At 46.3% G+C, this 1073578-nt stretch overlaps 9 protein-coding genes and 1 long non-coding RNA gene across 20 annotated transcripts in view; 6 read left to right on the top strand and 4 right to left on the bottom strand.

The window, feature by feature from the left end:
* Window positions 1-8330: 8330 nt before the first annotated feature.
* On the top strand, window positions 8331-32939 carry NR5A1 (nuclear receptor subfamily 5 group A member 1). Its single transcript, XM_079925482.1, has 7 exons — window positions 8331-8507; window positions 12495-12611; window positions 12754-12895; window positions 14946-15571; window positions 23033-23152; window positions 25053-25200; window positions 32685-32939. The coding sequence occupies exons 2-7, from the start codon at window positions 12510-12512 to the stop codon at window positions 32930-32932; spliced, it is 1386 nt and encodes a 461-aa protein (XP_079781608.1). The 5' UTR covers window positions 8331-8507; window positions 12495-12509; the 3' UTR covers window positions 32933-32939.
* A 5135-nt stretch (window positions 32940-38074) lies between these two features.
* Window positions 38075-64746, bottom strand: ADGRD2 (adhesion G protein-coupled receptor D2; the record flags this gene model as incomplete). Its single annotated transcript, XM_079926579.1, is given in 31 exon segments — window positions 38075-38149; window positions 38228-38325; window positions 39487-39591; window positions 40174-40192; window positions 40196-40288; window positions 40374-40427; window positions 40563-40565; window positions 40568-40606; window positions 44877-44997; window positions 45822-46146; window positions 46888-47041; window positions 47323-47473; window positions 47628-47728; window positions 48947-49064; window positions 50139-50194; window positions 57989-58094; window positions 58514-58637; window positions 59118-59282; window positions 59985-60096; window positions 61271-61540; window positions 61543-61554; window positions 61826-61911; window positions 62277-62349; window positions 62353-62361; window positions 62365-62375; window positions 62780-62873; window positions 62875-62970; window positions 62974-63422; window positions 63740-63952; window positions 64309-64372; window positions 64711-64746. Coding segments are annotated over 31 exon segments (3432 nt in total).
* Window positions 64747-89069: 24323 nt separating this feature from the next.
* On the top strand, window positions 89070-147510 carry PSMB7 (proteasome 20S subunit beta 7). Its single transcript, XM_079926714.1, has 8 exons — window positions 89070-89162; window positions 89595-89688; window positions 90688-90785; window positions 92255-92395; window positions 97900-98015; window positions 117313-117371; window positions 144645-144796; window positions 147375-147510. The coding sequence occupies exons 1-8, from the start codon at window positions 89101-89103 to the stop codon at window positions 147484-147486; spliced, it is 834 nt and encodes a 277-aa protein (XP_079782840.1). The 5' UTR covers window positions 89070-89100; the 3' UTR covers window positions 147487-147510.
* A 387-nt stretch (window positions 147511-147897) lies between these two features.
* NEK6 (NIMA related kinase 6) lies at window positions 147898-234167 on the bottom strand. Of its 3 annotated transcripts, none has more exons than XM_079926710.1 (10): window positions 233920-234167; window positions 190851-190969; window positions 181037-181177; window positions 179604-179666; window positions 176444-176554; window positions 171916-172024; window positions 170761-170868; window positions 160053-160147; window positions 153492-153605; window positions 147898-150232 (listed from the first exon to the last, which is right to left on the bottom strand). In XM_079926710.1, the coding sequence occupies exons 2-10, from the start codon at window positions 190938-190940 to the stop codon at window positions 150122-150124; spliced, it is 942 nt and encodes a 313-aa protein (XP_079782836.1). In that variant the 5' UTR covers window positions 190941-190969; window positions 233920-234167; the 3' UTR covers window positions 147898-150121. The 3 variants fall into 3 exon arrangements, with proteins under 3 accessions (XP_079782836.1, XP_079782835.1, XP_079782834.1); XM_079926709.1 differs by lacking the exon at window positions 233920-234167 and adding an exon at window positions 230467-230655; XM_079926708.1 differs by lacking the exon at window positions 233920-234167 and adding an exon at window positions 198270-198403.
* Window positions 234168-378958: 144791 nt separating this feature from the next.
* On the bottom strand, window positions 378959-398781 carry LHX2 (LIM homeobox 2). Of its 3 annotated transcripts, none has more exons than XM_079927281.1 (5): window positions 398115-398781; window positions 396376-396578; window positions 395015-395442; window positions 389171-389376; window positions 378959-379969 (listed from the first exon to the last, which is right to left on the bottom strand). In XM_079927281.1, the coding sequence occupies exons 1-5, from the start codon at window positions 398232-398234 to the stop codon at window positions 379682-379684; spliced, it is 1245 nt and encodes a 414-aa protein (XP_079783407.1). In that variant the 5' UTR covers window positions 398235-398781; the 3' UTR covers window positions 378959-379681. The 3 variants fall into 3 exon arrangements, with proteins under 3 accessions (XP_079783407.1, XP_079783408.1, XP_079783409.1); XM_079927282.1 differs by having other exon boundaries at window positions 395015-395418; XM_079927283.1 differs by having other exon boundaries at window positions 396376-396688; window positions 398115-398155.
* Window positions 398782-504803: 106022 nt separating this feature from the next.
* DENND1A (DENN domain containing 1A) lies at window positions 504804-999248 on the top strand. 6 transcript variants are annotated; one of them, XM_079927840.1, is made up of 23 exons: window positions 504804-505208; window positions 606917-606960; window positions 630173-630222; window positions 640983-641102; window positions 720335-720404; window positions 740309-740389; window positions 744317-744370; window positions 758416-758526; window positions 778260-778360; window positions 795027-795072; window positions 818871-818972; window positions 850239-850364; window positions 932545-932649; window positions 933022-933109; window positions 935033-935073; window positions 937408-937479; window positions 938702-938758; window positions 947304-947435; window positions 973398-973454; window positions 979722-979810; window positions 993813-993941; window positions 996702-996957; window positions 998057-999248. In XM_079927840.1, the coding sequence occupies exons 1-23, from the start codon at window positions 505091-505093 to the stop codon at window positions 999245-999247; spliced, it is 3240 nt and encodes a 1079-aa protein (XP_079783966.1). In that variant the 5' UTR covers window positions 504804-505090; the 3' UTR covers window position 999248. The 6 variants fall into 6 exon arrangements, with proteins under 6 accessions (XP_079783966.1, XP_079783967.1, XP_079783968.1 ...); XM_079927841.1 differs by lacking the exon at window positions 973398-973454; XM_079927842.1 differs by lacking the exons at window positions 973398-973454; window positions 993813-993941.
* LOC307189030 (mitochondrial fission regulator 1-like) lies at window positions 829139-830900 on the top strand. Its single transcript, XM_079926745.1, has one exon. It carries the CDS (start codon window positions 829721-829723, stop codon window positions 830561-830563), a length of 843 nt encoding a protein of 280 aa, XP_079782871.1. The 5' UTR covers window positions 829139-829720; the 3' UTR covers window positions 830564-830900.
* A 4260-nt stretch (window positions 999249-1003508) lies between the features above and the next one.
* CRB2 (crumbs cell polarity complex component 2) lies at window positions 1003509-1024779 on the bottom strand (the record flags this gene model as incomplete). The annotated part of the gene is made up of 13 exons (XM_079927843.1): window positions 1003509-1003742; window positions 1005651-1005768; window positions 1006389-1006505; window positions 1007309-1008092; window positions 1008874-1009039; window positions 1009618-1010126; window positions 1010216-1011088; window positions 1014231-1014344; window positions 1014519-1014704; window positions 1015202-1015341; window positions 1015472-1015667; window positions 1018032-1018355; window positions 1024686-1024779. The coding sequence occupies 13 exons, from the start codon at window positions 1024777-1024779 to the stop codon at window positions 1003518-1003520; spliced, it is 3846 nt and encodes a 1281-aa protein (XP_079783969.1). The 3' UTR covers window positions 1003509-1003517.
* A 25373-nt stretch (window positions 1024780-1050152) lies between these two features.
* On the top strand, window positions 1050153-1057984 carry LOC307188419. The gene is made up of 5 exons (XR_013828930.1): window positions 1050153-1050253; window positions 1052062-1052185; window positions 1056841-1056906; window positions 1057578-1057733; window positions 1057848-1057984. It is a non-coding gene; the product is annotated as an uncharacterized lncRNA (long non-coding RNA).
* A 7293-nt stretch (window positions 1057985-1065277) lies between these two features.
* Window positions 1065278-1073578, top strand: part of STRBP (spermatid perinuclear RNA binding protein) — a 184096-nt gene continuing 175795 nt past the window's right edge. The window contains exon 1 of one of the 2 annotated variants that reach the window (XM_079928054.1): window positions 1065278-1065323. The gene's annotated coding sequence lies outside the window, so the exon portion shown is untranslated. The remainder of the gene's footprint in view (window positions 1065324-1073578) is intronic. The other variant, XM_079928052.1, reaches the window with a different exon arrangement.

Genomic DNA, 1073578 nt, shown 5'->3' with positions numbered 1-1073578 from the left:
CAATACTGACTGAAGTGCCTGCTCTGTGTGCCAGGCAGTGTGTTGGGACTTTTCACAAACCTGAACCTCCTTGAACTTCAAGAATTATTACCTCTATTTTGTAAATGAAGAAACTAAGGTTAAATGAGGGTAAGGGACTAACCAGCCAGAAAGTGGCACAACTAGAGGAATTGAGTCTAGCAGGAGAGGCAAACTCAGACCTTTGCAGTACAGTGGGATCAGGATTGTAATTAAGGATGTCTATGGGGATGTGTATGGACGTTTATGTCACTGTGGTCCAACCAATTAATGCCTGCCTTTCCAGAAAATAGATGAGGTTTTCTAGAGCTGAGAAAATGGAGTCTCTGAGAGGAGGTCATGGGACTCAGGAAGAGCTTCACAGATGAGTGTTGAAGGTAGGCCTTGAAGAAAGTCACCAGACAGAGGAGGATAGACCAAGTCAGAGAGGGGTCAACAACATGTTTGAAGGCCCAGCTGTGAATCAGAAACATACGGAATATTCAGACATAACAGGGTTCTGCCATGGCAGGAATGGTGGCAGATGGGAGGTTTTTGCAAGAGTTGAGGCTGGAGAAGGACTTGGAGCCTTGAATGCCACATTCAGGAGTTAGAGGAAGGAAAACCATCTGCTAAATCTCAGGAAAGAGCTAAATCTCAGTGACAGCAGTGTGCTGGTGGGTGGCCTGTCTGTATGTCACTATGGTCCAACCAGTTAATACCTGTTTTTCCAGAAAATAGATGAGGTTTTCTAGAGCTGAGAAAATGGAAGCTCTGAGAGGTCAAGGGATGTGCCCAAAGTCACACAGGAAGTGGCAGAGTCCTGACTTGAACCTAGATCTGCCCAACTGTCCTGTAATCCTGTTGTTCCTACGATCAGAGAAGTGGCAGAGTTTGGGTTGAGGGTTATTTGAAGACAGATAGGAAAGATGAAAGCTCAGTTTGGAAAGCTAAAGGCTGAGGAGTCTGATCAAGTTCTGTTAAATCCCATGTGTGAAAATGAGGGGAAGCCCAGCTGCCTTCCCATACCTCAGGCTCCTCCAGCACAAGGGACCAGAGAGTCCTTGAGGTTTGAAAGAGATGGTTTTAGAATAAAGGAAATGCTGCAGAACTAATTAGTAGATTCTTTTTTGCCCCACAAGAGGGAACAGATAAGACACAGAGGTGCAAGGAACATATTTGCTAAAAGCCTAGTGAGTGAGTGCGTGCCAGGCTCTAGGATTGGTGTTTTACATGCCTTGGCTCCTGTAATCCTCATAACGATTTTGCAAGGTATAGGTCTCAGCCCCGCTTTACTCATAAGCAAATTGAGGCTCCAGGAAGTTAAGCCATTTGCCTAAAATGACACACAAGTGACAGAATTGGCTTTTGAATCCAGGTCTATCTGATACCAAAGTTAAAACAGGCTTCCTCCCTGCTGGGCCTTAGCAACTCAAATAGTGCAGAATATGAATGTCTGGAGTTTGTAACAGAGCTCAGGAATGGCCTTTGGTTGAACTTTTTGCTATTAACAAAACAAAGCTCTATTAAACTAATAAAGGATTAATTTCTATAAGAGGTGAATGAACAGACCCAAATTGATCTGAAAAGCAGTGCTGTCCCAAATATATGTAGAATGCTACAGACACCAAATTGTGGTTTATCAGAACGTAGAGAAGCCACAGGTGTCTCCATGGAAAGAGAAGTAGAAGTTCTGCTGCCGAAAATCTGGGAAACACTGCACTCACTTTACCTTCCTCTTATTGGTTCCCAACCTTCCCTGGCATATTAAAGGCTTTGAGAAGTCCTACCTAAAGAAAACTTTAATTTTGTTTAGCTCAGGGTCTACCAAAAGTATTTGGCCATGGACCATTCTTTCCTCCTGTTAAAATTCTGTTGGGACAGTGTTCCATGAAATAAAATTTAGGACACTGCTCTAAATTTATAAATTGCTACTTAACTAATGCTGAACTTTTGGTTTCTTTGAGTGCCAGGCAATAACCTGGAAGTAAAGAATAATAAAGTAATTAACGCATATAGAGCAAAGCTAAGTGCTGTGCTAGTAAGCATTTTATGTTTATTTGATTACTGATTCCTCAACCCTATGAAGTTGATGCTATAATGATCCCATTTTACAGATAAGAAAACAAAGGCCCAGAAAGGGTAAGTAATGTGCCTAAGTTTACATAACTTGTATGTAACCTCAGGAATGAATAAAAACCAGCACTGATTTGAGTGCCTTCTACTAGGATCTACAGAGACCCTTATTCTTATGCAAACCCTCTGAGGTAAGATCATCTCTATTTAACTGAGGAGGAAACAGGGCATGCTGGCAGCTCTGGGTTGTCAGAATCTGGGTTGCCAGAAACCCCCAGAAATGGTGGGCAGGGGAGGGTGTTAGGATGAGGTTGGATGTGGCTACATGGAGCTCTCTCTCGGGGATCATTTTCCTCAGGCAGATTGTGTGACAGCATACACACCAGCCAGGGGTCTCACCACCTGAGTTCTAATTCCAGCTCTTTCCTTTTCCAGTCATATGTGGCTTTGGCCCAGATAGATACCTCTCTGATCCTCACTGTCCCTGTCAGATAAATGGAGTTGACGGTGCTTGTATCTTGGAGGTTTAAGGAGGATTCACTATAGCTGGTTCAAAGTAGGGGCTCAATGAAGTCAGTTCATAAAAGGAAGCTGTGCAACCCCTCATACTCCAATAGCAGAAACCCAGAAAAGCCAGAAGCCCCCTCTCTGACTTGGCCTGGCTGCCCACCCAGGTTTTAGGTCCACAGTGGTAATCAGCCTCTTTCAGATCCTGTGGCAAAAGTGCCCAACTGTCAGACCCAGGGCTCTTGGAGTCTTGTTCCCTTGGCAACAAGTCTCACCATGGAGACCACAGCCCCATCCTTGCCCTCCCTGCAAGCTCCCTCTCCACAGACCTTCCCTATTCAACACCTAGTCCTAGGAGCAGTGTAGGAACTGAGGAAAGCTTCAAGGAGGCCCTTCCTCAGGCTGAGGACTTTGAGGCACAGCCAGGAAGAGAGGCAAAGGGAACTCACATTTTTTGTGTCTACTGTATGCTTAGCAAGGTTCTGAGGGGTCTACATATGTGGCCTCATTTAGGTTGAAAGTCAGACATTCACCCTATTTTATGTAAGTGGAAACTGAGGCTCAAGGAGACAAGGTGGACCAGCTCAAAGGCTCACAGCTGGTCAGTCTTGAATCGAGACTTGAATCCAGGGTTTCTGAACCAGGAACCCCTGCTTTCTCTACACACACACACGCACGCACGCACGCACGCACGCACGCAGTCAAGACACAGCCTCCAGCCTCAGTCTGGGAAGGGTTAGGTAGGTGGGTGAGTCGCCTTTGCCAGGAGCAGGAGCAGCAGTCCTTTGGGTTCTGGGCTGGCCTCTGGCAGCAGCAGTGGAGGAACTGCACTATTTTAAGCCAGGGCCGGCAGGCCCCATGTGGGCACAGGGAGGGTGGCCTCGGGCCCTTGGCCAGCTTCCCGGAAGTCACCATGGCCTCCCTCCTCTTCCCTAAGCAGCTTTCTGAGGCAGTCACTTCCCTACAAACAGGAAGGAGGCTCTCAGGCCGAGACCTCCAGCCCCAGCTTCCTCCTCTTACACCCCCGCCCCCGCAGTCTTCACTAATACATGGGGGAGCCCACCAGCTCCAGGCCCTTATCAGTGTCCATTATCTGGGCTGTCTCTTAGCAGGTGGGTGGGAGGGGGTCTGGACTTCTGCTGCTTGGGCTGTCCTGGTTCACCCATTACAAGTCTAAGGCCTTCACTTGCCCAGGATCCTCGCCCACAGCCTGATTTCTCCTATACCTTCCCATTGAGGCTGGCCACTCTGAGCCAGAAAGAAGAGCAGAGGTATCCCCAGACTTGGTCCCACTCAAGGACCTTAGGGAGAGACAAACTGGGATATTCCCAGAGAAAGGGGCAACAACTGATAGACACAGATTGACTGTGGCAGAGACAAAAGCAGAGAGACAGCTGCAAAGGGCTGGGGCCAAGAGGGCAGTGGGGTGTCTCTGAGTGGTTGCTCCTGACCACCTCCAAGTACAGGCTCTGTCTCAGGGCTGTGGGGGCCCACCGGCTGCATGGCTGAAGAGGAATGTGGGGAGCAAGGCTGGGTCACCCCTTGAGGGCCAAGCGTGTGCACTGTAAGATAAACTACCCCAGGAAGGGGGCCCCAGCTGCGGCTGCATGCTCCAGGAGCGTGGCGGAGAGGCCCGGGCCCAAGGCTGGGGCCCCAGCCCTGCCCCACACCCATCTCCTGCATCTCCTCCTGAGGGTCTCAACCAGGCCTCACAGTCTAGAAGGTCTCAGGACCCTCAGCCTAGCCCTTGAGGGCATGCAGATTGCCATTCATAGAAGAGCGGGGTGCCCTGGGAACACCGCCAGCCACAGAGTCTCACTTCTCCAGCTCTGGCTGCAGCCCTGGCTCAGGTAAGGGGGCCGGGGGCGGGGGTGGTCTCTAAGCCAACCATGCAGAGCAGGCCTCCAGCACAGGGGCGCTGTCATGGAGCAGCTCAGCAGGACTGTGATTTGTCCCCATGTGGCTTTGCACACTCATGCACGTGTGTGAGCCTATGTGCACATGTCCGTGTGCTTACATTTCCACGTGTTGCCAGGAGCCCCACTCTGCCTCCACAAATCCTTGCTCTCAGACTAGAAAAGTAGCCCCCAGAGGCACCTGGTCTCTCCCACCCTCACCAGGTGGTCCAGCCCCGAGGGCCATGAGGCAGAGGGAGAAGAGCAAGCAGGTCTTTTGCCGGCCCCCGGCCCCCCTCCCCACACTGCAGCTGAGGCTCCCGCCGGCCACGGCCTTGACCCGGCACTATGGACTTCTCTGACATTGGCATCGGATCTGAACATCTGGCAGCAGGCTGATAAGGGGTGCAGCGGAAACTGCCTCTGCTGCTGCCAGCAGCCCCACCCCCTCCACTGCCCTGCAAGGGGTCTTCATATCCACATTCTCTCTCTTTCCAGCTCAGGGCCCCTGCCCCTCTCTTTTCTCATTCTCTGCTTCAGCCAGTTTCGCGCTCTCTCTCTCTCTCTCCCCCTCCCTCTCCCATTTCTTGTCTCATTCCTTCTCGACCCCCCCATTCCTCTCTTCTCTGTCTGTCTCTCTCTCTGGCCATCTCTGCATCTGTTACGCTGTCAATGGGTCTCCCTTTTCTCACTCATTTTCTGCCTCATTCTTCCCACGGCTTCTCTCTTTTTCTGTCTTTCTTTCTACACTGTACCCCAACCCCAGCCTGATGGTTCTTTTTCTTCTCCATTTCAGTTTCTGGGTCTCTGGTTTGTTTGTTCCTTGTTCCACCTCCAGGAAATAGGCCTGGCACTTTGGGAAAGCCCCCACTTAGAAGGAGATCCTGGGCTTTGTTTGCCTGGGGAGGGAGGGAGGAGGGAGCCTGGTTCAGGACTACACCCCTTCTCCTTCCCCTCTGGTTGGGTCTCATGGTCTGGGACCACCTGGGCTGGAGCGGGAAGGAAAGGACAAATAGGCCACCCAGGGGCCCCAGCAGAGTGGAGAGGACTCTGTCTGAAAGCCCAGGTTCTGGACTCCCACTGCCTAGATTTGAATCCTGATTCCATCACACCCTTGTTTTGTGACTTTGGGAAGATGCCTCATCTCTCTGAGCCTGAGTTTCCTTATCTCTCAAATATTATTCATGGAAGGTGAGGGGTAAATACTACCTACCTCCCAGGATGGTAGAGAGGTGACTGACCACAGGTGTGGAAAGGTTAATAGGGAACCAAGCAAATAGGAAGCACTTTTGCGTTAGGGCCTTGCACTCCCAGCATGCCTCATCCAGTAAGGGTGAGGGCAGACGGGACAGCACAGAGGAAGAGGATGTCAGTAAACATCTAGGGTGATTGGGGTGAGGAAAACCCAGCCCGAGTGGTGGAAAGTAACAGCTGACTGCATATAGAGAAGGCGGCAGGACAGGAGAACAGGCAACAGAATTCTACACCCACAGGCAGCATGAGGGTACAGCGGCAAGCAGTCATTGAACAGCCACTCGCTGATGCTGGCTCTGTGATGGCTGCTGTGGACTCAGAAATAAATCAGCCCTGAGCCTTTCCTTGAGGGTTCCCCAGGCTGGGGTGAGTCATTCTATCACAGAAGGGCAAACAGTGTTCAGGATGATGTTGCAATCTCAGACTCAACACAGAAAGGGCCCCTAAGGACAGACCTGCCAGTCCTTTGGTTGCTCGGTTTGTGTTTTGCCAACATACTGAGCACATACAACATGTCAGGCAGCCACTGAGTATGTTACATGTGTTGTCTCATTTTGTCCTCATTTTATGGAGAGGATGTGAGACCCAGGGAGAGGAAGTGACTGGTCCCAGGTCACACAGCTAGAACACGGAAGAATTGGGATTTAATATAGAGTCTCTGCCACTAGCGCCTCAGCAATTCTTCTCCAGACTCAAGGCCTTATGAGGAGACTGGCAAAGCCAGGCTGGTTCTTTCCATGGTGCTGTGATGTTGAAAGACCCTGTTTGTCCTATTTAAGAAGGTGGGGAAATCACCTTTGCACCTCTTCTGATGGGATACTTTGTCAAGTAGTTTTAGAATGACTCAATATATCCATGATTTGTAAAAATTTAAAAAAAATTTTTAACTTCATCCCCAAAACTTCACAAAGTATCCGATCAAAAGAGGTGCAAACGACCATGATTGTTTGTTGTTCAGTTTTGTTACACGTATATGATATATTGGTGATATAAGGTATTTGCTGGAATACTTCTTTTTTAAATGCAGAGGATGAGTGGTATTAATCCAGAAACAAAATCATTATATTAAAATGGGGAGACTAGTTAGGTTCAGTCATATGTGAGAGAAGTGTATCCTGTAAGAACTTCTGTGGGTAAAAAAGACATAATTATGAGGTCATGCACAATGGGGAATAAGTTGCAAACTATGTCATAGGTAGAATTAGAATATATTGAATCAGTAGAATCAGTCAGTTATGATTGTCAGAAAACGTATTGTCTTGTGTGTATTTTCACAATAAAAAAAGGTCTTACCTATCATGTTAATCATTTCACAATATATGTAAATCAAATCGTCATACTATATGCCTTAAACTTATACAGTGACGTATGTTAATTATTTCTCAATAAAACCGTGAAAAAATGTTTTAAGTGGCACAATGAGGAAGACACATTAGGTTTTAAATATAGTTGGCTTTAGTTATACAGAAAAATCCCTCTCCTCCCAAGCCAGATAAGTGAGGTGATCTGCCTGTTTCCTCAAATGAAGGGAGTTGTGTGTGGATTCTCCCATGGTCCCCCTGTGCCCCTCCCCACCACCTAGGACAAGAGGCTGGGAGGTAAATCCTCTGAGGACAGAGACTTCTTTCCTTTTCTTCCCTTTCCTCCAGTGCCTGGACCAGTGTCTGGCACCTAGTGTGCCCTCAGTGACTATGAGATGAATGAAGGAATGCACAAAAGAATGAGTCATGCATGGGAGGAGTGCAGAGCAGAGCAATTGGGCCCTCCGAGACCAGGACGTGTGTGGGCCTGGAGATTGGATAGGGACACCCTCAGCTGCATGGGGAGGCCTGGCCTTCTAGAAAAAAACCCCTTCCCTCTGCCTTGCCCTAAATTTCCTGGTCTAGCTACCCACTTGGCCTACCCTGGGGCCACTGTAACCAACCACCTGGCTCTGGAGGCAGTCTAAGCCCAGCCTCAACTTTCCCAGCTGCATCAGCAGCCCTCGGTGGATGGTGACGTTCAGAGAAGCCAACGTGGAATGTACACGTGGGGCGGTGTTTATTCAGCTCACCTGCTTGCCGTCTGTCCCCCTCTTCCTTTCTTCACCTTCTGGAAGAGTAAAAAGACCAGGCCAAAGCTGCAGGGCCACCTGGTCAAGTCATCCATGCCCCTGCCTCCACGCCAGCCCGACCTGACTCCACTCCATGTCTGGGACAGGCCGGACCCCGCTCGCTGGGCCAGGCCCCAGGGAGGTAGCCATTCAAAGGGAGAGAGGCCGGGCTGCAGGCTGGGTGGGGGAGCTGCCCATAAATCAGGCCCCACTCCCACCCAGTCGCTAACAAGCGGGGCTGCCTACCCGCCTACGTGGGGTCCCTGCCTCTGGGCTGCCACAGCAGCCTGGAACAGCCAGCTGGCCAAGGCCTCCTTGAGTGCCTTGGCCTCCGCCCCCATCCGCAGCCCCGAGATAGATAGGGGTATTTTTTTTTTCTTTTAGGAGAAGAAAAAAAATAGACCTAAATGAAGAGAAACACCAACAAAGAAGGAGAGAGGCCTGCAGAGTCACGTGGGGGCAGAGACCAATTGGGCCTCCGGTGGCCCCCCCCACCCAGGGCGGGGAGGAGGAGGAGGACGGACGGACAGGGCCAGCCTACTGTCCGCCCGCCGCCAGCCGTGGCGTGAAGGAGCTCCCGTGTGCCCACGGTCGCCACTGCCCCACCTGGGCCGCTGGAGCTTCCGCTAGGACTCCTGGTGCCCAGTGTCCACCCTCATCCAGCGTGAGAGCTCGCCTTCCGCTCCGTAAGTGAGGGCCTGGGCCCAGGCCTCTAATGGCCAGCCTCCCTCCTCAGTGCCTCCCTGCGGCCTGGGCCAGCCACTGCCTGCTCTGCTGAGTGACTGGTGTCCGCTACTCGGGGCAGGGAAGGGGCCAGGGATCTCCCCAGACCTGCCCTCCCACCATGCTTCCGCCTCTTTTCCCCTGGGTGGCTGATAGGAGGAGCTAGGCCTATGGGGACAGGCCCTACAGGGGTCTGTGAGTGTCCTGCTGTCTATGGGTGTCCAGGTGTCCACAGGACTGTGTTGGCCCAAGCCTCGTAGTCTGTGAGTATGTCTGTGGTCACTGGGTCTGTCTTCGGGTCTCTGGGTCTCCCTGAGCGTCTGTGCTGTCTCCATGGTTGTCTCTGAGTCTCTGTGTAGATTCATGCATCTGTCTCCAGTATCCATCTGTCAGTCCTGGTTCTGTGGCTGGGCCAGGTCTGTGTTTGCTTCCCTGGGTAGGCGGGTGAGGGGCTGTGATTCCCCACATGTTGAACTGGAATCTGGGGTTGTGAGGGGTGGGTGCAATGAAGCCTGAAGGGTCAACCCAAGGGCTCCCAACCAGTGATAGTGGAACCTCTGGGAGAGGGGATCCAGGTGGAGGGGGCAGGGGAGAACAGGCCCAGAGCCCAGCCGCCACCCCACCTGGGTCCCCAGCCCAGACTTGTGCTTACACTGCCTGGGTCTTCCTCAACAATGTCCAGGAGACCCCCGTGGGCTCCACCCTAGAGAAGCTGACTGGGGGTTCCCCAGCCCAGCCCTCCCCCTCAGTCCCCTTCACTGCGCTGCAGAGGTGGTGCTGCTCCTGTTTTCCACTTTCTGAGGGCCCTTCCCTGACGGTTCAGAGGCAGTAGCGCCCGCCCGCCAGCTCCTGCAGATACTCTTGTTTCTCAGGGGCTTGGGGTGGGGGGGTGGGGGGTCTGCAATAACTCTCTTTCCTCCCTCCTCACTGAGATTGTTTCATTAACTCTCACGGAAACCACAGAACCCCTTCTGTAGGGCCGCTCTCTTCCATTTTATATACGGAGAAACTGAGGCTCAGAGAAGCGAAGTGACCTGCCAGGGCTTGCATCGCAAGTCGGCTGCAGATTCTGCCCTTCATTCTGCTGAGTGAGCAAGATGGGACGTGGTCTGCGCGGGGTCTCAGGGCCTCGGCTCGCAGGACCAAGGCGCCAGCTCCAACCAAAGCCAGAGGCCTCGGGGTAGAGGCCCAGACGAAGCTGACCGCACCCAAGGGTCCGAGGCTTCAGCCTTCAGATCTGAGCCTTTCGGTCGCTGCGTTGCTGCGAATGCATAATTGTGGTATTTCCCGGCTTGAAGATCGCGGCTTTTTGGCTTTGCTCTTCTCAACACTCTCTCGGACCCTAGGCGCGCCGAGGGGCAGCGGCAGGAGCAGGATGCGAGCAGGCGCCTTCCTCTCTCGGGTCTCAATTTTTTCATTTGAAAAATGAGAGTGACCGAGTAGAGGTCCCCCAGCCCAGAGCAATGGCTCAGCCCGTCCCGGCTCGACCCAAGGACCCCTTTGTCCCAGGGCTGCGGGGCACTCTCTCTTGCCCTGCCCCTAGCCCAGGTGAGAGCGCAGAACGGGAGGGGAGAGGGATTTCTCCTGTCCCTGGGCTCTGTTCTCCCAGCTCCCGTGCTTTCTGTGGCTGGCTTCGGGTCCTCACCAGACTTCGGAAAATTCGCAGGGTGGGATTAGGACGACTCCCATTTCCAGCCAAGCAAACTGAAGCTCACGGAGGAGAAAGAGCTTGTCCCAGGTCTCCCAACCGGACGCTCTCCATCGATGCCGCAGTGCCAGGCGTGTGCTTTGCCAACACCACTTCGGTTCATCCGCACGACCACCCTTAAGGAAGTCCAGTCATCATTCCCACTTTACAGATGAGGAAACTGAGGACCACAGAGGGGAGGAGATTTGCTTAAAAATCCAATGAGGAGATGTGCCTGGGCCGGGGGAGAACCCAGTTTCTACCCTTGAACCCATACCTTGGCCACGGCCCCCCACGTTCGCCCTACCTACTTCTACGCTGCCAAACGGCCAGCGCCCCCAGCGTGGCCCTCGCCAAGACTAAGCTGGATTTGCAAATAGGGACTCGCCTCCTTTCACCGCAGGCGGGTGGCCCGAGGCTCCCAGGCGCCTAGCACCTGCTCGGATTCCGGGCTGCCCGGGCTCTGGGAGCCGGGATGAGGATGTGGGGCGAGAGGGTGAGGGGAAAGGCACGAACCCGTCTAGGGGGCGGCGGAGGGCGCGGGCTCGGACGCCGCCCCCGGATACCGAACGCGCTGATATGGAGGGGCCGGCCCCTGGCCCCGGCGCGGTGGGTTCGCGCAGCACGCGCTGGCGGCGGAGGGGCCCGGGTCCCAGGTGCGCCTCAGAGCGGCCCTGGAGGCGGCGGGGGCGGGGAGGCGGGGTGGGGGAGCGCCGGGGCCCCGCGCCGCCAGCCCCGAGCCCCCGCCTCCTCGCCCCCGGCCCGAGCGGCCGTCATCGCGGGCGGGCGGCGCTGCGCCCGGGTGCGGCTCATCGCCGGCAGCGGCGGCGACGCGGCCAGGCGGTGCGGGGCTCGCGCTGGCGGGACGCGGGGCGCTGCTGCTGCTCCCAGGAGCCGCCAGGTGGGCGCCGGGCGGGCCGTGGCCGCCGTCGCGCCCCTTCGCGCTGCCCCGGGCGCAGGCTTTGCGCGCTTCCCTTCTGGAGACTTCGACTCTCCGCCCGAGGTCGCTCCCCCCGCCTCGGGCTCGGCCTCTCTCTCGGGGGCCCGCGGGGTTTCCGCCCGAGGTCTCAGCGCCTCGCGCCCCGCTAGCGGCTCCACGCCGTGCGCCCGCTGTCCCCGCTGCGCCCTCCTCGCTGGCTCTCCGCCCGATGTCTCGGTCTCGGCGGCACGGAGTCGGTGGCACGGCCTCGGTCCGTCTCGGTCTCGATGGCTGCCGCCCGCGGGCTTTGTCTCTCCCGGCCTGGGGGCCCGGCGGCTCCGCGCTTTCGAGCTCTCTGCACGGGCGCCGTCGTTCTCCGCCTCTCTCAGCTCGAGCCCATGTCCGGGTCCGACTCTGCCGGGCCGCGCCTCTGAGCTCGGGGCCCGGGTCCGGCCCCCTGGCCGGCCGCCTCCGTCTCTCCAGGTTTTCTCTCAGTGTCTCTGTCACTCTCTCTGCCTGGGTATCTCCCAGATTTCTCTTGTCTCTCCGGTGTCTCGGTCTGTCTCTCGTCTATCACTGTGTCTCTGGCCTTGCGGTTGTCTCTCTCAGGTTTTCTCTTTGGGCCTCTGACAGTGTCTCTGATCTCTCTATCTCTCTCTTTCGTTCTCTCTCTCCACCCGCCCCCCACTCTCTACCATCTCCCTAGCTCTCCGTCGTTCTCATCTCCCCCAGGTTTTCTCTGACTGGGCATCAATGTTTCTCTGTCACTCTCGGATTTTCGTTGTCTCTGTCGCCCCGGGGAACTCTCTCCGTTAAGCAGCGTCTGTCGGTGTCTCTCGCTCTCTTTTCTGCCCATCTCTCGGTCTCTCTCAGACTCTGCGTCTGTCTCCCTCGTCCCTGTCCGATCCCCAGAACGCTTGGGTCCCACTCCGACCGGGTTCGTTGGCATCTCCCCGGCGGGCGAGACAATCTCGTTTTCTCAGAATCGGGGTTTTGTTCTCAAACGAACGAATCCGGATCAAAGCGCATTTAATCCGAGAGTCCCAGATCGGACGCGGCGGGAGGCTGCTCAGGAGGAGCCCCTGGGAGGGTTGGGGAGCACACGGGGCAGAAGTGTGGGGACTGGGTCAGCAAGGGCCCGGCAGGGGAGCTGCTCCAGGCACACGTGCTGCGTGCTGCTCAGGGCGCTCTAATGGGTGGCCTGCAACGGGCGCCCTCGACCACTGGGCGCTGCGGAAGGCACCCTGGGGCGCGCGGCCGCGGTGGTGCAGGACACGCCGGACCCAGGTCCGCGGCGCTGCCAGTCGCAGTCCCGCCCGCGATGAGCCTCTCCTCCCTCCACAGGCGGACGCCGCGGGCATGGACTATTCGTACGACGAGGACCTGGACGAGCTGTGCCCCGTCTGTGGGGACAAGGTGTCCGGCTACCACTACGGGCTGCTCACATGCGAGAGTTGCAAGGTGAGCGGGCAGCTGGCCGGCAAGGGACCGGCGTGGAAGGCTGGCGAGCAGCCGGCGGGAAGCGGCGGAAAGCCCTGCTGGGAAGTGCAGGGAAGGGGAGACGGGGCCTGTCCCCTCCCGCGCTGACTCCCCTCTCCCCCAGGGCTTCTTCAAGCGCACGGTGCAGAACAACAAGCACTACACGTGCACCGAGAGCCAGAGCTGCAAGATCGACAAGACGCAGCGCAAGCGCTGTCCCTTCTGCCGCTTCCAGAAGTGCCTGACAGTGGGGATGCGCCTGGAAGGTGCGCACGCTGCGCCTCCTACCCCTGACCTCTGATGGCGAGGGGGCAGGGGGTGGGGGTGGGAGAAGGGGTGAGGGGAGGGTACCATAGGTCTTCTCAAAGTTTCTGGGGCCAGGCGATTAGCCCCTCATGTGACATTAGGGCCCTGATCTCTATGGGGGAGGGGTGAGAACTGATGTCGGTCTGGGTGAAGGGATGCATGCAGGACCAGCCTGGGATGGCTTGAGAAGTATCTAAAAGTGAATCCCAGAGAGATGACCCTCTCCCCAGCCCTTGCAGGCAGGGCAGCACAGGGCAGAGCCCCACAGAGCTCCTCCCTCTGCCAGGAGTTCTGTCACACCCCCACTGACATCTCATACAAGCCAGAGCCAAGGTTTTCAATGCCTTTACTGGAGTTCAAGTCCCAGTGCCACCACTTACGGGCTGGGTGACTTTGGGCAAGTTCCTTAACCTCTCTGAGCTGCAGACTCCCCATCTGAAAGATGGACCTAAGAGTAGTGCCTTCCTCCTTGAGTTAGTGAGAGAATTGTATGAAAAGCTCCTAGCATGGGCCTGGAACGTAGAAAATGCTCAACAGGTTAGCTATTACTGTTATTCTTATTTATGTTATTATCTGTCCAGCATCACTGTGCAGCCTGCACTCACTCAGACCACCCATCTGTTCATCTGTCCATCCATCCACAAGATTCACTCAGTTATTCACTCAGCAGGTTCTTAGCCAGGCCCTAGAGGGCTGGGTAATGGAGAGCAATCGCCCCCAGAGAACCCAGGCCCATCCTTGTCTCCCCACCCCCACCACAAGCTCTCTGTCTGGAGGGGAGGAAAAACGTTTTAGCAGGAAAAACTCAAACTCTTTGAGGGTGGACAGTCATAGGCCTCCACCCCGCTGGCCCCAGCCGGGCTGTGTGCCGAGCAGGCAGCTGTTGGTTAAAGTTTTTAAACAAAGTAGAAGGCCCCTGGTGGCTCTGAGAGCTGCAGGCCACAAGTCCTGTCACCTAGAGGAAGGGCCCCTGATGGAAGGGGGATATCCTGTCCTGTCCCAAGAGCCCATGTGCCCAGCACCAGGTCCTGAGGGACTCAGAAGAACTGGTTGTTGTGAGCTGCAGAAACCCCTCGCGGGGCCTGAGGGAGTGGAGCAGGGCTGCCCACCCCCATGGCAGGAAGATTGGCTGCATGGGCCCCGGAGACACATCCCTTGCTGAGCACCGCCCTCTCCCTCCTCCTCTCTCCCTTCTCCTGGAGCCCAGGGTGGGGTCCTGTCTGAGCAGGGGCTGGGGCCACACTTCGGCTGCAGAGACACACCTGTTGGGTCCGGCTGGTGACACATTCTTGGCCAGGTGGAGGGACATCTGGTCAGCAAGGGAGGTCCCTTCCCACCAGCATAGAGCCCCAGTCAGCCCTAAACTCAGCTTCAGATTTGAAGGCAGCAGCAGAAACCCGAGTCATTTTGCAACAGGGCTTCAACAGAGTCAGGCAGTCAGTCAAGAAGGAGCTGGACACTGGGGACCCACCTGTGAACAAGGCTGACCAGAGCCCACTTCCTGTCACCATCTCAGACCCTATGCTGGGCACCTGAACCCACTGCTGAACCCCCAGAAGCTCTCAGCCTGGGTCCATGGTACGATAGCACTCAGCAGGACGAGAGTGGGCAAGAGACAGGACATCCGGGGCAAGAACAGTGGCTGCTGCCTGGGTGAATCCAGGAACACTTTAGGCATGAGAGAAGGAAAGGGTTTGAGGCAGAAGGAATACCAAAGGCAGGGTGGAGGAAGTGCCAAGCAGAGGAGCAGAGAGATAGTAAGGTGGAGTGGAAAGAACACAGGGTCTCGTGGGGGGGGGGGGGGCATGATGGAGAGGTGAACAGGGCCTTGAACGCTGCGTTAGGGAGATTGACTTCCTCTGAACGCCAGGTTAAGGGCACTGGAGGAGCCATGAGAGGTATTGAGCTGGAGAGTGACCCAGTCGGATCGGTTTGGGGAAGAACTGTGAGTGGGGTGGTATGGCGGGTGGCCTGGAGGCGGTGAGCCTGCCCCTCTGCCTCTGCCCACAGCCGTGCGCGCTGACCGCATGCGGGGCGGCCGGAACAAGTTTGGGCCCATGTACAAGCGGGACCGGGCCCTGAAGCAACAGAAGAAGGCACAGATTCGAGCCAATGGCTTCAAGCTGGAGACAGGCCCCCCAATGGGGGTGCCACCGCCGCCCCCTCCCCCGCCGGACTACATGCTGCCCCCTGGCCTGCATGCACCTGAGCCCAAGGGCCTGGCCTCTGGTCCACCTGCTGGGCCACTGGGCGACTTTGGGGCCCCAGCGCTGCCTATGGCTGTGCCCAGCGCCCATGGGCCACTGGCTGGCTACCTCTATCCTGCCTTCCCTGGCCGCGCCATCAAGTCTGAGTACCCGGAGCCCTACGGCAGCCCCCCACAGCCCGGGCTGCACTACGGCTACCCAGAGCCCTACTCTGGAGGGCCTGGTGTGCCCGAGCTCATCCTGCAGCTGCTGCAGCTGGAGCCAGACGAGGACCAGGTACGGGCGCGCATCGTGGGCTGCCTGCAGGAACCGGCCAAAGGGCGCCCCGACCAGCCTGCACCCTTCAGCCTCCTGTGCAGGATGGCTGACCAGACCTTCATCTCCATCGTGGACTGGGCACGCAGGTGCATGGTCTTCAAGGAGCTGGAGGTGAGTCCCTCCTCCCACCTGGCTGGCCGCTGGTTCTGGGGTGTCCCCTCAGCTGACCAAGTCTCAGTCTTGGCCACCCCTTGGGTGGGGCTCTCCTGCCCACTGGCTTCAGGCCATATCTGGGGACAGGGAGGCCACCCTGGGGACATGAGGAGTGTTTCTGGTCCATCACAGCCTTCCTTGTCCCTGTCCCACCTCCTCACGCACCCCTCCCTCTTTCTACTTCTCTGTTCCCTGAGTGTCTATCTCTCACGGCCTCTGGTTCTTTTACCTCTGCCTCTGTCTCTTTCTGTTGTCTCTCTCCCTGGTGTGCTATCTCTCTGCTTCCCTGTCTCTCTCTAGTCCGTTCAATCTTTGTCTCTTTCTCTCCCAGTCTGAGTCTCTGTCAACATTTATCTTTCTTTCTCTGAGACCCTGGGCTCTCGCAAAGGACTAGCTCAGTCCTTGGGAGGCTGTCTCTGGTTGCCCCAGCCCAATGTCAGGAAGAGGGTCCAAGCCATCCTGTCCTCTCATTTGGAGAGGACACCACTCCCTGCTAGCCTCAGATATCACAGAAGGGGTCTTAGTATCTCAGAGTTTGGGACGCTTCTCCCTCCCAGCTAAGGTGAAAGATCTTACTGTCCCTGCATCTCTCATGCACGATGGTTAGTCCCACGTGTAAATGTGTGTGTCTGTGTGTGCAGGGAGTGCTAGGTGGGAGGGTAAGTGGGGGATTGCAGGGCCTGCCCCTCATCTTCCAAATGCCTCGGCTGCAAGGCCTTCCATTGCCCTGGGTTGAGGTACCTGCGACTAAAGTCAGCAGGAAAGCAGCAGGAGAAACTAAGGCCAGACAAGGAAGAACTTCCCAATCACCCTGCCTAGTGGTTTGAAGCACCCGAAGACTGGGAGCTGCCCGTCTAGTGCCCTGGCTCCCTATGATCAGGGTTTCTGCCAACTTCAGAGGCCCCCCTCCCCCAAGCCTGGCCAAGCCCATCCTCCCTGGCCTAGACGGAGACATGATAGGCCTTTAGTTCAGGCCTATTGATGTTTGCCTTTCCCAGGTCAGTCCCCTTGGCTGTTCTGGGACTGGCTGTAAACAGCAGGGCCTGTTGCCCTCCCTGCTGGGGCCACTGCAGCCTTGAGCAGCATTGTCAGTGCTGACGCCACTCAGGCCTGGGATTCCTCCAGGGGCATGTGGCTGGATGGGCCAGGGGTACTGTCTGCAGGGGCTGGGCTGGGCATGGGGGTCAGGGGGGATAATATGAAGCCTGGGCACTGTGAACCCTCGAGGTATCGTGGAGCTGGGCGCCTGGGTTGCTCTGCGGCCCAGAGCAACCAAGCATTGGCTGTAATGCGTTCTGCTTCTACTGTGGGGGGCCTGTCGTGGCTGAGGTCTGGGGATGTGCCGGCTGTCTGTCATGGGGTGGGACTTCTCACCCCTGCCCCCTCTCTAGGCTGACCTCATGGGTAGAACAAGAGGCAGGGCCTCAAACAATCCCATCTGCCTTCCACTCGTGGCTGGAGGCCCTGGTCGGGGAGGAGGATCCCAAGACCCTTCGGTTGGTTGCCAGCTTTCCCTCCAGGCTTCCCTTGAGCCCCCGGTGCAGAGGGGAAGAGGAGCAGAGCATTCTTGGCCTTCCAGAATCCTGGATCCAGGGGCAGGGCACTTCCTCTGACCGCCTTCCTGGTCTCTCGGGGTTTTTCACGCAGGATGGGAAGGGCTTTTGTCCAAGCTTAGCTGAGTGTTTTTTCCTGCTTCTGGTTTCTCTGTGGTCCAAACCTTCCTGCTTCCCCTTCCCAGAATCTCTGAATCAAGCCCAGGAATGTGAACCATCGTTACCAGCCTCTGTAAAGGAGCCTTGCCGATAAGTACCAGCCCAGCCCTTAGGGGGCCTCTCATCAGCCGTGTGGAGCTTCTTTCCCACTGGTCCGATAAGCCCTGGGCTGATGTCTATTTGCAAAGCCAGAGGTAGGGAAGCAGAAAAGTGTGAGGGGAGCTGAGTGACTGTTCTCTCTCTTTTAAAAAAAATATTTATTTATTTGGTTACAGCAGGTCGTAGTTGCAGCAGGTGGGCTCCTTAGTTGCAGCACGTGGGCTCTTTAGTTGTGGCATGCGAACTCTTAGTTGTGGTGTGCATGTAGGATCTAGTTCCCTGACCAGGGATTGAACCCGGGCCCCCTGTGTTGGGAGCGTGGAGTCCTATTCACTGTGCCACCAGGGAAGTCCCTGTTCTCTCTCTTTTTTTTTTTTTTTTTTTTGCGGTACACGGGCCTCTCACTGCCATGGCCTCTCCCGCCACGGAGCACAGGCTCCGGACGCGCAGGCTCAGCAGCCATGGCTCACGGGCCCAGCCGCTTCACGGCATGTGGGATCCTCCCAGACCGGGGCACGAACCTGCGTCCCCTGCATCGGCAGGCGGACTCTCAACCACTGCGCCACCAGGGAAGCCCCGTTCTCTCTTTTGACTGACCATTCATTCCTCACCTCCGGGCAGGACACAGCAGACAGCAGAGGGGGGTCCCTAGCTCTGAGAGTGGGGCAGCCCTTGGCCTGTGCATAGGGACACTGAAATGAATTGGACCCAGGAGGTTGCCAGGCTAGAGGAAGAGACAGACATGCACATAGGTAATGCCAACACAGGATGCCTGGGGCTCTGACAGCAGTAGAAAGGGGCCAAGGGACGCCAGCAGGAGAGTAAATGGCTCTGTGTTAGAAAGTCGGGGAAGGTTTCTTTGATCTGCACCTCTCCAGAAAGCAGTCTGAGAAGGTTAAGGGCATTCCGGGAAAGGGGACAGCAGAAGACCCAGAAGTGTGAAAAGGTACCATGTGTCAGGGAGTCCCACGTGGTCCTATGAGGCAGGGCTGGAGAGGTAGGCAGGGTCAGAAGCAGAGCTTGGACCAGGAGTAGGTCCTTTGGCAGTGGGTGATGGACAGCCTGCCTGGGAAGGGCAGACTCCCACCACAGAGCCTGAGCTCTCCCCAGAGGCTTGCTCAGCCCTCTGTGACACTGATGATGTCTTGCTGTCCAGGGGAAAGACTGGGGTCTTTGCTGAGCTGATACTGGGGCTCCAGATGCCCTTTTGGGGTTGTCCTCCTCCAGCCTCTTTCCCAGCTTGGACGTCCCTCTGCCTCCAATTTTTTTGGGGGAGGTGGGGCAGGCCGTGTGGCATGTGGGATCCTAGTTCCCTGACCAGGGATCACACCTGTGCCCCCTGCAGTGGAAGTGCAGAGCCTTAACCACTGGACCGCCAGGGAAGTCCCTCTGTCTCCATTTTTCCACCTCATGCAATCACGGTGTGTTAGATCTGACGTGGTACAGAGGTTAGTAACATATACCAGAATCAGAGAGGCCCACGTTCAAGTTCCATATCTGCCACTTACCTGGTGCGTGAGTTTGGGCAAGTGACTTTACTCCTCTGGGCCTCAGTTGTCCCTATCTGTAAAAAAAGGGGGAGTTGAGATAGTAGCCACCTCATAGGGTTGTTGGAAGGGCTTAGTGAGCTAGGTAAAGAATTTAGCACAGGGTGCAGCGCCCAGAAAGTGTTCAGTGAGTGGGGGCAGTGGCTCCCTCCCTCGCTGGGCCCCTCTGCCGGGGTACCATTGAATCTAACCTTGCAGGTGGTAGACAGGCCTGGCCAGGAAGAAGGAGAAAAGATACATCGTGTCCACACTCCTCTGAGCACTAGAGCTCTGGGAGAAGACGGGGGCCCACCTTGCCCTGGGCTTCCAAAGCAGCTTCATACCTGTAAGGTAGCAGATACTCACCTGTACATACTGCTCCGTGGGGGCAGGGTGTAGGCCCAGGCAGGCAGCCTCTCTGGACAGTCCCCGGGAAGGACAGCTGGGAGGATGCAGGATAGGAATCAGGGAGGTGGAGGCGAGGGCCAAGAGTGCCTAATGACCCATCTTGACATCAGTTCACCCTTGACATCCAGCTCCGAGGCCCCCGATTGGCAACAGATTTAACTGCTTAGATATACGGTTTCATTTAAGTGGCAGTAACTCTGTCAGTCCCGGACTGACAAATGACAGCCCGCCAACCTCTCAGCCGGGAGAGCGCCGTGGCCAGCCCGCGGCTTGTCAGCCACTGGAGAATTACAGAGCCCACTGGCCTTCGACCGCCAGACTGATCAGACCCCAGGGGGCTCCGGAGGGAGGCCTGCTGGGAAGGAGGTCATCTCGGCACGCATAAATACCCCATCTCCGAGGCAGGCTGCAAAGTGTCAAGGCTCCAGGAAGATTTGTGGCAGACCGGCAGGAGGGGTGGGCGGCTGGTGGGCCCAGCAGACAGGCCAGGCTGATGAGGCACCCCAGGGCCGGGACTGCACATGTCCTTGTTCCCGGGGTAGCAGGGTGGACTGAGGGTAGAGGAAGAACCTTTTGCTTAGGGAAAAGCCCACGGAAGGTGAAAACCAACCCTCTTTGGTTAAGTGAGCCTCTTAGCCACCTGCTTTCCCATGGAGAGGGGCTGGCAGCTAGGGCCCTCTGGTTTTCTTTTAAATAAAAAGGGGAGTGTGTGTGTGTGTGTGTGTGTGTGTGTGTGTGTGTGTGTGTGTGTGTGTGTGTGTGTGTGTGTTCATCTGTGTGGGGAGTGTTTGGAGTTTGGTGTCTTTATGTGTCCATCTAGGGGAAGAACTAGTAAAGAGTCTGGAAGCACGACTGCTTGGCTGGTGGGGAGGGGAACCCGGGCCAGGACAGAGTCCCCAGAATAGCTGACCATGGGTTCCCAGAACCCTTCACGACTGACACCGCTGTGCTCATATATTTTCTCTAACCAAAAGAGGGAGGATTTATTTTTTTCCATTTCTCAGAATAGGAAATCAGGGCCGGAGAGGGTGTGTGGCTCAGCGGGAATCAGAGGGCACAGGGCACCAAAGCCCAGCCACCGTAGTGCACCTCTCTGCCCTGCACCCCTATCAGCCCCGTGGGCAGGGCTGCCCCCACTCCCGGGGTCTGAGGTCTGGGTACAGAGTCTGCTCCCAGGGCTTGGCCAGCCGGGTCACTGTGACCCCTTCTGCTTTCTGCCCAAAGCTCAGTCAGCTTATCTCCTAATTCTCCCCCTTATCTCTTGCGCTTCCACCTCCCCACCCCCTGTTCCTTTAATTCAGGCACAAGGGTGTCTGCTCCCTAGGGCCCCAATAGGTGGGGAGCAGAACCCAACCCTGCACGTCCTCCCTCTCCCAGTGCGACTGGCAGCCCCACCCTCCCCAAGACCCCCTCCCAGTGGGCCAGCGCGACTCCCGGACCAGGCACCTCCTGCTGGAGCTCCAGGAGTGCCAGCCCCCCCGCCCCCCAAGAAGAGCAGCCCAGGCGGGTGGTCTGTGCAGAGCCCAGCTCCTTGCGGTTACCTGAGGGGAGCCTCTGCTTCCTTATCCGTAGTGGGCAGGGGTGAGGAGTCCTGGGCGTGCTGGGAACGGGGCCTGGTCTAGGCGCTCACTGAGCCTTGCCTCCCTCCTTGGAAGCTGTGATGGGGAGGCTCTCTGGGGACCAGCCACTTCCTGAGGCATGATAAGGCGATAAGGCGAGGTGTCTTTGCTTGCGGTGCGTCCTTGCCCGGTTCTCAGTCTCTCCCGGCCCCTCCCATCCAGGGCTACCTGTGGCTGAGCCTCGGGTCCCCCTGGCTGTGCTTCCTGTTCTGACAGTAATGGGGCTCTAGGATGGACCTTCTGCTGGGAGATGGAGGGGGAGGTATGGGTTCTTGACACGGAGGGGAGGGGAGGAGGGGAGGGTGGGAGGCTGGGGACTCAGAGCAGGATAGAGACAGACCCTTCCTCTTGTTCTCAGCCACACAGGCTGGGGAAGGGCTGAGCAGGCGAGGCCTGGAGGAAGCCTGACTGTGTGTCCAGCGGCTCACTTTGCTGTTTATTCACTTTTCTCTCCCTTTGTCTGTCTGAGAACAGACCCCAGGGACACTCCCAGGAGAGGAGCAGAGCAGAGGGGAGCGGGGATGCTTCTAGCCCCCGAGAAGAGAGAGCTGTTGGTTAGACCTGGGCCACTTCCTTTTCAGGCCAGGGGCTGCCTGGGCTACTCTGGTCTCCAGGTTGGGGGTTGTTCCTCCCAGAGCCCACAGGTGTCAGGGAAGACAGAGGCATGAATGGCGTCATCAGATGTTGCAGGTGCCACGTCCAGAGGATGGGGAGAGCTTCATGGGTGAGGCAGTGAGCCTGCCGTGAACTCTAGGGTGGCAAGGGTGGATCTTCCTGCACACCTAGTGCCAAGAGCAGAGATGAACTAGACAGAGCTGTGTGACCTTGGGTAAGTTACTTGACCTCTCTGAGCTCAGTGTCCTCTCTCCATGGATTGGGGATAACATTAGTACCAACTACGAAGGCTTGTGGAGCTGCAGCGCAGTGACTGTTAGCTATCGTGATTTGCATTCACTGTAGGGCATGGCCCAGGAAGGTGCCTGGGGGGTGCCCGTTGGGTCAATGGCAGCTGGCTGATGAGCCACGGATGCTGAAAGGGACTGGAGTCTGCACTGTATCCTCCTAGGATGACACGCTGCACCCAGCGCAGTTCTGAACACCCAGAAGTGTTCAGTATTTGTCACTATGGAGAGTTGTGGACCGAGAATGCCAGCCATGACCCTGGCCTGGCTCTGCCTCTCTGGGACCCCAGGAGAGTCCCTTACCCTCACTGGGTGGCAGATTATTCATCTGCAAATAGGAGTTTAGGCCAGGAGATCCCTAAGGGCCCTTCTGGCTCGGGCATCCCATGGTCCTGAGTCCCACTCGTCATTGTCATGAGGGTCTACTCTTGCCATGCTAGAATGTGGCGATCCCCCAGACTGGAGGATAGGCCCTGCCCTCACACTGAGCGCCCCTCAGTGCAGCCTGGGGATTCAGAATCGGCCCCGTGTGCCCTTCTATTCCTGCTTCTGATGTAGACTGTTGCCAGCCACCTGCTCATTCCCTGGGCCGGACCTCCTCTCTTCCCATGAACTTCAGAGCTCTGCACAAGACTGCGAGGAAGCCCTCTGTTTTCTCTACATGGCTCCTTCTTGAGCGATTCAGGCTGCTAGAGATGTGACCACAGGACAAATGGGCACAAGGAAAAATTAATACTAATCTTTCCTTGCATTTAAAGGAATCCTTCACAAAGCACTTCTGTGGACATTATTCTGTAACATTTATTGAGGGCTTAATATGTGCCAGACCGCCTTCTAATACTTTGGCCACTCTCCAGATGAGAAAACTGAGGCCCAGAAAGGTTACAGAACTTGCTTAAGGTCATACAACTTGTGAGAGGCAGAGCCGGGGCCCGAGCACCTCTGTTGGACCCTCTTATTATTTCGCTAGATCCCTGCCACACTTTGATGAAGAAGACACATGGGTAAACTGGACACAGAGGTTGGGCAGCTTGCCCAGGTCACATACCCAGTTGAGCTGCTGAACTCAGAGCTGGGAGGAGGAGGGGCGAGGGGACGGTCCCCAGCTGGGCCGTGGCTGGACCCTGGACTCCTGTGTGCCTCTTCCTTGCAGGTGGCCGACCAGATGACACTACTGCAGAACTGCTGGAGTGAGCTGCTGGTGTTCGACCACATCTACCGTCAGATCCAACATGGCAAGGAGGGCAGCATCCTGCTGGTCACTGGGCAGGAGGTGACCAGACCCTACTGTGCTCTGTCCTGACCCCCCACCATGCACTTCCAGAATTCTGGGCCCAGAAGAGGTCCTAGACCTCTCCAGGGCTGGCCCTGGGCACCACTGAATATCAGCCCTTTCCCCAGGTTCATGGGATACCCACCAGCCCGACCTCCCTCTGATCAGCCCTAGCTTTGACCTTGAGAGGAACCAGGCCCTGGGAGCCCTGCTCTGGGGGAAGCAGCTCAGGGATGTGGGGAGGGTCAGGGAGGCTCTTGGAGGACGTGATGGTGGCTCTGGGTAGTGAAAGAATAAATAAGGGCTGGTCGGGTAGTGACGGGGTGGAGGGACAATCCCCGCCTCCACACATGCAGAGGAGGTAGCACGGGCCAGGCTTAGAGAGGCAGGTTAGGACTGCTGAGCTGCCGGGGGCTGCTGGTGTGCTGGGACATGGGTTTGGGGGGGCAGGTGCCCTGTGGGGGCTGGGATGAGGTGAGAGATAAGGTTGGAGGTGTGGCTGGGGGCTGGGATGGGCAAGACCTTGCAGGTTCTAAATCCTGAATGATAGATGGAAGGATGGCTGGCTGGCTGGCTGGCTGGCTGGCTGGCTGAATGGGTGGACAAAGGGGTCTGGGCCCCAAAGAGCTCAGAGTCAGAATTTGGGCACTCTTAGAGCAGGGAATTAGGGGCACTAGGATGGGAAGCAGGTGGGGTGGCTCCTGGAATCAAGCAGGGAGCATCAGAAGAGTTTTAAGTGGGGAAGGACACAACCAGGTTTTATATGAGGAAGCGCATGGAGGGGGCAAGATGGGGGGTGAGGAGGAAATGAAGGCAGCCACCCGCCGCTCAGAACACTGGGGACCTGGGAGGGCACAATTCAAGGAGGGGAGAGGAGGTGTAGAGGAAACGGAGGGAAGTAGGGAGAAGGGAAGGGAGGTTGATGCCCAGGGTCTAGCCTGGTGGAGGGAGCATCACGCCTGGGGGGCGATACAGGAGGAGTGGCTTTCATAGGTGCTTGGGGAGAGAGATTGGAGACTGAGGCCCTGCTCCCACCCCCTACCTCCAACCCTTTGTCCTCATCCTCTGTTCTCACCTGGGTGTCTCAGGCCATCCAGGGCCAGCAGAATGCTGGTTGCAAGGGTGTAACTTTGAGGCCACCTGGGCGAGCACGTGAAAGAGTCTGAGGTGTGAGTGTCAGCTCCTGTCAACACGTGGGTGGAAGTCTCTGAGGCTATGGGACAGTCCTGTGCGTGCGTGCGTGCGTGCGTGCGTGTGTGCTCCTGTATTTTATTGTGCAAACATCTCCACACACGTAAGTGGGTCACCATGTCAGTGGGAACATATACACAGACATGTGTCTGTGTTACCCTGTGATGTGACCCTACAAGAGTGTGTGTGTGTGTGTGTGTGTGTGTGTGTGTGTTCACGTCCTGAAGCAGGTGAACAAGGCTGTGAGTGTGTCCCTCCATGTGTGTGAACGTGAGCTGAGGTGTGGCCACATCTGTAGTCCAGGTGTCCATGTGTGGGCCCCGGGCAGTCATGTGGCCGCATCCACGCGGATCCAGGCACGGCTGCCCCACCCCCCACCCAGTGCGACGTGGTGCTCACTGCAGACACCACACAAAACACAAAAGCTGCTTGTACCACTGGGCCTGGCGGCGGCTCTTTGTGCATGAAGGACCCTTCAGCTCTCCCTCTGCACACACCTGCCTGGTGTCGGCTCTGCTGCGCGGGGGCCCTCAGCTCTGGGCAGGGCAGTGGAGCAGAGCTGGGAGCCTTGGAGGGGTCCAGGGGCCTGAGGAAGTGCCGCGCCTCCCCCGCCCCACCTGGCTCAGCTCCAAGGCTGGGCACCCCTGACCCCCAGCTTCCGACCACGGCCTCCCCTCGTGTCCCTGACCCCTGCCCTCTGCCCACCCAGGTGGAGCTGACCATGGTGGCCGCCCAGGCAGGCTCCCTGCTTCACAGCCTGGTGCTTCGGGCGCAGGAGCTTGTGCTGCAGCTGCACGCGCTGCAGCTGGACCGCCAGGAGTTCGTCTGCCTCAAGTTCCTCATCCTCTTCAGCCTCGGTGAGTGGGCTGAGCGAGGCCTGGCCTGAGGGTAGGGGGGTGGGCTGGCAAGGAGACCCTAAGGTGGGGCTCTCCGATGGGGGCCTCTCGTAGTGAATAAAGGGGACCTGGCCCAGGGCCTGCTTCCTCTCTGGGCCTGAGTTTCTTTGTTTGGAAGGACAGAAGGCCAGGATAATGTCTAAGACTTGCCCTTGATGGGACAAGGAACCCTCCTGAGGATGTGGTAGATTCCCAGCTGACAGCCCTAGAAAAGTGCCAATGCCACCCCAGAAAATGCCCTTATGATTTCAGGAGCTTCTGATCCCTGACTCCCTTCCTGAGGTCCCTGTGTTTCCTAATTCCCCGCTCTAAGGGTGTCTGAATTCTGACTCTGAGCTCTTTGGGGCCCAGACCCCTTTGCCCATTCATTCATTCATTCACTCATTCAAAAAAGACCCCAAATCCCTGTCTTCAAGGAGCTGACCTTCTGTTGGGGAGAGAGACAATAAGCATAATATGATTAGTAAAATGTATAAATTAGTGAAATGATTCGTAAAATGTATAGCCTGGAAGATTTCGGTAAGTGCTAGGGAGGAAAACAAAGCAGGGCAGGGGCAGAGGGCCAGCCTAGCCCGCCAGCTCGCCTGGCTCCCCAAGTGTCTGGTGTCTCCCTCCCTTTGCCCTCCTGACCCCAGCCCAGCCTGTGCCGCTCAGGTCTCCACCCTCCCTCTGAGCTCTCATCAGGTCAGCCTCCTTTTGTCCTCCTTCACCCAGCAAGCAGGTCCAATGCCCTCCCTGTGCCCAGCAATGCTGCGTTCACAGAGGTTTTCCCTGCTCTCAGGCGGCTCCCAGTCTGGGAGAGGCCTCCAGCCAGTGCCATCAGGGCTGAGACAGAGAGATGGGGAACCCAGGACGGGGAGCAAAGGATCTGCCCGGAAGGCTTCCTGGAAGGACATCTGAGCAGGGTCTTGGAGGATGAGTAGGAGTTTGCTGGGGGGGGATAAATCTTTTAGCAGAGGTGTAGATGGGATGGAAGGTTGGAACAGAGGGGCGTGAATGCCTTGTCACCTGGGGAGGGGGCAGGATCGAGACGCTGTCTTTGTGGCAGATGGCATCACAGCCATGGTCTGGCAAGGGTGTTCCTGCTCAAGAGTGGGGGCAGCTGGGGAAGCAGCGGGTAAAACAAGCTGGGAGGGGGTGATTAGTGACGTACTGACTGGGGGAAGCCCTGTGTTCAGGCCGTGGCCGTGTGACTGGGTGCCTGGGCTGGGCCTCCTGACTCTGCTGGCGCAGCAGGTTGGTAGCTGGAGGGCGTATCGGCAAGGCTGCAGGGGTTGGTAGGGGTCGAGCATGCTGGGGGGTGAGGGCTGAATCTCGGGCAGCCGGTTAGGAGCCTGAAGCCCTTGGTGGGGCCTCAGGGACCTGAGCCAGGCCGGCTCCAGCTGGGGAAGTCCCCTTCCTCCTCTGCCTGCAGTGGTACCCTCCTCCCCACCTCAGTTTCACCAGAGCCACGGATGTGTGTGGTTTGGGGTGTGCAGGCTCCAGGGGTCATGTGCGTGCCTGTGCCTTCATTTACGCGCATGTATAGACTGTGAACTTTTATGGGCTAGTGGGATTTTATGTGTCATGTGGTGTGAGCAGTCTGTATATGGCTGAGTGGTGACTGTGGAGGTGTGAGGGATTTGAGGGGCGTGCTTGGGACACATTGTATTGTAGTGTGGGTTCTGTGGTGGTTTGTGAGGTGACAGTTCTTGACCTGACCTTCGTCAAGAGGCCACTAGGAGGTCTTGGGGAGGGTGGGGATGCCAGCCACCAGGTTGCTTGGCCAAGGCTCCATCTTGGTGCCCCCTGCAGAGCAGGACCACGTCTTGGCTCTCCAGACCCCCTGGGGCCTGAGGCACATGCCTGCAGCCCTCAGCCCCTCTTCCTACAAAAGTCCCAGCGCTGGGGACTGCCAGGCCTGGCACAGCCTTGGCCTCCACCAGGTGATAAGTCCAGGATTCCTCCTTCTATGGGGTGTAGGGAGGACATCAAGGCTGAGCCCAGCCCTCCTCTTCTGGGTCCAGGCAAGGGGCTGTACTCAGAACCATGAGTGCACAGCCCCTCCTGCATGCCAACCTTCATCCTGTTTTCCAGAGGAGGCAGTTGGGGCCGGGAGACTGGGAGGGTCTACAGTGCTTGGCTGGAACAGGCTGGAGCAGGTGGGACGGAGGAGTGAGAGTGTGCACGTGTGTGTACACATGCGAGGCAGGGTGGAGCAGTGGTTAGGAAAGGGGACTAGCGATGGACCACCTGGATTCTAAATCTAGACTCTCTCTCTGCTTGTGGGCCCTTGAGCAAGTCACTCCCCTCTCTGAACCTCTATTTCCCCATCTGTAAAATGAACATCATAATCATCTTTAACTTGCTATGAGATTTAATGAGAAAATTCCCCAAAATGTTCAGTGCATGGCCTGGCCCCTCAGAATATGCATCAATATTGTTTCTACCATAGCCATCATTAAGTTCACGAGCAAATGAACAAGTTAGTGAATGAAGTGAAGGAAGGAACGAGTCTCTCTCTGTCTTTATTGCACACTGTGTGTCTGGCACAGTGCCTTGTCTTTGGGGACAGTGACCCTCAGGGTGGGGGCCAGAAACTCTAGTGGTATTGGGGCTGTGAGGGGAGAAGACCCGGGACCCAGGCCTGTCCGAGCTCGTAGGTGTGCAGTGAGAGGAGCCCAGGGGAGCCACAGGGGCCGCTGGCTGACAGGTTCCAGGTGTGGAGAGGAGCCTGGGCAGTCCAGTGTGATCAGGGCTGGGCCAAAGAGGAGAAGACAACTATGCCTAGGATATCAGGGAAGTCTGCTTGGAGGAGGGGCCTCTGAGCTGGGCCTTGTAGTATGAGCAGGAGTGTTCTGGGTGAAACAAAGCAGGCAGCAGCAAGGGCGTTCCAGACTGAAGGAAGAGCCTGTGCACAGGGATGGGTGATCCTGAAAGTCTGGAAGTACCTGTGGGGCAGGGAGAGGGTGAGGAGGAGGCTGGAGAGGTGGGCAGGGGCCGAGCTGTGCAAGGCCTTGAATGCCAGGCCAGTACGTTGAACCTTCCCTTGGGGAGGATTTTCAGCAGGGAGAAACATGATCAAGTTTGCATTTTGGCAAGGTCCTTCCAACTGCAGCATGGGAAAAGGATGGCAGGTGGCAACCCAGAGCCCTGCAAAGGCTAGACGTGGGGCTGGGGTGAAGTGGATAAATTTGGGCAAGACGACGGGGAAGATTTGCCCAGAGTCGGGAAGGTGGGAGGGGACTACTCCCATGATCCCACCCAGACCACCAGAGCTGGGTCCCCAAGGGGCGCAGAATGGGGTGGCCACTTGCCCCTTGTCCTCTAGCTGGCATGCCGGACATCACCCCGGGGCAGCGCGTCCCTGGGCTGCTTCAGCCTGAACTTGTGGGATAGCTGTCCCCCAACCCCTCCGCCCTTCAGCCCGCTCAGCGCCTCCTTCTTGCCTGCCTCCACAGAAGGGTGCCATTTGGTGTCTAAATAGCCGGCTCAGGCAGGCGCGAAGGCAGGTAAGGAGGTTTAATTAAAATTAGTGCCTCTCTCCTGGCAATCACGGTGTTTATGAAGATGGGCCCGGCTGGCATTGTTCCGCAGAGGACTTAATCGAAGCTTAATGGATTGACCTAACATTCGATTTTCTGACTTGCATTGAGGCGGCGGCAGCAGCATTCCCTTAAGCGTTTGCAATTTACCCACTGCTCGTGCCAACAAAAGGCGGCCTGAATAGCAGCCCCACTCGAGGGGCCATTGTGCGCGGGGGCGCCTGCCTGAGTCACCGCTATTGGGACAACATTCTTTATGTCTCGCTGGAATGAAAGGATTATTCAAATATTCAATTAAACCGTGAAAAGGGGGCTTTTCTGAGAACCTGGGGGCCCCCGGCTCCGCAGAGCTAGCGGGCTGCTCTCGGGGGTGGGGTTGCCATCTCCCAGCCCCCTCCTACCTCTCACCCCCCGGATTGCTGGGAGCTGAGCAGGCCCGGCTCCAGCCCGCGGTGCCTCAAGGCCCAGAGCTGGGCAGATGAGGTCCAGTTCTTTGGTGCCCTGAGAGGCGGAGATTAATTTGCCCCCGTTTTTCAGATGACGGGAAACTGAGGCTCAGACTGGGGAAGGGACTTGCCCCGGGTCACCTAGCTGGTGGTGGAGCTGGGGTTTGAGCCCCTGACGCACGAAGGGGGCGTCTCCAGGTTTGTGTGTCTAAGGAAGAAAGGGTGTGGTGTCCTGAGGGATGCTGGCTCTGTCACATCCAGCATCCCAGCGAATCTTCACGACAGTCCCTTTAGAGGCAGGCTGGGAGAAGGGGCGTGACTTGACCACGTTCCTCTCCAAGAGGGTGTCCAGAGTAAACTTCCCGGGGAAACCAAGGACCCCAGGCTTAGTGGCCCTTGGACAGGACTCCTGAGTTGGATGGAACATAAAGTCATCACGTCATCTAATCCCCCAGGAACCAGGGTCCAGGCTTGACCCCGCATCCAGGCCTGACCCCGCCTCTGCTTGCCCATAGTGCTTTGGAGCCAGAGAGATCTGGGTTTGAATCCCGGCTCTGGTATCTGCTGTGTGCTCCAGGCCTGCCCCACTGTCGCTGTGCATGGAAGACGCCCTTTCCTGCCTGCCTGGGTGTCTGTGGGGATTAAGTGATGGCGGGGGCGGGGGCGGGGAAGGTGCAGCAGGTGCGGCGGAAACAGCTCTCCTGCCTTGTACTGTAGTGGCCAGGGCTCAATTAGTGACCGTGCTTCCCGCCCCCAGCCCTGTAGCCCACCTTGTGGGGGCAGTGGGGGTCTCCAGCCTCCCGAGAGCTGCAGGACCCGTAGAGCTGCTAGGAGGGGGGTGTCCCTGAAAGCTGTCCTTGTTCTGTACCTCCCCACCCTGCACTCCGCCCTGCTGTCCCTGTCACACTGCTGCTGGGAACAGTAAATCCTGGTAAAGCCGAGGCTCTGGTTGGTCCTCCCCAGCCCCCTCCCACTCCTGCCTCTACTGCAGCATCTTATCCAGTCCTCCCCGCACCCTCAGCTGTTTCTTCTGGGCCCCTTTACTGCTGTGTGGCCTTGAGCTGGTCCCTACCCTTCTCTGGACCCCCAGCCTCCTATTGTAAATTGTCAGAAGACAAGTAGGAGAACTGCCCTGGGGATGGTGGGGACTGAAGGTAGATTGGGTTGGAAAGAGATTGGGAAAGGGATGGGGCCAGTTAAGGACCTCTTGCCCCCAGGAGACGCTAGTTAGGTGGGGAGATTTCCCATGACCTTTGAGTTTATTTGGAGAGGGCCAGGCTAGGGAACAGGGCTGCTATGTACAGTTGGACAGGTTGTTTACTAAACAAGGGCACCTAGACAGGGGAAAGGTAGAGGCTGAAATCCAGCCTGCATGCCCCTCACCAAGCTGTCTTTCTGTGGACATGGGGGACCTTCTTTCTAATTGGCACAAGGTGCCTTGTGGGCTAATGGTGATCCTGCGGAGGCCAGGAAGAATACGACCCTGGCTCACTTACTGAATGTGGTGAGGGGGATGGGGACGAGGATGGGGGGAGGCCCAGATCCTGCCATACGCCCTGGGTCCAGCTTGGGTTTCCCTAAATCCGACTTTGGACAACACAGGCCTCGGCGGGCATGCTGGGGGCGGCTGGGGATCAGGGTTGCCAGGAGCGTCCAGCCCTCCTGGCGCAGTGGGTGTTAAGAGGGATTAGAAGGGCCAAGGGCTGTGCATGCTGGGCTCCGGACTCCCCCGCAGCAGCAGGGCTGGGGGTGATGGGAACGCAGGGGAAGTGGATGGACGACCATCTTCTGAATCGCTGGATGATGCATCCCAGGCCTGGCGGGGCTCGGAGCGGGGGATGGGGACAGGTTCTGTGGATTCCTGCTGACTTTCAGCCCCTCGGCAGGGCACCAGCTGGAGATGCTGCCCAGGAGCTGAAAAAAGCCTGCAAGCAGCGATGAGGACTCCCGTGACAGGAAACTGGCCCTCCACGGGCACCCCTGGGGGCCAGGCACCTGTGCAGTGCCCTGGCACCCGAGCTCCCCCCGCTGCAAGGTGGGCACGGCCCCTTTCGTAGAGGAGGAAGGCCTTCAGGTCAGGAGAGGACAGGGCACAGGCCACCGATTCTAAATGGTGGGGCTGGGATTTGAACCACCATCCACTTCACGCTAAAGACACTTAATTTTTATTTCTTCACTGGACCTCCAGGACAGGGGATGCATTCATCACACTCCTCTGTGCCTGGTACAAATGATCACTGGTCCACGCAGAGCCACCCACCTGCCTCTCCCTCCCATCACCAACCGTCCCCTTTACGTTTAACTCGGTTCTTCTTGTTTGTTTCTGTTCTTAACGCAAGGTGCACGCTTTGTGCGCTAGTGTTTTTAATTTAAGTAGGTGGCTTTACCTTATAGGTCTCATTCTGGATCTCCCTTTTTTTGTTTTTTATCCTATTTTTTGTTTTTTTTTCCCACTCAACCCCATGCTTTTAAAAGTCCGTCCATTTGCTCAGTACTGTGTCTGCTCCGTTACTTCTGTCTCTACTGCACTGGGCTCCCGGGGAGGCAGCCGCCACCTGGCCATCCAGCCCACCTCCCCATCACCGTAAATATTGTTGCAGTGAACGTCCACCGCCCCGTGAGAAAATTTCCTTGGGGTACCAGAGCCTCTTGATTGGTCAGAGCATGGACCAAAGGAGTGCCTGTCACACTCTAGCATGGGGGATGGGACCCCTCCACTCACAGTGCGCCTCTCTGGCGATGGTGCTGATGGGGGATAGTGATGATGGTGGCGGAGTGGCGATGCTGATGGCGCCTACCCCGAGGATGATGGCAACAGGATGGTTTTGACCATGGGGCTGGGGATGGTGTTGTTCCTGGACACGGTGAGAGTAGGAGTAATAATAACACTAACACACTGAGTCTTATGAAGTGCTGGACACTGTTCTTCTGCGCACTCTCTACATCTCAACTCCCTTAATTCTCACAACAATCTTGTGAAGTAGGCACTACTGCCACCCTGTTTTGCAGATGAAGAAATTAAGAGGTTAAATAACGTGTCCAGGGATACACCTGGTGAGGCTTGGTGATGGCGGTGGGGTCGATGACGATGGCAGCAGTGGTGGTGACAGGAGCTTGCGGCTGGGTGGTCATGGTGGCCGTGTGTGTGATAACCGCAGGCCTGCTAGTGTCAGTGACTGCCGCTGATGGCGGTGTTCAACCAAGGTGGTGATGGTGATGGTGATCATGGTGGTGACGGGAATGACGGTGGTTTGATTGTTGATGGCAGCAGGGACCATGTGTGTGAAAACCAGGGATGCTGGTATCGGCGACTGATGCTGGTGGCAGCGTTCATGGTGGTGACAGGGAGATTGTGGTACACTGTCGATGGTGGCCGTGCCCGTGTCTTTGGTGATCATAGGGATGTTGGCGTTGCTGATGCCAGTGACGGTGTTGATGATGTGATGGGGCTGGTGAACGGCTCCTCCCTTTGCAGATGTGAAGTTCCTGAATAACCACAGCCTGGTGAAGGACGCTCAGGAGAAGGCCAATGCCGCCCTGCTCGATTACACCCTGTGCCACTACCCGCACTGCGGAGACAAGTTCCAGCAGCTGCTGCTGTGCCTGGTGGAGGTGCGGGCGCTGAGCATGCAGGCCAAGGAATACCTGTACCACAAGCACCTGGGCAACGAGATGCCCCGAAACAACCTGCTCATCGAGATGCTGCAGGCCAAGCAGACCTGAGCTTGGGCCAGTGACGGGGTGGGGGAAGGGGGGCCGGGGCCGGGGGAGGGGCCGCAGCACCCCTGTGGTCTCCAGATGGCTTATTTGATTATGCTGACCCAGGACCCCACCATGTAGGCCCCTGCCCCTGAGCTCTCTGAAGCCCTGCGTTTGGGAAGGTGGGTGAAGGTGGGCAGGGCCTGGCTGAGGTGGGGGGTCTCCACTAACCACTGGCACTTGCCGGCCACTCAGAGTGCCCCAGGGAGGTGGCTGCTACCACTCCCTCCCTCCCCCTGCTCCCAGCTGTCTGTCCTGGAGTCTGGTGCACAGGCCCAGGGAGGAGGTTCAGCTTCCCTGGTGGGCCTCAATGTCCCTTGAGTCAGAGGTCATCCCTTCCCCCTCTCCTGGAAACAGAGGCAGAGAGAAGTTGAGCGGACATCAACTCGGGTGGGGTGGGGGAGGGGGGCGGGGAGAAGAGGATCTCCAGGACTCCCTCCCAGAGACCAGGAGGGAAGCCCTCCGTTTTGTAAACTAGGGATAACAGAGTTTGCAAAATTAGGCAAGGGACTGTTGGGCCCTAGAGGACACTGGGAGACTGGTTAGGACCCAAAGACCTCCTCCCTAAACCTTCTATCCCATCTGACGTCTGCAGGGGAGAATTTTGACATGTTATCTGCAAAGAATTTTGCTGCAATCATCTTTCTAACCCTCTCCCGGCAGAGGAGAAGTTTGGCACAATCAACGTTCTAGCCCCACCCACGGTTGGCCCTCCAGGCTGGTATTTATCTGCAAAGCTGTAGTCAAGAAGTTTTTTGTTTGTTTGTTTTCGTTTAATTTGTTTCTTAATTTAGATACTCCTTGAAAGGTGTGTATGTGGAGGGGCAGGGGACAGATCTGAGGTCTGAGGCTGGGACTGGGGATTAGCACCAAGACCAGCCCATGGATTCTTCCCAAACACCCTCATACCAAGTACCCCATGGGTGGTGCTGGGTCGTTATTTCTGAGCCCTAACTCCAATCCAGAGGAGAGCTTGCCCCCCACCCCCACCCCCACCCCAGCCCACTAGAGGAACAGCAGCCTGGCCTGCGGGGGCCTCAGAGTCTGTGGGTGGGAATCCGGGGGATCGTGGGGAGGATGTATGGGTCTCCGGATCAGGGACATTGCTGATGAGCCGTCTTTCACTGGCCCTTCCCATTGGGTTCCTTACTGTACACCCTTGAAGCTGGGCCTCAACTCCTGTCCTATGTCCTGAAAGACACTCTCCAGGGCCAGACACAGGGGAGGGGCCTCAGCTGTCCTCTGTCGCCGGGCTGGGCATCCAACTGTCTGTCCTGCTTTCACGTTGCGGTTGCAGCTTGCGCTGAGCTCGCCCAGCTGGAGATGACTGGGCATCCCCGCCCCCGCCTTCGACCACCCTGTCTCGGTCCTCCCCCCTGAAACGTGTACCCCTGGCCAGGCTGGCGACTCCCAGCCCCCAAATGAGAAGTGCCCTTAAGGCCCCCACAGTGCCCGCAGCCCTGGAATAAATTTTGCAGTTAGTTTCCAGCTACCTTCGCCTATCTACATTCTAGGGCCCAAGGAGAGCCTCCTAAGTGGGTTTGGGCTGTCTAGGGCGGGGCCGAGCGCCGAATGGGACGAAGGCAACACCTAGGTAACTTTCGGTTCCAAACTCGGGGGGGGGGGCAGGATGGGGTGTGAGGGCCAAGGTGGGGGATACCAGGCACTGCTGGGGGGCCCTTGGGCCCCACCTCATCCCTGGGGCCCTGCCAACCCTGGGAGGCCTGGGAGATACTTGGGCTTTCTGGGCACTCAGCCTCACTGCCACCCTGGCGTGCATCTCAGCTGCCATCTTGGGCAGCAGGGAACAGTCATTTAATGAGCATCTACTGTGTGCCATCCATCACTTCACTGTCCCTGCAGTAGCCTGTGAGGCAGGGGTTATAATCCAGAGGAGGCACTTGGCAAGGGCCCTTAGTCGGCCATCTGCTGGGCAGATTCAAACCCGGATCCACCTGACTTCAGGGCACTGGCCCTTTCCTCTCTGTCCCCCGGTGGCACACCCACAGGCCCCAGGCCTGGCCCCTCTCACTTGCTTGGTGGCAGCAGTGAGCACAGCCAACTCTGAGGACTGCTTCCTCTGCTCCAGGTGCCCTTCCAGGACGTCGCCTGCCTTGTCCACTGGTCTTGTCCCATCTGCTCTTCGCAGCCGCTTTGGTAGGTGGCGGCCCCAGATTACAGATGAGGAAACTAAGGTGAAGTGTCCTGTCCAAGGTCACCCACTGAGAAGGGCCAACCATGATGCAAACTTCCATCCTCCTGACACGCCTTGACCAACGTGACTGGTTTATCTCCAGAGCCACCCCTGCTCCTCTGTTCAAATTAGAAAAAGCTGTGTGCCAGGCACACAGCTTGGCAGCGGCTTAGGCAAAGGGACAAAGCCTCCCTTTCCCTCTGGCAGCTCCAGAAGCAGACACCCTGGTTCCTGCCCCTGGAGACTGTTCAGTCTTGTAGGAGGACATTACCTTAATCAGATTGTTATCTGATGTGGTGCATCATGTAACTGCACAAGATAAGGAAGTGATTGATTCTGCTCCTGGGGGGACAGGAAGTCTTCATAGCTGACGTGTCATCCAAACTGGGTTTTGAAGGATGCCCAGGGGTTCACCAGCTAGATAAGAGTTGGGGTCAGTCCAGGCAGAGGCAGCAGTGTGAGCAGAGGGATGGAGGGGTGTCAACCAGCAGTGTTTGGGGACCTAAGAGGAGTTATTTTGGCTGAAGAGTGAAGACAGTGTGTTGAGGGGGAGGGAGTGTATGGAGCAGGGGGTGGGGAGACTGGAAAGGACTCCTTGGTCCCCAACCCTGACCACAGGCCCACCCGCCACCACCCCCCCCACGCCCATATGATTAGTCTGGGAGGAGGCAGGGGCCCTCTGGTGGGGAGGGGAAGGAGTCAGAGGACACTGCAGGTGCAGAGAGTAGGGACCGCCAAGTGCCCAGCCCAGTTCAGTGCCACCTTCCTGCTGCCCCTCCAGGCCCCGGTCCCTCCACTCCTGCCCCACAGTAGCGGGCGGCGGGCTTTGCCTAACCTGCCGGGGCCGAGCACCCCGGTGGGTGAGCCTCAGCAGTGGTGCCCAGCCTGCCACTCCTCCCCGGGGGTACCGCTGCGTCTTCCCCGAGCAGGCAGGAACTACGCTCCTCCCCACGGAGGCCTGCTGTCTTTTCTCGCTGCCTGGGGCCTTCAAGGCCTTAAACTCGCCTCCACTGTGCGCACGGTCCCCTGCACACCCTCCTCTGGCAACAGCTGACTTTTCCCGAGTGCCTGTGTGTGCCGGGCACTTGGACTAATACACAGGACAGCCTCATGTCACCTGCGGGGTGGGCCAGATGCCCCCCATTCTGCAGACGATGGACTGGGCTTCCGGAAGTTCAACGGCAGCCCCCATGCCCAGAATGAAATACCCAGACCCCTGTGCTGTGTGGTGGGCTAGCTACACCCCAGGTAGATTTTGTCCCAGACTCAGTGCAGGTGGGGCCCAGGGTGAAAGTGACCCCGAGGCCGTAGAGGGATCTGCGAGCAGCTTGCACCTTGATGGGTCTCTGGGCTTCTTCTCATGCAGCCCTGCCCCACCTCCACTCACCTGCATCTGGAGTGGCTATACCGCTCCTCCCTCCCCCCAGGGAGGCTGCTCTGACGCTCCTCAGCTGTGCCACGTCCTCTGGCAGCACTGGAGCCAGGCTGAGGTTAGCAGGACGGTGTTAACAGCCTCTGCACCCTAAGTCCCAGCCCCTGGGCCTCTCCTTCGCCTGGCCCCTACCTTGGGGCCCATCCTGGTGCCAAGCCCTGACACATCACCACTGCTGCTCACCTTAGCTCTGCAACCGGCTCTACCCAAGAGGAGACCAGGACTCAGAGAAGAATCTTGCTCGAGGCCACAGAATCAGTGGTGCCAGGACCTGGTCCCATAGCCAGATTCTGAGTTGGGGTCCTCTCGCAGCATGACACGTCAGACCTGAAGCCGGTCCACCTGCCCTGGTGCCTCCTCCGAGCAGTCTGCCTGGGTGGCTCCCACTCACAGCGACTGCCACCCCCGACCTCTATGTTACCCAGCCGGGGAGACCCAGGTATGAGACGTGGAGACCTTCTCTGAGCCTCAGTTTTCTTTTCTGTACGATAGAGGTGATGGTGGTCTCAGGGCTGAGGTAAGGACCTGCAGCTCTAAGGCAGTACAAGGCTTAGCACCAGCCAGGTACACAGCAGGTGCTAGTAAGTGTTGGCTGCACCTGCCCTGATGGTGAAGCTGGGTCTGTCCTGAGTCCCAAAGCCAAAGTGGCAGCTTCCCTTGTACCTCCCTCCTCCCAGGGAGACTGGCATCCTGTCCCCCTCCGCAGGCCAGGGTGACCTCCAGAGAAGGAAAGGTCACTACAGTACCATTTATTATCAGAGACATCACGGGGCTGTCAGAACTTCAGGGCAGGAGGGGAGGGACAGAGGGGAGGGACAGTCACAGGCAGGAAGCTGAGGACAGAGCTGTGGGACCTGGCAGTGTAAGCGGGAGCACCAGGGCCAGGGCCTCCATTGGAAGGAGAGAGAGGCTGAGGCCCCTGGGAGTGGGTAGTGGTCTAGATGCTGCGTCTGTCCCTCCGGGGCCCCCAGTTGGGCCTTTCAGAGGTCCCCAGGTAGAGCTTGGAGGAAAGTTCCCATGTAATGTCTCTAGAAACCTGGGAGGAAAGTACACCCTTTGGGCTGGGCTGGCAGAGAACCAAGATGGGGGCCCACCCTCCCAATATGGGGACGGGGCTGGGAACTGGGGCTAAGGGAAGACCTTGGGTGGGATTCTGGCCTGGGTGACCCTGGCAGTCTCCCTCTCTGAGCCTCAGTTTCTCCATCCGGAGAACACCTGCAATGCCGGGGATGGGGGTGGTGGGGAGTTGGGGGGCGCCATGGACTTTCTGGAGGGAGGGGCAGGGGCAGGCCTGTGGGGGACACACAGCTGGCAGCCTTCACTCCCCCGCTCTTCTTGCTGGGGCCACCTGAGTGGGTCGCCTGGTGGGGCGGGGGGGTGGGGCGGCTAGGGCATCGGAGGGCGGGACGGGTTGGGTGTTCCTCCGAGGCCGAGGTAGAAGCGGCTCCGTTGCTACGAGCGGCCTTAGCAACGCACCCATTCAGCAGAGACAAAGGCGCTGTCGCTTGAGTGCAGAGGCACCGCTGCGGCTCTCTTGTTCCCACAGACGCTGCGCCTGCGGGGGCGGGGTGGGGGGCTGGAAGCCGATGTGGGGGGGGTGGGGGGTGTCTCTCGGCCCCTTCGGAACGCCCACCGCCTGCAGGGCGCCTGCGCCCTCCAGGCAGGCCTGCAGGGGCCGCCTCCAGCCCATTTTGCAGAAGGGGAAGCTGAGACTCAGAAGGACTGGGACACCTGCCAGGGGTGGAGGCCAGGTGGGGGTCTGGGGTCATACAGACCTGGGTTCAAATGTGCCTACGCTTACCCCCACGTGACTACTGCTGTGCCTCAGTTTCCTCATCTGCGCGGGTGGGGGCCCTGACCCCAGCTCTGCCACTGACCCTGGCTGGTCAGGGCTCCTCTCTATGCCTCAGCTTCCTCATCTGCACAGTGGGAGGGCGACAGCACCCCCCTTTCCCCAGGTCACCACATGAAAGGAGTCAGCAGATGCCGGGTTTAGCTCAGAGCTCAGCCCCGGTCAGAGCTCCATAGGCAGGCCTCTTGCTCTGGTGGGAAGGAATTCCCTGCTTGGAGGGCTGGGCAGTGCTAAGCCCGCCCCTCATAGGCTTGTCTCTGGTTTAAGACTGTGGGAACCCAGGCCCAGAGAGGCTGGCAGTGACCAGGGTCCCTGAGGCTCCCCTCAGGCCAGGCCGAGCTCTCCTTGAGCGGGGCCTAGGTGGTCCTGGCCCTGCCCTGCTACCCACAGGCCCCCCCATCACGCCCCCGTCAGCTGTCCAGCTGGGGAAACTGAGGTCTTGGGAAAGTACTTGCTCCTCACCGGGTTTGGAAGCCTCTCAGACCACCAGGCCTGGAGCCCGGCAGCGCCGGCCTGGGAAGGGGTCCCAGACTCACTCCCTGAGTAAGCCCCTCCCCAGAGCACTGCATTATCACTGACAGAGCCCACAGGGCGCTAAGGGGGACTTTCAGGCACCAGCAAGGAGCGGAGTGAGGGGAAGAGCCCCTCAAATTGTGGGAGGTCAGCTGTGGTTGCTTCTCAAATCACTTCCATTCCGGTACAGTGGGGCTGAGGGGGTGTCGGGACGCCAAAGGGAAAAGGGGAACCCCCTGAGGTGGGAGCTACACCTGAAGCCCTGAATGTGGTCAGCTGCACGGCCTGAGGACAGAGGAGGTCTGTCGGGGGCGGGGGCCCGACTCCTGCTCCCCTTGCTCTGGGGGCCCTCGGCTACCCTGGTGATGACTCTTCTATCCCCAGTGGCCTTGGCATTCAAGTTCTGCCAGCCGCTCCCAGCCCCCTTCAGCCTGGTAACTGAGGGACGGGCCCTCTGGATCCCCAGGGGAAGCCCCACCCCAGGCCCGCCCTGGTCCCTGTGGTTTCCCTGACCCTGCCGGTCACACTTGCTAGCCCCTCGGCAGAGTCCTGCCACCCCTGTCCCAGCCTCATCGGTCTTTTGGGTTCTGCAATGGAGGAGAACGCTGTGGGGATCCTGGGGCCGTGCGTCCCTAGTAGGGGGAAAACACTCCAGCAGGTGAACTTATAGGAGGCTGAGGCAGGAAGCTCTCTCTCTGCTCCCCCCACCCTGGACAGGAACCTCATTATCAAAGACCCTAAGAATCCACTCAAAAGTTTACCTCATAGATTAGCGATGAAGAAACTAGGGCCCAGAGAGACCTTGCCCAAGGGCACAGAGCAGGGGAAATAAGAGCTGGGATTTAAATTCCTGGCCTGACCCTTAAGTCATTCAACCCGTGCCCTATCTCAGGGCCCTGAACCTCATCCACCTACCTGCCTTTGGGAACCTTCCACATCCCTTCTGCATGGAAACCCAGGGAAAGTGACCCTGGGCAAGCTCTGCCTCTGGGCTGGGCACCAGGGACCCTTGTTCCCTGGTGGTGGTGATGGGAGGAAAGGAGCCTTTTCTAAGCCATCCCCTTGGTCCCACAGTTGCAGAATTCCCCAGGCCTCAGTCTCCTTGTCTTTAAGATGGGCTAATGGAATCTGCCGTGGCCCTCCTAGCTCAGCCCGAGCACTGGGGAGACCGACGCACCAGGTGGCACTTGGACTTGAGGGTGGTGTGGTGTTACCTCTAAGAGCCAGGTGTCTTCAGGGTGGAGCCAAGACTACTGGGTTGTCACGGGCCACCTCCCAGGGACGTGAGGGCCTAGGGTGGAACCCCGGGCCTGCGGGACAGGAGCGAGCCTGAAAGGAAAGGGCATCAGCGCTGGGATCCGGCTGTAGGTGGGACCTCCCACCGTCCCACCCCACGGACCCCCGGCCTGCCCACTGTGAATGCCTCCGCTGCCGCCTTCTCAGTCATCCTCTGCAGGACGCTCTGGACCTGGAGGATGGGGCCAGGGTCAGGCCTGGGACCTTCTCCTGACCTCCACGGGCCAGTCGCAGAGCCCTCTGCAAGTAAGCCCTGCCCGCCTCCACCCACATCCCACCCTCCAGCAGCCAGTATCCCTTGACTTACCTCCCCGTGTTGTAGGCTGCATAGACCAGGAAGATGTATGGCCCCCTGGGGACAGACCCGGGGTGAGGGTGGGTGTCACTACCTGGGAGCCCCATCCCCTTTCCCCCAGTGTCTGGCCTGGCACCGCAGCAGACACACCTCCAGAGACATTTAGAGACACAGGAGGATGAACACAAATCCTGCCCTGCCCCCCAGTCCGCCATGGGGAGCAGGCAGTTGTGGCATTCTGTGGCAGAGAGAACCAGGAGGGGCCTTGCCCCGCTGGACCCCCTGCCTTCAGTCTCTGGTCAAGAGGCAGCCTCTCTGCCCTCTATCCCTCCAAGCCCCACCCCCCTGACCTGCCCCATCCTCACACCCTCACCATGTTGCAAGGGTGGGGAATGGGAGAGGCGACACCTTCCGGAAGCTCCAAGGCTAAATCAGGTCCAGGGACAGCAGACCCTGGTTACATTCTGATTGTATCTCTAGCTGAGTTCCTCTCGGAGCCTCTGTCTCTTCATCTGGAAAGTGGGGAAGAGGCCAGGACTTGCTTCCGTCTGTGTGTGAAGGACTCAGCACAGTGGCTGAGTCATAGCTGGCTCCTTCCCACACATGCGAGGACCACTACGGCCTCGCCACTCACAAACCGCCAGCACACTTGGGGTGACACTTGACCCTCACAGCAGCTCCATGGTTGGGGGTGGGGGGATTCATTCTCCCCATTTGATGGAGAGGGACCCTGGGGCCCAGGGTAGGAGACAGAGCAAAAGTGTGACTCAGCGGGTAGCATGTGGAGCCTAGGACTTCCTCAGGTTCCCCCTGGACAATGTAACAGTTCCTCCCCAAGAGGACACAGGTGAGGGGACATGGGGTTCCTTGAGGCCCTCTAGTTTCCCAGGGCTGAGAGCTGGAGCCCCAGAGCCTGACTACTCCCCCTGGCTCCCAGGCACCAACTGGGTTGCTACCAGCCCCAACTCTGCCCCTAAGACAGACTCTGGGCCTCCCAGCCCCCCACACCCAGCCTCTGCTCTCTCCAAAGCCCCTGCACAGCCTCCCCCATCCTGTCTCCTTTTACTCACTCCTCACACCCAAACAGATGCACTCCAACCCAACCACACCAGCACCTGCCTAACATCCTCCAAGGCTCCCTAGTACCCCTGCGGTGAAGTCTGAGCTCCTCACAACAGCTCTAGGGACCCTGCACAGTCTGGCCCCCATGTTCCCTCCTGTCCCCTTTCTCACCAGCTCTCCCAACCCCATGTCTCCCTCCATCTGATTCCACTGTGCTCCCCTGACTTAAAACATTCTTCCCCCTCTCTCCACACAGCGTTCAGGTATTAGCTGAGAATCACTGCCTCCAGGGAGTGCCCATTCTGCCTCCCCATACGGCCCCGACTGCCCCTTAGCCTTTCAGCCTCAATCGTGCCCGCTGTGGTTGTGTGGTTTTGGTGTCTGTCCGTCCCTCAGGCTGAGACCCCCAAGGGTGGGTTCCTCGATCTTGAGTTCCACCACTTTCCCCAGTATGCAGCCCAGCACGGGAGGCACCGGGGAAGTACGTGCTGAATGACCGAATGACAAAAATGTGCTCACGTTCACGGCGCTCCTGATGTGTGCCATGTGTTATGCTTTGCCCTTTGCAAATATCTTGCCAGTGGAACCCCAGAACGGTGCCACGAGGTGGAGAATATGATCCCCCCCTTTATATAGATGTAGAAACTGAGGCCTGTCTCAACTTGTGCAGGCCTCCCAACAACACTCTCAGGCAGGGTAGGTGTGAGCTACAGCTAGTTGCAGAAGTGAGGCTCTGCTCTTCCACCACAAAACCTGGCACAGGGGCCAGACGGAGACAAATCACCAAGAGTGAATGAATGAGTCAGAGCAGATTTCAGTCCCTCCAGCCCCAGGCCTGCTCCCTGGTCACCTCGGGCAGGTCCTGCCCAGCTTACGCCCAAGACAGAGTGAGAGAGGGACGGGGCTGGAGGTGGGGCAGGAAGAGAAAGACATGGAGAGACCGCAGGTATGATGGAAGAGAGAGGAGAGGGAAAGGCCAGGCCTGGGGAGGGAAGCAGCCGGGAGGGACCCAGAGAACACGGCTCTGAGCCTAACTTGGGGACCTGCCCTGAGACAGTCACAGGAACATCAGAGTGGGCCCAGGTCTCATGCCTTCTGACTCCCCCATAAGGCAGCCTCTCCCCTCCTTTACCAGACCTGAAGTTCTGAGGCTGGTTGGGAGGGGGCAAGAGAGGTGACACTCAGAGAGAGGGAGAAGCAGGGTAAGGGACCAAGAGACAGCGGGTCAGAGCCCAACAGAAGGGGAGATGTAGAGCCAGGTGGGTCCATGCCAGAGGAGGTGGGGACAGGGACAGGAGCCTGTGACAGAGCCTGAAAGACAGAGAAAGAATCCCAGGGAAAACTCAGAGACAGAGACGAAGTAATGAGACACCGGGAGAGGAAAGGACCTGCCCTGAGAGGGAGGCAGACAGCGTGGTGATGGTGGCTCTGGCTCCCTGGCTGCAGCTCTGCCCACCTGAGGGCCACAGGCAGGGATGGAGCTGGAGTAGTTGCCATAGCAACAGGATGCTGGTGCCCTCGCCACTCTGAGGCAGGGTGGAGAGACCTGGGTAGGGTCCCTCTGCTAAGTGGGCTGAGCTGGAATTCCAGCCCGCGGAGCTCTGGGAGTGCAGGGCTTGGAGGAAGGGCTTCTCTTGTGTCCATCTCTGTCTCCAGCTGCTCAGGCCCCGCCAGGTCTCTGGGAGCCGTGCTTCTTTAGGAAGAGCGTTGGAACCCCAGTTTTTCTTCACTCTCCCGGCCCCTCTCTGGGCACAACCTCCATCCTCCCTGAGCAGTCTGCACCCCCTATCTCCCACCGCCCCTGTCCTTTCCCCTCTCCATTCCCATGCCGGCCTGGCAGAGAGTGGCGAGTCCCCAGGGCCCAGGGGGAGAAGACAACATGGATCAGGACCCTGGAGACCAACCCCCTTTGCACCCTCCCTTCTTCCTGCCTCATCCCTCCCTTAACACTTCACTCCCTGGTCTTGGGCATCGTCTGCCTCCCCGACTCATGTCACCTCCACAAGAACAGGGCATTTTGCAGCCTCCTTTGCTGCTGTGTCCCTGGCGCCTAGCACAGTGCCTGGCCTCTAGTGGGCATTCAAAACATCTCGCAGGGATGGATGAATAACTGACTGGATGAGGGTGCCCCCCCTGACCCCAGCTCCCCACCCGCACTCCCAGCCTCGGCAGCTCTTCCAGGAACCAGGCCCCTCTGCGGTCAAAGCTGAATATCCTGATGGCTGAGAACACAGACTCTGAACTTGGGCCCCAGCGCTGCTCCCTCCTACTGTGAGGCCATGGAATCTCAGTTTCCCCGTTTGTAAGGCCTGTTCAGAGATATAAATATGATCCTGGTCAGGACTCAGAGCACGTAGGCATCCATCAGCAGGAAGCCCAGCTCTGGGACGCAGGGACCCTGGACAGAGTTTGCACTTGATTTCCTGAGCTTGTCTTTGTCAATCCGTGGGACACCTCACTTTTCAGCCCTGAGAGGGACCTGGGCTCGGCAGAGCTGGGAGTGGGGAGTGCAGACAACAGGAAGAGGTGCTGGGGGGTACAAGGGAGGCTGAGGGGCAGGGCAGGGCGGGGGCGGATTGGGCCCTCCTTGGACTGACCTCCCTCCCAGCACTCAGCTCCCAGGGCTGTGGCTGTTTGTGTCTGTGCCTGGGTCCCCCATAGATCTGCAAACCCCCTGAAGACAAGGGCTTAGTCTGACCCATCTCTGTGGCTCCAGGACACAGGACCTGAAAGGCACACAGGGGGGTTCCTGCGGTCCCATGTTACTGCTTCATTTATGTGGGTCATGTCCTTCCAGCCAAAACCTTTTCTGAACCGTTGTCCTCACCGATGGAGCAGCTCATGCTGCCCCACAGTAGGCCATCCACAGACCCCAAGGGGAGAGGTCCCTGGTGTCCTGCACCTCCATCCTCGGCTTCCTGCCGAGGCTGGAAGTGGCTCTAGCACGGCCTGGGGACTGGAACTTCTGCTGCGCCCTTGAGCGTCAGGGCACGAGGCATCTTAGCCACCCCCTTTCTGGGCCTCAGATTCTTCACCTGCCAAATGGGCCCCCAAATCCTCCCTGAGATACTGCTCTTTGATTGGAGGTTTGTTTCCACTCTCCCCCTCACCCGCCCTCCCCTTGACAGTGTCCCCGAGGCTGCTGGTGACTCCCATGACAGAGAGGACACTCCCTCCCCAGCCCCCTGACAAACCAGCCACGCCCTCTGGGCTCCAGTGCATGGTGGAGCCCTGGTCCCACACGGGCCCTGGGCCCGGAGGTACCTGCAAGGAATTGAGGCCCACGGTGGCATAGGCCCAGGCCGGGCTGAGGTGCACCAGCATGCTGACTAGCCAGGTCAGGCTCAGGATGGGCAGCAGGACCAACACTGGCTTCACGGTGGCCCTGCGGGACAGCAGGCTGGACTGAGGGAGGCCAGGGGGCCAGGGGGCTCCCACGGGGTTCTGGGGAGGGCAGCCCTTAGAAGGTGCCTGGAGAGGGGTCGGGGCTGCAGACTGGAGACTGAGGCTCAGGACTTAGGTATAGCTGGAACTTCCGGCTGGACCTGGTGGCCCCTTCTCAGACACCCAGAGTGGCATGAAGTAGGGGTAGTGGCACTGGGGAGATAGGGTCCCAGTCCCAAGCGGGGCTCAAAGGAAGGGAGTGGCAGCTGTCCAGGGGGAGGGCTGAGGCCTGGACAGTGGGTCCAGGGGGCATGGAGTCTGGAAGGGGACCCCTGGGGCTGCCTGGCTTTTCAGGCCCCACTGGCTTGGGCTGCCCTGCCCTTGGCAGAGGGGTGGTGGTGAGGAGGAAGGCTGGGGGGCTGTGCCCGCTCCAGCAGGATACGGTCCTGGAGACTGAGGGGGATTCTTGGCAGGGGTAGAGACCTAGATTCTCACCCTGAACCTGAACTTCTAGGGACTGCCTGACTTGGGGGTCTCCTCTACCTTGTCCCCACCAGGCCATCAGTGCTTTCTGCAGAAGGTGAGTCCCCAGGACAGTGGCTGGTGTCCACACCCCGCGTCATATACACACAGGCTCAATTACCATCCGCACAGGTAACACGCATGGGCACAGACTTCCACACGCCCACACGCATGAGCATGTGTGCACATGCAGCACAGACACACTGCAGACATATGCTCATTTATAGCCTTGCACTCATAAGCACACGTGGCCACACCTGGCTCCCCCCACTTCTTCTTGACTCCCCCAGTCTGGGGCCTCACCACATCTGGATCGGGATCTGCTGCTGCACACAGGGCTGTGGGCTCAGCGTGCGGGCACGGCGGCGGGCCCTGGACACGGTGACAATCACCACACGGACCAGGATGCAGGTATTGGCCTGGAGATCTGGTATCAGTGGGGGCACCCTCCCCCTTCCCCGACACGTCCCTCCTCTGCAGGGGCCCCAGGCCTCCCCGCTCACGGCCAGCACGGGCCCCACAAAAGCCCAGATGGCGTCTGTGTGCACATTGAGCTGGCAGTGCCCAGTGGCCACGTAGTCATGGCGGGACACGGCCAGGGTGATGGCCACCATGGCCACAGGCACGCCTAGGGGAAGAAGAGGTGACCTCAGGACCGTGTCTCTCGGGAGCCAGCCCCCGTCCAGAGCTGCATCCTCCAGCTGTCCCATAGTAGTGGGTGTACTGGCGGCACTGGGAGATCCAGGGAGTGGGGTTGGGTGGTCCTGATATTTTGGGTGGCACTGGAGCCCCTAGTAGTTGGGGAGCGGAAGAGCTGAGATTGAGTCGAGGCCTTAGGGCTGAGAATCAACAGAGTTGGAAACTGGCGATTGGCGTGGGGTTAGCTGGCTTCAGATTAGGGAGGCAGTGCCGGGGGCTGGGAGCTGAGGCAGTTGAAGTGGAGGAGGATTAAGAATTGGAGCTGGGGGCTTCCCTGGTGGCGCAGTGGTTGAGAGTCCGCCTGCCAATTCAGGGGACGCGGGTTCGTGCCCTGGTCCGGGAAGATCCCACATGCCGCAGAGTGGCTGGGCCCGTGAGCCATGGCCGCTGAGCCTGCGCGTCCAGAGCCTGTGCTCCGCAACGGGAGAGGCTACAACAGTGAGAGGCCCGCGTACCGCAAAAAAAAAAAAAATAAGAAGAAGAAGAATTGGAGCTGGGTAGAGTTGGAGGTCGACGGAGCTGAGTTTGTGTCAGACACGGGCGCTGGCCACTGGGTGGCGCTGCGTGCCGGTGGAGGAGGGTGTTGGGCGGCGAGTGTTGGACATAACAGAGGCCACGCGAGGCAGGGTGGAGGGGAACAGAGCAAGAGTGGGGAGCAGAAGGGCGTCACCCCAGCCTGTGGCGTAGCAGAGCGGCTTCCTGGGGCCCGGGCGCATGCGCACAGCCACCACCTTGCTGCACAGCGGCAGCCCTTCCGCCAACATCCAGGAGAAGACGACCAAAAAGAGGAGGTGCATCACTGCCGTGACGGCCACACACGCCAACTGTGTGGGAGGGTGGGGGGTCCCCACGGAGGCCGGTCATGGGTGCGGTCCACCCTGGGTCCCCTGTCCGTGCCTGGCGTTGCCAGCGCAAAGCAGTATGAGCGGGTAGGGTCTTGGGGCAGTGCCCTGGGCCCAGCTCCAACATTCAGGGTCTTTCCTCTCTAGGCCGCACTCCTCTCCGGAAATGGAGCCAAGTGAAGATATGGAGGGCAACCTAGAAAAGGCTGAAGGTGCTTTCCCAGGCCCCCCTGAGCTCACAAGCCCACCCGCTGGCCGCCCACCTTGTTGGCCTTTGCCCACTCGTTGGCCACGAGGAAGCCCTCGGCGGAGGCCAGGGAGAAGGTGAGGTTCTTGTGGACTGTGGCTCGTTCTGACTGGGGGACCCCGGACAGGCAGAGGAGTTGGTTAGCAAGGACCCCCCCCCCGCCCCACCTGCGTCCCGGTGAACCGACCAGTGAAGGAGGAAAGGGCGGCTCCACAGGGGCTTCTAGGACCGAGGATGGACACCCACCTGAGGAGGGACGTGGAGGCCCACGAGGGGCAGGGCGGGCCCAGGGTGCCAGGCAAGGTGGTGAGCTTGCCTCACGCGGCCGCCAGGAAGAGCAAGAAGGTGGTGGCGAGGGCACAGGGCACACCGCAGCCCACAGACGAGAGCGTCCTCAGCAGGGACGCCCCGTCGGGGCCCCTCTGTGGGAGGCACAGAGACCCCGGATGACAGCAGCCCCACCACCGCCCTGGCCCGGCGGGACACTCGCCCGCACCCTCCACCCCCCGGCAGCTCCCAGGCTCCTCAACCGCCTTCTCTGCCGTGAAGCAGGGATGGCCAGGCCTGCACACAGCGACTTGATAATGAGCATTTGCATGTCCTCTCCTGCTGGAGAGGGGCCCAACTTTCACAGACTCCTCAGATACCGAGAAGCACTAGACTGTAAGTGACCACCGATATGCCCATGGGGAGGAGGGGTGGCATGTGACAACCACCCACTGAGGGGGACAGGGAGCTGGCACGGATTACTCACGATGTGTCCGACGTCCACGCTCTGTTTTTACAGGTAAAATGCATTCGGTAGCATGTTTTTCAAGCGTGCTCCCGAACAGGCCAAGTGACCCCAGCATTCCTGGGCTCAGGCACCGTCTCACTCAACGTGAGTCCCCTTCTGGTCCAGCGAGCCCACCTTGCTTGGCCTCCTCCTGGAATTTGGCTTCCCCCCAAGGCTGTAAATGCAAATGCCTCTCAGGGGCCTGTCTTTAGTCGCGACTCATTTTACTTCTAACCTCACCTTGGCCATGGCTTTACCTACTGGCTCTTGGGGCCAGCTGAGACCCCTCCCGCCCCAAGCACCGGACCACAGACTCCACAGACCTGCAAACCCGTTGCCCACCTGTGCCTCCTGAGACGAGTCCCTCATCTCCCGGTGGCCCAGGTCACCCCTCCTCCTCAGCCAGTCTTCCACATCTCCCCACTGCTCCCTGGCCCGGGGCCCCTCCCCTCTCCTAGGCCAGGCCCGCAGCCCCCGAACTGCTTTTCCCCCCTGGTCCCCACCTCAGCCTCACTCCCCGCACCAGCGGCCTCCCTCATGTAAATCTAACGCCTGCTTCACGCTCTTCCACATCTGCCCTCTGCAACAGGACCACGATCCAAGCGCGTGGGCCTGGCCTTCCAGGCCTGTGCCATCTGACCCATGCCTACCTTGTTCACTGCCATCCCCTGACCCCGGGCATCGCACTGGAAGCCCCAGACACACTGCAGTTCTAGAACGTGACTTGTCTGCCGTTTCTAGCCTCCTTGCCTTTGCTCAGATGGGCCTCTGCTTGGAATGCCTTTCTGTTCAACTCCTGTGCATCCTTTAAAACTTGGTTCTGACATCACTTCCCCTGCTTCCCTGCCCCCTCCCCAGTACTCACCTGGACGTCGTACACCTGCAACAGGACGGCGCTGTGGTTGCAGAAGCAGGTGGTTGAGTCCTGGTACAGAGCAGTCACGGAGCAGCCAGTGGTGGCCCAGGAGCCCCCTGAGTCTGGGCTTGGGGTGAATAGTGAACAGAGGGCTCTAGAGATGGGCTGGACATGGGGCTGGGTGACAGGTGGCAAGCAGGGGAAAGCCTCTCCCCAAAGCCTGGGGTCCCTCAGTGCCCTGCCTCTAACCAGCTATGTGACCTTGGCCAAGTCACTGCCCCTCCGTGGGTCTCAGTTTTTCATCTGTAAAATGTACTTTTCTCAGGAATGGTAGGAGGATGGGGATGATACCAATGATCACCATTGATTAACTGCGTTAATTACTAAGCAACAGTGATTGATGTTCATTCCCTCATCAACTCTAACACCCATTCCACAGATGAGTCTCTTCCTAGGTACCCCACAGAGTAGGCTTACATACCTACTATGATAGGGAGCTCACTGCCTCCTGGGTAACAGGCTCTCCTGCCCCAGCTTGTCCCCAGTTGAGTGGAGCTTGGAACCACCCCTGCAAGGAAGTTGGTGAATGGAGGCCAAAAACATGCTTGAGTCCTGTCTCATCCTCAAGTAGAATGGACGCTTTTTTTTTTAATTTTTAAAATTTTTATTTTTTGGGCCATACTGCAGGGTATGCGGATCTTAGTTCCCCAACCAGGGATGGAACCTGGCTCCCTGCAGTGGAAGCGCAGCTCTTAACCTCTGGACCACCAGGTAAGTCCCTGGATGTCTTTGTTTTTTCAAGTGCCTTATTTAAAGAACTTGGGGGACTTCCTTGGTGGTCCAGTGGTAGAGAATCAGCCTTACAACACAGGGGACGCAGGTTTGATCGCCGGTCAGGGAACTAAGATCCCACATGCTGCGGGGCATCTAAGCCCGTGTGCCACAACTACTGAGCTTGTGTGCCTCGGCTAGAGAGCCCATGTGCCGCAAACTACAGAGCCCACACACCACACACCACAACAGCTCAGGCTGGAGCCTGAGCACCACAACTAGAGAAGAGAAAACCCGCATGCCACAACTAGAGAGAAGCCCACACACCACAACAACGATCCCGCATGCCTCAACTAAGACCCGACACAGCCAAAAATAAATAAAATTTAAAAATTAAAAAAAATAATAAAGAAAGAACTTGGAAACTCACCCGATGCTGAAGTTCCAGAAAGCACAGACAGGCTCCACCAGCTTCGGAGGGAAGGCCTAAGGGCAGCCAACAGGGACAGGGCAGGTGTGTGAGCACATGTGGGCAAGGAGAGAGGCCAGACGATGCAGGGGGATGTGGAGGCCTCCTGCGTTTGAGGGACCAGGGGGTTGCCCAGCATGGGTCGTGGGTGCAGGGACTGGAGAAGAATGCCGGCAGGGCGGCAGAAGGAAGGTGACGTGAGTAGAGTTTCAGGTTGGCATTATGGTTAATATCGAAATCCTTGGAACAAGCTAACAAGCTAACAAACCACTGTGAGTCTTCCCTTCAGGATGCTCTGCCTAGTAAGAACACACAGGTCTCTATCTGCTGTTGGGGAAAGAGCTCGCTATATATATATATATATATATATATATATATATTTTTTTTTTTAAACATTTTTATTAGAGTATAATTGCTTCACAATGGTGTGTTAGCTTCTGTTGTATAACAAAGTGAATCAGCTATACGTATACATATATCCCCATATCTCCTCCTTCTTGCATCTCCTTCCCACCCTCCCTATCCCACCCCTCTAGGTGGTCACAAAGCACCGAGCTGATCTCCCTGTACTATGTGGCTGCTTCCCACTAGCTACCTGTTTTACATTTGGTAGTGTATATATGTCCATGTCACTCTCTCACTTCGTCCCAGCTTACCCTTCCCCCTCCCCGTGTCCTCAAGTCCATTCTCTATGTCTGTGTGTTTACTCCTGTCTTGCCCCTAGGTTCTTCAGAACCATTTTGTTGTTGTTGTTAGATTCCATATATATGTGTTAGCATACAGTATTTGTTTTTCTCTTTCTGACTTACTTCACTCTGTATGACAGACTCTAGGTCCATCCACCTCACTACAAATAACTCAATTTCGTTCCTTTTTATGGCTGAGTAATATTCCATTGTATATATGTGCCACATCTTCTTTATCCATTCATCTGTTGATGGACACTTAGGTTGCTTCCGTGTCCTGGCTACTGTAAATAGAGCTGCAATGAACATTATGGTACATGACTCTTTTTGAATTACGGTTTTCTCAGGGTATATGTCCAGTAGTGGGATTGCTGGGTCGTATGGTAGTTCTATTTTTAGTTTTTTAAGGAACCTTCATACTGTTCTCCATAGTGGCTGTATCAGTTTACATTCCCACCAACAGTGCAAGAGGGTTCCCTTTTCTCCACACCCTCTCCAGCATCGCCATATGTTTTTCAGTACAGGAAAAAGCTGCCTGACATTCTGCATAGTAGGAGCCCATTTACGGTTAAAAAAAAAAATAAGGTTCTATGTAATTGTGAAGACACATGCACAAAAGGTCTGGAATCAGACACACAGCCAACTTAACAATAGTTAGGTCTCAGTTTGAATGTGTTATAATGAACATGTTAGTTCTTTTGTAATGAACAATGACAACACTATGGACTTTATGTCATCAAGCAGAAAGAAGACATCAGGTGGCAGGTGGTACCTGTCCCAGACCAAGCAGGGAGGCAGCCTGAGCTCAGGACTTGGGCTATTTGTCCCGACTGGGGAGGGTAACAGCAACATCACCTCACTAGAATATGATACTTTGTGTTTTGCAAAGTACTTTCATGTCCTTTATTGTTGTTGATATTCATAGCAACCTAGGGGACGGGTATAAATTTATGTAATTTCAGATGAGGAAGGTGAGCCTCAGAGAGGGGAATTAATCTGTTCGAGGTCACACAGCAGAGAGCTTAGACTGGGTTGTGACTTGGTCGACTCCATGCTCCTTCCACACTCAGTGACGTTGCCTCCAGGGAACATATTATTCCTTGGGTTGGCTGAATTATTACCACATGTATTCATTCACTCATAATATTTTTCCTGGGTCTCAGGTACTATGTTAGGTGCTGGAACACAAAGAAAACCTGCTGTTTGCTTTTAAAATGGACGATTGTTACACCGCTGGTAGCATTTTCAAGTGGCACAAACTGAAATATCAGTGCAGCTTATACACTCAAAAGCCACAACACTGTTGGTGTCCAGTAGTTCCATACCTGGCCATGTATCCCCAGGAGACAGTCACCAGAATCAAAACACATTATAAGTGAGGATTTTTACAGGGTTAGGCAGGGTTAATTGTAATAGAAAAAACTCTGCAGATACTCTGGATGCATGGAGGGGAAGGGGTCAAGTTCATTTTGGACCATCCCCTGGGAAGGGGGTGGGCGGTTCTGGACTTGGCCGCAGTCAAGGCCTACGCATTGCTAGGATCAAGCAGCAGGTGAGAAAGGACAGGATGGCAAAGGGACATCTGTGACAGAGACAATGCAGAAAACGCCTGTGGGGAAAATGAAAAACACAAATGTTTACATGGCTCAGCTGAAAGCGCAAGGGCTTTGATTTTGCAAAAGGGAAAAAAAAAAAATATATATATATAGTATTATGTACCCAGAAAAAGGCTGAAGGGAAACACATGGAAAAGTTTAGGGCAGCTATCTCTGGGTAATAGGATTTGTCTTCTTTATCCTTTTCTACATTTTCCAAATTTGCCACAATGAGCAATCCCTTACTTTTATTTATTTTTCATTTTAATGTATTTTAATTCATATAATTAATATCTAAATACAATCTCAGAAGTTAGTTGTTTGAAAATATAAACAAAATCGGTAAACTTCTAGCTAAACTGATCAAGAACGAAAAGGCAAACATCATTATAAATCCTACACATGTGAAAAGGATAATAAGTGACTATTATGAACAACTTCCTGCTAGAATTGAACAACCTAGATGAAAGGAACAATTTCCTTAAAGGGCACAAATTACTAAAACCATCTCAAGAAGAAATAAAGCACCCCAAACAATCCTATATCATTTAAGAAATAACTCATACTTTAAAAACTTCCCACAAAGAAAACACCAGGCCCGAAAGACTTCACTGGTCTTCACTGGCCTATCAAGCATTTAAGGAAGAAATAATACCAATTCTGCAAAACTCTCTTAGGAAACAGAGGAGGAGAGAACTCCCAACACATTTTATGAGATTAGGATTAACCTGACACCAAAACCAGAGGAAGACAGTATAAGAAAACTACAGAACATATTACATATTCAAGAATATAAACACAAAAATCTTTAACAAATATTAGCAAATTGAATCCAGCAATATATACAAAGGATAATACACCATAACCAAGTGGGGTTTATCCCAGGAATCCAAGGCTGGTTTGACATTTGAAAATCAGTGAATGCAATTTACTATATTAACAGAATAAAAGAGAAAACCATATGATCTTATCAATGTGGAAGAAACATTTGGCAAAATTCAATAGCTATTCATGATAAAAATTCTCAGCAAAGCAGGAAGAAAAGGGAACTTAATCTGACAAGGGGCATCTACAAAAAGCCCACAGCTAGCATCACATTTAATGGTTCAAGACTGAATACTCTCCCCCCTAAAGTTAGGAACAAGACAAAACTATTTGGTCTCATCACTGCTATTTAATGCTGAACTAGAGGTCCTAGCCACTGCACCAAGGAAGGAAAATCGGAAAAAAAAAAAAAAAAAAAAGACATGCATTGTAAAGGAGAAAAGAAAACTGTCTTCATTTGCAGACAACATGATCAGGGATGTAGAAGATCCTAAGAACTCTATAAGAGAGCTACCAGAAGTACTAAGTGAGTCTAACAAGGCTGCAGGACACAATCTCATTATATAAAAATCAATTGTATTACTATATACTTGCAATGAACAATTTAAAATTGAATTAAGAAAATAATACCATTTACAGAAAAGGGTATATCTAACAAAATACCTTCAAGACCTGTACCCTGACAACTGTATATCACTGCTGAGAGAAATTCAAGAAAACCTAAATAAACAGAGGGATATACCTTGATTAAGGATTGGAAGATTCATTGTTAAGATGCCAGTTCATCATCTTATTTCAATTTGAGAGATTTAATGCAATCCCAATCAAAATCCCAGCAGGTGTTTCCATGGACATTAACAAGCTGATTCTAGAATTTATATGGCAATGTGAACACCCTAGGCTAGCCAAAGCAATTTTGAAAAGGAAGAACAATGTTGGAGGACTTACACAACCTGATTTCAAGGCTTACCATACAGATACATTAATCACAACACTATACGGTTAGTGTATAGATCTCTGGAACAGAATAGAGAGCCCAGAAACAGACTTACACGTATATGGACAATTGATTTTCAACAAAGGTGATAATTCAATGGGAGAAAGAATAATCTTTTCAACAAATGATATTGGAATGGGATGTCTATATGGAAAAATAATGAACTTTAACCCCTACCCAACATAATACACATAAATGAATTGAAATAAATCATAGACGTAAATGTAAAGGTTAAAATGATAAACTTCTCTGAGAATATCTTTGTGACCTTGGGATAAGCAAGATTTCCTAGATAGGATGCAAAAAGCGTAAACCATGCAGGATAAAAACTGATAAACCAGACTTGATCACATTCAAAACTTATCTTCCAAAGACACTGTCAAGAAAGTGAAAAACAATCCAGAGACTAGAAGATATTATTCACAAAACGTATAGCTGACAAAGGACTTGTATTCAAAATATATAAAGAATTCTTACAATTCAATGATAAGACAAATAATTTAAAAATTGGGGAAGAACAAAGCAGGAGGCATCATGCTTACTGATTTCAAACTATATTACAAAGCTATAGAAGTTAAAACAGTATGGTATTGGCATTAAAAACATACACATAGATCAATGGAACAGAATAGAGAGCCCAGAAATAAACGTATGCATATATGGTCAATTAATTTATGGCAAAGGAGGCAAGAACATACAACGGGGAAAGAACATTCTCTTCGATAAATGATGTTGGGAAAACTGGACAGCTGCAGGCAAAAGAATGAAACTTGACTACCATCTTACACCATAAACAAAAATTAACTCAATATGGACTAAAGATTTGAACTTAAGGTCTGAAACCATAAAAATTTTAGAAGAAAATATAGGTGGTAAGCTCCTTGACATAGTAGAAACAAACAAACAAAACAAAAAACCCAAACCATCTGATTAAAAAATGGGCAGAAGATCTGAATAGGCATTTCTCCAAAGAAGACACACAAATGGCCAACCGGTACATGAAAAGATGCTCAGCATCACTAAACATCAGAGAAATGCAAATCAAAACCACAATGAGATATTACCTCACACCTGTTAGGATGGTTATTATCAAAAAGACAAGAAATAACAAGTGTTGGAGAGGATGTGGAGAAATGGGGACCCTCATACACTGTTGGTAGGAATGTAAGTTGGTGCAGCCGCTATGGAAAACAGTATGGAGGTTCCTCCAAAAATTAAAAATAGAATAAAAATTAAAAATACGATCCAGCAATTCCACTTCTAGGTATCTATCCAAAGAAAATGAAAATACTAACTCAGAAAAGATATATGCACCCCGATGTTCATGGCTATTTACAATAGCAAAGATATGGAAGCAACCTAAGTGTCCACTGATGAATGAATGGATAAAGAAATTGTGGTGTATAATAACGGAATGTTACTCAGCCATAAAAAGAATGAAATCTTGCCATTTGCAACAACGTGGATGGAGCTCAATGGCATTATGCTAAGTGAAATAAGTCAGAGAAAGAAAAATACTGTATGATCTCACTTATATGGGGACTCTAAAAAAAAAAATCAAGCTCATAAATGCAGAGAACAGATTGGTGGTTGCCAGTGGTGGTGTGGCAGGGGTAGGGAGAAAAAGAGTGAGGGAGTACAAAGATAAAATTTAAAAAGAGAGGATCTATATGGCTTATGTGCAGAAATGTCAGTAATCAGAAAAGCAAACAGCAGACTAATGCAAAATTTTGGGAAAAAAATAATAAAGAGCATTTCCTATTAAAAAAAATCCAGTGGCTCATCTTGAAATTTATTTAATTAAAAAAATGAAAATTGGGGAAAAGATTTGAACTTATATTTAACAAAGGAAGATATATGAATGTGCAATAAGTGTAGAAAACGATGCTCAAAATCATTGGTCTTGAAGGAATTGCAACTTAGAACCACAATGAGACATCAGTACACAACCATTATAATGAACAATATTAAAAAGGCAGTTAAGGATGTTAGCAAAGGTATGGAACACTGCAAAGCTCACACACTTCTAGTGGGAATGTAAGATAGTACACGACTCTGGAAAACAGTTGGACAGTCTCTTAGGAAGTTAATGTATACATATATTTATCATACAACCCAGAAAGTCCCCTTTTAGGTATTCACCCAGTAGAAAGAAATCATATGTCCACAAAAATGCTGTATATGAGTGTTCATAGTGGATCTATTCATAGCAGCTCAAACTGGAGACAACTCAAATCTCCATCAACAAGTAAATGGAGGGTCTTCCCTGGTGTCGCAGTGGTTAAGAATCCAATGCAGGGGACACGGGTTGGAGCCCTGGTCAGGGAAGATCCCACATGCCGCAGACCCACTAAGCCTGTGCCTGAGCTCTAGAGACCGTGAGCCACAACTACTGAGTCCGTGCGCCACAGCTACTGAAGCCTGCGCACCTAGAGCCCGTGCTCCACAACAAGAGAAGCCAACACAATGAGAAGCCCGCACAATACAAGGAAGAGTAGCCCCCGCTCGCCACAACTAGGGAACTCTCGCGAGCAGCAACAAAGACCCAATGTAGCCAATAAATAAATAAATAAAATAAAATAAAATAAATTAATAAAAAAACAAGTAAAAGGAAAAACAAATTATGGTCTATCCATATAGCGGAATTCTACACAGCACTAATGAGGAGTGAATTACTGAAACAGGCAACAACGTAGATGATACTCAAAAATACCACCTGAGCAAAAGAAGCCAGACCATGGCACACGCTGTATGGTTCCATTTATACGAAGCTTTAGGAACGACAGACAATCTAGAGTCACAGAAAACAGAGCAGTGATTTCCTGGGTCAGCGTGGGGAAGGCTGACGGGGAAGGGGCACGAAGAAGCCTTTTGGGAAGGTGGAAAAGTTCTATACCTTGATTGGGGCAGTGATACATGAGTATACACACTGGTCAAAACTCATCAAGGTATACACTTAAAATGCGTGTTTTAGTCTATGTAGATTTATATACCTTAATGAAATTGATTTTTAAGAAGTCTTGAGATGATATACAAAAGATATAAGCTGTGGGGGGTGTGTGTGTGTCCGGGATTGGTGGTTTTGAGCAAAGGAGACTTTAGCTTTCTCTGAAATGCTCTAAAGCTTCAAAAGCGAGAAGGAATTTGTGTATTACAAATAATGAATTAAATGACGTATCTTGGTGATCTTTTCTTGTCAATTTACAGCAAAATACCTCATTCTTTACATAACCTCAGCTGATATTCCATTTTATAGCTCTATAAGGCTAAGTAATCCCCTATTGATGGACATTTAGGTTATTTTTATGCTTATGAAGCATACTGCAGTGCAGGTCTCTCATATCTCCCTGTATTATCGGATGGGAACCACCAGTTTTTCAAGTCCTGCAGACCTATAATGAAATCCCAGCTCTGCCACTTATAAGCTGGTGCCAGGCCCAGCACCTCTTCCAAGCTCACTTTTGTGGAACGGGCCGTTGGAAGAGTAAATGAATGCTGCTTATTTAAGGCACCCGCCATAAAGTGAGTGTGCAATGCACTACTGCCCTTCCCCCTCTCTCGAGGACAATGGGATGGCTTGTGGATGAGTATTTTTCTTGAACATTTTAGACCTTGGTTGTCCAGTGAACAAATACTGGGATGTAGCGGGGGGCACCAAACCAGGATAACTGTACCAGGTGGCTGTTTCCCAGAAGCATCGCCCAGTACCTGCGCCCAGTGTTGCAGGTGAAAGGTCACAGCCGTGTTGGGCTCCCCGGTTTCATCCCACACCTCAGATGAGATGATTGCTGACCCCACCTGGGTGCTTAGGAACCTGTGGGGAGAAAGGGAGCTTTTAAGGGCACCAGGTATCTGTGGGGGAGAGGTCATACATGTCTGGGGTCATGTCACCCAGGCCCCTGCAGAACAGATGATACCCTCTGTGGAAAAGTCCTGTGCTGGGAATTAGGGCAGCTGGGTTCCATTCTTTCTGGTAATTTGAGTAAGCCCTGTTCCCTCCCTGAGAGTCAGCACTGAAGCCAGGACCCCAGGCAGGAGCTGAGCCATGTTCCCACCAGCCCATCTTTGGCAGGCCCAGAAATCTGTGTGTGTCAGGGGGGAGCAGGTTTGGCCCTGGGCTGCCAAGGGCAGATATGCCTAACAGAATGGGGGCTCTGGGAGGGGATGGAGGCCTAGCCTTCCCTGGTGAGGGGATCCAGGCCCTCAGCTGCCTGCTGGGTGGGACCCACTCACCTCTGCATTCTGCTTGCCTCTTCAGAGGTGTCAGGGGCCTGGGGCTCTCGGCCAGGGGCCCCCAGGGTGTACTGGAAGACACTTGAGCTGAACCAGCTGTGGATCATGGTGACTCCAGAGAGGCCTGGATGAATAGAAGGGGGCCTAAGACCCGCCCAGTGACTGAGCAAACACCACAGGTTGGTCCTGAGGGAAATGCTCTGCCCACCTCACACATAGGGAAACTGAGTCTCATAGAGGTTAAATGACTCCCAGAAGATCCCACAGCTAATAAGTGGCAGAGTCAGAATTTCAACCAGCCATAGTTGATGTGCTTAAGCTGCCGGCTGCAAAGCCCTTTGCCCCTTATCCTAATCCTCCACCCCTGGATGGCACCGAGGGAAAACGTGTGGTTGAGGGGAGGGGACTAAGTGAACACCTACCATGTGGCAGGCGCTTTAAGCTTATGACAACCCGAGGCGAGTGCTAGCAATACAGGTTTACAGATGAGGAGGCAGTTCTGAAAGGTGAGGTGACTTATTCAAAATAGCAGAGCTAGCAGCTGTGAGGGCTGAGGTTTGCCCCAGACCCCAACAGGACTCCACCACCCCTCTCCCTCACCCGCCTTTCCTGAGGAGCCGCCTCACTTCAGCAGCAGGGGTGAGGATGTGGCCAGGCCCCTCTGGATGCCCACCGGGCATCGTGAACACTTGGCCCTCCGTGCTGGTCTCCCTCAAGCGTAGGCTCCGCAACTCCAGGCCTGGGAGCAAATGGGGCTCAGGGGCTGGGCCTCAAGAGGGAGGTCTTTCTGCTGGGCTGGCCGTGCTGGCAGGGTCTGCTTCCCCTCTCCCTGCCACACACCTAGGAGGCCACCATTCCTGCACAGAGAGGTTCAGCAACTTACCCTAGGTAAGTCTGTCTTCTCCAAGTCAGGGAGAGGGGGTCACTGAGAAGGGGGAGTCTCTGGGGGGATGGGACATGAATATTAATGAGCTGCCAGAAGCCACTGGGCACCTGAAGGACCCAAGTTTTACCTGAAGTTCCACTGTAAGTGCTACCCCACTCAATCTACAAACACTCACTGAGTGTGCCCTTGGGTCTGAACCTGAGATGCAGAAATGACTCAGAAATAGCCCTGGCACTCAGAGAACTTCAGGTGCTATTATGTAATTACCATAAAGGCGATAAAAGATATGTTCAAAACACCGGGGTAACAGAGGAGAGAGGAACTATCGGGAGAGAGCTAGAACTGGGGAGCCTTCCTGGCAGAGCTGGTGCGCAAGCAGGGTTCTGAAGGATGTATGCGAGTTTGCTAGGAGACCAAGAAAGGAGGAGTGTTCTGGATCGAGGGCACAGCATGGGCAAAGGCAGGAAAGAGAATGGAGTATCTGTGGGAGTCCGAGAACTCCCAGTGACCAGGGCTGAGGAGGATGTGTGAGCCCAGGCCCCACCCGGAGGCCAGATGTGTGGGACGGGTGGTGGTCAGGCTCACCGGCATGGTGGTGCTGGATGTGCGTTCGGGGCCGCTCAGAGGTGAGCATGGTGCTCAGCAGGGGCGCCAGGCGCTGCTCGCTCACCACCAGGGCCTTGGGTCCGCCCACCACCTGGGAGGAGGCCGCAACTCAGCCCTCTCTCAGACGCCGCGCCCCACAGCTGCCTGCCCTGACCACTGCGGTTAACAGGATCTCAATGATCTGTGAGGTGGCCTGCAGCTCCAGACCCTCAGTGGCTCTGCAGGGCCTCCAGGATCAAGTCCTGGCTCCTCAGACTGACACTTGAGGCCCTGCCTGATGAGCCTTCTCTGGCTTCTCCAATGCTCTCCTAAGCCACGTCCTCCTCTAGTCAAGCTGAAGGCCTCACAGTGCTCTCTGCCTGCTGGCAGGTTGCTTGCCAACCAGGGTACACTCTGAAGGCAGGGCCGTGCCTCCTGCTTCCTTGGTCTGGCTCAGTGTTAGATCTCTAACAAGTGCTCAAGTTTTAGGTTCCAAAAAGGAAACCACGCGGGGTGAGGACAGAACAGGGAGGGGGAACATGCACTAATGGGACACCTCCTCTGTGGTGGGCAAGTGACCTGATAGACGCCTACTCCTCTCCATTGCCTAAGCAAGGCAGGTATGATCATCCCCATTTTCCAGGGAAGAAAACTGAGGTCCAGAGGCCAGTTTTCCCCAGTCTGTCACGGTGTCTCAGATCCCCAGTAAAATGTGGGCTTACACATCCCCTAGGATGAGGAGCATCACCTGGACAGGCGAACATTCCACTGAACCAGCCTCCTGTGTGTGCCATCCCCACCCCACCCCCAAGCCCAGTTTTGAATTCTGTCCTGAAGTCACAGGGGGACCATGTCTGCCTCTTAAGCCCCAGAGCTTTTCAGGCAATGTTCATGACCCCTCATTTTCTCCCTCTCTGGGCTGATGACTCCCAGGCCTACAGCCACTTCTGCCACGATGAGATTTCCAACACCCTCACCATCTGTCTCTTCTGTTCTCCATGGCTGAACACTCAGCAGAGAGGACCTCCTGCTTAAGGTGGTCAGTGGACTGTTGGATATGGGAGGCCCTTATTGACTAGTGGCTCTTAATTTTTAACTGCAGAAGTTGTTCAAGAGCAGTTGTATGTGGAAGTTCAACTTATAAAACAGACAGAAGAAGGGCTTCTCCTGATGGATGGAGAGATGGAGCTCAGAGATGGGTGCTGACTCGCCCGTGGCTACACAGTCGATGGCAAGGTAGGAACCAGAGCCCAGGCCCCTGCCCCACCGAGCCCTGCCAGCCTCACCTCGCTGACTGACAGCCACACACCAGCCTGCTGCTCCTCCAGGACCAGGCTGGCCCCAGACACGACGGCCTGGGCCAGCTGCTCCCAGGGCCGAGTCATGGGCTCTGGCTCCCATGTCCCAAGGGCGGCCACACTTTTCAGGAAGTGCATGACAGCCAGCAGTGCAGCTGGCCCCAGTGGAGCTGTCTCCTTTGTCAGGACTCTCTCCAGGATTCCCAGGAAGCTGGAGGCCTCGGCCAGGGACAGGTCTCCGTGGGCTTCAGAGAGAGAGGGTCAGGGAGGAGCTGTGGAGCAGAAGAGCTGCTGACTGCTGGTCTGTCTCAAGGGGACCCCCCGCAAGGGGCTGTACTTGGCCTCTGCCAGTCTTCTTGGGGGGTGTGGGTCTAACTAGTCACAAGCCCCCAGCTCTCAGAGGCTCCAGAATAGGGGGCATGAACAACCTTAATTCCTGCACACACATTAGGTGGGTGTCCCCTTTACAGGTGAGGACACTGAGGTGCAGGGATGCCACCCACAGTGCCCCCAGACTCTCCAGCCTCCTGGGACGGGGCTCACCACAATGGCATTGGCCAAGGCATTGACTTGGCTGATAACATCCTGGCCAGACCATGACTGGGCGTCCTGCAGCTGCTGGTAGGTCTCTGCAAAGGAGTGGATGCCAGACTGAGCCCTGGGCAACATCCTCCGCAGAGGTGCCCCCTCCCCCTGTGCCGCTCGGGGAAGAAGCGCACGCTGACGGCTGTGTGTCTGGAGCCTTAGGTGTCCTGGATGGGGAAACAAGCAAAGAACGGCAAAATCGCCTGCTCGAGGTGACTCCCACACAGCTGGGATTCACCCCCAGTTCCGTATGGCCCCATTGTCTGTGGTCTAGACTCCGTGGAGGCCCCCAAAACTCTGAGAAGATTCTGAATTCCCAGGCTGTGCCAACTGCTCCCCCTTAGCCTACACTGGTCCATACCCAGCGTCCCCTTCAGCAGAGCCCAAGGCACAGCCGGACAGGGCGCACCTGTCCGGTAGCAGCAGAGGAAGTGCAGAGGCTGCAGGCAAAACAAAAAGCCCTCGGTGCGGGGTCCAGGGTCCTACGTAGGGCATTACTCTGAGGGCACTGGCCAGGGTGGGAGAGATGTCAGGGCTGCATCCTGGCTTCCCATCGGTCCCTGTGACCCACAGCCCGTTCGGGCCTTGAAGGCGCCTGCACGCTTGAGGGGGCGCCAGGACGCGCGGTCCCGGAGTTAGGGGGCGACGTGGGAACCTGGGAGAGCAGTGCTGCAGCCAACACTGGGAGGAGCAAGGTCGCCAGGGGGCGAGCCCATTCAGGCTGCTAGGACTGGGCGGACGCCCGAGGTACTGGAGGCCTGGAGAGGGCGTGGCCATAGGTGGGCGTGGCCCGGTGGGCAAGAGGTGGGCTGGGTCCCCCAGTCGGAAGGGAAGCGGATGGGAGCCAGGAGGTTGGGGGTGGAGCCAAAAGGTGGGCGGGGCCTGACAAACAGGAGGCTGGGCGGGCCGTACCCAGACAGAGAAGCTGCACCCGCACCGGCGGTAGCAGCGAGGGTGTGACGTCCAGGGCGCCCAGATCCCAGCGGAAGAGCAGGCCGCCGGGGGTACGGCACGCAGGCCCGTGCCCGGTGCAGCTGCGCGGGGCTCAGCGCCCGGGCCCACAGATGGAAGTCGGTGAGGTTGCCGCTGAAGGCGTCACGCGCCTAGAAGCCGCCGCCCAGAGAATCCTGGTCCTGGCCCAGAACGAGGATGCCGCCAGGTGGCAGTGGGTGGCTCGCGCCTAGGCCCCGCATCCCAGCGCGTCGCCGCCCGTCGGCGAACAGCGCCCAGCGCCCGCCGAGCTGCTCCCACGTGGCGCACACGTGGTGCCAGCGGCCATCCGCGCGAAAGGCAGCGCGGAAAGGCGCGTGGTGCTCGCGCACCGCGAGCGCCGCGTGCGCGGCGCCGCCCGGCTCGGCGAAGGCGCGCAGCTGCAGCGCGTTGGCCAGCGCGGGTACAGCCAGGGAGAAGAGTGCGGCCGCGTCGGATGAAGCGGCGTTCCACTGCACGTGCACGCACGCTGTCAGCGCCCCGAGCGCCGGCAGAGGCGTCTGGAGCCACGCCGCCTGGCCCGCGGTCCTCTCGCCGAACGTTAGTGCGGCCGCCGTGCGCGCGCCTCCGGGGACACACGGGCCTCGACCTCAGTTTCCCCAGCTGCACACACCGTCCTGCTTCTGACGGCCCTTTGGCGCAGCTGTAGGGCCCCTTCTGCGCTTCTGGTTCCTCCCTCCCTCTGGAAGGAAGAAATGGGGCTCCAGTGCCCGTGCCCAGGAGTCAACCCTCTACTTTCAGTCCAGGACAAGGGAACCTGAGATGCGATGTGGACTTCCTCTGGGCTCAATCCACAAGGACTGTCACGGTGGGCTGCCATCTCTAGGTCACCGAAGCCCCCTCCCCCCAGCCCTCACTTCCCAGGCCCCGGCCCACACTCACGCCTCTGCGGGGGTCTTTGCAGAGGGGCCTCTCTTTTGCCCACCCAGATGGGGTCAGGCAGCCGTGGAGGGAGGACCGCATCTGGGTGCTGCAGTACTACGTGGCCAAACCGCTGCTCACAGGACTCTTGGGGCTGCCACCAACTCAGCCGCTGCCCTGGGAACTTGCATACCTCATCTGCAGTCTCCACTACCTCTCCAGGGGCCACTGGAGCTGCAGGGCGAGAGGAGGGTCAATGTGGGAGAAGTGTGTGGGCATCTGACCCTTGCAGGGTGAGTAGGGTAGGCAGGGCCAAGGACACTGAGCTTGGAGTCATTTGGGGCTGAACCCTAGCTATGCTCTATGACCTAGCAAGTTTTGTCCCCTTGCTGAGCCTGTTTTGTCATCTGTATAGTGGCAGGAATGAGATGGACATGAGTGATGCTTTCAGCCCAGGGCCTGTTATAGGGGTGCTGAACTACATGGCGCCTCCTCCCTTCCTCTGCATTCGAGGCCGGTGTAGCACATGGGCCACGGGCTGGCTGAACTGGGGGCAGGCAGAGCCTCTCGGTGGCATCCCTCATACCAACCTGTGACCCAAGGGTTCCTTGATTCACCTGGGGAGTTGGAAGGGGTCCCAGAGAGACTCCTTATCTGAGAGAGAAGAAGAGAGGTGGGGTCTGAGTCAGGTCCCCACGCCCATGTGTACAGTTATTGAATGCCTACTGTGTGCTCCAGTGGGGTGCAGTGGAGGCTGCAGGCCCTGCAGTCAGACCTGGGTTCACCCAGAGGGTGATCTTGGGCAGGTCACTTCATTGCCCTGAGCCTGTTTCCTAGCATCCGGTGGATGTTTTTATTTCTACGTCAGGGGTTTAGCTTGTGTGACCTTTGCAGTTACCTCATGATGTGAGGTGGCCACTTGGAACCCTAGCAGCTTTGAGTCCCCTTGGCCTCCTCCCCTACACCCCTCTGCCTCCCAGAAGTTCAGGTACCAGGAGGGCAAGGAGGCAGTAGCACCAGGGGGCCATTCTGGATCCAGCAGGGGCAGGCGAGGAACAGCAGGAATCATAGGCGTGGCCAATGTGGACTGGGGAAGGAAAAAAGCACAGGAAAGCAGCTCACTGTCCTGCCTGCCTTGCTATGCTACCCGCTCTGTCATCTCGCCCCTTGTTTGGCTCCCAGATCCCACTGGGCTGGAAGCCCAGGATGGGATGGCCCACCCAGTGGGGATGACATTTACTGCACAAAGGGATGGTCTCCAGGAGCCTCTTCCAAGACCGCAGATGGGAAACACTGTAGCCCTGGTGAGCTGACAGGGGGTTGGGGGTGGGGAGGAGGGCAGCAGCTGTCCACGGGCCAGAGAGTGGTGGAAACAAAGTGCAGGGTCTCCTGGGGTGCGAGGGGAGGGAGGGAGAGCGAGCTCCAGGCCCTGTAGGCTTCCTCATGTCCTTTGGGCTTCTCAGTCTGGCATTCAAGGTTCTGCTCTATCAGGCCTCTGCTGAGCTCTCTGGCCTCACCAGTGCCACCATTCCCCCATGCAGCCGCCTTTTCCCTTGCTCCCCAAGCTGCTCCCGTTTCCCCAGGCAGCATCCCTTGTCCAGACCTTTGGCCATGCTGTCCCTCCTGCCTAGACTGGCATCCCACTCCCTCAGAGGCACCACCTGCAAGATCAGCTTGTGATCACTTCATCGCAAGTTTCAGTCTGAAACTTCACTTCAGACCTGCCACTGCCAGGCGCTGTAGTAAGCTGAGGAGACCCTAATCACACGTGATTTGGGGGTTGCTCTTGGCAGCCTGCGGGGCTTCAGGCCAGCAAGAGCCCTGGCCAGGCACAGATGGGTCTCAGAAAACACTGGAAGTGAAGTAACGCCCGCTGTGTCCCACCATTCAGCCTCATGCCGCCTGGAAGTCTGGAGCCATCACCAATGATGCTTCATACCCTTTCTCCTTTCCCAGATAAAGTCTATAAGCATGAAAATCAAACAGATCCCAGCGTGGGAGGACACAGAGGTTCACACATTTTGGACTCTGAAAAGCACCAATTTATTGTCACTTTCTCCCGTTTTAAACAGTACTTGCGTCCACCAGGCCCCAACCCCAACCCCAAGTCGAAGGGGAATTATAAGAGGCTGGTCCAGGGCATACAGTGTGGGCTCAATAACTGCTGACGGCCCCAGCTTTCCGTTCACATCTGCCCGTATTTGCTCCCAGAGACTCCTTGGCACCCACCTTCCTTGCTCGCCAAACACTCGTTGGCATTCAAGAGAGATGTGAAGTTTGGTCGTGCCACTGCACGTCCCTTCTCCACAAGGCACCAGTGGGGAATCCCTCGTAGGCTGATGGGCCCCGGGGGCAAAGGGCTCCCCTTCACCCGCACTGATCCCTTCCCTGTTCACAGCCCAAGTCCTCACCGGCTTCGCCTGACCTGGTGGCTGTGATCGGCTCAACCTCTGCGGGGTGTTTCAGGGACCGAATCCGGCATCTGCATCTGCGTGCTTTCCGCCTGGCAGCTGTACGTGAGACCGACGGGTGCGGGGCGGTGCTAGGAGACCCCGCCCCTCGGCCCCAGCCCGCCAGTACCGGGACCCCAGCCCGACAGCGCGCAAGGGACTGGGCAGGCACAGGCCAGCAGGAGACACGTGAGTCCGCGGGGGAGGAGGGGATCCTCAGTCTCTGGACGAGACCTGCGTCACACATCTCCCCACAACGCACAGGTAAAGTCACCCTATTAGAAGGGGCACCTTGTGAGCCTCGGATCCCAGATCAGTTTGTGGAAACCCAAGGATCCTTGAACTCCCTAGTCCTTTCTCAGGCCAGGATGAGGAGGGAGCACCCAGCATCTAGCCTGCTACGTGCCCTGAGCTGGTCCCCTACAGGCCTCATCGCCTTTACCTTCAACCCGACGTGAGGAGGGGCTGTCATGCCCGTTTTCCAGATGAGGACTGAGGGCTTTCATCCCGAGTTAGACGGCTGGCCAGTGACAGAGCCCGGCCTTGAAGCCGGGCTCTGGGTCTTCATCTAGGTCATTCAGAAGGTAACACGAGGGGAGTTCCCTGGTGGTCCAGTGGTTAGGACTCTGCACTTTCACTGCCGGGTTCAATCCCTGGTGGGGGAACTAAGATCCCACAAGCCGTGGGGACCAAAAAAAAGGTAACACACGAGGGGGGAGAGACCCTGTTTGGAGGAAAGGGAGTAGGATTTTGGCTTCTGGGGGGGTCGGGGGGTGGCAGTGCAGAGGGAGGAGCCCCCACATCCCGGCATGGGAGGTGTGCAGCTGGGTCCAGAGGTAGCTGTGCTGCCTTGGTAGCAGGGATTCCTGCTGGGGAGGGAGGTCAGACATCCAAGTTCATCTTGACGCTGGAGCCACCTTGCATAATTTCTCTGAGGCCGTGTTTCCCTGTCTGTAATATGTGGATGATAAATAGTACACAACTCATGGGGCTGCTGTGCAATTTAAACGACTTTGACTTAATATGTACAAAGCCCATGGCTTGTACCTGGTGCCTGGCACACAGTTCACTTAGCATTCCTGTCAAAACTTAATTTACGCTTAATAGCCAGCCGGCAACACAATGATTTATTGTTTTCTTTTTTTCCAATTTTTAAAAATTGTGGTAAAATACACAACATAAAATTTACCATCTTTTGATTTTTTTTTTTTAAAGAAAGAGGAGGGGAATCAAAGTGGATGATACATGGGTGTTCAGTGTACCCTTCTTTCAGCTTTTCTCCAGGTTTGAGAATTTTCAAAATAAAAACTGGATATAAGAGGTCCCCACTTGGGGCAAAGCTCTGAGCATTTCCTGGGTTCCTGGGCCAGCAGAATGCACGCAGGACTTGGCCCTGTGGTGTCTGTGACCTGCTCACCCCCACCCACCCAGCCCAGTCTGGAGCCAGCGGGAAGGAAAGCGGGGGACGGAGCCCTTGCTCTGCCCGGCCCTGGGTGGGCCTTTCCACACTTGCACCATCTCCTTCAAGACAGGATTCAAGACAGGGGCCCAGGTCTACATCTGTGCCAACTGAGCCTGGAGAGAAGTCAGGACTCACTTAAGGTCACACAGCAAGGAAGAGGTGGATCCCAGGTCTGCCTCCTAAGCCAGGCTCTTTCTCTCTGTGGGTGGGTGGGCTTTGTGTCGACCCCAACTCTCCCAGCCACTTTCTTATGCCTTCTGGTGCTCCTTGCCTTCCTGTCCCTCCCAAATCTCTCCCCTGTAACCTGTTATGACCTTCCTATCCTTGGCAACACCCCTGCCTCTGGGGCCCCCATCCCACTCCTTCCCTTCCTTGGGGTCACATTTCCCAGGAGTCACTCCTGGAGATGGCCAAGTACTATGAGGGTGTGGGTGTGCTCCATGGATTCTGGGACTGTTTGGGGCTGTGACTCTGCCTCATCTCGCTTCCCCAGAGCCTGGGTACTATCTTACCGGCAACCGGGGGCCATTCATCGGCGTTCTGGGCAGGCGGCTCCGACAGGCCCCTTGTCTCCATAGACAAGGCCCGGAGGCCATGGGTGAATGATGGCCATTGAGGCTCATTGTCCGTGTAGATGGTGGGGGGATGGCGGAGGGTGGGTGGGGGCGATGAGGACAGCCAGGGTCCTTCCTTCTTCCTGGGGCCTGGCCCTGTGCCAGACCCTCAGCCAAACTGTCCGTAGTCCAGGGCTAAGGATATTGGAAGGAGGAAGCCAGCAGCCGGAATGTTCTCACTTTGGGGTTACAACAGACCCCACACAACTGGGATTTGGCCATCAACCAACTTTAATGTGACCTGGGCGAGTCTCTCTGCTTCATGTCTTCTTGCACCAAATGTGGAGAATCACTCCTTCCTTTCAGGGACATAGAAGGTGGCTGTGAGAAGAGCTGTGTGAGTACTGGGGTTGGGAGAGCCCCAAAACCTGGGCCTATTGTCATTTTTCTCTGGGGAGGATGGGCTTCTGCTCTACAGACCAAGTCCCTTCCTCTCTCCCGACCCCTGCCTACTCTGGATCCTGAGAAACCCGGACAGGCCCAGAACCAGCCGTGCCTCCCCTCTTACCTGCCCCAACCCCTTCTCCACTGGGCAGTTGGAGCAGGCTCTCTAAAATTTCCATCCCCTGCTCAAACCCTTCTGTGGCTCCCTGATGCCCCAGGAGAAAGTCCAACCTTGGACACATGGCTAACGTGACCCATGTCTGCCCTCCTTCCTCCCTCACTGTGCGTCTTCCCCTTCACTCAGTGGCCCAGCCTGTGACCAGACTGAACATTTTGCCATTCTCACCCCCGGGCCTTTGCACGTGCTATTCCCTCTCCCCAAAACTAGGCAGGAGCACCCCACCTCCAAGTCCTTTCTGGCTCATTTCTACTCATCCTTCAGGTGTCCACTTAGACCTTCTAGGATTCTTTCCCTCCATCCTAAACTGTTTCAGGAGCCCCCAGATCCCTACAAAAGCCAGGGAACTGTCTGCCTTCCCCCTACGCCCCCAGCACCCGGGAAAAGCTTGACAGAGAGAGCACTTTGTGTTTGTTGAAGGACAGAAGGAATGATCCCACAGATCTAGACACACCCAGACAGACACCTTGTGACCCTAAGGTTTGCATGTGAGTGTGTGCCCGGGGGTTGGTGTAGGGGGCAGTGGGGAGAGGACTTGGCTTCATGGCTCCCAAGGCCTGACAGTCACACCACCAGTTGTGGCCACACAATTGGTGAAACAACTATTTAGTGCCAACCTGTTTAGGGCCCTCCTCGGCCAGTGCACAAAGAGATGCCCCTCTTTCCCCCTCCCCACCTGGCGCCACCTGTCACTGGGGCAGCTCCAGAAGCAGGGAGGCGGAGGCAGCTGATGTAGTGGCCTTGAGCTCGAAGTCAGACTCCCTCCCGAATCCCACCCCCCACTCCAGGCCCCTCTCTGCCACCAACCAGCATAGGGACGTGAATGGCTACATGTCTCTGCTCTTGGTCTTGGCTTCCATCTTCTGTAAAGTGGGGCTCCTCACCCCACGTTAGAGAGAGCAATCAGGAACATCTGTGACACACGTGGCCTGGAGCCTGGACACAGTGAGCGCTCTATTTGTATTAGGAGGAAACCCAGAGCCAGGGGAGAAGTGACCTGTGGTCACGGAGCAAGTCCAATGGCACAGCCTGTCTGCTCTGCTTTCTTCGAACTGCTCACCCCACCCATGTCTTTTCTCCAGGCTTAAACATATTTTTACCTCTACCTGATGTGACAGTGAATAGCCAGTGTGTTCAAGGTTTCTCTTGGGGGCGATGAAATGTTCTAAAATTGATTGTGGTGATTGTTGCACAACTCTGTGAATGTGCTAAAAACAATTAAGCTGGGTGCTTTATTTATTTATTTATAAATATTTATTTAGTTGCATCAGGTCTTAGTTGCGGCACGCGAACTCTTAGTTGCAGCACGCGAACTCTTAGTTGCGGCGTGCACGTGGGATCTAGTTCCCTGACTGGGGATCAAACCCGGGCCCCCTGCGTTGGGAGCATGGAGTCTTAACCACTGCACCACCAGGGAAGTCCCTTGAGTTGGGTACTTGAAATGAATGAATTGTATGCTTCGTGAATTATATCTCAATAAAGTTGTTATTTTTTTTTTTAAAGAGCAATACTGTACAAGAAAAAGTGCTGGGCTTGGAGATGCAGGCTCTGCCTGTTAGTAGCTGCACGAACTTCTTGAGCCCAGTTTGCTCATTGGTGACTTGGGTCCTGTTCCACACCCTGCCTTCCTCCCAGGAACTTGTAAGATCAGATGGGAAAGTTGAGTTGCAATATGACCAGAGGTAATACCAGTACCAGTATGGTTTCTATAAAAATGGGTTTCTTACTCCAGATATTGACTGGATAAAGAAATGAACATATACTTCACCAAAGAGGAAATACAAAGTGAAAATACATGGGGAAAAGTGTTCCTCCTCAGTTGTAATCAAAGGAATAGAAACAGTAGCAGCTTTCAGGTATCATTTTAGTATACCGATTTTGGTAAAAACCTTTAAAAAGTGGTAATATACTCTTTGCAGGTGCAGTTATGGTAAAATCAGTCCATCCAGGTACTGTGACATAATATTAAATAGCATAATCCTCTTGGAAATCAATAAAGCAATATATAAGAGCAGAAATAGAGAGTAACACATTAACCAAAAATGTTAGCGTCTTTGATTCAAGTAATTCCACTGTATGGGATTTATGTTTGGCAGGCATCCACCTAAATGAACGTGAAGATGTTCGTCACAATGTTATACATAATATTGAAAACATTGGAAGCTTACTATGTCCAATAAATACATTATGGCTTATCCACCTGAAGAAATACTATTAAACCATTAAAAATGAGAATTATAAAAACAACATAGTGATAAGGAAACTGCAACTGACCTAACAGTAAAAGAAAAAAGTAGGAAGCAAAAAGTATGTGTGATATAATTGTAACTAAGTACAACTCTATGTAGACTGTGGCAGATACTGTGGGTGGCCAACACAACATTTGTTCCTTTGTCCTTCTCCTCTGTCCTCAAAATACTTGCTTTCTCAGCTTCACTTGAGCTGTGGTAGCCATGTTACCAGTAAGATATAAACCAAAGTCTCCCGGAGGAATTCAGGGAAATATGTTGCTTTACGGATAAATGGGATTCTCACAGCTTTCACCATCCCCTCCCTCTATCCTCATTCTGCCTTGAATTTAGGCAAGATGCCTGGAGTTGCAGCAGCCTCCTTGTGACAGTGAGGCAGCAAGCATGTTAAAAGGCAACCTATCAAGGATGATGGAGCAGCGACATTGAAAGACCCTGTGTCCATGACATCATTGTGCTGCCTCCCAACCCGGAAACAACCTGCTGCCAGTCTTTTGGTATACAACGAAAATAAACCCCCATTTTATTTAAAGTATTGTTGTTAGCTGCTGCTGAGAGCGTTACTAACTGATACATGGACAAAGACTTGAAAATACAGTGGATGGTGTACCAGATTTGAAGTTGGACAGACTGGGGTTCCAATCCTATTTCTCCCACTCTGTTATTGTGTGATTTCAGGCAAGCCACTTCCCCTGTGAGCCTCAGTTTTCTCAGCTGTAAGATGGATCTAATGATACCCACCTGTTGGGCTTTTCTTTTATTTTCCTTTTTTTTTGAAAAAAAATCTTATTTGCTTGGCTGTGCGGGTCTTAGTTGTGGGATCTTTTAGCTGCAACATGTGAACTCATAGTTGTGACATGTGGGGTCTAGTTCCCTGATTAGGGATCGAACTCGGGCCCCCTGCATTGGGAGCGCAGAGTCTTAGCCACTAGACCACCAGGGAAGTCCCCCACCTGTTGGGCTTTTCAAGAATGGAATGACTTTGAAGCGCTTAGGTAACAGTAAAGTGGTATTCAGGTTTAGTCTCATCAAGCTAGAAGTCAGAGGTAAAACAAAAAGGAAGGAGCTAGTGTGTTAGAGGAGGGGAACTGGTTATGAAATTTTTTTTCCCTTTTTTTGTCTCAAATCTTCTTCAAGGCTGCTCTGGCTCTCTCTTCTCCTGTCGGTGACCCCAGCTTGGCATGGAAGGGTCTGGATCCAAGCCAAAGGGCTGTTTCCTGGTCCTATGTGGAGGCGGCGGTAGGTGGAGCTCGAGGCTCTCCGCTGAGCTGGGCCGGGGAGTGGGACTCTTCACCTGGCCCTGGCAGGCGGATGGGCGCTGGGGAGGCTCGGCGTCAGCGGCTGTGGCTCGAGGTAAAAATAATCAGGGAAGGACAGCTGCTTCCTTGTCAGCAACCAAGAGGGAAATAAAGCTCATGTCCCCTCCAGCGAAAACCTGCTCTCCGGGTCCCCTGGCTCCTGCCACCAACTGCTCGATGTCTGTGTGCCAATCCAATTTGAATGCCTGCGAGTCACCCCAGAGAGGGCTTATTTTAACTTCATCAAGTGCAGAGAAAAACATCCAGGCTGGAGTGTGGGAGGGGAGGAGTAGCTGCTCGGGGGCCCCAGCAGAGGATGGGATCCGGGGGCTGCTGCCCCTCCAGTGGTTGGACCTGGGGTCCCTGCCTCCTAATCTGGTTCAGCCGAGGCTTGGTGAGCACCCCCTGCGTGTTCCCCGAGCACCCCGTGCATGTTCCCTGAAATCGGGAGGATAACGTCCCAACCCCTTGGCCCCGCTCAGGAAGTCCTTTCCGACGTCCTCAACCTCTCCTATCCCCTCTCTTCTCCAAAACCCTCCTCCAGCCTGTCCCAGGCTCTCCATGAAGGCCCAGACGGCCTGTTCTCTCATGTCTCCATGCCTTTGCACTCACCCTGCCTTCTCTTTGTTTCTTTGCCTGTTGGATGTCTACAAATTCTGGAAAGTTCCTAGTCATGCTTCAAGACTCAGTGTCACTGGCTGCTTCCCCACCTCTCCGGGCAGAGTGAGATGTTCTCCCTGGATCCCCGCAGGATTTTGTACCCGCCTCTGTTGTCACAAGTAAGTGGGGGGGTCTCCCTCCCTTCCTTCTCTATCCTTCTATCCCTCTCTCCTACCCTCTTCCAACAAATGCACTGAACCCTACTCTCCACCAGGCCCTGTGCTGGGTGTCCAGGACAGATGTGAACCCCAGCCGGTCCCTGCAGCACGAGGTTAGGTGAGTCTCTGGCCTTGGGGAGAGCACAGCAACAAAGCTGCCCAGAAACGGCTGCCTCCAAAGGACAAAGTGAGGAATCACGTTTGTTGATGTTTCTTTTTTCCTCCTTTATTTTTTAATCAGGAATGTGCGCAAGAGACTGTTTCTGACCGCGACTCCAATGACAAGAGACTTACCTTTTTAGTTCATTCATTTATTGTTTTTCTGTGCATGTAGTGGTTTAATAATGAAAATAACAAGAAATGTTTCAATAATAAAAATGGAAATAATGTCAATAATTTAAAAATTAATGTTGACCTTTTTGCCGGGCTTAGCCTCTAAGACCTGCCTCCCCCGGAGGTCATTTTACTTTGCCTGCACCCTTAAGAGAATAGAGCACAGTGTTCAAGGCAGCCAGAGCCGGGGACAGAGAACCAGGACTTTTGGACACTGCCGCCTCCCTGTCCCCGAGTGGGAACAGGGGTGGTTGTTGAGCCCCCGGCCCACCTGGGATCCCCACCTCTGTCCCGGGGTTGGGGGGTCAGTAGTGCAGGGGCAGGGCTCTGGCCTGGGTGGAGGTTGTTTGTTTTGCATGTTTGGTAATTTGGAAACTCTGAAAGTTGAATTGTTCCTTAGGGCACATTAGAATATGCCGGCGTCAAGGAGGCTGTGCCAGCATGTCTCAGGCTGAGTCTCTGGCTGGGTGTGGTAGGAGCTGTGGAGGTGGGCCTCTTGGAGGAGGATGGGTAGACGAGGTGAGAGGAAGAAGAGGGAATTCTAGGTGTGCAGGGCTGGGAGGGAGGGAGTGAAGACAGGACTGGAGACAGAAATGGGGGAATTAGCAGGGAGGCTCAGAGAGGTAAAGCAACTTACCTGAGGGCACACAGCTGGAGTGGCTGAGATGGGCTTTGACCTCGACTCTGTCTGACTCTAACACTTACACTCATCTCCCTCCTGACCCCACATACTGGCCTCCAGATGGACTTTCTTGAGAGAGGTCAGACCGACCCAGTGGGCTCCTGCATGGTCCTGCTCCTGAGAGGTCAGACAGGGAAGCCCCTTCTGTTAAGACTGAAATCCTGCAGAGTAGGGTGGACAGTGCCCAGCTGGGAGTCAGGCAAACTGGGGTTCACCACACACTAGCTGTAGTGGACACCTGTCATTTCCTAGGTGTCTAGCACACCCACTTCTTTTGGGGAATTCTCCTCCCCCACCCTTCATGTGATTCCACTCTGGATGTCCTTAAAAGCAAACGAGCAAGCAACATTAAGCACACCAAGAGTGGGCCTGGGACATGGTTTGGCCATTCCTCTAGTCATAAGTATGTGACCCTAGCTGTGCCATTCAGAGTTCACTAGATGCCTTGTGAGTGAGAAGAGCAGGGGTCCTGACTCTGGAGTTTCTGAGTTGGATAGATGTGAAGCGGAAGCTGCCGGTGGTCACGTATCATGGGGTGAAGTTTGGCTGCATATAACAAAAACTCCAAATAAAAGTGGGTTAAACGTGCAGTAGTTTGGGGGGGGGGGTTTGCATGTAAAAGAAGTCTGATGGTGGCCAGTTCAGGGCTCATATGACTGGCACTGGCATCCAGTGCATCCTATGGCCCCAAATGGCTGCCAGAGCTCCTGCCATTACACACATAATTCTAGGCAACAGGAAGGCAGAAAGGGGAGAAGGATAAAAGAGGTGCTCCTTTCAGCTGAGTCAGCTTGCCTCCCCATAGACAAGCTTCCCGGAATTACTATAGAATATTTCTATTTACATGTCACTGGTTGCAAGGGAGTTTGAGAAAGCTCATTTATCACCTGGGCACTTTGCTGCTTCAGAGAAGACCAAGCTTCTGTGTCTGCCACAGGCTACGTTTTCTGTCCTATCCATATGCAGTGGGAGGGAATAAAGCCAGCTGAGAGGAGGGCACTCATGAGATAGGAGACAGAGTGAGGGAGAACCAGAGTGCTGTGGGCAGAGGGAGAGAGAAAAAGAGGGAGAGACAGGAAGAAAAAGAGGGAGAGAGATAAAGAGGGAGAGACAGGAAGAGATGCAGGTACAGAGAGGCAGGGGGAGACGAGGACCTCACTGAGTCCCCGAGCAGAAGGGTACCTGAAGCCAGCCCCACCCCTCGACCTCCATGTTGCACGGATCAGCACACGCTTCCTTTTCTCCAGCCAGGTTGAATTAGGCTTCTGTCACTTGTAACCGGAAAAGTGTGCTGACTGACCTTGGACAAGGATTTGCGCCTTCTCTGAGCCTTGATTTTTCCTTCCAAGAAATAGGGATCCTATTGCCCACCAGGTGGAGCCGTGACAAGGACTAATTGTGATAATACCTGCCCAGTGCCAGGCAGGGAGCCATGCCCAGCAGCCTGGCGGCCTGAAGGCTCTGCTCTTCCTCCTGTTACTTCCTCCTGTCCAGCTCCAGGGATTCTACTCCACGATTGCTGGGGGTTTACATGGAACCTACTCCAAGTCTGACCTGGGAGTCTGGCCAGGCTTGGGGGAGTTTTCTGGACACCTGAGTAGCAGGGTGGAAACTGAAGAAGCCCCCAAATAGAGAGAAGAGTGGAGGGAGAGCTGGAGAAACTCCTGGAACAGAGAAAACAGCTGCCACCTTGTCGTAGGGGGCTGTGGCCATGGGCACAAGCAGAGGGGCTAAGGCCCCTCACCTACGTTGGTCTGAAACTTGGGGTGGGACCCTCACCTTGGCAGTGCCTGGGTGCTGGGCAATGGAGAATCAATTTTCAGCTTGGACACTGTGGTCAACTCTGCCCAGGCCCCCCCACTTCTGGGACCAGCGCCCGATCTGGGGAGCCCACTTCTATGATCAGTCCCTGTGGTGTTGGGAGGGGCTGGCTCCACCCCATTCTCCACGGGTGGTGTATTTGTTTTCTATTATAGTCACGGCAAATTACCACAAATTTAGCAGCTTGAAGCAACACAAATCAATCAGCTCACAATTCTGTAGATCAGAAGTCAGGTTGGCTCCGTTAGTTCCTCTGCTCTGGGTCTCAGAAGGGTGAAATCAAGGTGTCGGCAGGGTTGCCTCCCTTTCTGGAGGTGCTGAGGGTAAACCGTTTGTAAGCGCATTCGGGCTGTTGGCCAGATTCTGTTCCTATGGTTGTGGGACTGAGGTCCCCATGTCCTTGCTGGTTGTCATTCAGGGGCTGGTCCTTGTCTTACAGGCTGCCTGCATTTCTCTTCATGCTTTTCTTGTGGCCTCCTCCAGCGAGGCAGGGCAAATCCCTCTCCTGCTTCATGTCTCTCCAGCTTCCCTTTCTGCCACATTTCCTTGTCCTCCTCTTCTGCCTTCCTCTACTGCTTCTAAGGGCTTGTTTGATTATACTGGGCCACCTAGATAATCCAGTGTAACCTTATTTTAATGTCAGCTGATTAGTAACCTTTATTATATCGGCGAATTCCACATATCAAGGTGAGGGGGAGGGGAGATTTTAAAGATTATTTTTAGAAATTTAAAGTGGTTTACATGATTGTAGAGGCTTGGTAAATCCAACATCTGCAGGGCAGGCCAGCAGACTCGAGACCCGGGAAAGAGATGTAGTTCAAGTCCAAAGGCGATCTGCTGGCAGAATTCCTTCTCGCTCTGGGGAGGTCAGTCTTTTTCTTCTATTACGGCCTTCACATGATTGGATGAGACCCACCCGCATGACAGAGGGTAATCTGCTTTACTCAAAGCCCACCAATTTAAACATTAATCTCATCCACAAACACCTTTACAGAAACATCCAGAATAATGTTTAACCAAACATCTGGGCACTGTGGCCCAGCCAAGTTGACGCATAAAATCAACCGTCACATAGTCCTTAGGTTAGTGTTTCGTTGAATAACCCAGGATGGAAATCAGGAGAGGAGGCACTTTTAGAATTCTGCCTTCCACGTGTGGGTATGTAGCCCAGGCTTACCCAGTCAGGGTATTTCATCTCCTGGCCACGGAGAGTCATTCTAGAGTGGGCACACGAGACAGGTGGTCTTCTACTGGAATTGCTGGGAAAATCATTCTCTTCCAACTGGGGAAGCCAAACCAGACGAATGGTGGCCATCTCTGCCCCAATTTAGGGAAAAGTCAAGTGAAAGCAAGGCCAGCCCAGAAGAGAGCAAATCCAAGAACAGGAAAGAGTTCCTGAGGTCTTCCTTTGTGTACCAGAGTCCAGCCAGCTCTGAAGCCAGCACTGACCCATTTTGCTAAAAACCAATTCTCCAAAAGCCAGTTCAATTTAACATGATTGTCACTTACGAAATGGGCAATTTGCCAAATGAATCAAAAGTATCTATTAAAAATTATTTCTTTTAACTAGGGTTTAGAAGCAAGTCCATGACTTCTGCTGCAGAGAGCTACTCACCCTTAGAAAATCGGTGCCTGGTACTCTGCTGGACCCTAGTAGAGACTGATGACCACAGGACGTTGTGTAGCTATGAGATCTGAGCTGTCCCTCGTGAGCTGGTGTTTTTTGATCCTCCAAATCATAAGGTCAGTGGGCCCAGCAGCACTTCATCCTATGGTGAAAATAGTACATTGGAGTTTGGGCCCAACCAGGTCCAGAGAACAGAATTTATGTGACTGTAGCCTCGATGTCACCTTGGTCCACTGCAGATGCCTCTCCCTCAACTCACACCTCAGGCCTCAACTCTGAGCCTGCCGCTTCCCTCTTATAAGGACCCCTGTGATTACACTGGGCCCACCTGGATAGTCCAGGATGATCTTCCCATTCAAGAGCCTTAACTTAATTGAAACTGCAAAGTCCCTTTTACCATGTAAGGTAACATCTTCACAGGTTGCAGGGACTGGGCCATCAACATCTTTGGGGGCCCATTATTCAGCCTACAGCATCTACCAATGATGCGGGCATTCACCCATTGGTTCCGGTTCCATTCATCCATCCAACGGCCCAGTGATCAGCCAGCGCCTTGCTGGAGGTGGTAAGAGCCCCCATCCTCAGATGTCCTGCCCCCACCCCCTAGAGCCTCCAGCTGCAGCTCCACCCCACGTGATCCCATGGCTCGGCCACTGGCTTTCTCAGGACGTGGGCACACACGTGCAGGTCACTCTGAGCTTATTTCTCTCTGAGCTGGAGAATGAAATAAATACAGTCTGCTTCTGATCCAGCAACACTCACAGAGAATAGCATCTGTTATGTGCCTGGCACTTCACTGGCTTTTCGCCAACCCATGGGGTGGGCTTCTCTCTCCTTTATGGGCGTGGAAGGCTCAGAGAGGCCAAGTGACTTGCCCAAGGTCACACAGAGTGGAAGTGGCAGATAGGATCTGAGGTCGAGGGGACTCCATATCCCACCTGTTCCCCCTTCGTGAAGCCATAGATGGGCCTCAAGGATGGTGGCCTCTCCTCGTGTCTGAGTCATTTTCCCTTGGCCCCCAAATTTCGAGTTCTAGCTCAGCTCCCTCTGAGTTCAGCCAGAGTCGGCTGGTGGCTCTTGGGAACAGAAGACATTAGGCTTTCTGTGGTGGGGGCCCCTGGTCACCCGGCCCCCAAGCTGCTGCCACCTTTTAATAGATTTCTTGGGGAACAAGTAATTTGTTGCTGGTGCGGGCTCGGCGTTCAGCAGGAAGTCCCTGCAGGCCTGGAAGGTCAGTATGGAGCGACTCAAAGGCAACGCTGGAGGAGGATGCCGGGTCAGTGCTGGCCTCTGAGCACAGCCGCGCTGCCAATTACTGCCCGGTCTGCTTCCTGCCACGGACGCGCCCAGGGCCAGGGCTTTGAACCCTGGCAGGGAGGCCAGCTTCCAGTAAACAACCCAGGGCAGTGGGCAGATTGACAGCAGAAATGCAGGAGGCCGGCCGGCTGGCCAGTGGCGCTGTTCACTGCTCCTGCTGGCAGATGGACAGGACCACAGTCCCCCTGGGGTCCCCACGGTCAGGGGACTGGGGGCCGTCAGCGTGTCTGGGCCTCACTGCTGGGTAGAGAGCCTCCTGCTATGTCCAGTGGGGTTTCTAGGCCATCGTTTCTGGGCCACAGAAGATGATTTTCTTTCTGGGTGGGGGAATGAGCTTGGTCTGGGTCCCCTTCTTGGTCAGCAGCCTGGGAGCAGGGATCTGGGGAGAGAACCCACAGAGGGCCATCAGTGTCCCGCCTCTTTCCCCCCCGGGAAAGCCTTGGAAATATTTTGGGGGCAATGGTGGCACTGCCAGGCTTTCCACCACCAGTTTACTTGGCAGTTAAAGGAGGTGTGCTTGCTGCATGATTTTGTTTGTGTGACGTTTTGGAATTTTGAGATATTAGAAAGTGGTTGCCTTTATGAGGGATTGACTGGAGGACACATGAGGGATCTTTCTGGGGTTGGTGGAAATGTTCTGTGATTCGGTTGGGTGCTGATTACACATTTGTTGAAACCCACCCATCCTTCAAATCTGTTCATTTTACTGTGTGCAAACTCTACCTCCACCAGAAAAGAAATAAGGTAAAGAAGAAAAAAGGGGATGCAGAGGCCTGGAGAACCTGGAGACAGACAAACAGACACACACACACACACACACACACACACACACACACACACACACACACACACTTGGAGGCACACGTGCTTTTCCCTCCTAAAATCAGGACATTTATTCCCTGCCTTTTCCTTTCCTCAGTGAAGTTATGAAAGAACACACAGGTTTTCTTCATCTTTGTACTATAACTAATATCTTTCCGCATGCAAGGAGTAAATGAATGGGATGTGAAGTGAGATGCCTGAGCGGGCTGGTGCCCTGTTCCGAAGCTCAAGTCACCTGGCCCTGGGCCCCTGGAGTGGGGCCATTAATTAAAGCACCGGCTGTTGATGTTCTGAGAGAATTAACTCCGAATGTCCACCCAGCCCCCGCCGCTTCACTTGCTGCCCGCTGACCTCCTTCAAGTCCCCCCTGGATCCAGAGGTGCGTGACTGTTTCTGTGGCCCAGAGGGCTGGATGGACCCAGCAAGTGCTCCACTCCATGCCTGGAATATGTCATTGTGCCAGAAAGCAAAGATGATCTCAAACTTGTGGGGAGCCCATTTGAAACGGCTCCAACGGCTCCATTTGGGACAACTGGAGATCAAAATGATTAGTAACAAGAATGGATCGTAATGCATAAAATTGAAAAAATATCCTTGATTTAAAAAAAAAAAAAGACCCAGAGAAGTCAGGTTAAGGGAAAGCTCTTCCTTAGAAGAGTGCCAGCTGAGGAGGAGTCATAGAAACAGAAAATGGCATCTTATATCCAACATTGTAAAAATGGATTTGGGCAAAAATCATCAGTGTGTGCCACGCCATTGGGCCGGAGACCATTGGGAATAGGCTGTGTGCACAGTCTGAAAGAATCACCTGCAAATTACTTTTTAATTACAAAGAGAAAATGTTAGCTTTACAAATAGAGAAACCCGGCAGACCCCACCTTACCCAAATGATTAAACTTAACACCCCTAATAATGGGACAAGCCAATATCAGTGCCCCCTGATGTGGTGCCCCAAGAAAGGACACATCACTTATGAGGACCTCCTGCCAAAAATGCTTACCTGCCAGGATCATCAGACAAGTCCACGTTGAAGACGGTGCTTCAGAACGGGCCTGGCCTCTTCATGCAAGACATAAAACAAGGCTGGAGACTACTCCAGCTGGAAGGAGGCTAAAGAGTCATGGAGATTGAGTTCAGTGGGGCTCCCTGACTGGATCCTGATCACAAAAATCATAAAGGTGATATTGGGGAGATTTACATGTGGACAGAGTATTAGGTAATAATCCTGAACCCATATTACATTTCCGGAATGTGACAATTGTATTGTGGTTTTGTAGGAGAATGCCCTGGTTATTAGGGGACTTTTGCTGGAGTAGTTATCAGGCAACTAAATTCAGTGTGTGATCCTTGATGAGATCCTGGCTCACAAAAATCATAAAGGTTTTATTGGGATAACTGGGGGAATTGAAAGTGGAGTGAATATTAGATAGTAATGCTGAATCCTCATGTTGGTATTGTGTTTATGTAGGAGAATGTCCTTGTTTTCAGGAGATTCGTCCTCTAGCATTTAGGGTGGAGTGTTGTGTGACTTTCAATTGATTCAGTGGAGAGAGAGAGAAAGAGAGAGAGGGAGGGAGGGAGGATGGTTCATTGTACTACTCTTGCAACTTTCTGAAGACTTGAACAACTTCAAAATATTAAAAAAACTGAGAAAAAAATAATGCATAGATAGAGAATTTGAAAAAAAAAAAAAAGCAGAGGCTCAAAGAGGAAAATAAGAATGACCTGATAACCTACCAGCAAGGAATTATGCCTATTATTAATATGATTGGCTTTTTCACATACATAATGTGTACCCACATACATTGTAAAGTTGGAACCATATGTATTCTGCCTGTTTCTCACCCTCCATCATAAACTGTTTAGCCATTCACCTGTTGTTTGATATTAAAGCAGTTTCCAGATTTTCATTATAATATAGAATCTATTCTTATAATATGCAATGTACATAATCCATTATCCAATATATAGTTCACTATAAAGTCCAATATGGTCTATCATAAATAATGTTACAATGAACATCTTCACACACCTATCTTTGTCTGAGGATAGAGCCATAGAGGGGAATTTTTTTCTTTTTTTAATTTAGTTTTATTTTTGGCTGCATTGGGTCTTCGTTGCTGTGCGTGAGCTTTCTCTAGTTGTGGCGAGCAGGGGCTACTCTTCGTTGCGGTGAGCGGGCTTCTCATTGCGATGGCTTCTCTTGTTGAGGAGCCTGGGCTCTAGGCACACGGGCTTCAGTAGCTGTGGCACGTGGGCTCAGTAGCTGTGGCTCACAGGCTCCAGAGCACAGGCTCAGTAGTTGTGGCGCACGGGCTTAGTTGCTCCACGGCATGTGGGATCTTCCCAGACCAGGGATCGAACCCGTGTCCCCTGCATTGGCAGGCGGATTCTTAACTACTGCGCAACCAGGGAAGTCCCTAGAGGGGAATTTTTGAGTTAAATATTCTGAGCTTTTTCAAGGATCTTGAACTACTTTTTAAAAAACAGCTTTATTGGGGTATAGTTGATATACAAAAAACTACACTGTTTAGCATGAGAGCTGCCCTCATAACAAATTTTGAAGTGCACAATATGGTGTTGTTAATCCAGGTACTCTGTTGTACGGGATCGTGAACTATCTTGGCCAATGGCTTTGCAGAAAGTTTGTACCACTTTACACTCCCACAAGCAAATGTGAAAGTGCTCATCTTGTCACATCATCAGTAACACTGAGCATTATTATTAGAAAAAAAATCTTTGCTTGATCTGATGGTCTTGTGGACGAGTTTCCGTCCTCGTCTTGCTGGGCTGTTGGGACTTGGGCCATTCTCCCTCCGTCTCCAACCCCCTTTCCCCATCTTGGCGGCTATGACATCATTCTCCCCAGTGCCTGCCTCCCAGCCCGCTGTGTCTCTCCATCCTTTGCCCACTCCTCATCCTTACCTGCATGACAAACATTACCGTTCCTGGCCTCTGTCCCTGGCTCCCTTCTCTCCCTCTGCCCACTCTCCTGAAGCATCTCATTCACACTCGGGACTTACATGGCCTTCTCCCTGCTGTCCTGCACCTCTCTCCCTAGTCCAGACCTCCAATGCAACATATCCCACAGGGACCCACGTGGACCTTCCCACCACCATCCATCCTGCCGCCCAAGTCAGACCCCCAAGAACATCAACTCCTTCTTTTCCCTGCTCCTTGAATCTAACCTCTGACCACATCCTGTTTGACCTTCTGTAATATTTCTTGAGTAACACCACCCTCTTTCCCTCCTCCCTGGTCCATGTCTGTAGTTCCCTCCCGGATTGCGTGTTTCCAGAGTCTCCCTGTCCATTCCACCCTTGGCCAGCTGCCAGGTTGATTTTCACAATGCACTGATGTGAGGTCCTGCCTGCCTTGGTCCCTGCCGAGTTTCCAGCTTCCCACTCCCTCCCATTTAATGCTGTCCAACATGCTTCCACGTGTCTGCTCAGACTCTCCTTCTGGAGCACCCATTCTCTCCTGCAACTCCAGCCAGCCAACTTCTACTCATCTTTTTAGTTTTGTTTACAATCCCATGTTTCCTTAAAAGCTCCCCTTGGGGAGCTGTCCTCTTTCTCTCCTTTGAGCCTCTTTGTACCCTGTGCAATTTCCATCAGAACCTCTGGTCCTTTAGCTTTCTTACATTTATTCCTGTATCCATTTCCCTTGAGGGCAGAGTCTTTGTGTTACTGAGCCCAGCACAGTGCCAGACACAGAACTGGAGTTTGTTTAAAGGATGCCTGGATGAATGAATGAATGAATGGGATAGCATTTGCCTCACTGTGGGAGGGCGTGGCAGGTCTAGCCCATGGTGAAGATGTGGAGCTAGATGTGCCTGGGAGGCATCCGGGGTCCATATTCAGAGGCTTGGCTTGAGGAAGCATCTGTCAGCTGTGGTCCAGCAACCTTCAGGGCACCTTGTTTTGGGTGACACACTCTGCTCAAACTCCCTTTGTCAAGTGGGAATCCCATTCTTCCAAGAGAGGTCACATTGCTTCTCTGCCTACACGCCTCCCATGGCTCCCCAGTGCCCTCGGGACAGGCCCAGATTCTGAGCCAGCCTACAGAGCCCTTCATAATGGGACGTATTCTCGTGATTTCCTTGTGACTTGCATACGTCCCAGGTGGGAAGAAGGGAAGGATGCCCATTCCTGCTTACCACTGGCTGGGGGCAAACCCATGGCTCATCTCATCTGCTGGGGTTAAGTAGTTAAACTCCCATCTCAGGCCCCACTTGCAATGATTGTGATTCAGTGGGTCTCGGCAGGGTCCCAGAATCTACTAAGTGCCCCAGGAGAGTCTGGAGAGGGTGGGGGGAATTCACATTCGATGCTGCCATGTGTCTGCCATGCCCTCCCACCAGAGCTGTGTTTCTGTGGCCTGTGCAGCAAGACTTGGCACTTGGATGCTGTGCCAGCGCCCTGGAGCCGGGAGCAGCTGCTCTAATTCATGCAAAGGAAGGCGCCCAGGTTTGCCCTGTCTATTTATAGCTTATTTATGAAGAAGTAAAAACAAGGGCCCAGTTGCCTTAGCAACTGGGAGCATCATGGGCTGCTTTCCCTGCAATGGGAAGATGGCCAAGTCTCCTTGTGGGGGGCACCCCCGGATGTGTGTGTATCCTGATAGAGGATGGGGGTGAGCCTTCCAGGGCCCATCCCACGCTGGGCTTCTAGCAGCCTGCAGGTTGGGGGAGGGTGCTTGCCAGGGCCTTGGAAAATCCAGGCTGGCGCAGGGGCCGTGCACAGCTGAACCCTCCGTATGGGATGCACCCTCTGGTCTCCTGGCCTCAGTGCTAACTCCTGTCCTCCGGGTATCTACCCTGCTGCCTCAGGCTCTCTTGGGAGCCGTTTCCTGGCTGTGCTCTGGTATGTGTCACTTAGGGCACTTAGCACAGTGAACTGGAGGTGCAGTTCCCAGACCAGCGCCCCTCAAGACTATGATGTGGCACAGAGCCTGGCACCAAGGAAGGGTTTAATAAATACTGAATGAATGAATGGATGAACGAATGAAGGAATAAAATCTTTACAGTTTGCACTGCATGCTCTTACTTGGTATGCCCAAGGCAAGAGAAACATTGTAATGTGCTCTCATTTTATAGAAGAGGAAACAGATGAGAGATGAAGGGACCAGCCTCCAATCACACAGCTGGGAACTAGCTGAGTTTGCCTTGCTTTTGTTCTGGCAAACCCCCGGGAACATGGGAGCTTGGGTTCCGGCTGGACTGTAATTGCCAGGGGTCAGGGAAGTGGAGCTGTGTCTGGTCTGGGGCTGGGAGGCGTGTGGTTTGAACTGTGGCTCTGCCAGTTAGCTGTGCGCCATGTATCACCTTGAGCCAGTGACTTCACTTCTCTGGGCCTCAGTTGCCTCATCTGTAAAGTGGGGCAGTGATACTTGGTCCTCAGGGACTGCCAGCTCCCTGAGGGCAGCCCTGTGTCTGTCTCTTGATCATCTGTTTTCTGTGTTGGCACATTCTAGGTGCTTAGGGTGACCATGAGGCCCTGTATCTAAAGTGGTTAGAACAGGTTGTGGGGGGCATGCAGGGAATGTTGGTTGTTACTATATTATTAGGAAACGGAGGCCCAGAGAGTCTGATGGCTCCTCTGAGGTCACACAGCCAGATCCAGAGCAGAAGTGGTAGCTTTACTAGTCAGTCAGTTTGGGTGGCACTGCCAGGGATTACGTGGGACTGTGTCCAGGTCCAGGTTCTAGACTGGGCTGCAGTCCGGGGGCTGCAGTCCCAGGGGGCAGCAGTCATGTTGGACAGGGAGGCCGAAGCAGGGTCTCTGGGTGCTGGGGATCTAGGGCTGCCCTCCCTACAGCCCTGACCCAGGCTGAGCGGAGTTGCTGGGGCCTTGGACTGCGCGCCTCAGGGGCCGAGTCAGGCTGCCTGGAAACTCTCTGTCGCCCTCTGCTGGCTCCAGCTGCCTCTGCTGGGCCACCTCTAGAAGCCACAAGACAGACAGTGCCACCACCTCAGCTCATCTGGGTGTGAAAACCATACCAAAGAGACCCAGTTAGGAAGAGAAATGCCCCGGGACAAACTGAGATCACAAATCATTTCCACATCCTTCCCTGGCTCCTCCAGCTGGACACAGATGCCTCGCCACTGTCCTCTGGGGGGCTGCAGGCTGCTGTGCTTCCCTTTGCTGCAGCCGCATCAGATTCATCACTGTTTCCTGAAAACAAATCACGCGAGGGCTTTTTGTTTGGTTTTGATTGCTTCATACCCCAGGACTTCGCTTGTGTGTCCATCCCTCCTGTCTTCTCACCCCACGAGCTCACACTCTGTCCTTCTGAGCCTCTTGGCTTCTGCAGCAACCCTCCTCCACCCAGCCCTTAGCATGCCAGGCTGTGAGTCTTTCTGGGGTCTTCTCTCCTCCCTCGGACTGTGAACTCACGAGGTGTATTCATTTCTTAGAGCTGCTGTAACAAAGTACCACAAACTGGGTGGCTTAAATAACAGAAATAACAGAAACTTATTGTCAGGAAATCCCCGGCGGTCCAGGGGTTAGGACTTCGCACTTTTACCGCTGAGGGTCCAGGTTCATTCCCTGGTCGGGGAACTAAGATGCTGCAAGCTGCACAGCATGGCAAAAAAAAAAAAAAAAAAAGAAAAAGAAAAAGAAAAAAAAAAGAAACGTATTGTCTCACAGTTATGAAGGCTAGAAGTCTGAAAGCAAGGTGTCGGTGTTGTCAGGGTAGGTTCCTTCTGAGGGCTGTTCCGGGCCCCCGGCCTAGCTTCTGGTAGTTTGCTGCCAATCTCTGACATTCCTTGGCTTGATCTCTGCTGTCACGTTCACATGGTGTTCTCCCTGTGTGAACGTCTGTCTGTAAATTTCCCCTTTGAAAAAGACCTCAATCGTGCTGGATTAAGATCTACCCTAATGACCTCATTTTCACTTGATTACCTCTGTCAAGGCCCTATCTTCAAATAAGGTCACATCCTGAGGTATTGGGGTTTGGGACTTCAACATGTCAGCTTTGGGAGGGGGGACACAATTCAATCCACAACATGAGAAGAGGAACTCCATCTGGTTCACCTATGTGTTCATTCCCTCAAAGCTGAGCCCAGAGCAGGTGTGGGAGAGTGTAATGAACATTGTGAGAGCAGTCCTTCATTCTATCATTATTTACTGACCCTCACGGCATCTGGGGCATGTTGAATTATGACCTGTCCTGTCTAGGTCTTATGGAGTCGAGCCTCTCTCATCAGGAAGTGGACATTTCTAGAACAGAGCCCGTCTTTTTACTTTTCACATTTACCAAAGCAGAAACTTGGTGACACTGGAGACACTCAAACCTCTTCATCAGTAGATTCCTGTGGGGGTGGGTGGTGAGGCCTCATTTTCCTATGTCGCACAGAAGACCCAAAGAAGTAATGAAAAGGAATTGAACCTTTGACAAATATTTATTGAACACATAGTTGTGACAGGCACAGTTCTGGGTGATTGGGATGCCGTTCATTCATTCATTCCTAGAAACAAGCTTGACACATAGTAGGTGCTGAGCAAATAATTTCATTACATAATTGAATCATTTAAATATTTGCTGAGTGAATAAATTAATTCAGCCCACAATTATTGCTGCTGTGATCTACTTGCTGTGTAAATTTGAGCAAGTTACTTTACGTCAATGAACCTTAATTTCCATCAGTAAAGTGAGTTGAATTACATAGTTACCTTTGAGGCTTGTTGGCAGGATGAAATGAATGTGCTATTAACAATAATAGCTATTTATGGAGAAGTTCTACATGCCAGGATAAATGCTCTCTACATACAATTTTCTTTTTTTCTTTTTAAATTTAATTAATTAATTTATTTTTGGCTATGTTGGGTCTTCGCTGCTGTGCGCGGGCTTTCTCTAGTTATGGTGAGCAGGGGCTACTCTTCGTTGCGGTGCGCGGGCTTCTCATTGTGGTGACTTCTCTTGTTGCGGAGCACGGGCTCTAGGTGCACAAGCTTCAGTAGTTGTGGCGCACGGGCTTAGTTGCTCTGTGGCCTGTGGGATCTTCCTGGACCAGGGATTGAACCCGTCTCCCATGCACTGGCCGGTGGATTCTTAACCACTGTGCCACCAGGGAAGTCCTCCACATACAATTTTCAATTTTCACAGCAGCTTTTTAAAAACTGAAATTAACATAACAAAAATTTCACCATTTAAAAATGTGCGGGGCAGTGGCTTCTAGTGTATTCACAATGTTGTGTGACCATTACAACTACCTAATTTCAGAACATTTTCATCATCCCAAAAGGAGACTCTGTATCCATTAGTCACTCCCCATTCTCTCCTTCCCCCCAATCTCCCAATAACCACTAATCTACTTTCTGGCTGTACGGATTGGTTTAGTAAGGACATTTCATAGACATGGAACCATACTATTTGTGGCTTTTTGTCCCTGGCTTCTTTCACTTAGCACAGTGTTCTAAGTTCAATGCTTCATTCCTTTTTATGGCTGAATGGTATTCTGTTTCATGGATGTACCACATTTTGCTTATCCATTCCTCAAGTTGATGGACATTTGGGTTGTTTCCATTATTTGGCTATTATGAGTAATGCTGCTATAAATATTTGTGTACAAGTTTTTGTGAACAACTGTTTCCAGTTCTCTTCGGTATATACGTAAGAGACAATTGCTGGGTCTATGTTTAATTTTGGGAGGAACTGCCAAATTATTTTCTGGAGCAGCTGCACCATTTCATATTCCCAGCAGCCACATGTGAGGGTTCCAATTTCTCCACATCCCAGCCAACACTTGTTATTTTCTGTCTTTTTGATTATAGCCATTTTAGTGGGTGTGCAATGGTATTGCACTGTGGTTTTGATTTGCATGTCTCTAACGACTAATGATGGTGAACAGCTTTTTTTACAGGCTTCTTGTTCATTTCACAGCAGCCTTTTGAGGCAGCTATTATCCCCATTTGACAGCAGAGGAAACAAATTCAGACAGTTGAGAGGACTTGCTCATTGCAAGGAGGTGGTGGAGCTGTGCCTGGAACTTCAGTGTCTCTGTCTCTGAAGCTCCATGTAGTCGAATTAGCAGTAGAAACCGCTCTGGTCTGGTGGGCAGGAGGCCTAGTCTCTGGTGTGCCCACCTTGGGTAAGTCCTTTCCCCCCGACTTTTCCGGGTGTCAGTTTCTCCTCCGCGCCACTTGGGGTGCTATACTCCAAACATCTCCAGGCTCCTCTAGGAGCCCCTAACTCTAAGATCCATCACCCTAGCGCGGAGTTTCCTCCGCCCCTTCAGCCCTCGGTTGCCGGCGGCGCCGGAAGTGCATGGCTATTTTCGTTTGCTCCCGCCCCCGGCCCGGAAGTACTTTTTCGGGAAAGATGGCGGCTGTGTCAGTGTATGAGCCACCGGTTGGAGGTTTCTCTTTCGAGAACTGCCGCAGGTGTGGCCATGTCCCGGGCGGGGTTCAGGGCGGGAGTGGGAATGCGGTGCCGGGGTCGGAGTTGGGTTGCGGTCTGAGCCGGGAAGTCCGAACGAATGGTGGAGCGCGGGGCCCGCGGCCCGCGGCACCTGTGACTCAGGGGAATTAGGGCCTGAGCGTGTTTCTCCTGAGGCCGGGTCGGCTCTTCCACTTCCCCAGCGCACCGGGACACCCTCCATCTCCGGGATGGTGGTGCGGACCCTCTCAGACGCTCTCTTCGCAGAAAAGCGGGACAGTAGTCCTGCTGTTGGGAGGAGCCAGTGAAACAGATGGTCTTGAAAGCAAATGCTAGTAGTTTTTGCTTCTCCCGAGTTCCCTATTAGAAACTCTTCGTGCCAGTGCGGCGCAATGTGGTCCTGCCCTTCAACCCTTTATTCTCTCATCTGCTCTCAGAAATGCCATCTTGGAAGCCGATTTTGCAAAGAAAGGATCCAAGCTTCCAATGGCCCGGAAAACTGGGACGACTATCGCAGGAGTGGTTTATAAGGTAAGCTGGGACAGGCTGAGAGCAGCAGTGTCAACTAATTTCAGGAACCAGGCCCCTTGGCCTCTTTTACTTCTCTGGGCTGTGTGAGGAAGGGCACATCTTACAGAGTACTATATCAGGAAAAGCTCCTTTAGGAGAGACTATGTCAGTTTTGTGCACTTATCGGCAGTTTATATACTTTGCTCACTCTTCAGTTTTCGACAGGAGGCCAGTTTTCTGTCTTAAGTTACTACTTTAGGAAGCAGGATGATGTAATGAGAAAACAAAAATGTTTAACCATTTAGCTTTTTTGCGGCCTCTAACTTTGGGCAGGTTATTTTCCTTCTCACAGCCTCACTTTCTAATCCATCAGGTGGACATAATAACTCCTGACTTAAATTGTTGTAAGGGTCAAAAGAGATAACTGGTTATTGTTGTTAATGGTAAAAAGTGACATCTTTTAAAAAGAAATTGACAGGCGTGGCTATTTTTTTTTTTTTTTCCCGGTACGCGGGCCTCTCACTGTTGTGACCTCTCCCATTGCGGAGCACAGGCTCTGGACGCGCAGGCCCAGCGGCCATGGCTCACGGGCCCAGCCGCTCCGCGGCATGTGGGATCTTCCCGGACTGGGGCACGAACCTGTGTCCCCTGCATCGGCAGGCGGACTCTCAACCACTGTGCTACCAGGGAAGCCCAGGCATGGCTATTTTAATGGAAAGATTTCCTGCATCTTAATCCAAACTTTTCTGATATTGGCTCTGTGATTTGTAAGGAATTCACTGAATCTCTGAGCCTCATTGAAAACAGGAATGATAGTTCCTACTGCCTACTGAGGGTTCAACCAATAATGTTTATTAATAAGCTTTTCGTTGAATGCCGAAAGTATAGCACAATATTTCAGCGCATGGTGGGGTGGTTGGGGGAGCAGGGGATGGTCAACATTGTTTTTTCTAAACTAGAGTAGAGAACTGTGGTTTGTATATGTGAAGTTGTTTTAAAGTATATATTTCTTAAAAATAGGATGGCATAGTTCTTGGAGCAGATACAAGGGCAACTGAAGGAATGGTTGTTGCTGACAAGAACTGTTCAAAAATACACTTCATATCTCCTAACATTTAGTAAGTATTGATTAGTTTGAATGACTCATTTTTAAACATGTCAGGGGTAAAATTGAATTTACTCTTTCTCTCTAAAACCTGTTGTTCAGCCTGTATTTTCTTTCTGTCTCCCTTAAATGGCATTTCCATCCATCTGAGCTAGCCATCCCCAAGTCCTCTTTTTTATTTTAAAAAATATTTATTTATTTATTTATTTGGCTGTGCTGGGTCTTAGTTGTGGCACCCTGACGCGTGCGGGATCTTTAGCTGCAGCGTGCGGGATCTTTTAGTTGCGGCATGCAGGCTCTTAGTTTCGGCATGCGGGGTCTAGTTTCCTGACCAGGGATCAAACCTGGGCCCCCTGCATTGGGAGCACAGAGTCTTAGCTGCTGGACCACCAGGGCAGTCTCTCAAGTCCTCTTTTTGCTTTAGTCTTCAGTTCATTTGGTACCCAGTTCTGCCTTCTGTGTGCCTTTTGAATCCACTCCCTTCTCTCCTTCTCTCTACTAAGGCCTTAGCTCGGATTCTTTTTTCTCAGCTGGATTATTGCAGTTGTCATTTAAATGGTCTCTCTGCCTTTGGTCTTTTCTTTATTTGTATTGTTCACTCTTCTGCCATGTTGGGTTTTGTAAAACATGGATCTATTATGTCCCTTTCCTGTTTAAAAACTTTTCAAGAGATTTTTCACATTTCCACACTGCTTTCAGGATAAAATCGAAACTCTAGCATGATATTCAAGGTCTTGTACAATTTCACAGAAAGCTTACCTTTTCATCCTATTTAGCTGCTATCACTCTATGTTCCAGTTACACCTGGGCTGTCCCTATTTCCCTCATGTCCCTGTTCTCCGCATGTCCAAGCTGTTTTACCCTTGCTTTTGCTAGCCCCTCTGCTTAGAAATGCCCTTTCTTCTTCTCTGTATAGTGTTTTTATTCTGTCCTTCCAAATCCAGCTCACATGAAACCTCTTCTCAAAGATCAGAGTTAACTGCTCTCTCCTCCAATTTCCTACAGCATTTTCTACCTATGCTACTATATTGTATTATATGTCTCCTCCACTCAAGTTTGAAATCAAGTGCTATTACTGTGTAATATTTTCTTTATTCTCAGCACTTTGGAGCTTAGTACTAGATATTTGGTATCTAGTACTAAATACTTGGTAAATGTAAATTGCAAGGCTTTTGACGTTCCTTGCTTTTTTGTACAACTTGGATATTTTCTAGGATCAGTAAAATGCACACTCTGTTCAGAACATAGAAACTAATGATTTGAAATATTCCACTGGGCTACAGAAAATATATTTGCATATAATTAGATGTGCATTCTTAATTTTATGTCTATTTAAGCTTGGTTAGAGCAGTTACAGTGCAGGTATACTCAAAAACATCTCTCTATGTCCCTGAACTTTGTGGAAGTTTTCCAAGAAGCTCCACTTCTAATTGAGCCCTTTGGTAATTGAATTTCAGCTACGTTTCTAATTGTATTTTTTAGTTGTTGTGGTGCTGGGACAGCTGCGGACACAGACATGACAACCCAGCTCATTTCTTCCAACTTGGAGCTCCACTCTCTTTCCACTGGCCGCCTTCCCAGAGTCGTGACGGCCAATCGGATGCTGAAGCAGATGCTTTTCAGGTAAGGTTCCAGGATGGGGATTTCTGTAGTATTTTTTTCTTATGTCTTAGATTTTCAGCCAAGGGAAGCCTGGAAGCTCGAGGAAAGGCATTAAGAAATACACATTTTATTCCAGAAATCAGTTGTTACTAAAAAGACACTTTAATTTCATAAGACTTTTGATAATGTATTTGAATTTACAGGGTCTGGGTTTTTTTTTTTTTTCATGAATGAATCACATGTGACCAATTGAGTCATTTCCTGAGGCTTAGGGTATTGCTGGATAAAAAAACCTTTTTTGTTCATAGTAAGAAAGAGCTGGAAGGAACCTTTGAGTTCTTCTTGTGAACACACACAAACACAAATGATTGTTTTTTCTCCCTTTTTTAGGGGCAAGATAACAGTGAAATGAAAAGTGATTATTTGTAGTTGGCTGTAAGTGGGTAGGATAGCGTTACTATTAACCAACATTTATTTGTTTGTGCCAGGCCCTGTGCTAAGTGCTTTATGCATGATCTCACTTTATCCCTTTAACTCTGAGTTAGGGGCTATTAACATGTCTAATTTGTAAATGAACAAACTGAGGCTTAAAGAGATGCATTAATTTGCCTGACCTGACGTTCACTCCCTGCTGACTCCCACAGAGTTCTTCTTAGTAGTTTTGTTTCTCTTTAGTCCTTACGATCACATCATCACTTTGTGTTTGTATAGGTCTAGACAGTTTTCAAATTTTAAGTCCATTTTCTCATTTGCTCCTCATAAAGAGAAGAGAAGCAATGTAGTATAGTGGAAATAGCCTGGACATTTAGTCTTGGGTTGGAATCCTGGCTTCTCCTTTTGTGACCTACCTTAGCTTTAATAAATTCTCTCCTCTTTCCTTCTTTATAGAATGTGTATCATGATACCTTTTTAAAATTTTTTAAAAAGTTGGTCAGAGGCCTATATTCTGGTCCTCATCATTCATTAAGCAACCTGCACAAGACATTTTCTTTATCTCTGTCCCAAGTCGTAGCAGCTGCATCCAGGCCTGTGAGAGTTAAAGGGGCGCAGGAACAGAAGGCAAAGGTTGTAAGCCGGCAGCTCACAGGCCGTATTCAGCTTGTAAAGAAATTTCATTTGGGTCACATAGTGTTTTAAAAAAAATAGTGGCAAATAATTATAAATTGGGAGCTTTGAATTTAAAATATGGATTTCCAGCTTCTTCTGATAAAAGCTCATAAAGCGGGCGGTGATGTGGGACTGAGTGGCCGTTGTTGCCTTTGGAAGTGGGAGCATGTGTTCTGGCCTGTCAGACCTTGCATGGCTCACTTCTCTGTTTCCTGCCTGGCCCTTGCCTTCCTGTGAACTTGCAGGTCTTCGTCTACAAGTGTAGCATGGCCCCTGGGCTCTCAGGAAGTGGATATGAGGTTTAATATAGCTACGCAGCAAGGCCGGTAGAATAGTTCCCATTTTACAGCAGAGGATACCAGGGTTTATGAGTCATATGGGCAGGAAGCCTAGTCCATATCTACCCAATTCCTACTCTGGCTGTGAGCCTTTATGTCAGTGATTTCCATTTATTTATGTACATAATCATCATCCTAATCCTGGAGAATTATCACCTATCAAATAAATTCTTCCAGTGCAGTGTGAGAACTTGTTAAAGCACATCTGTTGTCAAGATAACTGAAGACATTTGTGATTTTGAATGTAAAGCTCCCTCTGGTGGTTTGTGTGGTGCATTACATTTAAAACAATTTTTAAATTTGTAAAATTGCAGTAAATATCATTTCAAGATTGCTTGCAGTGTCATTTAGCATTTAGCTAAATCTAGCAGATGTTTCTGTTAATCTCTTTAGAATGTTTCAGGAATTCTAAATTCTCTTTTTTCAGTGTTTTATTTTTAGTTTAACATACTTGGTAAAAGTTAAATTTTATCAGAGTTTTGAGAAGAACACAAAAATTTAAACCAGGATAATTATGGTTCTTTATGTCTTTTGACATTTTTGTTGAGTTACGTAAAGTGGGTCACTAGTATAAGAGAAAAATCATAGGATTTGACTTTAGAACTTTGCCTCAGATCCTGTCTACAGTGCTCACATTTGTGTAACTTTGGGCTGTTTACCTCACCCTTCTTATCCTCAGTTTCTTCCTCAATAAAATGGGGATAATAGTTCTGTCTCTATAACTTTTGGGGAGGAAATGAATAAAGAAACAAGGCTTATGCAATGCCTAGTACAGGGCCTGATATATAGTTAGATCCTCATTCAGAGGCTGAAAAAAGAATACAAGGTGTACTCTTGCTCTCTTCTTCCCCCTGAATAATCTATTTCCTTGTATGTGAATAAGTGAGAAAAGAGGGTTTGATAAACAGAAGTCTTTTTCCTTACTTCAGCAGTACTTTTATTTAACTTCTGTGGTGGCTATATGTAGAAGATATCTGTGATACTTGTTCCTTCTGAACGTAGAGGCTTCTTGTTGAGTCTAGCAGAGAGCTTTGATATACTGTATTCTGTATTCTGGAAACTATTTGAATATGTAGAGGCTTTAAAATTTTATTTTATTATATTGTAATTTTTTTTTCCTTACAAAAGTACTATATATTCATTGTAGAAAATTCTGAAAATACTGTAAAGCCCAAAGAAAAAATAGGCGAGAATCACATTTTGGCTGGTTGTATATACTCCTAGACTTTTAAATTTATTTATTCGTTCGTTCATTCACTTGATCATCCCTTCCTCCCTTCCTTCCGTATTATAAGTGCATGTTCACAGTAAAAAAGCTAGAAGATATAGATAAAAAATTATAGAAATTATCTGAATTTCTACCACCTATAAGCAGTCGGTGCTAACAGATTATGGTATGCTCTTCAAGGTTTTTCCTATGTTAAATAATACATATTTTGTTCTATAAAAATGGGATCATAGTTGTGCTTTCTATCCCATAATGTAACCTAATCTTTTCACCTACCAGTGCCTCTTCAATAGTTTCCATGTTGGGGTATTTCAAAAAGAAAACCTTTTTATAAATTATTATAAAAGTAATGTATGATCATTGTAAAAAATTCAGACACTATAGAAATGTGAAAAGAAGCAAGTAGATTTCAGCTGACACTCTGCCACTTAAGCACATACACTGTGAATCTTTGAGATCTATTTTCTTAGACCTTTTATACTAGGCATATATACTCATGTATGTATTTGCAAAAATGGAATCCTGCTATATGTGTTGTTTTGTAACTGACCCTGTTCACATAACAGTATATTGTGAATATTGTTCCCATCAGTAGACGAGCTCGGCATCCAGAGATTTTACCTTGAGCCATGGAGGACTTCTGTAACTCCTGAAATAGTGAAAAATTTTTGTGTGTACACTTGTTATGGGCGAGGGTTCCACAATTTTAATCATTTTTTCCGTGGGGTCTGTGCCCCCAAAAGTTTAAGAACCATAGATTGGTATCCTAATTTTTGTTGGATCACAGTAATCTATTTTATTAACCAATTTTTGAAGATTAACAATATTGCTTACTTTAAAGTGTTTAAGGTATTGTAAGGTATTCTGCCGATCCTTTGGAATATAGAATCTTTAGGTACTTGTGTTATTAATTATTTAAGCTATATTCTAAAATAAATTCCTAGAAGTAGAATTGCTGGGTCAAAGGTAGGCACATTTAACATTTTAATATATATTGCCAAAATTGTCCTTGAGAAAGATTACCATCGGTAGTGCATGAAAAATGCAGCATGGTTTTTAACGATTGTGTAGTGTTCCATTGTATAGCTGTATTAGTTTAGCTAATTCTGACTGTTTCCACTTCTTTAGCATCATAAGCAGTTACCACAAAAAACATTCTTATGCATTCATTTCTGCGTATTTGTCCTTTTATATCAATAGAATTAGATTCCTGGAAATAGAATTTCTGGATCCATTTTTAAGTATTTCATTGACTTGCCAAAATATCTTAGACTCTTCTAAAGTTATCGAACAGATTATGTTTTAGCTTGGAAGGGAACTAGCTGGTTATTAATTGACTTTAACTAAGCAGCGTGTTTGGCAGGCAGTTGATATAGTGGATCAAGCACTGGGCTGAGGGGGGAGTGGTGGATCTGGTGATTCTGGCTTCTCATCCCAGAGCGCTGGGATCTAGTCTTGACCCTTCTGCCAGCTCATGCGGCTTAGGACCAGTTTCTTCCCTTTTCTGGGCCTCTGTTCCCTCTTGAGGCTGCTTTTAAAATCCTTTCCTGCTCTTTATTTTTTCACTTATAAATGGAAGATTTGAAATAATAAATTGGTAATCAAGGGACACGGGAAATACTGGACTCGACCTAGAGCGCTTTCTGATGGGTAGCTATGTCTCAGACAGTCTAAAATTATGACTTTGATTGGTTCTTGTGTTATTTATATCAGTTTTAATGATTGTATCATTAGGCAAATTCAGCATGTGTTGGTTTCATTTTTCTTCCCAGAGATTTAAAGGCTCACAGTGGAGAACTTTAAATCCAGCATGTTTATCTAGCATAGCAGTTCTAATGGTAAAAAATTGAACCAGATACAAGGAAAGCAATCTGTAGAAGCGGAAAACCAACTAAGTAGAGGGTCCAAAGGAACAAATACGTGCAGAATTAAACAGAGGTGGGGGTGAGGCGGAAAATGTATTCTTGCCCATGTTCCTGAGAGATACAGTTTTAAACTGTGGGCAGGAGCAATGGGTTTTATATAGGCTGTCATGGAGTTACTTCATTCACTTCCCTGCATGATGAACTACTTCTTTCTTTTACTCAGTATGAGCTCATATCTGTCATAATTTTGTGGATTTATTCAAGGGAAAGGTTTTTTTTTTTTTTTTTGCGGTACGCGGACCTCTCACTGTTGTGGCCTCTCCCGTTGCGGAGCACAGGCTCCGGACGTGCAGGCTCAGTGGCCATGGGTCAGGGGCCCGGCCCAGCCGGCATGTGGGATCCTCCCGGGCCGGGGCAGGAACCCGCGTCCCCTGCATCGGCAGGCTGACTCTCAACCACTGCGCCTCCAGGGAAGCCCGAGGGGAAAGGTGTTTTGACATTAGCTATTTTCCTATGAGGCTATGGTGAGGTTGATAATTTGAACAGCTTTAGTTGAGCAACAACTCACTGTTGACTTGAAGGGAGCTTATCTGCTAAACACAGAGAGGTATGATGGGAGGGGTGCTGATGATCTTTGGAGTAAGCCAAGCTTGGCTCTGAGGCTTAAAAATGTCTTTGGGTTGGTTTTCTCTTCTCTACCATGAGAATTATAGTGTCTTCTTTTGAACGGGGTTGTGAGACTAAGATTATGTAAGGCACATGGAATGCCTCACACAATTTACAGTTTTTATTGGCTGATAGTAGATGTTCAAGTATGTTCGCTCCATTCCCTATTTTTTTCCCTTCAAAACAGTAATTATTTAATGAAGCAGTAGTAGTGTAAGAAAAGCTTTTTATTGTCTGACTTCAAATACAACTTTCAGTTAAGTTATAGTGATACAATGTAGACTCATTTTTGTTTTTTCTTATGCATACTCTTATCACCAGGTATCAAGGTTACATTGGTGCAGCCCTAGTTTTGGGGGGAGTAGATGTTACTGGACCTCACCTCTACAGCATCTATCCTCATGGATCAACTGATAAGTTGCCTTATGTCACCATGGGTGAGTGTAATGTTTCCCTGATGTTTCAGAATCGTCTTATTTACTAAGGTGGTCTCTTAAAGTCGGTTTATTTCCTGATAGAGGAGGCAGTGCAGTACAGTGCTTTGATTCCTTCTACAAGTATTATTGAGTTCCTCCTAGGGATTAGGCCCTGTTTTATGTGCTTGGGATATAGCAGTGAACAAAATTTAGATACAGATTCTTGCCTGCAGGGAGTTTATATTTTAGTGGGGGTGGACAGACAATAACAGCAACAATTATAAATATATTTATATGTTAGAAAGAGATAAATCGTAGAGAAAAAAACAATGCAGGTGATATTATACTTCAGTTATGCAAGATATTACCTTTGGGGGAAACTGAGTCAAGAGTGTACAAAAATGTGATGTATTATTTCTAACATCTGCATGTGAATTTACAATTATCTCAAAACAAAAACTTAAAGAATGTTAATGCAGTGCAAGGGGACTTGAGAAGGTTAAAGTAGGTTCATGAAGAAGGTGAGGTCTGAGTGGATGGGCCTTCTGGGCAGAGGGAAGGCTAGAGTGGAGGCCTCACTGGGGGAATAGGCCCACGCAGAGATTTTTTTTTAAGCTAGAGTGACCAGAGTTCCTCTTTGCCACTTAATCTCTGAGGGATCCTGGGCATGTAATTCCTCTCTGAACCTTGATTTCCTTACTTGTGAAATGGTATCAGTAATACCTACCATGCATACCAGGTTATTTATAATGATTAGAAATAATGTGTATAAAGCATCTGGTCCAGTGCCTGGCCTATAAATAGTAGCTACGCCTGTTAGATCAGCCTTGTACATTTGTATTTTAGCTCTAAATGCTAGATAAGAGTACTTTTTTTTAAATGACTAAAAAAGTGATCAAATTATATTTAGAAGAGTTGGGATTTTTGAATTTAACTTTCATGCTAAATTTCTGAGTGAAGTTGCATATGTCCAGGGACTTCCCTGGTGGTCCAGTGGTCAAGACTTCACCTTCCAATGCAGCAGGTGCGGGTTCTATCCCTGGTCAGGGAGCTAAGATCCCACATGCCTCATGGCCAAAAAACAAGAACAGAAACAATGTTGTAACAGATTGAATAAAGACTTTAAAAATGGTCCATATCAAAAATCTTTAAAAAAAAAAAAAGAAAGAAATTGCATATGTCCAGTAACTTGAACAGGTCATTTGTAGCTGGCGTTTTTCCAGCTGTTGTTTACCTTTTGCATTTTTTGTCTTGGTATCTTGGCTCTGCAGAGCCAGGAATAATGGCTGCCTTGAATAGTTTGGAAATTGCTAGCTTGAGACTTTGCTATTCCATTCCATGTAATGCACAAGCGTCTTATAAGATTTGTATGCAACAGATGTTCCATGTTTGTGAGAAGAATGATTTGTCCCCAGATACTGTATGGAATAATTATTTTTAAATGAAGATACTTACAGTAATTTTAGAATTGCTCTGTTCCATTTTATTTGTTATTTCCATCAAAGTAGTGTTTTTATTTCCCTCCATTTGATGCCTTTAAATGGTAGTAAAGGTGGAATAGCCTTTTCTATTAAGTAGTTTCATTTCTTCTTTTTTTTATTTAAAAAAAATTTCACACTTGCAGGAAAGTAACAAAAATGTACAATGAATAGTCATATATACCCTTTACTCGTGTTTGTCAATTGTTAACATTTTACCACGTTTTTGCTCACTCTCTCATACATTATTGTTATTTTTTGGTGTATGGAACCATTCGAGAGTAAATAGCAGACACCATAACCCTCTATCTCAAAATCCTTTAGGATGTTCTCTTACATCACCTTGATAAAGTCATCAAAATCAGGAAATTTAATATTGATACAAAGCCTTTTCATTTTTAAGATGGAAAAATTGAATTGGTTTCTGTTGCTTTTGAACTGTAGTAATTTGTCTTACGAGCATAATCCTGAATTTAGGAAAAGTTGTTGAAAGTGAGTAAAGCAGATTTGTGTCTGCTCATTTCATTCCTGCAACTCCACTTTGTGCTCTGTCCTGGCTGACAGTGATCTTGCTTCCCTCCAAGTCCAATGTGAGTCCAGGGTGATGGCTCCACAGCTTTGATTTTATGGCATACTTCTGCTCAGAAATCATCACTCTCCACAGTCTGGTTTTGCTTTCATAAGAGATTAAGAAGATTAAGAAGAGCAAGACATCAGTAACACCTGATTTTAGATACACAAGTAAGTTGTTACTTTGAGGTTTAGTTTGTTTGTTCATCTGTTCATTTATCAACTATTTCTTGAGTGCCTTCTGTGTAAAAGCACTGTAGCAGGCTCCACAGAGAGAGGTTGAATGTCTGGATCCTTACCCTCAACATATTCCCAGTGTAATGGGGGAGATAGCTGTATAAACTGACAAGGGCAGTAGGTACAAAGGCCATTGGAGGCCCAAGGGAGAAAGGGTCTAAACTGGAAGATTTCACGGAAAGCTTCACTTCACTTGAGCTGAATCTTAAAAGAAGGATAAGTTACTTTCATTCATTTATCAGATATTTATTTAGCATCTGCTGTGTGCTAGGCACTGGGAATATAGTGGTCAACACAGCACCTATCCTCAGAGCTTATAGTCTCTGCGGGAGATAGGAATTAAGTAAATACACATTAATCTAAAAGAATGCACTGTGCTAAGTGCCCTGGAGGAAAAAAACAGTAATAAGAGAGAATACAGGAAGGAGCATGTGGATAATGGGTGTTTGGGAAGTCCTTACTGGGCAAGTGACATGAAAACATTTTCTAATGAAAGTAATTTATGAACATGACAAAACAATCAAGTGGGGAAAAATATTACATGAAAAATAAGTCTCTTTCATATTTCCCCAAAGTAACCACTGTTAAGGGTTTATTGTGTTTTTTTCTCAAAAAATGTTTTATGATCCATCTATATATATCTCTATCATCTGTCATCTATCTGTCAATCCCTATTAAAAATACACAGCTGAGGTCATGCTGTAGATGCTGTTCCATTACTATTAACTTGTTTTGAATAAGTTTTTGTATCAGTGCTTGTAGATCTATATCAAATCTACAACAACACCTTCATAGAATTGTATTACATGTCTCTACCATGATTTAGTGACCCATTCTCCTATTGATAAGTATATGTCTTGGTGTACTTGTGTAAGTACATCTGACAAATTCCTAGTAGTGGAGTTCTGGATTAGGGTGTGTGCATGTATTGCTCAGAATTCTCTGTTGTAATCATTAGAATCACTGGATGATTTAGGAAAGGAGGAATTTTTATTTTTTAAAGGATCGTAGGTGGCTCACAGAATAGCTAGGAGGGCAAGAACTGGGTTTGGGGCCAAGAACAGTTTCAGAAATAATGCTGCAGAATGGGCCATTGCAGGCGAAGGCAGAATGCTGCAGATCACACTGCTGGCCCAGCTGGCGCAGGCCCTGGCTCGCTGCTCACTCTGCTGCCCTGGCTGCCTCATCTGGAACTGAGGCTTCCTGCCATCTCATTCACTGTCTGAGAGTTCCTTATAGGGAAGGGTGGTCACTGTCCGAGAGTTCCTTATAGGGAAGGGTGGGTGCTTGGTTGGTGATGATTGGTGAGGCTCAGTCATCTGTTTATAAGGTGGGGGGGTTCCCCAGACATAGAAAGGAAGTATAGCTACTGGGCAGCCCCCCAAAGTGACAGATGGCTGGTCATACAGTGCATTTTACCTTTTGAGAGCTGTTGCCAAATTGCCCTCCAAAAAGATTGTACTAGTTTGTATTCCACCAAGAGAATATGAGAATGCCTTTCTCTTATAAACTCTCCTACTTTGGATATTCTTGCCAGTCTGGTAGGTGAAAGATGGGGAAAAGAAACACTTAAGCTGAGACCTGTATGATAAGTAGGAATCAGCCAGGAATTTGCCACCCTACTCCCTACCCCCAAGGGAAAGACTTTTCAGGCCCTGCAGTGCACAAGGGACCAGTATGGTCAAAGAACTGAAAGGCCAGAGTTTGCTGGATGGGTGAGGCAAGTGCAGTGGGTGGGGGGAGTGTTCCATGCTGGGGGCACAGCGGAAGAGGTAGAGGGATGAAGATGTACTGACGTTCAGGAGGGTGGGGCAGAGGCAAGGCTGGAAAGCTAGGCCGGAGAGAGTCCCGACAGTACAGGCTAAGTTGTTTGATTTTGTCCTGGAGGTTCTCGTATACTCTTTTCAAGCCAGGGGATGATAGGATAAGATTCGCTTGTTAGAGCAGCCTGACAGCTGTCGGAAGGAGGATTGGCATGTGGGAAGTCTAGAGGCAGAGACAGAGATTACACCTGCCCAGAAATGTTTATGTGTGCATGGGTCCAGTGGCACAGGGATGGTCACGGTCGTCACAGAGAGCACTCAGAAACCAGCCAGCCATTAGGCCACCTGCCGGGTCTCTGACCATCCTCTCCTGTCTTAGTGCCAGTTCCTTCCTGGCTCTTGACCACAGTGTTGCAGTAACTCCTCCACCGGGGTCATCTTCCTTCCAGTCTGGCTTTAGACCCTTTTTCTTCTTCCTCCTCCACATGTACCTTAGGTGTTTGTGGCAATAGGCCCCTTGCCCCCCTCTGAACTGCCTTTCCCACCCCACTGCTGCTGTGCTGCCTTCTTTCAGAAATGCGTTTTCTGCCCGGAGTGCTCCTGCTCCTCATCCAAGGTCTAGCCCAGAGGCCGTTCCCTCGTGACTGCCCCAGGCTGTTAGCAAGTCCCTCGCCGGTAATTTGGTGTGCAGCTTGATTCCAGGGTTTCAGCCGTGTCCAGACTCTCCTTTCCCCAGCTCTTGTCCTTCCTGCCCCTACAAGAATCTGAGATCTCTGTCAGTAGAATCTGTCTCACTCCCAGAGTCTCACGGAGTCCTGTGTGACTCAGTGAATATTTGATGGTGAATTAATTTTCTGATTCTCTAACTTGCTTGTGCCAAAGCATGTGTAAAACCTAGTGTTAGAAACCTTAACTGCTGTTCATTGTTTGTGAACAGTTTACAGTACCCCTGGAGTAGAGTTGGTTTAGATTGTTCCATTTGTGTGGCTCCAGTTGAGCTGTAAGGGAACAGCACAAAGCACTGCATATGTGATAGGTCTTTTTTTTTTTTTTTTTTTTTTTTTTTTTTTGCTGTACGCGGGCCTCTCACTGTTGTGGCCTCTCCCGTTGCGGAGCACAGGCTCCGGACGCGCAGGCTCAGCGGCCATGGCTCACAGGCCCAGCCACTCCGCGGCATGTGGGATCTTCCCGGACCGGGCACGAACCCGCGTGCCCTGCATCGGCAGGCGGACTCTCAACCACTGCACCACCAGGGAAGCCCTTTTTTTTTTAAAGCTTAGTATTATTTTAAATTTAAAGCATATGTGGAAGTGTCTCTGTGCCAGTGTCTGCTGGTGCCATCGCATTATTTTCAGTTAAAATTCTGTGCAAGGGATGCTATCATTACCTGCTCATTGATGAGAAACCTGAAACTTAGATTTACTAACCTGCCCATTGCTGCCCTGCCTGTAAGCAGCAAAGCTGGGATTTGTCTTTCAGCGCAAGCAAGCCTGGGCTCATCACAGCTGCTTTGATTTTATCATCTTACAGATGTTCTTTCATTAAGCTATTAAGTTTTGCTCCTGAATACTAAAAATATTTATACAAATTCCCAAGGGGCATTTATTTGTTTGGCATATTTTCGACTGTTCTTTGTGTGGATTTTCTTTCCTGCGTATTAAAAACAGTATTTACTGAAACAGCTTTATAGTATCAAAAGAAATTTAAAAAAATTATACACAATTCTACCATCCGAAGACAATATGAATTTTATATTTCATTTCTTTCTGATCCAAGTCCGTTGTGAAGAGGCGCCTTTTATCGGAGAATGTGAAATAAAATACAGTTTTTGTGCTATCCAGCTTTTGTCTTTGCCATTCTTTTAGTTTCTTTTGGCCATTGTTCACTTTTGAGCAGGGCTTGATGCCTCTCCCTGCTGTGCGAGGTGTGCTGCGCTGCCTTTCCTCCTGATGGAGTTCTGGCTTCCGTGGAGGTGGTGGTGGTTTTTCTTTCTTCCCTTTTTTTTTTTTTTGAGGGGATGGGGAGCTGGATATTGAGAGAACCCCAGAAGTGCCAAAATTTGGTGGTTTTGTTTTAATTCATGCGACTTATTTTGGGTGAGCTACAAACCAAACCTCCAGCTACAGATAAAATAGAAGGCCCTCCTAACTGAAATGTGCCCACAGAACGTTAACATTCCCTGTGGGATTGAGGCTTTCCGTAAGTGTGGTGTAAGTGAGAAAATGAATATTTCATGTAAATTCTCATGTTTTAGTGAAAGTAGGAGTTTTTTATTATAAGTAATAAAAATACAACTTTGTAATGAATCTTTTCTTTTTCGTGAGTGATTTGACAGTAAGAGCTGGAAGCTACAAATTACCTGTAAGACAAGGGTGTCTACATTTTGTCTACCCATGGGCCTGTATTGGCGACTAGCCAGGCGCCTGAAGGCTACTCTTAATTTATATCGAATAGAAGACACCTGTCTTGTCTTGCGCATCTCTAACATGCTGGCACAGCTCCTTGAGCACAGGGTCCAGGAGCCTCCTCGCTGAGGGCTTGCTTTCCCAAGGGTTTGCTTAAGAGAAGAGGGTATCAAACTCCTCGTGGTGTGGCCCTCCCTAAAACCTTTTTTGTGAACGGGGTGTTGGCCATATCATATCGTGTCATGTGTGGCCATGATATCAAGCAGTGTTCGTCCAGCAGCTTGCCAGCTGCAGCGCCAGCAACTGTTGTGAGACACTTGACTGATTTAGTCTTTGCACCACTGTGAAGTGGGTACTGTCATCCCTGTCTTGAGGGTGAGGAAATTGAGGCTCAGAGAGGTATGCTGGGGTCACACAGCCTGGAGGTGAATGATCTGGCATGAGAGCCCTGGTGTCTGTGACTTTTCCCCCTTGGCTTTGTTATTGCTGTGAGTAGTGTGTGGCATGTGGTCCAGACGAAATGTGTTTTGGTCCATTCTCAGAAAAGAAGAAAGGACCCCTTAGGTTTCATTTAATTATTTATTTTTTAAGAAAATAATTTGTAAGAGACTGCAGGTGGTTGATTAGTGTGATTGTGGAAAACCAGGCAAGATTTTTGACTTTCCTTTAGTAAGAAAGGGAAAAGGGTTATAGTTTTTTTTATAGACAAAATACGGGTTCTTTTAATTCTCAGATTAATTAGCTTATTCTTTTAACTTGCCAGCTTTTCTTTATTAAGCAAACTGAAGTACTGTCAGGAGAAGCTTGGGGACCATCTTTTGCTGTTAGTTTGGCAGTGTTCCTTGTAGCTGCATTGGCAACATATATAAAATTTTTATTTTGCCCACTTATTCACACAGAGAATTAATATGAATGAAATTTAAAGCACGACATTCCTGGAAATGAGGCCCTTGGACAATTTAGGAATACTAACTTAAGGAATAAACATTGATATGCACCATTAGGGAAGACTTTGGGTCACTGCCAGGGCCGTCCAGGTAAAATTCTATCTCTAGATAAACTGGTTATACAATTTCCTAATTACTGGAATGTACCTCAAGTCCCAGTTTACAGAGCCCCCTAGCAATTAAAAAGATTCGGGACAGAGTAGTAAACATACCAGATGTCTCACCTTGTGGGCAAAGAAGAGTCTTAGAATTAAGTTGGAACTTAGGAACATCAGTAGGGAATTCAGACCTGCCATTTCTCCATATTTTTACACTAAAGTGCAACCTTTGTGCAGACATTTTGTTATCTCCACATGACTCGATTTGAAAGATTGTCCTGCGCTGTATCAAATCAGTGCACTATAAGATGGCAAGTATTTCTTCCACATTCATTTTCAATGCTGAAGTCAGATGTGAACTCAGCAGCACTGTATTTAGTTTATAGGCCCACGTAAAGCCTTCTCAGAGGGCACATGACCTTGTAGCTCTAGTGTTGCTGGAAATTCTTTTTCCTGACTAGTGTGGGCCAGGTGACTGTGCAGGCGTTCTGTAAGCATGGGTCTCCATCAGGACTGGAGTGAGTCTTGTCCCCTGATCTCTGTGGGTCAAGGACTATGCGGTGGCGGGAACCCCATCCTGGTGGGAGCTTTGTCTGTACAGCCAGTGACCATCCAGAGCCGGCTTTTCTGTAACCAGCTGAGGTATTACCTAGAATGCTAGAGAAAGGGATGGAAGCCCTGGCTTCAGTCACAGCCCTGATTGACCAGAGCTAGTCATCACCTAACCTCTCTGAACCTCAAACCCCTCATTTCTAAAAAGAAGCTGATTTTTTTTTGACTTGAAGGTCACTGGGTTATTGGGATGCTGCCATGTCATGTGTGTGAACACGCTCTGTAAAGCACTATGTGCTTTTCCCCTGCATATGTTGCTCTGGAGTTGTTTTTAATTTTCTGAAGTAGGGTGGGATAGTGAAAAGAGCTGGGCTTTGTAGTCATACTGGGTTCAGATCTAAGTCCAACATTTATTAGTTGTTTGACTGTGAGTGTTGATTTCTCCTTCAGGAAAATGGGGGTTAGAGGATCTGTTCCATGGGTAATGTGTGAGGATTAGGTGAGATAACCACATGTAAAAATCTTTGTGTGTAGAACATCATTGATGTTTGATGCATGGTGTTCTGATAATTTTAGTGCTAACACATTCTGTGTGCAGTTCTGTGTACTGAGATTTTTCTGGCAGTTTTTCCTGCTTTGATTAATATATATAAGATGAATTTCAGAAGATTTAAAATGTGCGATGCATGGATATTATATCTTAAAATTTGTACCACTATGGAATGCCAGGAATTAAGCAGCTGGGAACCAAAAGCCCATGAAAGTTGGGTTATGCATCTTGATTCCTGGTTGTTGCAATGGTGGTACTAAGCCAATAGATGGTGCCATTATGTTAGGAGATGAGAAAATATTTACTTCTGCAAGTCATCATGTTGTTTCAGGGAATGTAATAGAACCAGTCCTTGCTGGTTCTTTATCTGTTATAATTAGAGTAGACTTTGTTCTTGATTCTGTGTAGAAAATATTAAATGTCTCGTAGGTAAAATAGTGAGATATTGAATTAATGTTAGGGTGCTCTTCCTCCTGTTTTTTCTGCTCTGACATTTCACCATGAAGTCTTTAGTGATTTGAGTTCAGTCCTTAGTCTATAACCAAATAAAAGCCCTTGCTAGGAGTACATTTCAGAACTTAAGTGCAATGCGCACAGTTTTAAGTCCTTTGCTTTTTAAACCCCATTTCAGAGAGAGTGGGGTTAATTAGTTCATCTTTACCTGCTTTTGTTTCAGAAGTGGCCCTACTACAAAAAGTGCCTTTACATTCTCGTAACCTAGTGCTTGATGATCTTTTACTTTCTTGTTGGACAGACCAAGTGGAAAGTCATTTTATACATCGGAAGACTTTTCATGTGGAGGTCATGTAACTAGGGATTTGTTGGCAACCAGATCTGCCATTACTAGCTGTGTGTTTTTGGTTAGGTTCCTTTACCTCTCTGACCTTAGTTTTTTTTGTTTTGTTTTTTTGCATCTATAAAGTGGAGATAATGCCATCTAGTCCACAGAGGAATAAAGTGAAAAAATATATGTAACAGTGTTTTGCACATTTTTCCGGTAAATAGGATTTATTATTGTTTGCACAAGGCTCTATGGACAGATAAACCTTTACTTACAATTAAGACTAAGTGTGTTTTTATAAATTATTAAACTCTGTAGTCCTTTGTCCTAGAGGGTTCTAAGGGACAGGAAAACTTGGAAAAGGCCCGCAAAGGGATTAACTTGCAGTTTGGGAAGATATTTTGAAATGTGGGCCAGAGTAAAGGGAGCCTTTGAAAGACCTGTCAGCTCTAACTGCCTCGAACTCCTGCAGCGGGAGAGAAGTGTGTGCCCCGCGCTCTGCAGTGCTGAGTGAGAGCTAGTTTCCTGGTGGGGCCTGATGATTGTGGGAGCCTGATGATTAGGAGAGGTAATTTCAAGGTAATTTTCATCCTCCATCTTATCCTTTACACATAGGGTTAGGTGATGACTCCTCTGTTTGAAGAAGAACAGTTTTCTGTCCTCATACCTTGTGGCATTTCATTAAAATACATTAATAAAACACAGCCTTTCACTTTTTAGGCCTGAATGCCCCAAATGTTAGTCTTTTCTTAAGAATAAGTGTTTATAACCTGTCAGGTCAATGAGACATTGCAGCTGCAATTATAAGAAAAATCCCTGTTCTCTTCGAGTGGTGTTTTACATTATTTACGTAGAGCAAAATTTAACTCCTTTTTGACTATATTACATTTAGAAAAGGAACTGCATTTTTTGAGAAATTAGTTTCTGAATGAAATGTTGTTGGATGCTTTAAAATCTATTTCTTAGCATATTAAATGGAATATATATATATGTATATTTTCATTGGGGATAAAATGACATTGAGGTACATTTGCTGATGAAAAGGAAGCATTCTTTCCCCTCACGAGGGGTTTAAATGTAATACTCAGTGCTTACTCAGGAGTGAAAACATCAAATTAAACTGCTTATGCTGACAAAGGGCAAATCTGGATTTCAGCAACCCATGCAAGATTGTCTGATTGCTTGGCCTGCCTCTCCTGGAAGCTTTTGGCCAAGACTTACAATGAAATGCATGCATACATTTAAACCATTTCAAGTCAGTGTCTGAGTTTTCCCAAGCTCTAAGAGGAGTTCCACTGCTCTCTAGTGGCTGAATGTGGTCCCCCGACACCAACATTCTTTTATTTTCATGAATCAGCTCTTCACACATTGGCAGTATTGGCCTCCAGAGCAGGCACCAACACCAGGAGACCAGACCTTGTAGACAGAAACAGACTGAAAAATGATCCCCATCCATGGGTCCGTGGAGAGCACCAAATTTTGTCCAGGATGAGTGGCCAGTTGACTAACAATGAGCAAGTGTGAGTAAGCACTCTGTCAGGGAGAGCTGACACTGATGGATGAGAAAGTTCTTGGTGTTACTCTTTTATCGCTGCATACATCTTACACGTTGGCAGGCCACGGTGGCAAACAGGTCCTTGGGTGCTTAAAATGGACCACTTCTTAGCAGAAGGAGCAGCTCTTTTCCTGAAAAGATCTGGTTGAACTGATTTGGGGGAAAAGCAGTTAGAAATCCATTTCCTGCTGCCTCTCAGAACTTCATGACTTTGAGAGAAGAAATTTTAAAGACCTCCATTTCTGTTAAAGACCTGAGACTTGTTGAGAATGATTGTATAAAAGAGCCCCTGGAGGACGGGGACCTTGTGTTAGAGTATTTGTAACAGCTGACTTTTATTGAGCTTTTACTATGTGCCAGGCATTCTGTTTTACTTGTGCCATCTCATTCAGGTCTCAGCCGACCTATGAGGAAGACACATTCTGTCATCTTCCCCTTTGTGCAGGGAGGCAGCCAGGGCAGTAGGGCTGCTGTCCTGTAGTTTCTGGGGCACCATTCACCTTGTGCTTGCTGTGGTGGTGCCGCCTGGAGCAGCTTGGCAGTCGTGCAGGGCTGGGAGGGCCTCAATGGTGTGCTGTGGGAAAACAGGCAGGAAGCTCAGCTGTGCCACATCTTTTGCATCCGTGTTCCAGAGCCTGCCGCTCAGTGGGCACCTGGGATGGTTGGTTTGAAAGAATGAGTGGAGAGTTGCCCTTCTGAAGGGTGCATGGGCTAAAGAGCCACAAGACCTAGATTTGAATCTTGGCTCCTCTTATTGCCTTTAAATCAGCTGAGCCTCAGTTTCCGTGTCTGTAAAATGAGGAAATACCTGCGGAATTTACCTGAGGAAATAACAATAAATGAGTTAGGGTCTGGGACCGATAAGGTCCTAAGGGTAAATATTTTCCCTTCCCCAGTGTGAGAATTTGTGAGCCTAGACCTTATTAGAAAAAGCAGATTTCTACCTGCTGGCTTTCAGATCCTTCCTAGAGCTTGACTTAGAGCAGCATGTTTTAGAAAATTATTTGTCTTTTATAGTTTCTTCAGCATGTCTGATAAAATAGGTTCTAGAATTGCCAAGTTTGATTTCATACTTGAGTGAACCCTGACATGTATAAAAATAACGCGTTTCATGTTTTAAAAAAATTCCCACTCTCCTTAAGCCATATTAATGGAGGTATTTTTTTAAATATATAGAGCAAGTAAAAGCAGTATCTTAGTAAAATTTTCTTGATACATTTCAAATTTTGTCCTGAGTTGGATTGTTCTCTCAGAAAAAGTTAGGATTCAAATTGAACTACTAATACTAATGCTGATAAACTAAAATCAGAAACACTCTCAGAGGGATTAGAAAATGGAGACTAATTTCACTGTTTTATTTTATTTTTTTTGAATGGGGCTATTTAAAAATAAATGCTTAGATACTTGAACAGCATTGCTAAATAGTGAATGGCATCTGTTTAATCATTTAAAACATTTAACTGAAATCCCAGTCTCATTTGAATTTCCAAGCAAAACAACACAAATTAACTGTATCCAGATGTGTGGAAATCATTCTGCTGTAATCTGAGCAAAAAGTAAGTTAGAAAGCATGCTTTTGAGGGTGGAGAGTTAAGAAAATAGAGCTGCTTCCATGCTTACTTGCTAATCTTAATTTCAAGCATTTGGCTCTGTAATTTAAGAGGCAGCACATGGAACAGAAGCAGTGTTGGACACTTTAAATTTAGGATGATTGGGGCTCACATTCCCAGATTTGCTAATCACTAGCTGTGTGATCTGGGCAAGTTCCTTATCTCCAAAATTCAGTCTTCCCTCCTGTGAAATGGGACTGCATTTACCTGCCATGTCTGAGGAGCAGACAAAACTCATGTGACTGTGCTTTGAAATTTCATAAAACACCACGTGGACTGTGTCTGTTGTGGTCTGTTTAGTAATTTGTTTGCCACATAGTATGTACTTCTGGATAAGTGAGATCTGGCGTGGTGCTGATATGCTCAAAGGACTTCATTGTTAAGATGATTTTATCTCTTTTTAAAAAATTTTGGTGCCTGTTCTAAGGAAGCCCTCCTAAGGACTGTGGTAGAGAGACATGGTGTGTTTATTTGTGATGATTGACTGCTGTTGTTCCTTGGGACTGTTGACGCATGCGTGGGTTGACCTTCAGGCCCCTGTGTACAGATTTCAGGACTAAGCTGCCTGCTGCTGCTGTTACACAGCAAGACTGTGACAGCTGGCAAGGTCTTGGTCTTTTGGCTTTTTTTTTTTTAATCCCTTAACAAAGTTGAATTCTTATTTTCTCCAAGTGTATATCTTAAAAAATTGTAAGTAATGCATTGTCTTTGAAAAAAAATAAGAAAACACAAGTAAACAAAAGAATGTAGCACCACCCAGAAATAAGCATAATTTTTAAAAATTTTCTTGCAGATGTGTATAATATGTATTATATAAACATATCTGTTAATTTTGCTTGGGAACATCTTTTTCCCTCAGTAAATATTGTATCATGGACATTGCCAAAAAATATTATATTTAATCACCATGTATATAGTATTTTTTAATTTTCCCTATCTCCTGATTGTTGGTGTTGGACCTTTACATTTACCTCCAGTTTTTGTTATTGTTGCTGTTGTTACTTTTGCTTTTTTCTAATCTAAACAGTGATCATAATGTCATTTGGGTACTTATCCATTTATTTCTTTAGAATATGTTTCTAGCAGAATTGCAGGTTTGGTGGGTGTGTATATAGCTTTATGCTTTCTGATTGATGTTTCTAAATTGTGTTAGAAAAGTTCTATCCGTTTGTGCTTCTACAAGAATGTTAGATTGCCCTTTTTACTACATCTTTATCGGCACTGGGTATTATTCTTTTTAATTTTTGCTAATCTAAAAGCCAAAAAATGGCTATTTAGTTTCAATTTATATTTCTTTGATTACTAGTGAACTTGAACAGTGTCTCTAAATGTGTATAGGCCTCTGCTTTTTTTCTTTTCTGTAAACTGCTGTGTCCTTTTCTCTGTTGGTGTATTGATGTTATTTATCTGTGAGCTCTTTTTACTTATTAATGCCCTGTGTGTTGCACATATTTCTCTGAGTTTCAGGGCTTATATTTTACATTGTTTACAGGTGTTAGTCTTTTTTTTTTTTTTAAGCCAGTCGCTTATTATTAATAAGACAGATACTTCATTTTAAAAGCATGGCTGGTCACAACTACTGAGCCTGTGCGTCTGGAGCCTGTGCTCTGCAACGAGAGGCCGCGATAGTGAGAGGCCCACGCACCCCAATGAAGAGTGGCCCCCGCTTGCCACAACTACAGAAAGCCCTCGCACAGAAACGAAGACCCAACACAGCAAAAATAAATAAATAAACTAACAAACGCCTACCCCCAACATATAAAAAAAAAAGAAAAAAAGAAAAGCATGGTTGGAGATGTGACCCTTGTGGCGTTTATGCCTGAGCCCTCTTCTCCTGGAGGTCTGCAGTGTGGGTGCCCCATGGAGTCATCTTGAAGGTCTGAGGGTGAGTCAGGCCCTGGCAGTCAGAGATGGGGAGCAGGACCGTGCTTTCTGGGACTCACAGGGGCGTCTCTTGAATTCTTTTAATAAGCATCAAACCCGGACAGCCAGGGTAAGGCGGTGCCCACCCAGGTGGCTGCAGTGGATCAGGGGGTGCAGAGCAGTTTCTGTCCCTCGTGGATGAAAGAGGGCTGAGTTGCGTACCCTTCCCCCCATCCCTGTCTCTCCCCACAGCCTGCGTGCTGGGCGGTTTGGGAGTTGGTGGTTGAGCAGATGGGTGTGTGTGGATGGCGTGGGTGAGCTTGGGGAAGGACGGTGGGTGCAGAGGCAAGTCAGTGGGTAACTAGGTAGCCGTCACAGTGTCGTGCACACCCTCTCTCTAAATGCTGGTCACTGGATTGTACCTCGTATTGCTGTTTTGAAGAGCTTTGTTCTGGAAGCTGGCTTCTAGTAACTGTGGGTGGGCTGAAAAAGGCAGACTTGGTGGAGGTTGCTAAGGAGCAGCTACCTGGAAACTACTGATGAGACAGAGCTTTGGTAGAAAAATGCAGAAATCCAAGGAGGGCGTTTCATTCCTGTGATATCATAGAGTTCAGACCAGACTAGGACGTATAATAGGACATGGTTTTGTGGGTTTAAAGGCTTCTTTTCTTTTGAAAATTGACTTGCTTTACATTTGAGTTTGTCTTACATTCATCCCGGTATGATAAATTAGGTAACAAATGTTCTTTTACACTTTATCAAGGCATTTATTGCTGTCACTCCTTCAGGGCCAGCTCCGTTTCCCCAGCTCCTCCATTTGAACCGTTGTACTCAAATCAGCCCAGCCTAATGTAGCAAATTCTATTTAGTGCTCACTGTGTGCCAGAGACTGCTAGGTATGGCGGATGCAGCTGTGAAGGGATGGACAGTTGGCAGAGATGAGAGTGATAAACTCTCATGGGGGTGTGGTGGTCAAGGAAGCCTTCTAGGAGGAAGTCATCTCGCAGTTGGGGTTGGATGGGTGCCTTGGAGTTCTGTGGACTGTCAAGGGGGCAGAGGGAATAGCACGTGCCAAGGTGGGATAGGCTTGAAATGGTCTGGGCATTTAGGAAATTCTTGTCAGTTTAGTGTTGATAGAGTGTCAAGTGTGTGTGTACATTGGGGAGGAGGAGGGGCTGAGCGAGCCAGAGACCTGGTCATGGAAGGTCATGTGTGTCTGCTCTGAACTATATTGTGGCCTGTAGAACTTTATGTTTGAGAGAGTGACATAGGGTCACACCTGAGACAGGAATCCTCCCCTGTGCTTGTTAGTCCTGTAATCCTAGACAAGAAGCTTTATCACTTCATTGGGTTGCTGTGAGGATGACCAAATGACAACATACGATGTGTGGCCCACGGTGGGTGCCCAAACAGAATGCTCTTGTTCTTCCCTCTTGGCTTCCTCCTCTCTCCTATAAGAGAAATTGAGGGTAGGTCTCGTACTCCTTGCTCTTAGAGCTCGTCCTGCATTTGTGGAAAGCATATTCCCTCTGACATCCATTTCCTTCACCTGACACGCCCACTGTCTAAAGCAGAGCCCCCTATACTGTCCCCTGGCTTTTCTGTTTGTTTATTCCTTAATGGGAAACCAGGCCGTTCTGACTGATTGTCTAAGGTGGCCTTGTTTTTGGAATAAAAAATCAGGATAAATCCTTCAGAGGATTTTTGCCTTGGTTTTGGGTATGAGAGTGCCAGGTTAATAGGTTGATGCTGAAATCATGGAATGTCTATGGACATTATTATTATTATGGTTTATGGGGAAAATGGGATATAATATTTAAACATTTTGTGAGTCAACTGGCTGCTCTATTACTATGGAATTTGATGATTTATTATATATAGTTTTAAGTGGCATTGAAATAAAATCTGGGAAACTTGAATTGAAATTATTTAAAAAGACCTGTCTCATTGAGTTTACCATCTTTTTTCTTTTTAATGGCAAACTCCTTGTTCCTTCCCCCGGTTGCATTGCCTTGAAATTATGTGAGGATTTGCATGTTGTTCTCTTGCCATTTTGGGCGTTTGCAGTCATATTTGAAATTCTGTCTTCTCTTTTCTAAGCAGCAGACACACATTCAGAGTTTCCTAGAAACCTGTTGACAAAGTCAATTGCACTCCATTTCCTAGCACTTCTGTGTACTTCTAAAAAGGGGGCGCCAAAGTCTTCCTTTCCTAAAAATGCTAGGAGCAGGAGCTAATTTGCAAGTGATTTAGAAATTGTTTTTAATGTTGAATTTCCCCTTCTTTTCAAGTTTATTTGGAGTCCACTTATCTTTGATCTCAGGGGAAGCAGAATCAGGCAGTTTAGCAAGCTCCTGTTTTCCTGAAAACATCTCAACTCTGTGCACGTGCATGTGTACACCTGCATGTATGTGTGTGTGTGTGTGTAAGTTGGTGTGTGTGTTTTGGGGGGGTGTGATGTAAATGGGGAAGCAGAAATACAGTGTAATAGGGATTCCTGTGTCCTTTCTATGTTTACCTCTCCTACACCTTCCACTCTAAAAAAAAAAAAAATCACTGTGATGAGAAGCATCACTACATTGATAGACACTTTTTGTTCTAAGAATTTAGATTTAGCATGTACTTCCACTTATGGAAATTTTTTCTGTGGTGGTGTTTCTCATGAAAAAAAGCTTTTGATAAAGGAAGAATTATTATATTAGGAGGGAAATAGTTTTCATTTCTTAAAGTATTAGGTGAAGCTAAGTAGAAGGAAATATATGTGCCTGGGAAAAATTAGAGTAAAATTAATTTCTTGTGAAACTGCGAAAGAAAGGATGGCCCAGGAGAAAATACAGGCTAGTAGTCTTTAGGGAAAGATGTCTTTAAGGTAAGTTGTGTTTCCCCTTTTACAGTAATTGATTACAGTTTTCCACAAAATTGTTAGCTCTTAGGTAAATAGCCGTCCTTCCCCTGTCCTTTTCTAATGTGTATTTCTGGCCTCTGGTGTGTTTACCCTTGGGCTCTTTGCAGAGACATTCTTGGACCAGGTTGGAAAAGAAGTATATTTTTTCCTGAGGTTTCCTTATTTGCAATTTTCTTGTTTCTTCGTGACAGTTGTCCTCTGTTTTCCATACAAAACCAGCTCGTTTTTTTACTACGAAGTCTGAGACTGGTTCTCACCAATGCCTTAAAACAGGTTACTTTCCCCCCTTGATCCCTGAAACTCAGAGTAAATGTGAGTCACAAAACATTGGTGAACTTTGACTCTATTTCCAGATTTTCCAGGACACATAAACTATGAAATTGCAAGGTTTGATTTTGGTGAATTTGTGTATATATATCTAGTTTTATTTGGGTACACTAGTTTTATATCTGTTTAATTTCTCTTTCCTTTCTAAAGGGCTTTTAATATCTCTTTAGGTTCCTTTTTTTTTTTTTTTTTTGTGGAGAAAAAATTGTGAGAGGGGGAAAATGGGGTTGCCTTTTGCTCCCAAAGCTTAAATGAATAGTCATTGCCCGTAATGCCATCTACGCTCATAGCTTCCCCCTGCTTTAGATGCGATGTATCCGGTGCTGTGAAGGTAATGATCCTCAACCACAGCAATATTCCCTAACAGGAGTATCTGTCATATTCATTGGGATTACCATGTTCATTGATTTGTGTCTGTAAATCTGCTGTTTCTACCCTTTAAATTTGATCTATAATTGGACCTCCTTAAATGGTTCAGATAAGGTAGTCTGTATTTTCTCAATGCAGCGATGCTGTCAGCTTCTCCTTTTTCATTATACATTCAGCAGACTTGATAAAATCAGCAGGACACCTCATTTGAAACTGTTTAATCGCTGCCTTTTTCCTTTGCTAAACCATTGAGGTGGTCAAGCGATGTACACAAATCATTTTAAATAGAAAATATGGTTTTCTCTGTGACCCAGCTAAATAGATAGTGTTATGCAAAACAAGTTAAAAAGTAATAAATGCCAAAAAAATCTTCTAATTGGAGTAAAAAATTGTGGGCAACTCTATCCTCTCTCCAAAAGTAGAGTATCCTAAAATATTGCCAGGACCCTGTAAAGACAAGATGATGGTTTTCTAAAGATTCTCTGGTTTCTGAACAAAACAAGTTTAAATTTTCATAGTGCTGAGCTGCCTTTTATATCCATTCAAAGGGAGCCCATACTTATTTGTAATGCCTTTACATCCTGCTTTTGTAGGGAGAAATTTGCTGTCTGTTAATATCTGTGCAGCATAACCTTTCAGCCATTTGCTATTGTGATAATAAATTTTTGTTTCTTTGTCTGTCATTTTGTCTACTCAGCTGTTACTCCTCAACGTACGAACTAAAAATAATAGCTCCAAATAAATGCCACATAATAAAGTGTTTTACAGTTGTAGCTGGAATAACCTGGTGGCCGTAGCTCACAGTCCTATTACCATTGCTGGTGCTGTAGTTTCTTCCCCGTGTGTCAAGGTGACTCTACCGGGGCCAGCTCATTAAAACAATCTATTCTTTCTAACTGGCTTGGTATTTAGCGCTATACCCAGCAGCCTGCCAAGGCACAGCTTTGGAGCACAAGAGTCACAGCACAGGATATATGAAATTATGTGGCATTCATTTTTGAACAAATACAAATTATCCATAACCTCATTTTCATGCTTCAGGATTTTATTGTGAATGATTTACAGTTACTCCTGTCAATAGTAGAAGTAGGGCCAGTTGCAGGTTTACCCGAGATAGTGGTAAGTGTGACTCCAGGCTTTTGAAGAGCAGCGTTTACCTGGTTTTTGTGGCCCTATAGTGTTAATATTTACATTGTACTTGAATGTGACATTGGGTGTGTTTTGCCATTTTTACTGCCCCGAGGTAAACTTGAGATGGAGAAGCTGGGAGTTGGTAAATATGCTAAAAATGCATCTTTTTTCCTACAGGTTCTGGCTCCTTAGCAGCAATGGCCGTGTTTGAAGATAAATTTAGGCCAGATATGGAGGTATGTAAGTTCCTGCAGTTTTATTCTCTTTCACATTATCTTTCTAGTTGTATGTTGGACATTTACAAATTGATTGCTGATTCCTCCAAAGTTTGAACAGCACTGCTGTTAGTTGGAATGCTCTTTGGCACAGGTACTATGTTTGCTGAGAAGACTGGTTACTTGGGAAAGCTTCATTTTGGAGTGGCCTGCTATGCCCTCCCTCAGGCTTGAGGAGCCTGTACTGTTCAGCTTTTTGCTCTGGCCTTTGGGCTGTCTGGGAATCTTCTTGGCTGTAAAGGCTGCTGCAGTGTAGCATGTTTTCTTATGCGTTATCAGAATATCTCAAAATGACAGGTGTTTTGTTTTTTCACGAAGAATAGAGAAACTGTGTATGTCTTTGCATGTCACACAGACCTGGCCTGAAAACGCGGGCAGTTTGAAAAATCCCTGAAAATGCGGGCAGTTTGAAAAATCCCTATAGGTTGTTCTGCGTTTGGCAGAAGATGGGGACAATACCATGTGTGTAGTGGCCTGTTATCAGAGCATGATGTATGTATCTGGTGTCTCACATATATTTATAAGACATTCTTTTGTTATATTTTCTTTGGTAGTGGGGAGGGTGGTATCTTCTGAATGACATTCCACCTGTGTCTGCTTTAATGATAGATGTACCTCCATTAAGCAACCCCCTAGACCCCAAAATCTCCAAGAACAAGCCACAGGTCTTTCATTGTCGCTTTGGAAGGAGTGTTCAGTATGCTTGGATACTTTATGGTACCATGTTATTCCTCCACTGTGCTTTACCCTCGCTGCTGAACTAGCTTGTAGGCACATTACGTCCTGAAGGCAGCCCTCATCATCTGCCCTTGTTTTTTCGATAGATGTTAATTTTTTCATGGGTAGTATCAACTTGTTTTCAACAGTTATTAGGCTGTTTATGAGTGGTTTGCCCTATTCCTTAATATGTAGGTTTCTGCTCTTCCTGCTTTTGCAGTAGTGTTTTGTGTAGATACCAGCGGGTGTTTCTGGGAATTACTTTTTGACAATGCTTTATGCCTAATCATCTTTGGAAAAGATTGCATGTTTAAAAGTTTTTGTTCTTCTCTAGCTCATTGTCATTAGCGCATCAAGTGTCATTGGAGCTCGGAAGCTCTCTGATCTTCAGGTTTGGGCCAAGTGCCAGGAGAGCAGAGAATGTAGGGTCGTGGATGCTGCTCAGCCAGGACAGGGGTCTCCTGCCAGAAGCCACTACATCCTTGGTATTTGAGGATAGCACATGTAAGGGACTTGGTCACTGATGGCTAGTTTTCTCCCCTTTCTTGAATTATCTGCAGGAATTAAAACGTGTGACTAAAGATAGAATTTAGCTATAGGTGTTTTGTACTAGAAACAATAGTCTTGCTCCAATTAAGAATAGTAAACAGGTCCAAGTATCAACTGTAAATGAGATTAGAATTCTGTTCTCATTTCTCAATGTGAACATTTATTCCCATATCAGCATTATTTTCTGTTTGGGGTTCTTAAATACAGAGGAAAAATAAGATATACTAGGTCACTTAAAAAGAAAAATTAAAAACGATCTCCCAGTTTTCAAACTAAAGGAGAGGAATTCCTAATGCTCCACAAATCCATTAGAACTAATGCAGGTATAGAGAGAAGGACTGATGATTTTCATTTAGAAAATCACCTCAGTAGTGTCAGGCCCTCCTTTAAACCACATTAATCTTTTCAAATTTTCTTGAAAGCTGTGTCTGTTTCCAATTGATTGGGACTTCCATATGTTAAAGAAAAATGAGAATTGCATAAAAAGTTGAAAGCATGAGGTATATTAAAAGTGATTTTACAAAAATAAGCTCAAAATGGATTAAAGACCTAAATGTAAGGCCAGAAACTATCAAACTCTTAGAGGAAAACATAGGCAGAACACTCTATGACATAAATCACAGCAAGATCCTTTTTGACCCACCTCCTAGAGAAATGGAAATAAAAACAAAAATAAACAAATGGGACCTAATGAAACTTCAAAGCTTTGAACAGCAAAGGAAACCATAAACAAGACCAAAAGACAACCCTCAGAATGGGAGAAAATATTTGCAAATGAAGCAACTGACAAAGGATTAATCTCCAATATTTATAAGCAGCTCATGCAGCTCAATAACAAAAAAACAAACAACCCAATCCAAAAATGGGCAGAAGACCTAAATAGACATTTCTCCAAAGAAGATATACAGACTGCCAACAAACACATGAAAGAATGCTCAACATCATTAATCATTAGAGAAATGCAAATCAAAACTACAATGAGATATCACCTCACACCAGTCAGAATGGCCATCCTCAAAAAATCTAGAAACAAATGCTGGAGGGGGTGTGGAGAAAAGGGAACACTCTTGCACTGCTGGTGGGAATGTGAATTGGCACAGCCACTATAGAGAACAGTATGGAGGTTCCTTAAAAAACTACAAATAGAACTACCATATGACCCAGCAATCCCACTACTGGGCATATACCCTGAGAAAACCATAATTCAAAAAGAGTCATGTACCAAAATGTTAATTGCAGCTCTATTTACAATAGCCTGGAGATGGAAACAACCTAAGTGCCCATCATCAGATGAATGGATAAAGAAGATGTGGCACATATATACAATGGAATATTACTCAGCCATAAAAAGAAGCGAAATTGAGCTATTTGTAATGAGGTGGATAGACCTAGAGTCTGTCATACAGAGTGAAGTAAGTCAGAAAGAGAAAGACAAATACCGTATGCTAACACATATATATGGAATTTAAGAAAAAAAAATGTCATGAAGAACCTAGGGGTAAGACAGGAATAAAGACACAGACCTACTAGAGAATGGACTTGAGGATATGGGGAGGGGGAAGGGTAAGCTGTGACAAAGTGAGAGAGTGGCATGGACATATATATACTACCAAACGTAAGTTAGTGGGAAGCAGCCGCATAGCACAGGGAGATCAGTTCGGTGCTTTGTGACCGCCTCTAGGGGTGGGATAGGGAGGGTGGGAGGGAGGGAGACACAAGAGGTAAGAGATATGGGAACATATGTATATGTATAACTGATTAACTTTGTTATAAAGCAGAAACTAACACACCATTGTAAAGCAATTATACTCTAATAAAGATGTAAAAAAAAAGTGATTTTAACACTCTGCTAAAGTAATTTTATATTATTTATTTAGACTTTGGATTTGAAATGATTCAAAGGCCATGAACTTAATATTGCTGATTTAGGGAAGCAAAGGGAAATGTGAATCATCCCTTCAATAAAATTTCTGATATTATCAGTCTGAAGAGTTGTGTTCCTTAGATCAATTTTATCTATAATTCAGAGCACTTGTTGTTTTGTATTAGCTGCGAGAGCTTGAAACAGGTTTACTGAATTCCCATTTCAGGTTGTTAATTAAATTTACAATTTTAGGTGAGTGGTTTTTATTCACTGAACTTATTGACACTTGACACAGACTGACAATCAAAAAAAGTCAGTTTATTAAGGAGAAGGTAGTACTTGCTTCTCCAGTGAAGTAAGTTTAAAAGTAAATAGAAGGCAATGGTAATACTTTTAAAAATCTAAAGGGAGGTCTTCCCTGGTGGCGCAGTGGTTGAGAGTCCGCCTGCCGATGCTGGGGACGCGGGTTCATGCCCCGGTCCGGGAAGATCCCACATGCCGCGGAGTGGCTGGGCCCGTGAGCCATGGCCGCTGAGCCTGCGCATCCGGAGCCTGTGCTCCTCAATGGGAGAGGCCACAACAGTGAAGGCCCACGTACCGCCAAAAAAAAAAAATCTAAAGGGATATTAGATAATAAAATTATTGTGAAGACCAGGCAACTAACTGCTGGCCACCCTGCTTTCTTCTGGTGACAATTAAGTGATGTGGTTTCAGTGGAAGGCCGAGACTGCTTAGGAAAGTTGAGAGAACCCTGTTTTAGTGACTTTGCTGTGAAAGAGAATTCGGCCAGGGTGTCATTTCTGGCTCTGCATTTGTATCGAACTCATGGAAACATTTGGTTTCAAATTTCCAAACTTTATTTTTCTTTCCATGGAGGCTTTCTGTCTTTCTGTGGCAAGAAGCCCTCCATAACTTTTCTTTCTTGCCTATTTTGAGACTGAAGGGTTGGAATGACTAAGTCTGCTTATTTCCCTTCAGTAGGGGAAAGGATTCTGGACGTGTCTCAAACAAACCCAGGAGACCTGCCTCTCAGGTCTTGCATGGATCTCCAGGACAGTAACTGCTGCTCACTTCATAGAGAATTGCATGGGGAGGGGAAGTTTCAGGCTCTCATAATTACAAATCGTTTGCCAAACAGTGATTTTTAGGCCAGACTCATGAAACAAACTCTTGGCTTTATTGTTAAAACAAATAAATTAGGAAAAGCCCATAGTCTTTTTTTTTTTTTTTTAAACTGCAAACCTGTGCCTTGGACAGTGCTGGGCCTAGACTGTAGTATTTATGGAATGAAAGTCCCTGCCTCCTTAAAAACCTTTAATGTTTTCTCAGTGTCTTTGGCTGCACAGTCTGGTATGGTAGCCACCAACCACATGTAGCTGTTGAGCACTTGAGTGTAGCTAGTCTGAATTGAGAGGTGCTGTAAGTAGAAAACACATCCCAGATTTCAGAGACTGGGTCCAAAAGTTTAAAAACATATCTCATTAGTAATACGGTTACATGTTGTAACAATATTATTTTAAGTATATTGGGTTAAATAAAAATATTATTAAATTTTTTTCACCTATTTTTACTTTTTTATACGTGGCTACTAGAGAATTTAAAACTAAATATGTGGTTCACATATTTCTATTGGACAGGGCTAGTCTTGAACTTGTCATTTGCATACTACATTTAAGGATTCTGCCATGTCTGGATGCCACCTCTACTGTTATTTTTCTTGAAAATTTTCTTTTACATCAGCTCACTGTTTTATAAATTGAGTTATCATTTACATAAAATAAAATGCACAGATCTGAACTGTATAGTGCGATAGATTTTGGCATTTGTAATTACCCAAGTAACCGTCAATCAGATCAAGACAGAACATTTCCTTCACTGCAGAAGTTCTCCTTGCAAGTCAGTTCCCTTTCCTCTCTTCCCTACAGCCACTCTAGTTCACCTATTTAATTTTAAATTTATTTTTAAAATACAGTTTGTATCTATGAAATCCTGGGTTTGATATGATGGTTATTTTCCCCCCAAGACATGAAAATGAGTGCATACTATTAATATAAATAAAAAATGTATTCCTGTATCACCATCATGTAAGCCCAGGGGTATTAATATTAAACTTAGGAAACATAGGTCTGCATTCCTGCTCCACTTCAACCCTTCTCGCCTGCTTGCTGTTCCTTGAATACAGTGTGTGCTGGCTTGCTGTCGAATCCTGCTCGCTGCTGGTGCGTGCCAGCAATGCTCTCACCTGCTTCCTCATTCATTTGTGTTCCCGTACTGCATTGTACACACCTGTCCCATTGTTTTATGGCTGTTTTCAGGGGCATCTCCGCTACTTGCCGAGAGAGGGGAGACCCTTGAGGGCAGGGACCATGAAATCATCTCTCCTCTTCAGCTCCTGATGTTCAGTACATGTTTATAGAGTTGAGACAGGATAATCCGGAGCTAAAGCAAAATCTGAGTCATCAAAAACCACCTGGGAAACGGAGGGGACTTTCTCTTCTTCCCATCTGGAAAGTGCTGAACTTTTTTCTTTTCTTTTTTTTTTTTTGAGATAACAGAAGAAGATAACTAGTACATTTCTCATATAATACACAGTATTGGGCCAGAGTCAACAAAGCAAACACCCCATTGAGTACACGGCCAAAATGAAGATGGGCCAAAGGGCAGATGCTCATTGGGAAATTACAGGCCAAAAAGCAGAACAGTGAAACCGAGCTGGGATTCATAAATGCCTAAGATGGGCTTCTGCCTTTAGAAGTAATCTGAACCAGTGATTTGCTTCAGGTAAAAGCTCTGACTCAAGGTTTCAGAGAAACTGCCGGCTAACTGTGAGTTTAAGGCCCATTAAAAATCTTTTAAAATTCTCATCCAGTTGTGGCCCTAACACTGCCTGTCCTAGTCTTGGGATGCTCATTTTCTTGTTTTTCTCCTTGCTGTTAGCCTGGAAGTTCTCTGAGGGCAGGAACTGTGCTTATTCGTTTCTATTTACTCACACCTAAAATGGTGCATAGTAGGTAGTCAGCCAGTATTTGTTGAATGAGTGGATAAAAAGATGTCAGAAGCAACCTTTCTTAGTTGGTCCCAGATTTACATTCCTTTGAAACAGTTTGATAACTTCACCTTTAGTGTTCATAGTTCTCAGATGGATAAAAATGAAGGCATTAAAAAATTGTATTACTGCTGATAAATCTCATTCTTTGTTTTTATCAGCAAAGGTGCTTATTTGGAAACTGTACCTATGTATTAGCAGAATAGTGGATTTTGAAATGTGTGAGTTGACCTAATGACAGGGCTCAGTTGTATTAGAGGGTTTTTTGGTGACGATGAATTGTGTGGAGCCATTCCCCTAGAATTTTTTTTTTTTTTCCTATTGTTAAGGCTGGCATAAGAACTAAGCCCCTTATCCTGGTTATTATCCACAGGCTAGCTGGACAGGAAATTAGTGATAAACACACTGTGGCCTTCTGAGTCCATTTTCCAGTTAAGTTATGAGGAATTTGACCATTGTACCTGGAAATATGGTGTTAGCTTTGTGCGAGTATGTATCTTGAAAATTGCTGAAATAAAAACTTTTATTTTAGGGTGGGGAGGGTTAAGGAAATGAATCTGATAGCTTAGGTTAGTTTTCCTTCCATCCTGTTTCTTTGTAAGAAGGAATGTTTCCATTTGGCCCAGTGAGAAATTTAAAGTCTTGAAGATTATAATTCATAAAAATGGGTAGAAGATTAATATTTAGTCTGTCAAGATCAGTACTGTCCCCTCTTTGCACTAATTGTCAGAAAGCGTGTGAGGGCTGCTGAAGGGTAGCGGTGTGCGGCAGGACCCTCACATCACAGGGAGATGATTCAAAGGCAAACTGTCCTGCACCCTCTGGTATCGACTTGCAAATTAGCATCTGGAATCTAATTAAACAAGCTTAATGAAAGTAGCAGCTGAATACTGCTGGAAAAGACAATCAGCTTTTTTCCCCTCTCTGATACATACTCTGTACTATTGAAGTTGGTCAACAAACACATCATGTGAGCACAGTTAAAAAAATTAGCATTTATTTGAAGAATAGAAACTGTTTTTCATTCTGTTACACATTTGGCATGCTTTGGCGTCCCATGAGAGCCATGCCACAGCAGATAGTGCACAATATTTATAAATCCATGACAGGCAATAATAGCAACTTGAAAAATTCTTTTGCTAGAATCTCAAGTTGAGAGCTGCCAAAAGCTGAGAGGATCAGATCTGCAGTGGCAGCTGCTGTGCCCTACAGTTAGAATTCTAGACTTTGAAGATGCTCAACTTAAAGAAATGAAGACTGCAGGCTTAGCCAATTTTTGCAGGTTTCTAGAGCTCTGGCTCTCTGCCTTTTGAAGATGAGTTGCTGAAGCTTCTACCACTGCCTGAGGCGTGCTAACACCAGCAGGATCTTTTTTTCCCCCCAGTCTTAGTGTGTCTTCAGTTTTAAGTAGCACATGCTTAGTCAGTGCCAACTGTGATGGTCCTTTTTCTGGTCACAATACCGAGGGATGAGCTCTTACCCTATACCCTTTAGAGAGAAGCTGCAAAGATAGATGGTGACGTATACAAGTGCCACTTCAGCCGTCTGATTTATGGAGTCATATTTTATCACTTGGCAAGTGCTGGCCTCTAGAGAAGCCCTTACTGCTAAAGATGTGAGCAGTTATCGCCCTAAAGGCTTGTGTTTACCTCACAAACGTGATGCCAAACACGTAGCTACGGAGGAAACAGAATTAATCTGTCATTGCAGGCAGCTATAGATCCACTTTACATAATGAAAGAGTTGATACCAATATGGTGTTCTATAGCAAATTTTAGAAGTGACTGTAGTTTTTTGTTTGTTTAAGTCTAATAGTAGAAAGACACTGAAGTTTCAGATTTATTTGTGCCATGCAGATGGACAATAGTGTAAGAGATCTGCATTATTTTGATTAAAAAAAAAGAATCTATTCAGTTTGGCACATAGACTGGTCCCCAGGGGAAGCATAGAGCATGAGTTCAATGTGGTCAGATGGAAAAGGGCACAGGAGCTTAGGAGCTAGAGGATTGGCCTGTGAGTGTGTTTCCACTGTACGCACGGCACGACTGTGGGCAAGCCACAGCCCGGCACTGTTCATCCAGAAGACGGGGATCCAGAGACCTGCCTGTGGGTTGCTGTCAGGATTAGATGTGGTCTGTAAAGCACGTCATATGACGGCTCACACAAAATTGGCTCTAAAATATGGCAGCTGCTTCTGTTTTTTAGTAATTCAGTAGTAGGATACAAACATCACATAGCAACGACTAACATTATTTGTACTTGTGTCAGGCTTGATGATATAGATAGATATGATTCTTTTTAAAAAAAATTTTATATTTTATTTATTTATTTTTGGCTGCGTTAGGTCTTCGTTGCTGCACCCAGGCTTTCTCTAATTGTGGCGAGCAGGGGCTACGCTACTCTTCGTTGCGGTGCGCGGCCTTCTCATTGTGGTGGCTTCTCCTGTTGCGGAGCATGGGCTCTAGGTTCGTGGGCTCAGTAGTTGTGGCTCGTGGGCCCTAGAGCGCAGGCTCAGTAGTTGTGGCACACAGGCTTAGTTGCTCCGCGGCATGTGGGATCTTCCTGGACCAGGGCTCGAACCCACGTCCCCTGCATTGGCAGGAGGATTCTTAACCATTGTGCCACCAGGGAAGTCCTAGGTATGATTCTTCTTTCTTATCTGAAAGCTTAAAATCGGAAACAGGCCTAGCTAGTGGTCATGACAGTAGAAGAAGCCTGTTTAACACACAGCACAGGCTATGGAAATATTTGCCTTTTTGCTACGGGGCGAAGGTATTGAAAACACAGCAGTCATAGTAGCTGATGCTTTTTGAGTGCTTATGCTGTGCCAAGCTCTTTTCTAACAGCTTTGTCTGCATCATCTTATTTACTTTTCAACAGTCGTGTGGGGTCTGTACTTTGTTATCCCTGTTTTGTTGAGAAGAAAAATAGGGTGTAGGGAGGTCACATATCTTACCCGAGGCCACACAGCTGGGCAATGATGGAATCATGGTTTGAACCCTTGTCAGTCTGGCCCTCCGATGTGATCGATCACCCTGCTCTTCTGCCTCTTTGCTAGGCCTGTAGTTCTTTGACAACAGAGTGGGGAAGACATCTTACTCCAGGTGAGCGGAGGTGTGGGCTGCTTGGGCTATTCCTTTTCTCTGATGAGGTCTTGTGAAGATGGCACGAAGCCAGACGAATGTCAGAGGAGGTGTATAAACCTCTTTGGTGAGCTCAGTGACTGGAAGGAACCCAGGGATGGAAAGATGCAAAGTTAGAAATACAGAGATATTGGGAAATATAAGTAAGTCATTTGGCTATGGAAGGTTATTTTTTTCTTCTCTTTGAATTCATCAGAATTTATTTTCATCTTTTAATTGTCCTCCCCCGCAAATATCCTGAGGTTGTTTTTTCCCTCAGAGTTTTCAGATATTTACAGGGGAGCTGTTTTTCTCTATATAGCTAATGTTTAGATGGCATAGCCTTCTTCAAATTTAGTAATGAGACCAATAAGCCTTTAAATATTGGTGAATGGCATTTGTCCATTTGAGGCAAATCATAAATAACTTGAACCAAAAATAAATAAATAAGCAAGACTATCATATTTGAATAATGAGGTGTTCTTTTTACCCCAACTGCCAAAACTTTTTAATCTTCGTCAACAATTGTTCTGTCCTCCGTCTTATTTAGGTTGCATCTGTGCGACTCAGCTCAGGAGCCCTGACAAGCGGCATATGAATTCTGTATTCATTAGTGATCTTGATCCAAATGCCTCTGTCCCTGCCACGGGGGCTCAGGTGTGGAAGCTGCTGGCTAATCCCACCAGCTGACATTCAGAGGTTTAATGACTCCATAGGAAGGTGACCACTCGCTGGGAGGTTTTGCTGGCGGAACCCACACAGCAGACAATGGAGATCAAGGAAGATGATCAGTGTTTAGCCGAGCACCTTCCTGTGTGACTTGAACCCTGCTAGCATCAAACAGAGTTTTAAGTAAATGCAAAATTAAAAACAAAACAAAACAAAAAACTTGCCCTCGATAGCTATCATAAACAATGATTTTCCTGTCTGTATTGATATTGATGGTGTTTAAGACTGTTTTTCTTGTAGCAGTTTAATAGGTGTCAGCTTGATAAGCTGAACTGACTCACTTTTCCAGATTTTTAGATTTTAAGGTTATGTTTGTCTGGTACTACATCTGTTTAGGTATCTTGTATATCTGGGAAAAAATATATATATTAAAGCCAAAATTAATTCTTATGAAATGTTCCTAAGAATCTATGCTGACATTTTTGTTTCTTGTGATCTCTAGCTTTAAAAAAATTACTATCAGAATGTGAATTCTTTGATTGATGGGTGACATGTCACTAGATGTTTTGACTTTTTTTTTAGGTCCTCTGTTCTAAAAATGTTGGATGCCTTATTATTTTAATAACAGCTTCATTGAGATATAGTTTACATGCATACAGCTCACTTACTTTAAGTGTACAATTCTGTGGTTTTTAGTATATTCACAGAGCTGTGCAGCTATCACCATAATCCATGTTAGACCATTTTCATCCCCCTCAAAAGAAATGCCATATCCATTAGCAGTCACGCCCCATTTCCCCTCAGCCCTCCCAGCCCTAGGTAACAGCTCATCTGCTTTCTGTCTCTACAGATATGCATGTTCTGGACATTTCATACAATAGGAATCATACAATATGTCTGTTGTGACTGGCTTCTTTAACTTACAGTATTTTCATAATATTTCATCCTTGTAGCATGTATTGATACTTCATTTTTTTATGGTTGAATAGTATTCCATTGTATGAATATGTCACATTTTATTTACCCATTCATTAGTTAATGGACATTTGGATTGTTTTCACTTTTTGACCATTATGAATAGTGCTGCTGTGAACATTTGTGTACAGGTTTTTGTGTGGACATATATTGTCATTTCTCTTGGGTATATATATACCTAGGAGTAGAATTGCTGAGTCATGTGGTAACTCTATGTTTAACTTTTTGAGGAACTGCCAGACCGGTTTACAAAGTGGCTGGGTCGCTAGTAGTGTATAAAGATTTTAGTTTCTGCACACCCTTGACAACATTTGTCATTTGGCTTTTTGATTATAGCCATTCTGGTGGGTGTGAGTTGGTGTCTCATTGTCTTAACTGATGGATTCCTTATTGGTTAAGAACTAATGCAACTACAGAAACGTTTAAATGTAACTATTGAAACATTTGACACACTTCTTTATGCACTGGATTTGGGCAGTAATTGGGATAGTTGTGTGTTTAACTATTGGAAGGTCCCTTTTAGAGGCTCTCCCTGAGGCTGTTTCTGTCATTTGCTTTTGGTCCTAATTCCTGCTTATTTGTTTTCCTTAAAACCTGAAACATTAGACATAGTAAAGTGTGTCTTTTTTGTTAGATCAAAAATGTATTAATTTTTCTCCAGTAATTTTCTCTTGTTGTATTTAACGTTAAAAAAAAGTTTTTAGAGGTGTCAGAACCCAAAGATATAATCCCTGGGGCCCTGTATAGAATTATTCCTGGTAGTGATTTCCAGTGGAGTTAAAGACTTAATTTTAGAAATGAACAGATACTAAAGTTGGCCTTATGGTTCAGTGAGTGATTTGGAGAATTACCATTCAACCTTTAGAATAGATGATAAGACACTGTTGATGGTTTAAAGCTTCTCACCAGCATCGGATGTTTTGAGTTGCCCCCTTTTGAAAGAGTGAGTTTGTTCTCCTGAATTTGAACCCACTGGTGGGCCAGCTTTGGAGAGGCAGAAAAGAGAAAAGGACTTCTTGAGTTAAGTTTACTCCCTTGGATCTTCTTGCTTACATTTTCATTTTGTGGTGTTTTGTAAGGCAGATGCAAGTTCTCTCTGCTGTTTCACCTGATGATTCAAGAGCAGGACTTTGCTCCCTACCATACAGAGTTTGGAATGTCACAGATATATAATTGCTTCTCTCCCTTTGGATTCCTTCGTCTTCCTTGACTTAGAAATGGCCACTTGGGGCCAGGCCTCTGGAATTCAAGAATCAACAAATCTAAGGGAATTGACCCTCTGTAAAATTTGAAGTACTCCATTTCGAATTCTTTGAAGAGTAATGAGAACACTGCAAATGGTATACTGCCATAGTTATTGACTTTGAAAACTCGTTGTTGATTTTTCCACCAAAAATATTTCTGTGCAAAAATTTTTCCAGGTCTTCTGCCCTGCTGCGTATACACTGAACTTCATTTTCTTATATAATCAATAATATGTAATCGATCAGCAGGTGCTAATTGGGTACCAGCTGAATGCATACACTTGGTGCTGTAATTCAGAGGTAGTATTGAAAGAGACCATTCTGTATGATGGTGGAAATTCCTTAAACAGCTATGGGCAAAGTAGCTTGAAAACAAGGGATTATTTTACTCGGTAGTAGATAGGTGATTATTTATGATGCATTTCTTTGGAGCAGGTGTTCCATTTGAGATGTTTTTGCTTTACATATTTACTGTAACTGTGGAAAGGTAGGGGAAAATACACTGTACAGGAGAAATAGTTCACAAAGTATGTTGCTTGCTGCACCTGTGGCAAGGATCCAGCAGACAGAATGTAACTTCTTTGTGACCAGAGACTCTTGAATCAGAGAGAGGTAAGAGCTAGGGATAATGCTGGATAGAAATAAATGTTTGGTGACTTTCAACTATACAGGTGGAATTAAAAGGAAGGTGTTATTGCTGATATATTCGGCATCATGATATCAAGGAGAAAAATAGACTTCTTTATCTCTTATCAAATTGAATTGCCTTTGCTAACTTGGGACTCAGGGACATAATTTAAGGTACTAAAAAATGCTTCCTTTATGTAGGTTGTCTTTTTTGTTACTCAAGCCAAGCCAAGACTTGGAATGTCATAGCTCCTTGGGAAAAGAAGTAAAAGAAGCTCTTTTATTACTTACTGATTTCATTCCATTCTAGAAATCGTATTTTGTAAAAATTTTGAATCATAAAAACATTGAACGGTGGCTTTCAGGAGAAGATGGGAACCCACACCCTCCACCCCGGCTGCTTGAATTTCACTGTCAGAAGTGAGGCTCTGTGTCTCAAATCCAGGAGGTCATCTGTGGGTAGAGACTTGCAAGCTCTTGAACAATGGATTTCTACTTTTCTTGTGTATAGGTTAGAGAAATATAAGAAATGAAATATAGGACTGAGTGTTACTGGGTGGTAGCTTAGAATCTTATAAGTTTTGCCTTGGCAGGTAATTTGGCATAAATTGTTAATGTAAATCTGGGTTAGTGGTGAAGACGTTATTTTAGTAAAAAAGATAAACTGCTGATTAATTCAGCATAGAACTCAATTACAAATTGAAAGTGTCTCTGCGGGACTCCCGGACCCTAAAGACAGCAGATGTTGAATTGATACTCCAGCATATTTCACAGTGGTATGAAATATTAACATGGTTTATTATACTTGTGTGGTGTGCAGTATTAGAAAAGGGGAGGTGGTGGGCATGTGGGTGTGCAGAGCAGCCACACATTATACATTCGCTAATGTACACTGAAGTGTGATTAAGGATTTTGAGGAAGTTTTGTCTTCTTATTTTTAAAAAATCAAATAGCTCTGTGGAAAAATTAAGTTTAAAATAACATTTGGGGCTAAGTATTTAAATGTGGTACCTATGTATGTTTACATTGTACATGTAAATGAACATAAATATGGTAAACTTACTGACACAGGATATTTAAATGTTAAATGGGACCACTGCCTACAAGAGTAGGGGAACTTGAGGGCTTGAACTGTATTTTAATGAGTTAATTGTAAGCTTTCATGGGCTGGAACGTTTTCATGGGCTGCTGTACTGTTTTTACCTTCTGATCTAAAACATATGGTAATTTTAAAATGCCCCTATAATTTTCACAGGCAGAGAAGTTTCATTTCTAGCCAAAAAAAAAAAAAAGCTTTTATAAGGTTTTCATATATCTGCATCAACTCAAGGGGGGAAAAGTCAGCAAATTTTATGTATCAGAAGACCTGAATAAATGGAGCTGCCAATATTTGAAGGGATTGGCAATTCTTAAGAGGTATGAGAAAGTTGGCTTAGATGAGATATTTCAAAGCCATTACTACTATTATGACAGTTATTTTTTTTGCATCTCAGCCTGTATCAAGTCTAGGTTTTGCTAACCGAAGTAAAAACAGTTCCAGAAATAGCCAAATGATTACAGTAAGAACAAATGTACCTTGGATACCTCTGCTGTTTTGAAGGCTTTTTTAAAAAGGTGCTTTCTCAAAGACTTCTGAGACACATAAAAGTTGGCAAAGGCAAACGCAGTGGGCAAAGAAACCAGAAGTTTCTTGGTACCTACACCACCGGAAGAACATCTTCTATATCCCCATTAGAGTCACCATTAAGGCTTCTGTAAACTATTGAGAGATGGTGGTCATTCTGAGATGTGAAGGGCGGCCTTGAGATCCATTCACCTGAGTTCTATTTATCTCCAACCAGGTGCCAAGCTCTGTGATTATGAGGCAGGGCCCTTTCTTAGTGACATTTACAGCCTAGGGGGGTGGTGGACAGGCCCACAAACAGTACTGAAAGTATGAGAATGGTGCATATAAGGGGGGTGTAGTGGTCACGATCAGAGGAATTGGTGAAATCTGTCTGGGGAACTTTAAGGTGGCCTCAAAGAGTATGTGACTCCTCACTTGAAATTCTTTTTGTCTTGGGGTTTGACGAAGGGGTGGGGTAGGGAGACTGAAGAGGAGAGGAAGCTATTCCAGAAGAGGGGCATCACCACATACAAAGGTGTGAGGACTCCTGCTCTAACTTTCTCTCAGTTGTGTAATCCTGGAAGTTTGGGCAGCTGAACATGTTTGGAAATAGGAAAACAGAACTCCAGACAGTGTCTAAAGTTGTCTGAGTGGTCATTTCCCAAGTCAGTGTGGGCTTTTAATTAGCATCCGCTCTTCAGTGTGGGATAAGGCCGCGCTTAGCATCCCTGTCCCGGCGTGTGAATATTAGTTTAGAAAGCTGCCACGTTCCATTAGAGGTGGTTGTGTTTCGGCAGTGGGTGCAGGAGCTGTGTAGACTTTTCAAATGTCCTTTGAGATTTACGTTACAATGTAATTGGGAGATGCTGGTACTTAGTGTGTTGTGCATGCCAGAATGTGAGATTACCTGCTGTAATGAGACCCCAGCAGCATACCTCAGGAAGGTAGTTAAAGTTTTAACCTTAACAGATAATGTTACTTGCTGGTTTCTGTGAGGTAATTTACACCACTCTCCCCTAACCCTGAAATTGTGCAGAAACAAAAATTTTTTTAAATGATATGAAGTTGTGCTAAATAGATATTTTAAAATTCCACCTAGTAGTACAGATTTTTGAAAATATTTGCAATGAACATTGTATCTGTAGAACACAATCACTCATAGTCGTTGTCACCCTGTCATAATGTTGGAATATGTTTTTTTCTAAAATCAGAACTGTGGTGATATTGGAATGCTGAAAAGACTTAAGGCCTCATTAACTTTGATTCCTTGACAAATATATTAGTTTCTTTTAACTCAGATAAATTGAATTGGGGTGGTAGAGGAATAAGAACAGGGCATGGTGGAAAGTGTATGCATGGACTTGGAAGAGGTTTAGGTTGAAGATTGATTTTTGCTTCTTCTGTAACACCTGTAGCCCCAGTTTGTAAAATATAAAACTCATTTGTAAAATGGGCTTAAAGTCAGTACCTGAAGGAATTGTTAGGAGGACCATATTTGTAAATTGCAGTCAGGCTTAACAAAAGTTTGCTCTCTTATCCTCTGACTACTTCTTGCCCCAAAATGTTAAAAGAAAATTAAAATGCCTTTTCTTGGTCTGTTTCAGTTAAGATTTACAATCAACAAATGGCCTGATGAAAATTAAGTTAAATGGTATCTTTTTTATTGACATACAAGGTGGTTAAAAAACAATTTGACTCATTCTGTTTGCTGAGAGGTTTATGCTTTTTTTTTTTTTTTTTTTTTTTTTTGCGGTACGCGGGCCTCTCACTGTTGTGGCCTATCCCATTGCGGAGCACAGGCTCCGGACGCCCAGGCTCAGCGGCCATGGCTCACGGGCCTAGCTGCTCCGCGGCATGTGGGATCTTCCTGGACCGGGGCACGAACACATGTCCCCTGCATTGGCAGGTGGACTCTCAACCACTGCGCCACCAGGGAAGTCCTATGCATGTATTTTAGGGAGATATAAACATTTGAATGTAGTACTGATACAGTGAATTTGATAGGCTTTTTGCTTTGGGATTTGATGAATGTACATTCTGTATTAGAAAAATTCATCAGGATGTTCTTAACAAGCCAGATGAATGATGGAATGATAGAGTAGCATTATTTAAGCAATATGTTTGCAACTTTGAAGAATTTTAGAGGTACTTTAAAAAGATAAACCCATGAGTGATTAACCAGTTATATCTAAGGACTAGACAAGTATCATTACTGTTTTTGGATGCTAATTGTTTGGAGGTTCTGCTGTCCTGAGCGAAAAATCCATGGGCTCTGGAGTTAGACAAAACTATGTTGAACCTCAGGCCTTCTAGCTGTTGGCCATATGCCTTTGGGTTAGTCATTTTCCCTCTCTGAGCCTTGGTTTCCTGGATTTGTAAAATGGGTGTAAGGGGTAGTACCTACCTTAAAGGGTAATTTGGAAGAGTAAGTGGAAGAATGTACTCGGCACAGTGCCTGCAAACAGTAAATGTAAGTTCTCTTTTCTCCTCCTTTTAGAATAGAATTTCTAGTGAAGTATAATAAGTGAAAATGTGCTACTTAGTACACTTCTTGACACAGCAGTGAAGTTTATGGAAGATGCTCATGTGAACAGTTTTATGGCATCATTTTGAATTTTATTTGCAGTATAATTGCTTGTTTCATAATTGATTTGCTTTGAACTAGAGGTTGAAAAAACAAAGTGTACTGAGTTATTATCAGTTGCCCACTGCATTGGTAGTTCTGAAAGGGTTAAGCTTTTTTTTTTTTTTTTTTTTGCGATACCCGGGCCTCTCACTGTTGTGGCCTGTCCTGTTGCGGAGCACAGGCTCCGGACGCTCGGGCTCAGCGGCCATGGCTCATGGGCCCAGCCGCTCCGTGGCATGTGGGATCTTCCTGGACTGGGGCACGAACCCGTGTCCCCTGCATCGGCAGGCGGACTCTCAACCACTGCGCCACCAGGGAAGCCCAGGGTTAAGCTTTTGATAACTGTTTGTGTAAGTTAGAAAGAGGGGTAGAATCCAATCAGGTTAACATTCATCATGGGTTTCCTGCATACCAGGCACTGTGCTAGCAGTTTCTCCTGTGCAAAGAGTCTTTTAATCCTCATAACTGCCCTAGTGCTAGATGGTTTTAGGCCTTTTATGCAGATGAGGAAATTGGGACTTAAAAATGTTGAGTGACTTTACCACCGGGGTAACATAGCTGTAAGTAACAAGACTAGATTCATACCTGGATCTCCTGGATCTTAATTCTCTTGCCTCTGCCTCTTCCCTCCTCCTCCCCAGCCCCCATCACCATGATCAATATGGCAGATATATCCATTGGCTCCAGAAGTTTCCTTACGCCCTTTTGGAAGGCTCCCTCTTCCCCCAAAGAACCTTAAGTAACAGTGTATCTGAAGGCCATGTGTGCCTGGGGTCCCAGGAAAAGGTGGTTGCGGAGGCCTCATGGAACAGTATCTGAGTTGGTAGCACCTCATGATCGGGCTCACCTGCCCCATCCTGTCTCAGCTTGTCTGCTTTACTTAGGCCTGTCTGCTTCCGCTTCCTCGGAACTGTACCTTGCACATGGCCAAACCCTCGTGACCATGAATCTCCTGTAGAGCTTCCTTCTTTACAGTCTTTTGGCTCTTGCCCCCGTAGGTAACACTACTCCCTTATACTCTTTCTACCACGCTCCAGAGGCCAGACAGGAGTATTTTGAAAGCCCTGCCACCAGTGAAGTGGCATTTACAGGTTGGTTCCGGCCCAGGTCATTTTTTCCAGAACAACCTCAGTATACTTTCATTGGCTTTGCCTTTATCTTGTGCCTTTTTGGTGACACCTTCAGAGTTCCTGCTGCAGAATCTATAATTAAGTTAATCATTGTCTCCCATCAACCCGCCAGAAAAACAGCTGCCAAGAAGTTACAAAAGGCCTTTCTGTGAAGGCTGAGTTTGCTTAGGGTTTGGTCAGTGTTCACGACTGATGCTGAACGTCCAGGTGGCACTCTCTGCTTCTCCCTCTCCTGCACGCCCCCCTGCCTGCTGCCTCCTCCTCTCCCACATTCACCTCCCAGTCCTGCTGTTGGTCCTCCCCCGCCAGCCCAGGCCCACCATCACCGGCATTCCCACCATCACCGGCACTCCCACCATCACCAGCACTCGTGGGGAATACTATCTCCTGCTTTCCTGTCGCCTGCCTTTGGCCTCTCCTCCCCCACTGCTTCCAGGCTGCAGTTTCAAAAAGCACACATCTAACTACATCATTTGCCAACTTAAAATTTTCCATGTCTTCCCACTAGTGTGAAGGGTCAGCTCTCTGCATGGCCTGTGAGGCTGTCTGGGATTCAACCATGCCAAACTAGCTACCTGACCACACCCTTTCTCCTTCCCATTTTCATAGCTTTATTCCTGCCATCACTTCTGCGCCTTGGCTTGGCTGCCATTCACGTGAGTGTCAAGACTCAGCCCAGTCTTTATCACCCGAGCCCCGTGAGACCTCTGTACGCTCGTAGTTCCATTGTCAGCCTTGCCTCTTAAGGACTCTCACCATATTGTACTTGTTTCCCTCTGGACTCTGCACTCTTTGTGGGCAGGATCTGTATCTGTTCAGGCCTTATTGCCAGTGTTTGTCATAGTGTCCGTGGAGTGTATTAGTATCAGAGCAGAGCATTAGTAAATGTTTGCTGAACTAAGCTGACCTGTACATTTGTTTCATGGGTTTTGCATCATTTGAAATTTGCCTCATTTTTAGCCATCTTTTTTTTTTTTTAGCCATCTTTAAATGTCCTAGAACAAGGGTGCTCTGTACTTCCTTGGATCTCCTTCCAGTCCTTCCTGATCCCTGTGGGGCTGTAGAAGCAGGATCATACAGTGTAACAGCCCCTGTAGCCTTCCCACGCACCCTACACTCGGCACAGTTTTCCTACCCTACAGGCTTTGGAGGTAGATAGGCTCCATGTGAACGTGGCTGTTTTTTACCTTTGTTGTGACCAATTTACTTCATTTCTCCCCCGCCCACCTCTTTTCAGGCCATAGCCCTTGCAACATCTCCAGGAGTTTATCGGCAGAGTTATCCCTGACCGCATTGTTTTATGGAGAGAGAGAAATATTATTAAGATCTTATTACTACCTGGGGCGGCTTGGTTTTCATTCGGAGGATTCTTGAACATATTTCTCACTCTTTCTTTAAACCCAGTCTTTCTTGTATTTTGTTTTTTTTCTCTGATTATATTTGATTCAGTGCAGCCTTGGAAATATATATTTGTATACACATATGCTGTGAATGCTGATTTCTTCTCCTTGTGGAAAGCAATATGTTCCCGTCTCTCTTGGTCCTTTTCCCTCTGGAAGCCTAGGTGTTTTTCCTTCCATTCGCTGTCTCAGAATCCAGCAAAACCTCTTGCCCACCACCTTTTTTCCTGTGGTGGGATAGGAAGACGTAGGCTTTGGTGGTGCCAGGCACTAACTTGGCACAGATCCCTGAGTCCCACTTACACACAGCTGTGTGCCTTGATTGCACCAGCCAACCATTCTTGCCCCTTAGTTTCCTCTGGTACAGGTGGAGATAATGAGGATTAAATAAGTAACATAAGTGTTTGGCTCAGACCCAGGGATGTGGTGGGTGCCATGTTAGTTCTCCCACACCCTTACCTCTTTCCTTCTAACCCTTGAACTTGCTGCCACTTCTCTTTGTAAAGTCTGTGTGTCAGGGGCATTCCCTTCCCTTTATTCCTCCCAACAGCCCTTGGACAGAGGCATTATCCCCATTCTGACGGCCCCCTATGGCTCAGAGAGAGTTAAGCACTGTGTTCATTAGTGACCCAGTTCTTCCAGGCTTCTCTAGTTCTGGGATGGCCTTTCCTGGCCCATTGTGGTTGTGCAGCCTTTCATATCTCTCCTAGCCCGGGTTGTGCTCAGGCTTTTGCATCATTCAGTGATCTGGGACAGGCCAAGTTGGCAGGGACTTGGTTGGCAGTTCCTTGAATATGAACTCCCCTTCCCATCCCGGCTACAAACCTCTTAAATCACTCCTGCACCCTCAGCCGGCTTGTCCTTCATTATTTGCATCATCCAGATACTGGATGCCACAAAAGCTTCTGAGGGAAGAAATGGCAGCACCATCTAGACCTTAAAGACACAGTCACTAACTCACCCCCCACTCTGGACACACTTAGCACCCGCTGCAGCTCAGTTACACCTGGCAATTCAGGTGTTTACACAGGCAGACGGCGTTAACCCAAACAGCTCAAGCCAAAAACAAAACTCAGACAGCTTTGCTTTTGTCACACAGTCCACTCTGAAAAAAAAATTAAATTAACTTTTTCCATTGTAAAATATGTGGCTATACAGGGGATACATCAGGTGTGTTGCATGGTACAGGAAGCACACTGCTTTTGGGGGGACGGTTTTAAACACTTTTTTGAGCTGTTTAAATTTTATTCAACCATCAGCCATGAATGACTCCTTCAGGCCACATCAGTGGCATAGTCAGAACCTCAGCTTGTCAACAGGCCACTGCAGAACATTGTGTTTAAACCTCTTCCTTTTGTGTGTTTAACTGTCTTTGAATCCTCTTGCTCCCTGGTCCCCAGTTGGGACTGGTGCAGTTAGGGAATTAGCCCATTTTGGTATTGATCTGTTTCATAATTAATTTTATGCTTTAGTTTGGCAAAGCCGTGAATGCATTTGAAGTTGATGTTTCATTTTTTTCATTTGTCGACATTCATGCCAAGCACTGTGCTAGCTGCCTGGGATGGAAATGGCATGATTTTGGTCCTCTTTTTAGAGTCCAGACTCTTGTCACACCCAGACTTTAATCTGTTCTGCTGCAGATCATCAGAGCAATAGCTTTTTTTTGCTGTTTCAAATCAGAGTGACAAAAGATTACGCAGATTTTTTCCAAGATGAATTTGGACTGCTTCAATTCTTATTGAGTAAGATCGTTAGTTTTTAGTAAAGGAGCAAACTGTTGTGAACTAAATGGTCCTTGTAGATTTAACTGCAAATAGGAAAATTGTTGAAAATTGTGAGAGAGTTCAGCTATGATGCCACCCACATCCTTATTCCCCTCGAGCAAAGGTAGGAGAGCCACTGTCCCCTGACTCTTGCCTTGCCGGTGGGACAGAAAGCAAAGGGGTGCCTCTGAAATGCCCTGAAGGACAATAGAGCCAGGGGAGCTCCCTTCTTTATGAAGAAGGCTGAATATTTCTTTCTTTTTCAACCGCCTTAATGTTAGCGCCTCAGCCACATAAATGGAATGTATTTTCCAGCAAATAACCAATTTTATTTTAACTTCCTTAAAAAATTTTAGTTACAAATCTATTGTTTCAAACGACTTGCCATATATGTGTATTTTCAGATTCCAAAGCTGTATTTTAAATAGTATGTTAGGTTTTTAGTCAAATGCATATTTAATATTTCGCCTGCCCCCAATGTAAGTAAAGCACGGTTCAGAAAGTAGAACTGAACAGTAGAATGTCGAGGGTTTATTTAAAGAGTGTTAATTTGATGCTGAACTGTCCAGGGTGCCCACTGGCTGGAGCACCTACATTTTACTCTGGTGACATTCCCAATCTAAAAATCACTTAAGTGAGAAGAGAAATTTGATTGTAGCTGTAGACAAGAATAATGTGGAAAAGTTTCTTTGCAGCACTACTTTGGACCTGCACCATAGCGGATGCTGAGGTAATCTATCAGTTTGTGAGTGTCTACAAAATGCAACTCTCTAGATAACAGGTTTAAAGTAGAGATTTAATACAGCCTCCATCTCCTGCGATGTTGCAGTGACAGTTTAAAACTCATTCTCTGAATCTCAGCAGACTTTATAGCTAGCAGTGGGCCAATATAAAGTTTAATAGCATTACAACACATAAATCATCTTTTAAAGATGCTACTAGTAGCTGCAATATTAAATGCAGACAATCGCCTGTGTTATAAATAATTTATCAAACACCGTTTCAGATTAGCCTTCCATGCTGAGTTATTTATTTTAGCCTTTTCTGTACGATTCCTAAGGCACTTTTTGAAAGATCCATTACTGGTCAGTTTAATGAACTTGGGGGTCTGTTTTGTCCCCTCAAGCACTTGGGTACAGCTGTGGTGACCATTACATGGCCGACATGGACCTCTTTTTGCCTTTTACAAGTGCTGCCCATTTGTCATGTAGCGGTAAACGGAGCTGCACATTGGAGTCCAGGGACACATTGTGCGATGCAGTGATGGAGACAAACAGATAGCTCTATAAAGTGCTGCTTGTCACAGCTGACTTGTAGTACAAGTAGTACATCACTCTTATTGTAATCTCATTTAAGAAGCAGGGGCGGCCCGGGGGACTGATATTCCCAGTTAGTTTGGTCTTCGTAGCCATAAAGCAGGAAGTGCTCCTTTTATATTCTCTGAACTTTTAGGGGGTGTGCTCTTTGCTTGGATTAATTATTATAGGAGCTTCTCCACAGCACTGTGTGAAGATTTGTCAGCAGGTTTGTTTGGACCTCCTTCTCCTGGCCTGGGGTTTGGTACAGGCAGTCACTCCTTAGAGATAAATTGTGTTTCTAGGAGCCCTCTGGATTGCTGTATTAATAAATAAGTTACCATTTTTTAAGTAATAGCTATATGCCAGACCCTATAGTAGGTGCTTTCTATACTGCATTTTTATATTACAGAGGAAGAGCATGAACTCAGAGAGGTGAAATGACTTGCCCAAGGTTGCACAGCTGTAAGTAAGTAGGAAACTGGAGACTCAAACCCAGTCTGTCTGCTTCCACATCTGCCAGATGACCTTGAACCTGGGTTGCCCAATTAACTTTCGAGCACCAGGATCATGGTGATCTTTTGGCTGAGCAGCTCAAAGTAAAAGGAAGCTGCCATTGGCGTGGAGAGCCTTTTTTTAAAAAATTCATTAATTTATTTATTTTAATAGCCTGGATGAGTCTGGCCGCTCTGTCTACACATTGAATCCAAGTTCCCTTGTGACTAGCAACGTAAATCCATGAGCAGCTGGCCAGGGGAGCATGCTGGCCCGGCAGTGGGAGAGAGCCTTACAGCTGGGGTCACAGGCTCTGCAGGGCCCTCGTCAGAGCCCCTCTGTAGCAGCTGTCCCCAGGCGGATGCTGCTCAGAACTTATTAGGTCACTTTGCCTCTTCCAGAAAAGGGAGATGCAATTTCCTCATGAAGAATGAATCCTAAAGGAAGAAACAATGCTTCTGCATTTATTGTAAGCCAGAGACAGATAAAAATGTGGTGTTTTCCCCACCTCTTGCTTTTAGTTTATGGTTTTTCTCAGTAGTTTTCCTAAATATTTTGTAGCACGTGTTAAAGACAAGACTTGTTTAATTATGAAATTCACTATAAAGAAAACACAGTATGAATATGCCCAGTAGCATATTTGCATATGTGTCTAGAATTCTGGGTATGGAAATACTGTGGTAAAAGACCATATTTGTCATATGATACAATTCCTGGCACATAGTAGGTGTTTGTAAATATTTGTTGAAGACATTGACTATGTAAGTAATGGGCAGACAAAAGAGCCTTGGTAATTTTCACTCTGCCTTTTGAGGGTTTTTGGTGGAGGTGAGGAATACGTGAAATAAGACTTTGGATCTTAATATCGATTTCTGCCATATCACATTGTAGAAATGTTTAAGTGGTGATCTGTGGGCAGTTTGGGAAACAGTGCCTCCCCCTGCCATGGAAATGACCATCAGAGGGACTGCTAGCTGGCTCAAAGAGAAGTTGGCAACCACCATCTTTCTCTTAAACTTGCTCAGGTTCTGAAGATCCTTGCTGATGGGGGAATGACACCCTGAATCAAGGGACTGCTGTCCACTGTCCCCAACTTGCTCAGGAGCCCCCAGCTCAGAGCTGAGACAGATTACTTATGAGCTGGTGTGGTGCTGTGGCATTCTGGCTCTGGAGCCCAGTGGGCCTGTTTTAACTATTTATTAGCTATGTGACCTTGGGCAAGTCATTGACACTCTCTCAGCCTTAGTTTCTGACAGTACCAACCTCAGAAGATGGTCAAGGGCAGGGGTAAAAATGATGATGATCATCAAAGTGCCTAACTCAGTAGTTGGCACATTATAGTAGGTGCTTAATAAAATGTAAGCTTTATTCCATTTCATAACATCTTCAGTCCTGTGTGTATGAGAGGTGGGTAGGACTGGGGAAAGAAAATCAGAGACTTGTGATATTTCCTTCCTTAATGAATTATCTTCCCTGGAATTGGGGGTGGGGGGGTGGGAGGAATTTAAACGGTATATTTCTCCAATTTTTATTTATTTTTATTTTATTATTATTAAATTTATTATTTATGGCTGTGTTGGGTCTTCGTTTCTGTGCGAGGGCTTTCTCTAGTTGTGGCAAGCGGGGGCCACTCTTCATCGCGGCGCGCGGGCCTCTCACTATCGCAGCCTCTCTTGTTGCGGAGCACAGGCTCCAGACACACAGGCTCAGTAATTGTGGCTCACGGGCCCAGTTGCTCCACGGCATGTGGGATCTTCCCAGACCAGGGCTCGAACCCGTGTCCCCTGCATTGGCAGGCAGATTCTCAACCACTGCGCCACCAGGGAAGCCCCTTCTCCAATTTTTAAAAGCATTACACTTAAATAATAGCACACATGATAACTTTATGAGTAACTCAGGCTATATGTAATATATTTTACACATTTTTAAGTTTTATAAGTTTATCTACTCACATTAAAGAATATTTGCAAAATAGAGGAAGATTCACCTGTAATCTCAGCATTGTCAGCATCCTGGTATCAGTGGATTGTAATGGATTGATGTCAGATATGCATGCCTAATATAATGTGTATATCTCAGTTTCTTGTAAGTCTTCCCCCATCTCCGTCCCCAAATATAAAATAATTTGGGAAATTTAAATCTGCAGTACTAAGTGCTGCCAGTAGCATTTGTGACATCCACTTGGTACTATTGGCTGGCTCAGGGCATCAGCAGCAGTGATGAGAAAAGCAGTGATGACAAAGCAAAATAATAAAACAGCAGAGAAGAGAAGAGGAGATGTAGGTCAGGAGCAGAGGTATAAGCAAGATGCTCTGATACACAGGACGCTCCCCACACCCCCACCCCACGGGTTATGTATTAACAGGCGCAAGTTGGAATGGTTTTGCATTTGTTAAGTTAGTGGTTGGATTTTGCCGTCTCTGTGGTAGCAGCAGCAGCGGCAGCGGCCATCTCCTGCTCTAAGGTGCTTTATTTGCTACCACCTTCACTGGTTCTGGTAAGGCTTTTGGCCTTCCTAGGCTTGGGAATCCCAGGAGAGAACTTCTGATTAGAGGATCGTGTTTGAATGAATTCTGTGGGGCTGTATGTGCACAAGAGAATAACTGGTTCCGTTGACCCCACATAGGTGCCACTCAGGAAGTGGAAAAACCTGGTGGGATAAAGGTCAGAATAACCCCCCCAGCCCCTGCTGCTGGGTTGCTGAGGATCCCATTTCCAACAGGGCCTTCTCTATCCTTCTCTGAGTCTGAAGAGGGCGCTCATGTCACTGGAATCCCACTTACTGGCTTAGGGCCGGCAGAGGAGCAGGAGCTCTGAGAGCTCTCTCCCATCTTCTCAGGGCTTGAAGACAGTGGACCTGCTCTTTGATCTCAGGCTGGAATTTTGGGCAGGGCATCCGTGCTTCTCCAAGGATGTTACTTGGATGAGCTCTTTGCTTCAGCTTGCATGTTTATGGACTCTCATGCCCTGGTGTACGGGGAAAGTGGGCTACAGCTCAAGTTAAAGTCTCTTCTTTGGGAGATTGGTTCATTTTTTGTCCTTGTTACATAGAGAGCTTGAACTTGGTGTTCCCCGGGTCCTGCCCTGCTGCCTCTGGCGCCTGCCTTCTGTTTCACTGCCCTGTTTTCTGAGTGCCTGGTGTGCAACCTGTCCTTCAGCCCTCCCTGAAGCTTTACGGACCCCAGCCAGTGTTCTCACAGCTTCTTCTCAGTTATCCGTTAGCCCTTATTACACTGCATTGTAGTTAACCTGAGTCTGATGCTTCTTGGTAAGAAATAAATTAATCTACTTTTCCACCAGTAATTGTTGGAGACTTAGACTTGCTCTTAAAGGAAAAGTAAGAGAGTGATTCAAAGAAAGGAATCACTTCAGTGAACATGCAGACTCATTAGTGGGAGGGGATAGATTCTTTTGGGCAAGAGGTCCCACCCTTGGCTCTGCCAACATTTCCCCAGGGCTGTGTTTTGGTGTTAGTTTTTTCCCCATGATATTGACTTTCTTCATTATGTTACCAGGAAGCAGATTCCAGCCATTTTTGGACGTTTTTCATCAGGGGCCTGCAAACTACACTCCATGGGCCAAATCCAGCCCAGCGCCCATTTTTGTTTTACGAAGTTTTATTGGTACAAGCCACGCCCACTTGTTTGCATATTGTCTGTGGCTGTTTTGTGCTACCATGACTGAGTTGAGTAGTTATGACGGAGACTGTGTATCTACAAAGTCTAAAATATTTACTACCTGGCCCTTTGTTAAAAGTTTCCCAACCCCTGTTTTAGATGATAAATTGCCCTGTCAGCCTACTGTTCTCAGTTATGTGGTGAGCATCTGACGTGAAGCAGTTTGTTTAAGAGGGAGTGTGTGCATAAGGAGCTTGAAAGGCCTGGGTCTCTCACTTACCAGCTGATAAACCTTGGGCAGATATTGAGGTACTCTGAGACCTTTCCTTCATTTATAAAACAGGCACTGAAAACAATGCCTACCTCACAGGTTGGCTTTCTTTTTTTTTCCTTTTCCTTTTCTCTTACTGCTTGTGAAAGCACTCTGTGGACATCAGAACAGGCCCTCCATTTGACTGTGGACACTATTGTTACTATTTTCTTTCTCAGGAGGAGGATGCCAAGAAACTGGTGAGTGAAGCCATAGCAGCTGGCATCTTCAATGACCTGGGGTCTGGAAGTAACATTGATCTCTGTGTCATCAGCAAGAGCAAGCTGGATTTTCTCCGCCCGTACTCAGTGCCTAATAAGAAGGGGACCAGGTAAGTGAAGGAGATTCTTCCTGTGGCCACCCTTGTTACATTCATGGCATCTGGACAGGGTTTTCTTGATTCTTACCCACGTGAAGTAAAGCCAGAGTCCCCAAGCCAGCTTTATTCAAGGGACCTTTGAATCATTATTTGTTTTATGATTGTGTGCTGCTGTCAGGTGTAGAAAAGTGATACAATTTGTAAAATGTTGATGGAAAGACTCCTAGACTGGGGATTGCGGGGAGAGCTTTGAATCACGTGCTGTCCTTTCTCTAGTCTCTTAAAGATGCCTCCGAATTCCGTATGAAATTCTGTAAGAAGGTACATTCTCCAGGGCATCCAACCCATAGCTTTTCCTCAGAGTGGTTTTCATTCCCTAGATGGTTATCAACCATTGGTTAAGAGTCTCTGAAAGTTAGCCTTGGGAGCTAACTGTTGCTTCCTGCTCTGGAGGGAGCCATGCCATTGAGCCCATGGCACGTGCCGAGCAGGCACTGCTCTCCGTGGTGCAGTCCAGCTCGGAGTCAGGGGCGAGCTTATAGTTGATTTGCTGGCGGAACTGGAAGATGTCCAGCCCTGGTGGCAGGTGAGCTGCTCATCAGCAGTCCTGTATGGCCGTCCAGCTGCCTGACCTCTTCCTGGAGGCTGAGCTGCTCAAAATGTGGCTTCTGAGCTCTGCTCCAGCGTCTTCATCTGAATGCACACAGCAGCATTTATAAACTGAGCCCCAAGCTCCGCTGGAGGAGAGCAAGCACATCACCAGCCACGATGGTGCTTTAACTCCCACCACATGTACTCAACTCCAAGTCAGGAGTAATTCACAAGGAACAAATAGAACATTGAGAACCAGCAGGTATTCACCGCAGTGTGCGCTCAGCATTGCGAAGACGTGTTCACGATGGGGTAGGGCAGCACAGCAGCAAAGAGCTCTGGCTCGGGGTGGGGACCTGTCATGGCCTGGTGTGGTGACTTTGGGCATCTGTCTTGGAAATGATGGAGCAAGACTAGGTGATCGCTAATGAGCCCATGGAATTCTCGGGCCCTAGGTGGGGAGGGAAGCAACCTTTCAGGCCTGGGGCTGTGTTGGACCTGGCCTTGCAAGTTCCCATTGGCTCCTCTGCAGCCCTGTTTTGCAACCCACTGTTGCTTCAGGTAGAAGCCCTCCCTTCATGCTGCTGAAATAGGTGCTGTAAGCCAGGATGGTGAGGAGGCTCTTGTTGTGTCCAGACCTCCCACAGACGTTGTGGTTCAGATGAGTCAGGCGCACAGAAGTCACATGGGGCTCTGGCTCCAAGGCCACAAGCTGCCACGGGTCCATCCAGTGTGGGGGAAGGAACAGCGTCTTCACACCAGCAGGGGAGGGGCGGGGCACATCTTAAAAAGGTGCTGCTGCTCGGATCCTTTCAGAGAACTTTGTGGGGACTGTGGGAAGGTTTCGCAGAAATAAAGGCCAGCTTTTCTTGGCTGTGCCTACTCCTGGTTTTGTACAGAGCTCTGTTGTGTCGCCCTCTTCGAGCACAAGCTCCCATTTGAGAGGCTGGCTTTTCAGGGAGCACGTAGTCGTGGCACAGCCAGCAGCCTCCTCCTAGTCCATGTCAGGCTGACAGCTGGGGACAGATAAGAGACAGCTGGACTTGTGCTGCTGCTTGACAGTGTTGTAATTCCTGGCCCCACTGTAAAATCAGCCGTTGAGATTTTTATCTTCTAGACTGCCTTGTGCTCAGAGAAACCTCTGTCAGATTCACCTTGAGAAGGGTGGTATTGGGTGTGTCCTCATGCTGATCTACCATGTCCCTCTTGAGTCTCAAAGAGTGTGGTCAAAAGTGACAAGCCCAGGGCTTCCCCAGTGGTGCAGTGGTTGAGAGTCCGCCTGCCGATGCAGGGGACGCGGGTTCGTGCCCCAGTCCGGGAGGATCCCAGATGCCGCGGAGCCGTTGGGCCCGTGAGCCATGGCCGCTGGGCCTGCGCGTCCGGAGCCTGTGCTCTGCAACGGGAGAGGCCACAGCAGTGAGAGGCCTGCATACCGCAAAAAAAAAAAAAAAAAAAAAAAAAAAGGTGACAAGCCCAGAGTCTGGCTGCAGGTCATTTTTATACTGTTTATGCTTCCAAATATTTTTAAAGTGTTTAAGGTAACAGTTATGTCATTCTTGTTACTTCAAGAGAGTGGCCATGGCAGCTTAATGAAAAGGATTCGCTTCCTCCTGGTTACTGAAAGGTACTTTAGGGAGGTTGAAGCTTGAAGGCAGAGGCCGAAATGCTTTCCAGCATCTTCTGGGGATGGTGAGGTGGGGAGGGAGATTTGAATGTCCACCTAGTGCCAGGTGCTCTGTATTATCTCTTTTCACGTGCATCATGTCTATGAGGTATCCCCATTTTGTAGCACTTGAAAGCCGAGGAAAGTGAACCTTGGGGGAGCTGAATCCTCCCAAGGTCGCAGAACTGGGAGTCAGGAGAGCCAGGATTCCAGTTCAGGCGAGCCAGGATTCCAGTCCAGGCCTGCTTGCTGCCTGCATACTTGTCCCTCTCTCCAGCCCTCCATCAGGCCCCTTGGGGGGATCCTAACTCTCTGCGTTTGTTTTTCTCTCATTAGGTTTGGCCGGTACAGGTGTGAGAAAGGGACCACTGCAGTCCTCACTGAAAAAGTCACTACTCTGGAAATTGAGGTGCTGGAAGAAACAGTCCAAACAATGGACACTTCTTGAATGGTGTTGGTGGATGTCTGGTTATTGCTCTAGAAGACTGGGGGCAATGGAGGCTCCCCCTGTAAGACATTCGGCCAGTGTTTGCTGAATGAACCCATTAAAAATGAAAACCAAGTTAAGTGGCTGAAGTCTCGGGGCTGTGTGGTTTTTTGGGCTGCTAAGGCCCATCGACCTGGCCTCCCCTTCAGGATGTTACTCCCTCCCTGAATACTACTCTGCGTTCAGGTGGGTGTAAGAGCAGTTTAACCCTTCTAAAAACAGACGGGGCCTCATTTGTTGCAGGAAGTCAGACTGGGTTGCTCTGATTCTTCAGTTGAACATTTATTACACGCAGCCCTTGTGCTAACTTACTTACTTACTTTCTTTTTGTTCAGGGTAGTCCCAGGTTTTTGTTTTTGTTTTTTTAGGATGAGTGCAGCACAGCCTTTTACCCCAACAGCCAAGTAGGAAAGAAATAGAGATGATCAGTTCTGAGTACCAAGAAAAAGCAGGTAGGTGGACAGTTTTGCTTTGCTATAGCTGCATGAACCTGGGTGAACTCCACTTTGTTTGGCCAGTTTCACGAAGTCAAAAGAATGCTTTGAGCCTTACTATCTGTAATAATTAGGATATGATCGTTTCTCAAACAACACTCAAGCCTGGTGAATGGTTGAAATTGTATACCTCCAGAGGGTCCGAGTAGTAGGCAGAATTGTTCTCATGGTGTCGAAAGCGGATGGCATGCAGAAAGCAAGTTCATCTATGTCCAACGCTGATACTGCCAAGGGAGACAGACACAGTAGGGATTCTGAGAGCCGTAAGCAGAGTATTTGCAAAAAATCTGTCTGGAATCAGAAAAACTTTCAGTGGTGAGTGCCTGACTGTCCCCCAGAGCGAGCATGGCTGGGGGGACAAGAGAAAGAGGCCTGGTGCCATGTTCTTCCAGAGTGAGCCCACTCTTGGGCCAGCCTCCCTCGTTAAACTGCCAGGAGTGGGTGGGGAGGACAATGGAATTATTTAGGATAGCAACTTGGCTGACGATTTATCAAAATTATCTGGGGAGCTTAAAAAAATTCCCAGATTACTTAGAATGTCTGGGGCCTGAGAAATTGTGTTTTTAAAGGAGGCTCTAGAAATTGTGCTGCGGTGTGAAGCTGTTGTAAAATTACTCATGAATCGCACTCATTCACGGAAGGAACCCCACTTACCCCATTTTATTTCAACCATGGAGAATGAGTACAAAGCAGAGGCTGCATCTGAAGAAAATTTCTCAAACCCGACAGTGTTACAGTAGAACAGAGTTCACACGTGGAAACAGCGCAGTGGCCCAGCCCAAATCCTTTATCCCCAGGGAGGCCTGGTCAGAGCTCCTGACCAGGACACCAGTGGAGCGGACAGGCATGTCCTCTTTCTGGAGGGCTGAACTGTCACTAAGTCGTGGGTGACAACTTAGACCATTTGAGGATTAACTTGAGTGTAAAAACAAAATTCAAACTATTTCCTTCAGAGCTTGAGTTTTCCTTAAGTTCACATTTATAAATTAGTCTTCACAGTTAATCCTATTTGGGAACAAGAAATAAATGAACACATTTCTGGTTTCCTACAAATAATACAGTTGTACATTAACTCTTGACTTACATGGTCCATGGCCTTGAGCTTTGTGAAGGGGTGAGTGGCTACCATTTTTGGATCATCTACAATGTACTGTAAGGTAACTTACATATTTTATTTCAGATTCTGTCAGTCAGCAACCCTGAAGGTAGATGTTATTAGTCCCATTTTACAGATGAGGCAACAGGCTCAGAGAGGCTAAGAAACTAGCCCAGGGTCATGGTAGGAAGGTGCAGAACCAGAACTTGTACAGAGAATAGCCTGAGGGCAAAGCCCGCGTATTTTTCGTATCCTGTGCTTCCTTCTCATGGAGGAAAACACTTAACACTGATCATTAAATGAACTGCCAGCATTCAAGCAGGTGAGGTGCCTAGTACTAGCAGGTGTTCAGGAGAGGATGGCTGAGCCGGGCTGCACAGAAAACACTCATGGCTTTCAAATACTATTTGCCTCTATACCAGATGCTGGGTTCGCCTCATCGTCATTCATCAAGTTATAAACGTAGATAAAAATATTAGGAAAATCTCCACTCTACTTAAAAAATTATTTCCACTTTCTCCCCTTACAAGGGAGTAAATTAAGCACACAGCTTGATTGTTTGAAAAGATTCTAAGAGCTAAACCAAACTTACTACTAACCATTTTAAAAGGCTCACTACAAATCACACAGTCTCCTGGATTCTCCTGTTAGTTCAAACCTTGACAGGTCACTGAAGGAATTATCCGAAAGATTCACATTACAATCCAGATACAAGAGGTGCCTCAGTGGCTCACTGAACCATCCACCATTGTTAACAACCCAGCTGAGAGTGTTCACAACAGTTTAAAGAAAGGACTTTCAAATTTGACCACCAGTAACACGTGACCAGTGCCCCTCCCCCCAGCAGCCCTGTATTCACCATCTGCTGTAAAGCCCAGCCCCTCTTTGGGGAACCTGCTGAACCCTCTTGTCTTAGTTGGTCTCGGCTACCAGGTGGCCACTTTGGAGAGAAGACTCAGGTAAGGCAGAGCGGCGTGGCTTCTGAGAAGGCGCGCTGCATCCACGCTCAGGTGCTCGAAGTCCACACGTGCATCTGTTTGGCAACCTGGTGCACGTAGCTGATGTCGGGTCTCTGGTTGGGGTCGGGGTGGATGCACATACTGACCAATTCTCGTAACTGCAAGGGAGAGAATGATCACGTATTATTCGTAAGCAGCCTTGTCGAGGCTCTGCATTAACTCATGAACCCTCAGGGCAACTAGAAGATGAGGAATGGCGCCCAAGACAGGTGAGTGGTGGGCGAGGAGTCACAGTCACCAGGGGAGAGCAGGACCCGCACCAGGCCTGTCTGGCCCCAAAGGCCATGCCTGGAGACCCTGAGAGTGGTATCTCCAAATAATTTTGAACTTTCAACTGCCTACACTACTGGCTAGATCTGTGTGTACAGTGTGTGTGTCTGCTGTCAGTCATGCAGATGCCCAAACCAGAGGACAAAACTCAAGGCAAGGGCTTATTGATCATAATAAATGTATTAACATGCAGCAGAGCTGCAGTCTGCCTACCCCCTGGCCTCTTTATTGTGCTCATGAAAGATGGAGCTTTTAATTATACAGACACTGAAGGCTGCTACTGCCTCGGGGTGGGGGAGGGGCACCTTGATCCTCTGATCACCTCCATTCTTCTGATAGCCAGAGTGCCAATTATTTTAATGGTAATTAAAATAATGACCTTAAAAAGCCTACATCTTAACTTGCATCACTGGGCTCACTGCAATTTTTTCATTTAAATACCTGCTGCTGGAGGGGCTGGCCAGGGCCGCAGCAGGGAGAGGGGAGATCCTGACTAAGGGGGCTCACGGGGACTCTGCGGCCATGGTCAGCAAGTCTGGGGTGGGCACGAGGGTCATGCGGAGGCCCGGGCTACGGTGCACACTCCCTGTTTCACTCCTGAGGTGTTCTAGGCTGAGGGGCCTGGGGTTGCTCCCCCAGGAGATGCTCCAAACTGCCTGCTGCCTTTCTGGGGATTTCACTGCTTTATAAACACTCGGAAGCCCCTGGGCAGATGCAGCTGCGCCTGCAGCTGACTTGGACCCTCCTGGAGTCTGAGGTTGCCCACGATGAGACCATACTCTTCAGAACCTTACAGTATTCAGGGGAAGGTAGCTGTGGTTGGCCTCTGACAGGTTAAAGTGCCCAAGAGAACCACATTAAGGTAAAGTCTCTGTGGCCCGAATTGCTCATTTATAAACCACACAGTTGGCAATAAGTGCATGTTTGTAAAGTTCAGAAGAGAAAGGGTCTTATTTCCATTTCTAAGAGGACATATAACTTCAAAAGTGAGGTGTGCCGAGGAGCTCCAGTGCTAAGAATTAGCACCTCCAGAAGTTCCACGTAACCAGTGAAAGCCAGGTGCTCTGGGGAGTAGGAGATCTGGACGCTGAAGGACTGACTTGGGAGGGAAGAGGGCTGAGGGCTTTATGTGGACTTGTTCATTTCAGCTTCATAACCATGAGGCAGAGGTTATGGTTCCCATTTATAGATGGGGAAACTGAGGCACAGAGAAGTTGTCATTTGCTCCAGGTGGCATGGCTCCAAGCTTCTTAACAAATTCCAACAAACAAAATTCCAAATTCTAACGAAAGATGGGGAAGAAAAACCAAATGCAACTATTAACTTGGTGAAGAGCTCTGACTAGTTTTTCCTTTCCTGCCAACTTCCACTCCGGAGCATAAGTACTTCCTCCAAAGGTACTCATAAGAACTCTACAGGAATCTGCGCTCCTGACCCTCACTCTGGCTGCTGGGAGCCCGCAGAGCCGCAGGCATGGCACTGGGAGCAGAGGGTGCCAGGAGAAAGGTGGCTGATGACCTTTCTAGCTGGCCTGCCGGGATACAGGGTCAGTGCACACTGGGGCACCTGGTTGCTACAGCTTGGCCGGCCCAGACCCAGGGCCCTGGTGGGCAAGGGCTGCTCCTTCCAGAGCTTTCAGGATTGTGAAGTGAGCAGCATGGATGGCTCCTCACTGTGGCTGGATGACTGGCTATAGAAGAGGGGCGGGTGCCCTCAAGAAACAGGATAGCGCAGTGGCTAGGTGCAGGCCATCTGGGCCAAACCCTGCCTTCACCACGAGCAAGTTACGTGACTTGGGCAAGTTACTTAACCAGTCTGTATCTCAGTTTCCTTCCTGGTAAAATGGCATTAGTGGGGTGGGGTAGGGGGGGATTCAACACAGTAAATCATAAATGTGAGCTGTTATTATTGTGAGGCAGTGGCCTGTGGTCCTGCAGGGTGGACCCATGGAGGACTCAGACTCCCGATTACACACACTAGCATTGACCTTGAACAAAAATAACCCATATTGAGCATTTACTCTGAGCCAGGCCCTGTGCTACGGCCAGATGATGATGGTTGTAAATGCATTGCCTTAATCCTTAATCCAGTAAGGTAGATTCCAGGATTATCCCATTTTACAGATGAGGAAACTGAGACTCAGTTCAGTGATTTGCCCAAGAAAGGTGAGGGGAGTGTGTAAACCTATGCATCTGTTTACACTTTTTTTTTTTTTTTGCGGTACGCGGGCCTCTCACTGTTGTGGCCTCTCCCGTTGCGGAGCACAGGCTCCGGACGTGCAGGCTCAGCGGCCATGGCTCACGGGCCCAGGCGCTCCACGGCATGTGGGATCTTCCTGGACCAGGGCACGAACCCGTGTCCCCTGCATCGGCAGGCGGACTCTCAACCGCTGCGCCACCAGGGAAGCCCTGTTTACACTCTTAACCACGCTGTGCTGTAAGCCTGTCATCTCATCCTCACTTTTTATCCATGAAGGCGAAGTATTAGGCCTGTTTTCAAGATGAGGGAACTGAGGCAGATGATGCTCTCCCACAGCCTCACCTGTCACAGCCTGATGGCCAGACGTGTCAGGCTGTCCTGCGCTCAGTGTAAAATATTGAAAATAAAAGGCCAAGGGGTCTGACCTAGGTCTGTGGTGGCAAGGAGACCAGGCTGCTTGCTTTGGTTCCCTGTCATGGGAGCGGAGGGGCCGCCAGCAGTGGTGTGGGGCCGGCCAGGCCCTGCTACCCCCTGCGTCTGGCTCCTGTTGCTGGACGCCGGGAGCCTGTCTCTGGGCCCCGCAGCAGCGAGCCTCCCACTCGAGCGCTGGGTTGGCAGCCAAACGGGCAGGAGGGTGCTGACGGGGCAGCTTCTGCTGGTTCCTGCCAGTGGGTGGCCTGCAGCCCTGCTGTCGGGGGCTGAGGCCTCTGGTAAAATCAGCCTGCTTGTTTCCCCTTCTGAGTCACTTCCCCAGAAATCTTCCTTCTCGGCTCTGTTAAGTGAACCCAAGCTCAGCCCCACAGCCCTGGGATCTTGGAGCTGCCCCTCTTCGAGCCCTGTGGGTCGCCTGGAGCTCACCAGGCCCAGCCCCGGCGGCAGCAAACTCACCTTCTCAGAGTAATGTTCTCCGGGGAGAGGCGGGTAGTCACACTGCTCAATCTTCTGGCAGAGGGAGAAGAGGTTCATTTTATCTCCATAGAAGGGGCTCTGAAGAGCTGCCATCTGCAAGGAGAGGGGGATGAGAGATGAGTTTTCAGCCTTGAGGTCCAGGGCAAAAGGGGCCGCTGCAGATGGGGGTGTGGTGCTTCCGGGTCCTCACCGCAGCGGCTGTCCAGCCAGACTCCCCTGTGTCCTGAGGAAGCTGGGGTTCAACAGAAAGTGGCAGTTTTTACACAATCCTTGTTATATAAGCAAATTAAACAGGACAAACGTTTCACTGACAAAACTGTAAAGTCAGTAAAGAAGGGGCAGCTGAGTCCTGAGGGCCAGCCGTGAGCAGGCACACGCCTGGCCTCTGGTTTCCTCATCTAAAGTGGACGCAGCTCCACCTGCAGGGCTGTGGTGAGGCTTGGCTGGCACAGGAGGCATCACAACCTGAGTGGACGTCTGGCTCCATCCCGAAAGCAGGCCCTCTGCTGGGGGACCGTGGAGGCCCCAACGGGTTCTCACCCCGTCAGGGAACTACCCGGACTTCCCACCCCACCATTCAGAGCACGACGGGGGGGTGTCTTCAACAGGGGCACACAGGAGCCGTGCTGCCCGTGAGGCAGCCCAGCACGGCGCCCGCCAGCCATCTCCGCAATGGGATTCAAGCTGCCTGTCACTCCGGCTCACTGTTGCCTGCCTCCAAATGACGGCCCGACGACACCTGCTAATGAAGTGCCGTTGGGTAATGTGCCCACCTGTCCGTTTGGCCCTGGTTCCCTTCAAGGAGCCAGGCTGCCAGGGCCACTAGGCACAGACCCCACAGCCGGGGCCTGTGGGACACCTGAGGAATCCTCACTCCCCTTCAGGCTCCGGGAGGTGGGTGGGCGAACCCTGTCTCCAGGCTGGGGGAACCCATGGTAGCCCACCAGCTTTAGTTTCCTGGTCTGCCCCACGCTCTGTTCACCCCTGTGAACAGGTCAGGTGATCCCGAGAGGAAGAGCAGGGCTTCTCCTCCAGAAGAGCACAGGGGCCTTCAGAGCCCAGGCAGTGCCCTTGGGCGTCCAGATGGCCTTGGGAGAGGCAGTGTGGCCTGGAGACTTGGGGGGGCCAGGTGCCTGGGCCCTGACTGAGTGCTTTCAGGTGGGTGTCTCCTCCCCCTGACCAGGGGCTTGGGCCCCTCTGAGGAGGGCTGGGAACCCACCTAGACGGTGAAGCCCCCCCTGCGGGAAGGCCCTGGCACTCGGCGGGGCAGGGTGAGTATGCAGAGGCTCTGCCCGCTGTGGGCTCAGGCAGCCTGACTGAACTGGCTTTACCATCTAGCATGCAAGATGGCGTCACTTGGGTGATGTATTTCCAATAATTAAAATGAGAACCTCAGTGCAAAGGGTTAATTGGGCAGTTTCAAAAGGACATCTGTTGCTACAGTAGAGAGCAGCTGAGGCTCCAGGGCAGTCATTCGGGGTGATGTGGTGCCCTTCAAGTCATGGCAGGAGGATTAAGATGGATTTTCCTGGAAAGCGTGTCTGTTCAGAGTAGAAAGGATGTCGGCCCCACTAACACAGGCTCTGGTTTTTCACGTGTCTGACCTGGGAGAGGGACTGGGTGATCCTTTCGACAAGCCAGCCTGATCTGATTTGCACAAAACTTGCTGTGTGGGACTCCAGAAGAGCCCCAGAATGGCGAGGCATGAGCCCCGTATCTGCCGTTCCCTTCAGAGAATCTCTCCATCCTTCCTGGTACCTTCCCCACACTGTTTCAGAAAAGCTTTCTGAACAGGGTCAGCAGCGAGCTATGCCAGAGGAGCCCTCTCTGCCTCCCTGGCTCCCAGTGGCTTCTGCATCCATAAATGCAGATTCTAGCGGAAGCAGCGTCCCCGCCTGCTGCCCTCCAGCTGCCGGCCACGGGCCTTCCACCCAGATCAGAGCACTGGGCTGTGAAGGAACCTCTGGGGCTGCTTGAGACACTGGGAGTTACCCCGGATGGCGAGATCTCCTCGTACCGGCGACCACCCACCTCTGACTGGTTGAAGCAGAGGAGGAATTGCTGTTTGGGGCCTCGTTAGAACTGCCAAAGCCACGGCTCTCAGTGCTGCTCCTCAAACGCAGAACTTTTCCTGCCTGGCGTTACTGGGATGACACATAGCGGGGGAAATGGGAGAGTGTGGCCACTTGCCCCCGCCGGGAGGGCTCAGGGGAACTGGTGTGTGACTTAAGACGTCAGAAGGAGAAGGGGATTCTGACTCAGAGTGGACAGCGACTGCCTTTGACTCTGGCCCTGTCAGGGCCTCGGACATCCATCTCATCACCAGTATCTCCCGAACTCTTCCAGGAGTGAAGGTTGAACCCAGAGGTTAGTTGCCAAGCAGTCTGCAGCCCTGCTTCCCCACGAGGTAGGGGGAATCCAGACCATTCTCTGGCTCAAGCCAGAATTCCAAAGCAGGATTCCATACAAGGCACGGCTGCACCTGTCCCCCGGCCCACTTTCTTGCTGGTCTCAGCCTCCTCAGGCTGAGGCTGCTGTAAGAAGGCCCCCCACTGAGGATCCTGATTCCTTCAGCTCTGTGCTCAGAGCTGAGCTCCCATAGAAGAATAAATCAATCCTGCAGAGCCCAGGCGGCCTGCTGAGTGCCTCCCGGGGTGTGCCGGGTAATGAAAATAAAGCGCCAGGTCTTCCAACAGGCCGAGCTTGGGCATCCCTGCTGGGAGCTCCTGGAGGGGCCGCTGAAGTTGCTGGGGGATCCTCACAACCGGGCCTTCCCCTCAAAGGGGCTCTGAGCAGAGGCCCTGCATCTTTCTCCAGCAGTCACGCCTTCCCTGGTGGCTGGAGAGAAGGGGAGAGGCCCTGGCTCCACAAGGACCACTGGTCCCTTCCTGGCTCCTGCTCACTGGAGGGCAGGCATCGACAACCTGGGTACCAGTGCCCATCTAGGTCACTTCCTTGCTGTGTGACCCTGGGAGGTCTCTCCGCATCTCTGAGCCCGCTTTCTCCCTTACAGCAAAGCTGGGACTGGCCTGGTGTGATTCTTGTGATTCACTACAGTGTCCAGGGCAGTGCTGCTCCCGGAGGCTGAGCTGTCTGGCCCGTTTCTCCTATGCTGACCTCTTCAAGACAGATCCCACTTGGCACCCACCCTGAGGAGCTCAGGCCAGGTATCGTGCTTTGTGGCGGCTCCTCACTAGCCACGGGTCAACATCAGCATCTTAAGGTGACCTCGGGAGGTCCTCAGTGGACATCTGGACGCCCAGGTGGAAGGGGGTGTGGTGGGCCGAATAAAGGCCCCCAAAGATGTTCATGTCCTAATCCTTGGAGCCTGCGAGTGTGCTGCCTTACATGGCAAAATAAATTCGGCAGATGTGATGAAATTAAGGATCCCCGGATCGGGGGAGTGTCCCAGGTGATCCAGGTGGGCCCTAAGTGTAATCACAGTATCTTTATAAGAAGGAGCAGAGGGAGATTTTTGAGTACAGGAGAAGGAGCTGTGTTGACTTAAGTGATACGAGGAAGAGGCTACAAGCCAAGGCATGTGGGTGGTCTTTTCCTTTTCCTTGCCTTTAGTCCACTGAAATCGATTTTGGACTTCTGGCTTCCAGAACGTAAGAGAATAATTTTATGTTGTATGAAGCCAATCGGTAATCTGTTACAGCAGCCGTAGGAACCTAACCCAGGGGGCTCCTGAGACTTCCAGCCCGCACCGGGGCTTGTGGGAAAGGGCAGGCCTGTCCCCACTGTGGGCAGGTTTTCTCTGGCTCTGTGCCGTCACCTGCCGCGTGGCCCAGGTGTGTTCCCCTGGCTCTGCCCAGAATCCTCGGATGTGATCTGGGTGTGCGGGTGAGGTGGGGAGCCTGTCACAGATCTACAGCTGGCGGCCTCAGGACGCACCACAGGCTGTGCAGCGGGGGCTCCGGTCGTGTCTGGGGGTCGTTGCCTCCCAATTACCACGGCCCTTCCTGTCTGCTGGGAAAACATCTGGTTCTGTCTTCCCACAGGGCTCAGGGGTGGCAGCCTGGGGAAGGGCCCCCACCGCCTTTTGCCCGTAGAGGGGCCGCCACGCCAGCCCTCTTCTGTGGGAGGCCCAGGGCCACTGGGTTCAGGTCAGCTGTCCCCGCAGACGCAGGACTTGACTGATTTCATTGACTTGCTACTGCTGACACGCCCCTCCCTGGCTGCGAGCCTCAGTGATGAAATAAACCGGCACCTCCAGGCTGGGGCGCCGCTAACAGAGGCTGCCTCTTTAGAAGTGCGTTCAGGCGCCCAGGGCAGGGACTCAGTACTGCAGTCTGCCTCTAGGGAGCTGGTGGCACCAGCTCGGGAGCCCTGAGCACAGGAGCAGGGCCCAGTCACACCCTCGTCTCTGTTTGTCTACGTTTGAAGACTCACACGATTCACAGAGGGAGGAAGTGGCTTACAGAAATCCTGAACGCAGAATGGAAGAGTAAAGAACCCTGGACTAGGGACAGCATCCACGAGGGCAGGAGGACAAAGTCGAGTCTCCGAGGGGACAGACAACGGCTGGACTTTGGCTCCCCGCTGGCCAAAGCGAAAAGGAAAATGTGGCCAGCTGCTCGCCGGCACCAGCTCAGGGGGCTCTTGGGCAGCGAGGTGGGCAGTAACAGCGCTGCAAAGACCTGCCCCGCACTGCCGGAGGGCCGTCTGAGCCAGGTGCCGTCCACACCTCATGAGGCAGGTGTGACTCCCATTACACTTGGGCAACTGAAGCTCCTGGAGCTCCAGGGCCTTCAGGGGGTGAGCGGGTGCTGAGCTCTGACCTCGGGTTGGTCCTTCTGACCGAGGTCTGGGCCACACCAGGCCCCGCCTCTCTCCCACCCAAACTACCACAGCTATGGGAGCTGCGTGCTCCCCACGAGGGAAGGATTCACAGCTTTGCCCTCCTCATCCCCAGGGGCCAGAAGCCACTCTGCACCCTCATCCACTGCGGCCCCACTGGGGGCACCGCCTGGATGCAGCTGCTCCCGTTCGGTGCTCATTAAAAGAAGTCCTCCTACAGCAGACGCCCCTGTGAGTCCCAGAAAGCACGGTCTGCTCCCCACCTCTGATTGCCAGGGCCTGACTCACCCATAAACCTTCAAGATGACTCTGTGGAGCGCCCACACTACGGACCTCCAGAAGAAGGGGGCTCAGGTACAAATGCCACAAGGGCCACATCTCCAATTGGCTTCATCTTTACCCACAAGGCCACTCTTTTAAAAATGAAATGTCTGCTATTAATAGGAGGCCACTGGCTTACAAAGAAAGATGCTGTGAAGTGTAAACCTTGCAGAGGGATCAGAGTTTTGATTTCATGGTCTCCGTCTGTAATGCAGGGAGCGGGGAATCCCAGTGCCAAGAGACCCCGACCGCATAGCTGCCCCGGTCCCTGTGCATCAGCAGTGGGCAGCTGAGTCCCGAAGTTTATACCCACGGGCCATGAGGTCAATTCCCACCATCGATACTCCCAAGGAAGCAAAGAAGTCAGTCTCTGCAACTCCAAGACACTCCTAGTGGTCCCGCAACATTATCCTGTGCATCGCTGCCCTAGGAGACTTCAGCTCATCAGTTCCAAGCCAGATTCCAGGGATGCTCAATTCCACCCCAGGGAGAGCAGAAAAATAATCAAGGTTCCAACTTTAAACCCAAACCATGCTTGGTGTCTCACAGCCCTAGAGGGTCCTCAAAGCCTTTCATAACTGTTATTTCATTCATCTGGCCTATGACAATGCAGGACAGCTACTATTCCCATTTTACAGATGAGGAGACCAGTGGAATCCTGCCCAGCACGGGATGGGCCAGGACCAGGGCCAGGGCGGTGGGAGGGTGTGGCCGCCAGCTTGGAGATGCTAGAGGGCTCAGGCTTCCCCGCCTCTCACCGGCAGCTGCAGCAGCTTCGTGGCCAAGTGTGGCTTGTGCTCCCTAGACCCCCGGTTATCCAGGGTCCCCGGTGGCTGGCCAAAATGGATGGGGGCTTTACGAGTTCATGTTGTCTCACGTCTGAGCCTACCAAGACTCAGAAATATTCCTGTCCCTCCGTCCAGGGTGGCCAGCAGATCTGGAAACGGCCATCTGGTGGCTCCATCTCCCAGCCCAGGGGAGACAGTGGTGGTCTCTAGGGAGACCCACGTTGCTGAGCTTGGAAGAACGTGACCGCCCCTCATTGGGGAGCGTTTCAGAGGCATGGGGCCTGATCCATGGATAAATGCCAAATAGTGAACAGAATCACCCTGGTTACCAGGGAAACCGGGGCAGCCAGATCGCCCTGCCTGTGCTCCTTCCATCAGCAAGCAGACACTGGACTCTCCGTCTGGTTCTAGTTCATCTCCCTTCCCAGATCTGAGCATCCCAAGGGGGAGTGGCACCTAGCCTGCAAGTGACCACCCCTCTAACCTCTTCCAGCCTGACGCTGCTAATCAGGCAGACGTTCGACCGAGGGGTGAAGGACAGGACCCAGATGGTACCAGGCCTGCCTCAGCTGGGTGCCCACCATGCACGCCCCACCAAATGCCACTGAGCTGCAGGCCAGACACTCACCTCGTACAGCAAACAGCCCAGAGACCAGATGTCAGACTTGAAGTTGTAGCCGTTCTCATGGATCCTCTCCGGTGACATGTAGTATGGTGTCCCCACTGAAACACAGCAAAAGGATGCGTGCTTATCCTCTGTGCAGGGGCAGCACAGGAGGGAGAGGTGGGGAGGGTGAGGGCTGGGGAGAGGCCTGGCCTCAGCCTCACCAGGATCCTGGGCAGCCCCCTCGCCCTCTCTTCCTGTCCCCTCCTCTGTCAAATGAGAGGGCTGGGACAGACTGGAAGTTCCCACGCTGGCAGGGCCCTAAAAGCCCCTGGAGATAGGGACCCACCCAGACCTGACAATCAGTCTGGGGGCTGAGTGGCTCAAGACTGGTGTTTCTGCCAACTGCCCGGGGGGAGTGGGACACAGTGGCCAGGCTCTGGGAAGCAACGGACCAAAATATCCTCTAAGGTGACTGTTTGAATCCCAGAAGAGTCCAGATAAGGCTCTCAACAGTGAAAACAACCACTGTGAATGTGGACCAACCACGGTGTGTGTGTTAGCCCATCTTACAGATGGGGAAACCGAGGCTCCGAATAGTGGCAGGACTGAGGTTGAAACACAGATCTTCAGGCTCCAGAAACTGAACTCTTAGCCACCACCCTTGGCTACTAGCACCAATCAGCATGTCCAGACTTGGGGTTGCCTGAGATTTCTTAGCCAGAATAGAAAAGATACTAACCATTAAAGAAAAGATTGATTAACTGGACTTCATTAAAATTAGGAACTTCAGTTCACCAAAAACCCATTCAGAGAGTTAAAAGGCAAGCCACAGAGTGGGAGAAAGTCGTCTGAAAACATATACCCAACAATGGCCTCATATACAGAACATATTTTAAAACTTCTATAAATCAATATACAAAAGACAAACATCCCCCTCCCTCAAATTAGCAAAAGACTTGAAGGGGTATTTCACAAAGGAGAATATCCAAGTGGCCAATACGCACATGAAACGATATTGTGTTTCTCATTACTCATCAGGGCAATGCAAATTAATAGCACAGTGAGGTACCACCTACCACCTACCCACCTGAATGGTTAAAGTTAAAAAGACTGAGATAAACCAAGGTGGTGCTGTGCGGAGCAACTGGAACCCTCATGCATTGCTGACGGGGCCATAAAGTGGCACGATCGCTTTGGCAGCATCTACTACAGCTGAACACTGCCTACACTATAACCCAGCAATTCCACTCCTAGGTACACGCCCAAGAGAAATGAGTGCTCTGTCCATCAAGAGACATGATCAAGAACGTGCAGAGTGGCTTTATTCATAATAGCCGGAAACTGGAAACAAATGGTAATCACCAGTAGAAGAGGTAAACTGATAATGTGGTCTATTCACACAATGGAATACTAAACAGCAACGAACAAGAGCAAATCTCAGGTACGCGCCACAAAATGGATCAAGTGCACAGACGCAATGTTGAGGGAAAGTAGCCAGGCACAAAAGAGCACCCACTATTTGATTCCATTTTTATCAAAAACAGGAAAAATTACTTTATGGGGGAAGTGATCAGGAAAGGGCTTGAGAGAGCTTTACTGTATGCATATCATGTCTTAATTAAAAAGCAGAGGAGTCACACTTGAATATCTGGAGCTGGGCAAAGATGGGAGGATTTCCTGACAGGTGGTGAGCTCCCCATCACCAGAGGCATGCAAGCTGCAGCAGAGGGGCTGAATTGGCATGGCCGAGGAGGGGCCCAGGAATCTGGATTTGTAACCACAGATTTGTAACCTGAGATTCTGATATCAGTCCATTTGGAGGATGACTGTTCTGGAGGCTTTAGGACCAGATTTTAAAGGTTGCTACACAGAGGACATTTTCACTGGCCTGGAGTCACCATGTGAATGTGACAGTGGCTGCTGCTGTTTTGGCCAGAGTCTGTGAAGGGAGCTGGAGTCCAGTGTGGCAGAGGCTGAGGCTGAGTTGTGGGCTGATGACCCTAGGAAGGAGGGATGTCCAGCACCACATGTGGGAACACAGGGGACCCTGGGAGGGGAAGAGGCCTTTTGATGAGCTAGACTAGGAAAGTGACGGGTGCCCCAAACCAGGGGCCCAGACTTCAGGCTGTCATGGGCCAAAGATGTTTCAGAGCAACTTATGTTTGCCAAGTAAAGGTGTTTAAATAAAACACAAAATCCCAACTACCATTTCATGTCACTACTATTCAGTTTAACACTAGAACAAGTATTTGGGTTGGCCAAAAAGTTTGTTTGGGTTTTTCCATAAGATCTTAACAGAAAACCCAAACGAACTTTTTGGCCAACCCAAATACAGACTCCATCTCAAGATCAAGGACAGTACTTCACATTGAAAAAGTTTAGCTGTTTGAAAACTTTATCATCTTGCTTTTCTCATCTCATTGGAGACGGGTGAGAAATTCTATCATGCCTGACTTGTAGAGGCTGTGAACAGTGTCGGAAACCCACGCTCCTGGCATGAGCACGCTGGCGGCAGGACCTTGTTACCAAAGTGTCCCAGTGCCCTGCCCAGGGCTGGGTCATAGCAGGCACCTTCTAAGCCTATACTCACTGAATCAATGAACCCATCTGCATGTTATCAGATAGTATGTAGCAGGGTTAACACTTTTTTTCTTGTAGTCTAACACACTATTTACTTAACTGACGTCTGCCCAAGAGGGACTACCTGATTAGTGCTTTATCAGGGTACCAAGCATCCTTTGATGGCAATAATCCCAGGAGAGCAGACATCACTTAAATACATGTTTTGCGAACTGTGTCATCCTATATGCATACTTAATGGCTGAAATCAGGGGGCTAATTGCTATTCAGCAGAAAGAGCTGTCAGTCAACACATGAACCCATGTGGGATTCTATAAGCAAACTGCGGCTTCCAGTAGCAACCCCTTGTATATTTCAGCCACAAGGGAGCAAAATGAAAATGAACGGGCAAGTGTGAAATGGATGACTTGTCATAGCCAAACCACAGGATGAAATCCAAACAGTTCTCACTTAACAGCGGGAACCTCAGACCAAACTATAAGTGTTTCTAGCACTCAGGGTGCTGTGGGGGCACGTGCCTATGAGGTGAGAACAGTCTCCTGCAGAGAACAACCACAGGGGGCTGATGGGGTGCAGAGACAGCGGGGGAGGGGCAGAGGTCAGAGGCCCTGTCCTCAGTGAGGGACAGCAGTGCCCACCGTCTGGCTGCACCACATCCTTAAGACCCCTGGCCAACCCTTGTCCCCGACCTGGCCAGGTTGGGAGTGTGGGCTGGCCCTGACACCTCTCACCACCCTCAGTCTTATCCTCTGCTCATTCTAGATGAGTGGCCAGGCTTTGGTCTAGGGCTGCCTTGGCCAGGCCCATCCAAAAATGAAGTCTCTGAGCAGCTGTTCCCCCTGCTCCAACCCCGGCCTGCCCTCCAGTTCACCTCTGTGCCTCTGCCTCCCGGTGAGTTCCTCAAGGTCAAGTTAAACTGCCCCCTCCCCTGGCCACAGAGAGCTAGCTGCTTGGTGAGGTCTGGACATTTGGTTTGTTCCCCTGTCCCTCTGCTGGGCCTCCAGATCCCTGCCTCAGCCCTGCTTGGGGTAAAAGCCTGGGGGCACCAGGGAGAGAAAGGTTGGGGGCTTCACCACCCCTTCCCTCCACTCTCCACCCCAACCTTCTACCTCTTCATTGCTCCTTCTGCTTGTACCCCAGTTTCCACTGGTGTTAAGGGGGGAAAGGCAAACGCCCAAATGTGATTTGTACTTTCTTCAAAGATGCCACTGCTGCATACGCCATTCCATGCATCCATCCATCCATCCATTCATCCATCCATCTATCCATCATCAATCCATCTGTCTGTCCATCCATCCACCCACCCACCCATCTGTATTCAATGCTAACTGTGCCTTGACGCTGTGCTGGGCCCTCCCAGGAGTGGGTCCATCAGGAGGTGGTGAGTTGCCTGGCCCAGCAAGTGTCCAGAAGGAGCCAGCTGCGCGAGGAAAGACTGGACCGATCAGTGGCTGCAGCCAAACCACGTGGAAGAAGTCGTCAAAAACCTGAACCCCCAGCCCGACCCCAGGCCTGTGGAACCAGAACCTCCAGGGCTGGAACTTGGACACCTGCATCTCCCACAAGCTCCCAGAGTGTCTGATACGTGTTACAACCTGAGAGGGGCTGTGCAAAGCCTCCCAGACCTGCCCTCCTTTCAGATGCGCAGAAACATCGTGGAACAAATGAATTCATGAAGCATTAACGGAGGGAAGTTTGGCCGGCCGCTGGGTCCTCATGTTCCTGCCTCTGGGCAGCTTCTCTTGTCCCCTGACCCCAGGGGAGGGGCTGCCCCCCCCCCCCCCCGGTCTGTGCTCTGCCTCATCAGAGGGGTTCTCAACTTGTGCTAGAGGCATGCAAAGCTGCAGGGGGCGAACACAGCGCCCCGTCCTGTTTTGCCAGCTTTCCCCGGGAATAAGCCTGTAAAACCCGATTTTTATACCAACAGGAAGTGCTCAAACATTATAAAGGGCAATGCACAACCTGCGTGAGTTTTAAAGATAAAAATGAGAGACTTCAAAGAAGTTCCAAGCTTGCAGCGGCCCTGGAGGATGTGACCCTGAACCCCGGGGGAGCGGCGATTCTGGGGAAGAGAGGTAGAAGCTGACACGGGGAGGAGCCTCCACAGACAGTGGCCCTGAAGGTCCGGCTCCCTGTCCTGCCCAGGGGTGGGGTGGGGGGTGCCCCTGTGGGCCCTTGCAGCCGGCAAAGCAGCAGCACAGTCCCACGGAGATGCTCAGACGCAGAGCGAACGCAGCCAGGGTCTCAAATCCCCTTCCAGCATCTCCCCGTCAGACCTGCAGGCTCCCAGCCCCGCCCCCAGCCTCCCCTCCGGGGATGGAGCTCTGCATATGAAAGAGGAGCCTAACAAACCCTGACCTTCCCCGCGTCTTCACCTGGAACTCCCAGATTTCAAACCGGGCAGATATCAGAGGAGAACGCGGGACCTCAAAGCAGAGGCTGATTAAAGGGCCCCGCTTCCCAAGATGCGCCACTCCTGTCAAAACAAACTCTGCCGTGTTTTGAAATGCTCACGGTGTTTGAAACATGTTCATTAGATATGAAAAAGGCAAAGATTTCACATGAAGGGGAGGCTGCGTCTGTGGGCTGCACTTCTTCCCCGAATGGTGGTTTTGAAAATGGCTGGGAAACGGGGTGTGGGTGCTGACACGCATCTGCTGGGCGGGCCGCGAGGCCTGGGCACCATCCTGACGGCAAAGGAGCTGCACCCCAGCTAGGTCTGAACCCACTGCAACCACTGGTGAGCAGAGAACTGAACGGCTGTCTCCGCCTCGTCTCCCCATCGGTGGAACACGGGGTGAACTCATGGTCCTCGGGGTCCTCTCAGCCACGCTTCAGAGCCTCGGTCTCCCTCTCTGGAAAACGGGGATAGTTCAACCTCCTGGCACACAGACATGCAGGCAGAAGGGCTCTGGGAAGGCTCTGCTGCTACCACAGACCCCGGGGGGTGGAGCTGGGGGGCAGTGAGGGGAGTGGACTGAGGAAAGGAGGGCTGGGGGTGGCCAAGTGGGCACAACAAAGGAGCAGGTGAGGACCAGATTCCTCCTCGATGCTGCACGAGACCCCGGCCTATGAAACTCCCTCTCCGCTGCCCCCAACATCAATCAGGCCTCACATCCTGAGGGGGCTGGCCGCTGCCCTAGCAGCTCCGCCTCACCTGGATGACTGGCGGCTTAGCCCCCCGCTGTCCTGCCCCTTCCCACCCGTCCTACACCCCAAGGCAGGGGCCGTGTCCCTGCCCCTAAGGCCGACTGGCTCATCCCTCAAGAGAGAAAAGCCGGGTCCTCAGCCTGGCATTCGACTCCAAACTCCAAACTCTCCCCACTCCCCGCAACGCTGGATCTCTGGGCAGCAACACATACACGCACACGCACACGCACATCCCTACAGGCTCACCTGTGCCGCCACTTGTTATCAAGTTCTTAAATTAATTACCAGCTGACCCCATGCCAGGCTACACTGGGCCCTCTGGAGAAGCAGCGATGTTGAGAAAACACTGCACTTTTATCAGCGTTGACTTGATTCCAGACCATTATATCTGCCTATTTTTAGTTCCCACATGGAACATCTCTAACAGATATGAGAGTCAGGTAGCACGATTCTGCGATTCTACGCAGGACCCTGTGTTTTCCAGGTATCAGGGGCTCATCCAAGGTGGCTCAGGGAGCCTCGGATGGAAACCCTGGCGTGGCCATGCCTTGCCCGCCACGTGGCTCTGGCTGGAGCACCACCCACCTGGCATCACAAAGGTGCTCGCCTCACTGCACCTGGAATTCCTCCCCTGGTAACCGGCTGTGGTGATTCCCACCCCCAGGGCGGCTGGCGCACTAAACAAGACACCACCTGGGACATGGTTATTAGAACAGCGCTTCCCCCGCAGGCTGTAGGCTCCAGCGGGCAGGGGCCTCCCGGGTGAGCGGCCCAAACCTCTGAGTGAGTGAATGAACAAGCTGGGGTTTGCATCCTAGGCCCGGGTCGATTCCTCATTGGCCGTCCCCTTGAGCCCTTCCCTTCCCTCCCTGCCACCAGCTCATCTTGTTCTAACGGTCTGTGTCCCTAAAATGCCAGGGATGCGGCAGACAAGCCAGGAGCCACTCACCAGCCACAGGTGCTCTCCCCCCGCCAGGTGTCAGCGCTTAGAACCTGGGCTCCACCTGCCGAAGCAGGTTTTCTGGGCCAGTTGTTCCCAGGTGTCCTGGGCTGCCAGGACGAAGCAGGAGGTCTCCAGGGACACATCTGCATGACCCTCTGAGCCCACACTGATGGGGCCCTCGGGGCGCCTGGCCGTGGGCACACTCACGGGGGCGCTGTCCTGACAGGAGAGGCTCAATCCTCCTTCCCTGTGGCCCAGGACAAGCCCCAGGTCCCACACGGCCCACAGCTATGAGGCTGGGTGGGCTTCCCCGCAGGGCGCTGTCAGTGTTCCCCACCCAGAGAGCTCACTGGGCCCCAAGCCCACTTCCCGGCTGGTGCCGTGGAGAGCTGCTGACTCCCCAAGGGCTCCAGACCCTGCCTGCCCAGGGACCACAGGGATGTGGTAGCACCTCTCTGAGCCTCAGTTCCGTCATCTGTCAAATGAAGGTATAAGCCTTATGGGGATAACGTTTTAAGAAGCAACATGTTTTTCAAACATCCTTTAAGCCTTGTCTTCTTTGTTAACCCACCTCCTTGGCGAGTTCAGTGACTATAGAAAACGGAAGTAAAGAGCAGCCCTGGGATGGGGTGCGGCAGCTCCAGCCGTGCACAGCCGAGTCACGGAGCCCAGCACTGTGCCTGCACACAGTGGGCCTGCAGGAGACGGTTCTGCCTGCCCTCACCCAACACCACCCTGGGACTGTCGGTCTCGCCACCAGTCTGGGGGCCCCGAGAGCAGAGAAGGCTGCATCCTCTCATGTCCCCATAACCTCACGTCTCAGGCCCAGCCCAGGGCCAGGGCGTTCGGCTCGGGAACGCGAGAAGGAGGGATTTATGCCCCACGGCCATGCCGGGGCTCAGCGGCCTGGGAAAGCCAGCATGCCCTGACCGCCGGTACCTGACAGGGGTTGCCCCCAACTGGACCTGTTCCCCCATCCCCCCGAGAGGCAGTGTGGAGCCCTGCACCGGCCTGGGTGTGAGCCTGCCTTACCTCCCACCCCTGATCCCAGCCCGAGGCTGCCCTGTCTCCTCTGCGGAGTGGGAAGGGCCTTGCTCTCCCAGCCCCACAATTTGTCTTGCAGCTGCTGCCGTTGCTTGGAGCGAGACTCTTGCTTGTAGCTTGTGAGCTGTGTGTAGGCAAATCTTTCATTTTTCTTTCATTATGCCGGCGTGTACTGTCACTTAATTTTTATGTATGCAATCCTTCCTGACAAATATGGTCTGCTGCCTGGTAATTCGTCTGACGCTCATTCTGTTCTGCGCTCTAATTACGGCTCCTATTCCTGACACCGAAGCAGCCGCTCTGCCACCGCTGGGTACCGCACCTGTCAGCCCGGCCATGGCATGACTAATGCCCTTTCATGCCAGCCTCGTGTTAGCAAATACGGAGGCGGGGAGGGGGCTGGGGGAGGAGGAGGCAGGAGGAGATGGGATGTGCATAAGCCCTGACGTGGGTCAGCAGCCTCCGGGGCAACGTGGCTGCCGGGGCAACGTGGCTGCCACCAGGGCATCCCCACATAGTAGGTGCGCAGAGATGCAATGGATGCATAATTCCTACCCACGCACAGGGTCTGGAGGCGCCTCCGCCCCCCAAGTCCTTCCCGCGTCACGACGCAACTGCAATTAGTTCAATCTCCTGCGCCACCAAACGTGTGCACAAGACTTAGCTGTGTGCAGAACCTCGCTATGGAAAGGGGCTCTTTCTCCTGTGTCTTGGAGACCTCAGGCCCTGGGCTTTGGCTCTGCGCTGATGCCGTCATGGGGCCTGGCCCTCAGTTCTCAGTTCTCGCAGCAGGGCCATGCCGAGCCCATGCTTCTCAGCTCGGTGGGCAAACGGCCCCAGGAGGGCTCCTTCCACCCACCACGCAGCCCGTCAGCCACTCAGAGGCCTCGGGAAGAGCCAGGCTTACCCGGGCGGCCTTTTCCCAAGTTCCAATTCCTTCTCATTAATATAATAAGTGCACCAGTCCAAGTCAATAAACTCACACTGTCGGACGAGCCCGAATTTCTGCCCGTTCCTAATGATGTGATCTTAACCAGCTCTGACGAGTGCCGCAGTCTCTTCCCCAGCGGGACGGAGGAGGGCTGGGGCCTGACTGACAGGGGACGGGAGACAGTGGTTTTAACTCTGCTCTTTGACGGTTCCCCCTGAATTTCTGGCCTTTTTGAAGCTCTTAAACCAGAGGGGTAAACGGTCCCAAACTGACAAGACACACTGATTTTCCCAAAGAGAAGGGTCTGAGGGGAGCGGGAAAGACAGTTTCCTCCCAGGAACGGGGGGCTGGTGGCTGAGTTCCCGAGGGAGATCCTTCCAGGACCCCTGAGCCTGGTCCCCTGGAAGAAGCATGGGCCCTGCCCGGGGAGGCCTGCATTTGGGTCCTGGCTCTGCTGCCACACGACTCAGAAGAATCACTCAAGTTCCTTGGGTTTTAGATTCCTCGTCAGCACAAAGGAAGGATCCCACAGACCCTCACATCTGTTTGAGGCATGAATGAAGTGTCACGAACTCACGGGTTGGTGGGTCCTTGAACATCCTTTCATTCTGACCTAACGGAAGAGCCATGACACGCCAGCTGCTAAGGAGGCCGGGCCAGGGGTCCTCCGGGGTCAGGTGGGGACGAGGGTTTCAAAACGACACACACACACACACACACACACACACACACACACACACACAGTCCCAGCTGGGAGCTGCCATGTTTCTCCAGACTGTGTGCTGCACCCCGAGAGCCTCCAGCCATCAGGACCTGTATGAACAGTGACAGTTTCCACCAGGAAAGTGTGTCTTCCAGAAAGCACCTCCGCCGTCACCAGAAGACGCTGTGTGTCTCCCGGCATGCCGCAGGCTCTCGGGGACAGGGAGACACGAGATGTACTGGCTGGGCCGTGGAGTGCGGGGCGGATGAGTGCAGAACAGAGTGGTTTTCAAGGGGCCAGGCCTGTGGACGCGGCAGCGCACGGGGAGGTGAGCCTCAGGCACCGTCCCCTCAAACGCCACCCCAAAGAGCCAGGAATTGCTCAGGGAAAGGGGAGGTGCCCCTACACCCCTCCCCATCATGAAACGTTCCCCCATGGCCCTGGTCATAGCACATAGGGGACCCTACTTCTGTGTTCCACTGGGGACTTTGCTGGTTTCTAATTAAATGTCATTCTAATTAAACGTAAAATTCTTCATGGGTCCAAGTTTTGCATTCACTCACGTATCCGGATTCCGAAGCTGGGCAGTGCTTAACGTGACCCAAAACACACACGTGACCTCCAAGTCTCCACTGGCGCCTGGCCCTCAGCGCTCCGGCACTCCTGGGGTGGTGCCTACCCACTGAGCTTAGCATTCAAGGCCCCGCCCACCTTCCTTGCCACCCAAGGTCCCTCGACCCTGATCACCTCATCCCTTCCCCCATGCCCTGCCAGCTCCTATTCACTCCCCACAGCTCAGCTAGAAAGTCACCTCTACCAGGTGAGCACCTGGTCCCCACAGCTTTGAAACTGCCTATTTAAAAGCCCAAAACGGGAACAGCTCAAACGTCCCCCAGCAGGAGGAACAGCCCGCGTAGGTGAATGAAGTTTTGAGAACTCCCGGGTTGGCAGGTCCTTGAACATCCTTTCATTCTGACCTAACACAAGAACCACGACGCACCAGCTGCTAAGGAGGCCGGGCCAGGGGTCCTCCGGGGTCAGATGGGGACGAGGGTTTCAAAACAACCAGACGCACACACTCACACACGATGGGATACCACGCGGCAACGAGAAAGACGGAGTGGCTGCCAGTGCGACCACAGAGCCACATCTCCCCACCCCCTAGAGCGTGAGCGCGTGAGGATGCAGGGGAGCCCCATCCTGGGCTCCTCGGGGCCTTGGTTTACTCCCCTCTGGTCACTGTTCTGAAGAAGAATGTCTGGGGTTCAACGAGGCATTTTGCTGTGCTAACCAACCAAAGGCACCATGGGGACAGGGTCCGCATCTTCCCATGTCAGCCAGGGCCCTGCGGGGGGTTGGGCGCGGACAGGCCCCTTACCTAGGGAGTGGGCCGCGGTGGTCTCGGAGCTGAAGAAGCGGCCCAGGCCGAGGTCACCGAGCTTCACGATGCCCGTGGCTGTGATGAACACGTTGGCAGGCTTGATGTCTGCAGGGGAAGGACAGGGGTTGGTGTGGGATCAGAGGTGGGGATGGCTGGGGAGGGGCAGGACGGAGGAGGCGGCCTGGGGGTGGGTGGAGGGGAGGGCCCTTCAGGTGATGGGGGCTGAGCCTCCAGTCCTGCTCCCTCAGGGCGAGGCCCCAGCCCTGCCTCTGCCCAGCTGTGGACCTTGAGAAACGTAGCCTCAGTTTCCTCATCTGTGAAATGGGTCTAACTTCACTACATCACAGGGCTGCTGTGAGGTCTAGGAGGGCAGGGATTTTTGCGCTCGTTTCCTCTTTTACAGCTAGAGCAGGCACTCTGAGAAAATTTGTGTAACAGATGAAGGAGGCGCTCAGGGAGGTAACCTGTGCTGTTCCCCAGTGACTAGGGCAATGCCTCGCATACGGCAGACACTGATAAATGCAGGTGGAATGAATGTAGGGACGAATCAGTGAAGTCATCTACGTGACTCCTTCCAGCAGGCTCCTTCCTCACAGTTCAGGATGATGTCAACTTTCAAAAACACTTACCTCCTCTGCCCAGCCAACTCCTACTAAGACTTCAAAGCCCATATTAAAGTTCCCTTTTCCAGGATGCTTTCCTTGCCCTCCCAGGCAGAGCTGGTGGCAGTACTGGAACTGGCCATGAACCGGTCACCTCTCTCCCAGTCTCTCCCCCCAACCCTTGCTGCAGCCCCCTCTGTGCTGGCTCCAGGCTGGTGTTGGGGGCTGGAGAGTATGTGCCGAGCATGGTCCCTGTCCTTGGGGTCCATGTAACTACACGGTATTTGGTGCTCCCACCATGGGGGGCCCCTGACAGGGGCAAGAGCCACGAGGCACGGGTGTACATTCGAGCCTGGGGCCTCACACGCCCACTCTCTGACCCCATAAGGACAGGCGAGATGCTGGACACCCACGGGATGGGGAATACAAAGTGGTCCAACTTCCACATGGCTGTCCCTTAAGAAGCCTGGAGCCGAGGGGAAAGCTGCGTCCTGGGGTCCAGCCTCCCTGCCGGCTCTGGGCCCCGAGGCCCCGGCGGGCCAGCACGTACCTCGGTGCATCACCCGGCGGGAGTGCATGTGTTCCACGGCGCTGCACAGCTGCACGAAGTACTTCCACACTGTCCTCTCGGGAATGAGCCGCTTCTGCTTCTTGAAATACTGCAGTGGGGGAGACAGACACATGGGCAGGCCTGGGTGATGGGCCGAGAGGAAGGGCAGCTGTAGGGTACTGGCCCCGTCCTATCCCCAGCAGTCGTCTGTCCGCCGCCAGCACCAGCATCGGGCCCCCTAAGGGCAGGGCAGACCAGACCTTACCCAAAGCGGATGTCCTGGACGGCTTTGCTGAAGGAATGCCTGGACCACATGTTTTTCTTTTTTTTAAAAAAATATTTATTTATTTAGGCTGTGCCGGGTCTCAGTTGTGGCACACAGAATCTTCGTGGCGGCATGCATATGGGATCTAGTTTCCCGACCAAGGATTGAACCTGAGCCCCCTGCATTGGGAGCGCAGAGTCTTATCCACTGGACCACCAGGGAAGTCCCCCCGGACCACATTTTGAAGGCTACTCTCAATCACCCTTTCCCTGGAATCTCCTGGACACGCATCCGTCTCCTCCCACTGCCCGACAGGGAGTTCCTTGCAGGAGCGACTGGTGTGGACTCTCTGCCCTGGCCCTGCTCTGGCCCAGGATGGGGACACCCAAGCCATGCTTGTGGTTCAATCACAGCTCCCCTCCCTGGAGCCAGCGAACCCCAGCACACATAACCATTAACAAGCATGGCGAGAACCTCAAGGAAGCGGGCTTGACATTCTCAAATGGACCCCCTCAGCTTCGACAGGCAAAACCTACTCTGTTGCCTGGAAAATCACACATAATGCTCCAGAAAAAAAACAAACCAAAAAACCAAAAGCCACCCGGGCTGCACGGAGGGAGCTGTAAGTAACCAAAGGACCTGGAAGAAGTGAACTGGGAACGTGCCCTCGTCTACTGTTCAGATCAGCATCCCTCTGGGGGATCTCCTGTGAGCCAGGCCTGTGTGGGTCGGGGGGCATGACTCACACGCTGGTACCTTGGACCCAGGTTTTTGTGCCCTTCAGAGCAACCATCTTTTTCGAAAGCAGCCAGGGGAGAAGCCTTGGCCCCTTTGTCAGGGCAGCCGAGCTGGCACAGGGAAGACGGGGACCCAGGACACACTCCCAGCCTGGGATGGGGCATGGGGTAGAAGGTGGGACCCGAGCTAACCTCTGCTAGGCACATGTCACATGCAGTGTCTGTGCTGGGCCCCACACAGGGATGACTGCACCCATCTCACAGATGGGGAAACTGAGGGCCACATGGGAGCTAGTAAGGGGCAGAGTCACAACAGCTCAACCCCAGGCCTTCCACTCAGGAAACCCAAGTTCTTAACCCACTTCTAAGGACACCAGTAACCACCTGATGAAGGATCAAGATCAGAGAGGCTCAGTCACTTGCCAAGGGTCACCCAGCAGGGGCGGCAGAGCTGGGATTGGATGTGGGCCCCTCCAACATTGGGACAGTCACAGCGGAGCCCCTGGCCTGGCACTACAGCCCCAGGAGGCTCCATTCTCGGAGGAGGCCTCATGTGTGATCTGCCCCGGGCTCCTGGCACGGACCCCCCAGCACAGGACCCCCATCCCTCCCGGGCGCCCCAGACCTCTGCGGTGGGCCGGGCTGGGGTGTTATTCATGCCATGATGTTAGCTTATCCTCATTAGAGCATTTAAGCGGGGATGTGCACGGCTGTGAGCCGTGACTTTCTAACTGTCACGTCCTGTTGGTGTGCGTGACATTTAGCAGGAATGCGCAGAGTCTCTGGTGGGCTCTGGGGTGGCAGCAGCTCCCGGCTTCACCATCCACTGTAAATAACGCCAGCACCATGGCCCTGGTGGTGTTGCTTGGCCCCTGAGGCTGGGGGCCCTAGGGACTCAGGGTCTGCTGGCCAGTGGCCTCCCAGGCCAGACCTTGGTATGGCCCCAGACTGAGCCCTGGCAAGGCCCCTGTTCCCCTCAAAATCCAGAGGTGGCTAGAGAGTGGGAAAGGCCAGAGAAACCGAGCTGCTACCAGGCCCCAGGCACTGTGCTGGGTGCATTACAGACAGGGAAACTGAGGCACAGGAACCCGTCCAAGGTCATCCAGCAGGTGTATCTGACTCTGGGCCCAGGGTCTTTCTACTGCCCTGCCCTGCCTGTCCCGCCTGCTGGGGACAGCACCCAGCCAGGCTCTGCAGGTGAAGGGCCACAGCAGGGGGAACAGGCTCAGGGAGGGGCAGGGCAGGGTGAGGGGCCCCGTGACCGAGGGAGGGGAGGTGCCAGGCCAGGTGAGGAGAAGGGCTCCCGGGACAGGAGGGCCTGAGGCGCCCGGAAGCCAGGCCACTGCCCCCAGAAACCCAGGGGGTGAGTGACCGACTTGAACCCTGAGCCAGGGTTGGCCCCAGGGAAGTCTGGGAAGGGGCACGTGGTGAAGGGAAGGCACCCCACCCCAGGCCAGGCACAAAGGGTGCTGGACACCCACGTGCCTCCCTCCTGTCTCTCCTGGCTGGAAGAAGCTTGCATCCGGGTCCCGCAGCTCCCACACGGCCGTCCCCTGTGAGGCCCCCGGGACAGGGGTGGAAACTGAGGTTCAGGGAGGGGAGGGATTTGTAATTTGCCCAGCACCCCCTACCCCACTGTCTGACTCCAGCCCCACTCCATGGACTGAGAGGCTGTGAGGGGGTCTGGGGTCCCCTGGGGCTGACAGGGTGCAGCACCCTCACCACAGGCCATATTCCAGGGTCTTTCCTCCCGCTGTTCTCCCCCCAGCCCCGCCCCTCCCTCCACTGGGCATCCAGTCCTTCTTCCAGAACACAAAGCTGTCATGTTTACTCTGCACCACGAGTCTCAGGAAGCTTCTTGCTGACCTCGGGGCAAGGTTCCAAATCCTAAGCCTGCATATGAGGCCCTGGTTGGTCCGACCACCCTCCGCCTCACGCTCTCCACCCCTCCCCTCGCCCAGTGCTCTCCTGGACCAAAGTACTTTGTGGACCCCTGGGTTTCCATCCCTCTGGGCTCTGGCACAAGCTGTTCTGCCTCTGGGCTGCGGGTATCCCCTCATGGGTCTCTGCTCATGTGTCACCTCCTCCAGGAAGCCTTCCCTGGCTCCCACAGACCCTGAACTTGGCTTGTTCATGGCAGCTCACGACTGCTTGTTCACAGCCCTGCCCTCCCATTAGAAGGTGAGCTCCCTGAGGGCACTGCCCCGCCAGCAGCATCCCTAGGTCTCAGCATGGGGGTGGGCACACGGTGGATGCTGGAGGCATGCGTGTTCTGTGAGAGAATGGCATGGGAAGGAGAAACAAAGTGGGGCGGGGGTGGGGGGGGAGAAAAAGAAGTAAGACGTGATATAGCACATCTGTTTCCACCAGGGATCTGTGTGGAGATTAACGTCCCTGCAAATGCATTAATATGTCAACGAAAATATAAAAACAGGTGATAACAGCTCAAGTAATGCCGCTTCCCAGAGACGCCTGTATTCCTAGGAGCCAAATTTCAGAATAGCAGGCGCCGGGCAATTAACTGCTCAATCCTCAGTGCCTGGTGGGAAAGGTAGAGAATCCATGTCTGGCCCTGTTTGCAAGTGTGGCTGAGAGCAGGGTGTGGGCTTGAGCGTGGCCCAGCGTGGCTCACGGACAGACTGGGCTCCTGGGAGGGAGGCGATGCAACCCCACGACAGCGCTCTGTGGATGAGGGTCTAGCCAGCAGGGGAGTGAGAACCTTGAGGAAGGAGCGAGGAGTGAAGCTGAGAGCTCAGGCCCGGGGGTCCCATTTGGAGGCTGTACTGCCTCAAGCAGGTTACTAAGCCTCTCTGAGCTTCGCTATCTAAGGACGATGCGGACTTGGTGAGCGATGCACGTGCTCGGCAGGGCTGTGGCCCACAGCAGGTGCCCATCAGCGGAGCCGTGATGGTCCCCGAGTGCAGACTCAGGCGGACCTGGTCCTGGGCCCAAGGAGGTGGGGCAAGGGGGACGGGGCAGTCTGGGGACTGCTTGTGGGACTTGGCAAGTTGCCCAACCACTCCGAGACCCCCAGCCTCGGCCATTATATGGGAAGGAAGACGCCTCTCCAGGGCTGGAGGGGCCGCAGGAAGGTCACCTGGGGGATGATGTCCACTGGAGGGCCCTAGGCCAGAAATAGAGACCTGGGCCAGAGGTACCGGTCTGTCCCCACGTGTGGGATCCTCGGGCAAGTCTTTCAGCCTCTCTGGGCTCAGTTCTCCCTTCTATAAAATGAGCCAGTTGGCCCCAATAGACACTTTCCCAGATTCCATGAGCTGGGGTCCGACCTCCATGGGGCTCTGTCCCCATCCCTCTGCAAGGCAGAAGTGGCCCCCGAGCCACTGCCCATAGCTGGCCTTCTCCCAGCAAGCGCGGGTGGGACCCGAGAGGGGCCACAGCTGAGGCCTGTGAGCATCGGCAAGGGGGGCTGAGTGTCCCGCAGTGGCCACCTCTGCCTGAGGCCAGGGCAGTGAGGAACCCGGTCGGAGGAGGGGCCCCCGACCCGGCCCCCACCAGGCGCCCTCACCTTGATCATCTGCGAGAGGTCGCCCGCGTCTGCCAGCTCCAGCACAATGTTCAGCTCGCTGTCCTCAATGAACGAGTCCAAATACTTGATGATGTTTGGATGGTTCAGTTGCTGTCCGAAGAGAGAAAAAGAGGGAGTAGGGAGCCCCTGAGAGGCGGTACAGCTGGAGAGGTGGGGTATCTGGGGGGAAAGGCCTGCGCTTGGGAGTCAGGCAGACCTGGGTGACACTGGGAAAGCCATTTTGCATCCCCGAGCCTCAGTTTCCTCCTCTGCAGAATGGACATAATGTTTTGGAGAGAAGTTGTGAAGATTACAGGGGCTGATACCCTTGAAATGTCTGACATGGTGACTGCACAGAGCTAAGACTCACTAGACACTGTGGAAATGACCCCCCTCTTCACCACCCAGGCCCCTCTAGGGCGGGGCCAGGCCCCCACTGCTCTGTCGCTGCACTCTGCAGAGCACTTAGAAGTGTCCGTCTCCTTCCTTCTTCCTTCCCACTTCCTCAATTTCTGACCCACTTTTTTTTTTTTAATTAATTAATTAATTTATTTATTTTTGGCTGCGCTGGGTCTTCGTTTCTGTGCAAGGGCTGTCTCTCTAGTTGCGGCGAGTGGGGGCCACTCTTCATCGTGGTGCGCGGGCCTCTCACTATCGCAGCCTCTCTTGTTGCGGAGCACAGGCTCCAGACGCGCAGGCTCAGTAGTTGTGGCTCACGGGCCTAGATGCTCCGCGGCATGTGGGATCTTCCCCGACCAGGGCTCGAACCCGTGTCCCCTGCATTAGCAGGCAGATTCTCAACCACTGTGCCACCAGGGAAGCCCCTGACCCATTCTTTGTGAAATCTTGGGAAAAAAAATCATTCCTGGTGTGAGAGCTGCCCTGAGTGCGGTGCTCAGTGCCAGAGCCCTGCCTCTGGCCCGATCACCATCGTCCGTGTGTTCTCCAGACAGGACAGCACCCCACTGACTGGAAGTCAGCCCCTGGCTGGCTAACAGGAGACCCTGGCAACTGCTTATAACTGAAACTGTTTACACCAAAATGATTCCAGGATCTGGGGAAGGCACAGGGGACGCAAATATTCTGCCACAGTGTGGTCGCCTGCCCACAGGGGCTCCCCTCCAGAGGCCACTTGAAAGCACATTTTCCCAAAGGCCCAGAAGGTTGCTGGGCAAGGGACGTGCATCTATGCTGCATGCCGCCCCGCACCCAGTCTTGGATTCTGAAATGAGGGGAACGTCGGCAGACATCACACAGCCACACATCCGCCTCTTGTTCTCTCCCTAAGCCAGCCCTGGAGGCTCCTACAGGGCTTGCCTTCCTGCCCCACGTCTGGCAGCCTCTCAATGGTCCTGGCATGAACGGTATGAACGATGTCACCCAGTGGCCCCTCCGAGAACCGTGTTTCCCTCTGTTTTGTAGGAAACACCTCGTGCCCTGGAATATCCTGTTGACTTCCACGGGCAGGCCGGGGAGGTGGGTCAAGTTCTGGAAAGGGGCTGGCCTTGGGGCAGAGGTTATAACCATGGCAACGAGGGCTGCCTCTGACCGGACGCTACACTGAGTCCTTCCAATGCATCTTCTCACTAATTCCACCAACACCTCTGAAGACACAGCACTGCTGTCAATCACCCCCTTTGACAAATGAGGAAACTGAGGCCCCAAGTGGTCAGCAGCCTGCCCACAGCCCCACAGCTAGTGAGCAAGGGGTGGGTCTGCCTCGGAAGCCCACAGCCGACCGCACTTGGCGGCACTGCAGCCTGGGGGAGGGTCAGAACGCCCTCCCCCAGAAAGGCCGGGTTCCCGCCACCTGGGGCGGCCTCACCAAAGGGGCTGTGGTCACACACTTCTGCGCCCAGGAACCGAACAGCCTGGCTCAGTGTGCACACGCATACAGTTCCTCACTCGTGTGAGCAGTACACATGTTCTTGGCCACAAGTGGGAAGACAGGGCAGGGTGATCATGACAGCTGTTCCCCAGGGCTGGGTAATCAGTTCCCAGCATCACAAGCAGGTCCCGAATTTGACCATTTCGTAAAACTTTAAAAATGTTATTTGAAGGGTATTTTTGGACCTGTGATAGCTACAAGCCTCCCGCCTCCAGCCTTGCCCCCAGGACCCATCGTGGCCAGGGGCCACCCCAGCGAGCGCTCACAACTCCCATCTGGCCACGGCCCCTTGCTCGCAGCCACTACAGGGCCCCCCCTCTTGTTCCCATGTTCAAGTCTCACATCCTGAGTGTGGCATTCAAGGCCACTACAATCTGCCCCCCTCCTTCCACACTGAACCTTAAGCCTGGGGAGTAGGGCGGGATCCCCAGGAGAGAGCAGCCCTTAGACCAGGCTTGGTCTAGTCCAGAAAGTTCTGTCATCTCTGACTCTCAGGAGGCCAGTGGGGAAGCCAGCGGGGAGGGGGAAAGGAACGACTACAGACACCACCACCATCCCTCGCCTTAGATGGGCCCCTGCACGTCTGTCCTTCACATGACCCTGTCCAGTCAGCCCAGCTCTGGCTGAACCAGGGACTTCCGCCCACAGAGGAGCGGGCATACCAGCTACCCCCTGGGGAGACCATCCCCAACTGTGCCTCCTCCCTGTGGGAGACCTAGCAAGAGCCCAACAGGCTGACAGCTCAGGGGCCCTGGGCCCCGCCCGCAGCCAGAGCCCAGGGCCATGTGCTTGGCTGTTAACTCCACCCAGTGCCCCAGGCTGGCTTTGCTGCGTCTCCCCAACAGAGAGCATCTCCTGGGGGGAGTAAGAGGATGGGAGAGAAGAAAAGAGAACACACTGTGGCTGAATATTCAGATGTGCGTGTCACCACGTGGAAATACAAGAATACGAGACTGAGAGGAAAGACAGGATGAGACAGAGAGGGAGACAAGAGACAGACAAACTGAAGTTCAACCCAATGCCCACCCTCGCTCCTTCCCCAGTAGCCTGGTCCACGGGCCGCCACATCCAGGATCCACGTGGGACAAGGACAGCCAGTCTGGGGGCAGAGGTGAGGCGGGGTCCCTGCTAGGCCACAAGAAAACAAACAAGCTGCTGTCCCCCGCAGGTATGTTGTTTCTGAACCTAACGGGCTGAGGGCTGTGATGGACATGATGCGGCCCAGACTGGCCCAAGGAAGTGAGGGACCCCCGCTCAGCCCAGGGCACTCACCTTCAGGAGGCCGATCTCCTTGACACAGTCCTGCCGGGCCTTGGCGTCCATCATCTCAAATATCTTGGGTGAGAGGAAACAGAGAAAGAGTGGTTAAAACCCAGCACCCCCAGAGGGGGCACGAGGCCCAGGACCCCAGTCCGGGTTCTCCCACCTCCTCGCCGAGGGAACCCTGTAAGGACAACAGTTCGTATTACTGGGTGCCCACCACGCGCCAAGTGCTGTGCTGACCAATTTCCACCAAATCATCAGGGCAACTCCCATGAGGCAGGAGTTACTGTCGCCGACTTACAGAGGAGGAGACTGAGGTCCAGAGAAGCCCAGTGACTTGCTGAGGTCGTGCACTGGTAAGTGGCAGGAAACATGCTTGGAGCCTCAGTCTTCACGTCTGTAAATGGGGCCAACAGCCTGACCTCACAGGACCGTCATGTGGACCGAGTAAGAAGAGGGGGTACAGCATGCGCCCCCTGACCCCCAGCCCCCCTAGTGTTCACTGTGTGGGTCATCCCAGCATCTTCTAACTCACAGGAACAAACAGGAGGGCGACACTGCAGCAGCCCCACCACAGAACCCATCCTGGCACTAAACACCAACACCAAGAGAACCCGGGTAAGCCCTTCCTTGGCAGACAAAGAGGAGCCCGTCTCTCCTCCGGCCATCAGAGGCCTCACGTGCAGCTCACAGATCAACAAGGAGGCGACCACGCTGGCCGGCTCCAGGCGGGGGGTCTTCGTCTTGTCTCCCCACCTCGTGACTGTGTCTCAGCTACCTTCTCTCTCCTGGGCCTCCTCTGCCCAGACTGTTAATCTCCTTCTTTAAGGTAAATGAGCAAATAGAGGGACCCTGGAAGCTCTGCTGGAGGATTCAAGACCGTTTCTGCAGCAAAGCAGCGTTCAGACAGGCTCAGTGGCTCTCATGGAAAAGCTTCCTGCCTGGACTTTGCTGCCTAAAGCCCATCTGTCCGACCCCACTCCTCTGTTCAGGAGGGACACAGAGGTCGGGCAGGGGACTCAAGCCCAGAGCTGAGCACAAGCGTCGGTGGCCACAGATCTGAGTCTCAGCTCCCTCCATCCCTGGTGAGTTTTCCACCTCTGGGAGGATGAAGGTCCCTACCCACAGGGGTGCTGTCACAGTTCCGTGAGCGCCAGCGTGATCCAGTATACAGCAGGTGCTCAGCACATGCTCCTTCTTCTTCTCCTTTATGGCTTACAGTGAGCTTCCACAAAGACACGTAGCCCTGATTCTCCCACAGTCCCGTGAGTGAGATGCGCACTAGTTTCCCTCATTTACAGAGGAAGGGGGAGGGGGAGGGGGAGGGGGAGGGAGGGAGAGAGGGAAGGGAAGGGAAGAGACGGGACTAGACCAGAGCTACAATGTTCGGACACAAGCCACTCCTGCCATGTGGTCTTGACCCCATGGGGCTGTTGGCTCACCTGCACCTTCTTCAGAGCCACTGTCTTCCTGTCCAGCAGGCAGGTGGCCTTGTACACCTCGCTGAACTGCCCGCGACCGATCTTCTTCTCAATCTGGAAGTCAGCCAGCGAGCAGCGAAAAGACAGGGCGTTCGGGTGCCTCTGGAGGGGAGGAACAGAGGGCATCGGTGACCAGCCAGGCAGAGCGGAGGGCCAGGAGCCGTGGTGGGGGGGGGGGCGGGGGGCTGCTGCCCCTTCCTGAGCTCCAGCAGTGCCCCTACAAGGTGAAGGAGGGACCCTGGTTGCCAACCCCACTATCAGAGCCCCCCTCGCCCCCTGGCGCTCTCCACACCAGCTCCATTTGATGCCAAGGACCCCACTCTGCAGATGTGATCTCTTCCACAGCATTTACCACCACCCCTCAGTACGTGATCACTTTTTCCTTTGCTCATTTCTGTCTCCGCCCCCTGAAGGCTGGCTCTGTGGGCCAGCGCCTCGCCTGCCTTTGTCACTCCTGAATCCTTTCTGTTCCGGTGGAGCCGGGCAGCAGAGTAGGTGCAATAAATGTCTAAGGAAGCAACTCACCGAAGTCACACAACCACGGGGAGGCCCTGTGGGCCCTCCATGTGCAACCTCAACCCTAACCCTGCAAGTCATCCTAAAAGTGGCAGCTTCCCTTCCCGGGGTAGCCAGTCCCATCACAGAGACGAGAACACGAAGGTTAAACTTGCAGCCTGACGCTCTGAGCCCATTTTTTGGATACACTGCCTCCTTTATGGCAACGTGAAGAATCTGGAGACTTCGTGATGACTCTCCAGGGGCCAGCATTGAAAGCCATGATTAAGCTGTAGGACCTGCCCAGGGATGGAGCCAACAGGTGAGGCAGCAGTGGCCAGGTACCTCCCCGCCGCCGACACACACACAAACACACCTGCAAAGGTACTCTCGGGAAGAGGAGAGGAGGGGGCGCCAACGCTGGGCCCTGGGAGGGGAAGGGGGGGAGAGAATGCCCCATGTCAGCCTGGCGGGATGCACCCTCCCTCCTGTTACTCTCAGGCGGGGGATCACTGACACTGGGGACCTTCCCCAGCTGGATGGTGGCATGAAGAAAGGGTGTCTGTTGTTGCCAGATGACTTCCACGTAGTAGGTGTGCAGAAATGTGTGCAGGATTCAGTCTGGGGAGCAGGGGTGGGGCAAGGAACCCTGAAAGCCCCACTGCAGCAAGAATAAGCCGCTGAATTTTCTGAAGTGAAAAATGTCTCTTCCAGACTTGGGCCAGATCATCTGAGAGTGTGGAAGATCAAGTATTTCACTGGGCTGTGTTCTGGAATTCTCCCTACTAGGAATGCCAACGACAGACCAGTAGGCCCTGGAAGAGCCTTGGGAAACCTGACATTGGAGCCAATCAGCCTGGGTCGCTGGCTGGTGACCTTGGCGGCCACCCTGTGCCTTGGTCTCCTCGTCTATAAGGGAGAAGTAGGGTGGCCATGAGGGTCCCATGAGATCGCTGAGCCCTGCACACAGTAGGTGCTTCATGGTTGCAGTCATGTTACGGGCAGGAGTGGGCAGGGCAGGAGTGAGGAAGCCAGGGGGGCCCCGAGCAACTACCCACCGCCTCTGCACCGGCCGAGGCTCAGCCGTGGGCCAAGGAGACCCTAACGGGGACCCTCTTGCCAGGAGTGAGAAATGGAACTCAGCCTCGCAGCCCGCAATCCCGCTGCCTCCTTCCCTCAGCAAGATGACAGCTGGGCCCACCCCGACTCTGAAGTCTCCAGGACTCCAGAGATTTGAAGATGCTCCACCCGGGGACCCGAGCAGAAGGGAGGGCTGGCGGAGGAAGAAGACGATGCTCTTACCAGCACCTGCTGGTCTCTGTCAGGTAAGTTCTTCAGTCACAGCAACTGACCTACCTATGCACTGCGTGTCCACCTAAGACGAGCAAGCATGCATTTACTGACCGCGGACTGCATGCCAGGCACCGTGCAGAATGCTTCCCAGGACGCTGCGAGCGGACATCATCGCAACCTCCATTTCAGGAAACCGAGCGGAGGCTCCAGACCCCACCACGAGTAACAGCGGGGATTTGAACCCGGGGTTGGGTACTCCAGAGCCTTCACCCTTCACCTATACCCGTCACCCTGTGCTGTGTGGCCTCCCAACTCAGACGCCACTTCTGCGTTTCCTCTGAGAGCCTGGGACTAGCCAGGCCTGCACCTCCTGCTTCAGCCACCTGGGTCGCACCCATCCCCCCACCATGGGCCTCACCAAGTGGGCCCCTGTCTTGGTCCCCTTTCTGCCCCTCGAACTAAGGCTCTGACCCACTCGAAGCAAGTGCTCAGGGCATGTTTGTCAAATGACACAACGAAATGCACCCAAAACAGCCTGGTGCAGAAGGGACTCTGACCCAGCCACTGTCACTTCTATGGGTGCAGCTGAAATCACACACCCTAGAAAAAGGGAGCTTTCGTGGCACTTGGAGGGATCACACGTGGTCATGAAAATAACGACGACAGGCTTTCGTGTATTAGGCACCTACTGTGCGTCCGCTGCTGTACTAGATGCTTAGACAGGTCTCAGCACTAAAGTCTCCTAACGGCCTTGGAAAACAAGACTTTTTTTTTTGCGGTACGCGGGCCTCTCACTGTTGTGGCCTCTCCCGTTGCGGAGCAGAGGCTCCGGACGCGCAGGCTCAGCGGCCATGGCTCACGGGCCCAGCCGCTCCGCGGCATGTGGGATCTTCCTGGACCAGGGCACGAACCCATGTCCCCTGCATCGGCAGGCGGACTCCCACCCACTGCGCCACCAGGGAAGCCCAAACAAGACTTATTAATCCCACTTTATGAATAAGGACACTGAGGCACAGGCAGTGGGGAGCTGGGACTTGAACTCCCTGACGATAGAGACCCAGCTGCGCTGCCAGGTGACGTGGGGCAGTGAAGAGTCTGGGGGATGTGCTCACTAACGAGCCTGGCTCTGCCAACGTGGGGCTGCTTCCCTCCGTGGCCAGTGGTCAGTCCCCAGTGCTCTCCACCCACCCCAAGGATGTTCCCCAGAGGCCACGTGGCCCAGCTCCACAGCCACTGGAAGCTCCCAGAGGATGCAGGCGACTTCCCAGCCACCATCCCTGAGACTCCCCTGCACATCTGCATATGCGATGACCCAGATTTGCATTTCCTGTCACAGCCCATTCGACCTAATTAGAGGAAAGCTCTGAGGAGGGGGCAGGTTACCCGGGCAGCAGCACAGCGGTGAGGGGGCTCAGGGGCCTCTGCTGCCCTTACAGGGGTTAGGACCGGGCCCTGTCCCCAGAGGGGCCTCTGCTCAGGTGGGGGTCACCACGGGACACGGGGCTCCTGGGCGCAGCTGCCTGAGCCAGCAGAGTCCTGACCCCGATTTAACTCAGGGGCTTGGAGAAAAGCTGAACTGAGCTCTTGCCCCCAAAGGCCAGGCCTCTCCCTGCTGCCACCCACCTCCTGCGTGGGCCCTGGCAAGTTCCACTCTTGTTCCTGCATCAGAGAGAGGTCACCCATGATGGGGGATGTTAGAAACACCAGCCCAGGACTTCCCGGAGGATTCCAGGACAAGAGGGTCTGGGGAGCTCTAAACTGCTGGGCAAACACGGCGCTGGCCCCGAACAGCTCCCATGATGGCGGCTCCAACACATCCTCCTGATGGCCTTTCTGCAAATGGCTCATGCAACGCTTACTGTCCCGTTACGTCTGGGACCCCATGCTGCCTCCCGGGGAAAATAAACACAATCCCTGGGCCCAGGTTGGCAGAGGGGTGACTGCCACTCTGGCTCTGTTGGTTGAGACACTAAAGCTGGGGCCTGGAGGCCTGGGTTCCAGTCCTGGCTCTGCCCCTTCCCGGTGAGCCCTCTGGGCCTCGGTTTCCTCATCTGTCCAACTGAGATAATCAGCGCGCCCTCCAGAGGGTTGTTGGCGGTTAAATAAGTTAATGAGTGAACACTTAGAAGAGGGCCCAGCACTTAGGAAACGCCGCGTGTTTGTGTTATTATTACTATTGGGTTGGCGTTGTAGAATGTCTGGAGAATGACAGCACCCAGGGGCTGGGGGTGAGCTGAGGCAGGGTGTGCCTGGCCTGGCGGGAGCCTGGCCCAGGGACCCAAGCACAGGGAGTTGTCAGCTGTCATTATCATCACCCCCGTCCACACCCCACCAAGGGTCTGCGCCGGGCATATTTCTAGCCCCAGGCTCTTTAGCTATAAAAACTAAAATGAATGTTTCTTCTTCTTCTTCTTTTTTTTTTTGGCCGTGCCGCATGGCCTGTGGGATCTTAGTTCCCTGACCAGATATCGAACCCAGGCCACAGCAGTGAAAGCGTGGGGTCCCAGCCACTGGACCACCGGGGAATTCCCTGAAACGAATTTTAAAATACAAGAATAAGATCAACGACATCCCATTTCCTTAACACCCCTGATGCTGGGTACCATGCTGGATGTTTAAAGTACACCATCTCACTTAGGTCTCCCCAGCCCCATTTCACATATGAGGAAACTGAGGCTCAGAGAGGTCATTTACCCAACATCCTCTGGCTACAGGGAAGTGGTGAGGTGAATGTACCTGCAGCTTCTGACTTTAGCGACCTTGTGCCACTCACCCAGGGCCTGTGCTAGACAACAGGCTCGCCTCCCTTTCTAGGCTGTGCTGTGGGCACCAGAGGCCATTTCTGACCTACTCATCCCCCTTCCCCAGGGTGGGAGCCCCTTAGCTCTCCCGAAAAGGTAGAAGAGATGGGTGGAGGGGCAGGGAGGAGGTGGCGGTAGGCCTGGGGAGGACTCACGATCTCAGAGAGGAGGAGCCTCTGGGAGCAACTCCCTGGGCAGCAGGAGGAATTTGGTGGGATCAGGAGTCGATGACGCGGCCGAGGTCCTGAGTCACCTGCAGGCCCGATCGCACCCTCCCAAGAAATGGAGGACATGACCAGACATACAGCAGCGGGAGGGAGGGTCTTGGACCACCCCAGAAAGCTCGGAGAGACCCAGCTCTCTTCCCCAAGTCAGATCAAATTAGGCCACAAATGCTCCCCCCCCGCGCTAATTTGAGTTTAAAATGTTTGAACCACAATAAGCCTCAGTCATCGACAAACCCTTTTTTTTTTTTCAAGCAGGAGCATAAAATTCCATGTTAAAAGAATAAAAATGCATTCGCCCAATTAATTTTCTGAAATCTCATTAAAAAATTTAGCCTGACTAAGTCAGACTTCTGACCTGAATTTTAATCATCTTTACACTGGATGGGTCTTTTTTCCCTGATATTTGCAATGCATCATTAATTTTAAGGCAACCGCTTCTATGATTTTAAAAAGCACGCTTCATCAGAATGACATTTCCTGTAAACGAGTTTCACCTTTAAAGACATCTGACATCGTGTGCAGGGAACTTCTCACGGATGCGGTACATGCGTGTAGAGCAACGTGCTTTAAATCCATGTGGCACGAAAGAAGGGTGCGATTTACAAAGAGTCCATATTGTCAGACTCTGTACGAGGCCAGCCCCACTCAGCTCTTCACGATCTGGCTAATTTTGTCCCCGAAGCCAGTCTCCCCTCCCGCAGCCCTCGTGGCAAGAAAATGCTCTGCGGGGCCACAGGGCCTGGATCCACCCCTGGCTCTGGGCTCTGCCCCTCAACAGCAAAAAGGACAAGTTACCACTCATCTTGGTTTCCTCCCCTGCAAAATGGAGCTCTGAATAAGGTCTCCTTCTCTTGAGTCGGTAGGAGGACGAAATGAGGTAACTGCCAGGCATCGTAATGCAGGTACAACCACCACTGTGACTGTCTCAGCTTGGAAGTCTGTCTACACTCAGCTTTGTGCCATCAGCTCCCGGGAGCAGCGAGCAAGACGCCGGAACATGGGAGACGCCTGATGACAAAGCCTAAGGTCACCTCAGTTGTGGTAGCTCCCCCCAGGACGAGCCTCACTGACCCAGCTCAGAGAAAGCTGAGCTTAAACACACGGATGAGAGAACCTGGAACCAGCTCCAACGACTAACAGGCAAAGACTTGAAGGGAAACAAACCATAAAGAGCGTCGGCCCCCATGCCAGCAGGCTGGCCACGTCCTCTACCTCCCTCTCCCGAATCCCTTCAGTTACCAAGGGCAGTTGGATTTTCCCCCTGGAAGTCTCTGGCGTCTTCCCTCCCTGTGTCGGGCCCATTTAAGGCCAAAGCATCACGTGACCTCCTATTTTCACCTAACCTGTGCCTCGGGCCCCAGCTACCAGTGACCTAAAACCCAAGCCCCTTGTCAATTTAAACCCCAAATGGGCTCCCCATTTGCTACAGATTCAATTCCAAATGACAATGTGGATTCCAGGCTTCTCATAAACACCAGCTGTTACCTTTTCTAAGCACAGGTATTTAAATCCTTATCCAACCTGACTGGTCCTGCACCTTCAGGGCTGGCTCTTTCCTCTTCCTGGAACATCCTCCTCTCCCTGTTTTGCCCCAAACTCCTGCTCATTGTCAGCCCACGTGTCATCTTCTTTCTAGAGAGAGCTTTCCTTGTCAGCCCTGATGCCCCGGGCAGAACAAGCCACCCCATTCTCTGGGCTCCCCCTGCATCGGTCCATCCCTCCCTGGGAGCCTCACCTCTGCATCATCTTTATTCACTTATGTGTAGGGCTCGCCCGTAGACCCAAGGCAGAAACGAGACAAGCACTTGCTGAATTTACAACACTTAGCAAACACTTCTTGAATTTTAATGGCCGTTAATATTTGGTCATTAAATCTTATCTATCATCATTGTTTTGGGAAGATTTTCATAAAGATTTTGGTGCAATGCAGAACTAATGACAGCTGTCCCCATCCCCTGCAAAGTTATGCACATTCCTCTGTCTCTGAACAGTGCCGAATATAACTGAACTTGGCACGTCCCAAGCAGGTTTGCAAAGACTTTCCAGATGGAAGACACATTAGCCAGGGATTTCTCAGACAAGAACACCTTTCTCCTTCTTGGAAATTCATGTGTTTCTTAGTGGGTCAGCTGAGCCCTGCGTTTCTTTCCTGATGAAAATGCTCTGAAGCAAACTGGTAAAACCATAAAGCATGGGGGCATTTTAAGCTCTTCTTCTCAACTCCACTCATTCATTCATTAGAAACCTCAAGAAAACCAAGCATGTTCAGCTTTCCCAAGTATATATGAATTTCACGTATGATTCAACCCAGTTCAGCAAACATATTTTCATAGGCTGACAGCACCCAGAGCTAGAAAGTTCCTTGAAATGAACAAACCACTAGCCTTGGACACAGAAGGTTAACAAAAGCCAGAGTTTGAGTATTCGCTAAATTGTTCTTTCTACACTGGGGGTATTTCCAGCCCTGGGCTCTTTAGCTGTGAAAACCAAAATGATTTTTAAAATATAAGAATAAGATCAATGACATACCATTTCCTTAACCCCAACAACGCTAGGTACCATGTTGGGTGTTTAAAATATACCATCTCACTTTCTTCATGGCCCCATTTTACAGAAGAGGAAATTGAGGCTCAGAGAGGTCATTCACCCAATGTCACCTGGCTGGTGAGGGATGGAATTGGGAACCAAACCCAGCCTGGTCCAGAGCACAGCATTTTGCCATCATGCAGCCCGGCTCTTTTCTCTCAGGGTGATTTCAGGGAAACAGCTGTGCCTCTTGCCGTAAAGGAAAATGCCTGTGCCGTCACTCTGAGGTGTTTCTATGTCCTGAAAACAGGCAAGATTCCAGCCGTGATCTCTCCCCAGACAGTGTTTAAATACCAGTGCTCTATGAGACGAGGAGAGAGAAAGCGCCTGACTGTTTTCATTCCAGCCCTGACCTGCAGCAGCCCCAGCGTCAATGCGGCTGTGCCCCAGTTCTGCAGACCCGGCCAGATGCTGGCGAACCAGGGGCATCCTTCCCGCCAGCCGCTAGCCAACGCTGAGTAATCGTATCTAATTACACTTAACTATGTCATCACCCACTCCAACATGTGCGAGGAGACACCCAGAAGATGCCACTGCCACGGGAGCCCACCACCTCCTCGCCTTGTTTGTGACATAATTATGGGACTCTCTGCTCTGCCAAATGAGGCTGTAATTAACCCTAATTGCTCAAAATGCAACTGGCTAATTCTGGGAGATTAATCAAGGGGGACTCAATTGTTAGTGAATGACTTAATATGACAAATTGCTACATTACCCGAGGAAGCCCCACTGCCCCCAGCCATCGGGGAGGTGTTCTGGTGGACCCTGGACCAGCAGTGTCTATGGGCTTCCCAGCTTTCTCCCCAAATTCCACCTAGGAAATGGGCCCCTGCATCCCAGCCAGTAACTGGAATGGGGAGGATGAACAGCATAGATGCCTTTGGACCCCCTGTGCGTGTGTGCACGCACATACACGGTTTCTCCTACTTAACGTGTCACCTCTGTGTGAATCTATAGATGTGCCCCTTCCCTTGGGCTGATGCAGCGTCACACCAGGAAGCACAGTTTGATGACAGCTCAGGCGCAGGAGAAGGATTTCAGACTCACCTGCCTCCTTGGCCAGGCACCTTTGGGCAGTGTAGAACCTATACAACTGTACATGGCAACCCTGCCCAAGCAGGTCAAACACCAGTCCACCTGAAGTCCTCCAACAGGACTAGGCAGTCAGAAGCTGTGCCAATCCCTTCCGTGGCTCAGGAAGGTGGCTGACTCTGAGTCTCCTCCTGACGTAGGTCTCACAGGCCTGGGACACAAGCCAACTCTGGACAATTACTTTTCATCATTCCAGGCTGCCCACAGGATGCTACAGCACCCGGCCCTGGCCAATCTGCCCAGCCAAGCTCTCTGTCCCCTCTAGTTCTTTGCAAGCCACTTCCCCCAGGAGGCCTCTCTGGTCCCCTAGTTCAGACCACGTTCCTTGCTGGAGTTCCACTGACCCCCAGTTTCTTCTGCTTTCTTTCTTGTCTTTCTCTCCTGTGAGGCTATGTGCTCCCTAAGAGCAGACCTGGGTCTGTTCACACACGGCGGTGTCCCGGGTGGTGCACTCCATGAATCTGCAGTCCATGAACTAGGCAGGCGAAGCCCCACCCCAGAGGCTTCTGTCCAGGAAGGGAGGCAGACCCAGGCGCCAGTGACCCAGCGGATGCGATCACGGCCATGACCTAGTGCCTGCGCGCAGGTGTGGAGACAGCAAGAGACGGGAGTGCCGTGGAACAAGAAGGCTCCCCAGAAGCAGCGGCATTTGGACTGAGGCCTGGAGGTGTCAAGGAGGGCACCCCAGGCCCAGGGAATGGCATGTGCAAAGGCATGGGGTGTGCGAGCAGCTCACAACCCCAGACGCCACTTTCCGAAAAGCTGTCAAAGGCTGCCTGGCTGAGAGGGTGGGTGGGGCCCGTGTAGGGAAAGCAGCGTCCCCGAAGCTCCGCGGGTCCTAGACAAAGCAGCTGAAGAGGCCCAGAACACAGCTGAGACCGGGAAGGAGGCAGACCAGCTCAGAGCCAGGTAGCACACCCCGTCCGCTCGCCTGCGCCCCTCACTCTCCTTGGGGCCTCCACGACTCCCTCTACGTCTGTCCTTCTAAGCAGTGCTGACCCCTCTGAGATAACGCTGTCCCATTCACACGGAAACCCCAGGGACAGGACCAGGGCCTGGCATTCCAGCCCAGAGTGTGGGACAGAGAGGCATCTCTGAGTGTGGCTGACTGGGACGGAGGGCAGAATGGTCAGGTAGTGACTCTGCTCCCATCACTGGAAGCATTCAAGGTGCCTGGGGGCTGCCAAGGGGCATCCTTCCGTGGCCGGGACAAAGCAGCCTCAGGGATCTGTGTTCCTCCAAGACTCTCCAGTGCACTGCAGATGAAGGAGGAGGGCTTACCTGTGGGTCGGGAGGGTGCGCGGGCCCCGGGGTGTGGCAGAGGTTGTTCGGGCTCCCTCCATGGGGCAGGTGGCTAGGCTGTCCTGCCATCCTGCATGCCAGCCGCACGAGGACACGGGCTGCAACAGAAAAGAAGGGCTTTCTTACACACAGGCCTGTGCACTTTCTCTTCTCGATGGCCCTCGGATCGAGGAAGTAATTTCACTTGTCCCATTTTACAGATGCGCAGGCTGAGGTGCCAAGCTGTCAGGTAACTCGTCCTTGGTTATGCGGCTTGGAAGTGGCCGAACTAGCTCGACGGCCCATGTGACACACCTCCCTCCATCACGCTGTCCCGACTAGGTTGCTAGGGCTATCCCCGTTGGATAGGGGGGAACACAGATTCTGTGCAGGGAAAAGTCTAAAGGTGCCCCCACCATCCAGCAAAGGAGGCGCCAGATTCAATGCCACACGTGCCGGACTCCAAAGCCTGCTCTTGCCCCGTTGCTGTCCTCTGGGCCTCACCCCCATACAAACCCAGGCTGGCAGCCTAGTGGCCAGAAGAGAGAGACCTTGAGTCAGACTGCAAGTAGCAGCTGCAGGAAGGACCCCACATGCCCGTCCTTGCTGGGACCTGGTGCACCCGACACTGGGAAGGCCGAGGCCACGGGTCCTACTCAAGTCCTGCACAAACCTCCAGGCAGGGGCAGAGCCCTCTGCACAGGGAACAGCCCCCTCAACCTCCAGGGCTTGGGCTGCCACATCGGAGGCCCCCAGGAGAGTCAAGGATGCCACTCACCAGCGGCCATAGTAACCGCAGTAGCTGTCCTGATTAATTGCCCACCATGTGCCCAGGCCTGAGCTAAAGGCCATCTCAGTACCACCCCCAAGATCGCTTCCACTGCTGGTGTCACAGGCAGCCTCTGCTGGCCTCCCCAGCAGACAAGCACCTCCAGGGCAGGACCCAGGGTCAGGCGCACAGAAGACGCTGTGTGGCTCGCGGTGCTCCTGGACGCAAGAGGGAAAGCGTTCCTCCTCGGGAGGAAAGCCCTCCGTTCACCCACAAGCATTTCTACAACACCTAAACCTCGGTGTCCAGGGCCAGGCCTGGGTTCCCCCAGGATGCCTGGAAGACACGGGGTGCAGGGCGGGCATGTGGCGAGGGCCCCCTAATCAGGCTGCTGTTCCTTCCACCAGACCCCGCCCTGGCATTCCCACGGGCACCTCTCACTTGACCCTCCCCAAACAGAACCCCGAAGGGCTGGCCAGGCTATCAGAGCAGCTTCGTCTATACCCTCTGGAGCACTGGAGTCCCTAGGAATCAATGACCCAGGGGGCGAGTGTGCAAGCCAGTTCCCTGCCTCCGGTCAGGACGCTCTGGGGGTAAGTCACTCCAGAGACCCAAATGGGGTAGTGATTTGGTCTGAGATCTCACCCTGCTTGTCTGCCTCCCCCACTCCCTCGTGGTTTCCCCCATACAGTCTCGTCTCAGGGTCTGCTTCTGGAGAACCCAACCCAGGACATCGTCTTTCTCTCCAGACGGACTCTGCCTCTCGCCACCTGTAAGTCACCTGGTCACCTGCACCCCCAGCCATCCCCACCAGCCGAAGCCCAAGCTGATAGGCGTCGCCTGGTCCAGTGGGTTGGCAGGTCCTGCTGCGTGAACCGGGTGATCTGGGCAGTGGGAAAGGAACCCACACTGATGGGGCTGTTACGGTCAGGGCCACTGAGATCTGGTCACAGATCACACTTCCTTCCTCCCCACTGTAGCTCTGTCTGGTAGCTGATGGGCCAGCCCTCCCGGGCTTAGAGATGTCTACGACACCTGTCAGAGTTTGGCCACCAAGTCCTGAACTGCCTGCCGAGCTGGACCTTCGGCCTCCCCGCCTCTGCCCTTGAAGGCACTCCGAGCCTCTCTAGAATCTGCACGCTGGCGTCCAGCACCCATCCTTCCTCTGTGTCCTCAGGGCAGCTCCTCCCTCACACCCCTTTCCTCAGCATTTTGGGGTAAAACTGCTCTCTAGCATACAAAGTAGATGGCAGAAAGCAAGGACACATGGAGCAGGGGCACGGTCTGCAGATGGTACCCGCCTCAGCCTCGCGGGGAGGCCCTGGTGGCTGAGAGCAACCCGTTAAACCCAGCCCGGCCTGTGCTGTGTCCTGCCTGTGCAATTGCCGGTTTTGCTCCTCACGCACGGCATCTTACGTGCTTCATCCTAACGTGTACATATAAAGAGGTAGATCTCGTGCTGTCGTCTCTTTGCTCTTATCTCAAAGGGGTGTCATGTGGAGGGTATTAAGGGGTGTGCCTGTACTTCTGAGGCCTCTCCCCAGCCCCATACTCCCACCTCTGCCCCAGCCCAGGCCTCGCCCCCGCCTGGACTCCTGGGTCTCCACCAGTGCCCGGTGCCCTTTCCGCCAAGCCCTCCTCCTCCAGATGGGCCACCAAGGTGGCTTCCTGCAATGCAGATGGGGCCACAGCACCTCCCCACCATCTGCGCCCGAGCTTCCGCACTGGAGCGCACACCCCCCGGGTGACACAGTGAGGACCTGGGTATGAAAAGCCCCAGGATAAACAGATAAACACGAGCAGCTTCCCAAGGCAGTGCTGTTACTCAGGAGGGAAATGTGTGCGGCAATAAACCGGATACAGAGGGGACAAAATGTAAAATGCGCATGAATTTTAAGATAAAACCGGAGACTCCTGCAGGCTCTGCAGCTGCTTCGGGCTGCAGCCCCAGACCCCTCGGGGTGACATGTTCACCGTCCTCTGCCCTTAGGGAGACCTCCGGGGGAAGGCTGGAGGAGAACTGTCTTCAGCAAAAAGGTTCTGTCTTTATCTCAGAAGGCACCAGGTGTGGCCCAAAGGCCAGGTCCACACGTGACTGGCTCACCTGCCCACCTGCTCACAGACCACGCGGGCTGGAAACCACGGATCTCCATCTCGGGCTCCAACGTCCCGCCTCACCCAGCCTCCTAGGGCCAGCGGGCCTGGGTTTGTATCTCCACCCTGTCACTCCCCAGCTGGGACCTTGGGCAAATCACACTGCGCAGAGACCTAGGAGGTATTTGCGAATGTCATTCCCCACATGGCGATCTAGCATCTGCACCCAGAGGCGGTCTGCAGGCTCTCAGGAGCTCACCTTGCTCCTCACACAGGGCTCTAGGAGCAAAGTAAGGGGCTCTGGCCTCATCAGAAATAATAGTAATAATGATGGTAAGCCAACAACTGTGTGTTCTTATTATGCTGGGCCCTTTCTTTATACATTTCACCTCTGTTAGCCCATCTCACCACCATCTCACTAACACCACCTCCACGAGACAGCTTCTGTTACTGTTCCACTTTACAGATGAGGAAACTGAGGCACAGGGAGGTTGAGAGATTTGCCCAGATCACACGGATCACAGGTGGTGAAGCCAGGACTCAAACCTGTGATGCCACCTTTCCCATAACCCCTGCACTGCACCCCTCACAGGCTGTTACTAGCAATACATCACTTCCTTTCCAGGGGCTCCCCAAGGAACAAGGCCCCTCCACTCAAGAATGGGGCAGTGCTGAGTGGGTAGGGGTGATCCCAGGGCCGGTGGGCCACGAGGAGCCATTCCCCCGACAGGGGGCCCAGAGCCCTCTCCCTTCGGGATGGCAGCGAGCAGATGCAGCACTGCTGTCCACACGCCTGGTGTGCCAACCCCCGGGGGTAAACTGCTGTGCCTAAGAGCAGTTCTGCCCGGAACCTAATAGAACCGGCTATACCTCATGTCCCCGCGAGGAGGAAGGGCCTTTGCTCCAGGAAAGGAGTGTGCAAGTCACAGCCCACCCCCGCACCCTGCCCCCCAGTGCCAGAGAGGGCCAGATAAAGGGCAAGGGGGCAGAGGGGGAAGGAAGGGGGAGGAGAGAGGGAGGAGGAGGGAGGAAGGAAGTGAAGGTTCTCTGAGGCGTCCAGTGGCCAGATCTCTTCCACTTAGCCTGGGCTGTTGACAGACCCATTTTACAGACGGGGAATCAGGCTCAGAGAGGGGAGACTCAAGGTCGTGTTGTGAGTAGGATACAGAGGGCAGATCTGAACCCAGCTCTGATTCCGACGCGCCTCCTAGGTCCAAGACAGCCTCGGCCTCTTGAGGCTCTCCAGGGTGTTGGATTTCAGAAGATTTGCATTCTGTTTGTCTGCACCCCAACAGAAGCCCAACCCCTTTACCCTGGACATTCCTGCCAGAAACGCCTTCTTAGGGGGTTCAGATGCAGAAAGACCAAAGGGATCCGGAGGGATGAGACACGGAGAGCAGGGAAAAGCCCGGGAAAAGCCCCTCCGTGCACTGGGCACCTCCGGGAGCTGCCTGTGCCCTGCGGCTCCTGCCAAGTTGCAGAACAATGGGGCCCAGGCTGCCAAGCCCAAGTCAGGGGCCAAAAATCCGTGGAATGTGAGACCCGGAGCCCCAGGCCACACGGAGCTGCCACCTCAAAGAGGGCCTTTCTTCTGCCAGGAGCGGGCGCTGGGGTGGCAGAGTGCTTCCCAGCCTGGGTTCCACACATGTGCCCGTCTACCAGGCACCCGGGGCCTGGATGAGGATGAGTGCCAGGGTAAGGCTGCGGGTCTGTTTGGGAGCCTGACTTGCCTGGGTTCAAATCCTGGCCCGGCTTCCTTTAACCACGCAGTGTCTCAGTTTCCTCATCTGGAAAATGGGGCTAACAGTAAGATCTACCTTTCAGGGTCACTGAGAATTAAATGTGTTAACAGATGTAAACTCCTCAGGACAGAGCCTGGCACATGTGAAGGGCCCTCTGAGGCTTTAGCTGTTACCAGCGTCATTACCACCGACCATCCCTGGGCAGTGGAGGACGAATTGTCTCCATGTGACAGACACGGGAACTGGGGCTCAGAGAGCGGCAGGGACTTGCCCAGGGTCACACAGCTGGTAAAAGAGCTGGGGTTGCTGGACCCCCAGATCATTCTGTCTACTGCACTGCACGGCCTCTCTGGAATGGCTCTGGAGCAAATACCCTCCTCGTCACTTACGAGATCTGGGGCTGCCTTTGCAAAGCCCCCCGACATGCTCCTCCCGCCCTGGCCTTCGGCAAGCCTCTTACTAACGTGGGGTGTGTCCCAGGGAGACGTGGGGGCTTGGGTTTAATCCAGGCACTTCCTGGAAGCGAGAGGTTCCCACACTGGGCTGGGCTCTGAGGCTTGCCGAGAGGCTTTTCTTTTTTTTGCGGTACGCGGGCCTCTCCCTGCTGTGGCCTCTCCCGCTGCGGAGCACAGGCTCCGGACGCGCAGGCTCAGCGGCCATGGCTCACGGGCCCAGCCACTTGGCAGCATGTGGGATCTTCCCAGACCGGGGCACGAACCTGTGTCCCCTGCATCGGCAGGCGGACGCTCAACCACTGCGCCACCAGGGAAGCCCCCAAGAGGCCTTTCTGACCGTGACTGTCACCTGGGGCGCTTGCTTCCCAATTTCTAAAACTTCGTCTAGGGGAAAGTCACATCCCTCCTTTGTCTCCTGCCAAATACCACACCTCGTGGAGGCTGGCGGCTCATCGAGGCCTTACCCTCCCAGTGAAAGATGAACCAAGACACCAGAAGGCTCAGGCCAAAGACCCAGCTTGGGGCAGGTTTGGGGGCCTGAGTGGATAGGGTCGTGGGGGCAAGTATCTGTCTACACCTCACCTGGCTCCCCAACCCCGAGGTGGAAGCAGCGAGTGTCTGCCTGCCCTGTTCTGCATGGTGTATGTGCATGTATGCGTGTACGGTCAGGCCACAAGGCTTTGAGCCCAGCCGCGCTCTCGGTCTGTCCGCTGGGGTAGGGGCGTCACTGCCCCTGGTTTGGGTGGGGCTGGTAAAGGCCCACGTGGCTCCCAGGCTGACGGGGAGAATCACAAAGACAACCTTGGAGACTCAGCTTCGGCTGGACCCGGACCCTGTGCCGTTTCTCTGGGGAAGAGGCCCCTTTGCACTCCTTCCTGCTCAATGAACAGCTTCACACGTTGTTTTCCCAAAGGAGGAAACCATCCTGGTGACTTCACACCCTCCTACACACACGGAATGAGTGACCCAACGCCGGTGCAGGCACCAGGGGCTATCTCTGCTTGTCCAGCAGGCTCCTGGCAACAGAAGCTTAGGATAGGTGCCCGCTGCTGGGGGCCTTCAGCCAGCCGGGAGAGGAGAAGCGCCACAGACCAGTACGGCCCAGCACACCCCTACACAGATGGCGCTCTGAGGCCCAGCGGGAGACCAGGCAGCTCACAGGCTGGCCACTGGTGAGGCCAAGGCCGGACCAGCTGCAGCATCAGCCAGCATCCACGGCAACACCTCCCCTGAGCTGAGTAACCTGACATCTCCCAAGAGACCCAAGCGGTGCTATCACCCCCCTTTTGCAGGTGAGGAAACCAAGGCTCCACGGGAAAACGTGACTTGCCAAAGTCAGTCCACACAGAGGAGAGAGCTACCATTTGAACCTGCTCCTCAGACCAGGGAGCCTGTGAGTAACGAGAAAGGGGTGCCACCGACTTCGTGTCCCCACACGAGGCCTGGGCAGTAAGGAACGCCCCACCCACGCAGACCGGCTGTAATGACGGCGCATCGCTAGCGGAGCCCGCACTGTGGGTGCGCCAGGCACGCGCCAAGGGCCGTGCACGCCTCGTTCCACCTCACAGCCACCCTAGGTGGGGGCCGCTATAATCCACGTAGTGCAGAGGAGGAAATGAAAGTTCAGACTGGTTAAGCAACGGGCCCAACGTCACCCAGCAGGCGTTAGGCAGAACTGACACTTGAAACCACGTCTGCCAGACTCCCGTAGTCCACACCTCCTTGGACAGTGAGGGACTGAGTGAATGAATGAATGAATGAATGAATGAATTCTGGCCCAGAGGTGTGGCTCTGGCTACTGTGTCCTTCCCTCACCCGGCCCCCCTTCCCTTCTGGTCTTGGGATAAGCAGACGTTGCCCATTCATCACTTGACAGGAAGCAGCTCGATCTCAGGCCAGAGTCACGGGGGCCTTGGGAGCTGTAGGGGATGAGCCACAGATGGTGTCTGGTTTCCTGACTGGGCCTGGTAGCCCTCACCACCCGCCCCCCCCCCCCCCCACCGAAAGCCACACTTGCCACTCAGATTCCGCAGCTCCACGACCAGCAGGAGCCTGGCTTCTCTGAGACACGGGACCCCGTGCAGCCCCGGGAAGGGCGGTACAGCCTTGCAGAGAGGTCCCTGAGCCCCCTCCTCAGGGCAGTGGGGCCGCTCACGGGGTGGGTCTGCAGAACCCGGAGGTCAGCGGCTGAGGGGCAATGCAGCACCCACCCAGCTCACCTCCCCGGCACCCTACCCCATCCTTTTCTTCCAGCTCCCCTCTCCTCACCCACCCCCCACCCCCATCTCTCTCCAGCCTGAGGCCTCCCTCCAGAGCTCCAGACGCCAACCACCAAAAGTTCCAGGCACTGAAGACTCACCTGCCCTTCCCTGGGTCTTCATCTCAGCGACGGGGTCTCCTGTCTGCCCAGGAACGCAGCAGGAACCCAGGCTCCTCCTCCGGACGCCTCGCCCTCCCTCATAGCCCACACCTGGTCTTCATCCAGCGCTGCTGATTCTTTCCCCAAACAAGTCTCCACTTACCCAGAGCCCCTGCCCTCTGCTGGCCTGGCCCCTTCTCTGTGGGGTCCCTGTAGTTGCCTCCTGCCTGATGACCTGACCTCCAGCCCCACCAAAGGAGGGTCCCCCCACCAAGACACAAATCTCAACCTGCTTCTCCCCACCCAAAACCGCGCAGAAAAAGGCCCACACGCCTGAGCAAGGCGTCCCAAACTCCGTCCAGCTGGCGCTGGCCTGCCCTCCTTAAAGTCTACCCCGCCCCAGGCCCCTGCACGTGGGGGCCTCCCCTTCCCAACCACACAGCACCCCGGACCTTCCACACACCAGCCTCTGCCTGGAACCTATGACCTCTCATGGGGTAAAGTCCCCCTCCTGCGTCAGAACCGGGTCCTGGGTCGTAATCAGGCTCAGCACTTCTCGTGGGATCCTGGGAAAGACCCGCCCCCTACCTCATCCACAAAGAGGAAACAGCTGGACCCCGCAGGGTGGACTCCCAGGGGCAGTCGGGTGGTACCAAGCAGCCTGCAATCTCCCAGTCAGTGGAGGGGGGCTCCTCCACCCTCCTGACGCCCCAAGCAAGAAACATCTGTGTCCACGCTCAGGATCCCCGAGGTCTCAGAGCAGGAGAGACCACCAGGCAATTCACAACACATCACACCCACACTGCAGGGCTTCCCTGAGCCTTTCTACAACTGAGGCGGCTCCAGATCGCCTTTCACTTTCTCCTTCTCGGGTAAGAAAACCCAATTCTGGAAGAAAAAAATGTAGGAGCTGTAAACATCTCTCAGTTCAAGGAGCAATGAGGCATTTGGGTTCTACCCGGGAAGGCCTTTGGCTCCAGGACCTGGTGAAGGAAGATCTGCTGAGCACTTGCTCTGCACCAGGGAGTGACACGCAGCACCTCGGCACACTCCTCCACAACGTCTGCGCTGCCCTCTTACAGATGAGGAAAGATCGGTGCCGAGCAGTTAAGTGACTTGCCGAGGCCTTGCCGCTGGTAAACGGCACGCACCCGTGTTAGAACCCAGATCTGACTCTCTCCAAAGTCTGGGTTTTAATCTCATCTACCTGGGGACATCCTTGGAGACCACTACGGAGCTGGGGGAAGCTGGGGGGTCTCACTCTGCGAGGAGCCTCAGACCCCTTAGGTAGGTCCACCATCCCAAGGACCCCTGCCCTCCAGGGAAAGGAACCTGCTCTCTCCTCGAGGCCTTGGCAGGCTCTGCCTCCCTTGCCTGGAATGAACTGCCTCCCGGCAAACCTGGATCCTCCTTCCAGGCCCAACCCAGGGCACCCGCTCTAGGCAGCCTTCCTGGACTCCTCTAGTCAGCCACTCCCAGGTTCCACCGACCTGGTCTCTGTGCCATCACTGCCTGCACACACGTCTTCTTCTCCCTCAAGTGGAGATTTCCTCAAGGGCAGAGACCAAATCACTCTCCTTGTGGCCCCAGCAGGCCGCAGAGGGGCGGTGACCCAGTACGTAAACACCAGAAGCCAGGAGGGAGAAGCCCGGGGAGAGCAGAAATTCCTCTTCTCCCACATCCTGTCTCAGACCACGGCTCCTGCCCTGCCAACCGACAGCCGAAGGGGGAAGCCCAGCAGAGCAGCCCTCAGGCAGATGGAGGCTCAGGGTTTGCAAAGAGCTTGCCCCGGGCCCAGGAGGACATCCATGATCCCTCCAGTGGCCTCTACACAGGGGAAGTTCTTCAATCCCTGGCCTCCCCTAATTCCCTCTCCTGCTCTCTTTTTAAGGTTTGAAAGGGTGGCTGTTCCTGGCAAGAGAAACTTCTGTGGAGAACTCACTGCTCAGACATCAGGAAGGGGCCCAGGTAGCCAAGACCCAGGCGGGAGACATAAGAATTCCTTCTCCTGTTTCCCTCGTCACCTTGGGAGTTCTGGCAAAGCCCGGGATCACCCAGCATGAAACTTCCCCCCATTAACCTGAGCAGTGACAAAGGTCATGCCAGGCTGATGGCACTGGCCCACGGGCAGCTCCCACCAGGTGGGTGGTCAAGGGGGCAGCGGTGGCAGAGGTGCAGCCACGGTCAGGTGCTCTGTGAGCCCAGGCCCCGGAGGTCGCCAGGGCCTGCCTCCCTGTCACTTGCTAGGCACACCCTCAAGGGCAAAGGCTGTAGCCCCAGGTGGCAGGAAGGGGTGAGGGGCTCCCCACAGCAAAGGCAGGGCAAAGGCCGGTACCTTGCAAAGTGGCTCCTGAGAAGCTCTGGGGAAGGTCTCGGCTCAGGGTTGAAGTAGATGTGAGCACGGTACCGGGACTTCTGGGGATCTGGGTGGCCTCCCCGTGCCAGGGCTGGTGAAGGAGGGGAGGCCAGCCCTGTCTCCATATGGGACTTCCCCTGCCCAAGACTCCTGTCCCCGGCCACTGCCAAAAGGGAACTCCCCCACCATGAGCTGCTCCAAAAATAGCTCTGGCTGCCACCTCCGTGGTGAAAGGGACTTGTCACTGCCACCAGGGAGCCCACTGCTCACCAGGGACTGGAATCTGATGGCAGTGGCCGTGGGGTCAGTCCTGGAGAGAGCGCAAGTGTGCCGGAAGCCAGGGGGCGGCATGCAATTACAGTCCACTCTGGGATTGCCCAATCCTGCTCCCCCATTTTACCCTCCAGGAAACTGCGGCAGGAGGGCAAGAGACTGGCCCCGGGCCATGGGCACAGCAGTGGCAGTGCCTGGCTAGGACCCGGCCTCCTAAACCCACTCCATACCCACATGGTCAGGCAAAGGAACTTGCCCTGTAGGCTCTACCAGCCCCTCACCGCCACCCCAGAACCCAGAACACTGACAGTAAACGCCGAGGTCCAACCAGCCTGGGAGGGATGAGGGGTGCTTCCCTCACCCACAGGGCTCCATTCCCACCCACCCCCATGGGGGCCAGCCAACGCTAAGAATCATAAATGTTCTTGCTGTCCCTTTAAAAGCTTAACCCTGGGGGCTTCCCTGGTGGCGCAGTGGTTGAGAGTCCGCCTGCCGATGCAGGGGACACGGGTTCGTGCCCCGGTCCGGGAAGATCCCACATGCCACGGAGCGGCTGGGCCCGTGAGCCATGGCCGCTGAGCCTGCGCGTCCAGAGCCTGTGCTCCGCAGCGGGAGAGGCCACAACAGTGAGAGGCCCGCGTACCGCAAAAAAAAAAAAGAAAAAAAAAAAAAAGCTTAACCCTTTCTAATCTCTCTTTTGTGAGCTGAACCAAAAATATTTGCTGCCTAAGAGATGACAGCCTTGGTAGGCAGCAGCCCTGGGTTCAAGTCCTGGCTCTGGTGCACCCCAGCTACGTGGGCCCCAGGGTTCTCGCAGGTAAAACTGGGACACAAATAGTGTGCATCGCCCGGGCTGTGGAGGGCTCCATAACATCAGGGGCCTCAAAAGTGCTTAGCCGCAGGCCTGACCCCGAGCAGAGCCCCAGTCACTGGAGCTACTGTTGATTATTAATCCTTATCCTGGCCCCGTGCTCTCGCACACCAGGCTGTGGATCCAGGATCTGAGTCTTCCCACCTTCCCTTCCTTCTACACATCCTTCCAGCTGCTGGCTCCGTTGAGGGCCTGTGCTGACCACGGGTGACCCCAAGATCGCATGAATGGAAACCCCCTTGCTCTTACGGGGTCACAGGAGAGAACCCAGAAACACAGGGACGGATAACCGCAAGCCAGAAAGAGCATGAAAAGTGTCCCCAAGAGAAGGACTGAGAGACCCTCACTTTGTGACCCAGGCAAGATCACGGACAGCTTCTTCCAAGGGTTGGAGTCTGGGGTAGCCTGGAAGGAGAAGCAGGGTGAGCACCAGAGGGACGGGAATTCCAGCTGAGAACGCAGTGGGGTCAAAGGCACGGAGGCTGGCGGACCTGCGGGCATGTGGGAGAAGGCAGGGACGCCTCCAGGCCGGCCCCAGCCCTCCATCTCCGAAAAGAGCTCCCGTGGTCAGAACACGCCTTCCTCTCCAGAACGAAAGCCAGCTCCACCCTGGGCAAAACCCACCCCCACCCCCCGCGCCCCATCTGCAGCTCGACCGCGGGGACTGACGAGGGCATATGGCAGCTGAGGCCCCAGAGGACACACGGAGCCAGATCCTGGCACCGGGACTCGGCCACCTGCCAGCACACCTTCCCCGCCAGCCGGGCCCAACTGTCGGGCAGATGCCAGGTGCCGGCCCCTGGGTGACTGCAGCCGGGCCCAGGCCAGCCGTCCACAGGCCTGGGTGGACTCCCCGCCCAGGCCCCGGCTCACGGGGCACCCCTGGAGGACCGTCCTCCACGACCCGGCGAGGTGGGCGGCATCAGCCTCCACGCACAGCAGAGGCTCCAGGCGGGCCGGTCGGGCCCCCAGGTTGGGCACTTTCTGCCTAACCATTGCTTTTCTTCTGCTTCCGGCCTCCTTTCTGCTGAGAGGAATTCCCTCCAGGGCTCCCATCTAGGACACGGTAGCACCCAGGGAAAACACAGATTCCTGGAGCCTTCCTCTTCCTCCTGGGCCAGGATGGCAAGAACCTTCCTGAAGTTTACCTTGGCTCGGATCAGCCTCCATGCCCGTGGGCACACACGCACTGCCAGTCACTCCCCGCCTGTCCACCTGGGACACAGAAGGGAGGGTGGAGCTGTGCTGAGGGGCACAGACGGGCTCGCAGTGCCCAGACTCTCAGGGCCGCCTGGGTCACCGGGATCCTCCAGCGCGACCTCCATGCAGCTCAGCGTGGCTCGGTCTGTGGGTGACAGTGTCTCGTCCATCTAGTCCTGCCACCCCACGCAGAGTGACGGGCCAGCGCACCATCTCCGCTTCCAGGCCACACCACAGTGGCCCTGGACCTTCCCGTGTCACATTCCCCACGGGATCCTCGTGGACTCCGCGTCGGGCCTGGGAAATTATGAGGCCATTTTTAACCCCTCGAGGGTGAATCCCGCTCTGAGCCACGTCGTGTGGCATGGTGGCTCAGGACTCACAGGGTCTGGGACTCTCAAAGGGCCGCATGGCCTTGGGACAGTCATGGCCTGTCTCTGGGTCTTGGTTTCGCCACCTACAACACGGGTGGGTCGGGCTCTGCAGTCTTGGGAGGGCTATTCCTGTGCCAACACTTTTTATGAGGCTGAGGGAGAATTTGCAACTCGCTGGCGTGCCCTGAAACTGAGCTCCAGGAGCTTGTTATCTAATCCTGTGCTCATGTCTGGGAGGAAAACCAGACCTTCTGGGTCTGGAATTGCTAAGGGACACTCTCTCTGACCTTGGAAGATTTTGTGAGCCCCCCAGCCCCCTGCACACTGCCCTCCCCACTCGCAACAAGCCACAGCCATGTGGGGGGATGGCTCAGAGGCCTCCCAGCTCCCAGACACACAGCCACGGGAGTGGCGATGTGTACACAGTGCGGTCCACACACAGAGCACCCCTTAACTGCCAGGTGCAGGGCCAGATCCTTGAGGGGTGCTGGCAGCTCATGTGCTTACAAAACGACCCTGTAAGGCAGAGAGTGCGTCCATTTGACAGATGAGGAAAGTGAGGCTAGTGAGGTCACGTGACTCGCTGGAGGTGTCCCAGCTGGAGAGAGGCAGAGCCTGGATGGAAATGTAGGTCTGAGTCCTCGTGGTCGTGGGGGAACCAGACCCAAGTGCTTAACTGTGTTGCAGAATCAAAGTAGGGGCCACTGATTCCAACTTGGGCCAATCAAGGGGGCTGCAGGGAGGTAGTGGCACTGGATCTGGGACCCAAGGGCCAGGAAGTGAGGTAAGGCCGCCCAGCACAGGCTCTGGAATCTGACGTTCAAATCCTGCACCGCCTCTGTCCAGCCGCAGGAGCTCGGGTCAGGCCTGTAGCCATGTCTCTGCAGTTCCCTCCTCTGTAAACTGGGAGCTGTGTAGGACCGACCTCGTGGGGCTGGTTATGAGGACCGCGTGGAGGACACTCCGGCAGAATGCCAGCAGCTCAGGGCTATCAGGACTAGGTATACACAAGAGCTCAATCAATGTGGCTGTTGCTACTATTATGCTTACCGTTATCACCATTAAAAACCAGTGCTGGGCTTCCCTGGTGGCGCAGTGGTTGAGAATCTGCCTCCAATGCAGGGGACACAGGTTCGAGCCCTGGTCTGGGAAGATCCCACATGCCGCGGAGCAACTAGGCCCGTGAGCCACAACTACTGAGCATGCGCATCTGGAGCCTGTGCTCCGCAACAAGAGAGGCTGTGACAGTGAGAGTGGCCCCCGCTCGCCGCAACTCGAGAAAGCCCTCGCACAGAAACGAAGACCCAACGCAGCCAAAAATAAATAAATAATAAAAATAAAGGAATTCTCTTAAAAAAAAAAAAAACAGTGCTCATTCAACAGCGATATCCCTGCAACAAATATTTCTGGCAACCCACTCTGTGAACCAAGTGTCACAATAAGGCCGGTCTTCCTTCCCCAGGGGACCCCAGTCTCGTGGCCAACCAGGCCCCTGGGCCTGTGAATGTGGCAGGCGGGGCCCACGGCCTCTGGGGATCTCCCCCTTTTAGGGAGGATGGGAGAGGCCACACTGGCTCCTGCTGCATTCTCCCAGAAGCTGGAAGTGATGGCAAAGCATTTTACAAAGTTACCAGGACGATGAACCTGAGTCATCCCCCTCCCCCCACTGCCTCAATAAAATAAATCTTGGCCGGTGCTGGCTGGCGAGAGACCCTATATATTTACATGACGATCGTGCCTCATGATCACACGGCTCGTGATTCCAGCAAGCAGCGTGTGGCAGGGATGACAGTGGTCCTAGGAGACTCACTATTTTCCGGCGACTTTTATTGTCCATTATATCCCGGCGTTTACAGGGCTCTGCTCCGGGCCTGGCAGGAATATCGCACACGGCGGGGCTGGCAGGCCTTAATATTCCAGTCGCAGTGTTGCGGATCAGTTTTCGCGTCTCATCCACGCCACCCCCCGAGTCTTTGTGTGATACCGAGGCCGCAGGCAGCTCCAGGGGCCCTGGAGGGAGAGGGTTGAGGGGTCTAGAAGCACAGGTAGGCCCACCCAAGCCATCTGCTTGGCTCCAGTCTGCTGTCCCAGACCAGCGGACACTGCTAACTCCGTGGCCTTCCTTGGGCATAGGAGGGGGCTGCGCAAAGCAGAGGGGTGCACAGGCGCACCGGAGCCGCGACTAATGGCTTGCGGGGGCTGCTGGCTAAATTCTCAGGGACTTAGTGAGACAGTTATCATGTTGGCGCCTTGCAATCAGTCACGCTAGGAATACTTACACCCTGGAAATTGGCAAATGCTACAAATCAAGGCTTTGTACAAATCCCTCTCCCTCCCACCCCGCCACCCCTCTGCCCAGGGACCTGTTTGTTAAACACCAGCATATCCCAGGGAGCGGGTGGCCCAGCAGGCCCTCGTGAGCACCTGGAAGGACACGCGGACTTAAGCGTCAGGTGTGAATCCTGACTTCCTCACATACCACTTGTGTGTGAACTTAGGTAAAGTGACTTCACTTTTTGAGCCTCAGATTTCTTATCTGTAAAAGGGTGACACACCTAAACTCCCAGGTTGCTGTCAGGATTACAGCACCTCGTGGCAAGTTCCCTGGGTGATGCCTGATATATAGCAGGTGCTTAATACATGGTACCTATTGTCATTCACTCATGCAACACTTACTGAGCACCTACTCCGTACCAGACACTGAGTGATAGGGATACAGAAATGCCCCAGGGGAGGACAAATATCAAATCCTTCACATCCGGACAGATCTTGATTCTCTGCAGAGGGATTTTTACCCACACCATCTTACGAAGCCTCATGACAACTCTGATAGGTGGGCACAGCAGGAATGGTGCCCAATTTTGAGATGAGGACATGGGGGCTCAGGGCTGGGCATGACTTGCCCGAGGCCCCTGCCAGGGCCTATCCAGATAGGGCTCAGCTCCAAGTCCACTCCAGGCCCACCATGGCACCCATCTCTGAATTCCCAGGCCCAGCCGGGCTGGCCCCGCTGATCGTGCCAGGAGAACCCAGGGCGAGGGGACTCCGGGTCTAGGATCCTTGGCTCTAGCCTCGGCTCCACGGCCTCCCTGCTCTGGGTCCTTCCCCTCCTGGGCCCTCAGCTCCCCATCGGAAGGCTGAGAGGACTGCGCTCAGGACGCTGTTGGCCCTGATGGGTGAGGGTCTGCCTCTAGGCTTCCTGGCTTGGCCAAATGTCCCTCTGTCCCCCCAGAGCCAGGGAGGCCTTGGGCATATAAACATCTCCTGAGCCCCAGCCAGAGCCCAGGAGAGCCAGGACCTCTTAAGGAGGAAGGAAGAGGGCCGTGAGCTGGGGCTCCCATCCCGCTATTCTGGGCTTGCCATCTCACCCTGCTGGCGGGGCTCACCCACCCATTTCACAGATGAGGAGACTGACGCTCAGAGAGGGGCGGTATCACCAGCCTGGGAGCAGGATTCATCTCCTAGGCTGGCAGCTTCCAGAGCTCGTGGCTGCAGTGCCCACCGAGCCCCTCGGTTCTGACGCCTTGGCGGCCTGCAGACGAGACCGTCCTGGCCACCCAGCCTCAGCCCAGAGTGGTCGAGGAGCGTTTCGCTGAAACAGGAGAACAAGAAAAGTACTGGCAACTCTGATGACTCAAATAACCTTTGAAACCAGGAGGTGGGCGGAAGCGGGCGGCATTTCTGATGGGTTTCACCTCACTTCCTAGAAGGATGTATCACCAGCTTCAGTTCAGTCAACACTCACCCGACCGTCAACGCAGACCTGTGCTCTGGGCGGCACGTCTCAGCTCGCTTGTCACCGAAGACATGACAGGCTGGCAGGTGGGAGTCACCCAGCCTGTCGTCGGGGGTGGGGGGGAACTCTTCTCATTTTACAGACGGGGAAACTGAGGCCCAGAAAGAGGGCAGGGGTTGGTTCAGGGATGCACAACAGGGACTTAAGTCTTCAAACTCCTTTGCCAAAAGGTTAATTTTTCTCTTTGGGGAGCTAGAAAAGGAGACTCTCTCGAGCTTTCAAAGGAAAAAAGGGAAGAAAAAAGAACTAGCAGCTGAATGGAATTGCGACAAGGCCCCCAGCCAGCCCGAAGAGGTTTCCGAAATTCTGCACAGTCTGAAATCTTACGGGCTGAGGGGTCACACGATTTCCTCTTCAGAAGGCAGAGTTGAAACAGTCTGACTGAGGGGGCCGGGGGAGGAGAGAAGTGTCCACAAGACTAGGAATCCTGAGTTTCTGTCTGGCTGCTCTGATGACTTTCTGGGTGACCACGGTCGAGTCCCTTGCCCTCTCTGGGCCTCAGTTTACCCTGATTTATTTACTATGCACCAAGCCTTACTCTAATGCACTTAAGTGAGGTTAACCTACTTACCCCTTATATAACACCGCTGGGGTTTGAAGCCAGCTAGCGTGGCTCTGGCACCCACACTCCAACCACTGAGCCACAGGGCCCTCCGGCCTGCAGCAGGCATATCTCCAGAGTCCTTCCTGCCCTCAGGGGCTTTGCCCATCTGTGGCCTGGATGCCAGCAGGCAGGTTTCTAAAGACACTACACCATCCTCCTTAACTCGCCTGCTGCTCTGAGCTGCTACCTTATCCGTGAACTCTGATTCCTTCACTTTGTTCAGCAGTCTTTATAACTATTTTAGCTTGGGAGACCCTCGGGAAACTCCCAGGTCACGGCAGCCAACGACCCACCTCTTTGAGCCTCGCTGGGAGCCGAGAGTCCAAGCAGGAATGGATGACCCTGCTCTGATGTCCATTTTGGAGTTTTACACTCAGGTCGGCCTCTGGGACCGCAGGAGGGAGACTGCCATTCAGGCATCCAAGAAAGAGAGAAAAAAACATCTATTCATAGCCAGACAGAACCTGCTCTACGGAAATCACGCTACCGACGCGACAAGCAGCCCAGCTGTGCAAGAGATTCCCGAAGAGCCTGACCTGGGAACATCCACGTGGAAGGCTCAAAGGCTTGGGTGGTCACCAAGCTTATAAAATCTGCCTGGATGCTCAACCATGAAATTCCTGAGGGCATAAGGTTCTGACCCAAAACCTGGGCTTGTCTTCCAAAACAAAATTCTTCAGACAACGGACATTTTTTGGCTTCGACGAACAAGCTGCTGATCTCTGTTTCACTCTGATCTCTATCTAGAGTAAGGAACACCATGGTGAGAACATGCTCCCACCCCATGCCACGCACTGTGCCACGTGTTGGGGTCCACCCGGTCATTCCCAAGGGTGGGTGTTACTATCTCCATTTTGCAGATGGGGAGACTGAGGCTCAGAGAGGTGCTGACTCCCACAGCTGGGAGACGGCAAAGGTGGTGTTTGAAACCTGGTGCCGGTCTGGAGCGTAGGGGGTTGGGGATGAATCCCAGTGGAGCCTGCTGTCTGCATCATGAAGGGGAGCTCCAGCCGGACATGGAAGCGTAGGGAGAATTCTGTGGGGCGGGTGCACACGGAGTCTCGGACCCTAGACGCACACAGGCTTCCCTCCGCACGTGGGAAGAATCCCTGCAGAGGGACGGGTTGGGAGGGGTGGCCCAACAGCAATTAAAATCACCCCGTCGAGGCTGCCTCAGTCCCACCTTTCCAAAGACACTGGAATCCACTAACTGGGAATGCGGAGCTGAGCACCCAGAAAATCTCCCACGCTGCGTTCGTATCATTGCATCAATGGCAGGTGATCATTAAACACACGTGCAGTGGCTGCCACGCCACTGGGAGCAGGAGAAACCCTGAATCCACTCATCTGAGGCCTCACTGTCTCACCAGAGACCTCAGAAAAAACCCCGAAGGATCCGCCAGTCTACTTCCTATACTTGAAAGCAGGAAGACAGGAAACCGAGGCTCAGAGCAGAGAAGTGATGTGTCCAAGGACATTAAACCGTTTGTTCAATCGACCAACACATAGTGGGACCAGCCTCCGTCCTCAGTGGGGCTCCTTGTTTAGAGAGAGACAGGAGCCGCATAAGCCGACACCTACAGCCCCACGGGATGGCTGCTTTGTACACCCAGGGTGTGGAAACACAGGGAAAGCTCTGTGCGGTCCGTCTGTGGAGGCGGGGGTGTTTCCTCGTAATAGGAAGCTGCTCTGAGCGGAGGAGCAGGGGGAGGCCACTCCCGGCGGAAGGCACAGCCTGTGCAAAGGCCTGGAGGCTAGGCGAGCCCAGCATCAGCTGCGGGACAGAGGCGCTAAGGACAGCAGTGGCCTCAGGTCTGCAGAGGGGAGGGACCGAACTTCTGCACACAGAGCTGGTAAGGCGTGCAAAGCCAGGGCCAGAACTCGGGTTTCCAGACCCCCCTTCCAGGGCTCTTTTGCACACTCTGCCTCCTGTGGTACCAAATCTAGGTATGATTTACTCAATGGGTTACGTGATGAATTAAAGCCCCAGTCACAGTTTAGCAGCACCCAGCCTCCACCTCTGCTACGTGCACTCTGACCTCCCCACCCCTTCCCTGGTCATCCCAGGTAACTGGCCACGGACAGGAGGAAGGAAATGCCTCCCTCTCAAGAGACCCTGCTGGGGCCCTATCTCAGGAGGGCCATAAAGTTTACATTCTGGGCTCCAAGACACTCTCTCCTATTTGGTATTTATTGAGCATCCAATGTGTGCCAGCCTCCGTGCTAGGCACCGGAAGGATTCATAAAAGGTGGTTACAACCTCTAACTCACTCAGCCATCCCCTAATCCTGAGATGGGCAGAAATCCCTACTCCTATCACCCGGGAGAGGAGCTGTGAGGCTCAGAGAGGCCTGGGACTTCCTTGATCAAGATCACTGGGCCAGGACGGGTCGGGCTGGGACGCTCCCCCGGAAACGTCTGGTTACAGGGCCTTTGCCAGAAGAGATAAGCGTCCCTGGGGAAACAGAAGAGCCTGGATCCCTCCTTCCCGCCCTGCAGGCTGCCCTTTACCCACAAAGCAGGCAGAGGCTGCACTGGCAGGCGCCACCCAGCAGGGCGGGGCACTGTCATTATGGGGAGGGGCCCCTCTCCCAGCTCAGGGAGCACAGCCAGGGTTGGCGGCTCATGCAGGGAGAGGAGAGGCTCTCGGCTCTAAGCTGCCCGGGCCGGTGCCACGGAAGGACTAAGGGCTTGTGGCCAGTGAGGCTAGGACGCAGAGCACGGACACTGGGGTCAGCGACCCCCTGGCCAGGTCACCTCCCGAGTCTCAGTCTATTCAGCGGGGGTGACACGACCCGGCCCTGGCTATGGTGACAGCTCTCCCTCCCTGGACCGGGGTCCCTGGGCGCCATCCGTCTCCTCTGTGGGAATGTTGGTGGGGCCCCTGGGTACCCTAGTTAACCCAACCCAAATGGCTGCAGACACGCCGAAGTACTAAGGCTCAGCTACGTCCTATCCAGACAGGGCTGCCTCCTCACCCCTCCTGTACCAGGTCGAACAGCATCCCTACAAAACTCACGTCTACCTGGAACCCGGAAATGCGGCCTTAACTGGAAATAAGGTCTTTGCAGATGGAATCAAATTAAGATAAGGTCACACGAGATTAGGGTGGCCCTAATCCAATGGCTGGCATCTTTAAAAGCAGAGGGAAACGTGAACTCAGAGATGCACAGGGAGAAGGCCATGTGACAACAGAGACAGAGATTGCAGCGATGTGTCTACAAGCCAGGGAACGCCAAGGACTGCCGGTAACCACCAGAAGCCAGGAGTGAGGCATGGAACAGACTTGCCCTCAGAGCCTCCGGAAGGAACCAACCCTGCCAACACCTTGAATTTGGACTTCGGGCCTCCAGGACTGTGAGAGGATAAATTTCTGTTGTTTTAACCCACCCCGTTTGTGCTGATTTGTTATGGCAGCCCTAGAAAACGAATACACTCCCCACCCCGGCCCACCAACCCCAGCACAGCTGGCTTTCACATGCAGCTGCAGTTTCCCAGGTTCTCCAGGCACTGCAGACTTATCGAAGAGTCCCTCAGCCTCAACTTCTGTTTTGGGTGCTGCAGAGGAAGTAAATCAGTGGTTCCCAGGTCTGGGGATTTCACAGGCCTGTAAAGCGTCCCCCAAATTCTGAAGACAAACATAAGGTTGCCAACGTTTTCTGACATCTAAATAAAATTTCTATCTGTGATCACCATCCTGCGTAAAAGAAGGACACCCGACATAAGAAAGTAGCTGATGCCAGGCCTGTCCTTAAGTTTTCTCATGTCACCATGGATCAGCGAGAATGTCACCAGTTTGGGAACCAAACTCCAGCCGCTGTGCCCTGCTGGGTGACTTTTTTCAATCCTCGCCGAGGAGAAGGGAGGCTAGCCTCCTCCACTCTCCTCTGAGTACAAAAAGGAGGTTTTCTCCATCTCAGAAACTTGGCAAGTATATTCCAGTTAACCTGTGGGTAACTCCAGTTAATCCCCTCTAAGGACTGGGTGATCTCCCAGCCCGAGGGAGGCGTTCCAGGCCAGTCAATGAGGGAGGATCAAGAGGCAAAGAAAATAAAAAGGAAAAGGAGGAGGGAGAGGGCGAGAGAAGCACTGACCCTTCTTGTGAAAAGAAAATCAAATTGTGAAATCATGCAACAGCAGACATCACGGTCCGCATGACTCCAGCCCTCTTCAAAGACACCTCGTAAACCCACGCCCAGCCTCGGAGGGAGAGGCCAGATGCCTGGCGCTGTGGGGAGGAGCTTTCGAAACATCTGGCCCCGGAGGCCTGATGACCCAATGGAAGCCAGTCACCCTGTGCTCCGTGACCGCTGAACCCACGTCTGCCTCGTGGTGACCAGAGGTGTGCCGGCAGAGCCGCTGAGGATAAAAAGCTGTCTGAGTTCAAGGAATGTTTCTTTTCCAGTTAACTCGAGAGCTCTTAGCCCATCTCAGAGATGCCCCCCAACACTGGGGAAACTCTGGCCTGGCCGTGCCGGGGTGGCCTCGCCGGGACAGTCTCAAGAACCTCAGATGATAAGGCCGATGCCCTCGCCTTGCAGGGCTGGAGTCCATCTCTCCCTCCCTCCCCTTCTGCACGCCCAGGCCAGGGGCAGGGTGGGCCCCAGTTCTCAGGAAGCCAGGAAACACACTCTTTTCTGGGCTAAATGCCCAGATTCCTTGAGCAGTCATAGGACACGCTTTTTCTGAGCTGATCCAAAGCCACAGGCACGGACTGGAAGCTTCTTTGGGCGGCATGAACCTGCGGGGACCCAGGCGCACCTGGAATTCCAGGCTGAAGGCCGGTCAGCGAGAGAGGCCCCAGCTGGCCCCGGATGGGCAGGGGCTCCATCCTGCCCCGGTGGGTGACTGAGGGCTCAGAGCTGTGCTCTTGTGGGCCTCTGTTTCCTTTCCAAGAAAACGAGGTTCCTTCATTCCGTCATCATTTGCCAGGCTTTTCTTGAGAGGCTCGCGGAACCAAGCACTGTCTGCGGCACAAGGCAGAGAGGGCCTTGTCCCTCCAGAGGTGTGTGGTCAGGAGGTGGATCCAGACATGGCAGCAAACAGACACGGTCATTTCTGACACAATAAGTGCTACGAGGGAAATGCAGCTGAGGAGTGGGCCGGCGGGGACAAATAAGGCTTCACGGGGTCGCTGGGACAATGAAATCAGATGGTGCAGCAAATTGCTTAGCAAATAATCAGCACTCAGCAGATAAGTGGTGTCCTCCCTTCGTCCCACTGCACAGGTGGGGCAACTAAAGCCAGAAAGAGAAGGGCTGCAGCAGGCTGTCTAAGGACTGGGGTGCTTTGGGGGCCTTACTGCCCCACATTTCCTGGGCAGCCAAGAGAGGCCCCACCGGCCCCACCTGACCCTGCTGGACTCCCTGCTCTTTCTTGGTGGGAAAGCCTCTGATATCATGCCCCAGGCTAGACCACTGAAAAAGTCTATCCTTCTAAATCATCAGGCCCCCGGCCAGCCCACAAAAGCCACCCGTTCTCCACCAGCAAGACTGTTCCAGCAGGTGAATGTCCCCCCTGAATTTAAATCTGGGGTCCTTCGCCTATTTGCTAGGAAATCTTGGCCAACTTTCATCACCTCTCTGAGCCTCACTTTTCATGATCTGAAAATGGGGAGCCCTCCCTAAAAAGCTTGCTTGACATGTTCAATAAGATCATGGAAGCAAAGTGCTCAGGGTGTGCCTGGCACACAGGAGGCCCACCTGCCCTGCCTCCACCTGCACCAAGGGAAGGGGGAGTGTGGACCTGGTCTGGGCAGCCGGGTCCAGCCCTAGGGGAGCTTGGCATCAGGAGGGAAAGGCTAAGTAGAGGGGCTGGCGCTCTAACCGGAGTGGAGGGTCAGACACGTGTGAAGAGCGGCCCCGCGCCTTCTTTGCTGGGTGTCTTGGCCACGACCCTCACCTCTCTGAGTCTCAGTCTCCCCGGCAGAAAAATGGGTTCTGGTGATGATGCAATGAGACCTCACCCAGGTATGTGAAGTCACCCAGACAGTATGTGGTACGTTAGTCCACTCGCCCTCATTCATCCATTCTAAAATGTCTGGGCTGCATCCCAAGTGGGTGCTGGACCCTGTGGGGGGCCAGGGTGGGAGGGGTGCGGCCCAGCCCCTTGTTGGTGGGCAGACCCGTCTCCTCTAGAACCACCCTGGCTCTGAGAGGGGGCACAAAGGGGGTCCTGGGTTAAGCTAGGCTCACCCTCTGTGGGAAACGATGACCGGACAGATCCTGGGAACAGCCGGCTCACCCCCTGGGTGCCACTGACCCCATAACACGGCCTCACACCAAACCTGACACTGTGAGCCCCTCGCTGCGTGCCACACATCAGCTGTAAGACAGGCCAATGACCAGGCAGGCCAGGGGAACCTCTGACCCCAGCTCGCTCCCTCTAACACTCCGCAACCACGTGCCACAGACAAACATTAAAGCTCAGAGCTGCCCGTCTGAACAGCTTCCCCTCTGACTCCTCCACACCAACCAACCAATCAATCAGTCAATCAATCAGTCGATAAGGCGAGAATCGGAATTCAATCATGGTGACAATACAATGGGCTCCCCAGGAAGCGAGTTAGAAAACCGGGGCTCTTGCAGATTAATGAGCCTGCCTGGAAATCTGGGAAAATAAATGTATTCCCGGGGCGGACGCACTCCCATTACCTCCGGCTTCTCATCCCAAGAAGACAACACGCAGAAATTCAGATTTAGGGAAAATAACACATCCCTGGCACTTTTTTTCCCTTCGCAAAGTGGCTACTGTGAGCTTTACATATTTTATCATTTATTCACACACTGTCCCCAGCAAGTTGGTAGGCGCCGGCCTTGTTTTTCACAAGAAAGCTGTGAGAGAGGCTGGGGATGTCCGCCCCGACACCCAGCTGACAATGGGCTGGGGTGGTGGGTGGGAGAAAGCCAAAGGTTCTTTTTTTTTTTTTTTTTTTTGCTGTACGCGGGCCTCTCACTGCTGTGGCCTCTCCCGTTGCGGAGCACAGGCTCCGGACGCGCAGGCTCAGCGGCCATGGCTCACGGGCCCAGCCGCTCCGCGGCATGTGGGATCTTCCCAGACCGGGGCACGAACCCGTGTCCCCTGCATCAGCAGGCGGACTCTCAACCACTGCGCCACCAGGGAAGCCCCAAAGGTTCTTTTTGGGTGGAATTGCAGCCTCAGGCAGCTGAGAGGCTCTGGGGGAGCCCACAACGACAACCACACCAGCCTCCTGGGCCGAACACCCTCCATAACACCAAACTGTTTGCCACACACGCCACCAAAAACGCCATCCTGGCCACACCTCCCTCCCTCATCAACCTTCAAGGCTTCCAGGTGGTCGTGACTCTAGAGCGCAGCATCCAAGGCCTCCTTCCTCCTGACCCCAACCTAGGCTGACACCGGTCATCCACCACATCAGCTCCACAGAGCCTCTTACTATTTCCTGCAACCCACTGCTGCACACCTCTGGCCCCTGCACATCCTGTGCCCTCCACCTAGCTCCCCCCTCCCGCCACCTGGCTAACCCTACTGATCCTCAGGTGCTTCCAGGGGAGACAGATCTGGGTTCAAATCCTTGCTGTGTGATCTTGGATAAGCCACTTCATGTCTCTGGGCCTTGAGTTTACTTATAAAATGAAGCCATGCCAAGGTGAAAACTAGATGATAGCACATGTAAACCCATGATGGCTGCTCTGTTAAAAAGGAAATAATAGCAGTAGGAGGAGGAGTTGTTTAAAAAAAGATAGCTGATAATTCTATATAAATAATTCCATACTGTTAAGAGAAAAGAGCTGGCATTTGTAGAGGAGGCACCGGGCGTGGGGCATGGAGCCCCCACCCCAGCCAGGTCTTTCCCCTCTCAACACACCCCAGCCACACGCAAGCCCCCTGCTCACAATGAGCCACTGGGGAGTCAACAGCCCCTTCAGCCTCTTGCAGGAATTCCTTGTTGCTTCCTGATCCTTCTTGTTCCCCCCTCACTCTTAGTCTGACCCTATGCGCCTTGGCCTCACTCCATCCCCACCCCCACCCCAAGTCCAGGCATCAAGTCAAAGGGCAAAGAGCTCATCACCCCTTCTTTACTGATGAGGACACTGAGACGGGCCCATAAGGAGTCACTCCCAAGGCCCTGAAGCAGTTTAAGCCACAGCGGAATATTCTTTCAACTTGCAGCCTCGACTTCGCCCCCTGACACAGGTGTCTCCAGGTAGGAGTCCAGACTGCTGACACTGGGCCCCTCCTCATCTCTGCTCCAGGCTGCCCATCTCTCCCCCACTCACCAGGCCAGCCCCCATCCCCTCTCATCCACCCTAACACCTGCAGCGCCCTCCCACATCGCCACCACCAGCCTCCACACAGGCCACGCATGTGCTTCAGGGAGCCACTCCCCAACTCAAGACCCTTCCAAACGCCCATCGCCCATAGGCTCAAACCCTGGATCATCATAGGATCGTAGGATCACCGCCCATAGCATCAAACCCTTAAGGGATCACCTGTAGCAGGCCCATAAGGTGTGTGAGTCATGACATTCCTCCCCTTGGAACAGGTTCTCTCCCTCCAGCCAACCCATTTGCCCCCAACAGAGGCCTGGGCTTTGGACACAGTGTCTAAGTCTCTGAGTTTCAGCTGTCTCCATGATAACGACGCCTGAGGAGCAAACTGAGGGTGCATCACTCCTTCTCCCTCATCATTGTCACCAAGGCCTTCATGGGGCCAGGCCCTGGGCTGGGCCTTGGGCTCACAGAGGAAAGTCGGCTTGTCCCAGCCCTGGAGAGGCTCCAAGTCCAGGGGACTGACCCATCCGTGGGCCCAAGGGATAGGGGCACGCCAAGAGGGTAAGCACAGGGGGCTGTGGGGCTCAAAGCAGAGTCCTAAGTAGTGTCCTGAGGTCAGAGGAGACTCCAGGAGGTGGTGAGGTTTGAGAAGCAAGAAGAAAGGCATTACAGCCCAAGAGAGCCTCCAGTTCAGCACAGCAGAGGGATGGGGCCCGTCTGGGGGAGAAGGGGTGCAGCTGGATGGGACATTGCTGAATGCCAATCTGCCCACCTGTGGGCTCTGGGTTCCCTGATTGTTACCTCCTTGGCCACTCCTCACCACAGTCCCATGAGGAACTTCATTTCAAAGACGAAGAAACTGAGGCTTGGAATGGTTATTTATTCAAAGGCAGCCAGCAAATTAGTGACATGGAGGGGAGGCTCTTGGTTTAAATATGTGGGCACCTAAATCTCACCCCTGGAAGTTTAAATATGTGTTTTTAAAAACATTCACTACGGGCTTCCCTGGTGGTGCAGTGGTTGAGAGTCCGCCTGCCGATGCAGGGGACACGGGTTCGTGCCCTGGTCCGGGAAGATCCCACATGCCGCGGAGCGGCTGGGCCCGTGAGCCGTGGCCGCTGAGCTTGCGCGTCTGGAGCCTGTGCTCCGCAACGGGAGAGGCCACAGCAGTGAGAGGCCCGCGTACCACACAAAAAAAACACAAAACAAACAAAAAAAAACATTCACTATAAGAGAATCCCAATGAACAGTTCTTTCAGAGATGGCAGAGCCTTCATCTATCCTTCCTTCCGGTATTTGTGGAATTCCCAGCGTGTGTCAGGCACACAGTCTCGCCCTCCCCAAGTTTACAATGTGATGAAGCACACAACTAACTCAGAATGAGAACAATGACCCCTGGGGTCAGAGCTCAGGTTAAGAATTGTATTAACTTGAGTCTGGTCCCTCTCAGACCTCCTCTCTTCATTCTTGTGCACACAGCAGACATTGCTAATCAATCCCAAAGCCTTCTCAACATGCCCTCTCAGGCAGCCATTACCAATCTATCAGAACTGGCACTGGAGGTGACAATTATTGCCATCCCTGTTGCCAAGGGGCACACAGGACGTTAGGCAGAGTGAGTAAAGAAAGTCCCTCCCCACTTCCCTCCTCCATTCTCAAGGGCCCAGATGCCTGAACTCCCACCATCAGATAGTGTTTAGCACTGCCCTCAGCCAGCATCACTGTATAACAGCAAAGACCCCTGGATGCTGGCTCAGTCGTGTGGAATCAGGGGCTGGAGCAGGGCAGGCTGGTGACGGGCATCTGGACTTGGGAGTCCTCGCTTTGCTACTTCCTATCACCTCTTGGAGGGGCACTGCTGTTCTCCAGAGGGTGGCCCAGGAAAACGAACAACCCCCAGAGCTACCACGTATGAAATATATGATCTGAAGCAAGTTTCTGGATTCTCTGAGCTTCTGTTTCATCTGAAAACAGAGCCAATGACACCCACTCCCCATGACATACCCAAAGCGGCTGGCACAGGGTCAGGCATATGTGACGACCCCATAAATACTGGGTCCCCCTTCCTCCCTTCCTCTGAACTCAAGGTGTGAGTTCAGGGTGACAAGCCCTTTCCTTATGCGTTGGGGGTAGGAGCCGTCCAGGTCCTGTCCACTCTCCTCCAAGAGGTGTCCCCGTGTGGCCTGCTGCCCCCTTCCTCCTTGGCCCAGTTTCTTAGGACCCAAGGCCCCATCCATTTGTAAGAGTTTGGTTTCTCTCTCTTTGTTTTTCTTTCCTTTCCCCTCTAAGCAGAACTGCTTGGTGGCTGCCTGCCTCTGTTCCCAAGGCAGTTCCTAAGGGTCCGTGTTGTCCCGCAGAAGTGATGGCGGTAATTCCGTTAACGGCAAGCAAGACGAATGGTACCTGGTGCCCAAAGGGTACGAAGCGAGCCGGAATTGGAGGAAAGTGTTGCCGGAACACACCCTCCTTTGGGGCCTTATTAGGTCTTGAAAGAGCTGCCGCACTCTCTAAAACCTGCTTTTGCCAGCAGAAGCTTCATTTTACAAATACACAACAACACAAAAACCCGTAAATGGGAAGAAAACCCTGAAGATTGCGCTCCCTTGCTGCAGCGAGGCGGTGAGCTGCCACTCAGAGCTGAAGTCTTTAGCCTCGACGACTCCGGGTTTAAATAAATGAGCCTGAACGCCAGCTCACCATTTTGTGAACACAGAACATGGATGTTTCTTTGCCGTTTAAGGACTGTTTGCCAGTGGTGGGACGGTACGGCTTTGGGAACGTTTTCTTTTAAAAGGCTTGTTGGTCCCAGATGCCATAAAACCCTATGGCCCTTTCATCAGTCCCAGGAGGAATCCCTGACACAGCTCTCTTCCCCCAAGTCACACCCACAGGCCCTCATAACACACCATCATCTCTCCCGGCTTCTCCTGCCCTGAGAATCAGTGGCATCTCAAAAGCAACTTCACTGCAGAAGGGGCGTCCGTTTCCCCAATGACCCAAAGGGCTCACCCCTCCCCCCAGTTGGGGGTCAAGCTGCTGAACTGTTTTGGGGGCTTCAGTGTGTCCAAATGCAAAATGCGGGTGGAGGCCGGGGCTGGGACGGACATAGCCAAGGCAAATGACAGGCAGAGCAAGTGGACATGAAGTCAGGCTGCCCGGGGCTGTGTGACCTTGGCAAGCCGTGGAACTCCTCTGGGCCCTGGCCTCCTCATCCGTAACACAGGGCTAACCCCACCCACCTCCCAGCCCTGGAGCAAGGAGTAAATGCAATCCCAGCTCACTGGGCAATGGTCACTTCCCAGGCCACTTTGAGCACTGATGGTCTTTCTGTTCTCAGCACACCCTCCCATAGTACCCAGCATCACCCAGACACATAGTAGGCCATTCACACTAGAGCAGACTGGTTTAGGACATATGCTTCGAGAGCCAAAGGCCTGGGTTCAAATCCTGGCTCAGCCACAGACCCACCGTGTGCCCTTGGGCCAAGGACTCAGCCTCCCTTCCCTCGTCTGTAAAATGGGACTAATAGAACCTGCATCACACAGGGTCACTGAGGGGAGTCAGTGCCATAATACATGGCCAGGGCCTGCCTGGGGTGGCCCCGGGGGCCAGCAGCCCTGAGAGGGAGTGGTTGAGAGTCCTGGGGGAGCCTGAGAAAAACTCCTACCTCCTAACTGGGAAGACCACTTTCTCAAAGACACTGGAGGCAAAGCAACCCAACGAGGCCACCTCGGGCCCCCTGGGAGAGCCGGGACCTTGAACAACAGGCAGCATGTTAAATCCCCAACAACAACCTTCCCAGGGCGTTAAGAGACTTCGGAGAGCCTCACCCCATGAAGCAGACTGGGGACACCAAGCCCCCCACATCACAGCCCCTGGTCATCTGTCTCTAACACCTGGACCAGGGACGCTGAACCTACTTTCCCCATTTCTTGTTTCCGGTCGGTCTCCCCACAGGAGTGCCAGCTCCATTTTGTCTCTTTTGTTCATTACGCGTCTTAGGACAGTGCCTGGATCTGTGGGATCAATGAATGACCAAGCCAAGCAAGGAAGGGATGAACTCCCCGGGGAGGGCGGTCCTGGGCTGAGTGATTTCCAGCGTGTCCCAGCGTGGAGAGGTGTTCCTGAGTGTCACAGGTGCCACCACGCTGCAGTCCTCGCCCCACAGTGTCATGAATTATCAATACGATAACAGCCGCCAACGGCTGAATGCCTGTTATGTACACGCTCACCTCACTGGATCATGAAAACGCCCCCAGAGACAGGAACTGAAATTACCCCCTGCTTTGCAGTGAGAAAACTGCGGCCCCAGTGCGAAGTGACGAGCCAAGGAGACGCGGTGAGCAAGAGGCAGAAGTGTGACTTGCATCCAGGTGTGTCTGACCCACCATCGCCCTCCTTCCTCTCTGATCCGAAGAGCAGCCCCAGGGCTGGCTGGATCTTGGAGGAGGAGAGCTGGAGTTGGAGCCTCGGGACCGCTCCCTGCCAAGAAGGGTGACTGCCCAGAGGCAGGAGCCGGCAGACAGCAGAGGCTGCGGTCCAGCTCCCTTCCCGTTCCACGCACACGCGGCGGTGGGGGCAGTGGCTCAGCCGGGCAGCGACCCCAGCCATCCAGCCACGCCTGGGAGTCTTTGAAGAGCAGTGGCTTTGGGGATCGCCCGGGCCTGGGTTCAAACCTCAGTTTTCCAACCATGTGGCTTATGGCTTTGGACCGATGGCTTCTTTCTCTGAATTTCAGGTATCCTCATCTGGAAGATGGGGTCAGCCTAAAATTGTTGCAAGGGTTAACTAAGGGAACACAGATAAAGCACTTGGTCAGATCGCTGGTGCACAGTAGGTACTAAATAATAAGCATTAGTGAACTTTCCCAAGGCTCCCTCATTCATCGCTTTGGGAATGGCCAGACGTGTACATCCTGTGGCTGCCTGGCTCTCCAGTTCCAGGGCTGGGAACAGCGTGGGTGGCTGGTGGAATCCGAGCGCCCAGCCCTCTCTGATCTCCAGGGCAACACCTGCTTGGCATCGTTCCCGAGGAAACAGGTCAGCAACCTTATCATTCGATTTCTGACCCTTGTCACTCAGGAAGTCAGAGGCGATGGGTTTGTCAACACAATAACATCTGGCAACAACGTAAGGGATTAAAGCAGGGAGGGCATTGCCAAGGAAGCCCATGACCACGGTGTGTCCTTTGCACGAGACGCCCAGGGTGAGGAGGGAGCCCAGCGGGCCACCTGATAGCGGTCACGTTCCGGGCCAGCGGTCTGTAGACAGTACCTCACAGCAGAATTTTCCCTTCCAATAAGGCTGGCCTCGACCACATGTCGAGACCCGATACGGGGACCTTGCTCTTTGTGAAGGGCTGTAGTTCTCCCAGCAGGGGCAGCTTCACGGGCAAGAGATCAGCATCGGCACATGTGGCCCTGTCCTCAGGAGGGAGACCCTCGCTTGGAGTTCCATGCTCTGTGTGCACTCTCTCGAAAGTCTTCACCTTATCTTTGAACTTGTGTTTTCTAAGCGAAGTTGGTGGAACAATGGTGCATGTGCTGGGGGTGTGAAGTCTCAGCTCACGAGTGGTCCTGCCTTGCCCAGGGCGGGTCTCAGCTGCCCACCTCCCTGCCTCCAACAACCTCTGCTGTTCTCCACCCTTGGCAAGGGCCTGGCTGCAGACATGGCGAGGGCTGGGGTCAGGTGTGCCTGCCCACCGAGCCACAGGGTGGAGCCGTGGGCACCTGCGAGGGTCTGTACTCACCCTGTGAGTGTCCCTGTGCCCAAGGGATCATGGGCACAATAACAAATTAAAAACATCACGACAGGTGGGGAGAGAGACTGTGAAAGGAAGGAAAAAGATTTCTGCCTGCTTTTTGAACAGGGGACCTACATTTTCATTTTGTACTGGGCCCCCCAAATTACGTGGCTGGCCCTGCCTTCCATTTATTTATTGATCCTTGGGGACACCCCTGCACCTCTGCAGAGCTAGAAGACACCGCTCTCGGGTCTGAGGCCATCACTGCCTAAGAAGCTTCTCAGAACAAGGCCCCCCCACCCCCTACCCACCCTGCCTGCCAGGCTTGTTCTTTGAACCCCTATCATTGGTCACTTATTGCTGTCTTGTGGGCCAGGCCTGGTTTTCCGGTGCCGGGGATGTGACGGTAAACCAGATCACAGAGCACTGATGGAAACAGGCAGGAACGTTGGTAGCAGAGTCAGGCGGTCCCGCAGAGCAGCAGGGGGGGCGAGGCGGGAAGAGCTGGCACGTGCAGGCTGCCTCTCGAAAGCAGGGACGTGGGGGTCGGCTCTGGGAGACGGGCAGGAGCTCCTCCATCAGTAAGGTGGGGCCACCCTGACTCACCTCCCGGGGCTGTCGGAGATTGAAGGGGCTATCGCGCCTGAGGGGTGTCTCCAGCCGGCCGGGGCAGGCACGGCAGAGAGAGGGGACGGCACAGGCACGAGACACTAATGCAGGGCGGTCAGCAGCCGACTCCCCAAATGACTGCAAAGCCAACAATGAAAAAACATCGGAGACGCAGCACCGCCATATCCTGAGCCCCTACCACACGCCAGGCACCTGGCTAAGGTGGCTTGATCTCACCCCCGGCCCCCTCCTGGGGTAGATATTTATTCCTGTGGTTTCTATTCCCACTTGACATTTTACAAACATCACCTTACTTTCTGTGGTTTAAAAAGTCCAGTTGGTACCGAGCACGGGGTCAACCATGCTTTTCTGATATGACGCGTCACGGATAGAGAAGAATTCACACTGACTAAGAGCTCAGACTGCACAGTTGGGCCAACCTGGGTGTGATCTTGGACCACCCCCCAGCTGTGGGTTCTGGGGCAGATCTGACCCGCCCTGGGCCTCAGTTTCCCATTTGTAACTTGGGGTTAACAAGAGTCCCATCCTGGAGGGGTTGCTGTGATGAGTAAGTGAGGTGACGTCAGTGAAGGACGCAGCACACAGCCAGTGCTTGACAAACGTCAGCCAGTGCTCACTGCCGTGAAACCCCAAAACATCCAACGAGAAACCCGAGCATCGCGTGGCGCTTCCCGGGACCGTGCGAGTCTGCTCCCTCCTTCCTAGCATCTGCCACAACTCTGCTCCGAGACCGCTCTCTCCCCCCATTGTCATGTCACATCAGTCCATAAATATTTAAACAACATGTCATCAGATTATTATAACATATGATCTATAGCACTGATGTGCTGCAGTTCTGCACATTTGGGCTTCGTTTTCGGAATATCGAGACATAAAATATTTATATATTTAGCCAACCACGAGATCTCACATTCTGTCTCAAAATGCTGGGTGGTGGCAAGACGCTGAACTGAGAGGCAACGTGTGAAGGGGATGCCTTGTTCTCACGTCGGTTCCTGGGGCATCTGGATTGTTTCTGGTTCATTCCGGGGACGTCATTGTGTGGCCCGTGAACGGGTTTATCGCAGCAAGCAGAGGGCCGGGACTAAAAAAAACCCGTAAGGCGGGGCAACAGTTCAGATCACTTGGGCTCTGTCATTGGGCTCTGTCATTTTCCTTTCTGTATCGCCACAGATCTGCGCATAGTAGGTGCTCTTAAACGTCTACTGGAAAACAAGTCAATTCACCTGCAGCCCACAGCACCACCCAATGGGCTGGCGTCCAGCAGGGATTCAGTCACATTTGCTCCCCTGTTTCATTCCATCCCCACTGCCCAGCACCAGGCCTGGCCCGGAGTGGGATCCAGTGAATGTTGCTGGATGAACGGCAATTGAAGGAATAAACGCGTGACCAGATAAATCACTTAATTAGCTAATAAATGAATGCGGGATAATGACTCTGGTCATGTCTGCTGGTCGGAATTATACTGTGTAAGACCCTCCTCCAGAGAAACAAAGGCTCTCCAGTCACCCGTAGTGGGTAGGCAAAGGGGTTTTCCTGGGTAATTAAATACCTCGATTGCTAACATTAGCACATCACAGTGACCATATGTCCTGGAATTTTCAGTACTATGCAGTTTCAAAGATGCCACCCCCTAAGCCATTCGAGCATCCAGGAACTTCTCACACACCAGCGACGAAACAGCTTCTTCCAAAACTGCCTCTCCTGTCCCCAAATGTCACTAAAATGCTTTTACAGACCACTGCTGTTTTGGGTGTTTGGAAACAGTAGTCATCATGTGTCCAACCTAGAGATGATCGACATCTGACGTCCTGGGAGGTCACAAAAGTATTCGCAAATTAAAGTTATTAGCTTGGAGTAAAAGTATTTTCTTTGTGTGCTCCCCAAATGCCATGCTGTCACCATCAAGAGCTGGCATGCCCCACCTTTGTCCCCAGCCTCTGCATAAAAATCCAGTCTTCATTTCCTCTTGGGTTGGCTGAGGCTGGCATTTAAAACAAACACAAAAGGCCACTAAAATTCCTGAGGGAGACGAACAAAGGAAATGCACACGCACTGAGTCAGGCACGCCAAGTCCATGCTTGAGATCCCGGTGTAACTAAATCCGGCTGGACTTGGCTGGACCCGCCAAATGCATGGGGTGGGCTCCCTGTCTGTCTGCCATGTGCTGCCCAGTGGTCCTGCCACCTGGGCACCCACCCTGGTGGTCCACCAAGGCCACACCAGCTAGGGAATCGTTTCCTCTTTCAACCCAGGATTCCCTGTTTTCTGGGCTGGGGCAGAATCTGGGCTCTTGTTCATTTGCTGCCTAGCAAATGTCTGTGCCCAGAGGTGGCGTGGGAGACTTAACCCCTTCCCCTTCCCTGAGCAACACCCCCAAAGATATGTCCTCTAAAAAATAAGCGTGGTTTATAGACAATGCAGCTTTAAGACATGGCGCCCACCAAATCCTACCCAAAGCCCCCCCTCTACAGACTTCAGGAGGCACCTCTGCAGAAAAGGGGCAAAGGAGGGAGACCCCTGTAACTCTGGGAGGTAACCTCCGTGTTTAGGTTCCTCTACTTGGAATAATCCAAGGACAAGTCTTTCTCTCAGAAACCTTCTCTGCACAGGGGAGGGGCCGTCGGGCACAGCTCAGCCTTTTGCTGGCCACTGGGAGGAATGAAGAGGGGGTGCTTGCAGCCAGTCGAGTTTGCCACCAGCTTCAGTAAGTCCACAGAAACATTCTTCAAGGATCCTGTCACTTACCCACTTAAAACTTTCCATCCATTCAGCAACTATTAATTGAGCACCTGTGTGCCAGGCACGGTACTGGACACTGAGGTACAGCTGTGGTCCACAGACCAACTCTTACCCTCATGGAGCTCACATCCCAGTCTGGGAGGCAGATAACAAACACACGACGTCAGGGATGGATAAGGGCCCTGAAGAAAAATAAAGCAGGGCCAGGGAATGGGGAGTGAAGGACGTGGGATTAATTTTGACAGAGTGGGGATGGTGGGGTCTCTTTGGAGAAGTGACTTTTGCAGTGTCCCTGTGAAGGCTAGGAACAAGTCATGGGAAGATTAGGAGGAAAAGGATTTCAGGGAACAGCAAGTACAAAGGCCCTGAGGTGGGAGTACGCTTGGCATGTTTGAGGAAAGGTAAGGAGGCTGGGGCGGAGTGAGTGAGGGGGAGACTGCTGAAAAGTAAGGCTGCGAAGTAGCAGGGGCCCCACTGCTCTTGCAATAAAGACCAAAGCTCACAGATCCTGGGGGGCCTTGGCAGCCTCCTCTCCCACTATTTGCCCCCTTGGTTCATACTTTTCCTCCCAGCTGCCTAGGAGGCCCTCGGCCTGGCCTGGCCACCAACGACAGCCCACACAACGGGCACTTCCAGAGGGCAGCCTTCAGACCAGACCCCAGGACACAGGTTTCTCACAGCACTAAGGCTTCTTTATGTCTGTTTCTCTGTCCATTAAATGGGCATAATGGTACCTGTGTCACAGAACTGCAGGAGGATGAAGTGAGTTAATCCATGTAAAGGGTTAGAACAGAATGTAACATGTGGTGAGTGCCTGGTACAAAGGCTCTATTGAAGGGTCCAAAGGCTGAGAAAGTGGTAGGAAGTTCCTGGCTTCGCACTGCTTGGGGTCTGTCTGCAGCACAGGACCGCAGTCTGGCTCCCAGCTTCCCATCCCACGGCCCCACCTACCCACTCACGCTGTGGGCTACCTGCCCTTCACCCCAGCCTTCTCAGGCCTCCAGGCCTCCAGCACCTTGCCTGGCAAATCTCACGTCTCCCTCAAGGCTGGGGAGTCCCTCCCTCCTGGAAGCCCTCCCACTTCCCCAGAGAATGAATCCCAAAGGTATGCCTGCTGTAAACTGCTCACAAGCACCTACAACGGGGTCATGACACAACTTCTGCTGCTACAGGTGGTGGGTGGGACCATTATAGGGTCTCTGTGCCAGCTCCCAGCATAATGCCTGACTCAGAACGTCAGGACGTATTTCTTGAGTGAATGAGCGGACAGATGACCACAGAGCAGCCAGCAAGGGCATATCTGCTTAACAAAATGGAGTCCACTTAACCCAAGCAACAGCGAAGGGTCTGTGTTTCCGCACTGAACTGTTCGCCCACATTCTGGGCCCAGGTGCCACGAACCCAAGCCTTGGCCTGAAAGTTGGGAGAACGATCTGATTTCAGCCACAGAACAGCCGCAGCCTGCGTGGGAGACCTTAGGCTGGTCACAATCTTTCTGTGGGCCTCATTCTCCCTATCTGTAAAATGGGAGGCTTTTAAGCTTTTATTAAAGCATCAGAAACTTTTCTTTTTTTTTTTTATTTCTTTTTTATTTTTGGCTGTGTTGGGTCTTCCTTGCTGTGCGCGGGCTTTCTCTAGTTGCGGTGAGCGGGGGCTACTCTTTGTCGCGGTGCACGGGCTTCTCATTGCAGTGGCTTCTCTTGTTGAGGAGCCCGGGCTCCACACGCGCTGGCTTCAGTAGTTGTGGCTCGTGGGCTCTAGAGCGCGGGCTCAGTAGTTGTGGAGCACGGGCTTAGTTGCTCCGCGGCATGTGGGATCTTCCTGGACCAGGGCTCGAACGTGTGTCTGCTGCATCGGCAGGCGGGTTCCTAACCAGTGCACCACCAGGGAAGCCCAGAAACTTTTCTTATAAAAATTTTTTTTCCAAATAAAATTAACCATTTTAAAGTAAAAATTAAGGGGCATTTAGTACATTCCCAATGTTGTGGAACCACAACCTCTACCTGGTTCCAAAACATTTCCATCGTCCCAGAAGGAAACCCTGTACCCGTTACGCAGTTTCTCCCCATTCTCCCCTCCCCCACACCCCCGATAACCACCAACCTCCTTTCTGTCTCTAAGGGTTTATAGATTCTGAACATTTCGTATAAGAACCTTTCTTAAAATGACACCTGAGCAAAACCTCCTTATATAAAACAGGAAGGAGGAGAAGGGCCGAGGCTGAAGACGGTAGGTTTATCTCTTCCCCTCCCCCTTCGGGGAGCTGACATCCCCCATCCTTAGTGGCCTTTCAGGGAAGGCTCTGATCCCAGACCCTTTCTTTTCAGAGTTCTAATCCTAAACTTGGGTTTCTAAGGCAAATCACCCCAAACGGTGCCCGAGAATCAAGGGCCTTGAGCCTGGCGTTACTGGCCCACTTGCCAGATGAGGAAGTAGAGGCTGGGCCCACATGAAGCCCTAGCCTGAGCTGACTGCTGGGGAGGAGCTGGATTCAAAGATCTCCAGAGCCCGCCGATGCTCTCCCCTCACCACACACACCAAGGTGGGGTCTCAGATGTGAAGAGCTGGCCAAAAGCCCACAGAAGCTACCTCACGAGGGCAGCCAGTCCCGGGGGACAAAGGTCACTCCTCTCCCTCGGGGAAGACAAGTCAGCCTGAGGGAGCCCCAGTAGCTTAGGGGGCGCCAAACACGCACAGTCTCCCTCAGCCCTCGCTGTGCAGACTCTCTGTGACGACCCTGTTGGTGCAGAGGGCCACCTGCTCACTTCCAACCAAGAACTGCCTGCCCCCGGCCCAGGTCTGCGACAGCCGCTCCGTCAGCACAGACCTCTGATGGGGCCAGTGCTGTGTAAATAATTAACAAAACATCTGCCTTGCTTAATAACACACCGTGGCTGACACAGCTCTCGGGGCCTCCGGAGACCCTTCAACTCCAAGACAACGCACCAAAGGCTCACTTTCCTCTCCGTGGGGCTGGCGGGGGGGCAGGTAGACAGGAAAGCAAAATACTGATTTCTAAACATTTCCCTGAGATGCCCAGGGCTACCCTGACATTTAAATCTTGCCTCTTGGGACTTCCCTAGTGGCGCAGTGGTTAAGAATTGCCCTGCCAATGAAAGGGACACGGGTTCGAGCCCTGGTCTGGAAAGATCCCACATGCCGCGGAGCCACTAAGCCCGTGCGCCGCGACTACTGAGCCTGCGTGCCACAACTACTGAAGCCCGCGCGCCTAGAGCCCGTGCTCCACAACGAAGAGTAGCTCCCGCTTGCTGCAGCTAGAGAATGCCCGCGAGCAGCAATGAAGACCCAATGCAGCCAAAAACAAATAAATAAATTTATTTAAAAAAAAAAAATCCTGCCTCTTTCCAAATTGCCATTGTCTCCTCCACTCTATTTTGAGGGTCATGGTCATCGAAAAGTGCTTCAGTGGCACCTACCCGGAGGGGCCCCCGACACCCCCTTTTAACCTTGTTTCGGGCCTCAAGATACAGGGGCACTGAAAATACTGCTGACAAAGAGATGACCTTCCCGGCCCTGTGACCCTGGGCGTGTCCTCGGTAATTAAATAGTTCCTAGTCTCTCACCAAGCACCCACGTGCTGAGCATTTTGTAGGCATTATTTTATTTAGTTCTTCCCTCGCACTTTATGAGGTCATAATACTGCTCCTGTCTTCTGGATGAGGAAACAGGCTCCCAGAGGTGAAGGACTTTTTCACAAGCGGCAGGTCTGGGCCTCGCACCTCACTCATTTGGATTGTGGGTGAGTGCCTTCCCCCTCTGGGCCTCAGCTTCCGTCCTGTAAAATGGGCGTGCAGCTCTTCTCTGGCTGGCGAGCCTGCCGAATTCCTCACCTGCAGCTTGGACTGATCAGAGCTGAGGGTGGTTTGTATGGTAACCCTGTCCCTTTGCAGGTCTCTTCCGACAATCCCCAATTTCAAAGACTTTGGGGACAATAAGGAACAAGAGACGGCAGGCCTTGGGGAAAGGGGTCGAGTACAAATTCCACCTCCACTGCCCACTTGCTGTGAGAACGGGTCTGAGGGACTAAACCCCATGGCCTCAACTACAACTCAGGGACCTCGGAACATTCTCCTTAAACAGCTCTCGGCTCTCCATTCACTAGGATCGAGCACTGCCCCCTCCCCCAGCCTAATTTTGAAGTGTGAGGGTTAAACAACTCCGGGAAACGCAGGCCCTGCAGGCTCTCAGTGGCAGCCTCCCTCCCCCTTCCCTTGTCGGAATTCCTTCACACTCTATGGAATTCTTACATAAAGCCCCTTTTTCTTTTCTGTGAGGTCACCATCATGCAGATGTCTAAGAGAAAGAAAGACTGGCTCCACATGGATCAAGGCCGTTGGAACTGAATGCGTTTCAGATCCCAGCTGGCCACCTTTCAATTCTGTAGGCCCCTCATTCAGCCCCCCTCACCCCCCAAAACAGAGCCAGCTACAGTGTCGAGTCGGGTTTGGGGGGCAGTGATCCTGCTGGTACATGCTGAGAAGGCCTGGCGAGAAGACCCGGCCTTTGCCACCAGACCACCCGAGAAGTTGTCTGTGGAAAAATCCAGAATTGGAGACAACGGCAGAGGTTATGTATGAGGGTTTGTTTCCACACAAGTAAGTCTTGTTAGAGGGACAGATGTCAAAACGCTAGATCACTCTCCAAGTTCAAGTTCCCGAATTGAACGTCACAGGAAATTACACCACCAACTGATTTGCCCCAATGTCAGCTCCTGTCTGAGGAGGCCGTTGGTCTATTTCAGTTTGGGCCAAAGGAAGGGTCTGTGCGTATGCCACCCAGCTCAGACAGGGATGGATGAAGCCACTGGCCTGCTTTTTTTCTCCTTAAGTTAACATTTTCCCAAAAGGCTATCTTGTCACTACCCAAGAATCAGAAGTGAGAAAATAGGCAACTACCAAAAGCCACCGAGGGTCTTTGGCCAAACGTGGCCATCCTTCACCTTTCAAAGCAAATTCACAGACACCCAGGGGTGCCCAGACCACCCAGACACCCCCTCACTCCACAAGCACCCTTTCCCCAGAGCTCCAAGTTCTGACCACCATCTGAGGCGATGGCCAAGGAAGGGCCCATGGGCAAAACAGTTTCCTAAGAATGATGTCAGCAAAAAAAAAAAAAAAAGAGAGAGAGAGAGAGAGAGAGATAAAAATGTAGAAACAAGGACTATTTTTACCTCCCCAAATCACAGGCCAGACGGGAGAGAAATCCATCAATGCCAGAAATGCGGCTGGGCCTTCGCACAAGATCTATTATTTCACACCTTAAATTAACGCATCTCAAAGCAATTTGCAAATGTTCATCAATTTGCAGAACATACTTGCAAGGGAGAGAAATACCTTTATCTTTTCAACACCAAAGGACGCTCGCAGGAGCACCGCACACCCAAAACCACACAGGTCTTCGCACACAACATTCCTTTCCAGTACAGTGTAGTATAAACCGTGGTGTAAATGGAAATGAACGGGGAAGAGAGACAGGCACGGGACTGAAATGGTAAGGAAGTGACAAGAAGCCTACGTAGAAATGATGCTGTTGTCAGATATTCAGAATTGAGAGTCCGGCCCCGTGGGGGTAACTCACCATCATCAGGGGTCAGGACGCCGGGCTCTTCCTGAGGGCAGCGTCCTAGGTTGCTTCCACCCCACACAAGCCTGGAGGTGCCAACCCGTATTCAATCTCGGATGACTCACCAGGGCCCTCCACTCTCCACCCTCTACCTCCCTGGCTCGGTCTGACCCAAGAAGGGGAAGGGAATAGTCTTCTCTTTTTGACAACTGTTTTTGACACTTCCCTTCTGAAACCAATTTTTGGCACTTTGAGAGGAAAGAAAAAATGTAAACCGTGGCCCTTTCTATCTGACAGCTCTGGCTCCTCTGCACCAGAGGGGCAAGTGTGGACGAGGAAGGATGGCAGTGCCTTCAGGAAGACCTCTCCCAGAAGTCTGGAGCCCAGCAAAGAACCCAGCGTGTCTTAATCCGCAGCAGGACAAAGGCAGACAGACCTGGTTTAAAGTTAAGAACTTCAGCTCTGGAATCAGAGATGTGGGTTTGGATCCTGACTTTGCCATTTGCCAGTTTACGACCCTGCCCAAGTTACTTCATCTTCCTCTCTGTAAGATCAGGATAACAACCCCAAACGTTCGCACTGGGCCAGACACATGGTGCACAGCCACTGTGACCTTCCAGGTTCGGTGGAGAGACTATGGGCTCTGCCCAGTCACGCCTGGGTTCAAATCCAAGATCAACCGTATATCATCATGTGATCTTCAGCACATGATTTAATCTCTCTGTGCCCTAGTGCCCTCACCTGTAAAACGGGCATCATGATCGTTCCCATCTCATGATGTTGGTGAGTGGACTGAGTGAAATAAGGCAATTAAAGCTTTTAGAACCGCGCCTGGCACATGGAATACCCTCCATGAATGGTGGCCACTAGCCATGGTGCATAACTTTCATAAAATTGTGCACATTTCATCGCTGAGCCTCATTTTTCTCATCTGTAAGATGGAGATAATAACCCCTACCTCACAGTGAAAACTAACTATGTACGTTTAAAGCACTGAGCACCCAGTCTGTGCCCCTTCAGAAGGCAAATCCTGGTGCAGTGGAAAGAGGATGGGCTTGAAGTCAGGCAGGTGATAGGATTCTGCTGCCACCTCCTCTCTGTGGTCCCAGGACACTGCTCGAACTCTCTGAGCCTCAATTTCCTTGTGCGTATAAAACCAGAAGCCACGCTCCACAGCCTGACGTTTGGGAGGATTGTGGCGCCCAGAACAGTGCCCGGCACACAGTGGGTGCTGCATAAATGTGAATTCCCTTCCCCCGCTCCTTCCTTGCTTGAAGCCTCCAGAAGTCCCATCTGGCAAAGCCAGGAGCTCCGTTTCTTGAACCCTGAACGGCCCTCTACCCAGACCAACCTGGGCTGCTGCTTACGTCGGGGACTTTATTTTGCGGAGGTAGAAACTACTTTTTAGTCATTTCCGAAGCAGACGGGACGGCAGAGGCTGACAAACCGCAGGGACCATTTTAAATCCTGGGCCTTTCTTCTGGGAAGTTAGGCAAGAACCTTCCCAAATGTTTGCCCGTGGGGCTCTCTGCCAGGGAGTGACTCATCCACAGCTCCCCACAGGCATATTTTATTTGGGGGTGGGGGATTGAGGGAGGGCCTGGCCTTGCTGGGGGAGGGGAGGCAGCATTTCCAGCACACCCAGAGGTGGGTTTGGGGTGTTTTTTTTTTCATTTTTTAGGACAAAAAAGAAAAAGAATGTGGGTCTTTTTTGTTTCCTTCCAGGTTTTGTTTGCTAAAAGAAGACATCCAGAGTTCACTCAGTAAGCTGCTGCGTGGGGAACAGGCGTTTTCAGCCGGCTCTGCAGCCCTTTCAATGAAATTCTTCTTCCATTAACGCCACGGTTTTTAAAATGTCCCTCCAAGGTTTGCCTGCGCACACACTGAGCTCCTAAGACGACATGTTCCCCTCAGAAAGGCAAGCCAGATTTTGACAATCCAGAGGAACTAGGGAGCTCCAGAGATTCAAAAGTTTGCCTTAAAGCAATTAAGACTTTCGACTGCAGAGATTTTCAACATTTATAAAGCACACCAAAAACTGTCAGTTAAAACATCAAGGACAGACCTCGGAAGACAGTGTCCAAAGCCTGCTGTGATCAATTTGTTACCGTCTTGGGGGCTCACACTTGGAGCCCAGGCTCGATACAAGTAAATCAGATGAATATCTATCTACTTAGGCAGGCAGAGAGACACCCCCAGATACACAGACAAGTGTCCCCGGACCCCTGGTCTCCCCAGGGTCAGCCCCACCCTGGGCCTGGGGAAAGGGTTAAAATTCACCAGGGCCAGAGAGGGGCAAGAACAAAGCCAGGGGACACAGAAGAGTTTTTGGGAAAACTGAACACAGGTCCTCCAGTGCCAGGCCAAGAGGCTCCACCAGGCCCAGCGCAGCCCCAGCCCAGTCTGGAGCCCCTTGGAGGGTCCTGCCAGTGGTCCTGCCCAGGCCCGGCGGGGCTCTGCGATCTGACCTCTGGCCTCTCATTCACCAAAGAAAACCCAGCACCCACGGGGTGCCCACACCAGGCCTGCTTCTCTCCACGGGTTCCCCTGACATCCGGGCCAGCGGCGGGCACATCACGCAGTAGGCCTGGTGGGCGCAAAGGGGGGCCCTCAGCCTCCACAGCAAACATACTCGCATGCTCCTGTACACAAATTACACACTCACATCCACATATGTACACTTTTGCCCTCAAGGGCTCATAAATACACACACAAATCACTTGTGAACGCTCCCACGTGTGCGCGCGCACACATACACCCAGAATCCACACATTCTCGGTCACAAAAATGAGATCCCACACGAAGCGCCTGGCGCATAGTAAACACTCAATAAATGCCTAAGCGGGAGCCATGCCCGCTTGCCCCGCACTCACTCACACCAAACTCCACCACCCCACCACGCCGACGCTCCGAGGTGCACACGCACCAACTCGGCCACAGGCACGCGCGCACTCCTGCGAACACACCAGGAGGGACAGATGGACACGCCGCCCACGCACGCTCGGACGCACGGCCGGGGACACACTCAGACACGCACGCTCACGCGCGTCCCGACCTCCCGCATGCACACCCGCCCGCTGTCCCCCGCGGAGCCTCGGGCGCGTGCGCGGGCACGCGCGCCCCGCTCGGCCCGAGAGTGGGTGGCTGCCCCGCGGCCCGGCCTCCGCCCCTTCCCCGGCCCGCGCCGGCCCGATCCGGTCGGGCCCCGGCCCCAGGCCACTCACCGGCTCGCGGGCGGGCTCGGCTGCCGTAGGGAGGACCGGCGCACGGTCGGCGGGAGCGGTGGGTCCCACACGAGTTGGCGGCGCCGCAGCTGCACGCTCGTCCGCTGGGTTCCGCCGCCGCCTGCGCGGGCCCGCGCGCGCGCTCCCGCCCCTCCCCGCCGCGGGGCCGCGCCGCCCCCTGCGCTCGTGCGCGCTGCCGCCACGCAGGCTTGGGGGGCGCCCGGGCGGCGCCCTCACCGAGGCCGGATCCCCTCACTCTCCCAAGCCCACTTAGCCGAGGACCCCCTCCCCATTTCAAAGCTGGGGAAACTGAGGCCCAGATCACACAGCGAGTCAGGTCCAGCATCTCCCCTTCTTCTCGGGCTCTAGACACTTCGGGTCTGCAGTCAGTCAACCCCGTGGACCCCTCCCACGCATCTTTGCATACCCATCACCTAACTTTGCTCCGTCACAACCCAGAAGATACTAAAATCGGTTAATCAACAAGCGCTTATTTTGCGCCTGAATGCGGGCACTGAAGTAGGCTCCAAGGGTATCTCGCTGTGGTGAAGGCACTGCTCTCTGCCCTCAGAGGGCCAACGTCTCCTCATCTGGAGCTCCCCACTTCCTGTACACCCCAAGACCAGTAAGAATCAACGTGCAGAGGTTTCTGGAAGAAGTAAGACTCTGCTAATGAATGCTTAACACCCCCTCGAAGGAGACAGAGTCTGTATGGGGGCCCAAAGGCAGCAGCTCAGCTCCCTGCTTCACTTCCTAGGGGGACCCCACCCCCCAAAAGGGGATGCTCCTGGCCCAGACAGTTCCTGTTTCCACACTCGCTGCTTTTCCTCTACATGCAAAACTGTGCTGTGTCCCGCAGGAGGGCAGGAACCAGGGACTGACGCTGGCTGCCTGCCAGCTGTCCAGCTTGGTCACCGTGCTGGGCACAGGGGGATACCCACTGGGCCTGTTTGCCCAGTGAATGGACATGTTTCAGCTGGCTCGGATGTCTGACAATGATGACACCAACTGAACACCCACTGTGTGCCAGGCTCACGGCTGCACACTCTGCCTGCCTGGTGCTGTTCAGTCCCACAGCCATTATTTGAAGGAGACTTTATGCTGCTTTCGTGCCCATTTTACAGATGGGGTAAATGAGGCCTAGAACTGAAGCTTAGAGTAACAAATTCTCTTGCCCAAAGTCACCCAGCTGGTAAGTGGTTGAGCTAGAAACTGGACCACAGATGATCTGATTCCTGTGCCTGTGTGCTTAATTTAGGATGTGAACAGTAGGGTTCTGTGCTGCTGATACAAGAAGGGGCAGACGGGGCAGCAGCCCATCTTTGTAGAAGCCAGCCCTTCTACAAAGCGACAGGGATGAAATGGATCATTTTGCAAATTGGTTAGCCGTTAGTTGGGGATCTGATTACAGCCTCACCTCACATGATATACTTCACAATAAATGCCAGATAGATTGAACAGTTAAATGTAAAAAATAAGCATTGCAGAAAACAAGAGGAAGTAATAGAAGTTCTGAGATTGTGTGGCAGTCTTACTAGTAGGTGAGTGATATTGACTATATTCCTGCAGGAAACATTCATTCATTCATTCATTCACTCGACACATACAGCACCTTCTATGGGTCAGATGCTATTCTAGGCACTGGGTTACAGTCATGAACAAAATACAGCCCAGACTCTCTTGGGGCTTCAATCTGGGGGTGGGAGGTGGGGGAAAAGAGAAGTATCTGGCATGGCAAGGAAAATAGGTTTGATGGAGAAAATAAAGCAAGGAGGGAGGAGGAAAGCCCCCCAGGGGTGCTTTTTCATAGAGAGTGCTGGGAGAAGGCCTCTCTGATGAGGTGACATTTGAACAGAGGGCTGTATGAGGGAGTGAGGGAAGAGGTCCTCTGTGTATAGGACAGGTTCGTGCTCCAAGAACCATCCTAGTGCGCTACAGAGCAAGAACCTGAAATTCCTCTTTGAAGGAAACTTTGCGAGCAGCACCTGACCACCGAGGAAAGCAGCACTGGGACCCCCACGCATGTCTGTATAAGAATCTACCATTTGTAAAGCCTGTTCCCAGCCTCACAGAGCCCCTGTAACAGGTACTCCCAGTGTCCTCATTTGCCATTTAGGAAACGGAGGCTCAGAGAGGTCAAGAAGTGTGCCACAGGTCACACAGCCAACCACCATCAGCAGAGATGGGTCTGGCTGCAGGCCAGCTGTTGGCTGCTGCTGAGTGTTAGGGGACTGAAGAAGTCCTGGCCGCCACCTTCCCTCCCTCTGGGACTATAATTCAGGAACAGGAGGGCCTAGGGCATCTGCTGTAGGCTTCTAGAGACAGGAGGGTGCAGCAGCAGGACTTGAGGGGATGCGGGGGAGTCATCCCCACCCTGTTTTCCTGGCCTTCCTCTTCCTCACCTCCTACTTACTTCCCTCTGGCCTGGTCTCAGCCCCTGGTGACATGCTGGGGGGAAAATCAGGTTAAACTCTGCCCAGAGACCCTCCAAGTGCCCTGCACTACCCTCACTACCCTGGCCATGGCAGGGGTAGGTAGAGAGAAATGGTACAACGCAACCTGAGCCCCACTCAACTTTTGTTTTTAATGCAAAGCATTTTTCTGTGAGTCCCCAAATGAGTCACTGTTAAGAGGTGCTTTGCAAAACGAGTCCCAGAATTAGAATCAACATCTCCCCACACACAGTGCCTGACGCTCCCTCCCACGGCATTTGTGAATCTTGTCTAGGAGAAAGGCTCTCTGTTCACCCCCAAGGGTTTCAGGATTAAGCCTGTGTCGTTTCATTATCTCTCTGCATTAGGGGAAGAGAAACTACTCTTGCTGGGCACCTTCTCCATGCCGGGCTCTGCATTTTCCCAGCATCCCTCGAGGTGGGGGTCAGGATTTCTGTTTTACAGATAAAGAAGCTGAGGCTCAGAGAAGGAAGCTGGTTTGGACCCGGGTTTACCAAAAGCTTATATTGTTGTCAGTATTTTGGGGGAGTGGTAGTGGGGGGAGAGGGAGCCATAAAGTACTAGGATCACACCATGTTCTTTGAAGCCCCTTTGTCCCAAATGTCCTCTTGCCAGCTTCCCGTTGGTGGGCATTTTGGGGCGATGGTCTGGGTTTTCCCAGGAACTCTTGTTTGTTCTTATCGTCTGAGTGTGATTATTAATAGCACTCCTTTTCACTTCAAAAGTGTCTTGGTTTATTTGATAAACTTTAATTTAATTAAAGTTTAATTTACACTTTAATTTAATTTAATTCAGATTTTACTTTATGAAATAGAGGCCTCTTGTCTGCTGGGCTTCTCTCCACCTCCTGATGTCTGTCTGTGTATCTGACCAAGAACTTTCACCAGAGTTTATGGGGATTTTCAGGAGCAGCAAACCCAGCTAGCTGGGAAGGGAGTCAGGACTGGAGTCAGGGCTCCCTCCCACCCCAGCTCTGCCCTTTGCTCCCTGTGTGACCCTGGGTCAGTTTCTTGACTGGCAAAATGCGACCTTGACCTTTTAGGATTTCCCGTTGCTCAGTATAAGCTGGAAAACCAATTGAACATTTTGGTAAGGGCTGGGAATGCAGGAAGCAGCACTGCCCTCCATGCCATCATATGGCTGACTTTTTAAAATAGCAAACCTTCTTTTTAGCTAGTTTAATTTTTTAAAGATTTATTTTTTGAATAAATAAATGCCCACAGTTGCCCACAGTTCAAAGTTCAAAGGTGCAGAAAAAAAATGGTGAAAATTTCCTTTCCACCCCAATCCCCAGCTACCTCCTTCTTTTCTCTGGAGGGAACGAGTGTTGCCAAACACACTCTGTTCCCAGACAGTGTGCTTTGTGTGTGTGTGTGTGTGTACACGTGTGTGTATTTTTTCTTCTCTTCTTTTTCACGCAAATGATAGCATCTGATCTACAATGCTATACAACTTGTGTTTCCTTCACTTCTTGGAGACTACTTCCTATCACTCCATAAAGAACTATTTCCTTGGGCTTCCCTGGTGGCGCAGTGGTTGAGGGTCCGTCTGCCGATGCAGGGGACATGGGTTCGTGCCCTGGTCGGGAAGGATCCCACATGCCGCAGAGCGGCTGGGCCTGTGAGCCATGGCTGCTGAGCCTGCGCGTCCGGAGCCTGTGCTCCACGGCGGGAGAGGCCACAACAGTGAGAGGCCCGCGTACCGCACAAAAAAAAAAAAAAAAAAAAAAAAAAAAAAGAACTATTTCCTTTTCTATGACTGTGTAGTATTTCAGAATATTTGCATTTAATCCACATTTAGCAAGCACCTTCTCTGTATACTGTTCTAAGCACTGTGGGATATGACAGAAGTTTCAGCCATGGTCCCTGCCCTCAGGGACTTATGGTATGATTGGGGAACAAGAAAAACAGAAAACACTGGAGGGGCATAGAAGAGCAGTTTCTCCAATGGCCCCCATGTTCATTGTGAGGTTTGGCTTTGGGGCTAATTCTTTTTTATTATTCTCAGCTCCAGAGATGCGTTGGGTGGATGAAAGAGGCCAGACATGGGTTCTTTTGAAACTTGAAAACTCGGCTGTGTGCGTTCAGGCAATCCACTTCTTCATTCTGGGCCTCAGTTTGCTCATCTGTAAAATGGGGACAGTCAGCCTCTATCACAGGATGACAGTGGTCACATGAAATTGTATTCCTGAAAATGCTTGGTGAAGAGTTAAGTGCTGTGCTCCTAGGCTGGAAGATCTGGGGAGGCGAAGACGATGCCCTAAGAAATGGTACATTAAGTGCAAGGTGTCAGCGCTCTTCTGCCCAGAGGGAATCATCCTGTAAGCTTTTCACGCTTTGCTGATCCTGTGATAACTGCTAAACTGTTATCTCCTCCAGCCTTTGGCAGCCTTAGTCGCCAACTTTGAGTCTGTTAGAGGCTTGACCTGGTAGACCCCCCCGACCCAGGAGGCCCCGGGATGTGGGAACAACACAAGTTCACTGTCTACAGTTAAGGTGGTGGTGGAGGGGGACTTTGGGGATTATCATTCCAGATGGGACTGGCTCAAGGGCATGCAGACAGGAAGAGGCAGAGATACACCCAGCGATGTTGCTACGTCCCTGCAGGTCCTGCCACCAAACCTCCAATACTTGGTGTTTCAACAAACAGATTCAAACCCTGACTCGTAATGAGCACCAAGAACTGTGCCTTTCATGTATGTTCTCTTAACTGACCTCCTCAGCTACAGTTTGAGGTAGTGATGCCCATTTGCCCGTTTTGCAGATGAGCAAACTGAGACTCAGAGACTGTTGATACTAAATTAACAAAGGAGTGGGTGCTCTGTCAGTCCCCACTAGGAGCACTCAAAACCACTGCGCCCCTATGTAAAAGGGCTGGCATCAGATGTGGAGACGGGGGACTGTGGAAATGTTATTTTGGCCTCCGAAGGATTTTCATAAGCTCACAAAACACTGGGACTTTGGCCCAGCTTTGCTTTCTGGATGCCTGTTCTCTCCTGATATTGAGCTGAGGGAGACTGTCTGGCTGTGGCTTCTTTTCTCTCCTCCCTGGGGGAGGGGTGCTGATGGATTCGCCTGGGCCTCATGCAGCTGCCCGGAGCCTGACACAGGGGAGACATGAGATTCATGGTGTGACTGGAAGTTCTTGCGTGCCCAGGACAGTTCTGGGCTATGCCTACTGTCTCAGCATCGATGGTAGTGTCCCCTTTCACTCTCAAAAGTGTCCTGGATTGGACAATAAGTTATATGGCCACCCTGTTATTCATGTCAAATAAAACAATAACTTGCCAGGTGAATAAGTAACTGATCATCTCAGTCGGGCACTGAGTCATGCCCTGTGTGGTCCACTCATTGGCTCTGTGTGTGACATGGGTGTCAATGTTCAGATGAGAAAGTTTACAGATGAGAAAATTAACGTGGTTAACCGGTCTGTCTAAAACACAATTTAAGGGGGCATCTGGTGAGTCCAGAATTCTGCTTTGAGCTGAGTTAGCAGGGTCCCATGCTGGCCATATTTCTCTCCCAGGCATCCAGGTGTCTACCTGGCTTTGGGGGCCAAGTGAGGGGTCCAACTGCCCTTCCTGAGATTCCTGGGACATGGGGCTAAAGTGAGTCTCCTCTGGGCCTGAGGCCTCCCCTGTGCCCACCACGGGGCTGGATGCTCTCAGAGCAGATGGAGGCTGGGAGACCTCTGGATTTAGGGCTGATGACACCATCCATCCATCGACCCCAGATACCCCAAATGAGGGAAGTGCTCTGAAGGAGGAGATGGGCCTTTGGTTGCTAGGTTTCCCAGCCCTGCCCCTGGCTTTCTGGGAATGGGTGTCATTTTTCCAGGCATCAAGACGTGCCAGGATTGTGCTGGGGGCAACGGGGTGGAGGGACCAGATGGAGGCTGGAGGCTGGCAGAACGGGCACGGGAGCAAAAGGAGGAAGACGGCTGCGGCGGGAATCAGAAGAGGCTTCATTAGGTTTCCCTGAGGAGGGGCTTCGCTGCCACTCCCTCCCCCCAGCCCCAAAGCAGCCCTCTGTGCCAGAAGTGGGGGCAGAGAAGGTCTAACCCATTGTTGGGAAAGAAAATGCATTTCCCCTCATTCAGTGATAGTCTGAGGGACTTGGTCCGGGGCGGCCATTGCTGTTTTGGGGTGATTCCCCTGAGGCAGGGTGTATGGGTAGAGAGGTGCATCGGAGGAGAGGCAGTGAGTTCTGGGGGCTCCAGAGCCCCTGAATAAGGAGCTGTGCTTGGGCACTGCTCAGCTCAGAGCTGCAGGCTTTGGGTTCTGAGCCGTGTTGCTCAGGCCGACCTAGGCAAGGCAGCCACTTTGACCCCATGCGTTCTTCCTGAAGCCAGTTGCCAAATACCACAACCCAGGCTCTGCAGTCAGCCCCCCAGAGCTGGGCTGGGGCCAAGGCCCTCGGCAGAAGCTCAGCCCTGGAGCCAATCAGACCAGGCTTCAAAGTCTGCTTTGCCACCTACTGGCAGCACAGCCCTGGATGAAGCTACCTCACCAACCAGAGCCTCAGGGTCCTCGCTGGGAAACCTTCTCACCAGGTTAGGGTGAGATGAAGATACCAGGCCAGCTCCTGGCTGAAAAGCATATCAGTATCAACTGTTCGTCAGGCTCAGAAACTAGCACTTTACATTTTACAACTGTCATTTCTTTTAATCATCCCAACAAGCCAGTGAGATGGGCGCCAGGGTTACCTCCCTTTGCACCACCCATCCAGCTGGGTGTTTGCCTCAGTTTCTCTGCCTGACAAAACAGGCTCAGAGAGGTCAAATGGCTCGCCCAAGCTCACACAGTGGGGAAATAGTGAAGCGGTAATTTATGTGATATGCAGATACATTTCACTGGCACAGCTAGCTCCAGGGTCTCATCTATAAAATAAGCATAATGATACCATGAGTCACTTCCTACTTCCGGCAAATCCCATACTATATGCCTTTACTAGAAAAAAAAAAATCCCTTAGTGGTGTTTGCCAATTTCCATGGTGTAAAGTACTCCCAGCACAGCCGATTTAAACCTATCAACATCCGCTCTGGAATTCCCAAATATTTAACAATCTGCTCTTATTCAACAGTTTGCTCTCACCAGCCAGTGCAAACCAGCTCTCATACGTCACTGGGTCCTATTATCCCCCCCTTAGGCCCTGTAAAGGGGTGGCCCTAGTCTCAGTGCTTTAAGGTTCCATTTTCCTTTGCTAGGAAAGAAGGAAGGCAGCCAGCCTGTACTGAGTACCTACCGTGTGCCAGGAGCTATGGCACTGCATCCAAACCTAGAACTTCCTTTAATCTCTACAACCCTTCAATGATCCCCATTTTATAGGTGAGAAAACTGAGGCTCACAAAAGTAACACCTACTGGCCACGGTCATGCAGAAAGTAAATGGCAGACTGACGTGTATACACTATTGATACTATGTGTAAAATAGATGAGAACCTTCTGTAGAGCACAGGGAACTCTACTCAATGCTCTGTGGTGACCTAAATGGGAAGGAAATCCAAAAAAGAGGGGATATGTGTGTATGTATAGCTGATTCACTTTGCTGTACAGTAGGAACTAACACAACATTGTAAAGCAACTATACTCCAATAAAAAATGTTAAAAAAGAAAAAAACCAGTAAATGGCAGAGTCAGCCTGCCTGACAAGACTCCACCTGAGTGGGCTGCGTCTTGGGAGCTCCGGGTCTGACGTGGGCAAGCCCTGGCCCTTTCTGGGCTTCAGTTTCCCCATCTGTAAGAAGGAGTTGGACAAATCAATTTCTAACCATCCTTTCTGGACTAAATGAGTCATCATTTTAAGATTCCAAGAGCAGAGTGGGGTGAGGGTGAGGGCTTACATCAATGGAAAGAACAAATCCCTAAAGGGAAGGGTTTTGCTTGTTAACAGGGGAGAGGTGTGCAGGAAGGGCATATTTCCAACTGTGCCTGGGACACATGTACTTGGAGGTGGTGTGGTGTTGCAGAACCAGCCTGGATTTGAACTCTAGCACCTCCACTTCCTGGCTGTGTGACCGTGGGCTACTAGCTTCACCTCTCTGATCGGTCCTGCAAGTAGGATCTTCCTGTTGTTCTGGAAGCCTAAGGGGCAATGAAGGGTCCCCGATGTGCAAACTTCTGCACCAGGTAGATGTGGCAACGTCCCTCTACCTTTACAAACCATCACAACTTCTTGTCTTTTCTGGCCCTCATCTCCCCAAGTGGATTGAGCAAAAGCCAACCCTCTTTTCTCCCTGGCCTGGAAGCCCAGAGCAGCTGAAAGGGGATGGGAAAGCCTGAGGTTTCTCTTTCCAGCGAAGGCAGAAGCCAAGCCCCACCTCCCACCCCCCCACACACCCCCGTCTGGGCCCACCTCCCTCTGGCCTGCACCGGCTGGTTGGTCTTCTCAGATTTCTGAAAGCCTATGTTCCCAGAGGAGGCATTAAGGATGGAGGAATGCAGACCCGGGTGTGCCGCGCTGAGGGGGCTGTGAGAGAAGCAGTCTGGGGGAGAGCCCCCCCCCAGCCCCGCCAGCTGCATCCCAGCCCCCACCAGAGAGGAAGAGAGAGGAAGCGGAAAGGACAGCAGTACAGCAGCTCTCAGAGGAGTTCAGGATTCTTGCATGGGGAGGCGTGGGGAGTCGGGAGGGCCCAGACTACTTGCAGAGTATGAAGGCACTGGTGAGTCTGGGGGGTTGCGATGACCGTGGACAGGGTCCCGGTGCAAGGGCGCTGTTGCTGAGGATGATGGAAGGGGAAGGATATTCTCTGAGCAGTGATTGTTTTCTGAGCATCGTAAAGCTCTTTACCTGCAGAGCCCAGCTGTAACTGGGCCTTCCTGCCCCCAGCCCGAGAGCAGGCTTAGCAGGGAGTCACAGCCAAGAGGAAAACGAAGCAAGCAACCAGCAAAGCAAATGCATGAGATTAAAAAAAAAACCCATCCAACTCAAATCCAATTCCCAAACCGCTGCAAAGAGGAGCAGCTCTTTACTGAAGCTCTTCTGGAACACTGGCAAGGGGAACTAGACTAATCAGCACGTCCTGCAGGAGAACGTCCTAAAGCCAGCGTGAGACCTCACGCCCTCTTCTCGGTGCCTGCTCCCGCCTCCCCTCCCCTCTGTAGCTCATTCTCCATTTCTGCCTCTCCTCTTATCGCCAGGGTCATAGATTCCGGTTTCCGTAGGACACACCGGGCTCGTGTCTGTTTATTACTCATAGTGCCCTCTTCTGTGCCCGAAAGTGTCCTGGCAGAGCAGTAAAGGGTACGGCCTTCCTCCCCACGCCCCACTGACCTCCAGCTTCAGCAAAGGCCCTGCCGCTGAGCAAAGGACACCCATAGAAGGCGAGGGAGGGAGCGAAACTCTTACCCGAAGTGTTCTCGTTTATTCTACACCATATCGACCTCGCCAATCAAGTCCACGTTCTAGAGATGAGGAAATGAAGGCCCAGAACTTAACACTTGCTCAAAGTCAAAGATCCAGGACATCCCAAAATTGAGACTCAAACTTGGCTCTGCCCAAGTTCAAATCCCTCACGTTTCCCACAAGGTCAGGTAGCGTGGCTGGTCGGAGAGGATCAGCTTGGCACTCTCTTCATTTCCAAGGGAGAAATCAACAGGCTTCCTCATGCTGGCTATGGAGACCCTGAGGCCCAGCGAGGGTTTGTGCCTTACTCGAGATCACACAGTACATAAGCAGCAGAGCTTGTGCTAGAACCAGGCCCCTTATTCCCAAAGCATCCCTGAGTTTTTCCTGAGCAGACGGGGGGCCTCAGTGACACTCTGGGGCCCTTGACTGAGCCTCTCCTCCTAGCCCACGCTTGTTGGACCCTCTCCCAGGAGAATGGAGCCAGACCCCAAGCCACGCCGCTGCCCCAAGTAGATGTCATGGGCCTGGGATGGGAGGAGTGTACAGACCCTGGAAACTCCTACTGCTGTGCCCGTTCGTCAGGGTCACGGGCATGGAATGCCACATCAGAAGTATCCTAAATGAAAAGAAGGAAAAGAAAGAAGTATCCTAACTGTGTCCCCCAAACTTAGTTTGGGATTCAAGACCTTCTCTTCTCCCCACCCGCCATGTGCATCTTACGCTCCAACCATATGGTTCTAGGCAGACCCTGCTTTTTCTGGTCCTCAGGCCTTAGCACATGCTGTTCCCACTGCTGGGAGTGCCCTTTTTTCCCACATGTCTGAAGAATTCTTATCCATCAGGACACAAATCAAATGTCCCTTCCCAGGGCAGCAAAATCACACTGATGGGTCTAGGGATTGTTACAGCCAGTGTCCTTTCTGATTGGCCAGTGACCACGGCAAGCAGGTTGTTAAATGTTTAGACCCTCCCCTGTGAAGCCTCTCCTTTCTGCCTCCTGGCTGTATTGTGCATCCCTCTGCTGCAGCCCTTGTCCCACTGGCTGGCTTGGTTCTGCCAAGCAGGAGCCATGACTGGTCCATCACGGTATCTCCCCAGGGCTACACCAGTACCCAGGCAGGTGTGCTAACTGTTTGGACACAGGTTCTGCTCCTTGGAGCTGGAGGGGCACCAGGAAACCTTCGACAGCTCTCGTTCCTTGATGGGAAGCGCTTCCTATGGGCTCACCCCTTCCATCTGATGAGTATTGGTCCCAGATGGAGAAACCAAAGCACAGTGAGATGAAGAAACTTAGCCAAGTAAGTGATGGGACTGGGACTTTTGGGGGAGGGTCAGGGGAAGTCACAGGGTTCAGCACATCTGGAGTGCAGTGGATGAGCCGCACCCTGGGAAAGCCACCTTCGTGACCATGGTATCTCTCCTGCCAGGTAAGTTGGGGACTGGGATTTGAACCCAGGTTTCAACCTACAGTCTCTGCTCTCTCCATGCAGTCTCTGAATCCCAGGCAGCCCTGTTTGAGGAAGGGCAATCTCAGCTTGGGGGACTCCGCCCCCGCCTGCCAGACCCCTGCTCAGAAGAGTGAGGAGGGTGCTGACGAACGCAGGCTTACTCCACCCACCTGCGGGGCCCCTGGCCGGGAGGGCCACATGACGTGGACTGAACCTTTGCCCTCAGCCTCCCTTCTCAGGCCTCCAAGGGCAAGCCTGGTCTTCGGCTGCCCTCGGCAGCCATTCCAGATAAGGATACTAGGAAGCAGTTCTGCAAAAGATGTGGGACTTTCCAGGACAAACCGAAAAGAGAAGACACGAATGACCCTCCCACAGGGTCACATTAGCCCTGACCACTTAGGTCCTCTCTGTCCCAGATATCACCCACATGTCCAACTGTTTGTAACTCTCAAGGGGACTTGAAGGTGGCTTGGTGGAACCAGCCCCAAGCCTGGAGTCATGAGATCTGGGTTCAAATCTTGGCCTCAGGGCTGAACTTGCCCTGTGACCTTGGCAAGCCACTTGACCTTTTTGACCCTTGCTGGCTTTGTACATAAAGGGATTGTTGGAAAAATTAAACGAAATAATACGTACCAAGCGCCTAGCGTGGGGCTGAAGTTCCCTCTACAAATGGGGATTGAATTGGAGTCTGAAATATCCGTTCCTCCGGAGAAAGTCCCTTGTTTCCTTCCCTGCCAGTCTTGGTAATCTACAAATTCCCCAGATACGATCAGCACGCCTCCTTGCCTTAACGAATCTAGTTTGACCTTCATGCTCCGTGGGTGGGGAAAGCACAGTCTCCGCTTTCCTCTTCTGTCCAGAGCCCTCTCCTTTTGAGTCCGCCTAGGGAGGCCCTGGGCCTCTTTTAGATGAGATTATTGCTCCAAAGAAAGTCCCTGTACTATGAAAATCATAGAAATCGGAATCTTGCCACCTCCACCTCCAAGTGGTTTGAACTATTAATAATTTTTCAGAATGGCTGAGCTGCAAACCCAATATATGAAAGTTCCAATTTACTGAACACAAAAGTCATGCCTGAGGATTCACTGCTGGGTTCATTTAAGTAGTCCGTTCCCCCGTGCTGTAAATGGGTCTCCCTTGATAGAATTTCAATCTCCACACGACTTCTCAGATGCTTCCATGGAGCCAGATCAAGTTGGGTCTACCTGTTCCAGAAGTCACCTGAGCAGGCATTTCAACTGGAAGCTTCTACCCTGAGCTTCGTAGATCACGAAGCCAGCTCACATCCAGAATCTCACCTACAACAGACAGCAGAAGCTTACTGCGTCCATTTTCCAGTCTGAGAAATGGAGGCCCACAGGGTGGAAGGGGTTCACCTCAATTCCTGTGTGGAGTCAGGGCCGATGAGGACTACAGTGACCTTTCCCGGTGACCCTGAGCACTCTCCAATCTTAAGGCAGAGTTTGTAACCTTTCCTTCCCTGGTGATTTCTCTCCTCCCGGCTCCCTGTAACCAACAACGTGAAGTCCCAGTTTCTGAGGATGACAGCCTCGTGTCCCGGCATCTACTGACGTCTCCAGCCCCACTTCCGGTGCTCCCTTTGTGTTCTAGCTTCACAGGACATCCTTCTGGCCCTGCATGTGACTTAAAATTGTTGCCCATGTCAACCCCTCTGCCTCAAAGCTGCTGGCGCGCGTGGGGATGGCGGGGACGTAGGGATGAAAGTCGTAAATGGGTGAGTGTGCACTTAGGGCTGCGCTGGGATGAAGCACCCTAGACGCTCAAGGTGCAAAATGTAAGGAGATGGTTCCTCAGTAAGTTCAACATAGATTAGCATATGGCCCAGCAAATTCCACTCCTAGGTGTAAACCCAGAAGTACTGAAAACGGGGGTTCAAACAAAAATTTGTCTGTGATCGTTTATAGCAGCAGTATTCACAATAGCAAAAGGTGGAAACCATTAAAATGTTCATCAACAGATGAGTGGGTAAGCAAAATGGGATACATCCACATAATGGAATATTAGTGGCCATGGCCATAAAAAGGAATAGAGTAATGGTATATGCTACAATGTGGTTGAACCTTGAAAACATTATGCTAAATAAAAGAAGCCAATCACGAGTGACCACATATTGTATGATTCCATTTATGTAAAATGTCCAGAATAGGGAAATCCATAGAGACAAAAAATAAATGAGCGGTTGCAAGGGGCTACACAATGGAGAAATGGGCAAGGATTACTAATAGGTATGGGGTTCCCTTTTGGAGTGATGAGAATGTTCTGGAACTAGATAGTGGTGATGGTTCCACAACATGGTGAAGGTACTAAAAACCACTGAATTGTACGCTTTAAAATGGTTTTAATGGTAAATTGTATGTAAGGAAGAATCACTCTTGGGTGCCAGCCTGCGCTTGCAAGCCCCGAAGGTGACTGCTTTCTCACATTTTGTGCCCTGGTTGCCTCACTCTAAGCCTGGTCCTGGTGTCCACAGCCTCCCCCATGGATGAGAGAATTCTGTTTGCTTGTAACTTCTCCTCCGCCCACCACTTCCCTGGAGACTCCTTTCGTTTGGCAGTTCAGTTCATGGGCTGATGCAGAATAAGGACGTTTGGTAAAAAGAGGCAGAGACAGAGAATTAAGAACAGGAATTGTTTGGGAACAGCCAAGAAATACTTAATGAAGAGAAGAAAAATTATAGAGAAAGGAAGTGGAGAGGGAAGAGACAACTCACCAGGCTCAGTTTTTTAAACGGCTTTATTGAGATACAATTCTCATACCATACAACTCACCCGTTCAAAGTGTACAAGGCAGGGACTTCCCTGGTGGTGCAGTGGTTAAGAATCCGCCTGCCAATGCAGGGGACACGGGTTCGAGCCCTGGTCCGGGAAGATCCCACATACCCAGAGCAACTAAGCCTGTGAGCCACAACTACTGAAGCCCGCGCACCTAGAGCCCGTGCTCTGCAACAAGAGAAGCCACTGCAGTGAGAAGCCCACGCACCGCCACGAAGAGTAGCCCCCGGTCGCTGCAACTAGAGAAAGCCCACGCACAACAACGAAGACCCAACACAGCCAAAAATAAATAAGTAAATAAATAAATTTATAAAAAGTGTACAAGCCAGTGGCTTTGAGTATTCAAAGGGTACCAACTTCCGGTTATAAGAAGAGTAAATTCTGTGGACCTAAAGTACAGCATGGTGACTGTAGTTAATAACACTGTATTGTATACTTGAAAGTTGCTAAGAGAATAGATCTTAAAAGTTTTCACCACAAACACACACACATGATAACTAGGTGAAGTGATGGGTGTGTTAACTAACTTTGTTGTGGTAATCATTTCACAACATATACATATATCAAGTCATCTCATTGTACTTTAAACTTACATAATGTTATATGTCAATTATCTCTCAATAAAGCTAGAAATGAAACACATTTAAAATCTGGCTTTTAGTATAGTCACAGATATGTAAACTTATCAGCACAGTCAATTTTAGGACATTTTTAATCACCAAAAGAGAAACTATCCTCCCCTCCCCAAGCCCTTGGCCTCTGCATCAGTGACTCAGTGTTCATGCCTACAGGGATGAGGAATCTCTGGAAGGAGGGGGTGAGCCTAAACCAGGAAGCAGCATGGCAGCAAAAGGCCCTGTGCAGTCATGGGTGGAAGGGTGTTTGGTTGGACCGCTGAAGAGAGCAACCTCACGGTCCCTAGTAAAGGCAAAGATTCGCATGCCTAATGACCCAGCAATTCCACTCCTGATTGAAACCCTTGAGAAACTTTTGTATTTGTGCACAAGAAAACTAAGTAAGGGCATTGGCTGCAGCAGTTTGTGATGGGGTGGAAAAAGGACACAACCTAAGTGTCCCTCAACAAGGAAAAGAATAACTATATTTTGAAACATGCACACAGTAGGCTATCCCATGACTGTGAAAATGAATGACTGCAGGTGCATGTTTCAACATGGACATGTTTTGAAACCATGGTGTGGTATGAAAAAAATCAAGTTGTAAAAGAATGGACGTTGTCTAATGCCATATATGCAAATTTTTATCATACAAAAACAATCATATATAATTTCTAACTTTTTATTTTGAAACAATTTCAGATTAGAGTTGAAAAACGGAACAAAGAATTTCTGTATACTTTCAGTTTCCCCAAATGTTAGCATTTTACCACGTTTGCTTTATCATCCTCTCCCCCATATTAAAAAATATATATATATACATATACACGTGTATCTATACATATATATTTGTATGTATATCTGATTTATCATTCTTTCCCCTCCAATCTCACTCGGTAGGTGTATAGATATAGTTATAGATATATACACGCATACATATATACACATACATACATATGCATGTGAGAGACACGTTTGTGTGTGTATATATACCCACATGTACATAAGACATCATTTTTCTTTGAGCCATTTGAAAGTCAGGTTTATTGAGAAATGAGTTACATATGGTAGATTCATCCTTTCTAAGTATAGGCTTTGATGAGTCTTGGAAATTGAATACAGTCTTGTAACCACGACCTCAATTGAGATACAGAACACTTCCATTACTGCAAAAGTTCTTCGTGCCCCCTCATAGTCAATCTTCACCCCATCTCCAAGTTCCTGGAAACCAGTGATCTGGTTTCAGCTCCTTTAGTTTTGTGATTTCCAGCCCCTTATATAAATGGAACCATAGAGTGTGAGTCTTTAATATCTGACTTTAATTATTATCATGCTTTTGAGATTTATCCATGTAGAGATTGTCCCATGTTTCAGTAGTTCATTGTGTCTAATTGCTGAGTGGTATTCCACTGTGGGAATGACCAAGTTTTGCTTATCCATCCACCAGTTGTTGAGCATTTGGGTTGTTTCCAGTTTTTGACTATTATGAATAAAGCTGCCATGAATATTCATGTACAAGTCTTTGTATGGACATGTGTTTTTGTTTCTCTTGAGTAAATATCCAGGAGTAGGATCATTGGGTCATATAGTTAACTAAATGAAACCGCCGAACTATTTTCCAATGTGGTTGTACAACTGCAGGAATCTGCCAGCAATGTATGTTTCAGTTGCCCCACACCCCTACCAGAAGTTGATGTTGTCAGGATTTAAAATTTTAGCCATTCTGTAGGTGTGTAGTGCTGACTCACTGTGGCTGTAATTTGCACTGACTAATGAATAATGGTGTTGAGTATTTCATGCACTTATCTGCCACCCATCCATATGTCTTCTTTGGAGAAGTGTCTCTTCAAAGCTGTTGCTCATTTTATTATTGGGTCGTTTGTCTAACTTAAAAGAACTTTAAGGGAATTTCCTGGCTGCCAAGTGGTTAGGACGTGGCACTTTTCACTGCCAAGGGCCTGCGTTCAATCCCCTGGTCGGGGAACTAAGATCCCACAAGCTGTGCAGCATGGCCTAAAGAAACAAACAAAGAAACAAATAAAAGAACATTAAAATTTTTAAATTCTGGATCCTAGTTCTTTTTTTTTTTTAATATTTATTTATTTATTTGGCTGCGTCAGGTCTTAGTTGCAGCTTGAGGAATCTTTAGTTACGGCATGTGGGATCTAGTTCCCTGACCAGGGATTGAACCCAGGCCCCCTGCATTGGGAGCGTGGAGTCTTAACCGCTGGACCACCAGGGAAGTCCCTGGATCCTAGTCTTTATCAGACATTTGCTCCCAGTCTTTGGTTTGTCTCTTCATTTTCTTAACAGTGACTTTCATAAAGGAGAAGTTTTTCATTTTGAGGAAGTCCAGTTTATCAATTTTTTGTTTTTTATGGTTTGTGTTATTTGTATCCTAACAAATCTTTATCTGTCGAGGTCACAAATATATTCTCCTATATTTTCTTCGATAGTTTTCATAGTATTATATTTTACATTACATCTAAGATCCATTTTTGAATTAATTTTTGTATCTTGTGAAAGGTAAAGGTTGAGGGTTTTTTTTTTTTTAAATAGATGTCATTGTTTCAGCATCATTTCTTTTTTTTTTTTTAACATCTTTATTGGGGTATAATTGCTTTACAATGGTGTGTTAGTTTCTGCTTTATAACAAAGTGAATCAGTTATACATATACATATGTTCCCATATGTCTTCCCTCTTGCGTCTCCCTCCCTCCCACCCTCCCTATCCCACCCCTCCAGGCTGTCACAAAGCACCGAGCCAATATCCCTGTGCCATGCGGCTGCTTCCCACTAGCTATCTACCTTACTATGTTTGTTAGTGTGTATATGTCCATGACTCTCTCTTGCCCTGTCACAGCTCACCCTTCCCCCTCCCCATATCCTCAAGTCCGTTCTCCAGTAGGTCTGCGTCTTTATTCCTGTCTTACCCCTAGGTTCTTCATGACATTATTTTTTTCTTAAATTCCATATATATGTGTTAGCATACGGTATTTGTCTTTTTCTTTCTGACTTACTTCAGTCTGTATGACAGACTCTAGGTCTATCCACCTCATTACAAATAGCTCAATTTCGTTTCTTTTTATGGCTGAGTAATATTCCATTGTATATATGTGCCACATCTTCTTTATCCATTCATCCGATGATGGGCACTTAGGTTGTTTCCATCTCCGGGCTATTGTAAATAGAGCTGCAATGAACATTTTGGTACATGACTCTTTTTGAATTTTGGTTTTCTCAGGGTATATGCCCAGTAGTGGGATTGCTGGGTCATATGGTAGTTCTATTTGTAGTTTTTTAAGGAACCTCCATACTGTTCTCCATAGTGGCTGAACCAATTCACATTCCCACCAGCAGTGCAAGAGTGTTCCCTTTTCTCCACACCCCCTCCAGCATTTATTGTTTCTAGATTTTTTGAGGATGGCCATTCTGACTGGTGTGAGATGATATCTCATTGTAGTTTTGATTTGCATTTCTCTAGTGATTAATGTTGTTGAGCATCCTTTCATGTGTTTGTTGGCAGTCTGTATATCTTCTTTGGAGAAATGTCTATTTAGGTCTTCTGCCCATTTTTGGATTGGGTTGTTTGTTTTTTTGTTATTGAGCTTCAGCATAATTTCTTGAAAAGTGAAAAGACTATTCTTTCTCCATTGCATTACCTTGGTCCCTTTGTCAAAAATCAACTGACTACATGTGTATGGATCTATTTCAGGACTTTCTATTCTGTCCCATTGATTCATAGGTCCAAACTTAGGCCACTATTACACTGTCTTTCTTACTGTTGCTTTATACTGTCTTGAAATAATGTAGAGTGAGTCCCTCAACTTCATTCTTCTTTTTCAAAATTGTTTTGGCTATTCTAAGTCCTTTGCTTTTCTGTGTATAGTTTAGAATCAGTTTGTCAGTATCTACAAAAAAGTCCTGTGGGATTTTGATTGGGATTGTGTTGAGTCTATAAATAATTGAGGTAGAATTGACATCTTAAAGTATTGAGTCATCTGATTCACGAACATCGTATATTTCGCCATTGATTTAGTCACCTTTGTTTTCTCTTGGCCATGATTTTCAGTTTTCAGTGTACAAATCTTACTTCATTAGATTTACCCTTAGTTTTTTCTTTTTTTTTTGCAGTACGCGGGCCTCTCACTGTTGTGGCCTCCCCCGTTGCGGAGCACAGGCTCCGGACGTGCAGGCTCAGCGGCCATGGCTCACAGGCCTAGCCGCTCCGCGGCATGTGGGATCTTCCCAGACCGGGGCACGAACCCGTGTCCCCTGCATCGACAGGCAGACTCTCGACCACTGCGTCACCAGGGAAGCCCTCGTGGTTTTTTTTTTAATGCTATTATAAGTGGTATTGATTTTTAATTTTAATTTCAAAAAATTTATTCCTAGTACATAGGAATGAAATTGATTTTTGCATATCAGTCCTGTAGCCTGCAACCTTGATAAACTTACTTATTATTTCTGTTAGATTTTTAGTAGATTTGGGGGATTTTTCTACACAGATGACTGTGTTATCTATGGATAATCAGAGTTTTAGTTATTCTTTTCCTATCTCTTTGCCATTTATTTGTTTATTTGTTTGTTGTTTTATTGGACAGGCTGGGACATTCAGTACAATGCTGACAAGTGGTGACAGTGGATATCCTTGCATTGTTCCCAGTCTCAGGAGGAAAGCATTCAGTCTTTCACTGTTAAGTGTGGTGTTAGCTGCAGGTCTTTTTTTGGATGCTCTTCATTAGGCTGTAGAAGTTCCCTTCTATTCCAAGTTTGCTGAGAATTTCTTTTTTCTATCATGAGTGGGTTTCAAATTTTGTCAAATGTTTTTTCTGCATCTATTAAGATGATAATATGTTTTTTTCTTTCTAAATCTGTTGATATGATGAATTATTTTGAGTGATTATTTAGTGTTAAACCAACCTTATGTTCCTGAGATAAACCCCACTTGGTCTTGATGTGTTATTCTTTTTAGATATTGCTGGATTTTGTTTTCTAATATTTTGTTAGAGATTTTTGTACCTATATTCATGAGGGATATAGGTTTATAGTTATCTTTCATATGTCTTTGTCATGTTTTGGTTATCAGAGTAATTCTGAACTCAGAGAATTAGTTGAGAGGTACTCTCCCCTTCTATTTTCTGCAAGAGTTTATGTATAATAATATTTTTTTCTTAAGTTAATTTAACTTGGAGAATTTACCAGTGAAGTGAAATTCACTGTGAATTTCCAGTGAAGTGAAATTCCAGTGAAGCCCTGGAATTTTTTTCATGGGAAATCTTTTATTAGCCATTCATTCCTATTCCTTAATAGATATAGAACTATTTAGGTTATCTATTTTTTCCTGAGTGTGCTTTGATAGTTTGTGTCTTTCAAGGAATTTGCCTGTTTCATTTTTTTCTTTCTTTCTTTTTTTTTTTTTGGCCGCACTGCGTGGCTTGTGAGATCTTAGTTTCCCAACCAGGGACCGAACTCGGGGAGCTGGCAATGAAAGCGGTGAGTCTTAACCACTGGACAGCCAGGGAATTCCCTTCCTTGTTTCATTTAAGTTGTCAAATTTATGGCCATAAAGTTGGGCATAAACATTCCCTTACAGCTTTTTAATGTTCCTAGGATCTGCAGGGATGTTCTTTTTCATTTTTGATATTGGTAATTTGTGTCTTCCTTTTTTTCCTGTTCAGTCTGGCTAGAGATTTATCAATTTTGTTGACATTTTCAAAGAGCCAGCTTATGGTTTCATTTATTTTCTCTTTTGTTTTTCTGTTTTCTATTCACTGATTTCTACTCTTATCTGTATTATTTTAACATTTCTGCTTGCTTTGGGTTTAATTTGCTCTGCATTGTTTAGTTTCTTAAGCTAGAAGCTTAGATAATTAGTTTGGGAACATTCTTCTCTTTTAAATGTATCATTTAATACTATAAGTTTTCCTCTATTATACGGCTTTAGCTTCATCACACAGACTTTGATATGTTGTGTTTTCATTGTCATTGAGTTCAAAATACTTTCTAATTTTCTTTGTGATTTCTTTCCACGTATTATTTACTGATGCATACAAGTATATTAAAAGTTAAAACAAAATCCATAGATGAAAATTATACACAACAACTTCCAGATGGGGCTTATCCCTGGGAGTGAGGGATAGATGGATATGGGATGGGGAAAGTAGTAGATATTAACAATGCTCACCAACGTGTCAGTTCTTATCTTCTTCTAAGCACATGAGAGGATTACACTTCACTGCTCCTTTGAAGTTGGACATAGACACATGACTTGCTTTAGCCAGTGAAACATGCGCAGAACTGACTTATGCCACTGCCATTTGTAAACATTTAAGAGCAAATGTGTGAGTCTTCATGCTCCTTTTCCTACATGGTGAATCCTGAAGTCTCCTACTGAGATCACAGCATCATAAAATGGTGGGGCATTCATCAGCCTGGGTTCCTGAATGACTACAGTGAATACAGCTCTCTCTAGTCAACCCTCATTGGATACAGAGAATGAGAGAGAAATAGACCTTTCTTATTTAAAGCTTCTGCGATTTGGGGATTGTTTGTTATTACTACATAACCTAGTCTTGCCTGACTAATATAGGGAGCTTTGATTGTATTTGTTACGTTTTGGTTTTGGTTTTTTACAAATCTAAAAATTCATTTTTTTAACATGGGTAGTTGGTACATGAGTATTTGTTACAAAATTTTCTATAATTTCTGTGCATTTCAAACATTTAATTTTCTAAAGAAAAGAAATATTAGAGGAAGAGAGGAAGTTGAAGAGGAAGAAGCGACTGGGGAGATGAGTTCCTTTGTTCTACAACCCACATTTTTCTCCATCTATCCTTTGGATTTGGTTGGGTAAATCAGGGGAGAGAGGCTTGACTGTTTCTCCAGCCGGATCATCATCTACGAACAGGTGCTCCTCGCCCTACTTCTTTATATCACTTGTCACCATCTGGTACATTATATATTTATTTGTATGTTTATTGTCCTTCATCCCTTAGAAGTAAACTCCTTAAGATCAGGGACTTTATTTCATAACACCAGTGCTTAGAACAATGCCCGACACGCAGAAGCAATTTAATACTTGTTTATTAAATGAACACATGCAAAATGTTGCTTCCATTGGCCATCTCTGCTCAGAGAGGAAAAAACTCCATCTTCTTCCTGTTCCACATTCCTTCTGACCTGCCCTTCCACCAAAGCAAACACACAATGCAGCTGATAAAAGTGTAAGCATCTCTTTACTCAAAGGTTCAGATACAAGTTCCAAAACCGTGTTTTGGTGTAAAGTGTATGTGTGTGTGTGTGTGTGTCTGTCTGTCTGGGGATGGAATGAGGGGACCTGGGGTCTGTTCTCTTTGTGTAGCCATCTCCTTCTACTCCTTTGTCTGCCCAGGTGGGAGTCTGGCTAAGAACATCCAGCAAGGCATGAAGGACAGCACCTTTCCACCAAGACCCTCCCCACAGCCTCAGAAAGAAGCCTGGAGGTTGGCTTTCTCCAGCAGGTGCAGGGAACATGGGCTTAGCTCCCAGGGCTGTTGTAAGGACCTTTGGCAGCCCCTGCCCCAACACTCAGCTGCAGAAATTCCCTGGCCACCTGGGCACAGAGACACTCTGGCTCCACCAGCCCACGCAGAAGCCTCAACTCATGTAATTAAACATAATGACACATGGTGTGAGCTCCCAGCATCTCATGCTCTAATGACACATCTGCTTCCCAGCTCATCTCCGGGGCCAGCGAGGCTCTAATTAGGTCTGGCGTCAGCAGGTGGGAGAGCCAAAAGGCGAGGGAGCAAGAGAACCCTGGCCTTAGAGTTCATCAACCTATGTGCCAAGTCCAGTTAGGCTACTTTTTGACTGTGGGTCTTTGGACAAGTCAGTTCATTTCTCCAAGCTTTCATTTTCTCATCTGTAAAGTAGGGTTATAACTTTACACCACACAGGGCTGTTGGGAAGAGTGTGAGTCCTCTCCTTCAGGGAGGCTGCCAATCGGATTGGAGCTGGACCTGGTTGAGAATGGCCTGGGTCCTGGGGAGGGTCTTTGGATGCAGGGGAAACCACCAAACCTCCAAAGGCCAGTTTGGCCAAAGTTAGTTCTCCAAAGGCTCATTAAAGGACCACTGCCCCATATTACTAAATTGACTGATTTTCCAAAAATCTGTTTAAGAAATATTCTTTTTATGTTCAAGGTACATTTTTCTAATGGAACACCTAGCAGTGTTGCAAGGACTATTCAACGAGGCCAAAGCTAAGGGTCATATTTACATATTTACTCATAATACCCTATGAATAGCTTTTCATAGTTTCACATGGAAAATTTTCATTAGAAACTGATTTTTTAAAAAAATCCCTTAAAAAGTCATTTTCTGTTTCATCAGCACTTTAGCATCTGGCAGATTCTTTTGTAGATTTTGCTAAAGAGTTAACTCCACCGATTGTCCACATTTACTGCTTTGCTCAAAATGTATTTCTTTTAATTATCCTTTTCTATTTTGATTTCAACTTTTATTAAAATTACACATGCACTTTGCTCTGGATGCAGTCTCCTGTCTAATCTGCCTTTGCCCCCGATTCCCAACCACCAGAGGCAACTGCTTTCAGCAAGATACAGCAGCGTCTTTTTCCTTTGCCTTTATACTTCTAAATAACAGGCTTGCATGGTTCTTTCTTTTTAAAATTTTTACATAAATTTATTGTTTACTCTGACTTATTTTCTTTATTGAGTTAAATGTATAAAATAGCAATGTATATATAGAAGGATTTGACACATAATATATACAATCATCTTTAAAAAGTCAGGATGCAAGTTATGATAAAAAGTTCTTTTCTATCCCAAATATAGGGTTATTTCTTTTTTTTTTAAATAAATTTATTTATTTTTGGCTGCTTTAGGTCTTCCTTGCCGTGCGTGGGTTTTCTCTAGTTGCGATGAGCGGGGGCCACTCTTCATTGCAGTACGCGGGCTTCTCACTGCAGTGGCTTCTCTTATTGCGGAGCACGGGCTCTAGGCGGGCGGGCTTCAGTAGTTGCAGCACATGGGCTCCGTAGTTGTGGCTTGCGGGCCCTAGAGTGCAGGCTCAGTAGTTGTGGCACTCAGGCTTTGTTGCTCCGTGGCATCTGGGATATTCCCGGACCGGGGATTGAACCTGTGTCTCCTGCATTGGCAGGCGGATTCATAACCACTGTGCCACCAGGGAAGTCCTAGTGTTATTTCTTGATTTTCAGTTTTAGACATAATCTAAAATCCCTTTCCCTGCTTCTCCTGGTCCATCTTCCTTATATGATCATATTATACATTTTGGTTAGATAAATATTCTGGGTTTAGTTTGTGACAATGTAAATACTGTTGACAGCCCAGCCATGTAGAGTACTATGATTGGTACTGGATTCGTTTTTAGGGGAGAATGGTGTTTTGAAAATATGACCTCAGTGCTAGGTGTGCTCATGGCTCCTGAAGCATTGTTGCTCTCAGTCCTTCTCAGTGAACAGAGCCGAGAAAACGCAAGCACACGCACACACGTTAAACCATGTCTGTCACTCATAGGTCCACTGGTAGTCCAACGCGATAAGGTTCTTCAGGGTCCTCCTTTCCATACTTGTACCTCCCTTGTCCATGAGAAACCTGGCTCCTTTAATCCTCGGTGGGTTATTCATCTTCTCCATCCCCCGTATAGACCCGTTCTCTGAGCTACCAGGCTGCTGTCCCACCCAACTTTAACTCTGACCATAACGGCCACCACACCGCCCCATTAGGAACTGCCTTGTGAATTTCAGCTGGATGAGATGAGGAATGCACCCAGGCAGGAGGAAAAAAGGAAAGGGGGAGGGGAAGGAGGGAGGGAAGGAGAGAAGATAGGCTGCCGGAGATGGGATGGTTTTGAATAGCTGTAGATTTCAGGGATTTTCAGGAATATTCAGTTTGTCTCTAGCCCACCTCCCTGATGCTGCCGTTGGAGGGACTTGGAAGAAAGACAGGAGGGAGAAGAGGTGGCACCCCAGCCTGAGCTGCAGCTCCCGGAGGTGGAGAGGGGTCTGGCTTCCCATGGCCCTCCAAGGCCTCGCCAATTCATCTCATACACCTTGCTAGAAACGTTACAAATGAAAAACAAATTTTTTTCAGTTGGGGTAAATTTGGTTAGCTCAATGAGTTGGCGATATGGCAAACCGATCCTTTGATGAACTAACTCAGTCATGGTGGAGGCTGAGGGGTGAAGGGTAGTCTCTACTCACAGACTCTGGGGTCCCTGCGTCTAAACCCAGAGTGGCTCTGCTCATTTGCATAGAACTACTGAGATTCCTTAGGTTTAGAGAGAAAATTGAGCTTGGGTGCAAGCCCTGCTGTGCCTCCAGCTTGCTGTGACCCTGGGCCAGCCTCCTGCCTTCCCTGGGCTTCAGCTCTCCAGCTGGCAAAGAAGAGATTAGGTTCTAAGTTCTGTGCGTCTCTGCTTCAGGTGGGTGACACATAGAGCTGGGGACCAGTAGAGTCCTCTTCGGCCGTCAGTTCCCAGGGCAAGGGAGACAGGAGCCACCTTCCGCATCCTCCCCAGAGAAGCAGGTCAGCCGGCTGGGCCTGGGCCTGCGGCCAAGGGGAACCTGGAGACAATGAGCCGGGTCACTGGGCACTGGGGCAGGTTTATGCAACTTCCGCCCCGCGCCTGCAAACAAGACTTTGGCCCCAGACTTTGAGCTGGGCAGCCCTTCCCCTTCCCCCAGGACCTGGGCCACCCAGCATAGGGGACAGGGCTGGGGAGCGGACAAGGTGCTTTCTTAGTCCCAAGGGCAGCCAGGTGGCTACTGATTCCTTGAGGAGGGTCCCCCCAAGAGGTGTCAGAACACCTGCCGCAGGGAAAGTGGAGGAGGCTCCTTGTGACTGTGTGTGTGCACGTGGGCAGCTGCGCCGTGCCTGCGGCTGTGGTTATCCCCGCGGTCACCTGCATGGGCGCAGTCCTGGAGGGTTGTCTGCTCGCGTGGGGGACAGGGATGAACGCAACAGCCTGCACGGCGGGAAGTGTACCCTGGTGTTTGAGGACACCTTGGCGAGCTCATGTGTGTGTGTGTGTGAGCTCTTTGCATGCACACATGTTATGGGACGTGTAGCAGATTGCATACATGTGAGATTGTGCATGTGGATGTGGTTCCCTGGGGGTTTGTGTAGGTGTGTGGCTGTGTGTGCTGATGAGCGCGCATGTGGGTGAAAATCCATGTATGTGTGTGCATTGGGGGTGGGTGTGTCTGCCCATTGGGGTGCACGTGCACTTACGCATGTGTGAGTCCCCAGATTGCTGAGCCTGTGGCCTCTGTGGGAGTATGACGGTGTGTGGCCTTGTGTGGCCTCTTTGGTACCTGTGAGTGACGTGAAGTATAGATGCTCCTCCAGGTGCTGGTGCAGGACACGTGCCCCTTGGGCCTTGGTCCAGCTTCTCACATGCTTCACCCCTATGGCTCCCCGCAACCTGCCGATGACTCTGCAGACTTCCAGCAAGTCTCTGTTCTGAGCCCTCATTTCCCCACTTACCATGGAGGGTGAGGTTAACCTGGGGGAATTTGGGGGCTCCTCCTACCTTGTGGGGGCCTGTGCAAGCACCCCAGAAACATGCAAATAGGGGAAAATTGAGAGCCCAGAAATCCTAGGATTTACAGTGGTCCCTGGGTGAGGGGCAAGAGGCTTCAAAGTGACAGATGAAGCCAGGGACCCAGAGCCCCAGATGGGACACACCCAGGAAGGGCCTGTGAGACCCACCAGAGCCTCCCATGTGACCAGCCTCTGCTGTGGCCTAGAGGCAGGGGGCTGGCTAAAGTGACCTCTACCCAGGGCTCTGGAAGGGAAGAAGGGAGGGGAGGACCTCTGTGAGCAGCCCCCAGTAGGAGTCCCAGAGGTATGGTTGGGAGGCAGGACTCCACCCCTCTACTCACTCAAACGAGTCTGTCCCTGCCTCCTTTGCTCTTTGGGGAGTGGGGCCCCGGGGCAGCTGTCCTGGCTTGGAGAAAGCCTTCATTCCCCTTAGGGCTGGTTTTAACATTCAAGGCTTTGGCCTGAGTCCCAGGGACGATCCTGAAGGGGGAGGACAAGGTAGGCTTGCTGAATGGCTGCTCTGTCCAGGTCCTCTGCAAGTGTGGCCAGATGGGGCTTCCTTTGCCTCTTTCACTGCTTTCTCCTCTCCCCCGACTTCGTGCAGGTGAGCCTTTGGGAAGCCATAGTGAAGAGACAGCCTCGCCGCACATGACACACTCCAGCTGCAGGAGACGGTGTTAGCACCAGACAGCTTTGTTCGCCTTGGAGCAGTTTCACTGCAGAGAGCTAGAAGGAGCTAGAGCCCTGTCCAGCCGCCCTGTCGTGTGCCCTCAGGGGTCTAACTCCAGCCCTCCAGTATAAAGACTCTGGGCTTGGAGAAGAGGGAGGATGCCTCTCTCTATAGATGATAGATAGATAGATAGATAGACGCCTGCTGTAAGAGTCAGGGCCAGTCAGAAGCCTCTCTAAGTATTTCAGACAGAAGTTTAATACAGGGAATTGATTACACAGGAGAGGGAAGGGCTGAAAAGTCAGACAGCAAATGGCGAGGCAACCCCATTTGGGCAATGGCAGAAGCGGCTACCGCTCGTGGGCTGGAGGGACAAATGGGGGAGGTGATGACACTGCTAAGCAGTAGTTTGAGTCATGGCAGGAGCCACCACCCACCCGAACTGAGGACCCTGGAGGAAGGGTGGTTCTGCAGGCGCTAAAGACACAAAAGACAGCAGCCAGTGCTGGAAAAATGACACGCGGCCCCCCCACCCCGGCCCCCACTAAGCAGAGAAGGTAGGGGGGAATACCCTGGCTTCTCCCACTCCCCAGTCTCCTACCAGAACCTCCCACTGGCTCACCCTGGCAAAGGAGCCGGGGAAAAGCAGTTTGCAGGAGATGGGCAGTCGCATTTGAAAGCAAACGGGCAGTGGCCAGCCTGCTTTCTCATCATGTACTCTGAAGACTTGTCGGGAAAAGCAAAGCAATACCTGGCACCATCCCCAGGACTGTGGATATGATTAACTTTTGATAAGAGTTTGACGGACCGCACACCCTTCCCAGTGCCACAGGCTCCCTGAGTGGAGTTTCATGCCGTCCCCACCACAGTCCAGCAAACCCAGGACAAGACTCCCTGGGCCGTAGGTGAGGAAACGGAGGCTTTCGGAAGGGAAGTGGCTTCTCCCAGGCCCCACAGCTGGAAAAGGCAGAACCAGGGCTCACGCCCACATCGCGGGGACTTCAGGGACCGGAGCCTGGGAGAAAAGTTATGTCAGGTGTCAGGTGCTACCGTTGAGAGCAGATGCTGATTATCAATCTGGGTTGGGGGCTCTGGGTAAAATTCTGAGACGGAGAGAGGAATTGAACCGGGTGAGGCCAGCCAGGAAGAGAGCCGCTGATGGTAAAATCTGGGAGCGTGGCGTAGCGGTGAAGAGCGGGATCTTGGAGCCCAAAAGACTGGGTCACATCTGCTCTGCCACTTCCCAGCTGTATGACGGGATCTCTTTGCGCCTCATTCCTTCACCTGTAAAATGGGTGTAATAGTGATAGTACCTGCTTCATGGGTCTGTTGCCACCATTATGTGTTATTTTTATTTTTATTTTTGCAAGTGAGGAAATGAAAGCTCTGAGAGGTAAAGCAAACAAATGAAGATGGCACTACGAGGATGTATGACTGAAGTCTGTACTGAATCTGTGGCATTCTCTTGCATCCCTTCGTTCTCTGCCTGGCCCCCCAGACTCTTTCCTCTCTGGCCCACAAGCCCACAACCCCTCACCACTGTCGTGTGGATTCTCTCCACTCCTCTCATACTCCACCCTGATAAGCCACCTCCTCCTGCCGGCCTCCACGCTTCCTGTTGTCGCTGATCTCTGGGTGGTGGCAGCATCCCTAGTATAGTGTCTCGGCTCTTTTACACTCGAGCAACTAGTCCCTGTATTAACTTCCTTCTAGTGAGAACTTAGAGTGTTTCAGTTTTCCTGAGGAGACCCTGTCTGATACTGTCATCACCCCCATCGCGGGTCTCCTTGGACCAGTCCCTCTCTGCACACTTTCCATGTGTTCATGGATTTAATCACGTTGCACTAAGCCTAGGTTAGGTACCATTACCCCACTCTACAGAAGAGGAAGTAGGGGGTACGGAGAGGGGAAGCATCTGCCTGAGGTCGTGCAGCTCATGAGGGGCAGAGCTGGGGCTCCAAGTCAGGAGGTTCAAACCCAGAGCCCACGCTTTGACCACTGCACGTACTGCCTCACTTGCTGTCAGCCATCGTGACTGCCAGGGGACCGCTCAGCCTCAGAACCCTGCCCCAATGGTGGACAGTGGCCTCTGTGACTTCCCTGTCTAGCCCCAAACGCCCTGCAACAGTGCTCAGAGATACAACAGGATGGTGTCTCCCACATGTTCTCTTCTCCAAGCTGAAGACCCCAGGGTCTGGGGAGGGCCAGGAGGTGATTTCAGGCCCTTCCCCTCCAGGCACGCTCCCAGGTCTTCCTCCAGGGTCCTGGGAAGACCTCCCGCTCTGGCGTCTCTTCGCGTCCAGCCGTTCCCTCCACGCTGCCCCTGGACACTCCCAGGACCCTCGATGACTCACCCGCACAGCACTTTCACTTCCTCCTTCTCTGGAATAGGTTTTTGACCTGCCGCAGCTGCAGCAAGGAGGCCTCCTCACTGGGGGCTTGAAAGGCCATGAGGGGTGTCCGTGGGCCCAGGCCTGAGGGGCTGGAGTGCTGCCTCTGCTGAGGGCAGGGTGGTGGGAGACTTCCTGGGCCTCCTGGCCAGACACTGACCTGAGCTGGACTCTGTCCGAATGGTCAGTCACCCCCAGCACCTACGCAGGCTGGCACACAGGGAGGTCAACTTAGCATTTTTTTAAAATTATTTATTTATTTATACATTTTGGCTGCGCCACACGGCATGGGGGATCTTACTTCCCTGACCAGGGATCAAACCCATGCCCCCTGCTGTGGAGGTGCGGAGTCTTAACCACTGGACCACCAGCGAAGTTCCCATCCTAGCATTTTGAAGCTGGAATGATGCCACTCGTATTTATTGATGACACTGGAGGGACCCATCTTCATTCATTCGTTCATTCCCTCATTTAACAAATCCATCCTAGCCTCCTGTGCACCAAGCAGGCTCCCGCGGACCAAGAACCCAAGGCTTGGTCTCTGCCCGTGAGGAGCTCACAGTTGGCAGCGTGGTGGGTGGGGTTGGCCGGGGGGCAGATCCATAAACAGAAAACCCAACTCAGTAGGAAAGCCTTGGAGCTATTTCTGAGATCTCTTCACACAGTTTACCAGAAATGTTTACACCCAAGTGCTTCCTGATTACAACCTGGCTTCCTTTCTCCCCTTAGAGCACACGATAGCTCCCAGCTACTCCAGCGAGCAGGCAGAGGCACGGCTGAAAGCTAAGCCTCCTTAGCATCTCAGCCCAGCCTCCTGGGTGCAGGTGTGCTGTACTACACTGGGGGCAACATTCACACCCTAGTCTAAGTGGATGGCACCTGGTGAAATGACCCAGTTGTGGAGGTTACGCTCTTGGCTCGGCCATTGTCTGACCGTGTGATCTCAAGGAAGTTGGTCATCTTCTCTGAGTCTTGGTTTACTCATCTGTAAAATGAAGCTATTGATAGAACCACAGCATTGTGTTTCTTAAGAAGTCAGTAGATCATCCAGGCAGAGCACCCGGCACTGTAAACATGAAATGCCTGCTGTCACAATGAATGCTACTGTTTATGATGAGGGTCTGTGAGTACCTGATCCTGCGTGCTTGCGAGTGTGTGTGTGTGTGTGTGTGTGTGTGTGTGTGTGTGTGTGTCTAGGGGGTGATCAGGGAAGGCTTCCCAGAAGAGGTGACATTGGTGTTGGGTGTTAAAGGAAAAAGTGGGGAAAAGCATTCCAAGTGAAGAGAAAAGGGCAGACATGGTTGGGGAGTGAGGAGGCTTTGGGGGATCCCAAGAGTGGCCTGAGGTGTTCTCCAGCTTCTGGGCTGAGTTAGGGCTGGGCCTGAGCTCCCCAGGCCCCAAGGCTGCAGGCTGGCTGAGGGCCCCTGTTGTGTCTGGGTGGGTGGGGGCTGCCCCAGCTTGGTGTCTGAGGTGCTGGCAGCAGTTTCAGGCCTCTCACCTTTCTGCCCCCTCCCGTTTCCAGGCCCCCACTTCCTTCCCCTGCACAGACCGCAGAAGCCCTTCAGAGGAAGCTGCTACTTATTTTAGCAGTGATCCCTGGACCCTCCCACCCACAGCTGCCCCCGCGCCCGGGCCCCTTTAGAGGCACCAAGTTATTCTCCGAGCCTCAGCTCAGAGCACTCAGGGGTGAGGAATATTCTACCTGCTTCCCTTCAGCTGAACCAGGCTGATCTTGGAGCTGGGAGACACGACTCAAGCCCAGCCCTGACACTAACTTACAGTACGCTCTCCAAGTTCATCTTCCAAGCCCCCATGTCCCCATCTGTGCTACAGGACCTGACACTAGGCAGGAACTGACCTCTGGGCAGAGAATGGGGTGGGGTAGGGGTGGATGTTCTGCAAGCCGGCCTGGCGTTTGGCTGGAAAGGCTTGAGAGAGTGTCTTGGGGAAGATCAGATTCGGGGGACCTGAAGCTTTGAAAAGTACTTTGAAAGTCCATCTTTAATAAAAAGAAAAGAATCACAAATACAAATTTACTTACGTAAGTGAATTTTTATTTAGAAAGAACCAGTGCAACCGAGGAACCATGAAGCCTCAGCTTTTCCAGCATAGTGGAAAACTGCCCCTGGACAGGGCCCCCAAAGTCCTCGGGAGACAATGGGGAAACTGAGGCAAAGGGAGAGGGTGTCACCAGCCCAACGGAGTCACACAGCTGGTGAGCGGCAGACTGGGATTTGAACCCAGATTTGTTAAAAATCAATGCCCATGTTTTACCCATTACCCTCGTAGCCTCACTGGGGTGAGGAGGGCATTAGGGAGGAGGGAAGAGTGATGGGCACACAGGGAGCCAGGGTAGCGCAGCACAGAGAGAACACAGGCTCTGCCCCTTTCTAGCTGTGTGACCCTTCCTGAGCCTTGGTGTCCTCATCGTAAAATGGGGTGATGTAGGGCAGTTGTGGCCACTGACGGCAGCTGGCACATGGCAGTTCTGTTTCTCCTTCCATTCAGGGCTTCTAAGTTCATTCCAAACCACGCTGATGGTAGTAAAGGCTAACACTTACCTAGCGCTTGCCTCGTGCCAGGCACTGTTTTAAGTACAGCGTCTTAAACCCTCAGTCTTCTAATCCTCACAACAATACGATGAAGTACGTAAGATAATCAACCCCATGTTCCAGATGAGGAAACTGAGGCCTCAGATCCATGCTGGGCTCTGAGTTGGGCACCAGGACTACAGATGTGACACGGCTGTGGTCTGTGTTCTTGAGGAGCCCAAAACTGGTGGGGACAGAGGTGTCAGCACGTGTATTATTAGAACCCCAGATGGATGCTGGTTTGGGGTCCCAGGAAAATCCTCAGGGAGCAGAGGGGAGGGAGGGATTCCTTTTGACCAGATGGCTTGGTGCCGAAGATGACATTCGAGGAGAGCCCTGATGGATGCCTAGAGGAATTTTCCAGGTTGATCACAGTGGAAAGACGTTCCAGGTAAAGGGAAGAGCACATGCAAAGACAAGGAGGCAGAAGAGAGCTTGTGGGGAAGGGAAGGACCAGGAGGTTACGGATCTGGGGGGTGCAACCAGGAGCAGCACAGATGCGGCTGAAGAATTAGCTTTTTGCCTTCTGCTTTCCTTCTTGGGTTCCACGCCCAAGCAGCAGGTTCAATACGGTGGAAGAAATGTCTGTGAGGGAAAGGCCTGCTGTGTGATGGTCAAGGGCAGGACCTGGCACCTCAGCTAGAGGCAGTCCCTGACACCAGTCTATTGGATTGGCCCAAAAGTTCATTCGGGTTTTTCCATAACGTCTTATGGAAAAACCTGAAAGAACTTTTGGGCCAATCCAACAGAATGGCCCTTTGCTGCCTCCCCTCCTACTTTTCTAGCTTTGACAATTCAGGGGCCTTCGCCAGTCCTGCAGGGGAAGATGTGGGCCCCAGGTTACCCCAATGACCAGCTTCTCTCCTCCCCAGTCAGAGAAAGCTCACCGACCTCCACATGTCCATCCATGTGTCTGTCCACCCTCATGTCCATCTGTGAGTCCGTACCTGCAGTGCTTACCCAGAGCAGATGCTCTTCATGCACTGCCCGTATCCCCCTGGTCCACCTTTGAGGTCCCTGCTCTGCAGTGATGGTGTCCCCACCACAGAGGCATCTTCCCGTCCCCAGCTCCCACATCTCCACTTCCCTGCCTGGAACTTTCTCTGGTACCACAGGAACCTGACCATTTTCTTGCAGGGTACTCAGAAATACCAGGGCTGGAAATGTCCCCAGAGGGAGTCCTCGCCCAGTGAGGAACAGAGGACACTGGCAAAGCACTCCAGCTTGCCCATCGCCGAGTCTGGGCACATTTCATAAACCATCCTGCGGGATCCCCACGGGACTGAGCTCCAAGGACCCACCCAGTAGCCTGTTCACTTGCATACTTCTGCTTCCCGAGATCCCTGTCTCCCAAACAATCCACCTGCACCCCTTGGCCACCCCATCCCCCTCCCGTTCATCTGTTCACGTGTTTGCCCAGGCAGCACATGCTCACGGTGTCTGCTCTGCTGGACGCTTTGAGAGATGAAATGGGCACAGCCTTGCCCTCAGGGCCCACAGGCTTGTGCAGGTCGACGTGGCCTCCCGAGGGGTACTCCTGAGCACCACAACCCCCACAGGATGAGCTGGGGCAAGAGGAGAGCACGTGCCACGCTAAGCCGCTTCCTCAGCGACTCGTGGTTCCCCACCCTTGGCTTTCTCCTGCATGTAACTTTCCAAGGAAGTTTCCAGCAGCCTGTGCCATGGCCGAAAGGAAGGAAGGAAGAACAATAATTAACACTTGTACCCCCTGCACAAGAGTTGCTTGACACATATTAAAATGCATTCGTCTTCCCAGCAGCCCTAGGCAGTAGGTACTCTTAATCCGAACACCATTTTACAGATGGGGAAAGTAAGGTGCCAAGAGTCTTGCCCAAAGTGGCCAGGTAATGAGGCATTTCAATCCAGGCAGTCTGACCTCAGAGCCTGTGGTTTAGCATCTGTGTTTTACTGTTTGAAGAAGGAGGGAAGGCAGGAGGGGAATTGATTTGATGCAGAAGAAATGATTCAAATGCACATGAGGGTCTGGGAGGAGAAGGCAGGTCAGCTTAGAATAACATGCCTGAACCCACACTTCCACACCAGCGTGCCATGTGTACACAAAGACAAGTCTGTACAAGCATGTGTGTTTTGCCAATGCAGATGTAACACATAAGTTGCAAATACACACATGCTTTGCGCACTCGGGGATGTGTTTATGCATAGGTGCATGCATCGGGGGGTCCAGAGGCGGCCACACCAACACACGTCTGCATGTGCGAACAGGCATCAGCACACGTGCATATGCACAGACAGATGCACACGCGTGCACCGTACACCTTTATTTGCACCCATGAATGTCTCACCGCCCATGGGCACACACACAGGTACCCGCATCCGTGGACCCCTGTGCACAACGACACACACAAATACAAATCAGTGGCCGGTTCGAATTCTTTGCTTAAAGAAAAGTTGTGACTGTATTAAAAATGTAGGACACATTAGCCAAATAATTAAAGTGAGGAGCGTGGCAGTGGGACTTCCCGCCGCTCTCTCGGGGCCACCTGCGCTAGGCTGGGCTCAGCGTGGCTTCATCCTGTGCATTTGAGGGAGAGGCACTTTATTGCAGTAATTTATCACCCCCATAAATGTGGCTCCTCTGTAACGTGGAATAATTTGGGAAGAAATATGTTTTCAAAATTAAAAATGCAGTTGGCATGTGCCCCGTCAGGTCTGCAGGGAGACATCGCAGCAACTCCGGTAACTGCCCGTGTAGCTCTAATACCTACAACTTCCATTATTTAAAGTGTGATTATATTTTTCCTGCTTGGAGCTTTGTCAGCTATAAATAAAATATAAGGGTGAATTGTTGTGGGGCCTGGTAAGCACTTCCATTATTGGTACTTAAGGGGGCTTGGGGATGGAAGGAATGGGCAGGGGGTGGGGAAAAGAAGGGAGGCCATTTGTGGGGTACCGACTGGGCCCGGAAGCTGAGCTGTGGGTATGGACGGGCCCAGTCCATTTTCTGGTCGAGAATCCTTTGAATCCAGAACGACATGACCTCAGGAACCTCGGCTCTGTTGCCCGAGTCCACCTCCAAGCATAGCGGGAAAACCACCCAGAGCAGTTGCTGTCCGCAACGTCTCCCTACGGGCCTGCCCCCTCCTGGCCTCCCCAGGGAGTCCACAGTCATGGGGCGCCCAGGGAAAAGGGGTCTGTAAGAGAAAGGGGTTCATCAACTAGAAGATGTTTGTTTTTCCACAACCAGGAGTTGTTGGTTCCAATCGAGTCCAGAGCTGTGGCTGGGTGAGAAAGGGGGATTCACAAGGAAGTGTGTATATGGATAGGGGCGTGGGTTGCTGGCTTTGAGTCAGAGAGCTATTCCAGAGAGAGAGCCACTAGGAAGGGAAGGACGCTCTTCCAAGAACGACCAGATTGGAAAACATATATATTTGTTTTGTCAAAAAGAGAAAAGGAGCAAATCAGAGCTGGATGCAAAAGAAAACTGGAAATCATCTCTTTGCCCTTCCTCCTGTGTCTTCCATGTTTCTCTAAACCTGAAAGCTTGGATTGTGTCCTGGAAGCTTGGATTGGTGTCTGCCAGTTCATAGATACATGACCAGGGGCAAGTCTTTTTTTCACTTCATTGAGCCTCAGTTTGCTCGTCTATAAACTGGGGATAACAGTGCCCATTTCCAGGGTTACCGTGGCAGTTAAAGAAGATAACATCTATAGAGAGTTGGGATTGGCTCTTGCCGCACTCCAGGTGCTCAATCACGTTGATGAAATAAAGTCGAACAGGGGTCCAGCAATCATGCTCCTTGGTATTTATCCAAATGAGTTGAAAATTTAGGTCCATACAAAAACCTGCAAGCAAATGTTTATAGCTGCTTTATTCATGATTGTCAAAACTTGGAAGCAACCAAGATGTCTTTCAATAAGTGAATGGATAAACAAACTGAAATGAGTTGTAGGAACGGGAAGTTATTGTTTAGTGGGGATGGAGTTTCAGTTCGGGAGAAGGAAAAAAGTTCTGGAGAGGGGTAGTGGGGATGGCTGCACAACGTAAGGCCAGGGAACTGTACACTTAAACGTGGTTAAAATGGAAAACTTTTATGTTATGTATATTTTACTACCAAAAAAAAGACGAGCTATTAAGCCATGAGAAGACTTGGAGGAAACAAATGCATATTGCTAAATGAAAGAAGCCAGACTGAAAAGGCTACATACTGTATGATTCCAACCATATGACATTCTGGAAAAGGCAAAACTGTGGAGACAGTAAAAAAGATCAGTGGTTGCCAGGGGTGGGGAGTGGGGGAGGGGAGGGAGGGATGAGTAGATGAAATACAGAGGATTTTTAGGGCAGTGAAACTATTCCACATAATACTATAATGGTGGATACATGTCATATCATGTTTTCCAGAACCCACAGAATGCACAACACAACGAGTGATCCCTAATGTGAACTACGGACATTAGTTGATAATAATAATGTATTGATATTGGTTCATCAGTTGTAACAAATACACCACAGTGATGCAAGGTAGGGAAAATGGGGGGTTATATACGAATTCTGTGTACTTTCTGTTTCTTTGTAAACCTAAAACTGCTCAGAAAATCAAAGTCTCTAAAAGTGAAAAATTAAAACAAAACGTCTAGGGCTTCCCTGGTGGTGCAGTGGTTAAGAATCTGCCTGCCAATTCAGGGGACACAGGTTCGAGCCCTGGTCCGGGAAGATCTGACATGCCGCGGAGCAACTAAGCCCGTGCGCCACAACTACTGAGCCTGTGCTCTAGAGTCCTCGAGCCACAACTTCTGAAGCCCACGCGCCTAGAGCCTGTGCTCTGCAACAAGAGAAACTACCGCAGTGAGAAGCCAGCGCCCTCAACGAAGAGTAGCCCCCGCTCGCCGCAGCTAAAGAAAGCCCGTGCAGCAGCGAAGACCCAACGCAGCCAAAAATAAATAAATAAAAAAGTAAAGTTCCCTTTAAAAAAAAAAGGTCTAAAAATTAATAATAGGGCTTCCCTGGTGGCGCAGTGGTTGAGAGTCCGCCTGCCGATGCAGGGGACGCGGGTTCGTGCCCCGGTCCGGGAGGATCCCACATGTCGCGGAGCGGCTGGGCCCGTGAGCCATGGCCGCTGAGCCTGCGCGTCCGGAGCCTGTGCTCCGCAACGGGAGGGGCCCCAACAGTGAGAGGCCCGCGTACCGCAAAATAAAAAATAAATAAATAAATAAAAGTAATAAAAAACACTGGGCAGAGGTCAGCACTGGCCTTTTCCTTAGATGCCATAAAGAGCAGGGCTAAGAAAGAGTGGATATATGTACATGTACAACTGATTCACTTTGCTGCACACCTGAAACTAACACAACATTGTTAATCAACTATACCCCAATAAAAATTATTTTTTAAAAAAAAAGAGCAAGACTGGAAGGCATCTTAAGCAATTGTTCCCCTGGTGGTTTCCAAACACTTTTTTTTTTTCCAAGCAAAAATGTATGGGGTTCCCAATATACTTAAAAAGTTTACTACGACCAGAGCAAACCGGATGGGACCAGCAAACAGGTTTGGACTGGCTCAAGCTACATGCTATGGGGGGGGGTGCTCCCTGACTCTACCTGTCCACAGCTCCCCGGGTTGGCCTGCTTCAGCCCTGCTGGATCAGCGGAATTTTTCTGAGCTACATAAACTGATGCAGCTGCTTCCAACCTTTTGGAGCTGGCCCTAGCTGGTTGCATTTGTCCTAAACTAGCTCAAACCACTCTGAACTGGCTGAAATTAGGCCCAGATCTAGAGTCAAGGGGTGTGTCCCCAGATGGAGCCCCAAAGGGAAGAGAAGCTGAGATTCCATTTGGGAGATCAAACAGGGAGTCTGGATGGCTCAAGCTGGATCAGACCAGTGGAGACAGATGAGCACATTGCTGCTGGAGCTGGAGAGAGAGTGGGGGACACAGGCCTCTCGCCTCTGCCTCACCCCCTGGAGAACCTCCCTGGAGGCCCAGGGCTGGGAGGAACAGAGGCCGTTTGGGTTGGGCGATGGGGAGGGTCATGGGAGGTGGGGGAGGGGGAGACTCTCCTGAGGACTTGGGAGGCGGGAGGGATGGGATGGGGCCCGAGGGAGGGCTTTGTAAAGAGGCAAGACCTGGAGCAGGTCTGTGTGCTGATGGGAAAGGACCAGTGAAGACGGAGGGGCTGATGACGGAGGAGAGAGGAGACAACATGAGGATTCAAGTCCTTGAAAAGGTGAGAAGGAACAGGACCCAGAGCACAAGAGGCAAGATCGGCCTCTGAGAGGAGAGGGGACATGGCCTTTGGGCTTCAGGAGTGAGGAAGTGAAGGCGATGGCAGATACAGCAGGTCCATGCGGTGGGGGGAGACTAGGAACCAGTCATGGCTCCTGGCACCTGCTCTCTGAACCTATGTCTGGGGCAAGGTCATCTACTGAGAGCCAGAGGGGTGGCCAGGGGGTGGTAAGTGTGAAAGAGAGACGTAGGAAGTGGTCACCCCAGAGAAGAGATACACAGAGGGCTCCGTGGGCCAGTTCGAAGTGCCCATCTGACGTCTGGGTGGTGAAGTTAGAGTGAAACCCGATTTAGAGTGAAACCAGGCAACTTGGCCGTGTGATTTTCTCCAGCAATATTTACCGGTGTGAGATGGCATGGGTGTCCGGAGTCACCAGGGGAATAGGGTGATGTGGTGATGGGGCTGATCAAGATGAGAAATGAAGCCAGGCGGGGGTCATTGGAGGGGAACAGTGGTTAGTGGGAAGGGAGCTGGGCTAATGGATCGGAAGGCTCCACGAAAATCTGGAAACGACCGTAGTGGGGGCACTTGAGCAAGGGGCTGGATGGCTAGGAGACGCGGGTTTGTGTGGGGTGTTCATGGGGTGGGAAATTGAGGCCACGTCAGGAAGGAGACTCTTCCAAAGTCACACGGTTATTGATAGCTGAGGAAGAAACTCCTAGCTCTTGGTCTCTTCCTAAGTCATTCACTCATTTATTCAATAAGTTCCTGTCAACTGTTTGTATGCTTTAGTAATTTCAATGCATGTGTATGTTGATTCTCAGCGGACTGGTTGCAGCAGCCATTGTGGGTGCCCCACCGATGTCCCCTTAAGCACTTGCTGACGGTGTCTGATGCAGGCACCTGTGATCTTCTGCCCGAGTGCTTCCACTTTACCCTGCTACAGAGTTGATTATCAGAGGCCAGAAGCACTGAACTGTTCACACCTTGAGAGGCAGCAGTCAGCCAAGGGTGCATAGCAGTGCATAGCAGTCCCTTCGGGCAGGACAACGCTAGGGCATGTTCTACTCTGTCGGTCTCCCAGGGAGACGGAGCCTCAGTTGTCCGTAGTGGGAATCTCCTTATTAATACACACTTTATTGCCTTTCCTTCTCCGTGTTCCTTCTCCATTTCCCTACTTCTGTTTTCCTTGGATAAACTTTAAAATAAACTAGCTGCTTATACTCCATCCTCATCTCAGGATCTGCTTCCAGGGACACCCAACCAAAGACAGTGGGTAATTCAAATGGTCCTAGGAACAGACTCTCAGGATGGACTTCGGGAATGGAATCACTGACCAGCCAGAGGGCAACAGTGACCGTATTGTTGGTGGTGAGTGGAGTGGTGCTAACCCCTGGCGTGCTGTAGCCTCACCTTTGCTGAGACTCTTGTCTTACTGGGTTAGAGGTGCAGGTGAAAGAGAAGGCGCTGATTTATCCAGTAGCTCCAGCGCTTGAGAGCTGAGGGGGCAATGGTACCTCAAAGGACTGCGGTTGTTTTGCAACTGCCGTGACAGCCCTGAAGGATGAAAATGACAGGCTCAAGCCAGCCCACTATCAACACGGGGCCCAGTGAGAAAGCCAGAAGGCTACCAGGGCAGCACTTAAATAAGAGCCTTTTAATTCCTGAAGCTGGAGGGCAGACTGTGCTGAACATCAGACCCAAGACCTAACTGAAAGAGTAGTGGAGGAAAAAGGGGCTAAATTCACAGCCCCAGTGAGTCTTCTAGGCTGACAGAAGAGCTGGTATAGAAAGGCTGGGACCCCGAGACCTGGGACGGGAACCTGAGCCCCAACGTCCCCTGAACCTCTGGATGGTAGAAATGTTTCCTCCTCTTTGCTACAGCCTCCCGGTGGTGGGACGTAATGCCAAGGCCTCACCTGGGGTGGCTGCCTCTCAGAATGATGTGGGTTCCTCCACAGCACCCCCTACTTCTCCTAGTGGCTATGCAGACTGGTCACTAAAATCAGTTCTCAGCGTGGTCTGAGGGGGGTTAGCATTTCCTCTTTAGTAGGAGGAAACAACTTATCTACCAAAAGAACTGCAGGACCTGGCTCATGTGTACAGCACCCCTGGGAGGGGGTCTCGAAGGTTCTATATCAGGGCAGGGAGGAAAGAGGCTGTCTGGGGAGAGGACTGGCAGGGGGCGCTGTCTAATGACTCAGGAGCCCTGAGCCACTCCTGACACTGCTGGAATGGCTCCATGAGGCTGAGACATGTAGACATGGGGCTTAGTCGGTCTACAGGGAGATGGAAATGACAAAGCCACCTTGCCAGAGCCCTGGGGAAGGGGCCAGGAGGCTCAGAGGGTGGACATGTGGGAATGGATGCGTCATGTAAGACCAGAGAATCACCAACATGCCATCCTGGGGTGGACAGAGGCCACAGATGAGTGCCGGCTTAAGTCCATCTCACGGTGGGTCTAATGGGTCCACGGACCCTCCCATGGTCATCTCTCCAGTCCCTGAGTGTGTAAATGGGACGGATGTGCCTAACAGTTGGCAGAACCCTCACTTGGCTCCCTGCCCTGTGGTGTAGAAGACTTCATAATAGGGAAGGTGGAGGGGAGGGCCCTAAACTGCCCCCACCCCAGCCAAGATAGTAAATCAGAGGCAGGAATGGCAGAGATCGGCGCCACCCACAAAGATGGGACGGATACAGGAGTCGTGGCTCCTATTATATCCCCATTTGGTTCAGCAAGGGAGCCCCTGTGAAAACCCAGCGGCTCAGAGATGACGGTGAATCACCATAAACTCGAGCGCGGCAGGCCCCATCCCAGGTGCTGCATCAGAGCGTCACAGCCGCCGGCGCCTCGCGTGGCTATTGATCTGTAGAATGTTATTTTCCATCCCCGTTGGAGAGGAGGGTCAGAAGCAGTTCATATCCACCTGGGCAGAGGGCAGTATTTTCACTGATTTACCCCAGGTGACGTTAACTCTCGTGCTCCCTGTCACGGTGTCGCCTGAAGGGGTCTTGAGCCTCTGAACTGGGGTGGTTTTGCACTGTGTCGACTTAATTAAGCGAAACTGCATTTCCCAGAATCTCTTTCGCTGTGTCACTCTGGGGTAGTGGGTCACAGGACTCGCAGAGGGAGATTTGGAAGATGGAAGTGAACAACACCATGTTCATTTCACGCCTGGAAGGTGGGTGCCCGGGATGGGGCGCTGGGGCAGCCCACGAGCGGCGTCACTGAGCTGCTGACTCCCGGGCCGCCTGTCGAGGGCAGCAGCCGGGTCCGCGGCTTCTCCGCCTCCTGCCTCTTCTGTGCGCCAGGCACTACCCCAGGTGCCGGGATGTGGCAAGACAGGCCAAGTTCCTACTTTTTGTCATGCTTATAACTCTCTTGGAGGTCAGTGAGGGGCCCAGAAAATGCTTCCAAAACCGGTTCTTCACAGCAAGCCTGTATCCTCCACCACTTCCCTGTACAGTGTGATCCCATTGTTGTGGTTTACAACAGTCAAGGCCATTCATGTTCCCATCTCTCTCTATTTCCATCTTTGTTTCTATCTCTCTCTTCTGGGTTTGTATCCAGAAGAACACTCTGAACCATTAGCAGCGGTTATCTCTGAGAAGTAAAATCGGGAAGGAGACTTTTCCTGTTTATTTTACATACAACCGAGGCAAAAAGAAATTATGCCATGTGCCCAGGATCACACAGTTGGCGAGCGGCAGAGCTGAGGCCTTGTGCCCGCCCCGGCTTACACATCCCATTTCCTCCCTGGCTAGGACGCAGTCCCCCGCCTCTCTCACCCCGTTCAGCCTCGCCTGGCCTGTAGATTTCCAACCCAGACTTTCCCCTGAAAGCCCCTTATGCTGTCACTGCCTTTGTCCTGGCTCTGTGGTGAAAGGACAGAATTAGAACCTGCTTCATGGGGGAGGGGGTGGCGATGGCTGCAGAAGAGAAGTGACTTTCAACTTCTAGGAATCGGCTCTGACAATCAGATAGGGCAAGGGGCTGAGTCACTGGCGGGCCCCACCAGCTGGGTTTTAATCAGGTCAGATGGTGGCAGGGCGTGAGGGCGGGTGGAGGTGCAGAGGCTCCAGATGCACTTCCTCTCTCAGAGGCCCAGGCCCCTCCATGCTACTTCTGCCTCATCGGTGGGCAGGACTTGCCCAGCACGTGTCAATCCAGGCCAGCTGGCGTGGCCTAAATGTAGGTCCTAGGACGTCAGAGCTTGAGAACCCAAAATGTCATTTTGCGGATGAGGATACTGAGACCAAGTGAGGTCAGGAGACTTGCCTGAGGCCACACAGCAAGTCAAAGTCGCAGCTGGAACTCAAACCCCGGCTTCCCCGAAAGCTACCACTTGCCTCCAGAACGAGTGCTCTTCCCAAATACCACACTACCAGCCTGGGGCACTGTCCTGCAGCCAGTTCCCCTGGTGGGGAGGGGAGGGAATAGGGCACTGCATAAAGGATATTGTCAGATTAAATGTGCAAATGTGTACACAATTGCCTAGAACATAGTAGATACTCAATAAACGTGGCTTTTGTTTTTGCTGTACAATGATTTCCTAACTGACTTTGGCAGAATCCTGGGCTCTCTAACCATATCTCAGTGATCCTGGGTGGGAGGGGGTGAAGAAGGAGGCCGAGAAAACGGGGCTTGGGGCTCCCCGCCATTCTCCCTTCCCCCCACTGCCACACACACATATCCCCTACAGACCAGAGTATTTCTGTCTTTATCTGTCTTACGTTTTGGAGTTCTGCTTAATTTTTTTTAATGGTTCTGCTAAAACTCTAGCAGTCCACCTCTGCCTTCAGGTTGCAAACATAGAGAGGACCTACTGGGATCACAGAGAAATAAGAATCACGGTGCTGTTTTAACACATGCATTTGTTACGCGTTTGACATACGCGTTAAGAAATATTACATTTGATTGTCGGGTTTCCTGGGGCCACAGGAGACTGTGGCCGCATCTGTGGGTTCCCACTCAGTTGCTGTGGGCTACTTCCTCCCTGGCTAATGGAACCCTCTCGGTTTGGTTGACCACTGGACACTGCTATGATTCACAGAGGCCCTTCCTCACCGCGAGGAGGGAGGAGATGTTCTCTAATGAACCAATCTCCGTGATTTCATCCCTCGTGCCCGTGATCGGTTAGAGCACAGGTGACAGGCCCGTGACGTGACTTTGCCCATTAGACAGGAGGAGACATGTATGGGGGAGGAGGCTTCTGGGGAATGAGTCCCCTTTGATGAAAACCAAAAGATACATGAAGAAAAGCTGCTTCCTTCTCCTGCCTCTCCTCGTGGCTGCGTGAAGACATGACTCCTGCCCCTCCAGCAGCCATCTGAGACCCAAGGGGACAGGCCTGAGGAAACTGACGCCACTGCCCAGAGTGCCCGGACTCGTCAGCTGTTGCTATGATAATGCCACGAAACAACAGTCCCCCAAACTCAGTGAGTGACACCTCAAGGTCACGGGTCAGCAGGTTTACTGTGGTTCAGCTAATTCATGCTGGGCTGGGCACTCCGCTGCAGGCTGCATTGGGTTCCGGTCTATTCAGCGTGTGTTTATTCTGGGGTCCAGGCTGAAGGGGCCGCAGTGAGCAGAAGACAGCTCCTCTCCTGGCAGATCACAGGGACTTGAAGACAAAGCAACTCACACAAGCACTCTTATTAGAGACTTGGCTCACATTCCAATGGCCAGAGAGCTACACAGCCACACCCAGCACGGCGGGTTGGGATATACACGCTGCCCGCCAGGGGAAAGGGGGCCAGCAAATATCTGCTGACTGACACACTGCAGCCTAGCACAGAGCCGTGGACCTGGGAGCAGCCCCGCCCCCCTTCAGCTTTCTCATCTGTGAGACGGGACATTCTGCCAGCAGAGCTGGGGTTTCTGCTGCTTGCAGATGGGAACGGCCAGCAGAAGCCGGGGTACAGGGAGGGGCTGCAGGGCCTGATAGGGAGAATGAATCTTTAGAAAACATGGATTCTGGAGTAAGCAACAGGGCCTAAGCAAAACGGAGCATTCCAGATTTGAAGCCCCCCTAATTCTACTATCCCAGTGAGGTGTGTGCCACACAAGGACAGGGAGAAAGCTGTCGTGTGGTTTGAACTGAAAGAGCATCTTCATCAACATCTGTATCACGTTGGGGCTTAAGCAACTCCACTGTAGGCACCTCCTGACTGAGCATAAAGCGATTTGTCGCAGACCTAGGAGCTGCCTGGGCTTTGGGCTGGGAGACTTCAATAGGGTCTGAGGCTGGGCCGAGGCAGAGGCAGGGTCTGGGTGGAGCAGACGCTGAGTGCAGTGTCTCAGAGGTCAGCCGAGGTGTCCGCAGGGCCGGAGAGGTCCACGGCCCAGTGAGAGAGGCAGAGGCAACAGAGGCCAACACAGCCCAGTCAGGTTCATGGGCCCATGCAAGACTCCGCTGGGGAACAACCGGAGCTATCTCATGGGGGTGGCAGAGAGGGGGTTTGAGGTGGACTGGCATTCTGGGACGAGGAGGTGGGCCAGGGACTGGGTGTGCATCTTCATGGGATACTTTTGCACCCATAGGCTGGTGAGACCTGGGCAGCCTTAGGTCATTGGCTGAGGTTCTCAAGTTCAGCACCCACTCGGCTGCCCCTCCAAATCTCCAGTGCCCAGCCCCCAGCCAGAAGACAATGGGGAACGTGTGCTCAATGGATGAGGAAAGAACAGCAACAACAAGAAACATAAAGCAATAGCTGCTTCTGTCCAGGGGTTGTGGAGGGTGTCCCAGGAGGACTTTAGAGACACCTGGGGCGTTTAATGTCCTATAGACACTGGGGTTTCCTGCCTCCTTCCCTCTGATGTCTGGTACCCCCTACCTGATTTCAGGCAGGGGGGCTGGGTGGCAAAGGCTGGTCCACAAGGAGCCCATCCAGACTGGCCATGAGGCTCAGTGACCAAAACGATGGTCAGAGTTTGTGGTTTCAGTAGCTAAGCACGGGCACCCTGGTGTGTGTCCCAAATTAGTTATACGTGTGTGGTGAGGGGGGCCGGTGTGTCTCACTGAGCATGACCACAAGGCATCCAGGGACCACACTGGCAGTGGGGGAGGATGGTGATGGCAGGAGAGGAAAAAGGAGGAAAGGGTAGGCGGGTGAAGCCCAGAGGAACTTCTGGGACTTTAGGGAACTCAAATGTGTCATGGTCAATGTGACCAACAGGGCCTTGGGGACTCTGCCCACAGAATGTCACATAAGATCTTGCAACTGCCTTGCTGGGAGGGGTTGTTGTCACCATTTCACAGATGAAGGAGCTGAGGCTCCAAGACAGGAAGTAGCTTGTGCTGGAATGAAGAGGATGGGGACCCACCAGCAGCTCAGATGGCAATGGCCAAAGGGCCGGGGGATTCAAGCTTGATTCAAGTCAAAACTGATCGCCAAGAGGGTCCACCTGGGCAGGCAGGTGCGGTGAGCATTCTTTGTGCTCCTCCAGTCTCCCATCTCCCTTCTCTGAGACCTGCCCGCCCCCCCACCGCAGGGCAGAGTCCCACCGATCCTGTTAGTACCCCATCTCTCTGCTCCCCTGACAACAGCTGGCTGGACTAGGGTTGGATGCTGACTCAAGCTGAGCCAATCAGCTTCTCTCTCTTGTGACTTTGGCATTGAGATTCAGAAATTCTGGGCTGCCTTTTTGGCTGGTTATTTGAAATGAGTCATAAGGCTGAGTCGGGGGCCATATTTGGCCACCTGTTCATAAAATAGCTGAGAAAGGACTCGATCATAGAGAAGCTGAAATGTGCTTACAAGACAGAGAGATGAGAGAGAGAGAGAAAGATGGGAGAGATACAGCCATACAGGAGAGATCATGAGACAAGGAGAGAGACAGAGAAAAGAAAGTGAGACAGAAAGACAGTGAGAGGAAGAGAAAGGCAGACAGAGATGTGTTTGTGAGGAAAAAAAATGAGGAGGCAAAAATGTAGAAAACCAGAAGTGTGTGGTATGGTGGAAGGTGACAGGGGAGAGGGGCTTTCAAGATGGAACCATTCCTCAGCCTTGAGTGCTGCCAAGAGGGTGAGCGATGCAACCACTGGGCCAGGAGTGGGGCTGGGGATGAGGGATGAGGTCCTCGGGGTCAGCGCTTCTCAAATTATAATATGCACAAAATCACCTAGGGGTCTTTTCCACCTTTGAATTCCGATTCCTCAGGTCCAGAGTGGGACCAGAGATTCCACATTTCTAACAAGCTCCCAGGGGATGCTGACGCTGCTGGTCCTCGGACCACACTTTGAGTAGCAAGATCCTAGGGCAGTGATTTTCACCTTTGGGGGCATGGTAGCAACACCTGGGGAGCTTGACCAGCATGGAGCACATCTGGGACTCATTAAGTCAGAATCTCCAGGGATGGGGCCAAGGCACTGGGATGTTTTAAATTTCCACTCTTGATTCTAATGTGTAGCTGGGGTCAAGGACTCTTACTAGGGAGTTCAGAGCAGAAGCCAGTGGTTGTAGATAGCTCTTCCTGTTGAATTCTTCCATGTATATTATTATATATTTATATTATGTATATTTATTATTATCATTATTTAATACTATTGTTCTTAGCGTTACTATTTATTGCAGTGCATTGATTATCACCATCGATTATCATTATTATTGTTATTTTAAAAATAGGAAGCGCTGATGTTTATTGAAGGATTGCCCTGTACCAGATACCATGCTATATGGTTTGCGTGTGTTATCGTATATCACAGATGAAGAGGTTCAGAGAGGTTAAGAATCTTTCCCATGATGACACAGCTAATACGTGGTGGAGACAGTTTGCAATCTCAGATCTCTCTGAATCAAAATTTGTATCCATTATTCTATAAAACTGTGTTTCTCAAATGTTCTTCGTGATAAAGATGATCTGAGACACATTAAAATACAGATTCCTAGGACATTCCTCCTGATAATTGGATTTATTAGCTCTGATTTAGTAACTCAGGTCTCTATATTTTGATCCCCAGGAGATTTTATTACCAGGCAAACTTGAGAAACACTGCTATAATAATTAGTGATAGGGTTGTGGCATATTATTTTATTGTTGACAATTATTCATTCCCTTCCCTGTAAGAGGATTATAAGCCCCACCCTTGCCATGCCTCCTAGTAGGTGGATAGAGTTCTCAGCACCACTGCCAGGCTCAGCTGTGTGAGTTGCTCTGACCTTTGGAAAGTGAGTGATGTGACACCCAAATGTCTAGCACAAGACTTGAACACAGCTGCATGGTTCACCTTGCTCTCTTGCCCTTTGCCCTCTGCCATGGGAATGACACATCCCAAGGAGGAACTGATCCTTCTGCCTAGGTTGCAGAACAAGAAGACACATGGGGCAGGGCTAACCTACAGTCTTTCTTGTGAGAAATAACAATTTGTTGCTGTAAGCCTTTGAGATTTGGGGGATTATTTGTTACACAGCACAGCTGACTAATATAATATTTATTTATAATATTATATAATAATAGTGGCCTCTATTGAGTGCTTTTATGTATGAAGCACTATATATATATAAATGATCTCTATTCCTAGCAAAAATAAACTGCAAGCTTAAGGATTATTATCTCCATTTTAGATATGAGGAAACTGAAGCTCAAAGAGGTGAGGTGACTGCCTAAAGTCACACTGCTAGGACTGGCAGAGCCACTGTCTAATTCCAAAGCTCTTCACCCCACAACTGAGCTTTCTTCCCTCTTCCCCTTCCCCTTCCCTCTCTTTCCCATCTCTCCCCTCAGCTTTCTGCCAGCATCGGTCCCAAGTGCAACCTGTTGGCAGAAACAGACATATGCAATGTCTAATTCACTTTAATTAAAATATATTTTAGTGGATTTTTTTTCCTGCGGCATAACTCATTTTGATGGGAACCCATTGGATTTTAATGGGAAACCTATTAGAGGAACATATTGTGATCTTTAATGAAGCTGGGCTGTGTGGAGAACCACCTACAGGTAATTAGAAGCCCTCCAGGCTCTTGGGGAATAAGGTGAAATGAACTTCGGTTTGTTTAAGACAATTAGTGCAGACAGTGATCTGGGAACGAATTAAATGGTCCTTGATTAGGAGCAGCTGTGCAGGTGGCATCTTCAGGAAAATGGGACATGCAAGTGGGGCTTTTAAGAAAGAGTGATTATTAGTGCTTATCTGTTTGTATTGGCAGCCGGCACTTCCACCAGGCTGTCGATTTGATCAAGTGGCTCCCTCTCCCCACCCCGCCTCTCCACGCTGCCTTCCCTCACTGGTACATGCTTCTTCTGGGTCTGCCAGGTGTCTCAAGGGACCTGCCTGCCTCTGGTGGCAGAGGGGTGCGTCCACATTGGCAAGGCTGGGGGCCTCTACACTCCCACCAGGAAATGCTTCCATACTGATGGGCACTTCTGCACTGGTAGGGTTGGGAACCTCTGTATTCTCAAGGATCACTGTTTCTACACTAGTTAGAATGGGTACTTCTATGCTTATATGCATATATGTTTTTATATTTGAAGCTCTAAGAACCACTGTACTCTTAAGAGGAGGCATTGCCCCAGGTCTGGGATGGGCTCACCCCTGCTGGAACCCTTGGCAAATCCACACTGGGAGGAATAATAAATAGTGAATTGACCGTGCTAGGAACTTCTATACTATAGAGATGAACATGTTTCTCCTTTGCCCTGAATGAGAGCCTCTGCACATGCAGGGAAGAATGGGAAGGCTGCCTGGAAGAAGAGACATCTAAGTTGAGTCCTGGTGGGAGTTAGCAAGAGGGTAGTGCTGTATTGAGGAGAATAGAGGGCACAGCTGTGGATGCTTCTACACTGATCAGAACAAAAGCATCTGCAGTGGTTGAGCTGGGAATGACCATCAGAAAGAATGGGTGAATCTGTACTGGCAGGGAAGGGTGCATCACACAAGTGAGGATGGGCATTTCTACCCTAAATTTGCTAGAATGATGGACACGTCTGTACTAGCAAGGATGGGCACTTCTATGCTGGCAGGGGTGTGGTCCTAGAAAAGAATAAAGTTTTTGCACTGAGAGGGAGGGGATTCTCTTCACTGGTGAGAATGAGCGCTTCTACACTGGTCTCTGATATCTCCTAACTCTTGACCAGTAAAACCAGAGTGATTCCTCTGACTTCCTCAGTCCCAGACCATTCCCTGAGCTTATGGTGTCTCAGCTCACAGCACAGAGGTCCTCTGCCCAGAGATGGAGGAGACAGCCATGCTGTGGATGGCATGGGGCAGGAGAGGAAGCAGGACCACAAGCTGTCTACTTGCCCAGGCACAAACTAGGAAGAGAAGAGCCCCCATCCCGGGAGATGCCCAGAGTGGATTCCAAGCAAACTTTCTGATACTCAGAAAGAGACCAGAGAGGGTGGCAGCCAGGACCCCCCACCAATACCAAGCAGCTCTGAGCCCCTTCCCCATCCCCTCACAGCTCTAGCTTCTGGCAGGGGCTGCTGTGAGATTCCCCGTGCAACCCTGACACGGGGCTGTAGCTAAAACATTGGTCTGGCAGTTTTCCCTCTTTAAGTTGAAGTGTGATGTTGGCAGGCAGTGAGCTGTGGTGGCAGGCTGCCAGAGGGAGCATGTGTTGGAAATCCTTGTTCCACGTTGCAGCAATCTGGGGCTCCCCCACCCACAAACTGCTCCAGAGCCAGCCAGCCGTGGGAGCCTCCCACTGATGCGGAGCAGCCACTGAGATTAGGGGACGGGGAGGCAGAAAGGCTTAAAGAAACCAAGGAGAAAGATGTAAATAGAGAGAGTCGGAACTGAGATGGAGCCAGAGAAAGACAGAGAAACAGAACCACAGTCAGAGACAGAGACACAGAGAAAGACAGAGAGTCCGAAGGACAGAGAGTTCCAAGGAAGACAGAGAAGACAGAATTTAAAGAAGATAAGAAGCATGAGAGGTTGGATTAAAATGACAGGTTGGGTCCAGTCCTATCTCCTCAAATCTCTAGTTATAACAGAAAAAATATATATGTATTGATGTAAATGTGTTCTATTGTAATAGTTGTATAAATCAAGAAAGAAAGTCCTCAGTGAACCAGAAACTTTGTGGAATTCCAGGAAGATGGAAAGTAGACAGGCTTGGACTGACAGAGGAGCCCATAGCCTAAAACACATGAGGAGGGCATCACTGTGCAAGGAGGCAGGGGGTGGGGGTTGGCTCCAGGAATGCTCCCAGCTCAGAGTCAACAGGACCTCGGGGTACCCAGAGCAGCAGGGGGACCTGGGAAATCATGAGACTGAGCAATTGAGAAGCTGCATTTAGAGCAGCCAGGCTGGCCCACCTCTGCCCAACTGCCCCCCACTACTCCACCCCCCACCACCATTGCTCATAGAGCAGCCAGGCTGGCCCACCTCTGCCCAACTGCCCCCCACTACTCCACCCCCCCCCCACCATTGCTCATGTGAGCAGCGGACAGCAAGGGAGTTTACCCACAAGCCAGAGCAGTGAGTGGATATATTTGGGTCTGAGAGTGAAGGACATGCCCTGGGGAATCCAGTGACACACTAGGAAGTAGGAAGAAGACCAACTTCTATCACATACCATTGGCGGAACTCCTTCACAGTGATGATCAGAGACAAGCTTTTGTGATTGAAACCATCCTTCAGAGACAGGCAAAAAGGGATTCTCAAAGCAAAGGTGAACAGAAAGCCAAGAATACCCAAGCATTTGAGGAAAATCAACACTCTGCAAGAGAGGCATCAAACTTAACAAAAAGAAGGCCTAAGACCAAAGGGAATAGACCCAAGAGAGCCAACACAAACAAAAAGAAGACTTTAAAGTAGTATAATTACCATCCCTAGGGAGATTGGAGAAGATATCATATCCATAAATTGAGAACAGGCTGTTACTAAAATGACTCACTAAGAGATCTTGAAATTTTAAAATAATTGTTCAAATTTAAAACTCAGTAGGTTGGCTGAATAGTAGAATGAATATAGCCAAAGAGAAATTGGAATAAATTTAGATATATGCAGCCCCTATGCCACTTCTAGGTGTATGCTCAGAGAAACACTTATGTTTGTGTGTAAGGAAACATGTATGAGTGTTCACTGCAGAACTGTTTGTAATAGCAAAAAATTGGAAACAGCCAATAATCCAACAGACTGGATAAACACCTTGTGGTCTGGTCACGTTATAGAATCCTATACAACAGACAAAATGAATCATCTAGAGCTATATGTATCCAAAGGGATAAATTTCAGAAATATAATGCTGAGTGAAATAAAAAAGCAATGCAGAATGATAAATTGGTATAATACCTATTATATAAAGTTAAAACATGAATATAATAGTGTATATTTTTTGATGCATTCACTATAACATGGATGATTATACTCCAATAAAATTTACATTAAAAAACATACGTGAAAAGTGCGTATCCAAAGTACGTAAAGAACTCTTATGATGTGAGACTTCTTTATATAGATTTTAACAGAAATTCCACAAAAAATATATGAGAATGGAAATAGTTACATGAAAACATGCTCAGCTTCACTAGTCATTAGAGAAATACAAGTTAAAATAATAATGAGGTACCATTACATACTAAAGTTAAAAAGACTGGCAATACCAAGTGTTGGCAAGGATATAGAGCAACTGGAATTCTCATATACTGCTGGCAGGAATGCAAAATGGCACAGCCACTTTGGAGAACAGTATGTTAGCATCTTATAAAGTTAAACACACACTTAACATATAACATAGCAATTCGACTTCCAGTTATTTACCGAAGGCAAATTAAAACATATATCCACACAAAGATTTGTACATAAATGTTCATAGTTGAATATTACTCAGAACAGACCCAAACAGGAAGTAATCTAAATGTTTATCAACTGGGTAATGGATAAATGAATTATTGTATAACCATACTTGGGAATACTACCCAGCAATAAAAAGTAATTAAACATTAAATAAGGCATGCAAAAACATGGCTGAATCTCAAAAATATTATGCTAAGCGAAAGAGACCAAACTTAAAAGACCATTCACTGTATAATTCAATTTATATGAAATTATAGAAAAGGCAAAGCTATGAGGACAGAAAGCAATTGTTGTCTAGGACCAGGGTTGGCAAAGAGGATCAATTGCAAAGGGGTACAAGGAGGGACTTCCCTGGTGGCACAGCGGTTAAGAATCTGTCTGCCAGTGCAGGGGACACAGGTTTGAGCCCCGGTCCTGGAATATCCCACATGCCGCGGAGCAACTAAGCCCATGCACCACAAATACTGAGCCTGTGCTCTAGGGCCCATGAGCCACATCTATTGAGCCTGCATGCCACAACTATTGAAGCCCTCTCACCTAGAGCCCAGAGTGGCTGTTAGCAGTTTAAATTCCCAGCATCAGCGTAATAGGGTTCCCTTTTCTCCACGCCCTCTCCTGCATTTCTTGTTTTTACACTTTGTGAGGATGGTCATTCTGACTGGTGCAAAGTGATACATCTTTGTAGTGTTGATTTGCATTTCCTGCATGTCTGGTTGGCCAAAAAGGGCATCTGCAACAAAGACAAGCCACTTCAATGAGAAGTCTGTGTACCGCAAGGAAGAATAGCCCCCACGTGCCTCAACTAGAGAAAGCCCCGTGCGCAGCAATGAAGACCCAACACAGCCAAAAATAAATAAATTAATTAATTAATTTAGAAGAAAGGGGGGCACAAGGATACTTTTTGGGGTTATGGAATTGTTTTACGTCTTGATTGTGTTGGTAGTTACACAATTTCACACAAATGCCAAAATTTATCAAATGGCACACTTAAAATAAGTGAATTATATACTACAGAAATAATACCTTCATAAAAGGTATTTAAAAGTTATAAAGGCCAAATTCAACATAACTGTTATCCCTAGACAATGAAGGAAGGGAATGGAATTGGTAAGAGAACAAAAAGAGCTTCAACCGTATCGGCAATATTTTATTTCTTAAAAATATAAATATGAAAAAAATAAGGCAAAATTGTAATAACTGACAAAGTTGGGTGGTGTGAACCAGTATGTTTGTTGTATTATTAATTCTTTATACTTTTCTGTATTATTGAAATACTTCAAAGTTGTTGTCAAAAGAACAAATTAGTGGGAATTCCATGGTGGTCCAGTGGTTAGGATTCAGCACTTTCACTGCCATGGCCCAGGTTCAATCCCTGGTTGGAAAAATGAGATCCTGCAAGCTACACAGTATGAAAAGATAGAGGTAAAGAGAGAAAGAAAGAAAGAGAGAAAGAAAGAGAGAGAGAGAGAGAGAGAGAGAAAGAAAGAAAGAAAGAAAGATGGAAAGAAAGAAAAGAACAAATCAGTGAGTTAAAAATAAGCTGAGGGGGGCTTCCCTGGTGGCGCAGTGGCTGAGAGTCCGCCTGCGGATGCAGGGGACGTGGGTTCGTGCCCTGGTCCAGGAAGATCCCACATGCCATGGAGCGGCTGGGCCTGTGAGCCATGGCCACTGAGCCTGCGCGTCCGGAGCCTGTGCTCTGCAACCGGAGAGGCCACAACAGTGATAGGCCCACGTACCACAAAAAAAAAAAAAAAAAAGCTGAGGGATTCTCTCAGACTGTTGTGCAAAATGACTGAGATAAAGACAATGACAAAAATAGTTAAATGACATAGAGACTAGATACAGAAGTTTCAAGATTCATCCAGCACTTTGTAGGTGTTCTGTAAGCAGAAATGGAGAAAAGAAAACAATTAATTAATCAATAAGAGAACATTTCCATTGAAGAAAGGCAAGAGTCTTCAGGGTGAGAGGATCAATCAAGTGCTAAACAGATAAATGGAGGAGGGGGGTTCACCCCTTGGACACACTGTGGTAAAATTTCATGGAGAAAAGTCTTAAAAGCTAAAGTTAGAGAGATAAAGAGAGAGAGAACTGCTCATCCAATTGGCAAATAATTTCTCTTTGGAAGACAAGGAAAAAGAGCTTCAAATTTCTGGAGAAAATTGTTTTGATCTTAAGATCCTATACCCAACCCAACTACTCTTCAAGAGTGAGAGGAAAATGAAAATGTTTGGGACAGATGCTCTGAACAAAATTTATTATTCACAGAATCTGTGAAGGAACTACTCAAGATTGCACTGTCATAAAAGAAAACAAAAATGAACACAAGGCCATAAAAAACATGGGATACAGGAAACACTGATTTTAAAAAAGAATAGTAGAGCAGAAGCAAGAAGAACTACAATCCTGCAGCCTGTGGAATGAAAACCACATTCACAGAAAGATAGACAAGATGAAAAGGCAGAGGGCTATGTACCAGATGAAGGAACAAGATAAAACCCCAGAAAAACAACTAAATAAAGTGGAGCTAGGCAAAATTCCAGAAAAAGAATTCAGAATAATGATAGTGAAGATGATCCAGGACCTCGGAAAAAGAATGGAGGTAAAGATCGAGAAGATGCAAGAAATGTTTAACAAAGACCTAAAAGAATTAAAGAACAAACAAACAGAGATGAACAATACAATAAATGAAATGAAAACTACACTAGAAGGAATCAATAGCAGAATAACTGAGGCAGAAGAACAGATAAGTGACCTGGAAGACAGAATGGTGAAATTCACTGCTATGGAACAGAATAAAGGAAAAAGAATGAAAAGAAATGAAGACAGCCTAAGAGACTTCTGGGACAACATTAAACACAACAACATTCTCATTATAGGGGTCCCAGAAGGAGAAGAGAGAGAGAAAGGACCTGAAAAAATATTTGAAGAGATTATAGTCGAAAACTTCCCTAACATGAGAAAGGAAATAGCCACCCAAGTCCAGGAAGCACAGAGAGTCCCATACAGGATAAACCCAAGGAAAAACACACTGAGACAAACAGTAATCAAGTTGGCAAAAATTAAAGACAAAGAAAAATTATTGAAAGCAGCAAGGGAAAAATGACAAATAAATTACAAGGGAACTCCCATGAGGTTAACAGCTGATTTCTCAGGAGAAACTCTACAAGCCAGAAGGGAGTGGCATGATATACTTAAAGTGATGAAAGGGAAGAACCTACAACCAAGACTACTCTACACAGCAAGAATCTCATTCAGATTCAATGGAGAAACCAAAAGCTTTACAGACAAGCAAAAGCTCAGAGAATTCAGCACCACAAAACCAGCTCTACAACAAATGCTAAAGGAACTTCTCTAATTGCGAAATACAAGAAAAGAAAAGAACCTACAAAAACAAACCCCAAACAAGAAAATGGTAATAGGAACATGCATATCAATAACTACCTTAAATGTGAATGGATTAAATGCTACAACCAAAAGACACAGGCTTGCTGAATGGATACAAAAACAAGACCCATATATATGCTGTCTACAAGAGACCCATTTCAGACCTAGGGACACATAAAGACTGAAAGTGAGGGGATGGAAAAAGGTATTCCATGCAAATGGAAATCAAAAGAAAGCTGGAGTAGCAATACTCATATAAGATAAAATGGACTTTAAAATAAAGAATGTTACAAGAGACAAGGAAGAACACTATATAATGATCAAGGGATCAATCCAAGAAGAAGATATAACAATTATAAATATATATGCACCCAACATAGGAGCACCACAATACATAAGGCAACTGCTAACAGCTATAAAAGAGGAAATCGACAGTAACACAGTAATAGTGGGGCACTTTAACACTTCACTTACACCAATGGACAGATCATCCAAACAGAAAATTAATAAGGAAACAGAAGCTTTAAATGACACAATAGACCAGATAGAATTAATTGATATTTATAGGACATTTCATCCAAAAACAGCAGATTACACTTTCTTCTCAAGTGCACACAGATCATTCTCTAGGATAGGTAACCTCTTGGGTCACAAATCAAGTCTCAGTAAATTTAAGAAAATTGAAATCATATCAAACATTTTTTCTGACCACAATGCTATGAGATTAGAAATGATTTACAGGGGAAAAAACGTATAAAACACAAACACATGGAGGCTAAACAGTACGTTACTAAATAACCAAGAGATCACTGAAGAAAGCAATGAGGAAGTCAAAAAATACCTAGAGACAAAGGACAATGAAAACACGACAACCCAAAACCTATGGGATGCAGCAAAAGCAGTTCTAAGAGGGAAGTTTATAGCTATACAAGCCTACCTCAAGAAACAAGAAAAATCGCAAATAAACAATCTCGCAAATAAACAATCTAACCTTACACCTAAAGGAACTAGAGAAAGAAGAACAAACAAAACCCAAAGTTAGCAGGAGGAAAGAAATCATAAAGATCAGAGCACAAATAAATGAAATAGAAACAAAGAAAACAATAGCAAAGATCAATAAAACTAAAAGCTGGTTCTTTGAGAAGATAAAATTGATAAACCATTAGTCAGACTCATCAAGAAAAAGAGGGAGAAGACTCAAATCAATAAAATTAGAAATGAAAAAGGAGAAGTTACAACAGACACCACAGAAATACAAAGCATCCTAAGAGACTACTACAAGCAACTCTATGCCAATAAAATGGACAACCTGGAAGAAATGGACAAATTCTTAGAAAGGCATAACCTTCCAAGACTGAGCCAGGAAGAAATAGAAAATATGAACAGACAAATCACAAGTAATGAAATTGAAACTGTGATTAAAACTCTTGTAAAAAACAGAAGTCCAGGACCAGATGGCTTCACAGATGAATTCTATCAGACAGTTAGAGAAGAGCTAACACCCATACTTCTCAAACTCTTGCAAAAAATTACAGAGGAAGGAACACTCCCAAACTCATTCTATGAGGCCACCATCACCCTGATACCAAAACCAGACAAAGACACTACAAAAAAAAGAAAATTACAGACCAATATCACTGATGAATATAGATGCAAAAATCCTCAACACAATACTAGCAAGCAGAATCCAACAACACATTCAAAGGATCATACACCATGATCAAGTGGGATTTATCTCAGGGATGCAAGGATTCTTCAGTATACACAAATCAATCAATGTGATACACCATATTAACAAATTAAAGAAGAAAAACCATATGATCATCTCAATAGATGCAGAAAAAGCTTTTGACAAAATTCAACACCTGTTTATGACAAACACTCTCCAGAAAGTGGGCATAGAGGGATCCTACCTCAACATAATAAAGACCGTATATGACAAACCCACAGTAAACATAATTCTCAATGGTGAAAAACTGAAAGCATTTCCTCTAAGATCAGGAACAAGACAAGGATGTCCACTCCCACCACTATTATTCAACATAGTTTTGGAAGTTTTAGCCACAGCAATCAGAGAAGAAAAAGAAATAAAAGGAATACAAATTGGAAAAGAAGAAGTAAAACTGTCACTGTTTGCAGATGACATGATACTATACATAGAGAATCCCAAAGATGCCACCAGAAAACTACTAGAGCTAATCAATGAATTTGGTAAAGCTGCAGGATACAAAATTAATGCACAGAAATCTCTTGCATTCCTCTACACTAATGATGAAAAATGTGAAAGAGAAATTAAGGAAACACTCCCATTTACCATTGCAACAGAAAGAATAAAATACCTAGGAATAAACCTACCTAGGGAGACAAAAGACCTGTATGCAGAAAACTATAAGACACTGATGAAAGAAATTAAAGTTGATATCAACAGATGGAAAGATATACCATGTTCTTGGATTGGAAGAATCAATATTGTGAAAATGACTGTACTACCCAAAGCAATCTACAGATTCAATGCAATCCCTATCAAATTACCAATGGCATTTTTTACAGAACTAGAAAAAAAATCTTAAAATTTGTATGGAGATACAAAAGCCCCCCAATAGCCAAAGCAGTCTTGAGGGAAAAAAGCAGAGTTGGAGGAATCAGACTCCCTGACTTCAGACTATATTACAAAGCTACAGTAATCAAGACAATATGGTACTGGCACAAAAACAGAAATATAGATCGATGCAACAAGATAGAAAGCCCAGAAATAAACCCACGCACCTATGGTCAACTAATCTATGACAAAGGAGGCAAGGATATACAATGGAGAAAAGACAGTCTCTTCAATAAGTAGTGCTGGGAAAACTGGACAGCTACATGTAAAAGAATGAAATTAGAACACTCCCTAACACCATACACAAAAATAAACTAAAAATGGATTAGAGACCTAAATGTAAGACCGGACACTATAAAACTCCTAGAGGAAAACATAGGAAGAACACTGTTTGACATAAATCACAGCAAGATCATTTTTGATCCAACTCCTAGAGTAATGGAAATAAAAACAAAAATAAACAAATGGGACATAATGAAACTTCAAACTTTTGCACAGCAAAGGAAACCATAAACAAGATGAAAAGACAACCCTCAGAATGGGAGAAAATATTTGCAGACAAATCAACGGACAAAGGATTAATCTCCAAAATATATAAACAGCTCATGCAGCTCAATACTAAAAAAAAAATAACCCAATCCACAAATGGGCAGAAGACCTAAATAAACATTTCTCTGAAGAAGACATACAGATGGCCAACAAGCACATGAAAAACTGCTCAAAATCACTAATTATTAGAGAAATGCAAATCAAAACTACAATGAGTTATCACCTCACACCAGTTAGAATGGGCATCATCAGAAAATCTACAAACAACAAATGCTGGAGAGGGTGTGGAGAAAAGGGAACACTCTTGCACTGTTGGTGAGAATGTAAATTGATACAGCCACTATGGAGGACATTATGGAGGTTCCTTAAAAAACTACAAATAGGGCGCTTCCCTGGTGGCGCAGTTGTTGAGAGTCCACCTGTCAATGCAGGGGACACGGGTTCATGCCCCGGTCTGGGAAGATCCCACATGCCGCGGACTGGCTAGGCCCGTGAGCTATGGCCGCTGAGCCTGCGTGTCTGGAGCCTGTGTTCCACAATGGGAGAGGCCACAACAGTGAGAGGTCCTCGTACCACAAAAAAAAGCAAAAAACCCAAAAACAACTACAAATAGAATTACCATATGACCCAGAAACCCCACTACTGGGCATATACCCAGAGAATAATAATAATTATTATTATTATAATTATAATATAGTAATTATAATTATTATAATTCAAAAAGACACATGCACCCCAAAATTCATTGCAGCACTATTTACAATAGCCAGGTCATGGAAGCAACCTAAATGCCCATTGACAGATGAATGGATAAAGAAGATGTGGTACATAAATACAATGGAATATTACTCAGCCATGAAAAGGAACGCAATTGGATCATTTGTTGAGGCGTGGTTGGATCTAGAGAATGTCATACAGAGTGAAGTAAGTCAGAAAGATAAAAACAAATATCCTATATTAACACATATATGTGGAACCTAGAAAAATGGTACAGATGAACTGGTTTGCAGGGCAGAAATTGAGACACAGATGTAGAGAACAAACGTATGGACACCAAGTGGGGAAAGCGGTAGGGGGGTGGGGTTGCGGTGTGATGAATTGGGAGATTGGGATTGACATGTATACACTGATATGTATAAAATTGATGACCAATAAGAACCTGCTGTATAAAAAAATAAATAAAATTCAAAAATTCCAAAAAAAAAAAAAAAAGAAAAGAATGGACAAACAACAAGGTCTTACTGTTTAGCACAGGGAACTATATTCAATATCTTGTGATACACCATAATGGAAAAGAATATGAAAAAAGTAATGTATATACAGGTATAACTGAATCAACTTGCTATATATTTGAAACTAACACAACTATATGTCAATAAAATAAAAAGTTTTTAAAGTAAAACAAAATAAAAAAATAAAAAAGAATCGTAAAACTTTGTGGCTAAGTCTAATTTTTAATAGATAATAAAACAGCAGCAGTGGCAATGGCAACAACTACCCAGGAACTAAAACCCCAGATGATCTCAATGTGGGGTGTATTCAGGGGTGGGGAAGGGAAGTGAAAGTGTTCTTAACTTGTTCAAGGAGAGAGTGTAGATACTGAGGAATCCTAGAAACATATAGAAAAATGTAAGTTTAAATATATGTTAAACATTTAAGAGAAGGAGATTTCTCTTTCTGAGTAAGATGTAGTAGGCTATGGCAGGCCAGGACTCTCACTACATTAACTAGGAATAAAAGAGATAAATTGCAAAATCATATTATTAAAAATATCACAGAACTATGGTAATGAGGACTAGATGAACTAAAATCCAGAGGAGTAAGAGCCCTTCCCATACGAGTTGGTGATCTGCCTCAAGAGAATTTTCCAATTCTAAGCTGGACCTGAGGATCTTATTTAGCTCAGGCTGAGGATCTACGTAAGGAAAGAGAAGAGAACAAAACTTTTGATGATCTTGTAGAGCCAGTGGAATGGGTGGAATCTATAAGAGTACACAATGCAATGCGCCCACAGAACATTTTTTGAGTTCTGGGTTATGTGGGAGGATGAGTGGCTGAGCCCAAAACTTCTAAAAAGTGGAGTGAAATCTGTGCTTTAACAGTGCTTTCTTGCACTAGAAGGAGGAGACTGCCACAAACACTGGTGCTCTCATCATCAAGAGGCTCAAAACTCCAAAGAGAAAAACGGAATCTCTCATAGTCATTTAGAGCTGAGAAGTCAAAGACATTCCAGTCTCTTAATCAAAAGCTCCCAGGGGTTGGAAAAATCAGAGGTAGGCTGAGACTTACTAAAAGGGCAACTCAGCCCTGACCCAGCTCAATCCCTCATTGTACTGAAGTGATCAGTTCCCCCATTCTATCTGCCTAACAGAGGATTAGGGAAACCTTCATCTGGAGCCTCTATGATTCTTTTATATACAATGTGTGGCATATTTTTTTTTAATTGCTAAACATGTATAAGGGCAGGGAAATGTGAAAAATAATCAATTTTTTAAAATAGAAGCAAACACTCAGATAAATGAAATATTGGAATTATCAGACAAGGACTTAATAACTATGAGTAATATGTTAAATTGAATCATGGAAAAGAAGGACAAAATGAATGATAAGATGGAGAATTTCAAGATATTTGAAATTTATAAAAACAATCAAATAAGCATTCTAAAACAAAATTATGAAAACGAAAATTAGAACTCATTAAATGGGCTTAACAGCAGTTTAGACACAGCTGAACAGGTAATTAGTGAAGTGGAAAATATGTCAGAAGAAAATATTCAGATAAGTCAGCAGCATGGAAAGAGGCAAAGATGGCAATACATAGAAGAGTGACAAAGAGCTATGGGATACAACAAGAACAGGGAGCCTTCCTCTCTTTTCTCTGTTATAATTGTGTAATTGTTGTTCACGAAGCAGGGAAGAGTGGTAATGTGGCAGAAAAGGTATTTTGGAGAGATAATACCTGAGAATTTTTCAAAGCTAGAAAGGCAGTAACCCCAAAATACAGGAAGTTCAGCAAACTGCAAACATATAAAACCAAGAAAAACCACATCTGAGGGCATTATAGGCAAAATATTGAAAACAAAAAAGAAAGATCATCTTAAAAGGGAAAAGAGACAGGGCGAGAGAGAGTCGTGGACATATACACACTAACAAACGTAAGGTAGATAGCTAGTGGGAAGCAGCCGCATGGAACAGGGATATCGGCTCGGTGCTTTGTGACCGCCTGGAGGGGTGGGATAGGGAGGGTGGGAGGGAGGGAGACGCAAGAGGGAAGAGATATGGGAACATATGTATATGTATAACTGATTCACTTTGTTATAAAGCAGAAACTAACGCACCATTGTAAAGCAATTATACCCCAATAAAGATGTTAAAAAAAAAAAAGGGAAAAGAGACACTGAAGAGGAAGAGACACGTTACCACATTACCTTCAAAGAATTACAGTAAGACTTACAGCTGACTTTTCAATGGAAACCACAGAAGCCAGAGACAGTGGAATGAAATCCTTAAAGTGTAGAAAGAAAAAATCTGGCAACATAGAACGTTATACACAACAAAAATAGCCTTCAAAACTGAAAGTGAGATAATGATATTTCATATAAATATAGGTTGAAAAATTCATTGTCAGCACATTGGTGCTATAAGAAATACTAAAGAAAAAATTTCAGATTACAGAAAGCTTTTTCAGATTAGGAAAATGAGCCCAGATGGGCATATGGAACTGCAGGAACAAATGGAGAATGAAGAAAATGGATAAATATAAGGGTAAACGCTGTTTATAACAGCAATGATGCAAATGTGTTGTGGAGCTTATAAAATATATTAAAGTAAAATATATGACAACAATACTACAAAGGTTTGGAAGTGATAAATGGGGTTAAATTGCTGTAAGATGCTTGCATCCTTCAGAAAATGGTAAAAGGACCCGCAGCTGTGGTACAATATCAAATGGTCTAATATACATGTAACTGGAATTCCAGAAGTAGAAAAGAGAGAAAAATCAGGTCAAGAAATATTTGAAGAGATAATAACTGAGAATTTCCCAAAATTAATGAAAGACACCAAATCACAGATCCAAGAAGCTCAGAGCACACCAAGGAGGATACTTTTTTTTTTTAAGAGAGAGTTACAACATATTCAAACTGCTAAAAATTAAAGATAAAAAAAATCTTAAATCTTATAGGTGCCAGAGATAAAAGGCACACTGCATACAGAGGAACAAAGACGGGAATTATAGCAGACTTCTCACAGAAACTACATAAGCAAAAGCCCTTAGAATGACATCAACAAGGTTTTAAAAGGAAAAAAAAAAATGTCAACCAAGAATTATCTACTTAATAAGAATATCTTTTAAAAATTTAGGAGAGGGATTCCCTGGTGGTGCAGTGGTTGAGAGTCCGCCTACCGATGCAAGGGATACGGGTCCGTGCCCTGGTCTAGGAAGATCCCATATGCTGTGGAGCGGCTGGGCCCATGGGCCATGGCCACTGAGCCTGCACGTCCAAAGCCTGTTGCTCCACAGCAGGAGAGGCCACAGCGGTGAGAGGCCCACGGACCGCAAAACAAACAAACAAACAAACAAAAATTTAGGAGAAATTTAAAATTTTTAGATGAACAAAAACTGAGAAAATTCACAATCAGGAGATCCACACTAAAGACATGTTGGAAGATTTTTTTAGGTAGAAGGAATAAAATACCAGACAAGAGCTTGGATCTACACTAATAAATGAAGAATAAAGAAAATAGCATAAGTTAAATACAAAATTCAATGTATTGTGTGTTTATAGCATATAAAAAATAAAATGTATGACTAAATAGCACAATGGATGGGAGAGAGAAATTAGAAACGTACTGTTGTATGATCCTTACACTATGCATGAAACAGTATAATATTCAAAAGAAAAAAGAATCATAAACAAATATTGAATACTAATTAAAAATATGTATGCTAAAGTGCTTAAGGATGAGGTGTACTGATGCCTGAAACTTACCTTTAAAGACATAAAATATAAGATAGATTGGTGATTTGGTATTAATATTGAAAAGCAAAGACCAACTATCAGTGTTTGAAGGCAATAAGTGTAGAAAATCCAAGAGGGAAAATGATGAAAAGCTGTAATAAACTAGTAGGAGAATTTAGTAAAGAGTCTGGATATTAGAACAACATACAAAAATCAATGACTTTCCAAACCATTAGTACTAACCAATTATAACATTTTACACAGAAATTCTCACTCATAATAGTATCAAAAAGTGTAGAGTACTCAGGAATAGACTTAATAAGAAAGGTGTCTAGCCTCTATAAAGAAAAGTGCACAACTTTATTGATGTAAGTAAAAGAATACTTAAAGAAAGATATACAGCGTTCCTGAAGGAGAAGATTTTTAAACCACAAAAATTCTGTTCTCCCCAGATTAATTTATAAATTCAATGCAATCCCAATTAAAATTCTAATGGAAATTTTCAAGCTGATTCTAAAGTTTATTGGAGGAGGCAATATATACAAGAAACCTTAAAAAGAGACTTTTTAAAGAGACTTCATGGGGCTTCCCTGGTGGCACAGTGGTTGAGAGTCCGCCTGCCGATGCAGGGGACGTGGGTTTGTGCCCCGGTCCAGGAAGATCCCACATGCCACGGAGTGGCTAGGCCCATGAGCCATGGCCACTGAGCCTGCGTGTCCAGAGCCTGTGCTCCGCAACGGGAGAGGCCACAGCAGTGAGAGGCCCGTGTACCACAAAAAAAAAAAAAAAAAAAAAGAGACCACTATAATCTATCCAAATGCAAAGTTATATCTATGAAAGCTTTGTGGTATTGATGAGGGAAGATATCAGTGGACCACCAAAACATATGGGATTTTAAAAAAATAACTATAGGCACTTCCCTGGTGGTGCAGTGGTTAAGAATCCACCTGCCAACTCAGGGGACATGGGTTCAATCCCTGGTCCAGGAAGATCCCACATGCTGCAGGGCAACTAAGCCCATGCGCCACAACTACTGAGCCTGTGCTCTAGAGCACACAAGCCACAACTACTGAGCTCACGTGCCACAACTAATGAAGCCCGCACATCTAGAGCCGGTGTTCCACAACAAGAGAAGCCACTGCAATGAGAAGCCTGGGCACTGCAGTGAAGAGTAACCCCTGCTGGACGCAACTAGAGCAAGCCCGCGTGCAGCAACAAAGACCCAACGCAGCCAAAAATGAAAATAAAAAAACTATAAAAGTTTTAGGAAAAAATAGTAAAAGAACATTTTCATAATCTCATGGCAGGAAAACCTTCATTACAAAAAAATAAAATAAAGTAAAAAGCAAACAGTACCTAAAAGGAAAATATAGACAGATATAACAAAACATATATAAAATTTCTATATGTACCTTAAGAGCTAGACTAGACAAAAGAATGACAAACAAATAACAAACGTTCCGTGGCTTACTCATTTTCTACCTGTGGCAGACATCATTAATCAATCTTAGAACAATTTCCTGTTGAAACTATACAAGGTTTTACAGTTCTCTCCAATAAGACAATTTGGGCAGACACTACCAGTCCATTGTACTTAGCATAAAAGGTGAAACCCTTTGACACCCCAGTGATATACAATTCTTTTCTGTAGATGTGACCTATAGAGGTATTCATGAGCTTCCCAAGATAAAAAACTTGTCAGTACGAGATCATCCTGTTCCCTCAGAGCTCTCCTTGGTGCTGAAACTTGGTCTGATTCTCCCTGCGATGGATCCTGCCACTTCTCACGCTGCCACCATTGTTCATTAGGACCAAATTTCCCAACGCTACCAGAGATACACCTTGTAAATAAACAGGACCCAGACTATGCTAAAGGATGAGAAAAGAATAGTTCGAAAGTAAATAATTCTGAAAGGGAAGTGTTAGAATTTGTTATGAGGTAGGGTCTAACAAGACCAGAACCCAGGCAATTGTGGGAGTCAGAATCAGAGAAGCTGTGATGAACATTAGAGCATCCTGTAAATCATGAGTGAAAGTGTGGGTAGGGGATGGGAATCCAATAATATCAATCTAGGTATCACACCTGGGACAGAGTGAAGATGGGGCAGGTCTTAGAGACAGGAAATCAGACCCAAGTTCAAGCAGTGGGAAAGGGGAGTTAGAAATAATTATATGGACATTGATTAAATTCAAGTGGGCAGACTCTTGCTGGCTAATTGATACTTATTTCTTCATGGATACTTTTTTATCATATGTCTCAAAGCCTCAACCCTCTAATCACATGGTTGACTTTCTGGCATGGTCAGCCTCCATCCTGAGTCATCCCATTAGCATAAACTTTCTAAGGGCCCACCACAAGTCACCTTACTAGCATAAACTATCATATGTGGTCTGAGGAGGCCATCACGAATAACAAAGATACTCCTGTCACTCAGGAAATGAGAAGGATTTGGTGGTTACCTTCCGGGAACCAGAGATAAAGGCCAGCAAAGTTCTTTATTACACACTGCCCATACCTTCATAAATTGTCCCTATGTTTAGCTCTCCCCAGTTTACCCAATTTGAGGACGCCGTCTCTTTCCTGCTGGGACCCTGATTGGTACAAGTGAAACTAAAATTAGACGTATCACTTCTAGCACTTCCTTTGACAATAATTTAGTCACATGGCCATACCTAGTTGCAAAGGAGCATGGAAATATAGTCTCTAGGTGGGTGTGCATGTGCCCACCTACAACTCTGCTGTGATGGAAGAAAGAAAGGATGTTTTTGAGGGAATAAATGGCAGCCTGTCACACCGTCTAGGCATTTTTTAAAAAATAAATTTATTTATTTTTAATTTTTTGGCTGCATTGGGTCTTCGTTGTGGTGCACGGGCTTCTTATTGCAGTGGCTTCTCTTGTTGTGGAGCACGGGCTCTAGGCTTGCAGACTTCAGTAGTTGTGGCATGTGGACTCAGTAGTTGTGGCTTGTGGGCTTTCTAGAGCACAGGCTCAGTAGTTGTGGCGTACAGTTGCTCCGCAGCATGTGGGATCTTCCCAAACCAGGACTCGAACCCGTGTTCCCTGCATTGGCAGGCGGATTCTTTTTTCTGTTTTGTTTTGTTTTGTTTTTGCAGTACGCGGGCCTCTCACCACCGAGGCCTCTCCTGTCGCGGAGCACAGGCTCTGGGCGCGCAGGCTCAGCGGCCATGGCCCACGGGCCCAGCCGCTCCACGGCATGTGGGATCCTCCCGGACGGGGGCACGAACCGACGTCCCCTGCCTCAGCAGGCGGACTCTCAACCACTGTGCCACCAGGGAAGTCCCTGTCTAGGCATTTTTGGGTTTTTTGTTTTGTTTTGTTTTTGTTTTTGTTTTGCGGTACACAGGCCTCTCAGTGTTGTGGCCTCTCCCGTTGTGGAGCACAGGCTCCGGACCCACAGGCCCAGCGGCCATGGCTCACGGGCCCAGCCGCTCCACGGCATGTGGGATCCTCCCGGATCGGGGCACGAACCCGTGTCCCCTGCATCAGCAGGCGGACTCTCAACCACTGCGCCACCAGGGAAGCCCTGTCTAGGCATTTTTAACATCTTAAAATCCTTGCCAATTTGATAGACAAAAGACGATGTTTTGTCTTTTTTTTTTTAATTTATTTTATTGAAGTTAGAAAGGTATTTTGTCATTTTAATTTGCTTTTTTTTTTTTGCTCACTAAAAAGGAAGGCCACATTTTCACTTTTTACTGGCCATTTGCCTTTATTTTAATGTGATTTATCTTTTAGGTCTTTGGTCTACTTTTCCACTGACTTTTTAGAGACTTTTACTGATCAAATGAGCTCTTTTAGGTTTAAAAATAATAACTCTTTGGGCTTCCCTGGTGGCGCAGTGGTTGAGAGTCCGCCTGCCGATGCAGGGGACACGGGCTCGTGCCCCGGTCCGGGAGGATCCCACATGCCGCGGAGTGGCTGGGCCCGTGAGCCATGGCCGCTGAGCCTGCACGTCCGGAGCCTGTGCTCCGCAACGGAAGAGGCCACAGCAGTGAGAGGCCTGCATACTGCCAAAAATAATAATAATAATAATAATAATAACTCTTTTTTGTCAAAAGGACTTAAAAAAAACAACAAACCTAGTTGAAAACTGAAATGAAGAAAGTAAATATAAAAATCACAAAAAAGGGGGACTTCCCTGGTGGAGCAGTGGTTAAGAATCCACCTGCCAATGCAGGGAACATGTGTTCGATCCCTGGTCTGGGAAGATCCCACATGCCGCGGAGCAACTAAGCCCATGCGCCACAAATACTGAGCCCACGTGCCACAACTACTGAAGCCCATGTGCCACAACAAGAGAAGCCACCACAATGAGAAGCCCAAGCACCACAAGGAAGAGTAGCCTCTGCTCGCCACAACTAGAGAAAGCCCGCACGCAGCAATGAAAACCCAACGCAGCCATAAATAAATATCCTTTAAAAAAAAAATCACTGAAAAGAGACTTCCCTGGTGGTCCAGTGGGTAAGACTCTGTGCTCCCAATGCAGGGGGGCCCTAGTTCGATCCCTGGTCGGGGAATCCCGTATGCATGCCACAACTAAAAGTCTGCATGCTGCAATTAAGAAGTGTGCATAGGGCTTCCCTGGTGGCGCAGTGGTTGAGAGTCTGCCTGCCGATGCAGGGGACACGGGTTCGTGCCCCGGTCTGGGAAGATCCCACATGCCGCGGAGCGGCTGGGCCCGTGAGCCATGGCCACTAAGCCTGCGCGTCCGGAGCCTGTGCTCCAGAACGGGAGAGGCCACAGCAGTGAGAGGTCCGCGTACCGCAAAAATAAATAAATAAATAAGCTGGGCAATCCAAAGGCATTGATTACAAATCATGGCACGACCATTAAAAATGAAGACACTTTGCAGGAACTACAGCAGACAGAGGACGTGGTGAATTGTACTGAACAAAATCCAGACTGTGAAAACCCTACAGGCCAAATGGGCAGATTTCCTCAACACATAGATTTTAAGGAAAAGAACAAGATGAAGGGGGAAGCTGTAGATTAAAAGAATTTAGGCATATTGAATTTTTTTAAATGTCCAACTAAACTATAGTGTCTAAGTGTATCCAATAGAGCGATAAAACTACAAAGAAATGCAAAGGAGTAACTGACATAAAAATCAGGGTAGTGGCTCTTTTGCAGGGAAGGAAGCAGTTGTGACTGGGCAGGGCACCGGGAGGCATTTGGGAAGCTGGCTAAGTTCTCTTTCTTGAACCAGGTGGTGGCCACAAGGGTGTCTGTTTATTATTTCATTAAGCTATACATTGTGCTGTGCAGCTTCTATCTCTCTATTTTATCTTATAATAAGAAGGTTTTTACAAAAGAAACGATGTTTCCCTAAAAATAGGGAAAGGTGTTATAGGAGAATGTTAGATTACATGGGAAATGCTCACACGTAACGTGAAAAGGCAGACTGAACTTATCAAGCGATGCCTTTTTGTAGGTAGATGGATGGATGGATGGATGGATGGATGGGTGGATAAATGATAGATGGATAGATAGGTAGGTTGGTAGATAAGACAGATGAATAGACAGATGACGGATGGATAGATAGACAAATACAGTGAAAGAAATGATTATGGATGAAAATATACCAAAATATTGTTATTAGTTAATATCTAGACATGGGCTTTTTCTGACTTTTGTTTTCGTTCATGTTTCTGTACCATCTGAACCTTGTCCAGTGAATCTTTTTGTTTCCAAGGAATCTTTTAAATAGACTACTTTTATTTAAAGATGGTTTAATTTTCGGGGGAAAGAAAAGAATAAGGCACATACCAGACACCAGGCCAACCCCATGCCACCTGTCCCCGGCCGGCCCAGCCCTCCTGCACTTCCCTCTGCTGCTGTGGTTCCAGCAGGCACAGCATTTCACAGAGGCCCGCGTTTCTCGAGCCCTCACTCTGGGCCTCAGCCTCTGGTGTTGGCTTCTTTATTCCTCTTGTCTGCACTTGTCAGGAACATCAGGGTGCTGGGAGGGTCCTGGAGAGAGCATGGAAGCTCTGGGCTACCCCCATCCCCATACCCTTATGCATCTCTTTCATTTGGCTGTCCTGGGGTTATAGCCTTTATGATAAACTAGAAAATGCAAGTAAAGTATTCTCCTGAGTTCTGTGAGCTGTTCTAGCAAATTATTGAACTGAAATAGGGGTCGTGAGACCACCGATTTATAGCCAGTCGGTCAGAAATACAGAGGCATCTGGCATCGGAGGTGGGGGCAGTCTTGTCAGACCTTTAACTTGTGGGACCTGATGCTAATTCCAGGTAGGTAGTGTCAGAATTGAGTTGAATTGGGACTTCCCTGGTGGCAAAGTGGTTAAGACTCTGCGCTCCCAATGCAGGCGGCCCAGGTTTGATCCCTGGTCCGGGAAGTAGATCCCACATGCATGCCACAACTAAGAGTTCTCATGCCACAACTAAGGAGCCTGCCTGCCGCAACAAAGGAGCCTGTGAGCCACAACTAAGGAGTCCACCTACTGCACTTAAGACCCCATGCAACCAAATAAATAAATAAATATTTAAAAAAAGAATTGAGTTGAATTATTGGACACCAGTGGGTATCTGGAGAACTGGAGAATTGGTTGTTGGGTTCAGAAAATACTGCAGAATTCCCATGCCCATTTAGAGGATAAACAAACTGAGGCTCCAACAGATGAAAATAACTTGCCTGTTGTTCAAGATGTGGAAAGACCTAGCAGGAGTTCACAACCGGGGCTGTCCGAATTCAAAAGTGGGTCCTTCATCCCTAATTTACACAACCCCACCCACAGGGACTCTTATTTGGTACCTTTTGCCTGATTTTTTTCTTTTAAATTTTTTGTAATGGCATTTATAGTAGAAGGCTCAGAAGAAAGAAACATGTGTGGCCAGGCTTTTTCACAAATACGTCTATTCTTTCTAAAACACTGAAAAGGTCTTGGCATCCTAAACACTCCCCAAATGACATATTAGGAGGAAATCTTACGTTTTTAAAGAAGCTCTTACTTTTCTGGTAGTGGTATTCATGTTGACTCAGGGAGAACACTGGAATCACACAAGGAAAAGATCCAAGGCCTCTAAGTGCACCTGCCCTGCAGGGCCGCCAGGCCCACTCAGCATGGATTTCTGCTGGGAGTCCAGCAGGGCGCTGGGAGTGTCTCTGAGGCTGGATGGGGGACCCCAGATCTGGCGAGGAGACAGCCAAGGACATGGGGCTCTCCTGGGAGACTCAGCTCAGAATAGGTCATTGTCTGAGTGAGGGTCAGGGCCAGGAGCAAGCTCATGGGTCTTCTCCTAGGCTGCAGAGGCAGGTAGGGACTGGTGGGTGGGTGCAGGATTCTCACAGGAGCTGGAGATGCAGTATCCCCATGTCGAGCTCATCCTCCAGTCCCCCAAGTGAGTGAAGAGCCCTGCCAACTGCCCAGAGCCCCCAAGATAGTCAGGACACATCCTCCACTCCTCCCTCCTTGCCCTCCCACCATGTCCTACCCACTCCGCCCCCTACATCTCTCAGGTCCTCCCCCTTCTCTCCTGCCCAGAGCCGCTTTGCCTGCCCAGGCCGAATAGCTCATGGCTGTGGCTCTGTGATGGACAGCACGTGACACAGTGCGTGAGCACTGCCTGCCAGGCTCTGTGCCGAGCCCTTTACATGCATCAGCTCGCTTGATTCTCAAGGCCCCGTGAGGTGGACGCTATTACTAACCTCACTTTACAGATGAGGGGACTGAAACCCAGAGCTCTGTCAGTTGCCAGCATGATGTCAGAGTCACATGTTCTAGTGAAGACTAGAACCCAGGCAGCCTGGACCCAGAGCCCATGCACTTCACCCCAGGCTCAGAGACTGAGAACGAGGGCTGTGGCATCAGACGTGTCTGGGTTGCAAGTTGTGTGACCTTAGGAAATTCACTTCATCTCTCGAGTCCCGGTTTCTTCATCTATAAAACCAGGATATTGATCTTACCTTGAGTTGTGGAAAAGGTAAGGTGAAATAACACACATAAATCGATGGACGTTCGCTATTATTTCATCACTGACAGCCTTCCTGCCTCCCATCTCCTCTCCTGTGTCCCGCCCAGCAGGCTGAGTAATCTTTCTAAAATGCCATCTTGATTCCATTATTCCCTGATTAAACCCTTCCACATCTCTCCAAGGCTCCTCATTGCTTCAAGATACAATCCTCTCCCTTTACCCTGGAATTCAAGTGCTCCCTGATCTGGCCTCTGATGTTCTTTCCCCAAATCCTCCCCTCCCCCAGCCCCTCCTGATCTGGACCCTCCCTCTCATGTCCCACGCTTCATCCCCCCGCCTTTTCCCTTACGTGCCAGACTCCTCACGCCCCTCCCTCTGCACAGCCTGTTCCAGCCTCCCCAGAACACATTTCCCCTCCATGTCCTCTTGGCACTCTCTGGCTCAGACCTCAAGACTCAAGTTGAAGTTCACCACCTCTGTGGCTCCCTTTCTTTTCCTGGGTGAATGGACCAACACTTTCCCCTCCACCCAGCCTTGTAACGCCTTTATTGTTACCCTTGCCATGGCTTATGGAGTTGTAGTTTCTGTCTCTGCTACTAGAATATAAGCTCTTTGAGGCAGAGACCGTATGCAGATGAAGCATGCCTGGCTTGAGGTTGGGAGTCCCAAGTGGCCCTGCCCCCCAGGGTTCCGAGGGCCACTTGGGACTTCCAAGCAGCCTTTCCATCTGTTTCCCTGGGGAGACAGAGAAACACCTGCCCGGGGAGGATGCTCTGACACTAAGGGTTGGGAGTGGCCCTTGTTGCAAGACACCTTTGGAGGGATCTGCCTAGCTCACAATGGCCCCCTTCTCCCCAAACTTTTCTCCCACCAGAGGCAGACTTGGGCATAGCTGATTAGACTATAGGTGGTGGCCCCAAATCGTCCAATCTCAGCCCAGAATCACATTCAAAGACACAAGAAACAGCCGTCCAATAGGATGTTAAGAATTCCAGCCGGTACCTGAATTTCAAGAACATTGAAGGGGATCCAGGTCAGAGCTCACACTGCAACTTCTCACCAACCCCTCTGTTCTCCCCAGGCTCTCACGCTGCCTTTTCCACACCCAGTCCCCATGATGCCCCCTCCAGTTTCCCTCTCCTTCTTCTCCCTTCCTCCCAGTTCTTTATCATGTACATCATCTCAGCCTCTTGCCTCTCCTTCCTTCTCTCTGCTCCTGCCTCCTATACCCATTCTTCTGACTCTTTATGACTCAAGATCTGGGAACCACGTTGGCAGGGGATGTAATGCACTTGAGACTGGCACATTAATAAACACTGTCCCCAACATGTACACCAGAGACCGGGCATATTAGGGCCTGGCACTTCCTTCTACTATTCTCTTATTCCTGATACGAGTCTCACATGCGATTTGAATAGTATTACCGTATTTATCCTCAGGACTCACCGCAAGCCCGTATCACCTGTCTTTTCCCACACCCTGTCAGCCTTTTATAGTTCACAAAGCCCTTTTACATTCCCTGTTTCCCTAGAACTCCACGGTAACCCTATGAGAGTGCTACTAGTATTGTCCCCATTTTACAGATGGAAAACTAAAGTTCACAGACACTAAATCGCCTGCCCAAGGTGCCACCAGCAGAATTTGAACCCAGGCCTTCCTGAGTCCAGGGTAGAGCTCTTCAACACTGCTCTCCACTGTCTTTTAAATGAAATCCTCTCAACAGCTGATGCTGAGACCACCATCTTTATATTAAGATACACACAAGTGCACCGTCACACCCACCCACATGGAAATGCCCCCAGGTTTACACACACATACACTCCGATGTGAAAAATGCCTTGCAGACACCCACTGGCGCATACACACACAGAACCCCGCAGGGGTGAGGACACAAACTTGGGTACACGTGTTCGCACGCAAATGTACAGTCTCAGGCAACACACGTGTGTGCACCACTAGAAAGTTTCATTAGTATGGACGAGAGCGGGGCCAACCCCACAGCTCCCCCTGTGGTCCTGTATCGCCGTTGATCACCCCCGGATCCCCCAGTACCATGGCCTGCCCTGCCTGAGCCCCTCTGCACCCTCTTCCTCCTGTATGTTCTTTGTGCCCCTTCCTGAACTCAGCTCTGCCACCAGACTCTGCTGGGACCTTGTTATTTTTGCAGCTGCAGGGAGCAAACCCTTAGAGAGAAGGGAAGCCTTTGCTAAGAGGTCGGGTGCCTAAGGCTCTGAGTCACTGCCAGCCTAGCCCCGTGGGGCGAAGTTTCCCCAGCTCAGCTGAGATGAGGCTGTGGTCAGCCTGGACCAGCTCCAGTGTCTGCCACAGGGACCTTCCCTGGCAAGCTGGCTCAGTGCTCCTGCCAACTCTCCCCTCAGGGCTGGGGACACCCTGAGTTGGCTCTGGGCCTGGAAAGGTCCCTAGACCAGCAGCCAGGGGAAGGGGATTCTGCATCGGTGAGGGTGGAGGCAGATCCCTGGAGTCTCCCTGATTCACTTCCCCTTTGAGGGCAGAGAGCTTCAGGGCTCTGTCCATTTGTGTGGATCAGAGAAACTGCAGGGGGTTCGTAGGACCAAGGGGCCCACCCAGGAGCCTGGAGGGGGTCAAGCTATTTCTGGGTGGGGATCTTCACAAGAGGGAAGGAGAGAGTGGGGGAGAAGGAGAGGGAGAGACTTGGGGCTTGGGGACAAAAGGAGGGAAGCAGAGTGTGTCTTATCATGGGTGGAGTCTCCTGTTGGATGCAGAGACCAGGGAAGACCACCTCCTGAAGACACTTTCATCTTGCCGTCTCGCACCCACCTCCATGACCCCTCACCCATCAGCCTGCCGAGACAGTAGAATGACTTTTTGGATTCATATTGATAACTTCTATTCCACTCAGGGCAATCAGTTTAGCCAAAGTGATGTCCTTCCTACCAGCCTGACATCTGGCTGGAAAGACCCTCCCAGGGTCCCTTCCTTGCTCTCCCACCTCTGAGACACACACGCAGCCTCCTGGGTCCCAGAGCCTCCGCCAAGGGTTGTCTACAAAGTTGGGCACCTCTGAGTCCTTGGCTGTCAAGGAGCGGCTCCCAGGACAGCCTGGGGGCACCTTTTCGGGCCCAGGGCCTGGGAGAGGTCTCTGAGAGCTCCCCGAACACACCCACCCTCTCTCTGCTGCAGAGAGGGAATGTTGTTGATTTCAGTGTAGAGACCTCATTATTTTGCTTTCCAGACCAGAAAGCCCCACGCGTGGAGTTAATTCCCCATCCTGACATAGGGCTAGGGCCAGCCAGAATTGGGAGATCTGCTGAATACCCACTGGACACCACTGTTTCCATCACAGGGTTAATTAGTCCCCAGGAGCCTCAGCCGAGGGAGGCTGCTTGGGCTGGGAGTCCAGAGACCCAGATGCTACGTCTGCATCTGCTGGTGACTATCTGGGTGAGCTTCATTAGACAAGCCCCTTTTCTCCTCTGGGCTTCAGTTTTACCATCTGCAAAATGAGCAGGTGAACCTGGAACCCAAAGTCTTTTCCAACTGACTGGAACTTTCCATGACATTCTGTGATGCTGACATTCTGTGATGCTGACATTCTGTAACAGCCTACCACAGTCTAGGAGATCTAGGATGACGTTCCAAGTCATTCCATGACATTTACAGCCATCTACAGCATTCTAAGATGACATTGGAAGGCAGTCCTTGACATCCGATGACATTTACAACCATCTACAGCATTCTATGACATCTTTTGACATTTACAACAATTTATGACATTTACAAGAATTCACGATATCCTGTGACATTCTCTGACATTCCAGAGCATTTTACGACATTCCTTGACATTCAACAGCACTCTATGGCATTCTAGCCACGATATTCTGTGACATTATGTGACATCCTAAATTTATATCATGTGGGTTTATCTCTCTTCCAAGGGGTCTCCCTGACATAGCCGGAGAGACCATATCTCCCCTCAAGACCCTCCTCAATTTTCCTCCTGCCCAAGATGCATGACCCTTCTGTGGTCAGAGGTCCTTGAACTGGGGCCTATAGAGCCAACTGGCCATTCCAGAATCCTGATATGGGCTTTGGGGTTGCAGGAGACAATCTCTCCAGCAACAGTCATCTCCTTAGGGTGTTTTGCTCCCAAAGAAATCTTTCTCCCATCCCCCGCTGCCACCAGAATATTCCAACTGATGACCCCTTCCTTCAGGATAAGAGAGTCTCTTTGGCACAGTATTGAGCTTAAGCATATAATAGCAGATATTTTAAAAACTTTGACCTCTGGGAATGGCAATGTTATATGGTTCTACCTAACGGAGCAGAAAGAACGTGGGAATGAGACAGCCCCAGGGACAAATACCAGCGCTGCTATTTCTTAGCTGTGAAACTTGGGGCAACCTCGTGTGACCTCACTTTCCTCATCCATAATTGGAGATAACAACTTCTTATCTAAGGGGTTGGTAGAGGATTCAATGAAATAATGCAGGTACAGAGTAAGGCCAAAGATCTGAACAGCATAAGAAGACCTCGAAAATCTTCCTTCTCCTTTTTTCCTTCCCCTGGAACAAGAGTAAAATAGCTCATGCATGAGATGGCACAAGTTGAAAAAGAGAACCCAGGTTTTGGTCTTGGTCCAGCTACCTCCCCACTGTGTACTCCTGGGGTCTTTTCTGTGGACCTCAGCTTTCCCATCTGTTAAATGGGGTGGGAGACATTCAGATCAACTTGAGGACCTTCTGGCTCTGATGGTCTGGGCTTCTCTGGGGAGGGAGGGTGACAGAACAGGGAATCCTGAAGTCTGGTGGGGTAAGCATGGGTAGCAGTGGGTCACCATAACCTGTGAGGACAGGACACTGCAAAGTGGGAGAAGCAGGTCAGACCCGAAAAGTGTTTCTTTCTAACCATTGTGAGATTACAGTCTTGGTTATTATGCTCCTCCTCCACAGCGTTCTAGGAGAACGGCCCCAAGATCTCTGGCTGACGGGGTGGACAGGTACCTCACCCGGTGAGCGGTACGGTCTCCAGCCCTCCAGGCCCCTGAGGAGTGGGAACGACTCCGGCTGGTGTGGAAACCTTAAGAGACTGCGCCCCCTGGTGGCCAGGCGCTGTCGTTGCAGTACAGGGCTCCCAGTCCGGGGAGGTGACACTCGCTGACCAGTGGCTTGGTTCTGGCAAATTTCTTTCCAAGAGAATACTGGTAGCAGGGCTTGGAAAGAGGGTGACCCAAGTTGGGGCAAGCCTATAGGGCGGAAGGCTAGTAAGAACCCTTAAGTAACCTCTTCAACGGCACTTACTGTGTGCCAGGCAGCATGTTGGGCTCTCCAGCCCAGTGTTGAAAGTGAGGCATTGCTCTGCAAGGAGCTCACAGCTCGGCGGGCTGAGGACCTACTATGTGCCCAGCTCTTATCTCCTGGACTCCTCACAAGACTCCTGGGAGGTGAGAATGATCGTTCCCATTTTACAGGTGAGGAAACCTATGTCCGAGGCCACACAGCTCTAAGGGGCAGAGCTGGGATTCATTCCTAGGTCTGGATGAGCCCCAAGCTGCCCATCTCATGATGTGTGTGTAGTAGGAAGAGCCCACGCGCTGCCAGGCAAACGACTCATCCCGGGTAGCCTCCTTCGGGAAATGGGGCCTGTGAGGTGCCTGGGGGTCCCACAGTGGGGGAGGGAGTGTCCTGATGCCCACACCCTGTGCCCAGTGGGACCTCCTCGCACAAGTGGGATGCTCCCCAGAGCCCAGGCATTGTTCTCATTGTCTCGGCCCTCTCTTTGTCTCAGGAACCGCCCGGGCTGGCTCCTCCCCTGGCGGAGATGGGGGCCAGCTGCCTGGAGAGCCGGGCCACACCGGCTGGCCATTAGAGTCCTCACAAATGCCTCTCTCACGGGACTCCCCACCCCAGGGTCTGAGGGAGTTTGACACGAATCTACAAATAGCCGCTGTTTTGTTCCTTTGTTGGAAGGAAGGGGCAGGCAGAGGGGCTCCAGCTCCTCTTAATGACCTGCCCACGAAGAACAAAGCCTTTTCTCTGCATCCGCTCTGCTTCCGCAGCAGCGCCCGGGCCTCCTCAGCCCACTGAGATGCAGCCTGAATAGTGGTCCTGCTGGCGGAGGCAGGGCCTGGGTCCAGGCCTCCGAGCCGGAAGATCCAGGCCCCAGGCTGGCCTGAGGCAGTGCCCAAGGTGTAGTGAGGTCTGTGGGCGGGGCTCCGCGGAGGGCGGGGTCTGCCTGTGTCCCCTGACATCGTGTGTGATGTCACACCACGCGGCGCAACGGATGGAGTATGGGACTGCAAATCGTTGTGTGTGGCTGTTTGTGGGCAGGTGGCTGTGGGGCTGTGTGTCACTGAGCTGGGGACACTGCGTGGCTGCGTGCAGGTGACACCATGAGTGAGTGAGCCTCACGACACACAGGTGATGCACAGTTGGTGTGTGTGGCTTGACACGGGGTGATGCGGCCGACTCTACAGGTGACACTGTGTGTGACTCTGTATTGCTGACCCTGGAGGTGGGGCTAACTGTGCAGGTGACGTCGCAAGTGGCATTGGGGAAAAAAAACTGGGCCAGAGGTAAACACACCACATTCCTGCTGAAGCTTGTCCAGGGGAAAGGGGGGAAGAGTGGGACTTGGGAAGTGGTCAGGAGGGTCCCAGCTTCATCTGCAACGTTTGGGTTCGTTTCTCGAAGGAAGAACATATGCATATATTACTGTCTAATTTTAAAAAGATTTGAAGCAGATGTGACCAAAAAGTTATTTGTTATTAATCTAGGTGGTGTAATTCTGAGTGGTTATTGTACTGTCCTTTGGGGTTTTCTGAACTTTTAACCTCTCAAAATCATTAAAAGCAATACATGCTCATGATGGAGTTTGTTATACACAAAAGTTAACACTGACTTCATGTCAGGCACTGTGCTACACGCTTTACATAGATTATCTCATTGAATATTGACTACAGTCCTAGGAGGGAGGTACTCTTAGCATCCCCCATTTTATAGATGGGGAAACTGAGGCTCAGAGGCCCTCTGGCAGTTCTGCCAGCTCTCACCTCAACTTCCACACCACATGGGATTTCAGGAAATTTCAGAATCTCCTTATGACTTTGGTTAACCTTAATCCTTATCTCCCTATCTCCACATACAGTCACATTGTGGGTTAGGGCTCTAACGTATGAATTTTGGAGGGACACAATTCAGTCCATAGCAAGCTCCAGGAGAGTTGGTCCCAACAGGGATTAGCCAGAAGGTGACCATGAGGGTCACCTCAGATGACCCAGGTTTTGAGGTGGCATCCTCAGATGATCTCTTCCTGAGGTGAAAATGGGGAGTGGAGGCCGTAGCCTCTTTGTTATTAATTATAACATCCCTTCACTTACCCCCTTAACCCACTGCCATCCCTCTAAGCCAGGTCCCAAAAGGTGGAAACTGGGGCCCTCCTGGCTCGCTGCCTCACTGCCTTCCTGCCTTTCTCTCACTGCTCCATCTTTGGGGTAGGATTTCCCCAGTGTCACCTCCTCCTTCCCAACTCTAACCACATGGCTAAATTTTTAATTGATAAATAGGAACTACAGGTAGTTGACTATCGTCTAGCTACAAAATCCTATTTTTGAATGTCTGAAGTTGAATGTGCCTTTCTCTTTTTACTTCTTCTATAATGTTCCCAATTCCCCCCAGGCCAATGGATGTTCCCTGACCAACTGTTGCAAAGATCAGAATTTTATTTTTAAAGTACATTAATAATTTTCAAACTATTAAGCCCATTTACACACAGAATTGTTCAGAAGCACAAGTAGAATCATCTAACACATATTGTTGTAAATTTTGCTTTTCATATTAGAAAACATATTAGAGATTCTATATCAGTAATATACATCTACTTTATTCGTTTTTGATAGTGCTATAGTATTCCAGAGTTGTAGATATACCACAATTTATCCAACCATAATTCTTCTGAAGGACATTTAAGTTGTTTCAAATATTTTTGTATTACTGGCAATGCTGTAGGGAGTAACCTGATCCTTGTATGCATGTGCTAGTAATTTTGTAGGATAAATTTTTACAGTGGAATTGCTGGCAGATAGAATATACATACTTTTCATTTTGATAGATATTACTAAATTGCCCCCTTAATTAATTACAATTAATGTAAAATTAATTTACATTTCCTCTAACAGCATATGAATGTGCTCATTTCCCCACCCCACTCCATCACTGAATATCACCAGTTTTTTAGTTTAGTAAATCTGTTGGGCAAAAAGTGGTTTCCTCACATGTTTTAATTTTCATTGTTACTAATGAGCTCAAGTTTTCTTCATCTATTTACTGACCATCTGTAATATTTCTTTCTGAAATACTTGACCATATACCTAGCCCATTTTACTATTGGATTGCTGTTGTTTTCTTATTTGTTTGTGGGAACTCTTTATATATTGTCGATATTACTCTTTGTCTGCAATATAAATTACAGATACTAACTCCCAGTCAATTTGTTGGTCTTTTAAATTTCTTTGGTGCCTTTCACTGCATAAAATATTTTATTTTTTGTGGAGTTGGATCTGCTTAGCATTTTCTTTATAACTCCTGGGTTTCATGTCTTTCTTGCACAAGCCTTTGATGGAGTAAAGATATTAACCCTTTCAGTAAGAAGGGGTCTTGCTCTCTGAACATTGTCGGATGCTGCACCTGATTTGAGGTCCTGAGACTGCAGCCAAAGGAAGTCACCTACCCCCAGCCTGGCATGGGGGAGGGGGCATCCCAGAGGGTAGCGATGGAGGCACTGAGGGCCCCCAGTGATGTTTGTTGAACAAAACAAGCTGAACTCTTGGGAGCTGGTCCCTTTGGAAGGGCATGGCTTCTTAAGAGGCCCCAAGGGGGACCCTGGGAGGAGCCACTCATTGATCCTCAGCTGCCTGGGAGCCTGCAGGAGGAGCCCGTGCCTGCCACTGTCAGGTCTCCTTCCTGCTGTGGCTCTGGCAGCCCACATTCATAGCCACTCACAGTCATTCCCACCCCAAAACACCAAACACAGATGACATACACACGGCCATGCAGAAACACAATAAAAAATGCATACGTGTATACCCACATGGGCATCCATGCCACTCCCAGCCAGAGGAACTTTTCTGAAATGTAAATCAAATCATTTTCCTCTCTTGCTTAAGATCCTTCAAAGGCTCTCCCACACCCCATGCCAGATAAAGTCCCAACTCAGCCTCTTCTTGCACCATCTGGTCCCTGACTCCACTCCCAGTGTCAAGGCTCACCAGCTGCCCCCTGCCCCATCCCATGCTCCCAGTTCTCTAGGTGTGCCAAGCCCTCTCCTTCCCCTGGGCCTTTGCACGTGCTGTTCTCTCTGCTTAAAAGCCTTTACCCCAATACTTCATCTACTGACTTCTCCCAAACTAGAGCTTCTCAAACTAACTATGAGGTGGAACCAAGCTGGGTTTTTTTTTCACTTTCCATCCCATGATGGAGAGATGTTTTTGTAGAATACAATAAAATAAGTTACTTAAAAAAACTTAAAAACAAAGTGAGGTATAACCACCTTGGAAAATAGTAGTTTTACATAAAGTTAAATAGTCACTTACCATATGACCCAGCAATCCCACTCCTAAATACATACCCAAGAGAAATGAAAACCTATGTCCACACAAAACCTATATGATAATATTCACAGTGGTTTTATTTACAATCATTGTAAACTGAAAACAACTCAAATGTCCCTCAATGGTGAATAGATAAACTATGGTACATCTATGCACTGGAATACTATTCAGCAATAAAAAGGAAAGAACTATTGATAGCCACAGTATGGGTGAATTTCAGATGCATTATGCTAAGTGAAAGAATCCAGACTCAAAAGCCTACATTCTGTATGATTCCATTTACATGACATTAAAGAAAAGCAAAACTATGGTGACAGAAAACAGATCAGTGGTTGCCAGGGGCTGGGTTTTGGGGAGGGGAGGGCACTGATGATAAAGGATCATGAAGGAACTTTTTTTTTTTTTTTTTTTGCGGTATGCGGGGCTCTCACTGTTGTGGCCTCTCCCGTTGCGGAGCACAGGCTCTGGACACGCAGGCTCAGTGGCCATGGCTCACGGGTCCAGCTGCTCCGCGGCTGGGATCTTCCCGGACCGGGGCACAAACCCGTGTCCCCTACATTGGCAGACGGACTCTCAACCACTGCGCCACCAGGGAAGCCCCATGAAGGACACTTTGAGTGATGGAGATGTTCCGTATCTTGATTGAGGTGGTAGTTACATGACAGTGTTTGTCAAAATTCATAGAAGGATACATTCAAAAGGGTGTATTTTAGTGTATGTAAGTTATACCTCCAATAAATCTGACTTTTAAAAAAATGTAAATACAAACTCCATTTGCTTATTGTGGTAAAATCTACATAATGTAAAATTTATCATTTGACCCCTTTTTGAGTGTACAATTGAGTAGCATTAAGTACTTTTGCATGTACAACCATGTTACATAACCGTCATCGCCCTCTATCTTCAGAACGTTTTTCAGCTTACAAAACTGAAACTCTGTCCCCATTAGGCAAGAGCTCCCCATTCCCCCTCCCTCCGGCTCTTGGCAATCACCATTCTACTTCTTTCTCATTGTATGTATAGACCACATTTTGTTTACCCATTCATACGTCAACAGATACTTTTGCTGTTTCTGCCTTTTGGCCATTGTGGATGATCAGACTGTTACAAACATTGATGTACAAATACAAGCCCCATTTTAAAATGTATCAGATTCAACAGACATAAAATTACTCTGTCCATTTTCTCTCAGTTTCATTATCCATCTCCCTAGTCTGCCTTTGGAGTAGCAAAGCCAGCCTGGTCCCTGGGCTGGCTGGACTCTACCTTTCCTGAGCTCCCAATCATCCCCCACAATCCCCTGGGTGTGTCACACCTGCTGGGATGGTCTGTTTGGGATCCAGAGCCTCCTGAGGTAAGACTAGGTCTGAGTCTTCTCTAGCTGCAGCCTTGGGGCTGGGGTCAGGCCCAGGCAAAGGGCTCAGGGAAACTGCAGCCAAGTGCAACACTCCCGTGTCTGGGGCCACTGCAGGGCTGAGGCTTGAACTCGTATCTATCTGACGTTGTTGGAAGGTACATGCGGTGACACTGGCCCTGAGCTGGAGGCAGCGTTCAAGGCCTGCCCCTCTCTAGCTGTCATGCTCAGGACTCTTCGCCCTTGCAGGCACTTCTGCTCCCTTCCAAGCTCGAGATGGAATCACTCAGTCAAGGAGTACTAGTTTTTGCCCACCTTGTGTTGGCCCCTGAGCTGCGGGCTGGGCTACACAGGTGAGCCATGGACGATCATGGACGTTAATATGCGTATACACGTGTGCACTACATACATGTTTCCTAGGTATGGGGGTTTGATATGTGTGTGAGTTCCAGATAACTCAAATTTTGATTTTTTGAAAGAACAATCATCTCCTTTCAAAGACTAGGGGTCAGGGAAGGTGGTTTTAAGGCATGTTAGGAATATAAATCTCATTCCTAGTGGTTACCCTGGCACCTGAGCTTCCAGGGGACCATAGAGAGTTTTTTTTTAAGGTGAAATATAGACACATGTCCACACTGACGTATGTGCTTACACATAAACACACAATACTGTATGACTAACCCCAGACTGGCCCATAAACGCATGCTTAGATATACACATAAACTCACAGACAACCACACATAATACAAAGGCCAACTGCCAATATTTATTATTTCCAATGAACCAAGCACCGTGTTAAGTACTTTACATATACTGCTACCTAATCCCTTTGCAAAAATCAGTCAGGATGAGCATTATAATTTTCACCCCCATTTTACAGATGAGGAAAACAAGGCTCAGAGAGGTGAAGTGAATTGCTTAAGGTCACAGAGCTTGGAAGTGGTTGAAGTGGGATTTGAATCCCAGTGGGTGAAAGTCCGAGGCCAGCGTGCACAATCATTAGACTGTTTGCTGACACACAGCTGCATATGTCACAAACCCACGAGTTCACACACAGATCACAGGTACTGACACATTGACGCACACCTATAGGCACACACATGCCTGTGGACCCCCACCTATGGCGCACTTGTGTGCAAAGACACACACAGGCACATAAACACGCAGTCAGTTCCCGGCAGGCTCACAGCCACACATTTTAATGTAGGCCACTTGCAGCTGCATCCGCTGAGTTTACTGACTTGAGTTTGTGCAGAGCTAAGTCCAGACTCAGATCTGGGTCCTCGCATAGATTTCCTCCCTGCCTGCCCCCTCTTGGGGCAGGTAGGAGCTCGGGGGTTGGGCAGTGCTGCGTTGAGCCCTGCCAGCTGGTGGCCCCGATCCTCTGAGGACACCTCCCACTCCAATCCGCCAGGTAAGCAGAGCCACCCTTGGGGCCAGCTTCACAAAGCGCCACCCCTGGGAGCCTCCCAGGAGAGACTGAGCTCAGGAAACCTTCCAGGCGGCTGCCACAGTGGCGCACCCCGGCCCCAGCCCACGCTTCCTGCTGCTTGCAGCTCCCTCTCCGGCCACAGGTGTGGATTATGGAGGCAATGACCCCCACCTCTCCTGCCTCATTTTCCATTCAGCCCCCAAGTCACCCCACGCCCCAGTGCACATGGGGCACAGAGCAGTGATACCTACCCCAGCTAGCAGTCAAGGAAGAGGGGTCTAAGCTGAGATCTTAACCTGAAGGTGTAACAGGAATTAGCCGGTGAGTCGGAGTGGAGGAGAGCTTTAGCCAGAGGGCAGCATGTGCCAAGTCCCAGAAGTGAGAGAAAATGACACCTCTGGGGACTTGCAATTGATTTGTCATGCCCGAAGCGGAACAAAAAGGATTGCAGAGTGATCAAAAGCCTTGGTTATGGGGTGCTTTGAGTCTTATGAGACTGAACCTTCCCAGGGTGGGTAGGGGTAAGCTCAGAACCACAAAGGCCTTGGGCAGCTGCCAGAGTGGCCACTAATTTAGGCCTCCCTTCTTTGGCCACCGGACCACAGAGCACGGCCACTGACGCTCTCAGACCCAGAGCACTGACTCACTGTCCTGGGGCCACTTGGCAGCCCAGGGCTTGCCCAGCCAAGCCGGTGGCCATGTCTCACCCTCATGAGCCAGGCCAGTGACACTTCTGGGTGGATATTACTATTCCCACTTTACAAGTGAGGAAACTGAGTCCTGCAGAGGCATCTTTTTAAAGCAAGAGATTGATCCGTCTAGAGCTGGCCATGAGCAGAAAGATCCCTCTGGGCATGGCCTGGGAGGACTGTTCTTTCATCTGGGAGGGGCAGGAGAGAATTAGTGGGGCTGGGAGGCCTGGGAACAGAGACTCAAAGATTGAGGCTGGATTCCCTTGGATGGGAGTGGGTCTCTGGTCTTTGGAGTGACCTCTCATGCCACTCCCAGCTTTAGCCCCCTCCCTGAGAGTCCGGAGACCACCCCCACCATTGCCATATAGACAGCCCCAAATAAATCTTTTTAAGAATCCTAGAAAATGCCGTTAATTTGTATGGTTCCCAAGTAATTTCCCTGTGAAGTAGGTTTATGGCTGCAACTGTGGTGACTCCACCTCTCATGAGAGAAACCCTAAATCCCTTTCTGTCCAGCCTCCAGCTCAAGCTTTCTCCTGAGCCCTGGGTCCTTGGTCCTCAGCGGATCAATGTCCCCTGGCCATGAGAGAGTAAGCACAGAATTAGGAGTTACACAGGCCAGAGTTTTCATCCTGATCCTGCACCACAATCAGCTCTGTGACTTCAACAAGTCCCTTCCCCTCTCTGGATCCCAATTCCATCAACTGTAAGAATCGGGATGATTGTTAACTATTCCATGGTAGTTTATTGCAATACTGCAGTGATGATTTAATGATAAAATGTATAGAAATGGCCAAGCGCCATGCCTGGCTCTTAGTAAAGACTTTAAAGTTGGATGGCGATTCTTAGAGGGCTCCATATTTTCTGTGTAAAAGAATCTAAATTCTGGGGCTTCCCTGGTGGCGCAGTGGTTGAGAGTCCGCCTGCCGATGCAGGGGACACGGGTTCGTGCCCCGGACCGGGAAGATCCCACATTCCGCAGAGCTGCTGGGCCCGTGAGCCATGGCCGCTGGGCCTGCGTGTCCGGAGCCTGTGCTCCGCAACGGGAGAGGCCACAACAGTGAGAGGCCTGCGAACCGCAAAAAAAAAAAAAAAGAATCTAAATTCTGTAGCTCAGAATTCCAATCTCTTCTAAATCAGACCTCAGCCCAGCCCTTCAGACTTATCTTTCCCAGAGAAAGCAGTGGGACTCCACAGTGGGACTCAGGGGGCAGGAGGTTCTAGCTGTCCACTGGGCAGCACCCCCTGGGGGAGAGGGGCTGAGACTGCTAATGCAGCCTTATAACCTCTGCTAGTCTGGAAGGGCTCTGAGATGGGGTATCTGAGCCTGTGGGTGGAGATCTCTGTGCCTCCATTTCAGGTGACCTGCATGACACCTCTTCCCCTTTATCAGCTAGGGCTGCCACTATCTCCCGCTGATCAAAGTTTTGGACATGGTTGGAAGACAGGTGTGTGCCTGGGAGTGAATAAGACACTCCATTTCCCAGTGGCCCTGTTCCCAGTACTAAAGGACTCACAAACCAGGCCCTCACCAGCCTGAGCCCAAGATCACCTATGTTTGATGATTGCCCTAGAGAGATCCAAGGTGGACTCCCCACTCTAGTGAGAATGGAGAGTGGGAGGCCTTTAGTATCTGTGGAGGCAGCAAGGAAAAGGGGCTAGAGCAATAGCCAGATACTTGTAGATTCAGATCCCAGCTCTATTATTTGCTGTATGCCTGTGGACAAGATGCTCTCTGTCACTGATCTTCAATATTTGCATTTGTAAAATGGGAGAAATGACATCTACATTGCAGACCCATTGGGCATATTATTTATTTATTTATTTACCTATTTATTTATTATTTTTTACTTTTTGGCTGCATTGTGTCTTCGTTGCTGTGAGCAGCTTTCTCTAGTTGTGGCGAGCGGGGGCTACTCTTCGTTGAGGCGCGCGGGCTTCTCATTGCGGTGGCTTCTCTTGTTGCGGAGCTCAGGCTCTAGGCTCACGGGCTTCAGTAGTTGAGGCACACGGGCTCTAGAGCACAGGCTCCGTAGTTGTGGTGCACGGGCTTCAGTAGTTGTGGCTCACAGGCTCTAGAGAGCAGGCTCAGTAGCTGTGGCTCACGGGCCCAGCCGCTCCGCGGCATGTGGGATCTTCCGGGACCAGGGATCGAACCCGTGCCCCCTGCATTGGCAGTCGGACTCCCAACCACTGCGCCACAAGGGAAGCCCCCATTGGGCATATTAAATGAGATGACATATGTACAGCATTGGAATAGTGCCTGGCACATAGCCGACTTGATAAATGTCCTCTTCTCCCAGCTGTTAGCACTAGTACCCAGGACAGCTCCCCATCTTGGCCCTCTTGGCTGCTGTCCACGGTGCTGATAAAAGATAACAGTCTTTTCCATTCTCTCCCCCTCGCTCCTCGTCCATTGACCTCTGTGATATTCTCACAGGTCTTAGAGATCAAGGGTAGTGATTTCACAATTTTCTCTCAAACCATTATCACCAGGCTTAAAACACAGTTGTAGAATGAACGCTCTCATTCCCACAGTGGGCAGATGTGTGTCTTTTTCCTCCTGTACATTCCATTGAATGCCCATTGTGTTGGGTCCAAGAGCTCCAGGTTAATAAGTAGAATTATAATAAAAACAAGAACAAAGCACAATACTGGTTGTTGACCACGGATTGTTAACCAAGTCTTCTCATTACTCCAATCTCATACACCACTGTCCAGAAATCCAAACATTTTCAACAGCACCTAATAATGCTTGCCTCCTCTCTTCCTTTCCAGTACTGATAATGTGTAGAAAGAAAGCACCAAGGCTCCCAAATCTCTGTTACTACCCATTTCTCCATTCAGGGGTGTGGTCAAAGCCATGATGATTCTCAGCACATCTTCCAGCAGGGCGAGTCAGATACAGACAAAGCAAGAAAAGAGCACGGGATTTGGAGTAAGCCAGATCTGGGTTTGAGTCCTAGCTCTGTTACTCACTAGCTCCCTGATTTGGTAACTTCTCTGAGCCTCAGTTTTCTTTTCTTTTCTTTCTTTTTTTTTTTTTTTTTTTTTTTTGGAGCCTCAGTTTTCTTATCTATAAAGTGAAGTTAGTAACTGCACCTCCTCCATAGGGTTATTGGGAGGATCAAAGGAGATGTTGCTCCTAGTGTTTACTAGTATCTCAATAAATGCTCCATTAATTGGTAACTATAATTACTTCAGGTATCTGACTCTGAGACTCAAAGAGGAGACACCCATCACCATGTGTCCCTTCCAGTGAAGTCAGCTTTAGACTCCTTAATGTTGGAGGCTGTCCTGGGGGCTTGGCTTTCCTCCCACTCCCATGGGCTGTTGTACCTCCCAGAGCACCAGTTTACTCCTCTTTCTTTCCCTGTTCAGTATAACACCCCCACCTCCCCACACACACATACTGCCCGTCTTGTCAATTTTTATTTAGTACAAGTCCACCTCTTCTGAATCTCATACAGAGTTTGGTTAATATCTATTGGAGACAGACAGGCAAACTTGGGCTTGAATCCTGGCTCAGCACATGCTAGATGTGGTACTTTAGACAAGTCACTTAGCCTCTCTAGCCTCAGTTTCCTCATCTGTAAAATGGTGATGATAATATCTCTTTCCTCATGAGATTCTTACAAGGAGCAAAGGAGAAAATGCATTAAAGTTCTTAGCACAGATGCACATGGCAAGTGCCGACTACCTATTAGCCATTATTGTTGCTCTTCTTGGTTTCCTGATTTTTGTTTCCATCATTCTTTTCAAGGGATGCTCTGTTTTCTCCCTGACAAGTTGGAGAGTAGAGAGTCTTACCTCAAGCTCTTTGGAAGCAGAGTGAACACCTGTATTTGGAGCCCATCTTGTGTACTCTCATCTCTTCAGGAAAGACATGCATGGAGCACAGCCTGAGTCCTCTGGGACTTACTTAGGGTTGGGATCCTAAGTGGAGTACTCAGCCTTTGTGGTTGTCTCTGTTATGTTGTGTGTGTATGCGTGCACACGTCAGATTGTGTGCTTGTATATCTGTGAGTGTAGGAATAGGTGTGTCATGTGATTGTGTGTGACTTTTATGGAAGTGCACATGTAATTGGGTATGGAAGAACATGTGAAAATGAGAAATGGTTGTGTGTGTAAGGTTACGTGTATGTGTGTAACAGGGGTGCAGCTGTTGGATGCAATGCCAGCTCTTCAGCCATCTGCAGGCTTGAGGGGTCCTGGGCAATTCACAAGGTTGCCGGTTGCCAGCACCTGCCGCTCTGAGCACCATCTCAAGCCTGTCGTTTTGGAATAGCACGCTTCAATGACTCACGATCCTGCTTACTCGGAATTTTTCATCATCCAACCTAAGTGGGGTATCATGAAAATATTTGCCAAACACACCAATGGTATCCTGGGAGGATGGGTAGCTTTTTTAAGAAATTTTTCCAGTGCTTTAAAAATCACTCAGTTTGTACCCTCTTGTTTATAGTGAACGCTTAATTACCCATGATTCTTATCTGTTCATTAAAGCAATGCTCCTAAGGGACCGTGTCTTGACAATACAGGGTTAGTCATTAATTCGCATTAATTTGAAAGTAATAAAAATTTCGCAGTGTCCCATAATTCAGACTTATCACTAATTCACAAACACCTTCCCCCCAATTATTCCAAATCAGGAAAGTTCTATTATTTAATAGCAATATATACAATACTCAAGGGAAATAATTTCTATGTTACTATTTAGAATTCAACAACAATAACCTAAGATCTTCATCTGAATAGAGCTGAATTCTTTCAAGGCGTTTAGCCACCTATTGTTTTCTCTGATTCTCATAACAGGTCGGGGTGATGATGCCTGTTTGTCGGAGGGAAACGGATGCTCACGGTGGTGAAGCGAGCTGCAAACCAGGCTCACAGTCAGTTAGTGAAGGCAGTCAGAATTAAATCCAAGCAGTCTCAGTGGACTCAGTTTCTCAAAACACAGTGAGTTGACCCCCCAAAAATTCAGAAGGAACTCTCACCCTTGACTGTGGGAGCAGGAAAGATGTAGTTCTCAGCAGTTTGTCATTTCATCTGCCCCAGGGCATTGTTTCAGGAAATAGTAAGAAGCAGAAATTTTAGCAACAGGAAGGAATTCCTCAAAAACCTCTTCCTCTGTGCCTCCTTCCATTTTTTCTGCCTATGTTCAGCCATCTCCTAAACACCTACTGTGTGCTGGCCTTGTGCTAAGGTCAAAGGCAGGCTCCCAAGTGGGTCTGTCAGCTGGACTCAAGGACCTCACAGTCTAATGAGGGGAGGTGGAGACATAAAAAACAGTTACTCCAACCTAGCATGCCCTGTGGGGGCAGGGCAGGCAGTTCAAGGGATTGCAGAATAGGGTGGCAGATGCCACCCTTCGGGGTGTGGAGTCGGGGAAGGGGAGGGATAGGGAGTTGAGTTAGCCAGGCCAGGTGTCAGGGGCTGAACTGTGTTCCCCAGGAATTCATATTGAAATCCTAAGCCCCACTATCTCACAATGTGACTGTATTTGGAGACAGGGTCTTTGAAGAGGTAATGAAGGTAAAATGAGGTCCTAAGGATGGACCCTAATCCAATATGACTGATGTCCTTATAAGAAGAGGAAATTAGGGCTTCCCTGGTGGTGCAGTGGTTGAGAGTCCGCCTGCCGATGCAGGGACGCAGGTTCGTGCCCCGGTCCGGGAAGATCCCACATGCCGCGGAGTGGCTGGGCCCGTGAGCCATGGCCGCTGAGCCTGCGTGTCCGGAGCCTGTGTTCCTCAACGGGAAAGGCCGCAATAGTGAGAGGCCCTCATACCGTAAAAAAAAAAAAAAGAGGAAATTAGGACACAGACATGTACAGAGGGAAGACAACGTGAAGACACAGGGAGAAGACAGCTGTTCCCAAGCCAAGGAGAGAGGCCTGGAACAGTTCCTTCCCTTAACCCTGCCAACACTTGATCTTGGACTTCTAACTGCCAGAACCGTGAGAAAATACATCTCTGTTGATTAAGCCATCCAGTGTGTGATACTGTGTTATGGCAGCCTGAGCAAACTAATACACGAGGACAGAATCTGTCATGTGAGGGGAGCTGCACGTGCTCAGCTGGCTGTGGAGCACGGTTGGTGGGGGTAAGGGCAAGACTAGAGAAGGACTCCAGGATCAGAAGATGGGGGCATTGTGTATGCCAGGCTCAAGATTTTAGATTTTTCCTAAAGGCCATGTGGTACCATGAAAATTTTTAAGCTAGAGAGAAATAGGTCTCTAACTATAAGTACCCAAAAGGGGGGGAAAACCCAACAAGGCCATAACAGAACAAAGAAATCTTAGGAGTGGCCCCCTGAGGCTTCTGGCTCATGGAGATGACTACAAAGAAGGCCTTGCAGCAGAGAGGGAAGGCCACAGGCTGTGAAATCAAACAGATCTGGATTTGAATTTCAGTTCCACTATTTTGTTCATGCATTCATTGATTCACTTGGCTCACAAATATTAACTGAGCACCTACTATGCGTTCTAGGCACTGGGAATGTAGCCATGACTAAAATATGAAGCCCTTGCCTTCAGAGAGCTTACATTCTGCCATACGCAATAAACGACTTCATCAGTAAATGTGTAATATGTCAGGCCACGAAACTGTGGGGAGAACAAAGCAGGGAAAGGACACAGAGGGGAAGAGGGACACTTTTTTCAACCAGGCGGTCATTGGAGCAGAAACCTGGAGGAAGTGAGGGATTGCGTTGTACAAAGATCTGGGGTTTCTAAGAGTATCCCAGGCGGTGGGACTGAGGGGCAAAGTCTCGGCAGGTGTGGCAGACAGACTCGTAGCTGCTTTCCAACACTTCCAGAAATATGCAGAAGCCAAGTTCCTGGACTGGGGTGCCTTGAGCAGAGCGTCCTCAGGAGTGGTAGGGATGAAGGTCTAATCAGGTAGGCTGAGGAGTGAACGGAAGAGGAAGGGGCAGAAACAGCAGCTCCAGACCACTCTTGCAAGACTTTTTGCTCAAAAAGAGATGAGCCAAATGGGGTGGTGCCTGGAGGAGGATGCAGGGTCCTGGGAAGGTTTTCTTCCAGGAGAAATCACAACATGTTTGTGTGATGGTGGGATGGATCGAGTGGAGCGGGAAATTGCTGACTCAGGAAGGAGAGGCAGTACTTGCAGGGGTCCGATCCTTGCTGGGTGAGGGGGAGGGTTCTGGGGCATTCCCAGGCAGGCACCTGCCTCCCGAAGGAGCAGGGGCAGTGGGGAACACTCTGTGAGAGCAGGGAAGGTGGAGAAAGTGCGAATTCATTGGTGCAAGAAGGTTGGAGGGCCTGGGGCAGGTAGATTCAGGCTGGTGGTGCCCCGGAGCTGGCTTGGAAGAGCTGACGGTTACATTTTCAGGAACGTTTTGTGAGCTGGTTAGTAAACCATTGGCAGGTTGAAGTAGGCTACAGTGGGAACATTTACACCATGGAAATTGGCAAGTGCTACAGATCAATGCCTTCTTATCCAGAGAGCCATTGTCTAACATTTTCCAACACATCCAATCCAAAGAGATGGTTCTCTTCCAATTGCCTCAATGTATCAGTGAGCCTGGAAAGCAAGACAGTGAGCTGAGCATGAGGAAGGGGGAGGGGCGTTAGAGATTTCAGGAGAAAGAGAGAGTTGTATGACAGTCGTCTTGGAGTCATGGAAAAGTCATGTTGACCAGGAAACTCCCTGGCTTGTACAGCAGTGCTGGGAGCCCATTCCCTAGCCTCGCGCCCCTGGGCAATTCGCTTGGCCACTCTGAGCCTCACTTTACACATCGGTAAAATTGGAGTTCTGATTCCAAGGTTATCGGAAGCATGAAGTAAGGTCAGGCACATGAAGCGTGCTGCCAGAGAAGGGGACAATGTACTGGCTGAATGGGCTGTGCTCTGGATCTTGGGTTTGCAAAAGAAAGGCTGAGGACATCTCTTGCTTTCGGCTATTCAAGGAGGGTGCCTGATGCCCCTCCCCCCAGCCAACCTCCTCCATGGATTGGGATGGATGGAGTCCAGCTTCAGGCTCAGAACATATTACCCCAACTTCCCCCGATCTACATATTTATCACAATACTGCAACTGCATAATTTAAAGTGGGTGTTAAAAAATATTCCAATGTGTTATGTGATTTTTGCATTCCTGGGTGAAGAAAAATTGCTGCAAGAAGGTGGTTAATTATTTCAAAAGGCAAATTCCATGGAATGAAATAAAAATAGACTCCCTGTCCAGAGGGAAAGTGAGAAACAAAGGGGGAGACATGAGGAGTGGTCCCCTCTGAATAGAATGTGGATGTTTCAAGTAGTGAGTGAGTACATGGGACGGACGCAGACTCTGGGCCCCTGTCACATGGCCAGGAGAGAAGAGGACAGTGGGCAGAGAGGGTGCCGGCAGGGAGAACGGCGAGGGAGCTGTGGCTGCTTGGGACATGGTGGCGTCCTCGACAAGGGAGAAGCGTGGTGGTGCAGCGAAGTGGTTGAGTCTGGCAAGCATTGTGTTGACAAGCATTGGTTAAACTCGAGGCATGGAGGTGAGGGAAGAGGTAAAGTGGACTTTTTATTTAAGGGAAGGGTGGACGGTGGTGCCTTTTGCTGGAGGTCTGGATGAAGTCCAATAAAGAACCACATTCTTCCCCATCTCAGTTCTGATCAAATTAAGAAATAAGGTCAAGGCTGATGAAGGTCAGCTGTCACCTTCGTTCCTGACGAAAGCATATTTGTGGCTGAGAGCCAAACAGGCCTGCAAGCCGAGCCTCAGAATAAGGTCCATGTACCCCTGGGAAGTGCTGAACTGGGGAGCCTGCCCAGGGGCATAGAGGAGCAGAAGAGAAGCCCTGTTCCCTGTGGGCAGCTTGCTCCCAGGGATAAAAGGGAAGCCCTGAGCCCAGTTGATTCTTCCCAAACTCATCAATCAGAAAAGTTACTCTGCCTCCTCTGGGGCAGGAGGGTGAAGGGAGCGAGGGAGCCACGAGTTATACTCACTAAGGCACAAGGAAGGTGGCGCCTGGCATTACCCCGAAACACCTTGCACACAAATGGGGCGGCCAGAGAGACAAGCGGGCTTTGGGGAGGACAATGGATTCAGTGTTGGCTGCGGGGGACCCAGGTGCTATGCGACTGGTGGGTGGAGGTTTGCTTTGCCGTAGGGTGCAGGAGTCCCAGAGTCGAAGCTTCCCTCTCACTTGCTTCTAAATGATTTCTTGAGCAAAAGAGGAGGAAGTGGGAATTCCCTGGTGGTCCGGTGGTCAGGACTTGGCGCTTTCACTGAAAAAAAAAAAAAAAGGAAGAAGAAGAAGAAGCTGCTTTAGGAAAAGTGACAGGAACTTTGCACAAAGCCTCCGTCTCCTCTCTCCGTCGCTGCACTGAGGTCGGCTGTGTGTCGCTAACCCATTGGCTCCCTGCTTCTGATTCTTTTCTGCCCACATCTCCCAGTCCAGAGGAGTCTCCGGAGGTCTGTTGAATGAGTGGATCATTGCTGGAGAGGAAAAGGCAAGCCCTTCTCTCTACGGCAGCATGAAATTTCCTTCTCGAAACGGCTGGGTGTGTCACTGAACACAGACCTGCTTGCCCCCCACTGCAGGTAGGGGTGTGGGTTCATGTCTCAGTTTCTTCTCCAACTCAGACGTGGCCTCAGCCAGGTGAGTTAGATCAGCATTGTTGTGTGACGGGTGGCAAGTCTTGTGTCCTGATGCAATGAGATGGCAAAAATTGCTTTTATGAAAGGTGGCAGTGCTGTGAGCTGGCTGGCCTGGGAGGGTGCAGAAACCCTTCTTGGGGAACTCTGCTCCTTTATTAAGGAGGCACCCCCGTGAGCCCATTTGGTCAGGCCAGGCCTCTGGACAGGGCCCAGGGGGAGAAGGTCAGACAGTGGAGGGTCAAACGGTTCTGCCTGGAAAGGAGTTCAGAATTGCTCAGGGGCACTGAGAAGGAGGGGCTGGGGAAAAGAAGAGCCTAGAGGGGGCCCCCACTGTGATGGGGGGAGATAGCATAGGTGGGAGGTGGGAGGGTTTGATGCCTGCCAGCAGGGACCACCTGACGCCCATGCAAAATTGCTTCCTCTACACACAACAGCTTTGCACGGGTCACTCTTTGGGGAATGAAGGAAGAGAGCTGGCAGCGCCAGGATGCCTTGCTGTGCCCAGCAGCCGGGGGAACCATGGCCCGTGAGGGAGCTGGGCACGAAAACGTGGAGCCATTGGAGAAACAAGCTGCAGCGTGGGCTTGAGACAAGCCCCCCCCCCAAATAGACTGAAGGAAAGTGACAAGGTGACCGTGAGGGGGCAGAGGCAGGAGGGGGACCAGGTCCTGCTCTTCAAGGAGTCAGGGTGGTCGTTTTGTCTAGATACTAAGGTTAAAGGTGACTCCAGGATCCTGAAGGCCTCGGAGGCCCACGGGCAACACTAATAATGAGTCACGTGCCCAGCGGTTTAGGGTCACCGCTATGATGACATCGCTTCCGCTCACTGGCTTTCTGTCACGACTTCTTGAGTGTGAGAGAAAGGGTGGGCCTATCAGCCTGTGCCTGCGAGCACCAGGGTGTGAGCAGGTGGCTCATGTGAATGTCACATGTCATGTGTGTGACAGTGGAGAAAATGTCGTGTCTCACTGGCATGGACATAGACAAAGGACCAGATTGGTGGTGGACGGTGGGCACGTTTGGCCATCTCGGGGGCTGTGCGGGACACTGCCTCCTCCAGCCCCTGCAGCCGGGTAGTGGTGAGAATGCCAGGAGCTCGCCAGCCCCACCGCAGGCCCCAAAGAGGCCAACACAGCCCTGCCCTGAGCGAGTGGAGTGGAGGTGCAGCTCTGTAGGGACTGTGCCTGGTCTGTGTTCAGAACTGTAAGAGGTGAGCCTGCGAGGGGTTTTGAGGTTGGGATCGTGCTTTACCATGTTTGAGGTTAGTGCAAGTGGCTGTGTAAGGGGGGATGTGGTGTATCCGCGTTTGAGGGGGAATGTATGTAGGTGGTGGATACACCTGTGTGCTTGAGGGGGCCACATTTGCATGTGTGATCACGTGTGTGTGCGTGTGAGCGTTGGTTGGGAAGGCAGGCGAGTATTTGGGTGTTTTCGTCAAATGTTTGTGAATATCTGTAAGTGGGAGCGTGTGTGGTGCAGTTGGAGGGGCAGGCGTGTTCCCATCTGTGTGTGTGTGTGTGCATATCAGTGCACCGGTGACCATGCGTTACTCACTGTGAGCCCTCTATGCCTTAGTCTCCTGGTGGGTGAACTGGAGGTGGTGAGCACATACCTCCCAGTTTGTTTCAAGGATCTGATGAGACTGTGTGTACAGAGACTTAGCAGAGTGTCTGGCGCGCAGTGTGGCTCTACCAGCACTTGCGACTATTATTGCAAGTGTGGTTTGCATATGCGGATTAACATCTGCATGTGTGAGTGGGTGTGTGGATGTGAAGGGGTGGAGGTGCCCAGGTCTCAGGTGCGTGATTCCTGGCGCAGGAAAACGGAAGACAGACGGATGGGAGACCCCAGGCCTAGGTGAGGCACTAGCTATAGCCCGAGAGGCCAGACCCAGGCTCAGCTAGTGTCCCAAAGGCACTGAGCCCTTTCCCGCTGCCTCCTGGGAGGACTGAGGGCCTGGCCAGACAAGGGTTCAAGGGGCCACCCTGCCCTCCTGCCTCTGAACCTACCCAAAGATCTGACAGGAGGTAGTGGCTGGGACAGACCAGCCAAGGGACCAATCCCTTCCCTTGCAAACTGACAGCTGTGGCTCAATTAAAATCAACAGTTCACAGGTGTTCCTGGTAATGACTCATGCACGGAAAGCTCCACTCCCTTTAGGGCTCTTCTAAAAAATTTCAGAGCTCTTTAAATTTTATTCACCTCCAACATCAAACCCACAGAGGAAGTAATAAAAGAGGCTTGGGGAGGGGCACTGCACACACGTGTGTGCACGCACATGCTTGCTCGCTCATAGACACATACATGTGGTAGCACACACAGGCACACCCCTTTGCCACTCCCACACACGGACCCAAACATCCACACACCGAGATGCACACTCAAACACACACACACACTCTCCAACACATGCCATCCAAATCCACACCCAAGCTCACAAAGCCCCTGAGTGACCCACACCTCAAACACACTCGGCTGTATTGACGTTCTCTCGCCACATAACAAATGCCCACAGACAGCTGCCTAAAACAATGATATTTATTATCTCACAGTTTCTGCGAGTTGGGAGTCTGGCATGGCTTAACTCCAGGTCTCAGAAGGCAGCAGAGAAGGTGGCTGCTGGGCTGTATTCTCATCTGGAGGCTCAAGTGGGTGGAAACCCCTCTCCACACTCATTCAGGTTGTTGGCAGCATGCATTTCTTGGCGGCCTATGACGGAGGGCCCCAGCTGTTTGCTGCCTGCAGCTCCTTGTCTCACGGGCTCCCTCAACATGTCCACTTAGCTCATCCAGCCAGCACAGGTTTGTGTTAGCGAGATGGAGCAGTGTGTGTGTGTGTGTATCACGTGTATGTACCTAATCATAGGAGTGACATCCCATTACCTTTGCCGTGTTCTACTGGTTAGGAGAAAGTCAGAAGTCCCACTTCACGTGCTCACGTACACTTAGCCACCCTGGATGCACACACTCAGAGATCACACACCGCATAAGACCATCCGCCAACCCCCCTACCAACCCTGTACATGCACACAGCACATCCAGCCCACCTTGGAAGGTCCCACATAGGCTGGTCAGACAGAAGAGCACTTGACGCTAAAGCCACCCTGGTGGCCAGACACCCTCAGAAACGAGAAGCAAAGCCACTGCCCAGCACCTGCTCCCCACGTCACTGCCTCTTGTGGCCTTTTCTGGTTTCCTGGTTCCTGGTCCCACCTCTTCTCCACCCTCTGTTCATACTCCCAGCAACTGCACAGGCCTGATCCCTTGACTCCACCCCCAGATGGACACCCACCACCCCTTCCCCCAGCCTTGGTCTTGTCACAGCCTAGACCCCACCCAGTGTGACTGGCAGCTCCTTTTCAAGTAAAATCCGTGACACTTTTTAAAGTCCCAGCACTTGCACCATCCCTTCCAGCTTCACGTCAGCACAGATCCATTATTTTGGTGTCTTTGACAAGTCTATTCAATTGTCTGAAAACGCTCGTTAACAATATAGAGCCCCATAGCACATCACTAGAGACCTCTCCAAAGGCTGATAGTGTGGGAGGAGATGACAGGAACCTGGGCATCCTCGGGTGAATCACTTCTCTCTGAGCCTCAGTCCCCTTGTTTATAAAATGTGAATAAGAATTTTTCCTAATCAGTATCAATTAAAGCTAAGCCTACACCCACCCCATGTCCAGCAACTCCACTTCTAAGTATCTCCCACAGAAATGCGTACACGTTTCCATCAAAGCACAATTATAGAATGTCCACAGCACAGCTATTCGTAACAGCCCAAACTGGAAACTACACAAACGTCCATCAGAATAGAATGGATTCCCACTCTCTCCCCTTTTTCTCCTTCTCTTTCTCTTTCTCGATATACACACACACATACATACATTTTTTCTGAACTAACACAAGGACATTCTCTTTCATACCTTTTTCTTACTCAAAAAAATTTAATCCCGATTGAACGTGGACTGTAGAATAGAAGGGGAAAAAAGACTAGATTGGATACACACCTTGTGGTGTATTCACACAATACAGCAATGGAAAAGAACCGTCTAGAACTGCAGGCACCAGCGTGTATGAGTCTCGCAAAATCAAGTGAAAGAAGCCTGACACAAAAGTGAACATACTTTGTGATTCCATTTACAGGAAGTTCAAAAAGAAGCAGAACCAATCTAGGGCATTAGAAGTCAGGGTAGTGACTACACTTGGGGGAGACAGTGACTGGAAAGGGGACAAAACGGGGACGGATCACATGGGTGTGTTCAATTTGTGAGAAGCCGCTGAGCTGTACACCTATTATTTGTGCAGTTTTCTGTACAGATGTGTTACAGCAACAAAAACTCTAAAATAACAGAAGACTGATGCTGGATGCCTGATGCGCGCCTGGTTCATAAGAGCCACTCCCGTTAGGATGAGCTCTTCCTTCTCTCTGAGAACATTCTCCTTCATGAGGGGGAGGGAAAAAAACAGAATGTTCTGTTTTCCGTTAGCATTATACTCGCACCCAGTAGTGAGTCTCTACCTCATGTCTCTCTCCCCAGACCCTTTGGTTCTGTTCTAAACATTTTTCACAAGCTTTGACCTTTCCCCCCAGGCTTCAGACCTTCAAACCCTCGTTCCTACCCTGTCGTGCTCCCCCGGGTCCTCCTTAATTACTCTCCTCCTTCCGTCCTGGCTGGGCTGGGTAGCGCGCCCAGGGTGTTCACGCTGATGTCTCTGGCTGCCCCTCCCCTCCTCGCCCGGCCCTCACAGTCGGATCATCAGCATTTCCTCTCTGCCATCTCATTCTGCAACTTCATAATCAGCCTCAGCTTTCCTGTGAATTCTTTGACATCTACTCTCCAAGGGAAGAGAAAGCCCAGGGAGCAGAGTCTGATCCAGGCGCTGCTGGAATGCTGGCACAGCTGGGGACACCGGGCATCCTATCTGTGCGAGGACTCCCCAGGCCTCCGGGGATACAACCCAGTAGTGACTTCAGAACTGACAGGTGGGCCCTGGTACACCAGGACTCACACTTTTGAATTAAAAACAGATTTTAACCTGTGCATCTCGGAGGCTGTCTGGGTCTCACTCTGTGGAGCAAGAGATTTGTGGTCCTTGGTCTCTGGGGCTGCGTGACAGTGGCAGCGAGAGGGAGCTAGGATCCACTGATATGGAACAGGAGTCAGAAAACCTTCTCTGTAACGAGCAGGGAGTAAATATCTGGGGCTTTGCAGGCAAAACAATCTGTAAATGAATGAGTGGGGTTGTGTTCAAATAAAACTGCATTGGACTTCCCTGGTGATGCAGTGGTTAAGAATCCGCCTGCCAATGCAGAGGACACGGGTTTGATCCCTGGTCCGGGAAGATTCCGCGTGCCACGGAGCAACTAAGCCCGTGCGCCACGACTACTGAAGCCCGCGCACCTAGAGCCCGTGCTCCGCAGCAAGAGAAGCCAACACAATGCAAAGCCCGCACACCTCAACGAAGACCCAATGCAGCCAAAAGTAAATACAAATAAATAAATAACTTTTTTAAAAGAAAAAAAACCCAGCAGTAACAAAGACAAACAAACAAAAAACCCAACTGTATTTACAAGAGTAGTTTTCCAGCTCTTGATACAGAAGTTATGCAGCCTTTGAGAACTTCCTTGAGCCTCTTGGCTGTGAAAACGTCAGGCCCATATTCCCTTCACGAGATTAATAAGATCATACCAACTGCTTTCTCCTTGTATTGAGGATTAATCTCAGATCTCCTCTTCTCTTTAACTACCTTGGGAAGGGATTCAGGTGGATTCCAGGTGTGAAATATTGGCCTTCACCAGGGTTCAGACCCATCACCCACCACAGGAATGACTCCCAAACAATGAATGGGCCCTAAGTCACCGAGACCACAGACAGGATTCACCCTGACTCCTTCCTGTCACTCATTCTCCATTGATTTCCTGCATCCCACACCTCTTCTTCTTGCTTTGTTACCCTTTAATGCAGGTCCTCATCACTTCTGTCCTGGAAAACGGTAGTGGCCTCCACTGGTCCCTCTCTGCTCCTTCTTCTTCTACATACCTATGAGAATAATCTTTCCTCATTCAGACGGTGCTATGCCTCTAAAACCTTCCATGGCTTCCCATGGCCTATTTACAAAGCCCACATTCCTTAGTTTAGTCTAGTGGACACTTACTATTTGGCTGCCCAGCCTCTTCCCATTTCGGGGACCCCTGTCCTCTTTTGGAAACCTCCCCTTAATCTCACGTTCCCAACACAAATGCACATTTCATCCGGAGGATTACAGCATAAGCAACTATATTAGGCAGCATGACCCCACCCTGAGCCACAGTTGATTGGCCCAGTGGTGGGCACGTGACTCAAGCTGGATCAATCAGAGGCCGTCCCTGGAATTTGGGCCCTGAAATGGATGAGAGGTCAGGCTCTTTGTATGGCTGAACCTTAAGACGCATAAACTCAAGAGGCCTTGTTGGCCATGCCCTGCCATGTGGACCCAGGAGAAGGAAAAGTCAGGTGTCAGAGAGAGCAGACAGAGAAGCACAGAGAGAAGTGGGGCATGAGACAGAGCTCATTTCCTGGGCTGGCTACCAGGGGCTTCAGGCCCTGGTTCTGTCTGCACCCAACCCTTGCCCTCAGGGAGCCAGCCAGGTCCTCCAACTCACCTTCACTTGGACTTGGGTCTCCCAGAGGTGCTTTCTGTTGCTAGCAGCCAAAAGTGAGATTCCAAATACGTAACAGTTGGACCATGTGGCCCTAACAATCAGTGACATTGGCCCTGGAGTAGGGTCTCAAAGATCACCTGGTATTCAGGACATTAACCCTTTAGTTGCTTGAGGATAGAAAGATCCAGCTGTTCCAGGGGGAGCCAAGGTGGCCTGGTGTCAGAAGTGGCAGTGGTTGCTGTCCAGGGATTTGGGCCAGCAACTATTTACCAACCAAACAGAAGTGTTACAGTATCTGAAGAAAATGCCAGCAGAACAAACCAAACCAATACAGCCAGACCCGTCACACTCAGACTCCCCCATCTTAGTCAGCCTGAGTGGCCATAACAAAAGACCGTAAACTGGGTGGCTCAAACAACAGAAATTACTTTTTCACTGTTCCAGAGGCTGGGAAGCCCAAGATCAAGGGGCCAGTTGATTTGATTCCTCGTGAGAGCTCTCTTCCTGGCTTACAGATGGCCTTCTCACTGTGGCCTCATGTAGCCAGGGAAGGGTAGGCAGGGAGGAGGGGAGGGGAGGGAGAGGGAGAGAGAGAGAGCCCTCTGGTGTCTCTTCTTATAAAGACACTAATCCCTTTATGAGAGCCCCACCCTCATGACCTCATCTAACCTCAATTACCACCCAAAGGCCCCACCTCCAAATACATTGGGGATAGGAATTTCAACATATGAATATTGGGGAGACACAAATATTCAGTCCATGACACCACCCTACCTTCAACATTCACTCAACAAACATTTATTGAGTGCCAGGTGCTGGGAATCAGTAGTTGGTCCCTGCCCTATACTGATGGTCACCAATGGTCACCATTCTGTCAGCATGCCCCACAGCAGTCCCTTTCCTTTCTTCCCTGACCTCTTACCAGCCTCCAAAACTTCTCCTCCTCTCAGAAGACCTCTCAGAACCTCCCTCTGCCCCTTTTATTCCCATCACTCTTCATACTCCTCTCCCTGAATCTATTGGAATTCACTTTATATTCATATCCTCCGGGTGTCTGTCTCTACCACCCCTCACCCTAAACACACACAGGTCGAGAGCTTTCAGCAGATGGAGATGAGGTCGGGGTTATCTTCACCTCGCAGAACAGCAGCTAGCCCTGAGCTGTGTGTATAGCAGGGGCTTTGACTGCCCTCCTCATTGATTGCTGGTAATCCAGTTGTATTCTGCAGAGATGCTTTGCTGATGGGGTTTGGTGAGAAGCTGGAGCCAGTGGGATGACTGATAATTCTACAAGGCAAAGCTGATTGCTCTCTCCCCACCTTAAGCTTTTCACTGTTTTCCCCATCCATTCCTTTTGGATAAAGGTCAAGTGCTTTAACCTTAGGGGTCAGTAAGCTGCTTCCTGATCTGGGCCCTGTGTACAGATCCAGCTTCACCTGGAAATTCCAGTCACGCTGAACCACTAGCCCTTTCTCCCCTCTCTTGCCTCTGACCCTTTGCACACGCTATTCTGTCTGCCTGCGTCAGTCTCCCCAGCAACCCTCCTCTTTCTTCTGGCTAACACGTAGCTTGCTCCAGGAAGTCATTCCTGCTGCCCTCCCACCTCCACTCCCAGAGACTGATCTGATGGTCCCCTATGCACTCCCACAGGGCCCTGTACTTCTCTTGTTGTAACCTTTATCATGGTCATCGTCTATTTAATTGTCTGTAATCCTTGTAAGATCTACGTAGGCAGTAACTACCTCTGCCCAGCCTAACTTGGTACACACAGGACCTGACAGTGCCTAAACCTTGCTATTCAAGCGTGGCAGCATCAGTATCACCCATGCACTTGTTGGAAATGCGGCTCTTACTGGCCCTGCCCCAGTCCCCCAACCTACTCTACCACAATCTGTATTTTAACAAATCCCAGGGAACTTCTGTGCACATGAAAGTTTGGGAAACACTTATCTAGGTCAGTGATTCTCAAACACTGGGGAATTTAAAAAGCTGATGCCAGGGTCCCCTTGCCCTGAGATTCTGAGATATTTGATCTGAGGGGGGCCTTGCACGTCTGGCCTGTTTAAAGCTCTTCACGTGATCTAATATAGAGCAGGGCTTAAGCATCCCTGATCTGCTCAGTAAATAGCCCTGAATGAATGAACTAACATCTAATGAGCATTTCATAGACTCCTCACAACGACCCTGTGGGTGGGAGATAATACTGTCCCCATTTCATAGATGAGGAAGGTAACGCTCAGGAGGGGGGGAAGAATTGCCAAAAGTAGTGGCAGAGTCCAAAGCCCATGATCTTTGCCCTCCTCTGAGCTGCCTTCCAGGACAAGGACGAGGACAGTCCTCAGGAAGGAGGCTCCGTTCCGTCCTGCCTGTTCTCCCCGCACAGGCAGCAGCCCCTGTAGGCACGTGGGAAAACAAGCCCCTGAGGGCACCAGGAGGCAAAAACACACATAAATAAAACTTGAACCTCAGTGCCCGCCGTGAAGATGAGGCATATATTTATAAAAACCAGCAGAGCCACTGTTCCTCGGTTTCGTGTTTCATTTACGGCGAACACAAATAGCTTCAGCACGAATATCTGGGATCAAAACAGAGCTGCAGGTTCCGGAGCATCTGTGCTATAGGAGGTGCAGTATGCACTGAGATAATTTTAGCCAAATGTGTTATAAACAAGATCTGCAGAACCGCGCGGCGGGCTGAGTTTTGAAAACTTAGGATTCTAAATGTATAAATTGTTTGGAACATTTAACATCTAGTCATTAAGCAGTCACCCCCTTGCCCTTCGTTTTCAGTGAGAAGCTTGCAGTGCGTCAGCCTCCAGCTGACACCCCCTTCCCAAGTATTAAATAGGGACCACTAGGCTGTGATACACACACACACACACACACACACACACACACACACACACACACACACACACACACACACACAGAGGTATGAGCGCACACACCAGCTGGTCCAGACCATTCCTTGGAAGGCAAGAGCAACACCAAGGCAAAACGTCCGTTCACCGCTGTGCAGTAAAGAATGTTTCTCAGGGACTGAGGCCTTTTTTTTTTTTTTTCTATTGAATTTTTAAAGTAGTCTTACACCTCAGGTTCCAAACAGGCCCCTAGGATGTCAGGAGGGAGGAGGGGAGGCAGGGAGGGAAGAAGGAAGGCACAGGGATAGTTATACATCATGATGTAGTCTACACTACCTGACTAGGCAAGGGTATTGTTCCCGTTTTACAGGAGATAAAACTAAGGCTGAGAGAAGTGACATGCCTAAATCATAGAACTGTCAGGAAGCAAAGCTGGGATCTCAACACAAAGGGAAATTGTTTAAATGGCAGCCAGATGGCAGACAGGGAGCCTTGAACCCACTTGCGTCGTTTCCTTTAGAATATCTGGAACCCTTCTTTTTCCTATTAAACAACACTATGCCTACATAGTAACAAATGGTACAGAAGAGGCTGTGATAAAAAGCAAGGCTTCTACCTTTTCCACCCAACCCCAGCCACCCATCCCACCTGGGAAAAACAACTTTTTAAAAAAATAGTTTGTCTTTCTGACTCTCTGGTGGGTAGCTCGATAAGTCTAGCTAATTTGCTTTTCTTTCTGTTTCTTGGTTTATCATCTTTACACAATATCAACCCCATGATCTGAAAGATGGGAATTTAGCTTTCTTAGTCTATCTCTTTTCCTGTTATTCTTCCAATGTTTGGAACTTAAATAATTATTTTTAAATCTTCCAACTCTTAACCTTTGAAACTTTAAATGGTATGTAAATAATTTACTTTAAACCATTTCTTGTTCACTACTGTTAAACCATCATTTATTTTAAAGAATATTTCTTGGCTCCCTACTTTGCACCCCTGCCCTTTGTTCCTCCTTTCTTCCGGCTACACTTTTATTTTCACATTGTCAAGGTTGCTAGTATTTATATTCTGATCTTCAGTCACAGCCAATACCTCTGTGCTTTGGCCACAGTTTGACTCTAAAAACTGATATTCAAGAAAGGACATTTATACTATTGTGACTGTGTAAATATTATCCATTAATGAGTCAAGTAATATCTTAGGATTCCATTTCTTCTCTTAAAATCCAGTGTCAGGACCCCTGGGTCACTGGTAGGAGACGTTTCCTAGCATCACAGTCAACCTGATTCTCTTTTCTAAGCTCTGTCAAACACTCAAAACATTGCCACATTTTAGTTTGATTTGTATTTGGACCATGATTTTCTTACAAATTTTTGCTTTTCCTGGAGTTTTTAATTGCATTTTTTTCTTTCATACACTTTATTATATCTTCCTTTTTTTCAAATTACTAAGAGTCTATCAAATCCCCCATTTCCTCTTTCTGACCCATCCATTCTCCTTCTTCCTTCTGGACAGGTTGCTTTCTAACCCTGCAAACTCATGGTCCTCCTGCTGCCTTGGGTAGGGCCCACTCTTCCTGAGTCTCATGTCTTCCTCTTTCTGGGTGTATTTACTTTTTATTGCTAGAATACATCCTAAAAAGGGGTACATGGAATTATACATTGCTGTGTGTCTAAAAAATCCTCTCCCTTGTGTTTGACTGACAATAAGAATGGATTTAGAAGCTAAGTTGAGAATAATTTTCTTTCAGAATGTTAAAAGTATTTCTCCTTTGTCTTAGAACCCCGTGTTGCTGATGGAATGGCTAGTGCTCGTCCGATTCCATTCTTATGTTGTTGGACTGCTTTTTCTCTCTGAAATTTTTTAAGATTTCTCCTTTACCTTGATATTTCATGAATATGTGCCTAGGTATGGGTATTTTCTCGTTCATTGTGCTAGGTACCTTGTGGGTCCTCTCACTGTAAAGATTCTCTTTGGGAAATTCTCTATTTCTTCGGCTATTTCCTCCCTTCTGTTTTCTGTTCACTCTTCCTAGGGCTCAAGATGGTCCATATAGAACTCATCTTTATAATATATATTATATAAATTAAACTCTTTGAATTTTTGCTCTGTGTTCTGGAATGTATCTTCACCCTTATGTTCCAGGCTTTCTGGTGAAGTTTTTCTCTACAGTCATAATTTTAGTTCTTCAGAGTTATTTCTTGCCCTCTGATTATTCATTTTTTCATGACAACCTGACTTGGTTTCATGACTATAATATTTTCTAACCTGAGTATATTAATTAAGGATCTTTAAAAGTTATCTTCCATTCTCTGAATTAGTTCTATTTCCTCCAGATCAATTCTTTTAAATAGTTGAGAACTTTATTTTTTTTTAACTTTTTGTTTTATATTGGTGTATAGCCGATTGACAATGTTGTGACAGTTTCAGGTGCACAGCAAAGTGACTCAGCCATACATATACATGTATCCGTTCTCCCCCAAACTCCCTTCCCATCCAGGCTGCCACATAACACTGAGCAGGGTTCCCTGTACTATACAGTAGGTCCTTGTTGGTTATCCATCTTAAATATAGCAGTGTGTACATGTCGATCCCAAACTCCCTAACTATCCCTTCCTCCTACCTTTCCCTGCTGGTAAGCATAAGTTCATTCTCTAAGTCTATGGGTCTGTTTCTGTTCTGTAAATGAGTTCATTTGTATCATTTCTGTTTAGATTCCGCATATAAGGGATATCATACGATATTTCTCTTTTTCTGTCTGACTTACTTCACTCAGTATGACAATCTCTAGGTCCATCCATGTTGCTGCAAATGGCATTATTTCATTCTTTTTAATGGCTGAGTAATATTCCATTGTATATATGTACCACATCTTCTTAATCCATTCCTCTGTAGATGGTCGTTTAGGTTGCTTCCGCGTCTTGGCTATTGTAAACAGTGCTGCAATGAACTCCAGGTCAACTTTTCTGTTTAGCTTCATCTTTCTCTTTCATGATGCTGGTTCTCTTCCTATGCCTGCTGCTCTTTGGGTGTCTGTTCATATTTATAAAAGGAACGGGTAACTGGGTTTCCTCTGCTGTCTTGTAAGGAGATTAGTTTTCTCTGAGGCCTCTCACCAACTGAAGATTTTGACTGTGTGGTCTGGTGGGGTAAGGTGGGGCACGTGACGACTTGTGGGCTTTGTTTTAAGGCAAATATGTTGAGAGCCAGCTGGAAGGCCCCCAGATGTCAGAATGAGGAGACCTTCACTCTAGATCACCAAAATGCATACCAGGAGCTTCCCCAGACAACATGCCTACTCTCTTTACACAAGAGCCTTCTGCTTTTCAGCCTGGGGTAAATGCTGCAGGCTACTTTCTACACAAGATTAAAGACAGAGCTGGAGAGACACACAGCTGTAATCCCAGGTCCAGACCTACAGGTAGTGCACTGCCTTCAGCACCTCTTCTGCCTTGACTCTAGGGCAGAATCTCTCCCTTGGCGTCCACTGCCACCTCCTCTGTAACCCTCTTGGAGTGTATTCTAGGCTGTGCCCATTCCATCCATCAGCCCACTCCCATCTGTTTTCTACCTTTCACACATTTGTTGAAATTCCTTGTTTCCAGAGAAAGATGGTGAACCCTCTCCCTCTCAACATTTGCTCCTGTGGACTTATTCTTTGTTTAACTTAACTTTTCTCCTTTTATTTTTATTTTGTCAGGATAGGAGATGGGAGACAAAGGCATGGACCCAGTTGTGCATCTTGGAGTGGAAGAGCTGAATGCCTGCATTCTACCAGGAGTGACTGATGAGTACCATATTTTACAGGTTCTAAATATTAATGACTTTACATTAAAGTTATTTTGTATAATAAGATTATTTAATATTGTAGAGATTACATTAAGTAAATGACCACCCACCACAATGATGATGTCTTTACACATTTGAAGTAGATTTCAGGTAGATTCCAACTGTAAAGGCTGTCAGGAATTAACATTTAACCAGGTAGCTTTCATTTCCTTACCACGTTGTCTCTCACAATGACGCAGGCATTGTGAAGCAGGCATCATGGCCCACCCTTTGCAGATGAGGGAACTGAAGCTGAGAGGAATTGAGTTACTTGCTCATGACCACACAGTCAGGAAGCAGCGTCCCCCAGAGAAGTTTCCAGGATTTAGCGAAGCTGAGATCAGGTGGAATCTGGAAGGAGAAACTCCAATTTAAGAGAGAATGAACCCACAAATGGGAAAAAATATTTGCAAATCATATATCTGATAAGGGATTTGTATTCAGAAGATATAAAGAATGCTTACAACTCAATAATAAAAAGACAAATTAAAAAAATTACACGTTGGGCAAAGGATCTGAATAGACATTTCTTCAGGGAAGATATACAATGGCCGATGTGTGAATTATATCTCAATAGAGATGTTTAAAAATAAGAGGGAAAACAGATGGGAAAAAAATGAGGGAATGAAACCAGAATATCATCGTTTAATTTGTGGTGCAGTGCCAGGACAAAGCAGGAAGGACCCAGGCCAGCTGAGGTAGGGGTGGGGGACAAGTGAGACCTTATTAGGAGTAGGGGGGTAGGTGGCACAAGAAGGAAAAGAGACAAACAGGGCAGGTCAGTGACCATTTTTAACAGTTACTCCTGACCCTTTGGGTGGCTGCACCTGTTTTAAGGTGACAGTAATCCTGTGTTATAGGGTGTAGTCTCCTGCTGGGAGGGTTCCCCCTCCCCTCACCCACTCCTGTCCTCCCCCCGCCTTCCAGTAACAGGCTCCACTTATAATAACAGTTAACTTCAGTGGCAGGCACTGGTATAAAAAACTCTTTTACAATCTTTTATGACAGAAAATTTAAAACATACATAAAAATAGGATGAACTCCCACGTCCTCATGCCCTAGCTTCAACAGCTATCGATGTTTTGCTAATCTTGCCCCATTTATGCATCCCCCACCAGCATGTTCTAAACTCTCTATTTATACATAGATCATCTTGTTGAATTCTCACAACAAGCCCATGACGTCGATACTCTGATCATCCCCAATTTTTAGATGAGGAAACTGAGGCTCAGAGAGGTGAAGTCACTTGCCCAAGGAAGTGGCAATGCTAGGATTTGAACCCAGGACCACATGATTCCAGACCCTGTGTTTTATATTAACCCCAGCTGTGTGCAAAAGAGGAGTAGAGAAGGATGCCCCCATCTCCCTGCAAGCAACCCCCAATCTCAACACTTCCTGCCATCTTGGACCCATCTTGGAATGAGTGTTGACCCAGAGAGGTTAAGTGCTGTCAGTGCCAGAGTAGAAATAGCAGAGTCAGAAGCAGGAGCTCTGCTATAGCTGACTCTGTGACCTTGGGTAAGTCACTGTCCCTCTCTTGACCTCAGGTCCCTCGTGTGTCAAATGGGAATAAGACTTCCTACCTCATAGAATTCTTGTCAGTTTTCACTGACACAAATAATAAAAATGCCCAGCATATAGTAGGTGCTCTACAAATAGTAGTCATTCATTATTTTTTTTAGCAGCAGGAAAGTCATATGGAAGAGAAGGTGGGCAGTACAATCTACAGGCTAGTCTAAGCTGGGGGTCTGGGGTGTCAGGCAAGCAGATGAAGGAGGGCCAAACCCATCTGGGTTATCCCTTTTTGGTTGGAGTGGAGCCTCTGTAGAAATCAGGAGCTTTTTCTCTGTGTTTTCTTCTAGGAGTTTTATGGTTTCAGGTCTTTAATCCATTTCAAGTTCATTTTGTGACTGGTGGAAGGTAAGGGGTCTAGTTTCATTCTTTTGCATGTGAGTATCCAGTTTCCCCAACACCATTTATTGAAGAGATTGTCTTTTCTTATTAAAGAAAAGTATGATTCTTGGCTCCCTTGTCAAATATTAGTTGACCATATATATGTGCGTATGTTTCTGGGTGCTTGATTCTGTTCCATTGATCTATGTGTCTATTTTTATGCCAGTACCATATTGTTTTGATTAGGGCTTTGTAGTATAGTTTGAAATCAGGAAGTGTGATGCCTCCAGCTTTGTTCTTCTTTCTCAGGATTGCTTTTGGCTATTTGGGATCTTTTATGGTTCCACACAAATTTTAGGATTTTTTTCTATTTCTGTAAAAAATACCATTGGAATCTTGATAGGGATTGCATTGTATCTTTAGGTTGCTTTGGGTAGTGTGGACATTTTTAACAATATTAATTCTTCCAATCCATGAACACAGGATATCTTTCCATGGGTGTCTTCAGTTTCTTTCATCAATGTCTTACAGTTTTCATTATATAGATCTTTCACCTTTGTGGTTTAATTTATTCCTAAGCATTTTATTGTTTTTGATGCTATTATGAATGGGATTATTTTCTTTATTTTTCAGATAGCTCATTGTTAGTGTGTAGAAATGCAACTGATGTTTGTATGTTGTTTTTGTATCCTGCAACTCTACTGAATTTGTTTATTAGTTCTAACAATTTTTTTGGTGGAGTCTTTAGGGCTTTCTACACATCCCAATTGTTCTAAACAACCCATTTTAATGATGTGGAAACTGAGGCTCAGAGTAGTTAAAGAACATGCCCAGAGTCACAGCTAGAACTCATGGTCCTGACTCATTTCAAAGTCTGCCTAACTCCAAAGTCTTCCTAACGCAAGATATTGCCTCTGCTGTTCAGTCCTTGAAACAGTACGAAGGACTAGATGGTATAACACCCATTTTTGAGAAGTAACAGAGAAGGAGAAAGTTCAGATTATGCACCTCAACACCTGTAGCTTCTTCCCCATCCCAACTGCTCTGCCACTACCTGAATGCATATGTGATGAGTGGCTGTCTATACAGAGATTGGGAGTGACCGTGTGCATCTGTATATGCCTCTGGGTGTTTGTGTGTCTGTGAACGTGTGGTGCATATGTGTGTGCTCCCATTGTGGCATGTGTTGATATGTGTCTGTATGATGTAGGTTGGGGGAGTGTCTGTGGCGTGTGTTGGTATGTGTCTGTATGATGTGTGTGGTGTGTGGCGTGGTTGGTATGTGTGTGATGTGTGGTGTGTGTTGGTATGTGTCTGTGTGATGTGTGGTGTGTGTTGGTATGTGTCTGTGTGATGTGTGTGGTGTGTGGCATGTGTTGGTATGTGTCTGTGTGATGTGTGGTGTGTGTTGGTATGTGTCTGTGTGATGTATGGGGGGAGTGTGTGTGGTGTGTGGTGTGTGTTGGTGTGTGGATGGTGTGGTATGTGTGGAGATCTGTTTATATGGGGTGGTATGGGTCTTCAAGGCATGTTGTGCTGTGTGCATATGAGGGAGAGACGTGGGAGATGAGTGGCGCAGTGTGTGCTCCAGCAGAGGAGCTCCAGCGACTGGTCTCGGGCGTGTTTTCCATCCTCGAGCATCCCAGCATCTTGCTGACACTGATCTGGGTCTGGGAACATCCTTCCTGAATAAACATGATGTCATTTCCATTCCATTCAGCCTGCACTGGGACAGCTGCTGTCAGCATCACTGAGGGAAATGCCACCTCGGCCCTGACAGCTGCCACTTGGCACACTTTGTAGAGAGCTTCTCCGGGAAGAAAAAAACCAACCAGTCATGCAGATGCTATTTAAAGTATGTTGCATCTTGATGAGAAATGTAGAGGAAGCTAAAGTGTGCTGGAGGGATGGCTCAGGACCCTGGGCTGGGAGGAGGGGGAAACTTGGGTGCCCATATCACACAGGCTCTATGTATCTTGGGCTAAGTATCGCCCTACCTCCCATTTTACAGATGAGGAAACTGAGGCCTAGAAAGGGGAAGGGGCCTGCCAAAGATCAGAGAGCAAGTCAGAGTCACAGAACATGAGAGCTATAAGTCATGGTCAAAATTCCCAATCTAACTCCCACATTGTACCAATGGGGAAACTTTGGCCCAGAAAGGACAAGCAGTTTGCCCCAGTTCATACAGCAAATCAACGGCAGAGCTGTGGCTAGAACCCAGCTCTCAGGCATGAGTATTTGACCTTTGACTTGAACACACTGATCGTCTCTGTCTTGCATATAGTAGGAGCTAAACAAATATTTGTTAAATGAGATTTGCATTGCTTCGGATGGCTTAGAAATGCATTGGATTATTCTTTTCTCATCCCTGCCTTTCACAACAAGGAATATCACGTGCCTGCCTTATCCAGCTACTCTGGAACCTCTAATATCCTGGAATTAGTTTCTACTGCAGCAGGAAGCATGTAAGATGCTCCTGGTCAAGCTGACTCTCACTCTTTTAAGTTGGTGCCTTGAGTATTCAGCAAACCCAGGTTTGAGTCTGACACTTCCCTGACTTCTCCTCCTTATCCAAACTCCTAATAGTGGCATTCAAGGTTTTTCACCACCTGATCTCTTTCCACCTTCCCATGCTCATCCCCATCTCTTCCCATTAACCAGTGATCCTGAAATTTGTCTTTCTCCCTGAGTAAGCCATGTCCTTTCACACCTCCATACGTGCTTTTCTCTGGAAAGACCTTTCTCTGCCTGTCAAACTCCTACTCATCCTTCAAGACCCTACTTTAATATCACAGAACAGGCAGAGTAGCTGATCTTGGGCTCACAGCCTCTTGGATATCCCTTGGTCATAAATCTTACCACAATGAGTTGAAGCTGATGATCTGACTCCCCTAAAACATCAAGAGCAATCAAGGGCAAGAATAGAGACTGAGCGATGTCTATATCCCCAACATCTAACTCAGAGCCTGAAAGAAAAAATGTTCTGAAGAAATGTTCATTGAATGAATGCCCTGCACAGTGACTTGCTGATAGGCCATGGCAGAAACCCTGGTCCGGAAGGCCAACCTGTCCCTGGAGAAGTGAAAGAAAGAATGGTACCAGCATGGCATTGAATTCCAGGCCAAATTAAGAAGTCACCCTCGAGCAATTCATAAAATTCAGTCAAATGTGTCTTTAAGATCTTAGCTCAGTCCTTTCTGGCCCACCCCTCCCACTGTCTGACAGCTCCACTCTCACACCCAATCCTGCTAACTCGCTTATACCTAAAGCATCCACCAGGCTTGCTTTCTTTTTGTGGCCTAAAGCTCTAAAATAACTTATTTCAACCTTAATCTCCAGAAAAGTTCCATTACTCTCATTGAGACAGACTGTCTTGGATGTTGGGAAAGCAATCTGACTCATAAAAATGTGTAAAGGAGCAGGACCTCATTCAACTTTCTCAGAGATCTCTGCAAAGGAGAAGAAAGGAGTTGAGAAATATTAGTAATAAAGGGATTTAGCAATAAAACAGAATTGGAAGTGAACTCAGACAAAAAGCACTTTCCTAATGTTTACAAAAGCTTTGAATGGCAGAAATTTACACAATAGATTCTCTATGGTTCCTTTGCTTTCTCTATCACCCCGTCTAACTACTTTATTTTATTTATTTATTTATTTATTGCGGTATGCGGGCCTCTTACTGTCGTGGCCTCTCCCGTTGCGGAGCACAGGCTCCGGACGCGCAGGCTCAGCAGCCATGGCTCACGGGCCTAGCCGCTCCGCGACATGTGGGATCTTCCCGGACCTTGTCCCCTGCATCGGCAGGCGGACTCTCAACCACTGCACCACCAGGGAAGCCCCCTAACTACTTTAGAATATTGCTGATATTGGCATCCTTCTGATAGACACCAGTCTCATTGATATGTAAAGTTCAGATAATCTTTGGAATCTTCAAAAGTGCTTACTTTTAACTTATGGAAAACTTATTATCTTTCTTATTTTTCTTTTAACTTATTGAGAGTACAACATAGGCAATGCTTTTGGACCAGATAGGAATAGAAATCTCTCCTCCTGCCTCTTTTGAAGTCAATTATCATGGTCACAAAAGGGCAGAATTAGGAGAAGACTAAAGAATATATTATAAGATTGAGGTTATAAAATAACTGTCAAAGTATCTCAGAATCAGGTTAGGACTCAGACATCAGTCAGCTCCAACTATCAATGAATCCTCTGTAGATCTGTGAGTCAAACAGCCTGAGACTTAGGTCTCCCTAGGTCTCCCAGATGTGGGAGAGTGGATGTGCGGGAGGACTGATCCTATCGTTTCTAATAGAGTAAAGGAAGGCGTTGATGAACAGCCCTCTTAAAGAAGTAGTCATAGGGGCATAGCTGGAGAAGAAAAGGAAACGACTTGAGTTGAGAACCTACATGATGCCATTTAAGTATATGATCACAGTTATTACAACATCTCACTAAATAGGGTCAGCAATTTTCAAGGTGTGATTTGCAGATCCTAGACATCCCCAAGACTCTTTTGGAGGCTTTGCAAGTCAAACATTTTCATAGCAGTACTTGGAAGTTATTTGCCTCTCTTTCCTGTAGTTTGACATTAGTGCTGATGGGGAACAAGCAAAGGTGAATCGAGACAGTGTCATCAAGCTGTACTAATGATCATTATATTCTTTATCACCACACGCTGCAGTATAAAAAGTGTCCCTGATGAATCGGTAAAAATTACTATTATTAAGTTTCAACCCTGGAGTAAATATCTTTTTAATATGCTGTGTAAAAAAAATGGGAAGTACACAGGAAGCCCTTCTGCTGCATATTTCAATACAACATTTGTCTCAAGGAAAAGCACTGTGTGACCGTTTGAATTGCGAGCTCAACTACCCACTTTTTTTTCACAGAATACGATTTTCCCTGAAAGTTCTTTCACGCGCTGTATAAATTTTGATTAATCAGACTTGGGCATTTGACAGACATTTCTTCAAAAATGAAAGAAGGAAAACAACTCTTGGTGTTTGTTGCCAAAGATAAAATTTGAGCTTTCAGGGGAAAACTGAGTTTGCTTCCTTACACTTAAAGACTAATGAGGTGCTGTCAAGTATAATTTTTTGATATTATATATTGAGATGTGTCACTATTTGGAAGATACGCCTAGTACAGTCAACCAATATTTTCCAAATGATGCATGTGTAGGTAAAAGACCCATTCAAAATGCAAGACAGGCCAATATATTTTTATGAAACAATACAAAATGTTTACTGATATGATTCAGAGTCTACATTGCAACTCACCTTTTAAAAAAATATTTATTTATGGCTGCGTTGGGTCTTCTCTGCTGTGGGTGGGGGCTACTCTTCGTCGCACTGCGTGAGCTTCTCATTCCAGCGGCTTCTCTTGTTATGGAGCACAGGCTCTATGCGTGCATGCTTCAGTAGTTGTGGCACACGGGCTTCATTGCTCCACGGCATGTGGGGTCCTTCTGGACCAGGGCTGAAACCCGTATCCCCTGCATTGGCTGGCAGATTCTTAACCACGGCGCCACCAGGGAAGTCCCTGCAACTAACCTTTTAAAAACTACTACTTGTCAAGTTTTGGTGTAGTATCAAAGAAGAATAGCCATAATTATCTGAAAAGTCTATTAAAATACTCCTCCCTTTTTCAACTACATACCTGCATGAGATCAGATTTTTTTTTCACATAATTCAACCAAAACAACATATCACAACAGACTGAATGCCAAAGCAAATATGAATCTAGTCTTCTTCTATGAAGCCAAACATTAAAGAGACTTGCAAAATGTAAAAGAATGCCACACTTTTAACAAATATTTTTTAAAATATATTTATTTTTCATAAAAATGTGCTATTTATGTTACTAGGTAATGGGTTTTGTGTTGTTCTTTTTCAATAAATTCATGAATATTCTTAACTTTTTACTTTTAATATTAATATAGTAAATATAACTAACGTAAATTAAAACTCTTCCTGTTTATAAAAACAATAATTTTTAAGAGTGTAAAGGAATCCAGAGACCAAAATGAGATCCACTGCATAGAGTTATTATCTCCACTTTATAGAACAGGAAACTGAGGTCCAGGGAGGTAAAGGGACTTCTCAACAGTCACCCAACTACTGGGTGACGAACCAAGATTTGAGCTCATCTGATTGCAAAGCCCACATTTTTCATCGTTCTCTAGTTTATTGCCTTGACATTCAAAAAACATCTCAACAAGCACAGGAATCCTGCTCTGCAGCTTTCAAAGAGCTTTTACTTTCGTTATCTGCTTTCATTATCACAACATCTTGGCAAGACTGGGGTTATTTACATCTTCTCTGAACAGAAAGGGATACTGAGGCTCAGAGCATTGTAATGACTTTGCCCAAGGCCCCAGCTGGAAGGTGCAGGGCTGGGATTTGAGCCAGGATTTTCCAATCGTAGAATTTGCCTTCTTTTCACTACTCAGAGGTGAGCCAGTGTATGTGTCCATCTACACAGGTTCTCATACAATCACTTGTTGGAAACACTTTGACTATTTGAAGTCTGTGATATTTACTTTATTTTTATTGAAGTGTAGTTGACTTACAATGTTGTGTTAATTTCTGCTGTAGAGCAAAGTGATTCAGTTAAACATATCTATATACATTCTCTTTAATATTCTTTTCCATTATGGTTTATCACAGGTTATTGAATATAGTTCCCTGTGCTATATAACAGGACCTTGCTGTTTATCCACCCTGTATATAATAGTTTGCATGTGATATTTACTTTAAAAGTACTTTATAATTTGGAATTAGGCTGGTTCATGTTTCTCACATACGGAAAAGTTAGTACATTTGGAAGATGGGAGGAGATTATAACGCCGGGATAAAACACCATAACTATTTTTGTTCCCTAGAACAATGCGTTGATTCATAACTACTCAAATAAATTAACTTTCTTACATTGAGTGATTCATGTGCTGAAAGACAAAATTTTCATATCATTTGTCTTAGCTTGGATTCCTCAAGACAATGATTTGGGTGCAAATAATTTATTTGGGACATGATCCCAGGAAACGTGGTGAGGGGGTAGAGAAGTGACAGAGAGAAAGGAAAAAGCTGATAAAGGAAGGGTCCATTTATGCAGGGGTGACCACTGTGGGCAACTGGGTCTTAATCCCACTGAGGATCCTCAAGAGGCTGTATGGAACATGCATGCCTTAAAAGTGTCCGGCTGAGGGGCAAGGAAGCTGGAGTTTTGGGTTTTTTTGTTTTTTTGTCCGCACGGTGCTGCACGTGGGATTTTAGTTCCCCCACCAGGGATCTAACCCATGCCCCCTGCAATGGAAGCACTGAGTCTTAACCACTGGACCACCAGGGAAATCCCAAGCTGGGATATTTATCCACTAGTTCCCTTCCCTTGTTATTGAGGATTTCTGCTAGGGCAGTAACTCTCCATCACTCGTGACTACCCACAGGTGGGCTGAGAATGACCAGAGACGCCCTCAGGTGGAGAGATAGAGTAGGCCCCCAGCTTGTAGGGAATTGTCTGCAGGTGACCTTGGGATAGGCTGATGGGACATGGGTAGGGCACTGGCAACATGTTCCTAATAGCCACACCGTTCATTCCTTTATTCAACAAATCCATATAGGAGCCTCCTCTGTGCCAGGTCCTGTCCTGGGCGCTGGAGCTACAGAGGTGATTGACCACCTCAAGCCCCGCCCTCATGAAGTTGCACATGGGCGGGCTCTCATGACTGTACTTCATTGAAACAGAAGAGTAGATCATGCTGCTTTCACAACAGCAACAGATGTTGGTTGAGTTAATGGATAACAAACACTTTAGAAGCAGACTTTATTTAATTAATTAATTAATTTAAATGATGCTTCTGTGAACCTGTGCCTGGGCATTTTGTTTAAAAGACACACTTGTAAAAGATTAAAGTTCAATTGAAAAAAAAGAAGAGCTCCAGGGAAAGGGTAGAAAGAATGCAACAGATGGATATTTAGAGGGTGTCATGATACTAATGGCAGCTCTCTTTTTTTTTTTGGTAGTTAGGGTGATATTCTTATAAATGTAAGAGAGGCTGATGGTGACAATTGTATTGATAAAAGCAATAACTACAATTTTGCTGTCCCTGTTATGAGACACTTTGCACACATTTTGTCATTTAATTCACACAACAATCCTGATGGTTGGAAACTGTTAGCTCCATTTTACAGATTAGGAAACTGAGGCTCAGAGAGGTGCAGTAACTTGACCAAAGATATAGCAGCTTAAAACCAAAATTGATCTAAATCCAAAGTCCTGACTCTTCCCCAGCCATGTGGTGAAGGAAAGAGCAAAGAAAGGAGAAGAAATGGGTAAGAGATGGGGAAGGGGGAGGAGGGGCGAAGAGGAAGAAGAAAAGGAGAGGAACAAGGCAGAAGAAGGAGAACCCGTGGGAACAGAGCCACCTGTCACCTAACAGTTGTCTTCATCTAAATTAGGAAGAGGCACCCCTCTGAGCCGTCACAGCCCTACAAGCTTGGCTGGGAGGAACACATTGTGTGTAAAGAAAATGATGCCTCTTCCTGTTGATGGATGAAACTCTTACCAAGGCATGCAGCTTGGCAAGCAGAATGAGGGCTGGATTTCAGACATTCTTTGTCCCTTGCTTGGCGATATTGAGGGAGGTGAATCAGAAGAGAAAAAAGTTCCAGTGTGAATGGGTTCAAGAGCAGTAGGAGAGCTCCCAAGAGGGGTTGTCTTTGGAGGTCCCTCAAGTAGAATCATGAAGATGTTCAGTGTCCAGAAGCGACAGGAGAGCATTTGATGGAGAGAAACCTTTTCTCATCCACACTTCCATCTCCCATCCATCTTATTCATCTACCCACCATCCACAAACTCATTTGTGCTTCCGTCTCCTTCCCACCATCCGTGCACCCATCCTTTCATTGTTCAGTCACCCCAAAAACCCTTGGAACCCACTCTGTGAAAATGTCTCAGTTGGATTCTGGGAGCCCAGAGGTGACTCAGTCAAGGTCCCTGCCCACCTTAAGTCTGAAGCGGGAGACAGAGGTAGTCAAGAATGCAAGTCCTCAGGGCCTTCAAAGAGATGCGAACAATAGACGTTAGGAATCAAAGCAGGAAAATGAAGAGAGAGGATGGGAAGGGAAGGAGGAAGACAAAGAGAGAGAGAGAAAGAGAAAGAGAGGGGGAGCAAGAGAGAGAGAGAGAGATAGAGAGAGAGGAACTGTGTGGAGACAGGAAGATATGGGAAAACTACATGGAGGAGGTAACATCTGGTTTAAGCTTTGAAGAATGGGTAGGATTTATTAGGGAAATGTAAATCAAAACCACAGTGAGATGCCACCTCACACCTATTATGATAGCTACTACTAAAAAAAAACATACAGTAACAGGTGTTGGAGAGGATGTGGAGAAATTGGAACTCTTGTACACTGTTTGTAGGAATGTAAGATGGCACGGTCGCTGTGGGAAACAGTACAGAGGAGCCTCAAAATATTAAAAATAGAATTACCACGTGATCCAGCAATTTCACTCAAATTAATTGAGAGCAGGGTCTCAAAAAGATATTTTTACACTCATGTTTATAGCAGGATTATTGACAACAGCCAAAAGGCAGAAGCAACCCAAGTGTCCACTGATGAATGAATGAATAAAAAATACAATACCGTATACACATACAATGAAATAGTATTTAGCCTCAGAAAGGAAGAAATTCTGATGCATGCTACAGCATGACTGAATCTTGAGGACATTGTGCTGAGTGAAATAAGCCAGCCACAAAAGGACAAATACTGTATGATTCCACTTATAGGAGGAACCTAGAGCAGTTAAATTCTTAGAGACAGAAGGTAGAATGGTGGTTGTCAGGGTAGGGGTAGGGGGGACAGTAAGTTGTTTATGGGTATAGAGTTTTAGATGTACAAGATGAAGAGAGTTCAGAAGGTTGGTTGCACAACAGTGTGAGTGTATGTAATACTATTGGACTGCACACTTAAAATGATGAAGACAGTAAATTTTATGTTATGTGTATTTAACCACATTAAAAAAAAAAAAAAGAATGGGTAGGATTTAGACATATGGAGATAGGGAAGAAGGAAATTCTAGGCAGAGATAATGTTGAGAAAACCCTGGAGGTACAAGATGAAACCTGAAGGCAGAGAAACATTCATTTTACCTTCAGCATAGAAAAGAAGAAAGAGGCATGGCTAAGACGCAGCTTCCTCAAGGACCTGGGCAGGTGGCAGAAAGAGGGCTTGGATGGAACTGACAGGATGCAGGCACAGGAACATGTCTTGATAGAGAGGACATAGGATCCATCACTCCTTAGAGACCTCATAAGGTCTTGGAACTTTGACCAAGTCATCCCAGTTGTTTCCTGCAAGATGGAGATGGGGATACCTGCATCAGGAGTCTGTTTGTGAATATCAATGAAGATCATGGCTGGGAAACGGTTTTTTATGCTAGAAATTCCTGAAGAAGAATAGCTATTGCTGTTATTATGTAGCAGCTAAGTCCAAACCAGAAATTAGAGTCTGGTTGATTATGGAACTACTAAACTAGTCATCCTTAGCATGGGTTGACATCATGGAAGTTTTAGTATTGTGATTGTTGAATAAGAATAAATTATTTTGATGCAGAGGATCCTAGAAAAAAGAGTGTGGATGTTCAAAGACCTTGTAGCAAAAGGGATGGTTTTCAGCCCTCTATTAGTCAGCTATTGCTATAATAAAGCTGTATAACAAACAGCCCCCAAACTCAATGGCAAGTAACAATAAGTATTTACTTTTTACTCATGAGCCTGTGGCTGTGCCAGCTCTGCTGGGCTCTCCTGTTGCTGGCTGGGTTTGGCTCCAGGCTGCAGGTCAAGTTTAAGTCTGCTCTGTGTGTTTCGCATTCTGGGAGCAGCAGCTACCCAGGGCATACTCCTCTCATGACGGATGGCTAAGACCAGGAGGCCAAGCAAACAACAGGAGTACCTTTAAATCTCTGCTGGCATCATGACTGCTAACTCTTCATTGGCTGAAGCATGTTACCAGGAGGCCCAACCCCAAAGCAAGCTGGAAAATACACCACGTGCTCTACTGGGCGGCACTGCAAAGTTGGATGGGAAAGCGTGTGACTGTGTATTTCACAGAAGCAATGAAGAGCTAGGAGCAATAATCCAGTCTTCTCTAGGCCTCTGTGCCAGAAGGATCAGCCGAAGAGACTGAAGGAACTGGGTTTGGGATAGATCCAATGAGGCCCCCAGCCCAGGTAATGCTGCTTCCGGGCCCAGCAGACAAAAAGTGACCCAGAGACCCAGAGTTGGAGAAAGGAGAATCCTGCTCCCCTGCCCACAGCCCCCATTTCTCCTCCACAAACCAGAATGCAACTTGGCTATCTTGAGGGCTCCTGGCAGCAGGGGACAGCAAAGGACATCTTGCTGTGCCTGACAGGGACCATGAGGGGCACCTGCAGCCCAGGTGGCTCTTTCTCCCTTGTGGGCTGGTGAATGGCCATGTGGTGCCTGGAGTGGGAGGATGTGTTCCGAGCACTTACTGGTCCTTCCGTTGCTGGGGACAAACCAAACATCTGGGGAGACTGGTGACATGGCTGAAGTCTTGCAGGCGACTAGGCAGAGCCCAGGACCAGTTGGGGATTGGGGGCTAATGTCAGTGGGGCAGCGTTTGTATTTACAGGCTGGTGAAGTCTGGGGTGGCCAGGCTGCCACTACAGTTCTACTCTAAAGATAGTTATTTAAAAGAAAAAAAAATGCATATGCTCTTTGACCCAGCAGTGCCACTTTTAAATTTAACCTACAGAAATACACCAGTGACCGAAAATATGTGTATAGAAGGATGTTCATTGTACTATAGCTTGTAACTTGACAAGACTAGAGACAGCTTAAACATCCCTCATTAGGGGGTTAAATTCATTCTGGGAATTCATCTAATGGGAGCCTAGGGCATGCCATCTTAGAAGGTCACAAACCTCAGGGGCCACCATGGGGGTACCCAGGTGGAATTGTTTGCCCCAACTGCTTCCTTCCTTCCACTCAGGACCTGGGAACATAGCTCTAGACATGAGGTCAGCTCAGCCCACCACTGCCTGGGCCCACCTGGGCTGTGGGTACTTCCACGGGGCACTCACAAGGGACCTGGAAACTGGGTGTAAAAGGCAGGGTCTTTCTCTGGTTTTCAGAAGGATGTCTGGCCCTAGGCAGTGCCGTTGTGCCTCCAGTACTTAGGCATGTGTGTTCAGTGGTAAAGAGCACGGGCTTTGGAACCAGACACCATATCAAGTCCTGGCACTGGGCTCTGAAGAGACAGAGAAGAAGACCACGCCCTCAAGACGTCCCCACAGTGCAGGGTGTCAGTCACGGGCCCTGACAAGTCAGGGTGACAAGTGCTATGACAAGATACACAAGGGCAGCAGCCAGAGCCACAGGTCACTGAGTGCCCCCATGGGCTGGACCTGAATTATTTCTTACGCTCCCAACAGCCTTGTGACACGTGTTCAGTAAAAGTTATCTTAACTGACCTGCATGTAACCAACTTACCAGGCCATTGGCTGCCTTCCAGTCCCAGGTCAGAAGACACTGACGCAGCCTACCAGCGCTGGTGGCTCAAGCTTCCGTAGCATTCTTCACCTCACCCAAGCTCTGCTCCCACTGGCTGAATCAGGAGAGTCTGATCCGCAGAAGGTTTGGCCAATTTGTATTTATTGTTGTGATCATATAATTTAGCTAAATAAAACAAAAATCATGAAATCTGACTGCAAGAAAGAGAGAGAGAAAAAGTAATGTTTTGAGAAAAACTAAGTCCAATGCTTTGGAAATATGCAATAAAGATGAATTGCTAAAAATAAATCTGTTGATTTCGTGTGGGAGAGTTTCTGGGAGGGAGGGGATAATAACAATGTGGAATTACAAATTCAAATTGCTTCACAAGTGTCCTTGCATTCCATTTAAAAAGAAAAAAAGAACTGGATATTTTTAGTGCCGCTCTGTGGGTACAGGCAAAACAGACAAAGCAGAACTCCAGCCAGAGGACTTGAACTCAAGGCAGTAGCTTTGGCCTATACTGATTGTTCTATGTTAGAACAAAATGTTTAAAGTATTTATGACTCCATTTTTAATAACTGCCTTTCTTAGCCAACATTTTGATTATCTAAACAGCTACTTGGACCAATCAGGTTACCTGAGAGTTTTTACAGGACTATTATGCCCATTTTACAGATAAGGAGAGTAAGGCTGGGAGAGACAAAGTGTCTTGTTCTAGGTCACACAGCCAAGAGGTCCTGGTATTGGAAACCAGGCTGAGTGGCTTCCCAGCCAGGATCCTCTGGTGGGCGAGTCTATTGAGTGTGAACTAGAAACTGAGTGTGAGGGTGTGGGTGTGAGAATGAGTGTCTGTTTGTATGTGTGTGTGTGTGTGTGTGTGTGTGTGTGTGTATGCACATGCACATGTTTCTGACACGGGCTCAGTGCCAGCCTGGCCCACCTGAAGTTTCCTTTTACAATTGTGCTCAGACACCAGCCCTGGGTCCACCTGCGTGACCTCCATGCAGAGGCAGGTCTAGACACCCCAAGGGAAGAGCCTAAGGGATCTAGGCTCTGAGGAGCAGGCTTGCACATAAGCAATCAGGACACAGCCCAGAAAGGCCCCCAGCTTGCCTGTCCTCCTGGTCCAATGAAGGCAGAAGGTGGTCAGCCCTACGAACTCCTACACCCTAAGGAGGGGCCCAGCCATGTTGGCAATCTCGAACCCCACCCCCTCCTCAACCATGATGAGGCTGCCCACATGGGCCCACTAGGGACCAACACCTTCCCAGGTGGCAGCCTCACCCTTTCCCAAAGGTGGTGGGTGTAGCTTCTGTATGGGATACCTCCAGGCTCAAAGGACCCCAATTTGGAGCCCCTATACTCTGCTATTCTTCCTGAGAGCATGCAGGTCCCACGGCAAATTGGGATGGTGCAGGAAGAAAGCCAGGCAGGCTGGGCTGAACTCACCACTGTTCACTCAGGGAGGCCTGGGCAACATGGGCATTTGTCCTCCCCAAGGCTGTCTTCTCATCTGTTAAATGGGGGTGGCAGCACCCACCTTACGACAGGCAGGAAAGGCTCACACTCAGACTATCTAGGTCCAAACTCGTGTTCTAACACTTGCCAGCTGTGTAAGCTTGGGCAGGTGACTTAACCACTCTGTGCTTTAGTTTTTCTCCTTTATAAAGTGGGGATGATAACTGTACCAGTCTATTGGGCAGTTGTGAACATAAAATGAATTAATACGTGTAAAAAACTTAGAATAAGGATGCAAGACACATAGAGTTATATCTGTCTGCATTACCATCATTATAATAATTTTTAACCTTGTGGGTGAGCAGGAAATTAAATGGATCCAACATGATGCCCATAGGAGCCCAGGACATCCCGGCTACCCCTCCCAGCCTAGGGAGAAGGCGGGGAAGACACAATGATGATAGACCTGGGAACTGCCCAGCCCCTGAACTAGACTCTACTGTACTTTCTAGGGCATAAATATCCTTCCCATGCTCTGTACTGTCTGCTGTGAGCTCATTCCATGTCTTCTCCCTCATTTAGTCTAACAGCAGACCTCAGAAGGATTCTCATTCCCATTTTCCAGATGAGGTAACTGAGAAAGTTTCCAGGGTGTTTTACTGCCACCCAGAAGTTAGGATCCCAGAACATTCAAGTCGGAAAGACCCTGAGGGCTCATCCACCCCAGGGGTGGTTTCATCTCCCATGCAGCTGGGGCTGACTGGTCTCAGAGGCCCGCTTGAGAAGGATTTGGAGGCTAGATGGGACCTGAGACAGAAAGTGCTCTGTGATTGATTAGTGATGTCTTCCACGGAGGCAGGCGTGTTACGTGGAAATGTGCACCCTTGGTCAACCTGTTCTCATCCATCCCCCCTACTTAGTGTATGGCCTAGAGACGGAGGCACTTGCCCATGGTCTCAAAGAAGACAGTGCACAGTGGAGCTGCCCAGCCCAGGATCTGTCCCCTGCCTGGCACTGCATCATTTCCGCTTTCTTGGGGAGATATTTACTTGGTGCTTCTGCCCTCTGTGGTCCTGGCTTCTAGGAATCCAGGAATTCAGAGTGGACTGAGGAGCCAGTGGGTGGCAGCCCCTGCCTCTGCCGCTGCTCCTGCCAGGTCCAGAGGCGTCTCGTGTGCCCCTGTGGGCTACCACTCTGGAGGTATTTGTTATCCAGAAAATTCAGGAGCTGCCCCCAAGGAGACTTATGAAGAAAGCAGGTCTTTGGTACGCCATCCAGCTGTACCCATCACCCAGGGTCACTGGGTGACCCAACAGGGTTGCTCCCACCGTTGTACAAGCACGATGCAAATGTGTACAGCAGAAGATGTTGGCCAGGCAGCCAGAGCAAGCAGGAACACGGGAAATGCACGGAAATGCACACACCCTCAAGCAAAGATTTGAAATTCATCTGTGTACACAGATACGTATTAGTCACAGAGACTCAATAACAGAGAACCCGGAGAATATAAAGTAACAAATACCCACACACACCTACCACTCTGAGTTAACAAATGTAGATGATTCAACATTTTTGCTTTAGACATTTTTAATAAAAGAACAGGTGTTGAAGATTTTTAAGTTGAAGCCCTTTTTTATACCCCTCTCCAGTACCATTCCCTTCCCTACACAGAAGCAACGACCACCAAGAATTTGGTATGCACCCTCCCGGTCCTTTTTTTTTCTTTTAATTTGGTTGCGCCAGGTCTTAGCTGCAGCAGGCGGGCTTCTTAGTTGTGGCCTGTGAACTCTTGGTTGCGGCATGCATGTGGGATCTAGTCGCCTGACCAGGGATCAAACCCGGGCCCTGCGTTGGGAGCGCGGAGTCTTAACCACTTCGCCACCAGGGAAGTCCCACAGTCGGTTTTTTAAATCCACAAATAATACATAATATGATTGTCTTTTGAATTTTTACATAAGTGATGGCATATGTATTAATAATTCATTAATTCATCTCATTTATTTTTCTGTATGGTGTGAGATAGGGTCTAATTTTATTTTTTTTCCGTTTGGAAAGCTTCTCCAAACACTAATTATGCATAGTCCATCCTTTTCCCTCACAGATTTGTAATGCTTTTTGATCATACACCAAGGTCCCATATAACTTGGGTCTGTTTCTGGACTCTCTTTTCTGTTCCATAGATTTATTTGTCTACCTCTGTGCTAATAACTAAGATGTGTTCATTATCAAAGCTTTATAATAAATCAGGATTTTTAATGATTTATTTTTATTGAGGTAACATTGGTGTGTAATATGTTTCATGTGTACAATGTTACATTGTATATTTGTTTCTGTATACCCAAAAGTGTGCTCATCCCCCAAAATTTAGTTTTCATCATCACAGTTGATCCTCGTTACCCATTTCACCCTCCCTCTCACCCCTTCCCCTCTAATAACCCCTACTCTGTTCTCTGTATCCTTGTGTTGGTTTTTGTTTGGTTAGGTTTGTTCATTTATTTTTGTGTTTGTTTTTTTTTTTAACTCCACACATGAGTGAAATCATATGGTATTTGTCTTTCTCCATCTGACTTATTTCACTTAGCATAATACCCTAAAGGTCCATCCATTTTGTCACAAATGGCAAGATTTCATTTTTTTGTATGATTGAGTAGTATTCCACTGTATAGATATACCACATCTTCTTTATCCATTCACCCGTTGATGGAAACTTAGGTTGCTTCCATATCTTGGCTATTGTAAAGAGTGAAAATAGGGGTGCATATATCTTTTCAAATTAGTGTTTTCCTATTCTTTGGATAAATACCCAGAAGTGAGATAGCTGGATCATACGGTAGCTCTGCTCTTAATTTTATGAGAAATGTCCAGACTGTTTTCCATAGCAGCGGCACCAATTTCCATTCCCACCAACAGCGCCTGCGGGGTCTCATTTCTCTACATCCTTGCCAACACTTGTTGTTTCTTGCCTTTTTGATAATAGCCATTCTAAAAGGCATGAGGTAATATCTCACTGTGGTTTTGACTTGCATTTCCCTAATAATTAGTGATGTTGGACATCTTTTCATGTGCCTATTGGCCATCTGTGTGTCTTTGGGAAAATGTCTATCCAGTTCCTTTGCTTATTTTTTAATTGGGTTGTTTGGGTTTTGTTGTTGCTATTGTTGAGTTGTATAAGTTCTTCATATATTGTAGTTTGGATATTTACTCCTGGTCAAATATATCATTTGCAAATATCTTTTCTCATTCAGTAGGTTGTCTTTTCATTCTGTTGATAGTTTGCTTTGCTGTGTAGAAGCTTTTTAGTTTGATGTAGTCCCATTTGTTTATTTTTGCTTTTGCTTCACTTGCCTGAGGAGACATATCTAGAGAGATATTGCTAAGACCAATGTCAAAGAGCATACTGTCTATGTTTTCTTCTAGGAGTCTTACATTCAAGTCTCTAATCCATTTTGAGTTGATTTTTGTGTATGGTATGAGATAGTGGTCAAGTTTCATTTTTTTGCATGTAGCTGTCCAGTTTTCCCAACACCATTTATTGAAGAGACAATCCTTTCTTCATTGTATGTTTTTTTCTCCTTTATTGTAAATTAATTGGCCATATGTGCATGGGCTTGTTTCTGGGCTCTCAGTTCTGTTCCATTGACCTATATATCTGTTTTTCTGCCAATACCGTGCTGTTCTGTAAATCAGGGTACTTGTTAGGGTAGGACCCCTACCTCACTCTGTCTCAGATTTGTCTTAGCAATTTGTGCCCTTTCACATTTCTGTGTGAATTTTAGAATCAGTTTAACAAGTTTAATGAGAAATCCTATTGAAATTTTAATTAAAATTACATTGATTTTATTAATTAATTTGAAAATTCAAGTATTTATGATATCGAGTCTTCCTTTCCATAAACATAATACATATCTTCATTTATTTCTTATGTGCATGTGTGTGTTCTTCAATAATATTTTGTATTTTCTCCATTGAGAAACATCTTTTGTTAGTTGACTACTAGTGTTTATAGTTTCAAACCTATCTTTTTTCTGTTACATTTACATTTTAATTGGTTATTGCTGATGGATAAGCACACTATGGATTTTCTATGTTGATCTCATATCCAGCAACATCAATTCCTTTCCAGTTCCAACCAGAAAGATGGGGAGCTTTGGACTTGGTAATTTGCAGGGCCCAAGGCAGGATGCAGTGCAGGCTAGGTGTTTTGCTTTGTTTTTGTTTTTTGTTTTCTTGGCCGTGCTGCATGGCATGTGGGATCTTACTTCCCCGATCAGGGATCGAACCCACACCCCGTGCAGAGTCTTAACCACCTGGCCGCCAGGGAAGTCCCTAGGCTAGGTGTTTAGAGTATGGACTCGGCCATCTGACAGGTGAATGGGGTTTGAATCCTAGATCTGCCACTTACTAATTGGGTAAGTTACTTAATCTCTCTGGACTAATGATCACACCCATTCCCTGGGTTATTTCAAGGAATAAGGCAGATAAAATGCATAAAAGTGCCTAGCACAGAGAAAGAACTGAGGCTGGTTCTTGTAATTATTACTAACTGGCTTCTCCTGCATAACCAGGGAGATAATTACCCATAGTAAAATAAATCAATTCTTGACTCTATTCATCACAGAGAAGCTACACTGAGTTGCCAGTGTTTAAAGCAGCTTGATCACAAATTATCCCCCATAATTAGTGATGGCCCTAGTTACTGCTGACTTGGAGCTCACATTTGAAACCCATTTGTTTTCTCTGTCTGTGCCATTTTAATACATGGCCTCCCATTCAGAGAGCAAATGGCCTGTCATTGACCGTCCATATGAGAAGCCTGGAGGACACCTGCCCATCTTTCTGACCCTGCCCCATGCCCCCACATCCTGAACCACTCTGAGTAATTTGGTGAACATCAAGTGCTATAGACTGAATGTGCCCCCCGCCCCGAATTCATGTGCTGAAATCCTAACCCCAATGTGATGGTATTTGAAGGTGGGGCCTTTGGGAGGTGATTAGGCCAAAAGGGTGAAGTCTTCGTGAATGGGATTAGTGCCCTTATAAAAGAGCTTTCCAGAGAGCTCCCTCACCCCTTCTGCCATGTGATGACACAGTGAGAAGATGGCTATCTTTGACTCAGGAAGAGTCTTCACCTGACACAGCATCTTCCAGCTCCTTGATCTTGGACTTACAGATTTCCAGAACTGTGAGAAATAAATTTCTGTTGTTTGTTAGCTTAGTATATGTCATTTTTGTTATAACAGCCCAAGTGAGCTAAGAGACCAACTCAGACCATCCCCAATATACCCTTCAAACAATTCATGTAGCTATTTCTTCATAATGTGGAAACAGACAAATGGGCAGACATGCAATAATATTAATTTTACTGATATTATTAGTAGTACCACTGCTCTTCCTAAGATTCCTAAGACACTCTAATCGACTATTTACACAGGGTTCAAGTCCAACATCTACGAAGCCCAATGCCCAGAAGAGAGCTGGACATTGGGTATGGTTGACAAAGCAAGAGAAATGCATCTGGGTGTGAGGAAGGGCTTGGTAAACACAGTCAAAGGAGAACCAGAGAGTACACCCAAAAAGGACTCCAGAAAGTCCCATACTGTTTCAAGCTGTGGATAACATTCGTGCACTTTGTTCATAGAATCCTACCCTGACCGAAGCCCCAGCTCCCAGGACTGCCCCCCAAGGGCTGTGGGAATTGCAACAATAGGATCTGGTGTATCATTGCTGATGGCACTAAGAGAAGCACTTTGTAGACATTATCCATTTAATCCTCCCAACAAACCACAAAGGAAGTGAATATCCCTGTAGAGGAAGCATGCCTCAGGAAGGGGCAGGGCTAGGATGTGAATCCCAGAGCCACTCTGAGATTCTTAGTTTAGTTTTTGTTTTTTTCCAAATGAGTGATTGCTATCATGGACTGCTAAGTATTATTCCAAGTTTAGCGAGTGCCTTCAGCTGGCCCTGTAAGTAGTGCCGCCGGGCTGCGGAGTTTTCTGCACTGCTGACTGTTTTCAGCAGACTGAGGAGTATTTGATTGAGCTGATGAGTACTTCTGCTCAGCTGCTGGGTATGGGGGCAAGTCCTGAGCTCATCTGGGGGGTGATCTGATCGCCCAGCCATGGCCAGGGCCCTGGCTCTAGCATTTCCCTTGGGGTGCCCCCTGGCAGAACAACAACTTCCCAAACTCTGCACGGCAGCTGCTCTGACTTCTTGGAAATAGCTGAGGCTGGCACACCTCGTCCCTTCTTTCCCTGGGTTCCCAGGGAGCCTGAGACACAGCTGAGGCCTGGGTTGAGGTGGGAAGAGGCCTCTGGGGCCCTGATCACAGAGTTCACCCTGGCAGAAGCTTTGGGGCTCAGGGACCTTCCCCCACCCCTTTAAAATCTGCCAGAGTCAATATTGCCACAGACAGCAGCCTTGGCGATCAGAGGAAAGGGACTGAAAGAGTGAACTGCCAGGCAGATGCTCAAAGACCCCAAAGCCTCAGAAGCCATTGAGTCTACCACTCTAACCCATTGCACAGGTGGGGAGAGTGAAGTCCCAAATCAGCCTCTTTACAGAAATCTTATAGGATCTGCCCTTGGAGACATATATTAGCAGACCTTGCCCTCTCCTCCCTGGGAGGGGGCCTGAGAGGGTCCAGACACAGCTTATGCCCTCCATGCCCCACCCCCAATGCCTGTGCTTGACCTTTCCCTCTGGAATCGAACCACACATCCCAGATACTAGAACTGGGGCCCCAGAGAACTCTGGATTCACTTCCCATACAACACTCTGTACGTACTTTTAAAGTGATAACAAATCACTTGTCAACCTTTCCAAATTTATAACAAAGGTAGTATATGCTTTGCTAAATATACACCTACCCTCTGACCCAGCAATTCTACTCCTGGGTGTATGCCTGAAACTTGAGTGCATATATCCACCAAAAGACCTGATACATGTGTTCACAGCATCCTTGTTCCTAACAGGCCCAAACTGGAAACAACTAAATGCCTTCAACAGGAGACTGGATCAATGAGCTGTGGTGCATTTCTGTGACAGGGTACTACACAGCAATGAGAAAGGAATGAACGACCGGCACGTGCAACGTGGATGAATCACATGTTTATTATGTTGTGCCAAGGAAGCCAGACGCAAAGAGTACTTACTTCATGTATATGAAGTTCAAGAACAAACAAAACTATTTGAGATGATGGAAGATAAGATAGTGACTACCTCTGGAGGTAACTGGGAAAACCGGGAAGGGGCAGAAGGGAACTTCCTGGGATGCTGGAGATGTCTACACCTTGATCTGGGGGTGGGTATGTGGGTATACATACATATGTAAAAAAGTTATCAAAAATGCACTTATATACACACTTTCTGTATGTTATGCCACATTCAAAAATTTAAAGTACCTATAAGCTGAAAAAAATACAAAAAGTACAGAATTCCTGTCAGGGAGTAACAAATAATTCAGTAATGCAGAGTCTAGGCTGTATGTAGAGGAGGCCAGAGAATTAGGCAGTTGAGAAAGAATTTTTTTCTTAAAAAAATAGGAAAATATTTAAATACAATAGAATATACTTATTTCAATGCAAAAGCCAGCATCACGCTTTAAGGGAAAACATTGAAGGCATTCCCATTAAAATGAAAAATAGGAGAAGTGTGTCTATTATCAACACTATTATTCAATGTAGTTCTGGAGGTACCAGCCCACAAAATAGACAAGAAAAAGAAATGAGAAGTATAAAAATCAGAAAAAAGGAGGAAAATTGATCATTACTTACAAAATCAACTTAAAAACAATTATAAATAATAAGAGAACTCAGTGAGGTAGTGGGTGCAAAATTTAATACCTGAAATTAATAGCCTTTATAAATACAAAACAGCCAGTTAGAAGAGATAATGAAAGAGAAGTCCCTGTTTACAATAGCAGCAAAAAGATAGACTATTTAGAAATGAATTTCACAAAAATAAAATGTATAAGATTTATTAGAAACATACTTTAATAAATTGCTGAGGGGAACAGAAGAAGACTTGAACATTATTGTCATATATATATATTCTGGTAAAATACCAATAGGAATTTTAAAAGAAGCAAGCTGATTCTGAACTCCTTATGGCAACATAAGTAAGGAAATTCTGAGAATTCTGAAAAAGAAGAGTAATGAGTGGGGACTAGTCTTAATAGATATTAGAACATAGTATAAACCTACAATGTTTTAAACAGTGTGCTATTGGTGCATTTTAGAAAGATGGATCAATAGAACAGAATAGGAAATTTGAAAGCATATTTGTAGTGGGTAAAACTGTGTCCCCTCAAAAGATATGCTCAACTCCTAACCCCTAGTAGTAGGAGTATGATCTTATTGGAAATAGGGTCTTTGCAGATGTAATCAAGTTAAGATGAGGTCATACTGAATTAGGGTCATATTGGATTAGGCCTTAATCCAATGGCTGGTATCATTATAAGAAGAGGGAAATTTGGACATAAACACTGAGGGGAGAGGTCATGTAAAGACCAAAGTAGAGATTGGAGTTATGCTGCCACAACCCTAGGAATGCCAAGGGTTGCTGGCAACTACCAGAAGCTAGGACAGACCAACTGGATGGTTTGTTCCACCGGAGTCACCAGAGGGAGCCTGGCCCTGCTAACATCTTTTATTTATTTATTTATGTGTTTGTTTATTTATTTTTGGCTGCAGTGGGTCTTCATTGCTGCACGCGGGCTTTCTTTAGTTGCGGCAAGGGGGGGCTACTCTTCATTGCAGTGCATGGGCTTTTCATGGAGGTGGCTTCTCTTGTGGGCTCTAGGCACGTGGGCTTCAGTAGTTGTGGCATGCGGGCTCTAGAGCACAGGCTCAGTAGTTGTGGCGCACGGGCTTAGTTCCTCCACGGCATGTGGGATCTTCCCGGACCAGGGCTCGAACCTGTGTCCTCTGCATTGACAGGCGGATTCTTAACCACTGTGCCACCAGGGAAACCCCCTGCCAACATCTTGATTTTAGACTTCTAGCCTTCAGAACTTTGAGAGAAAAAGTTTCTGCTGCTTTAAGTTACCCAGTTTGTGCTAATTCGTTACAGCAGCCCTGGGAAACTAATACAGTAGCTAAATGCCTACAGGAATTTAGTATATGACAAATGTAACATTGCTAATCAATAACAAAAAGATGAATTATTCAATAAATAGCATTGGGACAACAAGATAGCCTGCCAGAGAAACAGCTGAAACCCTACCTCACACCATACACCAAGGCAAATTCTAGAATGAATAAAACCTGGGAGTAATTTCAAAAGGATTCTTAGAGTAAGGAAAGCCTTTAAAAGTATAATTTGAAAAAATGAATCCATAAATGACAAACTTGATAAATTTGGCCACACAAAAAATTTTAATTCTTCATGAAAAATAATATAAACAAAGTCAAAATATATATATATATATTATAGACATATCATATGCTATTGACAAGGGCCTGATATTCTTGCTATTTTAAGAGTTCTTACTTATCAGGGAGAAAAAACAAAAAACCTAATTAAAAATAGGAAAAGTGTATAAACAAACAGTTCCCAGGAAAAGAAATGTAAATGATTCTTAGTCTTATAAAAACATGCTCAACCTCCCTTGTAGCAGGAAAAATGAAATTACAGCTACTAGATATCATTTTATATCTAACAGATTGACAAAGATCAAAAAGTTTGATAACATGCTGTATTGGCAAGGGTGTGGGAAACAGGCATTCTCATTCATTGCAAGTGGGAGGGCAAATTGGTACAACCTCCGTGAAGAGTGATTTGGCAATATGTAAGTAAATTAGAAATCTACATACCCTTTAACCCAGCCACTCCATTTCTAGGAATTTACCATACAGATACACTTGTATATGTGCAAGTTGATGTATGGATGTGGCCATTTATTGCAGGTTTGCTTATAATAACAATAGACTTGAAACAGCCTAATTTCCCATCAGTAGGGCACTAGTGAATGAATTATGGAACATCTATTAGGTGAAATACTATGGACTGCTTTTTGTGGGGTTTTTTGTTTGTTGCTTGTTTTTCACAGAGGCTTTCAGGATCTTAGCTCCCCGACCAGGGATGGAGCCCGGGCTCTGGCAGTGAAAGTGCCGAGTCCTAACCACTGGACTGCCAGAGAATTACCTGGACTGTTTTAAAAGAATGGAGGGCTTGCCTGGTGGCGCAGTGGTTGAAAGTCCGCCTGCCGATACAGGGGACACGGGTTCGTGCCCCTGTCCGGGAAGATCCCACATGCCGCGGAGCAGCTGGGCCCGTGAGCCATGGCCGCTGAGCCTGCGCGTCCGGAGCCTGTGCTCCGCAACGGGAGAGGCCACAACAGTGAGAGGCCCGCGTATCGCAAAACAAAAACAAACAAACAAAAAGGTTAGCAACTGGTGACTCCAGGAAGGTTATGTGGGCGTTCATTGTATTATTGTATTACTACTTTTCCCCGTGATTTTGAATTTTTTTCAAAATAAAAAGGTTTTGTTTTTATTTTTTGCTGATAGTGTGTCCCACCCCAGACTCTATTAAATCAGAATCTCTAGAGGTAAAGCTCGTGAGCCAACCTTTTCTCCCAAGCCAGCTGTATTCTGAGAACCACTGGACCAGCACAAACCTGGGGTGACTGGGGCACACCAGCATCTCACTGCAGGCTGCTTTCCTCCTCCGTGGGGCGCAGGTAAGGTGGGCACGTGCAGGACTGGGAACTGGGAATCGGGGTCTGGGGGCAGACACTAGCTCCCCCTCGTTATCTTGGGGGAAGGGAGCCCTGCACTTTCCTGCTCTGGGATTGGGGGAGAGGAGGGGAGCCCAGTGCCAAGCCCCGCTTCCCACCCACCGCCAGGGCTCTCTCCGGTGGCCTGTGCCGGGACACGCAGGGAACCCTGGCCCTGGCAGAGCCCCTATCAGATAAGGCCGCCTCCCCCGCGCTGGCAGCCCTCGGAGCCCGAGAGAAGTTTACGTAAGCCTGTTGTTGATGGAAAACAAACGCACAAACGGGCATTTCCTGGCCTGCTCAGAGCCGCGGCGGCCCCAGACGCTGGCTCACCCCAGAGCGGCTCCGTCCTGACAGCTCCCCTGGGGCCTCGGGCGAAACTCTGGGGGTCCAATTTGCTGGAAGCCCGGATCTCAGGAGGCCACCCATAGCTCCTGCCCCAAAGCCCAAGCTACCCTGCACACGAGCCCAACATGCAGGGGGCGTTTAATTAATGCTTGTTCTTAACCTCTCTCCTGCGTGCGGGCCCTAGCATCAGCCTGGGCCTCCCGAGGACCCAACTCCAGCCCTGTCCCCGCCCCAGCCTGGAGCCCAGGTGGGGCCCATCCAGGCATCCATCAGCACCACTCTGTTGAGTGCTCGTTGCATGCCTGGCCCTGTTCTGGGGCAGCGCGGGTGATGGAGGTATGGGAACCAGGAAAGAACTGAGAATGGGCATAGCTAGCAGGAAATTAGGGGGGAAATCTCATCTATACATGGTGCCTCCTCCCTTGCTTTTAAAAGTAAGGAGAGCTAAGGCAGACCTTCACAAAGCTGTTGGAAAAAAGAAATGAGACTGCTGAGGGGGTCCTTTACCCACTCCCCATCCCATCCCCATCTTTGCCTGGAGGGAGGCAGACGACCAAGTTTCAAATCCCAGCTCCATGATCTCACCACCTTATGCCCAAGTCTCTTTATCTATGAAATAGGGCTAATTCTTGTGCCAACCTCAAGTATGAGAATTAAATGAGACATTTTGAGGATTAAATGTGGTAATGACTATAAAACCTTTTTTTTTGGCCATGCTGCACAGCTTGCAGGATCTCAGTTCCCCTACCAGGGATTAAATCTGGGTCTCACTTTGTGACCACCTAGAGGGGTGGGATAGGGAGGGTGGGAGGTAGGGAGACGCAAGAGGGAGGGCATATGGGGATATATGTATACGTATAGCTGATTCACTTTGTCATGCAGCAGAAACTAGCACCCCATTGTAAAGCAATTATACTCCAATAAAGATGTTAAAATAAAAAAAAAAATCTGGGTCTCAGCAGTGAAAACCCAGAATCCTAACCACTAGGCCACCAGGGAGCTCCCTAAAACTTTAAAATCATAACTATCGTAATGTCAGGCACAAAATATCACACAGAAACATGTCACTATAGATATAAATATATTATGCCCACCTGCCCTTTCCATCTCAACACAGATATCTGCCTTTCAAGGTGGGCTTTCCTGATCCCCACCATGGGTCAGGTGCCCCAGTTACATTCCCTTCCAAGTCCCCCTTCATCCACTCCTTCTGGCAGCCCTCCTCACCCATGTCACCACCCAGATGTGTGTCTTCCCCGTCAGACTGTTCACTCATTTTGTGCCAGGCTCTGTGCTGGCCCTGGGCACCCAGATGTAACTCACATTCTAGCCCTGTCCTCTAAGGGGACTCCACCTGGAGGGTAGAGATATATGTCTACAGAGAGCAAGGAATCACTATGAGAATGTTATAAGAATTACAAAGGCTTATGTGGGCACAGTGCTGGCATGCTACCTGACACACAGTAGGTTCACCCCGAAACCATAATTACATAAAATGATGCTGTTTAACAGTGGAAAGACCTGGAGTCGAATGCTGGCTCTACCATTTGCTTGCTGTGTAAACCTTGGGCAAGGCACTTTCTCTGGACCACAATTTCTCCATTTATCAGGGGAGATGCTAACATTAAATCCCCACCTTAAGGCCCTGGTGGAATTCAAACAAGTTGATGCATGTGGAAGCACTTTCTATCAGAGGTTAACCTTATCAGCTACAAACTATCCTGTCAAGGCCAGTATGGGGAATACAGCCTCGGACAAAGGCTTTGGTTTCAGGACCCAGCCTGGACACCCTGTTGTTTTGCAACCTATGGCTAACGGCTCAGCCTCAGTTTCCTCATCTGTAAAGCAAGGATAGCAGTGTGTACCTCCTAGGATGCCGTGAGGAGCTGAGGAGATCACAATGATAAGAGTTAATATTTGTTGCACATTTAATCAATGCTAGACAGGGTTTTTAAGTGATTTTTGTATGTTAACTCATCTACTGTCATTTTACAGCTGGGAAAATTGAGGCAGGGAGATTTTAAGGTCTTGCCCAAGGTCACACAGCTGGGAAATAATCCTGGCAGTCTGGCTGTCACTGGAGCCCAAGGTCCTAACAACCCTGCCTCACTTCCTCCCGGGAACCTGTGTAAAGAGCTTAGAAATGCCCCACAGTCAGGCCTCAGCAAACAGTACACATTATTATGATTCTATTAATACATGTGTTGATATCATTACGATCTTAATTACTCATCAATCCCTCCTCAGAGCAGGGCAAGCTGAAGCGCTTTGGGCCTGAGTGGGTGCCAGCTGAGAGCTGGCGCCATGAGCCCAAAATGTGGGCAAAGCTTTCTTTCCTTGTCACACCCAGTGAGAGTCAGCGCATGGGGCGGTGGGGCAGGTGGGTCCGGCACTGGGGCTGGCCCCCAGTGAGCATGGATGTCACAGGTGGCCCCCTTTGCCCAGCCTGGTGCTGGACACCCACCTGGCTCCTGGAACAGGGCGGGGCCGGGCTGGAGAGGCCGGGGCAGACACTGGGCCTTTTGTGTCCTACTCCCCACGCAGCCCAGCCCAGAAACCCATCCCCACCCCTGCCCCAGGCTGGGCACAAGGTGTGCAGTGCCCTCCTGGAAGAGGAAAGAATTCAGGATGGAGTTGGGAGTCCAGCCAGTACCCTGGCTCCACTGCCTTCTGGCTGAGGTCCTTGGTCCAGTCCCTCCCTGCTCTAGGCCTGGTTTCCTCATCTCCAAGGGGAGGCATAGAGAGCTGGACTCAGTACAGGTAGGGCTTAGGGAAGGGGGAGGAAAGGAAAGTAGTGGTCCTGAGGGGCTGCAGTAAGGGAACAGGGCAGGGGCCTGGCCACCCCTCTGTTGGCTGCAAACGTGGTTAGTTTTTCACCCCCTCCCCAGACAGGCCCAGATCACCCTCAGCTCCCCGCCGCAATCTGCAGCACACACACACACCACCTTGAACACCTGTGTTCACCTGAGCTCTCATCCCTGTGCAAGCACACAGACTTAAACACACCCCTGAACAAAGACACACACGCCTGATCTCACACACACACACACACACACACACACACACACACACCCTTGATCACAGACATATACAGACACACACTCCTAGTCATAGACACACATGGACAAACGCCCCTGAAAACAGACTCACACACGGACACACACACCTGATCACAGACACACACATCTCAACAAAGACATAGACAGCCCCAAATTAACATACATACCAACACGACTACACACACAGATACACTGACATCCAAACACACCTCCCTCCAACCCACACCCACCACACCTCGGTGCACACCTCACACCCTGCCTACCCATCATACACCAGGCAGACGGGGCTTCAGTCCTCATTCGTGGAGGCCACTGGCGGGGTCGGCAGGGGGCAGAGTGAGCCCCCCAGGGAGCCCAGGATGGGTGCCTGGAATTGCACCTTCTCTTCTCTTCCCATACTTGGGAAGTCCCTCAGGCTTGAGCCCAGCACCTCTGCCCAGAGGCCCGCAGGAATGAGCCTAAAGGAAAGGAGGGCATTTGGGGGGACCTATTGTGTGCCGATCCCTGTGCTGTGTGCTTCCATGCTGTCACAGCCCCTTGACTCTGCCTAACGCAGTGCCTGGCACACGTTAGGGACTCCAAAGCAGAAGCTGAGGAAAGCGTCCAGAGCCCCGAATAGAATAGAGATCGGTCTCTGACCTCCCTGCGGGGCATTTCAACAGTGCAGACCCCACCGGGACAATGTCGCGGTGCACCGCCAGGCGGCGCCCTCCGCCCGGCCCCTGCGGGGGCTCTGGCGTCCCTCTGCCAGTTCCTGCTGTGCCAGGGCGGCTCCCCCGGGAGCTTCGCTAGGTCCCCGCGGGCGCCCCCGCAGGATGTCTCGGCTCCTCACCCTGCCGGATCTGACCTCAGCTCCGGCTTCCGCCCCCTCCCCAGTCCCCAGGGGCCTCCTCGTACAGCTCCGGGCTCGCAGCCGCCCCCTGTGCCCGGAGCCGCCCCCAAGCCCAGCCCCACCCCAGGCTGTCTGAGAACTTCTGAGGCCGTCCCACAGTGGAGCCTCCTCCCTCGCCTCTTCTCTTGGAGCAAAGACTCATAAAGGTGCCTGAAGTGAAAGACCGAACTGAATTGAATAAAGAGCAACAGCTCCCTCGAGCCGAGCAGAGCATCCTGTGGGCCAGGCACTGAGTCACATGCTTCAGAGTCCACAAAACTCTATGAAGTAGGCGTTACCATTACCTTCAGAGAGGTTAAGTAGCAGCAGAGTCTAGGGCCAAAGCTCTAAAGGCAAGATTCTCAGCCACAGTGAAGGTTCATGCTGACATTTATTCTCTCCAGGACCTAGGAAATATTTTTTAAGGACCCACCATCTGCCAGGCACTGTGCTGGGTGCAATATAGAGACGAACACGGGGATACTGAGTCATAGAGCTTACAGTGGCAGGAAAGAGAATAAAATAGTCAGATTCATCATTGATTTGCTCAACTGCTAAAGAGATGTTACTAGGGACCCTGTGCCCAGCAGTGTGCTGGCAGTGCTGACCTAGGCAGGAAGAGGCCAGCCTCGAGTGCCCCTGTTGCAGGGTAGAGGTGAGTGGGGACAAACAGACAATTACTGCCCTGTGTGGTGAGTTCACTCTGAAGGACACAGTTACAGCACAGTCAGGAGGGAAGAAGGCTAAGCAGGAAAGGCTCCACAAAGGAAGGGGCTTCTGAGCAGGAGTTTTTGAGGAGAGAAGGGGGTAGGACCCCCATGCAGAGGGCCCACCCAGCATATAAATCATGGATGAGTTTGGTGTGCTTGGCTAGCATTAAGCCCAGAGATGGTCCTGAGTCCTGCACCAGAGGAGAGAGACCAGATTGTGACTGAGTTTCACACACCAGCTTAAGGACCAACTTGCTCAGGAGGGATGGGAAACCCAAAGCAAGGAGTAAATGTCCCAGATCCCTTTCATGCCTCCGTCACGTGACTCAGAGGCCCCTGATGGGAAGGATGGGCCAGCACTTTGATGTCTTAGAGGCATCGAAAACTTGACAAGTGCAAACCCCAAATCCCTGGTCATTTTCCCCCATCCTCTTGCCAATGACTTTTCCCACTGCATCGAAGGGTCCCACCAGCTGCCCAGTTGTGGCTCTGCCCCCTCTTCGCTCTCCCTCCCCATAGCCAGCCCACCTCTTCTGCTCCCATGCAGTCGGGTGCCCCATCATTTGAGTGACCGCACATTTGTCTCTGTCCCCAACTGCCCTGATTCATCTCTTCCAATTTCCTGGTGCTCTTGGAATAAAGATACAGGCAAGCTGCCTGGAAAGCCCATGGCCATGTCTCCAGCCCCAACTCCCACCATTCTGGCCCTTGCCCTGAAATCTCCAGTCATACTAACTACCTTTGAGTGCCTTGGACCTACCGGGCTCAGGGCCTTTGCACATGCTGTTACTCTTTCTTCTCCCCCTCCCCCTCCCACTTGCTGAGTTAATTCCCACTCACTTATCTGATCTCTCAGTGACACCTTCCTCCAGGAAGTTGTCCTTTCCCTCACCTGTGTGTATGGTCTCACATACACCTTATCACATACATCATTAGTTACTTTTGAGGCTATTTGACATTTGTATCCCCCACAAGACTCCGAGTTCCATAAGGTACCGTCTTATTCACTGGTATACCCGGTGACCAGCACAGGACATGGCTCTCAGTAAATGCCCTTTAGCAAGATGAACTTCTGCTGCTTACTGGCTGGGTACCCTTAGGTTAGTCCCTTCCCCTCTCTGAGCTTACACTGCTCATCCCTAAAATGAAGGGGCCAGGTGGGTAGTCCCCAACTCAGGCTGCCTATCAGAATCCCTGATTTTTAAAAGATGCACAGGTAATCATCATCATCATCATCGAATTGGGAGTGGAGAGTGGGTGGAGGTATAGATGTTACAAGAATGAATGAACAGTGATACCTATAGAAGCTGGGCAATGAGTACAGAGGGGTTCATTATACTTTTCTGTTTACTTCATCGATGTTTGAAATTTTCCATAATAAAAAGCTTTGTGTGGGCTTCCCTGGTGGCGCAGTGGTTGAGAGTCCGCCTGCTGACGCAGGGGACATGGGTTCGTGCCCTGGTCCGGGAAGATCCCACATGCCGCGGAGCGGCTGGGCCCGTGGGCCATGGCCGCTGAGCCTGCGCGTCCAGAGCCTGTGCTCCCCAACGGGAGAGGCCACAACAGTGAGAGGCCCGCGTACCGGAAAAAAAAAAAAAAAAACTTTGTGTAAGATACACCAACCTGGGCTCCCCCACAGTGTGGGTATTTTAGATAAGCTGCTGGTTCTGAGGAAGCTAGTTCTGAAGCACAGGTCTGGCTAGAGGCTCTCCAAGGCAGCTTCCATCTCCAAATTTTCGGTGATTCTCTCCTGCCCACATGAGTGCTGCTCACTGGTGGAAAAATCCTACACCCTGAGCACCCTTCTGCCCTCTCCCTGGATCCCCCTGTGGCCTCAAACACTTCCAGGTCAGTCGCCGGATCTTCCAACTCAAAAAGTTTCCCCAAACATCCACCCCCATTAGGACCCTCTTCTGGGCTCCCTCTGCCTCTTGAACCTCCAGTCCAGGTGCACAAGACCCCAGGACGGGCCGGAATTGTCTAAGTGCCCCCAGCCACAGTGCCTGGCACGGTGGATGGATGGATTGATAGGTGCTAGCTGAATTTCTAGAACTGCAATGAAAATCTCTTTGTGGCCCCCAAGCTGTGTGATCCTGAGCAAATGACCCCTCCTTGGCTTCCTTCTCTGTGAAATGGAATGACACCCCCTGCCTCCTGATGCTGTGGGAAGGGCTCAGTGAGATAATGAACATAACGGCATGGCAAGTTGCGTAGGGCTTCCATCCCACGCAGAGCCGGACTCTCCTTCCTTGGGGCTCCTGTAAGGCCCCGGGCTTCCCTCATGCTGACAGTGTCTGGCTGTTGACGCGTCTGTCTCCCAGAAAGCCTGGGAGCCATAGGGAGGGGCCGTTGGCCAAATTATCTCCACGTCCCCAGACCTCGATGCCCAGCACTGGGCCACGGAGAAAGGGAGGAAGAGAGGAGGGGGAAGATGGAAAGGAAGGTATTAAGGGCCCACTGGCCCTCCTAGAGTCCCCAGGGGCCAGAGGGTCCAGGGCGGCCCCTCCCTGGGGCCTCAGCTGGCAGATGAAGCCTGGAGGTGTTCACTCTTGCCAGCAGAATGCACAAGCCATAGTGGCCAACGCTTCCTCTCCAGGAAGCTGGTTCTGCCATGTGGGACTCTGACCTGAGTACAGGGGTGGCAAGGGGGTCTGCTTGGTTGTATCCTGGGCCTGCAGCCCAGGAAAGAACAGGGGAATCAGAGGCATCTCCCCAAGGCCCCCAGGGCCAAGCTCCAGCTGGTGTTCAAGGCTGTCCATGAGCTGAACCTGACCCACCTCCACAGGAGCAACCCCGGCCATTAACTTACTCTCCACTCCCCACTGTTCTCCGTATCCTCTTGCCTGTGCCCAGGCTGTGTCCTCGCCAGGAATTCTCACCCTGCTCCCCCCCTCCACCCGGTCACCTTCGGTTCATCCAAGATCCCCACTCACATAACATCTCCTTGGAGTCTCTCCCAACTTCTTGAGACAACTCCTCACCCCTCCCCTGTAGCTCCCCTCATATTTAGTCAAACATGAATACAGCATGCATACATTCTCTCATGGAATCCTAACAATCCTCCTACAAGGCAGATAGTGTTGGCCCCATTTTACAGATTAAGATACTGAGGTTCAGAGTGGCTAAGTACCTTGCCAGAATTCTTGCAAGGCAGAGAAGACTGTGGAAGGTCTCTTCCATCTGCCCCAGGCCTCCCCTCTCTAGGGAAAAGGAGACTTCATAGGATGAGACAGGGCAGGGGACAGTCATTGTCAAAACCTCAGCCCCTGCAAACTGCCTAATGCCAGGCCTGGGTATAGGTCCCCAGAACCAGGAGGCTCTCCATGTTCACAGCAGGTTGGAGACCAAAAGGTTTTGGTGATGGTTCCTTGGTCCCCTCTGGAGCCAGCATGCAGGGAGGTGGCAACACTGCCCCAGAGTCTCAGGTAGCAGTGATGACAGCGTCTTCTCCTTCCCTCCCATCACCAGGGGACAGCGCTGGGCTGGCAGCCTAAGCCCAGCCTCATCCCCTGCCCCACCGAGTGCCTGCTTTCCAGTCTGAGTCTCTGTTTATTTGTGCTGTCCTTTTGGTGCCACCTTCTCCCTCTCTGAGTGTCACTCTTCACCAGTTCAAAACGACCATCTCTATTCCTCTCGCTCTGTCTCTCTGTCAAGGTCTCTGTCAGCCTCTGAGTCTGTCCCAGGATCTCCCTTTCTCTCTGGGTCTTCTCTATCTCCATCTGCTTTTCTCTCCATCTTGTCATCTCTCCACCTGTGACTTTGACTCTGTCTCTTAACCTGGATCCCTGTCTCTTGTCTCTCTGCCTCTTCACTGCTCTGTGGCTGTTCTCTCTCTTTCCATCTCTCTTTCCCAGTCCACTGCGGATCCGCCTCTCTGCCCTGTATCTTTGTCCCCATTGTCATCTCTCTCTGTCTCTGTGTCTGTGCACATCTTTGTCATTGTCCCTTTCTGCCTCTGTGTCTCACTCTTTCTCTGCCTCTCTCCCCATCTCCCCGTCTCTGTCACTCTCTCTGAGTGTCTCATTCTGTGTGTGGTGCTCTCAGTCTGGACTCAGGGGAGAGCAGTGCCTTCTCCGCAGCACCCCCCATCCCTGGCCCAACAGCAGGCCCTGCTTCCAAAGTTGCTCCCATGTAGAGGGCAGGGGACCCCTGGGCATCATTCCAGGGCCTGCTCCCTCTGGGTGGCAGTGCTGACAGACAAGATAGGGATCGGACTCAGGTCTGTCCAGGCCTGAGCAAGGAGCACAGCCGGGTTATGTGGGGGCATCTGGGTGCCTGCAAATGTTTGCACGTGTGCAATCTGGGTTTGTATGCGGGTCTCCCTGTGTGGGGTGCTCTGGGTGTCTGTCTGGATAGACCTGTGAGCGTCTGGGCCTGTTTATGTCTATCTGCTAGATTTCTGCACGTGCGTCTTTGTGTGGGGCTGTCTGGGTGTGAGCACATTAGCCTATGGGTCTATCCATCCATTAGAGCCTCAAGAGTGTGCCTGTGTCTGTGGGTCCCTGGGAGTACCTGGAGTCGGGCTATATCTGTGTGGCTGTCCACGGGCCAGGCCCTCTGCTTGCATTCTCTTACCTAGTCATCAAGGAGGTGTAGATTCTGTTACCCTATTTGACAGATAGAAAAGTTGAGGCTCTTAACCCACATGCTTGGATGTGTGACTACGAATGTGTCTGCTCGAGGTTGAGAGCTTGGCATCTGGAGACAGACCTGGTTCAAACCCTGGCTCCTCCACCACTAGCTGCCTGACCCCAGGCAAGGTGGTTAATCTTGGGCAATCCTGACTTCATTCAGCAAAAATGTGTCAATCAAAACCAGATAAAACTAATCCATGGTGCTACAAGTCAGAATAGGAGCTACCTTGGGAGGGGTTGACAGGGAGGGGGCCCAAGGGAGACTTCGGGGTGCTGTAAATGTCCTGTATCTTGATCTGGGTGGTGGTTACATTGGAAAACAGCAATCAAGCTGTTCATTTCAGAAATGTGCCCTTTATGCACATTATACATCAATATAAAAGTTTACAAAAAATTTATTGAGCTCCTACTATTTGCCAGGCATTAAATTGCAATAGAAACAATAGTGCTGTGTGTGTGTGTGTTTAACATTTCAGAAAGTGAGTCGCTTCAGGCTTTACGTACTTTCAACCCATTCCTGCCCTACTCCCTTTCCCCACATGGTCCCAATCATGATGGCAGGAGGAGGAAGGGAGAGGGACCACAGTCCTGGGCTGGATTGCTGCCCTGCCCAACCTTGCCTGGCTGTGTTCTCCTCAAAGCAGCTATGATTTTCCCTCTGGGTTTTCAAATTGGTGGGCACTGTGGGGCATTTTGCTAGACGACGGCTGGCATTCGATCAAGCTGGTAACAGAGTACTCTGCAGTAGGGCTCAGGGCAAGAAAGGAGAGGTATAAGATGCTCAGTGGACAGACGTCACACCTGCTTGATGCATCCAGCAATGACAGGCAGTGCCTGGATACACACATTCCTGCTCTCCACCTGCAAGGTCCTGACGTGTCACTTGTCATTCCATAAAATATATTGAGCTCCTACATGCCAGGCCCTCTGCTGGGCCCCGCAACACACCTCACTTCACCCTCACTACAACTGTCATATAAAGGTCATGACTGTCACCTTCCAGCTGAGGAAACTGGGGCCTGGAGAGGTGAAATGACTTCCTTCAGCTCACGCTGCTCCACAGTAGAGATTCCAACCTCATTCTGCCTGGCTCTCAACCTCCATCCTCTCTGGATGCATCTTTTCTCTGGGCTTCTGAGGTTACCTGAAGCTTTAGTAAAGGAACCAAATTCATTTGGTTTTGCCCTCTTGGAAGATTTTGAAATTTTGTGTCTTATATTAGGAAAACTTGAGCTTATGCTGCCCTTTGGTGACAGCGTTCACTTCTCATGGGGAAAGGCCTCCCTCATTGCCTGACATACCCTTCCAGCCCAGGGAAGAGCAGAAGAGGCAGGTGTAATGACCTTTGAGCTTTGTCAAAGGATCCAGCAGGGCATGCTTATTTAATATTTGAAAGAACACATGCATGAATGAATGGTATTTTGCTTACATGCTCCCCACTTAGCACACGTGCTAAGATGATCTCTTGTCTGTCTCTGCCTCCACTCTAAATTCCTTAAGGGCAGGGACTGTGTCTACTTCATCTCTGGATCCCAACAAGCAGCCCAAAGTCTGGCACAAAAGAGGGTCCTCGCAAATATTATAAATTATTATAAATAGGGGAAGACCTTGGAATTGATCTCTGGGCTTCAGTAAGACTCTTAAGTCCTGTGAACTCGGCACACCTCTGAACAGCAGTGGCACCAGCTAGTTTCAGTAAGTGGTTTTATTACTGGTTAGATTTTACAAATTCTGATATTTGAACAGACTTCCACCTTAAAATTCTAAAACAACAAAGCGACTGTTGGAGGGGGTTTGATTTTTTTCCTTTTTTTTTTTTCTTTTTTAGGACTATTCAAAGTAACAAACTTTTTTTTTTTTTTTTTTTTACATTTTTGCTCTGGTCATAAATATACAGAGAGAAAAAGAGGGAGAGAAAAATGAACAAGTCATCCAAAGTATGGAGATAAAACAGTATTCCTAAGGCACGTGGCAGTCTTTGAAAATACAGAAGCTCTAGCCAACTTAAATTATTTGTTGTTTTTCCTCGCTCAGTCCACAAAACTGTACAGTGACACAAATGTTGTGTTGCAGATAGATCTTCCAAGTAATTCCAGTCCACACCGCTGTGTCTGCAAGGGGCGTAGTTATTTTCTTCCTCATTTTCCAGGCGAGATCCTAAAATGTGGTTAGTTAGTTGCTCAAAGCCTCTATTTTAAAATACACTTGGAATTCAACTAAAGATAATTTCTTTTTTAAAGAAATTGTGGGGCGGGGGCGGGGGGCCGAGAATCATTAGAAAAGGTTGGTAAGAGTCGTTTGCGAGGGGCTGTGAGGCTCGTGGCCCTCCAGGTTGCCAGGCACAGAAGTTAAGACGGATGTCACAGTCGGCAGGGTGGGGCTAGTCAAGTCTGTGAGGGTGGTGGGCGTGCTGGAGGGGCTGAGCGAAGCGTTGGACAGCTCCGAGGCCGGTCCTGACGGCGTCCCCGTCTGCAGCGCCGCCTCCGTCGACTTGTCCACGCCAGTGTTTTCCTGCCGTAAAAGGTTGCGCCTGAACTTGGCCCGGGCGTTCTGAAACCAGACCTGCGTGGGGGAGAGGGAAGGGCTGGTCAGAGGAAGGCGGGCAGGACGAGGAGAAGAAGGGCAGAGCATGCCTCCGGACTGTTTAACTCAGAGATGCCAATCGGTGTTCTGCCGGAATGGGGGTGGGGGGGTGGGGGAGCTGTGTATTAAAAAGTTGGGCTGGCAATATTTTGTTTTGTATTTTTATTGTTAATACAATAAAAATGTCCTTTCCTCGAATTGCCTCTTACTGGGTTTCCCCTTCTGTTAGAAGTTTCTCAAATATTGTAGCCACTAGCCACATGTGGCCACCCAGCACTTGAAATGTGGCTAGCCCCAAGACGGCTGGTCTATAGGTGAGAACCACATCAGATCTGAAGGAAGTAGAATATCTCGATGGTAATTTTTATTTTGATTGCATGTTGAAATGACAATATATTGGACATATTGGGCCAAACAGGATATATCCTTAAAATTAATTTTACAGGTTTCTTTTTGCTTTTTTAATGTGGCTACTGGACAGTTTTCAATGTAAAATTACATATGTGGCTCACATAGCATTTCTATTCTGCTCTGGGAGATTCACACAAACCGAATCTCGATCATTTTCCACCACGGTTGAGAGGTTCGTTTTTTTGGCAGTCGCCTTTAAGCGGGCAAGAGATCCCACAAATTCTTGTGGGTACCATTTTTCAAGTTTTTCATGGCAAGTCTGGGAAATACCAGAACGATGTAAAGAACACACAGGAATCAGTCAATAAAGAGTTACTAAGAGGAAGAGAAAGACGCAGCTCCTAATCCCTGCCGCTATCTGCTGGAGAAGCCGCCAGCATCCTGGACCACTGGGTTTCAGGTCTCAGGGCGGAGTGGACAGAATGGGAAGAGCTGCCCGATGAAAGATTCCCTCTCCCGACCTGCCATGTCCCAGTATCCTTTACGAGGGAGGTGGGGTGGGGGGCCCAGTTACTGAGCTCTGTGTGAAAAGAATGCCCAAGAGAGAGAATAAGGGTTTGCTTTCATTTTCCCTTGAGCACCGACACACGCACACATTCGCACCCAGACCACTGCACACAAGCCTGTACACACGAAGCATCGACACTTATCTACACAGCACCCCCCAGCCAGTATGCCCACCCATCGAACTGCACAGAGAGATCCCGCTGTACCCCGAGGTCCTCAAAGTACTTTGGGAGAAGCCAAGAAAATCTGGGGGGAGGAGGGTTGGGGGATGGGGTGGGAGGTTGTATCTCCCAGAGAAAAAAGCCCAAAGGGCAGGGCCCCTTCCCTTCCCTTTGCGTGAAGAAAACGCTCGCCGGAAGCCTCCCGGTAAAACAGAGGGCCTTGGGGAACTGAACAGATTCTAGGGTGTCCAGCTGCGTCCTTCCAGGTGCGCCTGCATCTCCTGTCTTCCCAGTGTCTCAGACAGGGACCGGAAGGGCCAGCCCTCGGCCCCACCCTCCCCTGGGGACCACCCCAGCTCCAGGGGCCTGTGGCCTCAAACCCTCTTTTTGGTGGCCTGATACAACTTGCGCTCAATTAAAAAGCACAGCCTTTAGAATCCTGGAGTAAGGAGGGAGATGCAGACCCTGTGAAGTTGGGAAACAAAGCTCTCTCCCGCTGGCCTTTCCAGGAAGAAAGCACATTTTCCCTGGCCTTTGCCCAAAGCAAGCCCATCACCTCTTCTGGGGGCTTGCAAATAAGTACAGTGCTTCTAAGACCAGCCTCGACAGGCACTTCTTGCGATGGGGGCTCCTTCCCTGCCCGGCCTGCAGGAATCTACAGAGGTGGGACTCTGTGTCCGTCTGGCCCAGAGAATGACCGACGGAGAAAATGATGGAGAAAGCCCCCAGACACCCTCAGAGAGAAGAGGCGACTTCCCCAAAGTAACACTGCAGATTGGGGATGAGGAAGCCTGGAGCTGTGACACTCTTGCCACCGTCCTGTCCTGAGCATGTGTGGCCCTGTGAGCGTCCTGTGGGCCTGACTCTCCAAGTGGTAGCAGGAGCGGGAAGCCCCGGGGGCAGTGCATCGCCCATCGGTCCGGGGCTCCAAGCCCTTGGGAAGGGCTGGAACAGTTAGTTGCTGGCTGTTTGCTATTTCTCTGGCGTTGCCCCTAACAGAGGTTTGTAAACAATGACATCATCTTCCACAACTGCCTTCTCTGCTTTACCGAATCTGAGGCGCTGGGAATCTGGTGGATGAAAGTCAACAACTCAACTAAAAGCCATCTGCTGCGGGGGTTTGTGTGGAGTTTGTTTCTCACCTTAAGCCAGGCTTCACCAGAATTCTCCTGGGTATTTCAAAAAAAATCCCCTCCCAAGAGGTTGTTGGGACAGGGACCTTGTCTAAGTCATCTTTATATCCCTGGGGATATGGCAGAGGGACTGGCAAAGATTAAGAATCAGTCACGTGCATTGAGTTAATAGTAATACTAACAGATAACATTTACAGACCTCTTCATGCTGGGCACCCAGCCATCCTCTAACATGCACGGTCACAGGTTATCTCCATGATAGGCCAAGTAGGGAGGTACTATCATTATCCCCACTTTATAGATTTAAAACCAGAGAGGCTTGGAGAAGCAAAGTCACTTGCCCAAGGTCACACAGAGGCCAAACTGAGATTAAGATCCAGGATTATCTGCCATAAAAAGTCCATGCTTTCCCTACCACATGATCCGGTGTGAGTCAGTGAATGAATGAATGAATGAATGAGTGAGTGAATAAACACAGAAGCAACTATGATGTAGTGGAAAGAGCACAGGCTGTAGCTTCCAGCTCTGGTTCTGCCACTGACCAATCAAGTGACCCCTGCTAGTCCCTTACCTCTGGGTCTGCCTGAGTTTCCCTACCTGTACAACAAGGGAGTTGGACCACACCACATGATCTCTATGGCCTCTTGGAGTGCTGACAGGCTGCGATTCTCTGGCAGCTGCAACAAGGAAGATGATCTGCTCTACCCACCCATCTTCTTAAACTGACAGCCCTCTCTCTTCATCTCCAGGGAGTGCCTCAGTCAGGTGCCCAGGGGATCCCCAGTAGGTCCTGGGTGGAGGAGGAAGCCCACATGGTTACATGGCTCCTCCTCAGACACCCCCTGGCCCTGAAGGCTGAGCTTTGCCTCGCAAATCCCCTTCCCCAGGATTCGTTCATCAAGGAGACCAGGAGGGTCAGTGGGAAACCCACTCTGCCCCACAGATCCCCTCCAGGGCCACTAAGGAAACCAGCCAAAATACAAACGCTTCAAGACCAAAAATGTCCACTGGCGGTTTCTTTTTATGACATCAAAACCAATGGCTGCATCCAAAGCATCTGACCAGACGGGACAAGTGGAAGTCACCACACAGCCACTCCACGCAGTCGCAGAGGAAATGCCTTGTGACGAATGTTATGTGAGGAAAAAAAAGGATAACAAAATGACATCCTCTGGTATTGCAACTTCATAAAGCAAATAATAACGACCAATATTATTCACTCAGAAGGCAACGTCTAAGCAACGTTCTAAGGATTTTACACATATGAACTCCTGTTAGTGCCTTACAAGGTCAGCACTGATATTATCATCAGGTGAGGAGACTGAGGCCCAGAGCCCAGCCAAAGACACAGAGATGAGATGTGCATCCCAGCAAGCTGGGCCCACGCCCCTACCCACTACTTAACTTCCAAACTGCACACCTGGATTACTGGTTTCCTGTGTCTTCATATGGGTAACTTTCCCCCCTAGTTTTCTAACCTGCCTGTATGGTGGTTCTATTATTTTATAAACTTTAAAGAAAGTTTTCTTTAAAGAATAAAAAATAATGAGCAGTGGACTGGATATCAGGACCCCTTAGGTCCAGTTCCAGGGCTACAACTACTTTGCTCTGGGGCCTTGAACAAGTCGCTCCACCTCTCTGGGCTTCAGTTTCCTCTCTTCTAAACGGAGAGATTTGGGCCAAATCACCTATGAAATTCCATCCAACTTCAACCATCCGTGACTGGATCAAACACTCTGTACAGCCCTGTGCAAATGACATGCAGAACAATGCTCACTCTCCCCATTTTACAGGTGGGGAAGCTGAGGCTCAATGAACTGAAGTCCTAGTTTAAACCTCACCTCCTCAGGGAAGCCACTCCTGACCACCTCCCTCCCCAGGTCAGGTCCCCGTGTTTATGCTCTCGTTGCACTCCTAGATTTTTCCATCCTAGCACTTCTTCTATTTTATTTTTGTCAAGAGTTAAATAAGGGTTCTGTGGCCAAATACACTTGGGAAATGTTGGACTAGACAAAGTTGAATCTCTTCAAGATTTCTCAATGCCTGTATTAATGCCAGTGTGCTCTGATCTCTAAGAGAAGGATGCAGTCAACCTTTGGCATTTCCCAAACTTATTTGGCCCTGGAATCATTTAAAGGTATTTTTACTATGAGATATTTCAAATATACAGAAAAATACAGAGGTCAATCTTATCACCATTTTAATTATTTATAAAGTACCTTGCTGGACATTGTCTCCCCTGTGGACTGTACATTCCAGCCGGGCCTGTTCATTGCCAGGGTCATCACTGAATCCTCAGTACCTCATGCCCCGCCCAGAACACGGCAGGTCAGTGTATTTGTTGAAGTGAGTGAATGGAGGAAAGCTAGTGTCCTCAGTTCTTGAGCTCTCACATAGGCTAATGATGACTAACTGGTCATCTGAAGAATGCTTTTAAACTGCTGGTTGTTAAAATGTATTTTCCTTCAAAGTCACACTGGGAACCCCTAAGGAGACGTTCACCCATCCAAATCCATCAGCTCACCAGCCCCTTCCCCAGCCTAGGGCACCTTAATATTCTGCCTTCCTAATCCTTCCCCAGGAAGGAAGAGAGGCAATGCAGAGGCGCATGGATGTGCTGAGCAATGCTCTCCAAGAACTGGTAAAGCTTAATGTCTTAATGGACTTCGGTCCAAGGAGCCATTCTGTCTCCCGGTCACCTTGCCCACTGGTGACAAGTGAGTACTGTGATTGTCATGCTGCTGCTTCTGGTGACAATTCTGAGCACTTTTTACACCCCTAGGGCTTTACAACAGAATTCCTGCTTTCCTACCAAGACATGGCATCTATGACTCACTCCTCCCCTTGTCCCCCATCTGTCCTGCTGCATTCGGCAGCTACATCCAAGGGGAGGGGGCGCTGAGAATCCCAATCCCTACACTGTGCCATATTGGAAAGAGCTGTGGAATCAAACCAATCTGGGCTTGACCCCTCCCATCACTTATTAGCTGTGAGCCTCACTTATTAGCTGTGAGCCTTATTAGCTGTGAGCCTCAGTGCAAGGGTTTTAGCCTCTCTGAACCTCAGTTTCCTCATCTGCAAAATGAAGATAATTAAAATTTCTAAATGTGTGCAAAAGGGGATGGTAGACTGAACCTTACTAGGTAAATGTGTATGAAATTAATATTTTTGAGTCCCTCATATACACTTTATAAATTACACTTTATGTCATCTTATTTACTCCTTGCAACCACCTAGTGAAGCACTGTTATCATCCTCATACACACACACACACACACACACACACACACACACACACACACACACACACACCCGCCCCTACCTCATCCACTTCTGTGAACTCAGCCTCAACCTCAACCTGCCCTGCCCTTCAGACTCTCTCCACAGGGTCGAGGTGGACCACAACCTGCAGGGGGCACCCGAGGCCTAGCACAATTAAGCTTGTGTAGCCAGTGATGAGAAGCCATTTCATGGGCACCTACTTTGTCTACTTTGTACCAGCAGGCACCATGCTGGAGCCTTCCCATTCATTGTCTCAATCCTCAGGAATCCTCAACGTACAAGCTATTATTATCTCCACTTCAAAGACAAGGAATTGGGCTCCGAGAGGAGAAGTTAAAGTGCCCAAATCACATTGTTGTTATGTCAGAAAGGACTTTAATCTCTATGTTACCTTCCAAAGCCACACCACCAGCTGCTTCGCCCCAAACTGCCCCCATCCCATCTCCCCTAGCTGGCCCATCAGTAGTCAGAACACCTGGGAGAGAGCCCCACCCTGTCAATGCCTGGCTCCTGTGTCCTCAAGTAAATCACTTCACCTCACTAGTTCTTAAGCTTCTCATCTGTAAAATGGGCAGGAAAATATTAAGGTAAGGAAGACGAGTGGCTGGAAAGACAAGGCTTTGCAAACTGCTGCATAATCATGAGCTGCTGTGCTGTTAGGGAATACTAAGCATTTGTGCAGGAGATTGGGAGGTCTGGGAGGAGGGAGAACAGGGGTCTGATGTGTCCTGTGGGTATGACTGCCCTCACCCCAACAACGTACAGGCCATAAACGATACTCACACTCAGAGGCTGTCACTGCTGGGTTGGCTTAGAGGAGAAAGGGCAAGGCCCACTGATCAGACGCGCCTGGATTTGGATCCAGCTCTGCTACCTACCAGCAAAGTGTGACTTGGGGCAAGTGGAAATCATTTGGGTCTCAGTGTTCTCCCATCTGTACAGTGGAGGAGAAGGGATCATGATGCCTGATAGCGAGGACTCAATGAGCAAGTGTACTTCATGAGTCTTTCAACACATAGCAGACACATAGTAGAGCACTCAAACATTTATTGATTAGTGCTTCTATCAGTGATTCTCTCTCTCAACTAGTCCCATGCCCTGGCTTTTCTGAGTCCCCATGGTGGAGAGGGCATGCAGGTGTGAACAGCCCTGGCTCAGGATTCTAGGGGAGGAAGAGCAAGTCTAGACCCAGGTCACACAGATGAACCCTTCCTCACATACAGGGTAGGTAATTGGTTTCTCCCCTGGTCTCCCATAGAAACTCCCTCCCGACTGATCACACTATGGGGAAACTGATTGTGGGTCTGTCTCGACACCTAATAGGTGAACTTCTTCAGGGCTAGGACTGTGGTTCATTCACCTCTGTGTCCCCAGGGCCTGGTGCCAATAGCTATTTGGTCAGATGAAAGAATGAGAGATAACTATGCTGGAAATCCAATGTGTTCCTAAATCAAGCTTCCTGCCTTACAGAGGCCAGCAGAGATCAGCTCCCCACCCCAGATTCAGACCCAACCATGGACATTTACTCTTTGTTTCACTTAATCTGGATAATTGGCGAGGTATGTGCCCTAATGGTGCCCATTTTACAGATGAGAAAGCTATGGCTCAGAGAGGGTAACTAACTTGTGCAAGACACACTGCCAGTGAGTAGACGGGCAGAACGGAACCCAGCTCTGCCTGACTTCAAGTCCCTGTTCCTGCCCCTGCCTGCTCTTAGGGCTTTTTTCACGGATCCCTTTTCCCCCACCAACTCACCATAAGGGCATCTAGAGAGAGGAAGGACTACTAACCAGAGAAAAGGCAGCAACCACAGATCCTGCGTCCAAATTCGCCCAGGGCTGAGGAACAGAGGGGGCGCCAAGAAGAGTCGCCCGACCTAATCCCCAAAAGGAAAAGTCGGAGGAAAACGGGCCAGCGGGATCTGAGACCCCAAGGGGCCGCCTCTTCTAGTGCCCTGGTCAGAGGGACCTTGGGCAAAACGGATCCCAAACAGGAGGGGCGGGGCCTGCGGGGAACTCCAGGGCGGGGGGCGGGCCCAGAGAGGCGCATCGGCGTCTCATTGGCGGGTCCTCAGCTCCCTCCGCTACGTCACTGAGACCGCGCGAGACCAAGCTGCGCCAGACCCGTCGCGGTGCGCCTGGCCGGCAGCCGGGAGCCTGGGCGCCCGGACTCCAGGCTTCCCGGAGATCTGCGGACCCTCGCCCGCGTCACAGTCCCATCCCGCCACCAATGTCACCTCCAAAATGCTTTCTTAAAAGTTCTAACAGACTCGCAAGAAAGCTTAGGGTGGCTTCACAGCCTTCGGTGTCGTCACCATCACCCTCACCCACTCGGTGTCGCCACCCACCCCCGGGCCCTCAGCCCTCAAAGACTTAGGGCTAGGGGGTCGGTCGCACTGGCCTGCCCTCAGATTCCAGCACCACTCCTCCTGCTGTGGGACCACAGTCAACTCACTTCATCTCTCGATTTTCTTACCCAAAAATGTGCATTGTTATCCCTACAGTCACACGTTCTGAGGAATAAATTGGTTAAACTAGCTATAAAGGGAGCTATTCTCCCACCTTATCATTGTACAGATGTGGAAACTGAAGTCCAACCACCAGAATAATTGTTTATACTAGTTAATATCAGTCAACTGATTATTCTAGTTAATGTTATCCTAGCTACCATCCACTGAGCGGTTGTCAGCTACTGTGATGGGCACTTACATTATCTCAATTGCTCCTCCAATAAGCCTTCAGTGTAATTTCTTGTGCCCATTTCACATACAAGGAAACTGAGGCTCAGAGGAGTTAGGTGACTTGCCCAGGACCATGAAATGAGTAAGAGGAGGAGCTGAAGATTTTAAAAGTGGTGACCCAAGGCTCTGCCACAAGTTTGGGTCATACAGGCAGCTGGGATACCTGTATCCCCAAATGGGGTTCTTAACATTTTGGGGGTGGTGGACAGACCCTTAGGGTATCTGGTGAAAGCTCTGGATTCTATCAAGAAAGCACCCTCACATACAAGTGCAATGCTGCTTGTTTTCAGAGGCACCCATCTACTTCCACCCAGGGGATCTGCCCTAATCCCTCTCCCTTACAAACCTTGCTTCTGGGAGAGTCTGAGAAGCAACAAAGAAACAGAAGGTAAATCTAGAGAGAAACAGGAGAGAGAGAGAGAAAGAGAGAAAGAGAGAGAGAGAAACTAGAGAGAGCAAGTGAGGAACAAGAAGCAGAAGGAGCAAATGGCTAACAGCAGGTGCCTTGGACGGGCATCCTGGTTTAAGGGGCCAAGGTTGCCGGTGGGGGTGTGGGGGGAAGCTCTGGTTTAACTGAAATGCTTGAACCTTTTACAACATGAGCATATTTGAGTGTCACTTGGGTAATAAATAGCAACTAAGAATTGCTTACAAGAAAGAAAAGAGACTGAGTGTGTAGACAAAGAGGACAGAGGGACACACAGACACAAAACAGAAACACTGAGGGACAAAACTTGAAGGAGAGAAGACAAAGTTAGAATGGAAAAAAAAAAGATTGAAATACAGCTAGAGATAGACTGAAGAGATGGAGAAAGAGAACAGAGAAAGATAAAGAGATAGGCCGACATAGAGCGGAAGGTCCTTCCAAGGCCCACGGCCACTGTGGGATTCCACCCCAGGTCCTGACGCCACAGATGCCCCCACCCCTAGCCCCGGCCTGGCTGACCTGGAGGACCCGCTTGGTGAGGCCCGTCTTTTGCGCGAGCTGCTTCAAGTCCTTGGCGTCGGGGTTGTGGTTAATGGCAAAGTAAGACTTCATGGTCCGAAGCTGGTGGTGCTTGAAGGAGGTGCGCATGCGCTTCGTCTTCTGGCTGCTCGGGTACGGCTGGTCGCGGTCCAGGTGCTCCGCATCGTTCTCGTTGCAGCTCAGGGCTGGGGAAGGAACGCAGAGGCAGCAGGTGAACCTCCTGGCCCGGACCCCCACAACACTGCTACGTCCACACCCACCCCACGCTTCGCCAAATGTTTCTAGCCTCAGAACCACACGGTGGGTGCTGCACCCTGGTGAGGTGGAGATATTATCCCATTTTATAGATTTATAGGGGAGTTTGAGGTTGAGAGCCATCTACCCAGGGTCATTCAGCTAGGAAATGCTAGATTCAAACCCAGCTCTAGGAGAATCCAAAAACCATTCTGAGCCATCATGTTACAATAATAATAGTAATAATAACAACAGCTACAACTTGTCAATGACATTCAACTCCACAAGATGTGCTAAAGGGCTTTACATGCACATTTTCATCCTCAAAACAACCCTTTGAGCCAAGCATTATTTCCCCCTTTTTACAGATATTGAAACTGAGGCTCCCGAAAGGGAAGTCACTTGACTGCAGAAGCAGGCCCATGATCTCCCCGTTTCTCCCTGCACTCCCTAAGGAGGAATGCAGTCTCCAGTCTCCCCTGACCCTTCCCCCCACACAGTGTCTCGGGCAGGCACCTGGAAGTCACAGGCTTCAACTCACTTTCCATACTCTCCACTCACTTTCAGTTCTCCCTCATCAGTTCCTACAACCAAAGGTACTGGCACGATCCCTTAGCCCTGGGCCGCGGGCACTGGGTCGAAGGTTGGAAATTGTATTTTGTAGCTTAATCCTCACCACTGCCCTATGAGGCAGCTGTTTCCCAGTTTGACAAATGAGGTGATTGAGGCAGGGAGGTAAAGCTATCTTTGGAAATCTCATGGAGTGGCAGAGTTCTAACCAAAAGGGAAGGAAGCTGGAGGAAGAAATGAACATGTATGCCACACCCAGGGTATGCCTTTGGCTCTACATACATGGGCGGAGGGGTCTTCACTACTGCTCCAAGGGGTGGCTACTGCTATTCACCCCATTTTAGAGATGAGGAAGCTAATGCTAAGGAAAATAAAGCCACACCATTGGTTATGGCTGAGCCTAGATTCAACACTGCAGTGCTTGCCTCCTTGCTGTTTCTTTCCCCTACACCATAAAGGCAGGCAAAGATGAAGCATGACTCTTTGGGGAGCCCGTCCCCATCCAGAAGGGGCCCAGCTGGGCCTGCCAATGCCTGGAAGGCACCGGGGTGGGGGACAGGGATGGAAAACTTGGGCCTCAGGAAGTTGCTTAGCAACCTGGTGGCTGATGGGGACACGCAGGACCCCTCTCCAAGATCCCCTCAATACATCCTGAGCCATTCCACACATAAGGCTTACTTTGGGGAATGCCTCATAAGAGATTAATTCATTCCCCCTAAAGTGGGCAACTGGGAATATATCTCCTGTCTCATCACGTGCCCATAATAGAGCTGCAGATTTAGCAAATAAAAATACAGATTGTCCAGTTAAATTTGAATTTCAGATAAACAATAAAAATTTTTTTAGTATGATGTCTCAAATATTGCATGGGACATACCTGTACTGAAAACTGCTTTGCTGTTTGCCTAAAATTCAAATATTGCATGGCATACACTCATACTAAAAAATTATTCATTGTTTATTTAAAATTCAAATGTTGTATGGGATACACTTACACTAAAAAAATTTACTTGTCGTTTACCCAAAATTCAGATTTAACTGGGAGTCCTGCATTTTATCTGGCAATACTACCTCAGAAGTACTCCTGCTCTCCTGGTGACCTACTCCTCCCCTGTCCAAGTGAGGAGTGGTCCCTTACAGAAAAATTTCACAAGATGCTGGTCTTGTCCCTAACCTAGGAGTTGTCAGCAAGTGGCTACACCTCCTAAGGGCTCCTCCCATAGGCACCCAGGCACCCAAGTCCTCCAGCCAGGCTACTCCCACTGAGAGTGCTCAGAGTGAAGAACGAGGATCCAGCAATTTAAAGGGGATCACAGAATGACTCCGAATGGGATCCATGGAAACTGCCCTGCCCCCACTGTGGGGAGCAACCCTCTTCTTGCCCCTAGTCCCCAGCTCCACGGGAGCGGGGGGCAGGCCTCCCCACAGGGGATCTCTGGGCCCATTCCTCCGCCCAGCCCCTGCCTGGGCCTTGCTGCTGTTAATGAGCTCCATGGGGACCCTGGCGCCCCACGAACCCAAGGGACGTGCCCTGAGTGAGGCCTAGATGGGGGGAGGTGGTTGGGGGAGGGAGAAAGAAAGGGCAGAGAAAGGAAAGAAAGGGACAGATGTAGAAAGACAGAGAGAATGGAGAGAAAAGGAGAGATGGTAGGGAGGGAAAATGGACAGAGCCAGGAAAAAAGAGAGAAGAGGCAGAGGAAAAGAAAGCAGTGGATATGGAGAGAACCAGAGAGAACCAGCTACAAAGACAGGAAGAAACCAGGAGAGACACAGAGAGAGCCTGAGGGGACAGCAAGGCCCGGAAATAGTAGGGATGTTGTGTGGTGGAGGGTCCAGGCCACGGAACTGAATCCCAGGTCTCAGGGAGACTGGGTCCCTGCGGGGTGGCTTTTTCGAAGCTGTTACAGGCTGGGGAGCGGTGAAAAGGGGAAAGGGAGAAAAGGAGAGGAGAGCAGAAAAGGAGTCGGCCCAAGGCAGGGAGGCCGAGGCCGGCCAGCGGCTGGGGCAGGGGGCTGCGCTGGGGGCAAAGAGGCTGTTGAGCCCAGATTTGGTCGGTGCCCCAAGCCCCGCACTCTCGCCCCCAGCTCCCCAGAAGGATCACGGTTCCCCAGGATTGGGTCCAGGGAGGAGCAAGGGGATGAGGGGAGGGGGAGGACCAAGCTTTCGCTCTCCTTTTTTTTTTTCCTCTCAATTAGGCCGATTCAATGGAGCTAAAGAGCTCGTAAAATCATGAATAATTTACTCGTGATCTGTTATTAACCCATCGGGTTTCGAGCTCTTGTCGCTGGGACTGAACCTGTAATCAAATCTGACTTCGCCTCATTTTACTAAAGACTAGATTGTAGGTTCAATTGTCTAAATAATGGATTGGAATCAAATCAGTAATTACGCCGCCAGGCACACACACACACACACAGAAAGCTGGGGCTGGGGGAGGCCCGGGCATCCGGCCGGTCCGCGCGGGACTCCCGTGGCCGCGGCGCGCAAACCCGGGCGCAAAGCGTGCGGCCCGGGCCCCTCACGGGCTCCGGCAGCCTTGTCCGCGACCCCGGCCGGCGGGCAGCCACGCTCTGGGGTGGGATAGGTTTCAGTTCCGCCTCTGGGACCTGGGCTGCGCTCTCGGACCAGAGGGGCAGCCAGAGGAGGACCGCCGCGGTCATCGCCCCGGAAGGACTTTCCGACCCTGCGGCCCCGCCGCTCTGACTGCCCTTCCCCGAGCGAAGGGCCGGGCGCACCGACGGCGCCCCCTCGCCACTCCGCCCGAGCTCACCGCGCTGTAGTGAGGTGCCGCCGCTCCTCCACCGGACTGTCCCCCACAGCGATGGGCTTTGCAGGGGGTCCGTGTGGCTGGGCCCCTGGGTGCGGGACACTCACACAAACAAGCTTGAGTCCTCACAGTCAGAATCACGCACACACGCACACACACACTTGCCCGGACACACGTCCGAAATCTCACCCTCCACCGGGCCCTCTTTCCAGTCCCAGCGGCCCCGCGGCCCACACTGCGGCCATTTCTCTCCTGCCAGCGCCGGGAGGGGAGGGAGGGGGACAGCAGCCAGACCAGGGGAGGCCTGGCCGGGCTGGAGCAGCGAGGGAGGCTCCCCCTTTTCCCAACCTAGTCCCGGGAGCCCCGAGTAAGCGCGCCGCAAAGCCACCGGCGGCACGCAGTGCGCGGTTAAGCCCGGGCCAAGGCCAGAGACGTGAGCGTCGGGAGAGAAAGAGACAGGAACAGAGAAACGGGAGACGCACGCAGAGAGAGAAAGTGGCGCCTAGAGAGCCGAAAGGAAAAAAAAAGGAAGACAGGGACCAGAGAGAAAATGACGAGATGGCATGCGTGGGGAAGTCTCGTAGAGGTGCCAGCTCCTCTGAAACTCAGCCTCCAGCCACATCTTGCTCGGTGCGGCGCGGCCTCGCCAGGGAGGGCGGCGGAGCAGCAAAAAGCACAAATACACCTCGGTACCTCCTACCTTTCAGTTGCGAACCCGGTTGCGAACCTGTCTGCCCGGGAAAACATAATCCCGCTCCCAACCACCACGCGCCCTGTGGCCCAGCCCGCCTGCTGTTCCTACTGGAGGCCGACCCCACTTGATAAATAGACCGGCCTTGTTTTGGGGGACCTGATCTGGACTCCGTGTGGTCTATTCAGGGTGGTGGGTGACGAGGGATGGAAGTTTTGGAGAGCCGCATCTCTGGTAGAGCCTTCAACAAATATTAAATCCGCCTCGCAGACCTGGCCGCAGCCCCCTCACCATTTACCAGACTGGGGGCTGTATTTTCCTCCCAGCTCCGCACACCAAGACACACATGCCCCACGATCACCCAACAAGCAACTTCGTTGGAGCGAACAGGGGATCCCCACCCGCCTCCCATCCCACCCCCCGCCCGCCCCCCGCCCCGAGCCAGCTCAGATTTTTAAAAATCAAAATAATCCTGACTTCTTCCCCACCACAGCCCTCTCCGCACAGTTCAGGGTTTTTGTTTTGTTTTGTTTCCACTTGTGCATTGGACTAAGGGGAAAAGGAGAAAGAAAACAAAGTCTCCGAATCCAATTCTGTCGCAGACGAAATAAAGAAAGTAATTGCAAATAAACTCTATCAAGTTCAGAAGCCCAGGGAGTCATAAACCTTTCCCGGCCGTGCAGACTTCGGGCAGATGTTAATGGTTCAATTTGCCGGGCCTCAGAACCCCCGCAGCTGTCCTGAGCGTGGAGGGACGCGAGAGGGGGCAGAGCCTCTCCCGGAACAACCCGGGGTTCAAAGATGCCGGAAATGCGAAACAAGTCCTCCACCCTACCCCGGCGCAAGGCCAGGCCTACTGGGTCCCAACCCGGGGCGCCGACTTTGGAGGGTCACGGCTCTCATCCCAGCGCCCCGCTGTCACCCGGAACTCGGAGGAAGAGCCCCGGGGGGAAACCGAGACCTGGCAGAGCAGGAGGATTGGGTGGGACACTACGACCCACTTTTTCTCAAAGGCTCCTGGGCCCAAGTTTCCCGAGCCTGCCGCACTCAGGACACTTCGCATGACCCCGGCTGCAGGCCAGGCCAAGCTCGGTGCCCGAGGCCACAGCCAGTGCTTTCTCTTGGGACCCCCGCCGCTCTGCTTCGCTCATCCATCGCCCCAGATCCTCTCCCTCAGCCACGCCAACCTAGAGCCTGTTTGGTGTCGGCTCTGCCTTGTTTTCTCTATCCTTGCACTTTCTGCACAGCAAAGTGGGTAAAAGGCCCAAACCAAAAAGCTGTTTCTAAAAAATTTCTCAGCGACATGGTCCTGCACCCAGAGCATCAGGACCATTAATGCACCCTCTCCTCCCGCTCCAGCCGAGAGCGCAAGGGCTGGAGCCCAGGGAGCTAATGTCCCTTCTGCCAGGTCGTCCGGTGGGCCTGGGGAAGCTAAAGGCTAGAGTACCCAGAGTGCTATAAGTATACATGTATAAGACACTGAAATTCACTCGGCTCTTGGCCGCTGACGCAGTGCACTTTCCCTCAACCCGTCGGGGCGCTCGGGGCGCCTCGCACTCACCAGCGTTGTAGGCCGCCAGGTCCGCCCCGGGCCCGGGGCTCTTGCGCTTCCTCGGCCGCCCCTTCTGCACCGTGCCCACGCCATTGTAGTAGGGAAGACCCAGAGGGTTGGCCCCGGCTGCACCCAACCCCGCGCTCTTGGCCGCGGCAGCTGCCGCCGCTGCGGCTGCCACATCCGCGTGGTTGAAGTGCGCGGTGTACTCGCCCTGCAGCAGCGCCTCGAAGTGCAAGCGGCAGTAGACCAGGCTGTCCTTCATGCCGAAGTGGTCTCCCGTGGTCAGCATCTTGTTACACGTAGTGCACGTGAAGCAGTTGAGGTGATAAACCAAGTCCCGAGCTCGCATCACCATCTCCGAGGCCGAGATGCCTAGGTGGCAGCGGGCGCAGCGCTGCACAGAGAACCGCCTGTAGGGACCATCGAGGGAGGGACTGTGGGGACACACGGTTGGGTACCCCCCCATATCCCTCCTCCAAGTGCCATTGCTGCCACTGGCGGAACTCCACTCCTCAAGACTGGCAACCAGGTCTTAACTTGGAGGATGGGGGGAAGATGGAACTAGATTTTGGCCCAGGTCTGGTCCTACCCTGAAATATAGTTTCCCTTAACCATTTTCGTGCCTACAAAGACTTTACCCAGAGTCTGAGCAAGCCCTAGGAAAGCCTTTGCTCGGGAGTAAGGGGAACTTCCCAGTTACCCCTTCCTCAACCTCTAATCCTGCCCTCCACAGCAGTGCCTGGGCATCCTACAGACGTTTGTAATTTGTAAGAAACACAGAGACAGAGAGAGAGAGACAGACAGACAGACAGAGAGAAAGGGAGAGGAAGAAAGAAAGAAAGAGGGAGAGAGAATAAGCAGACCTAACCCTAAACCCAGAGAGGAGAACCAAGGAACCTGGAGTCTGTTAGTGATTCCCGTTCTTCAGTCCTGGCCAGTTTTCACTCCCATCTCCAGGAAAGACCCGGAAATGCACCCAATCCCCCAGCTCTCCCTCCAACTTTGTTCCACACCAGCCTAGACTGCCTGGGTTTGGGGGGGGGGGTGCCTGTTTCTGTTCCCTCTAGTTGACCCAAGAAACTTCAAAGGGAGAAGGGTGCAAGGACCCCCAACCTGAGCTTATTTTTGGTCCAAGCTAAGAAGAGGACACTGCTTTTCTCTGGGTCCCTACACTTCGCAGATCTTTCCAAGATTTCCCTCAAATTGCTGTTTAAAAAGGATGTCAACCAATTTGTACTGGCTTGGAGAAGGGAGGACCTAGGCAGGGAACCCTCCCTTGGGACTGGAGGGAAGGCAACCAGAGAAGATTGCATCTGAGATGAGGGGTCCTGGGTGCCCAGGGCAGTGGGTCCCGAGGTGGGGGCTACCTGTAGTAGTCTTCCTTGCAGTAGATGCTTCCATCCTTGCTGAAACAGGTGAGCTCCGACTCCAGGTTGAGCTTGCACTCGCAGCACTTGAGGCAGCGCATGTGCCACTGTTTGTCCACCGCCAGCAGGTAGTAGCGGTCGGAGATCTTGCCCCCGCAGCCGGCGCAGAGCGCAGCGCGGTCACTGCTGATGGACGGCATGGTCTGCGGAGGGAGGGAGGCGCGAGTCCGCAGCGCCTGCGTCAGCCTGCGACCCCGCCGCCACGCCACGGGGAACCAGGCACCTGCAGCTCCCTCCGAGGCTCCAGCTAGCCCTAAACGCGGGGGTGGGGGTGGGGTGCCTGCCAGGGTGTGCGGTGCTCTTCCTGCACCCCAAAAGGCCCATATCCAGGGGGCTCAGGACCCAGGCCCGCCCATGCAGCCCAAGCCGGCCACAGGCCCAGGACCGGCTGCTGGCCTGGATAGATCTTCCTCCTTACTTCTCCCCCTTCCTGTCCCCTCTGCTCTTTTCCCAGAAAGGCTCATGCTGTGTTTGGGGAATGGGGGCAGCAGTGGCTACTTCAGCCAAGCCCTCCAAAAGCTTCCCCCGAACTGTTTCTTAAAGGAGCCACTCTGCTGGGTCCCAGGAAAAGGGGTAAGATGACCATTAAAAGTCACCCTCCACACAGACTCCTCTCCAGAGACTCGGTGGAGCTCCTGGCCCCTAATCCCAGTGATCTCTGGATCCTTAAGCCGAAGGTTCAGGCCAGGGCAAATCGCGGGGCAACCTCTGCCCCTCCACCACCTCTGCCACATTGTCTGGGGCCCTCTTGGGTCCTGGGAGATGGTGAGTGGGGTGCATGGGCACCCTCAAAGTCTCTGAGCGCAGGATAGGCCCAATCCAAATCCTCTCCTAACCAAACTGACAGGCTGAGAGGGTTTAACTGGGGAAGAAGAGCTCAGAAGCAGAGGCACGGGGGCTGCTGCTCTTGCTTTCCAAGCAGAGAAGCTTCGCTCGTGCTCCCCACCTCCTTGGCCTCTAAAGGTCACTTCTGGGCCCGGCTTGGGCAGCGTCTGCTCATCGGGCCCCCAGGGAGGTCTGAGGCAAGGAACTGGCTATTTGGGGCTGGGCTGGTGGAGCCAGGTGTGGAGATCCGAACGGACTCTCCTTCCACAAGAGCCAGGCCAGAGCCTGAACTCCCGGCCCTAACCGAGCCAAGTCGGGCCAGCCAGGAGGCCCAAGATGCGAACAACGAAAAGCCCTAGCCTAGAAGACTTCGACCCCTGAAACTGCGCTGGGACGGGAACCCCGATTGCCAGGAGGCGGGGAGAGGCCCAAGTCGGCTGGATCCCCAGTGCTGCCGGTTTGTTCGCCTTCCCCGCGCCGCAGGCGGCGCCGCCAGCAGCCAGAGCCGAGTGGTGGAGGAGAGCGAAGGGCTGGCGACCAAAGAGCCCGTTGAAGTGAGAAGAGAGCCATCGGGCCGCGGGTAGGACTTCGCTCCCACTTCGGGAGAAATGCTCTCTTCCACCCTCAGCGTCTGAAATTTCGGTTTCAACCTTGTTTCCCTCCTCCGCCAGCAGCCGGGTTTCCCCTGAGCCGGGAGCTACGGGCCTTGCATCCTGTCCGCGGAGCCCCAGCGTCCAGTCCCGTGCGGCACGAAGGACGCTCCCCAAATTGCCCCCAAACTTAGGAGAGCAGAGGAGCAGACCGAGCCGGTCCCGTCCCAGCTTTTGGCCCCGACCCCGCAGCTGTGCGCCTACCGTCTCCGTGTCGCCGCGGTCGATGGCGGAGCTGATGGCGGGAGCCTCGCTCTTGGCCCTGCGGTCCATCTCGTCGATGACCCCGTGCACCTCGGGGCCCGACAGACTGTGGAACAGCATCGCGGCGGGACCGGCGGGGCCGGGGGCGCGGCTCCTCCGCGGGAGGGCTTGCCCCCCGCCTCAGCTGCCTGGCGCTCCCCGCGCTAACGGGCCCGGTGCATAGCCACCGCGGCCCCGGCCCCGCCCGAGCTCGGCTGTGCCCCCAGGCCGGGCTCCGGGCCCCGGGCGCCCGCGGGCCAGGACGCCTCCCGCCGAGGAGCGGGGGCAGCTACATCGCGGGGCGCCTGGTCGGCGGCGCCAAAGCCAGGGTCACAAGGGCACGGGGCGGGTGGGGGGGTGGGTACGGGAGGGGGCGAGAGACCAGGGCAGAGGTCAGCGCCCGCCGCGGGCGCTTTCACGCCGCGGGCATCGCCCGCCCGTCTTCGGCGCCCCCGGCGCAAAGCAGGAGCGCAAACTCTGCCCGAGGCTGCGACGGCTGCGGTCGGGGCTCACCCGGGAGCGACTAGGTGCCCGCGGCCGCCCAGCTGCCTGGACCGCTCCCCTCCCCGGGATGTGCCCCCAGCCCAAGGCAACCCGCCTAGGCGCTGGGTCGGCTACTGAAGTAGGGGTTTCTCGGAAGCCGGCGAGCGGAGCAGAGACACCGGGAGAATTGAAGAAGAGGAGGAGGAGGAAGAGGAGGAGGAGGAGGAGGAGGAGGAGGAGGAGGTGGAGGAGGAGGTGGAGGAGGAGGAGGAGGAGGAGGAGGAGGAGGAGGTGGAGGAGGTGGAGGAGGAGGAGGTGGAGGAGGAGAAAAGAGGAGGAGGAGCAGAGTGGGAGGAGGAGCCGCCGGCCGCGGGCCCAGCCGCGCGCAATGCTCTCCAAGAGCGCGCCGAGCCCAGCCCCGGCTCTGCAGTCCGCGCCAGCCAAGCGTCCGCGCCTTTTCTACAGCCGCGCCTGACATCACGTCCTGCTGCCGCGCCATTGGCCGCCCGGCACCCCGGGCCCTGGCAGCGCGTGCTCCGGGAAGGCGGGAGACCCGAGAGGGAGGGGAGCAGCTAGAGGAGGAGAGGAGCGACGAGATGGTGGGAGCTGGTGGGCGAGGCTGGAGGGCGGGGGCGGGAGGGAGGAGGGAGAGCGCGGGGTTTAGAGTTTTAAGCTACAAACAGTTTCCTGCGATTGCTTCGGGAAGGAAATTTAAACCCTCTTTCCCCGCCGTCTCCATCCTATGAAGGCGCAGCCGCCAGAGGATGCTTGAGGAGGTCTCACTCTGGTCTCCCCTCGGCCCGGAGCCGCCCCTCGGGCACCGGCTGGGGAGGCCTGGGAAGGCAGGCCTTGGAGCAGAGCTGGGAGAGCCTTGGGCCGCTTGCCGCCGAGTTCTGCCTTCGGCCCAGGCTCCGCGCCGCGGGCTGCGGACTGCCGCGCAGGACTCCCGCGGACCCGACTGAGCCAGAGAGGCAAGAACCGGTGGGAGCTGTGGCTCCTGGGGAGTGGGGCCAGCCAGCTTATCCTCCCTTCAAGTGAGCTAGGGCCCAATTAATGGTCCAGCATGCAGCTCCTCGCTCTTCCCAGTCTCTCTCCAGCCTGGAAGAGTGGGTGCGAGCATGGCTGTAGGAACTAGGAAAGGCATGGGTTCGGATCCTAGTTTTGCCATTTACTTGCAGTGTAACCTTAGGCAAGTGACTTAACTTCCCTAAGCCTGTTTCTGATCTTTAAGTGAGGGACAGGAAAGCCCTCTCCACTTGGATGTGATGAGTGAAAGAGATCACGGCTGTAAAATGCCTGGAACATAGTAGGCACTAAGCAAATTCTTTCATCACTTCCTTTTCCCTCTCCCCCCTTTAAAAACTTTCCCACTCCGAGCTACATTAGGCATCAGTGAGGTTCTCAAAAACCCCAGGCCCATTCTCTGTCCGCTGGGTGCCTCATGCCACAGACCCAGTTACTGAAGGGCATCCATCCTGCCTCCTGGCAGCACCACTTCTCCACCAACCTGGCCTGCCGCCTAAATCCCAACTGCCACCCCAACCCCCAGACTTTAGGCTCAACCAAGGATCTCTTGGGAGCGATACCCGGGTGTGTGGTGAAGCGGGATTTAGGAAATAAAAGGTGATTGTAGAGAAAAACTGAATGAGCTAGTCAGTTATAGGGTCCCATCTCCTGGCTCTGCTTTGGAGGCGGGTTAGTGTGAAGTGACTTGATTGCCAACAGGAGGTAAGGGGCTAGCCAGGATCTGTGTAGTTTATCTTACAGGGCATAGAATTGAGGCAGCACAAAATCATACTTTACACAAATCTTATATAAGTTTCAGGCATAAATATACGTGTGCTTGTAACGTCCAAGCACAGTCATGCTCATGTGTGCAAATGCACACGTTCATCTTTGTTGGCAAAAACACGGCCAGCAGGAATGTAGAGCTAGCACGTGCACTGCCAGTATAAGTGTACAGTGCCAGGCAGGAGGGTGCATCTATATACTGGAAACTTGCACAGTTATATGTACAGTTGCACACTCAGGCGACTCTACCTAGATCCCTGCGAAAGATTCTCCGAGGCCACACGATTCTCTGAGGCCATGTTTTGCATATTTGCAAAACTCTTGAAGTTACAAGTATGTGTGTTCATGCTGCACATGCACGGATGCCCCAAGGCGAGGCAAGGAAAGGACCATAATCCCAAAGGTGCGCGTGCGCGAGTGTTCACACAGACGTGTGCTCTGGCGCCTGCACACGGCCATCGCCCAGCCACACGGATGCCTAAAACACAAGCATGTCTTACTGACGCATCTGGGGTACTTTCTTTCAAAGAAAGTAGGGAGTGAAAATCTAATCTGGGAGTCAGTGGGGTTCATTGGGAGGTCGCCCAACGTGTAGGAAAAAAATTGTTAACAACGCTGGAGTGTTTGTCCTTGGTGCAGCTCTGCGCCCAGGCTGGTGGTTGCAATACGTTTTCGAGAACTCGAGGGGCTGCCTTAGGAGCTGCGGGGCGGGGGGAGGAGCACTCGGTAACTCTTGCCGCGGGCTTCCCAAGAAACGTGGAAACACACCCTGCGTCTCTTCACTTCCCCCGTATCTGTAAGCGCACGCTTTCTTCGACACCTCACTGACCAGCAGCCCACACCCATCGCTGACCTACCCCAAATTCCCTGGCAGTCAGGATTCCCGCCGGGAGCGCCCGCCTATTTATCCCTCCGTGGCAGGCTGGGACGGGCTCCGGTCTGCAAAAGGCTCAAACCCATGTCCCGCCACGGGATCTGGGGACCCCCTCCCCGCCCCCGGGTTCAGAGGCCGGTAACTTTGCTAATCTCCCCCAGCGGCGGGGGGACGTGGTACAACCGCTGAGCCCTGTCCGCGGAGACTAAACAAGGAGAGGAACAGGCTGTAAACACACACCCTGACACGTGAGTGACATTTACGCGGTGCGAGAAGCCGCAGCCGAGGGGATGGCAGAGGGTGGGGGGCGCAGGCAACCGCGGGTAAATGGAACCTTCTGGGGCGCCGGAAACAGCGGCCCTTCGACGCCCCTCCCCCAGGTAGGGGAAGAAACTCCCTAGGTCCCTTGAACCTGCCTTTTGTGGGAGGTGACAGGTGAACGGAATTCAGGTCTGGCTACTCTCGCCGCTGCCTACCTCCCCACCATCTGCTTCCTCGCAGACAGACAGACCGGGCGCATAATGAGGTAGCAGCCTCCAGCCGGCCACCGTGACTAACTCAGAACAAAAGCGCTCCCTCCACGCCTCTTCCAACAAAGGGGCCACCAGCCCCGGCGCTCCCCGAAGGCTGCGGGGCTCCCGGCTGCCGGCTGCGGAGCTGCGGGCGCGCAAACTTCCCGGGGCTCCCGGGGCTGCCGGCGCCACAGAGCCGGGGCCGCGGAGGGAGGAAGCACATGCCGCCCAGAGAAAGTGAGGCCGGGCCTGGCGGGGGAAGAGGGGGCGGGAGCCCGGCAGCCGCGGAAGGAGGGTGATTGATCAGTGCGCTGTTCCCGGAGCTCCGTCCCGTTATTAGAGGCGGCCAAAGCAGGGCCACGCAATAACCGCCGAATCGCCAACTAATTGACGCTGCAGGCAACTACTTCATTGTGCGCGCTGGTTTTATGTCTTCATAGCCGGTGATTGACAAGGTGTAATTAGTCATCTCACTCGGTGATAAACATGGGCACCCTCCTCCCGCGGCATCAGGCCGTGTGTACCAGCAGAGGAAGCGATAGTTGACGCTGATATACCATTAAATCAAAATGAAGACGTTCAGAAGTGTGTGTTTGCTGTGACGCTCTGATGGTTTATTTCTCAAATACGGCACCAACAGATTTACTTGATTTGCAAGTTAACTACAACATTAACTGGTTTTATTTATTTTGCCTCTTCTTTCCTTTTCCTAGGCAGGGATGTTGCTCTTGGAGAATGTGAAGACAGTTTGCTTCTTGACAAGCGAGCGAACGGGCGCCCAGATTTTTGCAGCCTCTCGAGTCTCCCCCGAGGGAAATGCAGGCAGAGAAAACGCCTGATTTGGGAGCCACCAGGGAAGGATTCCGCGCAGGGAGAGCCGCCCTCTTTGGCCCCAGACCCGCCTGCCTGGGGACCCCCTTTGGGCACCGCCAATGGATTATCTGAAACACTGAGGATGGTGCCGTGGACTGGGGTGGGGAAAGCCTCTTGGATAATAACTGCAAAGAAGAAAGAGGCAAAGACAACTGTTTCTTCTCTGCTTTGCAGCAGGAAGAACTGTGTTCTTAAAGCTGTTGGCTGCAGTCACAGGGCCAGTTGCCTGCCTCGGTTCCCTGAGTAGAGTGTAATGTCTCCCGCTCTCAGGGTTGCACCCTTCAGCAAATTGTACTCCTTGCTCGGCTGCAAAGTGGGTCTTGCTTAGGGAACTCTGTGTGTGTGTGTGTGTGTGTGTGTATGGGGGTGTGTCCCTCTACAGTGAGGCTGCTACTGGAGGTGCTGGTTATTCATTTCAGAAACCTGGTGGTTTAAATCTTTAAAAGGGAGGGAGCACTCCTGGTTGGGCTCTCTAGAACTGCTGTGGTCTGTCTCAGCCCTAATTCTGGTTAGAGAATGGCAAGGACTGAACAAAGCCACCAATATCTGAAAGTCCACTTCCAGTGTATCACACATGCCCCCAGGAACCCCCCAGGGGGGTAAGCGCCCTGCATTTTCCCCTTCTCTCTAACCTCTGGCTCTCATTTATATAGCAGAGGAATGGTGATTCCTTGCCACCACGCAGGAATGTGGGGTTGTGGACCTCTCCAAGAAGAGATGGGGTGAAGCTGAGTCACAAGGATGGCAGAAAAGCCCCATATCTTCAACAAGGACACCCCTTCCCAGGCCTGGGGGAGGAGGTGAAGGGGAGAGTGTTTTATATTATGCGAGAGGCTGTCAGTCAGCAAATCAGCTCAGGCATGGCCACCTCTTGATGATATCAACTCATTGCCTTGGTCACACCTTACAGAAAATCTGCTGGTTACCACTATTGACAATACAAATTAGTGGGGCCTTAGCTGTTTCGAAGAAGAACCCCAGTGTCTGTGGATAGATAAGTGGCTTGGCCCGACTCAGGCATGGAGGAGCCCAATTCCTCCTCCTCTTCTCCCTGCAGCGATCTGAACAGTTCCGAAACTGCCTCCCAGAGCGTCAGCTGAGCAGGTTGGGGGAACTAACCAGGGCCCTCTCTCTAGGGCCCTGTTAAATGCACTGAACTTAAAATGAAACACGAAGTGTGAATTTCAGGTTTGAACATGATGCATCAGGAAACGTGGAGGTTGGCAGCCCTTTCCTCCCTCCTGCCTTTCGGTAGCAGGTATTAATATTGTATTAAATGTTATGAGAAAGTAAGGGCTGCGGAGAGGAATGTACTCAGATGCAATTTTGTCAAGGTTTTTATCTGTGATTATGATTCCAGATGTAGAAACTCCCGGAGGAGGGAAATGAGGGGCTGCTGGCGTGTGACATGTGTTTTAAGGTGTTTGGCAGTGTTTCTCAAAGTGGTGACAAAACGTTCAATTTTATTACAGGGAATCGGCAAAAGAAACATGAATATACTAAGTCGGAGATTGTTCATCTCAGCAAAAGGATTTACCATTATTGATTAGGGTGGGGAAAATTTGTATCTGGGTCTGCTTAAATCACATTACATTGTCAACAATGTAAATCTGTCAGATCAGATTATTCTTAAAGAACAATTGTAACAAAATACACAATAGCTAATTGCATCTCCCCACCTACTAATTTCCATGCAAAGATGTAAACTGTTCTGGAAGGAAAAAAAGTAAATATTGCAACAAGATGTCATTTTTTTTTCAACGGGTGTAACTACCACCATTCCTTGAGGGTAATTCTTCTTAATCTAACCCAGAATACTACCCAGTCCTAGAAGAGCCCCAGTCCTAGAATTCTGCCCATTTTGTTAATCTGGTTGCTTTTTAGATAGAAGCACAACTAACAGCTGTAAATTTCCTCACACTGGGAACCGCATTTTGCTAACAGGAGAATCAGGAAGATTGTGTGGAAAAAAAGTGGGGATGGGGGAGGAAGCAGCTGAACTCTTGACTAACTGACAACTCTTGTACTGACATGCATTTGAGACTGGAAAAATTCCTACCACGGTCTTTCTCCATTCAAAGGCATATCTGCCACCCCTTTCTGACAGCAGGGCACCCCTAAACTCTATTTCCAAGCAAGGTTTCCTCATAAACATTTTATGAGCTTCACTTACACTAATCGACAGGGGTACCCAGCCAGCGCTGACTAGACTGGAGGAGGATTTGGTAAACATTTCCACAGAACAAAAAGAGGGGGTTTTGGCTAAAGATGCTGGACTTGGCTCTCCCCTGAGTCCCCAACCAGAGGATCTCTGCACACTCGCAGGATGGATCGCCCCATACCTAGCACACTCCAGACGTCTGTCAGCCCATTTCACGAAGCTCACAAGTATTCAGCCCCAGCCTTTCCTTAATCCAGGCTAAAGAATGTTGATTTTGGTTTCCCAGCCACTGGCACTGTTTTACCATCGCAAAAACATACTCGCTCCGAGCACAAATCGCACCTTCTTGGGAAGTAAGAAGGTTCCTCTCCTATGAGGTGATGTAGGACGTGGTACATTTCCAAGGGGAACAGTGAGGTTGCAGGGAAGGGAAAATGCTCAGCGTGATCACCACCTTCTCTCACCCTGCACTTTCAGCAGAGCCCTTTCTCTACCCCAGCCCAACTTTCCACTGGCTTGATTAGCAAATCTCTACTGCTATTTGGGGAGCTGGCATTGTCTCCTTAGGTGAGGAGTGAGTCATTTCCCACATAAGCTTCAGCCTTAGCCCAACCTCTTGCCCCCTCCCCCATTTTTATTCTTCCATTAATTAAAACAACTAATGTTCCATCGATTATCTTTGCATGAATGAAAATCGTTACGGGTCCTTGCAGGTATATGGGAAATTCTGTTTGCTTAAGTATTCACACTTTGATTTCCAATAGACTCATTTTCTCAGGCATAAAGAAATTCAAACAAAACAAAACAAAAACAATCTCCTGATACTTTGCAGTAAAGCACGAAGACCAGTAGTAATGAGTTTGTGCCGATCTCTTGCAGGAAGAAATGTTCAGATGGCCCCATTTTAGAACTGAATTATACTATCTGGTAAAGGCTTCTAGACAGTTAAGGAAAACATTGATAGGTCATCAGACCTAGGTTTTGAATTTGTGCTTGTGTTGAATCAGATGAGCTCATCCAAATTTACTTTTAAGCTACCATCAGTCCTCAAAAGTAAAGAGGCAGGGGACAATCAGCTCTATTTGGAATTTCCCAGCTAGTTGGCCATTTCAGCTTGCATCTCCATTTCTGGGGGCTGCCATAATTAGAGCGATCTATTTTGCATTTACTTCTCTTTGCAAGCACTACATTATTCACTCTTTCCTGTGCTTATTAAACAGTGCCACCTGCACCAAATTCAACAAAGCTCTTCCATCAGTCAGCCCAGTAAGGATCCAAGACCATATATTATCATTAATTGAAGCTCAATTGAATAGTTGACGATAGAGGCATGAGTAAAAGTAACACATTTTTCTAGGACCTGCTTATAAGAATGTTTTAAGCTAAAAAAAAAAATTCCCCAAATTGTCGTTTTTTACAAACTCATTTCATTCTCTCTGTACAGTAATTCAAGCAGCAATTAGCAAGTCTTTTAATTAATGAACTATTCCCTGTATGTCACCAAGGTGCCTCCAGCACAAACGTCCTCCTTCATAAGGTACTAGAAAATGCAGTCAATATTTTGTCACCCAAAGCCTTCGACGCTGACCACCTCGATAGCCCTAATACTATCAAAAGGATCTGAAGAGCCAGGGACAAAGCTGGGAAACAGAGGACAATTTTCAGAAAACTAGCCATGAATAATCTGAATCCAGAGAGAGGGAGTGGCAGGAGGAAGGGAACCAGAGACAGAAAGGAGAGGCAGAAAATGAATGTAGATAGATACCAGTGGTTAAAGAAAAGCACAGAAAGTTTGTAGCAAAGATGGGACCATCTCTGAGCCTCAGCTATAACAAACTCCATCAAAATGTTGATGATTTACACATTTTTAGGAGCTTGAAACCTCACTGTGCATTGTTCTTATAAAGCTTTCTGCTTTGTTCAAAATACTGCTTATCTTTGGCATTGTCAACAGCTCTGCATCTGGGAGAGATTAATTAAGTGATAGGTCAGACACAATGAGGTGAAGGGGCATGTCCACCCAATCAGGACTGATTCATCCATTTCTAGGTGAATCAACTTTGTTGAGGGATGCCAATTTCAGTTCCATTTCCAGGGAGGATTTATCAATAGGAATGCCTGAGCTCCCCCAGTGAGGGGCTCTTAGCTGGAAAAGGTATTTCCAGACAGAAAAATCTAAAATCCACACTCTCTGTCTTTTTCAGATGTGAAACCAAAACATAACTATAAATTGTCTGTATGCTTAAGTTTCACTGATCTGGGTGAAGGCTGATTTTCTTGAACATGATCTTTCTACAAAATAGCTAATTGGATGATTACAAATAAGATTGCCATGCAACACAATAAAAAAAATTTAAAAGTCTGCTTTCTCTTCTCCCCCTTCCCAACTATTTCTCATTGCCCCTTCCTTTCAAAGTCCACTTTTAATTTCTAGAAGGCAAACTGAAAGAAAGAGACAGGAAAAAGAGGAGGAGAGGATGAAAGAGAGAATGAAAGAGAAATAGAGAGGTTTTCTAATGTGTCCACTGAATTTTTCCAGACCAATTAGAGGTTATCTTTAAATCTTCACCACCACCCCCATACACCCCACACCTTTCTAAAAAATCTTTAGATCAGTGAGAAATTAGCTAATCAGGAAAGGCTATATGGCCAGTTCACCCTATTCTTAACCAGAAGGGTTTTAAGGACCTTAGACCCTACTCCCCAAAATGACACTCTCCCCATCTCTTCAGCAGCATGTCAGTCTGGGTGAAAATTGTGGTTGCCTCTGTGTGTGTGTGTGTGTGTGTGTGTGTGTGTGTGTGTGAGAGAGAGAGAGAGAGAGAGAGAGAGAGACAGAGAGACAGAGAGAGAGAGACAGAGATAGACAGAGACAGAGACAGAGAGGCACACAGACAGAGACAGAGAGGGAAGTAAACTCCCAGCCTGTGAATAATGCTCAAGTAAAGTGACTATTCCAAACAAAACACTTGGAATATTTTTACTCTATTCGTGAACACCCCTGCAAATGAAGTTCACCTTTTCCAAGGCGTGTGTGTGTGTGTGTTTGTGTATGTGGGAGTAAACAATGGTTTGTGTTTTTTGTAACCAATCAGCCATTTCCCCTTCTCCAAAGAAATGTAGAATGCCAGTTTCTTAACTATCCAATTCTTTAAATCATCTGGGATCCATCTATATTTATAAAACTGAGCAGAAACACTTAGCAGCCTGATCAATAGCCATTGACTGGCAGCGCACCTCACACCCGAACATGCACAGCTTGATCATGTATATTTGATCATCGAAAAATTCAAAGCATCTTGCAGAGTGTATCAAGCTTCCCATAAAATAGTCTATCTTTTTCTGTGGTCTTAAAAAGAGTGCCGGTTTCTCTCTCCCTTGCATTCATCCACCTATCTATCTATCTATTTACACATACACACACACACACACACACACACACACACACACACACACACACCTCCCTTCCTGGAGAGTTTATTGCTCATACATTTGATGAAGAACAAGGTAATTAACTGCAAGGCTGTACATCTGGGCGGCACTTCATATCCATTGTAATAATAAAATTTTTTTCCCATTTCAGCAGAAGAAAGGCTAGTCCTGCCCACAGATTCAGAGGACCCCAGCATCTCCGTCTGCAAAGCCTCCTTTTTATAAATCCTGCCTCCCTCTTAAGTGATGGCATGCACAATTGCACCAAGGGGCACTCAGTTTATCTGTAAAAAAAAGCATAGTTGGAAAAGCTTGTCCCTTCTCAGACCTTCAGCATCAGCTACTGGGGGTTTGGAATAGACATGGCTGGCTCCTCTGTCCCTAGTCTCCTTGGCAGCAAACAGGGACAAGAGTCCACAGGGCTTGTCCTATGAAGAGCCACAAGTAGAAGAGGTGTATTTTGGGATCTCAAGGGTTGATGTCCTGAGCACATGCCACTAAGTTCCAGTATCCGAAAAAAGACTCAGCCCTGCAGACTTTTCTGATAGTCTGGGGTCAAAAGGCTGGTTCTAAGTTTCTCCATAAAGTATGCCAGATCTGTCCAAACCGCTCCAGTCATCTGGCCGGAGGACTACCAGCTGGCAGGCCCGCTCCAAGCCTGCAGCACAGCCTTTCTAACCGCAACCCCAGAGACCTCCCACCCCACCCCCAGCCAGCAAAACAAATTACCTGCAGAACCTCCCATTTCTGGAGTCCCCTGCTCTGTATTCCGAATCGTGCCCAGGACAAATTTCTCGGGACCCTTCCTTCTAAAAGCAGCAGCATCTGGGCCGAGGCTCCCTCCTTTATGTGTGTGTGTGTGGGAGACTTCATATGATAATACATGTAATATGATATAGAATGACAGAATGCATGACGGTTGCCCATAATACGGAGAAGTCAGTCAAAGGACAGAGGGGACATTTGGATAATTACCATCCATTGGCTAGTCAATCACTCGAACAGAGAGAAACTGCACAAAACCCACAATGGAGTTGGGAAACAAAAGAGACCCGAGCCAGACTCAGGATTAACCGGTCTAAAGCGATCTAAATGCTTTTGTATCTGAAGAACTGAGGCTCCCGGTTGCCCCCCCTTCCCACTCCCAGGGAACTAATTGCGGGGATCAGAGTTAAAGCCCTCTCCCTCCTTTCCCCTTTCTCTTTGTAGACTGCTCACCACGTAGAAAAAAAAAAAATGATTTCTCTCTCTGTGTTCATTAAACTATTTTAAAGTTAAAGGGATGGGGGAGGGTGGCTCCAGGTGGGCCCTCAGCCCGGAAGCTGGGGTTCTTCAGCCTTGGAAGAGGCTGGGACAGTCTCAGTCGATCTCAATTCTTTGTTTCTAGGTGAAGTCTTCCCTGCTCGCCCCTGGAAACAAGTGCCCCATTCACCTGGGCAGCTGCCCTTTGCCTGGAGGCTAACATGGATGGCTGGTACCCTGCTTTGGATGAGGAGTCCCCATAATTGGCCCCTGCACTAGAAAAACAGAAGGTCCACCCCCTAGCTGAAAACTCAAATGGAGTCAGCACCCTCAGAATTACACGGCGTAAGGCGTAAAAGGGTGACAGAGAAGGGGGTCTAGCCTTCAAAATGGGTAAGAGAGAAGACGGTGGCAAATTGTGAGCAGACAGAATTTGCTTCTCAACTGGGCAGTGAGAAAGAGAAAGAAAATCCTTCTCAATGGGGCAAGGAGAGACTATGCTTATTTGGGGAAAGGGATGAGAAGAGACTCCTTCTGACTGAGAAAGAGAGAGGTAAAGAGGTGATTCCTCAAAAGAGACATAGGAAAATGGTCCCGTAAATGTTGAGACTCCGAGATGAAGGTGAGAGAGGAGGAGAATTCCTTAAAAGAGAAGATACAGACCGAGATGTCCGTAGCTGAGAGAGAGACTCCCCGAGTCCCGGGACAGAAAGATGGGTAACTATCTCACCCAATTCCCACCGGGTCCTCCCGATGCGATTCTAACTCTCCCACGGCCCTCCCGGCCCGGCGGGACTCGCGTGTCCCCGCTCCTTGGCAGCGGCGGCTCCCGGTCCCCGGCCCGCGGGTGCCCGCCGTGCCCCCGTCCGCACGCGCCCCCGTCCGCACGCGCCCCCAGCGCAGCCCCCTACCTCTCGGGGCGGCCTGGGCACCTTCTTACCTTTCCGAGTCCTCCGCCGCGGGTGTGGCCGGCTCGGCGGGCGGCCCCGGGCCAGGGGCGGGGGGCGGGGGGCAGGGGCGCCGGGCTGGGGGGGAGCGGCAGGGTGAGGGCTGGGGGGGCTGGCACAGTGCCCAAGGGGGGCGAGGGGGCAACGGGCTGCCCCAGGGCCCGCGGGCGAGCCCGGCCGAGCCGGAGGAGGGGCGGGGGGCGGGGGCCCGAGGAGGGGCGCCAGGGCCCTGGCCGGCGGGCGGGGAGCTCCAGCCTGCGGGACCGGCCGGGGAGCCGGGCGAGGCGCGGGAGGGAGACCCCGACCCCGGGGAAGCGGAGGACCAGGCGCGCGGATCGGGGGTCGGGGGACGGTTTTGTCGCCTCGGCTGACAAATCAATCAGGGCCCGCCGAGCCGGGGCACTGCCACCGGCGCTGCGGTGCTCGCGGCTCCCCGGCCGGCCCGGCGCCGCCAGCTACCGGCTGCCTCGGGTCCGCTCGGGCCGGCGTCGCGGGCGGGGCGGCGGTCATTAGGCTGCGGGCGCGTGCGGCCCGGGCGGGGGCGGAGGCCGAGCGGCGCCGCATCCCGGCCTCCACCCCCGCCCGCCGCTGGCCCGGGCCCGCTGCGCGCTCCCCCTCACCCCCGCTCCCCCGTCACTGTCACTAGCTCTGGCCGTTCCGTCTGTCCGTCTCTGCCCGCCTCCCTCTGTCTCTCTCCATCTCCCGGTCTCTGTCGCGTTTCTCTGTCTCCCTTCCTCTCTCGGTCCCTCCCGAGGTCCCCAGCTCTCTTGCTCACTGCGCCTCTGTATTCTCTCTTTGCAGCCGTGGTGCTCTCTTACCCTCTCTCCTCGGTCGCTCTCACCATTTTCTCCCACTCTCTCTTCTTTCTTTCTTGCTACCTACCCTCACTCTCCACCCCTTGCTCCCTTTGCTCAGGAGGACTATTTATCTCTCCCTCCTTGGAACAGCAGCCCCAGCCCCAGAATCCAACTTAATGCATTTTCTCTGCTCTGAGACCTCGGACAAGTCACTTCCTCCCTGCCAGCTGCAGTTTCCGTGTTGAAAGGAGTTAATACGCTGCTCTTGGTGATGTGGTTGGGAGGGGCGCCGCAGGCAGGGCATGCGGGAAGTGCTCAAGGACTCTGGTTCTCCCTCTTGGAGTTCATACTTACCCAAGTGCAGCAGCCACTGTGGCAGCCGCCTATGACCAGGGCTCACCAGGTGCCAAATGGGCCCCACAAAACCTCTGTCGCTAGCTTCCTGGGCCAGGACAAGTACCAAAAGGCCAGTTCAGCAGGGAAAGTCAAGGGTGGTTTCTTCTGGGGTCTCGAAAGCCTCTCCTGAGGAGCATCTGTGGTCCCCAGGGCAGATCCCAGAGCTGGATCTGACATCTCAGGCCCTGTCACCTGCTGGTTCCTCCTTCACTGACACCAAGCAGAAGGGCAATACTCTTTCCTGTCCTTAAACCCAAGCAGGAGAAAGATTATTCCTCCCTGCCTTCACACACACACACACACACACACACACACACACACACACACAAAATGAATGACTTTTAAGCTTCAAAGACGTTTCCTGGGTAGAGTGCAGCTTCAGAGTCAGACAGCCTGCCTTGTGAATTGCTGTACCCTAAGTGTAATCCTCATTAAGAATTTGTTGAATAAAAGCTAGACAGAAGAAATAACCTTCTACAGGCACATGATGAATACCATGGAAGATCCCAGCCACAGTCCTAAAAGGGAGGCAGTTATTGTTCTCATTTCACAGATGACGAAACCAAAACTTAGAGTGATGTGACTTGCCCAAGGCCACACACTAAGCGGCCTTGAACCCACACCTGTCTGCCTTCATGCAATTGGCAGTCTAGCTGGGGAGACAGACTATAAAAAGCAATTCCATTATTCTTTCATGACAAGTGCCAAGTAGAGAATGCAGTTGAGACCAAACATCCAGGGAAACTGACCTGGGCTGGAGGCTCAGGAAGGGCTTTCTCAAGGTGAGACCTGAAGTCAGGTGTGGGGCTTGCAGTTGGCAGGAAGTGGGAAGGTGCTGCTAAAGGGAAAGTGTTCCTGGAAGAGTGACCAGCATGTGTGAGGCTGGAGAGGTGGGCGGGGCCAGGCCTAGAGGGGGAGGGGCTTATAGATTGAGGAGGAGCCTGCACCTCAGTACATGCTAACCACATGAGTCCTGATTTCCCTTTTCTTGACTGGAAGGGGGAAGCCAGATTCAGTCCCCTTACATGTTCTCTGCCTGTCGTCTGTCTTGGGGGTTGTCATCTCTTGTCCTTTCCTCTGCTCAGTCCCAGCACTGTCCACCCGCAGTGTCATTGCCTGCCTTGGCATCTGTGTCGCCCCGTGAGTGTGACCTCCCCCAGACCACACATCCAGGCTTGGTTCCTTCCTCTCTGTGCCCCTACAGTCAGCCGCACAGGAGTGTCTTCAGCCGGCATTTGTTGTTGGACCGAACAGTCGGGAGCCATTGAGTGCCAGCTGTGTGCCAGGTTCTGTGCTGGGCATTGTCCCTGCCTTCCCAAAGTGCTTGTTTCATGGGGAAGACACTTCTGAACACACAGGATGGTAATGACCATTATGAAGGGGTCTTGAGGTGTGGGAATGGAAGCTGTTTGAGGGGAAGCCTGTCCTGGTCTGTTCACCTTGTACAGTCTTCAGGGTGTGGCACAGGGCCTGGGACAAGATGGGCACTCAGTAACATGCATTGAGAGGATGAAAAAGAAAAGTGAAGTTTAAATGCAGAAGGACTAAGGATAAATCGGAGTTAAGTGAGCCAGGAGAAAGGATGGGGAAACTTGTCTGTGAAGATCTAGATAAGAGCAATACACAGACAGGAGGAGAGAGGAGGATCTGTAGAGAGGGAGGGAACGAATGCTTATTGAGCTCTTCCTCTGGGCCAGGCAGGATCTGGGCACTTTTGTGCAGTTATCTTGACTAACCTTCACAGCACCCCTGCCTTGGAGGCCCTGTTGCTCTCCCTTTTCTGAATAAGCATTGGGGTCCAGAGAGGTTAGGTCACTGGTCTGAGGTCACACAGCCAGTAAGAGCCTGCATCTGAATTTGAACCCAGGTCTGCCTGCTCCTCTCCACTAAAAAGAGGAAGCAAAAGAGGAGGAAAGGGAGGAGGAAGGAGATGACTGAGAACAAAAGAAGAGCAGTGGCAAAGGAATGAACTCTACGAGGAATTTTTCAGCTTAAAAACAATTCCCATTTCCTAACTCTGCAGAGGCTGGTGCAGGTCGATCTGAGGCGAGCCGGCCCTCTGACTTGCAGGAGCCTGCGGAGGGGCCCCAGCGAGCTGCTTCAAAGCCGGCCTCTTCAGTACAGGCGCTTTTAAACTTCACACGGGAAACTTTCCAGGGTTGACTTTTTGCACTTTGTTTCCAAATCAAGAGATGGGGAAGTCCCTGTCAGCCCAGCGGGGAGGAGATCTCAGTGAGAGTCTGGCTCTGGGTTTCCAGGCTTGGCATCAAGCTCCCCGACTTCCCAAGGGAACCTGGAGGGTGGGGCAAGGCGGAACCTGTCCCCTGCCCTCAGTGGGTTCCCAGGGAGAATTCAGGGTGTGGGCATGGCAGCTGATCCCTCCTGGGGGGCGGGGGGGGGGGATGAGGCTTCTCTTCCTGTGTCCTTCCAAGCCTGGTTTCTCAGTGGGTTCCTGGTGGTGTTTGCTGACAGGTGTGACCGGCTCACGAGGGTCATATGTGTGCCTGGCTCTTCTCTGCCCAGCAGCCTCCAAACCACAACACACCGTCTGTCATCTGATCACCATTGTGAGAGGTGGCAAGGGTCTCCCTAACCCTCAGCTCCTTCTGATTTTTGGAATTCAGATTTGGATTTTGGATGTACATCAAGAGGCTGGCTCCATGCATTTTAATTAAGCTGTCTTTTTTCATTTATTACGAATACACTCCTCTTAACTATGATTTATTTGTTAAACAAAGCACCATAAGCCATCACTTATTCATCTTAATTTCAACAAAATTAAAGTAGTCGCTGTTAGATTGCACCTAATTGCGCTTGCAAGGAAGAGAATGGAGATGTTAATCAAAATAAATTGAAGATAAACAATAAAATCATTACATCTTTGCGGCGGTAAGTGTAACTAATCAGTTTTGACTCCAAGCGACCAAATAGGAATAATGAATGTGTCACCAAAGACACATTCATTAAGGAAAGCCACAGCGGCCTGGGTCCTCGGGGCAGCAGACAGCCATCCTGCCCAGGTGGCCCTGAGAGTTCCCGCCCCCCTCGGCTGGGCAGAGGAGCCCTGAGGAGCGAGGGCAGCGAGGAGGAGGCTCAGAGAACAGGAGAGAGTCCTGGCTGGGAAGCCCCGAGGCTGCCCTGCTACAGAAGGGTTCTCTCAAACTGATGAGAAAACTAGAGGTTCCAGGCCCATTTCTGGACATTGCAAATAACCAAGGATGGGGAGAGAGGCCAGGAGAGAAACAGACAGATATACAAGAGACACAGTCAGACACATGCCAGGGGACATAGAAGAGATGAGTCCAGCAGAAAGAGACAAGGAGAAAGAGAGACAGGCAGACAGAAAGAGACCAGGACGAGAGGCAAGGAGATAGAGGGAGAGCAAGTCCAGGGATGGACAGACGGACAGGATGGATAGAGTAAAGAGTCTGTGAGGAAGAGGCAGCTTAAACAGAGTGATGGAGGAGGGATGGGGACTGAGCCCCGGTGGCAGAAGGGAGACGGAAGAGACAGAATCAGGCGGGTCTGCAGAAGTGGAGGCTCACTGGCCTGAAGGAAATCATCTTTCCTGTGAGGACAAGACATAAACACATGTTAATTTCAATCCAGTTAAAGCTCAGGAGGTTTCGGGTTAGGATTCTGGACAGAGTGGTCTTTAGGAGTCTGTCCAGGTAAGTGACTATCGGGACAGAACCCCTGTACTGGGCTCTGAGAACACAGAGGAGGAGGGTGGCACTGAGGTGGGGGAGACAGGAGAACACCTGGGGTGGTGGGCTCATCCTCAAACTGCAGGGATTTTATGAACCTAAACAGTCCAGACTGAGGTCCCTTCCTCATGTCACAGGTTTCTGTGCCAGCCCTTGGGTCGCTAACCCGGCTCCTGATGCAGAGCCAGAGAGATGCCAGCCCAGGCTGCTCTGGCTGAGGCTGTCCAAGCGGCAACACTTTCCAGGCTGGGAAAACCAAGAATGTGGGCAACTTTGGGAAATGGGAAAGTTCGAGGACGTGGCCATCGTGGTAAGACTGGACAACCAGGAGAGACAACCTGAAAGACACATGTGTTTTGAATACCTGCCATGTGCCTAGCCCTGAGCTGGGCCCGACAAACACAGAGTTGAATCAGATATAGCCTCCCTATCTCAATTTCCCCATCTTTAAAGTAGGATTAATAATAGAGCCTTCTTTCTGTGTTTGTTATAAGATTAAATGACTTAATATATGTGAAGAGCTCGGAACGGTGGCTGACCCTTGGAAAGGACTTTGTGTTTGTTAAATAAAAATATAATAAATCCCTGCTCTCAGGGAGTGCAGAGTTCAGTGGAGGAGACAGACTCATTAGCATTCAAGTTCAGTCCAGTGGGGTAAGAGCCATTACAGATACACTTCAGGATGCTCTTGGGGGTCCAGAGTGGAGATGAAGCCCCCAGCAGAGCAATCTTGAAGGAGGAGTAGGAATCAGTCAGATGAACGGCATGGGGATAGGGAAAAGAATATTCTAGGTAAATGGGCCATGTGAACAAAAGCATATGGGCAAGAAATGACAGGATGTACCTGGAGATGTCAAGCAGATTGGAATTGAGGTGAGGCTGGAGACCAGGGACTGAGATCTTGATGTGTCTTTGCAGAACCAGTGAAGAGCATCTGCATGGACATTTATTCTTTTTCACTGTTGCTGTTTGTTTATTGTTGTTTTGGCTGCACAGCAGACGTTTGCTATACTTAGAGTGGGACTTTTCTTTTGGGATTGCATCTTCCCCCTTTTTACCCCTTCGTCCCTCCCAGTCCATGTGGTTCTAGTAGAGGCAACACCACCATGACTCCAGGGGAAGGACCTAGACCTAAGCCAGTCAGCACATTCCATTCCTGTGGCCACAGTGATTGGTTGAGGGAAGGCTAAGCGGGCCCAACGGGAGCCAATCTAGGACTTTGGCCTGAGGACCTGACAGAGGTCTTTGAACCTTTCTGCTGGTCTCTAATCTAACAGGATGCAGGGTTTGGGGCTGCTGCCACCATCTTACCGTCATGTGGAGCTTGAAACCAAAGCCAACAGAACAGAAGGCAGCATGACAGAGCAAAATGAGTCCCAGTGACATCGTTTGAGCCCTGAATCCAGCCAACATGAATCTAGCCTTAGCTCTTGGCCTTTTTGGTTTCATGAGCCAATAAATTCCTTTTTGTGTAAGCCAGTTTGGGTTGGGTTTTCTGTCACTTGGAACAGACAGTTCTAGCTGATAGGCTTCAAACAGGAGTGCGATGCTGTCATGTCAAGTAACATCACTCTGGCAGTCACAGTGCAGCAGAGGGACTGAAGGGAGTGAGCTTGGAGGCAAGGAGGCCAGAGGGGAGGCTGGAGTGGTCATCCCAAAGAGGGCTTATGATGAAGAGCAGGCCGAGCCAGGGACTTCTGTCACCACCAGTGTGTTAGGTTCTTACTGCCGCCGTAACAAATCACTGCAAACTGGGTGGCTTAAAACAGCAGAGAATTATCCTCTTACAGTTCTGGAGGCTGGAAGTCTCAAATTAAGGTGTCAGCAGGGCTGAACTCCCTCTGAAGACTGTAGGGGAGAATTCTTCTTTGCCTCCTCCAGCTGCTGCTGGCTCCAGGCATTCCTTGGTTTGCGGCTGCTTATTCCCACCTCTACCTCCGACTTCACATTGCTTTCTTCTCCTCTGTGTCTGTGTCTTTTCCTCTTCTGCCTCTTCTAAGGACACTTGCCATTGGACTTAGGGTCCACCTGTGTAATCCAAGATGACTTCATCTCGAGTTCTTTAACTTAATTACATCTGCAAAGACCCTTTTTTCCAAATAAGGTCACATTCATAGGTTCCTGGACATGTACATATCATTTTGGAGGTCACCATTCAACCCATTACAGCATCCTTAGTAAGGACTGCCTAAAACAGAAAGAAGTGTTTCCAACTCCAGTTCTCTGTGGAGCCCATTTCACTTCTCAGAGCCTCAGTGTCACCATCTGTAAAGTGGGTCAAGATGACCAACACACTAGGTGACAGAATTGTGTGAACGCTAACATCCAGTTCAAATACAGGAATTTAAAGAGAAATGAGAAAGCAACTTCCATATTGCTGCCTCCTGTTCATGCCCTTTTAGGAGTATTTTGATGGCAAAAAACAGGACCAATTTTCTCATAAAAATTCTTCTATTCAGTTAAAGAAAGATGAAATTGTAAGGACTGCCACCTTTTCCCTGAGACACAATGAGGCCCAACAATGATATTCCATAAATGTGCGCTCCCTTCCCCACCTTCAACTCATAATAAGGAAAGGGAATTCAAATTAAGATAGACCCATGGGGAGGAGAGGAGTTGGGTTCCACCAACCTGGAATCTCCTTCCAAGTGTCCTCAGCTGGGACCTTGAGGACCCTGCTCAGAAGTGCTTCCCCATCTCAGCTCCCCTCCATCTGGAAGCTCTGCCTCCTTCAGTCTCCTGCCTGACCAGGTGAACAGCATGGTCATGACAGCTCCATTTACTGAGCATTTGCTCTGTGCCAGGCAGAAGACTCAGGGATTTCCATGCATTAGCTCAGTTTTCCTATTAACAGAGTCTATTACCATCCCCTTTTTATAGAAGAGGAGACTGAGGCTCAGAGGGGGAAGTGGCTTTCTCAAAGTCACACAGCCAGCAACTGCTAGAGCCAGGTCTCCAGCCCAAATCTGTCTGGTGCCAAAGCCCACGCTTGTAACTAGAGCACTAACCTGCTGGGGTGAGACTCTGCAGGGCCAGTGGGGCTGGGGTCTCCCAGGCTGGCAGCAGGAAGAGGTAATCCCTCTAATGGTGTTGGGCCAAGGCGGCAGTACTATCGCTTCATCTAGGGAGCTCTATCAAACAGGAGGGGGCCCCTAAATTCCTCTTTGAAGTGGGAGCCAGAGGCAAGAGCTGCCCTACAAGGGATGGCCGGATGCCACGTGTCAATGGAGGGCCAGAAACACACCAGCTACACCCACCACAGTAGAAGTCAGCATAACTCAGAGGAGCCTTGAGTTGGGCACCAAAGCCTGGTGGTGGGCAGAGGGAGGACCTGTTTAAGCTGAAGAAATGGAGGCCTTAAAACCCACTATATAAAAATTAAACACAGAATTACCGTATGATCTGGCCATTCCACTTCTAGGTATACATCCAAAAGAATTGAAAGCAGAGATTCAAACAGGTATCTGTACACTCATGTTCATAGCAGCATTATTCATAATGGCCAAAAGGTAGAAGCAACCCAAGTGTCTGAGATAGATGAATGGATAAGCAAAATACGGTATATATATACAGTGGAATATTATTCAGTCTTTAAATGGAAGGAAATGCTGACAAATGCTACAACATGGATGAACCTTGAGGACATTATGCTAAATGATATATGTAAGCCACTTACAAAGGGACAAATACTGTATGATTCCACTTGTATGAGGCACCTAGAGTAGTCAAATTCCTAAAGACAGAAAATAGAATGGTGGTTGCCAGGGGCTGGGGAGAGGGGGAATTGGGAGTTACTGTTTAATGAGGGCAGATGAGAAAGATGAGAAAGTGGAGATGGATGACAGGAAAGACTGCACAATAACATGAATGTACTTAGTGCCATTGAACTGTATACTTAAAAATGGTTAAAATGATCAATTTTATTTTATGCATACTTTACCACAATTAAAAAAAACAAAGCTGGGAATTCCCTGGTGGTCCAGTTGTTAGGAATCCGTGCTTTTACTGCCAAGAGCCCGGGGTTCGATCCCTGGTTGGGGAAGTAGGATCCCACAAGCCACACAGCGCGGCCAGAAAATAAAATAAAATAAAATAATTTTTAAAATAGTTAAAAAAACCCACAAAGCTGACATTTCCCTTACTTCTAATAAAAAACTTCCTAAACTAAAAGGCAAAGGCAACCCCCCCCCCAAATATAATCCTTATTGAGTGCTGTGTGTCAGGCATTATACTGAATGCATTCCATTCATCATCTATTTAGCCCTTTGCAACAATCACAGTGGTAATTATTTCTCCTAGTTTCCACATGAGGAAACTGAGTCTCCCAGAGACTCACCCCAGGCCTTACAGCTAGGAAGGACCTTGAACCCATGCCCTTAAACTACTATGCTCAGAGGGGGAAATCGACTTGCCCAGGAGCACACATCCAGAAAGTGGCAGCTCCAGGCTTGTCACACTTGCCTTGGTGCAGGGGCAGAGTGAAAAAAAATGGGAAAAAACAGAAGACTTTGGCATGTTTAACCTCTGGGCAGAGTGGAAAAGCAGCCCGGAGGCTGGCAGAGAGGGTCTATAAGAGGCCAGTAGGGAGCCCAGCCTTACAGCAGATATCTTTCATCTTAGAAAGTCCCTGGGACAGCTTTTCCACCCTGTGTTTTACTGCCTGCTGGGAGTTGCAAGGAATCAGAGCATGTCCAATAAATGTTTTATTCCATCCTGAGCTGGTCGTCCTCTTGGGCAAAATAAGCTCCTTTCTCCAGGTGGAAATGAAGGGGCAAGCATTTCTAGGGCAACTACATAGGGAATGGTCTCATTATTTCACACAGAATAACCAGCTCAGAGAGGTAAAGCAGCTTGCCCAGGCCCACACAGCAGATCAGCCCCCAAGGTCCAAACCCAGGGTGCCTGGCTTCTGGCCCAGGACCCAGCATATACTATACTCCACTCCGGAGCTGTCTGAGAGTTGGGGCTGCCTCCGTCTCAGCCTCCGGGTCTCCCTTCTCTGTTCTTCTAATGGAGGAACACTCATCAGGCTGTGGCCACTGAATTGCCAAGTCATCAAAAATCTATGATGGTGACTTTTCTTGGGAAGGCCCTCCCTGGTGGGACCTTCTGCCTCCTTCTCCAGCCCCATCTCCCACCAGCCTCTGCCCTCCCTCCTCCCCCAGTTCCTCCAAACCACTGTCTTCTTTCTCACTCCAGGCCTTCACCTCTGCTGCTCCCCCTTCTAGAGGCTACCCCACCCCCTACTTTGCTGACGTAACCACGGCTCATTCTCAGGTCTAAGCTTGAATGTCTTCTGGGAAGCTTCCCCTGATCTTTACCCTGTCAGCACCTGCACCCTCTACCACACATGCACGCATACACACTCCTACACACTCATACATATATACTCACTCTCACACACACACATACCCACTCACACTCAGACACGCACACACACACACACACCTTATCTAGTGTTCATGGCTATGTCCCCAGTGCCTAAAACATCACCTGGCACAGAGCAGGCCCTCAGTAAATTTTGACAGATTGAATACATACACGAGAAGAATGCCATCAGACTCATTTAACAATCCTGGATCTGTCACCAAGCAAATGAGGAGGCCTTGGGCAAGATGTTTAAGCTCTCCAGGACTCAGTTTTCTCATGAGTAAAATGGGTATAAAAAAGAACCTTCCTCACAAAGGTGCGTGGAGTCAGTGAGTGATTCTATGTAAAGTGCTCGGCCATGACCTAGGTCATAGCAGGGCCTTAGTGAACCTTATGTACTGCTGTGCCTTGAAGCTTGTGCCCTCACCATAGCCCTCAAGTACCCTCTGTTGAGGAGAAAAATCGTATGTGCAGAGATCAATATCTGCTTCCGAAATCTCTGAGCTCTTGAACTGGAAGTTTGAGGCACACAAGCACCATGGCCTTCAAGGGCTTTGTGATTCAGTGGAGGAGAAAGACCTTAAATAAACAACAGAGTGTCAGCGGGCTGTGGTAGAGGGGTTCTCATGGGAGCCCCAAGGATGGCTTCTCAGACGATGTGAGGCTGGAGCTTTGCTGGGAAGGAAAAGTAAGTTTCCCAGGCAGAGATTTAGGTGGAGGGAAGTCCTGTCTGCAGAGGGAAGAACATGGGCAAAGGCCTGAAGGTATTACTGAGAACGGTGAATCAATCAGAAAGACAAAGTGCCGGCTGCGGGCTGGAGGGGGCTCAGGGGAAGGTTGAGGCCAGCCAGTGAGGAGATGTAAGGGAGCCTCCGTGCTAAGAGAGCTTTGACCAGTAGGCCAAAGGGAGCCGTGGCGAAGTCCCAAGCAGACTGGGGGTGAATATTAGAGGGTGACATCATCAGATTTGCTCTCTGGAAAGAGTGTGAACAGGGCTTAGCCTGGCAGAAGAGATTCCTTAGAACATGTTCCCCCTAAGTTCATAGAAATAAAAGTCAATGGGATTGGGGGTCAGGTAGACCTTGCTTCTTCTGGCTCCTCGCTTTAGGGCTTTGTGGTAAGTGGCTGGCCCTTCCTGAGCCTGGAGTCCCCATCTGTAAGTCAGGGACAAGAAAGGTGACATGCAAGTGTGACTGAGAGGATTTGGCGAGATTCTGGGTGTGCAAGTGCCCCACGAAGCAGTCACACAACCAAGTCTGGCTCCTTCCTCTTTGGGCCCAAGGAAAAATTTACCCCAATTGTCTCAAGGACTTGGGTATGACCAAAGCTCCAGGTCTGTTTTATGCCCATTAGCCAGGCTCATTCCAGAAGCAGCCTCTGGGACTTTCCAGAGCATACCCCTTATTAAAGACATCCTCCAGTGCTTCCCTGGTGGCGCAGTGGTTGAGAGTCCGCCTGCCAATGCAGGGGACACGGGTTCGTGCCCCGGTCCTGGAGGATCCCACATGCCACGGAGAGGCTGAGCCCGTGAGCCATGGCCGCTGAGCCTGCGCATCCGGAGCCTGTGCTCCGCAACGGGAGAGGCCACGACAGTGAGAGGCCTGCGTACCGCAAAAAAAAAAAAAAAAAGACATCCTCCAAAGCGGGTGGGCTGCCATCACCCGTGTAGACCTGACCGCGTCTCAGGCAGAGGCAGGTAGACCTTTGTAGCTGCACATCAGAGCTGCCCACCCCTGATCCCAGGGTTTAGAGACAGAGTGACACAGACCCTCGTGCTCAGGGAGACCTCCTTGGTGCAAAACTTCCATCCACCTGGCTAGCACACCCTCCAGGATGCAGGGAGATGAGGGCCTTCAAGGAAATTCAAGGCATACTGGGCACAAGCTACGAGTCCAAAGAGTTTACAAAGTAGCTGGGAATATGTAACGTTCCCTCCCTCCCAGCACTGTAAACACATTAAACGTTGCTCTTTTCCCCTAAGAGGTCATGCTTTGTTAATAATAATCACATCGACCATTCGCTGAGCCTTACTACGTACCAGGCACCTTGCTAAGTTTTTCCTTGGACTGTTCCTCTTTAAACATTGTGAACTATCTACAGTTGTCAGTCCCATTTCACAGACAAAGAAACTGAGGCTCACAGAGGTTACTTCACTTGCCAAATCAGCCATCTGGAAATTGGTTGACTGGGATGTGAATCCAGGTCCCAAACTGTTTGTTTAAAAAGCCCCTGTCTAGGGGCTTCCCTGGTGGCGCAGTGGTTGAGAGTCTGCCTGCCGATGCAGGGGACGTGGGTTCATGCCCCAGCCAGGAAGATCCCATACGCTACGGAGTGGCTAGGACTGTGAGCTGTGGCCGCTGAGCCTGCGGGTCCGGAGCCTGTGCTCTGCAATGGGGGAGGCCACAGCAGTGAGAGGCCCGCGTACCGCAAAAAAAATAAATAAATAAAAATAAACAAACAAATAAATAAATAAAAATCCCCTGTCTAGGAAATTCCCTGGTGGTCCAGTGGTTAAGACTCCGTGCTTCCACTTCAGGGGGTGCAGATTCAATCCCTGGTTGGGGAACAAAGATCCCACATGCCGCGTGGCATGGCAAATAAATAAATGAATGAATGAATAAATAAATAAATCATCCTTCTTAAAAAAAAAAAAAAGCCCCTGTCTAGATGAGGAGATGGAGGAAAAGATGCTATCAGCTGGGCAAAGGCTGGGCTCCGTTGGGATCTGGGAGGCAGGTAAGGGGGTCTGTGGGAGGTTGCTAAGCAACAAGATGGATAGACTAGAAACAGAGCAGGGACTGGTCTCACTGGGGCTGCACTGCCAGACACCAAAGTGGGAAGAGGGGGCTGGGGGACCCCTGACTGATGCTTCTTACAGCCCAAACTCATCTCTCACCTAACCCATCTTTTGCCCAAACACGTTTTCTGGCTCTCCATTAATGTTAGGGCAAAGTCCAAATCCCTCAGTCTGGCACTCAAGGTCCTTCACGAGCTCTCCATGCCTAACCCTCTGGCTCCACCACTGCCCCTCAGCCCACAGGAGAGCCTCACTTCTCTTTCACAATCCTATGCTTTCGCACATGTTGACTCTTCCTGCCTTTTCCATTTGATGAACCCTGGCCCATTCTTCCACACCTAGCTCACACGTCAGGGAAGCCAAGTCAATCTCTCCTACTTGGTACATCTGTGTGTGTGTGTGTGTGTGTGTGTGTGTGTGTGTGTGTGAGAGAGAGAGAGAGAGCGAGAGAGAGGGAGAGAGAGAGAGAGAGAGACTCTCTGTGTCTCTCTGTGTTTCTCTATCTCTAGCAGAGACTAGGTCACAAGAAATGTTTGGGAAACAACTAATGAGCCAATGGAATGGACCAAGGCTACAGCTATGCTCATAGGAAGCTCAAAATGCTGTCCCTGGGAAAGAAAAGAAGTGAAAGCCCATGGGAGAGGTCAGGGTGGCTGGAGGGTTAGTCCAGTTACCTTTGACTGGCTAAATTAAGAGACTCCAAGATTTTTGTCTCAAGAAATATTTTTAATGGGCTTCAGATGACTCATTCCTTGACAGCCTCACCCCACCCATAACTTCCAAAGGGGCCTCATGCCACTGCCTTAACTCGGAAATCTTCCCTCAGCTCCACTCACTCACTCACTCACTCACCCACTCCATTCTGTAAGTCAGGAGAGGTTGGGTTCTGCTGCAGTAACAACCCCCCACCAAGAGTCTTCGTGGTTCATCCTGTATGTACACTGCAGGTCGGCTGGGGACCTCTGCTCTAAATTGTTCCCCTCAGGGACCCACGCTGAGCCAGGCTCTTTTTTGGGCTTCTGTGATTGCTGAGGCAGGGAAAAGTGAGCACCGTAAGTCACTCACTGGCTCTTAAAGCTTCTGTTCAGAAGTGACTCACATCACTTCTGCTCATACTTTACTGGCCAAGGCAAGTCACATAACCACACCCAATTCTACATAAGGCAGCGAGCTGCAATCCTCGCATGTGCCTTGGAAGCTGAGAGACTAAAATATTTAGCAAATTACATTAAGTACCTCTCCACCCATCACCTTTTACTGTGCACCTACTACTGCATGGCATGCATGGCAGGAGTTCCAGAACTGGAGGGGGAGAGGGTTCTGCTCACCTGTTACCTCTGGGATGTCACCTATGACCCGTTTCCATGCTGTTTCATGTCGCCAAAACTCTGCACACATAGTTTCTTCTGCTTCAAATGCCCTTTCTCTCTTCAGCACTTGGCAAATTCCTACCCTTTCTTCTTCCTTCTCTTCCTCCCTCCCTTCCTTCTTTCAGTTAGTAAATATATACTGAGCACCTCGATGTGCCAGCATGGTGCTTCGTGTTTCCAAGATCCAGCTCAAGTATATCATGTGTTCTTGGAGGTCCTCCCCAATCCTCCCACTTCAGAAACAAATGCCCTGGGCTCCTAGCACCTTGAACATCATCCCTCTGCGTGTCCCTTTGGCTTGTAAGTATCTGTGTCCACACTGTCTGCTCATTAGGCTATGAGTTTTGCAAGGGCAAGGCCTGTTTCTCATTCATCTATCTCCCCAGTCCCTGTGCTTTTGCTCAGAGAAATATTGTTAACTGACTGGCCAACCGGCTGATTGAATGAATGAATGGATGTTCAACAATAACTTGAATACGAAGTAGGAAATGACTTCCCACTACATGTAGAACAAAATCCAAACCCTTTCCCACAGCCTACCAAGTCCTGCCTGATCTGACCCCGGCCTACCATCTTCCAGTTCTGATCATCTTTCAGACCATCAAACGCCAAGCTCATTCTTGGATCAGGGCCTTTGCACCTGTCATGCCTTCCTCCAGGAATGCTCTGTTTCCAGTTAATCACTGGGCTGGCTCCGTGGCCTCATTCTAGCCCCAGCTCAAATGCTACCTCCTTGGGGAGGCCTTCCCTGACCACCCAGTCTAAAGGCGGTCCACACTGTTCTCTTGAGCACATTACCTGTTTTATTCTGTTCAAAACACTCTCCATCTGAAGTTATTTAGTTCATTTATTTGCTTGTGTTCCTATAGTCGGCTCCCTCTTAAAATATGAAGTTCAGAGATCTTATCTGGTCTGTTGACAGTGCTGTCGCCGGAGCCCTGAGGAGTGCCTGGCACAGAGCAGCTGCTCAATTCATATTTGTGGAAAGAATGAGTGAAAGGTAAATGTGACATATTATCTAAGCGGGGTGCAGCCTAAATGGGGGGATTCAGCTGTTTCCTGCCTGCCAACCAAGCCAGAAGTCTTGAATCCCTTGGCCTTCCATTGCTTCCTTAGATGTTGGGGGCGGATGCCTGCACCTGTGCTTCTAGGACACGTACACTCTTTTTTTTTAAATTAATTTTTATTGGAGTATAGTTGATTTACAATGTTGTGTTAGTTTCTGCTGTACAGCAAAGTGAATCCGTTATACACATACATATAGCCACTCTTTTTTAGATTCTTTTCCCAGGTAGGTCATTGAGTAGAGTTCCCTGCACTATACAGTAGGTCCTTATTAGTTAGCTATTTTATATATAGTAGTTAGGAGACTCACACTCATGATGTACACATACACATGAACCCTGTGCAGCCGTCCCTTAGGTCAGAAGAAAGTACTTGGTCTGGAGCAGAGAGGTCCTGCAGGCCGTCTCCTTGTTCACCTAATTCTTGGCTCCAGGCCGCATTTCTGACCACTGCCCGAGCTCCCGGCCCCATGCAGCTGTGGCATAATCCTGAGTTTTAAAGCAGGCTTGGGTGTTGCTCCTATTCTGCCTTTGAGGAGAGGGCACGGGGCAGCCATAGCAAAGCTGGCAGGGCAGACAGAGACTTCAAAGGCTGCGTCTTTAACTGTCGGTTGCCAGGTAGCTGGGAGACCAAGGGGCTCGAGGCAGGGTGGGGCGCAGCTGGGAGCAGGCAGTGCCCACACGTGCTGAGTTTGGGGAGGGGGCTGTCTCCCCTGCTGAGGCAAAGCATCTTCATATTTCCTTTCTTCTCTTGGTGGCAGGTGACAGGTGAGAGCTCCTGAAGGGCAGCCTGGGGAAGATTCATCACTGGGTTCTCTGCACCCTATATGGGACAAAATGGAGTACAACTATACTCTCACGTCCTCCCAAAGTGTGTCTTCCTTGCAGTGTGGGGAAACCAGCCCTTTTCTAAGCTCACATTGGTTCATTTTTTTTTTCCAGAGGACAACTTTGCAGCCTGTAAACACACTTCAAAGCCGCACACCCCGTGACCTGTAACGTGCCCTGCAGGCACAAACACAAGTATGCATAGATCCACTTAGTAATGTGCTCCTTTAGTTGTTCACACAAAATGATTTATTGAGGTTCCACTATGTACCAGGCACTGAACTAGGCACCGAGACATTCTCATGAACACACAGACATGATCCCTTTAGTTTCCCTTAAAAAATCTCAGAGCTTAGTAAGGGAGAGAAACATTGAATAAGCTATTCACAGTAATCCTTAGTTGAGATTATACTAAGTACTGCAAGTGAGAAGTGCAGGGCATGGTGGGAAAAGGTTCAAGAATCCTTCCAGACTAATAAGAACCTGCTGTATAAAACAATAAAATAAAATAAAATTCAAAAAAAAATCCTTCCAGCAATGTTTTTTGTAAGTGAAAAAAGGCAGCAAGCAAAATATGCATCCGTAGGGGAGTGGTGAGAAAAATTGTAGATCTATACTTTGAATTACCATGTACCTATGTCTTGGGCAGTTTGATCTGCTATAGCAAAAATACCATAGACTGGGTGACGGGTGACTTATAAAAATAATTTTATAGAAATTTGTTTCTCACAGTTCTGGAAGCTGAGAAGTCCAAGATCAAGGTGCTGGCAGATTTGGTGTCTGATGAGGGCCTACCTTCTGGTTCACAGATGGCCATCTTCTCACTATAACCTCACATGACAGAAGGAAGCAGGGAGGGTGCTCTCTAGAGTATCTTTTATAAGGGCACTAATCCCATTCATTAGGGCTCCACCCTCATGATATAATCACTTCTCAAAGGCCCACCTCCAAATACCCTCACGATGGAGATTCTGTTTCAACATTTGAATTTTGGGGGGACACAAACATTCAGTCTATAGCAACCTATTAAAAAGAATGAGGGATTTCCCTGGTGGCGCAGTGATTAAGAATACACCTGCCAATGCAGAGGACACGGGTTCAAGCCCTGGCCCAGGAAGATCCCACGTCTACTGAGCCTGCACTCTAGAGCCCATGAGCCACAATTGCTGAAGACTGTGCACCTAGAGCCTGTGCTCCTCAACAAGAGAAGCCACCGTGGGCTTCCCTGGTGGCACAGTGGTTGAGAATCTGCCTGCTAATGCAGGGGACACGGGTTCGAGCCCTGGTCTGGAAGGATCCCACATGCCGCGGAGCAACTAGGCCCATGAGCCACAACTACTGAGCCTGCGCTTCTGGAGCCTGTGCTCCACAAGAGAGGCCGCGATAGTGAGAGGCCCGCACACCGCGATGAAGAGTGGCCCCTGCTTGCCACAACTAGAGAAAGCCCCCACACAGAAACGAAGACCCAACACAGCAAAAATAAATTAATTAATTAATAAGCTCCTACCCCCAACATCTTCTTTAAAAAAAAAAAAAAAGAGAAGCCACCGCAATGAGAAGCCCACTCACCGCAACGAAGAGTAGCCCCTGCTCACCACAACTAGAAAAAGCCTGCGTGCAGGAATGAAGACCCAGTGCAGCCAAAAATAAATAAATAAATAAATAAATAAATTTATTTAAAAAAAGGAAGAATGAGGCAGGTTATATGAATTGACAGTGAACAATGTTCTCAATATAGTGTTAACATTTTTTAAAGGTGTATGGTATTTATTTCTGAAGTGCTAACAATTATTTGTGTGTGTTATTAATATTTGCATGGGGAGAGACTGGAAGAATATGTTCCATATTGTTAACAGCTGTTATTTCGGGGGAGAGGAATACCTGTGACTCACACTTTTTAAATGTTCCAGTGATATTTGAATTGTTAAAAATAGGCATGAAGGGGCTTCCCTGGTGGCACAGTGGTTGAGAGTCCGCCTGCCGATGCAGGGGACATGGGTTCGTGCCCCAGTCCGGGAAGATCCCACATGCCGCGGAGCGGCTAGGCCCGCGGGCCATGGCCGCTGAGCCTGTGCGTCCGGAGCCTGTGCTCCGCAACGAGATAGGCCACAACAGTGAGAGGCCCGCGTACCGCAAAAAAAAAAAATAGGCATGAAGTACTTTCATAAAGAGAAAAAATAAAGATTTGAGGCAAAAACTGACGCTGATCATTTTTTTTTTTTTTTTTTTGCTGATCATTCTTGAGATGATCCAACCAACCAGAATCAAGGGCATTCAGAGAGTAAAATCTTCCTTCTTGAAGACAAATTTCCTTCCACCTAGGATTAAATTTAAAGGAAGAATCACAGTAACTGGGGGCATTGAGGGCACTTTACAGGTCAGCATCATGCAGTGAATGAATGTGAACTTCAAAGTTGGGGAGAACTGGGTTCTTATCCTGGCTCGGTTGATCTGGGTAGGTCACTGGGTCTCGGTTTCCTCTCCTGCAGGAAGGTTAGAATAATCTCTTCCTCACTGGGTTGTTTGCAGATTAAATGGAATGCTACATTAGAATTTTCTTGGAAAGCTACAACTCGGTGATTCTAAATAGAGGGAATGCCTTTGCCAGACCTGGAAGCATCATATGGAATTGTTGGAAGAAAAAAAATAATTTTGTTCTTGGCTCTTCTTGCAGGGAAGTGGGGTTTGCTTACATCATCCACCTAGGAAATTTCAGTAACATGCCTTGCTCGTTGATAAGAAGCAGTGATTTCAGTGTGCTTCCCTCGGCATCCCTCTCTGGCACAGAGGAAGTATCAGAGTTTGCTGACTGAATAAATGAACGACCTACTCCAACCTAGAAGTGACTTATGGCTCAGCCAGTGTGAAACTCAGCTGAACAATTCACTGAACAAAATCCACACCTCACTCCCCAGATAGTCTTGGTAAAATTGTCTGTGAAATGTCTTAAGCATAATCACACCAGGCACACTTCCACAGCTAATACTTTGTTGTATTATATGGAGTCTGGGGGCTGCTTGGACCTAAGCTGTGTCTCAGGGCACTATTCAAGGGGTTCTGGCTTCAGGGGTGATCTCCAAATCAGAGAAAAAAATAGAATTCTTATGAGAAACTCAAATAAGATACCATTTTATTTTTACTACATGCTAGGCGTTGTCGTAAGCCCTTTACCTGGATTAACTCACAATTCCCTACAATACATACTGGTATTATTCCCATTTTACAGGTGAAGAAACAGAGATCTGCTGAGGGCAATTTGCCCAAGGTCACACGACTAGTAAGGACCCCAGCCAGGGTCATCAGAGAATACAAGGATGACAATCACTGTCCCATTCATTTAGTACCCACACGTGTCTGACTTTGGGCACAATGCTTCCAACATCTCATGCAAATCTCCCAAGTCTCCAAGGGTGAAGACCAGACTCTCATTTTGCGAGTGAGGAAAGTGGCCCAGAGGTGCAGAGCCTTGCCCAAGCACACACAGACAGGAGCCCAGATCCTTCTGGCAGTCTGAATCTAGATTTTGAGGCTTTTCTACAAAGCTGACTCCCAGCCAGCAGGTGGGTGGGTAAAAACCGAAACTAGGGCGGCACCTGGGGCCTCAGAGCTTCACGCAGACACATGGGTACCAGATGGGTAATGGTCAGACTGATCCCAGGCCCCACCTACCCGAGGGGTTGCGCTTCTGTGTCCCTCCCCTCCCCACCCCACTGAGGTCAGGATCGGTCCAGAAGCCTGGCAGGCTGAGGCCAGGAAAACCCAGCTTGGGGCTGCCTGTCCTGGCCCAGTCCTGAAGGCCTTCATGGAGAAGGGAATGTAGCTACCCAGGAACAAGCTGCCCTGGCACACAAGCCCAAGTTGGAGACAGAGGCTGATGGAAGGGGGACCCATTGTCCCCAGTGCAGGGGACGGAGGCACCAGAGAGAGGTGGGGACTCCTCTTTAGTCTCCCTGCGTCCCACTACCCCTTTCCTCTTCTACCCTGAAGCCACAGGGATCTTTTTTTTTTTTTTTTTTTTTTGCGGTATGTGGACCTCTCACTGCTGTGGCCTCTCCCATTGTGGAGCACAGGCTCCGGACGCGCAGGTTCAGCGGCCATGGCTCACGGGCCCAGCCGCTCCACGGCATGTGGGATCTTCCCGGACCGGGGCACGAACCCGTGTCCCATGCATCGGCAGGCAGACCCTCAACCACTGCGCCACCAGGGAAGCCCCACAGGGATCTTTGGAAAACACAAATGTGACTCTACCACTCTCTGTTAATGACCTTTGGAATAAGGTCCTGGCTATTTAGCTTGGCTTCCAAGGTCCTCAGAATATGACCTGGCCTTTGCCTTCCTCTCTAGCCTCATCTTCTACATATCTTCCACCCCCCCTACACACACGCACACGCGCACACACACACACACACACAGTCATTCTGAACGTAGTTTCCTGGAGGCACCAGGCTCTCTACGCTTTTATATCTCTCTACCTGTTGTTCCTTTTGCGTAGAATGTTCTGTCTTCCTTCCTTGCCCAGCTAACACCTACCTGACCTTGATGTTGATCTTCACAATTCAGCTCTGGCAACACTTCCTCCAGCAAGCCTCAGGGACCCCAAAGATGTGTTAGGTGCCCCACTTGGTACTCTAGCACCCCCCTCCCCCATCACTGTGTTTGTCAGGCTGGATATGAACTGTTTTGCTGTGTGTCTCCCTCCTTATATTATGAGCTCCTCTCAGGCCGGACCAGCCTGCCTGCTTCACCTCTACTTCCCCTGAGCCCAGCCAGGCCCCATGGAGGGCAGGTTAGGGCTGGACCAGTCGTTGCTGGGTGAATGAAGAAACCAATGAGGGAACCCCAAACGCTTTCCCATACTCTTCTCCTTTCTGTCTCTTCTTTCAAGACTGTGTAACCCGCCCCAAGACGGTTAAAGCATGGAGATGCTCCAACATATTAGCAGCTTGAGGACCAGGTGAAAACAAATGGTTACCAGGCTGCCACGCCACGTCCACCAGGCTCCTGCTTGTTCCTGGCATCACATACGGTCTATACGCCTGCCCGGGAGAGGGGCTGAGCCCAGAGGAGTCTGGGGGCTGCAGAGCTCAGAGTGTGTTGTGTTTTGTGTGTGTGTGTATGTGTGTGTGTGTGTGTGTGTGTGTGTGTGTGTGTGTGTGTGTGTCTGATAGGGGAGGAGGAGGAGAATAGAGGGGAAGCAGAGAGATAAATGAGGAGGGAAAGAAGGGAGGAGAAAGAGAAAGTGATGGAGAATGAAAGAAACAGAGAAGGCAGAGAAAGTTAGATGGAGATGAGAGGAGCGGGGAGGGGAGATGAGGGAAGGGGAGCTGACTGTATACCACTTACCCAAAGGAGAAATGGAAATGAAGCTGTGACTTCTTATGAGCTTGAAAGCCAGTAGACCAAGAATTCAGCCAGATAATGGGACTCTCGGGAAACACAGAATCCAAACAAGGAGAAGACAGGAAACTGGACTGTGAAGGTTTGATCACAGAAGGTCTCCCAGGGTCCCCTGACCTCACTCTGGTGTCACTGTATCCAGAATTACCCTTAGACCCTCCTCCACACCTGCTTCTCAGAGGATCCTCCTGCTTGAAATTTTCTAAGCCCCCTTCTGGTGGCCGACACTGGCTAAGCTGGCTGTACCATCCGGTGTGGTACTCTGAGCTTAGGGCCTTCATGGACCCTAGGATTCATTTCTCCCCTTAATCAGATGACTGACGAGCTTCCAGACTTGTGCCCACATGGACCAGACATACTCCAGTTCTAGGAAGACAGTCCGGTGAGTAGATAACTCTTTCCTGGTGGCCCATGTGGAATTTTGCAAAATCTTGTGAGATTGGGCCACCAGAATGGTGCTGACTTGCTCATTTTGAGTGACTCAAATTGTTTGTATAGACAGGAGGCCTGCAAAAGGTATTTTCCCAGTGCCCTGCACACTCTAGGAGGAGCCCTGGCAGCACCTTCAGATCAGCCAGGTTGGAGTGGGGAAGGGGTGTCTCTCTGAAGAGCTAAAGAAATGATTGTTTTAAGCCATTAAGTTTGGGGATCTTTTTTAAAAATAAATTTATTTATTTTTGGCTGTGTTGGGTCTTTGTTGCTGCATGCGGGCTTTCTCTAGTTGCAGTGAACGGGGGCTACTCTTCATTTCAGTGCGCGGGCTTCTCATTTCAGTGGCTTATATTGTTGCGGAGCATGGGCTCTAGGTATGCGGGCTTCAGTAGTTGTGGCGCTCAGCTCGGTAGTTGTGGCTCGCGGGATCTAGAGCGCAGCCTCAGTAGTTGTGGCGCACGGGCTTAGTTGCTCCACGGCATGTGGAATCTTCCTGGACCAGGGCTCGAACCCGTGTCCCCTGCATTGGCAGGCAGATTCTTAACCACTGTGCCACCAGGGAAGCCCTGGGATGGTTTTTAATGCAAAAATAGCTAATGGATATATCCACAAGGCCCTGTATGAGCTTCAGCGGAATGGCCTCTCCTTCCTCAAGTTCCCAAGCACTATGCAGACATCTGTCTTACCTTGATCTCATGTTGCAGTGGCAGGGAGATGCATCCTAACTCTCCTCCTAGACTGTGAACCTCTTGAGGGCAGGGAATCTGGCTTGATGTTTTTGCCTGACTCTGGGGCCCTTAGCAGGCAGGTAGGCAACTAATGTTGGTGTGTGAACACATGGGTGGCATCAGTCCACTCATTAACATGTGACACAGCCAATCAGGACAGTCTCACCAAGCTCACAGCAGTAACCATCCCATGCATGTGAGTTTCATTCATTCATTCACAGGCAGGGATGGAGCAGCTCCAAGTCCCCACAGCTGAGGAGCTCATGGCCAAGTTGGAGAGATAAACTCATACAGAATAGATTGCAGCGAAATGAGGTAAGTACCATGATGTGTAAAGAGCAGTGAGGAATTGCAGTATGGGGTAGTGGCTAAGAGTGTGGGCTTTGGTGTCAGAAAAGCTGTGAGTTCAAGTCTCAGCTCTGTCATTTACTTGGGCAAGTTACTGAACTTCTTGTACCTCATGGTGGCATACGGATGAGATTATTTATGTCTATCGCTTTGCATAATTCTTAGTGAATAGTAAGTGCTCGTATTGGTCCTCAGGATTGTTGTTACAAAGGTAGAACAAAAGATGGAATCATAATAATATAGGTCCACAATTTCAAAATCCTAAATGCTCTGAAAAAGAACACCAACATTTTTTTCCCAGAAGTTTAGTGACAAAACCTTGCCTGACCTGACATGAAACTATTTATAATCTTCATTTAGTGTGTGAATACTCAGGAATGTCCTGCAGAAACAGTAATGATTTTAATGGTGGCCTGCTCCATATTCTGCCCAAGCTTTTTTTTTTGTAAGGTATGTTATATGAAATTTAGCTATTTGAGAAAATCCGAAAAATTCTGAATTTTGAGGCACATCTAGCCCTAAGGCTTACTGTCCTCAGCATTCCACACAGAGTAACTGATGTAGTCGGTATGTATTTTGCCGGAGAAGGGGAAAGGTCTGGGAAGTTTTGCGCGGAGGTGACGGTTCAGCTGAGTCTCAGAGTTGGGTGCAGGTCAGCCATGGGAACAAGGCAGGGAAGGGCTGGCGGGGAGAGGGCGAGGGGAGAGCACCAGGATTGGAGTTTGACAGAGACCACCAGAGCACTGAAGGCCTCGTGTGCAGAGCCGAGGGGTTTCCACCCTATCCAGTTTCAGCAGCGGAAGGGCCAGGTCAGAGTTGCATTTTAGGAAGATCCAGGTGGGCAAAATACTCCTCCAAGTGTCTTGCTAGAACTCAGAATCACTCTGCCTCCAGCCTCCCCCAATCCACCCAGACCACACATGGAAATGAGGCTTCTTTGGCATGGTTTGCCTGGCACAACTCAACTTCTAGAAAACGTATCTGTAAGAATCGATCATGCCATGGCAGGAAACCAACAAGTAAGCAGGCAAGTGTGGCTCTGGGGAGTGGGGAAGCAAGGTTCTGCGGGCAGTCTCCAACCCTGATTCCCCTGCCGCCCCACGGCTTCTGTGGCATCGTGGCTGACCTGGCCCACAGGACAGGCCCAGCCCCGGAAGGGCTCACAGCTCAGTTGCTCCTGGTCTCTGCTCTGTGACGGCTGTCACACACGCTCGACAGCACCCATTTGCAGCCCAAACAGACACTGTTCACTTCTCAATTTGGTTTCAAATTTTGCTCTTTTTGTTCCTGTTTTTCATTTAGATTTTTGGCTGGTTCAAGTTCGACAGGCAATTTCGACACTGAGATTGAGGGGAGAGAATATCGCCTGTAAAAGAGCAGATGATGTGTGTGTCTTGTGATGTTATTAATTTTAGAGGGGCCCTAGGAGGGCCCTTACACAAATCGAGTCTGTCAGCCAGGTCCCCTGGTTTGTGGCACCCCACTGTCTTCATCTAGCGTGACCACCCACCCCTAGTTTTTCAGTCCCCTACCCTTAATTCATAGCCCTGCTCCTACCCCCCAAGGCATCCATGCTTGTGTATTTAATGTGACCTTTCAACCCATCTTCTGTATCTTTATTCACATATATGTAAACATATTGCATTGCTTTGAGTGTGCCTTTAAATTTTTATGGAAGTGATATGTTATACATCTAATTCTGTTACTTACGTTTTCCTTTTTTTTTTTTTTTTTTTGCAGTGTGCGGGCCTCTTACTGCTGTGGCCCCTCCCGCCGCGGAGCACAGGCTCCGGACACGCAGGCTCAGCAGCCATGGCCCACAGGCCCAGCCACTCCGTGGCATGTGGGATCCTCCCGGACCGGAGCACAAACCCGCGTCCCCTGCATCGGCAGGCGGACTCTCAACCACTGCGCCACCAGGGAAGCCCACGTTTTCCTTTTGACATTATCTGTAAGTCAACTTAAGTCATTCCTTTCAACTGGTGTAATATTTCATCTCATGCATTTCCCACATTTTATTTATCCATTTCCTAGCCAAAGGACGTACAGGTTGCTTCCAGTTCTTTGTCACTTTAAGCACCGTTGCCATGAGCATCTTTGTACTTGGCTAGAACACAAGTTTCACAATCAACCAAACCTGGATTGAATTCTGCTTCCACTGCCCCTTCATCGTGTGACCTTTAACCGCAGTTCCATCATCCGTTAAAAAAAGAAGAGGAAGAATAATAGTGACTGCTCACACCAGGCCACGTGCCCAGTGAGAACAGGCCCTTACATGCCTTCTTTACTGCTCCAGCCACAGGCTTCTCAGAGCCTGGCATCAAGTAAGTGCTCAATAAATATGCATTGAATAAAATGAGTGTTGTGTAGATCACCTGACATACTACATATGAAAGCGCCTTGGAAATGCTAAATATACCTATACAAATATGAGTTAGTTTTATTAACAGTTCTGTAAATAAAATTAACAATCCATGTATAATTCCAATAAATTAAAACATATTTAAATAACACCACTACCAGGGTTTACATTCTGCAGGTGTTCCGAGTTCTTCTGCCTCTTCTTCCTATCCACCTTTCTTCACATCCGGAAACAGTTTCTGAAGATTAATCAAATGGGCCTGGTTTGGGACTGGGAAATCCTAGACTGGCCTGCCAGAGCATCCAAAGGCCTCCTCCGGGCCACCTTGGCCTATAAAACCCAGGTAATGCCATGCACCCACTTCACTAAGGTGTTCTGAAGATTAATTATGGTTCGTAAAGGGCTTTGAAGATGAAACGCACTTGTTATGGAAATAAATGCCTTGAGAGGCAAAGCTTTCTTCAAGTCTTCCTTCACGCCTTCTCTCTTGCTGTTCTTGCCTTTAAAGAGCCCTGGATGAGTTCAGAGGTAAGGGTAACCTCCCCACGACTCCTGTGGGAAGCCGACTTTGAGTATAGACTTCTGCAAACAACATATAGATGTGACCCCTCGCTGCTAGTTTTAAAATTTAAACTCCTGCTCTATTTCCTAAGTAGCTGAACTAAGCTGGTTCAAAATACATTAAACAGATTCAGCAATGGGGTGGTGAAAAGTATTTCCAATACTGAGCTTTTTGCTTCCAAATTTAATTATTCAAATTGGTTTAAAAAAATTGGGTTCCTTCTCCCCATGTCTTCCCAGATTTAAATATATTTGAAGTGGAGGGAATGTGAGCCAAATGTCTTCCAATGGTGAGGTGGAGAAAGCATAGGTGTTAGTGTCAGATCCCAGCTTGCTGTGGGCAAGTTTTGTAACCTTTTTGAACTTCAGTTTCCCAATATGTCAAATGGGGTTTGTAATAACTCATATTAGGGTTATTGCCAGCAGTAATTGAGTGGATGTAGGAAATGCAAGTAGAGTTCATGCAATAAATGTGAGCCGTTAATAATAACACAGCCAAACCTGGTGAGAAAGGTGGTATCATCCCCACTTGACAGATATGGAATCTGAGCTCAGAGGGGTGAGGCGCCTTGCCATCATCTTGCAGAGGGAAAGTGGGGTGCCAGGATTCAAACCTGCTCTGCCTGACCCCAAAGCCCTGGTCACCCACCAGTGGCCTCATTCCCTGGATGCAAGTTTGTTTCCTAAAACCAAAGCCTGCAGTATATGCCAACCCCAGCAGAGACAGAAAGAGGGAGCCCAGTGGAGCCACTGAAGCCTGGAGGGTGGCAACTCCATGCCACTGAGTTGTTTAATCCCAGGTTTCTGCATTATAATGGCATTCCATATGTTCACTCCTCATTTCTCACTATCCTGTTAACACTTGCATGCCCAGGTGAGAAGTGCTGACTAGAAGCATGTTTTCTCACACACCACGGTGGCTATAACATCCTGGTGGCTTTGAGGGCTCCTGACACTGAGGGGTGCTCCTACAGTGGAGGGTCTCAAGGCTGCTGAACCTTCCCCTCAGTCTAGGCCCGGGGGCCTCATTTTAGCTCAGATTGAAGTCAGCTTGGCCAGATCCCTCATGCAAGCTCACTTTCATTCGTGTCCATGCACTGGTCTTCCTTCCTTCTTTCTTTCAACAGACATTTATAGAGCTCCTACTACGTCCCGAAACACTGCTTGGTCACCCTGTTCAGTGTTTCCCACCTGTCAGACACTGCACTTTTTAGGCATCATCTCATTTAAACCTTACAACAGTGCTTTGAGGTAAATGTTACTATCATCACCATTCTGCAGTTGAAGAAAAAAGACTCAAGGGCACAAGCGAGTGTCAAAGTAAGGAATGGACCCCAGGTTTCTCTGACTTCACCGTGTGTGCTCTTAACCATGACAACATACTGCCTTCTTGAGGGCAGGCCAGCATCTCATTCATTTCTTAGCACCAGGCCCATAGTGCCATATACAGTAGGTGCTCAATAAATAAATGCTTGCTGTTGAATATATACCTGAAGTGCTGGGTGATCACTAACACTTGTATGATGCTCTACAGAGTTTGCAAACTGCTTTTCACAGGGAAGGTCGGTTTCATGACCCCGCTTTATAGATGCAGTTTGCAGGGTAAATAACGCATTTCAGGGCCATGAATAGATAAGAGGCTGGAGCTTGGATTTGACTCAAATAAACTCACAGTGAAGACACAGCACGCAATGGAGCTGCAGAGCAGAGAAGTATCAATCTGGTTGAAAAATATGGAAATTACAAAGCACTAGAGCTTAAGCTGAAATCATATGAGCTTAAGCTGAAATCATATGCCCAGCACATGTTTTCTGAAAACATTCACATCACTAACATGGTTGGTGTGAGGTTTCGGATATTAAAATTATGAAAGAGCAAAGCAAGATGTGAGAGGCTGAGATGGAAAGAGAACAAAGTAAAGTTTAACCTTGTCACCACCTCCTAGAAACCTCTCAAGGATCCAAGTTTCTGACCCAAATTCATCTTGAATAGTACAGCGTGTGGCTGGCAACCATGCTATAAACAGGCAGATTTAAAGATTTGAGACAATGTTCAAGTCCAAACTCAGTTACTTTCCAGCTACGTGACCTTGGACAAGCACCCTTGACCTCTATGTGTGAGTCTGTAAGATGGAGATAAATTATGGCTTGCTGGGATGATGAGTGTGCTTTATAAATGATCATGTCACATGTATATATATATGTATATATATATAATAGTTTAATATATTAATATTATTAATTTATTAATAAACTAATCAATTAGCTTATTTAATTAATAAACTACAGTTTATAATAAACTATTAATATATTAATAGTTTAATATAACTGCTATATAGGTTAAACTACATTTTGTTACAATAATAATAAGCAAGCCTAAAACTTCAGTGGCTTAACGCAATAAATGATTTTTTCTCACTCATGCTCCATGTCCGTCACGGGTCAAAATAAGGACGCTGTTCATCTGGTTACAAAGGGACTCAGGCTGAGGAGCAGCCATCTTCTTGTTTATGATTATTGTCTCTAAGGGGAAAAGGGGATTTGGAGGTTTTCCCCTGGATAATCAGGTGTCCTGGCCTGGAAATGACACATACCACTTTTTACTCACAATTCATTGGCCAGAACATTTCACATGGTCCTACCCAATCATCAGGGGTTCAAGAGGTGCAACTCTACTGTGTGCCTATAAGGGGAGAGAATCAGAAATACTTGTTAAATGGTATCTACCATTCCCTGAGCATTTATCTCGTGCCAGGATGCATTTATCTGGTGGTGAGGGTTTTTCAGATACACCTCTTAATTCCCTCAACAATCCTCCAAAGCAGGGACTTTTATCTTCAGTTACTACTTGGGCAACCTGGCACTCAAAGACGCAAAGTAGCTTGTTCAAAGGTGCGCAGTGAGTAACTAGCAGCATCAGAGTTGACAGCTAGGTAAGAACCCCTGCTCGATCCCCTGAGTGAGAGGCAGTTATCTGAACCAGGTGGTCAGACATGTTGCTGGAGCAAGAACTAGTATTAACTGAGCCTCTCCTATGTATTAGTCTATTTACTGGCATCTTAATTATGCCTGAGAGTTCATTTCCGTGTTAATGACAAAGAATCTGAGGCTCAGAGCGGTTAAACAACTTGCCCAGGGTCCACAGCAGAGGTAGCTCTTGAACCCACGTCTTTCTGGGTCTAAAATCTGAGCTTGTTTTACACCCCTCTGCCCCACTCCTCCTTACTATTAATCATAGTAATGATCATTACTTATTGTTTATTATAGTAATGATAGCACTCTGGAGTGGGAGGCAGAGTTTGTAAGAGCATGGATGGCAGAGCTAGATTGAACTTGGGTTCTGCCACTTCCTAGCTGTGTGACCTTGGGTAAGTCTGTCACCTCTCTGGGTCTCAGTTTCCAAATCTGTAACATGGGACTAATAATCATACCTACTTCATGGAGTTGCAACGAATAAATGAGATTGTCATCATGATGATAGTAATAACTAACATTTTTCAAGAATTTACTGGGTCTAGATACTGTGCTCTGTGCTTTACAGACATTCCTTTTCAACTTTTTATTTGGGAATAATTTTAGATTTACAGAAAAGTTGCAAAGATAGTACAAAGTGCTCCTGTATCATCTTCACTCACCTTACTGCTAATGTTAATATCTTAACATAACCAAAGTACATTTGTCAAAACTGAGAAATTAATATCGGTATGACACTATTAACTAAACTACAGACTTTATTCACATTTCATCAGTTTTCCCACTGTTGTCCTTTTTCTGTCTCATGATTCAGTCCAGGATAAAACACTGCATTTAGTCATGTCTCCTTAGTCTCTGCTCACCTTTACATGTGTTCTTTCATCCTCATTTTCTGTTGAGGAAACTGAGGCTCAGGTGATAAAGTCACTGGTCAAGGTCACAGAGCCCCTAAGTGGTGGAATTAGAATTCAAGCCCAGGCCTGTCTGATTCAAAGCCCAAGTCTTTACCATTCATAAAGAAATTATCAGAAAGAAATCCAATGTTCTGAATCAGATCAGCACACAGAGAATACGAAGCTCAGAGGGAGAAAAAAGACTAAAGCAGAGAGAACGGGCTTCACAGCTTTAGAATACTAACTCAGCATGATCTCCTCAAACCACGGCCAAACTCCGGGCAAAACGTTCAGTGAGGAAGAGCCTCAGGCTGGTGAGTGTGCACCTCGGGAGCTATGCGAAGGAATCAAGCTGAGCTCCGGCTTAGCCACTAGCAGAGGGGGTTCCCCAAAGGGCCAGGCTGCCCACTTCCTGGCAGCAAAGCCTGCTGCAGAGCATCCTGATAGAGGCAGGAGGTCAGCAGGATGGGGGCCAAAGACAGGACCACAGAATTCATTTAACAGGTGTTCTGTGGTGGCTCTCACTGCCCAGAGCACAGAAAGGAGTGGCTGCACCCACACCAGCCACCGCAAATGCGGCCTTATTAATACTTCCCAGAAATCACCTCGGCTTGCCTGGTATTTTAGGTCTTTAAGCTGCAGGGAGGAAGAAACAAGAGGAGAGTCCTGGTCTTTTGTTTCTTTAGGGGGAAAGAAGGGATCCAGTTGGAGCAGTCAGTGCATGGAAATCCAAGGGAGGGCTCTCTCATCCTTCCTGGACCCCCAAGCCCTGGGTGTCAGGCCCAGGTATGGCTGCTCCAACACAGGGCTGGGCAAACAGCAGGTGCCAGTGACTACATGTTGAGCATGTGAGCAAGTGAGCTAACTAACTCACATGTTCTCCAGTACCTGGTACAAAACGTGGTACCTAGTAGGGACTCGTGGGAAAGAAAAGAAATTAATCAATTTACTTAGATCTGTGCCAACATGCAGGATTCGAATTGGCACTTGAAATCCTTTAAATGTTTGTTGACCCAATGGATGGGCCATGATTAATGTCTCCAGGGATAGATGTCTCGTCTGTGGATTGCAATCCGTTAGCACAGAGGTGCAGTGGGCCAGAGTGGCTGTGAATACAGAATCTAGGGCTAGGGCTCTTAGGGTTGAGTCCCAGCTCTGCCACCTACCAACTGTCTGACCTTGGGCAGGTCACTTAGCCTTATCTGTCTGTAAAATGAGGGATGAAGATGGTGATAATATTATGTACTTCAGAGAGCTGGTATGAGGATTAAGTGAGTCAAAACTCACACACACACACACACACACACACACATCCCCAAATGTGTGTGTGTGTGTGTGTGTGTATGTTTTAATCTGTTCATCTGGAACTTAGCTCAATTTTATAACTGAGCCTGACACATTGTCAGCACTTCACAGGGTTAGCTATCATAAGAAACCTTCCCTGCCTCCTCTCTCCCCCCAGCCCAATTCTAATTTAAATGCCCCTCTAAATCTGACTTAGAGGCACCCTGTGTGTAATCTATTACAGCATCTATTTAAGTCAGCTAATATTAGTGATTGTGCAATGAATGTTTTTAGTGCTCAATAAAACCAAAAATCTTAGAGTGCATCACACAGAGCGGGGAGAATCCCTGTTTTGTGTTTCTGTTGTAACACATATGCATGTATGGGTTCAGGGTGGTGATGTAAAATGAATTTCTTCCAGTGGGTCACAGTAGAAAGTCTGAAAGCCACTACCTCAGAAGGGAAACGCTAAATGGTCTTCCTCAGCAGAGAAGAGGGCTGGCTAGCCCTCAGATGAGTTTCGCTATTCACTTCCTCCTGGCCTCTGTGGCCAAACGACCTCTAGGAAGATTTCACTCCTCTTCTCCATGCCCCATGTGCTTGTCCAGTGCTGTATATGTAGGTCTATGGTTTATACAGAGAATCACTGAGCAAAGCTCAGACAGGCATTGCACTGGGTCTTTCACACACCTTAGCTCGTGTAATCTGCCCCACCAGGCATGAAAGTGGCTCGCAAAGTGTGGTCCCCTGGGAGCTTGTTAGAAATGCAAATTATCAGGCTGAATCAGAAACTCAGGGGCTCAGCAACCTGTGTTTTACAAAGAACTCCAGGTGATTCTGATGTAATCTAAAGTTGGCAAGCCACTGCCCAGTGAGGGAACTGCGGCGCCTTTGGGGAAACTGAGGCTCAGAAAGAGGAAATGACGTCCCCAAGATCACCCAGGGAGGAAACGACCAAATCAGGATTCCAACGCAGTCCCCACAAGGTAGGACAATTTTTCATGAGCCCATCCCTCCCACTAGATACTGAGTCCTTCCTGGCAGAAGTCAATACTGATACATTTCTATTTTCCCGATTTTATATACAAGTGAGCCTGATCTACAAGTGCTCTGTGACCTCCGATGGCTGGATAAAAATCATACACATCCATTAAAAATCAACCCAGGTGGATGCTCTCATCGGGTTCAAATGGGCATAACAGCCCCAGGCTGGAAAAGGAGATGCACATGAGGATGGGGAGGGCGCACCTCTTGATCAGCAAATCTCCCGAGAGCCCCTCATGCAAGTTGTAGCCCAGAGCCGAGTCATGCTCAGCTTTGACTCCACTCTTGAATGGGTGTCAGTTCCAAGAGGCTGTGTGTGTCCGGCGTGGAGTGGGGTAGGAGCCAGGAAATGGTTAACAGTTTGATAAAGTAAAAAAAAATTCTCTCGTGGTTGTGAGACTTTCCAATAATGAGAAGTCAACACAATTAGACAAGGCACTAAATTTGTGTGCAGAATGCCAGCTGTCACTCTTCTTGACTAGCTCAGATCAAAGAAACGTATTTTATCTCCTAAGTTATTAGACATGATAAGGCTATTAAGCGGAGATATTGTCATAAGAAATATAAGAACATAAGAAATACGTTGCTTGCTTTGAAAATAAACATCTCGCCTTTGCTTCTTTTTCTCTGTGAAAAGCTGAGAGAAATCAAACTATTAACTTGGGCCTTTCCAACACGCTCGCATCCTGTCATCTTTTCCCCCAATCAGATCTGGGATTTTAGCTGCAGTCCTTCTCTGTCTCATTCCAGAATGTCTGAATATTTTGGAACTATGGGACTGAGAAGCTGGGCAGAGATGCCTGTTAGCTGTAGTCTATCCCTGCTTTCACCAGTCATAACAGAACTTGCCACTGTTCCAAAGCTCTGTTTGCTTTGAAAGGAGTTCATCCTCAGATGTCTTTCCAAGTGCTTATCCTTATCCTTTCTTCATCTCTAACCTAGATCTGGAAGAGCTCACTCTTTATTTCTACAAGTAACAAGGCTGATTGTCTGGACCGAGAAGGGCGCTTGAACTGATGACGTTCTTTGCTTCATTCACTGATTGCGTAGGTGCTGAGGAGCTCTAGGGGGAAAAGATTTCGTAACACTCAGGGTCTGAGATGGAGAGAGGGGACGTGTTCAAGAGGGGATACTGAAAAGGAGTTCAATGAAGAGACTATTTGCATGGGTAGACGGGGCTATGGGTTGCTGAAGCACCTCAGGATTAGCAAGAGAAGGGAGCCATTACTATCCTTGGTGTGAGAGGCAAGGAGAGGGGGGGCTTCCTGAATTTGATGAGAGCTGTAGCTGCGGACAGGTGCCAGTGATGTGGAGTCGTGGCCATGGAGAGAAGAGGCAGCTTCTGCCAAACCACAGTGTACGGGGTGTGAGGCTCCATCCCTCTCCCCTCCTGCCCTCCAGTCTTCTGCTGGTGTTCCCCATTGGCTGAACCCAGCCAGAAGCCAGAGGGCAGCGGAACCGGGGGCACAGAGCAGAGTGATGGAGAGGGGAGAGTGGATCTGGGGAGCACACGGAGAATACCCAGTAGGCACTGAGCCCTGCCCCCCACAGAGGTTTGGACTTACCCAGAGTTGGGGTGGTGGAGACCCTGCTACATGGCAGGGGAAGGATGAGAGCTCTGAGAGAACTTCCCATCAAGTTGTTTGGTATAATGAGAGAGACTTTAAAAGGAAGGTGAGAGCAGGCACTCATGAAATCCATTCTGTCGTGTGCCCCAGATAACAAAGGGCTACATCCTTGAATTGAAAGAACCTAAATACTTCACTGAATTCTGTGACACTCAGGCCTCAAACAGCCTTGCTGTGGGGACCCGCCCTCACCAACTGAGCACACAGAGGGGGGCGTTCTCCTCACTTCACAGGGCGAGGAGCATCCCTGGATGGTGGCTCGAGCTGCAGGCCCAGAGGTACCAGAAGTGCCCTCTGTACAGGGCCCCACCAGTCCTAGTCTGTCCAGATGAGACAGTGTGCGATGTCCAGGTCTGGGATGTGGACAAATGTAAGCACCCCTGTGAATCCCAGATCTGCTTGGAACTGTGAAAGCCTGGTTTTCTAGAACCCAGAAAGAGAAGACTTTGTACTAATGCACCTGTTCTCACAGGCTGGCGAAGCCTGGGACCTTTTCCCATCCTTATGGCTGACCTTCAAGGTAGGGATTCTGGCCCATTTTTAGAAATGAGGATTTGGTTCAGAGGAGGTCATGGGCTGCCCCCTTCCGGACACTCCCTCGTTCCCTCTGCTTCTGTCACACCAGCCTCCTTGCTGGGCTACAACTTGCCAAGCTCATCCTTCCTCCGGCACCTTTGCACTTGCCCTTCCCTCTGCCTGGAACATTCTTCTCCCCCAGGTATCCACATCATTCACTCCTTCACCTCACTTAGCTCTTTGTTAAATGTCATCTCTTCAGAGAGCCCTTCCCCGAGCACATGACCAAAAACATTCCCCTTCCCACTCAGTTTTTCTCCCTACACTGCTTTAGCTGTATCACAAGCTGCAATCGTCTAGTTTTTGTTTTGTTTTGTTTACTCATTTGTTGACTGCCTGCCCCAGGCTCCATGGAGGCAGGGATTTTGTCTCATTCTTAGAACAAGAGCCTAATTCCCTAAAAATCACATAAGGATTTTTTTTTAGGTGAAACTCACGTAACATAGGATTAACCATTTAAAAATGTACCATTCAGTGGCATTTGGTATATTGACAATGTTGTGCAGTCATCACCTTCAACTAGTTCCAAAACATTTTCATCACCCCCAAAGGATACCCTGCACTATTAAGTAGTTTCTCCTCATTTCCTCTTCTCTTCAGCCCCTGGCAATCAACAATCTGCTTTTTGTCTCTATGGATTTGCCTATTCTGGACATTTCATATCAGTGGAATCATACAATGTGTGACCTTTGTGTCTGGCTTCTTTCACTTTGCATAATGTTTTCAAGGATCATCCATGTTGTAGCGTGTATCAGTGCCTCATTCCTTTCCATGGCTGAATAATAGTCCATTGTACGAATACGCCACATTCTGTTCATTCATTTGTTGGTTGATGGACATTTGGGTTGTTTCCACCTTTTGGCTATTATGCATAATGCTGATAAGAACATTCATGAACAAGTATTTGCTTGAATACCTGTTTTCAGTTATTTTGGTTGTATACCTAGGAGTAGAACTGCTAGGTCATAAGATAATTCTATGTTTACATATAAAGGTTTTAAATAAATATTTGTAGAATGAATCAGCGAGTGAGTGAATGAAAGAAAGAATGAAAAAAATATCCAGGTCTTTCCAACTCCCAGGTTCCCTCTGTTCTGTCACATTACCTCCCTAGGTAATGAAGGGGACTTAATGGCCCTGGGTAAACTGAGGTCTTATCTACCGCAGGACAGTGCCATGCACTGACTGGCACATAGTAAGTGCTCAGTAAAATACCGAGGATATATAAGTAATGTTGCAGAGACCATTTTTGTGCATTTATTTTGTCTCCATCATTGATTGTTGATGTCAGATTTTTGAGAAGGGAAATGACTATATCAAAGGGCATAAACTTTTAAAAGTCTTTTGACACATCCACCAAATTGCTTTCTGAAAAGGCTCAAATTTTTTCATGACCAGTCTGGAGAGTGTTTGGGCTCATTTAGATTGTTCTAACTGGTGGCTGATTGCTTCCTGTTGGAGGAGATTTTCTTCTGGAACTGTCTCTACCATCATCTCTAGCTAGGTAAATGGTAGCTGGGATGATTATTAGTGTTACTTTGTTTTTCTCGTCTCTGGATCTCAGTTTCCCCACCTGTATGATGCACTCCAGCCAACATGTGCTTCTTGGAGTCGATGGTCTTCTTTCTCTTGAGCACTGGCCCCAACTTGAGCCCAGGATATACCCCGGCCAGTTCGAATCTCTGTACTTAGAGGCCCCAGGAATGCAGCCTTCCGGAAATGAGGCTAAATTAGTTCTTCCAAAGAAAATGCCCATTTGGAAAATGACTTCCCATGTCTGTGCAGCCATGGACTTGCCTTTCTAGTCGTGTCAGAATGCGTTGTGCTTGGCATTAAATGAAAGCTGAGTGGTTTATTACTGCTGTTAGTGATTATTTGTGTGGGGCTGTAGGTGTACACAGCACCTTACAATGCCCAGAGGAAACCGGAACAGAGGGCAATGTTTCTACCCTCAAGGTACATCCTGCCTTGCCTGATGGTGAGGATGGGCGCCCATTGGAACTGGACAGGCTCACACAAACCAAGACTGTCTGAATGACTGGGAAGAGCTGGAGGAAGGGAGCAAAAAAGGATTTCTCAAGTGCCTCTATGTGCCCAGTACTTAGCAGACATGATCTCATTTAATCTGCTAAATAATTCTAGGGTTTAAGGGGTTTTATCTCCATTATCAAGTGAGGAGATTGAAGTCTAGGCTGGATGCTCTTTTTCCCAACTGTGTCAGGTGTGATGATACCACTGTGGATACATTTCCTGGGTGAGGACTGCAGGAGACAGTAGCATGCCCTAGAATCCTGCCTAACTTGGAAGTTGGGGTGAGCATGTGGGCTTTGGAATCAAACAGACCAGGGTTTAAGATTTTCTCCAACCCAGGAACATGGGATGAGTCACTTCTCTTTCTCAGCTTCAGTTTTCTTCTCTGTAAAATGGGGATAAGAACCACTTCTACCTGGTGGTTCATGTGAGGATTAAATGAAACCATGTACGTACAGTGTGTGGTACATAGAAGAGATCAACAATTGTTGATCCACCACCAGAAAGAGTTGAGGAGGGACAAGGGGTGGGGGAAGTACAATGGGTGCTGTTATCCACAAGTCACTTAATAGCTTGATGCCTCAGTTTCCTCATCTGTTAAATGGGAATGATCAAGTGTCTTCCTCGCAGGGTGAGTGGGAGGATTAAATGCATTAATACAAGTAACAGCACTTAAAACAGTGCCTGGTGTGGGATAATCGCTCAACACATCTCTGCTATTATTTTCCTAACCCTCTTGACTTTGGGTTGGATCAGGAGGCCCTACAGAATAAATCATTTGTTAGGAGGGGGTGGGGAAAGTAAAAGCCACAGCGAGGAATGTTTGATCCCCTAGCAAGGAGGGGAGGGATGTTCTGGCTCTTAGGCCCCAGTATTTTCTGTCCTACCTCTGGGCTCTGGGCATTGGGGTCTGGTTGGATAATTGGCATCACCCATTCTTGAGATAAGAGCTGTGTTAAGAACCTGGTCTGCCAGGGTGAGGAGGGGGCAGGAGCAAATTGTGAGTTATCATCATAAAGGAGCAGAAGAACCCTGAATTGGGAATTTCCCTAACTGTGAGGATGGTGACCTAACCTCATTGAGAGGCTGCGAATTTGAACTCTGATTATATACAGAGAGCCACTGCAGGTACATGTTTAACAGTATTGTTTATTGATTTATTGTTAACATTAACACGGTGGGGGGTGGGCACATATTGAGGCTCTGCATATGCTGTTCCCTGCATGAAATTCCTACCCGCACCCCCTCCTATTTTCTTTTTTAATTAACAAATATGTGTGTATGTGTACTATATGCCAGACCATGGTATTGACTGGGGCTTTGCCTCCTAGAGCTTATCTCAGATAGTCAGGCAGGTACCATCTACTTCTCAGGTTCCATGCAAGATTTCCCTCAGACAGAGGAGGAACCCAAAGACTTTCTTTGGTGTCGTGATAAAATCTGAAACCAAACACACAGACCCATCGCTCCTTGCCACTCTTCGGTTAGATAACTTCTTCTCTTAATCGGGGTGTCAGCTTCAATCTCACTTTTTCTAGAAGATGCCACTGATGGGCCCTGCCAGAGGTCAAGTCTCCCTGTTACATGTTTCCATCCTGGACTTCTCCCTCATCCAACTCATCATGAATTGCCATTATGTGTCATATAATTTAATATCACTCCCTCCACTAGACTGCCACCTCCAAGAGGGCAGGGGCTGTGTCTTTTCTCACTTCCATACCCCTCAGCAACAATTGTCCAGCAATCGGGAAACCATCAATAGAAACTTATTGAATGAGGAAATGGACGGAAAAGAAAGCATTCTGAGGGCAATCATTTAAAATAACTGAGCATACACATTAAAAACCTTGTCTTTCTTCCCGCTTGAGCAACGGAGATGAGAGACTAGAGCTTTGGCAAACCAGGTTGAGCTCGGCCTTTTGGGGCCGAAACAAGAAGAGAGAGAATTATTTTTTATTTTTCTCACCTGCTTCTTGTTGCCGGAGGCGCCAAAGGCAGCTGAATGTAGGCTTTGCTGGGTCCACAAGGGAAGCCCCTAAAGGTCTCCCTTTTGAGGCTGGGCCTCCCCACTGCCAGGCCTGTACCTCTGTCTGGGGTTTCATCTACTCTTTCGGGTCTGGCTCCTTCCCCCACCCGCCTCCCCGCTGCTTGAAAATCTTTTTCTGTCTACCTTTGTTTTTGGGTAAGTGCCTCATCTCTCCCAGGAGGGCCCAGGGCCTTGTCTCCACTCAGGGCCTGGAGACCCGGGGCTGGACGTGCCAGCAGGCCCCAGCCACTCAGACCCCCGCACGGCCTTGACTTCTTTCCTCAGAAGCTGCGCTGGCTGGGCTGGTTGGGATCCGGCAACAGTTCCCTCCAAACTCCCAAGCTGACTGCAGACATTTGTGCTGTCAACAGAATTGCAGAAAATGCAATTCGTGTTGTTAATGAGCAGCTTGTTTGGGTAAACAAACCAGGTGAGGTGAAAAAAGTGATGCTCTCCAGTAGAAAACACAAGTGAACATTAGCCAGATGGAGAGCTACACGCTTCCACACGCTTCCTTTTCAGAAAGGCTCTGGGTGCCTGGAAAGGACGCCCCCTGCACTGCATGGGAGCTGGGACTCTGCGCACCAACTGCCTGGCCTGGATTTCCTCCCAAGGGAGCAGAGACACCTTGTACCCTGCACTACCCTGAGCCTGGCACCGGCCCTCCCGTCCTGTTAAGCCTTTACCTGTTTCGTCATTAGTTCTCATAGCACCATGCCAGGGGTTGTTATGAAATCCATTTTACAGCTGGGGAAACCGAGGCTTCAAGATGAGGAAGAAGCTTGCCCAAAGTCAGGATGGTGGATTTGAACCCAGGTCAACCTGACTCTTCAAGTCTGTGGTCTCCCCACCTTTCCACACAGTTCTCTGCCCTCAGCCCTGCCTCCCTGGCCCCTCTCAATCTGATGGAGGTGTCTGTGGCTGCCATGAACTACTTCCTCCCTCAGACTGTGAGGTTGAGGAAAATGTTAACTTCCCACAGCGGGGATTCCCTACCTGACTGGTCAGGATGGCATGGATTTCTGAAAGTCGTGCAGGTGGATCTTTGACCAGCTTCTCCATAACTGTGTGTGTGTGTGTGTGTGTGTCTGTGTGTGTGTGTGTCTGTGTGTGTGTGTGTCTGTGTGTGTGTGTGGATGTTTACCCATCCATTCCAAGGACAACCCATGTGGCTTGTCCCTGGAAAATCAATAATTTAGGGGCCTTCACATCCTCTCATCATAAACTGACTGCGTCCTGCGTCTAGATCATTCAGGGAAACACACACACACACACACACACACACACACACACACTCACACACATGCACATGGCTATGGCTATATTTTACAAACCTGAATTATTTGGTTAATTACAATGGCTAAATCTGTCCCCCCATACAGACAGGACCAGGAAGAGGGAGGTTCACATTGCTGGCTCAAGTCTGCATATGTTTCTGACTCTCTCTCTCTACATTGCTCAAGAAGAAGAAGAAAAAAACCCACATTACATTCATATGTTATAATGCCATGAGTTATTTCCCCCTTAGCATTCAAGGGTAAAGAGTCCATTAAGCTGTCATCAGCCACATTACCAGCAGGAGAAGTCGGGGCAGACAGTTTGGCTTTGGCCGCCCGGAGCACACATGCTCTGCCCCAGGATGAGCGCTCTGTGGTGTCCGTGTGTGCGCTGCCCTAAAAGCAGAAATCAATTACTCCCACTGCTGTTAGAGAGATGATCTGGTTGGGGAGGCTTGCTGTGAATGCAGCCACTGTTCATTATTGAGCTCTTTATATATATTATATCTTTTTTACTGCAGGAAAACTGAGGCTTGGGGAGAGAAAGAAACTGTGTCATAGAACCAGAGCCTGGTACATGCTGGGGTTTGATCCATCATCACCCTGACTCCAGACCCTGGGCATTTCATCACTAAGCCATCCTGCCTCTCCTGCAAGTGTTGGTTGTTTATTCTATACAGGATGCCTATGTCGTAGAAGCTCCCAGATTTTGAGGGGCTGTATACTAAATGTCAGGCCCCACATATTATCTCATTTAATCTTCACCACAACTCTAAGGCAAGTGCTTCTAAGAGCTCCATTTAACAGCTGAGGAGACTGACTCTTGGGAAATGGGAAGGGACTTGCCCAAAGTCACTCAGCTCAAATGTGGCGGGAGTGTGTGAATGGAAGATTTGTTTTCCACTCTGCCATGCTGCCATCCAGCTAGGGACACAAGCCTGGAAGCTGAGGGGCTTCCCCAGGCAGCTGACTTTTCTGAATTCAGATGGGTTTTCATAGAGCAGCTCAGCTCTTTCCTTCATGTAGGTGGAAGCCTTCCCTTTGAATGAGCCAATTATGTTCAGAAAGCAAAAAATAATGTATGCATATTAGCTAATGAGGATGCTGCTCAGGATATTTTTAGCTGAGCTGAGAGAGACAGAGAGAAGAGAATGAGAATTGGTGGAAAGTTGTTTTGGAAGAAGAGGCAGCTTGGGAATCAGACAGCCCGTTAGCACAACTCTCAGCTCCTAAATTGCTTTTGGCTGGGTGACTGTGGGCAAATCACCTCTCCTCTCTGAAAATGTTATATCTGAGTACCAAACTTTCAGGGGTGTTGAAAGATTGAAGATAATGTGAGTAAAGTATGTGGTCAATGGTCACCAATTGTACCTATGATAATTCTTTTTTCAAATACTCACTGCTGAGTCTTCAGTGTTTATGGATATAATAATTTTATTCTTGTTACCTACCCATGAAACAAGTACTAACAATACCTCCGTTTCCCAGATGAGAAAACTAAGTTAAGGTTAAGTAATTTGCTCTAGTAGGGCCAGGATTCAACCCCAGGCAGCCTGTGCCCTAACCATCACACATACTGTCTCTATTGTTCCTAAAGAGATTTGACTTTCACCACTGGAGGCAGAGCTCACAAGGGGTTGGGTCATTATTTTCAGGAGGTAAAGCCACCTTTGAGGACCTCAGTAAGTTATCTACAAATTAAGAACAACTCTGTCATTGAACTGGATCAGAGGATCTCCTCCCCAGTGTCATGGCCACTCTGACTGACCAACAAAAACCCTGCCCAGGCCAAGAGGTCAAAGAACTATGGTATTAATCTCCACTCAGATGCTAAGGCAAGTATATTACCATCACTCACTTTGTGTTCCTTGATTTGTGCAGTGGAAGATATATTAGGATTGAAACTTTAGAATTCCATCAACTATATTTTCTGCTCATAACCAAAATACTAAAATGGTTATGTGAGCCTTAGGAAAAGGGGCAGTTGAAGTAAGCAGGGAAAATAATTTACATTATATATATTAGTGATATATATAAATACATAGGGAGAAAGGTATAAAATAAAGGAAAACTGGCAAAAGAGTCCAAGAGTACAATGGGGCAGAGTCCTACAAACTCTCCAGCTCACTCCCAAAAGGGTGGGGGTACATGGTGACCATTTTCAATATGGAAGAGGAGAACAGGACCTCTGGAGTTTAGGCCTGAGTCTTGCCTAAAATACTGGTAAATCAGGTGGACGTGGAAGCAGCTCTAGAGCAGGGGGCCCTAGAAGTCCTGACAAGCAGAATTAATACCCAAGGTGGTTTGAGAAGAGCCAAGGTCAGCGCTGGGTAGACAATGCACGTATAAAATGTAAAACAGAGGTAAAAATAGAGGTGCAGAGAGAAGGAATGTGGAAGAACAAATTGCAAGGTAGTGAGCCGGAAAACCCAGAGATCTAGGCACCAGGGGCAAGGCAAGGGGGTCAGAAGCAAGTTCAGGAACACAGAGATCCTTTTATAGGGTGTCCAGTCTGTACTGTGTCTAACCCACAGACCCTCTTATTTATAGAGGTATACCCGGCAACGAGCATTAGGCGCCAAGCACACAGTAAGGCCACTGAAAATGTTTGCTCAATGCTACGCTGAGGGGCTGGGGAGAGGAATGGGCCTCAGCTGGGAGCAGAAGAAGAGTTCTAAGCACGGGACCGGGCACAGAGGAGGGATTCGGTATGTGAGTGAGTGGATTGTTGATGACACCTACCTTGGGTCTCTAAGTACTAACAATGTTAAGCGAGATGCACTGATTGTTTTAGGAAGACAGCAGGAGGAATGCGGGATCCAGAGCTGGAGGCTGGTGACACTTGGGAGAGGAGCCGGTGGCCTGTTGAGGCCCTGTAGGTTCTAATGGGAATTCAATTCATGTTGGCATCTGGGTAATCTTGGCATCTTAAATCAGTGGTTCCCACAGATCCAGTGATTATGGAGCTGTATCACCTGAGGAACTTGTTAAACCCACAGTTTCTGATCTTGCTTCTAAATCAGAATATTCAGGATCAGAACCCTGGACTCCATATGGCTAACAAGCATCACAGGTGATGCTGATACACATGGCTAATTATGGGAACCAAGGCCTTAAATCATCAATTCTCACTGGCCTTTCTTAGAATTTGGCTTTTATTGGTAGTTTGTTGTTAAGAAGACAATAGTTCACATTGAGCCATTACTAAAAGCAAGGTAAATCTGTGTGCTTCACATGCGTTCACACATTTAATTCTCACAATGACCCTGTGAGGAAGGCACTATTATCCTCATTTTACAAATGAAGGCACTGAGTCTGAGAGAGGTTACTAATTTGCCCATGGTCATGCACACAGAGCCCATGCTCTTAGCTTCTATAACAAAAGACTTAAATACATCAATCTCCATTCGTGTATGGCCAGGAGAGGACTACAAAGGAATTACATGTGCTATATATTCTTGTTTTTTTATTTTTTAACAATATGAAGTTATTATTATCACTAAAGAAAATATCTGATGAATTAATGAATAAATTGGTGAAAGAAAACCATAGTAAAATAAAACATTATATCTTAGGGAACGAACAAATAAGCCCACGATAGTAGTTAGGGCATCTGGGCTGAGTCCTGGTTCCATCACTTTCTGGCTGTTTCACCTCAAGTAAGTCGCTTACGCCTGCTGTGTATCAGCATCTTCATTTTTAAAGCAAGGACGATAGCTCTCCCTGATTATTGAGCAGTTGGAAAAATATAAACCAATAAGTATTTGCAAGGTATTGAATAGTACTGTTAACAATAATGGAATAATGAATCATACAATCAGAGAGCAGGTGAGCACCCTGGCTGGGGTTACTAACCAGTAAGGGGAAGGGCTCAAGCACGCCTTTAGCCCCCAAAGAAAACAAAGACCTTTCCCTATAGAAAAATTAACTCAAGTTAGATAAAAACCTAGATGTAAGAGCTAAAATTATAAAAACTCTTAGAAGAAAACATAGGGGGAAAGCTTTACGACATTAGATTTAGCAGTGATTTCTTGGATATGACACCAAATGCACAGGTTACAAGAGAAAAAATAAATTGGACTACATCAAAATTTTAAACTTTTCTGTCAAAGGACACTTCAGAATGAAAAGGGAACCCACAGAATGGGGGAATGTATTTACAAATCATGTAAATGATAAGAGGTTAATATCCAGAATACATAAATAACTCCTACAACTCAACAACAACGACAACAACAACAAAACAACCTGATTAAAAAAGGACTTAGACATTTCTCCAAATAAGGTATACAAATGGCCAATAAGCACATGAAAAGATGCTCAGCATCACTAATTAGGGAAATGCAAATCAAAACCACCTCACACCCATTAGGATGGCTACTATTAAAAGAAAACAGCAACTAATTCACACCCATTAGGATGTCTACTATTAAAAAAAAAACAAAGAACTGGACTTCCCTGGTGGCACAGTTGTTAAGAATCCGCCTGCCAATGCAGGTGACATGGGTTCGATCCCTGGTCCGGGATGATCCCACATGCCGTGGAGCAACTAAGCCTGTGCACCACAACTACTGAGCATGCGCTCTAGAGCCCTGGAGTCACAACTACTGAAGCCTGTATGCCACAACTACTGAAGCCCGCATGCCTAGAGCCCGTGTTCCACAGCAAGAGAAGCCCGTGCACCGCAATGAAGAGTAGCCCCGGCTCGCCGCAACTAGAGAAAGCCCGCGCGCAGTAACGAAGACCCAACGCAGCCAAAATAAAAATAAATAAAATAAATATATTTTAAAAAAACAAAACACACACACACACACACACACACACACACACACAGAAAATAACAAGTGTTGGTGAGGAGGTGGAGAAATTGGAACCCTTATGCCCTGCTGGTGGGAATGTAAGACAGTATGGTGGTTCCTCAAAAAAAATTAAAAATAGAATTACCCCATGATCCAGCAATTTCACTTCTGAGTATATACTCAAAAGAACTGAAAGCATGGACACAAACAGTTATCTGTACACCCATGTTCATAGCAGCATTGTTCACAATAGCCAAAATGTGGAAGCAACACAAGTGACAGATGATTGGATAAACAATGGAAAGGAAGGAGATTCTGATATATGTTTCACCATGAATGAACCTTGAAGACATTATGCTAAGTGTGATAAGCCAATCACAGAAGGACAAATACTGTATGATTCCACTTATATGAGGTACTTACAGTAGTCAAGTTCATAGAGACAGAAAGTAGGATGTGACTGCCAGAGGCTGGGGGTGGGAGGAATGGGATATATTGTTTAATAGGTAAGTTTCAGTTTAGGACGATTTTGGAAAAAGCTCTGGAGATGGGCGATGGTGATAGTTGCACAATAATGTGAATATACATACTACCACTGAACCGTACACTTAAAAATGGTTAAAGTGGTAAATTTTATATTATGCATATTTTACCACAATGTAAAAAAGAAAATATGAAAAATAGAAGGTAAAGATGTACTAATTCAGTTTACAAGTTCAAATTTAAGAAAAAAATTAGTACCAAATCTTGTTCTGAGGCTTATTATTCTTAGGAAATGTGCCTCAAATGAGTAAATAATTCAATATTTATTAGTCACTGCCTGCATGCCAGGCTCTGTACTAGATGGTGAGGTCTAGATATGGACAAGCTGATATTTTTCCTGGCTTTATCAATATGACAGTTTAGAAGAATAATAATCTCAGGAATTCCCTGGCTGTCCAGTGGTTAGGACTCAGCACTTTCACTGTTGTGGGCCCTGGTTCAATCCCTGGTCAGTGAACTAAGATCCTGCAAGCCGCACGGCAAGGCCAAAAAGAAACAAACAAAAAAACAAAACAAGAACAATAATCTCCTTTATTAAATACCAAATATTAAGCAGGAACCTTACATTCTTTATTTCATTTCATCTTCATGAGGTGGGTATTATAATCCCCTTATTAAAGATGAGGAAACTAAGGCTCAGAGAGTTTAACTTTCTCCAAGTTCACTCAGCTAGCAAGTTGGGTCTGCCTAATTCCAGAGTTGGTTCTCTTAACGACTGGTACGTATTGCCTACATTCACCTCTTAGGTGATCCACAATGCACTTTGCCAACCTGCAAGTTCCCGAGAAGTTCAGTAAAGAAACCCATTTAACTTGGTATGATTCTGCATATCCCAAATCTACCTCATTACATAACCCTCCTTTTTTGGGTGAGGGGAGCAGCACCCCTATTTAATTGAGCTGTGGATTCTTCCTGCAGAATATAACCACAACACCCAAGAGAATTAAAAACATATGTCCACACAAAAATAATCATAGGAATCATAATCGCCAAAAAGTGGAAACAACCCCAATATCCACCAATAACAATTGTGTACAAATTGTGGCCTATCCATACAATAGAATATTATTACACAATAAAAAAGAATGAAGTACTGATAGATGGTACATGGATGAACTTTGAAAATATTATATTAAGTACAAGAAGCCAGACAGAAAGGCCACATTATTAAATGATTTCACTTGTATGAATAGGCAAATCCACAGAGGCAGAAAGTAGGTTCATGGCTGCCAGGGGCTCGGGGGAGGGCAGGAAAGGTGAGTGACTGTTAATGGGTGCAGGGTATCTTTTGGGGATGAAGTGTTCTAGAATTAGACATTGGTGGTAGTTGCACAACTTTGTGACTATGCTAACAACCACTGAATTGTACACATTAAAATGGTGAATTTTATGACGTGTAAATTATATCTCAGTTAAAAAATATATATAATCACAACTAAGTATACTAGGAATAATAGACCACTGGCCCAGCAGTCCTGCCGTTTCATACTGTATCATTAGTGGGGTATTAAAACTCCTTGGGGTTGCTCTTCTCCCCTCAATAGACACGATCCTTTAAATCCTGAGCAGAAAAACCAAACAGGTACAGAGGAGTGAGAGCCAGCTTGGAAACCCAGGAGCATCAGCGTCTGCATGGGTGGTATCACACACACTGTTGGACTTTTTATCTGCTAGATGTGCTTAGTTAGCCTATTCTGACAATAGTCTAGAAGGTAAAGTTCCTAAACCCCTTCTCATCACCAGCAGGTTTTAATTCCAACAGGTGATTCTGCCACGTACTTGGCAGAGAGGTCTCCTTTTGTTTGAACGACATCAGATTCACTTAGATGTAAAGGAATTATAAAACAGTAAGCTACTGATTAGAGAATTTTGGAACTGAAAAGGACTTTGGAGAGAGGTCATCTGGCCTGAATCTCTTACTTTGGATATAGGGAAACTGAGGGCCAGAGAAAGTCAGGGGCTTGTCCAAGGTCACACAGCCAAGCATGGCTTGGCTGAGATTGCAATGTCTGTACTCCCCTTCTTCCCTGGAAACACACCACCCACCCCGGCTTCAGCTGTGCACATGATTTCTGAAATAAAGGCTATATTTCCTAGTGAGATGTGGTTGTATAACTAAGTTCTGACCCATGGAATGTAAATGGAGCAGTAGGTGCAACTCCAGGGGACTGTACTTAAAGATTAGGGCTTGGGGTGGGGCATGACCGTCTTCCTTTCCTTTGGCTTGGTCACAGATTAGAAGGTGAGGTAGTTCAAGCAGCCATCTTGGACCATGAGCTGGAAGCTGCATCTGGAGAATAGGGGAGCAAGAAAGTAGAATTGTGGCTAACCAACCTCAAAGAGGTCACAGTCTGAGGAATAGAAGACACGTTTACAACCTAATGCAGAATAAACACCAACCCAAGACCAAATCAGCTGCCCTGTCCTGTTGATATGCCTTCAAATCTTAGAGTACGATTTATGGAATTGTCATACCAGCTCTGAAATGTTCATCTCCTGACCTTATGTGAAAGAGAAATAAACTTCTATTTTTTTCAGCCACTGTTATTTCGGTCTTCTATCATCCACAGTTGAACTGACTTCTAATTGTTTTAGAATGTAAACAATTACATCCTGGGCTGGGAACTCAGGTCTACTGAATTCAAGTACAGGACTATTTATTATGAAGATTATTACTATTAATAATAGAAGCCAAACTGTGCTAAGCGTCTTGCATATAATAGTTGCTGATAATTTTTGAGTGCTTACTATATATTAGTCACTGTTTACGTAATTTGTGTCATTAACTCATTTAATTCCCATGCCACCTCAGTAAGAGAGAGCCATTACCATAATTTCCATTTTACAGACAAAGAACCTGAGGCACAGAAAGGGAATAACTTACCCGAAGGCACATATTTAGTAAGAGACAGAGCTGTGATTTGAACCCAGGCAGTCTGGCTCCAGAGCCTGCCCTCTTAATTCCTCCATCACACTCTCTCTTATGATGTGAGCTCCTCCTTGAGCTCTCTACCCATTCTACTGAGGAGGAAACTGAAGCAGATGATTGTCTAACCATTTGCTTAAAATCTCTCTGCTAGTCAGTGTTGGAGCTAGCATTAGAAGCCAGGCTCCTAACTCCCAGTTCAATGCGTTCTCCCCAGACCACCCTGCAGTCTCAGAGGCCACCTGGACAGATATATAGCCCTCCCCATCCAGTCTCCCCCTCTGTCATACACACACACACCACCACCACCACCACCACCACCCAGCAGGCACTCAGACATTTTTGTGGCCAGGATGGCTACAACCTCCTTTGAAAAGCAGCCAGCTTTGCCCTCCACCAAATAACTCTGTTTTATTTATAGTCTCCTGCTCAGAGCTTTTGAACTGGCTGCTCATTCCAGGCAAGATCTTGATAACAACTGTTCCTTGGACAGGGTTCATAGGAAACTAGGTGAATAAACACCACAGAAGCCCTGCCTGTCTAGTAGAGCTTTGCTCCTGGGGTTGTTTATAAGTCAGTGTTGGTGTCTGGATGCAAAAGATTTGAATTCAAAATGGCAGTTTGGACATTTTAAATTTTTGTTTGTTTGTCTGAATTCAAAAAACTTCATTCTGTGCCTTCAACCACCTCAGGGCATAGGCAAAAGAGAGATATTATCTTTATCCAGAATGTAACTCCAAAAGGAGTTCTTGCTTTCTCTGCTCCCTGCCTGGCTGGGACTAGTTACTGTAGTGACTGTGGGGTGGGGAGCCACTCCATGATTTTATAAGAGCTAAAATGTTAGAAGAGATGAATGGAATTTCAGAACAGAAAAGTATAAAAAAGAGAAGAAAAGCCTAATTTCAAAAGTGAACCATGAACCTACAGTGTCTTCTGACTTGTGGCCAAAGGTGCCATCCTAAAGCATAACTATGTCACGTGTCTGGAATTATTCAGCCCGGATGCTAATCTCCACTCCACCAGTTGCTAGCTATGTAACCTTGAACACATGCCTCAGTTTCCTCTTTGTGAAAAGAGGGGGTAAACTCATAAGATTATTGTGAGCATTGGTGCTAACCATGTAGGGGAAATAGCGTGCCTGCTTCAGAGAGGGCACTCACTCACCCATGCACTGAGCAGTAGCTAACGGTAGTGATCATTACTGCTGGCTTTGTGATTCCTCCAGGCCTAGAGGGGATGATATTGGGGCATTCATTAAAATGAGCCCCAAGGGGGAGCAGGTTGGTGATCTTGGCTCTCAAGTACCTTCATTTGCCTTGACTGAGTCTCCATCAGGGACTGTTATGGTGACATGAGATTTCTCTACTGGAGGCCCCCAAATGGCTAACAAAGGGAGGCAGAGATCCTCAAGGGTAGGGCAGAGCAGAGCGACTAAATGGGTCCTATGAAGCCCTCAGGTGGCTTTCCTGTGGGGATGTGAGGTCTCCTTAAAGGTCTAAGAGGTTTAAGGTCTAAGGGGGTCTCCATCAAGAACCATGTTGGGGAAGTGGCTGGTGTGACAGAGAAGAGGGGCTATGGCTCCCTTAAGGAACTTACTGCAAGGTATGGGATTTTCAAAGGAAAAAGTTGTCTCTTCCTGGAGGCCTGAATGGGAGACAGATTATCTCTAAGCCAGAGCCACTGGCTGGGAGGACTCCACAGGAGAGGAATGGGTGAAGGTTTCTTCAGGTGGGCTTGGGGATCTCTGTGGGATGAAGATCTTTTCAGAGGGGTTGTAGGCGTTGGTTTCTATAGGAGAACAGTGGGAGGGGAGGTCTTTAGGGGCCTGCGCCCGGAAAGCACCACGCACCGAGCTCCATGAGTCCACCGCCCTCACGCGGCACTGCCTCCCGCTAGCGGACTACACTTCCCGGCAGCCCCAACGGGCGGCGGCGGTGCGGGCGGGAGGGGGCGGCGGTGTGAGAGGCGGAGGGGGCGGCGCGCGCCGGGCACGCGCGCCGGCGACCATGGCGTTCGCCGGGCTGAAGCGAGTGTATTAGCCCCGGGAGGCGGCGGCGGCGGCGGGGGAGCGAGCCTCGAGCGGGCGGGCCCCAGCCTGAGGGAAGGGAGGAAGGGGCGGGGAGAGCGCCGGAGGGAGGCCGGTCGGCCGCGGGCGGGCGGGCAGCGCAGCGCAGCGCCGAGCGGGGCCCGCGGGCCCATGAGGAGGCCCGGGGACCATGGGCTCCAGGATCAAGTGAGTGCGGCCGGGCCGGGCGGAGCCGGGCCGGGCGAGGGGCGGCGAGGCCGGGCAAGGGCTGCAGGGCAAGGGCTGCAGGCCTCGGGCCGCGCGGGGGACTTGTTGCCGGGGCCCAAGGGGCTCCCCGCGTGCCGGCGTCACGCGGGGAGGGGGACGGTTGCCATGACGATCCAGGGAGGCGCGGGGGCGGGGTGGAAGGGCGCTGGTGGTCAGTTGTCCCCTCCTCACCTGAGGGCGGGAACAGCTGAGATTACAAGGTGGACCCCTCCCCGGGGTTACAGAGAGCCTCTGAAAACGGTCACACAACTGTTGGGGGGAGGGCGAGAAATCTCTAGAAGCAACTCCCCAAATGGGTGTTTGGGGCGCCCCTGAGAGTCGGGCAGGTCCTGGCTGCTTAAGGCCTGCGGGCCCCCATAAAAGTCGCGTGAGATTTTCAGAGGGAGGGGCCACTCAAGGACTGAAGGTCTGGATGGCCCGGGGAGGAAGGCCCTTTTCTCTCTGCTTCTGTTTCCCCCTTCTATCTATGCAAGTCTCCCCACAGCGAGGGCCAAAAGCTGTGAGGGAAGATACCTCTGTGCTGTAACCGAGCACCTGATCTTGATAATCGTTGGAAAGGTTTTGTAATTCAATCTGGCAAATTCCCTCACTCATTCATTCATCTGGAGTCCCTGGTGAGGGGTTAGTTTTCCCCGGAAAATGTTGATACGTCTGACTTGGGAACCCATTGAAACATTGTTGCCCTCTTTCTAGACCTAGAAGTTGACTTTGGAAAGTGCAACTTTTATGCAGTCCCATTTGGGTGTGTTGGTTTGAACTCTATCTCCCCTCCCAGCCAGGTCCTCTTTTGGCCTCTCCCTTCCTCAGTTCCAGAACATGAGATGCCTTATCTCTAATCACTAACAAATGTTCACTTTTTCTCTATGAGTAATAGAATTGTTTAACGGCACTTACAAACCCTGTTAGCAGCACAGGCTTTTCCTTAAAACAGCTTTCATAGGATACTTTAAACCCGCTTACAAGAAAGTCTGAGACATGTGTTTACTCCAGCATTTTGAGAATTATGCTAGGGAAGTTTGAGAGGGGAAGGGCCTTATGAGTGAAATCTAGTAATTATTCAAGCATTGCATCTCGTGTCCCGTCAATGTCCATGCAGTGGTTCCTTTGCCCAGCCTTGTAGACCCCTGACCGGCTTAGGCCTCCATTCACAGAATGTATTTTAACAGGCTGCAGCAGCCCGGAGACTAGAAAAGTTTGCTTATGATAATGGAAATGGAAGAGTTGGATGAGTACACTGTTAATTCTTGATTTTTGTGGAAATGAGGGGAGAAAGAAGCATGCTCCAAATACGAGCTTAAGAAGCTTGGGAGGTAAAAAGACGTGTGAGAAGCATTGGGATTAAAGAGGCGCTCCAAGTTCAGCTCCTGCTTCCAAGTAAGCGTTGTAAACGTGGGATTTCAATAGCACTTAGAAACACTGCACAGAAGCCACCATAGATTTGCAGAGTATACTTGTGAGGATGCTTACCTTTCTTGTTACAGAGAAGTTCAGAAACTTGCCAGATGTGGGGCAAGTCAGTGTCAGAATCAGCATGAAAATCCAACAAGTGGAAGTTAAGATGACTAGGCATCAGGTCTCTGTCTTGCTCTTGAACGTTGCAGGTTGGCAAATACATACCTTAAGAGTGTTTTGTGGAGCCCATCTATTTATCTCAGCGCTTGGGCGAGAGAACTTATACTAATGCATGAAATTCTGTTAAGCAAATTAGTATAAGGGATAGCCCTTTTGATCTTGAAACTAGACTGCTCGGTGATAAAAACTTAGACATGGGAATTATGTTAGCTTGTGGTGAGGCTGAAAGAGTATGAAGAGAGAAATTATGAGAAGTAGTTGTGATTTATGGTGACTGTTGACTATGTAGCTTCTGCCTGCAGGTAGGAATGAGGATGGACAGGTGGTGAGGAAGCCATCTTCTTAGGCGCTCCCTTAATTTTGGGGGGAAACAGGGCTTTGATTACTACTGACCGTCTGTTCCATCCTGATAGGAAAGAACAGACTGAGCTCAAGGTGCTCACCCGGCTGAGGTGTAGTCTAAGTGTGCAGGCTCTATTTTGTAGGACAGTCTTGGGGGTGGGGGAGGAGAGCATGGGGTGCCCCTCTGAGCAGGAGAGCGCTCTGGCCGCCTGTGCTTTCTCTCCTCATCTCTGATATTGTGTGGTCCAGTCACGCTAGCAATGTGGAATCAGATTTGGATTCCTATTCCGGTTCTTTTGTCTGCTGACTCGGAAACTTTGTACAGACTTTGTACAAATACCTCTTTCTGCCTCAGTTGCTCTGAGGGTAAAATGGGGAAGGCTATATGTTGCAGGGTCCTTATGCGCAATAAACACAGTATCAACATGACTGCTGGGCCCATATTAAAAAGTCGGTAATTGTTAGTTTCTTTTACACCTTCTCTATCAAAAGACTAAGAAAACTGTTATATTTTATACCAGAAATGTCAGAGAACTGTGAGTTTCAGGTAATGGAGAAAAAGGTTTTGATGATCCAGGAATTAGACTGAACATGCAGAGCAGGACTCAACATTCTCTCATTAAAGCATAAAAATTGATTAAAAACAGTACTCTGCGTAATTGTGAAGCTGGTCTGTTATGTGATCAGTAGTAAAGCAGGTGAGTTGCTAGGCACAGGTGTTGAGGTTCAGTGCTTGTTCAGACTTTCCTTTTAAGCTAAGGCTGGTTGAACACAGTCTCTGTGTTAGGCATGGTGATAGTGCTTTATGTGAACCATTTTATCAAATCCTCACAACTGTCCTGTGATGTAGCTACTGTTGGCTACATTTTTCAAATGAGAGAATGGGGGTTTATAGGCCTTAGATCAGATGCCATCCTGAGGAATCCTACCCTGATGACAGTTCCCTGCCCCCACCCCTCTTCAGCCTAGGCCAGGTGTCCTTCATCCATGCCCCCTTATCCCCAACCTAGGCCAGTGTCCTTCATCCGTGCCCCCTCTTCCCCCACCTAGGCCAGGTGTCCTTCATCCGTGCCCCCTCGTCCCCAGCCTAGGCCAGGTGTCCTTCATCTGTGGACCCCCCCACCCCAGCATAGGCCAGGTGTCCTTCATATGTGCACCCTCTCCCCCCACCTAGGCCAGGTGTCCTTCATCTGTGGACCCTCTCCCCCACCTAGGCCAGGTGTCCTTCATCTGTGGACCCTCCCCCCACCTAGGCCAGGTGTCCTTCATCTGTGGACCACCCCCCCCCCCCCCCACCTAGGCCAGGTGTCCTTCATATGTGCACCCTCTCCCCCCACCTAGGCCAGGTGTCCTTCATCTGTGGACCCTCGCCCCCCACCTAGGCCAGGTGTCCTTCGTCTGTGGACCCTCTCCCCCCACCTAGGCCAGGTGTCCTTCGTCTGTTTCTGTGGCTCCCTGTGTTTATCACTGTCATAGCACTAAATCCAGTTCCTTGTGTGTCTCCTATACTAAGCCCGACATAAACTTCTTGAGAGCAGGGACTGCCTTATTTGTTTTTTGAGTTCCCTGTGTCAAACCCAGTACCTGACACATAATACTGTTTAGGAAGAGTTTATGGAATGCTTTTAAGAAATATGTTAGGATCTGAATTAAGTTCCTAACTAAAGGCTCTGGGTTGAATGTACATAGAGCTAAAAAATAACAGTTTGCTATTTGAACTCTTGAGGAGGAAGAGTGTTTAAGTGTTAAGTTTTTAAGCCAGATTGCCCTGGTCTAGGCAGCAGTTCCTTATTTTTTTCTGAAGAGTGTTTAGTTCATGTTCATTTTAATAAAGGAAACTTGTCTTGCCTCAGACCAAACATCTACTTGACAAAGGAAAGAAAAGGTCACCAGTATGCAGGTAGCACTCTGGAAAGCTCTAAACCTTAAACCCGAGCAGACATTTATTTGTCTAGAGAGATAAAAGGAGCAATGGTAACTGCCAGTCTTCAACAGGTATGTTTAAATCTTATTTAGTGTTTGAGTGATCCCAGTGGACTGGAATGTGGTTAATATGAAGCAATTTAACTGATAATGTAGACACACAGCAGGAAACTGTGGCAGTTTAATATTGCTTGTGGTGACATCCTAGAAATTGTTTCCAGGCACCAAGGGCAGGAAGTGGATTGTAAGTAATTGAAAGAAGTATTCTAAGTGAGTTTGAAGAAACCCGACATTTATGGACTTGGAAAGAAGCGTACTCAAAGATATGAAGGCATACAGACAGGACAGGGCAGCTGATTGGGCTTTGTGGTAGTGTTTATTCTGCATTATCCTGTATACCTGTCTTCAGTACTATGTTATGTGCCCGGTAGTATGCTAAGTACTAGGGACACAAAAATGAAAAGATCTTGCTTTAAGGCTCTCCAAAGTAGTAGTGAGACAGCAGTGTAAAGCAAAACCAACTCCCTCCAAGTCCCCTCCCCACCAGGAAACCTGAGTGTCGGACAGTAAGATCATTGCTATAATGGAGATGGAGCCCGTGATGAATAGGTGAATAAGTGAAGGAGAGACTGTCTCCTAAGGAGGGCTTCCAAAGAAAGAATGCTTCATCAAGATGATGTTTCAGTTGAGACAGGAGAGATGAGTAAGGGTGTGAAAGGGGTAACAATGGTGGCAGAGGGAGTAGAAGCCATGGTGATGGCTGTGGTGATCATGGTAGTGACAGTGGTGGCAGTAGTGGTAGTAGTCTCAATAGAGGGTACAGTATGTGTGAAGACAGGACACATTAGGGAAATAAAAATGTTAATTACCACCTAATAGACATTAAAATGCCAGGAATTGTTAGACATTGGGAGTTAATGGGAATAATATTTATTCCTACTTTCATGGAGTTTACAATCTGGTGGACCTGACAGATTAAAAAAATCAGTTCACGTGAAAAAAAATCAGTTCACGTAAAGCTACGTGGATGTGCTATAAACACAAGTTGCTGAGAGAGGATGGTGGGAGTGGCTGCCCTATTTTAGATAAAAGTAGTGAGGGAGGGCTTACCGTGGAGATGACATTTGAGCTGAGACTTAAAGGATGAGAAATCATTAGCCATGTAAAGAAACTCACAAGACTTCATTCCAGGCAGGGTGGGGCTTACCTGAAGCCTCGAGGCAAGAAAACCCTAGAAGGATTCCAGGAACTGATAGTGGGTTTGGGTAGTGACTGATGGCTGGGAGGCTGGGGTGAGGTCAGAGAGAGACTGGGGCCCTGAGCAGGGCCTTATAGGCTGTGGTAATCTGCAAACAACTTTACTAAATAAACCGTAGTATAACACTTACTCTTTTACAGTATATAATTAAATGGTTTTCAGTATACTCCAAATACCACTATCCAAATCCAGAACATTTTCATCACTCCAGAAAGAAACCCCATACCCATTAGTGGTCACTCTCCATTCCCCCCAAACCCTCTCAGCCCTAGGCAAGCACTAACCTACTTATTGTTGCTATAGATTTGTCAATTCTGGGCATTTCATATAAAGGGAATCATATAAAATATAATCCTTTGTCTTTCCCTAAACGTAATGGTTCCCAAGTTTATTAATGATATAGCATATATGAGCATTTCATTACTTTTTATCATTCAATAATATTTCATTGTATGGTTAAACCACATTTTATTCATCCATTCATCAGTTGTTAGGTATTTGGGTTGTTTCCACTTTTTCACTGTTAGGAATAATGTTGATGTGAACATTTTGTTTGGACATATGTTTTCATTTCTCTTGGGTATATACCTAGGAGTGGAATTGCTAGATCATATGGTAACCCTTTTTAAGGAACTGTTAAACTGTTTTCCAAAGCAATTGCACCACTTTGTGTAAAGTGATATCTCATTGTGGTTATGATTTGGTCCACATGAGTTGTATAGAAAACGAAAGATCAGAGTAGACAGAGATAGGCTCTCAGAAGAGGGTGAAACTGGAACTGAAAGAAAAGTGAGATTTGGAGAAGGGAGGAGGGATTTCTGGGGGAAGAACAGCGGAAGTTTTATGACTTGGAAATGGGGATAAGCCCATCCTTGTTTTCTGATACAGAGAAGCAGCCTTGGCTTTTTAAGATTGCTCTGCTCCAGGCTTTTTCTGGATAGCCCATTAAAAGATTCCATTACCAAAATGCACCACAGGCTGGCTTCTTCTTGAGGCCTGTTGTGTAGCACAGCTGACATATCTTCCTTCTGTGGGATAAGACTAGGGAGTTGAAATGTGACTTCCTCTCCAGGGCCGTCCCTGCCTCTTTTTCCTCTTTCCACCACGGTGCTCCCCTCCCAGTCTCCATAGAAGAGAGTACAAAGACTTGGGGTGGTGGAACGGAAGTCTTGCTGGAGACTGAGCTCCCCATTATTAGTACCCAGAAGCAGTCCCTTGAATTTTCATGACTTTTCTGGAAAATGTTTTGCTGCAACTCCATCATTCTAATTTGAGTCATTGCAGTCAACTTGGAGGGGTTTGCACAGCAGATAGGAAGGTTGAAACAGGGAAGATAAAAACCTGGAGTATTGCTGTAGGAAAACATGTTTTTATTCACACTGTTAAATCTGTGTGTAAGTTCCAGGCTGGAATTCTTGTGAGTTGCAAAGGTTCAGCCTTTTACCTGGCCCTAGGGGGAACTAATCTCTGGATTTGAAACATCCTTTTTGCTTAAAAGGATTTTGTTCTAAAATGGAAAGATAAACAAGGAAGTAAACCAAAGGAAACAAAGCAAAGTTGGTCTCCTCTACTTTAATTGAAATCCATACCCATTCTTTCTAAGTATTTCTAAGTATGGACTTGAAAAGGAGCCAAATAAAGGAAGTAACAAAATATATGTTCAAAATATATGAGTTCTTATAGAAAAGGTAGGTTACATCCCAAAAGTTTATTTGTAATTTGGTTATGGCAGTTAGAATGTATTTTTGGGATTTCCTTGGCGGTCCAGTGGTTAAGGCTCCACGCTTCTAATGCAGGGGGCACAGTTTCCATCGATCCCTGCTTGGGGAACTAAGACACCACATGCAGCACGTGCAGCCAAAACCAAACCAAAACAAACAAACAAAATGTATTTTTCTCTTAGAGATACTGTTATGTATGTCAGCCATAAGGACATTCCAGAGGAAAGGAACTGTGTGTGTAAAAGAGATTAGGGAGATGACAGGTATAGCTGAAATACAGAATATGTGGGAAAAGATTATAGGTGTTGAAGTTGAAAAAGCAGGTTTGTGCTACGGGGATCTCATGGCATTGAAGGATTGAGTTGGGAATGTAGTATGATGAGACTTGGGTTTTTAGGAAGATTACTCGGGCAGCAGTAGTTTAGGATAGTGGTATCTCTGGGTTGTGCAGCATGATCCATGGGGGTGTGAAAAAAATATATTAGAACCTATATTTGTTTCTATATCAATCTTCAAAATTTGTTTTTGTGTTTTCTAATAATATACTATAGATGAGTGTAGTAAGACATTCTTATAATTTATAAATAAAAATACATATATCAGATGTATGCTCAAATTTTTTTCCTGATAGGGAGGAATGTGTGCAAAAAGTTGGAGACCACTGGTTTATGGAAGTGTTTATACTGCAGAAGATCAAGGTCCAAAGTGAGGTTTTAGTTTTCAAAAGAAAAAGGACGACTTTGAGAGAGATTTTAGGGAGAATTGACAAGACCTGGTGACAAATTACATGTAAGAGGTGAGAGAAGAATCAAAGATGACTTGCCAAGGTTAGCAAAGTTATATTATAAATGAGTGTTTGGAAGGTGAGGACTGGTTATATAATGTGTTTGCTTTTCTGAGGAAAAGTGAAAAGTTATAATTGGGAGAAGGCATTTTAGTCTGTGGTGAGAAAGGAAGAAATCTTTAAGGGCGCCGTAGTGAATGTGTGTGCTTGGTTAGATGAGTAAGATTTCAAGTGGGCTGGGCCAAGTTGCCGAGGGGAAATTTGTCCGTGTTAGATTTAGGAAGAGAAAAAATAAACTTCTGAACTCACTTTAGCCACAGGAAAGGTTTCAGGGATGTTGCATTGATCTCGCCTAGACTATGAATAAATAGGAGGAAGGAAACCAATCTAGAGAAAGATGCTGTTTGACTTCAAGCAAACAGTTCTTGTACTCCAGGACCTGAGAGGAGCGAGGGGGATGTGGGCCTCCGAGACGCTAGGGTTTGAGTCCCCACAAACACGCACGATCCCCATCTGAGTTCTAAGTTTCTGAGCCTCAGTTTTTTAATTTATAAAAGGAAGCTAATAAATTCACCTCTAGTGTTGTTGTGAGGATTAAAAGCAACCTTATGTCTAGCCCTCAGCAGAAAAATGACCGATTAGTAAATGGTAGCTGTCATTAATATTGTTTGGAGTGGATGGGACACTCTTGTCTGAAGAACCTAGGGTTAAAAAAAAAAGTCAAAAGAAAGCAAGTGTTCCTTTTTATAGTTGTTGTTTTTTTTTTTTTAAAAAGACAAAGTATTTGCTTTTTCTCTGTATGTTAGGATGATGTGTTGTATATTTTACTGAATTTATTGGAAGGTTTGTGATCCTGGTATGTGCAAAGCACTATTTCTCTTACTGGTTGGGAGAAAAGAAGCTTAAAGTCTGCTAAGAGAAATAAGATGAGCATGTAAATAATTAAAATGATAATAGCATTTAAGAATATTTTATGCCTCCTCTTTCACCAATAACTAAAAATTTTATTCAGTTTTAGAAAAGATTTACCCCATTTATATTTATCTGTTTAGCTGGTATCAGTGTTCACTTCTTGTCTTTTTAATATAACTTCATTCCTTTTTTTCTGAGTGTTAAAATTATTTAAATTTTTTTATTTTGGAAAAATGTAAACATTATAATAGTAGAGAGAATAGTATAATGAGCCCCCAAATGCCCAGCACTCAGTTTCAGCACTTACTAATTTATGGCTTTCTTAGTTCCATTTATAGATAACTGACCATAACGCTCCTCTGCCTCCTAGTCCTAGATTATTTTGAAGTAAAGTATGTCTGGTTATCTCTTTTTGATCCATTAATTTATTAGGGGCTATAAAATGGCGATATTTTATTTCCATCATTTCTTCTTGATATTAGCTAGAATACTTCTATAAAGAAAAACTTCTTCATATCAACTGTTTGTTTACCCTAAGGTGCAGTTCATATAGGAAAGGCAGAATAAATATTTGATTCAGTTTATTCATTTTTCAGACTGAGTTAGTTTCCTAGCATTTTCCCAAGGTGACTGATTCTTTTTTTTCTGTCACGTGAAACGCATAGATTTAAACCTGTTTGCTATATTTCACTCTTAACTGTAGTTATCCTCATTGATGTTAATTTGCCCTATCTTTGTCTAGTGGAAGCTTCTTTAAGTTAATTTCTAGAGTCCTTTTGACAGAATCTCAGTAGTTTTTAGTAGCTCCCTTGCCTTTTGGTATGATGAGATGTTGCAGACTCATCTTGCATGTTTCCTGCTCCAGACCTGTTTTCTGCTGTTCCTCTAAGGAGTCTTGCTTCCTTTTGGTGGGAAATGGTGTTAGAGATTAGAGTCTGGGTTTTAGAACTTTTTTTTTTTTTTTTTTGCTACTAGGTTATTTCTAGTAGCAAATATTATTATTTGCTACTAGGTTATTTCTAGTAGCAAATATTATTATTTGCTACTAGGTTATTTCTAGTAGCAAATATTATTATTTGCTACTAGAAATAACCTAGTAGCATTATTTCTAGGCTTCTCCAGGGGTCAGAACTAGGAAGAGTGTGTGTGTGTGTCTGTGTGTTTAAGGTAACTACATCACATGTTCACATTGGTATTTACAATTCAAGACCATAGCATTTTAATTTAACCTCATTATTCTTACATCTGAATCTCTTATCACTCATGTCGAAAGTCCTGATTTCCAGTGACACCAACAGAAGTACTCTTTTTGCTTTATCCCACAATATCCAGAAACTCAACAGCAATACCAACATTACCACCAATAATATGTACTGAAAAGAGGTTTTTGGGTTTTTTTTTCAATTTGGCGATTCTTTTTGTCCTTAGAGTATATCACATTAGGAATATATAGTAGTTACTGTTTTAAAACTAGAAATAGTTTCTCTGTGGTTGTGTCACCAACTCAATTCATAGTGTTATTTTTTTTTCTCTTTCAATCTTTTGGGATTGCTTTTTAAAAATAATTTTGTTTTATAATTATATAAAAAACTTCTATGGTTTCAAAGCCAAATCTACAAAAAAGGTATATTCAGAAAAGTCTAACTTCTATCCTTCCCACACCACCCTGTTTCTTCCCTCCTCTGTAGGTAACTAGTTTAAAAAATTTTTTTTCATTTTTAATTTCATTAGAAAAAAGTAAACACGTAAGTATATTCACACTTCCCCTCACCAACCCTTCAGAGAAATGATAGCATTCTGTGTGCACTTTTCTCCTTTACTTTTCTCATTTTATACCCTCTAAAGAGATCACTTGTAGTAGTACATATAGGTCATCCTTATTCTCTGTAGCGACAGCATAGTACTCCATTGGATGGATGGTCCATGGGTTATTCAACCAGTCTCATGCTGATGGTCATTTAGGTTGCTTCCAGTGTTATATGATGCTATAATGAATAGTCTTGTGTATGTGCCTTTTTTGTATTTATACCATTATACCATTGGGATAGATTTTTAGAAGTGGGATTGCTGGGTCATAGAGTAAATTTATATGTAATTTCACTTTAGTAAAATTGTAAAATAGTAAAGTAAAATTTTACTATAGTGAAAAGTGTCAGATTCTCCTCCACACAGGTTGAGCCAGTTCATATACCCATATATGATAGTGCCTTGTTGCCTTACAGCTTCACCAACAGAATGTGTTTGTCAAACGTTAAAAATTATTTTAGTCAAAGCTATAAATGCACGTGTTAACAAATCAAATAGTTGTAAGAGCTCATGATGAAGAGCAGTAATTCTCTACCCTACCCCACACTCCTTCAGGAACAGCCTCTACTAACTGATTTTATTTTCAGTTCTTCTGGTGGTTAACCTATAACCCTTAGATACATCTCTGTCTCTTAATTTAATTAACTTTAGACAGTATTTGTTGATACCCTGAAACGAAAGATGATGAGTACCTTTATAATACCTCTCTCTTTCCTCTTCCACTGTTTTATTTTGAATTTTATTTTATTTATTTTCTTATACAGCAGGTTCTTATTAGTTATCCATTTTATACATATTAGTGTATACATGTCAATCCCAATTGCCCAATTCATCACAACACCACTACCACCTCCCCGCCACTTTCCCACCTTGGTGTCCATATGCTTGTTCTCTACATCTGTGTCTCTATTTCTGCCCTGCAAACTGGTTCACCTGTACCATTTTTCTAGGTTCCACATATATGCGCTAATATACGATATTTGTTTTTCTCTTTCTGACTTACTTCACTATATGACGGTCTCTAGATCCATCCACTTCTCTACAAATGACCCAATTTCGTTCCTTTCTATGGCTGAGTAATATTCCATTGTATATATGTACCACATCTTTATCCATTCGTCTGTCGATGGACATTTATGTTGCTTCCATGACCTGGCTATTGTAAATAGTGCTGCAATGAACATTGGGGTGCATGTGTCTTTTTGAATTATGGTTTTCTCTGGATATATGCCCAGTAGTGGGATTGCTGGGTCATACGGTAATTCTGATTTTAGTTTTTTTAAGGAATCTCCATACTGTTCTCCATAGTGGCTGTATCAATTTACATTCCCACCAACAATGCAATTTCTCCACACCCTCTCCAGTATTTGTTGTTTGTAGATTTTCTGATGATGCCCATTCTACCTGGTGTGAAGCGATACCTCACTGTAGTTTTGATCTGCATTTCTCTAATAATTAGTAATGTTGAGCAGCTTTTCATGTGCTTCTTGGCCATCTGTATGTCTTCTTTGGAGAAATGTTTGTTTAGGCCTTCTGCCCACTTTTTGATTGGGTTTTTTTTTTATAGTATTGAGCTGCATGAGCTGTTTATATATTTTGGAGATTAATCCTTTGTCCGTTGATTTGTTTGCAAATATTTTCTCCCATTGTGAGGGTTGTCTTTTCGTCTTGTTTATGGTTTCCTTTGCTGTGCAAAAGCTTTGAAGTTTCATTAGGTCCCATTTGTTTATTTTTGTCTTTATTTCCATTACTCTAAGAGGTGGATCAAAAAAGATCTTGCTGTGATTTATGTCAAAGAGTGTTCTTCATATGTTTTCCTCTGAGTTGTATAGTGTCCGGTCTTACATTTAGGTCTCTAATCCATTTTGAGTTTATTTTTATGTATGGTGTTAGGGAGTATTCTAATTTCATTCTTTTACATGTAGCTGTCCAGTTTTCCCAGCATCACTTATTGAAGAGGCTGTATTTTCTCCATTTTATATCCTTGCCTCCTTTGTCGTAGATTAGTTGACCATAGGTGCGTCAGTTTATCTCTGGGCTTTCTATCTTGTTCCATTGATCTATATTGCTGTTTCTGTGCCAGTACCATATTGTCTTGATTACTGTAGCTTTGTAGTATAGTCTGAAGTCAGGGAGTCTGATTACTCCAGCTCTGTTTTTTTCCCTCAAGACTGGTTTGGTTATTCGGGGGCTTTTGTGTCTCCATACAAGTTTTAAGATTTTTTGTTCTAGTTCCGTAAAAAAATGCCATTGGTAATTTGATAGGGATTCAATTGAATCTGTAAATTGCTTTGGGTAGTATAGTCATTTTCACAATATTGATTCTTCCAAGCTAAGAACATGGTATATCTCTCCATCTGTTGGTATCATCTTTAATTTCATTCATGAGTAACTTGTAGGTTTCTACATACAGGTCTTTTGTCTCCCTCGGTAGGTTTATTCCTAACATATTTTATTCTTTTTGTTGCAATGGTAAATGGGAGTGTTTCCTTAATTTCTCTTTCAGATTTTTCATCATTAGTGTAGAGGAATGCAAGAGATTTCTGTGCATTAATTTTGTATCCTGCAACTTTACCACATTCATTGATTAGTAGTTTTCTGGTGGCATGTTTAGGATTCTCTATGTATAGTATCATGTCATCTGCAAACAGTGACAGTTTTACTTCTTCTTTTCCAATTTGTATTCCTTTTATTACTTTTTCTTCTCTGATTGCAGTGGCTAGGACTTGCAAAACTATGTTGAATACTAGTGGTGAGAGCGGACATCCTTGTCTTGTTCCTGATCTTAGAGGAAATGCTTTCAGTTTTTCACCATTGAGAATGACATTTGCTGTGGGTTTGTCATATATGGCCTTTATTATGTTCAGGTAGGTTCCCTCTATGCCCACTTTCTGCAGAGTTTTTATCATAAATGGGTGTTGAATTTTGTCAAAAGCTTTTTCTGCATCTGTTAAGACGGTCATACGGTTTTTAGTCTTCAATTTGTTAATATGGTTTATCCCATTGATTGATTTATGTATATTGAAGAAGCCTTGCATCTCTGGGATAAATCCCACTTGATCATGGTCTTTGATCCTTTGAATGTATTGTTGGATTCTGTTTGCTAGTATTTTGTTGAGGATTTTTGCATCTATATTCATCAGTGATATTGGTCTGTAATTTTCTTTTTTTGTAGTATCTTTGTCTGGTTTTGGTATCAGGGTGATGGTGACCTCATAGAATGAGTTTGGGAGTGTTCCTTCCTCTGCAATTTTTTGCAAGAGTTTGAGAAGGATGGGTGTTAGCTCTTCTCTAAATGTTTGATAGAGTTCACCTGTGAAGCCATCTGGTCCTGGACTTTTGTTTTTTGTAAGATTTTTAATCACAGTTTCAATTTCATTGCTTGTGATTGGTGTGTTCATATTTTTTATTTCTTCCTGGTTCAGTCTTGGAAGGTTACACTTTTCTAAGAATTTGTCCATTTCTTCCGGGTTGTCCATTTTATTGGCATACAGTTGCTTGTAGTAGTCTCTTAGGATGCTTTGTATTTCTGCGATATCTGTTGTAACTTCTCCTTTTTCATTTCGAATTTTATTGATTTGAGTCCTCTCCCTCTTTTTCTTGATGAGGCTGGCTAATGGTTTATCAATTTTGTTTATCTTCTCCAAGAACCAGCTTTTAGTTTTATTGATCTTTGCTATTGTTTTCTTTGTTTCTATTTCATTTATTTCTGCTCTGATCTTTATGATTTCTTTCCTTCTGCTAACTTTGGGTTTTGTTTATTCTTCTTTCTCTAGTTCACTTAGGTGTAAGTTTAGATTGTTTATTTGAGATTTTTCTTGTTTCTTGAGGTAGGCTTGTGTAGCTATAAACTTCCCTCTTAGAACTGCTTTTGCTGCATCCCATAGGTTTTGGATCGTCATGTGTTCATGGTCATTTGTCTCCAGGTATTTTTTGATTTCCTCTTTGATTTCTTCAGTGATCTCTTGGTTATTTAGTAATGTTTTGTTTAGCCTCCATGTGCTTGTGTTTTTTACGTTTTTCTCCCTGTAATTCATTTCTAATATCATAGCGTTGTGGTCAGAAAAGATGCTTGATATGATTTCAGTTTTCTTAAATTTACTGTGTCTTGATTTGTGACCGAAGATGTTATCTATCCTGGAGAATGTTCCGTGCACACTTGAGAAGAAAGTGTAATCTGCTGTTTCTGGATGGAATGTCCTATAAATATCAGTTAAATCTATCTGGTCTATTGTGTCATTTAAAGCTTCTGTTATTTATTTTCATTTTGGATGATCTGTCCATTGGTGTAAGTGAGGTGTTAAATTCCCCCACTCTTACTGTGTTACTGTCGATTTCCTCTTTTATAGCTGTTAGCAGTTGCCTTATATTGAGGTGCTCCTATGTTGGCTGCATATATGTTTATAATTGTTATATCTTCTTCTTGGATTCATCCCTTGATCATTATGTAGTGTCCTTCCTTGTCTCTTGTAACATTCTTTATTTTAAAGTTTGTTTTATCTGATATGAGTATGGCTACTCCAGCTTTCTTTTGATTTCCATTTGCATGGAATATCTTTCCAGCCCCTCACTTTCAGTCGTATGTGTCCCTAGGTCTGAAGTGGGTCTCCTGCAGACAGCACATAGATGGGTCTTGTTTTTGTATCCATTTAGCAAGCCTGTGTCTTTTGGTTGGAGAATTTAATCCATTCATGTTTAAGGTAATTATCGATATGTATGTACCTATGACCATTTTCTGAATTGTTTTGGGTTTGTTTTTGTAGGTGCTTTTCTTCTCTTATGTTTCCCACTTAGAGAAGTTCCTTTAGCATTTGTTGTAGAGCTGGTTTGGTGGTGCTGAATTCTCTTAGCTTTTGCTTGTCTGTAAAGCTTTTGATTTTTCCATCGAATCTGAATGAGATCCTTGCCTGGTAGAGTAACCTTTCATCACTTTAAGTATATCATGCCACTCTGTTCTGGCTTGTAGAGGTTCTGCTGAGAAATCAGCTGTTAACCTTATGGGAGGTCCCTTGTATGTTGTTTGTCGGTTTTCCCTTGCTGCTTTCAGTGATTTTTCTTTGTCTTTAATTTTTGCCAATTTGATTATTATGTGTCTCGGCGTGTTTCTCCTTGGTTTTATCCTGTATGGGACTCTCTGTGCTTCCTGGACTTGGGTGGCTATTTCCTTTCCCATGTTAGGTAAGTTTTCGACTATAATCTCTTCAAATATTTTCTCTGGTCCTTTCTCTCTCTCTTCTCCTTCTGGGACCCCTATAATGTGAAAGTTGTTGCATTTAGTGTTGTCCCAGAGGTCTCTTAGGCTGTCTTCATTTCTTTTCGTTTTCTTTATTCTGTTCCACGGCAGTGAATTCCACCATTCTGTCTTCCAGGTCACTTATCCGTTCTTCTGCCTCAGTTATTCTGCTATTGATTCCTTGTAGTGTGTTTTTCATTTCAGTTATTGTTCATCTCTGTTTGTTTGTTTTTTAATTCTTCTAGGTCTTTGTTCAGCATTTCTTGCATCTTCTCGATCTTTGCCTCCATTCTTTTCTGAGGTCCTGGATCGTCTTCACTATCATTATTCTGAATTCTTTTTCTGGAAGGTTGTGTATCTCCACTTAATTTAGTTGTTTTTATGGTGTTTTATCTTGTTCCTTCATCTGGTACATAGCCCTCTGCCTTTTCATCTTGTTTGTCTTTCTGTGAATGTGGTTTTTGTTCCACAGGCTGCAGGATTGTAGTTCTTCTTGCTTCTGCTGTCTGCCCTCTCCACTGTTTTATATATTTATATTATTTCTAATTTTTATAATGGTTACATTTTAATGTAATATACTTAATCCTCTATTTCATTCACTTTCTTGTTTTAAAATTTTATTTATTTATTTTTGGCTGCATTTGGTCTTCGTTTCTGCATGTGGGCTTTCTCTCGTTGCGGAGAGCCGGGGCCACTCTTCATTGCGGTGCGCAGGCTTCTCATTGCGGTGGCTTCTGTTGTTGTGGAACATTGGCTCTAGAGTGCAGGCTCAGTAGTTGTGGCACATGGGCTCAGTAGTTGTGGCTCACGGGCTCTAGAGCACAGGCTCAATAGTTGTGGCGCATGGGCTTAATTGCTCTGCAGCATGTGGGATCTTCCTGGACCAGGCCTCAAACCCTTGTCCCCTGCCTTGGCAGGCAGATTCTTGGCTACTGTGCCACCAGGGAAGCCCCTCATTAACTTTCAATAGTGTCTTTGATGCCCCACTTTCTAAGGGAAGGATAGCTCTTCTACTTTCTCTTAGCTTATACTTTTACTTTTATGTGGTCATTTTCATTCTCATCCAAGACCAGGACCAAGTTTTCCTTTATTTATCCTTAGGTTAACTCTGAAAATTGTGTTATTATGAATATTTAAATATTGTTTCATACAGGTCATGTAGGGTGCTAGGATAACACTTTCTTCCTTTTTGGTGCATTGTCATGATCCCATTTGAAGGAGCGTGTTCTTAACATCAGGGTCATATAACTTTTTATAATCCATTCAGAATTTAAAATTATGCTAAATTTCTTTTGTCCTGTATCTGGATATGTATATATATTTTACATTTATATGCACAAAATAGCACCAGACAACAGCCTTGTGTAAAGAGCAGCCCAGGGCACCACATGAGTACTTCCATCCTCATGTTGGCAAACTGAAACCTCTACTTTGCAGCCTTTGTGGGGGCTGGGACATCTTTGGGAGCCTGAGCTCTGGCTTCGACTTTGGCCTTGGTGGAAGCCTTAGATCAGCAGAGGAGTGTCATTAGAAGCATGTCTCCCAAGCTTTCAGGACCTTGAGCTTGACAGAGGCCTTGATGGTCTTCGTTTTATTGGTTTGCATCTTCTGTAGACCATTCTTGTGTTTCTAGAAAAAGTTCAAGATCCTTAGGAACTTAGGTTCCTCCTCCTTAAAAGATGTCTTTATGATTAGGGTTTATTGATGCCATTTTGGAACTAGTTATATGTGGTGTGGTTCTTGGACTTGGCCATACGTGCACTGCTGTTTGTAGCGCAGAAAGTGCTTGAGACTGGAAAAGAGTCATATCTAAATTTGGATTTTTAAAAATTGTATTCTCTCCCTCCTCTCTCCCCTAGTTTTTAAATCCCTTTTTTCTCCCTTGCATTATTTGCTTCACCATATCCTTAATTTTTTCCAAACTTGCAATCATACTTGCAGTTTTATCGGGGCTTTGTTTTTTTTTTCCTTTTTCCTGATGATTTCTTCCTAACTTCCTGTTCTGATCTGTATAAAGTCAGCTATATTCTTGTAATTCTGGAATGTCCCTTCACCACTCTCCCATTTCATTATTTCCTGGCCCCTGTGTTATTTTAATTTGTTTGCTGGAGGACAGATTTAAGTTCTTGTAGGAGACAGTCACATCAGTGGACTTTGCTAAAGGGTGCATTTGAGTTCTTGCAAGTCTTTTCGTGTCTGAAAAATGTCTCCTTTCTCACACTTGATCAGTAGTTTATATGGTCATCGAGTTCTAGGTTGGAAAAATTTCCTGCAGAGCTTTGAAGGCATTTTCCCACTGTCCTTTAGCTGGCTTCCTGTGACACTGCTCTGGAAGGGGAAGGGGGCACTCTGCCTTCATATTGTCAGGTTGGGGTATATGACTAGGTTCCCTGTTAAGCCTTCCTTCACACCCAGGATGCAGAATTCCCCTTTACTGCAGGGTTGGGATGGGAGTTCTGGTTCCCAGGAGACCTCCACCGATATCTCCCTGGCTGGGTGCAGTGGTGCCTTGTTGCTGTTCCCTCCATGGCCTCATTTACTGCCACATGAGAATGGCAGGCTCTCCACAGCCTCCACTGAAACCACGTTGAGAGAGTCTTCGTTACTGTGCAGTGAGGATAATGAAAGCCCAGGCTCCCTACTTGGCTTCCTCTAACACCAACAGGGCAGGGGGTGGGTGGATGGGATACAGTACAGCCTGGCAAGGGTAGAAATCTAAGTTCTCTCCCTGCTCGTCCTTTGCTGACTTGAGTGGTGTGAGACCACACAGGTTTCTCAGTCATGTTTGGCTGTATTGTTTGGTGCTTATTTTCTGAAAGTTTTCTGACTTGTTAGGCTGCCCCTTTTCAGGTTATTTAGTTAGAGAGAGCTGACTTTTGTTGGAGCTCTTTTTGGTCTTCATCAATTGGTGTTTCAGGTTGCCAGCTGCTGTAGTCATGAATGGATGTTCAGTTTTATCAAATGCTTTTTCTACATCTATTGAGATGATCGTATGATTTCTCCCTTTGTTAATGTAGTGAATTACATTTATTTTCAAATGTTTAACTTTGCATTGCCACGATAAACGCATTTGGTCACAATATCCTTTTTATACATATTGCTGGATTCAATTAACTAATATTTTATTTTTTTGTTTGCATCTGTAGTCATAGGATATTTTGGCTATAATTTTTCTTTTTTGTAATGTTCTTGTTCGATTTTGGTATCAAGGTCATACTGGCCTCATGAGAAAGAGGACTATATTAAAAAACTCTTCAAGAAGTGGTATGATTTTTAGTGTAAAAAGAAGTTATCAGTGGTTACCGATTTTTTGGATAGACAAGGGAGGTGTCTATATTGAATTTAAGAAAATTAAGTATTACTCATAAGTAATGAGAATAGGAAACTGCTTATATGTGTTTCCCTAAAATATGAGGGGTTAGGTAATCCCTCCCTTCCCCCTTCCACATTCACACTCACCCTCCCTTCTCAGTTTTATTTACACAGATTTACTTTTTTTGGCTGAACAATTCAATATCAAGTTATGGTCATCATGATGTTTTATCTCTTAGTATTTTAGCATATATCTCCTAAGAACAAGTATATTTTTCTATATAACTACAATTCTTTTATCACCATAAAGAGATTTTACATACATACAATAATGTTATCTAACAAAATTCATATTTAAAATTTCCTAGTTCCAATACTGTCCTTTGTAGCTGTTGGCTTTTGAGTCTGAGTCTAGTTAGGGATCATATGTTGCTTTTAACTGTCGTGTTTCTAGTTTCCTTTCAGCTATAATAGTTATGCCTTTTTTTTTTTGTCTCTGACATTGACTTTTTAAAGAATCCTGACCATTGTTTTGGGTAATGTTCTACATCTAGGATTTGTCTCATCATTTCCTCATGCTTAAGTTCATGTTTAAATATTTTGGCAGGAATACCACATACCATAGGTAATGTGTCTAATACTATGCATTTGTATTCTCCTTGGAAGTCACCAGTTTTTCTTTCATCCTTATTTAAAAGGCTCTCATTTGTTGTCTTTTTATCCTCTTCTTTTCTCTCCCTTGTAGCTTTCTGTTGCTGTTTTGTTGAAGTCATGTTTCTGTTCTATTTAAGTATGCCACTTTCCTGACACAATATTAATGTTTTTCAGAAGTATGTTTGTTCACCAAGAGATGATATTCTCTTTCCCCCATTTGCAATATTTTTAACAGGTCTTTTATTTTCCATATGCTCTTGAACAAGGGGGGCTCTGTCTAGATTTGCTGTTTGCCACAGGTGGGATGAATGGGGTACCATGGGCACTGTTCTTTATTCCCACGGGTGACAGTGAGATCCCCTTCTCAGATCTGTAGTTGAAGAACTCATTCATGTTCATTGCTCCCAGTTGAATTCCTAGTGACTAGCAGGTGTTTGCACTACTGAGGTAGTAAATACTGATTATCAGCAGAGAAAGACAATTCAGAATGTTCTGGTTTAAGTGAAGGATGCAGCCTGGGGTGTCTCATTTGCTGTGACTAGTATATAAAGTTAGTCTTTCTAACACTGATCAATGAAAGTTGTTTCTCCTCTGCCTGTTAGCTGGTTATTCTCTTTGGTGCCAGAGGATAGGTAGTCATAGCCTGGAATTAAGAAGGAAGAAATTATAGAGTGTTCTGATGGCCTACTTCTTCTTTTTTTTTTTAAATTAATTTTTATTGGAGTATGGTTGCAGCCTACTTCTTAATCTTTTTTTTTTTTTTTGGTACGCGGGCCTCTCCACCGTTGTGGCCTCTCCTGTTGCGGAGCACAGGCCCTGGACGCGCAGGCTCAGCGTCCATGGCTCACGGGCCCAGCCGCTCTGTGGCATGTGGGATCTTCCCGGACCGGGGCACGAACCCGTGTCCCCTGCATAGGCAGGCGGACTCCCAACCACTGCGCCACCAGGGAAGCCCCTTCTTAATCTTTTCTCAGGCAAATTGGTCTGACCTTTCCCACCTTGGTCTGACTTCCTCATAGGAAAAGTTCCATATTGCACAGGAAAGAACAATTTAGCAGGAATATGAGTTGCACGTTATTAGTTCAGTGGTGCTCAGACATGTTCAGGTGATGGTGTACCTAAAAGTAATGGTATTCTGAGGAATACTATGAAATATTTATGTATTAAATTTCAAACTACATTTTTTTCCCCTAAGTCAGATACTACTTTATATTATATTCTAAAACAGGGAATAGCAGGTGAAAGAGGTTTAAGAAAAATTTATAGTAGGAAAACTTAAAATTATATTACCTTAGTTTTTTCATGCAAATTGGGAAAAGGCCATATATGGCACCTTAGTCTATTTCCCAAACCACCAGCGTTTCAGGTATTTTATTGAAATCCAAAAAAAAAAGAATAGTTGATAAATTGGACTTTATCAAATTTAAAATCTTTTACTTGTCAAAAGACACTTTAAGGGCTTCCCTGGTGGCGCAGTGGTTGAGAGTCCGCCTGCCGATGCAGGGGACACGGGTTCGTGCCCCAGTCCTGGAAGATCCCACATGCTGCGGAGCGGCTGGGCCCATGAGCCATGGCCGCTGGGCCTGCGCGTCCGGAGCCTGTGCTCCGCAACGGGAGAGACCACAACAGTGAGAGGCCCGTGTACCGCAAAAAAAAAAAAAAAAAAAGACACTTTAAGAAAATGAAAAGACAGGCCACAGACTTCTAAAAACTCATACATTTGACCAGTTCTTTCTATTTCCACTGCTGCCTTCATATAAAACATTTGTCTAACATATATTTATATATAAACTCAGTATATAGACTTTTACAACTCAGTAAGACAGAAGCCAATAGAGAAAAATGGACAAAAGATTTGAACAGGCACTTTATCAAAGAAGATATACAGATGGCGAATAAACTTGTGAAAAATGCTTAGCATCATTAATCATTAGGAAAATGCTAATTAAAACAATATTGAGAATGCCCTAACACACCCAATAGAATGGCTAAAATTAAAAAGACTGACAGTGTCAAGTGTTGATGAGGATTTGGACCAACTGGAACCTTCATACATTGCTGATGGACTCAGAGGTGAGGCTTGAAGTTCAAAGCTAACTTTATGGGGTCATTTTTCTGAGCTTTCCTCTCTCTATTATCTCCCCAGTTCCCTAGGGCTCCCTTTTTGTTCTGCTGGTCAGAAAGTAGGGGCTTTATTAACCCTGTTCTGCTTTGCTCTTCCCATGACTGCATCTATAGTCCGGACCTAGCAGTGGGAGGACTGAGAAGATTAATTACATTAATTGGGCTTCTTGAATGTGTGAATGTGTATCTGTTGTCAGTTCTGGAAATTTTTCAGCTATTTTCAGACCCAGTACTAAGTGAAGAGGGGAACCCAAAAGGGTAAACAGAGTATTAAAACCAGCTTTCTAAAACCTGCTATTGGTTATAACCCATTCTTTTCTCCTCTTCTAGAATATTGACTAGTTTTATATTATATTTTCTGTGCCTATCTTCTGTGTCTTTAGCTTTTATTAAAAAAATATTTTCTCGGGCTTCCGTGGTGGCGCAGTGGTTGAGAGTCCGCCTGCCGATGCAGGGGACACGGGCTCGTGCCCCGGTCCGGGAAGATCCCACATGCCGCGGAGCGGCTGGGCCCGTGAGCCATGGCCGCTGAGCCTGCGTGTCCGGAGCCTGTGCTCCGCAACGGGAGATGCCACAACAGTGAGAGGCCCGCGTACAGCAAAAAAAAAAAAAAAAAAAAAAAAAAAAAAATATATATATATATATATATATTTTTTTTTTTTCTCTCTTTCTGAGTACTATTCTATATAGTTTCTGTATATTCATTAATTCTCTTTGGTTGTATCTTTTCTGCTCCTAAGCCATCCATTGTGTTACTCTTATTTTGAGAAATTTTTTGTTCTTTTTCAATTTTGCTTGATCATGTCATAATGTCTTACTCTTTATTAATTTTCAATCCCTTTTATTTCTTTAAGCTTATTAAACGCATTGCATATCCAGACTTATAATTCAAGTATCTGAAGTCTTTGAAAGTCTGATTCTGCCATTTTTTATTTCTGAAGTTCTTATTTATGGGCTTTGTTTCCCTGAGGGTTTTCAAATTTTTGCTCATGAGCTCATTATTCCTGGAACTTTTTGTGAAAATTATTTTGAGGCCAAGGTTGAAGTGAATTTTTCCAGAGATTATGTAATTCTTTTGTTAGTGTCCTATGGCCACTTTTAGTTTGTGACCATTTCAACTTAAATTCCTGGGTTGAAGTTTTTTTTGACCATTCAGTAGGAATCCCTTGTGAGAGACAGCTTGTGGTTGAACTTGCAGAAAGATTTTTCCTTTTTTTTCAATACCAAGTTTTGAGACTAGTGGTTTTTACTATAGTTCCTGAATGTGTACATGTGTGGATGGTTTTCTGTCTTGATCACCTTTGTAGTTCCCGTTTAAATTATGAGGGAGGGGTATCTATTACACTTTCCACCTTAGTTTTTTACTGCATTCCTTGAACCCCATTAGATTGGGAGAATGAAGCTTGCATTGGTCTATGTAAATGCCCTCAAGGAGAAAGCTAGTTTGTGTGTTTTGATTGCTTTCTTGGGTTTCAGTCTTCACTTAGTTCTTTATCTGAATCTTCCTTATTTTCTTGTAAGCTCATCAGTGTGTTTATTTGAGGAGATGAAAAAATCCATTATTTATACTTGTTTTCAGTGGAAGTTGAGAAAGGTACTTATCTTGTCATATTGCCAGAAATGGAATTTGCAGCTGCAGTTTTTCCAAGTTTTAATCAGGCAGATTTAGTTGCTATTTTTCAAACTTTACATGAACATTCATACCTCTGTACTTTATGCAGGCTGTTCCCCCTGCTTAAAATCTCTCTCTCTTACCCAACTAGCTAAATCCTGTTCATCCTGCAGTGTTTGCTTCAGGTTCTCCCTCTTTCTGATGCTTCTCTTGAATGCTTTAGCTCAGCAGTTCCCAGATGCTTGATGTTTATACCAATAAAATTTTTAAAACAAGTTTTGTGGAACTGCATAAAACTGGTCATCTCCTCTCACCATTATTTTTGAAAAGAAATTACAGTTTTACATCAAGAGAGCAGGAGGAACATCATGTCAGATTAGAGACAGTTTTAAAAATTCAATTAAATACCTTTCTATGGAAAACACACTGCAGTGTCCCATTTCCCCCCTCATTTTGCAGCTGACTGGAAATGGCCTCAGTGCCGACTGTCCACAGATAATCAGACCCACAGCCTTAGCCCAGAATGTGGTCTTCAACTTGCAAACCCACAGCATTTTGTTGTACCTTTTATGTGACATCTAGTCATGTATTTCCTCATGGTAGCTCATGTTTGACTGTTTGCCTTTATATTTTATTATGTTTTGTCTCGACTGGATTGTAAGCTCCTTAAGAGCCATTATATGTATGTATTTAGATTACTCATAAATGTGTTGAATGAGTTAAATTTAGATGCCACAGATGATAGCTGAAACCTAGAAATATGTACAGAGCACACATTCGAGTGTATCACAGCTCTCTTGTTTATTTCCCAAGAAAAAAGAAGTTTTAATAGGAATTGTGAATCTCTTACTCATCTCTCTTTGCCTCCTCAGGGAAATTAGTTCAGTTAAGAAACTTAGTGCTTGTTAAAAGCCAAGCCTTTTGTTAAGGGGCTGAGAATAGAACTGAAGTGAAACAAGGTTCTCAGTCTAGTGGATAACATGTACATAAAAGTAGAAAGTGTAGCCTACCTCCTGGGAAGCCTTATAATAGAGCTTTGAAACAAGTCTTGTGACAATGTAGAGAGAGCAACTGAGTTTTGTAAGGGAGTCAGAGGAGCCTCCAGAGAGGACACATTCGTTCATTCATTCATTCAGCACATATCTCTTAAATGCCAGCTACTTGCCAACCACTGTTCTAGATGCATCTTGAATGAATTGGACATTGTTTGGTAATAGAGCAAATTTAGGCAGGGAAATTGGGATCCAGAACATGTCCTTTGAAGTAAGAACAGGCCTGGGTTTAAGTTCATATACTCAAGATATTTGTCCTTGGGCAAGCTATTTAACTTCTCTAAGACAATTTTGTAAAATTCAGAAATACTCCCTACCTCACAGCATTGTCATGTGGATAAAAAGGTGTGGTGTATAAAGTGCTTTGTTCAGTGCCCAGCCCTTCTGAAATAGCTCAATAAATGGTAAAATTCACATACACGGCATGCGGGGTGATTAAGGCCTGATGAGAAGCGCAGTTGTGACTGTAATACTTGTGTGTGTGTGTGTGTGTGTATGTGTGTTGGTAGGGGGTGGTGGCAGATGAGGCTGCAGGGTCTAGCCAAGGCTGAATCGCAAACAACCTTGCATGTCATGCTAATGAGTATCTTTTTATTCCTGAATGCATTTGGGAGCTTTGGAGTTTATATTTTTGTCTTTATTTTCTAAACTGTGTCGTGGCATGCTGAGCTGTAGCATAGTAATTAAGAGCATGGAGTTGAGCTAAAATGCCTGGGTTCTAGTCCCAGTGTCTTCATTTCCTACATGCCTGACCTCAGGCAAGTATTTTAACCTATCTGTACCTTAGCTTCATTGGTAAACTGGATAATAAACATACCTATCTTATATGTTTGTTTTGTTTGCATGTATTCTCTTTGAGCCACTTTTGTTTTTAAAGCTATGGAACTCTTTGTCAGAGGAAATCTTATTTGAAAATTAGACATCTAAAACAGTAAAAGTAGTTCTGTGTAGTGGGTCCCTTTCATTTCTCTCCCTTTCCCGGTGAGACATATCTGCCCTACCCGGTGAAAACCACTGCCCCAGAGCAAGTGACCGAATGTCTTCCACTTAAGTATTTGTTGAATTGATATTCAGGGCAAAGAACTTTTATAAGTTGGGAACTTGGGAAATTATCATTTGTATTAATCTAAATCAATATTTTTATATAGAAATCATGAAACTTCATATCAACAACTAAAATATGACTGTATTTTGCAAAGAAGATTGCAAATCTTTTTGATTTAGAATAATAGAGCTACAAGATGTCAGAACTGGAAGAATTGATTCTTAGAGATCTGTTTAGAGATGGGGAAATTGAATTCTAGAGAGAGAAGTCTTTAAAGATATGTTACAGCCAGTCCACGTGTGCTCATGTGTTAGTCCCCCTGGGCCACTGTTTTCTCTCATTTCTTGCTCAAAGATGCACAGTAAGTTCATGGCCAAAACCAGGGCAAGCAGAGAGTTTTCATCACTCTAGGACTCATGTTTCTTTACCTACTGTAGAACAGCGAGAGATTTTCTTGGCTTTAATGTTGACTTTGCTCTGAAGGGTTATTTGGTGGTCTATGGATTGTTTTCTGTTCTTCTAGTTGGTCTTGAAGTTCTCTGAAGGACCTTGGACTTGGGCTGCTTAGGTATTCCAAGATGCCTTTCCTTATATCGATAAGTTTTTATGTCTGTGATTAAGTGCTATCTATCAATAAATCTAGAGCATAGGCAAACTATATGAAAAGTAAAGATTTTTTAAATTAAAAATGGGCATTTTATTATTTACCTGGGTGAGTAAGCAGACCAACTGTAGCTGAAAATCTTATGGAAAATTAAAGTTTTCCTGTCTCTTAGTGATCTTTATATTAAGGGAGTAGCAGACACTTGAATAGGTGTCCTTGGGAGGTCACATAGAGCCTGGACCTGAACACTTGGGGGAGCTGAGGTTCCACAGTCAGTCTCTCAGGCACTCCCACAGCCTCCAGGCTCTTCTACTCTCTCAAGGACCAAATAGACTCTTGTATTGGGTTTTCTCTATTTCCCTCCTCTCTGTGGGCTCTTCCTACTTGTGATCAGTGTTGGCACTATTATTTAAGTAGGTCCCAAACCCGCTGGCTATGTACTAGTATCACCTGGGGAAATTAACACTTTTTTCAGGGACCCCATCATGGACCCTCTGAATGACAATCTCTGGAACCTGGGAATCTGTGTTTTCAAAAAGTTTCCTCAGGTAATTTTGGTCAGTTAATAGACCTAAGTTCTAGAACAAGTCATATAACTGACTCCAGCTCTGTGACTCAGTGCTGGATTCCAGGGAAGAGAATCTGACTGACTCAGCATGTCAGGTATCAATCCTGGTCCGTCCCCACACCCGCCTTTTTAAAAGGGGAGGGGTGTGTGTGTGTGTGTGTGTGTGTGTGTGTGTGTGTGTGTGTGTGTATACACACACACACACACACACACACACGGATATAGCATGTATATATCCACTTCTTAGTGATGGATGAATTAATAGCAGTTTTCAAGGTTGCTGTTAAAATTGAATGTTGCTAGATGTTTTCCCCCAAGTCACAGAAAAAAGTAACTAACTGGAGAGAATACTTCAATGTTAAGCAAAATTTTCCTTTTTTGAATAGAAATTCTTAATTTGATGTAATCAAATCCATCAAATTTTCACATTATGGTTTGTGCTTTTGAAGTCTCAAATCTTTAGCTATCCAAGTCTCTGGTTTTGACTTTGGACACCATTAGGGAATGATTACAGAGAGAAATTCCTAGAAGGAGATCAGCTGGAAATGGAAAAATTGTAGATAGAAAAGGGAGAATGAGATTACCTCAATCTAAATTCCAGATTCTCTTCTACGTAGATGGTTGTGTTGTCTTCAAATAGGAGCAATTTAATTTTTTCCTTTCCAGTTCTTATGACTTTTCTTTTTCTTTCCTTATTGCCCTGGCTAGGCTCTCTAGTGTGATAGAGAAGTGGTGAGGATGGACATCCTTGCCCTGTTCCCAATCCTAGAGGGAATATAGTTAGTCTTTCACCATTAACTATAATGTTAATGGTAGTTTTTTTTGGGGAGGTCCTTTATTAGGTTGAGGAAGCTAGTTTTCTGAACTTTTTTTTTTAATCGTGAATGTGTTGAATTTTATTAAGTGCTTTGTTTGCATAAATTGATACAATTATGATTTTTATTCTTTAGCTTATTAATATGGTGTAGACTTCATTGATTTTTTCAATATTGAGCCAGCCTTGCATCCCAGGAGTAAACTTCACTTGATCATGTTGTATATTATTGAATTTGCTAAAATTTTGTTAAGGATTTGCATGTCTATATTTGGGAAGGATATTGGTCTATAGTGTGTGTGTGTAGAATTTATTTTATTTTTTGGTACTGTCTGTCTGGTTTTGGTATCAGAGTAGTACAGGCCTTGTAAAATGAGTTGGGAAGTGTTTCTTCCTCTTGTTTTCTGGAAGATATTGTATAGAATTGGTATTAATTCTTTAAATGTTTAGTAGAATTCTCCAGTGAAACTGTCTGCATCTATGAGATGATCATTTGGCTTTAGTTCATGTTGTTACATTTCTGATGTTCTTCATTCCTTGGTACAGGTTTGTATTTCCATCTAGCATCTCTTCTTTCCACTTGAAGGACTTCTAACATTTCTCGTAGTGCAGGTTTGTTGGTGATGAATTCTTTCAGCATTTGTAATGTCTGAAAAATCTTTATTTTGCCTTCTCTTTTGAAATATTCTCTGGGAATAGAATTCAACGTTGTCAGTTTTTTCTTTCAGTACTTAAAAGATGTTTCTCTGCTGTCTTCTCATTTGCCTTGTTTCTGACAAGAAATCTGCTGTCATTCTATTCTTTGTTCCTCTGAATGTAACACGTGTTTTTTGTTCTGCTTTTAAGATTTTCTCTTTATTACTGGTTTTGAGCAATTTGCTCATCATCTGTCTTAGATTTCTTCATGTTTCTTGTGCTTGGGGTTTGTTGAGCTTTTTGGATTTGTGCATTTATAGTGTTCATCAAATTTGGAAAGTTTTTGACCATTTTTTTTTTTCAGATATCTTTTCTGCTCCTTTCCCCCTTTGGGGATTTCAGTTACTGATATTTGAGGCTGCTTTAAGTTGCCCTACAGGTCATGATGCTCTTTTTTTGTTTTGTTCTTGAAGTTTTTTTTTCAGTTTCATCTTGGATAATTTTTAAAACAATGTCTTCAAGTTTACTAGTCTTCTGCAGTGTTTACTCTGTAGTTAGTCCCATTTAGTGCATTTTCCACCTAGTATGTTGTAGTTTTTATCTCTAGAAATTCATTTGGGTCTTTTTAAAATTTCCCATGTCTCTAACTTTTTGAACACATAGAATACAGTTATAACAACTTTGAATGTCCCGACTGCTAATTGTAACATCTATATAGTTCTAGGTTGACTTCAGTTAACTTTTTTCTCTTCACTTTGGGTTGTATTTTCCTGATTCTTTGCATGCCTGGTAATTTTTTATTGACTGCCAGACATTGTGTATTGAACCTTGTAAGGTGCTGGGTATTTTTGTATTCTTATAAATATTCTTGGGCTTACTCAGTATAGTAATGTGAGGCAACCATAGGCTCATCTTATTTGTTTTCCATATCTCAAGGGATTGCTGTGCTATGTTGCCTAATGTTTTGAAAACCACTGTTTCATATATTTTGTCAGTTAAGTTACTTTTAAAGAGTTTGATCCTTCTGAGTCTTGCTTTTAAGATTTGTTAGGTGGGACTGAAGCAGTACTTGGTCTGGGGATAATTATTGCCCATTACTAAGGTAATACCCTACTAGGTACTCTGCCCCATGCATTATGAATCATGAGGGGTTTTTTGTTGTTATTGTTTTTGTTTTTTAACGTTGGTTGGTGGGAACAGGCATTATTTCTGGCCCTTTGTGAGTACTAGGCACTGTTACCTCTAATCTTTTCTGATGATTTTTCTTCTAGCCACAGTAATTTCCTCACACACATGTACTCATCAATACTTAAGCCATATACTCAAAGGGGGCCTTTTGCAGATCTCTGGGTTCTCTTTCTATGTAGCTGTCTCCTCTCCAGTACTCTGTGCTGAGAAAAAGCAGATCTACTCTGTCATTCCTGAATACCCTGGAACTTTGGTAATCAGCTCTCAGGGAGGCCCAAAGGACTGCCCATGGAGTGCTCAGGGCCTTGAGCCCAGTGTTCTGAAGACCTTTTCAGTTGTCCTTAGGTGTTAGCAGTGCACTTGGATTGCTTTTTGAAGGGGGTGGAGGAGGAAAATAAATTGGCTATAGTAAGTTTCATTAAAAAACAACAACAACAAAATTCAGCAATGTATAAAAAGAATTATACACCACAGTCAAGTAGGATTTATCCCAGTTATGCAAAGCTCGCTTAACATTTGAAAATCAGTTAATGTAATCCGTCACATCAACAGGTTAAAGAAAAAATAACACATGATCATATCAATAGATGCAGAAAAAGCATTTGATAAAATTCAACATCCATTTATTGTAAAAACTCTTAGTAAATGAGGAATAGAGGGGAACTTCCTCAACTTGATAAAGAATATCTATGAAAAATCTACAGCTTACATCATACTTAATGTTGAGACAATAGAAGCTTTCCCATTAAGAACAAGAACAAGACAAGGATATCCCCTCTCATCACTCCTTTTCAACATTGTACTGGAAGTACTAGCTAATGCAATAAGACAAGAAAAGGAAATAAAATGTATACAGAATGGGAAGGAAGAAATAAAACTGTCTTTGCAGATGACATAGTCATCTATGTAGAAAATCTGAAAGAATTTACCAAAAAAAAAAAACAAAACTGCATAGAACTGGTAAGTGATTATAGCAAAATTGCAGGATACAAGGTTAATATACAAAAGCTAATTGCTTTCCTATATACTAGAAATGAGCAAGTGGAATTTGAAATTAAAAACACAATACCATTTACATTAGGACCCCCCAAAAATGAAATAGGTGTTAATCTAACAAAATATATACCAGATCTGTATGAGGAATATTTCAAAACCCTGAATGAAATCAAAGAACTAAATAAATGGAGAGAGATTTCGTGGGTAGGAAGATTCAATATTGTCAAAAATGTCAGTTTTTCCCAACTTGATCTATAGATTCAATGCAGTTGCAATCAAAATACCAGGAAGTTATTATGTGGATATTGACAGACTCATTCTAAAGTTTATATGGAGAGGCAGAAGACTCAGAATAGCCAACATAATATAGAAGGAAAAGAACAAGGTCATATGACTGACAGCAGCTGACTTCAAGACTTACTGTAAAGCTATAGAAAACAGCAAAGTGAAAGAATAGGCAAATGGATCAATGGATCGACAGAGAACCCAGAAATAGATCCACAGAATATAGGCAACTGATGTTTGCCAAAGGAGCAAAGGCAATACAACGGAGCAAAAATGACCTTTCCAACAAACAGTGCTGGAACAACTGGATATCCACATGCAAAATACTGAGTCTAGACACAGACCTTTCTTACATCCCTCACAAAAATTAACTCAAAATGGGTCATGACCTAAATGTAAAACACAAAACTATAGAACTCCTGGAAAATAACATAGGAGAAAATCTACATGATCTTGAGTATGATGATGACTTTTTAGATACAAAATGAAACATAATCCATGAAAGAAAGAATTGATAAGCTGGACTTCATTAAAATTAAAAACTTCTGCTCTGCCAAAGACAATATCAAGAGAATGAGGGAACAAGCTGTAGACTGGAAGAAAATACTTACAAAAGATACATTTGATAAAGGACCACTATCCAAAATATACCAAGAACTCTTAAAACTCAAAAATAAGAAAACAACCCAATTAAAAAACTGGGCCAAAGGTCTTAACAGACACCTCACCAAAGAAGATACACAGATGGCAAATAAACATATGAAAAGATGCTCCACATCATATGTAATCAGGGAGATGCAAATCAAAGCAATGATATACCACTGTATACCTATTAGAATGGCCAAAATCCAGAATACTGACAACACCAAATGCTGGTGAGGATATGGAGCAGTAGGAGCTCTCATTCATTGCTGGTGGGAGTGCAAAATGGTACAGCCACTTTGTTTTTTGCTTTCTTTTTTTTATATATATTTTTATTTGGTTGCACTGGGTCTTAGTTGTGGCAGGCGGGCTCCTCAGTTGTGGCATGCAAACCCTTACTTGCAGCATGCATGTGGGATCTAGTTCCCTGACAGGGAACAAACCCAGGCCCCCTGCATTGGGACCACGGAGTCTTAACCACTGTGCCACCAGGGAAGTCCCTGTACAGCCAATTTGGTGGTTTCTTTCAAAACCAAACATACTCTTGCCATACAATCCAGCAATCAGGCTCCTTGGTATTTACCCAAAGGAGTTGCAAACTTATGTCCACACAAACACCTGCACGTGGATGTTTATAGCAGCTTTATTCATAATAGTTAATACTTGGGAGCAACCAAGATGTCCTTCTGTGGGTGAATGGATAAGCTATGACATGTCCAGCAATGGAATAAGATTCAGCACTAATAGGAAATGAACTCTCAAGCCATGAAAAGACACAGGAATTTGAAACGCATACTACTAACTGAAAGAAACCCATCTGAAAAGGCTACACATACTGTATCATTCCAACTATGACATTCTGGAAAAGGCAAAATTATGGAGACAGTAAAAAGATCGGTGTTTGCCAGGGGTTGGGGGTGGTGGGTGGTACATGGAGGGATGAATAGGTGGAGCACAGAGGATTTTTAGGGCAGTGAAAATACTCTGTATACTATAAAGATGGATACATGTCATTAGACATTTGTCCAAACCCATAGAATATACAACCCCTAGAGTGAACTGTAATGTAAACAATGGACTTTGGGAGATAATGATGTATCAGTGTAGGTTCATCAACTGTTATGAATGTACCACTCTGGTGGGAGATGTTGATAGTGCAGACGACTGTGCGTGTGTGAAGGCAGTAAGTATGTAGGAAATTTTAAAATTTTCCTTTCAACTTTGCTACAAACCTAAAACTTCTCTTTAAAAAAAAAAATCTTAAAAAATCAGTGGAATAGCGACTTCCCTGGTGGCACAGTGGTTAAGAATCTGCCTGCCAGTGCAGGGGACACAGGTTTGAGCCCTGGTCCAGGAAGATCCCACATGCCGTGGAGCAACTAAGCCTGTGTGCCACAACTACTGAGCCTGTGCTCTAAAGCTTGTGAGCCACAACTACTGAGCCCGTGTGCCAGAACTACTAAAACCTGCATGCCTAGAGCCCGTGCTCCACAACAAGAGAAGCCACCTCAGTGAGAAGCCCACGCACCGCAAGGAAGAGTAGCCCCCGCTTGCTGCAACTAGAGAAAGCCCGTGTGCAGCAACGAAGACCCAACACAGCCAATAAATAAATAAATAAATAAATAATTTATTTAAAAGAAATCAATGGAGTATTAAGTTACATGAATGTATACAGTTGCAAAAACTCCTAGAACTGTACACTTAACTGGGTGCATTTTAGTGTGTATATATTAATATAGATACGATTGTATATTATATATGTAGAGTTGGTTTAAAAAATAGGAACTCTAGCCACACTGAGTTCATATTCCAGCTTTGTCTCTTACAAGCTGTTGACCTTGAGAAGTTAAGCTTTTATTTTTATTTTACTTCAGTTTCCTCATCTGTAAAATACGAATGATAATAGTAGCTGTTTCACAGGTTGTTGGGAAGATTAAATGAGATAATACGTAAAAAAGTGCTTAGAACAGTATATGACACAGAGTTAAGTGTTTAGCAAGTATTAACAAGGTTTAGAAGCTGCTTGCTATTGTGCAGAGTATCTGCTCTTTTTAAATGTGGTAATGATATTAACCTTCCTCTCATAGGCTTGGCTTGAGGATTAAATGAGAAAGAACATAAAAACAAGTCATCAGTAATATAAGCTATTTATTTCCATATGTAGGCTCCCTGAAAATTATATGTAATTTTCCCTGGGAAGTTAGTGAAGCTTTTCATGAGCTCTTTGGAATGGTCTGTCACCCCCACCCCTAATCTAGGATTAAGAGTTGCTACTTTAAACAACCTGAGAGTAATTTTTGAAAAGTCGTGGAAAAGTTATGGGCTTTGTAATCTGAAAACCAGGAATCAGTTGGAGTATTACCACATCCTAGCCTCAGTTTCTTTTTCTGTTAAACAGGGAGGGTAATACTATCCCATTACCTTGACAAGGTTTTGACAGGCAGGTTTAGAAATGTAGGTGAGAGTTCCACATTAACCATAAAAGTATACAAATAGTCACAGTATTACCGATTGAGAAGTAAAGTTGTATATCAGAGACTCTTTTGATTTTCATATATTGCATTTGTTCAGGAATTTTTCCCTGTAGAGGAGATTTTTTTTTTTTCACTTTTTGTTAAGTGTGAACTCTTACCCCTTGTTCTTAAAATGCATTTATTCCCTAGATTAATGTTTCTATTTGGATAGTTCCTTATTTTCTGGATTGCTTTTAGTAACAGTGTTTGAAAGCTTAAGAGTTTTGAAATCTTTGAAATACGCAATAATGTCTGGATTACTTACAAAGCCTGTGATTTGTAAAGTGAAGCAATTTTATTTTTTATAATAAATAGTACTCTTTACCTTGGTTTAGTATCTTTTAGTTCACAAAGCACTTGCTTGTTTTTCTTTCATTTGATCCCTAAAACAACTTTTGAGTTGAGCAGGGCAGATGTTATCTCTTGATGGAGGAGGAAGCTGATGTGTGAAAGGGTAAATGGCTTGTTCTAATCCCATAGTGAGTAAGGGATTTACCTGGGATTGGAACCCAGACTCTCTGATATTTAGTCTGGGGCTCTTTCCATAGATCCGCATACTATTTTTGTGAGAATATCTTGGTAAAATCAGCTCAGGGAAATTGCTATTAATGGTTGTTTTTGTTTTATTAAATTTTTTTAAAAACCAGAATCTTACAGAAAAGTTGGCAATATAGAGAACTTTTTGAAAAACCAGTTTTAAGTGAGGTGCTGACCTGATACCCCATCACCGCTGAATACTTCAGTGTGCTTTTCCTACAAACAAGGGCATTCTCCTGTATAACCACAATACAACCATCAAAATCAGGAAATTAACATTGATTCATTACTATCTCTAGTCATTAGACCTCGTTCATATTTCAGTCGTTGTCTCAATAACATTCTTTAGAGCAAAACAATCCAGTTCAGAATTATACATTGCATTTATTTGTCATGTCTCTTTTGTTTCCTTCAGTCTTTCCTTGATTTTCATGGCATTGACACCTTTGAAAATTGCAGGTCAGATATTTTTTAGATGGTCCCTCAATTTGAGTTTGTCTGATGTTTCCTCAAGATTAGATTCAGGTTAAGCACCTTGGACAGGATTATCATGGGTGTGATGCTGTGCTCTTCTCATTGCATTCTAGTAGTTTGTCCATTCCTGACGGTGATCACTTTAATGACTTGATTAAGGTAGTTTTTGCCAAACTTCTACACTGAAGAGTTACTCTTCGTCATTGCAATTAGTAAAGATTTTGTGGGAAGATACTTTAAAACCTCGTAAATACTCCATTTCTCATTAAGTTATCAATTTATTCATTTATATCAGTGTGGGCTCACAGTTTTCTGTTTATTTGATTGGTTAATAATCTGTTAATATCATTATTGATTTTGATGCTCACATTACCCAGATTGGCAGTGGGAGCCTTTTTAAGCTGTCTCCTGTATCCTTTTTTGACATGTCCCCATCATTCTTTGAGCACTTCTTTGCTTTCTGGCACAATGGGATGTTTCAGTCTCATCTTGTACTTTCTCTGCCCCAGCCCTGGAATCAGGTATTTCTCCAAGGACCCCGGTTGCTTTTAGAGGATGGTTGTATTTAGAAGCCAAGGTCTGGGTCCTAGATATGCTCATTGCTATTGGGGTGTTACTCCTGCCAAGGCCCTTTCAGTAGACAGAGCCAGGAAGTATGTGTGTGTTAAAAGTCAGGTCATACTTACAGTTCTCTATTATATATTTACTGAAAACCTTGAAATCACATTAGTATCTCCAACTCAAATTCAACTCCGTAGAACTCATTCTATTATGGTTTTCTGCTAACCTCAACTCTGAGAAAGCAGGCCTTCCTTACTGGTCTTGGGCTCGCGTTAGGCATGCTCCCCCATCACCTTCCACCCCATGCGGGTGCTCCACTCATTTACCTTGCTTTCCTGGGATTACAGCGGTTTGACATGCCCCTGGCCTCCCACTGCCCTGTGGATGCCCTGCTTGCCCTCTGATTCCCCATTATGCTAGGCAAGTCTCCTCTCACCCCACATAGCCTCCTCATACCTGCCCTGGCTCCCCACCCCACTCTAGGGTCCCTCGTGCTTGGACATGCTCCTCACCCTCTTGGCCTCTGATACCCGTGTTGGGCTGTCCCTCCATGGGGCACCTTTCACACTCCTTGTGTTTCAGCATCCTAGTTGTGGCTGCCCTTGAGCATGAATGCTTTTTCCAGCCCACTCAGGTTCTGGCTCCACATGCCAGGGTGCTTCCCCTCAGCGGATGCCTTCCTCATTCACTCTGATTTAACATCATATTGGCCAGGCCACCTCTTACCGTGGACGTTCTCCTACCTCGCTCATGATCTGATGCCTCTTGTTAGGTCACCCCCTCTGAGGGACATTTTCCTCACCCTGCTCAGGCTTTGACATCTCACGCTGAGCCATCGCCGATGTGGGCATCTACCCTGCTCTGCCCACATGATAGTTTTAGGAGTAAATTTTTCAGAAAGAGCAGAGGAAAACTTAGGGAAGGGGAGGCTCTTAAAATTTTTTTAAGAACAAAAATATTGACAAGGAAATGGATGCCATCTTTGCAAATGCTATTAATACGATTGGAGAGTCTAGATTTTACAGTGCTGCTCAGCACAGGAGAGAATTTATTAAAAGTGCATGGAGTACTGCACATTGTGGAGGGATGTGCAGGCTCTGTCCTTCTGCTTGAGATCCAGCTCTGCTTCTTCCAGTTAACTTGCTTTGCACATTGTGGCATAAGAATCTTTCCATAGGAATCTATGGTAAGGTAAAACTTTGTAACTCCTCTCATAGTAGTATCTATGTATCTTTATTAATCTGATCCTGAGAACAGTATTAGAAATGAAAAGTTAAGTGCAAAATCTTGAAATGACTTGTCTGTATAATTACACAACTAAGTTAATCATTTTCTGACAAGTCTCAACAGTGACAGCGTTCTTCTATGGAGGTGTTAACTTGTTATGGGTTAGAAAGCACCCTTTGATACAGCATTTTCAGCCTGGAAAAACGGCTTTAATTTCAGAGTCTACTGAAACAAATGGAGACTTGTTGGAAATATTAACACTACCTTTTTTGCTTGTATATCTAGCTTAAAGGAATCAGTGTTTATTAGGTGATGTTTGCTAGCACTTTCTGAAGTGTATACAGTTACTTTTGACCGTGTTGTCAACTTTTTTTTTTTTCCCTTGTGGTACGTGGGCCTCCCACTGTTGTGGCCCCTCCCGTTGCGGAGCACAGGCTCCGGACGCGCAGGCTCAGCGGCCATGGCTCACGGGCCCAGCCGCTCCGCGGCATGTGGGATCTTCCCGGACCGGGGCACGAACCCGTGTCCCCTGCATCGGCAGGCGGACTCTCAACCACTGCGCCACCAGGGAAGCCCCATGTTGTCAACTTTAAGACAGTTCAGTTGGTATGAATTTTGAAATACTATACGTCAGCCCCCTCGGCATATAAATTTGTAACTAAGGAGACAGTGCTGACGTTTTACCCTAGTCCATAGAGAATAGGTTGCTATTTTGCTTTAGAATACTAGCTGGTGTGAAGATTTGATAGCTGTGAACTGAGTAAGGGATCCCAGTACTGTGTGTGTCTCAGTTTGTACTTCTAAATAACAAAGGGTTGAGGGCCTAGCATGATGGCATAGTTATCATATGCAGCAGATACATTTTGTGAGGAGTTCGTGTTACATTTTTCTCCTAATCTCATAATACGTTGTAATTGAAGAAAAGTAGGTCCTAATTGAAAGCTGATGATCCAGCAGAGTGATCAATAGCATGATGCTCTTTTAAAAAAATTAGCTTTCCCGCTGCCTGAATATTGTCAAAGCCTTTGTTTCATGACTTCAAGCTGAGTGTACTTAATCATTTTGAGAACATGGCCCTGAGCACAGAGCATGGCCCTTCCAGTCAATCACTGAGAATTGTGTTCAGAAGAGTGTGGTATTGAATAGAAATGCTCTCTTGCCTTACTCTCAGGCTTCATTCTCCCAGAGGCAAGAACCTACCAGACCTCCCTTCTTTCAAACACATTTTAACTGCTTGTGTGTCATTTTTCATATTTAAGAGCCAAGGCTGTTGTCAGCAGGTGTGACTTATTGATACCTTTGACTCCAAAGGAAAACATCTTAAAGAATAACAGTCAGGTGTAAGCAGTGTATATTCAGTAAGTTACCTCTTGTTAGAGAAACAGTTACTGGGAACTGGAAACTATGTGTCAGATGTTGGAGGAAAACTCATTCATCAGACATTTATTGTGCCAGGTGTGGGACTAGGATATGAGAAGACATTTGGCGCCCTCAAGGAGCTGCCACTCTAGTGGGGAAGACAGATATTTGATTAGAGGCACACGGGTGGTTCTCCACCTTGGCTGCACATTGGAATAAGTTGGGGAGGTTTTAAAAAAACAAACAGACAATGCCTAGAGATTCTGATTTAATTGTTCTGAGGTGTGGCCTGGGCGTCAGGACTTTTAAAAGCTCCCCAGGTAGTTGTGATTGTGTCAGGGTCGAATGTGGTAAGAGCTGCAAAAGTGGGGAAGTACAGGGTGCCTTGGGAGCACGGAGGAGGGGCACTTAACCCAGTCTAGGATGTGAGTGTGGGGGGATTGAGAAGACTTCCCAGAGAGGAGGAAATGCCTGAGCTAAGCCTTGATGAAAAAGACTGGACAGATAGTTCCTTCCAGAAGAGCAGCTGAATAAGGTAGAACAGTAAAGTGGTGAGTGCCTTTGGATGATCCATGCTGATTCTGCCGCTACTTTGCTTTGACTTTGGCTAGTTTATCCTCTGAGTTTCAGTGTCCTCATCTCTAAACTGGGGGTAATAATACTTACAGGGTTGTTGAAGATTATCTGAGATAATGCATGTACAGTGCTTAGGATCATGACTGGCACCTAGGAAACAGATACGGGCTGTGGTATGGTAATGATGTTATCGTTAGAGAATCAGAGCATGGATTGTTCAGAGAGCTACAAGTAGTTCTCTATAGCTGGATCTTAGGGTGCAAGACTGCACGAGGTAAGGGTGGGTGGCAAAAAAGAGCTTGGCAGATGGGCGGAGTTCCAGATCATGGAGGTATAAGAGTATAAGGCAACTAATGATGGGATATCATGGCAGAACCAGGACATTTCCATGGTAATATGTTAAGATATGATGTGCTCTGGGAAAGCTTGGGTCTGTATTGGAAAATGGCTCAGAATATAGTATTTTTAACTTCATTACATGTACTGAATTAGCAGGAGTGTTAATAGGACAGAAATAGGATTTTCAGTTCCTTTAGCCAAGTAGTTAAAAATATTAAGCATCTTAAAGAGTAATGGAGGAAATAAGTAGTCTCAAGGTATTCAGTAGTTCCAGAGATTCTCTGGAAATTGTTACAGTATTAGTGGTTTAATAAAAATATTAAGTAAGAGTTGCTTGGCCATTTACATTTAGAGGAGACACATTAAAACTTATTTTTTGATGTGCAGAGAAATAGAAAATGCTTCCATCTGCATTGGCTTCACTGGCCCTTATGTATATTTGTCGGTATGTTATATAACTTGTCACAGTGTCACAACATTAGTCACTACTTCTTCTGGGTCCCTTTCTTTTTCTCTTCTTCTGGGACCCCTATAATTCGAATGTTGGTGCGTTTAATGTTGTCCCAGAGGTCTCTGAGACTGTCCTCAATTCTTTTCATTCTTTTTTCTTTATTCTGCTCTGCAGTAGTTATTTCCACTATTTTGTCTTCCAGGTCACTTATCTGTTCTTCTGCCTCAGTTATTCTGCTATTGATCCCTTCTGGAGTATTTTAAAATACATTTATTGTGTTGTTCATCGTTGCTTCTTTCCTCTTTAGTTCTTCTAGGTCCTTGTTAAATGTTTCTTGCATTTTCTCTATTCTATTTCCAAGATTTTGGATCATCTTTACTATCTTTATTCTGAATTCTTTTTCAGGTAGACTGCCTATTTCCTCTTCATTTGTTAAGTCTGGTGGGTTTTTACCTTGCTTCTTCATCTGCTGTGTGTTTTTCTGTCTTTTCATTTTGCTTATCTTACTGTATTTGGGGTCTCCTTTTTGCAGGCTGCAGGTTCGTAGTTTCCGTTGTTTTTGGTGTCTGTCCCCAGTGGCTAAGGTTGGTTCAGTGGGTTGTGTAGGCTTCCTGGTGGAGGGGACTAGTGCCTGTGTTCTGGTGGATGAGGCTGGATCTTGTCTTTCTGAGTGGCAGGTCCACATCTGGTGGTGTGTTTTGGGGTATCTGTAGCCTTATTATGATTTTAGGCAGCCTCTCTGCTAATGGATGGGGCTGTGTTCCTGTCTTGCTAGTTGTTTGGCATAGGACGTCCAGCACTGTAGTCTGCTGGTCGTTGAGTGAAGCTGGGTGCTGGTGTTGAGATGGAGATCTCTGGGAGATTTTTGCCGTTTGATATTAAGTGGAGCTGGGAGGTAATATCGCAGCTGTGGACCAGTGTCCTGAAGTTGGCTCTCCCACCTCAGAGGCACAGCACTGACTCCTGGCTGCAGCACCAAGAGCCTTTCATCCACACGGCTGGCACAAGGTGGCCATCCCTGGTTTCACATCAACATGGTCTCAGGCACAAACCTCCTTGTTTTTCCATTTTGTCTTTAAGTTACTTGTTGAACCAACCGGCCCGCCGTCCCCACGACTGTCGCGGCTTTGGCCGCCGGAGCCCCTCCAGAGCCGGCAGCCTCAGTGAGGCTGCCCTCCCCTCGGGCTCCGGGGCAGTTCCGTGAGGGCGGAGGGAAGAGACCCCGAGCCAGGCGTTCCAGCTCTGCGGAAACGCGGGCTCCGTTCTCTCACTACTTCTTCTGTAATGTAACATGTAAATGATCATGGATGAGCATGACTATAACTTGTATAGTCCAGTTTAGTTTGTTCTTAGGGTTGTAGTCAGCTTTTTTCTTTTTTTTTCCCTAAAGAGACTGTCATAATCTTTGGCTCCATGTAATAGAGCTCTGGCAGCTATTTGAACTGAGTAAGAAACTTAGGTAGTTTTATTATGCATTACAATGAGGCAGTAACTATGGGTAACACTAGAAGAGAAGTTAGCTTCATTGCTTCCACAAATGCTTATTTTCTTTGAAATCTTTTATTGCAAAAGCACTGTTGAAATGATGGATTATTGAGGTATACCTTATGTTTATTTTATGTTATATGTGCAAATTATTTGGAAGAAGAATTCCATTTAACTAGATCAGTGGTTCTTAAAGCGTGATCACTAGTCCAGCAGCATCACTATTACCTGGGTACTTATTGGAAATGCTAATTCTTGGGTCCTACCCCAGAAACCCTGGAGGTGGGGCTTCAAATCTATCTTTTAACATGCTAAAGTTTGAGTCATAAAAGTGTATAATCACTCCAGTCATTTATTGAAATCCTTTAGACCCCAGGAAAGCTAGTCTGTACTTCCTTTATTCCTTCTCAATATTTATTTGATTCTGGCTATGTGCCAGGCACTGTCTAGGTACCTGGGAAAAGCTAGTGGGTATGACAGACAAAAATCCCTGCTCTCCTGCAGTTTACATTTAGAGGAGGGAAACAGGTTGTGATTGGTGTGATGTGGAGAATTAAAATTCGATGGTAGAGAGTGTGTTGGGGAAGGCCTTTCTGAGGTCAGGTATAAGCCTTATTTTGAATGACAGGAAGGACCACCTGTATGAAGATCAATACAAAAGGCTATAAGATAGGAATGAATTAGGTGTGTTTAGGAGCAGACAGAAGGCCAGTATGGCTAGAGTGCAGTGGGCAAGGAGAGAGAGGTATGAAATGAAATTGGAGAGACAGGCAGAGGCCAGATAATGTAGGACCTTGTAAGGACTTTTTTCCTTCTCATTTTTTTAATTATAGTAAAATGCACATAACATAAAATTTATCAGCCTAACCACTTTTCAGTGTATGGTTCAGTGATATTAAGTACACTCATATTCTTGTGCAACCATCGCCACCATCCATCTCCAGAACTGAGTTTGGTGGGCTTTTTTTTTTTTTTTTTTCCGCTTAACTGGTGGATATCAGGAAATGCAAGTCTGAGGAAGAAAAGTGCCATTTGTTAAGTTAGAAATGCTTCTTAGAAATCCAGATGGGAAAGTTGAGCAGGCAGTTGCTAAGGGAATCTGGGGTCAGGGAAGAAGTCGGGTTGGAGACAGGATTTTGGGGCTCATCAGCATTTGCCTGGTAATTAATGCTGTGAGACTGAATGAGATCATTTAAGTAATGAGTGTAGACAGGGAGAGGTCCAGCACTAAGTTCAAGGGTAGGAGAGCTTATGTGAGAAGGAATCAGCAAAGGAGCAGCCAGTAAGGCAGGAAGAATACCAGTTGAGAGTGATGTCCTGGCAGGCAAGTGAAGAAAGTGTTTGGAGAAGGAGGGCAGATCAATCAGCTGTGTCAAATGCTGCTGAGAGGTTAAGACAAGCATCGAGAATTTACCCTTTTGGCACATTTTAGCAATGTGGAGGTCATTGGTGATCATGCCAAGTTGTCTCAGTGGTGTAGTGGGTTCAGAAGCCTGGTTGAAGTGTGTTAAAGAGAAAGGGAGGAGAAGCAGCAGAGATATAATGAGTTTAGACAACATTAGGATGTTCTTCGCTTAGAGAGATAGCAGATCTGTACAAACCACCTTAACTTAGTGGCACAGGTTAACATGTCGGAGCTCCAGTGTTAAAAAATTTGATATGTAACACCTTTGTATGCTCATGTTTTTTCCTTTCAATTTTTTAAATGGGGAAAAATAAGCTTAAAAGTGGACATTTGGGTAAAAAATGCGTGGAATCTCCAAGGAATCTCCATGGAGTCGTAGGGTCCTGCAGAATACGTTTTGAAAGTCATTATCTTAATCCCGAGGAATGAAATTCTGAGATGAAATTCAGCCAGTTGCAAAATAGGCTTAAAGATATTTTTAGATTTTAGAGGGAATCTTCCTCGTACTCTTCAGATGACCTTAGAACATTCCTTTCTTTCAACAAACCCTCTACTTTGAGATTATTTGAATGAAGGGGATATTCCATATGGTATTTTCCACAGATGTTTTGGTGACCAAAGGATGCTGACCTTGTAGGTCTTTTTGTACTCTCTTGCAGGAAAAAAAAGGCATGAAACATTTTCAAACAGCTTTCTTAAAACTTGAGTTTACTTTTATTTAGTTAAGTAAGATACTCTGATTTAATGTCTAATTTAAAAATTATATTGGACAAAGGTATATTTAAATTCCTTGACTTTTAGAGCAGCCAACTCTTTTCACTCTAGGTACTTATTTAAGGCACAAGCCCAAATTTCTCCTCAGTGAGGAAGTAATGATCCTTCACATGAGAAATAAGTAGATCCCTGATCGACAGACAACTACCCCTGAGGAAGTAGAGGGAGTATTACGGTATTTTACTGAGTCTAAGATGCCATTATTTATAAGATGCACTGTTACTATATGTACTACTTACTACCAGGAAAGAAAAAAATGTTGCCATTTAGAATTGTAAGATGCAATAGATTGTAAGATTTGGGAAAATGTGGGGAAAAAATTTCATCTTAGAATCAATGAAACACAATTTGAGCTCCCGGAGGTCTGAGTTGCAGCTCTGACTGTGTTTCTAACTAGTTGTGAGACTACTGACAAGTCACTTAGAATCTCTTTGCTTCAGGTTTCTCACCTGTATGGTGAGGGTGATGACTGATCCACATACCTCATAGGATTATAATGAGGATGGAATGAGATAAATGAGATAGTTATTTTGAAAAGTGGAATCTACTGGGCAAATTCAGGGTATTTAGTTGATTGAAATTAAGCCTTAGATCTGATTAGGCAACTCAGAAAGTTTCTTCTCTGAGCTTTGTTGTCAGGTTTAAAATAGAATTCAGTCATAGATGTTTGAATGTGTAACATTTTCTTCTACTAAATGATTTTCATGCAACCTGGAAAGAATCTTTTTATTGTAGTTTTAGAATCAAAGAGAAAATCTGAAGATACTATGACTCCGATGTTCTTATCACTCAGAATGAGCAACTGTTAACATTCTCTTAGTGCTATGATCTTTTAAAAACTTAATATAAAATATTTATGACATAAAAAGGTAAAAGGATATAATAATGAACATTCATATACTTGCCATTGACAATTTCGGCAAAGCCCCCTATTAGCATCCTGTCTTTATTATAGCCTAATGAGATAGGATACTGTTTCTCTTATTTGAGTCTTTAAAACCTGTAAATAAACAAGTTAACTTCATCTGAATATTTTATCCTGGAGTATGAGGGAGAAGGTTACTTTGTGCTAGTGTTGCCTTGGTTTGAGTTTCCTCAAAATTCTATTTATGGTTTTGGAGATCAGCTGTGTAAACTGGAAATATGACATCTGTAAAATCATAATAATGGCTAAGCTATTATATGCCAAACATTGTATCTAGGCAATTTTTGTGTGTTTTCTTTACATTTCACAATAGTTCTTCTGGTTAGCTATTTTCATTTTATAGATTAGGAGGGCGTGGCTCAGAGAAGTTGAGTAACTTGTCCAAAGTTCCACAGCCATTAAGTTGCGGAGCTAATGATTTTAATCAAGGTCTGCCCTATACCACAGCCTGCATATTCTATACCATGCTCCCTCAATACTTGTCAGTAATCACAATCTGTTTCTTTTATAGGCAAAACCCAGAGACCATGTTTGAAGTGTATGTTGAAGTGGCCTATCCTAGGACAGGTGGCACTGTTTCAGGTATTTGCATGTTCCATTATGATATGGCGTGTTTGTTTATTGTATGAGCTAGCCATGCACATCGGATAATATGTGAATATTCTAAGCGGTTACTTATCTTTAAGTATGTTTAAGTGTCTTTCCCTTTTATCTGTGCCCACATCATCCTAGGGAATGGAGAATAATTGCAGTGAACAATTTAAATTAAGAGTTTTACTATAACAGCCTTGAAATATGGCTTTATTCATTGTAATCATTGGGTTTTGGTTTGTATCTTTCAGAGATGCCTGGAAGTCAACTATTTAGTGTGAAATATTGTCACCTTGCTAATAAGGTTTAGAATTAGGTTACAAAATAATATAAAGGGAAATCTCTGCCAGTAAACTGGAAGGAGATGTTTGAAATGGATTTAGTTCAGTAAATTTTGTCAGCTGGTTAAAGAAAGGTTGGAACTTAATTGAAGGAGACACCTCCTCTGACTTTAGCTTTTGGACTAATTTGGACATGTATTCCTGAGCAACAGGGTCTTGGATAAGGTTAGAGTATCTTGTGTAGGTTGAGTAAATCACTTCTTGACCTAAAATCCTTCTTGGTTAATGAGAAAAAATAACCTTCTGACCTAGTGTTCTTTTTCCTGGTGCCTAAGAGAGTGATGCATTTGCCAAAGGTCTGTTAGGGAGCGGCTCTCGGTCCACACACCAACAGTTGCATGTATTATTTGGTGTTTATGGAGAATGAATTTATTTGGATTAGAAACTTGGAGTAATCAGGATTCCAATGGCAGTTATGCCCGTAATTGGCTATACAAACCTTGGACATATTTTCTACTTCATTATTTTAATTAGATTGTAATACTCATAAAATAGTTACCTTTTATTGAGTATCTGTTGTTCTGTTGTCCTACATGCTTGACATACATAGTCAGTCCTTACAATACAACCCTTAAAGATAGTTGGATGGTGTCTCCATTATGCCTATGAGAAAACAGAGTCTGAGAGGTCAAATAACTTACCAAGATTTTACAGCTACTGTGTGGAATAGCCAGGGTTTTAGGTTCAAGTCCTCTTCATTCTGCTAAGTTGCCTTCTTGAGGACAGTGACCATGTTGTACACATCTCTCCATGTCATCTGCAGGGCTTTGTACAATGTCACCAATATTTGTTAAAATGAATACATTTCTCAATATCAAAAGTGAGAATTGCGTGTGCTCCACTTTCTGGATTATTTCATGAAGGCTGTGAAACATGTTATATAAAGTTATGGTCATTCTAGAAGTAGAATGTTAATATTCATCTTAAGTTATGCCTCTAATTGTGCAAACCATTGGATTGGGAAGGGAAGTAGCTGATACTAGGTGTGTTCGTGCAGCAGTACCTCTGTGAGCTGACTCGTCAGAGTAACCAGTTGGTGATGGCTGTGATTTGACAGATTTAAGGACAAAAACTTTTCTTATTTCTACAGTTGCTAATGTTCCCCCTTTCAATGCTGTAGGATTTTTTCCCCCAAAGTTAAAATGAATTTTCTTGGGGAATGTGAACGAAGTTTGATGAGTACAAATAAGAAAAAGGAACAAAATGGAGTCTTTACCTTATCCTCTTCTTTCAGTCATCTAATTCCTCTCCCCGTAGACAACTCTTTTCTTGTTTAACCCTTTAGTTTACTTTTTAAAAACTTTAAATTTTGAAAATATTTTATTTCAAGTTTTTTTTTTTTCCCGGTATGTGGGCCTCTCACTGTTATGGCCTCTCCCGTTGTGGAGCACAGGCTCCGGATGTGCAGGCTCAACGGCCATGGCTCATGGGCCCAGCCTCTCCGCGGCACGCGGGATCTTCCCGGACTGGGGCACGAACCCGTGTCCCCTGCCTCGGCAGGCAGACTCTCAACCACTGTGCCACCAGGGAAGCCCTGAAAATATTTTAAAAGATAAAAGTTACAAGAATAGTTATGTGCATACTCCCTTTTCCTTAGATTCATCAATTGTTACTATTTTGCCACATTTGCTTTATTACTCTGTGTGTATTTTTTGCTGAACCTTTTGAGAATAAGTTGCAGACTTTGTGACCCTTCACCCCTAAATACTTCAGGATATATCTCCTAAGAATAAGGACATTTTCTTAAATAACTCCAGTACAGTTACCAGAATAAGAAAGTTAATGTCATTTGTCCATGTTCAATCAGTTGTCCCAATAATATCCTTTATAGCACTTTCGCCTCTGATCCAGAGAATTCAGGATCATGTAATCCGTTTAGTTTTCACATCTATTTATTTTTTTTTAGTCTGGAACAGTTTTGCAACCTTGTTTTTTTATAAACCTTTGTGAAATGTTTTTGAAGAAATTAGGTCTCTTGTTTTGTATAAAGTCCCTGGGTTTGAATCTGATTGTATCCTCATGATTAGATTAGGTTATGGATTTTGGGTGGGAATATTTCAACCGTGATATTGTATCCTTCTCAGTGTATCATATCAGCAGGGACATGATGTCCATCCCATTATTTGTGGAAAAATGTGCATAAAACTTTTGTGTACAGTTTAATAATTATAAAGTGAGTACCCATGTTACTGCTATTCAGGTTAAGACAAATAATATTGCCTGGTTCTAAGGAAATTCTGGTCCTGGCAAGAAGACCCCTGCCCTAGCCCTGTGCTTTAGAGGGCCATGCTTTGGCCTTCTTCTGAAGTGCCCCCTTCAGGCAAGGAGTCTGTGGGGCCTGTGGGACATGCCCATTTAGAGCCCAAACCCTTCCATCCTAGACAAACTTTGAATACCTAGGATCTAAGAATTTCTTGACCCAGTGGCCCCAGGTTTATTTCCAGAGTCTGTGTGAGTCTTCTCTAGGGTTTGTCCTTCTGAGGGTAGACTGGCTACTGGTGTACACACCTCTAGGCCCAAGGGGTGGCCTAAGGGTATCTGTTTGTGGGGAGTAGGGTATGCAATGGAGCTTGGGCTTGTGAGTGGAGGTAACTGCATCCCTGTGTGTGAGGTTCCTGGCAGTGTGGGATGGAAAAGGGGGAGATGGACAGTGGGCCAGTGGCCAGTTTTCCCTGAACCATGTTTCTACGTGGAACTCTAAGGAATCCAAGAATTTTCAGTGTGAATCTGTCCTTCCAAGTAGTTATGATAGGAGGATGGAACATATTTTATTTAATAGTTTGTTAGCTTATTTCATATCTTGTAAATATTTAGACATTTGGTTTGTAGGCCTCTGTTTGTACTCTTGCCAAGGCCCTGTAAATGTTAGAGGTGGGGCTGGCCAGTGCCCCAGAAGTCCCTCCACTCCCCTTCTCCAGAGGTAACTACTATCCTGACTTTTATGATACTCATTTCTTTGTTTTTCTTTGTAGCTTTACCACATAAGTATAGTTCCTTGAAAAATTTAATTTAGTAGTGCCTGTTTCTGAATTTTATAGAATTATTCTGTGTGTAGTTTTGCTGCTTGTTTGCTCAAGTCTGTGAGGGTCCTCTGTGTTGTTGTGTGTCATTTATTTTCATTGCAGTGTAATACACTTTAATATTATATCACAGTTTATTCATTCTACTGTTGAAAGCACTTGAAGTTGTTTGCAGTTTTTGGCTATTACAAGCAAGGCTGCTGTGATCTTTATACATAAATCCTGGAGCATGTAAACATACTTTTACATAGGATATATACCATATTTGATTACTAGATAATGCTAAATTGTTTTTCAAAGTTGATTGTGCTTGTCTACACTCCCTTCAGCAGTGTTTGATAGTCTTTATTGTTGAACATCTTCATTAATTCTTAATACAATTAAATTTGTTGGGTTTGGCCAACCTGATAGTTGTGTGGTAGTATCTCCTTGTTGCTTTTATTTGCATTTTCCTGGTGACTAATGAGATTGAGCACCTTTTCATATGCTTATGCTCGTGAATACCTTTCTTTTTAAAGTGCCTGTTCAAGGCTTACTCATTTTTTAATTGTTTTCTATTTTTTCCTTGTTGATTTATAAGAAATTGTTTGTCCTGCTACTATTAATTATCTGGTCAAGTGTGTTGTAGATATTGTCTCCTACTCTATGATTTGTCTTTCCCTCTCTTTCTGGTATCTTTGATCAAAACTTCTTGATTTTCATATCTACAGTTTATCAATGTTTTCCTACCCTACAGATAAGAAACTATTATCCTATATTTTCTTCTGAGAAATTTATAGTTTTGTCTTTCACATTCTTTAATATATCAAGGATTTTAATTTTCTATTAGATGATTAATATCCAGAAAAGCTAAACTTAAATTTGATTCCTTATCCATGATTTTTAAAAATTGGGAAACTAAATAAAGCCAAATTACTAAGATACACTATTCCTCTACATAAAATGTGTTTTTATAAAATGGTCAGGTACTTCTAAATAATACCTAAAAAATTACCTCACAAAGAAAGAGGGTGACAAATGTGAGAAAGGCTGGTAAGAAATACTACTAGACGTTAAAGACAGTTCTTTTTCCCATCGATTACTTTTAATGTCTGAACTAGTGAAGGTATTGTCAACTCTCATGTGTTCTTTGCTCTGAAAGCATTCCATGACATCCATGGAAGGGACATGTATTCTGTCAGTTCTACTTAGATATTGCATCCAGACCTGTGGCACTGAGTGGGACATCTTCCAAAGATTGTGCAAATAAAATTTGGGTACACAAACTGAACTCATGGTGCTGCTTACTTTCTTTGGGAATTCGTAAGATTTCCTAGTTCCTAATACCAGTGAATAAGCTGTCACTTAGTATTTGATTTTAGGTAACTTTTGTCTACTTCTACAACCTCTTTTTTTTTAATACAACTTATTATATCTGCCTTTTTCTGATACTATTTAAGCCTTATTTTTGCCATTTAGATGATTGCAAAGAATGTGTCTTAAAATTAGTCTTTGTTCATTGGATCTGCATCTCTGATCTCTGCCAAAATATCTGAGCAAACTTAAATATAAACCTTACGCTATACAGTACTAGTGTCTGGGCATAATCTTCTCTTTGAAGTTTGTTTGCATCCCCCAGAGGGCTTAATTCCCTGCTGTGAGAAGGTGGGTTAGAAAGCACTGAAACTACTTTATGGGTCTTTAATTGGAGGATTTAGTATACATTTTGTTCTATAAATTTCTGTGGGAGTTTCATTCTTATGATTTTTTCTTATACTGTGGTATATTATGTTCTCATTGTAAATTAAAAAAAATACTAAAAATTTTCCAATTATTTGAGTACATATTGGCAGATCATCCCTGGTGTGTATTTTTTTCTATTTATCTTTAAATTTTTTAAAAAATTTATTTATTTTATTTATTTAATTTTTGGCTGTGTTGGGTCTTCATTGCTTCCCGTGGGCTTTCTCTAATTGAGGTGAGGGGGGGCTACTCTTCGTTGTGGTGTGCGGGCTTCTCATTGTGGTGGCTTCTCTTGTTGCAGAGCACGGGCTCTAGGCGCATGGGCTTCAGTAGTTGTGGCACATGGGCTCAGTAGTTGCGGCGCGCGGGCTCTAGAGCGCAGGCTCAGTAGTTGTGGCGCATGGACTTAGTTGCTCCACGGCATGTGGGATCTTCCTGGACCAGGGCTCGAACCCATGTGCCCTGCATTGGCAGGCGGATTCTTAACCACTGAGCCACCAGGGAAGCCCATATTCATCTTTAAATTTTTAGTAGCTTGTTTTCTTACTAGTTTTTGACTATGTATAAATTTTTAGAAATTTTTAAAAATTACAAAGAAAAGAAAAATTATTACTCAGTAATAACTACTGTTAATGTTTTGATTTATTTTCTTGTAGCCTTCTTTTGTGTGTGTATGTGTGTGTGTGTAAATATATAAACTTCCCCCCCAACTTCTGCTACATGTGTGTGTTTTCCATGTTCTCCCTCAAATCATTAAACTTTTCCTAAAATTATTAATATAACTTTGTAAAAATCATTTTAGTTGCTATAAATTATGACATCATGTTTATGTGCTATATTTACTTGTAATTACATCTTTAGATTTTTTTCAGGGTATTTCTCTTGTAAATAATGCCAGTGAACATCTTTTGTGTATAATCTTGTTATTTAGGTATGTGAGTTTAATGTTTTAAAAAGAAGTAGGATCATTTTGAGTAGATCTTTGATCTATCTTGTTCTTACTTTTTTAGTGCTTTCTTTTTTTTTTTTTGCCAGTTTCATTTTGTGTACTCTAATTTATGTATTTGTTCAAGAACCCACCAGAAAATGAATACAGTCACCTCCAGTTGTGAAAGCTCCCAGAGCTGAGTTCAGCCTGTCTGACTGAAGGTCTGGAGAGAGGGTGCTCTTGCAAGAGGGATGAGCTTGCCCAGTCCAACGATCAGATGGTACTGGCATGCTGAAACTCTGGAATGCATTTCAAATACAAGTGTCTCGTTACAGCTGGCATCTCTGAGCCTGCTGCAGGCACTTTTTTTTTTCTTGTTCTTAAAATATATATTTTTTAACATCTTTATTGGAGTATAATTACTTTACAATGGTGTGTTAGTTTCTGCTTTATAACAAAGTTAATCAGTTATACATATGTTCCCATATCTCTTCCATCTTGCATCTCCCTCCCTACCACCCTCCATATCCCACCCCTCTAGGTGGTCTCAAAGCACCTCGTTGATCTCCCTGTGCTATACGGCTGCTTCCCACTAGCTATCTATTTTATGTTTGGTAGTGTATATATGTCCATGTCACTCTCTCACTTTGTCCCAGCTTACCCTTCCACCTTCCCATATCCTCAAGTCCATTCTCTAGTAGGTCTGTGTCTTTAATCCCGTCTTACCCCTAGGTTCTTCATGACCTTTTTTTTTCTTTTTCTTAGATTCCATATATATGTGTTAGCATATGGTATTTGTTTTTCTCTTTCTGACTTACTTCACTCTGTATGACAGACTCTAGGTCCATCCACCTCACTACAAATAACTCAATTTTGTTTCTTTTTTTGCGGTACGCGGGCCTCTCACTGTTGCTCCCGTTGCGGAGCACAGGCTCTGGACGTGCAGGCTCAGTGGCCATGGCTCACGGGCCTAGCCGCTCCGTGGCATGTGGGATCTTCCCGGACCGGGGCACGAACCCATGTCCCCTGCATCGGCAGGCGGACTCTCAACCACTGCGCTACCAGGGAAGCCCTTAATTTTTTTTTTTTTTAATTGCCACAAAATGCCAATCTCAGAGCCTCATTTTTCTCAACTATAAAATTGGGGCCCTGATAGTGTCTACTTCATTCAGTCGAAAGGATTAAAGTAAAATGCACAGTGCGTGGAACATGGGAAGTTCTTAATTAATGGGAGCTGTTGTTATTTATCATTTGTTTTGAAAGATTTAATTTTTTTAGGAGAAGATTTAGGTTCACAGCAAAATTGAGAGGGTGATACAGAGATTTCCTGTATATGCCTGCCCCACACATGCACAGCCTCCCCTATTATCAGTATTCCCCACGAGAGTGGTATGTTTGTTACAATTGATGAACCTACACTGACACGTCACAATCACCCAAAGTCCGTTGTTTATGTCATGGTTCACTCTTGGTGTTGTATATTCTGTGGGTTTGGATGAATGTATAATGACATGTATCCATCATTATAGTATACAGAGTATTTTCACTGCTCTAAAAATTCTCTGTGCTCTACCTGTTTAGCCCCCCTTGCCCTCCACACACTGTCCCCTTCCCACCAACCACTGATCTTTTTACTGTCTCCAGTTTTGCCTTTTCCAGAATGTCATGTAGTTGGAATCATAGTTGTATGTAGCCTTTTCAGATGGGTTTCTTTCACTTAGTCCTATGCATTTAATGTCCCTCCATGTCTTTTCATGGCTTGATGCCTCATTTCTTTTTAGTGCTGAATAATATTCCATTGCCTGCATGTGCCACAGTTTATGTATCCATTTACTTACTAAAGGACATCTTGGTTGCTTCCAGGTATTGACAGTTATGAATAAAGCTGCTAATAAACATCCACGTGCTGGTTCTCATGTGGACATAGGTTTGCAACTCCTTTGGGTAAACACCAAGAAGCCTGATTGCTGGATTGTATGGCAGGAGTATGTTTAGTTTTGTAAGAAACCACCAAACTGTCTTCCAAGGTGGCTGTACCATTTTACACTCCCACCAGCAATGAATGAGAGTTCCTACTGCTTCATATCCTCATCAGCACTTGGTGTTGTCTGAGTTCTGGACTTTGGCCATTCTAATAGGTGTATGGTAGTATAACATTGTTTTGATTTGCATCTCCCTGATTACATATGACGTGGAGCATCTTTTCATATGTTTATTTACCATCTGTGTATCTTCTTTGGTGAGGGGGTTTCTTTTTTTAAAAAATTTATTTATTTATTTTTGGCTGTGTTGGGTCTTTGTTGCTGCGTGCCGGCTTTCTCTAGTTGCGGTGAGCGGGGGCTACTCTTTGTTGCGGTGTGCGGGCTTCTCACTGCGGTGGCTTCTCTTGTTGCGGAGCATGGGCTCTAGGCGCGTAGGCTTCAGTAGTTGTGGCATACAGGCTCAGTAGTTGTGGCTCACGGGCTCTAGAGCGCAGGCTCAGTAGTGGTGGCGCACGGACTTAGTTGCTCCGCGGCATGTGGGATCTTCGTGGACCAGGGCTCGAACTCGTGTCCCCTGCATTGGCAGGCAGATTCTTAACCACTGATGCACCAGGGAAGTCCCGTGAGGGGGTTTCTGTTAAGACCTTTGGCCCATTTTTATTTATTTATTTATTTTATTTATTTATTTTTGCGGTACGTGGGCCTCTCACTGCTGTGGCTTCTCCCGTTGCGGAGCACAGGCTCTGGACGCGCAGGCTCAGCGGCCATGGCTCACGGGCCCAGCCGCTCCGCGGCATGTGGGATCCTCCCGGACCGTGCAACGAACCCGCGTCCCCTGCATCCGCAGGCGGACTCTCAACCACTGCGCCACCAGGGAAGCCCTGGCCCATTTTTAAAATTGGGTTGTTTGTTTTCTTATTTTTGAGTTTTAAGAATTCATGGTATATTTTGGATAACAGTCCTTTATCAAATATGTCTTTTGTAAATATTTTCGTCCAGTCTATAGCTTGTTTTCTCATTGTCCTGATATTTTGTCTTCGGCAGAGCAGAAGTTTTTAATTTTAATGAAATCTGGCCTATCAGTTATTTCTTTCATGGATCATGTTTGTGGTCATCACCATAACTAAGATCATGTAGGTTTTCTCCTATGTTATCTTCTAGGAGTTCTATAGTTTTGTGTTTTACATTTAGGTCATGATCCATTTTGAGACAATTTTTGTGAGAGATGTAAGAAAGGTCTGTGGCTAGATTCAGTATTTTGAGTGTGGATGTCCAGCTGTTCCAGCAGTGTTTGTTGAAGAGACCATTTTTGCTCCATTGTATTGCCTTTGTTGCTTCGGCAAAGATCAGTTGACTAATTTCTTTGGGTCTATTTCTGGGCTGTCTGTTGATCCATTGATCCATTTGTCTATTCTTTCACCAGTGCCATCCTGTGTTGGTTTCTATAGCTTTATGGTCAGTCTTGAAGTCAGTTAGTGTCAGTCTTTGAACTTTGTTCTTTTCTTTCATATTGTGTTGGCTATTCTGGGCCTTTTGCCTTTCTCTGTAAACTTTAGAATTAGTTTGTTGATATCCATAAAGTAACTTGCTGGTATTTTGTTCGTTTTTGTATTGAATCTTTAGATCAAGTTGGGAAGAACTGACATCTTGGCAATATTGAGTCTTCTGATCTGTGAACATGGAATATATCTCCATTTATTTAATTCTATGATTTCGTTCATCAGAGTTTTTTGTAGTTCCCCTCATATAGTTCTTGTATGTAATTTTTTTTTTTTTTTTTTTTGCGGTACGCGGGCCTCTCACCGCTGCGGCCTCTCCCGCTGCGGAGCACAGGCTCCGGACGCGCAGGCTCAGCGGCCATGGCTCACGAGCCCAGCCGCTCTGCGACACGTGGGATCCTCCCAGACCGGGGCACGAACCCGCTTCCCCTGCATCGGCAGGCGAACTCTCAACCACTGCGCCACCAGGGAAGCCCTCTTGTATGTATTTTTGTTAGATTTATTCCAGAGTAGCTGTTATTTTAAATTCCGATGTTATTTTTATTTAAGGCAAGAGTTCCTATCTGTGTAGAACTCTGCTGTCCAACAATTGTTATCAGTCTAACACAGCTGAAAAATGGGAAGTAAGTAAAAGTAACTAGCCAAAATAGATTTCTCAGAATCCATGCATTCAAACTTAAATCTTTTATTCATGGGAAAGCACTTAGCTTATGCCCTATGTGCTTTGCTTTGCCCTGAGGATTCTTCTGTATTATATTGATCAGCACAGTTATTGATTATGCTGATGACATTAAATCATTGTATTAGGGCTCTTTGTTGTAAGTGGCAGAAACCCAACGAAATCTGGCTTGAGCAAAAAAGGGAATTTGTTGGCTCTCAATACTGAGAAGTTGCAGTGGTAAAACTGGTTTTGGGTTTTGATGGATCTAGGTGTTCTACATATATTTTCATAGATTTGTCATATCTTTATCTCTTGGTTTTCTGTCGTCTGTGTTTGGTTCATTTCTGGTCAAGTGCTCCCTATATAATTGCAAAGATGGCTACTAGCAAATTGAAGATTATATTCTACCAATTTAGTCACCCAAGTGGAAGAAGAGTGTTTTATGTTTTTCTGAGCCATTAACCCAAGGACCATTGTAATAGGCCTCTTTGGGTCATAGACTGATCTATGAACCAATCATGATGGTTTTGGGTAGGTGACTCAGATGCTGATTGGGGAATGAGGGAGTATGTATGTGGGAGGCCTATTCAGTGCCACTTGGATTCTCTAGCCTGAGAATGGGGCAGGGTAGTTACTCAGAGGAAAATCTGGTGCTATTACCAGAGGAAGGGAGAATGGATGCTAAGCAGGCAAAATAAATATACATTGCAGTCATCAAGAAAATGTTTTGTTCAAAATATTCTTTTCAAAAAAGCAATGAGATATATAATGTAGTTTGGAATTACAACCAAAAAGTTAAAGTTTCAGTGCTGAAAAATGTGGGTCTTCAGCTTTCTCAAACTGCCACATAAGCCTCATTTCCGCAGGAGTATACATGACTGAGGTCTTATTATCACACGTCTATTTTTTGGTTAGAGTTCTTTAATCACTTATTTGAGCACTCACTTTAGGTTCAGCACTGTGCTAGACCATAGAAAGTGGAACGTGAGCTCTGTAAAACAGGAACTGAACCTCATGTTTTAAATGCTTAGGACACTTTTTTTTTTAACCTTTAAGAAATTATATTCTAGCCTTTGCATTTATTTTGGTATTATTTCACAACACTTTTTGCATTTCCTTCTTTATGTTGCATTGAAAACATGCAGTCTCCTCAAAGGCTTTCATTAGAAAAAGAAATCTTCAGAGAAGCTATTGCTATAAGCTTGCTTTGCCCAGCAGGAAACTTTAATAAGTTGCTTGATTTAAGACAGTTTTTTTTTTTTTTAACCTTTAATGTGTTCTTAGGCATTAGAATTTTATGTTATCACAAAGCCTTATTTGAAGAGAAAATAGATGCAGATGAATTGCTGTCTAGATTATAACAATGTCAGTAAGTATCTTCATGGATAATTTGTAATAGAAACAACATAATGGAAAGACTGTAGGCTTTGAAGTTAGATTTCTTCTGCCACCAACTAATTGTTTGACCTTGGAAAAGTTATTTAAACTGATTCTAGTTTGCTTCTTGTTTAAATGGGACTTATATCTATTTGTGAATTAGAGACAATATGGATTAAAATGTCGAACACACAAACAAGTATAAATTAGGCATTCTTGTGATGACTTAATTCAACATCATCCTTAAATGAAAAATAAAACCAAAAACCCAAACTTCAAACCAAAACAAACTCCAAACAATAAAACTTCCTGCAATTGTGATTTTGTTAAGAGATTAAATTTTCCTTCTGATATAATTAATTTAAATTCCTTTTGAAATGGTTCAGATACTAGAACAATAGTGAGGTGAAGATATTGAACTCACTTGATGAAAAGAAAACTGTCTGAATAACCAATTTTCTCTTTCAGAAAATGTAGGATTAATTCTGAGTTCTTTCCAGAAAAGCACACTTTGGACACATGGATAATTTCAAATGATTAACCTATATATTTTTTTCCTCATGTCACAGTTCAACTTTAACAAGAACCCAATGATCAGTCCTCAGTTACCAGAGTTTTTTCTTTTTTTGTTTTGTTTTAACTGTCTAGTTGTGAGAAGAGCCAAATGCCAAGAAAGTAAGCTGGTATCAGAGATTTATTAAAAGAGCCCATTTCTGGAATATGGTCTATAATTAGTGTATATTTAGCTCAGATTTCTGTCCTCAATGGTAAGCATCACTGATACTCAGAATGTTGCAGCTGACTTCTAGAACATCACAGGAAAAGGGTTCCATTAGTTTGTTAGGTTGTACTTAGTATGAAAGGAAAATTGACAGAAGTATATGGGAAAGATTTTCTACAAAGACTGAAATGAAAAATATTTTCATCATGGCTCTCAATGAAGTAGAAAATCAGCTCAGCAGAACATTTAATTTATTCCCTCTTCCTGCTAAGTATTTTGGTTAATAGGAGTTCCTGCTCCTCTTCCCCCTAAAACTTCAAAAGTATAATTAGCAAAAGTCTAGTTAAGAGCATGGTTTCTAGGATCAGATCATCTGGGTTCAAATTCCAACTCCACCTATGACTTAATTCCCTATGTGATTTTGGGCAAATTACTTAGTCCTATTGTTGTCTTATTTAGTTTCCTAAATTGTAAAATGGGGATGATGATGGTAGTGCCTCATAGTGTTATTGTAAAGATTAAATGAGAAAAAAATATTAAAGAATTAAGCACAGGACACAGCACAGAGCACCCCTCAGTTTGAACTATTATTAAAAAAAAGTTGGACTCATTTGTTTTGATTCTTCAAACTAGAAGTTGAGGGTCATCGGGGGTCTGAACTGGGGAAATGTCATCTGTTCCTACTGAAGGCTCATTTCTTCTACACTGTGATAGCAGGGCACTGGGACCAGATCTAAGGCAGTTCTAGGCCCAGGGCATTTGGAAGCCTTCACTAGGCCCTTTCTTGCCTCTAGTAGCCCTAGCAAGTCCGGATTAGGTTTTGAAAAAATTCTTAATCCTGGGGGTTGGACCCTGGAACAAGCCGACCTAATTTTTCTTGGGTTTGCTGAATGGAGATTGAATTTACTGAGGTTTTATTTGGACTTCTCTGGGTCTGCTGTAGGATAAAAGTTCAGGTCTAGACCCAATTTAAATTGAGATTTAGATCTGTCCACTACTACATTTCCCCCATTTTGTTTAGAAAGGTGTTTTTGTATCATACTTCACCCATTCAGCAATGTTTTTTTTTTTTTAGTTTATTTTAAAAATTTATTTATTTGGGTTTTTAAAATTTTTGGCTGTGTTGGGTCTTTGTTGCAGTGCACGGGCTTCTCATTGCAGTGGCTTCTCTTGTTGGGGAGCACTGGCTCTAGGCACGTGCGCTCAGTAGTTGTGGCTTGCAGGCTCTAGGGCGCAGGCTCAGTAGTTGTGGCGCATGGGCTTAGTTGCTTCACGGCATGTGGGATCTTCCCAGACCAGCGCTCGAACCCGTGTCCCCTGCATTGGCAGGCGGATTCTTAACCACTGAGCCACCAGGGAAGTCCCTCAGCAATGTTTATTAAAACTTGCTGTGTGATAGGTACTGGGGAGGGGAGGAGGCATTTCAGACAGAAGGCAAAGCATTTGCAAAGCCATGGAGGAATAGTTTATTTCTTTTTATTAATAAGGAATCTGACTTTTAAGCAGATTCTGATCAGCTTGAGGGACCCTGTGTGATCACACTCAGTCTGTCAGTTCTGTGAGGGCAGAGGTCTTTGTTTATTCAGTTCATTGATGTGCGCCCAGCACCTAGCCCAGTGAGTGGGACGTGGTAGGCACTCAGTACATATTTTTTGGACAAATAAATGAACTGACACAATTCCAGCTGTTTACAGTGAACCTTGATATTTTGATTAGTCTCTGCAGTTTTATTGTTGGTAAATATCTCATTTCTAGTAGGTTGAATGGCTGCTCAATTTGCTATATTTTGCTTTTTAATGGAAATCTTTGGGTAGAACTAGGGGGAGGGCATTTATTTTAGAAGCAAGAGTTATCTTGCAGTTTTCTCTCTAGTGATTTTTCTGGAAGATGCTATTCTGCCTTTTCTACGAGCAGATGTGCTCAGGATGAGAAGTTTAAAGGAAGGCGCACTTACATTTGTCCCACTAGGCGAGGAATGCCTTTTCCTCTCCATTTAGTACGTGTCCATCAGACTTCCCAGAGTACAATGAGGCATTTACTCCAGGCCTCGGTGACAGCCCATACTTTTTGCATTTTAGGCTTTTTCTGCCACCCCTGGGAAACTGCCTAGTGGTCTGGCATCATGAGAATTTGTCTTACTAAAAGCTGCCCATCCTCTCCTCTAGCAGAAGCAGTGAGTGCAGTGGAAGGAGCTTTGGAGTTGGGTCTGAATTATGGCTCCGCAACTAATAGCGATCTGACCTTGGGGAAGTTACTCATCTTTTTGCACTTGCAAATATGAGTTTGTTAATGCTTATCTTTTAGAGTTGCTGTGAAGATTAAATAAAACACTATAAAATAATTAACAGTGCCTAGTTTGTTTTCTTCTGTCAAGTCATTGTCTTCTACTCTTTCAACCTCCTGACATGAAAGAACACCTATATTATTTTTCATAGCTTGGAGGACTATAGAGTCTTTGAAATGCTTGATAACGATTTTCTGTGTTTTTTTTTTTTTTTGCGGTACGCGGGCCTCTCACTGTTGTGGCCTCTCCCGTTGTGGAACACAGGCTCCAGACGCTCAGGCTCAGCGGCCGTGGCTCACGGGCCCAGCCGCTCCGCGGCATGTGGGATCCTCCCGGACCGGGGCACGAACCCACGTCCCCTGCATCGGCAGGCGGACTCTCAACCGCTGCGCCACCAGGGAAGCCCCCTCTGTGTTTTATTTTTTCTTTTTCTTTTGATGAGCAATGTGGAGTTTTGTTAATGTATTTCCAAAGACATGGAAAAACTACTTCACAAAAAGACTTACATACTTAATGTAAAAAACTTATATACATAATTTAAAAGTTTTCGAGATATAAACTTAAACTAAGGGTCTTTCAAGGGTCCTCCTTTGCCTATGGAGGGCATAGCATGGTTTCATGTTTACATGTTGGTGAGTGTGTGAGTGAGAGAGGGAGTGGGGAGGAAGAGAGAGAGGAAAAGAGAATGAAAATATATGTGTGGTGAAAGAGATATTTTAGCCTGCTTTTGTAACTTTAGCTTTGCTATGCAATGTGCCAAAAGTTATTTCTCCCTAGGGAGTGTCTCTTTCAACAGTTTGTGAAGGCAGCATAAATTCTCACTTGGTGTTCAAGGAAGACGGTAATACAATTTAGTACAACCACAGTATTTTTTTTAACTTGTTAGAAACCAAAATGTGATTGCAGTGGCAAAGTTGTCAGCGCGCTCAAGTTTAACAAGTGTTCGAAGGATTAGTAAAGGAAAGGTAGTTTACTCTGCAGCTTTTATGACAAAGAATTTAAAAGGTTTTGCTCTAAGCCCCACCATGTGTTTCTTCCTTTTCTCCAAAACATACCTCTAAGCTGAAAAGAGAGATGAATCTCTTAGGGAGAAACTATTAACTCCGAGGGAGTTTATCATTGTTTGAGAGGAAGCAGAGCATTTACATTTGAATCGACTCTGAGTGTAGTTTGTGCCCTAATCTCGTTCGTCCTAGAAGTTGGTGAGGAGTTTAAGTACTTCCTACTTTGTGTTCTGGTCCTTGTAGTGCCATCCTAATTTTCTCAGGGATCATAAATTTCCTAATTCAAAGTAAGCAAACTTCTGAGACACTGTGCTTTGGCTTTGTATGGAAGTACTTTCTGTAGTTGTCGTAGTCATCTAAGTAGGGCCATTGGCCAGAATTGTCTCATTTTCACAGCATTGATGATCGCACTAAAAATACTATAAAAAAGACAAAATATTACAGGAAGTTTGAAAGAGAATAAAATCACCTCCATTGCAATCCCACTTTCAAGTTTCGAATACTCCCATTTGACAACCTTGCAGTTGGTGTACATTTTAATTTAAAAAATTTTTTTTACTTTATTTATTTTTTGGTGTACATTTTTAAATGAGAGAAAGTAAGACCTTAAGATGGTTATCATAGGGACTTTCCTGAGTGTCCAGTGGTTACGACTTTGAGCCTCCACTGCAGGGGGCACAGGTTCCATCGCTGGTTGGGGGGAACTAAGATCCCGCATGTCCTGCGACGTGGCCAAAAAAAAAGATGGTTATCTTCAACATTTCAATTAATTTTTGAAGGTTCCATCAGAGTCTTATAGTTTGATTAACCAGTTGTCTGTTATTATACATATAAATTCAGCCCCTTTTAAAACAAGACAAATTATATCACTCTCAAGTTATAAACATTTGTGACCAAAATTTTGGTATTACCTTTTTAAAAATTTTTTTTGTGTTTGGGCTGGGGGGACAGGGAGAGATCAGGGAGATGGAGAGTCAGATAGAGGAATAGAGAGAGGGCTGAGAAAGGCTGTGTCAAACATAAACTGTTACAGATGGAAATGTTTTTTTTTTTCTAAGTCCAAAATTTGTAAGAACCCTTAAATTGAACCATTTTCTGAAATCAAAATAAAGTATTATTATCTTAGTATTTTGCTCTATGATGAATTAATGTACCATTTCTTTTAAAAAATTAGTTATATTTTAGGGATTCTTAGGTGTGCTTTTTTCTAACAGTGATTATTTTACTTTCTTATTTTACTTGAAGGGCATTCTTCTGATGGTGGATTTAGGTCATTTTAGCCTAAAAAGAATAGAAATCATCTACCTGAAAGACTTGTTGTTGGGAGAAATTCTTTGTATTTGCTCTCATAAATTGTTAGACAGCTGTGTCCTGGACTGGAGTTAGCTTTTGTAGCAGCTGTGGAGTCCTCACCTTACATAAAATGTTCCCAGTGAAAGTTTGTTGCTGTGACTTGGGACTGTCATTCAAACCCACCCCAAAGAAACAGGGTGTGTATAATACTTCATGGGTGTCAGATGAGGAAATCTTGTTGGAGCTATGGTTTAATTAAATCCAATGTTTTTTTTTTTCTCTCTCTCTTTTTCAGAGGAATTAGTAAGTTAGGGGTTGGGGAGGTAGCCTATGCTTGTTCCTTAGAGGTTGGGACAAGAATTTTGCCTTTGCTGAAAGAGCTTGTGTGGTAAGGGACTAGCCTGAAAATGATTTGCCTGGCATTTGCACTGGGCATATTTGGAAAGGAAAGCCTCTTTGCATTGTGCGTTTAAAAAAGTGTCTGTAAGCGTGCTTAGAAAATGGCAGCATTTGCTGGTCTTGGCTGTCAATGTCTTGCTGCTATGGGCTGTGTTTAACCAGAAAGGGAAACTCAGAGTAGAAAAAGTCTCACTCCCAAGACTTTACAAGAAAACCCCTCTTTGTTGATTTATATATATATATTTTAAAGGAGCTTGACATCTTCATCAAGTTCACAGTGGGCCTGCTTTGTTTGCTTTCTCTTGAATGCTTGATAAGATTTTTCTTCTATTGTTTTGTGCAGCAAGAACAGATCTTTCCATGGCTGGGGTGGGTTTTTTGTAAATCCACAATATGGTCATTGTCTGGTGGTGAATAATTGTGGCTGCTTTTTGTACAACCAGAACTAAGGCTTTGGCTGTGAACAGATTCCTTCTTAGCGTGAAAAGGGACTAATCCATGTAAATACAGCCCCAAAATAAAGCTTTACAGAAAAAGGGGAAGGCCGCTAAGCAGGAGGGCACAGGTCAGCAATTTAACCTTTAACCTAACAAATAAGAAGCATGAAAGTTCCAGAATTGGTTTACAAAAGAAAGCTCCTGTGATCTGTCAGTTTTTCTTTTCAGGAGGGAACTGGGTGAGAGATCTGACTGACAGCTAGTGCCTTTTAACTGCAGACTGAAATTAACTGCCAAATTGAAACTTGAATATTTGAAGGAGAATTTTTCTTAAATAAATTGAGATGTCAGAATAGGCTGCATAAGCATTGGTCAGGTCTTACGTAGGATTTTTATCCTTGAAGTGGGGGCATAGGCATGGACTGGACTACCTTTAAGATCCCTTCCAAGTTTAATAGTCTGTGGTCTGACTCTTACCAGTCAAATTAGACATGAACTTTGCAGTTTAAGGCCAGATGAAACTCTTTCACTTTTCTAGTATTATCACTGATACCCTTTGTAGACTTTTCATGGCTCCATAAATTAATTGCAGCCTTTACTAAAGATTTGTTAAGAACTTTTTGTAAATATAATTAATGTTTTCCGCAAAATAGCCGTCTTGAGATTTCATAATATGTACAACTTTTACGACCTGATGCACTATTAGAAACTCTATTGTGCCATGTGGAGCACTGTAAAGCGGAGGAAGCAGGCTTTCTTTCATGTGCTGCTGTTTTGTTCAACATGCTTAGCCATTATTAGCAGATACAATTGAGGAAGTTAAAGCAGCAGAAAGTGGAGTATAGGTGTTTATTAGGCAGTGCAGTGGGGAAGTGGGAAACTGAAAAATGAAGGCTTGCCCTGTTTCCTACATGGACTTGAAGAGTTAAGAAAATAAGGTTTGTGCTAAGTGGTAAGTTTTACTTTTATGCTGTTGTACTCATTTACAAACTTTGCAAACAGTTTGTATTTATTTAATCACAACAGGTAATCTTGTTAATGAGTGTTAGTTTTTGCTTAAAGCATTAATGCATCCGAAGTCAGCTGTTGTATTTCACTATAGAGAATTCTGTAACTGATAAAAACTTTAATGACTGAGAATCATTCAGATTAAAAAGAAACAATAAACTAATGGCTTTAAAGTAGGCTCCCTGTAGATTAATAAGAATAGTAATTATACTGTGTAACTCCATTGCAGAAACAAAGTCCCAGGGATGATTCTGTTTTAGTTTTTCAGTTGTCCATAGTATGACTTGCAGCTTGTTTAAAACTTGTTGTAAGGGCCTATTGGGCTGTCTCAGTTTCCCTTAGATCTTTAGAGGCCAGAGACAACTTAATGTTACAGATTAAAATTAGCTGAAAGTTAAGTGGTTACCTTCAATTAGCTCACCCTCTTTTTCCTAGCTCATTACTATAGCCTCCTAACTGGCCTTTATGCTTTCCTTCACATCCATATTTAATGTTGTCATCTGAGGGATCTTTCAAAAGCACAGCTGAGACCACAGCACTCCCCTTCTTACATTTTTCTGTGTCCTCTTTTCACCACAAGCTAAAGTCAAGCTCATTAGCAGGGCAAATGAGGTCTTGCGTGATCTATCCTCTACCTATCCCAGCTTCATCTTGGCACACTCCTCTACTTCTAGATATGCATTTTCCTATATGTCCCAACAAAATTTCATGCGTGTTTTCTATTTCCACATCATATTTAGTTTCCCAAAAATGTATGAAGGGCTGATATCTTTAAAAGGGGGATCTAATGATGATGCTTTGAAAATAGCTAACATATTTTAGGCTTCATACTTTGTAAACAGTACCATGTTCTTTTATTTGATCTTCACAGCAACAGTACGGAATAGGCAGTGTTCTCTGAGAGGTGCTCCATAAACATTTGGATGGATGAATAAATGAATGAGTGAACTATGGAGTCAGCAAATTGGAATTATAGTCCAAATTCTCTTAGTAGCCATTTAACCTCTTTGAACCTATTTGCTAATCTGTGAAATTAAGTCTGCACCAGTCTTGATTGTCACAGTAAATGGTATGTGGACTGAATGAAATAATGTACAGTAAATGCAAATGCTTTTCAAACTGTAAACCCCATGCAAGTGTTTGTTACTGTTGTTAATCTTCTTAATTTATTCCAGGTCCTATAAATGAAGAGAAAGCATTCATGGTTGTAGATAGATTTGTGCGTGTTTTTTTTTTTAATTAATGAATTTATTTATTTATCGCTGCATTGAGTCTTTGTTGCTGCACGTGGGCTTTCTCTAGTTGTGATGAGAAGTGGCTTCTCTTTGTTGCGGAGCACGGGCTCTAGGTGCGCAGGCTTCAGTAGTTGTGGCACGCAGGCTCAGTAATTGGGGCTCGTGGGCTCTAGAGCGTGGGCTCAGTAGCTGTGGCGCACGGGCTTAGTTGCCCCGTGGCATGTGGGATCTTCCCGGACCAGGGCTCGAACCTGTGCCCTGCACTGGCAGGCGGATTCTTAACAACTGCACCACCAGCGAAGTCCAGATCTGTGTTTTAATGACTGAAAAAACATCAGAACTGTTTTATTCATATCATGTTAAAATGTAAGCCTATTTTCATAGCAAACAGAAAATGGTATACTGTAGTTTTCTTTCAAAAGGAAAATGTCAGATTTATACTGTTGGTAAATGCTAACAAAGGAAGTGCATACTGTATTGTAACTGGGTGTCCATGCAGCGTTTGTGGTCTCTTTGCTGTATGTTCTCTTTGGCCTCTCAGGAACCTTAGGGCTATATTTGCCTTCTAGCTCTGTGAGTTATATGCAACTTTCTTAGTAAGCTATTTTTTTTCTTTTTTTTTTTTGCGGTACGCGGGTCTCTCACTGTTGTGGCCTCTCCTGTTGCGGAGCACAGGCTCCGGACGCACAGGCTCAGCGGCCATGGCTCATGGGCCCAGCCGCTCCGCGGCATGTGGGATCTTCCCAGACCGGGGCATGAACCCGTGTCCCCTGCATCGGCAGGCGGACTCTCAACCACTGCGCCACCAGGGAAGCCCAGTAAGCTATTATTTTTATATGCATTTTTTATTATGCGTTTTTGTATGCTTTATTTTCTCTGGCTTTACTTTTCCCCCTTTTAATCTTCCCTTTGTCCTTCGTCCCTCAGTTTACATGTGTATTTTTTTTAATCCTTTTAACTTCATGTATTTTTTTTAAAGTCATCTCAGATTGTTTCTGGAATGTGGTGGAATTTAAACTCTCCCAGTATGATCTCAGTCACACCTTGGTTTCTGCTATCACCTACAGACGGATAGTTTCTGTCTGTGTCTTTGACCCAGACTCCTGAGTGCCAGACTTGGCTCCTCTGCCAGCAGCTGCTGCTTCTCAATGTCCCACAGGTTCCTCAAATTGAATATAGCAGCCCTTCCCCCCAGTCTTCTACACTCAATCCTGGCCACTCAGCAAAGAAAAACTGAAAAGCCAGTCCTAAAACTGTTCCATCTATTCTAAGGTCTTGCTGAATAGCATTAGTACTCGTTCATTTGCTCACTTCCAGAAGCCTGAAAGTCATACTAGACTCTCCCTACATCCATTTGAACCACAGTATTTTTTTCCCATGTTTTTAAAAAGCTTTGAAAATATTTTAAACAATCTCAAAGTTATAGAAAAGTTGTAATTACACTTCAAGCAAGTCCCTCCCTCCCTCCAACCTGAGCCATTTGAGAATAAGTTGCAGACCTCCCCTTCAAATAATTCAGTATTTGCTGCAAACAGGGCGATTCTCCTGTATATAACCACAATATACACATCAAAATGAGGAAATTAACCTTGATATAGTCCTGCCATCTAATTCCCAGTTTTGCCAGTTTTCCCAGTAATGGTCTTTAAAGCAATAGGATTCAATTCAGAATCACAAATTGCATTTAGTTTTATGTCTCTTTAGTCTCCCTCAGTCTCGAACAGTTCTCAGTCTTTCCTTGATTTTCATTATCTTGACATTTGAGAAATGTAGGCCTCAATTTGTGTTTGTCTGATGTTTCCTTATGATTAGATTTAAGTTAAGTATCTGTCTTTGGCAGGAAAATCATAGAAGTAATGCTGTGATCTCATTATGTCAGGTAGTGCACAGTTGCGACTTGTACCACTGCTGAGGATGATTACTTGATCACTTGATTAGGGTAGTGTTTGCCAGGCTTTCTATTGAAAAGTTACTCTACCTCTTTGTAATAAGTGTTTTGGGGGAAAGTATTTTGAAATGATATAAATATTCCATTCCTCATTACACTTTCAGTTTATTTGTATATTTGACTTTGGACTCATCATTTCCTTGTTTACGCAAGGTTATTATTGAATTACCCAGACTATTTTAATAAATTGCATTATTCAGTTTGTTCCAGCTTTGATCAGTAAGAACCAGCTTGAAGGGGCACCTATGCTCTTTTGACACATCCTCACCATTCCTTGAGTACTTCTTTGCTTTCTGGCACAAGATGTTCCATGCTCATCTTCTACTTTTCTTTTCTTAGCTCTGAAATCTGCCATATTTCCAAGAGCTTTGGTTCCTTTTAGTGGAGAATGCTATTTAAAAGCCAAAATCTCGGACTTCCCTGGCGGTCCAGTGGTTAAGTCTCTGTGCTTCCACTGCAGGGGACATGGGTTTGATCCCTGGTCGGGGAACTAAGATCCCACATGCCACGAGGCACAGCCCAAAAAAAAAAAAAAAAAAAAGCAAAAATCTGGATGCTGGGTGTGCTCATTGCTCTTGAGGTGTTGCTGCCCCTAGGCCTTCCTGGTGGACAGAACTAGAGAGTATGTGATGTGTCTGTGAACACACATACATTTACATCTAAGTGTATTTCTGTATCCATCTGTGAATATTAATGTACTTCCAGTACTTCCAATTTCAATCCAGCACCACAAGATTCATTCTGGTTTTCTCCCTTTCCATATTATTAACTTCTTTTTTTTGGCAGCAAGCAGCCTGGTTCCCATTATACTTTTTTTTTTTTTGCGGTACGCGGGCCTCTCACTGCTGTGGCCTCTCCCGTTGCGGAGCACAGGCTCTGGGCGCGCAGGCTCAGCGGCCATGGCTCATGGGCCCGGCCGCTCCGCGGCACGCGGGATCCTCCCAGACCGGGGCACAAACCTGTGTCCCCTGCATCGGCAGGCGGACTCCCAACCACTGCGCCACCAGGGAAGCCCCCCATTATTCTTAATACACTAACTTATTTTATTATTCTCTTGTACATGACCAATCTCTCATCATGGATGCCACCACCTCCTTCCCAGCATGGATGCCCTCCTTACTCCACTAGGGTTCTGATACCACATTGGCACTCTGCCTCTGCCATATGAATGCCTACCTCATCCAGCTTGGGCTTTCATAATGCATGACAGGCTGGTCCTTCATTGTGGAGGCCTTATTCACCTTGGGTTTGGACACCCCCTACATGACTGCCACCTTCTTCCATGTTGTTGCCCTCCTCCTCCTGCTCAGGATCTGATCCCCTGCATTAGGCAGCCTCTCCTTGGAAGTCCCTTCATCCTGCTTAGGTGCTCTGACACCGCATCAGTTCACCTTTTTACATGGAAACTCTTTTCAAACTGTTTTGGCTCTGATAACCCATACCAGCCAGCTGCTCCCTGTGGATTCCTTCTTCTCCCTGGTTGGGCTTTGACTTCCAATGCTGGGCAACTCCCCTGTGTGTATACCCTCGTTATTCTTCTTGGGTTCTGACACCATATACTGGATTGCCCCTTAGAGTATGGACACTTCTCGTATGCTTGGACTCACTCTCTCTGTGTTGGGTGCCCTTCTGTGTGGACACTACCCTGGACCACTGTGGTTACTTCTCACCAACTGTGGATGTGTACCTTGGCTTTAGGATTAAACTATTCATTAGGAAGAGGGGGAGAGAAAGGGGAAGTCTAATTTCTTGGTCTCTTTCCTATCATTCTTCTTCATCATCCAGCTTTGCCTTTGTCTTAGTTCTGGCTCTCCTTATTCTTCCTTGAATTATTGCCACTTAATTGGTTTCCTAGGCTGGAGTCTTCCCCCTTCTAACCCATCTTCTGTCCTGCTGTCAGTGAGATGTGTATGTTAAACAGAGTAATCACGATCATATCTTGCTTCAACTCTGTAATGCCTTTCCATTACCTATATGGTAATACTCAAATCCTTAGCATCCTACAAGGCCCTTCATGACTCGGTGCCCACTCTTCCCTCTTCTCTCACCACCTGTCATTGACCTTGTGCTCTAGCTGAATCACTTAAATCTCTTCTGCTTCCTCCTTTTTCTGTACCATCTTCTTTCTCCTTTCCCGCTGGTTTACTTGCATTTAAGACTCAGCTCAGGTGCCCCCTCTTCCAGAAGACCTTCTTTAATCATCCCTTTTCTCTGTCTACCCTTACCTCTTCCTCTCCCTGACCCCATTCAAACTTGGTTAGATGACTTTCCTTTTGATACCCTGCATATTGTACCATAACTGTCTTTTCTTTTATTCTTTAGGTCAGGAACGAAGTTGCTTAAATTCTTTCCAAAGGGTAACCCTATTCAGTAGGTAGCTACCTAAATGAAGAGACATTTAAAAATATTTGTTTTAGATAATTTCTCATTCTGTAGAAGGTATTTTGTCCAAATAAGCAAGGCAATGTTAGTATCAGTTGTTTGTGAGGCTTTTGAAATGGCCCCATTTACTCTGAACTAGACATTATAATTGTGTTTTTTAGAGTGGGATTTTACCTGTAGTTACATTTACTTCTAGAATATCTCCAGGGACTTACCCTTGTTTTTCCTAGCAGGGTGGAAAAGAGATTTAGTATGTATCAAGCATTGGTTCATTATCTTCTCTTTCCCATCCACTGCATTTATTACCACTATGTATGCAGTAGGCTGTGCAGTGTCTGATATTATCTAGGTAACTGATAAAGATATGCTTGACCAAGAGACAGAAGAGGAGAGACAGACTTCATTTGGATTGTTAACCATTTGCCTAAATTGATTAAATCACTCAATTTATTTGGTTTTTGGTTTGCTTTCCGGGTCAGTTTGAATTTTATTTTTTTGATATGAGGCAAAGTATTAAACCTCAAGGGTCTCAGTAGTTCTTTAGGAAAGCTGTGATTGGGGTCAAGCAACAGTCTTAGGTTCCTGGGCAGAAGAGTTAGCTGAGGGCTGGAATGAATGTTCACTACTTGCCATTTGTTTAAGAGAGACCAGGAGGGTTGATTTGCCAGAAGAAAAGTACTAAGAATGATCAGGCTTAAAATGAGGTATGCAACACATTCAAAACTGATTTATAAATACTTTCATCTGACTCAGTTATTGCTGCCCAATATTTGTTTCACCCAAGGTTTCCCTTTTCTTGCAAATTACATGCTCAGACAATAGAAGTGACTTTTTGAAGGTGAAGGTATATACTTAATTTTCCCAGAAAGATATCTTAGAAGTTGCTCTTTTAGATGTACTGCAGTAATTATCTAAAAGAGGTTCTGCTGCTTCTGAGAAATCTTCCAGGCCAGTGAAAGGAGCAGTAGTCCTACTGAGAAGCTAGCATCCTCAAGACAGAAAGATGTCTCTAAGTGCTGCCCTGGAGTGGTGCTGAATGGTTTCTTTACTCTGTCATCGAGCTCTTATTGTGTCAAAAAAGAAATCTCCTGAAAACCCTCATGGAAGGATTTGTTCCCTCAAGCCAGAGTGTTAGCAGAATAAACTACCTGGAGCTCATAATTTCAGTGTCTTCCATTCAGGAGCCTTTTTACGAAAGTGTTGTTTTAAGTGAAATATTTCCTTCCCCTTTCCTTCCCTCCTTTTTCCCCTTCCTCCTCCTCTTTTACACAACAGCTGGGGAGTCAACTCTACTCTTCCCTGTTGATAACCTATCACTTATTATTTACAGTAAAATTAAAAATGAAAAAAAAATCACCTTCGGAAGGTTTTTTTCTTTAACCAGTTGTACTCTGATCAGATAATGCTTTTGAGCTGTGTCAGGCTACTAAAATACAGGTTTAAAGGGTGATGTTTGGGCTTCCCTGGTGGCGCAGTGGTTGAGAGTCCGCCTGCCGATGCAGGGGACACGGATTCGTGCCCCGGACCGGGAAGATCCCACATGCCGTGGAGCGGCTGGGCCCGTGAGCCATGGCCGCTGAGCCTGCGCGTCCGGAGCCTGTGCTCCGCAACGGGAGAGGCCACAGCAGTGAGAGGCCCGCGTACTGCAAAAAAAAAAAAAAAAAAACGGTGATGTTTTCAGGATGTTCTTGAGAATCAGTTCTAATTTTCAGTATTCCATGCACTGTTATGGTCTATAAAGTGATCATTCTTGTTTTTTTTTTTTTTTTTTTTTTTTTTTTTGCGGTACGCGGGCCTCTCCCGTTGCGGAGCACAGACTCCGGACGCGCAGGCTCAGCAGCCGTGGCTCACGGGCACAGCCGCTCCATGGCATGTGGGATCCTCCCGGTCTGGGGCACGAACCTGTGTCCCCTGCATCGGCAGGCGGACTCTCAACCACTGCGCCACCAGGGAAGCCCCCCATTCTTGTTTTTAACTGCTTAGTGTTCCTGACTGTTTCTTTGAGGGCTGCCTCACAAGTGCCCTGGAAATGTGACCTTGTCTATATCAGTGTGGATCTGCATGACCTGAATCCCTGACATCCTGGGCTTGCTTCATATACTGATTCATACAAGCAAGTAGTTTGAGGGATTATTCAATGTTATGGATATAAATAAAATAAACACTTTGTTTCTTAAGGAGTTTAAATTTGGTGAGGGAAACAAATTGTAAACCAGCAACTATAAATATTTGGGGTAAATATATTAAAGATAGGCACAAGGTGCTGTGGGAGCTCAGTAGAGGAGTAGCGAGCAATTTTGTACCCAGTTGCTATGGAAATAAATGTACACTCAATCTCCCCCAAGGCACCCCCAAAATTTAATCCCATTACAGCATCAGCTTATACCCCTCAGTCTCCTGAACTATATATCAGGCTTAGATGAGAATGAGGTGCCTTAGATATAGTTCCTTAACTACAGCTTCTCAAGCACAGGTCCTCTTAATTTGTGAACTAAAGAGAGAAGTTATTTGTCCCCGTCACCCCCACTTCCTCCTTTATTCCTTCCCCAACATATAATGGTGGGACAGGCATAAGACAACTACTGGAGACACCCATCTAATAAAAGGGGGCAGTGGGAAGTACATAGGAGTACACAGGAGACTGTGCTCCATAGCGGTTCTGAAATACAGCTGGGCACATGGTGGAAGTTTCTTGATGGAGACTCAGTACTCTCCTTGCCTGAAAACAATTATCCGTGGCTCTTAGTTCCACCTTCTAGGCATTTGGGTTTTGAGTCATCTTTTCTTTTTCAATAAAAGGGAACCTGTGCTAGCAACTCAGTAATTTTCTCAGCCTGCTTCAGGCCTGTAGAGTTTGGTGATTCAAATGCATTTTTTTTCCATTTTGTATTTTCTCTGTTCCTTTTAGTCCAAGCTGGCAGTTTTTCTGCCAATACAATTCTCTTTAAAAATCCTTGGTTCTCCTGTGAATCTATTGGAATTACTCCTTTGTATAATATTCATATCTACAAATGAGATGAGCCCCTTTCTACTTTGGGTTTCTAATTAGACCACTGATGAGGTATACTCTTCAACTTCCTAAAAGCCCTGTTTTTGACTGAATGATTCTCTACAGTACCACATTGGATCTTTTGGAGGTCTTACAAAGAATTTTAAAATTATGCCCTCAGCTTCATCTTGAGATGGTGGTATCCTAAGAGTGCCCTGGGTTTGATCTTTATCCAGAAGCTATTTCTTAAGTTTTACATCATTTGTTGTTGGGAGAAGCTGGGAATGGATAAACAAATTGCGTTATGTACATATAATAGAATCCTAGTAAGTAGTAAAAAGGAACAAATTGTTGAGCAACTTGGATGGATCTCAACATGATTATGCTGAGTGAAAGAAGCCAGAATACAAAAGAGTACATACTCTCTGATTCTGTTTATATAAAATCCTAGAAAGTGAAAACTAATCTATAGTTTGTGACAGCAAGCCCATCGGTGATTTCCTAGGGATGGGTGGTGGAGAGTGGAGAGGGAGGGATAGATTTCAGAGGAGCAGGAGGAAACTTTTAGGGGCGGCTGACTGTAGTCATGGTTTCATGTGTTAATACATATGTCAAAATTATACATTTCCATTGTTTTATTTTCTTTTTCAGTCTTGTTATTAAGTATGTCTCTTGTAAGCAGCACATAACTGGATCTTTTAAAATGCAGTCTGATATCTGTGTCTTTCACTGGGAATGCTTTTTAAGTTTTCTTCCCCTCTTTGGATTAGTCAAGCATTTTTATTCTATTTTTTTCCTCTTATAATGAGAATTTAGATGCTTTTTCTATGCTTTTAATAGTTAAACTAAAAATCATGGTGGCTATGACCTACATAGAGCTCACTATGTAACTATGCTTTACCTGTAACTCATTTAATCCTCACAAAAACCCTAGGAGATACAATGTTTTAAAAATTAATTAATTAAGTAATTAAGTTTTGGCTGCCTTGGGTCTTCATTGCTGCGCTTTCTCTAGTTGCGGCGAGTGGGGACTACTCTTCATTGTGGTGCGTGGGCTTCTCATTGCGGTGGCTTCTCTTGTTGCAGAGTGCGGGCTCTAGGCGTGCGGGCTTCAGTAGTTGTGGCATGCAGGCTTAGTTGCTCCGTGGCATGTGGGATCTTCCCAGACGAGAGATCTAACCCGCGTCTCCTGCATTGGCAGGCGGATTCTTAACCACTATGCCACCAGGGAAGTCCCGGAGATATTATTTTTGTCTCAGTTCTACGGATGGGAAAACTGTGGGATGGAGACATTATTTAACTGCCAAGGCCACATGACTGTTAAGTGGTAGAGGCACTACTTTACTACTACACTACTAAGGTAGTGTGCTTTCGGAGTCTGTGATATTAACTGATAGAAATATACAGTCTCTCTGAGAAATTTTAGCATGCTTATGTAACCTAGCAAAGTTAATTGGTATCTTTACCCTCCTCCTGAATACTTTATATAGTTTAACTTTAATCACTCCTCTCCCAGTTTAAATGCTTTTATTGTTGTGTATTTTACTTTAAACCTGTAAGACACTATTATTATTTTTTAATATAGCCAGTTATTTAGATTGACCCACATATATTCTACTTTCTTTGTCTTAGGTGTCTTCTTGCATCTCAGACTTTTTCCATCTGGGATAATTTCATTCTTTCTTGAATAGTCCTTTGCTGCTGGCAAATGTCTGTTTTTGTTTATATGAAAATTTTCTATTTTTTCCTGGGTTGGTACTTTTTTAAACCACATTGGAGATGTCATTTATTTATCTTCCGGCTTCTATGTTGCTGTTGAAAAATCACTTTCCATTCTAATTATTATTTTTATGTAGACAGGCTCTCTTGTTCTTCAGTGTAGCAATACGTATGTCTACTGGTGGATTTTTCTTATATATCCTGATTAGGATTTAACTCTTTGAGATTGGGATCTCTTTTTTATATCTCTGGTTATTGTTTCTCCCCACCATTATTTCCTTCCTTCTTCTGGAACTTTGACTAGACGTGGATTGGACCTTCCCACTTTGTCCATCACAATTTTTAACCATATATTTTTGTATTTTCCATCTGTCTGCTGCATTTCAATAAATTCTTCAAATCTTTCTACCAGTTTACTAGTTTTCTCCATAGCTGTGTCAAATTGCTGTTAAAACACCAATTTAGTGTTTAATTTAAATAAATTCTTTACAGCTTTATTGAGATATAATTCACATACCATACAGTTCTCCCATTTAAAGAGTACAGTTTTATGGTGCTTGGTATATTACATTAATTTATTTAAGTTGTGAGATATATAGCTCATAAAATTTGCCATATTAACCATTTTAAGCTTACAGTTCAGTGGCACTGACTACATTCACACTGTTAAGCAACCATCACCACTATTTATTACCAAAACGTTTTCATCACTGAAACAGAAACTCTGTAAGCATTATGCACTAACTCCCCATTTCCCTTCTCTCCAGCCCCTGGTAAACTGATATACATTCCTTTTTTTTTTTTTGAATTTTATTTATTTTTTATATAGCAGGTTCTTATTAGTCATCTATTTTATACATATTACTGTATATAAGTCTTTCCCAATCTCCCAATTCGTCCCACCACCATCCCCTTGGTGTCCATAGATTTGTTCTCTGCATCTGTGTCTCTATTTCTGCCTTGCAAACTGGTTCATCTGTACCATCTTTCTAGGTTCCATATATATGCATTAATATATGATATTTGTTTTTCTCTTTCTGACTTACTTCACTCTGTATGACAGTCTCTAGATCCATCCACGTCTCTACAAATGACCGAATTTTGTTCTTTTTTATGGCTGAGTAATATTCCATTGTATATATGTACCACATCTTCTTTATCCATCTGTCTTTCAATGGGCCTTTAGGTTGCTTCCATGACCTGGCTATTGTAAATAGTCCTGCAATGAATATTGGGGTGCATGTGTCTTTTTGAATTATGGTTTTCTCTGGGTATATGCCCAGTAGTGGGATTGCTGGGTCATATGATAATTCTATTTTTAGTTTTTTAAGGAACCTCCATACTGTTCTCCATAGTGACTGTATCAATTTCCATTCCCACCAACAGTGCAAGAGGGTTCCCTTTTCTCCACACCCTCTCCAGCATTTGTTGTTTGTAGATTTTCTGATGATGCCCATTCTAACTGGTGTGAGGTGATACCTCATTGTAGTTTTGATTTGCATTTCTCTAATAATTAGTGATGTTGAGCAACTTTTCATGTGCTTTTTGGCCGTATGTCTTCTTTGGAGAAATGTCTATTAGGTCTTCTGCCCATTTTTGGATAGGGTTGTTTGTTTTTATAGTATTGATCTGAATGAGCTGTTTAAATATTTTGGAGATTAATCCTTTGTCCGTTGATTCATTTGCAAATATTTTCTCCCATTCTGAGGGTTGTCTTTTTGTCTTGTTTGTAGTTTCCTTTGCTTAGCAAAAGCTTTGAAGTTTCATAAGGTCCCATTTGTTTATTTTTGTTTTTATTTCCCTTACTCTAGGTGGTGGATCAAAAAAAATCTTGCTGTGATTTACGTCAAAGAATGTTCTTCCTCTGTTTTCCTCTAAGAGTTTTATAGTGTCCGGTCTTACATTTAGATCTCTAATCCATTTTGAGTTTATTTTTGTGTTTGGTGTTAGGGAGTGTTCTAATTTCATTCTTTTACATGTAGCTGTCCAGTTTTCCCAGCACCACTTATTGAAGAGACTGTCTTTTCTCCATTGTATATCCTTGCCTCCTTTGTCATAGATTAGTTGACTACAGGTGCCTCAGTTTATCTCTGGGCTTTCTATCTGCTCCATTGATCTTTGTTTCTGTTTTTGTGCCAGTACCATATTGTCTTGATTACTGTAGCTTTGTAGTATAGTCTGAAGTCAGGTTGTCTGATTCCTCCAGCTCTGTTTTTTTCCCTCAAGATTGCTTTGGCTATTCCGGGTCTTTTGTGTCTCCATACAAATTTTAAGATTTTTTGTTCTAGTTTCGTAAAAAATGCCATTGGTAATTTGATAGGGATTGCATTGAATCTGTAGATTGGGTAGTATAGTCATTTTCACAATATTGATTCTTCCAATCCAAGAACATGGTATATCTCTCCATCTGTTGGTATCATCTTTAATTTCTTTCATCAGTGTCTTATAGTTTTCTGCATACAGGTCTTTTGTCTCCCTAGGTAGGTTTATTCCTAGATACTTTATTCTTTTTGTTGCAGCGGTAAATGGGAGTTTTTCCTTAATTTCTCTTTCAGATTTTTCATCATTAGTGTAGAGGAGTGCAAGAGATTTCTGTGCATTAATTTTGTATCCTGCAACTTTACCAAATTCATTGATTAGCTCTAGTAGTTTTCCGGTGGCATGTTTAGGATTCTCTATGTATAGTATCATGTCATCTGCAAACAGTGACAGTTTTACTCCTTCTTTTCCAATTTGTATTCCTTTTATTTGTTTTTCTTCTCTGATTGCTGTGGCTCAGACTTCCAAAACTATGTTGAATACTAGTGGTGAGAGTGGACATCCTTGACGTGTTTCTGATCTTAGAGGAAATGTTTTCAGTTTTTCACCATAGAGAATGATGTTTGCTGTGGGTTTGTCGTATATGGCCTTTATTATGTTGAGGTAGGTTCCCTCTATGCCCACTTTCTGGAGAGATTTTGTCATAAACGGGTGTTGAATTTTGTCAGAAGCTTTTTCTGCATCTGTTGAGACGGTCATATGGTTTTTAGTCTTCAATTTGTTAATATGGTGTATCACATTGATTGATTTGCATATATTGAAGAATCCTTGCATCCCTGGGATAATTCCCATGTGGTCATGGTTTATGATCCTTTGAATGTGTTATTGGATTCTGTTTGCTAGTATTTTGTTGAGGATTTTTGCATCTATATTCATCAGTGATATTGGTCTGTAATTTTCTTTTTTTGTAGTATCTTTATCTGGTTTTGGTATCAGGGTGATGGTGGCTTCATGGAATGAGTTTGGGAGTGTTCCTTCCTCTGCAATTTTTTGCAAGAGTTTGAGAAGGATGGGTGTTAGCTCTTCTCTAAATGTTTGATAGAGTTCACCTGTGAAGCCATCTGGTCCTGGACTTTTGTTTTTTGTAAGATTTTTAATCACAGTTTCAGTTTCATTGCTTGTGATTGGTGTGTTCATATTTTTTTATTTCTTCCTGCTTCAGTCTTGGAAGGTTACACTTTTCTAAGAATTTGTCCATTTCTTCCAGGTTGTCCATTTTATTGGCATAGAGTTGCTTGTAGTAGTCTCTAAGGACCATATTTCTGTGGTGTTTGTTGTAACTTCTCCTTTTTCATTTTTAATTTTATTGATTTGAGTCCTGTCTTTTTCTTGATGAGTCTGGCTAATGGTTTATCAATTTTGTTTATCTTCTCCAAGAACCAGCTTTTAGTTTTGATCTTTGCTATTGTTTTCTTTGTTTCTATTTCATTTATTTCTGCTCTGATCTTTATGATTTCTTTCCTTCTGCTAACTTTAGGTTTTGTTTGTTCTTCTTTGTCTAGTTCCTTTAGATGTAAAGTTAGATTGTTTCCTTGAGATTTTTCTTGTTTCTTGAGGTAGATTGTATAGCTATAAACTTCCCTCTTAGAACTGCTTTTGCTGCATCCCATAGCTTTTTGATTTTTGTGTTTTCATTGTCATTTGTCTTTAGGAATTTTTTGATTTCTTCTTTGATTTCTTCATTGATCTCTTGGTTATTTAGTGACGTGTTGTTTAGCCCCCATGTGTTTGTGTTTTTTACATTTTTTTCCCCTGTAATTAATTGCTAATCTCATAGTGTTGTTGTCATAAAAGATGCTTAATATGATTTCAATTTTCTTAAATATACCGAGGCTTGATTTGTGACCAAAGATGTGATCTATCCTGGAGAATCTTCCGTGCGCACTTGAGAAGAAAGTGTAATCTGCTGTTTCTGGATGGAATGTCCTATAAATATGAATTAAATCTATCTGGTCTATTGTGTCATTTAAAACTTGTGTTTCCTTATTAATTTTCTGTCTGTGTGATATGTCCATTGGTGTAAGTAGGGTCTTAAAGTCCCTCACTATTACGGTGTTACTGTTGATTTCCTCTTTTATAGCTGTTAGCAGTTGCTTTATGTATTGAGGTGCTCCTTTGTTGGGTGCATAGATATTTATAATTGTTATATTTTCTTCTTGGATTGATCCCTTGATCATTAAGTAGTGTCCTTCCTTGTCTCTTGTAACATTCTTTATTTTAAATTCCATTTTATCTGATATGAATTTTGCTCCTCCAGCTTTCTTTTGGTTTCCATTTGCATGGAATATCTTTTTCCATCCCCTCACTTTCAGTCTGTTTGTGCCCCTAGGTCTGAAGTGGGTCCTTGTAGATAGCATATATATGGGTCTTGTTTTTGTATCCATTTAGCAAATCTGTGTCTTTTGGTTGGAGCGTTTAATCCATTCACGTTTAAGGTAATTATCAATATGTATGTTCCTATTACCATTTTGTTAATTGTTATGGTTTGTTTTTGTAGGTCCTTTTCTTCTCTTGTGTTTCCCACTTAGAGAAGTTCCTTTAACATTTGTTGTAGAGCTAGTTTGGTGGTCCTGAATTCTCTTAGCTTTTGCTTGTCTGTAAAGCGTTTGATTTTTCTATCGAATCTGAATGAGAACCTTGCCGGGTAGAGTAATCTTGGTTGTATGTTCTTCCTTTTCATCACTTTAAGTATATCATGCCACTCCGTTCTGGTTTGTAGAGGTTCTGCTGAGAAATCAGCTGTTAACCTTATGGGAGTTCCCTTCTATGTTATTTGTCGTTTTTCCCTTGTTGCTTTCAATAATTTTCCTTTGTCTTCCTTTTTTGTCAATTTGATTACTGTGTGTCGGTGTGTTTCTCCTTGGGTTTATGCTGCCTGGGACCCTCTGCCCTTCCTGGACTTGGGCGGCTATTTCCTTTCCCATGTTAAGGAAGTTTTTGACTGTAATCTCTTCAGATATTTTCTCGGGTCCTTTCTCTGTGTCTTCTCCTTCTGGGACCCCTGTGATGTGAATGTTGTTGCATTTAATGTTGTCCCAGATGTCTCTTAGGTTGTTTTCATTTCTTTTCATCCTTTTTTCTTTATTCTGTTCCGTGGCAGTGAATTCCACCATTCTATCTTCCAGGCTACTTATCTGTTCTTCTGCCTCAGTTATTGTGCCATTGATTCTTTCTAGCGTATTTTTCATTTCAGTTATTGTATTGTCCATCTTTGTTTATTTGTTCTTTAATTCTTCTAGGTGTGTGTTCTTTAATTCTTCTAGGTCTTTGTTAAACATTTCTTGCATCTTCTCGATCTTTGCCTCCATTCTTTTTCCGAGGTCCTGTTATCAGCTTCACTATCATTATTCTGAATTCTTTTTCTGGAATGTTGTCTATCTCCACTTCATTTCGTTGTTTTTCTGGGGTATTATCTTGTTCCTTCATCTGGTACAAAGTCATCTGCCTTTTCATTTTGTCTGTGAACAAAATTATCACAGACAAAATTATTAAATTTTAAAAAGATAAAAAGAGAACCATATTATCTTTCTGTGAATGTGGTTTTCCTTCCACAGGCTACTGAACTGTAGTTCTTCTTGCTTCTGCTGTCTTCCCTCTGGTGGATGAGGCTATCTAAGAGCCTGATATATGTTCTGTTTCTATGAATTTGCCTAATCTAGTTTCCTCATATTAGTGGAATAATACAATATTTATTCTTTTGTGTTTGGCTTATTTCACTTATGGTATTTTCATTGTTTGTCTATGTTGCAGTATGTATCAGAACTTCGTACCTTTTTGTGACTGAATAATATTCCATTGTATGTATATACTGTATGTTTATCCATTGATGGACATTTGGGTTTTTTCTACCTTTGGCTATTTTGAATAATGCTGCAGTGAATAGTGGCATCCAAGTATCTGAGTCTCTGCTTTCAATTTCTTTGGGTATATACCTAGAAGTGGAATTTCTGGATCATATGGTAATTCTGTTTTTAGATTTTTTGAGGAACTGCCAAGTTGTTTCCAAAGCAGATGCAGCATTTTACATTCTATGAAATAAAAAGAAATATATGTCTCTGCTCCCAGTTTTTGACACAGGGCTCCTTGGAATTTCCTGGGAGACAGGAGTATCTTTTGTTCTAATGAGGCAACTCTGAGTGTGCTCCTGGGTGGCTCCTGGCCATCAGAAAGACCAAGGTATGATTAGAAGCTTAGAATTTTCAGCCCATTCACCAGAGAGGGGAGAGGGACTAGAAATGGAGTTAATAACTGATCATGCCTATGTGATGAAGCCTCCATAGAAGTCCCCTTACTATGGGATCAGAGAACTTCCAGGTTGGTGAGCACACCTGTGTACTGGGAGCATGACGTACCCGAACTCCATGGGGACAGAAGCTCCTGCACTTGGGACCCTCCCAGACCTACATCTGGCTGTTCAGCTGTATCATTTATTACATCCGTTATTAAATAATAAATTGGTAAACATAAGTGTTTCCCTGAGTTCTGTGAGCTGTTCTGGCAAATAACTGAATCCAAGTGGAAGAGGTCATGGGAACCTCTAATTTGCAGCCAAATTGGACAGATGTTGTGGATAATCTGGGGACCTACTACTTGTGATTGGCAAATGAGGTGGGTGGCAGTCTTTTTGGGCTGAGTCCTTAACCTGTGGGCTCTCATGCTATCTCCCGGGAGATAGTGTCAGAATTGAGTTAAATTGTAGCTGATATCGTAGAGAATTGCTTGACATGGGGAAAAAAATACACACATTTGGTGACAGTAGTGTTGTGAGTGTGGTAGTAGTGTGAGAATAAAGGAGAGAGACATAGGAAGAATGGGTTTTTCCTAAGCACATTCCCACCAGCAATGTACAAGAGTTCCAGTTTCTTCACATCCTCGTCAATACTTGCTATTGTCTGTGTGTCTTATTATAGTCATACTAATGGATGTGAAGTGGTATTTCATTGTGGTTTTTATCTGCATTGTCTATTGACTAACGATGAAAAGCATCTTTTCATGTGCTTATTGGGCAGTTGTATATGTTCTTATGTTCTTTGTTCTTTAAAACCTTTGCCTATGTATTGGGTTACTTTTGTTGTTGCTGTTGTTCTAAGAGTTCTTTGTAAATTTTGGATACAAGTCCCCAGTCAGGTATATGATTTTCAAATACTTTCTTTCATTTTGTAGGTTACCTTTTACCTTTCTTGACAGTGTCCTTTGAAGCACAAAAGTTTTTGATTTCAAAGTCCTATTTATTTTTGTTGTTTGTGCTTTAGGTGTTGTACGTAAAATAGTCAGTGTCCATCCAAAGGGCAAGAAGATTTACTCATGTTTTCTTCTAAGATTTTAATAGTTTTATTTTACATATTTGGTTCTGTGATCCATTTTGAGTTGCTTTTTGTATATGGTATAAGGAAGGAGTCTAACTTCATTTTTTTGCATGTAGATATCCAGTTGTCCTAGCACCATTTGTTGAAAAGACTATTCTTTCCCCATTGAATTGTCTTGCCTCCTTTGTTTAAAATCAATTGACAATTACAATTGTAAATGTTTATTTCTGACTCTTTTTTTTTTTGGTCAATTAGAGATTTATTTTATCATGTTGATTCCATCAGATTATCATGTATGACTATGCCATCATTTATTTAGTGCACTGACTACTGATGAGCAATTGGATTACTTTTTTTTTAATTTAATTTGTTTTTATAAGCAGGTTCTTATTAGTTATCCATTTTATACATATTAGTGTATATATGTCAATCCCAGTCTCCCAGTTCATGACACCACCACCCCCTCACCCTGCCACTTTCCCCCCTTGGTGTCCATACATTTGTGCTCTACATCTGTGTCTCTATTTCTGCCCTGCAAACCGGTTCATGTGTACCATTTTTCTAGGTTCCACTATATGCATTAATATATGACATTTGTTTTTCTCCTTCTAATTTACTTAACTCTCTATGATAGTCCCTAGATCCATCCACATCTCTACAAATGACCCAATTTCGTTCCTTTTTATGGCTGAGTAATATTCCATTGTGTATATGTACCACATCATCTTTATCCATTTGTCTGTCGATGGGCATTTAGGTTGCTTCCATGACCTGGCTATTGTAAACAGTGCTGCAGTGAACATTGGGGTACATGTGTCTTTTTGAATTATGGTTTTCTCTGGGTATATGCCCAGTAGTGGGATTGCTGGGTCATATGGTAATTCTATTTTTAGTTTTTTAAAGAACCTCCATACTGTTCTCCATAGTGGCTGTAACAATTTCCATTCCCACCAACAGTGCAAGAGGGTTCCCTTTTCTCCACACCCTCTCCAGCATTTGTTGTTTGTAGATTTTCTGATGATGCCCATTCTAACTGGTGTGACGTGATACCTCATTGTAGTTCTGATTTGCATTTCTGTAATAATTAGTGATGTTGAGCAGCTTTTCATGTGCTTTTTGGCCGTATGTCTTCTTTGGAGAAATGTCTATTAGGTCTTCGACTCATTTTTGGATTGGGTTGCTTGGTTTTTTAATATTTAGCTGCATGAGCTGTTTATATATTTTGGAGATTAATCCTTTGTCCGTTGATTCATTTGCAAATATCTTCTTCCATTCTGAGGGTTGTATTTTTGTCTTGTTTGTAGTTACCTCAGCTTTGCAAAAGCTTTCAAGTTTTGTTAGGTCCTGCTTGTTTATTTTTGCTTTTATTTCCATTACTCTAGGAGGTGGATCAAAAAAAATCTTGCTGTGATTTATGTCAAAGGGTGTTCTTCCTCTGTTTTCCTCTAAGAGTTTTATAGTGTCCAGTCCTACATTTAGTTCTCGAATCCATTTTGAGTTTATTTTTGTGTATGGTGTTAGGGAGTGTTCTAATTTCATTTTTTTTTTTTTTTTTTTGTGGTATGTGGGCCTCTCACTGCTGTGGACTCTCCCGTTGCGGAGCACAGCCTCCGGGCGTGCAGGCCGAGTGGCCATGGCTCACGGGCCTAGCCGCTCCGCGGCATGTGGGATCTTCCCAGACCGGGGCATGAACCCGTGTCCCCTGCATCGGCAGGCGGACTCTCAGCCACAGTGCCACCAGGGAAGCCCTAATTTCATTCTTTTACATGTAGCTGTCCAGTTTTCCCAGCACCGCTTATTGAAGAGACTGTCTTTTCTCCACTGTATATGCTTGCCTCCGTTGTCATAGATTAATTGACCGTAGGTGCGTTGGTTTATCTTTGTATCCTGTTCCATTGATCTATATATCTGTTTTTGTACCTGTACCATACTGTCTTGATTACTGTAGCTTTGTAGTATAGTCTAAAGTCACCAGACCTGATTTCTCCAGCTCCATTTTTCTTTCTCAAGTTTGCTTTGGCTATTTAGGGTCTTTTATGTCTCCCTACAAATTTTAAGATTTTTTTGTTCTAGTTTCGTAAAAAATGCCATTGGTAATTTGATAGGTAGGGATTACATTGAATCTGTAGATTGCTTTGGGTAGTATAGTCATTTTCAGAATATTGATTTTTCCAATCCAAGAACATGGTATATCTCTCCATCTGTTTGTGTCATCTTTCATTTCTTTCATCAGTGTCTTATAGTTTTCTGAGTACAGGTCTTTTACCTCCTTAGGTAGGTTTATTTCTAGATATTTTATTCTTTTTGTTGCAGTGGTGAATGGAATTGTATCCTTAATTTCTCTTTCAGATTTTTCATCATTAGTGTAGAGGAATGCAAGAGGTTTCTCTGCATTAATCTTGTATCCTGAAACTTTACCAAATTCATTGATTAGCTGTAGTAGTCTTCTGGTGGCATGTTTAGGATTCTCTATGTATAGTATCATGTCATCTGCAAACAGTGACAGTTTTACTCCTTCTTTTCCAATTTGTATTCCTTTTATTTGTTTTTCTTCTCTGATTGCCATGGCTAGGACTTGCAAAACTATGTTGAATACTAGTGGTGAGAGTGGACATCCTTGTCTTGTTCCTGATCTTAGAGGATGCTTTCACTTTTTCACCATTGAGAATGATGTTTGCTGTGGGTTTGTTGTATATGGCCTTTATTATGTTGAGGTGGGTTCCCTCTATGCCCACTTTCTGGAGAGTTTTTGTCATAAACGGGTGTTGAATTTTGTCAAAAGCTTTTTCTGCATCTGTTAAGACGGTCATATGGTTTTTAGTCTTCAATTTGTTAATATGGTGTATCACATTGATTGATTTGCATATATTGAAGAATCCTTGCATCCCTGGGATAAATCCCATGTGGTCATGGTGTATGATCCTTTGAATGCGTTGTTGGATTCTGTTTGCTAATATTTTGTTGAGGATTTTTGGGTCTGTATTCATCAGTGATATTGGTCTGTAATTTTCCTTTTCTGTAGTATCTTTGTCTGGTTTTGGTGTCAGGGTGATGGTGGCCTCATAGAATGAGTTTGGGAGTGTTCCTCCCTCTGCATTTTTTTGCAAGAGTTTGAGAAGGATGGGTGTTAGCTCTTCTCTAAAAGTTTGATAGAGTTCACCAGTGAAGCCATCTGGTCCTGGACTTCTGCTTTTTGGAAGATTTTTAATCACAGTTTCAGTTTCATTGCTTGTGATTGGTGTGTTCATATATTTTATTTCTTCCTGGTTTTGTCTTGGAAGGTTATATCTTTGTAAGAATTTGTCCATTTCTTCCAGGTTGTCCATTTTATTGGCATAGAGTTGCTTGTAGTAGTCTCTTAGGACCGTATTTCTGTGGTGTCTGTTGTAAGTTCTCCTTTTTCATTTTTAATTTTATTGATTTGAGTCCTGTCTTTTTCTTGATGAGTCTGGCTAATGGTTTATCAATTTTGTTTATCTTCTCAAAGAACCAGCGTTTAGTTTTATTGATGTTTGCTATTGTTTTCTTTGTTTCTTTTTAATTTATTTCTGATCTGATCTTTATGATCTCTTTGCTTCTACTAACTTTGGGTTTTGTTTGTTCTTTTTTCTCTAGTTTCTTTAGGTGTAAGGTTAGATTGTTTCCTTGAGATTTTTCTTGTTTATTGAGGTAGGCTTGTATTGCTGTAAATCCTTCTTAGAACTGCTTTTGCAGCATCCCATAGGTTTTGGATTGTTGTGGTTTCATTGTCATTTGTATGTAGGTATTTTCTGATTTCCTCTTTGATTTCTTCATTGATCTCTTGGTTATTTAGTAACGTGTTGTTTAGCCCCCATGTGTTTGTGTTTTTTATGTTTTTTTCCCCATAATTCATTTCTAATCTCATAGTGCTGTGGTCACAAATGATGCTGGATATGATTTCAATTTTCGTACATTTACTGAGGCTTGATTTGTGACCCAAGATGTGATCTATCCTGGAGAATGTTCCCTGTGCACTTGAGAAGAAAGTGTAATCTGTTGTTTTTGGATGCAATGTCCTATAAATATCAGTTAAATCTATCTGGTCTGTTGTGTCATTTAAAGCTTGTGTTTCCTAATTAATTTTCTTTCTGTGTGATCTGTGCATTCGTGTAAGTAAGGTCTTAAAGTCCCCCACTATTACGGTGTTACTGTCGATTTCCTCTTTTATAGCTGTTTGCAGTTGCTTTATGTATTGAGGTGCTCCTGTGTTGGGTGTATAGATATTTATAATTGTTTTATCTTCTTGCATTGTTCCCTTGATCATTATGTAGTGTCCTTCCTTGTCTCTTGTAACATTCTTTATTTTATTTATTTATTTATTTTTTTTGCGGTACGCGGGCCTCTCACTGTTGTGGCCTCTCCCGTTGCAGAGCACAGGCTCTGGACTCGCAGGCTTAGCGGCCATGGCTCACAGGCCCAGCTGCTCTGCGGCATGTGGGATCTTCCCAGACCGGGGCACGAACCTGTGTCCCCTGCATCGGCAGGTGGACTCTCAACCACTGCGCCACCAGGGAAGCCCAACATTTTTTATTTTATAGTCCATTTTTTCTGATATGAGTATTGCTCCTCCTGCTTTCTTTTGGTTTCCATTTGCATGGAATATCTTTTTCCATCCCCTCGCTTTCAGTCTGTATGTGTCCCTAGGTCTGAAGTGGGTCCTTGTAGATAGCATATATATGGGTCTTGTTTTTGTATCCATTTAGCGAATCTGTGTCTTTTGGTTTGAGCATTTAATCCATTCACATTTAAGGTAATTATCAATATGTATGTTCCTATTACCATTTTGTTAATTGTTATGGGTTTGTTTTTGTAGGTCCTTTTCTTCTCATGTGTTTCCCACTTAGAGAAGTTCCTTTAGCATTTGTTGTAGAGCTGGTTTGGTGGTCCTGAATTCTCTTAGCCTTTGCTTGTCTGTAAAGCTTTTGATTTCTCCATCAAATCTGAATGAGATCCTTGCTGGGTAGAGTAATCTTTGTTGTAGGTTCTTCCCTTTAATCACTTTAAATATATCATGCCACTCCCTTGTGGCTTGTAGAGTTTCTTCTGAGAAGTCAGCTGTTAAACTCATGGGAGTTCCCTTCTATGTTATTTGTCATTTTTCCCTTGTTGGTTTCAATAACTTTTCTGTCTTCATTTTTGTCAATTTGATTACTATGTGTCTCGGTGTGTTTCTCCTTGGGTTTTTGCTGCCTGGGACTCTCTGCCCTTCCTGGACTTGGGTGACTATTTCCTTTCCCATGTTAGGGAAGTTTTTGACTGTAATCTCTTCAGATATTTTCTCGAGTCCTTTCTCTGTGTCTTCTCCTTCTGGGACCCCTGTGATGCGAATTTTGTTGTGTTTTATGTTGCCCCAGAGGTCTCTTAGGTTGTCTTCATTTCTTTTCATCCTTTTTTGTTTATTCTGTTCCTCGGCAGTGAATTCTACCATTCTATCTTCCAGGCTACTTATCTGTTCTTTGGCCTCAGTTATTTTGGTAACGATTCCTTCTAGCGTATTTTTCATTTCAGTTATTGTATTGTGCATCTCTGTTTGTTCCTTAATTCTTCTTTGTGTTTGTTCTTTAATTTTTCTAGGTCTCTGTTAAACATTTCTTGCATCTTCTTGATCTTTGCCTCTTTTTTTTTTTTTAGGGAAATGAATTTACTGATTTAATTTATTTAAAAACTATTCACCACTGTTTTCCACTGCATAGCATCAATAAACTTAAAAAATGTAGAAGATGATGATGGTACTGCATTTCTAAACAACTTTCCAAGCCACTACTTTTGGCTTTTAGAAGTAATTTTTTTCTACTTTAGAGTGCTCACGATTCAAATAATGCTGAAGATAATAGATAAAGGTAGGTAAAGGTATGTCATGGAAAGACTGTCAAAAGAGTTGATACGAGATATCAAAGGAAAAAGAATGGAAATCCGTGTTGGGCAGATAACAGTAAACAAGCAGAAATGGTAACCATACAAAATCAACATGGACAAAATTGGCAATGGAATGGAATGAACTATTCTTGGCAGAAATCCTCCCCTACCTAAGCAATTTCAGTAATGTCGGTGATTTCCTGTGCGGTATCAGGATTATGGAGTTAGAAATGGAATGCTCAGAATAATCAATGAGGAAATTAGTTTATCTAGGCCTCAATCCCTTCATTTGAAAAATGAATAAATGTATATATGACTGCTGCACAAGAGGCAGGATGTGTAACAGTTAAAAGTGCAGGCTGTGACTATCATTATATAAGATGTTACTAATGGAGACAGCTGGGTGATGCGTACATGGAACTCCTTGTAGTATTTTTGCAACTTTCTGAGAGTCTGTTATTATTTCAAAACAAAAGTTTTTTTGTTTTGTTTTGTTTTTTTGCGTTATGCCGGCCTCTTACTGTTGTGGCCTCTCCCGTTGCGGAGCACAGGCTCCGGACGGGCAGGCTCAGTAGCCATGGCTCACAGGCCTAGCCGCTTCGCCGCATGTGGGATCTTCCCGGACCGGGGCACGAACCTGTGTTTCCTGCATCGGCAGGCAGACTCTCAACCACCGCGCCACTACGGAAGCCCAAAACAAAAGTTTTTAAAAGTATTATACAGGCATGAACCCAGACCACCAGGGTTTAAAAACGGGCACAACCAATTAATTACTGGCTGTGTGCCCTCAATCAAGTTATTTATTTTCTCATGTGTAAAATGTGGTTAAAAACAGTATTTACCTGAGAAGGTGCTGTGTGAATCAAATAAGCTAATACATGTAAACCATTCACAACAGTGCTTGTCACATAGTTTTTCCTCCATTCTTTTTCCGAGGTCCTGTATCATCTTCATTGTCAGTATTCTGAATTCTTTTTCTGGAAGGTTGCCTATCTCCACTTCATTTAGTTGTTTTTCTGGGCTTTTATCTTGTTCCTTCATCTGGTGCATAGCCCTCTGCCTTTTCATCTTGTCTGTCTTTCTGTAAATGTTGTTTTTGTTCCACAGGCTGCAGAATTGTAGTTGCTCTTTCTTCTGCTGTCTGCCCTCTGGTGGATGAGGCTATCTAAGAGGCTTGTGCAAGTTTCCTGATGGGAGGGACTCATGATGGGTAGAGCTGGGTGTTGCTTTGGTGGGCAGATCTCAGTAAAACTTTAATCCACTTGTTTGCTGATGGGTGGGGCTGGGTTCCCTCCCTGTTGGTTGTTTGACCTGAGGTGACACCACACTGGAGCCTACCAGGCTCTTTGTTGGGGTTAATGGCGGATTCTGGGAGGGCTCACGTCAAGGTATACCTCCTAGAACTTCTGCTGCCAGTGTCCTTCTTCTCACATGAGCCACAGCCATCCCCTGCCTCTGCAGGAGACCCTCCAACAGTAGCAGGTAGGTCTAGTTTAGTCTCCTATGGGGTCACTGTTCCATCCTCTGGGTCCCGATGCGTACACTACTTTGTGTGTGTCTTCCAAGAGTGGAGTCTCTGTTTCCCCCATTCCTGTTGAAATCCTGCAGTCAATTTCCCCCATTCCTGTCGAAGTCCTGCAGTCAAATCCCGCTAGCTTTCAAAGTCTGATTCTGTAGGAATTCCTCGTCCCATTGCTGGACCCCTGGGTTGGGAAGCCTGACATGGGGCTCAGAACCTTCACTCCAGTGGGTGGACTTCTGTGGTATAAGTGTTCTCCAGTTTGTGAGTCACCCACCCAGCAGTTATGGGATTTGATTTTATTGTGATTGCGCCCCTCATACTGTTTCATTGTGGCTTTTCCTTTGTCTTTGGATGTGGGTTATCTTTTTTGGCGAGTTCCAGTGTCTTCCTGTTGATGATTGTTCAGCAGTTATTTGTGATTCCAGTGCTCTCACAAGAGGGAGTGAGTGCACGTCCTTCTACTCTGTGCCATCTTGAACCAATCTCCTCTATTTCTGGACTCTTAATTCTATTCTTATCCTCTGGTAGTACTGTGCTGTCTGTTTTCTTTCTTTCTTTCTTTCTTTTTTTTTGCACTGTCTTGATTACTGTAGCTTTGTAGCAAATTTTGAAATTGAAAAGTGTGAGTCTCCCAATTTTGTTCTTTTTTTGTAGTCGTTTTGGCCCTTCTGGGTCCCTTTCATTTCCATATGAATTTTAGGATCAGGTTATTAATTTCTGCAAGTAAGCCAGCTGAGATTTTGATAGGGAGTGAGTTGAATTTGTAGATCCATTTGGGGAGCATTGACACCTTAGCAATATGAAGGCTTACAATCCATGAACATAGAGTGATTTCAATTTATTTAGGTCTTATTTTCTTCCTATAATGTTTTATAGTTTTCAGAGTACAAGTATTGCAATTCTCTTGTTATATTTATTCCTATGTATCTTATTCTTTTTGATGTTACTCTAAGTGGAACTTTCTTAATTTCATTTTCATATTGTTTATTTGTAGTGAATAGAAATAAGAATTTATTATTGTATAGTGATTTTTTTTTATCCCGCTGCAACTTTGCTGAACTAGTTTACTCGTTCTAATAGTTTTTTAATGGATTTCTTACGATTTTCTTTATATAAAGATCATGTCACATGCAAATACAGTTTTACTTCTTTCATTCCAATCTGGATGACTTCTTTTTCTTGCCTAATTGCCCTGGCTAGCACCTCCAATACAGTTTTGAATAGAAGTTGTAGGAGTGAATATCCTTGTCTTGTTCCTTATCTTGAAGGGAAATATTTAGTGTTTCACTCTTAAGTATGGTATTAGATGTAGGTTTTTGTAGATGCCTTTCATCAGTTTGATGAAGTTCTTTTCTATTCCTAGTTTGTTGAATGCTTTTTTATCATGAAATGATGTTGGGTTTTATTAAATGTGTTTTCTGTGTCTGTTGAGGTGGTCATGTTATTTTGTTCTTTATTCTCTTGATATGATTTATTACATTCATCTGTTTTTGGATGTTAAACCAACCTTGCATTTTTGGGATAAATATCAGTTGGTCATGGTGTATGGGTCTTTTTTTTTCCCTCATCATTTCTTTAACTGGAATATAGTTGACATACAATATTATGTTAGTTTCAGTTTCACTACATAGTGATTTGCCTTATGATTACCATGATCAGTCTAGTAACAATTTGTCCCCATACAAAGTTATTACAATATTATTGACCATATTCCTTATGCTGTATGTTACATCCCCACAGCTTATTTATTTATTTATTTTATAACGGGAGGCTTGTACCTCTTAATCCTTTTCACCTATTCTGCCCACCCTGTGTATAATTCTTTTTTTAAATCAGCAGTTTGGCTGTGGCTGCTATACCTGCAGGTGCGGTAGTCCTGCTATATCACTGAGTCTGTTAGCTCACTGCTGGGTGGAGATGGAGCTGCTCAGCCCTGGCTTAATTCTTTGTTTATGTGTTGCTAGATTTGGTTTGCTGATACCTTGTTGATTGATTTTTGCATTTCTATACTTTTCTTGTGATATGTTTGTTTGGTTCTGATATCAGCATTAATTCTGTCCTCATAGAAGAGTTGGAAAGTTTTTCTTCCTATTCTATTTTTTGAAAGACTTTGTGAAGAATTTGTATTAATTATTCTTTAAATGTATGGTAGGATTCATCAGTGAAGTAATGTGAATCTGGGCTTTTTTGGTTTGTTTGGTGGAAGTTTTAAAATTAGTAATTCATTGTATTGTTATAGGTCTATTCTGATAATCTGTTTCTTCCTGAGTTTTGGTAGTTTGTGATTTTCTAGGAATTTGTCCATTTCATCTAAATTATCTAATTTGTTTTCATACATTTGTTCATAGGATTCACTTAAAATCCTTTTATTTGTGCAAATTTGGTCCTTATGTTTTTTCCTTTTACTACTCACTCACACAGTTTGTATTTGCAGCCACTGCAAACTAATTATCATTTTCAGATGCTTTTCCTCTGTCTAAAATGCCTTTTACCTTTCTCCATTTGAGGGATTGTTGTTTATCTTTCAAGATAATTTTCTTCATGTAATCTTCCCTGATTGTCCAGGCAGACTTTGTTTCTCCTTCCTTTGAACTTCAGTGCACTTCTGCACCTTTGTTATTGTGTTTGTTTCTTTCAAAGAGCAGCTCAGCATCTTGTTCATCTCCTTTTCCTTCATGAGGAGCATGGGGCCTGATACATAATTGTTTCTTAGGAATTGCATGTCGAATAAATGAATGAGGTATGAAATTCTTCCTCTGAGCTCCCATTCCATTTGGATGCCTCAGAGGCATCTGAAATTCAAAATGTCTAAATCCTAACTCATGATCTCCCCACTAACCCTGTTGAAGATCTGGTCTACTTCCAGTGAGCAACACTTTAAAAAATTGTAATCCAGTTCTGCATGCTAGAAACCTACTGCGTTTATGCTGGTCACCTACCTTCCCACTCAGCCTGTTCAGTGTATCACAGATATTTGATTGATTTACCTAAATGTCTTTAAAAACTCGTTCTTTCCATCTCAAGCATCACTGTCCTAAAACTTTCTCACCTTTTATTTTTTTAAACTAGGCAACTCCCATTCTTTTAGCTCTTACCTCAGACATTACTTCCTAACGGAACCCTTTTGAGATCACAAAAGTAAACTTGTGGCATATACTGTATCCTCTTGTAGCATTTATCACAGCTTGTAATTAAGTTACTTGTGTGGTTATTAGTTTGTTTGAGCTTCTCCACTGGAGCTAAAACTCTGTGAGGGTAGGATTCCCTGCTGTTTTCTTTACCACTGTATGACCAGTGCTCAGTACTAAGATTTAATAAATGCTTATGGAATGAATGAATCAGGGACTATGAGACAAGTTAAATGGAAATGCTTTTAAAGTGAAATTTGCTAAGGAAACATTGTTTTGATCTCTTAACATTTAGAAAACTGATTAGTTTATTGAATTTACAATTTCTTTGTTTGGATGTAGAGAAATTCTAAATTTTAGTGTTATTTAAGGGTGGATCATCTTTGATACATCCACTTATTGCCGATTAGGTTTTGTTTACTGGGATTATGAAATTGGTATAGCTGTTACAAAGTATATGGTAAAGTCTCTCTGGAAAGCACTATAATACTTCTTAAATAACACCTTCTTGGTAATTAGCATATTTGGTTTAAGACTTCACTTAGCACAAAATGGGTTGCAGAAAGCCAAATCCTCGTATATATTCAAGTAAAGGTGATGACTTTCTTCACGATAGAACAGAGATGAAATAGCTCCCACATTTGTTATTCTGAGTGGAGCCTTGGGATAAAATTCCAAGCAGCAGAATGCCACTTAACATTCTGCATGCTATTTTGCTCTTTAGTAGTATAATTGTAGAATGAGGCAATAAAACCGGAGAGGATATAATATTTATACCTGTGCAGGCACTTCACATGATAAAATGTCACACGGGACTGTTTACTCCATGCCGGTTATTTGGATAATGCCCCACCTGCCTAGAGACAGGGGGTGCTGAGTCTTGCATAAATCTTGAAAAGAAGGTTAGGGTTAATTTAGTGAATTTTTCAGCAAGAAAAAGGAATACATCGTGTGTGATAATAATAATGGCTACTCTTTGAGCACTGTTTTTGTGCCAGCACTGTACTGGGCCTTTGGAGACCAGGGAGGGACAAAAGGGGAGAGAATTAATATCAGTGAGTACCTTCCATGTGTCAGTTACTGTGCTATACACTTTACTTACAACATATCTAAACATTATAACAATTCTGCCAGGTAGGTGGTGTTATCCCCGTGTGTACATGACTGACTCTTGTTTATCTCATAAAAAAATTCTAATGACCTCACTAGAGTTCTGTTATAATTATCGTATTTAAAGTTTGGTATGTATGTATATATATAATTTTTTTTTTTAGTTTAAATAGTCGTCTTTTTTTTTTTTCTGAGACAAAAAAAGATTAATGAGAAGAGACAAAGAAACATCAAAGAGCTTTTTCCTCTGATTGCTGTGTTAGAACTTTTGCCTGAAAATAGGTTACATTCCTTCTGTTTTCAGAATCCTCATTAACTTTACATTTTAATGATGTTCAAGGCAAATTACACCATTTATGGTCAGTGCCATAAAGGGATGCTTAAAGGGGACTTAGAAAAAAAATTTTTTTTGAATGGTGGATGTATTTACTCCAAGAATATAAATTGATGCAGAATTCTTAAGAAGATAGACAAAAAATTCTTGAAATGTGGGGTTGGTTTTCCATTTCCGACTATCCTAACAACTTAATTCAGAGGAAATTATTTGCAGCTTAAGGTAAATTAATCATTGAAAAGCATATTTATAATACTCAGGAGCATGTATATGGAACCAGTGTCCTACATTTATTTTCAAAAATAGTTCCAGTTTCTCATTTACTTGGATTTAAATTGAATTTTACTGCTTAGCTTTAGAAATAATTCATAGGTGGTATATGCTCAACAGGAATAAATGAAGACAGCTTCTCCCAGTTATGAAAAAAGCAAAGGTGATTGAAATGCTAATATGTTGATAGACAGATTGTATTTGCACAAGAATGAGGGAATATGCTGTAAGGTGGAACTCTTCACAGGATTCCAAATTATTTAATTTAAAAGAACAATATGAACTGCAGAGCTGTGCTTTCATTGTAAGCTTCGACTGCTTAATTATTATTGGATGATAAGTTAGAATAAATTGTCATGTTGTGTCAAATACTGTTTATTTCCTCAACAATTATTTGGTAAGTGGATTAAGGGAAATTGGCCTGTCTGTTGAGGGAACTGTAATTACGGGACTGCCCATCTAACATCAGGTATCTTATAAGGTTTGTACTCCTGTTTTTAAATGTTTAATTGAATCCTTTTTGTGTGCCAGGCAATGGGCTAATTTCCTTGTTAAGGCTTTTTTGAATGCAAGGAGTGGAATTTCACTAAAACTAGCTCAAGAAGGAAGGGATGGAAGTAGAGGAGTCTATTGTACAGGGAAGAACAGGAAGCAAAATGTAGCTGGGCTTCATGAGGACGAACTAGAACTGGAAAGTCGTGGACTGGGGTGATTCCATCTCTTTCATCATGGCTTTGCTCATTCCCCTTTCTTTCGCTACTGGCTTCCTTGGTTCACTACTGATCTTGATAATGGTTCAAATTGGCATCCTCAGACTATATGATCTTTCAAGCTTGGCTTCCCATGGCTAACAGACACTTTGTGTCTGTTCCCAGCGTAGAGCATGTGCTCAGCCCAGGCCTGGGATACCTGTGGTCACCCAGGTGTGTTATGCTACACTGCCTTTTCTGGGGGCCATAGGTGAGCAGAGAGTGAAACATGGCTGGATTGTAAGGCATGACTCTTGCCCATGTGTGCCTTTTGTGGAGATTATATACGCATAAAGATAATTTCTACTTAATGTGCTGAGGACTTCCCTGTAAATAAGTGTTTGAACTCTCTCAGTCATCTGCAGTGTTTGGAAACTGAGGAAATGGTTGGAGGTTTTGGGGTTTACCATTGAGGACAGGTGATGTGATTTTCTTTTGGAATTAGATTTCTAAGTTAGGACTCCCCAAGAGTCCATAGCTGTAATTGGTTCCTGCTTGCCACTATGCAAGGAAACTGAGTTTAGAAAGAAAAATAGATTTTCTTAGTTGGGTTTTCTTTCCAGGTGCCACATAGAGTGATTGGCAGAAATATCTAATGCAGTTTAAGGAAGTTTTTGCAGTGTTTGGGTTTGGTCCATTGTGGCTAATGACTCTTGATATGGCTACTTCCTTGTCAACATTTCAATTTTCTGATGACCTGGTTAAAAGTGCTGGTAGGTTCTGCATTTGCTCTTTAACAGTCATCATCATTTTTCTTCTGAGTACTGAAATGGAAGAAACTTAAGAGGTAGGTAACAGCGTGGATATGAAGCATTTGTTGAGCTTCTATTTGATATGTATATACATATATATATTTATATACACACACATATGTGTACACACATGTATATGCACACATGTGTGTATTTATTCTTCCTGGAGCCCATAAGATGTGAATTATTGTCTTTATATTTGTTCCAAACCAAGGCACAGAGAAATTAACTTACCCTAAGATAATATAGTTAGTAGGTAGTAGATTGGTGATTTGATTCTAGGCCTGCTTCTTCCCACTATACCATGCTGCTTCCAAAAGAATATGCCTATGTCTACGATATCTCTGTTTAAAGATAATGGTTCAGGTGTGTTCTGAACTTCTCTGTTGGAACAAGGTTTGGCTTTAGTATGGTTCAGTTAAAAACATAAGTTATAGTTCAGTTACTACCATTTATAAGCTGTGCGATGATAGGCTGGGTGAGTTAGCTTTTTATTTTTTTAATATGTAAAATGGGATTATTAATGGGGCCCATCCTAGAGGCTTGGTATGAGGAATAAAGGAGCTAGTACGGTTTTTTTTACAACATGTGTTTCTGTAATGAAAATTCACTCGTAGGCAATTGGAAAGAGGAATGTGTGAGTGTTGGAATAATGTAGAAGTTGCATTGGTTTGTATGTTTTATGCCTCCAACTTACATTAGCTGAATTCAAAGTAGACCAACAGTTTCTCTTGGTCTTTACATTTGAGCACATTTTCACTTTCTTTATTTTTGCCTTTTCTTGGAGATCTTTAGGAAGAGAGATTCTGACCGGGAAGGTTTGGGGTGAGATTGGCAATGATAGAGTCAAGGACTCTTGAGTTGTGCTTGCAGCCTTTCCTGATAGAAATTATATAGTCTTGAAAGATAATTTTAAAATAGTTTAGTTTTTCAATTTTCAGAAAAGCTATATATGTCTGTATGTTTGTATCCATATTTTTAACCCTGGATAGAAGAATCTGGTTGCTTCTGGGTTGTGCTGATGCAACAAGACTTTTAAAGTTGTGTTTTCTTCTCCTTTAACTTGACCTGGTTTGTTGAAAGATGCTCAGTCCTTTTGGGAGCAGGCAAAGGGGGCTAATTGTGCAGTATCTTTGTTGAGTGATGAGACACTGGTGTCTGTGAAGGCAGTGGGATGGTGTATCTCTTTGATTATTTTAATACAGAGAAGGTAGGAATATGGGAAAGCAGCCTGCATAGTCTAAGATGCACGGGTTTTTATGCTCAGTTTAGAATTTAAATCCTGGCCCTTCAATGGTCAGTATACTAATGTGGGTGAGGCACTTAATCTTTTTGGATCTCAGTTTTCTCATCAGTAATACAGAATTATTGCCATCTGCCTCCTAAGGTTATTTTGAGAATTTAATGTCATAAGACCTTTAATGATATAAGGTATTCAGAGCCCCTCACTTACTGTAGGTATTCAACAAATGTTTAGTAAGGGAACTATAGAAGATAATAGAAATATAGTTGTAGCCTGTTTTGTGCAATAAATATCCCAAAACATTTTATAGTATTAGTGTTTTTTGTAAACTAGCCACTGTTAAATGAAACTTCTTTTTAAAAAGTAGTGAATTCTGTAATGTGAATAAACACCTATTTTAAAGACAGCATTAAATATTATTTTAAAAAAAGCTTTGTATACCTGTATGGAAAATTGTTATAATGCAGTAGTATTTTAGTATTTCCTCAAACTTGAAATAAATAGTGTATGATATTGTCACTTCGAAAGAATTCTAGAATATGAAATATTAAAAAACTTAAACCCAAAGTATAATACATTTCACCTACCTACCTACCTTTTGGGCCACTTTTCTTTTGGAAATTTTATGATACATCCTCTCATTTTTTTGAAAACTGTATTCTTTTTTTAACCATATTTTTCTTCATTATAATTTTATTTGAAAAAATAAATGTGTGTTTTTTTTTTTCTTCCTCTTACAGGCAGCCAAGTTTAGTGAATAAAACACCTATAGTCAGGAAATTTACATGAGCTTGGATGCATTGTTAACTCTCTGATTTCCTCAAGTCTTGTTAATTCATATGTGAATTGAATTGATATGCCAGGGGTATCATTGCCTATTAGCCTTTCCTCACAGTTATTTTGTAAAAGTGCACGCTTGGTGTGAGAGTGCTGTGAACTCTTTGGAAACACAGTGCCTTGGACATACTGGGATAAACTTTGTTCATGACCAGCGTGACCTACCATAATCTGCCAGTACCTTGTTTATGTTATTGTCAATAAAATTTCAGATTCAGCAAAGAATCTGTATTATCCTTGAAACTTTACATACCATATGCCTAGAGCCAAGAAAAATAATAATAGTAACTGTTAAACACCTGCTTTGTGTCAGACACACTTTTGGATACTTTACAAATAGTATCTTTAATCCTTATACTGCTTCAAGATGGAGCATATTCATCATTTAATTGATGGAGGCTAAGAAAACTGCCCCCAACCATACTGCTTTTGCCAAGCTTCATAGCTGGAGCTCTTCCCCACTTTTATACCCTATATTCATAGAAACCCTACTGTAGATAATGGAAATCAGAATGTATTTTGATGGAAAGTTAGTAATTACCTTCTACTTATTTTTTCCCCCCATTGGAATAAATGAAGTGCATTGTGGAGCAGGGAATTTTGAGTTTTTGCTGTAGAAAGGTACTTAGATTTCTCTAACCCTTTAGGGAAATTAAGAGGAAAATTCAGAGATATCCAAGATAGAGTGAGGGCAATTAATAGTTTGTGGGCAGAGTCTAGATTAACTAGACTTGTGGAAGGACCCTTTGATTTTTGAGTTTATTATTTTGATTGGGTATTTGTGTGTGGTGGAGTTGGAATTGTGATGTATGTGCTTGGTCCTCATAAAACTAGAATTTTTTTTTCCCTCCATGATTGTGTCGTTGAAAGCTTTCTTTTATCATTTTGCTGCCATATGTGTTTGTGAAAATCAGTTGCGTTGTAAAAATTCTTACTTCCTGGAAACCAGAAACCCATTCAGTAAATGTCCCTACCCTGACCACTTCCTCTTCGTTATTTCTAAATGATAGTGCTGTTCTTGTAGCATTCCAGGCGTTCATCTAGCTAGGATTCCTTTTTCACATTTGCTCTTTGGAGCATTTTCTCCCGTTTTATTTTGTTTCTTTGTCCTCATTAGGTCACCAAGTATAATAGAAGAGACATTGGCTTTGTTTTTTTCTCTAAAGCAAGGTATTTTAGAGGGAGAGTTTACCAGTGATAAGAGCTGTTTATGTCCTAAGCGATTGATTTGTAATTAATATTGCCTGGGCTCTCTCATGTTGGCAGAATCGGCAACAGCTTGCAGCATTTTTTTAAATTCACTTTTCTTTTTGGTATTTTGACAATGTCATTTGTATTTAATGAACAAGTACCTCAGACAGGTTAAATGTGTTAAAACACGGAAAGAAAAGGATGGAAGGAGACCCAGTGCTGCTTAGAAACCTTGATCTTTTGCCAAAGTATTTAAACAATTTAGTGTTTTGGTTTCCTAGCTCCAAGCTTCTCCTCAAATCCCTTGCTAATTAATCCAGTTAATGCTTTGTAGACTTACTATATGCAGTGCTTTGGCTTGTTCGTCTATAATTGAGAAGTCCATTTTGTTTCTTGGAGCAAACCTAAGCTCTGTCCTGGCGCAGTGCTACACAGCGGGCTTGCAGATGTGAGTAGTTTTTTGTCTTTAAAACCCCTTTGAATGTGTATGTATGTACATATATTTGCACGTTCCCTGCCCTACATAATACTTAGGCTCAAAATTTCAAGATAAAAAGAATGATACAAAATAGAAAATATAAATAGAAAACTGATCTTCCACACCAAACTAAAGAACTGATTAAATGCCCCCTCTGCTACTTACTGTGTACAAATTATTTGACTTTCTAAGCCTCAATTTTCTCATCTATAAAATGGGAAAAGTAATCCTATCTTTCTCATAGTGGTGTTGTTTTGATAAAATAAGTATCTTAAATGCTTAGCAAGTGCCCAGCACATAATAAAACTCAGTAAATGATACTGATTTATTTTTTATTATTATTATGCTGTGATCCTTATGTATTGAATAAATTATTTTGGTGCTTGCTAAATTTTGGAGTAGGTAGATACCTTTCATCTGTTTTTCTTTTGGCAAAGGAATTTCAAATGTCTTAATTTGTGTCAAGGACATAAGAATCAAACACACATTCTTTTAACAGTAGTAATAATAAGAAATAAGCAACTGTATTCTGCTTAAACTGTGGTTTTGAGACCCACTGTTGTGTGTTAGCAATACAAATTATCTTTTTAAAGTTTAAAAGATGAATTTCTCTCATTTTCCTACCGGAAAGCTTATGTGCAGAAAAATATATGGGCTGTTTTTTCCCCCAAGTTAAATCAAACATGGAGGCAAATGCAGGAACCTTCACTGCTGGTGAAGCTGATGATGACTTTCTGAAGTCCAAATAACCCATTTCTGAAATCCTAATATTATGCCTTTTAAGCTCAGACTATATCCTGTTGATTCAGAATTAATAGGGTCCTCATTTGATCATTATAGGAAATTTCACATTCCCTCGCCGACCCTCAAGGATTTTAGAGAAGAAAACTGGCTGACAAAACATGTTACATTCTAATTTTTTTCCAGCTGATCATTTTTGTTTTTATGTTTAGAAAAAGTTTATTTAAGCACACAGGCAGGAAAGTAAAAAACTATAAGTTAAAAACTTGATTAATTATAACAAAGTTAAACCATCCGTGTTACTCCCACCCAGGTAAAGAAAGAGAACATTTACCAGCATCTTGCAAGCCATCCGTATGTGTCCTTCCAATCGTCACCCCTTCCATTTTCCCTAAAGAGAACCATTATCTTAACTTCTAATAACATTGATCATTTTTGCCTGTTTTTGAACATATATAAGTGAAATCATATAAATAGAGTCATGAGTGTATTTATTTCTTCACTTGACTTCTTTTGCTCACCATTACATTTATGAGATTATCCTTGTGTGGTACTATAGTTTGCTCATTTCTTTCCTTGCTATACAGTATTCCATTATATGAATATACCATAATTGATCCATTCTATTGTCTATAGACATTAACACTTCCCCCTTGTTTTTGGCTATTTCAAATAATGAAGCATATGTCATCATTTTTTTCTTTAAAAATTAATTAATTTATTTATTATTTATTTTTGGTTGTGTTGGGTCTTCCTTGTTGCACGCGGGCATTCTCTAGTTGCGGCGAGCGGGGGCTGCTCTTTGTTGCAGTGTACGGGCTTCTCACTGCGGTGGCTTCTCGTTGAGGAGCACAGGCTCTCGGTGCGCAGGCTTCAGTAGTTGTGGTGCAGGGGCTTAGTTGGTCTGTGGCATGTGGGATCTTCCCCGACCAGGGCTCGAACCCGTGTCCCCTGCCTTGGCAGGCGGATTCTTAACCACTGTGCCACGAGGGAAGACCCATATGTCATCATTTTGAATATATTCGGTGCTTACGTACTCACATTTCTGTTCTTTTAATATACTTAGGAGTGAAATTGCTAGGTCATAGAGTGTGTGCATATTTAACTTTAGCATAAAATGCCAAGCAGTTTTCCCAAAGTGGTTAAACCAATTTGCTTCTCATCTAACTATGTGTGGGAGTTTCTGTTGCTCCACATCTTCACCAGCACTTAATATCAAAAGTCTTTTCGGGCTTCCCTAGTGGCGCAGTGGTTGAGAGTCCCGCCTGCTGATGCAGGGGACACAGGTTTGTGCCCTGGTCCGGGAAGATCCCACATGCCGCGGAGCGGCTGGGCCCGTGAGCCATGGCCTCTGAGCCTGCGTGTCCGGAGCCCGTGCTCCGCAATGGGAGAGGCCACAACAGTGAGAGGCCCGCGTACCACACACACACACACACACAAAAAAAAGTCTTTTCAATTTTAGCCATTCTGGGTGGTTGTATAGTGTATTTCATTATAGTTTGCATTTTCCTGATTAGTAATGAAGTTTGCATTTTCCTGATTAGTAATGAAGTTGTCCATCTTTTAATATATTTATTGGTTATCTGGCTTTTTTTTTTCTTTTAGGAGTTTTTTGTATATTCTGTTTATAAGTCCTTTGATGGTTGTATTTGTTACAGTTATCTTCTATTCTGTGGCTTATCTTTCCACTCTTTTTTAAAAAATTGAGGTAATATTGGTTTATAACATTAAGTTTCATGTGTATAACATTATATTTCTACTTCTTTATACCCTAGAGTGTGCTCATCATCAAAAATTTGGTTTCCATTCATCACTACAGTTGATCCCCTTTACCCATTTCATACCCCCCCCACCTTTCCCCTCTGGTAACCACTACTCTGTTCTTTGTATCTACGTGTTTTTGTTTGGTTTGGTTTGGTTTGTTCATTAACTTTGTTTCTTTGTTTTTAATATTCTACATATGAGAGAGATCATATGGTTTTTGTCTTTCTCCACCTGACTTATTTCACTTAGCTTAATACCCTCAAGGTCCATCCATATTGTCAAAAACATCAAGATTTCATCTTTTTTTATTTTTATTTTTATGACCGAATAGTATTCTCTCGTATACATCTACCACATCTTTTTTTATCTATCCATCCATTGATGGACACGTAGGTTGTTTCCATATGTTGGCTATTATAAATAATGCTGCAATGAAAATAGGGGTGCATATATCTTTTTGAATTAGTGTATTTGTATTCTTTGGATAAATACCCAGAAGTGGAATTTCTGGACTGTATGGTACTTCTATTCTTAATTTTTTGAGGAATCTCCATACTAGTTTCTATGGGTGGCTGCACCAATTTACATTCCTGTCAACAGTGCATGAGGGGAGACTTCCGGGAAGATGGCGGAAGAGTAAGACGCGGAGATCACCTTCCTCCCCACAGATACACCAGAAATGCATCTACGCGTGGAACAACTCCTACGGAGCACCTACTGAACGCTGGCAGAAGACCTCAGACCTCCCAAAAGGCAAGGAACCCCCCACGTACCTGGTTAGGGCAAAAGAAAAAAATAAACAGAGACAAAAGGATAGGGATGGGTCCTGCACCAGCGGGAGGGAGCTGTGAAGGAGGAAAAGTGTCCACACACTAGGAAGCCCCTTCGCGGGCGGAGACTGCGGGTGGCGGAGTGGGGGAGGTTCGGATCCGCGGAGGAGAGCACAGCAACAGGGGTGCGGAGGGCAAAGCGGAGAGATTCCAGCGCAGAGGATCGGGGCCGACCGGCACTCACCAGCCCAGAGGCTTGTTTGCTCGCCCGCCGGGGCGGGCGGGGCTGGGAGCTGAGGCTCTGGCTTCGGTCGTCGGAGCGCCAGGAGAGGACTGGGGTTGGCAGCGTGAACACAGCCTGCAGGGCGTTAGTGCACCGCGGCTAGCCGGGAGGGAGTCCGGGGGAAAAGTCTGGACCTGCCGAAGAGGCAAGAGACTTTTTCTTCCCTCTTTGTTTCCTGGTGCGCGAGGAGAGGGGATTAAGAACGCTGCTTAAAGGAGCTCCAGAGACGGGCGCGAGCCGCGGCTAACATCGCGGACCCCAGAGACAGACATGAGACGCTAAGGCTGCTGCTGCCGCCACCAAGAAGCCTGTGTGCGAACACAGGTCACTATCCACACCCCACTTCCGGGGAGCCTGTGCAGCCCGCCACTGCCAGGGTCCCGGGATCCAGGGACAACTCCCCCGGGAGAACGCACGGCGCGCCAAAGGCTGGCAACCTCATGCTGGCCTCTGCCGCCGCAGGCCTGCCCCGCACGAACAGACGCCCTCCAGCGACCTACACACACAGGCGGGGCCAAATCCAAAGCTGAGCCCCTGGGAGCTGTGAGAACAAAGAAGAGAAAGGGAAATCTCTCCCAGCAGCCTCAGTAGCAGCGGATTAAAGCTCCACAATCAACTTGATGTACCCTGCATCTGTGGAATACCTGAATAGACAACGAATCATCCCAAATTAAGGAGCCGTGTGGATGAAAGGCTCTTGGTGCTGCAGCCAGGAGTTAGAGCTGTGCCTCTGAGGTGGGAGAGCCAACTTCAGGACACTGGTCCACAAGAGGCCTCCCAGCTGCACATAATATCAAACGGCGAAAATCTCCCAGAGATCTCCATCTCAACACCAGCACCCAGCTTCACTCAACGACCAGCAAGCTACAGTGCTGGACATCCTATGCCAAACAACTAGCAAGACAGGAACACAACCCCACCCATTAGCAGAGAGGCTGCCCAAAATCATAGTAAGTCTACAGACACCCCAAAACACACCACCAGACGTGGACCTGCCCACCAGAAAGACAAGATCCAGCCTCATCCACCAGAACACAGGCACTAGTCCCCTCCACCAGGAAGCCTACACAACCCACTGAACCAACCTTAGCCACTGGGGACAGACACAAAAACCAACAGGAACTACGAACCTGCAGCCTGCAAAAAGGAGACCCCAAACACAGTAAGATAAGCAAAATGGAAAGACAGAAAAACACACAGCAGATGAAGGAGCAAGATAAAAACCCACCAGACCTAACAAATGAAGAGGAAATAGGCAGTCTACCCGAAAAAGAATTCAGAATAATGATAGTAAAGATGATCCAAAATCTTGGAAATAGAATAGACAAAATGCAAGAAACAGTTAACAAGGACCTAGAAGAACTAAAGATGAAACAAACAATGATGAACAACACAATAAATGAAATGAAAAGTACTCTAGATGGGATCAATAGCAGAATAACTGAGGCAGAAGAACGGATAAGTGACCTGGAAGATAAAATAGTGGAAATAACTACTGCAGAGCAGAATAAAGAAAAAAGAATGAAAAGAACTGAGGACAGTCTCAGAGACCTGTGGGACAACATTAAACGCACCAACATTCGAATTATAGGGGTTCCAGAAGAAGAAGAGAAAAAGAAAGGGACAGAGAAAATATTTGAAGAGATTATAGTTGAAAACTTCCTTAATATGGGAAAGGAAATAGTTAATCAAGTCCAGGAAGCACAGAGAGTCCCATACAGGATAAATCCAAGGAGAAATATGCCAAGACACATGTTAATCAAACTGTCAAAAATGAAATACAAAGAAAGCATATTAAAAGCAGCAAGGGAAAAACAACAATTAACACACAAGGGAATCCCCATCAGGTTAACAGCTGATCTTTCAGAGGAAACTCTGCAAGCCAGAAGGGAGTGGCAGGACATATTGAAAGTGTTGAAGGAGAAAAACCTGCAACCAAGATTACTCTACCCAGCAAGGATCTCATTCAGATTTGATGGAGAAATTAAAACCTTTACAGACAAGCAAAAGCTGAGAGAGTTCAGCACCACCAAACCAGCTCTACAACAACTGCTAAAGGAACTTCTCTAGGCAAGAAACACAAAAGAAGGAAAAGACCTACAATAACGAACCCAAAACAATTAAGAAAATGGGAATGGGAACACACATATTGATAATTACCTTAAATGTAAATGGACTAAATGCTCCCACCAAAAGACACAGATTGGCTGAATGGATACAAAAACAAGACGCATGTTTTTGCTGTCTACAAGAGACCCACTTCAGACCTAGAGACACATACAGAGTGAAGGTAAGGGAATGAAAAAGGTATTTCATGCAAATGGAAACCAAAAGAAAGCTGGAATAGCAATTCTCATATCAGACAAAATAGACTTTAAAATAATTATTAGAAGAGACAAAGAAGGACACTACATAATGATCAAGGGTTCGATCCAGGAAGAAGACATAACAATTGTAAATATTTATGCACCCAACATAGTAGCACCTCAATACATAAGGCAAATACTAACAGCCATAAAAGGGGAAATCGACAGTAACACATTCATAATAGGGGACTTTAACACCCCAATGGACAAATCATCCAAAATGAAAATAAATAAGGAAACACAAGCTTTAAATGATACATTAAACAAGATGGACTTAATTGATATTTATAGGACACTCCATCCAAAAACAACAGAATACACATTTTTCTCAAGTGCTCATGGAACATTCTCCAGGATAGATCATATCTTGGGTCACAAATCAAGCCTTGGTAAATTTAAGAAAATTGAAATTGTATCAAGTATCTTTTCTGACCACAACGCTATGAGACTAGATATCAATTACAGGAAAAGATCTGTAAAAAATACAAACACATGGAGTCTAAACAATACACTACTTAATAGCGAAGTGATCACTGAAGAAATCAAAGAGGAAATCAAAAAATACCTAGAAACAAATGACAATGGAGACACAACGACTCAAAATCTATGGGATGCAGCAAAAGCAGTTCTAAGAGGGAAGTTTATAGCAATACAATCCTACCTTAAGAAACAGGAAACATCTCGAATAAACAACCTAACCTTGCACCTAAAGCAATTAGAGAAAGAAGAACAAAAAAACCCCAAAGTTAGCAGAAGGAAAGAAATCATAAAAATCAGATCAGAAATAAATGAAAAAGAAATGAAGGAAATGATAGCAAAGATCAATAAAACTAAAAGCTGGTTCTTTGAAAGGATAAACAAAATTGATAAACCATTAGCCAGACTCATCAAGAAAAAAAGAGAGAAGACTCAAATCAATAGAATTAGAAATGAAAAAGGAGAAGTAACAACTGACACTGCAGAAATACAAAAGATCATGAGAGATTACTACACGCAACTCTATGCCAATAAAATGGACAACCTGGAAGAAATGGACAAATTCTTAGAAATGCACAACCTGCCAAGACTGAATCAGGAAGAAATAGAAAATATGAACAGACCAATCACAAGCACTGAAATTGAAACTGTGATTAAAAATCTTCCAACAAGCAAAAGCCCAGGACCAGATGGCTTCACAGGCGAATTCTATCAAACATTTAGAGAAGAGCTATCACCTATCCTTCTCAAACTCTTCCAAAATATAGCAGAGGGAGGAACACTCCCCAACTCATTCTACGAGGCCACCATCACCCTGATACCAAAACCAGACAAGGATGTCACAAAGAAAGAAAACTACAGGCCAATATCACTGATGAACATAGATGCAAAAATCCTCAACAAAATACTAGCAAACAGAATCCAACAGCACATTAAACGGATCATACACCATGATCAAGTGGGGTTTATTCCAGGAATGCAAGGATTCTTCAATATACGCAAATCAATCAACGTGATACACCATGTTAACAAATTGAAGGAGAAAAACTATATGATCATCTCAATAGATGCGGAGAAAGCTTTTGACAAAATTCAACACCCATTTATGATAAAAACCCCGCAGAAAGTAGGCATAGAGGGAACTTTTCTCAACATAATAAAGGCCATATATGACAAACCCACAGCCAACATCGTCCTCAATGGTGAAAAAGAAAGCATTTCCACTAAGATCAGGAACAAGACAAGGTTGCCCACTCTCACCACTCTTATTCAACATAGTTTTGGAAGTTTTAGCCACAGCAATCAGAGAAGAAAAGGAAATAAAAGGAATCCAAATCGGAAAAGAAGAAGTAAAGCTGTCACTCTTTGCAGATGACATGATACTATACATAGAGAATCCTAAAGATGCTACCAGAAAACTACTAGAGCTAATCAATGAATTTGGTAAAGTAGCAGGATACAAAATTAATGCACAGAAATCTCTGGCATTCCTATACACTAAGGATGAAAAATCTGAAAGTGAAATTAAGAAAACAGTCCCGTTTACCATTGCAACAAAAAGAATAAAATATCTAGGAATAAACCTACCTAAGGAGACAAAAGACCTGTATGCAGAAAACTATAAGACACTGATGAAAGAAATTAAAGATGATACAAATAGATGGAGAGATATACCATGTTCTTGGATTGGAAGAATCAACATTGTGAAAATGACTCTACTACCCAAAGCAATCTACAGATTCAATGCAATCCCTATCAAACTACCACTGGCATTTTTCACGAACTAGAACAAAAAATTTCACAATTTGTATGGAAACACAAAAGACCCCCAATAGCCAAAGCAATCTTGAGAACGAAAAACGGAGCTGGAGGAATCAGAGTTCCTGACTTCAGACTATACTACAAAGCTACAGTAATCAAGACAGTATGGTACTGGCACAAAAACAGAAATATAGATCAATGGAACAGGATAGAAAGCCCAGAGATAAACCCACGCACATATGGTCACCTTTTCTTTGATAAAGGAGGCAGGAATGTACAGTGGAGAAAGGACAGCCTATTCAATAAGTGGTGCTGGGAAAACTGGACAGCTACATTTAAAAGTATGAGATTAGATCACTCCCTAACACCATACACAAAAATAAGCTCAAAATGGATTAAAGACCTAAATGTAAGGCCAGAAACTATCAAACTCTTAGAGGAAAACATAGGCAGGACACTCTATGACATAAATCACAGCAAGGTCCTTTTTGACCTACATCCTAGAGGAATGGAAATAAAAACAAAAATAAACAAATGGGACCTAATGAAACTTAAAAGCTTTTGCGCAGAAAAGGAAACCATAAAGAAGACCAAAAGACAACCCTCAGAATGGGAGAAAATATTTGCAGATGAAGCAACTGACAAAGGATTAATCTCCAGAATTTATAAGCAGCTTAATAACAAAAAAAAACACAACCCAATCCAAAAATGGGCAGAAGACCTAAATAGACATTTCTCCAAAGAAGATATACAGACTGCCAATAAACACATGAAAGAATGCTCAACATCACTAATCATTAGAGAAATGCAAATCAAAACTACAATGAGATATCATCTCACACCAGTCAGAATGGCCATCATCAAAAAATCTAGAAACAATAAATGCTGGAGAGGGTGTGGAGAAAAGGGAACCCTCTTACACTGTTGGTGGGAATGTAAATTGATACAGCCACTGTGGAGAACAGTATGGAGGTTCCTTAAAAAACTACAAATAGAACTACCATATGACCCAGCAATCCCACTACTGGGCATATACCCTGAGAAAACCATAATTCAAAAAGAGTCATGTACCAAAATGTTCATTGCAGCTCTATTTACAATAGCCCAGAGGTGGAAACAACCTAAGTGTCCATCATCGGATGAATGGATAAAGAAGATGTGGCACATATATACAATGGAGTATTACTGAGCCATAAAAAGAAGCGAAATTGAGCTATTTGTAATGAGGTGGATAGACCTAGAGTCTGTCATACAGAGTGAAGTAAGTCAGAAAGAGAGAGACAAATACCATATGCTAACACATATATATGGAATTTAAGAAAAAAAATATGTCATGAAAAACCTAGGGGTGAAACAGGAATAAAGACCCAGAGTTACTAGAGAATGGACTTGAGGCTATGGGGATGGGGAAGGGTAAACTGTGACAAAGCGAGAGAGAGGCATGGACATATATACACTACCAAACGTAAGGTAGATAGCTAGTGGAAAGCAGCTGCATAGCACAGGGAGATCAGCTCGGTGCTTTGTGACTGCCTGGAGGGGTGGGATAGGGAGGGTGGGAGGGAGGGATACACAAGCGGGAAGAGATATGGGAACATATGTATATATATAACTGATTCATTTTGTTGTGAAGCTGAAACTAACATACAATTGTAAAGCAATTATACTCCAATAAATATGTAAAAAAAAAAAAAGTGCATGAGGGTTCTCTTTTCTCCATATCCTTGCCTACACTTGTTATTTCTTGCCTTTCTGATAATAGGCATTGTAGCAGGTGTGAGGCAATTGTGATTGTGATTTGCATTTTTCTAATAATTAGTGCTCTTGAACATCTTTTCATGTGCCTGTTGGCCATCTGTATGTCTTCTTTGAGAAAATGTCTATTCAGTTTCTCTGCCCATTTTTTAAATTGGGGTTTTTGTTTTGTTTTTGAGTTGTATGAGTTCTTTATATATTTTGTATATTACCCCTTTATCAGATATATCATTTGCAAATATCTTCTCCCATTTGGTAGGTTGTCTTTTCACTTTGTTGATGGTTTCCCTTGCTGTACAGAAGCTTTTTAGTTTGATGTAGTCCCATTTGTTTATTTTTGCTTTTGTTTCACTTGCCTGAGGAGACATATCTAGAAATATATTGATAAAACTGATATCAGTGAGCATATTGTCTATGTTTTCTTCTAGGGGTTTTATAGTTTCAGGTCTTACATTCAAGTGTCTAATCTATTTTGAATTGATTTTTGTGTATAGTGTGAGATAGTGGTCTAGTTTCATTTTTTTGCATGTGGCTGTCCGGTTTTCCCAACACCATTTATTGAAGAGATTATCCTTTCTTCATTGTATGTTTTTTGCTCCTTTTTTGTAAATTAATTGTCCATATGTGTATGGGTTTATTTCTGGGCTCTCAGTTCTGCTCATTGATCTATGTATCTGTTCTTCTGCCATTACCATGCTGTTTTGATTACTGTGGTTTTGTAATACAGTTTGAAATCAGGGAGTGTGATACCTCCAGCTTTGTTCTTTTTTCTCAGTATTGCTTTGGCTCTTTGAGGTCTTTTGTGTTTTCATCTAAATTTTAGAATTTTTTGTTCTATTTCTGTGAAAAATGTCCTTGGGATTTTGATAGGAATTGCATTGAATCTGTAGATTGCTTTAGGTAATATGGACATTTTAACAATGTTAATTCTTACAGTCCATGAGCATGGAATACCTTTCTGGTTGTGTGTGTCATCTTCAATTTCCTTCAATAATGTCTTACAGTTTTCAGTGTATTGGTCTTTCATCTCTTTGGTTAAATTTATTTCCTGGGTATTTTATTCTCTTGATACGAGTATAAGGGGAATTGTTTTCTTAATTCTCTCTCTGCTAGCTCATTGTTGACATATAGAAATGCAAATATGGATTTTTGTATGTTGATTTTGTACCCTGCAACTTTACTGTATTCAGTTATTCTAATATTTTTGGTGGAATCTTCAGGGTTTTCTATATATAAAATTATGTCATCTGCAGATAGGACAGTTTTACTTCTTCGTTTACAATTTGCCTTTTATTTCTTCTTGCCTAACTGCTCTGGCTAGGACTTCCAGTGTTATGTTGAATAAGAATGGAAAGAGTGGGCTGTCTTTCTACTCTTGATGGGGTCTTTTGCTGAGTAGAAATTTTTACTTTTCATGTAGTCCAGTTTATTAATATTTTCTTTATGATTTGTGCTTTTTGTGTCCTATTTTAAAACTCTTTCCCTATTCCAAGATTTAAAAGATTTTCTTCTATATTTATACTAGAAGTTTTAACATTCAATTTTATCTTTCATATATAGTCTGTAATGCACCTGGAATTGATTTTTTTGTTGGGGGGGAGGGGAGTATGGTATGAGGTGTAGGGCAGCTGTTCTACTGCCTATGCCACCTTTCCCTCCCCCCCGTCTCCCCTACTTTTCATTAATCAAAAGTCCATATATGGATGAGTCTCTTCCTGATGTAGTCATCTTTGCTCGTATGAATATCAACTGAATGAGTACTGAAGTTTTAAAATAAGTTGTGTTATCTAGTAGAGTAAGTTCTTCCATTCTGTTATTGTTAAACATTTTTCTTGGTTATTGTTTGTCTTTGTAGTTTCATATAAGTTTTGAATTGGCTTGTTAATTTCCTTAAAACACCCTGCTAGAATTTTGATTAGGATTTTATTGAATTGGTAAATTTGGAGCAGGTTGATTATTTACATATTTAGTTTTCACATGGAGAATATGTAATAAACATGACATATTTCTCCATTTAAGTCTTTTGTAATTTCTCTCAATTGTTACAGCTATCTGCATAGGGGTCTTGTTCATCTTTCATTAGACCTGTTCCTGGGTATTTGGTATTCTCTGCTATTCTAAATGGTGTCTTTTAATTAGAATTTTTGACTTTATGGGTTCTATTACAATTCTCTTACAACTCTTCACCTCTGCTGCTGTAAAAGGGAAGCAACCATAGACAATATGTAAACAAAGGACAGGGCTGTGTTCCAATAAAACTTTATTTACAACAACAGATGGTGGGCTGGATTTGATTCTGAAGCTATAATTTGCCTATCCTGCCTTACATCATTGATTTCCAGGCTTTCTTGCTTTCTGGTAAATCTTTTAAAAAATAAAGGCTACATTTTCCCCTATAATCATGATTTTGGTTGTATCACACAAGATTTAATAATGTTTTAATTTTAAAATTCAGTATATCTTCTAATTTTTATTTTGACTTTAACCCACATGTTATTTAGAAGTGTATTGTTCAATTTCCAACCATCTAGAGATTTTTCTAATTATTATTTATTTTTTAGCTTGATTTCAATTTGGTCAGAGTACATAGTCTGTTGGGGGTTGGCAAACTATGGCCCAGGGGGTCAGACATCTGTTTTTATAAGTGACATTTTATTGGAATACAGCCATACTCATTTGTTTATGTATTATCTATGACTGCTTTCTTGCTACAACAGCAGAATGGATAGTTATGACATAGGCCATTTAGTCCATGAGCCTAAAATAACTAACTGTGTGGCCCTTTAAGGAAAATGTTACTGATCCCCTGTTCTTTATGATTTTAATCATGTGAAATTTGTTGAGACCTGGTTTATGGCCCAGAATTTGGTCAGTTTTTGTAAATGTTCCATGTGTCCTTTAAAATATATGTATTGTGCAGTTGTGGTTGCAGTGTTTTATCTATGTCAACTAGGTCAAGATCTTTTCAATTCATCTGTGCCCTTACTAATTTTTTGTTGTCTTGTTCTTTTAGTTGAAGGAGAAATGTAAATGTATATTAACCATAATCACGAAATGATATTTTGTTATTTCATTTATCCTCCTAGTTCTATCAACTTTTGCTTTATACATTTTAGGAGGTGTTATTAGGGGTGCATACTAATTGAGAATTATTTCTTCCTTGTAAATTGAACTTTTCATCGTTATGAAAGGACCATTTTCATATCTAGTAATGATTTTTGTCTTAAAGTTTACATCATCTGATATTTTAAAAATTGAGATTTAATTCACATACCATGAAATTCACCATTTTAAAGTGTACTATTCAGTGATTTTTTGGGGGGGGAGTGTATTCACAAGGTTGTGCAATCATCCCCACTATCTAATTCTAGAACATTTTTATCACCCTTAAAAAGGAACCTCATGCCCATTAGCAGTCACTCCCCATTCACCTTTCTCCCCATCCCCTGGCAACCATTAATCTACTTTTGTCTCTATGGATTTGCCTATTCTGAACATTTCATATAAATGGAATTATACAGGATATGGCTTTTTGTGCCTGGCTTCTTTTACTTAGCATAATGTTTTCAAGTTTCATCAATATTATAGAATGTATCACCACCACATTCCTTTTTAATGGTTGAAATAATATTCCATGTGGCCCATCCCAATCTTAACTCTCTCCTCCCTTAAAATAACCACTATCCTAACTTTATAGTAATCACTTTCTTGTGTTTCTTTATAATTTTATCACTCAGGTGTGCCTTACTAGGCAGTGTAGTTTAGTCTCATACATTTAAAGTTTTTTAATGTGTCCATTTAAATTTCTTTTAAACTAGAAGCTTACCTTACACCCTGTTCTTTTTATTGAAATTTATCTGCTGAAGAACACCAGGCATGTGACTTATTAGTTTCCCATAGTCTGTACTTTGCTGATTGCATACTCATGGTGCACTTTAAAATGTTTCTCTCTCCTTTGTATTTTCTGCAAATTGGCTCCTGGGTCCAAAGGCTTGATTAGAATCATGTTTGATCTCTTTGTCAAGACATAGGTGGTGGTGTGTGTGGAGGCACAGAATGTCCAGTTGTCTCCCTTTATGTTAACAGCTGTTGTTGTTCACTGCCTAGATCCATTAATTTGTTAGTAGGAATACTTGTACAAAGAGATACTATTTGTCTACTGTTTGGTCAATGTGTTACTGTTCATAATTGAAGGCAAGGTAAATGGTGGTTTCTTCACCTTTGTTTACCAATTTTCAGGATAATGAATTAGTTTGTATTTTCCCGCTTCTTTGTATGCCTGGTAACCTTTGATTGCATGCCGGAGATAATGAATTTTACCTTGTTGGGTGCTGGATATTTTTGTATTCCTATAAATATTCTTGAGCTTTTTTCTGAGGCATAGTTAATTTACTTGGACACAATTTGATACTTTGGGGTCTTGCTTTTAAGATTTGTTAGTGCCAAAAGCCACATTTAATCTGGGACTAATTATTCCCCATTACTGAGGTAAGACCCTTCTTTGTACTCCACCTAGTGTCCAGTGGATTATGAGTGTTTTTCCAGTCTAGCTGGGAGGAACAGTCACTGTTTTTGCCCTTGTATAAGTGTGGGCATTCTTCCCTTTAAACCTCTTGGATGATTTTTCCCCATCCTTGGATAATTTCCTCACATGCATGTGCAGATCAGCACTGTCCTGAATACTCAAGGGGGACCCTCTGAAGATTTCCAGAGTTTTCTGTGCATTTCTTTCCTCTTTGGTACTCTGCCCTGCTAACTGTAGCCACCTTGATTTTCCTTGACTTCCTCAGCTGTGTCTCTTCAACTGAAGGAGTCTGCTGGGATTCTCCTGGCTTTACCTTCCAGTGCCTTGGCCTGGAAACTTTCTTTAGGCAGCAAGCTGGTACAGCTGTAGGCTGGTACAACTGTAGGCTTACTTTGTTTCTCATTCTCAGGGACCACTGTCCTTCACTTCCTGATGTCTAGTGTCTTGAAAACTGTCGTTTCATTCTTTTTGGCTTGTTTTTGTTTTTTTTTTTTGGTTCAGGCTGGAAGTAAATCTTGTCTTTGTAATTATTCCATCTTGACCCAAAGCCACGTAATTTTACTAGACTTTGTCTTGGTGTTAGATGTTCTAGGTCAATATTCTCAGGTACTTGTGTTTATTCAATATGTAATTTCAGATATTTAATTTATTTATTTATTGTACATTTTAAGAAGTTTTCTTGAATTAAATATTTTTGGTATTTTTTCTCTTGCTTTTGTTTTCTTTTTGTCCTTTATTATGCATCTGTTTGATTTTCTTTGTCTCTCTCTTCAACATTTGCTACTTTATTTTGAATTCTTTCTATTTTCTCATTTCTTTTGGACTTCCCCCCACCGTATGTTTCTCTTCATGCGTTACCTGTTGTTTGAGTTTGTTTTCATGTTTCCTCTAATTAGTTTTCATATCTGAAATGATTTTTTTCTTTTAACTCTAATTCTTTCCTGAGTTCATTACCTCATTTGTACACTTTTTTAGCTCTGACTTCCATTCTTTTGTGTCTTGTACAGTTTTCTTTTTTTTTTTAATGTTGTTTTTAAACTTTATTTATTTATTTTTGGCTGCTTTGGGTCTTTGTTGCTGCATGCGGGCTTTCTTCTAGTTATATGTGAAGTTAATTTTACTGAACTTGTAGAGGACGAGTGGTTAGGGAGCTTTTATAACTTCACTAAGCTCTGTCTTCTGGTGTTTGCATTTGGTAGTTAAAAGCATGTAATGATTTTCTACCTAATCTTTCCTGGCTCTGTTCTTCTCTGTCACTTCTCTTTGCTTCCTCTCTAGTTTTTCTGTTCAATTTTAATTTCACCCCCAAGTTTCCCTTCAGTGTAGGGCCTTATCCTGGAAGAAGGCCCTAGATGAGTATTCAGAGTTTCAAAAACTGTGCCGCTGCCCCCCAACCTTCTTCCCACAATATCACTTTCTTTCTTTTTTTTAAATAAATAAATACATTTATTTATTTATTTATGGCCGTGTTGAGTCTTCGTTGCTGTTCGTGGGCTTTCTTTAGTTGTGGTGAGCAGAGGCTACTCTGCATTGCGGTGCATGGGCTTCTCATTGTCGTGACTTCTCTTGTTGCAGACCACGGGCTCTAGGCGCGCAGGCTTCAGTAGTTGTGACACGTGGGCTCAGTAGTTGTGGCTTGCAGGCTCTAGAGCTCAGGCTCAGTAGTTGTGGCGCATGGGCTTAGTTGCTCCGCGGTATGTGGGATCTTCCCGGGCCAGGGCTCGAACCTGTGTCCCTTGCATTGGCAGGCAGATTCTTTTTTTTTTCTTTTTTTTTTTTTGCGGTACGCGGGCCTCTCACTGTTGTGGCCTCTCCCGTTGCGGAGCACAGGCTCCGGACGCGCAGGCTCAGCGGCCATGGCTCACGGGCCCAGCCGCTCCGCAGCATGTGGGATCTTCCCGGACCGGGGCACGAACCCGCGTCCCCTGCATCAGCAGGTGGACTCTCAACCACTGCGCCACCAGGGAAGCCCAGCAGGCAGATTCTTAACCACTGCGCCACCAGGGAAGCTCCAGAATATCACTTTCATCTTTGATCTTTTCATTGGGTGGAAAAGTCTAGTTTGGCAGCTAATTTTTTCCAGAATCTTTACAGTATTATCTCATATCTTCTGGCTTCCATTTCTTGTACTGGAAAGTCAGTTATAAGTCTTATTGTTATTCCTTTGATGGTGATTTTTCTTCTTTTTTTCTGGCTGGTTTTAAGGTTTTCCTCTTCATTTTTCGTTTTCAACACTTGTACTGTGTTGTATTTACATTTGTCCTGCTTGAGGTTTAGAGTGTTTCTTGAATCTAGGATTTGATTTTTCACGTTAATTTTCACACAATTCTTAACCGTTATTTATCTATTGCCTGTAACCCTGTTGCCCCCACCCCCCTGCCCTGGGAATCCAATTACATATAAGTTAGACCTATTCACAGTAGGTCATATATTTCTTATTCTTTTTTTTCTATATTCCATATTTATATTTTCTATATTGTCTTTTTGGACTTAATCTGAATATTTTCTTCTGGCCTATCTACCATTTTACTGATTTTTCTTTTCAACTAATTGAGTTTTCTGTTAAACCTGTCTATTGAATTATTACTTAATTATATTTCCAGTTCTGAAATTTCAGTTCTTTATCATCTCTAATTTTCTGCATAACACCTCATCCTTCTTATCTCCCAGTCAGGGATTTAGATCATTTGAAGATGGGCTTCAGTCTCTGAGGATTTATTTATTTCCTTTTCAGTTTTATCATGGGGTATAATTATTTGGGGTTCATGCCCGAAGCCTGAGGTGCTTCCTGAGATGACCTCCCTTTTATGGGCCTTGAATTCCAGTTTCATCCTGTTAACCTGTTGGTGATTTGAAAACTCTGATCACCTTTTAGCCTCTTACTTGCCTTTCCTGGAATCAGCCCACATCTTTAGGAGAAATGTGGCCTCAAAGGTAGAATAATTTTTTTTTTTTTAAAGGATCTCTGGGATCTTGGCTCAATGTAATTTGATACTTTTTTGGTAATTCTTTGATGCCTTTGAACGGTTGTTCTTTTTTATATTTTATTCATCTGTTCTATTTTTTCTGAATAGAAACATAGATCTAAATCCTAGTTCTCTTTAACTGGAGTGGAAATTCAGCTAGCTTTTTTAAAAGGGGCCCTTTATTCAGGCACTGGTTTAAGTTTGTTATAATGTTTCATAATCATAACATTCATTCCTTGAGGAAGATGGTACTATCCCCATTTTCCTTATGAGGAAATAGATGTTTGAATAGGCTAATGAAGTTGTCCAAGATCACAACAAAACCTTTCCCTTGAGGCAGTAAATAATCCTGTTCTAGTCCACCTTCTCTTTCAGACTTTGGACTTAAGGATAACAAGTACCTTGGTATTAAATGGCAGGTACACAGGAAATCTAAGTGATAGAGAAACAAGTCCAAATAGAATCAGTATTATGTGGGTGTATATATGTAGACTATAGAAACCTATAATTAATTTTGTATGCATGAATAATTGGATGTGAATCCACCCACACAATTAGTTGAGTTGTATTTCTCTATTTTTCAATGGAAAAATACTTTCCAAGTATTTGCCATACATTACAAGCTTTGATTTCCTGTTAAATATCTATGTATGTATAATTTTCAATCCATAATGTGTGATTAATTAGGGGTTTGTTAGAATTTTAGAAGTTATTTTCCAGCTTTAAGTTAGGTTTAAATTATTATTTCTAGAGTCATACATTACACTTTTTTAAAATTTTCATTTTGCTTTGGATCATATTCAGTTTGAAAGAGGAATTTTTAAAGTACTTCTTGATAGACCTCCAACTAAGAGAATCTAGTTGGTGTTTGAGCCTCACGTCTGATGAATGAGATGGTTGTCCACAGAATATGTGCCAAAGTTGGTGGGTTCTGGGACATGACAGATGGGATGGCAGGCCATGGCAGAGAACAGAAATAGATTAGATGGGGATCCAAGGGAAGATGGTATCTTGAATCAAGCCTGAGGAGCAAGATGAAAATGAAAAGAGGAGAGCTAGTAATGAGAAGCTTAGCCAAGAGAATCAAGGAATGTGGTGTGAGGAGTGGTTTGATTCAAGTAGTCTGGAAGTAAGGTGATGAAGGGGAAGTGTGTGCCGCAGCAGTGACTGGAGGATCACAGGGGAGAGCACGGTGGCCTAGAGGAGGCTTTCTGGCCCAGACACTTGGAAATAAGTTTTTAGAGTCCATAGTTCATATCGGGAATCTTCTGTTCTAATAAACTTTCCCTAGGTTCTGCTGCCTTAACAAATTAACGGAAAGGACCCCAGAAATCTCAGTAGCTGAGAAAAACAAGTTTATTACTTTCCCACAGTATGTTTTGGTTGTAGCTCTGCTCCAGGGTCAGCTTTGTATCTCAGTCAGGGACCCAGACTGAAGGAGCAACGTTCAACTGAGACATGCCTTTCTCATGGTGAAAGGAAAAGAGAAACAATGCAGTTGTAATGGCCTGTACAGCTTTGGCTTCGAATTGGCACAGGTCACTTGCATTCGTATTTCTTTGGCCACTACTTCCACAGAGAAGGGCACTGCAAGTCATGTGCCAACAGGCAGGGATGTATAATCTCTCCAGGGAGGAGCAGTGAAAAATTGGGTACAAAATTACAATCAGCCACATCTTCCTTTCCGGGTGAGACTTTTGTGTGATAAGTGTGCCGTCTTGTAGAATTAGAGCCTATTTACCTTATTTCATCACTTCTGGAACACATTTTCTCCCATAGTTTAATGTCTGAAATCACTATGCGTCTTACAATAGATGGGGTCTTATAATCACTGCAAGCCAGGCAGCTGTCATGATGTCATTGCTGAAGCATGGAAGAACTTAGCTCTTAGTCCTGGTGATATGGTTGGACACCTGCAACTACTGACATTTCAGAACCATTTGAGAAAGGAATATGAATCTAGATTTTCATCTGAAAACTGTCTATTGACATCCTGTAGTGAGATCAGCATCCATTGTGGCATGGGTGTCAGCAGCTTGGAAAAAAATCGTGGAGGCAGTAGTGGAACATTAAAAAAGTTTTTTTTTTTTTTGAAAAGCTGCATCACCGAGTGCTCCTGGTAGCACAGGGGATGATACTGTTAGGAAAAGTCTGGATTGAGGACTTTGAGTTGAAGTGATTCAGAAGAGTTGCTCTCTGAATGTGAAGAACTTTTAGAAATACTGTCACTAATTTATTGATTTATTGTGGTTATATTTTACTTATTATGTATGTATAATAGTGTTAGATGAAAAAAATCTGTTCTGAAGAAATAAATTAATTTTACATGGTAAGAAACCATTACACTGTAATTTAATTCCCCCTACTTTTTTTTTTTTGGATAGTAATAGACTGGTGGTGCATCTTACTCTCAGTGTCTTATTAAAGTCTATGGAATGTGGTAAAAATGCTTCCTGCACATTAAAAAAAATGCTCAATATTTATTGAGTAAATGGAGCCAAGGTTTCTTTCTTAGAAGGCCTTCTTATAATACATACCTTGAAATTAACTTTGAACTAATTTTATTCATTCTAATTGTAAATAAGATTTATATAAGATGTGTAAGTAATACCAGTGTTCTTGAACTGAAATTTCACTCCATTGTTTGGGACTACACAGTGAAGTTAACCTTTTTCTCCAAATGGTAAAATTTTGGTAAGGAGAGTTTTGTTTTATTTTCTAAGTATTTAATCCTATACTAGAGTAGATGGCTAAAACCTTCACTTTTAAAACAAAGTAACAGCTTATAGTAGTACCTTAGATATAGATTGTAAGGTGTGCTGGTGTCAGGAAAAAATTGCATAGAATATCTAACTTGTCTGGAAGAGTATTTTTGCCATTTTGACATCTTTCACTTACTGTGTGACCCTCTCAGTTTTGAAGTTACCTAAGTGTTTTTAATTTAAATTATACACATTAGAAAAAAAGTTAATAATATGTAACCTCTTGGTGATTTTCCAAATCTAAAAAAAAATACATTTAACTGCAAATTGAGTACATACTTTTCACATTGCATTCAGCAAACCACTAATGAGGCATTGTGGTAGAGTTTACAAAGATGAATCAGCACTGCTCTGCCTTCAAAGAACTTTCATTCTCTTGTTGGCAAGTGATTGGGAGTTAAAGGTATTGGTATCCCCATTCTGGGTTTGAGAGACACTGTGGTTTAGAGTTCAAGAGCTTAAATTTTAGAGCCTTTCTAGATCTGAGTTTAAATCTTGGTGTTGCTCCTTTGTCAACTTCTGCGAAGTACTTCACCTTTCTAGCCCTCAGCAGCTTCAATAGAGTGGTTGTGAGTACCTAGAACATAGTAGAAGTTTAATAACTGTTAGCTGATGCTGTATCATATTCATCATTGTCATAATCATAATTCTCATCTTTATTTGGATGTAGTGAAAGAATTTTGATTTTGGTGGTTAAATAGCCCTGGCAGGATTCCAGTCTGTCTCTGACATTTTAGGTGTGTGATATCACACTGTCTGTTGAATGGCTCCTCTTGAATTTCTCCTTATAGGCATCTCATACTGAACTTAGGATCTTTCCCCCAAATTTTATTCATTCTGTAGCTTGCCCATCTTAGAGTTGTTTGTACTAGAAACCTGGGAGTCATTCTCTCCCTGTCTCTCTGTCTTGGTCTCTCTCTTTCACTCACTCGCTCACTCACTTTTATCTCTCCAATTCTACCTCTTATCTCAAGTCTGCTAACTTCTCTTCACCTCCATTGCCGTGACCTGTGTCAAAGCGAGAAACAGTATGATCAGACTACTGTTATGGCCACCTAACTAAACTTAGGTTCAACTTTGCCTAATTCTAGTTCATTCTCCATATCTGATCCCCTTCAGGATCTTGTAAAATCTCATGCAAGCACAGATTACCCCCTTCCTTACAGTTAATCTGTTTTGTAGGTATTAGGGACAAATGCTCAAATAATACAATTTTTTTCCTGTAATCCATCATAAGGAAAGACTGTGGTCAAGTTACAGAGTTCAGTTTTCACATTTTCTTATTACGAATTTCTGTCAGCTGTTGCAGACTGGGGAGCTAGATGCTGTCCTCCTCTTAGGACAGGAGCTATACAATGGTTTCTTGTTTATTCTTTACATTCTTTTTCATTTTAAAATGGTGACATTTATTTTGGCAAATTTGGGAGATAAATTTAAATTGCAATATAATACTTTTCCAACACTCAGAGAGATAATTCCTGTTATTTTATTATATATATATGCAGTCTATTTTCTGTTTATACATGAGAACACTGTGTTTTTTTTAATGAATTTGAGATGAAATGAGTATTTTAGAGGAAATTACATATTACCAAAGTAGAAGAAGAAGAAGAGGTAGAATACTTACCTGGAACAACATTCATGGAAGAATTGATAAAGTTGTCAAAATACTACTCCTAAAAAGCTGCCAGTTCCAGATGGTTTGGCTAGTCACTATTCACATCTTTGCACAGGTGCCTGTGCTATTTAAACTGTTATAAATGTTTTTCAATGGCATGCTTCTTCATCTTATTACATTGTTGTACCCAAACACAAAAATATTAGGACAAAAAGATAAGACAAAAGAAAAGTACAGACTAATCTTATTTATGACAAGGAAACTGACATGGATAATCAGGGATAATGCTATTCTTCTGGCTATTTTTTGAAATCCCACAAGAAAATCAATTTAATATATTTTGAATATAAAATGCTATTACATTATTCACTCTGAATATAAACAACTTATGAATTAAAACTTTAATCCTACAAAAGATTATTTATTACTTGTAAGATATAAAAAACAGCAGTAAACATTTTTTTATTTTTGGTTATCTATTGCTACCTAGAAAAATCACCCCAAAATTTAGCTACTTAACACAACACTGATTTATTATTTCTCATGTTTCTGTGAATTGGCTGGGCTCCCCTAGGCAGTTCTGCTGCTCCACAAGGTATCAGCTGGAGTTGCTCATTCAGCCAGGAGCTCAGATGTCCAAGATGGCTTCACTCATGTGTCTCATGCTTCACCTGGGTGGCTGGAGCAGCTGCATCCTGGCTGAGCCTTTCTCTGTCCATGTGGCCTCTCTTCATTCAGAAGTCCAGCCTGAGATAACATGGAAGCCAGATCCCGAAAGAAGGAAAGCAGAACCTGCCAAGCTTCTAAAGGCCTAGGCCCCAAAATGGCTGCATAATTTCCACTGCATTCTGTTGTTCAAAGCAAGTCACGAAGTCAGCCCAATTGAAGGAGAGGGCAAACTGACTCCATGACTTGGTGGAAGAGTGGCATGTGCCAAAGGGATGGTAGTAATTGTTGGTGACATTTTTGGAGACAAACTACCACATTAGCTTAAATAGAACATTGCTGAGGCCTTGAAGCCCTCTGTTTGCTCCTTCCCTGAATCTGCCCTCCTATTGTCCCTCATTCCCACCCTCAGATAACCACCCCCCCATATTTTTTCACATTTTCTTGCTTTTCATGATTATTTTACCAGGTAAGTAGGTATCTCTAAATAATGTATTATTTAGTTTGCTTGTTGATATGAATTTATTTCTTAAGATAATCTTTTAAGTTTTAATTTAGAATACCTACATTGAAGATTATTTATGAAACTCAGAAAAGCAAAAGGAAAAAACTAAAATAGCTTCTAATCTCAATTCCTAGGTATAATCATTGGTAAGATTCTGGGATATGTTAACATACATGTACACCGCCCCCCCCCCCCCAATTTATATCAAATATTTCTTGTTCTCTGAATTTCTTTTTTCTTGAGTTTGGATGGCAAGGCTACTGCATTATCTGAATCTATAATATTTGGTTCCTGAATTTTGGATGACAAATAGTAAGAACTTGGATTTTCGAGAGGCTCATCCAGACATTTATTTGACTGTTAAGATGGTTAGAGTTTGGATAGTGAAGGCTACCTCTGTATGTGTACGTATGTGTGCATGTGGTTAAATGGTGTGTAATTTTAAGCAAAGGAGGCAAAGGGTCGAGTGTATAGTAATGCTGCTCTTTAAAATTTAGAATGGAGAAATGGTCTCAGTAGATAGTTGTTAAATACTATTCTGCCACAATTCTCAAACTTTAGTGTGCATGATAATCACCTGGAGAGACTGTGAAAGCACAGCTTGCTGGAACCCATGCCCAGAGTTTGATTAAGTAGGTCTGGTGTAGGCCTGAGAACTTGTATTTTTAATAAGTTTCTTTTTCTTTTTTTTAATTTATTTTTGGCTGCGTTGGGTCTCTTAGTTGCAGCATGCGGGATCTTCGTTGAGGCATGCGGTTTCTTTCACTGTCACAGGCTCTTTGCTGCAGTGCGCGGGCTTCTCTCTAGTTGTGGTGTGCAGGCTCCAGGGTGCATGGGCTCTGTAATTTGCTGCATGCAGGCTCTCTAGTTGAGGTGTGTGAGCTCAGTAGTTGTGGCGCATGGGCTTAGTTGCCCCCGGCATGTGGGATCTTAGTTCCCTACCCAGGGATTAAGCCCGTGTCCCCGGCACTGTAAGGCGGATTCTTTACCACTGGACCACCTGGGAAGTCCCAATAAGTTCCTAAGTGATGATGATTCTGCTGGCCCAGGGACCACACTTTGAGAACTTCTATTCTACCATACGATTTTTGATGGATGTGTTTTAGTTCATCATATAAATGTATCATTATTTAGTCAATCCCTTGTAAGACAGGTTGTCTAGTTTTGCTGTTGTAAACAATATGATAATGACCATCATTGTGTACATTTATTAACATTTCCTTTTAATATGTTTCTAGAAGTTGAATTACCTAGTCAAAGAGTTGGCACATTCTTAAGGCCTTTATTATATAATGCCTAATCATATTCCGACTGTATCCATTATATTCCATCTACGAAGATATGAGTGATTTAAATGAACATTCTAAAGTCTCTGAGGAAAGTTACTCCCAAAATAATTTAGCATTGAAATAAGTGTGTAGCCTTGTTATTATTTTGTGAGGGTAATAGTCATTTGGATGTAAAAATTCCAGTATATTAAAAAGTTGATCAACTTATATTACAGTTACACCTTACATATGGATGATTAGCATTTTTAAGTGTATGTCTTCAGATAAAAGGATCTGTTCTTCCTCAAGCCTCCCAACATGTGGACCAATATGCTATTTATTATTTATAATCTCCTACAGTGAAATCTCTGTAATTTTACATTTCCTGTTATAATTTGGTATAATGATGAGTTATCTTTCAAAGCAGTACTAGAGATGGTAATAATCTCTGATCTTGAAGGCCAAAGATTGGTTCTGAATCTTGTCCCTGCCACTTAGTTTGTGACCTCATTAATAATCTGAGCTCTAAACCTCAACCTTGTCATTTCTGAAAGGATGATAGTAACACCTGGAGTTGTTTATATAGAGAGTTTGGATATTTTTAGAACAGGGCAGTATTCTCTTGCTGTAGCCCATGGAGTTCTGCCAGAAGTGACCTGCTCCCTCAGCCTTGAGGGAGGATCACAGGCAAGAGACCAGTTAGCCATCAACAGCTCTTTCCATTCCCAGTGGCCATGTTTTTGCCTCTGAGAAGGTGTGGGGATAGAGTTAGTGGGACTGATGAGTACTACTGTCTGCATTTAGAATACCTCTCTTTATTTTCCTCTTTTACATATCCACTATACTCCTTTAACTTTTTCACTGGATTGTTTTGAGGATTTTATGAATTCTAAAGCTTGTGAAAGCTCTTTGAAAACTGTCCAGTCCTTTGTGAATTCAAAGTAACGTGATGTTTTTCTCTGTTCAAGGAACTATTGAAATGACTCACTCCGTGGCCCCCAAGGGTAGTTTTAGAGAGACAGGTAGTTATTTATATTCCTCCAAATTGTCTTCTGATATTTGTTATAGATTTTACAGATATTTATCATAGATTTTTGATACCCAAATTAACGTTCCCAGTTAACAAAGGGTCATGTTGAATAAGTTTGTAAAATACTTATTTGAAATTATAAATCTCCTTAGAAAGAACTTCATCCCAGCATTTAACTTCTCAACCTAGCCCATGAAGCCTATTTCACCTTCTTCTTCCTTTTTTTTTTTTAAACGGGGAGAGTTTGGTGCAGATGAAAGTTTGGACTTCGAAGTCATACAAATTTTAGATTAAATCTTGACTCTGTCACTTAATAGCTGCATAACCTTGGGGAAATCAGTTAACCTCTAAGATTTGGTTTCTTCATCTGTAAATTAAGAATGATAGTGCCGATCTCATGGGATTATTGTGAAGATTAAAAACGAAAATGTTAAGTCAGTTTGGGGCCTGTTGCCAAATAGGTCCTCAATAATTGTTTCCATTCTCTTTATCCTCTGGATATATTGCTGTAAGTTTTCCTTTTGAATTATTACACCAGTTTTTTTTGTTGTTGTTGTTCAGAGTGCTAGATTGTCCTGAAAGACTAAATTATAGATATGTTTTAGCCTCCCCATATGTTAGATATTAGGTAATAAAGGAGAATAAAGTCAGTTTGGAAGTTAGATAGGCCATAACATTGTATATCTTTAGGAATTCTCTTAGAAAACTTGCTTTTAATAAATTAAAACCATTTCCCCCTTTTGTGGTGGTGGGAGTTATTAGAGGTTATCCCTGATCTACAGTACAATGGCTATTTGCAGTAAGTGACTTTCTGATCCTTTTTTTGATTAGACTTGTTCAGTGTGTTGCAACTGTCTGTAGTCATGTGAATTTATTAAAGTAGTTATATGGTCAATATGAGGGGGGTGTCAGACTTTATACGTTTGCTGAATATCTAGTTAGGAATACTGCTTATGCTGGTCAATGGTTCCTGCTGATTTAAAAACAGAAGGTGCATATGTTGACAGTGCTTAGATTGTATAAAATTGGTTGCGTTGGCATCTGACCCTGCAGGAGAGCAAATTATATCTTGAATGAATAATTTTAAAGAATAAAGCTGTTTGTGATATCTTTGTTGTGAAAGTACTGTTTCATTTCCATCGTCTTAGTTTTAATAACATTTAATTTCCTACCCAACCACAACACTTCTTTTCTAGTGGGGTTTGGCCTTTATAGATTGAATCATTTTCAGTTTTATATTTTTAATGAAAAAGGTTGTCAGCATTAGGAATTCCTTTAAGGAATTGGAATTCATTTGTTTTCAGCTAAAGTTGGAATCATTGCTAGACTCACAAAAATATCACTCAGTGAATGAGATCTAACTGATCAGTTTAAAAAATATTTTGTTAGTATTAATATTATTCCAATTATTGCCTCTTTAGTTTTTCTTTAAATATTTTTTAGGTAGCATCACTTGGACACAGGAAACTAGTGTGCATTGTTCTATTAATAAAGAAGTGGTTGTTCTCTGATTTGATTGTTTGAATTGTGTGAATTGGAGAGTAATTTTTTTTAGCATGACACTTTGGGAACTGCTACTTGGTTAGGATACTTTTGTTTCAAGGTCTCTTTGAGTCAGTTCCTATTAAAAGTGAAATGTGACAACCTGCATAACAATGAGAATATTTGAACAATACAATACTTGTATTATTATTGTATGGCTTTGAGGAGAACCTCATACTGTGTCTAATTGAATTTATTATGCTTAATGAATTTTTTAAACCAAAGAGTACCTTTTTTGTTTTCTTGACCATTGCATTTACATTTTTAAGTGGATATAAAATATACTATAAAGTACGTAGAATGAAAATTTGCAGCCTAAAAGGTAATTATACAGCAGTTGCAGTTTAGCATTTGCAAAGAAATGCCATAAAAAATTATATTCTCAATAAGTTAGGTTTTAATAGATGGCAGGAGAAGGAAGGGGTAAAAATATCGAATTAACATTTGCTTTATTAACAGTTCCTGTGAATTTTTAGAAAAGAATTGATCACAGTGAATTTATTTAGTAAATTATCAATGTTCGTATTACATACCTCCTGAAGAATGCCGTATAACGTCATATTCAGAAACATATCATTAACTAAGATGGTGTTCTTTCCCTTTTTCAAGAGAACAAAGTATTCAAATTTAGCTGCTTGAAACTAGCTACATTATGTAAATTATTGTGGTAAATGTAACATTATGTAAAAATCTCCAAAGTAGTTACATGAGGATTTATATCGGTGAAATAATTTTTGTTTATGTAAGTATCTCTGTGGATGAAGTTTAGAGATGATTGAAGCAGTGTTAAATGAGCCATTTCTTTTCTCTTAATATTGTAATTATTGAAGTAAGCATTTACCTTGTGGCCTTTTTCTAAACCTAAGCTTTGGAAAGGAGAGGGAAGCTTTGAGATTGTGAAGTTTGAGGGCTAGGTAAAAGTTTGGATTTGTGTCCCTGTGAAATGCTCTTAAAACTTGGTATTTCATGATTCATGAAAGAAAGCTGGTAGAAGCATCTGACCACTTTGCTGTTGCTTAGTATTTTCACTTGCTAGGTGGTCCAGTTATCTGTTTGGATTCATTGTGCTTTTGTTGGATAAAGGTGAAACACGTCTTTCTTTGGGTCTAAGAAAAATTGACCCAATGTATTCTGGTATATCCTGTCCTACCAAATATCACTAGCTATGACTTATCATATTTAAAGGAATTAAGACATATCAAACTCTCTAAGCATTTTTTGGATGAGGAGGGCTTTGCCAGCTGCCCTTAGGAGTTAAGGAGCAAAATGGCTGTCACCAGGCAGTTCTATTTGAGAGACATTTGGCTGTCCATTTGAAACAAGTTTCCTGCCTGCTCATACCATTCATAAAAATAAATTGCAGCTGGATTAAAGAACTATTTTAAAAGCAAAAGTTCATAACTTTTGAAAGAAAATGTGAGGATATTTTTAAAGGTATGGATAGGAAAGGATTTCTTAAATAAGATAAATAAGATATCACAAATCATGATGTAAAAGACTTGACTACACTAAAATTTAAAATTTTGGTATGGCAAAAGTAACTATAAATGAAACAAAAAGAAAATGATCAGACTGAAGGAAAAATTTTACAAGGCTTGGGATCCAGAATATATAAGAAATTTGAAAGAAATAAGTAGAAAAATAGGCAAAAATATTAAATAGCAAGTCACAAAAGAAGAAATTCAAATGGTTAATAATCATATGAAAAGATTACATCACGAAAAATCAAGGAAGAATACAAATCAGAACCATGAGATACTATTTCATATGTGAGACTGGCAGAAAATTTTAAAAGTTGAATAATACCAAGTATCAGTGAGCACGTTGGGGAACAAAAACTCTTAAATGCTTTGGCAATACCTAGTAAAAGTAAGTGGAGGGTTTTCATATACTAGGAACCAGCAGTGTCACTTATATATAGATAATGTAGAGGTATTCTCACATGTGCACAAGAAGACATAATCAAATGTTTATAGCATTTTTTTTGTAGTAGAAAAATATTGAAAACTTAAATGGCCATCAGTAGGGGGAATGGATAAATTATGACTTATTCATAGTTGGAGAATATTATAGCAGTTAAAATGAATGAATCCAATCTACTTGAGACAAAATGAACAAACCTCAAAAATATAATTGTGAGTAAAAAAAGCAAGTTTAAAAATATTACATATAGTAAACCAGATATGGAAATGTTAAAAACACAAAACAACTCTATTTTTTGTCATGGGTACATTCGTATGTATTAAAAGTATAAAAGAGTGAAGGGGAAGGCTGCATACCAACCTCGAGACAATGGTGACTTCTGGGAAGGGGAGGAGGAGGAGAATGGGATGAGGGTGGGAGGTGGTGCTTTAGCTATATTTGTAAATAGGAATGTTGCAAAAGTTAATATTTGTGTCCATCAACTGGTGAGTTAATAGACAAAATGTGGTATATTCATATAATGGGAAACTATTCAACTATAAAAAGGAACAAACTGCTGATATATGCCATGATGTGGACAAACTTGAAAAACATTATGCTAAGGGAAAGAAGCAAGATGCAGAGACCACACATTGTATGATCCCATTTAGATGAATGTCCAGAAAAAGCAAATCTAGAGGGGCAGATAGATTAACGGTTGCTTGGAACAGGAGTAGGAAAATAGATTAACAATAAAGGGACATGAGAGACTTCATTAGGTTGATGAAAATGTTCTAAAACTGACTTAATGATGATGGTTGTACAACTTGGTAAATTTACTAATAATCATTGAATTATATACTTAAAATGGGTGAATTATGTGATATATGAAATATACCAAAGTCAAGTTATTAAAAAGTTAATATTTGTTAAATCTCTATGGCAGTCAATATAAGAGTATTTCAGAGGTTTAATTAAAAATTATTAAAAAGGACACCTTTTCATGTCACTTATACGTGTTCTGATCACTTCATTATTTTAAAAAAGGTATTGCAGTTTACAAAGAGGTAGATCCAGAAAGTTAAGTGTACAGCTTGATGTGTGTATATACTTGTGTAACCCTTACCAAGATCAAGTTCAGTTACGGTACAGCAGTGTGACTATAGTTAACAGTACTGAATTGTATACCTAGTTGAAATTTGCTGAGGGAGTAGATCTTAAGTGTTCTTACCACACACGAAACAGGTAACTGTGTTAGTTAATGGATAGATTATTTAGCTTGATCGATTATTTCACAGTGTTTACATATATCAAAACATCAAATTGTACCTTAAATATATACAATTTTTATTTGTCAATTATACGTCAGTAAAGCTGGGGAAAACACCGGTTGTGGCACCCTAGAAGGTTCCTTTGTGTGTCCTCCTAGTCAGTATCCTCCCTTCTCCTCCTGCCCCTAGAGGCAACTACTGTTTTGATTGTTATCACTCTATATTAGTCTTGGTTTTGAATTTCATATAAATGGGATCATCTTGTGTCTTTTGATCAAATTTCATCCATGTTGTTGCATGTAGTGCATTCTTCCTGATTGCTATGTAGTATTCCACTGTAGGAATATACCACAATTTATCCATCCTTCTGTTGATTGACACTTTTGTTTTACCATTAGCAATAAAGCTACCATGAATATTTTTGTATATGTCTTTTGGTAAACATGTACACTTATCTCTCTTGGCTATATGCCAGTGATCTCCCTGAATTCCATGGTTGCTTTCCTAGAAGTAAAATTGGTGGTTTAAAAGGCATAGACATTTAAAATTGATTCTATTTGTGCTGGTGAAAATGATACTAAATTACTTTCCATCCAACCACACTCTTAATTACCAAGTATATGAGAGTGATTATTTCCCCAGATTTTCAATTTCCAGATGTTTCCCATACTTTGAACCTTTGCTAATCTGCTGAGGGGGTGGGGGGAAAAGACAGCAGTTAAGAGATTGTAAAACTTCAGCATCTCTTTGCCACCCTTTTCTGGCATCTTTCAGCGTGGTAAGGTATGGGGTTTGGTGTCCCATCTCTTTGGGAAATGCTTTCAATTTTGGAAGATGTGAGGGGACGGAGAGGCCCAGTTGATTGTTTAACAGGGTCTGGTCAAGGCTTAAGGCAAGAAGGGTGAAAGAATTCAAGTTCAAATTGAAATGTTGGTTACCTAGGTAACTCCAGATTATGTTGATGTGAAAGGAGAGCGGATACAGTTCTCTAGTAGAGGCTACTACTTTCTTATAATTCACCTACTTACCCTTCCTTTCCAGACTTTAATTTCTGTTGTACCTGGGTCATTTTAGGAGAGTATTTGTTGTGTTTTATCAAGGAGAGACTACAAGATCATGTCTCTTGATGCCCTCTCAATGCCTAACACACCACTAGTAGTGAGTGCGTAAAAATAATCTTGCAATGAATGACCCACTAGTGCACTGGACCCCTTTTTTTCACTTGGGAAGGGAAATGTTGTCAGGATAGTCTGACAACCTCACATTGCTGGTTCTCAAGATTGGACCTTCTTGGATAGGGCCAATGATGGGCAACCGAGGGCAAGGACAGGGTAGGAGCCCAGGATGAATTAGTAAGGGCTCCTGTTGGGCGTAACCAGGATAACAGGACAAATGTAGAAGATCAGACATCTCACTTGGAAAGGAATGGGAGCCAACAATACAGCAGGGTTGACTGGGAAAGGTCAGGATTTCCAGTACAGCTTGGAAATAAAGCTTTGGTAAAAACTCCAGCGCTACGTAAACAGAAAGTCACAGTCAGAGGAACTGTATAGTTGGTTACCTCCGAAGTTGTTTATAGTTTTTATACGCTTTCTACATGTGAGTGGCCTTGGGAGGAAAAAGAGTGTTATGCATCTACTAAATGCCAGTCATTGTTCAAAGTGCTTCACATCCATTATTTTACTTAATCCTGTAAGTGCCAGGGGGCCCCAGAAAGGAGTGTAGCTGAACTTGGTTTTGTATGTTGAGCTACTGTGGCAGCAGTACATGGGTTGTCTTCCATAGGGTGAGATACTGCCTGGACGTAGAACAGGGCTGTGGTGGTACAGTGGGGTGCAGGGCTGGTTTGTCCCTACTAGGATGTGTAGGGAGAATGTGTGGTCAGCGTCTTGGGAAAGCATTCTCCAATCTGTGTTTGCTGCATTCCTGTGAATTCAGTCACCCACAGACTGCAGCTGGGAAGAACCAGCCCAGACAAAGCCTCATTCCTATTCTCAGGGATGAGTTGTTTGTTTATTCAAAGGTATCTGTGTGAGGGACTGTGTGAGCAAGTCTTTGAGAGGCAATAAGATGACAGCTTTTCCTGCTATACCTTTGTCTCAGTGCACCCCTGAGCACAGGCTAGTTCTCTGAGAATCCTAGTTTATTCGGGCTTGGAGAAGAGCTGGAAAAAGTTATTGAAACTTTGACAGTGGTTAGCTTTAGGCACCGTGGGGTTTGGATTGTTTTTCTTCCCTCCCCTTCCCCTTGTGTACCAGTCTCTGCTGCCCACTTAACTGCCCTTCTACCCCCAACCTCCAACAACCCACACATCCTGTACGCCCTGCTGATCAAGCCCTGGTTCCTCACCTGGCTCCACTGAGTCATCACGCCCTTAGCGTGATTGTAGAGCCCAGAAGCTAGGGAAACCTTGATGAATTCAACCCAGGAAGAACTGCCTTGTAACATGAAAGCACACAGGTGATGGTGTTTATAAAACTACTGTGGAAATGCAAATTGTGGAGGAGAGGTATCATAGAATTACTCCAAACCAAGAATCCTGTTATCTCCTACCAGGTTTTACTGGTTCTTGAAATGGAGGCTGGGCCTTTACAGAATGGAAGTTTCATAGTAATGGCAAGAAAGAGGAAACCCCTCCACTTTATGAAGTGAAAGCATGGAAGCAAAGTTGTGGAGCCAGGCAGAGAGGATGAGTGGAGTCTTCAAAATTCTCATTGTTCTGTCAAGTGTGTAGGTCTGGTTTAGGATAATTATTGAGTTAATTGCTTCTTAACGGGGAATATTTATTTTAGTGTTCAGATTTCCTAAATCCTTAATTAAAAAATCATAAGTAGAATGATATTAAAGTAGCCATGCTGCTTAAATTTAGAATTTTGCTTCATTGAAAGGACTTTAGAATTGTTTTCTGTCGCTTGTGAGAGTCTTATTTACTCTGTAGGGTGGTTGGCCACAGGGAAAACCAGAAAGAAGTGCTTTCCTCAGGGCCACTCTGCTTTAAAGGTTACTTAAAGGCATGGATGTCTTACCAAAGCAATGAGTTGTCTAAGGATTTTAGATCATAGAATCATAGAATTTAAGAGTCAAGAAACATCATTTAGTAAAAAATTTCAGTTTGTATTTGAGAGAATTCAGGTTCAGAGACTTATTAATGATCACATAGTGGCAGAATCTAGGCCTGCTGATTCCCAGTCCAGCACTTTAATATTCATGCCAAATCTTTCTCATGTTATAATGGCTATTGCAACTGTCTAAAAGCTTACTAAAAAAATGACTGTGTGCTATGAGTCAGATATTGTTCTAGGTATAGAGGATTCAAAGATAGTTAAAAGTGGTTCCGTCAAGAAAGCTAGGGTTAGGTAGGGAAGGTCAGTAGTAAATGGAAGATTACAGTCCAGTGTGATAAATACAGGACAGAGGTATACACGAGATGTGTATCAGTCAAAGTCCAGTTGAAAATAAGAGAAACTACTCTATCAGAAAAAGGATTGAATACAGAGAATTCTTACAGAGTAATTGGAAAGGGTGGAAGAACAGGCTTTAGGCTGAATCTCCAGGAATAACTTGCAGAGAAACACTACAGAAGTAACACACCAAGAGAACTACTACCTCTGCCATGTCAGGAAGCTGGGGGAATCTGGAATCTGTCACCCCAAATGTCAGCCCCAGGATATTCCCACCTTTGCCCTCTGGGCTCAGGAAGTCTCCATCAGGGTTGTGCCTCCAGAGCCATCATGCCATTCCTGCTAGTTCTGCATCAGAAAAGTAGATTCTTCATGTTACCTCCTGGCTCCCCACTTGCCTGTGCTGATTTCAAGTCTCACCAGGTGGATCTGATAGGCAGAACCTGATTCACACCTGGTATCCTAGTTGCAGGATCCTGTAAGAGAAAATTTTTAGCCCAACACCTCTCTAATACTGGAGGGCCCATAGAGGGAGATTATAAGAGGTGTCAAAATAGTAATGTAAAAGTAGTAGTAATAATAGTAACAGTAACATAATGTAATAATAACATATATATAATATATAGAACATATATGATGTAAATAATACATTACGTGTATATACATACACACACATGCTTTGGAAATATGTTACCAAATTATTTGCCAGAAGGAGTAGTTGAATTTTTTGTTCCCTTCCTTCATTCCCTCTTTCATTCATTCAGTATTTATTTGCTAGGCTTTATTCCAGGTTCTGGGGATAGGGTAGTGAACAAAAAAGGCAAAAATCCCTTCCATTTTAAATCATACATAGCAGTAAGGCAAAACATAATAAGACAGTATATAGTATGTTGGGTGGTAAAATGTGCTAAGGAGAAAAATAACTCAGGAAAAGAGACTATGGCATGGCGGGGGTAGGGAAAAATTATAATTTTAAATAAGGTGATTGGGGAAGACCACACTGGGAAAGTAACTTGTGAATGAAGACTTGTAGGACATGCTTCATTCCTTGATGTTTATCTGACAGAGTGAATGGCAAGGGCAAAGGTCATGAAGTGGAAGCATGGCTTGCATGTTTGAGGACAACAAATAGACCAGCCTGGCTGGAACAGAATTAGGAGGGGAGAATATTAGGAAGTGAGGTCAGAGAATTGCTGGTGAAGGGAAGTCATAAGAGGACCTGGCTTAGGTTGAACAGAATTACTGTGGCTGCTGTTTCAAGAAGAGTCTATAAGGAATCAGAAGCAGAAGCAGGGAAACCTTTCAGGAGACTGTTGTGGTAATCCAAGAGGGAAGTGATGGCGACTTAAACCAGAGTGGTAGTGGAGGAGGTAGAGAGAAATGGTCAGAATTTGAATATATTTTGAAGATTTAGTTGACAGGATTGGCTGACAGATTGGATCTGAATGTGAGGGAAAGATCAGGAGTTCAGTTATGGACATGTTACATTTGAGATGTCTGTTAGACATCCGAGTGGAGGTGTTGAGTAGACAGTTAAATGAGTCTGGAGTTGGGAGAGGTCTGAGCTGGAGAAATATAAAGTTGACAGTGCATATTTGTATTTGAAGTGATGAAACTGAAAGAGACCAGCAAAGGAGGACATCAAGAAGAAAAAGTGAAGAAGTGCAAGGACTAAACTCTGGGGCTCTTCAGTAGGAAGAGGTCAACGAGAAGCCCAAGGAGCAGCAGTGAGATAGGGAAGTGGGATGCTCTGGAAGCCACATGAAGAAAGTGGTTCAGTCCGCCTGCCAGTGCAGGGGACTCAGGTTCGAGCCCTGGTCCAGGAAGATCCCGCATGCCGCAGAGCAACTAAGCCCGTGCACCACAACTACTGAGCCTACGCTCTAGAGCCTGTGAGCCACAACTACTGAGCCCACATGCCACAACTACTGAAGCCTGTGCACGTAGAGCCCATGCTCTGCAACAAGAGAAGCCATCACAGTGAGAAGCCTGCGCACCATAAAGAAGAGTAGCCCTCGCTCGCCACAACTAGAGAAAGCCCGCGCGCGCAGCAATGAAGACCCAACACAGCCATAAATAAATAAATAAATAAATAAATAAATAAATAAATAAATAAATAAATGAAAGTGGTTCAAGGAGGAGGAAGCAATCAAGGGTGTCAGTGGTGCTAAAGGTCAAGTAAGATGAGGACTGAGGATTAATAGTTGATGTCAACAGTAAGAAGGTCATTGGTATATGAGTCGTTTCAGAGAAGTGCTGAGTTGAAAGCTTGGTTGGCATGGGTTCCAGAGAGTAGGAGGACAGGAATTGGTGACAGTGAGTATAGATACTATTTTGAGGAATATAGCTTTAAAGAGAATGAGAGAAATGGGGTGGTAGCCATGGTGGGGAGGTGGGCTTGACCTTTTAAAAAATATTTGTAGAAATAACAGTTTGTTTGCATGCTGATGGGAAAGATCTGGCAGAGAGGTAAAATTAATAGAACAAGAGAATTGGTAGAGCAATGACTGAGTTGCTGAGAGGAGATGGGATCCTAGCTCACAAGTGGAGGAGGGGCCTTTGCAAGGGACATGAACAGTACTTCATGGTAATGGGATGAAGGCAGGTCTGTGGGGTTGGAGATAACTAGTGGTAGAGTGGTGGAGGGAGCTTGTGAGAGCTCTCTTCTGATCGCTCGGTTTTCTCAGTGAAGGGGCAAGTAAGATAAATGGTGGCAGTTGAGGTTGGGGAAAGTTGGAGGTCTGATGGGAGAGGAGAAAGTATGAAATAGTCACTAAGGAGAGTGAGAGAGTAATGACTTAAGGAAAATGTGGTATAATTACTAAGTTGCATTAAAGCTCTCTTACAGTGAGTAATCCAGATTTAAAGTTAGATTAGTCAGCACAGTTGTGTGGTTTTCTTCAGCCACAGTCAGGCACATTGTGGTGGCTTCTCTTGTTGCGGTGCAGGTAGATAGCTGGATTTAACAAGGATTGTGGTTTTGCCAAGGGAGGACAACAAAGTAAGAGAGGCATGAAGGAGTCAAGGATGTATGTAAAGGAACAGTTACAAAATAGAATTTAAGCTAGGTAAGGAGGATAGTGTAGACCCGAGGTGGATGAAGGGCAGAGAAAAGATTGATAGAGTGAATGTCTCTGTGGGACTGAAGAATGAAGTTGGGATGCTATAGGGAATGAACTGGGAGGAAAGGAGGTAGATCATGGTTGGAGACTGAGGTACTTGAAATTGTGATTATTGAGGGGGTTTCAGTTATTGGTAACTGTAGAGTTTGGGTATGACCATGGTAGTGAGTAGCTGAGACTGGGTAGAGGGCAAGTTCCTTGGTGAGGAGGAGGCCAAGGAATCAAGAATTCCAGGATTTAGAAAGATCATCTATGTGAATATGTAGTAAAATCGGTAGGATCGTGGTGGGAGTAGTGGTAGAGTGAGGGGCAGTGCACCAGGATCCATAAGATTCAAGGAATGAGGAGTGACCCTGGGATCAGTAGATGACAGCAGAGTGGGGAGTGGGGTGTAGTCTGGTGACTTGAGGCTGAAATCTGGGGTTTTGGAAAATGAGGGAGAAAGTTCTGGAAGTGTCAGCAAGGAGCAGAGGCCACCTACCCCACCTCCAGGCCAGTCTGAGGAGGGGTGGAGAGGAAACGTTTCACCACTTGAGAGGGCTGCAGAGGAAGCCAGCTTTTGGCCACAGTAAGAATGTGATAATGGGAAGGGAACTTCGAAGAGGTTGAGAATTTTGCTGCCGGCTGAGCATGAGTGCTAGAAAGCAAGTAAAGGAGCTTCTTGAGTCGGGGAGCAGTGTAAGTGAATGTGCCAGTTTTGCTGTTCCTTTACCAGCTACATGTAAAATTCATTGCACTTTTGAGAGAGGACATGGTTCCTTGTTTTTTAATTTTTTTTAAGTACTAGGGTGATTGAATGTTAATTCATATAAGAATATATATTTGGCTACATTTATAAATTCTGATGCCTAACAGCATGTTTTGGAAGCATCTGATTTAGATGTGAAAAGAGGAGAAAGATGAGCAAAGCATGTCAAGTTTTGTGGGAAAGTGAATTGATCAGGCAGTCTAGATTTGGGGATTTATTTTTAAGAGATAGAGATGAAATGGGGTGGGTTGGTCTTAACGGCTAGGCTAAGGATTCTAGCTTTTTAATAACATAAAGGTCTTAAAACATATCAGAAGTGATATAGGTCCTCAGATTGCCATCTGATCCAGCACTTCCACATCTGGATAAATATCCAAAAGAAGTGAACGCAGGAATTCGAACAAATATCTGTATACCCATGTTCATAGCAGCATTATTCACGATAGCAAGAAGATAAAAGAAACTTGTGCCCATAGATAGATGAGTGGATAAACAAGATGTGACATGTACATACAATGGAATATTATTCAGCCTTAAAAAGAAAGGAAAGTCTGACACATTCTACAACATGGATGAGCCTTGAAGCCAAGTGATGAGCCAAGTGAAATAAGCCAGTCACAGAAGGACAAATATTGTGTGACTCCACTAGCATGATGTACTTCAAGTAGTTAAATTCATAGAGGCAGAAAGAAGCATGGTGGTTACCAGGGGCTGTGGGGAGGGAGGGAACAATGGGGAGTTTTTTAATGGGGTCAGAGTTTCAGCTGGGGAAGATGAAAAAGTTTTGGAAATGGATGGTGGTGATGGTTGTACAATAATGTGAATATGCTTAATGCCACTGAAGTGTACTCTCTTTATTTATTTGTTTGTTTATTTTTGGCTGCGTTGGGTCTTCGTTGCTGCGCAGGGTCTTCCTCTAGTTGCAGTGAGCGGGGGCTACTCTTCGTTGCGGTGCACAGGCTTCTCATTGCGATGGCTTCTCTTGTTGTGGAGCATGGGCTCTAGAGCACTGGCTTCAGTAATTGTGGCGCATGGGCTTAGTTGCCCCGCGGCTTAGTTGCTTCCCGGACCAGGGATTGAACCCGTTTCACCTGCATTGGCAGGCGGATTCTTAACCACTGTGCCACCAGGGAAGTCCCTGAAATATACTCTTAATGGTTAAAATGGCAAATTTTATGTTATGTATATTTTACCATGCACACACACAAAAGTGATAAAGGATGTAGGTATTGCTTCTCTAATGATACAGATAACAACTAGCCAACAATGGCTTGTTTCTCCGGGGAAGAGAGGTGGAATTTGGTATAAGAGTCTTCTGGTTGACGGGCATAACATGTTTCCCTTGCTGGGGTGTCAGCTTTATCTATGCTGTATGTACTAGTTTGGCCTTAGTTCTCAGTGTGGTTTAGAGGTACTTGGAAATGCATTTTCTTACACAGGAAAACATTTTTTCTGTGTTCTTATTCATTCTGTTTAGCCAATGACTTTTTTCATAGATGATACAAGGATAACCTCTAGCTTTCAAAATTACTCTTAAGTTTTTTAATACGAATTTATCTTTGAAATACTGTATTTACTAGTTGAATTGAGTGCTAGTTACTTTGGAGTCATTTTATTTATATCCTGAACTTGGCAAAGAAATTTAAATAGAGAAATTGGAAAGCTCTCATTCATAATCTGTTAGGCCTGTTTCATGACAACATGTTTTAGTTATTTGTCCAGATGTATTCTTATTGTTGAGTCACAATAATGACTAGAAGACAGATCAACAGGAGGACATAAATAAATAAAGCCGAAAAGGAAAACCAGTGTTGGACTCTTAGGAGTCTGATAATTCTAGGCTGAATCCCAGCTCTGTTACTTAACTCTGAATTTGTTCTTAGTGAGCCTCACTTTTCCTATTTATAAAATAAGGATACATCTACTACCTGGTGGAGTTGTTGTTAGGATTAAATAAGATGATAAACTCCCTTTGGCAATGACTGATATATCTAGGCATTCAGTAAGTGGTAGCTGATAGCATTATAATTATTACTGCAAAAATCTTTAATGAAACTCTGTTTCTGAAATCCAGAATGCAAGTTTAGAAAGCAAAGGAATTAGCAGAAAGGTCCTTCAATTTATACAAAGATTCACCTCAGGGTTTCCGTAAGTCTGGGAGAGTCCCTAGTGCGTTTGATGTTTACACATCATTAGCAAACAGATGCCAGGAGGCAAATAAACTGTATCTAAGGATTTTTGAACCATTGATGATGGAGAGAAAATCAGTTTCTGATAAAGTTATAACATTTCTAAGTAACTAATAGCAGGCCGTGGGAAATTTTTAATTGGGCTTTTAAAAGTTTATTTCAGGAGCACATGTATTTCCAATTTGAGGCACACCTATACATCTGTAGCCATCTAATTTATAGTGCTTGCTTATTTCTCCACTGGGGTTAAATAATATAATAACAACTAATATTTATTGTGCACCTACTATAAGCCAGTGTATCTTTAGGAAGCCTGTAGCATTCAAAGGCTTCTTTTCAATTGGATGTTTTGAAATTGGCCTTTCATCCATTTGGAGAGACAGGGTATTTAATGAATTTATTTTATTCTATTCTATTTATTCTGTTATGCCAGCGTATCTGTTGGGTATATATAATCGGCAAGACATTTTGTAGGAGACAAAGCTAAGTAAAACGTGGGCCCTGGACTCACAAAATACTTATTCACTAGGCTGTTCAGAAGGGGCGTGTGGTGGTATGACATGAACCCTGGTGTAGTCCTGGGCTCTACACCTGGCTCTGCCACTTCTTCCCTGAAGCTTTTTCTGTCTCGGCCAGGACTAGGCTCAGTGCCCCTCTGCTAATCCCTACCAGGCCCTGTGATGATTGCTTGTTTAATTCTTTGTATTCTCTATTAGAGTTAGACTGTAAACTCCCGGAGAGCAAAGACTATGGCTTATTCATCAACTGGGCCAGTCACATCAGAGTATTCGTGCTGTGTATAAATACTAACTTTCTAACTTTGGGCTAGTGATAACCTATGCTTTCTTTAACTATGATAAAATTGATTGTGATAGTCCCAATGTCATAGGTTTGTCATGAAGATAAAATCAGATATTTAATGTAAAATGCCTATTATAGTGCCTGGCACATAGTGGGTACTCAGTCAATAGTTGTATTTGAGTAGGTTAATTATCTCTTTTCACCAAATTTGACAAATGTGATATATCTATTAATGAAGACCATATGCAGTGATATCACTTTTGTGGTACATAAAGGGCATAGCTGTTCTTCAGGTTAAGTCTGAAGTAATTATTCACATTGGAATAAAAATTTTATACTTACGGTACTTATTCAAAAAGGTGGAGTAAAACTAATCTTAACTCATAGAGAAATTAAATGGAAGCCCGAGATTATAACCATTAAAAACCTTCATCAGTATTTTATCAGTTTGATAGATTTTTATGGATTAGTGTTCCAAACTTTGAACCAATGTAAGAAACCCTAAATACTTAAATAATAATGAAAGTTGAAAACTAGTATATTCAGTAGGGAAAAAGGTAAGTGTAAGTGAGCATGTTCTTTTGATTTTTTTTTCCCTTCCAGCACACCCTCTCTTTTCCATTTAAAATCTCCCTTTGGAATTTGACTTAGGTTTGATTTTTGGGTTTATGCAGCGAAGGTTTGGTTAATGATCAGATGTATATTTCCTGTAGGTGAAATTGGTTATGAGAAATATTTCAAATTATCAGTAAGTAGTGGCATTTATTTACTGGTCAAAAGCTATCAGCATTCTCTAGGAAGAAAGATGAAACTGTAGATTTTACTGCGTAAAGTCAATGGACTCATTATTTGTAGAACAGCTGATGCATTTAGTACTTGTTGGTTCACTTAACTGGTAACTGTACTATACTCATAACTCCAACAACTGAAAACAATAGGTCAGTGTCCACTGTTTATTCATAAATAGTCACATCAGAGCAGGATGTATCTGAAAGGCAGAATATGTTAGTTTGAGGAGGAATCTGGCACACGAATGGTTCCATTGCTTGCCATACTGAGGTGGGTTGTGCTCTCCTTTACTGAATAATGCTGTTTGGATTTTCATTATAGCTGTAGATGGTGAACTGTTCCTGTGTTTGTCAGGCTGATTGCTGTGAAGTAGTATTTGAATGTATTTTAAATGCCAGTGTTGAGGGGAAAGGCTAGAATAGAAACATGGTTTAAAATTGGTGATGACTCAAAGTTTTTATGTCTTACAGTCTTCATGTTTTATAGCAAAAAGGTTATACCTAGAATAGATTTTTAAAGTAAGAAATTCCATTTGTGCATGCAGTACTTCATTTAAAGTACTTTGAGATGATTTTTTAAAAATTAGTGAAGTATACTCCTTTGTAATTTCAGAATAAAACCTGCATTTTGGAATCAGTAATTTTTTTGAAATGAGTAATTTTCAATTTAAAAAAATTTAAAAAAAAGACAACATAAACCATTTTGTTTTATTGTCATGGAAAAGGAAAATGTGTTTTTTTTTGTTTTGTTTTTTTTTACTATGTGAAATATTCTTTCCAAAAATATTTTTTAATAAGTGAATTTTAACTATCATAAATGAAATAATTTACTAGAATAATTGTATTAATGGTTCAAGTATTTTATAATATAAAGTAAGCAAAGCTGACTTTTTATAGCTATAACATTTAATAGGTAGTGTCCTTGAAGCTCTTTATTAGTTTAGTGCAGTCCAGTTTGCAATCGTACTGTCAAGAAACTTTAATTCTACATTATACAAAAAATTAACTTTTCTTCTTGAAGATTAAAAGAAAGTTTATTTTTAAGTGTGTTTGGAGGAAGATTGAGTTTGTCCTCAAAATGTACAACTTCTCGGACTGTTTTCTGAGGGTCTACATTTTTAATATATAAAAATTGAAAATGTCATTAGGGAAAGAGCAGTGTAATGGACTATTACCCATTTGCAGCATATTCCCATCTTCTCATCTGGAAAATTAAATCTGATTACAGCTGGGATTAACATTTATGGTTTTTGGGGAGAGGAAGATAGTATCTTAAACTCCATGAAATTGAACAATGAGATTATGTTGTTTATAGCTAATTTTATTTTTAAAAGTTTTTTTATTTTTTAAAAATTTACTATCATAACATTTATCATCATAACCATTTTATTTTATTTTTTTATACATTTATTTATTTATTTTTGGCTGCATTGGGTCTTCGTTGCTGCGTGCGGGCTTTCTCTAGTTGTGGCGAGCAGGGGCTACTCTTCATTGCAGTGAGTGGGCTTCTCATTACGGTGGCTTCTCTTTGTTGCGGCACACGGGCTCTAGGTGCACGGTCTTCAGTAGTTGCAGCACGTGGGCTCAGTAGTTGTGGCTTGTGGGCTCTAGAGCGCAGGCTCAGTAGTTGTGACCCACGGGCTTAGTTGCTCCGCGGCATGAGGTATTTTCCCAAACCAGGGCTCAAACCCATGTCCCCTGCATTGGCAGGCGGATTCTTAACCACTGGGCCACCAGGGAAGTCCTATAGCTAATTTTAAAGTCTCACTTTTAAGGAGCAGATTTTTATCATTGTAAGCTTTAAATGTGTTCAGTATTTTGTCTCTTATTGACTGAAATATCCTAGAGATAATGACTGGATAAATTTAGTAGGCATTAAATGTAATGTTTTCTGCCTTGATACCTAGCATGCTAAAAGTGAAAGCAGTGTAGATTCCCATGTTAATGGCTATATTTGCAGTTTCCCTTATATTTCTTAAAAGAGCTCCAGTTATATAAGACTAACATTTGACAGCTTTCACAGAAAATGAAGTCAGTGTATCTTTCAATAATCAGTTAAAGTGTCATGCCTTGACCCTTCAAATGGAGTCAGTCATTAGTGTGACAGAGAAAAACGGGAAAATAATGTGGTAAGGTGTGTGTGTTTGTATGCTTATTAGTTACCAATCTACAAATGAGTCCTCATACATAAGCACAGTACTTTTATGAATTATCTTGCATTTCTGTTGTAAAAGATCTGTCTACCACGTTTTCTAGAAACTTTAAGCCTAAGGCAGAACTCAAGGTTTTTTGGATCCTGTGTAAAATAATTTATAGTGCCTTTCCAGTAAGTCTTGCCCAAACTCTTATTCTATTAATTAAACATCCTGTGGCAATCTGGTATGTCTTAAAGATTTAAAAGTATGTTGTAGTAAAAGAGTAGAAAACATGGACTATTGAGATTGAAGAAAACTAGCTTTTCTTTAAAAAAAAAAAGTAAGGCGTTTGTTCTGAGATCAGTTTTTTTTTGGTTTTTGTTTTTTTTGTTGTCAAGACACAGGCTTTTAAGCATGGTCATGTTCTGCGCCTGAATGAGACTGTGCTGTTGGGAGTCCTGTACTGTGAAATGTCTGTTTTAAGTATAGAAATGCTTTTGTGACCTCCAGTGGAAGTGGTGCACATGTGTCTGTGTGGGGTCAGCCTCTTGCATGGTTGCAGTGCTGGGAGAAGGTACTGGCTGGTCAGATTGACATAATGCGAAACCTTGTTCTAGAGCCAGCTGTCTCTTTTAGCCTTATGTGGTTAAGTCATGTGTGGACTTTTCTATACCATACATCTTGCTAGCAAGATATTTTAAATACTTTATAACAAAAAGATTGTATTTTCCTGGGAGATGATGAAGTTGATTTTTAATTTTTTAAGAATCTATTACTTGAACCTGGAGAAAGTTTCTGAGAAAGAAGGGTAATGCATTACTATATGTTCTTAGTTTTCTGTCAGAGGGACAGTTCTTAGAGAGAAAGCTTGACATATGCTGATAACTGTATTCTTACTGCCAATTGCCTAAACAAATTGTTATGTTACTTTTTTCCATGGTAGTACTCTCATCTGCAGATTTTTGTGTTGAAAGTTAGCTGTTTGGTGACACTGTATTTGGCAGTGAGGGTATGAATGTGAGAAGAAGTTTTGGAGCATTAGCAATTATAGTATTGGATAGTGGGTAAAGAAATAGATATATAAATATTAGATCGATGCACAGTTTTCCAGTGTATGTTATTTTCCATATAAAGATATAGAACATTTCATAAAATGTTACCAGACCATTTAAAACTCAAAGAAATGCAGCTGATGCAATGAAATACATAGAGTACTTGTAAAAACATACAGACACGAAAGTGGATTGCTGCCAGACAGAAAATTTAAAGGCGGTTTGCTGAACTGCAGGGTGCTAGGTTTTGTACATGTGCCATGCTGAAACTGTTAGTAAGGCGGGTGTTGTGTTGCTTGAGAAAAGCAGATTGTATTTGGACCTTTTTAACTCAGATGTTTCCAATGTCGATATTTTGGTGACATTATGGCATTATGATCGACTCAATGTGAAACATGATTTCAGCCTCCTGTGCAAAATAGACATTTAAAGAAAATTCATACAAATTATTTTTAGTTTTTGTGTTAATTTTTACAAAATGGCTTTCATAGTTTTGTTGACTATCAGACTGGATCTTTGAGCTAATTGAATGGAACTTTATATAGGTTGGGCTTTGGTTTTAAAAAGCATTGCCTTTTTTTTTTTTTGATGTTGCTTTTGAGAGTGTTAAAGACCCATGAAGTTTGCTTTTGTAAATCTCAGGGCCTTAAAGAAAGGGAATCAAAAGCTTTATGCTTGAATCATAGTAAATAATAATCCATGTATTATCTTGGAACATGATTTTGTTAAAATCTGGGAATCTCACTCTAGGGGTAGTCTTAGGGCAGTTGAAGGGATTTAGTTGATGAAGGTGTTTAGTTGATGTTGCCTACCACTGAGGCAGTGTTTAGGGTGATATGATGGTTTGAATGACCCCCATCTTGGGGTTCCATGGTCATCTTTACCTTCAGTGTATTAAAACAAATTGATTTTTCTTTTCACCTATTTTCCTTCTCTTTTTTCAATTCTATGTTGTATATATGAATAAAATACATTTTAAAAATGACAAGTTAATTATTAATGTAGTTTCTTGTTAACAGTTGGTTTAGTACGTTAAAGAGATTTAAAGACCTTTCCTTTCCCACTTACAAGCAAGAAACATTTTTTTAAATTGGAGAATATACCACAAATTTTGGTTTCTGATATTCATCCCCTCAGAAAATGGTGATAAAAAATAGTCTTTGGGGCTTCCCTGGTGGCGCAGTGGTTGAGAGTCCGCCTGCCGATGCAGGAGACACGGGTTTGTGCCCCGGTCCAGGAAGATCCCACATGCCGCGGAGCGGCTGGGCCTGTGAGCCATGGCCGCTGAGCCTGTGCATCCGGAGCCTGTGCTCCACAACGGGAGAGGCCACAATAGTGAGAGGCCCGCATACAGCAAAAAAAAAAAAAAAAAATAGTCTTTGGTTTTATTCCCTCTTTATTTCCATTGGTATTTTGTAGTTCCCAAGAAGCAAACTATTGCAGGAAAGAGGACCTGATATTAAAGATTTATATGTGAGTCATTTCTGTGTGAAGTTTTCTGGGTAAAGAGTAATTGTTAACCACATGACAACTGGAAGAAAAAGAAAATAAGCCTTAGATTATTTTGCGGCTTTTCCAGCCTCTGTTTTACTGTGTCCCTCAGGGACTTAGAGCTGCATTTTTGTGGGGGGTGGGGGCAGGCCTCAGTACCAAATTTTAAATCCTAAAATACCAGTTATTTTGCTGAACAAAGTCATTTACATATGTGTTAGGAATCACAGCCACTGCCCTCTTTTTGGATCCTCTACCCCAAACCCACAGTACACTTTTAGAGGTTTGCTGGGCTCGTAGCTGTCTCTTTGCATCCTGCTGGCCCGCCCCCAATTCCCCCGCCTAGACCTAGTGCTTTTCATGCCACACCATTAGCGCCCTCTGGCCTCCTGTCACAAGAGGGCCAAGTCTTTGTGTGGTTTCAGCCCTTTAGGCCAGAGAGAATAGAAGCAACAGCTACTTCCTCTGACTTACCAGGGCAACCCTGCAAGATACTGCAGGAGGGATTATGCCAGAATTCTACTAGTCCCAGTCTAGACATGTCATTGGTCTCTTCCTAGTATTTGAAGATGAGGGTAAAGAAAGTCAACCAGAAGACACTTCAAGAGCCAAAGTAATCTACAGATAGTTTCAACTTTTCTGCACCACCCATTTTGGGAAGATCTTCATTTGGTGTGACCTTTTGAATATTCCTGCTTTTGTTATTAGTCTTGAGTTTTGAAAAATAATATCCATTGACTTCAATGACTTGAAAACTGATATTTCTAAGATTTAAATGTAGTTTGTGAATAGGCCCATTATTTTCTCCCTTTTTGATTCTTTAACTGCAGAACAATTAACCGCATTTTTATCTTGTGGCATGGAGGGCTTTAACTTTTACATGGATTCACTTTCATGGAGAAGTAAACTGGTATTTTAAAGGATATATATGAAAACTGAGTAGTATATATTGTGATCACTGTGGTTGGGGACCTTCAAATATTGTGCTTTTCCACAGCCTTTTGCATTGATACATGATTTCTCAAATAGATATTATTCTGATCACTCTTCTTAATGTGTCTCTGAGGAACCAGATCTCTCTCTTATTAGAAAAGATTGAATGTTTTCCTAATCAATAGCAAGTGGAGTGCTAATAGCTTTTAATTAGTACACTTCTGTATTGACTTACAGACGATGCCATTGGATTATCTTGCAATTATGATTGAAGAATCAAGTGACCCCTTTCCTAATTCTATTTTAAACAGATGGTCATGAAAGATATCTTCACCTATGTATTTTTAGTTTCTGAGCAAGTCTAATTATGTTAGAACATAATATCTCATATCATGATATTTTGTTAACTCTGACAAGCTAAAAGTGTATTGTTTTCTTTTGAAGAAAACTTCATCTATTTTCAAGAGACCATGAGTATTTTGAGAAGGATATATTTTATTTTTAAAAGCAGGGAGTTTTGCATTTGTTCCTTGAAAGAATTCTTATCTGATCCTTCCCTCCACCCTGCCCTCTCCCCCACCCCACCCCGCCCAAACACACACAAGATCTGAAACTGGCCTTTAAGGTGGTTTATCAAGCCCACATCTGTAACTATGAAAAGGAGGCCTCTGATAAGAAAAGTCAGGCAGGTTTCCGATTGACTTTCTCTGGAAAAATATATCGAGGGCAATTTGCAGCTGGCAAAATTTTTTGCATTAGGTAATAGTCTAAAGTTAACAGTAGTATCAGGTCTTTAAAATTTTTCTTTTTTATATTTCTGGAGGAGGGTAATGGGAGTGCCTTGCCGAGTCCTTCCTTGTGCTCATCAACATAGCAGCCTCAGCTGCCCCCCTTGGATCCCCTGCCAGGGCTGCTATCATCTTCTGATCAAATATTAATGTGTGATCCTCTGCTTGCTCACTAATCCAAAGCCAATTAATATTATCTGTCAATTATTTACAGATCCTGAGGTGCAGAGGCAATTCCCGGAGGACTACAGTGACCAGGTTCGGAATGCGTAATTAATTTTTTACATGACAAAATTTATTTCAGAGTCGTTCAACATATTATTACTGTTCTTTTTACTGAAAGAGATAAATGAATTTTTAGAACGGAAGAGAAACAGTAATTAGGAACCCAAGACAAAAAGTAAAACATATTGAAGTAGGATCGAAAATATTGGTGCTAGATTTGGGGTGTTACCTTCAGGGGAAAAATGCACAGAAAGTAAGGAAGAAAACCTATCACAAATTTTACTTTTTATTTTGCTACAGTCTGCAGTTCATTAGCAAATCCTTTTTGGATTGCCTGTGAACTTTTTTTTTTTATGCTATTTAAGCAGGCAAGAACTGGCGTAACAAAAAGGTAAGGATGGAAGTTTATAACATCTCCTGGAATTGGAAATAGATTATGAAACTGTGTTATGGTAGTCCTTGAAGGAGAAGATACACATGCGGGAATGGTCTTTAGGGTGAGGGTGGTTCTAATGATGGTAGTGAAAGTTGTTTGGCCAATTGGTCTTGCCATCTTGAATTTCCTGCATTCTGCAAACTTGGAATGAATGGAGTGGAAGGAACTATTTTACTCACAAAATACTGCTGAAGTTCCAAAGCTGCTCTACTCTTTATAATTAGATCCAGGTTATACATTCTGGATTCCAGTTTCTATCTTGAGAAATATTAGTAATGTTTTGTAGCTTTTTGGGGAACCTTACATTTTTAGTTCAAACATGCAATTTGGTATGCTTTTTTAAAGCAGTTTTGAAATAAAAGCATTCTTGATTATACAATAAAACAACTTTTTAAAGCCTTTCACATGTGGGATATGGTACATAATAAAAACATTTTTCTGAAGTACATTCATTTAATTTTGTATATTAAAAGAATGTCCTTGAATGAGGATAAGTACAATGGAATATAAATATCCAGTACAGTAGTAGTAACACCTTTGCAATGTGGCTTGCTGTATAGAGGGCAAGGTATCTGATACATCTTTAGGAATATAAGTGGATAATCAGGATAATGAGATGCTTTGTCATGAGATTTTACTGTACAAGAACCCAAGAAAACTGGTATGGATTGCTTTGCATGTGATCTCAAGACTTTAAAATGAGATTTAACAAAAATAGTAATTTTCTCACTCTACCCCTTGCCTCATCTTCCAACAGGAGAGTTAGATTTTTATCTTACCCTAAGTTGGTATGGGATTGAGCCCTTCGGATTTAATTTACACAATCCAAAGATTATAGGACCTTTTTATTAATGTTTTTTTTCTTTCGACAATGTTTAAAGGGTGGAAGATCATAAAGTATTACTTAGAATAGACTTGAGGCCATAGCTCTTAAGAAAATCATTCTTTTAAAATATTGTTGTCTAGGTAAATAACCTTTGTGGTCCCATGATCTGAATTACCCAATGAGAAAAAATTATGTAGGAGAAAACTTAAAATAACATAGTTAACATCTGGGTTTATTCCTTTAAACATAGTTTCTTGCTATATCTGAAAATTTGTGAGCACCATGATCTTTTTTTTTGTGGTGTAACTTTAAAAAAATTACATGGTAATATGTTCATTAGCAAAAAGCAATTTAGGAAATAAAAATAAAGCAAAAATAAAAGAAAGAATGAAAAGAAAGAAACTACAAGTCATTGAAATTTTACTACTCATAACTACTGTGACAATTTGGTGTTTATTTTTTCATGTTTAGTTCTTTGAGTATATATATGTGTTTATGTTTGGGTAGAGTATGTATCTATACAGGTACTCCACATACAAACACGTGAAATATGAGATAGAAATAGAAATATAGATTATCATCAATTTTGTCACTGCGTATGGAGCCCAGTTTACTGATTAAGTATTGTTGTGTTGTGAACTTAGTTCTCTTTACTTTAGTTAATGGATGATCTTACAAGTATTTTATATACTGAAGTTGGAATTCAATTATAGTAGGAATCTAAAAAATAACTTTTAGCTATTTTAAAGTGCTCTTAGGATAGGCATTTGTTTTCTTTGTCTGGATCAGTGACTTAGTTTTGAAATTTGGAGGTTGATGCTCATAGGCTGCATGTAGACTTATGAGGGTATGCACATCACTGCCTTATTTAGCATCTCTTCCAACTTGACACACAGTTTCCCTTCTTTACCACATATAACTCAAGAATGAAGGATGAATGAAAGCTCTACTTTGTTTGGAGAAGTTACCTCAAAATTCCAAGAAATTTGAGAGTTGATCTATTAGTAAAGGAAATGAGACCTGCATATTTCTTACTTACATTTTTATAATTTGGATTCTGATCTTATGTGTTTTCTTTTTAGCATTTGTTGGATTATGCCAAATTATCTTTCCCTTTGGTGTGCTATTATAAAGGGATTCTTAGAAATATTTCTATTACATACAAGCTTTAAATGCGGAATGTGTACTTAATCTAGACAACATTTCTAGTATTAAAACATTTATGATGCAATCCATAAGGAATATTTGAGATAATTCACCACAAAATATAGCACTTATTACTACACACACACACAACCCCCCCGCCTCCCCAGTTTTTCTCCCCATTCGCTTAAACTACTAGTGCTTGTTTTTACATATAGTGTATTTCCCATGTACCAGCACACTTGATCAGAGACGCTTGCTGCTGCTAGATGTTTTATTCTGTGTGTTCTTTGTACCTTACAGTAAAAGAATCTGTCACAAATTATTGTGGCTCACTGCTTTAGAAACTGAGAAAAAAGGGAGGTTAGATTGACATCTGTGACTGAATAATGATGACCAGCCTTTTGGCTCTCCTTGAGCCACAAAGCTAGCACTGCCTTTAGAGTGGAAAAAGAAGTAAGAAGAAAGGGGAGGGATAAAAGAGAGTTACAAATCTGTGGTCCCAGAGATGTATTACTGTTGGGCCAGTTGTCTGTGTGGTATGATAATCCATTTTGATCTTCTCTGTCTTAATTGTCTGCTAAAGACAAATGGGCAGTAAAAGTTCATCAGTTTCATCTTTTTGCTTCTCGTTTAGAAGCAGAATAAATGATCCATCACTACAGAAGTAGCCTTTCTTTCTGACACGGAAGTAATGCAGACCCAACACGTTTTATTAAAATGTTTTTCCCTCATTATTTCAGTCCTCTCAGCTCTGATAGATCTTACTGTTTCATAAAAAATGTAATCTGAAATGTAAATAAGGGTCTTGATACAGAAGGAAGAAGTAATGAGCAGCCTGAGCCACATTTTCGGACTCTTGATTGTAATTACTGACAAAGTGATTTCTCTGTGCCCCATTTTTTTTTTCTTCCTTAAGTTGTCTGTGACACCCTCAGACTGCGATGACATCTATGGTTTAAAACCATTAAATCACTGTAGCACTCAATATTTCATTTAAAATCTGGTAGACCTGCTATCTTAAAACCTGAAAGTACAGGCTTTGTTAATTCCTGAAAGATATGCAATGCCTATGTTTTCTAAAAGAGAAAAACAAACAACAACAAAGGCAAAAGCAAGGTCTTTTCATAGTTCATATTATTTATTCATCTGCTTTTGTTTAATGTTTACCTAGTTTAAATACTAAAACATTAACATTGGTAGGATCCTGACTTGGAAAGGATCCTGCATTTGAAAAAAAAACCACCTCTAACAACTTACTTGTGAAATTTAAAGAATTGTATCTCTCATAAGCGTAATCCGAATTAGTCTAAATCATTTTTTTAACGTTAAGATTACTAAATTACAGACACAATTTTCAAGTTACTTTGAGTTTGGTAGCTTAAACCAGATTCTTTTCATTCTCTTACTACAAGTTTAGATAATGTGGCTCTTAATAAAGCCTGTCTAAGAGAAAATTTTTGTTAAAGAAGAACAGAATCACAATGTGTTTCTTTCATTTCTAGAAATGGTTTCTCAAAGATACCAACATGTCAATCTGGCATTAAAAATAAGAAAACAAAACATGAATATCTTTCCCTGCTGGAAACAGCCTTGTAATTAATTAAATGGATTTATAATTATTCTATTATGTTTACTGTATTCATTCATAATTATGGAAATAAATGGTAAAACTTTATTCATTGTGATTAGTGCCGTTTTAATGAATATTAATTGAATTAAAGGAGAAAAGGATAAATTAACGTGTTAGCAAATTATGGTCACCACTCTCATCAAAACCCCATCTTTGGGTTCAAAACATATGATTTTTCAGATTAAAAAAGAGCCTTTAGTAATTATAACATGTAGTATGGGATAATTTAGAATAAAGATATAATAACATATCACAGAGATTTCCATAAATAGCCTTGTAATGTGTCAAGTACAATAGGCATTACACCTACCATTTAAAAATGCATTATTTATTATATGATTTACTTCTTGTACTAAAACATTAAGAATTAATAATTTGTTCTCACAATTGCACTTTTTATAGCCTGTTTGTTCTAAGAGTGGCGATTAGAGTTTAGTGTGCTAGAAGTTGCTTCTCCACTGTGCTCATCTATATTTTGATGAAATATAGCAAGTGTCTTAGAGCTCTTTAACTAGAGGTCTGAACATACCCACCCGTCCCTGTACATGTAGATCACTGTTCAGAGCTGCAGGTAATTTTTCTTTCCACTGGCACTGAAACAGAGGTTATAATGAAACCAACAGTCTTTATACATTTATAGAAACTATAAAAATTTTATGGAAATCTTTATATAGAAACCAACAGTGTTTCTTGTATAAGCTCTGTAAGCAATGTAGAAACATGGTACATTGGGAAAAATAAAAAGGTGCCCTTTCTTTTATGGTTATATATGGTCTGTGTGATTTTTAAAATTTCACTATAGGCAGTTAAGCAAAGTGGAAAAACATGCATCACCTATATACTAAAAAGGAACAAAAATATGTTGCATAACTTAGGCTAATTGTGATGGAAATCGGCATTTCTGAGTTGCATGTAATTGCTTAAATATGGAGTTTTCATTTGTTCATGCTTCAGGTATGCTCTAAAAAAAACATTTAAACTCAGTTATTCACAGTGTAACCTATGTAAGTGGATTGAAAGATTCTGATTTGAAAGACAACGGAGATAATATTTAATCAAGGCTCCCTACTTGCTTGTTGGTGATTGCCTCCTTCTTTTAGTGAGCAGCTGCGTATGGAAACTTGCAAGTTACTTTCTTCAAAATCTTGATAATCCAGAGACTAAACATTTCTATTCAAAACTTGTTCATGTCCTGATGCATTGAAAGAATACTATCTAATAGGAAAATTATAGATATAATCCACAGCTCCTACATTTTTTTGTTACTGTGAAAGGAAGCTTCATTGCACCAACATTGTGTAATATGACGTACATGTACAGTATTTACACAAAATGGAAAACAAATGATAAAATTTGATTTTCCCATTATTGTCAGGTCTGTATAAAGTGTGACATTGATTCCACAAAGGTTCCACCAGTCTTTCTATAGTGACTTGTCTAAGCCATAGAATCTTCAAGTTGGAATTGAAAATTTGGGTTTGTGGGTTTTTGGGCCATGCATTCACCAAGCTCACAAAGAATGGAATTGGACCTGGGTGTATCCTGTTCCTCTTGGAAACTTTTGAGCTTTCTTTATTTTCCCCATTCTTCTCCAAAGTAGGTGCTGTCATGCTTCCAGCCTACTCATGCAATCCGTTCAGATTTGATCCACTTTAAATGGTGAAGTCAAGTTTGGTTCTGGAAACTTTTCATGACACCATATGACATGGAACAGAATTTGTCATTTCATTTGAATATTATCCAAAGGATTTATTTATATAAGGTTCAAATGGGTCACCATTTAAAATGGCTCCACAACTCAGCCTTAAAAAGACTAACTTAAAAGTGGCTAAACTTTCTGGGTTTTTTTCCCCCTCATGTCTGTTTTTGGTGGCAGAAACCGTGTTGGAGACTCGATACGATTTGGTGCATTAATTGTGTGAGAGTTTAATAAGTGTAGTGTCTGCAGAGTATGAGCTGGATACCATACCAGGTAAAGATGAAGAAAGATGTAGAAGATTTCATCTCCCCCTTGAAAGACCTTACTGTCTGCTAGGCTACAAAGGTAATACATGTTCAGGTTGTTTCAATAGCTTGTAGAACAATGGCAAGGCCAGAAATTGGGGATATCTCTTTGAAAACTAGGACCTTTGGGTAGTGATGCCACAATGTAATCACATTTCTGCAATTTCTTGTTTTTTTTGTTGTGAAGCCATAGAAGTTAGTAAGTTAGCCAGAGTGGTACAGAGAAACCCAAGTGGAAAGTCTTGGGGCTGCCTTTAAAGAAGATCATCTTTTAAGTCTGTTTTAGATGTGTGCTTTTCTAAAAGTCACTGTTGATTCATGGATTTTTTTGAAACCTCTTGCTCAAAAAGGTCAGTTTCCATATTTCTTAGTAACTTGTCAGCCTGGGATTATAGGTAGAAATGTAATTTTCTCATCCACAGATAGAAACTCTTAATTTCTTCAGACCCTGAAACCTGGGAGGTGACTGTTTAGTGTAATGGCAACAAAGCACCCTGCTGAAGCCGCTTTCTTCAAGTAGTGGGTCAGTATCCACAATTGCCACCAAATGTAGCCATTTTGACGGACCACATTACAGATTCAAAGATTTTCATTGATAGATTGCAGATGTATAAATGCATCCCAGATTAAGTGTCTACTTCTTTTTATATGTTTAAAAGTGTCCCATTCTTGATGATTGCCTTGTTTAAATGTTTTTTAAGTTACAGGCTCATGGATGGGGAAAAATAATCCTAAAAAATTATCTATCACGGGTTGCCTCTTATTTCTCCCTGTGCTGTTACAAGTCAAATTTATCACCTTGGATGAATGCTTTTCAAGTGTTTGCTGAAGAAAAACCACTTTGTATATAATAGATGCTATTCTGTCATATCTATATCTTTCATTCCCCTCCACCCCCATTTCCAGAAAAGGGTGAATTTAAGAATGGGATGGGGGGCTTCCCTGGTGGCGCAGTGGTTGAGAGTCCGCCTGCCGATGCAGGGGACGCGGGTTCGTGCCCCGGTCCGGGAAGATCCCACATGCCACGGAGCGGCTGGGCCCGTGAGCCACGGCCGCTGAGCCTGCGCGTCCGGAGCCTGTGCTCCGCAACGGGAGAGGCCACAGCAGTGAGAGGCCCGCCTACCGCAAAAGAAAAAAAAAGAATGGGATGGGGTTGGACTGGCTTCTTCTTTTTTTTTTTTTTTTTTTTTGCCATATGCGGGCCTCTCACTGCTGTGGCCTCTCCCGTTGCGGAGCACAGGCTCCGGACGCGCAGGCTCAGCGGCCGTGGCTCACGGGCCCAGCCGCTCCGTGGCATGTGGGATCTTCCGGACCGGGGCACGAACCCGCGTCCCCTGCATCGGCAGGTGGACTCTCAACCACTGCGCCACCAGGGAAGCCCTGGACTGGCTTCTTAATGAAACTGTATTTCAAAACCTTAAACATTTAGCCAAACTCAGTTGAAAAAGTGATAAATTTTCTGATTTAAGGCTCTTCTTTTGAGTTGAAGATTCTTCTCAATTTGGTCACTTCCCAGCTGTTACAGTTATATAGAAGGAACCCATTAAAAAGACAAATTCTTTTTGAGCTATTCTTTCTGAAGGCATGCCAGGCTATAGAGCTATGTTGTACTACTACTTACTTGAATCTGACTCTAGGAAATGGAAGCAGGCAATCCCTATTTATACATTCTTATTAGAAGTGTTCTCCTGGTTTTATTCTGGCTCCAAAAAAGCCCTGGTAAATTTTAGACATCTCTGAATACTACTGGATGGTCTTATTTCTGGTGAGTTACTCAGTGATGATAACTAAGTGGACTGTGGCTGCTTTTGAGAGCTGTAGTCTGAGTCTTAACTTTAACCTCATTTAATCAGTCTCTGTTGCTTGTTTGGATGGATCTGCAAGTCTGCAGTCATCAAGCCCTTGCCCTGTTCATTATCCCTCCTAAATTGCTCTCTAGTCTGTCCTAGTCTGCTATTTCCCTCTGCATTCACACTCTCAGCTTCTCTCCTGTGGAGTTTTCCTAATGACCTGCAACCTAATGACCTTGTAATCACTACATTCTATAAGATGGCCAGAGATGTCTTTCTAAAACCTAAATCAAATCACACCATTTCTCTTAAGTCAAAACTCCTGATGGTTCCCTGGTGCCTTCAAGATCTACTGCAAATTTCTTTACTTGGATTTGAGGCCCATCACAGTCTGTCCTTGCCCCAACCTCCAGCCTGGTTTCCTACCACTTCCCTTCATAACCAGACTTAGAATGTCTATTTCCCAGCATGATTAGCTCTCTCCCACCTCTATATTTTTGCCCAAGATAGTTTTTTTGGTTTTTTTTGGGTGTTGCTACTATTTATTTATTTATTTATTTTTCACATGTTTATTGGAGTATAAATGCTCTACAATGTTGTGTTAGTCATCACTAATCATTGGAGAAATGCAAATCAAAACCACAATGAGGTATCACCTCACACCAGTCAGAATGGCCATCATCAAAAAATCGAGAAACAATAAATGCTGGAGAGGGTGTGGAGAAAAGGGGCCCATCCTGCACTCTTGGTGGGAATGTAAATTGATACAACCACTATGGAGACCAGTGTGGAGATTCCTTAAAAAACTAAAAATAGAACTACCATATGACCCAGCAAGTCCAAGATGTTTTTATGGTTAAAATGCCTTCCTCAGTTCCCCCTCCCACCCAATATACTTCTTTTCAGCATTAAATGCCCTGCTTATATCACTTCCTCTGTGAAACTTGCCCTGACTGAATTAGTCACTCTATCCTCAGCACTTGGAGAGCACTTGGAGCATTGACTCCTTACATTGTATTGTTTATTTACTATGAACTCTTCAAGTACAGGAATGACTATGATCAGTGTTACTGGCTCTTCTCAGCAGCTAGGATAAATTAGGGGCCAGTGAATGATTGTGAATATAAAGTATGTAATACACAGACATAATTGCTAAGGAGTTCAGATTCCAGAAAGGATAGTACAGAGCATGGCCTTTGGAGCCAGACTGGGTTTGAATTCCAGCTCTGTCATTTACTGGGATTTACCTCTTTGGGGTTTCATTTTCTCACCTGTAAACTAGAGATAATCATAGTAAAGATATCATAGGATTCTTGTGAGGTTTAAGGGATTTTGAATGTGTAGAGTGCTCCGAATAATACCTGGCATTTAATAATAACCAATTATTAGAGAGTGCCTACTGTTTTTAGGGGGTGGATTCAAGGTAGCAGGGTAACCTGGTTTTGGTGCTTTTGTTTTATCAGGTATTAGGATTATGTGTGATAAATTTGCCTCTAGAATTTCAGACTGATCCTAGGAAGAATTCTGAAAAATCTTTTCTTTCTAAGCCCACACTGTTCTACAGCAAAATTTAGAGAAGTCACATAGGTAAGAGAAATTTGTCAAGTAAAGATGAAGAGATAACCAGAAACAGTTTCTGAATATTTATGTTCTATAATGTACGGAAAATATGGAAACTCTTTAAATGGTGATGAAGGGATTTTAAATAACTAATTACTTTTATTTCTGTTGTGAAAGCTGTATTGAGACTTTCCATTTTCAAAACCTCAGAATTTAGTAATGGGTCCCACTGTCCTTGTAAATTAGCCTTTTTGGTTGCATGTAGTACTTTTTATTATTGTGTTAACTTTCATTTTAAAAATATATGCAGTAGAGTTAAGATTCCTCTAGCTACCATAATTTCAAACTGTCTAACTGACTGAAACTGTCAGTTTCAGATTTCAAATGTGAGATAACATGAAGCCCAGACTTTGAACTATGTATGTATATGTCTGTGTGTGTGTGTGTATGTGTGTGTGGGTAGAAATGGAAAGGATAATTAAGATTGTTTTTAAATAAAATTGAGCTTACCAAAAATCATTTACTTTCATATCAACCTTGTGAAATATATAATATTGTTTCACATTGCTTTTATTCCTGGAATATTTTTATGTAATATTTTATACTTTTATTTATATAATATTCTAAGTATTATTAAATATTAGATATTTATATAATATTTTAAATATCTAGTCTGCTTGTCTAGTAAATGCTGACCCAACTCTCAAAAGTCAGCTCAAATGTCACCAGCTCTGAGGAGTCTTTGATATCCCCTGGGTAGACCTGACAGTGCCTGCCTTTTTTCCTTGACCATGCTTTCAGAAACCTTAAAACCCGTTATTACACATACTTGTTTATGTATCCTTTCTCTCTCCCAGGCAGAAAGTCAGGGATTCTTTCCTGCTACATGTCCACATCTGTAGGACCTGGTACTGTACATGGATGCTAATAGGCCAAATATTTGATATATAATAATAAACAACCAAATAGTGTTCACACTGTGATCTTTGGGCTCAGAATTTGAACAAAGTAGGACAAACCAAAACATACCTTTATTAAGTCTCACCTTGCCTAACAGAGAGGAATTTAAGATTCTTATATTTGAGTATATTTCAAACATGATGCCTCGTTAGTAACATCTAGTTTTAGAAGTGTCAGCAGTAATTGATAAGAACATTATTTTTATTAGAGAACTCTTCCAGCCTGCCAGATACTTATCATTCCTAGAGATCTAAACCCCTGGTAAATTGAGAAATATTTTTGCATTTTTAAAATGTATCTGTTATAATAAACAGATTTAATGGCAGCTAAAATACTTTTCATTATTCACTTATTTCTTAACAAATATCATCCCCTCTAAAAATTTTAAGTGCCTTTTTTTGGGTATGTTTGGCCCAAAGAATAGTAGAAGGCAAGTATCCCCATGTTATATGAGATTTGGCTTTGGAAATGTTACTTTGGGCAAAGGCTTTACTTTTTCAGCATCATTTTTTTTCACCTATAAAACAAGGAAGTAATGAGGATTTTGTAGGAGAATTAGGCATGATGTGTACACAATACCTGCATTAGTCTAGTTTAATAAATGTTTTCTAATGTAGCGTGAGGAAAATGAAGCAAAGGGAAGATTTTGCCGTTTCCATGTCATTGTTGATGTCTAGTATTGCACTAAGCCCTAGAATGTAGATAACTCCTTAATGTGGTTAAAGAGCTTGGAGTCAAGAGATAAAAACTAACTCTTCTAACACCGCTCCCCAGTTTCCCATTACAAGGCAGATGGAACGTCTGTTTGTTCTTTCAGTACCCTTCAGACAAGCCATGGTTTTCCCTCTCTCTAAGACTAATGACCATAGCATCCAATCCAGGACACTTGTGAGAGCAAAAGGGGGCACCATGATTACACAGAGATAATGAGCATAACCAGGATGTTCTGGGCAAGCTGGCACATAACGTTACCCTAACCTAAGACCTTTTGACACAACAAAAATCTTTTACTCCACTGCTGCAATTGGAAAGCAAGGTGGGAAGAGCTTGAGCTCCTAGGAGAATGAAGTTGGGTTTGAATCTTAGCTTTTCCATCACTATCTATTTCCAATTAGGCAAGCTACTTCACCATTCTACCTGAAAGTAATTTTACTTGGCTTTCAAGGCCTCAGTTCATGTGTAAGAGGGTGATAATATCAACATCAGATTACTGGTAGGATCACTGAGTATATATGTAAAGCTTCTAGCACAGGATGTGACACTTATTAGCTGCTTTGTCAGTCCCCTTCCACTTGTCACTTAAGCCCCTCCAGAGTATTTGGGAAACAAAATACAGGCTGAAACAGAAGAAACTTAGGTAAATCAATTAGATACCTTAAATTGTATACATAATTCTTAGCTTTTAAGTCATAAATGGTAAACCCTTGACAGGAATGACTAATATTACATTTATACAGACTTTAATAGTTTTCTCTATTCCTTTCATTTTCTACATCAAGAATAAATATTGATTCTCTGACAAACTCAATTCTCCTTTGGTCCATGTGGTCTCACTGCTTTCCTATGAAGATTAAACAAGAAGACGTGTAGACTGTTAGGTTCTGAAGAGAGATTTAAGCTGGTCCTATTCAAATCTATTACAGTTCCTATGTTGCTGTCTTCAACCACAACCCCTCTCCCTGCTGCCAGGGTTATTATTAAGGCTCCTGTGTGAGGCTCCTCCTCCATCTCGGTGGCCTGACAGGCATCCAGTTGTGTGTCTGTCCCTTCCTGTGGAAACGGAGGGTCTTGAGATCTATGGACAGTCTGATGATAGGAATGACGGCAATAGGAGTAGCATGGGAATTCAGGAGACAAGAGGAGCTCAGTGAGAATAGCTTCTGAATCCTCCTGGAATCTAGAAGACTTGGGAGTAGATAGAGGGGTTAGGAAATGACATGCAAGTGGGATGCGAAAGATTCAAACCCTCCTAGTGACTTCCAGTGCACAAGAATCAAGTCCAGACTCCTTAACATGCCCTCTAAGGCCACATGTGATTTGGCCTCTGCCAACCTGTCTGACCCCATCTTCTGCCACTCTCTCCCTTGCCTCCTCTGATCCAACATGCCAGGCTTATTTTAGTTCTTTGAATGTGCCAAGGACTGTTGTTCAGTGGCCCTTGCTCATGCTGTTATTTATTTACTTATTTTTGGCCTTCTTCTCCCTATCCCTCTTGCAATCTTTGGCTGGTAAACACCTGCTCATTCCTCAAGTCTCAGCTCAAAATGTCGCTTCCTGAGATGCCTTTCTTGACCCTTCCATCTAAATTCAGGCCCCTGTGTTTTTGTCTTAGAGCACTTTCTTCTGTTCTTTCACAGCTTCTGTCACAGTTCCGACAATGTATTAGTGTATTCCTTTGCATAGCATCTGTCTTTCAACTAGATCAAAAACTCCATGCAGACAGGGTCTTTAGCACATTGTCTGGTACTAAATATATTATCCTGCCTAGGGAAATGTATCCGTTTTCTTTTCTAAGATGACTTGGAAATATTCTTGATTTCTGGGGCTCCCTTGTCTCCTTCCTTGTTAATTGACACTTGGGAAGGTTTCTTCAGAGTTATTTTGAAATTCAACAACCACAGCAAATATTTGAATCAAAGTCACATGAATGGATCATCTGTCCCCCAGCAAGTGTTAGTAGTGAGATTCTTTCTTGTTCTGATGGGGTGAAAGAGATTAGCAGGCAGCAGCTTACCAGGACCTAGATGGTACATCTGGATTTTCGACATGTTGCGCTTGAAGTAACTATGGGACATGGGGCAGAACTGTCAAAAGGCAGTTGGAATGGGCGCCCGGAGCTGGAGAGGTAGTTTATAAATGAAGATTTGAATTTGAGTCATTTACACAGTGATGGTAATTGAGATTAAAGTATAAGTAGACTATGTTAATGGAGGAGGATACAGAGAGAGAAGAAGGGAGATAATTCCTGGGAATACATATAAGGGAAAGGAGTTGGGGGGGGCAGAAATTGAGGAGTGAGAGAGGCAGGAAGAGGCCCTTCTACATCTAACAGAACGTTGGGTGTACATATAACGTATTTGAGTGAATGTGGTGAGGAAAGCACCAGAAAAAGCTTTCTTCTCTTTTAATATTGCTTTTTAAAATATTGTAAACAATGGAATCACTTTGTTGTACAGCAGGAATTAACACAACATTGTAAATCAACTATACTTCAGTAAAATAAAATTTAAAAATATTATAAACAAAATAACTCTCAAATTGAAGAGCTCTTGAGAATCCAGAGAGCATGTCAAGAAAACTCCTGGACCTAAACTGTAGTAGTGAACTGTTAATATAAGAAGGAATTGTTTCTCTGAAGAGTCCATGCCACAGAACAGCTGTGAATTCTGAGTAGTGGAAATATGTTTTCTTTTTAATTCTTTGTATTATTTTGTATTTTAAGTAAATTTTCCAGAAGAGAGTATGCAATAGACATTTGGCCATTTAGCAATAATCATGTGTGAATTGTTGGATCACCAGAGAACCAACATGATTGACATTGTCATTTTACCTTTCAGGAATTTCTAAATTTGAGTTTTGGGGTGTTCGTGAGTTTGTTTGGGTAATGGTGTGTGACCAGCTCCTTGACACTCTAGATCAGAGGTTGGGGCTGGTTTTTTGGGGCCTTTGAGCTAAGGTGATTTTTATCTTTTTTGAAGAGTTGGGAAAAAAAAAACAAACCAGAAGAATCTGTGACAAGAGACCATAAGTGGCCCACAAAGCCTAAAATATTTACTACCTGACCCTTTATAGAAAAAGTTTGCTGAGTCTTTCTTTAGTTTGTAAGTTGTGTATGAAATAAACCAAAAATTTCATAAGAAAACCTCAAATGATGACTGCAGTTCCAGAATGTCTTACATGTCTTAAGGCTTTTCTTTTAAATAGTGACTTAGCTGTTAAATTATGAGAGCACATTTTCTTTGGTGATATATGAACTTGATTGATTGAAGACTGCCTTATGTGACTTGACAGTATGGTCAGAGGCCTTCTGTACTGTATGGTTTATCACAGAATAGTTCTGGAAAATGTTTAAACCTATTTCGGTTGTGTTTAGTTTATCCCAGGCAGCCTCAGGTAAACACTAGCATTGACGTGTTGGAGCAAGATATGTAAAGTGAAATAAAACATATATGTGGAATTGAATTATTTTCTTTGTATTTTGCTGGCCCTCTGAAGAGACATTTTCTAGTTGCAAAAGAGTAAAATCTTTGAGTATTAGATTTTAGAAAACTATTTGAATTGTATACTTTTTTATATCAATAGTGTTTCATGTCACTTGCCTTCTGTCTTTGTAATGAGATGTCGTCGATCTATTCTGTTCTGAGTATAAATTTCCTCAGTTCTTGAATCCTCCTGATATTGTTCCATCAGAATTTGCAAGTTGTGGGAAATAAAAGTTGATTATGAAACAGTTCTGTAATTGGAAATGACTGTGAACCGAGGCCCTATCTAATCAATTGCTAAATAATTCCCTCTCAAAAGCAGATTTGATATTTACATTTTGATTTTCATATTCTGCTCACAGTGTTTGTTGACAGTGTCTGACATCCCCTGCCACTGGATAAATAAAGCCTATTATTTCCTTTTTAACATTTTAAGTGATTACTCTCATACAAGAGCTAAGGTTAAGTATATTATCAAACTATCATCCTGTCTATTTGAAGAAGCTGGGAATCTTGATTAATATGCCTTGTTAACTGATGATTTCAGTTCCATACTGGTAGTGCTAGAATAATTTGTATAAACCAAGCAGTACAGATTCCTTATTTTAGCACTAAGACTTACAAAGGCTTCTTTTAGCAGCCTTTAATTTTGTACCTTTGTATGTGACATAGCCTGTGGCTGTGATAGCTACTGTGAATCTCCAGTTGTTTGGGGATGAAAGGAGGAGGCAGCTGGAAACTCGGTAGCTGCATCTAGCTGTCTACCTAGAGAAGGCCTTGATTTCAAGTTTATCTAAACAAGCTCGACTAATCCCAACTATCTAGGGGGATCCACTGTCAAAACAAGCAGCGTGGCCCTGAGGCAAACACAGCTATACAGAAATGAAGGCTGGGGCTTCCAATACTCTGATGACTGCATACTGGAGGCTTTTTTCCCCCCTGAAAGGGGGTAAGAGAGGTAGAATTTGCATAATGCCTTTTCATTGGAAACTTTTGGAAGGCTGACAGACCTCCAGCTTATAGATCTGTAGCCACAATACATAGTCTATAGGAGAATCCTTGAATGACCTAACCATATTGAAAGGAAATATAAAAGCGTCCAAGTATAGCCAAGTGAGAGAGGAAAAGAGGCTGATGCATTGTCTAACATCTGCTGTACTTCTCGTTAGTTTTGTTCTTTGCTATTCTGTGTGGACTTTGGAGAAGCCTAAGACAGCCTAACATGAATCCTATAATCTTCCTTCTGAATATTTATGTAGTGTGCCAGCTTCTAAGCTGTCCTTTGCGTTTTCCTACTTCCCCCTCATTTTCATGCTCTCAAATGAGGCCAACATTTCAAAAGCTAAATAAATGTTTGTGAATGTTTATAAAAGATTTGCATAAATTTGTCCTTGTCTGACAAAGATCACTTTTTTCTTATGCCAGTTCTGAAAAAATTTTTTTTAAGGTTTTGGTGCTTGTCTTGACAACAAAGTCCTGCATCCCAGAACAATGATTGCTGATTAAGTGGGTATGCAATTGTGATTGAATAGGCTTTCAAGATACTGGGTAAAAAGGCCTATCATCTGAAGGCTGAATTATAGAATTTAGAAAATGTTATCAGAAGTACACATTTAAATCTATTTTTTTGGTACCATATCATTAGGTTAGACAAAGGGTTCTTACAATTTAAAGTATAACTACCCACGGTTTTAAAAATCCACTGTATAAATTTTAATAGTTAGAATGTTTCAGTAACTCAGAATATCACTTTTCTTTCCTATGGTTGAACATATTTAAAAATAACTGTTAGACCTTTAGGGGCTTTTGGGAAACTGTAAGGCTACCAGTTGTACGTGTTAATATGGTTATTGGGATGGTAATCAGAGGAAATATACCAGGCAGTCCTTTAAGATATCTGAATGTACAGTCATACCTTGAGAAAATATAAACTACATGGAATATGTGTTAAGGCTTAATTATAGGACACACACACACACACACACACACACACACACACACACACACATATATACACAGAGCCCAGATACTCATGCCGCCGATGTGTTTGCTGAATTCATTTATTTTTTAAAATTAGAATGGATTTTGTGGGGTGACAAGGGATGTTGTGGGTAGAGGTGCTAATTTAGTTCAGAGATATTCGAAGATTGGCAGGAGAGAGAGGTAACAGCCAGTTCTGTTAGTCCTTTGGTTGTATTGGTTTAGAGGTTTAAGTTGTCATTAAGGCACAAACTAGAGCCACTTCTCTGACACAGTTTTTATCACATCTGCTAGGCTTGTGTCCCAAGAGGAGACGTGGAGAGCAGTGAATTCAGCATGGGCCCATTATCGACTGCTTTTTCGCGTGTTGTAAAAGCAGTGAGACCTCAGGGAGGCTTGGAGCCTCCTCCCGTGTAATGTCCAAGTCAGATTTGAAGGACTGGTGGCAGGAAAGCTTTGGCCTTGGGGTATGAATTCTAAGAAATAGAGGCACAATTAAGTTTAAAAAATTCAAGGACTTTGAGCTTGATAATGAAAGATTTTTTTCTAGACAAATGTAAGTAAAAAAGTTGCCCATCTGTGCACATTTTTGTGTGCTTTTAAAATATTTAAAAGCTGACAGATTTTAAATGCTTATAAAATAATATTTCTATTAGTGCTCTTTTTTTTTTTTTTTTTTTAATAGTATCTTCCTGAGGGCAAGTTGCTTCTTCAGTGAAATCATGTTTGTAGTTTCACTGTTGGGACTCTGTTGCTTTGGTATGTCCCGACTTGTGTGTCCCCCACCAACCATTCCTCCCCCCGCCCCCGCATTTTCCCCAACCTTTCTTTCTTTTAGATAAATTCATAACATAAATGTTCAGATAATAGGATTTCAAATGTCTAAGGAAATGAACAAAGCAAAATATTGTAGAGTAATACTGTTAAGTGCAAGGAATTATATTACCGATACCACTGAATGCTAATTGCAAGAGATTCAAACCAAATCATTTATTCATTTTCGAAGTATTTGAAACAGTGTCACAAAGTTTATTGGTGTTTAACATTGACCTTATAAATATAGCTCTCTCATTTTCAAACCTTTTGCTGTAAGGTTTAAAGTTAATAAACTGAAATCCGAGAATATAGAATGTTATATAATATCGTAATTTGGGGACAACTTTAAGTAATTTTTGAAGAAAGGGAAGGATACAAAAGGATAAAGTGATTGTGTTAAATTAAAAAAATTTTTGTATAAGATTCAGTGTTTTTACTTTAGACTTCAAAGGTCATGAAGATTTACACTTAAAAGTAGTTCTAGAGGTGGCTCTTCTGCTGTTGTAAGCATTCCACCTATATACTTAGTGTCCTTGATAATTTAGATATAAAGTTTACATGGTACAGAAAATAGTGAATTTCTATATCTTATTGTAATTTAATTTTTGAATTACAACATTGACTATGCATATTAGATATTACACAAGTTAGCATAATGATAACATATGCATGACTCAAGATTAAAGTTTATAAAAAGTGAACTGAGAGTAAATATTGAAGTATACCAAAGAAAAGAAGCAGACTCTGTAGCATTTGAGCAGCGTTGTTAGAAATTTGACCCGGCTTTTATGTTCGGGTGTTGAAAGGCCTTTCTGTAAAATCCCTTATTCAAAGCCTTTTCTCATTGGAAAAAAATAAAAGTTTGGTTGTAACTATAGTATGGATCTTGGGTTTAAGTTGACATTTATAGGGAAGGAGAAAAATTGTATTTCCTGTTTTCATATTTAGGAAATTTCTGGTCAACATTGTTGAACTTGGTGCTAATTAAGCTTCTAAGAACTTCTTACCATTCTGTTTTACTCTTCTGAATCATAAGCATTAAAACCTCTGTTAGCTTTCACTTGGAGTCCCTGGTTTTAACTTGAAATGGCTTAAGGTAGAAATTTTGCTAGCTTTTTTGTATGTTTGGATTTTGTGTGTGTTCTGTTTTTAACTTTCAACTTGAGTTTTGAGATCATCAATCAAAGCCTTTTCTTTCAAGTCAGCTGCACTGATCTCACTTGCAGGACTTAGAGGGTCAGCATTTACCTCATGCTATTAAAAATTGTTTTTAAACATAGAAATAGAATATTTTAGGAATTTGGGCTCCACAGATCTTTTCATCACACATCTACATTCTGAAATGAACAAATAAATTACATATGAGAGACTCAGGAAATGCTCTCCTACTGTCTTCCTGCTTCTTCCTCCTTCACTCCTTTTTGGACAAAGGTGAATTATCGACCACTATACCAGCAATTTCCAAAGAGGGTGATTGTAGCTTTACGTATTTTAAAATACATTAATTTATTCAAGCAGTCTCTTTGCTCTATTTAGATGTTTTCCTGCACACATTTTCTTTTTCTTTTGGACTACTGAGAATGTGCCTCACCTCCCAACATTCTGTGACCCCAGTGGACGTTATAATCAACCTGCACTTTTGTCTTTCAGATGGCATTTATTTGCGGGGTGTGTATGTCTGTGTTTGACTGTCATTTGTTTTCATCTGCCAAATACAACTAATTTTTGTTTATGGGTTTCAATGAAGTAATGAAAACAAAGTATTTGACATCTGAACTGATGGCTGTTGCAGTATCTCATATGCCTTCCCACCCCGCACTCCAAATGCAGGGGGAATTGGTTTAGCCTCTCATTATTAATAATCCTTGTTAACTACATCAAATTTAGTCTTCGAAGTTTTGCCTCCAGATAGGATCCTATTATGGATAATATTATAAATGTAAAATTTTACCAGGTTTTTAAGGGAATAGCTCGGTTTCATTAGAACATAATGGACTTTGTCCGGATTGGAATAGGTCCCTTGATGGGCCTTCTGACTGTATGAGAATTCAAACTGGGTGGAATGAATCCAAAGAAGACTGAGATGAAACTTGAATTCATTTCTGATTTTCACTTGCAAATGAATCCAGTGTTAGGGTTGTTGATTTCATATTTTGGTTCACACTCTGAGATTTGGTATCTCCTTGTGGGCAGAGCTTTGTAGATGTTGTCGCGTTTCTACTGCATTGTGTGATCTGCTGCTTAATATACCCATAACTGAAAGGTTAGTGCAACTGCCTGCCCTCCACGCTCCCCCCCTGCCCCTTCTGCTCTTACTTATTCCCGCATGAAGTATTGTATATTGTGTTGGGAAGAAAAGCCCTTTTGGAAATTGCCTATTTCATAAATTGTCTGGTGACACAAAGGGGTTGAATTCTGTATTCTTGTCTCATTTATTTTGAAAACTTTGCTACTGAACTCACCTTAATCAATGAGCTCAGTGTTGTCTCCAATAAGTTATGTGTTGGATATATTGATTGGGAGGGATTTTAGAAAACCCGTCTGGGGTTTATAATGTCAGCAGTGTTTTGATTATGAAAAGAGTTGGAACCTGGGGACATGGAACCAGGTGGCAAATGTCCTAAAGCCAGTGGTGACATGGTGGACTGGTTCCCTCCTGGGATCTAGTTCATGCCCTGCACTTTAACTGTGGTGACTGGCTACTATAGATGCACTTTTTGCTCATTAAAATGTTAAAAAATCAAACTGTACATAAAAAGATTTGTGAAAATATAAACTTGGGAATTGATCTGGAGAGCTGGCACAATCTTCCCCACCCCCTGCCTTAGCAACGAGGTCATTTACATTTCATCAGCTGTATTGCATCTCCAAGATCCGATTTATGATTTACGTGGCAGTTGAGGTTGTACTGAGGCTGGTCGTCTGAAAGAGCTTGTGTAGGCAAGGGAGGGAGGGAGAAAGAGAGAGAGAGAGAGGAGAGAGAGAGAAAGAGAGAGAAGAAAACAGGAGAATTACTTTCTACAAAGAAAGTTCCCTAGCCAGAGACACAGGTTCAAGAGAGAAAAATGGGTTGGTAACTGGCTAGTGACTGTTTTCCCAGTAAAGTTAATATTGAAAGACTGTGGGACACTCTGCTATAAGCATGATGCTCAACATATGTTTAAATCAGTGTTTTAAAGTCCCCTCTCTCAGAGAGTGGTACTTTTCATATTGAAGTAATTGTGTTTTTCTTTGGAAAGAGAGGATAAGGTAGTTACCTGTTTATATATGGGGAAAACATCAGTATTAAGAAAAATTGGTTTATTTCAGCAGTTTTTATTTACAGGAAACATTACTTGTTTTCCCCTCCCTGTTCCTGTCCTCCCCTTCCCAAACTGAGAAGTTTGATTTTGCAGTTCTGATTGAGATAATGTGTGAATTTGCCTAACACGGAGCAATGCTCATTTTTGTTTTCTCCTCTGACAGCACACTACTGTGCTGTTTGACTTAAATTGGAATATCAAACTCTTGTAATATCACAAACATGAAGAAACATATTGTAATGCACAAACATGTGCCTACATTTGCCTATATTCCCTTCCCTCCTCCCCATCCCCCTGCCCCATTGCTTAATTAGACTTATCACTGCTTTCTTGGGTAAAAAGGAAAGCTCTTGGGAGGTGGGTTGTACTCAGCCTACATTGGGTATTTTGATATTTGTTCTAATATTATCTGACAGACAAGTTCATGGTTGCTTATTACTCTTGACATTAGAAAGTGGTAAGTAGTTTCTGTATTGTAGTGAGTAATAAGTTGGGCATATTAGATTTCTCTGACTCTGCTGTAGCCATGGGGGTCCTTTCTTTCAAAAATCTTGAGGGCTTTTGTCAGCTCAACTCCAGCATAGAGTAGAGGAGTACGTCTGCACCTGTAACTTTTGAAGGGTAAAGGATAAATGTCTTTGTAGCTGGTGTTCGCAATGAGTGAGCACTGGGGACTGAGTTTTAGAGAATGCTTGGTACATAAACTAAAGTCAAGCAATGCTCTGTGGTATTTGAAACTTGATGTGAAAGGAATTTGTAAGGAATTTCTTTTTGTGTGTAAATCCTAAGAGTTTTGTTTATGGGGCTTATAATATATTTTATAATGAAAACTGCAGACATTAAAATGAATGTGTTGTATGATCTCTTTGCCAATATTTGCCTGATAATAACATTATGCATTGAAAAATTGCTGTTGTTCTTCTGATTCCCCATTACCTATTGCAATTTATTTTACTATGAGTTTTAAAACAGTATGTGTGCGGTCTTATGAATATGCCACATTATGAAATTAATTAATGTATCAGTAATGCCTCAGGTTATGCTGAAGTACTCTTACCCGCCCTTTTTCATTTTTCACTTTTCTATTCCTTTACTGTATCATGACATGCCTTAACAGTGCTGTGATATACACCCAGCCCAAAATGATATTAAAAAAATAGGATATGCTCAATTGAATTATGTAGGCAGAACATGCTCTGGCAGAGAAAGTCAGTGTGCTTTCTGCTTCATTGAGTGGGTTATTAGATTGATGTGGTTTATTTCTTGAGTGATAGAACTGGTTTTAAAAATAAATGAAGCGAGAAGCATCAATTCAGTTAGCATTGATAATTCATTATTATTGGTTAGAAAAGTGCTACATTTGTAAACTGATCTTTAATTTATCACTTGGATTAGGATTTGCAATGGGCAGGTTTGTTTTAATTTGAACCAGCTTCTCAATGACCGAAAAATGTGTTCTTCATTTTGTCTTGAAGTTGGATTTTAAATAGTTAAAAGGCAAATCAAGTGCATGAAAGGAATACTTTTTTAAAATTTATAATATTGGTCTATGAACTTATGATAAGCACCAACTGTGGTCTGTCCAAGTCTGCAGTTAAAATTAAGTCAAGTTAGAGAAAATTCTGTGAAGGAAGTAATGATTAATTACTTGGGTCTGTGTGTTGCTGTTTGTATATATTCTGTGTACGTGAAATGTATCTATTGGGAAAAGTCACACACCACTGTATGTTGTGTCTCATATAATATTCTTAATGTTAGAAGTTTCTGTTTTATGAATAAGTCTTTGAAATGTCACTCTGGGTTTTTTTTTGTACCCTTTTTGTATACTTCCCCTGAGTAATGTGCTTGGTTTTATGTACCTACATATTTGTAAAAAGACATTTAAACTGGTAGTGTGCTTTGGATTTTTATAAATTACAAGCAGGTAAGTGTGTTCCATTTTGATAATGACGTTTAATGATAATGACTAAAAATACTGCACACTTAAAATTGTTATAGTTTGATTACAAAATAAATTCATGCCAGAAATGGCAACTTCTTTATAAAGTAAATAAAGTTTTAAACTCTAAAAAAATGTAGTTGACAATGTTCGGGGACAATTATCTTCCAGTTGGTTTTCTGTTTTGCTTGTGATTTGGCCTATTGATGTTGGGAAGCGTTGTCTAATCCTGGCCCCCTCTGTTCCTAGGTAACAGGCAAAAACGGTGCCAGCAACAGCGGCCCTGCCAGGCCAAACCCATGTGGCTCGGTGTTATTCACTCTGATCCATATGGTCAGGCTGGAGATGGTCCCTGGAGGGGTGTTAACACTCAGCAACCCACCCGCCTCCCTCCCTTCAGAGCTTTCCTGCACGGCTCCTGCTGCTTGCCCATGTGTGATTCTTGATTAATTTTTCATTTTTAATGAAGTTTGATCATGTTTATTATTTCTCATGATTGACTGCCTGGTACTCCTCCCATGTAATTGATAAAGCCCATATTTCTTCATCTGTCTCCTCTTTCTTTAGGGTAAAGTTGCTAGATTGTGTGCCATGGTTAATGTTAGATTTATTGGTCCCATTAGATGTATAAATTATCTCTCTTTCTCTCCACAGGAAGTTCTACAGACTTTGACCAAGTTTTGTTTCCCCTTCTATGTGGACAGGTAGTGTCAGATTTTCAAACTTTACTAGAAAAAAAAGTGTCAATAAACCTGCTATGGAAAATAAAAACCATACCATTCTTAACATTCTGTCTGTTTAACCATGATTTAAAACACCTATGTTCCAAGGAGAGTTGCAGTATTCTCCTTTCCTGGGGATTTTATTGACACTATCAAAAAGTTTAAAGCCTAGAGCTTTGCATTGGTTAGTTTGTGAGATATATTTTGCATGACATTAAATTTTTTATTTTGGTTATCAGACTCAAACCATGGTTAAGAATGGTTGGTATTTAATCCAGTGCTATTTAATTTTTATTGAAATAGGAATATATTTGACTTAACCAAGTAGTATTGCGTAACTCCATGGCCTTACGAGTATTATATAGACTTTGTTTTTCTTAGACTTCAACTTAAAATTTAAATCAGCATAGGCCCAACTTGTTTAAAGGTGTTCAGCTATTTAAAAAGCACATTGCCGAATAGTGTCTTGCATTTTGTTTAGGTGTCTAAGAATGGTATCTCTGGGGAAATAAGCATTTTCAGTAGATTTCTAGACTAAAAAATAAAAATCATCTAAACATTTCCTTAGTATTTGCATTATGATTAACTGTTTCTTGAAGTGGTATGAATATCAGAACTTGAAGATAATTAAAATAGTCTGAGGGTCTTTTTTTGTTTTTTTATTTTTAAATAAGCCAATAGCTTATTTTTAAATGGCTTATTTTTAAAAACAATTTTAGAAGAGCTTTTTTAACTTCTAAAACTATAATTTACTAATAATGCTAATAAAATGACAAAACAGTCATCTTAATCTTATTTTCAAGGAAGGTCTACTGTATTTTTCATTACAGTTTAAGCATTGTTTTTGCAATCATTTATTTTTTCACTTGACTGCTGCCTATTCGTAATGTTGTCTTCATGGAAAATTGAACTATTAGACTGTATAAATGTTAAGTTCCACTTTTAGCGACAGAGGTTTTAGAAAATATCATTATAAATAATAAGTGGCATAATCTGTTCCAAGAAAGCTATGCAATGTGCCCATCTTCAGGAAGGTTCTATCATATATTTTAGTGTACCCAGATGAGGCAGACCTGAAGGAGTTTAGTGATTTAGAGTGCATGTGGGTAGTGTACTGCTTGGATCTTTTCTACACTCTGTAGTAGCAGTGTCCTGGTTTATTTGGCATAAACCTAAAAATGGTGTGAGATGAGAACTGGTAGCCAAAGGAGTTTAAAAGAATACTAAAAAGCAAAGGAGTACTAAAAAGCAGCTTTGGAATGTTGCCAGCCACTTATAATCACTGTTTTCTGTGGTTCTAACATGTTATTTTTTAAAGCCAATCAACCATCGTAGTATTTCCAGACTCGGGCCTTTTAAAATCCTGGTACCAGGGCTGTTTTAGTAGCAGGTTGATGCTCAAAACAGAATAGCCTTAATTTTAAGAGGGTCAGCCTTTGTAATGAGAGTCTTCTTGTCTCTTCTTTATCCTATTCCTTCTAAAAATAGCAAGGAAGTAGGGTTTTGTTTAGAGACGTTTAATGCAAACTTCACATTTATATGTATGAATTAGTGATGCATGAAATCTCCTCCAGTTGCTTATAAAATGTATTACAAATTATGGCAAGGGCATATTTATACAAATTAATAAAGGTGAAATGTTTTTAAAATGTCGCTAGGTATTTAACAAAGAAAAATAAGAATATATCTTTACATGACTCCTTGATAAGAGTGGTGATCTGTTTTGGATAGGTATTCCTTAATTGACTTTATAAACTAATATTAGAAGAAATAAGCAATGAGATTAAATCCCTCCCAGCACGCGCGCGCGCGCACACACACACACACACACACACACACACACACACACACACACACACACACACACACACACACACACACACACACACACACTCATGCCCCACACACATCTTTACTTACCTACCTGTCTGGGTGATTACATTCTGAAATGGAAGAAAAACAGAGTCCTTAAGTTATAGTGCTAAAATCTGTTTTGTCACCAGTAACGGCTGATGTCCTTTTTTCTAAAATGCTTCTCTCCAAATTACCCTCCCCTAATCGTGTTCCTCATTTTTTTTTTTTCACAAAACAATTTGGGACAGAAATGTCTCTTTATGGGTATATTTTATTCTTTACTGTATACAATGGTTCTTTCTTACATTGTGTTGTATTATGCACCCTGTAGGCATTGATAACTTTTATTGATACAAAAAAATCAACTTAGTTGGGGGACTATATATTTTCTCTTCTGTTGCCCCACTTCTAACTGTGGCATACTTCACTGCAGAAGAGATAATAATAATTAAGTTTGTTTACAAAAAAATACAAAGGTTCTAACGTCACTGCTTTTTATTAGCTCGCAGTTAGCACTGTCAAATGGATATGCCCAGATTCTGAGGCCCACAATGCCCCGCAGAGGTATTTATGATATTGTTTGACTTAGAAAATATGTCGTCATGGGAGATGAGTAATGCCCCGGGTGATTATGTTCAAAAAAGAAAGCTACCTAATCTTTTCAGTATCTGTGCTTTTCTACCTCAAGGAACAGTAAATACAACTTTCTGACATTTCTAGTCTATATCAAGAGTGGGATTTTCACAGTCGTCATCAAATCACCCATTAACATTGGCATCTTGCTGTCTCTTCTGTTGTTTTAAGGTTTTTCTTTCTGAAACTAGGGCTTATGAAAAATAATAATGCTGGTAGCCCTTCAAAAGAAAGTGCTTTCTCATGTGTTATCTCATTTTATCCTTCTGTCATAAAAGATGAGAACAAGTGCTGTTATCATCACTGGAAGAAAGCTAAGCTGTAGAGAAATCGTGACTTGCCCAAGGTCCACTTAGGCTGCTAGCACAGTCTAGACATCCATCTCCCAAATGAGTACATTTCTCAGTAGACCACCTTGTGGGAAGACTAGTCACCAGATAGAGGGAGGTAAGGAAGGAAATTAGTATTTCAGTTCTTAATTGATTCTAGTCAACATGCTGGACGTTTTTACAGTAATACCTCATTTATTCTTCCCAGCAACTCTAGGAGATAGGTGGCGGTGGTATCTCTTTTACAAAAGGGCAAAGGAAGGTTCAGAATGTGTAGCATTATGTTGGGTGGTGTGGAAATGGTATCAGACTTGGAGCTCTGCTGTCCATGCATTTCTCAGTCTAGTCCAGAATGTATTGTAAAGACACAGTAAACAATATCTATCCAAAAGGATAATGAGGTTGGGAAAGACTGAGATGGTCAGAGAAAACATCATATAGTGGGTGAGGCTTGTGTTGAGACTGCAAGGACAGCAAGAATGGGGTAAGTGGAAGGGAGAGCCCAACACCCCACATGCGCTGAAGAACAAGGTAGAGGAGAAACTGCGAATGAGCCTAGAGATCATTTGGCCAGAGCAGATGGAGCCTCCTGCTGAGAGGGTAATGTGTGCGGTAAGAGCTTGGGCTCTGACTACAGGAGGCCTTGAAAATGTGTGGGAATGAGACCACAGGATTTTAAAGCTGAAATTCATCTGGCTTAAGCATCCCATTTTACAGAAGGGAAAGTAAGATCCATAGAGGTGAAATGACTTCCTTATGTCACAGCTATGTAATTACAGAGCCGGGGGGCGGGGGGACGGATAATCTTATTCCCAAGCCAGAGTTATTTCTACCCTACCCTGTACTTGAAGCACTTGGTGGAAAGGAGCAGTGAAATGACAGTGCTGAGATCCCTGTATCACTCTCAAAAAGTTTTTATTCTTGATGAAAGCAGGCTCTTCAAAAAAATAAAAAAGATTTGAATCCCATTTCATATTGTGGTGCTACTTACTTGCTCTTGATAGCTGGCAACCTGCTTCAGTTAGTCAAAGCACTCAAGAGACTCACTGGATGGTGGAAAAGCTATTCTCCATGTTGTGCTTATCTTCTTTCAGAACCCAGAAAACCAGCTACTATTCAGTTGTCCTGTTAATTATACTAGTACACACAAGTGACATGAGCATGAAGTGAAATGACATCTTTTCAAGGGCAGAGGCACAGTTTAATGGTTTAGGATGTAATCACAGATGCAAATGTGGTTCAAATGCTATTTACCATTTTATTATATATCTGTTATGTGCCACGCATTCTGTTGTGCTCTTTTCCTGCATTAAAATCTTACACATTTGCAAGGTTGCCATTATCATAATGCCACATATGAGGAAACAGAGGCTCAGCTAGGTTCGCTAATGTGCCCAAGGTCCCACCATTGGTAAGTGGCGGAGCTGCTGTGGGAACCCACGTTTGTCTGACTTCCAGTTCCATCATACTTGTTCTATATCATACTGCCGTTGTTAGATCCATCACACCACAAAGAAAGCCACCAAGCAAACTCTTAACATTTATTTCAAAGGCAATATGTAGTTATTGTAAAAAAGTAGAAAATTCAGGTAACTGAAGACAATGAAACCCATTTTTATTCAGATAATTGAAAGAAAATGAAACTAAGGTGCATGATTAGTGCATTAGTATATGTCTGCCCAGATCTCTCCTCTCGCTTCCACTTCTATGCATTCATCCTGCTGTGCTTTTCAAAACTGAATCCATTTGGCCACTTGCATCCCTTGTTTTCCACCCTTGGTTTAGTCCCTTGATTTAGCTTAAGCTCTTGGTTAAGCTGTACCCCATGGTCATTTTCTGTAGCATTTGAGAACCATGAAGCAATTGGGCTTTAGTGGACAAAGCATCGGGGGTATCAACCAGGAGACCTAGGTTACAATTTTGGTTCTGCCGTTGACTTGCTCTGTGCCGTGAGGCAAGTGGCCTCTCCCATGACTACCTTAGTTTCTTCATGGACGAAATGAGGGAATTGAACTAGGTCTCTGTTGTTCCTTCTAGTTTTGATTCTTTGTTTTGTTTTGATACTTTTCCATTCTCCATTTATGATTCATTTTTACATTGTCGGGCTCATGTAGATGAGGGAGTGGAGGGATCTCTCTTCTTAGAATTATCCAGTGAGTTTCTCGAGCAGAGTGTGTGACCTGCTCTTGGTCCCCAGGCATTTTGGGTCAATGCCATCTTTGCCACTTGGATCTTTGAGCAGGGAATGTGAAAAACTCGAGTTTTAGGCAGATGGAAGTTGTGTTTATGGAAAGAAACTGTGAGGCTCATGTAACTAAAGGTTGGGAGATGTGGTAGTTTGATAAAACTTGATTCCCGCCTGATGTCTCATATACAGTGAAGGAAAGGAGAAGCAGCTCTTATGGATGCCTTGCAGTAGATGGCCCAACAGGTCAGCTAGGAAGCTGTAATGAACAGAACAGCAAAATATTTCTATTCCATCTCTCAAATTTTATAATTTCATAGCAATGGTAATTATTTTCACTGTGTACCTATTAGATGTCATTTACTTTGTATACATTATTTCTAACCCTCAAAACCACTTTGCAAGGTAAGTATTATTCCCATTTTAGAGATGAGGCTCAGAGAGGTGCAGTAACTTGACTGTGCTCACATCCGTAGTGAGTGGCATATCTGGGATTCTAATCCAAAGTCCAAACCTTACTGTTTCATCTTCTTTCTCCTGCATCATAAGTCTCTGCCTCTATTGAATCATTCCCAACAGCTTAAAAACAAGCTCTGGTATTCCTCCATCCTAAAAATAATACCCGTCTTCGACTCTTCATTCCCATTCAATTACTGCCTAATTCTCCACTTCTTGGAAGAGTTACCTACACATTTTAACTTATTGCTCAGCCCTCTTCAGCTTGTCATTCTACTAGAGCTTTTCTTATCAAGACTGTCTAAAACCTCCATGTTGCTCAATCCAATCGACGTTTTTTCCTCTTATCCTGATGCCTGTGGATTTGGTCGACCACTCCCTCCTGCTTGTTCTGCCTGGTGGCCCTTCTTTTCTTCTTTGATGATCTCTTCTCTAGCCATCCTCTAAATTGCTATTTCTGTAACTTAGTCCTGGATCCTCTTCTGTTTCTCTCAATTCTCTTCCTAAGTGATCTTATCCTTTACCATGGTGTTAAATACCATCTTTGTATAGATGATTTCCAAATTTATAGCTCCAGCCCAAACTTTTCCCCTGATTTCCTACGTAGTATGTTCAGCTATGTACTGGACATTTCTATTTACAGGTTTCTTAGACTTAACATGTCCCAGATAAAACTCTTGGAACTCTTCCCAAACACGTTAGACTTTCCTACCATTAAATGGTAATATGCTGCCTTTTTACTCCATCTCAGTCCATCTGCTGGCTCTAACTTGGATCTATCCACCTGATCCATTTTCACTCTCACTACAAGAGTTAAGCCACCATCCAATCTCACCTGGACTATTGCTGTAGCCTCCTGACTGCTTTCTCTGTTCCTACTTTTGCCTTCTTCCAAACTGTTCTCCACGTAAGAGTCAGATAAAAATTTTAGAACTGTAGGCCAGACTGTTACTCGCTTGATTAAAATCCTTCAATACCTTTCCACTGCCCTTATTAATCAATCAATCAGCCAATCCTAATTCTTTACCATGGTCTATGGGGCTCTCTGCATGATCTGGTGCTTGCTTTATCTTGCACCTTGTTAAGCCACTTCCTCCCTGTCTCTGGGGCCTTAACTGTGCTGGTGACCTTTTAGTACCTTGAACATGCCCAGCTCTTTCCAGCTGAAGAATCTCTGTGCAGCTCTTTCTCTGCCTGAAACACCCAGTGCCCTGCTTGTGGAGTGGCTGCTCCGTCCCATCCTTTAGGTCAGTATTGTCAGCATTCTTGAGAAGCTGTCTCTGACCACATTGTCTCAGTAGGGCTTTTCCTTCTCTTCCATTTTCTTCTGTCTTTGTTCTTTCTTTCGTTTCATATAACACTAACACAAGCTGTATGCTTTGAGTTTATTACGCTTTCTCCAACTAGACAGGAAGCTCCACAGCAGGATGGATGTTGTATATCCAGCACTTGTTACGGTGCCCAATATAGTTGCTCAGTTTGTAAGATGGGTAACTAAACTTAAAAGTGAGGCTGATAGGGCTTCCCTGGTGGCGCAGTGGTTGAGAGTCCACCTGCCGATGCAGGGGACACGGGTTCGTGCCCTGGTCTGGGAAGATCCCACATGCCACGGAGCGGCTGGGCCCGTGAACCATGGCCGCTGAGCCTGCGCGTCCGGAGCCTGTGCTCCACAACGGGAGAGGCCACAACAGTGAGAGGCCCGCATACCGCAAAAACAAAAACAAAACAAAACAAAAAAGAAACAAAAAGAAAAAAAAGTGAGGCTGATATAGAAAATCTGATTTCTCACTGGAAGATTGGAATCAAACTATCCATCCACTTGCTTCATGCCATTTATACACTGAACCTATAAATAACTTGAATATTAGGCACAGTGCTGTAGGAGGGGTCTTGAGTGGCTGACAGGCATTTAAGAGGCAGCATGAATTTTAAAGTCTGTGGTTGGAATGGTCATTACTTTTCTCCTCTGTTTTCCGTATTCACCTAGGCATGGGAAGCACAGCTAAGGGTGATTTTGGTCCTGGTCACCTGGCTTAATTCTGGAAATACTCAAATTTGGTTTCTCTTGCTTAGTGGGAAGTATAGTTAGTCTGTTTGATGAGACAACTATTTGAATTCCTCACATACCTGATTTCCTTAAACCGAGTTGACAACTTCTTTGGAGGGTTTTCATCGTGTTTGATGCAGCATGGAAAGGACTTTGAACCAGAATTGGGCTTGGGTTTTTATTTTGGTCCTGGTTACTTTGAAAAAAGCAAACCCAAACCACCATCACAACAAAACACCCTGAGCCTCAGTTTCCCCATCTATGAAACAAGAGAATTGGACGAGATGGTTTCTAAGATTCCCACTACCTTTAATCATCATGAAATCTCTGATTCCTGTAAAAAATGCACGGATTCTGATCCTGGAGGTAATCACAAAAACTGCAGCCTTTAAGGGAACCAACGCTTTCTTTCCCCAAAGTCATTTTTTATGGAGAAATAGTAGAGGGGGAATGACAAATTCCTTGAAGATTCAGACTCCTTTGAGTTAATCTGAACTCAATTTGACTGTTAATTTGAGTGTCCAAGGAAAAAATATTTTAGAGTTTAATGGTCTGGGGCTTTTAATGACTTGTACTTCACCCTACTAGGAATTTAAAAGGTGAATCAACTGAGAATAATGTGTCCCCTTCTAAGTTGTGGCACCCCAAAAAGAATCTTTTTCACTTTAATGTAAGAATGAGTAACTCACTTGGTCACCCAGAGGACTCCCCCTTGCTGAAAGGCAGCCTTCCTTCCTCCATTTATAAGTATTACAAAGCTGAGTCAGTCAGGAAGATTCTAAGCAAATGGATGATTTTAACATGAATTTTAGTTTTCATTCAGATTGGTAGCAGCTTGTATCTCTTTTATTAATTGTTCCTACAATGGTCTAGCCTTTATACCAAATGCTTATCTCACTTATTCCTCAAATATGCTTTGGGTTGGGTGGTAGTTTCCAGGAGAAGAAACTGAGCTACTTAGAGGTTAAGTAACTTGCTAAATTAAGGCCCAGTTAGCAAGTGATTGAATTGGGATTTGAACGAAGTAAATGAGTAATGAATCTTTCTTTGAGCCTACAATGTAGCTGAAAGAATTTTCAGCCTTTTTAAAGGTAGTGAAAAGATAATAGAGAAATTAATGACATTCAAATCACAAACCAAGTTGTGTTCCTTCTGTGTCCTTTTCCTAGAAATCCTGGGTGTTTTCTTTTCATCTAGTCCTATCAATACCCTTTCCTTCTAGGATGCTTCTTTTTAAACAGTCTAGAAGTGAAGTCAAACCCTGAGTTAAAATAATGAACAGTCATATTTTACATGATCACATGATAGTATTTCATAAAAGCATGACCTTATTTGTAACTTAGAATCATCCTGACCTGTTGGTTTAAATATTTCAATAATACAGGTTTTCCCCCTCCCCCAATGAGGCCCACTTTTTTCCCCAATCACTTTAATTATGTGAGCTAGAATCCTGTTTCTCACACATCTTTAGTTCTCAACCTTGTTAAAATTAATCATATAATCCCCCTTTAAAACATAGTATTAAATCACCATAGTAACACAGTATCCAAGCTTTATAGATAAAACATAACAGCCATAAGAAGGTAGTTTGGTGTCCCCTTGACAGCTCTGTAACTTTTGTAGAAATATGTTCCTTCTCCTGGCTTGTGTAAGGTGGAGGGATAGCATTACTTAACTTACACCTGTTTTATTACCACATTGCTTTTAAATTGCTACCTTGTTTTTGTTCACCTTCCTAGTTAAAAAAGGAGTGTTGGAACATTCTTTTCTTTCTGAATTATTTTCTTGTACTCTCTAACCACTCCTTGAGGGCTGGAATTGTTTCCTTTAATATGACCAGTAGGGTCCACTGACCTTTTGTTCTGGAATACCTTGAAAGTCTCTTTAATTTTCTTATGTGGCCTGTATAAGGGAGTGTTAGGAAAAAAAAGGCTATCCATATTTGAAAACTTAATTCACATCCTATCAAAAAACTCAATCAGTCTGCCTTTGGAAAAGGCCTGGTGAACCATGATTTTTCATTTCTACTGACAATTTATAACAGATTATAGGTGAGAGCATCAATTTGAATATTTTATCAATTTGAGGATATTTTGTAAAATATGTTCTGTATAAGATACAATACTAGTTAATGAGTTCCTTTGAATAATTCAATGTCACATTCTAAAATATTATGTTAGCATAAATTCGTGTATTAGAGTTTGTAACATTTAGCTTCTTTTTAAAAAGGAATCTAAGCTAACTGGTAAACTGATGTTAAAAAGTGGATTTTTTAAACATTTTGTAACTTTAAAAAAGAGTTTCTAGATTAATGTGATTAGTAATATGCTTTTTAATTTTTTGAAGCAGATGTTTTCTATTTTATGTGTGGTTTGCTGATTTTTGTGTTGATGCAGGAATTTTTAGCTTTTATCTTAAATGTTTTTCTTTAAAACCTTGTTTCCATTTCTTAGAAAATACCTTGCATTGATAAGACATTTGCTATTTCTGTCCTGTAAGATATAAAATATATTCCTCATAAATTTGGAAATTATGAAAGATACAGGAATTTAGGAATATAACAGCTAACCTTTCCCTCTTTTGAATTCCAGGTCCTCCCCTTAGTAGCTCTGTGAACTTGATTCAGTTATTTACCTGTTCAGTTCTATAGTTTCCTTTTCTGTAAAATGGGAACATCTTCTAAATTCCAGGGTTGCTGGGAGAGTCAATGAGATGGTATAATATCAAGTGTCTAACTTTGTGGCTGGTACTTCAATTCTGCTGTTGCAATCCCTGTTATTTTCTGAACTAGAGGAATGATCAAGTGAGCATCATTACCAGCGAGCTGGCAGAGAGGGCTTTGGCGTCAGATGGGTCTGGGTTTAAAATTCAGCTTTTTGCAGTTTACCAGCTGGCACCTTAGGCAGTGCCACTGTAGGTTATTTCTTCATCTATAAAATGAGGTTAATAGAATGCACCTTTCAGAACTGGATGCAGTGATCAACAGGGACACCTGCCTGAGCTCAGCAAGTAGGAGGTTTGGTAGCTGTGATGACGTGGTCACTGCTTGCTGTCATTTTTTTGTTTTTAAATACTAGCTCACAGTCTGTTCCCTTGAAGTGTGTAAATTTTAAGTTCATTTATAAAGAATTCCACTGAGAAAGGAAATGTTACAGGTTCAACGACTTGTTGTGATTAGATACTTTATCAGGAAACTTACTGCACATTCATTTTCCCCTTTGTTCTGTCTCTGCCGCAGCCTCTCAGTTAGCCAAGTTGGCCAGAACTTCACGTTTGTGCTCACTGACATTGACAGCAAACAGAGATTCGGATTCTGCCGCTTATCTTCAGGAGCCAAGAGTTGCTTCTGTATCTTAAGGTAAGGAAAATGGCTTTGGCTATTGGCTAGTTCTGTGAAACAATGTCAGCATTTACGTTGTTCTTCTGTAATTAAATTTTCCAGCTGTTCTTTTTATTTTCCTATCTGTTTCCCAAAAGTCACTGCACTTGGGGCGAAGGACTTCACAGTGTTGTCCTTGCACTTTAAGTTCTACAGATAATTGTATTTATTTATTTGTATCACATCCCTTGGGTGGGAAAAGGGATCATTGCTTCTGGGGAGTGTGTAGAAGCTGGAGAATCAGCATGGCTTCAGTTCCTCCTGCTGTTATCTGGAGCTGTCAGAAATTAGCCTGTTAGGCTTTCCCTTGGACATTTTGTGTATGTAAGATTATTAATAAAGTATGTGTCTGTAGCTCAGGACGTCTTGCAGACACTGATTGTGTCCTTCTCAGAGTAACACCCCTGCCCCCTTTGGGTCAATGAGTGAGTAACTGTTTCCCAACTTGGCTCCCTCTGTAGAGGTTTGAAAAAAGTGCAGAATCCTGTAAGAAGGCTTCTTTAGGTCTTCTAAAACCCCCTTCATACACTAGAATCATACTTGCTTACTGCTCCATTTCCTCCTGCCAGAGACGTAAGGCATGTTCTGGGGTGGGAGGATGTGTGGAAATCTGATTTTGGAGCTGCTGGCTCTGGGCTCCTGCTGGGAGCCTCCTGAGGGGGAAGTAAAGGCATCCCACACACCCTCCTCCCCATCTGCCTCGGTTAAGTAGGTGTCAGAGGGGCCTGCCTCCTGTCTCTCTCTGCTCATGTGCAACAGCTCAGGGCAGGACAGCAGGGAGGCGCCCCTGACAAAACCCGGGTCCCCAGGCTTGGGGCTGGGGATAAGAGGCCAGACCCTCTATGAATTCCAGAAAGGGTAGTTCTCTGGTGTACTAGTCTCTGCACTTTCTTCTCCTCCTCACTAGGAAGAGACCGCCCCTGCCCCCCAAACACACACACCCTCACACCATGAGCGGGTGAGGGCTGACTTTCGAAGTGCCTGAGCTCGATAACTGTCAGTCGGGACTGCTACTTCTGCGTTTCTCTACACAAATCTTATTATCATTATTATTTTTAATCAGTGAAATCAACTTTCTTCTTCATCAAGCATAGCATCTAATTTGGGCCCTAGAGAACAACCGCTGGAAAGGCCTTAAGAAGAAGGGACAAAGCCGGCTGCTTGTGAGGCTGCTGTGCTCACGCACACCTCAGTAGTCTAGGCCCAAGGATTGCCTGCCCAGGGTATTAGACTCTGATGTAAATTACTACTTACTTTTTATTTAACAGTGTTTTTTTCAAGAAAATTTTCTCTTCCATTTTTGTCTAATGGTATATTTCAGCCTTGGCTAGGACACTGCATATTTATGTAGTCATTCAAAGGAGATGAGGGTTTAAACCACGTTCTTGAAGTTTTGCAGAAAGGTTTTTGTCCCATGGTGTTTTGGGTTGTGATGTTTCTTTCAAAGCTTGGATGTGTGTGTTGGGGGAAAGGGGACTCTTGAATTGCCATTATTGCATTCTCTCAGCAAATTTCAGAGAGTGAAAATCTGTTTATTTAAAAATTTAAGTTTAAAGATTGCTCGCATCCGATTCTGGCGTTTGACTCTGTGTGTCTACATGTAGGGCCATGGATTTCATGTTTGCGAGAAGCTAGTTGAATAGCCTCTTGCTGTCATCATTTAGAATGAAAAATAACAGCAATTTGTGTGTTTTCTGTCTGTTATACTCGCTTGGAACTATGGAAAAAAATTTGGTGGGTTAATTCATTCATCTGTTTGTCAGCCCTTAATTGAACGCCTACTATTAGCTAGTCCCTGTCCTTGAAGAGTTCCCAAGACGAGCTGGGGAGACAGATGATTATGCTATAATATGCTATATATAACACATAGAACGACCCCATGGCATAATGTCTTCTTACTGTTGATAATCTAGTGCCAGAGGATAGTGGCTGTAGTTAAAAATAGTCTTCTGTGACTCCTGGGACATGAATTTCATGGGTATTTAACATGAGGGCGGAAGGCTCTCTTTATCTTATCCACCTTTTGCTTATATACAGGGCACACAAAATGGCACTTTCCCTGTGCTTGGTTTGGAAACATTGCTGGGCCGAGACTAGCATATGAGTGGAACGGTTTCTGTTAACCCTGGATGACTGGTTGGTGACATGTCCAGTGGAGAGTGGAGAAGTCTGCCAAGAGAACGTGGGTGGGATTTGGGTCTGGGTTACATTATAAGTATCATCCTCTTTTGCTGTTTGGTCTCCTTCCTTTAGTTAACGTGTGTCTTGAGGTCCAGTCATCTTTCTCAGTGTGCCTAGTACTATAGCTCAAGTCTGCTCGGAAGCCACCTTTACTTTTGTTTTCCATTTTTTCCCATGAGGGATGTAGTTCCTAGTGATGGCATCCATGCAGACATAGCCTCCACTGTTCTAGGATTAACTTCTTAGGGTCACTTTCTTTCTGGCTGCTGTCCCAAGCTCATATGCTTCCTGGCCCATATGAGCGACTGGACCTTTCTGCCTTCACACATTTACCCATCCTCCCAGACTCAGCTTGGCCACTTCTCAGAGTAGCCTTCTCCAGGCAGAGGTAATCATCCCATCCTCTAGATGCACCCAGCATGCTTTCACACTTCAGTTACACACTCATAAGCCTTGATCTTCCTTTGTCTTTCTCCTATTGAACAGTTAACTCTTTAGGGGTAAAGACTGTGTCTTAAACAACTCTGTATCCCCAGCACTTAGTGTAGTGCTCGACCAAGATATTGTGTGCATGGCCTTCAGAGACAGGGAGATCCGTTCCATTCGGTTGGAAGAACAGGAAATGGATACTGAGGGCTCTGAGTGAGAGGACAGGCCACATTGGACACTAGTTCAAAGAGAAAATATGAAATCCAGTTATTGGTTCATATTACCAAACAATTCATGTTAGTCATAAGAGGTGCACCTTTGAGTGTCACAGTGGAGATTCAGTGACACAGTGGACAGACATTATGTCCATAAAGGACTAGGTCATCAGTATTTACAAAATTTGAACTTAATTTCACAATGAAAGGTTCTTAGACATCCTTTATTCAGTATAACTTATTAGGTTCATTGTGAGGGGCATTGTCCTTCCCCCTAGAATGTAAGCTCCATGAAGGCTTGGAATTCTTACCTTTGTTCGTTTTGTTCACAAATACACCCAAAGTGTATTTAAGAATGTCTGCACATAGTAGACAGTTAGTAATACTTGTTTTATGAAAGATTGAATCTCTGAGTTTTTTTGTTTCTTTTTTTGCTGTATGCGGGCCTCTCACTGTTGTTGCCTCTCCTGTTGTGGAGCACAGGCTCCGGACGCACAGGCTCAGTGGCCATGGCTCACGGGCCCAGCCGCTCTGCGACATGTGGGATCCTCCCGGACTGGGGCATGAACCCACGTCCCCTAGCATTGGCAGGCGGACTCTCAACCACTGCGCCACCAGGGAAGCCCTCTGAGTTTATTTTTAAACATTTTTTCAAAGTTGGTTTGAACTCTTGTCACCAGCTAACCTTGACAGAGATGTAGTTGTACTGAAGTATAAGTCTTGTTAATGAAAGTACCGTGGTATATAAAGTCAAATGCACTATTTCTTCCCACAATTGACTGGTTCTCTCTATTAAAGCATTTTAATTTACCTTGAGAGTCACCATTATATTATTTAACTAGCTGCTAGTTAAATAATCTAGTTAATACTAGATTAAAAGCACCAGCTAGGAGAACAGGAGTTACGGGTAAGTTAGTTGTTCTTCATTATAAACCCAGGAATCTGAGAAAGTATTTTAGCATTTTTAGATAGCACCATCTGAATCTAAGATATAATAAGTATTTACCTCTGAAATCTTTCAAATATCATAAGACGGAGTGACCTAAATCACTTTTTTTGTGGCTTCTATTGCCCAAATAACACATGCCCCATCAAGGCTTAAACTGTAATGAAATATGCTATTTATAGCCAACTTCTGGTTTTGGATGAACAGAAGGAATGCCAGAGTTCAAACCCATAACTGTATTGCTTGGGGTTGGGGGGAGTAGATTATGGAAGATAAGCCATACAATATTAAATTTCTTTACTCTTTATAAAGGAACTTTAAAAATATTTGTGTTCTACAATTTTCCCCTGTATATATAGGGATCTTATTTCAGCTCTTGAGAAAGCTTGAGTAACTATCTTTATACCCAAATAGGATTGTTCAGAACCTATTATACATTTCGGGAAGAAATAACTTGTTTCATCAAGATGGTATCTAAAATTTTTTTAGTTTAACATTTAAAGTTTTTATTCAATTAGTATCTTTGTATCTAGTATATACCAGGAATGAGCAATGTATAACATGTGGTCTTTGGCCTTTATTTACCTCGGGGTCCCATAAAATAGACACAGATCTAGCCCCAGCGCTCCATGTGAGAACCTTTCAGATGTCATATTCATCCAAGATTTTGGTGAGCTGAATTTTCTGAACTTCGTATTACAAACTGAAAACAATGTATACTTTTTGTCCTTTACCAAATATAAAATTGAATATATTTCTGGGTGCACTGTTCCCAGACCACCTCTGATTTTGATACCCACTTCCCATTTCACTTCTACTACCCTTCCTGTCTTAGGAGCCACTTAATCTTTGGGAAGGGACTCTGTAAACAAGTAATTAAAATATAATGTGATAAGTGCTATTTTAAAAAATATGTATGTGTAGTGTTCTTTGGGGTAACAGATTAGGCAGTGCCCATGTCTGACTTGGAGAATTAGAGAAAGTGTTGCTGATGGGTTCCAGTTAAACTGGGTCTTAGAGAATCAATGGGGGCTTGCCTAGAGGAGAAAGGGAGAAAAGCTCTCTGGGCAGTGAGAACTGGTACACAAAGGCCCAGAGAAATGAAAGGTATAGCAAGATGAAAGAATGATGAGAATTCTGATGAGAGGGTGATAGCAAGAGATGATGCCATAAAAGTCTTGGGGCCAGGCTGTGAAAGCCCTTGTGGGACATGCTCAAGATTTTGGATTTACCCCATAGAAAATGGTGCGCCATGCAATGGTCTGGGGCAGGCGTTAGAAATATTGTTTTTACACCAAGGGTAAAGTGGCTTTTGTACATGAAATTGCTATCTACACAGGCTTGGGATTTTCTGGTTATTGTTAGAGGGATGCTGCACATCACTTTGGGAGTAACACCTGATTTAGATTGGAATTTTCAAGCCTCAACTTTAGTTGTTTTTTTTTTTAAATTATACCTTAATGAAATATGTTCCTTGGCCCTCGTTGGGGAGTTATTGTCCTTCTTCCCATGCAAATTGGCATGTGGGCTTATGTTTAAACGTTAATTGTGTTAAGTGAGAACCATCCTCCTTCTGGAACACTTTCTGTCTTAATGGCAGGAACAACTGTCGCATCGTTTTTTCATCTGTATTGTGCTCATTTCTACTATAAACAGGAAAGCTCAGTTTTCACAGAGAAAAAGAAGCTAGAAGTAATAGAGTCTGGTTTTGAGAACTTTGGCTTCTCTAACTGTTCCAACACATACAGTTTAGGAGAAAAATCAAAGGACTCTTTCCTTAGGCAGGTGCAGTGGCAGAAGCGCTTTTGGATTGTGTTTTAGCTGCTTTGGTTTAAAATAAGTCTATGGGGGATGGGGAAGGGAGTTGGGAAGGAAGGCTGTGGGGACAGCTCCCAGATTTTTACCTTGAAAGCAGGTGCTGCTGAAATACTCCAGAAACAGAACCTCCTATTCTTGTTTTAAGCTATTTATGGTTGTCTCGCCTGAGGGTATCCTGCTATACAAAAATGCACAGCCTGATGTTGAGGGCAGTTTGGGCATCAAAGCTGGGGCCCCTCTGGGAGAAATCAGCCTTTCTTCCCAATGCCTTAAATGCCATTTGGGAAACCTGGATCTTTCATACTATTTAACAGAAGACTTCCCTCTGGTTTTCAAGTGTTTCCATCTCTCTGGGGCTGTTTGGTTTCTTTTTAATTCCTTCTCTTAAAAGTACGATGGGTACAATGTTGTTTTCTGGATGGTCAACTGGGAGAAGGCCTGACTGCTACGCAGATTATAACTCTACTCATTGTGGGTCCTGGCACATGGCTCTGTCAGAAACTGAACCCATGGGATGGGGCTTGCAGAGGCTCTGGTTTACTAGGCCTAGGGCCCTTTCTCAGAGTATTTTGAAAGGCTTGCAGGGGGATGTGTTCATCAGAACATCACTTTGTGGGAGGCTGTAACTTTTTCTTTCTTAATTAAAAAAAATGAAGTGGTTGGGGAATGTTGCATGTTTTATTGCCACACAGATGCTTTCATGCTTAGAAATGTATAATCCTCTAGGGAGTCACAACTCAACAATAGTAACAAGCTGTACAGTTTTAAGAAAATCACCTTTAAAGAGGAGAAAGGAAGATAAATAAAATTGCCCTTGCTCTCCTAGCAGCCTGCTGTTTGAGGGGCTGGGAAGCTGGACAGTTGGAAGGACAGGTGTGTCTTCTGCACCAGCAGCCAGCCTCAGGGCCGCCCACCATAGGAGAAAGCTTCTTTTCTCCTCCTGGTCCTTTACAAAGGAAACCAGCCTGTGAGTTGTGAGTATTTGCAAATCCAAGACTTTGGCTAAAAGAAAATTCTCATTTTGAGATTGAATGAGTTGGGCATTACAGTAGACATGGTATCTTCTCACTCTGTTTTGAAGGCAGAGCATTCATTTTCCTAATGCTCACGAAGCTTAGTGTAGGGCAGCAAGTGAAACCGCCCTAGGAACTCCAGGAGTGCACTTTTTTGTTGTTTCCCCTCCATAGCTTATTCATCTTGCTGCCTCTAGCAACTGCTGCTGATGGCTAATGTTATACCGTTTTGTAGATGGATAGAGTTAAGGCAGGAGAGCTCACTATAGAGGATTTGGAATGGAAGGGAGGAATCAACATTTATTTAATATGCCAGGTGGTTTATATAATTCTCATTTATTCTTATTGCAACCTTATGAAATTATCTCCCTTGTAGAGATAAAGGGCTGGAGACTGAAACAGATACAGTGACTTGGCCAAGATCTCACAAAGAGTAAGTGAAGGAATTTGGTTTGGAACCTAAAATCCAAACCAGAGCTCATACTCTCAACTGCTTTGGGCTTATTGCCATACCTTTATTTTGTGTCTGATGCAAAACTTCAAGTTTTATTTTCTTGCCACCAAGCAAGCTTTACGGGTTTCAAAAGTTTGTTTCTTGGGCTTCCCTGGTGGCGCAGTGGTTGAGAGTCCTCCTGCCGGTGCAGGGGACACGGGTTTGTGCCCCGGTCCGGGAGGATCCCACATGCCGCGGAGCGGCTGGACCCGTGAGCCATGGCCGCTGAGCCTGCTCGTCCGGAGCCTGTGCTCCGCAACGGGAGAGGCCACAACAGTGAGAGACCCGCGTACCGCAAAAAGAAAAAAGTTTGTTTCTCTTCATATATATTTAGATAAAAGAGCCATGATCAGTTGTTTGCCTTTGCAGAATGATCTCAGAGGTGAGTTTAAAGAGCTCTTAAGAATAATGTACTACAGCCCATCCTCATTTTATATATGATGAAATTGAGACCTGTTCCAAGTTCTTTAGCTGGCTAATAGCAATCTTCTGATCCCCAATCCAGAGTCTTGTCCAGGATATGGCAATGATTTTTCCAACTCAGGAGAATAAGCCCGAGACCACCTGTGACTAAGGTTTTTCAGGACTCAGTAACCTCCAGTTAGCATCAAAAAGTCACATCCGCTTTTGGCCAGCGTCATTGCAGTCTGTGTGGACAATCCAACCATACTATTATAAAGAAAATGATACAGTTTTGTTTAAATCTGATGCAGGGTATGTTTGAATGGAAAACCAGTAAAACTGATCCTGCTTTCTGAGAGAAAGAGAGTCTTAAGAATTCCATATGAGGGACGCTTTTTGGGAGACAGGGAAAACATTCTATAGGAGAGGCCAGTTGGTGCTTTTTGGTTGAGTCTGAGTGTCAGCAATTTTTATTGGACCTCCCTGAAAGCAAACCACCTTCCTACAACAGCAACAATAAGCAGAATGTATTTATTTGAGCCTTATCTTTGCTTTTCACTGGGCAGGGGGTAGAAAGGAAAATAACTCAATATGCTTCACACCTAAAATTGCCCTTTGGATCTAAGCTGCACTCTTATTTTAAGAGCAAGATAGATTTGTGAATACAAAGAAGAGTCTGAATTTAGGTTTTCTGGCCCTTCCAATGATCAGTTTTAGAAGCAGTAGGAGGCCTAACATTTATCCCTCGTGGAAAGGCCCCGGAAGACTGAGATAATAGTGTGCCTCTTTACATCATTTCAAACAGAAAACTCATTATGCCATCTGAAGTTTGAAGAGCCCACAATTCTTACAATCAATTATGAGTCACTTATTTTTAAGCTGTAATTTTTTTGAGATTATGAAGATATACTTCCTCATTAGAAGACTTTAGAAAATTTCAGAAAAGTAAGAAAAGCAGTCTATCATCTTATGACTCTAATAATGACTAGATGTGTTTCTTTCCTTGGATTGGGATCATGCTGTAGATATAGTTTTCTACCTAGCTTTTCCATTTATCATATTGTAAGCAAGCATCTTTCCATATCATTAAATATTCTTTCCTGAGAATCTTTTTGACTGTATAACTTATTTTTGTGAGATTGATTTATAAGGGAAGAAGCTCTTAGTTATCTTAAAAAAAATTTCTTGCTAAGACTGAACATGCTTTTAAAAAATGGATTTGTTCCAGTGAATTTGTCATTCAGCTAATTACTTTGGTATTTTTGTTTAAAAGAAAAGCTCAACTACTTTTTATCTTAACGTGTGAGCTATTACCCAATTCTTGACAATGAAGAATAATTATTAACTTATGAAAAGTGAACATAAAAGTATGGAAATAGTATCAAAAGTCTTATTTAAATCAAATGACAAATAATGTATTTAGTTTACTTTTCCTTTTCCTATTTTCACTTTGACATATCTTCAAAGTAATCCTTTTTATTAGTGTGAGTTGTGTTGTAAATTGCAAAAATAATGTAGCATATAGGGAATGCTTTTAAAGTTACATAGCAATATAAATTTTGATTTTTAACATATTACATTCTGAAGGAAAAGAAAGTATATGCATCTTAAAACTTTATGTAGAGATAACTTAGGGAATTTTTAAACGTTGTAGGTAAAATTAAGTTCTGTGCTGTAGTATGCAATGGAAATTGAATAGGTGTTTATTTCTCATTCATGGGACATGTAACTACCAGTAACCTTCAGCAAAACTAAGGGCAATTGTCCTCTAACTCAATTCACAAGTGTTAGACTGCCACTATGGAGACTTTTAATCCCTTATCTATAATATAAAATAATATTTATTACAAAATTAATTCTGAGAGGCATTATTTATGGTTTCTAATCCATTGTATTTCAGATGTCTTTGAAGTAAGGTGGGTGGAGCTTTGTATGTGGGGTTAATTGTCCCATTGTTCATTTATTCAGTCTGGTATTTTAACTAGCTCTTTATGTGTATTAATGAGCCCAAAATGCAGCAAAAATGCTGGGCTCTAAAAGAAACTTGACATTTTAAAACTTATTTAAACGTGTGGTGGAAAAAGAAGTTGAGTGAAATTCAGTGTCCTGTAGTTTTTTTGCCTGAGCTCCTAATGACTGGTTTCCTTTAAAAAATTATTTTTTAAATTCTAGTCCTATAAGAAAATGACAAGTTTTTTGGGGGGATACAAAACTAAAAGCCACACACACAAAAAAAAAACCCAAGTCAAAAAGACTCTAAAGAAACTATATTTGCTAGTGTCCAGTTTTCTGCTGAGCTAGGATTTTTACCATCATCTGTTTAAAAAAAAAAACTCACATATATAGTAATTTTCATTATCATTTTAAAGAAATTTTTAATTTGTACTTTTTCTTTTTTATTAGTATGTGGAAATATACTAAATGTTGATTATCCTCATTAAGTAAAGGTAGCCATTGTTCCCTAACTACTGGAAACAATACTTGTTTTTATCGTTTTTCTCTTTATTAAAATTCTCCAGAGATTATAATTCCAGGTCTTTTTATTTGAAGAGATAGTTTAACTTTCATACAATGGGACTCCCTGACTTTGTCCTCTCCTCAGATTTAGTACTTAAATTGGAATGAACATTGGTACTATATTTGATTTCTTTTTATCTTAAAAATTGGATTAATAATATAAAATATTTTTACTTACCCATCATTCATCTTTTTTCTTTTTTTAAAGGAATATCTATTTATTTATTTATTTATTGTCTGCGTTGGGTCTTTGTTGCTGCACGCGGGCTTTCTCTAGCTTGGGTGAGCGGGGGCTACTCTTTGTTGTGGTGCGCGGGCTTCTCGTTGCGGAGCACGGGCTCAAGGTGCGCGGGCTTCAGTAGTTGTGGCACGTGGGCTCAGTAGTTGTGGCTGGCGGGCTCTAGAGCGCAGCCTTAGTAGTTGTGGCACACGGGCTTAGTTGCTCCGCAGCATGTGGGATCTTCCCGGACCAGGGATGGAACCTGCATCCCCTGCGTTGGCAGGTGGATTCTTAACCACTGCACCACTAGGGGAGTCCCCCCATCATTCATCTTTGTCTCAGTTATTTCAGTGGTGAATTGAGGATAGTACTAACTGAGAATTTTGTTGTGATGACTAATAAAACAGCACTTGATAAATTTCTTTGTGTGTTATATCTACTGTGTAAGTGTTTAACTACAACCCTGTGCCTTTCTTTTGTAAACTGTGAACTGTAACCTGCAAAGAGAAAGAGCACTGATTTTAACTATATGTACACACATAAGTATGTATACATAAGTGTACATATATATTATATATACTCACATAAGTACAGACTTACATAGCAAATACTCAAGTAATCACTAAGTTAAGAAATTTCCAGCACCCAGAATAATATTTTCGCCTATGTATGTATCCCTGAGTAATATGGTATGGTTTTGTCTGGCTTGGAACCTGTATGAATTGAATTATACAATTTGGAATTGTTATTTTAAGTCTTCTTTTGCTTAATTTTTGAGATTTATCTATGCTGTTTCTTTTCTTTGCTATATAGGTGTTCCATATTGTATGACCATACTACAGTTTGTTCATACATTCAACTGTAGGTGGCCATTTGGGCTGTTTCCAGTTCACGGCTTTAATGAACATTTTTGAACAGATATCCTGGTACACAAAGGCACTAGGTTCTTTGGTGTATGGACCTAGGAGTTGAATAGCCAAATGTCTTGGGTACATACATCTTCAACTTTATTGGATAATGCCACATTGTTTTCTAAAGTGGCTATGCCATTTTATGGTTCTGCCAGCTGTGTATAAGCATGCTTCTAGTCCTACACTGCTTCCCCGTCTTGCTTTTTAAAGAAGACATGCAGCTTGCTATTCTCCTTTCACGAAGTCTGTGAGATTTAGGTGTTGTCCCTCTTTATTTCCCTAAAGATTAGTCTGGCCTCATTGTCTGAAGAGGCATTGCTGGAGAAAGAGACAGTGCTGGGGTTGGAAGAGGCAAGTTGATCATCTCTGACGTAAAATGAGCTGTAAGGTGGCATGGCATGAAGAGCATGGTCTGGAGTCAGAGCAGGACTTGAATCCTGGTCCAGCTGATGTAGAAGTGTGCTTTTAGGTGCTCCATTTACTCTTTTTGAGCCTTAATTTCCTCATATCTGCTTTTTTTGGGGTGAGGACTAGAGATAATATAGGCAAAAAATCTTGGTAAGGTAGTCACTGGTACCTTACAACATTACATAGTGCAGGAGTTATCAAAAGAAGGATAGACCAGTTGTAACATACACATGCCATTGTCATAGATGTGATTTGTGTGGGCATGTACATAACCAAATCTATGTGAGCCTGGTCACATCAACTTGAAGATGATACTTGGTGACCATGAGGTGGGCACTTACACACTGTGGGGCAGGGTGGAAAATGATGCAACATTCCTGGAAAACAATTGGCAATGTATATTCAAAACTTTTAAAATTATTCCCATGTTTGGAATCTCCTAAGGAAAACTCAAATATATGTATAGATACATGTATGAGGATGTCTATTACAGCACGTAGAATGAAAAATTAGAAACAATTGAGGGAGATAGCTAGGTTAATACCATTAAAATTATGTTTTCGGTGATTAATGACATGGAAAATATCTAGGACATAGTGTTACGCAAAAAAAGCAAGAGATGAATTTTCATATATGATATCTCTATTTTGTAAGAAATTTATAGAAAAAAAACCTGGTGGTTGAATATCAAAGCATTAACAGTGAGACTAGTTAGGTAATGGGATCACGGGTGTTTTAAAGTTTCTTTTTTGTATTTTTTAATGAAGTAGTTCTTGCAGTTTTATCCTGTCAAGTTCAATCCAAATATTTATTGCACCACAGTTTATGTGTTTTTTAATTTGGAAAAATGATAACTACCTTCATATAGAACATGATTCCCAGTATAGGATGCCACAAATGGTAGTACTTTAACTACCAAAATGACCACTGATGCTCTAGTATGTGTTTTTCTCCTCCTAAGTTTGCAGAATGGACTTGAGCTCTGGAATAAGACCTGTGTTTCAAATTTTCGTTCTACTACTTACTAGCCATAGGAATGGAAGGAAGTCACTTCATCTTTCTGAGCCTCAGTTTCCTCATCCATAAAAACAGAAAATACTTCCCACAGTAGCCGTGAAGATTAAATGAGATTTTTGGTGCTCAATTCCAAGTAATTATTCCCATGTTGCCTTGCAAGATTTAAAAATGCTATCAGCTATAAAGTGTACCGTAGAGGTAAAAACAGATTTTCAGGGGGAAAAAAGGGGCTGTATTGAATTTTCAGATTGATTTCACGAAGCATCTTGATTTTAGAAACATTAAAAATGAGTAAGAGTTCATCTTAATTGAGAAATGATTGCATTAATTTCACAGTGGGATATTTAGCACCTATCCTATAGATTATCATTGTTTTACACTCACCTAGTTGACCTTTTAATTTTCTCAGAAATTTCTGTTGTATTTGTGTGAAAGGACTAGGAACCTATTCCCAATTCGTGCCTCAAACCTGCTTTTTATGGCCTCAGGATCTCTGTCATAACCCGTTTTATGCTTTCACAAACTGAGCCCCTGGGGAGCTGTCTGCACTTTTCAGTGTGATCCAGCTGAATTCCTTCCCTTCCCCACTTGAGCCCTTTGATTTGCCAGGTTTTTGTTCATCTACCCTAAGGATGGACTGAGATTGCTGAGCATGGCCTCTCTTGTGGTGCAAAGTGAGAATTGTTTCTAATTGAGCAGAAACATGTGGAAGGATCAGGAATATCTCAAGGGATTACAGAAAAATTCCAAATTTGTACTACTTACAGCTTGTGTTTAGAACAGGGTCTGCTGGGAATAAATGTTAGTTAGTGTGGCCTGTGACCTTAAAAACTGTTGACATGGACTTCAGCCAGAAACTAGCCACAGACCTCCTTTGTTAAACTCATTCATAGCTCTTTGAAAACTCTAGTCAGTGAAAGTTGCCAGCTCCAATCTAAGCAGAGCCCTTTTTTTTTTTTTTTTCCCATGCTTTGGAAACAGAGGACGCCCCTTAACCAGCAAGGCTTCTTTAATAAGACTACATGGCCTTAAACGCAATTGGAATTGACAACTTCCTGGCTTGGGTTTGCCAACTGGCAGGGCTGTGAAGCCGAGGGGACAAACAGCGTTGGGGCGCTGTGCACTTGTGTTTGTGTATGTGCAGAGGAAACTGAACTCCAGAGCACTGCGATACCCCTTCACTCCAAAAGCAACACTGTGGCCTGAACTGGACACATCTTCCTAGTGTTCTGGCTGGGGTAGACAATTCAGAATTCTCTCTCAGCATAAGGAAAAAGAGAAAATGACTGCACTTTCTTTCTTTCTTTTTTTTTTTTTTTTTTGCGGTACGCGGGCCTCTCACTGTTGTGGCCTCTCCCGTTGCGGAGCACAGGCTCCGGACGCGCAGGCTCAGCGGCCATGGCTCACGGGCCCAGCCGCTCCGTGTCATGTGGGATCTTCCCGGACCGGGCACGGACCCGTGTCCCCTGCATCGGCAGGCGGACTCTCAACCACTGTGCCACCAGGGAAGCCCTGCACTTTCTTTTTGATGGCGATGATTCTGGCCTTTCCCTTCTTTCCTCAAAACCCTTGTTTTAATCTTTTCATCGGTGTTGTGTTGCTCAAATATAGAACAACACATTTTTGGATGGTACTCAGCATCCACTCTGGAGTTTTACTTAACAAATTTCAGTTTCTATCAAGCTGAAGGGATAGTCAGGATATCTCTTCATTTTACTGGTTGAGGAAACTGAGGCATGAGGATGTTAAGCAGTTTCTTCTCCCTTGCTCTCTATCAAAAGGAATCTTAAGAAAAGTCCTTAAATGATTTGCTGCCCCTGCAAAGCAGCATAGTAATTGAGACTAGAGACTAATATTTTCTCTGGTTTTCATCTTTAATCCAAAGACTACATTATGTGAATTTAAAGACAGGGAGGCAAATAGAATGTTTAGAAAAAATGAATAAGTTAATCAGACTAGAAAGAGAAAGCAGTTATTCTGCTTACGAAGTTGATTTATTTTAATACTGTAACATGTTGATGGTGGCTAGGAAAGCTATCTTGGTTATGAATTGTCATCCTGAGATATACAATCATATCAGTCTGTATCTCTGTCTACTTGACTACTTGTTAAATTTTGGTTGTTGGAATATAATATTTATTTCCAGTTATGCTGTTGAAGTTGTTATTTTTAACATAAATACTCCAGCAAACTTATCACTTCTAAAAGCTGCTGAGGTTTGGTGTGATTTCAATCAGGCATGTGTGAGGAGAAAAAGGAATGTCACATTGGCCTAAGAATCAATGGCACATAGGCTAGGAATATGGAAACTCTACGAAGAGAAATTATATAATTTCCTAGAGACTTTATAAGAATTTAGATGTGATTAAAAGAGAACGCATGAGAGAACCTGATCTATCGTAGGTGCTCCATAAGTATTTGTTGAATGAATAAAATTGGTAAAGGAAACTTATTTCCCAGTCTCAGTATTTGCCCGTTCACACACACACATATAATATCTCTTCCTCAAAACCCTTACCTTAGAGCATTTATTACTCCCACAGAAGGTAGATGATGCCCTCATATTTTAATTACCTAAAGTTCTAACACAAAGCTTTTAGATTTAGTCAGAACTAGATTCAAATTAGCCACATGACAAATCAAATCACTTAACTTTTTCTGATCCTCATTTCCCACATCTATAAAATAAAGATAATGAGATCTACTTTGTAAAGTTGTTAACCTATAGGTAAAAATGTTATCTCAAACACCTGATTTAGGCGTTAGAAACACAGAATTGTTTTTCAGAAAGGAACTTATTTTCATCATTTGTTTCTCTCCTACCCTCTATCAGAGGGAGTCGTAAGAAAAGGTCTCAAATACTTTGCTGAGTCTAAGACTCTCCCTGCTCATACAGGGAATGTAGTTACTCTGAAGACCCAAACTCTAAATACAATAGAAAATCTTTATTAGCCTATGGAAATGATGGTTGTTTTCTGTGCCTATGCGCTATACTAAGAGTAGATTAGATTGTTAGAAAATATATTTAGATAAATAGATGATTAAGAAAGCCAGATTCTATTTTTCCTTGCTTTTTGTCAGTTAAGAAGTTGCTAGTAATTTTAGAACGTTACACAGTACAGAGAATTACATAGAATTCTTTGAACTTGTGTTGAGTTCCGTTTCACACAGGATTTCACTGTAAGTGCTCTCATTCTTAACCACACTTAAAGGTTGTTTTACAAGTATTAATTCTGAAGCTCTCCCCCATTTGAGCTGATGAAACCGTTGGTTTTTATAACCTCTCTATTTATTATGTGAGTCTCAACCTTGGTGTTTTGTGTGAATAGCAAATTATGTGAAGCCCTTTTTTCTGTCTCCTACATTCCAGGGGTTTAAGAATGTGCTCTGAACAAGGTGGAGGAGGGTGAACAACTCTCATGTGTAGAAGAGGGAAGATTATTTGTCAGATTTTATTTTAAGGGAATATTTTCCCCTAAGAGTTCATAAAATGAGAGTATGTCATCTTTTCTTCTAAAGATTTTCCCCCTAATGCTACCTCATTTTCCAAACTTTCATTAATAGCTCTTTGCAGCTGAAGCAAATATTTTGGATCTTTCTTGTACTCTCCTCCAGCTGGGAGTGTCTCTCACACATCAAAGGCAGATATGAGCCTCTCATTAAAAGATACTATGAGTTCATCATCTCAGAAGAGTGGGACCTGAAAACCTAAGATAACTTTCAGCTACAGGTCCTATCTAAGCTGGAGTGAGATTTTTCCGTGGTTTACCACATTTCTTTTCTCAATTTGTCACTCCCAGATGCTTGAAAGTCTGGTTTTCTCTCTTGGTTTTATTATATCTGAAGATTATCCTTATTCAGAATAGGAACTTAGTTGTAGGGCTTAGGAAAGATAAATGCTTTAAAATTTATTTTTAATAGGAAAATAAAGAATCCTCACACTTAGGAAGGAAGCCCGAAGTTTGCTTGTTATTTTCTCTCCCTCCTCTCCTACATGTGTTTTGTGCTAGGCCTTCTTAGTCCCTCACTGCACTAACTGTTCTAGGGTCTATAAGGGAATTAATTTGAAACTTAAGTCAGCTCTGAAAATTCTAGAAATCCCTCTTTTCCTACCTTTTGCTAATGAAAAGCAACACTGAAATCAGAGTTATTCAACAGATTTCTTGAGAATATGGCAGAAAACTGGTTATGTCCTTCAGATTTTATTTTTGAAAGCATTTCTAGATTAGGGTAAAGGCTGGAATGTTATACTCTAGCTAAAAGACATACTAAATGTTTTCAGCTTCTTTTATATTTATATGTGCACAAGCATACATGTGAATGTGTTATAACAAAATATTGCAGGTTTCATCATTTGAGTAATAGCCACAGCAAATCCAGATTATGTTTTTTCCATAGTATTTACTTTCCTTACTTTGGTCATTTTCAAGCTCTGTGTTAGTATTTTCTAGCCAAAGGTGAAAGTTGTCCTCAGATAAATATTAGGATGGCCTGCCTGCCAAATCCTAGGCAACCCAGTGAATTACTCTCTTTGATAGTAGAAGGGTCTAGTTCAAGTTGCTCTGAATGGCATTTAACTATAAAACAATAGCCTTAACAAAAGTTGCTGGTGTCCTTCAAATTGTTTCTGTACCAGTAGCCAATTCTTTTGGCACTTTAGGATATGAGGTTTGTTCCATTAATAATTTGGAGTGCAAGTTTTCAGAGCATTACAAAGCCAATGAATGGAGGGGCGGGGGGTGGACAGAACAGTATATAGATGGATTGAACATGCATGAAGTAAAAACTGAAAAGCAAGCAAACAAAAACATCACCTCCCCCCCGCCCCCCCAACACACGTACACACGCACGCACAAACCCAGAAGCTGTTGACTTGGCAGTTTTTCATTCTTTATGGCTCTAGGGACAGGTTTAAATTGGGATTTTTTTTTTTTTTTATTCTCTTGTGCTGTGTTGAACCGGAAGGCAGTGTTTGATGTAATCTGGCCCAGATGTCAGCAGTGTGCAGCTTTGTGATGATTATTTATCTTCAGGTTTTTACTTTGTAAAAGGAGAATCAGCAAACAGTTGTTTAGCATCATAAGTTTTATTCAGTGACTGTTTTTGAGATTCTGTGTGTGTGTACAAACTAACGTAGATTAGTTTAAATATGCTTTAAATGTAATTTCATTTTAGCTATTAATCTTAAAATCCTCTGTAACAAATGCTGGTTACGAGTCCCCTGATAAATGTTAGTATGTTTAGCGCTTTGCATTCTGGATATTGTTCCTCTTATTTCAGTTTCTCGTTCTTCTAGGAAGTTTTCTCAGCTAAGACCATCAAAGTGGTGGGCTCTTTTTTTTTTTTTTTTTTTTTTTTTTTTGCTGTACGCGGGCCTCTCACTGTTGTGGCCTCTTCCGTTGCGGAGGACAGGCTCCGGACGCGCAGGCTCAGCGGCCATGGCTCACGGGCCCAGCCGCTCCGCGGCATGTGGGATCTTCCCGGACCGGGGCACGAACCCGTGTCCCCTGCATCGGCAGGCGGACTCTCAACCACTGCGCCACCAGGGAAGCCCTAGTGGGCTCTTTTAAATGGTCTTGGAAAAAATTTTCTCAGAATGTTAATTTCCCAGGATATTTGTATTTTCTGGTTACATAATAGCTTAGAATGTAAATGGCAAAACGTCAGTAACAGTTACCAAATAGCAGTCCATTTAGTCACTTGGATTTCAGGTGTATTTGTTTTAAGAGTATTGTTTTCAAAATATTTCCAAAGGATGGGAGTTGCTCAATCCACTGTTTGCCCCCTTTGAAGTGCTATGATGGCTGCTAAATCCCCTGAAGAAAATGGAGTTTGAAATCTCTTCCTGGGACATCCTGTTATCATAATACTATTTTAAAGATCAAGGGATGCACATGAAAAATCTTTGCTTCTGTTATGTTTTTTCCAAACACAACTAGGTTTTCTTAGTAAATTTAATTCAAACGACACAATTACATAGTGACTGATTTCAATTCAAGGTTAAATTTTAAAATATTTTCCATATTGATGCCAACAGTAATTCTAACCTAGTATAATAATAATTCTAACTCAGGCAGGATTAACTACTATACTCCCTTAGCTCACCTCACTGGCTTTAATGAAATTTTTGTCTGTCTTAAAAATGCCAATAAATTACATTGACATTCTATAACTTTAAGATCAATAGCATCACAGCATTGGTAGTTAATTAAGACAGTCTTCATTGGCAGCAGTGTAGTATATAGGAAAGATTAGTTTTAGGACTTGGGTTCAAGTTTTGTAGGTACTTCTGCTAGGCCAGGTGACATTGGGCAAGGTGTCTGACCTGTATCAACCACATCTATAAAATGAGTGAGTTGGACTAGATAGTTGTCAATGTCCCTTGAGACTCAAATTTTATGTGAGCTTTTTTTTTTTTTAAATTCAAGTCATCTTATTAAATTCCAGGGAGTTCATTAGGGCTTTATTGCTATAATTCATGTTTCTTGGATGATTCTTTCCTTATTCCCCTGAATGCTTTTGAGATGCATGATCAGAGGGATTCTAGAAGTTTTAGTATGATCTTGCCAATGCATGGACGTATTTAAAATTTTTTTTAATTGCTTTTGATTCTTAGCATTTTTGTCACTTTTAGATGGAACATTAAATATGAAACCTCTTTCATTCTTAAAGTAGGTAGGGACAGTGGATCTACGCTATTACTGTCTTTCCCCTAATAGCTCTCCCTGGGGAAACTAAGAGGGCAGGGCACTTTTTCCTTGCAACGTTGTAGAATGACCTAGCCTGGAACCCTTGCGTAGTAAGAGAATAACCACTGGATCAGGAGAGGAAAGACCTTGGATCTGGACCCCACTCTGAGACTCATGCACTATGTGCCTTTGGGTAAGGTGCTGGGGTTTTCTCCCTGTTTAAAATGGTAAATGATAATGTTAGCCCTTCCAAGCTCACGGTACAGCTCTTACAGATCATCTTTTCTCAAATACTTACTGAGACATCCTTTTCATTTTTTTTCTTTGTGCTTTTAGCCTCAATAAAGACAAAATTGCTATTAGTATGTATAAGTATTGTAAGGAATTTTATTTCTCATCAGAACTACATGTCCAGCTATGAGTATAATTGTAGAAAAAGTGTGTTCTAACTGTCTTCAGTGATTTTTCTAAAAGGTGGTTTTGGGAATTCAGAATTCTTGGTTAATAATAAAACTTATTAAAAGGAAATATACCTCAACACTTACCATTTTGAAAGGATAATTTATAGAAGTTCAGGTAAATACTGAGTGCTGTGTATGCAGTGAGGGTGATGAGAGGAGATCAGGAAGCCAGCTTCTCAAAAGTCTGCAGCATCTTAAAGCTTCTGGCAGTGAGTGCTGTGATAGAGTAGAAACAGAGGAGCTTTGGAATCAGACAGGTTTGGGTTTGCTTGCCAGCTGCCCACTTGCCAGCTTATGATCTTTGTTAAGTTACCTTGCTTCTTGAAACTAAGTTTTTTTTTCATCTCTGAAATTCAGATATAAGGACCCACCTCAAAGTGTTGTTGTATGAGATAGTGTTTGCAAATCAGCAGAGTCCTGGTAAACAGTAGGGGCTCTCTGTGAGTGGTAATTACTCATTCCTCCCTGGATGAACAGGTTTAGAGCATCTAGAAACAGTTATAGTAGGATTGGAGTATTTTAATTTTCATCAACTGGTTAATATTGGGAAGGTCACTGAGCCCTTAGATGAATGTGTCCTTTGATTTGTCCCTTGATTCTCCTGGGGAAAAAAGCCCAGAATATAAACTCAGAAGGTTCAAGTCCCAGCTCTTATTTTTCCAGCTACATCTCCATGAGTGTATCCTAACTTTTCTGGACTTCTTTTCCTCCATCTATATGATGAGGACAATCATAAGTCCTTCAAAGTATTATGGGTATCAGATAATAACACATGATACTTCTTTGTAAGAATTGAATTGATCTCTATACAAGTTTTACCTGGTGACCAACTTGAAACCTAATAGGGCTTTTTTTTTTTTTTTTTTTCCTCCAGCTTTGTTCCCAAGCCCTTCCCTTTCTTGGGATGTGTTAACATAAGAGAATGAGACAGAGATTTGCCATAGTAGAAGCCCATCACGTTTAGGGAACTGAGTGCTCTGTATATTCACATACATTATCTTATTCAACCTTTACAACAGTTCTGCAAGGGAAACATTATCTTTATTTTATAGAAGAGGAAAGGGAGCCTTGGCAAATAGTTACTAGCTAATAAGTTAATATTAGTTATTAATATTATATTGTCAGGATTTGAAGTTAGCTCATCTGATTCTAAAATCCATATTCCTCCTACTTTTATGTGCTGCTTCCATCACATACTTTCTGCCTTATCTGACTTAGGTTGCGGAGACATTTATTGGGTGTCTATAGGTGCTGGGTATTGCACTGTAGGCACTGGTGATGCAGTATTATACAAGACACTCACATTAACCATATTCATATGGCCCAGGGTCTGAAGGCAGACACATAATTAAACAATAAGTTGTAATATTGAGCCCTGCTAAAGAAAGCACAGGATATTAGATGGCTATGTAAATGGTTCATCATCTGTGTATATTGAACACTTTCCTCTGAAGAGTTGACTTCTCTTGGTTTCAGGTATCACAATATAATCTTACCACATTATAATCTTAAAGTAGTTCTGCCTTGGGGGTGAATGTAACATCGTTTATTTCCATAATTTTAAAAAAACTTGCTAAAATATGCATAAAAGTAAGTAACAGCTCATATTATTAAATGCTTACAATTTGCTGAGTGCTTTCCATGCATGCTCTCATTAAATCCTCATAATAACCTTGGGAGAGGGCACTATGGTCCCCATGGTACAGATGAAGAAACTGAGGCTTGCAGAAATTAAGTTGCTTGCCTAAAGTGATACAACTAAAAAGTGACAGAATTCTTCTGATTCCAGAGCCTACATTCCTAAACAAATTCAATTAGATAAGTGTATGTATTAGAAAAGTTTAAATCTATTTCTTTTTCAAAATTAAGAGATACCATGACTTTTAATCCTATTTTGTCATTTTTAGTTTACAGAAAATTCACTTTTTGTAACATACGGTTTTATGAGTTTTGACAAATGCAGGGTCACATATCTACTACTGTAATCAAACTAGAGTTCCGTTAAGTCCTTACAAATTCCCTTTGTAGTTAAACCCTCCTCCTATTCCCAGCCCTGGACAATGACTGATCTGTTCTCCATCCCTAGAGTTTTGTCTTTTATAAAATGCCACAAAATGTAATCATATGATCTGTATCTTTTGGGGACTGGCTCTTTCACATAGCTGAATGCGATTAAGTTTCACCCATGTTGTGTGTATCAGTGACTCATTCTTTTTATTGTTGAGTAGGTATTCCATTGTATGGATGTTACAACAGTTTATTTATCTATTCACAAAGGATGTTTGGGTTGTTCTAGTTTTTATGATGATGAATAAAGTTGTTGTAAACATTTGCATAAAGGTTTTTGTGTGAACACAAGTTTTTGTTTCTCTTGGGATTGCTAGATCATATGCTGAGTATATATTCAGTTTTACCAGAAACTGCCAGACTGGTTCTCAGAGTGGCTGTATCATTTTGCATGTCTACCAGCAACGTATGAGAGTTCCAGTTGCTCCTCATTTTCACTAGTATTTGGTATTATCACTATTTTAAAATTTTGGCTATTCTCTTAGGTGTTAGTGGGATCCATTGTGGTTTTAATTTGCATTTCCCTAATGAGTGGTTTATTTTAAGCATCTATTCAGGTGCTTATTTGCCATCTGTGTATCATCTTTGGTAAAGTGTCTGTTGAGTTTTAAGAGTTTTTAAAGTATTCTTGATAACAAACCTTTTGTCAGATATGCGATTTGCATATGTTTTCTCTGAGTCTGTGGCTTGTCTATTCAAAGATTTTAATTTTGATTAAGTCTTCATACATCAGTCTTTTATGGATCATGCTTTAGGTGTCGTATGTATTGCCTAACTTAAGGCTACAAGATTTTCTCCTATTTTTCTTTTTTGGAAGTTTTATAGTTTTATATTTTACATTTAGGTCTATGATCCATTTTGAGTTATTTTTTTCAAGGTATGAGGTTGAGGGGTTTTTTTTTTTCTTCTTTGCATACAGATGTCTAGTTGTTCCAGCACCATTTGTTGAAAAGTCCATCTTTTCTCCATTGAATTACCTTTGCACCTTTGTCAAAAATTGACTGTATTTGTGGGATCTGTTTCTGAACTCAATCCTGTCTAAGTGTCTATCAACACCAGACTGTCTTGATTACTTTAGCCTTGTAGTAACTCTTGAAATCAGCGTGAGTCTTCCAGCTGTGTTCTTTTCAAAATTGTGTTTGCCATTCTAGCTCCTCTGCCTTACTACATAAATTTTGCTCTTTTAGCTCCTTGGCTTTTGATATCTACAGAAAATCCTACTGGGATTTGGATTAATACTGGGTTGAATATGTAAATCAGTTTGGGGAAAGTTGACATTTTAACAAAATTTTCAGGTCTTTCAATCCATGAAACAGTACATTTTTCTCTTTAGGACTTCTTTAATTTCTTTCTTTTGTGTTTTATAGTTTTCAGTGTACAACTCCCACAATATATTGTTAGCTTTATACCTAAATGTTTCCTTCCTGTTTGTTGTTGTTGTTAATGTAAATGATACAGTGAAAAAATTAAATACTGATTTTTCATGACTTTCCCACTAATTTATAGTCTTTGTTTTCTGAAGGTATTTTCCCATCATTTAGGGTCTTTAGCAAGTAAAAGATTATTTCTTTTTTTTTTAAAAGAAGATGTTGGGGGCTTCCCTGGTGGCGCAGTGGTTGAGAGTCCGCCTGCCGATGCAGGGGACGTGGGTTCGTGCCCTGGTCCGGGAAGATCCCACATGCCGCGGAGCCTGCGTGTCTGGAGCCTGTGCTCCGCATACGGGAGAGGCCAAAAGAGTGAGAGGCCCGCGTACCGCAAAAAAAAAAAAAAAAAAAGATGTTGGGGGTAGGAGTTTATTAATTTATTTTATTTATTTTTGCTGTGTTGGGTCTTCGTTTCTGTGCCAGGGCTTTCTCTAGTTGTGGCAAGTGGGGGCCACTCTTCATCGCGATGTGTGGGTCTCTCACTATCGCGGCCTCTCCTTGTTGCGGAGCGCAGGCTCAGTAGTTGTGGCTCACGGGCCCAGTTGCTCCGCAGCATATGGGATCCTCCCAGACCAGGGCTCGAACCCGTGTCCCCTGTGCTGGCAAGCAGATTCCCAACCACTGCACCACCACGGAAGCCCCCTCTCCATTTTTATTACCTCACAGGGCTAACTTTTTTGAGTGATGGGTATCCTTTGAAAATCTGCTGAAAGCTCCAGCAACTATCTTAAAAAAAAAGTTTTTGGATGTCCTTATAAAGTTTTATAGACATTAAGGCTTTTCACAAAACTCTTTCTATGGTCTCTGGAGCCCAGGTTAAAAATCCATACTCAAGACCTCCTTTTTTTTTTTTTTTTTGTGCGGTACGCGGGCCTCTTACCGTTGTGGCCTCTCCCGTTGCGGAGCACAGGCTCCGGACGCGCAGGCTCAGCGGCCATGGCTCACGGGCCCAGCCGCTCCGTGGCATGTGGGATCTTCCCGGACCGGGGCACGAACCCGTGTCCCCTGCATCGGCAGGCGGACGCTCAACCACTGTGCCACCAGGGGAGCCCAAGACCTCTTTTTTATGCACTAATTTTTTTTCCCCCCAAGTTATCAAAACCACCCAGTACTGTATTCTCTCCTTTGACACTTGGAGTCAACACTACCTATCCTGGGTGCTTGCATGTGGGCAACTGGTAAAAGCCTGAGGCTCTTCCTTCTACTACTCTTCATTCATTCTTTTCATCCTTTCATGCTGGGTACTGGGGATTCAGCTATGAATAAAGCCCTATCCCTGTCCTCAAGGGCTTCACGGTCCAGTGCATTTCGGAAATAGCCATGCTTGGAATGGCTAAAGTTCGTTCAAATGATGTGGAGTGGCAGCACGGAGTAGTGGAACAATCTGGATTCGTAGTCAGACTTAGATTAAATCTCAGGCTAGTTTTTATTGAATTATCCTAGGCCTTTGTGTAGAGGGAATAATGATATTAACACCTGTCTTACATCATTTCTAAATGAGAGCTTTTCTTGGTAAAATGACTTTTTCCAGAAATTTAATACACATAAAGACTTCAGAAGAATGCCTGTTGAAATCTAAGCCTTTAATAAAGTTTAGTCATTATTAGCAATTAAAACTTTTTATTCAACAAATATTTGAGGGTGAGTGAATGCTGTGAGTCGGGACCTGTTAATGGAGACAGACATAGAAAGAAATGTCATAGTGCAACCGAAACTTTTTAAATTTGAGGTCTAATAAAAATATCCAGCTAGATTTTACTTAAAATTCGTTTAAATAGTGAGTAGAAATTATACTTGGCTGTGCAGTTTTTCTTCCTTGCTAAAGGTTGTGCTTGTTTTTCTTTTGTTGTTTGCTGTTTACCTGTTAGAATCCAGTTTATAAGCGACCGCATAGGTATTTATTTCCTCAGGAAGAAAACTGCCTCAGGATTTCCATGGCATAATTTGTGACAGGATTAAGTTATGCCACCTTTGAAGTCAGTCACAGCCTGAAAGCACAAGAAGTTGTTTACAAAGGAGCCCATCGATTCTCCCTCTTTCTCTGGAAGCATCCGAGCAGTGAGACTCGCACAGTCTGTTTGGCACAGTGGCTGCTCTCAGCTGGCCTGGGGCCCTCCTGCTGCTGGGCAGAGAGGATGCGCCAGAGCTCTGCTTGTAGCTGAGCAGAGCCCACCTGCAGGTCTGCTTGTGGTTAACTGGGGGCTTGCAACTGTGTACCACAGCCTCTGGTTTTGTTGTAATATCTTGTCCTTAATATTTTCTATCTGGCCAACCATGACCTCTAAAGACAGACACAAACCAGGGTTTGAATTAGGAGGAGTGTGATGCTAAAATGCTTCCAAATCACACTCTAGAACCTGTAGTCATGGGCAGCTGCCTTTGCATACTGGAGAGAAGGAAACTTTTCTCCAGTTGGTTTGCAAAGCATTCAGTCACATCAAAGACCTGAGCCACTCAGCTTTTAAGTGTCTTAAAAGGCTTTGTAAATTCTGTCTCTGAATGTCGCTGAATTTTAGCATTTAACTCACAATTATGCTACTAATATTGAAATTTTTTGAAGAAAAATATAATGAGGGTCATGAGAGAGTTTTATATTCAACTTCTAAATTTTTAGCCTTATCAAAATCTTTAACAATTACTGAGGCTTGGGGCATACTTAATTGGTGTCATTGCTCTCTGAATGGTATTACAATTGCAGGGATGTTTTACTATAGACTTAGAGAACTCATTGAAACTGAGATCTCAAAAATGACTAAGAGTTGCTTTTGGATTTCTCTTTGCTAAGAATTTTCTTGTAGATAGATTTGTTAACGGCTTTTGAGCCAGATTGAAGTGGTATACAATAAAGCCAATTTCATGTTTTTGAGTCATTAGAAATCAATTTAGAATATTAGTCAAAATTAGAATGCAAGTTCAGATTTTGACAATTTTGTATCAGCTGTGAGAGCACTGGGAATTGATTTGTATTTTTACAGCTTGATTCTTACAGGAATTGCTAACAATCTTTTGTCGTTTTATTCTTAGAACATCCTTTAGACTAAGAAAAATGAGTTGCTCCTCCCTTTTTTAGAGGACAGACCTGTGCTCAGAGAGGTTATGCTCTGGCTTCAGTGGCACAGCCTTGAAGAAAAGGCTAGAGAGGCCTGGCCAGGCATTTTGCTGCTCAGACCTCAAGTCCATGCTGCCACCTCCTGTCTGCATCCTAGCTTTCATTTTAAATCAACCAGGCTTTTCTTCTCAAATGTGCTCAATGGATATTTTTGCAATTTTATGGTCCTCTGCTTCTTTTCCTGTTCTCTTCTCCTCCCCTTTCTTCCTCCTCACTTCAGGTGGTGAACTGTCAGTGCCAAAGTTGAGGACAGATTTGGCCTGGAGCCAGCATTGAGAACGCAGTGTTTATTTTTCAGTACTTCCAAAGGATGAAGTTCATACTAATGTCTCGTTAGGAAAGTTTAGGTATGTGTGATTTTAGAGGTTGATTAGATGTTGCACATGTGTGATCTCTGGGATCCTTCCTCTCTTCTGAGGAGTGGTGCTTGTTTTATATTGTGGCTCTCAATTTCCAACTCCAGGGGTAAGGATGAGAAATGCAGGTTCAGTGGAAGATCTCAAATGACTTTAAAGATGAGAGTGAGCACCACTGCTAAGACTACAAAGGTTGGACCCATTCAAGGAGGAAGAAGAATGAAGGAAGGAAGGAAAATTTGGAATTTTCTTTTTTAACAATCTGGGCAGCAAGCAAAGGTCTAACTAGAGTAGTCTGTTATTGCTGTATAAAATTGATAGTATGTTATAGTTATATATGCTGTAGTTAGTTATAGTCCTTTCATTCATTAAATAAATATCAGTTCAATAAATATTTACTGCATTCTACTATGAACAGGGCAATGCAAAGATGGGGTGTTCTTGTGGGAGAAGATGGTAAAGCTAACAATTTGAGTGTCATAAATGTATAAAACAACCAAGCCCTAGGGAAGGGCACTTAACTTGATGAAGTCAGGAAGTGAGATGACATGAAAAGGGCAAGTGAGAGTGTTACCCAGGTAGGTGGGGATTGGGGTAGGAACAGAGATTAGAAAGAGCAAGCAGAGGACCGGAAGCAGGGGACCACAGTGCTACTGCAGAGCAGCAAGTCACTCAGTGTGCCTGCAGCAGAGTGGCCCAGGGTGGGGAGGAACAGAGAACAAGGACCTCACATGCCACGTGTGGCTTTTGGACTTGAACCTGACGTCAGTGAAGCGTGACCCAGAGAATCTTGGGGCAGTGGCAAAATCAGACGTGTGTGTTGGAAATTCTTTTGGCTCCATTTTAGAGGAATTAGTTGATAGGACAGAAGGGAAGCTCTGGGGGCCTGCATTAGGGCAGAGTAAGTGAGCAAGTGAGTGAGCTTTGCAGTCTAAGGCAGAAGATAGTTCTCACTTAGTTATACAGTTGGAAGGACTATCATTTATAGTCTAAATCTTGAAGGCTTGTAATCTAAAAGGCCTATTTTTTGTACTTAAATCCCTAGCATTTGCCTTTAAATGCTCATGGAATGTTCTGTTGAATGAATGAATGAATGAATACCGTTTCTTTTGGGCAAAGGCGATTAATTCAGTCTTCTGATTCCATCTTGCTTAAACTAGTATTGTTTGTCTTCCCCAAGTGTACACTCACAAACAGCAGGACTGAGGCAGTCCACATGGATACTGAGTGGCCCCAGGAAGCCAGTCTTGGATTTTAAAACTTGCCATAGATAAGCACGAGTTAGTTGTAAATAACCGCGGACCAAACCATTTCAAAAAAAAAAAAAAAAAAGTGAAATTTACTCTGCCGTGATTAGTCCGAAAAGGTTTGAACATATTTTAAATAGCCCTGATAGTTAGAAAAGCGAACGTTTGTACTAGTTGTGGGCCAGGTGAAAAGACTGTATTTTGGTGACTGAAAGGATTGGAGGGGCAGTTCTTCTGATCTTTTGCTAGACTGAGCTGGTCCTCTACTTTGATGACATTTGAAGTTGCAGGCCCCTTAATGAGAGTAACTGGTCTCAACCTTTCTTCCTCCTCTTTTCACCTTTGTCCATCTGCCCCCCAACCCCTCCCACCACCACCTTGGCCCCTCAGCATGCACAAACCTTCCTCCCTTAAAGAATAAGAGCATTTCCCCTAGGAGCTCAGGCCATCAGAGATTGCTTCCTCTTCTGTCCCCCCAACCCCTCGTTTCCTCTGTTTCCTTCAAGACTTAGTTGTGGGTTGCGGGGAGAAAAACCTTTTTTTCTCTCGTGCCAATCCATTACACCTGCTTTCAGGGACCTTCCCCTGTCTGAATAGGTGGTGATTTTGAGCTACATTCTGGTGTAGAAGGTATACTCTTTAAAGAAATGTTCACATATTTAATTGATGATCATGGCATGGAGGGAACAGAGTAATTGAGTATACTGTCCATTTTCAGGATGGAAATTAGAGCCAGCCCTTGATTAAGAGCTGAGGTAGTGTGGCACAGTGAAAGCAGAGCGGCTTTGAACCCGCAGATTTGAGTTCAAGTGTTGGCTTCCCCATTTACCAGATTTGTGACTTTGGGCGGATACCTGAGTTTCATTTTCCTTCTCTTTAAAATGGAGATTAATAATTCCAGCAGAATCTCCGTTGCTATAAGGATGAAGATCAGATAAAATAATAGATGTTAAGTACTAGTTCTGTGTTTGACACCAAGCGAGTACTCTCAGGAGGGCAGTTGCCATCATGATGTCATCCATAGCACTAGCAGCATAGCATGCTGTGGAGAGAACGGGCTTGGGAGTCAGGACAGGGTTTGAATCCTGGCTCAGCCACATTCTGGCAGTGTGTGTGATACTGAGCAAGGTACTTAGTGTCTCAGAGCCTTAGCTTATAAAGTGAGAGTGGCGATTTCTACCTTACAGGGCTGTGGATAGTAGAGATAATGAATGTAAAGCACTAGTACAGACCCTTGGCAAGTCGTGGACACTCCCATTGTAGTTCTTTGTTACTGTCATCTGAAAAGAACATTTTCCCAACAAAGCCTCTAATTTCAGTGGCATTCAATTTTGACCCCAAATTTTGATTACTTTTAATGTTACTGCAGCAGAAGAGTGCTCAGAAAATAATCATCCCAGTGTTCCTCTGGACCTGGAACGTATGAGGAATCAAATGCAAGCATATAATCCCCGATATGAATCTTTGTAGGAGACTCTTGTTTCAACTGACTTGAGAAATTGCCCTGAGTATGGAATGGATGTCAAAACTTTAGCCAGAGCTGCAACTATAATCACATTATTTTGCTGCTACTCAGTGGAGCTAAGAAAGCTTAAGAGTATTACCATCTGGGCAAAGCCAACCAATGGTGAACTGTGAACTGCTTACCAAGTTAACAGAAACTCTTGCTACCTCGTTCATTAATTAGGCCTTTATGGCACACCTTCTCTTGGTTGCCTGGCAACCGTAATAGCAGTCATTAAATTCTGTCATTTTGTATTAACCCTTTGGCCCTGGGTGGATTGGGAGCCCCCACCTTAACACTAATGCATTTTACATTAGTACATCTACCTGGGAAATCCCATTCCCTTGACACATAAGCTGTAAAGAGCAAATAGCCAGATTCCAAAAACAGAAAAATTTTCTTTTTTTTTCTTCACATTAGTGTATGTGCTTTTAAGGCTTTGCAAAATGTATCTGTCAGGATGGAGGCCATCTCCCAATTTGCTGACAGACAGACATAGCAGACACCCAGCAAGATGAAAAGACAGCTAGTTTCCCAGAAAACAGGAGCTGCCTGTGACTTCTGCGGGCTTATGGAGGAAGGAGCCGGTGTGAAAACCAGATGGGAGAGTTGTTAAGAGTTGTATGTTTCCAAATTTGCTTTTGTAGCTGCTTTGCAAAAATTTGGACCGTGCATGCTAGAGCGATAGGGCCATTGCAACAGCACAGTGTTTGGCATTTCAGCAATGGATTAGAATGGTAGGAAAGAAACTATGCACTCTGGCAAAAGCTGGAGGAAATGAAGTGGCCAGAGGGCAACCTGTGGGAGAGTGTGAAAGGCTCTTGCAATGCTCTGTCCATTAGGTTACTCACAACGCCAGAAATGTAAGCAAAGTGTAAAAGTCCTAAATTAAAATGGGGTTTAGGAGTTAAAAATGATGCATATCCAGTTTTCTTGAGTGGACTAAAATGATATGGGGCGTGTGTGGTATAGGCGAAAGAATTCAATTTCACAGAAATACTTACTTTTCTCTTAGTAGGAAAAAAAATGGGAAGTTAGGTTTTGGTGTTAGACAGATCCCCCCTCCGCTCAGTGGCTGTGTGATCTTGCACAGTTGGCTTTCTTTTTAAACTCCATTTCTTTATCTATGAAATGGGGATAATCATTTCCCTTCATGGTGTTGTTATAGGGATTAAATGAGTTACACTATATACATCTTGTAGTCAGGATTTGGCCCATGGTATGGACTCTGTTCGTTTTTTCAACAAATGAATATTGGGGCTATAGTGGTAATCAAGAAAATCTCCACGCTCGTAAAATTTACAGCCGCACTTAGTATCAGAGCCTCTTTGTCCTTCAGTTTCCCAAAGAGACCCAGAGAAGGTGTTACTTGTCCAAGGTTGTTTGATCAGAGCTGAGAGTGGTATCTGGGTCACCTGACTCATCTGGTGGTCTTTCAATTAAATCTTATGTAGACTGCCACCAAACACTGCCAAGTTTCTTGGGCTGTAATGTAACTGCGTATTTACTCTTTCTCGGTATATTTTACATAGTAACCTTAGCAGGCAAAAGGAAAAGTAAAATAGGAAGTAGCATATTCACTCACCAAGACAGAGTTATTTGTATCAGACTTAAAAACTAGATTATGGGGGCTTCCCTGGTGGTAAGTGCTTAAGAATCCGCCTGCCAATGCAGGAGACACGGGTTCGATCTCTGGTCCGGGAAGATCCCACATGCCGCGGAGCAACTAAGCCCGTGTGCCACAACTACTGAGCCTGTGCTCTAGAGCCTGCGAGCCACAACTACTGAAGCCCACACACCTAGAGCCTGTGCTCTGCAACAAGAGAAGCCACTGCAATGAGAAGCCCGCGCACTGCAGTGAAGACCCAACACAGCCAAAAAACAAAAAAAAGCAAAAAACTAGATTATGTATTTGTATTTATGGTTCATGTGATTATGGTAAGGTGGTCCCCACTTTAAAATCTTGGCATAGTTTATTGAGAACAAAAATTTATTCCTTATTCCTCTGTCCCACCAAGAATATATGTGATACTAACAGCATCTGGGATTTTAAGTGGCTACTGTTTGTAACAAAGCAGTAACTTCCCTGAAGGAGTTTTGTGAGTTGGGAGAACTCACAAAGGCAATTAATTTTGTTCTTCAGAGCAGTGCCTCCACTGACTTAGTTTGCACTTCATGCAAGCTTAAATTATAACCCAGGAGCCAGCCGTACCATGATCCGATTTGATATTTAGTTTTGATTTTATTAGTAGTTGTCTTTAATAGATGTCTTGTCATGTGCGTTTTCTGATTATTAGTAATTTAAATTGACTCTGAGAATGAAAGGAAACCACAGGCATGAAACTGATGGACTGTGACTACAGTGGTCTTCCAGCTTTCAAAACAGCTGTGATGCCTCGGCAGGCTCCCTTCCTTCCGCCCTTCTCCCTTTTAAGGCTTTGAACACTCTTTCGTCTAATGCTGAAAATGAGAGCTTAATACTGTTACCGTATGGGAACCTTTAAAACACAAATGGGCATCGTAAGTGTTCTTTCCTCTTTGAAGGTAAGTGTTGTCCATGGGTCCACTCTCTACTTGATCAGATCTAATTTGACCTAGGAGTAGAGATCTGTGAAGATGCTAACTGAGAAACAATGATTGCAGGAAAGGTAATTTCCCTTGTTCTTATGCTGTGCCTTTCCATCACTCGCTAGAATTTCTTACGGTGTCTTTGTTAAGGGAATACATGAAAATATGCTTTTCTCTGCGGTGCTTTTGGTAGTGAACAAGATCACATATATCCTGAAAGAGGCTTCTCCCTAGAGTGGTCCAGGGCAGCAGAAGGCATGCTCTTAAGGGACAGTTGTTGTGGCTTTAAAATCCAGTGTTGGTCAGGCTTCCCTGGTGGTGCAGTGGTTAAGAATCCACATGCCAATGCAGGGGACACGGGTTCGAGCCCTGGTCCAGGAAGATCCCACATGCCACGGAGCAGCTAAGCCCGCGAACCACAACTACTGAGCCTGCGCTCTGGAGCCTGTGCTCTGCAACAAGAGAGGCCACTGCAATGAGAAGCCTGCGCACCGCAACAAAGAGTAGCCCCCACTCACCGCAACTAGAGAAAGCCCTCATGCAGCAACGAAGACCCAGTGCAGCCAAAAATAAATAAAAAATAATAATGATAATAATAAAATAAATAAATTAAAAAAAAATCCAGTTGTTGGAGCATTAATTTCCCTGAGCTCCAGTCTTGAAGTTGATGGCCCTAGAATCTGGATACCTTGGGTTAGAATCAGCTGAGTTTAAATCCAGAGGAATGGGCTTCCCTGGTGGCGCAGTGGTTGAGAGTCCGTCTGCCGATGCAGGGGACGCGGGTTCGTGCCCCGGTCCGGGAAGATCCCACATGCCGCGGAGCGGCTGTGTCCGTGAGCCGTGGCCGCTAAGCCTGCGCGTCCGGAGCCTGTTGCTCGGCAATGGGACAGGCCACAGCAGTGAGAGGCCCGCGTACTGCAAAAAAAAAAAAAAAAAAAAAAAAATCTAGAGAAATGCTGCTTAACCTCTGAAAACCAACCCTAGGTAGTTTGCTACAGAATTCTCCTCACTCACCCACTAACCAAGCATGTGTTGAACACCTCTTTTGTTCAGGTGTCTCTGTAGGGGAAGGAAGTAAGTTAGTATAAGGGTGAATGAAGAATGGAGGAGCTGTGCTTTCTGTCTTCAGGCAGCTCCGTCTCTGATAGGATCATCTGACCAAGGCAGGTGTTATATGAGTGAATTTTAGAACCTCATGCTAGTGATGTACTGCCAACCCAGGGTCTCTGAGCCTCAAAGAGTTACTTTTTGCAACAATGTTGTATTCTCATTTCTCTTGCTAATCCAGAAAAGTTAAGCTGTGAACAAAACATATATTGGAAATCAGTGAAAAATAATTTTTAAGAAGTCAGTGAAATCTGTTACTGAGAAATGTTTGTTCCTGGCAACCAACCTGTGGACTCTAATTAAGAAGAGAGAGCCTAGAGTGGCATCCATTTCAATTTATCTGTTCGCCACAATTTCCCCCATTGTTTTATAGTTATGGTAGTATACAGGCATGTAAAAGTGTGTGAAACTGTGCTGCTTTTTTCATACCAGCGCACTTATGGCGCTCTCTTATGAGAGTGCTGGCTCTGAGGGTTTTTGTCCCGCCAAGGCAGTGAACAAGGTGGCCTGGAGGGAGCCACTTGAACACTTTCTCAGCCTCCCCACCACTGGTGCTAGTATCTGTGACTGAAGCATCGTACAGAAGAGAACACCAGTCCCAGCCCACCAGAATCACTTTTGGGAGTGTTCTAATGAAACAGTGCTGTGAGGGTGAGTGCTGGTCACCACCACCCAGGCTGATCCAGCCAGCTGTGCATTTTCCAGCATAAAATGCCACTACTTTGTCTTTCCTTTATTTGATCAATTCCAACATGCCTGCTAGGCAAGAATGCTTCTAATTAAACACATTACTTTTTAAGTAATTTTAAAAGTAAATTCCAGTCTTTAGATGACCTTTGTCTGTAAGCCATTGGTTTAGCTTTATAAAGGGACATCATTTTGGGACTTTTTTTTTTCCCCCTCCTCTCCCTATATGGAAAGGTATAGTGGCAAAGTCAGATAGATCAAGGGTCAAATCTCAGCTCATCTTTTATGAACTATATGTCTCTGGGCAGGATGTTTCACTTCTGAATGTCAGTTCAGAGATAATAACATTATTAATTAATCAACTAAATAATTATTATCCTCTCATTGTGAGAATTAATTATACTATATGTGAGAATTACTGGCATATTAGGATGTTTAACATAGTCTAGTTTTTTTTATATTCTCACTCTTTGTCTTAATTTTAAAATTTATTCATTGTATTTACCCTGATTTGTGGGGGAACTATATAGTTTTAAATGCCATAATAAGGAGTTTGTGTAAAGCTGTGATGAAAAGCCCGAAGTCCCATAGCCCTACTCGTATGAACAGTTTCTGTGGAGAAATGGAAATGCTATTCTGAATTGACCTAAACCAGTGGTCCTGCGCTCTAATCTCTGATTCCCAGATGATAACAGATGTCTCTTAAGTGATTCCAGGTGTTCTGAACATAGTGAAATCTCTTATCCGCCACCTCCACAGTTACTCCTTAAAGTTCTTTTATATTACCTCTTTAATAGTATTTGAAGGATCGGGATTCCTTGACAGCTGTTGGAACTCTAACTCCCTACTTGAAGGGACGCCGCTTTTAGTCCTCAGGTGATCTCCAGACTTTCATGCTCTACCGTTTGATTCGGGCCCACATGCCAAATAGTTTTAATATGTTCTCCTTTTTTATTAAACAGATTTTGTCATGTCCAGGAGATTTCCTGCTGGTAGCAGCTCTAACTTTTTCTCACCATCAAGGCATTCCCTGCCCCTTGTTAACACTCAGCCAGGGATTTTCTGCATACTTCTGTTCACACACAGTATTCCCCTTGGCATCCTGTAGACTGTGAAGCCTTCTCTGACCACCTTCAGATTCAGTACTCCCTCTTCCATAATTTAGAGTGTTTTATGCATACTTGTAGTTTCAGGCCTTTAAAGGCCCATATTTACTTTGGAGGAAATACTCATTTGTCAGATCTGAGCTTCACTTCTGTAGCAGGAGCTGAAGTATTTAGGGAGAACTTTCTGTCAAATCTGAAGGAAATATGGAAGCCAGAATGATGTAGTTACAGAGTTGAACTTGATTTCTAATCCCAGCTCTACATTTTAATAGCCTTATGACCTTGGGCTAGTTACTTTTGCCTTTCAAGTCTTCTCACATTAGGCTGTATTTATTTTGGTTTTTATCCTATTCTAAACCCAGTTGAAAGAGAGTGGAGGTATTGGCCTTAGGTAGAGGAGGCACAGACATTTCTTATGTTGTAACAGAAGAGAAAGAGGAAAGATTGGGTATAGATTTGTATACATCTGGTGCCTGGCCCATGTAGTTGTCATCATTGTGGTAGTAATGGCTAAAATTTATGGCATGCTTACTCTGTGCCAGGCACCATTCTAAAAGCTCTAAACATGCTTCTTATTTAACTTTCACAACTACCCTGTGAAGTTGGTACTATTCTTATCTCCAATTTAGAAATGAATAAACAGAAACACAGAGAGGTTAAGTGACTTCTCCAAAGGACAAAACTGGAATAAGAATGTAGGTGATCTGGTTCCAGAGCCCAGATATCCAGTGGTGTTTAATAAATAATGAGTGAATGAGTGACTATTGTTGGAAAGTTGAGGCAACTCCTGTCTGTTAGTTTCTGTTTTCTTGATGAAGCAGATGGTGAGATCAGATACTGAGAGTAAGGAGGAGAGTATATGGAGAGTAGATGTTTGAGTAGATAACGGAGAAGATTTAAAATAGTCGTGTAGGGGGCTTCCCTGGTGGCGCAGTGGTTGAGAGTCCGCCTGCCAATGCAGGGGACACAGGTTCGTGCCCCGGTCCGGGAGGATCCCACATGCCGCGGAGCAGCTGGGCCTGTGAGCCATGGCCGCTGAGCCTGCACATCCGGAGCCTGTGCTCCGCAACAGGAGAGGCCACAACTGTGAGAGGCCCGCGTACCGGAAAAAAAAAAAAAAAAAATGTAGGCTGACTAGTGAAAAAAGAATTGCTGGGTGGTGTTGAAGGCTTAGTTGATGCTGTAGAATTTTTACATGTAGAATTTTTAGAGGTATAACATTGGTGGAGAATTTTTTCCCAGCTGTGCATATCAGCCTAAATGTAGATAGGTACAGAGAACGTAGATAGTTGGATTCATTCAGGGATAAGGCATTTCCATGCATACGTGATGAAAGGACAGGAGACGTGGACCTTTAGGGTCTTAATGTGATGGACCTCCTGGATAAGGCAGGAGTGAAGAAGATAGGGTCTGATAAAGGGAGAGAATGAAGAGACTATCAGTGATGAGGGTTAAGAATGAGTATAGCAGGAGTTGTAAGGTGAACAAACACCAAGGATAGGAAAGTAGGTTTAGAACTGGGAAGTCTTAATTTGGCAATGAGAAGGTCAAGGGGAGACCAAAGGAAGAGATGGCTGAGGTGCAGTAAAGAAGGTGGTCAGAAAGATGACAGGTCACTGAAATACCTGAAAGGCCAGGGTGTTGGATGTCTGTTTTTGTCAGATGTACAAATGGTATTTCTGCGTTTTGGTGGTATTTCACAGTAGCAGTGGAGTTGGAAGACATAATTTTTTTAAATTATGTACAAATATTGATGGATATTTGTTTATTCCTTTTTGTATAAACATTCTCAAATACCTGTTACTCATCCAAGGTAGATGGGAGAGATAAATTGAAATGATCTCTTTCAAGGTTTTTTAGTTATGTTATAATTTTTGGGGGGTGTGAGGACCCTAGCAACATTTTTAAGTTATCAGAATTTCTTAAAAGCACAAACTAAATTTGTATGATGCTGAATTTTCTTTAGATAAATCACCTTTACATGACTTGACAGTCAAACTGCACTTGGGTTATCTTTCCTTGCCTGGTGAGTGATCAGAAAGGATTGCCTAGAGTGATAGTTTTGTTGAACTCAGCCTTCAGAATTTGCCATTCAAACTCTGATAGTGATTTCCCAATTGCTTGTTACCTGTAACCAAACAAAAGGCCCTCAAAACTCTTAATACATGGTGCCTTGTTACGAAATCTGTTTAGCAGTATAAAAAACAAAACAGAACAAACTCTTTCATTATATTGTTCTGTAATTACCTTTTCTTCATTTTTACAATTTTAGATGAATGCTTTTTAGCAAAAATAAATGTACGAATCTGAATATTATTTATATAGCTAAGGAATTATTTATATAGTTAAGGAATTTGGACTTTGAAATCAGAAAGACCTGAGTTCAAAACATTGTCTACCAGTTGCTGGCAAGTTTGAGAAAGTTATTAAACCTTTCTGAGTGTTGGCTTCTTTATCCCTAGTGGTAATTCTTAATTCATTGAATTGTGGCAAGGATTAAATAGCTTGTATAGGTAAATGTCTGGTACATAGTAGTTGCTGAACAAATGTTAATTTTCCCTTTAAAATACCTCTCTCCCCATATTCCATTGAATTTTAGATCATTTGGCTTGAGGAAACCTTGGTTTCAGGTTCCTTAGATTCTAGGTGGAAAATTTGCCATACATTTTCTAGCTCTCATGAGTATGGCCAAGTTTTAGGGGAAACTTCAGTAGGTACTATCAGAAATACAGTCCACAATGTAGGTACATTATATCTGGCAGAACTGGCTCCTGCAGAGTTGGTGGGTGGACAGTAGCCATTGTTGAGCAGTAGGTCATGTACCAAGGACATAGTAAGTTTTGATGCTAGCGGAAGGCGGGCCTTTGCAGAAAACTTAATGGGATATGGGAAAGTGCCTGGAGGTAGGGGGAGGAGGGTGGGGCAGAACAGGCCTCTGGCTTTCTGAGGTCAAGTTCAGAAGTTTAACAAAGCAGAATCAGTGCCAGGCCAATCATAGAGACTTGAGGGTAATCTAGTCTGGGGAGAATGAGGCAGCAAAGCCTTCAGGGCAGAGCTGATCCCTATATGAGAATTGATGCTTGATGAATACAAGAAGTCCATCCCAAAGGCACCAGAACAAAGAGCATACCTTCTCACCTGGAAACTGGGGCACTAGTGCTCAGAGAGGGGCCAGAGGCAGGGATAGGGCTGGGGAAGAGAAGTCCCAGGAATTGAGGAGGCCAATATAGAGGGCCCACTGAGCCAACAGGAAACTTGTCTGCACCATTTAGGCCTTCTCCCTGGTCTGGTTGCATAAATGCTTGGCATCTTCACTTTTAGACAGAACAGACCTGACCATTTAAAACCTGCTGGTTTGTGGAGTGATAGCTCTTGACATGCTAATCAGGTGGCTTAAGGTCGATTCCAGAGGAACAGAAGGCAACCTACCAAAAGCCAAAAGGGCCTGAGGCAGGAGTGGTTATCCCAATGCTGTAAATGAAATTCAAGTCATGTGTTTAACCCAGGGTCACCCATTTAGTAGGTAATACCTGAAAGTGGAGTGCTAGAGCCAGTGACATCATGAGGAAATTGAGTGATCATTTGTTAAGAGATTAGAATCCAGTTAAAAACAAAATTCAATTTTGGATACTGAGAATGCTAAAAGAGATGGAAAACAGAAGTCTCCAGGAGTTTTTCTTTTTTAAAATTTTATTCCCAATTATGTAATCAGTACATGCTGATTGCTCATCCTACTGCACCTGCCAAAGTGAAGGTACTATAAGAAAATAGAAGGGACCCCCCCCGCCCCCGGCCACATAACCCTCTACTGTGTGTAACAATTACGGCATATTATTCTTTTAGGGTTTTTTCATATACATACTTACAATATTTTATATATGGTTATTGAAATTTTATTTTTCCAGCCATGAATATATTTAGGCTCTGATGCAAATGTACAGCATACCAGAAAATTGAAGAAAATGACCCATAATGTCATCTACCCAGAAAACTTAGGTGTTCAGAAATGTTATACAAGCAATATATCAGCGTTTTCTTTGTAAATCATTTAAATCGTGCATAAATATTTAAATAATATAGACATAATGCAAGTCTCCTTTGACTGCCCTTCAATTCCAGTGCCCTATCCAGAACAGAACTACATAAATAGTTATTGTATGTATTATTTGATGCACAAGAAAGAATAAAACATATATATAAGGAATGATCAAACGAACACCTGAGAATCTACTGTCTTACTTGAGAACATGAGCAATGGCATTAAAAGTACTCCTGTTGATGGACACGTGTCATTTCCACGTGTGTGTGTGTATGTGTGTATGTTTACTAGAATAAACACTGCTGTTATGAACAATCATAAGATAAATTCTGCGAGCTCCTGCTACCACATCTTCTGACCTGTCTGCAAGTTTGTCCATTTTTTCTGCTTTCTCTCCTGTTATCAGATGTACTTTCCAGATTCTCAGCAAGAACAAAACCCTGCATCTGTATACTAGATCCCATCCCCTCTTACCTACTCAAGATATGATTCCATTAACTCCTCTCTTTCTATTCTGGATTGTCATTTTACCCCCTCTCTCCTGTATCTTTCCCATCATTGTTCAAGCATGTGGCTGTTTCTCCCATCTTAGAGGGGGAAGTAGGAAACCACTCTGTTGAACCAATTTTTGATGCATTTCATCATATCATCTCCAGGGAACTCTACTTTCCTGTTTTCCTACTATCTCCCAGCCTTTTCTTTCTGTCCCTTTTTCCGGTTCTTCTCTAGGTCCCCAAATCTTTTAACAGTGGTGTGCTCCAGGGCTCAGTCCTTGTCGTCTTTTCTTAAAATATATTTACTCCCTTGATTACATACAGTGTGGTGTCATGGCTATCAATACCATCTGACAACTCCCCAAATTAAATAACAACCTCAAACCTGGGCTTTCCCTTGATCTCCAGTTGTCTGCAGCAGCTCTTGGCTGTCCGGAAGGCAGTTTTACATAACAAAGTTGAGCTTCTGATTTTCTCAGTCTTCACCATCTCAGTTAATGGCAATGCCATCTTTGCATTCAGTCATGCCAAAAACCTTGAGCTGTCCTTGACTTCTCTTCAATATGCTGTGTATCAAATCCTTTGGCAGAGTCAACTTTAGCTTATATTCAAGTATATCTAGGAGCTGATCACTCTCTTCACCTCCACTGCTACCACCCTAGTCCAAGTCACCACCGTTTCTTGCTGGATTGCTACAGCTATTTTCCCTGACTCCAGTCTTAACCTCCCAGATGCGACTCTTCTCCAACAGCGTTCCTCATTTGATCCCAGAACACAGAAAAGGATTTAAATGACTGTTTTCTCAGTTCTCCCAAGGCTGGTCATAACTTGTATTATTCTTGATGTATAGAAGAGTAGTTAGTTCATTACTTACAAAGGAATACTTAAGGCGTTAAGCTTATCACCCCCCCACCCCAGTTTTACTGAGATATAATTGACTTGTGACACTGTATTGGTTTAAGGTGTACGACATACATAATGATTTGACATATGTATGTATTGTGAAATGATTATCACAGTGCATTGAGGCGTAATTCTTTTCTTAAAATCCCGGTTGAGAAAGAATGATAATGTCTGTATTTGGCACAGCATCTAGAGGGGGCCTTCGAAAAGGCTGTCACATTAGACCACTCCTTGGCCCCACGTCCTCCAGTGGTTTCATTCTGAAGGAAAAGTCTTCGCATTACAAGGCCCTAGGCGATCTGGCTGCCTATTTACCTCTCCTTACTTCATTTCTATTATTCATCTCACCCATTCTGCTCCAGCCATACTGACCTCTGTGTTGTTCCATCCGCTTGGATACTCTTCCGGATACATTACTCGCTCTCTCCTCTTCTTCAGTTTTGGGTACTGAGAATGCCACCTTCTTAGTGAGGCCTTCTCTGACCCACCTGTTTAAAATTATCCCTTTATACAAATGCCCCTATCCCCTTGCCCCGATTTATTTGTTTAACGATATCTTTATTTTCTCTTTTTCTTTTCCTTTCATTTGCTCTCATTATCCTAGGAAATTTTATTTCCCTGTTACCACTTACCTCTTCACTTAGCGTTGTCTTTCTCCTTCCAGTATTTAACACTCATGTCCATCACCTAGATTTTACAATTGACGTTTTATTATACTTGCTCCATCACATGTCTATCTATCCATCAATATATCTTTTTTAATGCATTTAAAAGTAAGTTGCAGACATTAGTACACTTCACCTCTAAACACTTCTACTTGAATGTTATTAACTAGAATTCAGTATTTGTTTCCCATTCTTTTTTCTTTCCCTTCCTAGAGAAAAGTTATATATTTGGTGAGTTGACAATTGCATACACTTGTGTGATCCAAACCCTTATCAAGACATAGAACATTACTGTCACCCCAGAAAGTTCCTATATGGTCTTTCACAGTCAGTCCCTATGCCTGTCCCCTAAAGGAAGGCTACTTCTATGATTTTTATTCAGTAGGTGTTTTCCCTGTTCTAGAACTTCATATAACTGAAATCGTATGTACTCTTTGGTGTAAGACTTCTTTTATTCAGTGTTATGTTTTTGAGATTTATGCAGGTTGTTGGTTTATTAATAGTTCTTTGCTTTTTGTTGATGAATATCCATCCATTGTATGATTATATCACAGTTTGTTTACCCTTTCTCCTATTTAATGGACAGCTGGGCAGTTCCAGTTTTTGGCTATCATGAACAAAGCTGCTATGAACATTCTTGTACAAATCTTTCTGTGACCACAAATTTTCATTCTCTTAGGTAAATGCAGGAGTAAAAATGCTGGATCATAAGATAGTTGTATATTTAGTTTTATAAGAAGTTGCCAGATCTTTTCCCTAAATGATTGTGCCATTTTGCACTGTCACCAACTACGTATGAGAGGTCCAGTTGTTCTACATCTTCACCAATATTTCATGTTGTCAGTCTGTTTATTTTTAGCCATTCTGGTGGGTGTAGCTCATTGTGGTTTTAATTTGCATTTCCCTGGTAACTAATGAGCAGTTTTTTAAATTAATTAATTAATTTATTTTCATTTTTGGCTGCATTGGGTCTTCATTGCTGCACGTGGGCTTTCTCTAGTTGCAGCGAGCGGGGGCTACTCTTCGTTGTAGATCGCGGGCTTCTCATTGTGGTGGCTTCTCTTGTTGCGGAGCATGGGCTTTAGGCACGCAGGCTTCAGTAGTTGTGGCATGCTGGCTCAGTAGTTGTAGCTCGTGGGCTCTAGAGCGCAGACTCAGTAGTTGTGGCACACGGACTTAGCTGCTCCACGCATGTGGGATCTTCCCGGGCCAGGACTCGAACCTGTGTCCCCTGCATTGGCAGGCGGATTCTTTTTTTTTTTTTAACATCTTTATTGGAGTATAATTGCTTTACAATAGTGTGTTAGTTTCTGCTCGGAGCTAAGCAGGGTCAGGCCTGGTTAGTACTTGGATGGGAGAGGGCAGGCGGATTCTTAACCATTGCGCCACCAGGGAAGTCCTAATGAGCATTTTTTAATGTGTTTATTGGCACATGAAGAAAATGTTTAAATCTTTGATTTGTTTTTTTGAGTTGTAGCAATTCTTTTTATATTTTAATGATACTGATCCTTTGTCAGATATATGTCTTGCAAATATTTTCTCCCATTCTAGAGCTTGCCTATTTTTTCTCTTTTAAAAAAACATATTTATCTATCCATCTATCTCTTTGTTGGCTGTGTTGGGTCTTAGCTGTGGCACGTGGGCTTTTCTTTAGTTGTGGCATGCAGGCTCTGTAGTTACGGTATGTGGGCTCTCTAGTTGTGGTGCGCAGGCTCAGTAGTAGCGGCGCATGGGTTTAGTTGACCTGTGGCATGTGGGATCTTAGTTCCCTGACCAGGGATCAAACCTACATCCTCTGCATTGAAAGGTGGATTCTTAACCACTGGACCACCAGGGAAGTCCCTTGCCTGTTTTCTTAATACTGCCTTTTGGGGAGCAGAAGTTCTTTATGTTGATGAAGTTTATTTATCAATATTTTCCTTTTATGCTTAATGCTTTCACTGTCCTAAGAAATTTTTGCTTACCCTCAAGTCATCTTCCTATGTTTTTTCTTATGTTCTCATTTAGAACATATGTTCTTTTATGTTTTCATCTAGAAACTTTATAATTTTACATTTTACATTTAAGTCTGTGGTCCATATGCAATTCACTTTTGTACATGGTGCAAGGTATGGGGTCAATGTTCATTTTTTTCCCACGTGGTTATCCAGTCATTTTAGCACCATTCATTGTGAAGGCTTTCTTTCCCCTGTTGGATTACTTCGGTGCCTTTGTAGTGATTGTGTTAAGTATGAATCTATTCTATGCCATTGATATATTTATTTATCCTTATGCCATGCTGTCTTGATTATTATAGCTGTTTTTTGAATTTTTGAACTTTATTTTATTATACAGCAGGTTCTTAATAGTTATCCATTTTATACATATTAGTGTATACATGTCAATCCCAATCGCCCAATTCATCACCCCACCACACCCACCCCACTGCCGCTTTCCCGCCTTGGTTTCCATATGCTTCTTCTCTACATCTGTGTTTCTATTTCTGCCCTGCAAACTGGTTCATCTGTACCATTTTTCTAGGTTCCACATATATGTGTTAATATACGATATTTGTTTTTCTCTTTCTGATTTACTTCACTATATGATGGTCTATAGATCCATCCACTTCTCTAAAAACGACCCAATTTCGTTCCTTTTTATGGCTGAGTAATATTCCATTGTATATATGTACCACATCTTCTTTTTTTTTTAATATTTATTTATTTATTTATTTATTTATTTGGTTGCGCCAGGTCTCAGTTGCAGCAGGCGGGCTCATCTGTGGCTAGTGGGCTCCTTTAGTTGTGGCATGCGAACTCTTGGTTGCGGCATGCATGTGGGATCTAGTTCCCTGACGAGGGATCGAACCCAGGCCTCCGGCATTGGGAGTGCAGAGTCTTAACCACAGCGCCACCAGGGAAGTCCCCTTGTACCAGATCTTCTTTATCCATTAGTCTGTCAGTGGGCATTTAGGTTGCTTCCATGACCTGGCTATTGTAAATAGTGCTGCAGTGAACAACGGGGTGCATGTGTCTTTTTGAATTATGGTTTTCTCTGGGTATACGCCCAGTAGTGGGATTGCTGGGTCATATGGTAACTCTATTTTTAGTTTTTTAAGGAACCTCCATACTGTTCTCAATAGTGGCTGTATCAATTTCCATTGCCACCAACAGTGCAAGAGAGTTCCCTTTTCTCCACACCCTCTCCAGCATTTGTTGTTTGTAGATTTTCTGATGATGCCCATTCTAACTGGTGTGAGGTGATACCTCATTGTACTTTTGATTTGCATTTCTCTAATAATTAGTGATGTTGAGCAGCTTTTCATGTGCTTCTTGGCCATCGGCATGTCTTCTTTGGAGAAATGTCTAATTAGGTCTTCTGCCCATTTTTGGATTGGGTTGTTTGGTTTTTTAATACTGAGCTGCATGAGCTATTTATATATTTTGGAGGTTAATCCTTTGTCCGTTGATTCGTTTGCACATATTTTCTCCCGTTCTGAAGGTTGTCCTTTCATCTTGATTATGGTTTCCTTTGCTGTGCAAAAGCTTTGAAGTTTCATTAGGTCCCATTTGTTTATTTTTGTTTTTATTTCCATTACTCTAGGAGGTGGATCAAAAATGATCTTGCTGTGATTTATTTCAAAGAGTGTTCTGCCTATGTTTTCCTCCAAGAGTTTTATAGTGTCCAGTCTTACATTTAGGCTTCTAATCCATTTTGAGTTTATTTTTGTGTATGGTGTTAGGGAGTGTTCTAATTTCATTCTTTTACACGTAGCTGTCCAGTTTTCCCAGCACCACTTATTGAAGAGACTGTCTTTTCTCCATCGTATATCCTTGCCTCCTTTGTCATACGTTAGTTGACTAGGTGCGTGAGTTTATCTCTGGGCTTTCTATCCTGTTCCATTGATCTATACTTCTGTTTTTGTGCCAGTACTATATTGTCTTTGTAGTATAGTCTGAAGTCAGGGAGTCTGATTCCTCCAGCTCCGCTTTTTCCCCTCAAGACTGCTTTCGCTATTTGGGGTCTTTTGTAACTCCATACAAATTAAAAAAATTTTTGTTCTAGGTCCATAAAAAATGCCATTGGTAATTTGATAGGGATTGCATTGAATCTGTAGATTGCTTTGGGTAGTATAGTCATTTTCACAATATTGATTCTTCCAATCCAAGAACATGGTATATCTGTCCATCTGTTGATATCATCTTTCATTTCTTTCAGCAGTGTCTTATAGTTTTCTGCATACAGGTCTTTTGTCTCCCTAGGTAGGTTTATTCCTAGGTATTTTATTCTTTTTATTGCAATGGTAAATGGGAGTGTTTCCTTAATTTCTCTTTCACATTTTTCATCATTAGTATATAGGAATGCAAGAGATTTCTGTGCATTAATTTTGTATCCTGCAACTTTACCTAATTCATTGATTAGCTCTAGTAGTTTTCTGGTGGCATCTTTAGGATTCTCTATGTATAGTATCATGTCATCTGCAAGCAGTGACAGTTTTACTTCTTCTTTTCCAATTTGTATTCCTTTTATTACTTTTTCTTCTCTGATTGCTGTGGCTAGGACTTGCAAAACTATGTTGAATACTAGTGGTGAGAGTGGACATCTTTGTCTTTTTCCTGTCTTAGAGGAAATGCTTTCAGTTTTTCACCATTGAGAATGATGTTTGCTGTGGGTTTGTCATATATGGCCTTTATTATGTTGAGGTAGTTTCCCTCTATGCCCACTTTCTGGAGAGTTTTTATCATAAATGGGTGTTGAATTTTGTCAAAAGCTTTTTCTGCATCTATTGAGATGATCATATGGTTTTTATTCTTTAATTTGTTAATATGGTATATCACATTGATTGATTTGCATATATTGAAGAATCCTTGCATCCGTGGGATAAATCCAACTTGATCATGGTGTATGATCCTTTGAATGTGTTGTTGGATTCTGTTTGCTAATGTTTTGTTGAGGATTTTTGCATTTATATTCATCAGTGATATTGGTCTGTAATTTTCTTTTTTTGTAATATCTTTGTCTGGTTTTGGTATCAGGGTGATGGTGGTCTCATAGAATGAGTTTGGGAGTGTTCCTTCCTCTGCAATTTTTTGCAAGAGTTTGATAAGGATGGGTGTTAGCTCTTCTCTAAATGTTTGATAGAATTCACCTGTGAAGCCATCTGGTCCTGGATTTTTGTTTGTTGGAAGATTTTTAATCACAGTTTCAATTTCTTTACTTGTGATTGGTTTGTTCATATTTTCTATTTCTTCCTGGTTCAGTCTTGGAAGGTTATACCTTTATAAGAATTTTTCCATTTCTTCCAGGTTGTTCATTTTATTGGCATAGAGTTGCTTGTAGTAGTCTCTTAGGATGCTTTGTATTTCTGCGGTGTCTGTTGTAACTTCTCCTTTTTCATTTTTAATTTTATTGATTTGAGTCCTGTCTTTTTCTTGATGAGTCTGGCTAATGGTTTATCAATTTTGTTTGTCTTCTCAAAGAACCAGCTTATAGTTTTGAGCTTTGCTATTGTTTTCTTTGTTTCTATTTCATTTATTTCTGCTCTGATCTTTATGATTTCTTTCCTTCTGCTAACTTCGGGTTTTGTTTGTTCTTCTTTCTCTAGTTCCTTTAGATGTAAAGTTAGATTGTTTACTTGAGATTTTTCTTGTTTCTTGTGGTAGACTTGTATAGCTATAAACTTCCCTCTTAGAACTGATTTTGCTGCATCCCATAGGTTTTGTATCGTCGTGTTTTCTTTAACTTTTTTCTTCAGGTATTTTTTGATTTCCTCTTTGATTTCTTTAGTGATCTGTTGGTTATTTAGTAACGTATTGTTTAGCCTCCATGTGTTTGTGTTTTTTACGTTTTTTTCCTTGTAATTCACTTCTAATCTCACAGTGTTTTGCTCAGAAAAGATGCTTGATATTATTTCAATTTTCTTAAATTTACTGAGGCTTGATTTGTGACGCAAGATGTGCTCTATCCTGGAGGACGTTCCATGCGCAGTTGAGAATAAAGTGTAATCTGCTGTTTTTGGATGGAATGTCCTATAAATATCAATTAAATCTATCTGGTCTATTGTGTCATTTAAAGGTTGTGTTTCCTTATAAATTTTCTGTTTGGATGATCTGTCCATTGGTGCAAGTGAGGTTTTAAAGTCCCCCACTATTATTGTGTTACTGTCAATTTCCTCTTTTATAAGTGTTAGCAGTTGCCTTATGTATTGAGGTGCTCCTATGTTGGGTGCATATATATTAATAATTGTTATATCTTTTTCTTGGATTGATCCCTTGATCATTATGTAGTGTCCTTCCTTGTCTCTCATAACATTATTTTAAAGTCTATTTTATCTGATATGAGTATTGCTACTCCAGCTTTCTTTTGATTTCCATTTGCATGGAGTACCTTTTTCCATCCCCTCACTTTCAGTCTGTATGTGTCCCTTGGTCTGAAGTGGGTCCCTTGTAGACAGCATATATATGGGTCTTGTTTTTGTATCCATTCAGCAAGCCTGTGTCTTTTGGTTGGAGCATTTAATCCATCATGTTTAAGGTAATTATTGATATGTATGTTCCTATGACCTTTTTCTTAATTGTTTTGCGTTTGTTTTTGTAGGTCCTTTTCTTCTTTTGTGCTTCCCACTTAGAGAAGTTCCTTTAGCATTTGTTGTAGAGCTAGTTTGGTGGTGCTGAATTCTCTTAGCTTTTTCTTGTTTGTAAAGCTTTTGATTTCTCCATGGAATCTGAATGAGATCCTTGCCGGTTAGAGTAATCTTGGTTGTAGCTTCTTCCCTTTCATCACTTTAAATATATCATGCCACTCCCTTCTGGCTTGTAGAGTTTCTGCTGAGAAATCAGCTGTTAACCTTATGGGAGTTCCCTTCTATGTTATTTGTCGTTTTTCCCTTGCTGCTTTCAACAATTTTTCTTTGTCTTTAATTTTTGCCAATTTGATTACTGTGTGTCTCGGAGTGTTTCTCCTTGGGTTTATCCTGTATGGGACTCTCTGCTCTTCCTGGACTTGGGTGGCTATTTCCTTTCCCATGTTAGGGAAGTTTTCAACTATAATCTCTTCAAATATTTTCTTGGGTACTTTCTCTCTCTCTTCTCCTTCTGGGACCACTATAATGTGAATGTTGTTGCGTTTAATGTTGTCCCAGAGGTCTCTTAGACTGTCTTCATTTCTTTTCATTTTTTTTTTCTTTATTCTGTTCCACGGCAGTGAATTCCACCATTCTGTCTTCCAGGTCACTTATCCATTCTTCTGCCTCAGTTATTCTGCTATTGATTCCTTCTAGTGTAGTTTTCATTTCAGTTATTGTATTGTCCATCTTTGTTTGTTTACTCTTTAATTCTTCTAGGTCTTTGTTAAACATTTCTTGCATCTTCTCGATCTTAGCCTCCATTGTTTTTCTGAGATCCTGGATCATCTTCACTACCATTATTCTGAATTCTTTTTCTGGAAGGTTGCCTATCTCCACTTCGTTTAGTTGTTGTTTAGGTGTTTTATCTTTTTCCTTCATCTGGTACATAGCCCTTTGCCTTTTCATCTTGTCTATCTTTCTGTAAATCTTGATTATTATTATACCTTTAATGTGAGTATTAAAGATTGGTAGTAAATATGCTCCAACTTTTGTGGTCTTTTTCTAGATTGCTTTAGGTATTTTAGATCCTTTGCATTTCCATGTATGTTATAGAATCAGCTTGCCAGCTTCTATAAAAACATCTGGTGGGATTTTGATTGGAAATGTGTTGAATCTGTAGCCCAATTTAGAGAGAAAACATTATAACAGTATTGAATCTTTTAATCCTTGAACATGGCATATCTTTCTGTTTATTTATGTCTTTAATTTCTGTCAGCAGTGTTTTTATTTTTCAGTTTAAAGGGCTTGTCTTTTGTTACACTTATTCCTATGTATTTTATGTTTTTATTACAATGCTACAAATAGAATTGTTTATTTTATTGTATTTGCCAGTTGCTGTATATAATACACAATTGACTCTTTGTATATTGAGCCCGTATCCTGTATTCTTATATCCTTTGACCTTGCTAATTTCAGTTATTAGTTCTTATAGTTCTTTTATAGATTCTCTAGGTAAAGTAAACAATCATGTCATCTACATATAGCGACAGTTTTACTTCTTCCTGTTGGATTTTTATGTCTTCCATTTCTATATCTTTCTTTATTACACTGGCTAGGACCTCCAGTGCCATGTGGAATGTTAAACAGAAGTGGTAAGAGAGAATATCTTTGTCTTGTTCTCAGTCTTAGGGGGGAACAGTGTTTTACCATCAAGTAAGAGCTGTAGATTATTTTAGAGATGCCATTAAATTGAGGAGGTTTCCTTCTATTCCTAGTTTACTGATGGTTTCTGTCATGAATGGATGTTGAGTTTTGTTGTTTATTCTGTATCTGTTGCTATAAACATCTCTTTTTTCCTTTATTCTTTAAAATGGTAACTTATCATTGATTTTTTAATGTTCTACCAGTCCAATTGATAACTATATTTTGTTCTTTTTATATATTACTTGTCTTGGTTGGCTAATATTTGATTTAGAATTTTTGTGTCTGTGTTCATGAGAGATATTAGGTTATATGTATTTTTATAATGTCTTTGTTCTTTGTTGTTATCAGAGTTATTTTTCTTCCAAAAGTTTGACATTTCTTCCTTTCATTTTTAAACCTTTAATCGCCTGGAATTGCTTTTTACGGATACTGTACAGTTGGGATCCATTTTCTTCTCCCCACCATGTGCGCAGTTTGGATATCCAATTTTCCCTGTAACATGTCTTGAATATCCCGTCTTTCCCCTAGTGATTTGCAGTGCCCTGTCATAGGTCAAGTTTTCCTACATGCATGGTCTTATTTCCGGCTTTTCATTCTGTTTTATTAATTTGTCTATCCTTGTGCCAATAACTTGCTGTGTTGATTATGATAGTCTTAACTAATACCTGTCAGGAAAGTTTCCTCACTTTTCTCAAAAAATATCCTGGTTTTCTTGTTCCTGTATTCTTCTTTGTAAATTTTAGACTGATATTATCAAGTTTCATAAAAAATCACAGTGATTTTTTTTTTTTTTTTGTGGTATGTGGGCCTCTCACTGCTGTGGCCTCTCCTGCTGCGGGGCACAGGCTCCGGACGCGCAGGCCCAGCGGCCACTGCTCACGGGCCCAGCCGCTCCGCGGCACGCGGGATCCTCCTGGACCGGGGCACGAACACGTGTCCCCTGCCTCGGCAGGTGGACTCTCAACCACTGCGCCACCAGGGAAGCCCCACAGTGATATTTTGATTGGACTTTTCATTGAATACAGAGGTAAGTCTGAGGTGAATTGACATTGTTCGTAATTGAGTCTTCCTACCCAATTTTTGAACATGATGTAAGATTCTTTAGGTCTTATTTTAATATCGTTTAGTAACATTTAAAAGTTTCTTGGGACTACCCTGGCAGTCCAGTGGTTAGGACTTGGCGCTTTCACTGCTGTGGCCCGGGTTCCATCCCTGGTTGGGGAACTAAGATCCTGCAAGCTGCACGGCACACCAAAAAAAAAAAAAAAAAAAAAAAAAATCTTCCATAATGATCCTGCATATCTTTGTATCATTTTTCCCCTAAGAACTTTTTTTAATAGCTTTTATAAGTGGCGTCTTCTGTTGTTTAGAAATTCAATTGATTTTTGAATATTGATCTTTTTGCCCAGCTACCTAATTAATTCTAGTAATTTATTATAGTTTCTTTTGGTTTTCTGATAGAAAATCGTGTAACTTATAAATGACTGTTTTGTCTTTTTTTTCCTTTCTATTCTTTATACCCTTTATTTTATTTTCATGTTCAGTTGTGGTGCCCTGTATCTCCAGGGCATTGTTGAGGAGAAACAGATAGTGAATATCCTTTTATTGTGCCTGATTTTAAAGGAAGTATTTTAACATTTTTCCAGTAAGATGGTTCTTAAATATTATTCTTTATTAGATTATGGAGGTCCATTGGTGTTTCTAATTTGCTTTTACTTGTTTGTTTAATTTACTTGCCACAAACGTTATATCTAATTGTTGTTCTTAAATGAAATCATTTATTCTCTCATGCTGTTTTTTTTTTTTTTTTTTTTGTGATACGTGGGCCGCTCACTGCTGTGGCCTCTTCCGTTGCGGAGCACAGGCTCCGGACGCGCAGGCTCAGCAGCCATGGCTCACGGGCCTAGCTGCTCCGTGGCATGTGGGATCTTCCTGGACTGGGGCACGAACCTGTGTCCCCTGCATCGGCAGGCGGGCTGTCAACTACTGCGCCACAAGGGAAGCCTTCTCATGCTGTTTTTATCTGGAATTCTGAATTTTCACAGTGCTTTGCCTCTGGTATGGATTTCTTTTGTCTTGCTTGGGATTTCTGGATCAGCAGTTATGGAATACCAATTCTGGAATGTTCTCAGCCATTATTTCTTTTAACTATTGCCTCTTCTCCGTTCTTTTTATTATATCCTTCTGGAAATCTGATTAGAATGTGTTCAACTTTTTCACTCTCTTTCATGTTGTTTATCTTTTTTCTTATTTTTTTCTTCTATTTGTCTATTTAAACCATGTTATGGGTAGTGTATCTGGGTTTATTTTTCAGTTCACTAATTCTACCTTTACTTGTATCTAATCTTTTCATTTTGTGAAGTTCCATTTCATTCTTTTATAAATCTACATGGCTGTTCATAGTCTTCTATTTTCTACTCATTTCCATTCTTTCTTTAGTTTTTTAACACATTAAACACTTTTTTATATTCTGTACCTGATTATTTTAGTTATTCATAAAGCATATTTGGAGGGTTTATTTTTTGAGGCCTTGGTTAAATTTTAGTCCCTCTCTTCTGGCTGTCACCTAGGAGTCCTAATGATTACGGTGCTCTATATATTATCTGTTTGCCATTTTGTCCGACTTTGTAGGTAAATTTGGATTGCAGATCTATGTGAGAGCATACTTTTAGTTAGAAATTGTCAGTGGAGTTTTGTTTTTTTTGTTTTTTTTTTGTGGTACGCGGGCCTCTCACTGTTGTGGCCTCTCCTGTTGTGGAGCACAGGCTCCGGACGCGCAGGCTCAGTGGCCATGGCTCACAGGCCCAGCCGCTCTGCGGCATGTGGGATCTTCCCGGACCAGGGCATGAACCCGTGTCCCCTGCATCGGCAGGCGGACTCTCAACCACTGCACCACCAGGGAAGCCCATCAGTGGAGGTGCTTGCCTTCCACCCTGTGAGAGCATCAAGAATGAAAAATTCTCTACTGGCAGAATGCATTCAAATTTTTTTACCCTTCCACTAAAGATGTAGTCCACAAGCTTTAGGTTGTAGTGTCCTTAGGAGGTTTCTAGGCTTTACCTCCTTTCAATTCTGCCTTCTATCTGTATTATTTGGGAGCTCAAAGTGCCCATAGTTTGGCAAAGAGCTTCAGGGTAAAAGCCAACTTTGTTGCTAATTTTCGTCTCTGAGTTCGAGTTTCCATTTCATTTATTTTGCTCTCTGGAGCCTTTACTTTTTGCCAGATTAGCAGTGTGTTTAAAGTTTGTGTGTGTGTGTGTGTGTGTGTGTGTGTGTGTGTGTGTCTGTACTGTGTCTGTATAAATATATAATCTGTGATTTCAATTATATTGATTGGGAGGGTTTTTCAAAATATCTCCATATGCCAAAATGGAAGATCTAAAGAAATGTAAACACACACACACACACACACACACACACACACACGCTCTTTCTCTCTCTCTCTTACCAGTTTTAAGTGTATACTTTAGCGAGTTTGACAAATGTATACAAATGTGTAACCACGACTATAGTCAAGATATACAACATTTTTGTTCCCTCAGAAGTTCCTTGTTCCCCTTTTAGTCACCCCCAGCAACCCTATGCAACCACAGATCTGTTTTCCTTCACTATAGATTTGCTTAGTCTTTCCTAGGATTTCACATAAATGGAATCATACATTATGTTCTCTTTCAGGTCTAGCTTCTTTTGCTCAGCGTAACATTTTGTGGTTCATCCATGTTACATTTATGAGTAGTTTGTTCTTTTTTATTGCTGAGTAGTATTCTGTTGTATGGATGTATCCCAGTTTATTTACTTCTTGATAGACATTTGTGTTGTTTCCAGGTTTTGGTTGCTGTGAATAAGACTGATGGAAACATTCACGTTTAAGTTTTTGTACGGACATATGATTTTTCTGGGTGTTATGGTATGATAACTTTATAGGAAACTGCAGAATTGTTTTCCAACAATATACAAGAGTTTCAGTTACTCCTCTTCCTCACCAACTGTTGACACTGTCAGTCTTTTTCATTTTAGTCTTCCTACTGAATTATGGCAGTATCTCATTGTGGCTTTAATTTGCATTTCCCTGATGACTTATTATGTTGAAAGTCTTTTCATGTGCTTATTTACTAGAAGATATTGCATATCATCTTTGGTAAAGCATCTGTTTAAATCTGTTGATCATTTTTAAGATTGGGTTCTTTGCCTTATGATTACTGAACTAGGATAGTTTTTTTTTTTAATATGTTCTGGCTATAAGTCTTTTATTAGATATGTGCTTTGCAAATATTTCTCCAGTCTGTGGCTTGCCCTTTCATTTTCTTAACAGCATCTTTCACATATCATAAGGTTTTAATTTCAAAGTCCAGTTTATTGATTTTTTTTCTTTTATGGTTCATGCTTTTTGTGTCCTGTGAAATCTTTGCATAATACAAGAGCACAAAGATTTTCTCCTATATTTTCTGCTAGATACTTTATAGATTTATCTCATATTTAGGTCTTTGATCCATTTCTATTAATTTTGTATATGATGTGAGTTAAGGAAATTGGTATTAAAATTATAAATTATAATTAATAAAACAGTGCTTTTATAATAACATCAAAATAGTAAATACTTAGGGGTAAACTGAACAAAATATTTTCATGACCTGGACACCAAAAAGTATAAAACATTGCTGAGATATGTTAAAAGAAGATCTAAATAAGTAAAGAGATAAACCATGCTCCTGGATTCAAAGACTCACTGTTGTCAGGATGTTGTGATGCCTAATTTGGCTAGGCTCTGGTGCCCAGTTGTTTGGTCTAATACTAGTATAGATGACGCTGTGATTAATGTTTATAATCAGTTGACTTTAAATAAAGGAGAAAACCCTCCAGAATGTGGGTGGGCTTCAACCAATCAGTTGAAGGCCTAAGAGCCAAAAACAGGTTTCCCAAAGAAGAACGAATTCTGCCTCACAATTGTAAGAGAAATCCTGCCTGAGGGACTTCCCTGGTGGCACATTGGTTAAGAATCTGCCTGCCAATGCAGGGGACATGGGTTCGCTCCCTAGTCCAGAAAGATCCCACATGCCGCGGAGCAGCTAAGCCCATGCACCACAACTACTGAGCCTGTGCTCTAGAGCCTGCGAGCCACAACTGCTGAGCCCGCGCTCCGCAACAAGAGAAGCCACCGCAATGAGAAGCCCACACACTGCAGTGAAGAGTAGCCCCCACTCGCTGCAACTAGAGAAAGCCCTTGTGCAGCAATTAAGACCCAATACAGCCAAAAATAAATAAATAAATAAATTAATTAAAAAAAAGAAATCCTGCCTCAGTTTCTAGCTTGCCGACTTGCCCAGCATGTTTTTGACTTGCTTGAACCAATTCCTTAAAATAAATGTCTTTATTTATATATGTTCTATTGATTCTGTTTCTGTGGAAGACCGTTAATGGTGTAGATGTCAGTTCCCCCAAATTGATCTACAGGGTCAGTGCAATACCACTAGGCTTTTTAAATAGAATTTGACAAGCTGGATTTTAAAATTTGTTTGGAAATTCATATGGCAAAGGACTTAGCCAAAATAAGTTTGAAAAAATAGAATAAGTTTGGAAGAACGATATTGCCTGATTTCAAGTCTTATTGTAAAGCTATAGTAATCAATAGTAGACATTGTGGTATTGGCACAAGGATAGATGTATAGACCGATGGAACAGAATAGAGAATCAATTGATTTTTTTTTTTTTTTAATGAAGGTGCCAGGATGATTGAAAGGGATGGGGTAGGATCGTCTATTAGGAAAAAATGTTGATGGAACAGTTGGATATCCACAGGAAAAAAACGCAGCTGACTTTTGAATGAATGTGTTTTTCAGTACAGAAGAAGAAAATATCTTTAATTCCACCATCCAAAAGTAGAAATTGTGGTGCATTTCCTTTTAGTCTTTTACTAATAATATATGCAATATGCATATAATGCATATGGACATAATAAATTTTTTTCCACTTTCTTTTATGTGGCTACTAGTAAATTTTAAGTGACGTAATAGTTGATTTATAATATATTCGTTTCAGGTTGTACAACATAGTGATTCAATATTTATATAGATTATTCTCCATTTAAAGTTATTATAAGATATTGGCTATATTCCTGTGTTGTACAATACATCCTTGTTTGTTATTTATTTTATACATAGTAGTTTGTACCTCTTAATCCTCTATGCCTAACTTGCCCCTTCCTCCACATATTCTAAAATTTACATATTTGAGATCATATACAGTTTTTATTTGATATTCTTTTTACATATTTTTGTAACATTAAAATTTTCTCCCTGAAGGACATTTTAATGGCCACATAAAACTAAATCACAAAGGAGGCCCATACTTAATCTCATTAGCTTTACTGTTGGAATTAATAATTATGGTAATAGTAGTTGCCATTTATTGATTACTTTCCGTGTGGAAACTGTGCTGAGCGCGTCACATGAATTATACTGTTGAATCCTTATGACAACTATTTCCGGCAGTTAGTTCCATTTTAAAGAAAAGGAAACCAAGGGTTTTTAAGTAACTTGTATATCTCTAATGTGTGAAGCTTGGTTTTATAATCACATGTCTTTTATTCCAGTCCCTAAGAAAAACACACTGCTACTTTTTAAGCTCTTTACATTTTTTTGCTGTCATAAGTAGCTCTGAGGTAGATATCATTGTGTAAAAATCATTGTCTGCATTTCAGACATCTGAACTTCTTTTCCCCTGCCAATCCTTCATATAGTTTATCCATCCTCATCTAATGAAATATTTTCAAAGCCAGTGTGGTTTCCAACATAGCACGCAGGGCGAAACAGTGTACAAACTGCAGAGCTGTCCTTTTGGTTGATGAAGGCCGAGGCCAAATAAGCACCAGGCCAGGCCAGGCATTTCTGTAGGAATACATATCTGCAGGGGAACGGATCTAACGAAATATTTGGAACTAACTCTCTGGTGGTTACTCGTTTTGGAAAACAAAGGGGGAATAATTTTTAGTAGTCTGCCCCCTAGGACATTTAGTCCCACTTTAAAATGGAATTACGTAATGTTGGTCAAGTCACTTAACCCCTCTCTCTCTACCTTGTTTTCTCCACCCCAGAGAAGGCCACTAAGTTTGTGGCCAAGTGAAATGTTCTAAAGAGGTAGTGTAGCCCAGTGGACAGACTCTTCTCTGTGATTTAGAAGTCACTAGGGAGGCAACAAGGTCTTGTGGCTTTGGAGGGACTTGGGTTCAAATATTTAACATTTATCAAGTGATCTGAGCCTTTCTGAGCCCCCCTGTTCTAATTACTTAGAATGTAGCGTGCGTGCACAGTGATCTTTTAGCAAAGGGATCTTTTCTCAAAACTCCTCGGTTTGTTCCCTGGATTCATCCTTATTAGGGCTTTGATTCTGTAGAAGAAGCAGGGTAATCTACCACTCCCACTCATGTGATTCAAGTCTTCTTTCCTCTGAGGAGTTACTGAGTTCCACCTCTTCTGTAGGACTTGGTAATGATAGAGTTAAATCATCTTGGTCCTTAATTTCTGTTTTCTGCAGGTCTACCTATCCGTTGCGTTCTGTTAACCTGTTGTTGAGAGCACAAGTGACCTGAGATAGGAAGTCATGCCTAAGTTTGTGAAAGGGTTGTTTTTAAGCAGCCTAAAGATGGTGTTTATGTTTAGAATGTCCTTTCATTTTCATTTCCAAGTTTAAGGCTTAAGTACCATTGGTGTTAGGGGAGAAAGACGAAGCAGCTTTAATAGTCTCTCCGTTATTCCTTGTGTCACTCTACAACTCCGGTGGCTCTTGGTTTTTATACTGAGTACTGAGGCTCCAAGAATCCTGGAAACCCACCGTCGAAGAAGAGGAGGAAGACTGATAGATTAAAAGTTGGAGAAAACTGGTGGGTAGAATAATGTCCATCCAGTTTCTCTCACCTCTGCTAATGGGAAGATGTCCCTTTAAATTTTCTGTCTGTATTGATAGGAACACAGTGAGTTTTGCTTGGAGAAACCTCTGTTAAAATGGCTGTTTTTAAATGCAAGGAAAAAAAAAGTAATATGGAACCTAGGTGGAGGTGAAATAAATATGTATGTGTACATATTTATAAATATGCATAATTTTTTTCCTTTTCTCTTCTTAAAATGCCAAGAGGGATATCTGGGGAACAGGATATACTCTGCAAGCAGCTCTTCACTATGATGGAATTTGGGGATTCCTTTTAATGAATGCAAAAGACATGCCTCTTTCATTGTTTGTATAGCTCTGATTTCATTTTAAACTTTAACTGGCACTTGTTAAGTTAGTGTAGTAGCAGGTATTTTGTAAGGCGTGCTGTTAACATAGCATCTTACAAGGTTTGTTTGGAGTGAGTCACAACAGGGTGCTGGTCAGTAGAAACTGTTTTAAATTTGTGTTTTTTATTTTCCTGTGCCCCACCTAACTAACCTTGGGAGGATATGATATGGATAAGATCTCCGTCATAATTTAGAAAGGAACATACTCGATCCTTGCCTCTTCTCCGTCTAATGAGTTCGTGTAAAAAATGTATCAAAAGAAATTCTCATAGCGAATCCTCACATTTCAAAGGGGAGTATATTTATTATAAGAACTGCTGATTCATTAGGAATGCTTCCTAATTCGAACAGCAACAGCTGCTTCTGGTTAGAATAAACTCCGTCTCTTTTGTGCCCTCTCTCTCCAAGGAGAAGTTAAATTTTGGTTTAAGATTTTTCTCCTGCTCTAGCTTTTCTTCTCCCTTTTTTCAACTCTTTCTCAATTATGACGCCTTATCCTCCTCAGTGTTCACAACCCACTATACCCACCCCCCACCCTTAAAAATGACTTTCGTTAAGATTATAAATGCTAATAAAACTCTTCTGATAATGTGGGGTTTTTTGCATTCACAGTGGCAATGGAGTGTATTGTACAGCAGTAAGAAAAAAGTTGAGACACGTTGTAGTCATGAATTCTAAGTGTAATAATTTAAAGTACAGGGAGCCTTTCAGAAACTGCCATTGTCCATTAAATGAAACCACTGTATTAACGTATCATAGCATGCTGTTCTAATCACTTTTCTCTAAATACCAGCTTTTGAAAGAAACACGGCTGTATTTTTTATACAAAATCTGAAATCGTGTAATTGAATGGCTTGGCAGAATAGGTAAATGAATGTAGCAACATGCATTCAAATATGTCCCTTTGGTTTGTAATGAACTGATTGAAGTTCACAGTTGTAAGACTTGCCATTTTATTTCCTGATTTTACATTCTGGACCCAGACAAAGGTGCCAGTTTTTCTGTATTAACAGGAAAAGGAAGAAGAAAATTGTTCATAAAAATCAAGTGGCCCTGTTGGGCGATCACTATTGGATCCTGAGCTCCAGTAGCCTTTGTTCAACTGTTCTCTGTAAAATAAAGTTTCTTCTAATGTGACCATTTCTATTTGATTTTAGAATTATTAAGTCCTGTTAGGATTTAAAGAAATTCTGTCACATATGATGGGGCTGGTCATCTGCTCTGTGTGTGTGTGTGTGTGTGTGTGTGTGTGTGTGTGTGTGTGTGTACACGCACGCACGCAAGCTCGTGTGACAGATAATCGGTGCCTATGCACACTTCTCTCATAGCACTTATCTCAGTAATTACCCTTGTTGATTTATGTGTCTTATTTCCTCTCTAGACACTGAGCTCCTTAAAACTAGAAACTACATCTGATTCACCTGTTAGCCCCAGGACCCAGCAAAGGGCCTCACAGTCAATACATTTTTGATGTCCATATGAGCCATAGAATACTAAAACCAGATGTGTGTCAGAACAGATATCAAAATATACAGTAGACAGAAAGACCATCAGGTTTGGAGCTAAACAGACATTATTTCAAATCCTGGTTAGTAAGAGACTGTGGGACTTCTCTGTGGAATCCGATTGAAATTTTGATGTTTCAGGACAATTCCGGATATTGAAGACCGCAGCTACACTAGATTCTCTCACACAAGAGAAGCCATGTTCTTTTGCACCCTAGTTGGTAGAAAGTATAGCAGAAAAAGAAACGAGAGAGTAATACTGAGGGATTGCTAATCCATTCAGTGAGGACAACATTCTGGGTTTGTTGAGATACCCTTTTGATTCTGCAAATGGGTGGCTCCGGGTAAATCCCTTCCACTCTCTGGACTTCCCTTCCTTCTGCTACAAAATGAGAAGGTTGAACAGTTTAGAGCAACTGGCTGCTCTCACACCCCCTTTGCCTCATCTGGTTGGGCAGGTGGCAGAGAGCTTGGGTTCTGCTTTTTCTGGTCATGGAGCAAACCCTTGGCACTACCCATAGTATTATGGTCAGACCTCCAGGCTGGGCATGGTTTCATAGCTATAGGAGAAAGCATGGTGCTACAGAGGTAGGATGTACTACAACCCCAGTGTAGACAGATTAGTTTCTTTCATTCACATGTGAGATGTGTCTTACTTAATTTATTAGTATTAAATAACATAGCTAATGAAGTTGGTAAATAACATACTGTTTCAATGCATTAGGTGGACTGAAGGTATTCCTGTAACATTTCCTCACTTGGGGCAGAGCAATAGCTAGTGCCTTGGTGTTGTGATATATCGGAATGTCCATGGGAATATGTCACTATAAAAATTTGTCTTTCATGGGTCAGCAGTGGGGAAAAGGCTAAAATATACAGTGTGACTTAAAAGTCATGACAGAAGCCATGATAGATCATGATAGTGGCTACATACTGTATTACTTCATTTATATGGCATTCTGGAAAAGGCACAATTATAGGAATAGGAAACAGATCAGGTGCTGGGAGTGGGGAAGTGTTGACTACAGAAGGGCAGCATAGGCAAATTGGGTGGTGTGGGATAGAGGTGTTCTGTGTCTTGATTGTCTGTGGCAGTTACGCAACTGTGTGCGTTTGTCAAAATTCATAGAACTATACAACCAACAGAGTGAATTTTAATTGATGTTAAAAGGAAGTAAATTTTAAAATGGTAATGGTGGGGAAAACAGGTGGTAAAGAGGTGATCTCAGTATAGTGTGGTAGACACCCTGCAGCGGGTGAGGGGATTGATGGGGGTACAAGGGAGCATTTTGGGGTCCTGGAAATGTTGTATATACTGATTGTGGTGGTGGTTAAACAGACGTATATGGTTATCAAAACAACTCTAGGGCTTCCCTGGTGGCGCAGTGGTTGAGAGTCCGCCTGCTGACGCAGGGGACACGGGTTCGTGCCCCGGCCCGGGAGGATCCCGCGTGTCGTGGGGCGGGTGGGCCCGTGAGCCATGGCCGCTGAGCCTGCGCGTATGGAGCCTGTGCTCCACGACGGGAGAGGCCACAACAGGGAGAGGCCCGCGTACGGGGGGGGAAAAAAGAACTCCTCTAAATGTACACATAGAATGGGTGGGCTTTATTGTATGTAAATTATAATTTGAAGTTGGTTTATGAAAAAGAAAAAGGACCATGAGCTTTGGAACCAGAAGACCTTACTTCAAATCCTGACCGCTGCTTTACTAGCTTGATGATCTTGAGCAAGTCGCTGTACATCTTTGAGCCTCCATTTCTTCATCTATTAGTTATAGCTGAAGATTCCCCATGTCATGTAGCTCAGGTAAGGAGTAGAGATGGGGAGTAGAGATAATGCCCTTTAACTGCTGGGTCACTGCCTGCCATAGCTGAGGGACTAGATATTTTCATCCTGTGAATGGTTCAATGTGGAGAACTGATCTTTAAATTAACTGAAGTTGCTCTATTTTAGAATAGAAGTTAAGTTCAAACATTTGTGAAAGGTAAAAATATTAACATCCATATGTTTAACGACAGCTCTTAGAGTCTTATTACTGTTGCTGTCTTTTATATCATTATAGCATACTAAATCTTCTAGGCTTAAGTCTTATTTAATTAGTCAAGAACAATACGTAATATTCCTTCAGTCAGGAAAGCCTAAGGAACTATTTACAGTGTTATCTTGAGAAGAGTCATTCATTGAGGAATGATTGGAAAAATACTGGTGACACATTTATGATCCCTATCTTTTTTCCTTTGTTTTCATTCTGTCTTTGAAATGAAATCATCTTGTATCAAGTGGATAAATATTTTTTTCCTTTTTTGGGGGGAGGGATAGTGTATTTTTATTGAAGTATAGTTGCTGTATAATACTATATAATTTATAGGTATACAATATAGTGATTCACAATTTTAAAGGTTATACTCCATTTATAGTTATATTCCCCATGTTGTACAGTATGTCCTTGTAGCTTACTTTATACCTAGTAATTTGCACCTCTTAATCCCCTCTCCCGTTATTGCCCTCCCTTCCCTCTCCCCAGTGGTGACCACTGGTTTGTTCTCTATATCTGTGAGTCTACTTCTTTTTTGTTATATTCACTAGTTTGTTGTATTTTTTTAGATTCCACAGGGAAGTGATATCATACAGTATTTGTCTTTCTCTGTCTGACTTATTTCACTTAGCATAATGACTTCCATGTCCGTCCACGTTGCTGCAAGTGGCAAAATTTCATTCTTTTTCATGGCTGAGTAGTATTTCAAGTGGATAAATATTAATAAAATTTCTATTGACCCTAGTTCCCTCTTTTATGACAAATACAGTGTGAAAAGTAATTGTAAGGAATATACATATGCTTGTGGTGCTCAGCATTTTAAAGGCATTTAAAATAATCCAAAATATGGCTTAGAACCACTCGTTCTCCTGAGAGAGCAGGTAGACATCTCCTACCTAACAATCATAACAGAAGCCGTCTGTTTGTGAGTGCCTGGTATGGTCTGTGAACTCTGATGGGCACTCTGTATTATTTGTATTAGAAAGTTATTATTAAATTTGTATTAAGTTGCCTAATTCGTTCCATACCAATGGCCTTGTTAGGTAAATAGGAAGTATTGCCCTTTGGCAGAGGAAAGTGGGCATGGAGAGATGAAGTCACAGCTCAGGGGGAGCCCTCTGATAGGTTGGGGAAGCACACCTGTTGCTCCGGGCTATCCTCCTCTCCTACCATATCACACAGTGGATGCTGCTTCTGCAAGAGTCTCACTCTTCAGGCCAGCCTTTGCCTAATAGGAACTCATTTTTTAGTTCTTCTCTTGGAGCCAAACGCTCTTTTTAATTGCATTCAGTAGTCTCTTTAAGTGATTAAAAGAGCATTGGCATAAGCCTTCACTATTAGAACCTTCTTCCTAGAGGACTTTGCCAGCTACCTGGGTCTTAGAACCTTTGAGTTTATCTGCTTCCAGACTTCCCCTTTCAGTTCACCTCCCACTCTGCCATTAAAGTGTGCTTCTAAAAAGACAAAGCTGATCAGATCCCTCCTCTGCTTAAAACTCTTCTTTGCTTTTAGGAAAAGAGCTAAACTCCCTAGTCTTGCACATAAAACTCCTCACAAGCCGGTCTTTTTGGATTTCTCTAGTCTCAGCTTCTTCTGCCAAGAATTCCATCTGCACCCCCAACAGAACCTCCCCCCCGCCCCAAAATCACACAGAGAAACATCTTGCCCTTACCTTTAAGTGGAAACCAACCACCCCAAGCCATTTGTAGTCCATTGTCTCTATGCCTCTGGAATATTTTGTCCCCTCCAGATGGAAGTGCACTTTTCTTTCATCTAACTACTCTTCCTCATTTAGCTAATACCCCGGTCTGGTTGAGACACTTTTCCTCAGTATTCCCACAGCTGTCAATGCCTCGTTGTATCACAGCAGCCTCACATTGCATTGAGATTAACCGTTTCCATGTTTGTCTTACCCCGAGAGACCTAGGTTCCTTGAGGACAGACAGTGCTGTGTTTCGCTCATGTATTTATCCTGGCTGTCTAGCACAGGCTGGTGTGTATTGATGCCTGCTAAATGTTTATATGAACCATCCAGCCTTGAGGATTTGGCCTCAAAATCTAGCAGGGATAAAAAAGACTCTGAGCCTTTTTTCTTCCCCCTCTCAACTTAGGGTGGCCTTGCACAAGTGAGTGTGTCTCCTTTCTGAGATCCACCAGGGTTTATGGAGGCTGACTGCTCCCACAGTGAGGAAGGTCACTGAAACCCTTATTAACCAACCACCCCTCCCTGGAGCTGAGATCCATGTTAAGCGTGGTGCAGTGGAAAGAGCATGAGACTGGTGTGATCAGTTTGTTAAAGAGTGCAAACGTCCATTTCAGCTAGAGAACCTCTTTGGGAACTGAGTCATCACAGTTATTAAGCACACTTAAGGAAACAAGAGGATAGGCTTTCGATTCTGCTCTCCCTATCCAATCCACCTCCCTACCACCAAACAAGATGACTTGGAAGTTGGTAGGCAGGGAGGATCATGCATGTTGCTTTTTTTTAAACTTAAAAGTGCATAAAAATAATGCATATTTATTGTAGAAAGTTTGGAAAATAAAGGAAAACACACAAAATGAAAAATCATCTATATATATTATAGAGCCTGCTTTTATATCTAAATATATAGTAAATATTTTTCTATGTTGAAATACTTTTCTGTAGTCTGATTTTAATGAATATATAATATTCCAAGGGGGGAGGGGCAGTATAGGGATAGAGGATTAAGAGGTACAAACTATTATATACAAAACTACAAGGATGTATTGTACAACACAGGGAATATAGCCAGTACTTTATAACAACTATAAATGGAGCATAACCTTAAAAAGCTGTGAATCACTATATTGTACACCTGGAACTTATATTGTATATTAACTATACTTCAATAAAAAACAAATAAAAAATAAAATTTTATGCTTATAATTATAAGCTTGTGATTTTTTCTAATAATATCAAACTTTAAAAAAAATAAATTTTACACCTGAAAGTTTTAAAAAATATTCCATTATTTTGATAGTCCAAATTTGTGAACTATTATTGTACATTTAGCTTAGTTCCAAGTATTTGCAACCATGAATAAGATAAAGTACTTAAAATGCAACACAACCTTTTTCTAATTTTTAAGGCATTGCATGCTCAATACATAAGCCTTAGAAAATGTAGAGAAGAATGTAGAAGGAAACAAAGATTATCTGTAATCCCACAACCTAGAGATAACCACTATTAATTTTTCATCTTCTAATCTTTCTATGAGTGTATGATTGCATGTGATACATAATTGCGAACATTGCTTCTTTTCAATCTACATTTGACCCTTGAACAACATGGGGTTAGGGGTGCAACCCCCATCGCAAGTTGAAGATCCACATACTGCCTCAAAAACAGAGGAAATGATAACAGACTCACCCAAGGGCAGGAAGCTGCAACAGTTTGGATAGAAGCAGGGTTCAAACCCTAGTTCTTTTGATTCCACATACTATGATCAGTAATTGAATGCAAACTTTTCCCTTCAGTTAGTTAAAGATCTGTAAAATGAAAATACAGGTACTGTATTTACTGGAAAAAATTCATGTATAAATGAACCTGCACAGTTGAGTCAACTTTATATTATTTCATGGGCATTTTCCTATAGTATTACTAAAAATATTCTAAACCCTAATTTTCTGTTGCCTGGATTTATCATAATTTATTTAGCCATTCTCTTAGTACATACTTCATGTGAGTACATATGTTTCGCTATTATACACATGGTAAAGAACTTCCATTTACAATATAGTACCAAAAAATTGTTACAGCATTTAATGCTGGTGGAAATAAAGTAAAAATAATTCCTGCATACGTTTTTTTTAACCTTCATTTCTGCTTTTTTAAAAAAATTAATTAATCTTTGGCTGCGTTGGGTCTTCGTTGCTGTGCGTGGGCTTTCTCTAGTTGTGGTGAGCGGGGGCTACTCTTTGTTGTGGTGCACGGGCTTCTCATTGCAGTGGCTTCTCTTGTTGCAGAGCATGGGCTCTAGAGCACAGGCTCAGTAGTTGTGGCTCACGGGCTTAGTTGCTCTGTGGCATGTGGGATCTTCCCGGACCAGGGCTCGAACCCGTGTCCCCTGTATTGGCAGGCGGATTCTTAACCACTGTGCCACCAGGGAAGTCCCCATATTCTGCTTTTAATGGTTACTGAAAGATAATTTTCCTGCTGTCTTTCATATTATATGAGTTTAAGAATTTATGTCAGAGAAACCTGTTTCTGCCAGCTTTGCTGGCCAAGCTTCCTTTTTCTAAAAATTAGTTTTTAGGGTTTCTTTTGAGGGAGACGCACAACTGGTGGTGCTGCTGGGGACTGCTGACTTATGACTTGTTTAACCAAACACTTGACCTTCCTCTAACCTACCATACTTTAAGAGAGTTAATAACACCAATTTTAGACTTTTTCAGCATTACGGACTCCTCCTGGATTATAATAAAACATAAGCCATAAGCACAAAGATTGTTTTAAAACTAAGGAGTGGCCAAGGGGCAGGATTTTTTGTCAGGGAAACAACAGAGAGTGACTAACGGCACTTTATGTTTCAAATCTGATCACCCAGTAGTGGACGCCCACCTTCTCAGGTTGCTCAGGATTGGGTTCCTCCATCCTGTTGAAGGGCTCCGCTGAGGAAACTGCGCCAGGCTCTGGCTGTGTTCTGTGATTACGGTGCAGAGAAAAGCATGCCTTAGCTCCTTGCACGGAGGCCCAGCCATTGCTTCCCACATTTTCCAAGTTTTGTTTTTGTTGCCTCTATCAGATCATTCCTAATGCCATAATGGTTTCACATACAAATTTAAATCAGGGACCTACTTTAGTGGAAGCTATGCCTTGACTCTCTGTCCAGTGCCTGGCTTATATTAGGCAATGAATGAATGAAGGAAAGAAGGAACGAACGAACGAACTAACGAGAGCTAGCTATAAAACAAATGAGCATTGTCCCATTTTGACAATTTGAAAACACCCGATCACATGTAAAGTGTATGCGCTGTCTAGTGTGTACTTCAGTGATACTGTTCCCTGAGGAAGATTTTTTTCAGAAAAATACCTACTGGTATAGCAAGCCACATAGACCTGGATCCAGCCCTGATCTACTCTGTGGCTGTGTGAGTCTGAGCAAGTTACTTACTTTTTCTGTGCTTCAGTTTCCTCATATGTTATCTGGGGATGTAATGGTACCTACGTAATAAACTACTATGAGGAGTAAATAAACAAATGCATGTAAAGCTCCTGGCATTTGGTGTTCCAGAATAAGTGGTGGTCTCTACTGTTCTTTTTTTTAATCAGTTTGGTACATGATGAGTGGTAAAGGTACTTGGTACGAGGTGGATCTTGCAGTTGGACAGATTATACCCTGTTCAGCAGGGTAGCTGTGCCTCTGTGTGTACAAGAAATCTGCTTCCCTTGTGTTAGCCATGGAGGTTTTCTTTGGAGTAGGAGAATCTGCTGGGCAAGACAGATGCCTGTGGCAGAATGAAGCGAGGAGAAGGGTTGTTTGGCTTATACAAATTCCTGTTTTACCTTCCCTTAAAACCTCAGTCTCATTTCCAAAAACATTTTGGGAGAAACCTCTTGGTGAGAGAGTTGCTCTGTCACGAAAGGTAACTTGAGAGCAGTTTCCTGTCCACCTTTCTTGCCAGCTCTCTAGTCTCAAGATCCTGCTTTGTACCCAGAGGAGTCTTTGAACATCAGCTGTCTTGAACAATCTCTAGTCTTATCACTTATTTTAATGTTCCTTGCACAGGTCACTCTTGGATGTGGTGCTCTGGGCAATCTCACCCCAGAATGCTTCCCTTCCTTTATTTAACCTCTGACCTGTGAAAACAAGAGTTAATCAAGAGTTCTAAGGTAGCAAAGAGGAAGGGGAAGTGTTTGGTTACAAATTAAATATGAACAAGTCATAAGTCATAAATCCCCAGTAGTGCTACCAGTTGTGTCTCAAGTTGCATATGGTACAGGGTGTTTGGGTTATAAATTCAAGTTCAGGGCTCTCTGATTGCTTGGGGGTAGGTGGTTTAGTTTTCTTTTGGCCTAAAACTCTTTGCCTTCTAAAACATTACTTTTATTGGACCAGCTACATTTATATTCTACCTTCTCTCTATGTGCCCGTCTCTCCTTTTTCCTTTCTTTACCTCTCTGCTTGCTTGTGTTGATTGGTGTGCTGTCCTGTGAATTGAGACAGAACTGCTTTCCTGAAAGAAGTTAAGCATATGGAAAAAGTTGCCAAGGAAAGGCATTGAAGCATAGAGCGTAAATGGTTTTAAGAGACAGCCAGACACTTTTATAGAGAGATTTGTGATTGAATGACGTAACAGAGATCTGCAGAGATCTGGGGTGGAAATGAACTTAAATGAGTGCTATTCGTGGAAAACTGATGCCCTGTCTAATCTAGCATTTCCTTAATTGTCACCATAAGCATACATTTAAAGCTTTATGCTTTAAATTTTAAAAAAGGCAACAGTCTGTTTAAGAATCTATGACACAGGCCATTGTTTTTTTAGATAAGTTCTTAAAAATACACCTCTAAGGTAGCAGAGGCATTGGGTTTTGACACGCAGCACTGGAAACTTAAAATATCTCTTTTGCCATGCTTGATTAAAACATTTTAAATTGAGCTATTTATATTTGTGTTTCCGAATATAACATGTACGCTAATTCCTAAAGCAATAAAGAGCTGACACATGACTAGTGTCCCTGGAGCTGGCAAAGTAAGAAAATATGCTGAACTGTTGGGAGGCAGCCAAAGTTGGATTGCTCAGAACGCATCGAGCTGAGGGACCTTTGGAGGCAAGCTTTCATTTTATCAGGGCATTACAGTAAGAACTGCAAGGTAAGGATTTTAAATCCTAATCTCAGGATTGACTATTGTACTTGATCAGGTTGTACAACTGTTACTGTGTTGTATGGAGTGAGTAGGATAGAAATCACATTGGACTAGTTTTGTGTCTGAGCTGTGCTTTTAGTAACTGTGCTGTCCTAGGTAAGTTACTTCACTTCTCTGAGACTCAGTTTTCTCATCTGTAAAATGGAATGATAGTTCATCTCATAGAGTTGTTTTAAAGAATAATAGTTCAAAGCACCTATTGCTTGATAAATTTCCCACTTTTCTCCATTAGCTTCCACTTCCTAGCTCTGAAATGAGAATAATATCAAATGGTGTCTCAGTGGGATAATTAATTTTGTTGTTTACTTCTGGAAGTAGGACAGGACTTCTTGTGTAGCCATTTCTTCCTTTTGTTGTGTTTTTCATTTTCAGTAGAGACAATGTGTTTCTCTTTTAGTCTGTGAAAGCTTCTGTAAGGTGGGCCATGGTTAGACCCTCACTAACCCATTACATTATATTACAGTAGTAATTTAAACCATAAAATAAGATGCTCTGAATGGGGAAAAAACTTGCAGGTGTGTGAATACAGGAGGTGGGCTGCATCATAAACTCTCTTAGGAAAATGATGAAAGGCCTATGTGCTCATCCTCTCTGGGCTCAATGGAAAATATCTGAGAATTACACTGAATTGTCAGTGCAGGTGTCATTACTCCACAGATCTTCTGTTACCAACACTTCACTGGTGATAACAGAAAAGTGCCTCCTTGCTTTCCTCCTGAGCAATCTCCCTCAATCATAGTAATACTGTCATAGAAAAGAAGACGACACATCCGCTGTCTAAAAGCAACAATTATTGAATACCCATCAAGAGGGAAAAGAGCCTTGTTTCCAAACTCAAATCCAAGTGTATGTTTGGGTAGATTTATGTAAGCACAGATGTTTTACGGGAGCTTGTTGGTTTTTTTCCTAATGCAAATTAATATTTCTGCTCATTCAGTGCATACAACATATTTTCCTGCATAGATGTAATAGGTATCACAATGGGATATTAATTATGGACACAAGTCAGAGATTCTTGAGCTTAACCAGATGCCATAATAAATTTACAATTTGAGATCAGCAACTGTGAGCAAAGCAGAATGCTCAGATTGAGTGAGACTTGCTCTGATCTCCCAAAGGGGATTGTTCGTTTTTTCTTATTTAGGTTCCTCCAACTTTTAATCTTAATGGCAAAAGAGTACAATTTCATCAAGAAAAACCATTGTTTATTCTGTTCCAGGCTCAATGGTGGGTGCATATGTTTCCCCCTAACAACAGCCATGTGAGTGTAGATAGTATATCCCCATTTCACACGTGGGGGAGAAGAAACACAGTTCAGGCCACAGCTAGTGACAGAACAGTGGGTCTCCTGACTTTGCAGTCTGTGTAAAGTTGATCAGCGAAGTGTCATTTCCTGTGGGAAGACTTTCCAGAACCTCTCCTCTGTTCCCTCTGTGAACCTCTGTCATAGCACTGACCCAGCGCTGCCGACAGTATTTGCCAATGTGTCTGCTTCCTTCTTGAGACAGTGAGCTCTCCAAATGCTGGGTCCTGGGTCTCATTCCCCATGCACCTTGCAGAGTGCCAGGCATATATTGGATGCGGCTTAATAAATATGGAGGAATATGTGATTTCATGTATGATTGACTGCAACATTTGAAAAGTGAATGATCTGGAAATGTGTGATGTTTGGACTGTAAACGTCACCTCAATTTTAAATTCCAGAGTATGTTCATTGAAGTTTAGTGTGGTTAGCTCAGGAGGTTGTGGTATGTTTTTCTCATAGGGAGGAATGTGTGCACCTTGGTGCTAAGGCTGTAGTTTGAGAACTGTAGACTAGCACACAAGGATGGTTTTTGTTGGGCTTAAAGATGGGAATGCTTGTTGGCTGAGTGTAATGAGAGAGAAGATGAGTCTTATAGAAGGCAGTGTGGTTGGAGACTAGAGTCTTCCCACTTTCCATCTCCAATTGGGAGGGAAAGGGGAGGGCATGAGAGGTGTAGGAGTAGGAGAAAGGGAAGCTCATGTTAGAGCTATTCTCTTCAGTAAGTTTGGAGAGAAGAAAATCTTCTGAAGAGCAGGAGAGATGGATTAGAGATGGGAGAAAAAGTAAGTTTAGGGCAGACTCTGTGGGAACATGGGGCCTGATACACTAACGGATTAGAGGATTCTTGAGCAGTTTTAGAGGTTCACCTGTGCTTGAAAAATTAAGTTGCCAAACTACAATAATGAGCTTGGTTTTTGACATTTTCCCATATTACATCTTCCCACAGTACTTGAAGTAGAAACAAAAAAAGTAGATAGCAGGGTTTACTTGCATTGAAGGGATGGACAAGGAGCAAGAAATCTTAAGTTTGTGGGTACTTCTTGGTCTGCTTAGAATATTTATTTGCTCACTCTATTTTAAATTATTTGTCACTCCAGCAGTCCATTGATAGGAGTTGTTTTTGGTTCTGGATCATTTTTCTAACCAAAATGCTGCCTCCTAAATTTGGAGCCCCACCTCCTAATAAGAGTTGGTTGACTGTTTCTCTGTGGCTCTAGTGGTAATGGCCTTAGTAGAAACTATAGGGATGAGTTACATCTGTCAAGGGAAGTTCTGACTTAGTGGATGTCTAACATGTGCCAGGCACACACTAGAGATTAAACAGTCAATATACAGTCATGATCCTTGCTCTCATGGAGTTGATACTAGTCAAGAACTGAGGTGAGTCTTCATATAGGGTAAGCCCAGGACGGCCTCATATGCTGGGACTAAAATGCATTTATTTAAGTGGGACCAAAATTTTATAGTAAAAATGGGGGGCTTATTTAGAATTTTTATCTAGAAAAAATGCAACAAACTTTGAAAATCAATTCATTTTGACAAAATCTAGCTTTTATTCCAACAACACATTAATTCTTAGAATAATGAGTCAAGTGAGTTTTTTGTCGGTGGTGGTATGATTTTTCAGACATAATAACACTTCATGTTTGACTTTCATAGCATAATCATAAAAGGAGTCATTTTTCCAAAAGTTTTTGAGGACGTCATCAATTTCCCCAAGGCCTCTCTTAACCCTTTGATATTGAATTCATTTTCTTTTGATGTGCCACCATCCTTGTTTTTCTTGATTTTTCTCTTCGTCTCTTGCTACCTGGTCTAATGCTGCCAGGTCTTTATATATCAGTCACTTTTCCTTAGCTCTGAGCGGTTGTCCAGCATCTCTAACAAGGGCTTCATGAAATCCTGCATCGTTGCAAAGGTTGAGCTTTTATTTGCATTTTTTAAAATAAATTTATTTATTATTTATATTTTTGGCTGTGTTGGGTCTTTGTTACGGTGCACGGGCTTCTCATTGTCGTGGCTTTTCTTGTGCAGCACAGGCTCTAGGCACACAGGCTTTGGTAGTTGTGGCACACGGGCTCAGTAGTTGTGGCTCGTGGGCTGTAGAGTGCAGCTCAGTAGTTGGGGCGCACAGGCTTAGTTGCTCCACGGCATGTGGGATCTTCCCAGGCCAGGGCTCGAATCTGTGTCCTGACCTGCATTGGCAGGAGGATTCTTAACCACTGCGCCACCAGGGAAGTCCTTTATTTGCATTTTATTGTAGACATTTGACCAACGAGACACTGACAGAGGAGTAGGTATAGATGCTAGTCAAACTGGAAGGGCTAAGTGGGGACTTACTGGTTTAAGCGGTCATATCATTTGTGTCTTCCTCTTATAACAGGTTGTAATTTCCTGTCTGCTCTGGTGACTGCGGGGCCTGATGAATTAATTCCTATACAGAGTCCTGGAGGAACCTCTGAAGCAGACACCAGGAATGTTAGGCAGAGAGGGACAGGAAGAGTATTCCAGGCCCGGGGTTGGGTGTCTCTGTATACATCAGTTACATTAGTTAGATGGTGTGTATCTTTTTGTAGAAGAGGAAACTGAGTCTTTGAGAGATTGCTTCCCTGAGGTGTCACAACTACTAAGTATCAGAACTGAGATTCATACAAGGTTATTCGACTCAAGTCTGTGTTCTCCCGATGTCCCATGCTGCTCTGCTTGTTTAAATTTGGGGGTTGGGGGTTGGTAATATGCCAAGTAGCCTTAGCCAAGGGATGCTTTGTCATCCAATGAATCGGCAAAATCTGCTGGCAGGAAGTAGGAAAAGAAGGGATACCTCTCTTAGAGTACCTGCAATGAAGTTTTAAGGGCTTCTTAGGCAGTGGAAATCACAAAGAAAAGTTGAAAGACTGTATTGCATGTCACTCTTCTTAGCTTTAAACTCATCATTCCAAACATGAGTAGATGCACATCTGTGGCAAGCCCTCAGGGAGGTACTATTTCATTATATCTTCTAATATAATGGTGCCTGAGTGTTTAAATGTTAAACTTTTTGTTATAAAATACTTTTTCATTTCACTTTCATACTACAGCCAGGGCATTTTGTTGATCTTTTTCAAATTATGTGTATAACTAGATCATATATGTGTGTGTGTGTGTGTGTGTGTGTGTGTGTGTATATATATATATATATATTATTTTTTTTTTTTGGCTTTGTTGGGTCTTCATTGCTGTGCGCGGGCTTTCTCTAGTTGTGGCAAGCGGGGGCTACTCTTCCTTGCGGACTTCTCATTGTGGTGGCTTCTCTTGTTGTGGAGCACAGGCTCTAGGTGCGTGGGCTTCAGTAGTTGTGGCTCACGGGCTCTAGAGTGCAGGCCCAGTAGTTGTGGCGCATGGGCTTAGTTGCTCCTTGGCATGTGGGATCTTCCCAGACCAGGGACCGAACCTGTGTCCCCTCCATTGGCAGGCGGATTCTCAACCACTGCGCCACCAGGGAAGCCCATAACTAGATCATATTATCGAAGTTTTTCTTTTTAGGGTAGCAAAGTGGACAGTGGTTCTGGTAAGGCTGAGATGACCCACTGGGCTATGGTGAGGGGGAGATAATCACTTTCTGCCTGGCTCTAAATACTCATCTTCAGAATGTTGCTTCTCTTTAACTGGCCCTTTGGTTCCCCACCGATTCCAGAATAAAAGGGAGGCCCGTGCATTTGGCATATGAGAGCCCCTCCAGAGCCTGGCCCTTCTGCCCCTGCCTCATCTTTGTCCTCCTGCAGCCTGCACACCCTACTCTCTGGCTATTCCAACTGCACCAGTGGTTTGTGCCTACAAGCCCTTGCTCATGAGTTTTCCCTGCCTCTAATGCTCTTTATCCCCACCCATTCCAACCTTCTTCCCTTAGGCAGAGAACAGCCTCTTTCAAGACTTAGCTGAAGCCCAACCTTCTCTCTGTGATGCGTATTGACTCCCACTCACAGTTGCAACCAGCTCTTCTCTCCATTGCATGCCCCTCCCTATAGCCATGGTTTTAAATTTTTTATTTTATTTTCCCAACTCATGTCATTTTTCTGTATACTCTAGTTGGTCTACTGTTTATTTATTTATTTGGCTGCGCTGAGCCTTAGTTGTGGCACATGGGATCTTCTTTGCGGCATGCGAGTTTTTTTTTTTTTTTTTTGCAGCATGCGGGATCTTTGTTGTGGCATGTGGGATCTAGTTCCCTGACCAGGGATCGAACCCAGGCCCCCTGCACTGGGAGTGCAGAGTCTTAACCACCAGGGAAGTTCCTACTTATGGTAGTTTTTATGGAAGAAGAGACTCTTTAGATTCTCTCCTCCCCATTTTATTTTTAATTTTGAAACAATAACAAACATACAGAAAAGTGTGAGTATAATACAAATGCCCCATTTGGGAGATGTTGCCAAAATAATACCCAGTAACCCTCGAATACTTTAGTATGTGTTATAAAAGATTCTTTTTTTACATAGCTACATTACAATCATCAAAATCAGAAAATTAGTATTAATTTTGATGCAGTACTACCATGTAATACTTGGACCTCCCATTTGTGTGTATGTGTGTAAGTGTGAGTGTATATAAAGGATATAGTTAAGGATCGCATGTTGCATTTTGTTGTCATGTCTCTTTAGTCTTCTTATTCTGAAATAACTCCTCAGTGTTTCCTAGACTTCTATGAACTTGACACTTAGGCTATTAATTTGTAAAAGCTTCTTCAGTTTGGGTTTATCTGATGTTTCCGTAGGAATTAAGTTCTACTCTGTGGCAGGAATGTAATAGTATTCTGCGTTCTTTTCATTGCATTCTTCCAGGTGGTACACTATTTCAATTTGTCCCACTACTTGATTGAGGACATATCTCCTAGGATTCTCCATTCTTTTTCCCTTTTTAATTAAAAGGTATACTAGGAATATCCTCATCCTATCCTTACCAAAGTTTTAATTTGCTTATTTATTCCAGCATAGACTCATGATTTCCTATTTTAGTTATTATTAAATGATCTCCTTCTATCCTTATTTGTTTTGATGCTCAAATTGTCACAGATACGGTCAGTAGGAACCCATCCATACTAGCTTTTGTGTCCCATTGGTATGCCCTAAGCATATGTTGAGCACTGCCTTTTTTCTAGCACAAGGTATTTCCCAGCCCTGGCCCTGGAATCAGGCATTTCTTCCAGGAGCCCTGGTTCCTTCTAGTGGAGAATGGTACTTAGAAGCCAGGATTTGGGCATTAAGTGTGCTTATTATAATTGGGATGTCTATGCCAGGCCCTTCAGTGGCTAGAGCTAGAGAATATATGTATCTGTATGTGTATCTGTAATATCTGTAATAATGTACATACATACATTTGTATTTCTTTTATCTCTCTCCATGATTTCACATAGTTACATCTAATTCCAGTTCAGTGTGGTAGGGTTCATTCTTATTTTCTCCCTATTCATATTAGTAACTCTCTTCTCTAATAGTAATAAGCTTGGTTTTCATTATATATTTACTTACTTGATCAGTCTTGATCTATTCCCCTGTGTGTAACCAGTCTCCCTCTTTTGTAGCCCCCCTCCTCTGTGGCTGCCGTCCTCACCCCATTTGAACTCGGACTGTAGGCAAGGCAGTCACTGCTGTCTCCTACTGCCATAGACATCCTTCTCAACTGCTTGAACTCTGCCTGGCCATCCTTCATGGAAGCCCTCCTGTCCACTTAGGCTCTGGCATCCCACACTGGAATGCCTTCCAGATGCTCTTTTTTAATCCTCTTGGGTTCTAATACTACTCTAGTCAACTTGTTTCTACTGACATAGATGCTTTCGTTACCCAGTGCCAGGCCTTTCCCCTACTTATACACCCTTCTTACCCCTTTTGAGTTCTGACACTCCAAGCCAGGCTACCTCCTGTGTAGACACCCTCCTTATCCTCCTGGAGCCCTGACTTTCCCTTACCAGGGAACCCTCCTCACCCCACTTGGGCTCCAAAACTCTGTGCCAGTTTGTTCCATCTGGGGGATATCGTCCTCTCCATGCTTGTGCTGTGACGTCCTGCTCACGACTACTCTTCTCGCAGGTGGTCACCTTTCTCAACTTGGTCCGCTTCTGCCACCATTGCACCCCATCTCTCTGTCTCTCTCTCTCTCTCTGTCTCTGTCTGTCTGTCTCTCTCTCTCTCTGTCACACACACACACACACACACACACACACACACACACACACACACACACACACACACACACACACACACACACACACACACCCCTCTACCTTGCTTGGGCTCATTTAATGGCTTTGAACTGAACTATTAGCAAGTGAAGTGGGAGAGCTTTTTAAAATTTGTAATGGTTTTCTATTTTAGTACTTAAGACACTGGAGTGGAATCCCATCATATACACACTATTCCAGGTCACTCGTACATGTGTGGGAATGATTATACTGAAAGGCCATTCAGTGGAGTGAGATTAGAAAAGTGAGTCATCTATCTATCCTCTGTTGGACTCAGTTCCTAAGTTCACCTGGAGGGTAAGCAGCTCACCAAGCTGACAGATTTGAACAGAGGCAGTTTTCATTCAATAGGTCCCCCATACTTGGGCCATCTGCTTTGTTTCTATACAAACCAAGTCTGCTGTACATTGGAGTCATCTTAAGGGAATTTTACAGGTGATTTTGACTGTGAGCCATTTGACTCTATGTGCAATCTCTGGGACCTGCCCCTGCACTTCACACAAAGGCTTGTGATAGCCCACGCTAGTGAGTGTAGCAATGTGTGTAGCAATACTTGAGTGCTGCCTGAGCTCTTCTCAAGTTTAAGAATTTATATTGCCTCACACAAAACAAAAGCCTCTTCATTTGACTGTCAGGTCAGGGAGTAAGGACAGACCCTGGGACAAAGTTACCTGACCTATGATTTGGCAAGAGAAGCTTGGATCAAGGCCGGTGCCTGGGAAGCAGACTTTTCCCATTTTGGCTTTTTCCCATCAAGGCTCTGCTGATTGGGTCATGATAATGCTCATTTTGGTTTAATAATTTGATCCAAAAGCCTACGCTAAAGAAAACACTTGGGGAAGAGTTCCAACCCCCCACCTAAACTATTACTCCTTGTTGTATATGTCTTTTTCCCACGTAGGACTGTGGCCTTCTTGAGTGCAGGGACGCTTTGTGATTGGGATTTTGGGCCCCAGCCTTGGACTGAGCCCACCACATGTTGATGCTTTGCATTGCAAACTCGAGCAGTTGCATTAAGGTAGCAAGTGGAGCAGGCGCCGTCCTTTAGCCGTCCCGGGAGGAGCAGTGTAATGGAGTGTTTGTTTCCTGTCTCTGGATTGGGAAGTAGTGTTTACTCCATGCTGACAGACAAGTACAAAATGGAGTGGAGGGTCTCCATATCCTCACCTGCACCCTCGCAGGCAGCGTGAAGCTGTTGTGTCCGCACTAATGAAGCAGTACAGGAAACGCCACTGGATAAAGTTCAGCTGTGAACCCTGGCCTCCCAACAGGGGAAAAGAGGGATCCTTTGAAGAAGACAGCTGGGTTTTGGTTTCAAGACCTTAACACTGCCATCACTAGATATTCATCTGTCAGTGCACAGGGGACAACATGTGGGGAACAGTTGTGTCCAGTCAGGCTGAAGGAAGAAAGAGATGGCTGATTTCCAGGGTAACTACAAAACCGCCCATGGCTGAGGGCTCTGCTTAGCGTAGCCAAAAAGAATCGATTTGGTGAGGTCGAGGCTGAGTGTGAGAACCTGGGCACAGTCTGCTGTTGGCTGGGTGGCCGTACCATGTCAACCTCCTGCATCCTCACAGCCCGGCAGGACGCGGAGGTGTGAGGTTCTGGGCCCAAACTATGTTGGTCAGTTGAACCTAGTGGCCAGAACTGCTTCCTGTATACCGCAGTCCTAAGTTATCAGAGAAGCCAGCCTGTCCCAAGTCACTTGATCAGGACTTCCTAAAATAACTTCAGCTTTTCTCTCATTTACTTGAAGCCATGGTTTCCTTACAAGAAAATATTTTCTCTTCTTGCTTCCCCTCGACCCCTTCCTGCTGGATTTAACTAGTGGTATTTTTTTCTTTCAGGGAAAAAAAAAAGATATTTGTAATCCTTGGTTGAATTTGTTTGCTACCAGTCCTCTAATCTGGGCAGGAGTTTTCTTCTGAGGGGATTTATTGTTCCTTCTATAATGGCTTTTAACTCAGCCGAGGTTTATTTAACAGAATAGGAAGGGAGAAACTTATCTCCTCCCTAATCCCTCTTGAATGTTTACATTACTTTGCCAGAGTAAATGCTGTGTAAAGTGGCAGCAGTCATTTGCTCTGTAATAATCAATATGCAGCTGCCAGAGCTGATTGAAACATATTAACATAAGTGATAATACTGTCATAGAAGTGAAAAGTTAAGTTGCTTATCAGTATATTGTGATAAGCTACTTAAATTTTACAGTAGCATGTGCTGGCTTCGGACAGACGTTAATGACAGAGAACTGTGCGCTTTATCTGTCCTCTCTATTGCCTCTCACTTCATTTATTACCCTCAACGGTACAGCTGGTAATCTGTCCAGGGCGCTGATTTCCCTCTGCTTGGCAGGATGGAGTCAGTGCTCCACTCTATCAGTAACGGATACTGTTAGCACAGCAGGGCAGATGTGAGCAGGTCGGCAGGCGCTTGGGATGACGCTCTTCCCACATGAGTATTTGATATTGCTTTGGAAAAGTTTCTTATGGAGAACAAAGCCATTTAAATTTTAAGTGAAAAAACTTCTTGGGAGTAGGGGTATGTTTCAACAATAATTCTATAGCAACAATGCGCCTTCGTTGTTAGTCTTTGGTTTTGTTTGTTCTATCAACACTGAGCACTGAGGGTCTGCTAGGCTCCATGCTTGGTCCTAGGAAGACAAAGTAAAGAAAGATGTGATCCTTCCTCTTCGTCATGCTCAGTCTGCTGGGAAGACAGACACGCCATTGAGGGCCACATGGTGTGTGGACTGTTCTAACAGGAGTTTGCACGTGACAGGGCAGCACAGAAAAAAGGGAGTTAGGGCATGAGAGGCGGGGATGGGGAGGGGTTGGGGAACTGTTAGGAGGATGAGTAGAAATCAGCTAGACTAGATCATGAAGGTCAGAGGGAGAAAAGTGCCGAGTGTATGCAGTGCAAGCTCTGGCAGGCTTGAGGATGCCTGGACATTCCTCGGAACGTGGCTGCAGTGAGAGGAGTATGTATGTGGGGCTGCAGGGCGAGGACAGCCGGAGACACAGTCAAGGACCTGACAGAGGAGCCTTGAACACTGTCCTAAGAAGTCCCGTAGTGATGGGGCACCACTGCAGGAATTTAATCCAATGTGCCGCTTAGATTCGCACTTTAGAAAGACCATTCTATGAGCCACACAGAGGGTGGAGTAAGGTCAGGACCAGGCTGTCATCAGAGTTAAGGGACATGATGGTCAGAACCCGGTGGAGGGCAGGGTGGGGTGCAGAGTTAGAGCTCTTTCTGCAGTAAGTACAGGGAAGGGTGCATTGTAATAGAAGGTTTAATGAGTGGCTACAGGCTCATGGGGCCTTTGGGACACCTTGCACATGGCAGCAGTGGACGTGCTGTGTGTGCGTGTGGCTGTGTGTGTCCAATCATGAGAAACTTGAACAGAAGCTTTCCTGGAAGGGGTGGGTGTGGGGCCTGGGGGGCTATTCAGAGATGGTTCCTGATTGCAGAGTCTGCTTTGAATTTCTTCTCTGTGAACCTGTTCTAGCTCTGAGGCATGGGAATAATTTATAATGGACATTCAATCTTCTGCCTTACACAGGCAATTTTTTAAAATCTCAGAAATAATTAACATTTTACCAGTCTGCGTTTCCAGCACAGCCTACGACAGGAAGGCTCTTCACGATGTAGAGAGAAACCGAAATGTACCATCTTGAATTAGCTCCTGGTTAAAGTTTTTGACCTGCGTACTAATATTCCATGTGTTTCCTCTTCTTCCCCCAGCTATCTCCCCTGGTTCGAAGTATTTTATAAGCTGCTTAACATCTTGGCAGATTACAGGACAAAAGGACAGGTATTTGCCTTTTATTTTATTCTTTTTAACAACTAAACTTTAACTTTCATGCCTTGTATTTCACTAAAACATTTACTAAAAAAGTAATGCATTCCCGTTACAGAAAATTTGGGAAATTCAGAAAGCAGTAGGAAGGAAGAGAAAAATCACTCCTAATACGTGTCCCTCCCCTGCCCCCTCCCCCCCACCAAATAAATATTGCTAGCATTTTGGGATGTTTTCTTCCTTTACCTTTTGAATTAAATAAGTAATAAATAGACCCTTCGCATTCGGAGTTAATAGTCACCATCTTACATTCCCAAGCAGCTCCACAAGTTCATCGTATGTATTAAATAATAATTTTGCTGAGGCACAAATTTGAATTGCTGGGATTTGTGAGTAAAACACTTAACTGGCAAGTGACCTAACCAGCTGTCCCACTTCCCATTTCAGTAGGGCTTTCTTGTGCTTTTACAGTAATTTTTTTAAGGGTCTGAAAATCACTTTAAAAGTTCAGCTCTACCTCACTGTACTTTTGGAAGAAATGGTATGTTGAAGTACCCTCCATGGGCGTCAAGGGGCAACTGGATCTGTATTTAGACTTTTCACGCCCACAGTTTTTAGGTACCGTAATAATAGAAGCATTTCCCCCATGCTAATAAAAACGTTGTAAATCTTTTTCACAGCTGCATACCATGTACCTTGGTTTACTGAGACATTTCGTATTACTGGAAATTTTCATTATTTGGGATTTTTTTTCACTATTATAAGTGTAGCTATTAGCATCTTTGAGCATAAAACATTTTCTTCATTTTGGAATGTTTCCTTAAGAAGAGAATCTCAGATGGGCCATTTTAAGGTTAGTGGACATAAACATTTCAAAAACATTTGCCAAACTGCTTTCCAAAAGAATTGTACTGTTTTCTTAAAAGATAGATACCCTTTACTGGCAATGTACAAGAGTGCCCGGGTCACCATACTCTCACCAGTATCATTTGTTGAATTCATTGTGTTCTTGACAAGTGAACAGTTCTCATTGTTTTAATTGCATTTCTTTGATTATTAGTAAGTTGAATATTTGTCCATATATCTAACTTCTTATATTTTCCTTTTTTGTAAATGGCCTAAGATTTTTAATTAAAGAGATATATTATTATTAACTGTTAGAGAATTTTTTTCATCATATTTTCTACAGAACATTAGTTCTAAGAAATGCTCCACTCAAAAAGGGTTACCAGGGCTTCCCTGGTGGCACAGTGGTTGAGAGTCCGCCTGCCAATGCAGGGGACACGGGTTCGTGCCCCGGTCAGGGAAGATCCCACCTGCCGCGGAGCGGCTGGGCCCGTGAGCCATGGCCACTGAGCCTGCGCGTCCGGAGCCTGTGCTCCGCAATGGGAGAGGCCACAACAGTGAGAGGCCTGCGCACCGCAAAAAAAAAAAAAAAAAGGGTTACTATAGTTGAGTGATATTGGGTCAGGGAAAGGGAAAGCTGTGTCTCATCTTTGTCTCCTTAAGATTCATGTAATATAGGCTCTGAAAAGTCCTACAGTGGAGAAATCTGTGTCACCCAAATATTCCCAACTTATTTGGCCCCATATGCTTTTAATTCCATGACAAGTATTAACATTCTGAGATGCCAGTGTTTCCTGGAACACACTTTGGGAAATGCTAATTTTGGAGAAAAGGTGGAAATTGTGTGAATAATGGATAAATCTTTAAGTTAGATTGACTTACTGGCAAATGTATTCCAGAGACCACAGTAAATGGGAGGAATAACTAATAGAAATGGCTCCCTAGATCACTACACTCACTCTGAAAGGATGCTTAGATATCAGGGAGTTCTGTCCTAAAAGAAGTGATGTACTCTTTGATGAATGAGTTAAGAGGCCACCTTGGGTCTGTTCATTGATTGCTGATTCACAGTTCACTTTTGTCAAACATTCAGTTTTTCATTCAAAATGAAAAGAGGTCTTTAGTAAATAAAATTATATAGCATGTAGGCTCTTAACAGTCTTAGAATTGGAAGTTAACTCACATTTTTTTCCTCCCATATATAAGCTCCAGTCAGTTAAAAAAAAAAAAAAAACTTACTAGACTTTGGAAAACATGTCTTGGGATACAGGAAAGATTGGGTAGGTACAAACTATGCATAGGAGAGATAGGATTATTACCCTGTAAAATTGGTGTATCCATCCTCTGCGCTGTTGCCCCAGATAAGGACCCTGCCTGTTGGAGTGTTAAAGACTGAGATTAGTGATGTGTTTTAGTGAAGTCTGTTTCCCTTATACAAAGGATTCTTTTTATTAAATTTCTTCTGGTTAAAGGAATTATGACACACATGATAGGTAGTCTGCCTACAACTGGCTTAATTGTTTGCAAGGTGTGGGTTATCAGATTAGAACATGAGGAAAGAGCTTTCATTAAAAAAAACAGAATCCCTTCCCCAAGTCCAGAAGTCATTGGGAAAGTTGGGCAGGGTAGGTAGGCTTCAGCTGGAGGTGTGGGGAGTGACCATGATGGCTCAGCGTGGAGTGCCTGAGCCTAAGCTACATTATGAGAGTGTCTGTTTAATTCACTGACACAACAGGGTTATCAGGCCCTGAGTAGGGCAATGATGGCATCCCTGTGGAAGGGATGGCAGAGGGTGAGGAGGGCATCTAAGCCAGAGAGCAACCTGGCTGAGGGTGTTGGAGGCTGAGGAGTGAGGCATTTATTTTTGTGGAACAGTGGTGTCAGTGGCTTGGCATCATCTGGGCACCAGATATCAGAACTTCAGTGGGATCTAGAGGAGCCCTGTGGGAAAGAGGACAGCAGCAGTGGCCCAGCACTAGGGTGTTGGAGCCTGGGGTGAGGAGGGCATTTTTTATTGGTGGGAGGTCTGAGGGAGGGAGGCAGACATTGGTGGCCTAGCATTGGCTGTCAATGTTCGAGCAGGGCAAGGAGGGCATCTAGATGGAGAGGGAGGTAGGGGCAGTGAAAAAAGATTGCTTACATACAAGCAAGTAAATATATTAAGAAAACAGGGGCAGGATTTTTCACTTTTGTTAGATTATTGTTACAAATATGTAAAGGGAGGAAACTAGAATGATTCCCATGTTGGATTAGAATTAGAGCCATGGGTATGAACCCATGGCTTTCAACATATGTGATATAGAAAACAGAGATGTAACTGTGTATTGTAGGTCTGTGTGTGTGTGTGTGTGTGTGTGTGTGTGTGTGTGTGTGAGTGATATATTCCCTGTCTCTATCCACGGAAAGGGTCTGGGGTCAACTATACACAAGTAGCAATGAGCACACCAAAGTGCCCAAATCTTGGTTTCTAAATTCATTTCCTACTAAAAGGAGCCAGGACTCCCTGAAGAAATGTCTAGTTCCAGAGCTGAGGCAGGGAAAAGTATGAGTCTGTAATATCTTTTTGTGCCAAAAGTAATGTGGTGCTCAAAACATGTTGGAGAGAGGGGAGGAATCAAGATAGCGCAAGAGGAGGACGTAGATTCACCTCTTCTCATAAGGACATCAAGAATACATCTACAAATGGAGCAGTTCTCACAGAGCACCTGCTGAACACTAGTGGAAGACTTCGGACACCTAAAAGGACCAGAAAAATCCCCACGCAACCGGGTAGGACCAAAGAAAGAAAAAAAGAAAAGAGGGAACAGAAAGGGACCAGCACCCCTGGTGGGGAGCTGAAGGTGAGGAGAGGTTCCTGCACTCAGAGAGACCCCCTCAGGGAGGTAAATCAGCTGGGACAGAGAAGGAGCTTCAGGGCATCGGAGGGGAATGCAGCAACCGGTCTGTGGAAGGCAGGAGAGAGTAAGATGTGCCTGCGTGGTCTGTGCTGCAGCGCTGCGCACCCCAGCCTGAGTCGTGTGTCTCCTGGTATGGAGGGGTGCTGGGTGCTGGAAAGTGGGGTTTGGAGAGCGGACCCACGGAGGGAACAGCTGTGGTCTGTGAAGAGACAGCCTGAAGGGACGAGAGTAAGGAACTCCACAACCGGGCAAGTTTGCGGAAGCCCAGGCCACCGTAGAAGCAAGGCGCCATTGTTGAGTGGTGCACAAGGGGCGGGGCGGCCAGGGCAACCCCCTTCCCCACCCATCGGCCCCTGCCTCCACAGGCACTGGGAGGGTCACTCATCTGAGCAGGATTGCCCTTGCTTCAAGCCAAGGCCTCCTCTGCCTGCGCAGGCTCCGGGATCCTGAGCGCTGCCCCCACCAAAGCCTCCTCGGGAATCAGCCCTGGGCGCCCCAGCCTGAGACAGGAATCGGCCAAGGCAGGCAGGGGCTGAGTGCTGAAGCGTGGGGTTGGGAGAGCGGACCCAGGGTGAGAACGGGTATTGGCTGCGTGGAGACAGGCGGAAGGGACTGGAGTGAGGAGCTCAGCTGTGTGGAGACAACCTGAGGGGGTGGCAGTGAGGGGCTCCGCGGCCAGGAGCACTTCTGGAGGAAGAGTGGGCTGCCTTGGAAGCGAGGCGCCATTGTTGAGTGGCACACGATGGGCGGCGCCGCCATCTTCGGACTCTCTCGCCACACGGCAGCCCCTGCCTCTGCAAGAACTGGGAGGGACTCCCACCGGAGCAAGCACGCCCCAGTCTGTTGCAACTTCCTGCCAGTGCCGCCCCTGCAGGCACTAGAAGAGGATCCCATTGGAGGAAGCGCATGCACCCCACTTGTGGCCGCTTTATCCCTCCGCGGCCTGAGCCAAGCAAGTGTGCCTCAGTCAGCCGCCGCTTTTTCCCCCCCTCACCTGGGCGAGGGCCAGATGCCTCAGGGTAGCCCACATGCAGAGGCACAGGTGGGACCAAAACCAAAGCTGACTCCCAGGGGCTGTGCAGCGAAGGCAGAGAAACAGAAATCTCTCTCTGCAAGTGCGCAAGCTGCAGATTAAATCCCCACGATCGGTTTGGTATACCCTGCGTCTGTGGAATATCTGAAGGGACAACGAGTGCTCCCACAACTAAGACTGGTGTAGCTTTAGCAGCTGTGGACTTTGGGGGCAAGTACACGCGGGAGTTGGACCAGGTCAGAGTCTCAGCTGCCCCCACTGTGCCCAGAGCGGGCCCAGAGACCTGCCTAAAGGTATTGGAGGGCCTCCTGGAGAGGCGCGGGGTGCTGTGGCTCACTGTGGGGGCAAAGACACTGACCGCGGAGGCCCCAGGAAAATATGTGGTTTTGGTTTCATTTTGTTCTGTTATTTTATTTATTTTTATTTTTATCTTTTTAACATCTTTATTGGAGTATAACTGCTTTACAGTGGTGTGTTAGTTTCTGCTTTATAACAAAGTGTATCAGCTATACTTATATCCCCATATCTCCTCCCTCTTGTGTCTCCCTCTCACCCTCCCTATCCCACACCTCCAGGTGGTCGCAAAGCACCTAGCTGATCTCCCTGTGCTATGCGGCTGCTTCCCACTGGCTATCTATTTTACATTTGGTAGTGTATATATGTCCATGCCACTCTCTCACTTTATCCCAGCTTACCCTTCCCCCTCCCCGTGTCCTCAAGTCCATTCTCTAGTAGGTCTGCATCTTTATTCTTGTCCTGCCCCTAGATTAGTCAGAACTTTTTTTTTTTTTAGATTCCATTTATATGTGTTAGCATACGGTATTTGTTTTTCTCTTTTTGACTTACTTCACCCTGTCTGACAGACACTAGGTCCATCCACCTCACTACAGATAACTCAATTTTGTTTCTTTTTATGGCTGAGTAATATTCCACTGTATATATGTGCCAAATCCATTCATCTGTCGGTGGACAGTTAGGTTGCTTCCATGTCCTGGCTGTTGTAAATAGAGCTGCAGTGAACATTGTGGTACATGACTCTTTTTGAATTATGGTTTTCTCAGGGTATATGCCCAGTAGTGGGATTGATGGGTCATATGGTAGTTCTATTTTTAGTTTTTTAAGGAACCTCCATATTGTTCTCCATAGTGGCAGTATCAGTGTACATTCCCACCAACAGTGCAGGAGGGTTCCCTTTTCTCCACACCCTCTCCAGCATTTATTGTTTGTAGATTTTTTGTTGATGGCCATTCTGACTGGTGTGAGGTGATACCTCATTGTGGTTTTGATTTGTGATGATTAGTGTCTGTTTAATTCACTGTTTAAATCACTAATGATTAGTGATGTTGAGCATCCTTTCATGTGTTTAATTCACTGTTTAAATCACTAATGATTAGTGATGTTGAGCATCCTTTCATGTGTTTGTTGGCAATCTGTATGTCTTCTTTGGAAAAATGTCTATTTAGGTCTTCTGCCCATTTTTGGATTAGGTTGTTTGTTTTTTTTGATATTGAGCTGCATGAGCTGCTTGTAAATTTGGAGATTAATCCTTTGTCAGTTGCTTCATTTGCAAATATTTTCTCCCATTCTGAGGGCTGTCTTTTCGTCTTGTTTATGGTTTCCTGTGCTGTGCAAAAAGCTTTTAAGTTTCATTAGGTCCCATTTGTTTATTTTTGTTTTTATTTCCATTTCTCTAGGAGGTGGGTCAAAAAAGATCTTGCTGTGATTTATGTCATAGCGTGTTCTGCCTATGTTTTCCTCCAAGAGTTTTATAGTGTCTGGCTTTACATTTAGGTCTTTAATCCATTTTGAGTTTATCTTTGTGTATGGTGTTACGGAGTGTTCTGATTTCATTCTTTTACATGTAGCTGTCCAGTTTTCCCAGCACCACTTACTGAAGAGGCTGTCTTTTCTCCATGGTATATTTTTGCCTCCTTTATCAAAAATAAGGTGACCATATGTGCGTGGTTTTATTTCTGGGCTTTCTATCCTGTTCCATTGATCTATATTTCTGTTTTTGTGCCAGTACCATACTGTCTTGATTACTGTAGCTTTGTAGTATAGTCTGAAGTCAGGGAGCCTGATTCCTCCAGCTCCATTTTTCTTTCTCAAGACTGCTTTGGCTATTCGGGGTCTTTTGTGTTTCCATACAAATTGTGAAATTTTTTGTTCTAGTTCTGTGAAAAATGCCATTGGTAGTTTGATAGGGATTGCATTGAATCTGTAGATTGCTTTGGGTAGTAGAGTCATTTTCGCAATGTTGATTCTTGCAATCCAAGAACATGGTGTATCTCTCCATCTGTTTGTATTATCTTTAATTTCTTTCATTAGTGTCTTACAGTTTTCTGCATACAGTTCTTTTGTCTCCTTAGGTAGGTTTATTCCTGGTATTTTATTCTTTTTGTTGCAGTGGTAAATGGAATTGTTTCCTTAATTTCTCTTTCAGATTTTTCATCATTAGTGTATAAGAATGCCAGAGATTTCTGTGCATTAATTTTGTATCCTGTTACTTTACCAAATTCATTGATTAGCTCTAGTAGTTTTCTGGTGGCATCTTTAGGATTCTCTATGTATAGTATCATGTCATCTGCAAACAGTGATAGCTTTACCTTCTTTTCCGATTTGGATTCCTTTTATTTGTTTTTCTTCTCTGATTGCTGTGGCAAAAACTTCTAAAACTATGTTGAATAATATGGTGAGAGTGGACAACCTTGTCTTGTTTCTGAGGAAATGGTTTCAGTTTTTCACCGTTGAGGACGATGTTGGCTGTGGGTTTGTCATATATGGCCTTTATTATGTTGAGATGAGTTCCCTCTGTGCCTACTTTCTGGAGGGTTTTTATCATAAATTGGTGTTGAATTTTGTCGAAAGCTTTTTCTCCATCTATTGAGATGATCATATGGTTTTTCTCCTTCAATTTGTTAATATGGTTTATCACATTGCTTGATTTGCATATATTGAAGAATCCTTTCATTCCTGGGATAAACTCCACTTGATCACGGATTATGATCCTTTTAATGTGCTCTTGGATTCTGTTTGCTAGTATTTTGTTGAGGATTTTTGCATCTATGTTTATCAGTGGTATTGGCCTGTAGTTTTCTTTCTTTGTGACATCTTTGCCTGGTTTTGGTATCAGGGTGATGGTGGCCTCGTAGAATGAGTTTGGGAGTGCTCCTCCCTCTACTATATTTTGGAAGAGTTTGAGAAGAATGGGTGTTAGCTCTTCTCTAAAGGTTTGATAGAATTCGCCTGTGAAGCCATCTGGTCCTGGGCTTTTGTTTGTTGGAAGATTTTTAATCACAGTCTCAATTTCAGTGCTTGTGATTGGTCTGTTCACATTTTCTATTTCTTACTGGTTCAGTCTCAGAAGGTTGTGCTTTTCTAAGAATTTGTCCATTTCTTCCACGTTCTCCATTTTATTGGCATATAGTTGCGTGTAGTAATCGCTCATGATCCTTTGTATTTCTGCAGTGTCAGTTGTTACTTTTCCTTCTTCATTTCTAATTCTATTGATTTGAGTCTTCTCCCTTTTTTTCTTGATGAGTCTGGCTAATGGTTTATCAATTTTGTTTATCTTCTCAAAGAACCATCTTTTAGTTTTATTGATCTTTGCTATTGTTTCCTTCATTTCTTTTTCATTTATTTCTGATCTGATTTTTATGATCTCTTTCCTTCTACTAACTTTGGGGTTTTTTCTTCTTTCTCTGATTGCTTTAGGTTTAAGGTTAGGTTGTTTATTTGAGAGGTTTCTTGTTTCTTGAGGTAGGATTATATTGCTATAAACTTCCCTCTTAGAACTGCTTTTGCTGCATCCCATAGGTTTTGGGTCATCATGTTTCCACTGTCATTTGTTTCTAGGTATTTTTTGATTTCCTCTTTGATTTCTTCAGTGATCTCTTGGTTATTTAGTAGTGTATTGTTTAGCCTCCATGTATTTGTATTTTTTACAGATTTCTTTTTTCCTGTAGTTGATGTCTACTCTCATAGCATTGTGGTCGGAAAAGATACTTGATACGATTTCAATTTTCTTAAATTTACCAAGGCTTGATTTGTGACCCAAGATATGATCTATCCTGGAGAATGTTCCATGAGCACTTGAGAAGAAAGTGTATTCTGTTGCTTTTGGATGGAAGGTCCTATAAATATCAATTAAGTCCATCTTGTTTGATGCATCATTTAAAGCTTGTGTTTCCTTATTTATTTTCATTTTGCATGATCTGTCCATTGGTGAAAATGGGGTGTTAAAGTCCCCTACAATGATTGTGTTACTATCAGTTTCCCCTTTTATGGCTGTTAACATTTGCCTTATGTATTGAGGTGCTCCCTACGTTCGGTGCATAAATATTTACAATTGTTATATCTTCTTCTTGGATTGATCCCTTGATCAATATGTAGTGTCCTTCTTTGTCTCTTGTAATAGTCTTTATTTTAAAACCTATATTGTCTGATATGAGAATTGCTACTCCAGCTTTCTTTTGATTTCCGTGTGCATGGAATATCTTTTTCCATCCCCTCACTTTCAGTCTGTGTGTGTCCCTAGGTCTGCAGTGGGTCTCTTGTAGACAGCATATATACGGGTCTTGTTTTTGATCCATTCAGCCAGTCTGTGGCTCTTGGTTGGAGCGTTTAATCCATTTACATTTAACGTAGTTATCGATATGTATGTTCCTATTACCATTTTCTTAATTGTTTTGGGTTTGTTATTGTAGGTCTGTAAAGGTTTTGATTTATCCGTTGAATCTGAATGAGATTCTTGCTGGGTAGAGTCATCTTGGTTGTAGGTTTTTCTCTTTCATCACTTTAAATATGTCCTGCTACTCCCTTCTGGCTTGCAGAGTTTCTCCTGAAAGATCAGCTTTTAACCTTATGGGGATTCCCTTGTATGTTACTTGTTGTTTTTCCCTTGCTACTTTTAATATTTTTTCTTTGAATTTAATTTTTGATAGTTTGATTAATATCTGTTTTGGTCTGTTTCTCCTTGGATTTATCCTGTATGGGACGCTGCACTTCCTGGACTTGACTGACTATTTCCTTTCCCATATTAGGGAAGTTTTGAACTATAATCTGTTGAAATATTTTATCAGTCCCTTTCTTTTTCTCTTCTTCTTCTGGGACCCTTATAATTTGAATGTTGGTGCATTTAATATTGTCCTAGAGGTCTCTGAGATTGTCCTCAGTTCTTTTCATTGTTTTTTCTTTATTCTGCTCTGCAGTACTTATTTCCACTATTTTATCTTCCAGGTCACTTATCCGTTCTGACTCAGTTATTCTGCTATTGATTCCTTCTAGAGAATTTTAAATTTCATTTATTATGTTATTCATCATTGTTTGTTTGCTCTTTAGTTCTTCTAGGTCCTTGTTAAACGTTTCATCTATTTTCTCCATTCTGTTTCCAAGATTTTGGAGCATTTTTACTATCATTACTCTAAATTCTTTTTCAGGTAGACTGCCTATTTCCTCTTCATTTCTTTGGTCTGGGTTTTTACCTTGCTTCTTCATCTGCTGTGTGTTTCTGTCTCTTCTCATTTTGCTTAACTTACTGTGTTTGGGGTCTCCTTTTAGCAGGCTGCAGGTTCATAGTTCCTGTTGTTTTTGGTGTCTGCCCCCAGTGGCTAAGATAGGTTCAGTGGGTTGTGTAGGCTTCCTGGTGCAGGGGACTGGTGCCTGTGTTCTGGTGGATGAGGCTGGATCTTGTCTTTCTGGTGGGCAGGACCGTGTCCGGTGGTGTGTTCTGGGGGTGTCTGTGACCTTATTATGATTTTAGACAGTCTCTCTGCTAATAGGTGAGGTTGTGTTCCTATCTTGCTAGTTGTTTGGCATAGGGTGTCCAGCACTGTAGCTTGCTGGTTTTTGAGTGGAGCTGGGTCTTAGCGTTGAGATGGAGATCTCTGGGAGAGCTTTCGCCATTTGATATTATGTGGAGCCGGGAGGTCTCTGGTGGACCAATGTCCTGAACTTGGCTCTCCCAGCTCAGAGGCACAGGCCTGACACCCGGCTGGAGCACCAAGACCCTGTCAGCCACATGGCTCCGAAGAAAAGGGAGAAAGAAAGAAAGAAAAAATTAAAATAAAGTTATTAAAATTAAAAAAATTATTAAAAAGTAATAAATTAAAAAGTAATAAAAAAAGAAAAGAGAAAACAGAAAGAAGAGAGCAACCAAATCAAAAAGTAAATCCACCAATGATAACAAGCGCTAAAAACTATACTAAAAAAAAAAAACAACAGAAAAAAAACCCTAGGACAAATGTTAAAAGCAAAGTGATACAGACAAAATCACACAAAGAAGCATACATATACTTACAAAAAGAGAAAAAGGAAAAAAATATATATATAAAAAAAAAGGAAGAGAGCAACCAAATCAATAAACAAATCTACCAATGATAATAAACTCTAAATACTAAACTAAGATAAACATAACACCAGAAATAAATTAGATGCAGAAAGCAAACCCCAAGTCTACATTTGCTCCCAATATCCACCACCTCAATTTGGGGATGATTCTTTGTCTATTCAGGTATTCCAGAGATGCAGGGTACATCAAGTTGATTGTGGAGATTTAATCCGATGCTCCTGAGGCTTCTGGGAGAAATTTCCCTTTCTCTTCTTTGTTCACACAGCTTCTGGGGTTCAGTTTTGGATTTGGCCCCATCTCTGCATGTAGGTCACCTGAGGGCACATCTGTTCTTTGCTCAGACAGGTGATGGTTAAAGTAGCAGCCGATTAGGGGGCTCTGGCTCACTCAGGCCAGAGGGAGGGAGGGGTATGGAACGCGGGGTGAGCGTGCGGCAGCAGAGGCCGATGTGATGTTGCAACAGCCTGAGGCATGCTGTGTGTTCTCCCGGGGAACTTGTCCCCGGATCATGGGACCCTGGCAGTGGCAGGGAGCACAGGCTTCCAGGCGGGAGGTGTGGATAGAGACCTGTGCTTGCACACAGGCTTCTTGGTGGCTGCAGCACTAGCCTTAACGTTTCATGCCTGTCTCTGGTGTCTGCGCTGATAGCCGCAGCTCGCACCCATCTCTGGAGCTCATTTAGGCGGTGCTTTGTATCCCCTCTCCTAGCCCACCCCAAAACAATGGTCTCTTGCCTCTTAGGGAGTTCCAGACTTTTTCCCGGACTCCCTCTGAGCTAGCTGTGGCACACTAGCCCCCTTCAGGCTGTGTTCATGTAGCCAACCCCAGTCCTCTCCCTGGGATCTGATCTTTGAAGCCAGAGCCTCAGCTCCCAGCCCCCGCCCGCCCTGGCCAGTGAACAGACAAGCCTGTCTGGCTGATGAGTGCTGGTCAGCACCAATCCTCTGTGCAGGAATTTCTCCACTTTGCCCTGTGCACACCTATTGCTGCACTCTCCCCTGTGGCTCTGAAGCTTCCCCCCTGCCCACCACCTGTCTCTGCCAGTGAAGGGGCTTCCCAGTGTATGGAAACTTTTCCTCCTTCACAGCTCCCTGCCAGAGTTGCAGGTCCTGTCTCTATTCTTCTGTCTCTGTTTTTTCTTTTTTCTTTTGCCCTACCCAGATACGTGGAGAGTTTCTTGCCTTTTGGGAAGTCTGAGGTGTTCTGCCAGCGTTCAGTAGGTGTTTCATAGGAATTGTTCCATGTGTAGATGTATTTCTGTTGTATATGTGGGGAGGAAGGTGATCTCCACTCTTACACCTCTGCCATCTTGAAGGTCTCTCCCTGTTTTTATTTTTATATGTTCTCTAAGAAAAACGTTTTAAAATATATTTTTTATTTTTCTATCTTTATTTTACTCTTTTGTTTTGTGTTTCTTTGGTTTTGTTTTTCTTTGTTTTCTGTTTTTATTAGTTTTTTTTTCATTGTTTTCATTTTGGGGTTCAGCTGTTTGTTTTCTTGTTTTGGGGGGTTTTTGGCCTTTTTTTTTTTTTTTGCTTGTCTTTGTTTGGTTTTGTTTTTATCATTTGTCTTGGGTTTTGTTTGTTTCTCTTCTTTTGCTTTTTTTCTTTCCTTTTTTTTTGGGGGGGGCCATGCCATGCAACTTGCAGGGTCTTAGTTTCCCTGCCAGGGGTCAGGCCTGAGCCCCTAGGGTGGGAGCGCCAAGTCCAGGACTGCCAGAAAATTCCCAGCCCCAGGGACTATTAATTGGGGTGAGCTCTCACGAGGTCTCCACCAAGATCTAAGATCTCACAACTGCCTGCATGCTCCACTGCTGGATGCCTCAGGCCGAACAACCACCAAGACAGGAACACAGCCCCACCCATCAGCAGACAGCCTGCTTAAGGTCGTACTAAGCTCACAGACACCCCAAAAAATACCCCCTGACACAGCCCTGCCCATCATAGGGACAAGACTCAGCTCCACCCACTAGAGCTCAGGAACCAGTCCCTCCCTCGAGGAAGCCTACACAAGCCCCTGGACCAACTTCACCCACCAGAGGGCAGACAAAAGAAACAAGAAGAGCTAAGACCCTGCAGCCTGTAGAAAGCAGACCACAAACATAGTAAGTTAGACAAAATGAGACGACAGAGAAATATGTTTCAGACGAAGGAGCAAGGTAAAAACCCACAGGACCAAATAAATGAAGAGGAAATAGGCAATCTATCTGAAAAAGAATTCAGAGTGATGATAGTAAAGATGATCCAAGATCTCAGAAATAGAATGGAGGCAGAGATCGAGATGATACAAGAAATACTTAACAAGTACCTAGAAAAACTAAAGAACAAACAAACAGTGATGAACAGCACAATAACTGAAATGAAAAACAGACTACAAGGAATCAGTAGCAGAATAACTGAGGCAGAAGAATGGGTAAGTGAACTGGAAGATAGAATAGTGAAAATAACTGCCACGGAGCAGAATAAAGAAAAAAGAATGAAAAGAAATGAGGACAGTCTCAGAGACCTCTGAGACAACATTAAACAAACGAACATTCAAATTATACGTGTCCCTGAAGAAGAAGAGAAAGAGAGAGGGTCTGAGAAAATATTTGAAGAGATTATAGTTGAAAACTTCCCTAACATGGGAAGGGAAATAGTCACCCAAATCCAGGAAGCACAGAGAGTCCCAAACAGGATAAACCCAAGTAGAAACACGCCAAGACACATATTATTCAAACTAACGAAAATTAAATACAAAGAAAAACTAAAAGCAACAAGGGAAAAGCAAAAAATAATGTACAAGGGAATCCCCATAAGGTTATCAGCTGATTTTTCAGCAGAAACTCTGCAGGCCAGAAGGGAGTGGCAGGATATATTTAAAGTGATGAAAGGGAAAAACCTACAACCAAGATGACTCTACCCAGCAAGGTTCTCATTCAGATTCGACAGAGAAATGAAAAGGTTTACAGACAAGCAAAAGCTACGAGAATTCAGCACCACCAAACCAGCTTTACATCAAATGCTAAAGGAACTTCTCTAGGCAGGAAACACAAGAGAAGAAAAAGACCTACAAAAACAAACCCAAAACAATTAAGAAAATGGCAACAGGAACGTACATATTGATAATTATGTAAATGGATTAAATGCTCCAACCGAGAGACACAGACTGGCTGAATGGATAAAAAATACAAGATGTGTATATATGCTGTCTACAAGAGACCCACTTCAGACCTAGGGACATATACAGACAAAGTGAGGGGTTGGAAAAAGATATTCCTTGCACATGGAAATCAAAAGAAAGCTGGAGTAGCAATACTCATATCTGACAAAATAGACTTTAAAATAAAGACTGTTACAAGAGACGAGGAAGGACACTCCGCAGTGATCAAGGGATCAATCCAAGAAGATATAACAATTGTAAATATTAATGCACCCAACATAGGAACACCTCAATACATAAGGCAGATGCTAACAGTCTTAAAAGGTGAAATCGACAGTAACTCAGTAATAGTGGGGGACTTCTACACCCCACTTAACACCAATGGACAGATCATCCAGACAGAAAATTAATAAGGAAGCACAAGCCTTAAATGACACAGTAGACCAATTAAGGTAGACTTACTTGATATTTATAGCACATTCCATCCAAAAGCAACAGAATATACATTCTTCTCGAGTGCACATGGGACATTCTCCAGGATCGATCACATCTTGGGTCACAAATCAAGCCTCAGTAAATTTAAGAAAATTGAAATTGTATCAAGCATCTTTTCTGACCAGAACACTGTGAGATTAGAAATCAGTTACAGGAAAAAGAAAAACTGTAAAAAATACAAACACATGGATGCTAAACAACATGCTACTAAATAACCAGTGGATCACTGTTGAAATCAAAGAGGAAATAAAGAAACAAATGACAGTGAAAACATGATGACCCAAAACCTATGGGATGCAGGAAAAGCAGTTCTAAGACAGAAGTTTATAGCAATACAATACCACCTCAAGAAACAAGAAACATCTCAAACAACCTAACCTTACACCTAAAGCAACTAGAGAAAGAAGAACAAACAAAACCCAAAGGTAGTAGAAGGAAAGAAATCATAAGATCAGAACAGAAATAAATGAAATAGAAACAAAGAAAGCCATAGCAAAGATCAATGAAACTAAAAGCTGTTCTTTGAGAAGATAAACAAAATTGATAAACCGTTAGACTCATCAAGCAAAAAAGGGAGAGGACTCAAATCAGTAAAATTAGAAGTGAAAAAGGAGAAGTTACAACTGACACCACAGAAATACAAAGTATCATAAGAGAGTACTACAAGCAACTCTACGCCAATGAAATGGATAACCTGGAAGAAATAGACAAATTTTTAAAAAGGTACAACTTTCCAAGACTGAACCAGGACAAAATAGAAAATATGAACAGACCAATCACAAGTAATGAAATTGAAACTGTGATTAAAAAATCTTCCAACAAACAAAAGTCCAGGACCATATGGCTTCACTGGTGAATTCTATCAAACATTTAAAGAGCTGACACCTTTCCTTCTCAAACTCTTTCAAACAATTGCAGAGGGAGGAACACTCCCAAGCTCATTCTATGAGGCCACCATCACCCTGATACCAAAACCAGACAAAGATATCACACACACACAAAAAAAATCACAGACCATAATGTTCTGGTGAACATAGAGGCAAAAATCCTCAACACAATACTAGCAAACAGAATCCAATAACACATTAAAAGGATCATGCACCATGATCAAGTGGGATTTATCCAAGGGATGCAAGGATTCTTTAATATACACAAATCAATCAGTGTGATACATCGTATTACAAAGTGAAGAATAAAAACCATATGATCATCTCAATAGATACAGAAAATTTTTTTGCCAAAATTCAACACCCATTTATGATAAAAACTCTCCAGAAAGTGGGCATAAAGAGAACCTACCTCAGCATAATAAAGGCCGTATATGACAAACCCATAGCAAACATCATTCTCAGTGGTGAAAAACTGAAAGCATTTCCTCTTAGATCAGGAACAAGACAAGGATGTCCACTCTTGCCACTCTTATTCAATATAGTTTTGGAAGTCCTAGCCATGGCAATCAGGGAAGAAAAAGAAATAAAATGATTACAAATTGGAAAAGAAGAAGTAAAACTGTCACTGTTTGCAGATGACATGATACTGTACACAGAGAATCCTCAACATGCCACCAGAAAATTACTAGAGCTGGTCAATGAATTAGGTAAAGTTGCAGGATACAAAATTAATGCACAGAAATCTCTTGCATTCCTATCCACTAATGATGAAAAATCTGAAAGAGAAATTAAGGAAACACTCCCATTTTCCACTGCAACAAAAAGAATAAAATATCTAGGAATAAACCTACCTAGGGAGACAAAAGACCTGTATGCAGAAAAGTATAAGACACTGTGAAAGAAATTAAAGATGATACCAACAGATGGAGAGATATACCATGTTCTTGGATTGGAACGATCAATATTGTGAAAATGACTATACTACCCAAAGCAATCTACAGATTCAGTACCATCCCTATCAAATTACCAAGACCATTTTTTACAGAATTAGAACAAAAAATTTTACAATTTGTATGGAAACACAAAAGACCCTGAATAGCTAAAGCAATCTTGAGAAAGAAAAATGGAGCTGGAGGAATCAGGCTCCCCGACTTTATACTACAAAGCTACAGTAATCAAGACAGTATGGAACTGGCACAAAAACAGAAGTATAGATCAATGGAACAGGATAGAAAGTCCAGAGATAAACTCACATACTTATGGTCACCTAATCTATGACAAAGGAGGCCAGAATAAAAAATGGAGCAAAGGCAGCCTCTTCAGTAAGTGGTGCTGGGAAAACTGGACAGCTACATGTAAAAGAATGTAATTAGAACGTTCCCTAACTCCATACACAAAAATAAACCCCAAATGGATTAAAGACCTAAATGTAAGGCCAGAAACTATAAAACTTTTAGAGGAAAACATAGGCAGAACACTGACATAAATCGCAGCAAGATCTTTCTCGACCCACCTCCTAGAGTAATGAAAATAAAAACAAAAATAAACAAATGGGACCTAATTAAACTTAAAAGCTTTTACACAGCACACAAAACTATGAACAAGACTAAAAGACAACCCTCAGAATAGAAGAAGATATTTGCCAACGAATCAGCTGACAGGGATTAATCTCCAAAATTTACAAACAGCTCATGCCGCTCAATATCAAAAAAACAAACAACCCAATCAAAAAATAGGCAGAAGACCTAACTAAATAGACATTTCTCCAAAGAAGATATAGAGATGGCCAACAAACACATGAAAAGATTCTCGACATCACTAATTATTAGAGAAATGCAAGTCAAAACTACAATGAGGGGGCTTGCCTGATGGCGCAGTGGTTAAGAATCCCCCTGCCAATGCAGGAGACATGGGTTCGAGCCCTGGTCCGAGAAGATCCCACATGCCACAGAGCAACTAAGCCCGTGCACCACAACTACTGAGCCTGCCCTCTAGAGCCTTTGAGCCACAGCTGCTGAAGCCCGCGCGCCTAGAGCCCATGCTCCGCAACAAGAGAAGCCACCGCGAGAAGCCCGCGCACCACAACGAAGATCCAACACAGCTATAAATAAATACATACATACATACATACTACAATGAGGTATCATCTCACACCATTCAGAATGGCCATCATCAAAAAATCTACAAACGGTAAATGCTGGAGAGGGTTTGGAGAAAAGGGGACTCTCCTACAGTGTTGTTGGGAATGTAAATTGGTACAGCCACTATGGAGAACAGTATGGAGGTTCCTTAAAAAACTGAAAATAGATACATGCACCCCCGTGTTCATTGCAGCACTATTTACAATACCCAGGACATGGAAGCAGCCTAAATGTTCATCGACAGAGGAATGGATAAAGAAGATGTGGCACATTTATACAGTGGAATATTAGCCATAAAAAGGAATGAAATCATGCCATTTGCAGAGACGTGGATGGACCTAGAGACTCATACAGAGTGAAGTAAGTCAGAAATAAAAAAACAAATATTATATAATATCACTTATATGTGGACTCTAGAAAAATGGTACAGATGAACTTATTTGTAAAGCAAATATAGATACACAGATGTAGAGAACAAACAAATGGATACCAGCGGGGGAAGGGATGGTGGGATGAATTGAGAGATTGGGATTGACGTATATACACTGCTGTGTATAAAATAGATAACTAATGAGAACCTATGCACAGGGAACTCTACTCAATGCTCTGTGGTGACCTAAATGGGAGGGAAATCCAAAAAAGAGGGGATATATGTAGATGTATAGCTGATTCACTTTAGGGAAAATGAGTGATCGCACAATAGAGACCTCAGGTGAATTAATCAAATGATTAAAGTGAACATCATCAGAAATGGGATGAATTGAAATCTAAATAACAGAAAACATCAAACAAGTGAGTGTTATTTTACAAAATGGTTGGTCTCACTGTCAGGTTCATACAAATCCAGGAAAGACTTAGGAACTGTTCCTGACTGATGAAAACTAGAGAGTCACAGCATTTGAAGGCAACATGTGATTCTGAACTGGATAATTTTGCTATCCAAGGACATTATTGGCACAGTTGGCAACACTTGGTGGGATCTGAGGATTAGATGATAATGTTGTTTCAGTGTTAATTTCCTGATTTTGATGATTAATTGTTGTTATGTAGGAGAATGTCCTTTTTATTTATGTATGTTGGGACATAATGTGGGTAACTCTCAAATGGAAATAAAGTTTTTTTGTACTGTCGTGTGATTATTCTGTAAATTTGAGATTGTTTCAGAGCAAAATTAAACTTGTGTACCTGCACACGTTCATTTCTACCCCCTGAGAAATTTGAGTAACTTATGAATTCAGATTGAAACAGGATTTTACTTTGGGCCCATGCTCTTTTCCCTCTCCTTTAAATTCACTAACAAAGACAGCTGTGGAACAGGGGAGAGGGCTCCGGGTTTGAACACAGAAAACCTGTGATTAGCTCCTGGCTGTGCAACTTACCAGCTGGATGATTTGAGTCAAGTTCCTTTACCCTTCGGAGCCTTAGTTTTCAACCTGTAAAGTGAGGTAGTTGTGAGGCTCAAACACCTACCAAATGGGTACAAATGTAAGTTTATTACTGTTTTATCAACACAGAGAATTCCACAGGGTGGGAGAAACAGCTTTTGGATAATTCCGTAAACAGTGTTCTTTTGAGCATTTTAAAGGTGAACCTGTTTTCAGTCGAAGAATTTGTACTGCTTTGCATTTCATTTTGTGGCTCAGTTTCACTAATTAAAATGCACAGCCACCATCCTGTATTCCATGCTGTTGTAGTAGTTCATTTTTAACTTTCCATAATTGGAGGCTGCTGTGTATCCAGTGAACACTCAATAAAATTAATTGAGGGTAATGATGATGAAGACAAGATCTATAGTGTCATCGTTATTTCTCCCTACCACCCCCGCCCTGTAAGCTGGGGTTGTTTGCATTTAAAAGTTGTTGCTATGGAGTTGAGAGGATAGATTTGCTGAGAGCTTATGGTATATGATCCATAAAAGGCGGTCATGGTAGGTGTCTCACTAAGTAGAAAATGTCAAACTTGGTGTGGGCGGATCTGTTTGGCTCTTTTATGGAGCCTAAGCAGTGTCTTTTGTCCAACCCTACTTGAATATCAAACCTACTTCTGTTGTGTGCCCAGACCTCCCTGCAGGTCTCTGACTAAGGGCTCAGCCCTGCCTTTGTTACTTAGGCCTTTTATTTCTTTCAGGAGAGTCAGTGGAATGAGCTTCTTGAAACTCTGCACAAACTTCCTATCCCTGACCCAGGAGTATCTGTTCATCTCAGCGTGGTAAGTGGCGGCAGAATATTAGCAATCACTGAGAAACCTTTCCATTATTAACAGTAAGAGAGAGCCAAATGGGATTGTCTTCTGTCATCCGCACCTTCCCCACCTCCAAGTACTCTGAGACCTCAAGACAGGCCAGGGAGATGTATTTCTTTCTTTCTCTGGGATTCCATGAGAAATGGATCCCAAATGCCCCCAGGCTCCTCTCTTCCTGGCTGTCATCCCATCGCTATCGTCTCCTGAATGGCAGATGCTGGGCTTGGAATGGGATGGCTGACCCCTGCCTCCTCAGCCCCTGTGGGGCTCCTTGCCTCATGCTTTGCCCCCCTAGCACTGCTGTGTCTGCCCCTTCACTGAAGCCCATCCTGCCACCCCCGAACCTTCACCGCCTTTCCCCTGTTTACCAGGGTAACCCCCCTTAGCTAAGGTTTTCTTTTTTTGCCCCAAGCAGCTTGTACACTTTGCAGTACTTAGTCACAAAACACGTTGGAACAACCTGTTTTCCTGTCTCCGCCACTGGACTGTACACCCTCAAGGACAGGGATAGAGACTGTCTAGCAGAGTTCCTGGCCAGATCGTTTCCTTGAACTCTTCTATGTACATGCTATGTGGTCTGTAGTGTGCCAGGGTGGAAAAGCCTCTGAATTACAAATTGGGAGATTTCGATCCCCAAGTCATAGTTTTGCCAATGACCTCAGTGATCTTAATCAAAACCTTTAACTTCGTGGGTCTCAATTTCCTCATCTGTCAGATAAGGCATCAGATAAGGAGTTCTTTTCCATATTTCAGTTACTGCAGTTCTCTAGGTCAAACCCTTGTCACCACCTTCATCAGAATTCTCAGATGGATCCCCTTTGACCAGCTATTGATTATCCAGGGGCTATTTCCCCCGTGTTGTGGGGTCTGAATGTTTAAGAAGTGTTGTCTTTCAGCTTCAGTAGAACCAGGTACAGTGTTGGTATTCAGTGGTAATTAACTTGGTATTTTCCCTCTTAAAGAAAATGAACATATAGGGGGGTTTTTTCATGATGATCACATTGAAAGCAATATTACTGCCAATAACTAATAATAGATCTGTTATATACTAAGTTCCTAATTTATGCCAAGTATGCATCTCTAGTGTTCAAAACAACTCTACAAATAGATATTAGCATTCTCATTTCATAGTTGAGGCTTAGAGAGAAAAAGATTCTTGCCCATCCAAGGTCGTGTGGTTAATAAGTGAGATCGGGGCTTTTAAACCCAGGGCTGACTTCCAAGCCTATGTTCTTTCCACTAGGCCATGAGTGTTGAAAGAAAGGGAGGAAAGAAGGAACTGGTAGAGGTTTTTGCTCATTTTAATGGAGCATAGGAAGGAAAGAAACCTTTTTCGAGAAATTTGTGTAAGGAAGAGTGTCTGGAAAAGATGAAGAAATGAGCTTTAAACCTGCCCCAGTCATTGCCGCATAGCGAAGCAACTTTGCCTTTGTCTCTGTCCCTTTTCCTAAGCAGCTTGATCTCACCGTTTCAGTCTGTAATGACATCTGACAGGTAGCTGGGGAGTAGCCTGGGTGGGTCACCAGCTACTGGGGAGGAAGGGCCTCTCCTTCCTTTGAGTGGCTGCCAGGCCTCAAGGACAAGCCATCGCAGGGGCAGGAAGAACTGTTGGGGGTGGGGGCGGGTTGCAGCTGTTTCATGCCAGTGGTTTCTAGGAATGTTTCTGACCTCCTCTGGTCCCAGCATTTCATGGGCGATGGAGCAAGACAGAATCTCAAAGGACAGCCTGGGGAGTAGTTGGTTTTGGAATTGAGTAGGCTCACTATTTACAATCTGTTGCATTTGTAAAGGCAGATATTTTCTTCTTTCCTCTTCACAAGGAATTCCTCTCTCCATGTTGCATTTCTGAAGGGTTAGTCTCAACTGTATTATAGAGCCTGAAAAATTGAAAAATGGCAGTCTTGGACTTTCTGTCTTGAGTCACGAGAGAATGTTTCTGTGTGTCTTCTATAGGTGATTGAGAAAAATAGGAATATAAACGAACAGTTGAGAGAGTAATAATAATTTTCTATTAAAATACCATTTATGGAATGCTAGGCACTTCACATATATAACATTTATTCTTCACAGCAGTTCTGAAGTAGGTATTACAATTCCCATTTACAGGTTAAAAAATTGAGGTTCTGAGCTATTAAGTGAAGTGGCCTAAGATCACATATAACTATTAAGTGTCTGACTCTGTGGTCCCTGTCCTTTCTCCCTCACTGTGCCGATCCTTATTCTGTAACTCCATCACCATGTGGACTTCCATTACTGAACATTTCTTGGGACTCCCTTTTAGCCATTTGGTATAGAATTTGGTATCTCATGGCATGAAATTTAACCTGTATTTTACTTTTATTATTTTAATCCTCATTGTTGACTTGAATTAATTAACTAGTTTCCAGTTAGTTTCCCATAACTAATATGCTACATAATCTCTGTCATAATACTTCATAGATAATGTTTTGACACAAACCCACAGATTTTGGAATAGTGCACTGCAGGGGGTGTTTTTTAAGTTATCTTTTAATTTTTTTTTCTTTTTACTTTTCAGTTTATTAGTTTAATTCAAATGGCTTTAGCTATAATTTTCTCATTAAAAAGCACAGGTATAACAGTCTGTTATCGTGGAAAGGGCATAGCTCTAGTTATGCAGACCTGGTTTCAATCCTAGTTCTGTCACCTACTAGCTGTATGACCTTAAGTCACTTTACCTCTCTAAGCCTTAATTTACCCATTTGTAATATGGACATAATATCTATCTTAAATTTTGCTGTGGAAATTAGAGATACTATTTATAAAGTACCTGATATAAAGCCTTCCATGCAGCAGGTGTTCATAAATATCTGCTGAATATTAGACAAATAGCTTATACTGTTATTGTTGCCATTTTCGTTATTGCAGTTGTCCCCCAGGCCTTTCATTTCAGGAAGCCTGTACAACTCATTTTTCCAGAGATCTACTTATTTTGCAATTATCCAAGAATGGGGAGTGGGGAGAACTTCCTGAAATGTCACTTGGGGGTCTAGGTTTGAACTTTGGCCATGGCTAAGCTGACTTTCTCTGTATGTGACCCTTCCTGGCCTTTGCACAATCCCTTCTTTAATTGGCCAGCACCAGGCTCTTTCCATTCCTGCTTGCCATTGTTCTCTGAGTCTTTAGTAGCACGGAGGAGGTGTCATCAGTTCAGCCTGTTTTCATTTAACTCAGAGACACATGCTTGTTACAAACATGGAGATGCCTCCTTGAAAGTTCTCTGAACAGGTCAGGTTTTCAACTCCACTGAGTCTCCAGCTCCCTTCACTGGAATTTGCACTGGAAGTCAGGAGGCTTATTTGCAGAGCATGCATAGTGGAGAGACTTTCTCCACTGTTAGCCATCTGCAGTGTCTCAGGGCAGCAGTCCTTCCACTGGAGCTGTCCTTAACATCCCTTGGGCCTTCGGGGCAGATTTGGCCCACAGCTTGTAGATGGATATAATCTCAGGTGCTGAAATGAAATGGCAGGTTTGGTTGGTAAAGACCATTCCTAAGTGAACCTAGTGATATTTGGTCCCCAGTGTCCACTTGCCTCACCGAACAATAAATTATGAAGTCTGTAGCTTTCATGTGTTCAGAAACCTGCAAACATCGTAAAAGAATTTGGCCTTTAACTTCCTTGAGCTGTTCTTTTGTATCTCAAAGAAGTTCCTCTTTCATAGAAAAGAACTCCATCTACCAAACGAATGATTTAATGCATCTGGCTTTAATCCAACATTATCCTAAGGAAATATTCCATAGACTGTTCTCTATGAGTGAAACTCTGTTTCTTCATCTGAGTGAGGAATTATCTTCAGATCATTTACCTGATTTCTGAATAATGTGCTTGTTACATACTTTTGCAGAAATAAATAGCTTTTGTTTTTCTTTTCCAGCATTCTTATTTTACTGTGCCTGACACCAGAGAACTTCCCAGCATCCCTGAGAATGTGAGTACTTGGGCAGGGGTGGATTAAATTTTTATTCCTCTTTGTTTTTTTTACTAATTTTGAAAGAAAATAAAAGGATATATTTTCCCATTATAAAAATAATGCATTATGAAAGTAAAACCAAATAGAGAATATTTTAAAAATATAGAAAGTATAAAGACAAGGAAAGATCATTATTCATACTTCTCAAAGGTAATCACCTGTTAACATGTTGCTGTCTCATTGTAGTCTTTCTAGAATGTATTATTTACATAGTTAGAATCACCTATCACATAAGCATTTTGCCATTTCGTTCACAGTCATTTTTGTTGGCTGCATAATATTCAATTTGCTATGTAGCTTATTTAGCTATTTCCTCGGTGTTGTGAATTTAGGGGTTTTTAGTTTCTGCTGTTGTAAATAAAATGCTTCTATGTAAAGAACTTGCCGTATAAAGATTTCTTTATTAGGGTAGATATACTCAAGTAAAATTATGCTTCTACTACATTTCTATATTAACTTTTAAGAAAGTAAAAGTAATTGTGGGTAGAAGTGTGAGGACCCCCATTCCCACCTCTTAAAGACTTAGCAGTGAACTTGAGTCTGAGGGAGCAGCGGGTAATATTTGCCCTCTGAACAAGCCGAATGACGTTATCTAGCCTAGGCTTAAGACGTATTTTCAAAATGTTTTACTCGGATTGTGAATAGTACTACGTAGAATTAAATATAGAATCACCACCACTAAGGCACTTGGTTGCTTTTTAAATTGTGGCAAAATGTACATAATGTAACATTTACTGTTTTAACTGTCTTTAAGTATATATTTCATTGGTAAACACATTCACATTGTTGTGCAACTGTCACCAACATCCATCTCCATTTTTTCATCTTTCCCAACTGAAACTCTGTGGCCATTAAATAACCCTTTAAACAACAACTCATTTCCCTCCTCCTCCCATCATCACCTGACAACCACTATTCTCTCTGTCTCTATGAATTTGATTACTCTAGACACCTCATTTAAGTAGAATCATACAATATTTGTCCTTTTGTGTTTGGTGTACTTCACTTAGCATAATGCGTTTGTGGTTCATCCATGTTGTAGCATGTGTCAGAATTTCCTTCTTTTTTTAAGGCTGAATAATATTTCATTATATATACGTAACATACTACGTTTCATTTATCGGTTGATGGACGCTTGGGTTGCTTCCACCTTTAGGCTATTGTGAATAATGCTGCTTTGAACTTTGGTGTACAGATTGAACTTTGTGTTCAATCCTTTTGATTCTTTTGGGTATGTATTTGATTACTTTTTTAAAGTACTGGAACAAGTCAGGTAATCACATTTAATTAATGAAGTTAGGCTATAGTGTTGTGATTAGGTAACAGTCTTAATAAACTGGGATTGTCGAAGATATTCACAAAGTTTACTATCTATGTGATTAGGCTCTGGTGGAAAATATTGCTTTTTTCTGGTTTGACATTAAGTAATAAAAAAATCCACACCACAGTTACCATTTTAACAACAATAGCTAATGTTCATTGAGTACTAGTGCTTGTCAAATAAGGTATTCAATGCTTTACCTGTATTTTCTCATTTACCTCTCGTAATAAGCTTAGGTAGTCAGTACCCTAATTATTATTTTATATAAGGAAACAGAGGTCCTGAAAACTTAAGTAACATATTCAAGGTCCTACAGCACAGAAATGGTAGAACTGGAATTCAAACATTGATCTTTCTGATACTAGAAACTGAGTTCTTATATATTGTGCTACACTTTGAGCCCATAATTTTACCTTTCATCTCTCAAAAAATTCCATTGAAATGATAAGAGAACTATAAAATTAAGGAGAAAAATGTCCACGTAATGGCAGAAGGAGCCACCATGAGCTAGAAAATTTGAGGAATTTCTGCAACGTAAAGGAGATGGTTATTGAGCAGTCAAGAAGGTGTAGACAATGAAGGAACCCAAAAAGAACTGGAAAAGTCCTGCAGAAAGAGCAGAAGCCAGGGCTGTGGCATGGAACATTTATAAAAATTGATTATGGGGCTTCCCTGGTGGCGCAGTGGTTGAGAGTCCGCCTGCCGATGCAGGGGACACAGGTTCGTGCCCCGGTCCGGGAAGATCCCACATGCCATGGAGCAGCTGGGCCTGTGAGCCATGGCTGCTGAGCCTGAGCGTCCGGAGCCTGTGCTCCGCAATGGGAGAGGCCACAGCAGTGAGAGACCCGCGTACCGCAAAAAAAAAAAAAAAAAAAGAAGCAAATCATTGTAGTCTCTGAGAAAGTCATGTTCTGAGTTTTTCTTTTCTTCATTTCTGTGATAGTAGTAGTTTTCAAGTTGTTCTGCCTGGAGCCCTGCCTGAGGTTCTTTGGGACATGGGAAGGACTGAGGGAGCTAAACGGCTGACCCACCAGGGCATGGATGCTTCTGCTTTATTCAGAGCAGGTTCATTTCTATCTACTTATATTGGGAATTCAGTAATATTTTGTTTGAGATAAAAGGGTTCTTTTGATTTTTTTTTTTTTAAAGCTTGGAAGCTACATTTTGAAAAACACAATGGGGGAGGATCATATCAATTATATACCTTTATACCTGCTTTTTCTATGACAATGTATTATGAACATTTACCTGTGTTATGAAAAACTCTTTACAAATATCTTTGTTGTAAAAAAAAATCAATTCAGAAGTACATATTAAAAAAAGTGAAAGGTCCCACATTACCACCATCCCAGCCCCACCATCCCTCCCCCATCCCAATCCCATTCTCCATCCAGAGTTTGATGAGTGTCATTTCAGACCTTTCTCTATGAATTTACATGTTAAATGTATGAATCCGTGTGTGTTGTAGACATTTTTTTAGACATAAAACAGTACTATTCATACTGTTTGGCAACTTATTTTTTTAATGTACTCTCAAAACTGTTCATATCTTTCATCTATGTTAAGTGATATTTTTATTTAATGGTATTTTATTCTTATGAAAGTAATACATATTAACGGCTTAAACAAACATGTAATATCACATAATTGTTGATGAAGTTTCCAAATTTTCCTTTATTCCCGTTCCCCAGAGGCAGCTACCTTCAGGTTTTTAGCAGTTGTAGTATTTCTCTCCATGTGTTTACCTGACATGCTCATATTGCTGTTCTTAATTTTTCTGTTTCAGATAACAGTTATTGACTTTCTCATGGAAGATGAATTTAGGTCTTTTATTACCTCTGATCCCCTCTCCCCCAGAAACACACATATACATGAAGTATCCTTTTCTCACTCACGCTTCCCCTCCCCCATCCTTTCTCTGTCTTCAGGAAAAAATTTAAATCAAAAGTTAATGTTTACATTTCAATGAGCAAGCTGAATCATATGATAGATTATGATATGTTTTCTTTCTTATACATTTGTCAGATAAGAGTTCCTGGATTTCACATCTTACTGCTTATCTTATTCCTTTATTTTGGTGAAACATTTTCCAGTAGTTTCCTGACAGTGTTGGGGGCAACATGTTTAGACCTTGCATGACTGCGAATGACTTTATTCTACTCTTGATAGGGTTGGGAATTACCCTCAGAGGTTTGAAGACATAGCTCCATTGACTTCTAGATTTCACATTGAAGCTTAGAAGTCTTGATCCATTCTGATTGCTGGGGTCTTTTTTTGTTTTTATTTTGGGTGGGGTTTTTTGGGGGATCCTTTATTTGTCTCTAGTATCTTGAAATTGTACAGTGATTTGCCTTGCTATGGGTCCATCTTCATCTACTGTGCTGGATATTTGGTGGACCCATACAGTCTGAAAATTCATGTCCTTTAGAGCTGGGAAATGTTCTCACATTATTTCTTTGAAAAAATTCTTCTTTATTTTTTTCTCTTTTCTTTTTCTGGGGTCTCTGTGGTGGCATGTTAAGCTTCCTAGTGTTGATCCTTTAATTTTCATAACTTTTCTATTTTCCATGTCTCTTTTGGTCTTCTTTCTACTTTCTTCAACTAGTCTTTCCACCCTTTTGAATTCTTTACTTCTGCCATCACTGTTAATATCCAAGAGCTTTTTGGTATTGTACAATAGATTATTCATTCTTTAATGGCATCTTGTTTCATGGGTGCAACATTTCTTCTTATCTCTTTGACACTGTTATTCATAAATTTAAAAATTTTTTCTTCTCTTTGCATTGTTTTCTTGCTTAGAGGTCCTCTCTTCTGTTTGTTTTGTTCTGTATCTTTGATTGTAGAGGCCTTTCCTCAAATAGGTGCCCAATCCTATCTGCGTGAGGCCTTAAAAAGCTCTGTGTTCATGAATGGGGCTTGTTACCTGGTGGGCTTTACTGTAGATCATGGCTTAGAGACCTGGCTACTGGGGATGAGGGGAGGATTTTAAATGTCAATATCAGAATCTTTTCTTTTGGACTAGTCAGTTTTCTCTTGCCAGTGACTGTAAGCTTCATAACACGTGTTCTGGAAGCTGAGTGGGGTGGTAAGTTATAGGATATGAACATTTAGCATGTATACTTTAAGCTCCCCTCCCATTTTTTGTTTAATTCTTTATCCCCTGTCCTCAGCTGTACCTAGTGTTCCCAAACCTTTCTGGTTACTAGAAAGTAAACAGTTTTTCCTCAGGAGGGGTGCCAAAAGGCCAGTTGACTAGCTGAGTGAGCTGGGAGAGGAGAATCTTGGGATCGAATTACTCTTCTTTTTATCGGCACCCTTCCCCTAGCCTTTAGAGGTGCTCGGTGTCTGCAGTTCCTGAACTTTTTTGGAGTTCTGTGGTGTGAGTTGGGTTGGATGCTTGCTGCCCTGTGCCCCGGGCCCAGCCTTTTCTGGGCTGCCAAGTCATTCTTCTTTAGTTTCTCAACTAAAGTTTCGGTTGACACTCTTGATACCTGGAACCAGATCATTCTTTGTTGTGCAGGATCGTTTTGTATGTTGTGGGGTGTTTAACAGCATCCCTGGGCTCTCTCTACCCACTGTAAGATGGTACCGCCCCCCCCCCCCCCCCAGCTGTGACAACCAAAAATATCTTCAGACATTGCCAGAAGCCCACTGGGGTGAATGACCCAGGTTGAGAACCATTTATTTAATAACATCTGGCTTCCAAAAAATTTGACATCTCTCTTCCATTACTATCTTTTCTCTTGTTCTTTGAGGTTTACATCTTTTAAAATTATTTCATTGTGACTTTTCCTGGCAGGGGGTGGTGAGGATTGCATGGTATCAGGAGAGAGAAAATATGTATTAAACAAATACATATGTTTAATCCACCATATTTTACTGGAAATCCCCACATATTTTAACTATGTTTCACCTACTAACAGACATTTAGATTGTCTCTAATGTTTTGCTATTATAACAATGTTATAATAACAATTATTGCCTAGGTTAAGTTCATCTTTCTATTTTTTAATTTTAAGGACTGAGAATTACTCAAGAACTTTAAGGTACCTGAAAGTCCTGACAGTTTCTCAATTTTCAAAACCACAATTACTGAGATTAGAAATAGTGTAGGAAAAAAAAATTTTATCTTCTTCATAACCCCACCTCCAATTCCTGTTTGCACTGTATGCTACCTCCCCTGCCCCCGCCATTAAAAAAAATTTGCATTCCCTCTGCTGGTTTTGCCACTAATGAACCAATTCCCTGTGTATGACCCATTGTCCCCTAAATCTTCCTTTGCAGACCAGTAAAAGGCTGGCCTTGTTTGTTTCTAAGTGAGAATAATAAAAACAATCTGCCAGACTCCTAACATACATGGTTCCATTTAAATCCTTACAGCTATTCTGTGAGAGGTAGACGTGAGCCTCATTTTACATGTGGGGACCCAGGGCTCACAGGCCTGAGGTTATAGCACAAGGTCTGCTTCCAAATGGGGTGTAGTGACCCAGGTTTGTAAGGAACCAAAACATTTTGTTTCCATTATACCCCCCTGCGTCCCTACAGTTGACTTTTGATATTCATGAGGAATGGAAAAAGGAAAAGAAATGATTTTTCATATTTCAAGTATGAAATGAAGCAGGAAAGCTTTTCCTCTAAGGAGAATCTGAACTTTTGTAGGACCAATTTGTGTGATTTTTGACATAGAATCGCTATTGAGCTCTAGCCATGTTGAAATTTGCATTTTAATCTCTTGGCAGGTTTTCAAGGATTAATTTAAAATGACTAAATTGCTGCATTGCAAATTGAAACAAGCAATAACGAAGGGGCTGTTAATATGATATAGTCTGCTGTAGTGGAAAGAACATGAGTTTTGGAGACAGCCAGACACTGGGCTCCACCACTCTGGGACCTTGGGATACTTACTTATATTCTCAAGCCTCCTTATCTAATAAAGGAAAGTGGGAGGAACAAGTGAACTATTACATGTAAAGTTCCAAGTTCAATGCCTGGTGCCACAGAGATACTGCTTTTGATGGTCCTTTCTTTCCCTTTGTCCTTCAGCTTTCCTGAAATTCTAGTCTTAACCTCTCTTGAGTTGTGGCCAAAGGCTAGGGAGCATTACTTCTTGGAGCTTATCTTTTCTTGGTTTTTGCTGACATTTTTGGTTGTGAAGAGCAACACTTTTCATGGAGTGTATGTTTGGCCACAAAAGTCTCTTAGCAGCCGCCATTGACTGGAAATGGTACAAGAAATAGAGTCCAGGACTCTCGTGCCTGTCATGTGGGAGATGTTGTGTACACATTTATTGATTATCTCCTCTTAGGGACTTCTGAACTAAGAGAATAAGCCAAGAAAAGGGTAAAAGGACTTTGGGATATGGAACTTGATTCTGTCAGCAGATAATTATATTCTTCTGGACAGCTTCAGAGAAGGGTTAATGTGAGAGAGAGAAAGGAGGTAGTATTGATTGAACATGCACTGTGGATCAGATCAGGTACTATTTGTTATATCATGAAATCTTCACAGCAGCCTTACAGTATGGTTGTTATCCCTGATCTGAAGAGGAGATAGAGCCCAGAGACATGAAGTAACTTACCCCTAGCCACCCAGCCAGTAAATGCTAAACCAGCATTCACGCTCAGGCCAGTCTGATTCCATCACCAAGACGCTGCTGGGTCCTGGGCCTCTGCTCCTTGGCTCCCAGTACCTTCCTAAGAAATCACTCATCCTAAGTGTAAATTATAGAATTAATTGTGTGACTGTTTTTATCAGTTCTCCTTCCATAAGGATAGGGATCAGATTTTTTCATCACTGCATCTCCGTAATTAGCACTGTACCTAGAACAGAGTAGATATTCAGTACGTATTTACGGAATGACTGAATGATTGAATGAATGAATGAATTAGCAATGCAGTCACTCTCAGGAGAAGGAAAAATAACAGTTCCTTTCACTTGGCTTTTGGGCCAGTGCGTCTGCAAGATGTTAATGAAAAGCAAATGGAGAAAATTAAGTCTTTCCACTTTCAGATCCCTGTTTAACTTAATTCTCATTATTTCTACAATTTCTGTGTAAAAATATTTTCTTCTTTTTCACTGAAAAACTATCACTATGTAATTGCTCTTCAGGGTTTTTTCTGTCTATCAAGTTAACACATGTAGGAGTGAATTTTATACAGGCAATAATTAAATGAGCATAAATCTTTATAAATTTAAACAGTTGACCTGCATTTTAAAAAAAAGTCACAGATCATGAACAGATATGTATTCATAATTACATTGTAAACTGGCTCTCTAAGGAATTTTTTTAGTGGCCAGGGTTTGAAGTTTACTTTTGATTAATGGATAATCATATAGACCTTCTTTTAGAATATTAAACAAATCTGTCTTAATTATCTGGCCTGTGTCATACCAAGTGGTTAATGATGCGAGGAAAGCATTTAGAATGGACAGTTACATATAACATTGCCCAGACTCCACTTTGTCAAAAGATGCACCATGATATAGAAAAGATTTATGAACTCATCATGACTTTCAAAAATAAACAAAGTTGAAGTGGTAGTAGAAGACCTATTTTCAAGTACTGAGATTATAGAGAATTCCATTGTTGCTGTTAAGAGTTGTCAGGTAATTGTTTATTCTAATGGTTTTTCCATTCATACAGAGGGATAAAAGTTGACCTCCGGGTAAACTCTGCTTTCTTTCCTATAAGATACTTCTCTGATTTGATTGCTTGTGTGAGTTTGTGGGATTCTTTCTCAAACAGATTATTTTAGAATCCAAATTTATAATTTCTTTTTAAGAATCCTACACAACTAAAATGACCTAAATTCTTATTTTAAAAAATTAATTGAGGATTTTAAAGGTTTACATTATGGTAAAATAATCTGAGCAAGAGTTATTTCAGGAAATAAGGCCCTTGGACAAAACCAGCCTCTTGCCTTAGAAACCTCCTCCAGACACAGTACAGTAAGTCTTTATCATCTATACTGTGTATAAAGCTGAGAGTGACAAAGACTAATAAAATGACAGACCGTGGGGCGGACTAGCATCTGTTTCGAAGGCTCCAAGGAGTACCCAGCTTAGAGTCAGTTCTTTAGTTTGGGGATTATCTCATTTCCCTAAGGTACTGAACCTAAGACCCTTTTTCTCTGAGCCCCACTGTATCCCCTCCCTTCCGAGGCCCATTCCACCTCCCATCAGCACCCCCACCCCCACCTGCTTCCTCACCCGGGGCGTGGATCGCAGTGAGCCTGAAGTCCCCAGCCACCTGGATCGGCACAGGAGCCAGCAGGGACAACTAAAAGGGAGCAGCCATTATGGGGCTTCTCCTGGGGGAAATGGGGTTCTGCCAAGTGTCTTCCTTTCTTCTTTGTCTGGATTTAGAGCCACAGAGAGTTAGAGCTGGAAGTGTTCTTCCGCGCTGTTGCTTTTGTAGAAATGAAAAGCCTGGAGAGCCTTGTATGTGCCTCTTCTGAAGCTCAACTTCCGGGCTGCTCTTTCTCTGTTAACCAGAGACCTTTCTCGGACTTGAGCCCTGTTCGGCCTGGAAAGTGGTCAGCTTTGTGTCCCTGCTACCCAGCCCTACAGAGTGGGCCCAAATAATAATTACTAGGCATATAGGAGGATGCTCAGAGGCACATAACTATATGTAACTGAAAATATGCTTAAACTCCATGAATAGAAAAGGAACGTTCTTCCTTAAGCCTAAAAACTTACTAGCACTGAGAAAACTGAGCCCTTTTGAGCATGGACACCGGGAAGTAGTCTGTCTAAGCAAGGTTTTCCTTTTTAGCAAGTGAGTCACATGGAGGAGTAATTGTCAGGGAATAAAGGGGGTGGTTATTTAGGCTTCGCCATGATGGCATTATAACCCAGGACACTGGGCCTAAGACTAGGTGGACAGCAATACCATGTTGGACAGGATTGATGGTTCTTTAGAAGGAGGATTGATCCTTCATTAAAAGACTGGACTCTCCCTTTAAAAAAAACTTGTTGGGCAAGTGGACAGATGTGGAGCACAGGAACCTGGAAGTCTGGGCCTTGTCCCAGATCCTTCCTGCCCCCGTTCAGAGTCTGATCCATTGTCAAGTCCTGTGATTCCACTTTACAGAGATCTGTGACATTCATATTCAGAGCTTTTATCTGAATAGCTTGTACTCATTCTTTCCCTGAATGTGGCAGTAGCCTGTTAGCTGCTTGCCCTGCCTCCTGCTTGCCCTCTCTTGTGCATCCTCTACAGGACCTCTAGGGAGATCTTTCCGCAACAGGGTAGGACCATCCTGATTCTTCAGCAGCTCCTTGTTACCTCCCTGTTATTATCAAGTCTAGGCTCCCACAGGATCTGAACTCAGCTCCCCTGCCCCAGCACGCTCCCTGCCCTGCACCCTGCCCTTCACTCCACTGACCTGCATAGAGCTGCTCTCTCCCCCTTGCCTCTGGCTGGAACACGCTTCTCCCCCTGTCCCCTAAGTGAACCCCCTGTTGGGAGGCCCAGAGAAGTATCTTCTCCTCTGTCAAGTCTTCCCCAGCCTTCCCCCCATATCCATCTGGCAGAGTTGAATCTTCCCTTCTCAGCCAGCCCTGGCGCATGTCTAGCCTGGATCACAGTTCTTGGCATATGAGGTTTCTGGGTCTAACGCTGCTCCTAGAAAATGGGGATCATGTTTAGTTAATCTCTGCAGGCCTAGCTCCCAGGGTGGTACTAAGCACTTAGTAGGAGTCAAACAGGTGTTTGTTGACTGGCTGATTATAGGAGACAGAAATGGAAGATTGAAGACTTAGTTCCACTGAAGCCAAATGCTGGGAGAAAGTGGCATACCTGTGTTTTTTAATAAATATAAGCTCACAGTGTGTTCTGGCTACAGTCTTAACTTAGGACAACTTGCCGTGGAAGCCTTCTCTTCTTATTCCTCGTCCCCTGACCTCTCTGTGAAATGTACACCTGCCTCTGTGTACAGTTCTCCCTGCCCCCTGCCCCAGTTACCTGAAGAACAAATCACCTATTTCTTTACATTTTAAATGAATGTAGGGACTTCCCTGGTGGCACAGTGGTTAAGACTCCATGCTCCCAATGCAGGGGGCCCGGGTTCGATCCCTGGTCCGGGAACTAGATCCCATATGCATGCCACAACTGAGAGTTTGAATGCTGCAACTAAGGAGCCCGCTTGCTGCAACTAAGACCCAACACAACCAAATAAATAAACAAACAAACAAACAAACAAAAATGAATGTAGCCACTGACACCTTTAAAAGCTCTCCCTCCTCCAGCTACCTTACCTGACTTTGTGAGTCTCCAATGTCAGTTCTTTTCCTGTGGGCCCTTCATCATTACTAAGTAATTGATCACTTCATCCAACTCAGACCCAGGTTTTCTGAAGTCAAGTGGTCCATTCTTCCTAACATACCAAGTTGTCCCCCTTCGAGGCCCTCGTGTTTCTCTTATACCACCCTGCTCACGCCTGAGCTAACGAGCAGTAGTCTTCAGTCAATTGCTTTCTCCACTCATTGATTCTCTCTTTCATCAAACTGCTAAGATGATGGGGTACATCATTTTACCCAAAGGGATCTCAGTCTGGTGGCAAAAACATACTTGTAACTGAGTGATTATATGATAGAGACAAATTGTCATGGAATCACAAAGGGCAGCTTGACAAATGAGGAGTTGAGGAAGCCTTTCAGGAGAAGGTGACATTTGAGCTGAGTCATGAAAAGTAAATGGGTGTCCTCAAGGAAGAGAAGAGCCTTCTAGGCAGAGGAAACAGAGGAAGTAAAGGCCTGGGGGTGTGAAAAGCATGGCAGGTCTGAGAAATTGAGGGTGGTTGTAGCTTAAGCTACCGGATTCTTAAAGGCAGGGGGAAGGAGGCCCCTCTCTCTGAGGGCTTTTCTTCTGAGATAAGGCTTGATGGGAGCTGCAAGGGCTCCCTCCAGGTGTTCCCAAGGTCCGTTCTGCCCCACAGGTGCTGCTGTGACTGATCGAGGTTTCCAGTCCATTCCCACCCACTCCCACTGCCTAGGCGGGTGGCGTCCCAGAAGGAAAGAGGCAGGGAGGAAGCAGATAAGAAAGACAGCTTCTGTTTAGACACAAATATCTTGGTAATCAGCACAGATGGGATGAGAAATACCAAAAAAAGTACATGACAGTTTAGAGAGAATTTGGTTAAATGTTACATATTTTTAACATACCTGTGTAGAGTTTTTGGACCAAGCACCTGAATCCTTCAGAACCTGGTTGGCCTGGGGGTTATGCCTCAACCAAGTGGTGTTTTTATTTCAGAAATGTTCCCTTTCCCATCCACAAAAGTATCCTTGTGATTTTTTTTTCTCCCACCAAAATAAGGCGCAGGATTTGTCTCTGACGCTGTGTCTCCCTATTTGGACGGCAAGCTGTGTAACATATTTCTACCCAGCGTGAAGCTTCTTGGCAGACTCTTGAGGCCACGTTTTGGTGGCTTCAGAGTTATCTTTGGATCTGTCAAAAGTGCTAATGGGCTTTCTGGCCTTCTTTAAGCTCCTCATTTCTATTTTCTTTTTACTTCCATCCTCTCCTAAAAGAAAAATTCATGTAATTCATCAGCAGTTAAGCATTTTACTGAAATGCTCAGCTGAGGGCCTTGTATTTTTGTTTGCGAGAATAACTCTGCCATGTCACTGTCTTCAGAACAAACCCCACCCTGACTTCATTAGCTCAGCACTCCTCAGTCCACTGGGCCAGAGGTACACTTGTTGACTAATTTATACTGCCTTTCTTGTTTGCTCAGTTTTGTTTTTCAAGTTTGTGTGGCGGTTAGAGCGAGAGTTTGGGGTTCAGGAAACCTGGTTTTGAAACTTGGCCCTGTCCAGCTGGGTGACCTTTGGAAGACTGTTTAACCTTCCTGAGCCTCAGTTTTCCCATCTATAAAATGGAGATGATAATGCCTTCCTCAGGGTTGTTGAGAAGATTAGAGAGAACGCAGGTAAAATACCTATTTTCTGGCCCACAAGGATTACTCAATAAATGGAATAACAATTTTTAACAGAAACACTTTTTCTTTTGCCATACTTTGATCCTGCATGTTCTTTCCAAATACAAGTTTTATCTACTATTTTTAGTGGTGGTTAAAAAAAAGAAAAACAACAACAACAACAACACAGGTTTAAAGACAAACCCACCCAAGACTGAGCAATGCCTTATCCCGCTTACTATATGACCTTGGTCAAGTTACTTCTCTGTGCCTCTGTTTTCTTATCTGTATATAGAGATGATAATGTTTGTTCAAGGAGTGGCTTCAAGATGAGTGAAATAATATATGTAAAGCCTCATATATTGTAGATATTTAAAAGTTTTTAAGAGGGAGAATGTAATGTAAGGGAAAGTATAGGGCTATGGTGTTGCATCTGTGTCCAAAATCTGACTGTACCAGTTACTGAATCTCTCCCAGACTTAGTTTACCTATATGTTGGAAAGAATAATACCTCATTGGATTTTTGTGAAGATTGCTTAAAATTACACGTTTAAGAGTACCTGGTCCAGTGCCTGGGAGTTGGTGGGTAGTCAGTATGCAAACCTATTAATTCACTCATGCTTTATTTATAAAGGTCGATAGTTAACCTGGTACTCAAATCAAACAATAATAAATCATAAGTGCTCATTCTTATTCCCAACCCATAATATTGTCAAAAAGCACTTTATGCTACTTTGCATATAAAATCCACCTGGTTTACTTGAATTTATGGGTTATGGATCTTTCATCATTATAAACTGCAACCCCTGGCAAGAGCCATCCTTCCCTCTCCAACCCCCTTCATTTTCAGAGGATTATGTTGTATGGCATTGAACACCTGTAACATTGAAGAAATTAGCATATTCATGTGTATTATTAAAGTCAGGTGGGTATAGAAAAGGTTGCAGAAATGAAACGCATTACATTTTTTCTGAAATCTGAAGAGTACCGATCTACAGTACTAATAAAAGGAGTGAAGCGCAGGCTACACACAAAAGCTAGTTTAAAACACTGCTTTGTCACAACTTGCTACTGCTTGTCTTCAATGGCTTTTTCCCCCTTTTGATGAAATACCTGGAAATTGTAGATCTTGGAAATTGCTTTACTTCCAGCCGAGGCATTTTAGAGAATGTAAACTGTGGAGGAGGGGACCCCAGCAGTGATGACAGGAGAGGAGCATGCCTGGCCTTTGCAGGTGGGGCCTGTTGGACAGAAACAGGCTCTGTGCCAGAAGCGTTTTGGTCCCTGGGTACTTTCTTTTGCTTAGACGTATGGCACAGTGCATTGGGAAAGTTCTAGGACCCAGGGTCAGAGGATATGAGCTGCGGTCTCATCTTCACTGCTCATGAGGTTTTCTGATCTTGGCATCTCTCTCTTGCCTTGGTTTCCTCATTTTTAAGATTGCAGACTTCTTGTCCGGCTCACCTTTCGGAGCTGACGTGAAGAACAAGCACAGTGCTGCATGTGACTTCACGTTGCAAACTGTAATCACCACCCAAAGGTGTGATTGCTCAGACTCCTTCATCTCTAAGGTCTCTTCCAACTTTACATTTCATGATTTACATGTGAGTGAGATTTGGCCTCCCAGGGAGAAAGCATAGGACTGGGGAAGAGGGGAGTATACTTTCTGATCATTTTCTGTTTCGGGTGCTTCTGTTAGATTCCGTTTTTAATAAGAACAAACAAAGTAATCCCCAAACCTCCCTTCTTCTTTCTCCTAGAGAAATCTGACAGAGTATTTTGTGGCTGTGGATGTAAACAACATGCTGCATCTGTACGCGAGCATGCTCTGCGAGCGCCGGATCCTCATCATCTGCAGCAAGCTCAGCACTGTGAGTAGACAGTCGAGGCGGGCTTTTGAATTTTATTTTAATTGAAAGATGTATCGGAAAGATTAAAGGAGAGTTTAGAAGAAGAAATCAGCCACAATCCCCTCAGGTAGTAACATGTCATTTTCATTAATTATTCATGTTCCTTCACAGTGTCAATGCACATTTCATTTATTCTTGTAGTTTCACAATCAATTATAAATAGTTTCCCATTTGATCGTGTGTTATGAACACTTTACATATTTCCACATTCTTCCATTATTGTCATTTGTTATATGTCTGTATCATATTCCATTATACTGATGTGTCATCGCTTGCTAAATCTTTTTTCTCTTCATGGCCATTTAGGTAGTTCGTAGTTTAATCCTTTAGTAGCTAACACTGCAGTGAACATCTTTCGGCTGCATTTGACTGATACAGTTTGTATTCTAAGCATTGGGACCACTGGGTCAAAGGACTGAATAAGTGCTATGACTTATGGGTGCCAAATTGCTTCCCAAACAGGCTGTGCTTTTTTATAGTGGATGCTGCCAGCTGTGCATGAGTGTACCATTTGCACTGCAGCCTTGCCAGAATTGTGTGTGTGCTCGTGGACATGTGCTTTAATTTACCTAATAAAATAGGCATAAAATGGTATTGCAGGTTTGCTTTATTTTTAATTTCTTTGGTTAAAGGTAACAACATTTTCCATGCGTTTCCCCCCCCCCAATTTGCATTTTGTTAATGTCTTTTCTCATTTATCTTATAGGGCTCTTGATTTAAAAAAAATAAATTGGGATGAGCTCTTTTTATATTGTAAAAACTTTTACTATATAATATAAATACTTTTCTTATTCTTTTTATGTTAGTTTTTTTAACTTGCTAAGTATAGGAGTTTATATTTTTCCCAGTATCTATTATGAAAATTCTCAAACACAGAAAACTGAAATCAGTTTGCAGTGAACATCCACGTAATTCCATCTAGATTCTGCCATTAACATATTTCTATGCTTGCTTTGGCACATCTTTATCCATCTATCCATCCCTCATACCATCCATCAAGCCATTTTATTTTTTGATGCATTTCAAAGTAAATCACAGACATCACTATGCTTCCCCTCAATAATTGCGTATGTTTGTTATTAACTAAAGTTCAATATCTGTTTACAGTATCTTTTTTTCTTTTTGAGGTAAAACTTACATAAAGATATTGACTAGGAAAAGTTGACTGTTTGAGAGGGTAGAAAGACCTTCTTATGGTGGAAATTTCCCTATTGAAGTTCCTATGGATAGAATCATAGGCCTATGATTTACCGATGTGTTTACCTATGAATTCAAGGCACCTAATAATGCAAACTTAGTGAGACCATTAGAGTTTTCTTTATGGTTTTCATTGTAATTTTATTATTTTTTCGGTATTGTTTGCTTGTCAAGAATGCACAATTTTTTTTTTTTAATTTTTTTTTTTATGTTTGTGGTATGCGGGCCTCTCACTGTTGCGGCCTCTCCCATTGCGGAGCACAGGCTCCGGACGCGCAGGCTCAGCGGCCATGGTTCACGGGCCCTGCCGCTCCGCGGCATGTGGGATCTTCCCGGACCGGGGCACGAACCCGTGTCCCCTGCATCGGCAGGCGGACTCTCAACCACTGCGCCACCAGGGAAGCCCAAGAATGCACAATTTTTTAATTGCCTGCTAGGTGCTAGGCTTACAATGCATACTAGGTGATAAAAGCATGGCCCTTGCCCTCAAGGGAAAAACAGCCCATAATAGACCTCTTGCTTTGTTTTGCGTTTGGTTTTAAACTCGTAAGTGTAGTTGGTAATCTCAGGGCCTGAACACCCAGACTGAGGTTCAGAATGAGAATATTGTCAACCAGATTTATCGTTGCCTCTTTATGAGGCTGGATAGATTAAGAGTACGTTTGAAAGAGTCTAGTCCCTAACCAGTTACTGTTGCTTTGAAGAATTAAACTTAAGTAGAACAAAAGTAGGACATCATAACAGTGGAATTGAATTCCCATGGTGTTTTTGAGCCTTTAATATGTGCCAGGCACTGTGCTAAGCCCTCTTCATCTATTAACTCATTTAATTGTCACTACAACAGTTTGTAGTAGGTTCTGTTATTTTTCCATGTGATAGATAAGGAAGAATGTATCTTCTCCGTGATTTTGTTTAGATAAATGTAGGGGATTAAACACACACAGTTATTTCTGCTCCTTCCCAAAACGAAAATGAAATAAAGGAGTAAATCAACAAGCACAAAGAGCAGATGCAGCAGAAATCTTAGATATTAAGAAAATGCTGTTATCAATGTTATGCCAACATTCAAAAACTAAGGTGAAATGAACAGAAAAATATAATTTACCAAAATTGAATTAAGAAGAAATATAAAAATTGAATAGGTCATTTAATTTATAGAAATTGAATCGATATATAATTTTTTTTTCCAAAACACTCAGCCTGGATGGTTTTACAGGTATGTTTTATCAAATATCTCAAGGAACAGGTAATTTCAATCTTAGACAAACTCCTTAAGAGTCTAGAAAAAAGAAGGAACACCCCCTGAGCTTTTCTTGTGACACTTGTATAATTTTGACATTCAACTACACGAAGAGACACTACAAGAAAGAAAAGTTATCAGCCAATCTCACTCAGTAACATAGCTGTAAAAATCTTAAACAAAACAGTAGCAAATAAAAAATATAATTCATAATAACTGAGTTGACTTTATTCCAGAAATGTAAGGCTGATAATACTAGAAAATCTGTTACTATAGCTCACCACATTAACATATTGAAAGGGAAAATTCAAATGTTCAATAGAGAAAAAGCATGACCATGTTCATGAATAGGAAGACTCATTATGTTAAAGGTATAAATGATGTATATTATAGATTACATATAATTCCATTCAAAATCCCAGTAGGATTTTACATAGTACTTGGCAACCTGATTCTAAAATTAATATGGAAAGCCAAAGGGAGAGCCAAGATATACTTGAAGAAAAAGAATGGGTGATGAAGCTTGCTTTACCAGACATCAAGACTTCTTATAGACCTCTAGTAACTAAGATGCTAGTAACGGCATAGGGATACACAAATAGACTGATGGAACGGAATAGAGATTGCAAAAACGGACCATGTGTGGGGGTTCTTCATATACAACAGAGGTGGCATTGTAAAATCTGGGGGAACGGATGGACTTTTCAATAATTGATAATCCACATGGGGAAGAAAAGTGAGATAATTTATATCTTACACAACTTGCAAAACTGAATTCCAAATGGATCAAGGACTTAAGTGTCAAAGGCAAAATTTTTAAACTTTAGAAGACAAAATAGGAGAATAAATCTCTGTGATCTTGGAGTAGAAATGGATTCAGTTAAATAATGCAAAATATGCATCATATAAAGGAAAAGATTAAAATTGTGAATTTTGTTCATTAAAAAATACCATTCAGGGGCTTCCCTGGTGGCGCAGTTGTTGAGAATCTGCCTGCTAATGCAGGGGACACGGGTTCGAGCCCTAGTCTGGGAGGATCCCATATGCCGCGGAGCAACTAGGCCCCCAACTAGCAACAGAGCCACAACTACTGAGCCTGTGCGTCTGGAGCCGGTGCTCCGCAACGAGAGACCGCGATAGTGAGAGGCCCGCGCACCACGATGAAGAGTGGCCCCCACTTGCCACAACTAGAGAAAGGCACAGAAATGAAGACCCAACACAGCAAAAATAAATTAATTAATTAATAAACTCCTACCCCCAACATCTTAAAAAAAAAAAACCATTCAGAGAATGGAAAGACAAGGCACAGGCTGAGATGAGGTATTTGCTATATATAAAACTGACAGAGGATTAATATCTGAAATATATAAAGAACTACTACAGTAAAAAAAAAAAGCAGAAGACAAATCTATCAATAGAAACATTGGCAAAAAGCACAAATAGGCATTTCACAGAAGAAACCTAAATGGCTAATAAATATATGGAAAGATGCTCAACCACATCAGTAACCACAGAAAAGCAAATTAAAACTACAGTAATTAAAACACTAGGTTTGCAAAAATTAGATGTCTGATAAAGCCAAGTGTTATATTGCAGATGTATTGGAGAATTTCATGTACTACTCTTTGAAGAGTATGTGGCATAGAACTATTTGCATATGCCCAACACTTAGCAGTTCCACTCCTGGGTGGAATTGTGTGTGTGTGTGTGTGTGTGTGTGTGTGTGTGTGTGTACATACACATACCTACACACTCTTTTTGGTCATGTATAGTGGGATACATGTGCAAGCATGTTCATAGCAGCAGTGTTTTGGGTTTTGTTTTTTAAACCTGGAAAGAGCCCACATGACCATCAACAGAGAACTCATAAATTGATGCATAGTCATACAGTAGAACACTGTGTAAGTGAAGATGAACTACACTATCAGCATGGTGGGGTCTCTAATACAGAATTCTGAGTAAAAGAAACAAGCTACAGAAGAATATACAGTATGATTTCATTAATATAAAATTCAAGTAAGAAAAACTAAATGGTATATTATTTAGGGATATATACAAACTACGGAGGGGGGAAATGATTAACAGAAAATTTAGGTAGTAGTTTCCTCAAAGGGAGTGAAAGGAGTATAGTTGGGAAGAGGCATATGTGGGACATCAGAAGTATTATTTTCTGTCTTGAGCTAGGTTAGGGATCAGCAAACCTTTCTGTAAAGGGTGCAATATTGCAACTACTGGACTCTGACCTTGTAGTCATTATTGCAACTACTGGACTCTGACCTTGTAATTTACAATCAGTAAACTAGTGAGTGTGACTGTGTTCCAAGAAGCTTTATTTACAAAAATAGGAGGCACACCAGACTTAGCCTTCGGGCTGTAGTTGACCATCCCTGAACTAGGTGCTGGGTTTTGGCATGTTAAGTTTTTCTCCTTTAAATGTCACTTATATGATCTACATACTTTCATATGTATATAGTTTTTAGAATTCTTGAAAAGTTAGAAAACAAGATACCAAGCCCTTTTTTTTTTTTGCGGTACGCGGGCCTATCACTGTTGTGGCCTCTCCCATTGCGGAGCACAGGCTCCGGACGCGCAGCCTCAGCGACCATGGCTCACGGGCCTAGCCGCTCCGCGGCATGTAGGATCTTCCCGGACCGGGGCACGAACCCGTGTCCCCTACATCGGCAGGCGGACGCTCAACAACTGCACCACCAGGGAAGCCCAACCAAGCCCTTTTATCATGAAATTTTACAATACAGGGATAGAGACAAAATAGTTCTTGTACAAAGGTTAAGAATCAAACTTGCACAAGATTTTGTAATGGCAATTGTAGAAACCAGAAGATAGTGAAGCAGTGTCTAAACTTCTAAGGGAAAATTATTTCTAACCTGAAATTCTGTCCTTATCTAATGGAAGTGCTCAGGAGAGAGTGGCACCAGCCCCTACCACACCTGTCAGCCTCCTGTCGTCACTAGTCCTCCACTCACCTTCTCTATTGTGGATGTACTGTCCATCCTTTCTAGGCCAGCCACTCCGCTTGTCCACCTGACTTCATTCAACAAATATTTTTTGTGGCACTTTCATAGGTACTGGTGATACAACAGTGAACAAAATAGGCAAAAATCCCTGTCCTCATATGAAGCTTACATTCTAGTAGGGTAGATCTTCAATAACTGAGGTGAATTAAATATATGGTACAGGAGCTAGTTCTAAGTACAAGGAGTACAGTAAAGCAGAGGAGGAGAGTGGATAGGGACTGGTGAGGTGGCAGGGATTACCGTTTAGATAGATGGCCAAGGAGTGCCTCATAGAGAAAGTAACACTTCAGCGTCCTTCCTGTTACCTTACGGAAATTCCTCCAGCACTGTGCTCCTCTCTCCTGCATCATTATTTTTTTCTTCTCTACTGGTACATTCTTAGGCACTTGCTAACACGGTATAGGGTCTCCCAAACTTCAAAACAAAACATCCTTAACCACATTCCTTTTATCCCATTTGTTTTCTTCCTTTTAGAACAAAATTCCTCGAGAGATATTTCTGTTTCCTGTCTAATTCCTCTCCTCTCATTCTTTCCTCTGTCTTGTGTTAGGATTTAGCCCCCACCTCCACTGAAACGGCTTTTGTTCAGTCACCAGTGACCTCATGTCAAATAAAGCGAGTTGATATTAATACTTGCAAAACTCTTAGAACAGAGTCTGGCATAAGGTGTATATGTATGTTTTTGATAAATTATTAACATCTGTAATGGGAATTCAAATGTTAATGTGTAAAAAATTTTTCGTAATAAATTTATTTATTTTTGGCTGCATTGGGTCTTAATTGCTGTCCGCGGCTTTGTCTAGTGGCGGCAGGCGGGGGCTATTCTTTGTTGCAGTGCGCGGACTTCTCATTGCCGTGGCTTCTCTTGTTGCGGAGCACAGGCTCTAGGTGCGCGGGCTTCAGTAGTCGTGGCACACAGGCTTAGTTGCTCCGCGGCATGTGGGATATTCCCGGACCAGGGCCCGAACCCGTGTCCCCTGCATTGGCAGGCAGATTCTTAACCACTGTGCCACCAGGGAAGCCCTGATGTTTAAAATTTTAAATCAAGAAATCATGAGATGGACTGCTATTTGCCAGTAGTATAAGCCTTTAGCAGTTTTTGTTTTGTTTTTCAGACTATAAACACATTACTTTGACTCAAAAAAAATTTTTTTAACAAGCAGTTGACTCTTAACTGAGTTCTGAGTTTTACTAATTGATGGTAGAAATCTCTTTAGGGAAGGGGAGGGGTCTCCTTGTACCTCACATGGGATCATTAGCATCCTGACCAGTTATGTGCAGTTTCTCTGGGGATAAGTAGCTGAGCAGACATCAGGGTTTTTTTGTTGTTGTTGTTGTGCTTTTTTTTGTTTTTTTTCAGACATCAGTTTTATCCAAGCCTCTGGACCCCTTCAATTTCAGAATTAAAAAGTTTTCTAATTGTTGTCTTTTACTTCCTTAATAGTGGCTTTTTATTATCTTCTCGATGAAGGAGAATGCAAAGGCTACTTTAGCCTGAAGTTTCTGATGACCCTCTCTTGACAGATCCAGATGTGGCCTGTCATACCTTGACAAACCAGATTTTTCTCAATTTTGTTTGATAAGATGTAGGCTTAATGCTTCTCAGAGCCATCAAGAATCTGAAAGATAAAAGCTGTTGAACACCCCAGAGTGCCGTCTTCCATAAAAATGACTGTGCGTCAATAGAGACAAACCCAGCCATATTTAGTCCAGAGTCAGGTAATATTCATTTCAGGCTTTCTCGGTCAATAATGTTGTCATATTCTGTATAAGAAAAATGTTAAGTTTTTGTTCTTTTTGTGCAGTTAATGTATATTGATCGTTTTCCTTTATAAATGATAAATAGGGAAGGCTTAACTACATCTTGTTCTCTAATGTAAATACTTCAGTGAGATTTCTTCTAACACAAAGGCCCTATTTTTCTTACAGATTTTCATATCTGAGTTTAACTCATATTGCTTTTTTGATAACTCTTCTGGATAGCAAGTAGGTCTAAAATAAGACCTTTATAGCGATAATATCATCTAATTGCAACAGAAGTCCTAGAAGAGCAATATTATCCCATTTTACAGACTGGCCCATCCACTCAGAGAGATGGGTTAACTTGCCCAAGGTCACGTCCTAGTCATAGAAGAGACAGATATGCAGGTGGGTCATTATGATGCAGTGTCAGGGGAAGGGAGCCTTCGGCTTCAGGAAAGGGAGAAGCAAGCAATAATTACACGTACAAATGACTCTTAGCCCCTTCAGAGTGCTTGCTGTGGAGACCAGGTTATGTTTATCAGGTGCCACCTCTTAAACGAACATCAGAATCCTTGTGTGGGAACTGTCACAAGAACCAGAGACACATTGTTAAGAGTATCTGTCACACTTGAGGGAATCTGAAAGTTCTCATAAACAGCCAAAAAGATACTCTGAGTCAAAGCTGGTGGATGATGTGGCTGGTGGAGCTGGTAAGGCTGGTTTGGGTAAAAGGTATATCCTGATTGTGTAGTATTTAGGGAAGCTTCTTATGTAGCCTGTACGTAGCTCCAAGACTACCAAAAGCGTATTGACAGCATCCGTAGATTAAGCATGTAGGACACCCTTCTTTAGATTTGCTCTATATTTTATATGGCAGGTCCCCAATTATCCCCCACACTCTTTAAAAATTCTCTTAACTTAACCTTTTTGAGCCACCTACTATGTGCCAGTTACTGTGCTAATCTTTTTTTTTCCCCCATTTGTTCTTGCAGGAACCCTAAGAACTAGTTGGTTTTATTTTCCTTTTTCAGATGAGAATATTGGCAGTTGGAAAGTTGAAGTGCCTTGTGTAAGTGAGCAGCGGAGATGGGATTAAAACCCCCTTCTCTTGGCTCCAAGCCAACCCCCTTCTTACTATCTCATACTGCCCTGCTGGTAGCTCGTTTGTCATGAGTTCCCTTTGACACTTGTACCCAGAGAAATATTTTTGGTATGATTCTGTTGACCATGGATCTGAAATCACAGAAAGAATTTCAGTCTGGATATTGCCTTGGAATACACACCTAAGCTTTTCACTTCAGATTTAGTGAGCATTTTCTGTGTGCCTGGCACCAGGGAAGCAGAAGGCCAATATGTGAATCTCTAACTGGCATACTGACCCTATTGGCCAAAGCCCCGTTTCCATGAGCACCATTCAGATTCAGTCCACTCTGTCTGCGTGTTGTTAGACTCTCCCAGCCCCACCTGTGCCGCTCCTCTGCTGTGAGTCCAGCGTTGGTGCGTCCCTGGGGCATGTCTCCCCCAGCTCACTGTGGCTTCAGGTTTTGTGTACTGCAGTTCCTTTCAGCCCCTGTGTGTCTTGGCCCTGATCGCTCCCTCTATGACATAGGGGTGCTGCAAGAAGTTGTGAAAACTAAGAATGTCCAGTTAAATGATGACAAAAGCATATTTACTTTACAAAGGAATGTGTATTTGTTTTATTCAGCAGGTGCTTTTTAAAACAAGTTCTTAGGAAGGAAGCACAGTTTAGTGGCAAGACTGTTACCTAATTAATTGAGCCTCCACACCTAATTATTTGTGTGGTACCCATAACTGTGAAAATAATTACTACTTTTCTGATAGTACGTCATATAGAGAAGGAAAAAAAAAAAAAAAAACCTAATATCTTCTCCCTGTCAGTGTCTTCCTGTTAGTCCGAGAGAATGTGGGCTTTGCGCAGGTCTTGGACATTGGTGGCCTGGAGAGTGGTGGGTGATACTTGTCTCTCCCCCACCCGCCCCACCCTCCACACCCTCAGGTCTGACCCTTAGTAGACACTTCAGTGTTGGCGTGAAGGGATGGGTAACTTCCCAGCCTTGCTCCAGTCCTGTCCCATCCACTTCCACTGACAGCATCCACTATCTTATCACCACCTGGTCTTGTGACCTAAGAAGGGCCAATTTGTGGACTAGGGAGTTTTTCAGATTTAGCTTCATCTTTACTTCTTTCCTGATGAACTCCACCTGGCCGTGACTACCCCAGCCTGTGTAGTGGGTTGGGTATCTAAATGATGTGTGTAAGGCTTTCCTAGCTCTTCTGGGCTAGAAGTAACTAATCCTGTTTGCTTATCTGCAGCCCTTGAAGCCTAGATGAGAGTGGCAGTTTAAGAAGGTTTGAAATACTGGACTAGAGCCAGGGCCTCTTTGCCTGCGCACTCCACTCTGCATGTTCCAGCCGTAGGAACAAACTGCATTATTTTGTTTCAAACTGTGCTCAAGGGAAGCCAAGACCTTGTAACTGGAAACTTACCAAACAGAGAATTCTAAGACTAAATTTAGTGTTCCATTTAAAAAATAAAATAAATCGAACATTTTTTCTGTTCATCTTTTATATGTTGAAAAAGAGAGAGATTAACCTAGTTCACACTAACAACCTAAGAAGAGTATTCAAAGAAGTGAGAAGAAAACTAATCCCTTTTGGTGAAGAGGGAAATCCTTAACAAAATGTAATGAAGTGGCATGAAACACAGACTCTGCAGCCAAACTTTCAAATAGCATAGCCTGTCTAATCTCCATCACATAAAATTTTATTGTGGCTCAGAGAATATTAAAAACTTAGAAATAGATGAAAGGAACTTCCATTGGCAGGAAATAGGAGTAAAGATTGGTATGTTTTATTTATGTGGTTTTTCTCTGGTTTTTAAATGTAAATACAATTAACTGCTTTTTGAACTGTGTTCTCCATGTAATTATGTGTGAGTTCGTTTTCTCTTGTTCATGTTGAACTATAACTAGAATGAAGAACCTTGATGTTATGGAGACTATATAAACTATGTAATATAGAGAGTAACAACAGTTTAATTTGCAATACTTTAAAAATTGTTGTGACATCAACCAGCCATGGTCTCCCTACTAGTTCTTACCTTCCTCTCCTGCCTCTTGCTTCAACACATTGAGCACATGTTTTGGACTAGCCAGAGGATTCAGATTGTTAGTGATTCCCAAATTCTGATCCATGGACTAGTTGTGTTAGAAATCACTCAGAGAATTTGTTAAAAATTCAAGTTCTTGGGCACCACCTCCAGACATTCTGATTCAAAAGATCTAACATGGGACCGTGGGATGTCTATTTTTTTAAGGTTCCCCAAATGATTGATACACAAGCAGATTCAGAACCAGTGAATAGACAGTTCTCTAAGACAGTATTTATTCTTTGATTATTTTGCATCATTAGAGTTCCTTTCATTTTGAGACTGTGTAATAGAGGCTGATTAAGTTTGTTTAGAAAATATTTGTGAGTACAGATTAGCACTAAAAAATTCTTTGTTTCCATATTTCTCTTTGAGAGACCTCTGATTTTGACATTGGCAGGTCTAGAACAGGACAGAGCTAAGTATATCCTATTTAAGGTCTCAGTAATGTTGGGTGCTGATGTAGTCCACCAGTGTAATTTTAGATACATGTGTATAAATAGATCTAGAGAGGTGATGTTTCTTTTTAGCCATTGCATTGAGAACATTGGCAGGGTATCTTGTTTATTATTTTAGTAGTGTGGTCAATTTGTGAAACAAATCGTATGTTCTTTAGATTATAAGACTGATAGCTTTTTTATATGACTCTTATGAATCAGATCTCTACTAAAAAACACTAACAGGTAATATTCAAGTCACTGACATCTTAATATACTTGCAAAAGCCCTAAATGGCACTCACATTGGCAGGCATCTGTGTGGATTTCGTTAAAGAAATTGGAGCACGTACTATGTGCTGAGTCAGTGAGAATAAGAACTCAGAATGTCCTATGGCTTCTGCAAGCTGAAAGTGTGGTCCCTGGTGAGCAAGTGTCCTGTGATGTGAGGTTAGACTAGGTAGTTAGGGGCTAGTATAGACCTTGTGAAAGTTCACATTTTTTCTCTTCTGCTATCTCGATATCTATGTGTTCTCCCAGCTAGATGATTCAGACAGCCCTGCTTCTGCTGTATTTTCCCAAGAAAAAGGACAGCAGGGCTGAAGGAGAGAGCACCAGACTTCAAGTCAGGATGGTTTTGTTCAATTTCTACCTGTGTAACTTAATCCTCCCTAGCCATGTGGCCTTGGGCAATTTACTTAATCCTTCTGAGACTCTCTGTCCTCTTCTGTAAAGAGGTTAGTAGTAATACCCCCCTCAGGGTTGTTGAAAGGATTCAGTGGCCATAGATATGAAAGCAGGTAGCCCATTGCTGGCACATACTGCTCATTCAGTAAATGTTGACTCTGAATCCTACCTTTGCAGGGCAGTAAGGTCTGATTTGACTTTCAGAAGCAAAGAAGGCAATAGAGATCCTGGAAGAGCTCTGAAGATTTAATTAGTACAACTGGTGAGAGTGGATGGTGAATGAATCCAAAAAACAGAGAATAGTCATGGCAACTCGTATGAGATTTTCCATATCCACCCACTTCTCACTAGTCACATAGTCATTGACTAAATTGTCATTTCTTCTTCAAGTCTCCAGTCATCACTACGTAGAGCTGGAGTGGCCTAAGAAGCTGCTATGTTCACTTGACCTAGCATTACCACCTGACCAGCCTCCCAGGGAGGAAGACTAGCCGCTTCCTGTCTTCATCTTTCCAGGTTCTGCTCTCCGGCCTCCCTCTCTGGGAAGCAGGCCTGATTCCTGCCCCAGGCAGAATTAACGATTCCTTCTTTATACACTAGCACACTTGAACCTCTGTTACAGCACCTCTTTCCTAATGCATTTGTGTTGAAGTTGATTATTCGCATTTTGTTCTATTTTAAATTGCTTGAGGGCGTGGCATGTACACATAGTGGATACTCAGTAATTGTCGGATTAATACAGATCATAGCACTGAGGCAGTTTCCTATGAGCTAAGAGCACGAACTCCAGAGCTAGACTCCCTAGGTTTAGAGCCTACTTCTGCCACTACTGTGACCTTACACAAAGTCCTTAACATCTAGGAATCTTAGTTTCCTCATCTGTAAATGGGAACAATAATGCTACCTACCTTATAGGGTTGCTGTGAAGATGAGGTGAGTTAAATAGTACATGTAAAGCACTTAGAACAGTGCTTGGCAGATAGTAAATGCTGAGTAAGTGGTCATGGTGGTGTCTGTTTATAGCTTCAATCTTTCTGAATTTACTGTCACTTTCTGAGGTTGGATTTGTCTGACAAAACTATGCAGGGGAAATTTTTTTTTCCCTATGCCTTCAAATCTAGTAACTCCTACCACCTGCAGGTTTCTTAGTTTCTTTTTCACATGTGGATGCCTGACAGATAGGTTCTCATGATTCTGTGTTCAGTTATGCTTGCTTTCTTTTAAAAAATGAGATTCTTTATTAAAGCAATATATAAATTAGCTAAACATAAATTATGATCTTAGAAATATTTTCAAAGAAATGTAAATATCCACTTATACTAGACTTGGGGATGAAAATAGATTTCTTCTTGAGTGCCAACTTGGATCCACTGCCAACGGTTGCACTTTCAGAGGGATCCGCAGGCCATGTCCTCACTCCACAGTCAGAGTATCTGTCATAGGCACGGAATGGAGAAGTAGCTGTCCATGTATTTAAATGAATTGTTATCAATCCCAATGTAATTTTACCTTTTTCTTTTTCATCTTAAAAAAAAAAGTCTGCAGTTTCCTCACGTATGGTGCTATAGGCTTATTTACACTGTAGTTTACTATATCATAGTATCTGCCTCTGCTTTGGTAGCTAAAGCTTTTCTCTGTCAGTTTTATTTGCTTTGATGTTTTGAAGTGTCAGATCTTGGCACGAAACTTGTTACCCTTGTTAATAACTTACTCTGATTACTCTAGTTAGTAGGTAGCTTTAAGAAAAAAGAAGAGAAGGCAGAAAGAGAAGTGATTGAGTAGGCAGGTGATTGCCTGGAAAAGCTTCCTTCTTGCCTGGATGACCTTTCTCTTAGTGTAGGGCACTCGACTTGACTCCATGTTGCTGTGTTGGTTTTTGTGGGAATTTTTTCCTTCCCTTTCCCCAGAGAATAGTGGAGAAGCAAGAGGTATGATGAGTTCCACCCAACTGAATGAAAAACTCCTTGAAGATAGATTGCCCTTCCCACCCTACAAAAAATAAATACAGAAAGCATTACATTTCAACTTCTAAAAAAAGCAGGACATTCCTTCTTTCTACTCACATGTCCGGCATCTGTCTAGAAGAGCTGAAGGCCTTTGATTTCTGAGGCTTTCTAATTTCTCTTTCTGCTAAAGCATCTTTGGTAGTTTCTTAAAAAGCCAACTCTTCCCTCACTAACTATAGTAAACACAATTTTAACCATTTATAATTAAAGGTTTTTCTCATACTCTTCGAAGGGTTGAGTACATTAACTTTCAGAGTCCCCGAAGGTTTTACTTAAAACTTTTTGCTGATCTTATAGTGGGTTTTACATGTACGAAGAAATAAAAATCAAAACACTGTTTGAATCACTTGTCTGAACCATGGCACCATTTATTTCCTTATGACTACAAGGGTGGTTTATGATTAAATAGAAGAATCTAGTTCTCAAATTGAGAAAGCTAACAACTTCTCTAAGACACATACGGTTTTCTACAATTGTTCTACATAGGATTATTTTTTGTTGAAATGGGTAGATTGAAAAGTGACCCTTTAAGGTTAATAATGTGGTACTCTTTCTATATTCTTTGTTTTATCAGTTTCCTGATGTTTATGTTCAGAGGAGAAATCCAAATGGCTCTAACCCTGTGATGAAGCAGGTGTCAGTTTAATCTTTTAACATTCTGAGTTCTTGGATGTGAATAGTGACTCTGACCTCTGATTTTTTTTTTTTTTTTCCTCTTTCAACTTTTGGAACCTGGAATCTCATACCTCTTCGGAATTTACAGCTTCTAGTTGTGATCTGTTAAGCAATTGCAATTTGTTAAATGTCTGATAATCTTGTCTACCATTCCTCATGATGTTAGGCTGGAGACATTCTAGCATTCCCCAAACATTTACTCAGCACCTGCTCTGTGTCAAGCATAGTTAGAGATAAGGAGAGAATCAAATGTGGTCTCTGTCCTTGTGGAGCTCACATCTTTAGTCTCATGCCCTTGGTCTCCTGAGATTATCTACCTCTGAGATCCTTAGAGTGTCAGGGACCAAGCATGGAGGAAGGCTGTGCTCTCCACAGTCAGGTGATGGAGATGGGGTGGCTGAACAGTGGTGGTTCCTGGATAGCACATGAATTTCAGGTGCGCCCCTGTGACTGCAGAGTTGAGAAAGCAAGACCAACTTTGAGACTGAGTCTGTTGTACTTACGCTTAGTCAAGTATGGCTGAGGAAGGGAGCTGGGGCAGGGGAGGAGAATTCTTTATGTCAAAGGATGGCAATTGCTCTAGATCAAAGTTGTCAAAGCTGGAAGGGGGGACAGGGATCGTGTAGTCCAGCCTCTTGTTTTCCATATTGAGACCCAGGAGAGGAAGTGACCTGCTCAGATCAAAAAGAGATTTAGGGCTTCCCTGGTGGCTCAGTGGTTGAGAGTCCGCCTGCCGAAGCAGGGGAGACGGGTTCGTGCCCCGGTCCGGGAAGATCCCACATGCCACGGAGCGGCTGGGCCCATGAGCCATGGCCGCTGAGCCTGCGCGTCCGGAGCCTGTGCTCCGCAACGGGAGAGGCCACAACATTGAGAGGCCCACATACAGCAAAAAAAGAAAAGAGATTTAGTGGAAGCTCCATGAAAGTATGTGACAGAAAGCCAGACTTTCCAGTAGGTGCGCCCACACTGGAATCTAAACCTTTTAATACTCGTTACCTCATTGTCTAGAATTTCCTATGGATTAAAGATACTATACCACCTTACTTAAATGTAACTAATCCTCAGGAAGTGATCAGCTCTGTGTGTGTTTTTAAAATGATTATTTTCTGTTAATTGGCATTTTGCTTTAGATATTTGGTCATCTAACAGCAAGGCAAATTCTAGATAATTTTCTACATAATTTGGCCATGCCAACAGGGACAATATTTCACCTAGCTCAGAATCCTGGGCATAATGTATTGGCACAGCATAGGCACTCAACACAATAGTTAACTTATGCATTGTGGAGATGGCCATTATAGTCTGATAGACCTGGATACGAGTCCCAGTTCTGTCACTTACTAGCTGTGTGGCCTTGGGCAAGTTATTTCACCTCTGAAACTGTTTCCTTATCTGTGAAATGTGGTGTTGAGTGTATATGTGTGTACACACACACACACACACACACACACACACACACACACCCCTAACTCTAAAATAGTACTTTGCAAGATCCTAAACCCCCAGCATGGTGCGTGGCACATGCTCTGTTGAAATTCCTTTTTTTTTTTTTTTTTTCCCCATGTTAATTGCAGAGTTACTCTTAGGAATCAGCTGAATTGGTATCTAAGATTGTGACAGTCTGGGCATTATCCCTAAGTAATACCTCAAACTGAAAAAAAAATGTGTCTTTGTGATTTTTCAAACCCTATCATTGATGGCTCTCCATTCATGTCCTACCTCCATTGCCTTCTCCTTTCTCTCCCTTTGCCTCAAAGGAAACTATGGAGCCATATAGAAAGCTCCAAAATCAGACTGACCTTATGTACCTTTAATTGAGGACAGAATTTGCGAAAAGTGAGTCCAAAAACCCACCAGTGGTTTACTTTACAATTTGTGTCCTGGCTAGACTGGCTGTTGGCTGTGTAATTTGTCTAGTTTTGTCTGGAGTCTTAGACTATTCAGCTGCTTCAGGGCAAAATCTTTTGGGGTGTCATTAAATGGGATTGATAATTGGCTTCTGATGAATATTCATTGTGACTAATGACTTTGGGCAAATTTTACACATACTATCTTTCTATTCTCCCACTGAGTGAGATTTTGATAGGATCATTTTCCTCAACTTGCACTTCAATTAAATATTCACAATACTCCTTTGTTGACTACAATCCAAATTGTATACTTTCATTACTTTTAAATTTTGTATTCTGTAAGGAATGAGCATAGGCCTTTAGGATCCTTCTTTTTTCTTAATGGGGTTGGTTTTAGAGTTTTGTTGTGTTTTTTTTAAGTAAGTGGCTAATGATAATTTATGGGATGTATGTTATTTCTGATTAAGCATAGATATGTCATAACACTTTTCTGTGGTCCACTTAGCCACTATTTCCAAGAAATGATGCACATTGTTTGTGCTATTTAGTATTTTGGAAAAGAGCCAAACAACTCCTTGTTTGTTTTCTTAATCAAATGGGTAAAAGCATTTTACTCCAATTGCAGAGCTTTGGCCCTCAGAAAACCCCACAATGGAAATGATGATCAGTCATCTTAAAAGTTTGATTTTTATGAGGGATAAGTAATTTTAAAACCTTGTCATTTAGCTTGCTAGGGTTTTTTTTTGAGGCTAAGGAGACATGAAAAGAACATTGTCTGAAGATAAGATCTCTGCCACTGTGTCGCTTGAAATAGTATTTTGACTCAAACCAATTTAAGCTAAAAAGAGGCAGGTATTCAAGTTCTCTCTCAACCAGGAACATTCTGTTGAATGACTTTTTCAAAGAGAATTACCAATGAATACATGTGATGACGATGCCTTACATTTGTATGGCACCATATAGATTTTTAAGTGCTTTTATTTAGTTAGTTATTGTGTTGTAGAGTTACAGAGTAGGCATATTATTGAATAAGTGGATGGATGAATCCATTGACTTGATTTTCCAGAAGTGGCATATTTGTATTTCTAAGCTTGCTGTTATCATTTTGGAATTTGAGTCATATATATATATATATATATATATATATATATACCCTACTCTGTGAGACTCAGTGAAAATGTTGGTCCAGTACTATGAAAAGCCAAGCCACTGACTATCTTTATATTGTGAATATATTCTAAGTGTGAATTGTTTTTTATTTACTCAAGAAACATTGCATTATCTAGCACATATACATACATGCATATGTATATATATATTGTGCCACTGAGCAAAAGAGAGACAGGGTCTTTCTGTACTTTACAGTGAGAGGACAAACATACAGTCATAGTCCCATTAATAATGGGGGCACATGCCCAGTGGAGCCATGCAAGGCTTTGCAGAGGAAGGTAGTGCACAGAGACCCGGGGCAGGAGGAGTTTGCTAGGGGCACAGATCTGGGCCAGTGGGAATACAGAAGGGAGGAAAAGGAGTACATAACTACTCCTAAATCTGCAAATGATTTATTCCAAGGATAAACTTGGAGGAAGTAGTAGAGATTGTGGCTGGAGATGCTTCTTTACAGGTAGACAGGGAACTGGTGAAGATATGAAGACATGCCTGTTCCAGGTGTGCCCCCAAGTACATTTCCGAGCAGGATGTTACATGACTGGACCTGCACTTTAGTAAGAGTACTTTGGCAGTTGGTTAATGGATGGGGAGGAAGAGCTGGGGCCAAAGGCCAGGGTAACCCTCCAGCCTGACTTGAGGGTGGAGTTGGAGTAAAGTTGGTTCATTTTCCATTCACTCAATACCAGCAAAGATTTTTTATCTCTTCTAAGCCCAAAGAGATAGTCATGTATACTATGACAGACAGCCTCCGTTATGTTGTAACCTACCGAAATGGGTTGAGAAAAAATGTATTAAACCTACAAGCCTTGGCAGAGTCACTGGGAACTGCTCTTGCGAGCTTGTTGGATAAGCTCCTGTTCATGGCATGTACCTGATTTAAAGAACAGGGTCTGGAGGGAAAAGGAGGGGGAAATTTAGGCCCTGGATTTAATACACAGCTCTCAACTGTGAACCATCAGCAGAATATCCAGTTTAAAGCTGTTCATGTTACACTAACCTCTGGGATTCTTTTAACTGGGCCTTGGCGCGTCACTCTTTTGCCACGTAAATGTCCTTCTGTCAGCAAAGGCCAGTTAACAGCTTCCAAAAGAAGCAAAGTCCTCAGGGGAACAGGCTTCCCAGAAACCAAAGAAACATTAAAGAAAAAAGGCAGAAAGAAACATTTGTTGTTGACTTTTGTCACTTCATAGTCCTATCTCCAAAGGTGTTGGTTTTTTTCCTTCTTTCACCATATTGAATTTTGTAGCAATTTTATTCCATTGTATCTTTGTTTCCTAATTTTTCTGTTATATAAAATACTGATTGTATGAAGTGTCTAGCTCTTAAGAAAAAAAGGAAATATGAAATAGGGACAAGTCAGAAGAGGAGGGAGTGGAAGGATTAGTCAGTAAACAGTGCTGGAGCACTTGATTAACTAAGTGGAAAAAATAAATTCTCACCTCAGTCCTTAAACCTAAATTAATTCCAGCTGGATTAAAGAGTTAAATGCTGAGGAAAAATTTGGAGGACTTTCTTAGTATAAAAGCAGTGGAAACCATCATGAAGGAAAATATTTGCCCATGTAATTATTTAAGCCTTCTCTTTACCCAAAAATTCAAAGAAAATTAAATAAGGATAAATTATTTTCAAAAACATTGCAAAGGATTACTATGCTTTGCATATCCAGTATTTGCTTTTAAATCAATTAAAAAATGCTAATTCTCATTAGAAAAAGTGGACTAAGAATATGAACAGACCATTTACTTAAGAAATATAGTTTAGAACATATAACAAGATGTTCAGCTTCAGTCATGATCAGAGAAATAAAAATAAAATGAAGATAGGTACAGTGAGGTACAGGGAGGCCAGCATTCCAGTACATGGGTGGAGGGGTAGAAAGAGCCTCAATCCTTCTCTATTTATTATATTAATACAATTATTATATTTATTAAGTGCCTTAAAATATTTATAACCTTTGTCTTTAAATTCTGCATCTAGGAACCATATATAAAAATTATTGACCTGATCCGATTATATGAATTAATGATGGAAGAGTGGTTAAATATAGTATGGGAAATTCATTGAGTGGCATGAAAACATGTTTTCTAAGAATGTTTAAAGATATGGGGAAAATGCTGGCAAATAATGTTAACTTAAGGGCAAATCAACACTGTCTTTACAGTAATCCTGATTTTTATTAGAAAAATCCATATGCATGTAATACCCCAAAATGTTAAATTATTTTCAGATGGTGAAGACTTTCCTTTTATCCCTTTCTCCATTTTCTAGATTTTTCTACCGTCATTGTGAATTAGCTTCATAATCATGAAAAAAATACATTGTTTGGAAAAGGAAGCTCTTATTAAATTTGAATTAGGGTCATTGAGTTAACTTATAATTTTAAATATATTGATAAGTATATATTTAGTTTTATTGCTGAACTCAAATGACAGTGTCTCCTGACTTTAATTGTTTAGCTCTGAATCTCTAATTTGCTTCCGTTGCAGTTGACTGCTTGCATCCATGGGTCTGCTGCGATGCTCTACCCCATGTTCTGGCAGCACGTGTACATCCCCGTCCTGCCTCCACATCTACTGGACTACTGCTGGTAAGGCCACTGCTTACCCTGTCCTCTGCTTTTCCTTCTCCAGAGAATGACCAGGCAAGTTAGGTCTATAACTTGTAAGGCAGTTGGTGACTCTAAATTAAAAATACTAACTTCAAAGTGATCTGAATTTTAGATCACCTGATTGCATGGCCTCTTTTTTTCCAAACAGCTTTTCATATATGTCATGGCATTCTTAAGAGTTCAAGTGGATAGATAATACCTTCTGCATTCCTCAGTGTAGGGAAACCAAAGCACCAAGGAGTTGTGTGATTCTTTTTTTTCCTAAGACACATTGGAAACTGGTGTCAAGAACAATTGAGATCCCCAAGGTCTTCAAGTTTCAGCCGTGCTGTGGCACGTTTTGTAAGACTTGTCCTCAGCTGTGCTTTGAGAGCACAAACCAGCCTTCAAAACTCTCTGAAGTCTTTTGAGGGGAATTTCACTATTCAGTGAAATGTGTTTTAGTGGAAGGAGAGAGGGGAGGAGGGAGGGAGGGAGGCTGACTTGCTTTAGAGTCAGCTAACCACTTGGGCAAGTCACTTGGCTAAAAGCTTTGTTTTCTCATCTGCAAAATAAAGTTGTTCTATACATAATTATGTGAAGATGATATGAAATAACGTGAAAGGATACCATGTAGAAAAGCTGGCTCGTAGTAGATGCTCAGTAAATGTTTCTGCAGAATCATCATCTTCATCACTTTCTGTCTCCAGTAGATTAACAAAAAAGACTGTGTGATCTAATGTCCTTATAAATAATTTCTTTCCCCAGTGTATTATGATTAAAGACATTATCTCCATACAGCTCAAGTCAGCAGAAGTTGATAAGGGAGCGATACACATGTATAGAAAAGGCTGTGCACTGTCTGCCAGAAATTGAGAGCTTCAGGAGAGAGGGCCCCATTTGAGGGGTCACAGCCCTGTTACTTAAGAACAGATGATTCAGGACATTTACCATTGGTTCAGAGAGATTGAGTCCAGGTCAGTCATAATTTTTGCCAGGATCTCCAGCCCGTTTTGCAGTCCTCTCAGTGAAAAGGTTCACCCAGGTAGCCAAATTATCCTGGGAATTTAAAGGTATTCAGGAGTCCTTCTCATGTTATGTGTTGGGCTCATCCTCATCCCAAGAAGCCATGGGTTCAGCAAAGTTGTAGCTCAGGGCCGTGAAGTGAAGATCAGCAGCCCTCTCTAGTGCATAGCACTAAGTGAATTGGCTCATTTCTCTCTTTAGTGTGTATCTTTCTTATCAAGGTGGGTCTCTTTATCCATGCCTTTCTCCTACCTCTCATGAGATTAAAGGACAATTTCTCTGTATAGATTTGTTGCTTCTTTTGAGCTTCTGAACCAACTCTATTGGTTTTTTCTGCTGTCACGTATCTCAAAGGAAAGGACCGTGTTCTCTATCCAGTTCTCTGTTTGAATGAAAGATTGGGGGGCTGGGCAGAGGCAGACACAGCTGCCAGAGAGGAGGAAAGAGGCAAGGGGAGAGAAAGAACAAGCATACCCAGGGAAGGTGGAAGGGAGATAGAAAGAAGAGGTGGGAAAGGGGACATATGTCCCCTAAGACAGACTCACACAGTGACACCCAGTCCCCTTAAGCACAGAGGATCTGCTGACACAGTGCCCCAGCCCTGACATACAGCACCCTTCACAGGCACCACGCCCCCTCCGCAATACATGGCCCCATACTTACACACACAGACAGAGGTCCCTTCCCTACAGACATGTGCCTCAGGGTCCCCCACACACCTCACCCCAGACATGTGCTCTACAGGGAAACCTTAGAGTTCTCCCTGGAAGAGACTCACCTGTGTGTCTCGATGCTTCAGGTAGGAACACCCAGGGGCTTTTGTGTGCAGGGATTGGTGGAGCTGAGAAAGTCATTGGAGTCCCTCTGCCTCCCTAATGGTACAGCTTTCACTTTCCATTATTTGGAAGGTTTCAGTTGCCAAATTGTTAGCTAGTTGAAAACCAGCAGCTTAGAGCCCCAAAACTATGGAGAAGAAAATGCTCTGTCAGTAACATCAGTGATAACAATAGTTGCCACTGCTGAATCTCTCCTTTGGCCCCCACTCGTTGGACCATCTCCTTACATCTGTGATCTCATTTAATTTTTCCAGCAACCCTGTAAGGCAGGTATTATTAGTTCCATTTCATAGGTCAGTAAACCAAGGCCCCTAGAGGCTTAATAACTTACCCTAAAATAGATGTTATATATGTATGATTCCAGTTTTACAAAAACAAACAAAAATTATGTGTATATATGAAACAAAAATTAGATACACACACACACATACATACATACATACATACATATAGAGAGGCAGAAATCTGAAAGGAAATACACCAGAATGTTAACAGTGATTTGTGTTGGGGAGGAGGGGAGGAATTCTGCATGATCTTTATTTTCCATGCTTTCAAATATTTCTATCGACACAATGAAAAAGTATAGTTTTTTTATAATTGAAAAGTTTCATTTAAGAAAAAAATCAGTGTTTATTCTGGCCAGTTGTTCTTTCCAGCTGCCATCTCAGGTCGCAGCCCTCCTTTCTTGTTTGCTTAGAGGATTTATTAGCTGTTTCACTCTTTCCCGTGGAAGCTGACCCAAGATCCTCTTTTCAACTTCCTCTCAAACTCTAACCCTTTCAAGAACTGTCACCAGCCTGACCGAGAGCAACGGTGCTGACAGCTCTAACCGAGAAGGGGAGACTTGGCAAGGACGGCTGTGAAGCCCTTGTCACCCCAAACTTTCACTCCAGAAACTCAGAGTTAAGGCTGGTAATTTTTGGAGCCTGAGTGGGTTTTGTGATTAGGCTCCATATTGGAAGTTTCTGTTTGTGTGATAGCAGTCTCTCTCCCATCTCTTGTTTTCATGAAAGGACTTTTTGACATCTGACATAAGGATGATTACAGGCCTGTGGAGATTGGTATCTGTTTATTAACTGCAAGATGTAGGAATGATGAAATAAAAGACCCCAAGAGAAAAAACATCCTCTATTCAAGACTTGATTTGATCACCTTCAGCCTACTACCACTGCTTTGGTCAGAAACTACAAATGTCATGAAATTTGAGTCAATGCTAATAACTTTATTCTGTTGTGCTCGGTGACTTTCACCACCGTTGAGTTTAATCTTTGGTGGTAAGAGCCAGCAGGGATAACTAGCATTTTAAATAATGTGCTAGGAGCCTGAAACATGTAGATTTGAAGGTTTGTTCCTCTGCAGATGATTTAAATGTTAAGTACGTCCCCATGCAGGGGATACACGAAATGGAATCTGAAAACTATTATCTCCTGTAGAAATGAACTCTCAATTTACTCACTGCACAGGAAGGGCAGATTCTAGTCATTTTCACTGCCAGCAGGTGCCCTTTCTATGCATAATAGACTTCGCAAGTGTAATTAACACATGAAGACCACTGCTGCCAGTTTTTCTTCAGGTACATGCTGCTAGGAGTTTTCAGGACAACAGTGTAGGTTGTAAGAGCTTTTTACATTGCAATTGAAGATGAGGTGTTCATTGACTTTTGGACAAAGACATGCTAAATGCGGCTGAGCCTAGACCCTACTATTGGTATCATAGGTCGTGGACCCAGAGACCCCGAGAGCTGTAATGTGGCCTTTGGTAGAACAGAAGTCAGTGTAGCAAAGCTCTGGGATGCAGTGAATAAATAGAAAGTATGATGCTGAAACCCTGCAATTATGTGGAAGACTAATTGCACATTCACAAATACAACAACCAGTTATTTAAGTTAACTTTAATTAGAGCTATAGTCACAAATTTTAACTATCTGAATAAATCCATTAAATACAAATAGTCTGCCCTAAATATTTCCTAAATTAATTTTTTTTCATGTTCCTTCCCATTTTTGGAGAGGGTGGTCAAGAAAGTGCCTGGGCTTTGTATTCAGACACACCGAAGTTCAAATCTGTTTCATCTCTTACTAGCTGTGTAACCATTAAAAGTCTGTTTTACCTCTCTGATCTGCCATTTCGTTTTCTGTGAAATGGGTTCGCTTTACCTACTTTGAAGAGTGGCTTTAGGAATTAGAGTTACTGATCATCAAGTGGCACATAGGGGCCATTTAATAAATGGTGGTTGCTCTTACTATGGTTATTATAAACATGGGGCATGGATTTTGGTTTCCAGAAGGTCTAACTCACATCAAACGTTCTTCTTGCTTCTGCTGCCTTGTGAACTCAAGGGAAAACTTTATAATTCATCTTCTCTTTTTACCCATCAGATTGTTTTTATTTTGATTTTTTTTTTATTTAACTTGGGTTATTGTATGGTTGTTTTCATTTGCAGCTGTGGCATAAGAATGAAAAGAAAAGAAACAAAAGCAGATGGCAGAGAAAACGAAAGGAGTAAGACATTTCCAGCCCTTATGAATATTTAAAAACATGTGCTGCTGGTTCCTTTCTACTTAGATCTGTGCCATTCTCTTGATTTTGAAAGTGAAAATGAGAATGTTCCCTACCTTGGCTGATGGCAGCCCTGACCTTGGCCAGTGTTGGAAGAGCTTTCCCATTTCTGGGACAAAAGGATTAACTTGCTGATGAAAATCAGTGTTCCCTTTCATAATAATAATCACCATCTATTGAGTACAGCGTGCAAGTCAAGCTCTTTATAAACATGATTGCAAATCTTTAAAATCAAACTGTAAGGTAAATACTAGCTCCATTGTATAGGTTAGAAAATTGAAGCTCAGAGGGGTTTAGTGACTTACCCACCATGACACAACTAAGAAATGGTAGAGCCTGCGCTTGAAATCCAAGGCCATCTCATTAAACTGTTCCTTAGTAATATCCTTTAAAGAATTATGGAATAAGTTGTACCTATCACCAAGATTTTGTGAAAAAAATCCTTTACATAGGCTTTTTGATGACTTGCTAATAATTGCGGACTTACGTTATCATTCATTATTCATTCGTTCAACAAATATTTATAGAGCACTTAATATGTACCAGGCACTATGCTATGCTATGCTAATTAAATGTTGCTAATAAAAGGTCCCAGTAGAAGCCATATGGTATTTCCCATGTAAATACTTTTTTCTCCCTACTCCTTCAGAAGTAGTCCTAAATGAGGACCACAAATCAGTTCCCAAATTGAATTGTACATTTGGATTATTCTGGACACCTGTTAACATATTTTCAAGTATGTGATAAAATATTTCCAAAGCAGATCAGGGCAGGTTCATATTTTACCCCAAAAAAGGCAGCCAGGCCAAGAGCCAAGTTAGTAGCGAACTCCTGATGTTCTCTGAGGGCATGGTTGAACCGAAAAGTTAAATCAAGTGTGTACAGTTAAGGTTTGGATTTTGTATTTGACTTTGTAAAACACCTCATATTTTCTGACATTTCTCGGTGCCTCTGGAATCCATTCTTCCACCCAGAGTGGAAGATTCTCTGTAAGACGTACTAGTTCTAGCCTCTTTATCTGTGCTGTATGTGGGGTTCTGAATCAACCCCCACAGGCTGCATCATGTATTCCATCTAGGATTTTTAGCAAACTGTCTTAATATGCCTTTTCACAGGGTGCGTAGTCCATGTGGGTGATGGGGCATCAGTCCAGACACAGCTGTGAAGTGACAGCTGGATGATCAGAGCTGGGTCCATTCTAATCTCTGTCTTCACTGATGCCATGAAATTTTGCGCAGGGAATAGATTGATGCTAAAGTAAGTGGGATTGTTGATACTCTTGGTGGCAGTGATAGAAATCAACAAAGTGTGGTGTGGTAGAAACAGGAAAACCCGGCTTCGGTTCTGGCTTCCCCATTTACTAGTTTTGAGGTCTCTGAACACCGCTGAGCCTGTTTTCTCTTCTGTTGAATGTGAATAGTAATAAGCTACTGATGAAAAGCAGGTGTTCCATAAATAGTAGGTACTATTTTTGTTATTACTGACTATGTGTATGTATTTGTAGTCAATATATATTAACGTGTATGTGTTTGTATATGTGTATATATAAAAATGAACCAACAATCCAATTCAAGTTCACAAGACCCAAGTAAGGTGGAAGTGGATTAGGTAGACAGGTATGACCGAAATTCTTTTCTATTTATCAAACTCTGGGCTGTGCAAGTTTTGTTCAAGATTGAATTCTAACACATAAGTAAAAACTGTGTCGTTTCCATTTTGCAGCAAGTATTTATGAGTGCCTTTTATGTCCCTGGCATTGGACATAGGGAGATAGGAACTTATAGATGGTTCCGGATCTGAGGAAGCACTGCTTCACAAAAGAACTCAGGTGTCCAGGCAAGAGTTGGGAGGTTTGTTTTTTTTTTAAGCTAAGAGGCATCAAGGGGCCATGATAGGTCCATTGCTCTGGGGGTACAACCACTGCAACAGGAGCTCATCTGGGAAGGCAGGAGGGGATAAGGACCAGGATTTCAGTTTGAAACAGAAGGAGGAGGTAAGGTGGGTCTGTGCTGGGCCTGATGGTTAGAAAGTGCACAATGTGTGCTGGTTGAACAAAGTGAAATTATAGATTCCTGGGTAAATCCCTTAGTAAGATTTGGCTGAACTTGACCTTGAGGTTTGAGCAGAGAGGGTAAGGAGTAGAAAATAATTCGGGCTTGGAAGTCAAAGCTCTGGGTCCAAATCCTGGCTCTGGTCCTACTGAATTTATGTCTTTGGGTGAATGACACGGTCTCTCTTTCCTCATCCACAGAATATAGCTAAAAATGTAGTTCTCCGTAAAGAGCCTGGCATCAAGTAGGCACCTAAAAGGAAGTTGTTAGGTGATGACAGTCACTGAGCCCTATATTGAGATGCACCTTCATTTTCTTCAGCAGCACCTAAAACTGAAAATGCCAAGAGCCTTTGGAGGAAGCTTTGGACAAGTTCTGAGTAAACTGTCTCCCTGGTGGAAAAATGGGAGAGAGAAGAGATGGCTCTTTGCATTATCTATGCTGTGGATTCTGTAGGAATCTATATCTATACTATATAGGTTCTATAGGAAAACTGCCTTTTCAAGTTCTTCATTTGATTTTTAAAAATTGAAATGTAGGGCTTCCCTGGTGGCGCAGTGGTTGAGAGTCCGCCTGCCGATGCAGGGTACACGGGTTTGTGCCCTGGTCCAGGAGGATCCCACATGCCGCGGAGCGGCTGGGCCCCTGAGCCATGGCCGCTGAGGCTGCGCGTCCGGAGCCTGTGCTCCGCAATGGGAGAGGCCACAACAGTGAGAGGCCCACGTACCGGGAAAAAAAAAAAAAAAAAAAAAGAAATGTAATTCATATACCATAAAATTCATCCTTTTAAAAGTGTACAATTCAGTGGATTTTAGTGTATTCACAAGGTTGTGCAGCCATCACCACTAATTCCAGATCCATTAGGTTTTTAATACCTAATTTTTATCGTTGTTGGTAAGGTAATCCACCCTTATTAGTTAAAATAATACTTTTTAACCTTTCAGAAGTATATATAGCAAATGCAAATGTTCTATAAAAGTGAGTAGTCTGTGTAGATGGTTGGCATCAGACCCTTAATCTGATCCCTCCAAGGTGCCCCTGCTGGCACAGATGCTAGGAGTACAGTGTGTGACCGTGCTCATTCAGCCTCAGCGTTGACATTCCTGTGAGGGTGCTGAGGCTTGCAGGGTTAGAGGAGACATAGTGTCCCTTTACCATGGAAGTGACCCTTCCGCAGTCGGGGATGGTGGTTGTTGGCTTGCCCACCCCCCCTTCAGGGCACTCTCCTGACTGCAGCCCACCGCCCCATGGTCCTTCACATCCTTTGCTGCAGCATCTACATCTGAGTGTCTGGACCCACCCTGCCAGTCCCACCCTCCCAGTCCCCTTTCTGCTGCCTGATGTGGTTAGGGGCAGCAGCCTGCCTCCCTTGCCCCAGTTTCTGCCTGGCCTCCATGGGACATAGCTGGCTCTTATCTGTTCTTATATGACCAAGCCTTGGCCTGGTTTTCCATTTCTTGTGATACATCCTGTATGTAATTCCTCACTCCTCCCTGACCTGGAGCCTGTCTTGAATCCAACACTTAGAAAACTCTGGAATTTCTAAGACATAGTGTAGTGGTCTCTGCAGCAAAGACATTCTACATATGTTCATGGTCACCAGTAGAGCAGGAGCCACAGACCATGTAATGCCATCCTCAGAGAAGCTTCAGCTCTGGAGGAGGTTACCTTGTGGCAGGGATTTGCGGTTGTGTTGCTACCTCTCCCACAACGAGAATCCATGAAGCACCAGCGTAGTGCTAGGCTCAGAGTTATCTCTCAACAAATGTGGGTTTGTCTTCCCTGTGAATATTTGAAAGAATGAGAGACTAGGCTAAGAAGGTAATTGGACACTACGCACCTTGGCATGTGGCGTATCTTAGTCCTGGAAAAACAAGAAGAGATTTTTTTCCCCCTTGTTACCACTTGGGTTTTCAACGTTTACACTCTTTTGGGGTGTTACTTTCTCTTGGTTTATTTATCCATAAACCTCTTTTTCTCTTATTTCTTCTGTACATCATTCTTTCCTGGATTTCTACGAGGGTCTCATGGGTTCCTGGTGGCTCAAACCTGAGACTTCCTTTTGTGACCTGGCTCTGGCTGTCAATGGTTCTCACTGAACTCTCTGGGGCGATAGAGAGACCTGTCTCCTGACCTTTCCTCTGTGATTAACTTCTCCTGCTGCAGTGGTCTTAGCCATGGAGCCCTTCCTGATGTTTTCCAAGTCTGTCTCCTTCCGGTAGACTGAGGAGGCATAAAAGGGCGGACTACTCTAGGCTTTGATGTTGACCTCTCTGGGTTTTCGTCCAGGCGTTATCTTTATAACTTTTGTGTTTGTTTCGGTTGGGTTTGGTGGCTTGGAGCGCTTTCCCAACCCCCAAGGTTACCCCAGGAAGCCACAGGGCCACACTTAGGAGGGCATCGTCCCCCCTCCCCACTTTCACCCTCAGCTCAGATACACACGTGTCTCGCATTAGCAGGCCATTTCCAGTGACCAGCACCGCGCGCCCAGCTCCTCCACTGCTGTGAACCCCATGCTCTGGCTGCCGAAACCACGGATGGAAATGAGGCAGTCTGTGCCGCCTCTCCTAATCTGGGGTTGCTCCTGTCCTCATACGTAGGGATCCTCCTCCTCTGTTGCTCATAAATCAGGGAGGGCCGGTTGGAAACCAGACAAGAAGTTAAATACTTTTTCCCCTAAGAAAATCTCGATTACCTAATGGCATTCGCACCCCTTCTACCTTTCAAGTCATATTTTCTGCCTCTCACCAGCTGTGACCTTTGTCAAGTCACTTAACCTCTTGGAGCCATGGGTTCCTCTGTGAATTACGGAGATCAGCCTTTCAAGATTGCTGTGGGAACGAGATGAGGTCATCTTAGGTCCGCCCCGCAGCACTTTGTAAGTCTCCTCACGGCAGCCTACACACATACAAGAATATGCTTATTGGCTGTCTGCTATTAATTGTAAGCTCCAAATAGGTAGGGATCAGAACTATTTTTTCTCTCCTCTATCCTCAGCCCAAGGTGGTGCCCAACATATAGTAATATTTACTGACTGACTGACCAGCACACGGAAAACACTGAGCACGTAGTAAATGCACCGTAAGTTGTTAGTTTTCTCTCTTTCCCTCCCCGGTTGCCTTTTTAAAATGGAAGCTCCTGAGAGACTAGTTTATTTTTCTCTATGGACACCGTGAATCACATTACAACCCTGTTTCCCTCTTTGGGTTGGCAGCTGGAGGACTCAGAGCCAAACCTGTGGCCGCCCCAGCAGGTGTGCAGCACCTCATGGCACACAAAGAAGTGCTCACTCACTCCGACTTACGCTTTTTCCCTTTGCCCCTATTTTTTTTTTCCTCTTTTTGCTGCTGTATTGAACATATTTCTATAAACTGCCGTAAATTCTATTTAGAACAAGAAAGGGTGTCAATTCATTTAAGCTAGTTGGCAAATGTAGTTTTATTCTGGCTACAAAATGTCCACTTGCTATTTTATTTTTCAGCTGTAATTATCAAATACCCATTTTTTTTTGTTAAGTGTAACATAATGGTTAAAAAAAAGTTAATGTAAAGCAACAGTAGTATAAGAGACTCCTGAAGTAGGAGGATATGGGCTGGAATCACCATTAACTGTGACCATGGGCAAGTTTCTGAGAATCCCTTTTTTAATCTATAAAATGGATGGTATAAATTGGATTATTTGAGGATTAAATGAGATAAGGGCTCCCACACAGCCCTTGGTATTTGGTGAGCACTCGGCACATACCCGCCTCTTTATTCCTCCTGCTCTGCACACAGCCCCACCATGGACTCTAGGGAATCAGAAACAAAGTTTGGTTCTCCTGTGACTGACAGTCTGGAATAACCATACAAATTAGCGCGTGCTTTATGCCAAATGGGCAACCCAGACAAAAGCCTCTGAATAGGGAGGTGTTAGCAAGCCCGGCGTGATCTGAGAAGTGGTGCTTGGCGGACAGCACAGGTTCAGTAGGACTTAGAGGAGGCGGGGACTGGGGCCCACGGGGACACTCGTGGCTCAGCTCAGAGGCAAGTTGGGGTTCCTGTGGTGAGGGGCTGGCCGGAGTCTCGGACAGAACGTGGAGGGGCCTGGGACTTGGCACAGCTGCTGGCGGGCCCCCAGGGAGCAGGTTAGAGCAAACCTCCGAACCTCCTTCCACTTTTCTTCCACAGCCGGGCACGTGCTGGGCTCCTGGGAAGCAGTGAGCTTGCTCTCTCTCAGTGTGACAGACTTGGGTTCTAGTCTCAGGGCTGCTGTGTGACCTCAGTGAGTTGTTTAGCTTCCCAGCCCTCGTTTCCTCATCTGTATGGGAGGCGGTGCTGGTACCTACCTCATACCGTTGTCCTGAGGGTCCAGTGAGAAAGTGCCTGTCAAGCCCTTAGCCTAGTGCTGGCTATGGCAAGTGCACCATGAACGGCACTGGCTCTTCCTGGCTCCCTGTGCGACACTGGCCATCGCATTAGCCTGCGGCCCATCTGTCTGGTCACTTTCAGGAAGATGAAGACTAGGATTATCTGTGTTCTCCAGCAAGGTGTGTTGTATGGTCTTTGTTCGCTTTCTTTTCCCCGTTCTGTTGTCCTTTAACCTCTCTAGCAATGCCAGGCTTTGTTATTTCAGAGCAGAATTTTAAACTGTAAGACAAACTGTGTTTACACGTTTGTTTCTTTTCAAAAAAGAAGGAGGGGAGGGAGGGAGGGAGAGAGGAGGGAAGAAGGAAGGAAGGAAAGCTCAAATGAGTAAGACCAAGAGTTTTCCTTTCCTTTAAAGACAGTGAGCTGAGGAAAGACTTGTGGGCTCCCTTTGCAGATCTGGGTATTTGGCTAAGAAGGTTGAGTGCCTCTGAGAGGCGAGATGGGTGCTGTGATGTGTACACTGTAATGCTCACTATGCTTTAATATGGGAAAAGAAAAAGAGTAGACCTTCCAAACCCCTGGGTAGCTCTACGCTGTATCCTTACTAAGGTCAAAGAGGTGTTGCTCCTGGGGAGGCGGGGGTGGGGGCCCTCCTACCTCTCTCCACATCTCATCTCACCTCCCCTCCCCTCCTCTCCCTCTTTGTCTTGGGAAGCTGCCTTTTATATATTTGAGCAGCCAGTGTTCCTTTATTTCACCTGACTCTTTTCCAATTAGTAGCCGCTCACCTCAGGGGAACATAATTAAAAGGGCTCTAGTTATCTGGGGGAAAGGAATTAACAAATTGAGAAAGTGCAGTAATAATGAACGGGGACTATAGGATCATTAATAAGTCTGCAGTATCCATATTCATGCCTGTCTATTGCTAGGAATGAGCTCATGCTGCAGGACTTACCTATAAGAGCAGTGCTCTGCATTGCAGGTCTGGAGTTGGTGAGAGGACTGGGTGAATAGCCCCCTTGGTTTTCCAGCACGCCTTTTCTTTTGGCTTAAGTTCTGAGTATGTGCTGTGGGACAGTATAGGCTTTCAGTCCAACAGCCCTGACTTTGAATTACAGCTTCACTCTAGCTTTGTGACCCTGGGGCAAGTTACTTCACCTTTCCAAGCAAGCCTGTTTCCCAATCTGAAAATGTGGATAGCAGTGACACCTTGCAGAGTTGCCTTGAGAATTATGTGTGAGTGATGCACAAAAGCACCTGGGTTATAGTAGCTCAATTGATATTAGTTCCTTTTCCCCTTAAGAGGATTCAAAGTAAACATACCTTTCAGGTAAAGGTCATTATGTTGTCACTGCCTTGACACTAGCAATATAACCCCTCTCCTTTTCAGGGGAGAAGGAAGAAAGAATAGCTTTTACTCTTCCAAGATGACAGTGATGAAGTCAGATAGTGCCGTAATTCCCAGAGAACAAAGGCCTAGGGCAGATACACCCTGTCCCGCTACTCAGAGATGTACAGTGGCAACCCACAATCGCCGTCAGCCATAGGGCAGTTGTGACACGGTTGTGATGGCCCACCTATGCATGAACTTGGTCGTAGCTGTTAATATTATCACCGCTTTAATTTAATCATGTGCATTGTTGGTTCTGCACATGTTGTATCTAATTGCCATTTAAAATGTCTTCCAAATTGCAGTCAGATTCAGCATTGAAATGTAAAGTCAGTGTGAATGGTGAAAGGCACCAGAGCAGAGAAGCATGGTGTTCATTTACTATTGGTGAAACAGATATTTGCGTTGATATTTTCTTGATAAGCAATAAACAAGTTCTTTCTGGGACCTAACAAATGAAGATAGCATCTAGATAAAGTATTATGTTTTGTTACTGAGATACCTTGGATGAAACAAGGGCATTGATGACTCTGAATCAGAAAATGATTCAGAAGAGTCAGGTTCTGAATGTGAAGTTTCTTAGGACTAGCTTAACCAATTTTTTGCTATATTTTCTTTTTAAGAAAGCATGATGAGTGGTTTTACAAATTTGTCATTCTGTGTGATAAGCAAGTAATGAGTCATAGTTTACTTGGTGGTTTTTGCATTTTGGGTGGTACATAAAATCAAGTTTAAATGTTACCCTCTGAAGAAAGTGATAAACAACCCTACTGAGCTCAGTAAGTAGACAGGTGACAAGGGAGTGTGCTTGGGGTCAGAAACTCATGTATAGAGGTGATGCATGTCAAACACCTCACGCTCATCACGGAGTCTCGACTGTCCTCACCAACACTTTGCCAGGTATCCTTCAGAACCAGGGAAGGAACAAGAAACCATTCTTTGGGCACTAAGAGAATGGGTCCAGTCATACCAGCCATGCCAGGGCTGTGAAGAGAACCCACTTGGACATAATAGCTTACTGAGCCTACCATGTGCTGCTCCTGTGCTAGGCACTTCATGGGTTCTCTCTAATCCTTGCAACAATCTTGAAAGATTTCCACTGGGGCTGGTACTGCCCTTTTAAAAGACACTTTACCAAGATATAACAAAAGATATTAAAAACAGTCCTGCCCTTTGACTTGGTAATTCCGTATTTGGGAATTCATGCACATGAAGTTGTTCATTTTCATTACGATGTTACTTATAGTGAAAAGTTGGAAGTGGCTTAATGTCTAACTCTAGCAATAGGGTTCAGCAAATTAAGGGACATCCATACTTGGTTGAATATTACATAGTCTTTAAAATAATCACAAAGTTTACAGTATAATATGGGAAATGTTAATGTAGCCAGTGAGAAAACAATAAAATATATGCACTCTATAATTTCAAAGATATTTTTAAATATTAATGTTAATATTGGAGGAGAATAATACAAAAATAAAAGTAGTTGTGATAAGATGACTTGATCGTGGGTGAGTGTCCCCTCCTCCCAAATTTCTCTTTACAACAACAAGAAAAAACAAACAAAAGAGAATGATTCAGTAGCTGCAAAAACTATTGAGGTATATTGAGAATACAAATTGTTTTCAGAATGCAGGTAGAATTACCCAGTTACATATTTGCTGCATTCAGATGTTAAGGAGTCTCTGGGGTTTCTTTTTTTCCTCTCTCCCTCTCCCCACTTGAAATTTGTAATCATTGTATTTGCAGAGCAAAAATGCAGTAGATTCAGGGACACATTTGAGGTTTTGTAAGCAAATGATGATACAGTAAAAGGTATTTGTCCAAATTTGCATTCATACAAAACATGGTGTGCTGTGATTTCAGAATAAATGTGTTTTAAATATTTTCTAAATACAGAGCTGTTGCAGCCCTAAGTTGGCTAAGAAACTACATTTCTATGACAGGCCATAATTACCCTTTGGTAAATTATTGGGCTTAAAAAAAAAAAAAAATAGCCTACCTAATGGTACCTGAAGAGTGAGTCTCACTTTGTCCCTTTCTACATCTGCCATCACTTCTAAGACTCCTTTTTACTCTCTTTCATTGATTTTTATTGCAGGACAAAAGGGCATGGCATTAAAACCTACATATTTAAAATTCTAGAAATTTTTTTTTTCAGATAAGAGCCTATAGTCTCAGATAAGAGCCTAAATTATACAGAGGCTTTTGCTGTAGGTATTTATTTTTACCTTTTTCTCACAGTTGTTTGAATGTCCTTTTCTATACATTAATTCATTTGTTGGAATTTCAGTTCAGAAATTCTAATTAAAACTCAGGGTCATTTGTCACTTGCATGACAGTGCTGGTAGGAGCTGGGAAAGTTTATAAGATTTGGCTAAATATTATGGATTTGAGTTTTCTCCCTTCTATGTGTTTGGCTGTACTTCTGGACACATTAATAAGTGGCCATTTTTCTGGAATTCTGCACTCTTCCTGCTTCCTTTCATTACATTAGGCAAGGTTCCACTAGATGAGGCATTTGCAGTCTTAAGACTTCCTGCCAGGGTTCAGACTTTGTATTTTTGACATTGAAGCTGTCGTGTTCCTGAAGCTACTTAATTAGAAACGCATTCATTTCAATGTACACTGGAGAAAGCTTGGACAGCAGAGCCAGGCACACTGGGAAGTTTGAGCATTTGTGTAGCTGGCAGCTAAACTAATGGTTTACAGTTTAAGGGGAAAAAATATCATAGGGCATTTCCTTGCCCCTAGAAGCGAAGGGAAGCTGAATGTGCACAGCAGATACCTTTTTTAAAAAGGAAAGAAGAAGAAGAAGAAAGACAACTCCACTTTCACTGCAGTTTTGTGTCTAATTCTTTCTTTGGCTATTATCAAATCCAAAAATCTTCTAGAAGAATAGTTGCCAAACTGGGCTGCTAATATTCAAGACTGTTTTACAGGCTCCCAAGATATATTCCTGCAGAGGTCTGTAGTAAGGAGAACATTTTATATTCTGGGGAAGGATTTTTGCTTGAAGAATTTTATTTGTTGAATGGTAATGAGGGAATTGTGCTCTTTCTTATTTTTAAATGTTTGAGCAATTTTAAAATGCACATATGATGTTTAAAAAACCTTCGTTGCCCATCCATTGCTTTCAGGATAAAGCCTAAACTCCTCAGCATTCAGTGGAAAGCAAACCTCTCCTTTTTCATTTCTTACCCCTCCTCACTTCCCTACCCTGTCCCCAAGAAAGCCACCCTCCTAGGTCCACTTCCATGCCACCAGCTGCCCCAGAGGAAAGGTACCTGGGCACCTCAAGTCTGAGCCAGGTATCTTTCCACTGGGCTCATAAAATACCTTTTTGTACCTTTCTCAGGATGTATCACATGCTGGAGAGACAGATGGAAACATTGTTAATGTCTTGCTTCCTCTCTACTCCTTGACCTCCCTACCTGCAGGAAAAACACTGGGTGGGAGGCGGGCCTGGGGATTTTAGGTCCAATATTACAAAGTCAGTGTGGCATGGAGGAAGAGGGTTTGGAGTCAAATCCTAGGGTTGCCGCTTGTTTTAATGGCATTAGAGAAGTGATTTAAGCTCTCTGGGCCTATTTCCTCCTCTGTAAAATGAATATAATACCTACCTTGTGAGGTTGTGTGGGTTAGGAAAGATGAATTTCAAGTTCCTTGTATAATGGCTAGCCCATTTATCGTTGGTAAGTAGCATCATAATGATAATTTATATGTGTGCCCCTGAAACCAAAGGAAGTCAATCCATAATGCCCAGGTTTTAAAGCCCCTGGAGTTGGGTTCTCATCTCCTGCTCAGTCACTAACTAAGGGAACCCATTGCTCTGGGAATGAAGCAGTTGGAAGGGGCTTTTTGAATTAGTGTCATCAGATGGCATGTGTGCAGTTGGGGTGGAGATGCTTGCTGGCTTTGATGCACTTCGTCCAACCAGAATGAACAGTTAGATCACATCTCTTGATGGCAGGAGGAAACAGCAAATAAAAAATCATTCCTCTTTGAAGCACATCATGCCCTCCATCTGACATTGTTAACTGCTTTTTCTTTTGTAATCATGGCAACAGTGGTTCCCATTTGTACCAGGAACTGCACTAATCACTCGACGTATATTTTCTCATTCTGATAGCAAGCTGCCAGTTAGATTCCAAAGTGCCATTTTAAAGATAAGGCAACTGAGGCTATGCAATCGCATGGCTGCTACTTAGGGACTAACGCCAGGGTCAGTGCTCTTCCCGCCACCCATGCTTTTAAGGCTGCCCACATTTTGAAATTCTTACGAAGTTTCTAGGCTTGGGAACAAAATGTCACATTAGGATTTTTGTTGTGAAAGGAAATGTAACTGTGCATACGTTTATTAAAACAGTTTTTCTCCAAATAGTGAACCATGTGTAATTTTCTGTCAGAAGCAACAGACATTAAAGCAGCTGTGTGTCTCTGTTTCTCTTCACAGCGCTCCCATGCCCTACCTCATAGGAATCCATTTAAGTTTAATGGAGGTAAGTGGGCTCCTCTCCTCCCCAGATATCTCTGTTTGCGGTTGTGTTTTGCTATGTGGCAGTGGAAAAGACGCAGTCTCTGGATTCACAGCTCTACACACGGGAGCGTGTCAGAGCAACGCCTCATGCACAGAGCTGAGCGTTCAGCTTAGACCCTTTCCACTGGGCTCTTGTTTCCAGTGTTTTTCCACTTTGTTTGGAGATTGTCAATTTTCATGGGTGAGGGAGTGAGGTTCAAAGAGGCAGGAGGAAAGGGTTCTTTAAGGGTTTGAACGAGGGAAGGAAAATGATTCACTTTTCAAAATGATGTTTATTCTAAAACACTGCAACAATATTATATTACATTTTTTCTCTGTAGAAAATGTGGTATAGAAAATATACAGAAGTATAAGTAGGAAAATTAAAATTATCCACAATACCATTATTCCAGATTCAACCACTGTTAGCATTTTATTTTTCTTCATCCTCGTCTTTATTCTGTGAATATATATTTTGTATAAATGTACTTCACTGTTATGGTATAGAATTTTATGTCTTTATTTCATTTAATATTATGGCATGGGGATTTCTACATGTTTTTGTCTACTCTCAGTAATAATTTTTAATTTGCTACTGGCCCTTCCACTGTTTGGATATGCCACAACTTAGCCATTTTCCTATTACTGTTGGACACTTAAAGCTGTTTATAATATTTCACTATTATAAATAGCATGTCAGTGAACATCTTTATGCATAAGGCTTAATCTGCATCTTGACTTAACTTCCTTAGCGTAGAACCCCTAAAGTAGAAATGCTTGGTCAAAGCTATGAATCTAAGGCCAGATTGCTTTCTGCATGGCTGTACCGGTTAGATAGCAATTCTTTTAAGGGACTTTTCTGTGCTTTTGTAAGTGCCACTGGTTTGTAGACATGAACCCTAAGCTTTTCCCTCCTCAGGAGAGAGCTGAAATTTGCACTAGAGCAAAATGGGGCAGGAGGTAGGGGGCTTGCCTGTTTTGCACAGGAGATAAGCTCTCAGAGGGAAAAACTAAAGCCATGTCCGTCTGTGATGATGCTTTGCATGTCTTAAAGGAAGTGCTACTTCTCTTCTTCTGTTGCCTTCATTTCACGTCGACGAGGACCACCTGCTTCTTCACTGTTGCACACTGTGCTATTGTGCTTACGAAAATGAAACAAGTTGGTTATCGAAAAACCTGTTTGTTTGACATTGAGAATCTTGATCAAAATAGACCACAGAAATCTGCTCAAATTTCTAATTTGACAGGACGGCCATGTGGCTCCTACATTCTGTTAACAGTTCCTCCTTGTCATCACCCAGCCCTGAGCACATACAGTACACAGTTTATGGACTATCTTGGATGGTGTATTTAGATCAGCTTGAAGAGATTTCTTCTGTGTTTTACCTTTGTTTGTCAAGTTTGGGGGTGTATTCAAAGCTCCTGTGTGAAAAATTGAAAGTGAGTACTTGCTAATAGAACTTTCGTGTCAATTGTTGTACAGTTGGAAACTCTAATCTAAAGACCATTTGGTCTATCGGCATCCACGGCTCTTTCCTGCCTCTTCTGCCTTCCAGGCTGTTCCAGCACGGGTTTTTTCAGGCTCCGTTTCACAGCCCTTTACCTTGAGCATTGTCCAGGTTTCTAGTCTTGGCTTGCTTTTCTTTTCTATATGCCCTCTGGCCATCTTTTGTAAGGCTTTTTGCTTTTGCCACCAGGGTAATGTCAGTGACTCCCAACTGTGATTCTAACACTGGCATGCCTCTCTCTGAACTTAAGGCCCAGAGCTGCAAATGCCAGTGGAAGGTCACCAAGATGTACTGTCGATGTCTCAAACTCAGTCTTCCCCAAACCCCTTATTACACACACCCGTCGAGTTACTCCACTCCCCTTCTGCTGTTCCCGGTCCCCGTGAGTGGCACCACTGCCTGAAAAGGCACCAAAGTGGGTCACGCTGAGCATGGCTGCGTGTCCTCTTTCTCATTCCTTTCTCTCTAAATAGTCACCAAGTCTCTGCCATGTCTCTCGCCCTGTTCCTTCCTCGCTGCCTTCGTTGACATTTTACCTTGCTTGCTTAGATTTTTGCAAAGCCTTATTCGTTCATTCAAGAAGCAGGATCAAGGCCTCTTGTTTTCCGAACATTTTGCTAGGTCATGGAGGTATGCAGATGAGTATGAAATTCTGGTCACTCCGTCTTTAATAGCCTGCCTTCCAGCCTCCTCTGCCCTACCCCCGAGTCCTGCTCAGGCTCCCCGCTGCTGTCAAGCCTCCTGTCCTCTCGCTGTCCCTTGTTAGCCAGTGCTCTGGCTGGTCTCTGAAACACCCCCGTCCCCACGCCCCTGCATGGCTAAACCTTCTCTTCCCCAGCTGTTGGAGGAAGTCCTCCCGTTGGCCATTGTCTTTGCTTGCTGTACCTCTTGCTCAGGATGACAGCTGTTTGCTTCCCTGCCCTCTCCTTCAGCCCTGGGAGCAGGAGCTCTTTGGGAACAAGGCCTGTGCTTCATTCACTGTGGTGTCCTCAGCACCTAGCAGGATGCGCAGCAGGTGCGTTCTGAAAAGAAAGATTGAGTGAGTGCTTGGGAAGCTGGAATTTGGGACACATTTAGAGCCTCCCGTAGGCATTGCTGTTGTCAGGGAACCCAGCACCATAATTTTACTTAAAGGTGGAGGGAGTAAATTTTTTTACTTTTTATGTGATTGTAAGTAATTTAAAACAAGGGTTTTTTGTAGTAAAACATGCCGTGCACAACAGGCGTAAATTTTGAAGCTAAAACTTGAGACAGAGTTTTGCACTTAGGTGAATGGGTGCAAGTCCACTCTCCTTGGCCTTTGAAGGTTTTTAAATGAGGAGGTTTGGGAAGCACTGGCCAAGATAAATCTTAGCCCTGCTGATTTAAATTAGGGAGGGTTTGCCATGCTGAACTACTATGTGGTCAGCAGTAAGAGAAAAACAAAAATAGTAGTTACCCCACTCTTGAAGCCAGCTAAGACACTTTCCAAGCAAAATAGCGTTTCCTGCATGTGTGAGGCAGCTGTGAACTACCAAGTCATGAAGTACAGTCTCCTGATCTCCTCCCATGGATTTCAGCTCAGACTCGGAGTCCTCCGGTCATGCTTTTTGATTGGGCTTATCTGGTTCTATTAGACCTTCAAGTGAGAGAGATGGTTCCCTGAGATTTCTTCGAGGAACCATGGGCTATAATGCTTGGGGGTGGAGCTCATACCTGGGGCCAAAGGAAGACTCTTTAGGGAAGGAGATTGGGAAGGCCCATCTCCTCTCGCACACTAGTTTTCTTACTGGCAATTCAGCAAAAGGCTTATTTTTGACTGTCTTGTTATTTTTTCTTGAAAGCTATAGGCACCTTATTATGCCTTTGCATATGTGCCAGAATTTTTTAAACTTCAAATGAATGTGGCAGATGTTCATAAAAGTTTAGAAAAAGCTACCATAGGAAGACTTTTTAACCATTTTTATGACACTCAAATTTGTTGCACAAAAAGAAATATAAATTATAACCTACTGTTCTCATTTGAAAGAAGGTTATTTGGGGGGAAGATCTAATTCTAGCCTTCAAGCTCTTACAGGCTGTCCTATTTGTTAAGTGGTAACCTAGTCACCTAAAAGAGTACACCTTCCTTCTAAAGTGACAAGTTTCTAGCTGATCGTCATTCTTAGACCTCCACTGCCTTTTTATATCCTTTCTCTCATTTAAGCAAACACTAATTTGAGGTTGGTGGTAAGTTAGCAGGATAGCCAAGGGTTTTGGCATAGACCTAGTTTCTTCTTGGAGAGAATGATCATGTTAGCTGGCAGCTAGGAAACACCAAAACGCGGCCAGATTACACAGTGACTGTTTCCTTTCATTCCCTCCACCTCAGTTGAGTTCAGGAGATGCTCTGCAGCTCCTCTGTGCCATGTCTGGTAGCAGGTGCCAGGTCAGTGCTGGTAGATGGGTTCCTTTTCCTTTTTGATAAATGAAGACCTTCCTTTCCAAGCCTCACAAATAATGCTTTGTGTACAGACCTCAGAGCCACATGAGGGATGCATGCAGAAGGTGTTTTGTATCATTCCTGGTGATGGTCAGGAAGGAGGAAGGAAAGGTGATAGCAGTGACACAGTGCAGACAGAGGCTCAGGTTAGACTGCAGATGAAGCTCCACCTATATGCAGAGGCAGTAGAGTGTGGTGGTTAGAATGTGGACTCTGGGTTCTGGCTCCCCTACTTCCTGCTTGTTTGATCTTGGGCAAGGTGATGGACCTCTGCACCTCTGTTTTCTCACCTGTAAAATAAGGGCAATGGCCATAGCTCCCCCCTATAGTATCATTGAGGGTCTAGTGAGATGCTTATCAGGTACTCAGCACAGTGCCTGGCACATAAAGAGTTCAACAGAGGTCAGCAACCATTGCCATTTTTATTTCCTCAGTGGCCTTAAAGCCGTTTACATTGTTAAGTTGATGCCTTTGAAATTGTGTTTTAGGGACTCTTGGGTTCCAGGGATCATCACCTTCATTCCCTAGGGAAAGAATTTCACTAGAATTGGCTTGTGCCTGCTGTTTTCTTCCGGTTGACAATGCTGGGGGCAATGTGTCAGGGATGGGAGTGGTGTTTTTAAGGAACTTGATAAATGCACTTCCAGTTCCCTGCTTGACCACTCCCTTGCAGTAGTAATTTCAGGTGTGGTACTTTGTCTTTGTATCTTACTTTCTTCATCTATATGAGTGGTTAGTCCCCATCTCTTAAGATTGTGGTAAAGATTAAATAAATGAGTCCTGTATATGTCCAGCATATCCCAGTGTCTGGCCTGTGGTCGGTACACAATACACATCCCCTTCTATAGTAATGTTTTGGTAGCCTTCTGTGTACCTGGCATTGTATCACACTAGGGGTTCTATATAAAATGGTGAATGTGACATAATCTGTGCCTTCAGAGTTCTGTCTAGAACATATGCAGACAAGGAGAAAGTAATTGCAGGGAATTTGAGAGGCTATAGGCTCTGGTAGGGAAGACAGTGAACTGAGCCTTGTGGGCTCTGCTTCTCAGAGGAGAGGAATGCCTAAATGGAAACCTAGCAGATAAATTTGAGTTCCACCAGGAGGACAGGGAACAGCATCTACAAAGACTTAGAGTGTAGACCATGGTGTTTCCCAGGAAGTATGAGCAGTTCAGTGTCTGACAGGAGCGTGGAGCTGAAGGGGAGAGGAGCACTGTGGCAGGCAGGCAAGGGCCAGGCCATCCAGGGCCTTGTAAGCCGTGTTAAAGAGTTTCAACTTTACGGGGCAACGGAGAGCCACTGAAGGGTGTAAATAGGGGAGGGTCAGGCCTCCTCCTCCTGGGCCGTTAGAAACACGGTCCTTCCATATAAAATGCTTGGAAACGGCTTAACCATGTTCATAAAGTAAATTGTTGTTTGTAAGGATCAAGGTAATTCTTAAGTAAAATTACACACCACAAGGGGCTTCCCTGGTGGCGCAGTGGTTGAAAGTCCGCCTGCCGATGCAGGGGACATGGGTTTGTGCCCCGGTCCGGGAGGATCCCACATGCTGCGGAGCGGCTAGGCCCGTGAGCCATGGCCGCTGAGCCTGCGCGTCCCGGGCCTGTGCTCCACAACGGGAGAGGCCACAACAGTGAGAGGCCCTCGTACCGCAAAAAAAAAAAAAGGGGGCATTTAGGGTTTTCCTGGTGGTGCAGTGGTTGGGAGTCCGCCTGCCGATGCGGGGGACACGGGTTCGTGCCCCGGTTTGGAAGGATCCCACATGCCGCGGAGCGGCTGGGCCCGTGAGCCATGGCCGCTGGGCCTGCGCGTCTGGAGCCTGTGCTTCGCGGCGGGAGAGGCCACAGCAGTGAGAGGCCCGCATACCACAAAAAAAAAAAAAAAAAAATTACACACCACAACCATGTACATAAAATTCAGATGTGTTAGCGTCCCAAACCCAAGCTTCCAAATGGTTTCCTTGCTACCAAACTACCAAACTGTGGCAGAGGTGTTTGTAGTGATGACTTACTTTGAGGTTTCAAGCACCATTTTTACTAGATTTTTGTTTCCTCTCTGTTTCCAAGTACTTTTTATGAATTAGATAATCTTTTTACAGTGCAGTTTGAGAGGATAAATTTAGGTTATATACTAAATGCTAAGTTCCAGGCACTAGGAACAGGGGAGTGAGACCCAGGTACCACAGGGTTACCTACCTCTCCCACCAATGCAATTTCAAGAGACATGTGGTGGGGGCATGAGGAGACAGGCCCAGCTCACAGCTTTCCTCTCTTCCTCACCATCCTTTATGTAGGAAGGCTCAGCGGGAGCGCATGGAAGCCTGGTTTTACAGATGCACCAAGTGCTTGGGGCAGCGCTGAGCCACCGCTCCAGGGACACATCCCTGTCCACACTGAAGCACCTCTCCGTCTCTGGGATGCAGAGGCCATATTCGTCTGTGTCTGCAATGGTTTAACTGTGGAGCTTTTACACAAAATAACAGCACTGACTTATTTACAGACAAAGAAAAACAACTTTTTTTCCCCCTTTACCTCTAAAAGAACCTGAATTGCTGTCAGCTGAACTGGTGCCATTTTAACTAGCTTTTTCTTTTCATCTTTCTCTGGCATAGGAAGTCTTTAATCCCTTGTTCATTTTTTTATGTTTTTTTTTTAAGTTTCACGGTCAGTGTAGAAGAGTGTTTCTTGTTTACCATTGTACCATTTTGCTTCGTCACAGGACTCCACAGGTAGACAGTATAAGATGTAGTTTGCCCTTGTTAATACTGTGATTCATGCAAAACTCTCAGCCATAATTATATGCAGGTATAGGTGGTGACTTGTGCATGTGTTCTCACGAGAATTGAGAAACTCCATGTGAGATCTCTTTGTTAGTGATAAGTAATCAAAGTCCTGCTTTGTAAGATGGTGATATTTGCATGAAAAATTCCACCTGGTAGTTTCAGTCATAGGTTCATGGGGAGAGATTTAGCAAGAAAGGGAGAAGGTTGGGAAGAAACTGCCGTCTCCTGTGTCCTTGTTCCATGCCAGACACAGTGCCCGGTGCTGTACCTGTTCTCACTTTTGCACATCCTAAGAATCTCTCTGCCAAGGAGGAGACATCCATATTTGCAAATGGGGAAGCTGAGGCTGAGAGAGAGAAAGTAGTTTGCATTCGGTCCCTCTGCTGTGCTGGGTTTGTCAGACCCCAGAGCCCCTGGATCAGGCTGTGTGGGTTACGCCTAACCCTGCCGCAGTCCCGGCAGAGGTTCCCAGGACCTTTGCCTGAGCTCTTCCTTCTCGGCGCGGCCTCCAGGCCATGCCCTGAGCACTGTGGTGAGGGGACGGAGGGCTCACGTCTGGCAGCCTCATATTTCTCCAGAGGAAAGCTCTGAGTACACTTGCGACTGGGGCTGGGTTACTTAGCCTCTCCGAGGCTCCATTCTCTAATCAGTGAAATTAAGGTAATATTATCCATCTCAGAGAGTTGTGAGAACTAACTGATATAATGGATGTAAAGAGCTTTTTAAAAAATTCTACCAAACATTATTCTTCATAGTGAGTAGTAAAAACAAGAGACAAAGTTTAGATCAATGAAACCCTGACGCTTGCTTAATTATATAAAGAGAAAAGTAATTGGACAGTAGCTTGGTCTTGCTGGAATTTCCTTAGCGTGCTGTTATCAAGCGATATCACATGTGAATCTGTCACATCCAGTGCATTCAGAGTGAAAATTCAGCAGCTCTGTTCAACTTAGGGCCTGAAGAATGTTCTGGATTTCGCCTGATGGATTCCCCCTGGAAGCTCTCTCCTCCTCATGTGGCGTCTGCTTTTAAAATGTGTGGTTCTTAAATGCCACTTAGCCTAATGTTGGAATTAGTTAATATGAAACAACTTAAAGCCCTAGTAGTAATTTACGTTATCAAAGGGAACAAGTACTTCTGGCTGATTTAAGTATCTCTTGCAGTCAGTACATTTTCAGTCTAATTTGTCGTGACTGAAATGTTCTCTTGTGAGATGAGATAGCCCTCTGTTATAGATTAGAAAAATTGAGTAATTTATGAGGGAGAGTCCCAGTAGAAAATGTGAAACCATCATTGATGCTTTTGTTTTCCAATTTTCCTATCATCACTTAGCCAGTCAATTTAGCAACGTTAAAACTGACTTCAAAGAAGACCCAAAGTTTCTAAATTGTTACTAAGAGGAGCTTAAACTAACCAAATTCCTGTCAGATTAACACAAGGAGCAGCATGCAGGAGGCTGTGGAGCAGAGCGGAAGAGCTCTTGAGCTCTAGAATCATGGGGACCTGGATTCAAATTCTAGGTCCGCCGCTACTGGGAGACTTTAAACAAGCTCCTTTGTTTTAAGGAGAAATCAGTTTAGCAGGGGGAAAAGTACGGCTACTAAATCTCACAGTTCGACCACTCCGTACAAAACTACTATTATGTTATCCTCTGAAGAGATGCCTATTGGAAATATTTAATAATAATATCAACCATTGAATGAGCTTCTACCAATATACATGGCACTTGAGCTGTATAATTTTTCATTGTCACGCCTTTGTGAGGGGTGCTCCTGTTTTGCAGATGGGGATGTAAAGGTGTCTCTTTGAGCTTCAGACTCCTTGGGTAGATTCTCCACTTCATAGGAGTTTTTTAATGAGGAGTAAATGAGAAAATCGGTCCCTGACACGTAGGCGCCAAGTAGATGGAAGTGATTATCAGTATTATGTGTGTGTAGAACTGGTAAATTTTCTTTAAAATAAGCTGAGACATCTACCTAAAATTGGCTCTGCCCTTTTTTTCAGCCTCCTTTTGTAGTTTTTATTGAGTGACTTTTTCTAAATCAACATTAGCTTAAAGGCACTCTCAACTGAATACAGCCACATGGGACTGGTGACTTCTTTTCAAACTCCTTGCAAGTGATTAGGGGCGGGGCCATTGTGGGCGCTCAGAGACCAGCAGCATGATGATTGAAAAGCGGCGCCCTTGGCCTAGTCAAGTCCCACTTGGAATCAGGGCACATGTGGTTTTGTTTAACACCATGCTCAGCAGACTCATGGTACAGGTTTGTGACCATGAGACGTTTGTTGTTGATATGTGAGGTCACCACAGTAGGGGTGTTTGTCAACCAAATTAAGCTTCCTCTTAATGACCTAAAATAATTGATTCGGAAGGCCTTTAAATGGGCCATGGCAATGTGTAAGCAAGCTGAAATCTGGCATTTTCTGCACAAATTATTGCATATTGTTGTTTTGTTTGTTTTGCTTTTGTTGGGAAAAATGTGGCTGGACCAAGGGCTGAGAAGGCAGGCAGTGATCCCGAGTTTGAATCCGGGCTCCACTATTTGTCCCTCTGTAACTTGGGCAAGTCGCCGAGCATCTGTGCGTGTATGCTTAACATCTCCATCTGCAAAATGGGGTCACCTGCCTCAAAGTGATGACAATTAGAAATAATATGGCTAAAGTTCCATGCACATTAGTAGGCCCTCACCCAATGGTAGCTATTATTATTAATAAAGTATTTCCAATAGGCATCTCTGAAGAAGAGCACTTAATAATAATTTTATACAAAGTGGTCAAACTGTGATATAGTAACTATTCCTTTTTTTTCCCTTTACTAAACTGATTTCTCCATAAACTGCTCTCCGTACTAAACTTAAACATCCATAGAGAAAAGTGTGACTAAAATTGGAGCCTATAAACCTCTCTCTACATACTGTCTGATTCTCAGCTGATTTCAAAATGAATTTAAAGTTGAATATTTAAAATATATGCCATTTAGGCTACAAAAGAAGTGGGTTTTTTCTTTGCCCATTGGGTTCAGACATTTGTGACCTAAGCTCAGGCCATTGCAGGTAAGGAATGGGGCCACCGTACTATTTTTGTTTACAAACAAAGGCATGGGCTCAGGGCTTTTCCTAAGTATGATCAACAGTGGCAGTGAAGTTGGACGTTATCAACATCCCACAGAATGGTTTATGTGCCCTGCCTAAAATCCTTTCCTCCATAAACCCAAATACCTGACAAAAACTAAAAGCTTCAGACTGGGGCTGCCTAGACTCCTGGACATGTCCTTAACCAAACAGAATATCTGTTAAACCCTGGTGCCTGGGAGTCAATTGTTTTAAAAGATGCAGTGGTAATAAATTTATATCCTGCCTCTTCAGCATTTTATTGAAAGTATTTTGTACTGACCGAACGGGTTAAATTATGAAGCTTGATAAGTACATATGCACATTACCCATCCTTAGCTTTAGAAGAAAAAAAAAGGAAGAAAAAGATAGCTATGATTTTGGAAGTCATCCCAATTTTTAAAAATAAGAGAATTTGGACATTTTGGCATATGGGGTTTTTTAAATGAAATTTCATGGAACTGAAAACAGTCAATTTTAGGTTTCCAAAAATTGTTTTGATTTTCATTGGTATAAATTTGCTGCACATGGTTTTAGGGAAGTTCTGAGAGATGCATTTGGGACTTCGGGGTTGATTTTTTTTTTTTTTTTTTGAGCTTTGCGATTTATTTTTAAAAGGTGATTTTTTTTTCTAACTCAAAGTATAAATCGGAGGAGACCAGAGTTCCATTTCTAGGACAGTTTTTGGTAATGACATCGTTAAGCATTTCCAAACAACTGGACTTGGGGCTGAACTATTGGGCATCATTTCAGCACCGTTTGGACACTGCACAGCAGATCCCTCTCCCCCTCATCTCTGAGTTAGAATCTCGAGGCCAAGTGATTTGGGCCATTCCATTAGCAGCAGCTGCTGGTGATAAGCACTGTGAGAGTCACCTGTGTAGGGTCAGGCTTATTGCACATCAAGGTTCAGCAGTGTCGGAAGAGAGGGAAGATGCCCAGGAGGGGGCTCCAGGCCACCTGCTGTGTGAGGATCAAAGGGTTGAAAGGTCAGAAGGCACAGCTTCCTTAACCATATCTGTCTGTGCAATAGCTATTTCAGATTGTAAATCTTGGCGATTTCATTAAGTCCTCCTGGCTGCTACTGGGGCATTGAAATAATAAAATTTTATATCTGTTGCCTTTCCTGCCTCTGGCAGCCAGGCTGATACATTCTCTGCAAAATGGGGCATCTTTATGAAAACCTTTCCTGGAAGGATCAGAGCAGCCTTAATGAAGCCTCCCTCAAATTAGGAAGTTGGGGTTCCTAGGACCTCATCCTCATGTTTTTTAAAAAGAAAAAAAAAATCACACAACCTGTTTAGCAGCCTTTGGGATTTATGTAGCACCTCTCTTCTGAAAAGCTGGTCCCCAAATATTGCCTATTGCTAAATGCTTAATCGTACAAACAGGATGAGAGGTGAGCTTTCCCAGTGCTGCTGCTTATTAAACAGGCCCTGTTCTAATGACCACAGGGTCCTTTCTTTTAGGCAGCCCCAAGCAACTATACAGATATTACTTCCCACTCAGCAGACCTTTCAGGTGTTTTGAGAGACATGTCTCCTGAATATGATTTTCCAAATATTTTTCCTAGATCTTAAAGTTGTTATGGACCTTTAGGGCTCCTTGGCTCTCGGGCAAGACAAATCACAGTAACGGCTGCCCCTTTACTGCCCATATGTTTAAGACCCCCTGTAGTTTGTTTGAAAAGTTAAGAGATTTTCACAGTGAAGGTGCCATTTCTGAAATTTAAAGTGTTCCTTTTCACTGGGAGATAAGTTCACTCTGATTAAGTCCGTAATTCTCACTAAGCCATGTTTATGGGGGCAATAAACAATGTTTCAGCATGCTTGTTAAATTGGGTTTCCAACCTCTCCACTCTTTAAAAGTTGACATTTCAAATAAAAGGCAGGTGGAGATGGGAGTCCAGGTTTGCTGTGCTTGTGATGAATGAATGATGGCAAGTGGCAGTTGTGGGGGAGGAAGGAAGGCCCTATTTTATGAGAGGGTGACTCCAAACCATTTTGGGACTAGGGAATCAACACCCCCTTAAACCCCAAGTGAAACTCTTAAATTCAAGTTTCGTCATTTCAAATTGGATGGATACTATTTTTGAAATACTGCTGGACGCACTACGCTCATCGTTTAATTTTCACAACAAGTCTGTGCTATAGAAGTGGTGGCTTTGCTTTACAGATGATGAAATTTGGGCACAGAAAGGTTAAGTAACTTGTCCAAAGTCACACAGCTAATAATTAGCAGGACCAGGATTCAAACCCAATTATTTTGTTGTGTGAAATATTTTAGTGTGTACAAATAATAATAATAAGACCCTGCCTTTGGGGTCTTTTTGTTATTATATATCTAGCCTATGATAAGTCTGTGTATGGAGGTTACAAAAGAAATATGTGATCTGGTCACTGTCCTCAGTATTTGCTAAACCAGGAATGTAGACAGGGCTCCACAGAGAGAAGGGGCCCAGGCTCTGGGGAGTGGCAGTCCAAAGCTCAGGTCCTGGCTCTGTTATTACTCTGGACCTGGAACAAGAGCTTCATTTTTCTCTTCTGTGAAATGAGAATAATAACGCCTATTCCATGAGGATCAAATGAAATCAGGTATTTAAAAATATAGTGTTTTCAAACTCGATATTTTATAGATGACAGTGGTGAGTGTTACTGCAGTGTATGTAAATATAGAATGGTTAAACCAGTTACTTTAAGGGAAAAGTGACAGGTACACATGAAACAATTAGAAACATCACTAATCAGGTTTTAATTGAGGATCCAAGTATGTGTTGCCCACTGTACTTGCTTAGGACCAAAGAAGGCCACTTGCTGTGGGAGCAGGAATAGTCAGGAAGGTTTCGTAGAAGAGCAGGCTTTTGCAGGATGGAGATAATCATGGTGATCCATGTCTGGGCCATCTTCACATCTTACCAAGTGCTCTGCCACCTCATCTCTCGTTTGCATTTTGCAGCAGTGGTGAAAGGTGTTGACACCTTCCTTGTCCTCTTTTTACACATGTGGAAACTGAATCTCTAGCAGTAGGAAGGGTGTTTCAATTTGGGGCAAAACCCCAGCAGTGTCAGGCGTGCACATGGGCTCACCCCTCCATTTTGGGGGCCAGAGTGGAGGCCAGAGTGGATGGTGGTGCTGTGTTGGGTGGACGTGTAGAGCGAGCCCCAGAGCTGGCAGAGCTGGCAGAACCAAAATCTCAGACGGAGGCTGGCTGGCACTAAGCTTCTGCCCTGTGGCTGGCCCTTTAGGAAGCACGTGTCCTACCGTAACTCCTTTTAATCTTCTCAACAGTCCTGAAGGTGGGGATCAAGACCCAGTCTCACAGAGAAGGAAACTGATGCTAGAGGAGGCAAAGGGCCTTGCCTAAAGCTACCTGGCTAGTAAGTGAGTGAGCCAGGACACCAACCTTGGGACTCTGCAGCTCTGGGCCATGACCATCCTGAGGAGGCAGCTGGGCAAGCTCTGTGTGAATGGAGATGTTCCACCAGATTGAGATCTTTTCCACTCCATATGACTATGCCTTTTCTTATTGATTATAATTTATTGATTTATAATTTCTTATTGATTATAATTTACCCCACCCTGCCCTACCCACACTCCCACACACACAAGTGGACCGGGAGCCCCTTGAGTTTAGAGATCATGTTTTAGTCATCCATCAGTTTGACATGGCTAGCTAAATGGGTGAATGAATGAATGTCCAATGGATGGATGGTCAGGAAAGGAGGGAAAGCACTACTGAAGAAATAGCCCCTTTGCTGACCTGGGTTGAAAATCTCTGGACTTGTTAATGAGAGTCAGTGCTTACTACCTTGTGAGGAGTGGATTTGGCCTGACCTGTGAGGTGCTTACACCACTTCCCTCCCCTGCCAAGCTTCTGTTTCTGTTTAAAGCACACTGGGAAATTCCAGCAGTGTTTTCAGGGGTCCTCTGAACTGTCAGGCTTAGATTTTTAATTTTGCAGAGCAGGAAGGAGCAAATCAGTGACTCCTGGCTCCAAAGAAAAGCCACTACGTTTATCAACTGCTTGGCAGCTCAGTGACCTTTGGGGCCAGAGGAGGGGAAGGAAAATGTCACTCTTCCCTCTGTGTGTATCTGAGATTTCAGGAGGGAATAGAGAGTTTAGACTACCTGCATATTTGCCTTTCCTCTTCTTGTCCTTTCCACTTTCCTTCTGATTTCTCTTTCCCTTCCTCCTAGGAGGCCAGCAGCTCCCCGTGCTGTTCTTTGTTATGTTCTCATATACATGCGCATGCATTTGAGTACATTTGATGTGGGCTGTATAGTGGAAAGAAAGAACGTTGGCATGGAGAACCCAGATTCAAATCCTTTCTCTCACAAGCATGTGAGAACATGGGCAATCTGTTTAATCTCTTTAGCCTCAGTGTCCTCATCCATCCAATGGGTACAGTATTCCATAGGAAACCCTCTCCCTTGAGAATTTTAATGGAGTCCGGACCAACCATCAAGCCACTTGGTGTGTCCCTGACAAACATCTATTAAATTACAGTTGCTCAGTATGTTTGTGATGGAAACAACGTGTCAGAGCAGTTAGTAAGGTGCATTGGATACTACAGAGTTCTTGGTGTCCATCTGGGTTCAACTGCTATGGCTCCACTGCTGCTAGGCCATAGGACTTTGGACAAGTTACTTCACCTCTCTGCCCCTGCATTTCCTTGTCTCTTCACAAGGGTGTCGTGAGGATTGCGTTAAATGGTACGGCATGTAAGGGCTGGGCCGCGGGAGGAGCACATCAGCTAGCAGCTCTCATTTTCTTACTGTGGGCGTCAGGCACGTGATGGATGCGGAGCGTGTAACACAGTTCCGGGCCGTGCAGGCCCCTGGGAAGTTAGCTGTGCCTCAGTCCACACGTAACCAGGAGTATAGGCAGCCTAAGAGGGGACTGTGTGAAGGCCAGCAATAGTCGTTTAGGGTAAAGTTTAAATGGACGAACTATGAAGATGTAATTTTTGGTTTTGTTTTAACCATATTCCCTACCTTTCAAAACTTTAAAAAAAAAAAAAAACCTGCCAAGAAGTCATACTTAAGTGAGACATAAACTGTAATGCCAGGAGCCATATTACTGTGCCTTTTTCAGAGAGAAACAAACACTGCACTTTCTCTGAGCCAAAGCAAAGCACTCTGTGGACTTCGTAATGCTCTGATTTAAGAGGATGATGCATCCTCTTGAAGCAAAGTGTCTTTGCAGGAAGTCATTGTAGACCCGTGCCCTTTGCTTGGTGGTCTAGATGCTGGTGTCAGAGGTGCTGCCTTAGGTGCTGGCGTGGCCATAGGAGAGGAGACTCCTTACAGGCCTCAGGGGTCACTCCAGCAAGGAGAAGGCCTGCCTGTATAAAATGAAGAGCAAGGATTTGTGCTGGTGATGTAATCCAGGGGATCCCAAGAATGGTCAGGAGCATGTGCTGTCTCCCTGACTGAGCACGGTCCTGCCTGTAGCCAAGACCAGTACCCTGGGCAGATGGGAACATGGCCACATAGGTATAAAATGAATTTTTCCATTTTTTTTTCTTTTTACTTAATCCTGTCACAACCCTATGTAGCACGTGGTCATAGCCCCCATTTTATAGAGGAAGAAACTGAGGTTCAACTGTGTTTAAATAACCTGCCCTGGGTCCTGTAAGTAGGCATTAAAGAAGATAAAACTCAAAGCCCAATCTGACTCCTACTCAGTTCTGCTGCTCTCCCAAAGCAGGCTGACTCAGGACTGCAAATGTCTCTCGGAAGGTACCCAATAATATTGCTGCTTTGCTCCTCAACTGGAGAAGGGGACAGGACTGATTGGAGAAGCAATAGGTGTCCGGGAAGGGTCTACCTTTGCAAACAAATTTTCTGACAGATATATTCTAGATTGAATCCTTTTTATCCATAGAATTATTGCTATGTTGTTTTCATAATAATAATAGTCAATACCCAGTGCTTATTATATGCCAGACACTATTCTAAGTACTATACGTATATTAACTCATTTAACCACCATAACAATCCAGTGAAATCTACATTATTTGCTTTTCCTAAACATTTCACTGAAGTATGAGATTTATGGGAAGCGTACACTCATCCAAAGTATAGAACAGGGTGAGTTTTTACAAGGCAGGCATGCCATGTAACCACCACCAGATAAGAAACAAAACGTTACCAGCCCCCAGAAGCCCCTCTTGTGCCTCCTTGTAGTCATTCTCCCTCTGACCCAAGAGTAACCATTATCCTGGGTGTCAGTACTATTTTAATCTCATCAGACACATGCGGAAACTGAGGCACAAAGAGGTTAAAGGCTTTGCCCAAGGTAACACAATTGTAACTGGCGGAGTTGGGATTCGGACTCGGGCAGTCTGGCTCCAGAGAATGTGCTCATGTCCCTGAGACATAGCCAGGAAAAAACAATAGGTTGGTGGTAGTTTTCAGTGGCACAGAATCATAATAGTGGAGTCATTAGCCTTTGCCTTTAGTCTGAAAATCAGTTGTTCAAATTCGTATAGTCTTGGAACTCTAATCCTACTTTCAAATCGCAAGGATAGAAACTCGCTTTTCAGAGCCTCCCATTCATTGTACTTACTGCAATCAGGTACTGTGTTAAATTCTTTACATGTATTATCCTGCTTAAACCTCCAAACACAGCTGGACGGTAGGTAGTATTATCCCCATTTTATAGATGAGAAAACTGAGGCTCAAAAGTGAAGAACTAACTGAAGGATACTCTGTAGCTGAGGCAAGGCTTGAATCTGGCTGTCTCATTCCAGAACCCACGTCTTAAGCTACCATGGTAATGCCTATCTTACTTTCTATGTCAACTGTGAATTAATTCTACACACGTTAATCATGATAATTTTATGTGATTATTGTCATTGTCATTATTATTGTTACTCCCATCACACTTCCTTGTGCAGACTTTTACATTGGGCTTACATTGTCCATTTGGGCTCACATTGACATCTGTGCCAGGCCTGCCTCCCAGTAGAGTGAGAGGCCACAATATTTAATTCATTCTCCAATTAATGAGCATTTGCCCTGTGTCAGGCACTGTGCTGGGCACTAGGGATGCAGAGACAAATAAGACATAGCTCTGCCCTCACGATGGTCCTGATGAAAGGACAACAGAAGAGATTCACCGTGTGCTGGCTCATTTATTCCATGCATGCCACCTCACTGACACCCCCCCCCCAACAACTCCCATACAAGATAAGGACCCCCGTTCTCAGCTGAGGCAGCGGAGGTGGATCTGGGCCTCTGCTCCTCAAGGTCCAGCACCAGCTTCTTTCCTTCACCTCCAGCCCCCGGCTTCCTCAGCCAGGGAGACAGCACATGCTTCTGACCATTCTTTGGATCCCCTGGATTGCATCACCAGCACGAGTCCTTGCTCTTCATTTTATGACCTGGTTCTAAATCCTGTCTTTTGTCACTAGCTGCCCAATCCCCTCCCTAGATAGGCAGGGTGAGCCCCATCTGTGCAGAGGACTGGTGTGGTTTGAAAAGGTACAGCTGATACTTTATATTTTAGCACAGGAGTTGAGGGGACCCATTGTTTTCATACAACCAACTTTAGAAAGTAAGGTTCAGTAGAATCTTCTTGACTCGAGAAGATACACCGAAGGCATAGTGATCCTCAAGTGGACCCCACTTTTACATAGGGATGTATATCATGGGCATTGGATTCTATATTTATCCTAGAAGGGTATGAGTAGAAAAAAAGTTTAAAAAACCTTAGGCTAGACAAAAAAGGAAGGAAGCAGGGAGCCAAACACAGCTGCAAATCAGAATTTACATTGGTGATGGTTCAGGGCAGAATTACCTTGTCGTGTGGCATTTGGTCACCATCATTCATGCGTTGTTATTTTTCGCTGTCTGTTATGACTTTATTCTGTGTTCTGGACATAACGCTAATATGTTTATCAACTCATTGTGCTGTAATTTATACACAGCAAACCATCCATTTAAAGTGTACGATTCAATGAATTCTGAGTTTTATACATTCATGAAACCATTACCAATAATGATATAGAATATTTCCATCACCCTCAAAAGACCATTCTTTTTTTTTTTTTTTTTTTTTTTTGCGATATGTGGGCCTCTCACTGTTGTGGCCTCTCCCGTTGCGGAGCACAGGCTCCAGACGCGCAGGCTCAGCGGCCATGGCTCACGAGCCCAGCCACTCCACGGCATGTGGGATCTTCCCAGACTGGGGCACAAACCCATGTCCCCTGCATCGGCAGGTGGACTCTCAACCACTGCGCCACCAGGGAAGCCCCATCCTTTTTTTTAAAAAAATATTTTGTTGCAGTGTTTTGGGGTTTTTTAAAATAAATTTATTTTATTTATGGCTGCATTGGGTCTTCGTCGCTGCACACGGGCTTTCTCTAGTTGCGGCGAGTGGGAGCTACTCTTCGTTGCGGTGCGCGGGCTTCTCATTGTGGTGGCTTCTCTTGTTGCGGAGCACGGGCTCTAGGCGAGTGGGCTTCAGTAGTTGTGACTCGCGGGCTCTAGAGCGCAGGCTCAGTAGCTGTGGCGCACGGGCTTAGGTGCTCCGCAGCATGTGGGATCTTCCCGGACCAGGGCTTGAACCCGTGTCCCCTGCATTGGCAGGCAGATTTTTAACCACTGCGCCACCAGGGAAGCCCCATTCATTTTTGTTTAAATTTTATTTTATCTTGAGCTTCTCATGTGCCAATCACTAGTCTACATGATTTAAAAATGTTAACCCATGTAATCCTCTTCACACGCATGAGGTGTAAGCACTGTATACAGAGGAGAAAACTGAGGCACAGAGAAATGAAGTGAAATACCCAAGTTTACACAGCTGGTGAGTGGCGGAGCTAAGTGAGAACTCAGACAGACTGGCTTCCGGATCCTGTGGGCTTCCTCTCTAGGCTCTACTTCCTGTCGTTCGTTCATGCATTCATTCATAAATTGCCTGCTGTGGGCCAAATCTTGAGGTAGGAGCTGAGAATACAGAGATCTGTCTTGGTGGCCCCAAAAAACCCACAGACCAGGGAAGGAGTCAAATGCCTGTATTAATGACTCTAGATTGATGTATTTTTCTGGTTGTGGGAGTAAACCATAGGCTACCATGGGGAAAGGCAAACTTTCTGCTCCCTCGGGCCCTTTGGGGTAAGGTTAGCCAGGCTCCACTGAGGTTCCGAGAAACATTGAGGGAGACGGGACGGACGGGCAAGAGAGCCGCTGTTGGTTGAACGCCTCTTATGGATGTCCTGGCAGTCTTGCTAACTCTTCTACGTACATTCACTTATCTAATCCTCACGACAACTCTATGAGGTGGGTACTATCGTGATCCCCATTTTACAGATGAAAACCTGGAGAATTTATGAGATTGAGCCTGTATCCATTCAGCCGCCCTGACCACCTCCCATATTCTGATTTTTCCCTTTCTTGTCCCGAAAGGCAGAGGTCAGACTAAGTCTGTCCGTGACAAAGTATAAAGGGAAAGACATTTTTGATTAATAATATTTATGGGAAGATGCCATTTTTGTGTGTTTCTCTGTGTAAGAAATGCCATTTGGAAAGCCGGTGTGCATGTCAGTATCATTTTTTTTTTTTTTCATTCTGAGAAAAAGCCTATAGAGTCTGGTGGGGGGAGGGTTTGCAGCTGGCAGGAGCTTTGGCATATGTTGTAACTAAAAAGAGAGGGAATGTGTTGGTGGGACGAGCTACCGGAGAGCTGTCTCGGTGTGCTGCGGTACTAGTAAGTGTTTTAATTGGGTAGGGTTTTTGGAGGACTATTTTGACATCTGCTCGTGTCTTTGCTGATTTTTCTTCACTTAGAGTAGGAAACACAAGCTGTGGATAAAATGACTTTAAAATAATTGGAAGTAAAGATATCTCTCTCAAAGTCGGATTTGAGAGGGACATTTCTTTAAGAAGTGGAAAGGAAATTCCACTTCTAGGAAACCATGCTAAAGCACAAGGCTTTATGCCTACAGATTTCACAACAACATGATTTATAATAATTTCTGAAAAACTGGAAATAGCCAACAAAAGGGGCTTAATTGGGTTTGTTTCTATGAAGTGGAACATTTTGTAGCAATTAGCAATGATCTTTACAAAGCTTTTAATAAAGTGAAATATTGCTTATATTGTAATAAATGAGAAAATCAGAAAGAAACATTACAAATTGTTTCAGCTGTGTTTTAAAAAGTAGGGATTGGGGCAGAGGGTTGTGGAAGGAAATACACCAAAACATTATCTCCAGGTAGAGGGATTAGGATAACCACAGTTTTCTTCTTTGAACTTTTTTGTCTTTCCCATTTTTTTTTACATATGTAATTTTTATGATACAAAAGACGTGTCATTTTGCGTGAGAGAAAGCACGCCCTCAGGGTGCTGGTGTAGCTGCATGCCCTACGTAGATACTTGTTCTGAAGTCTGAGCAACGGGTTTGAGGACATCTTCAGAAGAGTCAGACTGGGTTCAGAAGTCAACTCTGCCACTCCCTAGCTGTGTGATTTGGACCAGTTTCTTTGACCTCTCTGAGCCTCCTCCTTACCACAGAGCTGGTGATACCTCCCTCATAGCATGGTCAGGGTTAAATGCGGTCACCCAGTAATGGCCCAGTTTCCTTCTCCATCAGCACCGCCCACTCCATCCCCCAGTTTGAGGGGCTTTGTTTTGTTTTTTGCCTTTCTTCATTCCTCTTGTTTCCTTGAGCCTTTCAGGGATAGGGCACCATCCGGCCAAGCTGGCCTCCGATTCTTTCCTTGGGAACATGAGCTTCAGGAAGGCCCTTGAGTCCCCGCCAGCCCCTTTGGAAGAGGCCTTACCACCGGGAGGGCAGCATTGTCCTATGAGAGGAAACTGTGCCGACCCAGCTCCTCCTGGAGCCTGGTGCACGGGCATTTTGGTTACTAAGGGGACCCTGGCCTGCTAAGTCAGAAGAAAGAGCCAGGTTTTTTCCTCTTCTTCAGCCTGCTGCCATTGTTCAAAAAGTAAACACTCCACACAGCTTAAGCAGCAAGTCCTCCAACCAGGAGTGGGAAGAAATCAAAAGCCCATTCCAGCCCAGCCGTGGAGAGCCCACAAGGGCTGGTCTGTGTCACTGGGCCCCCACTGGGAACGCAGAAACAACACCCAATTCTGGTCCAGAATCAACAGCCCTGTCTCTGGGCCTTTCAGACCGAGGCTTCTCTCCAATGGCCAGGCCCCTTGCCTCCATCTGTTTGGGGCTCTCTGGAGCTCTTTGGAGGTCAGATGAGGCAAAACTGGCGATTGTGAGGTGCAGCGACCCTCAGCTCAGTCCTCAAGGCCTGGAGTCACCGGCTGAGTTCCGGAGCCCCCGTGGCCCCTTCTCCGATTCCGTGTCCAGCGCCAGTCTCAGCCTTTGAAGTGAGAGCCCAGCAGTTACCAAGAGGGGCCAGAGGATTTTTGCCCTTAGGCCACTGCCGCTACAGTTTCCAGACTGGCCGTGGGTGACGTGTATATTATAAAAGCAATAATAATAGCGACTGTGAGGCCTACTGTGTGCCCAGTGCTGTGCACACACCGCCTCTGATTCGCACAGCAGCCCCGGGGAAGAGGGCTGGGGTGGGGTGAGCAGTCACAGCTATCTTCTCGATTTTACAGATGAAGAGGCCAGTTAGTAGCCACATAACCTTGGGCAAGCCACTTCACCTCTCTGAGCCTCAGTTTTTCGTCTCTGAAATGGTGATCCCTCACCTCCAGCTGCTGTTGAAAATGAAAGAATCTGTGTGAAAGTACTTTGAGAGCTCTGAAGTGTGATGTAAGTGAAAAAGGTTCTTGTTGAGGCTGTTTTGTAACTTCCTGCTCGTGCACTGCGAAGTATTTAACCTGTCGGACTGCAAAGTGAGGCAGCTAAGGAGCCCTGGACAATTCACCATGAGGCTTAATGTTGTCAACTGTAAAATGGGATTGTGCTTTGTGAAACACTAGTTATCAATGCTGTTTGCTGATAGCTTTTTACCCTGTGAATAAAGCAGTCAGTTAATATCAGTTTTGGGGTTTGGAGGAAAGAATAAACTTCTAAGTAGGCAAACCTGTCCCTCCCCTGCGGCTCTCAGCCCACAGGAAGCATTTAGTAAATGTATGAATTGATTGATAGGTTTGTGGACTGACTAGCCGCTGGAAAAGTCAACAGCAGAAGAAATTTGAGGCTCCTGGTCTTGTTGAGCCGAAGGGTTCCAGGATCCTGCCCTCTGGGAGTGTTATTTCAACCCTGGGAGGCTTCTGACCAGCATGGTTCCAACCCTCCTGCTGGGAAGAATCTCAAAATGTTTACTTAGGTACGAAAATTCTGTCCTAGAGGCTGGGATTTGAGACAACAAACATCAACCGATATTAATGAGCCCTTACCAAGTGCCAATCATTTTTTCTTTTTTTTTTGTGGTACGCGGGCCTCTCACTGTTGTGGCCTCTCCCGTTGCGGAGCACAGGCTCCGGACGCGCAGGCTCAGCGGCCATGGCTCATGGGCCCAGCCGCTCCGCGGCCTGTGGGATCTTCCCGGACCGGGACACGAACCCGTGTCCCCTGCATGGGCAGGCGGACTCTCAACCACTGCGCCACCAGGGAAGCCCGTGCCAATCATTTTGTTGGGTGCTGGTTATTATGCAGTGCTGAACCAAACTGATGAGCCCCTGAGGGAGGGGGCTCCTGGGGCCAGCAGGGGGAGGCAGGCAGGCAAAGGGGTGCTAGGGCTCAGAGCAACAAGGATGGCAGAGGTCAGTTTCACTGGGGGTATCTGATGACGAAGAGGTTGAGGTGCAGTGCAAGAATATGAGCTGTGGAGGTGGCCGGTGCTGCGTTACCTCTGCCACTCACCTCACCTCTCTGAACCTCATTTTCCTCAAGTTACCTAACATGAAGGTAATAGTGTGCACTTTGCAGGATTTGATAAGAATTAAATGAGAATTAGTAAGTAAAACATAGAGCAAGCACTAGTAGGCATCTACTACACTTTAATTGTTGTCCATTTCCAGGGCATTAGCAAATGGGTCTTTCTGCTTAATCAGGACAAAATGAAGGTTCTAGACTCTAAAGAAATGAGCTTTGATATATGATGGGGTAAGAGGATTGAATGAGATTGGAAGTGGTAGGTAGGCAGGAGGGAAGTAGAGATGGATTCTAGCGGTGGGTAAACAGTGTGATTGAAAACTAGCTTACATACAGTCTTATACTTCTACAGACGATGGACAGTTGCTCCCAGATGGTGGGCTCTTCTTTTCTCCATACTGTACCTTCATCCTCTCACCAAACACGAGCACCTAGTAGGCACAAGTCTCCCTTACCCTTCCTACTACTGTACCAGTAGAATAACGAGTTATGGCCAGAGCCTCGGAGCCATGATTCACTAGCTGGATTTCTATGGAAAATGGAACCAGTTTGAAAGTGTGACCTTTCTACTTAATGTTAAAGAGAAATGTTAATGTGTTAACACTAGGCTGTACAACGTATTCCATACCCCAAAATGCCAAGAGCCGACAGAGATGGGCAAGTAGTCTTTGGTAAATGAGAGGGGATGGGTTGAATGGGGCTGTCATAAGACCCTAGCTGTATATCAGAGTTCCTGGAACCAGAGGTTTAGACTTCAGCTTCTTCTTCTTCTTCTTCTTTTTTAATTTGAAAATATAGGAAAATAAATCATGTTGGGGTGTAAAGATCTCTCCCCCTAGCTGTGTGACCTAGGGCATGTTAACTTAGTCTCTGAAACCCTTTCCACTCCTGGGACTTGGGGATGACCATACAAGCTCACAGAGTTTTTGTCACAGTTAAATGGCCTCACACATGTGAACTGCCTGGCATTGAGCCTGCCACGGAGTATACCTTTGTCAAATGTCACTTTTCTTCCCTACTCCCCTTTCCCAGAGAAAGCCAGAGAAATGCCTGTGTCTTCGTGGGGCTTCAATGATTTTCTCTTCTGGATTTTTTTCTTACTTGCAGAAAGTCAGAAACATGGCCCTGGATGATGTCGTGATTCTGAATGTGGACACCAACACCCTGGAAACCCCCTTTGATGACCTCCAGAGCCTCCCGAATGACGTGGTGGGTAATGAGCCCTTGAGTTCTGACTCCCGGGAGCTCATGCAGTGGACGTGAACATGCCTTTGGGGAGGAGAAGGGATGGATACAGCTGTGGTTTTCCTGTAGCCTAAGAACTGCGGTTGGTTTCTGTTACCTCTGGAACCTTTGTCTCAGTGAAGGAAGTTGGGAGGTGGTTCATTTTTTTAGTCTTGTTTTGCTCTCATAACCCTCATCTGAAGTGACCCCAGGGTCTAGACGGCCCCTCCTTCTGTGGAGCCTGGGGGTCTTGCCATCCTCATTGCCATTGCCGTGTCCAGAGAGCAGGACAGCCTCCCGGGGTAACCCCACTGAAGGCGGTGGAAGGGCTTCAGTGTGAGCAATTTGGAGCACTTCAGACCTACGTTATTTTTCCTGTGCCATCGTCAAACGCAGCTGTCCCCACGCAGCGGGGTGTCTACTGCCAGCGCTCTGCATGTGGCTCCACGCGCCCTAGATCTTTCTTAGTTACCTCAGGTCTAGACAGAAGGTGGGCCTATTTAGCGAAAAGCAACTGGCTGCCACATTTGCCACACTGACATCTGACCACACACCTGTCTCATGTTGCCACCCAGAGCTGCCTTGTGGGTGGCTGTTCGAAGTAGACCCAGCCTCCCCCATTGTTCATACGGATGAGGAGGGTCGGGGCTCCCTGGGAAGTACAGTTCTGATGTTTGTGGTTTGGCCTCCAAAACTCTGCTTGTGAGAAAGTCTGTAAAGTCACACTGGCTTACAGACTGGAAGGAGTGGGTGTTCCTGGCCGTGTGTGCTGATGCGCGGCTGGGCTTGCGTGGTGGCAGGTGGCCACTGCCGCTGCATCACTGCCAGGAGTCCCAGTGGCACTTGGGGGTTAGCTGTCTGGGGGAGATTGCCGCTTGTTGGTGAATGGTTTGCAGCAGGGTTTCAGACTCCTCTGCTCTTAACTCACTGTGAGATTTTGGGGGGTCCTTTGTGTTCTGTAAGAATGTGTCCTTTGTGCCGTAATTAAACAGTGGCTACAATTCATTGACTTCTGTGTGTTAAACACTCATCACTGACTTCCCATTTACTCTTCACACAACTCTGAGGAAGGTATTTCTCTTATCCTCACTTTACCTCACAGAGCTAAAAAGAGGGGGAGCCAAGAAGTGAACCCAGCTCTGTCACTCCACAGACCCCCGAGCCCCGCCGCCCCCTAGGTGCCTTCTGCATTCGGGGTCTCACTCAGTTGGCATCCTAGCCCCATGGAGTAGGTGAGGGAGAAAAGAACCTCAGGGAGCACGTGTCTTGCCACAGATCATACGGCTGGTGGGGGCAGAGCTGCGATCGGAGCCTAGTCTGGATGACACCCAGCCCGCGTTGTCTCCAGTCCGTGTACACGGTCCCACTCTGAGGCAGAGAGAGATGACAGCGTAGGAAAAATACAAGTGCCAGACCCTATGAGGTTTGCTGTTGATCATGTCAGGACAGGGTACGTGGTTGGTGTCTCAGGGCCTCTGGGCTGTAATTTGAGTTCTTTTTGGTCCAAGGAATTTGAGCTTTCTATTCCGGTTCCCTTTCAGTGGAAAAGTTCTCCTTTTAAGTCATGGGTGTCTTAGGTATGGACCTTGTAAGTGCTGAATAAATGTGGCAAGTGAGCCTGGGGTATTTGAAGTACAAGGAATGGCCAGGGGCCCCAGGCAGCCCAAGATGAGTGACTGATGGCTCAGAAACCATGGAGTGGACTGACTATCCCATATGCAGTGCTCTGAGCCAGGGCTGGGCATCAAATAGCAAAGATGAAGCAGATCTAGTCCCTTCCTTCAAATAGCATATTCCAGTGGGGGAAACAGACCTGTGAATCACATATATCTCAGGGTATAGCGTAACAGGGGCCACAAAGAAAATAGGAATCAGGCTCAGAGGAGCCCAGGGAGAGGGCACTGAAGGCTTCCTGCAGATGGCGCATTCCAAGATGCCTTTCAGGTGATCAGTGAGGTGGCCTCAGGGAACCAAGGAAACTTGAGCAAGTTATTTTCCCTCTCTGAGCTTCAGTTTCCCATCCTCAAAAGAGGACTGCTAGGCCTGTCATTAGATCGTTGTGGCAGGTAAGTGAGATGGGGGTGTTCATCAGGTGCTTGACACCGTGCTCACTTGTCAGTGTTTGATAAATGGTGCTGCATTTGTTCTTAATAAAAATCATTGTCAATAATTACAGCCAGAGTTAGAGGACAGTTGGTTCCCTCCATGTCCTAACAGTTCTCAGCCCACATGAAAAGGACCTCCCATTTGCAAGCTGGTTTGTGGAGGGTGAGAATGTTCCACAGCAGTTGTTTCCAGAATGGGGCTTTAGACTCATCAAAGATTCCAAGATAGTAGTGAGGAGGGAATATGGTCCATATAGTACTTACTGTGTTTCAGTGGAATTCATAGATTTGATTTTTTTTTTAACTCAGAAAACCAGTCTTTTATTTTTAAAGCTCTGCCATGTATCTCTAGTGGGTGTCTATGGTCGCCTGCCACACTCGTTCCAGATTGTCCGTGTAGCCAGCAAACAGAGTCTGGCCAACAGCAGACGAAGCCAGAGAGTCACACTGGGGCAGCCGTGCCTTGCTGCTGGTACTGATAACTCGTTGCTTCAGTTCATCTACAATGACCTTGCCCTTCAAGTCCCAGATCTGGATGCTGGGCCTGTGGCAGCAGAGCCAGTGTCTGTTGGGGCTGAAGCACGGGGCGCTGATGATGTCCACCCCATCTAGTGTTGAAAGGTGCTTGCCTTCATTGAGGCTACATGAGCTGTCAAGTCCTTGAGAGGGGAAATCTTGTCCGGTACACCTTTGCATCCTCTGCTCGTGGTACAGAACCAGGTCCTTTCAGTGTATCAGCATGTCCACAGTTGACCTCACAATCTCCCCTTTTGCCAAAGCTACTTGTTTACTGCATCTGACAGATTCTGCTTCTTAAACTTTCCCAAATCCTTGTCTCCATCCCTCCTAAACACCACCTAGTCCAAGCTCTTATTTCTCTCCTGTACTGTTTCCCTCAGCCTCTGAACTGGTTCTTCAGACTCCAGCCCTTCTTCCTCATGTACTAGAGAGCCCTTTCCAAAACATAAATTTAACTTTATTTCTTCCTACTGAAAACCATTTCATCAGTGAATATAATTTTAAAAACAAAAAACAAGTTCTGAAGACAAAAGCATCCTTCTATAACTTCCCAGTGCCTACAGATTAGAGGCAAGTTTCTTTTGTTGGCTTTGGAATCAGACCTTTGTTTAAATTCTGGCTTCTTCACTTACTAATCATGTGATCTTGGGCAAAATTATGTAAGCTCTCTGAGCCTTAGTTTCCTTATAATATATGGTTGTGTGAATTAAATGTAATGAATATAATATGTATAAAGCAGTTATCCTCTGAGCTCTGTAGGTGGTAGTCAATGATGATGAATTACGGATGCAAATGATGGTTAGCATGGCATGCAGGGCCCTCCTTTATGATAGGATCCTCCCATTTTTTTCCCATAACTTTAGCTCTTTCCTGTCCCTGCTTCAAACCCTATGTTATAGGTGTTTGGAATTAGTAGTTCTCCCAAGCTTACATGTTGTTTCATGACTTTATACTTTGCATACAGTTTCTTTTGTCCCAAATGTCCTACCCCATCTGTCAATCACTAATGAAAAATGAAACTCATTTTTCAAAACTTAGGCTAAACCTAAGTCTGTAAAAACCTTCCCTGACCTCTCCAAGTAGATTTGACCGTACCTTTCTTTTTGTCCTCTCAAACCCTTATATTGCTTATAAAATTATACTTACCATCCAGCGGTATAATTTATTACACATTTCTGGCTTTCTCTTTTAATTGTGAGTTCTTTGAGGGCAGGAATCAAGTTTTATTCATCTTTGTTTCCGAGGGATGTAGCAGCCACTGAATAGATAGATGGAAGGATGGAAGGGACATGTGGATTGGGTTATTTTGGTAGATGAAATGTTGCAAAACATGGCATCCATGCTGGAAATTTTATTAAAAGAGGCCTTTGTTCTGTTTCTAGCCATGATGGAATAATTGGAACTGAATTTCTCCTCCCTCCATTTACAAATAAAACTCTGGGCAAATATGAAAACAGCTGTTTTCACGTATTGGACAACAAGCAGTGCAGGAATATAATCCCTGAGAGAAAGGAAGCAATTGAGAAGAGGCCTGTGATCCCCCTGGCTTTCTGCCTTGAGGCATTTTCTGGACCCTGTTGCCAGAGGGGACTCCCCAGCAAAGCACACCATCTTGCTGAATCAAGGGGGTAGAGATCTGAGTTTGAGGGAGAGGTGGTTTAAATTTGTGGGTCAGAGTACCAGATAGGAGGGAGCTACTCAGCAAAAATCTGAATTGAGTCCCCTTCACTAACCTTCTGTAGGCTGATCTGCCCGTGTATAGAGGGGAGCTCCTAAGAGTAGGAGCCATTCAAGCTCCAGCCGGCCAGAGTAAGATCTTGTTGATCACTCAGGCAGTCGTTAGAGACCCACAGAGGCCATGCCTTGGTGTAGTAGTCTAAATTAGCTCTAGGGTAAAGATGATTTTAGCCCTGCCCTAACACAGTTTAAAATCAAGCCTTGAGGAACACAAGACAGATCTTCTGTGATACTGGTAACGTGCTGGCTTTTGATCTGAGTGCCAAGTACGTGGGCAAGAATTTATCAAGCTGTACACAAATGATATGTGTACTTTTATGTATGTATGTTAAACTTCAGTAAAAACTTTTAAACAAAACCATTTCTTTTTAAGCCTTATCAGGATCAATCTGATATACAGGAAAATTAACCTGTCAAAGTAAACTTCAACCCTCTTTTAAAAAAGACAACAAAATCTGATACCCAACAATGTAACGTTCACAATATCTAGCATCCTATCAAAAAAAATACTAGACAGGTGGGAATGTAAATTGATATAGCCACTATGGAGAACAGTATGGAGGTTCCTTAAAAAATTAAAAATAGAACTACCATACGACCCAGCAACCCCACTACTGGGCATATACCCTGAGAAAACCATAATTCAAAAAGAGTCATGTACCAAAATGTTCATTGCAGCTCTATTTACAATAGCCAGGACATGGAAGCAACCTAAGTGTCCATCAACAGATGAATGGATAAAGAAGATGTGGCACATATATACAACAGAATATTACTCAGCCGTAAAAAAGAATGAAACTGAGTTATTTGTAGTGAGGTGGATGGACCTAGAGACTGTCATACAGAGTGAAGTAAGTCAGAAAGAGAAAAACAAATACCGTATGCTAACACATATATATGGAATCTAAAAAAAAAAGGTCAGAAAAACCTAGGGGCAAGACGGGAATAAAGATGCAGACCTACTAGAGAATGGACCGGAAGATACGGGGAAGGGGAAGGGGAAGGGTAAGCTGTGACAAAGTGAGAGAGTGGCATGGACATATATACACTACCAAACATAAAGTAGCTAGCTAGTGGGAAGCAGCTGCATAGCAGCGGGAGATCAGTTCAGTGCTTTGTGACCACCTAGAGGGGTGGGATAGGGAGGGTGGGAGGGAGGGAGATGCAATAGGGAAGAGATGTGGAGACATATGTATAACTGACTCACTTTGTTATAAACTAGAAACTAACACACCATTGTAAAGCAATTATACTCTAATAAAGATGTTAAAAAAAATACTAGACATGTTGAGAATCAGGAAAAATGTAACCCGTAACCAAGAGAAAAATTAGTTAACAGAAACAAACTAAAAAATGACGATATGATGGAATTAGCAGATGAGAACCTTAAGATAGACATTATAAAAGTTATAAGTATGCTCATGAATTTAAAGGAAGACTTGAACTAAATGAGGAGAGAAATGGAAGCTATAAAAAGAATGAATGAAAGGGAATATCTAGAGGTGAAAGATATAATACCTGGAATGAAAATTTCACTGATAGGATTAAAAGGATATTAGACACTACAGCACAAATGATCAATGAACTCGAAGACATAGCAATAAAAACTATCCATTCTGAAGCATAGAAAGGAAAAAGACTGAAAAAGGTTGACAGAACCTCGAGGACCCATAGCACAATATCAAGAGGACTAACATACATGTAAGTAGAATCCTAGAAGGAGAGGAGGGTGGAGAGAGACAGAAAAAATGTTTAATGAGATTATAGACAATTTTTCTTCAGTTTTGATGAAAACAATCAACTCAGTTCCAGGAAGCTGAATGAACCTCGAGCATAATAGACGCAAACAAAACCACACAAAGGTGCATCATGATAATTACTCAAAACAAGTGATACGAAGAAAAGTTTAAAATTAGCTAAAGAAGAAAGACACATTATGTAAAAGAAAAAAGTGATTACGGAAGACTTCTTGTAAGAAACAACATGAACCAGAAGATAATGGAATGACATTTTTAAAGTAATGAAGGAAAATTTTCTTCAACCTCGAAATCTATATCCAGTGAAAATATCCTTCAAAAATAAAGGCAAGGGCTTCCCTCGTGGCGCGGTGGTTGAGAGTCCGCCTGCCGATGCAGGGGACACGGGTTCGTGCCCCGGTCAGGGAAGATCCCACATGCCATGGAGCGGCTGGGCCCGTGAGCCATGGCCGCTGAGCCTGCGTGCCTGGAGCCTGTGCTCCGCGACGGAAGAGGCTACAACAGTGAGAGGCCCGCGTACCGCAAAAAAATAAAAGATAAATGAGTATTTAAAGTAAATAATATCAGTGTATTATGTGCTGTACGTAGAAGTAAAATGTATGACAACAGTAGGACAAAGGACGGGGAGAATGGAAGTATACTGTTTTAAGGTTCTTAAATTATATGTAAACTGTTATAATATTATTTGAAAGTAGACTATTAAGTTAAAAATGTATATTGTAGGATTTCCCTCGTGTCACAGTGGTTAAGAATCCGCCTGCCAATGCAGGGGACACAGGTTCGAGCCCTGGTCTGGGAAGATACCACATGCCACAGAGCAACTAAGCCTGTGTGCCACAACTACTGAGCCTGTGCTCTAGAGCCCATGAGCCACAACTACTGAGCCTGCGCACCTAGAGCCTGTGCTCTGCAACAAGAGAAGCCACCACAGTGAGAAGCCTGCACACTGCAACGAAGAACAGCCCCCGCTCGACACAACTAGAGAAAGCCCGTGCACAGCAATGAAGACCCAACGCAGCCAAAAATAAATAAATAAAATTTAAAAAAATGTATATTGTAAACCTTAGAAGACCACTAAGGAAAAAGAAAGTGGTATATAGCTAATAAACCAATATTGAAGATCCAAAAGATTTTGGAGGCGGGAAGGATAAAGGAACCAAACACAGATGGAACAAATAGAAAAGTTAGCAAGATGATAGATTTACCCAACTATAGTGATTATTACATTAAATGTACGTGGTCTAAATACTCCACTTATTGGAGATTATTAAATTATATTTTAAAAGTAAGACCCAATTATATGCTGTCTACAAGAATTCCACTTTAAAGAGTCAGATGAAAAGTAAAAGGGTAGAGAAGATATACCATACAAACACTAATGAAGAGAATTGGTAGGGGAGAAGAGACAAATCTTCCTTATAAAAGAATTTCAAATTAATATCTGTAGATATTGTCCTGTCTAGGAGAAGGAGCTTAATCTCTGTGTCTGCACCACACACACACACACACACACACACACACACACACACACACACACCCACACACACTTGAGTGTGGGCTGGACTTAGTGACTCACTTCCAAAACTAGTGTATATAAAGGGAAAAAGAGTAACTTTAGTGGAGAAATGGCAGAAACTACCTTAACCAAGTGATGTCATGTGAATATCACTGTAAACTTGATATGACGTGATGAGGAGGATATGTCACCTTTGTGTTATTCTTTCCAGAAACCCAGTAAAATCATGACAAAACCTTCAGATAAACTCAAATTGAGGGACATTCTATCAAATACCTGACCAGTACTTCTCAAAACTATCAAGGTCAGGGACTTCATTGGCGGTCCAGTGGTTAAGACTCGGTGCTTCCACTGCAGGGAGCACGGATTCAATTCCTGGTCGGGGAACTAAGATACCGCATGCCGCGCAGTGCAGCCCCCCCCCCCAAAATTTTTTTTTTTAAATTGGAATTCTGGGTTGAATTCTAGGATAGAAAAGACGCATTAATGGAAAAACTGATGAAATCACAATAAAGTTTGGAGTTTAGTTAATAATAATGTACCAATGTCAGTTTCTTAGTTTTGACAAATGCACCATGGTAATGTAAGGTATGGGAAACTGAAACTGCGTTGAGGAGTATCTGGGCACTCTCTCTACTATCTTTGCAACTTTTCTGTGAATCTAAGAATATTCCAAAATGTATATTTTTTGAAAAAGAGAAACAGAAAAAAGGAATTAAGGGAGTATTAGTAACAATTTGATGCCTATAATTTTGACAAATTGGATGAAATGAACCAATGCCTTGAAATACACAGTTAACATAAAGTGACTGAAGAAGGAATAGAAAGTTGAAAAATAGTACTGTTTCTATTAAAGAAATTTGAATTTGTAATTAATTAAAACTTTCCCACAAAGAAAACTCCAGGCCCAGGTAGCTTCACGGATTAGTTCTATCATATATTTTAGGATACATCTTACACTAACTTTTTCAGAAAATAGAGAGGAAAGGAACACCTTCCACCTTATTTTATGAGGTCAGCATTACCCTGACATGAAAATCAAACAAAGAATTTACAAGAAAAAAAAATATTGATCAATATACCTAATAAATATAGATGTAAAAACCTTTAACAAAATATTAGCAAATTGAATCCAGCAATATAAAAAGGATAATACATCATGATCAAATGTGTACAGATTGGTTAAATATTTGAAAATAAATCAGTGTAATTTACCATATCAACAGACTAAAAAAGGAAAACTATATCGAAACATAAGCCAAAAAAGTATTTTAGGAAAAATTCAACATCTGTCCTTGATAAAAGCTCTTAGCAAACCTAGGTATCCTCATAGTGATAAAGAGCATCTAGGAAGAACTTAGAGCCAACATACTTTGTGGTGAAAGACTGAATGCTTTCCCCTTGAGAACGAGAACAAAAAAAGGATGTTAGCTCTTCCCATTTCTATTCAGCATTGTACTGGAGGTTCTAACCACTCACTAAGACAAGGAAAAGAAATAAAAGCCCTAAAGGTTAGAAAGAAGGAAGAAAAATTGTCTTTATTCAGACAACATGATCATGTATATGGAAAATCCAAACGGGGTCTCATAAACAAATTTAGCAAAGGTACAGGATAAGGTTAGCATATAAAAACCAAATGTACTTCTATATACTAGTAATGAGCAATTGAAAAATGAAATATTTTAAAGTACCATTTTAAATAGCATACAAAACACAGAATACTTAGGAATACATTTAACAAAATATGTGCAAGATTTGTATACTGAAAGCTATAAAACATTTCTCAGAAAATAATTTAAAAGACCTAAACAAATGGAGAGATACTCCACTTTTTGGATTGGAAGACTCAATATTTTTAAGATGTTAATTTTTCCTAAATTGATCTATAGATTCAATATAATCCCAGCCCAAATTCCAGATGGCTTAAAAAAAAAAACAACTTGAGCTGATTCTAACATGCACATGAATATGCGAAAGATCTAGAATAGCCAAAACAATGTTGAAAAAGAACAAAGTTGTAGGACTTGTATTACCTACTTTTAAGGCTTCCAGTAAAGTTACAGTAAATGTAGATCAACATTGTAGGTAAACATAGAGTTCAATAGAACAGAATAAATAGTTCAGAATTAGGCCCACACATAAATGGTTAATTGATCTTCAACAAACATGCCAAAGTAATTCAATTGAGGAAGGATAGTTTTCTTCAACAAATGCTACTGGAAGAACTGGATATCTATATGGAAAAAAATGAGTGTTGACTTTTACCTCTTTCAAATATTAGCCCAAAATGGATTATAGACCTAAACTTAGAGGCAAAAACTATAAAATGAATAGAAGAAAAGATAGGAGAAAATCTTCATGAACTTAAGGTAAGCATAGTTTTCTTAGTTAAGACATAAAACACAGGGACTTACCTGGTGGCGCAGTGGTTAAGAATCTGCCTGTCAATGCAGGGGGCGTGGGTTCGATCCCTGGTCCTGGAAGATCCCACATGCCACGGAGCAACTAAGCGCATGCACCACAACTACTGAGCCTAAGCTCTAGAGCCCTCAAGCCACAACTACTGAGCCCATGTGCCACAACTACTGAGCCCATGTGCCACAACTACTGAAGCTCGCGCACCTAGAGCCTGTGCTCCGCCAGAAGAGAAGCCGCTGCAATGAAGCCCACACACCGCAACAGAGAGTAGCCCCCACTCACCGCAACTAGAGAAAGTCCGCGCACAGCAACGAATACCCAATGCAGCCAAAAAAAAAAAAGTCACCATTTTACAAATGAAGGGGCAAGCCACAGACTGAGAGAAAATATTCTTGATACTTATATCTGCAAAAGGACTTTTTCCCCAGAATATATAAAGAACCCTTAAACTGAATAATAAGACAGCAGCCCAATTAAAAAGTAGGCAAAAGACTTGAAGAGTCACTCAACAATAAAAGATATTCAAATGGCCAATAAGGCTGTGGCAGGAGGGGCCCTGAGGAAGATAAGTCTGGTGTTTCTTAAAATGGCCTGATATGAAGGCTTCACGCCTCCTGCCATTCCAAGCCTCCAGAGCTGCCCTGTGGCTGCCTTGTGCTTCAAGTGCAGGAGCCAGTTGAAATGTCAGGAATGGAGGCCAATGTGACCATCCCAATCTGGCAAAACAAGCCGCGTGGGGCTGCTCAAAGTATAGTGAGAAGAATCGGGACCGACCTGCCCCTGAAGCCATGTCCCCGGGCATCCTTTGAGACCCTGCCCAACATCTCTGACCTGTGTCTGAGGCATGTACTGCCAGTCCCTACTCTGGCTGACATCGTCTGGATTCCTGCAGATGTAGAGGAGACTTATGTCCTGGTCAGGAGTGATACACGCCCCCTGAGGCACACCTGCAAGCCCAGCCCTCTGATCGTCATTCAGCGCAATGCCTCAGTGCCCAAACTGCGTGGGTCGGAGGAGAGGCTTCTGGCCTTGAAGAAGCCAGCCCTGCCAGCCCTTGGCTGCACCAAAGAGCTGCAGGATGAGCTGAGCCACCTGAGCAGCCAGATTGCTAAAATGGTGTCAGCTGATGCAGGAAGTTCAAATGTCTCTTCTCCCTTACCTTGTTTTGGATCTTCATTCTACTCTACAACTTCCTTTGTCATTAGTGACATCACCAAGGAGACCAAGGTACAGGTCCCTGAGCTTCCATTAGTCCCCCTGCTTTGTTCTGCCAGCCCTGAATGTTGCAAACCAGAACACAAAGCTACCTGCAGCCCATCTGAAGAAGATGACTGCGTCTCTCTGTCCAAGGCCAGCAGCTTTGCAGATATGATGGATATCCTAAAGGACTTCCACCGAGTGAAGCAGAGCCAAGACCTGAACTGGAGTTTATTGAAGGAGGAAGACCCTGCCATGCTTACCTCTGAGGTCCTAAGGAGGAAGTTTGCTCTGAAGGAAGAAGATACCAGTAGAAAAGGAAATTGATAGCACTCAGCTCTGCAAACTCAGCCTCAGGCTCCTGGAATTCCTTCAATAGCTGCCTTCCTCACCGCAGATGCTTCTGCCTCTCAATTAGAAATCTTCTGCAACAGTCTTGCCGAAAGCTAGAGCTTAGACCAAGAGAAGAGCTGCACTGTATGTTTTCCATACTTCAAACCTTAGCAGAAGCTAAGGCCTGTTTTGAGCTGAGACACGTTACAGGTAATTGTATAGGTTGGAATGTCCCAGTTTAAAGGGTGAGATAGAAGTTTCTGGTTTTTCCTTGCCCCTGTGTGAAAATAGGTCCTAAATGAATGACTGACTTCACTGCACTAGACCCCATAACTGGTCTTACTGAACACTTTGTGCCCAGCTGTCACTTACTCTGAGTGGCTTCCTTGCAGCAGAGCAGGGCTGAGGGCAGGGGGCTATGTTTATGTGCACGTTCACAGAGCAGGGAAGATCTTATGCTGCTCCATCATGAACTGACACCAGTGCCCAGCAATCACTCCCTCCCCCTTCCCGGTCCAACACCTACATGTAGAGGTCGGGCCACTGGACCAGCTGACACTTGGGCTGCTGGGAGGCCTGGGCTGTTTTTTTCTTAAATATATTTTGTAATACTGTACAACCAAATCTACCTTCCAAGGCCCTGGGGCCTCATTGGTTCCACTAATTGAAAGCTCTTTCTCTTCCACAAACTTGAGTTTAAGCCCAGTAGGAAAGAGAAATGGAGAGGGGAAAGAGAGTACCATCCTTCTTCCAGGCCCTTGACTGCTCCTTTGCATTGGGCCAAGGTTTTTACCTACCACACCGTCCATGACTCGGATGCCCTCAGGTCCGTTTTCTCTACGGTATGTATCCTGTGTGTGTTTAGGTTGAAGCACTACCTGACATTAAAGGACGGATTTGGAGAGAAAAAAGAAAAACAATAGCCAGTAAGCACAGGGAAAGATGTTCCATGAGGGTGTAAATTGATACCACAAGGAAGGTACTGCTATATACCCACTGGTATGGCTAAAGTAAAAAGACTGCATTTCTTATAAATGAGTATCTTAAACAAATGTTTACTCTGTGACCAAGTAATTTCAGTCTTAGGTATACACGCAAGAAGATGAAAACTTATGTACACACAGACGCATGGACGTGAATGTTTTTAACAGCTTTGTTCATAATTGCCAAAAACTGGAAACATTCCAGATGTCCTTCAACTGGTGAGGGACAGTGGTGTGCCTGTAAAATGGAATACTGCTTGGCAATCAAAAGAAACTAAGTACTGATCTATCCAACAAAATGGATGAACCTCACATTATGCTAAGTGAAATAATCCATTTATTTGATGTTTTGGAATAGGCAAAACTGTTGAGCGAGAACTCGGATGAGCGGTTGTCCGGAGAAGGGCTGGGAGGAGCAGCTGACTGTCAAGGGGTGTGAGGGCATTTGGGGTGACGGAGCTGTTCTGTATCTTGATTGTGGGGATGGTTACATGGCTATGTGCATCTTTCAAAATTCATAAAACTAGCCACCAAAAGTGGTAAATTTTACTATATGTAAGTCATACCTGACTTAAAAAAATTTTTTTTAAAGACTGACAATAACAAGTGTTAGGAAGGATGTGGAACAACTGATCTGAAACTTTCATCACTGGTATTGGGAGCATAAAACAGAACAACCACTGTGGAAAACAGTTGGGCAGTTTTCTCTGAAGTTAAATGTACACCAGCAATATAACCCAATAACCCCACTCCTGGGTATTTATTCAAGAGAAATGAAAATATATATCCAAACAGGTTTGTACACAAGTGTTTATAGCAGCTTTATTCACAGTAAACAATACCTGGTAATAATCCTAATGTCCATCAGCTGATAGATGGAGAAACACTATATTTTATCCCTACTTTTTACTACATGAGTCATTATTCATTGTAACATACTTGTGATACACAAAACAACATGGATGAATCTTGAGTATATTACACTGAGCAAAAAAAGCCAGACACATGAGAATGTACTATATGATTTCATGTATTTAAAATCTAAAGGAGAGAAAACTACTCTATAGTGGGTGAAAGCAGGCCAGTGGTTGCCTCGGCCTGGGATGGAGAAGGCAGGAACTGATTGAAAAGGGCAGGAAGAAACATTCTGAGGTGAAGGAAGTGTTCTATTTCTTGATTGTGGTGATGGTTACACAGATGTATATATTTGTCAAAACTCATTGAACTGTACTTTTTAAATATATGCATTCTATTGTATATTAGTTATGACTTCATAAAGTAAATTTTCAAAAGGAAGAGGACTTGGAAATTAATTTTACAAAGGAAGTTCTAATATTGATTAGCTTTCAGAGCAGCTCTGCTGATTTTCACATGATTTATGAACATGGGTTAAGGGGTAACTTTGGAGGCAGGGTGGCTCTGGCTTTCTACTAGTTACCTAGACAATTTAGTCTTAAATTTTGTAATCTTAGTTAGCTTTTTGTACCATTAAAAAAAAAAAGAGAGAGAGTTGGCAAGGTTAATACTGTTGTACTTTGCTGGGTTCCATGAAACTTGCCAAATGTACTGCTTTCACTGACAATATTGTATTGTTCCCTAGCTATGGATTTGGGGAAAGGAATATGGCAAGAATAGTCCATCTTTTATTGGTATAAAGGCCTGTTTACAGACTTCTTTTTTTTTTTAATAAATTTATTATTTATTTATTTTTGGCTGCATTGGGTTTTCGTTGCTGGTGTTTATCTCAAGCCCATGTGGATGCTTTGAACAGAAACATAATGTCCCTCCCTCCGCAGCCATTTAACCAAGCACTCTTCATCTGTTTCTCTCTTAAAATTTAAAGAACATCTCTTGTTCCTTCAAGAGTGTTAAGTATACACTTGTTTAGCCAACGGATAAAATTTGTAGAGCTTTTTAAAAGCTTGGCAAAAGAGAGCTCAGACGCTTCCAGGCTTCCAGTGAGGTGAACATACCACACCTCATCACTGATTTCCCAGAGCTCAGTCGGGGCCCTTTCTAATATTCTTTGGCCTGAAACTCACAGGTTTCTGTGTATGCACGTATATGCGGAGACCTTTACCATCTGCTTACGCTCTCCTTTCTTTTACTTCGTGCTTTCTGTAACCTGACCAATGCTCTTCTAAATCAGGCTTTCTTATGTGGTGATATATGTAATAGGACATTAAAATACGTATTACCTTTTGACTCAATAATTCTACCTTTAAGGGTTTTTTTCTGGCAAATCCTTCTAAATGGAGAAAGCCACCTAACCAAATAGCATTGTTTATGTTAACTGAAGTTGGGAACAACCTTAATATCCAAAATTAAGGGGAGTGTTTAAGGTGATCTATTCCACTGCCATTCAATGGAGTGTACCATACAGTCACTAAAAATGATTGCTATGAAGAATGTGGGCAACACAGGAAATGCTAAGGATACAGTTCAGTGGAAAAAGCAGAATATTGAATGATATATCTACCATGACTACAATTAAGAAACACAGCCAGATACTCAGAAGTAAGAGTTTTAAGAGAACTTCCCAATTGTCAACAGTGGTATATTAGGATAGTAAAGTTATGAGTTAACATTTTTTTCTCTCATTTTCTAAATTTTCTGTGATACGATTATTACTAGTTTTATGATGGAAAACTCATCTTTCCTCCTCTCTCCTGAAACACTTGAATCTTGGCTTTTGGCTTTATGGTTTGTATGTCTTCAGGACTGTAGTTTCTCTTTCTTCTCCATATTCTTTGGATAAAAAGATCACAAATGACTTAATGATGCGTTTTAAATCACTTAAACTTCTTGTTCTTCCTTGGTGGAATTTTTGAGGGATATCCAAGAGGTTTCTAAGCATGTGAAGAGAGAGAAACCATCTTGAGCAGTCTTCCTTGGTGTGAGAAGGGGGAGAAGGCAAGGGAAGAAAGATACTGTTTACAGAGCACCTGCAGTGCCCCAGGCCAGAGTAGTTTCCAGTCCTGCTATGCTGCATCCAATCTTCTTCACAAGCTGGACGCTGACCCCAGGCAACCTCTCAGCCTCATCTTGCATCACTTCAGTACTCATACCCCGTTTCCCACCCACTAGGAGAGTGATCCTATTCCCCAAGGCCTCATGCTCTTTCACATCTCTATGCTTCTTTCCATGCTATTCCCTCTGGTGAGGATACCGTTCCTTCTCTACTTGGTAAACCTATTTGCTCTATAGGGCACTCCTCAAATGTCACTTCTGTGATGCTTCCACAGCTCGGCACTGGGATTTCATAACATTTTTCCCATACTTCTTTTATACCATGTACTATATAATAACTCTTTCCCCTCCTAAGCATTTGGGCTTTACATGGTTGTGAACACAGCCCTGGCACAATGCATGACTCACTGGGGCATTCAGTGAGTGTTTGTGGAATGAGTGAATGAATGAAAGAATGATCAAATATGCAATCTGCTTTGAACTCTAGATCTTGGAAGACTCATTTATTCAACATTTGACTCTTTACTTTGTACAAGTAACTGGAAAAGCAAAGATCTGCAAAGATCAGAGTTCCCTTTTTAAAAGAGACAGGAGAAATTCAGTGTACGTTACAGCTACAATTTACTGGGTAAATTGAGTGCCAAGCATTTTGACTCTTTGGTCATCATTACTAAATGCCATTGGGATTTTATTTTACACCCTAAAAACGGATTTCTTCAAATTGCAAGTAGTCACCCATTAGTGAAACCATACAATCAACTTAGTGGCTCACAGCAAGCTTTTTTTTTAATGGAGTTGAACAAGGAATATCAGAGTATATCTCAAATAATATGGGTAAGCATCAATTCATGAAACTCTTAAATATACGTAATATACATATAATACTGGTTTACAAAATATAATACATTCATTACTCTGCAACACAGTAAAAAAAAAAAAGGAAAACTTGATACATTGTGACCATTTTAATCATTAAAATTCATACCTTTTAATGTGTGAACTACCATTTCATTGTATGGATATACACCATAATATATTTGGCCTGATAATTTCAAGTTTTGCGTTCTTTTTTTTAAAAATAAATTTATTTATTTATTTGTTTTTGGCTGTGTTGGGTCTTCGTTGCTGCGCACGGACTTTCTCTAGTTGCAGCGAGCGGGGGCTACTCTTTGTTGCAGTGTGCGGGCTTCTCATTGCAGTGGATTCTCTTGTTGCGGAGCACAGCTCTAGGCACGTGGGCTTCAGTAGTTGTAGCTCACAGGCTCCAGAACGCAGGCTCAGTAGTTGTGGCGCACCGGGCTTAGTTGCTCTGCGGCATGTGTGATCTTCCCAGACCAGGGCTCGAACCCATGTCCCCTGCATTAGCAGGTAGATTCTTAACCACTGAGCCAAGAGGGAAGTCCCTCAAGTTTTGCATTTTTTTTTTTTTTTTTTTTGCGGTACACGGGCCTCTCACTGTTGCAGCCTCTCCCGTTGCGGAGCACAGGCTCCGGACACGTAGGCTCAGCGGCCATGGCTCACAGGCCCAGCCGCTCCGCGGCATGTGGGATCCTCCCGGACCAGGGCACAAACCTGTGTCCCCTGCATTGACAGGCAGACTCTCAACCACTGCGCCACCAGGGAAGCCCTTGCATTCTTTTAAACAGCAGTATGATGGACATATTTGTAACTAAATCTCTATATCACTTACTTGAATTCCATGAATTGCTAGAAGTAGAATTTTTGAATCATATAAAAATTTATATAAAAATTTAAGGCTTTTGATACATACTTTTAAATACCACCACCTCCCCCAAAAGATTATACCAGTTTTCACTTTTATCAGTAACATGAAAGTTAACACTTACTCTTGAAAAATTGTTTAAAATTCATATAATTTTTTTTTGGTGGAAACTATATGCATGTGTAGCTATCCCAGTCACCTGTGTTAGGCCCAGCAGTCACTTGGACCCTGTACTTCTCTTCTGTGCTGTGAAACTGGAAAATGGACAATGGCTTCCTAATTACATTCCTGTCTTCAGTCTCTTCTAACTCCAATCAGTTTTCTGGTCTTTCTAGAGTAAAGTCTTCCTTGACCCTCCCTCAGTAGTTGATTGCTCTATCTTTTGTATTCTCAAAGCACATGGCACACCCTTCTGTTACAGCACTCGTCATGTTATATCGGAATTATTTTTGGCTTCTTATGTCCTCTCTTCCAACCCCTCTAGGGTAGGGACTAAAAATTCTTCCTTCTTTACGTTTGTATCTGCCCCAGAGTTAAATATATAGCATGTACTCAGTAAATTTTCACTGAGTGAATGACAGCATCTTGTTTAATTGTGACCTCAGGACTGGTTCAAATCACATTAAAATTGGGCTATACCATGTAGGTGACTGTCTGTGGGAGTCCAAAGGCAAAACTTTGGTTCGGGAGGGCCCAGATTCAAATAAGCCCGGAGTCTAGGGCTTCCCTGGTGGCACAGTGGTTGAGAGTCCGCCTGCCGATGCAGGGGACATGGGTTCGTGCCCCGGTCCGGGAAGATCCCACATGCCGCGGAGCGGCGGGGCCCGTGAGCCATGGCCGCTGAGCCTGCGCGTCCGGAGCCTGTGCTCCGCAACGGGAGAGGCCACAACAGTGAGAGGCCCGTGTACCGCAGAAAAAAAAAAAAAAAACAGATAAGCCCGGGGTCTGCTTGCTGCCTCTTCTCTGGAGTACCCCCACTTAGAATGCTGGTTGGAGAGAGAGCAGTCTGCTCAGAGATAGCCTTGCTTTGTTAGGCCATTGCTAACAGCTTTGTTGGCTGGAGCTTCTCTATGCCATGTTTTTTCCAAAGGCCCGGAAACTTCAGACCCTAGAGATGCTGCTACAGGGCCTCCTAGATGCTGGTGTGCCATCCTACCTTGTAAGTCAACAATGCATTTAATCCCAGAAGCAAGGGAGCAGACATCACAGGCTGTCTGGCTTAGTAGTCTGGCCCGGGAAATGTCTGAACTAATAGTAGACCTTGCAAAAAACCCATTCTTAAAATCCCAATAGGAAGAAAAATGCCGAGTGGGGAGATGGGTGGGCTCTGATTGTCTTGAGTATCTTATGTAACTCTTTATGTGTATAGACCTTGTAGACTTAGTATCCTTGTGGAATTGATCCTTCTGCCACCGGTAAAACATGTATCGTTAGTATTCTCTAATAGAATGTTTATTCATTCAACAGGTATTTCCTATGGGGAAATGTTGGTCAAAGGTTACGAACTATAACATGAATAAGTTCCAAGGATCTAATGTACATTATGGTGACTGTCGTTAGTAATACTCTATTGCATACTTGAAATTTGCTAAGAGAGTAGATCTTAAGTGTCCTTATCACATACAAAGAAAAAGTAACTATGTGAAGTGATGAATATGTTAATTAACTTAATTGTTGATGATTATTTCAAAATATATACATTTATCAAATCATCACCTTCTGCACTTCAAATATGTATAATTTTATTTGTCAATTAGACCTCAGTAAAGCCAGAAAAGACAAAAGAAACCAAAACAGGCATTCTCTGAGCACCTACTATGTGTCAGGCTTTGTATTGGGTATAATGGATGCAGAGATGATTAAGACATGCACCTTATTCCCAGTGAGGTCACTGGCTGGTTAGTAAAAGAGGTAACAGAAGGCTGGGCTGCCAGTATTGCCCCCACTTCTCCAATCCCAGACCATTCTCTGTTGCTGTAAATGAAGGCATAATCTGGAACATGAATGTCACTGTTCAACTTAAAACCCTTTAGTGGTTCCTCATTTTCTTCTGAGTAAAATTCAAGCTCCATAATATGGCCTTTTATAATCTAGTCTCTGCTTGCCTCTCCTGCCACATCTCTTGCCGCTCTCCTACCCACTTATACCAGCAGCTTTGTTTCCATCCACAGGAACCATTCAGAGTGTCCCCAAAGGGCAGATCAGTAGCCAGTTCAGGATTGGAGATTATTTATCCAGCCAACGTTTTCTGGAGGTGTGCTCAGTGTGTTGGACCATAGGAACATAAAGATGTACAAGAAACAGTCACTGTTCCTGGAAAAGGAGAGATGAGCATGCTGGGAGCGGGAATGGAATGCATTGAGGCTGGAGGTGTGAACAAAAGTATGATGCGTTTGGGCAGGGAATAATAGTTTAGTCCAGCTGGAGCACAGGGTGTGTGTTTGGGAGGGACAAAAGATGAGACCAAAGAAGTAGGTGGGAAGGACCAGATGGGAAATGGTCTTCTGTCATAAAAACAAGTCTGGACTTCATATTTTGGGCAGTGGGGAATCAACTAAGGTAGTTAGGTCAGGTAATGACTAGACTAAGGGTGGAATGTTGGACCCAACCTCTTGTTGCTTCTCTGGTTCCTAGAATCTAGCCAAGCTCTCCCCACCCCAAATCTGATATTGGACTTGGGTCAGGGGACAGTTTGCTGAAGAGAATTCGTATCAGTATCACCTGTCACCATTATCCAGTCATTCGTCCCTCATGCTTCAGGGGCTTGTCTGTAGGTCTCTCTTCTGTGTTGGACCACTCTCCATGACAGTGTCCACTCCGTGACTTCTAAATTTCATGTAGGAAGGAAAGGAGCATCGTGATCCAGTGTGCCTTGCCCTGAGTGTGTGTGTGTAGGATTTGTCAACAATTGAGTATTTTATGGGAGTTTATGGGGCTTCATTAAAGATGCTGGAGCAGAAGCACTGTGGGACATCAGAAGAGACCTCAGCAATAAACCGCAGCTCCAAGCTCTGGAATGCAGTAAATGTTTAAGAGACTTCCTTCCTTTCATTACTGAATTTTACTTTACTTTTATACCAGTTAAGAGTTGTGTTTTATTGGTTGAAATTTCTTGATTCCGTTTTCCCCAGGTCTGTTTAAAAGCTACATTTTATCCTTGAGGATGTTTGGCTCCTGATAGAGGAAGTGCTGCCAGCGAATTCAATTAACTGGCAGAGCTCACAGATATTATACACGGATTTCTTTTTTTCCTTCTTTTTCACAACTGCTACATAAACACAGCTGGGTTTAATATTTGTCGTAACAAAGATTTAACTTGAATCGTTTTACTCTGGGTAATTAATGCTTGGAATCTCGGCTACTTCTTCATTCATTTGTGATCTGCGTTTTTGACTCTGGCTATCTAGATAATGAAGTGTGCTCCTCTAGGTCTTTGCCCTGCCTTAAAACTGCTTAATATTTGGCCGTTCCCACTAGAGAGCAGATGCTTTTCTTTGCAAGAATTGAATTTCTGTCAGCTCTTTTATGCATCATGTGTTTGGAACTGTAAGTGGATCAAGTTGTTCATCACAGCGGGGACACTGTGAAACACATCTATTATACACACTTCCCACCACCCCCCTTCCTGTTTTGTTTTGTTTTTTTTTCTCCCCTGAGGAGGTGGAGATGCCCAGATCCCCTTGGGAGATATCTCACTCTGTGTGGATGTACCCATGTGATCCACCATGGATCTGGCCTGGCTACATCCCTAAGCATGGAAATCTATATCCATTCAGCCCAGGATTGTTGCTGAGCCGAATCCTGCTTTTATCTTTGTAAACACCAAGCACTTCATTAACTCCCAAATACACATAAGTTTGGGTCACTAGATAAACCCACTAGGCTTAGCATAATGAGTGACATTTCAGTCATTGATGCCCCAGAAAATGTTAATTGTGAGCCCATTATTCTTTTTTATGCTAAAATAATGGCTTGGGTAGTTTTGGCTTTGGAGTTGGGTTAATGTGGAAGAATAATCAGCATCTATTAGGCTCCTGCTGTGTGCCAGGTACTGTGTGAGAGGCTTTGAAAATCTTGACATTCAATCTACATAATAATCCTGAGGGGAAGGGGAGGTACTTTACCCCTTTTTTGTTAAATGAAGAGAAGAAAATAAGATGCCTAAAGACATCCAGCTAATAGCAGGCAGCTGAGTCAGAATCTGAACTCAGGGTTTGCTAGACATACATTCATTGGTTGATCGATGCATGGATTTATTATACATGTTCATTACATGCAGCCACTGCTCCATTTGGGTTGTCCCATTCCACGTCAGGTCTCAGGCCAGCTGATCGGCTTTTATGAACACCTTTGTATCTATCTGAACATGAACTATTGGTGGTGATTGAAATCATTTATTTAGTTTTGCTTTTTCCATCAAGCTCAATGCAAATACAATCCAACTTCCCAAAGCAACCTACCATTTTCTTGCAGTTTTCATCTTGTGAATTTCAATCCCTAGATTCAGCTTTGAGCTGACAGCTGAAAATTCCAAATCTAAATAGTTTAGTTTGTCAACACAGCTTTGAAAAGCAGGAGTCTTGATGATGTTCCTACTGTGATATGCTCATCTTTTGGGCCTCAGATAATGCTAAAGGCAAAAGTGCATTCTAGTGCATTTTTCATTGATATCATTCAATTTGCAGGAGTCATTATGGGACATTCACATGTCTGAGTGAAAGACTGCTGATCTGTAGGATTAATTATAGTTAAATGGAGAGGTGGCTTTTGCTCATGAAGAAAGTCTCCTGATAAACATTTTTAGGTATGAAAAACTTCAGTCTTCCTCCAAATACTTTTCATTAGAAGCAAGCATTAGTGTCCTGGTTCATTAGCAATGGAGTAACTGCTTTATTGTTGATCTGCAGTCCATTTTGTTGTTGGAAGATGTTGGTATTTTTTTTAAAAAAATTGAAGTATATGTTGTAAAAAACATGCTTTATAACTTTCCTTTTACAAGAGTGTATCTCTCTTTTCAAAGGTAACTTACATTTGTATTTTGTGCCTTGTGTTTGCAAGAGACTGGTTCTTGGTTTATTCATGTTGACAACTGAAAAGCCTTAGACCTAATTAAAAGAATTTCCACGAGCACCTTTACTGAACCATTTCATTACCCAGCACTGCACAGATTGCATTGTGAAACATGATGATAGTTTAAATCTGACCTTTAAACCTAAACTGCCAGAAGTATGGGGGAGAAAACCCTTCTTTGAAAATACTCTATGGATACATACATACACAGGCATACGTGCATGAACATATATGGATAGAAATAATCTTTATTGAATGACCACCTAATATTATAAATGCACATTTACTTTGAGCTCAAATCTTGTAACCTTCTTTAGTGTTCAGCTGCATTAATTGTGTGTGTGTGTGTGTGTGTGTGTGTGTGTGTGTGTGTGGTGTGTTAAAACTAAATTGTTTTTTAGGGAAAACAAAGACAATTTCACTTCGGGCAAGAAAAAAAATGTGTTTGGAGGAAGATGAGTATTACAAATAGATAGGAAAATGCAAAAATCTTTGCTCCTGTGTGTTTCCATTTACAATGCGGAGGTGCTGGGATTAACCAGGCAGGGAGGGGGCTGGAGTGCACTGTGAGTGCAAGACTCCTCCTGAGCTTTATTTGGCAGATAGTAGAAATGGACCTTTTTGTTTTTAAATTGTACTTTTTTACTCCAAGAATGTCATCCTGAGAACTTGATAGTTTGTTCTCAGGATGCTCAACAAAGCCATTATAGCATGTAGTTAAGTAGCCACTCACATAATGAAAATTGATCCTTTTGTCTGACAAAAAGCTGCTTAGAATTGTAATGCTCACCTCTTAACTTTCCGACTTAATACTCGGCCCATAAGATGTCAGGAGAGACAGAGGGAGCAAAGACCTGGGCCGCTGGGGTCATAGCCGGCCCCAGCTTGGAGCTCCGCGTAACTAGCACAGTCCCCACTCCCCCATGGAGAACCAGGCTCTTTGAGGGGAAAATCGGATGCAGAAGAAGCAATTAAAGCCAACCGAGGTCAAGGTACAACCATGTTCTCAAGTAAGAAACAGAAAAGCAAGGAATGAAAGGAAGCAATAATGGAGATATATTAAGTTGTGGAAAAAAATAAACCAGTATCGTGGACAAATCTAATTTGCTGGTCTGAGAAATCCTGGCAGCAGTAAGAATTAATGGAATAGCACAGACTTTGGAGTAAGATCGACTTGTGCTTGACTTTAGCCTCTGCCCCTTGCTGTACTCTCTGTGTGAGATGGGGCTGAGGCTCACTTTTCTCATCTGTATAGTGGGGATAACTGTCTCTGCCTGGCACACTTGTTCTGAAATTTTAATACAGTGCTGGGCATGAAAACACCTACCATGGCTATTGGTACCTAGTAGAGTACTTGATAAATACTAGTTCCTGTTCCTTTTTCCTGATGAATTCCTGGTTTTCTCAGGAACTATTACTGGGAAAGAGAGTGTGGTGAGATTGCCCTTACATATCAAGACTTTTTGCTTCAAATTTAGGCAAGAACTAACTAAGGCACAGAGAGATGCACCGTGCCATTTCATTGCCCACGTGAAGGTAGCAGAGGAGCCAATATACGCATGCCCCTGAGGATGGGAAAACAAGGCAATAGTTCCTCCTCCCCTCTCCAGACCCAGACGTTCCCCAGGAGATCTTATAACAAAGCCTTGATGTCTAGTTTATTCACGAAAGGAAGAATCAATCTGCCTTAGTCCTTAAGGGCTATTTTGTAAAGGGGGAGAGAAAGTAATTCTATTGCCCCCCTTCCAGCTGCTGCAGGTGTCTGATTTATCAAAAAAAAAAAAACTTTTAACTTCAGTTCTGACACTGAGCAGTTAATGCTCAGTTCTGACACTGAGCATCCTGCCCAGGATGACTTGAGTCAGATTTTGAGAAGAACTGTATCTCTACTTGCAGTGTTGTGCCAGCACTGAGGGTGGCCATGGTCCCTGCCTCCCTAGAGCCTTCAGTCTAATGGAGGAGACAGACGTTAATGGACTGCCACATAATATATCATCACTTTGCTGCTTGTCCCTGAAGGAAAGGTATAGGGAGAGTATATGACAAGGGAACCTTGGCCTAATCTGAGGGGGTCAGACCGAGGCAGTGGTATTTGAGCTGAGATCTAAAGGATGAATAGTAGTTGATCTAGGGCCTTGGGTTGTCCAGTATGGTAGCTACTATCCACATGTGGCTATTTAAATTTAAATTGATTAAAATGAAATAAAATTCAGTTCCTCAGTCGAAGCAGCTACATTTCAAGTGCTCAGTAGCAGCTACCACACTGGACAACACAGGTGACCGATCATCTGTGGAAAGGCCTGTTGCACGGTGCTGAATGCTAGGCAAGCGGGTGACGGTGGAGAGAGCACTCCAGACAGAGGAGTTAGCCTATCCAAAGGTCCTGGAGTATAAGAGAGGCCAGTGCAACTGGAACCCGGTTGGTGTGGTCGAAGCCATGGAGGGGGTACAGGAGCCTCGGATCTGAAAAAGGCTGGAGCCTTGCAGGCCAGGCTAGGACTGCCTTTATCCTCAGAGCAACAGAGAAGCTGCTGAAAGATCTTAAGGTGCCAGCACTGATGGAAAGAGGTGGATAGGAGTGTCTCAGAGGTGACTAGGTGAATAGCGTGCCGTCCTTATTCTCCTCTCCCCCTACAAATTGCAACCAAATGATGAAGAAATAATCTTATACTTGTTGAGTGGTATAAATTGCAAGGGTTATCTTCATCGTAGCGGGAAGGAAGATATGTAAGCTGCTGGTTATACAAAAGAAGCTAAATATGATGATGAATACAATGGGAGAGCCCCTTCTGAAGTAGTAATAAGCTAGGTAATAAGCTAGCTGTGGCTGGTCTGGGGGAGCTTGACTGCAAGCCCTCGGGAGCTGCGCCCTGATCATATGCAGCTCTGTTCCCAGCACATCTCCAGCATGGGGCTTGCAAAGATTAGGCATGAACAAAAGTAACAGAACTAATGTGCCCGGAGAAAGAACTATTTGTTCTGACAGGGCATCACAGAAAGTCAGCGGCTTTTTAAAAAAAATTTTAATAGAAGAGTTTTTTTAGAGAATGAGATAAAGAGTATCCCAGGCTTAGGGATAGTTTTGAGGCCTCTGAGATTGAGTAGAAGATAAAGTTGGAAACAGAGCTGGAGCCAGACCCATAGAAGGCCTTGAATATTGTGCTAAGGAACTTGGACTTTATATGTTAGCACCATGGAGTCACTGAAAATTTTAGAAGAAAGAAGTGATGTGATTCAACCTCTTGTTTTAGAAAGATAATTCAAAGTGCAAAGGATGGATTAGACCAGGAAGAAAACAGGAGAAGGGCCACCAGTTGAAAGACGGGTGCAGTAGTCCAGGTACTAATTAAACAAAACGCAAAGCCAGGCAGTTTGTTATGTCAATTCTCCATTTACATCCATTATATTTTAATCTTCACAGTGTACGTATGTTACAAATACCTCATTTTACAGCAAAGAAAGCTGAAGCTCAGAAAGGTTAAGAAAGTAAGGAAGACTGATTTCTAATCTTAGACTTGGCTCTTGTGACTCAAGCTCTACACTCTACTGCCTGAGGAGTGCGCGGGGATAGAGGAGCAAGTGAAGCCAAGAGACCCCAGAGGTAGAGCCTGTAGTGACCAGGGCAAACAGGAAGAGGGTGCGGGACGGGGTGGGGAACGCTGCATATGGTACTGGACATGTGGCACGTGCAGTGTTGTGTAAGACTGGCCCCGTTGTCCACTTTAATTCATTCAGCCACCAGAGCTTCATTTTCCTTGCAATTTTGGTTGCATCTTAGTGATGACCCTCTGCAAAAGGGAAATGGATGAGTATCAATTTCTCCCCCAATCCTTCCCAACTGAGACCGTTTCTTCCAATGATCATTCACTGAAGAATGTAATCCTAGACTTTCCTCCAAGCACGGAGGCTCGGCCATTGGAAATGCCTTTTAAGATGTCAGACACTCGCTCATCTGTTCTTTTATTTAGCAAAAAGTGCTGAATGATGACACTGGGCCAAGTACTGCTGGACCACTGCTGGCCCTTCTAGGAACTCACAGTCTAGCAGGAAAGGTAGTAGACACTACAATTCACTGACAACTCGCAGTCCAAGGGGGCCCAGGCTGGGCGTCATTAAGCCTGTCTTAGTGGTCAGGGAATGCTTCACAAAGGAGGGGACATTTGGATTCCCTCTCTCCTTTAACCCAAGGCAATGTTTAATTTGACTATTAAAGAAAAATACCTCATTTAAATTCTGTATTATAAAAGTAACATGTTTTTTTATAAAGCATAATCAAAACAATCAGAAGTGCATGAAATAGAAAGTGAAAGCATCCCTACATGGTTAAAGTTTGATACGTGGCATTTTAGATTCTTACTACGTATATATATAAATGATTTTTATACATATATATTTTTTTAAATGATTCATGTTATATATATTGCTCTGTAACTTGTGTTTTCTCCCCATTTGGGTGTAGTTTGTGGACATCTTTTCATGTTAGTTCACAGAGTACTGCCACTTTTTTTTTTTTTTAGCAGTTATGCAATATTTCAAGGATGTGGTGTAATTTACTTAATAGGCCCCTACTCATGGACACTTGGATGGTCTTTCAAAGGGTAAATAGATGTTCACAAGTAGGACAGAAAGGGACAAGGGACGACTCCATCTGAGTTGTCAGCATGTGTTTAGGCTGGAGAGTAGTATATGCTTCTAGATAGCAATTCAGTATCAATCAAATACCCATTACGGGGGCCAAGGGAAGCGAGGCCAGCTGAGGAAAGCGTCACAGACTACTCGGAGGAGTTGGGATGTTTTCCTGCAGGTGGTGATGGCCAAGGGTGGGGGCACTGAAGGATTTTGATAGAGATCAGATTCATATATTTCCAAGAATACTGAGACAGCTATGGGTAGATGGCGTTGAAGGAAAACTAAAGACAGAGAGCCCATCTGATCTGGGAAACTACTCCACTGATCTGGGCCAGAGAAGATGGGTAGAGCTGAGCAGCACAGGGCCAAGGTCATGGGCACTGAGAGATTCAGGATATATTGGCAGGAGGGTGGTAAGATGTGGAGAATGGTTGTAGGAAGGGAAGGAGAAGAATGGAATCTAACATCTGAATCTAGCCTAGGAGACTGGCTGGATGATGCTGCGGTATCCAAGATGGGAAAAGAGGAGGAGGAGGGAAGTTAAGATGCTGACAAGTTCAATTTTGTACTCTCTTCCCTTTGTTTTCTATCTCCCTCCTGATACCTCAATAAAGGAGGAAACCACCCTTGCTGGCTTTTCTGTCCCCCCAAATTATGCCTGATGATCCCTGATGTTAATGACTTGACCAGCACCCCCAGGAGCACTCAGAGCAAGTTGGGTTTTAGATGTATGACTGTGGGTTATTTAAGCCTTAGATTTTCCTTCCTCACTTTTATTTAAAGGACAGTATGCTATCACCAGTTATCAGTTGTGCATATACTTGAAGTTTCAAAGTTTGAAGTGCTGACAAAAGCTTCTCCTTGTTGTAGGGTGAGGAGAGGTCTTCAGGGGTCTTGGCCTGAGTGGTCACAGGGGCACCAGGAGCCCAGGACCACTTGGCTGGTTCCAGAGCAGCTGGGGCAGGCCGGAAGGCACACACTCCTATTTGCTTAGTTACAATCAGCAACGGCTTCTTTGTGTAAAATGGTAATGAGGCCATTAGGAGAGGCTCACCTGAAGTGCAGCCTTGTGAGTCCAAGGTAATTAAACACCTCCCGAACGAAAGCAAAAGGCCAAGGAAGGTTAAGTGAGGAATAATCTGCGGCACAGGTGGCCCAAGGGCTTTGAGGAGACAAAAGAGAGACACCGGCTTGTACTGTTTCAAAGGATGGAAATGTCACCCTCGTCCTGGGAAAGGCAGGACTTTTATTATTTGGAGGGTGAGAAGTGGGCAATATTTTTAACATTTTAATAAAGCATATTTCTTTTTCACATTGCTATTTCAAGTTGGAGGTCCATGACAGACTGCCAGGGCACTGAGTGGCCTGTGCTGCTTCTCGTGAGCTCTCACCACTGTGGTGCTGGGGCGCATGTGTGCCAGAATCGGGGGGCAGGGGCGGGTCACAATAAACTGAATATTTTCACCCAGGTGTCATGACAGACTCCAGGCTGCTTCCAGAGGAAAATTGTTTTCCTTGGCCCACGTCTGAGTGGAGATGGGGTGGCCGCCCCCTCAACGCATGTTCCCGTCCCTTCTGACTTAGCCAAGAAGTAGATCATCCCACCTTCACTCACTAGATTGTCCAAGCATGTGGCACGCCCCTTGAGCAGCAGCACAGGATTTCTTCCCCTACACTCAGTAAACACGGATTCTTTTTATTTTAAAAGATTTGGCAACAGAGGATTCTTGCCATTCGGTTTCTTGCCTCAGAATCTCTGCTGTCTCCACATAAAAGCTTATACATGAATGTTTTTAGCAGCGTTAATTATTATTATTAATTAATATTATTAATAATGAAGCTGATGAAGAGATAAAATGTGGTCTTTCCATAGGATGAAATATTATTCAACTGTGGAAAAGAAGGAAGTACTAATAAGTGCTACAATGTGGATGAAACATGTTTATAATAAGCAGTATGCTAAGTGAAAGAAGCCAGTCACAAAAAAAAGACCACCTATTGTAGGATTCCACTTGTAAGAAACGTCCAGAATAGGCAAATTCATAGAGACAGAAAGTGGATCAGTGGTTACCAGAGACTGGGGTGAGGGAGGAGGGTGAGGATTAGTGGGGAGTGAGAAGTACCTGCCAGTAAGATGGGTTTTCTTTTTGGGGTGATGAAAGTGTTCTGGAATTAGATTATAGTGATAGTTCTACAACATTGTCACTATACTAAAACTACTGAATTATAGATTTTAAATGAATGAATTTTATGATATGTAAAATATATCTTAAGCTATTACAAACCCCTTATCAGAAGCTTGGTAATAAGAAATAATGTCCATGCAGCATTTCAAGAGTATATGTAATCCGGGCTTCCGTGGTGGCACAGTGGTTGAGAGTCCACCTACCGATGCAGGGGACATGGGTTCGTGCCCCGGTCCGGGAAGATCCCACATGCCGCGGAGCGGCTGGGCCCATAAGCCATGGCCTCTGAGCCTGCACGTCCGGAGCCTGTGCTCCGCAACGGGAGAGGCCACAACAGTGAGAGGCCCGCATACCGCAAAAAAAAAAAAGAGTATATGTAATCCATCCCAGATTCTTAATATTTTTAGGTTCACAGGCACCTTTAGGAACCTGAGGATAGCTATACAGCCTATACCCAGAAAAATGATCATTACTCATTCATATTAAAAATTTGTAGATGATTCATGGACCACCTGCATCTAATTTCCTATTTCATCTTTAAATTTTACCCTAAATTTTATCCTTAAATAATGTCAGGCCCGTTAGGTAGTCCTATATCTAAGCCCCATATAGATTTCTGAAATGTTCTCTTCATATGTCACCTACATGCTTAAAAACAGTCATTAGCTTTACCTTTATCTCAAAATGAAGGAAAAAATTTCGTAATGTATTCACAGCTCTTTACCCCTGCCTTTCCCTCTATCCTCATTTTAAGCCATATTCTCCATTCTCTCCACTGAAGCCACAGTTCTCCCTAGTCTCTGAACTCCTCCTCACTACAGTGTCTTTGCAAATGCTGATCCCCGTGTTTGGTACACTGTTCCTTCCCCTCTTTGCAAGTTAATTACTTCAGCTCATCCTTCAGATCTCAGTCTAAGCCTGTTTCTCTCTGGGAAGCCTTCCTTGACCTCCTTGGTGAGCTCTATCACAGGCTTGTCATGGTAGCAATGTCATATGTATTGGTATTTTCTTCACGAGAATATAAGTTTAATGAGGGGAGGACCCTTGTCTGGTTTTGCTCACCATTGTATCACCATTGACTCAAGGCTACCAAGTTGCACAATTCCAGGGACACTTTTCACATGGAACATAGTGTGAGTGGTGTGCCCAGAAGTTGTGCAATATGGCTTCCTGAGATGGATGGCATATTGGAAACAGACCAGGAAGCTTAATGTAGTCTCTGACGTTGAGGGCAACAACCGTCATGTCACACAATCTTTCCTGCATTGAGGACTCATAGGAAAAAATCTCTTTTCATTCTCACTTTCAGGAAATTTTGTGTTCATGTGTGCAACTGCTTTGGACCCAAAGAATCTCACAACTTCTCATGTTTCCCTTTTTGCTTCGCCATGACTTTCTTGTCTATTTTGTTTTAATCTGTTGGGTGCATATCTGTAAGCTATATAAGTGTGTTTCTGTAAGTCTATATAATGACTATTCCTTTAGAATATGAGGTTTATAATAATATATTATACATATTATATATGCTTTATATATATTTAATAAATATATAATTTATAGTACATTTAATAAATACATATTTGAGTATGAGGTATATTATAATCTGTTATAAATAAGCCATTTATTTCTAATATTTGTAAGTAATCTGAAGAGGAAATGGAATTGGAACTAAAAAAATTTGTGTAGTTTGGGCTCAGATTATAAGACTTCAATTACTATTCCAACTTGGTCACTTCTTGGGTTTGTTACTAGGCATGTAATATAACCTCTCTGAGACTGTTTCACCCTTGTAAGATGGGAGCACAATCCCTTTTCTACAGGATTGTTGAAAGAAGTAAGAAAATTTATGTGAAAGCAATTAACCTGGCACATTGAAACTGCTTAGAAAGTGGTTTTGTTTTTGTTTTTATTAGATACTCCCTAATAGGAGCAAGATTTATTTAAATTTCAAAAACCTGCCCCAATACTGAATGTGTGTTTGTTCTCCCAGCAGTTGATGTGTCAAATCCATCCCCATCCTGGGGGTTCTCGAGCTCTGTGTGTGCTGGGTGTAGCCAGCCATCCTCCTCCGACCCTGCCCTCAGCCTCTCTCTCCTTTGTGTCACCAGATCTCTTCACTGAAGAACCGGCTGAAGAAGGTCTCCACAACAACTGGCGATGGTGTGGCCAGAGCCTTCCTCAAGGCCCAGGCCGCTTTCTTCGGCAGCTACCGAAACGCTCTGAAAATAGAGCCGGTGAGTAGCTTCTTGGCATGTCATGAATCCATGTTTGGTCAGGGCCACAGGAAACCTGCTATTCATCTGGTTGTTGAATTCACCAAAAGAGGTTGTGTGTGTGTGTGTGTGTGTATTGGAGGGCTGGGGGAGTGGCCTCCCCTCAAGCTACCTCTTAGCACAAGGAAGCCGAGCTGCCCTGTGTGAAGCACTCTCTGCTCCTGTGAATGTTAGGGCCCCTCCCCTCCCTGGTCAGTAGCACCCTCTGTGGGTCACAGTGCTCAGCACTGCACACACACCTGCTCTCACTGAGGAGTCCAGTAAGCCTGTGAGGTAGCAGTGATCATCTCCACTTGACAAATGGGGAAACCAAGGCTCACAGAAGCAACGACTTGCTGACCAGTGGAGGGGCCAGGTAGGTCGGCCCAGTGCCCATGCTTTCCCACTGTGCCTCAACGCCCTTTTCCTGCACGGGGACCTCTACTCCACACTTGAGAAAGCAAGGCATCCAGGGAGCTCACTTCTTAGATGTTCCCAGAGTGGTCTTGATGTATTGACTACAAAGTATACTGAGGACTGGGGAAAAATGTCTTCTGCCTCCATGGCCCTTCAACCTTTCTGAGCCTCTGTTGCCTCATCCGTGAGGTGATTAGTTATAGTGTGGATATGAAGACACCAGGTCATCCCTAAAACCAAAGAAGCTACCAGCTCTCCCAGCTTCAGTGAGAAGCTGTCATCGGATATCCGCCTCCTCGTAGGCTCTTGGCCAAGGAGAATGGAGAAATTGGCCCAGGGACCTGGGTCGCTGCATAGGAGAGGACATTGGAGGGGACCTTGCTGACAGCCCTTTTCTCTAGGGAGCACGGAGCTCCATTCGTCCTGAACAGGCGGAGATGGCAGTCACACTCAGCCTAGTCACAGTGGCTGTGAGGGACCAGCCCAGGTCGCACTGCCTGTAGGTCAGGATGTTTGTTTTTGTTTTAACCCATAGCATTTTATTAGATTAAATGACAGAAGATGAGTAGATATCAGGCAGTGCATTTCGTGTGCAGACTCTGACAGTGACTCTTGACCATGCTTCCTCATAAGCCACAGTTATACCTTGCTAAGTACTTTTTCACTATTATGACTCCATTGCGTGTGTAAGTGAAGCACAGAGTGATAGCAAACACCTTGTTTTCCCTTCACCCAGGGCGCATGCTCTGTGAAGTGGCTGGGGCAGTGGCTGCTCAGGGAGCAGCAGCCTAATGCCACCTTGTTCCTTGTCTTCCATCCAACACTTGGGCCTGACTCGCTAGGCTGCCTCAGCTTCAGGCAATGTCATGGTCACATAATAGAAGGGATGCACTCTCTTTGCTTCCTAAGAAATACTTCCCTTAGGTCCTAAAAAGCCCTTCAGCTTAAAGCAAGTTTCTCACATCCTGCTTGTCTCCAAGACAGATGGCTCTGATTCTTTGTCCTGACCTTGGGCCCATCCAAACCAGTCAGGTTCAGTGCTGTTTTGAGAGCTGGTATAATTCAAGGAAAATTCTGTCTTCTTCCCATCTTTAAAGTGAGAATGGGACAACTGGCCCAGTCCTTTCCTCAGGCTGCTGGGAACTGATAGACATGAAGTATTTCCACTCTTACAATGACATCATTGTTGTCATGTAGACGTCTAGAATCCAGAGGCTGTTGAGTCTGGTGCATATTGCTGGGTGTATGATCCGGGCAAAAGTTGCTCCTCCAGAGAAGTTTATGGTTGTACTTGCACTTGGCTCTCAAAGGCATCGGATTTAAGGATGGAAGTCCTGGAGTTTAAAGCCTGGCTCTGTACTTGGGCACTTAATCTCTCTGAACTTCAGCTTCTTCACTGTGAACTGAGAATAAGCGTACCTATCATTCTGCATCTCCAGATGGTTATAAGGAGCTAGTGAGCCATAGAACCTCTCACAGGAAAGCTGAAACTTGGAAAAAGAAAGACAGCAGCATCCCTTCCTGTGGTGGGCATGGGGTTATCTGACTGAGCAAAGGCTTGGAGGCAGGACCCTTCATGGCCCCTTTGTCTGGAGTCATGGGTTTGGGTGGGGAGATGGGGCTGCAGGAAAGGTTGGAGCCGGATTTGACAGAGCCTTGGATGGTAGGCTAGGAGTGTGGGCAGAGATGAGGTATGACTGAAGTCATGTTTGACCAGTAATCCAGTGCTGGACTGAAAAGGAAACTGGAAGCAGAGACTGGGGGACGGCTGGGGAACTCAGAAGAAAGCCCTCCAGTGGTTACACCAGGAAAAGGTACCACGAAGAAGAAATGACTAGATGAGTCTAGAAATAGAAAAAATATGGGAGATGAGGGGCAAGAAATGTCAAAATATCTCCCAAGATTTGGATCAGGAAGAGAATGATGATGCCCATAGTAGAAAAAAGGGGAAACTTGAAGTAAAGGTGTCCCCAGTAGCAGATTTATAATGATAAAAACATGGAATGGACTAAGTGTCCATAATGATAAACAACTGGTTAAGTAAATTAAAGTATATCCATATGATAGAATATTATATAGCCATTAAAAGTAGCATTTTGAGGATAGGCTGATGAGTTTGGTTGTAAACATGGTACATTTCATTGAATTTTAGCTGTCATTCCATCATAAGATGTACCACTATTGCATGTATCATTAAGAAAGGGTGCTGCCAATTATAATTGAAGGATGCCGTCAATTGTAAGACATCCAGATTTCAGAGATGTTAAAATGTGAAGAAATTTGTGTCTTAGAATCAGTGAAATAAGGCAGACTTGTCGTGCTTTGGTCTGATTTATCTGTACTAGAATGGCTTTTTTCTGTAAGGCCAAGAGGGAAGCCAGAGGGCCTGAAAGTTTCTGACCAAGCCTCACCATGTTATCTAGATGGTTTTTAAACCATAGATTTAATTATAGCCAATTTTCCTCATCTAAAAAATGGAATAACAACACTTCCAATGCCAGATTGTTTGTGAGATTAATTAAAATAATGACTGCACAGTGCATGTGAGCTCAAGAAGGGGTCAGGGGTTTTAGAGTCAGGCCACATGGTGGGGGTGGTGCATGGGGAACGGTGACTGGGTGAGCCTGCTTGGGTGACAGGCAGCACAGTGCTGAGGGGATAGGGGCCACATTGTTTTTAGTTGTTTCTCTGATTATTTAAAAAAAACAAAAAACCAAAAAAACCCTGCTCTTGGTTTTTAAAAAAAAAAAAAGGTTTAAAGTAACAGGACTAGGGACTTCCCTGGTGGCGCAGTGGATAAGAATCCACCTGCAGTACAGGGGACACGGGTTCAAGCCCTGATCCGGGAAGATCCCACATGCCACAGAGCAGTAACAACTATTGAGCCTGCACTGTAGAGCCCGCCAGCCACAACTACTGAGCCCGCGTGCCACAGCTACTGAAGCCCACGCGCCTAGAGCCTGCACTCCACGACAAGAGAAGCCACCACAATGAGAAGCCCGTGCACCGCAACAAAGAGTAGCCCCCGCTCGCCACAACTAGAGAAAGCCTGCACGCAGCAATGAAGACCCAACGCAGCCAAAAATTAAATTAAATTAAATCTTTTAAAAAATACAATAGGGCTTCCCTGGTGGCGCAGTGGTTGAGAGTCCGCCTGCTGATGCAGGGCACATGGGTTTGTGCCCCGATCCGGGAGGATCCCACGTGCCGTGGAGCGGCTGGGCCCGTGAGCCATGGCCGCTGAGCCTGCGCGTCCGGAGCCTGTGCTCCGCAACGGGAGAGGCCACAACACTGAGAGGACCGCGTACTGCAAAAAAAATAATAATAAAATAAAATAAAGCAACAGGCCTAGAAATGAGAAAATACCCATAATCCTACCATCTGGAGTTGAGATAACATGTTAACATGTTTCTACCAAGGTTCTAGGGTTTGGGGGGGATTTTATTTTGTTTTGTTTTGTCTGTTTGTTTTTGAGCCTGTTTTCCTCATCTTTTTTTAAAAATTTTTATTGGTGTATAGTTGATTTATAATGTTGTGTTAGTTTCAGGTGTACAACAAAGTGACTCAGTTATACATATACATATATCCACTCTTTTTAGATTCTTTTCCCATATAGGCCATTACAGAGTATTGTGTAGAATTCCCTGTGCTATACAGTAGGTCCTTATTAGTTATCTTTTCTATATACAAGGGGGAGGGGGGATAAGTTGGAAGATTGGGGTTGTTTTTGTTTCATTTCGGTTTGGGGTTTTGATTTTTTACTTTTAGTTAGTTGAGATATTCCTGGCAAACCAATCCAGTTCCCTGTTATTTAGTTTTGTCTTTTAGTGTATCGTAAGTATTTTTTCATATCATATAGAAACTCCTCTTTTTTTTTTCTTTTTTTTTGCGGTACGCGGGCCTCTCACCGTTGTGGCCTCTCCCGTTGCGGAGCACAGGCTCCGGACGCGCAGGCTCAGCGGCCATGGCTCACGGGCCCAGCCGCTCCGCGGCATGTGGGATCTTCCCAGACCGGGGCACAAACCCGCGTCCCCTGCATCGGCAGGCGGACTCTCAACCACTGTGCCACCAGGGAAGCCCTGAAAACTCTTCTTAAACATTGGCTGCACATCTCCCATCAGGTGACCCCAGTGGGTCCCAACTCTGGCTGTGGATCAGAATCACCTGTGGGGCTCTTAGAAAGGCAGATGTCTGGGCCCTACTCACAGAGATTTTTATCAGGTTCTTGCCATCTGAAACCAGTGCCGAGGCCCACCACATTATCCCAGCACTGGTCCTTTTGATTGTCAGTAACCTTTCACCATCTTGAACCACACTGTGGTGAACATCTTTATATAAACCTTCATTCCATGGTCTGAATTATTTCCCTTGGCAGCATCCCCAATGTGGTTTTACTGAGTCAAAGGACCCGAGTACACTTAAGGCCTTCGATTCATAAAGTAAAGGAGAAAGCTGGTGGCCAGAAGTGGTTGGTAGCCTTGAGGGGAGACTCTGGGACAGGTCAAGTGGAGAACAGTCCGTGGCTGAGGACGAAGACTGCCTGCAGGGGCGGGCTGGGAGGAGCGTGTGGGCACAGAGGGTGCCAACGGGGCACACCGCACAGTGCAGCCTGGGGGCTTTTCCCACCTGGGCCAGCGGGTGCCATCATGGGACTTGGGTCACTGAAAAGTCACAGGGTTTGGGTTTTTTAAAACATGAAACATCACAGACTCGACGGTGCTCCTTTCTGCTCGGCTCTCGCAGGACCCCTCAGGAGGAGCCAACCCCAGCCCAAGAAGCAGAGATGGGCCACAGCTCCTCCGCGGCCCAGAGCTTGCTTGAGATTTTCAACTCCTTGGCCTTTTTTTTCTCTCCTACTGGAAAAAATTTAAAACGCAGCTGGCTGGGGAGTTATTTTCTTTCCCCTGCCTGGAAGAGAAGAGGAAGGTGGCCCCCTTGCTGAGGCCCGGCCATGTGCCAGGTGCCAGGCTGCTCTTCTCCGTCCGTGCCTTCTGCCATGTGCCTGTCCCAGAGCCAGAGGACCTTTGTGGGCTCCCCGGTAGGGTCTCTCTTCAGGGCCAAGTGACCTATTCCTCCCGAGGATCAGAAAGTGAGTCTCCTACCTGCTCGGCGGCCTCCAACAGGCTTCACCCCCGAGTTGCTTTGCATCCGTAGTCTCAGTAATTCCCTGTGACTGCCCCTTGCTGTCCGCGTTACAGATTTGGGAGAGGGGCTGAGGTTGCCTTGACTTCCTGGCAAGTAGCAGAGGCCAGGAATCGGACTCAGGTCGGCCTGACTCAAAAACCCAGGTTTCTTCCACCCCACCCTCTCGCCTGCCTTTGTTCTGGTTTCCTGGTGTTCCACGTTAACAACTCTTTCTCTGCATTTCCAGCGCTGGGCATGGGTCATAGCATAGCAGAGGCATCAATGCATGTATTTTGGAACAGTGGTTGGAAGGATGGGTGAAAGAAACGGAAGAACAGAGAAGTGTGTGGGGCCGGGTTTGGCCCTTGACCCCTGTTCAGTACATACACATTGCTCCTGCCCTGTCTTTAGGCTTTGGAGATTGGTCCTGCCTGGCAGAGGGGAGAGTGTAGGCAAATCAGAAGGGCATGTGACCCATTTTTCAATCACTCAGAGAATATCAGGTGCAAAGCCCAAGGTATTTAACAATATCGGCCAAGCCAACTTGTTCTTCTCCACTTAAATGACAGAACCACAAGCAGCCAGGCAGCTCCATTTGGAAAAACCCCCTTTATCCGTGTCAAGCGACAGCCCAGGCTCCAGCTCATTTATTTAGGCCTTTCTTGCTCTCTGACACGCCTCCTAGCAGTTGCCAGGCAACTCTGGGAGTAGCAGTGTGTGTTAGGGATTAACTAGTTAGGGCTGGGGTCCTTTTTGGCAGGAAGGGGATAAAAGACAAATGATTTTAATTGCTAGGCCAAGCATCCTTTCTCTGCTGGGTAGAAGATTGCAACTTTGGGAGGATGTGTATAGCAGTGTGGGTCTTGAATTTGCCTCGAGTCCCCTTTCTCCCTCCTAGGGAGAACGAATGAATTTTAGAAAGAATCTTACTTTACCTCACTCCTTTGTTTAAAATTATATCATCTTGAAATCTGAATAAGACTAAACCACCACCCTCTCTTTGGAAGACACAGTGCCCTCAGTTTTAAAGAACTTTCAAAAATAGAATTGTGTGCTTTAATTGCATCCTTTTTTCTGTCCATAGTTTCTTATTTCATAGCTCATGGCTAGGTGGAATCATCTTAAGGCAGTGCCTGTGAAGGTGCTTTTCCCATGTTTGGCCCATTGCAGGTCCCTGGTGAATGTTAGATCAAAGAGCAAAACTGATGGGAATTGGTGCTTTAAGATGCATCCTCTTCTGTGCCAGTAGCTGTGGAAAGGCCAGTGTAGATGGAGCACTGTGAGAGTTGTTTATTCAACAAGCTCGTGTGGCTCTCTCTGGGCCAGTGTGCTGGCTGGGCTTCCCCAGGATGCATGGAGCCCAGCCCTGCCCACAGGGAGCGATGGCCGAGGTGGGGACAGGAAACTGGCAGTCAACATCAGTGCCGCGAAGGAGGCTGTGAAGGCAGCAGCCAGCTCCTCCGGTGCTGCTTGCTTAGTCCTTCCCAAGAGGCCCGGCTTCCAGTTTTAGCTGTGGGTACACTGGCCTCATCCACCATACAGCCCCTGATTTGTCACATGATTCTGCTGAGTCATATTTATCCACCCAAAACCCTTGAAGAGAGAGAAGTTAAGATAAAAGCAGATTGATAGCCTGGCTTACAAGCATGAATGGACAGGGTTATGTTGGGGCAGGTCAGAAAAATACTATATATATCTCTCTCCTGGTTGAGTAACACCATTGATCTCATGGTTTAAAAAAAAAAAAAACCCAAACTATATTTATATGTTTTTAGTGTAACAGAAGTAGAAAAATATGTACAAACTAGAAAAAATAACGCTGTAGTTCCACTGAACTAACGCAACTACCTCAACTACAGTTTGTGTATTCTTATTATTTTTCATTATGTCAAGCTTTTACAAAGTTGCTTTCAAATCTAAGTTAAAAGTTTTTTTCTCCTCCATTTAACATTATTACATCCTAGGCTTTTTTACACGGCTGCAGAATAGTCTATCAAGTACAGCTACCTTAATTTCTGTAAACACTCTCTCACGTCGGACCTTTAGATTGTTCCCAGTTTTTTGAGATTATCATTAATATTTCCACCAGACATCTTTGTGGATAAAGCTTTGATATGCTTTATTTCGATGTCTTCTGAGTAGAAGAAATACAAGTCTGCATGCAAGAGCCTGACTTTGGGTGCTAACTTGTCACAACATGGTTAGGAAGCAGATTTCTGTTGACTCAGCCTAGGAGCAGCTCAAAATGGAAAGAATTAAGAATGCTTCGTGGTGTGCGCTCCCTGCCCTCCACAGAGGCAAGCAGAGTATACCCAGAACACATATAAAGGATATTACTGATTTGTCTGTGCCTCTATCTTGTGCTAAAAAAGAAAAAGCTTGAGGAACCTTAAAGCAATATGTACAGTAAAACAAGATGAGATAAGGAAGTGACCAAGGGAAAGGAGAAATTAGATGAAGCCTGGAAGGGGTGATATGCACACCCCTGGGCTGGCTCTGAGATTCTCCACACAGCTTGGCAATGGTTGAACTGGGAGTCAAATCCATGTCTGTCTCTCCAGAGCCCTTGCTTTTCTTCTTTTTTTAAACTGTGGTAAAACATAAATAACACAAAATTTGCCATTTTAACCATTGTTAAGTTACAGTTCAGTGACATTAATTACATTCACAATGTTGTACAACCACCAATCACTATGTATTTTCAAAATTTTTCATCACCGCAAACAGAAACTCTGAATCGTTAAGCAGTAACTCTCAATTCCCCCATTCCACCAGCCCTTGGTAACCTCTAATCTACTTTCTGTCTCTCTGAATTTGCCTATTCTAGATATTTCATATAAAGGAAATCATATCATATTTGTCCTTCTGTGTCTGGCTTATTTCAGCTAGCATAATGTTTTCAAGGTTCATCCACATTGTAGCATCTGTCAGAACTTCATCCCCTTTTACAGCTGAATAATATTCCACCAGAAGTATGTGTATACCACACTTTGTGTATGCATTCTTCCGTTAATGGACACTGGATTGTTTTCACCTTTTGGCTATTCAGAATAATGCCACTATGAATATTCCTGTACAAGTATCTGAATCCCTGGTTTCCATTCTTTGGGGTATATACTTAGGAGTGGAATTGCTGGGTAATATAGTAATTTTATGTTTACCTTTTTGAGGAACCACCAAACTGTTTCCACACAGAGCCCATGCTGTTTTTAAGTGGACAGTGGTATGTTTGTGAAGCATGGATAGGTACCCATGAATGTTCTGTAGGAAGAGTTGGTGAAAGATTTTCTTATTTCCCAGTTTGTTTTAGGCAAGTAGGTAGGGTATTATAGCCAAAACCCACAGGCCTCAGCTAAATAGATGCATTGACACAGGAGTATATGGTGGACTAGAGAAGGGGCTGGTGAATTACTGGTTACGATTTTTTCTCATTTCAGTGTTCATCCCAAGTCAAGATCATGTCCTGGGAGTGAAGCAGGGTTAAGGGGATGGGCTCCCAACACCAGGGCTCCGGGGACCAGCACTGTAGCTCTCTGCCTCCGAGTGGCTAAGAAGGCTCCTGAGTGTGATGGAAAGAGTGTGGTCTTTGGAGTCACCTGAGTTTTAATCCTGGCTCAGTCATCTGCCCGAAGATGACCTGAGTCTCAATTTTCTCATCTGTAAAATGGAAATAATGCCTACCTTGTAGGACTATTGAGAAAAATAGCAATAATGTAGCTTTTTGCTGATAGCAGATTTCAACTAAATGAGGATGACCTTTCCTGGGTGACAATAAGGTAAAGGAGGAAGGGGAGGAGATGAGACTGCCACATTCTAGAACAGTGGTGGTGGCCATAGTTGTTCAGCAGGTGTCAGGCTACCTGGAACCAGTGGAAACACGAGATTCTGGCCCGTTTATTCCTGTCTTTTGAAGTAACTATGAAAGTTCAGCTTTTATCTCAAATAATGCATAAAGGATTTATAAGAAATCCCATTTAATTATTTCCTTCAGCATTTATTTTATATTTATTCATTCATGTTACTACTCACCAGCACTTACAGGCAAATGGGAGGGGTGGTACCGAGGTTTTAAAAGTCAGAAATGCATTAATTTCTAAAATGCATAAGAGAAAATATAATTGAGAATCTTTTTTCCTAGTTCATCAAAACCTTTTTTGCCTATTGGGAGATGACCCTTGTTCGATATTGGCACGAAATCTCCACTGTCTACTTCCCAGGGACACTGATGTGGCTTGGGAACACAGTTTGGGAGTCCTGGCACCTTGAGCCCCACAGTGAATGCTCACTGAACTAAGAGCTGTTGTTCTAGAAGTAGACTGCCCAAGTAAGAAGTCGGTCCTTAGGTGAGAGAAGATGAGAACTGGCAGGAAATCCGCTTCAACACAATGATCAAGCTTAACTGTATGATTTCAAAGAGCATCACTGAATATGATCAAAATGAAATCCCCATACGTTCTAAAATACTTGAAAAATAAAACACAGCTAGTGTATCTTAGACTATCCAGGAGGAATTCCAGGCTTTAACTTGATCTCATTTAATAATCCTGGCTCCTTTCTTACTTTGTTCCTATAGGATGGGACCATGTTTGGTACTCCTTGGTGTCCTTTACATAGTCTAATATTTAGTAAGTGCTCATTAAATGTTTGTTGAATAAATAGATGAACAGATGAATGAATAATACCCTTTTTCCCCATACTATGCATCAGAAAGACTGGTGGTCATATTTCAGTGTTGCACAATATAGATGCTTAGTTTTAAAAAACCATCCATCCACAGCTTCATCTTAGAGCATGAGAAGAAGAATCTGACACAAACGCCACACCGTGAACATGTAAATGTAAAACAAGGGCACAACCAGCATCTGCATGGTAGCTAACCCCAGGCAGTTAGGATCTGGAGAGGATCATCCTCTGCGAAATCACCACGTGCAGTAAATATTCAGTTCTAGTTAGGAAAATACACGAGGCGAGTATATTAATGGAGTAAGCTGAATCCATCCTGGCAGTTTTATTTTTGTTAACATAATTTTTATATTTATTTATTTGGTTGGTTGATTGCGCCAGGTCTTAGTTGCAGCAGGCGGGCTCCTTAGTTGCGGCATGCAAACTCTTAGTTGTGGCATGCACGTGGGATCTAGTTCCCTGACCAGGGATCGAACCCAGGCCCCCTGCATCGGGAGCGCGGAGCCTTAAGCACTGCGCCAGATACAGTTTTAAATACTGTATCTCTGTGGAAGCAGTGGCAAAGAAATATGGTTATTATTACCAGTGTTTTAAGTCAAATGATCTCGCTTTAGGGTCTCTTACTTTTTCAGTGAGACTCTGAAAAGGAAACCTTTCTGATCCGTTTTCAAGCAGTTACAACATTTGACAATTTAGAGCCTGAAGCAGTGTTATATGACTTCACGTACATAGCTAGACTGTGAGCTTCTTGAGAACAAGATTTTGTCTTATTCCTTCTTATACGCCCAGCACACAGTAGACGTTCAGTAACGTACGGAGGAGTGATAGTGGGTTCTTTCTGTGGAGGACATTATGGTATTTATGGTGATTAGGGGATAAAATTGTAGATTTCCTTCCCCCACCACGCAACCCCTCAGACATGCATCCACACTGATCTTCTATGAGGTGTGGGTATAGTCTCAGAAATAGACAGTCACACTCAGCCTTATGCTACCCTTTCACAAAGGAATGGAAGCCACAGTGGAGTGTCGTGATTACTCATGTATCCCTGGCACGGAGCCTGGTACATAGAAGGTGCTTGATAACTCTGTGGAGTGAATGAAATTAGAATAGTCCCTAGTTACAGTGTCCTTAGTAGTTTGGGAGCTGAAATACAGTTTTGTTAAATAAATCATTGAGACTTGAAATACTAAGAAAAAGAAAACAATATGAAGCATCTGTTCTATGCTACATTCTTTATATATATGTTCCCTTATTTGATTTTTACAGTCCTCATATGGAGGAAGTGGTGTGGTCCCATTTTACTGATGAGAAACCAAGGCTAGGAAAGGTTATGTCACTTTTTTAAGAAGTGGCAGAGCCAAGATTTGCCTGTCTCCCATCTGTCTGATTCTAGCAACCATGCTCTTTCCTCTGACCGCTCACCCCAGTGGTGATTACCATATAGTCTGTGTTATGTACAATTTGAGGTCATTTCAGAAGAATACTGAGCTGGTCTCTTAGGAGTCAATGTCTCTAATCTGTGCAAATGTTTCTTGAAAATACAGGTAAACTAAAACCATTTATAAACAATTTTACAAAGGGGAAATTTCAAAATTTTAGATATATTCTTAAAAACATCGCTTTAATAGATAATTTTAGTTGCCTAATATTTTGTTGTTTAAATATTTGATATTTATGGCGATAATTGGATGAAAAAGTAACACTTCTAGGTACAGCCCTTCCTCCTCTTTTCCTTGGCTGACACCTAGTGGCGAGCTTTCTGGTAGCAGTGTTAATCCAGGTGCTAAATATTCCTGATGGTGGTAGTTTTTCAATTGATATTAAGATTTTTAAGAAAATCAATTATTTTCATCATAATAAAGGCTACATTAATATAAGGTTAATTTTTTATGGGTCATCATAACAATGGAACTTTTATCTGATTTAACATGAATTTTAAGTCAATTATAAGCAAACCTTAGCAGGAAGTGGTTACAAGTATTTAAAATCCTGGTGTACTTGTTCCCCCCACAAACCTGACCTGGAGACCACCTGCCAGGGCACTGGCTAGCGCACACTGACAAGTAAGACTCGGTCCTGTTCTTAAGGGCCGTGAGGGGCAGAGACAGAAGGTAAGCAGAGAGTTACGCTAAGTGTGGTAACTTCTATAGCGGAACGTTGTACAAGGTGGTAAACATCCAAAGGCACGACCAGTCTCTTCCGCCTGGATGCTGAAGGCAAGCTTCCCAGGGAAGGATGCACCTGGGATGGTGCCTTGCAGGAGGAATAGCAGTTCCCCAGGAGCAGGGGCAGAAAGTAGCCCTTGCAAAGGCAAGGGGCATTGACACTACATGGCATGGTCGTCCATGAAAGACCTTGAAGGCCACAAGGGGGTTTAGCATTAATACCGTAAACCAGCATTTCTAGAAGAGTGGTCCTTGAAATATTAGATCCACAAGATATTGATATGTTTTCTGATCACATAAAATTTGTGATCGTCACATATTGCATACTATAACTTTTTTTTAAAGATATTTACAATGTACATTACTACAGCCCTGCTGTAAAGAAATCAGGTTAACTTTGCTTAACCCAGCATTTTTCAAAACCCTTTTCCCCACAGACTACCTATTAACATTCCATGCATCTACTACTTCTCACCACAGTTTGGGAAACACTGCTGTAGCTAAAGATTGATGATGAATTTTTCTTGCTATTAGGCCATGGAATTAGGATACCAAATGCATTCATTTCACCCCAGTCTCATTGCTATGAGCCTCAGGGAAAAAATGCATGTTCCTTTTCCAAAGCATTTCTTGTCAGACAGAGGACTGTGGCCAACAGGTGGTCTTGCGACATAGAGCCTAGCCATCACTCAGCTTTCTCAGCTCAGGGCCACAGGCCACCAGTCCCTGTCCCCTCAGTCCAGCTACTTGATCCGTGTATCAGTCAGGATCTAACCAGGACAACAGGAACCCCTTCATATGTTTACAGGAGGGAAAACAAGGAAATGGTTATCCCGCTGACAGGGGAGCAGAGAGGTAATCCAGAGATTAGCAACAGCAGAGGCGGTGGCCTGTGTCCAGGGCCAGGGTCACCTGATGAAAGCTGGGACCTGTGGGTCTGTATTGTGGGTGCTTGGGTCAGAGAGGAGGTGAACCACTGCTGGACAGCCCACCCCAGCAGGGTAGAGAGGAGAAACACTCAGCCTCTCCCTCTTCTCCTCCTCTTCATCTCCCACCAGCACCTCACACGTGCCAAACCAGTCAGGAAGCCAGCTGACTCGGGAGCCCAGGGAACTCAGCCTGCTCTCTGTACAGAATAGAGAGAAGTGGAGAGTGGGTCTGAGATCAGATGGGCTCAGAACCAGCACTCCCAGATCCTGGATATTAAGGCTATTTAGTGACACCCCCCACCCCCGGCAAATAATAAACAACATGGTGAAGTTAAAAAAAAAACCTGGTTTCTAGTTAGACCTGGTGCCAACCTGGACTCTGCCTCTTCCCAGCCGTGTGACTCTAGGCAAGTTACTATACTTTCAAGAAGCTTAGCTCCTGAATTGTAAAATAGGAAGGAGAATCTCTACATAAATGATACCTTCACAGGGCATCTTTGACATATGTCTGGCTGGTTCCTATTTTACAATGAAACAAGAACAAGGTATTTAAAACTTTTGGGGTTTAGCCTGGAACTAACAGGAGTATTAGAAATCCACACATGTTGATTGACTACTCCAGACTTCAGTGAATTGGCTGGTGTTTTGTTAGCTAGCAACTATTATCTAGTAGATGTCTATTTTCTTAATATATTCACTTCCTAGGGGCTTTGGAGTGGGGGGCAGCTTCTAAAGTGTGCAGTGGAATATTCCAGTGTTGGCCAGGTACCCCGCATATGTTGTAGTTAGTTATCAGTTCAGTACAGGCTAAAGAAAGTTGCGATTCCAGGAAAGCCACCACTTAAGAGATGTGAAACCTCTCGAAGCCCTTCCCTGCTGAACCACAGGTTTTTAATTTGTTTCATGGGGATAAAAATGCCACCCTCCTAAAATTGCTTTCAGAATTAAATGAGATGGTGAATATAAAGCACTTGTTCTCTATTAATCCCCCCCACCATCCACAACAGACTACGGAGGCAGCTTCTTTTATCCAGTGAATGCTAAGTTCACCAGCAGTCACATTCCATGGAAGTGTGGCAGGAATTTTGGAAAGCCTTTAACCGGAGATTATTTATGTTTGGTTTGCTGGTCCCTGTTAGTGATGTGACCTGGCAGATCTCCACTCACCCTGCTCTCCTCAGTCACAGCTCATTGGCATTATGCATGAGCCATTTGCTTGAGACTTTTCTCTGCCCATGTTCCTACTGTGATGCACTTTTACTCTCATCTTCACAGCATTAAAAATGGTCTGTGGGTTTGAGGGTGTCCTGAGCAAGTCAGTTGCCAGCTTAAAAGGTCATTATCTATTCCTTTGAAGGGAACTTTTCTCCTGAGTTGATTAGTTTTATCCTCCGTTTTGGAATGTTAGGCAAAAGAAATACGGGAGGGAATACCCGCTATCTCCTGAGCCCCTACTTCTTGCCCTTTACTTCTATTTTCTTGGTTAAATGTGCATGGTATGTATCCCCGGTTTGATAGGGAACTTAGAGCATAGAGAGTTGAAATAATTTAAACCAACAACTTTGAACAGACATTTAACAAGACCCTACTATGCCAGACACTGTTCTAGGTGCTCGGAGATGCAGCAGTGAACAAAATAAAGTTCCAGCCCTCACATCTCTTATATTCTAGGCAGACACAGACAGGAAACAAAGGTGAAAGTCAATATATACTGTATCAGGTGGTGATAAGTGTTGTTCAGAAAAAGAAAGCCAAGGAAAGGGATAAAGAGAGCTCCCAGGTGAGGTAGATGCTGGTAGGAGATGGAGCCAGGATTGGGGGCCCTGGCTGTCTGCCTCTAGAACTCACGTTTTCTCCACTGGTCCCATGCTGCTTCCGATCCTCTTTGGTGATGGTTTCCAGCATCTAGTGAAGAAACGTGAACTCTAACATTTCGCCTCTTAGTCTGGAGTTGATAATTCAATGTCTCAGGGTGGTGACTTTGCATTCCTAGGGTACAGAAAACATTTTTGCTGCACTCCCTGCTGTCAGCAGCATGGAGCTGTTTCTTTCATCTCTCTGGTTTCCCAAACACATTTAATCTTGATGCAGAAAGCATCAGCCAGCTTGGACTCAAGCCCTCGTGCTGGGGAGATCAGTCTGTCCTAGAAGAGGGTCTCTGTGACTACCGGGCTCAAAGGAGCCCATGCCTCTTTTCTCTCCACTTCCAAGAGGTGATGCTATAGGTAGTAGCTTATGTAACCTTAATATCTGTTTCCTGATCTTTAGTATTCAGTAAGTCAGTTTAATTCCAAAAGTTGAGACTGAGCACCAAGAGATGGATCAAATATGGAACCTGCCCACAGGAGTCATATAGACCTGGGTTCTACTTTTCTATTGAGGCAATTCTGAGCAAGTTTATTAACCCCTTTGTGCTTTAGTTTCCTTATCTGTAAAAGGGGGAGAACAAATGTAATCTGTCTCATAGGATTGTTGTGAAGATTAAATGAGATAATACAGCATGGGGCCTCGCACGTGGAAAGAACTTAATATTAGGTGTGTTTTTTAAAAAAAATAAAAAACTTCGTATTTTAGAGCAGTTTTAGTTCACAGAAAAATTAAGTGGAAGGTACAGAGATTTCCCATATAACCTCCTGTCCCCACTCATGCAGAGCTTCCTCCATTTTCAACAATATTAGTTTTTAAGTAGACAAAAATAACTCTTTAATTTATAGCTGAGTTTTCTCTACATTCTATCCTGTGAGAAAACAGTGGAGTTGATATGAAGGTTTCTTTTTCAAAGTCAGGATAGTGTATTTTAATGAAAAAGATAGTAAGAATTCTCATCATGACAACAATATTTACAAAGAAATGTTGACGTTCAATCATTACAATATTTCCCACTAGATAGGTATCGTTATACATTTTAAAAAATCTTTCTGTTGTAAAACAAATTGTAAAACAGATAAAGAAAACTGCCTTAATCAGATAAACGACTAAAGACCAACACTACCCAGGACAAAAGTGGAGTTTTACCACCCTCTCCGGAAACCCCTTCAATCAAAATCCTTTTCCTCCTGCCAAAAGTAACCACCATCCTGACTTTAGAATTTTTTAAAAATAGTTTTATTACCCAAATGTGTATCCCTAGATGCTATAGTTTAGCCTTGTCCATTTAAAAAAAAGGATATGGCTTTTAAAATTCTCTTTTAACTTATAGGTTCCTCCTCCGCCCTTTCATGCCGATTGCGTGATCATGGTGCTCTTCACCATGTTCCTCTGTCCTCTATATTTCCTGCTAATTGGCGACTGGGTTTTGAGATTGGATAGACTAAGGTTCAGTCTTTTTGGTGAGATTGCAAGTGGTATTTGGTACGTCTATGTGAAACATATTAAGTCTGGTTGCATTTTTTTTTTTTTTTGGTGATTTTTAGTAGTCAGTGATGCTTAATACCTATATCTCTTTATTCATTGGGAGTTGTAAAATGATGATGTTCTCAGTTTATTGTTTATTTTTCATTTATTGGTTGGAATATTTTTATAAAGAGACACTTTCCTTCATTTACTATTATATATGTTCTTACCCAGTGTCACAGTTCATATAGCAAAGACAAGATAAATGCTTGATTCTTTCCTATATTTACCAGTTTTTAGTATAAGAATTAGTTCCCTAACACCCTCAAAACATGACAGTTCTTTTGTATGTGTATTATTAGAACCTGGTGGATTTAAACATATTTTATGGGTTTGGGTTCATTGCAATTATTATTGTTATTGAAACTCACACTGTACCATTTTGGTCAGTGAGAATTTCTTCAGGTTGGCCCTGAGTTGTTGTTTTTTTTTTTTGTTGTTGTTGTTGTTGTTGTTTTTTTAACGTGACCCTAGCTCCCTTGTTATCTGAAATTACAAGATGCTCCAGGCCCATCTTGTACCTTTCCTGCCCCCAAACCTAGAATCAGACAATTCTTTAGGAAGCACTGGTTTCTTTTAGTGAGAAGTAATGTCTCGAGACCAAAACCTGGGTGCTTAGGATACTCACTGCTGCTGGGTTGGTCATTGTTTCCAGGCCTTTTCAATGGACAGAGGAGGGAGATACACACACATATACATGTATACCTGTGCATATGTGTATATATATAGTTTCCTCCATTCCAAATTCAAAATTACAGACCTTTTGCTTAACCTCTTCCCTATTACATTTGTACTTCCTTTCTTCTGTGCTGAGGATTCTGGTTCTAAAGGGCACAGGAGATAATAGAATTACAATATCCCATAATTACTCATTTATTTTCATATACAGCAGCTTCAGTAAACACTGCAAATGTTACCACCAGCATGATTACAGATTATCTTTTAACTTTGTTTTGCATATTCTCTCCCTGTTCTCCCAGCAGATTTTGGCTAGTTGAACTGTATTTACTTTGCTAAAACACACAGCCATTACACACTAGACTCTCTCCCTCCCAGCCCTCATTTAGTCTCAGGCTTCAGGTAACTGTAACCAGTTCTAATGGTGATAACTCTTTGGCCATTTCTGGTTGTCTGAAGCTGGCTCCCTAGTAGATTCCTCAGGAAGGCTCAGGAGAACAATATTCCCTTTGTAGTTAAAGGTTGATAACAATTTTTCTGTGCCCTTTCTAGATGAGCCAGTTTTGCTGGATATAAAATCCTTGGCTTATACTTTCTTTCCTTGAATATCTTAAATGTGTTACTACATTTTCTTTTGGCAAAAAGTGTTGCTGTCAAAGTCTGATGATAACCTTAATTTTCTTTCTTTAATAAATCACATGTTCTTTTTTATATTAGAGCCTAAGTATTTTTTTCTCTTCTGAAATCCAGTAATTTTATTAGACTGTCTGGGATGGTCATTTTGGGTCTGTCATCTCAGGTATATAATGTGGTCTTTCAACATATATGAAATATACAATTTCAAGTCTTTTTTTTAATACCAAGAAAATTTTCTTGAATGATAGGTTCTAGCATTGGTTCCATTCTTTTGCTTTATTTTTCTTCTTCAGGGGCTCCAATTATTTGTGTATTTGATCTTCTTTGCCTATCTTCAATATTTTTCACTTTCTTTAAAATCTTTTTATCTCAGTTGCTTTTTAAACTTTATATTATTATTGAGATGGAATTCATCTTTATTTTTTTTATTTTTTTTTTTGCGGTACGCGGGCCTCTCACTGCGGTGGCCTCTCCCGTTGCGGAGCACAGGCTCCGGACGTGCAGGCCCAGCAGCTGCGGCTCACGGACGCAGCCACTCCGCGGCATGTGGGATCCTCCCGGACCGGGGCACAAACCCACGTCCCCCGCATTGGCAGGCGGACTCTCAACCACTGCGCCACCAGGGAAGCCCCTCATCTTTATTTTTGATTTTTGAAGTTTTTCTCTTTTTCTTTTGTTTTTCTTAAAGCATCATCTCTTGAGTTGATATGCTCTTGTATTTCCTCTAGTTTACTCTTCATTTCAGAAAATTTTTCTTTTGTTTCTAATTCTTTCCTGAGTTCTATCCCCTCATTTCTAAGTTTTTATAATTTGTATGTATGTTGTTCTTTCATACTTTGTATAATCTTCTTAGCGTCTTTGGCTCATTTTGAAATAGTAGATTGCAGGGGGTTTTTTTATAGCTCAATTTTTATTTTATTTTATTTTTAATTTTTGAATTTTATTTAATTTTTTTCTTATACAGCAGGTTCTTATTAGTCATCAATTTTACACACATTAGTGTATACATGTCAATCCCAATCTCCCAATTCATCCCACCCCCCCACACCCCACACCGCTTTCCCCCCTTGGTGTCCATACACTTGTTCTCTACATCTGTGTCTCAATTTCTGCCCTGCAAACTGGTTCATCTGTACCATTTTTCTAGGTTCCACATATATGCGTTAATATTACAATATTTGTTTTTCTCTTTCTGACTTACTTCACTCTGTATGACGGTCTCTGGATCCATCCACGTCTCTACAAATGACTTAATTTCGTTCCTTTTATGGCTGAGTAATATTCCATTGTATATATGTACCACATTTTCTTTAACCATTCGTCTGTCTATGGGCATTTAGGTTGCTTCCATGACCTGGCTATTGTAAATAGTGCTGCAATGAACATTGGGGTGCATGTGCCTTTTTTTTTTTTTCTTGCGGTATGCAGGCCTCTCACTGTTGTGGCCTCTCCCGCTGTGGAGCACAGGCTCCGGACACGCAGGCTCAGCGGCCATGGCGCACGGGCCCAGCCGCTCCGTGACATGTGGGATCCTCCCGGACCGGCGCATGAACCCGCGTCCCCTGCATCGGCAGGCGGACTCTCAACCATTGTGCCACCAGGGAAGCCCGCATGTGTCTTTTTGAATTATGGTTTTCTCTGTGTATATGCTCAGTAGTGGGATTGCTGGATCATATGGTAATTCTGTTTTTAGCTTTTTAAGGAACCTCCATACTGTTCTCCATAGTGGCTGTATCAATTTCCATTCCCACCAACAGTGCAAGAGGGTTCCCTTTTCTCCACACCCTCTCCAGCATTTGTTGTTTGTAGATTTTCTGATGATGCCCATTCTAACTGGTGTGAGGTGATACCTCATTGTAGTTCTGATTTGCATTTCTCTAATAATTAGTGATGTTGAGCATCTTTGCATGTGCTTCTTGGCCATCTGTATGTCTTCTTTGGAGAAATGTCTATTTAGGTCTTCTGCCCATTTTTGGATTGGGTTGTTTGTTTATTTAATATTGAGCTGCATGAGCTGTTTATATATTTTGGAGATTAATCCTTTGTCCGTTGATTCATTTGCAAATATTTTAATCTATTTTTTGCAGTTTTAATCTATTTGTGGGCATATCTTTCAGTATATATTTTTGTGGACATATCTTTCCCCTATTTTTCTTATAACTTTGTGGAGGATGTTACCTCAATGCGTTTATGTAGGATTTTACCTCAATACCTCCTGCCTTTAGGCAAGAGTTCATATCTAGGCTCAGTTTCCTTATCTGTAAAACTGGAACATTAATACCAATTTTACAGAGCTGTTATGAGGATTAAATGCATATTACCATAATGTGTATAATTACCACATTGTAGATGCTCAAAAAAATGTTAGTTCCCAACCTTCCTCCTCCAGTCACAATAGCCTTCTTAAAATATTAGTGTGAATGTCAGACTTCTAAAAATGACTGTTCGGTGAGTGACATGTACTTCTGTACTTCGGAGTATGGTAAGCCAATTACCTTCTGTGGTAGATGGGCTTTCTATGTGTCTTTTAGTTTTTAATTCTCTTAAAAGAAAGGATTTTTATTTTAAGGACAGTTAGGTAACTGCCATTGTCTAGGTTTCCCAATGCAGATTTTACTTGATTTTTCAAAGGGAGCTATGATAAAAGACGCAGTCCCTACCTCCACACTTGAATTGCATTCAGGAAGATTTCAGACGTTAATAGTGCTTCAGCTAACAGTGATAGATTGAAGTAAGAGTAGAGGGTTTGACCTGAATTGAGGAACATTCTACAAAATAGCTGGCCTGTACTCTTCAAAAATGTTAATGTCTTGCAACAAAGAAAAACCCAAGAACTATTCTAGATTAAAGGAGACTAAGAGACAGGACAACTGCATGCAATATATGAGCCAGGATTTTCTTTTGCTGTAAAAAGACATTATTGAGACAATTGGTGAATTCCGAGTAAAGTCTGTAGATTAGATTTTTACTGTACCATTGTTAATTTCCTGATTTTGATCATTATACTGTGGTTATATAAGACACTGTTCTTGATTTTAGGAAATACAGTTTGCTGTAATGCTTGTTTTTTTTTTTTATAAATTTATTTCTTTACTTTTATTTTATTTTTGGCTGCATTGGGTCTTCGTTGCTGCTCACGGGCTTTCTCTAGTTGCGGTGAGTGGGGGTTACTCTTCGTTATGGTGTGTGGGCTCCTCATCGCGGTGGCTTCTTTCGTTGCGGAGCATGGGCTCTAGGTTCACAGGCTTCAGTAGTTGTGGCTCGCAGGCTCAGTAGTTGTGGCGCACGGGCTTAGTTGCTCCGCGGCATGTGGGATCTTCCCAGACCAGGGCTCGAACACGTGTCCCCTGCATTGGCAGGTGGATTCTTAACCACTGCACCACCAGGGAAGCCCTGTAATGCCTGTTTTAACAACACAAGATTGTTCGAATGCAGTTGATATATTAGGGAACAATTTGAGCATAACGTGTTCAATTATGTTTGATTATGCATGATATCCATGAGAAATACTAGGTGAATGCAGAAAACTGCACCCAAATTAACCAAAATTTCAAATTAACCAAGACATGTAGCAATACACAGAATGCACACATGTACGCACCTCTAACAGCTACCTCAGTTCACCATGTGTGTGATGAGCCACACGCTTTCTGTCCACAGTGGTCTTTCAGTTCTTCATCCTTCTTCCACCACTTCAGAATCTACCCACGTGCTGCAGTCCTTCTGATGCCCACTTCCACAGCAAATTTCAGGGTTTTTAAAGGTAAAGATGACATTTATTGTAGTATTTATATATTTCTTACCCACTGAACATGTATATAATGGTGTACTGTTTTTATCAGGTTTCTGTCTTATTTCTAACATATCACTGATGAAGTTTTTGAGCATTGTGCCCCAAGCATGGTGAGTTTTAGGAAGATATATGTCACATTATAGCAGAACTGACTATACTTAAGTATGTAGGGGTAAAGGGACATCATGTCTTAAATTTATTCTCAAATGGTTCAGAAAAACATTTTATACAGATAAGACATACATGTAATATAATAATATGTGTGTGGGAAGAGAGAGAAGGTAAAGCCACTGTGGTAAAATGTTGACATTTGGGGGAATCTAGGTGATGGATAAATAGGAGTTCTTTATACTATTCTTGCAACTTCTCTGTAAATCTGAAATTATGTCAAAATAAAAAGTTGAAAAAGAAAAAAAGAGTAGAGGGTTGGGGAAGCTATTTTTTTAATTGAAGTTCAAATGTGAAAAATGAAGGAAGTTAAAAGGGAAGGGAAATGACTCAGCTGGGAAAAAGACCAAAGCAGAGGGGGAGAGAGATCCTAAACAAAACTTCTACAGAGTAGCTTGAAACATGAGCTTAGTTTAAGGCAAGCTGTTTATAAAATATGATAGGAAGACTACATCTACAAAATGGAAAAGGGAGACATTTTGCTTTTCCAGGAAGATTTTTTTGGGAGTCTAGCCCAGAATACTGAAAAACCTACATATATGGAAGTTACATAAATTAACAATACTAAATTATTTAGCATCTTTTTTCTCTTCCTAAACAATATAAGGATTTTAATATACTTTAACTACTCATTGTGCACCTGTATCTACAAATCTTAACATTATTAGAATATTAACTTTTAAAAAAAAAACATTAACAGTAAAACAGACTGTAGTTTTACAATTTATCAACATCTGTGTTTACCATTGTTTCCCTGTGGGTTCACTTTTCTTCTTGCTGAATTGTGTCTAATATTTTGTTCAGTGAGGATCTGCAAACCCCTTTCATCTTTGTATGTCTGAAGGATCTTTATTTTGCTATGACTCTTAAAGGATAGTTTATCTGGATATGAAACTGTACATTGACAATTTTCCTTCTTCCTTTGAAAAATTTGTCTTTTCTCATCTGTTTTTATTGGTGAAAAGTCTGTGATCAATCACTTGTCATTCTTTTATAAAAATCCATCTTTTCTCTCTGGGAACGTCTTTCACCTTATATTCTGCAATTTTACTATCATGTATCTAGGGATGGGTTTATTCATGTTCCTTGGTACTCACAGTTTTCAGTCTGAGGGCTCATCTTTCTTCAATTCTGGAATATTCTCAGCCCTTATCTTTTTAAATATTACTTCTCTGCCAAACCTAGAGTTTCTTTTGTTTGGTTGGTTTTGGTTTTTATTCTGGAAACTCCTATATAAATATGTTGGTACTTTTCAATCTATTATCCAACTACTCTTTCATCTTCTTTTACTCTTGATCTCTCTCTGCTTTGTTCTACTGAACTCTTCAGTATTGTCTCCAGAATAGGTGATATTCTCCTAATTTTATGGATTTTTTTTTAAAAACTGAGATTGGAATTTACCCTAGGTAAAATAGCTAATAAGAGGTAAGAGCCTGGATTTGAACCCAGATCTACCTAACTTCTGACCTGGGTCCAATCATTTGTGAATTAATGAGTTCATCCCAGAAGTTAAAACCCCAAAACAGTGCAATAGCTTCAGATCACTGCATTATTCCTGTCATGTGGGTGGATGTAACTGGGAGGATGAATATGACTTCAGCCTCAGCCTGTGCAGGATGCCACATGCGAGAAGACCTGAGAAGTGTCAGGAGTTATATTTGGCCTCTTTTCCATTTTCATCCTATGTTGTTTCTGAGAAAGGAAACTTTAGTTCCTTTTTATCTTTCATGGTGCACAAAATTTTCCATCTTTCCCATTCTTTTGGCTGTCTAAATAGACTGTTCACCAGGGTTTGTTTGTGTACCACTTATCTCTTCTCAGCAGAATTTTGGTTTTGTTTTATTGGGCAGATGTTGTTAAACTTAGAATTTTTCAGCCACAGGAAAGTGCTGAAATGTTTACAATGTTATTCTATAAATAAGAAAAGTCTATTGTTATTTTTCAACATTTGTTAAGCACCCACAGAATGCTGGGTGTTGAGTATCACTATAGTGGGGGAAGGAAGAATCCAAACTCACACAGATTCTTTTATGCGCAAATCACATCACTTGTAATTTCTTTGTAATATTGTATCTGCTGTTTATCTCGAGTAGCTCAGTAACATTTTGTAGGAGCTCACAATCACCCAGTTTGGGCATTACAGCCAAAGATGAGGGTGACACATACATTACTTTGTCATTCATTCATTCATTTTAAAAATATTATATTAATCATGTTATTTGACAGGGGAACTCAAAGGCCCATGAGGAAACAAACATGAAAAACAGTTGTAATGCAGTAACATGAAGGAAAGTTCTAGATAAGGGAATGGCACAAAAGAAGATGTGATTAACTCTGCCAGGATACGTTAAGGGTGGCTTCCCAGGGGAGTAGATTACTCACTTGAAATGGGTCTTGAAAGAGTTTTCCAGAAAGCAAAAGATTACTTTAAATAGATGGAACAGCGAGAGTAGTAACCCTTTAGAAAAGACTTATTTGTTCCACATGACCCATGGGAACGCATGGGTTCGCCGTGGCGCATAGGCTGGGTTATAGAGTGTGTCTCTGAATGATAACACTAGGAGGCAGGGGCCAGTTTGTGGAATCCTTTAACTGCTTCATTTGAGGTTTGGGTGTCCTCCTGCAGTCAGTCAGTCAGTCAGTGGAGCCACTTAAGGATTTGAAGCAGGGAACATTTGCATTTCTGAAGGCATCAAGAAAGTTGGTTGGAAGGAAATGAGACCAAAGCAGAGGCTAGTGAGAAGGCTGTTAATAGTTCTGGGAAGAAAAACTGAACTCAAAACTCTAAAGCAGTGGAAGTGGAGCAAAGAGAACAAATCTGAGAGAGAGTTAAGAGATAGAATCAGTCAGTCAAAAAAATGTAGGGCTGGGGACTTCCCTGGCAGTCCAGTGGTTAAGACTTCGCCTTCCAATGCAGGGGATGCGGGTTCGATCCCTGCTCGGGAAGCTAAAATCCCACATGCCTTGTGGTCAAATAACCAAAACACACACGAAAAAGAAGCAATATTGTAACAAATTCAATAAAGACTTAAAAAAAAATGTAGGGCTAGCTGGAAAGGGAGTGATCTAGGGTGACTTCTAGGCTCCCAGCTTGGGAGCCTGTAGGGAGAGTTTTTTCACACCATCAGGCTCCAGCAATGAATATGGCAAATATTTCTTCTCATCTTGGTTTCTGTCAAGCAACCCCCAATCCTGGAGGAAATCAACAACATTGGTTTTCTGCAAGAACAGTGTACTAGAGAAGCTGCCCAAGAAAAATGGCTTCACGTTCTCAGCAGCTTGCTAGGAAAGTAATGAGAACAACGTGTGGAAGCTTAGTTCTAATTTAACGTCTTTGGAGGAATCCTCTCCTTTGCACAGAATAGCTTTGATATTGGGTTCGTGACTCCTGCCTTTAGCTCTCTTTCATCATTGCAGATAGAGTGCTGGTCATGTGTCTTACCAGCCAGCTCTATTGTCATGTACCTCGAAATGTTCTTTTTGAATAATTAGACTTATTCACTTAATTTTAAAAAACATTTCTGATGCCTATTATGCACCCTCCATGGTGGCAGGTGCTTTTACATGTCATCTCATTTAATACAGCAACCTGAGAGGTAGGTGGTAACATCAGTTTTACAGATGAGGAGCTGAGATTCCAAGACATCAAACGATCAGTCCAGGTCACAAAGCAAGTCACTTGCAGAATCAAGGTTAGAAGCTGATTCATACCAGAAATCTGGTGTTTTTTTCCCTACCATCCTATGGCCGTCCACTCTTTTTTTTTTTAATTTATTTTTAAATTTTTATTTATTTATTTTTGGCTGCATGGGGTCTTCGTTGCTGCACACGGCCTTTCTCTCTAGTTGTGGCGAGCAGGGGCTACTCTTCATTGAGGTGCGTGGGCTTCTCATTGTGGTGGCTTCTCGTTGCGGAGCACGGGCTCTAGGCACGCGAGCTTCAGTAGTGGCATGCAGGCTCAGTAGTTGTGGTTCGTGGGCTCTAGAGTGCAGGCTCATTAGTTGTGGCGCAGGGGCTTAGTTGTTCCACGGCATGTGGGATCTTCCCGGACCGGGGCTCGAACCCGTGTCTCCTGCATTGGCGGGCAGATTCTTAACCACTGCGCCACCAGGGAAGCCCCGTCCACTCTTACAGCATGAACTTTTTTAAAAAACAAATGCACCTTTCTTTGAGCTCTCTATTCACTCATCCGTTCATTGTTTTAACCACAAATAGCCCCTCCTATGTCTCAGTAATCACACTGGGCACTGGGTTAGCAACAGGGAATGAGACAGACGAGTGGAAAGAATGACAAGCAAATAGGCAATTATAACACAGTTTAATGGGTGCTCCAAAGGGGAAGTAGAGGATGAGGTTGGACCCTAGGAGAGGCACCCAACTAGGAACTAGGGCTCAGTGAAGGTGCCCCAGGAGAAGTGATATCCAAGCTGAGACTTGAGATGTGAGAGTTAGCCAGGGAAAGGAGAGAGGGAGGCATCCTCTGAGGGTAACAGACATTGGCACAGGGAGCGGCGTGGTGAGAAGTGAAATTTAAAGGCAGGTTTGGGCCAGATCAGGGAGGACCTATAAGCCATGTCAGGAAGCTTAAAATGAATTCTGGTATCACTGGGGCAGCGATGGAAGAGTTGTTAAAGCAAGGAAGCTGCATGAATATGCAGGCTTGCTTTTTTTTTTTTTTTTTTTTTTTGGCAGTACGCGGGCCTCTCACTGTTGTGGCCTCTCTCGTTGCGGAGCACAGGCTCCGGACGCGCAGGCTCAGCGGCCATGGCTCATGGGCCCAGCCGCTCCACGGCATGTGGGATCTTCCTGGACCAGGGCACGAACCTGTGTCCCCTGCTTCGGCAGGCGGACTCTCAACCACTGCGCCACCAGGGAAGCCCCATGCAGGCATTTTTTAAAGGCAACTGTGGTGGTAGTGTGAGAAGAGAACCGATTAATAAGAAGGCAAGCTTAAGGGAAAGACCACCCAGGAGGCTGTTACCATAACCCAGGGGAAAGATGATGGCGACCTGGACTGGGGAAGGGACTGAAGGGGTGGAGAGAAGTGGATGGGCTTGAGAAACATGATGAGGTAGAATCCCCAGGTCTCGGTAATTGAGCGAATGGAGAGAAGAGAGAAGAAAAGCAAGGCTGAGCCAGGTGACTGGGTAGGGCTATTCCTGTTCCCTCGGATGAAGGAAGAACCAGTTTGGGAAGGAAAATGAGTTTAATTCTATACACGTTGAGTTTGACTTGTCAGTGGACATCCATCCAAGAAATGTCCATGAGATGAGAAGTGAGGGGTGGGATGGAGATAGAGATTCGAGAGATGTCAATATATGGGTGAGAAATATTTAACCAGGGGAAGTATATGGCATAAGAGATAAAGAAAGCATGAGACAAAGAACGTCTGTATGTAAGAGGCTAGCAAAAAAAGGGGAGCCAGTGAAGGAGCCAGAGAAGGCACATCCAGAGAGATGAGAATAAAACCAGGCTAACACAGCAAAGCCCAGAGATGAGAGTGCTCAGTAAACGTGTCTAGCCACTGAAGAGAAGTTAATTAGATAAAGACAGAGACTCTCCTGTGGGTTTTAGCCACAAGAAGGTCTTGGGAGTCTTGGGTGAGATTAGACAACTCCTCTGGACAGTTTGGCCGGTAGGAAGTGGAGAGAGGGGATCGTGGTAGCCAGATGGCTTTATAGGAAGGAGGGAAAACTGGGGACAAGGAGGAGAGTGTTTGTTTGTTTTAACACTGGAAGAAACATGAGCACACTGAAATGCTGATGAGAAAGGAAGGGGAGGTAAGGGGATTTGACAGAACCAAGGCCCTGAAAAGGAAGGAATTTGGCAAAGCAGGGTGGTTAGGTTGGCCTTGGAGCAGAGAACAGGCCCTCTGCCTGAGTATCAGTGGGGAAGGAAGCCTGAGGGGTGGGGGTTCTGGTGAAGGAAGACGGGGAGGGGAAGGGGGTCCATCTGATGGTTTTAACGTTCTCTGCGATGTTCTCTCTGCAGTGTTCAGGCAGGCGTGTGTGTGTGTGTGTGTGTGTGTGTATTTTGGGCAGTGGTTGGGGACAAGAGGGACAGATCAGCAGCTGGAGAGGAGAGAAGGTTTGACCAGAGAATGATGGAGAGCACTCACTGGGTGAACCTGGAAGGCGTATGGTTTTCTTTGACCTAATGCTGGGGGGTTTGCCCATTAGTGAGGAGGAAGTGGACTTTCCACGGTCTGCCTGTTTTGTCCTGTGTTTGGAGGATGTTCCTAAATGCTTTTCCTCTGTGACTCCTGTGGAGAAGGGTCATAATGCCAGCTGATTATTGTTCAGTGAGTTATCGATCAGAAAGAGAAGGATCCGGTGAAAGCAGTCTTCTCTCTGCCCCCTGGCTTGTGGCATTTGTCTGCCACCCACCTACGTACACAGGTGACTGAGGCAAACTCTCAAACAGTGTCTTCTCTCATGGAATTTAGATGGTTAGCACATATTTCAGGGAAGGCCTCAAAAAATGAGGCTGGAATTCTTGCTATGCTCCTTCCTTTAGTCACCTTCCCACTCGCCAGTGAGGGTGAATTGAACCCAGCAGGCCAGATTGTGCCTAACAGCGGCCCTGAGAGCAGGGGAAAGAACCCCTTTCTACATAGAATCTCTCCAGAAAGACTGCTCCACTTGTCTAGGTTCCAGTACCAACCTCTACTATTCCAAGAACTAGCTGTGAACTTTCCAACTAGTGACCTGTCAATCTGAATCTATTCAGCATACCAAGTAAACAGGACAGGTTTTTTAATCAGGATGGCTTGGGTTCAAATCTCTAACTTACTAGCTGTATGACCCTAAAAGCAAGTCACAGCTAGTTGAGCTCTGGTTCCACATCTTATTGTACACATGAAGTTGGAATTACCGCTTCCCATGGTTCTTGTTGGGTGAGGAGCATCTCATCAACAGGGTGAGGAAGAGCACGTGGCGTGCAGTTGGGGATCTGCCTGTCATGTAAGGGGTTATAATATTGTCCATGTGTAACGTAGCTAAGGGACCTAGCCCGTCAGCTGTCAGGAGGCAGCTCTCCCTAAATGCTCAACCTTCCCCACACACCCCTCCTGAAATCTGTTTTGTTTTGTCAATTACTGAATGTGATCTCCTAACTCCATATGTAAGCAATTAGATGTGGCCTCACATTAATGCTTTACCTCCATATTTCTCCCCCACGCTAGATTGTGAGGTTTTTGAAGAAAAAGAGAGTTTCTTATTCATCTCTATATCCCTAGCACATAGAGTGGCCACTGAGTGTTCATTCAAGACTTGGCTCAGATGCCACCCCAACTCATAAACAGATTTGCGTATGGCTCCATCTCACTTGCAGGCGGGGACAATGTCCAGGACGTCTCACATCCCCAGTGCAGATGTAGTGTGCACTCAGTAAATGCCAGTTGCTAGAATTATTAGGTGAAGTTTTCATCAGCCCAGGGCCCAGGACATAGTAGGAGATCATTAAAAGGTAGCTGCTGTTATTAACACACACAAAAAAAAGAAAGAAGAAGAAGAGAGATGGGCACCTAGTCACCCACTTTGGCATGAAGTATGGACATCGATTGGAGGACTGTTTTAGAGAAACAGGATGGCCCTTTCTTCATTTTGGGGAGGGGAGGAGGGTTAACAAGAGAGTCTTTTTCAAGTGTTTGCTCCATCTTGCTGCTCCTTTACTATGTGTGCCTGCTGTTGCTATGGCAATTCTTTAAGCAGTCGAATAGAACAGCCCTGAGTTGTTGCAGACCTGCTCTAATTGTTCCCATGCACCAGGCCTGCCCACACGACCACTCTCTGCACAGCATTCCCTTTTTCAGATGCGTATTTTCATAAATCTCTGGGCATTGTGCAGCTCCCTTGCTCCTGTCACATTGCCATCCTCGGGTAGAGGGCACAAGAAGCAGCTCTGGGTGGGGGAGAGCAGTCTGCCAATTTTCCCTGTGTGAGTGAGCCGTAGAGACCCCTGTGTTCAAGGGGGTAGTAGGATGCAGGCACAGCAGGGCCTTAAAACCAAACAAAACATTTGTGGGATAGGTTTATTATACGTATGTGCCATTGTTGGGCAATTTAGTCATCTTTTTAAAGCCAACTTACCAGTCCTGCGCCCTCCTGCCAGGGGGGCCCAGTGCATTGTGTAGTGAGAACTTCTGGTTTCAACCTGAATTTGATTAGGAAGAGCTGATACTGAAAGACTTGAAGGGAGTTAGTGTGTATTGTGTCCCTCCTGTGTGCCAGGTACAGGACACTTTCTATGTGCTCTGTCACTCAGTCCCCAAAGACATTGGGCAGGAGGTACGGATGGGAATAGTAGGACCCCAGTTACAGATGAGGAGACTGAAGAGTGGAGATTTCATGTCAGACCTAAGGTCATAGCCATTGAGTTCATGGCTAGGACTGGAGCCCAGTTCTCACTGATTCCAAGGCCTGTGCTCTTTTCAGTGGGCACTGTCTCCCAGGAAGGTGGCCAGCCTTTGGCAACCCTGGAAAGCCAGATCTCAATTGACTTGTGGCACGTGGCATTTAGGCAACACCTGTGTCAACATGAAAGGCGCTTCCTTTAAGGAATCATGAAACTTAAGGATGATCATAGGAACAATTTCATCGTAACTATAACTAATTTTGAGCATTAACAATATATTAAACTCCAAGCTAAGGTCCATATCATACTTAATCTTACCAAAAATCAAACAAACTATGAATTAGGTATTATTCCCACTTTATAGATGGGGAAGTTGAAGCTCAGAGATGGTAAGTGACTTGCACAAGGTCACACAACTAGGTGTGGCAGAGCCAGGATTCAAATGCAGGTCTCACTCCAAAGCCTCTTAACCACTGGGCTGCTTATTTGGAAATGGATGTTCCATATACATTAAAAACTTTTCCTGTGAATATTCCAGGAAGCTTAATAGCCAATGGAAATTTTTCTTTCTATTCCTGAGAAATGTAAAAAAATTTAAACTCACACTGCACTAGTGCCTAAAGGAACTGGGGAACTGCATCTCTGCGAGCTGGCTCGGTGCAAGGAGTCCGTGTTTACGGTAGGAACCCTTTACTATAACGGCTCAATCCTATACTACATTAGGATGGTAGAATTGTATTTTAAATTTTTTCTTTGTCTCTTTTTTCTTTTAATGTAGTTTGTTTAATTAAAAAAAAAGTGGGAGAGGGAAAAAACAACACGTTTCTCATAGAAATGGTATGAATCCTACTCTAGAAGTGAGTTTTTTTTCTTAATACTTTACAACAAACACTCTCATTCATTCATTCAAATAAATTTTATTGAGGGCCTACTGTGTGCTAAACACTACACTGGATTGTGGGCGGGAGAGAACAGATTGATGTACCAGGAAGTTTTCAGCTGCTGGTGACAGAAATCTGGCTGAAATAATGAGAACTTTATTATCGATCATAGAAAGCTCAGAGGTGGGCAGTTCTGTGACTGGCTAATTGAGCAACTCATTGATGATATCAAGTACCCCATTCTTTCATTCTTGAGGCTGCTGATTCCAGCCTACTGGCCATGCCACCAGGTGGCTTCCCTCATGGTCTCAAGATGACTGTGTCACTTGCAGGCGTTACATCCTCACAACAATCTCAAAAGGCAGCAAAAGGACCTTCTCTTCCTGGCATCTCTTAAGATTCAGAAAACCTTTGCCCGAAGCTCTCCTGGTGACTTCTCATGCATCATTGAACAGAACTGAGTCATATGCCCATGCCCTAACCAAGCACTGATAAGGAAATTGAGACCACTGGGATTGGCTTAAATGTGAGGACCCACCCCCTGCCTCTGGGATGGGACCTGAAACATTTGTCCTCATGGAGGAGGATGGGGGCATGACCAAATTGGGTTTGTGTTAGAAGAGGAGGGAATGAGGCAACCAATAGTAGTGACTAGAGATAGATGTCCTCAAGAAGCTTACAGTCTAGTGAAGCAGACACAGTAAACAAGGAGATGGACATCTATATCATTTAAAATGTTTCCTCTGAGTTGTACTTGAGTGCTTCTACTTCACATGGAGTAGTTGAGGAAGTCTTCTTGGAGCTGACCTTTCACCTGAGAGGTGAAGGGTAAGAATCAGCCAACCAGGTTGAGTGGGGGCAAGAAAATGTTCCAGGCACAGTGAAGGGGTTAACACTGCACTGAGCCAGAAGGAACTAGGGAGCCCAGGATGTAGCAGTGGAGGAGGCACGTGGCCTGAGTTGAAGCTGGAGATTTAGGCAGGGCCAGATCACACAGGTTTTGGAGGCCATGGAAAGGAGTTTGGATTTTATTTAAAGTCAGTGGAAATCCAGTGAAGGGTTTTTCAGATAGGTGTGACACAACCAATCTTTTTTTTTTTTTTTTTTAAATCATGCTGGCTGCTGGGAGGGGGACCTTAACGGAAGCACAGAGAGCAATTAGAAGGTCACTGTGATCGCCCACGCAGGAGATGGGGGTGACTTGGACTTGCATGGTGGCAGTAGGAATGGAGGAGAATGAGTTCTTTTGAGATGGGATCAATGTTACTTACCAGGCAGTGTGCTAGGTGCGTCCCCATGCCTCCTGTCCAGTCTTCTCTGTACTCCTATACAATAAATTTTTTTTGTAAAGTAGATTATTATACCCACTTTATAAAAAAGAAAGTTCCAAAAAGTGGCCTGCACTGGGTCATGGCATTCAGACCGAGCCAGAGCGGGGAGGAAGAGAGCTGGATTCTGAGAGAAGTAGGCAGGACCAACTGAATTAGCATTGCACTGGGATTGTTTTCCTAGATGAAGCTTTTGTTTTTGAGGGTGATATTTTGAGAACTGCTGTCTCCGTGGGAATATCTTAGTTGTGTACAGCAGAGCCATCTCTGCATCTAACATTTTCTTGTTTAACCCATGACTGTCTTTATAATGAGTGCCTTCTTTATATGGGGTTATCAGAGTAACTGAATCTATTTTACAACTAAATTAATGATATCCAGCAAACATTTATTTGCCTGCTTTTCTATTTATAATATTGTTACCAGCTAATTGACTGAATGTTCCTACTTATAGGGTCCTTTGTGCTAGATAAAATCCAGCCCACGAAGGTGAATCCCTAATGCCACTCAGGGCTACCCAGTCACGATGTTTCTCTTCTTGTTGTGATAACAGTAGCAACCATAAAAATTTACACCAGGGCAAAGGGCCAGGTTGAAACAACATCCAAAAAATAATAATGTATATTGTTTTTTCTGATTGTCAATGTAATGTATTTTCATTTTAGAAAATTTGGAAAAAACAGAAAAACATGAGGGAAAAATGTCACTCACATTCCCACCACTCTAAGGCAACCAGCGTTAAATATTGGTGCATTTCTTTCCAAATGTCTTTATGCCTTTTTACATAATTGAGCTCATATAGTCAGTACATTTTTTTTCTTCTTTTTTCATGTGATCCTCATCATTACCGATTTTCCTCAGGCCATGAGATAGTGTCTTTATGAATGGCTATATAATTCCTTTGCTTAGATTTGCCACAGTTTACTTAACTGTGCCCCTCTGGAGGGAAATTTAAATCTTTGTTGGTGGTGGTGGTTTGATGTGAACAACTTTACAGAGAGAGATTCATTGGCATTTGAGTTTTTCCTTAAACTAAATTCCCAGCAATTTCAATGCCAGATTAAAGGATATGCATATTTTTAAGGTTCTTGATACACTTGTCAAATTACTTTTCATAAATGTTTTACTGTTGTCCATTCTTATCTACACTCTACCCTGGGCTACAACTAGGAGTCTTTATTTTTTATCTTTGTTAATTTAATGTGTGAAAATAATTGAATTCTGTTTTAATTTTCATTTCTTTTGATTACTAGTGACATTGAACTTCTTCTCATGTGTATGAGCCAGATACTTATTTTTCTGCTACGAAACCTGCCTTTTGCCCATTTATCTGCTGGGCTCTCTTTGTTTTTTATTTTTTATTTATGTGAGCTCTTTATGTAAAGATTTCCAAATATACCCAAAAGTACAGAGTACAGATCCCTCATCTATCCATCACACAGCTTCAACAGCCATCAACATTTTGTCTTATTTTTTTCACTTATTTCCTCTTTTATTCTGCCCACTCTTTTTGCTGAACTATTTTAAGACAAATTCAGGTATTGTATTTCATTTTAAGTTATATTAGTAAGCACTGTAAAAAAATTAAGATTTTGGCATTTTCTTTTCCCCTCAACTTTTTTATTTAAAAGAATTTCAATCCTGTGGGAAAGCTGAAAGAACAATACAATGAATACCCATTTAACCCTTCACCTAAGTTCACCAACACTTAATGTTTTACACATTTACATAGCCTTTCTAAATATGTATACACACCTCACTTCTTGTTTATTTTTTTGCTGAATCATTTGAAAGTAAGTTGCAGATGTCATGATACTTCACTCCTAAATATTTCAGCCTTTGTCTCCTCAGAAGCAGTACATTCTGTACCATAACTACACAGTCATTATTACTCTCAAGAAATGTGACATCGTTATAAAAATATTATCAAATATACAGTCTATATTCAGTTTTGCCAACTGGCACCAAAATCTTTTATAACTGTCTTTCTTTTTTTATATACCTGAGCTCAAAACTGTATTTGGTTGTTATTGTCTCTTTAGTGACCTTGAATCTAGTAGGGTCCCCTCGCTTTTTGTTTGTTTTGTTTTGGTCTTCAGTGACATTGACATTTTTGAAGATTCCAGGCTACTTGTCTTATAGAATGTCCCATAATGTGGATTTTCTGATTGTTAACTCATGACTATATTCCAGCATGATAAGATGCCTCAGGTTCATCTTGTAAATTTCCTGTCCCAGATCTGGAATCAGTCCTTTCTTCAGTGAGCCCTGGTTCTTATTAGTGGGGAGTGGCATTTAGAGACCATTTTCTGAATACTGGGGGTAGTCATTGCTACTGGTCTGTCATTACTTCTAGAGCTTTTCAATGGACAGAGTCTAGATGTGTATATATATATATATATATATATATATATATATATATATATATATATATTTATGTTTGTTTTCCTTTTGGTTTTTTGGCCATGAGGCATGTGGGATCTTAGCTCCCCAACCAGAGATCAAACCCGCATCCCCTGCACCAGAAGGCGAAGTCTTAACCACTGGACTGCCAGGGAAGTCCCTAGATGTATATTTTTAAAAGAAGGAAAAAAATGAGTTCATACTGATTTTCTTTTCAAATTTAAAATTTCATAATTTTTACTTTTTAAATTTTATACTTATATGATTATTCTATCTTGAAATTCTTCATTCCTAAAAAAGTTCATACAATGTGATTATTTGTTTTATCAATATTTATATAATAGTTTTAAAACTAAAACATAAAATTTATTGCTGCCAATAATTTTCAAATTATGATTTTTTTTTTTTTTGGTTCTTGTCATTAAAGAATGCCCCTTGGGCTTCCCTGGTGGCACAGTGGTTGAGAGTCCACCTGCCGATGCAGGGGACACAGGTTCATGCCCCGGTCCGGGAAGATCCCACATGCCGTGGAGCAGCTGGGCCCGTGAGCCATGGCCGCTGAGCCTGCGCATCCGGAGCCTGTGCTCCGCAACGGGAGAGGCCACAACAGTGAGATGCCCACGTATCGCAAAAAAAAAAAAAGAAGGCCCCTTGAGGATATACAGTTAGAATATTGTCTGTAGGGTCTGTTGCAGTAATTCTTTTCTCCAAGTGGTTATGTCACCAATGTAATATATAGTTAGGTTCATTTGTTTCAGTATCTTTTCAATTCTTAGGAATTCTTTAAAATTTAATTTTTTTTTAATCTTATGAACTCTTTACGTAATTTAGAATATATAACAAGATTCATTCAGAGAAATCAGGCTTTCATCCCTATTCCTTCTACCCTTATACTTCCCTCCCCCATAACCTCTATTTGTTACTTAAAAAAAAGTAACTGCTGCATACATTGTTCTGCATCTTACCTTTTTTGCACTTAATCTTTTTTGGAAATCAGTCCATCACAGTGTATAAGGATCGTCATCATTCTTTTTTCACAGCTACCTAATGCTCCATAGAATGGATGTGTTACAGTATTTTTTCAGCCAGTACCATGTTGATGTTCTTTGGATGTTGCTATTAGATGTCACAGTGAATTACCTTGTACATATACCATTTTGTACTTTTCTAAGTATATCTTTGGGTTAGGTCCTAGAAGTGAGGTTGTTGGGTCAAATGGTAATTGCGTATGTAATTTTGCTAGGTATTGCCAAATTCCCCTCCATAGGGGTTGTAATTTTTTTTCATTCCTATCCTGTTATCCCACAGCTTCACCAGTAGACTATATTGCTAACTTATGGATTATTTCCAGTCTGGTGGGTAAGAAGTGATACCTCAGTGAAATTTTATATACATCCCTATTATACAAGTGAGGTTGAATATCTTTTCTTACATTTAAGAGTAATTTGTGGGGGGGGTTCTATAAACTATATGACTGTCTATTTTCTATTGGGTAATTTTTCTTCTTGATTTTTTAGGAACATTTTATATATTGGGCTGAATAAGCCTTTTGTTTATGATATAGTTTACAAATATTTTTTTCAGACGGGGAATCTTTTAGATGATTCTTGACATTTCGTTTCTTGAGTGTCATGTATATTCTTTGTCCCCAGCTGATTCCTTCCTATCTTTTTCATCCTAGAGAATAGAGGCTTTGGGAATAGGTGTTGGGCAAGGCTGCAATGAGATGAGGAAGGTTTTGAGTTTTCATCTAAGATATATCTCAAGCAGACACCCTAGTGGGTAGTGCAGGCAATTGTCAACAGGGGTGTGTCCCACTACTCTGTAGTCATTTGCCTTCCAGGCAGCAGCAAGCTCAGCTGTACTGACCAACCCATCCTGTCCATGAAGCAGCCAGCTAGTCCCTTCCTACCAGTGGTCAAGGGCAGTGCTCTATGTGTTGACTTCGGAGCCAGCTCAGGGTGGCACCAACCCAAAGCAGTACTTCCAGTTCCTTGTGTAACCTGGGTGCAAATTGCCTAGTCCTTTTGGGCCTCCGTTTCTCCAACAGTAAAAGGAAGAGATGGACTGGATGTAGTCCAGAGACTCTTCCAGCTCTGATGTCCTCAGACCCTGGGCCTTAGTTGGCTTCCTGGCAAGCTGGGAAAAACGTGGAGATCTTGACAGAAAATTACAGTGTAGCACTGAGGTGTATAAAGATTCTTCCATTTGCATCAGTCCTGTTGAATCTCACTTGTCCCATTGGGACTGACCCTAAAAAAAAAAAATGTATTTCCTTCTTGAACTTTCCAGTAACACATGCATACAAGGTGTATAGACAACTTAGAAACACCTTTACCACTGAGTCAGTGGTAGACTTGGGCTTCCCACCTGAGTCTCTGACCCCAAAGCCTGAGCTTTTTCCCCTGTGCCAGGCTCATTCTGGGTGTGGAGTAAACAAGGAGGCCTGGGCTGCAATGAGAATCAGAGTCAACAGAGAAGCGAGCCCTGAGCTCTTCCATCCCAGAGTTCAGGCCAGGCCGCCTCACAGGTCACCAGAGAAGAAAGGCCAAAGGTAAACAGGCCTCAGAGTGACATTTCAATGGATGTAAACTTGAATGATCCAAGTTCCTGTAGCTCATTCAGAGAAGAGCCACAAGTTATATGTAGCTCATTCTCTAGTTTCCAGAATACCAGAAATGTTTTAAAATATGGCAGCATGTCTTCTTCAGATTACGTAAATTGCACAGCAGTGAGGCAAACACACTTCGAGGCATCTTCACATCTCGTTTAATTTAATCCTCACAGCATCCCTTAGGGTATGTATCATTCATTATCCCCATTTTCCAGTTTAGGAAACCGAGGCTCAGAGAGATGAGGTAATTTGGCCAAGATCACATAACCGTTAATGGCAAAGCTAGTATTAGAACCAACATCTGCTGGCTCCAAATCCGCTGCTCCTTCCACTGTTCCAGGCTGCCTACAGTTCTTTACTGTTGCCAACCAAACTTATATACACCCTTTCTGGGGCCACCCCACACACTTGGGAGTCTTCCAGTTGCATCATTTCTGCTACGTTTCTGGCTTCTGCTTTGTAGAGATCTGCAGCGCTCTGTCATTGCCGGCTGCTGGAGTAACCAGTGGGCCCGTGCAGCGAGGAAGGAGCGCTGAAAAGAGAAGCGAAGGAACTCTAGTCCCCATGGTGCTAAGAAGGACACTCACCTTTCCTCATTTGAATCTATAAGTCCACGTCCCAGGATGCTGTTCTTGCCCGAGATCTGCGTCTATAGAGGCCTCCGAGCTTTCAAGTGAAGTGAGCCGAGTGCTGGCCCATTCACTCGCACCCCACTCCCGTGGCCAGGGGCCACGCTCCCCCTCGAAGCCAGCACAAGGCGAGGTCCTCATGGGGCCGGGCCCTCTGCGTTCACAGAGGAAAAATGAAAGTTGCTTTATTCCCCGGTTTCTTCATAGCTCCCATTATGCCGAGAGGGCTCCACAGTGAGGAGCCAGGGCTGTGATATTTCTGCTTCAGCGTGAGAGATTCATATGTTTGACTAATCAATTCTTTGGCACTGACTTCCCGGCCTGCATTTTGTTCTCTTGCTTTTGATCGTCTGTTTGCCTTTTTGCTATTCTGCTGGCTCTTGTTTGGAGCTTTTATTTTCCAGGAACACTTTGACCTCCTCGATCTTCTGTATTCTTCTCTCTCTCTCCCTTTGTCATTTTCCTCTCTGATTTTGGTTTCCCGTGTGATTGACCGCACACAGCTTCCACATACGAGCAAAGCAGAGACCCTCGAGTCACAAGGCCCCAATAACCGCTGGGTTTTGTTGTGAGAGCCAAGGACCCCAAACCACAGCCAGCCCCCAGCCCCCCAGCCCAGCTGCACTGCAGCTCTTCTGCCTCTCCTGTCCCCATCCCAGCCTCACCCTGCAGCAGCCATCACTGGTGTTGGCTTGGGCTCTGTGGTTCACAAAGCCCTCCTAACACATGCAGCCGACTGTCAGGGAGGAGGCGCAAGTACCAGTATTGGTCACATTCCTCAATTGAAGAAACTGGGGATTGGACGTAAGAGGTGACTTTCCCAGTGTTCAGAGCTAGTAAGCAGCCAAGCAGGGAGCAGACCCAGGTCTGCGCTGAAGCCGGGCCTCATTCTGCTGCGCTGCTGCTACTGCTACAGTAGTCGGTTGCAGCCGGGGGGGGGGGGCACCCTCCTCTGAATTCTTCTGGTTTCAGTGTTTTCTTCAAGTTTGAGAATGTGCTAGGAATAAGACAACATTATGATAATTGGAAATTCAGTCATTTTTCTCTATTCTTTTATACTTTTTTAGATACAGTTTAACACTTCACACTTCACCTGGTTCCACCTTCGTTACCTTTGACCCTTCCTTGACATTTATTTAGATGCTCATGGCACCTTCGCTTTGAACTCTGGTTAAGAGAATCAATAACTTTTAAAATAAACGTTTTCCCTCACTGAAGATGTGCGATTAGTGAATTACATACATGTGGATGTCCACTTATCTTTTTTATTTGTCCAAAGATTGTGGCACAATTATATGAAAATAGTAAAGGAAAGTGATTTGCCATCAAATTAAATTACCTGCTGTGAAGTTGCAGAAACAGCTCATTTTATTTCATTTTCCAGAACAGAGCATTTCACAGAAGATGGGAAAATGTAGAGAGAGAACTTCATAGGTGTCGTCTTAGAATTTATGAACCATGAATGATGCATTTAATTTGAAATAGCTGTATTTTCTGTAAGCATGTATGAATGCAAATTTCAAAGACATACTGGAATTTGACTCGCTCCTATCAGGTGCAGACACTGAAAATGAAAGTTAAAAATGTGCCTTTTGCCAAACTTTGCTACTTTCATTTTAGGAGCCTTGTCGAGTGTAACATTGGCTCTGGACTTGCCAAGTCTAGCTGAGGCAGTATTTTCTTGATTAGTTCCATCTCTCTGCCTGTGTTATTTGGGAGCTGTCAGATAATGTCATCATTAACCCATTGCCAATGTGCTTGAAAAAGAATCCTGAAACTCTAGCTGGATTTCTATGCTAGAAGTTAAAAGATGAAAAGCAAGTTGTTTTCTGAGTGAATACATTTTATGGGGAACTGAGTAAAGCCAAATGAAACTTCACAGGGGAAATGGAAACTGTCTTTTGACTCTCTGAACACTATTATTTTAAGTTATTTTAAGACAAGAAGTAGTATTTCTATATTAATATTTTCCTGCCTTAATCCATTTGGGGGGAGGGAAATCATAATCTCACATAATCAACTTGAATGGCTCTCAGCCTAGAACCTTGCACATAAACACATAATGAATGAGTTAATACACTTAATCGTAACTAATGTTATCCTCAGTCATAATAAAGATGCCAGTTTTTAAATTTGAATCATTTACTGTATTAGATGACGTAGGTCATCTTTTTGTAGATAATAATATCTATTTAGAATTCCCTTTGGGACACAAGTTATAAGAAAAAATCGTAGTGGTTACAAATTTGTTCTCCTCTTCCCAGTTACCCATGCAGAAATGTTATGTGTTTCTTTTCAGAGAGTATATAGAAATTTCGAGCCACCTCTGGGTTCTAAAGTTCGAATGTGTGTTTATTCTCTTTGTCCTGAAAGCAACATCTCTTTGTGGAAAGAGCCTTGAACTTAAGACAAGCCTGGGTTGAAGTGGCTGTGTGACCCTGGACAAATAACTTACCCTCTCTGAGCCTGTTTCCTCGTTTGTGAAAGGGCCTTGCTTACCCTTACCTCAGTAAGTTGTTATGAGGGCAAATATGGAAATATTTATTAACAGTAATCATAATAATAGCACTTACTCTGTGTCAGGCACTCTTAAAGCACTTGACACATGTTATCATTTATCCTCACAACAACCCACAACCCTGTGAGGTGAATACTGTTCTTTCTCCTTTTGTACAGATGAGAGAACTGAAGCATGGAAAGCCTAACTAAATGACTTGCCCAAGGTCACACAGTGTTAGTGTCTAGCTCCAGAGTCCTTGCTCTTAATCACCATACTGTGCTGTCTCTCAGAGCCTGGCATGTAGTACGTGTTTAATAAATGCTTGTTGATAAATCTGGAACCTGTCAACTCAGGTGCCTGAAGGGCACACACTCATGCATGCTGAGGGGCAGTGGCACAGTGACGGCTTCCTAGCCTACTCTTCTCCACCACAGGGCCCTTGTCTAAGGGAAGCCACATTGCTAGATAGAAGAACTAGCACCTCTGACCCAAGGCCATCTGGGATCATCATGTTGCTGGGGAATCTTTAAGTATTCTATTTCTAAATTTCAAAGCAAGCTTAGGCTATATTTACAGCATTTAACATATGAAAAATCGTTGGGAAAGTGGGCTTTTAAGTGGAACGGTTGTGTAATGGAATATTTCACATTCCGGTTCAGCCATAAAGCTCAGGGCTGATAAACAAAGCATCTGAATCCAAATGGCTCCTCATCTGACCCCAATTAAAATAAAGATTTCATTCCATTCTGTCCTGACAAAGAGGAACATATTGTTGCCTTTAAGGGAGTTTGGTTTAGTTAATGAAAGAATTTTTTCATTTCCCGCCCCCCAAATACATTATCTAATTAAATAAGATTCAATTTGTTAAGACTTCTGGTAGAGACATGTTAACTCTTTTAAAGCTGTGTTGCTTACATGCCTCGCGGTGTAGAGGGTACTTGTAAATCCCACTTCACAATCCATTGTTTAAAGAAATAATCCCAAGTCATGGTGAAGACAAACATTATCTTCTCCAACGTATGTCTGTTTACACATCTATTACAGCAACCTGTGTCTGTAGGTAGCATGGATTCTGTATAAAATATCACATATTTACATAAAGTTCTGTTTCCTTAGAGGCATTTGTACTTGTACATATTGTAATTTACCAATCACCATACATCTGTCCATATAGAATATCTCATGCAAGGAGTTGTAGCTCTTAAAATATGTTAGGTAACATAAGTTGGATATTGATGCCAAATTATCACAAAGTTCCTTCAGAGTTACATTGAAGAAATATGTGACTGCCATCATTTAACATTAAGAGTGAACACCAGCCAACTTTTCTGGAGGTGCGGAGTCGGGGGTGGGGGTTGGCTTTTCTTGTGTCATGCTGTCACTGCTTTTTTGTAGCCATTTCTATGTGTGCCACAGCTTATCATGACTGTTGAGTCCGTAATTACCAGGCAGCACATTTTGGTGTCATTACAGAGAAGTTCAGCTCAGCTAGGCATGAGGAGGCAGTTGGATTGCGAGACCCTGATTGGTCACCTCCATACCCCCAAGGAATTGCCTGTATAGTCCACGGAGCTGCAGGGAAAGAGGGCTGGCCTGGGCATCAGGAGAGCTGCCCCTGGGAGAGCCCCTCCCTTCTCTGGGCTTCGGTTTCTTCATCTTTAAAATGACAGAGCAGAGTCAGCAGATCTCTGAAGGCCCCTGGCTCTGCCTTTCTCAGATTCTGTATTCAGTAGAGCAGAAAGTACATGATGCTTTTAAATCCACTAAGAATTTATAGTCAGATGCTAAGGATTTATGTTCTGAGAAATAAAAAGTCTAAGTCTATAAAACCTAAGGCATTTAAACCACATTAAAAAAATTCTGTTACTTTGCGTGCAATGGCTCCTTCTGACTGAATAGCAAGTATTTACTCAGCATAATTGAGCACCTATCCTGTGTAGGCCTGGCGCCAGGTGTTCAAAGCTGTATCATTCATGGCCCTGCCCTGCAGGAGCTTATCTCCTGTGGTGGGGGGCTGCGGGTTGTATGAAAAGCAAGTAAAGAGGTCATCCCTTTGTTAAAAGGGATCCCTATAGCATACTCGGTGGGGAGGGGCACGGGTCACAGAGGAGGGGATATTTGGGCTGGACCTTGAAAGGCAAGTGCAGTTTTACCAAATGGGGAAGGGGTACTCTTTCTAGGAGGGAAGGGAGGGTGCAACATATTGGAGCAAAGCAATGAGTTCTGCAGTATCGAAACATGGCGGTGGGCGGAGGAAGGGCCAGAGGGAGGGATAAAACTAGAAAGGAAGGTTTGTGAAAAGTCTCAGACTCTTAGCAGTTCCATTCCAAGGAGTATGCCCAGTGTTTTTCAAACTGGTGGTAATGGGTGTTCTTGCAATAAAAAGGGTTCTGTGACCATCAGACTCTGGGAATACAGTTGACTTGATTCACCTCTTGGAAGTACACCGTGTACAATAAAGACTCTATGTGTGCTCAGCAATGACCCATACTGAATTTGGTTTCTCAAACTTTTAACCATCAAACCCTTCTGAGGCAGAAGTCCTATTGATGCTGTGGAGCTAACTTTAGGACATAGAGCTTGAGATGGGAAGTCCCACTGGAGAGCTGCAGTTGGTAGAAATACAAGATCTGGTCAGCATTTTAGAAAGATCACTCTGACCTGGAGGAGGGACTGGAGCTGGGAGAGAGTGGCAGGGGAGCATCACCAGTATCTGATTAGACACCTGGTTACACCTGGAGGTGTTCAAGGTGCATTTCAAGGAGAGCCCCCTTTGGATACAATCCACACCTTCTCCACGGATGTGGGCCTTCCGGGAGTCCTACAGGCAGGAGGCTGGCCAGATGGTGATAGTCAAAGTCATCTGCCTGGCAGCCTTGCCAGAGCCCGCAGATAGAATTGGTGACTGACACAGGATGGGCTCCGGGTTAGGAGGCTGGAGGCAGAAGGTGAAGACTTCTGCTAAAGACTGATGCTGAAGGTTTCCCTGGTCCCCTGAAGCCATTTGTTGGGGGCCTGCTATGTGCCAGGGACTGTGCCAGGTACTTTTACATACACTCCCCGACTATTCCTTGAAACCATCTGACAGGAATTGCTGTTGTTCCACTTTGATGAATAAGGAGAAAGAAGCAGAGAGAGGGTGGTTGACTGTCCCGAAGTCACGTGGCTGATAGGCCTCGAACCCATCCCATTGACTCCCAAGTCCATGATCTTAACACTGAGCTGTGCGGCCTGCCCCAGAAAGCCTCCATGTAAGAGCCCTGACCAGCTGCCAGGCACTGTGCAAATCGCCTTGCATGCACTATTTAATTTACTCTCCCCAGTAGCGCTGCCAGGTAAGTGGTGTTATCCCTGCTTAATCGATGAGCAAACTAAGGCTTTGCTTAGTAGCCAAGGTCACAACTAGATGTTGCAAAGCCAGGTACTGAACTTCAGTCAGCCTGCTCACTACTCCTCCTTAATAATTCTGAGGAGGTTGTTCCAGAAATAGCCCAGAAATATTTCTCTGTAGACATGTTAGAAAGTTGGTGGGCTTTATTTTTGGTGCAACAGTACTCTGGCTCTGAGCTGAGTTGAGCCCAGTGGTTAGATCCTGACCTTGATGCTGGAGATGAGAAACCCAGATTTGAGTGAAGACTTTTTACATTAAATTCAGCACATGTTATCAAGCCCCTACTCTAGTCCTGCCACTGAGCTCAGAGCTGGAGACTCGGACACGAGCAGAACCCTGCCTTTGCCCTCACTGTCATGTGGGAGAGACATGTGGAGAACGCTCAGCGCGGCATGTTACGTGTGGTTATTGAAGGCTGTTCAGGGAACCCAGAAGAGGGGTTAGGGTAGGCTTCACAGGAGGTGTGTCTACGGTGGGTCTTAAAGGATAAATAGGAGTTTGCAAAACTGTGAAGGGGGAACGTGTCTGAGCTTATTTTTCTCTCTTGGATTGAATGTTTGATGATCCACTTAGGAACAACAGCAGTATTCACGGAGACCTTGAAACTGGTCCTCTTGGTGCTCTTGGTGCCTTGATTTGCTTTTAAGAAAATCTAGTCCCCCCCTGCCTGCCAACCTGACATGGTTGGAATCCTGAGTTGTAGGAACCTGCAGAGGCCTTCTGCCTCTGTCTTCTGTGAGTGGCATTTACAAATGTTTATTCATTCAGAGACCATGGTGTATCCAGGTGACCTGCTTCATTTAAAATCATACAAATGATGAAACCTAAGGGGAAAAATAAGTAAATTTTCAGGCTTTCTGCTTTTTAATTAAACTTTCCCCTCCCGTGTAGGCTAAGTGACTGATATAAGCGTGGGGCTTTTGTTTGCCCAGGTGTGAAGGGAGGATGCTTGCTCTATGCTGGGCTCTGAGGGTGCAGAGAAGGGAGGACCCAGGTCATGCTTGCCTGGTGCTCAGAGATGAGTAGAGGAGTCAGAGGTGTTTACTGTGGGCAAGAAGTGCCCTGAGGCATTTTCCTGAGGAGGTGACAGAGCTGAGCCTTGAAGGATGAATTACCACTGTCCATCAACCTGTAAGCAGGAGAAAGTGGTTGGATAAAATTATAGGGATCCCCTTATGACACGTGGTTTTATGCCCATAATTCAGGTAAGGAAACGAAGTACTGGAAACAGCTAAGTGATTTGCCCAAGACTATGCATCTAGTAAGTGACTGAGCTGGGAATTGAATGCCAGCCTGTTGGGCCTCAAAGCCCTGGCCCCCTTCGTTACAGCTTCTGCTCACACCTTTACTGTGTAGCTGCTTCTTCCAAGCTCCTGGATAGTTTGAGTAGTATTTTTGCTTTAATGGTGGTTAAAACTCTTTTCACAAAAGAAAAATCGTTGACCTTTGCTAAGACGTAGCATGGAGAGAAAGGATGGGCTAGAACAAGGGAGACCTGAAGTCAGATCCCAGCTCTGCCCCTGACTAGCACACTGGGGATCTTAAACAAGGTATTTTACTTCCTTGAGCCTCCTCAGTAAAACAGGGACAGTCATTCCTGCCTCACAGGGATGGTCGTGGAGACCGACTGAGAGATGCGTGTAAAGTGAGCCTGTGCAAAGTCACCTAGTGGCTGCTCTGTAGATGGTGTGTTCTCCTTCCCCACCCTCCTGTGTTGTACAGAACTCTTCTTTATAATCAGAACTTCCCAGCAGTTATTTCACCCAAGGCTTTGCATATTTAAACCATCTCTTAGTTGTCAGCATTTAAATTCTTCTATTAAAAGTGTCTTTCTGACATGAACCCTAAAATTTCACACATCTTGTTTCATACCCTGTTTCATACCACGTCCACTCTTAAGGCTCCTTGCACAGTAATTACCACCTTTCCCTCTCCCGGCGCGGGGTCTGGGTTGATGAGGCCACTGCTACTTTTTTGGTGTTGCTTATAAAACCAGTGTCCCATTCCCCAAGGTTTGGGTGGGACTTAACTTGAGAGGTGGAGTTGGGGGGGGGGGTGTTCGTGTGTTTGTTTGTTTTAGGTGGAAGGGAGATGGGTCTGTGGAAATAAAACTAGAAACAGCCAGTATTTGTGAGGTGAGCCATAGAAGATAGAGTCAGCACACCCAGTTTTTAACAATTGAAATAATTCCCACAAGGCACTCTCCTATGCTGCTGAGAGGAGTATGGAAGCAGCGTGGCAGTTTACATCAAGAGCTTTAAAGATACTCAGGCTCTGTTGGATTCAGCAAGCTTTTCTTGAGTCACTGCTGCATGCGGGGCCCTACACTAGGTGGTCATCTCTACGCTGTAGCTGCGCACGCTCAGGTAAAGGAAGTCAGCCTGGGAGCCGGCACTTCCCACACAGTGCTGGTAGGTGCTGTGCTAGCGGGAAGCATGGGGGTCACGGAGCCCCACAGAAAGCTTACCAAGCCCGGCTCGAGAAAGGGATGCCGGGCTCAGTGTTGAAGGTTGTCACTCAAAGAAAATTGGTAGAGGGACCCAGCATGGAGCTGAGCAGCACTGGTTGCTGTGTGTCTGGAACATACCAGAGGAGGCGGGGGCGTGCGGGGTGTGCACGTTCTGGTCCTCAGCCGGCGGGGGCGTGCTGGGGGTGCACGTTCTGGTCCTCAACCCAAAATGAGCTTGATTTCAGCGTGGTGCAGTCAGCCCCACCAAGACGGCTCTCGCCAAGGGCACAGGCAATACACAGGCTGCAGTTTTAGCTCTGCTTGCTCTGGCACATCAGTAATGTCCTAATAGCAGCTTCTAATTAAATTTTATCACAGTCCTGAATGCACCAGTGACCTGCACACTCTTCCAAGTAGGTCTGATTCATAGGACATTTGTGCAATTCTGCAGATTTGAAGAGGTATTTATTCTCATTTTTGCCTTCCCAGTCCGGCAGAAGTTCTAATGTGTGTAAGGCAGCTTTGATAATTAACAAAGTGTGTTGTGGGGACTGAAGCAGGAAAACTCAGGACTGGGCCATCTCGCACTGTGTACTTATGCATTTAAGCTGTGAATACTAGTGAAATCCTTAAAATGAAGACCTGTTTGCGTTAAAAGTAAAAAAGAGTCCATGCCAAACTTGTCCTGTTCAAAATCACTTGCTGAAGCTGAGCTTTTTGAACTCTGACTAGTACTTAATTTTAGCTACTTTTTTGTTAAAAACACCAAGGAAAGCAGTGAGGCTTTCAGATCTTTAAATTTCCTTTTTTGGGAGAGATGACAGTGCTTCTCTAAAGTTTGTTTCTTACCTTTCCACCTTTGAACAATTGATTTTGATTAGAAACATTACACCCAGCATTTACTTTGACATCCCAGAATACAAACAGTCATTTTAATGATTTTTTTAAAAAACAAAATCATGACAGGGACATCAATCCTTTGCCTGGTGTATGAAGGCCTGGTATATTAATTGGCTGTCAGATTCTGAAGAAATATTGGATTAATGTGCTTGATCATAGCGGTCTGTTCAGAGACTGAAGTTTGATCCTGATGTCCCCAGTCTCTCTGCTTAATGCAATTACAGATATGCATTCAGGACATTTGAGTGGATTGCATTTCATTAATATGATTTGAGGGGACAACACTAGGCTGCTGTTGGGTCCTCTCTGACAGCTAATTATAGAATGAAGCGTGTATACCGCTAAGGAACAATGGTGCCCTTAGTGGGGCCATTAAAACAATAGAAACATAGTGCTTAAAAACTCTCAGAGAGTTACTTTCCATACTTGTCATGGGCCAGCAAGATGGCTCAGAGGGGGAAGTTAGAAGGAAAGAAATGGATGGGAACTGGAGGGGTCTCTGATAGCATGACTTTTGCTTGTCTTTGAAAGAATCCAGAAGTCTAAGCTGTTGTCCTTCTCTTGGGACACTGCTTGCTTAATATTGGTCAGGGCTTCTTTCAGGGTAAGTAAAAATCGTGATCTTTGACCACACAGACCTGATACTTTGCCGCTCCCCTTTGCCTCCTCCCCAACACGCCTCCTCAAGGTGTCTTGCATAAAGTGGAGAAAGTGACCATTTGGAACGCCCATAGTTTATTAAATTATTCCTTTGAGGAGAAAAAGGGGCCTTGTCTTGTGGGGTTGTGACTCAGCCACATGGGCCATTCAAATGTCTACCCGTGGAGGGAAGAGCTGCGGGGTATTAATGAAAGTGTGTCCTCCTAGGGCTATTTACAGCTCCCTGAACCCCAGCCTAACTAAGACCGTCCATTCGAGGAGCATTCAGTTGACTCCTACTGTGTGTCAGCACTGCTGGCTGTTGGCAGTAAAAAGATGAATAGGGTGCAGCCCCTTGTCCCTGAGCTCAAGTCCTGTGAGGGAAACAGACATTTTTAAAAAATACATGAATAAGCCAGTGATGGGTTGGAGTAGATGGATGTATAGAAGAAGTACAAAAAAAAAAAAAAAAGAAAGTCTGAAGAGAAGGTAGCATATGAGGCGGACCTTAAAAGTTAAGTAGAAGTTTGCTAACAAGTTAGGAGGTGAGGTGGAGCTTCTAGAGAGAGGGCAGCTATGCAGAGGCTAGGAAATGGGATTGTCAGATTGTGTGTCCTTAATACAGGGGATCTGGCTTGATGACCTGTCCAAGGACCAAACTGAAATAGTATTCTTAGCTGCTCTCTTGAGGGTGTGTTCTTCAGAGGCTATGGAAAAATCTTGAACTCAGTATCAAGAGTCTTGGATTCTAGCCCTAAATCTACCCCTAAAAGCTGTGTATATCCCCCAAAAGTCACTTGGCCTGTTTTCTCATCAATGAAACTGAGATACCACCAACTCTGCCAGCCTCATGGGTGGATCAGGTTTGATTAAGGAGGGTGCAGTTGTCTGCCCAGGCTCCCCCAGCGGCTGGGGAGTGTCAGAGCCAAGAGCCACACTGAGATGAGGCCAGCTGCAGGGCCCAGCTCCACCATGCGGCTCCAGCTTCCTTTGGAGCAGCGGTGAAAAGTTGGTATTATTGGCTAAGTAGGAAGCTTTAGGGTATCTAACCTCACATTTGGAACCGCTTCAGGTAGTACAAGGTGACACGAAAATTCCTGGCACTGAAGCAGCTGTCAGCTAAGAGACTCTCAGGCCTGGCCCACTCAGAAATGCGCTCTACCATCCCACCAGGAAAGGGGAAGAGCGCCTGGCTGCATGTCAACATCCTCTTTTTCCCGGGATATAGCACCCTTAGTGAAGGGGATTTCCCCAGCAACCTTTGCAGAACGTTTTTACAGTCCCGGAGACAGATTATCCCAACTACCCGCCCCCCCCACCCCCCGCCAAGATGTCTGCTTCTCTTTCAAACTGCTATCAGGAGAGAGAACCAGAAGCTGTTCATGAAGCAGTCACCCTCCAGTCCCCCGGCCTCCGCTCTCTCCCCACAAGCTGTTCTCCACACCCTGTCCTCCTCCCACCTGTAACCCTTAAGCAGTTCCTCATCATCCAGCAGTGCTTCTCAGAAGGTAGTGCATCCCTAAGGCAGAATGCCCAACTTTGACCCCCAGAACTCAGACCCCTGGCCCCCGCTGAATTCCTTCAGGGATGCACACCCCTGTTAGAAGTGCCACGCTGGACTGTACGGCGTAGGGCGGAGGCTGTGACTCTTCTCTGGCTCCTGGCCTGTCACACAGGCACTCCATGAAATCTTGGGTGAAGGAGTATCTGAAACCTAAGAGAATTAGGAAGGGTAGAGAGTTACCACTGTGATGGCTCCGCCCTCTGGGTCACCCCTCTTTGCCGTGAAAACAGCGTTGGCAGCTCCAACCCTCAGTTTTCATTCTGACCAGTGAGTCACCTCCCCTTTTTTACGCTCTTGGTATTCTGAGTGATCACTTCAACAAGAGGAAGTTGGGGCTCAGCGAAGTGACAGGGAACGGATGCATGACTAACCCGAGTCCCTCCCTCCCTACTGCCCACAGTGGTGGAATGGGGATGACAGGCCCTCCCTGCCTCCCTCAAGGCTCAAATGCCACCACATCGGGGAGTGCTAGCTTCCTGGGTCATCACACCATCCCTGGTGCATCACCTGGTGGCTGGGAGAGTGGTTCGGGGGTGAAAGGCCAACCCTTAAGAGGGCCCTGGGGCTCGCAGCCCTGCCTGGGAAGTCTGCTTCTGCCCACCTGAAGCCTGCCGCAGAATGCCGGGCAAGTCTTCAGTCTCATCAGAGTTCGTCGGGTGGCAGTGCTGTTATTCCCCAAGAAGCTCAGTGGGCAAGCCCAGAAGCCCCTGCCTTCTCTGAATTTCATTTGCTAATTTCTCCATGGGTAGCACAGCCCTGCCAGGGCCTGTTTCCCTCCTATTACCTGGCTGGTATTTTTCTAATGGCTCCTTTCCTAATGATGCTCAAACAAAGAGACTATGGCGGAGGGTAATGCACCACCCCTGCCTCTCACTCCCTGGTCATTCTTGCTAACAGGCTCAGCCTCGCTTCACAGTCATTATCACATGTCGCACTGTCTTTGGGATGCAGAGGTGATTTGCCAGCTCCATAATGCTTCATTTTTACTAAAATGAAGGCAGAGCAAAAAAAATTCTTGCATTAAAAAAATGTACACTTACTCCTGACAGATCTGATCTTAAAACCCTCCTGTGCCCCCCAGTCTGTAGAGGATAGCATTTCAACTCCTTGGCCTAGCATCTAAGACCTTCACGATCTGGCCGGTGATTGCCTCTTTTCACTTCCCTTCACATTCTCCTCTCTCCCGCATATCCTCTTGTGGAGGGACTTGCTCTTTGGGGCCCTGGGCCCCGGGCTACTCTGCTCCATGCTCTGGCTCGTGCACTCTTTGCCCGGAACACCCTCCAGACTCCATCCGACCAGGTTCAAGGCTCAGCATGAGCATCCCACCCTCTGTTCCTCTGTGTCGCTTTTCCATGACAGCCCCAGTGGGATCCATCCCTTCCTCTTTCAGGCCTTCTTTATGCCCAGGCAAGCCGCTGTCCCCTCACCTAAACCCTTTATCACCCTTATTTGTGTGCCCGTCTCTCCCAGGAGGCTGCAGTCACCTCAAGGGCAGAAGCCCCATCAGAGTCCTTGGTGGCGCCCAGTGTCCAGTACACAGCTGACAGACGTTCCCCTATGAACGTCAGGGGAAGGAAAGGAAGCCCTCTCTTCCAGCCAGTTTGCTTTATATTAGAGTAACGTGTACCTCTCCCACCAGGTTGTGAGAGCCAGTACCCAGGTCAGAGACAGCCGACTGGCTCAGCAGAGAACTCAGCCAAATCTGGGCTCACAGAGGAACAGGGTGTGGGTGGGGGTAGGAGATAAAGCGTTGAGTTGGGGACATGTTGATGTTGGGGTGTCCACGGTACATGCAGGTAGAGGCGACCGGTGGGTAGTGAGACGTCCAAAGCAGAGCTCTGGGCTTCCCAGGATCTTCCATGGGCTGGAGGCCTCTCTAGCCTTGGCGTCCATGGGGAACTGGAGGTGTCCTTTTCCCATGACATGGCAGATGGAGTGCTCACACAGAGACCCTTCTGGCGGTACTTCTGTTCACCATAGTCAGCTGGGAGCCAGCAAGTTGACAACATTAACGAGGAATGTTCACTGCACACCCTCACTTGTAAGCTCCTTGATGGCAGGGACCATGCGAATTCAGGCCCCCCAGTGCCTTCATCTGACAATCAGAACCACACGGGCAGCCCGTGAGGGTCAGCCAGAATAAATCTATACCCCCAAGAAGACTGCTCGCTGGAGGAAACAGCTTTGGCAGTGTACATTCTGGGTTGTCAGCTAGACAGCCAGCCATTCTACTTGATGGTCACACTTAGATCTCGGAGTTGACAGGGACCTTAGAGGACATCCACTTCTATGTACATCCTCTTCTGCAGGTCCACACTCCTGGTGTCAGAAAAACTCACTCTTAAAGAGCCAGATCTTCTGATCACAGTTTTCATCCTCTAGCCCTAGTTTTATGCTCTGTAGCCACATAACACTAGTATCACTTGGTTGTGATTTTCCTACCAGTCCTAGAAGTCCTTCTGCACTCAGCCTTCTGATCCCAGTTCTTCAGCTAGTCTCTGGAGGGCTCTAGTTTGTCGTTGTCCCTCCTAAATGCCTAAAATACCAGATATTCCACATGCGATCTGCTGAGAAGAGAACTTGGTGGGCCTGTCCCCACTCTTACTCAAGACATGTGGTGTCCAATACAGTAGCCACTGGCTACAGGCGGCCCTCGGACACTTGAAATGTGACTAGCCGAAAGGAGATGGGCTGTAAGAGCAAAATATACAACAGATTTCTAAGACTTAGTGAGAAGAAAGAATGTTACATGTTGAAATTAGTTACGTGTTGATTTTCCATATTAGTTACATGTTGAAATTATAATTACTTTATTGGGTAAAATGTAACACATTATTAGAATTAATTTCCCGTTTCTTTTTTTACTCTTTAAATGTGCTACTAGAGAATTTTTTTTTTCTTTTCAGTTGTTTATTTCTCTTGTCGCAGGATGAGGTAGAAATTTGCCCCAGAACCAAATTAGAGAATTTTAAATTGCATGTGTGACTGACATTATATCTCTATTGGACTCTATTGCCCTGAGTGCAGCTCTAGATTTTCTACTTCTGTGAATGTAGCAGGTTGCATTATTCTTTTTTTGAACCATATCACGCTGTCGGCCATTGCTGAACATGTATTGAACATAAAATTCTGCCACTTTTACACCTGCCATACAAATTTCTTTTAAAACGGGTCAGCCTTGACTAGTACTTGTAGAGTTGATTTTTTGAACTTAAGTGTAGGAAATGACATTTGTCCCAAATACATCTCAACTTATTAGTTTCAGCCCATTGTTCCTGTCTCCTGAGAATTTTTTTCAATCCTTGCTGTCACCATGTCCTTTACAGATTTGATCAGCGTTTTCTGTGCTTCTATCTAAGTCGCTATTGATGATGTTGGTTGGCATCAGAACAAAGTAGAGAGTTCTACCACACACAAAGCTCATTGGCCAACAGTTTTGATAACAGCTGCAAACCCACCATTTAGCTGTGGTTGTTCAGCCCATGTTTCTCCATTTTGCCCACATGGAGACTGATTTTCTCCACATGTCTCACTAACTGCAGCCTGTATTGTACCTAAAGTAGCCGCCTCCCCTTCTGCCCCAGCCTTACCCCCAAGCTACCTCACCACCTATTAGGAAAAGAAACACAAAATCTGATATGACTTACTCTCCTGCTGTTAGACACCAAATGGATTAACTAATTTTCACTAAAGTGTTAGCGACTAATAGGGGCTGAACATGACTTTTGTCTCTTAAAAGAGAGCATACAACATTTAACTGGGACCTTCAGTACTACAGGCAGACAGAGAATTTTGTTTGGAGCCATACCGCTGAGGCAGAGTCAATAGGGAAGAAGTTTGGGGCCTTAGGGGAGGAGGAATGGTGCCTTGTCCAGTGCCCCTCAAGCCTTCCCTCATTAGTTGTTACTGAAGAATGGTCTTTCCTACAGTTGGTAGTGAAGACCCAGTCAGTGCAATCTAGTGAGTGCCAGGATCTGTAGGTGTGTATGCCCACTGCTGTGCTAGCAGTTCACGTGGAGTGCCTCTTCCCACACTCTCTCTTAATCTCCTTTAGTCCTAGTAAGTTTCAGAAATAGGAATTGAACCTCTCACTCTAGATCACGTGCTTTGGGCATGACTTTCATCTATGGTCTCAAACCCAATCCCCTCCTTTCTAGCAAGGTGTGTAGTTTTGGTTTTCTCCTGTAGCTGTGTGCGTGCGTGCGTGTGTGTGTGTGTGTGTGTGTGTGTGTGTGTGTGTGTCAGAGGGAACAGAAAGATATTCTCTTGGCTGGCGTAGGGCAGAGGGGAAATCTTTTTTCCCCTTTCTACCTTTGAAGCCCTCACTATAGGAAATGTTTTGAGTGTGGGAGGCTAGAGGGGAGCGTTTGCAGACCTCCTGCCTGCCTGAATTGTAAGCATTAGCTGTCTTTCCTGGGTGGCTCGCCAGGCCCTTTCTCCCTTTCTTTGGGCTCACAGATGAAGGCAGGCACCACACGAAGGTGCCTGTTTTCAAGTGCACTGCATGAGGGATATTCACTTTATTTCTGGTTTATGGAGCATTTTCCCCCCGGAGGACAGAGTTTACTTTGTGTAATGTTAACATCTTGCTGTAACACTGTCTCTTTAAGAGAATTAACATCCTCCACTTTGCAGATTTTGAGATTCCTGACCAGAGAGTCTCTAGTTCACAGCCATAAGGTGGCGAGACCTCTCAGGGACGGAAAGGAGGGTCTTTTACAGAACTGAAACTGAGATGGGGTGGGGCATGATCCCTTGGGCACAGAATTAGTGGAGGATGGAGAGCCTTGTGGATACCTTGCCCATCAAGAAGAGAATGATTTCTTAAGTCGGACCGAACAATTCTGGTCCACTCCTCCAGCCAGAAACCAGACTCCTTCATTTGGGTCTGTCTCAGAGGATGTGGTGTCTTTTGCATTTGGAATTAGCTGGATGTAATGAATTCTGGGTTTTACATATTTATTACCATTGTCCATGCTCCCTCTAGTCTTGTAACCACTTCTCCTACCCAGCCTGACTCCCTCCAGGGAGAACAAGAGGCAGTCACGGAGGCAGCTGGGGGAGGGAAAGCTCTGTCTGGCTTACAGTTGAACAGGCAGGGTTCAAATCACGACTCCTTCAGCCATTCATTTACTCCAGCAAAGATTTATTTCAGCCGTGCCCAGGGCCAGGGCCTGTGCTGATGGACAGAGTGTAGAGATGAATGAAAAGGTCTCTGCCTCGAGATCTTACCTACTGTGGAGGCCCACCTGTAACCATGAGGAGGACACCCCGTGGTAACTGCTGGATGGAGGGCTGTGGGAGCTTTGCTGGAGACGCCAGGAAGAATGCTTCAGGTCACAGGGGAGACGACGCTCGAGCTGGGCCTTAAACGGGGAAAAATAGGCATTTGCCAAGCTGTGTGATGGGAAGCAACTTACTTCACCCTCTCTGAGCCTCAGTTTCTTCATCTGTGAAATGGGGATCATAATATGTACATAAAGCACCAGCGCTCCAGACATACCAGCACCCCTTTCAGAGTGCTTCATATACTGTTACTGGGAACAGGTTTTGGGCTCCTCTGCTCCCCTTTTTAATTCCAATTATTTTAAAGCTATTGATTTTACAGGACATTGTGTATATTGATATTTTCGTGACTTGTTGTTCAGACCGAGAAAATGGTGGAAAACATTCTAAGGGATCTCAGGAAAAAACTCTGAGAAACAAACTGGTTTTTGTAAGGAGCATGTGGCGCCAGAAAATGTCCACAGGACAGCTACAACCAGGAGAGCTATTTGGAGGCCGCAGGCGTTGGTCTGAGAGCACCCTCGGGTCCTGCCATGTCTTTGCTTGTCTCTGGTCTAGAATTGTGATCTCGCCTCATAACTAAAAGGCAAGAGGGGGAGAAATGAATATGGAGTCTGTTCTAGTTACGACAATAGCAGCAATAATATTGGGGAGGAAAAAACCCTGCAGGCTGGCTAAAACGGCCCTAGACCTGGTTAAACCCTGGCTTGGCCAGGGTATAAACCACATATAAAAGTAGTTCACAGGGCTTCCCTGGTGGCACAGTGGTTGAGAGTCCGCCTGACGATGCAGAGGACATGGGTTCGTTGTAGACGGTAGAACTTTAACTTGGGCAAAAAAGTCAGGAGGGAGAATTTCTTGGCTCACATAGCTGAGAACCCCAAGTCTTCCCTTGCTACAGCCATGGCCGGATTCAGGAGCTCAGATGATGTTATCTCATCTCTCATCCATCACTCTTTGGCTTGGCTTGGCCTAGCTTGGCTTTGCCTGTTAGTTTTTATCTCAGACGTTCTCTTGCTTTGCAATAGAGGCATGAGGGCCTGTGTGGTCCTTAGAACTTGAAATGAGTCTCCACCCCTTGTGTCTGTGCATCAACTCTCAGAGGAGACTGCTTAGCCCAGCTTGGCTACATCTGGGCCACCCTGAGCCAATCACTGACCAGAGGATGGGGGCCTCCAGTTGGCCAGACACAGGTCACATGCCTGCCCCTTGGCTGGTTGGGGGTTGGCAAGATCAGCTCCATTAGGAAGAAGGAGTTTTCTTTTTTTTTTTTTTGCGGTACGCGGGCCTCTCACTGTTGCAGCCTCTCCCGTTGCGGAGCACAGGCTGCGGACGCACAGGCTCAGCGGCCATGGCTCATGGGCCCAGCCGCTCCGCAGCATGTGGGATCTTCCCGGACCGGGGCACGAACCCGTGTCCCCTGCATCGGTAGGCGGACTCTCAACCACTGCGCCACCAGAGAAGCCCCCAGAAGGAGTTTTCTTACTTCCCATTCACGATGGAATGGGAGAGAAAAACATGGGAACAAGTGGTCAGTGGTGGGGTGGAGGGTGCCCAGAAGATGGAAGGACTACAGAAGATTGGTTGGGAGAGGGATGGAGTTGGATATCAGGGGAGACTTCACCAAGGTGCTCATAGCAGAGCTGAGGCTCTAAGGGCAAGGAGGGTGTCACCAGCAAACTGACCCTCAGGGTGTGTTGGCTGGACACTTGCTGCTTGGTTGGCGCTGGCTTTGAGGGCTCCTGTTGGACATGGCTGCAGGTGTAGAAGGTTGAGAGGGGCTGTGTGGAGTGGGTCTCATGGGGGAGACAAGGAGCCAAGCTGCTTCCTTCCCTGCTTCTCAGGAGTCTCAGGGCATGTCACTGAGATGGAGAGCCTCCTGGGAGGCTGGCAGCCGGGCCGAAGCCGGTGAGAGCTCTGTAAACAGTGCAAACACTCCTCGGCACCAGCATCCAAGAGCCCAGTTTTCCAGGTGCGAGCCTCTGTGCCCCTATGGCCCTGCCCAGGGATGCCCTGCCCTTTGGCGAGCTCAAGCCCAGAGTGGGGACTTTATTGGAATTATTTTCCCACTCCCCTGATGATCAGCCTCTCTCTTACTTTTACCGAAATTTTAAACACACAATAATTATACGTGAACTACTTTTTTTTTTTGCAGTACGCGGGCCTCTCACTGTTGTGGCCTCTCCCGTTGCAGAGCACAGGCTCCAGACGCCCAGGCTCAGCGGCCATGGCTCACGGGCCCAGCCGCTCCACGCGGCATGTGGGATCTTCCCAGACCAGGGCACGAACCCATGTCCCCTGCATCGTTAGGCGGACTCTCAACCACTGTGCCACCAGGGAAGCCCTGTGAACTACTTTTATACGTGGTTTATACTTTCGAAAATGCTCTTGCGCCCATGATCTTCTTACACTCCTTTCACAGATGAAGGAATTAGGGCTCAGGGCTGTGACCTGACCAAAGCCACAGAGCTGAGAAAAGTGGCAGTGCCACAGTCCATCCATGTGTTCTCTCCCCACTGCCCTCCCTGCCGTCCATCCCACCACGCATCCAGTGTATCCATGACACCTTGGGATGCCAGCCGCTGAAGATCCCAGGGAAGCAGCCCCCGGCCCACAGGTCACTGAGCTCACAGGCCAGCAAGGAGAAGGATGCAGAAAGAGCAATCCTCCCAGTGCCAGCTAAACCTTCATGGCGGCTAGAGAACGTGGATTCTAGGCTGAGAGTTCCATCTTCCACGTGTGGAGGCCAAGAAGGAGACTCTTTGATCCATTCCTTATATCCAGGAAAACTTGTAAAGCACATGCTCCTCAGGGGTGAGGGAACACTGAAAGCAAAGCCTCTTCGTGTGTGTGTGTGTGTGTGTGTCTGTGTGTGTGTCTGTGTCTGTGTGTGTGTGTGTGTGTGTGTGTGTGTGTGTGTGTGTGATCTCTCCTGGTGGAGCATGGCAGGGCGAGAGGTAAGGCCTTTCAGCCTCTCCAAAGGCCGTGGTCAGGTACTCAGGTGTGGGAGCCTGCTCACAGCCCCTGAGCCTGATCTGCTTGTGCTCAGTGGAGGAGATTACAGAGCTTAATGATTAGCTCCTTCAAGCTGCAGCTGATGCCAGCCTCTACCCCCTTTACACCTAATTAGTCTCATTAATGAGCTCCTCTGCTCTCCATAGAGAGAGTTTCCTCTTTGGAATAAGAGGCAAAAATACCTTGCCCAGGTAGATTGCTGAAGCCTTTAATTATTGCCCACACCTGCTAAGCCTTGTGACTCACACCCAGTGATAGTGCTGAGCTGAAGTGGGGCTTGTTTATAAGCGTGAGCAGATTTTAACTCCTTCAACACCAAAGAGGCTTTTGATTTCAAGAGACACATTTCCCCAAGGCTTGTCACTTGCTCATTTCAAGTGTGCCAGCCTCTGCCCCTCACATGGAGTGTCCCAGGGTGGCAGAGGCACAGCTCCTGCCCTCAGGAAGCTCAGGGTTTAGAGTGACAGGCAAGAACTACGGGGACACTTAACAGGGGCTGCCATTTACCACACCCCTAGCACGGGTCTCCTGTGATCCTTGAAATGAAACTTTGAGGCAGACATTACCACCTCTGTGTTACAGAAGAGGAGATTGGGGGCAGAGTGGTGATGTCACATGCCCCAGGTGCCACAGGTGGGAAGGTATGGAGCTGAGCAGGGCCAGGTCTGCCGGCCGCTATGGCCGGTGGACTCCCCACGCTTGCCCAGGGTCTCCCTTTCGTGCCATACCATTCACTGAGGGCCCCAGAGGGGGCAGGAGTCAGTCAGGCAGGTGGATGATGTGTGCAAGGACCATCCGAGCAGAAGGAACCTGGGCAGAGACTCAGTGGTGAGAGCAACCCTGTGTGCATTCACAGACCCGAAGGCGCTTAGTACAGCTGCGGAGCAGGGAACGAGGGGCAGCTTGGCAGGAAGGGCAGGCAGGGACCAGAGCGGGAGGTCCTCAGATGCAGGGTGAAGACTTCGGACTTCCTGACACTGCACTCTCCCTGTGACCTAGGTAGCACCCAGTACATAGTAGGTTGTCAATCAGTGTTGGTGAATGGAGGGACAGTCACCATGAAGGCGGGACAATCACTGAAAGTTAAAGACAGGGGAGGGGGCTTCCCTGGTGGCGCAGTGGTTGAGAGTCCGCCTGCCGATGCAGGGGACACGGGTTCGTGCCCCGGTCTGGGAGGATCCCACATGCCGCGGAGCGGCTGGGCCCGTGAGCCATGGCCGCTGAGCCTGCGCGTCCAGAGCCTGTGCTCCGCAGCGGGAGAGGCCACAACAGCGAGAGGCCCACATACAGCAAAAAAAAAAAAAAAAGACAGGGGAGGGACAGTGTCAGAGGGCTGGCTGGAAGAATCCCTGGGTGGCACTGTCTGCACGTGCTCTCATGGGTCAGATGACACTGGGATCCGAGGATCAAGGCCTCATCACTGCCCTTTGCCTCCACATGAGAGGTTTGCTCTATCTAAGGTGCCCAGGTGCTAGTCGAGGTGGGATTCAAACCTAGATCCATCTGTCTCCAGAAACCAAGCCCCCTCCCTTCACCGTGTGGCCCGCTAGATAGACGTTTACTAAATGAATGGGGACACGAAGAGTTTCCTGGCGTGGGCTCCCTGGATTCTGAATAGGGAACTTTTAGGATAGACACTCGGGCTTCCCAAAGACCAGAGCTGCCAACTCAACCAAGTCACTCTGACCAGATTTAGACAGATTTTTAAATGAATAAAGTAATATTTAATAGCTTATATTGGTTGACCACAATTACTAGGAGATGACCCATTTACTGTGCAGTCCTAGGAGACTGGGAATGAATAGGACATTAATAACTACCAACCATGAGTCTCCATTACATGTCTGGCCCTGAGTCAAGTACTTTGGGGAACTGTCTGTTCCCCATGACAACGCTGTGAGGTAGGTTGCATTGTTTCCGTTTTACAAACGGCAAACTGAGGCTTGGTTAGCTTAAAAATGTTCCCGCAGCCACGTGGATAGTGAGTGACAGAGCCGGGATGCCCCGCCCAGCCCCCTGTGGAGCCTGAACCACGCCAGAGCACACCCTCCCTCAGAGGCCATCGGAGTGGAACATAGTCAACACAGGGCACTTCCTTCACGACAGATGGAGCGCAGGACAGACCCTGACAAACACCAGTTTTCAAGTATCGGGTCAGCTAAAAGCTGGGGAACCCACAGAGCCCCAGGTCTGGGCTGGGAATCCTCAGCTTTCCAGACAGAGAGTCTGCACGCAGAAGCAGGCATTGCAAGGCCCAGGCTTTGCTCGCTGAGTTCCTGGAGGCCGCCTTGGGGGGTCATCTGCAGCCAGGTGGAGGGGCTGAGGAGCCCCTCAGCCAGGCATTCACCGGCAGCTCCGGAGCACCTTCCATGTGCCAGGCCCTGCCCTTGGGGTTGGGGATTCAGTGGTGAGCAAAACATAGTCCTGACTCGAGGCCTCTGTGGGACTCTCAGAATGGCGGGGGCACCGTGCAAATTTGGGACAGGCTTCTTTTTTTTTTTTTTTTAATAACATCTTTATTGGAGTATAATTGCTTTACAGTGGTGTGGGACAGGCTTCTTAAAGGCATAGTTTCCTGAGCTGGGTCCTGATGGATGAGTACACAATTGCCAGGTCAAGGGAACAATCGAAAACGTGTATAATGTTTGTGTTAAAAAGGAAGAATAGGGGCTTCCCTGGTGGCGCAGTGGTTGAGAATCTGCCTGCCAATGCAGGGGCCATGGGTTCGAGCCCTGGTCTGGGAAGATCCCACATGCCGTGGAGCAACTAAGCCTGTGAGCCACAACTACTGAGCCTGCGCGTCTGGAGCCTGTGCTCCGCAACAAGAGAGGCCGCGACAGTGAGAGGCCCGCTCACCGCGATGAAGAGTGGCCCCAGCTCGCCGCAACTAGAGAAAGCCCTCGCTTTCTCTAGTAGAAACGAAGACCCAACACAGCCATAAATAAATAAAATTAAAAAAAAAAAAAAAAAAAGGAAGAATAGTGTTCACAGTGGATTCCAACCACGTGCTAGTGCTTTCATCCTCACAGCATCCCCATGAGGCTGGCGGCATCAGCTCCAACTTCTTGGGGAGGTAGCTGGGCTCAGACTGGCCCAAGTTCACTTGGCTTAAAGGTACAAGAGCCAGGATGCAGAGTACCTGCTGGCTGGCTCAGCAGGGGCACAGAATCTGCCGTGGAGGACAGGTACTTCACACACCCCAGGGTGGGGGTCTGCTCAAGAGGCTTTGCTGAGGTCCGGCTCACTTTCCTAAGCTGACAACTCTCTTCTGAGCAGCAACAAAGAAGCATAATCAGCTTCAGCTAAAGTGTTCCCCCTTCAGGAAGCCCTCCCTGATCACCCTCCTCTGGCAAATAGCAGGGACAGTGATGCCTACTGCAAACTTGTCTTAGTCACTAGCTGGTGGCAGAGTGGCTGGTAGACACTGACACACACACCCCGGCTTCCTTATTTGGGTTTCTTCATCTCTCAGAAGCTCAGTCTCTTCACCTTTACAACAGGAATAATGTAGCTAGTGGGCAAAGGCTGAACAAGCAAGGCCACCTTGCACAGTACCTGGCACAGGTGGGCATCAGTAAACGTGCACTTCCTTCCTGAAGGAAGCTTAGACTTCCCCCACCATTTCATTCTCCCATTCCCTCAGTCCTATTTCCACTTCTTCCTGTGCATCCTCGCCGTTCTGGTAGGTTTCTAGGTAGTTGCTGTCCTGCCTTCACCATTTCCACCAACTAATAGCTGCTGTTTAGCTCACCCGTGCATATTTTAGCCTCATAATTTTTCTTCCTGAATCAGCCTGTGCAGATTCTAATCACCTCCCGTTCTCTTCCCTGAATTCCCTCCAATTTAGAGATTCAAAAGAGGTGCTTCTCTGCATGAACATGCTGTGATTCAATTTGAAAATAAATTTCTCCTGGCAGCAGCCATCTTTCTGAAAAGTGACATTTAAGACTGACAGTGGACAAGATTGTAAACAGGTTTCCAATAAGAAAAAAAAGTCAGTGTTAAGTGCATTCTATGAATTTTTTTAAACAATGTGTGCTCGTGTGTGTGTGTGCGTGTCTATAATTGCAGCCTTGCTGTGCAGCCGTCTGCTCCAGGAAGAATTCTGGGATGGTGTGGGTCTGTTTCGAACTATCTTGGTATTCTTTTACTTTTCAGAAAGCGGCTTCATTTCATGGGACTCACTCCCATATATGATTGTAGACGGTTCATTCATTTATTCATTCATTTAACACACAGGTATTCAGTGCCACTTGTGTGCCAGGCTGTGTGCTCTCTAAGGGAACTGTGGGCCAATAAGGCGGTTCACTGCCTACCCATAAGGAGCTCACGTCCCCAAAGGGGAGGCCGGTGGGTGAGCAGGGAACTGTATGAGGTGATAGAGGTCGGCTTAGGGTGCCCTGGGAGCCCACGGAAGTTCCAGAGAGGGGGGCCCTGGGGACAGGGGCCGCTCCTGCAGACCATGACACCTGAGTTTGGCCTTGTAGGATGAGTAGCAGTTAGCCTGGTGAAGAAGGGAGGAAAGAGAAGAGCGGGAAGGTCCGAAACAGTATGGTCGGTGCAGGGGAGCTGCCGGCAGCTTGCAGTGATTGAGACTTCTGGTCTGCAGGGGGAAGTGTCAGGAGGTGTGGCTGGAGGTGCCTTTGGGCACGTGCCCAGTTGAGAGGAGCCTCGGAGCCCTCACAGAGGCAGCCGGAGCAGGGCCGCGCTTTCAGCGGGTGTGATGTGATCGGATGGGGGGAGTGGTGCATTAGTGGTGCACTCCGGGTGGTGGTCAGCAGGATGGGGTGTTCAGGAAGTAAAGCCCTGCGGCAGAAAGTCTGTTACCTTGTGTTTCTCTTAACACAACTTTGTTCATAACTACCTCAGATTACCAACTCTCTTTTTTTTTTTTTCTTTTCCCCCTGTCTATCCTGACACGGGGAATGTATTGCTAGTAAAATGAACTTAGCTGACACTTGCTTTCCCCATTCATCATTACCAAATAAAAGCTCTTTCCAGGGGTTCTTGGGATAGTCTTTTAACAGTCCCACTGGCTGGAACCACACATGACCCTGCAGTTATCTTCTAAAGGAAGCAAGAAGTGAGAGGCGCCCAGTGTACCACCAGAGCAAGAGGGAGAATCGTTTGGTCCCTGTGAAGAGGTTATTGGCAAAAGGCCTTAGGGGTCCTGAAGGGGCAGACAGGCCAGTGGGCAGTGAAAGGCCTGGAACTGTCCAGTCAAAACTCTGTCATCCACGTGCTCTCTTTGGGCAGCTTCTCTTTTCCTTCTGCCAAACTCACCGACCCCCACTAACCCTGGGACAGAGGGAAGGGAGGGCTAAGCAGACAGCCTGTCGCAGGTCAAATGGAATTCCAGAGTCATCTTTCGGGGTCACATAAGCATTAAATAAGGTAACGATTGGGAAGCCACCTTAAAAGCCGAAAGAATTCCCAAGTGAAGAGAATTAAAAGTTGTTTGCTGGTAATCTGGGACCAAGTCTGATGAGGGGCAGGGTTGAAAAGAATAATTGGAATGAAACTTGTAAGTGATCTTGGAATGTCAGTTTACTGTGTAGCTCCTCTCATCAAGAGCAGATGAGATTCAATGATGTTAGCGACCTTTTGAAAGGTGGCAGAAGGAACCGAGCCTTTACACTTAGACATGCCTAGATGTGAATCCTCACCCACCACCTACTTGTTACATGGTCTTGGGCAAGTCGCTTGACCTTTCAGAGCTTTATTTCCAGATCTGTAAAAAGAGGATGGGTGCCTTCACGTGCCTGTCATGTACACGTCTATGTGTGGGGGGGAGTGGGGCGGGGAGGGGGGTGATCTCCCCACACTCTCCGAGGGGAGAGAGACGGACCAGTTTAATCATTACTCTTCCAGTGCCTGGCTCATAGTAGATGTGCAATAAATAGTTTGTTTTTCATTTATAACTCACTTTTAATACTTCCCTGTCGGGCTTCCCTGGAGGCGCAGTGGTTGAGAATACGCCTGTCGATGCAGGGGACACGGGTTCGTGCCCCGATCCGGGAAGATCCCACATGCCACGGAGCGGCTGGGCCCGAGAGCCATGGCCGTTGAGCCTGCGCGTCCGGAGCCTGTGCTGCACAACGGGAGAGGCCACAACAGTGAGAGGCCCGCGTACCGCACAAAATAAATAAATAAATAAATACTTCCCTGTCACTAGGTCAGCAATAAATTGGATAACCCAATGTCATGTTTGGTGTCCCCTCAAGACTAGTTGATTGTGGAATAATACATCCTGCCTGCCACCACCCTTGCCCCTCTGAAGTCTAATATTTCATGTCCCCCTGTGGGGTTTTTTTCCCCGACATTTTGTTGCCAAATGTTTCAAGCATACAGAAAAATCAAAAGAATTTTACAGTGAATACCTACATACCTACCAACTAGGTTGTACCATTAACATTCTACTATGCTTGCTTTATCACGTATCTGTCCATCTATCACTGCATCTTTTTTGTTTGTTTGTTTTGCGGTGTTTTTTTTACGGTACGCAGGCCTCTCACTGTTGCGGCCTCTCCCGTTGCGGAGCGCAGGCTCCGGACGTGCAGGCTCAGCGGCCATGGCTCACGGGCCCAGCCGCTCCGCGGCATGTGGGATCTTCCCGGACTGGGGCACAAACCCGTGTCCCCTGTATCAGCAGGCAGACTCTCAACCACTGCACCACCAGGGAAGCCCTGCATCTGTTTTTTGATGCATTTTCAGAGTAAGTTGCGGATATCAGTACAGTTTCCCCTAAACAATTCAGCATGTTAATCGCTAACTAGAATAATACTGTTTGTGAAGAGCAGACACTCAGTAAATGGTTACTGCTATTACTATTACTATTATTATAATTATTATTATTCAGGAAAGAAAGACAGTCATGGTGATTTGATATTCCCAAAGGTAAGACACCTGCTAGCCACATGTTGGGAGGAGCCTGCCATTTCCTGGGAACCAAACTGTCCTTATTTTGTGGACTGGTCTCAGGCAGGGAAATGGCTGGAAGTCACAGCCACCACGGTGCCCCTGGCACAGACTTCAGCCCAGCCCCTGGGTGCTCATCCCCTTGACAACCTCCAAAAGCCTTTGGAAGACTTAATAGCCCAACTGTGACAATGGAGGCTGAGACTGGGCACTGAGGACAGAGTGGTGATGAAGAGAAGCAGAGCTACTGTTCCCTTAGCGCTTACAGTCTAGGTCAAGCACAGACCCGAGCCAGACCGCCTGGGTCAAATCCTGCCTGTGCGAACCTAGAAAAGTTAACTCACATTTCTGTGCCTCCAGTTCCCAACTGTGAAACAGGGACAGCAGCAATATCTACCTCACGGGGTTGTTATGAGGATTAATTGAGTGCATACATGTAAAACGCTTACAAAGGTACCTGGCGCCTGGTAAGCAAGTGTAAGTGTCTACTACTCTTGTTAACTGCTACTCCCCCAACCCAGGTTCCCAAATGCGTTATAATCATCTGAGCAGCTTTGTAAAGGTCTGAGCCACAGCCCAGGAATATGCATTAAAAAGACCCTCCCTAGGTGAGTCTTCTTGCAATACCGGATGTAGGAACCATTGATCAAAGTGATCAACAAATGTTAGCTGCCCATACAGGTGATGAAACTGAGACTCAGAGAGGGAAGGAGCATGCCCAAGGGGACACAGGTAGTAAAGCACTAGAACCAGAACACCATCTCAGACTGGTGACCCCCACCTCCAGGCTCTTGGGCAGATACTTGCCCCAGATCGGCTGGCCAGCGTGCTGGGCCTTGAACCAAATCTGGGTTCTCCACACCACTGTGACAATTCTTCATGGTAGAGGGTCCAGTAGAACTGAATCAGCTGTTTGGTCTGGAGAAGATCATCTCTCAAATAGGAAAATCCCTGTATCTCACATATTAAGACATTTCCCAACTCTTTTAACCAGGAGTCGCCCAAGTATTTAGAGTCCTCCCATCATTCAATAACTCCTTGGAGGAGGTGTGTAAGAAGTTATCTCCCCACATGGGCTCTTCACCTGCATATGTAGATGCAGAAATATTCATGCCACTCCAGCACTCTATCTGGGTGACTCTTATAATTAATATTTACTTAAAACAATCATTAGTCTCTGCTGGGCGACATTAAACCCACGTTAGCAATATTTTTAGCCGGGCCTTCCCCACACCTGCGATGGCAGGCAAGTGTGGCAGCAGGAAGCCCTGCGGTGCTTTATAAATAAGCCTCCACGCACCTGGACAAGCCCTCCCCACACGCAGTGACTCAGGCAGCAGGCTGGGCCGGGACGCGTCCTGATGGGAGCCCGAAGCAGCCCACACCTCCAGTCCGGGTCCTCACTACACTTTATGCCCCGTCCACCCAAAAGGAAACTCATTTCTCCTGAGATAGCATGGCAATATGGGCCCCAGGCTAGACCCACGTGAAAGGTGTAATTTTTCCCAAAAGGGTTGAGAATTTCTCCAGTAAGAGTGAGAGGATCATGACTACCTTTATTGGATACTAAGTGCTTTAAGTTCATTGTTCCCGTTAAACCACACAACAGCGTGACAGGTATGTCCTGTTCTCCTCCTTTTCCAGAAGAGGAAACTGAGGCTCAGAAAAGATGACTGCTTCCCCAAGGCCACACAGCCAGGGGGTGGGACTCCAGCCTGCTCTAACTGAACCCACGCTTTTCACTACACTCTTTCTCACCCTCAGTCTTACTTGATGCTGTTAAATCATCAGGAAGAAGGGAAACGTTTATTGAGTGCCTACTATGTGCCTACATATATTGTCCCAACTGGAATTAGCTCATAGGAGGTAAAAATGATTATTCCCATTTAATGGATAAAGAAACCGAGCCTCTAGAGAATTCTCAGTTGCTTCCTAAAGACCACACTGCTAGTAAGCATCAGAGCCAGAATTCAAACCCAACCTGATTCTCCAACACTAGATGCTTTCCCACCTCGCCAAAGACATAAATGAGAAATTTGCCGTATACGTGGGTAATGAAGCGTCATATGGAACCTAAGATTTTGTCATTTTTCTGCTCCTCAGATGATAATGAGGCTTTCTGCCTAAAATGAAGTTTATAAAGAACTTTTATCCTGGTAAAAATTTTATATAAGATTTTATTATTTTCAGGGATCTTCCATGCTTATTTAATTTAATCCTTGAAATAACCCTGTGAAAGTAGGTGGTACAAAGCCCACTTTACAGAGAAGTAAACGGAGCTTGGAGAGGCCCAGTGCTTCCCCAGGTGAGTACTGGCCCAGCAGGAGCTCAGCCACAAAGCCTGTGTTCTCCCCACACTTGCTCAGCATTGCTCCCGAGCCAGGATCTGTCTAGTGGGGCCTAAAGAGTGAGGAATTTAGACACTTTTCATTAAGAAAGAGATTGGAAGGGGGAGGAGCCTTGCGGCAGTGGAGCCCAACGTAGAGGACCCCTTCATTAAAGGTGGCGACATTTCCTCACCCACAGGAGTGGGCTGGAAGTTGTGATGGTCGGAGAACTACAGAAATAGCAGCTTTCACACTGATTCCTACACGGGAGGAACTGGTGGTTCCAGGGCAGATAAGAATGACTTTACAAGATGAAAATGATCAGTGAGGGCACACAGGTCTGGAGGGGAGCGGAGTTGGCATTTTTTGGCCCTGCAAATAGCTGCCCATCTGCTCTCTGTCAGAATATGTTAGGAGTGCATCTGGATCACTGCCCCTGAGTCTCAGCTCCAGGCTGGTCATGTGCTTGTCTCCACGACAACTCCAGGAGCGGTGTAAACTGCTGCGCTTTGAGCCAGATGCTGCTCTGCACATGTGGTCTAATTAGATGGTGTTCCCGGCCTCCCGCCTCCCTCCACTACCCCTCCCAGCATACACACCGCGTTCTCTCTTCCCTTCCTCCTGCTAACCCTCATCCTCGCATCCTCAGTCTGTTTGTCTTGCTCTCCACCCCGTTGGCGTCTTTCTCAGAAATGTTCCTGTTGCCTTATCTGCAGTGAATAATTCATTCAACACAGCATCACAGTGCCTGAGCTGACCCAGGCACTGTGCTAGGAACTGGAGATGCAGAGCCAAGTAAGACTCAGCCTGTACCCACGCGGAGTCCACATCTAGCGAGGGAACGCCCGGGCAGCCAGGAGTGCAAAAATGGCAGGAAGGGCTATAGTAGAGGCGAGCACAGGAGCTGCGGAACCCCGAGCAGGGACACCTAACCCAACCAAGGCAGGAAGAAGGAAGGCGAGGGGGAGTGTCCCAGGGCAGCTGTCCCCCAGTTAATCCTTGAAGGGCGAGGGGGGGACTTCCGCAGCCTGGCGTGTAGGGGGTAGATTCGAAGATGAGGCTCTGAGAAAATGAAGGCCTTCATCCCTGTGAATGAAGTCTGCTCCTCGGACATGGGAAGCTCAGCTCAGGGCTGGGTGGGTTGCTCAGGGGCGAGCCGCCAGCATGTGCTGAGTAATTATTTTTTGCACCTTTCTTGGCAGTTGTGTATTCTAGGGGTCCAGCATTCACCACTCCTCAGATCTCTGGCTCTCAGGGAGGATGCCCCCAAATAAGGAAGGAGAGAGTCAGCATCTCTCTCGCTCACCCCATCTGTGACGTGCCCCTTGAGCCCCAGGGACTTCACCTCCTCAATGTGCACTGCCTCGTCACGGCCCCGCTCCCCCGCTCGTGGCCTCCTCCGCTTTTCCATCTCGCTAGTGCCTGCTCCTCCTTGGAGCTTGGTTTTCATATCAGCGCCGCGCCCCACTCTACACCCCGGAGCCCGCCCAGCCCCAGCATAGGCACCCTGTCTGTGCTCTCCCAGCACCCCGTCAAAGGTATTTGTTGACGGAAAGAGGTAGAAGGTCCCGCACAAGACGAAACACCCAGCTCTCAAAGGGCATCTGAAAAGTGCTGTTAGGACCTGAACTGCCATTGTGCACCTGCTGTGTGCCCCTCAGAATTGGCACCTGGACAAATATTATATCATTTCAAACCTCTTGATATAGAGTAGGTAATATCCCCAATTCACAAATGAGGAAACGGGGCTCAAAGAGGCTCACTTGCTTCCCCATTCATGGAGCTCTGGGCTGCACTGAGCCTCTTTTGAATCCCCGGGCAGTACATAATCCCCACCTAGAGACTCCAGACTCCTTGAGCTGGGGCTGCAGTACGTGGGAAAGGATTTTTGTTGTGTGAGAAATCATCTTCTGTATCTCAAATTCCCCCAGAAACCCAGAGGGGGAAAAAAAAAAGTTCAGGCAACTGAGCATGCTCAGAGTGCCCTGGGGTGTTGTAGGAAGAGTCTGCCTGGGCTTTGGGGACAGGCAGAAGGGGCTTCAAGTACAGCTCTGGCACTTTGCAGCACTGTGGCCTTGGGTAAGTCATGTCCCTCTGTAAGATGAGGATCAAGAGCTTCTCTTAATAGGGTTGTTATTGCAGATCCAGCCTTCGCCAGGCAGGGGCGCCGTCCGCAGAAGGCAGCTGTGGGGGGTGGGGGCGGTGATCCCTCTTCTCCTCGCTCCACGTCATGGTCCTGACTCCACTGACCCAACACATGTCCTGGGCAGGTAGTGCACGTCACGTGCCTTGATGTGAATCGCAGAAAGCATGCTCTGGGCAGAGAACTCTTTGGGGTAGAACACCAGGTTTTTCTTGCCCCTCTAGGAGTCAAGCCCTGAGCTAACTGTTGTACACGAATCACCTATTGATCCCCACATAGCCCCAGGAGGTAAGAAGTATGTCTTACATCTTGGGAATAAGAAAACTGTCTCAGAGGGCTCAGGGCCTTCCACTGTGCTCTCAAGGTAGTAAGTGGCAGAGCGGTCATTCCCGCTCGAGTTCATTCCCTGTTCCCAACTCTGCACCAAGGGCTCTGCACACTCTCTGTGAGGGGCTGTCGGTGACCTCATAGAGAAAGGCCCTTTTTAGAAAGGCCTAGTTGGGTGTCTAGAAACAGCACGTGTTAGCTCAGCACCTTCCCATCTGACAGATGAGGAAATTGAGGCCCAGACAAGGAAAAGGAATCAAGGCCAAGTCGAGTGTTTCAACTCTTCTCTTTGTGCCCTTTCCCCTTCACGATGCTGCCATTTATTCATGACTAAAAACTTGCTGCCAAAGCCTCCTGGGCAACACACCCCATCCAGACACCGGAGGTTGGCCCTGAATAAGTGACATTCGGGAGAGGGCTGGTCATAAATCAGTGACCCCGTAAGTGAGCCCAGTAACCCAGCGTGTGGACAGTGCTGTGGATGAGCTCCCTCGGAGCCGTGTGCCAAGCACTGGCAGACTGCGTGTCTTACGTGAGGTCCGTCTTTTTTCCCCTCACTTAACTCAGCTAGGGGGTTGGGATTTTTCCTCTCTACACACTAATTTGTGTTCCTCCAGTTTTATCTCCATGTCCTTTAAAAACCTTTCGATCCATGAGTCCCGTGTTCCCATGGCCACAGCTAACATTGGTTCTCCTGCTGGTCACTCTTCAGATTGATTTACGTTTCTCAAAGGGGCCCACCAGGCCCTCCAAACCCACCTGCTCTCCCATACACGCTCTCAAACTGTCTTCTCCTCACTCTCAGGAAACGAACTCCTCTTCTCTAGTCAGTTTGGCACATCCTTTCCTGGGATTTGGAATGCACGGGTCATTGTGTTAAAACCCAGAATCTGGCTCTCAGTGACAGCAAGGCACGCTCTGGTGGCCAAGGAAAAGATTGTTTGGCACAGAGATCTCGGCCTGTCCCTGTTTGGTGTCCTGCTGGGGAGAGCACGGTGCTCCGCTGCAGTGAGGGGTGGTCACCAGTTCTCACTGACCCAGCCGCTGCTCCCTGGACCTGCCAACATAACGATGTGAACGCTCAGAGGATGACGATAGGGATTATTTCTGGCATATTGGTAAGAAAACGGAGGCTCCAGGATGGGTGGCCCCTGCATGCAAGGAGTGGAGCCCAAACCCACTCATCTCTCCAGAGCCTGCTCTCTTCATCGCCACCTTCTGCTCCATCTCCGAATTGCTAGGACAGTCCCAGGGGCGGCTGATAGGTCAAATACTATCTCGTGGTTATTTCTTTTAAATAACATTGTGTCACATGAGCACCAGGGGCCAGTCAGACTTGGCTTCAAAGTCTGGCTCTGTCCGTGACCAGCTCTGCAGCCTAAGGCTGGTGACTTCCCCTTTCTGAGCCTCAGCAGCATATCTGTAAAATGGCAGCGAGATAATGCACACGACAACACCCAGGGCAGGTGGTGCTCAGCGAGCAGCCTCTGTTTTAATCGCCGCACTTGCTTTCCCCGTCGAGCCGCCTCCATCTGCATTCTTACGGGAAGGAAATCTTCCACGGGTATGCACGAGAACCTGCTTCATTGTGTCTCCTCAGCTGGCTTCTGCGGGCCTCCCCGCTCGTCTGCCATCCGCGCTAATCAGGATTTCCTGACTTCCCCCCGTTTGTCTCGGTTAATGCAGAAGGAAGGGGCTGCTGGCACAGAGGAGCCGGGCGTGGGCCGCCGTGCCTGTGATTTGAATGTCTTTACTGTAATCTAGCGAGTGTGTGGGGGGGCTTCTGTCAATACCGAGCGGCTGGCCCGCCTGAATGGGCGAATGCTGTCAGCCCGGCTGTCCCTGCCCCTGCAAATCATCCGAGCAGCCCTCGTCAGGCACCCACATTTCCCCCGACTTAAATCATCCCAGTAGTGAGCCGCCTTCACAGTGACACATTGATACTTTGTTTAGGGCTTATTATATAGTCACAGGGGCCCTGGCTGAGAGGCTGTCTCCAGTGTACCTGGACTACCACACCCATGGTTCAGAAGGCCAGATTGGCCCTGTCATCCCCAAACGTGGCTCAGCGCAACCCAGCCAGAGCCATGACTGTGGCTATACAGGGACCACCTTTCAGTACCCCTGGCGGCCCTCGTGCACATACCACAGCGTGCCTCTGAAGCTGGGGAAGAGCGTGCTTGCATTTGGGAGTCATTCAGACCCACCAGCTCTGGAACCGTGGGCAAAACATTTCACTTGCATGAGCGTCCTTTCCTCATCTATAAAATGGGAGCCATTTATGGACGCCCCCAGCTCTGTTGAGGGTTCAGGGAGGGGAAGGTACACATTGGTCCAGAGCAAGTACTCAGCTGGCATCGGCTCCCTCTCCCTAAACTCGTGTCTGCTTCTGGCTAACTTGAAGTGATTGGATCCCGCTAATCCTGCTGTCCCAGCTCTCCCACCCTCCTTCCCTGCCTTCCAGTAAGTAAGAATTTGGCATTCTCTCGGCTGGATATCGCACTAAGCCTTTTCCGTGTTGCCTGGGAGCTCACCCAGGTTCCTTGGCCCCCACCACAGCTGACCCCATGAGGAGGGGCCAGTAGGGACGTACTGGCTGCCCAGGGGAGGCTACAGAAGCACCCTTCAGAGCAAGGTTTTGGCTATGCCGCACTTTGGCCAATGACTTGGGTATTTTATTAGGAATTTGGAGGTATTTAAATAAAATGCAGAGAGGGCAGACAGCAGAAGCAAGAAGAACTACAATCCTGCAGCCTGTGGAACAAAAACCACATTCACAGAAATATAGACAAGATGAAAAGACAGAGGACAATGTACCAGATGAAGGAACAAGATAAAACCCCAGAAAAACAACTCAATGAAGTGGAGATAGGCAACCTTCCAGAAAAAGAATTCAGAACAATGATAGTGAAGATGAACCAGGACCTCGGAGAAAGAATGGAGGCAAAGATCGAGAAGATGCAAGAAATGTTTAACAAAGACCTAGAAGAATTAAAGAACAAACACCTAGAAGAATTAAAGAACAAACAAAGAGAGATGAACAATACAATAACTGAAATGAAAAATACACTAGAAGGAATCAATAGCAGAATAACTGAGGCAGATGAACGGATAAGTGATCTGGAAGACAGAGGGGTGGAATTCACTGCCGCAGAACAGAATAAAGAAAAAAGAATGAAAAGAAATGAAGACAGCCTAAGAGACCTCTGGGACAACATTAAACACAACAACATTCGCATTATAGGGGTCCCAGAAGAAGAGAGAGAGGAAGGACCTGAGAAAATATTTGAAGAGATTATAGTCGAAAACTTCCCTAACATGGGAAAGGAAATAGCCACCCAAGTCCAGGAAGCGCAGAGAGTCCCAGGCAGGATAAACCCAAGGAGAAACACACCGAGACACATAGTAATCAAATTGACAAAAAATAAAGGCAAAGAAAAATTATTGAAAGCAACAAGGGAAAAACGACAAATAACATACAAGGGAACTCCCATAAGGTTAACAGCTGATTTCTCAGCAGAAACTCTACAAGCCAGAAGGGAGTGGCATGATATATTTAAAGTGATGAAAGGGAAGAACGCACAACCAAGATTACTCTACCCGGCAAGGATCTCATTCAGATTCGATGGAAAAATCAAAAGCTTTACAGACAAGCAAAAGCTAAAAGAATTCAGCACCACCAAACCAGCTCTACAACAAATGCTAAAGGAAGTTCTCTAAGTGCGAAACACAAGAGAAGAAAAGGACCTACAAAAACAAAATCTTAAAATTTGTATGGAGACACAAAAGACCCTGAATAACCAAAGCAGTCTTGAGGGAAAAAAATGGAGCTGGAGGAATCAGACTCCCTGACTTCAGACTATACTACAAAGCTACAGTAATCAAGACAATATGGTGCTGGCACAAAAACAGAAATATAGATCAATGGGACAGGATAGAAAGCCCAGAGATAAACCCACACACCTATGGTCAACTAATCTGTGACAAAGGAGGCAAGCATATGCAATGGAGAAAAGACAGTCTGTTCAATAAGCGGTGCTGGGAAAACTGGACAGCTACATGTAAAAGAATGAAATTAGAACACTCCCTAACACCATACACAAAAATAAACTCAAAATGGATTAGAGTCCTAAATGTAAGACCGGACACTATAAAACTCTTAGAGGAAAACATAGGAAGAACACTCTTTGACATAAATCACAGCAGGATCTTTTTTGACCCACCTCCTAGAGTAATGAAAATAAGAACAAAAATAAACAAATGGGACCTAATGAAACTTAAAAGCCTTTGCAAAGCAAAGGAAACTACAAATAAGACGAAAAGACAGCCCTCAGAATGTGAGAAAATATTTGCAAACAAATCAATGGGCAAAGGATTAATCTCCAAAATATATAAATAGCTCATGCAGCTCAATACTAAAAAAACAAACAACCCAATGGAAAAATGGGCAGAAGACCTAAATAGACATTTCTCCAAAGAAGACATACAGATGGCCAAGAAGCACATGAAAAGTGGCTCAACATCACTAATTATTAGAGAAATGCAAATCAAAACTACAGTGAGGTATCACCTCACACCAGTTAGAATGGGCATCATCAGAAAATCTACAAACAACAACTAATGGAGAGGGTGTGGAGAAAAGGGAACCCTCTTGCACTGTTGGTGATGGAATGTAAATTGATACAGCCACTATGGAGAAAAGTATGGAGGTTCCTTAAAAAACTAAAAGTAGAATTACCATATGACCCAGCAATCCCACTACTGGGCATATACCCAGAGAAAACCGTAATTCAAAAAGACCGATGCACCCCAGCGTTCACTGCAGCACTATTTACAATAGCCAGGTCCTGGAAGCAACATAAATGCCCATCGACAGACAAATGTATAAAGAAGATGTGGTACATGTATACAATGGAATATTACTCAGCCATAAAAAAGAACGAAATTGGGTCATTTGTAGAGACGTGGATGGATCTAGAGACTATCATTCAGAGTGAAGTAAGTCAGAAAGAGAAAAACAAATATCGTATATTAACGCATATATGTGGAACCTAGAAAGATGGTACAGATGAACCAGTTTGCAGGGCAGAAATAGAGACACAGATGTAGAGAACAAACATATGGATACCAAGGGGGTGAATTGGGCGATTGGGATTGACATGTATACACTGATGCGTATAAAATGGATAACTAATAAGAACCTGCTGTATAAAAAAATAAAATGCAGTTGGGTTGGGACTGCTGGTGATAAATGGGGCCAGATTCTCTGGCTTTCTTTATAATATTTCTTTATTCTTAAGTTTTTAAAAATGAGTGTTGATTGGTCTGGGTGCTGTGCTGGTCACTTTCACCTACACCCGTGGTTCTCAACCTTGGCTACATTAGAGTCACCTGGGGAGTTTTAGAAACTACTGAAAAAGTGCCCCGGGTGATTCTACTGCATGGCCAAGGTTGAGCATTGCTAAATACACTATCACATTCATCCCTGTTTAACCCCCCAGCTATCCCCATGTGACAAGTGGTGAGAATGGGGATCTGAGAGGTGCAGCTGTTTGCACACAGGGGCAGAGCTGGGACTGGAACCCAGCTCTGTGTCCCACTCACCCATCTGCCTCTTCCTGGAGTGACTCAGCTGTTGTCCGTTGCATGCCAGCCGTGGGGAGTAGATCAGAGCCTCCAGGAGTCTGTAGTGGGCTGGGAGTGGCCAACAGGCACAGGTGGTGTTGGTGTGGAGGCTTGGAGGAGGAACAGGGGCGCCCTCTTCACCTGAGGGTATCAGGTAAGGTTCTCACAGGAAGTAACGTGAAGAAGGAAGCCAGAGGAGTGAGAGTGTGTAAAGTGGTTGGGGGGTGATCGACAGTCCAGAATTTCTGGAAGGGAATGAGTTATGTGGAGAAAGGTGGACAGCATCGTAAGCAAAAAAACATCAGCTGGGGAAGGTCACAGAGCCTTGAGTGTCATGCTCAGGAGTTTAGAAACCCCACCTCCGTCAACCCACAAACTTGCCTGAAGCTGTTCTATGCTGCGCAATCAGATGGCAAACAGAGTCAATAACCAGAGTTCCTACGGAGTATTAGCCTCTGAAGGGAGAGGGGAGAAGAGAAATGTGAGGCCAGGTGGGCCTCACTGGTGTATGGTGTGCGACTGGGGCCCCACGCTCAGAAAGGCCTGTGCCTGGTTTATGCTCTGCCATCACCGTCTCGAAATTCTTAGTAATTTTACCTTCAAACTCGTGCTTTGTGAATGAAGTCCGATGGGACAGTAGAGCATGTGCAGGAGCAGAGGAGATCTGCACAGACACCCTCCTAGGAGCCTTGCCTTCCTCCTCTCACAGAGCTGCTCCAGCCCACCCAGTGTGAGTGGAGCTCACTTGCAGGGTAAGCGCGTCAGTGTCTGTGGCCGAGGCACGGGGCACTGACAGCCCCCAGAGGCCTCACTCTGCGTCAGAACCAGAACTTCTTCACACTGAGAGAAGGCAGTGGTGTTCTAGGAAGCACCAATGACCACGGAAATCTATCACATTCCTTACTCATCCTTGTGTTAGCCAACCGCTTCTTGGGAAAAGGATGACATGGAAGGAGAGGAAAAGGTGGAGAAACCGTGGTCCCTTTTCCTTTCTCATCAGTAAGCCGAAGACAGAGAGTGTTAATAAAATGTGCGTATATCAAGAACTGAAATTAAAACAGTCGAGTTAGTTTTGCGCAGCATTTCCACTGTCTGGTGAGAACAAAATACAAATGCATATATGATTTACAAAATACGATTCCACATATGTTAGCATTCAGAACTGGCATTGCACGATAAAAGCTGAACAATAAAAGCTATGCTAATAATTTAAATTCTTATTTTTTCTTTACATGGAATGACATTAAATAGCAAACTTAAAAAACACCATAAAGGGTCTAGAAAGAGACCATGAAAAAAGAAGAAAGCTTCATGTTGTAGTGCTCAGCAGCGCTTTTTCCTGCACATTCACTTTGCACTGGGTCCCCTAAATTATGTTACCAGCCTCAGCAAAACTCAGTCTCAGCCCTCAAGAAATGGTTATTTGTGCAAAATTTATTTGCTGTCATCTGTCTTAATCTTCTAAGCAACCCTAAGAGGTGGGCCAGCCTTGAGTAATTGTTGCAGATGAGGGAAGACAAGTCACTTGAGACCACGTGGCCAGTATCATCAGAGTCCAGGTTCAAGTCCAGGTCCTTCTCACCCCAAGACATGTTCTCTCCCCACCATGTTGTGTTACCTCAAATGGATCAGAGTTCTTTTTTAATTTTTTTAAAGATGGCTTTACCCCAAAAAAACCAAAACCAGCCCTCTGGTGTGCCAGTTGTCACGCTGTACTGTACTTATTTGTTCCCTGAATTAGGCAAGATTCCTTGGTAACAGGAGCTTTTCTTTTTTATTTTTGTTACGGAAAATTCAAATATATACAAAATAAATAAACTATGTATCCACTGCCCAGCTTCTACAACCATAAACATTCTATCATTTAAAAATTTTTTAATTATGGTAAAATATACGTAACATAAATTTTACCACTTCAGCCATTTTTAGGTGGACAGCTCAGTGGCATGAAGTACATTCGCACTGTTGTGCAGCCATCACCACCAGGCATCTCTAGAACTTTTTTCATCTTGCAAAACTGGAAGTGTGTGCCCTTTAAGCAACAGCTCCCTGTCTCTCCCGCCAGCCCCTGGCAACCACCATTCTACTTTCGGTCCCTATGAAGTTGACAACTCTAGAGATAAGTGGAATCAGACAGTATTCGCCCTTTTGTTGCTGGCTTATTTCACTTAGCGTAATGCCTTCAAGTTTCATTCATATTGTGGCATGTGCCATAAATTCCTTCCTTTTGAAGGCTGAGTAATATTTCATTTTATGTATATTTTGTTTATCCATTCATCTGTAGACATTCGGATTGCATCCATCATTTGGCTTTTGTGAATAATGCTGCTAGAAACATAACATTCTGCCATTCTCGTATCATCTCTACATACCTTCATCTACTCCCCACCCGTCATTTGATTATTGGTGTTACTTGTAGGAACTGTATTTTATTCATCTTTGTATTCCCCTAACTCAGAGCCTGGCACACAATAGGTGTTTTAAAAATGTTTGGATGGATGTGAATCTTCCAAAATTATCATTTTTTTTAAATTTAAGCAAGGTCCATAAAGAGTGGGCACCTCCTTTTTTCCTTAGAATTTCCGGGTAAATGTGCACATAAAATTTTGATAAAAATTAAATTTGTGAAGGAAAATAAGAATTTGATACTTTGAGTATGGATCCGCAGAACAAGGAAAGATGCCAAGGAATCTGATGGGAGATTTTATTTTTATGCCAGTACCCACAATGCTGTGGATAAAAGCCATTTATTTCTGGAAGTATCAAAAACCTTTGGAATCACCAACTTCACCTGTTAACATAGATGGACTCATTAATAATGGAATTTCCAATTGATTCCATGTGTCAAGAGGATAAACCAAGAGTAAAACTTGTCTTTCCATAACAAAGTCCTTGATAGGGTTAAGCAGCTGTGTTTAACTGTCCTTCGGGTCATAGATGGAAAACTCTACTAATGCGATCTGAGCTTGAATGCTCACGGCCTGACTTGCCTGAATTAACGTCACTATCAGTCAGTAACCCCAGCGCCTAGAGTGTCGCCCAAGAAGACAAGAGGTTTAATCCTAACAGGAGCCTAACAGGAGCACTAAATCGGCACTTCTTGTAAAGGAGGGAATTAACGAGACACCTTGCCTTCTCCCCTCCGCTGCAGAGAGCAGAGTGGGGGCAGCCATTTCAACCGCAGGAGGAGGTGGACAAGTGGGTGCAAATGGTTAGGTGTCCAGTTGGTTCCATGACAGAAGGAGCACCTCCTTCACGACGCCTCGCCTACTCCCTCCCAGGAGTTGTTTGTCTCTGAGGGGCTGGTCTCTGAGGAGAACATGAGGGGCTCCCACTTTAAAGAGAACGCTTGTGCTCCCCAGCAGGTGTCCAAGAGCAAGCAAAGCTGAGGCCCCAGAGAAAACCCAAGTCTACAGCAGACCGTGCATGAGATGGCTGAGCTCTGGAGGCCACCTCCTATTAAACCCCGACTCTGCCATGTGCGGGTCATGTGACCTCAGGCAAGGTACCCTACCTGCTGTTCTGTAAGGTGAACCGTGATCATTGTCATTTCCTTAGAAGGTGAGTTGTGCAGGGGAATGCGCCCTCTGTGCCTGCTGCCGGTCAGACCTTTATACATGACTCTGAGTGACAGTGCAGGGTTAGGGTGGAACAGTTGCCCCGAATGGGTGGGAACGGCTCACCTAACTGACTCACCCTTCCAGACTCCACTGAACGTGCCGACTTCTCCTCATATGTCCGCACCCGCTGCCCTGCGAGGACCAGCCTTTTCCTCTCTGACTCCAGTGCGTATTTTGCTACCCAACCCAGCAGCACGACACTGTAGCCAGTACTTGTTTCCATGTCCAACTGACACTGCTGATGTTGTTCTTTAAGCTCTCTGCGGAAAGAGCCCCCCTTGTCGACGTTTCCCCTGAGTCTTTCCCATCCGTGCCCATGTCCTTCTGTTCGTTTTTATGGCGCAGACATCTGACCAGGGGATGTCATCTCCATTAAGTAGACAACAGGCCCCCAAATGTTCTTGTCTGCCCAAAGATGAGATTCTTTCTGCTCTCCTACAGCTAAAGCCTGCCTCAGGCTACTCTTCCATGCAAATTCGGACTTCCATGCAGACTCTCTTGAATTCATTGGTCTCTCGGCAGATTTCTCCTTCCTGGCAACACTGGGCCAAAGCTCCAGGAGTGAATGCTAACAGCTCCAATGAGCATTTCCTCTGAGCAGCTCTAAACTCCCTAGACATAAGCGTCACTCAGCCTGGCCTCGTACTCTGAGACCTCTCCACCATCAGACTAAGCGGTGTCTCAGCCACACAGAGATCGCAGGGCTCATGTGACAGGAGCCAGGCCAAGCACATTCTGCAGCTCTTTAACCAACATCCTCGAGCTTCTACCTGGGGGCTGGCTGCTGCACTGTCCCCAGGGAGTATAGTGATGCGTCCAGCAGGGCCTCTGCCCTCTCGAGCTTCTGGTCACAGGGACACCACTGAAGATTACCCAGCACGCAGGGTGCACAAGGCACTGTGGGAGCACTGAGCAGGGGTGAGTGACTGCCGCACACAGGCCTGTGTTTAAAGCATGACAGTCCAGGTGGAAGGAGTAGAACTGGCAAAAGCACGGAAGAAAGTGGGAAAGGACATGGCCTGTGATTAGGAGATACCTCTGAAGCATAAGGTGTACGGGGGAGCATAGGAAAGTGACACAAAAGGACTCTGGAAAAGCGAGGACTCTCTCAGCTTAGGAAAGGTTTGTTTGCCTGACTAAGGAGCAAGGACTTGTTCTTTCCTCCCCCGCACAGGAGCTCGCGTGTGTGACACTTGCTGTTAGACAAACGGGGACTGTTCCTGCCCCCATGAAGCTTATAGTCTAGTGCAAGAATTAAATAATCACACAAATGTAACATCTCCACCATCAAAGTTCTTGAGTAGGATAGTGACATGATCCAATATGCATTTTAGAAATCACTCTGGCCAGAAGGATTGAAGTGGACGGGGAGGAACAAAACAAGAGAGGGACATGAAGCTGAACGTCCACCATGGCAGTCAGGCCCGTGCCAAGGGATAGAGAGCAGGGGACAGACAGATGAGACGTTGCAGTGGGAAAATGGGAAAGACTAGGGAATTGATAGGTCTGCTGTGAGTAGCTATGGATAATGATAACTTCAGAAAGAAAAAAAGATTTAGAGTGCAGTCCAGATGGGATAGTAATTGGGAGTTTTGGCCATTCTGAGTTTGAGGTTCTGGTGGGCCATTCAGGTGGAGATGGAGACATATGGGTTTGGGACAAGAGACGTCTGAGCTGACGGTGTTTATCAGGAGTGATCAGTGTACGGGTGACACTGTGCTCGTGGATGAGGCCTCCTGGAGAGAGAATTAATTGCCCTGCTGTGGTTCCAAGGGTGAGGAGCGACACTTCTAGGCCACAGGAATGGAATTCCAGGTGGGCTTCTGTTGGTTCTCACTAGCTGATCTTTCCACTGTTCAGCAAGGAAGGTATAAATCCATGCCAAAGTAATAAATGTCATGAAAACCCTTTTTCCTGAGGAACTGGTGTGTATTTTTTCCTCACAGACAATATAACATTTGCATTGTTCCCTTCTTGCTTCGGTGGCAGCCAGGAAGCTCAGAGCTAATTTTGTAACAATTTTAGAAACCATATAGAATCTGCATATCCAGATACTATTTTCCCAAATAAATACGTTTTACATATTTATGTATTCTCCAGCGCTGATTTTTTTTCTTTGTTTTGGGTGCTCATGTAAGCTGCCTCAGATTCTTTGTAAAATTAGGTGAGGTGTAACTGTATAAAAATAAACATTCCCCTCACCCTAGTATTTTAGGGTCATCCTTATCACCCTTGAGCAGTAGGTCTGCCCAGTTGCTGAGCTAATATTGGCTGGATTTAAGCAGGAGGGACTCTTGGAATTTACAGCCGCTACACAGTAACTTTAACACTCACCTAACTCATTAAAGCAGGATAAAAGTAGAGCTTCAAACATCTGTGTTTGCCACCAAGTCTGTGAAGGGAGAGGTACCTTTAATTTAGTTCAACATGTAAAAGTCTGATCTTTCAGAATTGAGAATACACTGTTGAAATTAAAGACTTGTCTGTGTAGATGAGTACCACATACCTTCAAAGGAGGAGTGAGGTGCTGACTACAAAGATGGGTGGTTTTTTAAGCTTAGGGTGTCTCTTCTTGACTCATAAAATGTAGTCCTCATGAAGCAGCATAAGCACAAAGTTGACTGGATGATAAATCTTATTTTTGATCATCCCTGGTTTTTAATATAATTAATTATTTTAAAATTATAACTCGCTACTGGTTAAGCTCACTCTGTAAATAGTTTCCACACTGCGTTCCACGGCTGGTGCCTTAGGGACTGCAAAGGGGCAAGTGGGGGGCAGGGTACCACCCAGCAAGGAGAGCCCAGCCTCCATTCCTGCCCCCAGCCCTCCCAGAGCAGCTGGGCTGTTGAATGCGGCAGGTCTCCTTCTGCCTAAGGTGCTGTCCAGAGAAAGAGTTCCTCTCCTGAAAGTGAAAAGAAGAGTTTGGAAATCATCCCCCCCGAAGGGCACATCCCACTAACTTGCTGTTGGGGTGTGCCTGTGGCTGATCTGGAAGGGGAGGGGCGGGGTTTGGAATACTGCCTTTGGTTCCCACCCTGCCTCTTACCCTACGACCTTGGGAGATGTCTTTTCCTCTCTGAAATAACCTCCTCATCCAGAGTAGAATGCCATCGAGCATAACAGCCACTTCACAGGTAAGTGAGGATTAGATAAATCAGCAGATGCAGGAGTGCCACCTAACAGAGTTCAAGCACTGATCTCTCTCACTCCATCCCTCTAACCCTCCTCTCCCCGTCTCATCTCTGTCTCCCAGGAGGAGCCAATCACCTTTTGCGAGGAAGCCTTCGTGTCCCACTATCGCTCCGGAGCCATGAGGCAGTTCCTGCAGAACGCCACACAGCTGCAGCTCTTCAAACAGGTGCCCGGCACCCTCGCCTGTTCTGCACCTGGGTCCCTGGTGGGGTTTCTGCAGCTGCCTCCACTCTAAGCACTGAGGCTGCAGGCATGGGGGGAACGCAGGCCTCAGCCCAGAGAGGCCCAGAGTCTGGGGAGGGAGATTGGGTGAGAAGGGAGCTCAGCCACCAGACGGAGCCTTTGCAAATATGCCATGCAGGTTTATAAGTTATCATAAACACGCAGCGAGTTTTTCAGAAACTCGCCTTTTTAAGCTCACAATTCCAAAGACCCTTTCCTGTCTTGGTTCTTTGGTCATCTACTAAGGAGCCCAGCTGAACGTCCTTTCCCCGTTCCTTTGCACTAGCTGTTACGCTTTTGTTCTTTCTTTGTATAGTTTATCGATGGTAGATTAGACCTTCTCAATTCCGGTGAGGGCTTCAGTGATGTTTTTGAAGAGGAGATCAACATGGGCGAGTATGCTGGTGAGGGCATTTCGTTTTTCTTTCTGAGCTGTGGGCTGTCTGTGGGATTGGGGTGTGTTCGCTAGGAGCGGCAATGACTTCTTTTTTCCTTCACTGGGGCTTAGAGAGACTGATTGCAACCTTGGCCTTGAAGTGTTGGAATTCCTCTTCATGTTCTGATGAGAGGCACACTGGCCCATCTGAAGTCCTCTGTGCTGGGGTCACTTGCTTCTCCTGGGTGGGCGAAGTCTAGGTAACGTAGTGGCCTGCACGATGCAGTGGAAAGCACATGAGGAATCGAATTAGGAGACCAGGATTCACTGCCCAGCAGTGAGAACTTGGTCGAGTCACTTCACCTCTTTCAGCTGAAGTGTTCTTATCTGTGCACGGAGTGTAACAGTGCCTACCTCACAGGAGTCCTGTTGAGATTAAATCAGAGACCCCAAGGAAAGGTTTGTGCAGTCGCCCAGGACAGACCCTGGCAGAGGATCGCGCCTTAGTAGATGTTTCTTTAAAATGTGAAGATCATCGCGGGTGCCCTGTCTCTGCAGGCCTTTAGAACCAGAGGAATCATCCTCTCATTTTTCAAAGGAGGCATCTGAGGCCCAGAGAAATGTTAGTGGCTGACCCTGCCTCCTGAATCCCAATCTGGCTGCCTTTCCAAGACCCAAAGCCTCAGTCTCTGTCAGCAAAGTAAAACTAAATGCAAAACAATAATCATCACACTACTAGCCCCCCCTTATTGCTGGGCGTGTGTCTGGTCTCGACTGAGCTGATAATCCAGCTGGCAGTCCATAAACTCATAGAGCCAGGTGTGATCTCACCTACAGACCCCTTTGTCAGGCCCTACCAGCCTGTGCTGCATGGAGAGCACAGTAATCAATAAAACTGGGGTGTGAGTCGTTGATGAGCATTTCCTGGACATCTACTGTGTCCACAGCCCTGTACAGTAAGAATGGGGGGCCCAGTTCTGCCCTCAGGGAACTTTTAGACTGATGGGAGAAAGCTCATAACTAAAGACAAATACAGACTAAGCCACTGCAGGAAAAGGAGCAGACGCGGGGTTTTGTGCGGGTAGAGCAGGGCTCTATTAAAGCTCACTCTGTAACATGAGGGCTTCACAAAGCAGGCGGGTTTTGAGTAGCGTTCTAACAGTTGAATGTGGGTTCTGGGGAGAAGACAGGCTTTATGTGTTACTAAACTAAGTCTAGTCATTCGGACTCCTAGAAAAGCTGTCTGCTGATAAGACCTACTTATCCCACCAGATAAAATGAATCAGTTCCTCACAGCACCTCCTTTTTCTTTCCCTGTCACTGCTTAAGCATGAGAAGGGCCGAGTGTATGTCCAGCAGTGTGCTTACACTGGACACACGGCCGTGTGGTTCCTGCCCTGGTGTGGCTCACAGAACTTTAGAGAACGTGGACCTCTGAATGGGTGTTACCTATTCTAGAGGGCTGTTGAGAGGAAGGAGTAAGAGAAACTTACAGAGGAAATGACTGAGCTGGTCCCTGCAGCAGAGAGAGCAGGGAACGGTGGCCAGGCAAGGGGAACAGCATTTGCGAGGGCATGGACGGCTTGGAGGAGGTGTGGCCAGGGAGCCTGAGGTTGTGCAGGATGGAAGCACAGGATGGAGAGGCAGAGGGTGGGTAGTGCCAAGACAGGACAGGGGAAGAGAGCGGGGTTGCTAAGGGGCCCGACTTCTATCCAGTAGGCAAGGAGGAGGATTTGGGTTTGTACTCGGGGCACTGATAGGATCAGATCTCACTTTGAGAAAGGAAACCTGTGGCAGCAACTCCTTCAGGGAGTGGTGCATGGGAGCCTCCACGTGATTCCCCAGATTTTGAACTTTCCAAGTCCTGCATGCTGAAAGCAACTTGAGGAACTCCTGAGGGCATACACATGACTTCTTTAAATACCAGCTTCTCTGCTTCTTCCTTCCCCAGGGAGCGATAAACTGTACCACCAGTGGCTCTCCACAGTCCGGGTAAGTGTCACCCCCGCAGAGGCACCTGGGCCCCTCCTTAGCCTCCTGGCAGCCCTCCTCTTCCCCTGCCACCCACCAGGCTGTCATTCGGCCCAGGGCACTCTGTTCTCCCAGCTGAAGATGCTTTTGTTTGTAAAGCCAGGCCGTTCTCGGGCCAAGGATGAGACTGTCCAAAGCCATCCCTCGGTGAGGATGATGAGAGCCAGGGGAAGCGTCCGTGTCTCAGGAAGCAGGCCAAGGCGTGTTGAAAGGATGTTGCCATCTTAGAGCATTTTGCGGGGTCTCCTTCTAGGGCCAGACCAATTGGGAACTCTTCATGGGAAAATCAAAAATTCGTGCCTCTTGCTGCTCTGAATATGTTTCACCGCAAAGGCTCCTGAGAGGATGGAAAACGCATCCCTGAGAGTTTTCATCCCCTCGCTGTTGTTGTGAACAGTTTTTTATTGTGTTGGAAGCCAGGTGCTTAGGGCTTCAGAAGCCACTAAAGAATTCAGATGCTTGCCTTTCCTTTACGTGGGTTCATGAGTGAGTGTGTACCAAAGGGCTTCTGTGAGCTGGGCGCCACGCTGGGTGCTGGGGAGACAGTGGAGAGCAGGACGCAGGCCCTGCCCTGGGGGAGCTCCCGGCCTTACTGGGGAGGCAGGCACATAGACGGGCAGCTCCGACATAGTGTGACAAGTATTCTCTCCTGCTTGTGGGCCAAGTGCGCTACTGCCAAGGCAGGTTCCTTGGAAGTGGCTGCAGTGGGCCGAGAGTAAGCAATTCCTCAATGAAAGGCTTCTTTTGTTCCTCTCATATGGCCAAACACGGCACTTGGCAAATCACAGACAAGCAATAAGGACTTGTTGATTGATTGATAAAGGGAGTTTTAATACTCTAAAGGACCATTGAAATAGGATACTGAGTAATTTTGGAAAGCAGTGTGGAATATGTGAGTGGGTGAAAATTTCCTATTATCCTACAACAGAGAATGCTTTCTAGGTCAAATTTTGAAGTTCTTAATTAAAGCTCAAATTTTCTAATGCAGGCAGTTACCGAAACTTGTGCTAAAAGTTAGTCCTAATAATTACATAGCGTATCTTACTCTGTTGTATACGCACTGGAGCAGCTCTCTCTCTCCATTCAAATCAGCTGGAATTACCACAGGTCTGATTATGTGATGCATTTGGTTAAAAATCTTCTGGAGTGTGGACTCCTTGTGCTGGCCCTCTGTGGGCTGACCCTGTCTGGCTCTCAGCCCCACTTGCCAGTCCTCCCGCGATGCACGGCCCTTGTTACTCACAGAACACACCATGGCTTTGCAGCTTCTGCACTTATTTATGTGCTGTTTCCTGTCCCTAGAATGTCCTTATCCTTCCTCTCCCCACCATGAGCTCCTACTCATCCTTCATGGCCCAAATATTTCATCCTCGAAAGCCTTCTCCGCCCTTCCACACAGTGAGCTGCCACCACCCTCCTTGTGCACACGGCCAGTGCGGCTCTCACCATCTCGGGTTGCACTTGTTTACCCCCCAGACTGGAGGTCTTTGAAGGCAGAGACCGGTCCTCCGGTGGCTCGGTACCCTCAGAGCCTAAGCCAGGACGTCCCCACAGTGAGCCCTCACAAAACGCTTCGTACACATGCGTTGCCTCCTCTGTGTACTGGGAAAGCCTTCCCTCCTCCTTTTGCTCCCCTGCTCTCCTGAAAAAACAGAGCCAAAGAATCGGTATGTCGGATTTATACTAAAGCATAAACAACGAACGTCTGTGGCTATTCATTGTCTCCCTTTGTCAAGATGTATGTGTTAGGGAGGCAGCCTACCACAGTGATTTTTAAAAAACAACACAGAAAACCAGGGTGAGGAAAGAAGGGTTCATGGCTTAAGGTAGCCACAGTAGCCAGATAATCTTGCCTAAGTGGGCCCCCAGTTTCCTGCCCTGTCTCGGTGTTAGTTAGAGTCCATTGTTATTAAACTTCCCTTAATGTTGTCCGTGGTAACTGGAACTTCTTGAGAAGCTGTAGATCACTCTGAGGAAACCCTTGCCTCAGAGAGCCTGTGACGAGCTTTCCTCCCAGCCAGCAGACAGGCGCCAAGCAAACTACTGAGCCTGGGGTCTCCCCGCTCAGCTAGTTCATCTCCATCCTCATTCGCCACCCGCTCCCATACCCCCCCAGAGGGATTCCGCCGTGGCGGTAACTTAATTGCCCGGGACCAGTCACCATCTAGGGCTGTTTCTCTAATTAAGTTACACACTTATGAAATGTGGCTTAACTTGATTAAAGAGAAGAGGTCTTTGTTGGTGTTGGCCTACTATATCTTCAGTCCAAATTGCTAACTGGCGTTTTTATTATAGAAAGGAAGTGGAGCAATTCTGAATACTGTAAAAACGAAAGCAAACCCAGCCATGAAGACCGTCTATAAGTTCGTAAGTACTGGTCTTGGTCTCAGGATCCCAACAGATCTGTTCCTTAGCATGACGAGACTCTTAAATAGGCCTGACCCTATGTTGCAGAGATGGTTCGGGGGCTGCTGTGCAATTTCCTAGAGCTCTCAATGCTCTTAGAATCATTTGGCATTGATGTTTTATGACCAGGTCAGTGACGTTTTTAATTTAAAATGTTTCTACACACAGTTGCTGCAATAGAGAAAAGGGAGGCTACTGGTTTTAGCTTTTAAAATGTAGACAGGGTGGCTAAAATTCAGGCTGTCCACGCCTACATCCCTGAGAACCAGAGGTGTGGTCTGTCAGGTGTTCTGGCAGACCTTTCCTACACGTATCCTTGTTAGAATGTTAGAATAAAGCAGCTCCTTCACAGGTTACTGAAGAGTGCTCCTGGTGGGACACCCCCCCGAATTTTTGTCCCAAATTCTTCATCACCTCTCTCATCACTGCCCTATATAGGAAATGCATTGTTTGTGAAACTCGTGCCCACAGCAGAGTGAAAATAAGAGAACACACCAGTTCCCGATGCTCCATCTTTTACGGGCCTCAAGTATTTTTTCTCATGATTTCTCTTGCTTGCTAATTTGACTCTGAGCCACTTAACTGGGGTGGTTTTGTTTTATTTCCATTTTTAATTTTGTTAGTCCTTTCTGTGCTTAAATTGTAGCTATTTTAATGGGGCGGGTGGCTGCCAAGAGAACCACACAGGTCTTAGAATGACAGAAAATAAAAGCCAGGGTGTCTGCCGAAATGAGATTTAAGAAATGGCACCAGAGGAGCCCAGCGATGTGTCTGTTCAGCCCGGGCAGAAAATTGGTCCTGAGGCCCTGCCCTGGTGAAGTGTAATAGATATTCTGAATCTTGCAGCTGAAGAAGCTTCTGCTCTCCTCTTACTGGTAGCTGTCACCAGGCTGCGGAGATAAATAATTACAGAGAGCAGAAGAAGGACTTCGGAGGGGGAAAAAAAATCAGTCCCATCAAAATGCAGAAAATAAAATCTCTGTAGCCTCTTTAAGGGATTTTTTTTTTTTAACCTTTCAACATTGTATTTGTTTTCATAGCCATTATGTTTTCAACTTGATGATCCCATTTTTCCTTCCTTTTTCTAGTAATCAGAGAAGGTGATTCACGATGGACTGAAATCAAGCATAGTCCCTGCTGGAAACAGAGAGGGAATCTTAACTTAAATTAATTTTTCATGCAGGCAAAAGATCATGCAAAAATGGGAATAAAAGAGGTGAAAAACCGCTTGAAGCAAAAGGTACTTGAAGTTCTTATTCAAAATGTATAAGCACCATGTATGAAATGCGTGGCCACAAAAAAGTACGATGTGATCAATAGAGGCTGTTTGATACAGTGTTGTTAGCACACTTCAAAATGCATTACCAGCTGTCCGGGAGTTTTCACACTGTTATAAATATTCACAGACAAAAAACTGTCTTCAAATAACATTAAGACTGGCTTAAACCCACAAAGGCAAGCAAGTTCAGAGTTACCACTGTCAGTCTGTCCCCTGCCCGCCCCACCGGGCCTGAGCTTCACCAGGGTCCATACAAATTGGCTCGGCCTCCCCATCCCGGCACCACCACCGCCTACAGCTGACCTCTGCTCTGGGGCTGACTGTAACCAAAACCAAGAAGCATCTCCAGGAAATGACTGCCATGGTTCTGGCACGCACGCGGCCGCCACACAGAACGGGGCACAGAGGGTGGGTTTGAGGAGGACACTTCGGGCTCTACTCACAGTTCATGTGTGAGACTCAGAGGGGCAGGGAGAGGCTCTGATTGTCTTCTCGGACCATCAGTAAAATCGTATAAAATCATACAAACTACATCCTGACCAAGAGTCCCCCTACCTGATTCTCTGGACTTGTACAGAGAGGTTCATACAACAGAGAGGGCATCTTTATATTGTTATGAATATCATCGTCATTAATAGCATTGCCAGCCTTCGTTAAGCACTTTCTAAGGGTGGTCCAGGCCAGGAGCTTTCACATTTAATCCATAGAACAACACTGGGGGGTCTTATTCTCATTTCATGTGTAAGGGGACCACGGTTCAAAGGTGGCGTGATTTGCCCAAGGTCATGCTGTTCGAGCCTGGCAGAGCCGGGATTCGATTCCAGATCCATCTACCTCAGTGTTTGCTCTTACCACTCTAGTATTTCATACTGCCTTCCTGAAACAAGTGTTTTGTTTTCCAGAAGGTGTTTGAGATCACTTATTTGATTATTCCCACACCCCCAAAATTTACCAGGCTAATAAGGGCCTTCGTCTGTCTCGGCAGTTTTTTAAAAATTGAAAGCAGTTTTAATTTTAGGAAGTCAGAAAGGACCTCTCATTAACTTGAAATGGTCAAAGGAATTGATTCCTTAACTTTAATTGCAAAATAATTTGTTCTGACTAAGATTCAAATGCTTAGTTTCAGCTGAGAGTGAATTTTTAGCAGCTGAGATTCAAGTCCTGAAATTAAAATCTTGCTAATGTAAGTTCACATAGACCTTAACTGTGGTCTGTTGCACCCTGCCAGAGACTGGCAGGTGGAATTCTTTACTTGGATGTTATTTAAGTCCCTAAATATACCTTTTTATCTCCTATCCCAGTCACATGTAACTGAATTGGACTGCTGATATAAAATGGAGGGGCAGGGAGGGCGGAGCTCTCACCAGGTTTTCCCTCCTTGATAACTGCATCGGGCTAGTATTAGAATATTACCTAAAGTAAGCAAAGAAAGGGTCCCTCCTCAAGCAGAGGACACGTGCGCCTCCTTGGTCAGATCCACTCTCTGCAGGCCATTGCCTCCCTCCTCGTATGAGTAAGCATCGGGCCTTAAGAAAATCCCCTTTTTATGATGTGTAACATTTCTGCAGATAACCAGTTAAGCTCAGGTTTTTGATGTTGTTCAAAGGTTCACTTAAACAATCTAGATCACTCTCCTTCACGCCATCTCCCTTTCCTTTCCTTGATGGTATCTGAGGCAGAGCCTTTTCTCCCCTTCTCCTCTTCCCCCGCCAGTCTTTTCAAGAATAGCTTCAGGAGATAATGTTCTGTAGAGAGTGTCAGTACATTTCAGGTGACACAAATGGTGACGGCATTTCATAGAAATGCGGCTTGTCACCATCGGACTGTTGACAGATCTATTAGTGCACCCTTTTCAATTTTCACTTTTCCCCCCCTTCGGTTTTACAGATTTCTTCAGACTTGATATTTTGCAGTTGTTCTTGGAAGAGCTATTTTGTAATTGAAACTCTAGCATTGTTTGGGACAGATGGGACCAGGTCTTCCACAGTGCTGCAGCTCCCCTTCCTGAGCTAATTTAGGATTTGGCTTTGTCTGACCTCTCTCAGTGCGGTAGAAAATATTTCCTTGGCTTTTTTGTTCCTCTCCTCTGCCCCTTCCCCTTTACGTGGCAACATATCTGTGTGGCTCCCTAGATGCGTCCAATACAGACATCTCAAGTTTGGTTTCTGCTATGAAATTGAGGCAATTCCCAACAAAGACCCAATTTTCAAATGTACTGGGTTGCCACCTGGCCTCCTCTAACTCTGCATAGCAATGGTGACCCCTCAGGTATAATCAAGAACCCAACCTTGCCCTCTTCACTCTCGCCTTGGGTTTGAATTGCAAATAGAAAATGTGGGGCTGACCTGTGGAGAGGTCACCATGGTGTGTGGAGGGTCCATCTCTAATACGACTGAGCAGGGCCCCTTCTCCATCCCTCGTTCATTTGTGCTGCAGACTTTCAAAGCATCTAAAAGAGGCGCTTTCAGGGTATCCGTGTGACCATTGGCAAATAATTGTTAATAGAGACTGTAGTGTGGCTTTATTCCATACCTGCTCTGCTTCGGCCCAACAACAAAAAAAGAAGGAGGGATAACACATTTCTCTGGATAAATGGAACAAGGTGGTCAAGTTCTTCTATAGCTTGGCCTTCTTTGAAGTTTAACTTGCTCAAAATTAGGAAGAAGAAGAAATGGCAAAGAATGCTACCCAGCCGTCGCTTTCTAAAGGGAGAATGCAGTGCTTTTGTCCAGAGCACCTCCCTGCCAGAGCTGGCCTGCAGGAGGATGCTGTGTGGCTGGGCTTGCGGCTCTCAACAAATCGCATTCTATTGCAGCGCCGTACGCAGCTGGCACCAGAATGCCCTGTTTTAAAAGCAGTGGCTGCACACACATTCTTTCTCACCTACAGGAAACATTAAGATATTTACATGAGGATGTCATTCTTTGGCCTGCCGGGGAACCCCTAAAAAATTATCTTTTTTCTTCAGTATCAAAATCAAAATGACTGAATCAACTGTGTCCATTTCACAGCCCCCTTTTTTTTTTTGGCCGCACCACACAGCTTGCAGTATCTCAGTTGCCGGACCAGGGATTGAACCCGGGCCACAGCAGTGAAAGGGCCGACCAAGTCTTAACCATTGGACCACCAGGCAATTCCCTCACCGCCCTTTTTAAATCTTTGATCTTTTAAAGATAAATTGAGCTTGTTGATTTAGAGTCTGTGTGATTGAAGGGAGCAAACTCACAGTTGGGTTAGTGAAGGCTTGAGTTTCTGGCTAAACATTTCCTGGTGTATTGAAGAGAGTGAGGAAGCACGTGTAGGGCAGGGAGATCCCGGTAGACTCTTGTAGAACAGACGTTTTCACACCGTATCACACAACTGTCAGCTCCCTGTCTCCGCTGCAACCTCAATCACAGACATTCCAACTCTGGATACTATTTCGATATCAATATTCATATTGTAATTTGCATTTGCTGTAGTGTGAAGTAGACTGGAAAAGAAGGGCACTGCACAAATCCGAACATGGAGACCAGCAAGCTGAGTCAGAGATGGGAGGCCTCGGCCTCCCAGGAGGCTTTAAAGCTCCCCCCTGCAATGTGGAGTGGTGTTTAGGCTTCTGAGGCAGGTGGATAAACCAAGTTCAGTGCTGGTTGTGTAGGATATTAACTGTGTGACATTGAGTAAGTTACTAGACCTCTCTGAACTTAGTTTTTCTCATTTGTAAAGTAGGGGAAATACAGATTTTTACTGGATTGTTGTAAGGATTAGAAGAGGTAGTGGATTTAAACAGCAACACGTAGTAGCCACTCGGCAAGTGGGAGTTACCATCCCATCTGTCCTCTCACATCCCACACCTGGAGCAACCAATCTGTCCACACACCTGTGGGCACAAACGCTGAGAACATGGCTGGCGTGGGACCCTCTCCCTTTTGGTCCTCCACACACAGAGTAGTCTTCCAGGCACCCTGCTCCCTACCTCCCCTGGGCCAGGAATGTTCTCCTGGAACCTCTGCCTCATGAAGTCACATCCTCAGCTCCTTCACCCCAGCTCCCACCCAAGGCCACACAGAGCCCCCTTCCTTCTCTGGGTTCCTGCCTCCAGGCTTCTGCTGGGGACTCTGGCCCTGCCTTCTCCGCAGACAGGTGGAAATTAGATCCCAGTCATGATTTTTTATTCCAGCTTGGGGAAGGTGATACGAATCGGATTATTTTCTGACTCCTTTGCTTTACCGAGGGATGGGAACTAATAGTGTCCCAGCTCTGAGCCGAGCTGTGGAGGCTCCTGGGAAGAAATCGGCCGCCCTGCAGTGGCCTCTGATCTGCAGCTCTGTCTAGTGTCTTCCTCCTGTGTGACTCTTCAGGAAGGAACAGATTTACACTTCCCACCAGATTCATGATTTTGTTTTGTTTTTTGTTTTAATTTTAATTTAATTTAATTAAGTTATTTATTTTTGGCTGTGTTGGGTCTTCGTTTCTGTGCGAGGGCTTTCTCTACTTGCGGCGAGCGGGGGCCACTCTTCATCGCGGTGTGCGGGCCTCTCACTGTTGCGGCCTCTCTTGTTGCAGAGCACAAGCTCCAGACGCACAGGCTCAGTAGTTGTGGCTCACGGGTCTAGTTGCTCCGTGGCATGTGGGATCTTCCCAGACCCGGGCTTGAACCCGTGTCCCCTGCATTGGCAGGCAGATTCTCAACCACTGCGCCACCAGGGAAGCCCTTGGTTTTTTTTTTTAATGACACTCTGAACATTTACAAATGAAAAACATGTTTGTTGGAGAAAATTCAACAAATCCGGCAAGCAAAAATAAAATAACCTCATTTTATAACCTGCATTTTCACTAACTGTATCCTGACCATTTCTCAGACCACTAAATGTTTCCTGCACATGTTGTTGTTTTAAATGGCTACATATAATTTTATCTGATGGACATACATACATTCATTAATCCCATTATTGGACACTTTAGTTCCCTTTTTTTCTAGGCAAACGTCCTCATAGGTAAATCCATGCGGGAATTCTTAATTATTTCATCCAGATAAATTTCTGGAAGTGGAATTAGTGGGCCAAAGGCCCTTTACCTCTTGTAGGGTTTTGATAGGAATTGCAGTTTGTGTTCCTACCAGAAGGGTATGAGAGTGCCCGTTCTCCCATACTCTTTGCTGATGGCATCTTAGTTAATTCTTGGAACACAATTTCTTTAATCGTGAGCACCAGGAGTTGTGGTTTTGGATCCCTACAGTGTGTAAGGTCTCTACTGGTACCTACAGTAGAGGACGTAAACGGGCCCTATTTCTTTCCTGACTAGGGCTCCTCCCGCCCTGCTCTCTAGGACCCTGGGAAGAAGCAGCCATCCTTCCCCAGGTGGAGGAAATAGTGAAGAAGTTAACAGACTGGTGGGGCGAGCTACAGGACTTTGTAAGAAGCCTTGGGCACCTTTGGCTCGTGCAACTAAAGAAAATTAGCGTGCAGCGCTGCTTACTGATGCACAAGCACGTGTGTATATTGGACACATTTGCCTTCCAAATGTTCAATTCAACAAAGATTCGTCAGAAAGCATGTACTGTATTCCAGGCTCTGGGGCAGAGAACCCAAACCCCAAGGCATTCAGACTATAGGGATAAGATAAGTGTGCAGAGAGCACACAGCACGGCAGCTTAGGATCAGTGTGACAAAGGGGTTTCTGAGGACGAGGTCACACCTGATGATTTGTTGAGCACCTTCTCAACTCAGAATACCTTCTCTTGTGCTATTGTCATGGGTCGATATGGTATAAATGCCAGAAATCACATTGCTCTGGGCTCCTCCACTTTCTAGCCGTGTAGCCTTGGGTAACTTGCCCTCTCTGAGCCCTGTTTCGTCACCTATAAAAGAGCGATAATCCTATTTACCTTGTGGCTCTTCTGGAAACTAAGTGTGATAGTGAAGGTCAAGGGTCTGGAGAAGTGACTTCAAGTAGTAGACACTCAGCACAGGGAAGCTCTTCATTTTAGATGGTGCTTTTTCCATTTTGCAGGGAATAAGTCTCTAACGTTCAATTTGTGCAGGACTTTGACATTTTTCAACGCTTCCTCACATCTCATCTCATTTAACCCATTCTCTTAGTAGCTTTGAAGTTCGCCAAGCAGATGGTGTCCGTTGCAAAAATAAAGAAATAGGTGCAGAGAGGTTGAGTGAATTGGAAAGATCAGACAGGTAGTTAAATGGTAAAAACAAAACCTAAGAAATTTTTACTTAAAATTTTAACTTAAAAACGTAAACTAAGACATTTTTCCCAAAACGACCACAGGCGTTTTTAAAAATAGTTATCATCTTATAGTTTTCATTACTATCAATATTTTCTTTCTAGATTACCCTACTGCTTCATGTCTTTATTTTTTTCCCCAACCAATCATACACACATGCAATATTTTTCCTGAACTAAAAGTGAATTTTTTTTTTTTTCCTGTTTGGCTTTACTCAACCTCTTATGTCTGTCCTCTCAGTAACCCCACTGGATCCAAAATGCCTCTTTTGCCCTTTGTTACTTTCTGACACAGAAGGAGCCCCTCCCCGTCTTTGTTCCACTTGACCTGAGCACCTTAGGGCAGCCCCTTTCCAAGAAAGCTTTTTCTAATTGGCTGGCGGCAACTTCTCTCATCACTGAGCCTCAGCCAGGCTAAGACTCGGGGGCCACTTGATGCAAGCCCTCCCCGCACAACCAAAAGGTCACCATTTCCCTGTGTTGTTACCGAGCAGTGCAGAGACTCAGCTGGGTGTGTGGAGTTGAACATACAGAGAAGAGGGGTGGGAGAGGGATCCCTATTGTTTATTTATTTTTATTATTAAAGTGTAGTTGATTTACTCCCTATAGTTTATTGAATACCTTATTAGTAGGTACTCAGTTATTATTACTGAGTCCTGTATATAGGACACTACTGAGTAAAAATGTTCAAGACACGTATGTTGTTTAATCTCCTTTACTCCTCATAGCTGCCATAGCTCCATTTTACAGATGAGGAGACTGAGGCTCAAAGATGTTACATGTGTTTCTTCCTTAATGCATTATTATTTAGTAAGGGATCACTTTCATCCATGCGTCACCGTTCTCTCTATTTGACTAAGTAAGAACAGCCAGTTGTCTTTTATGTGCAGAATTTAATGAGTACTAAGGGTGTGTGTTTTGTTGACCAAAGTGTGTATTTGTTTTTGCAATGAAAATCATTGGAAACTGTATTTATTATTTTATTCTAGCTGTTATTTTTACTTAGAAAAAAACAATGATTTAAGTGTTTTTTACGTGTACATTTAATCTCTGCCTTGCTTCAGTGAAGATTTAAGCAAGTTTCATGACTTGAATAAGGCCATATGATCCACATTGCACAACCCGGCACCATCCATGTCCCAAAGAACCCATGGGTACAGTCAGCTGCCAGCGTTAGGCAGAGGAGCCATTACCTGCCTTCGGCACATTGGGATTTTTCTTTACCTTAAAATTTGACTTCATTCATCACAAGCACAGATTAAATGTAAATTTCTGATTTAAAAAAAATGACATTGGCTCCCTAAATACTCTCCAGGTCATAGAATCCTAACTTAGACTTCGGTCTCTTTCTTCATTCTCTGCCAGAAAGACTAGGGCTAAGAAAGACGGAGCAGAAACACATCGTTTTCACAAACAGTAACATCATCAGTAAACAAATGTGGAGAAAATGTCCACACTCACAAATAATCAAAGTAATGCAAATTAAAACAACAATGAGGTCTAATTCTTCACCTCTTAAATTAGCAATACATTTTTAAAACGATGAGGCTAACACGCACGGTGAAACGGATAACACATCCATGGCTGGTGGTTGGTGTAAATTGGAAAGCAGTTTGGTAGAATGAATAAAAAGCCTTAAAAATGTTTATGTCTTTTGATCAAGCAGTTTCATTCCTAGGGATTTCTGTAAAAGAAATAATACAAAAGAAAGAAAGACTGCAGTGTTTATCACTGTGATGTTTAGATGTTTAGAAAGTTAAAAAAAAAATTAGGAACAATCTAAATGCCCAATAGTAGTAAGAATGGTTTATTAAATTATTGAGTATCTGCTCAGTGAAATATTATGCATCCATTAATTATCATTCTAATGACTATGGAGCACCGTGGAGATGCTTATAGTAGAAAAAAACAGAATGTAAAACCATGCACGAGCTATGATTGCAAGTAATTTTTAAATGTCTGCATGTGGACAGAGTGAATATTTGAAAATTAAAATAACCATGTAAGGTAGTAGGATGAAACATTCCCCCCCACACACACTATTGTGAATTATGATGTTATCTTTGTAATTTAATATGCATGATTTTGGTTTCTCTACTCCTTAAAAGTCAAAGGGCCAAGTTAGCCTTCCGTTTCCTTCATCTTTAGCAGGGGGATAGGCTCAGAATGTCCCAGAGGGAGTTCCCTGGCAGGCCTCTTAGCGATGGGGTTGGATGGAGCCCCTGTGCTCATGGCAGGGGTCATGACCCTGACACCAGCCCCCTGACCGGACTTCTCCCTGCAGGACATCACCGAGAATGGCTGTGTCCCCACCACAGAAGAGCAGCTGCCGAAGACGGCGCCGTCCCCACTGGTGGAGGCCAAGGACCCCAAGTTCCGAGAAGACCGGAGGCCAATCACAGTCCACTTTGGACAGGTAGGTACCCTGGCCCTTCCATCTGGGCTTTTTGTTATGTTTCAGCAGACGATATAGCACATGTAACAGCTTTTCATTTCGGCTCTCTCTGGCAAAACAAAACAACTCCATGGAGTTTTGCACGTCTCAAAGGTTCGCTTGGTGCAAACATGTTTCAAAAAGGTGAATTTTCAGAAATTTTGAGGAGACAGCATGGCTCTGGTCGTAAACCAGCTGAACTGTTGAATGAAGTCATTAAATGCAGCTGCTGCCTCCCCACTCCAAGGTACTCCGTTTAAGGTGCCTCTGTTAGCTAAGCATCTCATTAGAACACTTTAGCATCCCAGGCCCTTCTTTGCACCTTCAAATAAAAGGTAACAAGCAAAGTCTTAAAAAAAATCAATTAGGAGTTCTTTATTAATGTACTTCCTGAAAATCAATTCTGGGTGTCGTGCTTCTCAGAGTAAACACTCACGCTACGATTCTCATGATCCGATTCTGTAACCAACTGTTTTCGACCTGAGCGTTTAAAAATTGTCCAGTTGTTTGATTCTTTGCTCTTAAGTAAAACATATAGAAACTGAAAATTTTCTTATCCATTTCCTATCAGTGGTTATATTTTTGGTTGAAAAAGGTTGTATACCCTCCTCTACTCTTGAATTAACTCTCTTGATTAGCAAAAGTCATAATTTTTTTATTTGTGAGAAATGGCTCTGTTAGCAAGCTATGACTGTAACAAGAATTTGCAAGGTTATTCATTCTTAAATCACCTGATTCTTTAACCATTTATTAGATGATGAATTCCATCCCCATGATTTAAATAATCTTCACGGTTTTATCTTAAATATGATGCTATTTTATCACCTAAATGATCTAGAAGCATGCATTTAAAACGTTCCTGCTTTTAGCAGACATTTATCAAGTGCCTGCTACGTACCAGGCTTTGAGCTATTTAGAAATGAAGCGAACTAATGAAATTGTTGCTGTGGGTTATTATTGTGAGGGATGAGTTTGTTGAAACATTAGAATCTTCCTCTGTGATCGATATTTTTAGATAATACATTCATACGTCTTAAACTTGGGGACATCCATCCCCCTTTTCTGATTTTACACTTAAAAGGGATGTTATAAAAATTGAAATGTAGCCCAAGAAAGAAACGTCCACAGGGCAGTGCTCATCTGATTAATGATTATCTTCAAATTGCGTCAGTGTTTGCACCCCTGAGGAGCTGCCTCCTCCTGGGGCTCAGGCCCGGCTGGAGAAATCTGCGCCCCAGTTCCCTGGCTGTGTTTGCTGAAAGCACAGCCTCGGTCGTCGCCAGCATGGCATTCCAGAGCCAGCTTCCTGCTTTCCTTTGTCCTCATTCCTGCACACACTAACCTTCCCATGAAAAGAGCCCCTCTCTGGAGTTTGGAGCCCATTACAGAGAAAGAGGGGGCGGGGGGGGGAGGGATTTCATGGTGTTAAACATTCCGTTTTCGAAACACAAAAAAGGAGGCCCTATTTGAAATGGAGAAAGACCTTCTTTCCATTTCAGCGAGAAGTAGAGATGCTTTAATGTCATTCCCAGCTAAATGCAGAATAAGAGCGTGTGTGCGCACGGGTGGGGGATAAACAATTAAAAAAGCCACCCCAAACTCTGTTGAAATAAGAGCTGTCTGTGCCTTCACAGGTCTGTAAACTGGAGAGGATGAAAGTGGCTTTTTTTCCCCAGTTTGTCACTTCCCTCACGTGGCTGCCAGCATTATGCAAGTGTACAGGAAGGCAGGGTTTTTTTTAATGCATGCATGTGGATTAAGGTCAAGCCCCAAGTATCAACCATGCAGCGGGCTCTCCCTTACAGCTGCAGCCGCAGAGCCTACCCACAGCCGCGAGATGCCTTAATTGAGACGTGCTGTCAAAGTGACAAACACATTTGCATACAGTCTACACTCTATTTATTTTCTCTGGAAAGGTCTACAGTCTGCTGTTGGTTGAACATTCTTAATCAGTTTGCTGTAAGTGAACTGCCAGCCAGCTCACTTGTGCCGGCCGCTTCTTCATTAGGTGACAGATTAGCTGCAGGGGGGATGGGCCACAGAAACCGCAGACCTCTTTCTTTTAACTCTTTCCAGCTTTGCCCTGGTACTAGCTTGTCCTTCAGTCCTTCCCTGGGCGCCTGCTTTGATGGGCCATTGACCGGAACACGCAGCGTTTCTAGAGCACCTACTACCGGCAGACATGAGTTTTAGGGGCTAGGTATTCTCAAAGAAGTCCTTCGAGTTCCATTTCAGAATTTTTTGCCACTCTCTCCTCTGTACTCCATCTGTACCATTTTTTTTACTTGATATTTTTCTTTAAACAGACTCCAGCCTGACATTTATACCAACTTTACCCTCATCTTATGCAATGATTGTTGGTAAAACCATAGTTCGATGTACTGGTCCAGTGTTTTTCAAAGGTGTATCCAAAACAACTTTTTTAAGTGTCCATCCATGTATCACCTAAACTACTCATGTAGCCCCAGCAGTACATATTCTCCTCTTGGAAAACATGTGTCATCTCTGTCATAGTCCTTTGAGGAAGGGATCGTTAGCTGTATTTTGTGGACCCAGAGCCCGAGCTCAGGGACCTTCCCAGGGCCACACTGCCAGCACAGAAACCCAGGACAGTTCAACTTCAGAACCCATTTCAGGTCCGTCACCAAGCAGAGACATCAGCTTCTGTTTGAAATGTCTAGTAAAACTAATGTGTCCTGGAAAAATAATTTAAGCTAGCCAGACAGTGCACACTAACCTCAGAAAGACCCTTGCCTTGAGTCTGTGTTCCTGTGGATTTCATTCTCTAAGAGCAGTTAGCTTTCCACTGGGGGCAGAGACTGTTGAGATCTTTATTACATTAATCCCTCCACCTTGCAAAGCTAGTGCCCATGGAGCCAGCCAGGGGACGCCATGAAGACGTTTGGCAGGGTGGCAGGGAGCCCGGGGGAGGCCTTTTCAGACCCCCTGGGGGAGAAAAGGTGCTCTCTTGCCTCTACTGCACCAGAGCTTCCTCTTTCAAGGCTATGACCATTCCTCCCTTTAATTCTGCATCTATTCATCCATGTATTGAGACCTACCATGTGCTTAAAAAAAAAAAAAAGTACTTGTAGGGCGTTATAAGGGGGACAGAATAGCAAGTGGACAGCCCAACTCAGAGTGATGAGAACAGCGAGAGAGGTAAGCTCAGGGCACTCTGAGGGCCCCACAGGGGCAGCCTCTTCCCCTGCAGGACCACTGTCTGTAGACCTAAGCTGAACCCTATAATTGAAAGATATTTTGTCAACAAACTGAACTCACTAGCATTTCATTTGTTTTCTAAAGCAGACATACGTAACGCCCCTCAGACCTCATCATGAGCCATGTCAATAGTTCCAGACAAGGGCAAATAAAGGGATTTTTAGTTGGCCTCTACATCCTTATCGTGTCTGATTTCTTTAAAGAGTTCAAAAGTCTCTGACTTGAGGGACTTCCCTGGTGGTCCAGTGGTTAAGACTCTGCACTACCAGTGCAGGGGGCCCGGGTTTGATCCCTGGTAAGAGAACTAGATCCCACGTGTCACAACTAAAGATCCCACATGCTACAACTAAAAGATCCTGCATGCTGCAACTAAGACCCGGTGCAGCCAAATAAATAAATAAATAAATATTTTTAAAAAAAGTCTCTGACTTGAGAATACCTATTCCTACCTTGGAAAATGTTTAGGTTTAGGGAGGCTGTAAATAGCTTTTCTTTGTTATTTTTTTAAGCAGTGTTTTTGGTATTTTTAAAATTTTATGTATTTTTGGGTGCATTGGGTCTTCGTTGCTGCACGCGGGCTTTCTCTAGTTGCAGTGAGCGGGGCTACTCTTGGTTGCTAATGTGTTTGGGCTTCTCATCGCAGTGGCTTCTCTTGTTGTGGAGCACGGGCTCTAGGTGCACGGGCTTCAGTAGCTGCGGCGCTCTCGGGCTCTAGAGCGCAGGCTCAGTTGTTGTGGCTCACGGGCTTAGTTGCTCCGCCGCATGTGGGCTCTTCCCGGACCAGGGATCGAACCCGTGTCCCATGCATTGGCAGGCGGATTCTTAACCACCGCGCCACCAGGGAAGCCCCCTATAAATAACCTTTTTTATTCTCCCAAGTTCAGAATCAAATGAGAAATAAGGCCCAGGAGACAGTCAAATGAGGTAAAAATGCCAGCTTTTTTACCAATAGGCTAAAAGGAGAATACTGCTTTAGACCTGAGGCCAAATGGGCTTGCTGAAACCTCACCTCCAAATTGAAAAGACTGAGCTACTCGCCACAGGAGACGTGGACAATTGCAGGCAGCGCCCAGGGTGCCTGTGGACTGACTGATGGGCGGGGGCAGGGCCCCCGGGAGCACAGAGCCTGCTCAGTTCCTTCTCCCAAAGTCAGAGGGAAACACTCCTCCTCCCCTGGGCAGCCGAGAGCAAGAGGGCGCAGAGAGAAGCTAAGGGCTCCCCCACGCTTTTCTCTCCTGGGCAGGGAAGTGGACATTCTCTCTATTCTGTGGCTGGGGAAGGAGTGAGGAAGCCCTGCCCTCCCCAGCAGGGTCTGGGCGCCCCTCAGCCAGACGTCTTGGCTTGACCCTTCCCCATCTGAGAAATCAGAGGAGGCAGCACCCCCATGGAAACTGCTCTGCTCCCTGCGCTTAATAAGTGGACAGGCCAGGCGCTTTCACTTCTGTACTCGTTTAATCGAATCGACATTAGCTGGTAAGGAAGAAGGCCTCATATCCATTGTACGGCTGGGGAAACAGGCCCAGAAGACGTTTCCTTGATCTAGGAGCTAATTCATACTCCACCCCCAGCAGCACCCCTGCTTCTCTCGCCTGAGTGCAGCTCTCCCTCCCCGGCTTGAGGAACTGGCCTGGCAGTGGCACCCAGTGACGCTGGATTCCAGTCCTGCACACGTGCTGCCACCTGCTGTGGGCCTCGGCCAGGGGTTGGGCCTTCTCAGGAGGTAGGAGGACGGGGCAAACCCACTCCAAGGCCCCCTTCGTTGTGTCCCCCCCCCAGTTGATCCTACAAACAGAGTAATTGCCTGTCTTCCAATCTGCTAGATTCCAAAAAGTGTGCATTGAAAGGTGTCTATTTAGAGAGCAAAGCTCTCTAAACCTCTTTAACATAAAGTTTGAAAAGCCAGTTAAACCAAAGCTCAAACTAAGCGCTACCAGGCTTCCAGAGACCTGGGACGGAGTGGTTTGGATACACCCCCAGAAGCAGCTCTTGGAATACGGTTGCCTGCTTATCTGTGCATACGGAGAGTTGTGCTTTATAAGCGTGAGCTGGGTCACTTAGTGCCAGTCTCATGCTGCTTTGGAGAAGCTGCCCAGCCAGCGAATGCCTGCTCAGCACCCTCAGCTCTGAGCGCCCTGAGAAACCCCTTCTGTCCCAATGAGTCTGGAAGTCACACACGATCCTCTTCAACTCAGCCGTTGCCTCCCAAACACCTCAGACAGATGTTCACATGTTTCCAGACACCTCACACCACAGGCCTGCAGTCTGAATGTGCACTCGCGCCACGTTCACCCCCCTCCTCCATCTCCCACCACAGCGAGGTCCATCCACAAGCTCAGGTCCACTCCCCACGCCCCAGAGCCTCTCCCTTCTGCCCTCTGCCACCGCCCAGTCCCTCTCCTCTCCAGCGCCTCTGACAGCTTTGGTTCAGGCTGCGTCATCGCTCACCTGGACCGCTCCAGAGCTTCCTAACTGGCCTCCGGGCCTCCAGACTCCCCCGCACTGCATTCCCCACACAGCCTCACACACAAGTGGCCGTGCCACCTCCCTGCTCCCTGTCTCCCCTGAAGATTCCACCTTCACCCTTGGCAGAGCCCGCGAGGCCCGGGGTGATCTGCCTGTCCGCCCTCAGAGCATGTCCCTTTGGTAAATCTTCCCGACTGATTTGGTCGCTCCTGTGTTTGTGCTGCCCCAGAACTTGGCACATGCAGTGCATCTCACGCAGCCTTGTAACTATACCTTTAGGCCCATGAGAATGTGAGCCTGGAACATCCACCATAGGGCTTGGCACTGACCTGGCAGTCAGTAGATGTCTTGGGGTTTCATTATTGATGTGGATTTTCAAATTGCTTAATAATTAATTGATTATTGTTTAAGTACTTGTTGTGTGTCCAGGTTACTTGGTTTTATTTCCGTTGCTATGCTTGTAATTCCATTCATTTGAAAAAGGAAAATGAATATTCCATTAGTGGTCAAAAACTACTTCCAAATCACTTTCCATAAATAAGGTTTCTGTTTCCGAGTAGAAACAGATTTGTATTATAGGAATTTAGATCCTGTCTCATTCTGTGTTTTTATGAGCTCCTAAGGTCTAGTCCTAAATGCCCCAGGAACGGAGGGGAGGGGAGAGAGACGAGCACTGGGACACCCCCAGACTTCCAGGATGGGTCGACCTGGAAAGGAAGAAAGCTGGGAAGAGAGCAGGCAAGGGAAGGAAAGGCCCGGTGTCCCCTGAATTCTATCAAAAAAGCAAAGATTTTATCTGTAAAAGAGACTGAGCTGTATAACCAAATGCAAGGTATGAACTTGGATTTTTTTTTTTTAAAAGCTTCCAAGATATTCTTGGGAAAGTTGGAAGATCTGAAGATGGGCTGGGGTGTTAGGTGATATGTTAGAGCTATTGTTGATGTATGTCATGGTTTTTAGGGGCTTATCTTTATGCCTCAGGGGTACACACTGCAGTATTTAGGTGATGTCTGAAACTTGCTTTCAAATGGTATGGCCAAAAAATTACACACATGCACATGCACAGGCACGCACATCTGTAACAGCCATTCACAGAGAGAGAAAGCAAATACAGCCCCCATCCCCCCAAGTATGGAGCTGCTGAAAGGCAGAGGCTGATCAGCTGAAGAGGGTAAAGCACAGCTTTTAGCATCAGGCAGCTGTGGACTTAAATTCAGTTCTGGCACTAACAAGCTGGTAACCTTCACTACGTAACTTAACCTTAGTGAAATCAGTTTTCTCAGCTTTAGGGTGGGGATAATAATACTCACGTCATAGGTCTTTATAAGGATTGAGTGAGGTACTGTCTGTCTGGATCAGCGCTACACATGGGCGCTCGGTAAACATCAGTCTCTTTCTCCAGTGGAGCAAAAGCAGAGCCAGATGTCAGTCACCCACTGACACGGCCTCCCAGTCAGCCTGTCTTCCCAGCGCCCATCACACCGCGGCTCTCAGAACACACACCCCTCAGTGGCAGCCCCCCTGCACGTGCACACGTGTAACTGACCCTCGTGCCTACAGCTCTTGTGGGAAAGTCAACAGCTAAACCGAGGAGGGCTGGCATCGTGGGGCAGGGGGAGAGGCACTGGGGGTATGGCAGGGAGACGGCGCCCAAGTCTGACTCACACACCTGAGGGGAAGGGGCCAGGGGGCAGGTGGGGGCACCGGGCGTGAGTGAGCAGGTGAGTGTCGTGGTCTGCCATCCGAAGTCGTTTTCTTGGCCTAACTTATCAGCTGTGCCTTCACAGGCCACAAGGCAGAGCTCCCTGCACGATGCCCTGTGGTTTTCAAATCGTATTTCCCCCTTTTCCATTGCCCCTATTTCCACTCTTTCAACCAGATTTTTGCGTGAGAAAGCGAGCACGACTGGGGTGGCCTCCCGCTCCATTCCCTCCAGCTCCCGCGTGCGCCTACAGGGTGACCAGCAGGCAGCTCTGCCTTCAGTGCAGGCTGGTGGCTGTGCAGAGTTGTTCTGACTCACGCCCTGCCGTTACCGAAGCAGTGTGGTCCCTCACTGGTAGTGGGTTTGTCAGATCTTCTGGCGAGGGTGGCTGGCTGGTCCTGTCTTTCCAGGTGGCCTCACTTTCTCATAGCCCAGGTAGCCCAGAGACAGCTTTCTGATGCCAGGTTAACAAGGCCAGGCTTTGCTCCGCAGAGCAGACATGTTCGATTTCAAGAGGAAAAACTTGCCAGTGAAAAACAGAGAAATCAGATTCTGGAAGTTATAAGGATTGGGTTGAAAAATCTAGGCGATTTCTGATTAAGCGTGTGTTGTTGCCTTCTCAGCTAGGATGCCACAGGTAGCTCAGGGGCTCCTGATGCGCCGTGGAAGGGCTGAGGAATGTCAGCGGCCAAATGAAAATCCAGGTTCAAAGTAGCAATTTGCTTTCTAAGCTCCACCACCTGACCTCCATTCAGCACAAGTTAAGGAGGACTGCAAAGGGCCAAGGACCATAGTCCAGCCCCCTCCTGCTAGGTCTTGGGCACCTCCACAGCAGTTTGAACACGTCTTATGGTCGAAGAGCAGTGAGGGAGGGGAGGGGGGCCATGAGGCTGAATTGCTCACCACATGCCAGGCACCGTGCTGAGACCTGGAAAAGGGGGTCTGTGTTCCAACTCCAGTTCCCACGAGTGAGTCCACTGAGTCCTTTTAACCAGCCTACTGGGTCTCAGGTATCATCTCCTCTTGCAGAGGAGACAGGCTGAGAGAGATTGGGGGCTTAGCCAAGGTTTACAGCTGAGGAGCAACAGTCAGGATTCAAAGCCATGTTGTCTATTACTAGACCTCAGGTTCACGCTCCAGCTCTGTGCTAAGAACATGGCAGTTTCCTGCTGAGTTTGTAGTGATGGGGCCAGTGCAGCAGCCTTGGCAGGTGGCCCAGGATCCCAGGATGTTGGACCACAGGTAAGGCCTTGTTTCTGGTTTCCTTCCAAATCCCAGGCCTTCCTTAATATTTCTGGGCCTCGGTTGGCACCAAGACAAGAAAGTTAGTATTCTGCACCCAGCGTAGACTCTGCACACCAAACCCATCACTAGACACCAGAGGCACGCTGGGTGCTCTCTTCGTATGTGTGAGGGATTAGAATGCAGGATAGAAACTGGGCATGTGTAGGAGTTAGTATTGGGGGTGTCAGGGGCCAGCCCAGCCCCCAGAGACCGGGGCAGGGCTTATACTAGGAATCTCCATCAATTAGGTTACTTTGGATTGCAAGAGACAAAAAAAAAAAAATTGTTCACTCATACCAGCTTCAAGTATGACTTGATCCAGGCATTAAATCATGTCAATCAGACCCAGTTTTTTGCTGCATTCTCCCGGCTTGGCCTCCTCTGCTGGTACCATTCTCAGGGAGGCTTTCCCTGGCTGCAGCAGCTCCAGACTGTATCCTTCCAGGGGTGAGACCAGCAGGAGGGTGTCACTTCCTAGTGACTGCCACACGAGGCATGGGTTCACTCATTGAACCAACTTTGATCATATTGCCTGTCTTAGAACCCATCATTGTGGCCAAGGGTTTTCTGTTGGCCACGAGTAAGGCTCTACCTGAAACACATACCTAAGAAGCACAGGAGGGGTAGTTCCTGGAAGGGAAATAAGGGGGCTATTATCAAAAGAAGGGAAAACAGATAAATGTGCACAGAAGCCAAACAGGAGACATTGTCCCAGGCCCTTGTTCTCTTGTCTGATGGCAGAGAAAGGTTCACACCCAGAGTGGTGGGGGTCTTGAAATCAAGAGTATACATGGTGGAGGGCCAAGGTCAGAGGTCACCCAGGGCACCAGATAGAGAGGGGACAGGTGAGTGCATGGCAGGGAGGTACGAATCAGGGCTTGCAGGTTACAGAGATGGGCACAGTTGCCTGTGACAGCTTCTGGGGAGTGGAGTGTGCCAAGTCAGCCGCAACCCAGGGCCCAGAGGTGGAGAAAGAGCCAAGAACCTAGGTCACTTGTTCAGCAGATAATCACGGATACCTGTTCTGTGCCACATCTGTGAAAACAGGGTGACGATCGCAAGGCCCCTGCCTTCAGGGAGACCGCGGTGTCACAGTGAGTGGTTCAACTTTATCCTGGTGGACAGAATCCATCTGGTGGTTTTGAAAGGCACAGACCCGTGCTGTATGATCATGCCACAGAGCATCTCAAAGTCCCTTTTCGTTTGTTTTAAACTCCAACCAGTTGGTCCTCGGGGTGATTCCCCACCGGCATGCTCAGGAGGTGCCCGTCACCTCATCACTGCTGACTTGCTGGAGATCACTGCAGAGTAGATGCAATGTTTAATTATTGCCCTTGCTGTCCATCAGCTTCAAGGACTAGGTAGAGAGCCCATTGTCCTCGTTTAGGTGGGAGCAGCCTGTCCAGGCTGTGTCTCAGATACCTGATGATGGTTCTGAACCTGAGCGACCAAACAGAGCTGCTGTTCTAGCCTGTTCTAGGAGGGGGTGGCAACTGACTTCAGGTGGAATTCCGGGCACCTTGCCCCATGGCTTTCTCTGGCTGGTTGCAGTAGAGAATTCTTGCCTTCTAAATCGCTCCTTTGGCCCAAGGTAGAGTCTCCAGAAAGGTCCAAGTAAAATACACCAAGGCATGGAAATGGGGCTGGCTGGCGGGAGCCTGGTGGATGGATGAAGCGTCGAGTCCAGAAGGGCAGGAGTTCTGAACTGGACTTTGCACCAAGGGAGCTGTCTTTGGTCCTCCTTCCCTTGGACAGAGCTCCTCCCCAGCTCTGGCCTGTCCCCTCTGACTCTCCACTCAGTGGGGAGCTCGGCTACCCCTGTGGTTTCCAGCACCACCTTTGCTCTGGCAGCTCCAGTGTCCGCTTTTCATCCAGCCCTGCCTCACGAGCTCCACTTGCTGCAATGTCTTAGTCTGTCCCTGGCCTTCCCCAGACTTGCCCCACCCCAGCTGCCCTTGGATGTCAGCCGCACCGCACCCGTACATCCCTCAAATTCCTCGAGTCACCCGTCGCTCTCCTCCACTGGTCTGTGAGGCACAAGGGGCATCAGAAAACATCGGCAAGTAGTGAGATGGGAGGGCCCATCAGCCCTCCACAATGTGGGTCCCTCTCCAGGATTCTCTCCCCGGGGCACAGACTTGCTGGATGAAAAGGAGAATTTACCCAGCCACCAGGGCCCCCTCCCAGCCTCCTGCCCACGGCTGGGCCTGCTGGGCTGGAGGTACCTGCAGTCCTTGACATCTGGCCAGTTCCTTCTCACCCTGTGAGACTCTGCTAAGTGTCCCCACCCCAGGCAGAGTCCCTTCCTCTCCTCTAGTGCCCAGCACAATTCCGTGTTCACTCCTTCACCAGCTCCTCATGGGCGTCTGCACCAGGCCAGGCCTCGTGCTGGGCGCTGGGGGAACCCAGAGATGAATGGGCACCTACTGTCTCCAGTGCCAGGAATGGCCTTCCTCTTCTGCTCCAGCTGACAAAACGCCATCAACCTTTCAGGGCCCGCTCAAGCGCCTCTCGCCCCACGAGCCCTCCCCGACTCCTCCAAGCAGAGCCATCCGTCCCCGCCCTGGGCCAGCACCGTCCCCCGCCTGACGCACTGTCCCCAGACAGGGAGAGTGTCGGCCTCATCTCCGTGACCTTAGCACCCTTGCAGGGCCTGGTGCAGATGAGTTGCCCAGTGAGTCTGGGGAGTGACTGAGTGGTGAGCGGTGAATACACGGAAGGCCGTGGGTCGTGGGGGGTGAGGGCAGCTCTGTGCACTCCCCATGCGCTTGAGCCACCAGTCAGTTCAGGGCCGGAGAAATCAAAAAAGGGAGGTGGCTCTTGGTCTGCAGGCCTGAGTTCACTTGAGGACCCCTGCGTGCGGTGCCATGTGTGCGTGACAGGCCTCCTGCGTCCCCCAAGCCTGTCTACGTTCAGCAGTGTGACAGCAGGGTCTCTTTGCCAGAGGACTGACCAGAGCCTAAAAACAGCATTTCTTTTAAGGTCTGTGCTGGAGCAGCTCGGAATGCAGCTCCCCGCCAGGGAGAGATTGAGCCCAGCGGGACAAGAGCAGGAAATCTGATCCAGCGAGACCAGAGGAGGCATTTTCTCAGATTAGAATTCTATGTGCCAAAGGTGGAGAGTTTATCCCAGTAGGGAAGGGGAAATAAAACATAAAATATTGAAAATAAATTCTATCCCACAAGCACAATCCTCCGGGAGAATCAACTCAGTGTCGCTGCCGGTGTGGGGAGTCCCCGCCCTGTGGCCACGGGAGCGCCGTGCCCGGAGCTGCCTGTCACATTGTCCCCCATCAATCCCTGAGCCCTGCTGTGGACGAGGTAAATAATTAACCTGGCCATGCCTGGGGGAAGGGGTGTCAAGGACTACCTGAGAAGTGGCAGGCTGAGGAGGCGTCGGATGGGTCATCCGGGTCAGTTTTCATTCTCATGCAAACCCCTCCACAAGTATCATCTCACTGCATCTTCTCAACAACCCTGTGAGACTGATACGGTTATTATTTTCCCGAGAAAGCTGATGCTCAGAGAAGTTAAGCAACTTGCCCAGGGTCACACAGTAAGTGGCAGAGCAAGATTTCCAAACCAGGTCTACCTGATGCTGGACCCCAGGCCCTCCCCTCACTGTACCCCTCCATCGAACCTTCTGCCTCAGTTCCTTCTGGTTCCTGGGGTATCTGGTTGTGGCTGCCAGTGGTTTGGGGCAGGCTTAGACTCCAGCAGTACGGCTTAGGGTGGCTAGGGAGGTCAAGGTCACTGTTCTGCTTCTCCCCCACTCCTGGCTAAGGTTGACGGCTACTTCCTGGATTTGAGACTTTGCTTCCTCCCCAGAGTAAACCTAACAGAGCCCTGGATTCCTTAACACAGGGGTAAGACCAGCAGTGGTGCTGCCCTTCTGAGCGCCTGCTGGGCTCTGTGCAGGATGCTCAGCAGGTGTTTGCATTTTCTCACGTTATCTTCCCCAGACTGATGCAGGAGGGACCACGAGTGCCCCACTTTTCACTAGGGTCCAGCCCTAATCCCCTGGCTGGTAGGATGGATTCAGATTCAAAACCCTGGCTTCTTCCATCATACCGCCCATCTCAGCTGACCTGGGACAGCTTGGTGGTGACGGCAGCTCCCTGGCAGCAAAGGCTGCTTGCCAGCCTCCTGCACACTGGATCTGAGATGGCACTGACCGTCTCCCTAATTTAGGTCACTGTTTTTGCCAGCTTAGTTTTATTGTCAGTCTGCTTAGTTCCACGTCTTCTAGAATATTGAATCACATTTAGTTTATACTGCAAAGAATTTTAAAATGTAATAAAAGTACTAAAAGAGAATGTATAAAAGGGACTTCTCCCAAGGGATCGCTGATTATATCCCACTTAACATGCAAAATGTGATGGGCGATTAACATTGCCTGGCAGCAGTCTAAACTGAATTTCTGAGATGTTACTGCCCATAACCATGGTATGGTCCATGGTTACAGCTACCTCTCAGCCCTCCTTGGGAAGCCCTACTCCCTGACGCCTTCTAGATGGATCCCTGTTTGCACTTTCTGGAGAGGTTGATAGAGAATGTTTCCAGAGGGGCAGTAGATTGAGCCTTGGCAAGATGGCGCCGCGGGAGGCCAGGTGGAGTGAAGCGATCAGCAGAGATGGTGGCTCTCCAGGCGTGCTGACCAGGGGATGGTTCTCTCCACAGAGACAGGGTGGGACAGAGGGCCACTTTCACCCCAGAGCTATCTACCAAACACTTTCCATTGCCCAAACCACGATGACCAGCTAAGAATTCTTCCCCTGCTTTTTGTGATTAAAAATCCTGATGCCTTGGAGTATTTTGCCAGGCAGAACTCTGAGTCACTTTTTTATGCCTTCATTAATTCTTCCTTCACTTATCCAACACGTCGAGCTCCAAGCCCTGTCCAAGTCCCCAGGGTCGCGAAGGAATGAGATGTGTGTCCTGCCTTCATGGCACTCTTTGTCTGGGAGACACAGTGAACAAACCATGCAGAAAGAGAAATGCTGGTAGAGGCAGCTGGTGAGGTAGGCGGAGGTAGACAGGGGCCAGGCCCTGGGGGAGCTTGAATCATACCTTGTGGGTGTCAGGAGCCAGTGAGGGATTATATTCAAGAGAATGGCATCTGGGAACATTGACTCTGGGCCACTGCTAGAAGGGGTGGAAGCAGGTAAGGCCAGGAGACCACTAACAATGCTGCCAGCATTCAGACGAGAGCTCGTGGGATGTGAGGATGAGGGAACGATGGGAGAGAGGTCCAGGGGACCAAAGGGACAGGACGCCGTGGTCCGCTGGATGCCTTCCGTGGGAACTGTTGAGGTTCACCTTGGAATGGCACAGGGCTGGATGCAGGCTGAATTTCTCTTCCTCTAACCAGCATGCTCTAATGAGATCTGAGGCACAGCCCATGATGAAAGGAGTGTCTGTTGGGATATACGGGGTCAATGCGGAAAGGCTCTGCAGAAGGACAAAATGGCCAGCTGAGAGGAACAGGGTACCTCCACCCTCACTGTCCTGCTTTTGCCCTGGGGCTGTCTACCATCCTCCTTCCTTTCCCCCCTTGCTCTGGGACCTGTAACCAGGGTACCCATGGCTTACTCTACCCCATGCCCCATCCCAGGGTAGGAAAGGTTAGGGCTCCTTCTCGCTGGGTTGTCAGCTCTTCAGCGTCCCAGGGCATTTCTGCCAAGGATGATGTACAGTATTATGCTAAACCAGCTTTACGGACAGCCCCTTAAAATGCAAGCCTCTGTCTGTGATGGATGGAGAACATCCCGTTGTTTAGCCAACCACTTACGGTTTGTTGCAAACCCGCAAGAACCACACATGGGCACCTTGTGAGGCCCGTTATGCCAAGGACCCCATAAATAAATAGCAGAGTATGTCTTGGTGCGTCAGGGCTGGAGTACGGAAATAAGGGCACCGCATAAATAATACACGTTCACAAGGTAAATACACAGCACGTTAGCGTGTGCAGCCGTAACCAAGCCACCCCACGTCACAACCACGATAAGCTCCAGGGTCTACACGAGACTGGCTTCCATCCGTCAGTGTGCGTGCGGGTTCAGGATGACCGCCGAAGGGAGGGGTCCTCCTGCACACTGACCCTGAGGCCTTGGGATCGAGGCGAGTGGTGAGATCGCAGGTGGGCACCCTGACCCAGAGCTCTGCTGCCAAGGTGTGAAACCCACCACGGCCATGTGTTCCTGCAGATGTCTGAAGGTCTGCCGCCAAGCAGCGGGCTGATTAGCACCAAGGTGCAGGATGCGATGGGTTGCACCTACAGGAAGAGGGCCGGCTGGGGGAAACGGATGCAGATTCTCTCAGACTTAGGAGGGAGCCAGTGGATCGACTTTCCAAGTTTAAACGACTCTCACCAGAGCCCTGTAACTTGCAGCCTTTCACCCTGAAGGTTGGGCTGGGTTTTCAGAAAGTCAGTTTCCCGTCTCCGCCACCCCTTTTTCAGCCCTGAACCCCACTGGGCATCTGGAGCTCCGAAGAGGCAGCCGACAGAATGGCCGCTGGAGTGGGTGCCCCTCCCCTCGGTTGTAATGGCACAATGCTGGATTTCAGTATTTTAAATGAAAAATATATGCAGTTAGCTGTGCACTGACAATGTCCTTGAGGATTTGACAGTGAGATTTTCCAGCAGTTGGTCTTCGTTAGGATCCTGGCGGTGTTTAATAAGGCAGTCGAACTGCTGGCACCTTGGGTTCCTGTTTGTTCTCCGAGGGCTCTGGGGCTGCTGCGGTAAGCACATCGACCAGAGCTGATCATTACAAGGGCGTACGCCACCATGAATAAAAATGTCACACGTTTTCCCATCTCACAGCGGTACAGAATGTCAGTCCTGTCAAACACACGTTGCAGGGAGCTGTGTGCAGTCCGTACAAATTGGAGAGCTGCATTCCCCCCCAGCCTTCTGATATTCTTCATTTGAAGCTGAAGAAAAACAGTTGTTAACCTATTAGCTAGGATTTTAAACTCTGCTGAGGCGGTGGAGGGCTAGACTTTGACACAGATAGAAATGTATGCCAGGGTCCAGGAATTTTAAAAACAGGTTCTCCATCCATTTGTTCTGAGGGAAGGAAAAAAAAAAAAAAAAAAAAAAAAACACCTCTGTCTGGCGAACCTGACTGTCTTTAACAGACACTGGGGAAGTTTGGGGATATTTCACATCTAAGCTTCCCACCTTTGCATTCTCCTCGAAAAGTCTCTTGCTCTTCAGGGTGGCCTTGGGCTCAACCTGTTAGACCAGGAGGGCTCTAGGTTGGGAGTTTTTCCTGATCAGAAGCATGCCGTTCCTGATCAGAAATATCGCCAGCCTCGTGGACAGTGCGACTCAGTGATAGGATGACAGCTAGTTGGTTCACATTAGTCAAATGCTGGGCAACGGCCTTACTGATCATTTGAGTCTAGTCCCACAGTCTTGGGCGAGCATTTACTTTGAACTGACCGCGTGCGGGCCTTGTGCCTAGAGCCCAGGATTCAGATGTGACCAAGACGCCACGGCACTCTCGAGGAACCCCTCGTCTTTAGGGGAGGGACAGAAGAAAGAAGCCGGGCTCTATCCAGCCAGGAAGAGAGGGATAGCTTCCAGGGAAGGGACAGAGGCTTGAGGGATGAGCCGAACCCACCGGGTAGGCAGGTGCAGGAAGGGCACCCAGGACGAGCACGTGCGTTGTGAAGGGCTGTGGCACATGAGTGGCAGGGCATGTCTTTGCAGGGCTGGAAAAATGGGCTGCTTGTGGTAGGGTGGCATATGGGGTGGGTGGGCCAGAGACTGGATCTCGAATGGCCTGCCGAGAACTGTCTGCAGGACATGACCAGCTCCCCGAGCTGCGGGTGGACCAGGGCGGGGGGAGCTGGTGGCAGGGAGAGCAGCGTGGAAGCTGTCGTAGTCACCGGACTCCCTTTCCGGAAGATGCTGTGCGATCCTATCTGTACAACTGCAAAATCGGGAGAAGATCTTTATTTTAATTTCCTAGTGGTAGTACTGCTTGGGGTGGACACCATTCCAGAGATGATAAATTAGCCTTGGTTTTGCTGAGCTGGCCCCAACCCTTAAATGCACCGAGCAAACCCTCCCCAAGTCAGGACACAGGCCTGGTGAAATGTAGGCGGCTGCAAAGACAAACCTTTCTGTGTGGTCAGAATGGACTTAGCAAGACAAAAAACTCAGAGGATATTGGGGGGAGGAACTCCCCAGGGAGAGGGGAGCACCCTCATTCTCAAGGGGATAAGATCCAGCATCTTCCTTCTGCCGTTTGTGTATCGGGTCTGATGGAAGGAGTGTGGGCTTCCTTGGGGTCAGACTTCCCTGGGTCTGGAGGCTGGTTCAGCCACCTGTTAGCGGTGAGGCCTGGGCAAGTCACTGAGCCATGCAGACTCGGTTTCTTCATCTCTCAAATGGGGATTTTTACCTTCTCTGCAGGGTGGTTGGGGTCATTAGAGACCTTACAGGCAGAGCTTCTAGTACAGAACCTGGAACATAGCAAGTGCCTCAAAGCAGCTCCCCTGCCTCTGTCAGAGGAGGATTCTCTCTCCCAACATCTGGAAGCCCCTCCTGGCATCCCCCACCTCCTGGGAATGTCACCCAGGCACCCTTGATGGCATCCCAGATGGCTGCCCCCACGTAGGTAGCAGCAAAGCCCCCGCCTCCTGTTTCTGTCTGGGCAGAGAATGGCACGCGTCAGCAAGGCTCCCTGCCCCTGCCCAGCCACGGCCCGCATCTGCTGCCTGACCTCGGGCCGCCAATGGGATGCCACCTATTCAGACCGAGCAGCTGCACCTGACTAAAAACAAAGGGCTCCCCTCCCCCGCCCCACTGCTGTCCCCCCTCCCTCCCCCCGCCTCTGTCCCCCAAGCGGCCTGGGGTCACCCGGCCCCCTCGCAGCCTTCCCTCACAGCTGCCTTGCTGCTTTTGTTCAGCATGTGAACTTCCCCATCAACCGAGCTCCTTGCACGGGAAGTAATCAGGGATCTTGACAAGGCTTCAAACCACAAATGCCACTACAAATTAACCAGCACCGCTACAAAATACTACTCCTGTCAACATCGGGGAAGAATGCGCTGCTCCCAGGACCGGGAGGAACCGTCTCTCAGCTCAGCTCTCACTGCCGCAGAGTGCCTGGGCCCAGCAGGGAGAGTGGCCTCGCAAGGTGACTTGTCGAGGGGGCTGAGTCCCCGGCAGCCGCTCTCCAGAGACAACGGCGTACAGAGCCGACAGCAGGTGCTACAGCTTTTCTTCAAGGGCCACCTTCAGTCCCCAGCACCACTGCAGAGGGTGCCTCAGGACGGCGAGTTGCAGGCATGTGGGAACCTCCCCCCGGAGTCCGACAGCCAGCTTCCTAACGTATTGTGCGAATTTGGGCCGGAGGGATTATGCCAGGGCTTCTATCCAGAGGTTTAGGACTGACTGAGATATACTGGGTAACACCTGGCCCGTTGAGGGTGCTCCAGGATGAGGCCCCTCCCAGCCTCCCTTTCCCAGTAAGAAGCACCTTGTCATCGTGTACGGGCAGGATGGAAACTTCTTCCTCAGCTCTGATGCAGAAGTCCATCCTGTGCAGTGTCTTTCCATGAGCGTCCCTCCCAGATGACAGCCTGGAGCTGGGAGTTACCTCTGCGGATGCTGCAGGGCCCGAGGACCCCAGGGTCCGCTGTGGGGGCCCAGGGCCTGCCCAGTGCTGTTGGCACAGCGCGAGTGCTGTAGGACACCAGCGCTCAGTCTTCTCCGGCATCCTTGCTGACACTCTGAAGCGGAGGCAAGCATTTGATCCTCCCCAACAAGCAGGATCAGCTCTATCAAGTGTGGACGAGAGGATTCAAGATAATGACAGGAGTTGGGGGACAGGCGAGAGCTGTGCCTGAGAGAGCTGGTTGGGCATTTCAAAGGAGACACTCCACACAAATATAGCTTCAATACACTCCTTTTTGGAGGCCTATCAAAAGAAGCCCTCTTTTATTTTCATACCTTGCATAATAGCGGCTCTCCCTTCCCGAGGAGTAGAGGAGCCTTGCTCTCAGCCCAGAGGCCCTTTGTAAAGCCACAGAAAGCTTTGTCTTCCTCCCCAACCAGGCCCGTTTCATGCACAGGTCAGAGCATTGATGTGGCTACTAGCCAGGAAAATTAACCAGGTGAACTCTCCCCTCGTTAAACAGTAACAGGGTTTAATTGTGAATTTTCTCTTTTACCCTCTCCATTCCTGGAAGCGTATCTGGTTGGGGCACATCCCTGGCACAGAAAAGCCCGCAGCATCTCCCCAGCCTCCCCTTTGGGGATGCCAGGGCCTCTTCCAGGTGAGCTAGATGGGAGTCTGACAGAAAAGGGACAGTTCAGAATACCATTCAGACCCAAAGGACCTGAGACCCCCTTTGAGGCTGACCTTGGAGGCCACCGTTCTCATGCCTCCAGCCGCCATCGGGCATGCCCCACCTTCTCTGGCCCTCAGAAAGGGTAACGGCAGGGGCTCTGGCTGCCACCTCAAGCAGGTTGCCTCCCTACCCCAAGCTTTGCATGCATAGACCTCGGCCTTCAGTGAAGCTGCTTGATCCCTGTGGCCTCGGGCATCTCCAATCTTCTGCCCCCTTCCCCTCACCACCGGTCCCCGCTTGGGGTCTGGCCTGTCCGCCCACTGACTTTGACATTTCACTTTCTGTGTGGCCTTAGGTAGCGCCTGTTTGCCCTCCCTGAGTCTGCTTTACCAGCTGTGAAAAGGGGAGGCTGATTCTGACCTTAAAGGGATGTTAAAGGGATAGTCCAAGGTGTGTCCTCCATGGGGACTGAGGACATCTGTGCACTGGTTCCCAAACAGCCGGCCCCTCCCACGTCCATCACAGGACTCCTGCCCCAGTGCACAGTTAACTTGAGACGAGCTCTTCGACCCTCTTCTGAAGGCCTGTCATCCACTGCTTGGTGTGACCCTGGGCAAGTCTTTGCCTCCGCTCATCTGTGAAATGGAATAATGACCCTCATTCCCGGGGACAGCAAATGCGCTGGTTAGGCGTTAGAAGACAGCGGGCCACCGGAGCTTCGGTTCTGCCCACCTCGCAGGCTGCCCCCACCTGTAACCCCGCTTCACTCTCTGCCCCATGTCCACGCCTGGCGGTGAAGCATTTTCCACCCTGCAGCCCCGTGTAGGGCGGCCGTTCATTCATGCCACCCAGGTAATTAAGTTGATATTCCAACACGGCTTCCCCCCCCCGACCTTTTGGAAACAATGTGTTTTGCTGCATCAACAAATTAACTGCAAATCAGATGCTGTCCTCATAAATGTGGGTTTCATATCCAATGAGCATACTCACCTGGTCCACACGGCTGACAGATATAAACGCCGAGGGTCAGGCAGAGACCGTCAGAGGCCAAAAGAGTTCCTCTCTTCTCTGGGACTTCCATGTCAGTCACACTTTGGGGCTTACCCTCTCACGTTCACATCTCCCAGCAGTCACATGCCAGCTGGCGAGTTGACAGCATGGAGGTCTGGGCGGGCCCCTTGGCCGGAAGGGAGTGTCTGTCCTCAGGAGCCCACCCATCCTCCTCCCATCCATCTTTGACACCACGGCCTCTGATATGTCCCTCCCTGCCTAAATCCCTCCCACTGCACTCAGGAGGAAATTCACACTTCTTAGGCTGACAGTCAAGGCCTCGTATTATGTGACCCCACCCACCAGCCGTTCCCCCTGGCCTGCCCCATCATCATATTCACCCTCACTTGGTTTTGTTGGATCACTGGGGTTCCCATCTCATGCACCTAAATTCCGTACCCCCCCATCGGGTAGAAGAGCCCCTCCTTGGTACCTCCACAGACCTCTTTCCACCTGTATTATAACCCCACCATCAGAGTGGGAGCCCTTTGAGGGCAGGACTGGGTCTTATTCACTGGTGTGCCTCTTGCCTGTACAAAGCATACTGCATTGTTTGTTGAATGAATCAACACGTGAATCTCCTTTGGAAAGCACTGGAAAGAGATGCTCAAATAAGGAAGGAAGGGGAGGATGTCAGTCATTCTTTCACCAGCCTTTTCTCTAAGGCACAGATCTCTTAACAACATAGTGCAACTTCAGAAGGGATATGGGTTAGAAAAACCGAATCAGAAAGGATTCCAGGTGACTTTGGAAATTTTGGTTGACAAGGATAGCACAATGGACTAAGGATGCCTGCTTGTTTTAGTTCCTGCTACTAGCTCTGTGACCTCATACTAGTCACTTAACCTCTCTGGGCCTCCTGTTTCTTGCCTCTGTTACAGGGAAATAACGCTCCTCTAACTTGCCTCACCAGGGAATGTGAGGCTCAAAGGAAAGAAGAGAAGTAGAAATGCTTTGAAAGGAAAACGCATCATGTAAATAGAAGAGATTAGTAAAATCCAGTCCCTTTCAACAGCGCCCTGCTCACAGCACACTCCCTTGAAAAACCAAGGTCCTCACGTTCACAGGACTCTACTGGGAAGACTGGGGGGTTTAAGGGAAGGACAGAGGATTGGATGGTCTTGTTTCATCGGCAGGTTGCCAGACCAGCGCCTCCCACAGCTGTAATGCACTCTTGTAGCCCCCTCACACCAGTGCCTGTGACTCAGGAGTTATTTCCATTTTACAGAAGCGTTAACTGCGGCTTAGATTAAATAACTTGCCAAATGGCAGAGCCAGTATTGAACTCAACTAGAAAATGACAGAGTCAGGACACGCACGTGAGTCTTCCCACCAAATTACGTGTCTTGGGGTTTTAGCCCAAATGCTCTTTGTACTCTAAGAAAGGTATTTTTCCGTGATGTGGGTCAAATTCCATTAGACCACACACTCCTTAAGGACAGACTGTGTCTTAGTCTCCTGAATCCCCAGGGCCTGGCCCCAGGTAGTTTTTCCCTCACTTTGCATGGGGGAGTGAATCTGCTTCCCGACTACACGTGACCCTCAGGAAGGCATGTACCTGCGCCCCATCCCTCCTGCCACAGCTCAGCTCACGCAGTGCCAGGTGAACTGTTGAACAGAACTCTTCTTAGCCGAAGGTTGCCAAAGGCTCAGCCTTTCTGAACTCGCTTAAGAATCAGCAGTCAGTGTATCTAGGGTACTGAGGATCACATGCGACACGATTTCTCTGCAAAAGTGCCCAGACCTCTTGATTCTCAGCTCCAAGGCTCCTCTGGTTTTGTCTCCTCTTCCTCCAGCAGTGGGAGGAGCCCTGGGTTGGCAGTCAGGCGGCCTGGGAGCAGGTCACTTTCCCCCCCTCCAGTCTGTCTCCTTGTCCGTGGAAGGATAAGCTCCTGGCACCAGAGCCGTGGGAAGAGACAGACAAGCGCGCACTGGCCCTGGCCCGCAAGGAGTGCGGCCGGGGGTGGGGACCCCGGCTCACGGACATGACTTTAACTGTATCTGGCCAGCTCTGCAGTCGTGTCAGACCTCACCTCACCCTGTTACAGCCCCATATTCAGTTACTCCCTGATTCAGCTTCCCCAGCCCTGGAGCCACGTTCTAGAAAACGGTATGTCGAGTTGATTCTCCCCTAGCTTCTCTCTTCACCCTCTCCTCCCGCCCAAGTTACCACCATTCCACCCTTATGGGCTGTTCTAACTGTCCCCAGAGTACTCAGCTCTCCCCAAGCTGTGTCCCCCACTCTCATGCCACCCAGCATATTTGGGAAACTGCAACCACCATGACCCAACAGCCTACTACTTCCTCCCCTCCAAGAAGCAGAAGCTTCTTAGCAGCATATCCACTGTGCGCCTTGCCCCGAGGGATCTGCCGTGATATACCCGGCATCCCTGCAGTGGGTCCTCACGGCCACACTCAGGACAGTTGTACCACGTTACCATTTCTTGGTGTCTATAAATTCCCCTGGTTTACTAGCTTCTAGGTTAGGTGTGGTCAAGAGGCTGCTTTCCTCCCACCGTTTATAAATTCAGTTACAAAAGAACTAGCACTTCCTGATGACAATCAAAGCAAAATAAATTAATCACAGAATCTAGAGAACTAACGTGTTGAGTTTCTACATGTGCCAGGAAGCTTCAGCCAAAAATCTTTGCTGAGCACCTATTTAGCCAGTACCATACTAGATAAACAGAGAAATGCAATGAGTGAGCTGATAATTACAGCCTTTGTGCTGTGAATACATGGGGGGCAGAGCACCTGACCCATGCTCCTCAGGGAAGGGCAGGGAGGGCCTCCTGGGGGAGGCAGTGCTTGAGCCAGACAGTGAAGGACAAATAAGAGGCACCAAGAGTGAGACAAAAGGAGATGCAAGGTGTTTAAGAATCCGCCTGCCAATGCAGGGGACACGGGTTCGAGCCCTGGTCTGGGAAGATCCCACATGCCACGGAGCATCTAAGACCATGCGCCACAACTACTGAGCCTGTGCTCTAGAGCCCGCGAGCCACAACTACTGAGCCCACGCACCACAACTACTGAGCCCACGCGCCACAACTACTGAGCCCACGCGCCACAACTACTGAAGCCCACACGCTCTAGGGCTCGCGTGCTGCAACTACTGAAGCCCTTGCGCCTAGAGCCGGTGCTCCGCAACAAGAGAAGCCACTGCGATGAGAAGCCCACGCACCGCAACGAAGAGTAGCCCCCGCTCGCCACAACTAGAGAAAGCCCGTGCACAGCAACGAAGACCCAGCCAAAAATAAATAAAAATTAAAAAAACACTTGAGCTCTCAGGGAGAGCAAGGGGCTGAGCGGGGCGGGGTTGGTGGGGGAGATGCACCAGAGATGAGATTGCAGAGGCTTATGGGTGGGGCCCAGAATCCGGAGGGCTTTGAGCACTTCAGTTAACATTTTCCAGGCGATATTAACAGGTGTTATAGGGGAAGTGAGTCTATATCCAAATAAATGTGGGAAATGGGACTTTTACAAAAAAAAAAAGGAGTTAATAGTGTTTTGCCTGTTCACGGTAAGGTGTTTTATTGCAAGGGTTGGCGGCCTTTGCTGTGCTAACCAGCACTGTGAATCCCCAAATGGAGCAAGATACAGCACTTCCCAGACTTGTCTGTCTGGAGAACCCCCTTTTCGTCTTTCATACAATGCATCTCCCAGGATGGTTTCTCAGAAGACACCTTGGGAGATGCCAGCCTTCCACTGAGATGCTCTAGGCTAGCAAATGACATAATTGGGCGTGTATTTTTTTAAGTCCACTCTGGAATAAGCATGGAAGATAGATTGGGAAGGGGAGAGGCTGGAGGCAGGCAAACCTGATAATGATGATAGTTGCTGGCGTCTATGGGCTGAAGATCTTGGCGAACATCTTCTCATTGAAACTTCCTAACAGCCCCCTTGGGTAGGTAGTGCCATTACCTGCATTTACAGATGAGGAAAGTAAGGCTTGATGGTTAAATCTTGGGCCACAGGATGAGTGGAGGGATGGGGTTCAGTCTGAGATTGTCTGACCCCAGAGGTCACCTCCTGAACGCTGCCACCCCCGCCAGCAGGGACAGAAATGCAGGTCAGAGGTGACTAGTGGTGAGGGCTCTGGGGCTAGAGAAGGAGGTCACCCAGAAGCAGAGTGGCCGAGGACAAGGGAAGCTGAGGGTGATGGGGGAAGTGGGGGTTGTGTGTGAGAGTCGGGGGGTTGGGACAAGGGCAGCAGCCTATGCACTTGTGGGTGGCCATGCTCATCTCGTTGGGTGGCATCCTAACCCCAGATAGCCTCCAAATGAAGAAGGGTCACCGAGCACGGGTTGGCCTACACTCCTAACGGCACAGGATCTGGGAAGCCAGACTTTATCTCCATCCACATATGCTCTCGATGTGCCATGAGGGACCCCAGTTCTCCACCAAGTCAGTCGGCCAATTTTCTCCATAGGCCACTCTGACAGGCCCTTTGCAGACACCAGGGATCCAGGGACGCCTGAAGCATGGCCCGTCTCTCCGGGAGCCGGTTGTAGAGAATGAGTTCTGAGGCAAGTTTACTACCTGGAGGACCACTCCAACCAAGTGAAGCTCTGAAGTGCTGTCCACGAGAAACGTAACAGGAGCCACACATGCAAGTCACATACGGAATTCTAAATTTTTTAGTAACTGCATTTAAAAAGTAAAAAGAAACAGATGAGATTAATTTTAATAATATATTTAACTGTAAATATCCAGAACATTTTCATTTCAACATATAATCAATATAAAAAATTATTGAGATATCTTGCATTCTCTTTTCAAACTAAGTCTCTGAAGTCCAGCGTGCATTTCACACTTAATTTCACAAATTAAGACGCGTGCATTTCACGCGTCTTAATTTGGATTCGCCAGGTGTGGCCATTGGCTCCTGTAGTGGGCGGTGCAGGTCTGGACTTTGCGGCGTGCTGATGGACCTCTGTGAACCGCGAGGTTCACAGAGGACCCAACTGGAAGCCTCCCAGGGCTCACCGAGCGTCTGTGACCTTGGTCTAGTGTGGACCTTTCCTCTCCTTACTCTGTCTGCCCCACTGTCCAGGGCATCTAGATGGGCAGGCCATTGACAGGACAAAGCTTGACTTTCGAGATAAAGGGTTTGAGGAGCGAGCTAAGAGGTCTGTGCTCTGTTGATTTTTATTCAAGTCCTGAGTTCAAAAGTCAAGCATTTTGTGCAAAAATTTTATTTGTTCCTCAGACATTTACTGAGCAGATATTTTTTCCCAAGGCACAGGGATGAATCCCTTAAGGAAATGAACATCTGAAGGAGAATGGGGGGCGGGGAGGGGAAGATACGTGGTGGTAGTGAGCGATGAGTCAGAGCACTGAAGGCAGCATCTGACCTGCGCGAATTCTTGAAGGATAAGTAAAGGTTTGCCAGGCACATCAGGATGGGGTTGGTCATTCCACCTGCTGGGCAGGCAGGAAGCAGGCCTGAGAACCTCAGGCCATTTGAGGGTCTGCTGGTGAGCACAGGTTGGGAGGGGTCTGGGTGGGGCACGGCAGAACCCAGGTCTTGGAGGATTTGGAATGCCAGCCCAGGGCCTTGTTGAACTGTGTGTGGCCCCAGGACAGGAGGGGACAGCAGAGGTCTCGAAGCTGGGGTGCGGCAGGGTCACATTGCATTTTAGAAGATCCCCCTTGGCCTGTGTGGAGAATGGCTGAGGAGATCCGGCGGGGGGGGGGGGGCCTGTTTGGAGGTGATTACAGTGATCCAGGCTCGAAGTGGAGAGGAGGGCCTCGGACGCGGGATGTGCAGGAGCCGGTGACCGGCCGAGGCAGCAGGAGGCGTCGAGGACGGCCCTTGGGCTCCCGCTTGGGGGGCTGAATGCTTGGAGCCGTGTGTGGAAATGCATCAGACCATCTCCGTGTGTACTGATTCCTTAAGTTTCCACTTTAATGCAGCCGCCGAGACTCCATCCCACTCGCCCGCCGCCTCCCAAGATACAGCGCTCGAGGCCCGTGAGTAGCCGGTGGTACTGCCCTCCCGCCTAACACTGCCTGAGCCGTCTCCCCGCCTGACTAAACCTCGGGGGTCTGAACTCAGCTGCCTTGCCAAAGAAAACCATGAAGTGGGTTATTCAGCTTCCCTCTGTGTGGCATGTCCCTGGACTGGCACTTTCTGGGCTTCTCTCTCCTTTTTCTGAATCAGTTTGGTGACTCGCAGGTCAGAGCTGTAGGCAGCAGGGTCGCCGTGTGGTGTGTTTGCCGTGTGTGCATGGTTCGAGCGCATCTCCTGGCTTGAGCCACGTTGCTAGCCAATGAGCTTTAAAGGCTGCAGCTGCCTCTTCCTCACAAAGGAAGCAGAAATCTGGCAGCAGGGGTCTGTTCCGCCAGATCTCGGTTTGCAGATGCATTTGATATCCCTTCCTGGGGGGTAGAGGCTACGCCCAGAGAATATTGAACCGGCTCAGATGGAGACCGGTCGCCTCATCTCCTGGGCCTCACGTGGGGCTCCACCCTCCCGAGCGAAGCTCCAAGTAAGGGCAGAGAAGCAGGGTGAGATGTGATGAACCCACCAATGCCTGGGATTGGGTGGGCAAGGGAAAGAGACACATCCGTGTTTTCTCAAGAGAACATACCTTGGGAACATATGGGGTGTGGGTCCCATGTTGAGCATCGGTGAAGTCCTTTTTCTTGTGGGCTCAGACTTTGGTCGTGCTGAGAGGCCTGATAACTTTAGCAGGTTCCCTTAAAGTGGGAAGGAAACTTGCCGGGACCATTGAGTGAGGGCTGTTTACCAAGAGAAGAGTTTCTCTGTTTCTTGTTCAAAGCGGCCACCACTCTTGCAGTCCAGCAGAAGCGGCCCTCAGAGTTCCCCATGAGCCCGAGTCCCACTCCCTCCCGCCGCCCCACGGCGGTGTCCACATCCATCTCGAAAGGTGTGGCGGCCCAGGGGTGCAGCTGACTAGGCGGAACTGTATCTGTTTCTTTTTTTTTTTAATTTAAGAGTTTATTTGAGCAAAAATTGATTCGAATCAGGCAGCACCAAGCCGGAAGTGGTTAGGAGCGCTCTCAAACTGTGTCTGTTTTGAATCCTAGGCGCACGTACCCAGCATCGGTTGGGTGGCCGCTCTCTGCGCGGATATTGGAAAGTTCTGTGGCACTGTTTCCCTTCCCTTCCCTACCCCATGTGGGAGTTAGAGGGCTGGGGTGGAGGCAGCCGTGACACTGCAGTTCCAACCACGTGTGGCAGATCCATCCTGTACCCCAGTCCAACCGTGATCAGCACTGCTGTCGAGGGGCTGGAATGTTTCTGCTCGCTGTCATTGGAAGGAAGTCACAAACAGCAAAAAGAAAGCGCTTTGGGGGACAGCAAGCCAGCTACTGGGTCAAAGCTTGTGTGATTTAGTGAGAATTTCAGTACAGTCATTAGCAACATGGCTTTGGAGAGTAGACAGAGCCAGGCTTGAGACCAAAGTTGTGTGACTCGGGGCAGGTCCTGAAGCTCTCTGAGCCTCTCTCCTCTCTCTCGAATACACCCTCATTCATGGAGGTTTTTGTGAGCATGATAGAGATGACATTTGTAAAGCACCTAGCACAGTGCCTGGCACCCAGTAGCAGTTCTTACTCTTCTTAACAGGTTTCTAAATCTTCCAGCTTCTAAGGAATGGCCCAGTTTCTTAATAATCATCATTCACCTAGGATTTTCATAGTCGGCAAATCATTCTTGGCCACATCAACCCAGCTGACCCTCACAGTGACTCTATGAAGTAGGCATTGCCTCCACCTGTTTTAGAGATGAGAAAACCGTGACTTAACCCAAGTCCCTCAACTCCACAAAGGGGTCACCAGACTCTAGAACACATGGTCTTTTCAGCATACCAAGCTCCCCAGACCCTTCATCTCCATCTCCACAGAGTACAAAGGACTGGGGCAGAGCCTTCAGGTGAGAAAAAATTCATCAGCAGCTGGCTGGGCTTCCTGTGGAATCTCTGCGGCAGTGTTAGACCCTGGCAGGCATGCAGAGGTGAAGGGGATTGACGTTTACTGAGCACCTTTTGTGTGCCTAGACTGTGCTCCTTTGTCCTTACGACAGCCTGCAGGAGGCAGACGCTGTTTCCCCAGATGGCAGCCGAGACCACAGAGATGGTAAGAGGCCACGCTGGCCCTTGAGCCCAGGCCTGCCTCTCTGCCCTGCCTCTCCCCACTCCTCACCACGCAGCCTCTCCCAAGCCAATGTCATCCAGAGGGTAGCTCTCAGAAGTCCTTGAAGAGACCTAGGATCCAAGACAGGCAGGGAGTCTCTTAGAAAGTGTGATCCGGGGCAGGATTGCTCCCCTTGGAAGCACTCAGGTACTGGAGACAGCTACTGTGGGCTCCACGTTGTGTCACCCGTGTGGGGACTCGTATAGATTGGGGGGCGAGGGGGCTGGAATTCAGCCACATCCGTTGGCGACTGAGGACTTGGGAAGGCAAGTATTGCCCTGAGCAAAGCCTGAGCAGCAGCTGCCGCTGCCTCCGCCCTGGTGCAGGAGGTGACCAGCCCGGCACGCAGGGCTGCACCCCCCTTGGGTTATGAGACTTTGAAGAGGCAGGTACCTAGCAGAACTGATTCTCCTGGGCCTGGAAGTCAGAGAGGCCTGTCCTGGTTTGAATCACAGCTTGGACACTTCTTGACTGTGTGATGTTAGGCCAGACGCATACCCTCTCTGAGCCGTAGTTTCATGATCTGTAGAATGGCTTGCTACACCTACCTGGTGGGTATGAGGTCATATATGTGTAGCACCTAGCACAGTCCCTGGCAAGAGGTGGGCACACGTACCCCAGTTCTGCCAACCCAAACACCTTCTGCCAAGCAGAGTCACTATGGGACTAATTTGGGAGCCGTAGAAGTTTTGTGCTTTCTCGGCCTTGCGTTCCCCAGTGCGCCAGGGTCTGTTCACTCCGAGTGCATTCATGCAAGCATTTCCAGTGGGCACCACTGCACACTAGGGGTGAACCTGGGGCACGTGGGCTATGGAACCCCTCAAGGGCCTTGAGGAAGATGGCCTGACAAGCTCCCATGGCAGGAGCCACTGGCCCATAGCCAGGCTTTGCCGGGTCACTTAGCTGCAGACATTCTGGGCAGAAGTGTGGCCATCGGCCCAGGGGAGTGGGAGCATGGGGGCTCACCATTCAGCCTTTCTGGAAGGAGCCTTGTAGCCCGGCACCTGTGGCTGGAGTTCAGATGTGACCAGAGGGTTTAGATTTTCTTTTTAAAAAGAAGAAAAAGGAAAAAGCAGAAGAAAGCCTTGCCAGTGTCTGGTGGGCCCAGGGGAGTGGGCCGGGGCGTGCAGGGGAGAGGCAGGCTGTGGTCGGCTGCATGTGAAGCGCTTTATAAGCTCTGTATTTATTATTTCTTGCTCACCATTAAAATCAAATGTACTCGGTGCTTTTGTATTCAATACACATTTAACCCTGCCGACTTAGATTTCTCAGGTTTTAAATCCAGTGGGGAATTGGCTGGTTTCCCAACTTTCCCCTCAAGTCCCCCTTGAACAGAGCTCCAAATCCCTGTTTAGCATTTTCTCCCCCAGCGCTGCTGGGATCCTAGCACTGGTGGGGCCGGTCGTAGTTGTGTGTGCATGTGGTTTCTTCCCTCATCCCCAGCCCCCGCCCTTCCTAAGCACCCCGGAAAGACGGATGTGATCGCTGAAATATGACAGGCCAGTTGTCTGTATCGTCTTGTGATTCGGGCTTAATTAAACCATTTTGTCTGTGTGTGTCTGTGCCTGGTTACGGCTCTAGCTGTACGTCTGCGGCCGTGTGTGTGTGTGTGAGTGTGTGTGTGTGAAAGAGAGATTTGTGCATGTGCCTTCTCCTCCTGTGTGTGCCTCTGTGAGTGTGTATTTGTGAAACTGGGCATGTTGGTATCTCGAGGCCTGTGCGTGTCTCTGGGTGGTTGTCTGTCCATGAGTGTAATTTTGTGTCTGCTATTTTGTGTGTGCTTTGTCCACACCAGTCAGATGTGTGTGTGACTCTGGGTGTGTCTGCAGCCACGCGGGCGACTGTCTCTGGGTCCGCCGTGCCTTTCTCCCTCCCCTGCTTTGCCGCCTCCCTCCCCCTCCCGCCCCCCCTTCCTGCTCTGTCTGGTTTATCATCCCTAATGAAGCAGTCTTCTCCATCGATCCTGCTGATTGCCAACCCATTCCTTTTGTTTGTTGGCGCTGAGCCATTCAGCGGCGCTCTGACAGCTCAGCTCGTCTAATTAGCTCTGTTGTTCTTTTTCCCCATGTTTCACCACGTTGCAAGTTCAGTTGAAGTTGCCACAAACTTAATCCCCCCATTTCAGCCACAAGTTCACATTCCTAACCTGCCTCTATTGTACAAGGAGCAGCTGTGGGCGAGGACAGGCGAATGGGCCTTAATGTCTGACCTTCCCAAAGCCCCACCCCGGGACCTCCAGGGCAGGGCATCGCTGCCCTGACTGCACCCGCCTTTGTGGTGCAAAGTCAGGTGCAAACCAGGTGATCCTGTTTACCAGCTGCAAGAGGAGTCCGGCTCTAGGCCGGGAAACCGGTTCAGGGTTCGCACGAGTGGGGGACGGATCTATTCGTTTATTCAGCAGCCGGTGACTGGATGTCTGCTTTGTGGCAGACACTGTTCTAATGACAGTTATCATAATAGCAACATTATTATGCACTTCTTAGGTTCCAGGCAGCAACATCCATTTCTAAAAATCTTGCTGAGGGGTCACTGTAAACCAGGCAGTGAGCACCGTGCTAGGCAGGGTAGGCCACCATAGATCCATCTTCTAATTTGGAGACACCCACACCCCGTCTTCTTTTTGTTACTGATAAGGTCACAGAGAAACAAGGCGAGCATTTATTGAGCCCCCACTGTGCGCCAGGCCCCGCGCAGGCACTTTCCCCGCATCACCTCATTGGATCTTCACAGTAATCCCAGAGCAGACAGCAAGTTTGGTGGAACGCACTTGGCTCTTACCACGTCTCTGATTTGCCAGACCAGGCTGAGATCAGACTGGCCGTTCCACAGGAAAAACTCTGGTTAGGTCAGACACGTTGGAGACGTGAGGGCTTGATGAGGTTATTAAAGACGTGTCTCTTACACAGCCAGCTTCGGTGATCTGTGTTCCGAAGCCATTGTGTTGTGTCGCCCACCAGTGCTGGGTTGGGGGCTGGTGGGAGGGTGGGTTCAGGGAAGAGGGCGGCAGGGATTGGAGTGAGTATGTGCTCCTCTTCCCTGTCTTGCCTGCTAAGCTCAGCGTCCGTGGCGTTTCCCGCCGTGGTCCCTCATCTGCAGAGAGAAAGCGGCCCCCGCACTGGGCTGCTCATTCTTTCTTATTGGCAGCAAAATTCACAGACAGGCTTTCTTCGCTTTCTCCAGTCCTTCTCTGGTGGTGTTCAGATGATGGTGCCGGAGTTAAAGCCAGCTAATGTTGACTGGACCAAATGAGCGTCCTTCTAAGGACGCCTAGAAATTCTTAGCCTAACTCTCATCACGGGCTCTGGTGGGAGAGGGGGGTGTCTTTTTATATGATCCCTCATCTTGGCTTTCGGAGGCCTCAGGTCAGAAAAAAGCTACCTTGCCGCTGCAGCCTGGTTGTGGACAGGGAAGCCGTGTACTTCACTGTCAATACGCCCACCTCCAGCCCTTGAGCTAGGTCCGCGTGGTGAGTGCAGTGCCCACACAGGCTGTGTGGCCTCCAGGCCGAGCCCTGTCAGGAGGACTACACAGGGACGCCCAGGGACTTTCATTGGCGCTCTAACGCTGTTAGTATTTGCTTCTCCCCACTCCCACTTAGAGAGGAAAATAGGCCTCCTGTAATTCAGTTGTAAAAAGAACAAAATAGGCATATGTACCCCAAAAACAAAGTCTAAGTGAAACCTTTTTGTTCTACCAAACTGGTTTCCGGGTTCCAGGAGAAGGCAAGAGGGACTCGTCATTAATGAGAGCCTCTTTGTTCCGGGTCCTGCACAGACAGTGTCTCACTGAACCCTCGCGGCAGCCCTGAGAGGAGGCAGGTGGTACCACCCCCGACCTGCAGATGAGGACACCCAGCCCTTCAGAAGAGCCTTTCCCCTTTGAGTAGGCCACAGAATTCCAGTTCACGGGTCGGCTGCAGGTTCAACGGCCGTGTCTCCACGATAAGCAGAGCCTTTGAACCTATGCTGTGAAAATTCCTCAGCGTTTGTTTTAGGGCCACTTATCTGCATCCTGAGAACGTTCCTACGTGGCTTTTCCAACTGAGCCCTTCTTGGGGATTTCCCCCTGTGCCCATTCTAGGTGCGCCCTCCCCGGCCACACGTCATTAAGAGACCGAAGAGCAACATCGCGGTGGAAGGCCGGAGGACGTCCGTCTCGAGCCCCGAACAGTGAGTACCCTGTTCTCCCCTCCCCTGTGTCTGCAGGAGCCCAGCGGGGCCAGCGCTTTGTGGAGACCATGTGGCAGCCCCGGCCTTTGAAAGGCTTCCCTGGAGCCCCGAGCGGGTGTTTCACAAAGAGGTCAGTCGGGGAACACGGCTTGATCTTCAGTGTCAGTTCTGCTGGCAGTTGTCACAGCCAGCAGGAGGCCCCAGAGGCCAGGGAGCCGGGCACCCGGGCTGGGTTTTGAGCGGTGACGCCCAAGGGGTACTCAAACAAGCTCAGAAAAAGATTCTAGGCCTTTTCTTATGCTGAAGATAGCTGGTCAGAAAAAGAGAGTTAGGAACCTGGTCGAGGAGGCAACCTATTTAACGAGGGCCTCCACCTTCCTAGGCCTGGGCTGCTCCGGGTCTCTAGAGCTCAGATTTATACACAGGACTGTCCTCATCCACGGCCCCTCCCCCACCGGTACCTTTGCTCACCTGTGCCTTAGCGTTTATTTTATTATGACTTTGCTTTCCTACCACCCCTTGGGCCCAGAGCTCCACGGGACAGGTGCTGGGTTTTATGCCCAGTACCAAGCATAGGGCCCAGCTTAGAATCACTTGCTGGGTAGACATTGGGTAGATGAGGGGAATGACGAGGCAGCTGGGCAGGCAGTGGCCAGAGGCTGAGCCGTCTGAATGTGGGAGGCTTAAAGCTGCTTGCGGCCCCGACTTCAGAGCCAGCTGGAGAAGGTAGCACTGCTTCCGTCAGAGGAGTGTGCCTCCACCCCCGAGGCACACGGCCGGTGGCTTCTGCCCAGACAGCTCAGCAGCTACACACCGGCTTCCAGTGATGCCTTGAAACAGTGCATGAAGCCATCTTGGTCTGGGGTTGTTGGGGGAACCAAAAAATTTTGCCCCTGGGACCCTGAGGTCCCTTGGGTGAAGAGGGGAATGCTCCTCGTGTCTGCCTTATTTTCAGAAAAGTTCTCAGGGAAGGAAGTTAAGGGAGATGGGAGATGGCACGTCCTAGCCAGAAAAGGAGCCAAAAGGAAGAAATAATTCCCAAATGTCAGGCTGTGGCCTAGCTCGGGTTGCAGTCCACTTCAGCTCTTCCAGGATTCTCTGGTTTATAGGATGGTATCACTTGAGACTATCATGTTGTTACAGAACCAGCCTACCTAGACAGCCCTCAAACCTGTGTGTGTCTGTGTGTCTTGGGAGATGCTTGGTGATGCAGAATTTGGAAGCCGGACTCCAGAAGTTGGGTGTAGGTTTAACTTCTGCTGTGCACAATAGGCCGGTGGGAGTCTTGAGGACTCTTCCCCTGCCATGGATTATGATTGCCCCCTTGTGGAGAAAATGCTGCATGTCTTCAGAGTGCCTCAGACCCCAGAGATTTCTCCTTAGGGGAATGAATTTAGTCACTTTTCTTTAGAGCCGTCTCTTTAAAACTGGACTAAATATTTTAGACACTGTACTGGGATACAGGGTCATGGTCCTGTAGATATTGAAATGCAAATCCAGAATATCCTTGCTTTGCACCAAAAACACCCTGGACCAGCAACACTTCCCATTCTACAGAAAAGCATTACCCATTTTGTGGCCGGTTCCCGATTAGAGCTCGGACTCCCTCACCACGTTTATTTACACTGTTGCTTTTCCAGCCCAGTGATAGGGAATTGCTTCATCAGTATATGCAGAGAGCCAGTGTCTGGTAACCCCATCATTCTGGAGATTACCAGAACTATGTCAGTACCACTTTTTGTGGGTTTTTTTGTTTTGGGTTTTTTTTTTTTGCAGTATACCTTGTTTTAGATTTCTTTTGGGGAAACATTTGGGGTTGAAATGAACCAGAGGGAGCAGCGGTGGCTAGTTTAGTGGGTTGGCAAATTGGCAGTGATAGAAAACAAATGACGGTTCTCTGTGATCGTACGTAACCGTGACCCGGGTCCACCAGGAGATAGGGAGGTATGTTTTAGAACATCATTCCGAGAGTTTCTGTTCACATTTTTTTATGTGATGGGGGTGGGGCATGGGGGGCCGGCAGAGCTGTTCTCCCATAATGCCAGTGACATTTCTGGTGCAACCCGGGTGTTTTCCTGCGTCTCTTCCCATGCTGCCTTCTCCCCCCCCCACCCCCCGTTGTGCTCCTCCACTTCCAAATGCCATGTCACAACAGCACTTGGATGTGTTTTTCTCAACTGTCATCAGCTCCAGCTGGCAAGACCAACTTCTTGAAACACAGGAAGCATCCAGCGGAAAATATTTTAATAAAACAGACTCCTCATAAAATATTGTTTTGGGGAGGAAGAAACCAGCCCCACCAATCTGTCAGCATTGTGTCGGGAGACACAAGAAGACAAGCTGGCGGGCAGGAGCCACATCCTAATGGGCCTTTGTTGCTGGTGGTTCAGTGTTGGGCACACGGACTCGGTGCCTGGCCCTTTAATCTGGCCTGGATTTTCTTGAATCACAGATCTTTGTCTCCACTGGGAATATCAAAGTGCATCGGAAACTTAGAGGATTTGGGAGGCAGAAAGAGACACAGGATCTTTGAAGTTAAGGGAAGGATCCTCCCAACTTCTTGCCCCAACTCTCACTTCCAAAGAAGGACATTAAGTAATTAACTTTGTGGACGGCAAAACGGAGATGATTAAGAATTAGACAATCTCCACGGCCTCCTGCAGCAGCTCAGCATCTGGAGTTCGTCGAGGCCCAGTAGCGTCGCCAGCAGCTCTAAGACCACTCCATCCATTGAGGTCCGTTGTTTGCTTTCTAGCTCACGTCCATTCTTGCATCCATTCATTCATCAAATATCTTCAAAAACCTACTAGGTGTGAGCTTCTTAGGACTTTTAAAGGAGGCCCCAAAGGGAATCCCAGTGCCGACTTCTTTTGACTTGCATTTTCCCAGAAAGAAATTTTTCCCATGTCAAATTTTCTTCCTCAGTGGAAGGTAGGTGTCCTAGCCCCTCAAAACCATGTGATAGCAATTGGAAGAACAATTTACAAAGACTTCTGGGGAAAACATTCCCTCTGTTTTTCTGTTAACATTAGCTAATTAATATTCAGTGACTACTTCTCCTCAAGAAGTATTAGCTACTTACATTATTATTCAGAACAGGGCTGATGGTATGCCCCGAGGATCCCCTGGGGTAAGAGTTGGGGTTAGGAGGAATCAGACAGCTCGGGCTGTGGGTCAGAAGCCAGGTGGCAGTGAGTACAGTGGAGCACCTCATGTGTTCTAGGTCCTCTTAGGCGTCCCTTCCACAGAACAGGAACGCTGGCTCAGAAAATGTATTGACCAGTGTTCCAGGGTCATCCGGTTAGAAGGCGGCATGGCCAGGCCTCCAAACGCTGCTCAGTTTCATTCTCTCCATTGCACTCTGCTGTCCACGGGGGTCCATTGTTCTCCTGGCTTTGCCCAGGGAGACAGCTTTGTGTCCTGAGATGACTTGCCCCGCACACCACCTTCCTCTCTGGGGAAGGTTCCCTGGGGTTGGGAACCAGAGCTGTTCAGTCCTCTTCCTGCCAAGGAGGCAGTGTTCCCTGGTGCCTGAGTGTTCCTATCTGGGGAAGGAAAGAGAAGTAACATTTACTGAACATCGCTTAAGATCATGAAGGGTAGGTGGTAGCTTTACCATTTAACAGATGGGGAAACTGAGGCTCAGAGAGAGACTTTCCATAACTTGCCCAAGGTCTCAGGACTGGAAAGTGGGGAGGGCCTGGCCCTTTCTTCTTCAGCATCCAGGCATTTTGTTAAGAACCTAATTATGACTATGAGCTACCCTGAGTGGTGAGGACGATGGCGGCTGCAGCAGGCACGGTGAGGTCACAGCTCCCCACCTGTTAAAGGTGGGCTTTGGTTATTTCAGCGGGAGCGTGCATGGCTGCCAGGCCCTAGCTTATCTTCCCTTTGGCTTACTAGATATAGGGCAATTTCCCTGTATTTCATCGAATGTGAGACTTTGAAAGAGCCGACAGCAAGCCCTAAAAGGCAGTGCTGTGCTAAGTACTGCCCGCCCCTCAGGACCACACTCAGCGAGCAGACAGAGGCCAAAGGCGGGGGTGGGTGGGTGGGGGTGACCTACTGGTCCCCAGGTGCCTCTCTCTTTCACTCTTTCACTGCCATGAGAGTTGGGAGGGAGATAGTCACAAGCAGCCTCCACCTTCTTTAATCTTCGCAATAACCCAGAAGGGTAGGGCTGTCTTCCAAGTCCTGATGGTGACGGGGCTTGTACTCAGTGTGGATCTGAGATGTGCCCAGTCCCAGCCCGCTGCAGAGCCCGAGCTCTTGCTATGCACACCTTGTCCTCTAAAGGTGGCGCACAGAACACCCTCCAGTCACCCGCATCCTGACTGGCTGCAGGCTGGTTATTTGGAGTCCGTTGTACTAAGTGAGAAAGGTCCAGATTCAGCCACCAGGGGCCCGTAAGCCACTGCCCTGTCACCTCCCTGGCCAGAGGCATGCAAAAACATGCTCTTTTCCAGTAATTTTGTTTGTTTTTAAAAATAACCCAATAGCCTTATAGGCAGGCTGGAAGTTAGGGAGAAGAGACAAGTTCATTCATCCCACTAGTTCAGCTCAACAGTGTACTAGCATTTCTGCAGACTCCTGTCCAGTCTTTTTTCTAGATATATTTTGCAGAGCTGCCAACTTCCTTGCAATATCCCACAGTACAGACTTGCCTCATGTCCTTGTAAGCCCCATTGGTGGTGACCACAGAAGATCTCACTGTGTGTATGTGTGTGGTCTGCCTGACCGCGCTCCTCTTATGGGATTTGTAGATTGTTCCACGTTTTCACAACTGTGAAAAATGCCTAAGTGAATGTCCTTGTTCTCCAAGTTTTTTCTAGTTTTATGTTATTGTAAGAACAACTACCATTAACTGAGCACTTTACGTATGTTGTTTTGTTAAATCCTCACAAGAACTCTGGGGGCGAGGGTAGGTGTCATTAGCTCTATTTTATAGAAGTAGCTGCCACTCTGAGAGGTGGTCACCGCCCTCGGTCACACAACTAGTTAGTGGCAGAGCTGAGCTTCAAACGCCTCTAACGCCAAAGGCCAACCCTTAACGTCTTATAGGCAGATTTCTGCTCCCTGTTACTAAATAACTTTCTGAAAGAATTGTACCACTTCACACTCCCATCAGAACTGTGGACTCCCTGGGAATCTGCGTCTGGGAGCCCCAGAGGAACGTGCGGCTGGCATTAGAAATCCTTCTGGCCAAGGAGAACATCTGCAGGTTGCGCTGCCTGGGCAGGCTGTGTGTTCACCAAACGGCCAGCCCACACTCCTCAGGAATTGGAGAATCTGCTCTGCATCTGAATTGCACCGCGTGACCCCAGCACCCAAAGCCCCAGAAGATTAAAATAAGATCAGAAGAAGCTGCCAGAAGCATTTAGTGGGAGCTCTGCCCAGAGACCAGGTCTCAGAACACTTTGCAATTGTACCTCTTCATGCTGGTTGCACACATGCGCTGGCAGGAGATGACATGCTGCTCCACCCCCACTTCCCCCAGCCCCAGCCTCCTCGGGACCTGCGCTCAGCACAGCCCCCTGGCTGAGGGTCACAGCCGGACCCCTCTCCCTCCTGCACAGACCCAGAGCTGCCCGAGGGTGGGGGCCTGGTGCGCAGGCCTGGCTGGGCATCCGCAGATCTGGGCAGCACCCTGGCCCACCAGCTGCCAGTCTGAGACCGTGGGCAAGTCTCTTTGCCTTCCTTTTTTTTTTTTTTAACGCAATGCCTGTTAACATCTCGAAGAACACAATTTGGGAAACTACCCACGGGAGCCACACTAGCATCCCCAGCAGCAGTGAGTGCTGCGGCCTCACCGGTCTGACACTCCACCCAACACCTCCGCCACGAGCTGCACGCTCCCTTCTCGCAGGGTCACCATGCCTGGGACTTCTGGCATAGCCGTGACCTGCCACGTTGTGCGTCACCCACGCGCACCCACACACGCTTGCCCACCCCGGTAGCCTATGAGCAGGGCAGGGTTGTGTGACCTTCAGCTTTGACTCTTCAACTCCCCGACCAGAGCCTGGCCCAGCTCTGCTCAGGGATATTTACTGAATGAGTGAACAAAGGAATCACTGAGAGCAGCTTACAGCCCAGCGTCCTGGAGACGGGGGAGGGTATCAGTTAACAACCGCAAGTACATAAAGAGCACCTACTATGAGCCAGGTGTGATCGGATGTGAATCTGAAGCTACCAGCACGTGCCCAGCCTGGCCCTATGAGAGCCAGAAACTGTGATCAGCCCCGGGAGCAAATCTCCAAGATGCCAGCTGGGCCCTGAGCCCCAGGGGGTAGGGGCAGCTGTCTGGGCACTACCCCCTGGCAAGCCGCCAGGACACCAAGCAGAAGGGCACAGACCCAGTTAACAAGGTGAGAGGCGCCTGACCTGACTCGGGCCCCCTCCCCTCTCCAACGGTGGGGTTCGGGCCCCGGAGACAAAGCCAAGCCAGAGGCCAGGCGTGGAGCCTGAGCTCAGACTGGAAAAGCAGGAGCTGCCGCAGAGCCTCCGGGGATGTGCAGCAGCCCAGGAAAACACGGGACCTCCTCGTCTCCACCACTTCTGCCTGCTGCTTGGAAGGAGGGACTCTCCCAGGAGCTGTCACAGTAGGGCGAGTTAGTTCCAGCTGGAAAGCCAAGCCTTCAGGAAGCCCTCAGAAGAGATGCCCCATCCTCAGGGTGTCACTGAGCTCATTCTCCTCCGAAAGGCTTCGCCACCCCAACAAGCACCCTCCCCATTCCAGATTTCACGTCACCATTTCCCAAGTGCCTGTTTCAGGCCTGGTACTTCGATATATGTCATCTTGGTGAACCTCCCCTGCTCCCCAAAAGTCTTCATAGTGAAGGCACTGTTAGCCCATTCAGCGGGGGAAACAAGGCTCTGACAGGTGCCGTGACCTGCCCTGGGTCCAGCACAGATACCAGGGTCTGCTGGGTCCCGCGTCCGTGTCCACTGCTTTCTCACCAGCCGCCCCCACTGACTGCTGCCACGGTCCCCAGAAAAGACTTTGGCTCTCAGCAGGCAGAGGCTGTCCTCGGGGTGAGGGGCAGTTGTTCCTCACAATCTACACAATTGCTCTTCCAGGTAGGGAAAGTGCCCCCAAGGTGTCCCCTTCCCCGTCTTCCCTCCAGCAAAGGGCATGAAGGGTGGGAAAGTGAAGCCAGACCTCTGCGCCTACGTGAGTGTCCACCCAGCGCCTGGGAAAGGCTTCTCAGCCTGCTGGGCGTGGGTGTGGACAGGGGAAGTCGACACTAGTGATCTCTGTGGAAGGAAGGAAGATAGACAGACAGACAGACAGAGATGGGTTGATAAATAAATGGATAGATGAACGAAGGTTGCAAAGGCAAAGGGCACCACCAATCCAAGAGACGGAGATCAGGGCAGCTGAGCCCCCCATCACCCCCTGACCTTGCACGTGGCCTTCAGCCCTCACGCTGGGGGGAGGCCCTCCTCCAGCTGGTCCCTGCCAACCCTGCCTGCCTCTTCTCTTGACACCCCACCCCAGCCTCAAGCCCCTGTGCCCCCTCCTCCACAGAGACACCTCCAGGCCATTGCACAGCCTCTACTGGACTCAGATTAAAAGCCCCATGTCACCTCCCAAATGGAGGCTTGTCCAGCAGCCCCTGAGCCAGGCATGCCCACCACTGCACTGTGGCAGAGCAAGTCCCTAGCAGGGTGGGCAGGACCTGGCCTCATACCCGCCCATCCCCTCTGGACCAGTCCATGTGACAGGAAGACGCCTTCTCATTGGTGATCACGGCTCATTACAGCAGTGAGCCTCTCATTACTGTTCTAAGTAGACATTCGCATACTGCTGAGTACAGAGATCCCATGTCCAACAGGTTCCCACATCTGTCATCAGGCCTTCCTCCCTGGGAACAGTCCCAGCCTGGCCCCAGGCCACACAGGGAATAGCTCCAGTGCAAGTTCCGGAGCGTCCCCCGTGGGCCCTGCACCAAGCTTGTTTCCCCCAGAGACCCCTCTGACTTGCTTCAGAGGCTTTTTCTCTGTTTTTAACCCATGCACGTGCTAAGGTGTGCTCTAGAGTGTCAGCCCTGTGTAGCGGTGCTGGAGGTGCGGCATGGCGGCGTGTCTAGGCGGGGGTGCTCGCAGATCATTCTGATGTGCTGTGACATGCCCAGCTGGGGACCGGTGACTTTGACTGGGAAGGTCTTTGAAAGCAGGGACCACCCTATTTGTCCTTGAACACCTAGGGGAGACTCTGCTCAGGGTGAAGCGGCCCAGTGTTTATTTGTTGGCAGGTGACTGTGGCATTTGGGTAGTAACTGAACAGGCACTGGGCACTGTGCAAAGCCCTTTACGAATATTTTCATTCAACTTTTGTGGTAAGACTAACTGGAGGGCTATAGAATCCCCATTTTGCAGCTAAGAAACTGAGGTTCAGGGAGGTACAATGACTTTGCTGAGGTCATCTGGCTGGCACGTGGGGATTGGTGGAAGGCTGGACAGACGGGCCTCGTCCAGGGGCCTGTCCCTGCCTGTCAGCCCCACAGGAGCCCTGTAACCAAGGGATGCCAGAGCGGCCGAGACATTTAAAAGTAAAGATCCTTTGTGCAGGAGCGAAATGATCCTTTTAAAAATGATCACCAGCTCCCCTCGTTACCTCTGGAGACCAAGTCCCTGCTGACTTTTTCCCCTTCTTTATCTCAAGTACATTTAAATGTCAATTAAATTTGAAATATCTACATTTGTCAGCATTTCATTTTGGGCCAGCATGACGTGCTGCTGATTTGTCCACGCAATGTGACACATGAAAAAAACTCTCGAGATGCAGATCTTCCTCATTAAAAAATAAGCCTGTGCGATCCCGGCACGGCAGAGAGCCACAGAGCACGTCCCCGCTTCCTGACGCCGTGTCTCTGACATGGTATTTAAAAAGGAACAGCCGCGCCTGTCACCACTGTCACACGCGCACGCTAGCCGGCGACACGTTAAACCAAACATTAGAAAGGGTTCGGGGAGTCATCTGCATGGGAACTCCGTGCCGAGATGAGGTGGGCAGAGGCGGGAGCAGCCGTGGGAGGTGATGGGATCTGAACGTGATGGACAGCGGGCCTTTCTTTCTCGCCGAGACTCCGGCAGTCCTTGCTGGGTAGCCAAGTTCGCCACGACCTGCCTTTTCACAGACAGCTCTTTGTGTATAATAAAATCCAGGCAAGTGGTGGGTGGCAGACTGCAGGGTAGTAGCTGAATTGGGTTAATGAGGGAACAGGTACGCGCTTTTTTTTTTCATATTCTGCCTTAAGTAATAAAAAATTTAAACCTGGACATGTTCGACGGTTCGTCCTTTATCTCTGACAAATATCTGACTGTATGTTTCATGGGAGAACATGAGCAGCTGAATTTAAATAAGTTTATTTTGAAATCTCACCTTTTATCAAAAGCGGAAGGGGAAACACCCTATTTCACCGTTTCGGGTCCACAGAACTGAAGAGGCAGGATCGCAGAGTGGTTCAGAGTGAGGCATATCTGGATTCCATGCTCTACCCTTAACTTCTGTGTGACACTGGGCAAGTGACTCCCCCTCTCTGAGCCTTGGCTGCTTTATCTGAAAAATGAGGATGTGATGAGTAATTAATCAGAAACTGTACGGACAGCATTTAGCCCAACACTAGGAAATACTGCTGGTGTCATCATCCTTATCCGTGTGGTCCAAAGCCTGGACCTGAAGAAACTCTGATCAAACCACATGGCAGAGTTCTCATCTGGGTGTTCCATCACTCTTGAGAGACAGATGGTGTATCCAGGAGACACCCTGGACCTCTTCTTGAAGTCAAGACTGCCTGACCAGCCTGGCCTGGCCAGAAGAGCTGTCTGGAGAGGAAAACGGTGAGCTGTTAAAGTGAGGCTCCCTGTCTCCCCCCACCTCACCCCCAAGCGCCCTCCGTGATCTCGCGTGTGGGAGGCACTGGATTTTGAAAGTGATGGGAGGTGCAGCAGCCTGAGCTGATGAAGCCAAGGTCCAGTCCAGCACAAAGGCTCTTTGCTCTTGTGTGAATCCAGACATTCCTGGCGTTCAGCTAACGTGCCAAGCTGTGCTCTCTGCTTACTTGTCAAAGCCAGAGGAGGGGGCTGTGCTTGGATGGGTGTTGGAAAGGCATTCAAGATGGATTTGAGGGCCACCCAAAGCCTCATTCAGTTTGACCCAAGCAGAGGTGTGGGTCCCCCTCATACACATCTACGGCCAGCCCGGAGGAGAGGAAAGAGAGGGCCCTGGACTCATCACTTCCTGGCTGGGTGGCTTGGTCACACCTCTCCTCTTCACACCTCTCCTCTTCACCATGAAGTGCTCAGCTAGGACTGGGCCTGCTCACTACAAGCACGCGGGAGGTGCCTCTCGGTTGGGTGCGTGGATGAACAGACGGACGGGTGGATGGACGGACTAATGACAGCCTCATCCTCTGTAAAATCTGTACAGCGACGCCTTTCTGCTTCCTGCTGGGGGGAGTGGTAGAAATAACCTGTGTGAAGCCCGTGGCACAGTGCCTACTTGTGGATATTATTTTAAGCGTTTTTCTGAGACTCCCACCTGCCCCAATATACCTAACACGCTCACCCCCAGACGTGGTCCCGTTCTACAGGTCTATATTCTTTTTCATGTTCTTTTCCATTATGGTTCATTACAAGATATTAAATATAGTTCCCTGTGCTCTACAGTAGGACCTTGTTGTTTATCTGTTTTATATGTAGTAGTTTGTATCTGCTGATCCCAAACTCCTGATTTATACCCCCCTTTCCCCTTTGGTAACCATAAGTTTTTCTATGTCTGTGAGTCTGTTTCTGTTTTGTAAATAAGTTCATTTGTGTCATATTTTAGGTTCCACATATAAGTGATATCATGTGATATTTGTTTTTCTCTGTCTGATTTACTTCACTTAGTACGATAATCTCTAGGTCCATCCATGTTGCTGCAAATGGCATCATTTCATTCCTTTGTATGGCTGAGTAATATTCCATTGTATATATGTATCACATCTTCTTTATCCATTCATTTATCGATGGACATTTAGGTTGCTTCCATGTCCTGGGCTATTGTGAATAGTGCTGCTATGTACACTGGGGTGCATGTGTCCTTTCACATTAGAGTTTTCTCTGGATATATACCCAGGAGTGGGATTGCAGGATCACATGACAACTCTAGTTTTTTTGTGTTTTTTTTTGACAACTCTAGTTTTTTAAGGAACCTCCATAACATTCTCCATAATGGCTGCACCAATTTACATTCCCACCAACAGTGTAGGAGGGTTCCCTTTTCTCCACACCAGAGAGGGGACCCTCTTATACTGCAGCCACGAGCTGAGGAAAGGGGCATGTGCCTGGCGGGGATCCAGAAGAGGGGTGAAGCTGGTGTGTGCGGGGCCTAGTCTCTCCAGTACGCTGGCTTCCAGTCATTCCCTTAGCAAACTTTCCTCTGCACTAGCGCTGTGCCGTGGGTGGGGAGAGAAAGAAGAACGTGCCAGGGCCCCTGCCCTCGAGGACCTCCACTCAGAAATAGAATTGCAAGAGGTTCAACTGTATTAACGAAGCGCTAAGCCACGCAGCCCAAGGAGAAGCCAGCTCTATCTAGGGAGAAAACTCTGCTGGGAGCTCCAGGAAAGCTTTGTAGGAGTGCGGTTTGAGCTGAGTCTTGCAGGCCAGGGGCAATCAGTGCACCAGGCAAAGGCAAGGGCAGGTGGCAGGAGGTGGCAGGGAAGGAACACAGAGGTGGGCGGGGCCAGGCGCAACGCTCGGTGTCTGCCCTGCTTGGAGCTTGGACTTGGCGGCCCTCGCCCCGCCCACCCAGTGTGTTCCACGAGCTGCCTAGAATGCAGCCTGAGGCAGGGTGCCTGCCCCCCTGCTCGGGAGAACAGCCCAGTGCTGGCGAGTGAGAGCGGGTCCCCCAAACTCTTAAACAGACGTGTAAGTCGTTCCAGACACACCTGAACATTAGTACCGCTGACATTTTACCCACCGCATGAAGCCACAGTTCAGAGCAGCAGGCTTGCAGGTGTGAAGCGGGAGAGTGATGAGGTCAGGGCTGTGATTCAGAACAGGATTCCAGTGGCCCTCCTGCTGGGCCTTGTTTTATGTCCCGGTGGACGAGGCAGGAACCGGGCAGCCTAGCCCCTGTGCTGGCCAGGGCACGTTTCTGCAGGTCAGGTCCTCCCACCCTCTCTCCTGAGTTCAGAGGAGAATGAGCCTCCTAGGCCATGCTCCCACCAGTCCAGGACAGGCTGAGATATGTCTTGTCCCTGACACCCAGCAACGCAGCCTGGGAGAGGAGAGGAACGCTGTGACCTCCCTGTGCAGCCCCCGGGCAAGTGGCTTCCCCTCTCTGAGCCTCAGCCTCCCCTTCAGTAAGAGGACAAAAGTCTTTGCCTGGCTAACTTCCAGGGACAATGCGAGGAAATGAAGGGTTCAGGTGTGACAGTGCTGGGGAACTCAGTCCTGGGCGCCAGCTTTGGTTCCACTTTTAGAAGGGCAGCATATATTTGGGGAACAACTGGCTTATGACTGGTGATGGTGGACCATAGCAGCAGCCGGTCACAATCCGCTCTCCCAATCCCCACAGGGAGAGCTGCTGTCCCTCACTTACTCTCCAGCCCTGGTTCCCATGCACTTTTTTGGACATGTTTCCTCTTCCTGAAATGAAACCGGAAAGGAATTGCATCATATAAGGCAAAGAAAGGAGACTGCTCTGGCTGGGGGTGGAGGGGAGAGGAGATAGCCCCCCATCAGGTACCCCTGTGTCTCCTACCCCACCCACCTCCCCAAAGTTCACCATTGCCCCTGGGATCCTCGGTGTGCGTCCAGCCCGCTGTACAGGGCAGAGGCGTGGGCTGCCTGCTCCCCAGCCGCGTGCCGGAGCAGCAGCCATGGGGCCGGGATTTGAACCAGGGGCTGCGGGGTCCAGCTCCCCTCTCCCAAGCACACACCTCTCGCGGGCCCTGGTCAGTGTATAATTCATAAAAGCTGGCGTGGAGTTTCTCTGGGCTGTGTATGTGTTTGTGTTTATAGAGGTAGAGCTCACAGGTGGCTGACAAGGGAGATGTATTTTTTATAACAATGAATATTTAATTTCCACATCACAGATGAAAAAGACTCTCTGAAGAGGCATCTGAGGGAGACTCCAGAGAGCGGCTGCTAATCAGAAAAGGGCCTTCTCGCGAGTGCCCTTCCACATGGCTCACTTTCTTCTTGAGCTTTTTTATTTTTTATTTTTTCCTGATTATTGAAGTAGATATGCACATTGGAGAAAACGGAGAAGACACAAAAATAAAATTTGGCAGAGGGGAAAAAATCCATAATCCACTAGCTTTTTAAATTTATTTATTTATTTATTTTGGGGGGCTGCTTTGGGTCTTCGTTGCTGCGAGTGGGCTTTCCCTAGTTGCGGCGAGCGGGGGCTACTCTTCGTTGTGGTGCGTGGGCTTCTCACTGCAGTGGCTTCTCCAATGCAGGGGACATGGGTCCCCTAGCTTTTGTTGACATTTAGACACATACCTTTCCAGTCTTTTTTCTGTGCATTTTGCCATAAGCAGATGAGAGAGAATGCAGTATAACTGCAATTCTGCATCCTGGCTTGTAGATTTTTCTTTATAAACATTATAGTTAATGGGAGGATACTCTTCAGCCAACCATACCATAATTCACCTCACCAGATTCCCACTGCGGAAGTTCAGGTGGTCTCATGTTTTATAAACATAGCAGCAATGAACATCTTTGTGCATAATTTGTTGCTACATTGGGGTTATCTAAATGGAAGTGGAATCACAAGGTCATAGATGCATTTAAGGCTCTTGACACAGGTGGCAAACCCAGTTTCTTTTCTGTTCGGGACCAGCTTCCTCACTGTGGGGCCCGTCAGGCCTTCTCCAGGCAGCCTTCTCCCCGGCCGGCAGAGGGAGGCCAGGGTCAGGTGCGGAGCCTCAGGCCTCCTTCCCACCCCGCCACGTGGAGTCCCGAGGTGCCTCCTAACTGTTTTCTCTCTTGTCTTCCTCCGCCCCAGCCTCGTAAAGCCCTTGCGACACTATGCTGTCTTCCTCTCCGAAGACTCCTCTGACGATGAATGCCAGCGGGAAGAGGGCCCGAGCTCTGGCTTCACCGAAAGCTTTTTCTTCTCCGCTCCCTTTGAATGGTCTCTCCTTCCTTCTTCCATTTCCCTGAGCTCGGCTTGGTGACTCTCCGGGGCCACTTGGAGGGCTGGGGGTGGCCAGCTTGCGCTTGTGTGTGGGGAGGGGGTCTGGGGCTGCTGCCTTCCGGTGCCAGCTTGCAGGACGGACGCCCCCTCTGTGTGCCTCCTCTCAGGGCGTCATTCTGCCAGCCCCATGGGGGCTGTGACCATGGGGTGAGGTGACAAGAGTGACTGGGCTCTAGAGGTGTGAGACAGGAGCATGGGTCTCATTCCTTTGGGGAAAATGCACTTGGCTGTTAATGGAATTGGTGGCTGCGGTTTCAGCTACAGTTGGCCTGGTTGTTGCTGCCCGAGTCTTCCTTTATCTCAGCACATCTTGGAAAGCCATGGAGATGGAGCGTCAGATTTTAAGTTTTCAAACAACGTTACCGATGAGGAATGTATGTATTAATGCTGGCATGTCCAAAGGTTTTACTGACCTGCCTGACTTCAAGATAATTTTTATCATTATTATTTATAGCCTAAGCCTTCTTCTAATTACAAATTGCAATAAAGAAAGAAAGAAAAAGAAGGTTCACCACGATCCAGCCGCCCCTGGAATTGGGCTTTGGTGGCCGCCCTTTCTTTGCAATTCCTGCCTCTCCACGCACAGGCTTTTCAGGGCTGGGACTGAGCAAAGGGACAGCTTTGGTTCTGTGTGTATTTGTTTGCATGGTGTTTTTAATGGAAGCCTCTAGGGGAAGGGAACTGCCCACTGCTGAACACACACAGCAACCCTTCGGGGAGTAAACCGTTTCAGCCAGATTATAGAAGAAGGACTCTTCCCCCACCTTCCCCCTCCCAGCCCCCTTCACCATCTCCCTGCTCCCAGTCTCTCCCCCGAGGCTGGGCCTGTGAGTTCCTCGGGGCACCTGATAAACCCAACAGCTCTGCTCCTGCCACTGCCCGCCCCCCAGGGGAGGAGGGTCCTGGCCCTTTCTGCCACCAGCTCACCTGTGACCACGGGCAAGTCAGTCCCCTCCTGATGTCCTCACCTAGAGCAGTGGCCTAAGCCAGTGTTGCCCAAGCTTGGAATGCCACCTGGTCTGTACAGTGAATCTTATTCTTTAAAACTAGAAGAGAAGCCTTGTCCTAAGCAATAATATTCATGGTATCATAGGCTTAATATATGTTATTTCTATTATTAATTAAAGTAAAGATAGCATCATTGGAATAAGAAAAGTTCATCCATGTATCAACTTAAAATCACCTTGCAGGTAAAGGCACCCACACAGGTAATGTCCAAGGACTCTCCCACCACGGAGTCCAGCAGGTCACGTTCTTTTTAAATTAATTGATGCCTTAATTATTTAAAGTAATGCTCACTGCCTGAGCCACGATCTATCAAAAGCATAGGCTTTTGTGTGTGTTTAAAAGGGAAGTGGCCATCTCAACTCAAAGCAAAATGGGTTCCTTCTAAAGAACTCTACTTCCTTAACTACGAAGCACACTGGCTTTTCTTTATCTCCTTCACTGTGTTCAAACTTGGTTAAAGGAGCTTGGTCAGATGGCTTAGTCAGAACAAGTGAGAGACTTCAGAAGTCTCTCATACTTGGCTTCCATTTCCATCTCTTGCCAGGTGCTGTGTGACATAGGTTCCATTACTTAGCCTCTCTGAGCTTCAGTTTCCTCATCTATAAAGTGGGGGGTGTGAGTCCTACTTCGTGGGCTGCCTGTGTGGCTTCAGGGAGTCAGTACAGTCTGATGCAGTCCTTGCCAAGAGTCAGGGCTGTTAGTTGAGCCCCTTCCCTCTGCCAACTGTCCCCTGCCCAGGTTCGTGCAAGTGGGCCTCCAGGACCAGCAGGTGGCACCCTTCCCCCACTTTACCAGAGCCGTGGGCCGTTTCTGCCTGACCCAGGAGCCAGAGCCTCATGGTTGGAGGAGGTGGGATGCTGCTCTGGCCCGGGCTCCACTAGAGGTCTGGGCAGCGTCCTCCAGGTACCCCGGGGCTCAGGCTTGTGAGAAGGGATAGCAAGAGGCACCCTGTGTCACCTGCACCTGGTTGACTGCAAGGTTTTGGTGCATGAATGCTGCTAACAGCCTCAGCATGCCTGCTGGGCACCAGGCACTGTATTTGCTCATGTAGTCTCCACCACCAGCTGCAGGGGAGTGCAGTCTGGAATGGGGGAGCGTATGAGGCTCAGAGAGGTGGTGACTTGCCCAAGGTCCCACAGGAAGAGATGGCACCAGGGCTGGAACTGAGGTCTGCACAGGCTGAGGCCCAGATGGTTCCCCACTGAGGATCCTGGGGTGCACTGGGCAGCTCCCTGGGGAGAGTTCTCCCAGCTCAGTTCCCACGAGCTGTTCCCAGGACCTGCTGCAGGGGTGGGAGTGCAGACAGTGGGCTCAGGATTGAGTCTTCCTGCCTGTTCCCTCTCCAGACGTGTCCTATTCCTCACGCCTTGTGTGAATGGCGTGTGAGCCCACTAGCCAGTTCTACGGTGGGTCCTGTGGTTTGGAGGAAACTAAGTGGGCCCCCCAGTGCAAGCTAGAGCCAGAGCAACTTGCCCAAGGTCCCTGAGCGAACAGAAGCCATGTTCAGCCCAGGTCTGTCAGAGTGCCGCTGCCCAGACGCCTACACTCTCAGGGACCCAGGACAGCTCTCCTCTCCCAAGGCTCCCGGGTGTGCTCCCCGAGGCCTGGAAGTTCTCGGGAGTGAGGGCTGCTTGCTCCTCCCAGGGAGGCTCTGAGTAGGAGAATCCAGCCTGCTCTGCCTCCTCCCAGGCCGCAGCCGTATCGGACACTCAAGGAGTCAGACAGCGCCGGAGACGAGGCGGAGAGCCCTGAGCAGCGAGCGCGGGAGCCTGTGGGCCCCACCCCAGCTCCGCCCGACCGGGCTGCCAGCATCGACCTCCTGGAGGACGTCTTCAGCAGCCTCGACATGGAGGTCCCACTGCAGCCGCTGGGCCAGGCCAAAAGCTTGGAGGACCTTCGGCCCCCCAAAGACCTGAGGGAGCAGCCGGGGACCTTTGACTATCAGGTATGCTGGGGAGGGGCGGGGGGCGCTGGCGGGGGGTACTTTCTGCACATGAGGTAGATTTCCCCATGTGACAGTAAAAGACACCAAGGGAGAAACAGTGACTTCTCTGAGGTCCTCAGCCAACACTCAGAGTCACTCTGACTGCAAATCCTGCCAGGCCGGCCAATGGCCACACCCCCCCGCACCCCCTCCGCCCCGCTCACAGGGATCACTGGAGAAGATGCTGGAGCCTGATGGAAATCTGCCCCCCACTTCTGCTTATGCAGCAGAGGTGGGCAGGGCTATGACCCCTGGTGGAACTGGGATTAATGATCCCAACCCCACCAAGGCTCCTTGGAGAGCCTATGAATCAAAGTTCCTGGGCTCTGGATAGTAGCATGTGACCCCTGACCTTCCTTGTGACTTTCAGTCAGGCACACCTCCTCTCTGTGCCTCGGTTTCCTCACTTGTGACGGGGGGCTGCTGACTCTGCAGTCCTTGGGTCACAGTGTGGAATTCACAAAGCTCCCACGTATCTGATGATTCATGCTTGCCCCTCTGCAGGGAATTGCTATTCCCAGGCTGCCCACGAGGGAGCTCAGGCCAGGAGAAGGGATGTGACGCCCAGGTCGTGGGCCCTGTAGGTGGCAGAGCTGGGACTTGAGCCCAGCGCTCCTATTTCCTTCCCAGCCAGTGTGCCTTCACCCAGGCCCCGAGCCTCACTTGCCCTCTTGGGCTAATGGGTGGTTGAAAGTGCCCGCACGCTTTGAAAAGTAAAATGGGCCACCCCAGTAGAGGGTCAGTAGGTGGAGTCCTTTTCCTAAAACTACTTGGCAGCACTGGTTTGAAAAGACAGAGCCTTCTCTGGAGGCCCTTTGTGCCACCCAGTGAGAGAATCCCGGCCTCTAGTGCAGACAGACCTGGGCTTGCTTTCTGCCGCCGACCTGGGCCGAGCCCCCAACTGCTCTGGGTCCCAGGGACTAGTCAGCCACATTCCCGGGACCACAGTCCCAGTGTCCACCTGGCACACAGGAGGGTGGGTGGGGGGAGGGGCACATGCTGCCTGCCAGTCTGTCTCAGGTCAGCCTGTGGTCATTGCCTCCCTCATTCCCTCTAACAGAGGCTGGACCTGGGCAGGAGTGAAAGGAGCCGTGGGATGCCGGGAGCCTTGAAGCTCGCCCACCCACACAACAAGCTCTGGAGCCTGGGCCAGGACGACATGGCCGTCCCCAGCAAGCCTCCTGCCACCTCCCCCGAGAAGCCCTCGGCCCTGCTTGGGAAATCCCCGGCCCTGCCCAGCAGGCCCCAGAACCGGGACGGCATCCTGAACCCCACCGACAAGGAGGAGGTGCCCACCCCCACTCTGGGCAGCATCACCATCCCCCGGCCCCAGGGCAGGAAGACCCCGGAGCTGGGCATCGTGCCCCCGCCCCCCACCGCCCGCCCGGCCAAGCTCCAGGCTGCCAGCACTGCCCTCGGCGACTTCTCCTCAGAGCGGCTGCAGGCGGAGCGGGAAAGGCGGGCTGCCCTGGGCTCAGCCGCGATCCCCGGGCTCCACCCCAGCGCTGCCCCCCAAGACCCCACCGAACTGCTCCAGCCACTCAGCCTGGCCCCGGAGGCTGCGGGCACAGGCAGTGATGCCCTGCTGGCCCTCCTGGACCCACTTAGCACAGCCTGGTCAGGCAGTACCCTTCCACCAGGTCCTACAGCCCCAAATGTAGCCACCCCATTTACTCCCCAGTTTAGCTTCCCCCCCATGGGGACCCCCACCCCATTTCCACAGCCATCACTCAACCCCTTTGTCCCATCTGTGCCAGCGACACTGCCTGCCATGCCCCTGGTCTCCACACCAGCTGGGCCTTTTGGGGCCCCTCCTGCTTCCCTGGGGCCTGCTTTTGCCCCCAGCCTCCTGCTGTCCAGTTCTGGCTTCTGTGCCCCACAGAGGTCTCAGCCCAACCTTTCTGCCCTCTCCATGCCCAACCTCTTTGGCCAGATGCCCATGGGTGCCCACTCCCTGCAGCCCCTGGGTCCCCCAGCAGTCACCCCTTCAAGGATCCGAACATTGCCCTTGGCCCGCTCAAGTGCCAGGGCCGCCGAGGCCAAGCAAGGGCTGGCGCTAAGGCCTGGAGACACCCCACTCCTTCCTCCCAGAGCCCCCCAGGGCCTGGAGCCAGCGCTGCAGCCATCTGCTCCACGAGAGGCCAGAGACCCCTTTGAGGATTTGTTACGGAAAACCAAGCAAGATGTGAGCCCGGCCCCAGCCCCCGGCTCAGTGGAGCAGCTCAGGAAGCAGTGGGAGACCTTCGAGTGAGCGGGCGCTGAGTGCTGGGGGCGAGCTGAGGCCCGGCTGCCCACTGCGGCAGCTCTGCGGCTGGCTGGCCCTGCTTCCCCTGCTGCTATTTCTGTCCAGGTTCTACTGGTGGGAAGGGTTGGGAGCCCTCTCTGCTGCCCCTCCTCCTCTCCACACTGCCCATCTCTGGAGAACGGCACCAGTTCCAGCCTGGGAATCAACCCAGTTCCTGGGCACTTGTCCCGCCCTGCCACCACCCCTCCCCTGCACCCCTGATTGGGTTTTGCACTAGAGAGGTCATCTGGGCCGATGATTGCCCCAGACCCCATCCTACCCAGCTTCCTTCTGGAAACTGCCCACCAGGAGCCCCACGCCGCCTCAGGATGTGTCCTCCTGAGCCCTGTTCTCCTGCCCCAACTGCAGCCCAGCCCCGCACACCCCACCTTGATGGGCGCAGGCATTGGCAGTGCCCTCGGCATGAGCTCGTGCACGAGACGCACATGGTTTGGAGTTTGCAGTAAGGAACCCCCCTCCCCGGCTGGAGGAGCTACTGGCAAGGCATTTCCAAATCCTCTCTAGCAATATGCACACTCGTTCTTTCCTGAGTCTTCACCCCAACCCCCAAACTTCGTTTTTCTGGCTTGGTAGGGACTTGGGGGCTGAGGCATCCTTGCAATCCCTCCCGGTAGCCAAAGCAAGCCCCAGGCAGCCCTGCGTGGGGCCCGAGAGCACCAGCAACTCTGATCTGTAGACGACAAAACGGCAACAGGTAAATCTGAGAGCACCAGGAGGGGTCAGGCTGCCGCCCCGCACTCTCCCTCTGGTCCCCACAGGTTCTCCTGGTCTTGAGTTACTGTCAAGTGGGACTCGGCCTCTTGCTGAGTGGGTCTAAGGGGGCAGAGGTGAGGAGCAGACACCCACATTCCCACTGGAAGACCAGGCTTAGCACCACAGAGGTGCAGGAGTCCCAGCTGCCTGGCAGCTTGGGGCAGGAGGGCACGGAGCCCCTCTCCAGGCCCCTGGGGAGTGGGCGGGCCTGGCCTCTCACACTTCTTGCAGCCTGGGGGCAGGAGAAGGGCTTGGAGCCGCCCCTCCCTATTTCCCGGAGGCCAGCATCCCCAAAGCTAAGTTGAAACGTTTTGTTATTGTTTCTTTTATCTTTCTTTTCCTTTTTACTTTATTGATTTGATGAATCTTGAAATTGACTAGTTTCAATAAACCAAGTTAAAATGTGGCCCAACCATTTAAGAAAACAACCATCTGAGACATGCAGGAAATTGGGAGCATTTGGACCTCATTTCTCATTTCCTATTTGTGAACGGTCAGACATACAGTCTCAGGGGTGTCTGGCGGGGCAGGGGAGTTCCTGGAGACCTCGTAACCCCGGGGAGCCTGGTCAGCATCCGAGGGGCTAGGAGACCACCCCCTCAGGTTTGCTCTGATGCGGGGTGTGAAGAGCTGCTGGCCCAGCACGCAGCTCCTTCCTCTGTCATCAGAGCCCCTCGGGCAAGTCTTCTGTCTAAATCTCGGCAGTGTCCTCTGGCTGCTGGAAGCGGGGGAGCCGTGTCACGTCTGGGCCATGTGGGCACCTCTAGGACACTCAGGTGTTTCAGTAGAGACTCCAGATCCACCCACCCTGGGCAGACCCCTGAGCCCCATCAGGTATAGGGTAGCCCACCCAGTGGGCAGAGTCTAAGGCAAGAGGTACCAGGTGGCCCCAGGGAAGCGGAGCCCACCCCCTGGTCTCCCTGGCTTGCTGGGGCCTGGTGGCAAGCGCTCCACATTCACACGAGCACTGCTGTCTCTCCACTTGCTGGACTGAATGTGAAAATCCAAGGATGAATTGTGTGTGTGCGTTCAATAAAATCTTCTTGGGAGAAGGCTGGTATCCCTGTGTCCTGAGGAAGCTCTGCGGGGAGGCGAGGCCTCAGGCATCTTCAGCATCCCTGTTTGCAGAGGTAGAGGCCGGGCTTGGAGCAGTCAGGGAAGGCTTTGACGCCTGGCCCAGTCCTAAGCCTGTTACCATTCGGGCCTCTGAGCCCAGCTTAGCCCCTTCTTCTTACAAGCAGGACCCAGGGGCTGGACTGGTCACAGGTGTGCACAGGCCTGCCGGGTCCACGGAGCAGGGCTGCAGGTCACCAATCATGTTGAAGGCACCCAGGCTCCAGGGAAGAAGTTCAAGGGGACACCTGGAGCTTTCCTCCCACAGACCTCTCAGTAGCAAGGGCAGAGCCTGGAGTCTGCACCTCTATTGGCTGTGCTGGGGAGGGACACCTGGACCAAGCACCCAGAGAGGGTGTTAGACACACCCCGTTCCCCCATCTGCCCTTCACTCGGCTCCCTGGGCTGTGTCCCCCTCCCTGGGCTGCGCTTGAAAATGACAGGTACCCAGAACACTTAGAAGCAAGAGAAGGACAAAAAAGAACAGCCCAGCTTTTATATATTGGGGTTCCACCCAGAATGTCTTGTCTTAGGAGTCTGCAAGAACACAGGTTTGCCAAATCTCTGACTTAATAAACCAACCAAGGCACCAGCTGGGGCTAAGTTGTTGCTACCAGATGTTTTCTCCCCCACTTTTCCAAGAGTCAGGGAGAAAGTTGGGGGAAAAGGTGGTCCCACCTCCTACAGGATAAGGACCAAGCAAGCCCCGTAACCTAGGGTTCAGGGCCCTTCCCATCCCAGTCTTAGCCCGCTCACCCCTTCCCTTGCCTCCATCACCACATGCCTCCACCTCACATTTGACTCCTGTGCCTCTGGAAGCTGGCTGAGGCCCCTAGGGGAGATGGGTAAAGTCCACCTCCAGTCCGGAAGTGGAAAGGGGTCTCCTGGCCTTGGCACAGGGGGCGCTGGCCTGGGAAATGGGAAGGACCAAAGGGCACATCTCCAGGTCAGGGACCAAGGGACTCTGAAGCTCAGAGGCCAGGCCCTCAGGCAAGTGCCCCTCAGAGATCAGAGATCCAAGTGAGATGGCATCACCACGGAAGGGACTGGAAGCAAAGCGGCCAGTTCTTCCCTTCATCTGTGTCTGTCCGCAGGACCAGCCCCGACCCAGAGACAGTGCCAGCATTTGCCAAGCACCTGCCTCAGCAAACAACCCTGAGGGCTTCCTGCGAGGCCCTCCTCGAGCCCTCCCAGCGGCCATTAGAGAGGTGACTGGTCTGCAGGTGAAAGAGCGGACTCGCCAGGCAGCCTGGAGAGGAGAGCGCTGATGCCGGAGGGGCTGGAGAACCACAAGGTGGGCAGGGAGGGTTGCTCCTCTGTCACCATCGCCCTCTGGCCCCCTTGCTACCCCTCAGGGAGGCCCCTTCCCCGCTCTCACCCTCTCCCTTCCCGACACCTTGGGATGGCCCGGGCAGCCCTCGCAGCGGACTGGACTTTAACGAATTCCAGAGCTCCTTCCCCACTGTTGCCCTGCCCATCCTCACAGCAGCCCCGTGAGGTAGGCAAGGGCTGCTTTCCTCTTTCTATAAGTGACAGGCCTGCAGGAGGAAGGCTGCAGTGGCCAGACACCCTCCCCCGCCCCCCCGCTCCTGCAGGTCTGCCCCTCAGTCCTGCATCCCAGCGGGTGCCTGGCTGCCGCAGAGGGCAGAGACAGACCTGCCTCAGGGAGCACTTGTCTGGGGAGCCAGGAGCTCACACATTAACCTCTGGCTCATGCCCCCCACCCCACTGATTTCCAGCTGCCTCCAGGGCCGGGGCAGCCTCCGGAGGTGGGAGAAGTTGCCGGAGCTGGGGCTTTGGTCCTTGGGCAAGCCCTGGCCTGGCCTCCAGGAGAACTCGTGGCCCTGGGCTGCCCCTGCCCCGGGGCTGAGAAGGTGGTCTCCACTGCCCAGCTGCCCCTCCGCGGGGTCACCTGCACTCACTACACAGTCACGTGCACAAACAGCAAAGACGTGGACGTGCCCGTGAGCCCCATCCGTAACACTCACACTGGTATCTGCAGGTCAACAGGCCCAGGTACAAACACACGTGCACGCGCTCACACTCACACACACTCCTGAACACGTCGTGTGCACCCGCAGGTGCTCCTCCCGGCACAGCCGTGTGCCTGCCAAGGTTAAGACCGGGCGGTTGGATGGAGAATGTCCACAACCTCGCCAGGCCTCTCTCTGCTTCCCCGAGCGCGCCCCTTCCCCTCAGTCCAGGACGGGGCAAGGGGCCACTTCCCCAGCAGGTATCCTGGGCCCGGCAGCAGCTCCCCGAGGCCCGGGAGGCTCCCGAAAGCGGCCCCCTTCGGTCTCCAGGTAGAAGGCGAGGACCTCACAGGTGCTGGAGCCACAGCCAGGTGGGCCTAGATGAGTCTCTCCTCGGGTGGCACCTTGAGGACACTGTCCATCTCCAGCCGGGCTCCGGCCACCTCCTGCTGGCTCGGGCTGTAGGTGCCCTCTGACTGGCGGCGCTTTCTGGCCGCCAGGATCCCTGAGAGGAGCCCCAAGAGGAGGAGGAGGAGGCAGGCGCAGGCCGCAGGCACTGCCACCTCCAGCAGCGGGAACGGCAGCGGCAGCGATAGGCCCTTCTGGAAGAGATGCAGTAACACGCCTAAGACCATGGAGGCGGGGAGACCCCCCAGTTCCTTCAGAGGAGAGGAAAAAGCATCGCTGGGCGGAGGCTTCCCTGGGAGGTAGTGAGAGACTTGGCCCCAGAGGTATGCAAGCGAGTGCCTGGGAGCTACCTATTAGAGGCACCACAAGGGGATTCCTGTACAGCAAAGGGGTTCTGGCTAGGAGAGAAAACACATTTATTGAATGCCTACTAGGAGCTGAGCACCGTGTGTGGGATTTCATGTAAACCTTACAATGATCTGATGAAGCGGAAGTGAGGACACCCCCTTTCTTCTGTGAGGACAGGAATCTTTGGTTTATTTTGTTTACCCGTGTATCCCAAAACGCACAGCAGAGCCTGCTCAGTAGGCACTCGATAAATACTAGAGGAGGAAGCAGAGGCTTTGCCCAGATCCCCCCAGACACATGACTAGTGGGTGTCAAGCCGGGACTGGCACTGCCCTCTGTCCTCCCCCAACGCCATGCCCATGCCCAGCTCACACCACCATTCTTCAGTCTCAAATTCCAGCCGAAGGTCCTTCCTTCAACTGGCCAAGGTGGGCCTCAGTGCCCAGCCCTGCCACCCTGCCTCTCTCAATAAACACCCAATCTGAAGTGATGGGACCTGATCCCTCCCGAACCCAAAGGGCAGTCTGGGTTTTTAAGTGTCTGGAGACCATGCTCAACCCTGAAGTGGGAGGCATCTCAGGCAGTAGCAGGAGAGGCTCCCCAGCCAGGGGGCCCGTGCAGGGCATGAGCTGCAGCAGGCCGACCTGGCTGCTGGCGAGCTCAGAATCCACCCCCACCCCCACCCCGGAGACTCAGACCAGGCTCTGGGGGCCCAGGAAACCACCTCTCTGGCTCGTCACAGACTCCGGGATGCCCCCATCGAAGATTCTACAGACCTGGAGTTCTGAAGCTCCAGGATCACCGACTTCGGGGGCAGAGGCCCAGGGCCTCAGATTCACCGGCCCACCCTCTGTCCCATGAGACTTCTCAGCCCACTGTGACCCGGGTCCCAAGTCTCAGCCCCCAGCCCTGAAGAAGGTGCCCAAGACTGTAGAGAAAAATTCATCCCAGTCCTGAATGGGCCCTCCCCAGGCTCCGGCCCTGGGCACTTCAGGAGGAGCTGTAAAGCCATTTCCTCCCTAGGAGGAGGGTGGCGGGGGACGGAGGGAGGGTGGGGGTGGGGGGGGATGTGTGCCAGCGGCTGTAAAGTTCAACTTGAAAGGAAACATTCCCCAGAAGCAGAGAGGTTTGGGGTTTATGACCCAGGCCGCCAGAAGCCTGTGGAGATCAAGGCTCCTCCCCAGGCTTCGTCCCTCGCTGCTGCGCCCACTCTGGGCTCACTTCCCGCTGGGCCTGCAGAGTCTGTTCTGCCCCTTAGTGGGGAGGGGGCCAGAGGGAGGTTCAAGCTCAAGCTTCCGGCTGGCCCCCATCTATTCGGACCCCTCCTCAGCTGAGCTTCCCTGGGGTCAGGGGCTGCCTTCACGGCAGCCAAGCCTTCCCAAGCCTTCTCTGGCTCAGAATCCCGGGCTCCCCACATCTTCCTACTCTAGAATCCTGGCTCAGAAACCACCAGAGATTACAGGCTCTCGTATTCACCAACGTAAATCCCAGAATTCCAAGATCCCGTGGGCCCTGAATCCTGGCCCAGATCAGACTTGGCAAAGCCCAGCTGTTTCACTGCAGCCCCCAGAGGGATGCTGGGGGCCCCTCCTGTGTGGGAGTGTGGAAGCGGCCTGAGTCTCCTTTCCCTGCTCCCCCCGACCCCGTGACAGGCCTGGCCCAGGAACAGCTCCACAGGTGCTATACACGCTCCCCCGTAACATCATCTCACTAAAGTCCAACACAGGGCACCCACCCCCTCGGGCATCGCTCACCACCACTTCGCAGAACCGGCCGGAGAAGCTTGCACTGCAGATGCATTCATAGACCCCACCAGCTGCCCGGCAGGTGCCGCCATTCAGGCAGGGGTTGGCTTCACAGGGGATCTGACACCTGGGAGGCAGGGACAAGGGCGGGGCTGAGAGAGTTGCTCCCTCCCAGGCTGCCTCTTGTTCCCCCAGCTCCTTTACTTCCTCAAACCCTCCCCCACCCCCTACACACACCGGCATCAAAGCTCATTCGTCCACTGTCCCCAGCACTGTCCCTACCTGGCTGGGCCCTGCCAGGTGACTGATGCTGAAAGCGATCTCCATCACCTACCACGCCCCTTCACCCCAGCATTCATGACAGAAGCACGGGGGGAGCCTGTGTAAAGCCACCTGCCCAGGGATGCCGACTCTGTCTGGAGCGGGCCCAGAACCTGCATTTTTACAGTCTCCCCAGGTGGAGGAGTGCGAGGTGGGCTGAGCACGGGGCTCTACGAAACACCACCAGGCAACTACTTCCCAGCAGGTGTCTGCATAACCCAGGATGGTCTTGGAAGCCCCCGAGGGAAAGAATTCAAGCAAGAGAGGTGCACTGTCTGGCACTGTGACGACAGTGAGGGCTGAGAAGGTGAGCAGGGATCCACACCCCACTTCACCTGCCCTGGCTGGAGGGGGTCCAGAGGCCCGCCCTGCCCGACTCTGCACACTCAGCAGCCCACCTCCCAGGCCCCTGGACCCCAGACCCACCTCTGGCCAGCAAAGCTCTCCTGGCAGCTGCAGTTGGCACCCTGGGGCCCCCCCTCACACGGGCCACCATCGAGACAGGTGACATTCAGGCTGCACTCCTCTGGCAGGACAGGCAACCTGAGGAGAAAGCACAGAGGCTGGCCTGGGGACAGGACACCCAGGACCTGGCCCACCCCCACGCCCGCGGGTCACTCAGGTGACCTGAGCCCCTACATTGTCATCCAAGGAATTAAGAGCCACCTCCTGGAGACCCTGCCGTCAGTCCTGGAAGCCGTGTCTAGGGTGGAAGGGGTGGGACATAGGGCTGCCACTCTGTGACTCCAGCCCTACCCCCACCAAGGTGTACAACATCGGGCTGCTGAGTCCTCCGAGGAGCTGATGAAATGTAAGTAGTCTCCCGGGGCAAGAGCAGCCTTCTAGACATAGAGCTTGGGCCTGACATTCTTTGCGTAGAGAGGGGGATTCAGGCCTCTGCCAGATACCACTCCGTAAGCTTGGCTCCGAAAGGAGTGGGGAGTCATGGCCAGACTGAATAAGGGAAGCGGTCAAGACTCGGACCATCTCTGCCTGGCCCCGTCCCACGGGACTGACGAAGGAGGGCATCCGTGGTGGGCAGCTCGGCAGGAGAGCCTCTAGGCTTTCTTCCGACACTAGCTCGGGGTTCCCCCACCCCGACTGCCAGACGGCAGCGTTATCTCAAATTCAAATTTACCCGGGTGTCCTGTATTTTTTCTGGCAACTCTAGGGAGTGCTGTTCCCAAGTTACAGATAACAGCGCGGTGGCTCAGAGAAGGGACGTGCGCATCCGCACCCGGGCTTCCGGACTAGTCTGACCCACCCCCCGCCCCCGGGATCCCCACCCCTGCCCCGTAAACGCCGGACCCTTCGGACCCAGGCCGCCCCCGGCTGGCCGTGCGCACCGGCAGCGCGGGCCCGCGAAGCCAGGCGGGCAGCGGCACTCGAAGCGGCCGTCTGGGCGCGTGTGGCAGCGGCCGCGGGCACAGGGCGCTGAGCGACACGGGTCGGCGCGGGCCTCGCAGCGCGGACCCTCCCAGCCCAGGCCGCAGGCGCAGGCGAAGGCGTCGAAGAGGTCGCGGCAGACGCCGCCGTGCAGGCAGGGCGAGGGGACACACACCGGCGCCCCGCGGCAGCCGAGGCGCGGAACCGGCGCGCCGGGCCAGGCCGAGAAGGGCTCCCGGGAGCCGGGGACCGCGTCGGGCCGCGGGCCTGCCAGGGGCAGCGGGAGGCCGCCGAGCGCCACGCGGCCCAGGCAGCCCGTGAAGTTCTCGGCCAGCAGGACGCGCGCGCCGCCCGGGCCGCGCAGGAAGTCCAGGTCGCTGGCCAGGCCCCGCAGCGCCACGGGCGTCGCCGCGCCGTCCAGCCACAGCAGCCAGCGCGACGCGGAGGCCGCGGGGCGCTCCATGGCCAGGCGCACGCGGTGCCAGGCGCCGTCGGCCACGCGCGGCCCGGGCGCCGGCAGCACCGCGCCGGGCAGGCCGGAGCCACTGCGCACGCCGGCCACCAGCGAGCCGTTGCGCACGGCCAGCCAGACGGTGTCGGGGGCGCCCGCGGCGCGCAACAGCCCGGCCTCGGGGTCGCGCGTGCGGAAGGCCAGAGAGAGGCCGCTGAGCGCGCGCCCGGATGACGCGTTGTGCCCGCTGAATTCCGCCGGGGGTCCCTCGCGGAACGTGGCCTCAGCCACACCTGCAGGGAGAGAGAGTGTCAGAGGACGGCCTATCGGTACCCAGCCCAGCCCAAGCACACCTGGGTGATGCGGGGACCCGCTTGCCGCCCCCGTTCCCCCCACCCCCGCGGTCTGGGGGCGGAGGCACACACACCCACCTATCATCTAATTCCAGGAACTGCTCCCCCCACCTCATAACTCTCTACCTCCAAAGAACCAGCTCCGGGCTGGGGAGACCTACCCTACTGTGCCCACCCTGCCCTCCAGGTCACAGACCAGGCAATAGTAACACCTTGGAAAATCTGCCTCCTTCTCTCCTTAGTGCAGTGGCCCTGTGTCATCACCGTGGCTCACTCTTCACTGCAATCATTTTAATATTATAACACAGTCATCTTTTAAAACTGCTGACCATGGCCTTCTCCTGCTGGTCCTCCCATGGCTCCCCATTGCCCTTGGCAAAAAGTCCCAAGCTGCCTGGCCTAGCATTCAAGGACCCTAGCAACGCTGATACCTCTACTTGTGTTTCAGTTCTTATAAACCTCATGCCTTTGCGCGTGCTTTGCCCCCTTCCTGAAATGTCCTTCCCTGTGCCCGGTCAGAGTCTTATTTGCCCTTGAAGACCTAGCAAGTGCTCTCTTCCCCTAGAAAGCCTGTCCTTCTGGATGCGGTGGCCCAACCACACTGGGCTGGGGCTGTTGGCACCCTGGTCCACTGTCTCTGAGTCCTGAAGGCAGGGCTGGGATCTAACCCAGCTTGGGCGTCCAGCACCCAGCATGTGGGCTTTCCAGGGCAGGCACTCACAGACAAAGCCATCAGGGACCTCCTCACAGGTGGCAGGCGGGAGACAGGGCTGGCCAGGACACCACAGCTGCTGGGCACATGTGGGCCCAGTGAAGTTAACAGGGCAGGTGCAGTGGAAGTCATTCCAGGAGACAAGGCAAGTCCCACCATTGAGACAGGGCTGAGGCTGCAGGAGAATCAGGGCGGGGACTGGCTCAGGCCTGGGGCTAGCATCGCCCCACCATAACCATCCTTACAGTGGTTCTTCATTGAGCACCTAGTACAGATACATTACCTCCTCACAAACAAATAGAAAAGTAACTAGCGTTCCCATTTTACAGATGAGGAAACTGAGGCTCAGAGAGGAGAAATCACTTGCTGAGTCACCTAGCCAGTAAATAGAGGAGCCAGAGTTCACACCCAGGCTATTCCAATCCTAGAGCTGGTTGGTGCTTTGTTCATGAACCTGGGTGTCCCTGTGCCCCAAGCAACTCCCACAGAAAGGCTTGGGCAGCCCTCTGCCTGGATCAGGGAGTCTGTCTCAGATTAGGACTGAGAGGAGAGGTATGGAGACTACCATAGGGCAAGAGCAGCTGGCCAGAGAGGAGATGAAAGTGAACCCTGCTCTGTCTCTCTCCAGCACTGGGACCTTGGGTGGGCACTCCACCTCCTGGTGCCGACCTGACCAGTAGAAGGACATGCTAACCTCCAGCGAAGCAGGGTGGATCCCGGAAAAAGGACCCACCCTTTCCCCGTGGCACTCACACTGCACGTGTCCTCGGAGACACAACCCATGGTGAGGTTCCAGGACCGCCTGCTGCCCGGCACACTGGGCAGGCTGGAGTTCTCCAGCAACGGTGGAAAGAAGGGGAGGTGGAGGCTGTTGAGTCGCAGGTCCTGAATGCAGCCTCGGAAGGGCCCACCCCAGGGCTGGGCGTCAGCAGGGAGGAGCCTCCCGCCCACGTGCACCTGCTGCCCCAAGCCCTGCAGCTGATCAGGCCCAAAGCTGAGCGTCACCAGGTGGCGGAGCCCATCATCCCAGCGCCCGGGAAGCACCAGGGCAGGACTGCCCAGCACCTCAGCCCGGATCTGGCCCTCACGCAGGAACACCGTCAGGCCAGCTACTGAATCGTTGGCAAGCTGGAGCAGAAGGCCAGCACGTTCCCGGGTGCGGAGGAGGAAGGACATGGTGAGGTTGGGGCCTGGCAGCTGGTCGAGCAGGAAGGAGGCAGAGCTCAGGGTGCCCCCCAAGCCAAAGGTGGCAGCAGGAACCTCTGCAGGGAGAGAGGGTGCCGGGCATGAGGCCTGTGGGCTGGGGGCAGGCACAGCCCCTGCCCTGGGGCCCACCTGGCTCGTTCCTCACCATCAGCACATGTGGGACCGCTATAGGGCCGGGGGCAGTCACAACGGAAGTGAGTCCACAGGTCCACGCAGACCCCTGCGTGGGCACAAGGCGGAGGCTGACACTGCTCCTGGCGCCCGCAGCCCAGGAGGACATTCTCGCCGAGATCCTCAGGCAGCAGGAGGTGCCCGTCCACGTGCACGTCCTGGAGGCAGCCCGTAAAGGCCACACCACCCAGCTGCGTGGAGCAGAACCCAGCAGGCGTCGGGGCCGGGGAAGCCGTAGGAGGCGGGGCCACAGGACTGGAGGCCACACAGAGGTGGGCAGGGCAACCCTCGTGCCAGAGCCGCATCTCCAGGACCCCGAAGCGGAGCGTCACCTCCACTCGGTGCCAGTGGCCGTCGTTTAGGGGCAGGTCCAGCAGCCTCAGGATGCACCCATTGTTGCCGTGACTCCAGAGTGTGGCCTGAAGCGTGGTCTCCACCAGCGCCAGCTCCAAGCTGCCCTGAGTGTCAGAGCGAGCGGCCAGAGCACCAGCAGGTATCGTAGTACGAAACCTCAGTGCCAGACTCAGGGAGCCACCAGCTGGCACCGAAGCCCGCACAGGGTTCCCAGCCACAACGGAGAAGGTGGTATTCTGGCCACAGAAAGGTCCGTGGGTACCAGGTGGGCAGCGGCAAGCATAGCTGTGGACCCCTGACTGGAAGGTGGGGATGCAGGTGGCGGCCAGCGGACACGTGTGGCCTTGGCAGCCAGCGAGCTGCACGGAACAGTCACGGCCACCCCAGGCCTCTGGGCACCAGCAGATGTAACCCGCCACGGTGTCTTCGCAGGTCCCGCCATGGAGGCAGGGCTCCGACAGGCATTCGTCCACATCTTCCTGACATGTCAGGCCTTCAGGAGAGACCAGGCCAAGGCTCAGCACCCAAGGCCAAAAGCACAGTCTTGACCCAGAGCTTAGCTGCCTCTTGGGACGGGGACCTCAGTATCTATCAACCAAACCCATTCCCAATTTCCAAAGGATTTCTCAAGGTCCCCTGAAGTCCCCAGAGGCTGGAATCCAAGGTACTCCTTCCTTTACCATATCTTGTGAGTCGATTCAATCCCCTAAATACTCTCCAATGCCCCCTTTCCTCCTGCCTCACCAGCTCTCTAGGCCATAGTCTAGTGTCCTCTAGTTCACCAGCCTCTATCATCCATCTCTACAAGTAGCCAGAGATCTCTTTCTAAAGCATCACCTGGCCAGGTTCCTCTGCTACTTAAGGTCCGATCACTCACCCTGGCATTCGAGATTCCTCGTGGCCTGGGTCCTACCAGGAGTTCATATGTCAACCCTGCTCCCTGCAAACCCTGAGCTGCCTGTTCCTCCAAACGTTTCCTGGGAAGTCCTGCCTCTGGGGCTTTGCTCATAGCGCTCTCTCTGGAATGCCTCCTTCTCCCTAATCCTGCCTTTCAAACTCCGACTCATCCAGCAAAGCCCAGCTTCACATGGCCAGTACCCTAGAAGGCTTTCTCTGACTCCCAACTCCAAGCTGCTGTGTCACTCCCAGCTCCTTGCCCACTCCCAGGCACAGCTCCCCAGAACCCAGTATTGAAAATATCTGTTTACGCAGCTGAGATCTCCTCCAGGGGCCTGGATATGTCATTGGTGCCCAGAAAGGGACTTGGCATGGCCTTTGTGGACAGAGAGACGAAATGGAGGAGGGAGTGGGGATGGGTGTATGCATCTGTGGCACTCGAGTAGCCCCTGGTTCTAACCCCCCACCCCCGTCCCTCTGCCCTAGGGCCCTGGCACTGGCTGTGAGGTCACCCTCCCCTCCAGGGGCTCCCATGCCAGGTGCTCTGGCCCCAGCGTGGGTCAAGAGGCTACAGCCCAACCCCTGCTCAGCCAGAGCCTCCACAAGACCACTGAGGCCAGCCCTGCCCATGTAACCCAGCCAGGGGAACCCAAGCCCAGAGAAGCCGCCAGGATTTGAATCCTGGCCCCAGTCAGCCCACAAACACCACCGCCTCCTTCTGGGGATGGCCAGTCCCACCTCCCCCTGCCCAAGGCCCCAGCCCTGCATACCTGCCAGGAGCCACAACACCCCCAGGAAGGTCCGCAGAGCCCGCAGCCCCATTGCATTTCCCCACAGACAGGCTGAGAGTGGTGGGCAGGTACCAAGGCTGGGGAGCAGAGCTCCCCGCCTGGCCAGCCGCCTCCTTCAGAGCTGGCTCAGGAATGCCAGGCACTGGCCTCCCCCACGCCCAGCACAACCCCAAGGGAGGATGGAGGCGGACCAGCCCCACAGCCGGGGTTCCCCCTCCGGGTCCTTGACCTCAGAGGTCTGACCTCCCTGCCACCCGTCAGCTGAGCTCAGCTTGGGGAGGAGCTGGGCTCCCGCTAACACTGTCGAACCTGAGGGGATGACACGCCCTCTCTAAAGCCTCTACGGCTTCATCTGTAAGATGGGGATTTAGAACCCCACCTCGTGGGGCTTTGGTGAGGAGGAAAACAATGCAGAGAATACTCTTCAGCTGCAGGGCATGCTGCAGTGGGCCCAGTGTGTGCCAGGCACCCACGAGGCCACTGTTTCTGGGGCACTGTGCCTGGGAGTGGGCAAGGACTCAAGGAACCTCAGCCCATGGGGCAGGAGATGGGTTTTCAAGGTGCCCAGAGGTTTTGGCCACCCAGAAGTGGGATGCCGAGCCCCCAGCACCTTTGGGGGGTGAGAGTGGAAGGGACGGTGGTGATCACCACCTCCTTCCCCCAGGCAGGGGAGCCTGTGCCCAGCAGCCGTGCCAGGGAGAGGAGGCAGCTTGTCGGAGCAGGAATGCGGGCGGGTGTGGGGGAAGCGTCACAGGCATTCCAGAGGGGGCAGGGACACTCCGTGCTGTGTGAGGAGGTCCTCGGTTCATCAGTATCCGCAGGGAAGGGTGTCTGTGTGTCTCCGCATCCTCTGTACCCAAGGCAGGGAAAGGCTTTCTGCAGGCCCAGCTCCTGCCCAGCACACCCCAAAGGTGTGCCCAGCTCTCCAAAGGTCAATCATCCTTCTCCAGACACTGCCCACAGCTTTCCGTAACAGCCCCCACCGTCCACCACACTCCCCCATAATCCACCACACACACCCCCACCTCCACCACACCCCCCACCACCACACTCCCCCCACCTCCACCACATACCCCCCACCACACTCCCTCCACCTCCACCACATACCCCCCCACCACACTCCCTCCACCACACCCCCCCACCTCCACCACACACCCCTCCACCACACATCCCACCACCACACTCCCTCCACCTCCACCACACCCCCCACCATACTCCCTCCACCACACTCCCCCCACCTCCACCACACACCCCCACCACACTCCCTCCACCACACACCACACACCCCACCACCACACTCCCTCCACCACACACCCAACCACACACACACACACACCGTTTTTACCTCCTCTATCCTGGCCGAATTGCCCTGTCCTCCCTGCAGGCCCCTCGGCCTCTGCCCAGCCCTTTGATGTCAGGTGTCTAGGGCTCTCTCTGCCCAACACTCCACACTTTCTCCTGGATAACCTTGGCTACCTGAGACTCCAGCTGCAGGACCCCCAGTCTCAGGCCCCTCTCCTGGGCCACAGGCCCCAGATCACCAGCCCCCACCCAGGCTTCTCCCTGTAGGTGCTCCACAGGCACTCAGACTCAGTATGGACAAGGCTGAGCTTGCCATCCTCTACCCAATGTCGCCCAGGGCAGAAACTCGGCCAGCATTCCTGACACCTCCCACTCACACCTGGAAAAACCCTCAGGGCCTGTAGCGTGCCCCTCATAAATATTTCTCAACCTCCACTCCAGAAGGTTTCCCCCCCACTCCCACCTCCAAAGCCCAGGTCCCAGCTCAGTCCTCTTACCTGTCAGCTGGCCACTACACCCACCTCCTCCCTAATGTCCTTGACCCCATCAATCCAGCCTCCACACATCAGCCAGAAGGCACCTTCTCGCCCCAGGTCCACCGCATCTGACCTTGCCCTGCCCCAGTGCCCACCGCACCCCAGGCACCTGTGTAGCCATCTGAACAGTGGCACTGGAAGCCATTGGGCAGGTCCTGGCAGAGGCCTCCACTGAGGCATGGCCGTGAGGCACACTCGTCCACGTCCACACTGCAGTCGTCCCCTGCAAGAAGCCCAGCTGTGGTTCCCACAGCTCCCTCAGAGCCAGACTGGAACTGGAAAGGGCCCATCTTATAGCTAGGGAGACTGAGGCCAGAGAGAGGTGCTTGAACCCAGCTTCGGCATCCCTCCCGCGCATCTGGACACTACAGACCTGCTTCCCTGGAAGGGGGCTCACCCTCAAAGCCCAGAGGGCAGCGGCACAGGAAGCCAGCAGCATGGCGGAAGCTGAAGGCTCCTGGGAAGGCGGCCTGGATGCCCCCATAGAGGGTTGGGTCGGAGCGCTGCAGGCACTGGCCGCCGTGCTGACAGGGGCCCACTGCACATTCATCCTCATCCACCTCGCACCGCTCGCCGCTGTAGCCTGGGGACACACACGGGTGGGCGTCAGGTCACAGGGGGTCACCAAGCAGCACCCCTCCACTGCTGCCAGGCCAGCCCAGGGCCAGGCGGGGACAACAGCTCAGATATGGTCACGGATATTCCGAGGGAGGGACACACTGAGGGGGTAGGAATGACCAGCGCAGGCTTCACCAGCATCGGCATCGTGTTACTATTATCACTAGCATTACTGAGCGCTCTGCGCGTGCGGGGCCCTGCACCAAGGCTTGATGGGCGCGACACCTTCTTACTCTCCTCAGAACAGCCCAGGAGCAGGTGCTGTGATTAGCCCTGTTTAGCAGATCAGGAAACTGAGGCTCAGAGAAGTTGCAGTCACAGGCACACACTGGGCTTAGTCCGCTCAGGGTGTGTGCGCACCGCCAGGTTGTCCCAGGGCAGTCCTCCTCGGCCTGAGCCCCCGCCCCCCTGGGCGTGCGGGCGCGCACGCGCACACGCTCTCGCGCACGCGCACACACACACCTGGCCAGCAGAGGCAGCGGAAGCTCCCGAGGCCCTCGAGGCAGGACGCGTTGTTCGCGCAGGGCGCCGACGCGCACTCCAGCACCTCCTGCTCGCAGCGCGCGCCCTCGTAGCCCGTGTCCGCGCAGTCGCACCGGAACCTGCAGGGGGGCGCGCGACCGGAGCTGAGCACGCGCCCGAACCTCCAGCTCCCCCTATCTCCATCGCGACCCCCACCCCGCCGCCCATCGCGCAGCCTCACCGCTTGAGGGCACCCGGCCGCCCGCTCACCCGTTGACCAGGTCGTGGCATACGCCCCCGTGCACGCACGGCTGGCTCTGGCACTCGTCCAGGTCCAGCTGGCAGCTGGCGCCCCCGAAGCCCGGCGCGCACACGCAGCGGTAGGAGCCCAAGCCGTCCAAGCACGAGCCCCCGTGCAGGCAGGGCCCCGAGGCACACTCGTCCACCTCCGCCTCGCAGGTCACGCCTGGACAGGAACCGAGACAGACAGAGAGATGGCCGTCCAGAGGGAGAGCGAATGAGGCCGAGCCAGGCTGACCCGAAACCTGCTCCAGACTGACCAGAAGCGGAACGTCAGGATCCAAAGAGAGAATCCGTTGTTCCATTCATCCAGAGCAGGTGTTTCTTGCGCCAAAAATAACAGTGGGGTTGAAACAACACAGACATCCCTGCCCCCTTGAGCTCATACCAGTCTAGCCCAGGAGACGGGGATTAGGTCCATATTACGTAAATAAGGACTGATTTTTACTTTTGATAAGCTCAACAGTGGGTACGTGCTAGCTCCTGTGACAGCAAGAGGCAGGGTCTTAGCCTGGGGTATTGAGAGTCAGGGAAGGCTTCTTGGAAGAAGAGACTTGAAGGATGAGGGGGCATTCGCTGGACTAGGATAGGGGGCTGTGTGGAATCAGTTGGATTCCAGAGAGACTATAAGTCTCTCCAGAGAGACTATTGGTGAAGACCTGCTTGGGGCAGGGGCATGATGCCCTAGGGCAGGGGTGCATGGAGGGTCGGGGAGCAAAGGGGAGAGTTAAGGAGGTGGGGCAGGAGTGGGGAGTGTCAAGCCTTGGGGGCCAGGTAACACAATCCGAGCTTATCCTAAAAGTTTTAAGCAGCTGATATATAGTCCTCTCTACATTTCGCTCTGCTGGCTTTTTGTGGAGGGTGTAAGGAGGGACCCCAGCAAGGAGGGGCATACCCGGTGGGAGATGCTGGACCAAGGTAGCCAACTCCTTCAGGCTTTCCCTGCACTGTCTTGCTTTTACAACTGGAAGTCCTGTGTCTTGGGAACCCTCTCAGTCCTGGGTAAAACCAAGACGGTTGGGAGGCTCTCAGGGGAGGGGCTGTGGAGATGAAGGGAGATGGAGGATCTCAGGGTTTGGAAATGTACTGCCCGAGCTCATCGTGGAGCCCGCTTGTCATTGTACACTCCAGTGGCCCTGCCTCTACCCCCTAAGTGGGATTGGTCGTGGGGGTCTGGGGACCCAGCTGGCTCCAGCTGGAACCTTCCCCCCTTCCTGGCTCAGTGAGCACAAAACAGGGGCCCTCCTTCCTGTGACCCAGCCCCACTCCCACCCTCTGTGCCAGGGGGAGCCAGGCCCAGGCCGCCTGGAATCCCAACCTCCCCCGCCTGGCTAGGAAGGGAAGGAGGAGGAAATGAATCACAGCAGACGCTGCCCCCACTCACATCCACAACTCACCCAGAAAGCATTACCCAAAGCGTCTGAGCACCGCACATCTGGGCACGCACACACCTGCTGGCACCCACACACAGACTTTCCCACAAACGCATTCAGGGATCCCAGACACCCGTGGATCCTGGCAGACACAGAGGCCTTTACGTGACCTACTCACACATCCACCACTAATCTATCCAGACACCTGAACTCTCAAATGATGAGAAAGGTACATGGAACCCGTTTCCAAAGTTCATTTTCATCTGTGTGCTGAGATCCACCTCTCCACTCTATGCCCCCTCTCCCGGAGCCCAGCCCCCAAGTCTGTACCTCTTACTCTGAGGTGACCTCAAACTGCCCTCTGCCCTCAGAGAGCGTCATCTGAATTCAGGGTTGAATAGAACCTGGAGTGTCCACACTGCAGGCTCCCAGCTGCCCTAGACCTAGCCTCGCTCCCAGACCTGTCCCTAGCTGCGCCCTCCTTCCTGACTTCCAGGCAGTTGCTCCAGGATGCTCTCGCCTTGGAGGGTGGATGGGACTGGGACGGGGCCATACTCTGGAGGAGGGAACTGTCCCCCTCAAGACAGCAGAGATCCCTGGGGGTACATCTACGTTACAATTTGAGCAAGTCCACCAGTGTCTCTATGCAGGAACTCTGGGGGCTCCCGCCCCCAGGGGAGAGGGTCCACATGACAACCTGAACCATACCAGGGTATCACGCTCCAGAACCATCAGACGAGCCACCAGAGGATGTCTGTGCTACAGCCTGACGGGTCTGGAGTGAGTCGATGCTAGAAGTACTGTCTAGATGTGTCCTCGTTAAAGCCAAGCCAGGCACATCTACCCTCTAGTCCCAGGGATGCCTGAGGGGTGTCTCCACTACCAGCACCACCTGAACCCTACAAGGGACTGAAATAACATTTGTCCAGTGTCTGTAGTGTGCCAGGCGCCGTGCCAGCGCTCGCTCGTCACACTCTCAGGTTAGCCCGAGAAGCATTAATTCCGCAGCATGACCAAGAGTGGGTACACCCTAGAGCTGCCAGGATGCCTGGGGGTGTCTCTCTTCTAAGGTCAAAGCTGAATTCGTGATTTGACAACTCTGAGCCGCTGATGGGGTCGACATTACACACGCCTCTGGGAAGAGCTGGGGCCATTACCTGCATAGCCGAGGGGGCAGTGGCACTCGTAGCGATCGGCCAGGTTGTGGCAGGTGGCCCCGTGGTGGCAGGGCCGGGACGCACACTCATCGATGTCCAGCTCACAGCGTGGGCCCTGGAATCCGGGCACGCAGTAGCAGCGGAAGCCACTGGGGTCTGGAGCCTGGGGCACACACAGAGCACCGTGGTGGCATGGCCGACTGGCACAGCCCCGGGGCTCCAGGGGCCCACAGGTATAGCCACCATTCTCTGTAGCCTGGCACTCGGTCCCTGGAGCACATGGGTCTGAGGCACAGGCACCCGGGGGGTCCGAAGGTGCCGTTCCTGTAGAGAGAGGAAACTGGCTGGGCAGGGTGGACGGGGGCTACCAGGACACTCCCCTCCCCACACCCAGGCCCATCCCCAGACCCCAGAGTCAGCAGCAGGGCTCCGTCAGTACTCAGGAGGACGCAGGGAGCGCCAGGGGTCTACACACCAGGTGCCAGCAGGCTGCCCGCATCTGCACCCAGAACTGGGAATGGTTTCAGGGATGCCTCCATAGCAGGGAAGTAGGACCCGGGATGCCTGGCTCCCCGGGCAGGATTAGTGAGCAGACGCCCACTAGCCCTGTGAGCTTTTCTCTCCACGGTGTCAGCGCAGCCCCGCAACGCCCCTCGGAAGCAGGCCCTGTCAGGCCCATTTTACAAGAGAGCGGATCCAGGCTCCAGAGTGAAAGTGAGGACTTGCCTGAGGTCACACAGCAAGTTCGCGCTGGCTTAGCCCTCAGGGTCTGTCCGTGTGCTCCAGCCCCACCTGGGGAGGGGATCCCCGGCCTGCTCCCTCCCAGGAGGGTGTCTCCTCCCACTGCCCACTCCACTGCTCCCGCTGGGGGTCTGGTAACTCCATCCCTGCGTGAAACTGGAGATGGAGGACTTCAAAGGCCCCTCTCCCCCCTCCACCCCTCCTCCCCTCCTGGCCCTGCTGGCCTGGGAACTTCTCAGAGGATCCCTGACCCTCACAGTATCCGCCGCCATCAGCAAGTGTGAGTGGCCAGACTGGCCGGGGTCACAGGGTTCAGGGCAGGTATTGAGACCAGCCAGCTGAACTCCCGGCTCCAGCCACTGCGACATCTCCACAAGGCAGAGCTCCCTCACTTAGAGGGTCAGCTCCTGATCTGGAGCCCGCCTCCCTCCCACCCTCCCTTGCTAAGAGCCTGTCAGTGTCATGCCGGCGTAAGAACTTTTGAAGCTTTGAAGTCAGACAGCCCTGGGTTCAAATCCCCACTCGGCCAACAAGCTATGAGACCTTGGGCAAGTCATTTCTCCTACTGAGCCTTCGTTCCCCAATCTGAAGAGGGTTAATAATAGTACGTGCCTCGTAGGATACGGAAGGATTGAGAGCCTCAGGGACGGCAGTCAAGTGCCCACTCGGGGTAGGAACTCAGTAAGTGATGGAGGAACGGGAGCCGCCCACGAGAAGGAGGCACCTCGGACGGACCTGGGGCTCCGAGAGGCGCCCCTCCCCCACCCAGGTTGTCAACCAGACACTAACCAGGCCCCAGAACAGCTTCGGGCCCTGTGCCTCCCCTCCCCCACCCAGCGAAGACCCCCAGATAAGGCTCGACAGCCTCTCAGGCGTCATCCACATTCCACCAGGCAGGGCTGTCCACCGGCCAGCCCCCACCCTTGCCAGCCAGGGCCAAGCAGGATGGGGGACAGGGAGACACAGGTACCGACCGACCGATGGACCCAGGGAGAGAGCCCAGCTGTCAGCCCCACCGCCCAGCTCCCAAAGCACCTGGTACAGCTCAACATGGGCTCGCTCTCCAAGATTCTCACCAAGAGGGGGTAGGGGCAAGCACCCACCCAGGGCCAGGTGTGTGGCAAGGGGACAGAGGGTCTGAAACACTGTCAGGCCAAGATAACCTTCTAGGGCTCTGGGCTCCACAGACCCTCTCTGCCCGAAGCTCCCCTCCCCCAAGCCTGGTCTCATCAGTGAGGGCAGGGGCCATCTGGGCCTGTCTGAGGGGCTTATGGGCAGCTTGTCTTTCTTCTTCCCACCCTGAGCCATGGTGGCGGATCAGTGTAGAGCCTGGTCCTCCAGGGCTAAATAGTCCGATGCGGGTGGGAAGATGGTCTGATTGGGAGGGGGAGATGCTCTGATGGGGGTGAGTGGATCAGGCTCCCTTGGGAAAGGACACAGGTTTGGGCATCAGCCCCGGCTTGTATCTGGGGTGTGAACAGTGCCCGCCTTGTGAGTGTTGTGAGGGGCCACTGAGGGGACGTGAGTGAAGCCCTGGCACCAGCGAGCCTTCAGCGAGGGCTCTGGCCATTACAGTCGGGGTCCCTGGACCCAGCACACTCAGGAGGAGCGGCACAGTCACAGCTCCCACTTGAAGGGCCCTGGCTGTCGGGTCCTATGCCAACAGGCCCTTCGTTTAATCCCAGCAAGCGCCACCCCTCATCTGTGTGACCCAAGGGACCCCACCCCAGTCTGGAGCTTTGCCCCTGATTCAGAGCAGGCTGGAGGCAGCACTTGTGGGGACAGGGGAAGGTGCTTCATCACTGCGGGAGCAGGTGGGCCATGACCCTGTATGACGGAGCCCCAGGAGGCCGAGCCCAGCCCCACTGGAGGAAGGAGTTCCTGCAGGCAGAGAGGGAGGGAGCTGTCTGCCCTAGGAGGCCTGCAGTGGTGCCAGAAGCCTGCATGTGAGGCACAGCCGTCTCTCTTGTGCAATCGCTGTCTTCACAGTTACCTTAGGGGGTGGATAGAGCTATCATTCATTTTGTACACTTGAGGAAAGTGAGGCTCAGAGATAAGCGACTTCACAGTTCCCTAGGAGGGGCTGGAATCCAAACCCAGGTCTCACTGCTCCAGAGCCTCCACTCTGGGCGTTCCAGAATCACCCCAGGACCTATATAAAGGGTACGGATTCCTGGGCCCCACTCCAGACCCAGAGATGCAGAACACTTGGGCCTGGGGCCCAAGAATCTGCATTGCAGCATGCTCCCTGGGGACTCCTTTGCACGTTGAGGCCTGGGAACAAGCACTGACCTTGGGCTCTCTGCCTCCAGGGAGCGAGCCCAGGGCTGAGGGGAGGAGAGGTGAGCATGGCGGGATGGAGAAGGGGCCTTCCCAGCCTGGCTGGAGGGGCGTGGCCTGTTGCCAGGGTGACGAGGGGCCTGTGCTTATCTTTACAAATCCCTCCTGACCTCTCAGGCTGCCTGGGACGACCTGGCGGGGGAAGGATTAACGGACACCCGCCCCTCCCCTTGGACCTGCTGCCCTGCCCTGGGAAGGCCCAGAACCCACCTCCGGGAAGCGAATTTTCTTCATGGAAAGGACAGGATTATAATAACAGGAACCATTTCGTGAGTGCACGTGTAGCTGTGCTACACATCTTGCATCTATTATTACATTATTGCGTTTGATTCAAACTGGAAAAGGTGGGTGCCGGTAAGAAAACTGTTTCTCTAACTCAGAGAGGTTGATACACTTGCCCAGGATCACTCCTCAAAAAACTAAGAAGCAGATCATTTCCAGACTTCTGTGAAGTCCACATCTCCCAATGCATGTGAAATTCCCACTTTGCAAACTCTAGATTGCCACCCATGTATTGTCATTTTAGAGCATTCTAGCCCAGCCTCCCCCAGGCACTGAAAGAGTCTCGGAAGGCTTGCCTGAGAGTGAAGGTTCCAATATCAGCCTGGGCAGAGCGGGCAGTCTTCCCTGTCTAGCCAGATCCAGCTGCTAGCAATCGCACGCTGCTTCAGGCTTCATTCCGTGCCTAGTTACTCCTACTTTATTTGCACTTGTAACAGGCCTAATGAGAACCGCCAACGACTAATGAGAAGTGTTTGCTGAGGGTGGGTTTTGTAAAGCTTCTCATCTTGACAAGGCAAAAAAGAGAATACATCTGAGAAGCCACCCAAGATCCCATAAGATGTGCTTCTGGCATAGGGAAAAAACTGCCCATCTAATAGCACGAGGCCCCAAGGGTAGGACTGAATAACGGTGCAGCACAGCTGAGGCAGAGCCATCGGGAGAGGGCTAAATGCCTCTAATAAGGCAGTAGAGTTTGGAATAGTCTTTTACAAAAATGTTTATCACCTGAGGTTAAAAGACATCATTTTGGTAACCCCCACAATAGCTGTCGCGGATCCACTGCCTACCCTTTGCCTGGCGTTGGCAAATTCCAGTGTTTCCAGACCATGGCCTCAGAGGGCTGGGGCCAAGGAGGCGCTTCCTGGAACGGGCGTGAGACCGGGCAGATGGGTTCCCAGGCCTGCCACCCCAGCAGGCCACTTTTAACTATCAGTGGCTTCCAGCTCCTTTCTAAAATTTCCTTTGAAGCGGGATTCCATGCCAAACCTAAGTTGGAGAACTGCTGCATTTTCTTATCGGATTCTTGTAGCAGCCCTCAGAGTGAGCTGGTTTGCCCCCTTTAGACAGAAGCACAGAGAGGAGATGTGACTTTACATAGACTAGTCCCATAGGCGCCTGTGAAATCCTGGCCCTGCCACACACAAGCTGTGACTCTGGGCAAGTTACTGACCCTCCCTGGGCCTCGCCTTCCTCCTCTGTAAGCTGGGGGTATCAGAGTCGACTTCACAGGGCTGTTGTGAGAATTAAATTCGATCATGTTAGTCCAGGAGCAGCACGTACAGGCTGATGGTGTTGTTCACTGGCCGACAGATCTTGACTTGGGGGAAACACCGACATCCAACAAACCCTGACGTTAGAGCATTTGTGTGCGGCTCCCTGCTCCCTGCCTCTGTCCTGCAAGCCCCCACCCAGCTCTGGCTGGAGGAGGGGCCGGACTTGGGGGCTGGACTTGCTGCCCCTTTGTCAGCTGGGCTCCCTGGTGTGCAGGCAGCCGGGAAGGATGTGAGAGCCCCGATGTGCCCCATTGTGCTCCAAGATGCTTGGCGCTCTCCTAGCAACCAGCCGGGCCTTTGTGGCAGAGTAGGCCCAGGAGGGAGGGGCCCCGCTCAGGGCCTGGCAGGGGTGGGCGGCAGAGCCAGGGGCCCAGGGCATCCAGAACCCCCATCCCCTCTGGAATGGAAATTACTTTTCAAGTGACATCATCCCTGGCCCATCTCCTCCTGGCAGTCAGGGCTTGGGTCCTGGCATCCAGAAATGTTCATACCCATAGCACCGCACCCCAGCTTTCAGGGATCCCCAGGGAGGGGGCTCCCTGTGCCAAAATTGCAGGGGGAAAGGCTGGTCCTGGGAATCCCAGCAGGGCTGCGTGCGGGTGAGTGTGTATGTCAGCGTCCGCTCCCTTCGGTAGCATCCATCTACTTAGTGTCCACTTTGCCACAAGGTTCACGTGAAGGTACATCTGAGTGTGAGTGCACACCTGTGTGCAGGCACGTGTCACGTACAGCTAGGTGTGTGTGCTCGAGTGCGTGTGTGGCGGGTCTACACGTGCCTCTGTGTGCCCTTGTACGTGCCACACCGCTGTGCTGGTGTGGGGGCAGTGCACGTGTGTGTGTGCAGGTGCATTTGTGCGATCTGTGCGTGCACGTGCCTGTGTGTGTGCACTGTACGGTAGAGGACAGACCAGGATTTCATGCCCCTTGTGCAGAGAGCAGGCCCCCAGCTCCTCTTTGGTTTGCCTCAGGGGCCCAGCTTGTAAGCCCCCATCCTTCCATGAGCCTCAGTTTCCTCCCTTGCAAAACAGGGGCCTTGTCCTCCACAAGGGCCCTGCGGAGAGGAGACGAAGGTTTTGTGAGCCGGGCCGTGCGAGAGGCTGAGGAAGGCCCCAGGGAGGGGCCTGAGAGGTTGGACCCACATCCTGGGACTCTGAGGAGGTGGGGACTCCCCCGCTGCAGCGGAGCCCAGGCCGCCCTCCTGCACAGGACTTCCCAGGCCTGGCCCCGTAGCTATAGTGACCAAGACAAAGCATCCCCCAGACCCCCCAGGAAGAATTCCAGGCCGGCGCACACGTGAATCCACTTGGACAAAAGCAAAAACCTCTTGGTGAACGGGGTCTGGCTTCACGAAGCCCTTTCAGCTTGATCTGGGAACGCTGGGGGGCGGGGAGGGGGCAGCGGTGGACACATGTGTTCCCAGATGCCCAGCCACTCCCCAGGGACGCCAGAGCACCCCCAGCCCCGCAGTGCAGGCAGGGTGATCACCAAACGGAGGGGATGCAGGCAGGAGCCCTGGGTCTCCTTCCCTCTTCTCCACCCCAATCCACTGGGCTGGGGTCTGCTGCCCCCACCCCACGTCCCCGTGTCGAGAGCAAGGACACAGTTCAACCCACTCAGTAAGTTGCACCCCGCAACTCGCGCTGGGATGTAGCCCACCACACGCACAGAGCCTCAGACACAACCCCTGGCTCGCGCGGGACAGCTGCCCAGCCTCACAGCTTAGACGTGCCTGCAGCCCACAGCCCGTAACCTGCGCACAGCTCACATGAGAGCCCCCAGACTCGGGCCTCACAGGCCAGCACAGCCCAGCCCAACACCCCTCCAAGACACACGCCCACCCGTTACCCGGACCCCGGCCGGTGGCGGTCCCCCCACAAAGTCCCCCGCGACCACGCAAGCTCCAGGGGCCCCCAGATGCGCACCTCCCTGCACCCTGCAGTCGGGCCCGGCACCCACACAGACACCCCACGGCCTGGGGTGCTGCCCTGGGTCCCGCAAGGCTCGGCCCCCAACTCACCGACCGGGAGGGCGAGGGCAGAGCCCCCGAGCAGCAGCAGCAGGAGAGGGGCCGGGGGCCTGGGGTCCCGGGTCCCAGGCCGGGCCAGCGCCATGGCAGCGCTTTGCTCGGCGGCTGTGGGAACGGGAGGCCTGGCTGGCTCCACACCCCCGTCTCCCTCCAACCAGCACTAATGCCGTGGACAGAGGCCCGGCCCCTCCCGCCTGCCCCTCCCCCTCCCCTCCCCCTCCCCACCCCGCCCTCCCAGGCGGCTCCACCTTGAGTAGGGTCTAGAGGAGGGGTCTGACCCAGCCCGTTCCCCAAGCCCAGGGCTCCAGACTCCAGATGAGGCCTTGGGGGCCCCCATGTGTCTGACCTTGTCCAAGGGCCCACCCTTCTCTCCCTCCTGACCTCCCCACCCCTTTTCCTCCCACCTCTCAGGTCCTGCTGCCTCAGCCTCCTCATAGACATTTCTGTTCTGGGGGCTGTTCTTCTCACCAGATGATACCAGCTACTCCCAACTCCTCCGTGATCCCACCCTGCCCACCCCCATCTTCTCTTAGCCCAAGCCTCCCTCCCCAGCCCAGCCCGAGCTCCCCTCCCACCTCCTCTCTGCTGGAAGCCCCAGCCCCTCCCACTCAGCTTGTTCCTCCCAGCCTGCTCCCTCCCAGGGCTGCCCACCTGAGAAGGCATCCCGCCTCCCCCCCCACCCCTCCAGCACCCCCTGCAGCTGACGCCTCGCTCCCCACTCCCCACGTTCAATCCACTGCGAGCTCCTGGCCGCTCCTCACCTCCGTGTTCCTCAGTCCCACCCCACCTCTTCACTCCCATGGGCCCCACACTGCCACACACAGCCCCTCTCACCCCCGCCCTCAGGATGAGGCCCCTGGCTCCCCCGACCCTCACCATCCCCTCAACCACCAAACTGAGTCTTTTCTATTTCTCCCCTTTGGCCTAGATCTTCTGCCTTTGCTGTTTACAACTCCAAAAATCGCATAACGATCCAAGGCAGCCCATTCTATGGAACTGGCAGCTCTAACTGAGCAGCAAGCTTTCGCTCTCCACTGGCTGGGAAGTCCTTCCTGTTGTCTAACCTTACAGTCTCCTGCTGCACTTGATGTTTGCTTGCCCCAGGCTGGAGAGGGAAATGTTGTTTGGGTGGAGAGGAGGAGTTCTTGCGGGGACCTGGACCCAGGAATCTAGGTCATCTCAAAGGCACTACAACATCAAAAAACAGCCCATTCTTCCACTGCCCTCAGCTCCAGTGAAAGGAGAATCCCCTTGCTGAAAGGACTTCCTGAAATGAGCAGCTGGCCCCTGTGCCTGTTTGGCACAATTCAGTGACCATGGACTCAGGCCACCCAGGCCCTATGCTGGGCTCTGGATGTGTCCCTGACACCTCGAGGGCACAGTCTGGAGAGACAGAACTGAGTAAATTGGTGGAGCTCCAGGCTGAGCTTGAGGGATGGGCAATGGCCCGTGGAACTTCCAGGAAGGGAAGAGTGGGCGTCACACAGGGCATAGGCAGTGGCGCTGGTTCTCCAATGCTGGGGAAGTGCTCAGAGAGGACACCAAAGGCCTGGGTGGACCCCTTGTCCACATCCCTGCTCCATCTCCACCTTCCAGTCTTGGTCCTTCTGGGGTAGGAGTTGCTTCTTGGTTTCTGGAGCTCCCCATACTCCCAAATCACCTTTAATTCCCTGCCTCTCACATATACCAGGAGCCCATCCCCCTCCACATGGCGGCCCCTCGCCACTCTGTTGGGAAAAGCACAGTCTCATCAGCCGAATAGATCCAGGTTTGAGCCCAGCTCCACCACTGACTAGGGAGTGACTCCAGCACGTGAATCCCTTTTCTGGGCCTCACTTTCCTCATCTGTAACATGGGGGTGATGATGAGTTTAAGCAGCAGTGCAAATTCTCTTTATTCTGCTTCTCAGAGATCCAGGCAGCCCCAAGCGGAGAACAGGAGGACCACGAGGCTCCCACAGCCCCCTGGGTCTCTGGATACACAGACACAAACACGCACGTTTTTACAATGAGCTCCGAGGTCAGAAGGGCGCCTGAGCTCTCCTTCCAAGCCCCGCCCCCTGCCCCCTGCCCGGGTCCTGCAGCCGCCACGCGCCACCTTGTGGCCAGAACTGGGAGTGTCCTGCGAGGTCTGTGGAGCACCCAGGCGAGCGATGAGGACACCGAGGGAGGGACGCGGGAACTAAACTGCACCCGCAGGAGGAAACAAGTGAGCGGGAAGGAGGGGCCCGGGAGTCAGGTGGGCGGCAGGCAGGACTGAGGTTAGACAGGGCCGATCATCCTGACGCACTTCCCGGCCTGGATCTGGAGAAGAGACAGTAAGAGTGGGCCAGCCCCTCTGAGAAGATGGTCCCTCAGGAGAGTCCACTTCCCCCATCCTCCCGACCTGGGGGTGGGGCTGAGGAAGGGGAAAGGAAGCCAACATAATCTCATCTTACCTCCTCAAGGACGCTGCAAGGTCAGCATTGACCCCATTTTACAGATGAGGAAACTGAGGTTGGGGGAGGTGAGATTGGCTGCTCAGGGTCCCACAGCTAATCAGTGCAGGGGTGGGATTCGCCCTGGGGGCTGCCCAATGCCACCCCTTTTCCCTCCCCAGCCTCTGACTGTAGGTTGACTAACTGTGCTCCATTCAACTCAGGAATGATTTGCTGCCTGCTCCCTGGTCAAGGGCACCCAGTCCTGGGGCAGGTGCCCACCAGCCTTATGGAGATGTGACAGTAAAGTTTAGTGGTTTGGTAATGCCTGCTTTGGCATCAGGCCCCTTGATTTGAATCCTGATTCTGCTCCGTGCCCTTAGGCAAGGTTTTGTTGGTCTGTTTTTACTTTTCTGAACCTTAGCTTCCCCATCTGTAAATTGGGGTAATACCAGTATCAACCTCAGAGTTCTGTGATGAGTGGGCTGCTGCCCGCAGGGCCCAGGTGGGGGAGGGGATGGTGGGGGAGGGGATGGTGACGCGGGGCTGCTTCCCACTCAGGAGAAGCCTCCAGACTCTTCCAAGGTGACCTCTGCCCTGGATGCCCCCACCAGGGTCCTGCACCTCCCTTCTCAGGGGCTGTGTGATTATTCTGTCTGTCCCCTGCTCCCCAGCCAGATCCACCCTCTTCCCTCTCTGCCCTGCTGATCCTCTGGCCTTCCTCACGGCTCCCTTCCCCGGGAGGGGGAGGCAGCAGGAGCAGGGAGGGCTCCCGCTGCTCTTTCTTCCTGCACTGGGTGCACTGCAGACTACAGCTGCAGCGGAGGCCCCTCTGCTGCTTCCGCTCTCACTGCTCAGGTAATGCTGTTCTCTCTGTGGCCAGCTGCGGGGCCACCTTCAGCCCTGACCTGGCTGGGTCTCTCCGAAGCCTTCCTTCTCCACTGTCATCCACTCCCTCCTTCTGGGAACCCTCTCCCCTGGCTTCCCTCCTACCTGCCTGGCTGTTCCTTGCTCGCTTTCCCCCCAGAATGTTGGGGTGTGTCTGGGTCTGCTCCCAGCCCCCTACCCTTCTCAGACGACCCTCCCCGGGTGAACTTCCTGACCAACCCAGCTCTCTCATGAGCCCTCTACCTGTGGTTCTTAACCCTGTTTCAACTCCCCCTTGGTAACAAATATCTTATATCACTCCTTATTACCCTGAAATGAAATGACGTGCGTATGCATACAATTCCCCAACAGAAAACGATCCCAATGCCCGGACTGAAATATCAGAGCGAGCCATTGTAGGCTAGCGGTGAAGTGCACAGACACTGGTTCAAATCCTGGCTTCTCCACTTCCCAGCTGTGTGACCTTAGGTAAGTTACTTAACTTCTCTGTGCTCAGTTACCTCCCCAGTCAAAAAGTTTTTTGTTTTTTGTTTTCTCTATGCAGCACTTTACTGCATAGAGTTGTTATCAGGATTAAATGAGTAATTATTCACGAAGCATTTAGAACAGTGCCTGGCGTATGTTACAAGCTGAGTGAGTGTTGGTTAAATTTAAGATAATAGGTCTTTCAAGTTGTAAATACTCTTACTGACTACACTAGAAGACATGATAAAATAATGAGAAGCTTGCACCTATTCATAGAACCCCCCTGAATGCAACAGCCCCAAATGCAGACCTATGCACGGTGAGGTATTGGCAACTCAAATACCACAAGCACTGTTGAAATTAAGTAGGTAATTTTCCCAAATGGTGGCAACCCTGGGTAAGGTTCTGAACAAAATAAAGAGCAATCTTCCTTCAATTTACATGGACGCTGTATTTCTGGCAAATTCAGTGTATGTTAAAGCTCAGAGTATTCATGCAAAAGTGCTCTTATTTCTGTGCAAGCCAGACCTGGGTTCTGGGCTCAGACACAAGTGTTTTTCCTTCACGTGAACGTCTGGCAGGACATTCAAAAGTCAAAAGGCACGTGGAACTTTCTCCATGGTGTGGAATGTCCTGCACGTTGCAGGGCAGCCAGCATCCAGGGCCCACCCACTAAATGCCAGTGGGGCCCCCAGTCATGAAAACTGAATGCACCCCCACAAATTCCCCAAATGGCGCCCAGGAGGCTCCTGGGTTCTACACCAGCTGCCAGAGGGACTTTTCCAAATCCCAGACTGTCGACTCCCAGTTACCCTCAGGCCAAGTCCAAATTCCTGAACCCGATGCCCAAATCCTCGTCATGCAGCTGCCGGCTTACCTCCACAGATGCGGACCCATACCACCAGCATACCACCCATACCACCCTACACCCAGCTGTGCCACGTCCCCAACCCCAACTGAACACACACACGCGCACATGCGCACATGCACACGCACACACGCGCACGCACACGCACGCACACACACACTCCCTGGCTGGCTTTTGGCTGACTAGTCTTTGCTCTTGGGCTCTGCTCCCTGGAAAGCCCACCCTGGTTGAATGCTGTGCTGACCTCTGGCTGATCCTTTAAGACCTGGCATCACTTCCTCAGAGCAGGCTTGGTTACCCCCAGGCTTGGTTAGGGCCTCTTCTGTGCTCCCACAGACCCCATGGCTTTGATCGAAGCCCCGAGGACTGATTGACCATGCCCTGTTCTAGTTGCCAGTATAGATGGCTGTACCCTCCTGAGCAAGGGCACGTAGTAGGTGATTAATACACAAGCAAGGTCCATTGAGCCCTTGCCCTTGGGGAGCTCACATCTAGTAGAAAGACAGACGCACAGACAGTGCTGGGAGGCGGTTGCTCAGAGCCTGGTGAGAGCCCTAAGGACAGAGAGGCCAGCTGTCGGAGGGCAACTTCCCAGAGGAGGTAGGAGTTTTCCAGGTAGAGGGGAGGCAGAAGACATATCTGGCTGGAGACCCAGCATGGGCAAAGGTCAGGTGTGGGAGAAGGCATTGTGCCATCGTACCTTCAGGACGGCAGACGGGTGAGTATTGCCCGAGGTCAGATGTGGAGGGGCTGTGATCTGAGGTGAGGCTGGGGAGTCAGCAGAGGACAGCTCGTGAAGAGCTTGTAAGGTACCAAGGAGGTTGGGCTTTGTGCCGGGGGTACTGGGGAGCCATAGAAGGGGTTAAAGAAGGGGGGTGACATGATCAGGTTTGCATGTGGCAGAGTGTCCTCTGGGAGGAGTGTGGCAGATGCACTGCAGGAGGGCAAGAGTAGAAATATTCCAGGGAAAGGTCATGGGGTCTGAATTAGGACAGGGAGGAAAGTAGAGGACAGGGATGAGAGTGGGCATTTGAGTGGCAGAAAAAACAGAATATGGTGTCTTCTGGGGCTGAGAAAGAGGGAGAAGGCTGGAGTGTGCAGGATGCCTCGGGGAGGGGGATCCAGAGCCCCGTCCTCTCCACTCTAAAGGACAGCCTGCAGGCCCCTCTGGAGACACTAGAGGGAGCTCCAGGATAGGCCAGGCCCCTCTCCCACCAGCCGCCAGCCTCCACCCGCTTCTCAGAGGGGGACTGGACCCGCCCCACGGCTCAGATGTAGGCTCTGGGGTTCCTGCCAGGGCCTGGATCAAGCCCAGTGGCTCACAGTCTCGGGCCTGCCTCGTCCTCCAGCCACTGGCTTGCAGGGGTGGGGGGCCATCTTGCAAGGGTGGGCAGGTGGAGACAGAGGTTGGGGATTGCAGGCAAGAAGGACTGACAGCCCGTCCCGTCGTACTCTGTGCCCCATCTCCTTCTCCCCGTGGGAGTAGGGGAGCGACCCATCCAAGGTCACACCACTGTCACAGCAGTTAGGGGATGGGAATGGACCAGAGCTCCCCAGGTCAGAGCAGCTCGGGAACTGGAAGAGTACAAGCCACTTGTCTACCCCCCACCCTTCCTACAAAATCCTGGGGTTGGAGAAGGGTCCCGTGAGCCACCTCCCACATCACCTGGGACCCCCAGAGGCAGGGGAGATAGCATTCCAGGCAGAGGGGGTCCATGGGGAGAGGCATGGAGGCAGGGGGAGGCTGCAGTTTCCAGGAGTAGGGCAGAAGGCAATGTGGCAGAATTGCAGGGAGCAGGGGTGGCCCAGAGGCGACCGGGAGGATGGGGCACCATTAGGGAGGCTGGGTGCCGCCAGGGAGAAGGGGGGAGCCTCGGTGGCAATGCCAGGACAGCTGGGCATTTGCGATGGGTGGAAGGATCGCTCCGGCTGCAGGCAAGGGAGTGGCAGAATTACAATTTTTGGAAAAGTTCTCGGCCTCTCCAGTTGAGTCTAAATAGTACAATCTTTTAAACTTTTATGAAAACAAAGAATGAATAACAAATGGAGACACTGAAACAGGAAATCCATTTACTTTTGAATCTGATGGAAAGGGCAAATCGAAACCCAAAATAATGCTAACAGGATTTTAATAACCTGTAACAAAACCTGCCCACAACACCATCAGAGCTCACTTCCAGCTGCCTCGTGGGCTGAGCCAGGAGCCTGGAATCCGGAATCCGAGGCCTCATGAGCAACAAAGCTTCCCAAGGGGAGACTGGGGCTGAGATGGGGCGGGGTCTATATGAGGTCACACAGCAGAGCTGCACCTGGAGCAAAGACTCCTGACTCCCAAGCTCGGGTCTCTCTCTGTACACTCCTGTGTGTCTGCACACATCACACACCAAACACACCCCACAGGAAATGCTCTACAAACTCAGATACGCAAACACCTGGACGGATGCAAGATTCCACAAGCTCACAGATTCACTCACATAGACCTACACCTGCCTGGATAGAAGCGTGCAGACGTCCCCATAGTGCGCCCCGAGAGCACCCCAATATATACAGGAACATGCTCACCTTCATACACAGGTGCTCACGCATGTACATCTGATCATCCCAAGTCTAAAGCTCAGATAGGTATAGACACCCACGCGGAACCCACACCGCCCCCTGCAGACAGCCGCAGATAGACACAGGATTCAGAACTACGCCTCAACGCACGTCTACAAACACACCACTCACACATAACAGACGCACAGACTCCCATTCGTTCACAGACACACACAGTCCTATGGCCACAGGCCGACACTCTGGGCTAAACAGCCAGATCCCATGCTCACATCAGGGTCAACGTGGAGTGTCCAGAGACCACGCCTTGCCTCGGCAAGGGCCTGGGAAACTGAGATGGGCAAACTGCCGCCCGCTGTGGGAGCCCAAGGACCACACCCTTCGGAAGAGCCAAGGTGGTTCATTGCAAGTGCGCAGGCAGCTCTGTCCCCCAGCCCCGGCTCCGCCCCCACCCCCTCCTCACCCCAAAGGAGTGCGTGAGCGGGTGTGTTTCAGTGTGTGCTATGGGGGCGGGGCAGGGCAGTGGAACAGTGGAAGGAGAGAGCTCATCTACCACACCTGGGTTTAGGATTCCTTCCCTCCCTCCCTCCATCTGATATTTAATGAGGACCTTCTGTGAATCAGGCAAAAACAAGATGTAGCCTCTGCACCCAGGGGTGCTGTCCAGGGGTGAGCAGGCACACCAGAGCTGAGCTGTTGTTACATTACAGTTGTGACGATGGCTGTGAGGCCCCAGACAGACCTGGGTTCCATCTGGGGCTGTGGGACACTGAGCGATTCACGTCCTTCTCTGAGCCTCAGATTCCTCACCTGAGAAATGGGAACCACAATCTCCCTGACCACCTGTTGGATTTGTTATTAGAACCAAATTCAATAGTGGATGTGGGGAGAAAGGGGAAGTTTCAGTAAAATAAGAGTGGGATGTTTATCAGACACCAGCTGTGTGCCAGGCCCGTGATATGGGAATGTGGATAAGTGCACAGGCCCTGGAGTCAGAGAGGCCTGGCTGGGTTCAAATCCCTGCTTTTCCAGGACTAGCTCTGTGAGCTTGAGCAGGTTACTTAACCTCTCTGAGCTCCTACTTTCTCACCTGTAACATAGGTATAATAAGGATGCCCACTTTATGTGAGTGCTGTGGGATAGCGCCTGTAAAATTTTTGGCCTGAGGCCTGGCACAAAACAGGTGTATCAGCTCTCCTTTATTTGGTCACCTACTAGCACCTACTGTGAGCCAGACATGATTCGAAGCACTCTCCAAATTCTCCCTCATTTAATCCTTCTAACAGCTCTATTATCCCTGTTTTACAACTGAGGAAACTGAGGCACAGAGAGGTCAAGTCACTTATTCAAGGTCACACAGCCGGTAGGAGGCAGAACTGGAATTGGAAGCCAGGTCTGTAGGCCTCTCTAAATCTATCTACAAGGCATGCACTTTCCTCTTGTAGTTCAAAGTCCTCCTCCCCTCTCCCCAGCAGCAGCCCCTGGTAAATAAATCATCCAGTAACAGTTTCTAATTCCCAGACTTGGTTGCAAATGAATTATTCACATGGTAAGGCCTTCAAACCGCTGGCTGGGCCTCATTACCCAAGAAGGGCCACCCGCCCAAAAGATGCCACTCCCTCCTCTGGGCATGGGTCCTGGTGGGCCAGCCAGAGGTCGCCAGAGTTGGCAAACGCCGGGGCCCTGCACCAAGAACTGGGCAGAGCGTCTTTCCTCCTCCCATCCCCAGCCTTTGCTTTCTAATAAGCTCATAGCCTGGTGTTGTCAAGAGAACAGAAACTCTGGACTCAGGCAGTCCTGGATTCCAGGCCTGGCTCTGCCCTAAGCAGCTGTGTGACCTCAGGCAGGTGGCCTACCCTCTCTGAGCCTCTGGGGAAGGCTGACCAGCTGGCCCCACTTCACACTTTCTCTTCTCCCTGCTTCTGTGAGCTGAGGCCTGCGCTGCTCAGCCAGGCCCTGTGCTGGAGGCTGGGGACAGAAATCCTGTCCTGTGGGGACGTCCAATCTCCACGTGTCATTCTTCTACTCTCAGTATCCGGCTAAGACCCTGGTCTGACCCAGAGCCCTGAGGCGGGTTGTAGGGGATCCTGGAGGCTCCAGAGTCCCCTTCAGGGCCGATTACCCACCCCAGCTGCTGATGGCTCACGGGGTTACGCCCCCTGCCCGGGGCAGCTGGAGGCCAGTGCCTGACTGATGTGAGGATACAAAGGCCCAGCTACCAGTTGAGACTGGGACAACTGTGAAGGGTTGTCACAGCTCCAGGGAACCCTGCAGGGGCCTCTGTTGTAACCTCATCACCGGTCAGCCTCTCTCCCCCTGCCCGGCCCTGCCTTCCCGTTTCCTTCCAGGTGGACACGCCCCAGTAAACCTGCACACAGTCCTCCAGCTCGGAGTCGCTTTCCAGGAACCCAGCCTAAGGTACTTGTCACAGACAGAGCCCAACCTCAGCATTGAATGAGACCCAATCCAGGTCACCAATACTCAGTACTGCTTACAGGCCGAGCCTATGTCCTGCCCCGGTCCACGCTCTGATCCTGGTCCCAGACTGAGCCCTGCTGTCGGTCGCAGTCTGCGCCCTGACTTTAACCTTAGACCTGGTCCCAGGCTGAGCCCTGATCCTGGTTCCAGATTCAACCCTGAGCCTGAACGGAGGCTGAGCCCAAGTAGCCCATGGAAGTCAGAGGACACTTAAGACAGAACTACGGGACAGTAAGTGGGAGGTAGGAAGGGACTGGAGTCTGGCTGAGACCGAGGGTAGGACCAGAGTAAACCTCACCGGAGGAGACCGACTGACAACCCCGTCAGCCATGACGGCGGAGTCACAGAATCTCACTTCCCAGAGAGGTATTTTCAGAAACAACTAACCAGGATCTTCTTCGTGAAACAAAAATATGAACCAGGAATGATAAGAATCATCACAATCACTGCCCTTTCTCAAGCAGGGAGTGTCCTGGGCACCACGGAATCATACATCATGACCCTGCTGTCCCCTCAGGACAACCACGTGGGGTTCTCTCGTCACCCATTTGACAGATGAGGAAGCCTCAGCTGTGGCAGAACCAGCATTCAAACCCTGGACCATTCTTTGCTTCTGTGGGATCTAGGCTCAGGCAGGAACTGGTCTCCCAAAGAAAGGCCCCCATATCCCCGAGCCTGCCCAGGGCAGCAGGGCAGTGAGGAACAGAGTGGTGGGCAGTCTGTGAATCTGTGTAACTGCAATCAACCCCAACTTCAGGCAGGCCCCCGCTCCTCTCAGGGCCCTCCGATTCATCTGCTCTGGTTCCCACACCCATCTCCTTGAGACAGGCACGACGGTTATAGGCACAGATGAGGAAACAGGCCCAGGGAGGGGACACGGCCTGCCCAGGTTTGCAGAGCTGGGATTCGCTTTGAGAATTCCTGATACTCAGTCTTCCATCCTCTGTTCATCTATATGGAAGAATGAAGGCCACAGCCAACAGAGTGAATGTTTGGATCCTCCAAAATTCATAAGCTGAAACCTAACCCCCAATGTGAGGGTACTTAGAGGTGGGACTTCTGGGAGGTGATGAGGTCTTAAGAGTGGAGCCCTCAAGAATGGGATTAGCGCTCCTATAAAAGGAGCCCCAGAGAGATCCCTGGCTCCTTCCACCTGTGAGGTTATAGCAAAAAGATGGCTGAACCAGGAAGTGAGCTCTTACCACACACTGAATCTGGTACCACCTTGATCCTGGACTTCTCAGCTTCCAGAACTATGAGAAAAAGTTCTGCTGTTTAAAGGCACTCAATCTGTGGGATTTTTTTATAGCTGCCTGAATGGACTAAGTGGCTAAGGCAGCCACTTTCCCCATCTGTTCCACACTGTTGATTCTTCCATCCATCTATCCACCCATCCATGCATCCCTCCATGCCTCCGTCCATGCGTCTATCCATGCATCCCCCATCCATCCACAGCTGTGCAGTGAGCATCCTCTAGGTACCAGGTCTGGGCTGGGTGTGGGGACAGGGTGGGCAGGGCCTACCCTTTGTGGCACGTACAGGCTGGCAAAGGAGCCACGTATTAAACAAACACACTCACAAAAAACGAATGCATCACCCTTGTGCTAAGCGCTGGGAAGAAGCAGCCCAGGACGCTGTGAGTGGGTGTAACAGGGACCGTCTCTCCTGGGAGTGTTCCCTGGGCCTCAGGGAGCTGGTAGGCAGGAAACCTGCTGAGATGGCCCTGTAGGCTTGGCCTCAGGGGACAGAAGCTCCCAGAAAAGCGTGAATAATGCCCCAGCTGAGCCAGCTGGCTTGGTGGGGCTGTAGCCAGCCCACTGGCTCCTCCAGCAGGTGGGGTCCTGGGGGCTTGGCTGCAGCAGGAAGTAGGTCAGGAGGTGAATGGTGGGTGGGGGCCTTTGGAAAATCTCCCCCCCAGATTTGCTTTGCAAACCGTGCCAGCTGGGGCCTGAAGCCTCCAAGAACTGTATCAGAGCTTTAGGAGACAGGAGAAAGGTTATTTCAGGAAGAAGGAACGGCATGAACATCGGCATGGAGGTGGGAAACAGTAGGCAGACCTGGGACAGTGGAGCAAGGAGAGGAGAGGGGGTGGGAAACTGGGTCTCGGCCCTCGGGGGTTTCATAGCACCCTGGGGAGCCTCGGGTCCCACCAGACACCAGTAACAGTAACTGCTGCTGTTGTTGAAAGCTGACTACTGTGTGCCCAAGGAGGGTCACGCTGGATCTCATTTCCTCCTCACTAGATCCAGTAAGGTGGTTACTGCTCGGTCCCTTTTTACAGATGGAAAAACTGAGGTCATGGTGAATTCCCTGGAGGTCCAGTGGTTAGGACTCTGCACTTTCAATGCAGGGGCGCAGGTTTGATCCCTGGTCGGCAAACTAAGATCCCACATGCCGCACCTCACAGCCAAAAAATAAAGATAAATAATTAAATTAAATTAAATTAAAAAAAGAAAAACTGAGGTCAGGAGGGGTGCAATCTGTCACCTAAGAGCACAGAGTTAGCAAGTAAAGGATTAGCCCATGCCCTTAACCCTCACCTGTCGTGCCCTGGAAACAAAGGGAGGAAATCCAGACACAGGGTGGGCAAGGCCCACACTGGCTCCACCTGTGGTCTTGTCCATCTCTTGCCCTAAACAGAGAGCTTCTTTACCTCTGTCACCACATGACACGAGGAACAGAATTGGTGCTTAGAAAACACTGTGAATGAATAATCAGCCTAAGAGCAGACACTCCTAAAGTGCTCACCATGTGACCACGAGCCTTTGAGGTAGGTACTATCATTACCCCCATTTCACAGATAGGAAAACTGAGACACAGCTGGGAAATGGTGAAGCCGTGATTCACCAGGCAGCAAGTACGTGCATAAATTAATGAACTAATTGATGAATAAATGAGCGTGAGCCAGGATGAGGGAATAAAGGAGAGAAAAGGTGAGTAAGCATGTGAGGTTTTGAAGGAGTGACGGAGCAGCCAGGGTGAGAGGTTGGTCTTGCAGAGTGGAGCAGAAGTGGAGGCCATCACCGCTGTTCCACCTCCAGCTTCCAGGAAAAGGCCCCATTCCCCTCCTCTCAGGGAGGCTTGAAGCCTTTCCACGCTGTTGCCCGGCAACGGTGCCCTTGTTACCGCCCACCCCCCCCACCGCCCCCGGCCCCACCCCCCCTCCACCGCCCCCGGCCCCACCCCACTTCAGTCAACCAGAGCTGTGGGGCTGGGGCCCCTGGCAGGTGGGGTCCCGGGCTGGGGAAAGGAAGCTCAGAGGCCGGAGAGGTGGGCCTGGATGGGCTTCAAGACTGGGAGAAGAGCCCTGAGTCCCGTGGGGAAGGGCTGTTTAGACCAACCTTTATTCTGAGGGCATCTGCCTGGCACAGGGCAGGTGGAGATGCCCAAGACTGCTCATGGCAATGACCACGGGCCTTGAGTTGGAAGTCCTGATTGGAGGAGATCTTGGATGACTCACTTTCCCTCCTGAATCCACTTCCTCATCTGCAGAATGGGGATACGGTGCCTGCTTCCCAGAGGGATGGTACGAGGATAGGACCGGCACGGGAAGGCTTTGCACTGGGAGGGGACGGGCTATTTTTATAAGCAAGGAGTGTGTAAACTAGCTCTAGAGGACAAAGAATACTGGGGCAAAGAACTCTCAGAGTTCCTCTCCAAGAGAGGATGGGTTGCCCTGCGGGAACCCTGGAGGGCTCCCTGAAGAGGTGGGCCCTGAAAGACTTTTCCAAGTGGAGATGGGGGTCAGAAGGAGGAGAGAATTCCTGGCAGGGAGCGGGGCGGGGGAACAGCCCGTGCAAAGGCCTGGAGGCACGAGACTGGAGCCCATTCAACGACAGCCACTGTTCATTCACATTTGCCTTTAACCTTCACAGCAACTCCATGAGGCTGGGAGTACTGCTCCCATTTCACAGGACAGGAAACTTGGCTCAGAGAGGGTAAGGCACTTGCTCCAGGTGGCACAGCCGGTGAATGGCAGAGCTAAGTCCAGCGCACTTTCTCCTGCATTGTGCACTTCCAGGGAAGCAAGCGGCTCAGAGGAGTGGAGCTAAGAGGGCAAGGGGAGAGAAATGCCGTGGGGCCCGGGGGCCTCCTCACGCCACAGGGAAGGGGCTGACTCTGTGCAGAGGGTGCTGGGGAGCCATTGATGGTTTCTAAGCTGGAGAGAAATGACCCAGGCTAGGTCCTCAGGTGCCCAGGTGCTGTCCAGGCCATCTGTCTCCACCTCCTACACCTCCACCCTGTGTATCCATCCACCCACACTGTTTCTCAGCCACGTTGAGAAACCATGTGTGACGGAGGAGAATGTAAAAATATATATGCAACCGAAAAACAACGAGCTGACAGAACACAGCTATAAATACTCTGACGGGTGCGGAAACGTTCCTGCAATCCTGCTTCCTGCTGCCTGAGGAGCGGGGGCATGGAGTTTGACAGGTGGGGTGGGAACTCAGGGGAGGGAACGGGAAAGCGGACAACCACGTGTGGACCTACTTTGTGCCAAGCGCTTCAAAAGCGGCACATCTCTGGGTCTTCACAAAAACCATCTCAGAGAATCACCACTGTCATCCCGCTTCACAGATAAGGAAACTGAAGCGCAGAGAGGTACGTCATCTGGCCAAGGTCACACAGCAGTGGACCTTGGGAAGCAGTGGAGCTGGGATTCCAACAAGCCCTGCAAAAGGGCCAACTTTCTGAAGAAGAGAGAGCCAGCTTCAGGCTCCGCCTCCCTTGATCCTTGCCTGGGGCCAGAGAAAGCTTCAGGCTTCCAGGAACTCCCCTGCTTACACACCTTCCATGGCTCCCCAGAGCCCTCCAGATAAAGACCAAATTCAAGGCCTTTAAGGCCCTGTGATCTGGCCTCTGCCCACTCCCAGAGCCCACCTCCTGCCACTGCCCCGGATCTCGGAGCCACAGTCAGGCCATGCTGACCTGCTCTCAGGACCCCTTCAGGGCCCAGCACTCTCAGCCTCGGCACCTACTGCTCCCAGAAGTTCCATCCACCTACACCGGGGCCTCAGCTCAAGTGCTGCCTCCTCCTGGCCTCCTCCACTGGTCAGATCCTCCTGTGCTTTCCCTGCAAGGCCTGAAGTTCAACTGTAATCAGGTGGGTCATTACAGGTGATGGGCCGCAGCTGTGAGGACAGGGCCAGGCCCGGGCGCAGGCGCTGTGGCCACAGAGGGTTTTCCCCACAAGGGCTCAGCCGCTCAGGAGGGCCTGTGAGAGGTGAAGTAGGTGACTACGACGTAGGTACTCCTCTCTGATGGCCTTGCAGCTGCTGGAGAGCCTGGATGTGGTGACGTGAAATGGGACTGAAGGGGAGCTGGCCTCAGGCTCTGGCGGGAGAAGGAAAAAAAGGAGGCAGAAAGATGAAAGGGACTCCTGGGGCCCCCAGGAGAAGAAGAACTGGAGATAAGTTGGCCCCACCTCTCGGACCTTCAGCGTGTCCCGGGTCAGCTTTCCACGAGTGGTCTGAGCCTGTTTGCACCTCTGGCCAGTGTGAGCATAAAGGTAAGGCTGCCAATGGGGTTATTTGTTCCTTTTCAGACTTTCCCTATAGGCCAGCGCTGCCCAATAGGAACATGATATGACCAGTTACGTAATTTTTAATTTGAATTTTCTAGTAGCCACTTAGAAAAAAAGAAGCAGCTGAAGTTAATTTTAATGTTTTATTTCACCCAAAATATCCCAAATATCATTTGTACATGTAATCAAGATAATCACTGATATTGTTTTTTATTTTTATTTATTTATCTTTGCGGTACGCGGGACTCTCACTGCTGTGGCCTCTCCCGTTGTGGAGCACAGGCTCCGGACGCGCAGGCCCAGCGGCCATGGCTCACGGGCCCAGCCACTTCGCGGTATGTGGGATCCTCCCAGACCGGGGCACGAACCCGTGTCCCCTGCATCGGCAGGCGGACCCTCAACCACTGCGCCACCAGGGAAGCCCTGATATTGTTTTTTAAACTTTTTTTTTTTCTACTAAATCTTCAAAATCCAGTGTGTCTTTTACACTTACATTTTGGACGGGCTGCATTTCAAGTGCCGAAGAGCCACATGTGGCTACTGTGGTCAGAGAGCTCGGCTCTAGACTGTAAACTCCATGAGAGTCGGGACGATGATTGTACCCGTCGCTATTATTTCCAGGGTATGGCATGTAATGGAGACTAAGGGAATGTTTGTTGAATGACTGGCTGACTGACTAGCTGAATGAATGAATGAATAAATGTCTGAGGCCTTGTTAGATCAAAAGGCAATTCCCCTCATGGGCCATGGAAGAGCCTAGAAATAAGTTCTAGTCCCACCTCTGCGTCCAGTGCTCTGCATGACTGTAAATGAGTCCCTTGCCTCTTGGGCCTCAGTTTCCCCATCTGTACAATGGGTTGGGGGATTGGACTGTATGATATTTTTTCCCCCCAGGCTCTCAGTAGAGTTTCTCCAAGGGAGCCCACTCTTCTCTCTGCAGCTCCCTTCCCTGAGTCAGGTCCCCAGAGAAGTTCCCTGCTCCCTCAACCCCCCTCACCCTTCCCTCCCTCCTCCTGTGGGTGACAGGAGGTGTCGTGACAGGCCTCCAGGTGACCTTCTGGGCAGAGCCGAGCCGAGCCCTAGGGGGGAAACCAAGGTAGGGCTCCTGCCACAGGGCAGCCACACAGGGAGCAAAGCCAAGGTGGGTGCTCAGGCCTGGCCCTGCTCCAGCTGCCCCTGTCACTGCCGTGCCTCACATCTGTTCAGAGCGGGGAAGAAACCGGGGCAGGCTTAACCCTTTGATTCTGCAGAGAAGAAAAAGGGAAGCCAAGAGATGTGCCAAGACACAGTGAGCGGGGCAGAGCTGGGCCTTTGTTTTCCTCATCTGAAATATGGACACAAAGCCTGCCTGCATCCCATCAAACATCAATGCCTCAAATCCAGGCTCTGCTACTTAACAGCCCTGTGACCTTGGGCAAGCCGCTTTACCTCACTGTACCCCAGAGTCCTTATTTGTAAACAGGGATGAGAAGGATGCCAGCTTCACCGGTTGTTGTGCCCATGAAGTGTGTCAACAGACGTAAAGCTTTCATACGGCTGCCGGGCACACTCTAAGTGCTGTACAAGGGGTAGATGTTATTAGCCTTCACCATGGTGCTAATTCTGCAGTTCAGATGAGGCGATGGGTGTGACCAGGGTTTGCAAACTATAAAGGTCTCTCCGGAGAGGCAGGCATTTTTGGGTTGCAAAGGACGATGCAAACTATAGAACACGTTGTGACTTGCAAAGTGTTTTGTAAATGTTGCCGCATTAAGGAGGCGACTGTGGATTAGCTTTTTATAATCCAAAAAGCACTTCAGAATCATAAACCACTTTAGAGGCCGTGGAGCTCTTTGTAAGGGCTTTCTAGACTGTTGAGTGCTATGAAGTCTGAAACAAGTGGCCTTTCAAAAGCATGGGCAAGTCGCAGGGTGGGAGTGGGTAGAGAGAGCAACCAGAGCTAGAGGAGAACAGCAGCCCGTTTCCCCTTGTTCTCGGCACCGTCACCACCCCTGCCCTTGCTGGCCATGCAGAGAAACTCCAGCTTATCTGCAGGTCCCTGCGATTCTGTTCTGAGGCCAGAGAGGCCTCTCGGCATTGCTGACTCAGCCAAACAGGAGGAGTTCGGCAGGAATCAGCCCCGTCTTCCTTGAGTTCCTGCCTTGTCTTTTTTCTTTTTTCTACCACAAAGGCAATGAACCCGATGCCCTGGGGTGACTGGGAAGGTGGCAGGCTCCCAGGCTGCCCGATAACCTTGCTCTGAGGCCCGGGCTTGGGCCTGCTCCGGAGACCCAGGCCGAGTACCTGCTGCCCCATCGCTGGCAGAGCAGCAGGGGTTCACGGGCTGAGGACGGGTGAGGGCTGCCACCTTCCGACAGCTGTGGGGGCAGAGCAAAGGCCTGGCCTGTGACGTTCCTGGGTTCCCATCCCAGCTCTGCCACTTTCTCATGGGTGACCGTGGGCAAGTTCTCTCACTTCTCTGAGCCAGAGTTCCTCAGCCATAACGTGGCTCCTTGTGTGTATGTCACCCCTCTTTGTGTGTATGTCACCTGTGCATACGCGTTCTGTCCCTTCTTTTGTCCATAGGCCTGCGGGCCTTCTAATGAAAGAGAAATAGAAGGTGAGGCAGCTTCAACGGGGTAGGGGTGATGAGCATGGGTTTTCAAATCACAAAGACCTGGATTCAGGGAATTCCCTGGTGGTCCAGTGGTTAGGACTCTGCACTTTCACTGCTGAGGGCCCAGGTTCAATTCCCAGTCGGGGAACTAAGATCCCACAAGCCACGTGGTGCAGCCAAAACAAACAAGCAAATAAAAAAGACCCGGATTCAAATCCTGACCCTGCCACGTGCCAGCTGTGTGCCTTTAGGCCTGTCACATCACCTCTCTGAGCCTCCATTTCCTCATCTATAAAATGGGCATAATGATAGTTGCTACCTCATAAAAAGTTGGTGAGGATTCAAAGACGTGGTGTGGATGGCATGCAATGTACCAGATCCAGAGCACAAGACCTGCTCAGTCAGTGGTGACTGTGATCTCCCCTCCCCAGATTATTCTGTACTCCATAACGCCACACGCTGCTCCTTCACGGGCCTCCTCACGTTGGCAATTACTTGAATAAAAAGCCCACCTTCCCCTGTCACCCTGATGGCAGCTGGGGCCCTGGGCACTCTGGATGCAGCTAAAGGCTTCCATTCCTGGACTTTCTTCAGAGAAACTTCTTTTTCCCAGCCCCTCTCCTTCTTGTCCCTCGGCTGGGTGGTATTGACCCCAAAGTGCAACTCAGCTCTCTGAGACCCTCACACAAACCATGTGAGAGCAACGTGCCCTTTGCCCTAGATTTCCTAGACCAGAGAGGGTCTGCGCTGCAGCTACATGGGCGAGTTGAACAGATGCTGTCGGAACCCTGCTCTTGCAGCGACCTGGCTCTGATCACCCTGCCCCTGAGCCCAACTCAGGCTCTCTCCCTCCTGCCCTACCTTCTTCTCTTCCTCTCCTTCAGAAGCAAGATATCAACATTGCCCTCCTGCCTCCTGCAGTATAATCCATTTTTCTGAACAAAGCCAGAAAATTCCTAGCAGTGGTGAATATAGGTTTCTTCCTCTGGTTGCATGCACTGGTCTGTACATTTCTCGAGGGCCAGTACTGTGCGCCATGGTCACCAGTTGTACCCCAGCACTCAACCCAGTGTTTGACCCTATGAACATGTGCTGAGTAAATGAATAAATGAGTGCGGTGGGCTACCGAGTCAGGAGGAGAATGGAAGCTGCCCTGTATGCTTGTCCAGCCCCTCTTCCCCCTCTCTGTCACCCCCGGTGCCCCTCTTCCGAGGGGCACCGGTGGTGACAGAGAAACAGGGCTGTGGTTCCCAGGACCAGCTGCATGTCAGAATCCCCTGGAAAGCTTTTAAACACCAAGGCCACTTGGTTCTCGTTCCTCTTCCGGGAGATTCTGATTCAAATGATCCAACAGGGGTCCTGATGATTGAGTTGTGGTTTGTTTGTTTTTTTTTGGTACGCGGGCCTCTCACTGTTGTGGCCTCTCCCTTTGCGGAGCACAGGCTCCGGACGCGCAGGCTCAGTGGCCATGGCTCACGGGCCTAGCTGCTCCGCGGCATGTGGGATCTTCGCGGACCGGGGCACGAACCCGTGTCCCCTGCATTGGCAGGCGGACTCTCAACCACTGCGCCACCAGGGAAGCCCCGATTGAGTTCTTTAAAATCCTAGTTGATCCAAATCTACACCACTGAGACAGAGCAAGAGGGTGAGTTCTGGAAACAAATGGGTCTATGAATGCCCATGGAGTTTCCACATGGATCCCTCCATGGATCAGGCTGGTGTGGCTGGGGGCTGGTGTCCAGGGGGAGGGTCTGGCCAGATGGTGGAGAGGAAGTTACGTGGGCTTTAGAGTCATTGGAGGCCGGGGTTCAAATTCCCAATTCTACTTCGTTCCAGCGCTGTTGCCTTGGACAAGACACTTCACCCATCTAAGCTCGTTTCCCTCCTCCATTAATTGGCAATCAGAATTCCTGCCTCACAGGCTGTTGGCATCAATCAGTAAGAGAATGTCCTCTTTAATTACCTGGCACAGGGCGCAGCTTGGAGCCGGCGTTCCGTGAAGTGTGGTTCTCTTGGCTTCCTGAACAAGCTTTGGCGTGGAAGGGGGCAACAAGGTGGCCCCAACGCTGTCCTGAGTACCTGGTGGGAAGAGCACTGGACTGGGAGAAAGGAGGTGTGGACTGTCCTGGTTCTGGCCCATCATGATGTGTGACCTGGGCCAAGTCATTCAACGTCTCTGAGCCTCAGTTTCCTCATCTGTAAATAGAGATCCAGCAGTGCCTGCATCTCACTGTAACTGTACAGTGACATCATGCTGGCAGTTGGCCATGGTGGGAGTATCTACATTAGGAAAATTGGCAAACATTACAAATCAGGACTCCCCTGCCCCACTCCCACCAGTCAGTTTACCAGCATGCCACTGGGACTCAGATAATAATACCCTTCACCACAGCTGTTGGTAGATTCTGAGAGCTAGTGCCTGTTAAGCCCTTAGCATAGTACCTGGGACTTAGCGCAGCACCTGGGCACTAATACATGATAGTTAAACACACTTAACACTTATCAGCCTTCCCTTTGTCTCTGGCCTGGTATAAGGTGATCACATCTGTCATCTCATTTACCTTTAACAACCCTAGGAAATTTCTAGAGGAGGAAATTCAGTTTCAGAGAGGCTTGCTGATTTTATTTATTGTATTTTATTTTATTTTTATAAATTTATTTATTTTATTTATTTATTTTTGGCTGCGTTGGGTCTTCGTTGCTGTGCGCGGGCTTTCTCTAGTTGCGGTGAGCGGGGGCTACTCTTCATTGCAGTGCGCAGGCTTCTCACTGCGGTGGCTTCTCTTGTTGCGGAGCATGGGCTCTAGGCACGCGGGCTTCAGTAGTTGTGGCACATGGGCTTAGTAGTTGTGGCTCTCGGGCTCTAGAGTGCAGGCTCAGTAGTTGTGGTGCACAGGCTTAGTTGCTCTGCGGCACGTGGGATCTTCCCGGACCAGGGCTCGAACCCGTGTCCCTTGAATTGGCAGGTGGATTCTTTTTTTTTTTATTTTTTTTTTATTTTTTATTTTTTATTTTTTTTTGGCAGGTGGATTCTTAACCACTGTGCCAGGAAAGCTCAGAGGCTTGCTGACTTTAAATGCAGTTAAATTTTGCAGGCCTACGATGTGCTACGTTTATTCTTCTATATCCGTTTCATTTCAGCCTCACAACCCCCTTTTTCTCATTACGGTTGAGGAATCAAAGGCCCAGAATGGGCAAGTGACCTGCCCAAGGTCACACAGTGAGCCCAGAGGCCTTGGTATCTGTCTTGAATGCTCATGTGCTGGCCTCCCTTCCCACCACACCCAGCTGCATCCCCTTCCGGATGAGGGCGAGCTTTGCTGATATGATCTCTCTGGCTCTTTCCAGCTTTGACATCCTCGGTATTTAAATCAGTACATGAATATTTCATGAGCATCCCCGGCACAAATAACCCCCTGCCTGGTTATGTCAGGCTACAGCCCCAGTCGCTAGGCCAGGGTGCACCTGCTCTTTGCGAGACAGGCAATTCCGTGAGGCCTCCCAGCGGCGGCCAAGGAATCGATAGCCTTTAAATAAGTAATTAGAGGAGCTGAAGACGTCGGCACATCCAGGAGCAAGCGGGGGAGTATAAACTCCTAACTCTCCCAGGCTCACTGGGAAGGGCCTGGTTCTGTTTCTTGGTCAAGAAATGTGACAGGGCCTGGGACGGGTGAGGATGCGGAGGTGCAGGGAAGAAGAAGAAGGTGGAGACAACCAGCACTTCCTATGTGTCAGGCTTTGTCTCATTAAATACACTACCCAACATTCTCCTAAAGACACTGAGGCTCAGAGAGCGTGAGCCGGTTTCCCAGGGCCACACAGCTAGGAAGTGGCACAGGTCTCAGGCCTGCCTGACCTCAGAGCAGGGTTTCTCAACTTAGGTGCTGTTGACATTTGGGGCTGGAAAATTCTTTGTTGGGTGCTGGGGCTGTCCGGGGCATTGTAGGATGTTTAGCAGCCCTGGTCTCTACCCTCTAGATGTCAGCAGTCCATCCTTCCCACTTGTGACAATCAAAAATGTCTCCAGACATTGCCAAATGTCCCCTGGGGGCAAAATTGCCCCCAGCAGAGAATCTGTGTTGACTTTACTACTCCTTTCCTCTGCTTCTGGTGGCTTTTATGATAAGGATCAGAACCTTTCTCCCAACCTAGAGAGGCAGCTCTGGAGCCAGAGCTGGCTAGGTGAGAATATCAACTTGTTTACTCACTGGCTGTGTGACCTCGGACAAGTTCACAACCTCTCTGTGCCTCAGTTTCCCTATCTGTAAAATGCCCCGCCCCCAGCGAAAGTAATATATCATGAGGTTTAAATGAGTTCCTACTATATGCAAAGCACAGAGAGCAGTGCGTGGCCGATAAGTGTGAGCCATTGTTGCCATCCAAGGACCTTTGTGACTACGTGCCAGCCCAAGACCGCAGCCTCACTGGTACCGCTCTCTCCGTGAGAAAAGGGAGAAGGGCCATAGCCGGAGCCTGGGAAGAAATCATCTTCGACAGCATCTGCTCTTCTTCCCTTCCTGCCGCACCCCTCCTCCCACCAGCCCTGGAGGAGTCAGAGAAAACAGCCAACAAGGATGGCCATTTAGTCCCCACAGGATCACGAGGTTATAAGAACAAAAGCTGCCGCTTCCTCTCTCCCTGCAATGCTGTCTGTGCATGGACACCATCTGATGAGAATGTAATTCCTTTTATGATCCAGGAAGGTACAAAAATACATATAAACAAACACATTTTATCCCTGGAGTTGGTCGTCGCATTTTATTGGTCTACAGCATGTGTTTTTGTTATACTGATATCTGGTAGAAATGAGGTTCCGGAATGCTGTCCTCGTTTGGGTGCTTTAGAGAAATAGTATCGAGAAGCCATTCCGGGGTCTATCCTTACAGACACAGCCCCCAGTGCAAGGAGTGTGTGTGTGTGTGTGTGTGTGTGTGTGTGCGCGTGCGCAAGTGTGTGGCTAAAATTCTCCCTTGCCCCAGAAGGGAGGGTCCCTAGAGGCTACCTGGTCCAGGCTCTCATATAGTCAAGGAATCTTTGTGTGTGTGTGTGTGTGTGTGTGACTTTTTTTTTAATTGGAGTATAGCTGATTTACAATGTTGTGTTAGTTTCAGGTGTACAGCATAGTGCTTCAGTTATACATATACATGTATTCATCCTTTTTCAGATTCTTTTCCCATATAGGTTATTACAGAATATTGAGTGGAGTCCCCTGTGCTATACAGTAGGTCCTTGTTGGTAGCCAAGGGATCTGAGGCCCAGGGCAGGGCAGTGCTTTGTCCAGGATCACGGAGCAGCTTGGTTCAGCAGCCATGTTCAGAGGGTATCAGTGATCCCCAGCTGCTGCTCTAGCCAGGCCCCCAGTCTCTGTGGTACAGTGGAGCTGCTGCTCTAGCCAGGCCCTCAGTCTCTGTGGTACAGTGGAGCTGTCTTTCTGGCTCACATGGCAGGTATTGTGGTGGATGGTGGGTGGATGGGCCTTCCATGTGGTGATTCAGGGACCCAGGCTCCCTCCTTCTTGTGGCTACACCCTCCCCTAGAGCCTCAGAACCACCTGCTTTTGGCTGGATGGGGGAAGAATTCGGAGGCTTGCAGGGTTTTATGGGTTTTTACGGAGACATTTTTTTTTCCCTCCCTCCCACCCTCCCTACCCCACCCCTCCAGGCGGTCACAAAGCACAGAGCTGATCTCCCTGTGCCATGCGGCTGCTTCCCACTAGCTATCTACCTTACGTTTGGTAGTGTATATATGTCCATGCCACTCTCTCGCTTTGTCACAGCTCACCCTTCCCCCTCCCCATATCCTCAAGTCCGTTCTCTAGTAGGTCTGTGTCTTTACTCCTGTCTTTACGGAGACTTTTATGTTGGGCCTGGAAGTGTCTCAGGCCATTTCTGTCCATGTTCTATCAGCCGACCCAAGGTCACATTCGATACCTAACTGCAAGGAAGGTTGGGAAGTATAGCCTAGCTGTGCGCCCGGCAGGAAGAGGAGACGGACGGGTGAGCAGCTGGCCGGGTCTCGGTGCCGGGCCCTGGGCTGCAAGCTGCCTGGGCAGAGATGGCTGACGTGGAGACACAGGTGACCCCCAGTGTGAGGTTCCGAGTAAGGGCTCATCTTCTTGAGCCCGGTCTATTGATCACTGGAAGCCCATGACTTCTCTCTAGAGAGACCCCACCCCATGATAAGTCTAAGACTCCCGGGGTCCTTGCTAACTCATTCCAAATGGTGTCAGCAACCCTTGTCCCAAGATGGTGAAAGAACCCCACCACCACCACAGACGCTGACCGGGGCACGTACTCTGCACCCCCAGCAGCTAGAATATGGCCTAAAGTGTGGCGAACTGACACACCCTCCCGGGACTTTGAATCGTTCGAGTGACACAGAGGCCCAGCGTCCGGCAGAACTTTAAAGGCCACTGCGGCAGAATGGCACTGTCTCCAGGTGCCAGCAGGAGCCATGGTGACCAGCTGGCAGGCATGGCCTTCAGCGTGGCACCTTGGCTGGGCCTTCACTCTGCGTTCCCGTCAAGCCTGTTTGTCCAGTCCCGCACCCCCCGCCCCGCCCCCATCAGTTGCACATGCCACCTGACACTTTCCCAAACACCTCCTTTAGGTTAACCAGAATCAGTCTCCACTGACAGCTGCAAAGAACTCTGCCTGCTGTAGCCTCAGCGCTGCATCTGGTCACCGACCCACTCCCTGCAAGGATCTCCTTTGCTGGCAGCTTCCTCCAGGGCCATCCCAGGCCCCAGGCAGGTCTAACAGCTTCCACCCTCAAGGGAAAGGCCAAGGTTCCCATCTCTTCCCTCCAGGAGATTTCAGAGCAAATTTCTAATGTCTTTTTACACTCCTTCCGCAGTTAAGGTCCTCAAGAGGGCTGTGGACAGAACCAGCATAATTGGTGTTCTTTGTAATCCCATGTATTTTATTTTATGCCTCTAAAACCATTATTCTGAGAAGGGGCCTACAGTCTTCACTTGATGCCAGCGGGGTCCAGGGCCCCAAGAAGGTGAGGATCTCTCTGGGCTGTTGACCCCAAACTGCTGGTACCAGGATTCCTTCCTCCACAACATGGGACTCCTTTGCCTTATGAGACCCCTACTGGTTTGAGGACCAACCCATCCTCCCTGCATAGTTCCTACTGGAAAAAGATCCCTACTTTTTTGGGGGGGCCAGCTGCTCTCCCCACCCTAAAGAGCTTGGTGGGCCCAGCAGGAGTTGCCACACTGTCACATGACCTCACTCTCTAGCTTTGGCTGATTGGTTAAGGAGGGGTGGGCTCCTGACCCAAACCTGGCCAACCAGCTCCTTCTCTGCAGTTGTCTTTTTAAAACCGGAACTGGGGGAAATAGTTATTCCCTCCCTGGTGGGGATTCGGGAGCTAAGAGCAGTTCTGTTTTCCACAAAGTAGGGGAAGCCAATTTGAGTAGGAAGGGAAGCTGAAGAGAGATAGACAGAGACAGAGAGACAGAGGAGAGAAGAAAAAGAAAGAAAAGAGAAGAGAAGAGAAGGGGAGGGGAGGGGGCTGGCAGCACCCTAGCCCCTGGTCCAGCTGTGACCCTGCCCCCCTGGCAATCTGGTTATTCATTGCCTCCTTGAGTTGCCCCCTTTTTGCCTTGGCTAGTTGGAAATGGAGTATGTCACTCTTTGTCTTGTTTCCACTGAATCCCCAGGGTCCTCACAGAGCCTGGCACATAGTAGATGTACAGTCAACACCTATCAATGAATGAATGAACAAATGAACACGTGCAAAAGAAGAAAGGATGTCCAAGGTACAGAGGGGAGAGGAATTAACTCTATGTGGGCAGATGTCAGGAACTGTCTGGGGTGGGAGGTGATATTTGAAGCGGGATTTGAAGGGCGAATAGGAGTTTTCTGGATGACGATTGTTGGGGGGAAGAGGCTAGAGAAGACAACACAGACTAGGTTGGAAAAGGATTAAGTATCAGACAAGAAATTAGGACTTCTACAAGTAGGGGCTGATCTAGGTCTAAATCCTAAGTGGTCCTAATGATGCCAGAGCTCCCTCCGGGTATCACCCACGTGAGTGCCTGGGCACCCTTAAGCTCCCCCTGTGGCCCTGTTTATATCAGGAAAATCGGGCCCGCCCCCAACAACTCTCCTACAGCTACCCTCACAGGGGGACCTCATAAGCCCCCTAGATCCGGAAGACAGACCCCTCTCAGTCTTGATCTTCCCTGACCTCCGAGCAGCTTTCCACGTTCCGACCTTGCCCCACTCTGCTCCTCCCCGGCAGCTCCTTCTCTGTCCCCCTGGGGTCTCCTCTCCCTGGGTCCACCGCTGTTCCTTAAATGTCAGTGGCCTCCCAGTCGCCTTGCTCTCCACTCACCCTGGACACTCTCATCCACTCCTGTGGCTTTGGGAACCACTTAGAGGTGGGGACTCCTGAAGTTCCACCTCCCATCAGCTCCAGACCCAATTACCCAGTGACTGGACCTTCTGTGCCCGGCTGTGTGGCGGGCACCTCAGACTCACACCCCTCCCAGACCAGACTCTTCGCCCTCCCCCTCCCACCAGCTCTTTGTATCCGCATTCTGATTACGGGCACTCTCCCGCTCTACCTGCCAGTGAGGAGCAGATGCCTGGTCCCCCAGAAGAGAAGGAAACAGGCTGGCAGAAGGGCAGGACTGAGCGCACAGACGGGTCTGTCTGACTCCATCCACATTGCCTGGTTAAGACTCAGGACGGGTCAGTTTCTCACCTCTGACCCCCAGGCCTCCCGGGGCTGGGGCAGTAAATGTCGACCTGATTGATTTCCACCATGCTTGGAAGTAGCGGTCAGCTGCTGACCACACTGTCAATTATTCAGGCTCCCTGGGACTCTAGCAAGAGCGACGGTTTAACTAAAACACAGCTCTGTTGTCCTCACACCCCCCACTTGCCCTCAGAGGCCTGGGCAGGGATGGCCAGCCAGCCCAGGGCACCTCCCCAGGCCCTTGCTCCACTCCCCAGCACGCACCTCTGTCCAGGATTTGCAAGCTTCTCTGTCCTCAAATCTCTTGCAGGTATTCTCAGGCCAAGGCCTAAAGGACAGAACTGGGACCAGGGGCAGGAAGTGACCTGAGGCACATTTCAGTTCAGTTCCATGGGACACAGACTTTTCTTGTAACCAGCAACAGATGCTCTGGGAGGGAGGGAGGCCCCAGTGCCAGTGGGCGCCTGCTGGTCTATCGCAGACTATGATTGGGAGGTATGGTCATCCGTGAGGAGACAGCAGGGCTGGCGAAGAGAAATAAGTAACATCTTAAGCTTGTTTTAAAATTTGCAAAACTCTCAATAACATGCGTCATCGTGTGGCCTTAAGTCTTTTTTGGAACCAGGTGGGACATAAACAAAAACGCGTTCGCTTGCTGAACAAGCCAGGCACTTTACTAGGGGCTACAGGGTGAGGCAAGAAGATCAATTCAGCCCTGCCCTCAAGTAATTGTAGTACTGAATGCTAATAACAAGGGGACTTACAATGTGTCCGGGAAGGTTCTAGACTTGCGACGTGCTTCAAAGCACACTACCGTCATGACCACCCAGCAAGGTGGCTGCTGGAACTGTCTCCATTTTACAGGCGAGGAAAGATTTTACAGATGAGGCACAGAGCGATGCAGCCCAAGGCCACACAGCTGGAATTGGAGCCCAGGTGCCTGACTTCAAGCCGTCTGACCAACGTTGTACGAGGGGCTTTGGTCAAGGTTAGTCGGACGATCACATAAGTAACGATCTAAGGACAGAGCCATGGAGGAGAGATCAGAACCAATCTATCCAGGTAGGGGGAAGGGGCGATGGGTCAGAGAAGGCTTTCTAGAAGTGTCCTTGGAGCTGAGAACTTCCAGAAGGGGAGTTGGATAGGGAAAGAGTCCAGGGAAGGAAGGACCTTCCGAGCTGGGAGCACTACCAGAGTGAAGACCCTGGGGCACCAGTGCCCGCGCCAGGACACCCTCAGGGCAACAGGCAGTGCAGAACAATAGCTGTGCCGTCCCGCGCTGCACCCACTTCCTCTCTGTCTGCCGGCTGTATTTTTAGATCTCTTACTTTCCCTGGGCCAGCTTCTTATAGTCTCCCACCGTGGTGTCTCTATCTCTGCCTCTCCCCCCAAGAACCTGAGTTGTGGGGCTGATGGGAAGACTCGGCTTCCTCTGAGGCAGGTACTGACTGGTTCTCTGGGGTCCCAGGGCCCCCACTCCAACGCCAATCGACACCGGCTCTCTCCATCTCTCACCCTGCAGTGTGCTTTCTCTCTTTCTTCCTGCCAGTTCACTTCCGCTCCAGTCCAAGACCCCTCTCTGGGCACTGGAAAGACAGACCTAAAAATGACACAGGCGCCTTTAACATCATATGTGCTAGAGTCAGGGTGAGCATACTCGATTCATAGTGCAGCCTGGGACATGCATGAGAGTAAAGGGATTCTGCTAATAATTACGATGGGGCCACAGCACAGACCTGGGCAAACCAAGATGCAAGGTCACCCCAGTTAAATAGAAAGAAGGAAAAGTGAGGGGCGACTTGACAGATGGAGGACAGGTAGAGGGGAGTCTCGCCAGGGGTAATGGCGTGTGCAAGGGCGGGGACAACGGGCGAGTTTACGGTGGCAATAACGCAGTATGTGCGCTGCGGAGAGTCCAGGGTGGACTGCAGGTGGGAAAAGGTGCACAGTTTGGAACAACTAGAACAGGGTGGCAGAAACCCTGCAGCTCTGCCAACCCTGGGCCCATGGCAGGCATCACTAATTGACCACAGCACTCTCCTCGCAGCCCTCGACACAGCTCCGGGGGCCGGTCACTACCAGTCGTCAAGCTGTGCACGAGATGAAGCCACCAGGGGCTAAGCAGTGGGTACGCGTGTGGATTTAGCTGGAGCTGAGGCTGGACTTCAAATTGAGAGAGGCCTAGAATATTCTCTAGGTATTAGGAACCATCAGAGGATGTTAGGGAGAGGCATATAGCTGACTAGCATTTTAAGAGTTTTAAGGTCACTGCCACTGATGGAAGGAACTGGGGCAGGGGAAGCACCGAGGGGCCTGTCCAGGTGAGAATGGGTGGGGCCCCGATTGAATGGGGAGCAGAGAAGTGGGTCTGATGGCTGAGGAGCGTTTGTCATGGAGCAGCAAAAAGAAGAGGAAGGTGGTTAGGATGACTCCTGGGCCTCTGGGGTCCCAGCCCAGCGTGGGCAGATGCTGTCAGCCAGGCAGGTATAACAGCACAGCAGGACGTCCTGATAGGAATCTGCGTCCCGGAGATCGCCCTGAGGTTCTGAGCCTCCCGTGGGAGACAGGCCAACAGATGTGGTGGGTTTGCTGTGGAGAGCATCAGAGCGTGGAGAAATGGGAGCCCAAGGGTACTGCCTGTAAGGTCTGGGGGTGACTGCGAGAGGGGACCTTGACGCGTCATTCCCCTGTTGGACGTCTGCTTAGCCATCGGCTGCCACCTGCCCCAGGGCCACCAGAGGGGGCTGTGGTGGCACAATGCCAGGGTCAAGTCCTCTGGGTTCTGGCTCCTGGGAGGCAGAGAGGTTGAGCAGAGCACAGGAGTGGAGGTTGAAGGGGCCGGAGGGGCAGGCTCCCTGGAACCTTCTCAGCTTGGGGCTGGAGTCCTGGCACTGGAGGGATGTGGCTGAGGGGTCCCTGGAAGGTGTAGTTTGTCTGGGGAGGGACCACCAGTGCCTGGGGGAGGGGCTGGGAATTAAGTCCCTGGTCAGTGGGACCCTGAGGGCCTCCACCTACTACCAGCAGACCTGCAGGCATTGAACTAATTCCACCACAGACACGACTCACAAAAGGGGAACCGCAGCCTGGCCAGGTGCCACTGGAGGGACAGCCATTTCCCTCCTTCTTCTCCCCTAACCCCAGCTCTGGGGGTGAGCCCAGAGGAAGGGTGTGTGAGTGTGTGTGTGTGTGTGTGTGTGTGTGTGTGACAGACCACACATTCACATGCACACACACTCACACCTCAAGCCCCCGGAGCTACCAGCTTACCTTACCTTGTGGAGGAAGAAGCAAGTTTAGAATAAAATCTGAGCCCAAAGTTTTTTTTTTTTTTTTTTTTTTGCGGTACGCGGGCCTCTCACTGTTGTGGCCTCTCCCGTCGCGGAGCACAGGCTCCGGACGCGCAGGCTCAGCGGCCATGGCTCACCGGCCCAGCCGCTCTGCGGCATGTGGGATCCTCCTGGACCGGGGCACGAACCCGCGTCCCCTGCATCAGCAGGCAGATTCTCAACCACTGCGCCACCAGGGAAGCCATAGCCAAAAGTTTTAAAACAACCCGATCTTAACCAGAATGAGCTTGCTCTTATAACCAAAAGTGTCTGAATGTTAGAAACTGGATCAAAATACTGTCAAAGGTGCATAGCTCCCCACTGGTGGAGGGGTTCACAGAGTCCAGCTGGCAGCCATTATTAGAAAAATAAAACTGTGCCATAGCTGTAACCCAATGACCTAAAAGTCCTTAATAAACCGTTTACGAGGGGAACACAAAAGGGCATCAGATTTGAAGGGGAAAGACTGTTAGAAATCAGGATGGAATGAGGCGTTACTGAATGTATCAGACAGAGGGACCCAGGAAGGACACCTGTCTCTCCTCCACTCACCCGTTGGCACACGGCCTGGGGCAGCTGTATCACAGGAAACGCGGGGTCACTGTGTTATTGGTTGGGCTTCTGCCCTCAACCCAGTGCCAAGCACCCTCACCCAGGTCAGTTTAAGGCCCAAGGAGGCCTCTCCCTCCAAGGCCAAGCCCGAAGTGGGACAGGCCTGAAGCAGCAAGGTCATGCAAATGACCTTCCAGAGAGGAAGGAGCCTGCAGCAGCGAGCTTGGGCCACGCTTAGCCAACCACCTCTGCAGCAGGGATGGGAAGGCAGCAGAGGGAGAGCACAGATGCTAAGGCACAGGAAGAGGAACGCTTCAGCCAAGTGGGGGGCACGGCCAAGTGTGGGATTGGATTCCCCCAGCGCCCACCCACTGAAAAACGTGGCTCCGTCGGGGGACCTGACCCCGAGGTCTAGCTCTCTCCTGGCGGGGTGGGGGGTAAGGAAAGGAAGGGGCTGGAGCAAGGAGTGCTGCTCCCAACGCCTAGAGCTGCAGAGAGGAGTGCGGATCGGGGCCTCTGGTGTGAGGGGTGTGTGGCAATCCGGGGAAGGGGGTGGACACGAGGTCGGGGAATCTCCGGAGGTGGACACCTGGGCATCATCAGGTAGAGGGGATGCTGCAGCCTTGGAGGGAAAGCAGAGGACGGGAAGAGGCAGCGAGGAGAAGGGAGCCTCGGAGAAGCCAACATAACATTTAGAAGAGGGAGGAAGAGCTGCAGGAACTCGCCTAAGAGCCCTGCAGCGGCCAGATCCTGGCCGTCCTCCGGGCCCCTCTGGCAGCTGACAGGATGCGTCTCTCAGCTGCTCTGGGAAACCTAATGGCCTTGAGTCTGCCCAGGTGGGCAGCGGGACAAGTTTATCTCCCTGCTTCCTGCATTGCCGTCCTCAGGCTCTGGCTGCTGCTGAGGGCTGCCTCTGAAACAGCCCCTGCCCCGGCCAGAGGTGCCCTCCCCTGGGGGGCCCAGTGTTCCAGAGTGTCTTCTCATCAGAGTTTACCAGGCAGGTCTGAATCTCTCTCCTGAGTCCCCGGCCAAGTTCAGCCTGGCTCCCTGGCCCTCTCTCTCCTCTCCTTATAGCAGGAGCCATTTAAGGCCCGTCTACAGGTATAGCCACATGCCAGGCCCTGGGACCCTTCCCACCTAAGGCAGCAAAGCCAGCCCGCTCCCCCTTAGAAGCTCCTCTCTGTGTCAGTTCCGACAAGAGGGCTTATGCTCTGGGTCAGACACACAGACCCAAGGACTCCAATCATCTCCCTGGTCCCTTTCTCACATACATCTTTGGCCCACCCCATGCCAGACGTAAACTGGAGTCTCCAAGGCTGGAGGCTCAGGGATGCAAAGGGGGAGCTGATATTCTCAGGGTTTGGGGCCTCTCTAAGCCTCAGTTTGCCATCTGTATGGAACCCATTTGTCAGCTGGAGCCTCCCATCCCTTATGATTTCAAAAATATCAGTTCAAATCTGGGACTTCCCTGGTGGTCCAGTGGTTAAGACTCTGCATTTCCAATGTAGGGGACATGGGTTTCACCCCTGGTCAGGGGACTAGGATCCCACACGCGGTGCAGCCAAAAAAAAAAAAAAAAAAATCAGTTCAAATCTATATTCCATACCCTGTGGAAATGCAAAGATATCCCCAATGCTTTGGAACGTTCTGGAATGATTTACATTTTGTTACACTCCCCTCTGCATCAGAGTGGCGACTTCTGCTAAATTCGTTTAGTGTCTGGATTGGGCCTCTGACCCAGGTCTGCTGTTTTGTTTCCACACAGCTCTGACTGAGACATGGAATGTGGCCGTCGCCTCCCGCTATTTCCACCAGAAACCCACCACAGCAGGTATTTGTGTGTAAGGCCGGCAGAGGGAGATTTAGGGAAGTCAGAGGGATGGTTTCAAGTGCTACGATAAAGCAACTTCAAACGGACATTGGACAATCCTGTTCTTAAAAGTTCTTTGGTCAACCTACCCCTGAGAAGCTTTCATGGGCCCCTTTACCTCACCCAGTTCCCCAGGCTCATCCTGGCTCTTGTCGTTTTTTTTTTTTTTAATCGAAGTATAGTTGATGTACAATATTATATAAGTTCCAGGTGTACAATATAGTGATTCACAACTTTTAAAGGTTATACTTCATTTATAGTTACTATAAAATATTGGCTATACTCCCTGTGTTGTACAACAGTCCTGGCTCTTTTCTTCATCTTCCTTTTCACATCTCTCTTCCTTGAGAGTCAAAATAGTCCAGTAGTTAAACACAAGAGTTCTGTTCCCAGATGGCCTGGCTCTGTGAGCCTGGCTTTGCGTCTTATCAGCTGTGTGATAAGATGGGAGTTACCTAACCTCTTTGAACCTCAATTTCATCTGTTAATGAGGATAATAAAAGCTGAATAGGCTTAGTGGTGAGGATTTCATAAAGCCATCCACGGGAAGCACTTAGAATAGTGTTAATAATGTCAGCTGCTATTATTATTATTATTATTATTTACCCCTCCAAATTCTTCTACTCTCCTAGGCAGAACAATTCAACCTCCTCAGGCCCTGTCCCAAACCCAGCCCATCTTTGCATATTCAAGCCCAGGAAGTCTCAGGCACAGGAAGGAGCGTTCTTTGAACAGGATAGGTCCTCCTCTAGGCAGTCAGCTGAGGTTGTGAATGGACTCCATCACAGGTAAATGAGCTGAACAGTGACCCCCCCCACCCCCCACCCCACCCCCCACTTTGGTATATACTAAACAAACGCTATGCCCTTTCTTCCTCTTTCTCTCCTCCTCCCCTCCCCCAGCCCCATTAGGCTGAAAGTAAACAGCAGGGACAGCAGTGGCAGATCCAGGGCCTAATGGGAATCTGTCTCCAACCTTACTGAACTACTGGGAAAGAGCTGCTGTCTTTCAGGGTTCTCTACACAGCCTGGAGTTGCTGGGGCCATTTTGTCTACCTCATTGGAAAACCTACCTAACAAGGTAGGAGAGACAGCTTCTTGGTGTATCATTTGAGAATTTGAGGTCCTAAATTTCACCATACCTGGATTTATCCCTTGAGTTTTCTAATTTTGTGAGCCCGGAAATCCCCTTTTTCTTGTTTAAACTAATTTGATTTGAGCTTCTGTCGTGTAAAATTGAATAAATCTTGACTAATCAAGAATTTCAACTAGGGGCTTCCCTGGTGGCGCAGTGGTTAAGAATCCACCTGCCAATGTAGGGGACATGGGTTTGAGCCCTGGTCCAGGAAGATCCCACATGCCGCGGAGCAACTAAGCCCGTGCACCACAACTACTGAGCCTGTGCTCTAGAGCCCGAGAGCCACAACTACTGAGCACGCGTGACACAACTACTGAAGCCCGCGCGCCTAGAGCCCGGGCTCCCAACAAGAGAAGCCACCGCAATTAGAAGCCCGCGCACCGTAATGAAGAGTAGCCCCTGCTCGCCACAACCAGAGAAAAGCCCGCATGCAGCAACAAAGACCCAACGCAGCCAAAAATAAAATAAATAAAATAAAATAAATAAATTTCTAAAAAAGGGGGGGGGGAATGTCATAGAATCCACTGCAGAAAGCATAACCAGAAACCACAGGAATGAAAGGCTGCCTCCGACTCCATGTCTCTCTATGGATCTCTTTCCCTGAGCCCACACAGTCTCCCATTTCTGCTTTTTCTCTGCATATCCCCTTCTTTTTTTTCCTCTGCAGACCAGCGTTTCTGCTGACTCATTTGCTCATCTAGAAAAGGTCCTAGGGCTGATTATCACTGGCCCAGATTGCATCATGTGACCACCCTGAACCATTCATTGAGATTGGCCAAACAGGGGCCATTACCTCTGGATGGGTCCAGGCCCACTGAAACCAAGTAGACTAAGAGAGGGTGAAGATTGGATTTTCTTTAAAAAAAATCAAAGTGCTGTTTTTGGAACAATGGGGAATGAGTGCCAAATACCACGCCCCCACCCCCCAAAAGTCTCTAATGTGGTGCTGAGTGAATTTCTGTTTTACAAACCAATCCAGCCCTGAGTAAGCTCAGGCCCAGCCCCCAGTCCCAGAGGAACAGCTCTAATGGAAGCTTTCACCTGTGACAGCAGCTTCTGGAGAGCTGGTTTGCTTGGGCTTTCTCTAATCTCTGTTCAAATCATACCACATGCCAGAGGGGAACTGGTTCTGACTGTGGCCCCAGCATGAGGCCCTTCCATGGCATCATTGGAGTTTTATAAAGGCCCCATTACATGGAATCATAAGGAGGTGGGGGAGTTCCAAGGCAAGAAGCCAGGGAGTAAGCAGGGGATCGTGGAAGAGGTGGCCTCAGAACGAGGCCTTCAAGGATGGACAGTAAGAACTTCTCAAGGCTGCATCAAGAAGACAAATAATGGCAAGCGTTGGTGAGGATGTGGGAACTTGGATCCCTCATACACTGCTGGTGGGGATGCAGAATGACACATCTGCTTTGGAAAACAGTCTGGCAGGTCGTCAGAAAGTTGAACGTAGAGCTACTGTATGACCTAGTCATTCCACTCCTAGCTATATACCCAAGAGAAATGAAAACGTGTCCACACAAAAACTTGTCCATGCATCTTCACAGCAGCATTATTCATAACTGCCAAAACGTAGAAACAACCCAAATGTCTACCAGCTGATGAATGGGTAAATAAAATGCGGTTTGTCCATACAATGGGATATTATTCCACCATAAGAAGAAATCAAGTACTGATATCTGCTACAATGTGGATGAACCTTGAAAATCTTAAGTGAAAGAAGCCAGCCACAAAAGACCGTATATTGTATTATTCCATTTATCTGAAATATTAGGCATAGGCAAATACATAGAGACAGAATGTAGGGACTTCCCTGGTGGTCCAGTGGTAAAGAATCCGCCTTCAAAAAAAAATAAATAAAAATTAAAAAAATACAATAAAAAAAAAAGAATCCGCCTTCCAATGCAGGGGACGTGGGTTCAATCCCTGGTCGGGGAACTAAGATCCCACATGCTGCAGGGGCAACTAAGCCCGCGTGACTCAGCTACTGAGCTCGTGCGCCTCAACTAGAGAGCCCATGTGCCACAAACTACAGAGCCCATGTGCCCTGGAGCCCGTGCACCACAACTAGAGAGAGAAAACCCTCACGCCACAACTAGAGAGAAGCCCGCTCACCGCAACTAGAGAGAAGCCCGAGCACTGCAACGAAGACCCAATGCAGCCAAAAAAAAACTGGAAAAAAAAAAAAAAGAGACAGAATGTAGATTAGGGATTGTCTATAGCTGTGGGGGAAGGAATCGGAGTGAATAAAGGGAATGCTAATGGGGATTCGGAGGGAGATGCTGCAAATTGACTGTAGTGATGGTTTCATAATTTTGAATACAAATTATGCAACAAAACATTGAATTGTATACTTTAAACAGGTGAATTGTATGTGAATTATATCTCAGGATAGCTATTACCAAAAAAGAAGAAAAAAGAATATACTGGAGGTAGGAGAAGGGGGCCTAAGCCGCATAGCAGCCTGGGAGCCCTGGGATGTCAGGGCCAACTGTCTGATAAACTGGCCGCCCTTCCTGCCCCTCACCCCTTGGATTCCATAACACGTGAAGGGAATTGGGGCCTGAGAGTCCTGCCCTGGAGTGTAAAGAATAGCCCTCAAACGAAAAAGGGGAGAAGAAAGTCTGTCTCCAAGGGCCGAGGTGGGCAGGACGCTCCAGGAGGAAGCAGAGGATCCAGGTGACTGATGCCAGCTTGGGTCACTGGCTCAAGCGCCGGGGAGAGATCAGAGACCTGGTGGCACAGGGCAGCATGGTGACGTGTGCCGGGTTCCTTGGTGTGAAGGCTTGGCCCTGTATGACCCCCTCTGCTCTTCCCCATTCCCTGTCTTTGGAGATGGTTCTGACACGCTGTAGCTGATTGTGCAGGTATGGACCTCTGACCCCAGCTGAACCAGTCATGGTCCTTCCTCTGGAATTTGGGATCTTGACAGAGGACGAGGCCTTCTCTCCAAAGGGCTAGAATATATGAGCTAGAAGGTTGTGAACAGCCATAGCCTCCCCGACCAACTCCCTGTGGGCAGGGCTCAAAAGAAGAGGAAGCTGTTTCCCCAGCTGATGGGAATATTCCGAGTTCCCAGTGGCAGGAGCTCTAAAGTGAAAGCACCTGGGAGCACTTAGGCAGTGTGGGGATCTGCGAGCCTCCTCCGGAGAGCCCTGAGCAACCAGAGCGGCAGCAGAGAAGCAGGTAAGGAAGGTTCTTGGTGAAGCAGCACTAAGGGGAGGAGGTGGAGGGAGGCTGGGTGTCCCAGCAACTTCCCTGGAGAGGGGTTTGGAAATCAAAGACCAGGGCCACTGAAAACCACTGCCCTTGGCCAGCAAGTTCTAGGGAAGGAAAACACCCATGCGTAGTGACATGATGGCCTTGTTAATGTTGTAAATAATACATATATTGTGCCAGCAGGCCCGTTATACTTTTCAATGCACGTTCACCTCCGCACTCTCATGTGCTCCTTCCCCATGTATATTGGAGAAAGATGTATCGTGCTCTGGGAGCTGCCAGGCCCACAGCCCCTTCTGGAATAAAGCTACCTGGGTGACCTACCCTTGCATACTGGATTGAGGTGTGTACCTGACACAAAGGCAGCCAGTGGCCTGGGAGCCCGGTACCCAGCACGGGTAACAGTGACCAAATGAGCCAACATGCCTCTCTCGGGGCTTGGGAGGGAGCCTATGGAGAGAGGCAGAGCTCTGTTTTTGCAAGGCAAGAAGCCAAGAGACACAGAAAGAAAGCAGAGAACAGAAGCCGAGAATGAATAAGAAGTGGTGGTGGCAGCCAGGAGGTGGGATGGAGGTAGGAGAGAGACTTCAGTGGGGCGGGGCAGAGAACAGGACGGCTGAGAGGAGGAGCCAGCGCAGGGGCCCTAGAACAGACCAGCTTTGGCTGGCGGCAACCCATGGCCTGGCACCAGAACCGCACTGGACCCTCAAGGGTGTTCCTGGCCCCGTCTGCACAAAATGGAGTCAGGAGGCTGCGATTCCGGTCTTCCTTGCTGTCCTGGGCATCCTCACCAGGAACCCTCAACAGGTACCACCTGAGTCATCGCTAGTCCTTAAGGCAGCCACACACACCCTGGTTAATCTCTGGCCTAGCGGGAGGAGGCCATTCCTGGCCAAGGTCAGCACATCTCGGCAGGGTCCTTCCTCTTGTCTGCCCCTGAACCCTCTCTTCCTCACAGGGGTCCCTGTCAGGGGCAGACCGTAGGAAAGACCCTCTGTGATGTGGTGACATCAGTCAGGCCTTCAGCCTGGACAGTTCAGGGATAAGTCTCAGGAGAGGTACCCAAAGCCTGGGTTAGTAGCTGATCAAATTAAATGAAGGCATTAACGAATCTTCCATTCCTTCCTTCCTACCTTCCTTCCTTCCTCCCATTCTCCCTCATTCTCTCCCTTTCTCCCTCCCTTCCTTCGTTTCCTCAAGCAAACTTGACTCTCAAACGTGTCACTTGCTGGCTCAAGCATCCAGCAGAGTCTGACTGGTGTCTCTTGCCCCAATTCCAAATTCAATCTGATTGGCCCAGTTTGGGTTAGGTGACCCCCTTGGTCCAATCAGCTATGACCAAGGGAACAGGGTTATGTAATATTCATATGACTGCTGGGGTTCAACCCTGGTACTAGGGCTTCTCAGAGGAAAAGGGAACATGGTGCAGATTAAGACCTAAAATATGTGCACTAAACAGAGAGAAACAAAATCAGGGGATGGGAATTAACGTTTTCAAAAACTGACATAGGTTGAGTGCCCTACATACAGTCTTTAGTTTACCTAAATCCTCACGACAACTCTATGAGATAAGCGTTAATAACCTTGTTGTGCGGTGAGGGAAATTAGACTTGGGAAGTTAAGGCACTTGCCCAAGACATTGGGTCTAGGAAGGGGTGTGTCTGCATGAGGGTCCAGGATGGTGTGAGTCCTGGGATTATGCGCTTTTCCTCTTTCCTCTGTACCGCACTGCCTGGCACGAATTTGAAATGATGTTTCTGCCCCTATTTTGCTGAGTCTCAAGACTCCACCAACTCAGTTTCCCTGAAGGGCCTTTGAAACTTTCAAGCTCGTCATACAGACAAGGAAGTCGAGTCCAGAGAGGGTTAGTGTCTAGAGCAGAGTTACACAGGGATTCAAATGCAGAAAAGGAACAAGCACCCAGGTGTCCCAAGTCCCAGGCCAGGGCCCTCCCCAGACAGCAGGCCACCTTGAAGGTGTCCTATTTCATGGCTTCTTTCTGCCTGCAGAGCTAAGGGGTAAGGCTACCTCAGAGTGGTTCCTGCCTATCTCTCTAATTCCACCTTCTCCTCCAGTTCCTCCTTCTCTGTCCGTCCCCTAAATGTAACCATTGGTTCCCCCCCTGGGAAGTACCCTAGCAGCACGGTTGGTTCCTCCCCTGGGAAGTACCCTAGCAGCAAGGGTACTGTGGCTCCACAACTGACCCTTTGCTCTGCACTTGGGACTGCAAACTCCCCAGGGGGCATGCTGTGTCTTTCATCTTTGACGTTCCCTAAGTTCCTGACCCAAACATCAAGGGTGTGCTCCATAAAGACTGAGATAAGTGTTGGATAAGATAAGATAATGAGGTTATGTGTGCCTATGTTGCCACTGCATCCAGACACCCGCCATCCATCCATCCACCATCTATTCACCCATCCATCCACCCGTCAGTTCATCCATCTGTCCGTTCATCTGTCTAACAATCATCTATCAAGCCCTGGACCCAGGCAGACCGGGCCCAGGAGGGGAGCTCTGGGGATGCCATGCTTATTCATACCTCCGTATCTTTATTCACGCTGTTCCCTCTGCCTGGAATACCCTTTCCATCTTCCTTCATTTGACATTTAACTCATCTTTCAGCCATGACCATAGCATCATCTGGACAGCCTTTCCCAAAGCCCAGACTTGACTAAGAGACTTCTTCTGTGTCTCAAAACACCTTTTACACTTATCACATTTTAAAACATAACAGCCTTATTGAGATATAATTCACATACAGTTTACCAAGTCCAAGTTCATACTGCTGGTTGCACAAGAGGCCGATAAATCTAGGGACTAGTTGTTGGGGCAGGGAATAGCGACTTTATTTGGAAAGCCAGCAGACCGAGAAGATGCTGGACCAGTGTCCCAAAGAATCATCTTCTCTGAGTTAGAATTCAGGCTTCTAAAAGGGGAAGAGGTAAAGTCCTGGTTCCAGTCAGACTCCGAAGGGGATATGTTGATTTCTTCCTTCCTGCAGCCATTCACATGTGGGCCTGGTAAGGGGGTTTCCTATGAGCTAAACAAAGGTATTTTATCTTAATGCTCATTACATGGGTGGCAGGGTTCCCAGAGATGGGCCATTATGTATAATTTAAGCTTATAGGCAACATCCCTTTGGTGATTAACTTGTAGCAAAAGCAATAGAATACAAAAATTAAAGTAAAAGAAACATCCAATATGGAGTCAGATTTGTTCTTCCCTATTACAGTACCATAAAACTCATCCTTTTAAAGTGTCTAGTCCAGTGGTATATTCAAAGTTGTGCACTAATTTCAGAATACTTTCCTCACTCCATGAAGAAACCCTGTACCTATTAGCAGTCATTCACCATTTCCCCTCAACTCCTCCAAACCTTGGCAGTCAGGAATCTACTTTCTGTCTCTATAGATTTGCCTACTCTGGAGATTTCATATAAATGGAATCATACATCATGTGGCCTTTCATTCAGCGTAATGTTTTCAAGGTTCACCCATGTTGTAGCATGTGTCAAGACACTTCCACATTTTTAATAAGGGTTGAGAACCTAGATCCCCTTTTGGTAGCTTTGGCCCTTTCTGGTCCTCAGGGGAGCTAAATAAAAAAAAAAAAGTCCATATGGTTGCAGAGCCTTAAGACTCCTAGAAAAATTATTGGAAAACCAAAGACAGAAAGAAGCCATTTCTGGCTTTGAAGATGGAGGAAGGGGCCACGAGCAAAGGAACACAGGCAGCCTGCAGAGACTGGAGATGAGAAAATGGATTCTCTCACCGAGCCTCCAGAAAGAATGCAGCCCTGCCCAGCTCACATTCTTCATTTTAGCCTTGTAAGACCCTCTGGAGACTCTGACCTCCAGAACCATAAGATAATTAGTTTGTGCTGTTTTAAGTTTGTGTGTAACTAAGTTTGCGTTAATTTGTTACAGCACCAATAGGAAACTAATACAGATTTTGGTACCTGGAAATGGAGAGCAGGACTGCACCTAATTCATCTCTGAAGCATGAGAAGGCGCCGTATACCAAGTAAGCACTTAGATTCTGCCTCAGATGATCAGCGTTTATATCACAGTGTTTGCATGTGTGTGTCCTTGAGCAAGTGATTTGTCCTCTCAACAGGATTTCCTCATTGGTGAGATGGAAATGATAACTATATTCCTTCATAAGATTGTTGTAAAGATTAATAAATAGCATATGTGTCAGTGCTGAGCACCATGCCAGGCCCATGGGGAGCACTGAACAAATAAATGTTAACCAGTATTACCACTATCACCATGCATCATTAACTGTTTCTTGAACTGACCTTAATCAGGGCTAACTCCTCCTCCCCTTGCAGTATCTGAAGGGACAGGATACTTGGGCTTAATGTGGGCTGGACTCTGTAGCCAAGAACATTGGCTCCTAACACCTGAGGCTCAGACAACAGCCATATTCCTCAGGCAGTTGGCCATACTTGGTTCTAGATGTTTGTCTAGTTTGGAGTGGGACCGCCACCAAGGGCACGGAGACAAGGGTGTCTCAGTGCATAAGAAGGTGAGGGTTGGAGCCAGGAGAAGGATGAGGGATGCTAGGTGGAAGCAGAGTTGGCTGAGATGGGGCAACATGGTGAAGGATGGGCGACAGGGAGGCTGGGTGGACTCCTGAGTACCCAACATTTACCCCAGACACCACAATGAATATTACGTGCTACCTCTACTAGGATGGCTAAAACAAAAAGACAGACAATAACAAGTGTTGGTGAGGATGTGGAGAAATTAGAGCCCTCCTACATTGCTGGTGGGAATGTAAAATACTGCAACCACTTTTTTTTTTGGCCACACCGCGTGGCTTGTGGGATTTTAGTTCCCAACTGGGGATTGAACCCGAGCCCTCGGCAGTGAAAGCTCAGAGTCCTAACCACTGGACAACCAGGGAATTCCCAACTAAAACCACTTTTGAAAACAGTTTGGCATTTCCTCAGCTAGTAAAATATACAGTTACCATATGACCCAGCAATTCCACTACTATTATATGCCCACATCCACACATTTGTACACACAAAAGCTTGTACATGAGTGTTCACAGAAGCATTTTTCATAACAGCCAAAAGCAGAAACAACCCAATGTCCATCAAATGAGGAATGGATGGACACAGAATGTGATATGTCCATATCCAATACAATATATGTATATATTATCCAATACAATAGAGTATTATTGGCAATAGAAAGGAATGAATTACTGAGACATGCTACAACATGGATGAACCTTGAAAACATGTTGCTAAATTAAAGAACACAGACACAAAAGACCCTATGTTGTATGATTATTTATTTATTTATTTATTTATTTATTTATTTATTTATGGCTGTGTTGGGTCTTCGTTTCTGTGCGAGGGCTTTCTCTAGTTGTGGCAAGTGGGGGCCACTCTTCATCGCGGTGCGCGGGCCTCTCACTATCGCGGCCTCTCTTGTTGCGGAGCACAGGCTCCAGACGTGCAGGCTCAGTAATTGTGGCTCACGGGCCTAGTTGCTCCGCGGCACGTGGGATCTTCCCAGACCAGGGCTCGAACCCCTGTCCTCTGCATTGGCAGGCAGATTCTCAACCACTGCGCCACCAGGGAAGCCCTGTATGATTTTTTTTAATATGAAATGTCCAGAATAGGCAAATCCGTAGAGACAGAAAGCAGATTCGTGGTTACCAGGGACTGGAGAGACGGCAGAAAGGAGAGGGGACTGCTAATGCCTACAGGGCTTCTTTTGGGGTGATAAAAATGTTCTGCAAAACAGGTAATGGTAATTGTTGCACAACTCAATATATCACTGAATTGCACACTTTAAAGGGGTGAATTTTGTGGTGTGTGAATTATAATCTCAATAAAAGTGTTATTAAATAAGTGCTAGCCATCTTTGAGCACTTCCAGTGCGCCAGCAAGTGAGCTGAGTACACGTTTGATCCCATTTCATTACCAGGTTTTGGGGACAGGGCTGACCTATTGATGAGCCTGAGCTGGACCCAGGTGAATCCTACCTTCTTGGAGGGAGGTGAGGAGGAAAGAGGGAGAGAGGCCCAGTTTGGCTGACAGGTGCTCCCGGATGGATAAGGGATCACTCACCCAAGGGAGTGACGCTGAAATCGTGGGGATGAGCATCCCTGAGACATGAGGCCACCTGGAGAAAAGTCAAAGAGCGGGTCAGATGTCTCCATCTGTGGCTGCCTAAAGTCAGGTCTCCAGAACAGGGAGCCTGGCCGGCTCTCACTCTATGGCCCTCTCTACCCCAGAGGAAGCCCTGATATCTTTAAGCAGGAGAATGACACACCCAATTGGTGGAAAATGGACCGGGGAGGAGGCAAAAGGAGAACGGGAGGGATGAATTAGGAGGCTGGAGCCATCACCTGAAGTGAGGTGAGGTAGCTTACACTCCAGTAGGGGAGATGGGCAATATAGTAGGTTTCCCCAGAGAAACAGAACCAATGGGATATGTACCTATATATATATATGCCTATATCTACACCTCTATCTCTGTCTCTATCATCTGTATTTATATCTCTATCTATATCAAGAGATCTAGTATAAGGAATTGGCTCATGCAATTTATGGAGGCTTAGAACTCCCCAAATCTGCATTTGTCAAGCTGGAGACCCAGGAAAGCCCGTGATATAATTCCAGTCTGAGTCCAGAGTCCTGAAATTCAGGAACGTCCATCGTATAAGTTCCAGTCTGAGGGCAGAAAAAAAGCAATGTCCCAGCTCAAACAATCAAGAAGGCAAAGTTCCCACTTCCTTGGTCTTTTTCTTCTACTCGGCTCTTTATTGACTGGATAAGGGCCACCCACATTAGGGAGAACAACCTGCTTTACTCAGTCCATTGATTCAAATGTTCATCTCATCCGAAAACACTCTTACAGACACCCCCAGAACAATGTTTGACCAAATGTCTGGGCACTCTGTGGCCCAGCCATGTTGACTCATAAAATGAACCGTCACAGGTAAACGTATAATGTGTGCTCAGGGAGCAATGAGAAAGTAAGAAAACAATGAAGCAGGGTGAGGAACTCGAGAACAGTGGGGACAGAATGACAGGCAGAGAGAGTGTCAAAAATAAATATTTGTTAAATGAAAGGCTGAATCTTGCACTCCTCCAGATGCTACTTTTTTCTTTATGCCCCAAATCACTTTGCCTTCTGTTAGGTTTTAACTGTAGTGAATGCTATTGTCACTGGGAAATAAGGTATTTTCTATTTTTTTTTTTAAAGAATCAGCGGCTTGAAAGATACCACGTTCAAACATTCTGGAGGAATGTCACATTTGATATGGCCACTGGACACGCTTGACTTCTTCTTTATTTATGATTTCTGGCGCTTTTCCTTTGAGGCCGCTCAGAATAGCTTCTGATCCTGTTCGCTCACAGAAACGGTGAAATCAAATCTTCCTGCGCTCGGCCCATCGGAGGCCAGTTTGCTTATGTAAGCTGTTCCCGCCCTCACTGAGTAACTGGATGGTGAGAGCAGAGCCCCGTACAGATTTCAAATGCGGCTCTCTTCACATAAACGTCTTTGACTTGCATACTATTCTTCTGGTAAATTACATTTGGTCGCAATCGATAGAAGTTGTGTGCGCCCTACGGGAGACCACATTCGAGCCATTTGCTCTTCACTAACCTCTTTATACCCCTTTAAATGTTTTTGGTCTTTCCCTCAGTGATATTCAAATCAATGTCCTGACTTATTTATCCTTTGGAAGTCTCAGTACCTGCCTCAGTATCGCACCACTTCTGTTTGATTGCTTTTGTTGAACTTCTGCACCCTGGGCAAAACAACAGGCTCAAAGAACTATCTGTCATGTGGGTGTGACGTGTGTAAGTGTGAACGAGTTTGCATGAATGTGAGTGTGTATAGCCTAATAGAGTTGAAAGACCTTTGAGTTTGAAATCAAACAGTTCTAAGTTGGAGGGACAGTTCTTCCATGCTCTAGCTGGTAACCTTGGGCAAGTCGTCTCATGGGGGCTCAGTTTCTGCAGCTGGAAAAGAGAAATATAGGTCTATACCCAAGAGAAATGAAAACATACGTCCACATAAAAACTTGTACATGAATGTTCATAGCAGCATTTTTCATAATAGCAAATAAGACCCAAATTACATCGATGGATGAATGGATAAATAAAATGTGGTATATATCCATACAATAAAATCCATACAATAGAATATGATTTGGTTTTCAAAAGAATAAAGTACTGATACATGCTACAACATGGATGAACCTTGAAAACATGATGCTACCTGAAAGAAGCTAGCCACTAAAGACCCTGTGTATTAGAGCGCCAGGGCTGCCATAACAAAGTACCAGAGACTAGGTGGCTTAACTAACAGAAATTTATTGTCTCCTAGTTCTGGAGGCTAGAAGCCCAAGATGAAGGTGTCGGCAGCATTGCTTGCTTCTGAGGAAATCCGTTCATGCCTCTTGTAGCTTTTGGTGGTTTGCTGGCAATCTTCGGTGTTCCTGGGCTTGTAGAAACATCACCTCAATCTCTGCATTCATCTTCACGTTGCGTTCTCCCTGTGTCCAAATTTCCCCTTTTTATAAGGACACAAGTCATTGGATTACGGTCCACCCTAAAGACCTGATTTTAACTAATTACATCTGCAACACAACCCTATTTCCAAACAGGGTCACATTCTGAGGTACTGAGGGTTAGGACTTCAACATATGAATTTTGTGGGGAGGAGACACAATTCAGCCCGTTAATACCACATATTATATGATTCCATTAATATGAAATGTCTGGAATAGGTAAGTCCATAGAGACAGAAAGTAGATTAGTGGTTGCCAGGGGCTGAGAGAAAGAAGGAATTTTGAATGACCGCTAATGGATACAGGGTTTATTTTTGAAAGTGTTCTGAAATTAGATAGCGGTGGTGATTGCACAACTCTGTGAATATACTAAAAACTAATGAACTGTACCCTTTAAATGGGTGAACTGTATGGCATGTGGATTATATCTCAAAAAAGCTGTTTTGTTTTGTTTTGTTTTGTTTAAAGAATGCGTGCAATGCTGGCCGCTCTTTCCTGCCCTGTTAGGGTTCTGCAGATCATGTGACTTAATGCAAGTGAGAATGTTTGGGAAACTCTCCAAAGATAAAATACAACTGTAACCTTTGGTCTTCAATTTTTAAATGCCTTTGGTATTTGTTAAGTGCATTCCACCCTGCATGGTGGATTCCCTATTAATTCCAAACCTTTCTAATGTAATAAGGAGAATTCCAGCTCTCCTTAACAGCCAACTTGAACAGTTGCTGCAAGCTCACTGTCATATTACTGAGAAAAATATCTTTCCTAAACCTGTGATTCCCACGAAATGGTCATCCTTTCCAAACGGATGTCTCTTTTACCACTGAATTTATCTCAGTGCAATCTCTGGAAAGCACCTTCAAGCCTTTGCATTTTAAGAGACTAGTTTTTTTCCTGCAGCTGCATTTTTTTTTTTTTTTTTTTTTTTTACGGTACGCGAGCCTCTCACCGCTGCGGCCTCTCCTGCTGCGGAGCACAGGCTCCGGATGCGCAGGCCCAGCGGCCACAGCCCACGGGCCTAGCCGCTCTGCGGCATGTGGGATCCTCCCGGACCGGGGCACGAACCCGCGTCCCCTGCATCGGCAGGCGGACTCTTGACCACTGCGCCACCAGGGAAGCCCCTGCAGCTGCAATTTTGCCCTTGTTGGATCACAGCTAGTTCTTTCACCAGAGGCCAAATAAAATTTCATGAAACAGTTGGGATTTCAGCGGCTAGCAAAGTCCTTTCTTGTTCTCTGAGACGCTTTCATGCGTCTGCCCCTCCCTAACCCCCAGGGGTTGCTGCACAGAGCCTAGCACCTCTTAAGGTCAAGCCTTAGGGACCACTATGTAGGCAGCCAGCCTGTTCAGCTGCCTCTGGCCACAGGAGCGGTGGGTATCCTATTCTTACTCATGACCTTGGCTGTGTGCTTCATGCCTGCTGTAAGGTGAATTGTCTGAGCTGCAGGTCTCTCAGGCAGCCTGTCTCCGGTTCTCTGGAATGAACTGCGTATAGATTAATAGGTTGTAGGTAAACAGTGCAGTTGCCGAATTCAATTTGGCAAAACTTAATTTTCAGTCCCTCCAATGTCCTCTTCTCCTATCTACCTGCTAGATTTTATGCTTTGGGGCCATTTCAAACTGGCCCCCCTCCTAGCTCTCCGCTCCCATGCTGTGTGACTTTGGCTGAGCTGCTTAACCTCTCTGGGCCTCAGTTTCTTCAGCTTTCAAAGAGGGTAATGATCTTTGTCTCATAAGGCTGTGAAGAGAATGGAATGAGGTTTTTCTGGTACGTACTGAGAGCCTGACTTAACGTTGGCTGTCTCTCTCTCTCTCTCTCTCTCTCCCCAGCCCTGAGGGAAAGCAAGTTTGCTCTGCACCCTGACTGAGGACTGAGACACAGTGGAAAGAGCACTGCCCTCAGGGTCACACACACCTAATTTGAAGTCCCAGCTCTGTTGTGACCCTGGGCAGACCCGTCTCTTCCCATGTCACTGGGGTTGGGGAAGGGACCATGAGGGGCACATGGGATCACGGATAAGAAGCTGCTTAGAAGCCTGTAAGGAGCTGTCTGGCTGGGAGAGTCTGTTGTCACAACTGCCCTTCCAGAAATCATGTGACCTGACACCCTTCACAGCCACCCAGGCTGCTCCTCACAGGACCCCACACTCAGCTCCACTTACCTAAGACCTGGGCAGGTTTCCCGGCTCGCAGGAGGGCAGCCTCCAGGTCCCTCTCTGCAGCCTCCTCTGTTTTCCTTTCTCGCCACCCTCCCAGCAGATGGCTTCCTAGCCCAAGGTGGCTTGGAGGAGCCCTGGGCCAACTGAGCCTCCATTTTCGCCTGGTTTATGGGGGCGTGGCACTACTGAGGGACCAGGGAAGCTCCTCCCAGTCATTCCCCGCTCAGCCACTTAGAGCAGTGAGGCCCTGGGCACGTTCCTGAAGTCCTCTCTGCTTTGGATGTCTCCTCTGTATGTTGCAGATAATGATAGCTCCTCCCTTGTGGGTGGCCGTGTAGATGAAATGTCATCACGCATAAAGAATTTAGATCAGAGTCAGGCACGTAGGAAGCAGTCAACAAATATTTGAGATTACTGTTGCTTATTCACTCAATTATTCATTCACTGGACACCTTCACTCTGCTGGGTGCTAGGCACACAGATGAATCAGATGGAGACCCCGCCTTCCCGGGGCTCCCAGGCCAGAGGGGCAGGCAGACAAAGCTCCGGGGTCACTAGTGGACGCAGCGATAGCACAGGGTCGGTACAGTGGGAACTCCTGCACAAGTGATAAGGAGAGTGGGTGGTATGGGGCCGCTGGGAGAGGCACGGACTCCTCCGGGGTGGGTCAGGAGAAGCCTCTGGAGAGAGACCATGTGGCTGGGCCATGTAGGGGCGTAGGAAGTCACCTGCTGGAGGGAAAGGCCCGGAAGAGGGCGGTCCAGGCATGGGAACAGCACAGGCAAAGATGCAGAGGCTAGGAGAGCAGGGCCCGCATTTGGAGGTGAAGCCTGTGAAGGTGAAGCCGCACACCCTCACCCCTCCTACTCATCTGGAATCTGCCCGTGGGGTCCTGCTGTGAGCAGCTGTGTGGCCAGGAGCAAAACCCCCAGAACTGCCCTCAGCCAGGACGAAAGGGCGATGACAGGGAAATACCCTAGAGCCCTTGCCCCTTGCTGTGGCAGCAGCTCTAACTGGTGTTTCATCCCACTTCCCAGAAGTCCCCAGTGCTAGGAATGCGACCTGCTTATGAAAGCACGCTAGACTGACGCTCACCTCCAAAATGCACTGTTTGGACCCCAGTCCTTTTCTCAGAGGCTGCTTCCCGGGAACCCCACCCTAAGACATCCAGCTACGAAAGAGCTGACCAGACAGGTGGATTGTCCAGAACCCTCTCCACCGTTCTGGTGACTTGATTAATTCTTCTGGCAATTACTGAGGATTTGGTGTATGGCCAGCACCAGACTAGACACGGAGGGAGAGTTAAGCAGTGGAGAAAAGAGTCCCTCGAGGTGCTTTTTGAGGAGGTAAGACATAGCTGTGAAGAAGAAAAAACACAAAGGCTGGGAAAGGTAGAGATCATTTAGGGAAGAGCATGCAGTTGGGTGCATTAGATCCCAGCGTGGTGCCACAGAGGGAGGGGGCAACAAAAAGCTGAAAGGACACGCAGGGCTGGGGCCAGTGTAGACACAGAAGCCTGGAACGCTTCATCTGGGTGGTTCTCTGAATGATAAGCAATAGGGAGCCCCGGAAGGA

The sequence above is a fragment of the Stenella coeruleoalba genome (genome assembly GCF_951394435.1).
Source record: "Stenella coeruleoalba genome assembly, chromosome: 7".
Classification (NCBI taxonomy): Eukaryota; Metazoa; Chordata; class Mammalia; order Artiodactyla; family Delphinidae; genus Stenella; species Stenella coeruleoalba.
The sequence above is the reverse complement of the archived record's forward strand: the minus strand, read 5'-3'. Positions and strand labels throughout refer to the sequence as shown.

Coding starts and splice junctions, on each gene's coding strand:
- NEK6 (XM_079926708.1), bottom strand. CDS start 198,291: ATGAAGACCCAGGGAAGGGCAG. Junction 179,667..181,036: donor TGGCTCTGAAGAAGGTGCAG/GTGAGCCAACAG, acceptor CTCTCACCCAAG/ATATTTGAGATGATGGACGC. Junction 176,555..179,603: donor AGGAGATCGGCCTCCTGAAG/GTGAGTGCCCTG, acceptor CTCTTCGGACAG/CAACTGAACCATCCAAACAT.
- LHX2 (XM_079927281.1), bottom strand. CDS start 398,234: ATGCTGTTCCACAGTCTGTCGGGCCCCGAGGTGCACGGGGTCATCGAC. Junction 395,443..396,375: donor TGCAAGGAAGACTACTACAG/GTAGCCCCCACC, acceptor GTGTCCCCACAG/TCCCTCCCTCGATGGTCCCT. Junction 379,970..389,170: donor TCACCAAGCGGGTCCTCCAG/GTCAGCCAGGCC, acceptor TCCCCCACGCAG/GTCTGGTTTCAGAACGCCCG.
- PSMB7 (XM_079926714.1), top strand. CDS start 89,101: ATGGCGGCTGTGTCAGTGTATGAGCCACCGGTTGGAGGTTTCTCTTTC. Junction 89,163..89,594: donor TCTTTCGAGAACTGCCGCAG/GTGTGGCCATGT, acceptor ATCTGCTCTCAG/AAATGCCATCTTGGAAGCCG. Junction 98,016..117,312: donor GTTGCCTTATGTCACCATGG/GTGAGTGTAATG, acceptor TTTTTCCTACAG/GTTCTGGCTCCTTAGCAGCA.
- DENND1A (XM_079927840.1), top strand. CDS start 505,091: ATGCTCCCTCAATACTTGTCAGTAATCACAATCTGTTTCTTTTATAGG. Junction 606,961..630,172: donor CGGAGGACTACAGTGACCAG/GTTCGGAATGCG, acceptor TTCTCTCCACAG/GAAGTTCTACAGACTTTGAC. Junction 947,436..973,397: donor TCACAGTCCACTTTGGACAG/GTAGGTACCCTG, acceptor ACTTTAATGCAG/CCGCCGAGACTCCATCCCAC.
- LOC307189030 (XM_079926745.1), top strand. CDS start 829,721: ATGTCAGGAATGGAGGCCAATGTGACCATCCCAATCTGGCAAAACAAG.
- NR5A1 (XM_079925482.1), top strand. CDS start 12,510: ATGGACTATTCGTACGACGAGGACCTGGACGAGCTGTGCCCCGTCTGT. Junction 23,153..25,052: donor TGCTGGTCACTGGGCAGGAG/GTGACCAGACCC, acceptor CTGCCCACCCAG/GTGGAGCTGACCATGGTGGC. Junction 25,201..32,684: donor CCTCATCCTCTTCAGCCTCG/GTGAGTGGGCTG, acceptor CTCCCTTTGCAG/ATGTGAAGTTCCTGAATAAC.